The sequence below is a fragment of the Carcharhinus amblyrhynchos genome, chromosome 6 (genome assembly GCF_965287045.1).
Source record: "Carcharhinus amblyrhynchos chromosome 6, sCarAmb.v2.hapA, whole genome shotgun sequence".
Taxonomy (NCBI): domain Eukaryota; kingdom Metazoa; phylum Chordata; class Chondrichthyes; order Carcharhiniformes; family Carcharhinidae; genus Carcharhinus; species Carcharhinus amblyrhynchos.
The window spans coordinates 99,038,966-100,188,854 of NC_137329.1; the positions used below are offsets into that span (position 1 = coordinate 99,038,966).

At 41.8% G+C, this 1,149,889-nt stretch overlaps 9 protein-coding genes across 20 annotated transcripts; 3 read left to right on the plus strand and 6 right to left on the minus strand.

The window, feature by feature from the left end:
- Nucleotides 1–18,794: 18,794 nt before the first annotated feature.
- On the minus strand, nt 18,795–428,814 carry LOC145344156 (dedicator of cytokinesis protein 4-like). 5 transcript variants are annotated; one of them, XM_080191053.1, is made up of 53 exons: nt 428,730–428,814; nt 329,245–329,328; nt 327,185–327,225; nt 326,024–326,079; nt 323,709–323,805; nt 318,482–318,630; nt 299,322–299,406; nt 284,771–284,922; nt 263,093–263,174; nt 260,835–260,895; nt 260,568–260,715; nt 254,319–254,407; nt 232,064–232,189; nt 217,961–218,085; nt 214,883–215,045; nt 206,998–207,104; nt 205,570–205,723; nt 201,283–201,380; nt 201,090–201,173; nt 200,373–200,473; nt 199,214–199,295; nt 195,122–195,292; nt 192,003–192,195; nt 179,384–179,511; nt 175,512–175,646; nt 162,990–163,088; nt 161,795–161,889; nt 151,559–151,634; nt 144,175–144,275; nt 143,951–144,009; nt 143,703–143,851; nt 140,904–140,989; nt 131,241–131,267; nt 130,935–131,030; nt 130,487–130,547; nt 125,162–125,255; nt 121,699–121,847; nt 112,014–112,100; nt 111,765–111,869; nt 106,528–106,669; nt 93,838–94,004; nt 91,819–91,905; nt 91,423–91,599; nt 82,043–82,126; nt 71,306–71,425; nt 53,257–53,378; nt 50,514–50,634; nt 46,621–46,702; nt 46,355–46,464; nt 40,381–40,450; nt 36,070–36,186; nt 34,185–34,264; nt 18,795–24,427 (listed from the first exon to the last, which is right to left on the minus strand). In XM_080191053.1, exons 1-53 carry the CDS (start codon nt 428,764–428,766, stop codon nt 23,999–24,001), a joined length of 5,940 nt encoding a protein of 1,979 aa, XP_080047179.1. In that variant the 5' UTR covers nt 428,767–428,814; the 3' UTR covers nt 18,795–23,998. The 5 variants fall into 5 exon arrangements, with proteins under 5 accessions (XP_080047179.1, XP_080047178.1, XP_080047181.1 ...); XM_080191052.1 differs by having other exon boundaries at nt 40,381–40,453; XM_080191055.1 differs by lacking the exon at nt 131,241–131,267.
- A 320-nt stretch (nt 428,815–429,134) lies between these two features.
- On the plus strand, nt 429,135–473,176 carry znf277 (zinc finger protein 277). Its single transcript, XM_080191057.1, has 12 exons — nt 429,135–429,244; nt 432,348–432,549; nt 440,563–440,651; nt 440,912–440,994; nt 450,429–450,520; nt 451,637–451,747; nt 456,843–456,975; nt 458,732–458,799; nt 462,137–462,233; nt 467,626–467,668; nt 469,459–469,633; nt 472,027–473,176. Exons 1-12 carry the CDS (start codon nt 429,214–429,216, stop codon nt 472,208–472,210), a joined length of 1,308 nt encoding a protein of 435 aa, XP_080047183.1. The 5' UTR covers nt 429,135–429,213; the 3' UTR covers nt 472,211–473,176.
- Nucleotides 473,177–481,934: 8,758 nt separating this feature from the next.
- LOC145344367 (uncharacterized) lies at nt 481,935–518,860 on the minus strand. The gene is made up of 13 exons (XM_080191494.1): nt 518,561–518,860; nt 514,002–514,136; nt 512,354–512,416; nt 510,288–510,413; nt 510,040–510,153; nt 505,814–505,977; nt 498,713–499,409; nt 496,044–496,186; nt 495,803–495,863; nt 492,171–492,379; nt 488,597–488,783; nt 487,083–487,178; nt 481,935–482,060 (listed from the first exon to the last, which is right to left on the minus strand). Exons 1-13 carry the CDS (start codon nt 518,858–518,860, stop codon nt 481,935–481,937), a joined length of 2,421 nt encoding a protein of 806 aa, XP_080047620.1.
- Nucleotides 518,861–527,395: 8,535 nt separating this feature from the next.
- On the plus strand, nt 527,396–556,667 carry ifrd1 (interferon-related developmental regulator 1). Its single transcript, XM_080191058.1, has 12 exons — nt 527,396–527,668; nt 537,477–537,581; nt 541,089–541,173; nt 541,966–542,090; nt 542,396–542,553; nt 542,667–542,717; nt 542,815–542,993; nt 543,467–543,575; nt 546,387–546,521; nt 548,819–548,947; nt 555,785–555,880; nt 556,160–556,667. The coding sequence occupies exons 1-12, from the start codon at nt 527,629–527,631 to the stop codon at nt 556,247–556,249; spliced, it is 1,302 nt and encodes a 433-aa protein (XP_080047184.1). The 5' UTR covers nt 527,396–527,628; the 3' UTR covers nt 556,250–556,667.
- Nucleotides 556,668–567,662: 10,995 nt separating this feature from the next.
- On the plus strand, nt 567,663–586,422 carry LOC145344527 (uncharacterized). Its single transcript, XM_080191712.1, has 6 exons — nt 567,663–567,715; nt 567,804–567,831; nt 573,492–573,628; nt 575,584–575,673; nt 581,691–581,828; nt 585,629–586,422. The coding sequence occupies exons 3-6, from the start codon at nt 573,496–573,498 to the stop codon at nt 585,793–585,795; spliced, it is 528 nt and encodes a 175-aa protein (XP_080047838.1). The 5' UTR covers nt 567,663–567,715; nt 567,804–567,831; nt 573,492–573,495; the 3' UTR covers nt 585,796–586,422.
- A 61,672-nt stretch (nt 586,423–648,094) lies between these two features.
- On the minus strand, nt 648,095–693,721 carry LOC145344159 (transmembrane protein 168-like). 8 transcript variants are annotated; one of them, XM_080191064.1, is made up of 8 exons: nt 693,643–693,700; nt 692,772–692,967; nt 686,739–686,822; nt 680,494–680,588; nt 678,106–679,360; nt 674,308–674,450; nt 672,369–672,643; nt 648,095–652,953 (listed from the first exon to the last, which is right to left on the minus strand). In XM_080191064.1, exons 5-8 carry the CDS (start codon nt 679,240–679,242, stop codon nt 652,406–652,408), a joined length of 2,103 nt encoding a protein of 700 aa, XP_080047190.1. In that variant the 5' UTR covers nt 679,243–679,360; nt 680,494–680,588; nt 686,739–686,822; nt 692,772–692,967; nt 693,643–693,700; the 3' UTR covers nt 648,095–652,405. The 8 variants fall into 8 exon arrangements, with proteins under 8 accessions (XP_080047190.1, XP_080047191.1, XP_080047189.1 ...); XM_080191065.1 differs by lacking the exon at nt 686,739–686,822 and adding an exon at nt 687,979–688,035; XM_080191063.1 differs by lacking the exon at nt 692,772–692,967 and having other exon boundaries at nt 693,643–693,716.
- Nucleotides 693,722–707,127: 13,406 nt separating this feature from the next.
- samtor (S-adenosylmethionine sensor upstream of mTORC1) lies at nt 707,128–825,636 on the minus strand. Its single transcript, XM_080191068.1, has 5 exons — nt 825,444–825,636; nt 806,132–806,273; nt 764,311–764,490; nt 727,439–727,553; nt 707,128–709,855 (listed from the first exon to the last, which is right to left on the minus strand). The coding sequence occupies exons 1-5, from the start codon at nt 825,628–825,630 to the stop codon at nt 709,226–709,228; spliced, it is 1,254 nt and encodes a 417-aa protein (XP_080047194.1). The 5' UTR covers nt 825,631–825,636; the 3' UTR covers nt 707,128–709,225.
- Nucleotides 825,637–873,317: 47,681 nt separating this feature from the next.
- On the minus strand, nt 873,318–875,769 carry gpr85 (G protein-coupled receptor 85). Its single transcript, XM_080191713.1, has one exon. The coding sequence runs from the start codon at nt 875,767–875,769 to the stop codon at nt 874,642–874,644; it is 1,128 nt and encodes a 375-aa protein (XP_080047839.1). The 3' UTR covers nt 873,318–874,641.
- Nucleotides 875,770–891,890: 16,121 nt separating this feature from the next.
- On the minus strand, nt 891,891–893,967 carry LOC145344161 (small integral membrane protein 30). Its single transcript, XM_080191069.1, has one exon. It carries the CDS (start codon nt 893,912–893,914, stop codon nt 893,738–893,740), a length of 177 nt encoding a protein of 58 aa, XP_080047195.1. The 5' UTR covers nt 893,915–893,967; the 3' UTR covers nt 891,891–893,737.
- Between the last annotated feature and the right edge of the window lie 255,922 nt (nt 893,968–1,149,889).

Sequence of the window (1,149,889 nt, forward strand, 5' to 3'; positions counted from 1 at the left end):
TTCTGACCTTATGATGGGACCTTATTGATGAAACAGCTGAAGAAGGGTTGACTGTAGGACACTGTAGAACAGTGCTTTTCAACCTTTTTTTCTGGTGACCTATGCCACGTTCACTTAGTACATAATGTGACAGGTGAGCCTGCTTGGTCCTCACAATATCACTCCAATCAGGTTCACAGGATGAGTGGACAGCATACAGATCAGGTGCAGAATTCAGCCTGTTCCTTTGTGCTGTTTTCACCTTTGTGGAAAAATCCCACCTCGACAATGTAAGTTGTCGTGAAGGGCAATAGCAACAAGATGCTTGTTTTACTCAGCACTGGATACTCCTGTGTAACACACCACAAATCCAGAATGATGACCACCTCATGGATTTGTGGCATATTTTTAACGAACCATCACAAGTCACATGCAGTAGACAGTCTCCTCATTTGGAGTCAGCTGTAAGTTAATAACTGACCTTGGGGTCTCAAACTCAAACGGATTTTAAATACAAACAGAAAATGCTGGAAAATTTCAGGTCTGACAGCATCTGTGGAGAGAGATCAGAGCCAGCATTTCGAGTCTGGGTGACTCTTCATCACAGCTGAATTTTAAACCCATATTTGCTATTATCTCCCTGCATTGTGCATTGGCACAATTGGTAAAATCATACCTCAAGAAATCATCTTTATGCTGCTACGATCCTGATTTTAGTTTCTTTGTAGGCTGTTCACTGGAGGCCCTGTTCATAGCCAACATTAATACTGCTCGTGGACTCGACAGAGAAGCTAATGCTGTCTGGCAGATTCAGATGTGGGATTTTGGTCAGTAGGTTTATCAGCTATTGGTGTCGCTGGTCCTCCCTTTCACATAACAAAATTAACCTTGTCTACAATCTGCTTACTAGAAAGGTGAAGAAAATTGGTGCCAAATGTAAGTACACACAGGATGTTTGGCGCCAAATGCATAGACAGGGCGCACTGAGCTCTTTATTCTTGCCTCATGTGGTCATACACTATACTGCAGCAGGAATTTACCTAGAGAGAAAACGGAATTAAAGTTCAGATGATCTTTGGGGATCATTTTTGGAAAACCATTTGACCCCCACCCCCCCACTTTCTAAAACACCACAATTAGTAAATGAGATCAGGAAAAACCTAGGGATTGGGGGAAAAAAAGTCATCACCTGTTTTAAAAAACAAATTCAAAACACTTTTTGCTTACGGACAGGTTGTAAGAGGAAATTGGTGTGGTTTGTCTGTCCCTTTTCTGTCCATACCTCTCAGAGTCATAGAAATTTATAGCATGAAACAGGTGCTTCAGCCCAATTTGTCCATACCGCCCCCTTTTTTCAAATGACTAAGCGAGTCTCAATTAACAACATTTGGCCCATATCCCTCTATGGCCATCTTACCATTTAATTGCCTAGATGCTTTTTAAAAGACAAAAATTGTAGCCACCTCTACTACTACCACTTCTGGCAGTTTGTTACCTTTATTAAATCTCTAACTTTTTTCAATTCTTACAAAACACCATCAATGTGAAACTTTAGTTCTTGTTTATTTCTCCGCAAATGCTGTCAGGCTTGCTGAATACTCACAGCATTTTCTGTTTTTGTTAAGCATTTCCAGCAACTATAGTATTTTATTTTCATCATCTACCTATCCAGTGATTGGCCAGCAGGGCTGCCAATTATATCAATTACCTTCCTTTGTGGAATTCCTCTGTTGAGTGCAAATGAAGGGGACATTTTAATAAGAAAAGGGTACTGATGTTTTCAAGTACATCTAACGTGCTTTCCCTATCTTGTATTGAAGTAGGTTGTAGGAGACACGCTTTGAGTAACTCGTTTCTCTAGATTGAATCCACACTCCAAAGCATTTGGTTTGTCTGTGAAGTTAATTCCTCACACATCACCTCTAATATTAACATTTTAATAACATAACACTGAACTCCTATGGCTAAAATAGGCTTTAGAAAAACACTTAGGACACGGTGATGCATTTCTAACTGCATGGAAGGCAGATAACTGTATAACACGTGACGTGTGGGTTTTTCAAGACACTGGCACTATTAATAAGTTGCAAAATTTCTAATACTTCGTATTAATCTTAATAACAAATAGATTAGGTTCAGAGAGAGAATGAATGGATTCTTTCTCCATTAGTAAAGTGCCAAATATCATCTCTGGAAGAAAAACATATTTTTCCTATTCTTTTGCATTTTCAGTATTCTTTAGAGTCCCATAAATATTTGCAACAATGATGATGGAACACTAACTGACAGGCATTTCAATATCTCCATGCACATTTTCAATGCTCTGAATGGCTCAATTCTGTCATCAAACTGAAAATCAGTCTTGCTCGAATGATTTTGCAACCCATTAAAATTATATTGGCTTTAAAGATAAAATATCATTTGCAAGTAGCCAAACTGCTTGTTTCAATTTCTTGAATGACAATGTTCCAATATACTTTGAGACTGGTGTAATCCACGAAATGTCACGGAACGTTAGCTTCTTTGGTTTCCTTCTCAAAAATTCAGAGCTTGGTGGTAATTGCACATTTTGCAGCAACGCAATGATGCCTAGTTCAAATTATGAAGTGGATTGGCCTACTCAAATATCTTTAAAGCACACCAACGCCTCTACTTTCTCAGGAGGCTGTGGAACTTCGGCATGTCTGCTACAACTCTGATCAATTTTTAAATATGCACCATAGGAAGTAACCTTTCTGGGTGTATCACAACTTGCTATGTCTCCTGCTCTGACTAAGACCTCAAGAAACGACAAAAGGGTTGTGGATATAGCCCATTGCATCACGCAAACCAGTCTCCCATTCATTGACTTCATCTACACTTCCCGCTGCCTCAGAGAAGCAGCCAGCATAATCTAGGACCCTGTGCATTCCAGACATATTCTCTTCCACCTTATTGTGGGGAAAAAGATACAAAAGTCTGAGGTCATGTACCAAATGACTGAAGAACAGCTTCCTCCCTGCTGCCATCAGACTTTTGAGTGGCCCTATCCCGTATTAAGTTGATCTTTCTCTACACGCTAGCTAAACTGTGACACAACATTCTGCACCTCCTTTCCTACTCCCCAGTTTACTCTATGACCGGTATGTATAGTGCGCAAGAAACAATACTTTTCACTGTATACCAATACATGTGACAATAATAAATCAAAAGAAAATAATGTGCTCCTGTATTCGTTGATATTTATTATTCTGGAATAAATCCCCTCGTCTTGTTAACTTATTTCTCAAAACAATCTGTATGCAGTTAAAAATATATTCTGTCCAATTTCCATTATTGCTATTCTCAACAAAGTATTTCAAGGGAAATGAGCCTGGACAGGATAGAGTTCAAACTAATACCATGCCATTTAATAATTAATAACATATATTGAACTGTGGATGACAAAATTCAGTGTGGTCTACCGACTGCTTAAAAGATTGCAAAGTGCCAGTTTTTCAACAAACATTAATCAATAAAATTCAATGTTAGCTTCAAGCATGTGGTTGAGATTGCAGTCATCCACTGGACTTCTCAGCCATCTCAGAACTCAATTGAACTGGAGCAGTAGGAAGCCATCCTGAGGGACAACCTAAGAAAAAAAATAGGTTGTAGCATGTTCCCCAAAGGCCTCAAACCTTGACTGCATGTACCTGCTTTGATTCCAAATTTCCATAGAATCCCTACAGTGCAGAAGGAGGCCATTCAACACATCGAGTCTGCACCGACCACAATCCCACTCCAGGCCCTATTCCCATAACCCCACATATTTACTCTACTGTTCCCCTGACACTGGCATCAATTTAGAATGGCCAATCAACCTAACCTGCACATCTTTGGACTGTGGGAGGAAACAAGAGCACGCTGAGGAAACCCATGCAGATAAGGGGAGAATGTGCAAATTCCGTACAGACAGTGGCCCAAGGCCAGAATTGAACCCAGGTCCCTGGTGCTGTGAGGCAGCTGTGCTAACGAATATGCCACCATGCTATGATCTCCTATGCACTAAGCTAAGAAAAACTGACTATCCTCAGTTTTGACATTTTCAATGGCTCCAAATTTAATAGCTTTTTGTTTGGAAGAGCATGAGGCACAGTTCCAGATTTTCATTGAGCTCTGCCTGAAGTTGTCCTTCCTGACAGCACCTTTGAACAGTTTACCTCTAAGTTCAAAGTTACATCGTGGTACAGTGGTTAGCACTGCTGCCTCACAGCGCCAGTGACCTGGGTTTGATTCTGGCTCAAGTCACTGTCTGTGCAGAGTCTACACATTCCCCGAGTTTGCATGCGTTCCTTCCGGGTGCTCCAGTTTCCTCCCACAGTCCAGAAGACGTGCCAGTTAGGTGCATTGGCCATGCTAAAGTCTTCCTCAGTGTACCTAAACAGGCACTGGAGTGTGGCGATTTTCTCAGTAACTTCATTGCAGTGTTAATGTAAGCCTACTTATAACACTAATAAATAAACTTTAAACTTAAAAATCTATTGTTCTGACTCCCTTACCAGAGAAAACAGCTTTTGTCATATTATATCCCTTAATCATCATAAACAACTCAGTTTGATCACTCCTTAATCTTCCAGACTAATGAGAATACAAACCTGGTATATGCATTCTGCACTCAATTTAACCAGCATCATTTTGGTTAATCTGTACTGCATCCACTCAAGGCCAAAATATCTTTCTTGGAATTAAGTGTCTGGAACTGAATCAGTAGAACTGCATTCTGGTGCTCTGAGATAAACGTTAATATTGCAGTAGCCTTTTTTAATTATTTTGTATCTGTTCACTATTCATTTTTAAAATCTGTTTTGTGGCTTTCTGACAAGAAACCATGGGCAACTAGGAAGATTTTTAAAGTTTCGTTTACTACTACTGCTATGCTGTTGAAAATGATTGCAAAGATAAGAACATTGCCAGAAAGTATGTTGCTTTCAGACAATACCCTTGGTCATTCCAGAAATGTGAACATTTGTCGGATAACATCAGAATTGACTTTTCTTCTGCACATGTGCACAAGGCTAGTTCCTGGCCTGAAGACATGAATATGGATGAACTGTACTTGTTGGGCCCTTTCCTGATTTGCACATGCATGAGATCAATAAACCGTACATGGGCAACCATTTTCCAGCCTGTGCATGTGCAGGAAGCCCGAGGCTTACTGGGAGCTATAGCTCTCAAATTAAGCAACGTTTTTTTGTCTCTTCTAACACGTTCTCAGAAGAAAGAAAGCTTTAGTACAGCAAAGATTTCTTTACAATGGTTTATCGCTTTCTTCAAAAGAACTGATCAACAAACCTCTAACAAATAGTTTTTCACATACAATACAAATCACCTTTTTATTTGGTTTCACACCTACATGTTGTATTATACAGTTACAAAGGTTTAACCAGAACAAAAGTCCATAACACATAATAAGTACAATTAGCAGAATAAAACATTATAGCATTTTCAACGCTTGCATTTTTCCTACATCATTTCCTAAACTCTGGAAAGAAAACCAACAATTACATGGGTTTTGGCTTTAATCTTAAACGTCTACCAAAGATGGTGAAGATACATTAAAGTTGACTTTGGCAACATAGTAACCAGCTTGTATTTCTATTCTGTACCATAGTTTCAATCTTGCTGGTGTGACTGTAAACCAATTCTCTGTTGGCGTTTCCCTCTTTTAAAAAAGATGTGTGTCAGTCAGATGCAAATATATTTTGCCTAGGTTTCTTAACTTTAACATGGAGAACATGAGATTTTTCTTACTGTGTTCCTCTGCTAATGGAAACCTGTCTTGAATGGGTTCTTTACATCTGCAATAAACACCATGTACATCTGATTGGCACCAATTTCAAAATTATCTTCCTCTCTCATTTCTTCCCCAAAATAGACTTCCTCATCATAACTTTGATTAACACTAGATGAATAAATTTGCACTGAAGGACTTTTCCTCTCAAGTCATTTTCTAGTTTATCCATGAGATGTTCCACAGTCTTCTTCACACATTCATTTTCTTCCCCATAATATCTCAAAGATGGAACTTTTATTTCTGCTTCTTTCATAATTTTAGCTGAACATTTGTTTACTCTCTTTTCCAGTTCTTTCCCAAGCTTGTTAATCTTTACTTTTAGCTCAGCCACTACTCTGGTGTATCAGTTGTCTTCGTTTCAGTGTCATTTTCTGGAACCTTTAAACAAAGTTAACTGCTTCTCATCAACATTCAGTTCCTTATGGGATCTTTATTCCATGGTTATCAACTGTTCTATGAACTCCTTCAATTTACTCATTAGATCCTCAATCTGTTTCTTAACATTTTCCCCAGAGGCTTTTAAATTCTAGACTTGCTCTTCCATACCATATATCTCATCCTTTTGGTTCTCCAAATACTAGTGGGGTTCAAGAATGTTAGTACTTTTTACATGACATTGTTCTAATAGCTGGTTTTCAATTCTGCATTAAAATAACAGTTCTCATTCACTAGAAATTTCTTTTCCACTTCAATGTATTTTTCACATTATTTCATAGAGATTTCTGATGCTTTATGTTTTTTAAGTCTTAATTAAAGATTTGCCTTTGTTAAATGGGCTTTGGCAAGTTTATCATTTAGACATTGCAAGTCCTCATTTAAGTTTTCTGTTTCCTGTGACTGATGCTCAATTGTGCTCTACAATTCTCACTTTTCATTAGCAAACTCTGTGCAAGGAAGTTGATTCTCCACACTGATCGTGTTTTCTTTCAATTACTCATTATTGACAATAAGCTTCTGATATATTTTTTGGTGTTTGGTAAGATCACATCAAATGATCAAATGCCTGTGGCATTAGCATCATCACCATGTTGCGATCTCTGTTAACCAAATCATTATCCAGAATAAAATCTTCCACTTTAATAGGTGACCTAGGAATAATTTCCACCATAACAATTCCATTCACTCAGTCACTTCAGAAATGGACTTCACACAAAGTAGAAGATTTATAAACTTCATGATTATTTCCTTTAAATACCTTTTCCATCAGCCACCAGATCTGCCCCAGAATGTCTCAAGTTTTTAATTTATCTGCTTATTTTGTTGGAGGAGTAAGGGAACACTTATCCCATTGGGATAAAAGATGCAAAACCTTCAGTAGCCTGACTTCCTTTAGCAGTCATCAAAGAAGAATTCTCTGGACGAGACTGAGACATATTCCTTTTCTGTGGCAACACATTTCACCTGTGCCACTGCTACAATTTGAATATCCATTTCCTCTTTTTGTACAATGTTTTTTGAGGATTCCTTAAATATTTCTACAACTGTGATGGGTCTCCCAATTTATTTCCAACAATTAGTTTTAGCATGCCCAGTTTTATTACAGTAGCAGCAGACCATTTCCTCTATGTCACTTTTAGGTACTAGCCTATCTCCTTTACTATGTTGACATTTTTCTATCTGTTCCCCAGAACTAGTATATTTTTGAACACCAGATTTTCTATTCCTCCAATTTTCCTGTTAATTTCAATATGATCGTTTTACCACATGTAACTGTCTTCATGAGATATCGTAGCCTTCAGCTAAAACTGCTGCTTCTTGGATTTTTAAAACTGACACTCATCTAAATAGGTTGTAATTAATAGCTGCTGAAATAATACTTTGGATTTCTTCCATAATCATGATTTGTTCTTAAAACTTTTCTCTACATTAAGCAGTTGAAACCACTGATCCCGCAGCATTCCTTTTTCTCCAGCAAATGGCTGGTTAGGTTTCTTTTTTACAGTGTTAAACTTACTTGATAAGCAATAGGGAAAAACTCACAAGCATTGAGCATTGCTCTTTCAGCCACCTCCTAATCTGCAGATTGCTTTTCTGAAAGGCCAGAACAAATATTCATAGCTGTAGCTATCTGGAAAGTTAAGGTTCAAGCATCTTTTGGCCTCCTGAACTTCACAGCTATCTTTTCAAATGAAGGGAAATATCTTTCAAATCCACCCTCTGAAAATTTAGGCACTAAACAAACAACATTTCACTAAATCCTTGGAAGTGATTTTTCTCTGGCATTGGCTGTCAGTGAAAACGGTGATGCAGGTGCAACATTTCATGAGGGTGGCACAGTGATTAGCACTGCTGCCTCGTAGTGCCAGAGACCCAGGTTCAATTCCAAACTTGGGTGACTGTGTGGAGTTTGCACTTTCTCTCAGTGTCAAATTTCCTCCAGGTGCTCCTGTTTCCCCCACAGTTCAAAGATGTGCAAAGGGTGGGTGGACTGGCCATGTTAAATTGTTCCTTAATGTAGGGGGATTAAGTATGTGGAGTTACAGGGATAGGGCTTGGGTGAGATTGTTGCCAGTGCAGGCTCGATGGGCCCAATCTGCACTATGGGACTCTTGCCAGTGGAGAAAGAACTTAATTTAAATACATTTTAATGCATTGGAAAATGTTTAAAGAGTCTCCCAAAATACCATAAGACATAAGAGCAGAATTAGGCCACTCAGCCCATCGAGTCTGTTCTGCCATTCAATTACGGCTGATATTTTTCTCACCTTCATTCTCCTGCCTTTTCCCCATAACCCCTGATCCCCTTCGTCGTATCCAGTAAGTTTCAATAAGATCCCCACCTCGTCCTTCTAAACTCCAATGAGTACAGACCCAGAGTCCTCAACCATTCTTCATATGACAAGCACTTCATTCCATGGATCATTCTTGTGAACTTCCTCTGGACCCTTTCCAAGGCAGCACATCCTCCCTTATATATGGGGCCCAAAACTGCTCACAAAACTCCAAGTGGGGTCTGATCAGAACTTTGTACAGCCTCAGAATTACATCCCTTCTCTTGTATTCCAGCCCTCTTGACATGAATGCTAACATTGCATTTGCCTTCCTAACTGCCGACTAAACCTGCATGTTAACCTTAAGAGAATCTTGAGCAAGGACTCCCAAGTCCCTTTGTCCTTCTGATTTCCCAAGAATTTTTCCATTCAGGAAATAGTCTGTGCCTCCATTCCTCCTTCCAAAGTGCATAATCTCACACTTTTCCACATTCTTTGCCCACTCTCCTAACCTGTCCAAATCCTTCTGTAGCCCCCATGCTTCCACAATACTAACTGTCCCTCGACATATCTTTGTATTATCTGTAAACCTAACACCTGGTTTAGGTCACTATTGTGCAGAGTCTGCATGTTCTCCCCGTGTCTGTGTGGGTTTCCTCCAGGTGCTCCGGTTTCCACTCATAGTCTGAAAGACATGCTGGTTAGATGCATTGGCCATGCTAAATTTTCCCTCAGTGTACCCAAACAGGCTCCAGAGTGTGGCGACTAGCAGATTTTCACAGTAACTTCTATGCAGCATTAATGTAAGCCTACTAATGACTAATAAATTAAAAAAACTAAAACTAAAACAGTGCCTCCAGTTTCTTCCTCCAAATCATTAATGTACATTATGAAAAGTTGTGGTCCCAGCACTGACCCCTGAGGCACACCACTAGTCACCTTTGTCAGACTGTCTTCTGCCAGTCAGCCAATCCTCTATCCATGCCAGTTTCTTACCCTTAACACCATGGGCTCTTAACTAACAGTCTTCTGTGCAGCACCTTGTCAAAGGCCTTCTGGGAATCTAAATAAATCATGTTCACCAGCTCTCCTTTATCTAACTTCCTTGTTATCTCCTTAAAGAACTCTAACAGATTTATCAGACATGATGTCCCCTTGACAAATCTGTGTTTAACTCAGTCCTACTTTATTCTGCACTTCCAAATACTCTGTGTTCTCATCTTGAATAATCCTCTCCATATTAATCCTCCTCAAAGAATATTGAAACCTCTGACATGACACAAGTATAGCCCCTGGTGGGAAGAGGACATGCCTGTACAGGTTGGCCGTGTTAACCTTTGCCAGGGCTGGGCCCACTGAGCAGCCCCTTGAGAGGGATTCCCCTCATTTGTGTTGGGGAGAACTGATGTCTGTGAGGGTGGAGAGTGCAGAGAATGTATGACTGTGTGGAGTGGGCAAGGGCGAGTTCACCTTCACCCAAGAATGCATTGACTGGGGGGGTGGGGGGGGGAGGTGGGAGCGGTGGGCAGTTGTCCCTGCCCTGATGCCTGTGAGGTTGTGCTGTCTGATTTCTTTCTTTTTTTGAAACTCAAGCCCAATCCTTCACATTTTCATTTCATTTGCTCATTATTTTTCCCCTTTCTTTCTCATCAAAGTTTTTCATTTCTCTCCTCCTCTCTTTTTTGTCCAATTCAAGTGGCTTCATCTGCAAGTAATTTTTTACTAACTGAAGCTGTAAGTTGCCAATTTCAGGTCTCTCTCCTTTTAAAACTAAACGTTGAGTAATATGATCCCTATGAAATCCAGCTTTCATTTCTGCTTTTAATTGATCTGCCAACTCTCTCAATACAGCCTTAGTCAAAGATTTCAAGTAATCCACTGCTACATTTTCCACTCCCAGAAAAATCTTATCAACGGTCAAAGCTATTTTTGAGTTCCAACCCATGAAAAATACTTCACAGCAAATTCTGTTCCTATAATCAATATCTCCACATACTTGTTTCTTTAAGGACTCAGATCCCACCAAACTTCAAGAATTTTTGTATCCCACAAGAGCTCCCACTTTATTACAATCCCAGCTGACATTAATATTGGACATGTCAAATCCCAGAGTGAAACCTGGCTTAACAGATCCTAACTTTTATTTTATTAGAAACAGTGGAGGTATGTTACTGAACAAAATGAGAGGAGTTTGCTGATTAACGTTTAGTAAGAGGACCACAACATTTAATAAGCAAGTAAAATGAACTATATTACACGAGACCAGGAGGTTGGAAAGATCTCAATACAAACACTAGAAAATGATTCAAATATTCAGGATTTATTCACCACAGATATATCTTTACATACATGTTCCAATTCAGAAAGATAAACAATTTACCACATCTGTCTTATAATTTAATGTTCATGTGCGCAGTACATGTGAACCAACTGGCAAACTGTGGTCAGACACACCACAAGCCAAAGTAAATGACAGATGCAACCAAAGCAGATTCTGTGGATTTCTCAACAGCCTATCCAAACATTTGTCACACCATGAGCCAAGCTGTCTCATTGAAACTCTGCCTTTCTCAAGAGCATTTTCAATGTTCACATTTGAACAACTCTTACGCTCAAATTTTTTTTATTTGTTCATGGGATGTGGGCGTCATTGGCTGGACCGGCATTTATTGCCCCGAAGGCATTTAAGACTCAACCATATTGTTGTGGATATGGAATCACATGTAGGCCAGAGGTAGATAAGGACGACAGATTTCCTTCCCTACAGGGGTCTTGACAGATATCTTTACATCCTCTTTGACACGGGATTGGAGAATAGCCAATGTTGTTCCCTTGTTCAGAAAGGAAGCAGGGATGGTCCAGCAAATTATAGGCCGGTGAGCCTGACATCAGTGGTGGGTAAGCTTTTGGAGAGGACATGGAGGGACAGGATATATGCACATTTGGAGGAAAATGGTCTAGTTAGTTACAAGTAGCGTGGTTTTATACGGGGAAGATCATGTCTCACCAACTTGACTGAGTTTTTTTAAAGAGGTGACAAAGAGAATTGATGAGGGAAGGGCTGTGGATGTAGTTTACATGGACATTAGTAAGGCATTTGACAAGGTCCCACATGGCAGACTGGTACAAAAACTAAAATCACATGGCATTCAGGGTGGTCTGGCTATATGGATACAGAACTGGCTTGGTTATAGAAGAGAGAGAGTAGTGGTGGAGAGTTGTTTTTCAGAATGGAGATTTGTAGCTAGTGGTGTTCTGCAGGAATCAGTGCTGGGACCTCTGTTGTTTGTAGCATATATAAATGACCTGGAGAAAAGAGTAGATTGTCTGATTACTAAGTTTGCAGATGTCATGAAGATTGACAGAGTTGCCGATAGTGCTGAGGATTGTCAGAGGGTACAACAGGATGTAAATAGATTGGAGACTTGGGCACAGAAATGGCAGATGGAACTTAATCCAGACAAATGCAAGGTGATACATTTCAGAGGATCAAATTTACATGTGAATTATACTCAGAATGGCAAAACTCTTAGGAACATTATCACACATAGGGATCTGGGAGAGCAGGTCCACAGTTCCCTAAAAGTGGCAACACAGGTGGACAAGGTGATTAAGAAGGCATACAGCATGCTTGCCTTCATCAGCCAGGGCATTGAGTACAGGTTGGGAAATTATGTTGCAGCTGTATGAAACCTTGGTTAGGCCGCATTTGGAGTATTGCGTGCAGTTCTGGTCACTACACTATCAGAAGGATGTGGAAGCTTTGGAGAGAGTGCAAAAAAGGTTCATCAGAACGTTGCCTGGTCTCAAGGGTGTTGGCTATGAGGAGAGGTAGAAGAAAATAGGATTGTTTTCACTGGAAAGACAGAGGCTGAGGGGAGACCTGGTCTACAAAATTATGAAAGACATAGACAGGGTGAATAATCAGAGGCTTTTTCCAAGGATGGAACTGTCATTTACAAAGGGGAACAGGTTCAAGATGGGAGGGGGAAACGTTTAAGGGAGATGTATGGCGAAAGTTTTTCGCGCAGAGAGTGGTGGGTGCCTGCAATGTGCTGCCAGAGGATGTGATGGAAGTAGGCACATTAGCAGCATTTAAGAGACATCTCGATGGATACATGAATACGGAGGGAGGAGAGAGATACAAACCGAGTATGGGCAGAAGGTTTTTATTAGGGGCGTCATGATCGGCACAGGTTTGGCAGGCCGAAGCGCTTCCTGTGCTGTACTTTTCTTTGTTTTTTTTTTAAGTTCATTCATAGGATTTGGGCATTGCTGGCTAGCATTTATTGCCCATCCCTAGTTGCCCTTGGAGGGCAGTCAAGAGTCAACCACATTACTGTGGCTCTGGAGTCACATGTAGGCTAGATCTAGTAAGAAAGGCAGATTTCCTTTCCTAAAAGACATTAGTAAACCAGGTTGGTTTTTCTGACAATTGGCAATGGTTTCATGGTCATCAGCAGATTTTAGTTTTTATTGAATTCAAATTCCACCATCTGCAATGGCTGGATTTGAATGCAGATTCCCAGAATATTAGCCGAGTTTCTGAATTAATAGTCTAGCAATAATACCACTAGGCCATCACCTTCCCTTAACCTTTGTTTTGATATTAGTGAACCAGATGAATTTTTACAACAATCAACAGTGGTTTCTTGGTCATCATTAGACTTTTAACTACAGATTTTGATTTGATTTATTATTTGCACATGCATCAATATACAGTTGAAAAGTTTTGTTTTGTGCGCGCTGTACAGACAGAGCATACCAAGAAGGAAAGGAGCTATTGCAGAATGTAGTGTTACAATCATAGCTAGAGTGTAAAGAAAGATCAACTTAACATGAGGTAGGTCCATTCAGTTATTGAATTCAAATTTCACCACGTGTGTGGTGGGATTTGTCTCCAGTCCATTAACCTGGAGCTCTGGATTACTAGCCCAGCAACAATAACACTACGTCATTGGCTCCCCTAAATGATGCTCCTATGCAGACAGCTTCAACCATAATCCACCACCAGGATTTCTATATTGCCTTCTCAGATACTCTTCCCTTGGATCTCTACATACACACAAGCTTCATCTTCCAAGGTCAATTTTACATCTTCAGCCATGCCAAAGGATATCATTGTCCTTACAGCCCATAGCATGGAGTCACTAATCTTCGGCTATCCTCTTGGACCTTCTGACTTCTCCCGAGCCCATTTTCCTTCAAGTCTGTTCCTGGTAGCTCCCTCTAACTCTGAACCTACTGCACTGCTGCTTTTTGCAACTTTATTTAACAGGATCTGCTTTTGATCTCTGTCCATGTCCTATATCAGGGATCAGTTTCTGCCGCACTCCCTAGTTTGGGGTCTTCTTTGTCTCCCGTCTCTCAGTCTTCTTCCCAGAATTCCGTTACCTGGCACATCTTCTCTCAAATGGCACTCCTTTTCAGGTGATTTGACCTGCAGTTTCATGTAACTTCTTTCCTGCATATACGCACAGGCCCAGTTCCAGGCCAGAACACGTGAAAAAGGATGACTGTGTACCCTTCCAGTTTGTGTGTGAAATCAATGAACCACACATATGCAGCCATTCTCCTGCCAGGGCATATGTAGGAAGCCTGAGGCCAACTGGGAACTGCAGTTCCTGAATTCTGATCTCTGAATTTAGCTATATATTTTTGGGTTTCCTAGTTGGAGTTTCTTGCCAGATCCAGCGGGGGTGGACATTATGCAGATTTGCTGCTGCCTCATTCTTTTACCTGATAGTAACATGGGGCTGAACATCTCCCATGCATGCACAGCTGGGGTCTAAACAGCAAGTGTTGATGCCACATGGTGCAGCCAGTACATGAAGTCTTTCCCTTGTGATAAAACCTATACTTAACCTTGCTGAGATCAGCATGTGCCAACAGGGAACTGGCTGCAAAAGCACAGTCTGGCTATTTAACATCACACATGGGAGAAAAATGGGGACAGAAATAAGTCCTGTTAAAAGAAAAAGCTGAGCAATAGGCTGTAAATTAAAGAAAGAGCTACAGGGAGCAGATTTTAAGCAAAGTGGGAATGAGAGAAGCCCTGAAGATACAAGGAGGCAGTTGAAGGCTGGTGACTCCATGTTGTGGGCCATTGAGGCAAAGTTACCCCTTTGAAGCAGTGATGCTTTACTTGGTACAGCCAAATATCTGGAATTGTGCTCGAAAGGTGACATTCGAGTGTATTTGGAAATCTAGGGGGAAAAGGATCTTCAAAGGTGAGATTGAAACTGGACCATTGTTGAAGCTGTTTGAGTGGCAGTGACTTTTGGAGAAAATTCCAAGACATTGTCTTTGAACTTGGAGATTAAAAACCTGCATGAGATTGGTTGACTCACAATGTGGGCACCTGGGTTGGCTGTTGAGAAATCCATGGAATTGGGTTTAGTCACATTTGTCATTTATTGTGTAGTATGATGTGTTTAACTTTAGTTCATCTGATAATTCACATGAACCTAATACTTATCCTGCATGTTAGAGTATAAGATAGATACTGTGAATTGATTTATCTTAAGAACTAGTAAAGGAAGGTTTATATTTGTTTGTTCTAAACCCATGTAATCTTGGGGCTTTATTCACTAAGTAAATATTGAATTTCCAATTTTGTGTAATTTCAACAACCTGTTATTAGGCCCAAACCGAATCTGCACCCTACAATCCAAGGTATAGCCAAGGATCACAACACACTTCTAGTGAAGCTAATAGAGAGTAAAACAGACAAAGTGCAAAATCAGTGTCAAGCCTAAACTTGAGTTTATGGATTCATTTAAAATTGAGCTTTCCCTTTGTAGGAATGAACTTAATTCTACCAATGTCTTGTTGCAATGTCATAGTTTGTATCCGGTATACACATTCAGAAAAACACAACACCATTCAACTTTTAAAAAGTGGAAGTATCCTATAAAAAGCAAAAGATTTGTCAATTGTAAGAGTCAGCCGGATAAATCATAAGACAAATTGGAGATAAAATGCTTTCTTTATTTTCATTCATGAACATTCTAGAATAGTCAAATGTGTGCAATCAGCGATTGAAACCATTGCAAAACCTCCTCTATATAAAGAAGTCATATCTGGCAGTTTTGTATACAACATTCAGAATGTGTGGAATCAGTGGATGGTTACCAGTGAAACACTATATATGGTGCTTCAAGTAATCAGAAAACACTGATTTACAGCAGGTGAACTTCATATATACAAAAATATCATACAAGACAATACTGTAAGCAAGTTTGATACAGTTTGGATATTTTGACACCTCATCAAGATTTAAGAAGCAAAATTAATTGTACAAACTTTTTTTTAATAAAATACAGTCATTTAGGCTTTCATGTGCTTTGACCACAAATTACATTACTGATAAGTGATAAAACTCAGCTTGTTGCAAAAGGAATCAGAGTTAGATAAATCCAGTACTAGCATTTTAATAAATGCTCAATAAAACTAACATGTTCCTATGAGCTTACATATCATCACTAAACAGCATATAAATACTAAACATATATTAGGAATTTGTTCTTCCAACATTCAATGTTGTAAGTTAATATGGCTGAATTCTTATAAAAAACACTTATGTACAATCTTAATAGATAAACATTTGGCAACGCAACAACATTCGCACTGTAGTTTGCTCTCATTTGAATATTAAAAAGGTCAATTTATTTGTGAAAACGTCTACAGAAATCTTAATTTTATATTAAAAACGTATTCATTACTCTCAACTTCAATTTACCCCAAGTATTTAATGTTTTAAACGCTTTCAGACTATTTCTTTTGCTTTCTTGTAACGCAAAGTCATTGCACTGAAACTAGGCATCGAAATAAAGATGTGCTGCATTTGCAATTATGTTATATATTGGAGATGTTTTTAACTGATAATTAGGACAGCCCCTTGTTCTAACTAGTAGTTGGATACAGCATGCACAAAGGCAATCTAGAGCAACTGGAATTTCCCAAAATAAACACTTTCAAGAGTTTGATTTCAGTAAATGAACTAAATGCCAAGGCCGGACTATCCTGAAAACTGGCATGGTTGAAAGATTAACACAAAAGTTGAGCATGTTTCATTCTTAATCAAAAGGAACGATTAACTTAGTATCGCAAAGATAACTGGTGTGTTGAACTGTATACGAACAGCACAGGAAACAGATGTTAAAATATCCTGAGCCTCTGATGGTAATGTACCAGGTGTTTTTTTTGTTTACTATTGATCCTGTGTTGATTATTCAGTTTTTTTTAAACCAGTGCTGCTAGACAAAATTGCACTGAACATCTACATGCCAAAGCTTGTATCCATAATGCATTTTTTTTTACAGCAGCCATAAAAAGGGCAATTAGTAGAACAGTAACATTACAGTTATTGTATTTTACATTTACAAATAACAAATGTAGTTAATCTTAATTAACACACTAGAAATTCTGAATTTCTATACAATGGCATTATTGGTTTTCCTTTCAACTGATGTCGCTCTTACATTATCAGCATCATTAGCTTCTTCAGAAATTGAGATCACAAAATTAGTTACTTTTAAGCACTCAGTTCAGCAACAAAAGGGGCCTGGGATGGAATCTGAGCCTTTTGAACTTCATTAACGGTCACAGAGTTAAAGGTTTTTTAGCAGATGAAGCAGAAGGTTACTGAACACTTGCTTAGGTAATATCTATTTAAAATCAGTGGGAGTAAAATTCACCATGGCCAGCAGTGCACAGCAGGGGATAGAGTGTTGGCTGCTCGTTTTGTACTGTTGCTACCAAGGAAATGTAAAGCAGCTGTTGATATGTTATCACCCATTTTGTGTTACCACTCAAGATGAATTTCAGTCCCAATGAGTTCAATATAAATGGGATGGTAAGGCTAAAAGGGTTCAAAGCAAATAAGCATTCCAGAGATAGATATGTACAGATCACATGAGGCAGAAATGATGATTTATCAGGCTTTGACAATCACGGTAAATAGGTTGCTAAATACTGTTAGATACCAATATATTGAAAATAAGCTATTGTAGTATTCATATTCAAAATATGAAACAAAACAGACATGGGAAATGGTACACTCATCTGTCTTTAATTCCACGTAAAAAATGGAATAATCAATAAAAAATGTGAGGATTATGTGCATTTATAGAATACGTCTGACAAACCTCATCTCCTTTGAAGAAATAACAGCCCCATGGACAGTCGAAAGATCCATGAAATGGCAAAACTCAATTTCCAGAAGGCTTTGGAAGAAAGATCTACATGAAAGGCTTTAGTCGTACTCAAAGGCATGGTAACTCAAGTTAAACTTTGAGAAAACAGGTGAGAAATCACTGAAATAATGAGTATTACCTAGCAGATTTTCACAGTAACTTCATTGCACTGTGAATGCAAGTCTACTTGTGACTAATAAAAAAAAACTTTAAACTATTTATCAGGAAGGATAAGTGGGATACTCCAGGGCTTAGTGTTGACATCGCCACTGTTTCTAAGTTACAGGAATGACATTGAAATAAATGGGGATAACTCAAAAAACAGAATCAGTTAAACTTTAATAACTGCAAGAAAAATCCAGGTCAAATTCCTGCAATTCCCTATCCAGCAGCATTCTGGATGTACCTACTGAACATGGACTGCATCAATTCAAGGTGGCAGCTCACCACCACCTTCTCAAGGGCAATTAGCAATGTGCAAGGAGTGCTGGCCTAGCCAATGAAGCCCACATCCCATGAATGAACAAACAACTTTTTTAAAAGATGGAATAAATGCAGGCAAATGTAAGCTGTTGCACACAATGAGGAAAAATAAGCAACGCACATTCTCTTATGTACGACGATGAAATAGCTGCAGGTGAAGCAGAAAGAGATCTCTGAAATTAGTAGATGCAACACTGATGTCCAACCACTACAAATCAGTCATCCAAATACAATCCAGAATGTTGAGCTATGGCAACGAGGGAAGATTTCAAATCAGTGAAAAGTAGGGTTAGGCTGTACACTGTTGTAGTTAGACTGCATCTTAAGCAATGAATCCGTTCTGGTGTTAACAAAAACAAGAGACAAGATCTCAACATTTTCAAAACCCACCCACTGGACAGCGTTAAAGTCAGGACCAAGATGTCAGCCATTGTCAGTGGCAACAGTCTCGGCACCAAAACAAAGGATAGTGCCTTTGAGTCTCCCTCCAGGGGTGGGTGGACGTTTGGCACAGAAGTGCACACTCTGCTAAGTGCACCCCCAGCCCCCGACCCCCTAATTCCACCCCCCCCCCCCCATATTCTATGGAGATATAGAACCATAGAATCCCTATACTGAAGGAGGAGGCCCTCATCCCATTGAGTTTACACCAACTCTCCAAAAGAGGATCATACCCACAACCAACCCCAACCTATCCCCATAATCCTGTGTATTTACCATGGTTAATCCATCTAACCTACATAGCGTTGGACAATTGGAGGGAACCGAGTTCCCGGAGGAAACCCATGCAGACACGGGGAGAACGTGTAGACTTCACCCAAGGCCAGAATTGACCCTGAGTCCCTGGCAACAGTTAAGGTATGTACTGGACAAATCCTCTAGATCTGTTAAGAGAAGACCAATGGACAGCTCAACGATAGCCCTGGTTGTGCTGTGGCTCTCATTATATTAGTACTCAGGATTATCCCAGGACCCCAAAACGCCATGAGCCACCTCAACTGGCATTAGCCTTCCTTCCAATGCATCTAAATGCCTGCCTTCCAATGCATACTAAACACACTTGATAGTTCCAAAGAACAGTCATACTGAACTCAAAATTTGGTTTGTCTCTCCACAGATGCCAGACTTGCTGAGTTTTTTCAACACAATGATGCTGAACATCCCTGATAATGTTCAGGGGTTCAGGAATGTCCAAGAGTGGCAAATCAAAGCCTATTAGCAGTCTCTCCTGCTAAAGTCATGCACAGACCCAACTCTAGTCTTAATATCTGCTCTTACAATCAGCAATGGTAAAAGACAAGATTCCCACCAGGCATATTTCACATGCTGGGACTTTACTGTGGCATCAAGGACATATTATTGCAGTTGATTAGACCACTAATTAACTTAAATAGTCACTAACTGCTTGTTTCAAAATGGCAGGCAAGCTCCTGATTTCAGAGTCTGCCCCCCGCCTCCCCCGTACTATTGCTGACCTGCGTGATGATATTGGGATTGTGATCTGGTGACACCATGCATTACATTACATTATGTCACCATGGGATGAAAATAGTCCCATTTCACATGGTAAAATTCAGGCTCAGGACCTGATGATATTATTGAATCTAGCTGAGAGGTTGGTGCAGTACAGTGGGTCTACAAGGTTGATAACACCTTCATTTGAGTTACATCCCATCTCACTTCTTAAGGGGATTTCCAAGATGATATGGCACTTGTGCGAAAAGGAGCAGCACCTGAGTTCCTTCACTGCTTTGTCAATTTATCACTCAATCAACACGACTAAGACAGTTCTGATTTTTATCACCTTGCTGGTTCTGCGATCTTGCTTTGTGAAAATTGGCTGCCGTGCTTCTCGTTCATTGTGTAAAGTGCTAGCTTTGAGTTATGGGGAGTTATATCTGTTTCAGTCTGCTAAACAATGATGTTAGAGGTATATAATTCCAAGTATGAGCAAGGAAAACCTGGAACATAAATTATGAGAATTGGACAAGGGGACATAGGTTTAAATTCATAGAATCATTGAACTCTATAGTGCAGAAAGAGGCCCTTTGGCCTATCAAGTCTGCACCAACCACAATCCCACCCAGGCCCCGCCCCCATATCCCTACATATTTTACCCGCTAATCCCTCTAACCTAAGCATCCTAGTACACTAATTGGCAATTTTAGCATGGCCAATCAACCTAACCCACACATCTTTGGACTGTGGGAGGAAACCGGAGCACCCAGAGGAAACCCACGCAGACACGAGGAGAATGTGCAAACTCCACACAGACAGTGACTAGAGCCAGGAATCGAACCCAGGTCCCTGGAGCTGTGAAGCAGCAGTGCTAACCACTGTGCTACTGTACCGTGCCGAGGCAAACATAAATTGAGTAGAAAGTACAGTTAGACTGCTTTCAGGGAATTTACCACTTAAAAGGACGATCAATGCACGGAATAGATGGTAAATCATAGTAGAGGAGGATAGCCTGGAACCAATTGGATGTTGAAATAGGGGAGCTTCAGGATGGATGAAATAAGATATGGTATCGATGTCAAACCCAACATTTTATTGGCTGTCTCTAGCTCCACAGAGGTGGTGGTAGGCTTTCTTTTTAAATTACTTTAGCAGTGTAATACAAAGAATCAGATGTAGATTTGAGTGGGTAAGGAAGCTAGATTTCCTTCTCTAGAGAACATTCCTAACTTGTTGGGTTTTTACAACAATCAAGGTCAAAATACAAGGCTATTCGTAACCATTAGACACAAACATAAATTTGGCAATGGTAACTGAACTGATTTTACTTGCGACAGAATGGAGATATTTTTAAATAATGAAAACAGTCATTAGAAGACATCAAGTTACAAACATGAGAAGACATTGCTTTTGGTGCTGAAAAACCGAAACAAGCTCACATTTCTCAATTTATACTGCCTCCCTATTTTTTTTGAAGGGGACTATACGCCAATAATTGTTGAATTGTCTAATTAAGAGCCTGATTAAAAACCGTCAGTAATTGAAAATGCTCAGGATATGACAAGAGACACTAGATGGAATTTTTGGCTCCTGCAGGTATCAAAGGTAAAGGGTGGACGCCCCAGTATCTTTAATTTGTTAACCTAAACATTGTTGACAATGTATTTATTCAATCTTGAGAGCAACAAACAAGCCCAATGTTGTCGCAGCCCAACACCCACATGCATGCACTTTTCAGCAAGGATTGCTGGACAGAGATTAGGTGTAGGCCATGAATTTATTTATAGCAGGAATGTTGAAATCATTTGAGGTGCACATATTGCCTTTGCAATTGAGATCCAACTCAGCACAAACCAGGGAGCTAAAGTTACATTATAACTTAACTATGTCTGACTAAACCAACGAGCAACTGGAGGAATAAATCAGCCACTTTGCTTGTCAAAGCGAACCACTGACAGACATTGAATTGATTATTGCATTTGACACAAAAGTTGTTATAAAGGTATTGCACGCGTCATTTTATGTCAGATGCCAATTGTACAAAAGATCACAATATGAAAAATAAACTACAACTATTTATGGATCTCAGTCACTGAGGTTTGCTTTGAATGTCTGATAAGGAAATAAAAAGTACATTCTTTTTTAAAACTGTTACAGAACATTTCAGCTGAAAGTCTTTGAAATTTCACAAAAAGCCATTATTCTGTTGCCTTCATTTATAAAAAAAGGTGGATTTTGTATGGTTCACTCTCTCCTTCATGTAAGACTTCTTAACATAATTGTTTAAAGATTTTGTTATTGAAGCATATTGAAAAAATTCTCAGACCCCCAACTTTGCTATTGACATATTTCTCAAATTCCAAAAGCGTTACATAGAACTGTACTCTGCTTCCACATAACTGAACCTGTTGAGTTACTTAAAGATTAATGTTGCTTGAACATTAACTTCAGTCTGTAATTCTTCCAAGAAATATATCTTTAGGGTATAAACATTCACTTCCCTTTTACACATGATTAGGTGCCATGGTAGATAGTGACCTTAGTGTCACTCATATTCTTGGACACTTTGTGCTTTTCTAATATTGTTAAATTAGCCCTTTACAATCAATTAGATTTTTAATGCAGTTGTTAAAAGATTTGTCCTCTCCATTAATTAATGACATTTTGAAATCTGAACAGAAATTACAAATACTCATTTTGGCAATTCCTCTCTGAACTTTGCTTCCTAGACACTACTTTGAAATACACTTTTTAAGCATGAAAGTGAGCAAATGCATTGCTAACCGTACAGGTTGATAAAGATTTCTGGCACCAGAACTAGACACTCTGTAGATATAGCCAAATGCCAGACCATTACTTCAATATACTCTGTGCAACCTAAAAGTATTCAGGTAGGCACTTGACTAATAGAAAATAAATTTATGTAAACAGAATTAAAAAGATGATAAATTCTTGTTTTAATTACAAGGATGTAAACAGCTTGTGGCGTTTGATGTTAAAGGATAAAAAGATATTAAATGTATTTTTTAACAAATCTCATAAATAAACCTAAGACTACATATTGCCTGCCACATGGTGACATATCAGGCATCTTCCTCATGTTATGAACTGCTGTATTGCCACAACAAAGGTCACTGTCCCACAAATATGATCCTCCTAAACTAAATTCCACTCTGTAAAATTTAGAATTAAAAATGCAGACATAACTTTCACGCTATTAAGACCTGCAACATCTTGTGTAAAGTAACTTAACAGACATTACAGAACATGAGAGCTGGTGGAAAATGATTACCTATCCCCAACTTGTACCCAATTTAAGGCAGCTGTATTTACTTACATGCGACATGGACATTGTTTTATATCAATGTATGAGGGAGAAAGGAATATGAGGGTACAATGATAAAGCGAGATGAGGCAAGGTGGGAGGAAAATGGGAAACAAACATCATCATAGACCTGTTGAGCTGAATGGCCTGTACTGTCAATTTCACGTAAAGGAGATTGGGGCAAGTTGCAAATCGGAGTTTCTGGTAACAAAAGTTATCTTTCTGCTTTCCTGCAATATTACAAATTTACACAGTTTGGGGAAAATTGGTCATTTTAAACATATTTTGACTCTGTGCCTTTTTTTCAACGTGTGAACATATTTAATCCTTAAATATAACTTCTCGCTCCCCAACACTTACTAGTAAAAAAATGGACAAAGGATTTTGAAACAGTAGGTTTTTTTTTGCTCTTCTATGCTGATACTTCCATATTTTGCTGAAAAATACAAATATTACAAATGCAAATATTACAGCATAATGTGCTTAAAAACAGATAAAGAGAGAGAAATGGAGAGAGTGCAAGGAAGAGAGGTAAATCAGAAATATCTCCTTCCTAGTTAATTTCAGGGGCAGAGCTACTCTCATTCAAATAACATCAGTGAAAGGATGAACTGTTTGTATCCAATTCTATATGTGCAAACATCAAAATTGTAACCAAAGCTGAGTGGAGGCTTTGCTTTTGTACCAACCAATGTGCTTGTTCATAAATCCCTGGCTAACAGAGATTGCAAATAAAAGCACATCTGTGTCAATAGCACTAATGCAAATTAGGGAAAATGTAACTCCTCATTGCCACTACTGGATAGCCATTCTGGTCACGTGCAAGTTACACTTTTATTCACCATCCTGACCTATTGCATAATACAGTGTTCCATCATTTATCTATCGGATCACCGTAAACAATGGGTACATACATGTGGTCAAAATGTTTGAAGTTTAAGGTGCCCACCTGGATTCTTTTGGCCAAATTAGCATTTAGGTTGAACAAAACACACATTTCTGCAAGTGTTGCGAGCATTTTTTTTCAGTTTCTCTATAGTTGCGAGACTTTTCGAGGCTGAGATCTAGGTCTGACAAGGATTTCTTCCATTCTGTTTTCACCTTCAGACCTGTGTACGCGTAGTACGTGGGGTTTAGGAGGGAGAGCTGGTGGTTCACCACTGGGAGGAACGGACAGGCTATGAGGTAGAGGAGCTCGACGTCTCGAGGTTCCCGTGCCATGTTCAGACAAGTTGTAGCGTGGTGGCATACAAGCAAAGGTTCCGTTCTCCCTTTTGATTAACTCCTCAGAGCCAATTAAGGTACATGTAATTGTTCCGTCAGTCAGGGTGGTCTCAGTCACACTTCCTCTGCTCAGGGAGGAGATACCACTGCTACTACTTCCAGACAACACAGGTGAGTTATAAACTGGCCCCAAGGATTGATAGTCAGTGGGAGAAGGTGTCAATGATTGAACAGAACTCTGTTGGGCAAGAGGAGAAAAAAAGTTATAAGTTGCAGTATCAGAAGGCAGATTGATTTCATAAAATATATTACCATGTGGACAGCACAGTGGCTAGTACTGCTGCCTCACAGCTCCAGGGATCTGGCTTTGATTACTGCCTTGGGTGTCTGTCTGTGGGGAGTTGTCCCCGTGTCTGCATGAGTTTCTTCCAGATGCTCCAGTTTCCTCCCAGTCCAAGGGCATACAGGTTAGGTGAATTGGCTATAATAAATTGCCGCTCAGTTTGTTTGTGCTTGTGTGAGCGAACGAGTGTGTATCAATATGAATGTATGTTTGAGTATATGTGTGTGTGTGTATGTGTGTATGTGTGTGTGTGTGTGTGTGTGTGTGTATATACGTATGTGTATATACGAGTGTTTGTGTGTATATATGAGTGCTCCTTCTCTGCTTGATATGGTGGGAGGGGAGGGGTGGGGGTGGGGAGAAGTGGGGTCTGCAGCCACTCTGCCTGAGAGCAGTGAAGGGGAAGGGGGGGGTCCGCTGCCACTCTGGGGGGGGGGCTTGCGCTCGGTCTAGGTGGCGGAGGGGGTGGAGGGGTGAGGGGGCCGGTAATGTTGTGGGAATGGGGCAATGTTTGTGGGGGCCAGGGGAAGGCATTATCCGGTCTGGGAGGGATGTGACAGTGAAAGAGCAGTCTATCATTCTTTTTCCTGTGCATGCGTAGTTGGAGGCATCGTTCAGAGCTGCAGGACTTTGGGTGCATTCAGCCCCACCTACAGGCTTCTGCAGTGCAGTTTGGAATTGCTGATATTTTTGCAGGCAGAATGCATGTGGGGGCACCTCAGAATGGGTCTAAAAGTCAGATCTGAAACACTCTCAGTTTGAAGTCCGCCTGCACTTAGAATCAAAATGGTAAAATAGGATCTGTGAGTGAGAACGAGAGTGAGAGTGAGAGTGAGAGTGAGAGTGAGAGTGAGAGTCTCTGTTAATGAGTTTGAATGTGTGCCTTGTGATTGACTGGTGTTACATCCTGGGTATATTCTACCTTGCTACCAGTGTCAGTCAGGATAGGCTCCAATTCCCCACGACTTTGAATTGACAATAAAACAAAGAGAAGTGTATTTCTATATTCAAATAAACAAAAGGAATCATTGAAACCTAAAATATAGAAAATACTCAAAATACACAGGAGGGTCATTGGTAGTTGTTTTAAAAATTGAATTGTTGGGTTTATTCAAAATGTTAACCCATATTCTCTTCACAGATGCCAATGTACCTGCTTTGAATTTCCAGAATTTCCCTTCTTTAAAGCTATATTTGCTTTTGTAGATGTTGCTTTCATATTATTTTTAAGCTTAAAAAAATCTACTGCAAGAAATGTGGCTAACAATCTCAGCCTGACACATTTCAGTCATCATTTTTGCACTGTATTAACACGATGCAGATTGCGAGTTGAAACTGATGATTAAACATTACTCACCTCAATGGGGAATATAAGACTCTGGTATACATTTTGGATAAAAATAGAAACAATGAACGGCTGACATCAGAAACATCATATCCCCAAAACACCATGGCCTCAATTTCCATACATGCTGGGGCAAGCATAATTATAGCTGTACTGGAACCTATGCTGTGATTTAACTTCCTGAAATATATTTTTCCCAAAATAAATTTCTATTTAAATAAAACAAATAAACAAACACAAAAGTTTAACTCCAGTCCTGAAAAGCGTCTAATTCAATTTTTTAAAAAACCATGTTAATACTCTGGCTATGCCAACCCAGGTTATACAAACACTGCATGTGCATAGCACATGAACCAGTAACTAAACATATTCCGTTTGTTCCAATCCCTGACGACAGATAACTGTAGAAAGATTCAAACCTTTAGTTAAAAGCTGAAAGGTTTCTCAACACAAAATTTTATTTTTTTACTGTAACAAATAGCTAAAGCACTTTGACCAAACACTATCCTTTAAAAGCAACTTATACTTTAAACTACAGACAGGAAATAATAGTAGGAGAGATTATTTAAAAGGCGAAAAGCTGCAGCATGCTATGGTGCAGAGGGACCTGGGGGTCCTTGTGCATGAGTCGCAAAAACCCAGTGTGCAGGTGCAGCAGGTGATCAAGAAGGCGAATGGAATGTTGGCCTTTATAGCGAGGGGGTTAGAATATAAAAGTAGGGAAGTCTTGCTGCAACTGTACAGGGAACTGGTGAGGCCGCAGCTGGAGTACTGTGTGCAGTTTTGGTCACTGCACTTGCAGAAGGATATATTGGCCTTGGAGGGAGTGCAGAGGAGGTTCACTAGGCTGGTACCGGAGATGAGGGGGTTGGACTATGAAGAGAGACTAAATAGACTGGGTCTGTACTCGTTGGAGTTTAAAAGGATGAGGGGGGATCTTATAGAGACGTATAAGATAATGAAGGGAATGGACAGGGTAGAGGTATAGAGATTCTCCCCGCTTAGAAAGGATAGCAGTACTCGAGGGCACAGCCTCAAGATAAGGTGGCGGGGGGGGGCAGTTTAGATCGGAGTTGAGGAGGAACTTCTTCACTCAAAGGGTGGTGAATCTCTGGAATTCTCTGCCCGTTGAAGTGGTGGAGGCTACCTCGCTAAATATATTTAAGTCACTGGTAGATAGGTTTTTGATGGACAGGGGAATTAAGGGTTATGGGGAGAAAGTGGGAAAGTGAAACTGATCCACTTCAGATCAGCCATGATCTTATTGAATGGCAGGGCAGGCTCGAGGGGTTCGGTGGCCTACTCCTGCTCCTACTTCTTATGTTCTTATGTACCCCACTTCTTATGCTTAGCCCAACCAATGAAACACACTTCATAAATGCACCTTACACTGCCCCTACATAGATAATCAATCCAAAGTAATTCTTAGCTCCTAAAGATATATTCCTGTTCTTTTTTTTAAAAAATCAGCCTGGTGACTCACAATCTTAGAATTGTCTTTCACAGTCAAGTTTTGCGTTGCAGGATTTACTGTCTAGCCTGAGATAGGTGACTTCCATCCTCATTTTAACTCCCCACTAATTTGGTCTTTTCAATTCAGATTTCCACATTTTGCGTTGAGAAACTTTTCAGCTTTTAACTAGAAGTATGAACCTTTCTAAAGTTATTTGTCTCTTCGAGGATCTGAGTAAACGGAATATGTTTAGTTACTGGTTCATGTGCTATACACATGCAGTGTTTGTATAACCTGGGTTGGCATAGGCAGAGTATTAACATGTTTGTTTAAAAAAATGAATTAGGTGCTTTTCAGGACTGCAGTTAAACTTTTGTGTTTATTTATTTGTTTTACTTAAATAGAAATTTATTTTGGGAAAAATATATTTCAGGAAGTTAAATCAGTGTGCTTCACCGTGTGGTGAACCAGAGAGACATTTCTGGCTACCAGCTGTTCCCTCCTTCTCAGATCCAGACAGGCTCCAAACACCATCTATAATATCATCAATATTTTAAGAAAGACTGTAACCTGATCTTTATAATAACTTCCACTGCATCCTTCCCCATGGCAGCATGGCAAAGGACCTTTTTTTCCTGGTTAAAAATGCTAATTAGCTATCCTTCACAGCCCAACTCTTTTTCCTTTTAGAAAAAAACAGACAGTCTAAAGCACAGTTGTTGACAACCCAACATTTTCAACACTTTTCTGGGACTTCAGAGATTTAAGTTGCTGCCATTGTTTCCAAGCATAAATACTTTGCACTTTCTTCCCTGCGAAGCAAAGTAAGCCTTCACCAGATCTCGAATGATCAAACCACCCAAGTCTAAGTGTTAGGGAAACTTCAGAACAGGTCACATGGCCGCCTTCATTTAATCTTAAAGACACCAGGGAAAATTTTCCCATGCCGCCTGCCATGAGTTTCATTGCGAGGTGGGGGGGCTTTGGATGGAATTTTCCAGTTTTGGGACAAGTATGGCCTGAAAATCCCACCCTAGTTTCAAAACATGAGTTTTAACCTATAAACGTCATAATTGTAACACTTCCTATTCCAAAACAGACAGTATAACCATTTTACATGATACAGGAATAATAAAGCATAGCACTTTGTTATGCTACAACACACAATGATACAGAATTGAAAGGTACATTCATAAATTCACAGCTTCTCGTAGTGAAGTTAACTGATGGGAAGGGGTGTGGGAAGGATTGAAATTTCAGATTTCGGTGACCTTGACTTAAGCTACATTCTGATTTTTATACTGTTTTTGTGTCGTTCCTGACTCCATCTCTTCCCACCCTCCCCACCCCATCTCAGGGTTTCCATCTCTCCCACTTTTTTCTATTGATCCGAGGCCTATGTATTTAAGATATTCACAGAGAGCTTGTTTCTTCATTATCTTGATGCTTCTGTTCATTAGTTAACTGAGATGATCTTTCCATCATTCACTTGTTTGTTGTTTGTCTGTCTGCTCTGTAATTACCTCTCTTATGACTGTATCGATATGCTTTTCTGTCTCTCATTTTTCTGTTCTTAAAGAACACCAAAATACCAAGGGTTTGCTCCAGGTATTAAGTGATCTCTTCAGTACTTCCAGCTGTTCATGTTTTTTGTTTCAAAAATGGAACATTGCTGGAAACACACCAATCAGGCAGTTACTTAAGGAGAGAATCAAGGTATTAACATTTTTGGGGCAAACTCATCTGTTGAAACTAAACAGATTCAACAAAGTCTGCTCTCTCAAGGTTCATTCCTTTGGTTTCTCCATAGACGCAAACTGACTTGCTGAGTGTATCTGTAATTATCATTTTTTGGTGTAGATTTCAAACGTTGACAGTTTTTTTGCTTTCAAGGGTTTCCTTGATAATTTCACAAACAGCTTGCTATAATCACACATCAGTCGGTGAAACGTGCTGTATAACATGCAAAGGTCAGCCAACAGACGTGAAAGCCACAATAATGATGGAAAGATGAGATGTTTCAATGCCACAAAATACCAAAAGAGCACAATACCAGTTAGAAATCAATAGCTGCCTTAAACGGAAGAGCAACATTTGCAGTTTAGTACTTGCCCTCAATCATCTTGTCACATGTTATATGTCAGAACAAGCATGGTTTTCAAAAATGATTTGAAACCAATGCTTATATTGAAGGACGTAAGCTAAGGTAAATGTTGTCAGGTATTTGGTGTAAAGTCGAGAGGCAGGATAGTGATTCAGACGATGAATTCGAAAGGTAATTTGGATGGACAGTTAATTAAGGTGTGAGTTGGAAACAGACTACCCAGGGATGAAGCTCTAATCATTTAGATTCCGAAGAAGCTTTTAGACAACAGTTTGAGTTGATTGACCTCTCGTCTCTGCAGTCCTATTCTATTTTTACACTATTTTTTGGTCCGTGTGTCATTTTCTTGGTGACCATGGTGACAAGCTGTTGCACAGGCATGAATTCCTCAGCAGACTGCTTTCAAAACATAATGCTTTTTTTCAAATCAGTGCAACATGTTCTCGGTACTCGTTTAATATGAAAAGGCAATTTTGAATGGGCACTAGTGAGATAATTCTGGCTAGTCTTCCATGAGCAAAGTACATCAGCAATATTAAATGAGGCCTGCCAGAAAGACCAGTTGTGAAATTTCAGACAATTTGTCCTGTGTACAAAGGTTGTGATTTCATTAAAGCACATGGCTATCGAGTTCCATTTTCCCCAACTTCAAGTTACTTAACAGAATCATAAAATCATAGAAACCCTACAGTACAGAAAGAGGCCATTCAGCCCATCGAGTCTGTACTGATCACAATTCCACCCAGGCCCTACCCCATTATCCCTATATATTTTACCCACTCATCCCTTTAACCTTCACATCTCAGGATACTAAGGGGCAATTTAGCATGACCAATCAACCTAACCCACACATCTTTGAACTGTGGGAGGAAACCAGAGCACCCGGAGGAAACCCACGCAGACACGAGGAGAATGTACAAACTCCACACAGTGACCCAAGCCGGAAATCAAACCCAGGTCCCTGGAGCTGTGAAGCAGTAGTGCTAGCCACTGTGCTACTGTGCCGCCCCAAATATGGATAGCAATGTAAATGTGACTTCCCTTATATACTGCTGACAAAATTGAATGAGAACGCCACACTTGACGTATAAAAGGAGGACTACCTTTAACTAAAATACATGCGTATAAAGATATGAATGTCCATATGCATATATAAACGATCAATATTTGTACACTGACACATTTTCCTTGATTGGCCACAGGAATCCTTCCTTGTGTTAAAAGGTTGTGAAATATTGACATAATACTGGTGTACATGGAAAAATCAGTTACTATTTGATGTTGTCCAAACAATATCCCATTGACAAGATACAGCTGCTGAATCCTAGCAATCCAGCCCAAAAAGCAAGTCAATTCTACTTGTGTTTGTATTTCTTAATACTGGGTTTTTCCTGTTTAAATTGTCTAAACAGGGAAATTAGGAAAGGGTTGTTCTTAGCTACACTACTTCACCCAAGTGTGCTGAGACCAGTGTTCTGGCAACTCATGTAGCTCGGGCAGTAAAGAAGACTTCAAACTAAACAGTGGGTGTGAATAATCATATGAGGAGAGATGTAGTTATTTAAAGGTAAAAAACAAAGTAGAAATAAGAACATAAGAACTAGGAACAGGAATAGGTCACCTGGCCCCTCGAGCCTGCTCTGCCATTCAGTGAGATCATGGCTGATCTTTTTGTGGATTCAGCTCCAATTATCCGCCCACTCACCGTAACTCTTAATTCCTTTACTGTTTGAAAATCTATCTTTGCCTTAAAAACATTCAATGAGGTAGCCTCCATTGCTTCATTGGGCAGGGAATTTCACATATTCACAACCCTTTGGATGAAGAAATTCCTCCTCAACTCAGTTCTAAATCTGCTCCCCCTTATTTTGAGACTATGTCCCCCTAGTTCGAGTTTCACTTGCTAGTGGAAACAACCTCGCTGCTTCTATCTTATCTATTCCCTTCATAATTTTATATATTTCTATAAGATTCCCCCCTCATTCTTCTGAATTCCAACGAGTATGGCCCCAGTCTACTCAGAGGGTAATGATGATCACAGTGTGGTAGAAAGGACAGAATGTACGAAATAAGGAGCATGCCATCAGATAATGCCAGAATTTGCAAAAATAATAAAAAGACAGGATAAAAAAACTATAGAATTCGTGACAAAATGGATCAACTGTCAGCTCAATTAGAAATTTATATGCATGACCAGATAACCATTACAAAGATTTGATCTTGAGGTGACCAAGGCAAGGACCTGAATATTGAAAGGTATCTGACATTTCAAAAGGACAGGAAGTTAAAAACTTGCGGTGGAGTAGCTCTCTCAATTAAGGATAATGTTCGTACAATTGTGAGAGATGACCTTAGTTCTCAAGATGAAGTTGTAGAATCAGTTTAGGTAGAATAGGAAATAACAAGAATAAGGGGGGAATTTTCTCATCCCACCTGTCACGGGAATCGAAGCAGGCAGGGGGTGGACCATGCAAAGATCTGTGAACCTCAGGTGGGATTTTCTGGTTTTGGGGCGAGCACAGCTGGAAAATCCCACCCAGGGATTCAATTATGGGAGTAGTTCATAGGATCCCTAAAAGAAATCGTACTATAGGGTGGGAATAAATAATGGGGATTTGTAAGAAAGGTACTGCAATAATCATGGGAGATTGCAATCTAACAAGTAACATGGATAAAGGGGAAGTAGAGTTTGGATTTCCTAAAGGCATTCGACACTCTGCCACGTTAACAGCTCAGACAGTAGCACATTAGGATGGTCAGAGGACTGATTAGCCAAGAGGAAGCTGCGAACAGGGTAAAGCGAGTCATTTCTGAGTTGACAAGCTGTAACTAGTGGAGTACTGGAGAGGTCAGTGTCGGGTCTCAACTATTTACAATCTATATCAGTGACTTGGATAAAGAGATCGAATATATGGTTGCTAAATTTGTTGATGATGCACAGTAGGGAAGTAAGTTGTGAAGATGATACAAGGAGTCTGCAAAAGGATACAGACAGGTTAAATAAGTGTGCAAACATTTGGCACGTGGAGTATAATGTGGGAAAATATGAACATGTCCACATCAGTAGATAGAACAAAAAAGCAGATTATTATTTAAATGGAGAGAGTTTGCAGAATTCTATGGTACAGAGGGATCTGGGTGTCCCAGTACATGAATTAGACAAAGTTAGGTACAGGAAGCGATTAGGAACGCAAATTAAATATTCATAGAATCATAGAACCCTACAGTGCAGAAACAGGGCCTTTGGCCCATCGAGACTGCACCAACCACAATCCCACACAGGCCCTGTCCCCATATCCCTACACATTTTACCTGCTAATCCCTCTAACCTACACATCCCACTACACTAAGGGGCAATTTTAGCATGGCCAATCAACCTAACCCACACATCTTTGGACTGTGGGAGGAAACCAGAGTACCCGGAGGAATCCCACGTGGACACGAGGAGAACATGCAAACTTCACACAGACAGTGACCCGAGCCGGGATTCGAACCCAGGTCCCTGGAGCTGTGAAGCAGCAGTGCTAACCACTGTGCTACCGTGCCGCCCTTTTGGTATATATTACAGGAGGAATGGAATATAAAAGTAGGGAAGTTTTGTTACAATTTTATCATTGGTGAGAGAGCATCTTGAATACTGTATATAGTGTTCATCTACTTACTTAGAAAGGATGTAACAGCATTAGAAACAGTTCAGAGTAAACTCACCCGACCGATTCCTGGGATGAGTAGGATATCCAATGAGGAACGGTTGAGCAAGCAGAACCTATATCCACTTGAGTTTAGAAGGGCGAGAGGTAGTCTTATTAAAACACATAAGATCCTAAAGGGATCTGACAGGGTGGATGCTAAGAGTATGTTTCCCCTCATGGGAGAGACTGGAACAAGGGAACACAGTTTAAAAATAAAGGGTTGCCCATTTATGATGGCGATGAAGAGAACTATTTTCACTCAAGAGGGATGTTGGTCTGTGCAATTCTCTTCCTCAGAAAGTAGTGGAGGCAGGGTCATTGAATATTTTTAAGGGGGAATTAAATTGACTCCCTTCTACATTAACGCTGCAATGAAGTTACTGTGAAAATCCCCTAGTCGCCACATTCCGGTGCCTGTTTGGATACAGTGAGGGAGAATTTAGCAGACCAATGCACCTAACCTGCACACCTTTGGACTGTGGGAGGAAACCGGAGCACCTGGAGGAAACCCATGTAGACACAGAGAAAATGTGCAAACTCCACACAGATGGTGACTCAAGCCAGGAATTGAACCCAGGTCCCTGGCGCTGAGATGCAGCAGTGCTAACAACTGTGCCACCGTGCCGCCCCAGTACATTTGAAGTGGAGTTGAGGCCAGAATCAGATCAAGCATGATCTTACCAAATAGGTTTTACGCTTATTTATTAGTGTCACAAGTAGGCTCACGTTAACACTGCAATGAAGTTACTGTGAAAAACTCCTAGTGTGGAGTATTGGGTCAGATTTGAGGGGCTGATTGTCCTACTCCTGCTCCTATTTCAAATGTTCAAATATATGTGTATCAGCTTTGTTACCTTACAGGTGAATGAACTCTATAGCAAAACAATAAGATCCATTTTTATCAATATCCTGAGATATTCTGAAAATTATTCGAAACTTAAACAAGCTTTACTTACAGCCTACAAGACTTCATGGTACAGACTAATGCAACCCACAAAGCTACATGGCTTGGACATGGCTGTATTTGATTGTATTCCTTATTTAATCAATACCCATACCTTATGAGGAGATCTGGGGTGTGCAGGAGGAGTATCAAACGCCTGTGGAGAAAAGGACCTGTACGTCTTTGCAGGTGAACCTGTACCATCAGATTAGAAAAAAGTTAAAAGTTCTGATATTTCACAAGCGCTGGAATGGTCCCTAGAAAATAAACTACAGTTTATTACAACAAAATGAAATTAGAGTAGTTCACAGTTCAATACAAAACTAGAACCATTAACGTGGACAAATTTTATCTTTCACTGTCAGCCTGCTCCTAGGGAACCAGAAAATAAGTGAAACTACACAAAAGTGGTTATTCTTTGGTTGCAGGCAGGCGGTAAGTGTTTCAGTAAATATCCATATGAAGTAAATTTAGCTTTATTGTGTTCAAAGCATCTTCCAATAAATCTAGTGCATGTGGCTAAGATGATGTCACTGTAGCCACACCTGTAGGAAGTCAGCTATCTTTGTTGGTCGACACTGATCTAGAATTCCTGTGACAATTCTACCAAATGGCTATGCATTTGCTGCTAGTCTAAAAAGCCTAAAAAAGCACTAGTGCAATATTGAGCAAGTCCATACATGATCAGATGTCCAAGAATTCAATTGGGATCCCAACGGTTTTATTCCTTTTGTTTTACAGATTTGGATTTCTAATTTTGATGTTGCAAAGAAAGCCTCAAGATGCATGCGCTGAATATGTGAAGATCTATCTCAAACTAATTCAGTGATACCTTGCGCACACATGATTTCATTGATGGGCAAATTGCAAACATTTTAATCTTGGAGAAGAGCTGGATCCTAAAAAAAAATCTGAGAAAACACGAACACACAACGCAATTTGTTTTTGTTATAACACCAGCTCAGTAATACTGAAATAAACTTGAATTTATATTGTGCATTTAGTATAGAAAAACAGTTCAATGTTCTTCAGAGAGGCATCAGAGAAACAACAGACATCAAGCCAAAGAGGGGGTGAACAGAGTGACCAGATGTTTTATTAGACAAGGAGTGAGGAGGCAAAAGAGCTTCGGGAGAACATTTCTGACAGTAGGGATATCAAAGCTGGAAGAAGAAGGTGGACGCACAAGAAACTAGAGAGAGAAGAATGAAATCTTTAGAACAATCGGATTTGTGGAGCCTGAGAAGGTGTTATTGATAGAACAAAGCAAGACTTGAGGGAATTCAGTATGCGAATAAGAACTTTAAATTTAAGGTGTGAGGGGCAATAATTCAATGGAAGAGAACTAGGAAGTAAGAGGAATAGCTTCAGGCAACAACGTGGGCTGCAGAGTTTTGGTCCAGCTGATTTTTCAGCGGATGCAGGATAGAAGATTGGTCACAAAAGGATTGGATTAGTCAATTATTGAAATGACAAAAGCATGATTGAGGTCTTCAGGAGCCATTTGGGTTGGTTTTGGAATGAAGGTGGATGACGTGATGGAAATAATGTCAATTGGACGTTAAGTCAAATAGGAGGCTAAGATTGCAAATAGTCTGATTCGCTGTGTATAATATAAAAGAGAAAAATTGATTTAAATATGCAAGTGAAATAAATTAGCTCTGGTATGTCCCAAATTCAGTAATTCTTTTTCAAATTATGTACAGATGAGAATGTTTCTCTGACATCCCACCCTCATTCAAAGGCCATGACACCATAACCTCATCAAAAAGAAATGCTTCATAAACATCTTGAATGCCGATCCAACTTGCAAATATAGCTGAATGCAAATGAGAGTAAGAAGTTCAAGAAGAGGTGTTTTTGTGAAGCTAACTTGAAGAGCACCCATTCTGATCAGCTCTGCTGGTGATGGTGTTATGAAGTTCATTAACTGTGGTTTTATCAAAATGCCATGGTCCGGCACGTAATCTAATTTGGAGTTAGGCTGCATGTCATTTTACCTGTATGTGTTGGCCTGGGTGGGACAGGAGGAGACACCAACTTTGCAATGTCTGGTACACACGTTCGAGCTTCCTTACCACTGTCTAGACTCCAACTACTAGGAGTTAGGTTCATTACTGTGAAAGAATAATACATGCACTGTTTAGTGTTGTGAAGAGTGGCCCTAATAAATATATTTCATTCTTACTTATGATTGTTTGTGGTTCGGCTTGTGCTCATTGATCCACATTGGCTCTCAGGTTCCCAACACCTTCAAGTCAAAATTTTTCCTATCTCTCTAACTCTCTCTCAATGCTCCTTTGGAGAATTCACAAATGTGTATTCTCCAAAATTTGACCTCTATTCCTTTTGTCCTACCTTGGCAGATGTGCCTCCAGTTCTTCAGCCAAGCTTTAGAATTCCCTCCCTAATGACTTCCCTGGCTCACCATTTCCCACTCCTCCTCTAAGGCCCACCTCCTTGACTAAAGACTTGGTCAACCTTCCTAAAAATAAAATCTCTCTTTGGCTTGGAGTCCATTTTTGCCAGCTTACACTTCTGTGAAGAGACTAAGAACATTTTTCTCAGTTAAAGACATTATAAATTGTTGCTGCAAATAGGCATACATTTCAACATATGGAAAGCCAATACCTTGTCACAATAGTAAATCTACTAGTAATATCTTCTCAAAATATTCAAACAAACATTTTGTATAGTAAACCTTGTTAAATATAATGTAAGATGGCACTTTGTCACACTGGCTCAGATCTGAGATTGGGATTGAGAGACTGTTTTGCCATCAGGAAACTCAAGAACAGTTTCCGGATTTAGAACCACCTCACTGTCAATGCTTCCCAGCAACTGTCAGGTAGCTTGGGATGTTGGTTTGCTGTTGAGGATGGAATCTTTCAGCAACAGGCGTCAGTTGGAGAGTGGTCACAAGTGATGGGGAAGCGCAAGATGACAGGGTCATGGGAAGATTGAAGGCTGGAGGAGAGATCTGAAGTCGGTGTCTAGGGAAGGGGAAAAAGAGATTCAAATGGCCCTGAGCAGAATTTTCCCACCCCATCCACCATGGGAATCATAAAATTCAGCGGGCCACGTGAAGGTCCATTGATCTTGAGTAGGAATTTCCAGTCTTGGGGCGAGCGCAGCTGGGAAACCCTGTCCCCAGTTTGTGTTGAGGCAGAGGAATCAGAGCTCATAGAATCATTGAGTCACTGCAGTGCAAAATAAGGCTATTCAGCCCACCGGGCCTGTAGTGACATCCAGATCCTAGCCCCATAATCTCATATTTACCTTGTTCGTTCCCCTGATACTAAGGAGCATTTAGCATGGCCAGTTAATCTAAACTACACATCTTTAGACTATGGGAGGAACCAGTAGCACTTGGAGGAAACCCACCCTGACACGGGGAGAATGTGCTAACTCCACACACTCACCTGATGCCAGAATCAAACCCGGGTCCCCGGTACTTTGAGGTAGCAGTGCTAACCACTGTGCCACTTGAGGGTGGAGTTCAGGGAGGAATGGGGCAGAAGCAGTTAAGCAGAGGGGGAGGCGATGACCTAGTGGTGTGATCACTGGACTATAATCCAGAAACTCAGCTAATGTTCTGGGGATCTGAGTTTGAAGCTTTAGAATTCCCTCCACTGCAGATAGTGGAATTTAATTCTATAAAACTGATTTGGAATTAAAAATCTACTGGTGACCATGAAACCATTGGCAATTGTCAGAAAAACCCATCTGGTTCACTAATATCCTTCAGGAAAGGAAATCTCCCATCCTTACCTGGTCTGGCCTACATGTGACTCCAGGGCCACAGCAATGTGGTTGACTCTCAGCTGCCCTCCAAGGGCAACTAGGGACGGGCCATAAATGCTGGCCAGCCAGCAACACCCATGTCCCATGAATAAATACAAAAAAAATTGGATCTATGTTATTGAATGATAACTGTGCAATTCCCCACATTGACAATTATATCATATTCTTTTATGATTTTGGATAAGTTTTTCAAATTTAGGCGAATACTTATACTAAATATTGGACCTAGAAATATCGATAATCAGCCATTCCAAAAAGTAAAATTCAAAACAAAATTAGTGGAATGAAGTATAAATGTGGGCAGAACAGCAGCATGTCATAGACATTTTTAAGGTTTTGCACAAAGGAAAATGGGCAAATCTATGCTTTGTAATTGGTGTTGAAATGGCCAAGAATGAAGTTGTGACGCCCAAAGTTATGGGACCGATTCGGCCAGCCTGCTGCATGCTTTTGTAGTCCAGCAGGCCAGGGAACTTGAGCGGAGGCCACTTCATGGGCTCCCCGCTGGGTGCCACCTCTCCATGCATCTCCAGCTCGGAGCTGCATAAATTATGTTAACGCACAGTTGACTCTATTTTACATCCCATTAGCAGGCCTGGGACTGAAATCTCCAGGCCTGCTAGCATCTCCCTCCCCTCCTCGACACATGTATTCCATTCCAGCTGGGTTTACTATAGCTCCCCACTTGCAGGGAACTAGCGGCTGGACTCCGCTGGAGTGAAGGGAAGCAATCGAGGCTCCCTAGAAGGTTGGGCACCGGGGATGGCGCCCCTGGGCATTGCCAACTTGGCAGTGCCAGCCTGGCCCCTGGCACTGCCCAAGGGGCAACATGCCAATGCCCAGGAGGCATCTTGACACTGCCTACCAGGCATCAGGCAATGCTAAGTGGGAAGGGCCTCTGTGTGGGGGCAGTCGGTGTGGGTGTTGGGTGGGGGTCCCACTGTCACTCCACAAAAGGATCTCAAGTAGAGGGAGATCGGGACTGGCTTGGACATGTTTGTGGGGCCAGTGATCAGGCCGTGGGGGGGGTCGCTCAGTGATGGAGCTTTGCTGTGTTAGCTAGCAATCGGGCTGGCCGCTCTGACAGATCGCCACGTGCACAATGGCCTGCTCAGTGCTATGCTACCGGCCTCTCCAGCAGGAATAGACCCCGCTCACTGAATTTCAACGTGATTCATGCTGAGGCACTCTGCAATGCACAGAATGTGGGACATGCATTTTGAAACTCACGCTGAAAAACCAGCAGGATTTACTCCAGTTTTTAACGCAAATTTGACACTTAGAATTTCTTTTGGGAGAATCACCCTTTACATCATCAAACAATGCAACAGAACAATCAAAAAGAGCCTACAGAATGTTGAATTACAGAGGCAAAACTGGAATATGAAACGGGCGGCACGGTGGCACAGTGGTTAGCACTGCTGCCTCATAGTGCCAGGGATTCGGGTTCAATTACAGCCTCGGCTCACTGTCTGTGTGGAGTTTGCACATTCTCCCCATGTCTGTGTGGGTTTCCTCTGGGTGCGGGTCAGGTTGATTGGCCATGCTTAATTGATCCTAGTGTCAAGGGGATTAGCAGGGTAAATATGTGGGGTTATGGGAATATGGCCTGGGTGGGACTGTGGTCAGTGCAGGCTTGATGGGCCAAATGGCCTCTTCCTGCACTATGGGGATTCTATAATTCTATTAATCCATGGATAATAGATTTATAATAGAAGTATAAAGTTATGGTCAGACCACTGCAAGAACTGCACCAGATTCTGATCCTGGGAAATGAGAGACATTGGAGAGACTACACAGATGAGCCAGCATGTCCATCTTGGGCATTTTAGCCTGTGCAGGAGGCACCTGAGAAATGACTTTATTGGGGTACACAGATAGTTAACAGAATGGAAAAAGTAAATCCAGCACATTACTTGAAATTGAACAGGGAGTACTGCAAGTGGAACCAAGGACAAGTTAGCGAAAAGTGAATTTAAGAAAAGTATCAGAAAATTACTCTCTACACAAAAGCCAAACAATGCAGCAAATGTACTTGCTGGAATAGAGGCGGCAAAAATCCTGCGAACATTTAAGATACATTTGGATACTGAAATAGAAAGGTGGTAGGACTTTTCTGGACGAAAGGGTTAAGGTAGCCTGAATGGCCCTCTTCATCTGTATATTCTGATCTTGTGCTCTTGGTTTGTAGATCAACCAACCTATACTACGTTGTCCAACATATGAGGTGGAGGTGCCAGCATTGGACTGAAGTGGGCACAATAAGAAGTCTCACAACACCAGGTTAAAGTCCAAAAGGTTTACTTGGTACCACAAGCTTTCGGGATGCTGCTCCGTCATCAGGTGAGTGATGAAGGAGCAATGCTCCGAAAGCTCATGATATCAAATAAACCTGCTGGACCTTAACCTGGTGCTGTGAGGCTTTCTGTTGTCCAATACAATACAACAACAATATTAATCATTAAAGACAGAGTATGTGTAGAAAGAGAACTGTAGCAAAAACATACCTTTTTCAGGTGCAGATAAATTGGGGTCACTTCTGGGCATGCAGGAATCGCCAATCTGCTGGTTAAGTGTCTGCTGATAAAGACGGTTTATTGAAACCATATGCGAGAAATATCAACTTATCAAACAAGACAAATAGTACCATGCACTTAAATCACAATCTAAAGCATCTGCTGGAAATAAGACATCACTATAAAAGAATATATGGTGAAATGAAGAGCTGTTAAAAAAACCACAACAATTCAGGTTTGTTCCTAACTAACCAGGAAACTATCATAAAATCTTTGATGTCGTAATGAAAATCGAAGCTTTGCAAAAGTGTTTTCATTATTTTAAGAGCAATGCTATAAGCAAACGTTGTACAACATTGTCAATTGCAGCATTCATCCATCACCAAAAGGTATTGCTTCATTTCAGTTTGTGAATAATACAAAATCAGCATTGTAATCTCCCAACGTTATAATCTAGGAGAGACATGTGATGGACAGTTTCACAAAACTTCAGCAGATTACTGTCTTTGCTAGATTTTTTCCTTTGAGAACTATGCAAAACAAGCCATGTAATCTAAAACAGCTTTTTTCCACCTGATTTAAGTTGACAACCTTGTTGCCATTAACCTTGTTAATGTTGATGTATCCACAGTTTGCTTGCTCATTTAGGTCTGCTCAGGATTGGCAGATAATCCTCACCTTTGTGAGCAACTGAGTGTGTATTCTTCTATTTCTTGTTCAGAGCTTACCAAAAATAATAAGAACATAAGAACATAAGAAATAGGAGCAGGAGTAGGCCATCTAGCCCTTTGAGCCTGCCCCGCCATTCAATAAGATCATGGCTGATCTGTCGTGGCTCAGTTCCACTTTCCCGCCCTCTCCCCATAACCCTTAATCCCCTCTCTTATCAAGAACCCATCAACCCGCTTCTTAAAAATATTTAGCGAGGCAGCCTCCACCACTTCAACGGGCAGAGAATTCCAGAGATTCACCACCCTTTGAGTGAAGAAGTTCCTCCTCAACTCCGTTCTAAACCGCCTCCCCTTTATCTTGAGGCTGTGCCCCCTAGTCCTACTGTCTTTTTTGAGCGGGAAGAGTCTCTCCACCTCTATCCTATCCATCCCATTCATCATCTTATACGTCTCAATGAGATCTCCCCTCATTCTTCTAAACTCTAACGAGTACAAGCCTAGTTTATTCAGCCTCTCCTCATAGCTCAATCCCCTCAACTCCGGTATCAGCCTAGTAAACCTCCTCTGCACTCCCTCCAGGGCCAAAATATCCTTGCGCAGGTGCGGCGCCCAAAACTGCACACAGTACTCCAGCTGCGGCCTCACCAATGCCCTATACAGCTGCAGTAAGACCTCCCTACTTTTATATTCAATCCCCCTCGCTATGAAGGCCAGCATCCCATTCGCCTTCCTGACGACCTGCTGCACCTGCAAGCTGGGTTTTTGCGACTCATGCACAAGGACCCCGAGGTCCCTCTGCACCGTCGCCTGCTGCAGTTTTTCGCCACGTAAGTAATAGTCCTTCCGACCATTCTTCCTACCAAAGTGGACCACCTCACACTTGCCAACATTAAATTCCATTTGCCATTTCCTGGCCCATTCGCCCAGCCTATCTAGATCCTTCTGCAGACTCTCCACACCCTCCGCACAATTTGCCTTTCCCCCAATCTTGGTGTCATCAGCAAATTTCAACACCCTGCACTCGGTTCCCTCCTCCAGATCATCTATATAAATGGTAAATAGCTGAGGCCCCAGCACCGACCCCTGGGGCACCCCACTAGTCACCAACCGCCAATCCGAATAGCACCCATTGACCCCCACTCTCTGCCTCCTATTTGACAACCAATCCTCTATCCACGCTAACACCCTACCCCCAACTCCATGTCCCCTGACCTTCTGCAATAACCTCTTGTGAGGTACCTTGTCAAACGCCTTCTGAAAATCCAGAAAGACCACATCCACCGGCTCTCCTCTATCCACTGCCCTAGACACATCCTCATAGAACTCCAGTAAATTTGTCAGACACGACTTCCCTTTAATGAAACCGTGTTGCGTCTGCCCTATCAAGCAATTCCCTTCAAGATGCCTCGCAATTTCCTCCTTAATGACAGATTCTAACATTTTACCTACCACAGACGTTAAACTAACCGGCCTATAATTCCCCGCCTTTTGCCTGGCACCCTTCTTAAACAACGGCGTAACATTAGCCGTTTTCCAATCTTCCGGCACTTCCCCGGAATCCAGCGACGTCTGGAAAATAACCACCAAGGCATCCACTATAACCTCCGCCATTTCTTTCAGAACCCTCGGATGCATTCCATCCGGTCCTGGGGACTTGTCCACAATCAGCCCCTCCAGTCTGTCGAGCACCACCTCTCTAGTAACAGTAATGTCATTAAGACCCTCCAGTCCTACCACCTTTCCATCGCTAACACCCGGCAAATTATTCACGTCCTCCTCCGTGAAGACAGAAACAAAAAAGTTATTCAATACCTTAGCCATATCCCCATCCCCTACCACTAGCTCCCCTTTCTCATCCTCTAAAGGACCAACGTTCACCCTAGCCAGCCTCTTCCTTTTTATATATTTATAAAAACTCTTGCTATCCTTTTTTATATTAAGCGCTAGCCCAGCTTCATAGCTTCTCCTACCCTCCTTTATCAACTTCTTTGTCAATCTTTGTTGACATTTAAACCTTTCCCAATCCTCTTCTCGCCCACTGCTCTTAGCTACTCTAAATTCCTCCGCTTTTAATTTAACACTTTCCTTCACCTCCTTCGTTATCCACGGCTTATTACCTCTCCTCCTACTGTCCTTTTTGACCATCGGAATAAATTTCTGCTGAGCACCAAGAAAGATCTCCTTAAAGATCCTCCACTGCTCCTCAGCAGACCTACCTTCCAACGCGCTCCCCCAGTCCACATTCGCCAATTCTTCTCTCATCCTACCATACTCCCCTCTATTCAAACAAAGGACGCGTGTCCGGGAACCCACTTTCTCCTCCTCCATCTGCAACAGAAACTCCACCATGCAATGATCACTCTCTCCAAGAGGATCCTTCACCGCAAGGTCCCTAATTCTACCCGCCTCATTACATAGCACCAGATCCAAGATAGTTCGCTCCCTCGTCGGCTCCAACACACACTGTTCAAGGAAATTATCCCGGCAGCATTCCAAGAACTCCTCCTCGAGCCCACCTCGTCCAACATGGGTCGACCAATCAATATGCAGATTGAAATCTCCCATAACTACTGCCGTCCCATTCCTGCACGTCGCACTTATTTGCGCGTTAACAGCCCGCCCCACCTCCAGATCATTATTTGGGGGCCTATAGACGACACCCACCAGCGTCTTCCTCCCTTTGCTGTTCCTAATCTCCACCCACAACGATTCCACTTTCTGCTCTTTGGCTCCGATATCATCCCTTGCTACCACCTTGATACTATCCTTAATCAGCAGAGCTATGCCACCCCCTCTTTCCTCCTGCCTATCCTTCCTAAACACTTGATAGCCCTGTACATTCATCTCCCAGTCCCTGTCACCTTGCAGCCACGTCTCTGTAATGGCCACCAGATCGTATCCATTTGTGTCGATCTGCGCCACCAGCTCATCCACTTTATTCCGAATGCTTCGTGCATTCAGATAAAGCGCTTTCATCCCAGCCTTCACCTGGACCCTATTTGCCGTAACGCCACCAATTGGGACATCCTCGGCCTCTTCCCTTACCTGTACCCTATCCTTAACTTTAGACCTCGTAGCGTCACCTACCCTCGCACCCTCCCCCCCCCTAATTAGTTTAAAGCCCTGTCTACAGTCCTCTTTACTCGATTCGCCAACACTCTGGTCCCAGCACGGTTCAGACCCACCCCATCCCGCCCGAACAAGTCCCACCTACCCCAATACTGGTGCCAATGCCCCATAAATTCGAACCCATTCCTCCCACACCAATCCCTGAGCCACCCATTCACTTCCTTTATCCTGTCAACCCTACGCCCGTCTGCACTCAGTTCAGGCAGTAGCCCAGAGACGACCACCTTGTCGGTTCTACTTTTTAATTCCATTCCCAGCTTCTCATACTCCCTCCCCAGATCCTCAGTCCGCACTTTGCCTACGTCGCCGGCACCCACATGTACTACAACGACCGGGTTCTCACCCTCCCACTCCAGGTTCCTCTGCAGCCCAGCTGTGACATCCTGTACCCGAGCACCAGGCAGACAACACACCCTTCTGTGCACTTTGTCATTGTGACAAAGGACAGTGTCAATACCCTTCACCCCACTATCCCCAATCACTACTACGTTCCTTTTCCCCTTCTCTTTGCCTATGTCCTGCTGCATCACTGTACCGTGTGCAGTTTGCTCACCAACCTCACCTGCCTCGTCCTCTTCCAGACTGGAAGCAAGAACCTCAAACCTGTTATGCAGATTAAGAGGCTGAGGCCTCCGCTCCTCACCCCCCTTCCTCCTCCCAGCAGCCCCCTTTTGTCCCTGACCCTTAGATTTAGCCAGTCTAGCAGGGGTGGATGTCACTTGCACCCCATTGACAATGGCACCCTCTCTCCCCCTGATGAGCCTCAGTGTCTGTAGCTCAGAGGCCAGCTCATCCACCTTGAGCTGGAGCTCCTCCAGCAACCTGCACTTACTACAGACATGGTCACTGGGAAGGACCCTGGGGTCCACCAGTTCCCACATCATACAGAAACCACACATCACATGCCCCTCCATTATTCACTGTAATTTTTTATGGGGAAAAAAATTTTTTTCCTTGTTTCCTGCTGTAGTAGTTTTGAAAAAAATTTTTTTCCTTGTTTTTTCAAACAAACTCACCTGGCCTTTTTTCCTTCAAGCCCTTTTTGATATTAAGCCCTATTAACTCACTCTGCTTCCCACTCACTCCGCTGCCCGCTCAGACGCTGCCCGCTGTCTACACCAGGCCTCCTTTTAAACCTGGCGCTGATTTAAAGCAGGCTGGTCCACAAATGCCTTTTAACCACTCCTTCAGAATTCTTAAAGCAGTAAATACAATAAATAAATGCTTTAAACAGTTCTACAAAGAGTAAAGTGCTTTAAACTTATTTTAAACAGGTTTTTAACAGGTAAAATCTTAGCTCTCTCTCTCTGCTTCAGCAAATCCCATTCACGAAATTAGTTTCAGTCGCAGGGACAGTATATGACCTGCGCATCCTTTCAGGGATCACTGGGCCCAGTTGGTGGTCAGGCTCCAGTTTGAATCCAGCAACATGCAGAGTCAAGAGGCCTAGTGGCAATGTAACTGGAGCAAATCCACACCCCTTTTCCATCATAAAATGAAGACAAACCCCATAAGCTTGGTCTTCAGTTCATTCACCTGTAGAGTTTATAAATTTCCCCATCAAAATGCACAACCTCCACCTGCAAATGCTCACCACCCTCAGGCAATGTTCACATCCTTCTCACCTCCCGACAATGCTTCCTCCTCTCCTCCCTTATCCTTTCACCCCCAACAATGTTACAACCTCCTCTCAACCTTTGACAATGCTATGCTCCCCATCCACCCTCCACCCCTGTCCCGCCATCCACTGTCATGTAATTCGTGCAGGTTAAAACTGGCAATTGGAAGTTTAAACTTCCCGGGTAAGTATCGCCTATATACATACATCAGGACTTGCTTAGTGTCCCAAAGCTCATTGTGGCAACTTAAGTTGAGTCATTCACTACTTCCGATAATAGAAGATTTCCAAAGAGCATTTAATCACCCACATGCCTACTTCTCTGGGATTGTGTTTGGAACCAGACATCCAACGAACCTTTATTTTCCATTAAGTTAATCAACATGCCCAAAGTTGAATTTTCAGAGGGGAATTTTGTTGATTTTATTTTGAATGCTTCAATTAATTTCATATTGAACTTTTCATTAACAATCAGTTTAATATTGTGTGTATGTGAGCATGCTTATTATAGAGGTACTCATACTGACCTTTCTTAGTGGTTGCTTACCTGTGGAGGTTCCATGGATATTGGATAAATGGCACTACAGGGTCGTTCTCTGGGAGACAAGCATGTATTTTCTCTTGAATGTTTGTGCTTATCAGATAGCAGCGGGGAACCTTTCATATGCAGTAAACAAACAAACCATTTTTTCTTTTAAGCCATTTGACCAGAATAGTCACACTATCTCACAAACTATTCATACTTGCACACATTTTATGTCCTTGGACAAATACTTAGAACTTTCCCTTTAAAAGGCAGTTAAATAGACCTACCTCTGGCACTGGATGGAGCTGAACTGGTTACATTTGGAGAGGCTGAATGAGTGGAGCTTAAACTTGAGGTAGAAGGACTTGCCTACAAAAATAGATAATCTGATTATCAATAAAGAAAATTTACTCTTGAAGAAGAGGATGTCATTTTCAAATTATTAGCATAGCATGCATGAGACCTATAACTCTCCAAGATATCTGTGCCATCTAATTCTAGCCTCTTAGGCATCCCCTGATTTTAACTGATCGACCATTGGTGGTTTTGCCTTCATTTATCTAGGTTCTAAGTTCTGGAATTTCCGCCTTTGACTTCTCCAGCTCACTTCCCTCTTTAAGAAACTCCGTAAAATCTACATCATTGACAAAGTTTTTGATCCAGAGACTTTTTTTTAATATATATAATGCATCTCTGATGCACCTTGGAACATGTTATTACATAGTTCGGCCTCAGCTGGGGTACTGCTTGCAGTTCTGAGCGCTGCAATTTACGAAGTGTGTGAAGGCTTTGGAGAAAACATTCACAGGAATGATTTCAAGGATGAGGAACTTCATTTATGAAGGTATCTTGAAGTAACTGGGATTTCTTTTCTTGGAGAAGGGAAACCTAAGAGGAGGTTTGATAGAGATATTCAAAATCATGAGTGTTCTGGATGGAGTGGATAGTTGTTGCTGGGTCAAAATCCTGAAATTCCCTGCCTAATAGTACCATGGGAGCATGTTTACTAAATAGGCTGCAACGATTCAGAAAGGTGACTCACCATCACCTACCCAAGGGGAATAAATTTTGACCTTGCCAGCAACCCCATAACATTCAATGAAGATAAAAGATGAAGCACTTCACATAACAATATTCACAACATAGAGGACAGCATAAGGATGTGGAAAGCACTGGGTTGATAGTAAAAAGATTATAGACTGCAAAAAATACTGTTAATTACAAGGAATATTAAAAAGGGTTTGAGCAGGAAAATTTTAGTTTGGAGAGAAAGTAGAAAAATAGGACGGTATGAAGTCAGTCTCCATAGGAATCGGAATTTAGAGCAGCCAAACAAGCGGACCTCCTTCTGTCGTACTATTTCTGTGTTTCCATGTACATAAAAGGACTCCAGGCCAACAGCCGATTACAGAATCTCAAAACCAATGCACAAGGAGGCCATTCAGCCCATCAAGTCTGCATTGGCTCTCTGAATGGCACTAAATGAATTGCTCACTACACACATTCCTGCAGATCTAAAAACACCCATTGACCCGCTACACTTTTGTTTCCTGTCAATATTGCTACAGACCCTTTCATTTCATGTGCCATAACTTTGCTCAAAAGTCTGCTGTGCAGCACTTTATCAGATGCTTTTGGAAGACCATGTACACCACATCAACAGTATTACTCTCATCAACCGTCTCTGTTAATGCTTCAAAAAACTCTTGCAAGTTAATTACACATCATTTTCACTTAAAAAAAAATCCATGCTGGGCTTTCTTTAATTAACCTGCCTTTGTCCTTGTGACTATTAACGTTCTCCCAAATTATTGCTTCTGCAAGTTGAACTGACTGGTCTGTAATTGCTGGCTTTATCTTTTTTAAACCAGGATGTCATATTTGCAATTCTCCAGTCCTCTGGCACCACCCCCGAGTCTATGGTCAGTGCCTCTACAATTTCCATTCTCACTTCCTTCAGCGATCTTGGATGCATTTCATCCAGTCCTGGTACCTCAACTGCTTTCAAGTACAATCACTCTATCCAAGACCTCTTCCTTAAACTCTTCTTTTAAACTCAATTACCTCCTCTTCTACCATAAGAACTAGAAGCAGAAGTAGGCCATCTGGCCCCTCAAGCCTGCTCCACCATTCAATAAGAGGATGGCTGATGTTTCTGTGGATTGAGCTCCACTTACCCACCCGCTCACCATAACTCTTAATTCCTTTACTGTTCAAAAATTTATCTATCCTTGTCTTAAAAACATTCAATGAGGTAGCCTCAACTGTTTCAGTGAGCAGGGAATTCCACAGATTCACAACCCTTTGTGTGAAGGCGTTCCTCCTCAACTCAATCGTAAATCTGCACCCCTTATTTTGAGGCCGTGCCCCCTAGTTCTAGTTTCACCCGCCAGTGGAAACAACTTCCCTGCTTCTATCTTATTTATTCCCTTCATAATCTTGTGTTTCTATAAAACATCCCCTCATTCTTCTGAATTCCAATGAATATAGCCCCAGTCTACTCAGTCTCTCCTCATAAGCCAACCCTCTCAATTCTGGAATCAACCCACTGAATCTCCTCTGCACCCCCTCAAGTGCCAGTATATCCTTTCTCAAGTAAGGAGATCAAAACCGTACACAGTACACAGCCTGGATAGCAATTTCTTACTTGGCAAGAACAATTGCAGAGTATTCATTTAATAACTCAGCTGTGCCCTTGGCCACCATTTGCAAATCCCGTTCTTATTCACTACATGAAGCGGTCCCCTATTTATCAACAACATAATGTTGCTATTACAAAATATTGCTGATGCTGGAAATCTGAAACGAAAACAAAAATGCTGGAAATGCTCAAGTCTCAAGCATTTATGGAAAGAGAAACAGAGTTTATGTTTCAGTGTCTTTGCCATTTGTCAGAATCCTGTGTTTCTATTGTCTTGTTTTCCCGACTTACAAAGCTGTGGTGGCTGTCAGCCAGGTTCCCGGTGGCCAGTGATGGTGAAGAGTGCTGGATCCCTCGGGTTCCTTTGGAATGAAGGAATGGGTTCACTGACAAGTTAAAAGGCAGGCAGGGGTGGTGAGTACACGGGCTGAAGCATAGGCAGGAGATTAATGAGCCTCAGAGAGCAGACAGAGAAAGTTAAAGAGCTACTAGTGCATGGGCCCAAGCCGGAATTGAAGTGAAGGAGACTCAGGAAGAAGCCGAGAGGACACAAGGTGATGGCAATGTTGTTCCTTGACAGGATGGAAGTAAACTAGGTCAAGAAACCAGCAGTTGGAAGATAAAAGTGGTTTCCCCCTAGTTGCAGCGAGCTGGACTGTAGTTCCTGGCCGTTGGACCCACCAGCATCTGATATGCAGGACCACCAGTCAGGGATGCAGTTTCATAGTGCAGCCATCCTGCAGTAACTGATTGCAAGATGCATGCAAATGCATCCAAAGACTTGGAGGTAAAGTGCATTTTCCCGTCAGTATTTGAAACTTTAAGAGTTGAATCTTTAATCAAAGCTGTCAATGCTGGTGGCGGTATCATTCCTCACAAATCCCTGAGTGGCTAAAAGGGACAACAGAAAGGTCAAGAATAGAAGCTTCCTTTTTCAGGAAGTTGTCATCTCAGGACTCCCTAACGCTTTTGTTTAGAAATTAAAGTCTCAACAGTTTTCTTGGTTTTTGGAGTAGTTAAGCAACAGTTGGCCATTGTAAGGGACTTGTTTCTTTCAGATAAGCTTTTCAGATTGGAAACTCACACGTTTGGTGCTGGTGAAATAAAGAGTCATTGAGTTGTAATCTCTGCATTCAATGTGCTTTTTTCTCCAGTGTAACACAGAGGAAGAGTCCTTGTCATTCAAAAGCATTGCCCCAAGGTTTATGGATTGTCAGCGGGCAGATTCTTTGAATATTTTTCTGCTGGGATGGGACAGCGTTGAGGGAGCACAGTCAAACAATCTTTTGGGAGAGGGAGGGGATCCCAGGCAAATGCGATCCAAGTTGCTGCTGACTCTTTCCAAACAACAGAACACTGTTTCAAAATCAGTTCCATTCAATCCATAGTAATGGACTTATTTATGGAGTCTACTCACACCAATAGAAGCAGAACAACATAACTGATCATTTGGCTAGTTAATCTGTTGAAATGAACTGGCTATATGAAATAGAATAACACTGTTAAGAGTAATCGTCAACTGTAGAAGACATGAAATACCTGCATATGAAAGACCTCATCAGAGCTTTCAGACTGGCCAGTGATGTTGCTAACTTCAGCTGATGCTTGTGATGACAAGGATGAAGAAGAATATCTGTTGAATGCTGGGTAACTTAGTGGGCTACAAAAAAAAGAGCAACGTACATAACAGTTTTAAAGTACCAATTTTTCTTTATCTCTAGCTGTAATATCAGATGATTACTTTGAAAGAAATACAATCTACTGAGTGGCTAATTTAAAACAAAAAAGAACAGACAGCTATTTTATCATTCGTCTTTTTGATCTTTGGCCCAATGCTGGTTTAGAGCTTAGAGTTTGGAGTTTAAAGGTCAAAGTTCAGAGCTAATTCGTAGCACAACAGTACAGTGATAAGTTACTCTCTTCTCAATGATTCAAATGAAAGCTGCTTATTTATTGAGAGTTTAATTTACATTGGAAGATAACCGTTACTTCCAATTTTAATGTGGCGTCTCAAATCTTGACCTCAACTGATCAGGCAGTATGGTGGCACAGTGGTTAGCATTGCTCCCTCACAGCGCCAGAGACCTGGGTTCAATTCCAACCTTGGGTGACGGTGTGGAATTTGCACATTCTGTCCGTGACTGTGTGGGTTTCCTTTGGGTGCTCCCGTTTCCTCCCACAGTCCAAAGATGTGCAGGTTGGGTGCACTGGGCATGGTAAATGGCCAAGATAGGTAGGTTAGGTGGATTACACATGTGGGAAGAGGGTCTGGGTAAGAAGCTATATCGGAAAGTCAGTGCAGACTTGATGGGCTGAATGGCCTGTTTCTGCACTTGGGGAGTGTATAATCAATGTAAGCACTCAATAATTTTCCAGGTGTTAGATTTGTCATTGTCTGCAGGGTTGTCTATGAACAGAAAGTTTAATGTCTGGGCTGTTTTTGAGGGATTGGAGGGCAAGCTGATCACCTTCAAGCTGCTTAAGTGGCATGTCAAGCAAAAAGCACCTTTGAGAAACCCTAAAATGCAATGTCCAAAGTGAATTGTGAAGGTTGTGGGGTTGGGATGGAACGAGAAGAGGGTAGGATGGGTGAATATGGAGCTGCAATGTTGAGACATTAATGACCTGAGCCTGCATGGAACCTCTTCAGCATAGATTCAATGTTATAAATTAACATACTCCGTGCATCAACCAGAGCCTTTAGTTTGAAAATGTCAGCACAGCTCAATGGTATTTCAACGGAGAGGGTGGAATTTTCTATTTAATTGTAAACGAGTGTCAACTCAGGTGAAAAAAATGGTGTGCTGCCCGCCGCCTCTGCTACCAGCTTTTTCCACTATATCTGGAGGTGGGACCGGGCAGACTGAGCCAGCAACTTCAGCCTTCCAGATATCGGGGTGCCCTTTCTAACAAAGAGGTCAAGATTTAAAGCTGAAAACAGTTTTAATGAAATACCGGAGGAATCGCATCCAGCCAACCAGCACTTAGATTAAGATTTCTATGCGAAAGTAAGAAGTTTTAACCAATGTGGGGGTCCCTGTTCATTTTCAAAATGGATCCTAACTGACATGCTGCAGCGAGCACCATTCCCCGGTGCAACGTCAAGTAGTCCGGAGGCCAACCCAACCTGCAAGCAGATGGAAGGTCGGCGGATCAATGCCATGGAGGAAGAGTGATGGCTGCTAATTGTCAAGCTCCAGATAGACTATTTAGGCTTATCCTTTTGGGGCTTCTCGCTGTTGACCACTGACTTCTATTCACCCGCACATCCGTGACTTGCACTCCGTTCAGTGGGGCAACAAAATGGCTTTGAAATTCCTTGTGGCAGATTGGGACAGCACGCTGGCACTGTGGTTAGCACTTCTGCTTTTCAGCGCCAGGGATCTAGATTCAATTCTGGCTTCGGATCTCTGTCTGTGTAGAATTTGCACATTCTTCCCGTGCTTGGGTGGGTTTCCTCAGGGTGCTCCAGTTTCCTCCCACAGTCCAAAAGGTGTGCAGGTTAGGTTACTGGCCATGCTCAATTGCCCCTTAGTGTCCCAAAATGTATAGATTAGAGGGATCAGTAGGGTAAATATCTGGAGTTATGGGAATAGGGTCAGGGTGGGATTGTTGTAGGTGTAGGCTTGATGGGCTGACTGGCCTCCTTCTGCACTGCAGGAATTCTATGATTAATAAGGTTCCCTCACATCAGTACTGAGCTAAAATGACAGCATAATGGGATTATGGCATTAAATCAACCATAAAGATTTCAACTCCACTGCTGCTCTGAGCAGAGGGAAATAAAATTGCTTCTCGCCTTTTGTTTTCCCTGCAGGGAAGTGGACTGAAGTTTGATACTTGAGGGAATGCCATGACATAATGTTATGTTCTCTACTATCGTCTGAACCAAGTTGCAAGTGTGCAAATAGGCAAACCAGCTGTTGATATGGTATCATAACCTCCAGCAACAACCTGGGTGCAATCTGACCCCACATTGGCCATTATAATAGGACACATGTATTTCAATATACATAAACATAGGAAATTATTTAAAAAGTGAAGAACTGTAGGGTTAATAAAATAGCATTGGAATTAAATTGTTACTCTTCATCAGGAAGACTAATTGCATGAAATTATATAGTACTGCTCTGTCAACTGACTGTTCCCCTGGGTAATTAGAGAGCTGCGCAGAACATAACATTTCTTACTTCGGGGCTCTCTGCATAAAAATGAAAAATAATGATCTTACGCAGGACGCATTCATTTGAAAAGAGCAACATCATCTTGGAGGTAATTTTACCTGCGTCTGTTGACAAGTCTGGCTCCATCTGGGCTCACGGCACCCAGTGCGGGGTTCCTGCAAGTGCGTGGGCTACCATTGGTTAGGTGAATGGGACTCACACGGGCATATCCTGGAAAGTCCTGGAAATAGAGAGGAAGTATGTGATAAAAGGAGGCAATGAAATGTACAGCTGGAACAATAACATAATGGTGTCTACAATTTGAACTCCCATGCAAAAAAACAATGTAACGGAACTTGAATTTTCAAGGCAGCAGTCATAAAACTAAGCTGTAACATTTAGAGATTAAATCTGATTTTAGCACATAACAATCATATCTGTGGATCATCCTGCATGTTGGAACCAAGAAACATCTTCATGCACAATTACTTTCTCAGGTTTCTCAAAATATTCAAGAATATGGCCATAATTTATGATAACAGTATAATGTCGATATGACTTTGATCTAATACATACGTTTTGTTCCCGTTATTGTGCATTTGTTGGCACAATTGCACTATTAGTGCTGTGACCAACAACACTTTAGTAATAGTTCAAAATGAAACAGGTCTAGACCAAAACCGAAGAGGGAAGGAAGGTCTGAATTAAAAGGGAAAGCAGCCAGAAAGCAATATAATCCCGTGCGGGTGGGGGGGAATCTCATCAGGGCAGGGGTATTAGTCATGAGGTGAGGGTGGGGAGGCAAGTCCCGGGGGGGGGGGGGGGCGGGGGGGTGGGGGGGAGTCAGTCTGGGTCTTCACAATAATTAGCCAGAAGTTAGAAGAGGTTTTGATTCTCCTAACTTTTCCTGAGTAACTATTGCTGTAAATAAGTCAGAAACATCCAAAGTTGACAATTTGAATCACATTTTCGGATGGTTCACACTGCAGGGCAATTGCCCAGAGGAAGTTTGTACTTCCGGTCAATTGCCGTGCAAACCCTTACCTGTGAAACTCCAAGAGGGGTTCCCCAGCACATCTTTGGGGTCCCCCTCTGATCCGAAACTAGGAGCTTGGAGGTTACGGCCCAATGTCTTTACTTCAGAAAATGTATCGCCAAAAAAGGAGGCAGGCAGGAGGAAGGGACATATTCAGGATTGAATCACAAAACATAGAATTACCGAGATCTCTTAGGAACTGAGGAGGCCTGTGCTCACATCCTCCCTTTCCTGCTGACAAACATCAGTAATCATCCATCAGTGAAACAATTCTTATATCCCACATTACAGTAAACAGACCATCCAGGTTTCCCTCCCACAGCAACACCAAAGCAAATTTACACCAATAGTTACTCGGGAAGAGTTAGAAGAAATAAAACCCCTTCTAACTTCTGCCTAACTACTGTAAAGCCCAGACTGACTCCCCTGGCTGCACCACCCCAACTTCCTGCCCTTATCCCATGACTAACCGCCCCCACACCCACTGCTTTCTCTAGCTCCATGGCTTCCCATGAAATTCCTCTCAAAACCCTCCAATCCTCCTCAGTGCTGTCAAACCCTAGGATCCCAATTTTACCAATATATTCCTCAATGTTAGTGAAGTCCAGGATCACATGTCCATCTAAACCCCACCACCATCGTGTGTTGCCAGCTACCAATTACCTATCACAGAATGCTGCATCTTGTATCCCACTTTGTTGGATATCCTCAGCTTAAAAAAATCATAGGAAATCAACACAGGGAAAGGAATATATAAATGTAAAGGCCACCTACTTATGATTTTCATAGAATAATATACAAAGTTGTAGAATTATATTCCCCAAAATGTAGTACAAATTTTGGAATATTCACAGCAAAATAAAATGAAATTTGACCTATTTAGTCACTGCAATTTAGTTGTGCTAGTAGTAGATTTTATTTTGTGTGACATAATACTTCCATTTATATAAAACTAATATCTCCACAGACTCACTATAAGCAGTGTCATAGGGGGTCTGCTAATAATGTATTAAAAATCTTGTACATGGTGCACTTTTCCCTATGTGTTGCACCCCTATTGCAACAACTTTTTATAGTATCTTTAATGCAATGAAATATTTCAAGTGCTTCATAGGAGCATTACTCTGCACTGACTAGAATCCCACCCAGGTCCTAATCTTGTCACCCTACGTAGTTCCCTGCTACTTCCCTTGACATTAGGGTCAATTTAGCATGGCCAATCCAGCTAACCCGTGCATCTTTGGACTGAGAGGGGAAACTGGAGCACCCAGAGGAAATCCATGCAGATACGGGAGGAATGTGCAAACTCCACACAGACAATGACCCAAGGCCTGAATTGAACCAGAGTCCCTGATGCTGTGAAGCAGCAGTGTTAACTGCTGTGTCACCATTAAAAGTGTCTTAAAGGAGGAAAACGAGGCAGAGAATTTTGAAGCATGAGGTGCAATCCTAAAAGTGTGGCTGCCAAATGATGTGATTCAACTCAAGCAGCTAAAATTAGGTGAACAGAGATGAACATAAGGACAGCACGGTAGCACAGTGGTTAGCACTGCTGCTTCAGAGCTCCAGGGACGTGGGTTGAATTCCTAGCTTGGGTCACTGTCTGTGTGGAGTTTGCACATTCTCCTTGTGTCTGCGTGGGTTTCCTCCAGTGCTCCAGTTTCCTCCCACAGTCCAAAGGTGTGCAGGTTAGGTTGATTGGCCATGCCAAAATTGCCCCTTAGAGTCCTGGGATGCGTAGGTTAGAGGGATTAGCGGGTAAATATGTAGGGATATGGGGGGTAGGGCCTAAATGGGATTGTGGTCGGTGCAGACTTCATGGGCCGAATGGCCTCCTTCTGCACTGTAGGGTTTCTAACTTTCTAAGATATGTCAAAATACAGCGAAGCTGGAGGAAGTAACTATCGTGGAGGAGATTGGAAATAAGGATGCAAATTTTAAGATGGAAATGTTGGTTGGCTGCAAACTGATGTAGGTCAGCGAACGCAGGGATAATCAAGGAAAGGGACTTGCGGCGAATTAAGACATGGGCAGAGTTTGGGATAACCTCAGTGTTTACAGAGAGTAGCATGTGGGAGAACAGTCAGCAATGTGTTGGAATACTTGAGTTTTGAGGTAACAAAGGTATGAGTGAGGGTCAGATGGGGCTGAGGCAAGAACCAAGTTCAGTGATGCGACTGAGGTGGAAATAGGTAGCCTTAGTGATAGCGCAAGTATGCGGTCAGGACCCATCTTGGGGTCAAATGTGACATTAAAGTACTGGTCACAATCTGATATCATGCATAACCCATTAGGAGGTATTTAACTCCCAGGATGAAATAAATGGGATTAAACACAAGTTTAAACATGTTCATCAAGGCTGTCAAGATGCCTTGTATCCCTTTGACATTGCATAATGTAATTCAAGGTCCATTCATGCATATCTCATTTACCAGCCCACCACATTCAAATGAACATTCAAAGATGTACCAGAATCTTTCAGTTGCATTCCCTTCAACAGGAGATATACATAAGAATTCTGAGACAACTTACATTCTGGACTAATTCATTAAAAGATGCAGCAAATTAAATTTGCCAGGCCCCTCAAATAGACACAAGATCACAAAGCGTTATTAATCCATGTCTGTTCTTTCTGGGACAGGCAGCACGCAAGTTTTGTGCCGTCTGCTAATTTGTAAGATTGCAGTGTGCAGGCAGCATTAAGCTTGTAGTTACATGCCTCAGCCAGAGCCCAGGTTTGTATGAGGCTGGCACAACTTAAAACCAGCCTGTAGCTCTTAAATAGGCCATTCTGGTTGCAAACGATGCTGGGAGTGTTCGTAGAAGAGTCTAAGCAGGTAGAAGAGGGAATTCTGGCATTACAGCAAAAAGGGCGCTCCAAGGTTCTTGGATGCTGCACTGAATGTATTGGTGGAGGAGAGATGTCACCTATCCAGAGGTAGTCAGGAGGTCTTTCAGGAAAAGTACTGAAGATATTGGGACCAGATAGCTGTGATGTTTAATGACAGAGGTATAAGTCCCAAGCACCCACATGTAGTGCCACTAAGACAGAAACATAGAAAATATAAAATTTAACAACCGCACAAAGGTGGTCAAGCTCAGTGAATGTATCTTCATGTTTAACCAATAGCCTCATGCGTTGCTTCATGTCGTACATCGCCATCAGAAATCTCAGTTAAATCCCAATTTAAACCAAGTATACATAGTCCCATGTTATTCTCACACATGGAGCACTGTGACAAACCACACATCAACATCTTAACAGTTTGCACAATTTAAAAAAAAATTCATTCATGGGACATGGGCCAGCATTTATCGCCCATCCCTAGTTGCCCTTGAGATTGTGGTGGTGAGCTGCCTTCTTGAAACACTACCAATAGCTACTTCACCAAAACAGATGGCATTACCCTGACTGACACACTTCCCTGTGCGCTGCGTAAGTAAAGGCAGGAGCAAACTGACAGTGAACAGGCCTGGCTGCGTGTCCTTTACTGAATGGAGGAGACTATTGTCACTATCAGTGGAATGGCCACAGCAGAGACTGTGGAAGGGCTGAAACAATTGAAGGAGAGATTACTTCGTACTTAATCCTCGTTCACACATCCCTCCTCTTTCTTATCCCACAAACACTTCTGATTTACAAGCTGCAGATAGTGAAAGCAAATGCCTTTCTTCCAGTTCTGCTCTCAACGCAACATTATCGTGCGCATTGTTCCTTTCAGGCACCCAAAGAACAGCAACTTGGTCAGACAATGTTGGAAGAGCAAGAGGCGGAAGAGCAGGAAACAAACGAAAAAGAAGAAACGCTATCATTCACCGTCCCACTTGAAGCCAAAGCTCAGCTACTGACGCTGTTGATAGTTTAGAGATAGGATGTGCACACAGAGACACACCAGGCACAAATGACATGCATGGCACAAGAGTAGCAGGTGCCAGATTGCCAGAAGACAGCTTTGCACATGGGTTTTGCCCAAGAACTCAATGAATGCTTTGATTTGGTGGCCTATGGAAGACTGATGAGTATGCACAATATGCCATGCTAGAAAGCTTGCCCCAGTGTCAAAGAACGTAGGGGAAACCAGCATTGATTTGGCAAGGGACTTTGCACAGAGGAAAGAGCCCATCCTTTCCAGCCATGGAACAGAAGGCCAACTCCATTCAGGACTTGCAAACCCCACCATATTGCAGCACATAATGGGCTGAGAACTCAGCTTCCATTGTAGCACAAACAGAAGCTTTCCAACACGTGGGTACTGTCATGAAAGCTGAAAAGGTTGCCAAAGCAGTGTATATCAAAGGGACCTGGAGGATGACCCATTATAAAAAGTCCACCAGGAATGCTTAGGTGCCACAGTGGAGTGCCAATAACTCGATGGAAGACAAGTCTGCTGTCCATGCTGAGAATGACAGCATGCGCCCTCCCATTACTGTGACTAGTGACCTATCAGTCAACCAACCCAGACTGCTACTGCTGTGCTGAGATAGTGCAACCCAAAGTCAGGCTTGCTAGTCCCAGAGTTGCTTGAGGTCGTCCTTCACAGAAAGACAGTACCTTTTCACCAGCCATACTGTAGCCATTGAGATAGCACGATGTAGGAGCACTCAGACAAACAAGAACACACAGGAGCAAACACTCAAACAATGCACAAAGGTGATTATTTGAAGCGTGTATACAATATGGAATGGTTTGACTTATAAATCTGATTTGGAATGTTTATTTTGCATTGGCTGTTATTTTGGCATTGAGGCCAAGGAGATGTAGTAATGGTCATCAACAGTACCCATGTCAGGAAGCAAGTAGTGTGAATAGAACATTTGAGCCGGAATTTTACCGCCCTCTCTGCCATGGGAATTGGAGCTGGTGAGGGGCGGGCCACGGAAAGGTCCACTGACCTGAGGCGGGATTTTATGGTTTCGGGATAAGTGAGGCCGTAAAATCGCACCCTTGATGTAAGAACCGAGGCCTTCGTCGTGAGGTGAATGGGGAACTGAGACACCAAGAGACGCAACACTAATCAGGAGGAACCCATCACTGTAACCATCCAGAAAGGAGCTGTGTTGATTGTGGTGGCTACAAAACTGGTGGAAAGGGTTGTGCCCTCATGATGGCGAGCAAACCAGCAGTGTTGTGCTAAGGAATGCAAGGCTCTTCCACAGCAAGTCAGGCACTGGAACATTTCAGCAACCTCCACTGACCGGCTTGATTACACTTTGCAACTTTTGTTATATGCATGTTACCCCTCTGTATGACTTGTGCCCGAGAAGCCGTCACATAATAATCACCATCTGGTTTGTTGTGGCGGCTCAAACGTTGGTGGTTTGGCAGACTGAGCATCGACCTGCATGAACTGCTGCACAAACTTTCACACTTCGAGGAAGTGGAATTCTGTTTGGTTGTGATGCATCTTAAGAATTGACCACAAGTTGCTGAAGTCCACAGGACCTTCACCCTGTGTCACACTCCTTCCTGTAGATGTTAGCAATGTTAAACAGCCCACAGAGTATCTCTAAGCATCATAGAATAGAATCATAGAATCCTTACAGTACAGAAGGAGACCATTCAACCCATCAAGTCTGTACCAACGACATTCCCCCCAGGCCCTATTCCCTTAACCCCACACATTTACCCTGCTGATCCCCTGACACAAGGGTTAATTTAGCATGGCCAATTAACCTAATCTGTACATCTTTGGATTGTGGGAGGAAACCAGAGCACCTGGAGGAAACCCTCGCACACAGGGGGAGAAAGTGCAAATTCCACACAGTGACCCGAGGCCGGAATTGACCCTGGGTTCTTGGCACTTTGAGGCAGCAGTCCTAACCACTGTGCCATCCTGCCACTCCATGCATGCAATCATTGGCACCCAGGAGCATTGGGAAGTTTGCAACCCTCACTAAGTCATGGGCCCCACTCTACCAAAATAGAACGAAATATATTTGGATCTTTGGGAATACAGAATCTGAGTGACCCCCGCTCCACAACAATGCAGAGAAAATGGGAGACACTGCAAATATGGCCTGCCTGGAAGGAGGGCAACGTGCAAAGGTTCACAGCTGCTGGCAATACTATCCTCAGCCTACTGTGAGGATGCAGTTGTACCTACTGCAGGTGGTACATACCAGTGAGACGGACCATACTGAAGTGCAGATATCTGACACACTGTGCATTACCAGTAGGAGAATTCTTCCTTGAACAGCGCTCCTGCCGGCAGTGCTGCTTCTTCTTCCTCCTCCCCCTCTATGAGCGCCTTGCCTCTTTATGCTGCCTCTGCTCACACCCCCTTTGTGTTGCAGGCTATGGGGAATGATAACTACAGCGCCCACGTCTAGGAGCAAATGGTGGTGAGCAAAACTCTTAAAAGTCAGAACTTCGCCCTTCACCCCATGCGCACCACTTCCTGTAGACCTCAACAGCTTGAAATTATACAATCCACCAAACACTTCTACAACTGTAGCAAGAGCCAGCAGAAATGATCTGCAACTAATCTGTCAATAGTTGAAGATCCCTTTAATAAGGCTGCTTTGGGGTGCTTTCTGCTGCTACCTGCATACTGTGCATGTTTAAGAGATGGCATTAGCTGAAGGAACGGAGCTCTAAAGTGGCAAAGCTGGAAGTAAACCCGTGTCTGATGCAGCTCACAACAGAAACGTGCATGCACATTGAATGTCATTTTGGACAACTGCCCCCCCAAAAAAAGGGCACGAAGGGGCCGGGCTTAGTGGCCAAAAACTTCTGCTAGCACATTCACCTCCAGCTGAATGCTGCAAGTCAGCACTAGCCACTGCAGAGTTTATAATAAGATCCAAGAATTTAACAAAGCTTCAAAAACAAATCCTGTGAGAGGCGGTGACAGAGTGTGGGCGTCAGATCACTTCATTTCAAATTTTTTAATTAAAAATTCAGAGATGGGGAGAGAAAATTAAAGCACTTATTTTTCTCTTCACCTTTAGCAGCTTTTAATATTCTGGTTTGAAACCATGCTGTTGGGATGTTGCATTGAGCCTCTTATGAGTGAAGATTTTATTCCTCTAAGTTATAAGCATTATCCACCTTTGCTTCAAATTTGCTCTGTTGCCTAATTAAAGTCGGTGTGCTATTCTCTCTTGCGTGCTTCCTTAGACTTTGCTTGTCCACTCCACCAGCTTTCTGTGACACCACTTCCACCAACATCTCCGGGAATATGTCCAGTCAGAGCTGGAAACCCAAATCTTAAATATTTACTCCTTCCACCACCGGCACAGTGGCAACAGTGTATGCCATCTACAAGATGCACCGCACTAACTTGTCAAGCCTCCTTCAACACCACCCATTACCTCTACCATCTCAAAGTAAAAGGGCAGCAGAAGCATGAGGACATCACCGTCTTCTTGTCCTCCAAGCCACATACCATGCTGACTTGGAACCATATCATCATTTCTTCACTACCGCCGGGTCAAAATCATGAAGCTCATTTTCTAACAGCATACTGACACCACATGGACTGCAGCAGTTCAAGAAGACAGCTCACCACTACCTTCTCAAGGACAATCAGGGATGGGCAATAAAAATTGACCTAGCCAGTGATGTCCACAACCCATGAACAAATACAGAAAGAAAAATAACAAGATTCAAAATTATTAAATGAAATGACTACAGGCACAACTTAAGGAGCTACTAATTATGATTTAGTCCCTCATCCTTCACCCATCCCAACACAAATCATCTACTACTTTTTGCAAGCCCTTATTTCTGCTGAGCCAATAAAAATGCTAATTGATCAAAAAAATGTAAAGCACAGAAACAGGCCCAGTAGGTCAAATTCCCACTGCTTCCACCCACCCTGCTTAATCTAATTATATCAGCATACCTTTTGCCTTGTTTACCCAACTTTCCCTTGACTGTGTCTATGCTATTTGCCTCATCACCAACTTGTGGTAAGGAGTTCCACATTCGAACCATTCTTTGGGCAATGGCATTTCTCCTGTATTCCCTGTGGGATTTATTGGTGATTACCTTATATTCAAATCCAGAAATATAAAGAAAAAGTGCTGGAAGCACTCAGCAATGTCTGAAGAGAGAGAAACCGGGTTTGGGGGGGGGGGTGGAATTTCCAGCCCAACATCATTGCGGGCAGGATGGGGAAATCTAGAGCGCTGTTAAAAATCAATGGCATCTACATTTTCACGTCCTGCTCACGATGATGTCCACCGGTGTCGGTGCCAGAAAATCCTTGCCAAAGTGAAAGTTTTAGATCAATGGCCATTCATCGGAAACTCTGGCTGGAGTTCTCCCCACCACTGGAATTTTAGCGGGCGGGTTACGGACAATGTGAAACCCCACTGACAGTTGGCCAGGAATTTCTGGCTTTTAGACCAGCGCAGGAGAATTCTGCCCTGTTTTTCTTTCCACAAATGCTGTCTGAACTGCAGAATATTTCTATCATTTTATTTATTCTCGATATCCAGCATCCGCAGTATTCTGTTTTTTGATTTATAATTAAGGCCGCAAGTTTCGGTCTTCACAAAATGAGGACATCTTTTAATATCCATACTATCAAACCCTGCATAACCTTGGAGACCTGCACCAGGTCAGCCTTCTGCCTTGATGTTTTTTTTATATAGTGAAAGGAGCTCTGGCATGTTCAATCTTTCCTGGTGGGTATAACGTTGGAGTGCTGGTATCATCCTAATAAATGATTCTTGCACCTTCTCCACTAGGGAGACCAGAAAAGTGCACAAGTAATCCAAGTGTGATAATAACCAAAGTTCTGCACAAGTTTTACATAACTTTTCTAATTTCCAACTTTAACAATCAAGAAATGAATGCCAGTTTGTTTTTCTTTATTAAATGGCATTATTAAGCTGTGTCGTGCTATCTCTTGTAATTTGCATATCTGTACTGTTCTATTTCAAAATCCAGTTGGTGAAGGATTGAACTGAAGCCAATCTTTATACACATTTATATTTATTTGCAGACTTGAACATTACAACCATACAACAACTAATGCAGCAATCACAATTTAAGTCTCTGTCTAACTTTACAGGGGCACAAGTGAATCCCCAGTCCATTATTGCCCACCACTGCCCACAGTGAAACACAATAGGGGAGGCGATGGCCTAGTGGTACTGTCGCAAGACTATTAATCCAGAAATTTGGCTCATGTTCTGGGGACCCAAGTTCAAATGCTGCCATGGCAGGTGGAAGAATTTGAATTCAATAAAAAATTCTGGAATTTATAATCTACTGATGACCATGAAATCATTGCTGATTGTCAGAAAAACCCATCTGGTTTACTAATGCCCTTTAGGGAGGGAAATCTACCGTCCTTACCTGGTTTGCTCTACATGCGACTCCAGAGCCACAGCAATGTGCTGAATCTCCCACTATTAATATTGTGGTTGTTTCCATTGACCAGAAACTGAGCTGGACTAGCCTTATAAATATAGGAGCTCCAAGGGCTGGTCAAAGGCTGGGAATCCTTTGGTGAGTAAAGAGAACTTGACTCCCAAAGCCTGTCAAGTGCCTATAAGGCACATGCCAGGAAAGTGATGGAATACTCTCTGCTTGCCTGGATGAGTACAGCTCCAACAACACTCAAGAAGCTTTGCAGTATATCTGACAAAGCAGACCATTTAATTGGCACACCATCCACCATCATCCACATTCATTTCTTCCACTATAGTAGCAGTGTACACCATCTACAAGGTGCACTGTAGCAATACAACAAGGTTCCTTCAGCAGCACCTTCCACACCTGCAACCACTGCCATGTAAAAGACAAGGCAGGCAGGTGCATGGGAAACACCATGACCTGGAAATTCTACTCCAAGCCACACACATTCCTGACCTGGAAATATATTGCCATTCCTTTACTGTCACTGGGTCACAATCCTGGGACTCTCTTTCCAACAGTGCTCAGGACATACCTACTCTACATGGTTCATAAGGTGGCTCATTGCCACTTTCTCAAGGGCAATTAGGGATGGGCAATAAATTGTGGCATAGTCCATAAAATATATATTTTTAAAATGAACATGTTCTCCTAGATTCTTTGTTCCTTTAGCCCATCATTATTTTTATAGCACAATATTGCCTCAATTTTTCCAGCAATAACACACCATTTCCCACTTATCTGAATTGGAATTAATTTGTCAATTATATGCTCATTCTGCAAGTTTTTAATGATGTCTTGTATTTCCTCATAGTTCCGATATGCCCCAATTTGGGGTCATCCTCAGGTTCTGGAATTGTTTGCAAGATTCTGAAGTTCAAATCATTTGTGCCAATAGAGAACAACAGTTGTCCCAACAAATGTTCCTCGTGGAAAACTATTTTCCATCTTTTGCTGGTCCATGTAACTGCTATTACTCAGGATTGTCACAGCCACATCTTGGTAAGGCTGTCTTGGTATTGGCAGGAGATGCATTGGTTCTCCAGAATGAAATCAGTGCTCAAAGAATCAAAGAATGGCAGGCTGCATAAACTTGGCTTTTATTATTACCATGAGTTGAGGGATGATATAATGGAGATGTTTAAAATGGTGTAACGTTTCTATAGGTTAGATACAGGGAATCAATTTCTTTTCTGGAAGGAATCCAGAACCTGGAGGCACGACCTGAAAATCAGAACCCGGGAAATGAAATTAGGAATGCTTTTCACACAAAGGATAGTGGGAAACTGGAATTCTTTCCTCAGAATGTACCAGAGGATACAAGTCAAAGTGTGACTGGAATTGAGAAACAGATCAGCCATGATTTAACTGATTAGAAGAATAGATTCAAGGGAATGAATGGCTTACTCCTCACCCTACGTACCTAGGTAATCTGAGATTCCTTTGTGCAAACAGAACCTAGACCGTAACCTACAAATTGGACTGCATCCAAAATCTGAGCACTGTCTGGATGCAGCAGAAGTGGGGGTTGGCTGCCCAGGACATCGCTGAGGGCAGTAGGCTGGTTGCAACAGGAGATGAAGATGAACTCAGGTTAGTAGCAGTGGTCTATCACTTGAATGTGGAACACCACATGCAACACTCCTGCTTCTCCTGGTTCCACACTCAGGCAATTATAAAATTTTACTCTTAATGTGGTACCAGTAATTCAATTTGACAAAGGGACCTGAAATGATTAATTTCAGGCAATGGACCTAACAAACTTTCAGGCTAGCACCTTAACTATTATGGCATCCTGCACACTGTACAAAATATTGAACTCTCTGGGACCCATTTCTTGCCAAAGAAGCTCACCTCTGTGCTGTCCAATTTTAGGCCCATGAACACTGGAGAAATTGTCATGTTGATTTACACACCTGATCTCTCCAAATGATCCATACAACACATCAACAGGCATTGCTCTCAGGCCAAAATAACAGGTCAAAGAGAACTTCTCAAACCTCACGACTGAGCAGCAATAAGTCAGAAGTCACAAACAGCAGTGACCACCAGGGCTCGGAGTTACCAGAACTACTGGAAATCAGCTCATCCATCAGTGCTCAACGTGGAACAGAACTCCCAGCCCAATACACCAACAGTCCTGCAATTCTAATCACTGTCATTCTTACTACCATCATCTAATTGCATTCCTTCAATCCAGCCTTCATGGGTCTTGCCCTCACTTCATTATAAAATTAACACCAATAGAAAATCCATAAATTTTATCCCATCTGTTCAAGATTTAACTGATGCAACTAAGAATCAACTTTTGTTACCCATTAGTATTTATCTTGTGTAGTATGCATTCTGGTGCTTCTATGAGGTATTCTTTTTCTTTAGCTACAGCTTGGGAGGCGGAAGGCTGCAGAGCTTCCACTGAGGGTACTTCAGTAGACAATGTTAGATGACCTCAAGCAGATTTTGCCTTAAGAAACTGGCTGGACAGCATCTCATGGGCTGGAGCAGCAGGTCCAACTTGCAGTGTGGCAAGAACAAGATTGCTGATAGAGTGGGTGGTAGGGGAGCTAGCTTGGTGTCCTTCAGATAAAACAATAGGGAATGCCCCTCCCGGACCAAAGCCATTCTCCTATGGTAGGGCATCTCAGCATTTCTACAGGTTCTCCGCGAGAGCCAAACGCAAGAGTGATGCGACAGTCTGAAAACCTAGATCCATACTGAATCCTAGGGTCAAGATGACAGCCATGACAGCAATGTGAGCTGTCAGAGGCTTCATCAGGTTGACCATCACTAGCATGTCCACAGTGCAAATAACCCACTTGATGTTAGACAGATTGGCCTAGATGTTTTGTGTGAAGTCCCCACACAAATTGCACTCTCTGCACTCTGGCAGGTTTGTTCGCATACGGCCTAGTGCATGGTGTATCTCCTGGTTTACACCTACAGTGGAAAGGGGCCTCAAACTCAGCATCTGGTTTATGTTCTTGCCCTCCTGAGAGCCGGTAACCATGGCAACCCATTGCCCTGCCCTTGCTCCTACACACTGGAGATTGATGATGCATCGCATGGAGGGCTTAACTTCATTAACTACTCTTTAAAATATGCATGTTGCCAGTATCCATCTTTTGGAAGACTGGCCTCCTTATCCTACATAGCGCCTCGATATTTTAGCATGAAGGAGAGAATTTGTTGCTAAATGCAGCTGCAGTTTGACAAACAAGAGCAGGCTGTATGAGGTAGAAGGAAGAAGCCCTACATTATCCTTTCTCCTCCAGCATTGGCCATGACCTCCCCTCACCTCCCACCCCTAATGGTCAGCAAGTCTTCATCCATAGAGAAAAGACTGTACAGGCGACCTTCACTTCCTCCATTTGCCATGTTCTTCTTGATGTTGTGTACAAGCTTCTCCTACAAGAAAGAAGGGAGGGTTTTAATGACAGTCATCTAAAAGTACTTGGAGAATGTGCTGTCATGATAAAACTTTATAGATTGTGTAGAAGATGTGACATGTGGTAAAGTGAGGGTGGCAATGGCGATAAGAGGCAAAGTGCAAAATGAGTATGAAGAGAAGGAGCTGGAATGACGTTTGGTGCGGTGACTGGAGGAAAGCAAAGGGAAGTGGGAGAGGATTGAGTCATGTGGATGCAGGTAAGAAGAGGATAATGTAAGTAAAATTCTTACGTTGTCAACTCTGTTGAGGTCATGGAACATTTTCCAGCATCACAGACATGTTGTGGCAGCTAAGCTTCTGCGACTGACCCCCCACTGTGATGTCACAGTGTCAGCTGTGCCTCAGTTGGTACACTCTTGCCTCTGAATCAGAAGGTTGTGGATTCAATTCCCACATCAGAGACTTGAACACAAACATTTAGGCTGACAGACCACTGCAATACTGAGGGAGAACTGCACTGCTGGAGGTGCCATCTTTCAGATCTTCAAACCAAGGCCCCATCTGATCTGTCAGGTGATGCAATTTCACTATTTCAAAGAGGAGTAGTGAAGTTATATCCAAAATACTAGTCAACATATGTCCCTCAATCAACATTATAAAAACTGATTATCTAGTCATTATCATATTGCCCTTTGTGAGATCTTGTTGTGTACCATTTGGCCGCCACATTACTTACATTACAACAGACATGACATTTCAAAAGTACTTCAGTGGTTGTGAAGCACTTCAGGATGTCCTGAGGTCCTTGGGGAATCTTTCTTTCTATTTGTTCCCACTTGCTTCTGTCAGCCTTCTACTTGCATAGGGTTCAAGATCTCTCCTGTCCGCAGTCCAGACCAACATCTCCAACCTGAGGCCTGTTCTGCAGGCCTTGCAATCAGATCCATGTTCATTCCCTGCTGTCTGCAGTCAGAATGCACCTTCCCTTGAAGAGGTACACTGCCTGTCAATGTACTCCTGACTCCCTGCATGAATTTCACTTGGTCCTTGAGCACACGTGAATCGACAGGTGCAGCTTGTCTTCAGGATTGATTGAAATTCTAGGCTCATGAATTAAATTTATTTAAAAATTAGACTAACAGAAGCAAGAGAAAAAACAACAGATTGACTCATTTGCAGACTTAATTTGCAGCTTTCAGAAGTAACGTTAAGTTGGTTTGGGATTTGATGCCCAGTACTCTGAAGTTAATCTGTTTTTCTTTGTTTGCGAGGATGCCAAAAATCGTGAACTCCTAATCTGACGGCATTCTACGAGTACCTTCACCACATGGGCTGCAGTGGTCCAAGGAGGCAACTCACCACCACCTTCTCCAGGACAGCAAATGCTAGCTTAGCCATCAAAGTCTTGGGGCCAATCCCAAAACTGAAATAAAAATATTGACAAATTAATTTCCAAGAGACACCTCGAGCAGAGCTCTTCTGAGAAATCGCTGAAGGACTCGGATGGTCTGTACATTGCTCTCAAGAGGTTTGTCTTGGGTGGTGGGGCCCTGTGCTGCACATTGCTGTCATTTCCATCTTTTGCAGTTCCTGCTCTATCTGCGTTCTATAGGCGTATATGGGAAATCTCCAGTGAATCCCACAGGGGGTGGGGGGTGGGTGGGGGAGGGGGAAGGTTCCCATGACAGAAGCACAGCGGGGGGAAGAAAGATTTCCTGGCTGTAACTGCGCAAAGGTAGTGTGCAAAATCCTTCCTTGGAGACATATCTGAGAACAGAAACTTGGAATGATTTCAGTCACAACTGGTACTTCAGACAGAGTTTGTGGAAAATCAAAGCGTATGAACTCAGTCATTCCCTGGTTTGACCGCATCTAGGTAAGTTGCTTCTCTCTTGTACAAGATTAACTAAAATCAAGTACAGGACTTGCACGTATGTAATTCTAAAGTATCTGATTTATACCCGAAAGTCCATTCTTCTACATCAGAATTACACATTTTTGTTCCATTTAAAACACAAAATTTGAAGTTCCGTGGTCTAAAATAAAAGAAGTTAAATTTTAAAAATCAATTCCAACTATCAGTGGCACAGTATTATTAAAATATGGGTTATTCAAAGTGAATATAATTAAAGTTCAGTTTAAGTATGATTCATAAGTTAATCAATGCTTTCACTATCTTTTAACAAGCTTCTGGTATTAAATATATGGTTCCTGTTGTGGAAAAAAAATTGAAATATAATTGATTCCATATCAACCAAAAGATTGTATTTCTAATGTGTTTTGTTTTATTTGAAATTCAGAGCACCTCGGACTGGAAGATGTGAGATAATATTATTAGCAATGTGCAAAAGCCACTTTCAAAGGAAATATTCAGCATGGTAAATACATTAAATCTGACAGCCAGGACTTGAATATTAATTGCCTTTTATCAATTGCCAAGCTACACTGGAAATCTCTCAGTCGGCTATTTCTGCGGAACTATAGCCATTAACCATGATGCTGCTAGGTTAATTGTAAAATTGTAACCTTGAAAGTTTCAAAAATGTACAGTCTAGACTTAGGATCAAACTCGAGAGGGAGAAAGAGCCCTGATGCTTCAATAGTTCAGACTGAGCTTCCAGGGACAGTCACAGAACAAATTTTATCTAACAAAGAAATGGATTGTAATATGCAGAGAAGATAATTTTTTTTTCCACATAGATCACTCTGAATTCCCAGATAGGATCACCAGGTTTGTTAGAAAGGTTTATTCATTTTTTTTTAAAATTAAAACATCATTCCAGACCTTCCTCTCATGAGCAGCTGCTTATCCTGGATAAAGCATCTTAGATTTTTAGCAGCTTAACCCTTGGACTGCAGGTCATATAGATTTGACACATTTCAGACTACTTTAGTGCCCAGCTTCGGCTTTTTTCCCCACCTGCAAAAACGGGTAGGTTTGTGTGATTGAGACCATGATTATTTTATAACAGCAGATGCCTCATTTTCCATGATTGAAATAATTTATGATGAATGCTTATGACAGTAGGGAAAAAACAGGCGTCCGGGATTTGAAGAAGCTAACCTGAAGCTAAATTTCAAGAGGCTGGATTATTCAGTTACGTTAATCTTATAAAAATATTGCTATTTCTCCATATGCCACTGTGCCAATTTATAAGGGCCGGTAATTATCAATACTACCCCTTCCCAAGTGGCATTTAACCGGTTATCACTGAGGACTCCTCCCCTGTCTTTGGTTCTTGAAAGAATTGGAGGAGGAATGCAGGAGACCAGGTCCATCAGATCTATACTGCAGGCATCCAATATCCACTCATTGATACTCTTACACCAGAGATTATAGCAAACAAGGCTCCCTCCTGTATTTACTCAAGGAGCAGCGCCTCTCGATTTAAATTTCAAAATGTTAGCATTTATGTTTGCACAGCCCGATCTTTCTCCTTTATTTTAAATTTGACTTCAATTTGATTTTGACTTTGTATCTAACTAGCGTGCAATCATATACTATTACATAACCATTTATCCTTGAAAAATATCTGTAACTACTTGGTTGTGGGCCTCCTCCAGATTCTGCTATCCATTTAAAGGTGGCATCTACAATCTACGATTGAAAACTGCCTGCCTGAAGGCATATGTGACTGCAAGTAGATTCTACACAAGATGCCTGTTCCCAGGCAGCCTGGAATGGGACCATAAACCACCAGCTTTAGAGCATAACAAGAAAGTAAAGAGGACCAACAGATATCACGAAGCGCACTTCATAAGAATATTATGCAGCAATCCAGCAAAATATGTTTCAATTTGTATGCAAATTAAATTACGTAACTCTTCATTTACAGTGCCACAGAGGACCAGATGATCACAGAAGAAAAATGAGAAGGGTCAAGTGGAGCAGACAAATTAGGAATATCCAAAAGAAAAATCAACAAAAGAAACAAAGTAATGCAATTTTTCATCAACAATTTTTCTCGTGGTTTTAAAGTGCTTGTTTGGAATTATACAGGGGCGACACCACGAGAACACAAAGAGAAGGAATAAAGTTTTGAAGAAGTCTGCTGACACCTAAGAGCAGTGCATAACAAATCAAATACAGCTTCATTATTTACAGTACTACAGTTATTGTTGTTCACCTCTAGAACAGATCGATAAGCAAGCTGTTGAAATTTTCCAATAAAGTCTTGAGCCTTTTAAGTTGTCCAGATATCGATGTAGTGGGGTTAATCAAATTTTTTTACCATTTAGTAATAGCAAAACGCAGTCAAAGTTTAACTCACTACTGGTATCGACCATAACATTCAAAAGGCATTTGGATCAATAGATACGGAAGTATCGATGACGGAATTCACTTGATCAAATTCTTGCTGTGAGGGTTCATACCTGTATCCCCAACCTGGACTTCATCACATAGAACTGATCCACCAGCTTCTTGTGCAACGGTCTCATGTCTTGGGGTACAAACTTCTCATGCACAGCCAAGCCATACTCAAGAATATGTGCCTTGAACGAAAAAAAAAGTGTGTAAGTAACCTGATATTTAAGAGTTGCAATTATCTTCACTTTGATAGCTAAATATCATTTATTCTTTTTACAGTTACTTTCTTAAAGTCTATTCCTGTCATGTATGACTGGAAATGCAGCACCTAGAAACTGGACTACTCAAATGCAGCACATAGAATAGTATCATAGAAGCCTAAGATAATTCTTGTAATACATTATAGGAAACCGTACAATCCTTGCAGCGTGGGAGACCATTTGGCCCATCGAGTCTGCACTGACCACAATTGCACCCAGGCCCTGTCTCCATAACCCCATGCATTTACCCTAGCTAGTCCCCCTGACACTAAGGAGCAATTTAGCATAGCCAATCCACCTAACATGCACATCTTTGGACTGTGGGAGGGAACTGGAACACCTGGAGGAAATCCACACAGATATGGGGAGAATGTGCAAATGCCACACAGACAGTGATCCAAGTCAGGAATCAAACCCCAGGTCCTTGGCGCTGTGAGGCAGCAGTGCTAACCACTGTGCCATCATGCCATCCCCATGCCTAATGCAGGACTACAACGAATAAGTCATCAGTCCCTTTAGTTAACAACGGTGAGTAGGGGCATCAATGGCATCCCCAGAACACTCACTGGTTGTGAGTGGGGAAACAGGCAATTGGGATGGCCTGAATGATGTGCAGTCAGCAGCAGCAACTCGCGGTTTTAATATGGAGCTAGGAGAACTGCTCGATCTACATCCATTCAAGTAATAATTTGTTTTCCTATTATTGCTACCAAAGCAGATTACTTCACATTTACCACATTAAACTGCATCTGGCATGCAGATGCCCACCTACTCAGCCTGTCCAAATCAAGCTGAAGCATCTCTGTACCCTCCTCACAGAGATTCTTTTCATATTTTTGTTTTATTGCAAATTCTTTCATCAGAAGTATTTAACCTCTGCTGATATTTTCAGGCAATGAGGTGAAGAGAACACAAAGAACTGTGATGACTGGCAATGTATTTCATACATTTGTATTACCACTAGATGGCTTTAGTCCACTTTGTCAAGTGCATAACCACAATAACACATTAACATTGCAGAAACCTTCATCAGTTTAAATTAATTTGCTGACATTTGCTTTTATCTCAGTATATAAAAAATACAATTTGAGGCAGTTCTGCAGTGAAAATGACTGTGACAAATATCATGTTGTCACTGCACCGGGGTAGGCAAAGGGAGAACTAGCCTTGAAGCCATCTACATGAATGGATCATGTTTGGTACAAATGATCAATCAAGATGGCCACAAGTTTGGTCCCTGGGAGTGACATTTGTTCAATAATTCAAGACAGAAGTTCTTTAATAATTGATGTAAGAAATTAACGGACTTGTATGAATAGTGCATTTATTCAAATTGACAGTCAGTTGGTGAAAGCATTTAAACTCAATCTGCATTCTCTGAAGTCAATCCAGTGTATGCCATGAAAGCAAAAAGCACTGGGATATGCTGTGTCATATCATTGAAGAGAATGATTACATTCGCTATTGTACGGGCAGAGTGCAGTTTTGGAAGATCAAGCCATTTACCTCTGTTGTTAATGGTCCTTTGAGGCTCTTGAAACATTCTCATTCTGCTAAAAGCACTTTCCAATAGCAAACTGCTGTTGTGCATACACTCATGGCATTCTATATGCATCTTCCATTTTGGAAAATAAATTCAGTTAGCGTTTGAGGTATCTCCATGAGTAGAAAATGATGCAATTGCAGCTTCTAATCCATTTACAAAAATGCAAGAGTGAATGGCTCATTGAAAGAGTTGCCACTGACCCCAAGGCTTTCCTCGACTCCGTGGGAAGCATTCTCTCCTTTGCTCACGAATACTTGCCACCCACACCATTAATTACAGCAGGATGCAGTGGGATGGGAATGGGGATGGGAATGGGAATGGGGATGGGAATGGGAATAGGAATGCATGAATGGCCATCTTCAAAAATCCAGGGTACAATTCTGGCCTGAATCTGCAGCTAGGCTTATAGGGCCACCAGCTGGTAGGCAGACACATCCGGTCTGCCAAGTTTCACTATGTAAGGTCTCACAACACCAGGTTAAAGTCCAACAGGTTTATTTAGTAGCAAATGCCACTAGCTTTCAGAGTGTTGCTCCTTCTTAGTGTATTTTCCCCAGTTCAACGCTGGCATCTCCACATCAAGTTTCACTATGACCATAAGATACAGGGGCAAAATTAGGCCATTTGGCCTACTGAGTTGTGATATTCTTGATAGTAGACTCTAGCATGGTAGCACAGTGGTTAGTGCTGCTGCTTCACAGCTCCAGGGTCCTGGGTTCGACTCCCGGCTTGGGTCACTGTCTGTGTGGAATTTGCATGTTTTCCTCGTGTCTGCATGGGTTTCCTCCAGGTGCTCCGGTTTCCTCCCATAGTCCAAAGATGTGCGGGTTAGTTTGATTGGCCATGCTAAGAAATTGTCCCTTAGTGTCCAGGGATGCATAGGTTAGAGGGATTAGTGGGTATAATGTGTAGGGATATGGAGGTAGGGCCTGGGTGGGATTGTGTTCGGTGCAGGCTTGATGGGCCAAAGGGCCTCTTTCTGCACTGTAGGGTTCTATGAATTTCTATGAATAGCAACTTAATCAGGAATTGAGTAGTTTGTGGAATATACAGCAATTTAGTCCCCAAGCAGCTGCTGTGAGAGAAAGACAACTTTACAAGCAGTCATCAGTATCTGTACGTTAAACAGATAATCTGAGAAAAGGAGCAGAAATTTTAGGTTGGAAACCAAAGTTTTTGCAGCACATGGTGCGCCTTGCTCCAATGGCTGTGGCCAACACTCAACAAACAGAACAGCTTGCTTGCGTATAGTAAAAGATGCAACATAAGTGGGAGTTGGAACCACTTTGCTAAGTGCTGCAGATCCAAACCATAGTAGCCCTCCTGTGCTAACAGCAACAAGGCAGCTGTTTGATCTTTCAGGGAAGAGGCATCAGGAAGGTGAATAAATTCAACTTCAGCCAAAGCACTGAAGCTACAGAGCCTCCAACAACACACTATTGTGAGAGTGTCAACACTATCACAGAAAAGGGTGAGATCTTCACTATCTTCAACATAATTAGTAGTAATGCTAGACTTAAAGTCAAGGGTGATACTGAAGTGAGGGGGAGCTTACTGTCAAGCCAAAGGTTACAGCAAATAGACTAATATGCCACACCAGGTCCCAGCACCAGATGGACTTCATGACTTATAGTGGACAGGCATTCTACACCAAAGGTATGGCAACTCTTCACTGCACACAGGGAAGTTTCAAGTTCCATATAGTTGACCAGAACGTAAAACTACTACTAGGGTATTGGGACAGCAGTGCACTGAGGCTCATTCATCTTGGTCCAGAAGTGCATGCTCTACAACTCCAAGTCCTAGATATCATAACTGTGACACCATTGGTAAACTACCAGGTATATAGCATGAGACTAGATAATTGAGTACCACCAATAGTCTGTGCTTTGAGAAGAGCTCCAGTAACCATAGAATCCCTATAGTGCAGGAGGATGCCATTCGGCCCATCGAGTTACACCAACCCACCTTTTGTTCAATCTTATTCAGGCATTATCCCCGTAACCATATGTATTTCTCTACTAATCCCTTAACCAACACATCTAGGGACACTAAGGTGGAATTTACCCTGGCTAATCCACCTAACCTACACATATTTGTGACTGTGGGAGCACCTGGAGGAAACCCAGGCTCACATGGAGAGAACATGCAGACACTACACAGGCAGTGACCCAAGGCTGGAATTGAACCCTGGTCCATGTCACTGTGAGGCTAGTGCTAACCACTGGGCCAGTGTGTTGCCCCATGAAGCAGAAAGTTGTTAACAAGCTCCAACGGAATACAGCAAAAAACTCCGATAGATAAGGCCACAGAATGACTTCAGCAATGGTGACCACGGTTAAAAAAGATAGCATGGTCACAATATGTATTGACCCAATGCACTTGGACAAAGCACTGCTCATTCACATCACCTTCTGACGACAATGTAATAGGTGATCGTAGACATGGAAAATGCCATGTTCCACATTCTCGATGTAAAATGCAGGTTTTGGCAGATCCCACGAAATGAGGAATCCTCAAAACTAACCATATTCATAGAGTCTAGGAGCAGGAGTAAATTCAGCTCTTTGAGCCTGTTCCACTATCAATATGATTATGGCTGATCCTTTATCTCAATGCCGTATTCCCACTTTCTCTTCATATCCCTTGATACGGTTAAAAAGTAAAGAAAATCCATCTCTTTCTTGAATACATTCAGAGACTTGGCCTCCACAGCATTTTGTGGTAGTGAGTTCCGCAGATTCACTACCCCTTGAGTGAAGGGACTTTTGCTTATCTTAGTCCTAAATGGCCTACCCTGCATCCTGAGACTGTGTTGCCTGTTTCAAGATTCCCCAACCAGAGAAAATGTCCTCCTAAACTCTTGTGAATATTGCCCACTTGAACCAATCACTCCTGATAGGACAGTCCCGTCATCCCCGATATCAACCTAGTGAACTCCGCTGCACTTCCTCTATGGCAAGTATATCTTTTCTTAGGTAGAGAAATCAAAACTGCATGCAATATTCCAGGTGTGGTCTCACCAATGCCCTGTATAACTGCAGTAAGCCATCCCTCCTTCTGAACTGTCTAATTGCTTGCCACACCTGTCTCTCGACTTTCATTGACTGGTGTACAAGGACACCCAGATCCATTTATACACCCACACTTCCCATTATACTATCATTTAAATCATACTCTTTCTTTCCGCTTTTCACATCAAAGTTTATAATTTCACATTTAGCCATGTTGTGCTTCATCTGTTTGCCCACTCACTCAAGTCTAAATCACCTCCTTGTATCCCCCTCACAACTTCACCCAATTTTGTGTCATCAGCAAACTTGGAAGTGTTACATTTGGTTCCCTCATTCAGGTCATTGATAAGTATCATGAACAGCTGAGGCCAAAGCACTGAACCCTGTGGTATCCCACAAGTCACTGCCTGCCACTTGGAAAAAGATTAATTTATTCCCACTCTTTGTTTTCTGTTCATCAACCGGTTCTTGGTCCATGCCAATACATTACCCCTAACCTATGTGCTTTAATTTTGCCCACCAACTCTTTATCAAAAGTCTACATACATCACATCCACTGGTTCATCCTTATCTATTTTACTAGTTACATCCTGCAGTAGATCCTCCAAAGAAAACTGGAGTGGATTTGTCTTTCATAGTGCCATGCTGGCTTTGTCCAATCCCATTAATGCTTTCTAAATGTTCTGTTATCACATCTTTTACCATAGACTCTAGTGTCTTCCCCATGACTGGTGTCAAGATAACTGGTCTGTAATTCTCCTTTCTTTCTTCTCCCTCCCTTTTTAAACAGTGGGGTTATGTTTGTCACTCTCCAATCTGTACAAACTGCTCCAGAGTCTATACAGCTTTGGAACATCATCGCCAATGCATCCGACATTTCTGATGCCACTTTCTTTAATATAGGATGTAGGTTATGAGGCCCTGGTGCTCTGTCAGCTTTTAACCCAATTTATTTCCCCAGCACCATTTTCTTACTAATACTGATTTCCTTCCATTCCATCCTCTCACTAGACCCTTGGTTCCCTTACATTTGTTGGGGGTTATTTGTACCCTCTTTTGTGAAGACAGAATCAAAGTATGCGTTCAACTTGCATGCCATTTCTTTGCTCCCCATTATAATTTCCCTGGCTTCTGACTGTTAGGGGCCCACATTTGTCCTTACTAATCTTTTTCTCTTCATATATTTTTGAAGCTTTTATAGTCAGCTTCTATGCTCCCTGCAATTTTATTCTCGTCGTCTTATTTTCTCCTGCTGGATCAAATTGTCTTCTTTTGCTGAATTCTAAAATGCTCCCAATCCTCAGGCTTGCTACTTTCTCTGATAATTTTATATGTCTCCTCTTTGAATTTAATATTACCCCTAATTTCTATTGTAAGGCATGGTTGGGCTACCTTTCCTCTTTTATTTTTCATCAGAGAGGGATGAATAATTGTAATTCATGCACACATTCTTTGAACATGAACTATTGCCTATCCACCATCCTTTATTAAGGTTCCCCACTTCTATCCTTGTCAATTCACATCTCATATTCCCTTGGTTCCCTTTATTTAGAAATAGGATCCTAGTTTTGGATTTGACTACTTCACTCTCATTTTAATGGAGAATTCTATCAAAATATGGACAGTTGCCCCCAAACACCCGCACAACAGGATTGTTAATTCATCCTTTCACATTGCTTAATACGCAGTCTAGAATGGCCTGCTCTTTGGTTGGTTCCTCAATGTATTGGAATAAAAAAAATCACAAACATTCCAGGAATTCTTCCTCCATGAAACCATTGTTAGTTTGGTTTATCCAATCTACCTGTTAATTAAAATCACGCATGACTACAGTTGTACCTTTATTGAGTGCATCTCTGATTACTTACTGAATACCTTCCTTTAAATCTCTACTACTGTTCGGTGGCCTGTGGACACCATCCCACCTTGATGTTTTTCATCTCCACTGATGTAGATTCAACACATGACTTCTTTCCTCACTAGTGCATTGATTTCCTCCTTTACTAACATTCCTACCCCATCCCATTCCCTTTATGTCTGTCCTTTTAAAGATGTGACAGTTGGGTTGATTGACCATACTCAATTGCACCTTAGTATCAGAGAGATTAGCAGGGTAAAAACATGAGGTTACGGGGACAGGGCCTGGGTGGGATCATTGTCGCTGCAGACTCAATAGGCTGAATGCACTCTTTCTGCACTGTAGGGATTCTATGATTCTAATTGGAAACAACGATTATCCCTGGATGCTCATTCCCATCCTTAGTAACCATGCAGCCATGTCTCTGTAATTGCAAGTGTATCATAACCATTCATATATACTTATGCAGTTAATTCATGTATCTTATCATGAATGCTCCACAAATTAAAAGACAAATCCTTTAGACGTGTCTTTTTAACCTCGTCATCTTAGCTTTATTTTGCATTATGGCCCCATTTGTTTCTTGTCTGTTTTTTTCTGCCTTCCACCTTTGCCTCTTACTTTAATGTCTTTTCTTTCCATCCCTTTTACTTCCTCCTGTGTCCATGCTCAGGTATCTATACCCCTGCCATTCTAGTTTAAACCCTCCCTGTCAGCACTGGTAAACAACCACCTCCAACACCCCACTGCCACCCTGGAGCATCTCTTTGCAGGCCAGCCTTGTGAGAACATTGTTGATGAGTTCCTTGTTTGGGGTTGTACTTTGCGAGAACATAATGCATGTCTTTGTCATGTCCTTACAGAATCAGGACCAATCAATTAAAGCTTAACCCTGAGAAATGCAGATTCAGGGTGGAATTTTCCTGTTCCGCCTGAAACGCCATGGCAACCGTAGCTGGGGTGGGGGGGGGAAAACATGCAAAGATCTGTTGACCTCGCGTGGGGCAAGCGTGGCTGGAAAATCCCACCCTGTGTGTCAATAATGCTCCTTACACGGGCCATTTTAGTTACAGCCAACTTCTCCAACAGGACACTGAATGATACTGCCAAGAACACAACACAACTATCTTCACCAGATTCAAACAGGCACTCTCAGCCCCACTGGTGCTATATTAATTTGACATTTGAGCACCTGCATGTACATCAGCAGATGTTCCCAGCATGTACTTGGTGCAGTCTGCATCCAGGATGGCAGACCAATAGCCTTTCTTTCAAGGACCCCTCACTGATACAGACTCATTAGGCTCAAATTGAAAAGGAATCCTTTGCCTTTGATCTTTGCTTGTCAGAAATTTCATTACTTTACCCATGGTCGTCCTGCATCTGTTTTGAAACTGATCACCAGCCACTCATAACTATCTTAAAAAAGTCTCTTCAGACTCTGGATTGCATGATGCTCAAGTTGCAATGCAACAATCTCAATGTCGTTCACAAACGTGGCAAGAAGCTGTACTGGCTGATGCCCTCTCTCCCATCCAGCACAGACCAGGCAGATCATGAGGAAGATGTAGGCATTATGGCAATAGAGGTGCTGTTCTCTCATTAAATTTAGGAACTCAAGCAGGCTGACATCACATGCTGGCAACTGCACTTCTTCATCATGAGGGGCTAGCTGGAATCCACAAGGGAGCTCCCTCACAAACTCCACACAGCCTTCACCACCAAAGTTAAACTGAATTAATACTGTTCGGCCAATGATTCATCACTTCTACTGCCCTGCACAACATCACCAAGGGCACCCCTGGAAGCTATCAGATATAGGATCAAGGAATCACCTGGTCTTCCATGTATGCCGTCATGGAAAGGGAAATCTACAGATGTGCACCACGCAGTGCACTCAAACTGCACCATGTAAAGAAACCATTGTATTTATACAAAGTTCAGGGCCTCACACGGTCATTCACAGCAGAAAAAAAATCTTTGAATAGAATGGGAAACAACAGGCAGCCTTACTTGATTTGCATTCTGGTTGGTTTGAACTCAACGACCTGCCAAACCTGAGGAGTAACAGTCATTATCAAACTTAAGAGAAGCTCTGCCACACACAACATCCCACAGAGACTCATGACAGACAATGTAAATAGTCGCCACTGAATTCCACAATTTTGAACACATCATGAGCAGCCACTTCAATCCCCAGTCAAACTGTACGGGAGAATGAGCAGTTCACTCAACCTAACATCTTTTAGAGAAATATGCACAGGATTGCACAAATGACTATGCTGCAATCCTTGGCCTGTGAAATCTCCCGGCATAGGGTCTACCCTCGACAGCACAATGACTTCTTTCCAGGTGCACAAGGATCATGATTCCTACTGCTAAGGCTCTGCTGCAACCCAAACCAATGTCAATGGTGCTCTCCGACAACACCAATTGAGAAATACTATGACCGAGATAACCACTAACCTGGCCCTCTAACACCAGGTCAAATTAAGAAGTCTCACATCAGATTAAACTGATTTACTTGGAATCATGATCTTTTGGAGTGCTGCTCCTTCGTCAGCACTCCGAAAGCTTGTGACTCCAAATAAACCTGTTGAACTTTAAGCTGGTGTTGAGAGACTTCTTACTGTGCCCACTCCCGTCCAATGCCAGCATCTCCACATCATGGCTACCAGGTCAAATGGTTAGAATTCTGACCGCATGTGGCTGTAACAAGTTGATGGTGTACACAGTAATGACCCAAAACCAGTTATGTGCTCACTACGTATGCAATCACCCACTATATACACAAGCACCGTTACCTTCTGCAAATATCAGTTTCAGCACTAACAGACAATATAGCACTGCAGTCATCGAGCCTACGGCACCGATCCCTGCACCAGCTGATACGCAAACTTCTACAGTGGCCAATGCAGTGAGCGCTGCAGCTAGTGAGCGCTGCAGCTATTGAACATACAGATGAAACATCCCGTGTTGCTAACACAGTGAGGGTACTGGCCACAGAAAAACTACACCACCAACCAGTGTAACCATATGCTCTAGACACCTGAGCAGGCCGAACACAAGGCTCCAGGACTTCATTACCTCTTAGACTAGAACTGACTTTCGATTTTCAGTTTTCCTTCCAATGCAAAAGGGAGGTGGCAGGCATGAAGGAGACATGATGGGCTATACAACAGTCGCTACAGCTTAATTTGTGGACTACATATAGTTTCCTACTGTGCACACTGTTACATCTAATGCCACCGGGTGTCCCTACTAAACGGGGATGATGTAGACCAAGTGGTTACTTGAGGAGTCATGAGGTGGTTACAAAACAGGCCACGTGGCAGGAGCGGGAGGATAATCCTTGTGATCGCGAACAGAGCGCAAGTGTTGAAGTAGTTGCAGAGCTAATGAATAAAGGGCCATCATCAATGTCCTTGTTGTCATCGTTATATATAAATATTTGCATCTAAAATATTAAATGCCAGATGGTAAATCTGCAGTACTACTTTGTTCCAGTGTCTTAGCGTACAATAAAGGGCATAGGCTATAAACTGCAAGGACAATTCAGAACACGCACATAGTGATGAACATTTGGAAGAATCTTCAAGGCAGGAAGTGGAGGCAAGTCAAGAGAATAATGTAGAATCCCTACAGTAAAGGAGGAGGTCATTTGCCCCATTGAGTCTGTACTGACCTCAATCCCAACCAGGCCCTATTCCTGCAACTCCACCTGCTAATCCCCCTGACACTAGGGTCAATTTAGCATGGCCATTTAACCTAACCTGCATATCTTTGGAGTGTGAAACTGGAACACCCAGAAGAAACTCACATAGACATGAGGAGAATGTGTAAACTCCACACAGTGACATGAGGCTGGAATTGAACCTGGGACCCTGGTGCTGTGAAGCAGCAGCACTAACTACTGTGCCACTGTGTTGCCCATGTGACGAGGAAACAAATGTGGGCCTAATTCTGAAGCATGAGCCAATTTGGTTGAACTGCTTTTCTCATCTACCTTGTCATTTGTTTCTTGATAATATGTGGGTCATTTGTACTTTCCACTGGTTTTAATAATAAAGCTATTACCTGGTGCTAATGAATATTTTGTACTCTGGGTCGTGCATGTGAATTACCTGTTCGAACATGAGTTCCCTCAGACGAGAGATTTTCTCTCCATCCTCAGGGTGGTTGAGAATGTAGTCCTTCACAAAGAATGCCTGCAACAAAAAGCAAAATGAGGACATTTCTCCAAGCTGTTTTCTTGCACATTTTCCAGCTCTTCCCAATCTGTAAACCACCTTGAAATACATTTGCAGCCTTGTAAAATTAACCACAACTGTCAAGCTGCCAGCAAACAGATCAGAATTAAAAATGGAACAGTTTAAAATGCAAGGATCACAGTTAAGGCACCCACGAAGACACACAAGAAAACAAATTATGCAAATTAGGTACAATTAGGTACTTGAAGGATGTTTGGGATTATAACAACCTGTTATTATGGGCAGGCGGTGGGGTTAGAAGGTCAAATCTGTCTGTAACTGAAATTTTTTGAAAAAAATCTCTTGGCATTTTTAACCAAACAGAGAACTATTTTCCCTTCTCCCCGCCCTGCAATTTTGCTCCTTGTGAATTGCTAAGATATGATTTAACAGGTGCAGCATGCACTCTTACTTCCCCTAAACAGCCCCACCTCCTGTCTGTGCCTCGAGTCTGTTTATCATGGTATTTGGCTGCAGGGACCTTACATACAAGCATGACCCTGTTCTTGACCTTGTACTACTCAGCATGAGTCACTGGATAATGATTAGGATTGGAGGAGGCCGGCGACGAAACCTCAACTACTACTCTGACTGAATTTGGCTAATCCAATACCAAGGGTTTTCTGGTCCAGTGTAGCTCAGTGATCTAAGAAGTAACAAACTAAACGAGCTTTCTCCCTTCAAGTTTCCCCTCAGCATCATGTAGCACGTCTGGAGAGCAAGTAACATCCAGACCTTTTGACATGTTGCATGCTGTACATCTTCGTAATGCGGAGAATGACATGCTCTTCAAGTTGGCCCCCATTTTGCTAATGTGATCCTATCCCCCAGTTATTCCCTTCTGAATACAGAACACGTACAAAATTATAATCTGAACTTCTGCCCTAAGTACGATGTTTAGCACTGTGCCACTAGGTCTCATATAATGAGCTGCTCCAATTCATAGAGTCCCAACAGTACAGAAGGATGCCATTCGGCTCATCAAGTCTGTAACAACCACAATCCCACTCAGGCCCTATTTCCGCAACCTTCATTTACCCCGTTAATCACCCTGACACTAAGACCAATCAACCTACTCCGCACATCTTTGGAGTGTCAGAGGAGACCAGAGCATCCGAAGGAAACCCACACAGGCATGGGCAGAAAGTGCAAACTCCATGCTGACAGTGACCTAAGTCTGGAATTGAACCTGGGTCCCTGGTGCTGTGAGGCAGCAGAACTGACTACACTGCCACCGTGATACAACTCAAACTGCCTGTTTCTGTCTCAGCTCATCTCCTGCTGAAACTTCTATCATGTTTTTGTTACTTCTAAACTAAATGGTTCCAATGCTCTCCTGACGGGTTACCTACTAACACAGCACGGTGGCATAGTGGTTAGCAGTGCTGCCTCACAGCAGCAGGGACCCAGGTTCCCAGCTTGGGTCGCTGTCTATGTGTTCTCCCTGTGTTTGCGTGGGTTTCCTCCCCCAGTCCGAAAGATGTGCTGGTTAGGTGCATTGGCCATGCTAAATTCTCCCTCAGCGTGCCCCAAGTGTGGCGACTAGGGGATTTTCACTGTATCCTCATTGTACTGTTAATATAAGCTTACTTGGGGCACTAATAAATAAACTTTAAAAAAAATTCTTGGGTCCACTGTACACTTGAGTCACCAAAACATCTCATTCAAATGACTGCATGGCCAACAATGTGGCGCTGTCTCAATACTGCACTGGAGAGTCAGTCTTGATTTTTGTGCTCAAGCTCTAAAATGGGACCTGAACGTGAGACCCTGTAATTCGAGAGGCGAGGGACATTGATCCTTTGCATTATAAACTGCCACATTAATTTGTTTCTTTGAGCACTTCCCACAGAATTTCTGCCATTTTACTCATTGACAGATTTGCCCAAATAATAGGTCGGGATTTTCCGGTCATTCACGCCCTGTTGCCACTGCAAGCAAGGACAGATAGTTTGGCACTTGGCCAAATTTTTTTTTTTTTAAACCAAAAATATACTTTATTCATAAAAAAAACTCGATTAATCTATTTCAAATATACAGGGCTTTGAACAGCAAACACAACGTGGAATTAAAACACTTTTACAGATCCGTACAAACTACAATGACTACATTTCAAAACTTAAAAACTATATCCATGCCTCAATATTTACAGATTTGTTCTGATTACAATGATTACATTTCAATACCTAAACCTTTCTACATGCCTCAATTAATTACTGTGTGCCGTTATTGCTCAGATTAGCACACAGCTCCGCAGGTCGAGGGTATTCTGCAGTTCCCGGGCCCTCGGTCTGCCTCCGTTAAAAGGCCTTACAGTGTGGCCTTTCCCCACTGTGCCTTTGCGGCGGCTGCTCCAAGCTTCAGCGCGTCCCTCAGCACGTAGTCCTGGACCTTGGAATGTGCCAGTGTGCAACACTCGGTCGAGGACAGTTCTTTCTGGTGGAAGGTCAGCAAGATTCGGGTGGACCAAAGTGCGTCCTTCACCGAGCTGATGACCTTCCAGCAGCAGTTGATATTTGTCTCGGTATGCGTCCCCGGAAACAGCCCGTAGAGCACAGAGTCCTGCGTCACCGAGCTGTTGGGGACGAACCTCGACAAATACCACTGTATCTCACTCCAGACCTTCTTTGCAAAGGCACATTCCATAAGGAGGTATGCGACCGTCTCATCCGCCCCACAGCCGCTTCAAGGGCAGCGTGCGGTGATGTTGAGACCTCGAGCGTGCATAAAGGATCTGACAGGGAGTGCCCTTCTCACCACCAGCCAAGCCAGATCTTGGTGCTTGTTTGTCAGTTCTGGTGATGAGGCGTTCTGCCAGATGACACTGACAGTCCGCTCAGGGAACCTTAAGAACATAAAGAACATAAGAAATAGGAGCAGGAGTAGGCCATCTAGCCCTTCGAGCCTGCCCCGCCATTCAATAAGATCATGGCTGATCTGTTGTGGCTCAGTTCCACTTTCCCGCCCTCTCCCCATAACCCTTAATCCCCTCTCTTATCAAGAACCCATCAACCCGCTTCTTAAAAATATTTAGCGAGGCAGCCTCCACCACTTCAACGGGCAGAGAATTCCAGAGATTCACCACCCTTTGAGTGAAGAAGTTCCTCCTCAACTCCGTTCTAAACCGCCTCCCCTTTATCTTGAGGCTGTGCCCCCTAGTCCTACTGTCTTTTTTGAGCGGGAAGAGTCTCTCCACCTCTATCCTATCCATCCCATTCATCATCTTATACGTCTCAATGAGATCTCCCCTCATTCTTCTAAACTCTAACGAGTACAAGCCCAGTTTATTCAGCCTCTCCTCATAGCTCAATCCCCTCAACTCCGGTATCAGCCTAGTAAACCTCCTCTGCACTCCCTCCAGGGCCAAAATATCCTTGCGCAGGTGCGGCGCCCAAAACTGCACACAGTACTCCAGCTGCGGCCTCACCAATGCCCTATACAGCTGCAGCAAGACCTCCCTACTTTTATATTCAATCCCCCTCGCTATGAAGGCCAGCATCCCATTCGCCTTCCTGACCACCTGCTGCACCTGCAAGCTGGGTTTTTGCGACTCATGCACAAGGACCCCGAGGTCCCTCTGCACCGTCGCCTGCTGCAGTTTCCGACAGGATCCGCCGTCTCCTTTTCTCTCAGGGCCCCAAGGACGTCACGCGCTGACCACTGCTTAATCACCGTGTGGTCAAAGGAGTGTTTCTGGAAAAATTCCTCCACGAAGGACAGGTGCTGCGGTATGGTCCAACTACTCGGAGCGTTCCGCAGCAGTGTGGCCAGACCCATCCTTCGCAACACTGGGGACAGGTACACAGACTTTTTCTCCAGTCACTGCAGCAGGACCAGAAAATCCAACTGGCCTGAACAGTGGAAAATTCCACCCATGGTCTCTGCCACATCACATTGAAATCAGCCTCACCCCAAATCCAGAATTTTAGTGGCTATTCCACATTTCTTCCTTTCAAACACAATGTGAACATGATCATATCATGACTGTTGTTAGGTAATGTTCATGCATTATTAGGCTTTCAACCAAATCTGATTCAACATTCATTACTAAATTGCATGGCATGCTGCCTTGTTAGTTATTTGACCTATTGTTACATTCTGAGCACATTCCAGGAATTCCCCACCTTTCTTACACATGCTTGTCCATTAATCCCAATCTAAATGAAAGTTAAAATCCTCCATTAAAACCATACATCTAATCCCTCTATTTATACCACTCCACAGCTGCTACAAGAGGGCCTCAACACAACTGCTGTTGCTGCCTTAAATCCTCTTCTATTTCGTAATTCTACTAATTAAATTCCCACTGTTTTCCTGTTGTTACATTCTTTTCTGTGAAGTGACTTCATATTTAATTACAGAGGCTGTTCTTCCCCTTTACCTCATCATTGCTGTCATTTCATAGGATCATGGAATCCTATAGTGCAGAAGGAGGCCATTCAGCCCATCAAGTCTGCACCAACAACAATCCCACCCAGGCCCTTTCCCCATAACCCTGCATATTTACCCTGCTAATCCTTCTAACCTATGTATCTTGGGACACTAGGCGGCTATTTACCATGACCAATCAATCTAACCTGTACATCTTTGGACTGTGGGAGGAAACTGGAGCACCTGGAGGAAATGCATGCAGACATGGGGAGAATGTGCAAACTGCACACAGACAGTGACTGATCCAAGCCGGCAATTGAACCCAAGTGTTAACCGTTGTGCCACTGTGCTGCCCACTTCATGCATTTGGCTAAAATGCATTTACTTGGGCCACACACCCAAAACTATCCTTCTGCTCTAATGTTTTGCTCACAGGTTTTTATTTCTTTTTCCTCGTTGAATTACTTTACATTCTTTAGCTTCACTTTATCTGTAGTACTGTACTGCTTTTTGACCATTATTCTCTTTCCTTTTGAACTGTTATTTATAATATTTTATCGATCTAAGCAGCCTAATTTAAAGTCCTTGTGACTGCCCAATCATCCTGTTAGGACCCTAGCCCCTGGTTCAGGTGGTGCCATTCCCAGCAATAGAGATCTTCCTTGTCCTGATACTAGTAGTGCCGTACGGAATGGAATCCCTTCTTTTAAAAAAATTAATGTACACACTGCCTTAGTCTGCTTTCTTCACACCGATCTGCATCTGGATTAGTTAATAATTTAAAGATGGTAACCTTTGAGATCTTGTTCCTTAAATTAACTCTGCTCTCCAGTAGTCTCTAAACAGGACCTTTGCCTACTCTTCCGTACGTATTGATCCCAACAGCAGTCATAAGGAATGGATCCTCTCCCACCCGTGCCACTTTTTTTGGAAGCTAGTTTATGATGTTTCTCACTATGGCACCAGGTTAAAAAAAATACCATGTAGCAGGACTCTTGACTCTGCGTGCAAAGGATGTTATCCATCCCTCTAATTACTGAAAACTTTACAACAATGACGTTAAGCATCTCCTCGTCCCCCAAAACACCCCACTTTGGACAGCTTCTTGCTCCTGAGCGGCATGGTGCTTTGGCTATTCCTCCCACAGTCTTTATCCTTATCCTCACCAGTAGCAAGTATTTAGGACCAACTGGATGTGATCTGTTTCTTCAGATCTTCATTCCCATCTCACCTGGATGCCCTTACTCTGCACATTACCAATCACACTAACATGAGGTGTGTGACTGCAATCATAGAATCCTTACAGTGCAGAGGGAGGCCATTTACCATGGAGACTGCAATGACTTTCCAACAAAGCATCTTACCCAGGCTCTTTCCTTGTAACCCCACATACTTAATTCACTAATTAACCTAATCTATACATCTTGGGATACTAAGACAATTTTCCATGGCCAATCAATCTAACCTGCACATTTCTGGGCTGGAGTCTGGAGCAATCAGTCTAGGTACATCTCCCCCTCCCTTGTAATATGTCAATGTTCCTTAACCAACAAGATTCAAATGGAGAGAGATCTACTGCTCATGTGTTCGCTTGGGACTATCAGAGAGACCTAGCGTAAAGGCTCACAAAACACTAAAAGTAGCAGCGTGGGTTAATAAAGCTATTAAACAAAAACAAGAAAAACCACGTGGGTCCATTTCTATGGGGATAGAATTTAAAAGCAGAAAGACTACATTAAGCTTACAAAAATAATTTGGTTATAGTACACTTGAGAATACAGTTCAGCTCTGATAACAGCCCTTATAATAAATGGATCATAATAAAATTATATTCAAACACTGGTGAAGGTGCAAAAATGACTTTTTGGAATTATATCAGAACTGAAGGGTTTTACCTTGTGGGAATGATTGAAAAGGCTGGGGTTTTACACTAGGAAAAGGACAGAGGGGTGACCTGATAAGAGATTTTTAAAAATATGAGTGTTTAATAGGGAAGATGTAGAGATGATGTTTCCATTTCTGGGCAGGTCTAGAATGATGGACTACAAATACAAAAAACTTGTTAAAAAATTTCAATAGGAAATTCAAGAGAAAACTTCTTTACCCAGAGAGTAATAGAATGTGGGGCCTGCTAGCACAGGAAGGGGTTGAGGTACATAGCAAAGGTGAAGCGTTTAAACAGAAGCTTATAGAAGAAGAGGGAAAAAAAAGAGAAGGATATGTTGATGGGATTAGATGAAGGAGGCTGGGAGGAGACATAAATACTGAAATGGATCTGTTGGGCTGAACAGCCCATTGCTGTAAATACAACATGACATAATTCTCAAGTACAACTAAGGATGGGCAATAAAAGCTGACCTAACCCAGATCTGTAAATGAATTGTTAAAAAAAATCCCTGCTCTACATGGACTCTTGGTCTGGTAAAACCTCAATTTCAACATTAGCATCCTTGTTTACAAATTAATCTATGGCCTTGCCCTAGTCGCATATAGATTTCTGTACTTCTCCAAAAATGGCCTCCTGTGAATCCCAGATTTTCTTAACTCCATTAGTGGCAGCCACAACTTTGGTGACCCAAGTTTCAGTCACTCAGGTCCAAAGCTCAGGAATACCCTCTGTCAACCTCTTTTGTCCTTTAAGACCTTGTTCTTTGGCCACCTGTCTTATTATTTCCTATGCTTGGTGTCAAATTAAGTTGGACAATTGCTCACGCTTTACTCAATATAAAGGTGCTATTTAAAAATGACATTTTTTGTTGTAATATCAGGGAGGATGGCAGAATTAGTAAATGTACTATTAGGCAATGTGCTTCTGTTTTCAATTTCAAGGGATATTGTCCTCATTGAAATACCAGTGGAGTCAATTCACTGTGAATAACCCATAATTGCCACTTTGAAGATATTTGTGCAGTTCATAACAATAAGGAATGGTAGATCATTCAGACTATGAATTATTGCTACCATCTGCTCTATTGGGTTTAGTACATTTCATATTTAGTGATAAATGTAGTCAGTGGGATAGCTGTGAAAGGAAGGAGGAAATGATGAATTATCAACACAAAATTGATGAAGTTGTACACTGACCAGCATGCATGATATAGCATTTTAAATTGGAGAAATGTTCTTTATTTACCACAACTGAATGCATGGGAAACCTACAAAATCATTCGAACATGATAAACTGACTTTTCAGCCAACCTGAAGGCCGAAAAGCTAGTACTGGCAAATTATTTGACAATTATATTTTTACTGGTACATGTTGCTTTTTACCCCCAATTTTCTAAACCTTAAACCTGCATTCTCAGGATTGCTAATCAATCTGAATTTGTTGGGATTTTTGACCATTTTGCCACAGAAGGAATTTGGCATAACTTTATTGCATGCCAGCAGGCAAGTAGCACAATGGATAATCCTCTGGTTGCAAGATAGAAAGCCAAACATCAGAGTAAAGGGGAGTTACCGAGCCGACCAAAAGGTCAGAAGCTGGGTATCCCACAAGGCCCAGTTCTGGGGCCCTGTTGTCCACAATTTATATTAACAATTTAAAGCTTGGAATCAAAAATGCAATTGCTAAATTTGCAGATGTCAACTTTGACGGGCATGAGGGGAATAAATCAATGTTGAGGCAAACTTTGATAAATAAAGTGGCATTAGCAAACATAAACAATAGGCATACAACTGGCAAATTAATTTCAACCCAGACAAATGAGAGGCATTAGATTGTGGTAAGGAGGGCACATATTACTTAGAAAGTAAAGATCAAAAAGAAATCATGGAGCAAAAGGATCTGCAAGTACAGATCAGTATGCAGTGACACTCGTTAATAAGGTCATCAAGACAACTCAAGTAATTATGATTAATTTTTAAAAGGGCAAAATTCAAAATTAGATACCTGACTTGTACCAATCCTTGATCGAAATACATGGATCACCGTGCACAGATCTACTCATTATATCATAAAAAGGAAAAGAGGCACTGGGGACTGTACAAAAATGATTTACGAGGATGATACCAGAAATGAATGGTTGTACCATCAGGAAAAGGATGAAAATTTGGTCTCTTTTCCCTTAAGCAGAAGGCTGAGTGATGACCTTCAAGAGGTTTTTAAAATTGAGAATTTAAACAGAGACAGTGTGTAAAAATTGATGTTGTCAATAGGAAATGTTCACCAAGGAATCAAACAGAGGATTTGGAAGGAAACATCTTTATCCAGAGAGTGGTAGCTCACTACCATAGGGAGTGGTTGAGGTGAACAGTAAATATGTATTTAAGGGAAGTGAAATGGAGACGTGGTGAATAGATGGTGAAGCCGAGTGTGAGATGGGAAAGGATAAACAGAGGATGGGTTGAGCAGAATGGCCTACTTCTGAGCTGTATTTCATATGAAACTCTACATAAGTAATTTTTGTGTTTTTCTTGAAAGTTAAGTGTTGCTCTCAAGGCAGAGGTAGGGGAACGTGGGGTTAAATTCACTGGACATAGAAAGCGGGTACTGTTATGATAATAGGTGGATTGGCTTGTAAATAGTTTCTCCTGCAAGTAAATGAGAAAATCGCTGAAAGGTTTCTCTTTGACAACCTGAGTTCCCATTATGTCCGATATTTGACCTAAGGTAGCTTTTTGATTTAACTGTATGCTTCTAATCTCGGCTTGAGCTCAAAGCTTTACAAGTTTATTCAGAATGATGAAAGCGCCTCGCTGCTTTTAACGTACAAATTGCTTGGGTGGCTGGAACAAACCACTGATTAATATATTAATAAAACAGACTTGGAACAGTTTTTCAGAAAGACCTTGGGCAAGACAAGGAATTTGTTATCCTGTTAAATATTTCCATGGACGGTTTGGGTTCCTTGTTCCACCCATCCCCACGCTCCTCTAATTACCTCTTGGTATCTGGCAAGTCCTCCATTAACTGCCGCATCAATGACTCCATTGAGACACATGGTCAGGGGATTTATATTCTGCATCTGTCTTGATTGACACTGGGTGATTAAGGTTCGCAGTTGTTGATTCTTGTTCTCCAGCACCTCAATTGCATTTTCAAGTGGACTCATTTCAACCTAAAAATAGATAGCCGACAGAAGTCAACTTTCTTTTAAAAGATTAAAACAAGATATTAAAATACATGCTGGAAATTTCAAGTAACTTTTTGTTTCTGTTCATGCTGCTATTATTTTACTTTGAAAAAAGCTACAGTCTGTATTTGGTATAAAGATTATGCAAGTCAGAATACAGCATCTTTACCATCGAGAAATTTGCAATTGGCTGCTTGAACTCACCACTTCACGTCTATCTACTTCAAACCAGCGGGAGATACCTGGTAAACTTTGAACCAATGTCAAAGTAGTTCGCTCAATCCATAGGCTCTGACAAAAATGAGAGAGGGAGGTAATGAAATGTAATAAAATCCATGTTACAACCCATTATCTGCATGTGGCAATTTAAACTTAATATTGATTACATTTTTATGTTTCAGTCTTAACATTTTCATGTCCTGTGAACTGAAAACATAACGAAGCAATTAAAATCCTGAATTCAAACTCAGTTGTGAGACATTTGGTTGGTTAGATAGGTTCTCGATCAATAAGGGAATCAAGGATTACAGAGAGAAGGCAAGAGAATGGGGATGAGAATCATATCAGCCATGATTGAATGATGGAATGAACTTGATGGGCTGAATGGCCTAATTCTGCTCCTATATCTTATGACCTTATGGGACTGGGCATCAGGGTCAAATGGACGGTGGTGTGTGGGCTGATCCCGCACTGTGTGAAACAATCACCCAGCAATGCGTTTTGTTGAATTGGCCAGTTCATGTCCTGAGAGGGGTGTGGTCTCCCAGCGCAGAAGGAGTAGCATCCTTCGTTTTAGATGTGGTTATAGTGTACTATTGCAAGAGATAATTTTTTTTAATATGTAAAAGGAAAATGTTTCAAAATTCAGTTTTTTTTCCAACAGGCAATCAGTATGTTTGGAGGAAATGCAACTCAGATACTGGAAGATCAGGATAGTTACTCATTTTAGCTGTATAGTGTTCATTTAGGAGAGGGCGAATGGATTTTTGTTTACAGATGAAGATTTCTCTGGGGTTTTTGAATTGGTTGGTTGACAGGGTTATGAGAGAATCTGGTTAATGGGAGGAGTTAGGTATGTAGCAGCTTTTAGTTCTGGCTGGGGTTTGTTTAAAGACATAGGTTTGCAAGCTGCTCTGAAACTCAAAATCTCTCTCTCAAAGTTTCATAAATGACTACACTCTTATAGCAAGTATATTTATGGTTTCTAACTGCATTAAAGTAAGAAAATGGAGCAGAAACAGTGGGAAGTTAGAAATCAAAATGGTTTCCTTTCATTTTTTAATACATTGTTCAACTGCCGAGAGTTAAGCTGCGTTACTTTGTTAGAGTTATACTTAAAACTGTGAGATTAAATAAAGTTTCATAGAATGGAATCCTTACAGTGCGGAACATGCTATTTAGCCGATCGAGTCATTGCAGACACTCTGACAGAGCATCTTACCCAGGCCCTCCCCTCCCCACATCCCTGTAGCTCCACACATTTACCATGGTTAATCCACTTAACCTACAGACCTTGGGACATAAAGGGGCAATTTAGAAAGACCAATTCCCCTGATCTGCACATCTTTGGACTGTGTGAGGAAATTGGAGAACCTGGAAGAAATTCATGCAGACATGGAGAGAATATGCAAACTCCACACAGAGAGTCACCCAAGGCTAGAATTGAACCCAGGTCCCTGAAGCTGTGAGGCAGCAGTGCTAATCACTGTGCCACCCTCAAAAAGTTTGAAAAGGGTGAAAAGTTTGGTTTATTATAAAAGATCCCCAATTTTTCAGTGGAATTGTTCCTGGACTGAGCATTTATGCCAAATAATAAAAATTGCTAGGGTTTAGTCTGGCTTCCTAATGTCATTTGGGATTCTGGTCCAGGGCTCTAACAAAGGTAAGAGTGAAAACGTTTCCCAGAAACTTTTAAACCTTTTAAAAGAAATTGTCACAGGTGGCTACCTGCTGCTTGCGGGCAGGAAAGCTTTCTGACTCTGATCGTGCCTCTAGGAAAATGGCCCAAGGACAGGAGGGTGTCAGTAAACTGGCATACTGGTCCCACTTTTCGTGGCAATGTGATCCTTACTCATTCCAATAAGAGGGTGAAATCTCAATCCCAGACTACAGTTACAAGACAACAATATTCTAAATCACCAAGTTTCATCTATACAAGTTAGACTCAAATACAGATATTTGGATTTAATCAATGTGGTACTCACATTAAAGAAATATGCTTACCTTGAATTCATTTTCTTTGTCCTTGATTCCTTTGTGGAATGGTCTATCATATCTGAACCTCCAGATATTGTTGACCCTATAGAAACTTTTAATATGGTCGGGTATAGCTTCTTTCTGCAGTATCTCATGATTATCAGGGATGGGGATAACAGCATAAATCTGCAGATCTGCATAATAGCGGTTAAGAAAATGACCAGAAACCTGACAAGTAATTAAAAATGCAGGCAATGAAGCATTCAAAATAGATGGCTGATAAGCATCAAATCCTTCGGAATGCAAACACAAGAAACTAACCATTCTGGTAGAAGCTAAAACCTGAACTGCTGGTTACGTGCAGTTTGTCCCTCAATATCTGTAAGAATAGAAGGGTTGACCATTCAGCTGTTGTGCTTCTGTTAGAAACGTAGGTGAGAAAATATTACAGTTGAAATTATGTTCCAACGGTCGTTAAATATGCAACACTGCAAGTCCTGAAAGGAGAACGGAGTCTACAAACTGTGCTTTCAGAAAAAGCTGTAGCAACTTATTTACTGAAGAGATGCAGTTCAACAAGAGAAATGACCACAAACGCTATGGCGAGGCAGGGGTATATAGCAAAGGAACAAAGAGGAACGTCTAAATAAATTAAATGTAAAGAAGAGCAGCCGACCTGACCCATCACATGCTGGTGTTGGCATAGTCTGAACTACACAGTGCTCCACTCCAGAAGCGTGCATGGGTCTTGGTTGAAGAAGCGAATGCATGATGTGTAACTTATGTTAATCTCCGAGACAAACTTCACATCTGATGGATAGTGGGTAAGTTTTAGTTTGGACATCTTTAAACTATACAAGTAAACTTTTATCTTATGATCATGTTAATTGCTTGTCGTAAATTTTATATGCCACAGAGATGCTGCTTGCTTATTTATAACCATAACAAGATTAAAATATCTGTTCCGAGCTTCCAGCTCTTTGCTTCCAGCAACTTCTGCAGTTTTTTTTTACTTTTCTCTGAGTCTACACCCCAGGCTTGATTAATCAAGCACAGTGAACAATGGTAAACAGACTCACATAATCAAACAGAGAACAACTGAACACTACATTCCTCACTGATGCTTATAAATTTTATCTGGGCATTTAAGAGAAAGAAGATAAACATGCATTTTGGACAGTTAAATCCAAAAGTGTCAGTGTCTTTTACAGACTTTTTAATTTTCACTTGGCAAAGTAACAAAGAACAAAGAAAATTACAGCACAAGAACAGGCCTTTTGACCCTCCAAGCCTGCACCGAACAATGCTGCCTGACTTAACTAAGATCCCCTACGCTTCTGGGGTCCATATCCCTCTATTCCCATCTCATTCATATACTTGTCAAGACGCTCTTTAAAAGTCACTACCGTATCCGCTTCCACTACCTCCCCCTGTAACGAGTTCCAGGCTCCCACTCTCTGTGTAAAACATCTGCCTTGTACATCTCTTAAAATTTGCCCCTCGCACCTTAAACCTATGCCCCCTAGTAATTGACTCTTCCACCTTGGGAAAAAACTTCTGACTATTCACTCTGTCCATGCCTCTCATAATCTTGTAGACTGCTATCAGTTCTCACCTCAACCTCTGTCATTCCAGTGAGAACAAATCAAGTTTCTCCAATCTCTCCTCATAGCTAATGCCCTCCATACCAGGCAACATCCTGGTAATTCTTTTCTTTTCCCTCTCCAAAGCCTCCACATTCTTCTGGTAGTGTGGCGACCAGAATTGAACACTATATTCCAAGTGCGGCCGAACTAAAGTTCTATAAAACTGCAACATGACTTGCCAATTTTTAAACTCAATACCCTGACCGATGAAGGCAAGCACGCCGTATGCCTTCTTGACTACCTTCTCCACTGCATTGCCATTTTCAATGATCTGTGTACATGTACACCCAGGCCCCTTTGCCTATCAATACTCTTTAAGGATTCTGCCAATTACTGTATATTTCCTATCTGTATTAGATTTTCCAAAATGCATTATCTCACATTTGTCAGGATTAAACTCCATCTGCCATCTCTCCGCCCAAGTCTCCAACTGATCCATATCCCGCTGTATCCTCTGATGGGCCTCATCACTATCCGCAAATCCACCAACCTTTGTGTTGTCCGCAAATTTACTAATCAATCCAGTTACATTTTCCTCCAAATCATTTATACATATTACAAACAGCAAAGCTCCCAGCACTGATCCCTGAGGAACGCCACTTGTCATAGCCCTCCATTCAGAAACGCACCCTTCCACTGCTACCCTGTCTTCTTTGATTGAGCTAGTTTTGTATCCACCTTGCCAACTCACCTCTGATCCCAAGCGACTTCACCTTCTGCACCAATCCGCCATGACGGACCTTGTCAAAGGCCTTACTGAAGCCCATGTAGACAACATCCACTTCCTTGAAAAACTCGATCAAGTTCGCGAGACATGACCTCCCCGTCACAAAACCATGTTGCCTCTCACTAATACCTCCACTTATTTCCAAGTGGGAATAAATCTTACCTCGAAGAATCCTTCCAATAGTTTCCCTACCACTGATGTAAGGCTCAGCAGCCTGTAATTACCTGGATTATTCTTGCTACCCTTCTTAAACAAAGGAACAACATTGGCTATTCTCCAATCCTCTGATACCTCCCTTGTAGCCAGTGAAGATACAAAGATTTCTCTCAAGGCCCCAGCAATTTCCTCCCTTGCCTCTCTCAGTATTCTGGGCTATATCCCATCAGGCCCTGGAGACTTGTCTACCTTGGTGTTTCTCAAGAACCCTAATACCTCCTCCTTTTTGATCTCAACATGACTCAAAGTGTCTACACATCCTTTCCCAGAATCATCATCCACCAAGTCCTTCTCTTTGGTGAATACTGACTTTAAGTACTCATTTAATACCTCACCTATTTCCTCTGGCTCCACGCATAGATTTCCTCCCTTATCCTTGAGTGGGCCAACCCTCTCCCTGGCTACCCTCTTGCTCTTTATATATGTGTAAAAAGTCTTGGGATTTTTCTTAATCCTGCTGACTAATGCTTTATCATGACTCCTTTTAGCTCTTCTTACTCCTTGCTTAAGTTTCTTTCTACTTTCCTTGTATTTCACACTTGCTTCATGTGTTCCCAGCCTCCTAGCTTTGACAAATGCTTCCTTTTTCTCTTTGACGAGACTCATAATATCTCTCATTATCTAAGGTTCCCAAAACTTGCTATACTTATCCTTCATCCTCACAGGAATGTGCCAATCCTGAATCCCTACCAACTTACACTTGAAAGCCTCCCACATGTCTGATATTGATTTGCCCTCAAACATCTGCCCCCAATTCAAATTCTTCAGTCTCTGTCTAATATTGTTGTAATTAGCCTTCCCCCAATTTAGCACCTTAAAGCTTACTGAATTGTGGTCACTGTTCTTGAACTGCTCCCCTACTGAAACATCGACCACCTGGCTGGGCTCCCCAGTACCAGGTCCAGTATGGCCCCTTCTCTAGTTGACTATCTACATACTGTTTCAGGATGCCCTCCTAGATGCTCCTTACAAACTCTGTCCCATCCACGCCCCTAGCACTAAGTGAGTCCCAGTGCAACGGAAATGAAAATCTCCCACCACAATAACCCTATTACTTTTACACCTTGCCAAAATCTGCCTACATATCTGTTCCTCAATCTCCTGCTGGTAGTTGGGTGGCCTATAGTAAACCCCCAACATTGTGACTCCAACTTTCCTATTCATATTGCCTCGCTGTATGAGCCCTCCTATGGTACAGCTGTGATATTCTCCTCAATCAGTAGTGTACCTCCCCCACCCCTTTTAGATCCCATCACTCCTGAAATATCTATATCCTAGAATGTTAAGCTGCCAATCCCGTCCTTCCCTTAATGAAGTCTCCGCAATGGCAACTACATCAAAGTTCCTAGTATTAATCGAAGCTCTAAGTTCATCTGCCTTACCTGTTACACTTCTTGTGTTGAATCAAATGCACTTCAGTCCACCATACTGTCTCTGATTTGCAATCCCACCTTGCCTGCTGTTTCTCTGAGTCTTACTGGCCCTACTCTCTCGTTCCCCTTCAGCTAATTCACCTTTGCTTTGGATCCCTCCCCCCCTCCCCCGCCAAGCTAGTTTAAATCCTCCCGTGTGACACTAGCAAACCTCCCGGCCAGAATTTTTGTGCCCTTCCAATTTAGATGCAACCCGTCCTTGTTGTACTGGTCCCACCTGCCCCGGAAGAGACCCCAGTGGTCCAGATATCTGAAACCCTCCCTCTTACACCAGCTGTTTATCCATTTGTTGAACTGCAATATCTGCCTATTCCTAGCCTCACTAGCACGTGGCACAGGGAGTAATCCTGAGATTACAACTCTAGAAGTCCTGCTATTTAATTTTCTACCTAACTCCCTAAACTGCTGCTGCAGAACCTCATCACTCTTCCTGCCTACTTTGTTAGTACCAATATGTACCACGACCTCTGGCTGTTCACCCTCTCCCTTCAGAATGCTTTCTGTCTGTTCAGAGATATCCTGGACCCTGGCACCATGGAGGCAACATACTATCCTGGAGTCTCTGTCACGTCCACAGAAATGCCGATCCGTACCTCTAACTATAGACTCCCCTATAACTATTACTCTAGTCCTCTTTGTCCCTCCCTGCTAAAAACATAGCCAGCTGTGGTACCACCGCTTTGGCTGCTGCTGCTGGTATCCCCTGATAGCCAATCTCCCCCAACAGTATCCAAATGGTATACTTGTTAGAGAGAAGGATGACCACAGGGGATTCCTGCACTGACTGCCTGCCCCTTCTGGTAGGCACGTTTTGGTTTGAGTTTAAAAATGTCAACTAGTTTGATTCATGTCATTACCTAAAACAATCATAATTTGTAATCATATTTCTTAAAATGGGCTTGCAGTTTGTTTCATTTTGGGACTGTAAAACTTTACTCCTAACATTTTGCTGAGGCTCAGTTGTTGCACTCTTCGCCTGAGTCAAAAGCTTGTGGATTGAAGTCCCACTCCAGAAATTTGACTTCATAATCTAGGCTGACACAACTCAGTAGTGTTGTGAGAGTGCCACACTTCAGAAGTGCTGTCTTTCAGGTGAGATGTTGGAGTGACATGCAACAATGGTGGAGTGAAGGAAAGGGATGCACACAAATGGAGAAGACTGTGCAGTTAAGATAGGTCAAAGTCATGATATAAGACAAGGATGTTAGGTGTGGTGTTTCAGGGGACCAGGGGATATTGTTCTGAAAAGGTACGGAGTACACATGGCAGAAACAAGTCAAGTTGAAGTATACAAAGGGTATCTAGATTGAGAATTTCTCATTCTCTTGCCACGCTGGATTGAATTTTGTAGAAACCTCCTCAGTTTGAAACATACTCAATTCAACAAAACATGGCAGAGGTAAGTTACCAATACTCTGCTGTTTTGTTGTGAATTCACAACACACATTTTTGGCTACCTTAGAGGTAAAATTGGGCTTGATTTTGTCTATGGAATTCAGGAAACATTGGTAAATTAGACTGGGCTTGTCGGACCAGGTGCTGACAGCTATCACCAACATACTAAAAAGTGTCAGCAATTTATGATTTGCGACCATGATTAGTCTGCAGCACCAACTCAAAATATAATAAAAGATTGATTATAGAATCCTACAGTGCCAAAGGAGGCCATGTGGCCCATCAAGTCTGCTCCGACCACAGTCCCACCCATATCCCCATTATCCCAAGCATTTACCCTAGCTAGCGCCCCCCAAAAAAAAACGAAGGGGCAATTTTGCATGGCCAGTCCAACTAACTCGCACATCTTTGGACTGTGGGAGGAAACTAGAGCACCAGATGAAACCCATGCGGACATGGAGAGAATATGCAAACTCCACATAGACAGTGACCCAAGCTGGTTGATGAACTAGGTGAACTTCAGACTCAAACTACTCTCCTGCATTTCCCAAATAAGGAATATTTAGATATGGAAAAATCAGATCCAAAATTTTAAATATTTAGCTGTATTAATGTGTCCTATTTGATCCTGGTTAAGCCAGATTTTGCAATAATGACTGTACACTTAAAAAATGGCAAGCCTTTCACTCCAATGGATGCGTCGAGTATCCTTATTCAAACTTTGTATTCTGGCAAGATTTAAAACACTTAAGCAAATTATCCTAAAATCCATTTAGCCATTAATCCTTGAAGACAGTATCAAAACTAATTTTAAAAACATGCTGTTTTGTGTCTCCACTAAAAGTATTAGTAAATGCAGCATGAAATATACTTCCTTAGGATTCAGCTGGAAGTGCCTGTCAGCCTGTTTTTCTGACAGACGAAACCCAAAATCAAACTGGGTTTATGATTGGCAAAGTTGGTAATTAGAAGGAAAATGCTGCAGCGCTTTCAAGGGCACTGCATATACCTTCACTAATATATTCCTTCATATTAATAGTAGTAAGCCCACTTGCCTGACAAAACAAGCTATTAAATGGAAAATCATTGCAGTGTGAACTATGATGACATGATTAGTGACAAAAATACGTCATCATGAATAGCGTGGGTTCCACTTTGAATAGAGTGCATCAGTGCATTGAAAATTGCATTTATGGGTTACGTCCAATAAAATTCTGAAATCTGTTCGAAAACAGAAAATACCGATGTTCTAAAAAAAAATTGGTATTGTTGCCTTCCCAGTACTATCATTCATGGAAAGATAAAGACTGTGGCAGCAGTTTACATTCCTATAACATATAACAAAGCCATTTTGTATATTAACTTCTGTTTATATTATTTGACCACGCATCACAGACTGGGGTTGTGAGGGGTGGAATCACAAATTAAGAAAATCCACTAATAATCTTATCTGCTCGAGATTTCATTTCAAGAAATATCGTTCTAACAGGAAGTAATGCCATCTGTTTTGTGCTATTTTTACTGCTGGGATAGTGTTCTATCTTTAATCATCGCACTATTTAATGATACCCAGTTTAAGAACAGATCTAATCTACGTTTTGCCACATCATTACTTGCTGCTTTTCAGAAAATAGCACAGGACTCAGCATGTGATTAAATTCGAAAAACACCTTTTCAACCATGGACAGTCAACTGATGAACTGCACTGTGCATAACAAATGTTTCCTTCAAAAGAATCCACACGAGTTTGCAAATAGTTTTCTTTGTTCATTGGTGGGACATGGGCGTTGCTGGCTGGAGTAAGCTTCACCAATAGAGCAAGCACTGATGCTTACCCCAGTCCAATGCCAGCATCTCTACATTGTCACTGGCTGGCCATCATTTATTGCCAATCCCTAGTTGCACTTGAGAGGGCAGTTGAGAGTCAACCACACTGCTGTGGCTCTGGAGTTCTTTTTGGGATGGGGTGGTGTGCAGGGGAATTGGGATACTGAATTCAACAATCAGCCATGATCAAAGTGAATGGCACACCAGGCTCGAAGGGCCAAATCACCTTCTCCCGCTTTTAGTTTCTAGACCAGACCAGGTAAGATTGGCAGATTTCCTTCCCTAAAGGACATTAGTGAATCATAAGGGTTTTTCAATAATCGTAACGGCTTTACGGTCATCGGTAGTTTCTTAATTCCAGATACTTTTATTGAACTCAAATTCCGTTATCTGCCGTGGTGGGGAACCAGGTTCGAACCTGGTTCCCCAGAAGATAAGCTAAGTTTCTGGATTAATAGCCTAGTGATAATGCCATGAGACCATTGTCTCCCCAAACAATGTGAAAAAGTGCAGAATTATTGCTGTTTTATCAGCACTCAAAACATGTGGTACATAAATTTCTCTACATTGATTGGCAAAAACTGTCCAATTCAAGCATTTCTGATAGTTACGCGTTATGCTCAGTGCAGGCCTCAAGCTATTACACAGCTTAAAGCAAGATTTGAGAAAGTGGCCACCAAAAGCTTTTTAATGTGGTTGTAATTTAACATGCAACTTGGCAGCATTCAGAGCCAGCCCCAGATAGTCCTGAAACTCAAGCAAATATCTAATTAAAATGTGGGCAATTACAGCTACTTGTCAAATTCACACATCCCTTTGTTAAGGATGGACCATCAACAGATAGACTATAACATACCAGCTGACTCATCTTTCTGCTTCATCTTGGACAATACATATATTAAACTTCAATGAATGTTAGATGAATGTGAGATGGATCTCATGTTTTCTCCCCCTTCATATGTATCTAATGTTGATCTGTGATATAGTGTGTGTGATATCACACTGTTAAACCCCTAGGGAAAGTGAGTAAATAATCTTAACTATTTTTACATTCACAAAGGCTGATAGAAACATAGGGAATAGAAGCAGAAGTTGGCCATTCAGCTCGCCAAGCCTGCACCGCCATTCATTTTGATCATGGCTAGTCAAATTTAATATCCCTTTAGTCCCAAGACCTATATGGGGTGTTTTCCATTGACTGCACCACAAAGTGGTTGGGAAATCTGTGGCTTGAGTGAGCTGTCAGTAGGGCCAGAAGATTCTGCCGGTGTAGACAGCTGGCACATTTCAGCCACTGTCTCACTCTTAAAATTGTTGGCAAGTTTCAGAATTTGTACTTTGTTTCAAAATAAAGAAAAATTATTGGCCAACATGACTTCAAATAAGTTTATTTATTAGTGTCACACGTAGGCCTACATTAACACTGCAATGAAGTCATTGTGAAAATTGCTGCGTTTGTATGGCCAATGCACCTCTAACTAGCATGTCTTTTGGACTGTGGGAGGAAACCAGAGCATCCAGAGGAAACCCATGCAGACACAGGGAGAACGTACAAACTCCACACAGACAGCTGGGAATCGAACCCTGGTCCCTGGCTCTGTGGGGTAGCAGTGCAAACCACTGTGCCACCGTGCTGCCAGTGTAGTGCAGTTCGATCTTTGTTAATCAGCGTGGACATGGACAGGATAACACTATTAGAAATAGGAACAGGAATAGGCCATTCAGCCCCTTGAGCCAGCTCCACCATTTAATAGGATCATGGCTGACCTGGCGACATTTCTCACATCCACTTTCCTGCTCTTTCCCCTTTTATTCCTTTGCTGATCAAAAATCTATTCAATTCAGCCTTAAATCTACACAATTACTCTGCCCACATAGCTCTCTGTAACAAGAAGTTCTAAAGACTCACAACCCTCAGAAAAGAAATTCCTTCTCATCTCAGTCTTGGCTCAAATTGGCACCCCTTTATTCTGAGATTATGCCCTCTGGTCCTAGACTCATAAGAACATAAGAAATAGGAGCAGGAGTAGGCCATCCAGCCCTTTGAGCCTGCCCCGCCATTCAATAAGATCGTGGCTGATCTGAAGTGGATCAGTTCCACTTTCCCGCTTTCTCCCCATAACCCTTAATTCCCTCGTCTATCAGAAATCTATCTACCTATGACTTAAAGATATTCAGCGAGGTAGCCTCCACCACTTCAATGGGCAGAGAATTCCAGAGATTCACCACCCTTTGAGTGAAGAAATTCCTCCTCAACTCTGTTCTAAACTGTCCCCCCACCCCTTATTTTGAGGCTGTGCCCTCTAGATCTGCTATCCTTTCTAAGCAGGAAGAATCTCTCTACCTCTACCTTATCTAGCCCCTTCATTATCTTGTAAGTCTCTATAAGATCCCCCCTCAGCCTTCTAAACTCTAACAAGTACAGACCCAGTCTATTCAATCTCTCTTCATAAGCTAACCCCTTCATCTCCAGTATCAGCCTGGTGAACCTTCTCTATACTCCTGCCAAGGCCAATATATCCTTTTGCAAATAAGGGGACCAAAACTGCCACAGTACTCCAGTTGCGGCCTCACCAGTGCCCTGTACAGTTGCAGCAAGACCTCCCTGCTTTTATATTCTATCCCCCTCGTGATAAGGCCAACATTCCATTCGCCTTCTTGATCACCTGCTGCACCTGCAGACTGGATTTTTGTGATTCGTGCACAAGGACCCTCAGGTCTCTCTGCACTGTAGCATGCTGCAGCTTTTCGCCCTTTAAATAATAATCCCTCCTACTCTTATTTCTACCAAAGTGGATAACCTCACATTCCCGAATGTTATGCTCCATCTGCCAAGTCCTTGCCCACTCACTCAGCCTATCCAGATCTCTCTGCAGACTTTCCGCACCTTCCACGCAATTCGCTTTTCCACTCATCTTCGTGTCATCAGCAAATTTTGTTACCCTACACTCAGCCTCCTCCTCCAGATCGTCTATGTAAATGGTAAACAGTTGAGGCCCCAGCACCAATCCCTGCGGCACTCCACTAGTCACCAACTGCCAATCAGAAAAGCACCCACTGATTCCAACTCTCTGCTTCCTGTTAGACAACCAATCTTCAATCCACGCTAACACCTTACCCCCAACTCCGTGCACCCTAACCTTTTGCAGCAACCTTTTGTGAGGCACCTTATCAAACGCCTTCTGGAAATCTAAAAACACCACATCCACTGGTTCCCCTCTGTCTACTGCACTAGTCACATCATCATAGAAATCCAATAAATTTGTTAAACATGACTTCCCCTTCACGAATCCATGCTGCGTCTGCTTGATCAAACCATTCTTTTCTAGGCGTCTAGCTATTTCTTCTTTGATGATGGATTCTAGCATTTTTCCAACTACGGACGTTCAGCTAACTAGCCTATAATTCCCTGCCTTTTGTCTGCTACCTTTTTTAAACAGCAGCGTAACATTAGCCATTTTCCAATCTTCTGGCACTTCCCCAGAGTGAAGCAAATTTTGATAAATAATTACTAAGGCATCTGCTATCACATCTGCCATTTCTTTCAGAACCCTGGGATGCATTCCATCTGGTCCTGGGGACTTGTCTATCTTCAGTCCCATTAGTCTATCAAGCACTACCTTGCTAGTGACAATAATTGCATTAAGGACCTCGTCTCCTACCATCCTTCTATCTCTTTAATATTCGGCAAGCTATTTGTGTCCTCCTCCGTGAAGACCGACACAAAAAGCTTATTTAAAGCCTCAGCCATTTCCTCATTACCCACCGCTAATTCCCCCCTCTCGTCCTCCAAGGGTCCAACATTCACTCTAGCCAGTCTCCTCCTCCTCATATATTTGTAAAAACTTTTACCATCATTGTTTATATTTAGAGCCAGTTTAGCTTCATACCCTATCTTTCCTTTCTTTATTGCTTTCTTAGTCATTCTTTGTTGTTTTTTAAAATCTTTGCCAATCTTCTAATTGCCCACTATTTTTAGCTGCTCTGAACGCATCAGCTTTTAATTTAATACTCTCATTTATTTCCTTCGATAGCCACGGCTGGTTATCTCTTCTCTTACAGTCCTTCTTTACCATTGGAATATATTTCTGCTGAGTACCAAATAAGATCTCCTTAAAAATCTTCCACTGTTCCTTAGCCATCCTACCATCTAATCTGCACCCCCAATCTACATTCGCCAATTCCGCTCTCATCCTTTCATACTTCCTTTTGTTCAAACAGAGGACACAGGTTTGGGACCCTACTTTCTTATCCTCCATCTGCATCAGACTCTCCCATGGAGGGAAACATCCTCTCAGTATTTACCCTATTAAGCCCATTAAGAATCCTATATGTTTCAATGAGATCACCTCTCATTCTTCTAAATTCCAATGAGCCCCAACCTGTTTAACTTTTCCTCATAACACAACCTTCCATACTGGGGATTGTCCTCGTGAACGCTCTCTGAACTGTCTCCAATGAAATAATTTTGTTCCTTAAATAAGGGGACCAAAACTGCTCACAGTACTTCAGATGTGGTCTCACCATTACATTGTACAGTTGCAGCAAAACTTCCCTACTCTTATGCTCCAACATTCCCCCTCCCTTGAAATAAGGGCCAACATTCCATTAGCCTTCCTGCTTACCTGCTGCACCTGTATGCCATCTTTGTGGTTCATGCACAAGTACCCCCCAAGTTCCTTTGTGTTGCAGTTTTCTTTCATTTAAGTAATACCCTTCTTTTGTGCTCCTTTCCAAAATGAACAACTTCGCATTTTCCCACATTATACATCAGTTGCCAACTTTATGCCCACTTGCTTAACCTATCAATATCTCTTTGTAAACTGTCTGCATCCCTCTCGTAACTTGCCTTTCCACCTATTTTTGTGTCATCAAGTTTGGCTGCAGTGCATTTGCTTCCTTTCTCCAAGGCAATTACATTGTAAAGAGTTGCAATCCCAGAATCAATCTCTGTGGAACCCCACCGGTTACAGGTCACAACATGAAAAAAAAATCCTTAACCCCAAGCATTGTTTTCTGCCAATTCTCTATCCATGCCAATATACTACCTTCAACACCATGGACTCTTATGATTAACCTTTTGTGCTATATGGACTATGTTCTGTTGCTAGGAGTTGCTGAGATGACAGGCTTCCGCAATCAAAGCGCACAATTCTACTTGACATGCAGCTACATCAGGCAATTTGAATTGTAATTGAGTGATATTACTCAAAAATGAGCAAAATCCTTCATATTTTAACCACTAACAAAGCATTTCTAAAAATAAAATTCTATAAGTAAGATAATTCTTGTAATTGATTATGTGTCTTGGATATATTTTCTGATTCCTGTTCATCTACATGGAGTTCACAATAATGCTCAAGATGAAATCTATGTGCCTTCCATACAACAGTTAATGAAGTTTAAGACAACTCATGGGCATAAAACCCCTTCAAGTTCACTTATGGCCAATTGTAATCAGTTTTTAGGATACATTGTGCATCAGCCTGAAAAATAGTCTCCTCAGGCTGGTTAGCATGCTGCATAGCTATTGCATGTGGGAACTCATTCAACATTCGCTGTTGGAAGGCCTCTAATCGCTCGTAGTCATGTCCTCGACACACAAACTCCTTGTTCTGTTGGGGGTGAAAGATGAGGAAGCATCTTATTATATGACACACACAAAGCAGTTATGACACAATCTAAGGAAAACACAGTGATCTGAAGGCACAGAAGAGCGCCTTTGTGAGATAGATAGTAACTGCACATACAATTACAAAAGCTATTTAACAAGCGTTCACAACAAAACACATTCACAATAGCCTGCAGGAAAAAGAGGATCATCCATGAAATATCCGCAGGTCTACTGTTATATCCCCAATTGGTTATACCTGCATCTTAACTAGTAACAAGGAGTTCAGTGCAGCTTTGTTTCATAGGGTTTTATTCTGAGTTACTTTTGAGCAGAGAGCTGGACTGAAGCAGAGAAAGCTTTTGCTATTTTTTCCAGACTGGTATATGTGGTTGAGTGCTGCAAGAAGCATGCATTGTGAAGATTCCCTGCACACTTCAATGTAGCATGTCATTTATGCTAGCTCAGAAAACTAGATAGCCTTCAGAAGAACCCACGGAAGATTAAGTTGAACAAAAGCTAACCCAATTAACCTACAGCAACACAGAGCAGATGGTGGTGGCGGAAGGCGCGATAAAGCAGATGAGTTGGCAGCCTGACAGAAGGCAGCACATATCACCAAGGTGACCAGCCTCTATGACATACAGAAACAGAGACCTTGGGCATGATCAGCCATTCATGCCACCTTCCTGCTGCAACAAGGTTGGAGAATTTGGCACCCAGTCAAATCGCCACTCACTGCAGTGGGGTAGAAACTACCGCTGGCGTGAATGTTGGTGACATTCTGGCCTTTGATTGTGGACCAAAAGGTGGGGGGGTGGATCACTTGAGGGGAGATGGGTTTGCTGGTGGTTATACAAGCTGGAGGAGGCAGACTATGTCTGTAACTACTCCATAGTGCTAGGTATTGGCCATGTACCTAGCCTTCTGCCTCATCCTAACCCAGCCAGCCAGTTGTTTAGGAGTGATGGAGCACGTGACAATGCGTCCTCAGAATGAATCTACTCCTGAGCTGTCTTCAAGCACTGCGGCTGTTGAGCATGGCGCAGAGGAAAAGAAACACGAGTTAGGATGACACAGACAAGTTGGATTGTAGCAGATGAAAGATGTTACAGTTCAACTTCAACTTGCATTTCTCAAAGGAAGTTTAATGATGGCTGGTGTCCTTATTCTCCAGCCTTGAAATGTTCTAACTGCAGGACCATGGATCTTGAGTACTTGCAATTTGAGCTCCAATAACAGCGTGAGGTGGGGTTGTCCACTCAGTGAGGCTGAGCTGTTGCAGTGTAGGAAGCTGGACAGCTGAAGTACTGTACTCCCCTTGCTGCTCCTGAACTGAGAATTTCCTGCTGTTTGTTCATGTCATGCCTGTGATCCTCCAGGAATGGACCACTTCCAAAGTCTCTCACTATACTTGACAAACCTGGGGCTTTGGGACAGTCCAGGTACAGGATAGAAACTGAACTTCGCTTCATACGCTTTCAACTTCCATGCGGACAATTGAGGAGTTATTGGAAATTGTGGGGCCTTATCTGCAATTCAGCAGTTTCTTCCTCCACCACTTCAACAGTGAAGTCTTGCAGAAGAGATCCATCTGTCACCTTGTTTGAAGAGGTGTGCACACGTTTTAAATAAATCACTATATGAAGTGCGCTCCCAGAGTGGGTCAGTTTCTCAGTGCGAAACCCACCAATGAGGTTTGAATGAGGCTGGGGAGTTTGAAAAACATATACCCAGATCTATTTGTGGCTGTAGTAGGTACCATTTTGAATGGACTGCAAAGCCCACCTGCATAAAATTGGGCAGGGAGCTATGAATCTAATGTCCTAATTGAGTCAGTCGCTATCATAAATTTCAGGTTTCACAGCTTTCCATGTATGTGAAAGAGTACTCTGCTTGATAGAAAATAATTCACGAAGAAGGAAGTGATGTTTATGCATAAGATTGTAGTATGGTGACAACTGCATTAGGATCACAACCAGAATTACAAATGGGTTCGCAAAGCTAATCTGGAGAATGGTTCAAATAAAAGGAGCATTAGCTAAAAAGTAAGATGCCAAGGATAAAGGGTTAAGAACCCAAGAAATAACTTACTGATGAAATTAATGGAAGCAAATAGTATAAATGGATTGAAGAGGTATTTTTGGAGAACAAAATGAGGAATATGGTCAGAAGGGTTAATTAAAAAGAGAACGTACAATGTTCGGTCTAATAAATTATGTTTGCCTTTGTACAATCTGTGTTTTTGATCTACAGGCAGATTATAGTTAGAGCCAGATGTTTCTCCATATGGAGAAAAGGAAGTTGGGACACAGTAACGCCAAGTCTCTCATCTTCTACCACCAGTTTTAGAGCATCACTGGCAAAGGCCTTGGAGTATGTCAACCAGCTATCTTCTCTCATTATCAAAAACACCAGAGGAAGGGAAAACAGAGGTGGTACCCTTTAAGAAAAACATATTGTTTTCCATTTTGAGTAATCATAGCTGAAAATTAATAATTCTGTGCTGCTCTGATTGTGGAGACGCACAATAGAAGTGAGAATTCAGAATTCAAAATTTATTCGAAAGAGCTGAAATTATTCCGTAAAACATGGATTTCCAATTAGAACAACACCTAGCACTGACATAAGGGGTCAACACCAACGTGCTCTAAATCAATCATATTTGGTGTGGGCTTTAATAATCCACCCACAACCTCATACACAAGTAGGCTTTTAGATTTAAGGACAATGGGGATGCAGCAAAAAATCTGCAAAGTGTAATGATGTAAAGGACAGTAGACATGGGCGCACAGAGAATTATAGAATCCCTACAGTGCAGAAGGAGGCCATTCACCTATCAAGTCTGCACCAACTCTCTGACAGAATATCTTACCCAGGCCCTCTCCCTATAATCCCACATATTCATCATGGCTAATCCATCTATTCTACACTTTTTTGGACACTAAGGGGCAATCTACCATGACCAATCCAGACACAAACAAAATACTTAAAAAGTGATTTTCATTATATTCAATCATTTTGTTTATGAATGGTTTGGGATATTTTTGGAAAAAAAACAATTCCAGTGGTTCAGATTTCTGCTTTGCAAACTAACACAACCCTAAGGGGATCATCACCAATAATATGAGGTACTGTCATTTCATTGCATCCATCCTCCATAATTAAAAACAAAATCTTAATTTGTCTAAACAAAGGCCAATTGTCATTTTGCCTTTCAGTTTCTAATCCTCCTGTGCCATGCATCATTTCCTCAGTCTGGCCTGCTGCCAGATTGATGTTCAACACTGATCTCCTTGCAGCTGCCAACTTGACTTGGTTTCTGAGAAGGGCACAGTCATCGACTTATTTTAGATTATTTTATTGCTGGGGCGAAATGCTTTGTTTTTCTCTCTGCTTTTGGGTATTCCATTATCACATGCCACCTGCAGATGGGAAACTGAAGGGTTGACTTGCTCCCAGGTCTTTGCCAGTACCCACAAACGCTGCAGGCAGATTGCTCCATTTTGCATTCCCCCCCCTCCCACCCCCAACCACACACACATACAATGGAACAATGGGATACAGAGCTCATTGAAAAATGGAAGATGCAATATCATATGAGTTGGAGCTTCAATCTCCCACACTTCTCAACATTCTTAGTTAAGGCTTTAAAGAAGAAAGGTGCATCACTTGTTGTGTTAAGTATTTCTATGATGTGGAGATGCCAGTGTTGGACTGGGGAAAGCACAGTAAAAGGTCTCACAGCATCAGGTTAAAGTCCAACAGGTTTATTTGGAATCATCAGCTTTCGGAGCGCTGCTGATGAAGGAGCCATGCTCCAAAAGCTTGTGAATCTAAATAAACCTGTTGGACTTCACCCTGGTGTTGTAAGCATTTCTACAGCTATTCTTCTTTTACACAGGGTAGGTTTTGACCTTTAACCAATTGACTGGTGAGAGGATGAGAAAACAATTCATATGTTCAGACAAATGCCCTTCCAGTGGTGTCATTTTGCGGCTTTGGCCTTGTTAAAACTGCCACCGGCGGGGGAAATTGTATTAGCAGCGGGAATGGGGTGGGAGAGGGGTGGGGTAGGCTGGCTAGAGATTGGTTGTGTTTAGCTTCTCAATGAAGCTGATGTAACACACAGCCATGCAGCAACCTAGAAGGTACTGTGCAGATCTTGTTTTATGTTAATTGATACATATGTGCAGCCATGCAAACAAAAAGGTTAAAACATTGTGCATTGAAAAGAAGTGGACACACACAGCAAGTACATTTTAAAGAGAACATTCAATGAGAATGGCAGCTGCCCAGATTTTTTTTTGGAACCCAGAGTAATAACTCCTCCTCCTCTTGGAGTCACTAAAGCAATTGCAGGGCCTCCCTCCCCTCTTCTCTTCACTGCACATGTTCTATTGGTTTTGTATAAAATGGCAACCAGAGTCCTGGTTATGTCACAGGACCCAGTCTCCACATTAAAGGAGACCAATCACCTGAAATAGGCAGTACTTTGAACACTCAGTGATCTGTCCCTTTTACTATAGGAATGACCACATTGCCAGTGCTAATGGGGTGCTAAGACGATTTTGAAGCCATTATTGTTCCATTTATAGCAGTCTAGTGCATTCAAATCCACCCCAATACGTAAAAGAGGATAAAATATTTTGCATAGGGGCAAAGAATAACAGCCTTGCTAATCTGTATAAACTGAGATTACTTACAGCACAAAACTGCAATTCGAGATCATGTGGGGAAAATTATGTCTCACGTCAAATTGGTCCAAAGATTTCCACCTTACACTCCATAATTAAAAAGCTGGTTCTTGGTGTTTGAGAATCTACCTCTGAATCTCTTTTTCCCCTCCTGATTCTGCAGCATACCATACTCAGCACTGATCAGCCCACACATCACATTAATGCAATACTTCTTAGTCAGACAAATGCTCTTCTTTCTGGGCAATTATTATATTGTCAAAACTCATCATTTGCTAACAAATACTTTAACAAGTGAACCATTCGCTAAACTTTAATTACTACCTTTATGCATTTACATTGTATATTTGGCAAATGAATGTTCTATTTTTAAATTCCATGCATTTTATATCATGTACTCACCCTTAGGAAGAATGGAAATTTTTTCCCATAAAATCCAACTCTGAAGAACTCAGGCTCCAAGCGCTGTTGATCCATTATTTTATCATAGAAAGCAGCCTCCATCATCTGATGAATCAATGCACAAATAAAACTGCGTAATAAGTAGATCAGATGTTGTACTACCAATCTATTCTGATATCAAATTTGTTGAATGGTATACTTGCTATATGTTATGCATTTTTGAAGGGCAGTTGCTAAATGATATATTACCCTCATCTTGCTCAAATTGCGATAATCGTAGAAGCTCTCATACTGGTCCGCTAATTCCCGGCAAAGGATAATTCCGTTTTCCCAGCACTATAAAAAAAACAAAAGATTCCATTTTTGTATTCTATCAGTGCTGAGAATTCTTTAGGATGACAAGCTGAAAGCCAACAAAGTTCACAATATAGCGCCATAACTGAATTGAGTGGAAAGGAAGATTGGACAGAGTGTATAATGGCTGTCAGGTACATGCTGTCCGTCAAGCCAGGATTTGTCTCCACACACTCCACAGGATTCAGTTGTTTAATGACCATGTAGTGCCTAGCTTTCTCACACTGGAGTGTGGGCGAAGGTAAGCAATGTGTTTTTGTCAAGTCAAAGTACATCCTGAAGAACATGCAAGGTGATGGAATTTCAGAACTTAGTCAACCCTGTTGCTGGAATTTTACCACCTTGCCCACCCGAGGCTCGCACGATCCCACCCAAGACCAATGAAGAATGCCATTCTGCGAGCCTCGCCCACCCCAATTTCAGGACGGGCTTTCTGGTAAAATTCTGGCCTGTGTGTCAGACTCGGTCACCTGATATCTGAGCAAAACAAGCTCACAACACTCTTGTCCAGACCACTATTGAAAGATGTATAAAATTGTATCAGGGTTAGATGTGGGGATGATGATTCCCCTGGTGGGGAATGGGTGTGGAAGTGGAGGTGCATTCGAGAACAAGGAGTCACAGTTGCAGGATACAGGGCAAACCATTTTAGAACTAAGATGAGGAGATATTTCTTCACTCAGGAAGATGGTGAGAGCCTGTGGCATTCTCTACCACAGGAGGCTGTGGAGGCCAAAATCACTGAATATGTTTAAGAAGGAAATAGATAGGTTTCTAGACACGAAAGGTGCCAAGGGGTATGGAAGAGAGCATGACATTGAGATAGAGGATCAGCCATGATCACATTGAATGACAGAGTAGATTCAAAGGGCCAAATGACTGACTCTTACTCTATTTTCTATCTTTCTGTTAATAGAATTATACTTATCAATGGGAATCGATATTGTTCCCATTCTAGAGTAGATGCCCTGTTAGCTAAGGATGGTTCTGGCTGGACAACAGACTATGGTTTTAGTCAGTTAAACTCCAGTCATGTCCCTGTATAAGCTGAGGTTGCTGTGTCTTGTAGAAGTCTGTTAGTCTGGTTACATTGTCAGAATCGGATATCAATTCTTGGGTCAAGGAATCATCAAGGATGTTTTATGCTTGTCTATCTCGCAGAAGATTCTGCGTTGTTCAGTTTATTTTTCACAAACTTTGTGACAAGAGGGCCTTGTTACTAGCCTCCTTAATCCCACTAATGATACCACACAAGTGATGTGTGGCACAGTAGCTAGAACTGCTATCTCACAGAGCTAAAAACTGAGTTCAATTCCGGCCTTGGGTGAGTGTGTGGAGTTTTCACATTCTCCCCATGTCTGCGTGGGTTTCCTCCAGGTGCTCCGGTTTCCTCCCACACTCCAAAGATGTGTGGGTTAGGTGGATTAGCCATGCTAAATTGCCCCTTAGTGTCAGGGGACTAGCAGGGTAAAGACATGGGGTTAAGGGATAAGGCCTGGGTGGGACTGTTGATGGTGCAGGTTCAATAGGCTGAGTGGCCTCCTTCTGCGCTGTAGGGATTCTATGACCCCCTCCCCAATGCGTGCATCGAAGTCTCCCATGATGACTAGTTATTTGTTAACACAATGTCAGCAACGGTCCAGTTACAGTTTTGATAAACTGCTCCTTGGTGAAAGGATTTTCTTGCAATGACCTGAAGGGTAAAATCTAATGAAGTTACTACCAATAGGATCAATTGTGTTTGAAAGGTGAAAAGGTAAATAGCTTTCATGCTTGAGTAGTTGGGTACCAATTAAGTACGTTCTGTCTGGCCTGCAAGAAGGGACTGTAATTCAGATCTAAGGGCCTGGACTTAGGGGTGCAGATAACCTAGCTGCAAAGTAATTCAATGCTAAAGTGAAGAGTGTCCTGAGATTCTGTACTGACAGACATGGAATGCATTTTGAAGTCCGGCCAACTACCTTGCCTTGGGATGCTGTTGGGGCTGAGGGATGAGAAAGAACTCACGTTTAACTTATAATTGTAATCATTCCAATCCCATATGGCTATCATAGCCTAGTAACATGCTCTTAGTCATTTCCTTCTCCCTTTGCTTCCATTCATGAAGAATGGCCCGTGTTACATCAGAGTAAAATTAGGTACGTAAGACTGATTCCCTGTCTATCTCATGTAGGGGTGATGTTTATCTTTGTCATGTACCATATGCCCCAATTTATGTGGTCCCTTGAAGCAGGAAAAGTTGAAGATCACACGTGGAAATTTATCTGGGGTGATTGCACAATACAGACAATTTTACCACCTGTTATACACCACATGGCATATCGCGTTCCATTGAAGTTGGTGCACCCAATTTATCAATGCTTGATTGTGCATTACACACGGTGCATTTTACACTGATAATTAAGTAATGTTCAAGGTGATTTGGCATTCAGGAATATACAGCAGTGACATCAAAGGGCAAGGTGAGAAGATTCAACCAACAAGTTTTAGGCAATTTTTGATCTTTAAAATGTTCTTGAGCCCCTTGTTTTCAGGGACATTCTGTGGAAATTAATCTGTGACTCTTTTCCCTCACATCTCCATTGTTACCATCAATGTGTTCTCCAATAACAATCCCACGTATCCAATCTTTCCAGTTCACGCGCCAATATCCTCAGAACTGCTTTGATATCGAAAGGTGGACATATCTAGTGGACAGGCACAAATTCCTAAAAGCAGGCTCTGGCAGCAGACTCATGATATATGAATGATTTGTGAAGATCTGACTAACCGCAGTGCTCAACCATTCTTCAAAGACACTCCAATTAAAGTAGGCCATGCTTCATATGGCATTGCATGCCAAGGTGATCAACAAGCTGCACCCACCAAGCTGTAACCAACCATATCAACCTGCCCTGACACACTGACCTGGTAATGATTGGTCTATCTTAGGCTCTTGGTCAACAGAGAATTGGAGACAGATGTGTCATTTGCTTCATGGATGCCCACAGTTAACCTGTGCTATTAGGCCAGCATAGCCAGCGAGTTAAGGTCAGCTTTCTCTGCAGGGGTACTGCAATGTTGACCCAGGGATGGTAACTAGCAAACAAGCTTCCTAGAAAGTACTTCAGATAGCTTCCTGTTCACCAGCAGCCATTGGGAAGCTGGGCTGCCTTATTTACATACTGGCAGAATCATGCCCACATCTGGGGTTTGTTTTGCTTTCATTTTTGGCCTATTACCTTTTACATTTTTTGCTGCACTCTTGATTGCACCAATTTGTTGAAATGTCTGAACATTTCCATAGGCTGCAAGGAATTTTGTCTCCTGATTCCCTTTAATTGTTTGCATCTCAATCAGCTGATCTTCCAGTCCCCACTGCTAGGTGACCTCCCTGCACACCACAAAATCTACTGCTGCAGCTGTAAATACATTTGCAATTGAGCTGACCATACTTGCTACCAGCCACATGGGCAAATGGCTCTAGCCATTATGACAGAATTATGACAGCAGACAAAAAGTGGTTAACTATACATAATTTTCATATAACTTGAGCTACAAATGCCAAGAGGTTGTAGTGGGTTGGGTTATCCTAATCGGTTAGGAGAAATCTGCTAATGCAACAACAGATATAGGAAGTCATCGAGTCATTGAGGTTTATCTGGTAATGATCAGTTTACCTTAGGCTCTTGGTCATCAGAGAATTGAAGGCAGAGATGCGCCATTTGGAGAATCGGCCCGACTTGTCCATGCCGCCCTTTTTTTTTAAACCCCTAAGCTAGACCTAATTGCCCACATTTGGCCAATATCCCTCTATACCCATTTTACCCATGTAATTGTCTAAATGCTTAATAAAAGACAAAATTGTACCCATCTCCCTACTACCTCTGGAAGCTTGTTCCAGACACTCACCACCCTGTGTATGAAAAACACCCCTCTGTTCACTTTTGTATCTCTCCCTGCTCACCTTAAACCAATGCCCTCTAGTTTTAGACTCCCCTACCTTTGGGAAAAGATATTGACTATCTAGCTGATCTGTGCCCCTCATTATTTTATAGGCCTCTATAAGATCACCCCTCAGCCTTCCACGTTCCAGAGAAAAAAGTCCCAGTCTATCCATATAACTCAAACCATCAAGTCTGGGTAGCGTCCTAGTAAATCTTTTCTGCACTCTTTCTAGTTTAATAATATCCCTTCTATAATAGGGTGACCAAAACTGTACACAGTATTCCAAGTGTGGCCTTACCAATGTCTTGTACAACTTCAACAAGCCATCTCAATTCCTGTATTCAATGTTCTGACCAATGAAACCAAACATGCTGACCGCATTCTTCACCACTCTATCCACCTGTGACTCCACTTTCAAGGAGCTATGAACCTGTACCCCTAGATCTCTTCGCATTGTAACTCTCTCCAATGCCCTACCATTAACTGAGAAAGCCCTGCCCTGGTTCAGTCTACTAAAATGCATCACCTCGCATTTATCTAAATTACATTCCATCTGCCATTCATCAGCCCACTGGCTCAATTGATCAAGATCCCATTGCAATAGAAGATAACCTTCTTCACTGAGCACTATGCCACCAATCTTGGCATCATCTGCAAATTTACTAACCATGCCTCCTATATTCTCATCCAAATCATTAATATAAATGACAAATAACAGTGGACCCAGCACCAATCCTCGAGGCACACATTTGGTCACAGGACTCTAGTTTGAAAAACAACTCTCTACAACCACCCTCTGGCTTCTGTCATCAACGTGCATTCCAACCATTATCTTGTAAATTGAGTTTGTGTCTGTATATGCTCTGTTTCTGAACACAACCCCTCACTCACCTGAAGAAGGAGCCTGAGACTCTGAAAGCCTGTGTTACCACATAAACCTGTTGGACTTTAACCTGGTGTTGTGAGACTTCTTTCTGTCATCAAGCCAGTTTTATATCCATTTAGCTACCTCACCTTGGATCTTGAGAGATTTGGCTTTATTGCAAGTCCACCATGCTGTACCTTATCAAAGGCCTTGCGAAAGTTCACATAGACAACATCAACTGCACTGTCCTCATCGAGTGTTACCGCTTCAAAAAACTCAATCAAATTTGCAAAACATGACTTTCCACTCACAAAGCCATGCTGACCGTCCCTAAATGCCTATAAATCCTGAGTCTCAAAACACCTTCCAACAATTTACCCACCACAGTTGTGAGGCTCACCAGCCTGTAGTTCTCAGGCTTTTCTCTGCAGCCCTTTTTGAAACAAACGCACAAGATTTGACACTCTCCAATCTTCAGGCACCTCACCTGTGACAAATATCTCGGTTAGGGAACCTGCAATTTCCCCCCTGCCCTCCCACGATGTCCTGCGATACACTTCATCAGGTCCCGGAGATTTAACTACCTCATGCGCTTTAAGACTTCCAGCACCACATTCTCTGTAATGTGTACACTCCTCAAGACATCACTATTTATGTCCCCAAGTTCCCTAACATCCATGCTTTTCTCAACAGTAAATACCAATGAGAAATATTCATTTAGGATTTCATGCATCTCTTGTGGATCTGCATATAGATGACCTTGTTGATCCTTAAGGGGCCCTACTCTCTCCCTTGTTACTCTTTTGTCCATTATGTATTTGTAGAAGCTCTTTGGATTCTCCTTTGCCTTATCTGCCAAAGCAATCTCGCATCCCCTTTTTGCCCTCCTGATTTCTCTCTTAACTCTAATCCTACACCCCCTATACTCTTCAAGAGGGTCACTTGATCCCAGTTGCCTATACATATGTGCCTCCTTTTCCTTCCTGACCAGGGCCTCCACATCCCGTGTCATTCAGCATTCCCTATTTCTACCAGCTTCGTCCTTCACTCTAAGAGGAATGTGCTTACACTGAACCTTGGTTAACACACTTTTGAAAGCCTCCCACTTACCAGATGTCCCTTTGCCTTCCCACAGATTCCTAAAGTTCAAGCCCACAAAAGTTAAACATATAAAGCTAACTACAGGCACAAATAAAATTGAGTTGTTTTAGTTTCATTGACCAGATGGCTAACGCACATACGTTATGCTGGAGACATCTTAGGGGTCAATACAATCGAGTGTTAGCCATATGATATCAAAAATGCAACAACAGAATAGCTATCCAACATTGGGAATCTAAAATTTCCAACACATTACATTGATCTTCTGTTTTACTCACATGAACATCGGAAAGGTTTGCGCTTAAAGTAAACAAGTAACTACTATGCTTCATTGGATGATAGAACCCAAAGGAAAAGCATCGATTTAAAAACCGCAAATCTCTCCCAATACAGCGTTTTTTGAATGAACTGGTAACATGAACTAACTGCAGTTGCAAATATATCAGTTCAATTGAATAGCACATTCTTTAAGAGAAAATTCACTCGTTACAACAAATGGCATTTATATTACACCTTCAACACAGTAAACATCCCAAGGTGCTTCTCAGGATAATTAAAGAACAAAAATTTGACTTGGAGCCACATTTGGAGTTTTCATGGGCAGACGATCAAAAGCTTGGGCAAAAGAACAGTTTTAAAGTAGCAACTTAAAGAGAAAAGGGAGATAAAGGGAGGGAATTTCAGAGCCTTAAGAAAATGCAGCTGAAGGCAGGGCCACCAATGGTGGAACAGTTAAAATCAGAGCTGCACAAAAGGTTTGCATTGGAGAAGATTGTCAAGAGTTTTAGGGCTGGAGGACATACAAAGCCATGGGACGAGGGATTTTAAAACAAGGTTGAAAATTTTAAAGATGCAATGTTGGTTAACTCTGAGCCAAGGCAGGTCAGTGAGTACACGGACTATGAGCAAACATGAATTGATGGAAGCTAGGACAGCAGAGTTTAGGATGACCTTGAGATCATGGAGTATACAATGTGGGAGGCTAGCCAGCAGTGTGTTAAAATAATCAAATCCTGAGGCAACAAAGGCATAGATCTGTGTTTTAGCAGAAGAGAAGCTAAGGAAGGAACATTGGGAGGTGAGGAATTGGGCAGGAAATCATTACAGATGAGGGAGGTGGGAGTAAGTGTTCTTCATGATGGTGTGGATATCTGATCAGAAACTTATCTTCTGGTTAAGTATAGCACCAAGGGTGGAAAATGTCTGGTTTAGCCTCAAACAGTTGCCAGGGAGAGAGATGACATCAGAGGCTTTGGAAAGAGTTTACGGTGGGGCCATCTGATTACTTAGACAATGAAGCTGTCAAACACTCAGTGAAGTAGGTTTAGGGGTCACCAGACTACATACGGAAACTGATGCTATGGGGGTGATTCTCCCATCCAGCTGTGCTAATTTTTTTTTGGGCAGTGGGCCTGGAGAATCGCGCAGGGAGGCGATTCGCAGGGCTTCCTCGAGTGTTCACGTCCTGCTAGTGTCTCCCAATGCCGGAAAAAAAAATCGACAGGCGGCAGGGCTAGCATTTAAACAAAATTTTAAGTATCATTTAAAAGCTATTAATGGGCCCAGGACTTAATTCTCTAGGCCCGCTCGCCTCTCTCACCCCACCTGAATGCTTCACTCCAGCAGGACTTAGAGTAGCTCCCAACTTTCGGGGAGCGAGCAGCTTGATCCCACTGGAGTCGGGGGGGGGGGCGGGGGGCGAGGGTGGTGGTGGAGCAATCAGGGGCTCTCAGGGTGACAGGGGAGTTGCCCCCAGGCATGGGCATCCTGGTACTGCCAGCCTGTGTCCAGGTTGCAGAGGGGTGGGGTGAGGATTGGCACTGCAGGGGGGAAGGGGTGGCTAGAGATTGGGGCGGTCTGGGATGGGATGGGACAGGGGCAGGGAAAGGTCGGGGGGGGGGGGAGGGTCGTGATCAGGCCATGGGAGGGATTTCGGGGGGGTGGGGCAGCAATGTGGGGGTCCCATGCTAGGTAGAGATTGAGCTGGTCAGCTAACAGGAGGCTGTCAGTCTGGGGTCACTGCACATGTACAGAGGTCCGCTAGTTTCAGACTTCCGGCCCCGTCCCCTGAAATCTAATGAAATTCACACTGGTGGCTTCCGCAGTGCACAGTGTGGGAGATTCCAGGGTGAACTCCCACTGCAAAAAAAGCTCTCCAGTTTTTCCGTGAATTCAACATTTTGGGAGAATTCCGCCCAATGTGTTTGAATGATCTCACTGAGGGGCAGCATGGAGGTGAGAATTAGAAGGGAGCCAGAGATAGATACTGGAGGGGCACCTGAGACAATGCTGGGAAAGTTACAACTGGATCGGGAAGAATGGGACCAGGTGAACTCCAAGCTAGCTGAATGATGGTGAAGAAATGTAGGAGGAGGAATGCGAGATCAAATGTGTCAAAGGCTGCAGATAGGTGGAGGATGTGGAGGGCTGGCTTACCTTTGTCACTGTCACATACGTGTCATTTGTGCCATTGGTAAGAGCAGTTTTGGAACTGCAGCAGAGGTAGAAACATGATTCAAGAGGTTTAAACACGGAGTTCTTGGAAACGTGAGCAGATTTGGGATGCAACAATATATTCAAGAACTTTGAAGAGGACGAGGGCACTGGAGAAGGGGCTGTAGCTTAAGGACAGAAGCTGATTTTTTGAAGAGGCATGTGAGGACTGCAGCTTCGAAGAACAGGGGGCAAAACATGAGGGGAGAAAACAATATCAGCTAACGTGGGAGCCAAAAAGAAAAGTTGGTGGGCCAGCTGTTAAGTGCTGCAAATATTATCTGAGATCAAGGCATATTGGTGAAATGTATCTTAATAACTAAAAATATCAATTTAAGGACCTTCAACAAATTCCCACAGAAGAGTCACTTTCATTTTACAGGAACTGCAATGTACAATTCACAGCGCCGACAAAGGGTCATCCACACTGTTCTACCTCCACAGCTGCTGTCAGACCTGCTGAGATTTTCCAGCATTTTCTGTTTTTGTTTAAGATTTCAGCATTCACAGTAATTTGTTTTTTACAGTTAGGCAATATATAATCACAGCTCCAAAGAATGCAACTGGCGATTAAAAATGAGCAAGTTGTAAAATTCAGCCACTGTAAATGTGCCATAACTTTTGACTCCATTACAGCCGAGAGGCAGACAATGAACACTGAAGAGGGAAAAGCCAACAATGATGAAAATGGCAGGAGAATAGCGGGGGAGATGATGCATCCTGGATATGAATAAATGTTCCAGTGCCTGAACTCCCACACAAGTACAAACAAAGATATACATTTGACGGAGATGCCATGCAGAAGGCATAAATTTATGATCAGCTTGCACATCTGCTTCTTTGGGCATATAAAGTCTATCAAATTTCACATCCATAGTATATTCTAGAACCGGGCAAAATTGTAACAAAACTAAAAACACACAAACAGCAGTAATTAATAAACACATTGGCAACATTTGATTAGAACTTTGCAAATGGTAAACCCTAGCCCAAGCTAAGACAGGCTAAACAAAAAAAAAGTGTGAATGATGGGGTTGAGAATTGGATAGAGTGCCAGGGCAACAAAAATAGGAGAAGAGGAAGAGGGTAGGTAAATGTTTGTGATCTGCTTTGCATTGCAGAATGTGGAGTTCAAATGCAATGGCAGGTAGCTAAGCTTAGCATGCAGACACTAACTGCAGTTGATGAACTTACTTTGCCCTTGTCAAAGTTCTGGATGATGGTGAGATGAAGAATCTCCTTGCGCTGCCACTCAGTCTGCATTGGGTAATGAAGGAATTCTCGCAGTGGCCTCTCTGACCACTCCAGGAGCTCATCATACAACAGCAGAGTGTATGCAGCTTCTGCGTCACAGATAGAGTTGAACAGGTATCAATGATGAGAAATCATGAGTGAAGTTCCAAAAAAAAACACATTAGATTATAAAGATATCAATGTTTCAGAATATTAAAATGGAGTTGATGAATGATGCAATATTCATTTATTTTGTCTCTAAGTGGAATCATTTGTTGCTATGTTGTCATACGATCCTGGATTAAAATATAGCAAGAAACAAGCCTTCTGGAAGAGGGAATCTATGTCTTTCAGCCAATTAAATTTTATAAAATCCTGAAGAGAAAATGTTGGAAAATCTCAGCAGATCTGGCAGCATCTGTAAGGAGAGAAAAGAACTGACGTTTTGAATCCAGATCACCAAAGCTTTGACAATAGGTTATCTGGACTGGAAACATCAGCTCTTTTCTCTCCTTACGAATGCTGCCAAGCCTGCTGAGATTTTCCAGTATTTTCTCTTTTGGTTTCAGATTCCAGCATCCGCAGTAATTTGCTTTTATAATATCCTGATCTGTATTTAAAAATAATAAACAAATATTTTTCACTTTTAATAAAGCAAAACTGGACATCCTTTTGAAATGTGTTATCGATTCCCAAGTTTGGTGATCTTTTAAAAAGTTAAGGACTTGTTAAGGGCTCTTTCACATTAATAAGCATGTGCAGGAGGTCCAAAAATGTTTATGGTTTATAGTTAAATAAATAATAGTCTGATTTAGCTTGTTGCTTGTAGAAATCCTCTCAGGACGAGAGAGGCAATCATACTTCATTGCACTACTATGAAAAATGTTGAAAATTACAACTTTTATTTTTGCTGAGATACGTAGAGACTTTTCTCAACAGTCAAATACATAACGAACAAAAAATGTCACAAATCTTCTGCTAAGTTCAAAATCTATTTCTCCATGTAACAGTAGAAAGTGTTGCAGAAATAAAGTTTCTCTCTTTCATGCATATAAACATTAGGATAAAATGCAATTATTCAGTAACTTGAATAGGGCGTAATCCATGGGATGGTCAACATTTGCTTTGGAGTATATGATGAACATTGCATTGTATGTATTCTCAGCAGATAAAGGGCTTTCGTATTAACAACATATCAGTATAATATGTAACTAAATTATCATGCCATGAAAGTATTAATGCTCTGCTGGCTTGCAGCCAGAAATATGTGTCATCACATCGACTGCTGCCGTCCTCCTGTTTTAAAAAAAAACCCAGTTCTGTACTCTCCAAATAATAATCCAAAACGACCCCTGTTTCTTTCTTCAAGGTCCTCAAAAGCATTATCATTATGCAAAAATCTCATCCACGTGTCACCATTCTGTTCAAAGTCGCAATCCTATCCTGCCCACAACAAGACCATCTGGATCAAAATCATCCAAAACATCTTTCCAACTGGGAATGGCAGCATATTAACCTTGATCACCCTTTGGGAATCTGCAATCATCATTACAGTGAGCCATTTTATCCTCCTTTGTCACCTCTGAGACCTAACCCTTCTCAAATCTCACTGCGTGGTCAGCACATTTCCTTTGTTGCTTTCCCTTCTTTACTTTTGCTCTTCTAGTCAAATATTTCTCAAATTTCAGTCTTTGCCTCTTTTTCTGATCACCATGTTGTCTTTCAGTGTCATTAGTTATAAGTGTAAATCAGCTTTCACATACAGTTCTGTTGAGTACGTGTAATTTTACCTCTTTCCACTAACCTTGGCTCAATGACTGACGATGAATTGTATAGCATCTAGTCATGAATGAACCACCTGTTTCTGACCACATCTTTAGATTAAGTCTGATGGTCTAGAATCTCAGGTGCAGAATCAAGGTGACAGGCAGAGGTCAGGGAAATAAGCGAGTGCGCAGTAGAGCTAGCAAGGCTGGGGGCACGTAGCCTGCTAAATTTAACGGCAGGACATCATTACCATTTTAATTTTTTTGCTCCCAGCCAGGCAGTTGGTTGGCCGGTTGCCAGGTTGGAAAGCAGAAGCGGAGGTCCCAAGCAGTTGGGAGGTGGTTGATCAAGATCAGAGTTTGGTTGGATGGGAAAGCAGAGAGACACACACAGCAATGGGGACTGATTGGAACTTCAGTTTAGAGGTAGGCTAAGGAGGGAAGAAAAAGGCTATTGTGAGAGACAGAATTGTGACTTTGCAATGCAGAGGGAGAGAGAGCCATGGGATGGGGACATGAGGCTGGTTGAAGGTCTCCTTAAAGTGCCAGGAAGCACTTCTGTTCCTTCTAGTCCACAAGAAATGCTGTAAAAAGTACTCATTTTCTTGAACTGGCTGTTTCACCTCCATCTTGTTGCTGATGGTCCATGCCGTCGGCAACCATTTAATTTATGACCCCAGCGGCATTGTGGAAATTTTAACTTAAACATATTTAATATTAATGGAGTCTCCCAACTGTGAAACACTCACATGCCACAACACCTGGCACCAAAACACCACTTCCCCAACGAGTCGTGAACACATTTTCCTTCTTTATCCCCTCCTGGACCCTCTCCCACCAGAGTTAAAATATTACTGCCTAACCACTGAGGTCTACACCTAGTTCATCACCGTGACAGCTATTTCCACCTGTATACAATCACCCACTTCTACTACCACTTCATCCTGTTGGAAAACTGTCATTTGTGTCTTTCTCACCTTTCAAACCCCTACCTAAAAAACTTCAACTTTTCCAGAATATTAGCTTCCTTTTTTCCCATCCCGCATTCCTGACAGCCCAACCGGGGTTCAGTGTCTGATTTGCTGTTTGCTGATCTCAACCCCTCATCACTTAAGCACCTTAGTGAGTTTATGCTCAAGGTCAGGTGTCAAGTCATTTGCAAGTTGACATATGTTGCCAATTTAGGGGAGAATGCACCATGTTTACTCTCAGAAAGGGTCGAGAGGCTCTTCGAATATCACAGAGTCCCTACTGTGCAGAAGGTGGCTATTTGGCCCATCAAGTCTGCACTGACCACAATCCCATCCAAGCCCAATTCCCGTAACTCCACATCTTATCCATTCATCCTTTTAAAACTCAAAAAGGATGAATCATCTTGGAAGTAATATAAGGTCATCAAATTTAACTTTTATCTGAAAATTCAAGCTACAGATACATAAGGAAAACAATAACTTGCTTTTATATAAAATGCCCAAGTTAGGAGGGCAACATAACTCTTTCAGGCCTGGCATTCAGTGGGTTCAATTTTCCCCACATAAAAGGCATTGTCAAACAAAATAGTCACCCTTAGTGATACAAGTGAAAAATTACTGCTTATTTTAGCCATTACTCTAGAGGTCTGAATTAATAATTCTGTTCCATGTTAAAGCGGAACCTACCTGTGAAGTTTTGTGCCTTCAAATGCAAATCATACAGCTTATGTATGTAACGGATGTACATCTCTTCTTTATTTATTTCTGTTTTATAAAAATTCTGAAAATCAATTGGAAATCAGTTACTAGAAAATATTTGTACATCTAAAATTTATTGTTTAAGCTTACAAAGCTCCATGGACTACCTTACATAAACTTAGCTATCAGTGTAGCTGTCTGTTTCTGTGACACCCAACCTTTTGAACACTGAATAAAATTCGGTCAAAATATTACTTGTCAAGAAACATCATCACAAGTACTAGCTTTTGTATATTTCTAATCCTATAAATTGTAAAGGAATATAAAACATAATAGAGTAACTAGATATTCTTAATAAGACAGTTTTTAAATAGTCAAATAACCTCGCCAAAGGATCGATATTGATGTTGCATTCTCATCTGGAACAAATTCAACACTGCCATTACAACATTGGGTGAATGACAAAACTCCATCAGGTATAATGCTAAGATCTCTAAGCATCATAGAACAGAATCATAGAATCCCTACAGCGTGGGAAGCTGCCATTTGACCCATCCAGTCTGCACCAACCACAATCCCACCCTATTCCCTGAACCATACTTATTCACCCAGCTTAATCCCCCGACATTAAGGAGCAATTTACCATGGCCAATTAACCTAACCCATACATCTTTGGAGTACGGGAGGAAAAAGGAGCACCTTAGGAAGCCCATGCAGACATGGGGAGAATGTGCAAACTTCACACACCTGAGGCCGGAATTGAACCCTGGTCCCTGGCGTTGTGAGGCAGTAGTGCTAACAAATGTGCTGCCCCATCTTAGTTGTATGAACTCCTAATATTCTGAAACTGTTCTAAAGTATTAATGGAATGCATAAGTAATTTCTGAATGCATTTCCCACTGATTAAAATATCTACCCTGTAGCTAATTTTTACTGATAGAGCCTTTCCTAGTGTATATTCTTCCTTGCCTCAATATCAATCTCATGTAAAAAGACTCCTTGAGCAAATGGAGGTGTAGAATATTATTATTTCTAATTTCTACCATCATTGAAAAGATCCAGGTTAATATATAGCTTCCAAATCCCCATTGGTAATGGGAATGAGCACAAAAAATAAGCTTGCTATCAGAGGCTATTGTAATGTTGCTGACAACACCAATTCAGGGAAAAATCATGAAGAAAGTATTATCCAAGCACAAATGTAAAGTGTAACCTTGAGCTGTAAAAATTGTGTCAGAAGTAACCTATCCACAAGGCTAATTATGTTTGTGGAATTCAGCGAAGGCAAAGTCAGTTTTAGTGAGGCTTGTTTGTGGATATAGTTTCCATTTTAGACAAAATCAAAGACTTTCCAGAGTAACACCAACCAGAAGCAGAATAAAGTTAAGTTTTCTCTGCTCTTCTTCAACACTGTGCTCATGCTAACCTTTCAACATCACTGGCAGAATTCGCCCAAAAAATTCTAAGTGTTGAATTCACGGGAAAACTGGAATAATTCACAGGGCTTTTTTTTCAGCAGGAGATCAGACGGGAATCTCCCACGTTCCATGCACTTCAGAGGCCACTAGCATGAATATTATTAGATTTCTGGGGGTGGGACCTACTTCCACCCGAGAGGCTGAAACCAGTGCCCCATTTTCTGGTCAGCTCAATTGCTGGCCAGCCCGGGACCCCCCCCCCCCCCTCCCCCCCCCCCACCCCCACAATGCTGTTCCCAACACCCACACGTCCTGATCGTGCCCCCACCCCTACTCCCCCCACCCCCCCTCCCAATCATTCCCAGGCCCCCCCATATCCCAGACCGCCCCAATCTCCAACCCACCGCACCTCTGCAGTGTCAATCCCCACTACCATCCCACCAATCTGCCCTGATTGTTGCCCTCCCTCCTGCCCCCATCGATCCCAATGCAAAGTGGCAGTGGCAGTGGCAGTGGGACTCCCACCTCTACCGACTGCCCATAGGCCCCACCATGTCCCACCCCTCAAATATCCCGCCTGTCGGGTATGCCAGGGTGCTTCCAGGACATGAGCACCTTGTCCCTTGGGCACTGCCAGGGTGCCCTTGCCCAGGGGGCACCCCTCCCAGCGCCTGACCCAGCCCTGATTGCTGACCCCCTTTACTTCAGCAGGGTCAAGCCATTAGCTCCCTCAAAGTGGAAAGCTACTGTAACGCCACTGCAGTGAAATACTCTGGCAGGGTGAGAGCAGCTAGCGGGTCCTGAGAATTCAGTTCCGGGCCTGCTAATTACATTGGAATTATATTTAATTCAGTTTTCAGTGCGGATCTGACAGCACCGGAAATCTGGCGCTGGGAGCTGTGGATGTGGTGGGAACACATGTGGATCCTGCACATGCCCAGCCACAAGATTCTCCCACTCCACTGCGCTAGAAAATTAGTGCAGCAGGGTGGGAGAATTGTCCCCCTTGTTTCTATAGCTCTTGGGCTAAAGGGGAAGAGGTATATTGAATCTGATGATCAGCCATGATGAAAATGAAAGGTGCAGCAGACCTGAAAGGCCAAATGTCCTATTCCTGCTTCTATTTTCTATGTCTCTATCAATGGCTAGAATTTTGTGGGAATGGTAGAAGTCCTTCAACTGGAGCCAAAAACAGTGAGGGGTGGGGGGGCAACCCTTGTTCAGTAGGTGGTAGTGCCTGGAGCCGAATTTTGTCAGTGGCCAAATAAGCATGACAGTATCTCTGGTGGCAATGCAAGGCTACCTGCCTACAAGTGCTGCAGCTCAGGAGCATCATTGCTAACAGTGGTTATTATGGAGACTGCACCCAAAGGACAAGGGCTGGTCTTGTGCCTGCAACAACAGAAAAATGGGGCCTGGGGACATTGAGGTCAGGGGGCAGGCCTCAGTATGGGATGGCTGAGGACAGTCGATGCCAGGGTACTGGCATTTTCCAATGGAGGATTTGATCCATGAGTCAAAGAGTGCCCTAACCTTGAAGCCTGCTTAGATGGTCCAAGGGTTTACCTGGCTGCTAAAAGCCAAACCTGTAACATTGGACCTCACGAAGTCTCATGTCACCTGGTCAAACATGGGCAAGGAAACCTCTCCCAAACACTCAGTGATGAATCAGTACTTCTCCATATTGACTACCATTTGGAGAAAGCACCGAAGGTGACACCAGCACAGAATGTACCCTGGGTGGAGATCTTCAATGTCCATCACCAAGAGTGGCTTGATAGCATCGCTATAGACATAGCCGTTAAGAATTCTGTCTTGTCATGTTTACGTATTTTAATTGATAAGAGTTATGCTAATTCGGTGTTATACTTTCACCATGTTGTTAAATAAAATTAGTTTTAATAAAAACTTCCAAGTGTGTTAATAGAATCATACCTGTAGCAAAATGCCTTACACTCGTACTAATGCCAAAATCAAATAACATTAGGTTTTAGGCTAACTTCATAACATACCTTGGAGTTTCTGATTTGGTCCCTAACACAGGATGCATTACAGCAACTTACCAAGACTCTTAACAGCACCTTCCATGACCTCTTACACCGAGAAGGACAGTGGCAGCTGGTGCACAGGAACACAATCACCATCCTGTCTTGGAACTATATCGCCGTTCCTTCATTGTCACTAGGTCAAAATCCTAGAACACCCTCCCTACCGCACTGTGGGTACACCTATACGACATGGACTGCAGAGGCTGAAGAAGGCCATCGGCTTCTCAAGGGCAATTAGAAATGGCAACAAAATTGCTGGCGTGGCCAGTGATGGCAATGTCCGATGGAGGGGGAAAAAATACATTTCCCATATTGAGCCCCTGCCTTATTGCCTTACAGGACTTCCAAATCAGTAGCCAAATGTGGATATGTTTGGACTGTGGACAATGCAGAGACTGAAATATTCATTTCACACAGTCAGAGAGAGACTCAACTTTCATCCGAGTCGAGAGCATTCAAGCCCAAATCCTTAAAATAAAAACATGGTGTTCTAATAAACCAAAGCACCAATACTATTTTGCCACTTCCTTCTTTTTTGTTTCAGGGAGGATGTGATCTGTTACGTAAACAATGCAGATTTTAATAATCACCAAGTTCCCATGCCATGTTTTCTCACTAGAGCGAAACAACACATGGGGATAAGAGCACAAACAGAACGAGGTTTATACATGTCAAGTTGAAAGCTCTACACTGGATCAGGCAAACATTAAAACTATGTTAAATCATCGACAAAAATGGTTAGGTACATTGGTAGAAATAAACAAGACACATAAACGAATCACGTGATCACAGAGCAGCAAATTGATGGCTTCTTTTAAAGCCTGACTCGTGTATCTACTGCTGATTGGGCCACAGTTTCGTCCTCTAAACAGAGGAGGTCCAAGGAAAGATGCAAACAGCTCGAGGATCAGAACAAACAAGGGAGAATGGGTTATCACCCTCAAGAGCGCTGACAAGCTTCTCGGTTGGATATTGAGTTCAAATTTGCAGCTTGTGCACTGTGATGTTGAAATAAACTAGAATATTATAATACTTAAACGTCAGGATTATCTTTCTTAATATTAACCCTACGTTACAAAAATTTAAAAAAAGTTTGTAATTTAAAATATTTGAATAAACTGCTTTTGCATGATACCTCTCTTCTTCCTTCTTATTTATTTAACATTAATTTCTCAGTAAATATCTGCTATTTCCACAACTTGTTCCCTTAAGGAAACACATTAAATAGTCTTAATTATCTCTTCTATTCTGTGCCACACAATCCATTCTAAATGGAACCTCCTGTTAGCTGAAAACCAACTTTAAAAGCTGGATTTTCAGTCAACTGTACCGAGAGGTCTAAGTCTTTCCGAAGGTCAACATTTGACAGCAACAATCCGAGCCACGACAGAATAGATTATGCCTTCTATTGCAGCAACAGCAACACAGCCGACAAGGTAACTCATCAGTGGCATTCAGGAGTTAAGGAAAATGCTTCCTTCCATTCCTCTGATCTCCACAGAATGAACAAATGCTGTGGCAGGCAGTTCTCTCCCTGAACCACTTGCTAGTGGAGCACCATTTCCTTTCCTGTGGCCAGCCACCAGACTTCAGTTGGGTATTTATCCATTGGAGACGTCGTCAAAGTCAAGAATTTTAGTAGTACTGGCAATTGTCAGCTTAAACCAACATTACGTATCGCCATGCTGGCCCGTGTTGATCCCTAAGCAATGGCTCTATCAAATTAAATTTAGAACTGCAAGTGGCACAAATGTCTTTTTAACATTCCAGGATTTTGAGACTTGGTTGATAATATTCAAGAACTGTCCCTTTTTTGGATTGAACAGAGGAATTAAATAGATACTGACCAACAGGCTAACTGTACAGCCAATCTTTTTGCCATCAACCTCTGCCACTTTCATGCAGTCTCTGCAAATGGAAAGCAATTACAGTTTATTCACATTACCAGTGTCCCCTGCAGATCTTAGCATATCAATAGGACGTTCGCACTCACAGGGGAAATTGTTTTACACGATGGAAAAATATGCAACTACGACACTTAACGCAAAAAAAAAAGAAAACAGCATCAAGCATGTTTTGGTTAACTCTGTAAGTGTTATCTTTAAAAAGACAGCAAGAATCATACATCCACTTGGTAGCAATCAGTAAAACGATACAGCGCTAACATGTATGAATTTCAGTTCCTGCGTATTTTTAATATAAATACAGGTATTAAGACTATAATATTCTGTCCAAGTTCAAAACACAATTTGATCATGCCTTGCAGAGAAGAAAAACAAAGCTGTCAAGTCTCACCTGTAATCCAGCAACCTCTCCATGAGGCGAGTTACAGTAGCTACTAGAGAAATACCACTTTCTCGCCAGGTTTCTCTCTCAATTTTCTTCAGCAGGCTGCAGAGAGAGATGAATTTATCAGTGTTCTGACCTGGTTTTTTTGGAACAAGTGCATTGCAACCACAAGCCCCTGATTCACATTTCGTTATGTCTCACATTGCACAGTAGTAATTATTTCACTAATGGGCTACACGAGTCATCTGCATTTCACGACTTATATTGTATCACAAGTAAGCACCGTAAAATATAATTGTAGCAACATCTTACCTAGGGTAAGGCCCAAAAAGTGGAATTCTAGATCCGGGAAGCATTGGCAAAACAAATGAATTTTTACATTATCCATGAAAGAAGCAATAGCGACAGATTCTCCTCAGCAGCAGTCTGCGTCAAAAGTACGTTGTCATGGCTACAACCTTCTTTGCTTATTTTGTCATTATAACTGGCTCTCTTTTTTTAAAAAAAGTAAAATTAGCATAATTGCTATGGGAAAAGTAAATATTTAACAGGAATATACCACATTTATGTGGTTGACATGAGAATTTACCTTTACAGTTCATTTAATTATATCAAATCACAACAGAGCATAAAAGACTGCGAGTTGAGGAACTGTTATGGTCTTAATGTTAACCCTTCAAAGTCATTTAATGAAAGGCAAATTTACTTTTGGGGTGATTGTGATATGAATTGGGCAATGTGGGCATTGAAAATAAACCACGAATTGCTTAAATATCAATCCAGATTCAATTTTAATTTTCAAGTGCTCCACATATTTCTCCTAAAGTGAGAAAATCCCTTGGTGTTGGGCATTACATAAGAGATGACATATTCTCTCTGACTGTGAAGTCTGTTAACATATCGTGATCTTCCCTTTAATCAAAACATTCTATTTATTCCTGTTTTTCCACTGCATTTGCAAAAATTGCTCGTACCAAGTTAAAATTCTAGGCTAATAATTAAAACTTCTCTGATAGTATTATGAGTTTTCCTTTTTACAGAGTTTAAATAACAAAGAATTCTCTTGCATTGGTTCTGTGACTGCGACAAGCAAAACTAAAAAAACGATCCAGTTCCGACTTTGTTCACCCAACAGCAATGAGGTGGGGAAGGTTTGTTAATAAAAAGCAGTAATTACTGCTGCGTCTCGACAAGCTGATTGTCATTTTAAACATGCAACTTATGGAGTTGGTTGAGGTCTCCACTGTGTGAGAGCTGTGCATGTTACCCACCTTCAGGACATCTGCTTCCTTGCCACCCCTTCAGTAAATATTGGCCATGGTGCCAGCAGTTCAATTGGACCAGACTGTCCCACACAGCAGCAGTCGTCACGCCATAGCCTGCAGCCAGGCCTGAGCCACTGAGGCACTAGGCACTCACCTGCAGGTAATTGGATCAGAGAATGTGTGCGCCATCATGTCATTTGGATTGCTGAGGGAGTTCCCTGCATCCAGATCGCTTCTTTCTCCACACCCTCTATCTGCTTATCACAATTGTTTTTACTGCTAGCTTCATTTGGATGGAGGGATAAACAGCAGCAGCCTCAGAAGCCAACATTCTAACAACAGCAGCTGTCAACCGGACCTATTGCAAGACAAGAGTTCAGTGGGCTGCTTGTAGGAGGCCTTAGCAGCACAGTGTGTGTCAGGCCAACAGGCATTTTATTCGAATCAATCTGAAGTGCAGGAAGCTGCACTTCACCAGGAAGCCTGTCGCTGATTTCTGCGACCCCCTGTGACAGGATCTGTTGCCTGCTGGGCCAGAGCATCATGCTATGCCAGTGACTCTTAAAGTTACCACTGCCTTACACTTCTATGCTGCTGACTCTTTCCTGTCTTCTTTAAAGTTTCTTTACTAGTCTCACAAGTAGGCTTACATTAACACTGCAATGAAGTGACTGTGAAAAATCCCCTGAGGGGGGAACATCAGTTGCATCTTTTAGTCTGTAGTACACAGCTGCAATGAGAAAATTCAGCAGAGTTTGCCGGTACATCATCTAAATTGACCTTAACAGTCAACATGAGAATGATCAAGGGTTTACAGTGTTTGCGTCAAGGGTGCCATGGAGCACATAGGTATTAACCATTGGGGCACCTGTGAATAAGAAAATCCAACTCTCCATTGATGTTTGATCACAGAAACAGACCTGTGTAAAATGTGTGCCTGGATTGCATTTATTCCATGGCAGACTCCCATTATGAAAAGGAACACCCCAAAATGATGTCCGTGCTAACCCTATGCAACCCAACCACTACTCTATCATTTTAGAATATTGAAAGCCATGGAACTTATAACAGAGCTACCGAAGCAGAAGTATAGGTGCCCCAACAGATCTTGGGGCTCCCTTATGTATGTTATGTCAAGAGGCATACCATAACACTTCATAACAGCACCTCCATCCTGCACATACTCTCTGTGGAGAAACGTGCATTTCAAGGAAAGTAAGAAGTCTCCCAACACCAGGTTAAAGTCCAACAGGTTTATTTGGTAGCAAAAGCCACTATCTTTCGGAGTGCTGCTCCTTCGTCAGGTAAGTTGGAGTTCTGTTCACAAACAGGGTATATAAAGACAAACTCAATTTACAAAATGATGGTTGGAATGCGAGTCTTTACAGGTATTCAAGTCTCAAAGGTACAGACAACGTGAGTGGAGAGAGGGTTAAACACAGGTTAAAGAGATGTGAATTGTCCCCCGTCAGGACAGTTAGTGAGATTTCTTGTGAAGAGCGTGTACTTTATTGGAGAAAGCACACAATTAATTACTGTTTCAACATTAGCAGCGTTTGGGGCTCTGCACTGCAGTGTAGAAAAAGAAAGGAGTAAACAGGCATTGCACCTGCGATACAGTGGTGTGATTGTGTTGCAGGTGGCAAAAAAAGGCACATATGGGGGAAAGAATGGTCTTCTTTCCATTGTGTGGAAAGGAGGGGAAGAGAGCAGAAGCATGTAAAATAGGTCAAGGAGGACTTTAACCTGGTGTTAAGAAACTTCTTACTGTGTTCACCCCAGTCCAACGCCGACAGCTCCACATCATTTCAAGGAAACACAGGCAGAAACAGCCCTCATCTGACGAGGACAATGAGGGAGAAGGCAAGAATACAGCAGGAGGGCCACCCGCGACCCTCCAAAACTTCTAACTACAGGGGTGATTTAGTGGCTCAACCATTCCACTGACCTGTGCATTATCCTGACCTCAGAAATTACGCAAAGTCCCTCCGCATTTACAGTTCTAGTTGCTGCTTTCACTATTCCCTTACCCACAGATGAAAGAACAGTCAAAGTACTAAGTCAACTTTTACATCAATGATATATTGGGAAGCTGCTACGAAGCTACACTGCAGATCAAAATGTCAAATGTGATAAGGGGGATAAATATAATAACAAGCCTAATAAATGCCTCCTGTTCATTTTTCATCCAGAAGTCATTCTCGGGTGATTTTTTTTTCCATGCCTTAAGCTCCACAGTTCTGATAGCCTGCCTTTGCGGAGCCCTCGGCAAAGCTGATGCCCATATTGGAATCCTTGACATGTCCAGTGACTTCTGGGTGATGGGATTCTGGCTTGGAACAGCTGCATCTCATAAGAACATAAGAACATAAGAAATAGGAGCAGAAGTAGGCCATCTGGCCCTTCGAGCCTGCCCCGCCATTCAATAAGATCATGGCTGATCTGTCGTGGCTCAGTTCCACTTTCCCGCCCTCTCCCCATAACCCTTAATCCCTTCTCTTATCAAAAACCCATCAACCCGCTTCTTAAAAATATTTAGCGAGGCAGCCTCCACCACTTCAACGGGCAGAGAATTCCAGAGATTCACCACCCTTTGAGTGAAGAAGTTCCTCCTCAACTCCGTTCTGAACCGCCCCCCCTTTATCTTGAGGCTGTGCCCCCTAGTCCTACTGTCTTTTTTGAGCAGGAAGAGTCTTTCCACCTCTATCCTATCCATCCCATTCATCATCTTATACGTCTCAATGAGATCTCCCCTCATTCTTCTAAACTCTAACGAGTACAAGCCTAGTTTATTCAGCCTCTCCTCATAGCTCAACCCCCTCAACTCCGGTATCAGCCTAGTAAACCTCCTCTGCACTCCCTCCAAGGCCAAAATATCCTTGCGCAGGTGCGGCGCCCAAAACTGCACACAGTACTCCAGCTGCGGCCTCACCAATGCCCTATACAGCTGCAGCAAGACCTCCCTACTTTTATATTCAATCCCCCTCGCTATGAAGGCCAGCATCCCATTCGCCTTCCTGACCACCTGCTGCACCTGCAGGCTGGGTTTTTGCGACTCATGCACAAGGACCCCGAGGTCCCTCTGCACCGTCGCCTGCTGCAGTTTTTCGCCACGTAAGTAATAGTCCTTCCTACCATTCTTCCTACCAAAGTGGACCACCTCACACTTGCCAACATTAAATTCCATTTGCCATTTCCTGGCCCATTCGCCCAGCCTATCTAGATCCTTCTGCAGACTCTCCACACCCTCCGCACAATTTGCCTTTCCCCCAATCTTGGTGTCATCAGCAAATTTCGACACCCTACACTCGGTTCCCTCCTCCAGATCATCTATATAAATGGTAAATAGCTGAGGCCCCAGCACCGACCCCTGGGGCACCCCACTAGTCACCAACCGCCAATCCGAATAGCACCCATTGACCCCCACTCTCTGCCTCCTATTTGACAACCAATCCTCTATCCACGCTAACACCCTACCCCCAACTCCATGTCCTCTGACCTTCTGCAGTAACCTCTTGTGAGGTACCTTATCAAACGCCTTCTGAAAATCCAGAAAGACCACATCCACCGGCTCTCCTCTATCCACCGCCCTAGACACATCCTCATAGAACTCCAGTAAATTTGTCAGACACGACTTCCCTTTAATGAAACCGTGTTGCGTCTGCCCTATCAAGCAATTCCCTTCAAGATGCCTCGCAATTTCCTCCTTAATGACGGATTCTAACATTTTACCTACCACAGACGTTAAACTAACCGGCCTGTAATTCCCCGCCTTTTGCCTGGCACCCTTCTTAAACAACGGCGTAACATTAGCCGTTTTCCAATCCTCCGGCACTTCCCCGGAATCCAGCGACGTCTGGAAAATAACCACCAAGGCATCCACTATCACCTCCGCCATTTCTTTCAGAACCCTCGGATGCATTCCATCCGGTCCTGGGGACTTGTCCACAATCAGCCCCTCCAGTCTGTTGCGCACCACCTCTCTAGTAACAGTAATGTCATTAAGACCCTCCAGTCCTACCACCTTTCCATCGCTAACACCCGGCAAATTATTCACGTCCTCCTCCGTGAAGACAGAAACAAAAAAGTTATTCAAGACCTTAGCCATATCCCCATCCCCTACCACTAGGTCCCCTTTCTCATCCGCTAAGGGACCAACGTTCACCCTAGCCAGCCTATCTCGGCTCAGTCGCCGTAACAATATGGCTCAGCGGATTTTCTGGTGCCGTGGCAAGTCTTGGCTGGAAGGGTGGCGTGGCAGCAGATACTCTGGCATCTTATAGGAAGGTGCCATGTCTGATTCTTATTGCGGCACAGCCATTCCCGTGAGGCTGGGATTGTAAACGGTTGCAAATGGAACGAAAAAGCAAGTCCAAAAAATGTTTCCACCATCATTTATTTTTAAGGTCAATGGGTCACATCTTTATGGTTAGCAAAGGGCCAATTTAAAACAGATATCAATCAGTTTTCTTTTGGAAAAAATGATCAACGTGTGTGACACAGACACCCAAACATACAGTGGCGTAGACTAAAATCCTGTGATTATTTAAGAACCAACTGAGTGTTGCAATGGGGAGACTTAAATATTCTGTGCAGATGAGCTAAGATGGACCAAATGGCTTTCCTCATTTATAATTATCTTGCAATCTCGTGAAGAGTGTACTTTATTGGAGAAAACACGCATTAATTACTGTTTCACACATTAGCAGCGTTTGGGGCTCTGCACTGCAGTGTAGAAAAAGAAACGAGTAAACAGGCGTTGCATCTGCGATACAGTGGTGTGATTGTGTTGCAGGTAGCAAAAACAGGCACGTATGGGGGAAAGAATGGTCTTCTTTCCATTGTGTGGAAAGGAGGGGAAGAGAGCAGAGGCACGTAAAATGGATCAAGGAGGATTGTATTAAACACGAGCAGTACAGGATATAAAATAAAGAGAAGTCCTTGTTTAGAAACAGGAACCTTCAAACCACGGACAGCACATTGGTTAGCACAGCTGCCTCACAGCATCAGGAATCAGGATCTGATTACAGGCCTGGTGACTGTCTGTGTGCAGTTTGCACATTCTCTGTATCTGCGTGGATTTCCTCCCAGAGTCCAAAGATGTGCAGGTTAGGTGGACTGGCCATACTAAATTGCCCCAACATGTGTAGATTAGGGGAATTAGCCACACTAAATGTGTGGGGTTGCGGGGATAGGGCAGGGGGTGGGCCTGGATAAGACGCTCTGCAGGAGAGTCGGTGCAGATTCGATGGGCCGAATGGCCTCCTTCTGCACTGTAGGGGTTCTATGGCTCTATGATTCTAAGTGCAGCTGAGATGTAAGAACTGGGGTGGAAGGAGACAGCGGTGACAAGAAATCTTACAGTATTGTGGAGAAGCACATTCCAGATAGTTGTGGAAATCTCAGTTCACATTGACAACATAAGAACATAAGAAATAGGAGCAGGAGTAGGCCATCCAGCCCTTCGAGCCTGCCCCGCCATTCAATAAGATCATGGCTGATCTGTCGTGGCTCAGTTCCACTTTCCCGCCCTCTCCCCATAACCCTTAATCCCCTCTCCTATCAAAAACCCATCAACCCGCGTCTTAAAAATATTTAGCGAGGCAGCCTCCACCACTTCAACGGGCAGAGAATTCCAGAGATTCACCACCCTTTGAGTGAAGAAGTTCCTCCTCAACTCCGTTCTAAACCGCCCCCCTTTTATCTTGAGGCTGTGCCCCCTAGTCCTATTGTCTTTTTTGAGCGGGAAGAGTCTTTCCACCTCTATCCTATCCATCCCATTCATCATCTTATACGTCTCAATGAGATCTCCTCTCATTCTTCTAAACTCTAACGAGTACAAGCCTAGTTTATTCAGCCTCTCCTCATAGCTCAACCCCCTCAACTCCGGTATCAGCCTAGTAAACCTCCTCTGCACTCCCTCCAAGGCCAAAATATCTTTGCGCAGGTGCGGCGCCCAAAAATGCACACAGTACTCCAGTTGCAGCCTCACCAATGCCCTATACAGCTGCAGCAAGACCTCCCTACTTTTATATTCAATCCCCTTCGCTATGAAGGCCAGCATCCCATTCGCCTTCCTGACCACCTGCTGCACCTGCAAGCTGGGTTTTTGCGACTCATGCACAAGGACCCCGAGGTCCCTCTGCACCGTCGCCTGCTGCAGTTTTTCGCCCCGTAAGTAATAGTCCTTCCTACCATTCTTCCTACCAAAGTGGACCACTTCACACTTGCCAACATTAAATTCCATTTGCCATTTCCTGGCCCATTCGCCCAGCCTATCTAGATCCTTCTGCAGACTCTCCACACCCTCCGCACAATTTGCCGTTCCCCCAATCTTGGTGTCATCAGCAAATTTCGACACTCTACACTCGGTTCCCTCCTCCAGGTCTGTGTAAAGTTAGTTGCTAAAAGGAAAGATTTCAGGCAAGCAAGGGAAATGTCAGAGAGGAACCATGCAAATGTATGGGACTGGTTAGAATTGGAAGTACAGTTAATGAAGTTACAAATGTCAGAACAGCAGCATCAGGTTGCACCAACATATAATTAAAGGAAGAATTCAGGTGCTGTCTAACGTTAGACTGTAACCAATGACAACATTGGAGCTGTTATAGTGTGACCAATGGTAACATGCTGTCAAGGTTGGCTGACCCAGTGAACTATGTAACCAATGACAAAATGACGTGGTGGTCACTTGACTCAGTATAAATAAGAAGCTGCTGGGATTTGTGGGAGCTTGGAATGGCCAAGGGTGAGGCCTCAAGTGTTGGAGTAATGAATTTTCTTTATTACACTTTTTCCTTTGATTTATAAGCTGGAGTTAGTCTTGTTTTATTTTATGGCCTACAACCGAAGACTTCCTTCTGATGGATCAACAACTAATGCCACCCTTGCCTGCTGCATGGGAAAAAATTGTAACAATGAATGTAAAACTATAGGCAAAATAGGGAAAATATTTTTGAGAATATTCTTGCAGATAACATCATGAAACTGAAACTACATCCCTCATGCCCCATTCAATCATCACTGTAAAACACCCTGACTGCAGTTACTTTCATACTTAATTGTTATTGGTCCCCTTTGGTAGTTTCATTCACAAGTGGTAATCCTGTGCAGAGAAGCAGGTTTGAGATTGTCTCACGACTACTGCGAGAGACACACATTTCCGAGCTGCTTTTCGTTGGGGGTGAACTCAGAGCTGCACTGACAGAGGCTTGCTCTACAAGTTGTCCACTTACAGCCATTGGAAGCAGAATGAAAGTAAAGATACATTTTACTAGATTTTTTTAAAAACCCAAATGCAATTGAAATCTCTCAGTTTTTAAAAAGAATCCACAATAATGAACTCTAGCTCAGATCAGATTTCAGCGTCAATTCAAAATGGTAATTGATGAACCTGGGTGTTAACAACTGATAATTTTATAGCTATGTTTCTTCTGCACTTATACAGGCATCATAGCAATTTGTGCAGCTGCGCTTCTAGAATTGATGCTGACAATATCATCTGGAACGTATATGATTTGTAGGAGATTGGGACAAAATTGGACCTTGTTGTACTCATGCTATCTCATGGAAATTTACAGGACATTGAAAAGCCGGGATAGAGTGAACGTGGAAAAGATGTCTCCATTATTAGGAGAGACTAGGATCTGAGGGCACAGCCTCAGAATAAAGCGAGGACTCTTTCGAACTGAGATGAGGAGGAATTTCTTCAGCCAGATGGTGGTGAATCTATGGAATTCATTGTGACAGAAGGCGGTGTAGAGCAGGTTACTGATTATACTTAAGACAGAGATAGATGGGTTCTTGATTGGTAGGGGGATCAAAGATTACTGGAAAAGACAAGAGAGTGGGGTTGAGCAATCTATCAGCCATGACTGAATGGCGGAGCAGACCCGATGGGCCGAATGACCTCATTCCGCTCCCTCTTATGGTCTTAAACTTTAGCAGCTCATAAAAACTGAGCTGTTAGTTTGATATTGTGCACACCAAGGTTACTGAAAACATGCAATTAAGATAATCACCTGTCCTAATCATATGACTTCTGTAACAGAAATCAACTGCCTTCTAATCATATGAGACATTGTCCAATTATTGTTTTGAAACCACTAGAAAAGGAACTGGCACTTTAAAAATATGACTTTTACTTAAAGGGCTGGGAATAAAAATTAAACTCAATTGGAGGAGTGAGGCGGGGGGGTATCGTGCTTAGAGGGGGATGTAGACTAGGCAAACCATTCCTGTTTTGATACCTGCTAACCCACAATAAATCCAAGTTCCTTCCTTTCTTCAACTGACCAGGAATAGAATTTGTCATGGCAGGAGTGTAATATCAGACACTTGCAACTGCAGCCCATGGCTGTCACTTATTCTGCATTCCTGCCCTTCAATCCTACTGCATCTTTCTTTTAAGAATACACAAACGTTTTTCTGTGCCTCAAAAAAAAAACTACTTTTTTTTCCAAAAGAAAAAGAATTTGGCTGTTATTTTATTAACATTGAAAACCTGCTAGGTTAGAAGTAGCTAATGTTGGAGCTTTAATGTAATCTTAATTTAAATAAATTGACTGCAACAAGGGAACTAAAGGTAGGCAGCTTTGCATGCGTTTCTGGTTATTTTTGGATTTGATTGAATAGATTTGAGTAAAGACCATCACACCATTGCATCTCAATGCAAAGAAAAGCTATAAGAATAAGGTTATGAATGACTCACATGCTGTTGAAAAGCTCTCGGTAAGTTTCATCACCTTTGCCTTCTGACATCAAGCTATCCAATTTATCGATCAGTTTTGCTTCCACCTGAGAATGTACATGTTAAGATGGTTCATTGATGAATTAGTCTCTTGATAGATATCTAGAGAGTGGTTACATATTTTATAGGTTTCATGCTTTGAGCTGCACTTTTGTGTGAACTGGCAATAGGTAACCTAAAAACTTAACCATACCTGAGAACAGGCACACAGGAGGCAGTGTGGGGTACACACATCTGTTCACTGTGTAGATAGGACCACATTAAATAGTGTTTCCTGCTCATTTTAATGATTCATGCTGGTAGCCAGTATTTAGCTCCTTGGCTATACGCTGATTGAAGGCACCAGTACCTCAAAGCGGAAATGTATTCTGGCTGCACACAACAGGGAATACATGTAAAATAAGCAATGACTTTTAGTAAGGCTGATTGGGACTCCAGTTTCAATATTGCTGCTTTGGAGATCTTGCTCCAGGCTGTGGACAGAATGAGGGAGATCCTGGCACTCTTGGAGGTAGAACATCCTCCAGGTAACATTTCTGCTAAGCGGCAAGAGTTCACAGAGGAGGTGATTACCAGTTTAGCTCCCAGGGCACAGATGCAGTGCTGGCAAATGCTCAGTATCCTCAACAGGGTTGTCAAGATGAGAAAACTATTTGCTTTCTCTGTGTTGTTTGATTCTATAATAAAGGAAGGAAATCTATAACTTATGTTGTGAACAACTGAAGACATGGTTGTCAATGGTGGGGTGAATCTGGGGGGTACAAGAAAATCTGCCACGTGGGCAAAGCACAATTGCTCTTATTTTACTTTGTGCTGTTCATACTAAGGTAAAGGGCAGGGTGACCTTGTCTTCTATAGGTTTTGCCATTCATGCTCCAGTGTGAGGCTCAAGTTGTGGCTGAAACAGCTGACATAATCTTGAAGCAATATATGAATTCTGTGATGTTCATAGGGAGCTGCTTCCTGAAGACCAATTTGGCTATTGTCACCTGCACAGACACTCCTCCTCTCTCCTGCCTTCCTTGCTGTTGCCCTTCTCCTCCAACCTCAAAGGCAGCCTTAGGAGATCAATCATGACTACAGTAAAACTGTATATAAAGCAGTCAAAGATAGTGAGGCACCAGTAAAAACTGAACTAGGATTTTGTGCTCAGAAAACCAACAGCCTTAAATGACAGCAAACATGAAACCTGGAATCCTGAATCAATTATTTAATCAGCATTCCCCTTTGTCCAGTTGGGAGGGCTTGTTGCTGGCTAATCAGTTTTTAAAAAAATATTTGTTCATGCGATATTGGCATCATTGGCAAGGTCCAAATTTATTACCCATCCCTCAAGAAGCTGGAGGTGAGACACCTTCTTGAACACTGCAGTCCACACAGTTACATCCACAGTGCTGTTGGAGAGGAAGTGAAATGAATCTCCCTGTTCTTTCTAAGCTTCAATATATTTGTGGTCTCAAAATAATCTGCGCATTGCCTAGACGCCTCAGGGTGTTACACTCCCAGCCAAGCAGCTACGTGCTTCGATCATCCGGAACAGCTTTCACAAATCAATCCTCAAACATTCGTCATGGCAAACCATTACATTTTCCTCTTCTAGTCCCAAATTCCAAACATTCTTTAAGCTCCATGACTAACCCTCAAAGCTTTCTGCAATTGCTTTCAGTTTTGCCTGATCACTTCAGGAGATGAGTCCCAGGCACCATGGATAGCACATTTTCCAATGTTATGGTCTGCACCATCCCTAGGATCCACATGAGAAAATACTGCGACTGTTTCGTGCTACGTGATGGCATCAATCTTGAACATTTAGAAATGAAAGAATCCACATGTACAAACAACAAAAATGTTTCATTATTGTCACAAGGGTGTGCAAGATCGAGAGAGTGGGACTCCATGTTTAAAACACCAAACAGCTTCCAACATGATCAGTGCGCATCTCAGATGAATGGCTGCTCAAATAGCCCCGCACACATTGTACGAATTTGAACATCTGAATAATGAACTGCAATAAGTAGGTTTCTAAAGTAAAATATATAAACACAGGCAGCCTTGGTGCCAGAGAATGAAAAACACCTCCTCCACCATCCTCCCCCTCTCACAGTATGAAAGCAGAAAGTACACCCAGAGACATTTCAAATTTTAACCACTTAACAGCCAGCATGCTGGGAAACCTGAATTGTCATTATTTATTCCTACCACTGCAGATTGAAAAGTTTGTTGCAACACTTTTTAATATAAATTTGAAGGTTGTATTGTTGTTACATTACACAATTGAAATTTAAAATTTGGCACTGTGCTACATACTTAAGCTTTTTCAGTACAGTGAATTCAGTAAACAACTTATAGAATCCTATAGTGCAGTGCAGTGCCATTTGGCCCATCAAGTCTGCACCAACCACAATTCCACCCAGGCCCTATCCCCGTGCATTTACCTTGCTAGTTCCCCCTGACACTAAGGGGTAAATTAGCACAACCAATCAACCTAACCTGCACATCTTTCAGACTGTGGGGAAAAAACCAGAGCATCTGGAGGAAACCAACACAGACACGGGGAGTATGTGCAAATTCCGTACAATCGCCCAAGGCCAGAATCAAACCTAGATCCCTGGCGCTGAGAGGCAACAGCACTATCCACTGTGCCACCCCTTGAAATGTAACTACTCTGAACCAACACTTTAGACAAGATGGAACTTGGCTTATATTTCACAAATTTTACAATTATTTAATTTTGAAAGTGCTGAACTTATAGCGCGCTACCTGTTTGAAATTTCCTGTACGTCTCTGCTCCCAGTCCATCATGTCATGAAAAATTGGGATCATCACATTCCGCAGGTCGGCCTGGGGTACAAGAGTAACTTCCAAAAATGGTCCAATAAGTCCAGGAATGAAGTGAAGCTTGTGCTCTCCTGCAGCATGATCAATAATGGCAAATCATTGATTTTAAACAATTGGCATTGTGCTAGAAACTTAAGTAATTCATGAAATACAATGCTGCTGGCCTTTACCTAGATTTTGCCACATACTGAAGATTTCACATCCCATCATCACCCTCATGTCTCCATATCTGTAATTTAATTTGCAAATTTAAGATGATGAACATAAAATCAACAACTGGAATCTGAAACAGTGGAACTAACTCATTTCCAATAACCCAACCATAATTATGGGGTTAAAATAAACATGTATATATAGCTTTTGTACATAAACAGTAACAGATAATTCAGCTTACTTTTCTAGAACTTTTTTCCTTTTAGAAGGTGAAAACATCTCGAGTTGAAGGCAAGGCTGATTGATAAATATTACTGCCAAATAGAAGTACGAGTCCCACACCTACAGAAGAGGAATTTTTAAATTACATTCAGATTTGAAACACTACAGAAAAAAAAGATGTAGCTACGGGGAGATAGCTTTATGTCCATTTCAACTGGCCACCAATGTGACAGCGGTGCAACATATATACACATACATTGATATTGACATATTTATATCCTGATCTCTTAAATCCTTTCTATACATCATAATTTACAAGATTTCGGTCTCATAGATTCTCAAGAGTGCAGAGGAGGCTTTTCGGCCCATCAAGTCTGCACCAACTCTCTTACCCAGGCCCTCTCCCCTGCCCTATTCCTGTAACCCCACACATTTCCTATCACTAATCCATCTAACCTACATCTTGGGCCACTAAGGGGCAATTTAGCATGCCTAATCCACCTAACATGCACATCCTTGGACTAATAGATTAACAAAGTTACATACTTACAAAACTTACAAATGTACAGAAAGAATTACACATTTACTGATGAATCTTCACTGGAGAAGGACATTCTGGCCACTGTGCCCAGCCATTCAATTATTCTCAGTCCCCTGCGGGAATCTGTAGGCTGCTTTAGAATGATAGGATCAATATACCATGAGGCAGTGGTGGGCAACATACAGCCCATAGAGGTCTACAGCATGGAAACAAACCCTTTGGCCCAACTTGTCCATGCCACGCTTTTTTTCAAAACTCCTAAACAAATCCCAATTGCCCGCATTTGGTCCATATCCCTCTATACCCATCGTACCCATATAACTATCATGTAACCAAGGACATTTTAAAATGCTTTTTAAAAGATAAGCTTGTACCTGTCTCTATTGCTATCTCTGGCAGCTTGTTCCAGACACTCACCACCCTCTGTGTGAAAAAATTGCCCCTCTGGACACTTTTGTATCTCTCCCCTCTCACCTTAAACCTATGCCCTCTAGTTTTCTTTTGGGAAAAGATATTGACTATCTACCTTGTCTATGCCTCTCATTATTTTATAGACCTCTATAAAATTACCCCTCCTTATAACGCAATCCATCAAGTCCCGGTAGCATCCTAGTAAATCTTTTCTGCACTCTTTCTAGTTTAATAATATCTTTTCTATAATAGGGTGACCAGAATTACACACAGTATTCCAAGTGTGGCCTTACCAATGTCTTGTACAACTTCAATCAGACATTCCAATTCCCGTATTCAATGTCTGACTGATGAAACCAAGCATGCTGAATGACTTCTTCACTACTCTGTCCACCTGTGACTCCACTTTCAAGGAGCTATGAACATGTACCCCTAGATCTCTTTGTTCTGTAGCTCTCCCCAACGCCCTACCATTAACCGAGTAAGTGCTGCCCTGGTTCAATCTATCAGAATTCATTGCCTCGCATTTGTCTAAAATAAACTTCATCTGCCATTCGTCAGCCCACTGGCCCAATTGATCAAGATCACATTGCAATTGGAGATGATTTTCTTCACTGCCCACTATGCCCAAAATCATAATGTCATCTGCAAACTTACAAACCATGCCCCCTATATTCTCATCCAAATCATTAATATAAATGACAAATAACAGTGGACCCAGCATTGATTCCTGAGGCACACCACTGGTAATAGGCCTCCAGTTTGAAAAACAACGCTCTACAATGACCCTCTGACTTCCATCAAGAAGCCAATTTTGTATCCATTTAGATACCTCACCCTGGATCCCACGAGATTTAACTTTATGCAACAACCTACCATGTGGTACCTCGTCAAAGGCCTTGCTAAAGTCCATGTAGACAACATCAACTGCACTACCTTCTTGGTTACCCCTTCAAAAAACTCAATTAAATTTGTGAGACATGATTTTCCACTCATAAAGCCATGCTGACTGTCCCTAATCAGTCCTTGCATCCCTAAATGCCTGTAGATCCTGATGGGACATGCAGCTCATCGGCAATGTGAGTGTCGTCCACGATACATTTTGTTGACTGTTGTCCACGTGCAGGATGGTCACATGCTGCTGATTTCTGTCCACATAGTGTTTTCCCCTCCCGGTATGACTGAAGTGATATGCAAATAAAGCAAGGGCAAGTGAAGTGAGGTGCATGCTGATTGCGCACAACATTGGCTGTAAGAGCCATGCACTCTCTCTGTATCCAAAGTGTAAATATTTCTTTTGTTTTTGCCATTGAAGTTGATGATAGTCCTATCAATATATAAAAAATTAAGCATTTTCTGTAACTTGGTGTGAAAAATTTGCTGTGGATTAACTATATTTAGTCTTCTTCATGGGGTCACGGTTAGTTAACCAGCCTGATTTCAATGTTGTGGCCCATGGAGATGAAGGGAGAGTCAGTCACGTGGCCGACACACTAGTCTAGATTGCTGATCACTGCTACGAGGCGTGCTGTGTATTATTGTGCTGCTGAGGCAAGCTGCTATTTAAGGGTGGCACAGTGGCTAGCACTGCTGCCTCACAATGCCAGGGACCTGGGTTCAATTCCGGCTTCAAGTGACTGTCTGTGTGGAGTTTGCGTGTTCTCCCTGCACCTGCGTGGATTTTCTCCAGATGCTCGTTTCCTTCCACAGTCCAAAGATGTGTGAGTCAGATGGATTGCCTTTGGTAAATTGCTTCTTAGTGTCAGAGGGACTAGCAAGGTAAATAAAATGGGTCACAGGGATAGGGCTTTGCTGGGATTGTTGTTGGTGCAGACTTGATGGGCCAAATGTCTTCCTTCTGCACAGTAGGAATGCTATGATTCTAATCACTCTCCTTACAGTTTCAAAATTTAATTGTGAAAGGTAAAACAGCTTGGAATCGGTCATATTTATCCACTATTTAGTAAAGGACATTGATGATTCGAAGGGGTTTGTAAACTTACAGTTACTAGTTGGATTTAAAGCTGCATTGCCCAAGTTACATTGGAATGTTTCAGGAATACATTGCTTGATGAATTATTGTGACCAAAACACGTAACTAACTTTTTAAATATTTTCACGTACTTATTTCTGACACTTTGAATTGTAACACCTGAAATATGACATACGCTCCCAAGCTCTTAACACAGAGTTACATACCATCTGCGTGCATTTGCGTACTATTGCATAGGCAGAGTTGTGAAGCTTTGGCATCTTTGTGAGTGAATGTAATTGGGGGCAATGCGACAAGCAGCTCAAGTCCTCTTCAAAATATTGAGCAAATATGAATTAAACACTTTATTTTTGTAATTAGCGTCTTTCAACCCCTCACGCCTTGAAAACAAAATTGCTTGCATCCTGTTGCATGGAAGTATTTCTTCTCAATACTTGCAAAAATGACGCAAAACAAAACAAACGTTGGAATTAAAAATTAAACATCTGAAAATTCAAATCTTTGCCGTGTAATGAACTGGTACACCAAGCCATTGATCTGAATTCCACCTCACAATTTTCCACATGGTGAGCTCTGATTCAAACAGTGAACAGATTGAAAGCATCGAGTAACTCTTGTCACTGCAGCCACTCCGCAGTGAAGCTATCCCTGAATGCACTCCATGCCAATGACATTAATCATATCATCAGCGGCTAACTGATAATTTCAGCAACTACCTGTGAACCTGTATTTTTGTCATTAGTGATTTTCTATACAAAGTTCAGTTGACAATTATTTGGTGCTATTTTTGGCGCAATGAACTCTGCCCAAAAGACCTTGGTTCATCAATATTACAATGTGTTACTGTCTAACGCAAGTTATAAGTGCATTTACTCTCCAACTGTGTGAAGTGGTTTCACTTTACATTGGCAATGTAACTGCCGCATTGGTGTGTTCTGAATCCAGAATCAAGGCCTGGGTCTGAATGTTGAAATGAAGTTGAGTAGGACTCCCTGAGTTGAACGCTGGAAGTCTGTCAGAAGCAGGAACAGTGGCAGACAGGCTGGGAATTTCCCAGTGTGCCAGTATGCTGCTGTTTTCCCTCCTCTGGGCAATTTTTAAAGGAGTAAGGCGAGGGTCACCCAGCCACAAGCAGCAGGTAGCTTGTCAACATAATTAGAAACCAATTAAAGCCACCAGGCATCCGGAGCCCAGGAGATGTCTGGAGGCAGATCACTGAAGGTGGGGTGGGGGTGGGGTGTGGTAGCACCCCAGTATCGAATTCAGGCATTCTCTGCCCCCATATATACACGGCCATAGCTGCAGGAAACCCAGTGGAGGTGTTGCCCCTATGGCTATTTCTTTTACAAAGCATTTTAAAATGTGCTGTGACAATAGATTAGAGGGATATGGGCCAAACACAGGCAACTGGGACTAGCTGGGAGGTCACCTTGGTCAGCATAGGCTGGTTGAACATAAGAGTCTGCTCCTGTGCTGTATTGCTCTATGACTCAATGAGATGGCACCTCTATCTTGAGGCGCCTTCTCTTTCTCGTACCTGCACTTGCAGGCTTCAGTGCCTTTAGTGCTGGAAGGCACTCTATTGACTCTCCAGCATTTGGCAGCCTGCCTATTGTCTCAAATTGGTTAGTTAATGTGCTACTAACACTAAGTGGCCTTTTGTTCAAAAATGCCTGCATGTTATGTTGATACCATGCAGAGTTGGAACTTGGAAATTATCCCAACATCTTAGTCCCAACCCAAAAACAAATATCTGACCTCATGTCAGGGGTCTACTTTACTTCTGAAACTTAACAGCTAATCTTTGTTTGATGCAAGCCAAACTAGTTAGCACGGATGTTCTGTTTGTTTTGGAAATCTGCTTCTGAAGATGGTTCCAAGCTTTTAGAACATTATAGTCATGTTTCACTGTTTGTACAAGCAACTCCAGTGGTGTTTGGTAATAGGGTTTCCAGCCTTGTGATTAACTGCTTACAGTAAAATCACTGTGGCAAATTAAATCATTTCAAAATTATTTTCACACATTGTTGAAGAAACAATATTGATATTCCATCAGCATAATTTTTACAATGCAACATATATTTTCTAAATTTCTGTAACAAGGATGAGTACAATACATTAAAATGTAATGCATAAGTGCTATTGTGCACCATTCTTCACAATGCACTGTGGATAAAATGTGATCATAAACACTTGAATAATTCATGGCGTACTCAAAGGTGTGGGATTCAACAGTGATCCAGCAGGATTAGCCTTAAGTGTACTATTCAGAATTGAAAGGGGAAGTTAGTGTGCAATCGGATATTTATCAGAGGGTCTTTTCTGCCAGTCCCCTTCGTGGGTCCCCTGCAGCATGCACCATTTTTAGCTCTTAAGGCAGTCAGATGCTGTGTTTCCAGGCCTGTGTCACTTCACTGCTAAGAGTGTTAGGGCAGACTGGAATGAATCATCGCCAATCACTACCTGCGGGGAAGTGACTCACATAATGGCACAGTTAAGATCGGTAACGTGTTGAATTTATACCCATGTCCTACCACTCCACTGATGCGGCAATGTTTGTGTCAGCATGCCACGCTTAATTTATTTTAATTTTTCATGTTCCTTCACGTGTGTAACAAGGTGTCCAGTGATCCTTTGTTAATATCCTGATGTTTGGGCACTCCAGCAGCCTGCAAATGGTCATGGTAACCCTGTGATGGTGACACTGATCCTGTTTATGCCTTCGAAAAATCCGAGTGCTTAAATGAATCTCCGTGGTTTAGGATTTACATCCCACATTGATAGCTGTATTTGTGCAAATTTAGCAAAGCAAATCTAAATACAGCACCTGAACTGCACTGCAATTCAGTTGCTTTCGCTTCAGTGAGTGGGTGATTCAATGCTGGAGTAGATCTGCGTCGGTTTCAGTTACAAGCTGGAGCCAGCACAATATCCCAGATAAGGGTATGATGCATCATGAAGCGCACTGAAACTAGTTACATAACCCCAACCCACAAACCAAGCCTGAGTTTATATATCCCAGTCACTGCATAAATTGAAGTGTTTGCAACCAAATCCATGCCATGGTCCATTAATTTCTGCATAAATGAAGCAGTGCTCGGAGACAAAAGAGGGCTAACCTAGCCGACATGGATATGTTGGCATTGTTTAAACACTGCAGGGAGGGCTCAGAAATATGGTCCCCAGTACGTACTGGGAAATGGGAAGGGAACAGAAGTGTCAATGGGTGGGAAATGCAGAAATGCTTTTGATTTGATTTATTATTGTCATATGTACTGGTATACAGTGAAAAGTATTGTTTCTTACACGCTATACAGACAAAGCATACTGGTCATAGAGTACATAGGGGAGAAGGAAAGGAGAGGGTACGGAATATAGTGTTACAGTCAAAGCTAAGGTGTAGAGAAAGATCAACTTAATATATGGTAGGTCCATTCAAAAGTCTGATTATAGCAGGGGAGAAGCTGATCTTGAGTTGGTATTATATGACCTTAGGGTGTTGTATTCTTTTCCTGATGGAAGGAGGTGGAAGGGTGTACGTCCATGATTGTGCTGGCTGCTTTTCCGAGGTAGGAAGTGCGGACAGAGTCAATGGATAGAAGGCTGGTTTATGTGATGGACTGGGCTAGGTTCAACGCCTCCCCCCACAACCTCAGTTTGTATATGCAACAGCAGATTGAGGGTCAGTAGGTGAGGGGTGGGGCCAAGGGTCTCAGAGGGCAACGAGCATGAGAAAGAATAGAAGGGAGAAGGGTACGTGATTGCAAGGGGTGATCTGAAACTCGCAGAGAGGAGACATATCAGTAGAAGGTGCTGGGGATGGCAAGGAAGGACTCCTGCTCTCTTTGGTCCATTAGGAATCCTGGCAAAACACTTCACTGCTGGATCTGGGAGCTCCCTCTTCTCTTCTGCTATTGAGTTTCCTGAGCTCGGGGAAACCCAGCCCCGAGCTATTTAATCTAAATCACAGATAAAATCGGAAGCACGGAGCTTCATTTAAAAGTTATAATTAATGATTTGCTCAAGGGTGGGTTAATCATCAGGCTCTAAACTTGCCCCTATTAAACTGCAAGTAGACATGCTTATCGCAGGTTGGAGTTCGCTTTCCCATTTTAACACCTCTATTCCCCACACACCTCTCCCCACTGCCCATAAGAGTCTCCTGGGGAGGAGCTAAAATTATCATGTGATTTTTGTCAGCTGCCTCTGCAGCATTTCTTTAATTTACAGAATTTAAACACCTCCACTGGCAAAAACCATCAGGTCACAGGAATGATATCAATGAAAGAATCCCCCAAACAATACGAGCATTATTAATTACTCCAAAAGTTGCTCATTATTTCCATAAAACAAATCTAAGCAGAAGAGACCACAATAATGTTCATGTGTAAACGCAAACAGTAAGTCTAAAAGCAGATACCCACAATGTATTAGAACTCAATATTAAAATTACCATACCTTGAAGTCAAAGCTTTCATTCAGAAAATTCTTTCTAAGTGCATCAGAGAGATAGAGAATTGTTGTGATGATCACACTGAAATATTAGAAAAGCAAAAATCAGCTCCTGACATTGGGATCACTTAGTTCCAGCTTTATATCTTTGGGTGGAAACACTGGGATTGAATTAAAAATATCCTATGAATATCCTGTGTCACATTTTATACTGACACCCATGCTTGCCTCTCAAGATATTCAGATACATCCCTTCAATACCAACCACTGCAAAATCATTCTTGGCTATCAGCCACTTGCAGTTTCCATCAGAAACACATGCTGGCAAAGTGGTCAAGTTGGCAGAAATCCATTAAACTTCTCAAAATTGTAGAAATTTTGGCAACTGCCTTAAGTATCATTATTACTCCTGCTCCACCTCAGTGCTACTCCATGCCACCCACCCATCATTGGGTTTGCAGGTGTGGGGCAACATAGGAAGGGTGCCTGTCAAATTCCCTGGGTGGCCTTTCCATCACCCAACCTTCACAATTATTAGCCACTTACGGATGGCTTTAGGCCCTACCTTAATTTTGAGGCTGGGTGGAGTTCAGGGACAGGACAGAAACCTGCCAACTCACCCTAATCAGGACTCAGGACTGATTAGGAAATTGGACTGTTTGGGGAAGGAGTGAGGAAGGGATGCACATACCTCCCTCAAGGGTCGCCTACATTTACCTGCTCCTGGACTTCAGGACTAAGAATCTGGGGACCGCTTGTAGTCCCAGTCAAGGTCATTGCAATAATGTTATTTTGCTTATGTTAAATTTGTTTAGTCTCTGATTCAATATCAGCTGCCTTGGGATTTTTGGCATACTGATCGCTTCCCCCACTACAGGTACTGATGCAAAATAATTATTCGGTATGTCCGTCATTTCCATATTGTCACTGACTATGTCATTGTTATCATTTTCAATGCTCTACGCAACTCCTCACTGCCTTCTTTACCCTGATAAGACTGTAAAGATTTTTAAAATTTGCATTTATACAAACTACAATTTCACCAAGACGCCAATTCACAACTTCCACCACAGCCTTAAGTCTTTTTATATTTCCAAATTCAACCCATAAAATGTTCATTGTCTGCTTATCTCTTGTTAGATCATTCTCTTAACATTGAAGCAACTTGATGCTTTAATCAAGAAGGCTATTTCTCCTCTTTTACCATCTTCCCTGTAGACTTTATAACCTAGCATAATTATTGCCCAACCCTGAGTGTCTTGTGACCACAGGTTGAAAGTTATTTGTCTCTGAACAACAGGAATGGAGGCAGGGAGTTGGTGAAAGAGCATGGAGCCAGGTCTATGTATCCCCATCACTGTCCTGCCATTGACGGAGTTTCTCAGTGATGGACTCCTTGGCAGACTAGCTGCCCATACCACAGCTATGGCAGTCAATTTGCATAATTAAGTCTCCGATTACAGGCTATTTAAGGACTGCTAGCATTTTTCTGTCAGCCGGGCAGCCCCCAGTCTCATGGAGTTGACTTCCCTGTGGTGATCCAGGAGGCCATCGGATTCAGAGGCTCCACTGACCAAAGCAGAGACCATTCCCCTGCTCCAACAGTCCCCCGGCACATTTAACCTCCTTCATGTGTGGCCTACTGCCCTCAACCTTCAGAATTTTAATTTCAACATATCTGTTATTAGATGCCTTTGGGATCCCAAGGCCCACAGAAAAATAGCTCCATGTCTCAAAAAGGGCTATCGTGTTATACTCTCCTAGTTTAATTTCCAGCAGCAATTTATTTAATTTGTTTTTTATATTTGGTGCATTTTTATGAAGAACACTTATTGGGGCAGGGCATTGTGAGGAACAATTTATGATTTAAAATTTGAGTTAGATTTATATCTATGTGTTAAAAAGGTTTCAATTTCATTTAGTTTTCTTTTGTGGGCATGATACTGGGAAGTCCGAGCAAAAAGTTCAGGTTTTCTGGATTTATTTACATACATACATTTTTGTGGTTTTATAACCCTTGAAATGAAGAAATGGGTTACAAATAGGTGAGTAGTTTGGTGACACAAAAAGAGAAAATACTGGAAAATCTCAGCAGGACTAACAGCATCTGTGGAGAGAATAGAACAAGGAACAATGCAGCACAGGAGCAAGCTCTTCAGCCCACTAAGCCTACACCAAAACACAGTTTCTATCACTCTGTTTGCCTCCCATTCATGTGTCTACCAAGGCCTTTGACAGGCTACCGCATGGTAGGTTGTTGCATAAGGTTAAATCGTACAGGATTCAGGGTGAAGTGGCCAATTGGGCACAAAATTGGCTTGATGACAAAGACTGTTGATAGATTTGATGATGTGGAGATGCCAGCGTTGGGGTAAGCACAGTAAGAAGTTTCACAACACCAGGTTAAAGTCCACCAGGTTTATTCGGTAACACAAGCTTTGAGTGTCGCTTTGAAAAGGATTGTTTTTCAAATTTGAAGGCTGTGACCAGCGGTGTGCCTCAGGGATTGGTGTTGGGTCCACTGTTATTTGTCATTTCTATAAATGACTTGGATGAGAATTTAGGAGGCATGTTAGTAACTTTGCAGGTGGCACCAAGATTGGTGGCAAAGTGGACAGTGAAGAAGGTTGTGTACGATTGCAACGGGATTCTTTCTTGATTTTCAGAAGGCGTTTGACAAGGTACCTCACAAGAGGTTATTGCAGAAGGTACGGGGGAATGGACTTGGGGGTAGGGTGTTAGCGTGGATAGAGGATTGGTTGTCAAATAGGAGGCAGAGAGTGGGGGTTAATGGGTGCTATTCGGATTGGCGGTTGGTGACTAGTGGAGTGCCCCAGGGGTCGGTTCTGGGGCCTCAGCTATTTACCATTTATATAGATGATCTGGAGGAGGGAACCGAGTGTATGGTGTCGAAATTTGCTGATGACACCAAGATTGGTGGAACGGCAAATTGCGCGGAGGGTGTGGAGAGTCTGCAGAAGGATCTAGATAGGCTGGGCGAATGGACCAGGAACTGGCAAATGGAATTTAATGTTGGCAAGTGTGAGGTAGTCCACTTTGGTAGGAATAATGGTAGGAAGGACTATTTCTTACGGGGCGAAAAACTGCAGCAGGCGACGGTGCAGAGGGACCTCGGGGTCCTTGTGCATGAGTCGCAAAAACCCAGCCTGCAGGTGCAGCAGGTGGTCAGGAAGGCGAATGGGATGCTGGCCTTCATAGCGAGGGGGATTGAATATAAAAGTAGGGAGGTCTTGCTGCAGCTGTATAGGGCACTGGTGAGGCCGCAGCTGGAGTACTGAGTGCAGTTTTGGACGCCGCACTTACGCAAGGATATTTTGGCCTTGGAGGGAGTGCAGAGGAGGTTTACTAGGCTGATACCGGAGTTGAGGGGGTTGAACTATGAGGAGAGGCTGAATAAACTAGGCTTGTACTCATTAGAGTTTAGAAGAATGAGGGGAGATCTCATTGAGACGTATAAGATGATGAATGGGATGGATAGGATAGAGGTGGAGAGACTCTTCCCGCTCAGAAAGGACAGTAGGACTAGGGGGCACAGCCTCAAGATAAAGGGGGGGCGGTTTAGAACGGAGTTGAGGAGGAACTTCTTCACTCAAAGGGTGGTGAATCTCTGGAATTCTCTGCCCGTTGAAGTGGTGGAGGCTGCCTCGCTAAATATTTTTAAGACGCGGGTTGATGGGTTTTTGATAAGCAAGGGGATTAAGGGTTATGGGGAGAGGGCGGGAATGTGGAACTGAGACACGACAGATCAGCCATGATCTTATTGAATGGCGGGGCAGGCTCAAAGGGCTAGATGGCCTACTCCTGCTCCTATTTCTTATGTTCTTATGTTCTTATCCTGAACAATTGGGCCAGTAGGCTAGCAAATGGCAGATGGAGTTTAATTTAGATAAATGCAAGGTGATGCATTTTGGTCGATCGAACCATGGCAGGACAGACTCAATTAATGGAATGCTCTGGGGAGAGTTATAAAACAAGGGATTTAGGGATACAGGTTCATAGCTCATTGAAAGTGATGATACAGGTAGACAGAATGGTGAAGAAAGTGTTCAGCATGCTTGGTTCACCGGTCAGAACATTGATTGTAGGAGTTGGGACATCTTGTTGAAGTTGTAAAAGACATTGGTAAGGCCACACTTGGAATACTGTGTACAATTCTGGTAAACCTATGATAGAAATGATATTATTAAACTAGAAAGAAACAGAAAAGATTCACAAGGATGCTACTGGGTTTGAGTTATAAGGAGAGGCTGGATAGACTGGGATGTTTTTCCCTGGAGCATAGGAGGCTTAGGAGTGACCTCATAGAGGTCTACAAAATAATGACGGGCACAGATAGGGTAGATAGTCAACATCTTTTCCCAAAGACAGGGGAGTCTAAAACTAGAGGGCATACGTATAAGGTGAGAGGGGAGAGATACAAAGGGTCCAGAGCAACAATCTTTTCCACACAGAGGATGGTGTGTCTGGAATGAGCTGCCGGAGGTAATAATAGAGGCAGGTACAATTTTGTCTTTTAAAAAGCGTTTAGACAGTTACATGGGTAAGATCAGAATAGAGGGATGTAGGCCAAATGCGGGCAATTGGGACTAGCTTAGTGGCTAAAAACTGGGCAGCATGGACAAGTTGGGCCCAAGGGCCTGCTTCCATGCTGTAAACCTCTAAGATACACTTTGAACATTGCGAATCTGCCTGGATCTACCACTTTCCACTGGCAGTGCATTCCAGGAATCCACCACCCTGACTGTGAAAATCTTTACCCTACATCTCCCCGAAACTACCACTGCTCACCTTAAACCTCTTGTAGTCCATCCTTCCACCCTGGGAAAAAGCCATTGACGATCCACCTTACCTATGTCTCGCATAATTTGGTAGACCTCCATGATGTCGCCTCTCAGCCTCCATCTTTCTAGTGAAAAGCCAACACTGAGTCAGGATGAACCTTCGTCAGAGCCCTCATCCTGACTCAGATGCTGTCAGACCTGCCGAGATTTTCCGATATTTTCTGTTTTTATTTCATTTTCCAGCATCCACAGTATTTTGCTTTTATATTAGTAGTTTAGCAATTTTGGGGGAAAAAAACCACAGGTAGAAAAAAAAATTGTGTTGTTGCCAAGCAACAGGAGTCCAGTGACACACAGACATAGAAAGCGACAGAAAAGGAGATCAGAGTCTACATGTCAGTGTGAAGACAGGATTCTAAACTCTCTGATAATAAATACTGCTGGGGGGCTGAGTTTAGGAAACTTGTGCTGCGTAGTTGAAGTAATAGAGAGTTTAGAGTGCAGTTTTGAGTGTCTCAGCAAGAGATACCAGCTGGGGAAAAAGCATCTTGTGAACACTCAGAAATCCACCAGAAGCAAGAATCCTTGGTGTGGGAAATCTTCACTAGGTTTTTATGTCGGTAATAGTATTGCTGAGATAAAAGGAATGGCATGAGTTTGAATCCATTTCCTGCGTTTCTATTGAAATCTTTTCAAACATTTAGCCTGGTGTAATACAGTTCATTTCTCCTCGTTTAATAAATGTTTTATTTTTTATTTTTAATGTTTATCAGTAAATTCCTGAGAGTTTGTTCAGTAACTTTCCGCCATGGTTCCCAAATATAAAGGAAACACAAGTGCCGTTTCATCCTAGGATCTGACTTTTCCAGCATTACCAGCTGGGATCATGACAGCATCCTAGACTGTCTTTCTGCTCTAATGTATCATCTAGTTCCTCCTCCTCATTGAAGATCTTTATATCTTTTAGTTTTCCCTTTACCTGTGGTGCCGAAAGCACAAAACTTGACTATTACAAGATACTCTCATTCCTTTTCCTTGTTTCTGACTTACTTCTATATGACATTTTCTACCCGAGCCTTCCCCAACTTTCCCAATTCAAATTCCTTGTTTGACTGCCCTATTTATCCTCTGAAGTACAAATATTATCTTTATTTCTGCCTCGTCAAACCTTTTCATGCTCTTAAAGCAATGCATCAGGTCACCTTTCTGTCTTTGCTTTTCCAAAGCATAGAGCCCCACACTGTTCAGCCTTTTCTGATGGGTATAATCTCAGTTCCAGCATCATCCTTCCAAGCCTTTTCCACCCCCATTTCCTCCCCTGCCTTTATGTCCTCAACAGAACGGAAAAGAGTGGCGTACCAGAAATGTAGTCTACCAAACATTTTATACAAGTTTAACACAAGCTTCTCCATTCTATTACATTGTGACAGAAAAATAACAGTTTTCAATATTTTCCCCAATATCACAGTGGTATGCTGTGAAACAGGCTCACGTGAATACATGAAAATAACTAATTTAGTTAGACTGGAAGTAGTTAGACAGCAAGATTAAAAACATCAAAAAGAGGTTAGAGATGACGCAAGTATTTTGCAGTGCAGATGAGTGCGGCAATGATGGAATACCAGGGGAGGGGTATGAATGAAAATTTGCATTAGGAAGTTAACTATTATATTTCACAAGGAAAACATGCAATTGGTAAAGATCATAAACGCATAAAGCAAAGCAATGAGTTTATTTTTACCCAAAAGTAGTAGCCATAAAAAAAAATGAAAGATCTCTATGTTCTGGGAAAGGGCATTTCCTAGACAAAACAATAGATTTAACGATGAAAGGAGAAAAACATATTTAAAGAGAGATTGAAGGGTATATAGTAGGTGTGAGCATGAGATCTTGAACAGCGTGTGTGCTGAAAAGAGACCCGTGGAGAACACAGCTTGTAGCCACCCTCACAGACCTTGTAACAACAGTGGATGCTTGTGACAATTTTTACTGAGAAAATCTACTGTTGCCAGAAAGAAGTTTTCAACTTTTAGTCTAACGAAACAAATCTTTTGAAAATGTTGTAGACTGACTCTTAACTGTGTAAATGCAATATTGTGTGTTTAAGTCTTCCTTCTTTAAAATAAATGTTTAAATTTAATATTTACAATCTCTAAGACTGGTTTAAAATTTCTGCTCCTCACTTTGAATACCTTCTCATTACAAAACACAAATTGCAACCACTTGACATACCATAACATTGTTAGAATTTAACCCCAGTACTTTGTTTGCTTTTTTAATGCCCTTGTTAACATATGCTGCTACACAATGATTTTTACTAGTACCCCTAAATGTTTGATCCTCTACCTGCTCAGACTCTTATCTGCCAAGGAATATGTGGCCCCCTTATTCTCCTCGTACTTATTTATACTGAAATTCATTTGGGAGCCCAATATGCAAGCTTAATGTCATCTTGTATTTTATTGCCATTTTCCTCTCTATGAGTTATTTTCCCCAATTTGGTTTTCAAGTTTTGAAATGTCTCTTTCATCTTACAAGTTAAATATTTCAAAGTTTATAGAATGCAAAACAAAATCTACACATCATTTATCTCCCCTTTCTACAAAACACTTCTAAAAAAAATTATATTACTTCAAACTTTTTAATATTTGTCCATTTGTTTTTCAAAGTTATTTATAGAAAATTTGAGAAGTTATAGAAGCCAAAGGAACATATTCTATCAGTACGGTACAGAAGAGTGCTGACAAATTGCGAGAAACCCAATGTTGTGCATATACTTAAGAGTTGACAAATGAATTTCAATTCATAGCTTTAGCAAAAAACATCACGTTCAAGCACAAACTTTCACATAAAAACTGTGATGAAGGCATTAAAAGGCACAAAGGATTATTTGATGGTTAAATTTAATCATGTCGTTTTAACATATGTGACTGGCTGAGTTTCCAAGGATTTGATCAAAACTTCGGTGAACTTTTCCTGAAAAATGGCACTGCCAGGTTCTGACTGAAAGCGGGTGAGGTGATTCTCCCCAGAAAATCCAAAGTGTTGAATTTGCGTAAAAACTGGAGTAAACCATACTGGATTTTTCAGCGGAGTTTCAAAATGTATCTTCCATACTCTGCACTGCAAAGTGCACTAACGTAAATCATTTCAAAAATCCAGGAGCGAGGCCTATTCCCTCTGGAGAGACTGGCAGCATAGCGCTTGACTGGACCACTGCACATGCGCCGATCTGTCAGTGTTGAGACTGGCGCGTGGGCAATAGTCCCGACTGCTGGCCTCCTGATTGTTTGCCAGCTCAATTGCGGGCCAGCCCTGGAAACTGCCATTGCAGGCCATGTGATCCTCCACAGCCCCTTCGCTGGTCCCCTGGACATATATGTCTGGGCCAGCCTCGGGCCCACCCCAACTGCCCCAACAACCCAAAACCCCTTTGCAATGTTTGCAATGCCAACGCCCCCGCTACAGTGTGACCAACCCCTCCCACCCTGATGGCAGCTCAATCACCGACCACCCTTCCTCTGTCACTCAGCCTAAACGCAGAGAGGCAGTGGGAACCCCCAACCCCAATGATCACCTCCAGAGGCCCTGCCTCCATCAGGGATCACCCCCTTGGCACTGCCCAATGCCCAACACTCTGGGGGGCCTCGATGGCTCATCTTCACTGCAGTGGCGCCGGGCTGCCAGCTCTCCACAACTGGGGAGCTATACTAAACTCTGCCGGAGTGAAGCACTCCTGGGGGGGCGGGGGGTGGGAGGGGGGGAGAGAGAGAGAGAGAGAGAGAGAGAGAGAGGAGAGGAGAGGAGCCTACTGGGATCAAAGATTTCAGTTCCAACACACTAATGGGATTTAAAAATGTATGGAGATGTGCATTTACATAACTTATTTGGTTCCATGCCAGAAATCGGCACGGAGCTGACGGCACTGGAAATCTGGCTTTTGGAGATGCATGGAGGCCATAGCGCCCAGCAGGGAGCCCACAAAACAGTCTCCGCCCGCTGTGCTACAAAAGCAGCGTAGCAAGATGGGACAATCGCTGCCCTGGTGTGTTTTGCTCCAGAGAAACACTCCCCGGGTCTTCTGACACTTTGTCAAATTAAAAGCATTTGGGAGGGGATTTGGGGGAGGGGGGAGGTGGTGGTGGTGGTGGTGTTATGCGGCATCATTCTTAAGGCAGAAGTGAACCTAAACACACCAGTATAATGGGTGCCCCAATCTCAAAGCGAAAGACAGAACCCCCTCCTGCACCCCCCACCCCCACCTCCTCACTCCCATTCATCACCGACAATCTATACCCAACCCGCCCTCCCCACAGTGCCAACCTGAGACTATCATCCCCCTGACTACCCAGGGCTGCACTGACCTCCGCAACCCCAGTCTGGTCATCTTGAATGTTGAAATGATTCCCGTCAGACTGACGTCACACTGTGGTGGGGGAAGGGGGGCAGGGCAGTGGTGGAGAAACATGGGCGATCCCAGAAGCAATGGGACATTTATGAATATTTAATATGTTTAAATTGATGGTAAACAGATTATCTTCCTCACTCAAGGGTGTGAACCTAGTTACGTTGCCAATAGGGGGATGGGGAAAATCTCACTGAGATTTCTCTTCAGCACAAATCACATTATGGTCCTCCTGTGAGAGAAGTCTCAGTCAGTCACTGGTGAAAAATGAGGATTAAAAATATTTTCTGAAAGAGGTTTGATCAATATCTGAGCTCCTGTAGGTCAGACCGGGTGTTAAACTCTCGCAACAATACAGGAGCTGTTGTGCGCCATACAGAGAAAAAAAAATCTATCTTCACTGTCCAAATATGTAAAGCAAATTATCTACCCTTTTAAAACCCATTTGATTTTCTAGTCTATTGCCTGGGTTTTGAAATGAAAATTGGTGCAGATCCATGTCTTCAACAATGGAAAAAGCCCATCACCATCCCACTCACAGTAGTAACAGATACTGCAGGTACCTACGATGAGTGTTCACTGAAATAGCCGACAGAGTGAATTTTTACATAATATTACATATGCATTTTCTCATTGGGAATTCTCACTTCATTTCCAGCTTGTGAGGGTTGTTCAAGAAAGTATTCAGCTGAACAAATAGAATTGTGCATAATTGAATAGGAGGTGTTTTATGAAGAAGCTTGCACTGCAAAAATGATCTAATTTCAGCATGTGCCCCAACTCTGACAGCTCCTCTCCGCTTATTCCAAGGACGCGCACAATGTTGAAACTGCATTGTAACAATTATAAAACAAATCCAAAATTCAAATTAAGAAATCCAAATCCAAATTATTCCCGTGCACTCCAGCCTGGTTCACTGCTTCTTTCTTTCATTTATCTGTTGCAAAGTCAGTGCTGATGAGTTAATATCCTTCCCTTGTAAAAAGCACTGCCCCAATATTTGATATGCCTTAAACTAAGAAGATAACATCTTACTTGTTGGTAACCAAGCGCATTATCGTCCAATCTTTTGGGAACATCTCTGGTCTTATAAGAATCTTAAACACTGTAAAAATCTGCAGTAGAAAATCCTAAAAGGAAAGATAAAATTTGCATATTAATTTTACAGAAGCCCTCAAAATGCAGATGCTAATCGTTACAACAGTAGGGTTCTTCTATAGAAATAGGTAGTAGATGGTCACGGGTGGGAAAGGCCATACCTTTACAACAAACACCATAGAGAATCAAACATCAACTTATTTTTGAAGTTGAGCTGGTAATGTCAGTGAGCTATTTTATCCATTGCACAAAATGCAAAACCACTAGAATTTTTTTCCCTTTTGGTGAAAATCGAGGGAACATTGATTCTTCCCACTTCCCAAATTATTTACTTAAACTATCAGTTCCTCTGTGAATAACGTAATATATTTGCAGTAGATACGAAGAGTTACAGTGATCATTGTAAGGTGGACAGGCTCTCTCCTATTTTAACTAGATACAATCATTGGCCTCCAGTTACTCAAGCTATCCAGGCATACATTTCTCAGAGCACTGTGGAGCAATGTGGCTTAAAATCTCAAACTGTAGACCATAGATATGCATGATTTAACATAACATAAAACAATCTTTAAAAATAAGTTACTCTGTGCACGGTGCTAACAGATTAAGAATCAAGGGAACTGGAGGTGCGTAACAGGGAATCTGAGATGGTTTTGCTGTATTATTGGCATCTTTTCACTTGCCAATGCCTCTTGATCTCTCCTTCATTCCTATTGATTCCCTCACCTTTCACTCCCATGCTAACTCTTTTATTCTTTGCCCTCTTCCCTTTGTCCTTAGAACTGTTACTCCCTCTCATTGCGAGAGCTCTCTCTCTCATTCCCTGTGCTGTTGCTCCATCTGCTCTCCTCACTCTCTCCACTGTTGTTCCTTCCCCCATACATGATCTCTCTCTATTTATGCTGTTCCCCTTACTGACGTTTGATTGTTGATTTGCTGATTTTAATTCCAAGTATCTTAAATCAAGGGAAAATTCAGAAACGATGTAGCTTTTGATTCCAGACAGTTTCTAAAAATTACTGCAAACGAGCAAGGCGCAAGCTGGGCCTTTTAAACACCTATTCATATACCTTTTAGTGCTCTGCTAATTGGCTGATCAAGAGATTGGTGCACATAAGTGCAAATGACTCACCCTGAGATCATCTTTGCTGGTGAAGCTCTCCAGAAGTTGTTGATAGTGTTTATCTGTCATTTGCCTCAGCAGAGCAAGAAGACATGCCACAAACTCACCCTGTCAGAAATAAAACAAAAATAAGCCACCATTTTCATAGGTATTTACAGAGGCAATGAGAGCGTCAGCATGGTGGGCCATTTGGTAGTATACCCTATACTTAAAATAAACAAATCATGGATGAATTTTCATTATAACAGAATTCAGCAGTATAATGTACACAGCAATATGGCTACCCTATGTCCAAAGAGGTAATCAGAAAATATAGGACTCAAAAAAAAAGTATGTTCCTTTCACAATGGCGATTTTCACAGAAACATAGAATCCTACAGTGCAGAAGGAGGCCAACCAGCTCATCAAGTCTGCACACAATCCCACAGAGGCCCTTATCCCCTTAACCTCATGCATTTACCCTAGTTAGTCCCCTGACAGCAAGGGGCAATTTAGCACGGCCAATTCACCTAACCCGTTCATCTTTGCGCTGTGGGAGGAAACCGGAGCACCTGGAGGAAACCTACGCAGACAGAAGGTGAACGTGCAAACTCCACATAGACAGTGACCGAAGCTGGGAATCAAACCCAAGTTCCTGGAGCTGAGAGGCCGCAGTGCTAACCACTGTGCCACAGTGCTGCCTCAGATTTTAAAACATCGACCAAGAAAGTAGGTTTCGTAGTATCTTGTAGCACAGGAGGCAGCCATTTGTTCCATCATTCTTGTGCCAATTCTTTGAAAGAGCTATCCAATTAATCCCACTCCGCTGCTCTTTGTCCACAACCCAGCAAATGTTTCCTTTTCATGGAGTAACCTGTGGCCATTGCCCAGGTTCGTTTGTGAAGAATTATCATAGAACATAGAACAGTACAACACAGTACAGGCCCTTCGGTCCTTGATGTTGTGCCGAGCTTTGTCTGAAACCAAGATCAGGCTATCCCACTCCCTATCATTCTGGTGTGCTCCACGTGCCTATCCAATAAACGCCTGAAAGTTCCTAAAGTGTCCGACTGCACTATTACAGCAGGCAGTCCATTCCACACGCTGAGTAAAGAGCCTACCTCGGACATCCCTCCTATATCTGCTACCATGAACGTTATAGTTATGCCCCCTAGTAATAGCTACATCCACTCGAGGAAATAGTCTCTGAATATCCACTCTATCTATCCCCCTCATCATCTTATAAACATCGATCAAGTCACCTTTCATCCTCCTCCACTCTAAAGAGAAAAGCCCCAGCTCCCTCAACCTTTCCTCATAAGACCTACCCTCCAAACCAGGCAGCATCCTGGTAAATCTCCTCTGCACTCTCTCCAATGCTTCCACATTCCTCTTATACGGAGGTGACCAGAACTGCACATAATATTACAAATGTGGTCTCACCAAGGTCCTGTACAGTTGCAGCATACCCCATGGCTCTTAAACTCAAACCCCCGTTAATAAATGCTAACACACTATAGACCTTCTTCACAGCTCTATCCACTTGAGTGGCAACCTTCAGAAATCTGTGGATGTGAACACCAAGATCTCTCTGTTCCTCAGCATTCCTCAGAACCCTGCCATTGACCCTGTAATCTGCATTCAAATTTGTCCCACCAAAATTAATCACCTCGCACTTATCAGGGTTAAACTCCATCTGCCACTTTTTGGCCTAACTCTGCATCCTATCAATGTCTCTTTGCAGCCTACAACAGCCCTTCACCTCATCCACCAGTCCACCAATCTTGGTGTCATCAGCAAATTTACTGACCTACCCTTCAGCCCCCTCCACCAAGTCACTGATATTGACCATTTGGAAAGATGCAGCTTAATCCAGGATAGTCAGCACGGATTTGTGAAAGGTAAATCTTGCCTCACAAATTTGATTGAATTATTTGAGGAGGTAACAAGTGTGTAGATGAAGGTAGAGCAGTTGATGTCATATACATGGATTTTAGTAAGGCGTTTGATAAGGATACCCATGATAGGCTCATGAACAAAGTAAGGAGGTGTGGGATGGGGGAAATTTAGCTGATTGGATAAGTAACTGGCTATCTCATAGAAAAAGTCTGACAACACCAGGTTTTAGTCCAACCTATTTATTTGATAATATACTCACAAGCTTTCGAGGGACACCCTCTTCGTCAGGTGAATGGAGAGTTCTGGCCTCAGACAGAGCATATAAAGCACAGACAGTTTGTGAGTATCCAACGCCGGCATACCCACATCATATCTCATAGAAGTCATGATGTGGGTATGCCGGCGTTGGACTGGCGTAAACACAGTAAAAAGTCTGACAACACCAGGTTTTAGTCCAAACGATTTATTTGATAATACTCACAAGCTTTCGGGGTTAGCTCCTTCGTCAGGTGAATGGAGAGTTCTGGCCTCAGACAGAGCATATAAAGCACAGACAGTTTAGAGATTACTGATTAGAATGCGAATCCTTACACCTAACCTGCTGTTCAAGACCTGAAGTGGCTGATAATGTGAGTGGAAGGAGCACTGATCACAGTTTAAACAGATGTGTATTGTCTCCAGACAGTACAGTAAGTGAGGTTTTGCAAACCCAGGCAAGTCACAGGGGTTACAGATAGTGCGACATGAACCCAAGATCCCTGTTGAGACCGTCCTCATGTGTGCGGAACTTGGCTATCAGTCTCTGTTCAGCGACTCTGCGCTGTCGTGTGTCGTGAAGGCCGTCTTGGAGAATGCTTACCCGAAGGTCAGAGGCTGAATGCCCGTGACCATTGAAGTGTTCGCCAACAGGAAGGGAACAGTCTTGCCTGGTGACTGTCGAGCGATGTTCATTCATCTGTTGTCGTAGCGTCTGCATGGTCTCCCCAATGTACCATGCTTCGGGACATCCTTTCTTGCAACGTATCAGGTAGACAATGTTGGCCGAGTTGCAAGAGTATTTACCATGTACCTGGTGGATGGTATTCTCACGTGTGATGATGGTATCCATGTCGATGATCTGGCATGTCTTGCAGAGGTTGCTGTGGCAGGGTTGTGTGGTATTGTGGTCACTGTTCTCCTGAAGGCTGGGTAGTTTGCTGTGAACAATGGTCTGTTTGAGGTTGTGTGGTTGTCTGAAAGCAAGAAGTGGGGGTGTGGGGATAGCCCTGGCGAGATGTTCGTCTTCATCAATGATACGTTGAAGACTCCGGAGAAGATGTCGTAGCTTCTCCGCTCCGGGGAAGTACTGGACGACGAAGGGTACTCTGTCCACTGTGTCCTGTGTTTGCCTTCTGAGGAGATCGGTGCGGTTTTTCGCTGTGGCGCATTGGACTGTGATCAGTGCTCCTTCCACTCACATTATCAGCCACTTCAGGTCTTGAACAGCAGGTTAGGTGTAAGGATTCGCATTCTAATCAGTAATCTCTAAACTGTCTGTGCTTTATATGCTCTGTCTGAGGCCAGAACTCTCCATTCACCTGACGAAGGGGCTAACCCCGAAAGCTTGTGAGTATATTATCAAATAAATAGGTTGGACTAAAACCTGGTGTTGTCAGACTTTTTACTATCTCATAGAAGACAGAGGGTTGTGGTGGATGGAAAATTTTCAGACTGGAGACCAGTTACCAGTGGTGTACCACAAGGTTCAGTGCTGGGTCCACTGCTATTTGTGATTTTACTCCCATCTTATGCTCCCTAATTCTTGCCTAATTGCGTTGCAGTTACACCTCCCTCAATTATATACCTTGCCCTGACGTATGGCCCTATCTCCAAAGTGCTCTCCACATACAAATCTAACACTTGGCCTGGTTCATTACCCAGTACCAAGTCCAATGTGGCCCCACCTCTTGTCAGCCTATCCACATATTGTGTCAGGAAACCCTCCTGCACACACTGTACAAAAACTGCTCCATCCGAACTATTCGACTTATAAAGGTTCCAATCAATATTTGGAAACTTAAAGTCACCCATGATAACTACCCTGTGACCTCCACACATATCCATAATCTGCTTTGCAATTTCCTCCCCGACATCTCTATTACTATTTGGGGGCCTACAGAAAACTCGTAACAATGTGACTGCTCCTTTCCTATTTCTAATTTCAGTCCATATTACCTCAGTAAGCAGATCCCCCTCGAACTGCCTTTCAGCAGCCGTTAAACTATTCTTGATTAGCAATGCTACTTGCCACCTCTTCTACCACCTTCCCTACTCTTACTGAAATTAGCTGAAATTCCAGGGGCCTGTCTGCATGCGTTTGCCAGCCATGTCCAAGCATGAGCCATGATAGCTTGGAACAGACAGCTGCAATTAGAGTTGACAAAGTGAAAAAGGATAAAAGGATGGACATGAAGAACGATGATTAAAGGGAGCAGTGTGTTCCATCTTTTGCCGTTTATTTACAAAGAACTACCAATTATACTTTGAGTTGAAGTGGAAGGAGAAGATATCTCACTTGACACTGACAGAGACATCACAAAGTAAACTGAACAGACTTTCGTCTAAAGCGACAGATATCAATTTTCTTTTTTCACCCTCAGGCAGCACAATCTTCGAAGGATGATTTTACACAGGTTCAGGTCACTTTAAGTAAGTGGCTTGCATCAAAAATCTGAGTGTGAGCCTCCATGCTGAGTGATAGCAGGCTGTTACTGATACAGATATGAAAATTGACTAATGAAACGTTCACGTCAGTGGCTCATCCCATGCTGAACTGAAACTTGGCCCGCTCCCTGCGCATCACTAGACAACGAAGGATGTCAGTTAGGTGATCTATATTTACAAGAAATCTCACAACACCAGGTTCAAGTCCAACAGGTAGCATGAGTTTTAACTTGGTGTTGCGAGACTTCTTACTGTCTTCCCCAGTCCAAGCCAGCATGTCCACATAATAACTACAACAGCAGCTCCTGATGCCTGTGTCGACATAACAAAGGTACTGGATCTGACATGCTCAGTACTATAAATACTGATCAGACCTGCAGGGTGTTTAATCAGAGGAACATGAGTGCAGTATTTGTACTTAATAATTTCGGTGCCCATTAAATCGGTTTCACAGAGCAGGTGTTGCTACACTGGGCAATCAGCTGCTTTTACAATTTCCAAACACATGGAGGAACTGAAACTTTAACTTGAACAATTACATAACTCTTTGAATGCTGTAGTTAAGAAGAAATGTGGAGCTGCCAGCATTGGACCGGGATAGGCACAGTAAGAAGTCTCACAATACCAGGTTAAAGTTCACCAGTTTTTTTTGGTAGCACAAGCTTTTGGAGCACTGCCCCTTCATCAGGTGAGTGAAGAGTTCAGTTCACAAACAAGGCATATATAGACACAGACTCAATTACAAGATAATGGTTGGAATGCGAGTCTTAACAGGTGATCAGGTCTTTACAGGTGCAGACAATGTGAGTGGAGAGAGGGTTAAGCACAGGTTAAAGAGGTGTGAATTGTCTCAAGCCAGGACAGTTAGTGAGATTTTACAAGCCTAGGCAAGTCGTGGGGGTTACAGGTAGTGTGACATGAACCCAAGGTCCCGGTGGAGGCCGTCCTCATGTGCACGGAACTTGGCTATCAGTTTCTGCTCGGCGATTCTGCATTGTCGTGTCTCTTTAAGGCTGCCTTGGAGAACGCTTCCCCAAAGATTAGAGGCTGAATGCCCTTGACTGCTGAAGTGTTCTCTGACAGGAAGGGAACACTCCTGCCTGGTCATTGTTGAGCGGTGTCCATTCATCAACAAGAAGAAAGGGTGCCCATAATTCATACAGAGGAATATACTATTCCACATTGCATACAATACTTTGTGTAGATCCAAAGGCCACTAGAATTTAGCAAAGTTTATCAGGTGAGAAATTGATACCCAATTTCCCTCGCTTGTCACACCATGGATCCTTAGTAGGTTCCAAATAGAAATGCAACTCAAAACCATCTTGTACAAACAATATGTGCTCAGAATAAAAAAATCTTAACTCAGAATCTTGACAGTTCTTTGTCAGAAATGTCCCACGTACGATTTTTTTTTCATTCAAATCTCTTCCGTGAAACTGCAGATGTTTGGGCAGAGCAGAATCTCACTAATGGCAATGTGCTGGAAATTCTTGAGGGGCTGAAAATAGATAAGTCCCCTGGTCCGGATGGGATCTACCCTAGGATTCTCTGGGAGGCTAGAGAGGTGATTGCAGAGCCTCTGGCTCAGATCTTCAGGTCGTCATTGGTCTCTGGTGTAGTCCCGGAGGATTGGAGGACAGCGAATGTTGTCCCATTGTTTAAGAAGGGGAACAGAGACTTTGCCGGGAATTATAGACCGGTGAGTCTTACTTCTGTTGTGGGCAAGGTTTTAGAAAAAATTATTAGGGATAGGATTTATAGTTATTTGGAGTGTAATGAATTGATTAGAAATAGTCAGCATGGTTTTGTAGCGGGTAGGTCGTGCCTTACTAACCTTATTGAGTTTTTTGAGAAGGTGACCAAAGAGGTGGATAGGGGCAAGGCAGTTGACGTGGTATACATGGATTTTAGTAAGGCGTTCGATAAGGTTCACCATGGTAGGCTTCTGCAGAAAATGCAGATGTATGGGATTGTGGGTAATCTAGGAAGTTGGATCAGGAATTGGCTATCAGATAGGAGACAGAGGGTGGTGGTGGATGGTAAATATTCATCATGGAGTACAGTTACGAGTGGTGTGCCTCAGGGATCTGTTTTGGGGCCACTGTTGTTTGTAATTTTTATTAATGATCTGGATGAGGGTATAGTTGGGTGGATTAGTAAATTTGCTGATGACACCAAAATTGGAGGTGTGGTAGATTGTGAGGAAGGGTGTCATAGTCTGCAGGGAGACTTAGATAGGTTGCAGAGCTGGGCCGAGAGGTGGCGGATGGAATTTAATGCGGAGAAGTGTGAGGTAATTCACTTTGGTAGGAGCAACAGATGTGTCGAGTATAGGGCTAACGGGAGGACTTTGAATAGTGTGGATGAACAGAGGGATCTAGGTGTGTGTGTACATAGATCCCTGAAAGTTGGGAATCAAGTGGATAAGGTTGTTAAGAAGGCGTACGGTGTCTTGGCGTTTATTGGTAGGGGGATTGAATTTAGGAGTCGCAGTGTAATGTTGCAACTGTACACTACTCTAGTGCGGCCGCACTTGGAGTACTGTGTGCAGTTCTGGTCCCCGCATTACAAGAAGGATGTGGAGGCGTTGGAGAGGGTGCAGAGGAGGTTTACTAGGATGTTGCCTGGTATGGTGGGGAGGTCCTATGAGGAGAGACTGAGGGATTTAGGGTTGTTTTCGTTGGAAAGAAGGCGGCTAAGAGGGGATCTTATTGAAACATATAAGATGATTAGAGGTTTAGATAGGGTGGATAGTGATAGCCTTTTTCCTCGGATGGAGAAAGCTAGCACGAGGGGGCATGGCTTTAAATTAAGGGGGGGTAGCTACAGGACGGATGTCAGGGGTAGGTTCTTTACCCAGCGGGTGGTGAGGGATTGGAATGCCCTGCCTGCTGCAGTTGTAAATGCGTCTAGTTTGGGGGCGTTTAAGAGATCTCTGGATAGGTTTATGGACGAAAAGGGATTGGTATAGGCTAGTGGGTCATTGTTTTTGTAACTGGTCGGCGCAACATCGTGGGCCGAAGGGCCTGTTCTGCGCTGTAATGTTCTATGTTCTATGTTCTATGAGACAATATTTGTCCTGTTTTTAGTGGCAATGTTTGAAGAAAAAGTGCTTTCCGAAAGTACTTCTTGTTCTTATTTAAAGAACACAATAAGATTTTTAGCAGCCACCTGAACAAGCAGTTAGTCATCGATTTGACATCTCCCTCTTTTGAAGGATAGCACTATTAACAATAAAGCACACCTTCACCACTGCACTCAGAGGAAGCATGGAGTTCCAACAATGCAGAAGGTGGCTATTCAGCCCATTGAGTCTGCACCAACTTTCTGACAGAGCATCTGACTCAGGTCCTATCCCCGCAACCCCAAGTATTCACCTGACTAATTCTCCTAACGTACACACCTTGGGACAGTAAGGGGCAAATTAGCATGACCAGTCCACTTAACCCGCACATCTTTGGACTGTGGGAGGAATCTGGAGCACCCAGAGGAAACCCATGCAGATACAGAGAGAATGTACAAACTCCACACAGACAGTCACCCAACGTTGGAATCAAACCCGGGTCCCTGGCACTGTGAGGAAGCAGTGCTAACCACTGTGCTACCATGCCACACTGTCATGTCAGCTAGAGTGTGTGTTTAAGTGAGGCTAGAACTCTCACTCTCCTAGTTCAAAGCAAACTAGTTCACCAGGAGAATACAAAATACAGAAAGGCTGTTTTCATTGTGTGAAGTATTCTATCCAAAATTTATCACTGCAGAACTTTTGAAGAGAATATATTTTCAGAAATAACCTTCTGTAAACTTCAAGGTTCAGTGGATGTGCACAAGCATACCTATTTATTTCATTAAAGCAGACTCCAAATGTATCTCAATTATCTCAACGATGACAAATGAAACAAAATGAAAACACAATTGCCCAGTGTCAGAAATGAATTTGTAACGTTAGAGGATTTTAGTCATTTTATAAGATTACATGGTCTAAATCTGGATGCCAGCAATCCCAAATTCCACAGGCAGAATTTTGATGTGGATTTGCAGGCAGTGGAGGGGGTGACATTCTGAGTGATCTTCCCGCTGACCTCTCCGACCTGTCTGCAATTTTAGCAATGTCCATTTATGGGCTACTTTGCACCTGGTTTTGGGACAGGCTGGAGGAGTTTTAGGGCAGTGGGGAGCCTGAATAATTTGCCGGGTGTTAGAGATGGAAAGGTGGTAGGACTGGAGGGTCTGAATGACATTACTGTTACTAGAGAGGCGGTGCTCGACAGACTGGAGGGGCTGATTGTGGACAAGTCCCCAGGACCGGATGGAATGCATCCGAGGGTTCTGAAAGAAATGGCGGAGGTGATAGTGGATGCCTTGGTGGTTATTTTCCAGACGTCGCTGGATTCCAGGGAAGTGCCGGAAGATTGGAAAACGGCTAGTGTTACGCCGTTGTTTAAGAAGGGTGCCAGGCAAAAGGCAGGGAATTATAGGCCGGTTAGTTTAATGTCTGTTGTAGGTAAAATGTTAGAATCCGTCATCAAGGAGGAAATAGCGAGGCATCTTGAGGGGAATTGCTTGATAGAGCAGACGCAGCACGGTTTCATTAAAGGGAAGTCGTGTCTGACAAATTTACTGGAGTTCTATGAGGATGTGTCTAGGGCGGTGGATAAAGGAGAGCCGGTGGGTGTGGTCTTTCTTGATTTTCAGAAGGCGTTTGACAAGGTACCTCACAAGAGGTTATTGCAGAAGGTCAGGGGACATGGAGTTGGGGGTAGGGTGTTAGCGTGGATAGAGGATTGGTTGTCAAACAGGAGGCAGAGAGTGGGGGTCAATGGGTGCTATTCGGATTGGCGGTTGGTGACTAGTGGGGTGCCCCGGGGTCGGTGCTGGGGCCTCAGCTATTTACCATTTATATAGATGATCTGGAGGAGGGAACTGAGTGTATGGTGTTGAAATTTGCTGATGACACCAAGATTGGTGGAACGGCAAATTGTGCGGAGGGAGTGGAGAGTCTACAGAAGGATCTAGATAGGCTGGGTGAATGGGCCAGGAACTGGCAAATGGAATTTAATGTTGGCAAGTGCAAGGTGGTCCACTTTGGTAGGAATAATGGTAGGAAGGTTTATTACTTACGTGGCGAAAAACTGCAGCAGGCGACGGTGCAGAGGGACCTCGGGGTCCTTATGCATGAGTCGCAAAAACCCAGCCTGCAGGTGCAGCAGGTGGTCAGGAAGGCAAATGGGATGCTGGCCTTCATAGCGAGGGGGATTGAATATAAAAGTAGGGAGGTCTTGCTGCGGCTGTATAGGGCATTGGTGAGGCCGCAGCTGGAGTACTGAGTGCAGTTTTGGTCGCCGTACTTACACAAGGATAATTTGGCCTTGGAGGGAGTGCAAAGGAGGTTTACTCGGCTGATGCCAGAGTTGAGGGGGTTGAACTATGAGGAGAGGCTGAATAAACTAGGCTTGTACTTGTTAGAGTTTAGAAGAATGAGGGGAGATCTCATTGAGACATATAAGATGATGAATGGGATGGATAGGATAGAGGTGGGGAAACTCTTCCCGCTCAGAAAGGACAGTAGGACTAGGGGGCACAGCCTCAAGATAAAGGGGGGGCGGTTTAGAACGGAGTTGAGGAAGAACTTCTTCACACAAAGGGTGGTGAATCTCTGGAATTCTCTGCCCGTTGAAGTGGTGGAGGCTGCCTCGCTAAATATTTTTAAGACGCGGGTTGATGGGTTTTTGATAAGAGAGGGGATTAAGGGTTATGGGGAGAGGGCGGGAATGTGGAACTGAGCCACGACAGATCAGCCATGATCTTATTGAATGGCGGGGCAGGCTCGAAGGGCTAGATGGCCTACTCCTGCTCCTATTTCTTATTATGTTCTTATGTTCTCAGGTGGTTATTCTAATCAGGTCTTGGGTGAGAAGATGGGGAGCACTTCCCTCAAGGGCCCCCTTTACAATTTCAATGCCACCACTTTCCCCAGGGCATCCCCTCCCCCCAACCCCCTCTCCACCCCATCCCAATGTCTTCCCTCAGTGGATATTCCCTCCGATCACCCATCCCCACCCACAAAAAAAATTACTTTATATACAGTAGTGGTACAGCCATCTTGCTAAAGTATTAACTATGCAGAAGGTGACTAAAATGCAAATGTTTTCAATTTAATATTGAACATGAAAATGATACAAGCATGTCCTTGTATACATGTGATTTGTCAGACCATGAGCAAAATTATAGCGAGAAAAATATTTCATACAAACATGTGAAATAGGAATAGAAGTAGGCCACGTATGGTGCCTGCTCCACCATTGAATAATATCATGGCTGACTTGTTTATGTTGAGTTCCACATCCCTCATTCCTCCAATAACCTGGAATTCTCTGCTTTGAAAACATTTGGTGAGCCCATTTCCACCGTCTTCTTGGACAGTGTTTTAACTGTGCACAATTTTAGAACTTTGCCCGTAGTCCTAGACTCACCCACATGAGGAAACATCCTCTCAATGTACACCTTGTCAATACTGTTCAGGATCTTATTTACTTCAAAGATTCCCTACAGTATAGGAAGAGGCCATTTGGCCCATCAAGTCTGTACTGACCACAATCCCCTCTAGGCACTATTCCTGTAGCCCATACATTTACCCTGCTAATCTCCCTGACACTAGGGTCAATTTAGCATGGCCAATCAACCTAGCACACATTCCTTTGCACCGTGGGAGGAAACGATAGCATCCAGGGGAAATCCACGCAGACACGGGGAGAATGTGCAAAGTCCACACAGACAATGACCAAGGCCAGAATTGAACCTGGGTCCTGGGCGCTATGAGGCAGCAGTGCTAACCATTGTGCCACCATGCCGCCCCCTCCACCCCCCACAAAACATTATTTTATATACAGTAGTGGTACAAACATCTTACTATTAACTAAGTATTAATTTTGTGGAAAGAAAAATGTTACAGTAAATGCTTTCAATTTAATATTGAATATGACAATGATACAAGCACGTCCTTGTATACTTATGATATACATGTCATATTGTACACACATGACTTATCAGACCACAAGCAAAATTATAGTTGTACAATATTTCATACAAACGTGCAAAATCAAGACACCCCTCTGTCTTCTAAACTCTAGTGGAAACAAGCCCAGCCTTTCAAACCTATCCTCATAAGAAATGTCTGGGACAAGTGTGTAAACTAGGCAATTGTACAAATGGACAGGCTTTAGGTATTATCATTGTTATAATACCTAATAGGGGTGATCTTATAGAGGTCTATAAAATAATGAGGGGCACAGATCAGCTGGATAGTCAATATCTTTTTTCAAGGGTAGGGGAGTCTAAAACTAGAGGGCATAGGTTTAAGGTGAGGGGGGAGAGATACAAAAGTGTCCAGAGGGGCAATTCTTTCACACAGAGGATGGTGAGTGTCTGGAACAAGCAGCCAGAGGTAGTAGTAGAGGCGGGTACAATTTTGTCTTTTAAAAAGCATTTAGATATTTACAAGGCTAAGATGTGTATAGAGGGATATGGGCCAAATGCAGGCAATTGGGATTAGCTTATGGGTTTAAAAAAAAGGGTTGCATGGACAATTTGGGCCAAAGGGCCTGTTTCCATGCTGTAAAGCTCCGTGACTCTGTAAATACCTAGAGAAGTGTTTTTAAAACATCACAAGTTGTGTGCATGTAATAAGCCTTCAAAGGCTGAAATCCCTTCACCAAAATCCCTTTATTTACAAACTCTAACAGCAGTACACAGAGTGCTAGCAGTCTATCTCCAGAGGTGTCAGAGGAACTGACACTCCCCGGTTAAGTACAAGACAAAGACTCCCTGATTGGTCCATCAATTGGATCTTAATCAAGGAGTTCATACTCCAGTAGACCAACCCCAATAGCCTGATTGAAGTCATTACAATGCATCAGCAGAGAAATTTATGTACAGCAGCATACTTACAGTCACGTCTTGAAACTGCAGACGAATTGTGGGTCCAGAGGGCTGGGGCCTGTTGCTGATTTCCAAGATGGTTCTCAGCAGCACACCTAACAAACTGTCCACAAGCATGTCCACCTCTTCTGAAACAGTTGCTTCCTGAATGGCAATAAAATAAATTACAATATTTGTCAAATAAATTCAGAGTATTCACAGCACAGATATAGGCAGGCCATTTGGAAGGGGCGAGTCTTTAAAATAAATAAGGTTTTGCCAACTTTACATTTCAAAATGTTGGCTGATGCAAGCTGGCCTTGCCTCTGTAATAAGCTATTAAATTCAATGCTTGCTGAATGATGAAGAGCTCCAGTGGACCTGGCTGCAAAATCCCAACTGCATTGTGTTGTCTTAAAAACAGTTTTTACGATATTGTTGCACAAGATGTGCTTTATTTAATGTGTTTCCCTTCAATAAATGCTTCACTTGTTTTTGAAAGCAGGATTACACACAAATCATTTTTGCAAGGAGGAAATAATACGTTGAATTAAAGGCCCTATTCTATTTCATTAGTATCCAGTGATTGCCCACATTTGTCTGAAGCTAATAAGAGGAGTATGTATGGGCAGCAATAGCATGATTAGCAATCAGCAGTCATTGTTATCATCGTCTAATATTCTCTCCAGTATAATATTCATTGTTGATAGCAAAAACTCTCACACTAACAGTGACAAATGGTATTCCCACATCCTTGTATTTCTTCAATGCAGAGTCAGTTAGCTCAGTTGGCTGGACAGCTGGTTTGTGGTACAGAGCAATGCCAACGGTGTGGGTTCAATTCCCATACTGACTGAAGTTATTCATGATGGCCCCACCTTCTCAACCTTGCTCCTCGCCTGAGGTGTGGTGGTCCTCAGGTTAAATCGCCTCCAGTCAGCCTACGATCATTTGGGGCTTTATCTTTTATTTCTCAGATACTTGTACAGTAATAGACTAGAAATTGATGTAGAGGGATGCACACAATTGATTTAAAGTGGTCTGGTTTTGTTCTCCAATGATCAGTAATCGTAAATATGGTTTCAAGTGGCGGCTTATTTGTGAACTGGAACCTTCCATTTCAAAAATATCTTTTAATGTTCCAGACAAATTTCTATCCTTGTTAGACAAGAGGTTCAAATCTTACATGAGAAATCCCCACACTGTATTACCAATCATAAACATCACTGAATTGTTCCAGGGTGCTCGTGGTTTACTATATCCTCTCATTTAATAAATTTGACTTGACAGGCCAATTGTAACAGTCTTTTCTTTCTTTTTATTTAAACATCGAGGCCCCAAGGATCCACAGGAAGGGTATCTTGAGCATTTAGTATTTAGCTGTATCTGTTTAGGATTTTGATTGTTGGCCCTGGGGCATGGAGGTGGTTAGAAACATATCTATCTTTGCTACACCAAGGGGTCTATCTGGGCAAACTCCATGTGGTCCTGGGGCCACAACTAGGGAAAAAAGAATGTTGGTGATCACACAGTTTCCTCCTTTAGAAAAAAATCATGGCCAAATTTTTGGAGGTCAGGGTCTTGACTCCAACTTAGAATTGCAAGCGTGCTTGATATCTTCTAGTAGGCTGGATGGTTTCACAGAATCCTTAAGTACAGAAAGAGACCATTCAGCCCATCGAGTCTGTACCGACGACATCCCACCCAGGCCCTATCCCCATAACGCCACATACTTATCTTACTAATTCCCCTGACACTAAGGTCAATTTCACATGGACAATCAGCCTAACCCACACATCTTTGGACTATGGGGGGGAAATCAGAGCAACTGGAGAAAACTCTCACAAACATGGGGAGAAAGTGAAAACTCCAAAGACAGTGAACCGAAACTGAACCCAGGTCCCTGACATTGTGAGGCGGCAGTGCTACCTACTGTGCCACTGTGCCCCATTTGTCTAAAATGCTAAGTTGAAGGAAGCCTCAACTTCTGAATTTCAAGTCTGCCTATAACCTTAAACAAAAAGAGGAGTTGGCAGAGGCTACAATTTCAAAAGATTATCCCCGAAACTTGCCTAGATATTCTGACGTGTTAAAGTCCTGTCTTAATTTGGAGCCGTTCAATGAATTGTAATGGTTTCTCTCAAAGCAACTACGGATTTTTAGGCCACAGTATTTTCCCACAATCTTGCCCAAAAATTCCACACAAAAATAATTTTTTGATCAGGTTCAGGTATGGACAAGATAATTATGTAGGACAGTAAATTTATTGAATTATTCATCTGTTATATACCGTAAACAAGGCTCCCAGAGACCCAAACAGCAATAAGCTGAAGACAATAAATCTTATCTTCAACATCATTTCAACCACAAGATATTACAATGTCGCCACTAACATACTTAGGAGTGTTAGGAACTATTCTGAATCTTATTAATATGATTTTACTATTGTTTCAGTTATTGTAGTTATGCATTATTTTACCAGCAGATGGGGAGGGGGATACAGGGATAAATAGTGGATACACAATGAAAGATATGTGAAAGGAAACAGTCATGGTGGGAAAAGGTTTGCAGATGACAACGAATGAAGGAAAAGGAGAGTAGAGTCACCATTGAAAAGGGTTATTTGTAAAGTTAATTCATGGGTCAATTTGTTACAAACACAAGCTATTTAATCAGATCTCAATTTATTTTTGAAAGAATTTGTGTCAACCCAGATGACACAGATCAATCAAAGAGTTCGATTGCAAATCAGAAATAGCAACGGATTATTTACATAAATTGAGTGGGAGTTTTTTACATTTATAATTTGAAGGCAATAATGGCATTAAGGTTGGTCAGGGAGCTGGAGATAACAGATATGAAGATAAACATGAGGGGGAAATATTGATGAACTCACATGGGCAAGTGAATACGGTTAATTAATTACAATTGCACTTAATAGTCTTGGGAGAATTTGGTGCAGATTCATTGGTTGGTAACTGGTTAAGTCAATAGAGAGGATAAAGAAATCATTGATTACAATTTAACTAATTGTCGCAGAGGGATATTAATCTGTGTCCACTGAACTGGGTTTAGACAAAGCTAATATGATTGCTTCAAAAGCCAATTGATCCCAGAATTCTAGACAGATTCTTGGCTAAGGTATTTGTTAATTTATCTAAAATTATTGACAAAGTAAGATGAAAAAGGATTATCCAATGGGCAAGTAAAGCAATGACGGAGTATCATGTGTACATGGCAAATTAAAGTAGATACGCGTATGACCCAACATGCACTGATGTATGATAGTGAATTGGAGAGGAACCAAGCCAACTTCAGAGTCAATACAGCATGTGTTTTGGCAACAGGCTGAGATGAAGTGAACTAATTATCTCAAAGTCACATGTGCAAGAGATTTCTGGGACAGGGTAAAGCAAGTATCAGGCCAAAAAAATGTCTCATTCAAGGAAATTGGATAGGTGCTTAAGGGGATGAAATTGGCAGAACTAAAGAGATAGAGCAAGGGATGGGACTAACTGGATTACACTGCAGACAGCCTGCATGGACTCAAGGGGCCGAATGGCTTCCTATGATGCCATAAGATTGGTTCAGACAGAGACAGTGGCTGGGCAAAGCCACATAATCAATAGGTTGACAAAGGTTTGTGGCGGGAGTCAATGATGGTGACTTTAGTTTTCCCAATGTTTACCTGGACGAAACTGCAACAGGTTACATCTGCCTGCATGTGCCGAAGAGAAAAAGGCCTCAAATACCGAAAACAGTGGTGAAGACTGGCAACAATTGGAAAAATGAAAGCACTGTAACTTAGTTAAATAAAAACTGATAAATGCCTTTTCAAAGTGAGAGTTGTTTCTTTTAAAACGCAAATCCGTAAACTGACTCAGTCTCTCTCAAATACTCACAGTGCTGTCTTTCTTGATCAGACAAAACATTGTGCTCAGGATGAGTGCACACATGATTAGATCCTTCTGTTCTTGCAGATGCATGTGGAGATGGTGTAGAACCACAGGAAGGAGAATGCAGCGGGAATCTGGAATACAGATGGGCAGTGAAGAAGGGTAACAATCAAAATAGCGGTCGTGACACTGCACTGTGAAAGAAAATTTTAACTCTGTCCCCTATAACAACATTTTTTTCTCAGCCAAACATTTGCTGCTGTGCTGGTGCAAAATTTGGCTTCATCTCTTGAAAATCCAATTTATTTTTTCTCTTCTTTGACCTACGTTATTGATAAGATTTCTTCCCAAGTTGCTCAAAAGAAAATCCTCATAAGTGGAACTGCTAAATTTCTCACGCAGGACAGGTTCATTTTCTGACCATCACTTGATCCACTCACTTATATTACAGTCCCAAGAAATCAGTTAAGTTTTCCAGAGCCTAGATGTGCATATTTAAGGAGCGCAGGATTCAATGTCAACATTTACATGTTTGAGGGACAACAGCCCACTCACTATACACAAGGGGAAGAGTAATGCATACCTGGCATAAGACTTAAGGATTTTAACAATTTCCCTCCAATTCCTACCATTTGTCTGACAAAACTGATGCTCCAGTTCAGCCCAGAGGGAGCGCTGCCCTGTCAGAGATGCTACGTTTCACATTAGAAATTTAGCTAATGTTCCATCTGTCATCCTAGTGTATGTAAAAGATTCCATGGTATTATTTTGTAGAAGGGGTGGGGCAGGGAGTTTGCCCATGTCCAGGCCAAAATTTATCCTTCAAACAACATCACCAGAAACAGATTACTTGGCCACCTTGTCATGAATGTTTGCACAAACTCACTGCGTATGCAACTGATGTAATCTTACTAACAGCAGCATTAACATTTCAAAACACTTCATTGACTGTGAAGCTCTTTGGATGGCTTAAGATGGTGAAAGATTGTTCTTGTATAATTGGCACTGGACTGCCAAAGGAGCAAACAATTCTCTCACTAGACCTCCAGGAAACAAGCGTCTCCCCCTTCTGCTCCCTGACGAATAATAATTATTTAATATGTTATTCATTGAATGCAAATTATCATATTTTTCAATTTATCTCAAAGTCCAATCATAGAATCATAGAACCCTGCAGTACAGAAAGAGGCCATTTGGCCCATCGGGTCCGCACCAACCACAATCCCACCCAGGCCCTACTCCCAAATCAGTACATATTTTACCCACTAATCCCTCTAACCTACGCATATCAGGACACTAAGGGGCAATTTTAGCATGGCCAATCAACCTAACCAGCACATCCTAGGACTGTGGGAGGAAGCTGGAGTACCCGGAGGAAACCCACGCAGACACGAGGAGAATGTGCAAACTCCACACAGACAGTAACCCAAGCCGGGAATCGAACCCAGGTCCCTGGAGCTGTGAAGCAGCAGTGCTAACCACTGTCTACCGTGCCGCCCAAATATCTCCGTAGCACCACCAGAAAAATAGAATTCAGTCAAGAAATGTACACAGAGGAAGTTAATTTACCCTTCGTGAACTCTCTCGCAAAACAACGTGAATTGTTTAGTTGTCAGCATATCGGCCTAAATTTTGCTAGTTCAGGCACCACTGATTTTTCAAATTTAGTTTAGCTTAGCATTTATAGAAGTTATAATTTCAGCTGAGGCAAATACCCGAATCTTCTCCAGCAATTATTACGATAGCAGCCACATTAGCTACAACAACTCCACATTTATTGGACACTGGGAAGCAGAACATTTTTACTTTATATAACATACAAGCTTTATATAAATGGGATCCCATTTTGAATGGTCATAGAGGAAAGCCAATATCTTCTCCTCAAAAAAAAGTTTAATAGAATTGCAAGGAGGCAGTAACGTGAAGTTGAAGCTTTGCTTGTTTGATTGAGTTCATAGAACAGAATCCCTAGAAGGAGGCCATTCAGCCCATCAAGTCTGCACTGACAACAATCCCACCTAGGTCCTATCTTTATAACCCTATGTAATCCTCCTGACACTAAGGGGCAATGCCACCCAGATCTGTTTCCCGTAACCCCAAGTATTTACCCCTCTAATCACCCTAACCTACCCATCTTGCGACACTAAGGGGCAATTCAGCATGGCCAATCCACCTAACCGGCACACCTTTGGAGTGTTCATCACTCGAAAATTTCAAGTACACCCAATGACTGCCGCAGATCACATAACACACTGGTGGAATGATATGTTCACGTGGTGCCATTTGAAATGTCACTACGCAGACTTATGTCAATTTCCCAGGTTAGACTGGTCTGTGGACCACTGCCTGCACTGCCACACAGACTTTCTCATTGACATTACTGAAGAAATCCAAATAGGTTGTGCAGGTAGTGGTGGTTAGTGCTGTCTTCTCCCTGTAAACCAACATATTCTGTATTTAAGAAGCGCTACACAAACGATCTCCCCCGTAATCCCCCATTCCCTGTCTGTATTAAAGAAAAAAATGGCAGGCTGAGCTAGTTTTTAACTGAAACATATTTTCAAATCTATCAGATGACATATACTTCAACTAGCACCAACTCAAATGAGGCTACAGCGTTCTGTTGCTTATGGATCACTTTTGTCAACTACACACATCTCTAACCCTATTGAATTTCACTTTTCATCACAGTCACTCAATGTTTTTGAGTTGTTACGTGGTAATGAAATAATCCTATAGGAAGAAAGTTTTTTCATTCTAAATGTCACTAAAGTGTCAAAGTCCAAGTCCATTCATAAATATAAGTCAACATAATGTCAAAACTTCCATGCTAAGTCACATGCAGCTTCTCTGTAAAATACTTTTATATACCTGGCAATTCTGTAGTATTGCTTTGCTCACCAATAGTTTGGGATACAGGATGGGAAGCAGGGAATGTGTCATGGGACCAGGTAATGAAGAACTTCTACCCAGGGTAGAAATGTCAATTCCTAGAGGACATATACTTAAGGTAAAAAAAGGACAAGTTTAACGGAGATGTAAGGGGCAAGTTTTTTTTTTATACAGTAAGTGTCTGGAATGCACTGCCACAGGAATTTTTTTTTGCAGGTGATTTGATTTGATTAATTGTCACATGTATTGATGTACAGTGGAAAGTATTGTTCTTGCAGGTATACAGACAAAGCGCATTGTTCAGACAGGACATAGGGGAGAAGGAAAGAAGAGAGTGCAGAATGTAGTATTACAGTCATAGCTAGGGTATAGAGAAAGATCAACTTAATAGAAGGTAGGTCCATTCAAAATCTGAGGGCAGCAGGAAAGAAGTTGTTTTTGAGTCGGTTGGTACATGTTCTCAGACTCATGTATCTTTTTCCCAATGGAAGAAGGTGGAAGAGAGAATGTCTGGCGTGTGTAGGATTATTGATTATGCTGGCTGTTTTTACCAGTTAGTGGGAAATGTCGATGGAGTCAATGGAAGGGAGGCTGGTTTACGTGATGGATTGGGCTATGTTTACAATGTTTTGTAGTTTTATGCAATAGAAACAGATACATTAGCAATGTTTAAGAGTTATTTTGACAGATACATAAATATGATGTGGAGATGCTGGCACTGGACTGGGGTAAACACAGTAAGAAGTCTCACAACACCAGGTTAAAGTCCAACAAGTTTTATTTGGTAGCAAACGCCACTAGCTTTCGGGGCTTTGCCCCAAAAGCTAGTGGCTTTGCCCCAAAAGCTAGTGGCGTTTGTTACCAGATAAGCCTGTTGGATTTTCAGGGCAAAGCTCCAAAAGCTAGTGGTGTTTGCTACCAAATAAATCTGTTGGGCTTTAACCTGGTGTTGTGAGACTTCTTACTGAGATATATGAATAGACAGGGAATAGAGGGATATCAACTGCGTAAAGGCAAAAGATCTTTAATTTAGAAAGGCATCATATATTGGCATAGGCTTGGTGGGCAGAAGGGCCTGTTCCTGTGCTGTACTTTCCTTTCTTCTTTATAATGCGGAAGTTAAAATGCAGAGAAACCTGATTTAAAAGAGGGATGGATGAAATACTGACATAAAAACAGAAAATGCTGGATAAGTTCAGCAGGTCTGGTATCATCTGTGGAGAGAGAAACGGAGTTAATGGGTGGGACTTTCCAGCCGTGCGCACCTCAAGATTGGAAATTCCCACTCGAGGTGAACAGACCTTTAAATCATCTGCAGAATTTTCTGTCCCTCCGTTCTGATTCCTGTGGCAGGCAAGGTCAGAGAATTTCTCTCAATGTTTCACACCCATATGACTCGAGTCATACAGTCTGTAATGTTAACTCTGTTTTTCTCACCACAGATGTTGCCAGACCTGCTGAGATTTTCCAGCATTTTTCATTTTTCTTTCAGATTTCCAGCATATGCAGTGTACCACTTTTATCCAGATGGAATACTGTCAGTTTCCTGTGATTTGACATTTGGAAATGGTAAACTCTGGTGCATCCTTGCGGCTCTAGGTGAAAATGCACACTAGGTTGAGGCTGGAGTGGAAATTAGCAAGATGTTTTGAACAGAGCGTTTTTGCTGTTTAATTACTGTACCTTGCAAACTATGAGCTTACACTGTTTTTCCTGTGCAAGTTACAGCAGATGTAATTGGAAAGCTAATTCATGGTCCGTTGCTTTGTCAATCATGAAATCCTGATGTATTATGCCTCACTTCCTCCCACACAAAATCGGTTGGTCATCTTTAGATCCACAGGAAAATACAAGGCCAGGAAAGACAATTTCAATGTATCTCATTGGTCACAGAATTTTAAAAAAGGATACATGGTTCAATGCCCATTTCACTCAATTGATATTCTTGTGAAATAGCTGTCTAACGTAACATCAGTAAATTTGTCATCCTCCAAGGCAGTCGCTACCAAACACATTCACTTTGATCTACACTAGTTAATTTGTTCATTGAACCATTTACCTAAATTCTAAGTTTCATCAAAGGGCCATCTCTCAATCACAGCTCTTCCATAACCTCAGCCAACAATCTCTTGTTCCTTAATATTCTCTTCCTCCAACTCCAGCCCCATGCCTATCTCCTATCCAGGTCCCTCTTAGGCAATCATGCTCATAGATGTTTAGGTTCCAGAAACTGAAACTTAGAACTTTACATTTTCTTTCCTTTATCTCTCCCCCACCTACTTTGAGAACAATGATTGGATCAAACTTTTAGCCGTTTCTCATCTCCCTTACTGGCTGAACATGTTCCTTAACAATCTTGGATACCTCAAACAGAACCTTTATCTTCCATAATTCCACTTTGGCCCTTACTCTGTGTTATGATGTTTTCCCTGCAATATGGCAAACAATAAAACATACACTACTCCAGAAGGGAACAGAATGCTGCTCCGGCAGGATTTTTTAACTTGATTTGGTTTATTATTGTTGCATGTATTAGTGTATAGTGAAAAGTATTGTTTTTTGCATGCTATACAGACAAAGCATACTGTACATAGAGAAGGAAAGAAGAGAGTGCAGCATGTCATGTTACAGTCACAACAAAGGCACAGACAAAGATCAAGTTAATGCGAGATAAGTCCATTCAAAAGTCTGACGGCAACAGGGAAAAGGCTGTTCTTGAGTCAGTTGATATATGCCTTCAGACTTTAGTATCTTTTTCCCTTTGGAAGAAGGTGGAAGAGAGTGTGTCTGGGGTGCTTGGGGTCCTTAATTATGCTGGCTGCTTTTCTGAGGCAGTGGGAACTGTGGCTGTGTCAATGGATGAGAGGCTGGTTTGCGTGATAGACTGGGCTTTATTCACAACCCTTTGTAGTTTCTTGCGGTCTTGGGCAGAGCAGGAGCCATACCAAGCTGTGGTACAACTGGAAAGAATGCTTTCTATGGCGCATCTGTAAAGTCTAGATAATCTGGATAAGGACCATGTCTTGCGATTAATGTTCTTTCCTCATGCTTTACAACCCAAGATCCTGTCTGCACTTGCATGGATGACTTAAAAATCTATCCACAGATAGACTACGGACTGTGGATCTTTCTCCCGCAATATATCCCGAAAATTAACACCACTTACTGAGCCTATAGTTACTAGCTTTATTCTGCTTAAGTATCTTGTTGAAATTGAATATTATTTTCCATTTCTTAACTCAAAGTCTCAATTTAGCCAAATCTCTCTACAATTGTTCAACTGAAGTGTATCTTGCAAAATCCCTTACACCACCCCATCCCCCATCACTTTGTAAGACCATAAAATCATAAGACATATGAGCAGAAATAGGCCAATCATGGCTGATATTTTTCTCACCCCCTTTCTCCTACCTCTTCCCCATAACCCCTGATCCCCTCATTAATCAAGAACCTACCTATCTCTGTCTGAAAGACATTCAATGACCTCCACATGCCTTCTGTGGCCAAGTGTTCCACAGATACATCACTCTCTAGCTGAAGAAATTCCTCCTCATCTCTGTTTTAAAGGATTGTCCCTTTAGCCTGAGGTTGTGCCCTATGATTCTAGTTTTTCCCACTAGTAGAAACATCATCGCCACGTGCACTTTATCCAGGCCTCGCAGTATCCTGTAAGTTTCAATAAAATCTCCCATTATCTTTCTAAACTCCAGTGAATATAAACCCAGAGTCCTCATACGACAAGCTCTTCTTCCAGGAATCATTCTTGTGAACCTCTTCTGGGCCCTCTCCAAAGCCAGAACATCCTTCCTTAGATCTGAGGCCCAAAACAGCTCACAATACTCCAAATGGGGTCTGACCAGAGCATTGTACAGCCTCAGAAGTATACCCCTGCTCTTGTATTCTAACCCTCTCGACATGAATACTAACATTGCATTTGCCTTCTTAACTGCCGACTGAACCTGCATGTTAATCTCAAGAGAATCTTGAGCAATGACTCCCAAGTCCCTTTGTGTTTCTGATTCCCTACGCATTTCTCCATTTAGGAAATATTCTATACCTCCATTCCTCCTTCCTAAGTGCATAACCTTACACTTTTCCACATTGTATTCCATCTGCCACTTTTGTTCATTTTCCTAACCTGTCCAAGTCTTTCTGCAGCCCCCACCCCCCGCTTTCTCAATACTACCTGTATCATCTGCAAACTTAGCAACACTGCCTTCAGTTCCTTCCTCCAAATCGTTAATGTACATTGTGAAAAGTTGTTGTCCCAGCACTGACCCGAGGCACACCACTAGTCACCAGCTGCCATTCTGAAAAAGACCCCTTTATCCTCACTCTCTGCCTTCTGCCAGTCAGCCAATCCTTCACCCATGCTAAGATCTTACCCATAACACATGGGCACTTAACTTATTTAACACTGGCACCTTGTCAAAGACCTTTTGGAATCTAAATAAATCATGTCCACCGGTTCTCCTTTATCTAACTTCCTTGTTACCTCCTCAAAGAACTCAGATTTGTCACTTATGATTTCCCCTTGACAAAGCCATGCTGTCTCAGTCCTATTTTATCATGCACTTCCAAATACTCTGCGATCTCATCTTTAATGATGGCCTCTAAAATCTTGCCAATGACTAAGTCAGGCTAGCCCGGCCTATAATCTCCTTTCTGCTGCCTCCTTTCTTCTTAAACATTAGCTACTTTCCAGTCCTCTGGGACCCTCCCTGCCTCCAATGATTGCTGAAAGATCACCACCAATTTCCTCAGTTATCTCTTTTAGAACCCTGGGATGTATTCTATCCAGTCTATCCTATCCACGTTCAGACCTTTCAGTTTCCCCAGAACCTCCTCCTTAGTGATGAACACAACACTCACCTGTGCCCACCCCCCCGCCCCCGCGGATTCTCCTGGAGCTCTGGCATCCCATTGGTGTCTTCCACTGTGAAGACTGATGCAAAGTAACTATTCAAGTTCCTTTGCCATTTCTTTGGTTCCTATTATTACCTCTACAGCCTCATTTACCAATGGTCCAATGTCGATTTTTGTCTCTCTCTTATCTTTTAGATATTGAAAAAAACTTTTCCTATCTTCTTTTATATTACTAGCCAATTTACACTCATACTTCATCTTCTCCCCCCTTATTGTATTTTTAGTCGAACTCTGCTCAACTTTAAAGGCTTTCCAACTCATTGGCATCCTATTAATACTCGCCACTTTGTATGCTTTTTCTTTTGCTTTTGTATTATTAGGAAATTCAGAACATTCAGTTTCTAATGCAGAACCTGGTAGCTAGTATTTCAGCACGACGACCCTGCTTAATCACTTCCTGATACAGCTCCATACGTAAGCACTCCTTCTCCTTTGACACAGTTGGTTGCCAATTCACTTCATTAACTGGCCATCGAACCTATGTTTGTGCGTTCTTTCTTTCAAAATGATGGACCAATCTCCTGATGGCAGCCTCCTGTCAAAAAAACTAGCTGAAGCCCAAATAAACAATATCTTTAGAGCTCTCTTGATACATAAGCTCCAAGGCTCTTTGAAGAATTCTAACCAGTTTGCCAAGCATTATTCTCAGTTTATATAGCCATGGTGAGTTGCCATACTTTCCCAGCTGTTTCACACTGCCCTTGTTGGAGAGCATTATTTCAGGCACAACAGGTGTTAGGCTTAGCAGTTTACTTTTTTCCTGATTTTTGATGGTACATGGCATATTAGCTTCTCCTCTATCCCTGAGTAGAACTATCAGTTCCAATGCTTTTCCGAAGATCCTCACCAGAACTCGATTAACTCAGTCAATCGTCTCCTTCTGTATTCATGTAGGTTCCTCACTAAGCCCCAGGATCTGATCGTCTTTCGAATGCCTTCCATATTTCTATCAGAAGAATAGCCGGTGTATCTACATTTTGGGGATTGTAGTACTGATCGTTTATGGTGTCGTCTTCAGTACATCCTGAAGTGTTGTCATCTACTTGCTTGAATCGAAAGAGGGATTGATATGCAGAGGGAAAAATTGTTGGAGAGATCTTAAACACCAATGACCATAAGAGAAAGTTGAATAAATTATAATCAAGAACAAAATTAAGTGATTATGTTAGAAGTCTCATCTTGAGTGCTACATCCTCAGGTTATTCACAACATGGCAGCCAAAAGGATTTTTCTTAAATTAGTGTTTTAATTAGTTCCCTTTTGCCTCCTTGCTGGGTGTTTTATTAGCAGCTGTTTGGTAATTTCGGATTTTTTAACTGGTAGTCTTCATAGCCGATTACCACCTGCTTGTTGCTAGGCTTATCTTTTCAACTGTGGAGAGCTGTTTCAGTTGTGCTTTATGTAATGTGAATGGAAACAAGTTACTTTGAACCATTTTCCCCCTAGCTCAATGCCAAATGGGAAACAAAGGAGGGCATGGATTTGGTTCCTTGAATCAATCATTCATTCACTGATTTGTTCTTTGACTCTTCAGGTCTGGAATGGAATAACATTCTTTTATTTCTGATCCAAATGACATTTCCCATTCCAAATACAAAATGAATCAAGGTATCAACATAACATTCTGGCAGACATGCCCAGTCTACTGATCATCAAAAACAATGCATTAAATAAACAAATACAGATATACCATTCCAACCTCCACAGCATTCTGGTTATAGTAAACAATGAACAACTTGTAGCTCAAAAAAAAACTTTGATTTGTCCAGTTCCCTACATCCTAAAGACATCTCAGAGCACTTCACAACTATGGCAGCATTACATAACATCAACAACATGTAGGAACTTCAACACCACCTTCCAAATTCTCATTCCTTCTTACATAGAAGAACAAGCCATGGGAACACCACCATTACCTATTTCCCTCTGTGATCACCTCCATGACTTGCATGGAGAATCACTGATTGACCTCCCTGTTGAATACAAGCTCCCTGGGGATTGATAATTAACTAACTAAGTGAAGCTTGTATACCAAACCCTATAATAAAGCAGGCCTGAGGGGTCCATTATTCTAGTTGGGGCCTGTTGCGTTCACCACAGCTTTGTGGTTTTTGCTTTATTTTGTGCAATAAAGCACTGTTCCTTTACAGCTGTCTCCTGGAGTTTTTATACCCTCCAAGTCACTCACCAGTTTGACTGTGGAATATATCACTGTTTCTTTATCATGGCTAGATTAAGACCCTGAAACAATCTCTCTAACAGTATGTTGGGGGTACTTAAAAGACCACAGACTGCAGCAGTTCAAGAAAGCAGCTCACAATCACCTGCTCAAGGGGTATCAGCGTTGGGTAATAAATGCTAGCCTTGCTATTGATGAACTCATTTCATGAACAAATAAAAAAATACAATTACTTTTCAAGTGTATTATGTGGGCAACCACAGCAATCTCTACACAGTGACTTATTAAGTATGGGAGACAATCTGCAACGCGCAGGCTGTTTTTTTTTCGTTTGTGGCATAGGGCCTGTTACATCTGTTGAGCCAGGTTGACAGACCTACAGTTAAACATTTCAGTTGAAAAATGGCATCTTGGACATTGCAGCATTCCCCAAGTTCTGCACTGAAGTATTAACTTAGATAACATACTCCAAGTCCTGGAGTTCCTGACAAGTAAAAAAAAAATGAAACAACCAAGCAGACAGTCCTTGCATTGGGATGCTGTCTGAAACCCAGCTGCGTCGCCCCAAATCAAAATAAATTTTCCTCCATCTGTTACGCAGTTTATGAGAGAAGCCAACACAGGCTGAATAGCCTCCCTGTGTGCTGTATTACACTTCAGTAAAAAGTTTCACAACAACAGGTTAAAGTCCAATACTTTTATTTGGAATCACGAGCTTTTGGAGAACTGCTCCTTCATCAGGTGAGTGGCGAGGTAGGTTTACAGGCAAAGACATATTTGCAAGATAATTACAGATTGAAATGCGAGTCTTTACAGGAGTCTTTACCTATTGTTCATCTGTCTGCTTCTCCGCACATGTAACCTTTGTCTCTTCCAAAAGAAAGAAATTAAAAACTATGCCTGCTTCCATAATTTCAGCCAGTAAACCGAACTGACTTGCTTCTTAACCACCACTCAGTGCTGACTGCTCTGTCAATTGTAAAACATCTAATGCAAGTGTGAAATCAAGCAAAATCTAATAGCATTTCAGAGTGAACAAATGTTCTTCAGTGTCTGCTCTCGAGACCAGCACAGTTCACTGCCTTTCCTTTTAAAAATCTATTTGAAAAAAGAAATAAGCTAACTCCAATCCTGTCAAGTGCTTGACCGAGAAGACCAAAAACATGAGAGTTAGTCAACCGTGTGCATGCTGTGCATAGAAGACACTGTCAAAATATTCTTGGGCAGGAAGAAATGGCCAAAGTTTTTGGCAGTAGCTCAAAAACACCAATATAAGAGTTAAGGAGGGAGTTGAAGTGGCAGTCTATTAGCAAGAACTAGATTTACTTAGATCCTTTGGCTTCAGCTGCCTCTCTGATCCATGAGTTTGCCTTGCAACGAAGTATGGCATATGGCTGGCACCTGTGTGCCATGTGGATCAGCATTATTATTGTCACCACAAGGATAAAGCAGTTATGGAAAGTCTCAATATTTGCGCTCTTGTGCAGCATGAGGCACAGTGGTTAGCACTGCTGCCTCACAACACCAGGGACCAGAGTTCAATTTTGAGCTTGGGGGTAGCTGTCTGTGTAGAGTTTGCACATTCTTCCCTTGTCTGCATGGGTTTCCTCTGGGTGCTCTAATCTTCTCCCAAAGTTCAAAGATGTGCAGGTTAGGTTGATTGGCCATGCTAAATTATTCCTTAGTGTTAGGAGTATTAGCAGCATAACTACGTGGGGTTAAAGGGATAGGGCCAAGATGGGATTGTTGCCATGCAGGCTTGATGGACTGAATGGCCTCCTTTTGCACTGTAGGGATTCTATGATTCTGTGAATAGTAGCTGGAAAGTAGCAGATTTCATAATTATGTGTTTACTACATGGTGGCAAAGCATTATTATGTTTAATTGTTACATTTACAAATACTAAATGATATATAAAACAAGGTAGAAAATTACTTTTAATGTTGGAACGTCTGAAAAATAAATAAACTTTGCTGTTACAACTTAGGTCCTTCAAAAAGCTTTTACGTTCCTTCCTATTTTCCATACACAAGTTATCTTCCTGAAAAGAAAATACATAAATAGTTCCATCGGCTAGAATCCTATCTAGAATCATAGACTTCTGACAGTGCAGGAGGACGACATTCGGCCCATTGAGTCTGCACCGACTCTCTGACAGGGCATCTTATTCGGCCTAACTCCCATTCTAATCCCACGACCCGCTCAGTATGAGGGACAGCTCGGTGGCACACTGGTTAGCACAGCTGCCTCACAGACCAGGGACCTGGGTTTGATTCCTGACTTGGGTCTGTGGTGAGCTTGCACGTTCTCTGTGACTGCGTGGGTTTCCTCCGGGTGCTCTGATTTCCTCCCACCGTCCAAAGCTGTGTAGGTTAGGTGAAGAAAATCAGGCACCAGGAGGAAACCCACGCAGAAACTGAAGGATGTGCAAACTCCATGTTGTGATAGTGCCATAAAATCTTCCGAGGATCATAACCTTTAACATTAATCAGAGATCTTTTGATCCGATAAAAATCTGCAGCAACCAACTCTGGCATTGCATACATTTATCAACGGATACAGGCAGTGCAAGTAACATTGGAGAAAAGTAGGATTAACGCAATAGCATAACCAATCATCTCCTCTTACCAGGATTAGCAAACAGTTGGCTCTCCACTGTTTTAGCAATGCACTGGAGTTTGACAGCTTCCAATGAATATTCCACATGCAGGACATCTGGCATGCTGCGCAAGGTGTCTCTTACCAGGTTTGCCACTTCTCGCACATCTATCAGTTTCAGCAGCTCTGAGTACACAGCTGGAAAAGAGCTCAGGAACACAGCCTGGTGAGGACAAAGAAAACGTAATCAACAACTGGAACTGAAAGTTGATACTAATGGTCAATTGGAGTGACGGGAAGAGCAGGAGAAGCAACATTTGCTCGTACACTGTCTCCTCACTTCCCATTGTCCGTAGCTACCAAATACTCCTTCTAGGTAAAACAGTAATCAACTTGGGATTCATTAGGTAGCGCAGCACAATTGTTACTGTATCAGCAACCATTTTTCATTTTGCTCGATTTTCTTCTTTGTTCGTATACCGCATTCACATTTCGTGACATAGGGGGTGGTTACAAAATGGCATCCATGCGCTTTGAAGCACGTGTTTAGCACCCCTCCCAGGACTGGCGTGAACTTTCAACTCTCCAAAGCAGTGACGGACTGTAGGAAGATGGCTGTGCGGACCGCGCCTGAGAGACCAATGCAGATTACCTCATTATCCGCACCATCGTGAAAATTTTTGGGAGCGGGGGTTGGGGAAGGTGGGGGAAGAGAATTCCATCTATTCTGGAGAGACTGAGTGTAGATCAGGTGATTGCTTTGCTGACCCCTTGACCCCTTCCATGCAACCTGCAAGAATGACCTAGAGCTTCTGGATGCCACTTGAATTTCCATCTCACTTTGGTGTCCTCTACCTCCGACACTGCTTCAAGGATGCTCAACAGAGGTTGGCGAAACAGCACTTAGTCTTTTGTCTCTTTACAGCCTTCCAGACTCAACATCAAGTGCAGCTATTTCTGATCATCATTACTGCCCCCGTGTATTGAAGCACAGGGTCTTGAGAATGTTTATGCTGTTATCACTTACGGCTCCTCCAAACTCATCTCTTGTTTTTCACTTGCCCTTGCTGCTCCTTTAATCCAGCAGCATCATCCCTTTCATCATTTATTTCCTCTTGCCTGCCACCGTATCGTAAACCTTCCCCTTTTGCTCTTTGCCTCCATTCTCAGCCTGCCCTGATGAGCATTTCCAGAACGTTCTGTTTCTATTTCAGATCTCCAGCGCCAGCTGTATTTTGGTGAGACAACCTGCATCACAGAATGCTGATAATTTGTAATGGCAGTGTCAACTGATTCATTGCGATCAGCATTCCCTCAAAAATTGAGGATTCATGCACTAGAACAAAGCATAACAGGATGAATTTCCCCAGCCCAGTGATGGCAGGAAAATAGTGAGGAGCTGCGTTGGAAAGACTCCAGCACATGTTCCCACACTGTCAAAATTTCCTTCATGAGTAGGCAGGAACTCAAATTGACTGCCCGCACCACTTGTCCAATAAGGTGAGTGGTGGAGCCATAGGCTCTGTGCTCCAAAGAGGGGGCCACCAACAGAAAAGACCACACTTGTATCCCAAAGGGTGCAACTGCAGAAATTTCCCCTCCACCTCAAGGGGCTTAAAGGCATTGCCTTAAATAATTTTAACTTCAAACATAAGCATCCAATGGACGCCTCCATGTAGAGGCACCCACTGTCTTAGGTGGGGCTGCCAAGGCTTCAGGAATGTCAGCTTACCTACCTCCTCATTCACCATCCCTGAGAGGATGGTGAATGAGGAGGCTGCCAGCAGATGCACCAGTCTGCAGGGGCTCAGGGTCTCACATGTGGGATTGACAGGGGAAGCAATGGCCTCACTAAACCATGAATCCAGAAATTCAGCTAATGTTCTGGGGGCACTGGATTCTTATCCCACCATGGCAAATAATGGAATTTGAATTCAATAAAAAGTATCTGGAATTAAGACTCTATTGATGACCATGAGATCATTGCTGATTGTCGGGAAAACTCATCTGGTTCACTTTAGGGAAGAAAATCTTCCATCCTTACCTGATCTGACCTACGTGCAATGTGGTTGACTCTCAACTGCCCTCGGGCAACAAGGGATGGGCAATAAATGCTGGCCAGCCAGCAACACCCACGTCCCATGAATGCTTAAACAAAGAAATTCAGCACAACTATTCCTTAAACCCGTGGTATTTCTCAAATGTGAGCAACATTAGTTTCAAAATTTACCAACCTTTTCAAATGGTTGATAAATAATGGGAAAAAAGTGTCAATGCGCAAGATGCCACAGTCTAATTAATATACATTTTTATATTGGAATAATATCAAAGTATAAATATTAGAAGTTTCTTCTTTGACTTCTCGCAAATGAAGGCGGCATTCAAGCCTTCACCTGAAGGTGCCTCAAACATTTATATCAAGATTGAATATATCCTCTAGATTTAAAAGGATGCACATCTTGAATTTAGCACCAGAATAACAGATAGGAAGTGATACTGATCTTTTACGATAATGTAAAACAAGAGTTTGTGAATCGACAGCTGTTTTTCACTTTGTTCGATATTCCTCTCCCCTGACTTCAGTGCAAAAGAAATGAGCGACAAGTTTGCCCATTATATCTTCTTGGCATTTCTAGGGCGCTGCGCAATGCTAAGCACTGCTGCCTCACAGCACCAGGGAACCAGATTCAATTCTGGCCTCGGATCACTGTCTGTGTGGAGTTTGTACATTCTCCCCATGTCTGCGTGGGTTTCCTCTGAGTGCTCCAGTTTCCTCACACATTCCAAAAATGTGCGGGTTAGGTGGCTTGGCCATGCTAAATTGGCCCTTTGGTGTCAGGGAGATGTTAAGGGCATTAGTAGGGTAAATATGTGGGGTCACGGGGATGGACCCTGGGTGGAATTGTTATCAGTGCAGACTCGATGGGCCGAATGGCCTCCTTTTGCACCATATTCTATGACTCTAATGACAATTCCCAGCTTGGGTCACTGTGTTTAGTCTGCATGTTCTCCCCGAGTCTGAGAGTTTCTTCTGGCTGCTCCGGTTTCCTCCCATAGTCCGAAAGTCTGGTTAGACGTATTGGTCATGCTAAATTCTCCCGTAGTGTACCCAAACCAGCATTGTATTAATAAAAGTTGTAGATATTCACCTGAGTCTGTGTAATGATGGAAGATCCCTGGCTATCAATGGAGAGGAAGTATCGCACTGACTGGAATAGTTCATAAATGCTACTTCGAAATTCTTCTTCATTCTGCCCACCAGTTGCAAGAGTGTAGAGGCTCCGGGAATGAATTATATATTTAAATATATATTCCTGTGCCTGGAATTGGAATTGGACAATTATTAAATGCATGTTTGTGAAATGGCTGGAGTTACTTGATCTATTGAGTTTGAAAACTATGAAGTAAACAACAAAAAGCACATGGTTCACTCCACAGCAAAAATAGGCTTATGTTATTTTAGTATTACTTTAAAATTTTTCAGTTATTTTATAGAACTCCCTTATTGTGTAGACCGAACATCTTTTTCAAAGTATTCATCATAACGAGTCAATTAGCGCAGTTGGCTAGTCAATTGATTCGTGATGCAGAGTGACACCAACAGCACAAGTTCAATTCCTGTACAGGCTGAGGTTATTCGTAAACATAGAACATAGAACACTACAGCACAAACAGGCCCTTCGGCCCACGAGTTGCGCCGATCACATCAACACCTACCAACCTACAGACCTATCTATAACCCTCAATCTCATTAAACCCCATAAAGGCCCTGTCTTCTCAACCTAGCCTGAGGTGTGGGGATCCTCAGGTTAAAATCACCTCAAAAGGAGAGAGCAGCCTATGGTGACTTTACTTTCTAATCTTGACAGTACTCCATTATTCATATCTTGAATGGTTACATCCAATAAACCAGTGGATAGCCAGTTGTGGTATACCAGCCCTTCAAAAGTGAAAACAGGATTCCTAGAATTAGTGTGTTCTTCAAATTGTCCAGTGGATCTGTTTAAGCTGGACTTGTTATGGATTTAGTCATGATACACAGAAGCTAATCCCAACGCATTGGTAGTGAGCCATGGCTATAACCAACTCAAAATAAATTAGCCCTTAAAGCTTCCCATTCTAGCTTGATACCTGTATCATTAGGTTACTGAAACTCTCAACACAAGGAAATTAAGCTGAATAATTCAATATCAATTTTGGAACATTACTACCAAAGGTTTCTACCCTATTATTTAACCCTCTGCCAGAATTCACTGAAGGAATTGGGCTTGAAATTACTATTGGAAATGCAGGAATAAGAACATCTTTCCCAAATAAATAAAACATTAAAAATATACTTTGAAGACGGCTGCCAATATGACCCTTGCAACATAATTGTGGTCAATACAATCACTAAATTTTTGTTAGCCCAATATAAGTTAGTGATGGTAAGTTACAAATAATATATTAAATTTGTTCTGGATATCGGAAACTCCTTATTTAGTAGTATGCACCAAGTGGTTTCTGAATAGGGATTTCACATTACAAAGCTTCCTGTCACAGATACAGCTCAATATTTTCTCAACTATCAGCACTCCAGATCCCCAGACTGAATAGCTTCCCTCTGAAATCAGTTCACTTTGTCCAATGTCTCCACGATCATAATAACAGAATATTCTTTAATACTAAGTAATGTTCATTCATTGCAGGATGAAATGTCACATTTCAGATCAAATTCAATATTTTATTTACATTGCAATTGCAAGATGAACAAGTTGGGCAATTAGCATTATTCGAAGTTCATAGAGAAGCACTTATGATACTTCAATACTTAAACTGTTAAAAAGTATTATTTTCATCTTGGAGCCATTAAAAACCACAACAGCTCAGTATTCTCTGGTTGTATTAGGAGGATAACCTCGCTTTGATTTCTTGCCTTCCTTCCCATGTCACAAAACCAGTGCTGACAAATCATGAATTAATTGGACATCAAATCAAGTTTTCAACATGTTTGAAGAGTTTACATTTGAGGTTGAATAGAGATTGAAGGAGATTGTCATCGACTTCAGGAAGAGTAAAGGAGAACATACCCCTGTCTACATCAACAGGGACATAGTAGAAATAGTCGAGAGCTTCAGGTTTTTAGGTGTCCAAATCATCAATAAACTGTCCTGATCCCCCCATGCTGACACTATAGTTAAGAAAGCCCACCAATACCTCTACTTTCTCGGAAGACTAAGGAAATTTGGCATGTCAACTACGACTCTCACCAACCCTTACAGATGCACCATAGAAAGCATTCTTTCTAGTTGTATCACAGCTTGGCATGGCTCCTCTCTATCCAAGGCTGCAAGAAACTACAAAGGATTGTGAATGTAGCCCAATCCATCACACAAACCAACCTCTCATCCACTGACTCTGTCTACACTTCCCGTGTCCTCAGCAAAGCAGCCAGCATAATTAAGGACCGAACATATCCCAGACATTCTCTCTTCCACCTTCTTCCATCGAGAAAAACGTTTAAAAGTCTGAGGTCACATACTGTCGACTCAAGACCGGCTTCTTCTCTGTTGCCATCAGACTTTTGAATGGACCATTAAATTGCATTAAGTTGACCTTTCTCTACACCCTAGCTATGACTGTAACACTGCATTCTGCACTCTCTTGTTTCCTTCTCTATGAACAGTATGATTTGTCTGTATAGCGCAAGAAACAATACTTTTCACTGCATGCTAAAAATGTGACAATAATAAATCAAAAAGAATACACACAACTTAATTTTAATTCTATACTAATCATGATAGCCCAGATTTAGCAGTCAGCAGAGAATGAACAGAGCTTGCTGTTCATTATGCTCCCACTTAGACTGTGATTTGCAGTTGTCAGTCATAACTGCATGGCACCTCCACAGGGTATCTGGGACCTGTGTGAACAGGCCAAGCAACAGCAGGGATGAAATCCAAGTCTCCATCCGCAGGGTCAAATGGACTCAGTGAATCACAGTTGATTTTCCACAATGCCAATTTGTATTTTCCATCGACTTTGAAAATATTGCCCAGATTTTTAATTTCAGACCAAAGGAATCAAAAAGCGTTTGAACTATCATTCGGTGAATCTTAGTGGAATGAAAATTGGGCAGAGTGAAGGATCATTTCATAAGTTCATAAGATATAGGAGCAGAATTAGATCATTCAGCCCATTGAATCCGCTCTGCCATTCGATCACGGTTGCTATGTTCCTCATCCCCATTTTCCTACTTTCTCCCCATAACCTTTCAGCCCATTACCAATTAAAAATCTTTCTAACTTCTCCTTAAATTTACTCAGTGTCCCAGCATCCACTGCACTTTGGGGCAGTGAATTCCACAGATTCACCATGCTTTGGGAGAAGAAGTTTCTCCTCAACTCTGTTTTAAGTTTGCAACCCCTTATCCTAAGACGATGATAACCGCTCTCCTTAGAATGCCCCACCAGCGAAAGCATTCACTCCGTGTCTACTTTACCCATACCTTTTATCATCTTGAATACCTCAATTTGATCTCCCTTCATTCTTCTAAACTCCAGACAGTGTAGGCCTAAACTGTTCAATCTCCCTTTATATGACAAACTCCTCATCTCTGGAATCAATCTAGTGAACCTCCTCTGAACTGCCTCCAATGCCACTACATCTTTCCTCAAATACGGGGACCAAAACTGTGCAGGTTTGTTATAAGCATGTTTTGTGCTGCTGGCTTAGACCACGTTAACCTTCACTCTATCTCTTCAAATGAACTAAGAATCCTTACTGACATATGCAGTTGAAACCGGGAAATGTAAGTTTGAATATTTAATCTAAAACAGAACCTTGTACAGAAAGCAAGAGAGAGGGAAGGAAAGATGGGTTTAAAAGATGAAAGACACAGAGAAAACTATAAACAATTACATATATCTCCAACAGCAAATTTCTGATGTTTGCATTTTAAATTATGGAATGGAAGTTGCTTCCAATTTATGTTTAGTAATAGTGAGTATCAATAGCCTCACACTTCCTATAACTTAAAAATCTGGACCCTTGAGTTTTATGAGTTTTGCACAAGTCTCCTGAAGCACTATAGTGATTATCTCACTGTAGATGCAGCAACTATTCACTCATGCATTATTTATGAAATGAAGTATGTCCCCAAGTTTCAATATTGTAGTAAAATAGAAGGTTGAACTCTAGCTGTAAAGTCTTTAATATCCCCATTAAAAAAAAATTTATTGGTGAACACAACAAATGCTTACCCTCAGCACATCCTGAATATGCTCCTGTCGCTCTGCTTCTATTGACCGATCAATGTACCTTTTCAGCACTTTTATAAGGTCTCTGAGACAAGAAAAAGACAGTAAATGCTTTGAAAAAAAAAATTTTCTCCTCATTCTCCATGTTAATAAGACAGATAGGCCAGTCACTGTTCCCTTAAGATCTCTACAATGCAGGAAGAGGCTATATGGCCTATCGAGTCTGCACCAACTCTCCAAAACAGCACCTTACACAGGCCCAACACTGCACCCTATCCCTCTAACCATGCACATTTACTATGGCTAATCTACCTAACCTGCACATTTTTGGACAGTATGGGACAATTCAGCATCACCAATCCACAAATTTGCACACCTTTGGACGGTGGGGGGAAACCAGAGTACCCGGAAAAAACTCCACACAGTCACCCAAGGCCGAAATTGAACCCAGGTCCCTGGTGCCGTGAGACAGCAGTGCTAAACACTGTGCTATTTCTGATGTTTGCGCTTAAATTATGGAATGGAAGTTGCTTCCAATTTATACTTAGTAATAGTGGGCATCAATAGCCTCATTCTTATAATGACTTAAAAATCTGGACTCTTGGGTTTTGAACAAGTCTCCTGAACCACAGAGATTATCTCACGGGTACATACTGCAACTATTTAATCACGCATTATTTATGAAGTGAAGTATGTCCCCAAGGTTCAATATTATAATAAAATAAAAGGTTGAAATCTCCATTCATAATGTATTGAAACCAATTGCTATGATGCTTGCAAGAACAGCCTGCGGTAACATCTTCTCCAATTATCTTGATTTTTACTTAGAAAAGTTTGGTCTCAATTTGAGGCCTGTAATATGTAGGAATTATGGATCTAAATTAACATTCACTACTGTACAGAGCTGGGATGTCTTCTAACATTCTAGCTATATATATTGAAACATTTTCATTCACTCATAATACATCTGAACTCGGAAAGCTGTAATATTTCTTGAACCAACACTTTTTAAACACAGCCGTAATGAACTATGAGTTTGTCGTCAGTTTTGTCGATATCAGAATAATTTTGCTGAAACGTCTATGACTTTGATTGTGAACTGGCTAGAAGGGATTATTGAAGCAGCACTGTGATATAGTTAAGCCAACAATAATGTCAGTACCTGTAAGCCAACGCTCCTGCAAAATGACTCTCTATGTAGGTATCCATGACTGGCTTAAAATGCTGAAATTTGATGTCCTGCAGCAAATTGATTATGTGAACCTGCAATATATAATTGTATTTGAAACAAAAATGTTCTTACAAATACAGTGCACTGGGATATACCTCATGTCATTAGAAATTTGTTTGGAATATTTGGTATCTGCAAATTAAAATGAAAAGTTAAATTATTCAGAGGATGATGTAATCAGTGAGGAAGTACACTGACTTCAGTGAATGGATGTTGAACTAGCTGAAAGTGCAACAAAAAATGTCTTAACAGGTAAAAGGGAGGTACAATAAAATGTAATTCCATATACCACAGGCAATTTAGTTTCTGATTACATTAAATCCTCCAAAACAGACAAATGGCAATGATCTTACGTGCCGTTCATGCCACGCTCCCACTGCAGCAAGGTCAGAGAATTTGGCGGCCAGCCAAATCCCCCTTCACTGTGGCGGGATGGGAAATTCCCACCGGCATGAAAGGTGATAAGATTCCAGCCAAAGAGAATTGGAAGTTATCTTTAAAAATTGAAAGCAAATCGCTTTCAAATTAGATTCCAGTTTAAAACACAGGAGTGTCATTCATTATAAGAGCATGAATGTGGATTACTCAGATCACTGCTGTCTATCACCCTAGGTAGTTGTTCCAAAGTGACATAGCAAAGATACTCACCAATGAATCAAAAACCTTCAATCCATATTTCTGTGGATTTTCATCCAAAATTCCAAATAATGCATCCAATGTGTCTTGCAGAAACTACAAAAGGAATTCAAGTGAGAGTTTCGAATCACTGATCTTCCCAGCAAACCAAAGACCATTTTACACAACATGCTGTGGATGTATCAAGTTACGCAAAGCTTTCTACCTTAACTATTTCTGCACCATCTATATCTTTGAATTTTGAAAGGATGTCACTTATTCTTTCTGGGTGGGCTCTCCATTTCAGAAAATCTAGTAAATCTCCTAAAAAGTAGATTGTGGAAAAGGTAAATGAATGTTTTAAAAATTGAACAGTGAAACAACATTACTATACATGTCTGAAATAACTGTACAACTACAACAGTCGAAACCAGAAGCGTGTGCAAGAAAACTCAGCGTCGTGTTGCTTATATACAGACAAAACATAAAAACGTAGGAACAGAAGTAGATAAATTCAGCCCTTCCAGCCTGCTCCGTCATTCTACCAGATCATGGCTGATCTCTCCCTGGTCTGAAATCCACTTCCCCACCTGTTCCCCATTTCTCCTATTTTTTTTTTAATTAGAAAAGTATCTATCTCTTTCTTGAAACCATTCAATGATTCAGTCGCCACTGCCTAGTGGGACAGCAGGTTCCACAAATTCCCCACCCTCTAACAGAAATAATTCCACCACATTTCCGTTTTAAACCTACCACCTCTCAACCTGTACCTGTAACCTTCCTGTTCTGGATTGCCCCATAAGAGGAAACATTTGGTCCACATTTACTTTATCGATCCTTCTTAAAATGTTATACATCTCAATTAGATCCCCTCTCAACCTTCTAAACACCAGCGAGAATAAGCCCCAAACTGCTTAATCTCTTCTCATTTGTCAACCCTTTCACCGGATTGATTCCGGGGGTGAATCTCCTCTGAGCTGCCTCTACTGCCACCACATCCTTCCTCAAATAAGGAGACCAAAACTGGACACAATACTCCAACATCCTACACAAAGAGCTTTTCTACACACTAAGTAAAACAAAGTGCTGGATATACCCAGTTCAGGCAGTCGCTGTGAAAGGGGAAAGATGAAACTAACTTTATGCATCTTATGAACTATAGCAGAGTTAGGTTGCTGACATTGAATACTCACTATACAAACCCAACTTGTGCTGCAACAACAGGCTTTGCTTGTTTTCAAAAATTCAGCTTGCATTGTTCAAAGTAAATCAGATTAGAATAGGGAATAAAACTATGTACAGGATTTTACTGTTGGCCTCAGGACCCTGAATGTTAGGATCAAATCAAGATCCCAATTCCGCACTTGCCAGGAGCCAGAGTGGTGAAGCGATATTTCTTCATTGCTGCCTTCGAGCTCACTGCCCAAAGAAAGGCGGGTGAGATTTCGATGTTACTGTCTCAATCAGAGGACCCTGAAAGCCTCTGCACTCCACAGGGGCTTCTAACTGGAGGCTCCTTCAGAGAGGTCAGTATAAATTAAAAGTACACTATGGCCAAGGGTCGAAGAGCATGAGGAATGGAGTGGAAAGCCTCCAAGTGTTTAGATACACTGGGGTGAACTTGCCTTCATGCAACCCCTTTCAAATGTCATGGAGCCACCAGCTGCAAAAAACTGGCGGACTCCACGCAGACAGATTTTGGAGATAGTGACCTCAATAATTCAGTTAGATTTAGGATAGTTATGGAAAAGGATAAAGATGGGCCCAGTATAAAACAGAAGACATGGGTACATTCCTCAATGAATATTTTGTGTTGATCTTCACATAGGAATTGAACAACATGGGTGTAGACATCAGGGTGGAAATCTGTGAAATATTACAAGAAATTAACATAAAGAGAAAAGGTACTAACAGGTCTAGCAACCTTAAAAAAGGGATTAAATCAACTCAGGTGAGATATGCCCTAGGCTGTTGAGGGAGACAAGGGAGGAGATATCAGGGGCACTTAAAGTAATTTTCAATTTTCATTTTCCTTTCTGTCCATAGGTGAGGTGCAGAGGACTGCTAACATTGTCCTATTATTAAAAAAAGAGAGGACGGGATAGGCCAGGAAACTATAGGTCAATTTTGTAACTTCTGGGGTGGGGGGGGGGCGGCGGCGGTGGAGAAGAGAGTTGGTGGTGGGAAGATGAGATACATCTACACTTGGATAGATGCAGATTAATTGGGGATAGTCAGCATAGATTTGTTAGGCGAAGGTCATATTTAACAGATTGAATCAAATTTTTTGAGGTGGTAATCAGAATGTTGATGAGGGTAATGCATTTGATGTGGTCTATGTGGACTTCGGCAAGGCTTTTGATAAGGTCTCTCATGGCACGCTGGTCAAGAAAGTAAGGGCCCATGGGATCCAAGGCAAAGTGGTACATTGGGACCAAAATTGGCTGAGAAGTAGGAAGCAGAGGGTGATGGTAGAGGGATGCTTCTGTGGCTGGAAGTCTGTTTCCAGTGGGATTCCACGCAGCTCAGTGCTGGGGCCCCTGATATTGGTAGTATGCATTAATGTTTGGACTTAAATGTAGAAGGAATGATCAAAAAGTTTGTGAATGACATGAAAATTGGTAGGGTGGTAAATAGCGAGGAGGATAGTCTTAAGTTGCAGGAGGATATCAATGGACTGGTCAGATGGGTAGAGCAGTGGCAAATGGGGAGTCCAACCCAGAAAAATGTGAGGAAATGCAGTTGGGGAGGGCTAACAAGGCAAGGATTACATTATGAATGGTAGGATCCTGGAAGGTACTGAAGATCAAAGGGATCTTGGAGTGCATATCCACAGATCACTGAAGGTGGCAGGACAATAGATAAAATGGTTAAAAAGGCATGTGGGATACATAGATTTACAAATGCAGGGAGGTCATGCTGGAACTGTATAAAAAGCTGGTGGGGCCACAACTGGAATACTGTGCGCAGTTCCAGTCACTGTATTATAGTAAGGATGTAATTGCACTAGAGAGGACACAGAGGAGATTTACCAGGAAATTGCCTGGGCTGGTGATGGGTCTGAGCTGTGAGGAAAGATTAGATAGGCTGGGTCTGTTTTCCTTAGAGCAGCGAAGGTTGAAAATGGACTGATAGAAATGCATGAAAGGCAGAGATAGGGTGGATAGGAGAGTACTTTCCCCATTAGTAGAGGGGTGAATAACCAGGGGGCATAGATTTAAAGTAAGAGGCAAAAAGCTAACAAGGGAATTGAGGACAAACCTTTTGACCCAGAGGGTGGTGGGAGTCTGGAACTCACTGCCTGAAAGGGGGGTTGAGTTAGAAACGCTCATTTAGGAAGTATTTAGATATTCACTTGGGCTGTCAGAACCTCCAGGGATATGGGCCAAGTGCTGGAAAATGGGATTAGTGTAGTCAGATCTTTGTTGGCCAGCATGGATACTATGGGCTGAATGGCCTCTTTATGCGCTGTAAGTGTCTATGGCAGATGCTGATACACTGGTTGGTCCTCTAACAGGGGCCCTTATTATTTTGGCTGTTAGTTTCCATTCAGTGAACGGCCAATCAACAGCTAGTCCCTCTGCTGGGGAACATTCCCAGTGGCAAAAATGCATCTCCTGCCCCCCCTGCTGATGAAAGCATCAGCAAACACCCTCAACTTCTGATGTTATGATGTACTGTATGAAGCATTACATGCTATACTAACCAATAGAACTTAAGGCACCATTGTGGTTGGAGCTATTCAACACCAGTTAGGACAAGGCAGCCCACCTAGTCCACACCTCTTTCACTGGGCTCAATATTAACACACACTATCATTGTAGCTATGGTACATGCTATCTACAGCTTGCACTGTATAATCTTATCTGGAGTATTTTGACAGCACTACCCACCCCCGAGACCTCTACCAACAAGGACAACAGTAGCAGTGTCATAGAATAAAAACATTAGTTCCAAGTTCCTCTCCAAACCACGCCATCCTGCCACGGGCATATATCACTGTCCCTTCATCATCGCTGTAGTAATGTCCAACAGTTCCCTATTTATGACCATTGTAGGAACACCATCACCACTAGGATTTCATTGGTTCAACTAAGGTACCCTACCGCCATCTTCTCAGGGCAGCAAGGGAGTGGGCATTAAACGTAACCTTTTCAGATCCACTACAAACAAACAAAACAATAACACAATGTCTGGGAATACACCATACAGAGCATTACAGTCTTTCATAGTACTTAAAAACAGAAGGGCTTCTATTATTTTTCCACAGTGTATTTTACAATAAATGACTGAGTCATTTTAGTTTGCCAAGTACTAATGTTGAACAATCTAAAAAGGCAGGTAAACCTGATAACTTGGATCTGTTCGAATGTTTAAACATCCTGTTAACAATGAAAACATGTTCAATTCCACAATACCCAAGTTCTAGATTCCTCCTCATCAGCATTATCTCTCTTTCCAACGTGACACTGAGCTCTGAAGACTGCCAAGTACATTCACTCCATTTCTTTACCATTCTGAGTGAGCTTAGTAGAGCACAGAAAAGATGAGATCCAAAACGTCTCCTTGGAAGCTTTGATCGGTTGGCTGTTGCCATGGAGATTCCCTTTACAATACTGGAGTTTGAGGTAGGAAGAAGGGTCCTGAAAGTTGGTGTTTTCTTCACACTGAAAAATGGAAATTTGCAATTTTTATCAGCCTTTGCCAAGTCATAATGTTTTAATAACAAACATTATCACTGCACTGTTGTCAAACTGCCATAGCCACGCAGACTGTGTATCTGCAACATGTTTGTACGTAGCTAACAGTAATGTAGGTTTTTTTTGAGACTGATTAAATGGATGGGTTGGGAACCAGATAACCCGAGTGTGGGAAGTTTTCAGTAAGGTAGCATTGCCCATTTTGCAATCATATTCTTGGCCACAGGTCAATGCCACTGATACTGGAACACAGAAGCCAAAATGTCTAGGCCACAATCCTGACAGTTATGCTGGGATTGTGCCTGATGACACTCCCCAGCACTGAGCCTAATAACGATGAAAGTCAGTGGCACACCATTTGCGTGGAGCTGGTGGGTGCCCACGCTATTACATGTGCATTTCCAGAGCTTACCTGTCCCTGATGCTGATAAAATTGAGCTCTGCCTACCCATTTATTAGTGAAGGAAGTTGCCAGACAGTTGGTCACTCCTTTTAAAAGGTGACTTGGTTTGCCTCTCAATGACAAATACTTTGCCAAATATAAAACACTTGCTCAAATATTCTGTCCAGCAAGGACAAACTCACCTTCCTCAATCTTTTCTCAGTGAAGGAACCAGAGCAGCATCCTGCTCATTTTATGAGGCTCCATTACAGGCAATAAAAACGTCCCTATGGGTTCAATGCATGCAGTGTTCTACATTGCGACAAACCAGTGCCTTTTATAGTAATATCACCTTCTTTTCCTGTCCTTGTACTAGTGCAACCCAAAATCACATTGTCTGTTTACTGCCATGTGGAAATACATGATGTGGAGATGCTGGTGTTGGGCTGGGGCAAACACAGTAAGAAGTTTCACAACACCAGGTTAAAGTCCAACAGGTTTATTTGGTAGTAAACGCCACTAGCTTTGGGGATTTGCCCCATCGTCAGGTGAGAAATATACACAGAGCAACTATGTACACAATTAGCAAGATCTCAACTAACAGTGATTTTACTTCTCAATTCAGCGGCCAAGATATACTCCAAAATTCTTACATTGATCCATCTATTTTGATTTATCATCATTTCCATTGTGTGCTGAATGCAACAGAACCTTAGCACCAAGGTGCATGGAACCACTTAATGACGGTTCAGCAGTGACTGGTCCACAGCACTGTCCATTCAGAAGTACTCTGATTACAATTTCACTCTGGTTACAATTAGAGCCCTTACTGATTCAATTATACTCAAAGTGCAATTACCTTGTGGACTATCAGTTCATGAATACCATCTGGCAATGTTCTCCCATCTTCTTGCATCAGGGGAACGAAGGAGAACCCAAAAAGCTTTTTTTCACCTTTTTCCTTGGCTAGGAACAAAATATGAATTAATAGAATCATAGAATACCTACAGTGCAGAAAGATGCCACTTGGCCCATTGAGTCTGCACTGACTCTCCAAAACCAGGTCCTCCCCTCCACCCTATTCCTATAACCCTACGCATTTACCATGGCTACTCCAGCTAACTCAGACATCTTGGAACACCAAGTGCCAATTTAGCATAGCTAATCCATCTAACCTGCACATCTTTGGACTGAGTGGGGAAACCAGCGCACCCGGAGGAAACCCAGGCAGACGTGGGGAGAACATGCAAACTCCACACAGACAGTCACCTAAGGTTAAAATTGAGCTGAAGTTCCTGGCGCTGTGAGGCAGCAGTGCTAACTACTATTCTATCATGTCACCCTAACAGTTATTGTGAAGATCTGCCACCTAAAAGCTGCATACTTGGCATAAAAACAAAACTAGAATTAGAAAAGTCTCAAATTTTAGGTATGTTCAGAAAATGGTTACAAAAAAAGGAAAAAACTTCAACATCTTACTGTTCCAAGAGGCCTTAGGTTCAGAAATTGTGCTTTAGAAAATTCCAGTGTTCTTTCCCCTTGAGATTGGTACTAGTGTTTAAAGTGCTATCTAGCCCCTGATCTTATTCCCCAGGGTTTAGATATAGTTTTCCTCTCTGAATGAGATGGTGTCTTAGGGTTTTGTGTTGATGGCCTCAATTATATGAAAGGCACCCACAGGAGTGGGGGTGGTGGAAATTTTATCAAACTTTCTTGGTGTTGGATTAAGGGTAACAGCAGTTGCCACAAATGCAGAGTAAAAACTGGAACCATTCTTCATTCAGGAAGTTAATTCCTGCCAAAACACGATGGCAACTAAACTACTATTTGCTTCCTGAATTAACCGTGCAAGAATTATTCTCTTCAATGTAATGCTTTTTCATGTGAAAAAGAAAGTCCCTCATTTTACACACTTACATTGTGATGTCCAGTGCATCCACAGCAGAAACTATTTCCAATTTAGTAACTTAATGTGCAGTGTGGGGGTCAAGCCATGGGAAGAGTCAACATGGAATGGGTTTGATTTGACTTATTATTGTCATATGTATTATTATAGTGAAAAATATTGTTTCTTGCATGTTATACTGTCAAAGCATCCCGTTAGTAGAGAAGGAAAGGGAAGGGCACAAAATGTAGTGTCACAGTCAAAGCTCGGGTGTAGAGAAAAATCAACCTGATGCGAGGTAGGTCCATGCAGAAATCTGATGGCAACAAGGAAGGAGCTGTTCTTGAGTCGTTTGGTATAGTTTCACCCACAGTGTCATGTAAAGGGGCACATGACCCAGGTCTAGAGGGCAGTCTTGGACTGGACGGAGTTGTGAGCAGATGTTGCACAGAGGCAGCTCCTAGTTTAGACCTTAAGCTCTATATATTTCTATCATTATTAGTCGTTAATAAACGCTTACTGTTCAACTATACAAGACTCAGAACCTTCTTGTGAGATCTAGAGAACTACACACAACATTTTACAACATAGTGACAGTTTTTGGAACAACCCAGAGCTCTCAATGGACATTGATGAGGGGATTTAAAACTGGAAAATTAAAAGAGGCGCATTTTGACCTGCAGAAAAGCACCATAGGAGCTTGGTAGAGAGAAACTCCAAAGCTGAATCAGAAACAGCAGGTAGAAATAAAACTCCACACTGTAGCATAAGACTCTGCTGAATCCCAAAAAAGCCCAACTTCAGAGAGCGTAGAGTCAGAGAACCTCGCAGATCAAGTTGCAAAGCTTAAGTTCTCGACCAAAATAAGTTTTAAAAAAGTTTTAAAGTCAGCAGCAATCAGAATTGTCATTTTAAACGCATTGCATACTGCACAAGTGTCGAGTCACTACCTGATCTTCAGAGTGACAGCTGAGTTTGCTCCGAACAGGGAACAAAAAATTAAATAAAGTAACAAATAATTAGAAGTTAAAAGACTCAGAAAAAGCTGGGAATCAATGGTTTCATGACTCAAAAATGCTTAGATTAGGTAGCAAAGACTCAAGAGACACTGATGAAAGTTTTAAAACACAGAAATCACGTCCATCATAGCTGTAGAAGCTCATCGAAATTGACAAAACCTCACTGTGGAGCTCCTTATGGCAGTGCCACCTCAGATTTCCTAACAGCCTTTAAAGCTGTATTCACTTTTAATTTTAAATGACCATGGATCAGAAATCGACTTTAGGCAAGGAGTCTGGACTGACCCAAGGCTCAGGCCAGTCGAAAAAATGGAAACTTAACAGAACGAGATTCATTAGATACATGATCACCTTCCATCTTTGTGTCTAGATCAGAAGCAAAGAGGCTAACACGCTACTTCATTCAGTAGATCCAACGCCAATGATAGAACAGCTCAACAAGGAATCAATGAATCCTCAGCACAATTTGAAATCAAAATCATTTGATTCGTTTTATTCTGGGCAGTAACATGATCTTTAAAAAGAGCAAAGTTTAAGAAACACGTCCCTCAGCCAAGAGAACCTGTTGATTCCTTCAGTAATGAGCTGGACAGTATAGCTGAAGGCTGTGATTACAGTGGCCTGAAATCAGAGCTAATCAGAGACAGAATTGTTGTCAGTGCGGCAGATGATGCACCCTCAGACATGCTTAAAGCCAAAGAACATTTGACCTTTGAAAAGCCCACTTGGATTATCAAACAATCCTCAATCCATTGACAGCACAGATCATTCTCAAAGGAATGAGAGCAATCCATGATACAGAGTAATTCCCAAGTAAATTCTCCAAGCCCTCTACTCAGTTCCTAGGACACTGTCAGTAACAAAGGCATCATGGCAGACCCACAGAAAACAAAAGCTATCACTGAGTTTGGAAACCCATCCTCAATTCTGGAGCTCCAGGCATTCCTGGGTATGATAAACCAACATTTTTACCAAATCTGAAACAGAACCCATGAGGCACCTTTTCCTGAAAGATCGGGAATGGTGCTGGGGCATACGCCAGGAGCAAAGTATTTGGTTGCATAAAAGCCACGTGGTTCTCAACCAACATGAATCCCTGCCCAAAACCAATTAGTGGATCTTTTGTTTACAGGCCATGGAGCAATCTTAATTTCAGGAGCAAATGGATGGATATGGCCGGCTAGTACATTACACATCCAGAGGATTGACACACAGACAAAGTAAGCCGTGATCGAAAGAAAACTCTTACAGTCACATGGCTTTGCAAAAAGTTTTCAGGCTATGTTATTGGCCTGAATGTCACCGTTGAAACAAACCATAAGCCACTGGTCTCACTGCTGAATCAGAAGGAGCTGGCAAAAATGTTCTCCCAGAATCCAGGGATTCCATCTGCACCTCATGAGGTTCATGTACGACACGGTGTACTTTCAGGACCAAAAAAAACCAAACAACGATGGCACACCTCCCAGGGCCACAGTGAATTTTCAAACAAAACACGATATTAATCTGATTGAGGAGCTGGAATCATATTCCCAAACCAGTGAGACTCCCACAGAAAAATTCCAGCAAATCCGCCAGGGATAAAGGCAAGGTGAGGAATGTGCGCACATCTGCCAACAAGGATAGCCACAGCAGAGACCGAGTGGTAGCACCATGAAGCCTTGGCTCGAACAGCAAAAACTCTTCACCGAATACAAAGGGCTGCTGGCCATTCTGACTGGAGATCCATCAGAACAAATCACAGGAACACTTGGGCAATACCAAAGGCAGAGCACAAGCCCAATCTGTAGGGCAGTGGCCAAGCTTTTTAAGGGCAGTTGAGGACATGATAGCAAACAGCTAAGTGTGTGTGCTATACAAGCAAGGTCAACAGGAACCACACAGTCACACACAGTTCCCATCCAGGCTGTGGGTGTGGTGGGCACTGATTTATTCACTTACACTGGCAGATCCTTCCTCACTGTGGCAGATTACTACTTCTGATGAAGCAATTGTTCACAAACATCGCAGGGGCATGATCTTTAAAAAGAGCAAAGTTTAAGAAACATGTCCCTCAGCCAAGAGAACGTGTTGATTCCTTCAGTACTGGTGGCAGCATTGAAGGAGATGCTCACATGCCATTCCAGACCCAGATGATGTTGGATAGAGGTGCACAATTTGCAAATGAATACTTCACCCAATTTACCACTTTTGGCTTCCAGCATTGCGCCTGTTCTCCAGGATACCCACAATCCAAAGGTGAGGCTGAAAGAAGGATCCGCACCATATAAGCTCTGCTGAAGTAAAACCAACTTACACCTGTTAACCTACAGGTTCACCCAACTACAGTGCGGCTTAGCCCAATCTGAACTCCCGATGATCAGTAAACTCCCTACAAAGCTCCCAATCCTGCCAAAGAAACACTAATACAAAGGTTGGCTGCCAAAAATAACCAAAATATCTAGAACACACGACAGTAATCTGACAGGCAGGAGCAGGCTTCTGCTTACAACAGAAGGTAAACCAGGCAGCTGTCACATTTACACAAGGACGGTAAAGCCTGAATATAAGGACTACGATACAGGAGGTTTTTATTTGCCCAGAGAGGTGATGGAGAGCGATGGTTATACCTTGTCAGTAATCCAAGAAAAAAGTACAGTCAGGAGGGAGCCTCCTCATCTCTCGAGGTGACCCTTCCACACTGGAGAGAAATTGAAAATGGTGACCAAATGCCAGAATTGCCAGTCCACATTGAAAACAATCTCCTATTCATCAAGATTTACCCAGTACCAGAGTCTACCATTCTTCCAACTGTTGTGAAGTCAACATCTGGAAGAACTACAAAGCTACTTGACTGCCTATAGCTGTAAACACAGACTTCTTGGGGGGTGGGGGGGGTGGTGTGGTGGTAAGGGATAGTTGAAATACTACAAGTATGTTTGGGTTGACAGGATTCCATTGTAAATATGTTCGATAAAGATTTGAAGGAGGTTCTAAGGAATGTGGAGGAACAGAGAGATCTTGGGGTTCATATCGACAGAACTCTGAAGGTTGCCACTCAAGTGGATAGAGCTGGGAAGAAGGCTTATAGTGTGTTAGCGTTTATGAAGAGGGGGTTTAAGTTTAAGAGCCGTGGGGTTATGTTGCAACTATATCGGACGTTGGTGAGACCACGTTTGGAATATTGTGTTCAGTTCTGGTCATCTGACTGTAAGAAGGATGTGGAAGCGTTGGAGAGAGTGCAGAGGAGATTTACCAGGATGCTGCCTGGTTTAGAGGGTGGGAGGAAAGGTTGAGGGAGCTGGGGTTTTTATCTTTAGAGTGGAGGACGACTTAATAGAGGTTTATAAGATGATGAGAGTGATTGATACAGTGGACGTGCAGAGACTATTTCCTCGGGTGGATGTAGCTGTTACTAGGGGGCATAACTATAAGGTTCATGGTGGGAGATATAGGAGGGATGTCCAAGGTAGATTCTTCATTCAGAGAGTGGTTGGGGTGTGGAATAGACTGCCTGCTGTGATAGTGGAGTTGGACACTTTAGGACGGAGTTTAGAACGGAGTTGAGGAGGAACTTCTTCACTCAAAGGGTGGTGAATCTCTGGAATTCTCTGCCTGTTGAAGAGGTGGAGGCTACCTCGCTAAATATATTTAAGTCATGGGTAGATAGGTTTTTGACAGACAAGGGAATTAAGGGTTATGGGGAGAAAGCGGGGAAGTGGAACTGATCCACTTCAGATCAGCCATGATCTTATTGAATGGCGGGGCAGGCTCAAAGGGCTAGATGGCCTACTCCTGCTCCTATTTCTTATGTTCTTATGTGGAACTTTCAAGCGGTTATTGGATAGGCACATGGAGCACTCCAGAATTATAGGGAGGGATGGCTTGACCTTGGGAATGGACATCGCTCGGCACAACATTGAGGGCTGAAGGGCCTGTATTGTGCTGTAATGTTCTATGTTTCAATGAGGTGTCGTTAAAAGGTCTGGCATAGCAAGGGTTAACCTGGGACTGGGATTGCCCACATAATGATGTAAAGGAACACATGACCCGAGTCTAGAGGGCAGTCTTGGACTGGACAGAGATCTGCGTAAAGACAGCGTGGAAACAGCTCCTCACTTAGACCTTATACTCTGTGTGGTGTATGTATTTAAAAATAAAATATGTTATTAGTTATTAATTACTAGTTGTTAATAAACACTTACTGTTGAAATACATGAGACTCAGAACCCTTTGGTCAGACCTACCAAACCACATACAACACCTTACAACAAAACGCACTAATGATCTATTTTTTTTTATATATATATGAAGATATAAATAAACTGTCAACCATTTTGTTTCCACTTGGCAGGGAGAGGAACATCACCTATTTGTGATCGAAGCTGTTGCCAGCTGCACGATTCACTTAAAGCTCTAGTTTTCTTTATGAAATCAGCACACTCGAGATCATAGGATGCAGCTCTAATTTAAATTCGGAGAGTTCAAAAAAAAATGAGGTATTCTTGAAATAGATTTTGAATTTCTCTCCTCAGTGCCAAGCAGATTGCTCCTCCTCCCAAAAACACTATGTAAATGAGATGTGGAATCAGCACCACACACACACACACACACACATGGATTCAATGTAGTCATTACTTAATTCAAAAGAAAGGCCATGGCAATGCAGGCAGGGAAAGAGTTGCACATAGATTTAGCATCTAAAAAAAGCTTCATGTTTTTGCCTATAATTCGCGAGCAGTGGTCATTTAGCCTTCACCGGCCTTAATGTCGAGGAGATTTCTAGGAAGGCACATAAGCAAAGTGACCTTTTGTCTGCAGCTTTTCATTTTAAAGAAATGGGCCTATCTGAAAACAATTTAGATTGTTAAATCTTATTTGCTTTTGAGAATTAACCCAAAATAAGCCTATTGGCCCATCATGTTTGCATTTCAGAGCTTGCTATCCGTGCAAGCATTTTTCTACATTTATTCATTTAGGTGTTAAAGAACAAAGAAAATTACAGCACGGGAACGGGCCCTTCGGCCCTCTAAACCTGCACCGACTATGCTGCCTGACTGAATTAAAACTCCCTACCCTTCTGGGGACCATATCCTCCTATTCTCATCCTATTCATGTATTTGTCAAGATGCCCCTTAAAAGTCACTATCATATCTGCTTCCACTACCTCCCCCGCCTGCAAGTTCCAGGCACTCACCACCCTTTGTGTAAAAAAAAAACTTACCTCGTGCATCTCCTTTAAACCTTGCCCCTCACACTTTAAACCTATGCCCCCTAGTAATTGATTCTTCCACCCTGGAAAAAAGCTTCTGACTATCCACTCTGTTCAGGCCCCTCATAATCATGTAGACTTCTACCAGGTTGCCCCTAAACCTCCATTGTTCCATGAGAACAAAACAAGTTTATCCAACCTCTCCTCACAGCTAATGCCCTCCGTAACAGGCAACATCCTGTGTAATGTGACCATGTTCATGAACCTGGTCATACTCTGATTTCTGTTGGAACTTTATTTTTTATTATCAAGCTCAAACCATTAACAGAAATACAAAACAATCTTCCGTCAAATATTAATCACTTCCACGTTTTAATAGGTGCACTGCAATATTTTGACAATAACTGGAAAAGGGGTCTACGTGCCAGAAGCTGTGATTTTTGCTACGCATCTGAGACAGGGGATAAAAATGAACATGTGCTGAGATCTATAATAAAATCATAACACAGTTTGAAATAATTCCTCAGTAGGCTGGCGACATTACATCTGACAACCCCTTTTTAAAAAGATCTGCACTTGCAGTTCACACAGGATGGTAGTATTCAGTTATTCACATAGAGTTTTCAGTGTGTAAGTCGGTGATGCTTACTGGAACAGTGCCTGAATTCCAGGCGGACGTGTGCACCCCTAAATTTATCCACAGGAATAGGAAGCTTCAGTAGCTCGGCCCATCTGGGACTATTGTTGTGATAAAGCACAAAGGAGTGATGCTCACTCACTGGGGTTTCTCCAGATCCCAGTGAAATGCAGTCCTGTAAGAGGAAGGAAAACAGTGTTGAAGGTCAAGCAATTATGATGCCTCGATATCCTTTTGCACAAATCAGAACAGAATCTAATAAACCGTAACAGAATTCAGGGTATAAAACAGGCATAAATGATAGGAAACTGACTGGAGAAAGTATCTGATCTGACAGACATGAAATAAATATATTCTCCTGATACCTTAATGAAATAGAAAAATTCTTCAAATTTTATTAGTGGCTATTTGTTGTTAACCTTTTTACGTTAAGGAGAATTTTACAACAAAGAACACATCCATCACAAAAATGCACAATCTAAATGGAAGACTTGTTGAGAAATATATACATTATTAAAAAAAAAAATTGGAGATGGGGCAATAGCTTGAGAGAACGGAACCTCCATTACAGATTGAATAAGTAACAAACCTCAATTAGTCAGTACTCTAACAGTAAAAGGAACACCGAGCTAACAGCAAACATAACAGCTCGAAAGATAATTTAGAGAGGCAAAAGGGTGACTTGTGAACCAAAGTTTCATAATTAGACAAGGCTGATATTGTAGGAATGAGGCACGAATTGACAACAATAGACAAGGCAGAGCTATTGAACAGGCTTTCAATAATGTATTTGGCAGGATACAAGACATGTCCATTCTCCTGAAGGGCTAGAACTCTTCCTTTGAAGTTAAACAAAATTGGTCAACAAGTAAAGTGTGAAAAAGCCTAAAATTTAAGGATTATATGAAGGCAAACAAGAGTATTGATCCCCATGGGCTAAGACAGATATGAAGAACAACAAAAGCATACAAAGAAAGTACTAAGAATATGAGGAAATGCAAGAAAATGCTTGTGAGAAATAGCAAAGAAAACAATAAAGGCTTTTAAAAACATAGTATAATAAAAAGGATGGCCCCTTTAATCACAGATGCAGATGACAGCACAACTGGGAAACTTAATAAATAGCTACTTTCTCCTGGTCTTCCTAAAAGAGGGAAAGGATAAAATACCAGCAATACAAAGAAAATTAAATGTAAATCCGGGGCAAACCAGATTCAATACATGTAAAAACATGGTGATGGAGAAATGCTTTATTAAGGATAGACAAATCACCAGGATCTAATGATTTTCACTGCAATGTATTAAAAGTAGTGACAAAATTGTTGGTCTGTTGATCATTTCAGAACTTTTTTGGTTCAGAAATTGGCCCCCTAAGATTAGAACACTGCTTAATGGTACCCCATGGTTTAAAGATAGGCGAGAGAGATGATCCACAGGCTTATTCATCTGACATCAGTTGTGGGCAGCAGAAGCTGTCATTAGGGACATAGTGGCTCAACATTTGGGAAGATAGGGGTTGATCAGAAAGCATAAGTAATGTCTAACAATCCTTGCTGAGTTTTTGGAGGAGGTCAATTATGTGGTATGAAAGGAATTGTCTATGCATTTTATTTATATGGAGTTCCAAAAAACATTCAACAAAGTTTCACAAGAGTGACCATTCAGGAAAGTGAGAGCACATGGATCTGGAAGCAACTAACTGTCGTGGTAGGGAATTAGTTACGATGTAGGAGACAAAGTAAAGACAATGGGTGCTTCCTTAATGACAGGATGTGACTTGTGCTGTCCCCAAGGATTAGTCTTAGAGGCACAACTTTTCATTGGAGTTATAGAATACTTGGGAGAAGAAATAGACAGTTGTATATCTAGGGCTTTATTGACAACATAGGTGGCACAGCAAGAAGTGCAAATGGATAGAAGAAGTTGCAATGTTTAGATGTTCAATTTGCAAAATGAAATTTGGGCCCAAGGAAGTTAGATCAGAACACACCAGACGAATAAGCCTATAATTTCCTCGAGCATCACTCTCTTCTATCTTTAAATTGTGGGGTGCCCTTGGCAGTTTTCCAATTTAGGTAGACAATTCCTGAACCGAGAGTGTGTTGGAAGATCATGATAAACACATCAACAATTTCCTCACTTACTTGGGGTGGAAATCATTAGAGATGTTTAGTGAACTACTAGGAACTGTGGATAGGCAGGGAGATCTAGTGGTCCAATGTCAGAGATTACTGAGCATTAATGGACAGCCACAAAAAATAATGGGAATGGCTGGTGGAATGTTGCCTTTTATCTCAAGAGGGCTGATACAAAGGGGTAAAGTTATGTCACAGTTGTACAGAGCTCTGGTTAGACAACTGGATGACTGAAACTGCAATGAATCTAAGGCACCAGGCCTCAGTAAGGTCTTATGGAAATGTGGCATCGATTCACTATAATGATACTTGAACTAAAAGGGTTGAATTATGGGGATAGTTTACACAGACTAGGTTTGAATTTCCTCAAGAAAGGTTAAGGGTTGATCTAATTGAGATAATGATGATAAAAGGAACTGACACAACGGAGAGAAAGTATTTCCATGGGTGGGAAGAATCCAGAATAACGGGGCACAACCTTAAAGCTTGAGTCAGACCAATAAGGCTGATGTTAGATAGCACTGTCTGGAACATTCTCAAAAACACTGTTGAACTAGGCCAATAGAAAATTTCAAAAGTGAGAATGATAAACTGTGGCTTGACAAGGTTACTAAGGGTAAGGGAATCAAGGTGGGTCAATGGAATTATGGTACAGACATGACTAATTGAAAGGCTGAATAGGCTCGAGGGGCTCAATGACCTACTCCTGTTTAACGTTCTCATTTCTTCCTTGCTTTCTACATTCAGATTATTCGCTGGACACGGAGAACAGGAAGCCAACGTGTAGGAAATTATGGCACAATGCACAGTGGTGCCAATGTACTTGTCAACCTTGACACACATTTTTCCTCCCCACAATGCAGACATTTGAGGCAGGACTTTCCTGGTCAAATCTTGCACTGAAAGTGTTCAAAACTATCAATACTAAAGTATGTGCAAAAAAAAATTTATTTACCTTCAGAATCATCCCCTCGCTATCTAACACATACATGGTAACATCCACATTCCTGGCCACGCTCTTGCCTCCTTTCTCATACTCCCCTCTCTCCAGTGTTACATACAAGTCATTTCTGATGTCACCTGAGTAAACAAGACAAAATATTCAATTTTAAGAGATACACTTTATTAAGGCTTTCATTAAAAGTCAGGGCTTTCTGTAAATGTTTCTTTTCTGTTGGCTAAGCCCTTTATTTTCAAACTGGATATACCTGGACTGCTCTGAACCACGCATCAACAATGGCTGAGAGGCAGGCAGTTGGCCTGCTCCCAGGTGAGGTTAAGATGTGGTTGAGATATTACTGGGAGAATTTTCCTTCCAGTTTTCTCTCTCTCATCCTGGTGGTGAAGATCTAGGATTGCGCTTGGCAGTTCACGGTGGGACTGCGATCTGGGAAGGAGTGGTGGAGGGGTAAAATTAAATGCTTCCCCCAGGATGTCAACCTTAAAGCTGTTTGGTTTCTTCATGCAACTGGAAGCATTCCATTTATGAGACTGAAGAGTGATTGTGATAGACTGTATGTAAATAAAACAGAGGGCGAGCATTGCATCTTCCAGCCCAGTGTTGCCTAAATGCTGCAACATAGGGAAAGGAAAGATGTGTAGGACTATGGGCAAAGAACAGGGGAGCGGGACTGATAGATCACTGAGAGCTTGGCACAGTCTTGTGATCTGAATGGATTCTGTGCGTTGTATGATTCTACACAATAACCTAGGCAACAGCTCCAGATCCAGCAAGAGAGTCCTTGACATCCCTTTAAAAGAGGATATTCTTAGTGTGTGCATCAGTAAGATATTCCATTGTCGAGAAGCATACAGGTTTATAGCAAAGTTGGAGGGCAGTTGTTCCACGTTGCCTGGGAACAACCCAAATCACTGCACTGTGCTCTTACAGCCGTGTCTTCTCTGGTCTGATTCAAATATTATCTGATTTTCCCTGCAATAAAGCCAATCCCTTGGTCTGACCATTCCACATGATAAAGTATTTCATATTGAAATAGCTGGCTGCAGAAATTTCCCTTATCCCCTCTCCTCACTATGTTTTAAATAGATGTATCAATGTTTTCTGGAGGAAAACAGTATTTCATTACTCACTCCAATTAAAACTCTTGCGAACATTATCGACCACCATCACGTCTGCCTTTAGCCTTCTGTGATCCAGTGGAAATAGTCCTAGGATTTCAAGGCTCTCTTTGAGCCTGCAGATTCCCAATCAATCTACGCTGAATGCTCTCAAAGGCTTGAATGTACTTTCTATAACAGTGTGTCCAAAACTACACACAGTATTTTAATTGTGACAAAAACCCGAAGCCATGTATAAATTCATAATCACCACTTCGTCCTTGTACTCTATGCTCCTACTACTGAAACCCCAAATTTCCACTGGCCTTCGACTTGCATTTGAATCCCCGCGACTCTATTCATCTGCACCCTTCAGTGACTTTTCATTAACTGCATCGCATCAATTTCTTACTTCACTTCAATTCCTGGAACTAAATGATGGAATGCTGCTTTTCTGGTGGAATGGGAAACAGACCAATCCAGGGAGCAGTCCCGGATGTATTCTGAAAAACAATCCCCACTTCACCTATCACTCTCCTCACTTGACAATTTTCTATTAGGACTTGCTTGACTGCAATCAGGAGTCAGATCCCCGCTGATTCTTCACATTCCCAAACTTGGAGTGCTGAAGTGCACTGCAGCTGCATTGTTGCAGTCTCCAGTGAAATCACTGACTCTGTGAACAGCCCCTATACCTTCCTGCTAACCATCCATCACAAGATGCAGCTTATTTACCCATTAAGCTTTGAAAATAACATGCCTTCTCTGAATGTTTAATTCCCTTTGTTACAACGCAGCAATGTAAGGATAGCATTATCAAAGGGAGAAGTGGTTTCAATGCACTCCCACACACTAAGTATGCCCCAATTCTGTATTGATGTAAAACCACCTACGCAGCTGTTGTGATAACAAGAGCCTGCTGCCCTCTAGTGGTGGAATGTGTTACCTCAGGATGAAATGAATGAATAAACATCTTTGTTTGTGTGCATCAATTATCTTCAGGCCAGTTCAGCTTCACAATAAAGAGTTAAACACTGAAAAACCACGACTGTAGCAGGGCACAGCCATTTTTTAAAATGTTATCAGTCTGTGAAGGAGGCCTTCAGCCAGTTAGTAACTATTGAAATAATGAGGCCATTCAATGAGTATCTCCATTGATGTCTCAGGATCATTCTGCTCGTCAATCAAGAGGCATTGTAATCAACAAAAACTTAGTAAGGGCTGACTGACTACTGAACTTTTCAATGTATTTTGACAGCTTATGTTGGCCATGATTAATAGAATTATAGAATCCCTACAGTGCAGAGGCCATTCAGTCCATTGAGTCTGCATCATCTCCTTGATAGGTCTCCACATCATAGAGTATCTGAACTAGGTCTCAGTCCTATTGCCCACCTTTTCCCTGTAAATCCACACATTTCCCATGGCTAATCCATCTAACCTAGACATCTAGGGATACTGAGGGGAAATTTAACATGGCTAATCTATAGGGCAGCAAAGTGGCACAGTGATTAGCATTGCTGCCTCATAGCGCCAGAAACCCGGGTTCGATTCCTGACTTGGGTGACTGCCTGTGTGGAGTTTGCACATTCTCCCTGTGTCTGCATGGGTTTCCTCCGGGTGCTCCTGTTTCCGTCCACAGTCCAAAGATTTTTGGGTTAAATGGATTGGCCATACTAAATTGTCCATTAGTGTCAGGGGGATTAACAGAGTAAATATATGGGTTTACAGGGATAGGGCCTGGGTGGGATTGTTGTCAGTGCAGGCTCAATGGGCCAAATGACCTCTTTTTGCACTGTAGGGATTCTATGATTCTAACTTGCACATCTTTGGATATCATTTACATCCTGAACTCAGTTAATGAATCTCCTAGTCACTAGTGTGACTGGGTTAGCACCTGATGCTCAATTTCTGAAACAGGAGCCCTGTAGGAAAGAGAAAATGTGAAGACAGAAATCCATCTGACCACAAAACGGATTTTCTTTTCAGTTTAAATATACTATCTTGTTGAGGAACACTTTGTATTGGAAGTTTTGGGAACCCCAGCTAAGGAGTTGGCTCCTTAGGGGAGGAAACATGTAGCCTGAGAATATGACTGTGAGTTTGGATTATTTCCAGCTCCTTCGTGGCTACAACCTGCCTGCTTGGGAGATCTTTCTGGAGGCAGCTAATTAAGCAGATTCCTTAGGCATCTACCTTGGAAGGACAGCAACCCCACTAAGAGGTGACCACTGTAGGAGCAGGAAATGCACAGGTGTCTCCTTCTTGAGGTGCTTTCTAGAGCGTTGATCAATTTAACACAAGCGATGTCCACAGCTGCCAGGCCATGCCTGTGTTGGGGGAAAATCCCTGAACAGACTGTTGGTGACTGCAACTGAGGTCCGCAGATGGCTGAAGCTCCTCCTGAGGGAGGGCAGGTACATGACTTCCCCACAGTCTGCCCAGGTTAACAGTAAGGGAAGTCACCCCCACTACCTGCTAGGCTTAGCTCTTAGTGGCTGGCCTGTCTGCGCCTGGGGAGATTCCAGTGAAGATCCAATCAGCCGACAGATTGGCACTTAATAATGCAGGTTGGTGACTCATCACTGCCAGATAGATTGCCAGTAATCACCTACTATTGGGGAGATTGCCCAAAGATGAGAACATGTTGGGTGTTGACCCAATGTTTGCATGGCTCAAGCCCTCCTCCGCTGAAACAATTACACCCTACCTTAAATACCCATGGAACAAAATGAAACAGCTCACTTCTTTTTAACCCCAAAACAGATGTGAAAATGTCAGCACAGTCAAGAATAGATTCAGAACATTTCCTGCCTGCTACGTGAAAAAAAGTGGAAAGGAAACATTGGATGGGTGCATAATGGGCGGCTGAACTAAGAACTTCCTAGTTGGTGAGAAACAGAAATACATATGAAAATTATGTACAGTTTAGCACGGATTATAAACTTTTTTAGTATGCGAGAAGCTAGTAAAACATTACAACCAGAAAGAAAATATATGGATTTTTTATGTCACTTGGAATTTGTTCTACTACTGTTTAATACAACTGTTTGACAATTTAGCACTCCACCATTGACAGTTATATCTTTGAAATTCAATGGCATTACCATTACTGAATCCCCCATTACCTACATCCTGGAGGCTACCATTGACCAGAAACTGAAGTGAACTAGCCATATGAATACTGTGGCTAAAGAGTAAGTCAAAGGCTAGGAATCCTGCAGTGCCTAACTCACCTCCTGACTCCCTGAAACCCACCCACCATCTACAAGGCACAAGTCAGGAGTGTGATGGAATACTCTCCGCTTGCCTGGATGAGTGCAGCTCCAACAACACTCGAGAGACTCAACACCATGCAGGACAAAGCAGCCTGCTTGATTGCTACCCCTTCCACAAACATTTGATCCCTCAACACCGACAGACATTGGCAGCAATGTGTACCATTTACACTGCCATGAACTCACCAAGATTCTTCAGGCAGCACCTTCCAAATCCACAACAGTCACCAACTTGAAGGGCAAGAGCTGAAAAAACATGGGAACACACCACCAGGAGGTTTGCCTCCAGGTCACTCATCATCCTGACCTATAAATATATCACTGTTCCTTCACTGTTGTTGGGTCAAATATCTGGAATGCCCTCCCTAACAGCACTGTGGGTGTACTTACACCTCAGGGACATGCAGTGACTCAGGAAGGCAGCTCACCAACACCTTCTCAAGGGCAACTAGGGATGGGCAATAAATGCTGGCCAGCTAGCGATGCCCAAATCCCATAAATGAATTTTTAAAAACGTTGCCTTAACCTTGAGCTCTGGAATTCCCTGCCTAAATCTCTCCATCTCTTTCTACTGTTTTAAAAGACTCCTCAAACTCTCTCTTTAACCAAGCTTTTGGTCATTTGTCCCAATGTCTCCTCATGTGGTTCAGTGTCACATTGTGTTTGATCACGCTCTTGTTAAGAGTCTTGTGATGTCTTGTTACATTCTTAGAATCTCTACAGGACAGAAGGAAGCCATTCGGCCCATCAAGCCTGCACCGACAACAATCCCACCCTACTCCCGTAACCCCACATATTTTATCCTGCGAATGCCCCTGAAACTAATCAATTTAACATGGCCAATCAACCTAACCTGCACATTTTTGGATTGTGGGAGGAAATGGGAGCACCTGGAAGAAACCCATGCAGACACAGGGAAGACATGCAAATTCCATACAGACAGTCACCCCTGCTAGGGATCGAACTCTGGTCTCTGGCTCTCTGAGCCAACAGTGCCAGCCAATGTGCCACTGTACTGGTGTTATCTAAAAGCTTAAAGTAAGGTCTAATGTTGTGTTCCCTGCTTCCTTCCAATGATAAGGGAGATTCCATGAAGACAAGATAAGTAGCTACAGAAATCTATAATAGTTGGCAAGTTTTCTTGCATGGAGGGAAGCATTGCCTGCCCACTGGGGAGAAATCTGAAAAACTAAAGCCAAAAGTATCTGTTAGAGAAAGCCCACAAAATTTCAACAATTGTACCAGATTACTCAGGGGGTGACTGAACGATACATAAGCAACATTTCTATTCCAACTGTTAAATAAATAGATTGTTGCCCAGATTTCTAACTGATCCATGATTATCCCTTTCTCCCATGGCCAGATTAATAAAAAGTATAGATAAAACTAAGCTCCCTGAAGAATCATAACACACAGTTAAAAATAGGTTTCACTGGAGCTTCTGCAGTAAAATTCAATGTTTGGCTCTCTACGGGTTGGAAACATGACACAGATGGAGAAGCAATTACTTCCTTTGAGGAAAATGAGGTCGCCTGTAGATAAGTTTTACACAAGAATTTTCCAATTAACATGAGCCGAGTGAAATCATTTAGGTTAAACTTAGTTTTCTGACAAAATAACATTAAAGCAGTCATTTGGGGAAGGAGAGTTGGTGATAAAATTGTACTACCTACTTTGGCGCATGCCTGAATGACTCATGGAAATTAAGTCAGAAGACTGTACACAATGCCTAAAATGCAATTCTGTCACAGTTGTCATGCGCGAGGCAAAAGGCAATTTTTGAGCTAATGGAAAACTCCGAGCACGCGTGGCAGAGTGGTTAGCACTGCTGTCTCACTGCACCAGGAACCTGGGTTCAAATCCGGCCTTGGACGATTGTCAGTATGGAGTGTGCACGTTTGCCGTGTGTCTGCGTGGAGTTCTTTTGATTTATTATTGTCACATATATTGGGACACAGTGAAAAGTATTATTTCTTGCTCTATACAGGCAAAACGTACCGTTCAAAGAGTACACTGGGGAGAAGGAGAGGGTACAGAGTATAGCGTTACATTCATAGCAAGGGTGTAGAGAAAGATGGGCTTAATATATGGCTGGCCCATTCAAAAGCCTGATGGCAGTAGGAAAGAAACTGCTCTCGAGTTGGTTGGTGAGCGATGTCAGAATTTTGTATCTTTTTCCTGACGGAAGAAGCTGGAAGAGAGTATGCCTGGGGTGTGTGGGGTCCTTGATTATGCTGGCTGCTTTTCTGAGGCAGTGGGGAGGGTGGATGGAAGACTAGTTTGGGTAATGGACTCGGTTCCCTCAGACAGTCCAAAGATGGTCCAAAAGATGTGCAGGTTAGATTGATCAACTATGTAAAATTGCCCCTAAGCATCCAAAGATGGACAGAGTTATGGGGATAGGGCCTGGGTCAGATGATCTTATGGAGAGTCGGTGCAGACTTGATGGGCCAAATGGCCTGCTTCTGCACTGTAGGGATTCTATGATTCTCAGGATAACCAAAAGGGGATTACTAATGATAGGTTAATTTTAAAAATGCATTGTGTTCACTGTTATGTACACATCGCCAATCACACAGCAAGTAAGATTCACAATTGAAATGAACAGCAAATTGGTTTTTGTTGATGTGAGTGAGGGAAAAACGTGAGTGAGAAAACTGGTTTGGAGTCTCATGCCCTTCTTCAATAATTGCCATGGGATCTTTCATTCCCACCCAATAAAACCTCCGTTTAGTTTCTCATCCAGAGTACAATCATTTCAGCAATGTATATTCCTTCTGTAACTGGCTGATACGTTCAGCAAGTTGTTTTTGTGCAACATCTTCAACAACCAAAGTTTGCAAGATGCTTTAGAGTGGAAAAACAGACAATGTGTGGTAGGAGGAGGCATTAGGAGAAGTGACAAAAAGCTCATCAAGAAAATGGAATTTTAGGAAAAAGTGGAGATGGCGAAAATTCCAGAATACGTGGCCAGCAATGATGGGGTGGAATGGATACACAAAGTGTCCAGAATTGAAGTAGTGGAGAATTTGGTTAAAGTGCAGATGGTTGCAAAATGGGATACCTTTCCAAACGCTAGAGAGGACTTAAACATGAGAATGGGAGCAATAGCCTTCATTCACGTAGTGCTTTAAACATAGTAAAATGTAGCAAAGTGCTTCACACAACAGTTACCAAATAAAATATTTTACACTGAGCCACTTGGTGATATTAGTACAGTTAGTCAAAGTCTTGAGGAGTTTCATAAATGAAGAGTATGAGTTAGATAAGCAAGGAGGCTTAAGAATAAAGTGAATAAAGGCAACAGTAGGTCGTATGACATTTTGAACCTATTCTGCTATTCAATAAGAACTTGATTGACCTTTAACCTCAATTCAATTTTCCAACCAACCTCCAAATTCCTCAATTCCTCGAGAGTTCAAAAATCTATCTCAGCCTTGAAGTTAATCAACTCAGCAGTCTTAAATGTTTGATCACTTATTCTGAGACAAAGTCTCAGTAAGAGAAATAACTTCTCATATCCACCCATTAAGATGCAAAGGATCTTTCAAGTGTCAATGAAATAACTCCAGACAATTTAAGCCCAACACACTCAATGTCCCACCACAGAGCAACCTCCTCCTCCTCCAACACCCTGCACCCCACGCCCCCCACTCCAAAACATTCTAATGAACTTTTGCTGCACTTCGATCAGGCCATGTTTGCTCATCTTTTGGTGTGGGGACCAAAGCAGTGCACAGAAGTCCTGGTGGGGTCTCATCAAAACAACTGTAGTAAGAGTTTCTTTCCCTTGCACTCCAGGCCCCTGTTTAGGGAGGGAAATTCAGATCCTCAGGCTGAGAGAGTTAACAAGCGTGCAGCAATTAAAGTAAAAGATGCTCAACAGGCTGGGCCCAGAGGTGGGTTATGGAGCCAGTGGAGCTGAGGGGTGAGGGTGAGGATGTCATGGAAAGATTTGAAAACAGGGATGAGATCAAGGCATTATTAGACCAGGTCTCAAGTTAGCTCAAAAAGCATTGGAATAATGGCGAATGGGTTAGCAGAGTTTTTATATAGAGTTGGAAATAGGAGGCCAACTAGAAGATTCGAACAGTCACATTCAGAAGTACTAAAGGCATGTCTGAGAGTTTCAGCATCAGATGAGACGAGGCAGATTAGAAGATGGGTGAATTTGCAGAGTTGGAAGGAGGTGGTTCTTTTGATTCAGCGAATACATGGTTGAAAGCACATCTCAGGGTCACCAAGACTGAAAGTTCTGGTTCAGAGAGCGGAGTGGAGTTTGTGGTGCAGGGACAAGAAAATGGTATCAGTCCTTCCAATACCTGGTTGGAGGAAAGTTTCTAACTGATGAGGGCCAATGTAGGTCAGCAAGGATAGAGATGATGGGTTAGCAGGACTTGCAGCATGATTGGATACAGGCAGGAGATCTTTTAGATGAGCTGAAGTTTGCAGACAGTAGAAAATGAGAAATCAGACAGCACTGTAATGCCCGATTTTTAAAAATTATTTCACAGTATGTGGACAACACCGGTGAGGGCATCATTTATTGTCCATCCCTAACTGCCCTTGTGAAGGCAGTGCTAACCCACTTTCTTGGACCACTGCAGTCCACTGGGTGTAATTACACCCACAGTACTGTTAGAGAGAGAGAGAGAGAGTTCCAGGAATTTGACCCAGTAACAGAGAAGGAACAGTGGTACAGTTCCAAGTCAAGATGGTAAGTGGCTTGGAGGTGGTGTTTCCACGTATCTGCTGTCCATGTCCTTCTAGATAGTAGAGGTTGCAGGTTTGGAATGTGCTGGTGAAGCAGTCTTTGATGAGTTGCAAGAATATATCTTGCAGTTGGTACACACTGCTTCATTGTGTGTCAGTGGAGGAAGTGAATGTTTAAATGGTGGATGGGATGCCAATCAAGTGGGCTGCATTGTTCTGGATGGTGTTGATTTTCTAGCCTCACTGGAGCTGCACTCATCCAGCCAAGTGGAGATATTCCACCACACTTCTGACTTGTGTCTTAAGACAGTGACTAGGTACTGGGGTGTCCAGTGCTGAGCTGTTCACTGCAAGTTTCCCAGCTTGTGACCTGCTTTGTAGCCACAGTGTTTATATAGTTAGACGGTCCAATTTCTGGACAATGTAATGCCCAGGATATTGATAGTGGGAAATCCAGTGATGGCAATGCCATTGAATGTCAAAGGGAGATGGCTAGAATCTCTCTTGTTGGAGATGGTCATTGCCTGGCACTTGAGTGGCACTTACTAGCCCAAACCTGAATGTTGTCCACGTCTTTAGGTGGCACAGTAGCACCGTGGTTAGCTCTGCTGCTTCACAGCTCCAGGGACCTGGGTTCGATTCCCAGTTTGGGTCATTGTCTGTGTGAAGTTTGTACATTCTCCTCGTGTCTGTGTGGGTTTCGTCCGGATGCTCTGGTTTCCTCCCATAGTCCAAAGATGTGCAGGTTAGGTTGATTGGCCATGCTAAAAAATTGCCCCTTAGTGGCTTGAGATGCGTAGGTTAGAAGGATTAATGTCTAAATATGTAGGGATATGGGGGTAAGGCCTGGGTGGGATTGTGGTCAGTGCAGACACAAGGGCCAAATGGCCTCTTCCTGCGCTGTAGGGTTTCTACGATTCTATGATTCTTGCTGCAAGTGGGCACGGACTGCTTCAGCATCTGAGAAGAAGCTAAACATTGTGCAAACATCCATCAAACATTCATACTTCTAATCTTATAATGGAGAGGTCATAAATGTGGAGATGGGAAAAGATTCAGAATCAAGTCTGACTTCTTAACCTTCCAGCTCAGAGCCGAGAGTCACACCAACTGACCAACCTAACAGAAGATATTTTGGTTGGTGGCATTTTAAAGCTCATTTATCAACATTTGGATTTTGGATCAAATGTTAAATCAAGACACTATCTACTTTAGTGAACTGCCCAGAGAGAAAAAAAAACTAGGATTCCTCTCACATTAATTCTTCAGTTAACACCCTATCATCAATCTATTGGTTGAGGTGTTTTATCACATCCTGGGTTTCCTGCTGACGTGGGGCGATAGTAATAGGAATTTCCATTGACAGCAGCAGAGCCAGAGAATCCTGCTGCTAGCCAACGACATGTCACCTCCTGCCATCAGTGGGAAACATGTGGCTGGAAGGCCAGAGAATCTCACCCACAGTGTTTTCGGTGTTTGGTGGATTGGCCATGCTAAATTGCCATTTTGTATCAGGGGGACTAGCTGGGGTAAATGTAGGGGATTATGGGGTTAGGGCCTGGGTGGATTGTGGTCGGTGCAGACTTGATGGGCCGAATGGCCTCCTTCTGCACGGTAGGATCCTATGATTCTAATATATATAAAATATATCTATTTTTCTCTCTATATATAAAGCAATATATATAGCCTTCTTTCTCCTACTTGATGAAATTTAAAGATAAAAGACAATTTTGTTTTGTCAAATCAAATAATACATTTACTTGGGAGTAGTTACTCAAACCTGTGACCTAATAAAACAGTTAATTTCAGTTTACAACTATTGTGTTATTATTCAAAATAGAGTTATAATGAAAGCTCTTCTGTGAAAGCTTCCTTTGGGAAAGGAAATGTCACTCAATAGCTTCACCAGAACTAAATGCTAAGTTTGAATTAATTACAATTAGAATGCCAGTTAAACACGGTAACTTTACTCAGAGCCAATAGGGATGCATTTTTTTTTGTGAATTTGCAACTGCAAAATGTAAATTTTGAGCTTTCCTTTATAGCTGATTTTACTCATGTGAATTTGGTGTGTTTAGAATGAAAATTGACAGAAAAATGAAAGCAAAATAAGTCACACAAATTGTGAAACTTACAAGTGTTTCCTGAACAAACAAATTCAAGTCATTAAAATAGTGGAGCGAAAAGGAGGGTTTTAAAAGTAGCTGCATGTGAAATATAATCCCTTTGTGGCTCCCAAGTCTGAATTTGCAAAACACACTGCCTTTAACCCTCACCAACCCCTTATTATCCTCACCACATAAAAGGCATCAGGGCAGAGTTAAGCCTGACGCAACTGGATTTACAATGAATGGGAATGCCGCAAAAAGCACCCAACCACACATGCCCAGTGATCACTCCAGAGGATAGCATCTGCATTTGGACCAAAGTTGGCCATGATCATCTCTGCCTGGATGTGAGCAGCTCCAACAACACTCCAGTAGTTCAACACCATTTGGCCATAGCAGTCTACTTCATTGGCATCCATTCACTACCTTATACATTCACTCCCTCAACCACCAGTGTGGGGTGGCTACATTGTGTACAGGAGATACACTCCAGCAGCTTGCTAAGGATTCTTCAACAGCATATTCCAAACTCTCAACCTCAATCATCTAGGACAGGACAGCAGGTGCGTGGGAACACCAACGGCTGCAACTTCTCTGCCAAATCTCACATCTCCCAGACTTGGAAATATATCGCTATTCCATTACAGTCATTGGTTCCAAATCCTAGAACTCCACCACTATCAGCACTGTGGGTGCACCTACACCACAAGGGCTGTAGTTGCTCAAGGCGGCAGTTCACCATCGCCTTCTCAAGGGCAGTTTGGAATGGGAAGTAAAGACTTGCCTTGGCGAAAAACTGCAGCAGGCGACGGTGCAGAGGGACCTCGGGGTCCTTGTGCATGAGTCGCAAAAACCCAGCTTGCAGGTGCAGCAGGTGGTCAGGAAGGCAAATGGGATGCTGGCCTTCATAGCGAGGGGGATTGAATATAAAAGTAGGGAGGTCTTGCTGCAGCTGTATAGGGCATTGGTGAGGCCGCAGCTGGAGTACTGTGTGCAGTTTTGGGCGCCGCACCTGCACAAGGATATTTTGGCCCTGGAGGGAGTGCAGAGGAGGTTTACTAGGCTGATACCGGAGTTGAGGGGATTGAGCTATGAGGAGAGGCTGAATAAACTAGGCTTGTACTCGTTAGAGTTTAGAAGAATGAGGGGAGATCTCATTGAGACGTATAAGATGATGAATGGGATGGATAGGATAGAGGTGGAGAGACTCTTCCCGCTCAAAAAAGACAGTAGGACTAGGGGGCACAGCCTCAAGATAAAGGGGAGGCGGTTTAGAACGGAGTTGAGGAGGAACTTCTTCACTCAAAGGGTGGTGAATCTCTGGAATTCTCTGCCCGTTGAAGTGGTGGAGGCTGCCTCGCTAAATATTTTTAAGAAGCGGGTTGATGGGTTCTTGATAAGAGAGGGGATTAAGGGTTATGGGGAGAGGGCGGGAAAGTGGAACTGAGCCACGACAGATCAGCCATGATCTTATTGAATGGCGGGGTAGGCTCGAAGGGCTAGATGGCCTACTCCTGCTCCTATTTCTTATGTTCTTATGTTCTTATGTTTTCAGCAATGACCACATGCCATGTACAAGAAGCAATATATCCTTTTAAGGGAAAAATAATAAAGAAAAGGCACTTTTGGATTTGTATAGTGCTTTTGTCAAACTTTGGATTGTCCCAAAGTATATTATAGCCAATGAAATATTTTTGATGTATAATTACTCTCGTATGTGGGAAAACACGGCAGCCAAATTGCATACAGCATAGTCCCACAAACTCCAATCAAATGATAATCAGATAGACTTTATTTAAATTGGTCACTGGTAGAGGGCTAAATAATGGCCTGGTCAATGAGGAGAGCTCCCCTGCTCTTCTTCGAATAGTGCCACGGGATCTTAAACATTCACTTGAGGGGGCAAATCTGAAAGATATGACATCTAACAGTGTGTCATTATCTTAGGACTGCAATGAAGTTTTAATATTTTTAAAAATTTTAATTCATTTACGGGATGTGGGCATTGCTAGCCAGGTCAGGGTGAATTGCACATCCCTAATTGCCCTAGGGAAGGTGGTGTTGGTGAGACATCATCTTGAACCACTGCAGTCCCTGTGATTATAGATACACACACACACACAGAACTGCAAGGGAGGGAGTTCCAGGATTTTGAAACAGCGACAGTGAAGGAATGGCAATATATAATCGAGGTCAGGGTGGTGAGGGACTTGGGAGGGAACCTCCAGGTGGTGGTGTTCACATACGTCCTTTGTCCTTGTCCTTCTTGCTGGTAACGGTTGTGGGTTTGGAAGGTGCTGTTCAAGGAGCTTGGTGAACTCTTGCACTGCATCTTGTAGATAGGTGGCAACCATGTGTACTGTCATCAATGGTGGAGGGAGTGAATGTCTGTGGAATGGGTGCCAATCGACAGGACTGCTTTGTCCTGAATGGTGTTGAGCTTCTTGAGTGTTGTTGGAGCTGCACTCACCACAGGCTGAGTGTTCCATTACACTCCTGACATGTTGTTTACAAGTTGAAATCTCTGGAGTGGACCTTGAAGGCACAACCTTCCAACTATCACTGAATATCACTAAAATGTTAGCCTTTTTCATCCCTGCCTATATATAATACAAATAGCTCAAAGTCTTAAATATCAAAAAGGTAATAATTGAAGTGGGTAATTTTCAAATGCTGTTTTGGTTTTTGTCATGTTTTGTATAGCATGAAGTTCTCCAGAACAATACAAATATAAAATTATTGTATTTTATTATAAAATTATAGTACATTAAAATTATTTTAAAATGCATATTAATTACTTCCAAGACCTTGAGAGAGCCACAAGCAAAACTGTGAAGACACAGAATGAAATGCAACACTGTCTCCAACTGTTTCAGCATTATCCCAACAAGGCAAACCTACCTGGCATTATGATATCCGAGAAGCCCAATTTTCTGGTGATAGCCACACCTCTGGTGAACAATACCGGGTACTCTCTCCGGATCTGATCAATATCTCCATGCAGCAGCTGCAGTGCAACTGACAAACCTTTAACAAAGAACAGACACATCACATGTTGAAAGTTTATGGAAATTGGCTGCTCACTCCTTGAAAGAAAACCTTCTGCAATAAAACAGGAGCTCAGTTAAAAAAAGAACCCAGAACCTGATGATTGTGCTACAGTCTTTGTGGAAAAAGAATTCATTCTAACAGGTTCATTTAAGATTATTTTCTAATGGAAATCCGGAGCGCTACATCTAAAAGGTGCACTTTGATCAAGTGCTTATCGCACTCTGTTGTATCACATATTATGCAGAGCTTCCACTGCTGCTTCTTACAAAGTTCTGACAATTCTCGAGTTTAATTCATATTTATGAAAGGTAATTTCTGCATTTAATTTAGCTTTACTATTCATTCAGCATAGAAAGACTCTCACCTTTCGTCCCAGTTGCAAAGAGCACTGTGATGAAGTATCTCATCCAGGAGTAACTGCTTTCTTATTTAGAGCAATCAAAATATACAGTGCTTTTGAAGCACAACACTGGGAATGAAATCCATCAAAACAGGCTTGCTTACAGATACAGTGCAACATTGGCCACACCAGACTAAGATGAGATTTGTTGTCTCCAGCCATCCTGCACTGCAATCTCAAAGTAAGATTGACTAACATTGTGTCAGTGTAAGGCAATGCCCCATCTAGCAATGGATCAATTAACATTTTCTTATTTCTTCAAACTGCATAAACTAACTAGGCAATGGCGTATTGGATGATGCAGCAGATTAGAAAACTGCCCTTTGCTTTCCAAGGCTTAGTTCTGGAACCAATTCAAACTGGTTTATTGCAAGTGTTTACTAGTTCCACGAATCTCATGTGAAGTGGATTTGCATTCAATCAAGGTGCGAGTTCATAATACAGAATTGGCATTATAGATTTCCAATGAGAAATGTTGATATGCAAAATGAAAACTCAAGTCAATGCATTATTCAGTGTTCTTCTGAGTAAGTATCCAAGCTTTTGTTAATGTGGGACCTTGCTGATCAGTTGAGAGTTTAAAACAATGTTCCCATTAATTTTCATCTAACAAACCCTGCTTAGCAATAAACCTTTGAAGTACAAGCCACAAATGGACCATGGATTTTATTTTGAATAGCCGAGTGTTGAGGCTTATTGTTGAAACAGGAGCTAGCTTTATCCCACATCTGGTTATGCTATAAATCTCAAGATGCTGACACAGGGCACATGTAACAAAATGGGAATTAAATGAGGGATTCAGAATACTTGGATAGATCACTGCAACACAGATCCAAATATTGTATGACACTGACCTAATGGTGGTGGTCTCTGGTTACCATTAATGGCACACACACAAAGAGCAAGCAGTACAAATCTTATTTTAGCGCCAGCTAATCAGAATATTTGCATCAACACACAGTCTTCAACTCTAAATTGTGAAGCCTTGTGCTTTAAAACAGCTCCAAGTATCAGATTTTTATTATAAAAGCAAAATACTATGGATGATGGAATCTGAAACAAAAACAGAAAATGCTGGAAAATCTCAGCATCTGTGGAGAGCAAATAGAGACAGTGTTTCGAGTCATCGAAACATTGGCTTTATTATCTGTCCACAGATGCTGTCAGGCCTGCTGAGATTTTCCTGTATTTTCTGTTTTTGCCCCAGATTTTTATTGTCAGCCTTCAAAATAAGTCAAAAGTTTGGTAAATATATAGAAAGGATATTATCAAAGTAGAAAGAGCGCAGGGAAGATGTATGCTACGAGGACTTGATGGTTTGAGTTATAAGGAGAGGCTGGATAGACTGGGACACTTTTCCCTGAAGCGTAGAAGGTTGAGGGGTGATCTTATAGAGGTCTATAAAATAGTGAGGGGTATAGATTAGTTAGATAGTCAATATCTTTTCCCAAAGGTAGGGGAGTCTAAAACAAGAGACCATAGGTTTAAGGTGAGAGGGGAGAGATACAAAACAGTTCAGAGGGGCATTTTTTTTTCCCCACAGAGAGGGTAGTGAGTATCTGGAACAAACTGCCAGAGGTAGTAGTAGAGGCAGGTATAATTTTGTCTTTTAAAAAGCATTTAGGCAGTTACACGGGTAAGATGGGTATTGAGGAATATGAGCTAAACACGGGCAACTGGAACCAGCTTAAAGGGTTAAAAAAAAAGGGCGGCATGGGCAAGTTGGACCGAAGGGCCTGTTTCCATGTCGTAAACCTCTATGACTAATATCTTTCTGCGCATTCAGTCTTCACTTACATTGCATTTCACTTTGCAGAATCTCTGCGAGTCTACTTAAAAGTTGAATCAAATGCACAAACGGACCAGCAGCCATGTATCTGTTGCTGAGAAGCCCTTTACTGTTTACCTGATTCATCAGAACTGTGGATTATAATTAAATGGAACATTCTGTGACTGAAGGAAATCAGCAGCAGTACAACTCATCATGTGGAGCATTCTCCCAAGAAAGAAAAACTTGGAACTCTTATCCCTTGTACATTACTTTTAAACAGTGTATTTGCCAATATTCTGTCTTCCCGTCTTCTCCTGAAGGCTCTGACTCCTTGCGGGTGCATAAAGCTATATTATCTGATCATCAGTTACAAGTGGTGTGCCTCAGGGATCTGTTTTGGGGCCACTGCTGTTTGTAATTTTTATAAATGATCTGGATGAGGGTATAGTTGGGTGGATTAGTAAATTTGCTGATGACACCAAAGTCGGAGGTGTGGTAGATAGTGAGGAGGGGTGTCATAGTTTACAGAGAGACTTGGACAAGTTGCAGAGCTGCGCCGAGAGGTGGCGGATGGAGTTTAATGCGGAAAAGTGTGAGGTAATTCACTTTGGCAGGAATAACAGATGTGTAGTGTATAGGGCTAACGGTAGGACTCTGAATAGTGTTGATGAACAGAGGGATCTAGGTGTATGTGTACATAGATCCCTGAAAGTTGGGAATCAAGTAGATAAGGTTGTTAGGAAGGCATACGGTGTCTTGGCGTTTATTGGTAGGGGGATTGAATTTAGGAGCCGCAGCGTCATGTTGCAACTGTACAAAACTCCAGTGCGGCCGCACTTGGAGTATTGTGCGCAGTTCTGGTCCCCACATTATAGGAAGGACATGGAGGCATTGGAGAGGGTGCAGAGGAGGTTTACCAGGATGTTGCCCGGAATGGAGGGGAGGTCCTATGAGGAGAGACTGAGGGATTTGAGGTTGTTTTCGTTAGAAAGAAGGCGGCTAAGAGGGGACCTTATTGAAACATATAAGATGATCAGAGGTTTAGATAGGGTGGACAGTGATAGCTTTTTTCCTCAGATGGAGAAAGCTAGCATGAGAGGGCATAGCTTTAAATTAAGGGGTGGTAGTTATAGGACGGATGTCAGAGGTAGGTTCTTTACCCAGAGGGTGGTGAGGGATTGGAATGCCCTGCCTGCTGCAGTTGTAAATGCGCCTAGTTTGGGGGCGTTCGAGAGATCCGTGGATAGGTTTATGGATGAAAAGGGATTGGTTTAGGTTAGAGGGTCATTGCTTTTTAATTGGTCGGCGCAACATTGTGGGCCGAAGGGCCTGCTCTGCGCTGTAATGTTCTATGTTCTATGTAAGGGTGTGGAATGCCCTGCCTGCAGCAGTTGTGGACTCGCCAACTTTAAGGGCGTCCAAATGGTCAGTGGATAGGCATATGGATAATATTGGAATAGTTTAGATTAGAGGGTCATTAGATTGGTTCCACTGGTCGGCGCAACATCGAGGGCCGAAGAGCCTGTACTGCACTGTAATGTTCTATGTTCTAATGTTCTATCATTGTTGGTTTGGTCAAATATTTAGCAGTACTGGCGTAGTCAGGAATTCAAATGGAGATCCCAATGCTAGGTTCTTCATCCAAAGAGTGTACTTATGCCTTTCTGTAAAATGAAAGTGAGAGAAGCAATATGTACAAACCATCACAATTCTTGCTGGAAGGTGCTGTACATTAATCTCACCATCTTAAATTGAGTTTTGCAGGGTAGCCAGTTTATCAGTTTAAAGGAAATCTGTCACTTTTAGTGATTAGAAACGCAACTCCAATCGGATATTTGTCATGCAATTATTCCATCATTAATGTAGCTCTCAAATCAGGAACTTTGGCTGAGGTGTTATCAATCATTGCATTCCCAATCTAGAAACTGGGCATTTCCATTTGAATTCCATTATTGTGCTCGTTAGAGGAGCGGCTGGTGAGATGAGCCTTGGTCTACAGCCAGTTTTACCAAGCACCTATGTACTGGCAGAGGAAGACTGAACTTCAATGTGTCAGAGATGAGCAATATTCAGAGAGTTGTGCTGTTTTCCAGAAGCTACTCTCCAGGTAATTTCCACTATACTAACAACATGGCAGTGCTTGTCAAAAATCATCTTGGCTCTAAACTTTTATGTCAAAGGCGCAATCCAGGCTGCCATCAGTGTCAATTCCTGTGAAGTTTCAAAATATATCAATGTAGTAAACAATTTCATCACTTTTCCTGGGACAACTGAATGAGAGGCACTGTTTTTTTCCCCCTGGGTGATAGAATTCCCCCGAAGTTTGATTTGACTTATTATTGTCACATGTATTGGGATGAAGTGACAAGTATTGTTTCTTGCGTGCTAATACAGGCAAAACATACCGCTTATAGAGTAGGGGAGAAGGAAAGGAAGGGGTGCAGAATATAGTGTCACAGTTACAAATTGGCTGAAGAAAAAGATCAGCTTAATATATGCTAGGTCCATTCAAAAATCTGAAAGCAAGAGGGAAGAAGCTGTTCTTGAGTCGTATGGTATGTGGTTTCAGACTTTTGTATCTTTTTCCCAATGGAAGAAGGTGGAAGAGAGAATGTCCGGGGTACATGGAGTCCTTGATTATGCTGGCTGCTTTTCCAAGGCAGTGAGAAGTGTAGACAGAGTCTATGGATGGGTGGCTGGTTTGTGTGCTGGACTGGACTATGTTCACAATCCTTTGTAGTTTCTTGCAGTCTTGGTCATAGCAGGAGCTGTACCAAGCTGTGATGCACCATAGAAAGCATCCTTTCTGGATGTACCAGTAGAAGTTGGTGAGAGTCGTAACTAACATGCCAAATATTCTTAGCCTCCTGAGAAAGGAAAGGCATTGGTGGGCTTTCTTAACTACAGCATCGGTGTGGAGGGTCCAGGACTGGTAAAGATGCCACAGATTGCACGTGCCTTACCCTACACAATTCCACTTCACTACAATATAGTTCACAGTGCTGGGAGAGTTAGGGATTCAACTGATGATCCCAATACTAGATTCTCCATCCAAAGACATGTGCCTTTCTGCAAAACACAGGTGAGAGAAGCAATACATGCAAACTACCACCTCTGAATAACAGCGGAGCACAGATTAGAATTATGATCCTGCAACCACCTGCATCAGACTATCGGCAATTTGAAAAAGAACATAAGAAGCCAGGTCTGAGCTTTAGAAAACATCTACAATATATCTGTCTCCATTGGTCTCTTTCACCAAACGGGACGAGAGCAATGATGTTCTGGGAACACCAACATCCCCAAGTTCCAGGCCAAGTTGCACAGCATTCTGACAGAAAAGCAAAATACTGTAGTTGCTGGGAATCTGAAATAAAACAGAAAATGCTGGAAACTCAGCAGATCTGGCAAAAGGTGTGGAGAGAAAAGCAGTGCTTATTCTTCTGATCTCTGACCTTTGACCAGTTGTGATGAACAGGTTACAGATCTGAAACATAGGCCATGATTTTACCAGCCGTTCACGTTACACTCCCACTGCAGCGAAGTTGGAGAATTTGGCGCCCAGCCGAAATCTCTGTTCACTGCAGCGGGATGGGAAAATCCCAGCTGCGGGCGAGGTTGGAGAATCCAGCCCAGAATCTCTTCTTTTTCTCCCCCACCGAGTTTCCAGCATTTCCTAGTTTCATTCCACACCATCCTGACTGAGATCAATATTGCCATTTTCTCATTGTTAAACTTCATCAGTATCCTGGAATTTCCAATCTATCCCACCACTGTCAGAGTATCACGTTCATATAAACTGTTGTGGTTCCAACAGAAAACCCACCGCCACCTCCTTCAAAGAGCACATAAGGTTGGATAATAGATGAAGCATTGCCAGGATCGCCCACACTTTGAGAACAAATAAGCAAAAAACTAATATCGAATGCTCTCTACCTTGCGATCTGGAGAAGCATAATCACGGAGAGTTGGATGACTTGGGCAACCAAAGCGAAAAGGAACAGGCACCTACTAAAGTTTATTTATTAGTCCCAAGTAAGGCTTACATTAACACAATGAAATTACTGTGAAGTTCCCCGAGTCGCCACAGTCCGGTACCTGTTCGGGTCAATGCACCTAACCAGCACATCTTTCAGAATGTGGGAGGAAACCCGAACACGCAGAGGGGAGAACTTGCAAACTGCACACAGACATTCCCCAATAAACAAAGTGAAAATATAATGTAAACAAGAGGAGTTATGTGCATGTCAGTTCTGCAAACATCAGCTTGTGAAGCTTCAGATCACAGCATCCTATTTTGCATTTTAGTGCATTCAGCTTTTGTTGCATGTATAACAGGTATCTTGCACAGTTTTGCTGAAGTAATTAAAGGAATTAGTGCAATTCCAATTTGCATTGATGACAAACACTCAGTCTCCCACTAACACGGCAACCTGATGTTGGGGAAAGTACATCACTGGTGAAGCATGAGGTGCAAATGGTTTTCTGAAGTAATTAACAGCTGGTATCTCAGAGGACAGTCCCAAACGTGCAAAAAATAGCACAGCACCATGTAAAGCAGCATGCATTCATGGGAACAAAACTTAAAATGCTTCAGAACAATTACACAGATTATATATCAAGGTTCCTCTCACAATGGAAGATCAAGAGGGCACTAAAAATATATCCTGTCGTCGAAAGGAAGACGGTTGAATACAGACTTTCAGCACTGCCCAGACTGGATGAAGTGTTGCAATAAAGTAAGTAAATCATCACTTCATCCTGCAGATTGATCCTACAAAACAGAATAGTACGTAGACAGAACTCAGATAATCTAAGATACAATATGAAAACATGAGCAAGATAAATTACACAAATATTCCATTACACAGCATTTGGGGACCTTAAAGGGATAACAGAAAATGCCACATCATTATAAAGCACTCCAAAAGAACTGCTGAAAACAGTGTGAAGATAAGATTCAGAGTGTCCAGGGCAGGGTAACTAAGTGGGTAGCTGTTTCAGAGAAGCCAATCAAGGCACAAATGGTAAAATGTTCACTTGCCCTGGTGTAAAATAGTTTGACACCATTATTTTGTGCAGCAGAGAAATCCAAGGGAGAAAACCTCAAGTTGTGGCAATAGATTCATTCATTTAAAATGGTTACTAAAGAGCAAGCAGAGATTAGAAGGTGTTTATGTTTGCAGAGAGGAGTTGTTGCAAATGTGTTTAGCGCTGTGCAGTCATCAGCAAACAAGCTTATTTCTGGGTAATTTTCTGGGTAGATGCCAGCGTTGTAGCTGCACTGGAACAGCGTGGCTAGGGGCACCGCAAGTTCTGGAGCACAGTTCTCAAGTGTTGCCAGGGCCAAAAGACTTTGCAGTATCCAGGGCCTTCAGTTGTTTCTTGGTAGCAGTTTCGAGGAGTGAATCATTTCAGCTGAAAGTGCCAGGCACCTCCAGAGGAGGCCAAGATGATTCATCCACTTGGCATGTCTGAAGACAGTCGCAAGTGGTCTTTGCACTAAAGTGCTCTTTCATCTTTGAGATGGGGGCCATTTGTCAAGCCTCCTCCTCTTGTGAGTTGTTTAATAGTCCACCACTATTCACAGCCGGATGTGGCAGATTGCAGAGCTTAGATATGATTGATCCGTTGTGGGATCACATGGTTCTGTCAATTGTATGCTGCCCCTGCTTTTAGCATGAAAGTATGGAACAGTTCTCTCAGACTTGGTGCAAAGGAACTGTCAAAACTGCAAAGGAAGAGTGACAGATTTCCAAGTCAGGATGGTGAGTGGCTTGAAGGGAAACTCACATGTGGCGGTGCTTCCATGTATCTACTGCCTTTGTCTTTCAAGATGGAAGTGGTATGGGTTTGCAGTGAGTCTGGAGTCATGTGTAGGCCAGACTGGATAAGGATATTGGTGAACCAAATCGGTTTTTATGAAAATCCACAATGGTTTCATGGTTACTGACACTAGTTTTTTAATTCCAGATTTATTCATTAAATCGAAACCAGCTGCCATGGTGGAATTTGAACCCTTGTCCCCAAAGCATTAGCCTGGGCAACAGCCACATCAATTTTAACAACTATGAGAACTGAGAATTGGCCTTCACATATGACGTGTAACTTATAAAAATTCTTTAATTGGATGACAGGAATTGATTTGATTTATTGTCACATGGATTAGTATACAGTGGAAAGAACATAAGAACATAAGAAATAGGAGCAGGAGTAGGCCATCCAGCCCTTCGAGCCTGCCCCGCCATTCAATAAGATCATGGCTGATCTGTCGCTGCTCAGTTCCACTTTCCCGCTTTCTCCCCATAACCCTTAATCCCCTCTCTTATCAAAAACCCATCAACCCGCGTCTTAAAAATATTTAGCGAGGCAGCCTCCACCACTTCAACGGGCAGAGAATTCCAGAGATTCGCCACCCTTTGAGTGAAGAAGTTCCTCCTCAACTCCGTTCTAAACCGCCCCCCTTTTATCTTGAGGCTGTGCCCCCTAGTCCTACTGTCTTTTTTGAGCGGGAAGAGTCTCTCCACCTCTATCCTATCCATCCCATTCATCATCTTATACGTCTCAATGAGATCTCCCCTCATTCTTCTAAACTCTAACGAGTACAAGCCTAGTTTACTCAGCCTCTCCTCATAGCTCAACCCCCTCAACTCCGGTATCAGCCTAGTAAACCTCCTCTGCACTCCCTCCAAGGCCAAAATATCTTTGCGCAGGTGCGGCGCCCAAAACTGCACACAGTACTCCAGCTGCGGCCTCACCAATGCCCTATACAGCTGCAGCAAGACCTCCCTACTTTTATATTCAATCCCCCTCGCTATGAAGGCCAGCATCCCATTCGCCTTCCTGACCACCTGCTGCACCTGCAAGCTGGGTTTTTGCGACTCATGCGCAAGGACCCCGAGGTCCCTCTGCACCGTCGCCTGCTGCAGTTTTTCGCCACGTAAGTAATAGTCCTTCCTACCATTCTTCCTACCAAAGTGGACCACCTCACACTTGCCAACATTAAATTCCATTTGCCAGTTCCTGGCCCATTCGCCCAGCCTATCTAGATCCTTCTGCAGACTCTCCACACCCTCCGCACAATTTGCCGTTCCCCCAATCTTGGTGTCATCAGCAAATTTCGACACCCTACACTCGGTTCCCTCCTCTAGATCATCTATATAAATGGTAAAAAGCTGAGGCCCCAGCACCGACCCCTGGGGCACTCCACTAGTCACCATCCGCCAATCCGAATAGCACCCGTTGACCCCCACTCTCTGCCTCCTATTTGACAACCAATCCTCTATCCACGCTAACACCCTACCCCCAACTCCATGTCCCTCGACCTTCTGCAATAACCTCTTGTGAGGTACTTTGTCAAACGCCTTCTGAAAATCTAGAAAGACCACATCCACCGGCTCTCCTCTATCCACCGCCCTAGACACATCCTCGTAGAACTCCAGTAAATTTGTCAGACACGACTTCCCTTTAATGAAACCGTGCTGCGTCTGCTCTATCAAGCAATTCCCTTCAAGATGCCTCGCAATTTCCTCCTTAATGACAGATTCTAACATTTTACCTACCACAGACGTTAAACTAACCGGCCTATAATTCCCCGCCTTTTGCCTGGCACCCTTCTTAAACAACGGCGTAACATTAGCCGTTTTCCAATCATCCGGCACTTCCCCGGAATCCAGCGACGTCTGGAAAATAACCACCAAGGCATCCACTATCACCTCCGTCATTTCTTTCAGAACCCTCGGATGCATTCCATCCGGTCCTGGGGACTTGTCCACAATCAGCCCCCTCCAGTCTGTCGAGCACCGCCTCTCTAGTAACAGTAATGTCATTAAGACCCTCCAGTCCTACCACCTTTCCATCGCTAACACCCGGCAAATTATTCACGTCCTCCTCCGTGAAGACAGAAACAAAAAAGTTATTCAATACCTTAGCCATACCCTCATCCCCTACCACTAGGTCCCCTTTCTCATCCTCTAAAGGACCAACATTTACCCTAGCCAGCCTCTTCCTTTTTATATATTTATAAAAACTCTTGCTATCCTTTTTTATATTAAGCGCTAGCCCAGCTTCATAGTTTCTCCTACCCCGCATTGCTTCTTGCGCGCTATGCAGACAAAGCATAGGGAAGGAAAGGAGAGAGTGCAGAATGTTTTAGAATAAAGGTTTAGAAGCAGAGAACAAGAGTAAAAGATAGAATTCTAAGGTATGCTGGGCACAGCTTGCAAGAAGTGGCCTTGTTCCGGCACCATCTTAAGTCTGTGCTGACAAGATCAGCATTTTTTGTGCATTCTGAATTGTCCTTGAACGTAGTGACTTGCTGGGCCATCTCAGAAGGCTGTGGGTCTGATGTCACATGTAGGCCAGACCAGATAAGGATCCAAGGGGATTAGCCATTCAGAAGGATTATGGCAGTTTCATGGTCACCATTACTGTAACTAGATTTCGATTCCTGATTATTAATTGAATTACAATTCCACCAGCTGCCATGTGGGATTTGAACTCATGCTCCCAGGAGTATTAGCCTGGGCCTCTGGATTGCTGGTCCAGTGATGTTACCAGTACTGTCACTGTCTTCGCAATTGATCACCGCACTTAAAACAGAATTAGAACACACACTAAATTCTGGTCAAAATGTTCATTATTTCAGTATTGCTTGAAATTTCACTTCAGATTGGTGGTTAGTAGTAAGACAGATTGCATCTGCTGCAGGGCTCAAGATTGTCACACACTGACTGCTCATCCAAATGAGAAAATCACAGGGACGATTTCCCTAAGCTAATGACTCCAAAAACCTTGGAGCTGGAGACACAGAGGCTATTTAGCAGGCTCCCAGCTGGGTGCCACAGTCTGTGTGTGTCTCCGGCTCCAAGTTTTTTGAAGTCGTCAGCTCCGTGACAGCCAGAAGAGTCCAGGGCCTACAGGGGGGCAGATCGGTGGGAGTGGGGTGGGGGTTCCACTGCCACTCTGGTGGGAGAGGGAGGGAAGTGGGTGATCGGGGCTAGCCATTTGGAGGGGAGGAGATGGGATAGATATTGGAGCTTGTCCGGAGAGGTCCGGGTCCAGGAGGGCAGCAATCGGGTTGGGGGTGGGCACGATCAGAGGTGGAGCAATGCAGAGTTGCAGAGCTGGCCAGCGATCGGGAAGCCGGCAGGGCGCGGCCATTGCGCATGTGCTGATCTCCACTCTGACAGGTTGGCGCATGTGCAGTGGCCCACTCAGCACTATGATGCTGGCCTCTCCAGTGGGAATTGGTCTGGCCCACAGATTTTCTGCCTGAATCTCGCTAGGGCACTCTGCAGTGCTCAAGACCGTGGGCGATTCATTCTGAAAATCACGCTGCAAAAAAAATTGGTGGGAGTTACTCCAGTTGTGAGGTAAATTAGGCACTTAGAATTTTTTGGGAGATTTGCCTCACCCCTACACCCGCCACCCCCCCCCACCCAACAAATATATGCATGCCTATAACAAGAATTGTAAAGTCAGCTCCAAAATCACAGGGTTGCCTTAACGTATCCTGGTCATGCCTCGTGCCAAAAGATGATGACAATGATGCCAAATAAGCCAAATGTTCAAAGTGTTCTCTTCCAGGAATCAACGAAGTGGACTCAGCATGAAGATGGCTTCTATGCTGGTTGCCAGCAGAGCGAATAGCAGAGGACAGCACCAACTGTTCCCTCACCATATGGCAAAACATCAAACTAGAAAAGAATCAATGACTCTCCATACTTCATTTGTGAGAAATCAAAGAAAAATCATCGTATAGCGATGCAAAGGTTAATGGAGTCATTTTTTAAAATCTGATCAAACTGTTGATGGGAAAGGATTACCTGAAATTTTATTTTTCAGGAAGATACAGGAATACTATCGGATTTGACACACATCCAGAAAATGGAAAGAGCGGATTGAAAACGACCTGGCCCAGTTTCAAAATTTTAACGTGGCACTAATTTTGTGTAAGTTTTATTGCTAGGCTTTATAAACATAAAGGCGACATTATTTACGTGCAGGATGGGAGAAGGCATTTGATATAGGCTCTAATCTGTTGGGTTAATATCTTGTACAATGCATCTCATCATCCCGCATGTCAACAATGAAAACGACAACGTATTGTTATAAAAATCAAGTTTCTGTCATTTCTTAGGAGTACCAAGTGTCTCTTTCCTCTGGAGCTTAACTTGTTTCAATGCTCAACGCTGGCTTATCCATCTCTCTTCAGAAGAGCCAAATTAACTTTAGAAGTTTTTTGTGATAATTTTGTAACAACAAATTATAGAATCGTGCATTTTTCTACAGTATTCCTCACACCCATAAAGTGCTCTAAGATGGGGGCAAACCAGGAATAGACTTCATAACAGGAGCTCAAAGCACCGTTTAAACATCAAGGCTGTAAATAGGCTCCTCAGAGTAGAGAAGGCTGCAGCAAAATAGAGGGATACCGAGAATGAACATTAGAGGTAAAGATAAAATGACTGAAATAGCAATGTAAATTGTGATGCTGAAAATGTTGAGAACTGGGAGTAGCTCAAATAGGACCAGTGCCAATTCCCACTCAAACGTGGACCTGTCGACAATTGATTGGGGGCGGCACGGTGGCACAATGGTTAGCACGGTTGCCTCACAGCGTCAGGGACCTGGATTTGATTCACGGTTTGGGTCTCTGTCTGTGTGGAGTCTATGTGTTCTCCCCGTGTCTGCATGGGTTTCCCCTGGCTGCTCCGATTTCCTCCTACGGTCCAAAGACACACGGGTTAGGTGGATTGGCCATGCTAAATTGCCCCTTAGTGTCAGGGGGACGATCTAGGGTACCTGCATGGGGTTATGGGATTGGGCCTGGATAAGATTGTGGTCGATGCAGACTCAATGGCCTCCTTCTGGACTGTAGGATTCTATGATTTTGTCACAAGAGGAGGCAGCCTGGTCTGAGGACCATGAAGTGGCAGCATGGACATGTGGCTGGAAGGAATCGTTGAGAATGAGTGCGGCAAGATCATAAAGAATTTCACAAACAAAAGCATAAAAGACAATTTACTAAGGCACCATAGCCAGTGCAGCTAGGCAAAGATGGAAATCTGGGACATTGTAAGGTGAGACAATTATGGGGGGCATAGGTGGAGAAGGTAGCTTGGATAGCATTTTAGAATTTGGGCGTCCAGTGATAATAGTCTAAGTTAAGGTTTTGGAGCAGCTAGTGATTGGAGGCAAATTATGTTGCATTAAAACAAGTGTACACATTCACATTGTGGAACAGAAGCCAAACTTTACCATGTGGAAACTTAGTTTAATTCATGAGGGCCACAGAATACTCAGGAAGATTTAAGAGTAACTTAGAAGCAGGGGTAGGCCATTTGACCCTCAAGCCTGTGCTACCATTCAATAAGATCATGGCTGATTGGATTGTGGCCTCAACTTCACATTCTTGCTGCCCACCATAACCATCAACTCCCTTGTTAATCAAAAATCTATCTAACTCAACCTTGAATAAGCAAGCTCCATTGCTTTCTGGAGGAATAGATTTTTTTAAAAATTCACCTCGTTTAATCTAACAAGGACCTCTGATTTGCAAAACGATGTTCTGTCATTCAAGACTTCCTCACAAGAGAAACATCCTCCCAACATCCACCCTGTCACATCCTCTTAGGATCTTGCGTTTCAGTAAGGTCACCTCTCATGCTGTCAACTCCAGTGGGTATAGGCCCAACCTGCATAATCTTTCCTCAGAAAATAATCCCTTAATCCGAGGAATCAGTCAAGTGAACCTCCTTTGAACTGCTTCTGATGCATTTATATCCTTTCTCAAGTAAGAAGACCCAAACTGTGCAGTGCTCCAGATGCCGTCTCACTAAGGTTCTACACAGCTTCCCTACTTTTATATTCAATTCCCCTTGGAACAAACAGCAATATTCCATTTGCATTTCTAATCACTTGCTGTATCTGCATACTAACTTTGTGTGATTCATGTATCAGGACACTGAAGATTGCTCTGTACTGTAGTTCTGCAATCTCTCTCCAGTTAAATGAAGTACAGCTATTTTATTATTCCTGCCAAAGTGGACAAGTTGACATTTTCCCACATGATGGTCCATCAGCCAAATTTTTGCTCAATCACTTAACCTATCTACATCCCTTTTAGACTCGTGTCCTCTGGACAACTTAACTTCCTACCTAGTTTTTGTTACTAGCATATTTAGTTACCATACATTAGGTCCCTTCGTTCAAGTCATTGGTAGATTGTAAATAGTAGATGCCCCTGTAGCACTCCAATAGTTACAGCTTGCCAACTCAGAAATGATCTCTTCATCCCTACTCTCTACTTCCTGTTATCTAACCAATCCTCTATCTACGCTAATACCCTCAACAACATGAGCTCTTATTTTGTAACTCTGTTACTATGTACCTCTTAGCAACTTTTGATATGGCAGCTTAATCAATCACTTCAATATCCAAGTACACCACATCCATGGCTCCCCTTTATTTGCATTGCTTTTATTTACCCAAGTACAAAATCAGTAACACTGGACAAAACAGAACAACTTGTCTGAACTGGTCTTCTATTACCTGAAAATAAAACTCCAGTATTACTGATGCCAATATTACTGGTATTTGATTATTTTGAACTATTACGAACCGATTTCCCCAAAAACTGCAAACAAATCAATCAAGCACGATTTCCTTTCACAAAAGCATCTTGACTCTGCTTAGTCGCATTACGATTTTTTAAATGTCCTGCTATTAGTTTCTTAATAATAGATTCTAGCATTTCCCCCGATCGATATTAGGCTAATGGGCCTATAGCTTTCTGCTTTTTGTCTTCCTCCATTCTTGAACAAAGGCATGAAATTTGCAATTTTCCAATCCACTAGGAGCTTCCCAGAATCTGGAGAATTTTGGAAGATCACAACCAATGCAACCACCATCTCTGCAGCCACTTATTTTAAGATCTTAGAAGGCAAGCCATCAGGCCCTGCGGACTTGTCAGCCCACAGGTCTAATAGTTGGACTATTATCTTTATTCCAATGATTATAATTGTTTTAACTTCCTCCCTTTCACCTTTTGATTTTCAAGCCTCTTTTACATGTCATCAACAATGAAGACAGACACAAAATACCTGTTCAACACTTCTGCGATTTTCTTATTTCTCGTTATCAATTCCCCAATGTCACTGTCTAAGAAGCTAATACTCACTTTACATACAGATACTCCTACTATCTGTCTTTATATTTATAGCTGGCTTTCGCTCATCCTCTATGTTCTCCCTTCTTTTGTTCTTAATCATTCTTTGCTGATTTCTAAAATCAGTCCAATCGTCTTACCTACGTTTAACTTTGCAGTATTATAAGAACTTTCTTCCATTTGGATACTATCCTTAATTTGTTTATTAACCACTGACAGTTAATTCTTCTCAGAGTATTTCTTTCTCAATGAACAATATTCCAATCCACTTCCAACCTGTGGATTCTTTTTGAGGGAAAATGTTTTTCTTTTAAACCCATCTTAAGGCTTGCAAATACACAAAGTGATTTTACAACGGACTGACAATATTACTGAGATAAACCATCGCTCAGCTGTTTCTTGAACTTGCATAATATCTATTAAATTTAATAGATTATTCTAGTGACTATCATATTTCATAATGAGCACTTTCTATTGCACTCATTTTAAAATAAAAAATGACATTTCTTTGAACTAACCAAAAAACTTATTCAAAGAATCCCTCCAGTGCCACTCGGCCCATCGAGTCTGCTCCGACAACAATCCCACCAAGGCCTTATCCCCGTAACCCCACATATTTAAGAACATAAGAACATAAGAACATAAGAAATAGGAGCAGGAGTAGGCCATCTAGCCCTTCGAGCCTGCCCCGCCATTCAATAAGATCATGGCTGATCTGTCGTGGCTCAGTTCCACTTTCCCGCCCTCTCCCCATAACCCTCAATCCCTTCTCTTATCAAAAACCCATCAACCCGCTTCTTAAAAATATTTAGCGAGGCAGCCTCCACCACTTCAACGGGCAGAGAATTCCAGAGATTCACCACCCTTTGAGTGAAGAAGTTCCTCCTCAACTCCGTTCTAAACCGCCTCCCCTTTATCTTGAGGCTGTGCCCCCTAGTCCTACTGTCTTTTTTGAGCGGGAAGAGTCTCTCCACCTCTATCCTATCCATCCCATTCATCATCTTATACGTCTCAATGAGATCTCCCCTCATTCTTCTAAACTCTAACGAGTACAAGCCTAGTTTATTCAGCCTCTCCTCATAGCTCAATCCCCTCAACTCCGGTATCAGCCTAGTAAACCTCCTCTGCACTCCCTCCAGGGCCAAAATATCCTTGCGCAGGTGCGGCGCCCAAAACTGCACACAGTACTCCAGCTGCGGCCTCACCAATGCCCTATACAGCTGCAGCAAGACCTCCCTACTTTTATATTCAATCCCCCTCGCTATGAAGGCCAGCATCCCATTCGCCTTCCTGACCACCTGCTGCACCTGCAAGCTGGGTTTTTGCGACTCATGCACAAGGACCCCGAGGTCCCTCTGCACCGTCGCCTGCTGCAGTTTTTCGCCACGTAAGTAATAGTCCTTCCTACCATTCTTCCTACCAAAGTGGACCACCTCACACTTGCCAACATTAAATTCCATTTGCCATTTCCTGGCCCATTCGCCCAGCCTATCTAGATCCTTCTGCAGACTCTCCACACCCTCCGCACAATTTGCCGTTCCCCCAATCTTGGTGTCATCAGCAAATTTCGACACCCTGCACTCGGTTCCCTCCTCCAGATCATCTATATAAATGGTAAATAGCTGAGGCCCCAGCACTGACCCCTGGGGCACCCCCAGCCCTGTTAATCTCTCTAATTTTTGCGTGCTGGAAATTAAGGGGCAATTTAGCATGGCCAATGCAACTTATCCGCACATCTTTGGAGTGTGGGAGGAAATCAGAGCACCCAGGGGAAACCCATTCAGACGTGGGGAGAAGGTGCAAACTCCACACAGAGTCACCCAAGCAGGGAATTGAACACAGGTTCCTGATTCTTTGAGGTAGCAGTGTTAACAACTGTGCCTCTGAAATATCACTTCAGATTTTGTCTGGAAAGACTCAAATACACTGTTTAATATAAATACCAGCAACTGGTTAAGATAGTTAACACATCATATGATTGTCACCTTCTGTCATGCTAAATTAAGTTACAAAATTGGCTGCATGGAATATGAAGAATAGATTACTTTGTTCAACTTCAAAACAAGTCTGATCAACTGTAATCTAGTAAACAATGCCATGTATACTCATTGAAGTAAACAGCACAGAGCACTGACTTCTCAAACTTAATAATATTGAGTGAGCAGAGCACATGCAATTCAAGTTTCACTAAACCTGCTCATTGCAACTGGTGCTTAAATTGGGCAGCTCTGTTGTCCTTTCACATCATAATCAACAGAAATAGTAGTCCCTCATCTGCTCACTGAATTTCAGTGAACCACATGTAGGATTCTTTTGCATGGGTACAATCTAGCCATGGTTACATATTAAAACAGTTGTTTCCGACCACAACAAAGAGGATAGTAACGGGCAAAGCGGCGAAATGGGAAGACACATGGCAGTGGAAAAGTCAACTAAATGGTACAATTTGAAAAAAGAGATGCTGGACGAGAGACTGGGATTTTACACACAGAAGGGTCAGCAGGTGACAAGTTGAGAAGGTTGTCAAAAAGGTATTTAGAATAGTTGACTTGATAATTAGGGACATTGATTACAAAAGCAGGAAGCTACGCTAAACATTTACAAATTTTGATTTCAAGAAGAAATTAGGTATAGCTCTAGGGGCTGAAGGATCAAGGGATATGGGGAGGAGGGTGGGCGGGGGAATCAATGTATTGAATTCTTTGATCAGCCACGACCAAAATGAATGATCGAGCAGGCTTGAAGGGCCGGACGGCCGACTCCCACTTCTAGTTTCTATGTTAACATTGGTCAGGCTCCAGCAGAAGTAGAGAGTCCAGCTCCAGGCACCACACTTCAGGAGGGATGGTAAGATCTTAAAGAGGTGCAGAGGAGATTTCCTGGAATGGTGCCAGGGGTGAAAGATTTCTATTATTGTTTTTCATTTACAGGATGTAAGAGTCACTGGCTGGGTCAGCATTCATTGCCAATCCTTAACTCCCTTTCAGAAGGTGATGGTGAGCTGCCTTCTTGAACCACTGCAGTCCATGTGGTATCGCAATACCCAGTGCTGTTAACGGGGGTGGGGGGGGGGGTCAGGATTTTGACTCAGTGACAGTGAAGGAAGAGCAATATAATTCCAAGTACGAATGAGTGATTTGGAGGGATTGTCCAGGTGGTCATGTTCCTGTACGTCTGCTTGTCTTGTCCTCCTCAGTAGTAGGAGTTATAGATTTGGAAGTTGCTATCAAAGGAGCCTTGGTGAGTAGCTGCAGTGTATCTTGTGGTACACACTGCTGCCACTATGCACCAGTGGTGGACGGACTGAATGTTTATGGATGTGATGCCAATCAAGCTGGCTGCATTGGCCTGGATAGTGTTGAGTTTTTACTGGAGCTGCACCCATCCAGGCAAGTAGAGAGTATTCCATCACAATCCTGAATTGTGCCTTGTAGACAGCGGGAAGGCTTTGGGAAGTCAGGAGCCGAGTTACTCACTGCAGGACTCCTAGCTTCTGATCTGTTGTTGTGGCCACAGTATTTATATGGCTAGTGCAGTTTAGTTTCTGGTCAATGATAATCCCCAGGATGTTGATGTGGAGGATGTAGAGCAACTGGTGGCGTTCTCCGTAAAGCAAAGAAAGTGAAGAGAAGCTTTGACGGAGGTCATATTCTTGAAGGGTTTTGGTAGTGAAAATAAGAGAACCAGATTCCAGTGACAGAACTGGCAGAGACCAGAGGACAGATTTAAAGTGATTTAAAAAAACAAAGATGATTTGTGATTTTTAAAAAAATTATGCATTAAGTTATGAGCTGGAATATACTGCCGGGAAGAGTGGTGGAAGCAGATTCAGTAAAAACTTCCAAAAGGGCATAAAATATCTGAAACTGAAACTGCTGGGTTAGGGGAAAAGAGCAAGGGAGAGTGACTCATCAGAAACCTCAAAGAGCCATCATAGGCATAATGGGCTGAATGGTCTCCTTTTGTCCTGTATCATTCTATGATTTTATGACAAAAGATTGAGTTTAATTGTAAACATTGTAAAACCTGCAAAGTGTAGAATGAAAAATTAAGACATTCAGAAAAAGTTTGAGGTAACTTTATTTCTGTGTGCATAAAAGGATGAACAGATGCAACATTATTCAAGAATTCTACTTCTACTCAGGATGGCATGCTGGTTAGTACTGCAGCCTCAAAATGCTAGTTTGATTCCCAGCTTGGGTCGCTCGCTGTGCGGGATCTGCACGTTCTCCCTTTGTCTGCGTGGGTTTCCTCCAGCTGCTCTGGTTTCCTCCCACAGTCCGAAAGATGTGCTGGTTAGGTGCACTGGCCATGCTAAATTCTCCCTCAGTGCACTCTAACAGGCACCAGAGTATGGCGACTAGGGGATTTTCACAGTAACTTCATTGCAGTGTTAAAGTAAGCAGACTTGTTACACTAATTAAAAAGTTAGAACAAGTGACAATTTTCTAAATTATCATGGAACCTTTTGTGTATCCTATTTCTGCTGCTTTATATTGCCAAACATACCATGTTACTATTTCATGGATGTTAGACTCAAATACTAAGTAAATCACTTGTTTTTAATTACTGAAAGATAACAGATACCCAAATGTGCCAGTTGCTGAATATTGTACTTACAGCAAGAAAGCAGAGCAGAATTTAGTCTGGGATTTGTATGTTAAATACATGCTGGAGCAGCCATTTTCCAATACAGTACAAGGGAGTGTTCACACCTTTATCCCGCCCCTTCTCCCTGTGCTAATCATGTTTCTTCTTCAACACAAAATGCCACCTTTTTACAATTAATTATCTTTATTTTGGTCGCGTTAAAGAAATAATTCAGATCTTTGATCAAGTTTCCTGATCAGTTTTTGGGATCAAGAATATAACTTGCTCTTTCTGACTTTCTAAATGAAGGAAGCAGTGTCAACTTCAAGCGACACTAAGAACAGCAGCTGAAAAATAAAGTCACCCCAGTTCTGTGTAAAAGTGAACCTTTTCCGTAACACAAGGAGAGCATGTTGGTGGTGGGAGGGTTCTGCCTCCAATGCTGATTTTGCAGAGATTTGTGGGGTGAACCCAAAACCTACTAGAAACGGCACCGAGGCTGTCCCAAACCAGTTCAGACAAGTAACATCTGCAGCAGGAAGCTTCCACTCCATCAGTCTGATTCTGTAGTCAATAGCACACACCTTTTTAAAGCTTATTATTCATTCTTGGGATCTTCAGATCACTGAAAAGACAAGCATTTACTCCCCATCTCGAATCCTCCCGCAAGAAGATGGTGGTTGAGCCATCATCCTGAAACACCGCAATCCTTTTGTTGTAGGCATATCTTCAATGCCGTTAGGGAGGGAGTTCCAGAATTCCAGCGGTGGAGGGACAACGATATCATTCCAAATGAGCGGCTTGGAGGGGGAACTTGCAATTGGTGCTGCTCCTGTGCATTTGCTACCCTTGTCCTCCCAGATGGTGGAGGGTGCATGGTTGGAAGATGCTGCCTAGGTAAATCCACCTGAGAGGGTAAGTGTGTTTTACAAAAACTGAAAATGCTGGAGAAACTCAGAACTCAGACAGCATCCATACAGAGAGAATAGAGGCAACATTCAGAGTCCAGATGACCTTTCATCAGAGCTACGTGCATTTGACGTTGGAAAACTACTGAGTGGGAAGTTACTTGAATACAAGTTGTATGCTTGTACTAAGGACAGTTACTTTGAGTATTTTGATGAGGCAATACTGTGGTTATCATGCTTAATAACATTCTGTTCTGGAACTAAATCTGAAAGTTGGTGGTTACATCCCGTTGTGAGGGAGCTGCAGTAGGGTATACCAAGGGAATCTGGGCCACAGCAGAAGAGGAATGAATGGAAAGAGTTAAACAGACAGCATCATGGTATCCACATTCACTGCAGGCAGACAGCATAAAATGCGTGTAACTACATTTCAGATGGCATTAAAACTGTCCCACACCAGTATCAGTCCAAGATATCAGTCCAGCAATCATAAGAGAATTGATATCAATTATCAAGGCTCCACAAGATCTAGAGGGCTTTGACAAGGTTCCAAAAGGTAGTAGGGCTTTGGCAAAGGGTCATCTGGACTTGAAACATCAACTCTTTTCTCTCCTTACAGATGTTGTCAGATCTGCTGAAATTTTCCAGCATTCTCTCTTTTGGTTTCAGATTCCAGCATCCAGTCATTTGCTTTTGTCTAGAGGAACTATTGTGCCTCTGAAAACTTAATCAAATATCCAGGAGATGGGGCAATTAATGCCCCATCGAAATCAGTTTGACAAACATAACTCTTTGATACTGTAAACAGGTTGACAGAAGATGTCCGCAAAGCAATTAAAGCTGAATCATCCAAGGCAATGGAACCGCTTAATGTAATCAAAAGCAGAACTGCAACCAATTCAAGGTAACAATCTGATGACCTGATCAAAATGTAACACATTGTAAATGTAAAGAGAGAGGTACAAGAATGTCCAAGGCCCAATGATTAGCAGAGACTCGGAAGGAAACTGCAGTTACAGCCATGAGTTCTGCTCTCCCTCACGTTGAATGAAGCCGTTTTTGTTGAAGTTCCACAAGGTCTTGGAAGACTCATTTCGCTCATTCCCTCCTACAGGAGCAGCGTGGCTGTGATTGCAAAATCGTTATATAATTCTAGTGCAAATGCTCCCAATGGTTGGGCATTCAGCATTTCATGTTACTTATTTCTAAAGAACGGGACGGAAACACCTTACTGCGACGCCAAATACTGAATGTTTTTCACTCACCAGCATTTGAACTTGTCAGGTTGTACCGTGCATTTAATTTCTTGATGATATTTTCATGTATTTGGTACCATTCACTTTCAGTATTGCACCTGGAATGAAATGGAATGCATTGGTTCAGAAGAGAATCTGAAAAACGTGTCAATATCTAAAATAATTTAAAGAGATTGCACACATAGTTAACCAGCTGGCCATGACAATGACTGGGATTTCAATACATAGTGCCCTTGAGGGGCAGTGGGGAAGCACCTCATTAACATGACAGGGAAGGGCACAGTGTCACAGCCAGAGCTGGAGCCAGAGTGTGGCTCACCCCAGGCTGCTCTAGAGGGGTGCCAGCCAAGCTTCGCACCCCTCACACCAAAATCAACCTATTGGCTGCCTAACTGCAGGTGTCTATTGATATTTAATTGTTTAACACAACTGGGTCTCTGCCATTTCCACGAGAGTTCTGCCCATTTCTCACCAGAACCAGAGTGAGCTGTGTATATGTACGCAGCAGAGTATTCAGAAACTTTAACCAAAATTATCCAACCATTCCTGTCGGTGGGATTTTCTGGTCCCGCTGATGGTGACTGTCTATTGCGGGTGCAAACAGGGGGAAAACCCATTGGGACCACACAATCCCGCCGCCAGCCAATGATGGGCCACCTCTGCCGTAAAACATATCATAGGAGCAGGTGGGGGGAGCCCCACCCTTTGTGTTCAATGTATACGTTACTGACTAGTTTAAAAAGGGGGGAATTTTAATTGCAGTTTCAAACCTGATAAAGCATTAGCAAACCAAAATGAAGCTGTCCTAAAAGTGTGCTTCAAGGGTGCAGTCTGGACATTGATGAAAGCAGTTCTATCATGGGCGGCACAGCGGCACAATGGTTAGCACTGCTGCCTCACAGCGCCAGGGATCCAGGTTAGATTCCTGGCTTCGGTGTATGTAGAGTTTGTGTGTTCTCCCCATGTCTGCGTGGGTTTCCTCTGGGTGCTTTGGTTTCCTCCCACAGTCCAAAGATGTGCAGGTTAGGTGGATTGCCCTACAGCGTCAGAGAGATTAGCAGGGTAAATGCATGGGACTATGGCGATAAGGCCTGGGTGGGTTTGTGGTCAGTGCAGACTTGTTGGCCAAATGGCCTCCTCCTGCACCGTACGGATTCTATGAAGCCAGTACTGTTGGTACAATTAGCATATGTTGTAAATAAACAGCTGCCTCCTTCATAATCACTGAAAATAAAGTACTTTTTTTGGTTTTGATAAAATAGGCTGAAAATAAATTGTGTAGTCCCAATAGGGTTAAAGGAAAGTACATTATTAGTCACATGTAAGGCTTACATTAACGCTGTAAAGAAGTCACTGTGAAATTCCCCGAGTCGTCGCACTCAGACATCTATTCAGGTCAATGCACCTAACCATCACGTCTTTCAGAATGTGGGAGGAAACCCATGCAGACACAGGGAGAATGTGCATACTCCACATAGACAGTGACCCAAGTTGGGAATTGAACCCGGGTCCCTGGCACTGTGATGCAGCAGTGCTAACCACTGTGCTACTGTGCTGCCCTTCCTTTCTTTCATTGGTTTTTCACTCTGACTCTAGTTAACTAAAAATAAAGTTCACTGCACTGGAAGGCTCATTCAATAGTTCCACTGAAAGGGTAGCTAGATTCATATTCCCTCAATTCTTGGATGTAGTCCACAACTTTTACTGAGAACATAAATCCAGCCCCTCCCTTTCCTCCCCAGCACATTCCACATCATTTATCAGGAAAATTGATTTAATTTGCCAATTAAATTTTGTTTATGAAAAGATGCCAAGTGAGAATTAAAAAGCTTGAAAAACAGTGTTGTTTACTGCTCTCTCCTTCCTGTTCAATGGGGTTCATCCACCCAAATAATGGGGTCTATTAATGCACCCTGACATACTGAGCTTCAGTTATGTTCAATCTGGAAGGGAACACAGCAATGAGCGGTTCCAACAATTCTTAGTAACATGAGCTTAATAGAATTCACAAGGATGCAGAGCAACCAGGGGCCAACTTACCACAACGATCGGCCTCTTCACTCATATGCCAAAAAATATAAACTTTCTGCTGAGCTCTTTAAAGTACAGCACATTTTTAATGAGCCCTGGGGATTTAACAAATAGGGCAAACCCATAAATTGCTGCTTAACAACTGTTCAGAAAGTTTGAATTAATGCCCACTCTTGTTTCTCTGAATGTCTTAGGTGCAGATTCTGCATATTGGAAATAAAAACACTAGGTTCTGGAAGCACATAACAGTAAAGAGCAGTGAACGATTGGCTGTGACCAAGTCTTTAAACAAAGGGTTGAGCCAAACATGTTGGAAACCTGTGGCAGATTAATAACACTAACAGTGTGCGCTTTTATTTATACACAAGATTCCAGAAAATATGGAATAACTGAGTTACGCCATTTGTCATGTTTTATCATCTTTTACTGGGGTATTTGCATCACTCCTGGTCGTCTCATTTAAACTGAGATGTTGTTTCTCACCACTCAGCCCACCCTTGCTTCCAACGCTGATCACTCGGGTGGCACAGTGATTAGCATTGCTGCCTCAGTGTCAGGAACCCGGGTTTGATTCCTGGCTTGGGTCACTGTATGTGGAGATTGCACATTCTCTCTGCGTCTGCATGGTTTTCCTCCGGATGGTCTGGTTTCCTCCCACCGTCCAAAGATGTGCAGGTTAAGTGGATTGATGATGCTAAATTCTCCTTCAGCGTACCCGAACAGGCTCCAGAGTATAGCAGCTAGGGGATTTTCACAGTAACTTCATTGCTGTGTGAATGTAAGCCTATTTGAGACTAGTAAACAAACTTTAGAACTTCACTTTAATTCATGGGACTTCTACCATTATTCTGCTGTAGCCTCTTTAGACCAGAAAATAAAGGTGTGGGTGACGTGGTATTGGCATAATCTACTGCCCGCCCTTCATCATCTATCCAGTGATCAATCTGGTCTCATTGCAGCTATTTTGGAATGGCTCAGCATCCGCTGTCTTCCCCCGTTCCCCCTCCCAACTCCCCGCTAAATTCTGGCAGCCTTTTCTTGCTCATTTTATCATCCTGGATCCTACTGATATTTCAAAGCAATTACTATTAGGACCTCCACCTCTTTCTATGCACTAGGAACTTTTGACAAAGCCAATTCATTGCACATCTCCCTTCATTCTTATTATGGGTCACCTGGAGCAGAAGCAAAGGGAGAAGGTGGAGATCAGGCTGATCTTGCTATCCACCCTCTCCATCTCCCTCCCAGAGGGCAGTGTAAATGAATCTTATTCGAGCTACTGTTGGAAGATCTGTGCATGTGTACACTATAAGCTCAACAGCAAGTTAACTGGCCACCTCTGAAAAGGTCTGAAGCCGCAGTTCACCTTCCACAGAGCCCTGTCAGTGACGATGACGATGACAACAATTGTATGGCCTTGGTTCATATCTGTCAGGCACTGGAGACCTCTGACGGATCAGCCAAGGAACTGCATTTAGCAGGTGATACCTGCCTTTGTCTTCAGGACATCAAACTTCATTGATTACTATATTTCTCCTGAACAATAAAAGGATAGATCCATCCACTTCCACAAGCTTGCTGGCTTCTTCTTGGATTGTCCTTGATAGGATGGATATGTTCTGCTAAAGGCTCCATTTGAGGAACTTGTCATTTTCATCAACAAGAATGGTTAACAGTGGCTAAAGTGCTAATTGCTGGCAAAGCACAACTTTAGATCCTGCATATTAACCAAGAGCATCAGGAACTGTCTTTATCACAATATCCGTGTCCTCTCCCACTCTACCATCCATGACTGAAACAGCAAGCAGGTCAAGCAGGTAGATGAATCCTGGAAGTCAAGGCTATCCACTGACACTGTAGCTGAAGACACCATTTTGCATTACCAATAACATAATTAAGAAAAGGTATAGTCATGCCGTGTAACAACCTAGCAAGAGTGGAGAAGACGATGACTGAATGGCTAAGGGGTGGGGGAGTCCTTAAATATTCCCCAGGTGAGGTAGAAAGGGTCAAGGTGGATTGTTGCACACCACAAAAGTCACTCTACAAGAAAGGTTCACCCCTGTCTTCACAGACAAGGTGCCACTGGAACTGAAAAATTCCAGCATGTCCATAAGTCCAGAGGAAAGCATCCCCAAAGGCCAGAGCAGCAGAGGGGCATTGGATCAGGAAGTCTGCAGCCTTTTCTCTGTGGAACGAGTCCTGCGGCGATGTGAACATTCAGGTGGGCAGGCAAGATTCAAAATAATAATCGAAAATTTATTCTGTGCAATAACAGCCAGCCAACAAACAATCTCCGTGTAAAAGCAGGTGAGACGATAAATGCAATAAATTCTCATCAGGGCAGCTCAACCTGAGACAGCTACTGCAAAATGATAGGTTTCTTCACTTGAGTCTGCAGATATTGAAACATATGTCAGAGAGTCATAGAGATTTACAATATGGAAACAGGCCCTTCAGCCCAAATTGTCCATGCTACCCTTTTTTTAATAAAGCCTCTAAGCTAATCTCAATTACCCGCATTTGGCCCATATCCCTCTATACCCATTATACACATATAACTGTCTAAATGCTTTTTAAAAGACAAAATTGTACCCACCTCTACTACTACCTCTGGCAGCTTGTTCTAGACACTCAACACCCTCTGTGAAAAAATTGCCCCTCTGTTCACTTGTATCTCTCCCCTCTCACCTGTTACATGCAACAGCATTGCTGGGCAACAATACTGAAGATGCAGAAGGATGGTGGCCAGCAGACTGTAGTCAATCATGAAGTACTGCATTGTTCTATGAATTACACAACTGCTTTCTTTCAACAGCATTTGAGGTAGGAATGTTGTTAACAGTAATAAACAAATGTTCTACAATATACATGTCTACATCACTGCTTGAAAGCTAAGCAGCACTATGATGAGAAAGTCAATTTCAAAGTCGTACTAAACGTTGGTAGCAAAATCTTTGTAAAAAAAAATAATCAAACTGTGGGGGCATTCCTATCAAAAGAATTTTAAGTGCCAAATGAAGTGAAAACAGGAGAGAATTGCACCTATTTTTTGGAAGAGCTCTTTGACACTATCTTACGCCCCTTAGAGAAAAAAAAGTGAGGCAAAGTGTGATTCTTGCCAGTACGGGGAGTGGATGGAGACAATTCATGCCGGGAAGCCGGTTAATAACTACTACAGTGCGTCACTATGCATGGACAGGATCTCCCAACACAACATATACAATAACACATAGTGCATTGTAAGACTATCAGTCCCCAAGTCCCCCGGACATCATTTCCCCCAGCCCCCGATCGCCGCCTGCGTTCACGCCCTGCCCACCAACCACTACCCCGCCAACCGCCATCTTTCTTCACCCACCCCTCTCACCGACCCATTCATCGAATTCCTTGGCCAATTGCTGATCCTGTAACTGCCCCCCTCCACTCCCCTGCCCAGCCCATCCAATCTCCAACCCAGTGGTCCCTGATTGGTGATTGTACAGCTCGTCATGCACTGCCTCCCCTTCTGGCCCTGCCATTCCCCCTAGGTCCTGACTGTGTGTCCATTGGGCAGTGCCAGGGTGCCAAAGGGGCACTGGCCACTCTTGCCCCCAGCCCAACCACCCAGGAGGCCTCAATGGCATCCGGACCTGCCAGCAAGACCATCATGCATGGTCCCTGTTGCTGGGAACCATACATGGTCCTCGCCAGTGAGGATCCACACTGGTGAGGCTATCAAGGCAAGAACCCAGATGATTGCATCCCAGGCGCAAGGCTGATTTTGCCAGCAATTCAGGGCCCATGTCATCGCAAGAGCCGCAAAATCAGGCACAAACCTGGCTTTTCACCTTTCTCATGATCTTACCAGCTTGCCATGTTGATTGACCAGCGTGACAAGCTAGTAAGATCACCCCCTGTATCTTTCCTGTACACTTTAAACATCAGTTTCTTTAAAATTGGCGATCAATGTTTAAAAGGGCAAAGTATATATCACATCATCTTTTAGATAAATGCGTGCAGCAATTTTAAAAGGTCAGACCTTTTACGATGGATTGTTATTGACAGGGATGTCAAATAGGGAAGACACTTTTCCAGCTCACGTGGACATGAACCTAAAAGAACACCAATTATTTAAGCAACTTTTTAAGATGGGGATTTCAGATCATGAACTTCACCATGTTATGAAGATGAGGAATGCTGGAGAGAGAGAGAGCGAGAGCGCGCCAGAGAGAAATGTTACTGTACATGTAGACTTTAAGCATGTAGTCCTCTTTCGAGTCCCTAGTATCTCTTTCAGATTGAAGCAAGTCTGCAATGCTCAGGACCGCACATCCAAACGGTCGTCGATATTGAGTGTTGCAAGTGTTTTTCTTTTCTCCTGCTGCCATTCGACCTATAGTATCATATAGAACAAACATGCAGTCACTTCATGGCATGGTGTGAAAGCATATGGGGTAAGAAAAACAGTTTGATAAGATTTAAAATCCTTTGATCGCAAAAAAATTACTTTACCCAGTCTTATAATGTGAACGGTAATATATATATCCTTCCTGAGGTCACTGCTCCCCAGATCCTGTAAAAGATACTTGAAATCAGAGCAGATTCGAATAACATTTTACAGCAGGTTTAGGGTGCTGGGGAGTAGGTACAGAGGGGATGTTAGGAGTAAGTTTTTCACCCAGAGGATAGGGTCTTTTAAGAGACTTCTGGGTGAGTACATGGGATTCAGTAGGATTGAGGGTTATAGGTAAGCCTAGTAGATAGAGATATGCTCGGCACAACTTGTGGGCCGAAGGGCCTGTTTGTGCTGTAGTTTTTCTATGTTCTAATAATTAATTAATTTTGGGACTCTGCAGGTGTTATATTGATGACTTAAACAAATTTTTGCTGAATTCAACAGTGACATCCATTCTGGTCATTGTTTCTCAAATTCTGGAAAATATTTCTTGTGTGAACGAAACTGAATTTTTTTGACACAGTCACTTTCGGTTTCCTTGAACAGCACAATATTTGTGAAGGGCAGTTCCCCTTCTGGGCTTACAACAGCATTTTATGATCCTCAATTAGTGAGAGATGAGAGGAACATTAGAATTGAGGCTTAAAATATAAGACAGTGAAACTGATCACTTATTATTTCAGTGTAAAAAGTTGTATTATTTTAAAAGTTGAAAGCATTAATGCAACTCGAAGTAAGTGCAAACTTACGAAATGACCAGTGGATGATGTTCAATGTCTAACTTTGTCTCTTTTCTTTCGATGATGGGAACACAGGAAGTGAGAGGAAAAAGAAAGAGGGCAATGAGGAGGACAAATCTAGGGCAAGACGGGGAGCGGGGCCAACACAAAAGCAGGAAGAGCAAAGGGTAGGAAAGGGGATGGAGAGAAGTGCAGTAGTTTTTGTAGGAGAACGTGGCAGACATGGGCAAGGAAGAGAATGAGACATGGAGAAGAACCAATTTTGGGCTGGGTCTGCTGTGTGTATTGCGGCCATGTTATCCATATCGCACCCACACTTGCTGGCTGACATATTTCTACTCCAACTCTCTTTTCAGCAGGTAGTAAACATCTGGAATAATCTATCCAAACAGGCTGGGGTAGTAAAGGACATTGCAAAAGTTTAAGACAGTAATGGATAAGTATGTAGATTCAGAAATAAAGGAGGTTTGTAATCTTTCAGATCAACCCAATGGAGATGGTCTTTTATGATCTTAAATCAAGTACTACATTCTTATGACCATTGAGACAGATGGTAAGATATGGGTTGGGAAAGGTGTTTTAATTGCATCTAGCGACATGTAACGGGCAACATGGTTTCCTGAAGCGTGCCAAATTGTTTCGAAGTGTTGAGAAATAATTTGTTCTGCTTTTCTTTCCCCTGAAATTGGGTGCAAGATTTGTTTTGAACCCTGGTGTGAGCATTTCTTAGGACCTAGGGAAGATTACACAGGTGCATTATCCCAGAAACGTAGTGAACATTGACATGCTTGGTAATTTTATAAAATAAATTGCCAACCCAAATCTAATATTGTCACTGTCTAATAAAATAAATACCCACGTGCTGGTTCAAACACAAAATTCCAGGGTTTGTGTCAATAGTTAAAGAAGTTAGTTATACTGTAAACTATTACAATGTATCGCATAAGGTTAAAAATGTACTAAAATTTATCTCCTCCAATAAAATATCAATATAAAATATTTATTTTTATAGAGTTTTTCTCTAAAAAATAATATCTATGTGAGCCAATTCAAGGATAATATGAAATATGTTGATAAATCTTTCCAGGGTAGGCGACTAGTTACATTAGTGGGTAAATTAGTTCTTATCTTAAAGCAAGTAATTTTCAATCTCACGTAACATGCAATTTTCTTACCCTTTTTATCATGATTTTGTAAGGGCTCTGCATTATTAGCCTCTGCACTATGAGCAAACGCTACTTGACACCCATGTCCAGTGGCCTGGTTTTAGCCATTCTGAACTCATTTTTCCACTGAAGTTACATTTACAGACAAATCACAAATATAAAAATTAACTTTCCTCTTCAAATTCAGAGCATCATGGCTCACAGAACAAGCTGTCCACTCAAGCAGAAGATTCGGGTGTCAAAATAAATAGCATTTCAAGGGCTACGAGGTGAGGAATGCAAAGAGATATTTTCAATTTATAAATCACAGACATGCTAAATTGAAAAATGCTCAACCAGATGAATATTTTTTCAGTTAGTTGCTAATCAGTAACATAATAAAAGTTTAACAATAAACGTTACACTTACAACAAAGAGTGTGCACTGCCTTTCCATTTTCTCTGGAAATTTCGGCAATCCATTCTTATTCAGTTTTACAAAGAACCTTTCACTGCAAGGAAATAAAATTAGCCATGAGGATCCGTCATCTTTTGACACAGCATATGTGAGTTTAGACATTACAATCTGAAATCATCCCTTGAACAAGTCAACTGGAGATAACCTATAACACTACACAGTACTTGCAAATTTCTTATTCTGCCAAAATATACCTCAAAATATTCAAAAACAAACATTTTATTATAATTATTGTTTTAAAGGCCTAAAAGAGTTTAAAATAGTCTTCTAGATTATATAGACCCTCATGGTGCTGGCAAGGGAGCAATGACATATGTTCAACAGGTAGTATGTTATTAAGAAAACAAAATACTGAGGATGCTAGAATCTGAAAAAAAAAACAGAAAATGCTGGAAAATCTCAGCAGATCTGACAGCTTCTGTAGAGAGAGAATAGAGCCAACATTTTGAATCTGGATGACACTTTGTCAGAAGGGTCAACTTCAGAGCATGAACTCACCCCTCCACCTTCACCCCATTTCCATTTATTTTATTTCATTCCTCTTTTCATCTCATTCACTCACTCATTTTTAAAATCACCCTTCATTCTCAATTCCATTTTTCCACTTCTCCATTCTCGCTCTCTATCTTGCCCCTAAACCCACCTCTGACAAAGAGTCATCCAGATTTAAAACGTTGGCTCTATTTTCTCTCCACAGATGCTGTCAGGCCTGCTGAGATTTTCTAACATTTGCTGTGAGTGTCCTAATAATCACAGGGCCCTGCACTCTATCGTTGAATAAGGCAGCACATAAGGCATTCAGCCCATCATGCCTATGCCGACTCTTCAGTAGAGTTATTCAATTTTTCCCTGATCTTTCCCCAATAGCGCTATGGTTGATTTTTCCCCTTCAACTATTTATCCAATTCCTTTTTGAAGGTTATCATTGAATCGACTTCCAATATTCCTTCAGGCAACGCATTCCAGATCACAACAACCTGCTGCGTAAATAGAAGTGCTTTCTAATGTCACCTCTGGTTCTTAAGGTGCTAATCAACTTAAACTATGTTTTCCAATGATCAATCCTTCAGCCACTGGAGGCAGTTTCTCCTTACTCACCAACTCAAAACCACTCCTCATTTTGAGCCCTTTATCAAAACTCCTTTTAACCTTCTCCATTCAAAGGATTGCAAATCTTGGGTGCGTACTTATGATCTCGTCCTGCTCGACTTTTGGTGGGGTAAGTTTGGGTGGTAGGTGAAAACTCAAACACGCCTGGTTTTTTGGTTCCCCCAATTGTACCGGCCCTGTTTTGCTGGAAAAATTGGCTTTGTGCCCTTATTTAAATATTAAAATTATGGTTTACATGTCATTGATGGGCCCTGGATGCTACTGTCCAGACTCATTTATCTTAACCACCTTGTCAGTTCAGGTTCTCTCCAGTGAGAGTCACAGCTGGTCTCCACCACTGGAGACCAGGAGTGATGGCTTCACGAGGGAGATTGAGGCCTCCACGGGTGGGTGGGGGCCAAGTGCCCAAGGGGCAGTGCCAAACTGATAATGCCCATCTGCCACTCTGGCACTGCTCCAGGCACCATAACTGTCCCAGGGCAATGGGGGTGGGGGGTTGGGGGGAAGGTTAGACCTGAGTAGAGGCAGAGCCTGTGGAATGGAAGGGAGAGAACTCTGCCAGTTGGGAGGGAAGGGAGGAGCTATGCAGGAGTGGGAGAGAAGGGACAAACTCTATCAGGGGCAGGGGAAGATCATTAAGTGCCACGGGATTGCATTTTAAACTCATGCAAAAAATAGGTCTGAAACTCTCCGGTTTTCTTGCTCTTAAAATTTTTTTTGTTAAATCACGCCCCTTGTTCCTCAAATCTTTTACCCCTGGCACCGAGATTTGAGTAGATCTCAAAACAAGGATATTCTCTGCATGAAGGAATGCCATACACACAAGAATGTTATGATTTTAAAGATGAATTTTGCTGTGCTGAATAAAATGAAAAAAAAGTTTTCTCTCAAAGCAAGTACATAAGTTTTGCTATGCTCGGAAGTTTAATGCAAAGGTGAGTCCAGTGGTGTGCTCGTGGGACTCACTTCTAACTCTGTTGTGTTTTGAAAGCTAGAAGATTAAAAACCTTTGTCAAACATAGTGACGCTCAGTTAAACATGAAGTATGTTCCTTGACACTAACTAATACAAGAAAGCTCATCTATGTGCAACCCATTTAAAATATGAGTTGGTTTCGTTGGGAATTGAAAAGTATGTTGATTCATTTTGACTTTCTCCAATATAGGTTCCAGGACTTTTTGTAACAGTAGATTTGGGAGTCACATTAAAATTGCAAAAATCCTAGATACACCAATGAAACATTTTGAAGATTTAATTAAAATAATGGAACTGCTGGAAATGTGAAATGAAAGCAGAAAACACTAGAAACGTAAATCCATCAACATTTGAAGTATAAAAAGACAGATTGATGTACGAGGTCTCCTGATGAAGATAAACCTCTAACTTCTTGCTTCCAGAAGATGATGAACGTAAGCACAGTTCCTGCATTTGTTTTAGTTGAACTATGTTATAATTTAATAACAGGGTGGCATGGTGGCACAGTGGTTAGCACTGCTGCCTCACAGTGCCAGGGGCTCAGGTTCGATTCCCGGTTTGGATCACTGTCTTGTGGAGTTTGCATTTTCTCCCCATGTCTGCATGGGTTTCCTCCATATGTGGCAGTTTTCTCCCACAGTCTGAAAGACGTGCTGGTTAGGTGCATTGATTCAAACAGGCGCTGGAATGTGGCAACTAGGAGAAACTTGCAGTAGCTTCATTGCAGTGTTGATGTAAGCCTTACCTGTGACTAATAAATAAACTTTAATATAGTAATATGAAGTCATATTAAAATTGTAAATCGTAAGTGGCGTAAATATACTGTCACTGGATGAGCATGCCAGACATCCAAGGTTTCTGGGGGCCATGGCAAGTGGTGAAATTTGAATTAATAAAAATCTGGAATTAAAAGTCTAATGATAACCATGAAACCTCTATCATTAAAAACCTCTTTGGTTCACTAATGTCCTTTAGTTAGGGAAGAAGTCCTTTTCTGGTCTGTCCTACATGTGACTCCGGACTCACAGCAATGTGGTTGACTCTTACATTGCCCTCTGAAATGACCAAGCAAGCTACTCACTTCCTGGGCAATTAGGAACAGGAAGGAAATGCTGGCCCAGCCAACGACACCCTGATCCTGTGAATGAGCTTTTAAAAAAACATAAAATCAACAAGTCCCTTTGCCAATCCCATAAAATGATTCAGAAGTTAACATGAAAAAGTATCAAGGCAAGACTAGACATTCCACCCGCATCTGAAGAGCTGAGACAGAAGTCAGAAGGTGGATTATTTTCAACTGCTCTTGTGTTTTTCTTGGCAGACAGATAAAGATGGAGTTATAGGAGCAGACCATCTGCTCACCTTGGTTGAATAGTTTCAGAAGACCCAAAGGAGAGGAATAAATGAGAGAATAAAATGCATGGGAGGAGAGGAGAAAATATTAAAAGGGAGAGCTTTAATTTGATAACTGGAAAAATCTAAAAAGGCAGACATATTGCCAACAATCCCGCAGGACACATCAGCCGGGAATTTCTTGCTCAGATCTGGCATGGTGTACATGTGCAATCTGGTCACAAGTCACTGAAATTATCTAAACGATTGTGGAATTTTTGGCAGGTGAGTCATGCTGAAACCACTTTGATCTTTTCTGATTATTTATTGATTCCCTGACTCAAGCGCATTTCCACAAGGATCCGGATCAACCGGGAGAAGAACTTTCTGCAATTGCTGAAAGGCAGTCTTCCAATTACAGCTAGATTTTCAGGTGCAGAAGGAAGCAAAATAGTTCCCTTGGTGTTTTATTGCCAAATTTGGGTTTTATTTGTCAACAAACACATCCCCACCAAGGCCTGCTCTGTCTCTTACATTCCTTATTTTATGACATCCTTATCAGCCGCATGACAAATTTAAAATTGTGTCAATTGTCGGTTCTTAAGACATGCTTGGTCTAATGTGCATGAATAATGGTGAATGAACAGAAACTTTAATTGCTATATTTACAGAAGAGAGAGATGTGAGGATTTGCCATTTTCCTTCGGTCTTGGTGGTTTATCCTGACTTATATCACTTTTAAATGTCAGCAGATTGATACACATGGAGACCTCTAAACTAACATATTATTTAGAAAGCCAGAAAAGGATGCACATTGTGGCAGATACAATTGTCTTTATCCTGTGATTTTTAAGTGCATGGAACATCAAAATCTATCCTACATGTTAGGAAAAAAATGTCATAAATAAAAAGTAGCCATCAAATGTTTTATCTTTTATGTTGTGCCTTTGTGAATAAAAAATGGCATTTAAAAGTGGCATTAAAAGAAGCCATGGGCTTAATGAGGAAAGAAAATACTTAACTGTGTCTCAGGGGTTCAGGAATAAGCTGTTCATGCAATAAAATGAATAATATTTCGTTAGATAAATATTAACATGGTTTAGTTTGCAGGAAATACAGAATACAATCCTCAGGTGCCTCAATAGATCATAAATCATCGCCTTATTTCCTCCCATATTTCTCAGAGGACAAGATTTCTTAATATAATGAGCAGTTTGCAAATGCCATTCAACGCAGGTATCTGAGAAATAATATATTACGGAAGGAAAAACAAAGGATGACTTTGAAGGATAGGCTAAGAACAGTTTCAATAAATGGTTTAAAATTATGAAGAGTTTCACAGAATGAAAGAGACCATTTTCCCCAGGGATCATCAATTTCAATTTCTCATTGAAAGTGAGGAACATTATTAGAAAAAAATATTTAGAGTCTGCACTGACTCTCTGACAGAATATCTTACGCAGCCCCTCTCCCCTCCCCTATCCTAGTAATGATATCATAGTTACTATAGTTAATGGTGGAGTATTGAGTAGTTGAGGTAAAAATTTTTGTTTCTTTTATGGGGTATCTGGATCAATATTTGAAGGATATCGAATATTGCAAGGATATCGACTGAGAGATTAGTTTTGCATTGTACCCAATGTCGCACAGACATGTAAAATTCAGAGTTACAAATTTAATGAGAGGGCCTATCTTACCTTGAAGTTACTTGCAGCATATAGAAGGTTACTGTTGTATTTCAATGTGGAAAATGATCATAAGCATAAGGCACACCTGTAGGACACCACTGCTGGAATTTTACCACCTCGCCTACCCGGAATCAGATCAAGTGAGGGTTCCACAACAGAAATCTCCATTAGCCTCGGGCGGGATCTTACTGTCTTATCCAAGGTGAGGTGGTAAAATCCTGTCCCACAAGTCTCCTTTCAGGTCTATTATCTTTGTGGTGCTAATACTAGGTTTCCTAGGTTTTTTTCTAACATTTCCCAGGAAAATACCTTTCCTGGGAAATATATTAGAATCATTGCAGAGGCAGTTTGGCCCATTGAGTCTGCACTGACTCTCTGAGAGAACATCTAACCCTGGCCCTGCCCTGCCCCAGTAGTCCCACATATTTTCTATGATTAATGATACTTTGGGACACTAAGGGACAATTTAGGATGACCATTCCACCTAACCTGTAAATCTTTGGACTGTGGGAGGAAACCGGAGCACCTGGAGGAAACCCATGCAGACACCGGGAGAACATGCAAACTCCACATAGTCAGTCACTCAAGGCCGGAATTGAACCTGGGTCCCTGGAGCTGTGAGGCAGCACTGCTAACCATCCATGAAGGGCAGTATTTAGCTCCATACCAATCCATGTGTTTAGTACTCTTTGAATTAAAATGGCCAAAAAGGGTTTGAAATTAGTTAGGTTCCAATTGTAAAAGGTGGAATCATTGGCTTTATGCTATCTGAGAATCTGTTGATCGAAGATCCTGTGACACAAACCTTGAGGCATTTGCAAAGATGGGGGAGAAATGCAGAGGAACATTCAACTTTCCAGAGCTGGACTTTCTCAGCTGAGAGATAGGCAAGCATACGTACCAAGGAAAAGCAAGTTTGGAAGGGAACACGCAAATGCATTTTGTGAAAAGTTGTGATTCCAGCATTAGTGTAATGACGGCTAGGGATTTGAAACCTTTCTTTGTCCACACAGCGAAGATTCCCTGAGCAAGCATCCAATACTCCATCTCAGGAGTAGAAGAGCTGGCCAAGTGCTTATAAATTGCTGGGGGGAGAAGAGGTTTAGAGCATTCAGCAGAACATTCAGTCTTGGGATGTGTTATACCCAACAGGTTGGTAGAATTGAATGTTGCTGATCTTTGCAGAAAAAAGCATCATAGTGCTCAAATAGTTAACCAAAACCCCTTGGGAGAGGGGAAGAGAAGAAAATATTCTTTTGGTTTGGGTTTTATTTGATAGTCAGCCTGGCTGAAGCAATGAAAGAAATAAGATCAAAGCCCATAGTCCTTAGAGAGATGAATCAAATTGTTACTCACATCTCACCTTGTCAAGTACATTCATATCAGGTGGAGCTCTTTCTTGGCCTTTCTTTTTGAAAGGAAAAGAAAATACACTTCCCTACTGCTTCACTTTTGTTTGTTCGTACGTTACAAACTAGTGAATCTTGATGTAATGAGCAGTGTTTTAACTGAATTAAAATGGAAAGCTGCTTGCTAATCCTTCAATAATGAAAAAAAAAGTGTAATCCAAGACCATAAAAAATAATAATAGGAGCAGTCTATTCGGCCCCTTGAGCCTGCTGCACCATTCAACAGCTCAAGTGGCACTCTGTGAATCGGAACAGTGAAATAATGGAAGAACAATCATTAGTAATCCAATTTGAGAGTTAAGGAAGTGAAGAATGTAAATGGTCTCTCAATTCCCACATTTTAAAAAAATGTTCATAGTAATATTGACATGGTAATGGTGGCATTACACAGTGCCCTCCTTTCTCCAGTTAAAGAATATTCAAGTTTACCAATGTGCCACACTGGGTAATAGCCAGGAGAAAATGGTTACCTCTTTTGTGCCTTATTATCGATGTGCTTCTATGCTTTTGCAGGCCAATTTCCAGCTATTTTATATTGAGACGTGGTGTGTTGGCTTTTGCTGCCAAAGTTTTGGGTAAGGGAAAATCTCTATCCAGAATAAAATGAAAAATGATAAAACTACTCAGCAGGTCAGGCAGCATCAGTGGAGAGCAAATGTTTTGGTGCATGACCTTTCACCAGAACTGGCCCAAGTTAGTGATGTAATAGGTTTGAGAAAGGGGCAGGAGGGAGAAGAACAAACAAAGGTCTTTGATAGAACAGAAGACAGAAGAGATTGAATGACAGAAGAATTAGCCCTCCTTGGCTAAGGAGAGTGATGACAGGATAAGGAAAGAAACAAAAAGGTGTGTCTGAGACAGGCCTGCTGTTGACTGAAAGCAAAAATAACAGAAAAACCAAAGCATGCAATGGGGAGATAAAACGGGTGAATAAGAGTTTAACAGTCTGCGATTATTGAACTCAATGTTGAGTCTAGAAGGCTGTACAGTGCCTTATTGAAAGCCTCTTTGCTGTTCCCTAAGGTTAGTTGTTGAGGTTCATTGGAACTGTGCAGCTGGCCAAGGACAGAGATGTGCGCATTAGAGCAAAATGGAGAATTAAAATAACAGCACATTGATTCTCAAGGTCACATTTCTGAGCTGAATGGAGGCATTCTGCAAAACAGTCAGCCAATCTGTGTTTAGTCTCCCCAGTGTAGTGGAGGCCACATTGTAAACAGCGAATACGGTATAGTAAATTGAAAGTAGTAGACATCAATCACTACTTCACCTGGAGAGAGGGAGTTATTGGGGCCTTGTAGTATGAGGAGAGAGGAGGTAAAAGGGAGAGGTGTCAGTGTTTGGATGTAAAGGTGTCAAGCAGAGGGGAAATGGTGTAGGTGGCAAATGAGGTGTGGACAGGTCATCATGGTGGGAATGGTCATAGAGGCATACGGTACAGAAGAGGCCCGTCAGCCCATCCAGCCGGCACTGATAATATCTACCTCTAAGGCACACTAATCCCAGGTCACTCAGTGAATTTGTAATGCAGTGCTGAGCCTAGAAGAATTTGAAAGTAAAACATAATGCGCATTTTCAAGGCAGTGATGCTATTAACTTTATCTCTTCGTCTCTGCTCCTATATTTGATATGCAAATATGATACTCATGCAAGTCAGTGGAAAGTCTTCCTCTGTACGTACAGTTTCTGACCTCCCGGAGCATTACCTTTTCTGGATGCATAACTGACTTTAAGTCAGAGTTGGTGGTTGGTCTGACAAATTTATTTTAAAAAATGTTTATTAGTCACAAGCAGGCTTACTTTAACTCTGCAATGAAAATCTCCTCATTGTCACACTCCAGCACCTGTTCAGGTACACGGAGGGAGAATTTAGCATGGCCAGTGCACCAAACCAGCACATCATCTGGACTGTGGGAGGAAATCAAAGCACCTAGAGGAAGCCCATACAGAGATGGGGAGAACGTGCAGACTCTAAACAGACAGTGACCCAAGCCAGGAATCGAACCCAGATCCCTGGCAGTGAGAGGAAGCAGTGTGCCATGGTGCCACCCTTTTTATTTATTTTTCAGCCATTTTATGAAATGGCTTTCTTTAATAACAAAATGGATGTACATTGACATCAATGGCCTTGATTGCACCTGAATACTGGCACTTATACATCATGCAAAGATAGACTGATTTACTGTAATTTAAGTATGATGCTCCTAAAAGATGCTAGTGTGGCAAAAACTGCATTTTGAAACTTATAACTATGCCTTACTGAATTGGTAGATATGACCAAAAACTTGCATGAAATGAACTAACAGGTAATGTGGGCTGTTTTGAGGGATTGAGGGGGTATAAAATGTGGCGTGTTCACTTGAGAAACTGAATCATAGAATCTCGACAGTGCAGAAGGCCACTTGGCCCATTGAGTCTACACTGACCACAATCCCAACCAGGCCCTATCCCTGCAACACCACGTATTTACCCCACTAGTCCCCCTGACACCAAATGGCAATTTACCATGGCCAATCAGCCTAACCTGCACATCTTTGGAGTGAGGGGGGGAAACCGTAGCGTCCAGAGGAAACCTACGTAAACACGGGGAGAACATGCAGATTCCACACGGACAGTGACCCAAGGCTCGAATTGAACCCGGGACCCTGGCGCTGTGAGGCAGCAGTGCTAACCACTGTGCTACCGCGCCAAATTAAATTTTTTAAAAAAGTTTTTAAGATTCCAAAATCTAAGAGTAGAATGTAGAGGGGTACCATGAGTGACAGGGTGGCAATGTACATCCACATATTCCTCTACAAATGTGGATTTGGAATTTATAACCAGTCATCCACAAGAGGTAAGACATTCATTAGCCCAGCACAAAAGTTGCAACAGGCAATAGAAAAGAAACATGCAGGGTCATGGAGACAAAATAATTATCAAAAGCAAACATGATTAAATATTGTCATTATTAAAATAAACCTTTAAAAAATTGTCCTAAATGAGAATCAACTATACAATTTGAACATAGTCAAATAGAGTATACGTGAGACAAAAATTATGCGCTGGTCCTATGATTAACATGATGTAATAAACAATATAGGGAGATAATAATTGCTGGATAAATCTTGCTGCTACTGCTCATATTATTGTCCCTTACCCATATTCCAAAATTCAAGTTTATGAGATAATCGGAATTCTCTAATGCACACTAAACAGAAATTAAAAATTAACAGGAGGCTGGAGCTGTCAAAAACATTTATCACTTTTGGCCTCAACTTTCCATTCAGTCAACAATTCACACATCAGTTTGCTGAAATGCATTATAAGATTTGGATACTTTGGGAATTAATCCTGCCATGCTGGTGGAATTCATGAATCATTGATATAATCCTGTTTCTAATATCAAATCTTGCCATATAAGGCTTTCCAGTCAGTGTAAATTGACTTATTACCAGGTTTTGTCAGGCTGGATTAATGGAAGAGAAGCGTTGTATGATTTTATAAGCACTGAGAGGAAGGCGAGAAGAGGCAGTGAGGCCAGCACTGCTCAATCTTCATGAAGCAATCAAATATCATCCCGGGCAGATTGCATTGTTCAGTATGTTTTCAATTCAAACACTAGGATTAAGTTAACCTCCAGAAGTCGCTCCCACACCTTCACTTTAAAAAAAAGTCAATCTCCTGTAAAGTTACATTCAAGGAGTCAAGATTCAAGTGTTATCTTCAGGTGAATGAGACAGCACAAAAAGAACTGGGCATGCACCTCAGACTTGCATTCTCACCCAATTTGAACATGGTAAAACTCTGACTCGTTATTATTGCAGTGAAATAGTAAATGTTGGAGCAACGTGGGAAGCAGAAACAGAGTTGATTGGAGCACAATTTGTCATACAGGCAGCTATGCAAAATGGTGGCACTGCAGTCCCACCGATGGCAAGAGGGCAGAATTCTAGGGTGACCCATTCATTGGTAGTTTACAAATTTATCATGGAAGACCCAGTGAGGCTCTGCTGATAAAAAGAAACACAGACCTAAGATTTTGTAATATATTGTACAGACACTCTGCATAACTGATTTATTTTTGCTCCATGGTGCTAAGTATTGCAGTGCAATTGGACATTTCTGTGCCATGTTTCCAAGTGGGGTTGGAAGCTGAAAAATGTTCAGCAGTGGCGCCCAACGATTGTTGAAGGGGCCACTTTGTTTTATGGAAGGTGGACATCACTGGTTGGGCCAGCATTTCTTGCTGGTCCCAGAGGGTACTTAAGGGTCATCCACATTGCTGTGAATCTGCAGTCATATGTAGGCCAGGCCAGGTCAGGTAAGGATGACAGATTTCCTTCCCTAAAGGACATGAGTGAACTAAGAGGGTTTTTGCGACAATCGGCAACGGTTTCGTGATCATCGTTGGTCTTTCAATTCCAGATATTTTATTGAATTCATAGTTTACCATCTGCCGTGGTGGGGTTCAAACCCCACAACATTACCCTGGGTCTCTGGATTACTAGTCCAGTGACAATACCAGAATGCCACCACTACGGTTCTAGTTTATGCTCACATCCTGGGTTCAGAAACTCAATGCAAACGTGAGGACAAATTCAGTATTTTGCTGTGAGGAAGAGGCTCAGAAAATACAAAACAAGTTGAAGCAAACAGTGGAATAGTAGATGAAGAAAGTATTGAACATTTCCTCTTGCAATGAAATCAAAGGAATGAAGCTAAAAGGCATCAAAGGATAGCAGAGACCTTGGAGCAATAATTAACCAAGCAATAGAATGCTCAAGTACACAGCCAAAGCAGCAGGATACAAAGCTGGAGGGGAAATGATGCTGAAGCTTCTGATCATATTTCACCTCAGCTCTGGTCATTGGAGGTCGTTCTGACAAGACCTACTGGACTGATTTTGAGTGTCTGAAGACAGGTATGAGGAAAAACCTTGAGAAGCATGGATTTTTTTTTAACTCTCACGAGGAAGCAACAGGTGTAGATTTAAATAACAAAATGGGATGAGAAAGGTAGAAAAGTACATGACATAAAATTGAGGGAGATCAACAAAAGACAGATTCAATCGAATTAGAAGCAAATTTTGAGACAGATATGAACTTACCTTCAAACAAAGAGCAATCAACACAATGGGTCTCTATGGAGATAGAAATGCTGAGCTTTAACTCTTGGATACCACATTTGAGTTTCTAAAGTGCCTTAGTTGATCAAAGGACTAAGGTGGCCTAAATGGTCTTCCTTCTCAGTATTTATCTTGTGATCTTATGAGCTAAGTGAGTTTGATGGTTAAAGAAATCCTAATTCCTGTCCCCAGGAAGCTTGAAGTGCAAATATTTAGAAAATATAAATGAATTATGCTAAAATGACCTAATTTTCTATGCAAATTAGGTTAATTATACAGTGTAATTTTCCCCACATCTCAAACTTCAGCTCTTGCCTTCATAAATCTAAAGACTATATTTGCATTAAAGTACATTATCTTTAAAACATTTGTTTCGTGAGATTTATGAAATAGACTTTGCACTGCAGTCAAGTTACCAGAAGTGCATGGAACATGGTGCAGTATTGTTCAAGAACATATGGCAAATTAGGGCTTAAAATGAGATGACTAATTACATGCAATTAACATGTATTAAAATAATGCAAGGTTCTTTAAATTAGTGGGGCTTGTTAACATTTTCTAACCGATATTCTTAAGTAGAATGCATTGGTATGTCAGACAAGTCAAATAAACTCCTTTAGCCAGATATTTGTTTCGAGAAATATATGTTTAACTACCTTCTTCCTCATTCTCAATCTGTCTTGTGTATTAACAATGTCTCAAAAGACCAAATAGAAGCTCTAAACAGCTTAGAAGTTGATGGATTTGTTTCAGGTGAAGCATCAGCAATCAGCAGCTTAAACATCACAAAGACAGCATCAAAGCAGAAAGAGAATAGCAGAGCACGTCCAAGGGCAAACGTGACTCAGAACCCACGGACAAGAACGAACTGGCACAATTAACTCTGTGTGTTATTAAAAAGTAATCTTTTAGCTGTACTGAGATAGGAAGCTGTGCTGAAATGTGAACTGCAGGAGCACTCACATCTGGTGAGTGACCATTAACAGATACATTTAATCTAATGTCACTTGTCTGATCGATACCACCCTGAGCTGCACTCACCCAGGCAAATGGAGAGCACTGCATCACACTCCTGCCTTGCACATTTCAGATGGGGAAGGGGCTACAGAAAATCATGAGTGGAGGCCCCTGCTGAATTACTGCCAGTCTCTGACCAGTTCTTGTAGCCACAGTGTTTATATGGTTGGTCCCATTCAGTTTCGGGTCAATGGCAGTACCATCATATTGCCATTGAATTTCAGTAAGAGATGGCCATTGCCTGGCACTTGTGTGACATGACTGTTACCTACCACTTATCAGTCCAAGTCTGAATATCGTCTAGGTTTTGCTGCATGCAGGCACAGACTACTTCATGTGAACATCCCACTTCTGATCTTATGATGATGGGAAGGATCACTGATGAAGCAGCTGAAAGATGGTTGGGCCTAGGACACTACCCTGGGGAAGTCTTGCAGGGATGTCCTGGGACTGAGATCATTCTAGAATCCTACAGTGCAGAAGGAGGCCACCCGGCCCAGCGAGCCTGCACCGACCACAGTCCCACCCAGTCCCCATCCCCTCCATGTATTTATCCTACTAGCTAATCCGCCTGACACTAAGGGACAATTTAACATGGCCAATCAACTTAAAACACACATCTTTGGGCTCTGGGAGGAAACCACAGCACCTGGAGGAAACCCACTCAGACGACATGGGGAGAGTGTGCAAACTCCACACAGACAGTGACCGGAGGCAGGAATCGAACCCAGGTCCCTGGCGCAATGAGGCAGCAGTGTTAACCACTGTGCCATCGTGCCATCTCCAGACGACTTACCTAATTAGAATTACCATCATAAATGCAATACTAACGATTGAGTATTTATTTACATACGAGATGATTGGCCTCCAACAAGTATAGCCATCTTTCCTTGTCCAGGTAAGGCTCAAACCAGCAGACAGTTCCTTCCTTCTGCATGCCTTCCCACACACGCACACACCTAGGCAGAGTATTCCAGGCCCAAACCACGCACTGTGTGAATTACTCTGCTTAGTAAAATCATGAATTCGTCTGGAAATTCAATGACAATGCACCCATTTTACACACATGGAGAAAAGGCACCAAAACATCCAACTTGGCAAGCAGCATGTGTGCACTCACGGGTTCAGGAGTATGCTACTTAAGATATTGGGTGGGATTCTCCAGCCGCACTCACTCCAAAACTAGAGAATCACGCTCGAGGTCAGCAACCCTCTGCATGGTCTGCCGCCCCGCCCCTCATTACTACTATACCATGAAGGGTGGGACCGGCTACTACTTCTATCAAAAGACATACGCAAAGAATGGTATGATATTCCCTTTGCCAAATCAGGAAAACTGAACTCAGTAAAATTAGGCTTACATAGGGCTTAACTTGTGATTCTTAGAGGAATACCAAAGTTGTACATTTTGATAAAATAATTACTTGAGCACAGAGTGAGAGAAAGGATTGTTCTTCCTGCCTTCACAATGAAACCACAAGCCACTGGCTGACTGTCAGGGCCAGAGTCTCTTTACACCCCACCAATTGCCACCTTCTTCCCCCTGCTGATCACTCTTCCCCAATTGCCTCTCTCGCTGAGCTATCTCCATTCTCCCAGTCGCTGCCCCTTCACACCCTCTACTCTGCTGATCCTCCCAGACCCAGCGGTGGGCAGCTGACGACTGAAGTTCTCTTTCCCAGCGAGCTGCCGGGCAGCATCAAGCAGGCGTTCCACGGTTCAATGTGGGCAAGGCCCATTATTCGGGAGGGCCTTCTGAAATCCTGTTTCACGCAGAGATTCTTCTCACTTGCCCAGCCAATGTCTTGCCCGATATTGATCATCTTATTGATGTTTATCGGAAACCGTTAGTGAATAGGTGTCTGCAGTAAAGTAAAAAAAAGTAGGACTTCTGTTTCTTCTGATTTGACGGATCTGTTTAAAGAGCTATTGTAAAATGCTTTGAGATGTCTGAGAAGCATGAGAAATGCTATGTAAACACAGTTCTTTGTTCGAGTGAAAATTAAGTTGTACTGTGTTAAATCCAGGATGAAAGGGCCCAGCTGTTCCCATATTAAATCTGGCACTGGTTTCTGAACCAATGAAATTCTGTCTGATCAGATTAAAGTGCATGCAAAACACTCCAATCCATATTTTGCATAATTTAAATGAGGTCCTCTGTACAACAATTCCAATCAAATGTATTTCACAGACAAAGATCACTTTAATTTTTTCGATGTTTGCAAACATTTGGTTGCTGGCAACCAGGCAACAATTCCTGCTCGGGCCACTAGATGGAGTGCTATGCTAAGGTGGGTTATTCTATCCGGGGGTGATACGAGGGGCCAACTTTCCTGCACAAGTGCATCCCTGTTAGATAATCACAAAGTGACCCTGACCACATCACGTAAACCGAGCACATTTCCAAATCGGCCCATCTCGTGGATTTTCATTTTTTTTAAAAAAAGTGTTCCCAAAAAGGAAGATGAAAGAAGATAGCTGGCATGAAGACGAATTATCTGGATGGGAAACCTTCCAACCTTTCAATTCAAACAGCAATTCAAACGTTGCTGTGTAGCATTCAATGCTTAGTGCATCCCCTTTCTCTGTTGGTCAAGGAAGCCTGATGATAAATAACCACTAACTCTCGTGCAGTTAGGGAAACCTCTGCAAAAACTATTTAGAGTTGTGATTCCTTTTTAAAAAGAAAACAACACAGCAGATTATTTGGCATTTTGTGAAGTAACTGTTAGAATTTCACCATGTACAACATGCTATGATTTATTGGGTAACATAAGTGTGTCTCAATAGGCAATTTCCAGACCCTGCTGAGAGCCCTTGTCTGCAATTTACCAAGGGCAGAATTCTGACTATTAAGCCTTTCCAACAGGACACAATATTTAAGTTACCATTGAAAGGGGCTATATGGATAGTCTTATGTAAAGCTACGTACAGTTTTCTCTTTCTGGCTTTATAAATAGTAATTTGCCACCTTAGGCAATGAAATAAGGTTTAAACCATCCAGATAAATGAGCAAATGCTTCAAATTGCAGTGGTTATTTGATATTTTATTTTTGCCTGATGTCAACCAGTGTAACCTTTGCACCATAATTAATGTTGCCGAAACTAAGGCGACGATCATCTGGAGGAAGAAAAATGAACTGTATGCAAATTTCTCAATAGAAGCAGAAGATGGAACCACGGGGGGCCAACAGCTGATTACCAGAGCATCAGAACTGAACGAGCATACTAGAATGTGGGGACATTATGTCATGTAAACTCTTCTGATTGATGGAGAACAGAAGAATCTGATAAAAACAAACATTCTGCAATTTCTGCTAGCCGATACCATTTCAAATTTAAATTCATGGTAACGCACGATTCAAAATGTACTAGGGTAAAACTACCCCCCCCCCCCCCCCCACCAAACACTGGTGCGGCACTTGTGCTAGATGATCTCAACCCAGGGGAAGAAACAAAGTACTTTTTCCACTGGATGGCATGAATGGAATTCACCAAGACATGACAACATTAAATCCTCACAGGATTTCGTGCCCAACTCAGTCATGCTTTGCCGTTCATGTTCTATACTGCAGCTTTCAAAGTCAGTAAATAAATTCTAGTTTGGCACAGCAATCTGATTCAGAAAAATGCCATTGATGAGCAGGTGTCTCTCTCTGCCTGAAACATAAGGCAGAGCTGTCTGCCAAAATCTGAAGACCAGTATGGGACTATAAACCTGCATCATAGGATGTCATCCCCCTAGCAACAGCCACCATCAACCAGCCTTTGCAAGATGTGACATTCGTGAACATTTAAGAATTTTTTTAAAAAAAATCATGTACTCTGCAGTTGTAAGTTTTTTTTCATTCCTGCCAGGTTGTCCTTTTATTGCTACTTTAATGGCTTAAATGGGGTTTATTTCTTTCTCTGGGATCTTTTATGACCTTGCATTGTGAAGGGGAAGGTTGATTGACAAGTCAAAGTCAGGTGGATCCTCCCCAGGAAAAAAAAGTCTAAAACATACTTTCAATTTTAGTTTAGAAGAGAGTGGACATCAGATCGAAAGCAGTGTTTCTCTCTCTCTCTCCCTGGTATTATAGAGCCTGCTGTTAGCTAGAAGCAAGGTTCCTGACCTTCCTGGAGTAGGAAATCTGCTGATGCTAGTTGGCTTGACCAGAGTCTCACTGGGAAGCTGTTCTGACTCCAAGTTCGTCTATGTGCGCCTCAAGAGAACTGCTGCATTCAACTGAAGGATTAAATTCCAGTTTCACGTGAGGATTAGTCTTTGCTGTATTAAACCTATGGCAAAGATTTTGTATTATGAGATTTGTTTCATTGGAATGATGTTTAGCTGTTAAGATTTATACAATAAGTTTTTTTTCTTATTTGGAATTGGTAAGTTATTGCTAATTTTTTTCTTTACATGTTAACCGTATTCTGAAATAAACTTTGTTTAATAAAAACTCCCTAGTGGGCCATTTGAATCATACCAGAAGTGAAACAAATCAAGCTTACCCTAGCCATACTCAAAGTTCAAAAATTGTGATCCAGGCGGACTTCAGAGAACACTTTGCAGTTTCTGATTTGAATTATAACAAGGATTATTTACAGGCAGAATGAGACATGAAGTCCTCCTGTGTCTCCCTCACTGTTGTTGCCTATGAAACTCCTCTGCAATGAATCAGTGACCTTGCATCCAGAGTCTCTTCCACAGACGGGAGTCATTGATTTAGCAAGGTAGCTCCAAGCCTTTTCATCTCCTCCTTAAGTAGATTAGTGAATTATAGTCTAGTAATTGGATTAATTCTATACCACTATGCTGCACTATAAAATGTTTTCTCCAAAGAAAAGTTTGCCTCCTTCCTTTCTAATGAAGGATTAAGGAAAGCAGAACAGAAAAATAAATTACAAGTCTACTTTAACGAAATAAATCGGCTGAAGAATCTTACAAGAAAGGTTTTCAATTTCACAGATGGAAAAGCAGATTTGTTATCAAGCTGCATAAACACAGCAAATCAAGATACCACATGGGTATACTTCAGCAGATTCCCAGTCACTATTATAGAAATAAGCCATCATTCTGTGTCATGGTAGGAGCATGAAAAGCCATTTACTACAGATACTTAAGGTCTGCATAACTCAAACAACAGAGCCAAGTAACTCAGCGATTGAGGGAAAAGTAATAAAGCTTTTTAAACGAGGAAAAGATAAATTGTACCGAATATACCATACAAAAATCAGGCCATTTGGCCCCTCTAGACCACGTTGGTGCTTGTGCTCCACTTTTAACAAGTTTTTTCACAGAATGAGTGTAGCTGGCTAGGCCAGCATTATTGCCTGCCCCTATTTGCTCTTGGGTGGGTGGTGGTGAGCTACCTTCTTAAATCACTGTAGTCCATGCGGTGCAGGCACACCCATAAAGTAGTTAGAAAGGGAGTTCCAAGAATTCCGGGGTCGCACGGTAGCACAGTGGTTAGCACTGCTGCCTCACAGCGCCAGAGACCCAGGTTCAATTCCGACCTTAGGTTACTGTCTGCATGGAGTTTGCATGCATTCCCGTGTCTGTGTGAGTTTCCTCTGACAATTCAAAGATGTGCGGGTTAGGTTCACCGGCCATGGTAAATTGTCCCTTAGTGTCAGAGGGACTAGCAGGTAAATATGTGGGGTTACGGGAATCGGGACTGGATGGGATTGTTGTCAGTGCAGGCTCGATGGGCCAAATGGTCTCTTTCTGCACTGGAAGGATTGGATGATTCTATGATTCCATAATTTTGACTCAACGACAGTGAAGGAATGGTGATGTAGTTCCAAGTCCTGATGGTATGCGGCTTGGAGGGAAACTTGCAGGTGGTGGTGTTCCCATGTATCCATTGCCCTTGTTGTTCTAGACTTAGAAGTCATAGGTTTGAAACAGTCTCGGTGAATCGCTGAAGTGCATCTTCTACTCCAGTCGCTTCCCATTTTTTCTCATCTAACCATCAACGGACCCTTTTATTCCTTTCTCCCTTGCATACTTATCTGGACTCCTGTTAAATACATAGATTCTTATCAACGATGTTGTATTGTGCTCACAATGGTTAATACACAAAATGTTTATAATAGCTCAAAGTAGGGGAGATGCTTAATATGTCGTGATGTCATAATGACAAATGGTTCCACTGCATACTAATGGAAAATAGCTGTAACTATAATCTTACCCAGCTACTGAAACAAACCCACATTTTTGATTTGATTTATTATCACGTGTATTAGTATACAGTGAAAAGTATTGTTTTTTGCGCGCTATACAAAGCATACCCATTCAAAGGAAAGGGAACGGGTGCGCACAGAATGTAATGTTACAGTTATAGTTAGGGTGTAGAGAAAGATCAACTTAATACGAGGTAGGCCCAACTCTTCAAATTTTAGACTCATTTGTCCAACTCTCAGCCTGATTCGTTCCATCACCATCTACTGTGAAAATACAGCCACCATAGAGAAGTTGCAATTCCCCTCATAATTCTGCTCACCAACTCCCATTTCTAGCAGAGATTAGATAGCGCCCTGGAGTTTGGACATGTCTGTGCATCATGCTTTCACCAAAGCCACATAAACAGCATCAAGGTGGTGGGATTTGGAACACAAATTGGGCACAAATTGAGTTCCCTCAAGTCCTGATGCAATGTCACACGCCTGAAAAGTTAACTCTGCTTCTCACTCCTCAGATATAATCAAGATTTCTTTTAAGGCTTTTTTGAATGACATTCTAAAACACTACTGAATTGCATGGCAGATTTTACATTCAGTGACATGCAAACAGATTGAATGGAAACTTGAAAGATGGAAAAAAAAACAATTTTCAAATTGGCATACAAATGCATGATTAAGGAGCAGGAGTCAGCCATTCGGCCCCTCAAGCCTCATTCAATAACATCAAGGCGGACCTGATTTTAACCTCAACACCACATTCCCGCCGCAATGTCCACCATGTTAGGGGGTGTTTTAATTTTAAATAAGATGTGGTTTGTGCACATTGATTCAAACTAATAACAACAGGTTCATTCTAGGAGCTCTTTGCATGTAGAGTACCAATTGAAACTAAAACTGTGCAACATCCTAATGACCGCACCATAAAATCATGTGATCAACTCTTGAAGCAATCATGCAACTGGTTAAGTATATAACTCCCACCTACCCACTGCCCCACTCCAGCCCCCTCCTAACACCCCCAGGTAACCTTCCATCTCTTTGTTTATCAGGAATCCATCCACCTCTGCCTTAAAAATTTTCAAAAACTCTTCCTGCAAAGGTGGTGGAAGCAGAGTTCCAATGGCTCAGGACCCTGGAAGAAAGAATTTCGCCTTATCGTCATTTTAAATGCTTGACCCTTTACTTTTAAGCCCCTAGTTCTAGATTCTCCCACAAGGGAAAACATTCACTCTGCCCTCAGGATTTTATATGCTTCAATTAAGACACCTCTCATTCATCTAAACTCAGTGGATATAAGCCTCACTTGTCCAACTTTTCCTTATAAAACAAGCCATCTATTCCAGGTGATAGCCCAGTAAATCTTCTCTGCAGTGCTTCTAACACATTTATATCCTTCCTTAAATAAGGAGACCAATATTATACACAGTATTCCAAATGTGGTCTCACCAGTGCCATATATAATTGAAGCATAACCTCCCTATTCTTGTATTCAATTCCCCTCACAATAAACAATAAATTGTATTAGCTTTCTTAACTACTGGCTGCATCTGCAAACTAACCTTTTACAATTCATGCATCAGGACACCCAGATCCCTCTGCATCTCAAGCCTCTACATTCTCTTACCATTAAGGTAATATGCTTCTTCTTTATTCTCTCAAATGGACAATTTAATACCATTTGGGAGCATCTTTGCACCTATCACTGATGGCTTCAAAATGAAAGCTCCAGGTAATACTCAGAATTCACCAGCAATAGTAATGGGAGAAGGTGCTCTGCTCATTACGGTAAGCAAAGAAATGATATCTGAATGTAGATACACAAGAAAGAACATAGAAGGAAAGCCATTCTAGACAATGCTGTAAAGAGGAGAACTAGTATTTATGTAGCACACCTTTGGAATGGCTAACATTCTCTACAAGCAATGGTTTGCTTTTGAAGTGCAGTTAACTGCTGCAATGCGGGCAAATGTGACAATCATTTGCCACACAATAAAGTCTTCCAAACAGTAAATGAGATGAATAAGCACATCATCTGTTTTGGTGGGTGATGCCCAAGAGAAGAATGTTGACTAAGGATCTCTAAGCACTCCCCACTATTCCGTGAACATTACTGGGAGATTTGTATGTCCATCTGAACAGAAATTAGTCCTTACAGTTTAACCTCTCACCAGATACCCGGCACCTCCAGCGATACAGCATTCATTTGGTATTGCATTGATACGTCAGCATAGATGGTTTGCTGACTTCTTCACAATCTTCAGAACCAAGACTTCTTCTAAGCAAAGCTAACTCAGAACTTTATTTGAAGGGGAGGTGGTTATAAAAGGGAGTAACACAGCAGCAATGTATAACACAGTTCCAACAGAACCTTGAAGAATGTTGACCAAGAATTCCTTGAATACAAAGGTGTAAGTTCCAACTCTTGCCCCAATCACAGCTAATCACAACTTAACAAAAGCTTTAGGCTAGCATTTCACGGTTTATTTGGAACTAATCCATAGAGTCATCTTTTTTTAAAAGAAGGAGCTGTTTCAACAATGGTGCTTTAAATCCATTAACTAGTTTTGGGTTATATTCTCATTACACGTTACAGGACTGACATGAAGAGTCTACATGTTGGAAACAGAAAAATCTATTTCAGGCTTTCACTGACTAGTTCCATTTTTTAAAAAATGGAACCAATGCTTCTGTTACGTTATTTAGTAGCTAAAACCACAGGTTCTCAATGAACAAATCCCACAGCAGTCTCAATTCAAAGTACTGCAAATTATGCCAAAAGGGTTTATTTTTGTTTTAAAATATGGAAAACAATTTATTTCACCTGACAGGATGATTTTCCCTGCTATCATAAATTGAAAAGAAGACTTCGAGTTCTTCGCCTAGATTGGCGCACATCAGACTTTTCATTTGTAGAAAGAGGTGGTGAGAGCTTGTTGGTATTGGGGTATCTTTCTTCCGATGTCTGTGCTCCATCTGTTAACAATCAGAGAAATAAAACCAAAGATTAGAAAACGGCCAGTCATGTCTACAACCAAATGATCGTAGTGATAACTGTTGTTTTTTCCTCCCCACAATCAGTGCACAGAATCAATGTAACATGTTTTACAATAGATGGGAGGGTGCAAATTTTTGCCTGCCGTTTCCCCACAAATCCAGCCTCCTGATCACTGTGATCCTGAGGCAGAAGTGTACAGAGAAAGCCACACCTTCCCAGTGGAAGAAAATTTGTGACATACCGCTATAATTTTCTCGCTCAGGCCAACAGCATGACACTTTGCAGCAATCTGTTAGCTAGCCACTCGCTGCACCCTGCAGCTCAAACTAATTGACCAATTGTAATTCACTGGCAGGGAGGGTTGACCTGTGCTAGGGCTGTGGGCCATCTGGAGCCTTAGCAAATAGGACCAAGCTCATATCTTCCTTACTTTTTTTTAATTCATTCATGGGACATGGACATCACTGGCTGGCCAACATTTAGGGACAGTTAATTCTCAACTACATTGCTGGGGACCCGGAGTCACATGTAGGCCTGACTGGGTAAGAATGGCAGATTTCCTTCCCTAAAGGACATTTGTGAACCAGGTGGGTTTTTCCGACAATAGTTTCATGGTCATCAGTAGATTCTTAATTCCAAATTTTATTTTTAATTGAATTCAAATCCCACCATCAGCCTTGGAGGGATTCGAACCCAAGTCCCCAGAACATTAGCCGAGTTTCTGGATTAATAATCTAGTGATAATGCCACGAGGCCATTTTACTCCCCCTAAATTAGTGAAACTTAAAGTTCAAGACAAGAACAGAGGAACAGCGGAGATGGACACAAAGATAATGGCTGAACTAGGATAACAGGTTCAGAAAGAGAAACAGAGAAGGAAAAAATTGGATTGAGAAAACGGAGAGATGATGTGATCACTTAGTTTTAATTTTTTTTAAATCTCCATTTTTAATAAGAGCAATTGGATTGAACAGTTTAAATAGGATTCTTCCTGAGCCAGAGAGGCTGAAAGACACTGCATCAACAACTCTCGCATCATTAAAAAGGTACTTATGCTGTTAAATTCCAGTCCTCTCATTTCATGCTAAGTTATTTTAGCAACTTCATCTGAAAATTCAGTACAAATGCAAATACAATGGGGAAGCTGAGGGCAAAAGGTAATTTATGTGACACAAACTTCGGCATTGTATAAACTGACTCCCAGAGTACTTAAGGAAGTGGCCCGAGAAATAATGGATGCGTTGGTGGTCATCTTCCAAGATACTATAGAGCCTGGAACGGTTCCTACAAATTGGAGTGTAGTTAATGTAACCCCATTATTTAAAAAAAGGAGGTAGAGAGAAAACGGGGAATCATAGACCAGTAAAGCAGATGTCAGTACTGGAGAAAATTCTAGAATTCATTACCAAAGATTTTATAGTGAAATACTTGGAAAACAGTAGCAGGATTTGGCAAAGTCACTATAGGTTTATGAAAGGGAAATCATGCTCGACAAATCTACTGAAATTCTTCAATAATGTGACTAGTAGAGTTGATGAGAAGGAGCCAAAGGATGTGGTTTATTGGGACTTTCAGAAAGCTTTCGACGAAGTCCCACATAAAAGATTAGCGTATAAAATTAAAGCACATGGGGTTGGAGTTTTGTAATGAGATGGATAGAAAACTGGTTGACAGACAGGAAACAAAGAGCAGACATGAATGGATTTTTTTTCCAGATAACAGGCAGTGACTAGTGGGGTACCACAGGAATCACAGTTGGAATCCATGCTATTCACTATATATATTAATGATTTAATGAAGGAACAAAATATAATATTTCCAAATTTGCAGATGACACAAAGCTGGGTGCAAGTGTGAGCTGTGTGGAGGATGCAGAGATCCTTCAGTGTGACTTAGACAAATTGAATGAGCAGGCAAATGAATGGCAGATGCAGTATGATTTGGATAAAAGTGAGGTTATCCACTTAGCTAGCAAAAATGGAAAGGCAGGTTATATCTGAACGGCCATAAGAGGAGAGAGGAATGTACAAGACCTGGGTGTTGTTGTGCACCAGTCACTGAAGGGAAGCATGCAGCTGGAGCAGGCAGTAAAAAAGGCAAATGGTATGTTGGCTTTGATAGAAAAAGGATTCCAGTGCAGAAGCAGGGATGTCTTGCTGCAATTATACAGGGTCTTGGTGAGGCCATACCTTGAGTATTGAGTGCAGTTTTGGTCATTTTATCTGAGGAAGGAAGTTCTTGCTCTGGAGGGAGTGCAGAGAAAGTTGACCAGACTGATCCCTGGGATGGCAAGACTGACATATGAGGAGAGATTGAGTCGGTTAGGATTGTGTTTGCTGGAGTTTAGAAGAACAAGGGGGGGGGGGGGATCTCAGAGAAACCTATAAAAATTCCAACAGGAGGAGACAGGATAGATGCAAAAAGGATATTCCAAGTGGTGGGGGTGTCCAGAACCTGGGTCACAGTCTGAGGATACAGGGTAGACAGTTTAAGATAGAGATGAGGAGAAATTTCTTCACCCAGGGAGTAATCAGCCTGTGGAATTTGCAACCACAGGAAGTAGTTCAGTGCACTGATTGTTGTGTTTTCAAGAAGGAGTTTGATATAGCATAGAATGAAGGAATTCAAAGGATACGGGGGAAGGCAGGATCAAGCTACTGAATTGGATGACCAGCCATGATCACAGTGAATGGCGGAACAGGCTTGAAGGCCCCTTCTTGCTCTTATTTTCTATGTTGCTATGACTCCTAAGTGTAAAGAGATTCATAGCTTCAGACCGATCCTTAAATCCCCTGAACTTGCTGGCATAACAATAGTATACATAGTAGTGACGTTTCTGACCAGATTTGGCCCAATACAAAGACCTGGAATTTCCACTATCACGTACACCATTATTCTAGCACAGAAGTTCCAGTCAGTTACGGTTTGAACAACTTACACCATCACATAGCTACAGGCACTGCTTCAGCGTTGCCACATTATCCTTCATTAAAAAGACGAGTGTATTATAACACCTCTGGCCAATTAAAATCAGAGGCCTTCAATTTGTTGCAATCAAGCCAGCCTTCATGCTGCTGCCAGTTAAATGGAAAACAATAGTGCTAGAGACATGGCAGCAGCGTCACTTTCTTTCATTCTGGATGGTTACAGCAGGGGCTGGGAGGGGTCCTTTCTGATGCCTCCATTATCCATACTTTTGCACACAAGATCAATCCAAAGAGAATCCCAGCCCCACCATCAAAAAGGAAATCATGGTAACCAAATTCACTTGGCATCATAACCATTCCTACTTTATGCAACATGAAAATACTGGACTATTCCCCATTGCTTTATTAATTCAGCATTATCACCACAATGAAATAGCATCATTACATTATCTCTGATAAATACACTAAATGCTATTAATTGCCATACTGATATTCTGTCAGGCATCATAGAATGACGTCATGATGGCAGAATAGAAATATAATTCTGACCTTTGCAAGCCCATATGTACATGCAAGTAAATAGATATCATACTGTGTAGAATAGCAGGAAGACAATTGTGGACTCAATAAATTGTAACTATATATACACCCCTTACTTTCTCCCTTCCATTTATTAAGTGGGTAATGAAATCTGCCAAAACCCAATAATGATTTTTCACTGCACATTCAAGCCGGAATGAAGAATCGATTTGCTAAGAACCATATTAGGCCATCTCAACACATTCAGTTACAGGTGATCTTCAAAACTGGTTTCACCTTGCAGAACCAAACAAACCTCACATCCTTTTGCTAATTTAAGCAATTAAATTTAAGAGGGCTATATATTACAATGGGCATCTTTCCAAACATAGCCTGCTTGTTACATTAATCAGTGTTTGCAGAAAGTCGAGGACATTCAAAAATATTTAAGTATCAAGATGGTGGAACCAGTACAATTATCATTAGCTTCTTATTCTGTACTATGTGTAAAACTTGGTATGTTCTGAATCTGTTCTCAGCTCAATTTGGGACAACTTAGCCACTGGAGAACTGAGGATGACAATGGTCTATAGCAGCAGTTTCCAACCACTCTCTTTATCTGGACCACTAGATCATTATCAAAAGCTTTTGTGAACTACAACGTATGCAAGCCATTTTAAACTTTTTTTTTAAACATAGCCTATGACCAGCAGGAATCAAACTTGAATATCAACAGGTATTAAAACTCAGCTATATCTAATAGTTGATGATGGATACTGACAAATACATTGCACTTATCACAGCACATTCAGCGACAGTAAGTGTACCAGTAGAAATTACCTAGCGAGAAGCTGATAGTTTTTCTCCTTCACGAATCACTTGCAGCGTCCTCATGGTCTGCAAACCACAGGCTGGGGACTACCAGTCTATGGTTTTTGTCATCTAAGACGATGCAACTTTTTCTTGAATTTATATTCAAACTTGAATGAAATGTTCTAAGACTCTTGAAAAGGAAGATTGGATGTTGAATGAGAGCAGGTAGAGATGTGGTGCAAATGATTCATGGAATCATAAAGAAGCAAGAGGTGGTAAGGTGGAGTGCGGAAAGAATTAAAAGGTGGCATTACAACATGATGGGAACAATGTCTTGACAGCTTCTTTCCAAAGATAGCATTGCATTTCCATCGGCAGACCCCCCTCTCCTTCCAAATCTAGAGTCACGGTATGATCACTTTCTGCCCTTGCAAAGATGTTGTGCCCTTCAGGACTCACTGACGATTCTGTTGCACTTCGTTTCTTTCTACAACACTCTCAGGATGCCAACATATCAGAATATGGCTAGGCTCAGATTCTCAATTATTTACTGAAATTTAAACAAGTAGGACACAACAGGACAAATTCACGTACAAGACAGCAGTAAACAACCATTCCATAAAACTGCAGCAAGTGTCAGGAGTCTCTTTGCCAGTAGCCTGAAATGTGCTCCAGCTTTGGAGGTTGACACAGGACTGTAATTCGCACAATTTTTCTGATTCACTTTTCCACATCAAGCAGACTCAATGGGCCGAATGGCCTACTTCTGCTTCTATGTCTTAAATCTACTTTTGTCCTTAAAAATAAATGAAATCTACGGCAAATTCCAGCCAACAACATAACATAATGCATAAAATAAGTTTAAGTCACTTACAGGTCAAATGAGCAACAGAGACAGATCTTACAGGAACAATTTCAATTCTAATGCTCTGTTCAACTTCCCCATAGCCTTGCATCTCTCTAAATCAAATTTGAATTAGAGGCAGATTTATGCCATCTGCCTCTTAGTTTTTGTTTCATCATCTCCCAACATTGTATTGGAACACCCTCCTTTGAATTGCTGCCATTGAGTGACTGCCTCACTCAAGTCTGATATTAGGTGTGGTGTGCACGTGTATGCGCAGAATACTCATGTGGTGAGTTTCACTGCTGTTATGCCAATGGAAATAAAGATATGCACCTGCCGGTGTTCTGTTGAAACGTCTTTACTTAAATTTCCTGGATTAACTCATGAATCCATTGGAGCAATGATTGGAGTCAATCGTGTCCAAAACGGTGCCACCTCTTCTGCAGGTCAGGCAACACGTTTGAAGAAAGAAGCAGAGTTAACGTGAAATATTCCAGGTCACTGAACTTTCATCAGAACTGTCCTAATAACCTGAAATGCTAACTCCCTTTCTCTCTCTGCAAAAGCTGCCAGACCTGTTGAGTCCTTCCACCATTCTTTGTTTTAATTTCAGATTTCCATCAACTTTAGTATTTTGCTTTTGCAATCTGCTCAGTGTCTTCCAAATTAAGGAGCAGCCTTTAAGAAGTAAATCAGGCTGAAGACTGCAAGCAGTAACCGGCAAGAGCTGCAGGTGCATAAGGAACATTGCTTGGCTCATTCACCTGGCAGCTCACTTGACTGTATTTTTTGAGAATCTTTTTGCACCATCTTTCCTACGATGGGGCAGCTGGTACAGTCAAACAAGGAATGCAGCACATTGCTCATGAAGAGGAGATGATACTAAACAGCGTGGTATTTCTTCTCTAATAAGTTGCTGCATATGTTCCCTGAGCCTGAGAGTATGGCCCTGCGTAGTCACTGATTTCTCCCTTTCTATCTCATGCTATCTGACACTGTCTTTTGGGCAGACAAATGCTGAAAAGTACAACCCACAGATTTGTCATCCTCTCTCACGCCATGGAGTCTGTTCAAGTTTGGAGGTCCTCATCACAAGAAACAACTTCACCAATCTGCCCAAAACCAGAGTGAGTTCAGGTCAGGTGAACAGTTTACACCCATCCTGATTTTGAAGTAAATCAGTCAGATGAGATAGGTTGAAACATAACAGGCTGGTACATCAAGTAAAAGACCATAGAATTGGAAGTGGATTAGCATGTATTGAAACATAGAATATAGAGAGATAGAATAAATGGATCCTTTTTAAGAGTGTAAACATGTAACTAGTGGACTAGTTCTTGGCTTACAATTGTTCACTATTTACATTAATGACCTGGAGGAAGGAACACATTTGCAAATGATACAAAGATAGGTGGAAGGGCATGTTGTGATTCTGAAATGGGATATAGATAGATTGGGAGACCAAATGGAAACCTGGCAAATGGAGTTTAATATGGGGAATTGTGAGGTCATGCACTTGGGTAGGAGGAATTAAAAGGCAGATTGTTATCTAAATGGAGAGAGACGGCAGATGAGTGAAGCGCAGAGGGTTCTAGGTGTTTCAGCGCATGAATCACATAGAAGTTGAGGGCAAATGGCACCTGAGCCTTTATTGCAAAGGGGTTGGAGTTTAAAAACAGGAAAGTTTTGTTGCAATTGTACAAGGTGTTGGTCAGGTGCCACCTGGAATATTGTGTAGAGTTTTGTTCCCCTTACCTAAAAACGGATGTAGTAACAACGAGGCAGTCCAGAGGAGATTCATCAGGTTAATTCCTGGGATGAGGGGGTTATCCGATCAAAAAAAGACCAAATCGTCTGGGTCTAAATTCCTTAGAGTTTAGAAGAGTGAAAGGTGACCTTATTCAAACATTTATGATCCTGTGGGGGCTTAACATGGTAGATAGTGAGATAGTCTCAAATGAGGGGGAATAGCTACAAGATAAAGGGTTGGTCATTTAAAACCGAGGTGCACAGAAATTTCTTCTTGCAAAGGGTGGTGAATCTCTGGAATTCTCTGTCCCCAAGGACGGTGGAGGCTGGCTCATTATAAGTACTTAAAGTGGAGGTGGGTAAATATTTCATAGATCAATAGATCTACAATAGACGGTAATGGGGAACGACACAGAAAAGGAGTTGAGGCTGATATAGATCAGCCATGATCGTATTGAATGGCAAGGCAGGCTTGAAGGACCTGGTGGCCTATTCCTGTTTCTATTTCTTGCATTGCGTTTTTGTGACAAGTCTACAGGCACATTCTCAAACACTGTTTAGAAATCTTTGTACACCACATCAACCACAACGTACTTCATCACCTTTCTCTGTTACCACAAAGCTCAATCAAGTTAAACATTATTTGTGTTTAACATATCAGTACTGGGTTTCCTTAAGCAATTAACACTTATCCAAGTGACAGTTTATCTAGTTCCAGATTAACATTTCTACAAGCTTTCCCACCATAGAAGTTAGACTGACAGTTGTGTAGTTATTGGGCTTATCCTTGTACCCTTTTTGGAACAAGTATGTAACATTTGCAATTCTCCAGTCTTCTGGTACAACCCTTACATCCAAGGCAAATTGAAAAATTAAGGTCAGTGTCTCCATAATTTTGTCCCTTACTTCCCTCAGCATCATTGGCTGGAACTCATCCATTCCTGGTGACTGACCAACTAAGTGCAGTCTTCTTTTCTAATACCTTCCATTTATCATTTGTTAGCCTAAACAATACCTCAGCAACCTCCTCTCATCGTGATTTGGGTGATATATACTTTGGTAAAGACATTTGGAAAGTATCATTTAATACCTCAGCCAGTTCACTGCTTCCAAGTATAGAGGGCACCACCCATCCTCTTGCGATCCCTTTATTGTATAAGTGCCTACAAAGGATTGTGAATGTAGCCCAGTCCATCACAAAAGTCATCCTCCCATCCACTGACACCATCTACACGTGTTTTAAAAGCAGCCAGCATAATTAAGGACCCCACACACCCAGGATATACTCTCTTCCACTTCCTTCCATCAGGAAAAAGATACAAAAGTCTGACATCACATACCAACCTACTTAAGAACACCTTCTTCCCTGCTGCCAGCAGACTTTTGAATGGATTTACCTTATACTCAGTTGGGTGTTTTGCTACACTCTAGTATGACTAACATTATATTCTGCACCATCTCCTTTCCTTCTCCCCATGTACTCTATGAACTGTATGCTTTGTCTGTATTATACACAAGAAACAATACTTTTCATTGTATCCCAACACATGTGACAATAATAAATCAAATTAAATGCCTGTAGAACATTTACATTCCCTTTTATATGTTAGCAGCCAGTCTCTGCTCATACTCTCTCTACTCAGTCAATTTCCTTTTTCACTTTCCCTCTGAACTTTATACATTGAGCATAGTTCTCACTTGCATCATGATTAGAATCAGGATAGAGGGCCAGCACAATAGAATGAGTGCGAATGTAAAACTAGTAGGGAGCAAAGCCATTGAGGAATTTTTAGCTGAGAATGAGGATTTTGATGCAGCAGGCAATCATGAGGGCATGAAAGGTGGAAAAAGCTAGGTGATAGGAGGATGGGGCTAAAGACGTGGATAGAGGAGTTTTACGTTGACTGGCATTTTTTGTAGGGGAGAGTCAGAATCCTGACAGAACACAAGAAATGTGGAAACAAAATAATGAAAGAGCAAAGTTCCCTGGTAACTCTGGAAGTAGGGTATTGGCAGAAACAGAATGTTTTGGAGCTTGATATAGATACAGGATTTGAAAAGTAATTCATGATCCAAGAGAACATTGAGGTCATGTAGCCATTAAAATAGATAAATACTTTTTCATGGAATTGAATTTGAATTTAGCTTGAAGTACAACGTTGAAATCATACATAGGGAGTTGGCATTTTGACAGCTCCCTGTATCCTGCCTGTGCATTCACATAATTGTAATGGCAGTCTCCAATAGTAGCATCAATTCTGGGTGGCACAGTGGCAAGCACTGCTGCTTCACAGTGCCAGGGACCCAGGTTCAATTCCGGGCCTCAGGTGACTGTCTGTGTGGAGTTTGAACATTCTCCCCCCATCTGCGTGGATTTCCTCCGGGCGCTCCATCCAAAGATGTGCAGATTAGGTGTATTGGCCAGGCCAAATTGCCCCTTGGTGTCAGGGGATTAGAAGGGGAGTTACGGGGATAGGGCCTGGATGGGATTGCTGTCAGTGCAGGCTTGACAAGGCGAATGGCCACCTTCTGCATTGTCAGGATTCTATGAATTCAGATTTTCAAGGTGGCCATTGCGAAAAATAATCTAAGTTGAGAAAGGGTAACAACACTGAATCAATTCTGCTCATTTACAAATATGACTGAATACTCAGTGAGGTAAACTTTGTGCAATGTTGGCCAGGAGAAGAGAACATCAAATTATCTGAAGCATCATGAATGATGGGGTCCTTGTGCATGAGTCGCAAAAACCCAGCTTGCAGGTGCAGCAGGTGGTCAGGAAGGCGAATGGGATGCTGGCCTTCATAGCGAGGGGGATTGAATATAAAAGTAGGGAGGTCTTACTGCAGCTGTATAGGGCATTGGTGAGGCCGCAGCTGGAGTACTGTGTGCAGTTTTGGGCGCCGCACCTGCGCAAGGATATTTTGGCCCTGGAGGGAGTGCAGAGGAGGTTTACTAGGCTGATACCGGAGTTGAGGGGATTGAGCTATGAGGAGAGGCTGAATAAACTAGGCTTGTACTCGTTAGAGTTTAGAAGAATGAGGGGAGATCTCATTGAGACGTATAAGATGATGAATGGGATGGATAGGATAGAGGTGGAGAGACTCTTCCCGCTCAAAAAAGACAGTAGGACTAGGGGGCACAGCCTCAAGATAAAGGGGAGGCGGTTTAGAACGGAGTTGAGGAGGAACTTCTTCACTCAAAGGGTGGTGAATCTCTGGAATTCTCTGCCCGTTGAAGTGGTGGAGGCTGCCTCGCTAAATATTTTTAAGAAGCGGGTTGATGGGTTTTTGATAAGAGAAGGGATTGAGGGTTATGGGGAGAGGGCGGGAAAGTGGAACTGAGCCACGACAGATCAGCCATGATCTTATTGAATGGCGGGGCAGGCTCGAAGGGCTAGATGGCCTACTCCTGCTCCTATTTCTTATGTTCTTATGTTCTTATGATACTGCATTCAATTGATCAACTCTCATCGTTCAGTAGAGTGATACTGCAAATGAAGCTTAACAATAACTTTAAACAGTCAAACAAAAAAATCAAATGACATTAAATGCAAAAACAGACCTTTTTAAATTCACAACTTGAACAAGTCAGGACTATCGGCATCAATTAATTAATTAGTTGAGGATTTTGGTCTGTTTTTCTGCCTATTATTTATCTGCATCTTTTATCTACTTGAATATCCTTATCGGAATGGGTGTATCCCAGGGTTAGCACAGCAACAGGAATATTCAACATGACAGACTACCACATTTTAAAAATATCAAACCGTGAAATTTTAATTCAGGAGCCATACGTGTCAAAATTATACAAAGAAAAGCTAATGGGTTTTCATGCCCACTTATAGCGGATAGAATTGATGGAATCTGCTTTTCAAAGCTAATATACACTTTACGTCCTGCTTGGAAAAAACTCAACACAGTTACGTTAACTGCATCCTTCTATGCCACAACAGATGTGAGTCAGGTTTATTGTTAAAGATACTACTTTTTTTCACAGTATGAGGGTATCACTGGCCAGGCTGACATTTATTGCCCATCCCTAACTGCCCTTCAGAAGGTGGTGGAGAGTCACATTCTTGAACTGTTGCAGTCCAGATGGTGTATATACACCCACAGAGTTGTTAGGAAAGGAAGCTTAAAATTCATATGTGGATATGCATCTCTCTTGGAACTTCGTCCCTTCCAAAGAAGTTATTTGCATACATTTGTGGGAAGACCTGGTGGGTTAACAATTTTAAAGGTGTAGTCAAAGATGTGGATTGAACAGGATGACAAAGTGCCAATCAATCCCATTTAAGCGGAAGTAGTTGTTAAGAGCAGAAATTGAGCCAATGTGAAAAAGGAGTCATTACATTGGTGACTAAAGGTAGTGGCTTCATTCTTCCCAATTCTGAACTGGGGAAGTTACAATTTCTCCTGAGACTTAATGCTAGCAAAGTAATCTGAGAGATGCAGTCAAGGCTTGGCAGATTTGTTTAAGGGTGACCACTTAAAAATGAAAGCTGCCAGGATAAGGCATCGTTCAACAGCAATTAACAGCTCGAATGGAGCTCTTGAAATTGGCCACAGGAACAGAACTGCAATTCCCAGCATGCTCTGCTGTCTACTTAATGCGAGATTGGCCAGAGCCAGCCTCTAGTTTGGTACATTAAACATTAGCCTGATACAATGAATACTGTAATGCTGCCCTTGGGTCACTTGTCTTTCTGGCAGCCTGCACCCCAGCTCCTCCCGCCTGACACCCACCTCCCCAGCCTTGCTAAATTCTCTGTGTACCGAACAGGCGCCAGACTGTGGCGGTTAGGGAATTTTCACAGTATCTTTATTGCAACATTAATATAAGCCTACTTGTGACACGAATAAATAAACTTTAAAAGGTGTCCGCTGGGAAAGGATTAAAGTTTATTTATTTGTGTCACAAAGAGGTTTATATATTAGATTGCAATGAAGTCACCGTGAAAATCCTCTAGTTGCCACACTCTAGCACCCACTCAGATACAATGAGGGAGAATTTAGCATGGAAAATGCACCTAACCAGTACGTCTTTTGGACTGTGGGAGGAAACCCACACAGACACAGGGAGAACATGCACATTCCATACAAACAGTGACCCAAGCCAGGTCCCTGGCACTGTGAGGCAGCAGTGATAACCACTGTGGTACCATACTACCTCCCTTCCCTCCTGAAACCTTCCTCCCAACCCTACCTACCTGCTACCTCCCCCCCAAACCAGTTTCCCCCAGTTGCCTCCTCCCACTGGACACTTTCCTCCCTTCTTTACACCTCCCTCCCCATTCCTTCTCACCTGCTGCCTCCCTCCCCGGACCATCTTTCTAGCCACCTCCTTCCTACTGCTCACTTCAATCCCTCCCCGGCCTCCACCGCCACCACCCCCCGCCCCAACGTATTTTATGGGAAAGCAATTTGTGTTCAACACATCATTTGCACCTTCAAAACATTGTTTCTCATCTCCATCTTAGAGGGAATATCCTTATTTTTAAGCTGTATCCTCTCATCTCTGCAACAAGCAAAAATATCCTCCCATCATCTATACTATCAAGAACCCTCAGAATTTCGTATCTGAAAAAGGATCACCTCTCATTCTCCTGAACTCCAATGGATACAGGCCGAACCTTTCCAACCGTTCCTCATGAGATAACTGCTTCATCCCAGGATTCATTTGAGTGAACTTTTGCTGATCTGCTTCTAATGATTTACAACGTTGCTGAAATAAGACCACCAATCCAAGCAGGTTCCCCCTATCCACTTGCTTGTTACTTCCTCCTCTCTTGCAGTCTAATATCAAACTCCCCCGAGGAGCAACAGAATTAGGTCGAATCTAAAAGCACTGCTGAATTGCACTTGATTCATAAAAAAAATCAAAGATCTTAAAATTCCGAGTCTCCGTCACTAACAACTTCTACCCAACTCACCCTGTCAAACTTGGTGGAATCAGTCAATTAGCAAATGGCAGAAAAGGAAAAAGCACTTGTCAAACTAACAACTGAAGTTGAATCAGAAGGCTCAGAAAATTCACTGGGGCTAATGGGTTGCAGGAAAAGCACCTTGTAAAGCTGACTGTTCTGAAAGCAAAACTGGAAGATGTGACTCCAACTGAAACCCTGCAGTGCAGAAAGAGGCCATTCGGCCCGTCAAGTCTGCACTGACTCTCTGTCAGAGTACCTTACCCAGATCCTTCCCGTCACCCTAACCCCAAATATTTAGCATGGCCAATCAACTCAACCTGTATATCTTCAGAATGTGGGAGGAAACCAGAGCACCCAGAAACACACACAGACACTGGGGGAAATGTGAAAGTTCCACAGAAGTGACGTCTGTGTGGAATTTTGTCCAAGGCTGGAATTGAACCCATGTCCCTGGCACCGTGAGGCAGCAATGCTAACCACTGTGCCACCGAGAAGCCTGTCAAGGCCAACTTCAAGCTAACATCCTCAGGACAGGCTCAGCACATTTGTCTGAGTCAAAAGGTTGTATATTTAAATGTAGGCAGATTTGAGCATGTAATCTAAACTGACACTGGGGTTTAGAACAAAGGACAAAAAACAAAAGAAAATTACAGCACACGAACAGGCCCTCGAAGCCTGCACCAACAATGCTGCCCAACTGAACTAAAACCCCATATCTCTCTATTCCCAATTAGACTGCACTGCTGAAGGTGCTGTCTTTCAGTTCAGAGTTTAAAGGAAGACTGCCTGATCAGGTTGTGGCAAATGACTCCATCAATTGAATAAGATTAGAGAAGTTCTCTTGTTATCCTTGATTACATTTATTCCACGGCCATCAGCACTGATAATCGGACATCTAGTTCATCTGCAAATTGGCAGCTCAAAGTGATATACAGCTTCAATAAGCAAGAGGTACTAAGATCAAAAGGCCACACATTTTGGAAGCAGTGTGACAGCAGCTTTCAAACAAGATTTTTACAAGATTCATCCAGAATTAAATGGATGAAAATGGGGGCAATGACTGCACAAAGGATGCATTTCCAACTGGCAGCCTTGGTGTGCAGATAACTATGTTCACCAATGACTGAGCTGAATTTAATACCTAAAGGGAATCATGACAGTGAGCTAATTTGGAAATGTCCTCAGATTTTAATCAACTAAAGGTCTCCCTTAACGAGTTATGTCTGCAGCTGTCTGGCAGCTGGCAAAACTTGGCTATTACTTTGCAAAGGGCCTGCAGCTTTCTGAACTGCTAATGGGTGAATACAGGCCTGTTTAGCTTGGCTTTTCTACAGACTACCTCGACTCTCCCTCTGTTCCTTCACAAAGCAGAGGAATGGGGGCAGTGCACAGTAAACACCACTGATTTCTGAGACAGTCTACAACTGTGATATTCAAGATTAAGTAAAAATATTGAAGTACTTCAGTTTTACAAGTTAAAACATTTAAAACACTACGAATGCCTCTTGTACAATAGCTTTGTCACTAATTTCTCCTTCAAATGAAAATTGTTTTATAACAAGATAATAATCAAAATCATTAATAGATGCTCACCAATTTGTACAGTTCTGTGACACTGATTTCATCAGGATCCACCATACTGAACTCTTTCCTTGGAACCAGATCCAGGCCCATCTGTCTATTTAGGAAGATAAAGGAACATATGATAGATTGGTGTAACTTTTCAAGTGCTTTAAATATAACCATATAGTAACTGTGTGTATTTATTGAATTCAGTGCGCTGCACCGGACTGTGGCAACTCTTATTTTGAAATTTCAATTTACATTTATATACCTCTAACACAGATTCAAAATGTTTACAGTGCAGGGGACTGTTCAGTCAATCAAGCCTGCACTGGCTTGCTGAGAGAGCATTCTACCTAGTGTCTCAGTGCCTTATCCCCGTAACCCTGCACATTCTCTCTTCTGAGATGAAAATCCAATTCCCTTTTGAATACCTCAATCAAACGTGCCTCTACTACCTACTCAGGAAGTTAATTCCAGACTCTGATCACTCTCTGGGTGAAAACATTTTTTTTCATCACTTTTACTCCTTTTACCCAATTTTTTGAACCTCTGTACTCTAGTTCTTGATGATCGCATGAGTGGGAACAGTTTCTCACCATTTAGTCGGTCTATACCTCTCAAGATCTTCAATGCCTCTATCAAGCTTCAGGCATCTTTTCTCCAAAAAATTAACAATCTTCCCAATCTGTTGCTACAATTCTTTATTCCTGGAATCATTCTTGTGAATCTTCTCTCTAATGCCTTCATATCCTACCTCAAGCATGACACCCAGAACTGAACCCAGTACTCCAGGCGAGGCCTAACTTGTGTCTTATATGCAACCTCCTTCCTACTGTACTCAATGTCCCCATTGATAAAGCCCAAGATACTATATGCTTTATTAACTGCTCTCTCAACATGCCCTGCCGTCGCCAATGGCTTAGGTACATATGCACCAAGGTCCCTTTGTTTCTGCATCTCCTTCAGTTTCTCTCTTTTTATACTGTCTCTCCACATCCTTCCAGCCAAGGTGAATCACCTCACACTTCTCTGCATTGAGCTTCATCTGCCATTTGTCTGCCTAATCCACCAACACTTCTAAAGTTCCCCCACCATACCCAAAAACATTTCCAATCTTCATATCATCTGTAAGTTTTGAAACCGTGCCTTGAATTTCACAGTCTGGGTCATTAATATGCAAGGAGGAAGAGCAAGGGTCCCAGCACTGACCCTTGGAACTGTCCTCCAATCTGAAAAACAATTTATCACTAGAGTTTCCAATCATTCAGCCACTTTCTTACCCAAGTGCCTACTTCCCCTTTTATTCTATGAGCTATAACACAGTAAGACACACCAAGGCGCTAGGGAGAAAAGTAACAGACAAAGTTTGGCACTGAGTTAACAAAGGGTGTGTGTGTAATTTAGAGAATGCAGAGACAACTGAAGCCATGATGTGGCTTCAGATGCCAGTGTTGGACTGGGTTGGGCACAGTAAGAAGACCCACAGCACCAAGGTAAACTCCAACACGTTTATTTGGAATCACAAGCTTTTGGAGAGCTGCTCCTTTCTCAGGTGAATCAGCCACTCACCTGATAAAGGAGCAGTGCTCCGAAAGCTCGTGATTCCAAATAAACCTGTTGGACTTTATCCTGATGTTGTGAGACTTCATACTGTAGGTGACTGAACGCACAGCCACCAATGGCGGAGCAAAAGAATTGTAGAGGTGTGCATGAGGCCAGAGTTGAAGTAACACTGCAAGCCTGGAGAATTTTAGACTAAGAAAGGATCACAGGTAAAGAGGTGGACTCCTTAAGAGTAGGAGGAGGTGGGGGGGCAATTTTAACATGAAGATGATTTCTAAAGGGCATTTCTCGACTTGAAGGCAAAGTAAATCAGCGAACACAGGAGTGATTGGTGAGAGTTAGGATCCAGACAGACTTTTGAATGAGCTTAAGAACACAGAGGGTGGAAAATGAAAGTCTCATGAGAAGTGCAATGGCACTGGTGTGTCTGGAGGTAAGGATGAGGATTTCATCCACAGATGGGCCTGAGGCAGGGACACAAATAGAAACACTTGCATTTATAAAGCACTTTTCATGACTTCAGCATGTCCCAAAGCACTTTACAGCCAATGGAGCACTTTTGAAGGAGACTGACAATATTATGAAGATCTTGGTAACAGAGGGGCTATGAGTCAGAAACTGTTGAAGAGCAAAAAGGATGCTGAAGCTGCAAAAACAGTCTGGCTCATCCCAAGACAACGGTGAGGGAGGGGAATGGAAATAATGGCAAGGAAATGGAGTCTGTGGCATGGACCAAAATCAATGGCTTCAATCTCCCAAATGTATAATAGGAAGACATTATGGTTCAAAGCAAGATTTTGAATAAGTAAAATATATCCCTTTGCAGACTGTTCAATTTTGGAAAAAATGAGTCAGTAGTGTTGGCAATTCTGAAGTAGCAGACTTGGCCTGAAGCCTTTCTACATGTAGGTTATTAAACCACTATGTGAACTGCAGCAGTATCACTCCAGTGTCAGATCCTCACGTGTAACTCAATTAAACAAGCATCACGTCAAAAAGGGCATCTCACAACAGTGACATGACTCAAATTTGATGTGAAGCTGCATTCTAAATGTCCCCAGGTGGTCTGCTCATGCATTTCTGAAGCTCAGAACGAATACCTTTAATGGTAGGAGAGAATAGATACTCTGCCCAATACTCTAAACAATATAAATAGGAGCAGAAAGTGCTAGTGTCATTGCTCATTGTACACTACAAGGATCATCAAAAGGTGACAGGTACCAGTGTCAGGCTGTTACAACCAAGGCCTAAATAAAGCTTCTGGAAAAAAAAAATCCCTGATGCGTCAGTTTTAAACTCTGCCAACACAGCTTTAAAAACATGTAGTGTTTTCTGACAGCCCTCAATGCTGAGACAATGGTTGGTTTGTCATTTTAATGCTGATATAGTGGCTTTCATGACATACTTGCAGTTTGCCCAATCATGGAGGCTTGAATGCATCACTCATAATTTACCAAGTGCCCAACCCCTTACATGTGCCACTGAAGCACATGGAAACCACTCGATAGACTTTCACACAGCCTGCAATCTTCCCTCACTTCTTCTCTACAGTTGGTGTTCATTTTGCCCAACCCCTTGATATAGGAACATGCCTGTCATGATAGATTCAGGTCACAAACTTAAACGAATGAACCATTACAAGCAGCAGCAAATTTATCCAATTTAGATTTCTGAAATTCTGCCTGCAGTAACAGAATCAGGTTGGACATGATGTCAGGCTGAACAGGACAGTGCTAGGATTGGTAAACAAGAGTTCTGAAGAGAGACTGGAGGTACCAGCATGTCAACTGAGATGGTGAAGACATTGAAGGAGTTTAATTCACGTTTTTAAGATTTCAACAAAGAGGAGAGGTAACGGTGATTTCCTCTGGTTGGAGACACTGGGCAGGATTTTCCAGCTGTGTTCACTGCGGACATTTGCTGGCTAAGATTCCTGTGGTGGGCAGGATGGGAAAATTCCCCATTGTTTTAAAATTACAACAAAAAAGAGTGGGGAAAAACACAACACTGCAAGGAATAGTTTTATTTGGGGATTGAACATTGAGTGTTTTGTCGTAGGGATTAGAGACAGATGACACGACATATAGTTAAGGCGATGGAGAGTGGAGAGCAGTGGGATTAGCTTTACTCTAGCAAAGAGTTGGTACTGACATAGTGGGTCGAATGGCCTCTTTCTATGCATTATAGCTCTACGGTTCTACGTTTTCTAATGATTAGATTGATGCCCTCCAGAAGACAATCAAAAGCGAACAACAGCTGCAAAAAGATCTGACAAATGTCGCCCAAAAAGCTGTAACTTCAAAAAGTAATTGTTAATTAAAGGTGCAGTGTGACACAGGCTGATTCTTTTAAGCAATTTCTGAAAATAAAAATTTGTGTATAAATAAACAAGAATCCTTTGGGACTCATTTCTTTCAAGGGAAATTCTCAAAAATCTAACATGCATGGTGAAACTGCAATTTGTGCACCTCATGACAGAGTAACAGAATGGGAAACGTTAATCACTCAGACGTCAATGGAAAACAAACACTACCTACAGATGAAAGGGAAAAGGCCTTTTTGTACCCTGTGTCGAACTCAACTCTCACTCAAAAATTGAAACCTAAACATTTTCTCATTAGTTTATACCAATTTCCTGCATCAATGAACGCGACAGCTGAACAGATTCAAAAAGAATTTGAGACATCAATGTATTGTCGTTTATGAATAAGCCATTATCTTAATCAGCTTAGTGACAGACTTCATTATAGATTGCCCCAGCTTTATTTTCTATGCTAAACATCATAGTTGACAATCCGTGTTAATTTAACTTGGCAAACATGCCAACTGCTACTGTTTAAAGTTCAATGTTTGAGCATTAGCCTTCGTCAAAGTAAAATTCCCATTGATTAAAACATTGGACTTGCATCAAATTTTTGCAAACCCAACACTGATTTTACATAAGGCTCAAAAGACAAATCTGTTTGGCTTTTCTTTGTTTCTAAATAGCAATAATTTGCCAGTTCTGGAACATAACTATGAGTCAGCTGGTGGTTTAACAAGCTTATCTGAGCAATATCTGAGCCAAACAAACCAGGAAGGTCCTCGGCTCCACCCCACTTATGACAGTAGTAGTGGGATTGCAATTAGTCCCAGTACCATGAATTGGGTAAAATTAGGCAATCAGGTTTGCATTTCAGTATTTATGCAGTGGCTCCAACTGCAAGTGTGTTATCTTGGTTGAAGATGGAATAAGTTTGGCTGTCAACTTGCGGCTCACATACAAATACGAACCATTTTGAAACAGCACAAGACTACAATTACACCCTGGGACTGAAATTTCGATACCTTGGCAGGGCCCAGAAATGCCAGGCATCCGCCTGTATAATTTTCACTCAAAATTCTGGTTTTGGGGAGAAGTGCTGGTGAACCTTTCACACACCCTCGACTACATACTGGAGTGTGTCCATGATAAATCCTGAGTTACTGTAGAACACTCAGCATCCAAGAGCTGTTTAGGGCCATTGCTGGCATCAAAAGATGGCAAATTAAATGTATTCAATCCCAGGGAGGATAGGTTATGTTACGTCCTTGTACTTATTCCTATTGGCTCACTGGAGTGGTGCTGTATTAATGTATGCACCAGAAATAATTTAATAGACCTAACTCTGGAAACAGAGAGGAAACAACTATGGAAGAGACCACATACCATTAATAAAGCTCTGTTCGTTTATAACCAAAGTTCATCCTATATTTCACATCATTAATACACAACAAAAACTGGCGATGAGGACTACAGACATGTGCTTGATAGCCATCTGGAAAGAAGAAATTAACTGAGGAAAAGTCAGAATAAAAAGAAAATTTTCACAAGTGCCATGAGACTAAACAGGCTAGGTGGACCTGAGTAAACAATACTCTACAAGTAGATTATAGAGATGACCATGATTAACAAGAGGCTGAAGCTTGGTCAAGTATCTTGTACATGCAAGAAAATTGGGGAAGCTGCTGGAAATGTGGGTGCAAAGCATGCATACAGGAAACCTGCTTCAGTGAAAAAATGCCCAGGGTTTCAGCATTATGGGATCTTTTAAATAAAAATCAGGAGCAATGGAGCTCTTATACCAAGTGTTTTGATGATTTTGCGCAGGCAAACAAAATACTGAAGGTGTTATGGTGCCCAGTTTCCTGAGCATGATGGGAGAAAACCTTTTAACCTCCCCCATAGTTTAGTGCAAACTGACAAACCCAGCACTAAAATCTTCAAACAGATTATGGAGATTCTGCAAGCACATCTTTCACTGAAACTGCTTGTGATTGCAGAGCGCTTTAGAATTCGTAAAAGAAACCAGGAGGAGGGGGGAGTCAATTATGCAATTTATGACACTGCTTAAAAGACTTGCAGAATATTGTGAGTATGGAGATGTGCTGAATGAAACTAGTTGGAACAGATGTGTTCGTGGTCTATGTAGTGAAGCAATACAAAAACGTCTGTTAACTGAGAGTAATCTTACTCTGCAGAAAGTTATTGAAGTCACTGTTTATATGGAATTGGCTGCAAAGGAAGCCCAGAAATTGAGTTCATGTATTTGAATTGTCCAGCGAATTGACATCCAAAGCTGTTGAAATTCACACGTTACCGGTGTGCAAAGCCAGGGTGTTCTGCTGTTGAATGTCAAAACTGTGGAACAAAACGGCATAGAGCATGCCCGCAGGAAGGAAAAAAGTGAGCTAGGAATAAAAATAAGCAGAACAAACCATGGCAGCAATTAATTAAAATCAAAAGGAGAAATGCGGTGCAACAGGATTGAAAAGACTCACTTTTTGAAGAATTATCACTAACTGTGCCAGCCATCACTGGTGCTACACAAAGATACTGCGTCACTCCACTACTGAATGCGAAGCCAGTAAGGAAAGAAGCTGATACTGGGACAGCAGTCTCATTGGTGCCAGAAACTATCTACAGAGAAACTCTAATGCATTCCCTTATGGCCATCAAGGATAGTGCTGAAGACGTACACAAGTGAAGTGTTTCCTTTGAAGGACCGCATTGAAGTGGCTGTGCAACTCAATGAGCAAGCAGTAGAGCTGCCTCTAAATGTAGTGCAGGGAAACATCTCCAGTGGGTGGTGCATGACTGGAGATGTTTCAAGTCAACATGATGACCAATGGAGAATCAGGCCTCATGAAAATTTTTGAGAGACAATGTTGTTTTTGAGGAATAATTCGGGAGCACAGAGAATATCATGAGTCAAACTGAAAATAAAAGATGGAAGCCAAGCAAAATGCTTGAAAGCAAGGGCAGTACCATGAGGCCAAAGGTGGAGGATGACTTGGGATGACTGATGCTAATAGGTTCAAGAACTCCAGTCTTCACCAGTCAATGGGCCACACCTATTGTTCCAATTATCAGGAAAGATGGACATGTAAGGATTTCTGAGGACTTCAAGGTCACCATAAATCCAATGTTATGTGCTGAACAGTACCTCACACTGAAGACCTGTTTGCGGGATTGGCAGGAGACCAGAATTTCAGTGAAATACACCTGTGCCAGGCCTACTTGTAGATGAATGTGGACAAGAAGTTACAGGAACCTCTTGACATTCATGACACAAAGACATGTTCCGGTATCGAAGATTGCCATTTGATATGTCATCTGCTTGTGCGTTGTTTCAAAGGGCAATGGATCAAACCCAGAGTGAGCTAAGCAGAGTCCACTGATACCTGAATGACATCCTGGTCACTGGAAGCGATGAAGAGGAACATCTTTGAAATTTAAGATAGTCTTCCAATATCTGGAGAGTGCTATAGTCTGAGAGTCTGGAAGGACAAGTCTGAGTTCTTCCAGTCCTTCAGTGAATATATGGGACACGTGGTTGATGCCAGTGGCCTTCACAAATCTCATATAAAGGTTAAGGCCATTACAGAAGTACCTATACATCAGAATACTAACTCGTCATCTTCCTTCTTGGATTGTTGAATTATTATGGAAGATTTGTCCTAAACAAATTCAACAGTTCTGAAATCATTACATAATCTATTGTGCCAGAACAAGATATGGAAGTGTCATATCAATGTATTAATGCCTTTAGGCAAGCCAAAGATATATTACTCAGGTCTGAAGGTCTTAGGCAATTTGATCCTACCTTAGCCACACAGATGGCTTGTGCTGCATTGCCTTATGATGTAGGAGCAGTGGTCTCATGCCATTGGGTGAAGATCCTTCGCTTTTGCCTCTTGAACTTTGTGTAAAGATTCAAGAGGCACCAGATTAAATGGGCTGCACTGGAGATCATTATTGGAGTAAAGAAATTCAATTAGTTCCTGAACGGGACAGAGTTCATGTTGTTGACAGACCGTCATCTACTCACTGCTGTTTTGGACCACAATTCCGTCACTTGCAGCAAGTAGAATGCAAAGATGGGCATTGCTTAAGCAACATTGTGACATGGATAAACTATCAGGATTGCCACTATCAGACAGTTCTTCGGACTGCTCAAACGGGAATTTCTTGTATTTTAGACAAGTGGACAGTACACCAGTCACTTCTAGGCAAGTGACAAAACACACTTGGAGCAATCCTGTACTCTCAGAAGTGACAGATACGGTTTTATGAGCAAAGATTTTGGAACTAATACCTAACCTGAAACCCAATTACTCCAGGAGAATGGAGCTGTCAGTCCAGTCTGAATGTCTTCTATGAGGACTCAGAGATCATTCCACCATCATTCAGAAAACGGGCATTGCAGAAGCTACATGAAGGCCATTGTGTGTCATATGCAAGAAAGAAACAGCAAGAAGTTAGTTCTGATGACCTGGACTGGGTGCGAAAATTGTCAAAAAAGCTAGAAGATGTGCCAAGAGTAAGATGCCACCCTTAGCACCATTGCATTCATGGGAATGACCTGATGAGGCTTGGCAATGTGCGCACGTGGATTTTGCAGAACCTTTCAAAGGACTGTGGTCTCAGTAATGGGTTGATGCTCATAACAAATGGCCACAGATCGCTATGACGACAACAATCTCATCCAAGGAGACTATTGAGAAAGCTACAAGTACTTAATCACTTTGGATTTTCTGAACAGCTGGTAAGTGACAACGGACTTCAATTTGTCTCATGGGAATTTCAGAACTTCCTACAAGAGAATGGTATTCAACACATTAGTTCCACACCATATCACCCTGTTCTTAATAGGCTAGCAGAATGCTTCATCCAAACCCTGAAACATACATTGAAAGCAACCAAGGAACAAGACTCTCATATCATAAGAACGTAAGAAATAGGAGCAGGAGTGAGCCATCTAGCCCTTCGAGCCTGCCCCGCCATTCAATAAGATCACGGCTGATCTGAAGTGGATCAGTTCCACTTTCCCGCCTGCTCTCCATAACCCTTAATTCCCTTGTCTATCAGAAATCTTAAACATATTCAACGAACAAATGTCTCAATATCAATATCAAACATCTCAAATTCCTACTAGCTTACTGGAATACACATGTTCCATAACCAAGACCTCTCCCACCTTACAATAAAAAGACAACTACATCCCACATTCAATCTCTTGCAACCTCCAAAAACTAAGGAGGTTGTGTAGCAGCAAAAAGCACAAATGGAACACTAAGGACAAGGCGTTTTAGCTCAGAATCATTCCACAGGGGAGAAAAGGGTTCCTGCCACCATCCTTGCATAAACTGGACTCGTTTCTTACAACGTCCAGAACAGAGATGACATGATCTGGACGAGATATGTAGATCTGCTATTAGCTGGAGGAACAGACCTGTCAAAACTGGAGCCTGTTGAAAATTCAGGATCAGGATTACAAAGTCCAAACTTGAATCTTTCTACAACCCCTACACTAACAGATGGCATTGAGGAAAAAATCTGTTCGGATGCAGAGACCACCTTTAGTTCTGATGTCAATGCTGGTTAAACCCACCACTGAGCTCGTGGAAAGACAAAAATGCCAGAGGTTTACCATTCTGATAGTGGTGACCTTCAAACCTTCTGATTTATTAATAATAGATTATTGACTATTCTTCATGTTAAACTCGTTTGGGTATGTTTAATTTAAGAGGAGAGAAAACGTTATGTTTTTGTATTTAGTCCTATTGGCTCACTAGGGTTATGCTCTATTAACATAGGCACCAGAAATGACGGAATAGATCTACTGCATGAAACAAAGAGAAGCAGCAGCCATGGAAGAGATCATACAGCATTAATAAAGCCCTGCTTGTTTTTAACCAAAGTCTATGCCTTTGTGTCACATCTCCAATACACAACAGGTTACCTTTAATAATCCAAGCTTTGAGTTATTTTAGAGTACAAGGCTAACATTTGGGCAGCACGATGGCACAGTGATTAACATCACTGCCTCACAGCGCCAGGGACCCGGGTTCAATTCCGGCCTCGGTTCACTGTCCTCGTGGAGTTTGCACCTTCTCCCCATGTCTGCATGGGTTTCCTCCATGTGCTCCAGTTGCCTCCCATGGTCCAAAGATGTGCAGATTAGGTTGACAGGCCATGCTAAATTGACTCTAGTGTCAGGAGATTAGCAGAGTCAATATATGTGGGGTTATGGGAATAGAGCTGGGTGGGATTGTGGTTGGTGCAGACTTGATGGGCCGAATGGCCTCCTTCTGCACTGTAGGGATTCTATGATTAAATCTTTAACCCTTCCCAGATTTTGAGGTTTGTCTGAGAGAACAATCGTACGTCACGTTAACAAAGCACTGCTTCTAAAATGCTTTTACTGTCACGAGTCAATCACCCAAACAACGTTCGAGACCAAATTCAAGGGATTTGGGGTATTTTACAATGGGCATTCTGTTTCAATTCACTTCCAGTGCAGAACCTTGGAATTTCAGGGCTAAGTAGCTATGGAACAGCTTTGTGCTGCTGGCTTTCTGCTTTGTACTATTTTAACCTCACAGGCACTAATAATGACGTGAGGTTATCTCACACTCACTCAGTAGTTACTGAGAAGAAAAATATTTTCCACAATCTCTGTCCTCATTTTGAAACGTTTTATTGAAGTGTTTAAATCCAGTATTGTGCTTTAGTGTTGTGCTGTGTCATACTGTTTCTGTACAAAATTCAATTTGTAAATAAATATTAGATTATTAAGTACAGGCTAAAACTGACAGTATGGTGTAAATTGCATTTCAGAGCAGAGACAAAATATTTTATAACATAACCCAAATGTCAAAATGGTCATTCCATACAATGTGGTGTGGCATATTGGTTATCCCTATGCCACACTTTTTCACTCAATGCATGGATAAGGGTAAAGGCTTCAGCTCATGTAGTACCGTTCTGCGTATGCAAACTGCCTTCCTGATATGAATGTAAGTTAATATGTAAGAAAGCCAAACCAGTAGCACAGAGACAGGATGTTGTTTTGAACACAAATTGGGCTCATTTTATTCTCAACTGATTTCACCCACGTTTTTTGATTGTGGGAAGCTCGATGCAATTCAAAAATCAATATTTGCCAGGCGAAGGACAAGTTGGGAGGCAGGAATTGGTTATTGCCTTGGACAATTTCAGGTCCCTCAAACATTTTACTAATGAGAATTTTCACACTTGTTCTGAATTGCATCAAGGTGCCCCTGTATGACTCAAATATGGTAATGCAGCAGACAGGCTCATAGTAGCTTCTGAATTTCCAGCTACACTTTTCAACTGCTATTCCAGATAAAGTAACATTCACCTAAATGTCTAACTCTTTTGCTGCAACTTAGGTTTGGTAATAGGATTTGTTTTCTGTGGATTTATATGCATGAAATAGCTATGTAATGTTTTAAACACCATACACAGCTTTCACTGTCTAATTTCAATAGTGACACAAATGGTGAGGCTTGTTATTAAAAATTAAATCTAATTTCATACAACATCTTACAACGTCAAGCAGGGTGCATCATTCGAGGATTTCATTTGGAAAAATGAACATGAAAGCAGGAAATGGTCACATTAAAAGCAGCAGCAAGGTAATCCTGATAATGGATAAGCAAACTTTCATTCCTAAAGTCAATGGAAGTGGAAAGCAAATTTTAAAATATTCCAGAAAGTACAATGAATAATATTGGAGACTGTTGCACAAAGTCAAGTCTGTAGGGAAACGTGGGCACCATCTGCCACACGAGAGGCAGTCATGTAAAGGCATTACATAGGCAAGATAAAAGGAGCTGCCTTGCCAAAGATTATTAAATCATTGAAATTGTAATTAAAAGTTTAAATTATAAAATATTCTCAACAATATTTATTCCAGTATTTATGCACATTAATTGTAGGTTTCAAAATTAACCCTGAACCTGTTAATTTCTGAATAATAATATCTTCATGCTTTTGTTGGTGGCCTATTATAAATTATACAGGTCATATAACCAGTTATCTTGTTGGAACATCATTCATTTAAAGTAATACACTTTATTCTGGAATTTCAATGCAAACGTAGAAAGCTTCAAAAGTGTAAGTTTGTCTCAGAATATCCACGTTCGGTAACAGCAATTTTAAATAGAATCAGGAGGCTGCACAAACTGTGTAGTGTGGCAGGGTGGCAGAGAGACAATGCTTCCGCAGTTAGGAAATCAGCCACATTGTTCAGTCAACAGCAATCAGGAGAGGATGCAATGACACAAGTAGTGGGAAATCTATTTACATCGGATCATGACCCAGAGCCCACAGTTATTTAAAGCTCCAGTGATTGCCAAGTCACTTTTCTTCCTTTTTGGAGCAGCCTGAAGCCCAAGGTGAAAAGATAGTCATCAATAAACAATAAAGCACATTTTCCACTTGGTCTGTCCGTCAGGGAACGTGCACAGAGCTTTTTTTGTAACCAATCTAGGTAAGTGCTAAGGGCAACTCCCGAATCATTGAGGAAGGGAGGATGTGGGGGCAGGGAGGACAAACCACAAGACTTCTTAACGAGGGACTGATTTCTGTAAAGGAAAGTAGTTGAAGGAGAACTAACAACTGTCTTTTTCACCAGAGAGGCTGCAGGCTCTGCCGAAGGAGGTGATGAAGAGGAAAGTAGTTATTTTGGAGGCTTCAGGGATATCTCCGAATGGAGCCACTATGCAGCTGTCACAGAAGAAACTGGCAAGCCTTGCACATCATTGCAGCTGCCATGGTCTCTGGGCTGAGAAAGATTGCCAAGTTAGCTATATCTAAAAGTTGGCCATTCAAAAAACAAGGAATGCCTGTTCAATGCATGCAAATATAACCTCAGAGCATACATGTCACGTCAGCATTGCAGCTTCCAAACACATGCTGCACCATTCACACACTCATCTTATAAAACCATGTCAGTGCAACTCTATTTTAGCAGCAGATGGGCAACAGCCATCTTTACCCCAACTATTTGCGTACTAAGCTACTAATCAAGGTGCTCCTGATGTTACATGCTGCTACCACTAGTACTTGTATATATCATCTTTTTATCATTGCAAAACATCCAAAGGTGGCGCACAGTAACCATTATCAATCAAAATGATACAGAGGTAGTCATGTTGCAGCTTTACAAAACTTTGGTTAAGCCGCACTTAGAGTATTGAGTTCAATTCTGGTCACCTCTTCACAGGAAGAAGATGGAGGCTTTGGAGAGGGGACTGAAGAGGTTTACCAGAAAGCTGTCTGGATTAGAGGGTATGAGCTATAAGAAGAGGCTAGACAAATTCGGGTTGTTTTCTCTGGAGTGGCGAAGGCTGAGGGGAGACCTGATAGAAGTTCATAAAATTGTAAGAGATGTAGAGAGGGTTGACAGTCAGAATCTTTTTCCCAAGAGTTGAAATGTCTAAAACTAGGGGACATGCACTTAAGGGGGTAAGTTCAAAGGAGATGTGAGAGGCAAGTTTTTTTTTACACAGAGTGGTAGGTAGCTGGAATATGCTGCAGGGTTGGTGGTGGAGGCAGATATGATAGGGGCATTTCAGAGGCTTTCAGATAAGCACATGACTATGCAAAGAATAGAGGGAATCAGACCAAGGGCAGACAGAGGGGATTAGTTTAATTTGGCATCATGTTCAGCACAACTTTGTGGGCCAAAGGACCTGTTTCTGTGCCGTACTGTTCTATGTGCCACATAAGAAGACAGATGACCAAAAGCTTGGTCCAAGGTGTCTTAGTGAGGAAATAAAGGTAGGGACTCAAGAGTTTAGGTGGATAATTTTAGCACTTAGAACCTCGACAACTGAAGGCATAGTTGTCAATGGTGGAGTAACTGAAATCAGGAATGTTCAAGGGGAACAGAACTAGAGTAGCCTAGCTATCTTGGAAGTGGTGTGGGTCTGAAGGAGATTACGGACATGGAAGGATGAGGCATTGAAAGGATCTGAAAACAAGAATGAGGATTTTAAAATCAAGTTAACTGGGAGCCACAGAAGTGATGGGTGAATCAAACTCGATGGGAGTTAATGACAAGAGCATCCAATAAACTTCAGTTTCTGGAGAGTGCAAGTTGGGAGGCCAGTCAAGCGTATGTTACAATAGTCGAGTCTAGGTGACAAAGGAATGGATGACGGTTTCAGCATCAAATGGGCAGAGACTGGGACCCCACCCTCCTGTTCTTACAGCTGACTAAATTTCCTCTTACAAATGGCAAAACGACATGGCATTGGGCAACCATCAGAATTTGAAAGACTTTCTCCAGGGTGTGGGGCAAGATCTTACCTGATCTAAATCTCTGATTCAAGAGAAAAGAAAATCACATAACCAATCAGACTTCTGTTGAAGGCAGAAGCCTCACTGTCCTTTCTCCTGAGCTCAGTGTAGGTGCTACAGACAGAGTTTAAGGTATAACTATCATGCTCCAGCAGCCAAAATCTAGTGCGCCTCCTCTATTAAAATATTGCTTCCACTGTGGACCAGCATAAGACATTGGCTGCTGCTGGGGTACTATAGCAGCGTGGCCCTTTCAAGGGGAGCATTTGCCATGGGCCACATTATTGGTGAGAACCTGATGGAAGCTGAGCCAACTGCCGGGGGGAAGGGGGTGTTCACGGTACCCCCGATACACGGTACGTACTCTTGCAACTCGGCCAACGTCGTCTACCTAATACACTGCAGGAAAGGATGTCCCGAAGCATGGTACATTGGGGAGACTATGCAGATGCTACAACATCGGATGAATGAACATCACTTGACAATCACCAGGCAAGACTGTTCCCTTCCTGTTGGCGAACACTTCAATGGTCACGGGCATTCGGGTAAGCATTCTCCAAGGCGGCGTTCATGACACACGACAGTGCAGAGTCGCTGAGCAGAGACAGATAGCCAAGTTCTGCACACATGAGGACGGTCTCAACAGGGATCTTGGGTTCATGTCGCACTATCTGTAACCCCTATGACTTGCCTGGGTTTGCTAAACCTCACTTACTTTACTGTCTGGAGACAATACACATCTCTAACTTGGGCTTAATGCTCCTTCCACTCACACTGTTGACCACTTTAAGACTTGAATAGCAGGTTAGGCGTAAAGACTCGCATTCTAATCAGTAATCTGTAAACTGTCTGTGATGTTATATGCTGTCTGAGGCCAGAACTCTCCATTCACCTGACGAAGGGGCAAACCCCAAAAGCTTGCAAGTTTACTATCAAATAAATCAGTTGGACTTAAACCTGGTGTTGTCAGACTTCTTATTGCAGAAAGTAACTCAGAGACTAATTAAGACTGTGGATCAGTTACCTGAAATGCCAATGTAATGTTTTCCCCCTAGCATTGGAACTTCTCTTCCTCCTGCAAAACTAGGACAACCCAATTGAATGCCTTTGCTAAACAATGTGATTGCAACTGTTTTTGGCATTTGGGAGGAAGGATTGGGAGTCTGGACTGAAGGAATCTGGTATTGCAGAAATACAGCAAATGGTTCAGAATGTTTTTTGAACTAGCAACATAAAAGAGCAGCTTGGCTTTACAAGATAGGAAAAAAGACATCTAAAAAAGTCTAATAACTTCAAGAAGGCCTTGCCGTGTGCAAATCATTATATGTCTAAATGCAACACATTAAAAACAATAAGCTAAAGGCAAATGTTGCCTGTGCATGCAATGTACAACATCAAAGAACTACTATTGATTATAATTATCTTCTGATAACAAAACAACTGTGATAAGAAAGCTGATGTCAATTAAGATAAGTGACTACCAAGGAATTTGGGCACTTGGAATTCTGCCTCTTTGTGCCAGAAAGGAAATGGGTATTATATCTTGCGCCGGGAATCTCAATGGACATGAATTGTAGAATAGGAATTACAATTATTATTGCTGAGTGACTGATCAACACCACACAGTCAAAACACACAGCTGACACACAAACAGATTGTGCAATCTGATCCACACCTTGATTTCAAAAGGAAAAATTATGCTCCTTCTGTTTATCTGTAAATCACATACTGCTGTTGAAGCCAGCAATAAACCACAAGTGAATCTGCTGCTAGAAAGTCAACACAAAAGGTTTCACAGACCTCGCTGACAGCCCCTAAATATTTAGTCAGGATATCATAGCTAATTTTGAACACTTACTTACAATAATGCTCAAAAGGCAGTTATTAACTGTAACAATACAGTTGATTAAACACATAAACACTGGAATCAAAGTGGTGTTACAGTCCCCATAGAGACCACTAATCTTTAAAGAGAACTGCCAAGTCCCTGCAATTTACTCCAGTGAAGCCATAACATTCCATGGTTAAATTATTTCACTATACACATGTCAAACAAAGCTAATTGTACGGACTAAACACTTAAGTTACCAATTATATTTGCTATAAACAATGTTTATAATTAAAAAAAAGACTTACACAATTACTTTAAATCAGAAATCCTCAACTGAAACTTCATCTTTTCACTTCCCCGCCACCTCTCCAGAAAGTCTTCGGCTACCTATCAGACTCTTGAAAGTTAACATAAGAACATAAGAAATAGGAGCAGGAGTAGGCCATCTAGCCCTTCGAGCCTGCCCCGCCATTCAATAAGATCATGGCTGATCTGTCGTGGCTCTGTTCCACATTCCCGCCCTCTCCCCATAACCCTTAATCCCCTCGCTTATCAAAAACCCATCAACCCGCGTCTTAAAAATATTCAGCGAGGCAGCCTCCACCACCTCAACGGGCAGAGAATTCCAGAGATTCACCACCCTTTGAGTGAAGAAGTTCCTCCTCAACTCCGTTCTAAACCGCCCCCCCCTTTATCTTGAGGCTGTGCCCCCTAGTCCGACTTTCCTTTCTGAGCGGGAAGAGTCTCTCCACCTCTATCCTATCCATCCCATTCATCATCTTATACGTCTCAATGAGATCTTCCTTCACTTCCTGGGACCAAACCAAGTGCCACAGCTCTCAGGAATTCACTTTGGTTCACAGTTTTACGATTATCCCCTGAAGTACAAGCTTGTCTTGGGATCCTTCCATTTGCATTACCTGAGTGACCCTCTATTACTCCTTAACCACCTTATGATTTACACACTCCAGCTCAAACTAGGGCACTCTTGTTTAGTTACACAACTCTAGAAATATACCTGATTGCTGATAGCTCTTTTACTTCTAATTTCTAGCTTCTTTACAGCTCTTTGCAAACTCCCCAAGTTGAACTGTTTCTGCGAGCAAAAACATAAAAAAAACCCACACAAAAGGGTTGTGCCTTGCAACCAATCTCCATGGACATGTGACATACTTGGGATACTCCAAACATAATTATTGACCTTCAATGCAATTTGTTTGATTCTGTGAAGCACATAACTAATTTATATCTCCAGTGAAGTTAATAGACATCCTCTCCAGACTTCCTGCTCCCACCAAGACATATCCTTGTTTACCAAGGGGCTTTAAGTTTCAAAATCAAACCTTCTGACCATTTGGTTTGCAGGAATAATATGTCTCTAATAAAGTCAGGACAGTGAAGCTCCAGCAAACACTTTCCAATGGTCCAGCTCAACAACTACCTCCATTCCCCCCCATGCTAATTTAATGACTTTCACCCTCCTAATTCTGACCTCCTAAGAACACAGAGAGATCTTTGGTGTTGTTTGACAAATTCTGACCCTCAGAAGTTCAGTTACCTTGCACCTAAGATTGTAATCTCCCCAAAACCAAAGATTAACTCTAAAATATTAATAGAAACAAATGAAACTGGAATATTATTTGAAGTATACATAGCCTTGTCTCAATAATTTGCAATAATGTTCCACCCTTATCTAGTTGATCCATCAATCTCAGCCAGAAGTTTATTTTGATTTGTTGACAGGATGCGAATGTCACTGGCTAGTCCAGCATATATTGCTCATCCTGAATTGTCCTCAAGAAGGTGATGCTGAGCTGCTTCCTGTCTTCTTGAACAGCAATAGTCCAACTGGTGTTAGGGAGGGAGCCCCAGGACCTTGAGCAAGCAGCAGTGAGGGAGCAGCGATATATTTCCAAGTCAGGGTGGTGAGTGGCTTGCAGGGGAACTTCTAGGTGGTGGTGCTCCCATGTCTGCCCTTGTCCTTCTCGATGGCAGAAGTCGAGGCTTTGGAAGGTGTTGTTCAATGAGCCTTGTTGAGTTCCTGCAGCGCATCTTGGAGATAATACAAACTGCTGCTATCGTATATCAGTTCGGTGTGGAGGGGCTGAACATTTAAGGAGATTAATCAATTGGAATTTTCAGGACTGAGATTGATAGAATTTTGACAGCTGAGGTTATCGATAGTTGTGGACCAAACTGCAACTAAATAAATGGGAGGTACAGATTTGTCATAATCTAATATAATGGCTGAAAAGGCACAAGGAGCAGAATAGTTTAATTCTCTTCCTATATAGTTTTGACACCACTTCCAAATGTACAAATTTTCATAGATCATAGAACACAGAATCCCTACAGTGTAGGAGGTGGCCATTTGGCCCATCGAATCTGCAACAACCACAATCCCATCCAGGCCAAGCCCCGTAACCCCACATATTTACTCCTCGAATCCCCCTCACACTAGGGTCAATTTAGCATGGCCAATCTAGCATGGCCAATCAACCTAACCCGCACATCTTTGGACTGTGGGAGGAAACCAGAGCACTCGAAGGAAACTCATGCAGACATGGGGAGAATGTGCAAACTCCATACAGACAGTGACCCAAGGCCGGAATTGAACCCAGGTCCCTGGTGCTGTGATGCAGCAGTGCTAACCACTGTGCCACCCCAGGTCCAGCAACTTCTAAAACAATAATTTAAAAACTGCCCCTTCACTGAGGAAAACACACAAGTTAGAAATGTTAAAAACAGAAAATGCTGGAAATTTTTCAGCAGGTCTGAGAGCCAATGCTACCATTGAGTCTGGATAACTCTTTACCAGAGCTGAAAAAGTGCCTTTTTGAAAACTGACAACATGTGCAAAAACTATGACCACTTATATTACAAAAACTTTTCCCAAACAGGCCAGACTTCCCATCCCATTTTGTTCATTTAAATAATTTTGTTATTTTCTAGTCGTATTGCAACAATCAGATGGACATTTGATTATTCATACAACTGTTGTTCTGTTTTCCTTTAATGCTTTTTGCACAATATCGATGTTAGCATCTTAATTTTTTACGTGATTACATTTTGGTTATTTTTAACTACCGTGGAAAAGAAAATCGTTAAAAAAAACAAGCTACATGTACCAGGGTAACATCATTAGAAGGAAATGCTTACTCATTGCCCCAATCCAGGCGAGCTGTAATGTGTCTTTTTACATCTTTCATCCGGTCGTGTGTTAGATGCCCCACGAGTACTTGCCTACGTAGGTCAAGTAGCTCATTCATCACATGCCAGAGTCGATGGAAGAGATCCCCTTCATTCTTCTGTCAAAGGAAGGGAGAAATAAGACAAAACATTTTGCACACTGCACAAAAATAAAATGTCCCCTGAAGAAATTGGTCAGCACCAACCACAAGGAATTTAGTACAATCCGACACCATGGCTCACACCAAAAAATACAAGGATTTCCAATGGAGGTAATGATCTTAAAAGGGTGAATGCACAAAATTCCAGTGCCAGTTAACTTGTCAGTTCAGCAACACTCTTCCAAATGCCAGCCATTTGGTCAGAGGTTTAAGGCCTAGAAAGATCGTCCACCACTCAAGGTGGGCAGGCAATTAGGTTCATGAAGAAGCTGGTTAAGGGCCACTGAAAGACTGGCAACTGGGGTTTTCCCTAGTCAGTAGGGATCGTATCAAACGACTGGAGGTGGGCACTCAGTGGCAGGCCATGGTGTCAGCAATCCAAACAGGCATCGTTGCCCTCCCTGCCTGGTTAAGGTTATAGCCAAAGGCCACCCTCCAGAGGGACATCCCCCACCTCCAGCAGTGGTGGCCTGACTGCTTTTCAATTATAGGTAGCCGGGAGTACACCTTCTTGCAGCACCCTCACACAGTTAGCTACTTCGTACCGCTGCCAGGTGCTTCTGAGGCTGGAAGACCGCCCCCCGATTGGCCATCCAGCATTGAAAGGCTGCCCGTTATCCTTAACTGAACAGGGGACACAACACTATGCCAACTAAGGGCTCAGTAATGTGAAAATCATAACTTTAGTCAGTTCCCCCCGGAAGGGGAAATTCCTTGGCCTTCTGGCTAAGGTCAGGCATCAGATCAAGCCCAAGATGGGGTGAAAATAAAAGAAACCTGACCCCTGTTTTCTGCCTCAGTGTCAAAAATTCAGCCCCGATGCTTCATCAGAATTAAAATCTAGAAGTTAAGTAAGCTCGTTTGTGGGATTAATGAGGAGGGAATGAACAAACAAGGTAGAAAACAAGAATTAATAACTTCGCTTCAAGTTACAGCGGGAGTTAATGGATTAAGCAATCGGCAAAAGTTTTTGAATGTGGGGGAAATAACTGATGGGGATTTGGTTAAAAAAATCTTTCAAGTAGGCAATGAATAAACATTATAAAAGTAGAAAAAGGAAATCGACTTATTTACCATCTTCCACATCCTCAGCATGCTCAAAGCATTTCACAGGTAATGAATTAACTTTTTGAAATGTTGCTGCCTGTAGCACCAAACGTAGAGGCTGATCTGTCAGAACACAGCTCCACAGTAGGTCTGCTCTTTAGATCTGAACTTATCTTTTCTCTTTTGAGGATGACACACATAGCTCTGCGCTTTGGGATTACATTATAAACTTTCAATAATTCTTTATCCTTCCTGACTTTGTTCGAGAACATATATGGTTTCCTTTTCGACTATCCCAACTCATTCAGAATCCTCCCACTCAAATTTTGCTATTGGCATCATAGTTTTCTCTTCCAGATTTCCATCACTAGCATTATTCATTATCATGCACAATGGACAATGATTTTCAAATTATACCCAACATGATACATGACTGAAGATCGTACCGGAAAGCAGAAGGTGCACTGGGTGCAGGTTTCTCCTATTGCAGGAATTATGCAAACGACTGCAGAATAATTCATTTAATCTTATTTGATAATAATCAAGGTCACTGGAAGTTTACAGCACGTTTCCAATATGCAGTTGGAAAATATGACACCACCCTGCAAAAAAAAAAATCCTGTTCTGCTTCTGGATCCCGTCCTTGTCGTCACCCTGAGCTCCAATCTGCTCCTACTCCAAGGCATTAAATAAGATTGCACTGTGGGTGAGGATTTCTCATCTTACTATCCTATTACCCACAAAGGGCAGCACAGTTCATTGTCCCAGAACAGCAGCACTGTGAGGTGCCAGTTGGGAAGAGTGGGTAGCATGGTGGCACAGTGGTTAGCACTGCTGTCTCACAGCTCCAAGGACCCGGGTTCAATGCTGGCCTTGGGTCACTGTCTGTGTGGCGTTTGCACATTCTCCCCATATCTGCGTGGGTTTCCTCCAGCTGCTCTGGCTTCCTCCCACACTCCAAACGTGCGCAGATTAGGTGGATTGGCCAGGCTAAATTGGCCCTTGGTGTCCAAAGATGTGTAGGTTAGGGGGATAAGCAGGGTAAATACTTGGGGTTGCGGGGAACAGGTCTGGCTGGGGATTGCCCCTTGGTGTCAGGGGATTACATGGGATTACAAGGAAAGGGCCTGGGTGGAACTGCTGTCGGTGCAGACGCGATGAGCCGAATGGCCTCCTTCTGCACTGCAGGGATTCCATAATTCTATGATTCTAGTGACGAGGGGCAAACAGAGGAAAGCTGGCTTAACTGTGAACTGGGGTAGGTGAGGTCAGGAGGAAGAAGAGTGTACCATGAATTGGAGATTGGAAGAGGTGAATGTTCGAATCAACTGGAGGAAGGAAGGAGAGAATAATACATAATGAGATCAGCAGCTGAAAACATACCCACAACGACTCAAACGAAAGGAAATCCCCCTCAATTATTTTGCCACAATCTACTTCAGTTTTTAAACTGGACCCTGGTAAATATTTTGTTTACACTACACGTTTGGCTGTTACTGAACAAGAAAATGACTGGCAGCTCTGGATCAGCATCCTTTAATGAAAACCATGTCAATCCTTTTTGATCAACTGAAATATGCACTAACTGAACTGGTGGCAGATGGTAATGGAGCATTTCTCCTGAGTCCTCCTGACCTGAAATGCCATGTTTCCATGGGGATGTGGGACATGGATTTAAATAAGGATTTTTATTAGCAGGCGGATGTGGTTTCGGAAAATTTCATCTGCTTTTTGTTTTGAAATTCAAACAGAGAGCAGCAGAATACATTTTATTACTCAAAGAACTCCTCCAGTACGATTCTCTGTTAATACAATTGCCACATTCACAGGAAACCCCAAATCACAGCAGCTGTATAAATAATGGGTCTGAATCAATTCAACTATCGGCAATATGCATTTGGATTTTATTTGGCTCACTGTGTGCACCTAAGCTGGAAAGCATCTCCCTAGTAAATAGAGGGTGAAATATTGATCACAACTTCTATTTCAGGTACATTACAGCTTCACAGCGTTCACGCCCTGTACTTTTTCAGTTTACTATCTAGTGCATTAGAAACCCCTTCGTAATGGCATGACAACAGTTTTCTTCTGCATCTTTGAGAGGGCAAGGACCTGGAAAATAACCATCAGCACAGGATGTGATGGCATTGGAATTATCTTTGTTCAGTTTCCCATCCAAATTTTAAATACAATTCCCCTCCCATCCTGAACTCAGTTCCCACGATCCCCAAAACTACACAACATCTCCTGACCATCGGTTAGTGTCCTGAAATGTTTTTCAGTCACAGAATGAAGGAATCCCGACAGTGCAGAAGGCAGCCATTTGGCCCGTCAAGCCTGCACCGACAACAAGCCCACCCAGATCCTATCCTCGTAACTCCACATATTTACCCTGCTAATCCCTCTGACACTAAAGGGTAATTTAGCATGGCCAATCCACCTAACCTGCACACCTTTGGAGTGTGGGAGGAAATGGGAGCATCCAAAGGAAACCCAGGCAGACATGGGGAGAACATACAAACTGCATACGGACAGTCACCCAGGATTGGAATTGAACTCGGGTCCCTGGTGCTGAGAGGCAACAGTGTTAACTGTTGTGCCATCCACTTAACACAATTGGAAACAACAAGAATAAAAATGGAAGTCTTGCTCTGCCTATCTGGACCTAATGAGGAGAAAGATTACGGATGTAATGGTCTACTTTAGTAACTGAACAATATAAAATTGATACCGGTTAACAGTGCGAAAAGGCATGAGACACAATGGAGGATTAGGTTATTCATCAATCTTATCCTTGAAACTGATACTTTGTATTTCAGCTGCTTATTACAGACACACTGCTACTTTAATCTACTTCACTGTACTGACTTTAGTTGTCACACCTTGAAAAAGGTCAAGAAGAAGCACGACATGACGTATTTCACATTGCCTCAAATGAGAGTTAAGCCTATCCCTCGAAATCAGCCAGGGATTGGCCCTGCCACCGATGAAGTACATTGCTGCTATAACCACCTCAAAAAGATTGAGCCGATTTAAATTGGACACATATCGAGCTTTGATTATTTTCTGACAACTGCTGAAGTGTATTTTACAGTTGCGTTCAACACTCCGACAGTGAAATATACAGCACATTTTCCTCACAAACTTGACAACAAAACCTCAAACTATCAGAAAACTGAACAGGAAGTAAGAAGGTTTTATTTTAGAGACCAGAACTTCCTGTCAACTGTGGTGTACGTGGATTAGACTGTCTTTTATGTCTGAAATAATTCAGACGGCTCATATGGTACCAACTAGTATTGAGCTAATTATTAGAATTCAGAAAGGAAAAGCACCACACAAAATTCCTTCAGAAGAATTTCTGTACCCTGGAAAATATTTTTAATTAAATAGCCTTCTCCAAGATTCAAGTTATCCAAGTAAAAACAAAACCAAAGCAGCCAGTTAAATACAAGGCTGTGAAATACGTCGATCACAAAAAAATTGAAAGTTTATGCATGGATGCAATCAAAAGCATTTGTACTTCCAACCTACTCACCCACTAGCAGTTGAAGAAAAGATTTCATATTAAACTCACACCATTGCCACTTCAGCTGTCAGACTTAACACAGGGTGTCTTGCCTGGCTCTTCAAACAGTAGACAAGTGTCAAAAATGTTCACATGTGAGGGGAATAGGAATGTGCAAAGACTCATTAGGTCCAATCTATTTTTAAATGTGAACATGGCTCCTGGATGTACTGCTCACCCAAGCTGATTATTTCTGTGCGCAAATAATGACAGAATTGCAGTAAATTCCTCTGGTCCCATAGGTTATTGCTTTGAACTGAGCATCTACAATTATGACCAAGAGATGACAATATGTGGCTGCTCTGATTTCAAGAAGTCATAGAAAATTTACAGAATTGGAGGAGAACATTTAACCCACGCAAGCATATTTCACGATAGACAGATTTGTTTGTTTTCAAAGTAGAAGGAAGAAAACCATTACCACATAAAGCTGTTTCCACATAATTCCCCATTCTCGTAAAGTTCCTGTCATTTCGGTAATGACAGTGTCTTCTGTCGGAATGATTGTTTCAAATTGCCTGTGGTTACAAGAAGAATACATCATCCATGAGCTGACTGTCGTATGTTTGAAATATGTCATAAAAGCGGTGGGCCTTTTCACTTTGAATTTATGCATTTAAGTCCTTTAAAATTAGAGGATAATTTAAAATTCTACCTTGTTAACTTCACAAGGTGAAAAATTTCTTCGTTGACCAAAAACAAGTCAACAGAAAACGTTACAGTTCATCAAGTTTTACGAGTAGATCATAAGCATTCTGCATATATCTGCATGCTTAACAGATTCTTGAAAGATACAGTCAATAAAAGATGACAGTATTTATCTCAAATTGTTCAAACCACAGGTGCACCAAGTGAAATGGCCCTGCAGTAACTACAGCGACCCATTCAGGAATAAACAGTGTAAAGAAATGGTATATAATTCCTTCCTTCTATTCTTTGCTTATGATGAGGACTCAACTTTAAATAGGTTCAATTTATATTTTGAGTCCCAGAAAATATGCTTTTTTCCCAGTTTTATGAGTAGTTTATGTATCAGCAACGCAGCAAATTTGCTCAATATTTTTGGACTTTTTAAAATTTTCCAATTTATTGGATAAATATGTACAACATAGCCAATTATCTATCTGCCCTTCAACAGACAACCAAGTTGTTGGACGTCTACATTCAAAACCCATTTTCACGCAAAGTCATACGTACATCAACAAATACACTTACACGCAACTGAAACAATACCATGGGGCCAAAAGCAGGAGCTCTTCAGATGCACCTGCAGTTTAAGTATGCAATTTTGTGATGAAATAAAGATTAATGTGGAAATAATTAAGTCAAGGTAATGACCTTTCCTTTTAAGTGGAGTTTAGTCTGGAAGACCTTGCCTTTTAAGTGGAGTCTAGGCTGGGACATTGATGTCAGAAAAGGGGGAAGGGGTGGAAAATGGTGGGTGGGGACACTTTAAAGCTGGCATTTCTTTGTTGACAACCTGTTAAAACATGAGAAGCCATTTGCCAGTCTGCTAACTGGGAGCAGGGTCCAATTGCGTGTCCAGGTGTGAAACATGATCCAGAGCCTTAATTTTATTTTTTAAAGTTTTTTTTTCTCTCTCTTTTGGAAGGGCAATGAAAGGGTTATGGGACATTAGAATACAGAGGGGACGTTTCTGCATTTGGAGGAATGCCTCTCTCACTCCCAGACAAGTCAATCGTTAATCCATTTTACAAATCCAAAAATCTGGCAGATGGCGGAGATGGTCCAGTCACCCACTGGGAGCACACTGAAACAAGATGATTGCCCTCAACCTCATACTTCAGCAATAGCATTCATTGGCTTGTGCGTCTCAGCACTAATAACAAGATGTGGAGCCTTGAATTATCAATGGTCCTAAAATTAACTTTAGGAAGATCAATAAGAACACCACCAATGGAAAGCAGCCTCAAGATTCATAAACCTAATTAAAGCTAATCACTACCTATGATGGTAAGCTACTATAAATATTCGGGTTTTATCACAGAAACATTAGATCTAATGACAATTTCTCTGTTCACTAAAAGTAACTGGAAGTTAAAGGATTAAGGTCAAAAGTTGTTTCTTTATTTATACTTGGGCTTCAATGGAACACAATCCAGCACAAATTGGGGATTGCATAACCAGTTATCATTTAGGTTATGCTTCATCTATTAAGCTATTGTGTAACAAGTAGCTAAAATAAAAGTGACAACAGATCGGTCAAGAAAGATTTGGAGGCACAAAGAGTATATAAAGGTTCCTACATATACATGAGTATGGGTGGGGAGGGATTGGGTCAGTAGGATTAATTGTTGAGTCCCAGATACTCAAGATTGTAAAAGGAAATCATTGTTAGCAACACTTACTGTATTCAAATTTAGAAAGGAAAACACAAAGAAGAGTTATTTGTTCTCATTATATTCTTTTGTAAACCCTACACATGTAAATGATACACAAAAAAAAATTTCAGGATTTAAAGCCATCCAATCACTCAATGTTATTTATGAAAGCCTTCAGTAGGCAGCTCATTTGATCACCACTGGAGAACAATTATAGATTATGAAGGATATTTTGATCTGCCATGTCCAAGAATTATTTCTGTGTGGGGATCTGGGTACTACGATATGGTAATTACTGTAGCAATTCAGTACAATAACTGTGTAAATCATAACATAATTCCTAACCTCAAATGGAAAACTGTCTTCTCTATCACAGTTTAGTCACTCAACTTACCCTTTGTTTTTGACATTTGCATTTTTCAAGTGAACATAGGTAGCTGGAAAAATTCCCTGCAAGAATAAAAATAAACGTTTTTGAACTAGCTTTGTTACTTCCAAAACACACAATTCATTATTCAGAAACAGTTACAAAAAAATAGACTTGCGACAATTTGTTATTTTTGGATAGACCATTTGTTAATATTTGAGGTACAACGGTCAAATCAATTTTCTGCTCAACCCTAAAGCCTGTTGTGAATTTGACTTAGAAACATAGAAAATAGGAGCAGGAGTAGACCTTCAGGTCCCTCAATCCTGCTCCGCCATTCAACATGGTCCTGCCTAATTCTCTCCCCATACCCCTGGACAACTTCTATTTCCTTCTTAACTATATTCAGACATGGCCTCCACAGCCGTTTGTGGTAGAGAATTCCACAGGTTCATCACCCTCTGGGTCAAGAAATTTCTCCTCATCTCAGAACTAAATGATCTGCCCTGTATTCTGAAACTGCAACGTCTTGTTCTCGACCTCACTAACCAGGAGGAACACCATGCCCTGCATCCACACTATCCAGCTCTGCCAGAAATGTATGTGTGTCAATGACATCCCCTCTTCTAACTTACAACCCACTGACTGCACAAGTTTTTTTTTAAATAATCAAGATAGCATTCTGACTTGAGAGTAAAAATCATGGAAAAGATTCACTGTACTATGATACGGTAGTTTAGGCAGTTGTCAAAGCAGACTACCTGATATATACATCAGGGACAGTAGAAAACACAAAATTTTCATTTCTGATTGTATGGGCATTCTAGCTGTCAAAATGTTTGTCAACTTTCAGAAAGAAGCCTCATAACACCAGGTTAAAGGCCAACAGGCTTATTTGGGATCACAAGCTTTCAGAGCACTGCTCCTTCATCACCTGATGAAGAAGTAGCACTCTCAAAACTTGTGGTCCCAAATAAACCTGCTGGACTTTAACCTGGTGTTGTGAGACTTCTTACTGTGCCCACCCCAGTCCAACGCCAGCATTTCCACCTCATAACTTTCAAAAAATTCAAGTGTAAATTTTTATTGGGTATACATTCGGATTCAAAGGTTAAAAGGGTTGATTTTAGAAATAAACCATTAGGTGCCATCCGGGTATAATTACATGAGAGGTCCAAACATGCATACCTTAATGCTTGGATTTTTTAAAACAAATCCTCTGTACCAGCCTAAAGAAGAAAACAAAATAGAAAAGATAAACATCACTATGTGTCAAATTGCATGAGCTGGAAGATACTTCAAAACAGGAGATGACAGAAGTCCACAGGGAACAGACACCACGATGCACCTAAATCTGAACTAAACTCACCATTGAAAATTAGAGCTAGTCCAAATTGAAAGTCGGTCTGAAGTGAAGCAAGGAGTTTGTACTGAGGCTAGTTGAATGTCACATACATTCAATTCATGCTGGATTAACTGTCAAGACATGGCTTTAATAGTGTAGAACGTGTTAATTATGACCAATAAACTTCTCTGACATTGACAATTAACTATTACAAGCGTGGAGACTCATTTCCTCAGAATACAATTATTGGGTGGTTTAAACTGGAATATTATTCTAAATTTTCCTAAATGTTTCTTTCTTTCTCATTTGCTCCAGTCTTTCAGCCTCCTTGTTTATTTTTCTGTACCTGATTTGACATTGAATTCACCCAAATTTACACTTCCTTCCCATCAAAGGCAGAATGATTAATATTGGGAGTGCTCAAGGCACTGACTTCAGAGGAATAGGCATGTCTCAGAGAATTGTCGGGTTAAAGGAGATTTGGGAAACTTGAAAACAATGGGAATTTTAAAATTGAGAGGCCAATTTAGCAGGAATCAACATTGGTCAATGATTATAGAGAGGTGGGTTAATGGGACTTGGTGCGAGTTGGGACACCAGTAGCAAAGGTCGGCCTGGATTACATTGGAATAGTCAAATCTGGCGCCGTAACAAAGATAGGGGTAAGGGTTTCAGCAGCAGATGAGCTGAGACAGTGGCAATTTGGTAATATTATGAAGGTGGGAGTCTTTGTGCTGACATAGTTGTGGTTGGAAGATCAACGCAGGGTCAAATGTGAGAGCAAAGTTGTGAAGTGTTGCTCAGTCTCAGACAGTTACAAGGAAAAGGGACGAAGTCAGTGTCTGACAAACAGAGTTTGGCCAGGGCTGAGGTTTAATTGAAGGGAGTTTCTGCTCATGGAGTACTGCAAGTCAAACAAGCTATCTGATAATTAGGGATAAGTGGCAGATGTACAAACAAAAACTGATGCTTCTATTTATGGATGACGTGGCTGAACTGAAACTTCAGTGAACTTAAAAACTCAAATCGTATCGGGAAAAAAAACAATTCAATTAAAACTGATTGGAATTTAACCACACTTCCATGATTAATAAAACATTTGCAACACATTGGTTCTGAATTTGCACCCATCTCCACAATGCAATTTGCTGAAATGAGCAGAAACCAGCACAAAAACCAAGGAATTTCAACCACAATCAACACAAAATGAGATTGTGATCTTTTATACCGAACCCAGACCCAGATTGAATTATTCACAATGGCAAGTTTATGTTAATTGTGCCCAAACGCCAACCTTTGAAGAGGCTTTTTAGGCACAAGGTCACCAATAAACACCCTGATAAAATATTTGAAATCGTTAAAATATCTAGTTTACTCAGATAGAGAATGCATCAAATGGAACTAATAAATTGCTCATTGTAGTTCTTTTGCTAAGAGTCATTTAAGGTCAGGTTACTCATTGTTGGTAAACCCGACACTCTGTATGAGAATGCTTATTTCTTCTGACAAATCCACTTCCAGATGTATTATTAGAACAGAGCTGGCTTGCCAATAGTTCAATGACTTTGTTAACATTTTAAAATCATGGTTTTGCTTTATGTGCTAAAATGCAGCTGGACGGGCTGTGCCAATTCATTCAACGTTTTACATTTCATGAAATGCAAATGAATTTGAGCAGAAGTTTGAGTAAAACAAGATTTCTTTGCAAAATTCATGCACGTTGTATTGGATTACTGACTGCAGCCCAAGCAAAAATTCTCAGCCCATATCTTTTTCATTAGCTGCACAAGCAAACATGTTTCTGTTGACACGCTGATGAAAGCAAGTTTGAATTTATAAAAGAGGGTTTTCTAGTCGAGGATGTTATATTTTCCCCGTTCTTTGGTTGTTATGGCAAACTTACCATCACATTTTTCTAGAATTTGAACTGTATCTCCCACTTCCAATGGTAAGCCATGGGTAACTGTTCCCCGAAAACTAGATATCACTGAAAAAAGAGGAAATAAGAATGCTTTGGTTATTACACTTAAAATGTTATTCACTAAAACATTATCTATTAATAAAGCGCAAGTAAGTGTTATGATAAGAGCAATTGTTTTCCATATATCTGAGGAATGCTTACAGCATTAAAATAGCATGATTCAATAGGATGTATTTAGAATATGGTGACCAACTCTTGAGGAATAAGGGGAAACTCGGCATCTGAGCAGAATGAGAGCTCTGGCAGACCTATACGAGTGAAGAAGCATGAGTGCTGCCAACTCTGCATGAATGTGGGAGCAAACCAGTGAGAGGACAGTACATTGTTCATGTGAGAACTACTCATGGAAGAAATTCAATGTTGAGAATACGGGTCAAACAACATCTTGGATGCAGACAACCAGGATAATGCAGGATGAATGCCTCAGATGTGGGACTGCCCCAGTAAGTCAGAGACAGTCAGTCACCTTGATTTAGGAACACGCACACACATTGAACAGAATTACGTATGACAAACATTTTTCACATTTAGATCGTCTTAAATCTATGCAGCTGAACTGTTCAACGAATGGGGATTAAAATGGAAAAGTTGATAAATATGAAAATCGAAACAGAAAATGCTGGAAGTATTGGTCAGGCAGCATGATGTGTGGAGAGAGAAAAACAAAGGTGACACTTCATTTGTTGGTGGGGGTGGGATTTTCTATTCTCCCCGTAAAGTGTTTCTTGGGGCAGGAGGTGGCACACTATTCGCCGGTGGTGGGATCTTCTAGTCCTGCTGCTGTCGCTGAGATTTCCCATTGACTGCTCCCCTTGTTGCTGGGAAACCCCACTGCAAGGGTGTAACATAGAGCAGGACCAGAAAGTCCCGCTGGCATGAACAGTGAAAAATTCCAGCCACTAATTCTTCCTCTGCACAGAAGTTTACCGATTTGTTCAGCATTTGCAGCACTTCCTATTTTGATTGCTGATTTCCAGCATCTGCAGTATTCCGTTCATAAATGTACATTTTGGCAAGCATGACCTGAACATGATATTCACATCATCATTAAAAGCAGTGATCCATAAAGGGCGTCTCCACTTTGCAGATTCATATCGAAGCAGGAAAACTTCAGAGCGCAATAAAGCTCAAGTGTACTACTTAGTTAATTTAGTAGAAAAATAAAGAGTAAATGAGTGCCCAAGAGTTTGAAATCTAAACCGGGCTATTAAGCTGCAACGTTCTGGACGGGCAAAGATAATTACTCTGGCGAGAAATGTTTGACCTTCACTCCAAACGATTACATGTCGTATTTTCCTTGAGTGTCCAGTTTTGGATTCAACACCACATTTCATTTAACTTTTCATCTAAAATTCTGAAATATAAACAGATACAATTTTTCCCCTGTTTTTCTTCTGTATTTTGTTTCAGAGCCATGAGGGGTTATTGAAAGTCTTATCATTTTTCACCCTGCTCAGATTTCGAGTTGGGATTTGATCTGATAACTCAGATTAAAAAAAGAAGTTCTCAAAGACATAACATGTTTAAAGTAATAATAAAGGGCTCTCCCTGTTGACCGATTATCCAGTTATGAACACATTGAAGTCTGTGGGAACTTGCTGTGCACAAATTATTGCTGCAATTCCTACAGTAATTACACATTGAAAGAGGTTAATTAGTCACAAAGCTGGCTGTCAAACACTTTGGGATACACTAAAGCTCTGAAAGGTGCAATGTCATTCTCATCTTTTCTTCTTAGCAATAGCCAAGAAAGTAATTATCTGCGCAATATTGGCCACATGATTTCCCAGATTTTGCTACAGAAATTTTAAGTTTGAAACAACACAGATGCCAAATCAAGTTCAGTGAATTACGCGGTTCATGTCATCACAAGCGTTCAATTCTTTGCTCTCAATGACCGTCATAAAGCTATCACTCGAAAAGATTACTGAAGGAAGAAAATAAAGGGCACTTTGGTTGAGGTCATCTCCTTTGTCATGTTGTTCCACAGGAAAACGTACACCTTGGAGACCATCTCAATGACGAGTGGACCTCAAAAGTATTGCTGTTAAGCAATCTAAAAAGCACTAATTGGCAAAGGTGCAGTTAATTATGAAGGTTCTTTTGCAAAGCTCAATTTTCACAGGCCAAACCTAGCAATTCTTTACTGCTCTAAGGAATTCATATTTGCTGCATCAAAAAAATTTCTACTACTGTGCCAACTTATTTTAAAACTGGCATAATTAGGGTCATGTTCCCCTGCAAACAAGAGTTACGTTTTGTCACTTCCAAACATGTGACATAAATTGTAATTGTTACAACTGAGATTCATAAGTTTGTTATATTTTAAAACAGTGTCTTTAGTTTAAGGTAAATGGAGGTAGTTGGGTGACTAGTTCTGGAGTCTGCCTGGCAGCAAGCCCAGTGGTTTCATTGTTAGAGATTAAAGGGGGTCAAGATTGTTTTACTGGGGAAACAAGGGCAGGAGCCCATGTAATAACAGTGGATAGACTAAAAGTCTCCAAAGTCTCATGGAAGTGTTGAGAATATCAGGTTGTAAACATTGCCTTAAACTCGCTTTTTGCTCCCATCATCCGTCATCAAAGAAGAAATAGCGAGGCACCTAGAAAAGAATGGTTTGATCAAGCAGATGCAGCACGGATTCGTTAAGGGGAAGTCGTGTTTGACGAACTTATTGGATTTCTATGAGGATGTGACGAGTGCGGTAGACAGAGGGGAACCGGTGGATGTGATGTTTTAAGATTTCCAAACAGCATTTGATAAGGTGCCTCATAAAAGGTTGCTACAGAAGGTTAGGGTGCACAGAGTTGGGGGTAAGGTGTTAGCGTGGATAGGGGATTGGATGTCTAATAGAAAGCAGAGAGTTGGTATCAGTGGGTGCTATTCTGATTGGCAGTTGGTGACTAGTGGAGTGCCGCAGGGATCAGTGCTGGGGCCTCAACTATTTACCATTTATATAGATGATCTGGAGGGGGGGACTGAGTGCAGGGTGACGAAATTTGCTGATGACACAAAGATGAGTGGTAAAGCAAATTGCGTGGAGAGTGTGGAAAGTCTGCAGAGGGATCTGGATAGGCTGAGCGAGTGGGCGAGGACCTGGCAGATGGAGTATAATGTTAGCAAGTGTGAGGTTATCCACTTTGGCAGAAATAATAGTAGGAGGGATTATTTTTTAAAAGGCAAAAAGCTGCAGCATGCTACAGTGCAGAAGGACCTGGGGGTCCTTGTGCATGAGTCGCAAAAACCCAGTCTGCAGGTGCAGCAGGTGATCAAGAAGGCAAATAGAATGTTGGCCTTTTTAGCGAGGGGGATAGAATATAGAAGTAAGGTCGTCTTGCTGCAACTGTACAGAGTACTGGTGAGGCCGCAGCTGGAGTACTGTGTGCAGTTTTGGTCACCGCACTTGTGAAAGGATATATTGGCCTTGGAGGGGAGTGAAGAGGAGGTTCACTAGGCTGATACCGGAGATGAGGGGGTTGGACTATGAAGAGAGGCTGAATAGACTGGGTCTGTACTCATTGGCGTTTAGAAGGATGAGGAGGGATCTTATAGAGACGTATAAGATAATGAAGGGGATGGATAGGGTAGAGGCAGAGATTCTTCCCGCTTCAAAAGGATAGCAGGACTCGAGGGCACAGCGTCAAGATAAGGCAGAGGGTGCAGTTTAGATCAGAGTTGAGGAGGAGCTTCTTCACTCAGAGGGTGGTGAGTCTCTGGAACTCTCTGCCCGTTGAAGTGGTGGAGGCTACCTTGCTAAATATATTTAAGTCACGGGTAGATAGGTTTTTGATAGACAGGGGAATTAAGGGTTATGGGGACAAAGTGGGAAAGTGGAACTGATCCACTTCAGATCAGCCATGATCTTATTGAAATGCGGGGCAGGCTCGAAGGTCTAGATGGCCTACTCTTGCTCCTGTTTCTTATGTTCTTATGTTCTAAGTTAAAAGAGAGTTAGGAGAGGCCGAGTCTCAAAGATAGTTAATCAGTATTTCTGCCTGGATATATGGTCCATGTGATTAACAATGCCATACAGATTGGTATTGAAGGGTCAAAACTAAGATGTCACAGAAGACTCTCAGTTCATTGGCCAGGATCAGGAGAGTACCTATAGACAGCAAGACACAATGGTGCACAATGTGGGAACATAGGTGGGAACTCGTACATTTATTAAAAGATGGAATTTATGAATAGTTAAAACAAGGTTGTGGAATTCCCCCAACTTGCACTCGAGTCAGAATCACCAAGGGAAAAGAACACGCTATGAAAGACAGCTCTGAGATTTAAAGTTCCGAGGCTAAGAAAGGAAACTAACAGAAATAAACCCTCAGCAGCTAAGAGTCACCTTGGGCTGATAGAAGAATTGAATGCCTCCGTAACAGTTAGCATTAAGTATATCTGTGAAGTGTGTTCATGGTTGTGCTAAACAAAGTAGGTTCTGATTTGTGGTTTCAGGTATTTGTTGCTCACAAAGACAGTGCTTTTAATCTTTGATTACAGTGGAAGTCTTAAAACATTAAATCTTGTTGTATGAGCTTTTCTGCCATTAACCAGAAGTTCACCTTCCTCTTTTTTTTTAAAAAGTGATACTGATCTCCATTATTGGTCTCAGAGATCACAACAGTATGCATAATTCAATCCAATGTCATCAAAACTATGCATTTCTCAGAATAGTAAACTTGTCTGTACAATACACAATATTGGTACTTCTCAACACTGAGATCAATATTATTTTCGATGGCCCCTGATCTTGGGTTATACTTTGGCACCATCGCCAAACACCCAAGATGAAATATGAAAAATGCATTACAGACAGCAATGGAATTCAATCTCCTTGAAGTCACACAGCACTGCAATTTTCTGGAATTAATATTATTTCATATATAAAAAAGGCTAGTTGCCTTTTTAATAGAAAAAAACAGCAAGAAGAACAGGATAGTCAGGTAAAATAGTCAGGACAGGTGACCAGAGGCTTGCACATAAAGAGCAGTCTGAAAGTCTTTCAAGAATGAGTGGGTATATATACCCACTGAGCTATATATACCCACTGGGCTGAGTGAGTGGGCGAGGACCTGGCAGACGGAGCGTAACGTTAGCAAATGTGAGGTTATCCACTTTGGTAGAAATACTATTAGGAAGGAATATTATTTAAAGGATGAAAAGCTGCAGCATGCTACTGTGCAGAGGGGCCTGGGGGTCCTTCTGCACGAATTGCAAAAACTCAGTCTGCAGGTGCAGCAGATGATCAAGAATGCAAATGGAATGTTGGCCCTTTATCACGAGGGGGATAGAATATAAAATCAAGGAGGTCTTGCTGCAACTGTACATGGCACTGGTGAGGCTGCAACTGGAGTACTGTGTGCAGCTTTGGTCCCCTTATTTGCAAAAGGATATATTGGCCTTGGAGGGAGTACAGAGAAGGTTCACCAGGCTGATACCGGAGATGAGGGGGTTAGCTTACGAGGAGATATTAAATAGACTGGGCCTGTACTCGATGGAGTTTAGAAGGCTGAGGGGGGGATCTTATAGAGACTTACAAGATAATGAAGGGGCTAGATAGGGTAGAGGTAGAGCGATTCTTTCTGCTTAGAAAGGAAAACAAAACTAGAGGGCACAGCCTCAAAATAAAGGGGCGGGGGGGGGGATGCAATTTAGAACAGAGTTGAGGAAGAACTTCTTCACTCAAAGGGTGGTGAATCTCTGGAATTCTCTGCCCATGGAAGTGGTGGAGGCTACCTCGCTAAATATATTTAAGTTACGGGTAGATAGGTTTCTGATAGACAGGGGAATTAAGGGTTATGGGGAGAAAGCGGGAAAGTGGAACTGATCCACTTCAGATCAGCCATGATCTTATTGAATGGCGGGGCAGGCTCGAAGGGCTAGATGGCCTACTCCTGCTCCTATTTCTTATGTTCTTATAGGTGGAAGAGTTTCAGGAGGGAATTAGTGACCTGACTAGAGGTGGGTAAATGCACTAGAACTGACAGTCAAGACTGAAAGATATGGGATGGGTAATCTCCTGAAATTTTGAGGTAGTTTGGACACAGCACGCCTGGCGAGATTACACCATCCATTCTGACCATGTCCCAGTAAATTCCATGGAGTCATTCGTGAATAGAAACTCAAAATCAGTACAAACCCTTTTTGCATAAAACCAAAATATTGCGGACGCTGGAATCTGAAACAAAAGTAGAAAATGCTGGAGGATTGGGCAATTTACAGCCTTTCAGACTGAATAGAGTTCAACAATCTCAGAGCATGAACGCTCTCCTCCACCTTCAGCCCACTTCCATTTATTTTATTTCATTTTGTTTCTTCTTTTCATCCCATTCACCCATTTTTAATCACTCTTATTTCTCACTTCTCCATTTCGCGCCCCACTCCCCCTCGCATCACCCCCACACTCCTCCACTTCAGGGTGACTGCCTTAACCATCTATACCCCTGTTCTGCCATTCACACATTCTGATCACTTAATAGAAACTTTAGCATCTTTCTCCATCCTGATTTACATTCCCTTTGTCCAATTATAGCCCCCCACCCCACTCTAGTAAATTTCTTTTGATTTTCTTTGCTCTTTGTTCTGACAAAGGATCAATCAGACTCGAAACTTTGGCTCTATTCTCTCTGCACAGACACTGTCAAACCTGCTGAGATTTTCCAGCATTTTCTGTTTTTCCAGTTTCCTTCTTGCAGTGGTTTAAAACAATCTACAACCACATTTACAAACACAATTTCAAGTTTGTTAAATAACACACGTGACAGAAAAATAATATCAAAAGTATATAAATAATCAATATTTAATTGAAGAAATTAAGTGCAAAACACCATCACAGAATGTTTTCAGAGAACAGACCTCAAGATGAAAATGTTTATAGCTATCATAGTCACAAACATGCCCATGCCTCCTACATCATTAAGATGTTTTAATTCACTGAGCAAACTGTGCCGAAGGAGGAAAACGATTATAATGAAAATGAAAAGCTCTGGTCTTTGCAAGATTGATCCTCTGTCCCAAAGCCACACTAAACCAACTGATCTTTGCCATCAGCGAAAATCAGTCAATATTCACTCGATTAGAAACGTGATTGGACAAGTTCAAGTGAAAAACAAGGTTAAATATGCAAGAAGAAATGAACAGATACGGGGGGCCTGTTCCTTATAAATTACATTACTGACCATAAAAATCACAGAGGAATACCAATTCCAGTAACATGTCTCATCTACAAGTTGAAGGCAAAACTGGGATTATAGAATTCTGCTGTACACTTGCCAGAATTCAGAAGTACCCAGAATGGGATTACACCCTCTCTCTCGCCACCCTCCCACACCCCCACTTTTCAATAAGTAACTTAATTCCCGATGCCCCAGAGTCTCCCCCACTACGGGGCACAAGTAAGGAGCGAAATTGAATATTCTCCACTTGATTGCTAAGCACAGTTACAACACTTAAGAAACTCAATATCCCAGACATGATTTTTCTGACATCTGTGGTTAAGGTGATTGACTGCACATGACATTTCACACCCCTGCCACCCTTCACTGATCAACGCACCCAAACCCAATCGCTTACCCAGCATCACTCCGACACTCAGGAATCGCCCCGAAGAGGCTTAAACACCTCACCCATGCTTAACTGCCAATAACGCCAGCCATGAATACTCCCAAACTGCTATGACAATTACATCACTCAAATACATGCTCATTTTGCCCGCTCTCTAGTAGGTGGCCCACCATCGGAAAGGGACCCGCATGGCTGGCTGAGGACCAGTCTGCCAGCATTCCCTTAACACACTGGAAAAGATGGTGCATAGAATCATCAGAATAATGCCTCATCCCCAGCCTTACCCCAATTGCATTTGTGCTTTCAGTTAGTCTTGAATTGCTGCCAGGTCAGGCACTGCAGCTTCAAGAGCAAGGGCTAGAGTGAGCAGCAGATTGCTGAAGGAGAAGTACCATCACTTGGCTTGTCATACACAGTCCGTAAGACATAGGAACAGAACTAGACCACTTGGCCCATCGACTTTGCTCTGCAATTCAATCGTAGCTGATATTCTTCTTAGCCTCATTCTCCTGTCTTTTTCCCATAACCCCTGATCCCCTTACCAAGGACTTATCTATCTCTGTCTGAAAGACATTCAATGACCTGGCCTCCACAGTCTTCTGCAGCAAAGACTTCCAAAGATTCAACACTCTCTGGCTGAAGAAATTCCTCCTCATCTCTGTTTGAAAGGATCATGCCTTTAGCCTGCGGTTGTACCCTCTGGTTCTAGATTTTCCTAGTAGTGAAAACATCTCCTCTATCCAGGCCTCAAGTTTTAAGAAGATTCCCCCTCATCCTTCTGAACTCCAATGAGTACAAACACAGAGTCCTCAACTGTTCCTCATGCAACAAGCTCTACATTCCGGGGATCATTCTTGTGAGTCTTCTGGACCCTTTCCGAGGCCAGCACATCCTTCCTTACATATGGGGCCTAAAACTGCTCACAATACTCAAGATAGGTTCTGACCAGGGCCTTATACAGCCTCAGAAGTGCATCCCTGCTCTTGTATTCTAGCCCTCTCGACATGAATGCTAACATTTGCCTTCCTAACTGCCACTTGAACCTACATGTTAATCTTAAGAGAATGAACAATGACACCCAAGTCCCTTTGTGTTTCTGATTTCCTAAGGTTTTCCCATTTAGAAAAATAGTCAATGCCTCCATTCCTCCTTCAAAAGTGCATAACCTCATGCTTTTCCACATTGTATTCCATCTGCCGCTTCTTTGCCCACACCCCTAACTCGTCCAAGTCCTTCTTCAGCCTCAATACTGCCCGTCCCTCTACACATCTTTGTATCATCCGTAAACTAAGCAACAGTGCCTTCGTTCCTTCCTCCAAATCATTAATGTATATTGTGAAAAGTTGTAGCCCCAATCACCCAATCAGATACTAGCACTGTGTGCACTTCAGAGGTTAGTGTGTGCTAACCTGTCTGGATGGATGGGAAGAATGGGCTGCAGCCAGGACAAGGGGATAAAAGGCCAACCTATGTGCAAACTCCCAGAGGGGGAAGATAAACACCAGGTTCTGCTGGAGGTCACTGTGTTGAGGCAGATTCGAGGAAAACATGAATGATGCATACAGTGATTCTTGCTGTATTAGTAACCTTAGCAGACAGCCTCCAGTCATTGGTTCAGAACATGAAAATTAACTCTAACACGGTACAGGGCATCACGCAGGTTTTCCAGCATGGAAGTGGTGGCAACTTCATGACAGCACAGTCAGACCAACACACGTGGCTGCTGTCAGCTTCCACTGAAATGCAGGCAGAATTTTTTTTCTATAGTTCTTTTTGCAATCCAAGCTCAGATGGAGATCAAGAGATCCCCAGTACGCAAGTTCAGATTGGCGCTCTCCAGGCACTGAGCATCCATTCTACCGCAAAACTCACTGCTCAGCAGGCAATGGAGGTTCCCTCAGCAGCCCATCACGATGTGCTCCAGGAGACTGTGAAGGTGGTGAAGGTGCTACCACTGGGGAGTGGAAATGATGAGAGCATGATCCTGCTGTCCACTCAATGTCAGCATTCATGCTCTCACCACTTTCAGCTCACCAATGCCTTGGCTGCTGCCTTTCAGCCCTCTTAGCCAGATTGCTGTCACTTCCTTCCAAGGTAGTGCAATCCAACCAGGTTCTCAAGGCACCGAGCTGCTCAACAGCAAACTTAAATGTCATCCACAGTGCCAAAGTCAAAAGCCTTCCAGCAGCCCTGTGGCTTCAACTGGAGTAGCATTGCACAGAATAACTAAAGGCATCCCTGAGACCTGCACTAAGGAGATGTGTGAAGTTGATTTTTTTTTGTATTACAGGTGTTATGTTGAGATTTTTGTTGCTGGCCTCTCCCTCTATTGGATGATGTTAGCCAAGGGAATTTTGTGATGGGATGTCTGAAATTGATGTACGGCTAAGGAATGGAATGTCCATGTTGTGGGTGGGGAAGTTTACTTCAACTAATGCAGGTCGCTCTTGTTCCAAAGCGGCATCAGAGTGTCTCCCTCCCTTCCAAGTTGACTCTGGGTCTGAGGAGGTAATGGCTGGACCCTCATTATATAACGTTGCACTGGGTGCAGCACTCCATCACAAACATGAACATCCATGTTCAGGCTCAGGTGTGGAATGCACTGTCTGGAAGTGTGGTGGAGGCAGGTTCAATTGAGGCATTAGAGAACTATTTGAACAGATACAGTGAGCAGGGGTATGGGGGAAAAAAAACAGGGGAACAGCACTAAGTCATGATACTGGTTTGGAATGTTGGTGCAAACATTATAGATAAAATGACCTTCTGTGCCATAACAATACTGTGATCTGGTTGGAGTGATTTGAGATTCCAAGTCATTGAGAAGCAGGTGGCACGACTCTGTGAAGCACAGGTTTCTGAGTCATTGCTCTCAGCTCACTACAATGTAGGATTGTTGCTCCTCACGTCCTAATTGTGTTGCATAGAAAGTAGCACTGCAAAAACTGCCCCCATGCTAATGCAAGACACTGTTATTTTCTGCCTTCCTGTGGTTAGCAAAACCTCCAAGCTATTTGTGCAATTCACTGGTACTTCACCGCAAACTGCCTGTGCACAAGCAAGTCAAAAGCACATCAGCTGCAACTTGCTCAGTGCTCTTGAAATAATCCCAGAACATGGCCCACCTTGCTTCATGATGCTTGTTATTTCAGGAGTGCATGCACATGAGTTGACCAATTTGGGTTTCCTGGCTCTGCATCACAATCTCAGTTTTTCAGTACCTTCGGGCACACACAGGGGACACGCCTGGGTGCACCACTCCAGCTCACTAACCCCACACAGGCAGGTGTCCATTTCACATGCAAGAAAACCTCAGGTGTAGCTTCATACTGTCAGACTATGCAAATTAATTTAGTGCTTTAAACATTTTCATTGCCCCACACGTGCACAGATGATATCTTTTCTGTAAAGCAGAAATAACCCGTCTTCATAACTATCCACTTTTAGAAAATTCAGACTTCAATTAATGCATCAATTGTTCAATGGACTAAGCTAGAGAAAAAATTCAAAGTCAAGAAAGATGTGACCAACTAGTTCTTAAAACACAGAGCTGTATCTACCATTCTAATAGAAACATAGGAGACAGGAGGAGGCCATTCAGCCCTTCAAGCCTGCTCCGCCATTCGTCATGATTATGGCTGATTGTCCAACTCAATAGCCTAATCCTACTTTCTCCCCGTAACCTTTCATCCCATTTGCCCCAAGTGCTATATCTAGTCGCCTCTTGAATACATTCAATGTTTTGGCATCAATTAATTCCTGTGGTAATGAATTCCACAGGCTCACTGTTTGGGCGAAAAAAATGTCTCCTCACCTCCGTCCTTAATGGTCTAATCTGAATCCTTAGACTGTGATCCCTGGTTCTGCATTCCCCCAGCATCAGTAACATTCTTCCTGCATTTACTCTAATCTAGTCCTATTAGAATTTTAAGTCTCTATGAGACCACCCCCCACTACCCTCATTCATCTGAACTCCAGTGAAAACAATCCTAACCTAGTCAATCTCTCTTCATACATCAACCCCACCATCCCTGGCATTAGCCTGGCAAATCTTCGCTGCACTCCCTTGACAGCAAGAACATTCTTCCTCAGAAAAGGAGACCAAAACCGCACACAATATTCTAGGTGTGGCCTCACCAAGACCCTACATAATTGCAACAATACATCCCTGCTCCTGTACTCAAAACCTGTTTTAAATGTTTGTTTATAGGAATAGACAGAAGACAGAGAAGTGAATGAAAGACATACATGGTGTGAATAGCTTTTGAGAAGAGAAACAATGTTAGATACACTCGAGGAAATGTGAAAGGGTTGGCAAGGAACAAAGCAGGAGTGAGGGAGAGCGAGGCAAAAATTGAAATCAGTGATAACATTCTCACCTTAAAATAATTCTTAATATGTCGCCCCAAACTCTCAACATAAACACTTTGTACATCACCCAACTCATTTCCACGTAGTTACTTTTTGAAAAGCTGAGTTAAAAGGTGGAAGTAAAACAATTTCTTAAGAGTTAGAAATGTAATCCAAGAAATACGTTGGCAATAAAGACTTCAATAAATTATCCAAGAAACTGAGAAACCAAACAATTCCATCAACAATTGGCAAGTTTTACATTCTAATAAGCATCAAGTAACAACTTGCATAATTTTCACATCATGGTAACAAACCCAGAGAATTAATCATGGGACTAAAACATTTCTTTCTTCACAACATCAAACACAAATTGAACACACACTGCATCTTCACATAACTGTCTGGTAGCTTGCAAAAGGTCACCCATGCTGTCACCAACCAACTGACATCTTACGTCAATGGAACATACATATTATTGTGCATGAATTGCCCTATTAAAGAAAAATTTTGCTTCTTCCCATACAATTCATTTATTTCCGAATTCACTTTGTTGAACAATGACTGGATTGGTGCAAGATATCTCCACAATGCAAGGATGTAACTTTCAGGTAACATGAAATGCACACACATGCAACATTCTGAATACAAAATCCGTCTCAAACTGTAGATAAGGAGATATAGTCCACAGGTACACGTATAAAAATCTTACGTCCTAGATTTTGTCAAAAGAGCTCACGAGAATCATCCCTATTTAATTCCTTTTTCCACAATTTGTTTTCAGAATGGCAGTCAGATTGTTCTCTCACCTTGCCACACTGCTACAAATTTTTGAATGGTCTTTAATATTTCCCAATACTCTAAAATTACTGTATTTCTGAGGGAGTTGGGTTACTGGATAGTATATTTCATAGCTGGCCTAACATTATATCAAACCAAGAACCCCATTCATTGCCCATAAATTTTTTTTTTACTTTGTTCATTCGCATTTCCATGATGAGTCCACGATTATACTCTATTTCTCTGTGTTGTCTTGTACAATTCAGTATTTTTCTCAATCTTGGCAGTGATGGCTGTATTTATTTTGCTCATAATTGGAAAGCACAAAAAAAGCCATTTACATTGTGGAATACAGGTGGAGTTGACAGAGATGAAGTGACTTCACAACAACTAATGTGTCTAATGTGGCAGAGTTGATGTAGCATATTGGTGCTCAGTGTACAAAGGCAACCTGCTGACACTGAATTTGGCATACTCATCACTGCATTTCAGACTGCTCGGAAATGGGTTTGTACATCCAGCTCCTCAAATGGATACCTCTGATAGCCATTCATTGCGCGTGCCAATGCTTGCACCAATATAGCATCCGGTGTGATTCGTCCCATATTGTGTATGCATGCTGTGAACTTTATTCAGCAGTGACAAGGGCACACACAAAGCCCAAAGGACAAGAGCTAACCAGCCTAATTTCTTGCTCGACAAATTCTGACAAACTCAAGGCATGCAGTGTGCAATCTTGGAAATGATACGCTTACAAATGGTCAGCAATATACAATCCGTATATTAACAACTAGCTTGTTGTTCATGTTAGCAACAGCAAGACAAAATTATGCATGCAAAAATAACCTTCACTCAGTTTCATTCACAGTTTTCCAATTCAAGTGAAAAGGATGAAGACATTTGACTTTGAATCTCTCCATTAGTAATTTGTTTTCCCCAACAGCAGAATATTAAACTTTATCCATGGGCACTCCAGGGCCAATTCCTCCCAACAATAAAAAGGTTTTTAAACTTAAATCCTGCAGAATATTTCTACCCTAATTTAACATTTCAAAATCCAATCCACGAATAAGGTTGGTGAGATGTACAATCTCAACTTTGTTTATTTTCTGCAGTTAGTTAACATTCAAACAAAACAGCACATCTGATGAAAGTAGCAGTGGCTCTGTTGCAATGTAAAGGCAAATACACTTTTGTCAGACAGTTACAAATCTGAACACAATTAAAAGTTGAAAGTAAACGTAATCTATCCTTGGGGCACACAAAGCACCCAAAAGAACAGCCAGCGGCATGGTGGCACAGTGACGAGCACTGCTGCCTCAGGGCACCAAGGACCCAGGTTCGATCCCTAGCTTGGACCACTGTCTGTGCAGACTCTGCACTTTCTCCCCACCTCTACATGGGTTTCCTCTAGTTGCTCCGATTTCCCCTCACAGTCCAAAAGATTTGCTGGTTAGGTGCACTGGCCATGCTAAATTCTCCCTCAGTGTTGCCAGAGTGTGGTGACTTAGGGATTTACACAGCAACTTGATTGCAGTGTTAATGTAAACCTACTTGTGACACCAATAAATGGAACATAGAACATAGAACATTACAGCGCAGAACAGGCCCTTCGGCCCACGATGTTGCGCCGACCAGTTACAAAAACAATGACCCACTAGCCTATACCAATCCCTTTTCGTCCATAAACCTATCCAGAGATCTCTTAAACGCCCCCAAACTAGGCGCATTTACAACTGCAGCAGGCAGGGCATTCCAATCCCTCACCACCCGCTGGGTAAAGAACCTACCCCTGACATCCGTCCTGTAGCTACCCCCCCTTAATTTAAAGCCATGCCCCCTCGTGCTAGCTTTCTCCATCCGAGGAAAAAGGCTATCACTATCCACCCTATCTAAACCTCTAATCATCTTATATGTTTCAATAAGATCCCCTCTTAGCCGCCTTCTTTCCAACGAAAACAACCCTAAATCCCTCAGTCTCTCCTCATAGGACGTCCCCACCATACCAGGCAACATCCTAGTAAACCTCCTCTGCACCCTCTCCAACACCTCCACATCCTTCTTGTAATGCGGGGACCAGAACTGCACACAGTACTCCAAGTGCGGCCGCACTAGAGTAGTGTACAGTTGCAACATTACACTGCGACTCCTAAATTCAATCCCCCTACCAATAAACGCCAAGACACCGTACGCCTTCTTAACAACCTTATCTACTTGATTCCCAACTTTCAGGGATCTATGTACACACACACCTAGATCCCTCTGTTCATCCACACTATTCAAAGTCCTCCCGTTAGCCCTATACTCGACACATCTGTTGCTCCTACCAAAGTGAATTACCTCACACTTCTCCGCATTAAATTCCATCCGCCACTTCTCGGCCCAGCTCTGCAACCTATCTAAGTCTCCCTGCAGACTATGACACCCTTCCTCACAATCTACCACACCTCCAATTTTGGTGTCATCAGCAAATTTACTAATCCACCCAACTATACCCTCATCCAGATCATTAATAAAAATTACAAACAACAGTGGCCCCAAAACAGATCCCTGAGGCACACCACTCGTAACTGTACTCCATGATGAATATTTACCATCCACCACCACCCTCTGTCTTCTATCTGATAGCCAATTCCTGATCCAACTTCCTAGATTACCCACAATCCCATACATCTGCATTTTCTGCAGAAGCCTACCATGGTGAACCTTATCGAACGCCTTACTAAAATCCATGTATACCACGTCAACTGCCTTGCCCCCATCCACCTCTTTGGTCACCTTCTCAAAAAACTCAATAAGGTTAGTAAGGCACGACCTACCCGCTACAAAACCATGCTGACTATTTCTAATCAATTCATTACACTCCAAATAACTATAAATCCTATCCCTAATAATTTTTTCTAAAACCTTGCCCACAACAGAAGTAAGACTCACCGGTCTATAATTCCCGGCAAAGTCTCTGTTCCCCTTCTTAAACAATGGGACAACATTCGCTATCCTCCAATCCTCCGGGACTACACCAGAGACCAATGACGACCTGAAGATCTGAGCCAGAGGCTCTGCAATCACCTCTCTAGCCTCCCAGAGAATCCTAGGGTAGATCCCATCCGGACCAGGGGACTTATCTATTTTCAGCCCCTCAAGAATTTCCAGCACATCCCCTTTATCAACCGTAATACTGTCTATTTTACACCCCTGCAACCCAATGTCCTCCTCAGCTATATTCATGTCCCCCTGCGTGAACACCGAAGAGAAATATTGGTTCAATACTTCTCCAATCTCCTCCGGTTCCACACACAACTTCCCCCTGCTGTCTGTAACTGGCCCTAATCTTGCCCTGACCAACCTTCTGTTCTTGACATACCTATAGAACGCCTTAGGATTCTCCTTAATCCTATCAGCCAAAGTCTTCTCATGTCCTCTTTTAGCCCTTCTCAACTCACTCTTCAACTCCCTCCTAGCAAATCTAAAGCTTTCTAGTGCACTATCTGAGCCCTCCAATCTCATCCGAACATAAGCCTCCTTTTTCTTTTTAACCATCGACTCAACTCTTTTAGTGCACCACGGTTCCCTAGATCTACCAAATCCACCATGCCTGACAGGGACATACCTATCAAGGACTCGCAGTAGCTGCTCCTTGAAAAAACTCCACATTTCAGACGTTCCCAGTCCCTGTAATCCCCTAATCCAATCCATGCTTCCTAATTCACTCCTGATAGCCTCATAATCGCCCTTACCCCAGCTAAAATTGCTGACCCGAGGTTCATGCCTATCTCTTCCCATCACTAAGGTGAACGTAACCGAATTGTGGTCACTATCACCAAAATGCACACCAACTTCCAAGTCTAGTACCTGGTCTGGCTCATTTCCCAGCACCAAATCCAATATAGCCTCACCTCTAGTTGGCCTGTCTACATACTGAGACAAAAAACCTTCCTGCACGCTTTGTACAAACACTGACCCCTCTAGCGAGCTAGAACTATAGCAACTCCAATCAATATTCGTAAAGTTAAAGTCCCCCATAACAATTACCCTATTACTTTCACTCCTAACCAGGATTGTCTCCGCAATCCTTTCCTCAACCTCTCTAGAACTTTTAGGAGGTCTATAAAAGACTCCCAACAGGGTGACCTCTCCTCTCCTATTTCTAATCTCCGCCCATACTACCTCAACTGACAAGTCCTCATCAAACTTTCTCTCTGACACTGTGATACAGTCCTTGACTAGCAATGCTACCCCACCCCCCCTTCTACCTTCTTCTCTACTCCGACTAAAGCATTTGTACCCCGGAACCTGCAACATCCATTCCTGACCCTGCTCTATCCATGTCTCAGAAATGGCCACAACATCAAAGTCCCAGGTACTGATCCACGCTGCAAGTTCATCCACTTTATTGCGAATACTCCTCGCATTAAAGTATACGCATTTCAAACCCTGCTCCGCCCCACCCCCACTATGCCGTGCCTTGCATTCCCCAACTATGCCCCCCTCACTTTCACCCCCTTTCCTCACTATCCCTCCCCCCCTCCGAATCAGTTTAAACCTTCCTGCATCGCTTTTGCAAATTTACCCCCCAGGATATTGATTCCCCTCTGGTTCAGATAAACTTATAAAACTTACAATTTCTTGCCTGACATTTTTGACGAACTTAAGAGTCACGCATCATGCAATCTCTAATGCTACTGCCCATTTCTATCATTTCAGAGGTTTACATTCATCAATTCCTTTTGAGACTTACACAACCATGCAGCAATCCATTTTAGGGATTTTTATGGGAGGCAGGAGACAGAAAAATAGCAGGAGCTGCCTACCAGTTCCATGGCAGAAAAAGGCTCTTCCCTGATGAGAGATGTCAGGACAGCACTGATAGGATTTTAGAAAAATCTGAAAGGAAGTGTCACATCCCCAACCTCCCAGCTAAACTCATCAAGCAAGATTCACAAACTTCATTTTGAACTATTCACTTATAACTCCATGTATAACTATTAAGTGGCTGGTGCCCATAAAAGGTAATAACAGTCAAATGCAAAATTGTAAACTCTCCCTTTCATAATTAGTGCCTAAAACTAAGCTAAAACGGCATCGTGGGGGTGGGGCGGAGCAGGGTTTGAAATGCGTATACTTTAATGCGAGGAGTATTCGCAATAAAGTGGATGAACTTGCAGCGTGGATCAGTACCTGGGACTTTGATGTTGTGGCCATTTCAGAGACATGGATAGAGCAGGGTCAGGAATGGTTGTTGCAGGTCCCAGGGTTCAACTGCTTTAGTCGGAGTAGAGAAGGAGGTAGAAGGGGGGGAGGGGTAGCATTATTGGTCAAGGACTGTATCACAGTGTCAGAGAGGAAGTTTGATGAGGACTTGTCTGTTGAGGTAGTATGGGCGGAGATTAGAAATAGGAGAGGAGAGGTCACCCTGTTGGGAGTCTTTTATAGACCTCCTAAAAGTTCTAGAGAGGTTGAGGAAAGGATTGCGGAGACGATCCTGGTTAGGAGTGAAAGTAATAGGGTAATTGTTATGGGGGACTTTAACTTTACTAATATTGATTGGAATTGCTATAGCTCTAGCTCGTTAGAGGGGTCAGTTTTTGTACAAAGCGTGCAGGAGGGTTTTTTGAGTCAGTATGTAGATAGGCCAACTAGAGGTGAGGCTATATTGGATTTGGTGCTGGGAAATGAGCCAGACCAGGTGCTAGACTTGGAAGTTGGTGTGCATTTTGGTGATAGTGACCACAATTCGGTTACGTTCACCTTAGTGATGGAAAGGGATAGGCATGAACCTCGGGCCAGTAGTTTTAGCTGGGGGAAGGGTAATTATGAGGCCATTAGGAGAGAATTAGGAAGCATAGGTTGGACTAGGAGATTACAGGGACTGGGAACGTCCGAAATGTGGAGTTTTTTCAAGGAGCAGCTACTGCGAGTCCGTGATAGGTATGTCCCTGTCAGGCAAGGAGGAATTGGTAGGGCTAGGGAACCGTGGTGCACTAAAAAAGTTGATTCGTTGGTTAAAAAGAAAAAGGAGGCTTATGTTCGGATGAGACTTGAGGGCTCGGGTAGTGCACTAGAAAACTTTAGATTGGCTAGGAGGGAGTTGAAGAGTGAGTTAAGAAGGGCTAAAAGAGGACATGAGAAGACTTTGGCTGATAGGATTAAGGAGAATCCTAAGGCGTTCTATAGGTATGTCAAGAACAGAAGGTTGGTTAGGGCAAGATTAGGGCCAGTTATAGACAGCAGAGGGAAGTTATGTGTGGAACCAGAAGAGATTGGAGAGGCATTGAACCAATATTTCTCTTCGGTGTTCACGCAGGGGGACATGAATATAGCTGAGGAGGACACTGGGTTGCAGGGGAGTAGAATAGACAGTATTACAGTTGATAAGGAGGATGTGCTGGATATTCTTGAGGGTTTGAAAATAGATAAGTCCCCTGGTCCGGATGGGATTTACCCTAGGATTCTCTGGGAGGCAAGAGAAGAAGTGATTGCAGAGCCTCTGGCTCTGATCTTCAGGTCGTCGTTGGCTTCTGGTATAGTACCGGAAGATTGGAGGTTAGCGAATGTTGTCCCATTGTTTAAGAAGGGGAACAGAGACTTCCCTGGGAATTATAGACCGGTGAGTCTTACTTCTGTTGTGGGCAAGGTTTTAGAAAAAATTATTAGGGATAGGATTTATAGTTATTTGGAGAGTAATGAATTGATTGGAGATAGTCAGCATGGTTTTGTAGCGGGTAGGTCGTGCCTTACTAACCTTATTGAGTTTTTTGAGAAAGTGACCAAAGAGGTGGATGGGGGTAAGGCAGTTGACGTGGTATATATGGATTTTAGTAAGGCGTTTGGTAAGGTTCACCATGGTAGGCTTCTGCAGAAAACGCAGATGTATGGGATTGAGGGTAATCTAGGAAATTGGATCAGGAATTGGCTAGCAGATAGGAGACAGAGGGTGGTGGTTGATAGTAAATATTCGTCATGGAGTTCGGTTACGAGTGGTGTGCCTCAGGGATCTGTTTTGGGGCCACTGCTGTTTGTAATTTTTATTAATGATCTGGATGAGGGTATAGTTGGGTGGATTAGTAAATTTGCTGATGACACCAAAGTCGGAGGTGTGGTAGATTGTGAGGAAGGGTGTCATAGTTTGCAGGAAGACTTGGACAGGTTGCAGAGCTGGGCCGAGAGGTGGCGGATGGAGTTTAATGCGGAGAAGTGTGAGGTAATTCACTTTGGTAGGAATAACAGATGTGTTGAGTATAGGGCTAACGGGAGGACTTTGAATAGTGTGGATGAACAGAGGGATCTAGGTGTATGTGTACGTAGATCCCTGAAAGTTGGGAATCAAGTAGATAGGGTTGTTAAGAAGGCATACGGTGTCTTGGCGTTTATTGGTAGGGGGATTGAATTTAGGAGTCGCAGCGTCATGTTGCAACTGTACACAACTCTGGTGCGGCCGCACTTGGAGTACTGTGTGCAGTTCTGGTCCCCACATTACAGGAAGGATGTGGAGGCTTTGGAGAGGGTGCAGAGGAGGTTTACCAGGATGTTGCCTGGTATGGAGGGGAGGTCCTATGAGGAGAGACTGAGGGATTTGGGGTTGTTTTCGCTGGAAAGAAGGCGGCTAAGAGGGGATCTTATAGAAACATATAAGATGATTAGAGGTTTAGATAGGGTGGATAGTGATAGCCTTTTTCCTCGGATGGAGAAAGCTAGCACGAGGGGGCATGGCTTTAAATTAAGGGGGGGTAGTTATAGGACGGATGTCAGGGGTAGGTTCTTTACCCAGAGGGTGGTGAGGGATTGGAATGCCCTGCTTGCTGCGGTTGTAAATGCGCCTAGTTTGGGGGCGTTTAAGAGATCCGTGGATAGGTTTATGGACGAAAAGGGATTGGTTTAGGTTAGTGGGTCATTTTTTTTTAAACTGGTCGGCGCAACATCGTGGGCCGAAGGGCCTGTTCTGCGCTGTATTGTTCTATGTAGATTCCTTCAATGTCACAACAAGCTAATCCAGTGATTACCTGAGACAGAAAATAAAAACAGGAAATGCCAAGTTCGATCCTCACTTTTTACTGATTCTTGTTGTAACAGGTGATTCAAGTTTATTTATTGGCGTCACAAGTAGGCTTTACATTAACACTCCAATGAAGTTACAGTGAAAGTCCGCTACTTGCCACATTCCGGCGCCTGTTTGGGTACATTTCAGTGTTTTGGGTTACGGAGAAAGTGTGGGCGCTGGGTGAAATTTTGTAGTTATCAACAATGATGTCCCCAAAGCCAGCCTTTCAATATTCAGTCAAAGATCACTTGGATAACGTAATAAAGGCCAATCAGGGCTTATTAAACCTGGCATCAACAAGGAGTTAAAATACTTCTGTAAACTTGGATTCCTTTAAATTATCTACTATCACCTGTAATATTTGGAACCCCATACTTTTGTGAAAATTCTTTAATTGCTAACAGCAAACACAAAAAGAAGCAACACAATTGATGGTACAGCGAAACTGGGGGGAACAGAGGGTACAAGCTGTGTCGAATTACAGTTAATCACATAATCACTAGTACTTTGTTGAGAGTAAATCAGAGTTTAAACAAACTGATTAGAAACTGGATCTGAAGAATTGAACAGCAATTGCTGAGGGAGGTGAACACAAAGGTGAATGGCATTCCAGCTTTGAAGGATCTCAAAGAGAAAAGATCAGTTCAAGATTTGATGAGGTTGACAGTGAGACTGGAACCCAAAAAGGAGGATGGTTATTTTTTATTCTTTCCTTCCTGAGATTTATTATCCATTCCCAATTGCCCTTGAGCAAGTGATGATGAGCCACTTACAATTGAGGTGTTGGCCAGTTACAGCACACAATGGGCCAAATGGCCTCCTTCTGCATTGCATCAATTATGTGATTGCGTGTCAGGAAACAGAGGTTGTTTTAAATGATCTATATTTGTATTTGTGGATATCAGAAGTAAGGTATTGCTTTAAGTTTAATTTTGTGTTTCTGTATTTGAAAGAGTTAATGATAACAGTTTGATTTAGCTGCATGCATGGTAATGAGGGCTTACTACATGAAAGCAAGTAAGGTTTAAAGAAAAAATAGGCCGTTGCTTAGCAACCAGAGGCTACTTAGGGGCAGAAAGAACTTTTGAGTCAGTTATAAACTAGAAGCAGGAGAAGCTGGACAAGACAAGGAAGCTGCAGAGAACAAACTTCTCAAAAGAACAAAAAAAGTCCCAAAAATGAGGGAGTAAGTCAAAACAAATTAAGAACAAGAACTTGAACAAGGTCCTGTTTGATGAAGTTATGGTAAAAAGCAGATAGTGCTGAGTTAAAGAGACAGCTACAAGAGTTAGGTTTCAAATTGGCAAGGTAAGAAGCCAGACATCTGAGGTAAATGAAAAGTTTAGTGACATCTGAATGCAACCTGTGAAGCATTGGTGTTATGTTTCCATAGCTGGCTATCTGAGAGATTGTGTGGAAACTTGAACACAATGGCATTCCAAGGTAGAGGAACATTGAAAGGAGAAGTTAAAATCCTGGAGGTGGCTCCTTAGTCAGGGCATCTGAAACAATGTGCTGTTTGGGGGAAGATTCTAAGCATGTTCTTTGAGAGTACGGTTTGGAAACACAAACGTCAGAGTTCCTGTGAGACCAATTGACTTGCAGTGTGACAAACATCCAAGGGGATTTAATGAGAAATCTACAGAAGTTGTGTTGGATGGCATCTTTCACTTGGTTTTAGAGTGTGGGGTGTCTGACCACAGTAGGCTATTGGTTTATGTATACTTACTGAGAACTTTAAAAGGATAAGGTAAAGTTTTTACCTTGTGTTATCCTTATAAATCTGTGTACATCTGTAAAGATAGAGCTATGGTGAAGGAGTCATGCATTATAGTTAATATTTTCTTGTTTAATAAATATTTTATTTTGTCAAAAGTTAATTGCTAGTCCTGAGACTCCATTCATTCACATCTCTAAACAAAAAAATAGTTATGTCCTACTGAGTCGGGGACCACTCTGGGACCTGACTGCCCTGGATGAACATCAACTGGGATCATAACATAGGCCATTTGAAAGGTCAATCAAAAGATACCCATATTGTTATGGGTCTGGTGTCATATGTAGGCCAGGCCAGGTAAGGATACTGGATTTCCTTCCCAAAGGACATTTGTGAACCAGATGGATGTTTTATAATATTCTAGTATCTTCACGATTAACAAGGTTAACATTTTGTTCTAGATTTATTAATTAATTGATCTGACATTCCCCAAGCTGCCGTGGGGGCATTTTACACTTGTATTTCCAGAATATTAGTATAGGCCTCTAGATTACTAGTGCAGTCACAAACAATTATCATTTAGACATTCACCCAACATGCTCTGTTTGGATTCATAGTAAGTGGCAAATTCCAGAAGAAGCACAACTCCCCAAAGAAACAGGAGACACCCCAGTTATGTCTGGTCTCCGTCATTTTACACATTAATTCATCAGGGATAGAACCACTCTACGCTGCTTGCAAGCTAAATGATAACTTGGGAATACAGAGACCCTCAAGTCAGTTACTCTCCTGACTGGATGTCTATTACTGGTAGTTGTGACACATCCAGGTGTACTAGCATTCACAAAAGGATGCTTTGGCTCCATTGATGGGGTCCAAATCATGTCAAGTGGTGCAGACTTGTGAATTGAAAATTTATATCTTTTGATTTTTTTTAATAAATATCAATAACTGCCTAGACTGGTCACCGGAAAAGCTTTATTGAAATGAGACCCATATTGATTTGAGCCGTTCTCACAGCTGTAAAACCCCTGTGTCACAATATGAGGTTCAATATCACCAGCACAGCAATGAATAGCCTATCTTGAGAATTAATAGTGAAACACTAAGCTCCAGAGTGACTGCTTTTCAATGAAGCACAATACCATTTGGTTGGTCCAGGACTTATGGGAAAAACACAAGAGCTCGGTGAAGCTAAATTCAGACACAAATGAGAACTTGTTCACAGGGTCAAAAAAATGAAGAACATGTCGCTGATGTAACCCAGCTAGCAGTCTGAAGCCAACAGGAACTCATTCAACTTTTCTGACCAGTTAGCATTGAACTGAACTGAAACAGGTTACGAATGAGAAAGACAGTATTCTGACTGACCAGCAAAAAAGAGTTTATATACAAAATGGAGAATACAACGATCTACCTTATTTTGTAATGGGATATTCTGATGTAATAGAGACAGAGAAAAAAAAGACAAAAACTAGTCAAGATTAGAAAATAATTTCTTAAAAATTTACCAACTCCAGCCTCCGCAATCCCTGCTCAATTTTCTGCTTGCTTGCGAAAAAAAGTAACCCATCTACAACACTTAATGGTTTTCTGTTCACCGTTACATTTATCTTTACCCTGAATATCGCATGTAGACACTCTGCTTGCTATCTGTACTCAACTTGAGATCAATAAATAATACATTACCGTTTTGGCCTACTTTAAATAAATTGGGTCATCCTCTTGTAAGGAGGCAACTAAACAGAAAATTCCAATCAAGGCAAATGCTTGTTTTGTTTTATTAAACAATATTCATAAGCAGCAGCCTGAACTATCATTGCTGGACAGCCGTCTTGATAGGTGCTCACTCTTGCAACTTTTCTGTAAATGTCCCATAAAACATTAGAGGGTAAAGTGATGCTGCTTCCACATTGGATCATCTTCTATTAATACAGAACTTGAGCATTGCAGAAAAAAAGTTATACTTTCGAAGCCTTGCATCCTTGTCATGCACACAGACACAAAAATGCCAAATTTCCCTTTGAAATTTGGCATTTTTGCATCAGCCTTGATGAGGACAAGATGAAAAACTTCAACAGTACATCTCTTTTTCTCAGCAGTATTGAATTTTTCTATTAATTTGTTCTGATGGTTATTTAATTCTTGCCCAAATGTTATGCTGCCAACTTTTACCTTGGATAGGCCCTTGTAAAATACAGGATTTTACTCGCAAATCAGGTGTCTGTATTGAAATACACTCTAAGATTTTGCCTTAGAACTATTTATTCACAACCATCACCCATCAGTTTGAACGTCCAAATTTAATGTTCGTAGCTTTGGCCAGCTTCCAAACCTCAATTATCCTCAGATCCTTTTTTGTTTTCTCCCTTCATCTACCACATGTAACTAATGCAGTATTGTAGCACCCAACTCTCAATTCACCTCCTTCGCTATTGGTGTTGTTTTCACTTTTATGCTTTCCTTTCTCATCCACATAATTTTCTGCAACAAGAGGTTCTCAAATCAAGTAAACAGGGACACCACTCACGTAAACTATAATTTCTGCAATCAACATTCAAGTCAATGCACAAATTATGCAGATTAAGCAATTAATGTATTTCTGTTTTGAGGCAGTGAGATTAAACAAAAAGGAAAAGAAAGGGATGAGGTGGTCTAACAGAAATGAATGCACCATCAATTTGCCCTTGCACGTGAAGGCAACACTACAAGCAAGTTGCAAAAGCAAACATTTGCAACAGCTTTACACATGCTAAGATAACACAGGTGGCCATAAAGTCACACAGCGCAGAAGAGACTCTTTGGCCCATCAAGTCTGCACTGACAAAACTACAGTAATCTCACCTTCCAGCAATTATCCCATAGCCTTGAAATGTTATGACATTTCCACTGCTAATCCATGTACTTTTTAAAGGTTGAGAGATTTTCTGCCCCTGCTACTCTCCCAGACCCTTCCAGGCTCCCAACTCAGTTTTTCTCAGAGCCCCTCACTTTAAATTTATGCCCTCTTTTTACTGACACTTCAACTAAGGGGAGCAGCTGCTTCCAATCCACTCCCCTCATAATGTTATACACCTTAACCAGGACCCCCTCAGCCTTCTCTGTGCTAAAGAAAACTGGCCTCTATCTGGCCTCTATTCATAGCTCAAATGCTCCACCCAGGTAACATCCTGGTTAATCTCCTCTGCGCCCTCTCCAGTGCAGTCACATCCTGCCTATAATGAGGCAATCAGAACTGCACACAATACTCCAGCTGTGGCCTAACCAAAGTTTTGTATGGCTCCAACATATCCTCCCTGTTCTTATAATGTACGCAATGACAGAGAAGACCGAATGTCCCATAGGCCTTCTTACCTACCCTTTTTTTTGGGGAAAAGTCCACCCAATATTTCAAAAACTAATGGACAGATTTCACTGAAGCTTGGTACACAGATAAAGAATGACCCAAAGATAAACTGATTTGGTGAAGATGTGGACCCAGATTCTGGAATTTTTTTTTAAAGCATCCAATAATATAGGGAGATACAACAATTGATGTTTTTAAGAATGTTGAGAGTGGTTTTATTTTAAAATGCCGTGTATTATTTTACCATGTTGTGGATTATTTTAGAATGCTGTAGATTTTCTCGCAATTGTCAAAATGTAAGCAGGGTTTTCAGAGCAATCTGTAGTTGTGCACTGGCCAGAGGCCACCTCTGAAAAGGAAAATCTTATTTTTCCAGCTTTATAGTTACAGAACATCAAGCATGGCAGGGAAAAGGGAGAGCTGTGTAACTGTAATAATGTTGAGTTATCACAGCATGCTGGAGTTATGTGCTCGACTGAGTGCCCTTTTCACTTGCTTAATCCGCAATTTGTCTCAGCACTGAGTTAGGGAGGGGAAATGAGCCACGAATATCATTCTCAATGCTACTTAATATCACTGCTGCAAGTGAGCAAATGTCTCAAAAACATGATCAAAACTGGTCCTCTCTGGAATATCCCGAGGGACCGTGTTGTCTGCCAATGGCCACTGTTCAGGTCACATATCAGATAATCGTGCCTTGGATTAGGTGACAAAACACAACCAACTGGGTTGTCCAGATGTTTTCTTGAATGGATGATGGGTTTTCATTCCAAATTTCCCCAATGCAGCAACATCCCCATCCCACCCCATTCCTGCTCCAGAGTGAATATGCACAGGATATGGAATTACTACTAGTTGCAGTTGAACATTGGGATTTCACACGTATTACTACAGATAGATCCCCTAAATAAGGTACAGTGAGGTATTCTAATACGAGAGGAATGTGCTTGTTACCAGCACTGCTACTGGTTATCAGTGCAATTAAGTTACATTACCAACTGGAAAAATCCCACCCGATATTCATCCCAACAAATTCTTCCCTACCTTCAGTTTTCCTTTTGCCTGCCCTCGAGATTTGCTCTCGCCTGCTTGCTGGTTCTCACAACTTATCACATAACAGCAGCAGCAGTAAAACAGAAATATGCAACCACGCGATATCCAACCTGTATTAAAGTTATATGCCATAACATTTACAGATGTCATGTGATAAGATTTCACACAATCAGGTATTGTGGCCATGAAAGGTTCTAACCAGAGTTGGTCCCTCCGCAATTAACAACAATGAACGTGCCTCTCAATGAGCACACTCCCCCCAGATATTCTCTCTTCCACTTTCTTCCATCGGGAAAAAGATACAAATGTCTAAGGTCACGTGCCAACCAACTCAGGAACAGCTTCTTCCCTGCTCCCGTCAGACTTTTGAGTGGACCTACCTCGCACCAACTTGATCTTTCTCTCTATCCTAGCTACGACTGTAGCTATCGCACTACATTCTGCACTCTCTCCTTTCCTTCTCTATGAACGGTACGCTTTGTCTGTATAGCATGCAAGAAACAATACTTTTCATATATACTAATACATGTAACAATAATAAATCAAATCAAAAACAGTCCATGTCTTGTGGGGTGTATAGAGAAAGAGTACAGGAAAACAGGAAACAAAACTAAAAGCTTCAGTTATATTTTGACATGTAGTTCACCAATAAGAATTACTTGTGTATTGTATATCCATGCACTATAACAGCACTACCTAAAGTGCTAATTATCCATTTTTTAAACAAAGTATACAACTAGTGTATCACAGCACAGAAATTTCACCTCCAGGTTTCTCAACCACTCCAATAGAGTGCTATAAGCCAGGTAGATTTGTTTTTGAAATTCTAAAGTCCAGGCATTGACCAAAAGAACAAAGTCACAGGGTTCACTGTTAAAACAAAAGAACATGAGAAATAGGAGCAGGAGTAGGCCATCCAGCCCTTCGAGCCTGCCCCGCCATTCAATAAGATCATGGCTGATCTGTTGTGGCTCAGTTCCACATTCCCGCCCTCTCCCCATAACCCTTAATCCCCTCTCTTATCAAAAACCCATCAACCCGCGTCTTAAAAATATTTAGCGAGGCAGCCTCCACCACCTCAACGGGCAGAGAATTCCATAGATTCACCACCCTTTGAGTGAAGAAGTTCCTCCTCAACTCCGTTCTAAACCACGCCCCCTTTATCTTGAGGCTGTGCCCCCTAGTCCTACTGTCCTTTGAGCGGGAACAGTCTCTCCACCTTTATCCTATCCATCCCATTCATCATCTTATACGTCTCAATGAGATCTCCCCTCATTCTTCTAAACTCTAACAAGTACAAACCTAGTTTATTCAGCCTCTCCTCATAGCTCAACCCCCTCAACTCTGGTATCAGCCTAATAAACCTCCTCTGCACTCCCTCCAAGGCCAAAATATCCTTGCATAAGTGCGGCAACCAAAACTGCACACAGTACTCCAGCTGCAGCCTCACCAATGCCCTATACAGCCACAGCACGACCTCCCTACTTTTATATTCAATCCCCCTCGCTATGAAGGCCAGCATCCCATTAGCCTTCCTGACCACCTGCTGCACCTGCAGGCTGGGTTTTTGCGACTCATGCACAAGGACCCCGAGGTCCCTCTGCACTGTCGCCTGCTGCAGTTTTTCGCCACGTAAGAAATAGTCCTTCCTACCATTACTCCTACCAAAGTGGACCACCTCGCACTTGCCAACATTAAATTCCATTTGCCATTTCCTGGCCCATTCGCCCAGCCTATCTAGATCCTTCTGCAGACTCTCCACACCCTCCGCACAATTTGCCGTTCCCCCAATCTTGGTGTCATCAGCAAATTTCGACACCATACACTCGGTTCCCTCCTCCAGATCATCTATATAAAGCTGAGGCCCTAGCACCGACCCCTGGGGCACTCCAATAGTCACCAACCACCAATCAGAATAGCACCCATTAACGCCCATTCTCTGCCTCCTATTTGACAACCAATCCTCTATCCACACTAACACCCTACCCCCAACTCCATGCCCCCTTACTTTCTGCAATAACCTCTTGAGGTACCTTGTCAAACGCCTTCTGAAAATCAAGAAAGACCACATCCACCGGCTCTCCTCTATCCACCGCCCTAGACACATTCTCATAGAACTCCAATAAATTTGTCAGACACGACTTCCCCTTAATGAAACCGTGCTGCATCTGCTCTATCAAGCAATTCCCCTCAAGATGCCTCGCTATTTCCTCCTTGATGACGGATTCTAACATTTTGCCTACAACAGACGTTAAACTAACCGGCCTATAATTCCCTGCCTTTTGCCTGGCACCCTTCTTAAACAACGGCATAACATTAGCCACTTTCCAATCTTCCGGCACTGCCCCGGAATCTAGCGACGTCTGGAAAATAACCACCAAGGCATCCACTATCACCTCCGCCATTTCTTTCAGAACCCTTGGATGCATTCCATCCGGTCCTGGGGACTTGTCCACAATCAGTCCCTCCAGTCTGTCGAGCACCGCCTCTCTAGTAACAACAATGTCATTGAGACCCTCCAGTCCTACCACCTCTCCATCGCTAACACCCGGCAAATTATTCACGTCTTCCTCCGTGAAGACCGAAACAAAAAAGTTATTCAAGACCTCAGCCATTTCCCCATCCCCTATCACTAAGTCCCCCCTCTCATCCTCTAAGGGTCCAACGTTCACCCTAGCCAGCCTCTTTCTTTTTATATATTCACAAAAACTCTTGCTATCCTTTTTTATATTAAGCGCTAGCCCAGCTTCATGGTTTCTCCTACCCTTCTTTATCATCATCTTTGTCAATCTTTGTTGACATTTAAACCTCTCCCAATCCTCTTCTCGCCCACTACTCTTAGCTACTCTAAACGCCTCCGCTTTTAATTTAACACTTTCCTTCACCTCCTTCGTTATTCACGGCTTATTACCTCTCCTCCTACAGTCCTCTTTAACCGTCGGAATAAATTTCTGCTGAGCACCAAGAAAGATCTCCTTAAAGATCCTCCACTGCTCCTCAGCAGACCTACCTTCCAACGCGCTCCCCTAGTCCACATTCGCCAATTCTTCTCTCATCCTACCATACTCCCCTCTGTTCGAACAAAGGACGTGTGTCCGGGAAACCAAACTATTTACTACACAAAAAGCAGAGCATGAATGCTAACTACACTATCTTATACGTTAAAAATATTCAGAAGTACAGTTCCCAGGGTGACTTGTAGTCTAAACCGAACTTAACACAAATTTCCTCCCACACCCATTTGACTGATGTTCCCGAAAATTCCAGTCAGATATTTAATAGAAATTTTAAGACTAGCCACTTGGTCTAAAAGTTTCAAAGGTTTGTTTGAAGGCTGAGATTTCCTGGGCCTTTCTTACTTCTGGTAAAATTTTCATTAAGACCATAAGATGTCAGAGCAGGAGTAGGCTATTCAGCCCATCAAGTCTGCTCCACTGTTCACTGAGATCCTGGCTGATTTGATAATAATCGCGAACTCCAGTTTCCCACCTTATTTTCCTGATTCTGTTACTGATTAGGAATCTGTCAAAGGTCTTCCACCCATGCCACAACTGTAGATTCACAGTTCAACACTACCTTTGCTAGAGCCTTAAGCGTAGCCACCTTGGGTCATGGAACTAATAGTTCTAATATACTTCAATTCTATGCTTGCCGAGAGGAGCTAAATCTTTCACCTCTCCCCCTCTTCAGGTTGGCTATCCCGGAAGACCAACCCAATAGAGTCCTTCATTTTCAAAAATTTTAAACCCTCTTAGCCAGCACACAGAATTTCAGCTCAACTTTGCTTCATCAGATGTTGCCTGCAGTCAGCTTACTCTAAATTAAACTGCTTGAAATAGTTGTTCCCTGCAATAAACCTCTTGCTTACCTTTGGCTTTATCATTTTTCCGCCAGTCAGCTTGGTCATATGATCAATTCCTGGAACAATTTTTTTTATATAAGGACTCATCTTCAAGAGAAAGCTAGTTCAAGGGACCATCCTCCTACCATAAAATATAGGTTTCTGCCCCCTTCCCCCAATCAAAAGCACATGTGCCATCACAAGAGAGTGAGAAAGAACTCTCCTCAGAAGCCAAAGTTGTATTCCCACCATGACACCAGTATTATCTGGTATCAGCAGGTACAGCAGCAACAATCAATCTTCATAAGTCATGCAGAATGTAAAACAGTTTTAAAAATATGTTTCACTGTCTTCTTCAAATGTAATGCAATAACTAGTAGTGCTGAGAGAGAAAATTGCACGTGTCAAAAGTTGTAAGCATGTATGTATGTCAGTTGGGTTTAGGTTTAAATGTGCCATCAGCTAACACTAGCAACTTTTCCAAGTTTGCAGCATCCTGGCAACTGAATAAACAAGAGTATGAGCTGCACTCCAGGGTTTGAGCAGGCTGACGTTCAAAAAAATCCTGCCAGAGGTCTGTTAAATTAGTTTCCTGCACCGGTAGACCACAATGATATTCAAACAAAGAGTAGAGATTCATTCTGCTGCCCTGGCCAAAATTTCTATCTCCACCTACAGCAAGCAAAATACAGATTCATTCATCACATTGCTACTTGTCAGATCTTGCTGTGGGCTCTTTGCTGTATAAAGGTTAATGTTACAAAAGCAGTTAATTGTGTGCAAGGAACTTCAAGATCTTTCCCACAGATGCGAGAAGGCTTCTTTTATCCTGGCAGGGCCCTTCATTGTGCTCGATTTATATAAGGACAACCCATTTTAGTGTTTATACTTCTTTTTGGATTGAATAGCCAACCCCATAACGTACTAGGGCACAATAATTAGGAGGTGTTTTACAGATTTATAGCACTGCCAATTATGGAAAACTGGTTCAAATGCAGCTGAAAGTTTTGTGTCCAAAGTAATGCTTTGACATGTCTAATGTTCACATTTATTGAAGCATTTCTTGTTTGGGCTGCATTTGAGTGGGGATTGCCGCTTTATCACAAGCCATACTCTTTCTCTTGTGAAAATGTAATGTATGATCACATGGCACACTTTTTCACAATTGAGTAAATAGTCCAACAGAAGAAGTAACGCGTTACTGTTGGTTACGGTTGTGTTTAAAAGTCACTGTGAAAGCTGCATTAAAGGATGGTCGCAAACAAAAAAATTCTTTGCGGTATTATCTAGAACAGGAACTTAACGCTCTCTCCCCACTCCCATTTTTGATTAAGAAATGAAAAAAAAGTAGATGACATTTCAGGAATGGAATTAAAGAATTCCTGGAAGCAGAAATCCAATAGTCTTGTCTCGTGTTTTTCCATTTCCCTTCTTTCTGAATGTCATGTCCTGACTAAGTAAATATGTAATCCACTCTCAGTCACCGGTTAAAACTGCCTTCCCCTCAAAGTTTCCCACCACCTTTGTACAGACTTGCTTCTCGATGGCAAAAATACAAATGGTGCAATATTCAGACCTAAATTTGTACCTGCACGTTACAGTATTTCAGAATCTGTGAGAAAAAAAATGAAATATGTTTACATTAGGAAAAGTTGTAAAATTAGAGAAGTCTCGAAATTGTCAATTTCAATTATCAGAGTAGCAGGTGTCCCAGAATAAATGGACGTACAGATACAAGTTTGAATCTGTCCCTGCCCAAAATCTTGAGCAAAACTATTAAGGAGGCGACGAAAGGAGAAATGTTCTGAGCACTGACTTCACAATGGACAGAATGAAGTTTGTACGGTAACTTGAGGTTTAACACGTCAGAAGCAGATTACCTTCTTTACTCAGAGGGCAGTAAGGGCGTGGAATGTCCTGCCTGCAGCAGTTGTGGACTCGCCAACTTTAAGGGCGTTCAAATGGTCAGTGGATAAGCATATGGATAACATTGGAATAGTTTAGGTTAGAGGATCATTAGATTGGTTCCACTGGTCGGCACAACATCGAGGGCCGAAGGACCTTAACTGCACTGTAATGTTCTATGTTCTAGAACTGCTTTCAGTTATTGACCACAAACAGTAATGTCTGAGCATACTTCATGAAGTTATTAAAAAGCGCATGTGAAACGTGCACAAACCTGTAAGACCTGCCTTCTTTGTCCAGTTGTGTAATATATACACATCAAGCCTATTCTCCCTTTGTCTTGACCTAGTAGCCAAAACATGCACGTCTGTGATGCCATTTGTGCTCGGATAACAAACGCACCTGTGCATGAGTGTTCTCCCCTTGCACCCGCAGGGGAGAATTTCAATTACATACAAGAGACAGTGAGCTTGACATGTAGGTTGGAGCTGGAGTTGCAATGGAAGAAACACAGCTCTCAGCTCAGCATTGCTTTAAACAGGTATGCATTCAGAAGAGTCCAGAGCAGCAGAAAACCTACTGCAGAAGTGGGCCTGTTGCAAATCACAACCCTTTAGGTTTTTGACTGATTTCATGATTAATCAAGTCAAAAGTTCTGCAAATTAGTATTTCACATCCCCCCCAGTAAATTGTTATGAGCTGTCATAAATGAAACCCTAGGTCAAGATGAAATTTGAGCAAACATAGCTGCTGTGCTTTGAAGTCAGCAACAAGCTTGTACAGGAAAAACAAAGTGAACACCCAGTCCACTCAGAAGCAAGCAGTCAAAATCTACAGGACGAAATAATGGCATGGTGGCACAGCGATTAGCATTGCTGTCTCACAGTGCCAGGGATCTGGGTTCGATTGCCAGCTTGGGTCACTGTCAGTGTGGGGTTTGCAAGTTCTCCCCGTGTTGGCATGGGTTTCCTCCAGGTGCTCCGGTTTCCTCCCAGAGTCTGAAAGACGTGCTGGTTAGGTATATTGATCTGAAGTGTGGCGACCAGGGGAATTTCACAGTAACTTCATTGCAGTGTTAATGTAAACCTTACATATGACCAATAAATAAACTTTAATAAAAAGATAATCTATAGATCATTGAGCAAATGAATCACCAAGCTCATAAAATTATTTTCAAAGTGGTGTGTTTGTGAAGCTACATGCAAACCTTGCAAAATATGCTGTCTTCTGAAGCCTCTAAGAATTTCTTTCTACAAGCGCACTGTAGATCTGTCCATGCTTTAAAGGGAATCGACAAAGCATTGAAAGCATGACCCCATTCAGATGCTTTGGCACACAAACAGTAGCTCTGTACAGTGTCAAACACATCTTACCACGCATTCCAGAACAACCCAAAAAACAACACACAAGTCAAGATAATTGTTGTTTTTTTCCAATTTATAAACAGCACCACAAAAAAAACTCATCAACATGCAGCAAAAACATTTAAATGAACAGGAGAGCTGAAACCTATCTTCATTTTGATGGGTGGGTGACAGGAAGGTGATTTAAATAAAAATCAAGAGTTTCTGCCAAATGCATTTAAAATGGATAACGTGCAAAAAATTCCAATACAAGCACTTGAGAATCACTCAACTGTGCATATATTTACTGAGGCGCAACTGGATGATTCTGTTTGTACAAAAATCTTGCCCAATGTCAGATGGGACTGAACTCAACTGTAACACAGTGGAAAAGCAAGGTCTGAAATGTAATAAACTCGCAGGATTGTGCCTGTATTGTATTTAACATAGAAGGTCACAAGAAACTCAGAACACAACATACGCATTCACTTTTGTAACATTAACTCAAGCCATGTTCAAAGCTGTTGAAGCGATTGTTCATTTCACATTTTTAATCAGGTATCATATCATTCAAAACAAGACAAGCTATATTTAATGAGTGTTCTTCATGAAAGGATTCAGAGAACCACACAAAATAGTTACAGCACAGGGGGCAATTTGACCCATCATGTCATGTCAGATCTCTCTCTCTCTCTATGGGGTCCCACCTGGTGCCAACACCAAAAATCAGTTCAACAGATGAAGTCATGGATTTTCTCCTTATCCACCTCATTCTTCTCCCGTTGAATGTTTTCCACTGGAATCGATCCCACCTTTGGCCGACTGGAACCCAGGACTTTTGTTTTCTCTCAAGACTATTTAAAATGTTGTGTGCAGGGTCCTCACTAACTCATTAAATCATAGAAACCTTACAGTGCAGAAGGAGGCCGTCCAGCCCATCGAGTCTGCACCGACAACAATCCTATCCAGGCTCTATCCCCGAACCCCAAATATTTATCCCGCTACTTCCTCTAACCTACACATCCCAGGACACTAAGGGGCAATTTAGTATGACCAATGAATACAACCCGCACATCTTTAGACTGAGAGGAAACTGCAGCACTCAGAGGAAATCCACACAGACAGAGGGACAACATACAAACTCCACACAGATAGTGACCCAAGCTGGGAATCAAACCCAGGTTCCTGGAGCTGTGAGGCAGCAATGCTAACCACTGTGCCATCGTGCTGCCCCACGGTGAGTTCCACTGGAAGCTGGTGTGCACTTCGATAGAAAAATGGCTTACCAAACTAATTGATTTGGAATAAAAATAACTGGAGCCTGATGAGTCAGTTCATACATTAACATGCTTCTTGGTGGTGACAGAGGATGCAGGGAGAGAGAGGGTGGTGAGTTAGTGACCTTCCTAATTGTTACACGATCCAACTTGAAAAGGATCAAAATCAATTAGACAGTTATCGCCCAAGCATCAGTTTGCTCCAGTAAGTGCGTGGGATTTAACTTTACAAGAATAGCAAGTCTTAATTAAAAAATACATGCTCAGAGAATATGAATAGGCAATAGCTCGTCAGCACAACAGCAGCCTGGAGTTGGTGAATGAGCCGCACACCAGCTTGGACTGTGAGAGCTGTTGCATCTCCCTGCTGTCTACCACCAGCTGACTGACCTGGTTTGGGAGGGAAGGAGGGAGGTCTAGAGAGGAGGAAAGGGGAAGCTAATTATACACATGAGCGCATGCATGTGAGTTTACAAAAGTTTGCAAAAAACTTTTTGCAAAAGTCTGACTAGGTTGTGCATTGATATACACGTGTCTGGGGGTTCAGGAAGAAAAACTTTGGGGAAAAACTTCACTTGGGATAATGGAGAGATTGGCTCAAACTTACATGAGTATATAAAATAACATTCTTTAAAAGCACAGATTTTCCTATTGTTATTATCCATTATGTTGACCAATAATACACAAACATTAATAACTTACACCAAATGCTCCAATGCTGATTTGTTTCTGTTGGCGCCTGGAGTATGTTAATTTTCAGGTGTTAAAATGGAGTCGCACTGGAAATTAGTCAGCAAGCACTGTTCGAAAATTACTCAGCTTGTCCCATTCCACTGTCTATTTCCCACATCCCCTTAAACTTTTCTCTTTGGATAATTATCCAATTCCCCTTTGGATCTGCCTGGAATTGGATACAATACTCAAGTTCAGGCCGAGCCAAAGTTTTATAAAAGGTTCACCGTAACTTCCATGCTCCTGTACATTATCCCTTGATTTTTAAAGCACAGGTTCCTGCATGCCTGAGAAACCACTTTCTCACACAGCCCTGCCATCTTCAAGGGCACGTGAACATGTACTCCCAAGTCCTTCTGCTCTTCTACACACTTTAGGAATTGTACCCTCTATTTAATAATTTGTTTCCTCATTCTTCCAACTACCATTTCACACTTCTCTGCATTAAATTTCATCTGTCCCTCCTATTTCACTACCCCGCGTGCTCTTAAAATTCCAGCACCATCCTCCTCACAGTTCACAATGCATCCAAGTTTTATATCATCTGTAGATTGAATTGAGTACTTCAAACCCAAGTCTATACTATTAGGATAATTCAATTGTTATTATCCCTACCGCCCCCCCACCCCCACCTTTGAACCTCCCCATTTTTAATTTCAGATCACATTTGCCATGCATAATGCCTCACCAAATGAAACAGTAGGTGCGGCCAATGCCATTCTTCAGATGAATGTATGCTTAATTGCTTCCAGCCTCAAAGTTGAGAGTCCTCACCTCCAATGAGTGCAACAGTCCCAGTTAATGGACTCTCAAACAAACAGTAGGTGAGGAATTGCCCTAAATTTTGAGCCACCAATCTCACTTTCAGAATTCATAGGACTGAATTTAAATGTAATAATAATTCATTCAGGACTGCTTTGTGAGGGTGAAATTGAGGCCCTTTAGAGCAGCCTTAACTCAGCAACAGTAAATGCCTAACCTGGGAATGCTTGATACCAACATTGGGCATATTCGTCACTTGGATTAGCAAAGATGATACCTGTATGTTACTTATTTTGATTTGATTTATTATTGTCACGTGTTAGTATACAGTGAAAAGTATAGTTTCTCATGTGCTATACAAAGTATACCATACATAAAGAAGGAAAGAAGACTGCAGAATGTAATGTTGCAATCATAGCTAGGATGGAGAGAAAGATTAACTTAGTGAGGTAGGTTCATTCAAAAGTCTGATGGCAGCAATAAAGAAGCTGATCTTAAGTTGGTTGGTACATGTCTTCAGACTTTTGCATCTATTTCCCAACATAAAAAGGTGTAAGTGACTATGTCTGGGATGCATCGGGCCCTTAATTATGCTGGCTGCTTTTCTGAGACAGCTGGAAGTGTGGACCAAGTAATGGGTGGGAGGTTAGTTTGAGTGGCAGACTGGACTGCATTCTTGACCCTTTGTAGTTTCTTTCAGTCTTGGACACAGCATGAGCCACATCAAGCTGTGATACAACCAGAAAGACTGATTTCTATGGTGCATTTGTAAAAGTTGGTGAGAATCATAGCAAACATCTGAGAAAGTAGAGCGGTTCGTGGGCTTTCTTAACTGTAGCATGGCGTTGAAGGACCAGGACAGGTTGTTGGTGATCTGGACACCCAAAAGCCTGGAACCGCTCAACCATTTCTACTTCATACCCATTGATGTAGACAGGAGCATGTCCTCCACCACGCTTCCTGAAGTCGATAACTATCTCTTTCATTTTGTTGACATTGAGGGAGAGATTATTCTCATCACACCAGTTCATCAGATTTTCTATCATTCCTGTACTCTGTCTCATCATTGTTTGAGGTACAACCCACTATGGTGGTGTTATCAGCAAGCTCGAAAATCGAGCTGGAGGGGGACTTGGCCACACAGGTGCATACAAATTATAGGAAGGGGCTGAGGACACAGCCTTGTGGGGCACCAATGTTGAGGATGATCATGGAGGTGTTGTTCCCTATCCTTACTGATTACAGTCTGTGGGTTAGAAAGTTCAGGATCCAGTCACAAAGGGGGAAGCCAACCTTCAGACCATGGAGTTTGAAGATGAGTTTTGTAGAAATAATGGTGTTGAAAGCTGAGCTGTAGTCAATAAATAAGAGTCTGACATAGGTGCCTTTGTTATCTAGGATTTCCGGCATTGAGTGCAGGGCCAAGAAGCATTTTAGCATTTAGCAACACGAACACTGCAATTATTCATCTTGTGACTACGTACAATAGATTCCTCCAGTCTGCAATGGGTATTAGAATCAGTTTATGCCTTCTAAAGATCGTTTTACACAGGTTTCATGTCTGCTCAACTAACCCAAACCAATTCTTTCTAAAATTCAGGAACTGGGCACAGTTCTTATTTAGTACTTTAACACAACACAAAGTAACGGCAAAAGCCACAATAACATCCTTGATAAAACTCAGTGTAAATGATTCCCTTTGCTAATGTGAGGCAAAAAAACCACAAGTGAACAACCTCGGCAATCTTTGATCCTCGATGTAAACTGAATGTGCTCAAGGTCAGGACAAGAACATGGCATGTTCATATCTGTTAAATATATAAATGTATAATGATTCATGCTGTACAATGGGCAAATGGACCATTTAAAAATACTTGGAATGCAAACTTGCATTCTTTTGAACATTAGTCAATCTGACTTCTACTTTATATTTGCAATAAAATTGCACATGATGCAGTCATGTTACAAAATTAAGATCTCTTCAAAGCATTGCAATCCTCCCTCATTCTAACTGATTAGATGAAGTAACTTGTTAAGATTCAACATATTGTCACATTTGCTCTGAATGTGTTTTGACTATTTTGAAGTTCTTGCACCACACATTTTAATCTCCCTACAAAGGATCTGTAATTTGACGTGGCATAATGGGAGAACTGCAATGTTACAAACTAAGGCACTTCACAACTTCTCAGGATGTTGCCATGTTGCTGTGTCCACTAACTCATATGACATCCAAGACATTTCTTTTACCTGAAGAAACCTTAGGAAAATAATGCAAAGGCCAAAAAAGAGGGATATCCTGATCTTTGGTTAAGAAATGCACCATCAGCTGGGTTAATCTTCCAGCAGCAATCATCGGTCAGATTTTAAGTTTGTCCTTTCCTTCTCCTCTTTCCTCTCGCCACACCACCTGAAACAATTTTCCTCTGGCGGGGAGATTTATGCATGACCTAACTGTACATTGATTCTTCTGGTGACAAAGATGGAAACGCATCTCTACGATACTGACTGTATTCTCTACATTCAAAATTAGAAGATGATACTTTGTACAAAATAAAAGCAGAATGTCTCAGATCATAAAAGGAAAGATGACTCCTCAGAACCTCTGTGGATGCACCATCTCTTTATAATAGATCTAAGTCCCATTGATCCAACTTCTCATTATTTCCCTCAATCTCCACTTACTCCATGCCTAGCTGTTTTTTGTTAGCGTTGATTTTATATCATATGAGTGTGAAATGGTGGGCTAGCAAAGCAGTTATACTCAAAGTGGAGCCTGAGAATGCACTGTCTGATAGCTCATCTGGAACAAGGGGCATGGATTGCATCCTCCATCCTGAATTTCAAAGCCTGCTCCAGTAGCTCCTGTAAAAACAGGGAAACCATTACTTGGACAGACTAATTGTCTGTTCCAACTTGTTTCTTGTATTCTGCCTCTCATTATACATCCGTTGTCCTCATGAAGTTGGATAGCACAGTGAAGTCATGAGTCAGTGTACAGGGGTTTTTGCCTGGCTCTCTGAGCTGCCAGCTTCTGATTCTCCATGGAGGCTTGAAGATAGTGGGTACTGACTGGCACAGGATGAATGCATTGCAGCTCCTGCCAGAATAATGGGCATTCACCAAACATGATGGTCACACACCAACTGCACTTTTCTTTTTGTTCATGGGATGTGGGCATTGTTGGCTGGACCAGCATTTATTGCCATCCCTGAAGGAAGTTGGGAGTCAACCATGCTGCTGTAGATCTGGAGTCATACGTGGGCCAGACCAGGTAATGATGACAGATTATGTCCCAAAAGGACATAAGTGAACCAGGTGAGTTTTTGCAACAATTGACAATGGTTTCATGGTCATTAAACTTTTAAATTCCAGACTTTTATTGAATTCAAATCTTACCATCTGTCCTGGTGAGATTTGAACTTGAGTTCCCAGAGAATTGCCCTGGGTTTCTGGAATGCTAGTCGAATGACAACGCCACTACACCCCTGCCTCCCCAGATTAATAGTTGTATTCATTACTCCTGTGGTCTTGTGGGACCCACAGAGGCTTGACAAGTATTGAGAACCCCACCATTCTGGCAAAGCCAAACGTCCTTCCAAATTGCTTGCCAGTGCTGAAGAGAAAGGCTATACACTTGCCACATCCGCAATAAAGGCCTCTGTGGCCTCCCAAGCGCTCCCATGTATGACAGACTGGGATATGTCTCCTACTCCCACCCAGACAGATGGAAGTTCAGTGCCATAATGATTTTTACAACCACTGGCTGTGCCAACCTTGCCAGATCCACCTCAACCAACAAGGCCCACCTCCATGGCTTCTTATTCCTTACATCTCCTGAATCTCATCTGTTCCGTTCCACTTCTTTCAAACAGAAAACACATTCTTACAAGGATCCTGCTTCTACACAGCAGTTTCCCTTTGTGACTCACTGAAGTAAAGCAGCTGTCTCTTTTCTGAGTCACTGTACAGGTGTGAAAACTGTCATTTGATTGCAAGAGGTTTCTGTTCAAATTCCACTGCTATGGCAACCAGGCCACATCAGCATGTTTCCAAATCCCCAATTTTACTTCAACTAATAGGCATTTTAAGACAACCATCTTGCAAAATCCATGTTCCTAACAACTGGCATCCTTCCAGATTATTCCCACCTTCAGTTCTGGTGATGTGACCTTTTTAAGGGACAATCCTTTGCAGACCACATGATCATGACGGACCCTATGACAGAGCGACAAGCTGAGCCAATCAAGAGTGTGTCAAAGGACTAGGAGGACAGCAGTTAGAACCAGGGAGGAGAAAGCAGCAAACTTGTGCATATGTTGTCAGACCCTAATATAGATTAGTAAATCCTTTCTTGTTGTTGAAGCCACATCAAGTCACTTCCAGTTATTTCAGTTCCTTGCTGCCCTTCTTAAAGTTTCCAGCCCACACAGAAGTGGGCTCAATACAGAGTTTGACAATATCAGATCATGGCCAATGCTCCACTTGTTTTACCCCTCAGACATCAGGTGCTGATAACAATTCTGCATTGCTTGAGGAAAGCTAAAAGGACTTGTTTTATGTTGGGAGTACAAGTTATTGAATTCCATCCCATTTACCAATTCCATTGATGCAAAAATCCTGTCATTGAAGGGAGCATCCTAGTCTTGAACAGATTCAAGGTGAAAATTGCTATGACTGCCAACAGAAAAGCCCTAGTAAATGCTTAACTTGAAACAAGAAAACTCAATTTGAGTTGTAAATTCACAAATGCAGAAACTTCTGCACTCTGAAATCAACTACAGTTGTTTGATGCAGTATGTTGGTAGATTGCATCGAGTGTTTGAATACAAGGCATCTTTTAAAGGGTTCTTCCTTCAGTTGATGCTTTCATACCTAAAGCCGCAACTTCTCTGCCACAGCTGGTCTTCCAGTCTCCACACTATACAAATGACAAGCAGTTAGCATGTCACAGCTTGGACCAGAAACCCCACACAGCCTGAAATAACCTTCCCGAGCCCTGCAAACTCCTTGCCCCCTCATGCCCAACTTAACATGATTTCAAGAAATATTCTTCTTCCAATTAGCTCCTGGTCTTGCTCCTCCCTACTCCAGCTATCTCTTAACCCTTGCCCTACCTTCACATCCTCCATCTGTTTAACTACCTTTTGCTGCAGCTCCTTGACTGTTCTTCAGAAACACATCAACTTCCAACATCTACCTCCTTGTTTTTAAAAACTATACTGAATGAGCCTTCAGCACCACCACCGTACCTCCCCCCCTCTAAATTTCACTATTTCTCTTCCCGTTCTGCTACGTTTCTACAAGTTGTGCTTGATCCAACTTTTGTGCGTATGCCACATTTGACAGCAAAGCACATCACTGTGCAGGAACATTGTTACAAAGAAAAGACCCCCCAGACCACCAAGCATGGGCTTTCTAGCTCGTAAGATGTAAACGAGATTAGATTTTCGGCGGTTTGTCATCACATTCAGCCTCAGATTATCAAAGCACTAAAATAAATCTGATTGCTCTCAAAGTGACAGCTGAAAACTTGAATATTGAGCATGCTAGCACATCACAAAACAATCGGAGGGTGGGAATTCTCCCACCCTGCTGCACTAATTGTTTAACGCAGTGGACCAGGAGAATCGTGCATTGGCCAATGCACGGGATTCCTGTGAGCGTTCGCGCCACGCTTGTGTCACCCAGGGCTGCATTTCCGGTGGACTCTGCATGGCGCCATAAATCGGCTGGGAGACTGGGTCTCGTATTTAAATAGTATTTTACATACTATTTAAATGCTATTAGTGGGCCTGGCATCTCACACCCTGCCAGAGAGTGTTTCATCCAGCGGGGATCAGACTAGCTCCCCACTTTCAGGAAGCTCACGGGATGACCCCGATGGAGTGAAGGTGGGACAAATCATGGCCCCTCAGGTTAGCCGGGAGGTGGGAGGGGTGGGGTTGATGACCCCTGGGCATGGGCACCCTGAGTGCCAGCCTGTGCCCCTGGCACTGCCCAAGGAGCAAAGTACCCGTGCCTGGTGGCACCATGGCACTGCCTGATAGTCATGGGGCAGTGCCAAGGGAGCAAGGCCGAAGGGCGATAGTACTGCAGGTGTCCTGGGCTGGCCAGCAATTGAGCTGGCCAGCAAATGGGGAGGCTGACAGTTTGGGGCCTCTGTGCATGTACAGAGGCCTGCTGATTTCAGCCTCTCAAGTATGAATAAGCCTGCCCCCTGAAATGTAACAATAATCATTTGGTGGCCTATGCATTGCACAGAGTGTGGGAGATTCTAGTGTGAACTCCCACTAAAAAAAAACAAGATTTACTCCAGTTTTCCCACATATTCAACACACAACTTTTTTGGGAGAATTCCACCCCAAGAGTTCCAAATTCTTTCCCCACAAAAGAAAAAACACCGTTCTCCATATATCCAAACCCCAGTGAAAAAGCCACCTTTGAGGCAGTGATGAGCCTTTTAATTATGTCCGAAATATCATGGATCATTGCACAGGATCAAAAGGAAGCATTTTGCACGAGACATCAGTAAAAGCATAAAAGGCTGTGAAGCTCTTACATTAGTCACTACCTTTACCCTCATGTGTAATCGCAAGTACTAGACATATGTATGAGAAATATTGTTCCTCTTCTCCAGCCCTTTATACAATTATGATGTGCACAGTTGAAACTATTTGACACCAACTTGGAATTTGCACTACTTATTTTGCTCTTTTTTTTGAAAGAAACTCAATGTGCAGTCATCGGTGAATACCAGATTTATTCCCCCTGTATCCCCGATGCCTCCTCAGATCATCCATGTATCCTCCATAGTTGCTCGCAATGTACTACATACGGTCCTGTGATTCCACGCATTATCAGTGAAGAATATATTACATTCCTTGGGAAAAAATAAATCTCTTACCATCCATATCAGATTCTCAAGGGAAAAAATGCAAACTGCAATGCATGCAATTACCTTCTAATGCTTGTAATCTTATTAGCTTGTGTCAACAATTGAGAAACCACGAGGGAACAATCCATTATTTCAATTTCTTGAAAATATCATTCATTCTTGAATGAATGGAACACCTAACGCGCTGAAACCCATTTGTAGTTAAAACTCAGCCAAGCATTGATAATGACTATAACTGCCACAACAATAGACTGCTCTCTAGGAAGGTAAGAACAGAAGATGTTCATTTCAGTTTCAAAGCAGAGTACCTATCAATCAACGTAACGGAGCAGGTGGTTAGATTTTTAACCCCTCAGTGTCAAAACCAGCTCATTTTTACATCAGTGAGAGCCATTTAAATCACAAAAGAAAAAATGACAGCATAGGCCAACAGGAAATTTTTGTAACACGTTGCACTATATTGTGGTGCTTTTTCCATTGGACATGACCAAAACACATGCTGGTCAATGTAAGGGTCAACTTGTCTTCAAAGCACAGACCCCCATGGTTAAGCAGTGCATGAAAAACACATCTGCATTACAATACAGCTCCTAATAGTGACATCTGAAGACAGCTAACTTTGAGAATGTCATAGACTTCCCAGCAGGCTTTCCCTTTTCTTCACAAACTCTGAAAGCTAGAGTGCTTTTAATGGGCTTCCAAGATCCCCATGCCACCAGCTGAAAACAGTGCAGGAGGAAATCTGATTTTTATCCCCTGCTTAAAACAGGGAGTCTGGCCTCAGCAGGGATGGTGTGCATGAAAAGACCAGAGGAAAATGAAATGGGATTGCGAATGCAGAGGAAAATTGGATTTCCTTCAAAAGATCTAAGTGTGGCCATTCATGCACCAAAATACACCAGCAAACCCAGATGAAAATCTGGCCCTTGATGTTCAAATTAATCATTAAATACATATTTAAACTCTAAATAAAATACCTAAATGCTTTTAGAACTGTTACCATGGGAGAAATTGAACTGTGCAGTGCAGAACTTTTAGGGCTACTTCTGTGATAGGCCATCACAATTCTGATGGATACTTATTTGCAGAGGTTTGTGCACATATACCCAATGACTGCTGACAGCATGTGAAGCAGATACTTCACGGTGCCAATCATTTCACAATGCTGATCTGATGCCAGCGTTGCCCTTTTCAAGTTCCATGCTACAGTTTATACCTTCTCTTAACCTCATTCAATCGAAGAGGATATTAAACAGCGTGAAAGGCCTCCCTCTGTCCCCACACCTGCACTACTTGAGGGAACAAAGAGCCACTTAGATTAGTAGCTGGATTAGATCTTCTTGCGGTCAGTGCAATTCTACACTTTTAATGAGTTTTCGCATACTTGTGTCAAATTTGGTAAGGGAGTGGTCTAACTGGTGCTGAAGTACTTTACAACAGCTTAAAGGTTTGGTAAAACTCGTTGCTTGCAGATGTCGATGGCCAGGGTTTTTAATAAAACTATTTCTGGAGATTGAAAATAGCATTGCACCAAGCATAACAGATTAGGGCAAAAGAAGTCAATTACATGTCATTGAATCGCACATCCTGGATTTGACTAACATTTCAGTACAAATGAAAAATATATCGCCACCTCTTAATTAGATTAATAGGAGGAATAAACATAATTTCCTTATATTCTAACTCACTTAATCAAATTGTTTAAAGCATGCATCTAATTTACTAGGGCTGCTTTGGGTGCAGTAATCAGTTACCGGCACCAGTGGAGGCTTTGCTAGACTCAACTTCCACTTCTAGAAACAAACAGAGATTCAATCCTACTCAAGCCTTTCAGAATTTACCCCAATGATGCACCCACTCTGGCTTTCTGAGGCTGCAGCAGTGGCAAAGGTCCTTGGTCAGCTTATCAGACACCAATCCCACCGCCCCCAACTCTAGTTTAAGAGCTTTTAATCTAATTAAAATATGCTCAAATCCACCTTGGTGTTTAAAACCTTAAATAAATGAAAATATCACTGGTTTCCCCACTGATTAGATGAGATGGGGGGAAAAAAAAATACCTATTTCTTTTGCTGCTTTGACAAGATTTGAAATTGGCCTAAATCAAGCTAAGTAATTTCATGTGAATTTACACATTTCCTGGTTTAAATAGTATCTTTTAGCCTTGTTAATTTCATTTTGCCAGAGCCAATATTATTGGTTAGAAAATAAATTTGATGGCTCATTGAGGATAAAAACAGCGTACGTTTGTTTTTAGCTGCAGTTGTTACCATTCCTGCATCAATCGGAAATGTTTTTTGGTGTGCAAATAATCCTAGCGATGTAATGCACGAAAGTCCAGCAATGTAAGAGGCCTTCTCAAACAAGACTGAATTTATACTGGCAACCATTATTCCGTTAGTAGGATTCTCACCTTTTAATCAGAGTACAGGTTCAAGATCCCTGCAACCCTGAAATCTAGGGCTGCATTCTCACTGCAGTACTGAAGGAGTGATGTATTGCTGGAGGTGCCATCTTCTGGATGTGATGTTGAAGTGTGACTGCACCTCTCAGTAGGATATAGAAAGATCCCATGGCCCTGCTCAAAAGTGGTGGGGTCCTCAATACTTATTCCTCAATCTGGTCATTTTGATTTTCTATTTACATGGATCTTGCTGTGTGCAAATTGGCTGCCACATTTCCCACATGACATCAGTGACTACACTTCAAAAGTACTTCATTGGCTGTGAAGTGTTTTGATAAAGCCCAAAGTCACTCTATTAAGTTGCCTTTTTTTCCAGGAGACAATTGCAGTTTAGTGCAAAACCAACTTGTAAAACTAGGAATGGCATGAACTCCAACTCTTGCAATCTGTTGGCTGTTAAACCTAGAATGTACATTTTTTTTTAAAACTGTCAACATAACCTGTGATAATCAGGTAAGATAATCAGAGTCTATTGATTTCAAAGAACAACTCTGTTTTGAGAATTAAATTCAAATGCAATGAGGAAAGATTCTCTGTTGTTAAGTTCAATGCAATCTGAAATTTAGAGAAGCATGGTGACACAGTGGTTAGCATTGCTGCCTCAGAGCAGCAGGGACCCCAGTTCAATTCCGGCCTCAGGTCACCGCCTGTGTGGAGTTTGCACATTCTCCCCATGTCGGAATGGGTTTCCTCTGGATGGTCCGTTTTCCTACCACAGTCCAAAGATGTGCAGGTTAGGTTGATTGGCCATGCTAAATTGGCTTGAGCATCAGGGGGTTAGCAGGGTAAATATGTGGGGTTACAGGAATGGAGCCTAGGTGGGATCATGTTCGGTGCAAACTCCATGTTCCTTCTGCACTGGAGGGATTCTATGGTTCTATGAGAGCAACAGAAGTGGGTAACCAAACTGCCTTTCTTTTCACACACACTTGCTGTTTTTACAAGAAATTCAATATAAATTTTAACCTTAATAGCATTTGAACTTTGATTCTAACATTTGCACAAGTGAATTTGAATTCCTTTTGAAAGGAAAAAAACTATAATAGTCAATCAGCACAGTTGAACCCTGGAAAATTAAGTACACTGTACAATCTAAATTTAAACTCTTATTTCTGAGCAACAAAAAGACTTTTGGAAGAGACTGAATCCTTCATGAAAAAATTCAAACGAAGACATCAAAAGACAACACACTGAATAAATATTACCCATCTCATAATAATGTGTTAACTAACTTGATTTTAATTTTCTTTAGATAGCATAGATTATATTCGCTGAGAAAAAGTGTCTGAAAATGATTTTGGAAATCATTTTAAGCAATCCAATGAAAGCTGGGCACCAGATTGTGTAATCACACCAACATTAAATAGAAACTACTGCATGCAGCACAACATGGCATGCTTAACAATGAAAACTGGAATCATCTATGGCAGCCTTGTCCAACAGACATTGCTGACTAGTCACAGGAGGGTCTAGGTTTTATTTGTTGTTAATTTTATTTTTTTTAATTCAGTTCTTAAGGTTACATAGCCGATGCTCAAAACCAGTCCACTCTGCTTGCTCTAAACCCAAATGTAAATTCTAATTGAATCCAATTCATTATCCCCACAAGATAGGCAAACAAGATTCAAGCTGACACCCCAACTTGAGCTTGATCTTAGCCAAAAGGCTGAGAATGTGGGCATATATTGCTATCCTGGGTTGACCTTGAGAAGGTGATGGGGATACCCCTTCTTGATCCATTAGTCAGTGGTGTAGGTACATTAAGAATGCTTTTATTAAAGTTCCACAGTCTTGACTCAGGGTTAGTAAAGGAACAACAGCAATTTTCAAGTCTGGATGGTGTGTGCCTTGGAGAGAAGTTGCAGCTGGTGGATTTCCCTATTCTGCTATATGGTTGCATCATTTTATCAATAAATAAGAACCAATTGCAACATGCATCCAGGGTGCCATATTTACTGCTGCACCACATCTAAGAGCTGATCAGTAATGTATAAGTCCACCAATCACATGGAGATCTGGAAGAAATGCACTCAATTAAATTCCAGCAGTTTGAGTCTAAAAGCGTGACGATCTCGAACTTTGGAGAAAGAAAAAACATAACATGGGAGCAGCGGTGTTTGTGAGTAAGACCCAAACATTTCATACTGAATTATATTGAGAAAAGTCAACCCAACTTAATGCCAGAGTGAGAGAAAAACTGAGGAGTCATGCAAAATCAAAGAGGCTGTTCAATGAAGGTGCAGCTATAGTCCACAATGAATTGGGCAGCGGATATGTTAAGGCATTTGTGGAGCTTAAACAGAAGTGCAAAGTGACATTCAAAAGCTTTCCAGAAGAATAGAGAAGTGGAAAGGGTCAGCTACATCCTTTTGGTGGTAGGAGAGAATAGTTGGGAGATGACTGAGGGCAACAATAAAACCTGAAAAAATGCTTGAAAAATTCAGTTTATCTCTCCAACCAAAGTCAAATCATTAGGTCCACCGATATGAGTTTAAAAATCTGAGGCAGGAACCACGTGAGATTGTTGACAATTTCTTAAGATTGAAAAATGCAGCCAGAAAATGTAACTTCAAGGGAACAGCTAAAAGGCTGGCCTATCAACTCAGTTAAGATGCTGCACACCCTGAAGTGCAATAATATTTGATTGGAAAGGGCAGGTTCATAATTTCACAGGCTGTATTCACTGTCAGAGCATGTGAAACTATGAGAAGACCAAAGACTTTAACTACCCAAATGGCTAGCCTTCAGTCAAGTCAAGAGAAAGGCAGCAGGATTAATACATGAAACAGCAACAAAATAATGCATACCAAACAGAAAAACAGAGCAAACAAAGATGATAATGGAGCTTAGGCAGAGCAACAGGGAAAAGAAAAAAAAATCCATTTCCTGGAAAATGCTAATGAGTGTGAGAACACAACAGACATAGGAACTATGCAACTGCATGAAACAGCTGGATGCAGCTGGCCCCAAAGAAGAAAAAAAAAATCACAACCATAATCAGGATGGAGATAAACCCACAACCATAAATCTGAAGCTGAAAGTTGATACTGGGAATGCAGAGTAACATCACATTGCTCAATTTAGACCACAACAGAATATCACAACATACGCACCACACATCAGTCCATGCTGCATATTGTCCAGGAATTGCTGCATGAAGTCACCGACCACTAGTTTCTGAGGAGCCTGAAGCAGTCACTGTCCACTGTGCAGCAAGATCTGGACAACATTCAGGTTTGGGCTGATGAGTGACAGGTAATATTTGTGTCATACAAGTGGCTCGTAATGACCATCTGAGAAGTCATGATTGGTACTCAACACTGCAACCATCAGCAAAAGTCATCACTTTCGACCTCCTGAGGGAAGAACAGCCATTTTTGAAGCAACTAAAGACAGTTACACCAAGGGCATAATTCTGAAGATTTGCAGCAATGTCCTGGGGCTGAAATGATTGACTTTCAAAATCCACAACCATCTTCCTTTATGCTGGACATGATTCCAGTCAGTGAAGAAATTACGCCTGCTTTCCCATTGACTTCACTTTTACCAGGGTTCCTTAATGCCACACAGTCAAATTCTGATGTCAAGGGCAATTACTCTCAATCATTTTAGCGCCATGTACAATTTAGTAGAACATGCCACACACACACTTGCAAAATAAAGCTAAATATATTTTACATGAGAAGTACATATACTCAACAGCAACCATTTAGTAACCAAGTTAAGCACTCAATTATCAAAAGACACTCTTCTTTTTGTTTTATTTTAACTATAAACATGGAAATAGCTCCAAGAACATGTGCTGTATTGTGCATTTGTGATTGGAGATCACATTATGTCCACTACTCATTCATTTACTCAGCAGAGATGCAATTAACTACATCTGGATTCAACCAGTCATATGCCAGGCTAGTCTTTAACGTATTAGGCACTCGTCTACATAAAACATGGGTACGGATCTTGAAATTCCAATGAAAAGCACAGAAAAATGGTCATGTTTCATGCAGATACCACACGTGCATTGTTATGGCTGCTCGGCATTATATCATTACGTTTTAAATTGCCTCCTTTAATTCAAGGTAAAATTAGTTTGGAGAGGAGCACGTTACTTCATACAAAATCTGCTCAGAGTTAAGCCCACATAAGCTGATTGCCATGCAGACAGGGGTCCAGAGTGAAACATGTTGAAAGGACAGTGCCAGTTTTCACATCAAAACAGGCAAGAGAAGGTAGGTGTTCTTGCTGTTTGCAGACTTGGGCTGTCTCAAGGGCAGTCAGACCAAGACATTTGGATAAAGACCCACAACTGGTGCTGCAATGGCCAGGCAAAAGGAAGAGATTGTATTTGGATCATCACCAAGCAAAGGGCTGGTAACAACAGAATCCCTGTTCAAGGAAAGGGAGATTGCGAAGCATTAAAGACCAGAGGCAACAACATGAGCACTCAAGATTCTCTTTAAAAAGGATACTTGACGATTCACCCTGAAGCAGAACTGGGAGGATTTATGGTCATTAACCGCAAGACTGCAATTCTTTGGAAAGCGCAGTTTAACGCATAAATGCAACTTGTGGGTTTCAGCTGCGTTAGGAAGTTACGAAGCAAAAGCCTTACCAAATAAGGCTTACATTAACACTACAATGAAGTTACTGTGAAATTTCTCCAGTCGCCACAGTCTGGCACCTGTTCGGGTCAATGCACCGAACCAGCACGTCTTTCAGAACGTGGGAGGAAACCGGAGCACCTGGAAGAAAGCCACGCAGACACAGTGACAACGTGCAAACTCCGCACGGACAGTGACCCAAGCAGGGAATCGAACCCGGGTCCCTGGCACTGTGAGGCAGCAGTGCTAACCACTGTGCTATTGTGCAGCATTACAAGGGAGTAATGCATTTGTAGCTTGGTGCATTAGCTGACTAGTAAGGAAAGTTTAGTCTATGTTGTTGTTTTTGCAATAAAAATCTTACAACACGAAACCCTGTGGTGTGATCCTTTGAGCCAATCACTGGGAAATTCATTTCTCTTTAAAAGTGATGAGTCTCTATGGGGATCATAATAGCATACTTCTTGTTGTACTTCCAGTCACACAATTTCTTTTCACACCTCCTGCAACCTGGAAAACCATCATTATTATTGTACTGACCACAAAAGCTTAGAGAAGTCAGACTTTGATATATAATTGATTGCCAGCTTTAAATAGAATCATTTTTAGCTGCTGCTATGCAAACAATAAAAAAGCGTAACCATGTTGGAGTCAGTTTCCAGCCAAGGTTGAAATAGTTTTTTTCTTTCCTGCAGGGGCAGGTAGACCGAAAGGCTTGCTGCCTGAACTGTTAAGTAAGTTCCAAGAAAATATAACAATGGTTTCCCAATTAACCAATAGTTGTTTCTCCAGGTGCAGAGTTCTTCTTTTTTGAAACATTTGTTGGTGGTCCAGGATGGATTATTTTTCAACTTCAGCTGGCTCCTTCACCGGTCCAATCACGTACCCATCTCACCATTTCCCCATTTTTCCTTGTGACTACGTACGCATTGCCTGACCCCACTTTCTCCTCCCATCACTCCAGGACACAACTTCTCATCGCTGTGATTCACCAGTCTTACGCCTCACAGTAAAAAGACATGCATTTATCTGGTGTTTTTCACAAATCACACACCTCAAAATCAGTTACAGTACGTTGAAATCTAGTGACTGTTGTAATGTAGGAAACACAGCAGCCAAAATGCACATGAGCGTACTCCCACAAACAGCAACGTGAGAATGACCTGATGGTCTGTTTTACGATATGTTGATTGAGGGATAAATACTGGCCAGGACACTGGGGAAAAACTGCCCTGCTCTTCTTCAAAACAGTGACAGGGGATCTTTTACATTTGCCACTGCAGGCAGATGGGGGCATTGATTACAAATTCACCCAAAAGATGGCACCTACAACAGTGCTCCCCAGTGCTTCACCAGATTGGCTTTTCTGCTCAAATCAAGGAGCTGTAACTGTGGGGCGATTGCTACCAACTGAGCCACAGTCACTAAACTTCCCACTGCCACAGAAAAGCTGCCAACATAATAAAGAACCCTTGCATCCTGAACATTCTCTCTTCCACCTCCTTCTGTCGGGAAAAAGATACGAAAGTCTGAGAACATGTACCAACCGACTCAAGAACAGCTTTTTCCCTGCTGCCATCAGACCTTTCAATGGACCTACCTTGTATTAAGTTGATCTTTCTCTACACCCTAGCTATGACTGCAACACTACATTCTGTACCCTTTCCTTCCTTACGTATGTTATGTTTCATTTATATAGCACACAAGAAAAAATACTTTTCACTGTATACTAATGCATGTGACAATAATAAATTAAATCAAATCAAACCAAAGCAGTAACCAACACCAGGCCTCCCAACTAGCAACAATACTGAGCACTGAAAAAAACTTTAAACTGGTTGCACGCAAGACCCTATTCTTTACCCAGTACTCCCAAGAAAGAAATCCTTGCGTGATTCTGTCAGCAACATCCCACAACCATTTTACTGCTGGTATCACCTCTTGCCAAGACTCCTACCCCACAGTATCCTCCTCCCCATTGATCCCCATCGACCAAACTCCATCAGACCAAAGGGTCCACAGATCCACAGCTACAAAACCCAGCAACCTCTCTCTGTATATCATCTCCAGAAAAGTAGTCATTAACACTACACGCAGTCCAGAATGCCATGTTGACATCCTCAACATCCACTTCTATTCCCACCACAGCTTAAATAGAAAATAGATACTTATCTCATAGTCTCTGGGAAATTTGACAAACATCTTCCAAATTCTCTGTGGTAATGCATCTCTCTCTGAGCTTTCACACCCAATGCCCCCACATGGCAGAACCTATTATTCAATGATCAATGCTAAAGAATACCTGCTAAATGTATAAATGAAACAGAGACAAATACACTTTTGTGATGCGAATGCATTAGGTGTGCCAATATATTGGAAGTGAATGCTTGGATTTTTTACTTTTAAAAAATTAACTTTGAAATAGCCTACATTTAAAACAATAACACTTCTTCAGTTTGCTTGTCCCTCAGATCTACCATTTTTGCACAATTGCTAAGACTGGGCACAATTTCACAAAGTTTTCACCTCTCAGGCACAAAATTGAATGAGGCTGAGAGATGGACAGGGCTACCACATCCAGTTGTTTCAGATGCAGCAGCTCACAAACCACCTGCTGATTTGCAGGGTATGATGTGGAGATGCTGGCGTTGGAATGGAGTAAACACAGTAAGAAGTCTCACAACATCAGGTTAAATCCAACAGGTTTATTTGGTAGCAAAAGCCACTAGCTTTTGGAACGCTACTCCAAAAGCCAGTGGCTTTTGCTACCAAATAAACCTGTTGGACTTTAACCTGGTGTTCTGAGACTTCTTACTGGATTGACAGGATAGCCAACAGAGGGCCCAGGTTTGTGTGATATACTCATCACTTCAAACTGTCCTACTTTACCTGAAGCCAGCCTGCTCCACCAAATGGTGAAGTGTACTCCGATTGGAGGTGATGGAACAGGTTGCAGGAAAGAACGTGGGGCAAGAGAACATTAGTTATGGTATAACAAGACAGACAGCATGCTCCAAGGTCCTCTGACACTGCGCTGGAGCCTTTGTGGTGGTGATGGACAGCAAGAAAGATTTTGCGAGAACCAGGAGGCCCTTCCAGTAAGAGAAGGCACTGGAGTAGCAAACGCCAAGAGGCAAAAATTAAACAAGTTGACTGCACCTTTGTATCTCATCATCTTTCTCACACCCCAGCACTCCCTAACCCCACAATCTCTTCTGATTTATGAACTGCAGATGGTGAAAGTACATATCTATTGTTTGTCCTTCATTCCTCCTTAACACATCTCTACCCGGCTTCGCAGGTAGAGGATGTGGTTAAGAAGGCGTATGGTGTACTGGCCTTCGTCAATCAAGGAATTGAGTTTAGGAGTTGGGAGATAATGCTGCAGTGTATTGTCAGACCCCACTTGGAGTACTGTGCTCAGTTCTGGTCACCTCATTACAGGAAGGATGTTGAAGCCATTGAAAGGGTGCAAAGGAGATTTACAAGGACGTTTCCTGGATTGGGTGGCATGCCTTATGAGGATAGGTTGAGAGAGCTCGGTCTTTTCCCCTTGGAGAGACAATGGATGAGAGGGGACCTGATAAAGGTGTATAAGATGTTGAGAGGTATTGATCGGCTGGATTCTCAGAGGCTTTTCCCCAGGGCTGAAATGGCTGCCACAAGAGGACACAGGTTTATGGTGCTGGGGAGTAGGTACAGAGGAGATGTCAGGGCTAAGTTTTTCACTCAAAGGGTGGTGGATGAGTGAAATCGGCTGCCGTCAGTGGTGGTGGAGGCAAATTCGATAGGGTCTTTTAAGAGACTTCTGGATGAGTACATGGGACTTAATAGGATTGAGGGTTATAGGTTAGCCTAGTAGGTAGAGATATGATCTGCGCAACTTGTGGGCCGAAGGGCCTGTTTGTACTGTAGTTTTTTTATGATTCTACCCTGGCGCTATTCTCATTTCAGATATCCCAGAACAGCAGCCTGGACAGGCAGTGATGTAAATCATGTCTGGACAGGACCTACGAGAAAGGAAAGAATAGGGAACAGTGTGTTCTTTGCAATTGATACAATTAGTAGTCCGAGTGTTGTGAACCAGGAAGCAGTTTAGATACAGATGAGTTGTTGAAGGAGTAGCAGCCAGAAAGAGAGAGGCAGCCATCTTCAGGAAACGGCTCAGCTAGAGATGAAGTGCTAAATGCAAGCCAGTTTGTGCAAAAGGTTGTTTTCTTTGCTGAACCAAACTCCATTCCTGAGTCCTGATGACGTCAAGCTCTACAGTGTGGTAACACTGGCTAAATTTGACCAATAGGTTTATGGCTGTTGTTTGGGAAATGGGGGTCTCAATAGAATTTCAGCATAGGGGAAACATACTTTTCCGTTTTCAGACTTTGAGGGGCTGAGTGCTGACTGTAAAGTTGCTGAAGAACAAGATTCGTCTTTATAAACATTTTATTACCTTCTTCCACTTTAATAAATACTTCTTTTGTATTTGTTTAACAGAAGAGAGCTCTTCGTTCTCACTGTTTCTGCAAATGTTTCTCTCTAATATCAACAAAATATACACCCTTACAAAACCAATGTTTCAGGTTGGAACATTTTCACACGTCATTGGGGTTTTGTAACATTAGTTATATGAGTGCACGCCGCAGACACCACTTGTGGTGAAAACACACCCAAACTGTTGAAAAAGACCACATGCTAGGAAGTCATGTTTTGTTCTCGAATATCCGATGATGTTCAAATTGAGGACTACCTCTAAAACTCCTTACCTATGTTGATCAGTTGTATTTTTAAGCCATTGGAAGTGACTGTTAAAGTTTGGTGTCTGTAAGCACACCTTAAACAACTGAGATATGCTTCATTTGTGCTCTTTCTGGAACAGGCTTGAAAATGCTGTTAGAAAGTGGAGATCTCAACTCCTGTGATATCAAATGTCAGCAATTAGCTTCACATCATAAAACGTGTAGCTTAACAAGGTTTATTTTAACTTTCATATTAGTTTATGAAAAATTTATCAAGATTACTAAACCTTCCCCTAAAATATCCCAGCAATTATAGCCTGAAGCTATGTTAAGCCAAGTAAATAATTAAGAACCTTTTCAATTTAACTGTGAGATTGCATTCTGTAATTGTTTTCTAATTTACTTACTGCTGGAGAGAAAGCACTTACATTTATGTAGTGCCTTTCATGATCAGAGAATGCCCCAAAGCACTTCACAGCTAATGAAATACTTTTGACATGCAAGGAACATGGATAATTTCCTCTTGAGCCCACATAAAATCAAAATGAGCTCAGGGTCATTCACTACATGTTTGCTTCTTGCTTCTTCACGATTTAAGAAAGGAATGATGAAAGCTTATTTCCTGAATTCAAGCGAAGAGATCTGAAATTAAAGTATGACTCTAACTGCAGGAAAGTTGCAGCATTCGTAGTGGAGAGTGGAACACTCTTCTACACGAGTGTTAGCATCGAGCCTTCCTTCCCTCGACTCTGCCCAAACATCCAACTTCAGGAGAAGCATTCTCCCTCAATGTAAATCGAGTTCCCTTCAGACATTCTCATGACAACTTAATTAAAATTGCCAATTTGAGTGAAGTTTTTTTAAAATGCAGTCCACACACTCAAAGAACAAAGAAAATGACAGCACAGGAACAGGCCCTTTGGCCCTCCAAGCCTGCATTGACCATGCTGCCTGTCTGAACTAAAACCCCCTAGCCTTCCAGGGACCATATCGCACTATTCCCATCCTATTTATGCCCTTTAAAAGTCACAATTGTATCTGCTTCCACTACCTCCCCTAGCAGCAAGTTGTCATTTCACAAAGGACTTTTCACCACTGCATCACAGGCTCTCAGTCCATTGACCTGGGCTACATCTGAACCTGGGTTTTAGAAGTGAATGGTGACCTAGCAGCCAGCCTATTTTTTTGTGAGAAACTCTCTCTGCAGTAATTTAAAATGTTGCCGACTTTACTGGAGCAGGGTATCTCAGTCAAATGCTGTTCATTTCCTGCATCCTTCCACTCTACGAAAAAAAACTGTGCCCTAACTTGCCGTAAAAGGTCAGGCATTGCTGTATATTTCCCTACTTTACAGAATAACTTCTCTCAATCTACTATTTTACTCATTTTTGAAATGATTCTTTTTGAAACTAAACTTTTCCACATTTTCCTACCAAAAAAAATGATATTTTGATGTCAATTCAAGGCCAGCTTTGTATACAAACCATGCAAACGAAGGTTTATTTATCCCTAGCTACACATACTAAATAAACTTGGATTAAATTTGAGCAATTCTAGCTGTTAACATTTCATTAGCATTCCTCGAGTAATTGGCAAAAATATTTCTATATAAAGGCAGAGTTTATTTGATTAAAGTTTATATTATTTATGAGTCAGAAGTAAGGCTTACATTAACACGGCAGTAAAGTTATTGTAAAATTCCCCTGTTCGCCACCTGTTCAGGTCAATGCGCCTAAACTGCACATCTTTCAAACTGTGGGAGGAAACCATAGCATCCAGAAGAAACCCATGCAGATATAGAGAGAATGTGCAAACTCCACACAGACAGTGACCCAAGCCAGGAATCAAAGCCTTGTCCCTGGCACTGAGACAGCTGTGCTAACCACTGTGGCGCCCATAAGAGCTATAGTTGAAGAATACGAGGAAGCAGCCTGAAATCCTTATCTAAGATTCAGAGCATTGTTACAGCCTTGCGTCACCTGATCTTTGAGGTCTCCTCCAGCATAATATTTCCGCAACCCTGAACAAATCTTCTGAGTTCAATTGTATATTGCTTTTCACGGGTCTTTAATTTTAATTCCTGATTCCTCTGCTACATGTTCATGGACCAACATGAAAATGCTAGTGTCCATTTATTCATTAATCTACTGTTTAAACCTCTATTTTGTCGATGCAAATTTTGTTTCCATCAGCAACACTGTCTGACATTGCAGTACTTAAGTCAAATCACCATGCTCATCTGATTAGCGCGCTAGTTCTGAAGTTTTATTACCCTGATTCGAACGATTAAATCATTACAAAAGGGATGCTACTCCAAAAGATACATTTTCCTCCTTGTGGAACAGCCATAATGCAATGACACATTATTCAGCAGAATTATAGTAATATGCAGAATGCCACTAATTCAGTTGGACACCGATTCCACTTGTAGACAAAACGTGGACATTGTGAATGTACGTTTTACTGCTGAAACACTCCTGTAATGTAAGGACTTGCATGATTTTCTTGCTGAAATAGTGAGGAATTCACACTGGTTAGATTTAACACAAAATAAGCCTTTATATATATTGACAATTCAAAATTTTATGAGTGATAGATGTAGTCAGGCTGCAATTCTGATGGATTATCTCAAACATATTACACTGTAAGGCAAATGCTGCACTAAGTTTATATTGCAATGGGATAACTTCCCAAAATGGGATCATTGCCCAAATAATAAGAGGCGTAGAGTATCAAAGTAAGGACATTAGGTTGAAACTTTTACAAACACTGGTTAAGACTCAGCTGGAGGGTAGTGTCCAATTCTGGGCAAGGCACTTAAGGATGAAAATCAAAGCCTCAGTGGGAACAGATAAGATTTACCAAGTGGTATCAGAGATGAAGGACTTCAGTTATGTGGAGAAACTGGAGAAGCTAGAGTGGTTCTTCTTACAGAAGAGTAAGATAAATGTAGATTTGATGAAGGTGTCAAAAACATGAATGTTTTGATGAAGTAAACAAAGAGGAACTATTTCCAGTGGCAGATGGATCAGCATAACAACTTATATTCATGAAGGACCTTTAATGTAACAAAATGTTGGCAGTCACTTCACAGGAGCATTATAAGACAAAATACTAGGTAGGATACAAGGAGATATTAAGATCCTGGGTTAACTGGCCAAAAGCTTAGTCAAAAGAGGTACATTTGAGGGTAGTGGTAAAGAGGTGGAGAGGTGTATGGAGGGTATTCCTGCAATAAAGGCCTAGGCAACAGAAGTATGACCATTAATGGTGGAGTGATTAGAATCGGGAGTCCTCCAAAGGTCAGATTTGATGAACCCAGATATCTGGAAGGGGTGTGGGCTTGAAGGAGATAACAGTGGGGTGAGGCAAGTCCATAGATGGATTTAAGAACAAGGATGAAAATGAGGATTTGCTTGCTCAAGAATCAAGGTAGGACAGCAAACACAGGCTGAACAGAACTTGGTTCCAGTGAGGAAATGGACAGCATGATAACCTCAAGTTTATGAAGGTTGTTTGGGGTTCGGGAAGCTTACTGAAAGGGAGATAAATGGAAGGTTTTCTCTGACGCCAGTGAGTAAAATAAGATTAAATGTAATTGGTGAAAAAAAACAGAGAAAACAGGAGGAAAAATTGCTTTACAATTACTTACGGTGCAAGCTGTTTCGACACAAAGCACTAACTGAAACGACTAACTGGGAACAGGATCAATCAAGATTTTCAAAAGTGAGTTGAAAAAATATTTGAAGGAAAAACCTTACAAGAATATAGAGAATGAGAGGGGGCACTGAGACTAATTGGATAGGCACAGTTAGTACTCTCATAACACCAGGTTAAAGTCCAACAGGTTTATTTGATGCCTATCCGAGTCTAACACCAGCAACTCCACATCATAATTGGATAGGTCTTCTAAAGAGTTGGTACAAGTATAATGGACCAAATGGTCTCCTTCTGCATTGCATTATTCTACGATTATACAAATGCCAATATACATTTAACAATAGTTCAACTTTAAATATATATAAGCTAGGATTGTGGTTCTACTCAGGCATTGTACAACATTTGATTATTAAATGAAAATCCAATTGAAACAACATTGTAATTGGCACAGCTGTACACTTAAGTCAACTAATCAGTGTTAATGAGATCCCTAGTTCTCAAGGTTTGTATTTTTGGAGTACTCGTTAAGACTCCATTTAACTTTGTGAAAAACGTAAAAATAACACTACCATGTACTATTGCCAGAAACGGGAAGGAAAATGCTCCAATTTTGAATTAATTCTCGGGATGTAGGCAGTGTGAGGAATGCCAGAATTTATAGTTCACCCAAGCTGTCCTTGAGGTGGTGATGCTTTCCTGAACCATTGGAGTCAATGTGGTGAAAACGCTTCCACAACGCTACTGCGATAGGAGATCCAGTATTTTGACCCAGCAACAATGGAGGACGATATGTTGCAAAGACTTGGAGGTAATGGCATTTCCATACACTTGCTGGCCTTTTCCTTTTAGGTGGCAGAAGGTGTATGGAAGAGGCAGGTACAGGAAAAAGCCAAGGCACGTCACTGCAGTGCGTCTTGTAGTTGGAAAGCACAGTGGCCACAGTCCATTGATTACGGGGGGCGGGGGGGAAGAAGAGGAGCGGATGTTCATGCTTATAGAGAATTTGACAATTAAAAAGGCCTTTGTCCCAAATAGTATTTAGCTTCTGGAGTGTTCTTGCAGTTCTACCCATTCCTTACAAAATGAAGGAGATAGTCATTGACTTCAGGAAGCGTAGTAGAGGACATACCCATGTCAACATCAATGGGGATGTATAGAAATGGTCAAAAGCTTCAAGTTTCTAGGTGTCCAGATCACCAGCAACCTGTCCCGGTCACTCCATGCCGACACTATAGTTAAGAAAGCCCACCAACGCCTCTACTTTCTCAGAAGACTAAGAGAATTTGGCACGTCCACTATGACTCTCACCAACTTTTACAGCTGCAAAGTATTCTGGTTGTATCACAGCTTGGTATGGCTCCTGCTCTGTCCAAGGCTGCAAGAAACTACAAAGGGTTGTGAACGAAGCCCAGTCCATCCTCAAAGCAGCCTCCCACCCACTGACTCTGCCTACACTTCCTGCTGCCTCAGAAAAGCAGCCAGCATAATCAAGGACCCCATGTATCCTGGACAAATTCTCTTCCACGTTCTTCCATCAGGAAAAGGATCCCAAAGTCTGAGGACATACCAACCGGCTCAAGAACAGCTTCTTCCCTGCTGCCATCAGACTCTTGAATGGACTTACCATCATTAAGTTGATGCCTGTAACACTACATTCTGCACCATCTCCTTTCCTTCTCTATGTATGGTATGCTTTGTCTGTATAGCATGCAAGAAACAATGCTTTTTACTGTGTATTAATACATGTGAGAATAGTAAGTCAAATCAAAATCAAATCCAAACAAATGGAGAATGATTTATGCTGGTAGATGGTCCAGTTGAGTTTCTGATCAACTGCGAAGACCAGGATACTGAAGGAGGGAAAATTCCATGATGATTATGTATCGAATGTGGAAGATGTTATTCTCTCTTGTTGGGGGTGTTATTTCTTGACACTCAAGTAGCACAAAATTATTTGTCACTCATCAGCCGAAGCCTGGATATTGCACACAGCATGCTAATGCCGAGGTATAATGAATGGAGTAGAACTTCATTCAACAGACAGCCCCATTTCTGATTTTATGACACAGGGAAAATCACTGATGAAACAGCTGCAGATTGTTGGGATTAGGATGTTGGCAATCAGAGGCAAACGACATGAATGAATTGAACCTTGGATATCACCGTAAAACAGACAAGCAACCAATGTTATCTTTTTCCTACACTGAAGGCTTTCTTTTAGGCTATAAATTAAAAACAAACATGGATTTAGCGTTGGCATTTCCACTCAATGGCAATGCAGTTTTCTTTACCTGGACCACAAGGAGCTTATAGACCAAGAGAAGCATTCAAATATACTCCGAAGGTTTAGTGACAAATGCTACGAGATATAATTTTTCAAAATTTTCTTTTGCACATTCCCCCCAAAGAGAGTCAACATTTGGTAAACGAATTACAGTGGAGAAGCAGAGACAAGCAACAGATATTCGTTAAAACAAAAAAAGGATCAATGGTACCAAAATAGCCAAGTTTACTCAGTTGGATCTTTTTGAAACTTCAAAGATAATTGTACTAAAATACATCTCACTTTTCTTCTTGGCACACCAAATCCAACAACTGGTGGGAACAGGATTTAAGCCAGCTATATTTGAGTTGTAATACAGAACCTGAAAAAGCATTGTATAGCTTTCCCTGCATCAGAAGGTCAGAAATGGGCTGTTCACTGCTTATTGCAAAAGTAATGCTCCATTATAGTTCCTCAGATAATGAAGTATTAGCATGATCCATACAACATGCAGTCTTGCGTTGATAAGTGACAAGGGTCATGCGAGTGTACCTTTAGAAAAGTTTTTTTAAAATCATGCAGCTTACAGCTTCACAATGTCATTGGGAGATGTAGCTAAGCTGTGGCAGTCAGGTGATAGGACTTCCAGTTTCATTTACAGCTGTTAGCTGGTAAGTTTTTCTTTTCTTCAGGCTTTCAATTTTGTTTTGGGGAGTATGTTGGAAGCATTTTTAGCAACAACTAAGCAGCAGTCTCTCTCTCCCTGTTTGGTTCTGAAACTATCAGTTAACTGATGAGGCTTATTACCATCCTGCCTTAAAAGGACCTGTATTTTGGGAAACAGATTCGACTATAACCTCAGTTTCTACAAGGGATTTTCAACATTCAACATTCCTGTAACAAATGGGCATTAACCTCTGCTGTATTGTGCTTATTTGGAGGGTTTTGTGTGTTGGATGTTGGCTTTGGTTGGTTCAAGATATTCCTTAAGAGTTGCACATTGTTGTGTTTGCTGTGTTTCTTGTTTGTAATTTGTTAAAACTTCTTGCTAATTGTCTTACTATATCTGTCAACAATATTCTAAATTAAACTTTGTTTTTGATAAAAACCCCTCATGGGTCAGTTGAATCACACCTGAAGTGAAACCTCTAATCTTAGCCAAATTTAATGTAAAACTTGAACAGGTCAGGTGAGCTTCATAGAGCACCTTGAAGTATCCAACCTGACTTGGAACACAAGTAATATTTACATCACGCTCGTGTCAGGAATTGACTCTCTCCAACCAGCAAGACAGCACAACAACCTTCAGTCACATTCACACCACATCCCAAGATCTACTCTCAGTGAGAGGTATCGCTGCATGAATAATTCCACTCTCTTCGCAGAAGCATCAACTCACTCTCAAAACTATCACTCTCCGCAAATTTATCCTTCGACTTAAAGCAGCATCCTCGGCTAACCGTTCCAATGAACCTCAACAAAGTGACTTACCTGACGAAGGGGCAATGCTCTGAAAGCTAGTGGCTTTTGCTGCCAAATAAACCTGTTGACTTTAACCTGGTGTTGTGAGACTTCTTAGTGTGTTTACCCCAGTCCAACACTGGCATCACCATATCAAAGATAATAGCAGAACATGGACTGGCCTATGTGACGGACAGCAAAGGCAATGGAGAATAGAAATCAGTGGAGAGGTTACTCAGTGTGCCAACCCTTGGAACGAGAACATATGAAAGACAAGGCATTGCATTGTCTACTTTGTAAAAGAAATCCCATGGTTAGAGATTTTAACTTGTATAGACATGATAGAATGCCCAGAATTTTTAATCCATTGGCTTGTAACATAAAGATACTTTTGCTCATTATAATCACATCAATGATATAACGGACATCACAATATGTTGTATTAATTTCACCCACAGCACATCCACCTCACTGTTTACCCAGCTGCTTACCCACCATGGCTTATAAATGTCAATCCATTTTCTAGTTGTGTACATCATTTCAGCCAAAGTAGCAATATATGTGTTGTCACACCAAACAGAAACCAATTCAGAAGGTTTAGCAGACATTATTAAGATTGCATTTCAAAATGAATTCTCACACATGCACCTGAAAAGCTGAAACAAATTCATCGTGAGCTGGTGATATTGTACTTTAATGTTTAATCATTTTTTCAGCTGGTCCACCAAATATCAATGCAAATACATTGTAAGCATAACCACGAAGAAAGTCATTTGATATTCTTTGTTTGTGACATACTTTCCATATTCTGAAATGTTCAGAAGACAATCAGCCATCCACACAACCATGAAGTTTAGCAGTGTCAAATTAACAACAGAAAATGAAGAAATTCAAAAGCATTTTCCCATTTTAATGATGAGCCACACGTTTTTATATAATACATTGTAGTCTTCACTTTAGTGTGATATTCAACATTTTATTCCTCAGTTTCGTACAGCCTAAGTACAGATCGGTCCAACATCACTTCTCTGGTTTGCGTTATGTGCCACGTGCAAATTGGTGAAGACTCACAGCACACTTTAAAAAGGAAAACTACTCCCCAGATTATTCACACATGCAGGTGCAACGTCAGCCACTTCAACCCTCACTGGAGATTTGTAGCAGTAAAAATACCATGGACTTCTGTAACACGCATAAAAATCCTCCCAGAATTCTTTGTCACCAAACATGTGTCAACAAAAATGCTTTGTTAAAACACACATTGTAATGGATTTTCAAAAAAAAACTGTCATTCTGTTCGTTAAGTGATTTTCTTCCATTATATAACATATGCCTCAAAATTAACTACTCCAGAACCACCATTTACCTCAAGTCATTTAAACCAATTTGACTTTTGTTGCATTTTCTTGACATGTGAACACCCTTGTTATTTCAATGCCTTTGACCTTCACTTGGAAATAGGCTACACTACATTGGTTCACTACAAGGAGCTGCCAGTAGAACACAGCTTCTAAGAATCAAATATCGAAGTGTCTTTTTTTTTACGGCTTGCATTATTACAGTCCCATGGGTAACTAGCACGTACAAGAAAACTGTACGTTTCTTCTTGACAATGTTTCTATTTGACATGGGTGCTTTTGAGACATATTTTCAGATGAAAAAATGAATGTGTTAACAATAAGAACAGTAAGATTTTTTTATAATGCCTTTGACGTAATAGAACATAATGCATTTCACAGAGACATTGTAAAGTAAATGTCACCAAGGTACATGAGGATATTAGGGCAGATAGCCAGAGTCAGGAAGAGATAGCAAGATAGCAAGGTGTAGGAAGGAAATTCGAGTTTTCAGATCTAAGCAGCTGAAGACACAGCCACCTAAAATTCCAAATTAAAGAACTTAAAAAGGCAAGAACACATCTGCTTTGTTGCCTTTCAGCTGTGGGAAACAAAATTTAAAGGGGAGACAGTGACATAATAGTAACGTCACTGGACTAGTAATTCAGAGGCTCAGGCTAATGCTCTGGGGTCAAGGGTTCAAATCCCACCACAACAGCCGGTGGAATTTAAATTCAATTAATAAATCTGGAATCAAAAAGTTAACCTTAGTAACAGTGACCATGAAGCTATCATCATTTGTTGTAAACATCCATCTGGTTCACGAATGTCCTTTTACAGAACAAAATCTGCCATCCCTTAACTGGTCTGGCCTACGTGCAACTGCCCTCTGAAATGTTCGGTTCAGGATGGACAACAAATGCAACTTCTGCCACCAACACTCTCATCCCATGAAAGGATGCAGGAAAAAATTTGAATGTTCATTTCCCATAATCTGTTACTGCAAATTAGTGCACGATTTCAGACTGATCTTCCTCTATGGAGTGTAAACATTGTAAAAGTAAAGCTGCCAGTTGTTACAGAATAGCTCTTAAGGTATGGATTATATAAGGAGCCTCATCTGGGATACAGACTATCAGGAGATATAAAGAGTGACATTTGACAAGTCCAAATTCTATTTCCAAATTCAAAACGCCCTTGAAGTCTGAGCATGTCTGTGAAGACTGCAAGGGACATTTAAACACAGATGTTACTTGCTGAAAAATGCAATGTTGCACCATACCAGTCATTCATTTAGTGTGAGCCTTCTGTCAGGTGGCTTTAGACAACTATTTCTTAATCATTCTTAGAATAAAGATCACATCCCTAGAATGATTAAAAATCACTCCAGATCATTCTTTGTATCTGTTTTTCACCATGTCAGGATTATTACCGACAAAGCTTTGAGCACAGCCCAAAATGAAACATGGAAGCAAACATATATTAACTAAGGGAAGAACACAAGAAATAGAACTAGGAGAATGCCACCAGGCCCTTCAAGGCTGCCCTGCCATTCAATAAGACCTTGGCTGATCTAATGCTGGTCTAAACTCCTTTTCTGTGCCATATTCCTCGGTCTATCAAATATTTTGTCATCTCCACTTTAAATAAGTCGAATGATCCAGCCTCCTTCGGGGCAGAAAATAAAGAAAGTTGATCCTGTGGACAGGGACAATGACAGAATGACCTGTTCCAGATGGACAAGCTCCAAACGTGAGTGAAATCCACGTCGGCACTAAGGGTAGAATCAGAATTTTACAGCACAGGAAACCACCGTTTGCTCCAGGATGCCTGTGCCATGCTTTGAAAGAGCTATCGAATTTGATCTTAATTCAGCTTTCCCTCCCCCCCGCTTCAAAGTCTTGCAAGTTAGTTCCCTTCAAAGACATATGCGTTTACCTTCTGAAAGTCTCTACCTTTTCAAGTAGTATGTTCTGGATTTTAACCTTCTTGGAAATTTTTTTCTCTTATTTAACTCTACTTTTATCAATTATTTTAATCTATGACCTCTGGATGCCAACCCACTTGCCAGTTGAAAAAGTGTCTTTCAGTACTTGCTCCATCAAAACACTCAAAATTGAGTACAACTATTTGGCTCTCCATTAACCTTCTCTGGTTGAACAAGAACAAAGAAGAGTACAGCATGGGTACAGGCCTTTCAGTCCTCCAAACCTGTGCCACAATGCCCTAACTTAAAGAAAAAACCCTACTACCCTCACTTAGTCCCTGTCCCTCTATTTCCTTCCTATCCATGGACCCATCCAGATGCCTCTCCAATGTTGCTGTGCCTGCTTCCACCACACCCTCCGGCAGTGTGTCCCAGGCACCCACCACTTGCTTTATGAAAAGCTTCCCCTATACAACTCCCTTAAACTTTCTCCCTCTCACCTTGAACCTGTGCCCCCTTGTAGTTGACAATTCCACCCTTGGGAAAAAAAACCTCTGACTATCCACCCTGTCTGTGCCTCTCATAATTTTGTAGGCCTCTATCAGGTCTCTGTTCAGCCTCCATCTTTCCAGCGAATACAATCCTAGGTTTATTCAACCTCTCCTCAGCCAACACCCTCAAGACCAAGCAACATCCTGGTGAACCTTCTACATCCTTCTGATAACATGGTGATCAGAATTGCATGCAATACTCCAAATAAGGCCGAACCGGGATTTTATGTCGCTGCAACATGATTTCCCAACTCTTGTACTCAGTGCCCCAGTCAACAAAGGCAAGATGTTACATGATTTCTTAATCACCTTGAATTAGAACAATCAGTTTCTCCAATCTCTTCACATAACAGAAGACCTCGATTCCTGGTATTGTCCTGATAGACCTTGTCCACATCCTCTTGATTTCTTTCTAAAGTGAGGTGTCCAGAATGATACACAATTCTCCAACTGAGTCCCAACCAACAATTTGTAAAGATCTGGCATGATTTGCTCGTTTTCGTATTCAACACTTCATTCATATAGCCAGGTATTCCATGTGCTTTCCAACCTGACTTATCAAATTGCCCTGGCATCTTCAAAAGATTACTGAACATGCAAGCCCTATATTCCTCTGTTCATGCACTCACTTCAAAAAAAAAGTGCCACTTAGATTATGCTGTCTCTCCATTCACTACACAGTTAACTGCATTAAATTCCATCTGCCATATGTCTGCCCACGTCATCAATCTGCTGGTGTTCTCTTAAAGTCTGCTACTAACGTGCTCACTGTTTAATATGCCAAGTCCTGGTCAAGCTTAAAAACTGTATTCTCTAAGCCCCAATTTGGGTCATTTTTTATGTAATAAGGCAAGCAATGCTCCATTCCCAGTGGCTGTTAATGCTGGACAATCCAGATCCATAGAGAAACCTAGCTTCATAGTCGATGAAAGTTACTAAACAAATTCACAGGAGTTTGCTGACAAACTTTTAATACAAAGAATAAAATATTTTTAAAAGAAAAATGAACTATATTACATCAGATGACAAGGCTAGAAAGAGCTTAATACAAACACAAGATGATGATTCAAATTCGCACTGCTCTTTTACCCCAGCAATATCTTGACACATACAGAAACCGGTGAAGGATAACCACTAGCTTGACAAGCGTTCCTCGCTTGGGACTAGCACACTTGCAAACAGTTTTCTTCTGGCAAATTCCTAAACATTCACTTGATGCTTCTCATCCAACTCCTATCTCTCCCCAAGACCATGAAAAACTGCACTCTGAACTCATTTTCTTCAACTACAGAGCAAACAAATGAGTTCTTGCAACTCAAGTCTTCCAGTAGCACCTTTACTAATCTAATCACTTTACTGAATCACATAATTGATTATTCGTTAATTATTGTCCCACTAGCCTTGCAGTTTTCCTTCTCCGAGAGCTTGAAATCCCTCTGACACACACTGAGCAACACCTCTCTCATATCTTGTCATATCTGTGTTACTGAATCACTGTCACCAGGCAACAGTAAAGCTTTTCTACTTATTTTCATTTTTCAGAATTGCCAATCTTTCAACCCCCTTTAACCCATCAACTTCAGGGGTTGTAAGACCTCGTTAAAAACATATATATAAGCAAATCACAAGTCTATTCGGACCCCCAGGCACCAAGGTTCAAAAACAAGTCTGAAATGAAACCAATCCATTTTTACCTTTTAATTTCATCCTTCAATAACATACAAATATACATTCAAAAATTATACGTGGTTCATAACAAGAGCCCACTGCATACTTTACTCCATTCAAAAAAAAAATCACTCATTCCCCTGTACTTTTTGTAATCTAGTCTGTAGTCAATTGCAAACCCAAGTTATGACTGTGCCTTTAATACTATGTGCTTCTATTTTCTGAGAAAGAATTAATGTTGTATTCCAACAAATGCGTCTTTCAAAGATTATGAGGAAACATTAGATTAGACCAAAAAACAGGCACGCATATCTCAAAGCTTGATTAACCCATGTCCATTCAGAGCAATGCAAACTGCCTGGTAATTTAAATGAAAGCCCAGCACTGAACAGTATTGAATGGCTGTGCAAATCAGCAACAGGTTCAAGTGTGTAAGGCTGGTACCACTTAAAGCTGACCCGCATTAGGCACTGGAATTAGCTGCAGAAGACATTCTGAGCATAAGGAAGAATAGGAAATGACAACAGGTCAAAGAAGACTCCAGGGTTTCCAATGCAACACCACAGTTCCGTGTCTTCCTTATCCTTTTTCTCCTCCTCCTGGACTGCTAACTGTTGTAAGCACTATGACATCATGAAGGCCAGGGTGTGGAAAATACAGCAGATCATGAATCAGGAGTGTATATCCTGACTATGGTACACATTGGTACAAACAACATAGAGATTAGGTGCTAAAAGATTATAGGGAGTTAGGAAGAAAGTTGAAAAATAGGACCTCAAAAGGTAGCAATCTCAGGAATACTACCAATGTCACGTGCTAGCCAGAATAGAAACAGCAGGATATTTTGGATGTATATGTGGCTGAAGAGAGTGTGGGGCGAGGAGGGGGGGGAAGGTGTTCAGATTCCTGAGATAAGTTCTGGGAAGGTGTAGCAGGTACAATCTGGATCCTAAGCTGCAGTAGGTGCTAAAGACGGTTAGCCTTCATAGCAGGAGGAGTCAAGAGCAGGTGCAGGGATACCTTGCTGCAATTATACAGGGCCTTGGTGAGGCCACATCTGGAATAGTGTGTGCAGTTTTGGTCTCCTTACCAGAGGAAGAGTCATAGAATCCTTACTGGGGAGAAGGTGGCCATTCAGCCCATCAAGTCTGCACTGACTCTGATCAGAGTGTCTTATCTTGTCTTGAAAAAAATGTGGAGGTTGTGGGTTTGGGAGTTGCTGTTGGAGGAATCTTGGTGAGTTGCTGCATTGCAACTTGTATATGCTGCACAGCGCTGCCACAGTGTTCCCCTGATGAAGGGAGTGAATATTTGCGAAAGAGGAGTTGATCAAGTGGGCAGCTTTGTCACTCAACTGCACCCTGGGCCACATCAAAGCCCCATGAACATTGGAGAGGAGTGAAGCAATCAGGGAGAATACCATGAACTCCTGTCTCCTGCTGTAAAGAGAACCTGTTAACTTTGTTGTAGGAATGTGCTTCTACAACTTCGAAGAGGTGAATTTTTTAAAAAAAACTGAGAGCAAGGGGAAGAAATCCTTCCTGCTACTGAACGCATGTTCAACTCTACACATTTAACAGAGGGTGTTATAGCTGAAGCGGTGGGGTCAAAAATGGCTGTAGTGACATAATTTCAGCAATCCACACTGATTGCTATGATCTGTTTGCTCTGCATACTTCCAGCACACACTCTTAACAGAGGGCAGCACAGTGACACAGTGGTTAGCCTCACAGCACTAGGGACCTGGTTTCGATTCCAAGTCTGGGTGACTGTCCGTGCAGAGTCTGCACATTGTCACCGTGTCTGCATGGGTTTCCTCCAGGTGTTCCAGTTTCCTCTCTCCATCCAAAGGACATGCTGGTTAAGAGCATTGGCCATGCTAAATTCTCCCCCAATGTACCCAAACAGGCACCGGAATGTGACAGCTAAGGGATTTTCATAGTAATTTCATTGCAGTATTAATGTAAGCCTACTTGTGGCACAAATAAAGAAACTTTAAACCTGTGCTAATGCCCCATCAAGATGGCATTCAGCATGGGCCATGCCAGAAGTGCACAAATGCCATCCTGGAATCAAAATAGCACGTGTGACACCAAAACTATGGGAGGAACAGAGCCCAACTGAGCAATCAAAATCTTGAGCCAACTGGGGAACTCAATTTTTGAATGCCTTTTTTTCATCCCTTACGGGAGTGTGTCTAGTCGGCATCCAAACTACGTTCCCCTTTGAAGGCCTCCCACAACTCATTTATTGTTTTACCTGATTCCAACTCAGTTGGAAAATATTCTGTCCTGTTCGGCATTTTCATGTTTGATTGCTCTTTGTTCTTCTCCAAAACTATTCTAAATCTAATGGTATTGTGATCACTGTTTGCCAGATGCTCCTCCGTTGGAAAGGAAACAAACATTAGCCTTGCCAGTGACGCCTACCTCCACAAATGATTAAGTTAAAAAAAAATCCACTCACCCCACTTCATTCCCCAGAATCAGATCCAGTCCAGCTTTTTGTTGAGCTGAAAAGATGCCGATCAAGAAAGTTCCCTTGTGTGCATTTCAGGAATTCTCCCCCCTCGTTGTCCTCAAGAGATATTTTCTCTAGTCTATATTAGAATAATTGAAATCCTGATTGTCTCTTCTCTACAATTCGTACACCTTTCTGTACTGTGATTGCAAATTTTCTGCTCTCTTTCCCACTATTTGTTTGCCTTTGCTAAGTAGCAGAATAGCTCCCCTATTGTTCTGGAATTCTCACCATATGGATTGCTTTCAAACCCTCAAGGACATCCTTTTCCAGCAGTGTGACACTGCCAGTCCCTCCCTTTTTCCCCTTTCCCTATCAATTCCTAATCCTTCCTTTGTTTCAACCACTATTTATCATTATTAAATTATAATGCCATGTGACAATCTGTGCCTGCAGCTCAACAAGCTATCCATTTGCGCGTTTCCACTCCAAGCCCATTTGAGTATACCTCGCGTTTCACCCTCCCCATCTGATCCCTCCTACTTCTGGACATGAGCCAGAGAGGAATTGGCAGATTGTGCGCCAGCTTTCTTCCTGCCATTTGTTTTACTTCAGGATACTTACCCAAAACTGGGTATTCTCTAACAACTAGCATGTGCTATAAAATTCATACCACGACAAACATCACATGCAATTGGACATCTGCCAAAAGAACAGTCAACTCATAAATTATTCCTTTCCATGTTTCTGGCTCCTATATTTCCTGACACAATAACCCCGCCAACATCATTTCTCTCATACAGTGCCTGCACTCCCCTGTGCTGGCTGTCTTATCTTCCAGTATTTCTGATCGCATGACACTGCAGCAGCAGCTGTCAAGACTCCACTGCTACTGCACTTGCAGTTGAGCACCAAATGGGAGCAGAGTAGCTCATCCAAGATCAGAAAATGACCCAAGCTGAATGATCCCATAATTAAACATTTGAGAAAACAATAGCAGAAACTATGTAGGTCACCGTATGGCAATATACTAACAGGTAGAATTTTTCTAAAATGATTTGTTAGTCTGCAAAAAAAAATTAAGAATTTATCAATGGAAATCTATATAATTTTAGATGTCATGGAATGCTAACAGGGAACAAAACTGGATAGCATCCTCTATTGAGTTTGTACATTGTCGCCGTGTCTGCGTGGGTTTCCCCTGGTTTCCTCCCACAGCCAAAAGATGTCCAGCTTAGGTTGTTAGGCCATGCTAAATTGCCCCTTAGTGTCAGGGAGACTAGCAGGGTAAATATGTGGGTTGAAGGGGATAGGGCCTGGGTGGGATTGTTGTCAGTGCAGACTTGATGGGCTGAATGGGCACCTCCTTGCACTGCCGGGATTCTATGATAGTATTATACACAAAACTTGGACCTCAAGAATTTGAAGAAAAAAACAGAAGTAGTTTTCAGTAACAAGGACACTGATGTGGTTGCCAAACTTCTGGAACAGCTGTGTACATTCTGTAGTCTTCAGAATTCATTAAAGCGAGGAGAGTCGTAATAACCTCAACAACAATATACCTTGCTCAAGGAAGGGGATATAAATGAGAGTGATGACAGCGATCATCCCAGAAATTGATGATAAAATATATCTAGAGTTTATAGCATCTTTTAGTCCTTCATAATGGATTATTTCACAACACGTCAAATACAATCCTTTTTGTTATGTAAGCAAACATAGCAACAAATTTACAGCAATAAAATCTCCAAATTATCAATGAGTGACCATTTGAACTGTTTATAGTAATCATCACAAATTCTGCATCACCTGCCACTCCCATAAGCATACTGGTGTTTCCTACCACCAACAGAACATTTTAATTGCACAAGATTTAGTTAAACAATAACATCACCTGAAAGATTGTAACAATACAATCTCTTGTTGAGGGGAACAGATACTATAATCTCATCTGTCATCATGTCTTTCTAGAAAATAGGCCAAAAAGCATTCTCGTGTAATGTTGCCAATAAAATAGTTTATTCTGCATCCAACATGTGAATGAGCAGGATATAGTTTCCATAATTCTTTCACTCTTGGGTCATAAATCACCAAAGTACAGAACAGTGCACCAGACTTCAACCCGGCATCAGTTCAAAGGAATAGGCAGCTGGAAAGGCATTTCTAAAGGGCCAAAATATTGCTCTGCATAGGGATGCAAGAGGAATATCAGAGGCAAGAAGGTCTCAAACTAAAGGGCAAAGGAAGCAGACTGAAGCTAGCTTTTATTAGTTCCATTGGTTGTGTCATATTTGGACTTATTTTGCCAGTTTTTACTGTCTGGTATAGACAAATGTGCCGGACAGGACATTTTAGCGCATGTTGCCATCAGCACAGACTGCAATGAAAATTTTAAGGTAATTTCTGCAATCCAGGAAAGTTTTGTCCCAACCAAACAGGAGGCAACTGAAATGGTAATCTAAATTATGTGTTAATATTTTAGATTGGGATTTGAAACTAGAACTTCCTGATTCAAGAACATCAGATTCATTCAGTTTATAACATGGGCCAACCTCCCATTTTCCATGCTACAAAAAGTGTATTCATCCAAAACTTTCCTGCCCGTATCATAACTCACACCAACTCCTGTTCAGCCACCACTAGTGTGCTTGCTCACCTAGATACTTTCTGTACCTGCAGACGAACCTTTTGCCACTGATACACCAGGGCATAGACCCCTCTGTACAATCTCTCTGTTTATAGTAGTTTTTTTTTATTATCTTCTATTCCAAAATGGACAAATTCACTCATGTTAGAGTATAACTGCCAAACTTTTGCCACTCATAATCTGCCCATATCCTTTTGTAGGCTCTCTACTTCATCTTGACAACTTACTTTCCTACCTATCTTATTATCATCAGCAAATTTAGCTATTGTATTCTTTGGTCCCTTCATCTGAGTTATTGATAGAGTCTACAAATACTTGAGGACCCAGCAGTAACTCCTGTGGAATTCCTCATTACAGCTTGCCAACCTGAAAATGATCCATTTATCTTTACTCTCCTGTTTCCTGTTAGCTGACCAATCCTTTATCCAAGCTAATATGCTCCCCCACACCATGTGCTCTTGTCTTATGAAGAACTCTTAAGAAATCCAAGTACACCACATCTACAGGTTCCCTTTATCAATCTTCAATGTTACTTCATTGAAAACACATCTACTAAATGAATCAACATTTCCCATTTACAAAGCCACGCTGGCTCTGTCTGATCACATTGTGATTCTCTAAGTATCCTGACATAATGTCCTTAAATGACAGTTCTAACACTTTCCTAATGATAACATTAGGCTAACTGGCCTATAGTTCCAGGCTTTCTGACTCCCTCCTTTCTTGAACAAGGGAGTTACATTTGCTACGGGACCATTGTAGAATCAATGGAACTTGGGAAGATTATAACCAACGCATCTACGAATTGTGACATCACATCTTTGCTCCTTTTAAGACTCTAGGATGCAGGCTATCCGGTCCAGGAGACATATCAGTATTTAGGTCTAATACTTTTCCCGGGTGATGGTGATTAATTTCAAATCCATCTCTCCCTTTCACCTCTTGATTTATTACATTTGGCAGTTTTTAAAATCTTCAGCAGTGAACTCAGCCAAAATATTCAATGCCTCCATAATTTCTTTGTTTCCCATGATCAATTCCTGACTCTCTTTCTTTCTCTTGAGAAGACCAACACTTGCTTTAGTTACTCTTTTCCTATTCAAATAAATATAGAAACTCTGATTATCTGTTTTTAAAGTGCAAGCTAACTTCCTCTTGTATTCTGTTTTCTGCCTTGATCTTTTCAGTCATTCTTTGCTGGTTCTTAAAGCATGCAACACACAAGAAATAAAGTTTTAAAGTTCATTTATTAGTCACAACTAGGCTTACACAAAATAGAAGCAGGATCAGGCCACCTGGCCCTGCAATTAAATATGATCATGGCTGATCCATGCTGGTCTCAACTCCTTGACTCTGTCATTTCCCTCTATTCCTCGATCTATCAAATATTTATCCACATCCACTTTAAATACTTCTAATGATCCAGCCACTACCGCCATTTGAGGCAGAGAATTTCAGAGATTCACCTCCCTCTGATAGGAATTTTCTACGCACCTCAGTTTTAATTGACAGGCTCTTTATCTTGTAGCTATGTCCCCTTGTTTGACACTCTCCAACTGGTGAAAACGTCTCACCATCTCACCTGTTGAGCCCCCTCAGGATCTTGTATGTTTGAATAAGGTAACCTCTTGTTCTTCTAAACGCCAAGGAACACAGACTGGCCAGTCCTCTGACCTATCACTAACCTTTGCACATTGCTGCAGTTTTTCTTTCCATTTAATAATCCCCTTGACTTTATTATTTAGCTATGGGTGATGCATCTAACAGTTTCTCTCTCTGTCTGTGGGAGAGACTTTTGCTGTCTGCCACTACAATTCTACTGTCCTATCCTCAAACCTGGATTCTCAATTCACGCTGATTAATGCAAAAATACTGTGGATGCTGGAATCTGAAACAAAAACTGAAAATGCTAGAAAATCACAGCAGGTTTGACAGCTTCTGTGGAGAGAGAATAGAGGTGGTACGGTGGCTAGCACAGCTGCCTCACAACTCCAGGGACCCAGGTTCGATTCCCAGCTTGGGTCACTGCTCATGCAGAGTCTGCACATTCTCCTCATGTCTGCGTGGGTTTCCTCCAGGGTGCTCTGGTTTCCTCCTACAGTCTGAAAGATGTGCTGGTTAAGTGCATCGGTCATGCTAAATTCTCCCTCAGCGTACCCGAACAGGCACCGGAGTGTGGTGACTAGGCTATTTTCACAGTAACTTCATTGCGTGTTGATGTAAGCCTACTTGTGACACTAAATTAAAAACTTTACCTTTAGAGCTAACGTTCCGAGTCTGGATGCCCCTTCGGATGCCCTGCTGACAGTTTCCAGCATTTCCTGCTTTTGTTCACAATTCATCCTGACCAGCCCTTCCTTAATCACACCATCATAGTTACATTTATTTAGCTTTAAAACACTAAAGAAACCACACTTCTCACTTTCAAATTGAACATGAAATCCTATCATAGTGACCAATTAGGTACTCCATAAAAGAAATTGATTAATCTCATCTCATTGCACATTGAAACTCCCAGCCCTTCTCTCTCTATTTCAGTACGAAGTCCCAGCCCTCCTCTCTCCATTTCAATATGAAGTCCCAGCCCTCCTCTCGCCGTTTCAAACACACTATTTATATGAACAGTCCAGCTAACTCTGCAGTCAATAGCAATTCCAAGATGTTGATGATTGAAGATTCACTGATGGGAATACCATTGAATGCCAAGTGTGATGGCTCAATTCCTTCTTGAGATTCTCACTGACTGGCACCAACATTACTTGCCACTTATTAGCCCAAGCCCAAATGTCGCCAAGGTCTTACTGCACACTTGCATGGACTGCTTCGGTATCTGAGGAGTTGTGAACATTCTCACTCTGATTTTATGACAGAAGAAAGTAATTGTGAAGCATCTGAAAATGGTTGGGCCTAAGATACCACCCTGAGGGACTCCTCTATTGATGTACTGGAACTGAGAAGATTGACATCCAACAGTGACTATCATCTTCCTTTTTGCTAGCCAGGACTCCAACCATTACAAAGTTTTCTGCTAGATTTCCACTTCAGTTTTGATTGGATTCCTTGAAACACAGTCAATCAAGTGTTATTTTAACACCAAGGGCAATCACTCTTACCTCACTTCTGGAGTTCAGTTCTTTTGTCCATGTTTGGACAAAGACTGTGAGTGAACTTGGTAAAACTCAGACTGAGCATTGGTGAGCAGGCTGTTGCTCAGCATGTGTCATGTGATAGCACCAATGACCCCCTTCCATCACTTTACAGATGATTGAGAGTAGACTGATGGAGCTTAATTGGCTGGATTGAAATTGTCCTGCTTCTTCTGGATATGAAATACCTGGACAATATTCCACATCACCAGGTAAATGCCTTTGTGTTCACTGGACTGGAACAGCCTGATTACAGGCGTTAGCAGTTCTGCAGAATAAATCTTCAGTGCTACAGCCAGATGGAATGTTATCAAGTCTCGGAGCCATTGCTGTGGCCATTGATTTCACGTGATGTCAAGAAATAGGCAAGGAGAATTAGCTGAACTCTAGCATCAGTAATGGCAAGGACAGCAGGGAAGAGGTTGGATTTGTCCTTCTGGCTGAAGATGGTTGGAAATCCAATAGTCTTGTTTTTTGCATGAGCAAAAGACATTGGACTCTGTCATGTTATACTTCAAAGAAAAAGGTGTGAACACAAATTGACATCAAGAGAATAAAGGCATATTTTATTTTGTTTGCTCTGCCAGAGACACTTGCCAGCCACAGGAGTGTCAATAGTTTCAATCTTTAAGTCTACAATTAGGCAATAAGATTCATTTTGCTCCACAAAGAATAGAGTATTCATCATTATTCAAGAAATGCTTTTTGTAAAATGCTTGTAAAATGCGTTTATTTACAGTTCAGTGCACCAAGCAGATGAATGCTTAAGCAAAGAATAGTCTGCATTTAGAATAAGCAGCTGGTTAGTAGGAACTTTGGTGAGTGATGCACATGTTATTTGCCTGTACTAACATTGCTCAAACCAGGGCTCCTCATGTCACATCAATCAGTTATGTTAGATGTTTTCTGTGTGCTGTTCTGGGAGGAAGCAACCACACGTCAGGGCATCCCTGGATGAACTAGAAGTCAGCAACTGAAACATTTACCAAATATCTTTGTACAGAATACATTCTAAATATATAAACAGAGAAACTGTTCCTCCTTCTGCATTCTCTTTGCGCCTAGCTGATGACATCTTCGACCGGTCTATTTTTTTCTGTCCTTCCACAGGATCCAGACATCATTGGCAGGCCAGTATTCATTACCCATCCCTAACTGCCCCTGAAATGAATAGATTGCTTGGCCATTTCAGAGTCACCCACGTTGCTGTGAATCCGAAATCAGGTTTGGGCAAGAACAGGTCAAGATGGCAAATTTCCTTCCCTAAAGGATATGAGTGAACTGGATGGGTTTGGACGACAATTGATGTCAGTTGCCATGGTCACAGTTACTGAGACTAGCTATATATATTCCTGATTTATTAATGCAATTTAAGTTCCATCAGCTGGTGAACCCATGTTCCCAGAACACTAACCTGGGCTTTTGGATTACTCCACCCAGTGACATTGCCAGTATGTCACTGTCTTCCTCGCTACCCAACCCTCACACGGACTCTCTGCTTGGATTGGTTAGCAGTTCTCTCATCTGAGTCACAAAGTCCCTGGTTCAAAACCCACTCCAGAACTTGAGCAGAAAAGTTGATGTTAACACTTCAATGCAGTATTGAAGATATTTTTCATGGTTAAAGGTCAACAAGTCTTGGATGAGATAATAAATTGCCTGCTCTGGGGCATGTAAAACATTTCATGGCACTATTTTGAAGAGCCAGGAACATATTCTGGCCAATATTTACTGCTTAATCAGATATACATATGAAGTAGGAGTAGGCCATTCAGCCCTCTCCAGCCAGCTTCACTATTTGATAAGATCACGGCTAATCTGATTGTGGCCTCAAATCTACTTCCCAATCTATCTGCTAAATCCCTTTGCTCCCTTATCAATCAAGAATGTAACTCAGCCTTAAAAATATTCAATGGCCGTACCTCCACTGCTATCTAATTCTACAGATCAATGACCCTCCGAAGAAATTTCTTCACATTTTCATCTTAAAGGGAAAGCTCTATTTTTAAATTGTGTCACTTAGCTCTAATCTTTCCCACAAGTGGAAAGATCTTTTCAGAATCCACCCCATCAATTCTCCTTATAATCTTTCAGGTTTCACTCAGATCATCTCTCATTCTTCTCTATTGCAACGGATACAGGTCCAACCTATCCTCATGAGATAACCCCACATCCACAGGAATGAGTCAAGTGAACTTCTCTGAACCATTTCTAATGCTTATTATATCCTTTCTCAAGTATGGAGATCAAAACTGTATAGTGTTCCTGATGTGGTCTCACCAAAGCCCTCATCAACTGTAACAAAATTCCCCAACTTTTACATTCCATCCCCCTTGCAATAAACAATGACATTTCATCTGTATTCCTAATCACTTGTATCTGCATGCTAAAATTTGTGATTCATGTACCAGGACATCCAGATCCCTCTATACTCAGACTTCAGCAATCCCTCGATTCAAATAACATATTGCTTTTCTATTCTTCCTGCCAATGTAGACAAATTTTCCCACAAGTTATTCAAAACACAGAAGTTAATTTGGAACACCGATTCTTAATTGTTTATTTTGCGATTTGATGTAATGTGAGGAATGGTTACGTCTTGTTTCATCATTCAAACAAAAGAATGTGCATAAACTGTAAAACAGACAAGAAAGGCCGCAATACAAAACTCAATTAATTGCAGTAATATGCACACAGTATACTTGAATTTATCCAGTTCCACATCTACATTCCATAATGTCCTTTGTCCTAAAATACCACTCCATAGTGTTTACTTTTAGGAGCCAAACCCAGCAAATAATAACCACAAATGATTTATCTTTATCTAGGAAGTCTTCTTCTTGGATTCAGCTTAGGATCTGAGGTTTTCAAAACAACAGCTTTTTGCATAAGCATAACCATGGCACTTTGTAGACTCTTACACCCTACCCACAATTTACCCCTCTTTGTATCATTTACAAATATAGCTACCATACATTTGCACTCTTCATCCAAATTGTTATGTAGATTGTAGATAATTGATGCACCAGCACATCACTAATCACAACTTCATTACGGATGGCATGGTAGCACAGTGGTTAGTACTGCTGCTTCACAGCTCCAGGGTCCTGGGTTCGATTCCCAGCTCGGGTCACTATCTGTGTGGAGTTTGCACATTCTCCTCATGTCTGCATGGGTTTCCTCCAGGTGCTCCAGTTTCCTCCCACAGCCCAAAGATGTGCGGGTTAGGTTGATTGGCCACGCTAAGAAATTGCCTCTTAGTGTCCAGGGATGCCTAAGTTAGAGGGATTAGTGGGTATAATACATAGGGATATGGGGGTAGGGCCTGGGTGGGATTGTGTTCGGTGCAGACTCGATGGGGCTGAAGGACCTCTTTCTACACTGTAGGGTTCTATGATTCTATGAACTTGCCAACTCAAAAATGACCCATTTATTCTTTCTGTCTGTTTCCCATTAGCCAACCAATCCTTTGTCCATGCTAATATGTTTTCCCCTATGCTGTGACCTCCTATTTTGCTTTGCAAACATCAGAACAACAGGTTAGTCGGTCATTATCACATTGCTATTTGTGGGAGTTTGCTGTCTGCAAAGTTCACAGCCATATTACCTGCATTACAAAAGTAACTACACTTCAAAAATACTTCATCAAGATGTCTGGTGGCTGTGAAAAATGCTGTTTAAATGCAAGTCTTTTGTTCTTTTACACAGTGCTACCCCAGTGGTTGCAGCATGGTTGAAGCTGCTGACTTCTATTGCAAGATGGCTGCAGGTGGCCTTGTGCATCTCTGGCCAAAGTAGACAATTCTTCCAGCAGAATGACCGGATGAGAGAAATTTCAGGCTTTAAGCAATTCTGGCTTAATATAAATTGCACTTCTCCGACATCTCATTCCTATCTGGATTTCATTAAATCCTACAGTACATTGAGTCTGCTCTGACAAGAATCCATCTATGCCCTATTCCTGTAACCCCACATATTTACCCTGTTAATCCTTCTGACACCAAGGGGCAATTTAGCACAGCCAATTAACCTAACCCATTGTCATTTAATTGGGAAACAAAGATTTATATGAATGACTTATCACAAAATAAGTGGAAATATGGAACTAAAGGAGGCAATCCAGAAACGACAAAAGGACCACACAAAAAACATGTGCCGACCAAGTACTGCACGTTGGAAATCAGGAACAGCGCTTCATGTACGGTGATCAAATACTCAAGCTGAATTTGAAAAGAATCTGCATAGTTAACACTATGATGAGGAGTTGCTGGCGTTGGACTGGGGTAGGCACAGTAAGTAATCTCACAACACCAGGTTAAAGTCCAGGTTTATTTGGTAGCACTGCGCGATCGCTTGGAGATCCTTTCCACTTTGAGCCGGCAGATTGCAGTGTCCAAGTAAACCTGTTGGACTTTAACCTGGTGTTGTGAGACTACTTACCTAATCAACACTAAGCAGGGGTAATTTTAACTTTCAGCAGTTTCTCAGGGTTTGCTCCAATGGATAAAATAAGATGGGCAAAATGGCATTCCTCACTCAGAAGTTTCTTATGAGCAAAATGAAAATTCTTATTTACCAAAGCCAGTCAGTCTAATAGTGGAAAGAACATCATTCCTGATCAGTTCATAATGCTGCTATGTAGTCACTGATCTTGTATGGGTGCATTCAGGAGGGGATAACGATCATGTATTTATGATAGGATGATCCTGCTTTGATTTTTGGAAAATCTTACTGCTGCATCCTCCATAATAATTCTAGCTACCGATAGTTACTCAACATAGGGAGATAATTTTGCACTGTTTAGAGAGATAGTGGAGAACACCCAGCAGGAGCAAGATTGTCACATGAAATTCTAAAGATTGGGACACAGCAGCTGAAAGACCAACTGTGTCTGGTAAGTAGAGAAGGCTGGGGTTGATTAATGTCTTGGAAAGTGGAAATAACAAGTACAGAGTGGAGGAGAGCGTAGAGGTAGGGAAAGGCAAAGCCACGTTTGGATTTAAGTAAAAGCAAGAATCTTCAAAGCTGATTCTCTAGCACATGGGACATGATGAGGCAAGAAAAGATACACCCAAAGGGTTGAAATAGGGACAGAAATGGATGGCTTTTCAGCTAAAAAACAAAAATCAGGCCTGATAACGGATTGGATGCTGAAACACGCAGGAGATCAGTCAGCACTTGTGAGAAGAACAGATGAGTTAACATTGCAGATAAAGCCTTGGTGAGAACGGAGAATGAGCGACTGGCTGGTTATGTTAGACCAATCCTAGGAACTTCAGAATGGAAACCAATGAACATTGCAGGTGTTACTGTAAGATCTCTGAAATGAGCAAACATACAATCTCACTCATGCTTCAAAACTAACAAACTCAGCAAGTTTTAATGGTGAACCCTGGGAGGCCAGCAATCCGGGGGCGTGGTTTGAGGGATTCAGAGTGGCGGGTCTGTGGCGCTATGAGGTAGCAGTGCTAACCAGTATGCCACCATGCTGCCCATGAAATCTCAATTTGCATACCTGAAGTCTCCGGGCTCCCTAGCGTCTCCCCCCAGCCAAGAATGGTTCACTCCAATGGGTTTACTACCACTAACAAGGCATAGGTGGCACCAACCCTGCTGGAGGGAAGAGAGGCCACCGCTCCACCCCCCCCCAGGTTGAGGGTAGAGGGTGTGCCCTCAGGGCATTGCTCAAGAGGCAAACTGGCAGTGCCTAAGGGGCATCTCAGCACTCCCCACTCAGGTGTCAGCGAGTGCCGGGGTGGCGGGGGGGGGGGGGGCGGGGGGTGCAGGGGAGATTGTTGGAGGTAGGGGGTCCCGCTGCCACTCTGCCAGAGGATTGCTGGGAGATGGAATGAAGGGGGTGATCAGGACTGTCCTGGGAGGCCAGCAATTTGGGGGGGAAGAGTTGGGGGTTCAGAGTGGCAGCAATGGTGGGTAGGGCAGCATTTGGGCTGACCAGCGATCAGGAAGCTGGCAATGCAGGGCCAGTGTGCACGCGCTGATCTCTGTGCTGACAGATCGGCATATGCAGTGTCCCACTCAACACTATGCTGCCTCAGCCTTTCCAACGAGAATAAGCCCTGGCCTCTGATTTTCAGAGTGAATCTCCCTTGTGCACTCTGCAGTGCTCAGACTGCGGAGATTTATTCTGAAAAAGAATGCTAAAAGAATCAGCGGGAGTTACTCCAATTTTTATGTAAATTTAGCACATGGGAATGGCCCTCAACATACCTTAAACCAAATATCCTGTGTGGGCCAAAAGGTAGAAACAGATGCAATGAGTAAAAATCTTGATTGAAGAACTTGTAGCAAGGAGTTTTGCAGGGATGGACGGAAGGAAATGGAGACAGTCAATTGGAATTCAAACATGAAAAAAATCCATGCATGAGCAAAAAGCGCAGAATCTGATATGTCTTTGAACTGAATATATCCAGCTGAAAGCTTAGGGATCAGAGTTCTACCTAATTGCCTCAATATGTTGTTGAACCAGTATTGCACTGCAGCAGTGCTTGTGCGCTTGATCTGAGCCTTTAGATTCAGTTCCACAAAAGGTCTGACATTTAATAAACGTATTTAATTTGCAATACCATTGCACCAAAGCTAGGTTAAGTGGAATAGGCTATAATATAGATGTCAGAATAATATTTGTATGATCTATGGTCCACCCTGTTACAAAGATTATCTCAATAGACCACTGCCAACAACAGTTATTCTAAAGTGAACCTCCTATGGTAATTTTTGCACGTTCTAGAATGAACAATGTGCACTTTTGTAGGCCTTTTGGTTGCTTTGGGCTGAGCTAGTAAAGGGGAATCATTATTTTTGTCTTTTTGCACCACAGGGGGAGACAAAAAAATGCTTATGGTAATAGATTTTGCAATCTTAAGGGCTTAAAGCCTTTCAAACATGCAGCATTGGAATACTCCAATGTAGGTTTACCCACTTGGCGAATAGGTTGAACTTGTGCTACTGTAACCAGTGAAAGAATAATAATTGGAATGCTATGGACTTAGTACGAGTCAGGTACAGAATATGACTAGGGGGATTCGTGGTGTGCCATTTTAAAAAAATTGTAAGTGAATCGAGACAGAATGAATATGATCAAATCTCCCACTGCAAACTATTTTTTCCAGGCAGATTTTAAATTATTTGTTGCTGTGTTTTTTTTCCAGAAATATTTTAGTTAGCACTTCAATTTGGATGACAGCGTAGTATCCAACAATGTCTAATTATGATGTCTTGTTGAAACTGTTCCAGGAGTTAGCATAAGTTCACTGTGGTTCAAGCAGTTAGACAAAAGATGTGCCACAAAGAGCCTGATTACCACATTGCAGATTTGCTACTTCCAGGAATCTGGTAATGCCCATGTAAAATATTATCACCGCAATCTTCCTAACCTCAGGATAAGAATTACTGCGAAAAAATGAAGGCACAAGGAAAAATTGCTAAAGCAAGACATCAAGAGAAAACTTGTTACTGCAATGCAACTGAAATAAAATTGTTCTTTCATAAAGCTTCAGTGTAAACACCTGATCAGTGGACATTCCGGACGAGCCCTCACTTGTTGGGGCAGCACGGTGGCACAGTGGTTAGCACTACTGCCTCACAGCGCCAGGGACTTGGGTTGAATCCCGGCTTGGGTCACTGTTTGTGTGGAATTTGCACATTCTTCACGCCTACATGGGTTTTCCTTGGGTGCTCTGCTTTCCTCCAACAGTCCAAAAATATGCAAGTTAGGTGAACTGGCCGTGCCAAATTCTCCCTCAGGTGTACCTAAATAGGCGCCAGAGTGTGGCGACGAGACGATTTTCACAATAACTTCATTGCAGTGTAGTATGAAGACTAATTTTAATAAGTAAACTTTATTACTTGGAGTGAACTGCTGGTACAGTATAAGGGAATTCTTAATTGGAGCTACTGTGCATGTTTTATTTCATCGAATATAGACAGGGCCTCTGTCATTCTGTGGCCTTGGAATTCAATGTAAGTTGCAGAATCTCTGCACTGTCATTTCCCTTTCATATTCATTCTCAAATTTCCCCAGTGTAACAATTTCTGGAACAAACTTATCAATTTCAAATACTGTCAAGTGGTGACCATCTTCAAATGCTAATAATGTGCAGCTCCCCAATTCCCATATATTGAAATGTGCTAGGCATGACATACATGTGGATTATATAACCTATTGGCCCAAATTTCCAAATCAGTTTACTCAAAATGTGTTTGGTTTAGGAGATAACACACAGACTAAAAATCTGCAAATCAATGCACTTCAGAAAACTGGTCCAAAGATGTGCGGGTTAGGTGCATTGGCCATGCTAAATTGACCCTCGTGTGAGGGGGACTGGCAAGGTAAATACATGGGGTTACAGGGCCTGGGTGGGTTTTGTTATTGGTGCAGACTCAATGAGCCGAACAGCTTTCTTCTGCATTGTAGGGATTCTATGATATTTAACAGTGCCAGTTTAATCTAAAACATCAGATCTTCAATAGCTGCTAAGGAGCTTTAGCTGTGAAAAGAGCAAGGTGACTGCTATTACAGCAGAATTCTGATGACAAGGACAGTACGTTGCTTCTAAACAGTTTAAAACTCACCTGTTTAGCAATGCTTTACGCAGTGCTGAAAAGACCTGATTTTGAGGAGTTGCCGTTAATCTACATTTTCATCTTTGAGGAGGCAGAAGTTAACTGAAAATTCTAAGCAGCCTCAGCATAGTGAGAAGCAAAAAGGCAATTTGGGCTCTGCATGAAATTGTAGACGTGACTTAAAAAGAAGCAGGAAATCGACGATCAAATGATAGAGATGTTTGAGTGAAGTCCATTAAGCAAATGGAGTCAACTAAAAGGCAGCTTTAATTTCATTGAGTTTTCAGAGACAGAAAACAATATTGTCTTTTTACAGCTTAAAAAGGATTTAGTGGCTGATAAATTACTCCACATTATACCTTCCCTGCAAACATTTCATAAACATCATACCAATACATAAGCTGCAACATCTATATAGGCACTGGTATGGCTAAGATGTCAGTCACAGCTCAATTTGTAATACTCAATCCAGAGTCAGAAGATTGTGGATTTGAGTTCTATCTCGGATGAAGTTCACATTGACACTACAGTACAGTGGTGCTGTCATCTTTTAAATCATAACATTAAACCATAGTTCCATCTGCTCTTTTAGGTGGAATTAAAAAATCCATGGCATTGTTTCAAACAGGACCATGAGTTTTCCTTAGTGCCTTGGCCAATATTTAATTCTCAGCCGATATCACTAAAATAGATTGTCTGGTCATCATCACATTGGGGTTTGTGGGACACTGCACAAATTGTCTGCTCCATAGAATAGTGAGTGATGCTTCAATGTAAAATGCTTTGAATGTCCTGAGGATGTATAAGTATCTACACAAGTGTAAGCACTCTCTTTCCATATTTTGGCTTTAACTGCATTATATGTGATCAATCTTTCACAAGGTATCTGCAGCAACAACAAACTGCATTTCAATAGTCTTTCTTAAAGTGGTTAATGAGGTTTAGAATGTGTATCCTATGATTTGAAGATTTGAGTTGGAGAACAGAGAACAATGAATTATATAAAGGCAACAATGTTTAAAGGAGATATTTTGAAGGTAAAGGAGGAAATGGCAACATTTTTAAAAGAGATTTGCAGAAGTTAGGGGTAAAGCAACTAAAGAATGAACAGGAATGAGTGGTAATATGTTGTCGGGAAAGTAAAATATGTGTGAGGATGTACAGATGGAGGTGATGACTCAGATGTAGACAGAAGCAATAAAAGAGCTTGCATTTATACAGCATCTTTCACAACCTCAGCATGTCCCAAAGTACTTCAATTGATTAAGCACCTCAGCAGTTTGTCACTGTTGATGTTGGGGAAAAGGGCAGTTAATACGTACCCATCAAGAAACTGCAAAAAGTAATCATGTATATCACTAGATAATGTTTTAGTGATTTTGATGGAGGGATTAATGTCGACCAGAACACCAGGAGAGCTCCTCTTCTTCAAAATGCGCCATGGACCTTTTGCATTTGCCCATGAGCAGATGGAGCCACCATTTAACACCTTATCTAGAATGCAACATGTCTGACAGCACTGCATCAAAGTGTCAGCCTCAATTGTGTGTTTAAATCTCCAGTGGAGAGCTTAACTGAGGCAAGAATGCTATGATTAAACCAAGGCTGTCACCACCAAAGCCAAAGGAATGTGAAAAGAAGGTTTGAGATCTTGATTCAACATGCTGGAATACAAGAAATTAAACAAGCTTGTTTGGACGGAGATGATGAGTGGGCAGCACTTGATGCAAAAAGGCACATGTCATGGTGATCGGAATACCACAAGTGCACAAATGATGACGGCGTAATCAGGAAATTAAAACAATCACACCCAGAAGCAGCTGTTTCAGTCCAATATTATGAACTTATGCCTGACAGATCAGTAATTACACAGCATAATTTGCTGGTATTATAGAGAAATATGTTTGGAGATTTGAAAAGAAACCCTTAATTGAGATTTGCTCCTCAGTTTTTTTAACCTTTTGGAGCAGAGTGCAGAGATGTGCATCCTCAGTAACTCAGTTCCATTTGAAACATAGGTACCAAATTGTATGTAATTTGACATGTGGACAACATTTGTGCCAATTTCCTAAAACATAATCTAAGCAAACTCAGGGGGAATTGTATCTACAAAAGCACAATGATGAAAATCACCAACTGACCTTGGAGCAGCCATCTAAGACTATTGAAACACACATCATCTTGGTATTCCAGTGTGCAACTGCCAGTTCTAGCTACATGAAGGAGAATCTTGGTATTGAGACTAAAAATTCTACCATCCCAAATGATTCAGATAGGTCATGATTTTGTGCAATGACGTAAAATGGGCAATAGTGAGTCAGCAGCCCATTTCATAATGCGCCCAATTTTTACTTCCATTTCTGGAGATTGGGAAAGCTATAAAACAGGCTGTTGATTCCAGTTTTGCACACACAATATATTATCTCATGATCTTCCATCTCTCACTGCTCCATCAATTCCTCCTGACATATACCCACAATTCAGGTCTGATGCATGCCCCATGGAAGAAAATTGTCTTTTTAAAAATGAGGTACTATGATGACATGACATGTGAGGTCTGCCCAGAGGCTTTCCCGCAGACAGTTCATCCAGAGCATTTTCTAGTCAGTTTTTGTGCGTGGTTTGTCTTTGCCTTCTGCTTTCAGACGTTGGGCAAACTCTGAAAGCAGAAGGCAAAGACAAACCTGGGCAAGGTGGTAAGTCCCAGTGTACCTCAACTGGAACAGGAAGTAAAACAGCACTATAAATTTCATTCTGAAACACACACTAACCACCTAACCACTGAGCTAACAGGTACCGTATATTGTGATATCAGGGAGTTTTATAATCCTACCACAAATCCACTTCTTCTCCAGATGTAATATGATTTTTTGTTAAAAGAGAACTTCATCAGCTACCTATTTCACCTTCATCTAAGGAGTACAAAATGAAATTCTATGCAAGTTAGATGTTGCATTAATGTACTGCTGCAGCTGTTGCCCTACTATTTTTGCTTTTCCTGGTATGTCTTCAATATAGGAACTACTATCAGCAACACTATTTTAGATTCATCATGCTTTTTAAATGACTCCAAGTATTAACTTGGTGTTGAAGTGCATTGCCTACATTAATACAAGTATTGCAAAATATAACCCAAATAATTTGACCATTCTTCAATATAAAAGAAATGTTACCAACAAATCTGAGAGAATCTTTGTAATACTCAGTAATTTGCTTTTTTGCTCAAGGCTAAAAAATTGACCGCAATTGGCGAAATAAAAACTTTGCAAATCAAAGCTCAAGACTGGATTTCCCACAAGAAGTTGAGCTAACATACAGAAGTGAATGGAACCACACAACAGAGAAGTAGAACTGAACAACATACTTCCAGATACCATCACCATTTCATTAATGTTGGTAATTTAACAAAAGCAAATGTGAATGCATATATTTACATGCCTTTCCTTAACTACAGTATTTTAAGTGTTGTTGACTGAATGACAATATCTCACTCGAAAGGACACCATGATAACTTACTCCAGCCTTTCCAAAATGGATTGAATTGCATGCAACTTTCTCCAGTCTTCCCATATAATATTCATCTTCTTCAACTCAACTACAATTAGCATACTTCAAACTAAAATTACTAACTGAATTATGGTTCCAAAATTACATTTGGTGTAGCCTTTATTTTAGTTGGATTTCGCTTGAATGAAATGAACTACTTATGTAGTTTTTTTTGCATCCGCTTTTTATGTGTAGCTTACAGAATCTATCATTCCCAACTTGATACATTGCACCTCACCTCACAATAGACAACGTTACAACAAGCTGAATGCTCAAAACATACAATATCCAAATTACTAATATTGTAAACATGTAAAAAGGAAAAATCTTAACTTTAATTCAATTCTTTGTAATATCCTTAGTAATGGCCCTAATGGCTCCATTCTAAACAAACTAAAGCATTCCTCACTATTGACATTCAAACATTAAGAAATGCTTCCTAATACATTAGTGTGAAAATATACCTGTTCATCCTTCCTTCTCCTAGTGAACTACCAAATCAATATAATGATCAAATGGCTCATTCTTCACAAGATAATGGCCTTCTTAATATTAAACCTAGTTAACACCTAGTCTGGCAAATCAAATCCTTTAGAGCAAATTGTTAATTTATCAAACAACATCATCAATCTTGCAACATTAAATCTTGTTTCACAAAGAACAAATTAGTTTGCATTTATATAGTGCCTTGCATGTCCTTAAGATGCCCCGAAGGATAACAACGTTACTTCTGAAACTTAGTCACTGCATAAATATAAAGAAACTAATTTGCGCTCAGTGAGATTCCATAAACAAAAATAAGATAGACAGTTCAACATTGTTTAAGCAACAATTGGGGAAAACAAAAGCAATATATCAAATGAATAAAAACAGTTTATCAATTATGCAAAAAAACTTCTAGGAGCTCAGTGATGAACTATATTAACAAACACAGTTGAAAATATTAGTAACCTGAAATGCTTCAAGAAACTGTAAGTCCCCTTATGTTGTCCATCTCAATAACTGCTCCCAGCTATTTCCACAAAGAATGATTATTGAAACAAAATTCAAAATAAACAGGGATAACAAAGGAACATTAAAAGTCACTTAGTTAAGAGTTTATAAGACTACTGCAGTGAGACACAAGGACACTTTACTTTCTCATAATGCATATCACACTTGGGTCAATATAAGAAGCACATTTTCTGGCTCATTATGGCCAATGCTACATGTTTACCAGCGGAATAAGTTGTCAACATTAGTGATTCAGAGATTCTTGACTTGTAAATGCAAGACTTAACATATTGCTAGCTCCTTGCAGCACAATGAATTGGGAAACAGACCCATGTTAATAGCAGTGTGTCTAGTCTGACAGAAATACAATTACTAGTCAGTGTCAATGTGTGTGCAGTGCTCAATGAAGTCACATCCCTGTAACCCCATGTATATATCTCCCTAATCGACGCATCCTTGGACACTAAGGGACTAAAGGGATTTGATACAACACCAACAATGCCAACATCCAAAATTACAGCTCAATTATAGTTATTATGTTACATCAGCTGATCCATTTAGACCACCTCCAGTGGTCACATCACCGACGCCAGTCTTAATGAATTCAATTTGGCTGCACGGTGGCACAGTGGTTAGCACTGCTGCCTCACAGCACTAGGGACCAGTTCATCCAGAGCCATTTTCTAGATAGATTTTGTGCGTGGTTTGTCTTTGCCTTCTGCTTTCAGAGTTTGGGCAAGGTGGTAAGTCCCAGTCTACCTCAACTGGAACGGGAAGTAAACCAGCACTGTTAATGTCACCCCCAGCTTGGGTCACTGTCTGTGCAGAGTCTGCACATTCTCCGTGTCTGTGTGGATTTTCTCCGAGTGCTCCGGTTTCCTCCCACATCCAAAGATGTGGAAGTTAGGCAGATCAGTCATGATAAGCTGCCCCTTAGTGTCCGAGGATGTGTAGATTAGGGAGACATATACATGGAGCTACAGGGATTGGGTCTGGGTGGGATACTCCATCAGAGAGTCGGTGCAGACTCAATGGGCTGAATAGCCTGCTCTACACCATAGGGTTTCTGTGATTCCATGAATTCACTCCGTATAATATCATGCATATCTCAAGGCATCAGATACTACAATGGCTATGGGTCCTGATAACATTCCGGCAATAATACTGAAGACTTCTGCTCCAGAAGTGGCCACCTCCCCAGCGAAGCTCTTCCACTACAGCTACAACACATCAGCTTCAGCCATGTGGAAGATTACCCAGATTCGTACAGTACACATAAGCAGAACAAATCCCATCCGGCAAATTATCGCCCACTCAATCTACTCTCAATCAGCAAAGTAATTCAGAGACACCGTACAAGATCTAGTGACCAGGGTTTGAATCCTATCACAGCAGATGGTGAAATTTCAATACAAATCTGGAATTAAGATGTCTAATGATGACCATGAAACCACTGCCAATTGTCATAAAAACCCATTTGCTGCACTAATCTCTTTTAGGGAAGGAAATCTGCCATTCATACTTGGTCTGGCCTACACATGACACAAATCCACAGCAATGTAGTTGACTCTCAAATGTCCTCTGGAGGGCAATTCTTGATGGACAATAAATGCTGGCCCAGCCAGCAATGCCCACATCCCATGAATGAAGACAAAAAAGTGATGGAAGGTGTCATCAACTGTGCAAGCGACACTTAGACAGCTCCAACCTGCTTACTGACACCTAGCTGGATTCTGCTAGGGCTCATTGCATCCTTGATCCAAAATGGATGAAACAGTCAAACTCAAGTTGTGAGGTGAGAGTGACTGCCTTTGATATCAAGGCAGCATTTGACTGTGTGTGACATCAAGGAGCCCAAGCAAAACTAAAATCAATGGGAATCAATAGTTAGAGTCAGACCTAGCACAATGGAAAATTGTTATGATTGTTAGAGGAAATTATTTCAGTCCAAGGGCATCACTGCAGGAGTTCCTCAGGACGGTGTCCCAGGCCAACCAGCTTCACCTGCTTCATCAATGCTTTCCCTCCATCACAAGGTCAGAATTGAGAATATTTGTTGACAATTGCAAAACCATTTGCGACTCTTCAAATATGAAGCCACCTATGTCCATATGCAGCAAGACCTGAACAATTTTCAAGCTTGGGCTAATCAGTGGTTAAGTGGCAATGTTTATGCCAAAATGCCAAACAATGCCCATTTCCAACAAGAAAGAATCCAACCATCTCCACTTGGCAATATATGGCATTAGCTTCACTGAATCCCCACCATCAACATCCTGGGGGTTACTGTTGACCAGAAACTGAACTGGGCCAGTGTTTAAGAGCAGATCAGAGGCTGGGAATTCTGTGGTGAGTCATGTTCTGACTCCTTAAAGTTTGTCTTCTATCTGCAATGCTCTAAGCCAGGGATATTATAGAATACTCTCCATTTGTCTGGATGAGTGCACCTCCAACACCACTCAAGGAGCTCAATGCCATCCAGGTTTTGATTTGATTGTCATCACCACCTTAAACGTTCACTCTCTCTACCACCAATGCACGATGGAGCAATGTACTCCAAATCTAAGTGCACTTGTATTTATATAGCATCTTAATAGAGTAAAACTTCCCAAAGAGCCCTTAACAAAATATGACTACAAGCCACAGAAATAGATGTTAGAGCTGTTGGTCATAAGCTTGGTAAAATGGGTATGTTAAACAGCATCTTAAGATGAGAGAAGAAGAGAGATTTAAGGAGGGAATTCCAGAACTTAGGTACAAGTCAGCTAAAAACATGGCTGTCAATGGGTGTGTGATTAAAATCTCGAAATGCTTGAATTGAAGTAGTACAGTTATCTAGTGTTCTTGGGATGGAGGAGATTACAAAAAAAGGGGAAAGGCCATGGGTGGGATATGAAAACAAAACTGAGAAATTTAACATCAAGGCATTGCTGAACTGGAAGCTCATGCATCATAACAAGTGGTGAATAGAACTTGGTACAAGTAGGGACACAGGCAGCAATTTTGAATCACCACAAGTTTACAGAAGGTAGAGATTGGAGGGTAGCTAAGGAAGTGTTGGAATAATTAATTTTTTGTTTAAAAACTGCAAAATCAACAGAGACTGGCAGCTAACATGAAAGAAAATCCAAAAGTCTTCTGTAGGCATAGAGACAATGAAAGGATATTTAACCGAGGGCTCAAGCCAACTGGGGACCAAACAATGGATTACACATGGGGGCGAGGGCATGGCTGAGGAACTAATTTTGCATCTGTATTTACCAAGGGAAAAGATGCAACAGAAGACACAGTGAAAGAGGAGGTAGCTGAGAGATTGGTAGGCAAAATAAATTGATGAACAGAAGATTTTAGAGGGATTCGTTGATAAATCACTATGAACGAATGGGATGTAGAGGATATAGAGTACAGTAGTGTAAAGATGAAAATTTGCAAAGGCACTGGCATCTTCCCGTCCTCCTAAGATTCAAGGATGGTTCCAAATGACAGGAGATTTGCAAATGTTACAGCCTTGTTCAAAAAAGGCTTTTAGGATGATTCCAGCAACTACAGGCTAGTCAGTTTAACCTTTGTGGTGGGATGTTTTTTTTGAAAGGATAGTCTGAGACAAAATAGTCACTTGGACAAATGTGGATTAATAAGGAAAGTCAGCACAGATTTGTTAAATGCATTCAACTAACTTGAATGAGATTTGTAGTGAGGTAACAGAAAGTTAATGAGGCTAATGTAGTTGACATGATGATACGGATTTCCAAAGGCAGTTGATAAAAAAACCGGTCAGCAAAGTTGAAGCCTATGAATTAAAAGGGACACTGGTAGCGTGACAGGAAACAGTAGTGGTGAATGGCTGTTTTCCAGCCTGGAGGAAGGTATAACACTGGGGCTCCCCAGGGATCGGAACTCAGATCGCTGCTTTTATTGACCTGTATTAATGACTTATGTCAGGCATGGTTTCAAAATGTGCTGATGACACAAAATGTGGAAGCATTGTGAATGAGGTTGGTGAAGGCAGGCTGATGGAATTGGACAGAGGCCTGACAGAATTTATAAATAGAGGCATAAAGTACAAAAGGAAGCCAGTTATGGGGAACGCTTATAAAGCAGCAATTTGGCTTGAGTTGAAATATCCAGTCCAGTTCTGGGTGCTATGTTACAGAAAGGATGTGAAGGCTTTCTAGAGGGTGCAGAAAAGATTTACATCCATGTTTCTAGGAATGAGGAACTTCAGTTACATGGATAATCATGTAATATGCTTTTAAGGGATACTGGCATGACATCATGAGAAGGAAATTGTGTTATGTGATGCTGTCTTAGTTTCACTTTTCCTTTCAGCAGAGCACATACACAGCTCTGATGTCTTTAAGATTCATACTGATGTATAACCATTTTGCTGTACCTACTATTAATAAATGAACCCACAATGTGTTTACCTAATCTATTTTGAACAATTGTTGCCTTGTGTCTTGCACAGTAAATAAACCCTCAACTAATTCACAAGTAGCCCACAGGAAAACAAACACAGAGGCAAGGCATTCAAGAAAGGTCACCTCCATACAATATTACTTCATGTTATGACTCCTCCACAGTCTGGAGCTGAACAATTGCAAGCATCTTGTTGAAAGCAGGAAAGCATGCAAAGTTTAACTGGAGGAGCAGCAAGTATGTGGAAGACAGAATCCGAGAGGAACTATTCCTCCAGTCACAGATTCTGTCCCACCCACGCAACTGCTCCAGCTCCTCCAATCACAGGCTCCCTACTTCCCGCTCATGTTGCTCCTCCAGAGGCAGAATCTATGATGGGAGGAGCAGCAGGAGGGAGGGAATCTGTGATTGGAAGAGTTGGAACAGCAACTTGGGAGAGGAGAAGATTGAAAACAAAAATAAATGTGCCCCCATGTTGAAGAGAGAAATGGATCAAAATAATTCTCAAGATTAGTACCTCAGAATCTGGGGAGCTACATTCTTTCCTCCATTTGCAATTTTTTTTTAACCATTCTTTTCATAGAGCGTGTGTATTTTTTATTGGACAGAGAAGGGGGGGGCGGTGTGGCAGGGAGGAAGAAAAGGAAACCTCTCAGGATGAGAGTGTCAAGTGGAAATAGGGTTAATCCAAAAGGGAACTGAATAATTAGCTAAGATAAATAAAATGCCGGTTGCAGGGAAACGGCTGGGAAAGAGGGACTCACTGAGCTGATCTCAGTGAACCAGCATGGACACAAAGCATCAAGTGTTCCGCTTCTGTGCTGTAACTATATTCCATGGTGGGATATAATCAGCAGTATATTTACTATATGGTCCTTAAGATGTGCAAGATCAATAGAATTGAGATCAAACAATAAAAATATTGTTATTAGAATTGTGGCAATCTTCATGCAGTATTGCAGTGCCAGTAAAAGTAAACTATTTGACAAAGAATTACTTCCATGATCCCCCTAAAAAGAGTTATACAGACATCATGACCATTGGTTGTGGTCCTGGCATACACTTGCAGGACCATACTAATTTCAACATGATGGTGAGGTGTGAAGAATTCAATTTGCAAGCCTAAAACGTATTAAAATAGAATGATGGAACAAAAGAATATTTTAAAATGCAGGAATTCCAGTTGCTAAATAGTTACAGCATCGTGTAAAATCACCCCAATGAGGTCCATCTGATTTACTTTGTAGAGACGGAACAAGTGATTATTGATATCAATCATGGGTTTTAATTTAATCTGAGCATAAAGTTTACAATAGCCTTGAATATACATTTCAAATGTACAAACCCGTTTGTTTCAGTCCATCAAGAGTTACCATTGCTAAGTATGTTCAGTATGATTGACATTTGTCCAAGATATTGCATATCATGTGACAGGAAGAATAGATGTTTTTCACTTGCATAATCCGAGGCCAGTGCTAATAATCGTATCAAGTTCTGAAACAACAGTTTTACAAAGGAGTAAATCACATTGTAAATATTATCAACATAGGTGAACTTTCCAGAGATTTACAATCTACATCGTAAAATGCAAATGTGGCTTAAGGGGATCCTAACATTCCATAGATCTGATATACAGATATACATCTTCCATAAACGCATGTAAATACTGCATTTGGCAGATGTACTGCTCTTGACCAAGCTACTAGATTAGAGGCACTGCCATTCGAGTCCATTAATTTGCAAACCCTGGTACAAAATATTTCTGGCAATCAGCAGTTCGTTTTATTCAAACATGTTGAGAGATAATCTGTGCCCAAAAACTTTGCCCTTAGTTCAGTATATCCAATCAATAAAGTGACTAACACTGGTGCTCACTGTGTTTAATTTCTGGCTTCAAAAGATTCATGGGGACAGAGTTTCAAGTTGACATTCAGATATCAAACTGCTGTGGTGACTGGCCCAGTTCAGAAACTGCCTCATTGTCATCTCCACGCAATCACAAATGATATTGCCCGAACAATTTCAAAATTAATCCGGATTATTGGCAACTTTATCTCAAGGGGTTCCCCTCCACCCTACAACAGATCGATTTTAATTTTAGCACTAAACACCCGCAATGTTTGCTCTGCTGTGCCATGGGGCTTATAACTGCTTTTTTGTCACAGAAAATTAAATCCAGGAGAGGGGAGGTCAAAAAAATTTCCTGATTGAATTCATATCATTTCTGCTGGCCTTAAACTAGTTCCTCTTCGCCTTCTCCCTGCTTTCCCCATTTTACAGCAGGATTTTTTTTTTAAAAAGTACTTGGTTATAAGAACATTTGTTGCAAGATGCTATTCGTTGCCAACAACATCCAGATTTTGCCGCAGGTTGCAGGCCCCACTATGTGCTGAGGCACATAAAAAGAGCTGTGTGTCTGGCCAGTAAATTTTTAATCAGAAAATACTGGAAACACTCAACGTTGTCAGGCAGCAACCGCCAGGAGGTAAGAGCAGAGCGGAACAGTTGGAATGAACAGGCTGAACACTTGAAATAGACTCCACTGTTCTCCCCACAGATGCTGACTGACCTGCCAAGTGTTTTCACATTTCCAGCATGTGCATTCTTCCGAGAATTAAAAAAAAAACACCTTTTGGGCACGCAAGCTCTTCAAAGAATCATTGCTGAAATGTGTTAAGTATTGATTACCTAAACACCAAAAATCATGGCTAGGCACCATGCTGCTTCTACACAAAGAGAAGATGCTGGAAAATCTCAGCAGGTCTGACAGCATCTGGGGACACAGTGAGAAGTGTCACAACACCAGTTGGAAGTTGGACTTCAACCTGGTGTTGAGACTTCTTACTGTGCCCACTGCCGGCATCTCCCCGTCGTAGCATTCGTGGAGAGGGAGATCTGAGCCAATGTTTCAAACGTTAACTCTATTCTCTCTCCACAGATGCTGTCAGACCTGCTGAGATTTTCCAGCATTTTCTGTTTTTGTTCCAGATTTCAGCATTCACAGTAATTCCTTGCTTCTATATCCTGGAGCAATTCTAATTGGTCAGAACTTCCACAAGGACAGCCTCAGTGGTTGTACTCACATTATTTCTGAGGTTAATATCAAAGTTGGGCAGAAGGGATAGATTGCACAATTGAATCCTGAAAGGTGATTGTCTGAAAAACTCAAAACTTCTGCACTGGTTCCATTACCAGTCTATCACAGTTAACCAGTATCACAGTTAGGGGAATTTCAACTAACTTCATTGCAGTGTTAATGTAAGCCTACTTGTGACTAACAAATAAACAAACTTTAAAACGTCAGAATTGATAGTTGTGGAGCCGGAAAGAACCGAATGCATAAAGTTGGCAAGTTATCTTTCACTGGCTTGTCACAGGCGATCTTTTTAAAGTGACAAGCTTTGTTACAATGAATGTTGCAGATGGTTCGTCTATTTGTATTGTAGCCAGTCTCCAGTTTATTAAAAAGGGATGAGAGATAAATAGCATGCAAGAGAAATTAATTCATTCAAGTTGATCCCTCCAGTTGGGTTTGAAAGATCACAAACAGTCCATATTTGCTTCACGGTGAATGAAAACCTGCCCACGATTGTTCTCAGTCGCACAACGCGCACACAATTCATTCCCCAAATCAACTTACTCGACATGAAACAAACTTGTACCCACTAACAACCGAAAATGTTGGCTCTAAACTACCAAGTCTGCGACTAGCTCATCGGCAAGACACTTCGAAAAACAAGAGTTTTGCTGATGCCGACTGGACCCAATAGATCAGAGGAACTTTCACTCCCATGCTCTCTGGAATGATGGAAACATCGATTGACATCCTGACCTCGCTATTGCAGAGATTGCATGTTCCTGCAGAGTTTACACTGAACAAGATAAATCAGTTCCCCCGCTCCAAATCCACACGGAGGGCGAACCTGAGATGAAAATATTATTTTAAAAAACTGCGCTACATTCTTAAATCCCCGCGAGTGATTGGCAGCACAGCTTGCAGAGGGAAATTTCAATCATTATTGATCGACAGGCCAAACCAGATGCGCCCCGGTAATAATATTTCTTTTGAAGAGATCACAAGGTCGGCGTTTAAGTAGCTGGAATTAACAATCCGGCACATTTGGATAACGTGAAGGACATCTGCACGATCTTATTAACCAGCCCTGACTCATTGTGGAGCTCCATTCACAAAAACAAATCCCGATCAATGTCCTGACACATAAACCTTTCACCTTCCCAGTAAAGCTCTCCAGCAGCACTTGCACGCTCTGGCTTAGGGCTTGGGTTGAATATTACTTGTAACGGGAGTCAATAGAACTTGTATTGAGATGTGCATATTTGCTAAAATGACACTGCCGTTCATTTCACATGGTTTTGTTTCTTTTAATTCCCCCCCCCCCCCAAAAAAAGGGTGGGGGGCATGTTTCATATCAACCCTACATCGATTTGTTGTGTTACTGAGATGCGGCGTTAACATCCAGAGCAGATTGCACTGCTTTTGTTGCTACGCCAAATTAAAAATCAAATTAGCCCGCTTCCTTTGGGAAGGTTGTTTGTTCTATTTTTTAATAATTAATGGGGAGGAATGTTTCAGATCTTCTGTGTTTACCGATCAGCACAGTATCGTTTATCAGTCCCAAAACTTTACGCAACTCTGACCATGGACCCAGATTGCAGAGAGCAAGTGAAAGGCTTACGAGCCTTCGGGCCAAATATAAAATGGGTAGCAACATCAAAAAAAATGTCACTTCAGTAGCAGTATATTCTAGCTATGTAAGAAGAACGGACATTTGCCACCTCTTGTGTTCCCCCCCACCCCCCTTAGCTAGTTTAATAAAGGAAAGAGACAAAAACAGTGATTGACAGATTGGACACATAAGATAGCAAGGAAGATAAGACAAAACAAAAAGGCAGAGAAGAAAACTCGGGGTGATATTTTGGCGGGGGTCGGGTGGTGGTGGTGGGTGGTGAGGGAGAAAAGGGAAACAACATTAATTGAGAAATAAAGGCAGCGGGACCACAAAGCAAAAGGGAACATCCAACATTTCTCCCTGTCTCTCTGCAAGGGCATTTTCAAACAAGGAAAACGGGAGAGAGGGGAAAAGAAAGAGACGAGAGCTGCTATCAGGCAGACCGTTATTGAAGCGGCAACATTATTATGGTGGTCGGCTCAGATACCACCACCGCCCCCCCCCAACACAAGCTTTGTTTTTCCTCCACATCCCGCTCTGCTGCTCTCTGCACCGACACTGGCACTAGATCAACTCATTGCAATGCAACACATTTAGATAAAATAAAGAAGCAACGGGGAAACAAACACACAAAAAAAATACACAGCAATTGACTCACCCACGCCGTATTTCTCATTGTCTGTCGGTATCCACATTGTCGAGACAGGTACATAGGTTTTGCCCCCCACACCCCTTCTCCCCAACAATAAAACTTGTCCCCTAGCGCGCCCTAGTTATTAAGCAGTTTCTTCGCGGGACCATTGTTCAGCCGCTAAAACGGGCAGGAACCCGGGCGGCCCAGGGGGCTGCCGGGAGTTGTAGTCCGGGGCCGTGATTGCGGCCGCGGAGGGTTCTGGGGGTTGTAGTACAGCGAGAGGAGGTAGGGGGGCGCGCGGGGGCCAGTGGGATATGTAGTAGTCCTCCCCGGCCGGCCTGTCGCCGAGACGAAGCCGGGTACTCCAATCTTCCCAGAGGGCAGCGCGCGAAACCCCACGCGTCACCACCATTGCCCGCGAGGCGATTGGCTGCGAAGCCGTTGTTATGGTTTCCGGGCGACTTCCCATTTCACCTCTGTCTGGAATGATCTAGGGGGGCTATGTGTGATGGCGGCGGTGGGAATGACAGCTAAAGAAGGTGGGGATATCCTACATTTCCAGTTGTTCACGATGTTAGGGAGCGCGGGGGAAAACTGCCCACGGCGCGTTTAGCGCCGCCATTAGACTGTGGCCACAGTCGGTGTAGGGGAAAGGCCAGGCCGTGTACACAACGGGGAAACTCTGTTAAAACAGCAAAAGTTAGACATCTCAAATGAAAGGGAATTCACTCCAAGTATTGATTGACCTGTCAAAGGCCAAGGTGGCCGAATATCTTGTGCTATTGAGGGCTAGAAGGTGACATGTAGAGCACCATAACCCAGCAGAGAATAGTTGGAATCTCACAGAACCCTTACTGTGGAGGAGGAGGCCATTCGGTCTATTAAGTCTGAAAGTCTCTAACAAAGCACCCTACTCTTGCCCTCTCTCCTTATCCCTATGTATTTATCCCACTAATCCCCCTAACCTACACAAAGATGCAATTTTAGCAAGGCTAATCTACCTAACCTACACATTTTGGACTTTGGGAAGAGGAAACCCATGCAGACATGGGGAGACAGTCACCAAGGCCGGAATTGAAGCAGGGTCATTAGGCGTCGTGCAGCAGTAGCACTAACCACTGCTGCTCTTTAAGCTGGGTAAGGGATAAATGTCCTGCAGTTCATGACGATTACTTCCCAGGATCTGGCGTTCATTTGGTGTTTAAAGAATATGGGTGGTGTCCATGACAGCATATGGAATCAAAGAACGTGAATCATTTGGCCCAGTGAAATCATGATTGGTCTTTTCCACCTTGCTGCACGATTGCCATTTCTCCCAATTCTCTTAGTTTCTGAATATTTCTTAATCTCTGTCTTGAATATATGCAATGACTAAGCATCCCAGTTTTCTGGGGCAAAGAATTCTAAAGGTCGCATAAGCTCCTATGTGCATGACTTTTAAATGCTATCTAATCAGCTTGCATGGTGTTGAATATCCCCAGCATTTTGAAATGTACAATTTGTAACAGGTCTCATTACTCAGTTATCTTAGATTTTGTATTATTCTGGTGTTTTTGGAAGCTTTAGGTTGCTTTTGTGCCAGTGCAATTAAAAGTACAAATCTCAATCTCCATTGTCAAGTAAGTTTTCCTATTCTACCTTTCCAGTCAGTTCTGCACTGACCACTGATACCATCAATGACAAAGCTGCAGTGAGACTTGATAGAAAAGAATGTAAGATAAGTGAGAATTGCAACACTACATTCATTGCACACAAAAGATCAGTTTAGCAGCCAGAACATGGTAAAGTCTGTGAGGGATGGTGAGTGTTTGGCTACCAAAGATACATTTATGCACAGTACAGTTTCATTGCAAAGAGAGAAAGGAAGAGATATGTTTCAGAGTCCCAGATTATTCCTCAAATTGAATTGGAAATCACTGAGATCCAAATTGATAAACATCATGTCTTCAGCCCATGCAGAACCCCCTGCCCTGAATCCCTTTGGGAAGCCTTAGAAACATTTTGAATGCCTGTGAAAAGAATGGGTTCCCTGGTTTGCTTTTTCTTAAAATATATTTTGAATGCAAGCATGTTGCAATTGTATCTGGGATGAATTAACGTAGGTGTTAATGAGTGCACCTACTATAGTCTTTAATATCAGTCATTTTTTCCAAGCAAATGTGGAATTAGGACTAGCAGTGTAAGAAACTAAATGGCTATGGATACCAAAATGCAAACCTACTTTTGTTACATAATATACTTGAAGTGAACATTGTTTTGTTTTAAGTCACTGTTGTTGATGCGCATTTATTTTACAAATATTGGCTTATCTGATAATTCAATGGAAAGCTGTGTCACACACATCAGAAAGGATATGATTCAATCCCAAGTCTGGTCTGAGTTTGCTGATCCAATTGTACACAGCTCTAATTTTCCTCAGCATCTTGGTTTTATGAGACGAGGAAATAGTCAGATTGCTTTGACTGCTATCTCATGACATTTGCTGAAAATAAAAATGTGAAGTCAAAATCAGGCTCAACACTAATTGCCCATGATCAAATAGTCTGTTGATTCTTTCCCGTTGATGAATAAGACTTGTTGGTGCAAGATACTAAAAAACTTCCTATGGAACAATAGTCCAGCAAATATTTCGAGAGAGGAGCAAGTCAAGAAAATTGTTCAGAGTTTTTAAATGTTATTAAAATCAAAATTTATAGGAGGCTATCCTGTCTGTCATCTTCCAATGTTGACTCTTGAACTTAGAACATCTTTTCAAATTCCAATTTCCTACCTTTACCTATCATCTTTTATGGAAGGCAAAAAATCTCCTTACCCTCATCCTATTATTAGCATTTTTATGAATGATTAGTCTTCGTCTTGTTTTCTCTTTGGAGGTTTGTTGATTTATCTTGTAAATAAATTGTGGAAGAAAAAGGAGACAGAGATGGTATCTTTTGAAAATGATATATATTTTACGCACACACGTACATATTCTCCAGCGTCTATACAAAATCAAAATTAATCTTCCACTGCACATGCGCAAAATACAGGAATTTTACATCACACAACAATGGTGTAATACAAAAAACAATACAGCACAGGAACAGGCCCTTCGGCCCTCCAAGCCTGAACTGATCATGTGTTCCTAACTAGACCATCCGTTTGTATCCCTCTATTCCCAGTTGTGGAGGAGTTCTAACTTTTCAAAAACATAAATTGTTCACTGAACATTCCCATATTATGAAGCAGTTGCTTACTGTAACTTGGAAAAAATAATAAACCATATGCCTCATGTTAATGAAACAAATTTACTCTTAGTGTGCAAAATGTTCCTCCTTCATCAACATAAAGAAAAAATCTAACTTGTCATTTTCAGAACGCAGTCCATGACATGTCCTATGAACAGAGATGTTTTAAAACTTGTAAGGTGGTGTTGACTTCAGGCACCTCTTGTTATTTGGAGCAGGAGTCAACACCCACCCTAGCCCTTGCTGCACTCGTGCATTTCACAGTTGTGTTGGTGGTACTGATCCCATATGATCCAAAATGTTTCAATTTTTCTTTCTTCCAGTAGATAGAATTATAAATAAATGAAATGATTCAGTAGTGCAGATTGAAATTGGTATTCATGTAATTATTACAGTGAATTTGTGTTATTTTCAGGGAAAAAAGACTCGATATTGGAGCCCCTCTCCTTGCCAGAACCTTCATGTTGCATTACTGATGGATTTACATCACTGGTGTTGCCTTGCATATTTTGTGAAGATTGCTATCCTGCAGAAGAGCAGGAAAAGCTACTTGGGCATATGATTGTTGAACACAAACTGGTGATAGCTGATGTGAAGCTCATTGTAGATTTTAAAAGGTTTGATCATTTACATTTTATTAATGGGCTCACTCTGTTTTAAGACGATACTGATTAAATCTATATTATTATGTATTGAATAAGAGTGGAGATTATGAGTTTCACTTCAAATATATTGCAAATTACAAAGTTGTAGAGCTCACTTGTTTCTAAAATGTACATAAAAAGTGAGCTGACAATTTATAATGCTCCTCTCGTATTCAGGCATTAATCTTAATGTAAGTCACCCAAGGCCTGTTGTAAGGCTGCTGTAACTGTGTTAATTACGGTAAGCAATTGAGCCTGAAGAAGTAAAGGCAACCAAAGTTCATTTAAATGTCCCCATGTAATGCTTCTATCCCAGTACGAGTCTTTGCTCCTGACGTAAGAAGCTTGTATGGGAATAGCCTATATATATTTTTAATCTTCCCATGTGATATGCACAAAGACTTATGAATGTGTAAAATTTTTTGAAATCCCTTGACCACATTGGAGAAACACTGCAACAGTACATGTAGGCACATTAGTCATAAATTACAGTTGAATGGGAATGGGTGCAGCAGCAATGATGTAGACCATTGCTATTTTTTTCTTTTCTTACAACCTAGTTTTTAGCCCAGGGTAATTTTCAGTTGACAGGAAATGATATTTACATATTTGCAAAATAAACTACAAGCGAGGTTGGAAAGCAGAGAGATTCATAAACCTTAACAGCCTAAATGGCTAAAAGTACAATTGCCAAGAGTGAGGTAAACAGATAGGTGGATGCACAAGAGGCCAGAGCTGGCAGAAGAATGTATTCTTCTGGGTTGGGTGAGCATGATGATAAAGCTGGAGACTTTGATGGAGATGGGGAGGGATCGAAGTTATGAAAGGATTTGAACATGCAGTTGAGAATTTTACAGTGACTCGCACCACTAGTGCCTCAAATGTAGGCCAGCAATCAGAGAGGTATGACAGGACACAGCATGATTTTAGACAAGATCAAGATTATGGATGGTGGAGTTTAAGATAGTTATCTCTTGAGCTGACCAGCATGGAAGAGGGTGGCAGCAGAAGATGAGATAAGACAAGAATGGAGGCAAGTGATGTTATAGTAGCAGGTGTATGTGATCTTTCTGATATAGAGATTATGAATTCTGCAGTTTAACTTGGTGCCAGATAGGATACTGAAGCTACAAAACAGCCTGCCTCAACCTGGGGTTGTGCCCAAAGAGGGGGGTGGAATTGATGACAAGAATACAGAGTTTGTGATGGGGCCAACAACGATGGCTTCAGTCTTTCCAATGTTTAATTTGAGGAATTTGCAGCTCATTCAGTACTACAAACAGAAGGAGTATAGGTATTGAAAGAAGTAGTGAAGAGTTTGAGCTCGGTGTCATAAAAATGCATTTGGAACCATATCTTTATATATACAAATGTCAACATGTAGGTGGGGAAGGAGCCAAAGATAAGTCATTGAGGACTTCCGAAGTAATGGAGTTGAGAGCAGAAAGAGAAGCCACTACTGAACTTGTTCTGGCTGTGATTGCAAAGTGGATCTCATGGAACTAAATGAGGGCTGTCTCAGCTGGGCAATAAACGTAGGAAGTTGGTGGAGTGTGCCCAATCATGTTAAAGACTGCAGAGTGGTTAGGACAGGTAGTGCACCAAAGTCATAAAGAATGCCATTTCGTGACATGGTTTCATTTCAGTGCTGTGAAATGGGAAGAATACTGATTGGGGAGACTCCTGGAGTTGCAGGAACTCCAGAAAGGTTGAGAGAGTTTTTTTTTGAAGAGCAGAATGATCATGGCAGTTTTCAAAAGTTAGAAGAGTACCTGATGATAGGGAACCATTTACAATATCAGCTAGCATGAATGGTAGTGGTGCAGGCAGTAAAGGAAGTTGGATGGTCAACAGTTCAGCAGAAATTGAGTTGAAAGTGCTGGAGATGCATCATGTGGTCATCATGAGCTCAGAGAGGATATGAGGGAAGATAGGAAAGAAACTGGAGAAAGCTGTGAGAACAAAATTTAGGCAAGGGGAAGTTGTGGGAGGCTGGTGCAGTGAGAATGGGGAAGCAGAAGAGAAAACTGTCCTAATCGTATCAGTCCCAATGATGGAGATGTCCTTGAACTTCTAGCACTTTTTGTAGATAAAAAAGGAGGGGAAGGAAAGATTTAAAGACACTTTGGTAGCAGACAGCAAAATCCAGGGTTTATTTTTAATTTAAGAATGGTCTCGGAGTAACACATGGGCCAATCAGCACCTAACAGAGGAAAGCAGCCTTGGCTAATACTGTTATGAAAGTTGCATATTCGTGATTCGGAGACTATTCTGGGCTCCTAGTTTGAGTGAAACATCTGTGACTAAATATCCACCTAAATTCTGAAACAGCACTTAGGTATATATCTAAAATTGTTCTAGGACCCTGGCAATGGATGCACAATATCACATGAAACCTGCAAAAATAAATGTGAACCGCAAGAACCTAAGACTATTTCTTGGTACTTCAACGTGTTCACAATTTTTCTGAAATTCAAGCAACTAGCCATTCCAGATGCAAGCAATAATTTAATTATTTCTTTCAAACATTCTATATGTTTTCATACACGATCTTAGATTAGAAACTACATGTTTAAAATTGTGTAGATAGTGTTCTACTTTCACTTTTTATACAAAAAAGATAAGAAATAACCTATCGTTAATGGTACAGGCAGGAATAACGTTTTCTGAAAGGCAATTATTAAGCTGATTTTTTTTTTAATGTTTCACCACAAGGTGGCTGATAGCTCAATTTGGACTTCAACTTTCAATGCTGGGTGCAAAAAGTTGATGTATACCATTTAACTTCAAAATGTGGAAAATAGGAATTGAGGTTAAGAAGTAATATTTATTTATGCACTGAAGTTTAGAAACATTGAGACAATGCTAGTCCTACATTGGTGAGATCCCTTATTTAAAAACAAACAGCAGTTACATACTTAAGAGTTTAAGTCATGATATTGCACAATCCACTTGCAACAGCAATTTTAATGGACCAATACTGTGCATGTTTTTGGATATGTTGAAGCAATATCAACATGCATAAAATTGTACTTGTTTCAAGAAGTAAAGTTTACCCCATTGAGGCCTTCTGCTAGGCTGATGTCCTACTTTAATCCAAACAAGTTCTGTTCTATTTTGATAGGTTCTATTCAGCTGTGTGCTGCTGCTTGTTTATTAAACAACTTGTTGGTTGGTTAACATCATATTCCTGATGGCCATTGTAAAAGTTGGCCATGTTAGACAAGATAATTATAAGATAAATTACTTTCAAGACTCAACTGGAGCTAATGCTCTTAATTAGGTTTAACCCATGGCACACAGATAGTTAAATAACAAAAAATGGAGGATGCACAGCATGATACATGGGTCAAATGCTGGCTTTAAGTGAAATTTTATTGTTTTGAGGAGTTTCCCCAGGATCTTACCTTAATCTTGAGCTAGTTTGAATTCTAGGGAAAATGCACTTAAGCTTCACTCAATGCACAGAATCTGATCCTTCACACAGGAACATTCAGCCACATTTCCATTTTACGCTGCAGATTGTTTTAAATTATTCACCTATAGTATCAGTTGACTTCTGTGATTTGCAGTTAAGGTTTGTAGATAGCTTCAAGTGCCTGTTACAAATCTGTTTAACAACCCTAAAGAGCAACATTGTTCCTCCCGTGGGTCATATTTCTTTTCCCAAGATTCTATTTACTTCTGGCCAAGACATCATTATTTTTCATGTGACACTTTTATTTTGTGTGTCATTTTACAGTACTCAGATTCCTCGGAATTCGTTGAATTGACAATAATATGTACAAGCACCTCTATGGTGAAGCAATTCAGATGACAAATTGAACAGATTGGATATGGGTGACAACATAAATTTAGCAATCAAAAGAGCAGTAATTGAAATTATATTATGATCTGGGAGTACAAATAGTACACTTGCTTACAAATTCACTTATGTGTATCTTGGGTACAGGTCCCTTTTGCTGTACAGAAACAAAATGTTGCATCTTGACAGACAACTAACGTCATGCATTTTCCATACTCTGTAATTGTTTTTGCCTTTCCAGTCTGTCCCTGTGGCTCACTCGCCTAACCCTCAAATAAATATTTACAGTTAGATTGCACAGAGAATTGAAGTTAAAAAACACTTGCTCTCTTTTGAATCTTTAGTTCATCATTTAGTTCCAAAGTTCTTTTGCAAATACAACATACTGTGCCACAGAGCATGCGTTGGACAATGTTTGTCTGTTCATGTTTATCTTCCACAATCTGACTCACCCAAGGTCAGGCTACTAAACCATCGTGATTGTTGGCCAGATATCCAAACTAACATTATTCCAGGAACTAAGATTTAAGCTTTTAGTTAATTAATCTCCCAGTTCTGATGAAGAGTATATGTCAGAAACAATTTATTTGCATATGAAGGTCCAAATGTTGCAATCAGCAGTGTGTTTTATGATGTTGATGGCTGCTGTTATAGTCCCTTCCTACCTCTTGAACAAGTCAGATCCTAAGGTGGAACTAGGCCTGATAGATTTGAATATTTTTTGTTTAAAAACATGGAGAGCAGCTGCTGAACAGAATCGCAGAATTCGCTGATGAACTTTTAACGAAAGAGTAAGACATTTATTAAACAAGAAAAGATGAACAATATTACACTATTCCTTCATCCACTACAATACCTTTACAGACATATACAGATTTGTGAGGATTTCACAAGTTACAAAATCTACCATGTACTCTAATGTTCACAATGAAATCATAGAAACCCTGCAGTGCAGAAAGAGGCCATTTGGCCTATCGAGTCTGCACCAACCACAATCCCACCCAGGCCCAACCCTCATATCCCTACATATTTACCCGCTAATCCCTCTAACCTACACATCTCAGGACACTAAGAGGCAATTTCAGCATGGCCAATGAACCTAACCCGCACATCTTTGGACTGTGGGAGGAAACAGGAACACCTGGAGGAAATCCACACAGACACGAGGAGAATATGCAAACTCCACACAGACAGTGACCCAAGCCGGGAGTCGAATCCAGGTCACTGGAGCTGTGAAGCATCAGTGCTAACCACTGCTACCATGCTGCCCACAAAGTACACAGTCGAGTAAACCAACAGGCAATGTGGTTAGACACAGCACACTCAGAAGCCAAATGACAGCTGCCACCCCAAATCGATGCTATGGATCTCTCATCAACTCCCCATGCCCTCCAGATGCTTGTCACATTGTAACCCACTGGAATGCTGTTTTTCTCAAGACAGTTTCCAATCTCATTGCTCAAAGTACTTACTTTGGAATCTTCTGCCAAACATAGCTTTCTCCCAGACGCTTTCCACAAGAGTATACTTCAGGGTTTCAATCTCTCCTTCCAATATTCCTTTCCCATGAGAGATTCCTTTCTCATCACATGCATCCAAGCTTCACCTTCCATATACCTTCTCAAGTATTCAGCCATACCAACAGAGCAGTACTGCTTCATAGGCCCACAGTAATGAGTTACAGGCCTTTGGCTGTCCCCTTGGATCTCCAGCTTCTCACAGGTTTATTTTATTTTAAGTCTGTTTCTTGCGGTTTTTTCATTTTAAACTTGGAGTCTCCCTCTACTTTTCACTCTTTTCGTTTTCATTTAACAGGATGTTTTTCAGATTCCTGGCTTAACTTAAAGATCTTCTTCGGACCTTTCTCCTTTTCCTTTAGGACTTGTCTATTGCAGTTCACCTCTCCCAGTAGACAGCTAGCAACTTGGTATCTCCCTTGAGCTCCAGAACTCACTCAACATTCACTATGACTTTTACTTCAGAGCAATCTATCCACGATTCATAGATGTGTTTTCTTCTCCAATCTGTTAGTGTGCTCAGTTAGAAAGAGACTTGAACTGCTCTTTCCACCTTAGAATATAATTATCAACTGAATTAAAATCTCCTGTTCAGTGTCTGCAGTTTCCCCTCCAGGAACCCCTGTTGCTAGGCAACAGCACAGTTTTTTCCTCTACTTTTTTAATTTTCCTAAACTACTTAAATGCTTGTAAAACCTCAGTAACGAAGCAATATACAAACAAACTTACAAATACCTTTATGAAAGTGAAACAAAAACTCAAGTTCTCCCTCTTTCTGAACACACAAATACAGAAATATAAATTAAACTTAAAGCTATACCTTATTCCTAACTCCCACAAGTACACTTTACATAACTGTTTCTATTTCTGAAAGCTGTCCATACGGTTTTTGCAAGTTTTTAAGCCGAGTCTTTCTGTAATCAGGGTCGGAATTCTGCGGCCTCCCATCAATAGCACAAGATGATGGCCATTCACAAGCGGCGGTCTCTTGTCCCATTGCTGTCAGTGGGATTTCCCATTGAAGGCACCCAACGCCACTGGGAAAGGAGCGGCAAGGGTGCACTGCCAATAGGACCAGAGAATCCGCCACTCGTGAACAGCTGGAGAATTCCAGCCGAGGTGCCTGATCCAGCGTGGTGGCCTCTACTGGGTAACTAGCGTCTTTGAGCTGAGGCATGCAGAGTTTAAACCAGCAAGTATAAACTAGGAATTGTAAATTAAGTTTCAATTTTGTACAGAAATCACAAAAATGGGATAAAATGATTTTGTTAATGAGAGGGACAAAAGACTTAAGCAGAATAGGTTTTTAAAAAAGATATTTGAAAAGGTTTCCAGCATTAATTAAATTCTGAAACAATAAAACTCCACACTTATAAAATTAAATTCTAAGTGCCATGGAAGTTGTCAGTTATTATGATTGGTCAAAGCATTAAAAATTCGCACATTGCTAAATGCACCAGTTTTAACTTTGTCTGACGTGATGAGTAACTGCCAGCACATTTTAAGCTCTTACATTGATTTCAATCCCGAGGACATCAGCCAGATTCTATCAACACAGCCTGTGGAGGAGCAGGGTGACTTTTACCACAACATACCACCACATACATGTGAATGTTCCAGAAGTTGCTTTTTGATTTACTGCATGTTAAAAGTGAATCATGTTGGTTTTATCGTTGTTTTCGATGTAAAATCCTGTCCTTGATGTCTGGCCTGCTGAGTGCTTCCAGCAGATTTTGTTTCTCGCATGATTCCAGGCCCTAGGTTTCAAATTACATTAGATTTAGCGTGAATGATTTTTTTAAACTTGATCCCTTGAAACTGATTCCTCTATCTGCGCACCGTCTTTTGAACTGTGCCTGTAAGGCCTTCTTGCCTCTCTATCCCTTTTGCCAAAATACATCATGTCACACTTCTCTGTATTAAATCCACCTGCCACTTGTCTGTCCTTTCTGCTAACCTATCAATGTCCAGGTACAATCAAATGTTTGCCTTAACTCCAGTTATGGCATCATTGGCATATTTTGAAATTTTACTCTGTATTCCAATATCTGAATCATTTATGTATTGTATATTAAAAAAATGGTGGTCTGAGCACTGAACCTTGGGGAGCACCACTGACTCCAGTATGAAAAGCCATCATTTACTGCAACTCACTGTTTCTTGTCCATAAGTCAATAGACCCTTCTATTCCATGTGCCCGATTTTGTTAACCACCTTTTATGTGGCATTTGTCAGATTCTTACTCAAAATCCATCTAGACAACATCCCATTGCATTCCCGTCATCAACCCTTTATGTTATTTCATCGAAGAATTGAATTAAATTAGTCAAATACAATCTGCATTTTACAAATCTGTGCCTGCTCTCCTTAATTAACTCATGCCTCGCCAAATGTCTGTTGTCTTTTTGCCTGATTTATATTACCAAGAACCTTACCCAAAACTGATGTTAAGTTGACCTGCTTGTAGTTGATAGGAATGCTCTTGGACCCTTGAACAAAGTGTCACATTCACCACTCCCCAATCCTCTGGCACTTCGCCCCTCCCTATATACTTTGTAGCTTATTAGTCTCTTCGTATGTGTGTGTGCGTAGAGATGTTAATTGTAATGAACAGGCAAAAAGATAGTATACAATGAGGGAGTGACTTATTTTTATTTTTTCAAGGTACGTTTTGTATTGGAAGAAAAGGTTTATTGAGCAATCAATAACAGATTTTTGTAGTGTAATAAGAACCAACTCCCAAGCTCCTGAAGGTAAGTGTAGCAGATTCTTGTCCGTTAAAGTTTACTAATGAATGGATTTGTTGCAAATCTGTGATTTTGAATATATTTTCTCGTACCAAGCAAGAGATTGCAAAAGTAAAATAAAATTGGCAAAGTGTAATTTTACAAGATGTAAATTTTAAATTTAATCTTTTAAAGATAAAATAGAGCAATTAAAAATGCAAAGGAAGATGGAATTCAAAAACAAATTTACAAATACTGAACAACTGAAAGTATTTTTTGTTTGATAGAGGAACAAACAGCTTACTACCTTTTGTGTGATGTTTTACCTGAAGACCGAGTACTTAGAGAGCAGCTTCAGCAAAAAAGACTAGTAAGTAATTGCAGTAATTCATCAGTTAAAATGAAAAAAAATGAACATGGATCATCAAAAATAGGTTTAATTAACCTTACTTTGTGGACTTTACTTTAAGCCATCCATTAATTATGTTTTTTTTAAGATGCACGATTTGTCTATCTTCTGGGAACTGCAATCTAATCAAATCTAGTGCATCAAGTCTTGAGTCTGCGTTCGCCGTCTGTGAGGCTGCCAGTGGGGGCTCAAGATCCAGAAGTCGCAGTTCTTGTTGGTGCAAACATGACTTTGGATCTTCCCCGCCCCACTCCAGCGACATCATCAGGTTCATGCCTGTAAGGGTTGTGAACCTGCTTTGCATGTATTTGCATGCATTTCAATATTATTAACCCGCCTTCTCTCTCCCTCCACAACCTCACATCATACCTTCAAACCACACCAACGTGACATCATGTCGACGTGTTTCACAACTGTTCACACAGATGTGAATCTGTCGTGGGGGTCTCCCCAGGAGTGTAAAGCTACATATAGCCGCCGGGGAGGGGCGTAGCCAGGCAGTGCTCTGGCAATGCCCCCGGCATAGGTTGGCATCATGTGCTACCCTGGCATTGCCAAGGGACGAGCCACAGTTGGAGCCTCATTGTTGGGATTAATTCAGCTGTGGCTGTATGCTGGGCATAATCCCGATGTGCAGGGGATGCTGGAGGGCAGTGGATGTTGTGGGATGCTGTCTCCGACTGTGGAGGGGATTGGGCCAACGGTCATGGCAGAGAGAGAGGATGGTGGGAGAAAGGAAGGGGGCCGATTATCGTGGAGGGCAGAATGAACGCTCACTCCAATCGAGGGTGGGGAGGGGAGCCCTGAGACTTCAATGACGACAGGTTTATTGAACTTCTGACCAAAGCACCCTTTAAAGAGATCTGAGTCAACCAGGTTTTGTCAGCGTGTTTAAACCCTGCCACCTCTATGATGGCGTGAATCACGCCCCTTAATTTTTTTGTTTGGCAGAGCATGGTAGAATCTGGAGAGAAAACCAACCAGTTTCTCTGGTTGGAAACACGCCAATTTTCTTGCCAAAAACCACACACTGCCATTTCTTGGTAAGATTTCACCCAGTCATTTCATATCCCTTAATCAGACTTAAAATCTGTGTTCATCCAGAGTGTGAGAAGATTTTAAGCTCAAACCAGTTAAGATCCAATGGCCTATCCAGCACTCTTAAATATTATGCAATTTAATTTTTTTGCATTATCTGACTATTATGCTCTTTAAAAATGAAACATTTGCAAAACATTGCAAGCGAGCCAATGTTACAGTTTATATAATTGCAAATAAACTAATTCAGAAACAAAAGGAACTCAACCTCCTAATGAAAGCTTACCATTGGGATTAAGAGTGTCTACTGAGGCATACTTACGTTTGAGATAAAACAGAGTTGTGCAGTGAGCAAGCAGGTAGACGCTGGAAGAAGGTAATGTTTTTTCTTGTGTAGCTGAAAACTATTGATTCGAATCTAAAAGTTTTATTATTATTCAGCATGACATGTGAATCTGTAATGGAATTAATTCTACAGCGCAGATTGTACTGCTAAATGTATTTATAGCCTGTTTAGATTTTTGTTTCCCAGCAATGCAGTTGTTGGAACTAAGTTAATTAGATTAACGATACTGGTATTTTACAAAAATGCTGATGTTGCATTTGCCATAGCTCATTCAATGATTTTTCATCATTTTTCAACTGAATCTACTACTGTGATTTTTCAGCTTGCCTGAAATTGAGATTCATGTATGTGAACACAACTATAGCAGTCTATTTCCGTAAGAATGTGCTTGGTTCAAATAGGCCTTCTTTCTCTTCCCTGGATATATTGATCTCAATTGACTGCAGTAAGGGTGCTACAGCTAGCTTCCATACCTTGAAGATAGAGAGAGGACAATCTGCCGCGGCTTTTGCTCCTGATGATTGTCCAATCATCACTGCGGGAAAGTGAACTTCTGGATTGGACGGGGGCCAACTTTGAATGCTCATTGTAGTTGAATGGCCTGTCATCACTTTTTTTTATCTGGATTAATTTCTAAAATATAGCCATCTGCCTGAGTTGGCAGTAATGGTTAAATTCCTTAGAACTGTACCCCTGTATTAGCAACTTTGGCAGAGGAATGGAGAAAATAACAATGGAAGGGAATAATTATACTCCTGACCTTATAGTTCTTAAATAACCTAGTAGCATATTTCTTACTTGAATCTGAAAGTTGAGTGTCGACTCACTGAACCATCATTCATATACATCATGCACAACTTTTTATATACCTATAAATGAGGAATCTCTTCAATCTTTAATGTGACTTATTCTTCGTTAAAATAAATAAAAAATTGAGAAAAGGTCTCCATTTCGATCAGCCCTTAACTAATGCTCAAATATGCAGTTAAAAGACCAGGACAGTGACATTGCAACAACATTTTTAGGCATAGCAGGAGACGCTGTTGAAAGACCCACCCCGTTTCACCCAAAGAAATGCATTTGAAAGATGCTTGCAATTGAGAGTTGGGGTAAAACTAATATAAAAACAGAAAATGCTGGAAAAACTCAGCAGGATCTATTTATTTTATGCATATAATTAGTTTTATGGTCAGATTCTTTGCAACAGTAGGTTTCGTAAACAAATATAGAAGACCAAGGTCACTTGGACATATTTTACATATGTAACCCATGACAAAATGCTGTCATCTTTCAAGTCTCTGATTTGTTTGTGTCCATATTAAGGGTATATCTAAGCACAAATGCAAGGGGAACTCTACACCATAGTGTAAGAAGGTTTGTGTACATAGATCACATATGCAGTGGAGAAATTTCAGCAGGAAATATTCAATCACTGTCATGGTTCAGTTGATAGCACTCCTACTTCAAGTAATGCTATGGGTTCGATGCCAACTACAAAGACTTAAAAACAAAAATCTAGGCAGTACTATGGGAGTCCTGCTTGACTGAAATTGCATCTTTTGAATGAGGCTTTAACCAGGGCCTCTGGTCTGTTTTCTAAAGTAGATAGAAATGATTCCATACCGCTATTTAAAAAAAGTTATCCGTGGGTCCCTGGCTAACATTCATCCTCAGTCAGCATGAAAATAAATTCTGGTCATTATCTTGTCGACTTTTTCATGGATGGTGTGGAGCTTCTTGAATGTTGGAGCTGCGTGTCACTCAGGTGAGTGGAAAGTATTGCAACACACTATTGCCTTGTAGATGGTGGACAAGGTTTGGGTAATAAGATGAGATTGTTACTTGCCACAGAGTTGACAACTTTGACCTGGTTCTTGTAGCTACAGTGTTTATTTGGTTGGTCCAATTAAGTTTTCAGTCAGTGACAACCCAGGATGTTATTAGAGTGGGATTCAGCAATGATCATGCCATTGAATATCAATGGAAGATGGTTGGATTCTCTTTTATTGGAGATATTTATTGCCTGGCACTTGTGTGGTACGAATGTTACTTGCCATTTCTTACCAGCCCAGGCCTGAATATTGTTCAATTCTTGCTGCAGGGCAGATTTTGCCTCATCATTTGAGGAGCTGTGAATGGAATTGAAGACAGCAATCATTGAGAAATAAACTTTTAGAACAGAAAATAATCTTGAACTCACAATTATGTGACAACATTTTTGCCTTTTCAAATATGAACTTCCCATTGGTGCCATCTACTGTAATACCATTTACGAGCTCTTCCCTGAAATTATTAATATTCTTATTTTTCAGTTCGCTCTGGGAACATTTCTGCTTCAATCACCAAATGTCATAATACGTTTCATGTTCTAATATTTCTATCCTCCTGCTTTGATTTGACCACCAGTTTATGATCACTTACCCTGATGCACAAGCAGTGGAAATAGTTTTTTCATTGTTTACCATCTCAAAGCCTTTTCAACCTTTAAACATGTTTTGGATATCCTGTTAATATTCCCTGATGCATTGTGTATAGCCTGTGTTTTTCAAGTCTGTTATTGTAGCTAACCTCTGTCTGGTATCGGCCAAGTTAATCTGATAGCCCACTTTTCATGCCTTCAAAGTTCTTTACCCAAAATCACAGGCAATTCTCAAACCAATGTAGATTTAACATTGCTTCACTTTATTTGTCACTGCTGTATTATATATATACATATATATATTTACCTTTTCTTCACATGCAGTTTGTGTATTTGCATCTCTTGCTCTCACTGTTTCCGGCTCCTGTGACATTTTTACTGTTCACAGTGTAGATCGATTCTCTGTTCTTTATCCAGTAACGTGATTTTACCTTCATCTGTCCAGTCCCCCAAGCTGGCTGTGTGGTCCTGCACTGACAAATATCTTAATGGAGTCTCATTGCCAAAGAGATTTCAACATTGACATTTACCAAGTACAAAATGTTTTCCCCTCTAAGGATTAAAAATTGTGACCAGCATTAGTTTTTTTAAGCTTACGTAAAAAGATTATGCAGCCACATGTCTGACAGCAGACAGCACGTCTGAGATTGAGAATGAGCTGTGCAATGAATCATTGCAGCATCATCCCTAAACAGCTCATATTTATCAGTTAATCGGCACCTGTACCAAGCAATTAACATACACAAATGCAAAGAAGATTATTAAAAAGTAGTCAGTACTTTATTAATTCAAATATATATTGTAATTCTTCTGCAAGTAGCAGAAATTGAGTGAAATTTGCATTGGCTATGCTTCCTGTTTTATTTCAAAGTTTTTTAAGTTGCTTAAATAAAAGATGAAAAGATCAAGGCAAATCTGTTGTTTAAAAAAGTAACTGCTTGGATTGGGATGCAGTAGTGTTGGAACATCCTTGTGTTCTGAGGTGCTGTGACAAAAATTGGCACGATCTCGGATTGTGCCTATACTTTCTCCTGGAAGTGGGATTCCTATGAACAAACAGCTAAGGAAGTTGCTAGTGCAAAACACTCTTTTATATATTACAGTGGTTGGCTACGGAACAGAAACTGGTGAAAGCTCAAAAAAGTCACATGTGTCTGATTTGTACTCAATTGCTCTCTGGCACGGAGTAGAAAAAATAGCCTCTTATAAGATTAACCCTGGCCTCATTCTTTTTTTATTTCAGAGTACTGGTCAGTTTATAAAGAAGATCATGATTTACCATAAATACCACTGTTTCTAAAGCCAACATATAAAAATGAAATCGTGCTTCAACGGAATGTCTGAAAAATTCTATGCCAATTTAGTTGCATTTATTTTCACCTTTAAAAGTGTGTCCTTAACTGATATTTGACCCTTACAGCTCTTCTGCACGCAGCAGTCCTGTTACCAGACCTTAAGCTTGTTGTGCATCCTATCCCAGTTGACTGCTAAAAAGAAGGACTCCCCTGGCCCCCATCTACATATGACCTTATTGACTACAGCATCGAATGGGAGAAACTGCGTCAGGTTGATGCTGAACTGAACGAGATTTGGTTAAAAGCAGTGTGAACAGATATTGTTACAACATTCGAGTTTTACAATGATTTCTCTCTCGATATGATACAGCTGTACTAAAACAAACAGCCATCATTTTTTAAACAATTTTTCATTTATAATCCCTTCCTTGTGTTTTGCTATGTATTTTTTTTCATATTCTTGGAAGTAGAAATCATCTGGAAAGTTTTATAATAACCAGACATTTGTGAACTACTGGAAATGAAGGGCACATTGGAATAGGCTTTTGCTCAGAGTTTGAAAGTAAATTCCATTTCACTGTCCATTTTGTATTAATTTTGTGTAAACATACTATAGAATAAAAAGCGAGAAAAGTAGCTGATTCATTGAGTACAAACATATAAAAATGTAAGTACAAATGTTAGGGCAAATTTAGTTAATTAACATGGTTTATGAACCACTACCCACAGTTCATGATCAGAAGATGCTAATGTTGTATTACTTTTAGGTTGCCAACTCTGGTTAAAGACATTCCTGGCGGTTTGACCACTGGATGTTCTGAGCACACACGCATACACACACACAGTCCCCAACCAGTGGCATGTTTGGAGACAGGGTGACATTTACTTGGTGAGACGTTGCTGGGGAGTACCTCCACATCCCCATCCGATTAGATCCGGACAGTAATTATGGCCCTTAAGTAGGCCATTAATACCCACTTTAGGGCATCATTCCACTGCCACTGATTTGCTTGCAGCCTCACGAGAGGCATCTCTTGTTCTAAGGCATAGCACCTGATTGGGAAACCCAGCATTGAGAAGAGGTTCCTTGTTGAACACCACTACTGACCTTATTTACTCCCCAGCTCACCTGTAACCTTCTTCGCAGCACTCCCATCCCACTCTTTCTTATCTGTGGCCCAGGTCCTTCAGCGATTTTAGGCATCTCCCAGTGTTCTTCACCAGCAGCAACCAGACTTGTTGGCATTGGTGAGCTGACAGCCTCTATTTGACTTCACCACTTGGTGGGCAGTATTTATGCCCCTGGGGTCCTGAATCCCAGACATGGCCTGAAATTGGCCTGACAGTCACTTAATCCTATTAGGCATTTCCAAACAGAGGTGCTGCAGGACTCTTAATTTTCCAACCAGCAGGCAAGAACTCCATTGCCAAGATCAGATTCTACATCAGATCTTCATGGACTGCAGATTGGCTTCAGGTTCTGTGTAAAGGTGCCAACTTTGAACGAGGTGTCTGAGTTGGATGTTGATCTGCACTTGGACTTGTCACGTCAAAACACATTGCTTCAGATTAACGTGGACCAGACCAAGAGATTGTAAAGTGGTAGAACTCCTTGTTTGTAGCATATTTCACAGAGCGCATCATTGTAAACACAATACAGCACCATTATTTCTAAAGCCTGAACTCCACAAAAGAAAGGTTTCTAGAAAGGACATGGATAGTTCCTCCGGTATAATTTATTTCATTGCTTGTGGTGCCTTGCTATGCACAGATTGGTTGTTGCATTTTCCTGCAGAAAAATAATTAAACTTATAGTTAATTGACTGCAGAGCACTTTGGAATACTGAGAATTTGAAAGATGCTTTGCAAAGGCAGTTTTTCTTTTGATAAAATCAGCAAGTTAGGAATGCAGTTAACTGGGTTCTCTGTGCAATTCTTGACTTTCAACTACAATTCTTCGAGTAGAAATTACATAGATACCTTATTTGGATAAGTAAAAGCATTTTGTGGTAAAAACAGAGCAAATACTCGCCTAAAGGATTGGTTTCAATGTCTAAAACCATCACTCCAACCACCCACTGAGGAAAAAAAAAGCAAAATCTGCAAAAAACCATGTTTTAAAATGTAATTTAATAGAAAATAAATCTGATTATTGAAGTAGGCTTGCTGCATTATTACTCTGTAATGACTCAAATCAAGTTGTGTTTAGAAATGTGGACCAGATCCAGAAATGACATAGTGTATCCTGATTTCACAACAAAAATTCTATTCTGATAACTAGCACAGATGTAAATAATTACAAGTTTAAAGCTACTGACAGAAAATGAACATAATCTTTTAAATACAAATAGCATCTCACTTGATGACACCTTTTAAATGAAAACTGATCATTAATAACTTCCATTTCTTTAAAAAAAATGTATTATAGTGGTTCACAAAGTACAAACTGCTCATCAAAAATTGTTTTTGTCTAGCCTGGAATAACAGGAATTTCCTGTTATCCATTAGCTTTTGGACTAAAGCCCATGGTCTGATTTTTAAATTGCTTTACTCAGTGTTGAAAGATATGAAAGCATAACTCACAAAGCATGAGTTTTGCATTATATTCCTGGAACTTTTTAAAATATACAATGAAAAACAAGAATTTTTTTTCTCTCAAACGTAGCACCTTGTTTCAGCCTCAGTGCTGTACAAACCATAAATTACTTGTTGATGTGCTGTGACTATTATTTTGCAGGTAAGCATTGCTACCGGTATACAAACAACAAAGTTGCACAACCAGCAAATAACTGAGCACTCTTTTTTTTTGTTTTTGGTTGGAGAATTATTGGCCAGAATACGGAATTCCCCTAATTCTTCTTGAATAGTACCCTGAATTTTTTTTTGTCCATGCAAGGAAACAGACTAGACTTTGTTTTATGTCTCATCCAAAAACAGGTCAGACATGACAGCGTCCTGTCAGTTGTGCACTAGTTATCACTGTAAAATAGATGTTCAAGACAGTGAGGCTTGAAACCATCACCTTCTGCTCTTTGAATTACCTGTTGGGATTTGCTGTGCTTCTCAAACCTAAGCTAAGCTTGAAATGTAATTTTCTGTTCATCACCAAGACTTCTTTATTTCCATCTCTGCAGTATTGTTCACTCCCATTCGTGCCTCACTTGCTATCCTTGAAATCATTGTCATCATTTCTCCTAATTCTTCAGACACTAATCCACCGCTCTTATGGGAATGGCATGGTGGCACAGTGGTTATCACTGCTGTCTCACAGCATCAGGGACCTGGGTTTGATTCCTGGCTTGGGTCACTGTCTCTGTGGAGTCTGCACTTCCCCCCTGTGTCTGCGTGGGTTTCCTCCCACAGTCCAAAGATGTGTATGTTTGGTAGATTGGCCATGCTAAATTTTCCCTCAATGTACCCAAACAGGTGCCGGAGTGTGGTGAATAGGGGATTTTTACGGTAACTTCATTGCAACGTTAATGTCAGCCTACCTGTGATGAATAAATAAATATGCTTAAATTTAAACAACAAATTCAAAAGGCTTCATCTTCATTTTAAATTCTTCCCCAGGGCCTTCCCTATTATATCTCTTCAAACTCCACCAATCCAATTGAATATTTTTAAGGCAAAGATAGATACATTTTTGAACAGTAGAGGAATTAAGGGTTTTGGTGAATGGACGGGTAAGTGGAGCTGAAAAAAATCAGCTGTGATCTTATTGAATGGCAGAGCAGGCTCGAAGGGCCAGATGGCCTACTCCTGCTCCTAGTTCTTATGTTCTTAATTTCTCAGCATTGGTCTTTTGATTCTGAACCCTCTGTCCTCCACCACACAATGGTGCTGCAGCCTTAGCTATCTTAATCTTTGTCACCTAATCTTTGAAGATCTTGAAAACCCTTCTCACTGCTTTTTCCTTCACCTGCAGGGGCCTCTTTAAAACTAGCGTTTTGAGCATCACTCCATCATTTCTCCTAATTCTTCTTCTATTTGATATCTGCTTCTCATCTTTCAATGAATGCAGGACATTTTCTATGTTAAAGATATGTTTGAAATAGAATTTTATTTTTACTTGTATGAGTTAGCTCTTTTTCTCTCGCAGTAAGTATAGATCATTCGTTGTTTCTATGAGTATTCTTTACCTAGTCTGTGAGAACATGAACATAATTAAAATTGAATATCACCCAGTCAGCAATAATTTTACAGATTGCTTGTCTCGTCTATTTTTTTCCTTTGTTGTTCTCTATGAAGAATATAACATGGTCAGCATGAATTTTCTGATTTGTTTCCTCTTTTACAGGAAGAGGTTTTGGAACAGCAGCAGCAGGAAAGGAATGACAGCAGCTTTGCTCGTATATGTATGTTCTGTAATGAAGAATTTTCAGGAAACAGGTCTGTACTTTCTGAGGCAGCTGTGTTTTTTAAATCCTAAGAATATTCAAGTGACTATGAAATTTTCAAGTTCCTTTTTTTAATAGTTAACTTTCTTTTAACTTTCTTTTCCTCAAACACACACCTTTTCTGAGATTCAAATTGCTGAATGTTAAACTAATTGCCACTTGTGACCAAGAGAACAACGTTGCATTGTTGCACAGCATTGTACCATATTCCACTGATTACTGAGAGAATTCTAAAATATATTTTCATATATTTATAGGTTATTACGCTGGGGGGCTGATTTGCTTAGTTGGTTAGTTGCCCCCTCCTTCCCCCTTTCAGGGCAACTGCCATAATCCCCAGGCAGGCCCTTAATCATCTGTACCTCTGTTCTGTCATTCATGCATTCTGATCACTTAATGAACACGCTTCCTCACCCTGCACCTGGGAATGGAAGGCAATTGCAAGTCACCACTAATAAAAACTGCCAAGCAAACAGTTCAGGTTGAAGCACCAGAAGACAGAGGCAAAGACCTGCACACATGACTAAGTTGACATTTTAATAAATTATCATGTATATGAGATTTTTTTTCTCCTCTGGAAGACAAATTTGGGTCATTACATAAATAGCTCTCCAAGTTCTGTGGTCTTTGCTCACCTTGCTATCTCTCTCTTGCATGCATGCACGCATATATACACACACACACACACACACACACACACACACAGAGTTATGCTTAGGCTTTTTTGTGATGATGGGGTCTTCAGGTAGTACTTCCAATGAAGAGAATTTTAAAAATGCCAAGATGATTAAATTCAAATACAGCACACAATATGTGTTCTTTTTGTTTTTAATTTGATTAAAACTTTTTTTGGAAATTAGGACTTTCTGAAACAAAGTGTTGGTGGACAAAATTTATTTCATGAAGCTTTTCAAGTCATTAAATGTCCAAGCTTAAAAGGAGTTGAACTTGTTACACTTTTGTTCATTTTAGAAACTAACTCCATTCCAAAAGTGCAAACAAAATAACTTGCCAATGTTAATACAACTTTATATCATAGAAGTGATAATGAAGGTAAGGACTTGAATGAAAAATATTGATTTCAGTTTTATTTTAAATATATGTTCAGGGCTATTCTCTTCAATCACATGGCTAAAGATCATTCTTTCAATGTGGGCCTACCAGACAATATTGTGTACTGCAATGAATTCCTGGATTTGGTGCAGAAGAAAATGGATAAGTATGCATGTTTCAATGTTTTTGATACAGATGTTGAAGCAAGGATAGAGCTCCATTCGATATTGTGGCAGGGTACTGACATGCAGATTTAGTCCTGGATTGTTGAATTTCTGATCACAGTTTCATCTCAAGGGGATGGAAAATCATGTTGCTGTAGTTTACCTGATGTTCATGCTGTTTCTTCGACCCTAAAGCTGATAGCCGAACTGGAGTGTTGTGACTCAGGGATTTTTATAGTAACTTCATTGCAGTGTTTAATGTAAGCCTACTTGTGACACTAATAAATAAACTTTAAAATGGCTCCCAGTAGCAAGCCACTGCTCCCAACATAACAGCTACAAACAATTTCTAAAACTCTTTTGGTTGATAGACCGTTAATCAAGTGAACTAAGATTTGATTGTTGTCAGCCCTTCAGGTTGATGCACAAGTTTTTTTTATCATTCGTGGAACGTGGGTGTCGCTGGCTGGCCAGCATTTATTGCCCATCCCTAGTTGCCCTTGAGAAAGTGGTAGTGAGCTATCTTCTTGAATTGCTGTAGTCTGTGTTCTGCGGGTTGACCCACAATGCTGTTAGGGAGGGAATTCCAGATTTTGACCCAGCAACTGCGAAAGAATGGTGATATATTCCCAAGTCAGGATGGTGAGTGACTTGGAGGGGAACTTGCATGTGATGGTGTTCCAACTTATCTGCTGTCCTTGTCCTTCTAGATGGAAATGGTCGTGGGTTTGGAAGGTGCTGTCTTAGGATCTTTGGTGAATTGCTGCAGTGCAATCAATTGTAGATAGTACACACGCTGCTACTGAGCATCAGTGTTGGGGGAATTGAATGTTTATAGATGTGGTTCCGGTCAACAGGCTGTTTTGTCCCGCATGGTGTCAAGCTTCTTGAGTGTTGTTGGAGCTGCACCCATCCAGGCAAGTGGGGAGTATTCCATCGCATTCCTGACTTGTGCCTTGTAAATGGTGGATAGGCTTTGTGGAGTCAGGAGGTGAGTAACAGCATTAAACTAGGAAATACCATCAAACATTAACTTTTTGGGGTCTTTTTGTATATGTTCTGGTAGCAAAAGCAACATAAATGGTGAAATAAATGTGTAAAGATATTTTTTAATGGAATTTATATTTGTTAAAGCAACCATGTGCTTATGTATTGTCTGGGATAAGGTTGACCCACTTTCTGTCTTATTTCTCCTCTCTAAGGAACAGAATTTTTTTTGTTCCTTACCCACAGCAAAGTAGGGCCTATTTATCTGTTTATTTGAAGTTTAAAGTTTATTTATTAGTGTCACAAATAGGCCTATATTAACACTGCAATGAAGTTACTGTGAAATCCCCTAGTCACCATGCTTTGGCACTTGTTCATGGACACTGAGGGAGAACTTAACATATCCAGTGCACCTAACTAGCACATTTTTTTGGACTGTGGGAGGAAACCGGAGCACATGAAGGAAACCCACACAGACAGTGGAGAACATACAGACTCCGCACAGATAGTAACCCAAGCTGGAAATCGAACCAAGGTCCTTGGTACTGTGAGGCAGCAGTGCTAGACACTATGCCACCATGCCACCTGAAAGGTCTCCTTTTATTCTCTGTATACTTGTTCAGTGATTGGAATCCATTGCCAATGTGCTCCGACACACTTGACCAGGCAGACACAATGGGCCAAGTTTTAATTCTGTGCAAATGGATGGTCTTTGTGTGATTTAAAGCCAATGAAAGCATATGCACCTAAGCCACTATTCACCCAAACAGCCATTTTCTTCCAGTTTATTTGCATATACATATTATGTCAATAATAATTTGTCGGTGGAGCAAATTTATTTTTTTGTCTGTCTGCAATGGGTTGATGTTCCACTAACCAATCAAAAGTCACTTATTTCCCTTGTCTCAGAGCACATTTCCACAAACGTATCATCAAAGCTTTTCAGTGGAAATATGCTCCCTCCCCCTTTGCAACAGTACAGCCCGACCTCACCATGACGAGAAGAATAGGAAATCTGACAATATAAATAAATCCCAGTGATCCAAAAATGTATTTTGCCTCGAGTTATCAATATGTAGAATTATTGAATCTTTCTCTGTCATCCTTGAAAAATCGGAAAAGGTGGTGGCCAACAAATGTCCGGATCCTAATGGATTAGTAAACAGACTTGATGGCATCAGTGCAGCTTTGTTCTCTTAACTTTCAAGCCATTTCAACCTTTCCAAGATTGAAAATAAGTGTTAATCCAAGTGATGCCGACATTGTTGCTACTGCACCTGTCAGCTGGTAAAAAGTATGCGCATTGACTCCACGTTGATCCTATCTGTTTTATTGTATCTGGACACCAGCTACAGTGCTTTAAAAAGACAGCTTGCCAACACCTTATGGGCAACGAGGGATGGGTATTAAGTGCTGGCCTTGCCAACAATGCCTACATTCCACAAATTAATAATTTTTAAAAATTCTCTAGCTTACACTTTGTTACAAATTTTCCTTTTCAGAATGATTTTTACAATTAATGTTTTGTAGGTTGTTTCAATGATTAAGACCTTTGAAAATAATGCCATACTGGTACACACAAAATTGAGGGCCTGGAATTCCAATGGTTTTTGGGTTCAGATTTGTGACTTTGAGGTGAAGATTGGATATACCAAAGTTAATATCCATTCCAGAATACATAGTAAATTCCAACAGAGTTGTGTGCTGGCAGAGGATGCAGCCAGCCTGTAGTAGTGCTTAAATACAAATGAGGGCAAAACCAGCTTTTCCTAAAATTTCTGCATTTACAGCAGAATTGCAACAGATTAAATTTAGACCGAGAGCTAAACATCACGTGCCAATCAAGAAGTAGTTGAGTTCATAGGCTACAAATAAATGTCCACAAACATTTTGAAACATCAGCTTTGACTGAAACAATTAGAAAAATCTCATCTTGGCTATGACAGAAAAGATTTTACAAGCTGCCTTTCACCAGTATTATGAGGGAAATCTTTTCTTCCTAGCCCCCTGATATAAAATCCTTCCCATGGGACTCTCAGTGGGTATAAATAGAGAAAGAACAAGAGCAGTACGAAGAGGAAATGGTAGTGATTCACTGATAAGGCTGCACAACAGAAGAAAATTTAAACCAGTGTTACACTCCCAGCTGAGTCCACATGCAACACTGCTCCTTTGATGGTGTCCCTTTGAAGGGGCCAGCTTAAGGTGACATGGATTTAAATATGTCTGTATTGCAAACTGACCTCCAAGCTTCCTTTGAAAAGCAATGAAAAGAAAGAATACACTTACTTCAGAGTACCACATTTCATATGTTACCAAGTGGTTTTAATGTGTGTTCACACTAATGAATGGCACTTAATTTTGCCACTCCGTTCCCTTTTAAAACCTATTCTGGTGTTGTGCACCCAGACCTGCCTCAAGGTGAGGCATCAATGGGACTTGGCTCTGTTTTGGTATAAGTTTGATATTTTGAGACCCAGGTGGGACTCATCTCAGAGTGTGAGAGTCCTAGAGGACTAACCACCCCAGGGGCCAGATTGCCAGTAATCAAACATCCATATTGTTTGTACTGATTGGTTTCAAAGCCTCTTTGTTGGATGGACAGATGCAGATGCCTCTGGTTCAATGATCCCTACCATCTGTTTCTGGCCGTAGAATATGAGCCTCAGCATTTTTGTATCAGTCTGCTGTTTGTGCATCATCTTTTGTCTTTAAGGAGCATCCAGAGATCCATGCCTGTACCAATAAAGTCAGCTGCTGACTCTCTGGAGCCTCCACTATCCACTTTTGGAGCCTGCTTTCGCATCTGGCTGAGCCAAATGACTCCTGTGCCTAATGTATTTTATTTCTTATTCCACATTTTTGTCATATCCAGTGAAAAACCTTCTTCGGAACAACCTACATTTCTCAAATGGATTTCTTGGACTGATGAATGAAATTGTACGGGTGAAGTTCTGAATGAGTGAGGAGAGGCTCTTCCCGCTCAGAAAGGACAGTAGGACTAGAGGGCAAGGCCTCAAGATAAAGGGGGGGCAGTTTAGAAGAGAGTTGAGGAGGAACTTCTTCACTTAAAGGGTGGTGAATCTCTGGAATTCTCTGCCCGTTGAAGTGGTGGAGGCTGCCTCGCTAAATAATTTTAAGACGCGGGTTGATAGGTTTTTGATAGGCAAGGGGATTAAGGGTTATGGGGAGAGGGCGGGAATGTGGAACTGAGCCACGACAGATCAGCCATGATCTTATTGAATGGCGGGGCAGGCTCGAGGGGCTAGATGGCCTACTCCTGCTCCTATTTCTTATGTTCTTAGGATGTGATTGGTGACAAGTAGCTTATTGCTCTAGAGTATCTTGAGAAAAATAAACTGAAAATATATTGCATTATAGTGCTACCGTGTTAATTCCCTAGTAGCTTTTGAAATTGCCCAATACTTCTTACTACTTACTTGCATTACCAAATTAGTATTCAGACAAATTGTCCAAGGGTCCAGACAAACCTAACACTGCCACCAGCCCTCCCTTATTTCTTCCCAACGGATTCAGAAACATGTCTCCCCAGGAATTAAATGTAAATGAGATGACAGAATGCTACAGCACAGAAGGAGGTTATTCAGCCCATCATATCAATTCTTTGAAAGAGCAATATTTCCTCACAACCCTGCAATATTTTTTTCCCTTTGAGCATTTATCCAAGTCCCTTTACAATTCACTCTGTTTTCATTATTCATTCATGCAATACATCCTAGATCAAAACTTGTTGGAATTTATTCTCCTCATGTTGATGCTGATTCTTTGCTGATGAATTTATGTATTCTGTTGAATTACTTAGCTGTTGTTCCTATGAGACTTTCAGATAGCACTTGACTGTGATATTGAATCAATATAAATGAAGCATTAAAGAGTGATGTCTACTTTGTCTATAGTTATTTTTATCTTGGCCTCAATTCAATTACACCGCTACAGAGAAATAATTGCTAATTACCTGCAAGAAGAATTTAAGGTTTTTGATCTTTCACATGATTTCATGGTTGATTACAGCTATTTGCTCAATGAGTATTTAAGTAAGAGTTTTGAATTTGCAAAATGTGTTATCGGCAAATGCCTTTTTTCCTGCAGTTTGCAATGTTTATATTGCGAGAAAACATTCCGTGACAAGAATACCCTCAAAGATCACATGAGGAAAAAACAGCATCGCAGAATCAATGCCAGAAATCATGAATATGACAAATTTTATACCATCAACTATTTGGTAAGATTTTTGTGTAATTTTAGAGACCAATTTTTTAAAACAGTATAAGGGTAAAAATTTACTGTCGGTGAGATCGGTGCACACGTTTAAGAAATTCAATATATTTTAAATGGGTTAATATCTCAATTAACATAATAGAATAACTCAAACATCTCCACAGCTGTTATCAGCAAAAGTCATTTTGACACAACTAGATTTGGAATGTTGACTGAACTCAAGGAAATAATTTTATTCAGTATTACTCTGACTAGGTTGGTTGTAAAAGAGCAGTCATGGGACATTTAAAACTGATTTAAGTTAAATTGCTTAGTAAGCCCATGGTGTTATTGAGAACTGCTTCATCAGATGTTCATGATTAATGTTTTGCTGGCTGTCCCTCAGACTGATAGTATGTGTTTTCAAGGATGCTTTTTTATTAATGATTAGATGTTCTGTCCCTCAAAACCAATAAAGTTTTTGAAAAGTTTATGTCAGATAGTCATAGATTTATCAAGTAGATGGAATAATGCTTAAGCATACTCTTAAAATATAGGATTTACAACCATATCTGATGGTTGGCAACTAAAACACCTTACCATTCTGGCTGCAACATTAAGGCTGATGACCGCTTTGAATCCTGTTCCACAATGCAATATGATACTTGCATTCTCTTACAACTATTATCTGACAATTCCACATTACATTACATGAGTGGACGTAGTTGGATTCACTTCATTACCATTCAGCTTTTCCAAATACTTATTTTTCCATCGGTTAACAAGCTCTCTATAATGCCCTGTTTTGTTATCACAAACTTCTCTCATCACAATAATTGCTGTTTCACAAAGTGAAACTACTAATTATAAGTCTTGTATTTGATTCTGTATCATTGAGCACCAGAATGATTCTAAACTCTAATTAAAAAGGATAATGTTTTAGCCAAATGTTTTCCTTTTGCAAAATTAGCTGATAACCTTGCACCTATAATGTTGAACCTGCTGTGAAATCCAAAAATAAGCTTGCAACAGTGTGCCTCCAAACGTTTTATCAATAGGCATGTGGCTACTTAACATTAAAACCTGCCAGTGCTATGAGGGTTAGTTGCCATTCAAAAGTTCAATGGTCATCATTTTAACATATTGTAATTTTTGAATCATAATATCCTATGTATAATGGCTATAAAGCAACATTATTACAATATAAAGAGATATGAAGAAATAACAATTCAAGTCAGATTGATAATCCCTTCACTTACACTGGACTGCCCTGTTTTACTTCCAGAATAGCCTTAATAGGAACAAGACTAAGCTATTCAGCCCATCGAGCTTGCTGTGCTATTCAATACAATCATAAAGATCATTTTTCATGCTGAACGTTGTGCAATCATTAGTAAACATTCTCACTTCTGACTTCACGGTGGTAGGAAGGTCACTGAAGCAGCTGAAGGAGGTTGGGCCAAGGACAGTAACCTAAGGAGCTCATGTTGGTTACCTAAAACTGAGCTGACTGCTCATGTCAAAATAATTTGCTGTACTGTGAAGTATATTTCCATTTATTATGTAAAATAATCTGAAGAAAGTATATACAACAGAAAACTTACAAATGTGAAGCGAAAGAGTTGGGATACTTGTGTTTTAATGCAGTTTTATGGCTTAAAACTGTGCAATCACCTCAATATATCAGTAAGATTCTAAAGGGATGGTCTGGTTAATCAAATAAACAAGAACACTTCAGATTTCTCCTCACATCTGGAAAAACTAATGTTTAATTATTCTAGGAGCTTGGGAAGAACTGGGAGGAGGTTCAGTCTGAAGATGACAGAGAAATGATAGAAGAGCAAAATGAGTAAGTGGTTTTAAGGTTTCAAACTGCTGCCGTTATCACTTTGTGCATGTTCTTAGTGGGTAAATTAACTTTGTTTTGCAAATAAACCAAAGGAACTGGGAGGAAATTACAAAGCACTAATGTAGTCTTGTGATTCATATTAAGTCATACACCACAAGACTGAAGTTTATACTTTCCATCTGCAGCCTTACTCCACCTATTTATTTTTGATACCATTAAGAACTTTTTTAATTCAATCAGTCTGAAAATTTGTAACTGATGTTCAGATTTGTTCATGAGAAAAATAGAATGAAGAAGAGATTGCTTCCTGACTCTTGACTCATTCCTCTCTTTCATCAGCCAAGAGGGGGAAAAAAAAATGAATGATGTAAGCTTGTTTCTCCCTCTGCACAGTGGCATCTCACTAACAGCATGCCATGCCTTGGCACAGAATACACTTGGAGCTGGTGAAATGTTGACAAGCCCTGACAGTTACATTTGTTGTGTTTATGAGCTGCTTCACATGCTATATATTATTGACTCAGTGATAGCTTTGTAGCTTTCATTTCTTTTCCATCTTTCTCATCCTGGTGAGCCATTTTATATTTCTGTCAAAAGAAATTTGTATTGCATGAGCACATTGCCAATGAAAATCATCAATGGCGATTATATCAAACTCCACCCTTCATGATCTGTACCTCTAGTTTTCCTGGTGTTTATAAACTTTTTAAACTTCCCAATTCATGTCGCAGAAAATGATGTAACCATGATACTTCAGAGCAATTTCATAGTGATTTTTCAGCATCAAACAGTAATGGAGCAGTTTGCAATAAATTCATTTTCATTCAGTTGCACTTCATAAACTGTCAGGACAACACGCATGCCTGGTTCTCGAGTACATTTGTATAGTTATTATTGGCAGAAACAATTTTTGTAATTGTGGTGAAATTTTTAAAATTCCCTCATGGAAAAAAATTGCAGAATTGCAGAAATTCAGGAGAACCAAAGGCAATTGTAATATGGAAAAGATGTTGTTAGAATTTGACTGAGTTGGTTGGCAATACAAAAATAGAACCTTTGCAAAACAAGGAGGCCATCAGTGCATCAAGTCTATGCCAGCTCTTTATAGGACAATCAAATTAGTCTCATTCCTCTGCTGTATCTCTATAGCCCTCTTAAGTTTATCTCCCTGAAGTGCCCATTCAATTTTCTTTTAAAATCATTCATTGTCTCCCCTTCCATCATCCTCGTAGACAATGAATTCAAGGTTATTACCGCTCACTGCATTAGAGAAAGTACTTCACATCCAGCCTGCATCCCTTGCCCAAAATCTAACATGTGGAGGAACTGTAGTGGAACATGTCAGAAATTTCCATTGCTGAACATAATACTCAAAATACCTGGTTCAGCAAGCTATAACTAGCTTTGCATTTGAATAAGTTATGGGTTCCAGGTGATGGCTCTGTGGGAAAGGGTATCATTGACAAGATAAATAGTATGTCAAGTTTTACTGTATGATCATAGATTAATTAGACTTGAATAAAATGTTGAGATATCACTACAGCCCAGCAGTTCTAATGTTCCTGATAAAAGTATGAGGGTTGGATTTAAGTATAAGCATCTCTTGTGTTTGCGTTCTACTCATCAAGAGGATTGAAAGCCTAGCAACATTCTCCACCTGTAGTAAAAGGTAGTGAGAGGACACTGGTGTGGCATTGCCACCAATGCACTGTTTTTTGTGGCTTTACAATACATTAACTCTAACACAAAAAAGAGATTTTTCCCCAGTCTGGCACAAAAAGTTATAGTAATCATTGGACAAATAAAGGCTTTAAAGGTTCAGGTAGGGAACCACTCATCACAGAGTGCTAAGCCTCTGCTCTGCTCTGGTGCTCCAATATAGATCCCTGGGGAACATCACTTGTCACATTTCAGCTGAGTGGCTTGCTAGGACATTTGAGTGGGCATCAAGGATTACTGTAATCACTTGCAAGTCAGACTAGGTCAGAATGATAGACTTCTTTCCCTGGAAGATGGCAATGAATCAGCTAGGGTTTTTTATATCAGTCCAGATGTTTTAATGGTTACTAGTGTTGGTGCACAAATTCAGTTTCACAACTTGAATTCATGACCTCTGGTTTTAATTGTCCAGCATCGTGACCACTCTATTACTTGCTAGTCATTATGTTGGGAGGCATCAAGAGAACACAAGGATAAAGATTAGGAGAGTCAGCAGTCCCTCATTTTCTAGTGGCTGGCTCATGAGGAATGTTATTGGAGAACTGGGATCACCTTCCTGGAGAGAAAGGAACAGATGGGTGCACAAAAGGAAACCTTTTTGCAAGAAAGTCCTGTTTCTCATTCAGCAGCTCACTGGGTATGTCACAAGAAGCCTGCCAGTGAGACTAAAATTATACTCAAAGGCAGTAAAATGTCAAAGATTTTTTTTCAGGCTGCAAACTTGTCCATAAAATTAGTAAATTTTTGGATAATAAGCTTTAGTTTTATTTGTTGTGAAGCCAAGTTGGCAACCAGTTTGTTTGATTTGATTTATTATTGTCACATGTATTGGTATACAGTGGAAAGTATTGTTTCTTGCACGCTATACAGGCAAAGCATACCGTTCATAGAATACATAGGGGAGAAGAAAAGGAGAGGGTGCAGGATGTTGTGTTGCAGTCACAGCTAGGGTGTAGCGAAAGATCAACTTAATGTAAGGTAGGTTCATTCAAAAGTTTGATGGCAGTAGGGGAGAAACTATTATTGAATCGGTTGGTACATGATCTCAGACTTTTGCATCGTCTTCCCGACTGAAGAAGATGGAAGAGAGTATGAGAGGGTGAGTGGGATTCTTGATTATGCTGGCTACTTTTCCGAGGAAGTATTGTCCGAATCAATGGACGGGAGGCTGGTTTGGGTGATTCACAACCCTTTGTAGTTTCTTGCAGTTGTTATGGTTAACATGGTACAAAATACTTCTCAGGTTGGTCTCCATAAACTCTAATAAGATTACCAATTGCAGTTTCTTCTTTCTCCTCTTGCATTGTTTTTATCTGTAACCTTGATTTTTGTTACACCTAACAAAGAAGTGAAATAGATACATGTTCTAAAGTAAAGTGGATTCTTGGGATCTGTTTCACTATAAATTAAATTGTGCAAGTACCATAAATAATTGCAAGTAGCTAATACCTTAGATTGGGCTCCAGTTGTCATCCTGTTATGCCTTCGACAGTTCAGGTGGTATTTAATCAGAGCATTAGGAACAAGAGTAGATTGTTTTATTGAGCCATTATGGACTATTGCATTTAACAAATATGTTGTCATTTTCTGTAGCTTTATTCTTACATTATTTTTATAGTGATTGGTCTGATTGGCAAGGCCCTCCAGTGTGTGCTGTTTGCCTCTTCTGTGAGAAAGCACAAGATACAACTGAAAAACTGCAACTTCACATGAAGGTAAAACTCAGTAAAAGAACAGCATAGAATATGTAACTTCTCCAATTAACAAATGAAAACACCACGTAATCTATGGGATTTTATTACATTCCCCTAGTGACATTATCCTACAGTCTGAACATGTCTTTTTTAAATCAAATCACCAATTTTTGGGGGAGAAAAACAATTTAAATGTGTGATGGTGGTTTCTTCTAACCACATTTAAGTTACATTGTGAAAATGAGCTACTGTGTTTCCTAAGAAAAAAATAAAAATCTCAAATTTGATTTAGATGAAGCAATATGTATTTGATCTGGTTAACTACCAACTTTTATTATACACATTTTTAAAGGTATTATTTATTCATTGTCTTTTTCACTGCAATACACAATTTCTGACTGGAAAGAGCATCAAGCAATTTGCTTCCAGGTCACGTAATCCAATGCACATCACTAAAAGTAACATTGGAATGGCATGTAAGACAGAGTTCTCTCCCAGATTACCGCCCAAAGTTCCATAGGATCATAATGAAGAATTGTGGAAAATTCAGACACCTACTTCACAAGCGGAACAGGATTTCCTTTCCCCATTGAAGATCAATGTCCCCTTCCTACATGAACAAGAAAGCCAAGGCCCAGATTCCTGGCAGATTTCACTTCCATATGCCCCACTTACAAAATAATACAATACAGAAGATGAATGTTTAGCCTATCAAGTTTTACTTCCTGGGGTTGTTGTGTGAAAGTTAACAGTTATAGCAATGAAGTATTTAATTATCCATCACCATTCACGGCTGGATGTGGCAGGACTGCGGAGTTTAGAACTGATCCATTGGTTATGGAATTGTTTACCTCTATCTAATTTATTGTACATACAGTTTGGCATGCTAGTCATCCTGTGTTATAGCTTCACCAAATGCTTGGTGTTAACTGTCAATCATCATCAACTGATGCATTCTCCAAGGTGATGCCTCTACCAATCTAAGTTCACTTGCCATTCTATCATTACTCTCTTCTCATGAAGTATGAAGTCTTTGTTTCCCTTGACACTGGTATTTTTGTGATTGTCCTGATGAGTGCAAGACAAAATTGGTAACAAAATTATCTTTCTTCAACAATACTGAAGTTCTGTACCACCAAACTACTATTTGCATCTTTAATTGTTTAAAGAATGTTTGACAAGGACTTTTAAGATTTGTATCATTGGAAAGGGATCAATGGCCATTTACTTGATAACAAGAAATATTTGTGCATGGTATCTGATGATTCTTGACCTGAAAACAATTTGCACCAGGAAGGAAGTTGAGAAAGAAGCTGTATGGCTGGCAAATATAAAGGACGACTGTTAGCATTTGATCTGAAGGGTGAAGTTAATTAGTACATGGATGCAGACACAAAGAGAAAGCAGACAGAGATTGAAAGATGAATGCAACTCTTGTGAGAAGACGATATCCTTTTCAGATTTTCAATTTGACAGGAAAGGAGACTGGAGCTCTTGGAGTAATGTGCAAACTTACAAAAAAGATCTAAAATCTGGAAAGCTGTGAGTAGCTCAGAGATTTTGAGATTTTATGAGCTAAAGGGCTGGGTATTTCCCCAGCAGTGGTAAAACTGTGATTTAGTTGGCTGGTTGAAAAGGAACTCTGGAATATTGCATCATCCAGACTGTCATTCCCCAAGGGAGAGAAGATGCATAGAAATGTGCATTGCTGATGATAATTGTACACGTGAAATCAAGGATAGGACTCCTGATTTACCCTTCATGAATAAAGGGCAGCATATTGTGTAACTGTGCAGCTACACGGTGCTATGTATGTCTGGGGAGTGATGGGCATGGTTGTGGTTGTGTAAGTGACGCAATGAAGATGAAGAAACAATGAAATTATACACAGGAGTATTGGACTTTGATTTGTATATTTTAAAATGGACACAAATCCCAAAGATGCCAAAGACTGGCAGGAATTGCTGCGTGGTGATTCTCCAAGTGACAATGGAACCCCTCCCTGTGTTTCCAGATGAGATGCTTTAAAATCATTTAAAGACTGATTACCATCTCTGGTAAAGACAAAGGGATATAATGCCTATCTTGAAGACCCTGGTATAATTGCCTGGATGAACTAGTGTATTCTGGTTTCCTCTTGGAATATACAAAGAAAGGGGCTCCAGGCCTGTCTGCCCTGTATGTGTGTGCATGCTGTGAGGAAAAACATTGTACGTGTGAGATAGAATAACAGAAGAAATGCCTGTGCAAAATGGAAGTAGCATCTTTTGCACGAACATATAAAAACTCTCTTCAAACACTGTGGAAGTCAGTCAGCCAGCAGAAGGACGCAGCTTAAAAATTAACTGAAATTGCCCCACCAAACTACAGAACACCTGAATCGAAGAATCAGCTATTCGCCTACAGAAGCCAATGATGCTGGAATCAGTCTGTAACAACATAAGAACATAAGAAATAGGAGCAGGAGTAGGCCATCTAGCCCTTCGAGCCTGCCCCGTCATTCAGTAAGATCATGGCTGATCTGTCGCGGCTCAGTTCCACATTCCCGCCCTCTCCCCATAACCCTTAATCCCCTCGCTTATCAAAAACAATACATCACCACCTACTCGCAAATTAAGGATTGTTCCATTTAACTTTTTATTTATATTTACTTCTTATTGGACTCAATTCTTTCTTCTAATCCATATGAATGTAAATGTGTGTGTTTGACCATTTCTCTTTACCTTTTTAGCAGTTAATAAACTTACGCTCTTAACTCAAAAAAGCCTGGTTAAATTGGCTTCCTTGTAAACATAACTATTGTGTCTGGAAAAGGTATCTAAGGGAAAGGGAACCTTGTTAGATGAAGCATTGTTGCAACCTGCAGAGAGGGGGGTTGAATAAAGACACAGAATTAGTCATCCCATCTCATTCAGGTTGTAACAATTGTGGGGTATCTCAGCCAGGTGGTAACAAATCGAGGGCTCTAGCAGGGATCAACAACTTTCGGGGAACCTCACCTGGGGCTGCTTGTAACAGTAAGGTGTTTCTTTGTCATATTGACCAAAGTGAAATTTGTCTTTTAATTTGCCTGTCAATTCATGTTTAATTTGCATTGGATCTGATCCCTATTAACCTTTAAGTGGAATCTTGTTTGTAATTTGTTCAATTGGAGGTCCATGAAACCATAAGACATAGGAGCATAAATGTGCCATTTGGCCTGTTGAATCGGTCATTCATAAAATTTGCTTATTTCATCATTCAAGAAACTGGATGGCATATCTACAGGAAAAATAGACAGCACTTGAGAAAACTTGAGAGTACTAAAAAGGGAGCTAAATATGACCATTAAGGTGTGTATTAATTAACATCAATTCAACTTTGTTCCTGTCGAAAATTTTGAAATAATTCCATTGCATTGATATTTAATAAGATCATTTTGTGAAATTATTATACGTCTGTCAATTTGATTAATTGTAATCTTGACACAGAATATATTTAAGTGGGCTAGCTGATTGGAAGGAGGGGGTAGAGTGAAGAGAATTAGGAGTGTTATATTCTTTTTGCTGGATTTAAATCCACCTTAGATTTATGGGATGAAGATCTGTTAGCATGTGAGGTTGCAGGAAAAAAAGCTTGTACAGTTTCAACCGAATTATAACTGCACCTGCAAACACAGCATAATAGCTTAATTTTTGACAGATTTGGAATCTCATTCAGCATGGTCCTTAAGGATTGCTGTTACAAATTCATGGAGAACCTTGATCCCAGGCACCAATCTGTAAATGTTGTCAAGGTTATGGACAGAGAGAGCATCCACATTTCAGTACATCAAATAAACTCTAGATCATATCACGTATTAGAAAGATCAGTTGGATATTTCAAGAAAAAAATCCCCAAAATAGAAAAAAAACATTATTTAGAAGTTACATTTTAGCTTTTGAAATGCAAATGGAAAACATCATTCTTAAATTAACTTTAAAATGTCTTTAATTTGTGTTGATTCCCACCAGGGAGGCAGTCTGCACCGTGGGTCGTTAACAGCACGACCTGCACAGCGTTCTTCATTAATACCATTGAAGAAAGGCAGATTCTCACCATATGTATTTTGTGCGTCTAAATTTCAGACTGAGTTATTAACAGCATATCAATTAAGCTTCTGAAGACGAGAAAATATAGGAACAGAAGTAGGCTATTAGGCCCATCATGTCTGCTCCGCTACTTGATGAGATCATGACTGATCAGTCCACTTTCCTGACTTATCCACATAACCCTCAATTCCCTCACTGACGAAAAATTTGTCTGCCTCAGCCTTAAACATTCTTAACAAGCCAACCTTTACAGTCCTGTACAGTAAAGGGTGTCATAGATTCATTATCCTCTGAAAGACAAAATTCCTCCTCATCTGTGTCATAAATGGGCAACTTCTCATTCGGAGATAATGCCCTCTGGTCCTAGACTTTCCTTCAAAGGGAAATAACCTCTCAGCATCTATCCTGTCAACCTCTTTGAAAATTCTATCTGTCTCAATAAGGTCACTTCTCATTCTTCTAAACTCCAGTGAGGACAGGCCCAACCTACTCAATTTCTCTTCATAGGAAAATCCCTCCATACCGGATCAACCTTGTGAACTTTTGCTGTCTCCAATGCAAGTATATATTTCCTTAGGTGAGGGGACCAAAGCTCTTCATAGTATTCCAGGTGTGGTCTAATTAGTGCCTTGTATAGTTTCAGCAAGACTCCCCAATGTTTATACTCCATTTCCTTTAAAATAAAGGCCAATATTCCATTTGCCTTCTCTATTACCTGCTGAACTTGTAAGCTAGATTTTCATGATTTATGCACAAGGACACCCAAATCCCTCTGTACTGCAGCTTTTTGCAGTCTTTCTCCATTTAAGAAATCAGTTCCTCAATTTTTCCTACCAAAATGTGTAACTTCACATTTTCCTTCATTGTATTCCGTCTGCCAAGTTTACTATTTAAAATAATATCCCAAATATTTGAAGGAATAATTTGTTACATCGTTTTTATGAACTACCATCCTACCTCCTTTTTGTAGACTTTGTCACAAAGTAATTTTCTAATAACTTTAGCACTTAAACACCAAAAGTAATAGCTTTTAATCGTTGTTGTAAAACACATACATCTGACCTATAAATATATTTAACTGCCATGATAATTCATGGATTCATGAAGCACTAATCCAGAAATATCCTACTTATGTATGTAAAATAAGACATAATGTTGAATAGATGACTGTAAATATGATTGGAAAAAAGGATAAAGATTATTTGTTCTGACAACACATAGATTCACATTTAACTTGGTACATATAATTTACATTTTATTAGGGTTGGTGTGGTTGCAGTTTTATTCTTACTGCTGTGGTTTTTTTTAATGTTCAACATTAAGCTGCGCTTCCTGTTTTATAGGTAGCTCATAACTTTGATCTTCTGAAATTGAAATCAGACATGGGTATGTATACATATTAAATCCATTATATTTGCAAACACTATTCCGTACTTCATCAGTTTGATGCTTTCTGCTATTGATTGGGATGGCATGGTGATGCAATCTGTGAAATGTGGATCTTCAGTTTGCTTCCACAGTTTTCCTACGTAGTGTTCTTGTCCTCAAATGTGTTAAACACAGCAAGAAGTCTCACAACACCAGGTTAAAGTCCAACAGGTTTATTTGGTAGCAAACACCACTAGCTTTTGCTATCAAATAAACCAGTTGGACTTTAACCTGGTGTTGTGAAACTTCTTACTGTGTTTACCCCAGTCCAATGCAGGTGTCCAGTGGACAGTGAGTGATCCCCAACTGTAAAGGAAGGAACAATAAGTTGCCTACTGTGTTCTAATTTCTAGTTGTCCACCACTGAGCAGTAAACCTCAGCACATCGTCTTTGTGGCATCTAAAACCTTTCAGGTAGGAAAAAAAGGAATAAACAAAAAAAAAAGCGAAAGATAAATATTTTGTTTAAAATTGGACAATTCCTTCCCTGTTGTAGACAGGGTTGGCCTGTTGAGATAACTATAACCTCTTCCTTTATCAGGCCCATGATTAAAATGGCAGCCAAGCTTCAGTAGTGTAATTGCAGCTCAATCTGCATCTTTCCAGAAAGGTTCTTCCAGTTTCTGGCCTGGCAGGAGAGCAGATTAAAATCAGAAGACTGTGGGACCAGTCTGAGACAAAGTGAGTGAATTGTTCTGTAACGTTTAATTGACTGTCTATGTAGGCAGAATTTAAATCAACCTTTGAATATGAGAAATATAATTCTTTTTAAACTATTGCCTGGTAGCCTTTGTCCTAATCACATTCCTATGACCCAGAATTAACTTTGTGGCATCATTATAAGATAACTCAACCTGAAAATCCCCTTTAGGCCAAATGAGTAAAAATCTTTCAATCTGATACAGCCCAATAAAATTCAAAGTTCAATATTTGATTTTTTTTCTGAGTTATCTGGTTTCAGCAGGGATACTAGTCAAGGTGGCATAGAGGACCTCTGCACTAGTGGGCTCAGAATAGAAGAGGAAAAAAAACACTTCCTGTTCCTGACTTACCAAGGAACGCCTGCTGAAAGTGTGTGTTGACTAAGATGTTGATTGGCCTTGATTGTGAATTCTTCACAGCTGGTGTTACCTGAGAGTTTCGTGAATGTTGCGTTGGTAATGAAACACACTTTTTTGTTATTGGCAGTTTTTGCCAAGTATGAAATGAAAGGAAACATTGCATTCTGCTTACAGTGCAATCTCCAAAATTCTGAGGAAGTCCCTTGTTAGCTTATAATAAAGTACTCCAACTGCTAATTTGAGATGCATCATAACATTCCATAGAATCATCATCGAATCCCTACAGTGCAGAAAGAGGCCATCTGGCCCATTTAGTCTGCGCCAACTCTCTGAAAGAACATCCCATCCAGGCTCTCCCATAACTCCTTGCATTTACCATGGCTAATCCATACAAACTACACATCTTTAGACACTAAGAAGAAATTGACCATGGCCAATCCACCTAGCCTGCACACATTTGGACTGTGGGAGGAAACCGAAGCATCCGGAGGGAACCCATACAGACACAGGGAGAGAGTGCAAGCTTCACAGAGGCAGTCACCCAAGTCCAGCATCAAACCCAAGTCCCTGGTGTTATGAGGCATCAGTGCTGGTCACTGTGCCACCGTACCACCCGGTCATTCAGAGCCAAAATGTATTTCATCCTGAACATGCTGGACAAGCAGTAATTTTTTTCACTTTTCACAGGTTTAAACTTCTACCAGCAGGTCAAATTAGTGAATTTTATCAGAAGAGAAATTCACCAGTGTCGTTGCAATGAGTGTGGGAAAACATTTAGCTCAAAATCAGAAGTTGTAAGTCATATGACAGAAACAAGCCACATAATGTCACTGCTGGACAGATCTGCCTGGGATCAGCCACAGTAAGTGTTGAATTCAAATACAATAAGTCCCCATTTTATGTTGCCCCATTTTATTTACATTGTTTCACTTCAGCGTCAGTCATTTAATGGGACCTGTATTCTCATTCAGTGTTGCATTTTTCATGTTAAAATAGTTTCATGTTGTTTTGATAAGAGGGTCATATCTGATTGTTGCCATTTTGGAGCAGTCCCTCCTGCTCTGTGACCCTTTCTCTCACTGCCAACCTCTCTTGCTGCCTAACCCACCTTCTCACTGCCAACCTTCTAGTTTGTGGCCTCTCACCGCTCCTTAACTGACCCTCTGCAGCCTCTGCGACTCCTGAGTCTTTCCTCTTGAGATCCTCTTGCCAAACTTCCTGCTCACCAACTCATCTGCTTGCCACTCCCCTCTCCTGCACCCTTACTGAGTGAGGGCTCTATAGATGAGCAGCGAGAAGCAGGAGGACTGCTTTGACTTCCTGCAGGTAGGTTTTTCACCTCCACTTGTTCATTTGGAAATATGCTCGAAGTATTGATAACTTTTGATCTAAATAGCTTCCTGACAAGCTACTGGAGGTAGTAGTAGAGGCTGGGACAATTTTATCTTTTAAGAAGTATTTAGATGGTTACATGGATACGATGGGTATAGAGGGGTATGGGCCAAACGCAGGCAATTGTGATTAGCTTAGGGATTTAAAAAAATAAGGGCGGCATGGACAAGTTGGGCCAAAGGGCCTGTTTCCATGCTGTAAATTTCTATGACTGTATGACTGGCATCTGTCCTGAATTTGCTTTTCATTAGTTTGATCATATGATATTTTAACTTTTGTCGTGGTTTATATTTGAAGAAATGTTCTAGGTTTATGGATTGTAATGTTTTTATCCTATATCTTTGTACATCAACTCCATTTGTCTTCTCTCAAGAACACATTTCCTGAGTTGTTCCCTTTAACTTGGTTCTCTGATGCCAAGGGATCGATGCTGTATCTGCTTTCTGAACTCCATCCAAGATTTTATTCTTCATTTCTCTTAGTGACCAGAATTGGACATGACATTAAAGCTGCTATCTTGACCAGAGCTCTCCACAGTCTGAGCATGACTCCCACCACTTGTTTCCTACTCTCTCATCTAAGTAGTTCAGAAATATGTTTGTGTTATTGATTGTTGCTATGCTGAGATGGAGAACGTGCTGGATTTACTGGAACCCCGAAGTATTTTTTAACTTCACCCTTAACAATTTTGCCAACATTTGTGTAGCGTTTGCACCATTTCGTTTCTCTGCCTTTTTGCACTTATTCTGTTAAATTGCATCGGTTATTGTTCCACTGTTTTTTTGGACTCATTTTATGTAAATTCCTTCTGTAAACGTAATTGCCCTCTGACATGAAATTGTAGAGTTCCTGCAGCGCTAACCACTGTGCCACCATGCTGCCCTCTGTAGAAAGTTCAATTCCCATCTTGGTAGCTGGAAGAATTTCCAACGGGATGGTGATGAGGTGTTGGTGTGAATGCTGGGTCGGGGGTATGGAGAGGAGCCTCAGGGGTCTCAGTGGTGGGACGGGGGAGGGTTATTGCACTTTTGATCAGGGCACCCTTTAAAGACGACGTCTCAATCTCTGCAGCTGAGTTTTGCTGACACATTAGGTCCTGTCCCTCCCTCTAAGGCAGCATGAGTCATGTCCCCTTGTTTTTTTGGCAGTGTGGTGGAATCTGGAGACTAAACCGACCAGTTTCACTGGACAGAAAGCAACACGCTGCCATTTTTTCGGGCAGATTTCACTCAAGATAGTGGAGCAAGTTATGTCGGATCAATGTACCAACGTCCTTCCAGGAATTTGCATATCTGCCAGATACCCTATCAAATTGGCAGGAAGGCATTTGACACTGTATCACATAATCAACTGGCAAATTCTAACTCATTCTTTGCAAGGCGTTTAATTGTTAATTTTTGTTTTCCCACATAAATTTGGTCCAGCTGGCCTAAAAAAAAACAAGTTAGTTAAGGACATAGTTCTTTCAGAATATTGAAGTTGATGGAATGGAATATTTATTGAAAAAAACCAAGTGTTTTTTAACTAAACCTGCTGTTGCTGAGGATTTCTTTTATTCATCAATTTCTTTGAATGAATGAGCACAACAATGAAGGCAGGTTATCTATATAAGATTGAGCAAAGCATTTCATGCCTTGTTAGCATTTCCACATATGTATGTTAAATATTTAACCATCTTTGAACAACAGAACTTAATGGTTTAGTGGTGATACACTGTCACTAATATTATTTCACAGTGGGTTTTACTCTTAACACTTTCGTCAAACCACCACTTTGTGAACTATATGTAGTCTACAGTTGTTAATTTAAGATATCATGTTTAAATATTATTTAATGCATTGATTTTATTGTTTCTGTTTGTAGATATTACTTTCCTACCTATGAAAATGATGCTCTGCTATGCTCGCTATCTGACTGTGAGAGTGAATCTGTCGCTGACAACCAGATAACCAACATTCCCGTCATAGCAGAAGATATTTCAGACTTGCAAGCTTTAAAAAAAAGCAGTATTCTAAATTCCCTGCAGCATTCAGATACCAAGAACTAACATTCACTTTTTCTCAGTACAGAAAGAAATATCCACAATTTAATAGCAAAAACTCCTAGCAATCTACTGGTATAATGGCCTCATCAAAATACCATGCCAATTTTAACCTTACTGGGGTAACTAATTTATTTTTCTGGTGAAGAAAACAGAAATTCTGGTAGGTAGTACCATTGATGAGTGTTTGTACACTTGAAGTTGATCGAACAATACATGAGCAACAAAGCTGCATGATAATCACAAAGTACTGCTCTCGTTTATACGAGAACAAAATAACTTTTGAAGTAATTTATTTTATTGTAGTGTGTCAGATATTTTAATCTTTCTCATTGAGTTTGTGGATTGCTTCTCCCTTCACCCCAGATAAGGAGAGGAAGGTGAAAGAATGCCTCAGCTCCAGAGATTCAAATTATGCTCAAATTATGTTGGTGATTTGCCGGATGTTGAAATGAAGAATTAAATTTAAAGTTTTTTTTTAAACTTCCATTGTCTGCCCACCTTTTGGGACAGTTGCAGTCATTATTTAGCAGGGCAGTTTTCTGCAGTACTGCAGCAGTTTTGTGAATGAAGTGAAAAGTTATTTTTAACAACAGAATACCTTAAACATGGCAGCATTTTTTTTAAACTTGCTAATTTAACATGTTTGCATGAATTCCTAACTTTGCTGCACAAAGTTGTGAACTCACTCGAGATAACAAATTTTAAAATATCACAGGCAAGAGGAATGAAAAAGGTCCTGAAAACGTATGTGGTACGGCACATATGGAAAACAGTTTACCATTGTAATTAAATGTTACTGTCATTTTACACTGTAGATGGAAAGTGTTGCATTTCTGTGTCATTGCACATTGGCAGCTGTGCTGTGGCATTCTGAAAATGAGCACAGGAAGTGACTAATGGGCACATTATCCCAAAGTGCAAATTGGCCTTTGAAAGATTTAATAAACATAAGTAGTGTATGTATTGTAAGACTGACTTTTATTTATTCATGTCTTAATATTAGGCAGTTCAAGGAGGAAGTCTCCCAAATATAGCTGTTTGAAATTTTTGCTGGAATATTCTTATGACAATTACAAAAGTCTAATGTTAAAGTGGTTGTGAGTTTTCTATCTTGCTGGATCACTTAATCTCAGATTTTTAAAAATAAAGTTTGTACTCCAGCTTTTCACGTTAAGCAAACATGATGCGTGTCTATGCATATCTGAGAGATTACATCAATTATAAGTATCAAATACATGAAGCAGGCAGCAGTTTTGGTGACCATATGATGACCATAGAATCCCTACTGCGCACAACAAAGCCATTCAGCCCATTGTGCTTGCACTGACAATTCACCCAGGCCCTCTCCCCATAACTCCACATATTTACTCTGCAAATCCCCCTGACACTAAGAGGCAATTTAGCATGGCCAATCAACCTAACCCATATGTCTTTGGACTGTGGAAGGAAACTGGGGAGAATGTGCAAACTCCACGCAGTCACCCGAGGCTGGAATTGCATCCAGGTCCCTGGTGCTGTAAGGCAGCAGTACTAACCACTGTGCTGCTCAACAGAAACAGTTGTATGATCTTCAGTTTAACTTTGATTAAAAATAAATTCAGAAGCAATTGAACAATTCAAGCTGTTTCCATGAAGGCGTTTATGTCTTAATAAAAGTTCAAGCAGCAAGTATGTTTCAAGGCCATGCCAGCAAAGGTGGTATTAAATCTTTGTTCCAGTATTACAGTGTCAGAACCATGAACTATTTCCGTTATGTTTGGCATAATTATTTTTAAAACCATTACGAAAGTTCTTATTAGTATCATGGTTAGAAACATGGAAGTGAAAGATGATGTTCTGCAAATTATTTGTAGGATTAATAAAGTTTCCGCCTCAATTGTTCTCTTGTAGCTCAGTGTAATTTAAAGCAATTGTGCTTTCAGTAAACTGAATTTTCTCCATCCATTAGGCTATGTTTACCTGATAGCCAATAATGAACCTTTATGTTTGGCCAGAATGTATTTTAGAAAGATTTCTCTTCAAGCATTTTTTTAAATTTGTCCCTGGGACGTGAGCATCATTAGCTGAGCCAGCATTTATTTGCTGTCCCTAACTGGCCTTGAGAAGGTGATATTAAGCTGTTGCAGTCCATGTGATGTAGATACACCCAGAGTGCTGTTAAGGAGGGTGTTTCATGATTTTGTCCCACTGATAGTGGAAAAAAAAATGACAATACAGTTCCTAATAAGCATGTCGTGTGGTATGATGGGGAATGTGTAGGTGATGGTTCTCCCAGGCGTCTGTAGCCCTTGTCCTTTTCGATGGTAGGGGGTTGCCGGTTTGGAAGTCGCTGTCAAAGAAGCCAGTGCATTGCTGTAATGCATCTTGTAGATGATACACACTGCTGCCACTGTGCATTTGTGGTGGACTGAGTTAATGTTTAATGTGGTCAATGGGGTGTCACTCAAGAGGGCTACTTTGTCCTGGGTAGTGTTGAGTTTCTTATGTGTGGTTGGAGCTGCACTCATCCAGGCAAGTGGAGAGCATTCCATCACATTCCTGACTTGTGTCTTATGCGTGGCTTTGGAGAGTCAGGAAATGAACTACTCACTGCAGGAATCCTAGCCTGTGACCTGGTCTTGTAGCCATAGATCAGAATTTTCTGCCCATTCACGCTGGTAGTATCTCGGGGCATCCAGATCTGAAACGTTGACTCTTCTCTGTCCAAAAATGCTGTCAGACTTGCTGAGATTTTTCAACATTTTCTGCTTTTGATTCAGATTCCAGCATCTGCAGTATTTTGCCTTTATCCAAGATGGGGTACAATGCCTTAACTTGTCAGTTTGGATCTTGTGGGGACTCTCAAGAATGAGCATGTGAAGTACAATACAGTTTGATAGCTGTGTTTTTTCTCCCCAACACACTTTCTTGTGGGGACCATGAGTTGGATAGGTGGGATTTTGAATTTGGTTTTGGAGCAAGCAAGGAATGGATTTAGATTTGATTGGTCCTTTCTGAGCATTGACTTTTTAACTTTAAAGATGGAATAAAAAAACTTCCGATCCTCCTTAGATACAGGGTGACACCAGAGGACTGGTAAATTGCAATGTTACACTTAAGTCCAAACATAAACCCAGCAACTACAAGTCAGTCTTACTCTCTAACTTTGATCTCAAAATTTTAATTGATAACTCTGAATTTGAGTAAATTTCCAGTTACAAATGTCTGATAATCTGGCATTTGACATTATGCCTTTTTTTATTCATCCATGGGACATGGGTGTCGCTGGCTGGCCAGCATTTATTGCTCATCCCTAGTTGTCCTTGGAAGACAGTTAAGAGTCAACCACATTGCTGTGGCTCTGGAGCCACACATAGGCCAGACCGGGTAAGGACAGCAATTTCCTTCCCTAAAGGATATTAGTGAACCAGATGGGTTTTTACAAAAATTGGTAATGGTTTCATGGTCATCAATAGATTCTTAATTCCAGAGTTTTTTTTATTGAATCCAAATCTCACCATCTGCTGTGGTGGGATTCAAACCAGATTCCCAGAACATTAGCTGAGTTTCTGGATTAATAGTCTAGCAATAATACCACTATGCCATTACCTCCCCATGACATTTTACAAGCTAAAGGTTAGTCTAGACTTGGTTTTCTGTATTGCAGTAAGTCCTGCTTTTCTCACTCTATGCATTGTTCAGTGGATGTCTTGTGTGTATGCTGTGTGACTGAGGCCTCCCTTGTAACTGAGAGTTTATGGTCTTTGACTCTTATCTGGATCTGCTTTAATCAAGCCCCGTGGTTTATTCATAGTTTTCCTTGTGTGACTGAGTTTAGCAGATTGCAGCTTATATGATTTTTAAACTTGCGTGATTATTAAACCTTTAAGGAGATATATGACCCATGGGGAGGGCCTGGCTTATGTGAGCACTGCAAAATGCTCGGTATCAGAACAGTGTAGCTGAATAGCTGTATATTTCTCCCTAACACTGTGGATGCCTTTTGCTGAAGGGTTAAACCTCAGTTGACTTGTACCTGCTAAACTATCAATGATCTTGTACTACTAATTTATATTTTATTGTTCTTAGTGTTTAAACAAATTGTATTATTGTGTAATTTCTGTTGCTGCCAATAATGGCCAGATCATTATTGTAAAAGCGAATTGGCTGTCAAATGACTCAGCTGACTAAATGAAGGTTTAATTAATTAACCTCAGTGGTGGGAATCTTTTGGAACCGATAATCGTGGACGAAATTGATAATCACTTGGACAAGTATGATTTAGTAAAGGAAAAGCAGCATAGATTTGTTAAATACAAATAGTGTTGAACTCGATTTGAGGTTTTTTGATGAAGTAACAGGGTTAATGAATGTAATGCGTTGGGGAATTTTTACTTCCACGTACTCTCAGAAGAGGCACTTGGTGCTGATCCTGGGACCAAGTGCAGGGAGCTGGTGTAAAAGCAAATGGCAGATGGTGTGTGTGTGGGGTGGGGGCAGTGGCGTGCAGCAGAATATGCCTGAGGATGGTCACTTAGATTATTGACAAATGTACTGGGTGGAAGGGATGTACGGAGGTATCCAGTCTATGAAGGGCTGTCCAGTCAGAAGAGGAGTTTCTGATGAAGCCTCCCCCACCTTCCTGCCCAAAATAATTTTTCTATTTCCTACTCATATTTATCTAGTGCCTACCAGCTGAAATTGAGACTAGGCAGGAAAAGGCCATTAAGTGGCCATTTGTGGAAAATGGCCACTTCCTGTCTGAGGCCTTGTTGCCCCACTGAGACCTGTAAGCAATTTCATATTCTCTTCCCCCTCCTCTCCACCCTCCATGCAGACAGCAAATGTCAGGCCGATGCATTCTGTAAGCCTCGATGTGCAGTAATGTGCAGATGCCAAAACTTTGCACAATGCTTTTCATATCCAAAGAGAAAAGAAATATATTCATAGTTTTCAGCTGTTTTATTTGTAAAAGGCATAGAGTGAGTCCCCTCAAAAAAAAAATCTTCCCACCATTCCCATGCGTTTTTGTGTTGTGGCAACATGCTGGCATTGTTGTTAGCACTGCTGCCTCTCAGCACCAGGGACCTGGGTTCAGTTCCTGACTTGGGTCACTGTTCGTGTGGAGTTTGCCCATATCTGTGTGGGTTTCCACAGTCCAAAGATACGCAGGTTAGGTTGATTGGCCAAACTAAATTGGTCCTAGTTTCAGGGAGATTAACAGGGTAAATATGTGGGGTTATGGGGATAGGGTGGGATTGTTGTCACTGCAGGTCCAAAGGGCCAAATGGCCTCCTTTTGCACTGCAGGGCTTCTACGGCGAAACATGGTATTGAAATTAAGCACAAATACTGTGAAAATTAAAGAACATGGGTATTTGTCACTTTACTGCTCACTACAGTATTCTCAGTAATACTGTGCAGCCCAGTGATTAACATTAATGTCATCTTCACGGAATTATTTGCATCTAGGATCATTACATTGTCTCTTGGCTGTAACTGATTTATCATGTAACTCGACTGATATGCAGCACCAGTTTGGCATAAATTTCTTCCATAAATTCTTTAAGCATCCACATCACGCTCTCCCTGCCCACTGTCTGAGCTTGAACCAGACCACTTGCAGTTTTTGCATTCTATTTGACTGTGAGATGAGCTTCCAGACATATGGCAGCTCCACCACCAAAACCTCCATCTTGAAAGCATTGTTCGGCACTACCGCTTCCTCAGCTCTCTGCTGCTTTAACTTTCATTGATGATTTATCTTAAATTTGACAATTCCAATGTTCAGCCTTATTGGGCTCTCATTTTCAATCCTTTGTAAACTTGAATTTGATTAAATTTTGCTGCTCATATCCTAATTTGCACCCTGTCTTATTTGCCCATCGTCTCCGTGCTTGCTGACCTGTTTTAGTTGCCGGTTAAACAATTCCTCTATTTTAAAATGCTTTCAAATCCTTCCATTGTCTGGCCTCTTCCTGTCTCTGCCTCTGTAGCCTTCCCTGTCCTGTCTCTGTAACCTTCTCAAATCCTGCAACCTTTTGAGATCTCCAATTCTGATCTTTTGCACATCCTCAATTTTAATTTGCTTTTATTTAAAACTGGCAGCCATTGCATTAGCTGCCTAATCTGGAAACTCCTTCCTAAACCTCTCCATCTTTCTGGATCTCTCTCTCTCCTTTAAGATGCCTGCTGCATAGAATCTATCTCAACTGTTTCAATATCTCCTTATGTGGTTTGGTTGATATTGCAACTGAAAAGCGTCTTGGGAAATTTTACTGTATTAATGATGGTAGTTATATAAGGTGCAAATCATAATGTTCAAAAAAATCAACATTAAGCAACAGTTAATTAACTCATCAATTATTCAATTTCCTTTATTGCTCATTTATCATAATAGCTTTGACATTTTCCAAAACACAAAAAATAATTGTTTAGCACACGTAGTAGCAAAGAGGAAAAAGTGCATTACAAAAAAATGATGCTTCATTATTGCAATATATCAGAGCAAAACTACAGGAAAAGAACTAGAATTGTCCACGGCTATTACTTATAAAAATAAGGAATGGAGATACAACTTGAGTTTTAAATTTAAAAGAATCAGTCATGTATTCTGTGCAAAACTATGACAGCATGATTGTGATATGAACTAAACTTGAGGACCATAATCTATGTGATCAGTCATTAATTTGTGGAATAGACTGCCACCTAGTGTAATAAATTCTAACTCAGTTGAAGTGTTCAGTGGAAACTGACTAATTCTACAAGTAGTTGGGGATTTTGGTTTGGAGCAGGAGAAACGTAACAGATTTCAGTGAACTAACTGGGACAAATCTTTTCAAATCCACTTTCATCTATTTTCTGTGCACCTTTTAAATAGAACATCAAGAACTTTTCAAATGACAACCCTTTAGAAAGTACCACAGATTTATTTTAGTATCTCTGACAGGAACAAATGTCTCAGTCAGGGAACAATATGACTGTTAGTGCTATAGCAAAACTAACTTTCAGGAGATTGACAAAAAAAATTGAGGAACATGCTAATTAAATCTGTGACACTACTTGGTAAATCATTGCATTTCTCAAATGTTTGGCAGGTGGGCCTTGAAAAAGGGTGTCTCTCCTCTGCCTAACTGAAAGGTCCTCATCTCAGATTGGAAAACTAGAAAAGCATTTGAGATTGAATAATTAAAGAACTGGACTTTCTTATCTGGAGATAAATGAATAATGTGAATCAGGTAGATTAGGGTAAACCAAGGGACATTGGTGTAAATTACATAAGCATGGAACTTGGTTAGATATCAGGAGGTTTTTGTTTTCAGAGTGCCGTTGACCTCTGACAGTACGTTGCTGGCACAAGCAATAAGAATTGATTCACTGCAGATATTCTAAAGGGAACTGAGTGAGTTCTTAGCCGTGTCTGACATCACAGTGTATAAAAGGTAGATGGGATACCAATCACTGACTGACTGACATGGCGTGGTGATTGAAGCTAAAAGGGCGACACAGCAGAACAAAATCATCTAGCTTGAAAGACGAATTAGGACCAAGAGTGAGTCCCCCTCTCGGGCAGAAAGCATCTAGAAGACATGTAGGGACTGGGGCAGCTGGTAGTCTGTTAGCTTTTGTATAGTTTTCCCTTTTATTAATTAATTCCTTTTGTATTTAAGACAAAGTATATGAGCTTGCATCATTATGCATGGAAATCTCATAATACTTAATTTGATTGTAGTCAGCAATCAGAGAGGAATTTCCCATATTTTTGTCCTACTGAATTGGCTGAATATTTCTCCTCCCTTTTGACAGACCCAGAAGATCATGTGGCTACCAGTGGGTAGATGGCAAAGGTGGGCAGTGGGGGAGGTGGAGGGGCTGGTGGAGAAAACCAAAGGGGATCATGATACACAGATAGAATATATGAGGCAGCCTAAATAGATCCCTGTTCTTGTCCATTATTTTCATATGTTTGTATGAAAGTTGATTCAGAGCCATTTTTTCACTGTGGTTTAAGGTTCCAAAATAGAATTTGATATTGCAGAAGCTTATTCTTGACACTTATTATTTTGTACTGAAGTAAAATAGTTTGTAACAATATTCATTTTGTCAGAGAAGAAAAAATATTAGATTTAGACTGTAAAGTCCCCCAGATCTATTGGGATTTGAAACGTTAAAATGCTCCTGAGTGTTATAGGTGAATATGTAGTTATGCTAAAATATTCACCAAGTAATCTGCATTTACACATAACTGAATCTCAATGCAGGAATACATTAAGTGCATAATTTCCAATGGCTCAAAGTAGCAAAGTAATGAGCCAAATTTTGCAATCGACAATGAAACTGTCGGTGGTCACCGTCATTCCTCTGTGAAACTTGCAGCTGCTTCTGGCATCCACCTGTAGTTAAATCCAGCAGTTGCTGCCAGAGATTACCTATGCCTCCACAAGATGTGCTTTTGCAGTCCTACATAAGAACATAAGAACATAAGAAATAGGAGCAGGAGTAGGCCATCTGGCCCTTCGAGCCTGCCCCGCCATTCAATAAGATCATGGCTGATCTGTCGTGGCTCAGTTCCACTTTCCCGCCCTCTCCCCATAACCCTTAATCCCCTCTCTTATCAAAAACCCATCAACCCGCTTCTTAAAAATATTTAGCGAGGCAGCCTCCACCACTTCAACGGGCAGAGAATTCCAGAGATTCACCACCCTTTGAGTGAAGAAGTTCCTCCTCAACTCCGTTCTGAACCGCCCCCCCTCTATCTTGAGGCTGTGCCCCCTAGTCCTACTGTCTTTTTTGAGCGGGAAGAGTCTTTCCACCTCTATCCTATCCATCCCATTCATCATCTTATACGTCTCAATGAGATCTCCACAGAAATCAGTAATTTGGCAAAAACCTTAATATTTTACAAATTATTCCCACTGTAAAAACAAAAATGTTGTGCCTTGCTGAATAAGATGTAACTGAGTTTATGATGGTGCATTAAGTCACAATTACTGCTGAAGAATGTCACTGGCCTGAAAGATCTAATTTTAGAAGTCTAGTGTGTCATTCCTTCTATTTCATGATTAAGAGTCTGTAGATTTTTAAATTAGTGAAAAAAAACTTGAAGATATTTAAATATATCACCTTCATCCCACATGAATGTCGCAATCTTTATTTTGCTCTTTGTAAAATGGTTAAAATGTGAAAGATAATCAGTGCTCTTCATTTCCTGATTGACTATTCAAGTTGTGTAATGACTGCATTGTTTCCAGACACCAGCATTCTCTATAGTTGGTGCCAATGCGAAACTGGTTCCATAACAGGGGAAATCAACACCGCAGACTTTGCCAGATTTTTGTGGGCAGCTTTCTTCCAAATCACCAGCAAGAACTGGTTATTCACCACTGACAACAAAATGTGGACTAATATTTTCCAATGAAACTAGACAATTCCAACATGTGATGTATTTGTTATCCTCATTGAGTGAATATGCTGCCTGTTTACTGAATTCTACTTCCAATGTCAGTGCTTGTTTTGCAAATACACACTTGCTCTCGGTTATAACCAGCAGGGTTGACTTCACTTTGCTAGCCTTTGGCATTTGAAGTCATAATTTTTGCAATTAAATGGCAGTATTTTGCCACAAAACTTGCTTTATTCAGTTATAGAAAGTTGTGTATGAATAAAAATACGTTTTATAAATCATTTTGAAGCATTTAATTCATCTAGTGTTCCTCACAAAGCTCAGTAAATCATTTCAATTGCTGGTTTTAGCAGTTAAGTGCTGTATGTTTTTTTCCAAGACTCATTTGCCCAATTAAAACACCAAGCTGAAGTGTACTTAATGTTTCATCCAGTTTCCTGCTTTCTGGACTAATATTCATAAAAATACAAGCCTGAAATGTAAAAATAGAAAACTTCAGTCACATTGCATCTTTAAGCCTACAAATAGTCAAAGAAAATGTAACTTTACCCAAGGAGTGTTTTGCTTGATTCTGGCATGAGATTTCAAAACCTGTTCACCTGGATTAAAGTGCCAAGTTCCTACAAATCTAAATGTTGCTATAACATTTCTGTCCAAATGATTTGATGCTGTACCGATGTTAAATATCTTTTATAAACAGTTAATTCCAAGAAATGATTGATAACAAAAATGCTGTCACTGCTGCAAATCAGACACACCTCTAAATCCTTCTGATTGGCTGCTACTTGTTTGAGATTGTACGTGGCCTTGAGCTGCAAGGGAGAGGGAAATGTTAGTGAGTGTTATGCAATCTGTTTGGTGTAATCTGGTTCAATAGCTGACAGTGTGTGCAACCTGTGAAATGTGGGTACCTGCCACAGTGCTAAGTGTGAGAGAGTGAGGTACATTAATGCATTCATTAACTTGAATGTTAAGTAAGATTCCTCATGGAAACATTTGGTCAATGAGTGAGAGGGGTGTGATATATTGAGCAGTGTGTGAGTCTAGCAGTGCAGTTGATGGGCTATGACATTCTCTGACCTTGATCATTTGTGTAAGGTTATTGAAATTTTCCCACAATGCATTCAAGTCTTTGGGTGTTGATTTCTACCATGGATTGCCATGTTAATCTGATCTCACTGATCTCTGACAGTATGTCTATCTGGGCCTCCTACCGTTTTTAGAAACAGCACTTCTCCAGTGCAGGGTTCAAGTTCCTTAGAACATGCTCTCTCCTAGGTTGTGCTACCATCTTATCCTCTTCCAAGTCAAAGTGGTTTGAACAAGGACTTCTGCCTGCTCCAGTTACAATGTACTTTCCCTTTAAGAGGTGCCAGCTAGCTTCAATGTACTATCCTCATGCAACCACCACTAGTGCGATTAACACTAGCTGCAGGATACAAACATGAGAATGAGCAAGCAGGTTGAAGTTGGCATACTGCTCTCCTCACATTGAGTAGATACTGGGAAATTGTGCATTGTGGGCCACTGTCCATTTTCAGACCCCAATTATCATCTGCCTCATTCTCCAAAGTTCAGACTACCTGGAGCCATCTATGAATGGACGCTGTTGACATGTGCATGGATAGCACACTGAAGTCATGTTGTCAGTGAATAGCTGTTGTTATCCAATAACCACCCTTTGATTTGTCATGGTGGCTTAAAATGCAGCCGGCACAGCTCACAGCTGCAGAATGAAGGTGTCCTGAATGCTGCCAGGATATTTTGCTGCATAATTTGTTCCCATGATTGCACACAAACTAAGAAAGTGGAAACACTTTCAGTGTGGTAGAACTCAGAGTTGATATGCGGCACCCACAAGGCAATGTGCATGCAGTCAATTGTACTCAATTGTACAGGAAAAGCCTGCAACCTTTGTGAAGATATATTCTCTCCCAGCCTGCTGTTCTTCAGCAAGAGACAATAAAACGTAACCAGTTTCCATTGAGGTTTCCTGTATGCAACAGAAGATGGCAAACTCAGATGTGGCAAATACCCCCAGTTCTAGCTTGTAAGGAAATAGAAGCATAAATGGTCATAGCCACAGTCCCCTTCACAGCCACTGGTAATGCTGACCTTACTTTTCTGAGTCACAGTTATGGCAGCAGGCTCTGGCAGATTCCTTTAAAATTGAAAACATCACAAGGATATTCATGTAGGAGAAAATGCTCACTCAGCAATAGTAGAAGAGGTGATCAAAAGCATGTTGGAAAGATAATTTTTAAAAAGAATGGTTGGCATCAAACCTAACATGAAGAGAGATGGTTGTGATTGTTCATCTCAGCTCCAGGACATTTGCTGCTGGTGTTCCTGAGGATAGTATGCTAGGCCAAATCATCTTCAGTTGCTTCATCAATGACCTGCCTGCCAATATAAGGGCAGGAGAGGGAATACTCAGTAATGATTGTGATGTTCCATTCCACTCATAGCTCCTCAAATGTGAAGCTGTCCATGCCCTCTCACAGCAAGTGTTGGACAACATTTAGGCTTGGGCTTATAAGTGACAAGTAAAATTCATACCATACAAGTGCCAACAGCAGCACCATCACTGAAAGCCCTGCCATCAATATCCTGGAAATTAACATTGACCAGAAATTTAGCTGGATTAGCCACATGAATATTGCAGTTACAAGAGCATGTCAAAGGTTGAGAATTCAGGGGCAAGCAATTTGGCTTCTAATTCTCCACAAAATCAGGCCACCATCTCCAAGGCACAAATGATGGAATATTCTCTGGCATATGTCTGGGTGAGTGCAGTTCCAATAATACTCAAGAAACTCAACATCATCCAGCATAAACGATACATTTGATTAGAATCCACCACTTTACACATTAATTCCCTTCACTGTGTAATATTCACTGCACTGCAGCAACTGGTCAAAGCTGCTCTGGTAATCCCATCTAAACCCTTGATCTTGTCCATTCAGGACAACAAGAGTAATAGGCATGTGGAAAACCACCAACTCCAAGCTCCCTCCAAGTCTCTCACCATACTTACTTGGAATTATATATATGTTGCTTCATTGTAATTAGATTAAGGTCCTGGAACACCCTTCCTAACTGCACTGTGGAAATAATTTTACAACATTATCACAAGGTGGTGGTCACCACCACCTTTTCGAGGGTAATTTGGGAGAGGCAATGCTAATCATAACAACAATGCACACATCCAAACACAAATGAAAAGGAAAGTATTTTAAAATTGGGAAGAACTATAGAAAGGAGGAGAATTAAGGGAAGAAATTTTAGAGAGCAAGAGTGAGATTGCTGAAGGTTCTGCCACCACTGGCGGTGAAGATGATGATGTGGTGATGCTGGCGTTGGACTGGGTTAAACACAGTAAGGAGTCTCACAACACCAGGTTAAAGTCCAACAGGTTTATTTGGTAGTAAACCCCACTAGCTTTCGGGTTTGCCCCTTCATCAGGTGAGTGGGAGTTCTGACCACAAACAGTGCATATAAAGGCACACACATGGTTTACAGAATACTGATTTAGAATGCGAGTCTTTACAGTTAGTCAAGTCTTTCATGCTGTAGAAGAATTTGTAAAATGGGTGGAGAATTCTGAATTTGATGCTTTGAGAGACAAGAGTTAGTGAATGCAGGGGTGATAGATGAATAAGGTTGAATAGATTTTTCAATCCTGCCTGCTGGTGGGATATTCTGGTCCTGTGGAAGGCAGCCCCCCTGCTTCCTCCTGGCAGGTTCCCCAGCAGTGGGACAGGCAAGACATGCAAAGCTCCACAGACATCAGCAGGACCAGAAGAACCCACGTGGAAAGGCCAATGATGAGCTGTCCCTACCGTGGGAGGAGGGGGTGAGGTCTGGAAAATCCCACCCCTAGTGTCTTGAGGATGTCAGCAGTAGGGTTTTAGATAAGCTGGCATTTGTGCATTTTGGAAGACCAATGAAGAAAGCATTGAAGGAGTCAAGTCTAGAAGTAAAATTGACATTGAACAAGTCCAACGGTAGAGTGCAAACTGCAAAATTGCAGAGGTAGAATGAAGTATTGAGGAAAGCGAGGATATGGGGTTCGAAATTCAGTTCAGCTGTGGGTCTGTTTTTGATAGGAATTGAATAAGATCACTGCACTTCCTGACATTCAACAGCAGGAAAATTCAGCTTGGATGTCTAAACCTAAACGAACAGCTGGGGACAGGGGATGAAGCTTTTGGTGATGGTAAATGAAATGGTTTTGGTCTAACCAATGATATCATACAGACAATCTAGTAACACACACAAAAATTACCTTTATAAATCAACAGTCGGGGAAGAGGTAGATCTGGATTTTGCCAACAAATATATGGAAACTAACCACTTAACTATTGAGATCACTGAGGGGGTGGAGTAAAAGTGGGAGTGAGAGAAGGAGAGAGGGAGTAGGTGAGAATGAGAGAAAAAAAAGTTGAATTCATGTGCACTGGAAGTGGGAGAAAACTAGAAAAAATATTGTTGGCTACATTGGAATGCAAAATAAATTAGAATATTGTAAGCGATCATGCTCAAGGAGATACAGAACATTATGTCCACAATGCCTACTAACTATGTTTTGAACAAAGAACAAAGAAAATTACAGCACAGGAACAGGCCCTTCGGTGCTCTAAGCCTGCACTGAACATGCTGCCCATCTGAACTAAAATCCCTTACCCTTTTGGGGACCATATCGCCCTATTCCCATCCTATTCATGCATTTGTCAAGAAGCCTGTTAAAAGTCATTTTCATATCTGCTTCCACTACTTCCCCCAGCAGCAAATTCCAGGCACCCGCCATTGTGTACTAAAACTTGCCTTGTACTTGCCTTGGGCAGTAATATTGTTGTGACATAGTGGAACTCAGATTAAAGGGATTCAGATAGTCTAACTGGTATATATCAAGTACATGACATATCCACTGTTACCATGCAGGGAATTGGCCATTTATTGTCACCCCACAGACTTACTAAATATCACTTCAGCTTTTTACTCATGCCCAGTAATAAGAGACATTTTACAGCAGCTTTATTTTGTATCAATGATTTGCCATTTCCCATACAACCTGAGTTAAAAGTGATTGCATGCAATGAAGGTGCATTACTCCCAATTTGCCATTCCAGAAATTCCATTAATTGATGTTGAAACTGGTAATGTCAAGATTTCATCACCCATTATCTACAAAATGACAAAGGCCACTATTTAATTTGTGGTCAGACTAACCAGATTGCAGCTTCATCTCTTGCCCAACCTCCCACCTCGATCTTTCTGAGGTTTAAAATATAATCAGTCACAAGTGTAGCAAATTCATCATTTATTACTGAAGCTTGCCTGGAAATGAAATGGAGGGGCATGCGAGCAGTTGGATTAAATAATTTATTCCTTAATTATTTCATAATGTATTTTTAACATTATTCAAAGAAACAAATGTATATTAATTAGTCATTATTCAATAAACAAAAGATAAGTCTCAATTACACATTACCTTGGCATCTCTGCTAAGAGCTGGTTGAAGTAGATGTGTGAGCTTGGAGTTTCTATATGGCACATGAAGTGCATTACTCTTCAAGGCTATAAAAACCTACAAAATTTGGAGGAACAGAATCAAATTAGTTGCAAAACATGTTGACATGACATTTCTCTTTTTACGACAAAATGTAAAAATGGGTAGATTTTATTGTTGAATAGGTCTGATGCTACTTTCGAGAAAGATACAGGTAAAGGGAAGTTGCATATATAGATAGATAAAACTGGTGTAAAGGCCCTCAGTGTGCAAGTAATCAATCCTACAGTAAATCCAGTTTTGCCTAAAAGAGAATGGATATTTGATTTGATTTATTATTGTCGCATGCATTAGCAAACAGTGAAAAGTATTGTTTCTTGCGCGCTGTCATTTTGATTTATTTTGTTATCTTAACTACCTCACTTTACATGGAGGAAAGGAAATATAAGAACTAATATTGCATTACAATATTTGTTTGTTCATCTTCAAGCCATCAGGAACAAGAGATGAAGCAAATTTAATTGAGCAGCCATGATTAAACATAACCACATTGACAGGAGGTGGTGTATTACAGAAGGTTTTTTTCAGTGTGTTATGCCTTATTTTAGACTATAGAAAATGAGGTGAATTTGCCATCTTCATCAAAGAGGGAAAATAATTAAATTTGTAAAGATGGCAACACACATTAACTACATTCTATTAATTATCAGTAATTATGAGCTGAATTTTTAGGAAGATCGAGGTCTGGATCAGTGGTGGGCGGGCACGCAAGTTTGTGCCTCTGGTCTTTGTGCTGGTTCCCAACGTGAATCCAATGCCAAGCCATTTTGAGAGAAGACACTCAGTGCCGATTGGCTGTCCACCAGCAAACAGCGGGTATTCAATTGAAGCAAATTAGATTTAATGGTCTTTTAAGATTTTGTCCTCATGCAACACAGGCCGTTCCCAATTCAGGCCAATACGGTGGGCTCAGGCAGAAAGGAACTGGGGGCACAATGCTCCAAGAATGTCCTTCCAGGATCACTGCCAAGCAACAGTGGCATTTAGAAAAATTGAATTAACTTTACCTGGCTGTCTGCTGCTTCACATCTGTATCTCCCACCTCATCCAATGGAGCTGCCAATCTCTAAGTGCTGGGGATGGCAAGCTCACTCTATAGCCTTTCATTGGCTGGAGCTTTGAAAATAACGGTGGATGTAATGTACAATACATGGAGTTGGAATCCATAATGATCCCGCAATGTCTGGTTCCCAACCACTGGTTAAAGACTCAGCCCCATGCTTTTCTACTTCTGAAGAATCTTGTATCTTTTATTGCAACTACTCTGCCTGATATGAATGAATTTCCAATTTACATTCCAAAATTTCAACGAGTCAAATTTGTTTCTAAATATTTCATTAGATCAGCAACCCCAAATCATAAAAACAGGCAAGCAACATTTCAATAAGTTGTTGGTAGCTTACAACAGTATGCTTGCAAATACAAAATACATTTACTTGTCCAAGCGCAGTCAGGGACTTGTTAATGGCCGCTGCTTCTACAAGTCTCTGTCCAGTAGCTTCTGTTTTGGAGATACACTCTGATCCTGCCAAATCACATAGTGTGAGTGTGCCACGGTATGTGGCCCCAGAGACATCATCCACTCCTGTTACATGTAGTATTAGCAGCAGATGAGAACATGAACTGGAGGTCAAAGAGAAAGGACATGGATATTAGAGTTTTGTAACAACCTGGTTTGTAAAAATGCTTAATGGCTGAATGTCCTTTCCTGAAGTTATGCGTAACTATGTAACTATTTCTCACGTGACAACAATAAAGGAAATTTATGCAGGTAGATCAAAAGAATTTAAGAGCTTGAAGAGGATCAAACTTGAATTAGTCCTGCAGAATAAATGGCATAAAGTAATTCAGCTCATTCACAGATCATGCACATGCCATCTGCATGATATGGTTATGATTTAATAGTGAAGATGTTGACTGGAAGGATGGCGACACGGTGGCACAGTGGCTGCCTCACAGCGCCAGGGACCTGAATTTGATTCTGTCCTCAGATCACTGGCTGTGTGGAGTTTGCACATTCTCCCTGTGTCTGCATGGGGTTTTCTTCGGGTTCTCCAATTTCCTCCCACAGTCCAAAGATGTGCAGGTTAGGTTGTTTGGCCATGATAAATTGCCCCTGAGTGTCAGAGGGACCAGGAGAGTAAATATGTTACGGGGATAGGATCTGGGTGGATTGGTTGTCGGTGCAGGCTCCATGGGGCAAATGATCTCTTTCTGCACTGTAGATTTTATGATTCTATGATGGCAAAAAATGTTGGAGTTTCACATGATTACCTGTGGTTAAGGAAATCATTCAATAAATTTTATATGGTGGGTTGTAAAATGTTCTCTGTAAAGAGCACATTTTCCTCATTCTGTGTTTTCTTACGTTCATCCCCCCATCCCCCTTCCACCCCCGCTGAGATAATTTCCTTTTATTAAGAGAAATGTGTTCTCATTGAGATAGTTTTCAATCCATTTAAATTGTCTGCCCTCAGGTGAGCAAGGTTGAGTGCTGAGTACACAGGGTTAGCACTTTGGTCCTGTTTTTAATCCATTCCACTTAATAAAATTAAAATCTCCTTTGTCAATTGACTGCAAAACTCTTTCATGAAATGACCTTGGAAAGTTTCAACTTTGTTTTCAGTGAGCAAAAGCACAATGACAGCCCCCGAATGTATTTTTCGTTCATTTTTTAAAAAATCTTCCTTCACGGGGTGTGGGCAGTCTTGACTCGTCCAAGATTTATTGCCCAATTTTTAAAGATTACTCTTCAGAGGTTGTATTATAACAGAATAGCAGGAGATTATGTAACTGCACCATGTCCGACATTAAAGTTTTATACTGACGCTGGATGGTCATATTAAGTATATACTCCATTTCCAATAACTAAAACTCCTCATCTCATGGTGCACAAAGTGTACTAACAGGTAGCAGATACTTCTCAGTAATAGGTGGAATGTTACAGCAGGCTTTGAAACCCCCTTGTTGGGACAAAGTGAAGTTCCAAGTCCGCACTTGCTGGCAGCGAGACCAGCACAGCAATCCTTCCGGGATTGAGATACTGTTAGACCAATTAGAGGGTGGACACCTGTAGAATTCAGCGGTCCCATTGGACACTGCTGAGGCAGGTAAGAGTCAGGAGGGGGTGAAATGAAATATAATATGAGGAAAGCCAGCAGGTATGATTGGTGGGAAAACTCCTCCATATGACTTGATGGGGACACAGGCCAGTCTTTCCTTCGCCGGCCCCTTTCTTTCTGGGATGTCTGGCTCAGGTGACCTCCTCGGAGGTTGTCCCCATAAAGCTGGTGGCTTCGGCACATGGTGGGAGGTTGGATGCTCCACTGCTGGCAAGCTGGGATAATCATCTTAATTGAGGCTTTAATGATCACAACTGACTGCTAGCCTCTGGTGCAGGCAGCCGATTTGTTTTGCAGACTGCCCTAGGAAACTTCCTGGTAGGACAATACCAAAGAGCCATCCTTATGAGGCTCCCTATTATTTTTGTGCAATCCCAGGAAAATTCTGTCCTATGTGTTTAAAAGGCAGAATTATTATATTATGGTACTCTATAAAATGTACAATAACCGACATCACAAATTTCCAATTCCAAATTCAATTCAGCTTTCTTTGTTGTGAGTTTACAGAAGAGGAAAGCTGTCACCAAATGCAATAGAACATATTGTTTATAAGCCAGCAAAGTATATTGAGTGGCATAGCTAGCCTGACACAGTTGCTTCATCTTGCTACTGTTTGCCAAAAAAGACTGCATTGAAGAATTTAAAGTTGATTTTATTAGTGTCACAAGTAGGCTTACATTAATACTGCAATGAAGTTACTGTGAAAATCCCCGAGTTGCCACACTCCAGTGCCTGTTCTGGTACACTGAGGGAGAATATAGCATGGCTAATGCACTGAATCAGCACATCTTTCAGAAACCAGAGCACCTGGAGAAAAGCCACACTGACACGGGGACAACGTCGAAACTTCACACAAACCATGACCTAAGTCAGGGATTGAACCTGGGTCTCTGGCACAATGAGGCATAATGCTAACCACTGTGCTGAAAACAGGACAAATCACATCCAACTATCAATATCATAAATGAATGATTTAAGGCTGAAAGCTTGAGGTGACAGTTTTATCGCAAACCCAAAACTGCCATTTTCTGCACAGGAAATATTCAATAGGATATCAGGATGAAATCTAGTTCTGAGGAATGGATCCAAATTAGGATTTTTTTCCATTGGAACGGAGATGGTTAAAAGGGAACTCAAAGGAGTTTAAGATTATGTAAGGTTTTAAGAAGGTAAAGTCTTCTTCTGCAAATTGGCAAGCCGTTAACAAGATCGGGGCAGCAATCAAGGGTTCTTACTAATAAATAGGAGAAGGTACATTGATTGTACTTAGACAGGGGCAGCAACTTTTACAACAGTTGACCACTGAGAGAGAGATCATAGGGATGACACAGTGGTACAATGGTTAGCATTGCTGCCTCACAGCACCACTTGGGTCACTGTCTGTGTGGAATTTGCACGTTCTCCATGTGTCTGTGTGGATTTCCTCTGGATGCTCCGAGTTCCTCCCACAATCCAAAGATGTGTGGGTTAGATGGATTGGACATGCTAAATTGCTCCTTGGTGTCAGGAGGACAAGCTAGGGTAAATGCATGGGGTTGTGGGGATAGGGTCTGGGTGGGATTGTGGTTGGTGCAGACTTGATTGGCTGAATGGCCTCTTTCTGCACTGTATGATTCTATAGCATCCTTTAAATCCAATTTAGATTAGATTAGTATATGAGAAGAGAGAATGAAAAAAATGAAATTAGAGTAGGCAATTCCGTTGTCTAACCTCCTTGTATGAATAAATTGATTCTATCACTAAGAATATAATAAGAACAAGAAAAATCATTTGTGAACACTTACCCTCTCCCCTTATTAAGCGGTATTCGGTGGATACAGAATTGTATTTCAAATTACAGAGTTGACTACATTAACTAGTGGGATGGTTTATTTTTATTACATTGTACCTCTCAGAGTTCATCTTTGTCAATGCAACTGTCCTGTTTTCATTTGCAAGCTGCATCGCTCTCTTAATGTCATCTTCAGTTTTCACTTCAATTTCTGTTAATCCAGGGATGACAACAGTCTTTCCCTGGGTTCTTATCTCCAACTGAGTGTTTGACTGTTTTGACAGAAGATCTTGAATAGCTTCATTGTAAATGTCTACAATAGATATCTGGAAGTGAGAAAGACTGCCATGTAAAGAGTGAAGCTTAGATATGTTCCGGATATGTTTTGTCATATTTTAAGAATCTTTTATACCACGATGTTAACTACATGATAAATATTTTGGCTTCTGACTACAGGCACTGTGGTCGTTGTATAACTTGGACCTGGAGGAAAATAGAATGGGCAATATTCAGCCTACCTTCCAAATTTAAGTTAGGTCGGAATTGGTTATGATGTAGTCTTTCTGAAATGTCTACAGCTTGTTCATATTTGCTCAAATGTAAGTTGGAGTAAAGATCTGTTTGCAGTGCAAACATTTTCACCAAAGAGCTGATGCAAGGATCATATTTACAGGGCTAAATTTTATTCGCCCTTTGGGGACAGACTGAATGATGGGAAGGCTGGTAAAATGGCACAGAAAAGCATTGAGTGGCATGCCCCATGTCTTCCCACCGTTGTGCTCTTTTACTGGCAGCAGAAAGACTGGCAAAGGCTCACCCACCTGGAGGCCAATGGAACTACTCAAGGAACAAATCAAAAGCCTCATCCAGCCTCAGTTGGCATTTTACCAGTAACTGGGGATCTGCTATTGGTGTAATATCACTTTAAGAGTGATATTCGCTTAAGAACCTCTAACTGCAGATGAGCCAGGCACCTGGAGACCAGAAGCCACAGTCTGTCTGCATAGCCATACCCATGGAAACAGGACATGTCTAGGGATTGACTGATTTAGCTGTAAATAAACCCCACCAGAGACCCTTGCACAAGTAGAATAGACCAACCCCATTTGTGTTACATATAGATAGCACAAAAGCATCAGAACAGTTGCTGCATGAAGAGACTGCTAGAGGAACCCTGATGGCCTCCCAGGAGATTGTAGGAAGTGGCAGGTTGTGGGGGGGGGGGGGGGGGGGGGGGGGGGGGGGGTGGTGAGTAGGGGGGAGGGGTGGTGGTGGGGAGCACAGTGGGGGAAGAGAGGGGTGGTGGGGGCGGACAAGGCTCCTTTTTGAACACTGTTTGACCCTCAGAGTGGTTCACCTGCAGCAGCGGTCACCCCTGTAACAATGGTGCAACATTCGCAGAGCAACCTACTCCCAACTACCCATCATTCACTGGACCTGCTTACATGACTTTTGTGCTTCCATATACCATTATCTGACTTCAAAGGCACATCGCTGTATCAGTGACCCAAGCCAGGAATCGAACCTAGGTCCCTGTGCTGTGAGACAGCAGTGCTAACCACTGTGCCGCCCCAAATGCCACAGCTTTGACCATTTACCAAGTCTACTAATATTGCTTCGTAATTTTATAGAACCATAGAACATTACAGCACAGATACAGCCATTTGGCCCTTCTTGGCTGTTCCGAACCATTTTTCTGCCTAGTCCCACTGACCTGCACCTGGACCATATCCCTCCGTAATTCCCTAAAAATGGTGTCTCAGGTAGATAGGGTCGTAAAGAGTGCTTTTGATGCAATGGCTTTTATAAATCAAAGTATTGAGTATTAGAGTTGGAATGTTGTGGTGAGGTTGGACAAGACATTGGTGAGGCTGAATTTAGAGTGTTGTGTGCAGTTTTGGTCACCTAATTACAGGAAGGATATTAATAAGGTTGAAAGAGTGCAGAGAAGGTTTACAAGGATGTTGCCGGGATTTGAGAACCTGAGTTACAAAGAAAGGTTGAATAGTTAGGACTTTATTCTGGAGCGTAGAAGAATGAGGGGAGATTCGATAGTGGTGTATAAAATTATGATGGGTATAGATAGAGTGAATGCAAGCAGACTTTTTCCTCTGAGGCTAGGGGAGAAAAAAACTAGAGGACATGGGTTAAGGATGAAGGGGGGAAAGTTTAAAGAGAATATTAGCGGGGCCTTCTTCACCTCTCATCTATGTACCTGTCCAAGTTTTTCTTAAATGTTAAAAGTGAGCCTGCTTTCACCACTTCATCTGGCAGGTCATTCCACACTCCCACCACTCTCTGTGTGAAGAAGCCCCTGCTAATATTCCCTTTAAACTTTTCCCCTCCATCCCAGACCAATTCTGTCTGCAGAGTGGCAGCAGGATCCCCTTCCCCCATCGATTGCCCCTAGGCCCTGCCCACAATAGGCCCCACCCCATTTCCACTGCCCGATGCCCAATGGGCAGTGCCAAGGTGCCCCCTGAACATGGGCCTGATTGCCCCCCCTATTCATTCTGATGAGATCTCCCACTAACTCCCCAAATGTAGGGAGCTAGTCTGAACCCTGCCGGAATGAAGTACTCCTGGCGGGGTGGGAGATTTGATGGGGACATACATTTTAAAAATATTTAGATTACTTCACCCGTCTTCCCACCAGTTTCCAGCATGGTCTGGCCAGCGACTGTTCACCGGCTCTGGAAGATGTGCACGCATTCCCAGTACATGCGCAAATCCTGGTACAAAGCTGGTGACGCGTATCTTCCACCTCAACCCGCTAGAAAAGTTACAGGTCATGATGGGAGAATCATCTCCAAGGTCCCACCAACGAGAATCTCATTCCCCAATTCTGGAAGTATTTTCCATCCATGGTACCATTCTCACTAACAGCAATTGTGTAAAATCAGGCCCCCCCCCCGCCCCCTGTCTACAAAATTGAGGCAACCTTAATTTAAAATAAAAAAAAACAAAAATGCTTCAAATACTCAAGAGGCCAGGCAGCATCTATGAAGAGGAAGAAACTTAACCTTTCAGGTCTATGACCTTTCACCAGAGTATTCCGGAAGAAACTCATCAAGGAACTGATTTTTACAAGCTTACGGCTGAGATTGTGATCCATTGTGCTCCAACTGGGGGAAATATGGAAAAAGTGTGGGATGTCCGTCAGCAATCTGCTTGCTGACTTACTTAATATATTTTTCATCCACATGCTCAATCCCTCCATGGTCTTGTTGGCATCTCTATCGACTCCGCCAGCTGTACAATGCTCTGAGAAATCTGCGTTCCTCCACCTCTAGCCTTGCGTTTGTCTCCCACTTCCTTTGCCATACCAGTGGTGGCCATGTCTTCAGCCATCTCAACACTAAGTGCTGGAATTCCTTTCCCTAAACTCTCTACCCTGTCCCCTGAAGAACATCCCTTAAATCATTGATGTTGACCAAGCTTTCGGCCACTCATCCTTATTCCCCTTTTTAGCTTAGTGTCAATTTTAATCTGATCCTGTGAAGCCAGTTGAGAATTCTTAAAGATGTTGTATAATTGCTGTTATGACTACTGTTATGTGAAACAAATAAGTTACGTGAGATTATGTGAGGCAAATAAGTTTTCCTTCTCCCAAATTCTCTCAGTAAGACTTTTCAGACCGTTTGTACAAGGCAGGAACCGTTATCTCCAACAAGACTAAAATCATTGGAATTCTTATAAAAATGAAGTTACCTGTTTCCCAGTTTTAAAAACAATAGGATGATGATTACCTTTGTAGTATATTTGATGTTTTCTCTTTCCTGACATATTTGCAGAAGTTCCCCCATGGACCTAAGTAAATGAACAATCAGATGTAATGAGAACAAGTTAAAGAATACAGTTAAGGTATTTAGTTTGTAAACTAAAGTGTGAAAACCAGCTCATTTCATCTTTACAAGTGACAGGTTCTGTGTCAAAAAACATTAATTTCAATTGCTAGCTTTAAAATCAGCGTAACATTTTGGTGCCGACCTTATGCTCACTCCAGGATTATCTTCATGGCCCATTATTGTGTAAGTCTTTCCTGAGCCTGTCTGACCATAAGCTACAATGCAGACATTATAGCCATCTACACAAGATGTGATGACAGGACGTGTTTCTTCAAACAACTGCTCCTAAAATATTCCAACAACAAATTCAGGCATTAGATAAATGATTATTTAATTAATCCTTCTGAATAAATCTCATTTTAGATATTTTTCTATGTGCCAGAAGTGAACTGAGATGGAAGTGAGACACCTATTGTAGACGCCAGCAATTGGTTTTGTTGTGACTGCAAAGAGGGGCTGAATTTTGCCAGCTCTGTGGAAATGGTCTTCAAGGCAAGAGAGATGGTAGGACTTTGAGAGAGAAACCCAATGTTTCCTGCTGCCATGGTATGGTGTTAAAAATACAGATCTCTTTAAAAAATAAGCCAGATCCTGAATCAGTATGAATTGAAAGCAGGTAATGCTTCTTGAAACTTGTATTGAAGAGTTTTGCCCCAGAGATGCTTCTGGACAGGGAGGGGTTCCAAATGGGAAGAGTGGAAATGGGCGTTTGTACCGAACATTAGTATCACAATAAAACTGAAGTTCAATGTGGGGGAGAAATGTGAGGTAATATGTTTTGGTTAGAAGAACATAGAGCGACAGTATGAGATAAAGACTGCAACTTTGAAAGGGGTCCAGAAGCACAGGAACCTGGGTATATGCAGATGGGTCAATGGACTCATGTTTCTCTCTCCCCAGATGCTGTGAGACCTGCTGAGTTAATAGCGCACTTTCTGTTTTTATTTCAGATTTCCACCAATAGAATGTCTTCTCTTGTCTAATTCAATAAATGGATATTCACCTATGAAACGCTATATATCAGAGTGGAAACTTCAGCAACAAAACCACTCACTGAGTGGCCAATTAAGCAACTTGAGTGCCAAATTAAGGCCATTTTGTCCATGTTGGAATGGCTCATTGCCACGTGAGGAGATTACCAGGTAAGCATTCAGAGTCCCCAGCTGGTTCCTGGGGCATCCCTCCTTTACAGCCAGTTATTTGGCCCATGGAGCAGAGCACTACGTGCATTGCCTGCCCTTGAGGCTACTGCTGGAATACGTCCCCCCTACACCAGGATTACTGGGGCCTACCTACCAGACACTGAATACCTTGGCAAAGAGGCAGCCTCAGCAGTGGTCACTGCTAGCAGTGGTGCTGCTGAGTCTTTTGTTTGTGCTGGCAGATCTGGGAGGTGGGTCACCATCGAGTTCCAGCAGCAGTTTGTTAATTGGTGATCACCAGAAAAACACCATCCAATTCCCAAAGCACTTTGGCACATGGTCAGCTCCTGCTTTTAGTCCCAGTGGTGGAACTTCTTTGACACTGATAAAATTCAGGCCTAGATTTCTGCATATTCAGAATTCATCAGATATGATTCTAAATTTAACAGTCAACTCACCTGTCTAATCTATAAAAAATATAGCTCATGGAATTAAAGGGACTGCAGCAATATGGATATAAAATTAGCTGAGTGGCAGGAAACAAAGAGTGGTCGTTAATGGATGTTTTTCAGACTGATAAAAGTTTGCAATGCTGTTCCACAGGGGTCAATATTGGGACCCCTGTTTTACCTGATATTTATTAATGATCTAGAGCTTGATGTGCAGGGAACAATTTCACAACTTGCAGAAGATACAAAACACGGAAGTATTGTGAACTATGAGGAGGACAGTGTAGAGCTTCAAAAGGACGTAGGCAAGTTGGTGGAACAGATGTATTGGTGGCGGATAAAGTTCATTGTGGAGAAATGTGAGGTAATACATTTTGGTTAGAAGAACATGGAGTGACATTATAAGATAAAGAGTGCAACTCTAAAAGGAGTGCAGAAGCACAAGAACCTGGGTATATGCAGATGCGTCAATGGACTCATGTTTCTCTCTCCCCAGATGCTGCAAGACCTGCTGAGTTAATCATGCATTTTCTGTTTTTATTTCAGATTTCCAGCACCTGCAGTATTTTGCTTTTATCATATCCTGAGTAGGTATGTTCATAAGTCATTAAAGACTGCAGGACAGGCTGAGAGAGTGGTTAAGAAAGCATACCGTATCCTAGGTTTCATTAACATGGGCACAAGAGTACAAAAGCAAGGAAATTATATTGTGTTTGTATAAAACATTAGATCTACCTCAGTTAGGGTATTGCATACAGTTCTGGGCCACATATTTTAGGAAGGATGTGAAGGCACTGGGGACAGTGCAGAAAACATTTCCAAGAATGATTCCAGGGATGAGAAACTTCAGTTATGAAGATAGACTGGTGGAGTTGGGACGTTTTTCTTTGAAGTGGAAATTTGATGGATTGAAAATCATGAGGGAGCTGGGCAGGGTAGATCAGATGAAACTGTTCCCACTGGTGGAAGGACTGAGAACAAGAAGTCAGAAATTTAAGGTAATTGGCAAAAGAAGCAAAAGCGATATGAGAAAAATCTTTTTCAAGCAGTGGGTTGTTAGGATCTGGAATGTATTGCCTGAGAGAGTGGTGGACACAGGATCAATCAAGGCATTCAAGAGGGAATTAATGATTATTTGAGAAGAAATATACAGGATTAGAGGGAGAATTGGCAGGAGAGTGGCACCAGATGAAATGCAGTGAATATGCTCAAATGCTTACTTGAGTGGCTGTAGGAGGATAAACTTTATCAAAAGAGAACACCTTCCGATTTCCATTTTGATTCACTGATATCTCCTTATCTGAGGGAAACTCCAGCAGGGTCTGTGTCCCCAGATCCTTCCTACAGCAGCAAAATACTCTGATGTTTCCACACAGCTCTTGCAGTTTGTTATAAAGCAATTGTTTTCCCAAAGCTTCCTTCTTACATAAAGAACGTAGGTGTTCAATGTCTTGTGTTGATTGTACCATGATACTTCTTAGCTTCAGTATAGGGTTCACAAGTTGGTTTATTAGCTGACTGATCTCAGCCATTTTAAACTTTAATGCAGGTCTCAGCTGCCTGGTAGAAATATTTAACTGGTGAGTGATTTTATAAATTTCCTGTAGTTTCCTCCGCTCCAAGAAAGAAGCTGGTGATATTTGGATCGAACTGGATGTCCTGCTTCTTGATTTTTGCAAAGCCGTGACTCTATGGAGGGCTTTCTTACGATCAACTTCTAGCTCTGCTATTTTTTCGTTCAGGCTCTGAATGGTTTCAGATTGGTGACTTTTCTCCTCCAATAACTCTTTTATTTTCTCTTGGAGGTTCTCTACAGTTGTGTTACTGCATTTCAGTTTTTCTTGTAGATCATGAATGATTCTGTCTCTTTCTATTAAATGGCTTGGAATAAATACGTGAAAATTGTTACTGACCATGCTAAATTGACATTTATATCACATTTATATCACATATAATTATGGCCCTAAGTTTCCTATGGCTGGGCAATTAATGGACCCCACTTAATTCGACCTGCCCTTCTCCATTTCATATTTTGCAAGGGGCGGTAGTGGCACAGTGATATTGTCACTGGACAATGTCATCCAGCATTATGCTCTCAGGGTGCTGATTCGATTCCTAGCATGGAAGACTGTGCAATTTGAATCCAATGAAAATCTAGAGTTAAAGTCTAATGGTGACCATGAAACCATTGTTGTAAAAACCCATATTTTTTGTCCTTTAAGGGAGGAAATCTGCTATCCTTACACAGTCTGGCCTACATGTGATTACAGATCCATAACAATGTGGTTGACTCTTAAATGTCTCTGAAATGGCTTAGCAAGCAACTCCGTTCAAGGGTAATTTATGTTGGGCAATAAATGCTGGTCCTGCCTGCCACACTCACTTGCCAAAATTTTTTAATAATCCAATTCAATCAAATCAAGTCCAATTCAGAGTCTCAATAAGTTGAGACATTCCCGATCCAAGCTGACAAGACAGGGCTCTCACCTCCTGTCTTGGGCTTGATCTACATGATCCAAGCTGATTGGAGTAGGCATTGCACTTCCTCCAAGGCTTGATCTCATTTGCATCTTAGCCAAAAGGCCAAGATGCCGCTTTTAAAAATTGTTTCAAATGAAGCTAAAAGGTATCTTAATGACTTCAACCAAATACATCACATCGATGCTACACTTGATCGAAGTTATTGAAATCACAAGACAAAACTGACACAGTGCCCTCTACATGGCATCCTCTTCCTCTTATTACATTTTTAAAAGATGCTTAGCCTTGAAAGGACAACTTTCTGTGGCGAGTTTATTTCCAGTCATTACAAGTACAGAAACTGCACTCCAACCTATGTGTTTGAAGTGAGATGCTATTTTTGTGAAGCATTAAGAAATTGAAATCAATGAGAATAAGCGTAAAACTCACCACTGGTTGGAGTCATACCTAGCATAAAGGAAGGTAGTTGTGGCTGATGAAGGCCGATCATCTTAGTCCCAGGACAATACAACATAAGTTCCTCAGGGTAATGTGATAGGTTAAACCAGTTTGAGCTGCGTTATCCTTGACCTTCCTTCCATCACAAGGTGAGAAACTCAGATGTTCATGGCACGGTGTTCAGTACCATTTGCAACATCTCAGATCCTGAGGGACTACATGCTCAAATGCAACAAGACTTGGACAACATTCAGGCTTCAGCTGCTAAGTGATAGGTAATTATTGTGTCACAAAAGTGCCACGCAATGATCGTGGAGATAATCTGTCTCCCCTTGATGTTCAACAGAACTAACATCACCAAATTCCCCCAATATCCTAGGGGGTTATCACTGATCCAAACATAACTGCACCAGCTATATAAATACTGTGTCTATTGAAGCAGGTCAGAGGTTGGGAATCCAAGTTAGTAATTCACTTCCTGCCTTCCCAAAGCTTGCTACCCCCTCCTCCATCTAGATGACACAAGTCAGGATTGTGATGGAATACTCTCTCTTGTATAGATGAGTGCAGCTCTAACCACACTCAAGAAACTCAACACCATCCAAGGCAAAGCAGTCTGCTTGATTAGCACCCCATTCACCACCTTAAATATTCAACCACACATCACTCATACATAATGGCTGCAATGTTTACCAGCCTTCAACACTATTATTCCCACAAAACTCAACTCCAAACTCCATGGCCTGGGCCTCGGCACCTCTCTCTGTGACTGGATCTTGAACTTCCTAACTCACAGACCATAAACATTAAGGATAGATAGCAACACCTCCTCCACGATCATCCTCAACAACAGTGCCCACAGGGCAGTGTTCTCAGCCCCCTACTTATACACCTATGACTATGTGGCCAAATTCACCTCCAATTCATTTTTCAAGTTTGCTGATGACACGACCGTAACAGGTCAGATCCCAAACAATGACGAGACAGAATATAGGAATGAGATAGAGAATCTGGTGAACTAGCGAGGCAACAATAATCTTTCCCTCAACGTCAACAAAATGAAGGAGGTTGTCATCAACTTCAGGAAGCACAAAGGAGAATATGCCCCTATCTACATCAATGGGGATGAAGTAGAAAGGATCGAGAGCTTCAAGTTTTTAACTGTCCAGATCACCAACCACCTGTCCTGCTCCTCCCATTGCCAATGCTGTAATTAGGAAAGTCCACCAACGCCTCTATTTTCTCAGGAGACTAAGGAAATTTGTCATGTCAGCTACGACTCTCATCATCTTTTACAGATGTATCCTAGGAAACATTCTTTCTGGTTGTATCACAGCTTGGTATGGCTCCTGCTCTGCCCAAGACCGCAAGGAATTACAAAAGGTCGTAAATGTAGCCCAATCCATCACGCAAACCAGCCTCCCATCCACTGATTCTGTCTACACTTCCTGCTACATTGGCAAAGCAGTCAGCATAATTAAGGACCCCACACACCCTGGACATTCTCACTTCCCCTTCTCCCTTCGGGAAAAAGATACAAAAGTCTGAAGTCATGTACCAACTGATTCAAGAACAGCTTCTTCCCTGCTGCTGTCAGGCTTTTGAATGGACCTACCTTACATTAAATTGATCTTTCTCTACACCCTAGCTATGATTGTAACACTACATTTTGCACTCTCTCATTTCCTTCTCTATGATCAGTATGTTTTGTCTGTATAGTGTGCAAGAAACAATACTTTTCACTGTACGTTAATACATGTGACAATAATAAATCAAATCACCACTGCAACACACCAAGCCTCCTTCAGCAGAATTTTCCAAACCTGCAACATCTACCACCTTAAAGGACAATTTAGCATGGCTAATCCACCCAACCTCCTAGAGCGCCCAGAGGAAACACATGCAGACACGGAGAGAATGTGCAAACTCCACACCCAAGGCTGGAATCAAACCCAGGCCCCTGGCTCTGTGAGGGCCTGCAGTACTAACCACTGTGCCACCATGTCACTCTTTTATTCTAGTTTTATTTTTCAGCCATTTTATCAAATGGCTATCTTTAATAATAAAATGGATGTACTTTGACATCAATGGCCTTGATTGTACCTGAATACTGGCTGCCACATGGGTGGGCAGCTATGTGCACACAACAGCAATATGAAAAATGTAGACAATTCATTTCAATGAGTGAGTTGAACACCAGCCCAACTTGACCTGCTTATTGGTTCCACGCCTGTTTAGGGAGGCGAGAAATTAGGCCAAAACGCTTAAAATCAGCTAGCATCTCATAAAGGAGTGCTGCATTCTGATTGCCTGCAGCAGGGAAAATTTGTAACCTCAAGAAGTACAGAGATGGCATGCAGGCTCTCTGTTATAGCATTAAAGGCCTAAATCCAGGCGATAGGCAGCAATTTGGAGATTCTGTTCCTCCTTCAGTAGGAGGGGAGAGGATTGCAGAAAGTCAGGCAAAATCTCTGCCACCAATGGAAAGAGGTCACTGATGAGGTAAATGCCAAGAGCTTAGTTCCCAAGACATGGCCACAATGCTAGAAAATGTTCAGTGGCTTGAGCACAGTTGTCAGGTAAAAATCTTACCTACTCTCCTCAAACCTGCAGTCTCCCCTCCATTCCCATGACTTTCAGGCACTCATTGGGCCATACTTCACTCCATCTCCTTCTCCTACTCACACTTTCTGCACTTCTTTTTCATACTGCAACTGTAACCTTTGTTTACACACCCTTCGCATCTTATGTACAATGTATGAAGTATTGGACCCTGACAGGCACATTCTCAAAATGGATCACAGAGATGTCATGAGTGCATTCCCCCCCTGCCCTCCCCTCGAGCTTGTAGATGGAATTGTGCAGCAAGTAGCAGAAATCATCGGAGACTGGGTTTACTCTCACATCCTTCCCCTTCTGCAGGAGGACATACTGGTCATCATGGGGAAGATGATGAAAGGAGAAGATTCATGGCATGGCATGGAATGTGGCAAAGTTGAAGGAGATTTTGTGCAGAGTTTCTGCACACTTTATCCCCTTTCCTTTCTCATCTTTCGTTTTACACAGTACATGACATGCTTTCTGCAACCACTCATTGTTCCCTGCTCCGCCTTCATACTAAAAGCTCACAATTTTTCTTTCTCTCATTGGAGGTGCTGAAACATTGAATTCAGTAACACAGACACAATCCTCTTGAAGATGCAGCACTTTTGATCTGTCTCTAGCAAACAGCACTCAGAAAAGGGTCCTGCATAATGTTTAGAAGGCAGGTTAGATGAGGTGGTCAGTCACTGGCTTGCTAGTGTGCAGGAACTATGGTGGGGGCTAGAAAGGCATAGGAGCATCTGCCACAGGGAATGATCACATACTAGCTCACCAGAAGAGGCTTCTAATGCTACTTTGAGGTCCCAAATCCTAAAATAGGACTTAGGGGGCAGCATGCAGAAGATCCTGTCCAAAATGAATGACAGGTGACGTCTATCATGTTTAAACCTCTACTGATAGTTTCCAGGAGAGCTCACATTGGTGTCATGAAAATTCAGGTGACAGCCATCTTAGCTGTGATGACAAGCGTCAACAGAGGCTTCCAGATTGTTACATCATTCCTGTACTCCATTCGAGCACACGACTGTATGTGTGATAAGTGCAGTCCCAAAAGAGTAATTTTGACTCCATGGGAGAGGAAGTCACTGTCCTTTTTCAGGATGACAATATGCCCGCACCCCCACCACCATTCTGCAATACCCTTGACAGCGTGGTGGATCAAATTGTCCTGGCTCACACTGAATGGCTGGAGTCTGCAGTCAAGCCCGCAAGGCTTGAGGTCACCAGTCACAGCCATCTAAAATCCATTGCTATCTTTTCGCTCTGAGGCTCTAGCAACTAGGGATACTTCATAGGAGCACTTACTATAAGTAACCAAACACCAAGACAAGCTGATAATGGATTGCTCAACGTCATATTAATAATAAGTTTCAAATATTACACTCGAATAGATTAGAAATGTAGGAATAAACTGTTCTGTTTAGCTTTGAGGCTGTATTCCACACTTGAAATTGTAAGGGCAACAACAACTCTTAAAAAAATGACACCCATTTGATCAGAGCTAAAAAGCTACAGAGATCTCCTCTAGAGGGCAAGTGGGGGGCAGCGAGAAGAGAGCCAATCTAGGCATAGTTGGCTGATGGATGTCACAATGTGGCTGTAGATGAGCTACAGTGGATGTGTGAGGATGGTACAAGACAGACAAGCCTGACATACAATGACTGCTGATCTTCTGGTAGGAATAGCTACATAGGAATAACAGTGGTAGTGAGGTTGGTGTTAATAAAAATTGCTGAGCTAGATATTAGGAAATTGTTTTATTCATTCATGGGATGTGGTGTCACTGACAAGGCCAGCATTCATTGCCCTTCCTTAATTGGCCTTAAGAAGGTGGTGGTGAGGTGACTTCTTTAAGCGCTGCAGTCCATGTTATGTAGGTACACCCACACAAAGTGTTTGAATACTGCTCATGCTTTGCCTCCTCTTCATACTGCCCTACTTCTGTTTCCAACTCCTCCGCTTTCTGCTTTTCCTCCACTTCTTGCTGGCAAGTGCTGATTCCTGTTATGCAGCCACAAATCAGGATATATGCACAGATCAGTTGTACAGAACTCATCCTGAACATTCCAGGCAGCAGAAGTGAAAATAGAGCAAGTCACGGATTATGAAATCTGACTTTATAACACTGCATGCCCGAAATGGCAAGTGGCCCATCAGAATCAGGTATCTCTTTTCTAGTAACAACAACTTTCAGTCAACCTGTTTCGGTAGTACAAGCAAAGAGCTAACTATTTGTATTTTGGTTGATTATTAATGTGGTTGAAGGCAAATAATTCATTATATTAAATATATAGAGAAAAGCATAAGGGACACCATAATTATAGCCTCGCAAATAAAACATCACGCTTTCAATCTATACCTAAAGTGAGTAGTAAAGGGATGCTTATCCAATAACTATTTATTTAAAATCATTCTTAAACATGAGCAAATGATGATGATTATTTTCATTATTGTTCCTTTGTCATTCAACTGACTATGAAACTGAAGATTAACTCACAGGAATAAATGAATGCCATTGAATCCTTTTAGGAATGGAACTTCATAAAATTTGAGCAAACAATCACATTTTATATAGGTGGGTTAGTAAAATGTATTTACTTTTGATTTGGGAATTTAATTACCAAATTTCATGAACTTTCATTATATCAATTGGGTACACCAGGACTTTTACTGAAATTTTGAATGAGAAAGAGGCAATAATAATTGTGAATACAAACAAATAAAATACTTGGATGTTTCCCATCGGCTGACACATTGCTAAACGGATATTAGCTTAGGTACAACTGCAATGTTTTTACCTGTAACCGTTTGCTTCTTTGTAGTCCCTTTGGCTTCTGAATGGTATCAATAAGCTGTTGCCAAAGATTGCCAAGAAAATGGAAATGACTTCCTCTGCATCATAGTTACACTGTCGAAGGACTGCAGTCACTTCTCGATGATCAGTTAGGCTTGGAATTGCTTGCTAAAAGAAGTATTAAGATAGCAAATTTTAATTCTAAGACGCTCATAGTCCTTTTCCTGAACGCACATAGGGATTGGAAAAGAGAATCAAAAACTGGAGGGCATGGGTTTAAGGTGAAAGGGGAAAGATTTAAAATGGATTGAGAGGCAACTCCTTCACAAAAAGGTTGGTGCGTATATGGAATGAGCTGCCACAGAATGTGGTTGATGCAGGTGCAATAGCAACAATTAAAAAACATTTGGATAAGCACATGGTTGGGAAGGATGAGAGGGATATAGGCCAAACGGAAGCAATTGGGACTAGCTGGGAGGGCACCATGGTCAGCATGGACCAGTTAGGCCAAAGAGCCTGTTTCTATGCTGTATTGCTCTATGACTCTATGACTCACATTCTTCTCATGTTCTTTTAGAACCTACCTTTCAATAACTTAGACATGTATAATGCATATGGAGTCATGATACTGCATTGCAATAAGTTATTGGATGAGTATGGCAACTAAAATGATTGCTTTTCAAACACATTATTGGAACATTAGATATGGTAAATATCACAATGTTAAAAGCTGCTATCACTACAATGATAGAATGCATTCAACTATAATAAGTCAGGCTGAGTATGGTCTGATAAGGCAATTTAATAATTATACGAATTTTTAGCTCCAAAGGAATGGAGTGTTGCATCTTGGGAGTTTGGGCATGAAAATCAATAGTCCTGGCAGATTTTATCTCCACTAAAGTTAATGAATAGAAAATCCTGCATTCATATAGTAAGAGGGACACGTTCTAAGGAATTTCACAAGGAAATCCATTGTGGAGAAGTTGAAAGAAGCGATGAGTTTTGTTCATTTTAACTGATCATTTTCGTATCATGGATACTTAAGGGAACCTCCTGTCGCACTTTAAAGCATTATTGGTGGCTAATATATTAATATGTAGAGGACTGGAGTATAAGGATGCAGAAATTATGCTGCAACTGTACAAACCCTGGTTAGATCCCACTTGAAGTATTGTGAGCAAATCTGGGCACCACATCTTAGGAAGGAAACACTGGCCTTGGAAGGAGTGCAACTTAAGTTTACAAGAATGATACCTGGACTTCAGGGGTTTACTTGTGAGGTGAGATCATACAAATTAGACTTGGTTTTCTCTAGAATTTAGAAGGATACGGGGGAACAAAGTCTTCAAGATATTAACAGGAAAAGACTCGGTATATAAAGATAAATTAGTTCCACTGGTTGGAGTTTCTAGAACTAGGAGGCATATTCTAAAAATTAGGGCCAGATCATTCAGGAGAGATATTAGGAAGCATGGTAGCACAATGGTTAGCTCTGCTACCTCACAGTGCCAAAGACCGGGGTTTGATTCCTGGCTTGAATCACTGTCTGTGCAGAGTCTGCAAATTGTCTGTCTGGGTTTCTTCCAGGTGCTCTGATTTCCTCCCACAGTCTGAAAGATGTGCTGGTTAAGAACGTTAGCTATGTCAAATTCTCCCTCAGTGCACCCAAACAGGTGCCAGAGTGTGGTGACTGGGGAATTTTCACAGTAACTTCATTGCAGTGTTAATATAAGCCTACTTTGGACAGTAAGAAACACTTAAAATTTCTACACACAAAGGGTGATAGAGGCTTATAACTTCTTCCACAAATGACAGTTAATATGAGATCAGTTGCTATCTTTAAATCTGAGATAGATCATTTTTTGTTAAGCAAAGGTATTAAGGGATATGGGTCAAAGGTAGGTATATGGAGTTAGGCCACACATCGGCCATAATCTTATTAAATGGCGGAACAGGCTACTCCTGTTCCTATGTCCATAATGAGGCATTGCTGTAGTGCATTAATTATGACATTGGATTTCTAATTATCCCAAATCAAATGAAATTATAAATAAATTCTTGCAGTATTTCATGAAAGTATGCAATCCAATAGATACTTACCTTTAACAATAAAAAGTCTCACAACACCAGGTTAAAGTCCTACAGGTTTATTTGGAATCACAAGCTTTTGGAGCGTTGCCCTTTCATCAGATGAGTGGTGAGTTAGGTTCACAAACACAGCATATATAGACAGACGCAATTGCAAAATAATGCTTGGAATGCAAGTCTTCACAGGTACTCAAGTCTTTACAGGTACAGACAATGCGAGTGGAGAAAGGAATATTCACAGGTTAAAGAGGCATGAATTGTCTCAAGCCAGGACAGTTAGTAAGCAAAGTCATACTACATGTAATCCCCACCATTTGGCCTGGGCTTGCCAAAATCCTGCTAACTGTCCTGGCTTGAGACAATTCACACCTCTTTAATCTGTGATTATTCCTCTCTCCACTCGTACAGTCTGTACCTGTAAAGACTTGATTACCTGTCAAGACTCACATTCCAACCATTATCTTGCAATTATGTCTCTGTCTATATATGTGTGTTTGTGAACCCAAATCTCCACTCACTTGAGGAAGGAGCAGCACTCCAAAAGCTCATGATTCCAAATAGACCTAAGAACATAAGAACATAAGAAATAGGAGCAGGAGTAGGCCATCTAGCCCTTCGAGCCTGCCCCGCCATTCAATAAGATCATGGCTGATCTGTCGTGGCTCAGTTCCACTTTCCCGCCCTCTCCTCATAACCCTTAATCCCCTCTCTTATCAAGAACCCATCAACCCGCTTCTTAAAAATATTTAGCGAGGCAGCCTCCACCACTTCAACGGGCAGAGAATTCCAGAGATTCACCACCCTTTGAGTGAAGAAGTTCCTCCTCAACTCCGTTCTAAACCGCCTCCCCTTTATCTTGAGGCTGTGCCCCCTAGTCCTACTGTCTTTTTTGAGCGGGAAGAGTCTCTCCACCTCTATCCCATCCATCCCATTCATCATCTTATACGTCTCAATGAGATCTCCCCTCATTCTTCTAAACTCTAACGAGTACAAGCCTAGTTTATTCAGCCTCTCCTCATAGCTCAACCCCCTCAACTCCGGTATCAGCCTAGTAAACCTCCTCTGCACTCCCTCCAAGGCCAAAATATCCTTGCACAGGTGCGGCGCCCAAAACTGCACACAGTACTCCAGCTGCGGCCTCACCAATGCCCTATACAGCTGCAGCAAGACCTCCCTACTTTTATATTCAATCCCCCTCGCTATGAAGGCCAGCATCCCATTCGCCTTCCTGACCACCTGCTGCACCTGCAAGCTGGGTTTTTGCGACTCATGCACAAGGACCCCGAGGTCCCTCTGCACCGTTGCCTGCTGCAGTTTTTCGCCACGTAAGTAATAATCCTTCCTACCATTCTTCCTACCAAAGTGGACCACCTCGCACTTGCCAACATTAAATTCCATTTGCCATTTCCTGGCCCATTCGCCCAGCCTATCTAGATCCTTCTGCAGACTCTCCACACCCTCCGCACAATTTGCCTTTCCCCCAATCTTGGTGTCATCAGCAAATTTCGACACCCTACACTCGGTTCCCTCCTCCAGATCATCTATATAAATGGTAAATAGCTGAGGCCCCAGCACCGACCCCTGGGGCACCCCACTAGTCACCAATCGCCAATCCGAATAGCACCCATTGACCCCCACTCTCTGCCTCCTATTTGACAACCAATCCTCTATCCACGCTAACACCCTACCCCCAACTCCATGTCCCCTGACCTTCTGCAATAACCTCTTGTGAGGTACCTTGTCAAATGCCTTCTGAAAATCCAGAAAGACCACATCCACCGGCTCTCCTCTATCCACCGCCCTAGACACATCCTCATAGAACTCCAGTGTTGGACTTTAACCTGGTGTTGTGAGACTATTTACTGTGCCCACCCCAGTCTAATGCCGGCATCTCCACATCTTGGCTACCTTCAAAAAGGAATGAATTTTAAATTAATAAATAGATTAAAATATTAAAAAGTACTTTGCAATGCAACTCCAGAAACAGGTAGCAATTCCTTTAATGTTTTCCTTATAATGATGATGCATTTTAAAAATATCTTTGAGTTGAATAGGCTTATTACTAAAAGGAACATAGGACTGTGAGAATCACACTTGGTACTGCCATTGTGCTTTCAATAAATTAGATGTATTGCTCACCGTGACTTGTTCCACACGTTTTCTGATGAAATCCAAATTCATTTCCCACTGCAACGGCAAGATAAGCCAAGCTCCACAATCTGTATCGAAGTATTTACAAACATTTGTTTTCTCCTATGAGAAATATAGAAAATATGTACACCTGAAGCTTTCAATTGGATAAGGTAGTTTGGTTTCAAGGATTTATTCAGCTTCTGGCTGGTAAAATTTCAGCAATATTAGGACTTATGAAATAAACACAATTTTACTTCAAATATGTATGTCATGACTATTCCTTTCCCTGGAACCCAGAGATCTCCAGCTCGCTCATCATCCACAAAACAAAATGTATCCAGGTTTGATTTATTCCTGTTGTTGACTGAACTTGTCGCTATCTGCAATAAAATAATTTCATCATTATTAACACTCCAGGCACAGAGCTCGTATATGAGAGAAAGTCAACAATTTGGACATGTGCCCACAAAGAATTTCCAGACAATCATATTTAAGGTTTGTTTATTTGTGCTACAAGACACGGAGAGCGCTCCCTGCACATGCACAGATGCAGTGTTAGTGCCTGTGACGTTATTGATAGCACTGAAATGAATAAAATAGCTTGTATTAAAATGGAAAGTCAAAAAAGGAAACCCAACATTGCTCTGGTTTTCCCCCCACTCCCTTTGATGTCCCATCCCCTACTCCTGCCCATAGCCCATCACCGCTCCCAATGCTGCTGCTTCTGCAATCCTTGCGAGCTGGTAAAATAGGTGGAAGATTGGGTTTGTATTCAGTTTCTCGACTCTCATGATCTTGATGGCCTCTTTTTGACGGTGAAATCAGCCTTGCGCTCACAGCGGCAGGGACCCAGGTTCAGTTTCCCAGTTATCACCCCATCCTCCAATCGCCACCCCATGTCATTAATATTGAAATCAGCCTCGTGCCCTTCCTGAGCACAGGAAGGGCACAGGGCTGATTTCAATATTAATGACATGGGGTGGCAATTGGAAGATGGGGTGATAACTGGGGTAACCATCAGTAGGGGTGGGTGGCGATGTCCTGCAAGAGGGAGTGGGGGGAGTGATGGGAGTAATCCCATTAAACTGATCGGGGCATCTGTGCAATGGTGCCCCCAGAGCTCAGCAGCCATCTTCATTGGCAAGCTGAGGTTCCCCAACCTTCCCAATGGCGAGATTTGCATTACAGTTTGTCTATTACTTGGAGTGCCATAAATCCCCATTACTTATCCCCATTTGACACTAAAGAATTTTTGTTGAAAAAAATTCCACCCCATATATATACATCTTTGAAATTGCTACTTTGAGTGATGCAATTAAATGACTCTGTTATTGGTTGCCTTAATTGAAGTGGCCCGCTCACATTTGGAAATACTGCTGTGACCTGTGTCAACAAAGGACGTGGAGATGTCGGCGTTGGACTGGGGTAAACACATTAAGAAGTCTCACAACACCAGGTTAAGTTGGACTTTAACCTGGTGTTGTGAGACTTCTTACTGTGTCAACAAAGGACAACAGGAAACAATGCATTTCCTCTTACGAAGTCACAAATGCTTGGAAATACATTTCTCCATATGATCCCATCTTTTATCTCTCATAGTTTTAGACAAAGTTATTCTAATCCCAGTGATAGTTTGATCAGAAAGTTTTCAGTGTGTCATTGGATACAAGAAGCTTGCTCACCCAGGTTGTGTAGGTTTACTGGCATAATGCCACAGGAAAACCAGCCTTAATATTTTCAACAAGCAAATTTGAATTACTCGTCTTTACTGTGAGTTTATTTAATGTGCTTTAGAATATGATATGAGTCGTGTATTATGTTAGAAATCACCACGTTGACTTTTTCTTTCATTTCACTGAAAAGTCAGGTCACTTGCTGCGACATTAGTTGACCAAGTTTCATTAAAGTAAATTTGTTAGTTTAGTATCCAAGTTTATTATCACTGCAGGAAACATTGGACATGTTTTCTGATGGTAGAACCCGCTCACCATTGGCTGCCAGCGGGATCTTCCAGTTCTTCTGATGCCTACAGCATTTTGCACCTTCCCACTGCCAGGGAGCCGGCCGCAGGGAGTTGCCTTCGGTGGGGCTGGAAGATGCCACCGGCAGAACGGAGCAGAAGATCCTGTCAGCAAGAAGGGCTGGAAAATCCTGTGCAATGATATAGATTTAAGGGGCAATTACGAGGAAAAGGCAATTCCAGTCACAGGAATTTTAAATACTGCCATTATCATTCATTACTCTGCATGTTCATAATTAACACTTACTTCTGTGAACTAATATTGTTATAAATATCCTAGGTTTAATGACTGTTCCATACCTCTTGCAATGTGTTGATGAATTTTCCTTGTTTATACCACTTTTTTGGAAAAGGCACAAATTCCTATTAATAAAGACACAAGCACGTTTTCAGGTCCAGGAATATACACATTAATGATTTTATGAATATAAAAAGATATGTAGATTAGGACTATAAAAAAAAGTCAGCATGTTGGCACAGTGGTTAGCACCATTGCCTCAGGGTTCTATTCCAGCCTCTGCCTGTGTGAAGTTTGTACATTCTCCCCATGTCTGCATGGGTTTCCTCCAGATGTTCTGGTTTCCTCCCACACCCCAAAGATGTGCAAATTAGGTTGATTGGCCATGCTAAATTGTCCCTTAGCGTCAGGGAGATTAGCAGGGTAAATAAGTGGGTTATGGGGATAGGGCCTGGGTGCAGACTTATGAACTGAACAGCCTCCTTCTGCACTGTAGTGTTTCTATGATTCTGCTATAGTACCACATTTTTGTCCATGTGAATGGGGACATTACTAGTGTGTGCAACTTTTGTTCTGTGTGCAAAGACTATGACTGTATCTGTGGGAAAGTTTGTGACGGTTCCGTTCTCAGTTTTCACTGCCACTTGTATAATCTTGCCTCATCCAGAGCGTAGAGAAATTCTTTTACCAACAATTATGCCAACATGGGATTTAAACCTTCAAGAGGTCAGGAATTATTACCTTGTTTGTAAAATAGATTGTTAAAAAGTAAACAAGAAATAGGTATCTGCTAATTGCTTGTTCCTTGCAACCAGTCCTTCTGTGCACATGGTGGTGAGCTGGTTGAAGTATTCTATGTGCTTATTGCTAATGTGACTAATACAGTACCCATTTAGGACAATATATAGGATAGACTGGGCTGAATTATATGAGGCACAAGATTCCACAAACCACCCCCTGACCCCGCCCATCCTGCTAAAATGTCTAGTGGAGTGGATGGGTGGGGCATGGGAAGAGCGGTGCAGGGCCCACTGATGAACTGTTAATAGGCTGCAGGTGGGATTGTGGTCCTTCTGGGACAAGAGGTTCTGCCTTGGAGAGATGATGGCACACCAGAGGCTATCACTTCGGGGCAAATAGCATATGCCATTGGATCAGGATTTGGATACGTGTCTGGTCATCCACTGGGTGCCAAGTTACGAGGTTCCAGCAAAAAGGGTAAGTGAGGGTGCGGAGCAAGAATGAGGGGAGGACAACCTTGTGGGGATGGGGGGGGTAAAAGCTTGGAGGGGCTTTTCAATGGACCCAGAACTCTCCTTCTCTGCCCACCACCAGCCCACGCATGGAAACTTGTCGGGCTGGCTACCTGATGTGGACTTCTCCTGCTGCCAGTTAAACACTGGCAGAGATGGGATGGGACCCATGAGAGGATATTAATTTCTCACTGCTTAATGATACTGCCACCTCTAAACCACTGCTGGTATAGTTCTGGCATGAGTGGAGGGGGGTTTGGGGTGGAAGTTGGGGGAGGTTGAGGGGGAATGTGGAGGCAAGTAGGCTGGCAGCAAGCAATCCGTGAGCTGGATTTAATAAACACCTCCCCACCTTTAAATCCGCCACCAAAGGAGAGTGAAATGCAGCTGATTTTATGATTTATGTGCCTGCCAGACATGTGCCTAGGAATAGATTAGATTCCAAACTACTTCCCACCTTTGTTTCATCCAAGTAAAGCTTGACGTTATTTTGTGTGATGCAAGTGTAGAGAGTACCATCGTTGTGAAGGAAATTCTCAAATGTCAAAGTTGATCCATCTACTTCTGGTTTGTTGCTTTCGGAAGAATGGACCTTCAACAGAATCAGAAACAATCACTTGTACTTTGTAATTCAAAGTCATGTTAGAACTAAGGCTGGAATTCTCTGCTTCACCCACAGCTGGGATTCTTTGGTCCCTCTGCTGTAAATGGAGATTTGGCTGAGCGTTAAATTCTCCGTTCTCACTGGCAGGGGTAGTGCGGCATGCGAGACAGGACAGTTCTGGCCTAATTTTCAAATAATCTTTTAGAATCATAGCCATAACCTAACAAAACAAAATAATGTATTTCTATCTTGAAACAAACTACAGTGACAGGTGACAGGTTACAAAAAATCATAGGCTGTTTGAGGCAAGATTCTTGACGTCCATAACTAAGTTTTTCATCTTGGTGTTTTTTATTTTAATCAATAAAATAATTAAGGAAATGACAATAAAAAGTTTTCAATAGGGCATTTTTTGCAAATGCATTTTGATTAGTCCAGTCTCCTTAACATTTCCGCATAGGACGATCTTGTTACCTCAGAAACCAGTCCAGTGAACATTTGTTATATTCCTTCTATGGCAAGTATTTCCTTCCTTAAGTAATGGTATTAAAACTGTACACACTACTCCAATGTAGTCTCACCAAGCTTCTGTACAATTGCAGTAAGACACCTTTACACCTATACTCAGGTCTTGTGGCACAGTGGGTAGCATCCCTGTCTCTGAGCCTGAAGTTCTGAGTTCACATCCCAAGGAAAGCACATTCATAAGGTGGCCAAACAAACTGAATGTGTCAACCTGCATGTCCTCCCAAACACGCTGGCAATAAAACTGGGGGAGACTTCTGGTCAACCATGCTTGATGTGGATTGGCGCTCCTCAACCTATAAACCCCCGGCGAGAGACTAGCAACCTGTTCTGGGAAAAGCAAACTATGAAACAGATGAAAGTCTGCCTTAGAGCACCACGAGATGTGGGAAGAGAATTGGAATTGAACTTCTGTACTCAAGTTCTCACTGAATTAAGGTTAACGTATCATTTGCCTTTCTAATTGCTTGCTGCACTTGCAACTTGGTTTTCAATGACCATGAGTAACAACAGCCTATGGATATCAAGACTTTCCCATCATTCCCCAGTTAAGAAATACTCTGTATTTCTGTTTTTCCTACCAAAGAGGACTACTTCATATTTTTCCATGTTATATTCCAGCTATCATGTTCTTGTCCACTCACCGTCTAAATCTCAAAGATGTCTTTGCATCCTCCTCACAATTCACATTCCCACTTAGATTTATGTCTTAAGCAAACTTGGAATTATTACATTTAGTCCCCAAATCCAAATCATTGGATAAGGGAAAAGCCTGAGGTTTCTCCAGCGTTACGTTTGTGACTTGCATTCACCTCCTATCCCTGACCACTAAGTAGGCTTTCACTACTCCCAAACTAGGGTTCAAAGTGTCCAGATAACTCTTCCCTCACTGATGCCCTGCAATGCCTGCACGTCAGACTCCAACTAAGCAACTCTGAGTTGAACTTGCTCAAGATGAAGACACTTCCTGCAGGTGTCTGGGGTACATGATGCTTTGTATAAACTCCCATATGCAGTGCAGGCACCTCTTGAAGATTTCAGGGACTCTGTCAAAATACAGTAAGAAGTCTCACAACACCAGGTTAAAGTCCAACAGGTTTATTTGATAGCAAACGCCAGTGTCTACCAAATAAACCTGTTGGACTTTAACCTGTGTTGTGAGACTTCTTACTGTGGTTACCCCAGTCCAATGCCAGCATCTCCACATCATGTCTGTCAAAGTAACCAGAGAAAGTTTAGGATCATTATTTTTCTCTCTAATTAACCTTTATTTCATGCTTGAGCTTCATCCATTTGATTTTGCCAATGGCTAGTATAACTGAGCTTTGACATAAGAACATAAGAAGTAGGAGCAGGAGTAGGCCATCTAGTCCTTCGAGCCTGCCCCACCATTCAATAAGATCATGGCTGATCTGAAGTGGCTCAGTTCCACTTTCCCACTTTCTCCCCATAACCCTTAATTCCCTTGCCTACCAAAAAACTATCTACCCGTGACTTAAATATATTCAGCGAGGTAGCCTCCACCACTTCAACGGGCAGAGAATTCCAGAGATTCACCACCCTTTGAGTGAAGAAGTTCCTCCTCAACTCCATTTTAAACTGCCCCCCCTTATCTTGAGGCTGTGCCCTCTAGTCCTGTTGTCCTTTCTGAGCAGGAAGAATCTCTCTACCTCTACCCTATCCATCCCCTTCATTATCTTATATGTCTCTATAAGATCCCCCACTCATCCTTCTAAACTCCAACGAGTACAGACCCAGTCTATTTAGTCTCTCTTCATAGTCCAACCCCCTCATCTCCGGTATCAGCCTAGTGAACCTCCTCTGTACTCCCTCCAAGGCCAAAATATCCTTGCGCAAGTGCGGCGACCAAAACTGCACATGCAGTGCAAGAAGGCTCACTATTGCAATGTCACCACATCCCTCACCTGAGCCTTAATCTGGTACCCATGTCCCTCACCTGAGATTCAATGTGGTACCCCAGGCTCTGCCCCTCATCCTCAGCCTCAATCTTGTGCCCATAGATTTCATAGGTTTTTTCATACGATCACTGCAGTACAGAAGCAGGCTATTCAGCCCATCAAGCCTGTACCCACTCTGTCCGATACAGCATTTTACTCAGACGTTATCCTGTTACCCCAAGTATTTATGCCACTAATCCCCCTAACCTATACATTTTGGGACACTAAGGGGCAATTTTAGCATGGCCAATCAACTTACCCTGCACATCTTTGGACTGTGGGAGGAAACCGGGGCATCTGGAGGAAACCTACACAGACATTGGTGGGGGTTGGTGGTGGTGGTGGTTGGGGGTGGGGGGGGGGGGGGGCAGCAGTGGTGGGGGGGGGGGGGGGGGGGGAATGTGCAATCTCCACTCAGACAATCCCCGAAGGCCAAAACTGAACCCGGGTCCCTGGCGCTATGAGGCAGCAGATTTACCCACTGTGCCACATTGCTGCCTCTCCCTGAGCCTCAATCTGGTATCCCTGGCCCTGCCCCTCACCTGAGCTTCAACCTGGTAGTCCTGCCCCTCGTCCAAAATTCAGTCTGGTACCCATGCCTTTCACCTAAAGTTTGCTCTGGTGCCCATCACCAGCAAGGCCTTTCACATTAAGTAAAAAATCTTCACATACCAATGCCTCGCAAACGAGGCCTTAGACAAATGATGGCAGAAGACAAGCCCATAATTTTTCAGATGCCAGTCTATAGATCCTCCTAGATCAGAACAATGAGAGTGGATGTTAGACTGATGGTCACTAGTGTCATGCAGAAGGAGGTAGCAGTGCCATTGAGAATCATTGAGGTGTGGCCGTGTAGGTTTAATAATAGCCCGACCTCATTGTTTTTGTCATATCTGTTTATCTCTTCATCAGAAAAGCAAAAAGGGGAATTTTCACGATGAAACCTATTGTAGTTATCCTATTGTGTCCAGGGTTAACAATGTGCTGGTGGGGGGAGGAGCCCTCACTCTGGCAGCTTAGTGCAGTTCAACAACTGCCAAAAGCAACAAAGAAAGACAAGATACATACAGGCAATGTAGATGGCCTGCCATGACTTGTCTAAATGTTCAGAAATTTTGCACGATGATGACACAGACAAAATTGTTTAATTATCTGCATAAATTGTAGCCTTGTGAGGGGTTGTACACTGAAATTTCAGTGGGAAAAGGCTTTTTAATCTGATTAGGGTAATTCTAAATCTTGACAGAAGGCCCTAACTTCTGTGATAGCAATGGAAATCACACAGTCAGTCCTTTGTAACATTTATGCTAATTAGTACTAAATTCAGAGCTGCTTCATTTTATGGACTCGTATATTTGAACCTGGGTTAAGTCAGATTAAATCGTTACATAAACCTTAAGTATCAACAGAAACAGAAGATTTTCTTTCCTAAAGCACTGAACCCTGAGATGCAGATATTAAAGGAAAATTTGTTGAAGTTATATTGCCCGCTGACATCCAGGCTCATGTTCCCTGTTTATCAACATAGCAAAGTGCAATTACGTTGGTCTTTGTCATTAGTTGTAATGAACTAATTAATCCATGCATCAGAACCTCCTAATGTTTTCTCTCTCTTAGGATCGGAACTGATCTAGGGACTGGCACATGGACTGAATTTATTGAGGATACCCAAAGATGTGCAAGTCAAACTCTGACCAGGAACCAGTCGACAAACCAGTATTAAAATTTTGAAAATCAGTAACTGAAGAGGAATTAAGGATTCTTTTTTATTTTTTCTGTTGCAAACATATTTGTCATTGATATTAATACAACAATTAGCAACATTAAAAGATGTGAGGTTATTAGAGTGGCTACAGTTCCTGCAGATGGCCTGTGTCCATTCTGCAGAATCTGTGTAATTCTACGCAGTTTTTCTCTCAGTTTACTTACATTTACATGTGTCTCTGCTGTGCTGTGAACACATTGGTACAACTGTTCGATTTCCTCTTGCTCCTCATCTTCTTCCACATTGTAGTGCCCTTCACTTACTTTAGGGCTATGCTGATCTCCTCCGAGCTGCTCATATGTTTGCACCCTCCAGTTCCTATCAGAATTATCAGCGTTTTTCAAAGCTATTGCTTCACTGGGCCTATTCTCACTGGAGCAGTGCGATGATGCCAACTTATCCTCGATGGTAAGAAGAGCATCCTGTGGTGTAATTGCTCGAGGTTTTGTTATTGCGTTCCCCATGATCAGTGACTTTTCAAATGAGGTTTACTTGCAAACTGCTTCGGCCAATCTGTAGGAGACATTGACACGACATCACTTACAGTTTATTCTTAAAAAATTTCAAAAACTACCACCCTTTTGAGCAACTTTTCAAACCACACACCTTTTCAGACGTAGCTTTGGAAAACAATTCAAAAGGTATTTCCCAGATTGCTCTTGCAGAGAACAGGAATGAGGAGGATAGGCCGAATTGCCTCATTTTGAGCTGTAATTCTATGATTCTGTGTCTCAATATGATGTGTGTCCCCAAAATGTACGTCGTGGGAGTGTTCTCTGTTATACATAATAATTAATTAAAAGATTAATTATGTCAATTTCTATGGATGGTGAGGGATATTTCCCTTGGAGCACCAATACTGTGCTCTAAAATGTTAGTTTCAAAACCATTGTGTCATTCAAGTTCTTCACCTGCCTAAGAATTTATTTGATGTTTTTCTTCTTTGCCATTTTAGCTCTTTGAAAAATCTTGAAGTAGCTTCAAGAAATCTTATCCATTACCTGTCCACATATGAGTACTCATGCTGCTAGTAGCAAAGCGTGAACCATATGGATCCATCTCTACAATGTGAGAAGTATGAATTCACTTCCAGGAATCCCCATGTCAAATATCAAACAGAACGCCGTGTGACTTTAGCTTGTCGTTGAGATGTAACTGGTATAAAGTTGATCCTCGTTACTTGTACCAGTATGTTAAAAAGATGTGGGCCCAACACTTAACAGATGCCTAAAATACCCCCAAACACAAAAATCCATTATAGTCAACAGCAACAAATTGTGTTTTTGAACCATATCACTCAAAATTCAAACTGTGAATATCCATTGCCCTTCCTTAGAACATTAACCTTACCTTTCCAGAACATTGGTTTTCAGCGCTACTTGTAAGATTCCTCTTCTGTTTGTTCTTTGTTTACCATCTTTCAGATTGTCAGATTGGTAAAAGCACACTGAGAACATGATATTTAACAGCTTCAGTTGTTCAGAGAGACATTGACGTGATTTATTTTGCTGCTGACGATTGTTTTTCCCCTTTCTCAGCCTGTCATTCTGAGCATTGGGATTGGCAAGGCCGGTCACCTTGGTGCTTGAGGAAAATAAGCTCCCCTGAGACGCAGGGAGAGCAAAACTTGGCCAAGGAGACAGGGCCAACAGAGAGCAAGTGGGCAACAGGAGAGCAATCAGTGAGCTAAACAAACAAACAGCAACAGGTACAATGCAAATTTTAAAAAATACACGCCAGGGGTTCGCCATTAACCTTTTTGCTGTATATTAAATAGTAATCGTTATGATACAAGCACAGATGATGTATAGGAAATTGGTAACTGCTAGTCAGGATGCAATTTTGTGGGAGTGCAAAGCAGTTAGGATTGTGAGTGAATGCTCCCTCCAAAGATGCTGCAAAACCTGCTGAGTATTTCAAGCATTTTCTGCTTTTAGTTCTTCACTAATCTCTGCCTCCTCTCAATGCCGATTTCATAGACTAGTTACCAACATGTCTTTAGCCACTAAGTCTGTTGTGTGGTATTTTATCAAGTGCCTTTTTAAAGTCGCTATATGTAGCATCCACTGGATCTACCTGGTTCAATCTTTCTGTTATTTCATCAAATGATTCAATTGGACTGGTCAGACAGATTTTCCCTTAATAATAGATCTGTGATGATCGTCCCTTTGTAATCCATGCTTCACTCGGTGGTAATTAATACAAGAATCCCAACAGTGCAGCATCAACCCATTTAAGTTATAGAGAGGTTGGATAGGCTTGGGTTGTTTTCTCTGGAGCAGAGAATTCTGAAGGGTGACCTGATTGAGATGTTCAAGCTTATAAGGGGCATGGAAAGGCTGGATAGGGAGCAGCTGTTCCTCTTAGTTGAAGGGTCAATCGCAATGGGACACAAGTTAAGCGTGAGGGTTGGAGGTTTGGGGGGGGATTTGAAAAAATCCTCTTTACTCAAAGAATGGTGATGGTCTGGAATGCACTGCCTGAGAGGATGGTGGAGGTGGGATGCCTCACACCCTTTAAAAAGTACTTGGCACACCATAACATTCAAGGCAATGGACCAAGTGCTGGTAAGTGGGATAAGGTGGGCAGGCCAGGGCCTTTCATGTGTGTATACAGACTCAATGGGCCAAAGAGCCTCTTCTGCACTGTAGGATTCTGTGATTCCGCGCAGACTGCACCAACTTTCCTAAAGGACATGTCACCCTATCCCCATAACCCCACACATTTACCCCACTAATTTCCCTAACCCACACTTCTTAACACAAACAACAAAGAAAAGTACAGCACAGGAACAGGCCCTTCAGCCCGCCAAACCTGTGCCGATTATGATGCCTGAACTAAATTGAAAAAAACCCTTCTGCCCTTACTTGGTCTGTATTCCTCTATTTCCTCTCCATTCATGCACCCATCCAGATGCCTCTTAAATATTGCTAACATGCCTGCTTCTAACCACCTCCTCCGGCAGCGGGTTCTAGGCACCCACTACTCTCTGCATGAAAAACTTTCCCTGCACGTCGCCTGTAAACTTTCCCCCTCACACCTTCAACATGTGCCCCCTTATAATTGACACTTCCACCTGAGGAGAAAGCATCTGACCATCTGCCCTGTATATGCCTCTCATAATTTTGTAGACCTCCATCAGTTCTCCCCTCAGCCTTTGGTCTTTCCAGTTAAAATAATCCTAGCTTAATCAACCTCTCCTCATAGCCAACATCCTCAAGACTAAACAACATCCAGGTGAACCTTCTTTGCACTCTCTCCAAAGCTTCCACATCCTTCTGTTAGTGTAGTGGCCAGAACTGCATGCAATACTCCAAATGCAGCCTAATCAAGATTTTTACATAGCTGCAACATGATTTCCCAACTCTTGCAGCCAATGCCCTGGCTGATGAAGGCAAGCATGCCATATGCCTTCTTAATCACCTTGGCCACTTGTATTGCCACTTGTAGGGAGCTGTGGACTTGCACGCCCAGATCCCTCTGTTGGTTAGTATTCCTAAGAGTTCTGCCATTTACAGTATAATTCACACCTAAATTTGATTCTTCAAAATGCATCACTTCACATTTGTCTGGATTAAACTCATCTGCCATTTTTGTACCCAAGTCTTCAATCTATCTGAATCTGTATCCTCTGACAAAGACATACTAAGAGGCAGTTTAGCATGACCAATCCACCTAATCTTTGGACTATGGGAGGAAACCGGAGCACTCGTTGGAAACTCATGCACTCAGAGGGAGAATGTACAAACTTTATCCTTAACAATGGTTTTGAGTAGTTTTCTCACCACAGACATTTGACTGATTGGAATCTGCTTATCAGGTTTATCCCTCGCCCATTTTTTAAACAAGGGTTTGTAATATTTACACTCCTCCAAGCTGTTAGTGCCACTCAAGTTTCTAAGGGGGATTGAAAGAATGTGATCAGAACTCCACCCTAGATTCCCTCAGCAACCTCGGATGTATCCCGTCTGATTTGGGTGACTTGTAAACTTTGCTTGGTGCCAAATTATTTTGTGCCTCTTGAAGAGAGACAATTAGGATTAGTATTAAAATATATGCACAATAAATACATTAGTAACCTTGGAGTAGACTCAAGGGGCGTGTTGAGATACATGACACTCTTAAGGTGAACAATATTAACTACTCACACCTGTGGAAATATGAAGGAGATAAAGAAATTTAATTCCAGATAGGCTGGGGAGGTGATGTACTGAATAGCTCACTGATTGGCCAAAAAAACTAGGTGATTAATGTATTCAGTCATTTGTGGCTATTTAATGAAATCCGATCATGATTTGGGGCCCTTAACAAGGTCTGACATTTATGTTTGGAAGGAAGAATTATAAAGAGATATTGCAACTGGAAAATTTTGAGAAGTTTCCCTTGGTTGGCTTAGGAACTTCCCTCAAGCAATCTTGACTAAAAGTGCTTTACTTACTTGATCTTCTCAAACTCTAGAGTGTGTATTTTTCTTCACAACACTCTTTTCATTTCATTTATCCAATACCCCTAGTTCCCCTCCACTATTGTAATAGTAACATGGTCGTCTTCAGTGTCAGTCGGTGCTCATTTGGTAGTGCTTTCAATTCTAAGTTCGAAGCTTCTAGGCTCAATTCCCTCCCCGGGACTTAAGCACTAAGATTTCTCTTTGGCAATAGTGAGGAAGTGTTGTAATGATGGAGGTGCTGTCTTATGGATAAGATGTCAAATCAAGGTCCTGTCTACTCTTTCAGGTGAAGTTGTAAGATCCACTAACACAATTTGGGAGAAGAGCAGGTGACTTATCCCTGGCATCCTGGCTAATATTTCTCCTTCAACCAACACCACAAAAAACAGATTACCTGGTCCTTACCACATCACTGTTTGTAAGAATTTTGTGGTGCACAAATTGATTTCCACACTTGCTCTCTGACAGCAATGACTACGCTTCAAAAGTACTCATTGGGGGTGATTCTCCCATCCACTACATTGAGTTTTTAGCACAGCTGGTCGGGAGATTTGAGCGGCGACCGATTCATGTAATTCGCGCTAGACGTCCAGGCCTCTGCACGTCTCCCAGCCTATGTTTTGTGGCGTTGATGGCTCCACACTGAAAATCAGCGTAATGGACATGAGCATGTGTTTACATACTTTAACATCTAATTAACGGGTCTGCGACTAGAATCTCCACCCCCACTAGCGTCTCCCCATGACATGATGCTGGCAGGGATTACAACAGTTGTATAAAATTTGAGACCTGGTGTGGCAGAGTTAAATAGGGGTAAGTAGTAAAGCTAGCTTATACTCATATTTTATCTTCACCCCCTTATTTCTTTTTTAGTTATCCCCTACTCATTTTTAAACACTTCCCAATCCTCTGGCTTCCCACTAATACTTGCCACTTTGTGTACTTTTTCTTTTGCTTTTATGCGATCCTTGACTTCTCTTATCAGCCATGGATGCCTCATTCCCCCCCTTAGCATGTTTCCTCCTCCTTGGGATGAATTTCTGTTGTGCCTCCCAAATAACTCTCAAAAACTCCTGCCACTGCTGTTCCACTGTCTTCCCTGCTAGGCTCTCTTTCCAATCAACTCTGGGCAACTCCTCCCTCATGTCCTTGTAGTTACCTTTATTTAATTGTAATCCTGTTACCTCTGACTCCAGCTTCTCCCTCTCAAACTGCAGGGTAAATTCGATCATATTGTGGTCACTGCTCCCTCCGGGTTCCTTCACCTTAAGTTTCCCAATCAAGTCTGCCTCATTACACGTCACCAAATCCAGAATTGCCTGTTCCCTAGTAGGCTTTGTCACAAGCTGCTCCAAAAAAACATCTCTCAGACATTCCACAAATTCCTTTTCTTGGGATTCACTACCTACTTGATTTTCCCAGTCCATTTGCATATTAAAGTCCCCCATGATTATTGTAATATCACCTTTTTTATATGCCTTTTCTGTCTCCTGATTTATTTTCTGCCCCACATCCTGACTACTGCTATGGGGCTTGTACATAACTCCCATCAGGGTCTTTTTACCTTTGCAATTCCTCAACTCTACTCACAGAAACTCTATGCCTTCTGATCCTATATCACTTCCTGCCATCGATTTAACTTCATTCCTTATTAACAATGCAATCCCGCCCCTTTGCCCATCTGCCTGTCCTTCTTGTAGGACACATAAATCCCAGCCCTGATCCCCTTGCAGCTATATCTCTGTGATGCCCACAACATTGTACCGGCCAATTTCAATGTGCGCAACAAGCTCATTTACCTTGTTCCGTATACTGCGCGCATTTAGGTACAACACCCTCAGTCTCGCATTGATCACCTCCCTTCTCATACTTGTCACCTTTTTTGCTCTGCCTGAGGTTAGATTCCTGCCACCTTCTATGCTCTCTGTTCAATTACGTAGTCTGGAAACTTTACTAAGTTTCTCTCCTGAGCCCTCAGCTCCATTAACCTGCACTTCCACCTTCTCCTTTAACTTTGATTTTCTAATTCTCCATGACTCTGGTCCCAGCATGTTTCAGATGAAGACCATCCCATTGGAACAGGTCCCCTCTTCCTCAATACTGGTGCCAAAAATATTTTTAAGACGCGGTTGATGGGTTTTTGATAAGCGAGGGGATTAAGGGTTATGGGGAGAGGGCGGGAATGTGGAACTGAGCCACGACAGATCAGCCATGATCTTATTGAATGGCGGGGCAGGCTCGAAGGGCTAGATGGCCTACTCCTGCTCCTATTTCTTATGTTCTTATGAATTCAAACCCATTCCTCCCATACCACGCATTTGCCTCCTTAATCTTATTGACCCTGTGCCACTTAGCTCATGACTCAGGAAGTAATCCAGAGATTATTACCTTTTTGATTCTGCTTTTTTAATTTAACTCCTAGCTATTCATTATCTCTTAGCAGAACTTTTGTTGCTGTACTATCTATGTCATTGGTACCTACATGGACCACGACAATTGGATCCTTACTCTCCCACTCCAAGTTCCTCTGCAGCCCAGATGAAATATCTTGAACCTGCGCACCAGGCAGGCAACACGACCTTCGGGATTCTCGATCCTGGTCACAGAGAACAGTGTCAATGCCCCTAACAATTCTATCCCCAATTATGACTAGATTTCTTTTTTCTCCCCCCACTTGAATGGCTCCCTGTACCACAGTGCTGTGATCAGTTTGTTCATTCTCTCTGCAGTACACATTCCCATCCACACAGGGAGCAAGAATCCCAAACCTGTTGGACAAGTTCAGCTCCTGCAACCATACCTCCTGGATCTCTCTACCTGCCTCACTTGCAGCCCCACCCTCCTGTCCCTGACCACTGGCCAAATTCACAGTATTTAATCTATGGGGTGTGACTGCCTCCTGGAACACAGTGTCCAGGTTTCTCTCCTCCACCCTGATTTGTTGCAGCGTCTGAAGCTCAGAACTCAGGTTATCCACTCTGAACTGGAGTTCCTCAAGCAACCAACACTTACTACAGACATGCCCACTGGGGACCACAATGGGCTCCACCAGCTCTGATATCATGCATGACCCTATTTTAATCAATTTTTAATTTGGGTTTTAATACTTTCTTAACTTAATTTTTTTTAAAAAATCTCCTTATTACCTCAGTCTCAACACAATGTCTAACCAGTAATTTAAATGGGTTTTCAAATTTAGTACAGCATTCTGTTAGCCAATCAAATCATAGCCTCCTGTGATGTTACTTTTAAGTTTTTTTAAGTTCAAACTCACTGTCAGTTTCAGAGAATCAAGGGTAACACTTGCTTAGCAGTCAACAGTCTCCCTTGTTGCCTCTGCTTCCTGTTTCGCCCAACTCCAAAAGCACTCCTCACAGTCAGGCAGCACTCACTGTTCAGTCAGAGCAGCACTGTGAGGCCTTTGTTTTTATAGGCACTGTAGGGATTCTATGATTAGAAAGGACTGTTACTGATTCAATGTAATATTTTATTTGATTTATTATTGTCACATGTATTAGTACATCGTGATTCTTTCTTGCGTGCTATATAGACAAAACATACCATACATAAAGGGAGTGTGGAATGTGGTGTTACAATCATATCTAGGGTGTAGAGAAGGATCAATTAATTGCAACAAATTCTGTGAAAGATGTAGGCAATGTGGTGGCACGGTGGTTTGCATTGTTGTCTCACAGCGCCAGAGACCAAGGTTCGATTCCCGGCTTGGGTCAGTATCTGTGCAGAGTCTGCACGTTTGCCCCGTCTGCGTGAGTTTCCACTTGCCTCCCCCAGTCTGAAAGACTTGCTGGTTAGGTGCATTAGCCATGTTAACTTCTCCCTCAGTGTGCCCGAACAGGCGCCGGAGTGTGACAACTAGGGGATTTTTCACAATAACTTGATTGCAGTGTCACTACTTGTGACGTGAATAAAATAAACCTGAAAATAAATCTTTAGACTGTGGGAGGAAACCGGAACACCTGGAGGATTGCCGCGCAGACATGGAAAGAGTGTGCAAACTCCAAACAGACGGTCACTCAAGGCTGTAATCAACACCAGGTCCCTGGTGCTGTGAGGCAGCAGTGACCACTGTCCCACCAACAAATAAAAAAAACTTGGGCTTAATTTAATATATATAGTGACAAATTCTGCAGAAGATCTCCTCTCTTCTGGTTTTAGAAAGTGATGATGTGGAGATGCAGGCATTGAACCCGGGTAAACACAGTAAGAAGTCTCACAACACCACAAAGGAAGGAGCAACAAGCGCTCCAAAAGCTAGTGGCGTTTGCCACAAATAAACTTGTTGGACTTTAACCTGGTGTTGTAAGACTTCTTACTTTGGAAAGTGACCCATAGACACACCATGGGGAGGTCAGTACAATGACACGTCTCCCAGAATGGTTACTTTGCGCCAACGTGTCACTAGCAGCTGGTCCGCATTGAGGGACGGCTGGCCGCTGATTGGCTGGGCACGGGCACTGCCCCTGGCATTCCAATTGACGTAAGGCCGTCACGTCGCCGTGCGTCAGGACGCTGATATAAAGGGCGAGGCGGGCAGTCCTGACGCTGACTCTGGTTAATGCAGAAGTAAAATGAGTCGTCTGGGTTCGTCGCCATTCACCGGGATTCCTTACTACTTTTTCTTACTGCCGTGTGGTGATTCACATCTGGTTCCTGAAAGACGCTACAGTAAAAAGTGCTCTTCAATCGGCTGATTGTCGAACACGTTGACCGAACGACATTTGATTACAATCCGCGCCGTATCAGTGCCCCCGGAGGGACGGGAAGATGCCGAAGTCCAAGAAGCGGAACAACAAGGGAGGCGGAGGTACGGTGTGGGGGAGGGGAAAAGGGCGGCACGGAGCATGCGCGGCGCCGCGCTGCCTTGTGGGAGTTGTAGTTCGCGACTGGTGGGCTGTCCGCGGCAACGGCCGGCAGGCAGGGCGCGGCGGGACTACATCCCCCAGCCGCCCTGGAGCCCCACGCCGGCCGGCTCCAGCTGACTGCGGTGGCGGGGAGTTGGCGGTGTGGGGTGGTGGTTCAGGAGGAGGAGGAGGCCATGTACGGCGGTGCCGGCGGCCAGCAGCCATTTACGGGCATGGACTGCGCTTCGGAAGCGGGAGGGGCTCAGCCCGGGTCAGACAGTCTAGCCGGCGGCATTGGGCAAGGCGGGACGGCGTTTTTCAGGAACTCTGGCGCTGGTGGCCCGCTCCTCCGAGGAACGGCACTGGGTTTTCCTCTCCAAGCGCCTTTCCAACACACGTTATCCTGCAACAGGTCTTGAAATGGGATGGCACAGTGGTTAGCACCGCTGCTTCACGACACTGGGGACTTGCATTTGAGTCCTGGCTTGGATCACTGGGAGGAGTCTACACATTCTCCCTGTGTCTGCATGGGTATCCTCTGGGTGCTCTGGTTTCCTCCCACAGTCTGAAAGATGTGCTGATTAGGTGTATTGGCCATGCTAAATTCTCCCTCCCCTGTATCTGAACAGGTGCTGGAGTGTGGTGACTGGGGGATTTTCACACTAAACTTCATTGCAGTGTTAATGTAAGCCTACTTGTGACACTAATAAATAAACTTGAAACGTTAACGGAAACAGAGATTGCTGTCATTTGTGACAATTTTTTCTCTCCCTATGGGGAATGTTAACTCTGGCATCTCTCTCGCCCCCTTAAGGTGGTCAGGTTGACAAGTTTGAAATGTTGCTTCTCTGGCTGGATGATGGTGCCCTTCTGAGTCAAAGTGGTCATTTTTGGCTTCCTGTGATAATCTAGTTTGAGGTGCACTGCAGGATGAGTGCCATGACTAGAAGTCCATTTTCTGGCTGGATATGTTTGCTAGATGTCTGTCTTATATTCATGGATTTCCTACAGTGCAGAGGGCCATTTGGCCTATTGAGCCTGTATTGATGACAATCCCATCTCAGCCCTATCCCCACTTGCTCTAGTTTACCCTGCTGATTCCCATGACACTAAAGGTCAATTTAACATGACAAATCCACCTAACCTGTTAAGGGACAATGGACTGTGGGAAGAAACTAGAGCACCTGTTAGAAACCCATTGCAGGGAGAACATGCAGATGCTGCACATAATCTCCGAAGGCTGGAATCGAACTGAGGTTCCTGATGCTGTTTAACTTTTGATGAATGCCAAATAAATGTAAGCCTTTCTCTTTCATGGCTAGGGACATCCTTAACTGCCAATTAAAGTAGTTGACTTGTCTTTAGTGAGCACCTTACAAACTGCACCAAACATTGGAGATGATGGTGATCTTTTTGTGTTGGTTAAATATTGGCCCAGAGATGGTTAATTTGATCCTGAGTATTGCCAAAGCACATTTTAAAACCATTCAAAAAGTTGGCATGGTTTAGCACATCAGAAAAGACATCAGCACTAAACCGTTCTCTGCAAAAGATGTGTGCCTCTTATCTGCAAAATTTGGTCTAAGGTGATGGTATTCCCACTAAAGTACAACTAACAACTAGTGTGGAGGATCTAAGAAATTAGATTGAAAATAATATGGATGCATAGTGGTTAGGACTGCTACCTGAGATCATAAGGACTGAGGTTCGATTGCTGACTTGGGTCACGAGTTTGTTCTCCCTGTGTCTGAGTGTTTCCTCCCATTGCCCAAAAGACATGCTGTTTAGGTGCATTGCCATGCTAAATTCTCCCTCAGTGTACCTGAACAGGTGCCAGAGTAGCAACTAGGGGATTTGCACTAATTTGGGGTGAAGTTGGAGGAGAGCGTTATGCTGAAGTTGTTGAACTCAATGTTAAGCCTGGTAGGCTGTAAGTTTTGCAATCAAGATGAGGTGCTGTTCCTCAGTACAAGAGTATTGTATGCCGTTTTGGTCTCCTTTTCTGAAGAAGGTGGTTTTTGTGCGTGAGCAAGTGCAGCAATGGTTTGTCAGGCTGATTCCAGGGGTGGCAGAACTGATGTATGATTGACTAGGTTAAGATTGTTTTAGTTGGTGTTCAGATGAATGAGGGGGATCTGAATCTTAAAATTCTAACAGGTCTCTACACAGTAGATGCAAGGAGGATGCTCCTGATGGTGGGGGAGTCCAGAACCAGGAGTCACAATCTGAGGATACAGAGTATACCATTTAGAACAAACGAGACATTTCATCAAGTGGTGAGCCTGTGGAATTCATTATCACAAAAGGTAGTTGATGCCAAAACATTGAATGTATTCAAGAGATGGCTAGATATAGCACTTGGGGCAAGTGGGATCAAAGGTTATAGGGAAAAGCAGGATTAGGCTATTGAGTTGGGTGATCAGCCATGATCGTCACAAATGGGAGCAAGCTTGAAGGGCCAAAAATCTCCTCCTCCTATCTTCTATGTATCTGTTTACTCGAGTTAGCATTGGGTTCCCTTGAATATTGCAACAGGCCAAGGATGGATATATGGACATGGCAGCAGGATGGTATGTTTAAATGACAAGCAACAGGAACATCTGGATCCTCCTTGCAGATGGATCAAAGGTGTTCTGCAAAGCAGTCACTCCTTCTGCTTTTGGCCTCTGCAGACTGCATTAAGAGCAATAAATGCATTGGACCAGATTAATGGCGGTGCATGTGAAGCACTTTCACGTGAAGTGTTGGGCCCTGTGGTGGGGAAGAGGCAAAGGGACAGGTGTTGCACCTTCAGTGATTGCAGGGGAAGGTGTGGTCATGTGATGGAGTAGATCAAGGTATACCAGAGGGAATGGTCCCTGTGGATTTCTGACCACTGAACTTCCCCTGCATTTTGTTTTTTCCTGTTTGTCCCAAACAACCACCTCTTCCCTGTTTGGGGAATGTAGAACGAGGGAAGTCTCTGGCTACAGGGTGGACCATTTTAGGGCTGAGTTGAGGAAACATTTCACTTGAAAGCCTAGTGAACCTGTGGAGCTCTCTGCTGTAAGTATGTGGAGGCCAAATCACTTTTCAATTCAGGAAAGAAAAAGATGATCTAAGGTTTTAATGGCATCAAGGATATGGGTTAAAGCTGGAGTATGTAAGATCAATGATCATGTTATCTATGCAGCCTTGAAAGGCCACTTGGCCTACTCCTTTCCACGTTTACTTATGCCTTGTAAATGCAGGGCTACAAAATGGATAATCTCTTGTCATCTAAATGAGTAATGTGGTAAAAGCACTTGTGCTGCTGCATTAATATGGGTAAGTAATCAGCAAACTAAATTGAATATTTTAAATATATTTTCCTGCATTTTTCACCTTGCTTTTCTTCTGACAATGTTTTGATTTCTTTCTGGGATTGAGTTGTGCCTCACTGAAGTAGCTGTGTGCTAGGCTCAAAGATGAGTCTTCACATCTAATCTGACTGCACATATGAACTCTGGATGCAAAAACCCCAAGGTGATATGTATCTATAAACAGTATTGATGATCAAAGGATGAAGCCAAAAGATAACTGATCAGTAGTGTTGAAAAACATAGCCAAAATATAATGCAAGTAGGGAAAGCATACCAAAACAATAGTATTCTAGTCAAATCAGTTCTAGACTTTTGGATGGTCGTGCTTGGCCCTGAAAGGGCACGCAGGCTCGGTGGCACAGGCATGCAGTGGGATCCTGTTCGGACGGAATTTCACATTGGCCTGAAGCCTAGACCCCCCCTCCCCAGGTCAAGTTCCCCACAGCATGAGCCATCTCTCGGAAATGTCCTCTGTGCCTTTTTCCAGCGCATGGAGGTGTTTCCTGTACAGGCTGCTGCTGCACACCTTCCACTACCACGTCCTTGCCTGTTGCCCAGATACACCTTGGCAGGCCTTGTTGCCGCCAGGCACCAGAGGTCACTCTATGGAGGGATCTCCCCCACTTACATCGGGGACCTGGAGTGGAGGCTGCTGCACACAGTGGTGCCGTACAACCGTAGGTTTTTCTGGTTCACGGGCTCCCGAGACTGCCCTTTCTGTCTCCTGTGGAATCCGTGGACCATGTCTATGTTTCATGTTATAGATTGCACACCTTTTTGATTTTTCTCAAACACCTTTTACTGATGTTTTGTTTGCACTTCAGTCCCACATGCCTGATCTAAGGACATTGGTGTGGAGAGGGGAGGGTCAGGATGCCAACTGCCTTGTGAACCTGGGCCTAGCAAAACATGCCATTTACAGGTCCAGGCAGTGGGCATTCAAGGGCACCATCCATCCTGACTGCCTGCCCCTTTACCACAGCTACATTTGCAGCCAGGTGTCCCTGGAGAGGGAGCATGCAGTGTCTGTGAGCACAGTTGACAACCTCCGTGCCCTCTGGACACCACAGGGGCTGGGGTGTGTTATGGACCCTGACAATCACATTTTGATTTGATGTGTCTTAAGTTTCCTTGTACTTTTTTTCAGGCTGTTCCCCTTCCTTTTGGGGAGCTGCCCCTTTTACTTTGTCCTAATTTAAGTTCCTCTATTTGGTTTGACCTTAAGAGGAACCAATCAGACTCCTCACTTCCTTCTGAGGAAAGGTAAGAGGAACTTTGGATTGCAATTGCTGTATTACTCACTATCAATATCCTGGAGATTACTGTTAACCAGAAAGTGAACTGGAACAGACATGTAAAAACTGGCTATAAGAGCAAGGCAAAGGTGAGGAATTCTGTAGAAAGTAACTTTCTGCCTGACTCACCAAAACATGTCCACCTGCAAGGCACAAGTGTAGCATGGAATTAAACACTCTCCTCTTATCTGGGTGAGTGGAGCTTCAACAGCACAACCTTGCTGCCATTTGGTTGGCACATTATCCACCAACATTCTTTCCCATAGCTGCTAAAGTGGCAGTATGTGTACTATTGACAAGATGCATTGCAGCAACTCACCAAGGCTTCTTTGATAGCATCTTCCAAATCTGTGAATTCTTAGCACCTCAAGACACCAGCAGTAGATGCATGGGTTCACCACAACCTATAAGCTCCCTATCCAAGCCACCAGAAACAAAAATCCTGGAGCTCCTTGTATAACAGCACATCTTTGATAAATCCTGAAAATTAACATGTTTCAAAAAAGTGTAATTGAACAAAACACCTCCAGTTCTTGGCAAGTTTATGCCACTTACCACAAATTTCATATCAGCCCAGAATTTAAAGTTACAGTAAATCTGACATTTTGTACTAATCTCAATTTTTATTGTATTTTGCAGGATGTGGGGCTGGGTAAAGTTGGTGAATAGAAGGATGAGTGAGATCATAACATCAGTATTCTGTCTCCCACTCACTTTGGTTCTGCATCCACTAATAGCCTTGGCAAGCAAAATGTAATTTTGGCTTAAGGATAATGTGGAATTTGATCATAATTGTCCCCTTATTAACATTAGTCCAAGTCAGTCTTGCTCATAATCTGTATTGGTCTCTAAAAATTCACTTCCTTGACCACCACTGTTCTGGTACAGCTAATGTCATGACCTTGCATGACGTGTGTGGGAGGGCCTGTTTGTGATGCTGACCTTATTAGTACAGCTATTTTGTTTGAGGTACTTCTCAATCATATATGGGCATCTTTGACTGGGATGACTTAGATGAGAGGAAATCTATTTACAATCATAGTGTATTTATTGATTAGCATTTCAGCAGCAAAGAACATGTTGACTAAATTGCTGTAAAGAAATCATACAAGATCTAAAACTCACCAGCTTTAGAATTGTTTTGTGTAATGTGGTGATGTAGATTTAAGGAGTGCTCTTGATAAAAGGGAGATTAGTGACTGCATTTTCCTTGAGCTAATGTATCATGACTAGGATTGTGTGGACAGCTAATAGGCAGCATCACTACCCATTTGAAACTATATATACTTCATGATGGGCATGTACAGATTGGCATAGAAATCTGGAACTTGTGATCTGCTACTCGGTGCTCTATCACAAGCTGAGCTAGCAATTAATGAAATCAGTGAGAACTTCAACTTTCCTGCTCCCATGTCACTGTGCACTCCATTGTTTTTAAAAACCTGATTAATGATCTTGATGAACTGGCCCTGAAAAAGTACTACTGTAGTACTCAGATATATTTCTATGCTAAATGATAGTTTTAATTACCTTCAACCTGTTTTGGTTTCCTGGTTAGTCTATGGAAAATTCTTGTGATGGGCAATGAAATAAAGTTGTCCAAGCAGCCACAGTGGGCTTCTCTAAACAATGCTAATTCTCACTAGTTTGGGTGCAAGCTTGATTTACCACTGACTGCAACTCTGGCTCAGTAGTGAGCCATAATGAGTTTGCATGTGTAATCTTTGTTGGTTAGTGTTTGCTATTATGATATTATAAACCCAGATTCCACTTGGGTCCTAACTCCTCCTCCAGTAGAATATTGGCTGCAAACATGTTTTTGCTGCTTTTGACCATTTTTCCTCATCTAATTATTCATGAGATGCAGGTGTTGCTGGCTGGGCCAGCATTTATTGCCCATCCTTAATTGGCCTTGCACTTGGTGACACATTCAGCCATTTCTAAGGGTATTTAAGAATTGACCACATTGCTGTGGATCTGGAGTGGTATGGAGGCTGGACAAGGATTGTAAATCCTTTACAAGGGTTGTAAATTTTCACAAGAACAATAGTGAACCAGGTTTTTACTCACCTTTCACTATCTGCCTGAGCTGGATTTTAAGAATCTCCAAAGCTTTATCCTGGATCTCTGGACTGAGTCCAGTGATGATGCCATTACACCACTGCTTCCACAAATCATAACTTAAGCTTGGAGATTTGCCATTAAAACTGGGATCAGCAATAAATGCTGGACTTGTTCATGAAATGCTTGTCCAGTGAATAAATTTTAAAGTATCTGCCAATTAGCATATTTATTGGGCTGTAATGGTCTATCATAACCTTGCAGATTATGAAGCAAAATGTGTAGAAGAATGATAGTGTTGATCATGCATCTTAATTTGTTGTCTCAAAATGCAGACTATAGAAAGTGCCTGCTGCACTGAAGTAAATTACTTTGGTGTGAATTAGTAAGTGTCTGGCAGCTTGCTTTTGCCATTTTTAACAGTAAGATTGTGCTTTTAAATGTTTTTCATGAGGTATTTTTTAGTTTGATACAAACGTTAACCTGGTGTGTAGAATGTGCTTGTATGGAAAATAACTACCTGTAATTTGAAATGTAAATAACCAACTGTTGATTGGAATTGTTTAATGTGACCTATTAAACTTCACTTTATAGATGTGAACAGAACATACTGTACAATGTTTGCTAGCATTGCAAATTTTGTACAACTAGTTTTCTTAATGTTGTAACTCAGTCATTTTGCTGGAATTCTTTTCAGTAATGTTACTCTTCCTGGACCTTGATGTATGTATTTTACTCTTGCTACTTTTATATTTTAAAAGGGCTTGTCCTTGCATGAAAAGAATTGTAATGTATCAATAGTGAAAATGGTCAGAATTTTGCAATAGTACAGGTCATGCAGTATGTAGGAACATAGGCATGATGCCATTGAGTGGGTGTGCTGGAGATAAATACTTGTTTTCTGCAGCATTCTGGATTTTGATGCTATGATGGGGCATATGAGCAACAGCCTCAATCTCCTAATGTGTTGTGCTGTCAATTTTGAGATGGGGTATTTTATGTGGAACTTGTCTCTGTTACTGAAGTTCACTGACATCAAAAATAATGGATTTGGTAAATCTAAAATTTGGTTTGTGATAATCATGAGGTTTATTGGTGTCACCTTTGCGTAGCTTATGTGGTTTAATTGAAGTAAACAATTGCCGATCACTACATCATTTAAGCATTAAACTAAAGATGGCTAGGGTTTTTGGACCAACAACAATTTGGCTGCATAACACAACAAATGTCAAACTTCTAGCTCTCCTAATGAGGAAACATCTCATTCCTATTGCAGTATGCTGATCCTTTTTTCACATCTCCATTAGAGATTTGTTATGTGGACGAAAAGATGATGGCCTGGTGGTCTCTTTCTAATAAATCTCAATTTTTTTTCCTCAGTAGAAAACATCAAAACAATATTTTTTTTTCTCCAGCCAGCTTTTGCTCATCTGCACTTTATCCTTCCCTGCAGGGGCATGTGAGCAGAGGAGTTGCTGTTACTGGTAATATACCAGTGATGGTGAATCCCTTTACAAACCTACTCTGGTCTGCCTCCAGTGTCTTCTTGGAGTTGTATCTGATCTTTGCCTTTAACACCATGTTAATTTTTTTGAGGGTTATTAGTTGGCCATTAATGGAATTGTCTTCCTCAATCATGTCACCTGTTATTGAATTTAATCAAGGTGTAGTCTGATTCTTGATAAACAAGGAGTTGAGGATTATAAGAAAGGAGGCAGACAGGACCAGGTCAGCCTCTGATCTTATTGAATGTCATTAGGCTTAAAGGGCTAAGGAAGATTTTGCCATTCAACCCTTAAGTTCCTAGTCGTAATCTGGTATCCCATTTTTGCTTTAGGTGTGGTTTCAAATTCTGTCATGGCAACTGGTGGAATTTTTAAAACATCTGGATATAAAGATAGTCTGACCATGATGGCTATCAATTTAAGAAAAACACCATCTGGTTCACCTTTTGAAGGAAGGAAATCTATCCTTGCTATCCCTACTATGAAGGAGGAGACTATTAGGCCCATCAGGTCTGCACTGATCACAATCCCACCCAGGCCCTATCCCCACAACACCAAACACTTAAGATAGCTAATCCCCTTGATACTAAGGGACAATTTAGCATGGCTGATCCACCTAACTCATCTTTTGGAGATGTTGGTCAGCAGATTTAAAACCCTCCAAGCATTGCCACAATTGTTTGCTATCAATATGAACATTGAAGTGGGGTGTGCTTTGTTTATTGCAAGTTTTTACAACAATATGTCAGCTTAAATTGTGTGCTCATTCTAGATTGTTTTGGATTCAGCATTGTAATTGCAGTAAGAGTTCCATCAGAATTCAGATACTAATTCAAGTTAGATGTAGGAATAGTCTTGGAGCTCAATTTCCCAATCTTGCCATTCAGAGCAATTTTGAGAGCTCTTCAAAGAAGTAAATCTTGTCCAAAACTTTATCCTTGATCAGTTTTGATTACAATTCAGCTAACCTTAAAGTCTGGGTAGCCAGGTACCAACAAAATTAGATAAAGGTTTTTGTTCAGGAAATGCTGGTATGCAAGAACTAACATTCCTAATTACATGTTTATTGCTACAAAATTTCATAATTTGAGGGGTCAGATTGGCAAATATGTACAATGGTGGGGTGGGTGGAGTGCTGCTTTAACAGCCCCTTCCAAACCTATGACCTCTGCCACCTACAAGGGCAGACCATGGGAACACCATGTTCCTATCCAAGTGACACATCATCCTGACTTGGAAATGTATTATTTTTTCACTGTCACTGGCTGAAAATCCTAGAGTTCCCCCAAACCAAAGATTGCTGCAGTTTAAGATGGCCAACCATCACCTGGGGGGCAACATCTATTGGTCTTGCCAGCAATAGTTACAACCCAAAAGCAAATGGAAAATAGATCAAGTAAATTGATATGGAATTTCTTTTTAGTTTACATTGTCAATTTACAATACTTCTGACAGTTTAAGTGATTTCCTTTAAATATAAATGGTGTTCAATAGTTAGTGGATGTGCACTCTCGAATATCTGAAGTGGATTGTCACCCTTAAACATTAATTTTTTTCTTACATTTGCAGGTAGACAACAGCGAGCAGTGCAGCCTTTCAGTGATGAAGATGCATCTATTGAAACCATGAGCCACTGCAGCAGCTTTAGTGATTCAGCCAGCTTGGCTGATGAAGGTGGAGTGACTTTTCAAATAAACTATTGGTTGTCCTTCTGTTTTGATTTGTAATGATCCCAATATCCATCAGAAGTAGCTGTGACTGGAACTGCTAGTCTTGGTGCACAATTATTTCACATTTTCCAGGGCATGTGCTTGAAGTAGATTGCATTCACACTTAAGTTCAGAGTCTAGTGTCACATGTTTGTTGAACAACTGACCTGAAGCTGTCTTGGGAGACTTAGTATACATTGCTTTAAATGCAAATCAGATGGATTTATTTCAGAAAATAGCCTTTTGGGAATACATGTTTGAGTACTTGGCACCTGGGCAGCAGAGCATTATTGAGAAGCAAGTGACTTTGGACTTGCAAAGCTCTCCACTTGAGATTTTGTGCTTTTGTCCAAGTCTGTAGACTACTGTAATCAATATGAAGTTGTTAATTGTAGTAATCTATAGCCTTCAGAGTAGGTCAGTGTGTTTAAACACTTGTAATTCCAGCAGGCATCACTTTACACTGCTGGGAGGAAATTTTGGGGCCCCCATTTTTCTATTGTGTGACTGCTAAAACAGTGAACTGCAGATTGGAGGGACTGAGGGTAGCAATTTGGGTAATTTATAGCCTGCACTGTCGTCTTCCTCCCTGCCCCCCACCCCTCCCCCCCCAAAAAAAAAAGTAGTTGGTACTTAAAATCTGCCCTATATATGGGAAGTGTGTAAGCAAGGTACTGTGCCAGGATTGGCAAACATAGCCTGGAAAATGCATTGACCCAATTTTTGTGCTGAGTAGACTGGTCATGACAAGATTAATCAAGACCTTGTTTTAAAGGAGTCCAAGTGACAGTGGTCATAACCTGATTTTCATGTTCAATTTGAAAGAAGTGTGGGTTAAAGACCAGTATTTTAAATCTAAATTAATGTAATTAAAATGACACAAAGGCAGTATTAGTGAACTAGGAAACTAGAAGTGATGTGGCAGACTTTGGGGACTGGGTGGGAAGGAGGGAGATGTTTAACTCAGCAAAGTAGTATTCCTGAAAATAAAATGTGCAGCATCCTTGGTCAGAAGCAAGAGTAGTATAAAGTTGGAAAACAGTACACAATTAATCATGGGTCAAAAGGTTGGACAGGTTTTATGAATCAGTAAGCATGACTTAAAACAACAAAATGAAGGTGAGTGAAGTATGAGCTAGTAATATAAGTTTCCTGAAGTCTAAGAAAAGCGTAACTAAAACTGCTGGTCCTCTAGAATAAGTCTGGGAATTAATAATGGCAAACAGGAAAATGACAAGTGTTGAACAGATTTTCTCAATCTTTTAGTAAAGAGTTGGAAAACTTACCAAAGTGATTTGAAAATTGAGGTGGAAGCTGGTGAAGAACTCTGACCTAAAAGCTGACAAATTGCCAAGAATATTGTCATGCAATTTGGCCTAAAGTCCTAGCAGACATAGGAGAAGCATTGATTATTATCTTTAAAAATTCCTTAGCTTCTGGAAGGGTTCCAGCAATTTGGAAAATAGCAAATTTAACTTCAAGAAGGAAGACATAACAGGAAAATATGGGCTGGTTGTTCTAACATCTGTCATAAATTGCTAGGTGCTATTATGGAGATTATAGCAGGATATTTAGGAAAATTGTAATGTGATTAAGCAAAGTCAACATCATTTTGGAAGAACACTAGAATAGAATCCCTACAGTACAGGAGGCCATTTGGCCCATCAAGTCAGCACTGACAATCCCACCCAGGTCCTATCCCCAAAACACCATGTATTTTCCCTGCTAGTCCTCTGACACTAAGGGACAATTTATGCTGGCCAATCAACATAACATACACATCTTTGGACTGTGGGAGGAAACCCATGCGGACATGGAGAACATGCAAATTCCACAGTCCCTGATGCTGTGACTGCCTGTTTGATTAATTGTGCTGTTTGAGGAAGCCTGATATAAGGCTCTCAAAAAAAAATTGAACATAACCTCACTTTTAGGTATTTTCTAAAACTTTATTCACTACTGAAACGTGCCTGTCCTTTGAACTGCCACTTTCCAACACCAGGCACTTCCCTGTGCCCATACCTAGGCAAGATCTGAAGATTATGGCAAGCCCTTTTTGCACCTTCAGTACCTTTAGCAACCTCTGATGCAAGCCACTTAATGTAGCCAGTCTTTCCAGTACTTACCACCTATCAATTTTCACCCAACTATTATTTCTACATCTCCACTTTGACTAATCCTTTTGGTATTCCAGTCTTGCCTTGTACCTCTAAGCATGTCACCTCATTTGTCCCTAATAGTGCACACTCTGCAGCTGTCTGCCTGTTTACTATCTACATATTAGAAGGTTTTTGGGCTATTCTTTGTTAGCTGTTGTTCTGTTGTTTTTGCTGATCTTATTTTTCTTTACACTTAACCTGTAATGGTATTGCACTCATATTTGGCTCTTTTATCTGATCTGGATCATATATCTACCCTGACCCTCCACATCCAAGGAGTCCTGGTTTAGGTTCCCTCTTTTGGCATGTACTTGGCCTGTAGCTTATTCATTCATGGGGCTTGGGTGTCACTGGCCAGCCAGCATTTACTGCCCACCCCTAGTCCCCCTTAGAGGGCAGTTGAGAGTCAACCATATTGCTATGGCTCTGGAATCACATGTAGGCCAGACCAGATAAGGACAGCAGATTTTCTTCACTAAAGGACATTAGTGAACCTGATGGGTTTTTCAACAATGTTCTAAGCAGATTCTTCCAGATTTTTAAAATTTGACTTCAAATTCCACTATATGCTGCAGTGAGATTCGAGCCCTTGTCCCCAGGACATCTGGGTTAAGAGTCTAGTGATCTAAGAACACCTGTTCTTCTATGGTTTTTGATTATTATGAAACATTTTGTGGGATTTTTTGGGCACACTCACCACAAAACCAGAGAATCCTGCCCACAGTCAACCAATCTTTGCATGGTGCCCCCTACTACAATAACTGGCAGGCAGGATGGGAAAATTCCCATGTCGCCTTTTACAGGTAATTGCAAATACAGTTGAATTTCTTCTGAACATCCCAACAACACCAGACTTATTACTATTGATTTCCACTTCAGTCTCTGCATCTTTATTCCTTGTTTAATTACAAGTATAAATTCCACATGGAAATTGCAGCTATCCAATTTATTAGTAACTTGGAACTGCAATCAAGGGACGAGGAAGCCTGCACTATTTCTTTTTGCATCTTGAGAGTCTTAAGTTAGCAATAACATTTTTCAAGTTGAGCCATACTGGAGTACACAATGTGCTGACTATTTAATGGAAAGCCATGTCAGGAAACTATACTTTACTGTCAGATTTTTACCCTTTCAGAACCTGGTGGAGCAGGCCACCAATCATCTTTTGACTAAACTGCTCTGCAATATAATCTATTTTACACGTTCAGCCAGCAGTATCAATATTTTTGAACATAAGCTACTGTGCTTACTTTATTTTGATGACCAAAATGGCAACTTGCTGCCTAACAAAGGTAATCTAATCTGTCTTCCAGCAATTGAAGATATTGACGAAGAAGCAAGCCAAGAGGATTATGAATATAAACTCAGAGGATTTATTGACAGCACTCTTGATAAAAGGTGAATCAAAATCCTTGTATTGTTGGAAATTAAGTCTCCATGGTTGAGAAATGTTTTCCATTGGTTCAAGCTGAAGATGATTTCATAAGCAGTAATTGGTTTACATTTGGATTATAGCTTCAGTAGTTTAGCCCACTGATACAATGTGATAAGACTCAGACATGAGGCTTATTCTTTGCAATGAATTAAATCAGTTGGAACTTCCTGGGGAGCAACTAAAATGAAGTGCACTATTACTTCACATTTTCCCCCTCCCAAAGCTAAATAGGTGAGCCTTTAATTCATATTGATCATTCTGATCAGTTGTAGAGTGGACTCTTATTGATGAAATTAAGGCAAAAGATTAAAGGTGACAGAACATGTATTAGCTCCCTTTGAGTTTCACCATTTAAGTGGTCTTGTGTAAAATGAACATTGCAGATGTGCTAATTTCTATATCTGCATCAGACAAGTTTTTATTTCTTAAACACCTTTAAAAATTGAAGACCTGATTTGCTTAGGCAGTACTGCATTCCAGTTTGGCAGAGTTACTGCAATGGCTTGAAGTTTTGGATTCTTCATGGTTTGCATCAGCTGGTAACTTGTGAAATATGATGCTTTCAGGGTCAGACAAGCCACTTGTGACACCCAGGATTGACCATCTTGTGGGGAAGTACATGACTTGGAATACCATAATGCTATAATTATACCCACTAGTACTGCACATTAATGTTTCAATAAACATTGTTACAACACTTATTAGGATATTGTAGAACTTAAACATCTTTCACTTAACTGTGATTACTTCAACAGTGCAAAGGTCAGATTGTCAGCTCTAGAGGGACTGAAGTCTGCCTTCTCTTCTAAAATCCTTTATGACTTTATCCTGGAAAGAAGGGTGACATTAACAGACAGTATTGAGCGTTGTCTGAAAAAAGGTAATTGATGTAGGATTCCTAATTTCTTTGAGCTAGGTAATATTTTAAGAAATCAAAGTTGGCTTTCTCAAAGATCAGTGGTGATATGATCTTAACACTGACTATAACTTAGTAGTACAATACTGTTAACTGAGCTTTTGAGGATTTAGAAGTTGGCATTAAACCTTGGCTTTTTTCAGTTTAGTTGCTGATTACTGTGGAATTTCTCTTATTAAAAAGGCTAGTGGCATAATTAGAATATTAAAATGTTCAATCTACAGTTAAATTGGTAGTAAGGCAGTTGATTAACTATCATTTTATCACAGGAAAAAGTGAAGAACAATGTATTGCTGCCCACGTTGCTTCTCTTCTTTGCATTCAGCTGGGATCTAGCATTGAAAGCGAAGAGGTCTTCAAAAGTTTGAGGCCCATTTTCAAGACCATCCTTACTGACGGATCAGTCAGCGTGCAAACACGGAGAGCTGTAAGTAAACTTTGTTGTTAATTGTTTTTTTTAATTTTCTCCTCTTTGCATATATGCCGTTGCCTATGTAGAAGTTCCCCTTACTAAGTTGCACTTTTTTGCTTTCCTTCAAGTGTGCTACTAGTTTGGCTGTTTGCTGTTATGTTGCAGCTGATGATATTGAGGTGAGCATAAATGTATTTTACTAAATAGTTGACTATAAAGTAGATCCTTTTAAAGAATGATGCCAGAAATTTACAGTACCAAATTCATTGCCAACAGGATCTACATTTAACCATGACCTACCTTGAGAGTGTCTTCACTACATGCTATCAAAAGGAGGATCAGACGGATTGTTTCCATAGCAGCCAAACTATAACTCTGGGCATCAGCACTTTGATAGCGTGGACGCTGCTGCTAACCATTTGTCCACCTTCATTAATGAAGAAAATATTTCAAACGTATGTTCATTCAAATGCAGTAGTTTAATGATTCATTGCCTGGATAAAGTAAGCAAAAGTTTTTCTTTTCTATCCTAGATGAATGAACTCTGTCAGGGAATCTTGCCTTCCAATTGACAGTTTAAAATCAGTCAACCAAGAATATCAATTTTGTTTAGATCTTATTAACAATATTTTGCATGTTGGTAGTAACCTTTAGAATTGTTACAAAATTAATTCCTGATGGGAGATTGAATCATGTACAGTTAACATTCAATCAGCATTTGCTTTAATTTTTAAATAGCAATTGTCATATAAATTATTCTGGTGGCAACACTACATCTAACCTTTTGATTACTTTTGGGATAAATGTGAATTTCAGTTGCAAATATATTTTGTAAATAAACATTAGTGAATTGTCAAAGGATATGTACTGTTGAGAACAAACTAGTATTTTCACACATTGCAATGTTCCCAATTGATTTATGTTTCAGCCATTTGACCAAACTTCCCAGCCTTCTTTCTTGTGGTGATGTGAACATGAGAATTGCAGCTGGTGAGACAATGGCACTTCTATTTGAGTTGGCCAGAGATTTGTGTGATGTAAGTTATTTTGCCTTCTATTCATTGTCTTGTAGCTATATTGGCAAACCTATTTGTTCCAGTCAAGATGCAAGGTATTTTTAACTTTGGATATTGGACTAAAATTTTAAAAGGTTTGTCAATAACCATTTTAAATGTGGAGCTCTAAATCAAATTGAGAAAATTGACTGAATTTATCTGCCACTAAATTAACAACACCATGGAGTTTCATTTCAGATGTTGCTTGGCTGTGAGTTTTAGAAAGAGCTTTTAATGGGCAAGACAGTAGATGACCTCCTTTTCATCTGTTCACTTAAGCTGTAAAGTACTGAATCTGTAAAGCTGTGAGGCACTCTGGTTGTGTTTAGTGCAATAGGTTTCAACCCTTTCCTTTTTAAAGAATTGGCAAATATTCTAGCTGAGCAGTGCCAGTCCCAAAAAGTTTTTTAAAAAAAATTGCTTATTCTGCAACTTCAAGTTTCTCCTCATTCTTTCATTTACCCTGCTGGCATGTTTCTTCATCACTGTTAACTGATCTTCAGTTTATGCCAATATGTTACCCCCTATACTATCAGCTTTTTTTAAACGATAACCTTGTCAAATGCCTTCTTGCCATCTAAATGCAGTACATCCACCAGTGCTTGCTTTCTTCAATTCCCCAGACCCACTTTCTATAGGACCAGTGCTCACTTGGTTAACTTTGAGGCTCTTGAGCCTTTGGAATTGTCTTACTCAAAAGACAAGGGAAGGTTAGTTATTAAGTATGGGCAAAAATTTGAGGTTTAGATTGCCATCAGATCAGCCACCATCTTATTGAATGTTTGGCAGGCTTGAGGGGCAGATAGACCTCATCCAAATTTGTATATTTGGACTGCTGTTGGATGAATTTTTAGCAACTTAGTGGGAATCTGAATGTGGATTCTGAAGAAAAGGAAACAAAGCTGGAAATTGAAGTCAGAATTAGTGTGGAAAACAGACAAAGGCCAAAAATAGACAACAAGGGAGTTATTCAATGATATTTCAATGCAGGGAGCCATGTGAAGAAGACAGATGAGCTGAAGGCACACAGACCCCTTGAACAATGGTATCACAGCTAGATTTTTAAAAATTCAGTATACGCTTGGAGTGACATGACTCGTGGACTGCAGGCAAAGAGCAGGAGGATGGTGTTAGACTGGATAGCTCTTACTCTGCTGTTGTGGATGTAATGGGACAAATGATTTCCTGTGCCTAAATCTTTCAATGTTTTCATAATGTACTGCAAAGCTGGGATGAATGGCCAAGTGGAGCTTTGTTTATTGAAAAGTTAAAAGTTGTTAAATATAAGTGAATAGCTGAGTCAGTAGGAAGGCTGAGTTTATGCTGAGGTTTTATTCTTGACATGGGCAATATTTTACATGGTTGACTTTAGTATTCTGGTAGTGACGTTGGGGGGGAAAGGTGGAATGGATGGGCAGGAACAAAGTGACTTCTAGTGATCATGTTTGTCTTTGTGTACGCTCTGTGGTGACTGGATTGATCTTGGTTGTGATAGCCATACCATCTAATTGCTTGCTGATACTTGCTGTCAAATTTCATAAGGCATGATGGCAACTTGGGCAAGGTACTAAAAGATGAACCGTACACTAAGGAGCCTCTAATGGAGGGTGAAAATTGAGGGGCAATGCACATGCCTGAGAATTATAACTGACCACTTAACTATATTGGGAGTGTAGTAGGGAATGAGTTGATGAACTTTGCAATACTTGAGAGTGAAAAAATATCCAGTAGTCTAGATGAAGCCTGTTTATAGTCTAGATGCATATATTTCATATATTAAATGTAACTGTTTTCATGTGTCCTTGCTGTTGTACACAAGTTTCAGGTGACCCAGACAGGGAGATAGCAGCTGCTCTTGCTATTGTACACAAGTTTTATGATAAGCCTGCTTAGAAATGTAGTTGACCCAGCTTGTAGTTATGTTGTGCCTTTAATTTCATGGACTTTTGCCTAATATAGTGAAGCCTGCAGGTCCTAAATATATTTTATATTTATTATATACTGCTTATGTCATGTACTAACTTATGAGCATAGATTGCTATACCAGCCTGTTAAGTTTAACTTGTCTTGTCAGCCTGTACGTTAGCTAAGGGCTAATCACATGTCAATTGTGGTCTTGAGAACCATGAAGAAATGCTGAGGCAGCCATGCTCCCATGAGGACAACCCACAGCCTGGGAACCTGCTGAGAATGAGAAGATGCGTATGTGACCGGGGCAGTATAAATATATGCTCAACTTGTAGTCAGAGATGCCTGAGGAACTGCTGTTAGGTGACAGGTGTATCTCCCAAGGCTTTTGAATAAACTGCTGTACTTTGACTCACAATTAGTCTGAAGTATCTTTACCTACAACAGGAGGTTTAAATTGCATAGCTCTACAGAAGGATGTTGCTTGCAGAAGAGTATGTATATCAAGACAAGTGAACCATCTTGCCCAACCTGCTACAGAACCTTGCAAGGTTGAAGCATTCAATATTCATCAGAAACTGGCTCCCTCAAATCAAACTTTAAAGATGGAATGTAATTCATGGAATTTGTGCTTTGTATGCACTCCTAGAGCAATGTAGGTTGTGGCATAGTGCTAAAGAATCCAAATCTTTCAAAAGAAAATTGGCAAAGCTAAGGGGAAACAGTAGCTGGCATGGACACAACTGGCCACATGAGTTCCTGTGCTGTAACCATTGAGTGTGAATGAGACTTTGCCAACATATTCTTCATTTGACTTTCTTACACAATTTCAGCTTTAAATTGCCAGGCATTGAATGATGACCCTTTTAACATCATTCTCTACAGGATTTTGAATATGAAGATATGGAATTCCTATGTGGAAAGCTGAAAAGTTTGGCTACAGATAGTAACAAATATCGAGCTAAAACAGACCGGAAGAAACAGCGCTCTGTGTTTAGAGATGTCTTGAAGACTGTAGAGGTATTTCTATAAGTAACTTGGGGCCTTAATTTTATTTCAATTGTTGAAACTTCTTGGTTCCACTGAAGGTCCATTAGTTTGCACTTGGGCTGAATTTTCTGGTTTTTGCAGCCACAAGTCTTCCTTTGACTGTACAGTTTTTTTAAAAAGAAATAAACTGAGGTGGAAGACCCAGAGCTGTAACAACTTCTGAAATGTACATTGGCAGTGGAGGCTTCCAGAAAGAAATTCCATTTTATTACTTGGGATTCCAGGTTTTCTGGGAATGCATTCCATAATCCTGACTATCACAAAGCAACATCAGATATTGCCTTTTGTGCAGTGGTTTTTAATAACTTGCTCACAAAAGCTGGGAGCTCAGTTAACAGCAGTACTTCATGTGCTCTTAAGTGTTCAGCTTGAACATGGTCTCCAGGCATGGCAAGCTTTTCTGCAAATAAGGAGCAGGGTGTCTGGAACTTAATGTCACAGAGCCAAAACTTAATTCAGAATGTCAAAAGATGAACTTTCAAATGAGCTCTTCTGATGCCAGTTTCTCAAGTTTTGCCAAAATATATTTTGTCTTGGTTTGTACAACAGTCTTGATTCTCTGTAAATCTACTTGGGCTGCAGTCTGATTTTTGGTGATGGCCTTTTCTACCCTTGGCCATTTGCAAGGATTCCTGTACTTAATGGGCAGGAAAAGGAATATGGGAGCTTTTGAGCTCTTTGGGATTGCATAGAAAAATGGCTGCATCATGACTGTCACAGGCTGAAACATTTAATTGTTGGACAGTATTGGACCTGAATTCACTATTGAAATAAAAAGCCAATGGCATTCACCATGTTTCTGCAAAATGGCACAGCAGCTTTGGGAGAGGGCAGGTGAATAATAAACACAAATATCCAAAGGTTGTGTTGCTCTGCCATGTTTTCTGTGAAAACAGCACCTCATTGTGCATTGAACATGCACATTGTGAAGTTTCTCTAACTGTACAAAAATGATCAACTATGCTTTCCTCATGTCCATTTCAGATGTACATTTTTAATGACACGAACTTTAAATTATTATCAAACAACACCTCTTGGTGCTGAAAATAAATTAATACCAAATGTGGGGATCTCATTCCACCAGGTTTTCAATTTTGTAAATTTTCATCATGCTCCATTTTGTATCTATCCTTGTGCTGCTAACACATCAAATTCCATGTTAGTTAAGGCAGTACAACTGTCTGCCCTGTTCATTCTGTTGCACTTTTATAGTTGCCTTTTGTCATCAAATCCATTTGCCTGTCGAATCCTGTTTTGAAAAGCTAATTTAATTGCTAGATGTTTCTAGGAAGATTAGTTGTGGCTCTGGAAAGTTTTACTTTGATCCAAATATCCAGTGCATGTTTTTGTACAACTATTTTCTGCTTGTGTGCTAATTATTGTATTTGATCTCCACTTAGGGCTTATTTACAATGCTGAAGACCAAACTAAATTACTTTGCTCCTTTTGAGCAGTATTGGTTCAGTAAATGAACTTATTTTATTTTTGCGCTCCTATATTAATTTATTATCAGTTTGGATTAGGAGTACACTCTGGCAAGCTGTTGTGGAGGCAGGGAAGGTCATGTCAAATGTCATAGCTGTTGGGGAAAACAGTCTTTAACAATTTCCTTTGTACCCCTGCGCTACCCCCCTCTCTCTCTCTCTCTCCAGCACTGCACTGAGTTATCTGACTGGTTTTTGTTTCTGAACATGCTCAAATCCCATCTGAGCTGTTCTGAAGCAACCTGGTATCAGTGGTTAGCACTGCCTCACAGCACCAGGGACCTGAGTTTGATTCCTGCCTTGGGTTGCTGTCTGTGCAGGCTCTGCACATTCTCCCCATGTCCTCATAGGTTTCCTCTGGGTGCTCTGGTTTCCTCCCACAGTCCAAAAGATGTGCTGGTTAAGTGCATTAGCCATGTTAAATTCTCCTTTGTACCTGAACTGGCAATGGAGTATCACAAATAGGGAATTTTCACAAACATCATTGCAATGTTAATGTACTCTACTTGTGACAAACTTTAAAAATTTGATTGTTTAGCCAATAAATTTCTAACTTGCTTTCTGTCCCTCAGGCAAGTAACATGAAGTGAATATTCTAGTATAAGCATTGGCTGTTTAAATTTCCCTTAGCGGTAGAAGGAAAGCTTAGCATGCTGAGTTACTTTTCTGGACAAATTTTTGCTGGGGGGGGGGGGGGAGAACAGTGGTGTGGAAGCCTGAACTCAGCATGAAAGATTCAAAATGTTGTAATAAACATCTGACTAGGATTTTTACTTCCCACAGGAAGGAGACTTTGACCCTGAAACTATTACATTTGGCCCCGAATGCATGTATATTGACAGCTGGGTTAAAAAGCGGACCTATGAAACCTTCAAAGAATTGCTTGCCTCTGGTACAAGGTTCCATCTACAGGTTAGTCATTAATGTTATAAAATATGCCACTGATTAGGCACAATATACCACCAAGCCAAATGTGATATGGCACATTATCAGAGGCTGTAAGGAAGGAATTCCAGAGGGCCCAGAACATAAAGCATGATTCACCACACATGGAGCAATTTAAATTGTGGTATGCTTGACACAAATTAGATGAGCACATGTCTTGGAGTTGGAAAGTTGGAGAGATTTGAAAACTAGTGAGAATTTTACAATAGAAGTTAGTTGAATGGTGGTCAAGGTAGGTCAGTGAGCACAGAGGTGATGTGTGACTGATACTTTCTACAGGTGAAGATGTGAATAAGTTTCCCTGATACAGCATGGGCATGGGTAATGGCTGGGCAGCATGGTGGCCATGGTTAGCACTGCTGCCTCAGTGCTAGGGATCCAAGTTCTGCAGAATATCCCATAAATTTGATCCAATTTAATATTGCTATTTGCCCTCCATCAAATCGCATAGTATCAAATGTAAAATAACCTGAGGATTGCAGTAGTGATACAGGACTAGAGAAAGTGGAACATGCAGTGGTTAGCACTGCTGCCTCACAATGCCAGGAACCCAAGTTCAATTCCTGGCTTGGGTCACTGCAGAATCTGCATGTTCTCTCCATGTCTGAGGGTTTCCTAATGGGTGCTTGGTTTACATCCAGTTTGAAACATGCTAGTTTGGTGCACTGGCCATGGTAAATTCTCCCTCAGTGTGCCTGAACAGGTGTTAGTGTGGTGACTAGGGGGATTTTCAGTGATTTCATTGAAGCGTTAATGTAATTCTTTGAGACATTAAATAAACTTTAAAATGTCCACCTAGGTTAAACTTTAAACCATGGGAGTGAGACTTGAACTCGTTGCTAATTTTATTTAAATCACCATTTTCTTGACTGTTTTTGGTTTGACCAACACTCAAATGTGACTTCCATGAACTATATTTTTTTTACAGTAAAACAAATAAGCATGCAGCATAACATCATTAATGGCCTGGATTTTAACGCAAGAAATTGGAACAGGAGCAACTCTTTGAGCCTATTCCACCATTCAATTTGATCATGGCTAATCTGACACTTCACATTTTTCTTGTCCTTTCCATGTAATCCTTGATTCCCTTACTGAAAAATGTATCTTGGCCTCAAACACAAGGTGTTTGCCCCCAACAGCTCTGACAGAGTTCCAAAGGCACTCAACCCTCAGGTTTATTGTCATTAGCAACACTGTCAGTATTTGCTGTCATTATTCCATTGAAACTGACAGCAATTCTAAAGTCAACATGAAAATCTAGAAATTCTTGGCAGCGATTGTGCTACTCCAGCAGGTGTACTTAAGGACTCAGTGCCAACTGTGTAGTGAAAATTCCTTTTGTAGAAACCCATGAAAAAGTTGAACCTCATTGAACGAGATAAAGGGTTTTTAAAATGTGTACAAGCTTCATATTCTAATTCTGTACAAGTGCTCAAATTAATTTTGTATTTAATGTCAGATTTATCCATTATGATATCACATTTTATATCAGTTTTTGTTATTTTAAGCTTCTATACTTATCCAATCTGTATTTCCCAATATTTGAACTGTTAAGTGAAGGACACTGTTTTTTAACTTGTTTGCTGTGTGTGAATACTTCAATGATTGGCTGCTTGCTGATGCTGAACTGCTGGAGATCTTTTAACTTTGTGCCAGATTTTAAACTGCTGTCAGGAGTAGGGGAAATCTGTGTGCATCTTTAATGTTTCATCATTGATCACAAAACCAGGCAGTTCAATCAAAATGAAACAGCATATAATATGACTCAAATATGACTGAGTGCTGAGAGTTTGGGTTGAGGGAATCTTTTTCGATTTTTAAAAAAAAGGACTTTTTTGTAAGTATTTAACTACAAGTGCTACTCTGTGTTCTAACTCTCACCAGGGACCCAGGCAGGGAGATGGAAGCATCAACTGGCAAACAGCTGATAGCTAATTAAAGAAAATAGCCAGAACTGTGTTCTGTATCTCAGCTGGGGTCATTAATGTCAGGCAACTGACATTGTGCTGAGAGCTTTGAAGTTGAGGCACTTCTGAGGGGAGGGTGTTCACTTCCTTAATTTTTTAAATCCTGTTGGGATTTGTTCTTGTTGTACTGCAAGGAAGAGTACCTGAGTATCAGGTGAGTGGTTAAGGTCAATACTATTCCGAGGGTTAAACTAGTACAGGGATTTTGAGCAAGATTAAAATAGTTAATCAAAATTTAGTTAAACACACAGGTGGCAGAACAGGTAATTGCTTGGCTGCAGCATGTGGGAGCTTCTGGATACCATTGTGATCCTTGGCAAAAAAAAAACTGCAGTAACTGTCTGTAGCTTGAGTTTTGCTTCAGGCAAAACTTGCACTAATACCTGAGGGAAAAATTGCGTTGATGCTTTGTACCTGGAAGCAGTCAAATCGTATGGGGTTGGGCATTCTGATTTAGAAGGTTGTCAGGGAAGGAAGGAGCAATCACCAGAGAAATGGCATTGAGCAGCTTGTTTGGGCTGGTGGACTAAAAAATGTCTACTAAGATGGTTGTTTTTTCAAAGTTCCATAGATTTGGGGAAGAGTGCATTAGATTGGGAAATAACATTTTAACACCTTTTTATTTTAAAATGGGGAATTGGGAAACTGGAAACTACAAGGCTGTTGGCTTAATCTGTTATGAAGAAAATGTTACAAGCTATTGAAGATGTTGCAGGGCACTTGCAGAGACAACATGATTTTGCACAAAGGAAATAGTTTTTAACCCACTTATTTGGTGTCCTTTGAATGCATAACATGTGGTGATGGGGAGCTTGTGGTCATAATTTTCCAGAAAGCACTTGATAAGGTGCTGTGTCAAAGGGTGTTGCAGAAGATAAAAGCTCCTGGTTTCAGGGATAATACATTAGCTAATCTAACAATGCTGACAAATGGGATAAGTATTGTAACACAGATCAGTATGGGACCTCTGCTTTTTGCAATTTTCATAAAAATTGGATGAAGGGACTGAAGATAAGGTTGCCAAATTTGCTGAAAATTGTGAAGAGGACATGAGGGAGTGGGCAAGAGCATAATGTGGCAAATGTGAAACTGTCCATTTTGACAGGAATTAAAACTAATCTAATTGAGTGATTGCAGGACTGATCCATGAATCACAAGGCTAGTATGCAGTAATTGGGACAGTGTTTTTGAGGGGAAATTCAGTGCAAGTCAGGAGGTTGTGTTTCAGTTGTCCAGTTACTTGAGACCACTTCTGAAGTATTGTGTACTGTAAGAATGTTAATGTGTTAGCAGTTCAGAATGTTTGAGATTAATACCAGGAATGGACAGGTTGTCTTGAGGAAAGATTGGACAGTGTAGGCTTGTATTCACTGGAGTTTAGAATAAGTGATTGAAACATACAAGATCCTGAGGGGTCTCAGGGTGCATGTAGAAAGGATGCTTCAAGTTGATGTCAAGCCAGGGGATTTTCTGTTCACAATAGGGATTGCCCATTTAAAATGAGATTATATATTGAGTGCCTTACTGATTAAGCCAAGATGGGATAAATTGGGAATGAACAAAATCCCAATTTGCCATTCCAAAGAATAATAAGTATCCTGACTTTTTTGTATTTGAGTGAAAAGAATACCAAATTAATTTCCTGCCCCAAAAGGCAACAGTAGGTGGGCACTGTTTTGTAGGCTTGGGTGTTTTGCTATTGTGCTCACTTACTGAGGTCACTAACATTGAGGTTTTGTGACTCCAAGCCTGTTCCTTCAAAACTAAAGCTGTCAGAAATATGACTTGATTACTGTAGTTCAGTGCTGTCCACTTAGACCCCTTTCCTCTGCCCTTCCCAAGTTTTATTAGTATTTACTCAGTTATTGCATTCTACTACTAAGTTACTGACCTTGTTTATAAACATAGAACATTACAGCACAGTACAGGCCCTTCAGCCCTCAATGTTGTTCTGAGCTATGTCCAATCCCAAGATCAAGCTATCCCCCTCCCTATAATTCTGGAGTGCTCCATGTGCCTATCCAATAACTGCTTGAAAGTTTGTAAAGTGTCTGACTCCACTATCACAGCAGGCAGTCTATTCCACACCCCAACCACTCAATAAGGATCTACTTCAGACATCCCTCATATCTCCCACCATGAACCTTATAGTTATGCCCCCAGTAACAGCTACAAACATTCAAGGAAATAGTCTCTGCACATCCACTCTATCCCCCTCATCTTAAACCTCTAAGTCACCTCTCATCATCTTCTGCTCCAAAGAGAAGTCCCAGCTCCCTCAACTTTTCCTCATACGACCTACCCTCTAAACTAGGCAGTATCCTGGTTAATCTCCTCTGCACTCTCAGTGCTTCCACATCCTCCATGAGGTGACCAGAACTGAACACAATATTCCAAATGTGGTCTCTAATGTCCAGTATAGTTACAACATTACCCCACAGCTCTTAAACTCAAACCCCCCATTAATAAATGCTAACACTATATAAGCCTCCTTCTTCTATTAAGTGGCTCTATCCACTTGATTGGCAACCTTCAGATTTGTGGATATGAACCCCCAAGATCTCTGTTCCTCCACATTCCTCAGAACCCTGCTGTTGACCCTGTAATCTGCATTCAAGTTTGTCCTACCAAAAATGAATTGCCTCACACTTATCAGGGTTAAACACCATCTGCCACTTTTTTCAGCCCAGCTCTGCATCCCATCAATGTCTCTTTACAGCCTGCAAGAGCCCTCCACCAATCTTGGTGTCATCAGCAAATTTACTAATCCACCCTTCAGCCCCTTCCAAGTCATTGATTAAAAATCACAAAGCAGAGGACTGTGCACTGACCCCTGTGGTACTGTTAACTGGCCTCCAGGCCCCCAATTTTCCCTCCACCACCCTCTGTCTTCTATGATACAGCCAGTTAATTATCCAATTGACCAAATTTCCTTCTATCCCACACCATCTTCATGAGCCTACCATGTGGAACCTTATCAAACTTCTTACTAAATCCATGTATACGACATCAACTACTCTACCTTCGTCTAAACACCTAGTTACCACCTCAAAGAATGCAATCAAATTTGAGGCAGGACTTACCACCTCATGAAACTGTGCTGACTATCCTGGATTAAACAATCTTTCTAAATGGTCATAAATCTTATCTCTCAGGACCCTTTCCATAACTTACCAACCACTGAAGTAAGACCAACTGGCCTATAATTACCAGGGTCATTCCTGTTTCCTTAAAGAGGAACAACATTTGCCACTCTCCAGTCCTCTGGCATTATCCCTGTGGACAGTGAGGACCTAAAGATCAAAGCTAAAGGCTCTGCAATCTCATCCCTTGCCTCAAAGAATTCTCAGATGTATCCCATCTGGCCCAGGGGACTTATTGACCCTCAGGTTTTTCAAAATTGCCAATACACCTTCCCTCAACATCTACCTCCTCCATCCTATCAGCCTGTATCATGCACTCCTCAAAAACATGGCCCCTCTCCTTGGTGAACAGAGGTTTTCATTCAACACCTTGCCTATCTCTTCTGACTCCATGCACGCTGTCCAGAAAACTGTTCTAACTTGCTACCTCTGCAGTCACACACCCCTGCTAATAACATGTTTTGCTTTACAAATTGGTGCTTTGGTGACTTCTAAATTACACATTATATAGAGTACAAAGAACACTGATTTAAACCAATTGATCCATATCTGTTTGTCCTTGCTTATCTGGCTTCCTCTTAACACATAGTGGCAAGTTTCACTTTTCTAGCATACCCTCAGCTTTGCATTGTGTAGCTTCTGCATGTTTCCTGTTTTTATGCCAGTTTCTGCAGGGTTCTACTTGACACAGATAGTGTTTGTGCCAGTTACTACTTAGTAATTGATACCTGAGTGTCTTTGAAGTGTTTATTTTGGTGTCACAAGTAGTTTACATTAACAATGCAGTGATGTTACTGTGAAAATCCTGTAGTCACCACATTCCAGCATGTGGTTGGGTACATCTGAGGGAGAATTTAGCACAGCCAATGCACCTAACCAGCTTTGGACTGGGAGAAAACCAGGGCACCTGGAGAAAACCCATGCAAACACTGGAGAACATGAAAATTCTGCACAATGATGCAAGCTGGGAATTGAATCCAGGACCCTGGTGCTGAGGCAGCAGTGCTAACCACTAGCACAAAAGGGGTTGGCCAACTGAGTTGTTTGAAGGTGGGAGGACATGAGCTTAATTATACCCATGAAGACATTCCAGTTGGAGTTGATAGCTAACAATCTGAAGCTGAGGAAGAGGATGAAATTAATTTTGCAATATTTTAGAGCTATTGGCAGGAAGAAAATTGTGATCATTGACTTTACTTTTGGATGTAGAAGCTAATTTGTGGGTGTCTTGTCATGTCCAAATCACTTAGGACACAGATAAATAGTTTGAAGCTATAAATGGCTCCAAATGGAGTGGTGGCATTCTTCTCTAGCAAAATGTGATTCAGCTTGTCTTTGCTGTTGTACAATCAGCAGAGGCTTCAGAGTGGGTTGCCTAGTTACCCACTTGGCTAGTGATGGTGTAAAGAGATCTGACGATCTCGATTTATTTTGTTCTGTAAATATCCCTGAATATTCTCAATGTTTGATACTTTATTTGCTATGATTGAACATTGTTTTGTGCAGTAAAGCCTTCCACTGCATTCACCAGGCATATAAATGGCATTGTGAAACTATGAATGAGGTGATTGTAAATTTTGAATCTTTGTTGCTTAGTGATTTGTTGCCTAGTGATCTCTTTGGTCAACATGACTAGACTGTTTTTGTTTTTGTGGGAGCTAAAAGGCTTTTGATATGTCTTTGTTCAACAGGCTAATGAATTTGTGCGCAGTGTATTTGAGCTAGGACCACCACTGTTGCTTGATGCAGCTACACTCAAAGCAAGCAAAACTTCTCGTGTTGAACGGGTAAGGCAAAAAGTAATGCATTCACATTAAAAATAGATTATCAGCATCCCTTTTAAGAATGTGTGTAATTTGGAGAAAATGAGAGACTAAGTCAGTATTTTGGAAGAGCAGTTGCCTAGATGGTAACAAAAATGTTAGATTTTCTGATCAGATTACTAACATGTCTAGTTCCAACTATTTGTCATAGCTTATATTAAGTCTACCACTAAGTTTTTTTAATGTACTTTTTAACTAATGGAAATAACCTTCAGCCTTAATTTTTCCATTGCTGTTTTTCAGCACTTTTACAATGCTGCTGTTTGCAAAGCTAGAACAAAGGCCAGGAACAAATTTCGTGACAAACGATTAGACATTGGCGAATATGTTTAAATTCTTGCCAGAATTCAGTAGGAAGTTTCCTCTGGACTGTAACTATTGTATGTACTTTTTGTTAGACGTAGCAACAGAGGGTAAAAACGCTCTGTTTTCCTCTTCCACCTCTGCAAATCCAGCCCACCCTTGTAAGTGTTTTCCCTCATCATGCTTAAATTTTGTTTGTTTCCAAATATCAACTAACCACCTAGGTATAATGGATTCCTCTATTTTGTAACTGAATTTTGCACAAATGGGAATGATGCTACTTAATTTGTACATGATTTAATTGATATAAGTGTAACTCTAGTTTGATTGACAGTCAGTATCATGCTATATAACATGATCAGAATTTTACATTTTATACAGTAAACATTGCATTCATTTCATGCTGACATTGTAATTTCAATTTGATCAATAAATGTATTTTAAACTGGTAAAATTGTGTCCAATGTTTTTGAGTATGAATTCAAAGATTTCAGAAAACATTAAGTGCAGCACCAGAGATGCAATTAAAAACAATACTGGAAATACTCAGGCCTGGCAGCATTTGAGTGAAAAGCTAACATTATCCTTTGTTCTGAAAGAATAACTCTCACTGCATATACTGCCTGCATACTCTATTTCCAGCATTTGCTGTCTTTTTATTTTAGATTTCCTGCAGTATTTGGTGTTACTTAGAAATACAGTAGTCTGCTCTAACCTTACTGGGAGCTAGCTATCTAAACACATCTGACCATGTGGCTGGTTTGTAGTGGACAAGATATACATCTTTGACCAAGCTCAAATATTCCACATACTTTTTTAATGTCCACTTGGCCTATCTGTACATGCTTGACATAAAATAGAGCAACTGTTGTGTTCATCTGTTTGTGAAAAACAAGGTGGTCTCTTTGGGCAAATTTGTCCTTGCATCAAATGTAGCATGCCCTTTCCAGCAATGGAGAAGGGCAATAGCTGCAATGTCATGGGGATATTACTTCCAGGGCACACTTGAGCCTATTGCCATTCCTTTACTATTACTGGGCTAATGTCTTTGCCTTCCCTACTGAGCATTATTTACCTCTTACTGTATTTCAAGAAGGCCCCTCATAACATCAAAGCTCTGGACAATAAATGGATCTTTTCAGTATCTCCATACCAAAGCACAAGTGTTGATGGGACCCAGTTCAGTTATAACCTGAGGTCACTGAAGTTTGCATGTGCTCCCCATGGGTTAGCTGGATTGGCTATGCTAAATTGGCCCTTAGTGTCAGGGGGATTAGTGGGGTAAATGTGTAGGGTTACAGGAATAGGGCCTGTGGTTAGTGTAGACTCAGCCAAATGGCCACCTTCTGTACTGTAGGGATTCTGACTATAATGAGCAACAACTGATGAATGTCTGATTTGGATTTTAAAAGTCAAAGCTACCTTGACTGGATGTCCTTGCATTTTGAGGACCACCTCCCATTTGAAACTTTTGCTGTGATGTGGGGGGGAAAATGAGTTGAGGATCAAACATCAATGTAAGTTAAACTGATATAAGCATAGCATAATTGTAGATTTTCTAGTGATTATGAAGGTCTAGTATGTACTGACCTAAATTTCCATTTATTATGCCTAATTTTATTCTGCTTGCAATAGGGAAATGAATGAAAAGGCAACTTGATATATGATAGGCTTTTTGTCATCCAATCTCATTTTTGGTATGGAGAATCAGTGTTTCAGGAGCTTTTTAACATAAGTAGGCTTCACTGAAGTTGAACACCTTTAATCCTTTGGTCATTTAAGAACCCAGTTGCAATTGCTTGTGCACACCTGTACTTTTCTGGAATGTGCTTTTGAGGTATAGCTCAGTATTAGTGGATGAGACTTGGAGTGTCTATACTTGTATGTATAACATTTCACAAATGATTTATGAAATTAATGAAAAAGCTATTAATGTCATTTCAACTATGGAAAGTGCACTCAGGCACAGAATTCTTACAATGCAAAAGATGCCAATCTTGTCTGTATCCACTCCCAAGGAGCATTATAACTATACCATTCTCCTGCCTCTTCCCTGTATCTCTGCATATTTGTTTATATTTAGATAATAGTCCCCCTCAAATGCTTCAATTGAACCAGCTATACACTGAAGTCCCAGTTGTGAATCTCATTTAAAAACCGAGGGAAGGCAGGGCCTATTCAGTTTCATTCCTGGCAGTCTACATGCCCAGTGACCCCGAAAATGTCAACCTCCTGTTTGCTGGCCAGCCCAAGACAACCACCACCTGTCTCCCCCCCATGCCCCTCAGCAATTTCCCAAGCCAGCCCCAACCCCCTCTGCCCTGGAGTGCCTTGATGTCCAGGTCCAACCCACCCTTGTGTTCTCTATCCCAGAGCAATCCCAATGCAGAGTGACAGCAGGGCCCCAGCCCCTTGGCACTGCCCAGTGCAGTGCCAGGGCCCACAAGCCCCAATTGCCCCCTTCATTTTGACAGGCTGTCCTGCTAGTTCTCCGAAAGTGGGGAGCTAGTCTGAACCTTGCTGGAATGAAATGCTTGTGGTGGGCTAGTCCTGATAATGAACACATGCAGAAAAGATGTAAATTACTTACTTAGCTTCCTACCAGTTTCCAATGTGATCTAACCAGCAACTGTTCATCAGCTCTGGGAAATGTGCATGTGTTCCTGGGGCATATACAAATCCCTGTTCAAGGCCAAAGATGCATGTCTCCCACTGTGACCTGACAAAGTTGCAGGTTGCAATGCAATGGGAGAATTGTGGCCTGGGTTCCTAGGGATGCAGAAATCTTGAATTTTTTTTTTAAAAAATCAAATTTTGGATAACCATCATTAGAAAAACCCCATCTCATTCAATACATCCTTTACCTGGTCTCTAGTAATAAGAACATAAGAAATAGGAGCAGGAGTAGGCCTTCGAGCCTGCCCCGCCATTCAATAAGATCATGGCTGATCTGTTGTGGCTCAGTTCCACTTTCCCGCCCTCTCCCCATAACCCTTAATCCCCTCTCTTATCAAGAACCCATCAACCTGCTTCTTAAAAATATTTAGCGAGGCAGCTGCTCAGCTATATCAACCATGACAAAGCCAAAATGTAAATGAAAGTAGATGGACTATCTAGCATTGACCTAACCACCAGTAATAATAAACCCAGTCCTGTTGATCTTGCAAAATCCTCCTTTTGTGCCAAAAAAGACACAGACTAGTCAAACAATAGGCTGACAATTGTAATGATGGAATCATACTTTATGGCCAATATCATGCCACTGCTACCAGCAAGAGTGGTGGCAGTGCTGTTCTCCATAGGTGGGCAATATTAAATCTCATAGCATCAATTCAAACATGGGCAAGGAAACATGCTGATTGTCACATCCTGTACCCTTCCAGTTGCTGACTCAGTACTACTCTGCATACCACTTGGAGAGCACTGATGGTGGTAGCATTGATAATGTACTCTGGGTAGGGAACTTCAATATACATTACCATTGGCTGACTGAGTTTCAAAAGGCCATAGTTGTAGATTGGGTCTGCAGCAGGTAGTGAGGGAATGACCCATTTGATCTCACCCTCACCAATCTACTTATCACAGATACATCTAACTATGATAGTATCAGTAAGACAGAACACCACATGGTCCCATCTTCATGTTGATGATATGTTGTTGTGTGGCACCATCACTGTGCTAAATTGAATAGATTTTGAACAGATCTAGCAGAATTATACTCAACTGCAATCTATAACCTCATGGTTTGGCATATCACCCACTACCATTACTGTCAACCCTCCTGGTTCAATGAGCAGCATCAGGCATACATAAAAATGAGGTGTCAAACTGGTGAAGGTACAATACAGGATTATTTGCATACCTGACAGCATAAGCAGCAAGTGATAGAGTTAGGTGATCCCATTGGATCAGACCAACAACTCACTGGAGCAGGATGCTTGATAAATACCCACATCATCCATGCTGGAAGAGCCCAACACATCAGAGCAAAATGTAAGGCTGAGACATTCACTACAATCTTTAGCCAGAAGTGCTGAGTGGACAATCCATCTCAGCCTCCACCAGAGGTCCCCAGCTTTGCAGGTGCCTTTCTTCAGCCAATTTGGTTCACTCAATGTATTATCGAGGAATGCTGAAGGCACTAGATACTGCAAAGCATATGGGCCCTGACAATACTCCAGCAATAGGACTGAAAACTTGTGCTGCAGAACTTGCCCCTAGCTGAGCTGTTCCAGTGCAGTTACAACACCTACTCAGCAGTGTGGAAAATTACCCAAGTATGTCTTGTACGCAATACAAGTCCTACAAGTTGACGAGTCCTCACTCATCTGATGAAGGAACAGCTCTCTGAAAGCTTGTGCCGCCAAATAAACCTGTTGGACTTTAACTTGGTGTTGTGAGATTTCTTAATGTGCTTTCCCCGGTCCAAAGCTGGCATCTCCACATCTTGTACATGATATACAGGACAAGCCCAACCATTCAATTATCACCCACTAATCAACTCCTAATCATCAGTAAAGAGATGGAAGGGATAATCAAAAATGTTATCAAGCAGCACTTGGAGGAGGCAGTGGCATAGTGGTATTGTCACTGGACTAGTAATTCAGAGACCCAGGCTAATGGGGACCTGGGTTTGAATCCCACAATGGCAGATGGGGAAATTTGAATTCAGTAAAGGGAATCTGGGGGGTGATTTTCTAACCTCGCCATGCCCTGATCACGGTGATCCTGCAAAATAGAGCTCAGGCCTAAAAACCAGTTTCACGCCCAGCACCAACCAATCTGAAATGATACTGGTCCCTTTCCAATGGTGCAAATTGGATTGCAGCTAGAAAAGCAGTATTTAACTATGCAAACCCCATGCAAAGCTAGATTCACTCAGCTCCTGGGACGTTCTGACCTTTAAGCACAGCATGAGAAAGATGAGAATCACTATTGATCTCCACCCATGAAGCCCAAGCATGATGGCCTTGCCATTGGGCTTAGAGTCCATTAAAGCCCCTAAATAGCATTGCCCAACTGGCAGTGGCAACATGGCAGTGCCCATTTGGGCATTGCCAATGTGCCAGGACAGTGCCAAGGCGGTGTGATCTGAATAGATGTGGGGTCTGAGTGGGGGGGCCAAGATGGGGGTATCTGTAGAGTGGAGGTCATGATGAGGACGTGTCCGGGCTCACAATGGGGGTGGGGGCATGTCAGGTGTCAGGCAGGGTGATCTACCAGGAGAGCCTCAATGCTGATCACCTATGTCGGGGAGGGGGTGGGGAACATGCTGCCGGTGGGTGGAGTCCTGATGTCTTGGGGGGGTGTGTTCTGATGGTTGGGTGGGTGCTGGAGGGGGGGAGGGAGGGAGTTCTCCCATGTACTATGAGATTGGGACATCCTTGTAAAATGGTGCCTGACCACTCTGCAGACGGCCTCACAGGCTTGTTTAGATTTCCCCCCACCCTCCAAGAAGATTTGGACAATATTCAGACTTGGGCTGACAAGTGCAAATAACATACATGCCACACAAGTGCCAAGCAATTATCATCTTCAACAAGAGAGAATCTAGCCATTGCCCCTTGACATTCGATGGCATTACCATTGCTGAATCTCCCATTATCAACATCCTGGGGTATTACCATTGATTAAAAACTGGATTGGACTAGCCATGCAAATACTGTGTCTACAACGGCAAGTCAGAGACTAGGAATCCTGTGGCAAGTAATTCACCTCCTGACTCCCCAAAACCTACCTAAAATCCACAAAACACATGTCAGGAGTGTAATGGAATATTTTCTCCTTGCCTGGCAAAGTGCAGTTTCAACAACACTTAAGAGGCTTGACAGCATCCAGGGCACAGCAACCCACTTCGTTCACAGATTCATAGAAAAACTACAGCACAAATAGGTCCTTCAGCCCACAAGTTGTGCCAATCTTATCTCTACCTACTAGGCTTACCTATAACCCTCAATCCTATTAAGTCCCATGTACTCATCCAGAAGTCTCTTAAAAGACCCTATCGAATTTGCCTCCACCACCACCGACAGCAGCCGATTCCACTCACCCACCACCCTCTGAGTGAAAAACTTACCCCTGACATCTCCTCTGTACCTACTCCCCAGCACCTTAAACCTGTATTCTCTTGTGGCAGCCATTTCAGCCCTGGGGAAAAGCCTCTGAGGGTTCACCTGATCAATACCTCTCATTATCTTATACACCTTTATCAGGTCCCCTCTCATCCTTCATCTCTCCAAGGAAAAAAGATAGAGCTCTCTCAACCTATCCCCATAAGGCATGCCACCCAATCCAAGTTACATCCTTGTAAATCTCCGCTGCACCCTTTCAATGGCTTCCATGTCCTTCCTGTAATGAGGCGACCAGAACTGTGCACAGTACTCCAAGTGGGGTCTGACCAAGGTCTTATACAGTTGCAGCATTATCTCCCGACTCCTAAACTCAATTCCTCGACTGATGAAGGCCAGTACGCCATATGCCTTCTTAACTACATCCTCTACCTGCGAAGCCGATTTGAGCGTTCTATGAACTTGCAGCTGGAGTACTGTGTGCAGTTTTGGGCGCCGTACTTACGCAAGGATATTTTGGCCTTGGAGGGAGTGCAGAGGAGGTTTACTAGGCTGATGCCAGAGTTGAGGGGGTTGAGCTATGAGGAGAGGCTGAATAAATTAGGCTTGTACTCGTTAGAGTTTAGAAGAATGAGGGGAGATCTCATTGAGACTTATAAGATGATGAATGGGATGGATAGGATAGAGGTGGAGAGACTCTTCCCGCTCAGAAAGGATAGTAGGACTAGGGGGCACAGCCTCAAGATAAAGGAGGGGCGGTTTAGAACGGAGTTGAGGAGGAACTTCTTCACTCAAAGGGTGGTGAATCTCTGGAATTCTCTGCCCGTTGAAGTGGTGGAGGCTACCTCGCTAAATATTTTTAAGACGCGGGTTGATGGGTTTTTGATAAGAGAGGGGATTAAGGGTTATGGGGAGAGGGCGGGAATGTGGAACTGAGCCAAGACAGATCAGCCATGACCTTATTGAATGGCGGGGCAGGCTCGAAGGGCTAGTTGGCCTACTCCTGCTCCTATTTCTTATGTTCTTATGATCCCAAGATCTTTCTAATCTTCCACACTGCTAAGAGTCTTACCCTTAATATTATATTCCTTCATCCCATTTGACCTGCCAAAATGTACCACTACACATTTATCCAGGTTGAAGTCCATCTGCCACTTCTCCGCCCAGCCTTGCATCCTATCTATGTCATGCTGCAACTTCTGACATCCCTCCAAACTATCCACAACACATCCGACCTTCGTGTCATTGGCAAACTTACCAATCCATCCCTCCACTTCCTCATCCAGGTCATTTATAAAAGTCACAAACAGCAAGGGTCCCAGAACAGATCCCTGGGGCACTCCACTGGTGACCGGCCTCCATGCAGAAAAAGGCCCATCTACAACCACTCTCTGCCTTCTGTGAGCAAGCCAGTTGTGTATCCACAAAGCATCGTCCCCTTGGATCCCATGCCCCCTTTCACAAACATTCGCTCCTTCTGGCACCAACACAGAGTGGCAGTCATTTGTACCACCTACAAGCTGCACTACAGAAACTTATCAAGGCTCCTTAGACAGCACAATCAAAACCCATAACCATCTAGAAGGACAGGAACAACAGATGCCTGGGAACATAGCACCTGGAAGTTCCCCTCCAGGGGAATATATTGCTGTTCCTTTACTGCCACTAGGCAGAATCCTGGAGCTTCTTCCCTAACAGCACAGCAGCGGTTCAAGGAGGAGGTTCTCCATATTCTTCTCAAGTGCAATTAGAGATGGGCAAGGAACGCTGACCTAGCCAACAATGCCCACATCACATGAATGAATAAAAAACACACTAATTTCTCTCTAAACTTCAATGATGCCTCACCATCCACCACAATCCGTCCAAGATGTTTCAACTTTGATTCCAGCCATTCCTACTCAGTGAATTGTGAACTCAACAAATACAGAGGTTGCAATATTCTCACACAATGGTGCACATGAATTGGCACTTCAGTGTGCTACACTGTACCTCTGCGCTGCGTTATCCATTAAAGCTGTTAGAATTGGTGTAAACACCTAGCTCTGACCTAAGAAACATTGAATGTTAAAAATCAGAATTTATCTATTTTTTTACCGTTGATCATTTCTATTTTGCCTATTAGTTTATTTAATTATGTGAAGGCATATAAAAACTCAGGGCAGCATAGCAGCACAGCGGTTAGCACTGGTGCCTCAGTGCCATCGCCCCAGGTTTGATTCCCAGCTTGGGTCACTGGCTGTGTGCAGTTTGCATGTTCTCCCCATATCTGCATGGGTTTCCTCTGGGTGCTCCGGTTTCCTCCCACATTCTGAAAGATGCGCTGGTTAGGTTGACCTGAGCAGGTGCTGGATTGTGGCGATTAGGGGAATTTCACAGTAACTTCATTGCAGTGTTAATGTAAGCCTTACTTGTGACTAAATAAATAAACTTACTTATACTTATTTGACTTGGGATCAAGCACTGAGGAACAAGACCTCCTTGCTGCTGTTCACCTGTTAAAACAAATGCCTTTCAAAGCTGGAGGTCTGAGACTACTTGTCTCCCCAGGATTTGGATATATATATACTTTAAATTTATTTGTTAGTGTCACAAGTAGCCTTGCATTAACAGCACAATGAAGTTACTGTAAAAATCCCCTAGTTGCCACATTCCAGAGCCTGTTTGGGTACTGAGGGAGAATTTAGTGTGGCCAATGCACCTAAGCCGCACATCTTTCAGACTGTGGGAGGAAACCGGAGCACCCAGAGGAAACTCACGCAGACAATGGGAGAATGTGCAGACTCCATATAGTGTTCCAAGCTGGGAATCGAACCTGGTTCCCTAGCGCTGTGAGGCAGCAGTGCTAACCACAGTGACATCATGCCGCTCCCATTTCAGCAGCCTAGCCTGAGAAGGAATCCCCCTTCTTATTGGGCAAACTGCCCACATGGGAGTATGTTTAGTTCTGGTGGCTAGCTCTCCCCAGATTTTAATCGATGCTTGACAAAATCAAGTGGTTTGCGCCTCTTGGAACCGTTGGGTGGATGTAGTGAGTTCTCTGCCCACCATCTGTCCAGTGAATACAAAACATTGTCCCTGAATTCTACACCTTGGTTTTAACACAGGGCAGGTAGGGAAGGTGACAAGCTGCTGTCATAACACCAACACAAAGGCCAAGTGATATTAACATCCGGACTTTATCTTAATCTAACTGATGGCATCCCCGTCTGATCATACCAGAAAACATGCAGCCTACCTGCAGCCTACCTGCAGTGCAACTTCAAAGTGGATCATCCAGGAACGTTAAAAATCTGAATTAACTTCTGAAAACAAGGTTGAGTTCTGGTTGTTAATTTTGCGTTGAATTCTGTTGGCTGTAATGAGTTGGGGGGTTACTCCTGGATTTTCAGAAGGTCACGGTGGAGGATGTCAGAGAAAGGAGTGGTGCGTGCTTCACCAGTGCAACTACCCAGCAGGCTGGGTAGAGGTGAATGAGAGGAAGATTGCCAACTGTATCACCTCCAGGGAACTGGACTTAATTTAGGAAGCGCTTCAATGATTCTACAGCACTCATCTCTCCATGGCTTTCAATCAGACCTGCCAAAAGCCTTTTGTAACCCTTTCTATTTCAATAATTTCCTCCCCCCCCATCATATCCTTCAGCACCCAACCAAAAGGCCCCAGTGCAACACCCCTCTTCGTCATTCCACACACCTCATTCACACCAATACTCACCTCTTCACACAAATACTAAAAACTGTCCCAAATCACACCCTAACACTTGAACAACCATTGCCTTCTCCAAGTGCTTCTTGTACCATGCAGGTGCCTCTACCCTCCCACCTTGTGAAGGCAGTAAATGGTGATGTGTGGAGCAGGAAGGAGTCAGTGGTCTTGTACACTATCATTTGGTTCCTGGAATTCTCAGACTGTGAGAACTGGGGCTAAAATGTGCTTGGCTGCCTTGATGTAGACATAGGTTTCTGCTATTTGCACTTGCATTTCATACTCATTTTCAGGGTTTAATCATCGATCCAAAAAAGCAAAATACTGTACTGAGGAGTTTTCTAACCATCTACTACTGCTGGTTCAGTATGACTCCCAGTTGACCAGGGGGTATTTTTAAGCAGCTGGATATCTTGATAATGGGCATTTTTCTTTCCAACATGAGTAAACCAAATTATAAGCTGTTTTAGAATCATAGAATCACTACAGTGCAGAAAGAGGCCATTCAGCCCATCAAGTCTGTACCAGCAACAATCCCACCCAGGCCCTACCCCCACATATTTGCCCAGCTAATCTCCCTGACACTAACATTAATTTAGCGTGGCCAGTCAACCTAACCTGACACCTTTGGAGTACAGGAGGAAACCAGAGGAAACCCACACAGACACGAGGAGAACATGCAAACTCCACACAAGCAGTCACCCAAGGCCGGAACTGAACCAGGATCCCTGGTGCTCTGAAGCAGCAGTGTTAACCACTGTGCCACTGTACCATCCAATCGTTAAAGAGCTCTCTGATATTTTTTGCAAGCGCAGTTTCACTCCAGTTTAACTAGTTTTGGAATGAAAAAGATTACTAATTTCAATTTATTTACATATCTTTCAATGTGATGAAACAATATTTAGCTGTAGAACTAGTTTGTGATCTCTGTGACTGGGTTGATTTGGTCCTCTTAAACACATTATTAATCATTAGTTTGACTGTGCAACCACATCAGAATCAGGGGAGAACTTAGTTACTGCAGGTTAAAGATCCATTCATGAATTCTTTTGGAAACAGCAAACAAGATTAAAAGATCAATATTGCCTTCTGGTTAAAAAGATACAGCTCACAGTTTTCCTGGGCATGTGACTATACATATACACAAAGATGCCATTGGCTGCTATCACATCATGAATTTTCATTTCATGTAAAATTGAACTTTTGGGGCAGCACAGTGACACAGTGGTTAGCACTGCTGCCTCATCGCACTAGGAACCTGGACTTGATTCCCAGCTTGGGTCACTGTCTGTTTGCACATTCTCCCTGGGTCTGTGTGGGTTTCCTCCAGGTGCTCCGATTTCCTCTCACAGTCCAAAAATGTGCCGGTTAGGTGCATTGGCCATGCTAAGTTCTCCCTCGGTGTATCCAAACAGGGGCTGGAGTGTGGCGACTAGGGGATTTTCACAGTAACTTCATTGCAGTGTTAATGTAAGCCTACTTGTGACAATTAAATAAACTTTTTTTTAACTTAGAAACTTCTTAAGACAAATTGTACGGCGACATGGTGCTGCAAAAAATGATTCTCAGTGGATATTCCCATGTCGATTTGATATTTTAAAATTTGGAAACCTGAGTGCATAATGTGGTCAGGTCTATATTTAGACTGTTGAGAGTAGCTTGCCTGAATTGCACAGCAGGTCTGGTGCAAGTTCTCCTTCAGCAAAGGGAATCTCAAGTAGTATGTTGTTTAAATTCGAATATCTCCACAATTTCGTAATTTTTCTGAGTAACTCTAATAACTCATTGGTTTGATTTGTGCCTCACAGAATTTTACTGGATTCACCATAAAGCCTGGTAAGTCAATTTTATTTTTGGTGTCCGTGGTGTGAGTTGTAGTGACTGCTATAATTGAGACACTGAGTTTTTATATGCCTTCACATAACAAATGGAGACAAAACAGCAACCGTTCATTAATTTTCTATTTGATATCAGATTACTCTGAAAACTAATTAGTGAAGCAAGAGTTTAAAATGAGCAAAAGTCCTGACAGACATCCTGAAAATTGTTGTTTAAATTTGATTTTGCCTTAAGTGCAGTATAGTATGTATTTTTACAGATTTACCAAACCCATGATTCTCCAAAGCCTCCATGTGAGTTTATTTCAATATTTGATCAGCGAATACTTTCAGCTTTATGTCACTATAAAGTTCAACTTCTGTCGTTAGTTAATTAAATCTCTCACTGCTGTGGGGATTCTACACGGTTCACAAATCTAGATCCATGATAGAACAGCAATAATCCAATGGGAGAAGGTTGAGCTTAGCTGTCAACTAAACTCTCATTTCAGCAGAAAACAAATGGTGAAGCTTTTACGGCCCAGTTGGGGCTGCTGGAACAGCAGATATTACCTCAAGGCATGTTACGTGTTGATAATTTAGTAAACTATTTTGAATCAGTGGTTGATCTTTTGTGGGCATTGCAAGTGTGTAGCTGGATTTAATGGCACCCAGCAATGAGTTTGGAGATGGTGCAATAAAATGCCCTGGTGCAGTGCTCGTGTCTATCCACCTGTCCATGTCCCACCGTAATTGTACCAGTGGCGAATAGCAGTTGGACCCACCTGTAAACCAGCTGTGGCCATTAAGTGATCAATGGTTACCTTAATGGCTTCTGGGTGGCACTGTGGCATGGTGGATAGCACCGCTGCCTCACAGTGCCAGGGACCCAGGTTCAATTCCAGCCTCGGGTCGCTGCCTGTGTGGAGTTTGCACATTCTCCCCGTGTCAGTGTATGTTTCCTCCAGGTTCTCCTGTTTCCTCCTACAGTCCAAAGATGTACGTGTTAGGTTGACTGACCATGCTAAATTGCCCCTTAGTGTCAAGATGACAAGCAGCATAAATGCATGGGGTTATAGAGATAGATGGGATTGTTGTCGGTGCAGGCTCAATGGGTCAAATGGCCTCTTTCTGCACAGTTGGGATTCTATGATTCTAGGATCCTGCTGCCATAGGTAAGCTTTCACTGCACAAGTGGTGATGGACAAGGGGGGCATTGGTGCCCATTTAACAGGCCATGTCAGCCCATCACAGGACCCACACAAGGTGAGTCCTCCACCCCCACACACCTTCCTCGCCCTCACTTCTCCCTTCCCTCATTGGTTCCTACCAACCTGGCCCCAGCAAAACCTGCAGACTAACCTAAAGTCCTGGTTCCCATGCAGCAATGCCTTCCTTCTGGCCTTGCTGCAATACCAACAGAGGCCACTGCTCCCAGTGGCGCTGCCAGTACTGGAGAGCTGTTAGTCTTTGATTGGTGAGCAGCTCTCTGTGCCTGAACTTCTCATTACTTGGGACCAGAAGTCCCACCTCAAAACAATTAAAGGCCAGTCAGTCATTAAATGGCTGCAGGATGAGTGCGCTGACCAGAATTGGGGGCAGGTCCACTATCCCTAGCGTAAAATTCAGCTGTTCCAATGATGCCACCTTCTTGATCTTGACCCCCATTTTGTTTTACTGTTTCTTCGGTTTGTCCCAATACAACCACCACCCACCTGTCCCATCCCCACCAACCCCCACCCCCACGCCATCAACAGGGTCATCTGTCTTTGTTTTTTAGTTTTGCTTTCAGTGAGGCTTGACCTTTGTTCATCTATTTTCATATTCTGCTATTTTACCTTAATGCCACCATTAATGCCCTCTTTGCCTTGTCAATCTCCCTTTAGCTACGACCTATCCCCCAACCTTCTGTTCTGCCCCAGCTCCACCATCGTCTCCAACAATCTGGTTCATTACACTGCTATCCCTCTTCAAGTCTATAGAAAAGTCATGTGGACCTTCTGTCTCTCTCCACAGGTGCTGCCAGACCTGCTGAGTTTATCCAGCATTTCCCATTTTGATTCCAGCTCAAGGCGTTGTGTCCAAGCACAGAGTTAGAGCTGGGTTCTATGGTGGAAGGATAATTGGATTATTCTCGGGGAATAGGACTAAAGAGGCGGCACAGTGGCAGAATGATTAGCACTGCTGCCTCACAGTGCCAGATTCCTGGCTTCGGTCATTGTCTGTGGGGAGTTTGCAAATTTTCCCTGTCTTTGCGTGGGTTTCCTCCAGGTGCTCTGGTTTCTTCCCACAGTCCAAAGATGTGCGGGTTAGGTTGATTGGCCGTGCTAAATTGCCTCTTAGTATCAAGGGATTAGCAGGGTAAATATGTGGGGTTATAGAAATAGGGCCTGGGTGGGATTGTGGTCGGTGCAGATTCTATGGGCTGAATGGCCTCCTTCAGCACTGTAGGGATTCTACAAAATATATCACACTGTCAGCCATTACTGAATTAGATGGTTTTGAGTATCTAATTTAATAGCAGTGAAGCAGGTCTCTTTCAGCCTTGTGTTTTAAAAAAAACTGAGTTTGATTTACTTCTCAATTTATTATAAAATCATTAACCTCCAGGACAGAGATGTGCTGTCATGTTTTCATAAGATTATCATCCCTGAAAGAGAGGTTAAATTCAAGAACAACTTCAGAAAGTCAAGCTCCTTACAGCTCACTTCAATATTAAATTTGTATTTTTTTTTCTGTTTTGAGCTAGTGGGCTTTAACAAAATTATCAGGGGTCTTATAAGGGAATGGTAACACAGTATTCTAATCCCAAAACCTGGGCTAATGTCCAGAGACATGAGTTCAAATCCTACCCACAACACCTGGGAGCTTAAAATTCAATTCATTAATTCATCTGGAATATTAAACTGCGCTAGCCTCTAATAATTGTCAAAAAACACAATTTGGTAAACTACTGCCAGTTACACTACTACATTGAACTGTAACAGTTCAAGAAAGCAGCATACCACCATCTTCCTGAGGACAATTAGGGGTGGGCAATGAATGCCAGAGTTGTTCTCATCCCAAGAGTGAATTAAAAAAAACTAACATAGAAAATGTACTGATTTAAGCATTATGAGGAAGTTAGAATTAATCATTGTCAGCTCCTATCATGACCATAGAAAGGTCCATTATAGATACCATAAAATCATAGAATCTCTGCAATGCAGAAAGAGGCTATTTGGCCCATCGAGCCTACACTGACCATATTTCCCACCCAGGCCCAATCCCCATAACCTCACATATTTACTCTGCTGATCCCCCTGACACAAAGTGGCAATTTAGCATGGCCAATCAACCTAACCCGCCCATCTTTCAGACTGTGGGAGGAAGCTGCAGGAAGCACATACAGACACGAGGAGAACATGCAAACTCCACACAGACAGTGACCCGAGGTTGGAATTAAACCTGGCGCTGTGAGTTAGCAGTGCTAACCACTGTGCCACTGTGCTGCCCAATGTGAGAGGGAGTCTGTACATGGCAACGTGAGGATAAGAGAAATACAAAGGTTCAGGAAATGGCAAAGGCATTACATGAATCCTTTTAAAAATTCCAGATCAAGTAACTTTAGCTCAAATCTATTTTCAGATGCCAGTTAAGCATATGTTCTTAAGGAAATTTGTACTGACGCTAGAAACAGATCACCTCCCAGAACCATCTCTAAAGAAAATGGATTCATGGTTTAAAGAATTATAGGTTCGATTCCCTGACAGGGTGATCTCAGCGAGGAGTAAGGCTCACAAAGAGTGTAACTTAGGAAATTGCAAGTCTGCTGCATCCAATTTTCTATTAATTATACAAAGTCAAAGCTCTGAGCTTGTGGTTTTGATTCGTCAGATACAACCGGTTGGAGAATCCAACCGTCACAGCTTTCGATAAGATAGAAATAGGGAGATGGTGGCGGGATAGCTTGGATCAAGAAGAAAAAAATAAAATTTACTAAAGAAGCATCTTTCTGACTTTGCCTTTCTAAATCCTCCCGCACAGCTGTAACGAAGTTACACTAAAACTTTCACCTGTGTACAAACCCAGAGATTGTTAGCTACTTTTTATTGAGCTCCTTCTTTTTTTATCTATTGTTGATGGAAAATCTGGGGAGGTGATGGCCTAGTGGTATTGTCGCTAGACTATTAATCCAGGAACTCAGCTAATGTTCTGGGGACCTGGGCTCGAATCCCATCATGGCAAATGGTGGAATTTGAATTCAATAAAAAAAATCTGGAATTAAAAATCTACTGATGATCATGAAACCACTGTTGATTGTTGGGAAAACCCATCTGGTTCACTAACATCCTTTTCGGGAGGGAAATCTACTGTCCTTATCTGGTCTGGCTGACATGTGACTTGAGAGCCACAGCAATGTGGTTGACTCTCAGCTGCCCTCTGAAATGGTCTAGCAAGCCACTCAGTTCCAGGGTAACTAGGGATGGGCAATAAATGTTGGCAATGTCCATGTCACACAAATGAATATTGCATGTATCACTGCATGGAGAACAATTCCCATTGGTGCTTAAAACATTACGTTTACATTTCAGTTCAAGATTTGCTGATACATATATATTAGGTCGGATTTTCTCAAAAAAAGTCAGTGTATGTCTGGATGGGAGGAAACCACTAGCCCCAAAGGCTAGCTTGGCACATAGCCAAAAAAAATGAAGGCGCAGGACAAATGACATCTACCCCACCAGCAACTGTGGTTAAAAAGGGTGCCCTGATACAACTAAAAATAGAATCATCCCTCACTCCTGGGGCGAGTATTTGGGCAGGACCCTCTTCCCCCTGAGCTAAGTACTCGCCTGAACTATTCTTTATAGAATCATAGAATCCCCACAGTGCAGAAGGAGGCCATTTGGACCACTGAGCCTGCAAAGGCCACAATCCCACCCTGGCCCTATTCCCATAACTCCGCATATTTACCCTGCTAATCCCCCGGCAATAGAGCCAATTTAGCATGGCCAATCAACCTAACCCATGCATCTTTTGGACTGTGGGAGGAAACCAGAGCAACCAGAGGAAGCTTATGCAGACATGGGGAGAAAATGCGAACTCCACACAGACAGTGACCGGAAACCGGAATTGAACCTGGGTCCCTGGCGCTGTGAGGCAGCAGTCCTACCATTGTGCCGCCCGACTGTGCCACCGTACTCTGGTGAGTTCTGCTCATCAGATACACGGCGTGGGAGACCTGTCATGACACACGTCTGACTGCCCTTACGCTAATGTGAATGGACAATCTAATGGGCAGAGGACTATTGGGCATATAAATAGTATCTAAAGTTAAAGGTAAAGTATTCAAATGGAGCCCCTGAAGTTGAGCACGGGATTCCTGTCACATCATTGGCGGGGACAACTGGAATGGGAAATCCTGCCGGTGTGAACCATGTTTTTGGATTCCTGTTCCTGCCACCAATCCTGCCTCCTGCCCCCCCAAAATTGGAGTGCAAAATCCCCCCGAATATCCATGACTTTAATTTTCCAAGAGACTTGAAAGCCTCACTCAATCTTATTCTCTCTAATTGAAATAACGTTATAATGTATGTACATGAATAGTCTAAAAATAACCCCCCTGTGAATTCGAATCCTGTGTATCCAATTAGTACAGATTTACAATTTAAATTGCCACATAACTTTGTTTTTCAGTCAAATGAAAATGCAGAACGGTTTGAAGGATTTAACCCTTTTTGACTTGGATGGTGAAAGCAAACTCTATGTGGTTGATTCGATAAACAATCTGCACAGGACAGATACTTGTGAAAACCCCTGTGATCCATCTTCAAGTAGGTATTATGGCAAAATAACACCTTAACAATACTTTCCATCTACCTGATGTAAGCCCAGTGGTTAACACTCTCACCCTTCTGAGTCAGAAGAACGCACTTCAGAGGTTTGAGTATAAATCTGGCTGATACTATGAAGGAGTGCTGCAGTGTCAGAGAAGCTACCTTTCAGATAAGGCATTCAACAGAGGTCCCCCCATTTGCCCTTTCAGGCGAGTGTAAAAGATTCCGTAGCACTATTTCAAGGAGAGCAGGGAAATTAATATCCCTCAAGCAAAATCATTAAACAGATTGGGTGGGATTTTCAGCACCTGCATCCCCCCCATCCCCCCACCACTGTCTGTTGCCATGGATCTCTTGGCAAGGGGTTGCTGTTGACGGGACCAGAAGATCCTGCTGGCAGGAACAGCTAGAAAATTCCACCAATTATCCGTTTGCTTTTTGCGGAACCTTTCTGTGCATAAATAGAGTCCAGTGTGTCAGCAGCTGAGTTGGTGCTAGCAGAATCTAGTATTCTCGGAAGAATCTCGACAATCAAAGGAGGTGGTGGTAGAGAGCATCGGTCCTAGTTAAATATCAGAATCTCTTAATTCACCAATGCTATTGAAGATTCAGTTACCCCTAGCTCAGAGAACCCAGGTGCAGAGTTGCACTTCTCCCCAAGAATCTGGAAGACTCCAGAGTGACTGACTTTGTGAATTTTGCCAAATGGCCCCTCTTGCAAATTTTATTTTGACTGTATATCTCTGTACATAAGAGTTTTTGTACTTATTGTATAAAAGAACTTAATGGGGAAGATTGTGGTAACGTGAGCCCTTTAGGGGCAGGTGTTGGTGGCTAATGGGACCCTCCTGCCAGGGGGAAGTGCATGAACCAGCATCTATTGGGTGTTAGGGTGCAGGTCCTGGTGGGAGGGAACCTTTAGTGTAAGACTGGGAGTTGGTGGAACCAGCTCTGTACCTGCATTGAGCTTGTTTGTATATAGTTTTACCTTTCCTTCAATAAATCACTATTGTGATTCAAGGCTTCCTTGTCGTGATACCTTACAATATAACAGAGTTTAGGTAAAGGAAGGTCACACGGGCAAGGAATTGAAGTTTATTGAAGATTGTGCAATCGTGGAACAATAAGAATTGTTAACTTCAAGATGTGATCCCACTACATAAATCAGCATTTTTGTTTGAGTTAATAACATAGTTGTTCCCTCCCTCAAATGATAAGGGAACGGCAACTATTTTGTTTGGCATGTGGTATGTCCCTGTGCACTTAGTTAGAGCCAATTGTGTTATCAATCCTTCATGCTTCCCTCAAATCTTATGCTATCTTTCACAAAGCACAACCACTTCCTGCACCGACATAGCAATGATCAAACTACAAGTTCTGCTACCACTCACCCTGAAATACATCCTACTCAAGATCCGTAATGGACCTGACACCATTTCCTCAAAGAAGCTACGACTTGCTTACAAATGCTTCAACTTTCCTCTGAAGATACTTTCATTGGTACCATTATCCTCCCGGGGCTGTCACCACTTTCACACCGTAGAGACTCATTTCTACACATCTTGCTTTGGTCTCATCCATTATCATGTAATACTGTGTATCCCTTATACAATTGTCTCTCTATCATGTATACTTAAAACAATACTGAAAGGCAACTGGCAACATTTGACACGTTGATACATCCAGCAAGCATGATGCATAAAATATTAGAATTCTTACTAAACGTTTTAACTTGAAAATCCATAAATGAAATGACATTCCTATCTCAATTCAAACCCTGTTGGCCCAAAGATCCCATACTTTACATAAGGGAACAACAAAAATATATTATTTAATTAATTAACATATTCCTTTTGGTAATGGCTTGCTGGAAATGATTCAAGTGACCCAATGGCACAGTAATTTAAACACATTGATTTATGTGAACTTATTGCTCTGTAAATCTCTCCTAGATTCAGCAGAATGTGGCAGTGTGGCTGAAGAAAGTGAAGCACCCACAAAGGGATTGTTGAAAGATAATGGGAAGAAGGAGCCTGAAGCTGGTATGAGACGCAGAATTCAGAGTGGGCAGATAGAGATTAAATTTTTTAAAAAAGAGCTGCAACTTCTGTATACTGGTTTTGCACATGTCATTGAAATTATTTCCTATGCAGACAATCAAATATACAGGTCCAACATGAACGTACACATTGTCCTCCTCGAGCAAAATTATCTTAATAACGTCATGCCAGAAGCTAAAACCACTCCGAGATGGAATTAATGCGTTCATTTTATTGTGCAGATATTTCAAAACCTGTCTGTTTAAAAGTAACACTTGTGGGTTGCACTTTTAGATCACTGGTGATGTATGGAATCTGTTCTGTCCCTCATTTGTGGGAATCAAGAGTATTTTCTGACTGTTTTATAGGTAACACTTATCCAGTACGTTTATTTATACTGACAAGGTGAAAGATCATAGAGATGAAACAGTGCATTTTTATTACGTACCTAGCTGGAGTAATGTTTTTACAAACACTGGCAGCATGCCTAATTAGACTCAGAACATCATTCTCTGGTGGTAATAATGATTTTCACAGTAACTTCATTGCAGTGCTAATGTAAGCCCACTTGGAAACTAATAAATAGCTTCAGTTCATCACCCATCTGTATGACTTAAATATTTATTGTAGGGTGTATGATCCATTGAAACCTAGCAGAAAATAATAAGCAAAGACTAGCAAAGTTACAAACAGACATAAAATATGAATTTCAGGTAAAGTCAAGGATGTATTTATAGCCCTTAAGTAAAGTAGATAATCATCAATTGCTAAAGTACTATAGCTAAACTATTTTGTTGTCCACAATGCATTCACTAAGGGGTCAGCTCTTTGATGGTAAATGTAACCTTAGGAGTGATTTGACGGAAGTGGAGACTTTTGCCAGTTTAAGCACATTCTGTAATTCAGATACACATTGTCACAATTTTCTAACCATCGAATGGTTGCAAAGTCAAAAACATTGATGTTAATATTGGCTTCTCACAGGCAAGAATCCCTGCTAGCAGTGTAAAATTAATCCCAATATTTTAATCCCAATTGTACTGCCTGATTGTTTTACATGCCTGCAAGTCTACCCTCTTAACATACTTCAACCTCCTGCTTTCCCTCACCTTATAAAATATCCCCTCAAATGCAACCCTTCTCCTCCTGAAACACTCTAATGCCTCCCCTCTGTCCTCCTTTTCTGCATTAACTTCATAAGAGGCTGAAGGGATCACAATTCATGTTTTAAAAACGTTGAAACACATGCAGGATATAGACGTAAACAGGTTCTTTTATTTGAATGGTATTACTACATTACATCATATAAGTGCAATAATGACGGAACCTGAGCTAGGAAAAGCTTATCCTCACAGATTGCTATCTAAAATAGTTAATGCTGTGTGATTATCTATTTTAAAAAGAACTGGACAAATATCTGGTTAAGTAAAGGGCTGAAGGTTGAAAGGACACGTATGTTCACAGATGATTAAATATTTAATGCAACATGAAAGGTTCCAGTTTTATGGAATCAATGGGAACGTCAACTGTCTCAAGCAACCAGACAAGTGTAGGACGGTAAAGGTTATTGTAGCATTACCTTTGCAACCTGGAATTTTCATTCAATTACGTTCAGGATCCATAGAAAGCAGAGAAAATTGGCAGCACATAAAGACAACCTTCAGCCTTCATCCCTTCCTGTTGAAGTTACCCAGTCTAATCCCACCTTCCTGCACTTGCTCTGTAGGTCACAGCTCTTTTATGTAGACAACTAAATACTTTTTAAATGTAGTTAGATGCTCTACTACAGAGTTTCTGCCTCTAATAACCTTTCAGGCAATAAGTTTGAGATTCTTATCTATCTCTGACTGAAAGAGGTTTCTTCATCTCCCCTCTAATCCTCCTACAATTATTTCTAATACTCTGCTTTTTGACCCTTCTGCTAAGGTAAATAGGTTGCTCCTGTTTACTCTATCTAGGTTCCTCATAATCTTACGCATCTCAATTAAGTCAACCCTTAGCTTCTACTGTTCCAAGGGCAACAACACCACCGCCCCCGCCCCCCCCCCCCCCCCCCCACCCCCAACACACATACCACCCCACAGTCAATCTTTCCAATCCTGGCAACATCCTCATAAATGTCCACTGCACTTTCATCAATGCAATCACATTATGTCCTGTAATATGGTGACCAGAGCTGTATACAATACTCAAGCTATGGCCTCAGTAATTTTGTACATAGTTCTAGCATGACCTCCCTGTTTTTAAATTCTTCATCTCAACTAAAAAAGGAAAGCATGCCTTCTGCCTTCTTAACCACCTTATCTTGTGGTGCTACTTTCAAGGATTTGTGGACATCCATTCCAAAGTCCTTTTGTTCCGCCCCGCTATTCAGTATTCTTCCTTTTACCATGGATTCTGTTGCCTTGTTGCATCTCCCAAAATACATTATCTCACACTTCCCTGGATTGAATTCCAGTTTGTAATGTTCTGCCCAACTGACCTGCAGTCTGAAGTTATCCTCTTCATTGTCAATCACATGACCAATCTTTGTATCATCTGCACACATCTTTATCATGTCCCCTGCAATTGAGTCAAAATGATTAATATAAACTACAAAAACAAGGAACCAAGTACTGAACCCTGCAGAGCCTCACTGGTAACAGACTTCAATCAACTATTACTCTTCACGTCAAGCCAATGAGTCAATTTTGGATCCAATTTGCCACTATTCCTTGGACCCAAAGGGCTTTTACTTTCTTTTATTAGTTTTCCAAGTGGGACCCCATCAATACCCCATGCTAAAATCCATATTTGTTAACTGTACTTGTTACCTTCTCAAAAAATTCAATCAAGTTAGTCAGACATGACCTTTCCCTAACAAATTCATGTTGATTGTACCTTATTTATGAATGCATACATAGCTTAATCAAGGTTTAAACTGTCCCTCAGAATTTATGCTAGTAGATTGCGCAAAACCAAAGTTAAGCTAACTGTCCTATAAATACTTGGATTATCTCTTCTTTTTTAAGCAACAGGACAACATTGGCTTCCTTCCAATCCTCCAGCATCACTTCTGTAGCCGGGGAGGATTGATATATGCTGATAAGAGTCTCCATCATTTCCTTTCTTGCTTTCTTTTAACAATCTGTGTATATTTCATCCGGACATGACAATATATCTACTTTCAAAGATGCCAAACCATGCAATACTTCCTCTATTACAATGTTTAGCCTATCCAATATTTCACACACTTTGTAATAAACACAAGGTCAGAATCACCCGCTCCCCATCCCCCTTCTGTGAAGACAGCTGCAAAGTATTCATTGAGAAACTTCCCAACATCATCTCCCTTGACACATGGTTACTTTCTTGGTCCTTAATAGGCCCTACATTTCCCTTGGTCATCCTCTTGCTTTTTGTATTCTTATGACACATCTTTGGATTTCATTAATTTTACTTGCCAGTATTTTTCTCATGCCCACTCTTTGCTTTCCTAGTTTTTCTTTTAATTTCATCCCTACACACAGGGACAATCTTTTCACTCAGAGAGTGGTGAGTGTTTGGAATGAGCTGCCAGAGGCAGTAGTAGAGGTGGGTATAATTTTGTCTTTTAAAAAGCATTTTGACAGTTATGTGGGTAGGATAGGTATAGAAGGATATGAGCCAAATGTGGGACTAGTTTAGTGGTTAAAAACTGGGCAGCAAGGACAAACTGGGCCAAGGGGGCTGTTTCCATGCTGTGAACCTCTATGACTCTTTGAGACTTTCTATTATATTAAACTTCTGCAGAGGAATTTTCCTTTACTGCCTGCTTTGGGAATCATAGTGGGCAAGACAAGATCATGCAAATGTGCACTGACCTTGGGCAGGATTTTCCAGTCTTGGGGCGAGCACAGCAGAAAATTCTCTCAACCAGTGTCTGGACATAGGTCTCCCTTTTCTGCCTTGTCTTTTCTTATCCTTTGCAAATTGTCAGGGAGATCTTGATTTGGCCAATCCCACTATTTTCCTATGTGGAAATGTCTTTACCCTAACCATCCCCATTGCCTTCCTTTGCTCTGACATCAGGTTACTTTCAACTAACTGTTTCCAGTCCAAATTCTCTAAAAAAAATAATTTCTCAGTCTAGTAAAATTCCCAATTAAAAATGTTTCACTTTTGTCCTTTTGCATAACTTTGTCAAATATAACTGACACAATTGTATCCTCTTATACATTTTACTAATTACTCAACTCTTTAAGAAAAATCTATCGTGATCTGAATTTCGTTTCGTTTGCTGAAAGGATAATAGTGGGTTAATAGATCTGCTTTCTCTGTTGTCATATGTTCTTAAGGACTGCAATTGCTTAAATAATAGTTTTAAATGGAATTTTATGGCAGAAAATGGGCAGTGGCAGATCATTGATGACATTGGAGACAAAAACCAGACAGTATATAAAATAATAGCTGAAGAGGCAGCATGGTGGTGCAGTGGTTAGCACTGCTGCCTCACAACATCAGGGATCTAGGTTCAATTCCTGAGTGGAGTTTGCACATTCTCCCTGTGTTTGTGTGGGTTTCCTCCTACAGTCTAAAGATGTGCATGTTAGGTGGATTGGCCAGGGTGAATTGCCCCTTAGTATCAGGGTGACTAGCTATGGTAAACGCATGGAGTTAAGGGGATAGGCCTGTTGGGATTGTTGTTGGTGCAGACTCTGGCCTCCTTCTGCACTGTAGGATTCTACGATTCATTACTGCCATCTTACACGTCCATAACCTCCAACATAGAGAGGCAGATTCCTTAACATTAATTACTAAAATTAATTTGGGTGCTAATAAAATGTGACAAGGATGACATAACTAGTATTTGGGTGACTTTCCTGGCATACATTAAACACTGAAAGATTGAAAGCTTTCCTGATAAGTCTGGTTAGTACAATAGCAGCAATTTGCATACATACAGGCTGTCAAAACACAGGTTGATCTCAGTTAGTTTACATGTGTTCATTCCTGACATGGAGGTTGATTAGCTCAGTTGGCTGAACAGCTGATTTGTGATGCAGAGTGTGCCAACAGTGTGGGTTCAATTCCTGCAACTGGTTATTCACAGGGGTCCTGCTTTTGCAACTTTGCCCCTCACCTGAGGTGTGGTGACCCTCAGGTTAAATCACATAAGAACATAAGAACATAAGAAATAGGAGCAGGAGTAGGCCATCTAGCCCTTCGAGCCTGCCCCGCCATTCAATAAGATCATGGCTGATCTGTCGTGGCTCAGTTCCACTTTCCCGCCCTCTCCCCATAACCCTTAATCCCCTCTCTTATCAAGAACCCATCAACCCGCTTCTTAAAAATATTTAGCGAGGCAGCCTCCACCACTTCAACGGGCAGAGAATTCCAGAGATTCACCACCCTTTGAGTGAAGAAGTTCCTCCTCAACTCCATTCTAAACCGCCTCCCCTTTATCTTGAGGCTGTGCCCCCTAGTCCTACTGTCTTTTCTGAGCGGGAGGAGTCTCTCCACCTCTATCCTATCCATCCCATTCATCATTTTATACGTCTCAATGAGATCTCCCCTCATTCTTCTAAACTCTAACGAGTACAAGCCTAGTTTATTCAGCCTCTCCTCATCGCTCAACCCCCTCAACTCCGGTATCAGCCTAGTAAACCTCCTCTGCACTCCCTCCAAGGCCAAAATATCCTTGCGCAGGTGCGGCGCCCAAAACTGTTACATCTTTCCTTCGAAAGGGAAGGGAGAGCAATCATTGGTGACTTTCATTTCAATTCCTGATAGTGCACTGTTTATAAAGGCAGTTCAAACCAGGTCCTTTCTCATGTTAGAAGAGATAATTAAAGGTTAAAATAATTTCAGGCTATTGTCCTACAGGATGAACAGTTGTATAGGCTTTTGCCTTCCTCATAATCAAACAGTAAGGGATACTGGAGTCACAATGAACAAGAAAAATACATTTTAAAGGGAGGGCTGAAACCACAATTTTGCAATAGTATCAATTCTGAATTAATATTTTAGTTTCAATAAAATGTGATCTCATTTCATTCCAGACCCAGCTGCAATGAAACCCACCGAAACTGACCCTGCATTGTGCATCCGGCGTTTAAAGAAAATATTATTACTTACTGCAGTAGTAGTACTTCTGCTGGTCAGCTTTGTACTTGCTGCACTTGCTATCTTTTTTATCGGTGAGTATTACAAATTTTGGGTCTACCTTCTCAGAGGTGTCAGTTACTCTTTTAAGCTCCTTCTGGCCTCACACAAGAAATAAGATAAGGTACTTCTGCACCAGACCACCAGTTGATACGAAGATGAAGCATTCATATTCGCAAGTCCTGTCCAGTTGAGTTCTGAAGTGACGCTAAGGTCTCAGTGACTTCATGAGGCCTTGGTTTAGGTACCTAAGTGAGCTGAACTGCCTATTTCAGGACCCTGGGAAAATGCCGGATAGTTGGAAACGTGCTGTCAGTTCTTCCTCATTAATGTCAGAGTGCTCCATATCTGCTGGGCGACAAGCCTTAAAAGTTCCCTAAAAGCTCAATAGGTCTGACAGCATCTGTGGAGAGAGAATAGAGTCTGGATGTCCTTCTTCAGAGCGAATGCTGTCAGACCTGCTGAGATTTTCCAGCATCTTCTGTTTTAGTTTCAGATTTCAGCATCCACAATTTTTTGCTTTCATCCTAAAAGTTCCTTCCTGACCTCACTGGCCACGGGGCTTTAACTTGTGCTTGCTTGCCTCTGACTGTGTAGCTGGCTGAGTAGCTGGCTCGGTGAGCATCTTGCCATCTTCCTGTTTACAATTTTGGAATAGAGTTGATTTATTAAATGATGTGCCAATAGAAATGACTTTTGTAAATCTATCTTACTGATGTTGGAACAGATTTCTGATCTACTTGTACCCATTTGGCTGTCATCTTGACATTTATTTGAGTGAATTTTCTTCAAAACAAGTTGATCTTAAATTGAGTAGTCAATTTCTTAATTGAGTGCTATGATTAAATATTAATTATTAACTATTACTTTATGCCAGTGGTGTATATTCAAATCATGCCTTTTATATGAGGCAGATACTGATGCCCCTTACTCTCTATTGTTTCACAGTTGCTTCTTACACATTTATAGAATCATAGAATATACAATGCAGAAGGAGGCCATTTGGCTTATTGAGCCTGCACTGAAACAATCCCACCCAGGTCCTGTCCTATCACTGTAACTCCAAATATTTAGCCTTCTAATCCCCCTGACATTAAGGGGCAATTTTTAAAATTCAGTTTTAGGTCCAATTCATATTTTAATCCAGTTTGGTTTAAATTTGAGATTATTTTACCAACCATGTTCCTTTCAAAACCACCAGGTCATTGCAATTCCGAATGCTGCTCTCAAACTCTGGCCTCTCAATACCACAAAATTTCTGCTAAGTCCTGCTGTCACCTAAACCCCAATCCCCAGACCTCCCTCCGACCTTCAGATCCTGAGACCCATCCTGGGTTGCAATCACAGAATCAAAAGATAGTACAGCGCATGAGGGAGCTATTCTAGTGGGTGGCATGATGGCACAGTGGTTATCACTGCTACCTCAGAGTGCCAGGGACCCATGTTCAATTCCAGCCTTGGTGACTATTAGTATAGAACTTGTGCGTTCTCCCTGTGTCTGTGTGGATTTCCTCCAGGTGCTCTGATTTTTCTCACACTCCAAATATATGCAAGTAATGTGGATTGGCCATGCTAAAATTGCCCTTTAATGTGCCAAGATGTGTAGAGAGTAGCAGGGTATCACAAATTAACAAAGCAGTTAATAAAGTACAAGTCCTTTAACCTTCAAAGATTTCTGTACAACAGCATCCCTCCATCTCTGTCCTTGAACCCTCTTTAAAATTGTACCTTTCAGTTTATTTTGCCTCTGCTCATGCTTCCATGTTGAATATCATCTCCTATGGTCCACCCAATCCACCAGATTGTTGATGCCCTTTGAAGTCTACTTTATTTCTTTTTCCTTCCCCATCTTCTCAGGAATATTAAACATCCAAACTTCTCTTTTTCTTTGATTTTGGTCTGTTATTATCAAAATATCACCTGCCCACCTGAGTCTCAGGGCATGAAGCTCAGTCACCTCACTAACAGCTCATTAATCACCCCTGGTGCATTGGCATACATGCAAATCTAGCTTTTGTGTTTCTTATGATCCTGCCTAATTTTGTAATATTTCTTCTGTCTCTCCCAGTCCTTTGTTCCGCTTTTTCTACTTTTTAACATCTCACCTCAGTTCCCATTATGAGCCAATGAAGTTAAACCCTACCCCGCAGCTCCAGTTAAGCTGCCTGTGAGACCATTGATCTCAGCTCTCTTCAGATGCAACTCACCAGCCTTGAGCAAGTTCTCCCTCATGTTGAACTGGTCCCAGCGTTCCAGGAACCTGAAGCCCTCCCCTCCTGCAACATGAGGTACTTTCAAATTCTGAAAACTTCTTTCCCAATACTCCCAAATGCCTGTATTCTTCCTGATGCCAAATCCCAATGTTTATTTATCCTAGTGTTCCTAAGACATCCCCTTTGGCCTCTTTCTAGTTTTTCCAGAACTGTTGTTGGCTCCTCCCGATGTTTCCAGCTTATAGCACACAGCTTCAAAATTCTGCTAGATGTCGATACCCATCAGAATACTATCAGGCCACTGGCACTCTTCCTAGTTTTTGCATGTTTCTGGGATAGTCCCAATGCTGTTTAGTCAATGCAGCAATAAAATAACAAATAACGCTGCTGTGCTTATAAACCCTGTCTCTGCCTTATGGCAAAAACTAGGCCACAGGATGTCTGCTGATAACAACAAACGTTTTGTTAAAATGACTTGCATGCCATCTAGCCAATTCCTAATGTCATTATCTTGTTTATCATGCATCATGTCTAAGACATTATTATGAAAAGGAATTATCCAAAGTTGTAGTCTTGTGTTGGAGATTACTGATAGTGTGAGAGCAATCAGTCTGATATGGTAGTGGCATGTTTCAGTTCACTCAGGAGGACTGCATTGCTGTGGCAACGTGAACTTCTATATGCATGTTGTGGGAGCTATGGATAGTAATGGCAGAGGCTCCACCTTCCTTTCCATCACAAAGCTGGCCAGCATTCTCTCCTGCTCTTCTCACCTGCCATTGGCTGGTGGGATTGCAAGTTGGCTGTCAACCTGTTGGCTGTGTTATTAATGCAGCTTCCTTGGCCTTCAAGCTCTGGGGTGAGACTTAAAATCCAGAGTTTCAGGCTCAAAGGCTAAGATGCTACCCACTATGCCACAAGACCTTTTTGTTAGTAATATATAGATGGTGCAGAATCTGCAAAGGTATAATCAGTAGAAGATACTGCTAAGGTTGCCTGAATAATTTCACAATTTCTTAGTTGTTTGTGAAATGAATGATAATGAGGTCTATATTTAACCTTGTTCTGCCTGTTTTACAGTCATAGCAATGACTAATTCACGAGTGCAGAGGTTTATGCTTGGTCTCGACAGTAATAGGCTGCCACTGCTAAATTGGTCAGGATGCTTTTTTTTTAAGTTGGGTCTACTGACTGCTCTGAATTGAGTGTGGATCTCATTTCAACTTTGGACTCATCTGATGAAGGAGCAGCGCTCCGAAAACTCGTAATTCCAAATAAACCTGTTGGACTTTAACCTGGTGTCGTGAGACTTCTTACTGTACCTCCCCAACCCCCCAAGTCCAATGCTGGTATCTCCACATCACAACTTTGAATGAAATCCTTGCACTCATTTTAGAGTTAGAGACCATAAATTTATTCACCCTTGTCTAAGTTTGCGATGTGAAATGCCCAAAGTACAGACGGATTAGTAGATTACTCCAAAACATCTTCTCACATTAAATGAGAATTAAACACAGTAATACAGGTGCTTTGAGGAACTTGTTGGATTTCATGTAATGTAAGTCGAACTGATACATCCTTGAAAAAAATACTTAATAGCCAAAATATCCTTGTTCACCCAGTGCGAATGGAGAACCAGCTCGATTACATTTCGACCAGAGTCACTTCGGAAGAGAAAAATATCAAAGAAATCAAGATTCTCATGATGAACCATTTCAACGTCTCAAAAGGGTTGAATGGCAGTAGCATAGTCGGAATATCTCCTCTTCATAACACCCAAAGCCCATGATCAGAAGAAAGTGACGGAAGGGCATCGTTGATGTAAAAGTTTACAATTAATCTTTCACAGATGCCAATGAAATCAAAAACCATCACAAGCCAGGAAGAATGACCTGAACCCCAGCAACACCGTCATGCTGGCATTCTTATTTATTTGTTTCAGAATACGGAGCCCTACGAGAAACATTTGTGAATAACAACACAGTGATGCAACTACTTCGATGATTTATTGTATTCACTTATCTAATGAACCGGAAATCGGCTAAATTGACCATTTAAGAAGTTCCGATTTGAATTATAACACAAATCTGCAAAAAGCTTTGAGTCACAATGCTTGCATGGCAGTCAACTTTGCTTTATGGGAGTCCGTTAAATTCAAAACTATCGTCTTGTTCCAGTTGCTGAGAGAGCGATGACATGCACTTCATTAATATGAGCTTGCTCAGTCATTGAACATAACTCAAATTGAAGTTGTTTTGCCTTTCTTTTTCAAGTTAGTGGTGTTGCAGAAAATGTCTTCATTGCTGTATTATGTTGCACAGTTCTACAGTGGCTTATTTCTATTCATGACAAATCTGTCAAGATGTGAGCAATCACATTAATTTAGTTTGGCATTAAAATGTCCATTATAAAAATACTTCATCAATACACAATTGTTCAATTTGTTTCAAAAGCCGATATCTTTATGTTTCTGTTAAGAAGTGGGAATGAGTCCGCTAATTAAATTTTATGCCCTGTAACCACAGTATTTTTTAGAATTTTTATCCTTTACTCATCAGCATAAAATAAGATACTCCACAATGTCCGAGTTCAAGAATTTATCATGGCATATTCAATGGGTTAAGTTCATTTGAGAGCAACCTTTAACTGATATGTTGGTATAGTCCCCACCATCTCCATTTTCTCTGCTTAGTGTATGAACAGCCTCACCAGAGAGCTTCAGCATATTGTTGGCTCATTTTTCAATATGTAAATCGCTTCAGCATTAATCTAGGTCTGGCCAAAGTCCCAAATTACATTCCTTGTAACGGTGTCCATGAGGCATAACCCTCCTTATCCTTCACAAATACTCAGCAAAGTTCAAAATGACAGACCACGGTTCCATTAGCTCTCCTACATTGTCCAGTTTTTTGAGATTGGCCTCATATGGTTCAACTACCACCTGTCTGAATGTAGCTAGTGCATCACTTTCAATGGCCTCTCTTCTCTCAAGTCCTCCAGTGATCTATTCAGAGCCCATTCATTCCCCTTCTTTAAGTACATATTATCCTGCCCCTCAGTGTCATCCAATGCAAGGAGGCTGTTTCCATGTGTATTCTGATGATATCCAGCTCAACCTCACCATCACTTTTCCACTAACTCTCCAAGTCTCTCTATATCTTTAAAATTTTACTCAAAAATCTTTTTGGTCACTTTCCTCACCTGTCCAACTGCAGCCCAACATGCAATTCTTTCTGCCTTTTAGCTATTTCATTAATTTCAAAATGATTTCCTTCCCCTGTCTGTACAGCACAATGATGAGTGATATTAATCTGAGTTGTTATGGCTATATTTTGGCAAATTGTTCTTCCAGATAGCGAATTTCTCTATGAATTCAAGAGATGTCTATAGCTGAGTTATTTTTAAAAATTGATCAGAAGGGTTAGAAGGTTGCGGGTTCAAGTCCCTGGCTATAGAATTGAGCACGTAATTTAGGTAGCACTTCAGTACAGTACTGAGGCCTGCCACACTGTTGGAATAAACCGAGGCCCCAAAAACCCTCTCAAATGAACATAAAAGGTCTTCCAGCTCTATTCAGAGAGCAAGAGATTCTACCAAAGTCCTAACAAGATTTAACAACCTAAAATGGATGGTCTAGCAATTTATTTCATTATTGTTTGTTGATTTAGCTATGCACAAATTAGCTGCACAATTCCATCACAATATCACCTACATCTCAAAATGGTTTATGACATCCTGAGGTCTTAAAAGGCACTGTACAAATCTATTTTTACAGATGCATCATAGGTGCATCCTTTCCGGATGTATCACAGCTTGTTACAGCTCCTGCTCTAACCGAGACCGCAAGAAACTACAAGGGTTGTGGTCGTAGCCCAGTCCATCACGCAAACCAACCTCCCTTTCTTTGACTCTGTCTACACTTCCCACTGCCTTGGAAAAGCAGCCAGCATAATCAAGGACACCACACATCCTGGACATATTCTCTTCCACCTTCAAGAAAAAAATACAAAAGTCTGAGGTCACGTAGCAACCAACTCAACAGCAGCATTTTCCCAGCTGCCACCAGATTCTTGAATGACTCTTGAACCTACCTTACATTACGTTGATCTTTTGTTATACCCTAAGTATGACTGTAACATTATATTCTGCACCTTTTTCTTTCCTTCTCCCTTACGTAATCTATGAACGGTATGTTTTATCTGTATAGTGTGCAAAAAACAATATTTTTCACTGTATGCCAACACATGTGACAATGATAAATCAAACCAATTCAATTCAAATCAAAGAGGAGATCAGAGCACCCTACAGTGCAGAAAGAGGCCCTTCAGCCCATCGAGTCTGCACCAAACACAATCCCACCCAGGTCCTACCCCCATATCCCTACATATTATATCCACTAATTCCTCTAACCTAGGCATCCCTGGACGCTAAGGGGCAATTTCTTATCATGGCCAATCAACCTAATCCACACATCTTTGGACTGTGGGAGGAAATTGGAGTACCTGGAGGAAACCCATGCAGACACAAGGAGAATGTGCAAACTCCACACAGACAGTGACCCGAGCCAGGAATCGAACCCAGGACCCTGGCGCTGTAAAGCAGCAGTGCTAACCACTATGCTACTGTGCCACCCAGATCTAGTCATACAGTAGGTAGCGTCCCTGTCTCTGAGACAGATGCTCTGGTTTTGAGTCCCACTGCAGGACATGAAAGCATTCATAATGTGGCCAGCAGGTTAACATACAAAATCCTTCTAACACACACCAACGGCAAGTGATAAGAGTGGGAGAGACTTCTGGTCAGCCATACTTTGATGTGGAATGGCGCCCCTCAAGCTATAAGTCTCTCATGACAGGCTAGCAACCAGTTCCAGGAAAAGATTTGCTTTGGGAACAGGTGGAAATCATAGAATCCCTACAGTGCAGGTGGAGACCATTGAGTCTGCACTGACACAGCATTTCACCGGGGTTCACACACTTTCTGCCTACCCAATCCCTGTAACCTTAATCCACTTTACCTACACAACTTGGGACACTAACAGGCAATTTAGTATGACCAATTAACTTAACATGTACATCTTTGGACTGTAGGAGGAAACCAAAGCACCTGGAGGAAACCCATGCAGACAACATGCAAACTCCACACAGACAGTCATCTGAGGCTGGAATTGAACCTGGGTCCCTAGCGCTGTGAAGCAGTAGTGCTAATCACTGTGTCACCATGCCGGGCTTGAAACCTGTCAAGAAGGCTCACCTCAAGCTACTCCCAAAATCTGCCTAGTGCAGGAAGGAAAACAACACAAACGTAAGTCTTTGCTCCAAAGTAGACCCATATTATTGGCTCAATCCAGGGCAATGTGACAATATTTTGGTGTTTACTAATTAATCATTTATTGTTAATGCTTCAGTCTCGGAAGAGGCTGCCAGGGACTAATCACCCACAACTCATTGCATTCATTATTGATTGAGTTTATAACCCTATAGGAACTGCATTCAGCTTTTACGCTTACTTAATTTAAATTCGCTGACCAATTAGTTCTTGTACCTTTTAATAATGCAGTTTTCAGATTATTAATTTTTAATTACTTTGCCTTTGGTGCTCATCTCAGCTAATTAAAATCCTCCCATTATATCCATTACTTTAAAAATTAACTTGTCAATTTTAATCCATTTATGGAAATTTGTCACACTATTTTTCCAAGTGTGCTAATTGTTCTGCTGCATACCTTTTCAATAATTGTTTTGACTTTAATGAGCTAGGTAGCAGATTCCATAGCTAGGAAAACAAAGTCATGCAAAATTAACTCGTACCGCTTGTGATCCAGTCCATAACACGTGGTCAACCCTTCACGCTCCCTGGAGTGACCACGCAAGCTGTTCCACTATAAAATAATGAACAGAAAAACGAGGAGATGTGGGTGAGTCATTCTGCTATCCGGGCCTGCATCTCCATTCACAGCAAGGTCATGGCTACTCTTCAACCTTAACTTCACCTTCCCACATTAACCCTACATCCCTTTGCATCTAGAAGAATTATCAGCCTCTTTCCTGAATTACTGAGCATCCATCTGGAGGTGCAAGACCCTCTGAATGAAAATAAAGACATTTCTCCAATGGAAATGACTGAAACTACCATTTCCTTTTCCTAAGATTATGTCCTCAAGTTTTAGATTCTCCAGTCAGTCAAAAGGCAAGCAGGTCATCTGGTTATGGTTCCTTTATTGTGGAGTCCAATAGGTGTAGACAAAGGTCATAGGTAGAAGACGGCACTTACAATGTTAAAATGGCAGCGTGGGCTTGTTGGGCCGAAGGGCCTGTTTCCTGTGCTGTTTTGGTCTTTGTTCTTTTGTCTGTTGTTCCAGCAATGCCACCACGCTGAGGAACCAGGGAAGACTAGGATCAGGTCGGGGGTGGTTGGGGTTGGGGGATGGAGTTAGGTTCAAGAAGCTGGGGGGTGGGGGAGAGTAAAAGATGGACCCATGAGGGTCTTTCAGGGTTGCCACCAATGAGCCTAGGGGACTGTAAAAGGAGGGCCTCCCTTGACTGAGACCAGCTGCTGGGCTTCCTACATGGCCGGAGTCTCCCCTGCTGTAGGCAAAATACCTCTGATGGTAGGACGAGGTCATTAAGTGACCTACAGTTGGCTACTTAGGGGCCTCAATAGGCCTAAAGGTGGATGGCCACCCAACACCTTGCCCACCTCTGAAAGGATTTACACAGGTTGTGGCTAGCTGGGTAGGTAGGGGAAAGGCCTTCTGTTGGACTTCTTGTGCTCCCTATCTTCAAACGCATTGGTCACAGGGAATGTAAAATTGAGCCCCAGCTATGGCATGAACATTAGTAGAACAACTTCCCTATAAGTATACTTCAACCCCCTTGCAATAAAGGCTGAGATCCCATTTGTTTCACCAGCTGCTTGCAGTACATGGCATGTAAGCGTTCTGTGATTCCTTGACAAAGAAACACAAATTTCTCCAAACAACATTTCTTATTGTTTTAAGAAAGTTCTTTTTATTCTTCCCATTTGTTATATTTAGATATTTTCACCAGCATTAACAACAAAACAAAAGATGAAGAGGTGCCACTGAAGGGTGGCATGGTAGCACAGTGGTTAGCACTGCTGCTTCACAGCTCCAGGGACCTGGGTTCGATTCCCAGCTTGGGTAACTGTCTGTGTGGAGTTTGCACATTCTCCCCACGTCTGCGTGGATTCCCCTCTGGGTAGTCCGGTTTCCTCCCACATTCTGAAAGATGTGCTAGTTAGATGCATTGGCTATGCTAAACTGCCCCTTAGTATCCTGGGATGCATAGGTAAAAGGAATTAGCGGGGTAAATATGTAGGGTTACAGGGATAGAGCCGAGGTAGGATTATTGTCAGTGCAGATTCCATGGGCCAAATGGTCCTTCTGTCCTCTAGGCTTTCTAAAGTGAATAACCTAAAATTTCCCACATTGTAGTCCATCTGCTACTACCTTGCCCACTTGTTTGAACTATCTATATCTCTTTGCAGATACAGGGTAGATTCAGAAAGAAAGTTCTTGATGGAGGAGGCGTCCAGGGCTAGGGATCATTGTCGGGGGATAAGGGATAAACCTTTTTTAGGACTGAGGTGAGGAGAATATTTTCACCCAGAGAGTGGTATGTGGAATTGGCTACCACAGAACGTATTTGAGGCCAAAACATTGTGCGATTTCAAGAAGAAATTAGGTATAGCTCTTGGGGCCAAAGGGATCAAGGGAAGTAAGAGGGCGGAGTGGAGAGGAGGGAGGGTGGGAAAGTGGGGATAAGGATATTGATATTGATGATTAGCCATGATCAAAATTAATGGTGAAGCAGGCTCAAAGGGCCAAATGGCCTACTCCTATTCTAGTTTCTATGTTTCTACGGCTGTGACCATCTCACAGCTTTGTATTGTCAGTGTATTTGGATACATTACACTTGGTCCTTTCATCTAAAGCTAGTGTCTGTATGTCTAACAATGTATTTAAAGTCACTTCAGCTGTTAAGATATATTCTACCAAAACATGCACCATGTCTAACTATCACTGAAGCAGAATCAGTCAGCATTGCTATATTTCCTGACCAATGTAATATCTTTTAAATCGCTTTTTTAATGCTAACTCTAGGTCAGGAAGGTAGTTGGTTAAACCATTTATCTAATTACTGCGTGTAATGAAAACCTGATCTGAAAATTATGGCCAGTACTTCATCTCAGTGGAAATGTTGGTGGTCAGCAGAAAGGATATTTATAGAAACTAGTATTATGTTAGATGGTCATCATGAAATATTTTTATCTTGTATTCTAAAAATAATTGGCTGACAATATTGATTGCTGTACAGTTTAAATCAAAAGATTTCATGTACCCACATACTTAATTGAATCCACTCTGGAATTTCAAAAGGATTGTATTACTTCCAGTAGATGGCAGAATTTGCAATAATTCTTCTGCACATTGCAGCATGAATAACACACTTAGATATCACTAAGGAAGCATTCTCACATCCTTTCAGTACTTTTTTATTTCCCCTGTCAAAGTGTATTGTACATCAAATATAAATTCATTTGATTTGATTTGATTTATTATTATCACATGTATTAACATACAGTGAAAAGTATTGTTTCTTGCGTGTTATACAGCCAAAGAATACCGTTCATAGAGAAGGAAAGGAGAGAATGCAGACTGCAGTGTTGCAATCATAGCTAGGGTGTAGAGAAAGATCAACAATATAAGGTAGGTCCATTCAAATATCTGATAGCAGCAGGGAAAAAGCTGTGCTTGAGTCGGTTGGTACATGACCGCAGACTTTTGTATCTTTTTCATGAAGGAAGAAGGTGGAAGAGAGAATATCTGGGGTGCATGGGATCCTTGATTATGCTGGCTGCTTTTCCAAGGCAGCAGGAAATGTAGACAGAGTCAATGGACAGAGGCTGGTTTGCGTGGAGGACTGGGCTTTGTTCACGACCCTTTGTAGTTTCTTGCTGTCTTGGTCAGAGCAGGAGCCATATCAAGCTGTGATGCAACCAAAAAGAATGCTTTCTACAGTGCATCTGTAAAAATTGGTGAGAGTCATAGCAGACATGCCAAATTTCCTTAGTTTCCTGAGAAAGTAGAAGTGTTAAGCATGGAGATGTAAACCTTTCTCCTGGAGAAAATGGATGGCCACATTTCCTCAAAAATTAGAACTTGTTCTGAAAGATGAGACTGCTACTACGCCATTTTACCTGTTTGATGATCTTCAGGTTTTGATTAATGTCAGTATTCCTCTGTCATTGTGAATACTGAGTCATCTCTGACACATGGACGATCCCACATATATAGCTGCATTACGTGTCCAATGTTGGTACAAGAGCTTCTTCCTGTAATGCAAAGCTTCCCAATCTTTTCCCAGTGTGATCTTGTTTTAATGCCTCAGAACTTGTGTGACCCCAGGATGAAAATTTGGGATGGGTATGAGAGCTGTTGAGTGGGGTGAGGGAGGCTTCAGTTGTTGGCGGGGGATGTGGGTGAGGGTTGGTTTGGAGGGAGATGGGGAAATGGTTCATAGCCATTCATAGGGATCATAGGAATGGAAAGGAGATGTGGAAAGGCTGCCTCCCAGATCTCTTACTCTTCCCTGGAGAGCCTACTGTAACATCTGAGGGACTGAAGTGAAGAGCTATTTGCAATGGAAGGAAGAAGCAGGTCAGTCCCTCCAATAAAAAAAAGTGTGGATGCAAGTGGTCAAGAAAGTGAAGGGAGATGGTTTTCCAAGTGGCACAAGAGTCTAAAAAGGGCAAGAAAGGTGAGGGGTGGGGATGGGGGCACAGCATAGTAGCACCGTGGTTCGCACTGCTACCTCACAGCTCCAGGGACCTGGGTTTGATTCTTGGCTTGGGTCATTTTCTGTATGGAGTTTGCACATTCTCTCTGTGTCTGCATGGGCTTCCTGCAGGTGCTCCAGTTTCCTGCCACAGTCCAAAGATGTGCGGGTTAGGTTGATTGGCCATGCTAAATTGCTCCTTAATGTCCTAGGGTGTGTAAGTTAGGGGGATTAGTGGGGTAAATGTGTGGGGTTGTGGGGATAGGGCCTGGTGTGGGATTGTTGGTGGTGTAGACTTCATGGGCCGAATGGCCTCCTTCTGTACAGTAGGGATTCTATGACATTGCATTTCAGATGCCAACCCCATGCTCTGACTTCTCCTGTGATCTTCTGCATAACACTTTTCCGACCAACACACCTTACGGCCCCATTCGTTCCTCTCCTCATGTGTCCATTTGGATAGTCATCAGTCACATTGAACTCATTGGCATCTCACATCCATCCCTCACAACCTCCACAAAACCCATTTCTCACACTCATAACTGCTTTCTCCCCTCGCAGAAACAAATGCACAACTCTGGGAGAGGCAGAGGACCAGTGTATTGGGGAATGTTACCCCTCCAGCGATAGCTGCTCTCATGGTCACTGGCAAAACATCAGCACAGGTCCACAATGAATGAGGTCTTGCTCCAGGTTAGTGTATAAGTTAACAAAAACTTGCTACAAAGATCTGATCCTCGTAGGGCACTGGTGCTTCAGACAGGACAAGAAAGCGAAGCTTCTCCTATGTTTTGGTCTCACTTTCTTCCAGCTGGACCCAGCTGTCCATCAGCTCTGTCCTGTGAAGCCACATGTAGTTGAGGAGAAGCAGCTGGCACTGCTGCTGCGAATGATGTTGATGGTTCTCGTTGCTCCTCTTGTTCAGCATCAGATGTGCAAAAGTTGCTCCCATGCATTACATATATTTGGCACGCCCCTTTAAGAGAATGGGTCAGGTGACCCAGGACGCGAGCTCCACCCTTGTGCTGACTGTACTAGGATAAAGACATGATAATAACTTGTTCCAAGTTAGTTTACTACCACTGACCTCGTGGTGTTTTTTATTAGTCTCAATATCAGACCTCAAGCATAATAATTGGGCTAAGTCACGGCCCACAGACTGCATATCACCACTGGTTTCAGGAGAGGGAGGAAGATAGACATTGTTGTGCTGGACTCCAAAAACAGTGGGCGACACTGAGGTGCTGAGGTAGACTTGAGGGAAGAGACCTAGGCATCAGGAGGAGCAGCTGAGAGGGGACTCGGACTGTTTTCGCCAGGAAGACTGAACGCAGAGGTCACGAGGGGACTTCAGTTACAGTCGGAGACCAAGTAGTTAACCAGCAGTTGTCAGCCCTCCAGGACAGTAACCTCCCTTGCATTCGTGATTTCCCACCACCCCCTCCCCTGTAGTGCCAACTGTACCACCCCAGCAGGCTGACTGCCCCCTGGCTGACACAGGCTCCCCACCAGCCCACCCCAATCGCTGGCCTCCCAGCTCCCCCCACCAATCCCAGTGCAGAGTGGCAACAGGACTTCCCACACTCACCAGTCGCCCCCAAGACCCTGTCCCGATGTGTCCCACCCCTTGGCACTGCCCCATGCCCGATGGGCAGTGGTAAGCTGCCTGCTGGGCATTGAAACATTGTCCCTTGGGCAGAGGTAGGGGGGCCCAGACTGGCATTGCCAGGGTGCCAATACCCAGGAGGCACTCCCCACCACCCAATCTTCTGGGGGACTCCGATTGCCCTCCATTCATTCCAGCTGGGTTGGGCCATGAGTTATTGTAATCCCCACTGGAGTGAAATAGTCTGGCAGGATGGGAGATGCTAGCAGGCTGATAGACTTCAGTCCTGGGCCCCCTAATCATATTTAAATTCTATTACAATGATCATGTAAATGGTCTTTGCCCCTCCCCACAGATTTCCAGACCGGAGCAGTCACTGCCAGGAATCTGGTGCTGGGGAGACGCAAACGGGATGTGAACGTACGCGTGAACCCAGCGGATTGGCCGATACGAGAATCTCCCAGCCCAATTTAGTGCAGTTGGATGGGAGAATCGCAGCCATCATCGTCCTATAACTGCTGAAACCTTACTTTGATAATTCCGAGAACTCGGTGCTTGTTCTCACAGGTTTAGTGATAATATGGCAGTGTTCTGTAGAAGAGTCAATCAACTCAAAACTTTAACTCTCTCCACAGATACTGTCAGACCTGCTAAGTGAACCCAGCATTTTCTGTTCTGATTTTGGATTTCTAACATCTGCAATGTTTTGCTGTTAGTTAAGTATGGAGGAGTGGTTTGCTGGCCATTGTGGAACCCATCCAATTTTCATTCCCTGGGTATCGATGAAATTAAAAATAGATGGATTCTGCACTCTGGGATTCCACTCTGTCAGCTCACCACACAGACACTGAAGGCAAAAAACCAACCCCACTCTCCCTGAGTCAGACAGAGTAGGAAGGTTTCATGTTCAACTCCTACACGGAAATATTAGATTCTCCCAAGATATTCTAAACAGATATTCTTCTCTGTGATTCGTTATCAGTGTGTTAAATGTAGAAGTAACAGGATATCTCCAGCAGAGGGCAAGTAAATTCAGCCTGTAAGAGGCCTTATCAAAAGCACAAAACTCACAACATAAAGGAGGTAATTCTCCCCAAACAATTCTCAGTGTCAAATTCGTGGGAAAACTGGAGCAATTCATGCTTTTTTTTTCAGTGGGAGTTCAGACTGGAATCTCCCACGCTCTGTGCACTGCAGAGGCCACAAGTGTGAATATCATTACATTTCAGGAAGTTCGGGCCTATTCCCAACAAAGTGGCTGAAACCAGCAGGGTCTCAGCACATGTGCAGTGGCCTCAAACTTACAGCTTCTTGTTTGCTAGCCAGCTCGACTGCTGGCCAGGCCGGGACCCCGGTACTGCTCCCAAACCCCCCACAGGCTGATCGCGGCCCCCCCCCCCCCCAGACCATTCTCAGGCCCAGCACCGACTCCGCCCCCCCCACCTGCCCCCCCAGTACCGGCCTGCCCTGATCTCCAACCCGCAGACAGACCTCCACCCACGCCCGCACCCCTGGCTGATCCCCCCCACCAATTGCTGGCCTCCCACCTGCCCCCATCGATCCCAATGCAGAGAGGCAGCAGGAAACCCAACCCCACTGATTGCACCCTAAACTCTGCCCCCACCAGCCATGCCACCATGAGCCTGCTCCCTTGGAGCTGCCCCATGCCCAATGGGCAATGCTAAGGTGCCCCTGGCCATTGGCACTTTGCTCTTTGGGGTGTGCCGGGAGCACAAACTGGCACTGCCAGGGTGCCCATGCCCAGGGGGCACTATTACTTTGCCACCTGACCCCCTGGGGGGGGGGGGGGGATGGGGGGTGTCTTGATTGCCCCCCCTTCACTCCAGCGAGATTGTCCCGATAGTTCCCCAAAAGTGGAGAACTATTGTAAATCTCGCTGGAGTGAAATACTCTGGCGGTGTGAAAGAGGCTGGCCGGGTGGAGGATTCAGTCCCAGGCCCGCTAATCACGTTAAAATGACATTAAAAATAGATATGTTACTTACCTGGTCTTCCTGTCGGGTTCCAGAGCGGATCCGATAGTGCCGGAAATCCGAATCCCACCCAAAAGTGAGATTCTCCCACTGCACTGCACTTGAAATCTAGCATGGTGGGGTCAGAGAATCGCCTCCACATTAAGTCACACCTTTGGACCCAATTAACTCACTCAAAACCCAGTCACATACACAGGAAATTAGTGTTTCAATAAATGATTCCCTATGCAAAGATAGCCTTTATGCAGGTTCCTATATGAGAAAGAGTAAACTAGGCCCATAACATGGAATACATTAATCCTGCTTGATATTTAATTATATAAAGGGTGATTTAGACATTTTCCTGGGAAAAACTAATATTCTGCAGTGGTTTAGTTTGCTTTGACTGCTGTTTTGTAGTTTAATGTCAAAAACAAATTAGATCAGGTTTCAGTAAGGCCTAACTTTTTTTTTATTTGTGGAACATGGGTGTTGCTTGCTGGCCAGCACTTATTGCCCATCCCTTATTGCCCTTTTTCAGAGGGCAGCTGAGAGTCAACCACATTGCTGTGGCTCTGGAGTCACATGTAGGCCAGACCAGGTAAGGACGGCAGATTTCCATTCCTAAAGGACACTGGTGAACTAGACGAGTTTTTCAGACATTTGACAATGGTTTCATGGTCATCAGTAGGTTCTTAATTCAAGATATTTTTATTGAACTCAGATTCCACCATCTGCCATGGTGAGATTTGAACCCGGGTCCCCAGAAAATTAACTAAGTTTCTAGATTAATAGTCTAGCAATGATACCATTAGTCCATTGCCTTCCACTAAACAATGTGGTATAAATACATTATTGTTAATGTACATTTTTTTAAGCAGTGACATTTTTAAAGAAGCCAGCTAGCATATTGTAAATGTTGATGTACAAGTCGACATTTGACACCTAAAAATCTCTCCAAAAACAGGGATCAACTTACATGCTTCCAACACAAAGTGTGGGTGCATCTTAAACTCTCAGGAATGTTTGTAATATAGCCCAAATTATCTGCTTGATCCATTGAGCCCAGTTATAAGGTAACAGTAAGTCAAACTTGTATGTGTGGGGAGAAAAATAGAGGGTGATTACTAATGCGAGTAACAGCATGTCATGGTGAAAAGGAAGTTGACCGAGCATAGGCAAAAATATGGGGTGGGATTCTCTGGCCGCACTCGCCCCAAAACCAGAGAATCCTGCCCAAGGTCAATGGGCTTTTGTGTGATCTGTTCCCCACTCGCTATGATTCCTGTGGCGGACGGGACAGGAGAAATCCCCCATGATCTTTGGGCTGGAAAAATGGAGTCATCTTGTACATTGAGTTGACTTCCACTCTGTAATTTATGGTGGTGGGCTTAAATTGTGTCCTTAATAGTCTCAGACTATAGAGAGAGAAAAGGATACAAATACATTGTGATTGTGTCTCACATCCAGGCTGCACACTAGTTTTTAGCATCCTAATGGAATCTTCCCACGATTAACACAGACAAAAAAATACTGGGGAAAACTCACTACGCTATGGATCATACGCAGCACAAAGGAAGATGTTTGTGATGGTTGGAGTAATATCCAGCATTACTTCATTACCCAAAATTACTTCATTTTAAATAAATTAAATTCTGAAGAAGGGTATAACTGCTGGAGACACAGGATCTAATTTTTAGGTGGCTGGCGTGAATTTTCCAGTAATTTGTAATCTGCAGTGAATATTTCATTGATTTGATTTGGTTTGATTTATTGTTGTCACATGTATTGCAGTACAATGCGAAGTATTGTTTCTTGCGCACTATAAGACAAAGCATACAATTCATAGAATACATAGGGGAGAGGGAAAGAAGAGTTTGCAGAATATAGTCATAGCTAGGGTTACAGGCATAGCTAGGGTTTAGGGAAAGGTCAACTTAATATGAGTTAGGTCCATTCAAAAATCTGAAGGCAGCAGAAAAATGCTGTTCTTAGAATCATAGAATCCCTATGGTGCAGAAAGAGGCCATTCAGCCCAAGTGTCCGCACTGACCACAAGCCCACCCAGACCCTGAAATCCCATATATTTACCCTGCTAATCCTGCTGATACTAGGGTTAATTTTGCATGGCCAATCAAACTACCCTGCACATCTTTGGACTGTGGGAGGAAACTGGAGCACCTGGAGGAAATTCACACAGACACAGGGAGAACGTGCAAACTCCACACAGACAGTGACCCAAGGCCAGAAGTGAAGCCTGGTGCTGTGAGGTAGCAGTGCTAACCACTGTGCTACCGTGCCGCCCTATGCTAATCACTGTGTTACTGTGCTGCCCTAGCTAACCACTATCATGCCGCAATGAATCGGTTGAGTAGGTTCTTGAGACTGTTGGGTACGTGATCTCAGACTTTTGTACCTTTTTCCAAATGGAAGAAGGTGGAAAAGAGCATGTCCATCAGGTCCTTAATTATGCTGGCTAATTTTCTGGGGCAGTGAGAAGTGTAGATGGACTCAATGGATGCGAGGCTGGTTTGCGTGATGGACTGGATTGGCTACGTTCACAATCATTTGTAGTTTCTTGTGATCTTACATTTACATTTCATTGCATTTCTTTCATCTAAACGGTAAAGGAGCTTTGCTATTTTTAGAAATTAATTGCATGTTGCGTATTTCATAAGTTACTTCCAGTAGCATCAAATGACCTTTCAGTGGAGAAAAAAATGTCTAATAGAAAATTGAGGATTGAATCATTCCAGAGAAGTGCATGTGCAACATATTTAGAACAGCCCTAAAAAATAGTGTTCTCCCCAACTAGTGGAGCATTGATAAGAGTGTGTGCTTCAGTGAAATTTTCTGGCTTGATAACAATTGATTACATTTTTCTCAAATTGTTGTGGGTTTAGGTCACACATCAGAATAGTGGTGTTCACGCCACCAATCCAGTGAGCAACAAACAAGAGAACAGTTAAAAATCATCCAAGATAGTTCACCCATTCCAGAGAAGGCAGGTGCAGACAGCATAGCTTTTTAACCGTTCTCTGTCAGCAGATAGAATTGTAGAACCTTATAATACATAAGGGGATCATTTAGCTCATCATATTTATGTCTGTACCTTGAAAGAGCTGCCCAATTCAGTCATTCCAACTTTCTCCTCATAACCTCCAAATTCCGTGGCCCGGACCTCGGCTCCTCCCTCTGCGACTGGATCCTGAGCTTCCTAACTCACAGACCACAATCAGTAAGGATAAGCAACAAGACCTCCTCCATGATCATCTTCAACACCAGTGCCTCACAAGGCTGTGTTCTCAGTCCCCTACTATACTCCTTATACACCTATCACTGTGTGGCCAAATTCCCTTCCAACTTGATTTTCAAGTTTGCTGACGACACCACTGTGGTGGGTCAGATCTCAAAAAAATTAGGGGACAGAGTACAGGAATGATACAGAGAATCTGGTGAACTGGTACGGCAACAATAATCTCTCCCTCAATGTCAACAAAACGAAGAAGATTGTCATCGACTTCAGGAAGCATTGAGGAGAACATGCCCCTGTCTACATCAATGGGGACGAAGTAGAAAGGGTCGAGAGCTTCAAGTTTTTAGATGTCCAGGTCACCAACAACCTGTACTGGTCTCTCCTGCCGACACTATAGTTAAGAAAGTCCACCTACACCTCGACTTTCTCAGAAGACTAAGGAAATTCGGCATGTCAGCTATGACTCTCACCAACTTTTACAGATGCACCATAAGAAGCATTCTTTCTGGCTGTATTACAGCTTGGTCTGGTTCCTGCTTTGCCCAAATCTACAAGAAATTACAAGAGGTCATGAATGTAGCCCAATCCATCATGCAAACCAGCCTCCCATCCATTGACTCTGTCTACACTTTCTGCTGCATCGACAAAACAGCCAGTATAAAAAAGGACTCCATGCACCCAAACATTCTCTCTTCCACCTTCTTCCATCAGGAAGAAGATACAAAATTCTGAGGTCACGTACCAATCAACTCAAGACCAGCTTCTTCCCTGCTGCTGTCAGTCTTTTGAATGGATTTACCTTGCATTAAGCTGATCTTTCTTTACATCCTAGCTATAACATCCGAGCTGTAACATTACATTCTGCACTCTCTCGTTTCCTTTTCTATGAATGGTATGCTCTGTTTGTATCGTATGCAAGAAACAATACTTTTCATTGTATGCTAGTACATGTGACAATAATAAATCAAATCAAATCAAATTAAATGAGTGTGTCCAATTGTGTTTTGAAAGTTCCTGGCAGTATCCTTTCATGTCCCCTTTTTGCTCTTCTAACTTCATCTTTAAGTTCTCTCTTGCACATTCTATACTTCTTTAAGGCTTGTGCTATTTCGAGCCTTTGATGTTTGCCATAAGCCTCCCTTTTCCTCCTTATCCTAATGGACTTGCCGGTCCCATCCTATCCTAAAGGGAATTACCACCTCCTGGTGCAAAGTGCCCAGCTAAAATTGCCCCTTCCTCATGTGTTAAAGTGTCTGCAGCTCAGCTTTTAGCTCAATGACTCTGAAACTCCTCAAGCTGTAGACACTTACTGCAGACATATTTGCCCTGGATCACACTGATGTCCAGGAACTTGTCCATACTGCAGTCATGAGACATCACCTGTCATTATGTATTTTAATTAACTTCTTAATTATTTTATTCAATTATTTATTTATGTATTTAATTAGTCTTACCACAAGCACTGCGTTAAATCATTGGAACAGAATAGATCTTAAATACTCACCTGATATTCAAAAAGTTAGTTTCTACCCCACAGTAGAGCAAGAACCAATTCAGACAGGATGAAAAAGTTAAAAGGAGCATTTCCCTCCCCCCCCTCTCAAAACTCACTCAACACACAAAGCTCCTAGCACTCCATTGTGGTTGTATCCCAGTACTAGGTCACATTGAGTTGTCTGACTTTATGGCCGGAATTTTACCAGCCCATCCGGCCTTGGGAATCAGAGCAGGTGAGAGGCGGACCATGGAAAGGTCCATTGACCTCAGGTGGGATTTTATGGTTTCAGAAGAGTGAGGCCATAAAATCCTGCCCATTTGTTTCTGAAACTGAAGGCCCTAGCTGAGTCCAGCTACAGAAAAAACAGTTCCGGCTAATTTTTTATGTTAGCTACCTATATCTGCTCCCTAGTGACTAGCTTGTATCTTCCTGCTTGGACCCTCGTTGAGATTTAGTATTTAAATAGTACTTGTAGTTAAATGTTAAATACAAATAGTATTAGATTTTTACAGAGATTTAAGGCTCACCCAACATACTAAATTAGCAGCATTCTGTTGAGGTCACCATCCCTATAACATTGTAGTAAATCTCCTCTGCATCTATTCCAAGATATCCTTCCTAAAATGTATTGTCCAATCTGGTGCACGGTAAAGCAATAAACCAGGCAGCCCTTCTTTTTGGGGGCTGTTCCTCTTTGTCCCTGAGTTTATTTAATTTAGTTTATTTGGTTGGCAGAGGTGGTTCAATTCCTGACTTGGGTCACTGTCTGTGTGGGTTTCCTCCGGGTCTCCAGTTTCCTCCTGGAGTCCCAGAGAAAAGATGTGCTGGTAAGGTGCATTGGCCATGCTAAATTCTCCCTCAGTGTACTCAAACAGGCGCCAGAGTGTGGCAACTCAGGGATTTTCACAGTAACTTCATTGCAGTGTTAATGTAAGCCTACTTGTAAACTAGTTGAGGCATAATCCCTGAATTGTAAATGTTTAACATGACCTTATTTCCTTACTTACAAAGCCCCAATATCAAAAGTGCTTTTTTAACTTCCTGATGAACTTACCTTGCCACTTTTAGGGTTTGAGATTAGTAACTCCCATGTTCCTTTGCACTTGCTTTAATCACATTTTGATTTAATGTTTTAAGTTTCCTTTCTGCTTTGTTTTTTGTTTTGCGTGGTTCCCTTCTTTTTGGGTGCTGCTCTTCTTGCTTTGTCCCTGAGCTTATTTAATTTAGTTTATTTGGTTGGCACAGGGCAGTATGATGGCGCAGTGGTTGACATTGCTGCCTCACAGCGTGTGGGACCCAGGTTCGATTCTCAGCTAGGATCATCATCTGCTCAGAGCCTGCATGTTCTCCCCCTATCTGTGTGAGTTTCCTCCTGGTGCTCTGCTTTCCTCCCAAAGTCGAAAAGACGTGCTGGTTAGGTGCACTAGCAATGTTAAGTTCTCCTTCCATATACCTGAGAAAGAGCTGGAGTGTGGTGGCTAAGGGATTTTCACAGTCCCTTCATTGCAGTGTTAATGAAAGCCTACTTGTGACACTAATAAATAAACTCAAAAGGAATGCACCAACCTCAGTTTAGATTATAGTGCCTTTTCATATTGTTTGTCCCAAAATACACCTCTATTAAAGTGCATCATTCATCTGTAATTTACTTTGTGTGCCATGTGTCTCCCAGCTAATTCTACTTACCTGCTTTCAGTGGGTAACATCTAGGTAATGTATGTGCTGTTACTTCACATTCAGAACAACCAAACAATGACAGTGCACACAGATAAACAAAAAAATAGGCAAAACTGTTCAGTAAGAAAATACACAAAATGAATGAAACAAAAGAAATCAGAAAAATATATGTAAAAATCTGGAAATACAGAGGAATGAAAGAGAGAGCCAGCAGCAGGAAGATGGAACATAGGTTATGCATCCTTTGACTTATCATGAACATTTATTAAATGTCTTGCAATCTGTGCACACTTTCTCCAAATATCGCAGTTACTTCCTTGAACCCTTTGATTACTCCTCTGCTGGTAATACTCTTATTATTATTAAGAGGTTTATGTAACTCCCCTTCAGCAACACCAGAGAGATTTTCATGTTTTCTTAAAAGGTCCAGCAGATGAAGTAGCGAGCATATGGGTTTAGCAGCAGGTGTCTCTCATGCTTCTAAAAACCCAATCCACTGCTGTCGCAAAGATTCAGTGAGTGAATGAGCTTAAGACACATTTGGCTTTAACTTGGGGCAGCAGTTGGGCAGGCAGAGAGTAAGGAGGATGCCAAATCATCCTGAGGCCAATTTAGAGTCTCTGTTTAGCCCAATGTCCGACTTTGAAGTAGCAGCTAGCCAGCAGGCAGGAAGGCAAAATTGGGAGCATGAGGGATCCACTGGAATCCAAGGAACAAGTAAATCATAGAATCCCTACAATTTAGAAAGAGGCCATTCAGACCATTGGGATTGCACTTACAACAATCCCATCCAGGCCCAAGCTCCATAACCCCGCGTATTTACCCTGCTAATGTCCTTGACACTAAGAGGCAATTTAACATGGTCATTCAACCTAACCTGCACACCTTTGGATTGTGGGAGGAAACCAGAGGACCCAGAAGAAACCCATGCAGACATGGGGAGAACATGCAGACTCCACAGAAACAGTCACCCCAGGCCAGAATGGAACCCGGGTTCCTGGTGCTGTGAGGCAGCAGTGCCACTCTATAGTGAGGTGTTTAGAAAAATATTTCATTCCTCAACACAAACTTCTTGGTTTGATGAAAATCAAAAGAACATTTGTTAGCCAGTTAATATTTTGGATAATAGAAGGCTAGTATTACAACTATAGCAACACCTTAGCCTACTTTACTCATGCTGTCTCCTCTCGGTTCTGCAGAATGTCCTATGGCCTTTCATATGTATATATTTGAAGGTAAGTATCTTTAATTAATGTTATGATGAAAATCATTAGCTTTTTGCCACATCAGAATTGACCACAATTTACCATTCTTAGCTTATCTTAGTTTCTGCCTAGAGAATGCAAGATTTCAGAGAAATTAGACAACAGATATTTTGTTTAAGTATGAGCCTTTGTATCAAACTCTTGAACTTGAATTCTCTAATCAGTGAAATATTTTGTAATCATCATTGAACTTGGATGTTCATCAGACTAATATTGCATTTTAAATGAGCAAAGAAGCTTATTGAAGGATGTGCGGGAAAACAATAAAAAGGGAGAAAGAATGTGAGAGTAAATTAGCAAGGAATATAAAATACAAAATCAAAGAGCTTCTACAATTATCTGAAAAGGAAGAATTGGTTGAGGTCCTTCAAGCCAGAGACAGGTGAAATTATAATGCAGTATAAGGAAATATCAAAGATGTTAAACAAATATTTTTGGCAGGATTTGCCTAGCCAGTTGAAGCAGGGTTTGGTTTGTGTACCATGGCAAAGTCCCAGAAAACAATGCTCCATCGCCCTCCCCACTTCTGACTTCCCCCAAGGTGGATCCTGGGTCTTGCAGACCATCATATCTTTGTGGGGGAGGAGGGGGGGAGGAGGAGGCGGGAAGCTATAGGGCGATTAAAAAGACAATTAAGAATTCTTTGACCATGGATAAAAGCAAATTACTGCAGATGCTGGAATCTGAAACCAAAAGAGAAAATGCTGGAAAATCTCAGCAGGCATCTGTAAGGAGGGTAAAGAGCTGAAGTTTCGAGTCCAGATGACCCTTTGTCAAAGCTTTGACCATGAATGATTTTTAAAATAATTTTAAGCAGTTCTTCTTTCAGAGCGTGTTATCGCTGCTTGTCAACTTCTTGGAAGGCATCTCACCTGTCTAATATTTCACTCACCTTCAGCCACACTTTTCTGCTGCCAGCCTTCACCATGACATAGAAACAACTTAGGAGCTGCACTTTCCACTTCAGCCGATGGGTGAGAGCAGAAGACACACCACTACTAAAAGCACCAGTAGCATCACCCTCATGCCCTTCCACAACGCAGAAAAGATGGACACTGAAACCCCTATCCCTGCTCCGGTAGTCAAATCCTCTCACTGTGAATAGCAACATACCACATAACTGCAATGTCTAAACTCTGGAGATATTCTAGTAAATCTGTTCCGTACCTTCTCCAATTTTGTTTTTAAATTCGTACACTTTGGTTGGCAGATGCAAGGGCCACACTGAAGCAACTTAAATAGGACCTGTCCTTTCAGCGAATCTACCTGCCTGCAAGCTATTTTAAGTTGATACTTCCCATCTCCAGTCTCCTTGATGTATATACTTTGAGCCACAATAGAACACATTTATTCTGTGTTAGATTTGGGTCAATTTCCTTTACATGATGGTAGTTATCAGTTACTCTGTCTTCTTTACATTGAATCTCTTGGTATAATAATACAGCAAATTAATTAACTGTGCTTTAAATTCAGACTTTGCAGATAATGATGTCATTTGAAGGATAAATATTGAACATCAGGGAAAACTCTCTGCTCTTCCACTCACAAGAGCAAACTCCATTCCATTAATACTCTTTATACTCCATTTAGGCTCTTATGGGTTAACATCAACATTTGCAAGGTCTGTGTTTCATTTCACAGTTTACTGCCTTAGTTCATGAACAAGTATGAAAGGAATTTGAATCTGTATTTTGCCAGGAATCCCATTTTTCAATTATATCATAATGCGTGTGTCCTTTGCTTGATCTGTTTCTAAATTCCCCTTAGTTCCCCTCCAAGCCACTCACCACCCTGACTTGGAAATATCACCGTTCCTTTGCAGTAGCTGGATCCAAACCCTGGAATTCCCTCCCTGCTGACTTTGTGGGTTAACCCACAGAATGTGGATTGCAGGATTTCAAAAAGGCAGCTCATCACCACTGACTCAAGAGCAACAAGGGATGGGCAATAAATGCTGGCCTAGCCAGCAAAGCCCATGTCCCATGAATGAACAAAAATAAATAAATTCCTAACGGGGCGGCACAGTGGCACAGTGGTTAGCACTGCAGCCTCACAGTGCCAGGGACGAAGGTTCAATTCTGGCCTCAGATCACTGTCTGTGTGGAGTTTGCACATCCTCTCTGTGTCTGCTTGGGTTTCCTCTGGGTGCTCCAGTTTCCTCCCACAGTCCAAAGATGTGTGGGTTAGCTCGATTGGCCATGTTAAATTGACCCTAGTGTCAGGATGGATAACAGGATAAATGAGGGTTATGGGAATAGGACCTGGGTGGGATTGTGGTTGGTATGGATTCGATGGGCCAAATGGCCTCCTTCTGCACTGTAGGGATTCTATAATTTCTATGTTACAGCAAAGAGGAATTTCTAAACCTACTGAGGCCTAGCTTCTGACCCAACCACAGAACATATCCCCATCAGCAGAATTAGACTAGGTTAGGCATGGATTAAAAATGGACTGCTGACTTCTACTCTATTGTGGAGCAAGATTCAAGGTGAATGAAAAAAAATTCAGTAATTTGGATAATGGGAACCAGTATACAGTTATAATACCCCAGTATCAGAATCAGAATTGAGATTGGATGGCTGTTCGTGCATTTTATGTAGCAAAATATCTGAATGTTATATCTGAGAACTGAGCCTATTACGGTTGCATCCGTTTGTATGATAGTAAGCAGATCCCAAAAACTGTTATTAAAAGTAATGCAGCAAGTTGGGATTTCAGGGCTGTCTTTAGTGAGCAAAGATCTTGGGTGGAATTTTCCCATACCACCACTCACGGGAATTGTGGCAGGTGAAACATAGATGATTTGGAGTTGGGGACCAAGTGTAGTGTGTCAAAATTCACAGATGACAGATGGGTGGAAGTGCAAAGTGTGCCGAGGACACTGAAAGCCTACAAAGGGATATAGATAATCTAAGTGAGCGGGCGAGGGTCTGGCAGATGGAGTACAATGTTAGTAAATGTGAGGTCATCCATTTTGGTAGGGATAATAGCAAAATGGACTATCATTTAAATGGTAAAAAATTGCAGTATGCTGCTGTGCAGAGAGGCCTGAGTGTCCTTGTGCAGGAATCTCAAGGAGTTGGTTTGCAGATGCAGCAGGAAATTAAAAAGGTAAATGGAATGTTGTCCTTCATTGCTAGAGGGATAGAGTTTAAAAACAGCGAGATTATGTTGCAGCTGTATAAGGTGCTGGTGAGGCCACACCTGGAGTACTGTGTACAGTTTTGGTCTCCTTACTTGAGAAAGGATATGCTGACACTGGAGAGGATGCAGAGGAGATTCACTAGGTTGATTCCAGAGTTGAGAGAGTTGGCTTATGAGGAGAGACTGAGTAAACTGGGGCTATACTCATTGGAATTCAAAAGAATGAGGGAAGACCTTATAGAAACATATAAGATTATGAAGGGAATAGATAAGATAGAAGTTGTTTCCACTGGCGGGTGAAACTAGAACTGGGGGCATAGCCTCAAAATAAGGGGAAGCAGATTGAGGACTGAGTTGAGGAGGAACTTGTTGACACAAAGGGTTGTGAATCTGTGGAATTCTCTGCCCAGTGAAGCAGTTGAGGCTCCCTCATGAAATGTTTTTAAGACAAGGATAGATAAACTTTTGAACAGTAAAGGAATTAAGTGTTATGGTGAGCGAGTGGGTAAGTGGAGCTGAGTCCACAAAAAGATCAGCCATGATATTATTGAATGGCAGAGCAGGCTCAAGGGGTCAGGTGGCCTTCTCCTGCTCCTAGTTCTTACATTCTTATGGGACACGGACTATGCAAAGGCTCATTGACCTTGGGCGGGATTTTACAGTCCTGGGGCATGTGCAGCTGGAAAATCCTGCCCTGTGTGTTTATTCACAATGTATGCTTGATCCTGCATAATTTTGTTCCTGTTCTCTGTAAAAAAACTTGCTATGAAATTAGCAAATTCTTTTACACAGAGGGTAGTGGATACCTGGAACTCGCTGCCAGGGGAGGTAGTGGAAACAGATACGATAGTGACTTTTAAGGGGTGTCTGGACAAATACATGAATAGAATGGGAATAGAGGGATACGGTCCCTGGATGAGTAGGGGGTTTTAGTTCAGTTGGACAGCATGGTCGGTGCAGGGTTGGAGGGTCGAAGGGCCTGTTTCAGTGCTGTAATTTTCTTTGTTATTTATTCTTTGTGTGAACTCTTACATAATGTGTTGTGATTAATAATGAAGGTTCAATTTACCTGTAAAATGAGGGGGCGGCAGGATTGTTATATACAGTCATTCAGCTCATGAACTATTACTTTATTGATAATCATGGAAATTAAAGACCAAATACTGACAAATTGGAAAACTAAACACAAGGCAACATTATTTGCATTATTTTGACCTTAACTCTGGAAGATGCTAGTCAAGTAAAACAAGCCAAGTCTTTAATGGAATTGGAAAGTCAAGAAAGCACAGAAGAAGAAGCAATAGTTAGCAGGGACTCAGGGACCAAGGTTCAATTCCAGCCTTGGCTTACTGTCTGTGTGGACATCGCACTTACTCCCTGTGTTGACGTGGTACTCCGGTTTCCTCCAAAAATATGCAGGTTTGGTTGATTAGCCATGCTAAATTATTCCTTAGTTCCCAGGATGTGTAGGTTAGGGGGATTAAGAAGGGGAAATACATGAGGTTATGGGGATAGGGCCTGGGTAGGATGTTCTGTTGGAAAGTCAGTGCAGACTTGATGGGGCAAATGGCATCATTCTGACTTTCTGCACTGTAGGGGTTTTATGGATTCTATGAAGAATCATTGGCCCTTCCAACTTACACCAAAACAGCTTATCTGACCATGACCTGCTACCTACTCCACTCAATCTCTTGAGGAAAGCCAAACTCCAAAGACACAAATCTCTGTTAAGTTTCTGCATCGTATTACAGTGTAATAAATTATCCAATAAAAAGAATCCCTATATGATCCAGCCTGAGAGCTCACAGTTACAGATCTGACCAGTTACAATACACAAGGGCATTGGATGTAAGTAATAACAGGCGCGTTAACTATTAAACTCTAAAGAGTGTCTGCGGGTAACTTGGACTGTGGTATGGAATTAGCAGCCCATTTTACATCTCCATTGATTTATATTTCCATGATGGAAAGGAGATGTCAATTTACGATTTTTAATTGAATGAATTCATTGACGTCAGTGAAAATATAAATTGAGAGAGATATAAAATGGACTGGCAATTTGCTATCACCCATTATACGTTAACATGTAAGGTTAAAATGTGTACCCTCTGCCTTTATCCCAGCAGCTTTTAAGTTCTCCTGAAATAAGTACTTTACTATTTTGAAGGGATTAATTGGCTCACCGTTATTTGCTTCTACTGGGATTTCCTGCATTTCTGATGGTTTGAATTTTATCAGATATAAATCCATTTCTTCGACTAAGGCTTTGATCGCCCTTCCTAAATAGCTCCTTCTTTGGTTTGACATCCATTTCTGCCTGGTTACTCCTCCAAATGTGCCCTGGGACCTTTATCGACATTAAACACAGTATAAAAATGCAAGTTATTGTTAATTTGTATGCTGCACTCTCTTCATTCCCCGCTCCAAAGGCCATACCTTTTCCCTGGTCGTGTCATAAGTCTTGGCACAGCAGTAACACTTCTCCCTCCGAATCACAAGGATATGAGTTCCAAATTCCACTTCAGAAATGTGAAAGAAAACCTAGGCTGGCAAATTACTGAGTGAATGTTGGAGGTACCATTTGTTTTGGTTGAGATTTTAAATGGACTCCCACAACTACTTTCGTGAGTGGTGGCAAAATATCTCGAGGCACAACCTGCAAAAGACCAATGGGGTCCTCCCCACTGTCCTCGCCAATTTTTATCCCTCAACTAATATCACTAAAAGCAGATTATCTGGCCATGCAATTAATTTCTATGGGTAGGATCACAGATAGACTGCTATATTTCTCTACATTATAACATCAACTTTATTGGTTGGAATAGGTTGGGAAATCCTGAGGTCATGGAACGTGCTCTACCAGTGCAAGTATTTTTCTCCTTGTGATATGCAGTCGTTTTGCTTGTTCTAGCTCAAAAAGGATCTCATGAATATGAAATTCTTCATGAAGCATGGCATAAAAGTCATCAACCCTAATCAGAATATCACATGTGATATTTGGAGTTAGCTGACATTAACTGGAGATTTTTTTTATTCATTCATGCTGGCTGGCCAGCATTTATTGCCAATCCCTAGTTACCCTTGAATTGAGTAGCTTGCTAGGCCATTTCAGAGAGCATCTGAGAGTCAATTACATTGTTGTGGCTTTGGAGTCACATGTAGACCAGACCAGGTAAGGACGGCAGATTTCCTTAAAGGACATTAGTGAACCACATGGGTTTTTCTGACAATGGTTCCATGGTTAAAAAGATTCTTAATTCCAGATTTCTTTGTATTGAATTCAACTTCTACCATTTACTATGGCGGCATTCGAACCCGGGTCCCCAGAACATTAGCTGAGTTTCTGAAATTATAGTCTAGTGACAATACCACTAGGCCCCTTAATGGTAGCTGCTTGGGTCTTGAGAGAACAGAATGGAGGGAGCAAATGGACTAAAACTGATATTTTAGATTTTCCTTCATTTAAAAAAATTGACATTTTGCTGGTTTCGTCTTTTCCAGAGTTTTAATATTTTTATTGCTTTGGGTTAGTGCTATGAAGAGGTCATGTGGCTGAATCTGTGAAGACTATGCTTCAGTACTCACAGGCCATTCAGGTCATTTCTTTGTCAAAGGTGTAAAGAAGCAATTACTGCTCACTGAATGACTTTAGACAATTTTTTTTTAATAACACAGATCATTAGTTAGCCTGTTAAATGTTATTCAACTCTCCCAGTGATAAAGACATCATTGAAACTATAATTAATCCTATTACAATTTCAGCAGTTCAGTAGAATGTGCTTTCCCATCTCATGGAACCAGACCCTAAAAGACGGCCTGGTGACGTTTTTTACATAGAAACCTAGAAACTAGAAGTAGGAGTAGGCTAGGCAGCCTTTCAAGCCTGCTCTGTCATTCATTATGATCATGGCTGATCATAAAATTCAATATCCTGATCTCTCCTTCTCCCCATATCCCTTGATCCCTTTATCCACAAGAGCAATATCTAACTTCTCCTTGAAATCACACAACGTTTTGGCCTCCACTACATTCTGTGGTAATGAATTCCACGCATTCACCACTCTCTGGTGAAGAAATTTCTTCACATCTCAGTTCTAAAAGGTTTACCCCCTTATCCTCAAAACCATGACCCCTAGCCCTGGACTCTCCCACCATTGGGAACATTTTTTCTAAGTCTACCATCTAACCATGTTCAAATTCTATCAGTTTCTAAGAGATAAGATAAGATTTTCACCCTAACACCCCAATTTGAGTGTTTGGAGACCACAATATTTTGGAGAGAGCAAGTTGAATTTTCAGTGAACAGTATCTTTCAATCCAACATGAGTTAAATTTGATCCATATGGAAAAGCTGACAGGGGGACAGTAATGTAAAATAATTGACTTATATAATTTATACATTGTATTAGAAGAGAAAACCATACAATCAAATTATGGCTTAAACTTTAAATGTGTGGAGCTACAGTGTATGCAAGGTCACCAGCTTTATAATAAACAGCTAGATTGATTTGAATAAACTCTTTATATACAGACACCAGCAAGGCAAATCCATAAAGCCGATGAAGCGATTATTACTCATTTGCCTGCAATAGCCCAATGTGCAGAAGGTAAAAAAAAACTCCTTTGGGTATAACTGAAATGCATTTTACATTAAATTGTTTTCTTTCTGAACCACTAATATTTCATTTTGATAAACTGCATGTGTTCTTAATTTGACAGAAGTTTGCATGGTTTACTAAAATCAAGGTTTAACTCCATAAGCAAAAAAAACTCTGCATAATTGCACTTGACTAAGCACTGTGCTGTTAATGGAACCATTAATGTTGTATCATACAATTCGATTGAATTGTGAAAGCAGCAAAGCAAATGAAGCACATCCCTTCAGAGAACGGAATGCTGATTAGATTGATAAATAATATGGAAAACCATGAGGCAGACAAAATCCAAGGCAATTATTTCTTGAGTTTACATTCATGAAACACATTTTGCATATTTTTGACAATAAGATGCTTATAGCAGTGAGATCATAGCCGGGTGTTTTATGACCTCGCTCGGGCAAGGCTCATAAAATCCTGCTCGAGGCCAACAGAGATTCCGGGACGGGGGTGCTGGTAAAATTCCCGCCAATGATTCATTAGGGTTTTCTGTCATTGGTGTGTTTGCTCAAAAAAGAATATATGGGCACTTGGAATTAACATTGAATGACAAATTTAGATAAATTCAACATTTCATGTTTTGAATGACACTTTTGGTATGTATTAATATCTGTGGTGTGTTTCTAAAGCTATATTTCAGGTCCAATTACTGAAACAGAGAGGCATAATGGAATTAAAATGTAAAACATCTATGTTCCTCAGATGGTCAGTCTGCAGGATATAAGATTTGATTTGGAATTCCAGATTACTCAAAAAGGGGAATAGTCATTAGTGCTTTTAAAGCAGTTTATCTACAACCAACAGTTTAGATACATAAGCTAAAGAGGCAGAAAAGATATATGATCCAGAACAGGTGAAACATGTCCAGGGTCCAATGAACAGAAGGGGGAAGCAGGGGGATGCTAATCTTCATGGCTGACATTGGCAGCCTCTTCATAATGGTTTACTGACCCTGACAGACAGATGAACCTGACTGGTGCTAATGTCCATAGTTGATGGTGGCAGTCACACTTACACTGTTTTTATTTTTGATCTAACCAAGATGTTAGGCTGCATGGATCAACCCTGAAAAGCTCTCCTCTGTCCAAAGTACTCTTTCCCACCTGAGAGCCCATTCATAAACCTCTATTAGGGGCTGCTGGTGAGTGTCTCATGCAAAGCACTTATTCAATTGTTCATTTGGCAAGGGATGGATAGTCAAGGTAAATCCCTTGCATTTCTGTCCGAAGCCCATGAGGTCACCTCAGGGCTTATCGTTTTCTAGGACATCCTTGTCAAAGACTGTGGACAGGTTGAGAGGAATAAGGAGGAATAGTTTACCTTTGTCAAAGTCACATCGAATGACATTTGTGATTTTGATAAGAGCTGTTTCAGTACTGTGGTAGGGATTGAAACCTTATTGAAGAGATTTAAACATGGCTAGCACGATAGCACAGTGGGTAGCACTGCTGCTTACAGTGTGAGGGACTCAGGTTCGATTCCTGGCTTGGGTCACTGTGTGGAGTTTGTACGTTCTCCCTATCAGTTTCTGCTGGGTGCCCCTGTTTGAACTCATATTCTGAAAGATGTGCTGGTTAGTTGCATTGACAAGAACAGGTGCTGGACTGTAGTGACTAGGGGAATTTCACAGTAACTTTGTTGCATTGTTAGTGTAAGCCTAATGACTGTGACTAATAAATGTACTGGGAAAGATAGGCACAGGTTTTAGACAACACATTCAAGGATTTTGGATAGAAGGGAAACTTTTTTTTATTCGTTTGTGGGACATGGGTGTGGCGCGCTGGGCCAGCATTCCTACCTGCCTTTGAACTGAGTTGCTTGCTTGGCCATTTTAGAGGGCCAGTTGTGAGTCAACCAATTTGTTGTGGCTCTGGAGTCACATGCAGGCCAGTTTGGTTAAGGACAGCAGATTTCCTCCCCTAAAGGACATCAGTGAACCAGGTGGGTTTTTCTGACAATTGACAATGGTTTCACGGTCATCAGTAGATTTTTAATTCCAAATTTTTTAATTAAATTCATGTTTTACCATCTGCTGTAGTGGGATTTGAACCCGTGTACCCAGAACATTGGCTCAGTTTCTGGAACATAGGAGCAGTAGTTAGTCATTTGGCCCTTTCAATATGATCATGGCTGATCCAGTTGCAGTCTCACCTCCACTTTCCTGTCTGCCCCAGCAAGTGGCAAACGGGGCAGTGTCATAATGATGACTATTTGCGATGTCAAGAGATGCTTTTGAGAAAGAGGTGATGACTGCAGATTTGAAGGAAGAAGGACAAAACCTGGAGGAAAGAGAACCAATAACAATGTCAGACAATGTGGGAATTGGGAAGGGAAGTTAGTTTTTTTATTCATTCATGGAACATGGGTGTTGCTGACTGGCCAGCTTTATTGCCCATCCCTAGTTGCCCTTGAGAAGATGGTAGGGAGCTGTCTTGACCCACAATGCCATTCAGGAATTCCAGGATTTTGACCCAGTGACTGTGAAGGAACGGTGATATATTTCCAAGAGGGGATGGTGAGTGGCTTGGAGGGGAACATGCAGGTCGTGGTGTTCTAATGTATCTGTCGCCCTTGCCTTTCAAATGGAAGTTGCCGTGGGTTTGGAAGATGCTGTCTAAGGATCTTTGGTGACTTGCTGCTTGTAGATAGTACACACTGCTGCTACTGAGCATCAGTGGTGGAGGGAGTGGATATTTGTAGATATAGTGCCGATCAAGCAGGCTGCTTTGTCCTGGATGGTGGTCAAGCTTCTTGAGTGTTGTTAGAGCTGCACCCATCCAGGCAAGTGGGGAATATTCCATCACACTGCTGACTTGTGTCTTGTAGATGGTGGATAGACTTTGGGGAGTCAGGAAGTGAATTTCTCACCGAGGTATTCTTAGCCTCTGACCTGTTCTTGTAGCTATTGTGTCTATGTGGTGAGTCCAGTTGAGTTCCTGGTCAATGGTAACCCCAAAGATTTTGACAGTAGGGGATTCAGTGATAGTAACATCATTGAATGTCAAGGGACAATGGTTAGAGTGTCTCTTTTGGTGATGATCATTGCCTGGCATTTGTGTGGCGCGAATGTTACTTGCCACTTGTCAGCCCAAGCTTGAATATTGTCCAGATCTTGAACCTGGGCTGTAAGGAGTCGTGAATGGTGCTGAATATTGTGCAATGATTGGCGAACATCCCCACTTCTGAATTTATGACAGAGGGAAGGTCATTGATGAAGCAGCTGAAGACTGTTGAGCCTAGGACACTACCCTGAGGGACTCCTGCAGAAATGTCCTGAAGCTGAGATGACTGACCCCCCACAGCCACAACCATCTTCCTATGTACCAAGTATTCAGCAGTTTAGTGTGATTGCAGTTGAGGAGGCAGGTCTCACAGCCAAGATGAGATCAGAGAGGGATTGAGAGGAAAGGAGAGCAAAGTTAGAAACTCGAAAACAATGTGAGTTCAGGGATAGGGCAGCAATGGAGCTTTAGGGAAAGTTTGATCTGCTGAGTTAAGGAAAAGGAAGGAACCGGCAGACAGCTGATCCGATGGTTCAAATCTCAGTGATAAATGAATGCATGAATTCTTCACACTTGCTGTTGGAGGTGAGAATGAAAGAGACAGGAAGAAGAGTTTAAGAAAATGGTTCTCGGTAGAAAAATTAAGCCAGTGGTTATCCTTTCATGCCAGGATGATCCTGGAATACTACGGAAATGAGAACAAGGCCTGATTGTGCATTATGTGGGTCAGTCAGATCTGACTGTGAAAAACTAAATCAGTTGCTATCAGATCCATTCAGGTCTGCCACCGCTGGGCTTAGGAGAATGGATATGAGGGCATCAGAAATAGCAAGGGAGTAATAGCTGCAGAGATTTTATGTTGAATAGTGCACCAATGAATAGACATTGGGATTTTGTAAATGCTGTAGTAAGTGAATTTTGCAACATCTTTTTCCAGGGCAGATTCGGAAGGGAGGTAGGTTTAGGAGGAGGAAGGGCCTGTGGGTGCAGAGTGATCCAAGGGAGTGATCAGAGATGGCCTTATCTCTGGTTGATATGATCAGAATAGCAAGGCCACAAAAATGGCCAACTCAAAGGTTGGCTGCAAATATTAATTGGGGTGTTTACACATGGGGAGAGATGAAAGGAGAGTATGAGTGGAGGAAGCTCAAATGAGAGAGAAAGTAGGACGATTGGGATGGCGGTTGAAAACATCAAGAATGAGGAATTGCTCACAGCCGAGACCGAGAGAGGAAAGTAGTGAATATATCTCTTTGAGAAAATGTTCAGGTACTTGGGTGGGTAGAAGAGATTGAGGATTTTAAATGAGAAGTGAGGATGGAAGGTGAGATGCTTAAAGAAGTACAAAGTGTTAGTGGAATAAATGGGGGCAGGCTAAGCTATGAACTGGTGATAATATAGTGATAGTCTGGGCAGGTCAAATGGTGAAATCTTTAGCCAGAGGAGGATATCTTACTTAGGGACAATGGATTGAATTTTCCCATTCTGCCCACTGTGGGAATTGTAGTGGGCGAGGGGTGGACCATGGAAAGATCCATTGACCTTGGGCAGGGTTTTCTGGTTTTGGGGCAAGCACGGCTGGAAAATCCCACCCAAAGTGTCATCACACCGCAACCAGGTTTCCATCAAGGCCATGATATCAATGCAATCATCCATAATAAGTTAATGGATGACAGTTGAGATCTTGCTCACAAGTGAACAAGCTTTCTGGAGGTAGACGTGGAAACAGGAAGTGAGAGTTGAATGATGATAACTTTCTGTGAAAGACATTATGATTTGATTTTTAAAAAAGATAAAAATATCCCTTTTGAATTACAGAAAAGGGGAACATGACATGAACTTATCAATGCATCCTAAGCTGTTTCAAGGCACTTTGCTTTAAGCAAAGAAGTTGACTTATATATGTTAATCCATCCATAGACCACTGCCTAGTTTATTTGTGCACTTGTTGGTTAACAATTTTTATATTCAGCTCCCATTCTCACTTGGTGGAAACTGGGTGGGGGATGGGGGAAAGTAATATTATATCGATATATGGTTGATAATTCAAATGTTTTAGCATTTAACTGTTACTTTTAGGAATGAAAGTTTAACTATAGATAAATGCTTCAGAAACTGCTAAACGCAACTCTATGTAAATGCAACTCAAACAACTGGATGTGTCATAATTAAAAGATATTTATTCAATAAGGTAGGAGTTGACAGTGAGAACACTTGAACCTATCATTAGACTTCTGGTAGAGTTAGTATCTTCACCTCCTTCAATAAAAAAAAATCTATGAAGTTCACAGATGAAAAGAAGTTGGCTGCAATTGGTCAACAATTGGTTCCCTGAGAAAGGCAGAAATTCCAGTGAAAGGTCATTAGCTCCATTGACAAAATAACTTTTTGATATGGATTACACGGAACCAAAGAGTTAAGTTGGGTACAGAAAAGACAATTCTTGTGTTTGAGACCACCCCAAAGCATTCTCATCTTGTCATTGAAATGAGCGGTGAGATCAGAAGATTATTTTGTTTAAGTTATCTGGATACTTAATCAAAAGGCTGTCAGATGCAGTTTTGCTTTCGGGTTGACTGCATCTCACTGGATTGAGAGGGTCAACAGCTGATCATTGTTAGCCAGGTCTACACTTTAAGCAAAGAAAATATTTCTTCACTCATTGTCCCGAATGCAGGTGGGCCTCAAATTCACTTTGAATTTTGCGAAGGAAAGAAAAACAGCTGAAAGATATGTCTAGTTTTCAGTTAAAGGCAAAAATCTAGGATGGTCCTCAGAGAGCCTTGAGGCAAAAAACAGTCAGTAGAATTAAATTAGAAGCTGTGATAAGGCAGTTGACTATTTGCTTGCAACCAGAACAAACATCTGTGGCCTCTATGGTGGTGAGGTATTAAATAAAAGTTGGAGGGGCCTCTGAGCTAAAAAGCTAATGGAGGAATCCCCATAAAATCTTATCTCTGAGAATAGTTGGAACAGTGAGGAGAATGTAAGTGAATTTTAAAGGGCTATGACATATCTTGTGGGACTGTCCCTACAGAAGTGAATGAACCTTGAAGATTATTGCAATGTTTAAGAGAATTCTTGGGAGGGAAATAAGCAGTAGAACTGAGTCCATAGCATAAGTAATTTTATAACTATAGTGTTAAGTTAATAGTGCTTGCTTTGTTTAATTTTTACAAACAATAAAGTTTTCCTTTGTTTAAGTGTGGCGGTGTGGCTGTGTTGTTAATTATGGGGTGCTTGGATTTCTCTCAACCCTTAAGGGTCCCAATTAGGGTTAGCTCCTTTGATACCACTGTCTTTCCATTGTAATTTGATGTAAACGTAGACTATTGAGCAGGTCAATGGGACACCGGCAGAAAGGTGGCAGGGTCCTGTTTAAATAAGCAAATCTATGTTCTTGGGGCCTGATTTTTAATTTTAACTGAGACCTGAGTGAAGAACAACAAATGGCTGCCCTGTCAGGCCAGACCAGCTGAGAGGTGAACCCAGTTCCACAGGCTATCCAGCAAGGCGAGTTTTAAAATTTTATTTAAATTTTTTTAATTCATTCATGGGACATGGGTGTCGCTTGCTGGCCAAAATTTCTTGTGATGTGGGTATGCCGGCGTTGGACTGGCGTAAACACAGTAAAAAGTCTGACAACACCAGGTTTTAGTCCAACCTATTTATTTGATAATATTCTCACAAGCTTTCGAGGGGTTACCCTCTTCGTCAGGTGAATGGAGAGTTCTGGCCTCAGACAGAGCATATAAAGCACAGACAGTTTAGAGATTACTGATTAAAATGCGAATCCTTACACCTAACCTGCTGTTCAAGACCTGAAGTGGCTGACAATGTGAGTGGTAGGAGCACTGATCACAGTTTAAAGAGATGTGTATTGTCTCCAGACAGTACAGTAAGTGAGGTTTTGCAAACCCAGGCAAGTCACAGGGGTTACAGATAGTGCGACATGAACCCAAGATCCCTGTTGAGACCGTCCTCATGTGTGCGGAACTTGGCTATCAGTCTCTGCTCAGCGACTCTGCGCTGTCGTGTGTTGTGAAGGCCGCCTTGGAGAATGCTTACCCGAAGGTCAGAGGCTGAATGCCCGTGACCACTGAAGTGTTCGCCAACAGGAAGGGAACAGTCTTGCCTGGTGACTGTCGAGCGATGTTCATTCATCCGTTGTCGTAGCGTCTGCATGGTCTCCCCAATGTACCATGCTTCGGGACATCCTTTCTTGCAACGTATCAGGTAGACAATGTTGGCCGAGTTGCAAGAGTATTTACCATGTACCTGGTGGATGGTATTCTCACGTGTGATGATGGTATCCATGTCGATGATCCGGCATGTCTTGCAGAGGTTGCTGTGACAGGGTTGTGTGGTATTGTGGTCACTGTTCTCCTGAAGGCTGGGTAGTTTGCTGCGAACAATGGTCTGTTTGAGGTTGTGTGGTTGTCTGAAAGCAAGAAGTGGGGGTGTGGGGATAGCCCTGGCGAGATGTTCGTCTTCGTCAATGATATGTTGAAGACTCCGGAGAAGATGTCGTAGCTTCTCCGCTCCGGGGAAGTACTGGACGACGAAGGGAACTCTGTCCACTGTGTCCCGTGTTTGTCTTCTGAGGAGATCGGTGCGGTTTTTCGCTGTGGCGCATCGAAACTGCCGATCTATGAGTCGAGCACCGTATCCTGTTCTTACGAGGGCATCTTTCAGGGTCTGGAGGTGTCTGTCACGATCCTCCTCATCTGAGCAAATCCTGTGTATACGGAGGGCTTGTCCATAGGGAATGGCTTCTTTAACATGTTTAGGGTGGAAACTGGAGAAGTGGAGCATTGTGAGATTGTCTGTGGGCTTGCGGTACAGTGAGGTGCTGAGGTGACCGTCCTTAATGGAGATGCGTGTGTCCAAGAATGCAACTGATTCTGGGGAATAGTCCATGGTGAGTCTGATGGTGGGGTGGAATTTGTTGATATCATCATATAGTTGTTTCAGTGATTGTTCACCATGAGGCCAGAGGAAGAAAATGTCATCGATGTATCTAGTGTACAGCATTGGTTGAAGATTCTGTGCAGTGAAGAAGTCTTGTTCGAACCTGTGCATGAAGATGTTGGCATATTGAGGCGCAAATTTGGTCCCCATGGCTGTTCCATGTGTCTGGATGAAAAACTGGTCGTTGAAGGTGAAGACATTGTGGTCCAGGATAAAGCGGATGAGTTGTAAAATTGCATCTGGAAACTGGCAGTTGTCAGCATTGAGTACTGATGCAGTCGCAGCAATGCCATCGTCGTGGGGGATGTTGGTGTAGAGCGCTGAGACATCCATTGTGACGAGGAGTGTCCCTGGTTCAACTGCTCCATGTGTGCTGAGTTTCAGTAGGAAGTCCGTAGTGTCGCGACAAAAGCTGGGGGTTCTTTGTACAATGGGTTTCAGGATGCCTCACCATGGACTATTCCCCAGAATCAGTTGCATTCTTGGACACACGCATCTCCATTAAGGACGGTCACCTCAGCACCTCACTGTACCGCAAGCCCACAAACAATCTCACAATGCTCCACTTCTCCAGTTTCCACCCTAAACATGTTAAAGAAGCCATTCCCTATGGACAAGCCCTCCGTATACACAGGATTTGCTCAGATGAGGAGGATCGTGACAGACACCTCCAGACCCTGAAAGATGCCCTCGTAAGAACAGGATACGGTGCTCGACTCATAGATCGGCAGTTTCGATGCGCCACAGCGAAAAACCACACCGATCTCCTCAGAAGACAAACACGGGACACAGTGGACAGAGTTCCCTTCGTCGTCCAGTACTTCCCCGGAGCGGAGAAGCTACGACATCTTCTCCGGAGTCTTCAACATATCATTGATGAAGACGAACATCTCGCCAGGGCCATCCCCACACCCCCACTTCTTGCTTTCAGACAACCACACAACCTCAAACAGACCATTGTTCGCAGCAAACTACCCAGCCTTCAGGAGAACAGTGACCACAATACCACACAACCCTGTCACAGCAACCTCTGCAAGACATGCCGGATCATCGACATGGATACCATCATCACACGTGAGAATACCATCCACCAGGTACATGGTAAATACTCTTGCAACTCGGCCAACATTGTCTACCTGATACGTTGCAAGAAAGGATGTCCCGAAGCATGGTACACTGGGGAGACCATGCAGATGCTACGACAACGGATGAATGAACATCGCTCGACAGTCACCAGGCAAGACTGTTCCCTTCCTGTTGGCGAACACTTCAGTGGTCATAGGCATTCAGCCTCTGACCTTCGGGTAAGCATTCTCCAAGGCGGCCTTCACGACACACGACAGCGCAGAGTCGCTGAGCAGAGACTGATAGCCAAGTTCCGCACACATGAGGACGGTCTCAACAGGGATCTTGGGTTCATGTCGCACTATCTGTAACCCCCGTGACTTGCCTGGGTTTGCAAAACCTCACTTACTGTACTGTCTGGAGACAATACACATCTCTTTAACCTGTGATCAGTGCTCCTTCCACTCACATTGTCAGCCACTTCAGGTCTTGAACAGCAGGTTAGGTGTAAGGATTCGCATTTTAATCAGTAATCTCTAAACTGTCTGTGCTTTATATGCTCTGTCTGAGGCCAGAACTCTCCATTCACCTGACGAAGAGGGTAACCCCTCGAAAGCTTGTGAGTATTATCAAATAAATAGGTTGGACTAAAACCTGGTGTTGTCAGACTTTTTACAAAATTTCTTGCCCATCCCTACTTGTTCTTGGGAGGCAGTTGAGAGTCAATCACATTGCTGTGACTCTGGAGTCACATGTAGGCCAGACCAGGTAAGAACAGCAGATTTCCTTCTCTTAAGGACATTCGTGAGCCATATGGGTTTTTTTTTGACAATCGGCAATGGTTTTTGCGGTCAGCAGTGGATTTGTAATTCCAGATTTTTTTAAATGAGTTCAAATTCCACCCTCTGCCACGGCAGGATTCAAACCCAGGTCCCCAGAACGTTAGCTGTGTTTCTGGATTAATAGCCTCACGATAATACCACTAGACCATTGCCTACCCTTGTGCTCCTGGAGTAGAAGGAGTTCTCTTTTGGGTGTCACATGGAAAAGTTGCACTTCCTTGCTTTTGGTTCCTTCAGAATCAAACCCTTTTCATGCTTTTAAGCTCAAGACCATGCCCATGACCCCCTGGCTAAGAGGCACTGAACCCCTGACACCCACCGGCCGATCATGTGATGGATCTGACCTTGTTTGGGTGAGTCAGAAAGAAAATTGATGGAAATGAGAGCCCGGCTGCTAAGATAGACTGGTCCTCCACAGGGTTCAGGATTCACAAGAATTGTACCCATCCCCTTTAAGATGAAAACCAATGAACACGTACTGCAGATCAAAACTTTGCACCCCTAATAGCAAAACTATATTTTACTGATATGGCAATCCTGTTATAAGCTCTATATTTGCATTGCAAAACATGCAGTTAGGCCCAGTGTGTTTTTAATATAGCCTAATAATGCTCTGGTAAACCATCATGGGCGGCACAGTGGTTAGCACTGCTGCCCCACAACGCTAAGGACCCGTTCACCTAACCTGACCTTCAAAGATGCATGGGTTAGGTGGATTGGCCATATAAATTGCCCCTTAGTCTCAGGAGGATTAGCAGGGTAAATAGCGGGTTTACGGGCAAAGGGCCTGGGTAGGACTGTTGTCGATGCAGGCTCAATGAACTGAATGACCTCCTTCTGTACAGTAGCAATTCTATGATCAGTCATGAAGCTGCTAGTTAATGCATAGATATAAAAATATATAAGCACACTTGTTTCCTTTGTGTGTAACTTAGAAGCAATTCTTCCGTTTCTAGTAAGTTGGTTTCCCAGCTCAAGGAACAATGTCAGTTTGGGTTTCTGATTCACCTTCCGTTTACTTGCTTTTCTGGGTGTATTTGATTTACTCAGTGTTGTCTTTCAGCATTACAATTACTCAGAGAACCCACCTGATACCCTACTTCTCCCAGGCTTAGTGGGTAGTTTAAATGCAGAAAGTATCGAGCAACGAGATGACATCGAGAGAAGTTAATAAATTGTTTAATTTGGTAAAAATGGATTGCTAAGCAGCTGTGTTTAAGGCTGATTAGCAAACTCAGTGAATAACAGAAGTGTACTGCCTGTGCACATTTAAATTCCCCTAGTGTCTCAAAGATTCTCACACACCAGTTGGAATTGTGTTTACTGGCTGAATTCAGATCTAACCTGACTCCCAGTGACCTAAGCACAAAAAACAAGTCAGGCTGTGCACTGCCTGTTTCTCTTCATGGTACTGTTATATTGGTGCTTAGAATTCTACACCTCATCCCGTGATTCTACCACACAGTGAAACTGTGATACAATGTGACATCTGAACTACAGGAAAGACCAACAAAGCTAAAGGTCAAAGCATTACTGAGTATTATGTTTAATTTATGTTCACTATTCAACTGCAAAGAAACTTGATTTACACCCTTGGCCTTTCCACAAAGCAGCAGCTTTAGATAAGAAGGAAAACAGGAGGAAAGAAAAGAATGCTAAAAAAAAAGAACCTGGGTTTGTAGGGAATCTCTCACTCCCTAGGACAGTATGTCTTGGGATAAGCAATTTGATTTTACTTATTATTGTCACATATCGTGAAAAGTATTGTTTCTTGCGCACTATACAGTCAAAACTGTACAGTCATAGAGTACATAGGGGAGAAGGAAAGGGGAGGGTGCAGAATATAGTGTTGCAGTTACAGGTAGGGTGAAGAGAAAGAACAACTTAATATATAACAGGACCATTCAAATTCCTGCTGACAGCAGGGAAGAAGCTGTTCTTGAGTCTGTTGGTATGTGTTTTCAGACTCTTGTATCTTATGCACGAATTACTTCTGAAGTGCAGTCACAGTGATAATATAGTCAAGTATAGTAATCAACTTGCACAAGGCAATGTCCTATATTAGAATGTCCTATATTAGATTATGTGGTAGTGTGGCCCTTTAAGGGTCTGAGGGCTGGGTCAGGCTGGACCTATGAAGGGTCAAGGCAGGAAGTTGAGCCAATTGAGTGCGAGGGTATGTATTCTGGGTGGGAAGGAGCAGCAGTTGGAGCCCAGGAGAAGCAATGTACAGCTGTAGAGTGATTCTGTCAGATCCAGTTTGTATATATTGTTATGCATTAGTAATTAAATCTTTGCATTCTGAAGCTTTATTAAGTTGTCCTGGAGTTATTACAGATAAATTACCAGTAATCTGATTTAATAATGTTGTTTGAGGGATAAATGATGGTCAGCACACTGAGAAAACTTCTGAGTTCCTTAAATGATGCCAAGGGATCATTTGCATGCACTTGAAGAGGTGGGCCTTAGTTTAACATCTCATCCTAAGGAAGGTGCTTGTGACAGTGCAGCACTCCCTCAGTACCACACTGGTGTGTCTGCCTAGATTGTGTGCTCATCTACCTGCTGTTGGGTCTTACATAAGAACATAAGAAATGGGAGCAGGAGTAGGCCATCCAGCCCTTCGAGCCTGCCCCGCCATTCAATAAGATCATGGCTGATCTGAAGTGGATCAGTTCCATTTTCCTGCTCTCTCCCCATAACCCTTAATTCCCCTGTCTATCAGAAACCTATCTACCCGTGACTTAAATATATTTAGCGAGGTAGCCTCCACCACTTCAACGGGCAGAGAATGCCAGAGATTCACCACCCTTTGAGTGAAGAAGTTCCTCCTCAACTCCGTTCTAAACTGCACCCCCTTATCTTGAGGCTGTGCCCTCGAGTCCTGCTACCCTTTCTAAGCGGGAAGAATCTCTCTACTTCTACCCTATCCATCCCCTTCATTATCTTATACGTCTCTATAAGATCCCCCCTCATCCTTCTAAACTCCAACGAGTACAGACCCAGTCTATTTAGCCTCTCTTCATAGGCCAACCCCCTCATCTCTGGTATCAGCCTAGTGAACCTCCTCTGCACTCCCCTCCAAGGCCAATATATCCTTCCGCAAGTGCGGTAACCAAAACTGCACACAGTACTCCAGCTGCGGCCTCACCAGTACCCTGTACAGTTGCAGCAAGACTTCCCTACTTTTATATTCTAACCCCCTCCCTATAAAGGCCAAAATTCCATTCACCTTCTTGATCACCTGCTGCACCTGCAGACTGGGTTTTTGCGACTCATGCACAAGGACCCCCAGGTCCCTCTGCACCATAGCATGCTGCAGCTTTTCGCCTTTTAAATAATAATCCCTCCTACTATTATTTCTGCCAAAGTGGATAACCTCACACTTGCCAACATTATACTCCATCTGCCAGGTCCTCGCCCACTCGCTTAGTCTATCCAGATCCCTCTGCAGACTTTCCACACCCTCCACGCAATTTGCTTTTCCACTCATCTTTGTGTCATCGGCAAATTTCGTCACCCTACACTCAGCCCCCTCCTCCAGATTGTCTATATAAATGGTAAATAGCTGAGGCCCCAGCACAGATCCCTGCAGCACCCCACTAGTCACCAACCGCCAATCAGAATAGCACCCATTGATACCAACTCTCTGCTTCCTATTAGACAGCCAATCCTCTATCCACGCTAACACCTTACCCCCAACTCCGTGCACCCTAACCTTCTGTAGCAACCTTTTATGAGGCACCTTATCAAAAGCCTTTTGGAAATCTAAAAACACCACATCCACCGGTTCCCCTCTGTCTACCGCCCTAGTCACATCCTCATAGAAATCCAATAAATTCGTCAAACACGACTTCAACTTCCCCTTAACGAAACCATGCTGCGTCTGCTCGATCAAACCATCCTTCTCTAAGTGCCTCACTATTTCTTCTTTGATGACGGATTCAAGCATTTTTCCAACTACAGACGTTAAACTAACTGGCCTATAATTCCCTGCCTTTTGTCTGCTACCTTTTTTTGAAAAGCGGCGTAACATTAGCTGTTTTCCAATCTTCCGGTATTTCCCCGGAATCCAGTGAATTTTGGTAAATAATTACTAAGGCATCCACTATCACCTCTGCCATTTCTTTCAGAACCCTGGGATGCATTCCATCCGGTCCTGGGGACTTGTCCACCTTCAGTCCCATTAGTCTATCAAGCACTACCTCTCTAGTGACAGTAATTGAACCTACAATTGACAGTCTTGAACCTACAATTCTGATCAGAGGCAAGAATACTGTCATGGAACCAAGTTGACATGAGAGATGTGGGGGAGAGAAGGAGAGTATCACAATGGATTGGCAAATGGTGTGGAGAACACCATTGTGTATTAGTCTAGATGATCCCATAGTAAACCTGGTGAAACTGAGGCAAGAGAGGAACATACTAGCATGAACCAGAGAGTTAAGTCAGAAAAGAACCAGGGAGATGAGAAGAGAAATGCTATGGCAGCATGATGTGTTGAGAGGGAGGCTGAAGAAGAGTTCAGAGTGAAGTGTGGAGTTAAAGGAGGAGATAAACTGGGCCAGTGCCCCAGTGAGAAATTTGGGTTTTAATGGAATAAAGAAATCCAATAGGAAGGGAAGGAAGAAGATTTCCAGAATGAATTGGAGATGTGGAGTTGGAGAGAGTAAGGATTAGCAGAGTAAGAATAGGATTAGTGGAGGGTTAGGTTTGGCAGAGTACAATGTATTGATTTAGTTTAAACCTCTAATCCCTTGTAGCATCTGCAATTTTGTGAATGGCTCGATTTATATCCTCTTCCAGGTTGTTAATAGAAGTGGTAAACAGAAGCCTTCTTTCTATTTTTCATTGGGAACAGCTTAATAATTAAATTGCAGCATAAGAAAATGTCCCAAAGAGCCTGATCAGTTAGCACAAGGAAATTGACATGAAACCTAGAAAATAGAAATTAAGAAGGCAAGACTGAAAGTCTGGTGAAAGAAATCTGTCCTGAGCATTTTTAAAGGCAAAGGAAGAAGCACAACACACTGAGGGGTTTGAAGACAAGGCCAATTAGTACAGGAATCGAGATCAGCGACAACACCATGGCCAGTCAAGATAAGACGGGCAGCAAACCCTGAGCTGCCTGCTCACTTCAGTGATTACAGTGTACAGATCAATGAGAAAGGCACTCCTATCTGACTACATGTTCAGCAGGGAGCCCAGGAACATGCATGGCTAATGTAACTCACAGCTAGCCTTCACTTCTTGAAGACAACCTGCCCCTCTTAAAGTAAAGAAGCAGGTAAGATTGCATCACTGCTGTAACTGTTTTCTTGAATCAATGAAGGGGACTGCAAGTGGAACATTAGGCCAGAGACAGGGTTCCTACAAAAAGGGAAAAGACATGCTATTTCTCTAGGGGGTCATCAACACATGCCATCCAAAAGGAATACCATAAATAGTCATGAATGTCAATTCTCAGAATCTGGTCTTGAGGACTTGCTCAAGTGCTGCAAAATGTCCAATAACTTCTCACGAGTGGTCAAGATCAGTGGCCAATTCTTCAAATAATATTTTCTACCCATCACACGACCAGCCTCGCTGAACCTACCACACTCCCATTACTCACCCATTAGCAATGGGGGCCAGAGCCTAACATTCAGATGCTCCATTTCATGCTCACGAATGTCCCCATCTTCATACCCATTTCTCACAACTTCCACATACCACCAGCACTGGACAATCACATTGCAACAAACTCACAGGTACTCTTCCCTCCCTCTTGCAGAACAAGACCAAAGTACCCAGCAAAGTACTGCTGGGGGATAGGTGCCCCTGCATCTCCTGAGCCCAGCAGTCATCGAGGTTCTTGCACCCAATGTTGGATGGACTCCATGAGGGGGAGTGACAGTTGCTGTGTGGTGCTCAAACCTGCTGTCCTCTTTCAGGGTAACAACATTTGTCCTCCTGTCCCACTGTGGCTTCTCAGACAGCTATCACTGATGCTGAGGTGGTGCAGTATGAAGCCAGATCTTAAAAGCCTGGAGTCACTCAAGGTCACCTGACAAGGCCAGCTACAGTCTTCCCTCGTGTAAGTCAATGTCATTGGCTAACCATGCTGCAGCTACAGGGTTGGCATTGCAGAGGGGTGTTATTCCAGGCAAAATACCCAAAAGGCAGACACAAAAGGAATACACAAGGGTGAATAGTTGAACATTGTGTACATTGTTGGAAGAGTGTTGGATGAAGTTGTAATGGGAAGTTTTTTTTGTTCTGTCTTTCAGTTCAGGAAGTTAGCCTAGATGATGCTGTGAGACCCCATAAGAGAGCAGTGGAAATATGAGAAATTGTGGACCAGTCTTGAAATGGGAATGAGATTTGAGGGGAACCAGACTCTGTGCAGCTGGTCATGGTGGCAGTCTGAGCCTGCACTCCAACACAGGGACCTCAGAGTTTCAGTCTGAGGTTCCTCTACGGTCTGAGACCTTGAGTGGTTTCTCCCCATACTGCAGTGGAGCAAGCAAGAACGTGGTGTTGAGGTTAAAATGAGAGCAGACATAATCTTTTCGAATGGCGGAACAGATTCAAGAGACTGAGTGGCCCACTCATGCTCCTAATGTTGTTTGTTTATATGTTAATATATTTGCTGCACAGAAAAAACTGTTTCAGATGCGCGGATGCTGCACTGCATTAAAAGAGGAATTAACATCACAGAGCTGATCATTTAGCCAGTTGTTAGGAATAATGAACATTCACTGCAGTTCAGAACTTAGCAGTCATATTATATTAAATGCTAAATTTCCCAAAACATTGCACTGTTGCAAAAGCACATCGATGTTGTCAGGCCCATTCTCAGTTCAAAGATTCAGGGAATTATAACATGCCTTGCAACATGCCACAGTTTCATGAGACTTTGGCCTTTCCTCCATTTCCCTTGTGATAACAATTAAATAATTAAAATCAACATTTGTGGAATTAACGCTCATTCTGCCACTTGGTCCGTAGCAGAACTATCCTGCTAGTGGCTGGTGTGATCATGGGAATTTTAGTTTGTGAAAGGTGTGCAGCTATGGTCAAAGAGGATGTGAAGATACCTGTTAAGGCCCTAGCTATTTCTTCCCTTGGCTCCTGCAGTAACCTAGGATAGATCCCATCCAGCCCCAGCAACTTGTCTACCTTGATACAATTTGGGATATTCAACAATACTTCCTCCTTCAATATCTTGATATTCTCTAGAGCGTTCACACACCTATCCCTGACCTCAACCTCTGTTATATCCTTCTCCTTTAGGAATACTGATACTCATTACGGACTCATTGAAGATCTCACCCATTTCCTGTGGCTCCACGCATAATTTCTCTCCATTGTCCTTGAGTGGGCCTACTCTTTCTCTTGCCACCCTCTTGCTCTGAATATATGCATAAAAAGCATAAAATTTGGAACATGAAGAGGCAGAAATAGGCTAAATCAATAAAGCAATTACATTTTTTGTCTCCCATGATGCCAGACTCATTTATTAATAGTGCTGGAAGTCTTCCTGAGATCAGAATTACAGAACCTCAGAATTTTTACTGTGCAGAAGGAGGCCTTTTGGCCCATCGTGTCTGTGCTGGATCTGTGAATGAGCAACTCTCCTAGTACCATTCACCCACCTTCTCCCTGTAACCCTGCACATTCTTGTTTTCCAGATAACAGTTCAATTGCCTTTAGAATGCTTCGATTGAACCTTCCTCCGCCACTGTAACAAAGTTTCTCCCCAGATCACAGTTCCTTCTTTCACTAAGTACTTTAAATCAATCTTTTCAAGCGTGGGTGCAGTTTCTCCTTATCTATTTTGTCCATTCCCCTCAAGATTTTGAGTACCTCTGTCAAATCTCCTCACAACCTTCTTTTCTCTAAGGAAAACAGTACTAACCTCTCTATCTTCATAACTGAAATTCATCGCCCCTGGTATCATTCACATGAATCTGATCTGCACCCTCTCTAATTAAAGCCTTCACGTCTTTCCTAAGGTGCGGCACCCTGAATTGAGGCTGAGTTAGTAACTTGTTCAAATACAACGTGACCTCCTTCTTCTTGTACTCTATAAATTGTAAATAAGAATCAACTTTCACATGGGCAGCAACACTTGTCTCCATCCCTTTGCAGATACATGTCATTGGCCCTTCTTATTCATCACTTTGCTCACTATCCTAATCCATTTTCCTCCTGGGGTACATTTGCACTCTGCTCACTGCATTCCTGCTGCTTATGAATTGGCTCCAATAAATGTTGCATTAGTGTAGCATTAATGGTCCAGTGAGGATTGGTGCTCCCCAGAGTGAGGTTTAACTGCACTAACTGTGCCATGACAAGAACGCTTTCTCAAATAGTGTACTTAAAAAGCTAGATGAATAAGCAGAGATTGAACTGATCCCGACTGAATCAAAATGCATATAATTTGCTCCGAGTGTCACTAAAAATCAAGCGTCCAGTGAGTGTAGATCATGCAGGGAGTAATGACGACTATCAATTTTGAACGTTAGTGTGGACCGACTGTGTCACAGAAAAGTGACATACATTAAAATGGCAAGGTTTAGATAATTGCAGTTGCAATTACCTTGTCCGTGTTGTCAAGTGAATGGATGTCCAAAACTAAACCAATACATAAGGTTCACCATGTCTTATCTCCAACTGTGACATGCACACAATAGATGTAGTTCCAGGAAAAACAAGTTCTGTTAACGGTAGATATGCAATGATTAATTACGGATAAATAGAGAAAAAGGAAAGAAATACATGGTCAATTTTCTAATATAGATGACATGTTATGGAATAAAAATGGGTAAAACATGAGTTACATATGCTAATCATAAATTAAAAATATAAACTAAGAAAACATAGGGAGATAGTACCACGGGTGCAGGAGTAAACCATTCAGCTCCTTAAGCCTGTTCTGCCATTCAACTAGATCATGAGAGATTTTCAATGCCATTTTCCCGTTATATCCCTTGATATATTTAGGTGGAATTCTCCATGTTTGAAGGTAAGTGTAGTGGTGCGTCTCCAGCTGCACTTGTCCTGCTGGTCAGAATAGTGGGATTCCGCAGCAAATCCTATATTTGGAAACTCACTAATTATGTATTTCCCCTCCCCACCCAACAGCTGATTCAGCCTCCATTAGCTGATGTATTTGAAAGTCCTGACACCATATTTAACTACCAGTTCAGCACACTCACATCCCTCTGTCCAGCCCCTCCAACAGGTTAAAAAGCCAGAAGCACAAGGCGAGTAGCCTCAGAAAGAAGGCAGGAACAACATTCACCCCCAGGACATTCAAGACCCTCGTTTGTGGAGTCTGGGCCCACAGGCAAGTGCTGTGGCCCAGGGACAGCTCAAAGAAGCACACCAACCTTACCTCTCCAGCCTGGGAGACCATTGCCCAGGAAGACAGCATGGCTGGAACCCATTCATGAAGCACCATCCAGTGGCAGGTAGCAGGTGAATGATCTCATTCGCTCTGACAGGGCAAGTCCTCTCTCACACAAAAGATAGAAAATGCTGGAGAACTCAGTAGGTCAGAGAGCATCTGGAGAGAGAGAATAGAGCCAATGTTTCGAGTCAGGCTGACCCTTTGTCAGAGCTGAGCTGGATTAGCTATGGTAAATGTGCAGTGTTATGAGGGTGGGGTGGGCCTTGGTAACTTGTTCTTTTTGAGTGATTGTGCAGACTCGAAGAGCCGAATGGCCTCCTTTGGCACTGAAGGGATTTTATGAGATCTGCAATCTCCTCCTATTGTCCAGTGGATGGTCCTTTTATAATAAAGAATGACTGACTGTGTGACAAATGAACTTTACCAGCTGCTGCTGAATCTAAACCTGGTGGTCGTTTAACCAAAATTGGAAATTTCTCCTTGAATGGTACCTCCCTGTCTGTTACTGAGACCTCATCGATCTTTTGAATGAGATTAAATCTTAAACCTGCTGACTTGTTGAGCAGAGAAATTGGTTGATTCTGTAAAATATATGACATTTCATTAACTTAACTTTCTTCATGACAAAGGATGGTGTTGAATTGATTTTATACTTGGGGGGGTGGGGGGACATTGAGCTCCCTGACCCTTTCCTTTCAATCAGAAGGTTGAATTCTGACTCCTTTAAGCTAATTTGGAAGCCAGTCCAGTCTGTCCAGAAAGACAGACACTCTTGCACCAGTGTCTAATTTAAAATCTGTTCTGTAGCCTTGAACTTCCAATTCCACAGATGAGAACTCTTTATTGGTTTATTTGATCTCTCCTCAGAAATCATCTGTTTGGAAAGATATGTCTTACTTTTTTTTGAGGACTTCACACTACCTGGGAACATGTTGGATTTTTCTGTCCCCAAATGGTGTTTTTGATTTACAAATGGCCAGACCTGCCACAGAGAAAGCATTCAGCTCCCGCTGCTGAGCTTTCTCCGTGGCAGGGTTTCCTGGTCATGTCATATACAGTCAAGGAGCCGACTGTAGATGAAAATGTTCTCCCTGCAGTCCCGCTGGTTTTAGTGTGTTTTTGTGTGGGCTTTTCTGTAGGCGAGGATCTTAACCTTGCGCCCACGTACTGGACTGAGGCACGATGCTGCCTTGAATTACGTGCCAATTTTGGCATCTCAACTCTGCCTGCCTGGCAATCTGCTTGGCCTCCTCTAGGGTTGGATCCTCTTTTGTTTGCAACAAAGCAGTCAATGCAATGTTGACGATGCCAACTACAATGCGGTCTCCAATTAATTTGTGGTTCAAAGTTCCATAACCATTGATATCTACTAACCGATAAGGAGGGAGTTGACGGACTTCCCTAGTCTTTAGCTTCTCTGATCAAATTTTGCTTTTTCTATTGCCAGGTTCAATTTAGGACTGAAGCATTTCTCAAAGGCTTCAAAAATCCACCATGTGATGAATTTCCTCAATGCCTTGCCACAGAAGAACATCATCTGCTATGGTTGCCACAGATATATAAAAGTGTGTAGACCTGGTGTTTCTGAGCGTTCCCCTGCAACCCTGAAGCAATTTGGTACCTTTTGAACTGTCTTTTCCTGAGATCCCATCTTTGTCCTTGCTATGGATTTCCATGTGTTGGAAACACTATGGCAGGGATTGTGACTGCTCACCACTGTCCCATAAATACATCCGAACTTTGTAATTCACCAGTTTTCTTTAGATCAATGAATAAACTGAACAGTTGGCAATCAAACACTTTTGGTTACAATTTATTCTTTTTCTGTAATAGAATATTTTAAATGAAACAGATGGTAAAATAGAACAAACTGTTTTAACACAACCTCTTTTAACTGGTTTAAAAGAAAGCCTTGTACTCAAACTGAAGTAGATGTTTTTCTTTGTTCTACCTAGTAACCTAGCTAATTAAAGATTTGTATAGGTTTTAATTACATTCATAAATTTGTGTCAATTTTACATAGCTATCTGCTGTTTAGCAAAAGATTTTGTTTTGGATTTTAAAAAAAGTAATTTTTTTATTCTTTCATGGAATGTGGGCATCACAGAATAGGGCAGCATTTATTGGCCACCTCTAATTGTCCTTGGTGGTGAGCTGCCTTTTTGAATCGCTGCAGTCCAGCGAAAGTGCTGTTAGGCAGAACTTCCAGGGCTTTGACCCAGTAACAGGGAAGGAATGATGAAATAGTTCCAAGTCAGGATGGTGTGTGATTTGGAAGGCACCTTGTAGCTGGTGTTCCCATGCACCTGCTGCCCTTGTCCTTCTAGACGTTAGAGGGTTTGGGAGGGTTTGTAAGGTGCTGTTGAACTTGGGTGAGTTGCTGCAGTACATCTTGAAGGTTGATGGTGCAAGGAATGTCAAGCAGGCTGCTTTGTCTTGAATGGTGTCAAGCTTCTTGAGTGTTGTTGGACTCATATCATCAAGACAAGGGGGGAGCATTCCACCACACTTCTGACTTGTGCCTTGTAGATACTGGACAGGCTTTGGGCATCAGGTGTGTCATTGCCCGTAGTTACTTCCACTTGTGGGTTGACCTTTCCAAAATAGTTGAGGCACTAAAACAATGATACATCCTTGGAGTCAGCAGAGGGAGCCACTTTACTGTGCCACACTAGCACATTTCACTGCTAGGAGTTCTAACATCACAAGGTTGATCTGTGAAGCTGCTCTTTGAAACTCCTCAAAACACGATAACTTCATGTTTTCAACTTATCTATTAGGACGTAGTTCTTAAATCTTGAATCTGACACTCTTAAACTCAGGATTTATAAATTTGGATAAGGGGAAAGAGCGTGCATGTGTTGTGAAATTGTACAGTCCACATAAAATCTGGATTTTGCAACAACTTAACCTGAAGGTGTTAAACAAGGTCAGACTACTGATAGACCGATGGCACCTTCTTACCAGCTCACCGCAGCCATCGATCAGTGCGTTGAGCTGGGAAGATAGTAGGAGGCCAAAAATCTGATTCACATCCCATTTTGTAGGAGCGCGGAGCTCATTACCATCAGAGCACCTGGATCTCCATATTGTTAGGGAGTCTGGCATAGCTGCTTCACCCCTCCCAGCTGTTTCCCATCTCACTGGAAAAGATGTCAGCCCATCGAGAATCACGACAGGTCTCCACCAGCGGAGATCAGATGCCATGGCCACAATGGGGGGATTGGAGGCCAGTGAAACCCCTAAGTGCTTGACAGCATGGCAGAATAGTGCCCACTGGCACCCTGGATGCCAATGCGGCAGGGAGGGAAAGATTGTGCAGGAGCAGTTGTGAAGTGATGGGTCACGGAAGGGATCATGTTGGGGTGGTGGATGTCATGGGTCTGCTGGGGACTCATCGGAAGGGTCTTGATACTCCGATGGCAGCAATCTGTGTTGGCGTGGAGAGTAAAAATGCGGCCAATGGAGGGGGAGGTCCAATGTCCATGGTGCGGTGGGGAGGGTGAGGTGCAAGTGGGAGAAGTTCCATTCGCCTTATACATTCACTTCCTCCACCGTAATGCACAGTGGCAGCAGTGTGTAACATGTACAAGATGCATTGCAGCAACTCAGCAAGGCTTCTTCATCAGCATCTTCCAAACCCATAGCCTTTAACAGCTGGAAGGACAAGGGCAGCAGATACAATGGGAACACCACTTAAAAGTTCACCTCCAAATCACACAGCTGACCTCTGGCACTCATATTCATTCAATTACTTGTTCTGTTGGTGAAATCAAATCTGCTTCCTCAACTAGTTGTTGTGAAGGAGCAGCTTCTTCAACTCTCACTTCTGGCAATGATTTGGCAGCTGGATCAAAGTGAGATTTGACTATTATTTCACTTTGAACTTGTCAGTCACTCCTGGCTTCAGTAAATAATCTTCCAGCTGTTGAAAGAGTAGTTTATGTGTGGCATGATGTTAGTCACTGGACTGGACTACTTCTCATACCAGTAGCTGTGTTGCTCCATTCTAAGATCACTTTGTGCACAGATTTATAGCTCTAGTCAATTTTTTGATAATCCCTATGACAATTTTCACCACTACCTCAGCCTTTTCATTTGACTGGGATATTGTGGAGATAAGGTGTAATGCTATATTTCCCAATTATTCATGAGGTATCAGAATTCCTCATTCATGAACTGAGGGCCATTGTCACTCATCACAATGTCAAAGTTTAAAGTTTACTTATTAATCATAAGTTGACTTACATTAACACTGCAGTGAAGTTACTGTGAAAATCTCCTAGTTGCCACACTCCAGCACCAGTTTGTGTACAATGAGGGAGAATTTAGCATGGCCAATGCACCTAGCCAGCATGTTTTTCAGACTGTGGGAGAAAATGGGAGCACCCGGAGGAAACCCATGTAGACACAGGGAGAACGTGCAGACTCCATACAGACAGTGACGCAAGCCGGGAATCAAACCCCAAGTCTCTGACACTGTGAGGCAGCAATGCTAACCACTGGGTGACCATGTTGGGAATGCATTCTATGATCTCACTAGTACTTGTTGATGTCAGCTGACTAACTCCCAGTCATCTGAATATTAGTCGACTGTGATGAGATAATCAGTTGCTGTGAGTGAAAATGGCACCCGCAATATTTTTCCTCCAATACTCCGGCATTGATGTTTCTGCCAATGCGCCTATAAATTCGCCTTCCTTTCTTCATTGGCTTGTGCCTGGAAGACAGTTTTAAAAATAGTACAAAGTAACAATTTGTTACTCAATACCTCAGGTGGGATTATCTGGCTGTGCTCGCCCCAAAACTGGAAAATCCCATCCAAAGTCAATGGACCTTTGCATGGTATGCCCCCCCACCCGCCACTCCCACCCCCCCACCCCTCACCCCTCCAGCTGCGCCCCCCCCCCCTCCCACCTGCCCCCCCCAGCTGCTGCACACCCCCTCCTCCTTCAGCTTCCCCCCTACCAGCTGCTCACCCCCCACTACAATTCCTGAGATGGCAGGACAGGAAAACTTCCCCCAATATTAATGTATATTTATTGACTAAATAAATCGTGCTCTGAGCTATTGTTTCAATCAATTGCACAATGGCGACACTTCCTTTTCAAAAGGTGGTGGCATGTTTTTGGCTCACCTCCCTTTCAAAGCATTCACTACCGCTGGTGCTATGAGTTCATAACAAGGGAAGCGAGCTCCAGAAGCCCTGGACTATGGCCAAGCTTTGACTCATGACTCAACTGCAGCAAGCACGGATATCATGCAAGAATGTCCTGATAATATTTGCCGAGGTGTCAGAGGAGCTCGGGTTCAAAAGCATTTAAATTGACAGCTGGCAAGTAAGACTCTCTGCTAGGGCTTCAACTTTTAACCTATTATTTTGCAACAACATTGAAATGTGCAGTAGAGTGTGGATTATGTCATGTCAATGGGGGAGGAATGAATGCTTTCATTGTAACATCTAGAACATTGTAAACTGTCAACATAATAGATTAGTAACACCACATATTGCAACACAAACAGGAGTTAGTATGATCTTACAGTAACACTGTTTTGTGAACTGGTTTTGAAATGAAAGTTTCCTTTGAAGTCAGCACAATCTCGCTCTGATGCCAGTGTTTGCCCTCTTTGTTTAACAAAAAAATGCTTTCTGGGATCGAAAACGCTGATGGTATTAGCTTATTAAGCACATACATTGGTTGTTTTAGAAGACATAATCTGACAATCACTGCTTGTGTATGTGCATGTGACTGCATGTGGATCAAGACTTTACCTATACTTAACCATCCTTCACCTTGCTTTTTTATGCAGTGACACAATTGTTTCAGAGGATTGTGTGGAATTCTTAAACAGCCTATGAGTACTGCAATACCACTGGATGTTTGTCCTGCTTGCTGACCTCATTCCTGCTGGATACTAGAAGATTCTCTGGACTTGTCACCAGATTTCGGGAGAAGTGGAGGTTCACGCTATAGCGATCACGCGATCTTGGTGGGCAATTTTCCTTGAGATTGCTGATGGTCGACGTTGCTTTGTCATTGAGCACAAGATCCAGCTTCACCAGCTTTGGCTGAATTATGGGTTCAATTCACGGCTTGGGTCACTGTCTGTGTGGAGCCTGCATGTTCCCTCTGTGTCTGCGTGGGTTTCCTCCGGGTGGTCCAGTTTCCTCCCACAGTCCAGAGATGTGCATGTTAGGTTTATTAGCTAAGCTAAATAGCCCCTTAGTGTTCTGGGATGCATAGACTTGAGGGATTAGCGGGATAAATGTAAGGGTTGTGGGGTTAGGGCCTGGAGTGGAAGTGTTGTCAGTGCAGACTCGATGGGCCAAATAGCCTCTTTCTGCATTGTAGGGATTCTGTGATTACATCATATTTTACGAAGTCTCACAACAACGATAACTTTTTGAGTGACACAGTGGCACACTGGTTAACATTGCTGCCTCACAATGCCGGCCTGGTGTACTGTGTGGAGTATGCACGTTCTCCCCGTGTCTGCATGGATTTCCTCTGGGTGATCCGGTTTCCTCTCAGATCCCAAAGATGTGCAGGTTAGGTGGATGGGCCAAGTTAAATTGCCCTTTAGTATCCCAAGATATGTAAATTAGGAGGGCTAATGGGGTAAAATATGTAGGGTTACTAGGTAAGAATCGATGCAGACTCTATAGGCCGAAAGTTGATGCAGACCCAATGGGCTGAATGGCCTCCTTCTGCACTGTAGGGATTCTATGATAGACTTGCTACTAGCAAAAGAACCATGAAAAACCAAAATTATCAACATTGGAGGGCTTTTAATTAATATTTTAAAAATTCTCATTAATGTAAAAGGGTCTTCTCTCTATTAGAGCCCAGGCAGATTTCCTTCTTCCCATCTCCGAGAAATTAAGACTAATTGAAACTAATACTATCCAGCTGATACCGGCTAAGTCAACAGAAGCCATGAATTAAATGTGACATCTTCTGATCAGTTCATCCGCTCATTAAGTTTGACATTGAATGTAACAAGATCTGCTTATTTGTCTTTTAATTCTGAGCAAATCACAATCATAAGAACATAAGAACATAAGAACATAAGAAATAGGAGCAGGCGTAGGCCATCTAGCCCTTCGAGCCTGCCCCGCCATTCAATAAGATCATGGCTGATCTGTCGTGGCTCAGTTCCACTTTCCCGCCCTCTCCCCATAACCCTTAATCCCCTCTCTTATCAAGAACCCATCAACCCGCTTCTTAAAAATATTTAGCGAGGCAGCCTCCACCACTTCAACGGGCAGAGAATTCCAGAGATTCACCACCCTTTGAGTGAAGAAGTTCCTCCTCAACTCCGTTCTAAACCGCCTCCCCTTTATCTTGAGGCTGTGCCCCCTAGTCCTACTGTCTTTTTTGAGCGGGAAGAGTCTCTCCACCTCTATCCTATCCATCCCATTCATCATCTTATACGTCTCAATGAGATCTCCCCTCATTCTTCTAAACTCTAACGAGTACAAGCCTAGTTTATTCAGCCTCTCCTCATAGCTCAATCCCCTCAACTCCGGTATCAGCCTAGTAAACCTCCTCTGCACTCCCTCCAGGGCCAAAATATCCTTGCGCAGGTGCGGCGCCCAAAACTGCACACAGTACTCCAGCTGCGGCCTCACCAATGCCCTATACAGCTGCAGCAAGACCTCCCTACTTTTATATTCAATCCCCCTCGCTATGAAGGCCAGCATCCCATTCGCCTTCCTGACCACCTGCTGCACCTGCAAGCTGGGTTTTTGCGACTCATGCACAAGGACCCCGAGGTCCCTCTGCACCGTCGCCTGCTGCAGTTTTTCGCCCCGTAAGTAATAGTCCTTCCTACCATTCTTCCTACCAAAGTGGACGACCTCACACTTGCCAACATTAAATTCCATTTGCCATTTCCTGGCCCATTCGCCCAGCCTATCTAGATCCTTCTGCAGACTCTCCACACCCTCCGCACAATTTGCCTTTCCCCCAATCTTGGTCACACCTTGCAAATGAGATCCCTCTCTTTTTGCAGCAGTTAACTAGGTAAATTATTCCAGATTATTGACTGTCATTACCTAAATCAGCTGATTACCTGCAATGTATTAAAATGATGAATATCAAGGACGTTTGCTTTTTTTCTGGTAATCAGCAGAAACAATAGGGAGAGCACCTCCACTGTGGTGACTCCAATCTGTCAGCTAATCAGTTGACTTTGCGTAATGAAGCAATTTTGGAAAGTTTTGCTAATTCAGCGGCTGAGATGGAGAATTGACAGGTGTGTTGGTATTTATAAATGTTGATCCCAAAGTCATTTGAAACATGTTATTTTTGATGCAGTGTTAAACTGAAATGATGTTAAAAGGAACTCATAAAATGGAATCATAGTGCGATACAGCACAAAGGGTGGGGCGGAGGGTAATTGGAAATAAAGATTAAAAGGAACACAGAAATCAATCATAAACTTGATAGACTCAGCGGAAAGTAGTTTCATCTATTCGTTTGCCTTCTTGGATTGCACATATTCCAGCCAGACCAATTATTATATCATGACAATAGAACAATACTTGAGGATACCTTGAGGGTACTTCAATGCTTGAAGTCTCGTGGCATCAGGTCAAATATAGCCAAGGAAACCTCCTGCCTGATGTGGCATTTTCCACTAGTCCCAAAATCCGATGTGGAGCACAGGGTGTAGTCCATTTCATTACAACACAAAATTTTTATGCCATTTTTAAGCCCAAGTGTATTTTATCTATTCTTATACCTTTTCTATGTGCTTAACCATGTTGCTGATTGCAATTGTAAATGAAGAAAAGTAACCTTGTCGTGTGAAGTGGACAAGTGAGCCTTGTCACAATGTTTCTGAGCTTTGTGTGTCTTGTTTCCAAGCCATTGTAGAATTCACATTCAGTTCATTAAATGAAGCCAGCACCAGAAATGGTGACCATGTAACCAAGAGATTGTTGAAAAACCTTATCTAGCTCACTGGTGTCCTTTAGAGAAGGAAGTTTGCCATTCTTAGTCTGGCTTTTGTGCGAGTCCAGATTCACAGCAGTGTAACTGACTTTCGATTATCCTCTGAAATAGCCCAATAGGCTACCCAGCTGTATTACAAAAAAGTATAATGAAAATACAAGCAAATATATCACCTGGGCATCAAATAACACAGGTAAACCCAGACCAGATGATCCTGCAAAGTTCTCCTAACATCTGAGAAGTTGTGCCAAAATTGGGAGAGTTGTCTCACAGACGCGTCCAAGAGTCTAATATAATCACAAAGCCAATCCTTTCAGCCAACGCCTCCCACTCTTCCATTACCATTGCTGGTATGTCCTACCCACATAGTGGTATATGGTTGGGAAGGGGTATTTTTGGGAAACCTCAACATTAACTCTGGATCCCATAAAATCTCATAGCTTCGGGTCAAATATAAGCAAGGAAACCTCCTGCCTGATAATCACAAACCCCATCTGTCCCTGATCAGCTGATGATAACTCCACCATGTTGAATACCACTTGAGAAAGTAGTTGGGACAATGAGGAAACAAAGTGTATTCTGAATGGGGGGACTTCAGCAATGGCTTGTAAGAATCACTATTAACCTAATTGGTTGAGGCCTGAGGGACATTGCTGTAAAGAGCATAGGTATTCATGAGGGAAATACCTACATGATTCTCATCCTCACCCACCTACCTGCTGTTAATGCATCAGTTCATCACAGTGGTAAATAATCACTGCACAATCCTGTGGAAACAATTCTGCTTTGACACAAGGACACCCTCCATCATGCTGTTTGGCATTACCACTGCGTTAAATAGGATGGACTTGGAACAAGCGAACAGCTCAAAAGTAAGAATCCATGAGGCACTGTGAGCCATCAGCAGCTGCAGAATTGTATTCAACGACAATCTGTAACACCATGACCTGGCATATCCGCCACTCTACCATTACCAAAAAAAGACTAAACACTGGTTTGGTGAGAAGTGTAGAAGAGCATGCCAGGAGCAGTAGCACACCTCTTGAAAAATGATGTGCCAACCTGTTGACGCTACAATGGAGGACGACATACATCTTAAGCAGTGGAGGCAGAATACTACAGACAAAGTGATCCTGCAACCAACAGATCAGATCAAACCCCCACAGTCCTGCCACATCCAGTTGGGAATGGTGGTGGATAATTAAACAACTGACCAGAGCAGGAAGTTCCACAAGCTTCCCGACCCTCAATCATGGGGTGTCCCAGCACAAGAGTAAAGAAAGATTTAAGTGTTTGTAGCCGTCTTTAGGCAGAAGTGTCGAGTGAACGATTCATCGTAGCCCCCCTTCTGAGGTCTCCATCATCACAGATACCAGTTTTGGCTGACGACACTGGATATTGGAAAGACTATGGACTGCAATGATATCCTGCCTTCAGTGCTGAAGGTTGCACAGCAGTATTAGCTGTGCTCTAGTAAACTGCTGCATTATAACTATAACACTGGCACCTGCTGACAAAGTGGAGTCACACACCTAGTACAAAGTAAAATGGTATGTTTGTTGGAGATCAATTATCTTGTCTCCAGGCCATCATTGCAGGAGTTCCTTATGGCAGTGTCTTAGGCCAGACTATCTTTAGCTTCTTCATCAATAATCTCATCTTATTCACAAGGTCAGGAGTTGGGGACATTTGCTAATGATTGCACAGTGTTTAGTTCCATTTGGTTTCCATTCCTCAGATAATAAGCAGTCCATGCTTGTGTGTATTAAAACTTGGACACTGTTCAGGCTGAAGCTGCAAGATAATTGACAAGCAAAAGTTGTGCAGCATAAGTGCCAGGCGATTACTATTTCAAATTTAACAAATCTAAACACCTCGCTTTGACATTCTTTCCACAGTCATTGTTCTGGAACACTGTCATTTGGGTATATGTTACACTGATGTTTCAAATTTTTTCCCACAGACAAACCAGACAAACACTTCTCCTTTCATGTCGAAAGGCTGGTGATATTGAGGTTGTGATCAATTGAGTCACTCAGAATATTTGCAGTCAAAATAGTACTTTTATTGCAACTTCTCTCATAACGATTGATCAGAAACTTTGGACGAGCCACGTAATTAATATGACAAGAACAGGTCACAGGTCAGAGGCTTATGACAACTGACACATCTCCTGATTTCCCAAAGCCTATCCACCATCTACAATGCAAGTCAGGAGTGTGATGGAATACTCTCCACTTGTCTGGCTGACTGCAGCTCCACCAACACTCAAGATGTTTAACACAATCCAGGACAAAAGAACTTACTGGGTTGTCCTCCATCCTAAACATTCACTTCTTCCACCACTGACGCGCAATAACTGCATTGTGCACCATCTACAAGATGCAGTGCAGTATCTCACCTTTCAAACCTGCAACTTCCACCACTCAGAAGGACAAGGGAAGCGTGGGAATACCACCACCTTCAAGTTTTCCTCCGAGCCACATGCCGTCCTGATTTGGCAATATCACTGATCTTTTACCATTGCTGGATCAAACTCCAGGAGGTCTTTTCCTAACAGCACTTTTGGGAGTACCTATATCACAAAGACCAGAGCAGTTCAAGGTGGTGGTGCATTCCCTCCTTCTCAAGGGAAATCATTCATAGATATTAGATTCTGAACTTTCCAAAAACACTTGGATCATGTGAATGATTTTTAAAAAACTAAATAAATGCAAGTTGTTGTTACCTTGGGAACATAAAATCCAGCTTATTGAACAATATGAGCATCTTTTGTAAATTTGTTGGTATGCTCGCTATTCCTTATTTTTGGAAGCAAACAACTGTTGAGACAAGGATAATATTTCTGGCCAATATCTTCTCTCCAATTTCTGAAAATCAGGATTAACTTTTAATGGATCACTCATATAAAAAGGTAGCTGAAAATGGCAACTGAAGGATTATAACAACAGTAAGTGGAATGATAAGTTGGCACATAGGAGACGTTAAATAAGTTAAATGCCCATGGCGTTAAGGTTAAGATCCTGGCATGAAGAGAGGATCGGCTGACTGGCAGAAGGCAAAGAATGGGGATAAAGTGGTCTTTTTCAGGATGGCAGCCAGTGACTAGTGGAGTGCCTCAGGGGTCAGTGCTGGGACCAAACTTTTCACAATATACATTAACGATTTGGAAGCAAGAACTGAAAGCACTGTTGCTACATCTGCAGATGATACAAAGATATGTAGAGGGACAGGTAGTATTGAGGAAGCAGGGGGGCTGTAGAAGGACTTGGACAAGTTAGGAAAATGGGCAAAGAAGTGGCAAATGAAATACAATGTGGAAAAACATGAGGTTATGCACTTTGGAAGGAGGAATGGAGGCATAGACTATTTTCTAAATAGGACAATGCTTAGGAAATCAGAAAGACAAAGGGACTTGGGAGTCATTGTTCAAGATTCTCTTAAGGTGCAGGTTCAGTCAGCAGTTAGGAAGGCAATGCAAGATTATCATTCATGTCGAGAGGGCTAGAATACAAGAGGGGGGGTGTACTTCTGAAGCTGTATAAGGCTCTGGTCAGATCACATTTGGAATATTGAGAGCTGTTTTAGGCTCTCTAAGGAAGGATGTTCTGGCCTTGGAGAGGGTCCAGAGGAGGTTCACAAGAATGATCCCTGGAATGAAGAGCTGGTCATATGAGGAACAGTTGAGAACTCTGGGTCTGTACTCATTTCCACCTGTAGGAAAACCTAGAACCAGACGGCACAACCTCAGGCTAAAGGGACGATCCTTTAAAACAGAGATGAGGAGGAATTTCTTCTGCCAGAGAGTGATGAATCTGTGAAGCTCTTTGCTGCAGAAGGCTGTGGAGGCTGGGTCATTGAGTGTCTTTAAGACAGAGATGGATAGGTTCTTGATTAATAAGGGAATCAGGGGCTATCAGGAAATGGCAAGAGAACGGGGATGAGAAATAAAAATCAGCCATGATTGAATGGTGGAGCAGACTCAATGGGCTGAGTGGCCTAATTCTGCTCCTATGTCTTATGCTCTAATGGCTTTCTATTTAAGTAAATTTATTAGTATACCTGAAGTTCTCGGAATTCAGTCAATGGTTATTGAAGAACTTTGACTTTTGGTGTATGTGCCATTTGAAAATTAAGCTCCTTTGTATATTTTCAAAGTCTTTTCTTTCATTATTTTGTTCAAAGGTCTATATCAGCAATGCCAAGTGCAGTAAAATCAATGACACATGGGAGCAGAATCAATATCATATAGGCAAAGCACATTTCTCCATAAGCAATAGTGTCTAAAGCAAATATTGAACAGGACATCTTGTATCTGCCTGAAGAAACCAAGTAGGATCCACGCCAATTTTGTGGGACTAAATCTCTTGAGTTTCCACTTAGCACGATGTGCTGATTGAAAAATTGGAAAATCTGGCAGAGCAGCCATTGCTTGAAGCAGAGTCTTACAGTGATGGCCCTCAGGTTCTCCGATGCAGTGGTCTGAATTGTGGGGACTATTAACTAGGCTTGTGTATTGTCCGAATTGTGGGGACTATTAGCTAGCCCTGTGCAGGGATTAGTAGTTAGTCCTGTGTGTTGTCTGAACTGTAGGGATTATTAGTTAGTCTTGTGCATTGTCCGAGTTGTGGGGACTATTAGCTAGCCCTGTGCATTGTCTGAATTGTGGGGACTATTAGCTAGCCCTGCATGTTGTCTGAACTGTAGGGATTATTAGTTAGCCTTGTATGTTGTCTGAACTTTAGGGGTTATTAGCTAGCCCTTCTGCATTGTCTGAACTGGGAGGACTATTAGCTAGCCCTGCGTGTTGTCTGAACTGTAGAGATTATTAGCTAGCCCTCTGTGTTGTCTGAATGTGTGTATTATTAGCTAGCCCTGTGCACTGTCTGAATTGGGGGGACTATTAGCTAGACCTGTGTGTTGGCAGAACTGTAGGGATTATTAGCTAGCCCAGTGCATTGTTTGAATTGTGGGGACTATTAGCTAGCCCGTGTTGTTTGAACTGTAGAGATTATTAGCTAGCCCTCTGCGTTGTCTGAGCTGTGCGGATTATTAGCTAGCCCTCTGTGTTGTCTGAATTGTGAGGATTATTAGCTAGCCCTCTGCGTTGTCTGAATGTGGGTATTATTAGCTAGCCCTGTACATTGTCTGAACTGTAGGGACTATTAGCTAGTCCGATGTACTGTCTGAACTGTGAGGATTATTAGCTAATGCTACGTGCTATCTGAACCGTGGGGATTATTAGCTAGCTCTGTGCATTGTCTGACCTGAAGAGAGTGTTAGAATTTTGCATTCTCTGAACTGTGGGGATAATTAGCAAAGCACATTGTCTGAACAATTATGAGTGCATTCCAGAGCTGTAGACCATTCTAATGCTATACATTTTCTGAACTCGAGGTTATGCCTGCAGCGTCACGAAATGCAGATATAGTCAGAAAGCAGAACTCTCTCTTTTGCCTGAATCATACTCCATGTTTCTGGTGCAATGCTAGGTGACTGCAAACCCAGACTCTGTCCAGAGGTGCAAAGTGCTGTAATAATTAAACCATTCTTTAGAAATCTGTTTGCAAATCTTTTAATTTCCTTTCACACACTCTGGAATGGTGACAAACTCTGAGTCATTGACGAATTGGAAAGCTCCCAAAAACAGTAGTCAAAAACTGATTTGAACGCCACCAACCCCCTCCCCACTGTATTAATCAACAGCTAAAGTTCAATCTTTGATTTCACCAAATAAATCATAATCAGTTTGTTAGTATAATTGTAAGGGCAGATTAAAACAAGGGACTTAGTTCTGCAATTCAAATTGATGCAAGCTGATTGAATGATCAGCAGCATCAACAAGGGTTGTGCTCCCTTATCACATTGTAATACAAAAATCATTTCAAGCTTTTTGAGAGCAGGATCAGTTTAAAAACATAATTGGCGCTAAAAAAGCAGTGTATATTTCAGGTTTCACAACTTCTTGTGCCCAACTGTTTGTCCAACCTTAGCCTACAAGCTGGAACATCAAAAATGCCATCAATGAAAGTGGATTTGGAAAATCCTTAGCTTACAGGGAAATAAGAATTCTTCAAAAAATTCAAGATTTCCAGCTACTTCGTAAATTCATTGACATGGAAGAGTCTTTGTGTAGAAGTCCTGTTGCTCTGTCACTGCTGACCAAAGGAAAGCAACTGTTAACTACATTGCCTCCATCTAAGGAAACAGCCCTTACAATTTCAACTGTAGCAATTGGAACAGAATAGACCACCGACATTTGCACTTAATCAAAAAGTAAATGTTATCTAATCAAGTAACTTTTCAGAAATTAAACACTTTCAGTTCCTTCTAATACACAAAAATATATAATTGAAGAACATCACATCTGATTATTACTGTTACTGGAGTGAAGAGAAACTTGTAGAATCTTTACTTTGTAACAAATATCTTTTTTGAACATGTCACAAGAGATGTAACACACAATTGAATTTTGTTCACATTGAAAAAGATACCTGTCCATTTTATAATGTTATACTTCTGCATGCTATAAAAAGCATGCTTCACAGTTAAGTTAAACAATCCTTATTTTCCTACAGTTAATAGTTTCCTACATCCAAGCAACTGAAGAGAATTTCTGTAATTTAAAAAGATACGTTTTATACTAACAGAGACCCTCAAAATACTTGTGGTCAAATTAGTATCCTTACTGCAACAGTACTTCTTTAAATAAGTGATTACTCTTTCACCAAAGACTTCTAACAATCAAAACTTCACACTGGAAAATGTACATAGAGCTGTCCATGTGTAAAAACAGGCTGAGGAACAAAGTTTGACAAAGTCTTACCTTGCGACTTGTTTATTGTAGAATATGAAAGTTTAATTGGAAACTGTTTTCTCCTCAGCTGAGAAGGTAAAAATTATACTAAAGGTAGCTCTTCAAAAAAAAAATCAGAAGTTTTCTTTCAAGGCACTTTTAATGTGTTTTTATACAAAAGTATGTTCTCTACTACAACAGATTATCCACGGAAATGAATTTTCCAGACAGACAAAATCTGAGTACTATTATGGATGAACAGAAAACTGAAATGCTTACACTATATAATATATAAAATTAACCTCTACAATATTCAAAAATGAACATTTGAATCGTTTCACCAGTGACAATATTCTAACTGAATTGCAGTACTACTTAAGGCACGATTAATATTTTTAGTTCCTAAGTTTAAAAAAATGTACACAGATCAATCTAGTGGCTTTGCTAAATATTAATCTTGGTCAATCCTTACTTCAGATCTAAATTCATCGATTGAAAATTTTACCTCTATTGCTCTCCTCACAGATGCTGCCTGACCTGTAGGTTATTTCCAGCTTTTCCTATTTTTATTCCAGCAACTGCGGTACTTTGCTTTTGTCAGTCTGGATGATGGCTGCTTTGGGACCCTAACTATTTATGACCAAAAGATGCTAATCTGTAACTGAATAACAGATTTTGAGTGAATCGCTCAATCTTATAGCTGAGTGGTTTGGAGTACAGTCAATTAGGTGTCTCACTGTTTTGAACATTAGGCTGGGTATTTGTAACAAATGAATGTGTCACAACTGATAATCATTTTTTGAGTCACATATGTGTAATAGTCCTGATCTGTACTGATGTTTCTGCCAGAGGAATTAACATGTGAAGAACTCTCTCTGTACTTAATGTGATGCTTCCTGACAAAAAAAATAAAGCTACGTCCATCAGATTGGTAGGATGGGTGGAATTTTTCACCTGTGCTCCTCCAAAGCAGGAAAATCCTGCCAGAGTTCAACAGACCTTTGCATGGAACATGTCCTGCCCGCTACAATTCCCATGGTAGGTGGCATGGGAAAATTTCACCCAATGAGTCTAGCTATTCCCATGGTGTCAATTGAGAAAGAAAAGGTTTGGTACCATGTACGTGGAACCCTTGGGAGAGATTGCAGCAATACCAGACTGATAGACCAGGGTTCGTGCACCATATGGTACAATGAAATGCAGCTGATGAATGACATGGAAGATCATTTGAACATCATCATCAAGTTGAGCCTGACCTGAAAATATAAACTTGATGGCAAAGTTGTCCATGGAAAGAAAAGAGCCTTAGGCAGTGGGCTGCTTTAGCATCCACGCTACAAGAGCTAGCTGCCCTTGAAAAAGCAGCTCAATCCAACAATTTGGCTACATTTCCAACAAATGTTCAGATACTCTTGATTGTAACATGCGCCTCAATTAAGTGCAACCAAGAAGCTGACAAGTTACACGAAGTTCAAAAATGTTTATTACCATTGCTAAATGTCACTTTGTGATATGTCCAAATCCCTAACTATTCTGTATTTCTTAGAATCCTTGGACCATACCTTTTTTGTGTTCTTCTCTTTCCTCATTAATATGGATTTCTGCATCTTTGTGTCTGTTGTTTCTTCTCTGGTTTTCTTGCTCACCACCCCTTCTTAAATCTCTACCACGTTCATGACAAAACTTACTAACCATGCCTCCTATATTCTCATCCAAATCATTAATATAAATGACAAATAAAAGTGTTCCCAGCACTGATCCGTGAGGCACACCGCTGGTCACAGTCCTTAAAGATTAACTCTGGTTCTCCCTCCTCAGATGCAGCCTAATTAGCCAAGTATTTCCAGCATTTTGTTTTTATTTTTGAGCAGTTACTTGTTCAGTCACAATACTCTAGCTCTCTGGGAGTCTTTGTACTTCCAAAATCCCATTTGTCAACCATTACTCTGGCTCCCCATCAATTCTTCCTCCTACTTGACATTCAGGTTGCCCCTTCTTAATTTATACCCAAGAGTGGAAGATTATGGGTTTTTGCTCAAGTTCTTCCAAATTTTGAGCTGCCAACTTCAGCAATGTTCCAAGGATTAAACATTTTGTTTCATGAAGAAAAAGGTATTCAGAAAAATTACTGAAATCTTAATCCAAGTTACTAATACATGGCCAAAATACCTAAAGGTTTCTTCCTCTGACTGTATACATCTAGTGTGAGGACCATAGCAATAACTTTTACCAACACACAAAAAAAATTGCATGCAGGAGTGAGGAAGTGGTACAATTTCCCTCTGTGCCCTAGAGCTTTGGAGGAAATGGGGTGAGAAATATTTGGAGCACCCACTATAGACTGAGGGAGAATATGACTATTCTCTTATAAGCCCTGCAATTTAAATGTACACTTAACGAACGACTACAGCATAAACTCCAAGGTTAGGAGAGAAAGTAATCAACTTCCAAGGAGCTTTGCATGCAAATAATCAGACAAAAATCAACAAATTTAGTTACCCACACAGATGAGAATGTACATCAAGAGCTTGAATATAAACACATTTCAGTCATTTAAAATGAAATGTAATAAAATACAGTTTTACTGCCAAAATCTTATTTTTCACTCCCTTTGTCTAGATCTAACCCTTTGATACTGTAAAGTCAGCTCCGAAGCAGCACATTATAACGAGACTGTAATGTGCTGCAGCTCAGGGAGGATCAGGCAGAACCATAAATAAAATGTGGAACTAAAGTGATTTGATGTTTACAGCAATAACTGAAGCAAATATGGTGTTTATTGATTGATTTTAACAGGGAACTATAGAACATGAAATTAAAAGTGATATCACAGAACAGAACCATATCTAAATAACAAAAATAAATTCTCAGACAGTAAAAGAATGTACATGTGCGTATATAAAATAAATGTCAAAATATAGCATGAGATAAAATCAAAGTAACTAATCACAAAAGAATAATACATTTAATCAAAGGTGCATCCTTTTATGATTACATGCAAATAAGCTCAAATAGAAAGATTTTAAAAAATAATTAGAAATAAAATTTATTTCAACATGCAGTTGATACAAAGAAAACAGACGGCATGTGGCTTTAAAATAGTGCCTCTGTTTTCATATGCAATCCATTGTCACGTACAACATAATGTTTTGATACTGAGTTTGGGAACAACCATGTGTTATTGCACATGAATTAAGAAATCTTCACAAATGAATTAAGAAATCTCCACAGTTGTGGTCGTAGCAGATAATTAAATTCTGGCAACAAGTGGGATTTGCTTAAATTCCTTACTTAAAATCCTAAGCATAACACGGTCAGCCTTAAACTCAATGGTCACAATTTTACTTAGTTCTTAACTACTGAATGAATTGCTTCTTTGGATGATATTGTTCAGCAAAAAAGAAAAATCTCGAGTAAAATGCCAATGCTAATTTGGAACATTAATACTAATATGCAATAATATACAAAGTAGCAAAATTTATAAAATGTGAGCAATCAAACTTTCCAACAGATGAATTACCAGCTGAGTTAATTTTCACTGCAATTAAGATTAAAGTTTTAAAGTTTATTTACTTATGTCACAAGTAGGCTTACATTAACACTGCAATGAAGTTACGGTGAAAACCCCCTAGTCGCCACGCTCCGGTGCCTGTTCGGCTACACTGAGGGAGACATCAGCATAGTCAATGCACCTAATTGGCACGTCTTTCTGACTGTGGGAGGAAACAGGGGCTTCTGGAGGAAACCCACACAGACAGGGATAGAATGTGTAGACTCTGCACAGACAGTGACCTGAGCCAGGAATTGAACCTGGGGCCCTGGCGCTGAGAGGCAGCACTGCTAACCACTGTGCCATTTTCCAGTTTCTCTACTCCTGTATCACTATTGTAATCTGCAGGTTATTTTACATTTGATACTATGCAAAGGAGCAAGTTGATTGAGAGCAAGTAGCAATATTAAATTGGACCATCAAATTTAAGGGATATTCTGCAGACCAAACCTTTAAACATTGTATACTTTAAAAAGTAATTAATAAAGTATGCTTTCTGAAGAATTTGGCATGCTCAACATTTGGTTGTCACACTTCTTTATTCCTGCTCTGGTGGTTAATAATGACATTTTAAACCAATGTTCATTATTTTGCATTTTAATCGCTGTCAAAACATTAGTTGTGCTAGCTAATCTCAGTGCACTATAAATAGTTATAACCATTTGCCGTCTTAATGCAGTAATTCTTTGTACAGTATTAGAAACGTTGCAGTATGTAATAACTATTATATATACATATGTACACACACACACACAAAAATTGTATGAGCCCTGATAAACCCTGAAATCTGTTGAGTTTAAGAAATACAAGCTTGGGATAAATCAGTAACTTCTCAGCAACTGTAGCCCATTAACTTTTATATAAACCTTCACTCCAAAATCTTTGGAAGGATGCCTATTAAGTGCAATACAAAGTCCTAAGTATTTGACACATAATGACAATGTCATGATTTCACAAGTTTAAACCCTTGTCCTGTGTCCAGGATAGTGGGTGGGAACCATCTCATCTTCAACCTTTTGAAACACTTAAAGCAAACATTACACGCCCAAAAAAGGTTTAGCCTACCACACCAGTCTGCCAAGTAAATCAGAGGATAAGTGATACGAGGGAAGTAAATCATCCAATGCTTGGCAACATCATTTCCTGTTGGTAAATGAAGGGTATAATCACTCCAGCATTTAGATATACCATAAACAGCCATAACTGTTCTGCCTTTATCTGACCAGCTAATGTTGTTGTCAAGGTTGCAGTTATATTCTACCCAGTCTTTAGTAAAGTCACCTAACTGTGGAAGGTCCACTTCTTCAATATTAACTTCTTTGGCCAGTTTTGCACCTTGTACAGCAACAAAACTTTCACTGACTCTTCTTACATCTTTAACCCATGGAATGGCATTGTCACAGTCCAAAACAATGATCAGGCGAGAGCAAAAGTCAGCATTCTTCTCTTTCCACCATTCCATGATTGTCTCCAGCTTCAAGGTTTCTCCTCCTGATATAGAAAAAATCAGATGAATAAGCTTAATATTCAGAAGAGCAGGTTCATCTATTCATGCTATACTTATTTGGTATCTCAGGACTTTAAACTAAATAATCAGGGGTAAGGAATCATGTGAGAAGAGGCATGGTAAATCAAAAGGTCACAAGGAGGGAATAGAGCAGCGTAGGGATTTGGATAATGACAACCAGTGTGGCAGGAAGGGACAGAGCATACGCATTTAGAACTGCACCAGCTGAAGGTCAGAAATGCAAAAATGACAACTGAAGACTCTATATCTGAACGTGGTACAAAATTGGAGAGTTATTAGCTGCCACGATGATGTGACTTGTGCATGAGTGATATTGATTGGGTACACACTGAATGTACTCAAAATGTATGTAACACCATTGAATGATAACAGTGGATTACTTCTTTGGAGCCTGGTAACAATAACCAATTCTGCACTCTGACCAGTAACAAGAGGGGCTTCAATAAGCATAAAGGCAGTAACATAAGTGATTTCTTCCCTAAAGCAGATCCTTAGCTCATTGTCTGCTGATACTCCACCTTTAGCCATTTTCTTGGCAGCTTTCTGTCAGCGGTGGTCAGCCACTGTCTCCCACTCTCAGGGGCAGGGTGTCAACGCAGGTCCTAAGACTGCTTCACCCAGATCTGGAATCAAACCAGAGCTGTTGGTGTTATCCTCACTTGTCATCTAGCCAACTCTAATCTGTCCAGGGCTATTCAAGGATGTTACAGGTCCAGTGGATAAAACTGAGGAAGTGGATGTTACTTAGCAGGATTTCAGGAAGACATTTCTTATATTTCACACAATAGATTGACTGACAAGGCATCATGTCCATGGGATAAACAGAAAACACAAGTTTAAATCCAAAAGCAAAATATGATGGATGGAAATTTTAAAGTCTAAATTTATAGCCAGTGAAGTTTGTTAGTGTAAATAAAAGCAAAAATACTGTGGATGCTGGAAGTCTGAAATAACAGAAAATGCTGGAAAAAGCCAGCAACTCTGACAGCATCTGTGGAGAGAGAAACAGTTAGCGTTTCAAGTCTGCATGACTCTTCTTCAGAGTACCGAAGAATGCATGAGTGGTTGGTTTTGGGGCCATGTTGGTTTATAAAATTTTATAGCAGTTCGAATATTGTCAAAAGAATCTCAATTTGTATGTGACATGAAATCATGTAGTGCTCAATCAAAAACATGATAATCCAAAATAATCAGACAGAATAAGTCAATGGGCAGAAAGATTATTGGAGCTAAATCTGAATTGATGTAGGCACGGGATTAGGTAGAGGCAGCAAAAACATGGAGTACAACATATTTTAGTGACTAGTTTGTTAAATCTATGAGTTCAATGCTCATGGGAAATGAAAAAGAAAATACGTAGCTAAAAAGAGATAATGTTGGTTTGTATCTGGTCATATTAAGTTATAATGTCCATTTAATAGGAAATAAGTATCATTACAACAAATATATATTTGTTACCAAATATTAACCATATTAAAGTAGCTTTTTTCCAATTTACAGCAATCAATTTGGCAGCTCAAAAAATGCACATCTAATGTTCAGCCACCATGTTCCACAGTATTTCAGTTGCAATCAGTTTTTAAAGCAGTCATTTAAAAACAAGGTCCCATCAAGAATTCATGGCTCTTCTTTCGCATCATCATCACTTCCATCAATGCTGCTGTCCATTGATAAATTCCCTTCATTCCATCTTTCTTCAGCCTCTTTCATTTCAGACACAGAATCAGTGAGGAATGCTTTGAGGCTGATTAGTGGAAGTAGTGGGCTGCATCAGAAAGAATGATTTCAACCCTGGAACTGCTCTGGAAGACTTGGCAGAAGTCAAGATTAAACATGTATGGAGAATTTGGATCCAGTCCACTTCTTTTGTTGGGTACAGGTCAAATATGAGTTTTAACATCATGTCTTTAGAATCATCTCCTCAGCTTTGTATGCCTCTTACTTTATACATGATCAAACATCATCAATCATCTAAATGTAATGGTTGACACTTGTTACTAAATCCAAAGAAACATTGAATGTTAACGTTCAATAGCAGTGCATGCCATTTTGAGGCCATGAGTTAAAATCAGTTGTGTAAAATTGAATGTATGAAATTTAGGTAACAGTTGTTTTGAAAGAAAGTAATATAATTTTGGAATGGACTTTCAATGGGGATGGTGAAACAGAAAGGAATGGTTATTGGTTCAAGTAGTTTATTCTTCCAAACCACTTATTTTCTTTTCATGACTGTGGAACTAATAGTTCTGTACCCACTTTCCCATGTTCAAGGAAAGAACTTGATTTAAACTCGTCATACATTTTAAAGAGGTCCATTAAATCAGTTTTCTTCTCTTATCCAGAGAATGAAGTCATTAGGTAAACAATGTTTCTTCATGGTAAATTTTAAGGAAGGACTGAATGAATGAGCAATAGGCCACTTATTCCAGAACCACAGCAAGAAAACGGTAGGTGATTTGGAAACATAGATTAACTGGATCAATAGACTTCTCCCACTCAAAACATTATTTCTGTTACTCAGATTGTATGTTGCTGAGCCAGGAGCAATGGCCATTATTGTAGATAATGATGCCTCATGCTCCAATTCTCCAGCAGCTGTAATTTATACTGTGACGAATACAGAGTTCAGTGAAGATCAGCATACAAGATTAATGACTTCTACATGGACAGCCCAGTTCAATTTAGCTACAATTTTTTTTTAATAGTCCAAATAAAAAACAGAATGGTCAAATGTCATTAGAAAACCTCAGACACAGACGGATAAAACATTCTGCCACTGTTTTACTTTTCTTCCTTCTGAGTGATTGTGTTTTAAATGTGCGTTTGCTTTCAAATCGGAAAGCTGATCAGCAATTAATGTCTCAACAATTGTTGATCCTTGTCTATGAGCAACTCAAAGGAACACAGATTTCACACAGGTCAATTGCACACCCATTTTTGGTTTTAACACTTGAGACAGAAAGATCCACTGCTATTTGAGTGAGGCATTTTATGTACTCATGCTATTGACTTTCAATTTCACTTTTGGAAAAGCATGGGCAACTCTGGCACAAGCACAGAAGCTGTTTTTTTTTACAGGAATTGGTTATCATTGTCCAAGCTTCAATTTGTCAGCATGACAGATGATGCAAACATCCTAATAGAACAGCCAGGCCGAAGGGAAAGCATTTTGTGACACAGTAGGGTGTTATACAATTGTAAGATACTCTAGTTATATCTACATAGGAATAGGATTTGGGTTTAAGATTTTTGCTTTCTTTTTACTTGGGAATGTCTTGAGGATTTATACTGTGGCTGGAAATAATTAAATTGTGTTGTTCTTCCCTAGAATGCTTGTGTCTTTAATGTGTCCGGATATGATTTAACTGAGTGTGCTATTTAGCTTCTGCTGAAGGGCTGGGTATAGATTACAAGGTAAGAAGTCTCACAATACCTGGTTAAAGTCCAACAGGTTTATTTGGTAGCAAACGCCACTAGCTTTACACCACTAGGTTACAAGGGCCAGAATTCTCTGGCCGTTCACGGCCCGCTGCTGCTGCCAGCGAGGATGGAGAATTTGGCACTCAGCCAAACTTCTGTTCACTGCAGTGGGACCAAGAATCCCACTGATGTGAACAGCTGGAGAATGCCACCCAAGATGTTTGATTTGTGCCTGTTGACCTACTTTTGTCACCAAATTGTGAAATAAGATAGCCAATACAATCCTAAGATAGGAAGTGGTACAAGAAACAAGTTGGCATTTGGGGCTTTGTGAGAACTTTCATTTCTTACTGTCCTATTCATAACAACATTTGTAATGTTATAAGGAATCTTCTAACACTGTAAGACTTGTGACCCATAAAGATCTCGAACCTTTCTTATTAATTTGTAGAGACAGGATCAAAAATTACGTTTCTAACCAGAGATAAATGAAAAATTGCATTTATTCCTCTGTACAACCCATTGATTAAAGACAATGTTTGTGGTTGGACTTAGTTGATAGAAGGATTACACAGCAACTATTTTTGGTTAGCCAGATCTGAAGTGTCTTAAAACAGTCATTGAGGCAAGTTACTTGGAGCAAGCGTTAGCTCTGGATATTAACTGACAAGCTAAAGCTACAGAATGAACTAGCGCATCTGTCCGCTGTGCCCCTCCAACCACTCAGGAACAAAGGATATAAAATTTCAAATAAAAAAAATTTACCAGTGTAGTGATGATCTTTTCATTATAATGGCAGCCTGACAATATTCTTTTATTTTTATTTACTCCAGATTCACGTTTATGTTTTTTTTGCTACTGAATAATAGAGTAGACAAATGTAATCTTTCATTATATATCTATAAATTTTCTGAAACCATTTGAGGAATACATTTATATTAAAATTACGATGATGAACAGTAACTGCATACATATATTAATGAGGCTATTGCTGAGGCTATGATAAATGTAACTTTTAAACAAAGTCTCAAGGAAACATTTCTCCCCCTCCCCCCCAAATGCAATAAACAACAGAGTTCTGTTCTCTCAGTCTCCAATAATAAATGGAATAAATTACAGTAATATGTGACTACACTTCAATTCATATTTCAAGATGATTCAAGATGTGAACAAGCCCTTTAGACTTTAAAAAAATAGTTACAATTTACAGTCAACCATAATGTTGTTAAATTCTCATTATTAATGCATGAATTTGGTTATCTCATCTGTCATGTGCTCCAGGATTTTTATATTCTAAGTACATCAGGGAAGCTAATACTATGAATAGGGAGTAACTTTAATTAATTTTTCCCCAAGGATATTATTTTAAAAATGTCAAGAGTGCAACTGTTATGTTGCAGTAAGACGTCACTCCTTTTATACTTCTGTTTTCAGCTAACAGCTGCAGGCAAGCAACTCATGATCATCTTTAACAAAATTGAAAAGAGAGCCCAAAATGACATAACATGGAGCGGGATGCAGAAACTACTTGTGTGCCCACCTGCTTTGCAACATCTTGAAAAACTACAGATCTCTGTACTCCTAAAATGTTCCACTGCACATTAAATAGATTGACCTATTTCTTCCTGAGCATAATGAATTTTATTGTTTAAAGCTGCATCATTCATTTGGTGCACCAGCATCACACAACAACTCTACCATGGAGTAGTATGATTCAAGATCTGATCCAGCATTGTAGAGATGCTGAGCCTCTGATTTCAGCTGTGCCTTCAACATAAAGCGCTTAATCAGATGGTATTATTTCTTCAAGGGGAGCAAGAGTAAAATTCAATGCCAAGATAAACATATCTGGTTGTTACAGAGCGCAATATCAGTGAACTGTCGATGAAAACCTGGTTTCAATTTTTCTCAAGGGCACAGTGGACATTCAAATAGTTGTCAGGAAAAGTTTAAGGAAAAAAACCCAGGCAAAAACTAAACGTTTTACAATTGCTATTTTGCTTAGTTTGGGTATTCTCACTTGCATAACAAAAACATCAAATGCTTAGTTAAGTCATCAACTGAACAGAATGGGGAAAGGCATGTTATTTGTAGAATGTTAATTCATGCTGTTACCATCATGTCAGATGCACATTCAATGCTGCAGAATTGCTTTTTCTTACTATACATTATTTGCACTGTTTTATTTTAGTATGCAGATTTAGCATTCTCTGTTGCTATTATTTTGTGCAACCTATAGCTAAATTTCTCAGAGATATTTTGGGAAGTGTATTGTAGTTTAAAAATATGTAGCTTTTCCTCAGGTCAGATAAGCCTGGATTAGCTTTTCATTTATAAGCAATAATCACATTGATTTCTGTGCATGACCTCTTTGCGACATCTTGTTGTGCAAGTACAATTCCAGTTAACAGACTAGCTTGGAACAGATTTAAGGATTGTGCTTTGGAAAATTACACAATGTCTTTGTCCACTTTTTCTTATTCATTTGCAGGATAAGGACAAAGCCAGCATTTATTGCCCATCCCCAACTGTCCTCGAGAAGACAGCAACGAGCCAGGGTGGCTTGCTAGGCCATTTCAGAAGGGAGTTCAGAATCAACCACACTGCTGTGCTTCTAGTGTCTCATACAAAGCTGACTACCTAAAGATAGCAGGTTTCCTACCCTAATAGACATTAGTGAAGCATTTTTTTAAAAACAGTATTCCAATAGTCTTCATAGTCTCACTACAGGTACTTTTTTTTCTAGATTTTATTTAAATTGACTGAACTTACAATTCAGTTGGCAAGGTAGGGTTTGATTCATGTTGCCAGATAATTAGGCCAGGCCTCTGGATTACTAGTTCAGTTAAACAACTACTATGCCACTGTACTCTGGAATGATTAATTTCCCAACTATCATTTTTGCACTTATCAAATCGACCAAGCGTTAATTTAGTTTTAGGTTCCCTTATACCACGGGTATTTTATTCCATTTTTCTACTGTGAATATCATTTGAATTCAGATTACAGCCCAGTACTGAGTGAGCACTACACTGAGTGGTGTTCTCTTTTAGACAAGAGGCAAACTGAGGTCTGGTTCATTATGTCCGTACGGATAGTCAAGCTCTTGGAGTTATTTTAAATAGAATGGGAAAAGCAGATTAACAAGTTATTTAACTCATTGCTGTTTGTGGGATGTTGCTGTCCACAAATTAGCTGACCTGGTTCTCTACACAGGAGTAACACACTTTCTGTTACAGATGGGGCTGTGAAGCACATTGTGGTGTTCCGTGGATGACAAATCTCCTTAATAAATTGTTTTTTGTAAAAAAAATCTGATTACTCAAAATTTTAAGCTCTGAATTCCCGCTTTTGGCATTGCTATATTCAATTTACTGAATCATTTAACTTGGTGGTGCAAACAGAAAACTGTTGGCATTTGATGGTAATTGCTAAAATGGATCTATTGTAAAAAGTGAAACTCAGCATTTGCAGAGAGAAAAACAGAGTTAATGTTAAGTTGATTCTTCTTTGGAACGGAGTTCTGAAGGAGAATCATACTGAACTCAAAATGTTAACTCTGTTTTTCTCTCCACAGCAGCTGCCAGACCTGCTGAGCTTTTCCAGAATTTTCTCATTTTACTTCAGGCCTCCAGCATCCACAGTATTTTGCCTTTATTGCAAAAGGTGCTGCTTTCTGTACCAAACAACCCTAAAGACTATGATATTGCTGGAGATAGAGTTTTGCTGTAACAGACTGTTGCTGAGGCCTTTTGGCACACATTTTTCTTTTCAGTTACAAACACAAAGTTAAGATCAAAATTCCAGAGGTTCTGATTTTAATTCCAGAATATTCAGAAAAATGTAGACACCACGCTATCCAGATTGCTGTTGGAAGGCTCATCTTTCCTGTGACAGAATATCTGTGATGTGGGTATGCCGGCGTTGGACTGGCGTAAACACAGTAAAAAGTCTGACAACACCAGGTTTTAGTCCAACCGATTTATTTGATAATAGACTCACAAGCTTTCGAGGTTTCCCTCTTCGTCAGGTGAATGGAGAGTTCTGGCCTCAGACAGAGCATATAAAGCACAGACAGTTTAGAGATTACTGATTAGAATGCGAATCCTAAAGTCTGTGCTTTATATGCTCTGTCTGAGGCCAGAACTCTCCATTCACCTGATGAAGAGGGAAACCTCGAAAGCTTGTGAGTCTATTATCAAATAAATCGGTTGGACTAAAACCTGGTGTTGTCAGACTTTTTACAGAATATCTGCCCATCCTTGCAAGACAAATTATGTCAGAGGATAGAGCCAGGGCAATTTTTTTTATTTGTTTATGGATGTGGGCAGTGCTGGGCAAGGCCAGCGTTTGTTACCCATCCCCAATTGCCCCTGAACTGAATGATCCTAAAGGGACATGAGTGAACCAGATGGGTTTTTACGACAATTGACAATGGTTTCATGGTTATCATTAGATTTTAATTTCAAATTTTTATTAAATTCAAATTTCAACATCTGCTGTGGTGGGATTCAAACGTGAGTCCCCAGAATGTTACCTTGGGTCTCTGGATTCCTAGTCCAGTGACAGTACCACTGCACCATTCTCTCCCCTGCTTCCTAAACTGTGAGATCTCCCTCCTCGTGCTGGAAAGGGAACTCCCATACTTAGTGGAGATACACAAAGACATATGAGAGTCCCACTGGCAAATTGCCAAGCTAAGCAGTCTGGAATCCTGAAGAATTTACTGTTTCAATAAAATACTGCAAATCAGTTTTCTTGTTCAAAATAATCACTAGTATTCATGAGGATGATTAATAAAGCTTGGTCATGCATGATGCATTCACTCCATCAGAAACGATGAAAATAAGGAAAGGCCAGGGCACCCATCTCCATGTAGGCTGGTACCAGAGCTGCAAATGTCTGACCATTGAGAATAAACTGCCTTCTGATCAACCCTGTGATGCATGGCAGGGGCTGTGCTAGAAGACTATTGAGTCTGATTCTATTGCAAACTCAGATTATAACTCAATAAATTTCAAAGCCCTAATTCATTTTGCACTTTCTTTTTCAGCAGGATAATCTGAGGTTTTTAATGGCAAATTGAAATAGATGCAATTTTATTTATTTTATGCAAGATGTATTTGCTCATCACTGATGTTTGAAACTGTTGACCAAATGTCCAGCAGTTAGATATCAGATTTCAAAAGGAAAGAATGAATTGGTCTGACACTATCAATATAGATGAGAAACAGGTGTCTGAAACACTGGTTGTAAAGGATAATTCAAGTATGGCTATGTCAAGCTGTGGCTCAACTAGTCTGTATGGCAACTCGCCCAATTTTGACATAAGCCCCCATATGTCAGTAAGGAGGATTCTGTACGGTCAACAGGGTGCAGCTTGTGTTGCTGTTTCCAGTGTCTAGGTTAATGCCGAGCATTTTGCCCCGTTTTATGGCTTGTCCGTAGCAATTTGTTACAATTGAGTGGCTGGTCAGGCCATTTTTGAGGGCAGTTAAGAGTTGACCATGTAGGCCAGACCAGGTAAGGATGGCAGATTACATTACTGATTGAACCAGATGGGTTTTTACAACAATCCGGCCTAACTATATTCCTAAATTTTGTTTGTAATCATACCTTGAATTATTTAAATATAAATGACAATACTGCTACGCCAGCCTGACAAATACTCATTGGGATTTTCATTGAGGAAATGAAAACTTTTATAAAGGAATCCTGGGTTAGTCAGCCTGTGACACCATGGGTTACGATGCCATGGCCTTTGATCTCTAGATTCAAATTTCAGTAGATAGATTGCTATTAAGGTTCCCATGAAATTAGCTTGGGCACTAAGAAATTTATTCAAATTCAGAGTGGTTGTCACCCCAATTTGCTTGTGGTGCTTTTCTGCAGTGGGAACGGAGGTATATAATAGGAGTATGTGGTGCTGTTATTGGGTGATTGAAAATAGGAATTATAACCCCATAGAAGGCACAGACAGTCAAAGACTTCACAGAGAGGAAGGATGTCCTTGCTTTTGAGGGAGTGCAATGAATGTTTACTAAGTTATTCCTAGAATGGCAGGTCTGTCATATGAGGAGAGACTAAATCGGGTTAGGATTGTATTAACTGAAGTTTAGAAGATTAAGAGGGGATCTCACAGAAACTTATAAAATTCTAATAGGATTAGACAGGGTAGATTCAGGAAGATGGTGGAGAGTCCAGAGCTAGGGATCATAGTTTGAGGATAAGACTAAACCTCTTAGGACTGAAGTGAGGAGAAATTTCTTCACCCAGTGAATCTATGGAATTCACTACTGCAGAAAGTCGCTGAGGCCAAAACATTGTGCGATTTCAAGAAGAAATTAGTTATAATTCTTGAGGCTAAAGGGACCAAGGGGGTGTGTGTGTGTGGGGGTGGGGGGGGGGGGGGGTGTGGGGGAGGTGGTGGTGGTTGAAGGAAGGATCAGGATATTGATTTTGGTGAGCAGCCATGATCAAAATGAATAGTGGAGCAGGCTCGAAGGGGCGAATGGCCAATATAGCCTACTCCTACTTGTATTTTCTATGTTTCTATAATACTAAAATTACTAGCTACTTTCATGAAAAATTCATAAAGGAACTAAACAGTAAAGGTTATTAGTGATAGAAATTTACATGTCACTTTCTTTGTTGCTGACATATGAACAATCTTCTCTCTGCTGTACCACAAGAGATCAAGCTTCAGGCTTCCCCATGAGATTAGCAAGGTTTGTATTTGGACACTTTACCATAGTCAGAAATTGACACTGTAATGATAAAATGTTGGCAGGTGCAATGGTGGGAAATGTACGGTGAAACAAAATGGTATCATCTGTGCTCGAGACATTTTATTCTTTCTTGCAAGTGTAAAAGGCACAGACAACATCAAAGCCAAAATTACCTGAAAAATGTAGCCCTTTGCAACTATATGGATTTAGATTTAATTCATATGCCATGCCATCTGTGAGTCATTTAACTTACATTTTTATCAATTAAGTTCAGCACTCTGAACGATATACAGTACCAGTGCAAGCAGATGCTATTTAACAGGACAGCCCATTAGTTCCCGGCAGGACACAGCATGGACAGCTGCATCCAACTTGCAGCCCGTAGGTGAAATACAGCTCCTATGCCTTGGTAAGCCAACACACTAAAATCCTGGCTATTCAATCATATGTACTGATTTACCCTGTTTGAATGTTGTGGTTTGATGATCTGTTACTTCAGGTTCACAAAAGCAGGTTTAATGACTGCTGTTTCAGGTCATCATTTCTTTGCCCCTCATTACTAACAGATCTATCTTATTCTGGTCCAGAGACTCGACAGACAGTCTGATATTATAGAGGTACCTGGAAGTTACAGGATAACCAGGTAGCTTCTGGGTGCTCATCATTTGCTCACAGCGCCCCAGTCAAATGTTAATAGGAACATTGGAGCAGAGTAAGTTATTTGCCCCCCTCAATCCTGTTTGGCCATTCGACTACATCATAGCTGATCTTCTACCTCAATGCCATTTTCCAGCAAATCCCTGCATCCCTTCACGTTACTGATATAGAACAAAGAGCAAAGAACAACACAGCATGGGAAAAAAGCCCTTCGGCCCAACGAGCCCATGCCACCATTTTAACATTATGAGTCCCCTCTCCACCCATGACCCTTGTCTATGCTTATGGCATTCCACATTGAGGGGAGACTAATTTAGGGACAATTTGTTACACCAATCAGCCTAAGAGCACATCTTTGGGGTGTGGGAGGAAACCGGTGCACCCGAAGAAAACCCACGCAAGCACGGGGAGAATGCGCAAACTCCCACAGACACTGGCCCAAATCCATGCATCTGCACAGCAAACAGTGATAGTCACTGTGCTGTCATGTTGCCCAGCATCTGGTCCAGTTTAAGCGTACACTAACGACATGAAGTACTAGGCTACTCTTGAAACATCCAAGACCAGCCCTCGTACGACCCATCGCGTGTATGCCCCTTGTTGGACAACAAGGAGGACTGAAGCACCTGTAGATTAAAAGAGAAAAACATCAATAACATGCACATCCTTATACAAACATTCAAGGGAATCCCCAGAAGCTCAGAAGTAAAACAAGTGAGCCAGAAAATATGTTGGAAGGTCCATAGGAATCAATTGATTCCCAGGGACGTTCCAAGGCTCCTGAACCTTATTTAAAACAGTCTCCTATATCCCTCCATCTCCATCCCGTTCACGTGCCTATCTAAGTTACTCTTAAACAACTCCAGCGTGCCTGCCTCCACCACCTTGCTTGGCAGAGCATTCCATACCCCCACAACCCTCTGTGTGGAAAAACCTCCCTCTAACATCCGAATTATACCTCACCCCCCTCACCCTAAGCCCATGGCCCCTCGTAATGTGTGTTTCCAATCTAGGAAAAAGCTTACCACTGTTTACTCTGTCTATACCCTTCATAATCTTACATACCTCTATTAGATCTCCCCTCAGTCTCCGACTTTCTAGGGAAAACAGCCCCAATTTGCCCAATCTTTCCTCATAACCCAGTCCTTCTATACCAGGCAACATCCTGGTAAACCTCCTCTGCACTGTCTCCAGGGTCTCCACGTCATTCCGGTAGTAAGGCGACCAGAACTGGACGCAGTACTCCAAATGCAGCCTAACCAACGTTCTATACAACTGCAACATTAGACTCCAGCTCTTGTACTCTATACCCCTCCCTATAAAGGCTAACATACCATAAGCTTTCTTCACAACCTTCTCCACCTGTACTGCCACCTTCAAGGGCTTGTGCACTTGCACTTCCAGGTCCCTCTGCGTTTCTATACTCTTAATAGGTCTAACCTTTATCATATAACTCTCCCCTACATTATTTCTCCCAAAATGCATCACCTCACATTTATCAGGATTAAATTCCATCTGCCATTTATCTGCCCAATATACCAGCCTATCTATATCCTGTTGTATTGCCTGACACTGTTCCTCGCTGTCTGCCAGTCCAGCCATCATAGTGTCATCTGCAAACTTGCTGATCACACCACATACTCCCTCTTCCAAGTCATTTATGTATATTACAAATAGAAGAGGTCCCAGTACTGAGCCCTGAGGCACACTAGTGACAGACCTCCAGATAGAAAAAAACCCTTCCACTACTACTCTCTGTCTCCTACTACCAAGCCAGTTATCAATCCATCTGGATACCTGTCCTTGTATTCCATGAGCCTTAGCCTTTTCAACCAACCTACCACGAGGGACTTTGTCAAACGCCTTACTGAAATCCATACAGACGACATCAACGGCTCATCCTTCGTCAACCGTTTTTGTCACCTCCTCAAACAATTCTACCAGGTTCATAAGGCAAGACTTCCCCTTAACTTCCCATGCTGCGTATCCCTAATCAGATCGCAACGCTCTAAATGCGCATACATCCTATCCCTAAGAATCCTCTCTAACAACTTCCCTACCATTGACGTCAAACTCATCGGCCTATAATTACCAGAGTTATCACTACTACCCTTTTTTAAACAACGGTACCACATTTGCTATCCTCCAGTCCTCTCGGGACCTCACCTGTGTCCAAAGAAGAGACAAAGATTTGCGTCAGAGGCCCAGCAATTTCATCTCTCGCCTCCCTAAGCAGCCTAGGATAAATGCCATCAGGCCTTGGAGATTTATCAGTTATAATGCTACCTAAAAGCCCTAACACTTCCTCCCTCGTAATGGATAGTTCCTTCAACTGGTCTACAGCTCCCTCCAAGACAGTACCGGACACCAAGCCCCTCTCCTTTGTGAATACTGACGCAAAGTATTCATTCAGGATCTCCCCCATTCCCTCGGACTCCAAGCACAGTTCCCCTCCTCTGTCCTGGAGAGGACCGATTTTTCCTCTAACCACCCTTTTGTTCCTGACATAGGAGTAAAATGCCTTTGGATTTTCCTTAATCCTGTCTGCCAAAGCCATTTCAAGCCCCTTTTTTGCCCTCCTCTAACTCCCCGTTTGAGCTCCCTCCTACTCTCTCTGTATTCCTCCAATACTATCTCCATTCCCAGTTGTTTAGACCTAACATACACCTCTTGTTTCTTCCTGACCAAGTCCTCAATATCCCTAGTAATCCACGGCTCTTTAATTCTACCTTTCCTATCCTTCCTCTTAACCGGCTTTCCTGCAATCTTTTCAGGTTTCCCTTGAAAGACTCCCATATGCCGAATGTGGACTTGCCCTCAAACAGCCTCTCCCAGTCTGTATTCTTAAATTCCTGCCTAATCTGGCTGTAGCTAGCCTTCCCCCAATTTAGCACCCTCCCCTTAGGACAGCACTCATTTTTTTCCATTAATATCCTAAAGTAGACAGAGTTGTGGTCACTGTTGTGGTTAGCCACATGTTCACCTACTGCAAACTCAACCACTTCACCTGGCTCATTACCCAGAACTAAATCAAGTATAGCCCCCTCTCTAGTCAGGCTATCTACATACTGCTCCAAGGACCCTTCCAGTACACATTTTACAAATTCCTCCCTGTCTGAACCCCCAGCTCTAGGCACCTTCCAATCCACCCCAAGGAGATTAAAATCTCCCACTACAACAACCCTATTCTTCCTGAACCTATCCAAAATGTCTCTACGTATACCTTCTTCCACTGCCTGCAGCCTGTTGGGTGGTCTGTAGTACACCCCTAGCATAGTAATTGCTCCCTTCCTATTCCCCAACTCCACCCACAGCGACGCAGTTCCTAACCCCTCTATATTATCCTACCTCTGCACCGCTGTGATGTGCTCCCTAACAAACAATGCCACTCCCCCACCTCTCTTCAACCCTTGTCACGCGTACATGGAAATCTATCGACCTTTCCTTTGAGTACACTCACTCAGCTTCCACAGTCCTCTGGGGTAAAGAATTCCAAAGATTCATCACTCTCTGACTGAAGAAATTCCTTCTCATCTTGGTGCTAAATCGCCTACCTCTCTTCTGAGACTGTGCCCGCCCACCCCGACTCTAGACTCCTAAACCAGGAGAAGCATCCTTCCTGCATCCTCCTGGTTGAGTTTTCTTAAGGATTTTGTAGATTTCAATGAGACCAGCTCTCATTTTTCTAAACTCTGGAGAGTACATGCCTACTCTCCTTCATCTTTCCTGACTGGATGTTCCCACCATGATGTGGGAATGCTGGCGTTGGACTGGTGTAAACACAGTAAAAAGTCTGACCACACCAGGTTTTAGTCCAACCGATTTATTTGATAATAGACTCACAAGCTTTCGAGGGGACTGCCTCTTCGTCAGGTGAATGGAGAGTTCTGGCCTCAGACAGAGCATATAAAGCACAGACAGTTTAGAGATTACTGATTAAAATGCAAATCCTTACACCTAACCTGCTGTTCAAGACCTGAAGTGGCTGACAATGTGAGTGGAAGGAGCACTGATCACAGGTTACAGAGATGTGTATTGTCTCCAGACAGTGCAGTAAGTGAGGTTTTGCAAACCTCATGTGTGCGGAACTTGGTCCGCACACGAGGACGGTCTCAACAGGGATCTTGGGTTCATGTCGCACTATCTGTAACCCCCGTGACTTGCCTGGGTTTGCAAAACCTCACTTACTGTAATGTCTGGAGACAATACACATCTCTGTAACCTGTGATCAGTGCTCCTTCCACTCACATTGTCAGCCACTTCAGGTCTTGAACAGCAGGTTAGGTGTAAGGATTTGCATTTTAATCAGTAATCTCTAAACTGTCTGTGCTTTATATGCTCTGTCTGAGGCCAGAACTCTCCATTCACCTGACGAAGAGGCAGTCCCCTCGAAAGCTTGTGAGTATTATCAAATAAATCGGTTGGACTGAAACCTGGTGTTGTCAGACTTTTTACTGTGATCCCACCATCCCAGGGATTAGTCTGGTAAACCTTTGTTGCACTCCCTCTCTGGCCAGTATATCATTCTTTAATAAGGCCAAACTACATACAATACTCCAGATGAGGGCCCAACAAGGCCCTATACAACTGCAAGAAGATGTCCTTACTCATACACTCAAATCCACTTGCAATAAAGGTTTACATGTCATATATTTAATTGCTTGTTGCACCTGAAGTTAACTTTCAGTGACTTATGAACAAGCACACCAATGTTCCTTTGGACATCAACATTTCCTAATCTCTCCCCAGTTAAAAAATGCTCTGCATTTCTCTGTTTCCTACCAAAATGGATAACTTCACATTTGCCCTCTGCCATGTTCTCACCCACTCACAGTCTGTCCAAATAAGACTTCTTAACATTTATTTGGTCTTCTACTACTCCCAGCTGGTTTCTGGAAGGCCACTCAGAATGAAAATCTATTTTTAAACATGGTCCCATGTGCCTTTGTGGTCCACAACAATCAGGCAAAAAGCTTGAACACCTTTTCTGTAGGCTAAAGTTGTCAATAGTGGCATGGAATGCATCGCATTTGATCACCTATTACAAGAGATACAGGTGTTCATGCATTAAGTATTTACAAAAATGTCGCATCTTTAATAAAATTGGGTCCATTGGAGCAGGGTCCATTATGTTCAATTGTTGTAGTATATGACATTTCAAATAGGATGCTTAGAATTCAGACCATAGTAATGCTGTACAGAATTGAAAAAGATGACTGGAGATCATATGGCATTCCTAGTCATGATAAATATATTACTGAATTTTTTGCACTAAGATAGACCAGGGAACAGCCAATTTCATAGCAAAAAATGCCAAGAAAACATATCTAATGGCTACTTAAGGGGATACTGACTGGCTGTGATAGAGATTTGTAGTTAATTGAGACTGTATCTTCATTTTATTTGGGAGGGATCAGAGGTGGGGAGGAAAGTTTTAATAGGATGAGACAGGATTTGACCAAAGTGGGTTGGAAGCAGCCACCTGTAGGAAAATCCACATTAGTGTGGTAGGAGTCATTGAAAAAGGAAATAGAAAGGGTACAAAGCCGACATGTTCCTGTAAAGGCAAAGGGTGGGTCCAAAACATTCAGAAAACCCTGGATATCAAGGGAAACACAGGTTCGGATAAGGGAAACAACGGAAGATTATAGCAAACACAGGGTGCTAGAAACAGTGGACACCCTTGTGTATAGAAGGTGCGGAGGTTGCTTAGAAAAGAAATTAGGAGAGTGAAGAAGGGCATAATAAAGGAAAATCCCAAGGCGTTTTATGATATGTTAAGGGCAAGAGGGCAACTAGGGAGAGCAGGCCCCTTTAGGAACCAAAGTGGTTACCTGTGTGTGAAGCCAAAAGATGTAGATGAGGTATTAATAAGTATTTTGTATCTGTGTTCACTGTGGAGATGGACAATGTACATATAGAAAGGAGAGAGGGGGGCTGTGATTTGATTAAATAGTTTAGTGTCAAGAGGTGTTATCAGGGTTAGAAGTGGATAAATCTCCAGGTCCAGATGAGATGTATCCTAGGCTGCTGTGTGAGGCAAAAGAGGAGATTGCAGGGACTCTTAGGTTAACTTTCAAATCTTCTCTGGCCGCAAGTGAGGTACCAGAGGACTGGAGGCCAGCTAACATGGTACCATTATTCAAGAACGGAAGTGGGGTAAAAAAGGTAATTATAGGCCAATGAGTCTAACATCAGTGGTAGGGAAATTATTGGAAACATTTCTGAGAATGGAATTCATTTCCACTTGGAGAGGCAAGGATAGTCAATGTGATTTTGTCAAGGGGAGATCTGTATAACAAATTTGATTGAGTTTTTGAGGAAGTTACTGGTTATGTAGATAAGGTTAGTGCAGTTGACGTAGTCTACTTCGACTTTAGTCAGGCTTTTCAGAAGATCCTGCATGGGAGACTGATCAAGAAGAGTCTAGAGGATTCAGGCAATTTAACAAATTGGATCCAAAATTGGCTTAGTGGCAGGATTGTGGTGTACAAATTATGAAGGATAGAAAGCGGATAGATAGGAATAGAGGGGTCATTAACCAGGCCGCATAGATTTAAGGAAGTGGCAGGAGATTTCAAGAGGATTTGAGGAAAATCTCTGTTTCCCAGAGGGTGGCAGGAACCTGGAATTCTCTTCTTACAACATTTAAGAAACATTCTGATGAATACTTAAAACTTTATAGCATACAACGCCATGGTCCAAGTGCTGGAAAATGGATTTAGAACAGATAGGTGCTTGACTGCCAGCACAGACACAAAAGCCTGAGGGGTTTTTGCTGTGGTCTATGTCTCTATGACTTCCCTCGATTATAACCAACCAAGTTTAGAACTGGAAGCATCTTCACTGTATAGCATACCACACATAAAGCAAATATTTCTAGCAACTTTGAAGCTATATTGAGAGGTTAGTTGAAAGATGCCAACATTTGGAGTTCTCAAAATAGGAATTTGATAGTTTCCAGAAAGTGTGTAACCAAAATTCTAATCCAGTAAAGATTAAACATTTTAATTTGGTACAATGCCAATTATATTGCCAGACATTAAAATCACAAGTACATTTACAACACCACACAGGACAAAGCAATTGCAGTCAACAGCTTCTTTATATGCAAGTACATATTCAATCCTTTTTCTAAACTCACACTTGAGCTTTAAAAATTACTACCAGATCACGGCTTTATTTATTCATTGTGGATAGCTAGAGTATGCTTGAAAATATGAAATTGATGTAACTACAAGTTATGTATTTCATTATATTCCTTAAAAAAGCATGTCCTTTAAGTCTCTCTTCAGTTCACCAAGATACCTCCATATCCGAGTCTTTATAAACATAACAAGAAATAGGAGGAGACACACATCTGGTTCCCCAATTCACTCTGCTAGTCAATATTATCATTGCTTGACCTGATTTGGCCTCAACATTACTTTTCTGCCTGTCTTCCATAATGCTCATCTCCCTTGCCAATCAAGAATGTATCTAATTCAGCCTTGTATATATCCAAAGACAACCTCCACTGTGCTCTCTGGAAGAGAATTTCAAACGTGAACAAGCCTCAAAAGAAATTCCTTCTCATCTCCATCTTAAATGAGAGATTCCTTATTTTGAAATTGTGCTCCCTAGTTCTAGATTCCCCCATAAGGAAAAATATCCTCTCAGCATCTATTGTCAAGGTGGCTCTAAATCACGAGTGTGTCAATAAGATCCAATTCCAATGAGTTTAGATCCAACTTACTTAACCTTTCCCCATAAGACAACACCTTTACCTCAGGAATCAGCTTTGTGAATCTCCTCTGAACTGCCTCCAATACAAGCATGTTCTTCCTTAAGTGAGGTGATCAAAACTGCCCACAGTACTTTAGGTTTGGCTTCACTATTGCTCTTTACAGTTGTGGCAAGACTTCCTTGCTTTTAAACTTCATCTCACTTGCAATGAAAACTAACAGACCAACAAAAATTAGTCCCTATTTGTTTTATATAATGTACAAATGTACATACATATTGTGGTTTCACTATGTCTTAATTTCTTAAACTTTTTTTTAGACAGTGATAGAAAAACGTTAGAATTCATAACAAAGACAAAGCCTGTCAGATTAATTTATCACTATGTGCAAATCTGTCTCTCAGAGGTTTGACAATAGCCTCCTCTGGCTGTTAGCTTAACTGTTGGCTTATGAAAATAATCACTGGTGAATTAAAGTTCACCTCAGAATATCTACTCAAGTGATCCAATACTAAAAGAATCATGGTTACTGAAATAGCACCTTTCCAGCATAGCTGTCATTCATCTCAATCCTTTAAAAACTACATCAGATAAAGCTGAAATTATAGATTAAATCATTCATCATGTAAGAAGCTTTGCAAGGAGCCTTGCAGTTTTCAGATTGGGTATTACAATCTTTAGCAACACAGAAATGCCACATAAGGTGTACATATATAAAAGCAGAATATATTTCTAGAGTTCAGAAGCTAAGCAAACCATTTTGTACATAAATGGTATCTTCCTATTAATATTTCCAAATGCTTTTAAAGCCTGCAATAGTAAAGTCACCACATTAATCTACATATAGTACCTGCTAATGCCCACTCGCCAGAGCTGTGAGAATGCCCACTGTAATACAGGATGTAGGTATCATGCCTGGGTCCATCGGAAGTACGCAAGTCAAGAAATGCCTTTACTTTTGATTGAAGAGTGTCAAAAGAAAAGCCGCTGGTGGAGTAGTCACAGCCAAAAGTTTCTATCATGTGATATGCGAAAAAACGTTGGACAGAGCTTAACATGGCTGTAGCCCTTAGATTCAGTTCTTGTACATGTTCAGGAGGGAGCAGTGTTGGTTGACCATCAGGACTACAAGAAAACAGATAAAAGATATTTTAAAATTAAGTCAAAAGTATAGCAATAAATATTTAACTGGCTGTTCCAACGTGCTTGTTATTACTTCAGAAACTTGATTAAAAAGTCAGTTTTTTTCTTAATTCATTTATGACGTGCCACAGCTCACACATTACACATTATATAAAAGGACAATCTGCTATATGTGGTTATATATCATGCTCCCAGCATAGCTACTGAGCAACTTTGCTGGCCCAGACAAATTTGCAGTATGAAAGAAGTCACACAATCAAGGAATTTCTGACGGCAACGTGGCTGTAGCCAGAAGACTAGTAGGACGCCCAAAGCGCCACCTCAAGGATGTTTGCAAGCATGACATGGAGGGTCTAAACACTGACTTTCATACCTGGACGACACCAGTCAAAGATAGAGGAAAATAGCAATATCATCTGTGGATCGGCTTGCATCACCCTATGTCAATCAGTGGTTAAAGCTTAGCAACAGGCATCAACACTGCAAACAACTCACAATGACACCTGAAAACCACTTCATTGTGGCACCTGTGGCTGGACATGGATGAATTCTCTGGCTTCCCAGCATCATGTCTGTGGGTGGAATGCCTTTGCTCTTGTGGGATTCTCTGATCCTGCCACTGTCAATGGCATTTCCCACTGATTTCACTCCAAGCTGCCAGGAAATCTGCGGGAGGGGGTGCGCTGCCAGTGGAACTAGAGAATCCCATTGGCACGAATGTCTGGAGAATTCTGGCCCTGATCTCAGCTCCACTATCTTGCATGGATGGAAGGATGTTAACGACCACTCAATTCAATTGAACCGTCTTTAAGTTTTATTTGTTGTGCCTGTTCTCTTGTGTAGTTACTTTATTTTTTCTTTCTATTGTTACTTAAACATAGACATTTGGGTTGGAATGGCAAATTGCGGTAGGTAGCTACCATATTAGATTCATAGAGGATATCCCCTCTTCCAATGCAGGAGCTCTATGCTTATAGATCAGACCATATTTCTGAGTTCATGCACCAACTGTAATAATAAATTTTTAATTTATAGTGACTGGACCAGAAGATTAAAAAGGTTTTCCACTTGATAGAGCAAAACTTCTTAGGGTCAGGAGAAAGGGATTTCTGGAGGAAATAAGGAGCTGAAGGTGAGATTAGCTGTACCTGCAACAGATGCAAGTCTGACAGAGTTAGGTTAGTAGTCAGGAGGGGGTGTCTCTGAAATAAAAACATAAGATGTTGGAAATACTTAACAGGTCAGGACAGAAATAGCGTTAACATTTCAGGTTGATGGTTTTTCATCAGTGTATCAAAGATGGGAATAAACATCTGGGTTCAAATGATGTAAGCTGCTTAAATTTTAAGTCAGTTTATGGAATATAATACGAAGTCCGCGTGCAATCACATTGTGGCACCTTAATTAATACCTTATTTAGTGCAGTCACTATGTCTAACCACTAGTTACGCCCAACTTTGTATTCCGGTTTTGATCAATTTTAGTCAACATTTAAGAAAATAGTAGTGATGATTAAATGCTACATATTATAAACAGACTAACTATGGAATGGCAAACATTATGATTACGAGATTATAAAAACAAATGCATTAGTTAGGTTAGAATATATGCTTGTTGCTACTGTAGTTCTTAATATAGAACAGTACCTGCAGTAATTTGTAGGAATTACAATCGCATATCCAACACATGTTCCTCCTAAACAGTTACCTAATTCATGGAAAAGACCATGAGCTAAGGATTCCAATGGTAAAACAATAAGGAACACACTCATAAAGGATCCATTTGTTGGCTGTAGAAAATTAAAAAAAATGTCATTTTAGACATGAGAACATTTGTAATAATAAACTAGAAGTTAACCATCCATATCATAAATCACTAGATATTAAACACAAATAAATCACTTTTTACTATAATACAGTGCTTGTTCTTTAACTTTTACAACAGACATTTAGATGTTATTAGCAACGTTAAGATATGTACATCACCCCAGAATTAACTCTGCATCACCACAATCCCCAGCCCACCATCAGGGAACAGCCTCTGACTCTGGTAAACCAGGTGAGAACTTATCCATCCATCATGACAGAGTGGCACCAACTGTGGGGAGCAGGCTGCAAGGACAATGGAGTTGTGGTGGTGTAACTAATGCCAATTAATGATGTAAAATCAACAACACTAAGCCCATCTAATTTGTTTAAAGGGCTTTTCTATAAATGAAAACAGAAGGAGTACATTTAACTTTTAAGTTTATTTATTACTGTCACAAGTAGGCTCACATTAACATGGCAACAAAGTTACTGTGAAAATCCTCTAGTCACCACACTCCGGCGCCTGTTCAGGTAAACTGAGGGAGAATTTAGCATGGCCAATGCATCTAACTAGCATATCTTTCAGACTGTGGGAGGAAATCGGAGCAGCTGAAGAAACCCAAGCAGACTCCATGCAGGCAAAGATTCAAACTGGGTAGTGAACCCTTGTCCCTGGAGCTGTGAGGCAGCAGTGCTAACTACTGTGTCACCCATAACACATTTGTGTTTAACAGTGATGCTTGCTATAGATTTTACCATCGATATTGCAAGTTTTAAAATCCATTCATGGCATAAATTATTTTACAATCTATAAATAAATTAGAAAAGATGAAATAGAAAAATTATGAAGTGCACTGTTATCAAAGCATCATCATACTTCTAATGCAATTTGCATGAACTGTTGGTTTTATTTAAATGTGACATTTGAAACTCCACAACAGCAATTAATATGCTCAAAAATAGAACTTTCATACTTACATATGGTCATGCAATATTTAAAAAGGTAATAATTAAACCAAAATGCTCATCTTGAGTACCTGATGTTCTCAAATTTAGTATCTTGAATCAATTAGTAAACTCAGGTTGGGTTTTCCAAATTAACAGCACTTAATTAAAATATCAGGAAGCAATCTTTTTAATTTTAAAACAATTAATGAAAGCACCTTTGCTGCCACTTAATTCAGTTGTAAAATGTCGCACAATGTTTCAGCATCCATTTGAACAGAATAACGATCTTAAAATAATTGGTCAGGGCCAAAAGGGTATTTTTAAAGAATTTTGTCAACCAAGGTCAGTGAATAAAAATTACACATTAAAGCACATCAATCAAAGTAAATTAATGAAAATGTATTAAAACACATCACAAAAGGTGTACATGTGTATTTTTAAAAATAGAACTAAGGGCAGCAGCTTGGAGGTGACAAAACTTCACAGACAACATTCTTATTCAAATAGTTCCCAGTGGAACGCTGCGCACCTTACTGTTATTTATACCCACTTTTCTGGAATTCTTTTTATCACGATCGTGAGATAGAAACTGTATCTGAATTGCCAGCCGTATGGCTTGCAAGCTCTGAATGTAAGCTAATCCACTGGTCCCTCAGTGATCAATCATACAATGTTTGTAAATTGAAAAGATCTCTACACATATGAGGAGAGGACAGCGAAATTCAGAAGGTTGAGAGAGAAAAAAAACAGCTGGGTTGGCGAATGGTGGGCCAAGAAAGGGCACTAAGTAACATGCCGAGACCAGGGAAAACTGATGTAGGTATTGGACCACATATCACAGGTTGTGGGCATTAATTTGGCACTTGTAACTTGAATGACAACTAAGTTTTTATTCTGGTAGTTGTCATATTTATCACCATTCATCGATTGTCTTAATAGTATCTCCGTTTATTTTACTCTTCTGATTCCCTGTTGTTAGGGACCAATTTTTGATAGGGGTCAACAACCTAGGTCTCTCTCAATATCACTTTATCTGGCTTCTGCCCACTAGGGCGGCGTGGTGGCAAAATGATTAGCACTGCTGCCTCAGCGCCAGGGACCAAGGTTCAATTCCCGATTGGGGTCAGTGTGTGGAATTTGCACGTTCTCCCCATGTCTGCATGCGTTTCCTCCGGGTGCTCTGGTTTCCTCCCACATTCTGAAAGATGTGCTGGTTAAGTGCATTGACCCGAACAGGCACCAAAGTGTGGCGACTAGGGGAATTTCACAGTAACTTCATTGCAGTGTTAATGTAAGCCTTACTTGTGACCAATAAACTTTATACTTTTCTAAAATTTGAGCAAGAATGATGTGAGTCAACACACAGTTTGCTTCCTGTCCTCACTGGATATCTCACTTTAAAAAGTTTATGAAGTTCAATGAAAACTAATTCATAAACTTAAAAAGAAGTCAACATTGCCGAGTAAGAGGTTCATGCTGTTGAAGTGTTAGCAATCTGCACTCTATAAAGACCTTAAGAAATAGGAACAGGACTAGGACATTCAAATCTGCTCCACCATTCAATAGGATCATGGCTGATTCAACATTCCTCACGTCCACTTTCCTGCCCTTTTCCCGTAACTTTCAATTCCCTTACTGCCAGTGTGCTAGGTTTCCATGTTTTATGCATCAAAGTCTCTTTGTGTTGCAGTTTTACTCTGTTTACATACTCCATATGTTCCCACATTATTCTCCATTTGCCAACTTTGTGCCCACTCACTTATCATCATCTCTTTGTAAACTACTTGTGTCCCTCTCACAACTTGCCTTTCCATCTTTTTTTTTGTGTTGTCTGCAAATTTGGCTACACTACATTTGCTTCCTTCTTCCAAGGCATTAATATGTATTGTAAATAGTTGCAGCCCCAGCACTGATCCCTGTTGAACCCCTCTGATTATAGGTCACCAACCTAAAAAAGCTCCCCTTATCCTCACTCGCTGTTTCCTGCCCAACAGCCGCCCATCTAATCATGCCAATATCTCTATCCACGCCAATGTGCTACCTCTTATCTTATGACTTAACCTTTTGTAAGATCCTTGTCGAATGCTTTCTGGAAGTCCAAATACAACACATCTAATGGTTTCCCTCTATCTGCCCCTTATCTTGTGTATTGTTGTTCCCTTTGAAATTTGGTATTCTGTCTGTACTGATTAGCGCAAGACAAAATGTTTTGACAGCGTGTCTCTTTCTTTCAAGCAATATTCAAGTTCGGTACTACCAGGTGACTATGTCAATACAAAATGATGTAATTGGCTGCAAGAGCAACTATCAACATGTTTAAACTTCCAGTTTTTAAAAAGAAATTTTTGCATCAAAAAAGATCAATGGGGATAATAAAAATTCAAGCATAATTATTGCTAGAACAACAACTCTCAGACAAAATAAAACACAACATAATAATCAAAGCACACTATCCTGTGCCCTTTTTTTTAGTATAAATGTATCAGACCCCATAACTTTTCTTTTGAAGTAACTACAACTGGTCTGTTACTTGCCTCTATACATACGCGTACAAGTTCACATAAGGAGACGTGAATGGCTCACAGTATGGAACATGTGTGAAATGTACACATTAAACAGCTGTAAATCTAAGTGGTAAAATTATTTATGGACATTAATGACAATTTCAAATATCATTATACCACATACCTGCCAGGAGACTGCACCCAGAACTGCTGTGGATAGAAGGCTGAAAAAAACCAATCGCTCGGAAATCAAGCAAAAATGACGCATTCCTTTTGATGCCATAACACAGTCCAGACTCTTATTATCTAACCTATGAGTATAGTAGATTTTTTGACAGTCACTGAGCTTAGTATGAAAACCCCAGAAAGTTATGAGAAAAATTACATGGCAAATCAACCAGAAGATCCCAAAGATGGTAAATCCTGGTATCAGAAAATACCAATGCTTTAAGTCATTTAGTTTTAATGCAGCAAGAATGAAGAATATTAGCTCAATAGATGCTACAGGAAATATGGAAAGTCGTCTACATAATGTCCGGCCATACAGATAAGGCTTCCACCGTTCAGTAACAGATAGGCCACTGAAGTAAAGATCCAGTAGTGGGTCACAAATCAGACGGCTGAAATAACAAGCCAAGGCAAAGGGGTTAGTGCTAATTTTCAAAGAAGGAAAAAACAATATAGATGTAATCACTGTAAAGACTATCAAGTTTGGAACTGCCAGGAAAGACTTCATCCGCAGATCAACAATCAACATTGACAAAGCAAAAACAAGTAAGACAACGCTCAAGCAGTTGGGCATCAACATGGCAGTGCTGGCTATGGCAAATCCAACCAGCTCCAGAAATTCTGCAGATGTTAGTAGAGCAGGTTGGTGTCGGACACATCCACACATTCGCTCCACAACTGACCACAAAGTCCTAACCAGAATGCTGGTCAGTAGTAAATATTTGGTGGCTTCTTCTTTCGCATCAGTTTTCAACTTAGAATTATCTATAAAACAGAGAAGGCCAAGCAAAAATCCAAACCAGAGATGCGACAGGCTCAAACTTGCTGTTTCCATGGAGAAGTAATAGTACAATATGCTAGCAATACCTAGCACAAAAAGTCCCAGGATGAATATCACAAGCAACAATATATTTTCCGTTTTCTCCCATCGGACGTATAGGCCCATACAAATTGCCACCAGTAAGCTTATGTTTGCCAGGTAGCCAAGGTATCGAATTGAGGAATGCATATTTGCTTCTCTGTTGATTTCCTCCAATTTAGTCATTACTGCATAAAGACAGTGGCTCACACAATAACGCAGTGATTTACACATGTAATAGGATTGAAAAGGCTCTGTCAGAACTCCGGGTGATTCTGCACGGTGCAGATGCCGATGGTCGCCTAAGGTGCCATTTGTCACTGAAGAACCAGACTCGCACAAGTGGGAAGTCCTACAAAGAACAATAACATCAGTGAAAGATAATACATACACAATAATCCATAAGTGGAGCAGATTGCATTGCTGTAACAAAATTGCATCATAAACATAAAGCTCTTTAATGACAAGTGAGCTTCATGTTTTATTTACCCTGTGCGCTCATTCTCAAGTGTGCGTCATTAAGATACTGGTTAATGACTGATCCCCAGGAGCAAACACTCTCACTTTGGTGTGATGACATAGTTGTTGGGAATTCTGCAGCACATTTTATGGGTGCTCATATAATTCACAATGCATAATCTTGAGAGATACAGCTTTATCACATGATAGGATATATAGGAGAGCAGCACCCTTCTTCCTACTCGTTCCCAATGCACATCTTAGCTTGAATCACTTTGTAGATAAGAATGCCAATGTTACAAACTTACTAAATTAGAGTCAATGATACTGCAGTATGATGCTTTTAAAAACCCAGCAAGATAAATAAATGTTTGAAATTTCTTGACAAGGATAATTAACAAATGACAGTCACACCAGATTCGAGTGAACTACTGGGAAAGAGTTCATAGCTTATATGCTAATCTAAATACCAACTATCAAAATGTAGTTGGGAAAAAGATTTGCCAGTTTTATAAAACAACGATTGTGGAATATTGTTGACACAAACTGATATGAATATCTAATTAAAAGAACATTTACAATTACAATTAAGATCTGTCTACAAATTTGGCTTCAATTTCAATAACTATGTCAACTTCAGCAACTTTTAATAGTAGCATAAAAGACAATATGTAATATTAGTAGATTCTAATGGAATGTCCATTGCGTTGAACAAATTATTTTGTTTGCAGATTATTCAGTACCTAAATTTTAAAATGCACACGTCACGCATGAGATGTCACACTGTATTTCATATTTTAGTAAAGGTACAGTGTCTCAAAAGTGGCAACCTCAGCACCGAGGCTATGCTAGATTTCCGGTTGGGCCAAGCCAAGGGTGTATGGAATAGATGGCATGCAAGCATAGAAGCAAATAACTAGTTCAGGCCAAACCATGTCAACATTTTTATTGTACTCAATTAAAATTGATGCATGGCGTAGTCTAAGAATGTCCAGTTTTTGGACAACTGGATTTGAAGCACTGTACCTGTATTACACTTAGACATTCTTTTAAAGGGAATCAATCATTTCCAATCTACAGAGAATTTTTCCAATAACAGAATTTGGCTTCAGGAGCTCCACCTAAAAAGAGAGGAAAAAAAGCCAATGATTTTTGATTTGAAACTATCCTTCCAGCTAGTGAGGGAATAAGAGGAGTTCAAAATTTAAATTATTAGTAAAGGATTTAGAGATCGTTGAATTCCTACAGTACAGAAGGAGGTCATGCAGCCCATCGGGTCTGCACCAACTCAGCATCTTACTGAGGCCCTATCACCTTAACCCAACGGATTTACCCCACTAATCCCTATAACCTACGCATTTTGGGATACTAAGGGACAATATAGCATGACCAATCCACCTAACCTGCACATCTTTGGACTGGAGGAAACCCATGCAGACATGGGAAGAACTTGCAACTCTGCATAATCACCCAAGGCCAGGATCAAACCCTGGCACTGTGAAGCAGCAGCGTTAACCACTGTGCCACGATAAAGGGGAGATATTGGGAAAAAGGCATCAGACTGGATCCCAGTTTAATTTCTCATTCAAAAGATGGCATCTAATTAGTTAATATTTCAAAAATTCTCTTGTCTAACATGGCCAAAATGTTACACTAGTTATAGAATCCCTACAATGCATTCGGCCCATTGAGTCTGCACCGACTGCTTGACAAAGCATTTTACCCAGGTCCACTCCCCCCACTCTATCCCCATAACTCCACATATTTACCCTGCCAATCCTGCTAACCTACACATCTTGCAACACTAAGGGACAATTTAGCATGGCCAATCCACCTAACCTGCACATCTTTGGATCCAGCTATTTTCAAAATGATACAGAATCTATCTCAAGTGTATGAACTAGTTTAATCTGACTCAATTAGTTGGATAAATATTTCCATTTTCTCTCAGCAAGAGCAAACACCAGCTGTAATCACAAATCTTGCGACCCTTGTTCCCTTCCCATAAATAACTGAAAAGTCATTGTCTAATATTCAGATCAACTCCCTTAAGCAAAGGAAACTTCTGCACCATTCTCCGAGCATGCTGAGTCACATATGTGCCTCGTATTGAAAGCTATAACGTAAGTAGTTAAAGGAAGTATTTTAGAAAGGAAATCTTTATAATTCGCCGTCAATCTACAGCTCGAGTTATTTCTTATATAAAGAGAGTTCATAATTGGCTGTGAAGCAGTTTGGAAAGATCTGAGGACTTGAAAAGCACTATGTAAAATACAAGCCTTTTCCTTAACATGGTTTCATTCAAACAGCATACAGAAATACATTGCAATGTAGAATCATGAACATCATGTGTTAAAAATACAAGCTTTATAGACTGCCATAAACTCAACCAAAAATATTGACATAATATTTACTAAATGGTGTCATCAATATGAATGATAGAAATTGAAATACCATTTAGTATCAGATGAGAATGAAAAGAGCTCACCAAAAAATAGAAAAATTTAACAGATTGATTAAACACCATGGGCCCCGATTTTACCATCAAGTTGTGCCCATTTTTGGGTGCGAAAACTTCATAAAGTTGGGTATGAGGCAAGTAGTGCAATCCGCAACCGTCTCTGCGGCCGCTCCCCCTTTACCAATGGCTGAAAATGGCAGTGATCGGTACTTCGTCTGATACGGGCGCAACAGCAACTTAAAAAATGCATTTAAATTGAATCAATGAACTAGACGTCCAATTTTACTAACACTCCCCGCTTTTCTGTCCAGATTCGGCCCGAAACAGACATGCTCCACAAAGGTTTGATTCGGGTGCTTCAGCTTCTGAGGAGCTAAGTTCAGAGATTCCAGCAAGGGAAAGAGGGGGCCTACTACCATTCTGCGTGAAATTGGTGGGGGGCAGGGGGTTGCCCCTGTGGTCTGGGTAACGGATGGGTGGGGGGATAAAGGGGTTAGTTATGTTGTGGGGGTGAGGCAATATCTGTGGGAGCGGGACAATACTTGTGGAGGACGGGGGAGCATTTTTCTATTTTTATTATTGCGCATATGCAGTTCAAAGCGCCAATCGGATCTGCAGTGTTTCAGGCGTGGTAAGACCTGCCCACAGACTTTTGCAACACTATTTGGAATTATTGATTTTTTTTGCAGGAAGAGTGCGTAGAGGGCACCGGAGAACTGGTCTAAAAGCTGGATCTGAAACACTCCCAGATTCAAGTCTTCCCAGCACTTAGAATCAAAATGGTAAAATCGGGCCCCAAGTATCTGCTGGCCTGGATTTTGCAGTCAGACAGATTAAAGTAAATCCTGAAATACAAACAAACTTTCAAAAATTAACTTCCATTTTAAGATTCATTGAATGGAGGAATCCTAACTTATAAAATTACATTTTTAGGGCAGAGACGTTGTTTAGCTATAATTATATCCCAATATGCCATTGAAACTTCAGTTATAGTCATTCATGATGTAATCTTTCACTGTTTTTTGCAGTGAGAATACTGTGGAAAAAGTTGAAACTGACTACAATCTGCACTTGTAGATTTTATTTACTTCTAGGCTCTGGTTACTGATGCCAGTTATAGTGTTGCTATTGCTGTTGTGTTTGAAACTGACTCGCACCACAGATCAAGAATTGGGCCTGGGAATTTCTTCATTTGTAAGATTGTGTCATAGAGTGAAATGTATTTTTCCACTAATTTACTTGAGCATTGGAAATAACTTTTTTCCAAAGTTAATGCATTAATTATCTGTATGCTGAATCCACCGGAGTTTAACAACTTCCTAGAGTGCAGAAGGAAGTCCATTGAGCCTGTACTGACAACAATTTCAACCAGGCCCTTACCCCACTAATCCCCCAACCTACGCATCTTGGGACACTAAGTGGCAATTTGTCATGGCCAATCAACTCAACCTGCTCATCTTTGGACTGTGGGACGAAACTGGAGTACCTGAAGGAAACTCACGCAGACACAGGGAGAATGTGCAAACTCCACACAGACAGAGACGCAAACCGGGAATCGAAACCAGGTCCTTGGTGCTAAATTACTAATTTGTGTGCTGATTGATCTGTGAAGATGGGGACAGTAAACCCTGTGAAGTGGCAGGATATCTCTGACAGTAATTTCTGGATCTCCACACTTAGTTGTGCACATGCAGATGGCCAGACTTTGCTGCTGTCATTTTCAGAGTAATCTCGGTGAACGTTGACAATTTTGTTCATAAGACACTGGCAATCAATTCTGCAGTGCACCAAAATTTACTAAAAATACATTTAACATGTATTTTATTAGCACTCAGGGACAAGACAAAAAAAGCTGCATATTTTAGACTTAAGGCAGAGTACTTAGAAATCCATTGGGAATTCTATGCTTAAAATGCAGTGCAAGTTGAAAGCATAAATGAACCAGCTCAAAATCTTGTTGAATCTTCCACGTAGATGTTTATTCTCTCCCATCACCTGCATCTCCTTGTACTATTGCATATACTGAATCTCTTTATAAAAAACTTATAATCCAATCTAGTTTCAGCTTTACAAATGTATTGAAAAATGTGATGCACTCCAAACAGAAACTTTGCACTTAATTATCAGCTTTTATTAATTTTTCCTTTCACTTCAACTTATTTTTTCGAAGCTCAGGTCTTGAGTATTTTTCAGTTCAAAAACTGATGCTGTTCATATTAATAAAATCAATGATTCCTTTGGTCCGAAACTTTCAAGTTGTGCTTCCTGATTGTGAAGGATGCCTTTGAATATGACCACATCATTGCGAGCTACAAGTGATTTAAACGAGCAATGAACTAACCAGATTAGATCTCATCATGCTGATAGTGGCAGCTTTTCCAAAGTTGGTATCTCCAATGGGACTACACAAACCTTTTTTTTGGAAAACGAATGCAAAATTTTATCCACCACATATGTGGACAAATGTTATTCTTATTGCCAAAGCCATTTCAAGTTGGTAAATTCTGTATTAAACTCTGGTGGGTTCAGCATACAGATAATTAATGTATAAATTTTGGAAAAAAGATATTTCCAATATTCAGGTAAATTAGTGGAAAAATACATTTCACTCTATGACACTCACTCTAACAAATGAAGAAATTTCCAGGCCCAATCCCTAATCTGTGGTGTGAGCCATTTTCAACGACAACTATAATGGTAACATCGTAACTGGCATCAGTAACCAGGATCTAGAAGTAAATAAAATTTAAAAGTGCAGATTGTAATGAAACTTACATTGGTCTTACAGGTGTTTGTTTATCTCTCAACTCTAAAAATGTCCTTTTCAAATGAAATAGCCTTGGATGTGAATGATCAAACGTTTTCTATAACAATACTTTTTTCAATTTTCTTTACTGCTTTTGATTCAACTTGCTGGAGATCAACAATACACATTTTACATAGAAACAGAGAAAAAGGGAGCAGGAGTAAACCATTCGGCCCTTTGAGCCTGCTCTGCCATTCATTATGATCATGGATGATCGTCCAAGTCAATACCTTGACCCCACTTTCCCCCTGTATCCTTTGATCACCTTTGCCCCAATACTACATGTGACTCCTTCTTGAAAACGTACAATATTTTGACCTCAGCTACTTTCTGTGACAGTGAATTCCACAGGCTTACCAGTCTGGGTGAAGAAATTTCTCCTCATTTCAGCCCTAAACGGATTAGCCCATATTTTTACCCCTGGTTTTGGACATCCCCACTATCTTAAACATCCTTCCTGCATCTACTCCATCCAGTCCTGTTAGAATTTTACAGGTTTCTATGAGATACCACCTCATTCTTCTGAATATAATCCTATCCAACCCAATCATTCCTCGTATCAGTCTGGTAAATCTTCTCTGCACTCCCTCCATAGCAAGAGCATTCTTCCTCAGATAAGGAGACCAAAAATGCACACAATACTCCAGCTGGGGTATAATTGCAGCAAGACATCCAAGCATTGGTGTGATCCTTGTGCTCCATGTGGGAAGCTGGGAACATTTCCAGTGCCCAGGACCAACATGTACAGGAAGTCTCTCCAGCTGCAGCTCTTAGGAGCCTTGGTTTTGGAGCTAAGGGGCAGCTGGGGACTCTGTGGAGCATCCACTAGGCAGGGAATACTGTGGATAGTACTTATAGAGAGATGGACACACCGGAGACCAAGATTCCCCCGGTAGGAAGAGAATAGGTGACCATCGGGCAGAGCAAGAGAGTGAGGAAGGGAGCAAAGGAATCTCTTGTGGCCATTCCCCTGAAAAACAGATATATTGCTTTGGGTATTGTTGAGGGGAATGACCTCTCAGGGGGAAGTAGCAACAACCAAATTCTTTACACCATGTTTGGCTCTGCTACAGAGGGGAGGAGTAAGAAGTGTTGGAATGCAATAGTTATGCGGTATTCAATTGCAAATAGAATAGATAGGTATTTCTATGGCCACAAAAGAGACTTCAGGAGGGAATGTTGCCTCCTAGTGCTATGGTCAAGGACGTCTTGGAGCAGTTACAGGACATCCTGGAGGGGGAGGGTTCCTTCATCCAAATCATTAACATATCTGGGGTCCTAGCATCGATTTCTGCAGTAGCCCGTTATTTACCTCCTGCCATTTGAAAAGTGACCATTTATTCTTACTCTGTTTCCTGTCTGCCAACCAGTTTCCTATCCATTTCAATACACTACTCCTAATCCCGTGCACTTTAATTTTACATGCTAATCTCTTATGTGGGACTTTGTCAAAAGCCTTCTGAAAGTCCAAAATAAATCCACTGGCTTCCTCTTATCAACTCTACTAGTTTCATCCTTAAAGAATTCCAATATCTGTCAAGCATGATTTTCCTTTTTGTTAATCCATGCTGACTCTCTTCAATTCTACCACTTTACCATGTGCTCCGCTATAAAATGGACTCTAGAATTTTTCCCTCTACTTTTGGTTTCTATTTGACTTTTAATGCATATTAAATAGATCCACATAATTACAACAGTACTAGTTCTCGAAATTAAACAATAATTTCTGAGATAATATTAATTATATAATTTTAGCAGCACAATTACCTACATTGGTATGAGACTGCAACAGCAGCTTTCCATAAAGTAATACCAAACTATTAAACAGATTTTCCCTGAACAGTCACAATTTACTCTGGTTCACTACAAGAATACCAAAGCCTCAATGGCATTACTCTGCAGTCAGTCACATTGCTGTAGCAATTTAACCTCTGGCATTTAAATTTGATTTCTCATTTTATACACACAGTTTTAAAGAAATGTTTTCTGCTTATAAACACCTACATCTGACTTCTGCAGGATCTCCACGCCTTCCTTCCCAACCCGATATCAGGATATATCAATAAACCACCTTTATATTATCACTGGCTGTGAAGAATAAATAGTTAGTCTTACAAGCTGCTCTGAAAACTTAGCAATTTACAACATTTGCATTCATATGGTGTAATAAAACATGCCAAGATACTTCATAAAAATGTAATTAGAATAAAAGCAGACACCACACCAAAGGCAACATAGGACAGATGATCAAAAACTTAGTCAAAAGATGTAGGTTTTGAAAAAGCAAAGACATGTGAAATGACAAACAGGTTTAGAAAGGGAATTTCAGGGCTTTTGACCTAACTGGCTGAAGGCAAATGGTAGGGTGAAGAAGGCACACAAAAGGACAAAGTTGAAAAAAAATAATTTCCCCCAGGAATTGCAATGCTGAAGGCTACAGTTTTAGAAGCGGCGAGGTCACCAGAGGGATTTAAACATGAGGATAAACACTGGAAAACTGATGTATTAGTGTACTAGAAGCCAATGAAGGTCAGCAGGCAAGGGATGGCTGCTGAATAAGATTTGCTTCAAGATAGTATACGGACAGCAGGGGTTTGATTGAAGTTAAGTTATTGAGGGTTGAAAATAGGAGACCAGCATGAAGAGTACAAGAATAATTGAATCTGGCAGGAACAAAAGCAGGTTTTCAGCAGCAGTCAGGCTGAGGCAGGATGAAGGTGAGTGATATCTCAGGGGCAGAAATAAGCAGTATTTGTGTCACAGAGTTTTACAGCACAGAAGAGGCCCCACGGCCCCTCACGTGTACACTGGCTATCAAGCACCTATTTATTTTATTCACATTTTCCAGCATTTGGTTCGTAGCCTTGCATGTTATGACGTTTCAAGTGCACACCTAAATACTTCAAAAATGCTGTGAGGGCTCCTTTTCCTCAAATCCCCTCAAAATCTCCTGTCCATTATCTTAAACCTGCCCCAGCATTGGCCTCTCAACTAAGGGGGAAGGTTTCGCCCTAGGTCCCTCATAATTTTATACAACTCAAATAAGTTCCTTCAGATTTTTCTGCTCCAAGGAGAAAAACCTCAGCCTAACCACCTCTCTTCATGGCTGAAATATTCCTGTCCATGATTAATCTTTGTCTTTCTAAGTGGAGATTAATTCTGCTCCTCAGAATTTTTTCCAATAATTTCCCCACCCCCACTGATGCTGGACTCATTAGTCTCTAATCACCTGTTTTTTCCTTACCTCCCTTCTTGATTGATGGTACCATGTTAGCTGTTCTCCAGTCCTCTGGTATCTCACCTATGGCCAGACAGGATTTGAAAATTAACATCACAGCCCCTGCAATCTCCTATCTTGCCTCACACAGCAACCTAGGATACTTCTCACCTGGCTCTGCTGATTTATCTGCTTTCAACGCTGCTAAAACTGCCAACACCTTCTCCCTCTCAGTGGTAATCTGTTTAATTATATCACAGTCCTCCTTCCTGTTTTCTATATCTACATCCCCCTTCTCCATAGCAATGCAAAATACTCATATCTTTATCATAGAATCCTACAGTGAAGGGGGCCATCATTCGATCCATCAAGACTGGACGGACAACAATTCCACCCATTCCCTATCCCTGTAATCCCATGTATTTACCCTGCCAATTCCTCCTGACATTAAGGGGCAATTTAGCATGGCCAACCAACCTAACTCGCACATATTTGGATTGTGGAAGAATCAGGAACACCTGGAAGAAATGTGCACAAACACAGGGAGAATGTGCAGACTCCATACAGACAGTCACGCAAGGCTGGAATTGAACCCGGGTGGATTCCTGGTGTTGTGAGGCAGCAGTGCTAACCACTGTGCTATAGATGAAAGGGCTTCAGCTCCTCGTCAAATAGTATATCAAAACTGTAACTGGTCTGTTTCTGCCTGAAACTGTGGTTAGGGAGGGGAATGAAATGGTGACTAGGAAACTTGTGGTGTGGGCCAAAGACAGTAGTGAGGTTCTTGCCATTCATTGCACTTATACTTCTCCTTCGCCAAAGATTTTGAATGGGATTTTCACAACATCCTCTATAAGGAATTTGGGACATTCTGACTAGCGCAAGCAAATGCGCATCTTCTTAACCGAACAGTCATTCATGAACAGCACAGAACCAGAAGTTAGTTACTTCACAGTCAAACAAAATAAAAATGGGATTCAGAAAGTGGAACAGAAAAGAAAAAAAAGTTTAAATCTTTTAAAATACCAACAATAATTAAAATATAAACAAACGTGATGCCACGTTTGCTAACATTTAATTTTAGAACTGGGGAGTTGTTCACAGTAATTAAGACTTGCTACACCACAAAATGATTAACTTTGGAACAAAAAAAGCCTTTAGCAGCATCAAGGAGAAGCAGTGCAACTCAGAAACCAATTCCTGATTTCCATGTTTAACTGTGCACGTGCTGTCATGAGAATTTCCGATTTGACTTGCACTTTAATAATTTAACGGCAAGTGATCGTAACTGCCTAGTGAATAAAGTTTTTTTAAAAACTGCCTAGTGAATGGTGTAACCTTATTTTCTCATTCTTATTCTCAGATTGGGTGATATGGTTAAAAAAGAATTTCACATTCAGTTTCTGTTGAAATCAATGTCACAAATGATACATCTCCCATTCTCAGCTGATAATGAAGCACGTACACCTTTGGTTCTCAAAGCTGAATGTCATGGTAGATGTACTTCCAGATTGTGATGTACAGTTCAGGTTCCTAACCCTCTCCTTGTTTTAGTGGTGCCAGATACAAGTAAAAGGGTAGCCTCATTGTATTTGGCGCAATTAGTTTAAAGTTCAACACAAAAATGAAACTGTGACAACTCAACTCCGCTGTTCTTCAAGGCCAATAATCTATTCGTGCACTGAATCTGTATGGGGAGGTGATGGTGTAGTAATATTGTCACTGGGTCTCTAGATTTTTGGATTACTAGTCCAATGTTCTGGGGACCCAGTTTGAATCCCACCACTGCAGATATTGAAATATAAATTCAATAAAAACCTTTAATGTGATCATGAAACCATTGACGATTGTCAGAAAAAACCCATCTGGTTCACTAATGTCCTTCAGGGAAAGAAGCCTGCCATTCTTACCTTTGTGGCCTACATGCAACTCAACGCACAGCAAATATGCTCTGAATGTCATCATTTCTTACAGATAATGGTCTGGACACCACCAGCACTGCCAGTGGGACGCGACAGACTCAGAAGGGGTGGACAGCACAGTGGTATACATGCAGGAGGGAGAGACCCTGGGTGTCCTCTACTTCAACCGTAGATTCCATAAAGTCTCATGGCATCAAGTCAAACATGGGCAGGAAACCTCCTACTGATTACCACATATCCCCAACCTCTCAGCTGATAAATCCGTACACCCCCATGCTGAACACTATTTGGAGGAACATACTCTGGGTGGGGAATTCAACACCTATCAACAAGAATGGCTTGGCAGCACCACAGACTGAGCTGGCTGAGTCCTAAAGGACAAAACTGCTATACTGGCTCTGTAGCAGATGGTGAGGGAATCAACAAGAAAGAAAAATATACTTGACCTCATTCTCACCGAAGTGCCTGCTGCATGCATCTGCCCATGACGGTATCAGTATGAGTGAAGGTCCAGATCATTGAGCATACTGTTCATTGTGTTGCAGGGCACTACCACCATGCTAAATGGGATAGATTTCAGCAGAGATCTAGCAACTCAAGACTAAATGCCCTGCAGATAGCACACTGAAAACCGGGTGAGGAATTCAATTACAGATGCATTGGTTTTATTTACAATTTTTTTAATGAAGTCAACGTATTTGCTACATTAAGATAATCAGTTTATTTTAAGTGAAAACAAACTGGATTTTAATGCACACCTGCAAAAAACAGAAAGAAAGAACATATTCACATCCTGGACTTCACCACCCATGACTTACTTCTGAGGTGTAATGCAACTGTAATTGCATTGACAAAAGTGGCTGTCAATTTGTTTACAGCAAGGTCCAGTAAACAGCAATGAGATAACTGTTTTAGTGATGTCGATTTAGGGAAATCTTGCCTGGACACTGGTAGTATTCCGTGCTGGGCTCTGAACTGTACAATGGAATCTTTTTCATCCAATCGAGTAGGCAGGCAGATCCACAGTTTAACATCACCAATGCAGTAATGATCTCAAGTAACAGTTTAGATCACGCTCAAATTTTACAGGGGGCCTTGAACCTGAAACTTTCTGATGTCTAGTTAAAGAGTTACCACCAAACTCGTTAGTTCAGGGTCCACTTAAGAAAAGAAAGGCTGATTGTTTTGTTTAGTGAAAACAAATAGAAATTTTCATGAATTTAAATGGCCTTCTGAATCACAACAAAGTAGAAGGGGTCGAGAGCTTCAGGTTTTTAGGTGTCCAGATCACCAATAATCTGTCCTGATCCTCCCAACATTATAGTTAAGAAAGCCCACCAACACCTCTACTTTCTCAGAAAATAAAGGAAATTTGGCATGCCCGCTATGGCTCTCACCAACTTTTACAGCTGCACCATAGAAAGCATTCTCTCTGGTTGTATCACAGCTTGTAAGGCTCCTGCTCTGCCCAAGACTGCAAGGAACTACAAAAGATTTTGAATGCAGCCCAATCCATCATGCAAACCAGCCTCTCAGCCATTGATTGTGTCTGCACTTACCGCTGCCTTGGCAAAGCAGCCAGCATAATTAAGGACCCACACACCCCAGACATACTCTCTTCCGCCTTCTTCTGTCAGGAAAAAGATTTTAAAAAATCTAAGGTCATGTACCAACCAACTCAAAAACAGCTTCTTCCCTGCTGCCATCAGATTTTTGAATGGACTACCTTGCATGAAGTTGATCTTTCTCTACACCCCAGCTATGACTCTAACACTACATTCTGCACTCTCGCAACTCCTTCTCTATGAACGGTATGCTTTGTCTGTATAGCATGCAAGAAACAATATTTTTTACTGTATACTAATACATGTGACAATAATAAATCAAGAAGGTATGTGTACAAGTCACAACAGATGAACATCCAGAGACAGAATAAGTGTACAATTAACTGCCCGATGCCTCACTGCACCTATCCACATTATCTGGAAGGGCCAGATATAAGCAAAAAATACCTCTCGTGTCAGACAGTAAAAATATAAAATGTTGGAAATACTCAGCAGGCAGGCAGCATCCATGGATGGAGAAACAGAGTTAGTCAATGGTCAATCATCACCAGAACTTGAAAAAGTTAGAACAAGCAAGTGCAGAAACAAAAGGGGATTGGGGAGATGGGAAAGAAAAAAGCTAAGGTCCATAATAGGGAGAATGGCAGGAAATATCAAATAACAAAAAGGAGGTGATAAAAATACAAGTAAAACATAAAAATTGTGCCCAGAGGAAGTGTAAATGGAAAGGGCAGAGTTGGCATCAACAGCTGACATACAAAAAAATCAGATCATAATCTGAAATTGTTAAACTTAGTGTTGAATCCAGAAGGTTGTAAAGTGACTAACTGAAATGTTGTTCCTCAAACTTCATTGAGACACCATAATGGGCCGAGACCACGACCAGAAAGGTCAGAGTCAAAGTGAGATGGAGAATAAAGGTAACTAGATGCTTAGGGTGACTCCACAAAATCCCTATAGTGCAGAAGGAGGCCATTCAGCCCACTGAGTCTGAATAGACCCTGGTCCACCTCCCCATCCTATCCTCATTATCACATACATTTGCCATGGATATTCCACCTAACCCACACATCTATGGACTGTGGGAGCAAACCAGAACACCTGGAGGAAACCCACACAGATATGGGGAGAATGTACAAACTCCATAGTCAATAAAGGCCAAAATGGAACTCGGGTCCCTGTCACTGTGAAGCAACAGTGCTAAGCACTGTGCCACCACGCCACCTGCAGACTACAATGCACTGCGACTATCTTATCAAATGTTTTATTTAGTTGAAACATTGAAAGCCAAGTTTTAATTAGCCAATATATAGGTAATATTGCTTTCATTTACATAGTTGTGGCTGGGTGCAGTACTCTCAGCCCCACTGCTGAGACTGGAATGTGCAACAGTCGATGCAGTACTGCAGGAGACAAGTGCTGGTTGACAGGTAAGATGCTGATCCAAGTTTCTGTTTACATTCACCTTACAGCATCATTCTGAAGAATGATGGGCGAGGTTTTCCTGATGTCCTGGTCAATAAATATCCCTGAACCCACATCACAAAAAACACACATTATTGTGGTCACTTCGAGAGGATGTTGGTTGCCAAGAGTTCTACATTATAACAGTGACTGTACTCCAGAAGTACTTTGGGACAGGAGATTCATAGAATCCCCATTGTGCAGAAGGAAGCCGTTTGGCCCATCAATCATGCACTGACAACAATCCCACCCTGGCCCACTCCCTGCATGCTCACATATTTACTCTGCTAGTCACCACCGCCACCCCGCCCCCCCTCGACTGTAAAGGGCAATCTAGCATGGATAATCCACCTGACCCACACATCTTTGGAGTGAAAGACTAGTAAGCCTTCTCTTTGTAAAATGTCACATTGATTGAGATCAGTCCATCAGATCTCACTTCCTGTCTTTCAGACGGTGATTGCACTGACAGCAGGTGCAGAGGAAAGGAACCAGGTCTAAAGCTGAGGTGTCTGAATAACTGGGACACTCACAGGGGGTTATTAATGGAGAGGGTTATTGCTCTGGGCCTGGGCGGCTGGGCTCACTTTCTCTCTCACACACACACAGGCATCAGCTCCGGAGACTGAGCCCTTCCCCGGACGAGCCCGGCTTCCAACGTGGCTATCCCGGTCAAACACCCCCCCTTACACACACACACATACACTCCCCACCGAGGCCGGCCAACCGGCCGGCTTTACCTGTCCCAGCTCGGCCACCAGGGCCCAGCTTCTCTCCCGCTTCCTCCTGGAGCCTTCCTGACAGTAACCCAGAGAGACGGAGGGCGGGGCTTCACGTCGGGGGGCGGGGATTAGATCCGGGGGCGGGGCTGCACGTCGGGGGGCGGGGATTAGATCCGGGGGCGGGGCTTCACTCTGGGAGCGCGGATTCATTCCGGAGGGCGGGGATTAGCTCTCACTCCAGGGTCAGGCCTTTACTCCCCCCGCGTCTCGTACGGCTCGGGGCCAGCTGCAGTGGGCTCTCACTGCTCAAATACCATCTCTCAGACACCATTTAACACATATGTATATATGAAATAAATACCAGAGGAGGCTGGAGGTATAATTACAACATTTGGACAGGCACATGAATCATTAGAGTCCCTACAGTGCAGAAGGAGGCTACTCAGCCCATCAAATCTGTGCCAACCACAATCCCATCCAGGCGCTATCGCCATAACCTCATGCATTTGCCCTAGCTCACCAACCCCCTGATACGAAGGGTCAATTTAACATGGCACCTGAGTTGCACATCTTTGGACTGTGGGAGGAAACCCTGAGGAAACCCAGACAAACACGGGGAGAATGTGCAAACGCCACATGTTTATTCGTTAGTGTTGCAAGTAGGCTTACATTAACAGTGCAATGAAATTAGTGTGAAAATCCCCTAGTCGTCACATTCTGACACCTGTTTGGGTGGGAGAATTTAGCAAGGCCAATGCACCTAACCAGCATACCTTTCAGACTGTGGGAGGAAACGCCATGCAGACACGGGGAGAATGTGCTAACTCCATACAGACAGTGACTGGGAATCGAACGCAGTGCTAACCACTGTGCCACCGTGCCACAAATGGATAAGAAAGTTAACAAGATATGGGCTAAACGCAGGCAAATGGGGCTAGTTCAGTTGAAGAAATCTATTGGCATGGACGAGTTAGGCTGAAAGGTCTGTTTCCATGCCGTATTTCTCTATGACTCTATAAAAAAAACATCAAAGTGGTCCTGCCTGTTTATCCCACAGTTATTGGATCTCTCCACCCTTCTCTCTCTCTGCAATTGTAACCTTGTACAAACTGCTACCACACCACCATGGGGACTGGAGAAGACCCATAGAATACAAAGGGAAAAAGGAAAGATGTGCAGAATATACAAAAAACAAAGAACAGGCCCTTCGGCCCCCCAAGCCTACACTGACCATGCTACCCTACTTAATTAAAACCCCCTACTCTTCCAGGGACCATATCTCTCTATTCCCATCCTATTCATGTATTTGTCAAGACGTCCTTTAAAAGTCACTATCGTATCTGCTTCCACTACCTCCCTCGGCAATGAGTCCCAGGCACCCACCACCCTCTATGTAAAAAATTTTGCCTCACACATCTCCTTTAAACCTTGCCCCTTGCACCTTAAACCTGTGCCCCCTAGTAATTGACTCTTCCACCCTGTGAAAAAGCTTCTAACTATCCACTCTGTCCATGCCTTTCATAATCTTGTAGACATCTATCAGGTCACCCCTCAACCTCCGTTGTTCCAGTGAAAACAAACCGTTTCTCCAACCTCTCATAACTAATGCCCTCCATACCAGGCAACATCCTGGTAAATCTTTTCTACACCCTCTCCAAAGCTCCACATCCTTCTGGTAGTGTGGCAACCAGAATTGAACACTATATTCCAAGTGAGGCCTAAGGTTCTATAAAGCTGCAACATGGCTAACCAATTTTTAAACTCAATGCCCTGGCTGATGAAGGTAAGCATGCCATATACATTCTTGACTATCTTCTCCACCTGCATTGCCACTTTCAGTGATCTGTGTACCAGGACATCCACATCCCTTTGCCTATTAATATACTTAAGTGTTCTGCTATTTACTGTATATTTCCTATTTGTATTAGACCTTCCAAAATGCATTATCTCACATTTGTGTGGTGCTAAAGTTACAGATAGGATGAAGAGAAATCAGCTTTATGTATGATAGGACCATTCAAACATCTGATGGCAGCAGGGAAAAAACAGTTCTTGAGTCTGTTGGTACATGCTTTTAGACTTTTGTATCTTTTTTCTGATGGAAGAAGGTGGAAGAGAGTGGGGTTCTTGATTATGCTGGCTGCTTTGCCGAGGCAGCGGCAAGTGTATATGGAGTCAACAGATTGGAGGCTGGTTCCTGTGATGGACTGGGCCAGGTTCACAACCCTTTGTAATTTCTTGCGGTCTTGGTCAAAGCAGGAGCCATACCAAGCTGTGATACATCCAGATAGGATGCTTTCTGTGATGTATCTGTAAAAATTGGTGAGTCATATTGGACATGCAAAATTTACTCAGCCTTCTGAGAAAGCTTTCTGAACTATAACTCAGTGTGGAGGGACCAGGACAGTTTGTTGGTGATCTGAACACAGAATCTTGAAACTCTCGACCATCCCACTTCATCATCATTGATATATATGAGTTGACATCCTCCACTACATTTCCTGGATGGTGACTAGCTCCTTCATTTTACTGATGTTGAGTTTATTGAGTGTTTTACCAAAGTTATATATAAGCTGCTAAAATGCAACACTAAGTTTACTCAGAAAATAATTTGAGTATGACAAATTGTCTTATTTGAAGACTCATTTTTGCTGAAACCAATGGCAGCTGTTTATTTTAGTGATTCCTTGTATGAAGGTGTTAATGTATGAGCATTCTCGAAGAACAGTCAGGGTTTGGTAATAAAAGAAACAGCTTTTATTTCTTTAATGCTTTACACAACCTTCAGAGGCCTCAAACCTCTTCATAGCCAACATCTGCCAAGGCCAAGCCAAGACTGAGCTTCACATATTTAGAATTTCATACAGTGGTGCTTAATACCAATGGCTTGATTTTGGAGGAGTTAAGGTATCTAGTTAAGTTCTGAGATTTTAAGAACTATTTTCAGTCTGTTTACAAATGCACATGGGCTGTCCCTTTGTTACTCTTAACTAATTAAAACAAGTCAATGCATCTGTATTGACATGATCAAAATCCATGGAAAAAATGAGAATTGAAATGCAAGATTATAGTAGATTTCAAATCCCATATTGGAAAGTACAAAGTACGGTTCTGTGTCTTTGTTTAGTTCTTTTAAAATGATTTGAGAATAAGAAAACAACATTTTTGATAGTGGTAAAACACTGTTGGTTGGATATCACTGTTTATTTACTTTTATCCTATAGTTCAATGCTTGATTTATTTTAAATAAGTTTACGCTATTGTTAAATAACAGGCAGAGGAAACCACCATATAAATGCATTTAGTCTTGATCCACTGTTATGAATAACAGTTTATAGTCTTGTGTTGGCAGTTTTTAAAAATAGGTTTTGTTTTGAATATTTTGACTTGTCTTCAAAGCTATTTAGCAATGAAGTTTATTTAAAATATTGAAAAGGATAATCCTGAACACCAGCAGAATTTCCCCAACATCTGGGCTACCTTGGGAATTCTAGTGTTTTACACTTTTCAAACTCTCATCCTTTCATGTCTCAGGACTGGGTAGAGTAATAGTGCCTAGGTTGTCACAGTGTAGGATCAGTATTCATCTATTTCATAAGACACAGTCAAGCTCTGGGTATTGTTTAAGTAAGTTTAAAAAGCCTGTAGACATTTTAATGCTGTAATCTAAAAGGTATGTCTTTCCCCAATGAGTTTTTTCAACTGTCAAAAATGACACTGTTACCAGATGCTAAAACAAGTTATAATTCAGGTCAGAAACTCCAAAGTGTTTTATGAAGCCCATCTAGATCATAAATTTTGCACTTTGAATTTGGCTAGGATAAGTATGAGATATTTCACCTCAAGTATGATTCAAATGATCCACTAGGGAACTTTTATCAAAAAAAGTTTATTTAAAAATATAATTAACATGCACGGAAAGAAAATTAGCAACAACTTTCATCAGTTACAAACAAAAACAATCACAATCATGCATAACCCTTCAAAAATATATCTAAAATGTTCCAATCAAAACAAAAACTTCTCATAGGCAAAAACCCTTTCCATAGGTTTAACACAGCAAAGACTAATGCTCATGTGATATTGGAACTGAGTCCTCTCAGTCTTGTAACTTCTAGCAGCTCTCTGGATACATCCAGAACAGTTTGAAGTCAGAACAACTTCCCAGAACACTGGGGAGACACTCTGGTCAAGCCATTAACAGCAGATATTCGACTCCAGAAGGCAAGAAGCCTTGCTTTCAGTAAATCAGCAGAATTTTCAAAACCAGGGAGAGAGAGAAACATTCTAAAACTAAAAACTGCACCCAGCCAAAACAGAAAATGAAACCTTAAATTTATAGAAAAAAAACTGTCCTAAATACATGCCTTTCCTCCTAATAATGCAGGGTCATGAAAGGTCCCAGAATGAAAATAAACAATCCCATTTAAACCACTCAAGGAACAATAAAAACACTTCTAAGAGATGGCCTGGCAGCAATGAAACCAAAACAGCTTATAGCTGCAAAGAACATAATTTTTAAAACATTCCTGAAAGATACACTAACGTCACACCTCCTTCTTAAGAAAAAAAGAACCATCAGCATTCAAAGATGGTTTCATTTTCAAACTCTTTCAGTTTCACACTACTAGTATTCTACAATAAATATACATGCATTTTACAAAATGAAAACATGCAAGCAGAGTAGTAACATCAACCGTTTCAGTTCTTGTCTTCCATCATTGAATACTCCTTCTCTGTATCACATTCATGATAAACTGCTTCTTCTCCAAGTCCTTGATCCTGTGTTGATTCCAGATCTAAATTCAGTTTGTTGTTATGATGATAAATTAGTCCTGATAATGTCCTCTGAGAACTAAGCAGGATCAGCAGGATAACACACTGCCTGTGTGTAGTCAGGGCCATTAAGAAAGGTCATTTTATCTCTGTCCCCTTTCTTGTTCATTGGCCTTGGCTCCTCCTCCACCAAGCCATTCAACTCCTTTGTTCACTCTTGATCTGCATCATCACTTTCTGCACACTTGTTGGCAAAGACACACAGCAGATTGTCTTCCTTGGCGTCAGAACCCATTTTGAACATTATTTCAAGTAACACTGTGGCAGTTACGTTGCTGTGTCATTTTTCGAACACCAGCTGTGTACAGTGCTGTTTCACGAGGCATCCACATCTCTGCACACTATAGAATCATTACACCAGCAGTGCATTTTAGATGATAGTACGATTTTGGCAAACAGTCTGATTCCATGTTGTTGTCCTTTCCTTTGATCCACACACAATCATTAGGTACTGTCCGGTTTCGGTACCATCACTATGGGTGAGCTCTACTCGCTGCAACGCACTTATATTGTCATTTTTAAGCACATTCGCATGACACAGAGTTTTCCTTCTATTTGGCATTCTTATCAAATAATTTACCTCAATTTCCTTTCAATTCAATAAGAACCACTAAAACTTGCTTTCAAAGGTTCATCTACCACTCGTACCACTGTTAGCAATACTAAGACTTTATCCCCACAAGCAAAACTACCAACTTCTGATTACTTATCCGCTTTGTTTCATTACATGCTGCGCCACTTTTAAATGCTGTCTAGCTAATTCACCTGCTGTATTCAATCTTTCCATAAAATCTGACACATAGTCCAATAATGTAATCTCAGAGCGCTCACTCACCAATTTCTCCTTAGTCAATTTAAGTAGTCCCCTTACTTTAAACGGACTGAATTTGGTTGACTCATTAGGTGCATTGCTAATTGCAAAGAGTACAAATGGCATTCCTTTGTCCCAATCCTCTGGATTATCTTGACAATAAGGCCACAACATTGTCTTTAATGTTTGGTGTCACCACTCTAACACTCCCTGCGATTCTGGATGGTACGCAGTTGATTTAAATTATTTTATTCCTAAACTATCCATGATCTCCTTGAATAACCTTGATGTTCCTTGATCTGATTGTATTTTTGTGGGTAGTCCATATTCAATAAAAAAATTGAAGTAACTCCTCTACAATTGTTTTAGTTGTAATATTGCATAATGGAATGGCCTCTGGAAACCTAGTAGATATATCCATTATAGTGAGAAGATACTGGTTTCCACTTTTTGTTTTAGGGAGTGGTCCCACGCAATCAATTAAGACCTTTGTAAAAGGTTCCTCAAATGTTGGAACAGGTATCATGAGGTTTCCATGATATGGCCAGCAAAATTTATCCACATCTTTATGCAGTCCAGGCCAATAAAAATGTTGTATTTTAGCTTGAGTTTTCCTTACCCCCAAATGATCTTCTACTGGTACCTTGTGCTAATCGCAACACCTCCTTTCTATGCCCCACTGGCAATACCACTTGATTAACTTTTTCTCACTTTTCATCCACTTGAATATGTAAAGGTCTCCATTTTCTTATAAAGGCATCATTTTTAAGGTAACCTTCCAGCATACACACAGATTCCTTTACTGTTTTATATCTTTCTATTGTAACTCTGCCAACTTTCCCAAATTAAAAATATTCACCTCATCCTCCACATCTTATTCTTTTCCAATCACCTGATCCAAAATTTTTCCGATAATTGAACTTTAACTTTTATCTTCACTCTTTGATTTCTCCTCTTCTCTTAATGAATATTCCAGGATATAGAATCTTTAGGTGAGACAGGGAGAGGGTAAAAAAGGAGGCATTGCATTATTAGTTAAGGAATTAGTTACTGCAGTAAGAAGAGATGATACCTTGTAGAGAGCATTCAATGAAACTTTGTGGGTAGTGTGGGAAATTGAGGAGAAAATACGTGCACAATTTGCAGAGGTTTATAAAATCAATGAAAATTGAATAATTATATCAGGCAATTTCAACTTTCCCAACATTAATTGGAAAAGACAGTTTTCAAGGCTTGGATGGATTGATTTCTTGAAATGTGGACAGGAGAATCTTTTAGGTGAACATGTATAGTGTCCAATAAGGGACAGCACAGTGCTGGACCTAATTCTGGGGAATGAAGCTGGACAGGTGATTGAGGTGATGGTCATTTTAGTGAAAGTGACCACAACTTGGTACAATTTAAGCATGTTATGGGCAGAGAAATAGACAAGTTGCAACAAATAAGTTTTGGATTGGAAGAGAGCAGATTTTAGTAAAATAAAGCAGGACTTGGCCAAGGTAGATTGGGGACAGCTACTTGTACGGAAATGTACAGAAAAGTAATGGGGACATGTTCAAAAAGGAAATGGGGAGGGTATGATTCCAACATGTTCCTTTTAGGATGACAGAGAGGAGTAACAAGCCCAAAGAACCATGGATTACCAGAAATATTCAGAATATGATGAGAAGGGAGAGAGAGATACAAATCAGCAGAGGCATTAGTGGAGTACAAAACGTACAGCGTGGAGCTTGAGAAAGTAATTAGGAGAACAAAGAGGGAATGAAAGAAAATTCTGGCTGGTAAAAGTAGGAAAAATCCCAAGATATTCTATAAGTATATCAGTGGGAAGAGGATAACTAGAAAAAAAAGTAGGTTCCCATTAGGTTCAAGGAGGCAATCTATGGGTGGAGCCAGAGGACATACGTTAAGTATTTGTTCAATACTCTACCACCTTCTTCACCGAAGAGAATGATGCTGAAGGTACGGAACTCAGGGGGAAAGACTGTGATGTTCTTGAGCAAATTGACATAGGGAGTGACACAGTGTTGGAGGTGTTGGCAGGCTTAAAAGTGGACAAAAATCTAGGTTTGGATGAATTGTGTCCCAGGTTGCTGTGGAGGCAAGGGAAGAAATTGCAGGGGCTTTGACCCCAATTTTTAATTCTGCTCTGGCCACGGGGGAAGTCACAGTAAGAAGTCTCACAACACCAGGTTAAAGTCCAAACAGTTTATTTGATAGTAATCCCACAAGCTTTCAGAAATGGTGTTCCTTATCAGGTGTGTGGAAGGTTCTGATCAGAGAAGGGCATATAAAGTCACACACAGTTTACAGAATACTGATTAGATTACAAGTCCTTACAGCTAACCTGCTATTCAAGTCTTAAAGATGCAGACAATGTGAGTGGAGATAGCATTAGCATAGGTTAAAGAGATGTGTATTGTCTCCAGACAGGACAATAACTGAGATTTTACAAGCCCAGGCAAGTCATGGGGGTTACAGACAATGTGACATGAACCCAAGATCCCGGTTGAGGCCGTCCTCATGTGTGCGGAACAATACAGACAACACACATCTCTTTAACCTGTGCTAATGCTATCTCCACTCACATTGTCTGCATCTTTAAGACTTGAATAGCAGGTTAGCTTTAAAGACTTGCATTCTAATCAGTATTCTGTAAACTGTGTGCGACTTTATATGCCCTTCTCTGATCAGAACCTTCCGCACACCTGACGAAGGAACACTGTTTCCAAAAGCTTGTGGGATTACTATCAATTAAACTGGTTGGACTCTAACCTGGTGTTGTGAGACTTCTTACTGTGTTTACCCCAGTCCAACGCCGGCATCTCTACATCACGGGGGAAGTGCCAGAGGACTGGAGAACAGCCAATGTTGTTTTGTTATTTAAGAAGGATTATAGAGATAAGCCAGGAAACTACAGACCACTGCGTCTCATGTCAATGGTCAGGAAACTATTGGAGAAAATTCTGAAGGAGTGAATCTATCTCCAATTGGAGAGGCAAGGTTTGATCAGGGATAGTCAGCATGGCTTTGTCGGAGGTCGTGCCTAACAAATTTGACTGAATTTTATTGAGCAACTGACCAGGTGTGTAGATGAAGGTAGTGCAGTTGATGTAGTCAATATAGATTTCAGAAAAGCCTTTGACAAGGTCCCACATAGGAGACTTATAAAGAAGGTAAATTCACATGGAAATCAAGGTAACTTGAGGAGGTGGATACAAATTTGATTTAGTTGTGAGAAGTAGAGGGGGATGATAGCAGATTGCTTTCATGACAGTAAGCTAGCGTCCAATGGCATGCCACAGGGATCTGCACTGGATAATGCATAATTTAAATAAATAACACAGACGACAGTATGGATTTGTAAATATGCAGATGACACAAAGATTGGCCAGGTGCTTAACAATAAGGCTGAGTGACTTGGGATACAAGATATAAACAGGATGGTTTAAAGGGCAGATAAGAAACAGATGGAATTTAACCCTGTAAAGTGTGAGGTGATACACCATGGAAAGAGTAATTTGACAATTAAGTATTCAAATATGGCATGATACTAGAAAGTTCTGAGGAACAAAGTGAGCTTGGTGTGTTTGTGCTTCGATCTTTGAAAGTAGAAAGGCATGTTAGTGGAGTGGTGAAAAAAGCATGTGGAATATTTGCCTTTATCAATCGAGACACATTACAAAAGCAGGGAGGTCATCTTGGAGTTGTGTTGAACGTTGGGGAGGCCGCAGCTAGAGAACTGTGTGCAGTTCTGGTCACCTTGTTATAGGAAGGATGTGATCGCACTGGAGAGGAAGCAGAGGAGATGAACCAGGATGTAGCCTGGGATGGACTATTTAAATTACGAAGAGAGGTTGGATAGAATAAGGTTGTTTTCATTGGGGCAGAGAAGACTGAGGGATGACCTGATCAAGATATACAAGATTATGAGGGTAAGGAGCAGCTGTTCCCTTTCATTGAAGGGTCAGTCACAAGAGGACACAAGTTCAAGGTGAGGGGGAGGCAATTTAAGGGGATGTGAGATAAATCCTTTACACCCAGAGGGTGGTGATGGTCTGGAATGTGCTGCCCAGGAGGGTGGTGGAGGCAGGTTACCTCACATCCTTAAAAAAGTACTTGGATGAACACTTGGCATGTCATGACATTTGAAGGCTTTGGGCCAGGTGCGGGTAAATGGGATTGGATAGATAGGTTAGGTGGTTCTCATGTGTCCGCCCAGACTCGTTGGCCCGAAGGGCCTCTTCTGCACTGTAATGAATTCTATACAAAATGATATCATGGGAAAATTTGAGGTGAGAGGTAATAAAATGTTTTCAGGATTGCCGCTTCAATCATATTTTAAGGAAAAGCTTTCTAATTGAATAGCGATATCCATTTTCTTCAAATGTGAACCGATCCACCAAAACGTGATCGGCACATTAAAAATTATTTTTGACACAAATTCATCACATCCACTCAAGGCATGATGCATTTTCATGTTTCTTTTCTCCTTTGAGTTACAACAGCTGTCATGTTTTGACTCACATTTTCAAAGACAAAAACGTAAATTCATCAGACTATCTCAACTCCTCAAAATAGTGTGTGCACCTGGCTTGCAATATTAACTAGGAGTTTCCCATTTCAGTTAAAAGAGTGCAATCATCACAATCATGTACCTTGAAAATTTCAGTTTATTGCCTTAGCAACTACACAGCTGACACTGAAAAAATTGTGGACATGTCACAATGCAGTTTTATCATTTTAAGTGACCAATGCCAACAAGTATAATTTTAATTTTAAGCACATCCAGTATGAAAAATGAAGTTTACATACAGTAGAAAAAAGTCACATTCATTTTAGTAAGAGCCGATACTGATGCAATAACTAAAACAAAAGGTACCGTTAGGCATCAGTTAAAATTACCATTATGTTGACCAACCTGCACAGATTTTGCGAGCAGAAATATGTAAATGCTTAATGAAAAACCCAGTAAACAAGTTTGAATTTTTGTAACATTTTAGTATCAACTGCAGCATTCAGCAACTTAATACTTGAGCATTAATTAATGCTAAGACAGGGTTTCCATGGTTAGTGTTGAATTGCAAGTTATAGTCTGTAGTTATTTTTTAAAATGGTATACATTAGCCAATATCAGGTAGTCTTGAGTTGAGCTTACATTTGATCATTAAACATCAAATTCACAGTTTGATAATTTGTGCAATTTTAACTTGCTAACTTTTCGGAAATCACAGTTTCAATATTATAGTCATATTTTAACCACTATTATAAGGAGGATAAGTGAAAATGTTATAAGTGGTAAACAATTCAGTTGTAGATTATTACAACCTCTTAATAACTATTCAGGTTGCAGTCCTCAGTCAAAAGATAAAATGAAAATTCAACAGATTCCAATTACAATTAGTTAACTGTTGCGGCTATGCAACATCCAAGAACAATGAAAATTTACAAGGTTTATGGTTACTTGCAATTACTTTTTAACAATGTGAACTTATCTGAAACAAAACCTTTCATATTATTGTTTTCAAAATAAACAAAGCCAGATTTGGTCTGTCCAGGCCGTAAGGTGTTAATGGATGTCGATACTTTTCAAATTGGTGAGTTTCTAGCTAACCATACTATAATGGAAACCCAAGCAAAATGCCAATTTTAGTCTTTGGTGGCTACAATGGTGAATATTCACAGCATGAATAGTTTAACAATAAAACAGAACAATATAAATCAAAATTGCAAACAAAAAAGGGCTGTTGAACTCTTCACATGAATGAACAGTTTTAATTCTAGTGTATTAGAAAGTAACCAGAACGAGAAAACAAATTTAAACAAAGCCGAAGTCAGAGCAGATGGAGTATCGGCTGAAATTCACTTAAAAGTAGTTTTAACCAAGGTCACAAGGTTCAAGTGCAAAACCTCATTATGAGGTAAACTTTTCACAAAATGCAACATTGAAACACGATTCCACACAGTGGCATTTCCAAAATGCCATTTTACCTGCTAACCTTTGGCTGGTGAACAGGATAACTTGCCATAGTTTTTGAAATACCGAGCAAGTGACATCCTTTTATATTTCAAGAACATATTCATCTCTGTTGCACACCTATACTACAAAATCTGTTATGAAGAATTGTGCTGTGAAAAATCTGAATAAAAAAGGCTGTTTTAGTTTACCAGCTAAAAACATCAAATCTACATTTAGCCCATACACTTTCCTTTGTTAACTATTTGTTTAGTGTTTTTTTTAACTTAAAATGACATGTTTACAAGAAATGTGTACTTTTAAAAATAAGACCAATCATTGTATTTCAGTAGAATCAAAAATAAAGCTTTGATCTGCCACCACATTTTACCCATGTACCTGCAATTACCAAAACTCCATATGAATGCATGTGCCCATTTAAATCTGGGCTATGTTGGGTCATTGCAAATTTTTGTGTTCTGTAACTTAGCCACTGAAAGAACTATCTGAAAAAGTAAACACAATCCTGTTTAATTTGTTCTCAACTGCCAGCTTTGATGATTTATAAAAAAACACAAATGATTAATGAACTAAAATAGGAATTGAAACTGAACATGATCTATTAAAACACTGTCAATATCAATTAGTTAGTGAATTATCTGTACATTATTTATTAGCTGCAGCATGTTAATTTCTTTATGTGCCATTGCATTTCTGTAGGCTGTTAGGAGTGGGTTCAGGGACTTGGTTAGCTGGCTGCACAGGCAGTTATATCTTACACTTATGAAAAAGAACAGCAAATGAAAATGCAAACATATATTATTAGTGTTATTAAAATGGTTCATAATTACAGAGATCAGTAGCTTGACACTTTTGAGACTGTGCAAAGTGAAAAATATTCTTAACAACTCAAGTTAATTTGCAGAGAGAATATTTGAGCTAATGACTGTACACTGTCACAAAACACTCAGGACCAATATTTTCAGAAAATTACTGCTGATGCTAGATAAATAGGATAGATTTACACTATAAGTGAAGTGTTAAGGGAAAGTGGTTTTGGCTCCACAACAATGTTTAATTTATGTATTATAAATTGGGATTAAGCCCCAAACCTATTCCAAAGCAAAGAAGAGCGAGATTCCGCTCGAGGCTGTCCTTTGTTTTCACGTCAACTTAAACCATAACTTCTGGCCGAACCTGAATTTACATTATAACTGCAGCAGTGTTTAACCACTGCTACAGCTGAAGCTTAAAGATGCAAGTTCTAAATGCAAGGGCCAATCAAAATGTAACGGCCAAGTCAGCTAGGAATCCGAAAGTAGCTGTTTGATTAAGCCACACAGAAATATGGGAAACCGTTTTCCTTATTCCCGGTAAGAAGTCTCACAACACCAGGTCAAAGTCCAACAGGTTTATTTGGTAGCACAAGCCACAAGCTTTCAGGATGCTGCTCCTTCATAGGTGAGCTGCAGGACTCATCTGATGAAGGAGCAGCACTCCAAAAGCTCGTGATTCCAACTAAACCTGTTGGACTTTAACCTGATGCTGTGAGACTTCTTACCATGTTTACCCCCAGTCCAAAGCTGCCATCTCCACATCATTCCTTATTCCCACCAGCACTGTGCTGTTAAACGCTATTTGATTTTGTACCTCATAGATAGATTACCAAACTTAAAAACTCCAGGGATCCATATTCCTTTCATAAGCCTTTTGGACAACTATCACCACATTCTAATCTATTAAAAATGTACTAGCAGTTTACTGCATCCATTCAATTACGTTATGGAGATATTGGCATTGGACTGGGGTAGGCACAGTAATAAGTCTCACACGCCAGGTTAAAGTCTAACAGGTTTATTTGGAATCATGAGGTTTTGGAGTGCTGCTCCTTACCTGACTCATCTGATGAAGGAGCAGTGCTCTGAAAGCTTGTGATTTCAAATAAACTTGTTGGATTTTATCCCAGTGTTGTGAGGCTTTTGACTGGATTCAATTATGTGACCTCAGAATATCTACTTAATGACAAGTATGAACATTAGTACTGAGCACGCAAGTGTTCTGCTTGTTAGTAGGATTAAAATGAAATTGGAGAAGTATGAAAAGTATGAAGAGAAGTATGCTAAAAAGAAACTTGTCAAAAATTACTAAGGCAACATGACTTGGATTACCACCTGAAGACTGAAGAGGGAAATGTTCTTTTTCTGAATGCAGATAGTCATCAGACCCTGGAATGTCTTATCATAAATGGCAGCTTTTACAAACTACATCTCCTTTTAAAGCAAACTGGTAAAGTCTATGAGCAAGAAGAATATAGAAAGATACAGGGAAAAGGACTGGAATTTGAGATTAGAGCATATCACTCTGGTTGTAAAGGTAGCATCCCAATAGGCTCCATGTGTCATATGGCTTATTTTTACACTGCCACATATATAAAAAAGACCAATACTGTCCTGAAGCAGGTAATCACCATTTGAGAAAATGTGTCTGCTAGGCCAGGATAGGTGCTTCATATTTGCATACTGAGTGGGAAAGATGTTTACCCTTGTGTCTACAGCTTAAAAACATCAAAAAGAATTGAAGCTTTCATGTGTCATAATATTCTAAGACCAATTTTCCAGAAATGACATTGCTGGCCTTGTGAAACGAAGTATGTTTGGTGAATAAGATAAGCATCACATCAATTTGAATGTAGTCTATTTTAGCACATGTGTAATGACGATTGAAAACAAGCCATTACGTTCGATATGTTTACTGGCAACAGTTAACTGACATATTCAACAACCCAATCAGAAAAAAAACAAATCACACTTCTTGCTTAATTTCTTTGACTGCATAGATGCAGATTTTTTTCCCAACAAGTACCATCTGCTATTAACTGGATAATATACATGCGTTTACCAGTCTGCTCAACGTGCTAGAAAAGAATACTAACAAGAAAAATCTACTGACTACTCACAGATGCATACAATACAAGTCACAAGTTTTCAGCAACTGTCCTATTTTGTGGCACATAATTTTGAAAAGAGGTTCTTGTTTTGTTCCTCAACTTACTTCCCACAGCTTTACAACAAATGCTGACCACACGCCTCACTACAGTGATTTTCTTTTCTTGCAAGGTCATCAGCCAAAGATCGCAAGGACAAGATGGCATACACTTTTCAACAAGACCAATGCCAGTTTGTTCAAAAACTGAACAGAGCAAACTGCTTGTCAAGAAAATTTAACATTGAATTTTGTGAGACCAACTGCACAGTTACACACAGAAGTAGTGTGCATTATAGCCTAACTATAGGCAGCCAGCAGAAGTTTAACTTCTTAAAATAAGTTTTTCGTAGTTGTTCCTTTCAATTTTGCCAAAGCAACAAAATTAGGGGTAAACAACACTTGTTCCAGAATTGGCATCCCATGTAAGTGAATGTTCCTGGCAGCAATTAAGTTAGTAAAAAGATAGGAGTGTAACAATGTAATCTTTCAAGTATAATTTAGAATCATAAAATGATAAAGCACAAAGGGTGCCCATTATGATTGAAACTATAAGTACCATAAATATGTTTTTACTTCAACCATTTTTTTTCTGGTTTTAGATTCTATCACCTTCATTATTAAAGTCATAATTTTGTTGTTTTTCCTGCAGTACAATATAATGGCATTGCTAGTCATAAAACATCTGAATTCAAGGTTAATAGGGTGATAAAGCTGACACAAATATACTGCAGTATGTGACATTTCCTCTGCCATATCATTTAAGAAGTCAGCTTCTTCTGTCAACTTACACTGATGTTGTTGCTTCCATAAGAACATCATGTTTCTTTTGTTTATATACCCCTTAAACACTTTCATTTTCTAACACATATAGAAAAAGAGTACTCCACTTGTAAACTTTTCAAATTTTCTATGTGCAAACTGTACTGCATGTCCTGTATACAAGAGTTATATAATGCAGCAGAATTATTTTGGCAACATAGCAGCTCTGGTAGCAAATAACAACAAGTCCTAGGTTAGCTTAAAAGCAAAACTGGATCGTCCATCTCATGGAATGGAATGGAGCTTGCTTGGCTCTCTCCAGAGTCTGAGTCATATGGAGTGTCAGGTAGCTCCAAAAAACTATAAGCTATTTGGTCATCTTCCATTTCTGATCTATCTTGACAACTGGTGTTTGAATATTCCTCTTCATCCACGTTATTGAAATCCTGTGGAATAAATAGCATCTCTGGGTAATTTCTGCTGACCAGGTCACTTGTCGTCTGCAGAGAAATTTTGCGAAAAGCTAAGAGATGCATATGGGAGAACTTCACATATTTGTACCTCTTGAATCCCAAAGATTCAATGGCAATTTTCCAGCTCTTAATCATATAGGCATGACGGTTTTGGTGAGAAGAATCAGGTGTGATTATAAGGAGCAAACCATGGAGTGCAAGAAGTTCATGGGCTTTCTTACAGCAGATCCAGCGTTGGTAAGGGGCAGGAAAGTAAGACAGCAAAAGAGAAAAAACAACAACATGAAACAGCTCTCCTGGAAGGGAGTCAATGGGATTTTTTAGCTGCTTGAGAAAGGCATCTATTGCATCTTGAGCAAGCTGGAGGGGCTGCTGCAACTGAAGATTGAGGAAATCACATTTGTACACACTCTGCAAAACAAAAAATACATTTTCAAGATTATTTCATTGTGGTTTAAAAATTGTTTGACAAGTCATAGTAAGGTGGTGCAGAATGCTAAGTAACAGTCATGTAATGAAGCGCAGTGTGCTGTGAATTTTGCAATGTACACAGCAAAATAGCTATTCTCCAGCATGCGTGGGGAATGGTTAATGCCAGTTAATCAAAAATGCTGGTTACGACTTTCATTTTCAACCAATCCCAGATGACCTTCTGGAATGCAAGACCTCATAAAACCCATTCTTGTAGGCAGAGCAGGGAAATATTCTTCTGTTACTGAAATTGGAGGATACATACAAGATATGAACAGGGCTGATACATAAGCCTATTGACTAAACCTCTCACTGTATCCATAGTTATATTAAAATTGTGCATTTGAAACTTGGCTGGCTGACATCCCCAGACATGATGTGGGAATGCCGGCGTTGGACTGGCGTAAACACAGTAAAAAGTCTGACAACACCAGGTTTTAGTCCAACCGATTTATTTGATAATATACTCACTAGCTTTCGAGGGGACTGCCTCTTCGTCAGGTGAATGGAGAGTTCTGGCCTCAGACAGAGCATATAAAGCACAGACAGTTTAGAGATTACTGATTAAAATGCAAATCCTTACACCTAACCTGCTGTTCAAGACCTGAAGTGGCTGACAATGTGAGTGGAAGGAACACTGATCACAGGTTACAGAGATGTGTATTGTCTCCAGACAGTGCAGTAAGTGAGGTTTTGCAAACCCAGGCAAGTCACGGGGGTTACAGATAGTGCGACATGAACCCAAGATCCCTGTTGAGACCGTCCTCATGTGTGCGGAACTTGGCTATCAGTCTCTGTTCAGCGACTCTGCGCTGTCGTGTGTCGTGAAGGCCACCTTGGAGAATGCTTAGCCGAAGGTCAGAGGCTGAATGCCCGTGACCACTGAAGTGTTCGCCAACAGGAAGGGAACAGTCTTGCCTGGTGATTGTTGAGCGATGTTCATTCATCCGTTGTCGTAGCGTCTGCATGGTCTCCCCAGTGTACCATGCTTCGGGACATCCTTTCTTGCAACGTATCAGATAGACAATGTTGGCCGAGTTGCAAGAGTATTTACCATGTACCTGGTGGATGGTATTCTCACGTGTGATGATGGTATCCATGTCGATGATCCGGCATGTCTTGCAGAGGTTGCTGCGGCAGGGTTGTGTGGAATTGTGGTCACTGTTCTCCTGAAGACTGGGTAGTTTGCTGCGAACAATGGTCTGTTTGAGGTTGTGTGGTTGTCTGAAGGCAAGAAGTGGGGGTGTGGGGATAGCCCTGGCGAGATGTTCGTCTTCGTCAATGATATGTTGAAGACTCCGGAGAAGATGTCGTAGCTTCTCCGCTCCGGGGAAGTACTGGACGACAAAGGGTACTCTGTCCACTGTGTCCCGTGTTTGCCTTTTGAGGAGATCAGTGCGGTTTTTCGCTGTGGCGCATCGGAACTGTCGATCTATGAGTCGAGCACCATATCCTGTTCCATATCCACAATTCCACACAACCCTGCCACAGCAACCTCTGCAAGACATGCCGGATCATCGACATGGATATCATCATCACATGTGAGAATACCATCCACCAGGTACATGGTAAATACTCTTGCAACTCGGCCAACATTGTCTCCCTGATACGTTGCAAGAAAGGATGTCCCGAAGCATGGTACATTGGGGAGACCATGCAGACGCTACGACAATGGATGAATGAATATCGCTCGACAATCACCAGGCAAGACTGTTCCCTTCCTGTTGGCGAACACTTCAGTGGTCACGGGCATTCAGCCTCTGACCTTCGGGTAAGCATTCTCCAAGGTGGCCTTCACGACACACGACAGCGCAGAGTCGCCGAACAGAGACTGATAGCCAAGTTCCGCACACGAGGATGGTCTCAACAGGGATCTTGGGTTCATGTCGCACTATCTGTAACCCCCGTGACTTGCCTGGGTTTGCAAAACCTCACTTACTGTACTGTCTGGAGACAATACACATCTCTGTAACCTGTGATCAGTGCTCCTTCCACTCACATTGTCAGCCACTTCAGGTCTTGAACAGCAGGTTAGGTGTAAGGATTCGCATTTTAATCAGTAATCTCTAAACCGTCTGTGCTTTATATGCTCTGTCTGAGGCCAGAACTCTCCATTCACCTGACGAAGAGGCAGTCCCCTCGAAAGCTTGTGAGTATTATCAAATAAATCGGTTGGACTAAAACCTGGTGTTGTCAGACTTTTTACTGTATCCCCAGACATGCCAACTTTCACAACTTAATCACAGGATGATACAATCTCTCAGTCAAACCTAGACTCACCCACAATCTTGTGAGGAGGCTTCGAAGTCTTGTGATTTTTCAGATCAGATTGGTGGAATTAGAATGCCAGGACTGCCTTTCTCTCTCAGTGCGGGCATGACAGAAACCCTAGTGAATTAACTTAAATCTTTGGTCCAGTTTTCAAATTCCTGCACACTGGCTTTTAATTTCCTGGTTTATCCTAGTCTCTTTTGCCATGAGTTTACTCACGAGCTTAGAGGATGAATTGAAAAAAAAAAGAGGTGTCAGGAGTTCTGGTAACTAGAGCGTTCTGGTTGGTATAGTGCCAGATGACACAAATTTTACTCTTACTTTGCATTAACATTTTAGCACAGTATTACTGAATGGAGAAACGTGGTTTATAACAATGTACTAAAAAGTGCCAATAATAAATATTAATTCGAATAAATCCCATTTGTAAAAGAAAGCTTTTATTTCATGTGTTTTAATGAACAGTGAACATTGAATAATGTCACACGGAAATGTCTTTATTTGTTTTGGAATTCCATTCTAGACCATTTAATATTTGCACTATTCAAGAGTGGTTGAAGACAAAATGGGTTAAAATTCTTTTGTAACAAGGAATTACATAATTATTGCAATTTTTATGATCTGTAATGAAAAGCAAAGGCTTCTTTCATTTTGAATGAGTGGAAGTACTAGATTTCATATGTGACGAAACATTGGTTTTCTCTTTGTTCACCTATTATGGCCAAGACTGTGGAGCAATGCATGTATATAAAAGCACCAAAGTGATCTCAGCAATTCAGCATTCAACGCAATTAGTGCATATAATAGAGGATAAAATCCATACCAGCAACAGAACATGATCATGCTGTATTATATACATGCGGAACAAAGCAAGGGACATTGGCAGTGCTTCGCAAACTATTTTCCAATGGCACCCCATTTTAACTCACCACCTTCTTGAGGAATGGGCAACTAAGGCTGGTCATGCCATGATGCCCACATCCCATGAAAAGAAAGTAAGACATAAGTAATATATAAATAAGTAACAATTGAAAATTAATCTAACCCTAGCCACAACATTTGGTATATTATTAAAGTTCACATATATCAACATATCATTCATCATTAAGGTATGAAAATGTTGAATAGAATCCCTACAGTGCAGCTCATTCAGCTCATCGAGCTTGTATCAGCAGCAATCCCACCCAGGCCTATCCCTGTAACCCCACGTAGTTACCCTGCTAATCCCCCTAAAGGGCAATTTATCACGGCCAATCCACCTAACACACACATCTTTAGAGTGTGGGAAGAAATCTAGGCACCCAGAGGAAACCCACGCTGACACATGGAGAACGCACAAACTCCACACAGTCACCTGAGGCCGGAACTGAACCGGGACCTTGGCAGCAGTAATAACCACTGTGCCACCCGGTAATTTGTAAAAGTGTTATGATTTTATGTACTAATGGAGGTTTCAGCTAAACTATCCACATCCAACGATGACAGAAGACTCAGTGTGGAATTCTCCCATTTTGAGACTAAGTTGCATGGCATGGGTGGGAACATAGAGTGTTTTTCCGCTGCAGTGGCTGGTGAGAAAAACATGCCAAATCTTCCAGCCGCAACCTCATTAATTATGTACCCAGGTGTTTTATTCCACATTCAGTGGCAGAGCAAGTCTGGATGGTACGTACTTTGCCAGCAAAGCCAGACATCACTGACCCACAACTGAAAGAAAGAAGGTGGGCTATCTGAAAATGAAGATAGACCTCTGGTGAGATCAGAAGATGGAGCTGCTGGCAATCAAGATGGATCTCCAGGAACATTAAGGCTCAAAGATGGATCCCCTCCAGGACACCTGAACTGGAAGGTCCACCCTGCAGATGCACACTGACCCACAGCCGAGGTGCTCCTGGTGGCCTCCTTCTTGAATTCCAGAGGCAGCCCAAGGCATTGTTCAATGAGTCCTGACATCTGCATGCCATGTTGTATGAGCATGTTTCAGGCCAGCGATTTTTCGCATCAGCATTTTGGTAAATTTGGTGGGGGTGGGAGGGGGGGTTGGAAGTTGGTTGGGCCTTCACCTGCATCCCATTAACACAATGCAAATGAGGCTCATTCATGCTGTCCTCTGACAGCTTTTCTGACCTGCCATGGCAAGCACCACAGGAAGATCCTGCTGTAAATTCAGACTGGTGTGAAACCAAATTTTGACCCTCCTGCCACATTCTCCCAACATGCCCACCAGCAAACATGCCAGTGGGAGCATGGGAGAACTTCATTCTCAATGGAGGCACTCACTTCTCCTGCTGTACACACATTGTAACTAGCTTCTCCCCCCCCCACCCCTCAAGACACACAACACTCTTCCCATCTCCCATAGCACATTCACTCATGCCCTCCACTCACTAATGTCCCTCTTTTCACTTCCTCAATTTTTCACTCATTCCCTCTACCTGCCTCCCCTATTTGGATTCTCAGTGGATAAAAAGGAAATAGTTTGTACGCCTTATTAAGGGGAGGGAATACATCTTATTTCAGAACTTCAAACAGAATAGATGTCAATTGCATTTAAGAAACTGAAATGCATTACCATTCAGAAACATTACTGTACTCATTACAAACATCTCAGAGTTCTTCACAAGGTGTGGATTGTGAATGCATACTGACCAGGAGGGCACTTCGTTCTCTAAAATCCTCATTCAGGACTCTAAAACTATATATCTATTGAAATTTTTGAACATTAAGACTTCATAAGTAATTCCTCCACCACATTCTCTGAATTCAATAGGAGGACCATTGAACAAATGTTTTGTGAAGTCTGCTCCACAAGACTCAGGCAAAACTCCTGCAAATTCAGTTTTGATAGGTTGGGCACCGTGTCCAGATGGCCCAAAACCCTCTCGTTTGTCAGGTCAAGTTTTCTCAACTCTATGTAGCCAACAGTGCATAGGGAGACAAAGAAGACTTGAGGCTCCCCTTGAAGCATGACAGCATTGACATTAATGATGGAGAGGAGCTTGCTGCCAATCATTCAACATAGAGACAACTATCAAGCTGCATCATGCATTGAATCAAAATAGCTTAATGATGAGGCAGAGAAGGACAGAACAGGAAGTGAGTTCTGTATTCTGAATGGGATGTCCTAACTGGTGGGATGCCCTGCCCCATGTGGCCAAAGATTATTGCGTTGAGAATTGGCTAATTCAGTCACATGAAGACCCATGGCAGAAACTCATGACCCTGAGTAAACATCATCCTTCAATTGAGGTATAAAGACTTGATGGCAAATGATTTAGGATAAAGATCGATATTATCCGTATATTAATTTTAATCCATTATAATTATTATATTTTCCACACGTGTAAGTCATAGATGATGTATCAGCCAACCAGGTTGAGGGTGCTCTAAAATAGATGTAAAAGAAATGTGTTATTTTGGATTTTAAGGCCAATTAATTTATTATATATAAACATTGAACTTTTATTAAATTTATAATATGCCTAAAAGTTCCACCTAATCCTTTTTCTGATGATCCTTGTCACACTGGCCTAACTTTAAATATACATTGCAGTCTGTGATACTCTCACTGCTATAGTTGCTCTAGCTATTGCAGTTCCAAACTTTAGTTACTGGATGGTGCTACAGAGCAATTCCCACGCTTACCTTCCCAATTATGAAAATAGATTCCGTCTGCTATTTTTGTTCCCTACTCCTTGCTAAGTGCTTTTTTTTCAAAAAGTAAGTAAAAATGAACTACTCCTTTTTAAAGTTTTAGCTTTCCTTCGTTTTTCCCATTATAGATGATCAGCTATATAGCTCTGCATGTTTACTAACTACTCACCTGGACGGACAGGGTGAATCCAGGTTGGTTTGCCAATGAAGTTCATGTGTTCACATGCTTCCCGATGCCCTTACACAATGAGTGTGGTGAGTGAGGTAACCGATTAAGGAAGTAGCATGGTGAGAAGGAATCAAGAGTAGTAGTCAGTTGATGTGGGCTAGTCAGGTCAGCCAAGAGCAGGGTTTAGCGAAGGAGCTGGTCATCAATGACAAGAATCACAGTGAGGCCATGCCCTTGTCTACATTGACGGTGGTGAAGTGAAAATGGTCAAAACCTTCAAGTTTACAGGTGTCCACATCACCAACTTGTCCTGGTCCCTCCATGCTGACGCAATAGTTAAGAAAGCCCAAAGCCTCTATGTTCTCAGAAGGCTAAGGAAATTCTACATGTGAGCTACAACTCCCTCCAATTTTTATAGATCCACTATATACAGGAGTTTAGTATGGCTCCTGCTTTGATCAAGGCCACAAGAAACTACAAAGGGATGTGAGCATAGCCCAATCCATCATGCAAACCAGCTTCCCATCTATTGACTCCATCTACACTTTCTGCTGCTTTGGAAAAGCAGCTAGCCTAAGCAAGAGGAAAACCTCGCACCGTGGACATGCTCTTTTTCACCTTCCATCAGGAAAAAGATGCAAAAGTCTAAGATCATGTCCTAACAGACTCAAGAACAGCTCCTTCCCTGTTGCCATCAGACTTTTGAATGGACCTACCATACATTCTGATTTTTCTCTACACCCTAGCTATGACTCTAACACTATATTCTGCATCCACTCCTTTCCTTCTCCCCATGTACAAACAGTACATTTTGTCTGTATAATGCACAAGAAACAATACTTTCTATTGTATCCCAATACACATGACAATAGTAAATCAAAGCAAATTTAGCTGTATAGCTACCCAGGAGTTAGACATCGGTTTTCTGTCTACTGTATCCTGAGTAACTATTCAGGTATGCTAGTCAGAATTGTCCAAAGTCCCCGATATTAACTTATAGTCAGAGACTATTTTGGAAGCTCCTAGAGTGCAGGAGAATTTCCCATTAAAATTTCAAATTTCCTGTGCGATTCACATGGAGTCAGTGCACTGGTATTTCTGAGGAGTCCTGTGGTACTTCTTGTGTGGATATCCAGTCTCCAATGATCCGGCGGCCAGAAGATCTGTGTCAATGGTTTTTGAACAGAGAGCTATTTACTCAGATCTGCAAAGTGCTAACACGTCATAGCCAATTGCACTCGACTGTAACTTCATGGTATCTACTATGTATTTCCTGGCAGCAAGAAATAGCATAACTTCCTTTTTTTTTAACTATTTCAGCAAAATTGTAAGATCAAGTCTTAAGAGGATTGAATCCACAGTAATAAAGGAACCAACTTTCAAAAATTTTGGGACTCTAGCTCTTCTTGGATACACATCAAAATCAACATTTTTAAAAATGTACCTTTTTGATGGTGGTTTCCAGTAGTCGCTTTAAATACTGGAAGTTAGGTTATATCAGATAAATGTGAACAGACCATGCTCTATATTGTTCAGTGCAAACATAGTTGCAAAATGGATCCATGAACAAACATTAGGTCTCTTATTTGCACATTCTATAGTTGTGGTTCCAAAACATTTTTGGTTGTATACCCCTATTCAGATTTACCCACTAAAGTGTATCCCTCTAATGAAAAACATTTTGTACATCATTATATTTACATGTTACAGGTAAACATATGCCTTTCATCATTTGTGCTTACCATTAATATGATGGATGGACTTGCTTATTGGAGCAGAAGTACTTCCTACCACCATCCTTCCACTCCACTCAATTATTGAGCAACCACTCTACTCAACACCATTCCCCGAATTTACTCACTCAGCAGCCCCATTTCCCAAAATCCCCATTCTGACACACTTCTCTGTATCTTTGTGAGACACCTCCTCCAAGGAGATGGCCTTGGCCAGGCTGTCCACCTGGTATCCACTGTATTGTGGGCCAAGCAGCCACCTCTCCCATTTGGATAGTGTTTCGGTCAATAACTGCTGCTTTCATATCCACTGCCATGCCAGTGCTCAGGATCATGTGCTGTCGCTAACTTTTTCATTGCTCCTCCAATCGGAGGTTGTTTATCTCCCATGCTTGTGGCCTACAGACACAACTGCATCTTATTACTGTGTTTATTCGCAACAAATGCAGAAAAGAAATACCTGTGATTGTATGTGCAGTGGGAAGGTGACTCGTGGTGCATGAACCTGAGCACCAGAGACATTTGTGTTTGGAAACCCCTAGACTATCGAAAGGGAACTCAGCGGTCAGAAAAATATTCTCAAACCTGAAAACCCACATGACACAATCAAAGTATCCCGTGGAGACCCAGGAGTATACATGCGGAACTTTTGGAACTACTGTTTAATGCAATATTGTATGTGTTTGGATTGCAAGTGTATCTGGTGTTTTCTGGGTATGAGAGTTCAGAGCACTAATTTAGACTTCTGTGCCTCCTTTTCCTGCCCCTTTTGAAAATAATGGTTGCATAAAAAGACAAAATTACTGTTTGTTGAATCAGAGAATGATAACAGAGCAAGCTGCTGTTCCGACAGTCAGCCCTTATCCTGAAAACTTAATCATGCCAGATTCACTTCTGCTGTAACACTGCAAACATTCGGCCTTTTATAGCTCCTCAGTTTCAGATATTAATTCCCTACAAGATCAGAATTAAAATGGTTCACCTATTTAAAATTCTATCAAGCATCAAGTCTTACTGCATTTTCCAGCTGGCGCGGTGATTTTGCATTTGCCTGTTTACTAGGTGAGTTATTTGCAATCACATAAGTGCCACCATTTAATAACACCTCTAGTAGCTCTCTTGTATTACAAGGAAAACAAAATCATCACAGTAAACAAAAGCAAATCTCATTAAAATTTGCCACTGAATGATTTCCATTTTGGATCAATTAGGTATTTGTGGTTAAAATGTATTGTCTTCGATTGAAAACAAGTGTAAATGTAAAACAGCATTATACTTCGATTCACAAAACAACTTCTTTACCAAGTGATTGCTAAATAATTGTCCTAACTTTCAATGCAAATGGTCCAAAGCACATAAAATTGCTTATAATTAATGTATTTAATAAAAATTCATTTTACAACTCCTATGATTAAGCTTTCAAATTGAAAACACTAGGGCTAAAGCTCCAACGAAAGCAAATCATTTTTATCAAGCTGGGTTGTAAATGGGCCCAGAAGCATCCTTTCAATATTGAAATGTGATCTGTAATAAACTTCCTCACAATGCTTCAAAGATAAAATATGTCATTCTACCGTACCCCAAATCTGTGGAATGAGTTTTTTAAAAAATAATTCTTCGGGTTTACTGCACATATTTTAGCTGCCCTCGAGAAGGAGTGCTGTGTCTTGTCGAACTGCTGCAATCATGGAACGCCAGTGGAGGAGAGAGTGAATGTTTAAGCTGGAGGATGGGTGCTGATCAAGTTTAATTGCTTTGTCCTGGATGCTGTTTAACTTGAGTGACATGACAATTGCACCCAGCCAAGCAAGTTGAGAGTATTCATTACATTCCTGCCTACTCACCGCAGAATACCCAACTTCAGACCTGCCCTCGTAGCCATGGAATTTACATGGCTGATCCAGTTCAGTCTTTGGTGAATGCTGACCCACAGCATGGTTGATGGTATGGAATGTGGCAAAGCTACATTAACAAGATTTGTCATGGAAAAATACTGGCACTAACCAAACTAGGTTAGGAGGAACATTGTAAAAAATATTTTATGTTGTGCTGTTTGTTGAGTGCATTCGCAGGCTGAGTCCAATTCCAGATAAAAAGAAAGCATAAATGTGGTTCAGACATAGATTATTTATACAAGAGACAGATGTGTCTTCCAATATTTTAAAATTTTACGTATGCAGTGAAATTGCTATCTAATATTAAACACTGAAAATTGTTTCACCAGTGTTGTAATCGGATTCTGCTCATTGCTGTGAAAGAGTCGTGACTCAGAAGGATGAGTCAAAACAGTCTACCGTATGCCTCGAATTCAACAGGACAAGCAAAATCTTCAGCCTTCAAGGATGAAACTAGTCCTCAGATGACATCATTGGCTTAAGCTTTTAAGTGAAACTTCCAAACTTACCCCTCTCTGCATGGGCGCACACACACCCACACACAAAAATGACCAAATGAAGCTGGGTTCTGATAATGAAGCCATATTTCCATGTTTCTGCATAGTTTTTCATTCAGTCATGGGCCTCAGCAGTTCGCACATCCACACAGCTTCCCCTGTTTCCCCACACTACATCCAAAATCCAGTAAACAGCAGGTCACAAGTCAAGGATAAAAAACAAAGTATCATATGGTTTGGATTGTGTAAATAATAGCAAAACCATCAGGTAATGAGGTAAAAGAGAAAATCAATTCACCTGATATATAAAACACACTGGAATTTGGGGGGCTGGAGGGCGGCATGGGAGCAGAATTCCAGTCATAAATTTTCAAAAAAAATTCTACCCTAGGGTGTTTGTAAACATATGTTTATATAAGTTTTTTTATTCCATATGGGTGAAACAATATTAGCACTTTAAAAGTTACTTATAATTCCCAGAAAAATAAACGTCTTGCATCCTGGAATAACAGGAGCTTTTGTGTTTTGCTCATATTGCCATGAGTCTATGACCTAATAATAATCTATGATCTCTATAAGTCTTCATATTCAATAATAAGATTTGTGTTCTGACAGAAGTTGTTCTGTAACAAACGTATACAAGCAAGGCTGGTGAGAACAGCAGTGAAATATATTCAATATTGGAACAACAGAATTAATATTGAAATAATTTAAATGTGCAGGAACAGCACAATGCCAGATCTATGAATTTTCTGAATACATTAGGGGGCTAAGACCTCACTTTATATTGTGATAAAAGTATTTTTTAAACTGGAAGAAGGCTTTAAACTGACTGAAGCCACCACTGGCTGCGGCTTAAATAGAAGGAATTTTTGGCCTTCAGAGCAGCAATAACCTTGTTATCTCTAAAAAGGCTCTCAAGCTTCTATGACTGCAGAGATCAAAAGCGCAGGACTTGTAGAAAAGTCCTTTACACTTCTAAGGTCATGCCCCTGGCCAACGGAGATGCTCGTCTGCTAGGACAAAAGGATTCAGAAATCTCTGATGAATGAATTACTGTCACAAGACATCCCCCTCAAGCTGCTGGGACAGTGATGGGCAACCCAGGCTAGTGAGTGGGCCATTTAAGTGACACTCCTTCATTTCAGTAGCCACAAATTGAAATCAGGCTTGATCACTAACCATGACCCCAAGATTAAGATCAACAAGTATTTCATAAGTTATAAAAAATGCTTAAGTCTGTATTAATAGAATTATCAACCTTAAATGGTAAAAACAAAATAAACATTTACAATTTGGATGCAGAGGGAGTACACAGCTCTCATAATCAATGTTGTGTGCAATCAGCATGCACCTCACTTCACCGGCCTTTGCTTTGTGTGTGTATCACTTCAGTCGTACCAGGAGGGAAAAAAAATTACATGGTTGGAAATCAGCAGAATGTGGCAACCCTGCACATGGGCAACGGTCAACAAAATGTCTCATGGGCCACACTCAAAGCCTCATGTGCACCCCAGGCTGCCTGCCGCCCCACCCTCCCCACCCCCCAACACTGCGCCCGAGCCTGTAATATTGCTTTGTGGGGCTGAAGAAAGGCAAGCTGCCATTTTCCATTTAGTAGGCAGCAGCAGAAGAAGGGTTCTGTCCAGGTTTTTTATTGATATCTGGGTGCCCACCTACACCATTTTCTACTGGAATCACTGAACTCTTGTACCAGCACCTAAAGACTAACTGTCTCCATGTGCCTCTTCATGCAAGCAATCTCTATTGAAAAAGTGGATTACCCATATCAGCCTCCTCTGTGAAGGAGCTCACCTATGGATTACTGATTCTGGACAAGTAAAACAATAATTATTATTTTTGTCTGTGGGTTTTGCCCTGAACCTCTTCCCTTTCCTTATGCCTATTTTCTTGTATGAATGTATTGGGGAGCTAAGTAGCAACATCACCTCCTTTCCACGTTTTGAATGTGTAAAAACATCCAAGTCCTTTTATTTCACCATATCTCAAGTTTGCTGTGTGATCATTAACAGACAATTCACAGAATCATAGAATTGGATCACACCAAAGCTGAGGGGTTGGGGGAAATATGCCACCACTTTAGAAGGGGGAAATTGAAAACACTTCCTGCTCACCAATGGATGGTAAGAGGAGAAATCAGGGCATTTCCATTAAAACCCAGTTTGGTCCATAACACACAACACCACTGTGCATTCCAACCATTATTTTGTAAATTGAGTTTATGTCTTTATATGTCCTGTTTTTGAACAGAACTCCCACTTACCTGATGAAGGAGCAGCACTCCGACAGCTTTTGTTACCAAATAAACCTGCTGGACTTTAACCTGATGTGGTGAGACTTACTGCATTTTTCTCTCTCGCATTCACACTAAATCTATCCAGTAAATTATGACGTCCCAAACTTAGAACACTCAAACTGAGTGCATTTTGTTTATAAATTCATTGTTGCCTGGATGGTCTACTTGTGCTGTAAACGTTTGTGTGGCAATTCCATTCCAACCAACAGGAGTGTTTTAAATTCATTCTTTTGGCTTTGCATCAGCACAGGGATTCTGGGCTACAAGTTTCCACCCATCTGCAGCTGGCTCTTTTCCTAAGTACGCAATAATCAACACCACCTTACTGATGTGTGCACTGGTTCCTAATGACCTTAGTTCTACCAAATTAAAGGCATGCTGCTGCAAACTGTATGCTATTAACTTGCAACTTGAAAATCTACATTCATTTACCTCTGGAATTTCTACACCAATGTCTTTCTGGTTTTGAATGCAATATAGGTAATTCGCTATGTGAAAACACATTCCTCAATATGTTTGCATTGTTAACTCTTCACGCTACATCAGAATAGAAGATTGAGTGCTAGTCGTTCCAGAATTTTAAACATCTTTAAAATTGAGAAACTTAAGCAAAGATCAATAGTGCACGGATGAAAGGGTGGGGGGGGGGCGGGGACCAACTACATCAGGAATCATTAATATGCAAAAGATAAAAGCCATGTCATCTACATATGGCTGTCGTGAATAAAGACCTTTAAAAGGATATTGTTCCCATCAGTTGTCCTCCCTGGAAGATGATGAGTCAAATTCAAGGCATGAGGATGATCAATTTGTTAAAAGAAAGAATTTGCCAAGTCAAAGCAATAGAAATTCTTCATTTACCTATCATCTGCACTCTTACCAACCTACATTGATGCAAAAATTAAAGCGAGATAATTCACAATTTGTGGTTTGCCTAAAGTCACCATTTTTTGAATTATTTTCCCCAAATTTCTCTTGGTAAAGGTTTGGAAGTTCATCTCTGTGGCTCTTGTGCAGATCAGTTGTGCAATAACTCTTGTGACGTTGACTCCTAAAGCTGGCATAGACTGGATGGATAGGGGTCTGACTTTCTCAACCTCTCAGTCCAAATGGCAATATATGAGTGCCTTTCTACTATCAATTTGAAAATATGTTGCCTTGAGACGAGTTTTTCACTAAGGAGCTGTTAATGCAAGAAATTGAGCGTTTCCTAGAACTGGGGCAGGGAGAGGGTTGTACCGGCAAGGAGCAAGGCATGGTAATGAGATGCATATGTCAGAGTCTAGTTAGTGGGTAGATGGAGGAACTATTGCAGCTTGGAGGAGAAGTCAGAGTACGGCAATGGGGAGTGATAGATCCTGGATTGTGTGTTTTGGCTGAGTGCAGCCTCCCCTTATTGGTACAATCTGAGGAAGGGAAAACAAAGCCTTCCTCATTGGGCAGACAGGAACACTCCCGCTCCTTCTGACCCACAAGATGCTTAGTGCTAGAAGTAGCTGTTATTTCTACATTTAGCTGAGTATCCTGAGCCCAGCCAGCAGCTGTTAAATTTAAATCAAGCTCCCAGCTGCACTGTAATTTAAATGTCACAATGAAGACACTGCCATGTCACCTGTTGGTGTAAGAATGGTAGGAGGTGCAAATGCAATGGGTTAGGGACGCAGTTCCCAAAGTTTAACATTGACCTCCAAAGTGATCTGCAGAATTTCTGTAGGAATTATAAATACAGCAAGATAGTATAGATTCCAAGGTTTGAAACAACAAACTGAATTCATTCAATGGTTCAGTTCATAAAGCTAAATGTGTCAACAAAAGCTGCATATACAGAACGTCCCAGATTTAACTCTATAAGTCTCCTTCACATAAGTTAAATTCAGTCATGGTGGCAAGCAGGTACTACGTTGAGCATCAGTGCCTTTGGGGTGAGGAGGGGAACATCAATTACTTTGTAATTTCAAGTTGTTATCCAGTGGTCCCTTCTTGAATGCATCAGAGGTGGACATTTGGGAATGCAGGTTCATCTACTGATGTGTCTCAACACCTTGGGCTGTTTGTAGGATCAGCAGAATGAGTTGGAACAATTTTTGTTCTGCTGAATAGGGATAGGGAAGCAAGTCTATGGCAAGATCGAGAGGCTGAATGAATGGGAAGATCACATATTTATGTCTTGAGGGTGTAGGACACGTTGCTTGGTCACTGCTTATAACAATAAAATGATTGACGAGCTTAAGTGGACTATTTAACCATGGTAACAGAATCATTGAGAGAGAGAGATTCAGGATGGAAGTGGTGCGATCCTGGCTCATGTATATCTGCAGTCAGCATTGATCCATAATATATCAAAAACTGCACAATGTTATTATGTATGGAATGTAGAGGTTAAAAGACAGAATTGCTAAATGTTTTGAGAAAAGCCCTGCATGCTGCAATCAAGCTGAATTGTGTAGGATGGTATCAACTTGGCAGTTAAGTCTCAGTCATGATTAACTGGTGCATTCCCCATGGCAACACCTCTACCTGAGTCTGCCAATCAACAGCATTCTCTTCTCATACAGTGTAAAGTTGCAATTGTTCTGATGAATCCAAGGTGAAAAGCTTTGACAAAATGTATTTTTTTCAGTAGTACTGAGGTACCCGAGGTGTGAGGGTGAATTGTGAACTCAAAATAAAGAATCATATAATTGTACTGGAATCATGTCATGTGATTTGACTGAATACTCATGTTGGATAGTGTAACATGAGCTTGATAAAGACAAATATCTGGTTCTGCATCTTTTACAACTGATGTCCATGTTTAAATTAACAAAACACAACAGTGCACAAAAGCAGTCCAACAGACATGAGTTGAGAACCAGTCTAGCTTGGATGTGATGCCCCACATGTAAATAGTTTACTGATTCAAATGTAGATACCTAGATCCTACGTGGGTAATCTTTTAGAAAGAAACAGCAATCTAAGGCCAGATCAGCTCATCACGTCTGAAGTAGCTGAAAAGAGCTTTCTAGCCTAAAGTTCCAGCTCGTGATAAGATTATAGCACTTCAAGCACTTTTTAAAAAATTTTGATTCTGCCTTTACCATCCTTTCAGACAGTTTCAGAACTTCAACATGAAAATATTTCTCCTCAACTTGTCACTAATCTTCTGCCAATTATTTTACATAAATGGCTGTTGGCATCCATGCAGCTATACCTTAACAGTGGTGAATAAATACAGCACTGAGAGGAGAAAAGCTAAAGGAAAATGTGGAACTAATCTGTTCAACTACGCACTGAAAACTGTCAGAACGGAACACTGTGTATTTGGGTTTGGGTTTGATTCAGAGGGTTCCATCATAGTCCTTACACAAGTTACACGAAACAAAAGGTTGTAAGCCAGGGTGGCAAACTTGTACCTTTATCTGAGAAGAGGATTGGTCTGGAAGGAAACCCCTGAAAAATGGTCGATGCCCAGTCACTGGGATCTTTCAGAGGTGTACCATCCTCTGACCTCAACTACCAAAGTATCAGGATTCAAGAAACAAAGGTAATGCAAAAAAAGAGATTTCTGCTGTATCAAGTTCGCACTTGATATCATTCAAATCAGTGGAAAGCATCAAGGAATTCCAAGTGCAAATCCAACACAAATCAAATTTCTGCAATCTTTTGTGCTAGTTTAAAAAACAGTATGTTTGTAGCTGGCCCCGCTCATAAAAGCTGACCGCATCCCCTGATCAAATTAATCACCATGGTAATTTTCTGGGTCTCTAGGGAGGTTCTTATAAGTTGAACTTATTTCTCATGCAAGGATGCTAATAGGCATCTTTTAAGTTTTAAAACTTTTTTAAAAAGTTAATTGACTCAGAAACTGATTACCGTACACTGATGAAAAAATACTATATGACTCTGTATTAGAATCATAGAATCTTATTGTGCAGAAGGCGGCCATTCGGCCCACCGACTACAGTCTCACCCAGGCCCTATCTTCAAAACCCCATGCATTTACCCTAGCTAGTCCCCTGACACGAAGGGGCAATTTAGCATAGCCAATCCAATTAACCCATACATCTTTGGAATGAGAGAGGGAACCAAAGCACCTGGAGGAAACCCACACAGACGCGGGGAGAACACTGTTTTGCTTATTCAAGTTATTTTCAGTTATGGCTTACATGGTGATGATACTTATTACTGTAATAAACCTATTTTTAACTGCATCAATAAATTTGTACTATGTAACCACTCAAACATATACAAAAATGACATTGTAAAATGCTGCCCAATTCTGGTAGTTCCTGGAAGATCCTGTGTTTAGTGCTGTGCAAATGAGCATGAGTGGAAACTTGGGCAAAGAAAAAAAATTTCTTCAGAAAACGATCATAATTTTTTGTGCAATTTATGCCCAGATTATTGATTACAATTAAAGTAGAAACTCATCCACGGTAATTCTTTGGAGTACATACTTTTACATCTGTTGAATTCCATTTAAATCCACTCCTCATTGACCTAGCTGTCATTTGGATGATTGCACATTGATCAAATACATAATTTGTCACTGCACCCAATTTGGTCTCATCCACTAATTTAAACATCTTGCATAATACCCTAATCCTTCGAGTATTTTCTGAAAGTCTGTAAATAACAATAACCTCGATGCTAATCTCTGTGGAATTCTACTGTCAGCAGGTTTTCATTTTGAAAATTATCCACACACTATTACTCTTCGGTGTATACTTTCCAGCCATCAATCTAGCTTAATGCTTTACCATTATCCCCTGGACACACTCTTGTTGCAAATTAGCTGGTTATTTGGGGGCAAGGTCAAATATATTTCTGAAATCCAGCTAATTAACGTCCACTGTCTTATGCCCATCAGTCAGATCTATAGACTCTTCAGGAAAATCCAGCCAACTGGTTAAACACAATCCCTACCTTCTGAATGCATGCTAGTCAAGCTGTTCTTCCAAATGGCTGTTTCTAAAATACTATGTAAACATATGATAATACAACATACCTCCACTGCAGGCACAATGTCTATGCCAACTGCTAGAAATTCATCAAACTTCAAAAATGGGTTAAAGCAGCTTCCAACATCCAGCAGTCTGATTTTCCCTGAAAAAGATATTAACCTGGGAAAAAAAGTGGACAAAGTTAAATGATGAAAGACATTAACTCTCCATCATAATTTTGTAGCATAAATACAACTGATGGATGGGTTATCACCTAGAAAGTACAAGTTTTGACGTAAAATCCATCCATAAAATATTAAACAAATCCATTCCTCGTCCGGAAAAGTAAAAATGAACTGCAGCTCTACAAGCATCAGAAGGTCTTGGATTTCAAAAGAAGTGTCTGTGCTATTTGTCTGTGCAGCTCGACATGGCCAGTTGGCTAACTAAAATAAAACAAAAAATTCTGCAAACATTCAGCAGAAAAAAATAGAGTCAATGTTTCTATTCCATGACCTTCCATCAAAACTCAGGTCATCAATCTGAAATGTTAACTTTGCTTCTAACTCCGTGTATGCTGCCTGATCTGCTGATTATTTTCAGCAGTTTCTGTTTTCACTTCAGGTTTCTAACATCCATCATATTTTCACACAATTCGTTAATTTTCTGACTGCATCACATTCAAGCCCAACTTTGTACAAAAACAGATGCATTGTGAAGATAATCTCAAACAAGGGATACTAGCTGCCAATCTGATATGAAAACCTTAGTTTCCTTTTACCCTTACAAACTAATAGGAAATGTAACCAAATACAGCACTTCCATTATCACCTCAGCTAACACAGCATAAGGCTGGAATTAACTTGATGTGTGTAGCTCAATATATAAGTTTACAGTGATTGGGGCAGGCAAAGGTACACATAACAAAAGCTTTGCTGGAAAAAAAGTACAATTTAACAAACTATTTGTATTCACTGGGATAAACCTAGAGGCATAAAACTCAGGCTTGCAGAAAACATATCCTCCTGTTATTGAACTTGAGTATACTTGTATATTTAATCCCCTGTATGCAGCATACAGAGGAAAATCGAATGGGCATCCACCATATGAATTGTATGTGTTTCAATGGCATCACCCATCCATTCTTCTCAATCTCTCCTCATAAGACAATCCGCTTAGCCCAGGAATCAATCTAGCAAATCCTTGTTGCACTCACTCGAACAGTCATGTCCTTTGGTTAGGCAGACTGTACACACTACTCCAAGCTTATACAACTGCAATACTCCAAATAGATTTGTCAAACATGATTTTCCCTTCATATATCCATGTTGACACCGCTCAATTACATGATGATTCTTTCAGTGTTCTGTTACTACATCCTTAATAATAGGTACCAGAATTTTCCCTACTATTGATTTCATCTAGTTGGCTTATAAAACTGTTTCTTTCCCCTTGTTCCTTCAATAATGGGATTACATTTGCTACTTTCCAATGGAATCGAGGGAATTCTGAAAGATGAAAATCAATGCATCTTCTATTGCTGTAGCTACACCTGTTTAAAACACTAGGATGCAAACCATCTAATCCAGGGCATTTGATCTCCTATTCCATTTCTTCTTCAACAATAATATTTGAGTTCCTCATTTTCACGCGAGCCTTGGCTCGCCCTTAAGTCAAGAATGTTTTGGGTCTTCCACCACAAAGACATATACATTGTTTAACATCTTGCCATTTCTTCATTTCCTCATATTGTTCATCTCAACCTTTAAGGAATAGAAGTTTATTATGACTAATCGCTTCTTTTTTATGTAAGCGCAGAAGCTTCAAAACCTGTTTTTATAGCTATTAATGACAAATAAAAGAAATCTTTAAAATCAGAACTGCCATTGAGAGGAGGCTGAATTCATATCAACTGGAACCAATCTGTCCAAAATGTGCATTGAGAAAACAGACCAAGAAAATGATGAAACCAAAATTTTGTGGAAAATTTCAACCATCAAACTTTTGAAACATGTTAAAAACACATAAAACTATTGCATAGCATAAAGACAGGGATGTTTTTTCTATCTCCAAAGTCAAAATTGTTGTCAGTGTCACCAGTGGGAAGAATATTGGTTTTAGCGCTTTGTAATGAAAGGAAAACTTCTTTACAGAGCTCTATTTATGATTAATTATTGTAGTGAATGTAAAAATAATTCCAATCTGATCCCAAGATATGTAAATAAATACTAAACAATTAGAATTATCATCATAAACACAATACGAATTAGATGAGCTGTCTGGGAGCAGCACGGTGACACATTGGATAGCACTGTTGCCTCACAGCGCCAGGGACCTAGGTTTGATTCCCGGCTTGGGCCACTCTGTGTGTGGAGTTCTCACGTTCTCCCTGTGTCTGCATGGGTTTCCTCCAGGTGCTCTGGTTTCCTCTTTCAGCCTGAAAGATGTGTTGGTTAGGTGCACTGACCCGAACAGGTGCCGGAATGTAGCGACTAGGAAATTCCACAATAACTTCACTGCAAGCCTTATTTGTGGCTAATAAATAAAATTTACTTCAATTTGACAAAATGCAAATAAACATGATATAAATTAGTTAATGTCAATACTTAAGACTGTAAAAGGAGAAAAATAAAACCTTTTTTTGAGCAACGTGTAAAATAAAAAAGCAATATCAATCTATTATAAGATTGATAAGAACTGTTTTGACAGTTACACAGCCAAAATAATTGTTGAGAGAATTACACTGTTCAAAAATTTTGTATCACTGCTCAAACTGTTTTGCTAATCCAGTAAATCAAATATTAATGCACAATCTGTGCGTATTTTGGTCTTATGCTGCTTTATCCATGCAGCAGAAGCTTAGGTACATTTGTTTTCTACAAATGAAAATCTAAAATGCCTTCCTGCAATTCTTATTTTGTCCAAATGGTGACCAATGGCGGGCGGCACAATGGTTAGCACTGCTGCCTCACAGCACCAAGCTCCAGGTTCGATTCCCGGTTTGGGTCGTTGTCTGTGTGGAGTTTGCACGTTCTCCATGTCTGTGTGGGTTTCCTCCTACAGTCCGAAAGACATGCTGGCTAGGTGGATTGGTCATGCTAAATTCTCCCTTACTGTATCCAAATACTGGCCAGATGAGTGTAAAATGAAAACCTTTGGCAGCATGTCTCTTTTTTCAACAATACTAAAGTTCTAAACTAACTAACTACCTTAAAATTCACTATTACAATACAATGAAGCTTATTAAATCTTAATTTAATTAAATCTTAATTAAATGCCAACACTCTAATTAAGAAAGCCCACCAGTGCCTCCACTTTTTCTCAGAAGACTAAGGAAATTTGGCATTTCAGTTATGACTCTCACCAACTTTTACAGATTACATAGAAAGCTTGGTATTGTTCCTGCTCTGCCCAAGACTGCAAGAAATTACGAAAGGTCGTGAAGGTAGCTCAATCTATCACATAAACCAGTCTCCCATCCCTTGACTCTGTTACACTTCCTGCTGCCTCAGCAAAAGCAGCCAGCATAATTAAGGATCCCACGCACCACGGGCATTCTCTCTTCCACCTTCTTCTGTCAGGAAAAAGATACAAAAGTCTGAGCTCATAGACCAACCGACTCAAGAACAGCTTCTTCCCTGCTGCCGTCACTTTTGACTTGACCTACCTTGCTTTAACTTGATCTTTCTCTACACCCTAGCTAGGACTGTAACACTACATTCCATACTCTCGTTTCCTTCTCCATGAACACTATTCTTTGTCTGTACAGCGCGCAAGAAACAATAATTTTCACTGTATACTAATACGTATGATCATAATAAATCAAATTAAAATCAAAATCAAATCAAAATCTTAATGAAAGATACAAGATCTTAAGGGCATTTGACAGGGTGGATACGAGGAGGACGTTTCCTTTTCTGGGAGAGACTAGAACTAAGATAGAAATGAATTTTTTTTTTCTCTCAAAAGTCATCAGTTTGCGAAATTCTTTTTCCCATGAAACAATGGAGACTGGGTCATTGAATTCATTCAAGACTATGTTGGATGGATTTTTGACAGACAAAAGAGTCAGGGGTTATAAGGGGCAGGCAGGAAAGGAATTGAGACCACCACCAGATCAGATATAATCTTATTGAAAGGCATAGCAGGCATGACGGACTGAATGGCCTGCTCCTAAGTCTGATTATTTATTCACTTGTGGGACATGAGCATCACTGGCTGGCTGGCATTTACTGCCCATGCCTAGTTGTCCTTGTTTAGCGGGCAGTTGAGAGTCAACCACATTGCTGTAGCTCTGGAGTAACAGGTGGGCCAGAATGGGTAAGGACAGCAGATTTCCTTCCCTAAAGGACATTAGCGAACCAGATGGGTTTTTCCAACAATCAACAATGGTTTCATTGTTCTTAATTCCAGATCTTTTTAATATATTGAAGTAAAATTCCACAATCTGCATGGCGGGATTCGAACACAGGTTCTCAAAAAATTAGCTGAGTTTCTGGATTAATAGTCTAGCGATAATACTACTAGGCCATCACCTCCCCCATGATGTTCTAGAGCCTTCCCCTTATACAGGCATGAATTTTCTAATGGGGCACAATCTTTGCTTACAATAATATCATGAAACTATGGTCCTTCATATCAAAAGGAACTGTCATAATCCTCATTTTGTCACAGCTACATGCCATTCTGGAGGAAAGTACTGAACTGCTTCCACTACAATTTCATTCCTCCTATAAGTGAAGAATGCGTTTCTACTGTGCAATGTTTAAAGCCTTTTGGAAGATAGTTTATGCATCCAGTTATAAAGTTTTATGTTTTACTTTGTTAAAGTAATAATGATCTAAACCAAGTAATTACATTATGGAGAGCAATAAAAATTACACACTGAAATTAAACCCAGTTTTATAAAATCTGAACAAACCAGTACATTCCCAACTTTAAACAACAGGTTGACAGCAATAATGTGCTGTGCAGTAAACGGATGGAAAATCAGTGCAAATTTTAAGCTACTCGTAACATTGATGAGCCAGAAAAACAAGATAATTACCTTTCTGTGAAATATGTTCACAAGGGAACAAACCGATACAAAAAAATTGGATAATTATAGCCAGCTACACGCTACAGTATGTGACAAAGTTGTGGAAACAGCTGTCACTGAAGAGCAACACTACTTATTAGTCCTTTATTTGACATGCTAGATTAATTGAATAGTACATTTCATTCTTTCATATTTCAGCCGTAATTATAGCAAATAGGTGCATATAAATTTTAATATATCACACATGTACTATACAGTACAATAGCCTTGAAAATTGTGTTTGAGACTAATTAACAGAATAAAGGGTAAAAGGAAAAGCTTTAAGGAGCAAAATTAACTTATTGCTCCCACATATTAATTATGCTTTTCAATGACAATCTGTATTTAGCAAAATGTCCTTCCGTTGATCCAGCATCAAGCTAGCAAAACACTACATTCAGTGCTATCTGAAGATAACGATAAAAATGTCAACACTTCAAAAAATGCCTGAATTTTTGACAATGCTGTTATTAAGATAGATACTTCAGAAAGTTTTCAATAGAAATGAGAATATATATAATTTATACTTTTTTGTTCTACCTCCTTTAGCAATGACAGCATTTTCATTAATCTTGCAATGCAGGTTCTGAACAGAAATGCAACACCACAGCCTAGTTTATTTATTTTTCCATTTGCTTGGCAACTATGATCTCTTTAAGGGTGTATTAAGTAACTGTAATACTTATATTAACCTTTCATCAGTTCAGTCTTAGCTTGGTGCATTGACAGCACTCACTGCTCTGGCTCAGAGGAAATTGCACGTCGAGTCCCACACTAGGACGTTAACACACAATTTAGGCTGATATTGTAGTGCAGTGCAGAGGAGGGGATGAGATATTAAAGCAAGATACTAGAGAAGCAAAAGGTCACCTAGCACTTTCTCAAAGAGGAGCAACTCCTCATCTCCTCAAGCAATGTCACCAAAACAGATTTGTTGGTCCTTCCTTTCATTGCTGTCTGGGAGATTAACAGCACAAATTGTCTGCTGCATTGGCCTACAAAACAATACTGATTGTTCTTCAAAAGTAATTACTTGGTTCTGAAACATTTTTGGATATCCTGAGATTGTGAAAAGCATTAAATGCATTTCAGTTCCTTCTTTGAAATTTACCTGGCATCTGAAAACGAAGAAAGAGTTAATGTTTTGAGAATTAGTTACATATTTAAAACTGAACCTACAGCAATCTGACATTTGATGCTGAAATCAACACACATATTGCAAAAGCTGCAGCTGTTTAGTCTAAGCTGATTAAGAGAGAACAGCAATAACCACTTGACTGGGAACATCTAACAGTGAGTCGGGTGGCACGGTAGCACAATAGTTGGCAATGCTGTCTCACAGCTCCAAGAATCTGGGTTCGATTCCCAGCTTGGGTCACTGTCTGTGTGGCATTTGCACATTCTCCCATGTCTGCGTGAGTACCCTCTGGGTGCTTCGGTTTCCTCCCAAAGACATGCGGGTTAGGTTGATTGACCATGCAAAATTGCCCCTTAGTGTAGGTTAGCGAGATTAATGAGGTAAATGTGTGGAACAATGGGAGTAAGGCCTAGGTGGGATTGTTGTTGGCGCAAACTCGATGGACTGAATGGCCTCCTTCTGCACTGTAGGGCTTTTAATGATTCTTTCCTTGAGTCTTCCAAGCCTGCCTCCTCAGCACACAATTCTACAGTGACAAAACCTGGATAACAGTTTCCATCTATGTTGCTTCTGGCGTATCCTCAGCAACTCTTGGCAGAACAAGGTCACCACGTAGAAATTCTGCAGTATGCTAATTTCATCAGCATGCACTCGCTTGCTAAGCCAACAATGTCTATGCTGGCTTGGCCACAAGCATCAAATGGGTGTTGGCCGTACATCCAAAGACCTTCCGTATGGTGAACCTGGGTCACAATTTCATGGGCAAGCATTCCTCCAATAAGAAAGACACCTACAAGTGAGATATAAAGATGGTGCACATTGATGGCCATGACCTCAAGAAGCTGACTGTTTGGAAGGGCATTGCAAGGAGGACATAGAAACAAAAAGCTTAGTTGATTGAGAGGGACTAGGGAAAAACAGAGGCCAGTAAATCATGTACCGTTTTAGCTCACTGTCTTCCTCTGCAGAAATTACCATGCCAGAGGAGAGCTCCTGAGCCAAACCAAAGAGTTGATCACTCTGGCACAAACCATAGTCTTAAAAGACAGAAGTCTGCCATTGCAACCATAGGATTTGATGTATCACTATAATAAGAACAACAGAAATGTAACAGTTAGGATGAAAACAAAGAGTTTTAAATCCATAATAAATGCATGGGCCTGAATGTAGGCACAAAAATTATGTAGCTATCTTTTATTGGATCCACTGAGCAGATACTAACCATAGGATCACAGAAAACTAATGGCACAGAAAGAGGCCACTTGGTCCATCATATATATGTCAGCCAAAAAATGAGCCATCCAACCTAATCCCATTTCCCAGCACTGGGTCCATAGTCCTGCAGGTTACAGCACTTTGAGGTGCGCATCCAAGATACCTTTTAAAGTTTATTTGTTAGTGTCACAAGTAAACTTATATTAACTCTTCAATGAAGTTATTGCAAAAATCCTCTAGTCGCTACACTCCAGTGCCTATTCTAGTGCAGCGAGGGAGAATTTAGCATGGCCAATGCACCTAACTAGTACGTCTTTCAGACTGTGGGAGGAAACCCACGTAGACACAGGGAGAATGTGCAGACTCCTCACAGACAGTAAGCGAAGCCAGGAATCGAACCCATATCCCTGGTGTTGTGAGGCAGCAATGCTCATCACTGTGCCGTCTTTTAAATGAGTTGAAGGTTTCTGCTCTTACTACCTTTTCAGGCAATGAGCTCCAGACTTCCACAATCCCCAGGTTAAAAATGTTTTCCTCATCTCCCCGCTAATCTTTCTACCAATTATTTTAAATCTATGCCCACTGGTCACTGACCACTCTGCTAAAGTATGTAGGCTGTTCCCACCCACTCTATTCAGACTTCTCACAATTTTATACATCTCAATCAAAGCTCCTCTTGGCCTCCTCTGTTCCAAGGAGAATAAATCCATGCTGTCTGATCTTGCCTCATTGTTGCAATTTTCTGGTCTTGGCAACATCCTTGTAAATTTCCTCTGTATCCTCTCTCTGCAGTTCTGGTCACCTCATTACAGAAAGGATGTAATTGCATTATAGTATACAAGTTATAGCCTAACTGATATTGTATACAAATCAGCATAACCTTCCTGCACTTACATTCTTTGCCTCAGTTAATAAATTAAATGATTTCCACGCGCCTTCTTAACCACCTTATCAGCCTGTTCTGCCACCTTTCCATATTCTCCCTTCTGTTGTGTAATCCTTTGCCTTGTTTGACCTCCCCAAATGCATTATCTCACACTTTGTTTAATTCCATTTGCCACTTTTTTGCCCACCTGGCCAGTACATTTATATCTTCCTGCTGTCCACAACAATCCTCCACGCTATCAATTGTGCAGTAAATTTTTGTGTTGTCTGAAACCTCTTGATTATTTCCCCTACATTTATGTTTAAATCATTACATGTACCACAAAAACAAGTACTGAGCCCTGTAGAACCCCCTTGGACGCAGCCTTCCAGTCGCAAAAACACTGATCGACAATTAACCTTTGTTTCCTGCCGCTGAGCCAATTTTGCATCCTGGATCCCGCGGGTTTTTATACTTTCAACCAGTCTGCCATGTGGAATCTTGAGAAGCCTGGCTAAAATCCATGCAGGCCACATCTATGGCACCATCCTGATGAATCCTCGTTATTTAATTTAAAAATTCAATCAAATTAGTCAGACACAACCTTCCCTTAACTTATCCATGCTGACTGCCCTTGATTAATCTGTGCCTAAATGACAGTTTATCCCATCCCTCAGAACTGATCCAGTAATTTGCCCATCTCTGAGGACAGACTCGCTGGCTTGTAATTAGTCGGTCTATCCCTCACTCCCTTTTTAAATGAAGATACGACGATGGCAGATCTCCAATCCACCACATCTGTATCCAGTGAAGATTGGAAGATGACGGTCAGACCCTCGCAATTCCCTCCCCAACTCCTTTTAACAGTCAGGGATATGTTTCATCTGTTCCTGGAGATTTATCCACTTTCAAGAATGCTGATCCCCTGAATACATCCCCTATGTTTATCACATCTAATACTTCACACTTCTCCATAACTATGACAGCTGCATCGTTTCTCTCTTCTGTGAAGACAGATGCAAATTATTCATTAAAGAACAATGCCCACATACTTCACCTCTACACACAGATAACCTTTTTGGTCTTTAATGGGCCTTAATCTTTCCTTAGTTATCCTCTTACTCTTAATATATTGATAAAACTTCTTGATTTTGCGTGCCAATATTCTTTCTTGCCCTTTGTTTTCCTAATTTCCTTTTTGATTTCAGTTTCTATGCTCCTCTCGCCTTTCTGTAGACTTGAACTCTGTGTCTGACATAGTCTTCCTTTTCTGCCTTAGCTTCCCGAGATCCACTATTTTTCTTTGAGGGAATACTTTTATCCTGAATCCCTTGAATCTCTCTATTGAACGTCTCCCATTGCTCTGACATTGATTTAGCTCAAAGTAGCTGTTTCCAGTCCACTCTTGCTGAATCACTCCTGTTTTGTAAAATTGGCCTTGCCCCAATTTTGAACTGTAATTCCTGATCTAACTTTGTCCTTTTCCATTATTATATTAAAACTAACTGAATTATGATCGCTTCCACAAAAATGCTAATATCTAATTATAATTACAGCCAATTATAAATGAAGTATCTAATTATGAATACTGCACAAACTCAATCCTTTCTGCATCGCACTGATTCACTATTTCAAAGTTAATAGAGGAGTAAAATTTAACACTAATCTGAGAAAATGGAGAGTCAATATTAAAACCTCCTTCTAAAATTAACTGACTGCAAAGATTTGTGCTCAACCCAACCTATTTTCGTTCAGTCAATCTTAATCCTTCTAGTTCCTGTGAATATTTAAACAATCTCTGCTGGATACCTTAATGTGCATCAGCGTCCAGGTTTTGCTGTTCTTGGAAAGTTTACTGAGCCCTACACACATGACACATGCTGAATCACTGCACCCAGCTAAAATGTTCCCACAGTTCTCTCCTATTGCACTCAATGACTTGATTGAATCATGTCTCTGTCAATATTACCAGCATTCAGATTAAATAGAATGAGAAACTGCAAACAGAACAATAGAATATTGGTGTTTTTATATTATTTGTAACTTTTTAAAAGAAAAAAAGCAAAAAACAGTTGCTGGTTTACCCAAGGCAGATTAACACATTTCTGGGGACACAATGGTCTGATTTTCATGATTTTGATGGTGAGATGGTTTAACAGTCATAGTCTTTACTCTATGAAATGGACACAAACTTTTGATAGCCACACACTTGCAATTAAACTTTGAAATCTAGAGGTTGATGTTAGCGATTCCCCATTCCTCCATATGGTACATTGTTGAAGTCCTCACAAGCCATAAATGGAAACCTTAAGATATCACTTAATTTAATGTGAACTTCCATTTTTTACACCATCAGACTTGCTGCAAACTCTTGAGAAAGCTGTGTCTTGTTGAATGAGGTGTAAAAGATTTTTAATAGTTTACTAAGTTATAATTAGTGCTTAACTGCCCCTCTGATGCTTAAAACCTAATGTTATTTTACTTTCTCGCGTGATGTGAGCTTTGCTGACTAAGCGAGCATTTATTGCCTATACTTAATTGCCCTCAAAATGGTGATGATGAGCCACCACCTTGAATCGCTGCAGCCCATATAGTGTTGGTATACCCACGATGCTGTTAAGGAGGGAATTCCAGGACTTTGACCCAGCAACACTGAAAGAATGGTGGTGATATTGTTCCAAGACTGGAAGGAGTATGGCTTCAGGAAATTAAAGGTGGTGGTGTCCCCATGCACCTGCTGCCCTTGCCCTTCTAGGTGGTAAAAGTCGTGCATTGGAAGGTGCTGTTAAATAAGCATTGGTGGTTACTGCAGTGCATCTTGTAAATGGCACACACTGCTGCCACTGTGTCAGCGGTGGAGGGAGTGAGTATTGAAGACCGTGGGTGGGATGCCAATCAAGCAGGTTGCTTTGTCCTGAATGGTATCAACTTTCTTGAGTGTTGTTGGAACAGCATTCATCCAGGTCAGGAGAGAGTATTCCACTTGTATTTGTGAAGTGTCAAATTTTTCCATTATGACTTTTTTAAAAAATCCAGACTAATTATATATATACTTTTTGAGTTTGCTTACGATGTTTCGGCCTCTATCTCAATCCTATTTATATGTTCCTTGACTGTAATCTGTAAAATGATTACATGCAGGATAATCACCTGGTTTGCTACCTGTGGGATTTCTTTCATGATTTTTGACATATTTTCTGGATGTTCGCTATCCCCTCTAGCTGACACAGGAATGAAATTACCAGAAAAGATGACATCCATGCCTCTAGATCTTTGTGAGCACTTCTTTCGAGGTCAATGGTTAGCACTTTGCAGATAACTACAAAAGCTGGACCAATAAATAGCCTCACAATGATACTTAGGTTGATATGACTGATTGTCATAGTTTTATATAATGAACCATTTTGCATGCAAACAAATTTGTCATCCCAAAGCATTTCACAGCTGATAAAGTTACATTTTTGGAGCACAATCGTAGTTACTAATAGTGGTAATGTAGGTTTCCTGCTGGTGTGGGCACTTAGTCCCAATTCAAGAGAATCACCCCTCTTATAGCTATATCAGACTGGCTACTTTATAGAAGTATTTTGATTTTAAAATGGGTAAAATTTACTCTGACGTGCTTGACTAGACTTGACTCTTACTAGAGGAATTTCTAGCCTTCAGAAAACTAGCAGTATCTCATTTTCTTCAAAGAGGTGCTAGAACCCCACCCCACCCCCAACGATTGCAGAAAATCAAATTTTTAAAGAAATGCATCAACACTCTTCACACTTTTAAGGTAGAGCTTTGGCCAACGGAGAAAATCTGTCTGCAGGGTCAAAAGGGACCCTCATTCCTCTAAGATTTCAGGCCTGGAAAAATACATCCTTTGTCCAAAATCCAGAAAAGTGGTGGGAAGTATGTCAGATGACCTCTCCCAAGCTGCCAGAAACTGTGTGGAACTGAACCCAGGAATCTACCATTTAACCACATCATAGGTAGCTGCAAAAAGAGCTCTGTCCAGGTAAATTGCCTAGCCTACATGGTGTACTACTGGAGCACCAGAACTCCTGTATCACTACCCATCGGACTAATTAATCTCTATGTGATTTCTTTCATCATGGAAGTTCTTGCTTCTGGAAAGACAGATCAACCCACAAACATTTCAGTCTGCTATCCTCTGAAGGAATAAACCACTGGAATTTTGATTCACATGTGGATTCGCATAAATCATAACTGATTTTTATTATCGTCTTGCCCTGTATCCCTTTCTTTCCTTTATTCCTCTTTTATCATACGAATTCAAAAGGGGCGAACATCACGATATCCCTTTCTGCATTTCGTATACTGGTGTAAGATAAAGCAATCTTCTTATTTTACCTCATCTCAGGTTTGCTGTGGGGTTATCAATAAAGTCGGAATTAAACTTGGAAATAATAGTTTATTTTAACTCAGAAGGAATAACGGAATAATGAAGAATAATTGCATCCATCACAATTAAAGTTTCACATGCACTACATAGAACTGAAGCAATGCCAGATGCCTGTACCAAAAAAAAATTCAGTAACCTTCACATTGCTGGATAGCTGATGCATTACAGCAGTAATGATTGCCTGGCATCGTCAACAAATTTAAATAAAACATTTCCTAATACAAGTCAGAGAGGAAGATAGCAACATAATTTGAACGTACTGAATCGGCTGAGTTGTATTCGTTGAGAGCTCAAAACAACATACCCACTTGATAATTTATGCTTAATGTTTTCTCACCTAACCTTAGCTTTTCTTCCTCTCTCCTAACTTCACAGTACATTTAATTTAAAAATGCACATCAGTCATAATTTATTTTGGCAATTCAGATCAAAAGCAATGAACCTAGACTTGCACACAGCTGTCAGCACAGTACATGGGCTGACTTTATATCAATAGTACCAGCCTCGTCCTTCAGAGCTGCACTGAACTGACTAACTCTGGGACTCACCAATAAAATATGAGTTGGCTACTGCTGGCTGTCCTTGCACTAATAGTAATCTATTTTAGATTGGAGATTGAACTATGTTGACAGTTTTGTTATCGCCAGTGCACACATTCTTGATTAAACAACTCAGTAAAAGAACATTTATAAAACAATGGCCCTAAAAAAATGATTCCACAAAGCAGTGTAAGGTCACTAAGTGTACAGGATGCGTGTCATAATGATGTGAAATGCTGCTGCTTTGTTTTCACACACAAATGAAACCAGAAATTTCCAACATTTATTTTAGCCACTAAATTATATAAGCTACAACTTTATTACCTTGACCAAGAGATATCCAGAGACAAGTATCAATAATTTTTATTAGCAAATATGAAGGTTTCAATATTGAGCAAGACTTTGCACTCAACGATTGCATTATTGGCCCAATATCAAGTGCTAATGCCACTTTTAATGAAGCAGATCTTAGGCAAATATTTTTTTCTTAAGAAAAGCTACATCAAAGTAAATCATTTGCAATACCTAAGCAAGTAGTTCCACTGCAACTCTTTGGTATCAATATTGCAACAGGTAATAAAAGAAACAAAATCACAGAGAATCAAAAGATTTCCGAACTGTAACATTACCATTACTTCTAAATTTGCCTAGGCAATAAAACGTGAAATTATTAATGATAACATCCTTCATTTCTAGGTACATGGTTTGGTTTCAAGGCAACAAAGACAGTGACTGGTGACAAGGCGATGCTTTTAAGGAGATTATTAATGCCAGTTAGCTGATTCAAACACCACGTCATTACTAATAAGTAATACATTACATAAAAGACAAGGTTATTCCTCCTTAGCTAATAAAGTGAGTTTACTGACCATTCTATGAGTACTTAGGCATCTTGATGGTGTATTCCATTGTGTGCTTCAGCAAACAATACACCCAAGACTTTGCTAGCACTAGTTCAGACCTTAAAATTTGCAATTACAGAAATGTACCGTCAATACTAGAAGACATATTTTCTTCTCCAATCAATCAATTTGATGAAAATTTAGACATCTATTTCTATGTTGGTTGAATCAGACTACCTATCTTTGTTTAGCATTTATTTGGGGGGACGGAGTGGTGGAAAGAGAGAGAAACTACTGTCGAATTGTTGCAAAAACCCAACAGGTTCACTAATGCTCTCCAGGTCTAACTTACATATTGCTCCAGCCCTACATTACATAATTGATTGACTAACCGTCCACTGATGTTTTTAAAGCAACTAAAGATGTACAATGAATGCTGCCCGTCAGTGTCATCCACATCCTAAGAGTAAAATTTTCAGATATTCTGTGGTAATTCTTTCATCGAAGCAGGAATCAAATGCCAGTGGCTTTGAGTTCATTTTATTCAAGCATCATGCCTGCTGAAACTACTATACCATACATTACTTCACATCCACGATGCAGTGAATAGTTTTGAACTAAATGAACCGAACATACAGTTCATTAGGATTTCATTTGGGGGGGTGGGGGGGAGGTGTAAAATCTATTCACAGGGAGAAAAGCATCTTCAGCATTTATTTCACTCAAAGACTATTTAATTTAGCATTTCAATTCTTGCTGAGCAACACACGCAATTTGATACCTGGTCATGTACTATTTCAACTCTGCTAATCCTTTTCATTAACTGTTATCATCGTCTTGGGATAACGGTTATCCCCTGGCTAGGCAACTTAATTTTATCTCTCTTGGACAGGCAGATGCTGAACACCGAACAGAACAGAATGCACTTCATTGCTGTCCAACAACTGAGAAATTCTTAAGAATCTTGGATTTCTCATTTTTCCTCATTGATTCTATGATCTTTTTGGGGTGTGGGGGTGGGGAAGTTATTTGCTACTGAGTAGTTACTTTAACTTCAGGGAACTGAGTGGTCCAGATTTATCTCAAACTACTGTTAGTATTTCTGCTGGTTTGGCTGGTGGGGACATACGGGCATTCACACTTTTCATTAACAGTACTCATTTATATAACAAGCCCACCTGCAAACAACTAAACTCCCTTAATGGACAATAAATTGAAGCATTCATCATAATCCTGTCAAGCTACTGTGAACAGAAATTGGCCATCTTTATAATAAAACTGTCATTTCAAATGTAAAATTAATCCACACCTCTGAACCCTCCTTCTGCTTCTTGTCTGCCGCCATTTGCTCCACTGGTGGTCACTGGCTTAAAGGGTAGAAAACACTCTGCTCTGGTTACAGGTGTTGAATTGCAACGTGACACTTTCATTAAGCACTTACAAGGTGATATACAAATGCTGTTAATTGCCAGTTTAACAGTGGGCACAATGCTTCAAAAGGGTCAAGGATGAAGTGGTGCAGATAGTTAATGGTACTGGGTTCAATTTTTCATTCATAAAACGGGTACCTAAGTACCAACATAATAGGCAGAACATGACAAACATTATGTGCCGGACATGTGCGTTGCACCATAGATTCATAGAGAGAGACCCTACAATGCAGAAAGAGGCCATTTGGCCCAGTGTTTGCACCAACCACCAAGCCATCCAGGCCCTACCCCCATATCCCTACATATTTACCCACTAATCCCTCTAGCCTATGCATCTCAGGACACTAAGGGGCAATCTTAGCATGGCCAATCAACCTAACCCGCACATCTTTGGAATGTGGGAGGAAACTGGAGCACCCGGAGGAAACCCACACACACATAGGGAGAACGTGCAAACTCCACACAGACAGTGACCCAAGCCGCGAATCGAACCCAGGTCCCTGGAGCTGTGAAGCAGCAGTGCTAACCACTGTGCTACCGTGCCGCCACCATATTTAATAAAAACATTAAAAAGAAGCCTTCAAAACAAATTCTTCAAACAGGCATTCCACCCTTTGCACATGCAAATAAGAGTCTCAACACTTAATTGAGGCACCCTTTGCAAACTGTGACAGGTGTTACTCTTAACACTGCAATCAAATTGCTGGACTAGCACCATCTAAAGAAAGAGCTTTCTTATTTGCATTTGTGCTGTACTAAGAGTGTGAAGAAAATAGAAACAAAATTAAATTTTGTTTTTCTGATATTCTTAAGGGACTGGATTGTAGAAAAGTGGAGTTCGGTTCCTGTCATTCCTGAAGGTATAGTGTATGTAAGACAAAGCTCAGGAGAGGAAGCAGGAGAAAAGAATCAAGCAAAAGAAAGTTCTGTCCCAATTGCTGAATTGCAAGCTTATTAATCAGTTAATATTAAGCATATATTACATACATATGTTTAGAAAATCATGTTTAGAGCCAAGTTTGAAAGTTAAGCAAAGATTAACTGATGCTATCAATGTCTTTTTCATTATTGCACCTAAATAAAATTATTTTTGAGTCAGTGAGGAGATACGGAGAACTGGGTTAGCCAAAGGATTTTAAATCATCTTATAGGAGTCAGGGCTCTCTCTTTGTCATGTAAATACGGCAATCCTGGATTTCTCTCTCCAATGTTAAAATATTTTCACAGCAAATTTTACATGATTAGTACAGGATACAGAGTTTTAAAAAATCCACTTAGGCAAAGGTCAAATTTGTTAAATTTGCTTTATAAAATTGAGAATGAGTGTTTGATCCAGATAGTATCACTGAATATGGACAAAACTGAATTTTCAAAAAATTGTTTAATTTCTGTATAAAAGTTAAACCTGGTAGAGTTATTTCATTTCCGTTCACTTTGATGTTGACCTGGTAAATGATATGGCAAGAAGGGATATCAATCATATTAAGCAGTAGCTAAGAAAAGTTGAAACAGAAGCCTACACCCAAGGCAGAATATATAAACTCATAAAATTTGAATCTGGCAGCTCTACAAAAGAAAACACTATCAATCACTCAATGACAGAAGTTGGAGAGCAAATCACTGGCATCCCAACGAGAAGCCAGTTTGATATAGAAGACTTGACACACGACAGTATTAATTCTTGATCATAAGAAAAATTGATCATTAGAAACAATGATTGTCACTGAACAGATACAGCTGTCAATCACAAGGCCAAGAATCTCACTGGAACCAACTTTCAAATAGAACTAACAATGATGCTAACATGCTCATGGTTATTAATGTGCAAATTAGACAGCAACGTCCAGAAACTACACACACCCCTACATTGAGGGAGAGATTACTGTCGTCGCACCCGTTCACCAGATTCTCTCTCTCATTCCTATACTCCGTCTCAACATTGTTTGAGAGCTGACCCACTACAGTGGTGTCATCAGCAAACTTGAAAATCGAGTTGGAGGGGAATTTGGCCAGTCACAGGTGTATAAGGAGTATAGGAGGGGCTGAGAACACAGCCTTTTGGGGCACCAGTGTTGAGGATGATGGTGGAGGAGATGTTGCTGCCTACCTTACTGATTGTGGTCTGTGGGTTTGGATGTTCAGGATCTAGTTGCAGAGGGAGGCCCAGGCCACGAAGTTTGGAGATAAGTTTTGCAGGAATAATGGTGCTGAAGGCAGACTGTAGTCAATAAATAGAAGTCTGGCATAGGTGTCTTTTTATCCAGGTGTTCCAGGGTTGAGTACAGGGCCAGGGAGATGGCGTCTACTGTGGATCTATTGTGGCAATAGGCAAAATGTAATGGATCCAAGCAATCTGGGACGCTGGAGTTGATTAGTGTCATGACTAACCTTTTGAAGAACTTCATAATGATGGATGTCAGAGCCACCGGATGATAGTCATTAAGGCCACACTGCTTGGTTTTTCTTTGGTACTGAGATGATGATCATCTTCTTGCAGCAGATAGGGACCTCAGATTGTTGTAAAGAGAGGTTGAAGATGTCTGTGAATACCCCTGCCAGCTGATTCACACAGGATCTGAGTCTCGTCTGGGTGCCCCATCCAGGCCAGTTGCTTTCCCCTGGGTTGACCTTTGAGAAGGCTGCTCTGACATCTGCAATGGTGACCTCAGATACAGGTTCATCCAAGGCTTCCAGGGTGGAAGGCATGCTCTTGTTGACTTCTTGCTCAAAACAAGTGTAAAGTGCATTGAGCTCATCAGGGGGAGGTGCGTTGGAACCGACGATTTTACATGCCTTCATCTTGTAGCCAATTATGTCTTGCAGGCCTTGTGATAATCGGTGGGGATTCGTGTGGTTAGCCTGGGACTCCAGCTTGGGCCAGTATTGTCTTTTGGCATCTTTGACGTGACAATAATAAATGAAATAAAATTAAATCAAACACAGTGAAATACAGAAATTGCTGACTGTGATACCCTGTTCCTCCAAAAACTGTGATAATGGTTTCTCACCATGTGACTCACCAATCAAATTCACTGAATGATGCGAAGTTGCTGAACTCACCTAATATATTTGGATTAAACTCACCAAATAAAGTTAATCTTTTACTGGGTCAAATCTTGGAAGTCCCTTCCTTACAGCAATATAGGTGTAACTACACCTTAGGGACTGCATAAGAACATAAGAAATAGGAGCAGGAGTAGGCCATCCAGCCCTTCGAGCCTGCCCCGCCATTCAATAAGATCATGGCTGATCTGAAGTGGATCAGCTCCACTTTCCCGCTTTCTCCCCCATAACCCTTAATTTCTCTGTCTATCAGAAACCTGTCTACCCATGACTTAAATATATTCAGCGAGGTAGCCTCCACCACTTCAATGGGTAGAGAATTCCAGAGATTCACCACCCTTTGAGTGAAGAAGTTCCTCCTCAACTCCGATCTAAACTGCTTCCCCGCCCCTCCTATCTTGAGGCTGTGCCCTCTAATCCTGCTATCCTTTCTAAGCAGGAGGAATCTCTCTCCCTCTACCCTATCTATCCCCTTCATTATCTTATACGTCTCTATAAGATCCCCCCTCAGCCTTCTAAACTCTAATGAGTACAGACCCAGTCTATTCAGTCTCTCTTCATAGGCTAGCCCCCTCATTTCCGGTATCAGCCTAGTGAACCTTCTCTGCACTCCCTCCAAGGCCAATATATCCTTCTGCAAGTGCAGCAACCAAAACTGCACACAGTACTCCAGCTGCGGCCTCACCAGTACAATGTACAGTTGCAGCAAGACCTCCCTGCTTTTATATTCTATCCCCTTTGTTATAAAGGCCAACATTCTATTCGCCTTCTTGATCACCTGCTGCACTTGCAGACTGGGTTTTTGCAATTCGTGCACAAGGACCCCCAGGTCTCTCTGCACCACAGCATGCTGCAGCTTTTTGCCTTTTAAATAATAATCCCTCCTTCTATTATTTCAACCAAAGTGGATAACCTCGCACTTGCTAACATTATACTCCTTCTGCCAGGTCCTCACCCACTCGCTCAGCCTATCCAGATCTCTCTGCAGACTTTCCACACCCTCCATGCAATTCGCTTTTCCGCTCATCTTCGTGTCATCAGCAAATTTCGTCACCCTACACTCAGCCCCCTCCTCCTGATCATCTATCTGGACTGCAGCAGTTAAATAATACAGCTCACCACCACCTTCTCAAGGACAATTAGCATTGGGCAATAAAAATACTGCTTGAGCCTGCGAAACCCACATCGTGTAAAGTGATTTTTTTTTAAAATCCCAATTACGTCAGTTGCTATGGAAATAGGTTATATAGGTAAGTTGCATTTTGTTTTGGGTTTAGCTGTATGAATTCACAGAAATGGTCAGCTTAGGAGCAACTTTGAAAAATGTGTCAGGAAACAAAGGTAGTTTTAAGTAATCTATATTTGTATTTGTGGACATTATAAATAGGGTATAGCTGTAAGCAAGTTCAATTTCACATTTGTGTAAGAAACAGTTAAAACTTCAGTTAAAAAGCTTCATGTTAAAAAGGTGTCAGTGGATTTTAGTTTCATTTTAAACTGTGCCTGCATTGCAATGAAAGGATTTACGACTAAAAAAGACTGGATTTAAAAAAAGACGAGGCTAATGCCTAGCAACGAGAGGCCCCACACTGAAAAGCAAACACTTGTGGTTCATTTGGAACCTGTTATCTGTGAAGAAAGCAGTTCTCACAGAAACTGCCAGCAGAGAGACAGCATAATGGAGTAAGGGGCAGAAAGCAAGTCCCAGAGACTACAGAATAGATAAGTCTTCGAAACCAGGGAATAAAAAGTCTCAGGGAGACAGAATTCAAAGGGACTGAATCTGAACAAGGTATTATTCACTTAAATTAAAGAATGGGGCAGAGAGAGGCTCTCAGTTAAAAGCAGAGCTGATAGTGCAGAGCTGGAGAAGTTGGCTAGAGAGAAGCCAGATATCTGAAGTAATCCTAAAGCTGAAGAGAAAAAAGGAATCCATTACTTGACTGTTTATTTTAATAACAGGCAATGCAGGAAACACAGTCTCTTAAGAACTAGACAAATCAGATGCCAGGAAAGGGTTAGGAAGAACAATACAGGGATAACAACCCAAATTCACAAGTACCATATTTTCTTTGATGCTGACAGACCCCATTAGCAAAATGGAGGGTTGATCACCAGATTGCAGATCCAGCCCTTGTGACGGTAAATTCCATTATCAATAGGCCCACTATGGTAGTTAATATGAATACCGGTGAGAATATGCTATCGAGAATGTCAATTAATTGAAAAATTGTCAATAGCTTTCCTGCTGGATCACTTCGTTCATTCATCACATAAAATCATAACTGACCTCATGCTGACAATGTGGCCGAATGCAATTCAACAATAAATAATGGGTGCGCACAGTAAAAAAGATGCTCAGCAGACAGCTTTCATTTGGACAGAAATCATATTGCAGAATCCCTTTGTTTTATTTGCTTCATAGTAGTCGGAGGATGTACAGTGTAAGATAGACGGGCAATTATCTGATATTACCCAGAGATGGTAAAGAACAGTTTGAATTAATTGTCGAACAGGGCTTCTGGCAATGTGCCAAGAGAAAACTGGTTTGTCGGAACTCCCCATGTGAATTTCCATTCTGCTTTGTGACAAACTGAGGAGGACTTATTATCATTGCACATTGTATTGACAGAGGAGAGGTTGCTCTCATTTCCTTAACCCTTTATTACCGGTTAAAAAGACTTGTAGGCCAACACACTTGTAAGTAAACAATAATCTGGCATCAGATTAAGCTGTTGATGACAGTTTCAAAGTCATCTGGCAGGGCTAGAACCAAAATCAATGACAAAAGTAGATTATCTTTACAGGCAAGTATTAGCGCTTTGGGTGAATGGCTCTTTAGACATTTAAACAGAAGTCAAGTATATCAGCACACTGTATTTGGCTTCTAAATATTAACACGTCAAAACAGCTGATCTGAATGGCATTTCCCGTGAACAGAAAATTGTTCAAGTTCAAAATGCTAACATTTGGGCTGTGCAACGTTGACACTGGGCTGGAGCTTGTGGTCAGCAGCAAAGCAACAGTGTTCATCACTGACCTCAAAGGAAGCTGCCCAAGAGGATTTAGTGACGTCTGTGGCACAAACTTCCCTTTTTTCAATGCCAGATTGAAACTGGTGTCAAGTCAAGGGAATCTCCAAGCATCCAGCAACAGTGACATCATAAAGCAACATAAAGATTGTAAGCAGCCAATCACATTGAATCATTCCCACAGACATCAAGTCAGAGTAAAAACAATTGAATCCCTTCATTTATCAGTTTTTTTTTTACAGACAGCAAAGTAAATAATTGTAAGATACGTGTGGTATTAAGATAGAAGGTAAAGTGTCATTTTTTTAAATGTGGACTTTAGCTTATTATGGGGAAGTCTGGCATCCACCAAATTTGGAACTACTGTTTCAGGGCAATTGAGGCTGGTTATTAGTAATTATGGACTAGCTTCCTTGTTAAAAATGCAGTTGTACCTCAGTCAACAGGTGTGACATCTTCAAGGTCTTTTTAAAATGATATTAAGAGTATAGGAGTAGAGGATTTTGCCAGTTCATAAATTTTTAATTGATTACTACCGAGATAGGGGGACTTCAACATCACACCTTGTGAAAAAAGCATCACTGACAGTAACTTTTGGATTTCTGTGTTTAACTGTCCATGTCTGCATGCTTGTCAGTTTCCGAGTAGTAATGATGGTGAATACTGACGGTTTCACCATAATTACAACCGCAAAATCTAGCATGTTCCAATGCCTTCTGAATAATTTACTGGCTGGTCAGAATTAAAACTACTGTGTGGTTTACATGAATGACATTGGCATTTTTGTTAAGGAAATAGTATTTCTGGGTCATATTATTTGTCCCAAAAGGCATTAAATGGAATCTTAGGCAGGCAGTTGCTGCAAGTGTATTTTTTGTACCCAAGATAATGCCAAGTGCCAAATAATTTCGCAATCTGGCAGGATTGCACAGTAAGCATATTTCATTCAATGCCATTCATCCAAAAAAATGAAACACCAAAAGGGTCTTTCACATGTTGAACAACCCATCTGTGTTCAGCAGCTTATAATAAGCCGCCCTGATAACATGCCAAGTTACATGCATAAGTTTTTACGCAACATACGACTCATTTTCTCATACCCAGCCAGTATGTTTGCTGGCAGAGTCATAGCAATATTTTTGTAATACTCAAGTCTACTCAAGGGATAGTGATCAAAATCTCTCAGGTAAATAATTCATAACTTTACCAGCTTTACATCTGCACTGGGTTCATACTTGGCATATTCTGCTCAGCATGGTGATGCACAAGAATCTTGAGCATTAGGATGTAATATGCTGCTTAATTTATGGTAACATTCATTTGCCAGGAACAATGGAAATAGAAAATTAATACCTTTCTTGCAATCCTGGAACCACCCAGGCAACCTTTCACCACTGACCACAATCCAAAAACTACATTTTTTTTTGTACTTTTCAATTTTCAATCAGTGTTAAAATCAGGGTCAAATGTGAAATCAGTGTTCGCATAGTCAGTGCTGGTTTAGATCATCTCTTTTTCTTCCTTTGCAGAAAATATGGCATTATGTAACCCTTCCTTTACACTGTACCCTCAAAACTGTGAGACAACTTACATTTGTCATTCTTAATTCAATCCCAAAACTGCTCTGTCAACTCCCTAACAAAATTAAAACACCTTTCACATGCCATACTACATACATTTTAACAGTATACCATTCTTTATTCTGCGAACAAACAAACCAAAAAAAGTTTTCCAGGTATTGAATGTATTCAACTAATTACAAATGTTAAAGAAGATATATATTTTTCCAATTCTAATCGAATTGCTGGTTACACGCTACTCAAAAATGTAAACACCTTTGTATTTGTCGTGACAGCTCTTCAGGTCAAACTGTAATGACAACGTAACTGCAAAAGACAATAGACACACTGCTTTCCCTGCATAACGTCAGCCATTTACACAGCCACAGTTAATCAGATGTCATCAACAATACATTTCTGTATTTCTGTATCACCCAAAGGGGTGGAAAAATCAGTCTGTTTTCTGCATAAAGCTAAAACAGTCATACTTTGAGATTTATACTTCAAGTTTCAATTACGTTATGAAAAGCTGCTTTAAATAAAAGCAGAGAAATCAAACCCAATTTGTTGGCTCTCTCGCGATCTTACTGGCTCATCCTGCCCATTGGTGAGATCGCCCCTCCAAAAATTTTCCCCATCCCCACCAGGAAAGCACAAAGGTATGGCTGCTCATTCTTTCAATCAGCAGGATGGTGGGTTATTCAGGCAACCAATGCTCAATCATCAACTTGTTGGAGGAATACAGGTGATCAGTTCTTCCTATCTCGCTAAGTGGAATATTCCAGTTACATTGAAATTTTAGCCAGCACTGTAGCACAGCACTAGCAACATTCATTACAATTACAATTCCTGATAGTTTTAGGATTCCAAATGACAGCAATCTGTTTATGAAGCTAACCCTCTTTAAGGCAAGGCTACCAGACAACTACTACATCAGTGTTATCATAATTTCGTATGGCTCCAAGCACAGAGCACTTTTCCAGGGTCTAACCAAGGACGCAGGCGAACTAAATGAGTCATTTAGGATAAAATATTCATTTAATTAATCTTCTTGAAACCTGTCCATCATAAACTATGCGCATCTATATATTACCCTTATATGTCAATTAAATTGACCAAGTTTTTCCTCAATGTGATTATTAGTTCAGGGTAACTACTTAAATGATCATTTTCAATCTAGTTATTTTACTTTTAAGCCAATTTACTTTCTTCTTTTGAACATTTTATGATCAGATATATTTTTTAAAAACAATTAATGACTTTGGCAGTTTCAATATCACAGCCCAAATTCATCACATACCAAAAACTTACATTTGTATTGCTCATCTCACTTGCAGGAGATGCAGAGAAAGTGAAACTGGGCTCAGAGCCTAAGGAAAGGATTTTGAGGAGGATTTAGAAAAGGAGGAAAGTAGGCAAAAGAGCCCCATAGGGCAAGAAGCTACAGGTTAAAAGCTGCTGCCACGAAGATGTATGTGAGATGAAAAGCAGGTAGAGGGCACCAAGACAAGTGTGTGAGGCTATGATGGAACTTAAAAGCAAGAATGACTGAGGACTCTCAATTGGGGCTCAAGGAGTCAATGGAGCTTGGAGAGAACAGAAATGACCTGGGTGCAAAAATTCAAATGGGTACGTGTGCCAGCTGCAGCAATTTGAATGAGTTATGAGAAGCAGATTGAGACAAGTAGGCCAGCTGTGAGAACATTTAAGATGTTGAACATCAAAGTAAGCTGTGGACTCTACTTCATTGAAAGAGGCAGAGAGTAACTCTGCAGAGGTATAAGTGCTCTTGGTAAAAGTGTGTTTGTGGGGTATATGTGAATTCTGCATCAAGAAATATCTCAAAGTTTTGCACGTTTTACCTCAGGATGAGGCAACAACTGCAGAGGTTATCGGAATTAACTCATACATAGGTTCTGGTAAATGCCAAAAGATAAGGGCTTTCATTTTGCTGGATTAAACTCACTGACATTTTCCCTCATCTAGACCTTGATATGGTATACTATAAGCTTAGTCATAAAACTCAGTTGTTATTGCTCATTTCTATGGATTCATCAGCCTGCAACTTTGAGTCTCTTTGTTTATCCATACCTTCCAGTGTCTTTAAATTGAATATGTACTAACATTCCTTATTTATTTTGCCAAATTGCATCTTCTCTGAATTAAACTGCCTCCTGCATCTTCCTATTCTGCCAACTGACGTCATTCTGAATTCTTTTACACTGCATCTCAATGTTTGTCAAACCCCTTTCTGATTTTATGGTGGAGGGACACAAAATATTGGGGATATTCACTGATGATTGCACAACATTCTGTGCTATTTGAAACTGTTCAAATACTGCAACAGTTTATGTCCATATGCAGCAAGATCTGGACAATATTCAGGCTTAGGCTGATAAGTGGCAAGTAACATTCACATCACATGTGCTGCATCAGGGGACTTAGACCTCACAAAATATATGTTTTTAATAAATATATCTTCATCGCTAAGTTCTAAAATTTAGAAACTGGACAAAGACCCTTTTTAAAATGACTGATGCCATGCCTGTCTGTGACCTTGAACAAAAACAGCTATCATAGCAAAATTGCAGAAGTTTGTGCCACTTTATCTCTGAAGAGACATTAGTGACCCCCACTGTGGGTTGCAAAGGCCTAATTCAAAGAGAACTATACAAAGTCCATTGCATTTCACAAACCAGGCTTGTCCTGGAGGACAACTGACTCTATGAACTTCCTTTCAAGTCCTATTGGGTGGAATATTTAAGCATCTCAGGAACCCAGATGAAGATGTGGAAGTCATGTGATATGGAATCCTCTAGCTTGTGTAACCAGTAATATTGCCTTGTTATAACAGAAAAAAAACTCAGTCTGCCATCTTTCCCATCTATAAGCAGCAGCATGCAAAGAGGTTTTGCCCATGTCAAATACTTGGCCCCACCTGCACTATTTTTCTACCAAAAATTCTGTACCATCGCTACAAGATGGATTCATCTCTGCTTGCCTATTTCATCATGTGAAGTCAACTCCAACAGATAAGGGCTTTCATTTTGCTGGAATAAACTCATGGACATTTCCTTCATCTAGGCCTCGATGCTGTACACTATACACTTATTCATAAAACTCAATTGTTATTGCTCACTTTTATGGATTTATCAACCTGTAACTTTGAACCTCTCCAATAGAATGGTGAATTATACAGCATCAGTTCCCAGCCTGTCAACCTCTATGAAGGACAACCTCATTGTACTTTGATTTTGGACTCACGTGAAATAATAATTATTTTCTCTGTGGTCTTTATCATGCACATCTTTCTCTATATCCTTTTTTACTGAATGGGGGCTACGTAGCAGCCCACCCTGTGTTTTGAGTGTGTGTAAATAAACTAACAGCGAATTCAATCTATTTCAAGATTGCTGTAGGGATACTAATAGAAAATTGAATCACATTAAAACCGAGGGGGTGGAAAGCATGCCATTGCTCATTAAGAGGGAAGCAAATCAAAGCACCACTCTGTTTACGGATGGGTGGTGAGAGGAGAGATCAAGACTGTTTAAATTAATCTTCCCACCCCACCTCCCAGTTGAGAACATGTGCAATGACCATCTCAAACAAAAGAAAATCTAACCACCTCCCATATTGTTTCAATGACATTACCATCGGTAAATTCCCAAATATCAACATTTTGGAGGTTATCATTGACCGAAGATTCAGCTGGATCAGTCATATAAATGTGGCTACAAGAGAAGGACAGAGAATGGGAATTCTGATATTAGTAACTCCTGACTCTCCAAAGCTTGTCCGCCATTACATGGCACAAATCAGGAGTGCAGTGGAATACTTTCCACTTGCCTGAGTGAGCGCAGCTCAAGTACAATATCACCTGGGATAAAACAGTCCACTTGATTGGTACCCCATCCATTACCTTCAGCATTGACTCCCCCCACCACTGATGCAGTGGAACAGCAACTACAAGCAACCATCTACAAGATGCAACTCATCAAGCTTCCTTTGATAGCATCATCCAAACCTGCAACATGTACCACTTGGAAGGAGAACGGTAGCAGAGACATGATAACACCACCAGCTACAAGCTCCCCTCCAAACCACACATCACCCTGACCTGGAATTATATTGCCTATGTTGGAGCAAAAGTTCCAGGTTAAAATACTGGAACTTCCTTTCTAACGCACTGTGGGCATATCTACACCAAATAAGTTGCAATAGTTCAAGGCAGCAACTCACCACCACTTTCAACAATTGCTGGCCTAGCCAGTGATGCCCATATCTTGTGAAGGAATAAATAAATCAGCAAATTTTTATACTGCACTGCCCATGTCCAAATCAAAATCACATACGTACATGCACTTGTTCATTAAGAAAAAAAAAGTGGATATAGCTGATACATCAATTCCAATCCTACTCCAAACTGAGCAGCATCTATTAGTTATAGCCCTTGGTTTCCTTAACACCAACTAGTTTTTGATCCACCCTGCCACATTTTCTCTCACCATACTTTCGACTTTGATTGCTAGCCTCCTGTGAGAGAGTTTACTGAACATCTTCTGGAAACTGATCCATCATTACATTATTTCCTTTATTTAAATAGTCATTTCCTTTCAAGACAGACTTGATTACATTTGCCAAATACAATTTTCCATTAAATAGTCTCTGCTGAACATCTGACAACATGCCAAACAATAATTTGATCTTGAGTTAGGGGTTATAAAGGGTGGTTTGTTATCACTATCACACTGTCATATTTGATAGGATAGTGGTAGAAAAGGAAACAAAATTCAACTGAATGTCATTTACGACCTCCTCCTGACTTAGGACCTAGCTCTAAGCATTTTCCTATAATGGTAACTAAGCTATCTAGTCTATAGTTTACAAATGTATTCTTTTCTGTCTTCTTGGACAAAGCTTTACACAGCTGCAATTCAATCTTCAAGCACAGGTTGCATATCTGAAATGAACTTAAAATTTTCTATTAGCTCCACTTTGAATTATTTCAAAATCCTAGAGTTCATCTGATCAGGACCCAGCAACATAACCACCTTGAATTCTGTTAACATTTTCACAACCAATTTCTTCTCTTTTGTTACCTTGTCCAAGCAAGCAGAAAAGAATAAACTGATGAACTATAGTTAATGTGGGATCATTGAGAGAAAATAATGATAATTTGGGCAGATCTCTTCTTTCTCACTGAACAATCTTCTCCACTCCTGCTTGCTCATCTTTGAATCCTAATTGTTCATATCTATTTTCACACTGAATCTATGTTATAGTCACTTTTCCCAGTTACTCCACAGCAAACAATGACCCAAGGTGGCTGCACAATTTGCTCAAGGAAAATTAAACAGCTAGTTCTCAAATATATAAAAAGGAAGAGGCTGGCTAGGGTGAACATTGGTCCCTTAGAGGATGAGAAGGGGGACTTAGTGGTAGGGGATGGGGATATGGCTGAGGTCTTGAATAACTTTTTTGTTTCGGTCTTCACAGAGGAGGACGTGAATAATTTGCCGGATGTTAGAGATGGAAAGGTGGTAGGACTGGAGGGTCTCGATGACATTACTGTTACTAGAGAGGTGGTGCTCGACAGACTGGAGGGGCTGACTGTGGACAAGTCCCCAGGACCGGATGGAATGCATCCGAGGGTCCTGAAAGAAATGGCGGAGGTGATAGTGGATGCCTTGGTGGTTATTTTCCAGACGTTGCTGGATTCCGGGGAAGTGCCGGAAGATTGGAAAACGGCTAATGTTACGCCGTTGTTTAAGAAGGGTGCCAGGCAAAAGGCGGGGAATTATAGGCCTGTTAGTTTAACGTCTGTTGTAGGTAAAATGTTAGAATCCGTCATCAAGGAGGAAATAGCGAGGCATCTTGAGGGGAACTGCTTGATAGAGCAGACACAGCATGGTTTCGTTAAAGGGAAGTCGTGTCTGACAAATTTACTGGAGTTCTATGAGGATGTGTCTAGGGCGGTGGATAGAGGAGAGCCGGTGGATGTGGTCTTTCTTGATTTTCAGAAGGCGTTTGACAAGGTACCTCACAAGAGGTTATTGCAGAAGGTCAGGGGGCATGGAGTTGGGGGTAGGGTGTTAGCGTGGATAGAGGACTGGTTGTCAAATAGGAGGCAGAGAGTGGGGGTCAATGGGTGCTATTCGGATTGGCGGATGGTGACTAGTGGAGTGCCCCAGGGGTCGGTGCTGGGGCCTCAGCTATTTACCATTTATATAGATGATCTGGAGGAGGGAACCGAGTGTAGGGTGTCGAAATTTGCTGATGACACCAAAATTGGTGGAAAGGCAAATTGTGCGGAGGGTGGGGAGAGCCTACAGAAGGATCTAGATAGGCTGGGCGAATGGGCCAGGAAATGGCAAATGGAATTTAATATTGGCAAGTGTGAAGTGGTCCACTTTGGTAGGAAGAATGGTAGGAAGGACTATTACGGGGCGAAAAACTGCAGCAGACGACGGTGCAGAGGGACCTCGGGGTCCTTGTGCATGAGTCGCAAAAACCCAGCTTGCAGGTGCAGCAGGTGGTCAGGAAGGCGAATGGGATGCTGGCCTTCATAGCGAGGGGGATTGAATATAAAAGTAGGGAGGTCTTGCTGCGGCTATATAGGGCATTGGTGAGGCCGCAGCTGGAGTACTGTGTGCAGTTTTGGGCGCCGTACTTACGCAAGGATATTTTGGCCTTGGAGGGAGTGCAGAGGAGGTTTACTAGGCTGATGCCGGAGTTGAGGGGGTTGAGCTATGAGGAGAGGCTGAATAAATTAGGCTTGTACTCGTTAGAGTTTAGAAGAATGAGGGGAGATCTCATTGAGACGTATAAGATGATGAATGGGATGGATAGGATAGAGGTGGAGAGACTCTTCCCGCTCAGAAAGGATAATAGGACTAGGGGGCACAGCCTCAAGATAAAGGGGGGGCGGTTTAGAACGGAGTTGAGGAGGAACTTCTTCACTCAAAGGGTGGTGAATCTCTGGAATTCTCTGCCCGTTGAAGTGGTAGAGGCTACCTCGCTAAATATTTTTAAGACGTGGGTTGATGGGTTTTTGATAAGAGAGGGGATTAAGGGTTATGGGGAGAGGGCGGGAATGTGGAACTGAGCCATGACAGATCAGCCATGATCTGATTGAATGGCGGGGCAGGCTCGAAGGGCTAGTTGGCCTACTCCTGCTCCCATTTCTTATGTTCTTAAATGCAGACACCCTATGTTGTCTGTATCCATTTTTGCACTGCCTTCTGCTTTTCACTTCCACCGTCCTTTGTAACAATTAACAGATAACATTTAATTAGCATCTCAATCATACCTTTATCCTCCACAATTAGTTTTCCTCTATCTTTGAAAAGTTTACCTTCGAATTTGTCATTTAATTTGAATACATGTACAAAAACCCTCTCTCCATATTATTTGCTAGTTTTCTCCATATTTCCTCTGGCCTTTCTAAACTCTGTTTTCATTTCGCTTTCTATATTCCTTGTGATTTTCTTTCACATTGTTGGTCCTATTTATATGACTAACCTTCCTTTCAAGTTTAATCTATTTACCTGGGAAACTTTACTTTTTACTAAATTTATTAATTGCACATTCAACCTACCTAATATTGGAAGATTTGTCACTATTGAATAATCTTTCTTTTTCACTAAGCTTTCTGCCCAGTTAATTTGGGCAGATCTCTTCTTTCTCACTGAACAATCTTCTCCACTCCTGCTTGCTCATCTTTGAATCTAATTGCTCATATCTATTTTCACACTGAATCTATGTTATAGTCACTTTTCCCAGTTACTCCTCAGCAAACAATGACCCAAGGTGGCTGCACAATAGCTATCACTTTTAGGACGCTCAAGGAAAATTAAACAGCTAGTTCTCAAATGCAGACTTTTTTTTTATTAATTAGTGTCACATGTAGGCTTACATTAACACTTCAAATACATTACTGTGAAATTCTCCCATTCGCCACACTCCGGTGCCTGTTTGGGTACAGCAAGGAAGAATTTAGCATGGCCAATGCACTTAAGCACGAAGTCTTTTGGGCCATGGGAGGAAACTGGAGCACCCGGAGGAAACTCACGCAGACTCCGCAGACAGTGACCCAAGCTGGGAATGGAACCCAGGTCCCTGGTGCTGTGAGGTAGCAATGCTAACCGCTGTGTCATCGTGCCACCCATAGTTATGTGTATACACACAGACACCTGGACGAGGGAGTGCAAATAACAGCACAGTGTTCACAATTTCGTAGAATGATACATTACAGAATTCTGCCTATCGTGTCCTGGGGCTATCCAATTAATCCCATTCCCCGATTCTTTCCCCATAGCTCTGTACTTTTTCCTTCAAGTATTTATCCAATTTATCCAGTTCTCTTTTGAAGGGTGCTATTGTATCTTCTTCCACTGCCTTTTATGAACTGCATTCCAAATCATTATGACATGCTGTGTAAAAAAAATCCTCATGCTGTCTCAAGTTCTTTGCCAATCATATCTGGTTTGAACTGCAATAGTTCAATCTTGGAATTTTTCTTTGTGGCTCAGCATGTGCTTTGAATTTCTGCCTGAAACTTAATTATGACTATGTTTGCAAGTTAATCATCATTTTGAAGAAGGCCAACTTCTGGATTGTTATAGAATCCTGCTTTGCAGAAACAGACAATGTTATATTCTTACTGAACAAAACTAACAGTGAAACGGTGTGGCACACCATCGTATTTGTGAAATTAATGGACGTCCTGATAAATAGCATTCATATCCCGGCAGCTCCTTTCAGTGCATAGTATGCCTCATTAGAATGTCAGCTCTTTGCCTGTCAAGTTGAATCACTACTAAAGATTACGCATGGCAATGCTCAAGTGCCAACACAGCAAGCAGCATTGTAGCGAGACTTGTTTCTGTTAGACCACATACTGCATAGTGCAGAAAGATGGCACATAGTCAAAGCAGCAGTGCTTGGACTGACAATGCTAGCTGCGTACAGAGTTGGTCATTTAGTTAACTATGTTCTAATTATTACTGCTTTGGTATTTTTAAAAATCTGTTTTAATTTTCACAAGGGTAAAAGACAAAGCTATTTTCACCAGATTGATGGGAAATCTGTTGGGACAAGGGAAACTGTGTGTTCAGAGACGACTCCTAAGAAAACAATGTACATATACAACAGATATCACAATATTAATTCTGTTCAGCAAAATATTTAAAGCCTACTTAGCAAATTATAAATCTTGAACTTAAATTTGAATAATGATATGTTTATGAGCTTGAAACAATCTTGGGCTATGGGCCAAGTGCTGGCAGATGGAATTTGGTGGGAGTTCAGGAGTTTCTAATGTGTCAGTGCAGACTTGATGGGCTGAAGGGCCTCTTCTGCACTATATAATTCTCTATGGCTCCAAAATCCAAACTGCTCATAACATTTTAGTTAATTATACTGGCAGTGATAAGTCATGAAAAAAGTCTCCATTCTTTCATACTTGTCTCTTTCTGCTTCACTTTTCACTTCCTTTTTATTTTTGTTTAGCTCTTCTACATTTGTGCCCTCTTCTCAATTTCTGATTCTTTAACTCTGTCCTTCACTTCCATTTCTTGCTGTCTCCTTCATTCTCATTTGTCTGCTCCATTCTCTTTTCAGTTCTACCATATTGTCTTTCTGCGTTTTGCCTCTTCAGCAATTTTCTTTCCCTACATGGTGCAGCACTGCAGCTGCTGTATTGGGAGCAGCAAGAAGCAGATGAGGATGCAGGTCATCAAAAAACCACATTAGACCTCAAAATTGATCAAGTGCAATGGGGTGAAAGTTAATGCCAGTGAATTTATTTAGCATAACAGTTCATCATAATGGGGTTCATAAAAGATATAGGAGCAGAATTAGGCTATTCGGCCCATTGAGTCTGCTCTGCCATTCAATCATGTCTGATATGCTCCTTATGCCATTTTCCTGCCTTCTCCTAATGACTGTTCAGCTCATTACCAATTAAAAATCTAAGTCCTCAAATTTGCTCACTGTTCCAGAATCCATCCCACTTTATGTCACAAAGATTGGTGGAATTGCAGATAGCAACGAGGGAGGATACAGCAGGATTTAGGGACTTGGGTGGAGAGGTGATAAATGGAGTTTAATCCGGACAATTGTGAGGTACTGCATTTTGGAAGGTCTAATATAAAAGGGAAATATACAGTAAATGGCAGAACCCTTAAAAATATTGACAGGCAGAGGGATCTGGGTGCACAAGTACACAAGTCACTGAAAGTGGCAACGCAGGTGGAGAAGTTAGTCAAGAAGACATAATGCATACTTGCCTTCATTGGCCAGAGCACTGAATTTAAAAATTTGCAAGTTATGTTATAGCTTTAAAGAACCTTTGTTAGGTCACACTTGGAATATAGTGTTCAATTCTGGTCGCTACACTACGAAAAGAGTGTGGAGGCTTTGGAGAGGGCACTGAAAAGATTTACCAGGATGTTGCCTGGTATGGAGGGCATTAGCTATGAGAAGAGGTTGGAGAAACTTGGTTTGTTCTCACTGAAATGGTAGAGGTTGAGGGTGACCTAATAGAAGTCCACAAGATTATGAGGGGCATGGACAGAGTGGATAGTCACAAGCTTTTTCCCAGGATGGAAGAGTCAGTTAATGAGAGGCATAGGTTTAAGGCGCGAGGGGCAAGGTTTAAAGGAGATGTACAAGATACTTTTTTTATACAGAGGGTGATGTGTGCCTGGAACTCATTGCTGGAGCAAGTAGTGGAAACAGATATGACAATGGCTTTTAAAGGACACCTGGACAAATACATGAACAGGATGGGAATAGAGGGATATGGTCCCTGGAAGGGTAGGGGGTTTTAGTTCAGTTGGGCAGCATGGTCGGTGCAAGCTTGGAGGACCAAACAGCCTGTTCCTGTGCTGTAATTTTCTTTGTTCTTAGCAAATTCCATAGATTCATAACCTTTTGGGAGAAGTAGCTTCTCCTCAATTCTGTTTTAAATTTACTACCCCTTATCCTAAGACTATGACCTCTCGTCCTAGAATGCCCCACAAGAGGAAGTATCCACTCCATGTCTACTTTATCCATACCTTTTATCACCTTATGTCTCAATATGATCTCCCTTTATTCTTCTAAATTCCAGAGTATAGGCCTAAGCTAGGGTTACAGATTTGTGATTCTGTATATGGAGTCAATATGAAATAAAACTAAGACAATAAGTAAGCGTTAGTTGGTGCCAGTTAAACCAAGAACATTTGGACAGATTTTGTGTAGACATAAATTACTGCATCATGTTATATAATGTATCTTCTTGTTAATTGCAAGTGTCCCATACGCCTTTTTCACCACCCTACTCATATGCCCACAGATCTCTGAAAGCGGAAGAGCATGTTAGTAGGGTGGTGAAAATGGCATGTGGGACACTTGCCTTCGTCAATCGAGGCATAGATTATAAAAACAGGAAAGTCATGTATCCGACTTTGGTGAGACCACAGTTAGAGTAATGTGAGCAGTTCCAATCGCCACATTGTCAAAAGGATGTGATTGCACTGGAGGGTGTGCAAAGGAGATTTACCAGCATGTTGTATGGGATGGAACATTTTAAGTTATGAAGAGAGACAGGAGAGGATTGGGGTGTTTTCATTGGAGCAGAGAAGACTTAGGGGCAACCTGATCAAAGTGTACAAGATTATGAGAGACATGGACAGGGTGGATAAGGAGCAGCTGTCCCCTTAGTTGAAGGGTCAGTCACGATGGCACATAGGTTCAAGGTGAGGGGCAGGAGGATTAGGGAGGATGTGATGAAAAACTTTTTTACCTGGTGGGTGGTGAAAGTCTGGAATGCACTGCTGGGAGGGGAGTCAAGATGGACTTCCTCACATCCTTTAAAAAATATCTGTTTGGGCATTTGGCACATCATAACATTCAGGGCTCTGGGCCAAGTGCCGGCAGATGGGATTAGGTGGGAGTTGAGATGTTTTTAATGTGTCGGTGTGGACTCGATGGGCTGAAGAGTCTCTTCTGTACTGTATAATTCTATGATTCTATTTCCTCCAAAATCTCTATTCAAAGTCAGCTCTTTGGAAATGGTGAGCATTAAACATTTATTCTGTATTTGTAGTATATGGAGTAGGATCAGCTGTAAAACTGCAATCATGAGAAGGCACTCTCTCAGGATTTACAATATAAGCAAATGATAGAATGTTAGTATGATCTGCTTCCTTTTGAAAATTTACCACAGTTCATATGTTTTCCACTCCACGAGACATATATTTGAAGCATTTATAACAGTGGGAGTAAATAAATTGAGTGGCAAATAATTTGTATCAATATTGAATAAATCTATTATACAATAAATACAAGAATATTGGTTTAATCCCTTTAGTTATCAGTCTTCTTCACATGCATAGCTTAAACTCAATATGCAAAGCTCTCCACCTACATACTCATTGATTTCTTTTGGTACTGTTTTTGTGAACTCAATTCAAAAATAACCCTGACCACACTTATGGTCTGTTATTTAATGCATAAACTGACGCAATTTCAGGACTGAAAATTCCAACTTCCCCGAATATCCAAATAGATTTGATGTATTACACATATGATCTGGGGATTTTAAAACAGTAACTTGGAATGATCATAATTCATATTTATAACTGTTTCATATTAGGACACAAATGTTTGTTATGAATTGATTTAGCCAAACATGAGGGTTTATGATGATTGGCGTAATGAAAAATGCACACTTCTGCTGAAGCCTGCATGACTACATTTAATGGTTATTATTATAATAATGTATTCATTATTGGGGAGATGGTGGCATCGTGGTATTGTCACTGGACTAATAAACAGAGTTAATGCTTAGGGGACCCAGGTTCAAATCCCATTCTGGTAAATGGTGGGATTTGAATTCAATAAAATCTGAAAATAAAAGTCTGATAACCATGAAAGCATTGTTGATTGTTGTAAATACCCAGCTAGTTCACTAATATCCTTTAGGGAAGGAAATCTGCCACCCTTGCCTGGTCTGGCCTACATATGACTCCAGACCCACAGCAATGTGGTTGACTCTTAACTGACCTAGCATTCAATTCAAGGGCAATTAGGAATGGGCAATAAATGCAATAAATGTCCACATCCCCTGAAGGAACAAAAAATGTTTTTGGTATTTTGTTTCTACCACATACATCACTGCATCAAAGTCAGTGAACTATCTTAAACACTATCATACAGACCATCTGGCCATTATCTCTTTTTTTTCTTTTCAGAACAGATAGAAATTGTAACCAATTTGATTCAAATCAACCATCAATTTTGATTTACAGTATATTATTCATGCATATTTATCAGATTATGTAGGCTTTCACTTAAATACAATGGAGCCAAGGCTCCCAACAATGAGTTCTCATTGCACATCGTTTCACTTGACTTGTCAACCTCAGCAAAAGTGCTGATGATAGAATACAAGGAACATTTCTTTGTTCTCAGTCCTACTTTGCCAGAAATAAAGGAGGAAAATACACTGCTAATCAGACTGCCCAAGGTTAATAATTATTCTCACATTTTTCAACTATATTCTGAAGCAATTTTTAATTTCAACAAACCTTCAACTGTGAGATTACATAATTATGACCCCATCTGTTTCACACCATCTTTAACACAGATTACATAAGTGAATGCAGTTCCAATAGATGTTTAATCCATTTTATTTCAGCAATGCCTCAAATTACCAGAATCTTAGCAGAATACCATTGCATTTTGAATAAATGAAGTCTGCTGATGTCACCTACTTTGTAATGGAAGCATCCAGACTTGTTAATATACCATTCGATGCAGAATGATCATCTTTCCTGTCAGATGTTTGTGCATTGAAGGTTGGAGTAGCCATGGCAATAGCAAGCCTGGCCCTTTTCTCATCTTTTTCAAGTACTCTCTTCATTCCACCATTCAGAAAATATTCTTGACAAACACTATAAAAGGAAGAACATCTGGTCAGCTGCAAGAAACAATATGCAAAAGGTTTTTACATAAAGCTATGTTCTCTGCATCTGCAAAAACAATCGTAGCATGCGTTATGAACTTTGAGGCTTACTAATACGCTCCTGCATTTGGCAGTTGTCAAATACCTTCCAGGCAAAACATTATGACCTCATGTCAATTTTGACTGCTGTTAATTCCAGGTATCTCTATTGCTTTCTTTCACTGGCGGGAGACGGAAAAAAAAGAGAATGTCATCTAGGAATCCATAGTGGGAGTGAACGTTCCCAATTATTCACTGCTTATAATATATTACTTATTTGATTTCCATCTCCTTCAGTGACAGAAAACAAGCTTGCAGCTATATTGTGAAAATTAAAAGCCAAAAGGAAAGGAGAAAGAAAGGCAAATAAACAAAGACAAGAGAAAGATGGACAAATAAAGAGAGCCAAAAGCATTTATTTATGCCATTCCAAACCTCTCAACCGTTCTTTCAAATGTGTGGACTAATTTCCAATTTGTTCCAATGTCCCAAATTTTGAAATATCTCTTCCTTAAATAAGCAAAGTTGCATTCTATCAGACACTAGTGCAATTATGTCAAGTATCAGCATCTTTTACGTTCCTAGATGTGGTCTGTGGTTGTTCCATTGCTGTTATTATGAATGCACAAATGTTAGAACCAGAAGTGAGGGGCGTGTGCCTTCAGACTGGAACCAGAACTGAACACTGCAGAAAGAGAGGCAAAATCCTAAAATGATAGTTAAGTGATTTCGGAGCAAAATTAGCAAGCACCTCGTCCCCTGCATAAAGGGTAATGGGAATCTGTGACTCACATTCCCTAAAAATCTGACTGTGTTGCATCAAAACCCAAGATCTTCTATTTGAGAGTAATCTAAAACGTGTATACAGATAAGTGCAGCTGTTCACAAACTGGTCAGGTCTATCAGTAAGCTCCAAGTCAAAGCTCTTAATCTCTTTTTAAAATATGATGACTTTATATCTGTAACAGAATTACATGTGAAGCGTGACAATTAAACAGAAAACTTATATTGCTCATGATAAGCCATGAATATGGTGATTGTATAACAATTGAGTGATATGCGCTGCAAGGAACAATAATTAGGGCTCAGTGATTTACTCTACTACTCCAGTTGTAGTTATTCAATAACTAACAAAAGAATTAATTAGTTAGAATATTCACATTCTATTGGCTGAGGCAATATAATTGGTTTCTCAAACACAAAGCTTAAAATACAGGTGTTGTCATTAGCCAACTCTGCTTAAAAGTTTTCAAAATATAATTTGCCTTCTAAGTACTTCATAAGTCAGCTTCTTAGGAAAATTAGAAGAAAATCATTTCACAATTATAACATCTTGCATTTTGCTACCGGCAATGAACAAATAGTGCTTGCTGTTCACTATACTTACAGCAGCCCACAGTCCTTTAATGGATTTTTGTAAGGCAACTTACAGAAGTTAGAAAACACTTCACAAAGGCACCTCCACAAAAGGATCTGGACCTGTATGAACAGGTCAAATAGCAGTTCACCTGTTCAACTAGATTGAAGAATCTTAACAGGGGCATGGAGACAGAATTTAATGGGCCTGACAAGAGTCTTGCTTACCAGTCAGAGCACCAGTTGCTGTTTGGGGCAGATGGGGCGGGGAGGACATAGGGAGCTGTTCAATTCCATGAGGGAGGTACAATGGTACACCAGGCCTTTGCTGGGATTTAGGATCCTGCTGGTGGAAATCGCACCTGTCTCTCAGTTATAGACAGTGACAGCTGCTGGCAATGCAGACCCCACAGGCCCAAGATTAGCCCAGGCCGAAAATAAGTGAGGGCAAGACAGGGTTTCAGGTTTGCGGGATGGGACTTGGAGGCAAGGGCAAGGCAGCTTTCAGTATGCTCACCTGCCCCAAATCCAAATCAATATCCGTATCCAATCAGCCACAGGTATCAGGTGGTGTAGGAAAGCCATATTGCTCCCATTAAGTCTCCGAACTATCACTATATTGAGGTGAACTGAGGGATTAGAGTGTCAACTGACTCATTAATGAATCTAACTGACACCCTACAGCAGCCAGAAATATGGCATCTTCTCCTTCTGTTCTCCAACTTAATCGGTTTTGCCACCATTGGGAGACCAACATGAGACTTCTCCCACGATTAACTGGATCTGGACTCCAGCTGCGACAGACTGGATCGAATTCCACCTTTGAGTCTAGACCTGGAGACTACATATTATCAAAAATTCACTTGCACTTGATTGGATTAGTACTATATTGTCTTGCGTATTAAGTGGGTACATAGTGGATATGTACAATAACTTCAGGCTCTTAATATTTTCATGTCATATTACTTGTTAAGGTACCAGCGTAGCAAAACTTATGAAGGATCAGAGCCATTCCAACAGCAACTCCCCAACTTTTCCACTTAACTCTGAACGTGCAGATATTGGAAATTGTTGTCCAATTTACTCCATAATAAACGGTGAGCGCAAATAGCCTTTCCCTTGCAACTACTACAAAACTGGGATAATAATAAATTTATGCATTATTTCTCCAATATCATCATATTTTCCTACATTTCAACCATGACTGCACTTCAAAATTGCTTGCATAGCACTTTGGTGTACCCTGTGGTCATGAACGGTTCTATATAAATGCAAATCTTTCTTTTCTTTTCAACTGTTACCTCTCAGTCTTTTCATAGCTGTCCCCAAAATGTGCACGCACACACACTTTCTCCCTCACTCCCTCAAGTAAAATTGAGACTTAGCCATCGTTCACATGAGAATTAGCATTTTTTTTAAAAAAAATTTTCAAGCCATTCAGCAGCAAAAAGAAACAGAAATAAAGTGACAGAAGGAAGCGGAAAGTGGAACTGAGCCACTTCAGATCAGCCATGATCTTGTTGAATGGTGGGGCAGGCTCGAAGGGCTAGATGGCCTACTCCTGCTCCTATTTCTTATGTTCTTATGAAGTGATAAAGCTTACAGTATTTTGAACAAAGCCATGGGATTCATGTGGATTTCCACACATTATTCACATTGTCCTTATTAGCTTTTCATTGGTAAGCTACTGGCTGCTTTTCTCACTTTTAATTTCTGAGTTGCCCACCTCCAGTTCTGATTTGTTGCTGTTTTTGTTTCAACCAATCACTAACATCATCCAATGGTTACATGGTATTCTCTGGCTGCGCTCGACACAAAACTGGAGATTCCCGCCAGAGAAAACGTGAGATTCAAGTATTATACTTTATGGAAAAGTTTAATAGATGATTTTTAGGTTGTGATGGTTGAAGGATGGAGAGAAATGAACAAACAAGTGCAGGAGATGAAGAAGGGACAGTTATGAAGTAGGGACTGAAGGTAGTAGTGATGGGTCCAGTACTGAAGGAGGAAGGAAAATGGAGACAAGAGTGTGATGGAAAGAGGAAGGAGAGAAGCAACTGCAGTCTGGTGCAGGATTACCAATGTAATGCTGCTGTAACGAATACCACCTCTCCTCTACAGGGATAGTGCAGCTAAGATTGTAGGGATAGAGAAGGACCATGTTAGTAGAAAACTGATTGATTGTAACAGAAAATACAGCAGGCAAATGGAAGGATGGCATATTGATAGTGGACGTGCAAATATTGGTTAATAAGTGTGAATTTGAGCCTGCAGGGGAGGGATCACAATTCTGGCTCAGCCAGTGGAAGGAGGGGCTACATGTATAGGTATTGTGTGTGATGTTTTCTCTGTTGGTCAATCCATGTGTTTTCACACATGATGTGGAGATGCCGGCATTGGACTGGGGTAAACACAGTAAGATGTCTCACAACACCAGATTAAAATCCAACAGGTTTATTTGATAGCAAATGCCACTAGCTTTTGGAGCGCTGCTCCTTCGACAGGTAAGTGAGAGTTCTGTTCACAAACAGGGCATATAAAGACAAACTCAACTTACAAAACAATGGTTAGAATGCGAGTCTTAACAGATAATCAAGTCTTAAAGGTACGGACAATGTGAGTGCAGAGAGCGTTAAGCACAGGTTAAAGAGATGTGTATTGTCTCCAGACAGGACAGTTAGTGAGACTTTGCAAGCCCAGGCAAGTTGTGAAGCTTACAGATAGTGTGACATGAACCCAAAATCCCAGTTGAGGCCATCCTTATGTGTGAGGTCACAGGCATTCGGCCTCTGATCTTCCAGTAAACGTTCTCCAAGGTGGCCTTCACGAACATGACAGTGCAGAGTTGCTGAGCAGAGACTGATAGCCAAGTTCCGCACATGAGGACGGCCTCAACCGAGATCGTGGTTCTATGTCACACTATCTGTAACCCCCATGACTTGCCTGGGCTTGCAAAGTCTCACTACCAGTCCTGACTGGAGACAATACACATCTCTTTAACCTGTGCTTAACGCTCTCTGCACTCACATTGTCTGTACCTTTAAGACTTGACTACCTGTAAAGACTCGCATTCCAACCATTATTTTGTAAGTTGAGTTTATGTCTTTATATGCCTTGCTTGTGAACAGAACTTCCATTTACCTGACGAGGAGCAGCGCTCCGAAAGCTAATGGCATTTTCTACCAAATAAACCTGTTAGATTTTAATCTAGTGTTGAGAGACTTCTTACCGTGTTTTCACACAATCAGCTTCAAATATAATTGTTGGTTACTTGGATTTGCTGTTTTATAGCAACTTGTTCAGTGATAAGGTTAGGTAAGGGAAAGGCAAGTTTAATGAAATTATGCTCACAGGTGGTACAAGATAGGAGCATCTGTCTTTCCAAGTTAAAAGTAAAGCACAGTGTGCACAAGATACTGAAATATATTGGATTGACTAAGTATTTTAGTAGGCCTGAACTTAGACAATACATCCAAAAATAAATGACAAAATTTCTATTGCAGGATCTTAAAACTGAATTATTCTTTTCAAGAGAACCGGTCATGCCAAAAACAGAAATGCTGGAAAATCACAGCAGGCCTGGCAGCAATGATGTAATTTTGCCACTTGTCCACGAAATACACAACTAGGTCTCAAATTGTCCGATACCCAGCCCGAGGTGGAACAGGAAAGCACAATGAAGACTTCGGTTTCATATCAAACTGAGGTAAATACATTTACTGCCTTTTTTATATTGCAGCTCACTAAATACCAGCACCAAATCACAGCTGTGTATTTCCACAAGATACTCACCAATGCATTACCATTTATTATAAGAGTATATTTTGTGGATTTTTTTGCCATATGCTATTAAGAACGTTGTTTCACATTTACTACTTTATGATTAGCTATCACTCAAGTATAGCTAATTATTGATGCATATTATTGGACTGAAACTGAACATAAATAATACTAAGAGGTTATGTTCAAGTTGCTAGCCTGGGAAGTTAATGCCTCCCAAGTATAATTGCGCAAAATGAATTGCCTGAGAAGATGGTTATAAAATTTCATAAAATACAGATCAACATGACTAAAAACTAATCTGGGCATTAATACTCAACTGTTTGTGGGATCCTGCTGTCACAAATTCCTACATTACAGTGACAAACTCTTCAAAAGTACTTAATTGTCTGTAAAACACTTCGACACATATTGGGGTTCAGAAACGGGCTATGTAAAAATACAAGTCTTTCAAATTCCTGAACTAACAACACAGTCTCGAACCAACTAGGCAATAGACTGCTTCAGATCTGGTAGTATTTTTAAACAACTCATTCATGGGAAGTGGGCTTCACTTGCTCGGCTCATCCCTAATTGCTCCTGAGTGTGGGCAATGAAAGTGGTTTGCACTGCTGCCTCACTGTGGCAGAGACCCAGGTTCAACTCCAGCCTTTGGTGACTGTGTGGAATTTGCACATTCTCCCCATGTCTGTGCGGGTTTTCTCTGTGCTCCAGTTTCCTCCCACATTCCAAAGATGTTTGGTGGCCTTGCTAAAAAAAATTGTCCCTTAGTGTTGGGGGACTAGCTGGATAAATATGTGGGTTTCCAGGGATAGGACCTGGATGGGATTATTGCCAGTGAGGGCTCAATGGACCCCGAATGACCTCCTCCTGTACTGTAAAGATTCTTTGATTCTGAGATTGGATTAATTAATGATCTCAGTGATGGGGCCTCTAAGTAGCAATAATCATAGCATGAACAAATTTTGCATTCAGTTCAAGGGTGAGAAGAACAAGGCTAAGACTAGAATTTTAAACTTCAATAAAGGCTGTTACAAGGTTATGAGGACAGTGTTGGCTAAAGTGAGCTAGGAAATAATGTTAAAGGCTAGGAGTAAGGTGCAGCAGCAGACATTTAAGGAGATATTTCATAATGCTCACAAGGATACATTCTAGTGAAAGACTCTAGAAGGATGCACCACTCTTGGTTAACCAATGAAATGAAAGATAGTGTCAAATTGAAAGAAAAGGCATACAATACTGTAAAGATCAGTGGCAAGTCAAAATTTCAAAATCATCAAAAATAATTTAAAAATGAGGATGAAAAACTTTAGAATATGAGAAAGAAATATAAAAACAAATTGTAAGAGTTTCTAGAAGTAATTAAAAAGGAATATAACTAAAGGGAATGTTGTTTTTTTAAGGGAAGGAGTCTGGGGAATTAATGAAGGGAAATAAGGAAATGGTGGAAGTGGTGAACAGCTATTTTGTATGCCTTCACTGTAGAAGGCAGAAGTAACATTGCAGAAATACTTATAAATCAAGGGAGGAACTTAAAATATTTACAATCACCAGGGAAAGGGTACTGAAAAAGCTATTATACTTAAAGGCTGACAAGTCCCCAGAACCTGACGGTCTCCATCCTAGAGTGTTACAAGGAATTGATGCATTGGTCGGAGCTTTCCAAAAATGAAGCAGGAAAGATCCCACCACATTAGAAAAAAACAAATATAACTCAATTCAAAAAAGGTGGGAGGCAGAAACTGCAGTTTAGTTAGCCTAACATCAAGAAAATGCTAACATCCAATACTGAGGTGATAGTAGGGCACTGAAGAATCCACATGCAACCAGGAAGAGTCAATAAAATTTTATAAAAGGCAAGTCACATTTAACTGATGTAGAGTTCTTAGATGAAGTAAAAGTAGCATGGATAAAGAGATATCTTTAGACATGGTGTACTTAGATTTCCTAAAGGCATTTGATAAGGTGTCACATCAAAAGTGACCACCCCTCCCTCCCTAGGGAGTGGCAGGATAAACATGGCTAAAAGGAAGCAGAGAACAGGGATTTTTTTTGTGTTAGCAAACTCTGGTAGTGGAGTGCCACAGGGATCGGTGTCGGGGCTTCAATTATTTATAATGCATATCAATGATGAAGAGACCAAATGCATGGTTGCTACACTTGCTGATGACAAAGATAGGAGAGTAGGTTGTGGAGAGGACAGAAGATGACTGCAAAGGGGTTATAGATGGGTTAAATGATTGGGGGGAAAATGGCAGATAGAATATAATGTGGGAAAAGTTCCCTTGCCCACTTTGGCAGAAAGTACAGAAAAGCAGTGTATTATTTAAATTGAGAGAAATGGCAGAACTCTGATAAAGGGATCCGAGAATCCTGGTACACGAATCTCAAAATTGTTTATATGCAGGTACAGCAAGTGATTAGGAAAGCAAATGACATGTTGGTGTTTATTGCATGGAGATAGGGATGTTCTGCCACAATTGTACATGGGGTTGGTGAGATCTGTAGGATGGTGTACAGTTTTGATTTTCTTACTGAGGAAAGGATACAAATCAGAGAAGATTCGCCCAATTAATGCCTGGGATGAAAGAGTTACCTTCTGAGGAAAGATTGAACATGGCAGGCTTGTACCGAGTGGAGCTTATAAAAAAGAGAGGTAATCTAATTGAAATATACAAGATCCTGGGGGAATTTGGTAGAGTTGATGTTGAGAGGGTGTTTCCTCTTATGGGGGTAGAACTAGGGGGCACAGTTTTAAAATAAGGGGTCTCCCATTTAAGATGCAGAGGAGAAGAATGCTTTTCTCCAAGGATCACTGTGGAGACCATGTGGAGTTTGCACATTCTCCTCTGTCTGTGTGGGTTTCCTCCGGGTGCTCCAGTTTCCTCCCACAATCAAAGATGTGCGGGTTAGGTTGATTGGCCATGCTAAATTGCACCTTAGTGTCCTGGGATGCGTAGGTTAGAAGGATTAAAGGGGTATATGTGTGGGGTTATGGGGATAGGGACTGGGTGGGATTGTTGTCGGTGCAGACTTGATGAGCTGAATGGCCTTCTTCTGCACTGTAGGAATTTTGTGATTTTATAGTTCTATGATTTGGAATTCTCATCCCCAGAAAGCAGTGGAGGCAAGGTCATTGAATATTTTTAAAGCTAAATTACACAGATTGCTGATTAACAAGGCAATTGAAGATTATTGAAAAATTGAGAGGCCACAGTCAGATCAGCAATGATATTTTCAAATGCAGATTTGAGGGGCCAAATGGCCTACTCCTATTTTTAATTCGTATAATTGCATGCTCATTTAGTTAAGTGTTCGTGGACAAAGTGTCTGACTACAATAACAAAAATTCAAACAATTTTAGTGGTGTAGCAAATAAAAACCAATTCACAATTGTTAATAGTTTCAAAATCAAGTTTTAATGTAAGCTGGCATTTTCATGTGATTTTAAGTTATATTCATTGTAGCGAAAAGTTAAAATGCCATTTTGCGCTAACCCAGATAAGAAGCCATTTTGATATTGTTAACCTTTACATCAAACTTACTCAAAAACATCATTAAAAGGCAGTCACTGACTAGCAACAGATAATTTCACTAGAAGGAAGTACCTCATTTACTCTGATTATTAATAACCTAGTCTTCAATTATCAGTAATTAAACAGAAGTCACTGTGTTATTTCTATATCGTTCCATTAGTTTTTCTTAAGTGCTATAACAGCTTGGAAAGAGATGGGATAAGCCTTGGACTTCTTACCTATCAGAAACACAATTATTTACAATATATATTGATGACTTGGAAGGAAAGTGAATGAAGTATTGCCGAGTTTGTGGATGATGCAAAAATAGGTGGGAAGGCAAATAGCGAGGATAACACAAGAGGGATATAGATGAGTTAGGTGAATGAACAAAGCCTTGGTAGCTGGAATAAAGGAAAAAGTGAAATTATGCACTTTGGTAGGAAGAATAAAGGAGCTGAGCATTATTTATTTAGAGAATAATTTAGAAAAAACTGCAGCAGAGGGACCTTGGGATCCTTGTATGTAAATCACAAAAAGCTAGAATGCAATTCAGCATGTAATAATGAAGACAAATAGAACTTTGGCCTTTATTTTAAAGGGCACAAAGTTTAAAAGGGAAGTATTACTAAAACTATACAAAGCACAAGTTAGACCACACCTGGAACATTCCTGGTCCCCTTGCTTAAGAAAAGATACACTGGCATTGGAAGCAGTCCAGAAAAGCTTTACTAGGTTGATCTCGTGTATGGAGAGATTTTCTTACGAAGAGAGGTTGAGTTTGTTGGGCCGTTTTCACTGGAGTGTAGAAGAACAAGAGGCATTACTGAAACAATATAGGACTTTCAGGGGGCTCGACAGGGTTGATGCTGAGAGGTTGTTTCCCTTGTGGGAGAGTCCATAACCAGAAGGCATATCTTAGCATCTGACGTCATGTACCAACCGACTCAAGAACAGCTTCTTCCCTGCTGCTATCAGACTTTTGAATGAATTTACCTTGTATTAAGTTGATCTTTTTCTACACTGTAGCTATGAGTGTAACACTACATTCTGCAATCTCTCGTTTCCTTCACTACGAACGGTATGCTTTGTATAGCACACAAGAAATATGCTTCACATGTTAATACATGTGACAATAATAAAGCAAATGAAAGAGTGAGGGGTCACCCATTTAAGGCAGATGAGGAAGAATTTCTTCTGAGGGTAGTAAATCTGTGGAATTCTTTACCGCGGAAGGCTGTAGGGGATGGGTCGTTAAGCATATTTAGGGCTGATATAGACATTTTTAATCAGTTAGGGAATAAAGGGTTATGGAGATAAGGATTATCACACCAAATCAGTCATGACCTCATTCAATGGCACAGCAGACTTGATGGACTGAATAGCCTACTTTCTGCTCGTGTCTTATGGTCTGTCCTTATTTGTTGACTGTCTATTAACTTACAGCATTATCTGGACTTAGTGGGCAAAGTTTCAGGGTCCAGACCAGTTTGCATCATTAGCACCGTTTCCATGCTTGTTCAGTTAGAATCACCCACCTACTTGGTTTATATGAATTACCTGGAACTGAATAAAATGAATCCTAATCTCACGGCATCTCCACATCACGAATCCTAATCCCAGTGACCAGGCCATCAGCAAGCTAGACTAATCAATTTACATTACTATTGGTTTGCAGAATCTGTCACCGGAGACCAAACTGGCTTGGAACTGTAATTGTTAGCCAAATCATGTTAGATCAGTGTATCTTTGGCACACAAGTAGCCTCAGCATTATTTTTCTTCTTTTCAACATTGGTCATGGCTGATTTGAAATTCCCAAGATAAGTCATTTTGTGCTGCCCTTATAACACAGTGAATATGGCTGAAGGCATTAATATAGTATGCAAAATTTAGGAGTGTGATCTAGCAAAGCACTTTGACACCCTGCAGTACATACAATCTAATAGATAACAAGGATAACATTCTGAATTTTTCAACGCTAGAAAGAAGTTAGACTGCAAATACAAATAAAATGATAAAGATCCAGAGGTTAAGAACATATTCTTACACTAGCTGCAGCACATTCTATCATATGCTGCTCTGCTTAGTGGTCCACAGAGAACAAATAGCAAGGTTTGATTCCACATCAGCATCATCTTGGACCATGCAACATAATTCCATGTAGTAGGGCATGCTGTGTGCCGTGTAAAAAGGCCTGATCAACATCTAAGTCTTTACCTTTATGTCACAAAGAAGAGAATAATATTGTATTCAAGATTCATACTGACAGAATAGAGGCTGAAGTAAAAACATTTGATGTTTCAAGGATTGCAATAAAACTGGTCTCTTTTACAGGGAGCCATTAGAAACAATATAAAAACATTCAAAGACAATCCTGTGGCAGAAGGACAAGTGAGCAACAGCACTGTTCAGTGGCAGCATGTCGAGGGTAAGTATCGAGTAATAGTCACTGGCAAGTTTCAAAAATTCTACTTGCCATTATGGGATCTTGAAGTCTATTGGTTGAATGCAGAAGTAATATGAATGGTCAAATAAATTCAGTAGACTTTTCAGCCTGATTACAGAAGCAAAACAAGAAGCTTAGTCTTCATCATAGTAAAAATGTTTTTTTGTTGTGGGCCACACCACAAAGTTGATCGTTGCAACATAAAAACTGCAGTTCTACTTAAACATAGTTGGCATACGACAGACAAGGAGTTCATACAGGAAATACGAGTTTCACTCTATTTGAAGCAAAGTAGTTGAAGATGTCAGCTGATGGTGATTGTCTGCTATTTTTCTAGGTGTACTATCCTATAGGAGGGTGGCCACTGTTACTGTGCCCTAACAACATACATTATAAACTGCTTTCATAAACATGGGTTTACAGTTCAATAATTTCTCCTAGTAACAAAAACAATTTTAGAAAGGCATATCATGGTTAAAAACCTGCTGACCAAAGTCCAAGAATGACAGCTTTGCAATCTTTTAAAATAAACTGGAACGGTGAAAGGATTATCAAGGGTGGATGTAAATAATTATTTTACTTTGCTAAGCTTGCAGCATATTAACTAAATACAAAATAAAACAATTATGTTGTGTGTGCTCCTAAAAAGACCATGTACCACTTATGACACCATGAATATTGTCCAAACCGTGCGGAACTCCAATAATCTAATCAACCACAGGTAATGTCTTTCTCAAGATAAAGGGGGGGGCGGTTTAGAACGGAGTTGAGGAGGAACTTCTTCACTCAAAGGGTGGTGAATCTCTGGAATTCTCTGCCCGTTGAAGTGGTGGAGGCTGCCTCGCTAAATATTTTTAAGAAGCGGGTTGATGGGTTCTTGATAAGAGAGGGGATTAAGGGTTATGGGGAAAGGGTGGGAAAGTGGAACTGAGCCACGACAGATCAGCCATGATCTTATTGAATGGCGGGGCAGGCTCGAAGGGCTAGATGGCCTACTCCTGCTCCTATTTCTTATGTTCTTATGTACAAAAAAACAATCTTTCCTGATCTTTCAAGGTTATCAAACACAGTTCCAGGATTAAAATCCAACATTATAATTCATTCGTTGATTGAGCTACAAACAGCTGCAATCCACAGATGGCACATCTGCACTCTCAGTAACGTAGGAACCAATGAATTCCATAAAGTATCTTCGCATCCATGTCCATCATTATAATCTTAGCCACATTCCAAAATATTCATTCTCGTGGGGGAATTCTCAAAAGCATTATCTTTTGTGCACAATAGATTCCACTGTCTTTACCAAGAAAAATACATTTCAATTGCTGAGAAAAATTTCTTGCTTTCCATTAATATTGTGCTCAACTTATCCACCAATTAACCAAAGGCAGTAATAGTAATACTTTCTACCGTACAAAGAATTAAAATAGACATTCTCAACTGCTGATCGATCAATCAATCTGAAGTTACATTGCCATACTTGACCAGTCTTGTTTGGTTCAGCTTCAAAATAATCCTCACTGGATTTTCAGTAAATAACTTAGATTTACATAGCACTTTTAATGTTGCAAATCATCCCAAAGCACTTCACAGGAGCTTCAAACACTGAATCAAAAGAGATAGAGGTAGGTTTTAAGGAACATGTTAAGTGAGAAAGTGGAGCTGGGAAAGTGGAGATATTTAGGAGGGAATACCAGAGTTTAGAGCCTAGATAATTGAGAATAGGACGATGGTACACAGGATGCACAAGAAAACACAGTCCTCAGAAGAACTGTAGGCTTGAAGAAGATTAGACAGTGGCGTAGGGACTGGTAATCCAGAGGCCCAGGTTAATGCTCTGGGGACATGGATTCAAATCTCACCACAGCATCTGGTGAAATTTGAATTAAATTAATAAGTCAGGGCTCATAAACTATCAGATAGTTGTAAGCACCCATCTGGTTTATTGTCCTTAGGAAAAAAATTTGTCATCTTCACCAATCTAGCCTATATGCAACTCCAGACCCCACAGTAATGGTCTGAAATGGTCAGTTCAAGGGAAATAGGGGATGGGCAATATGGATCTTGCCAGCGACATCCACTTCCCATAAAACAATAAAGATGATAGTCAGGGGTCAAAGCTACATTGGGTGGACGGGATTTGGAGCCAACTGAAGTGCTGGACAAGCTCAAATTTATGGAAGTTTGTTGATAGGATGTGAATCTTGAACTCACATTCTTTTCCTGGAACCGTAATTAAAGTGTCCAGCATTGACCTTGCGCACTATTTCTAACATCAGTTGGAGACAAAGTTGCTGCAAAGTACAAAGGGCTGTTGGGAATAAACAGGGTTGGATTTCTCAGTCTCTGAGCTAGGCATCTTGCAAAACAAATGCAGCTGAAGTACTGTGGTGCGAGTGCTTAGTTGATCTTTCTCTACAACCCAGCTATGACCGTAACACTACATTCTTCACTCTGACAATCTGCTCAGTCACAGTGACTATTCTCTTCCAAACTCATGTCTATTTTCTCTTTACCTTTACCACATTTTAAACAAAATACCACAAGGCACAAATTGGACTATTGTATATTTATTAGCCCACAATTCTACACTACATGGATATAGCTCTAACAATGAGAAATCTTTCTTCTGACAGCACACTGTACTCTTCAGATTGAAAAGTTGTATTTCTTTCAATATTCCTCGATCATAAAGTGCTATTGGAAAGGGGAAGTAAAAAGTAATCTAGAATGAGTTGATAGTTCAAAATGCAGCACGGAGCTAAAATGCTATTGGCTCTCATGGGGAAATTAGAGACATTCTTGCAGAAGCATAACTTTCAAATCTATGTCAGTTTTCAACAGAATAGCAATAACTGCAATTGTTCAATAGAATACTCCAATTCATTGTAATCAAGAATTGAATATTATGCTTCTTGCATTTTGATTGCAGCATCAAAATGCAAGAAGTATCATTCAAAAGGTAAAAACATGACAGCTGAAACATCCCTATCGTGATGATTTAAAGATTTGCAAATTATTTTTTGTTCATCATTTTTAGCTTGAATATACCAAAATCTCCCTCTGGATGACTACAGGAGAGCAACAGCAGTGCTAAACATCTGTGCTTTTGGCAATTTCCCCAAAGTTTTAAACAGACTGAGTGAAGATGGCATTGAGCTTCAAGCAACAAAGACCTTCAAAGATAGGAGGGGAAAAAGAAAAGCGGGGCAAGACAGAATAAGAAAAACAATGTGAGAAGTCAAAGAAAGGGAATGGAGAAGCAGGAATTGTGGAGAGTCAAACAAGCATATACACAAACCATTTGAATTTGGAAGACATGCTAATAATGTCCGAAAATTTATTTACTTTAATCTGAAGATATAGGTGGATACCGCTGGTAATAGGAAAAATAAGCTAATGAGAAATATTACACCACCATTAATTATTTTTCTGGTAACAATACATGTTAATTTACTCCAATTTTACTGAGTGAAATAAACCTGATGCCAATCTTTTTACTTAGTACCACACTTATTTACAGAATGCAGACTCCTCCCTAATCAATCCCCAGTCTCCCAGCAGTCTTTTATACTTTGAGTATTCCAAGAAAAACAACTAGTTAACACATTAACAAGTTAGCAGCCCCTCAAAGGGGAATCTTTATTTGTGCTCATGATAATCAATCAATGCCCTTCACCTGTGTATCCTTAACTTTGATACAACATTAACAATACAGGTATGTTTCACTCAAGTAGTACGTATTACAATTAAATTAATTCCTGTATTTACCAACATTGAGTAATAATTGCATTTTAAAATCAATTTCATTGGCTGTGCAGCATTTTGAGACATCCTGAATATGGGAAAGGCAGAGTGTGTACAAGTTTTCCTTTCTCTTGATCTAATACTTCAGATTTGCCTAATGGAAATAATTCAGAATCAGTAACTATGTACAATGGAAGTAGTCATGATGTGGAGATGCCGGCATTGGACTGGGATAAACACAGTAAGAAGTTTCACAACACTAGGTTAAAAGCTAGTGGTGTTTGCTATCAAATAAACCTGTTGGATTTTAACCTGTTGTCGTGAGATTTCTTAGAATGGAAGTAGGCCAGGAAAGAAAAGATTTTGTGACATTAGTGATTTCGATAGTTGAAAAAGCAATAGTGGAATATAGTTACAGAATCCTACAGTGTAGAAAGAGGCCTCTCAGCTCATCGGGTCTGCAACAATCACAATCCCACCCAATCCCTGCTACCTCATGCATTTAGTCCCCCTGACACTAAGGGGTAATGTAGCATGGCCAATCAACCTAACCCACACATCTTTAGACTGTGGGAGGAAACCCACACATACATGGGGAGAACATGCAAACTCCACACAGACAGTGACCCAAGCTGGGAATCGAACCTGGGTGCCTGGCGCTGTGAGGCAGCAGTGTTAACCACTGTGCCATCGTGCCGCCCTAGATGACATAGCAGTACAATTTGCGGATGTCACTTTGGTGTTCAAGAAGATCTGTGATAAATGGCAAAAATCTAGGGCACCCAAAGCGACATTACAGCTATGGGGAGGATACAGCAAGATTCACTAGAATGATAACAGCTGTATGGCTGTGAAGAAAGATTTGAATAATGAGGACCTTTTCTTTTTGCAGCTGGGAATGATTTTCTAAAGTAGGAAAATTTTTGAAGAGATAAACGGTGAAGACTGTTGCTGTGAGTTAGCAAATTTGTAACAAGCATTTCTAGACTGGGGATCACCCCTAAAATTAGAGAGGAACGTATTTCCCCCCTCCCTCAGGAGGTCATTAGTAAATGTGATGATGTTAAGACATGCACTACATCTTAATATAATGGAGCTAGATAAGCATTTGAAATAGGAAATGATACAAGGCAACAACTTGCATTTATATGGTAATTTGAAACTCTTTGCAGGGACATTACAAAACAAAAAAAGACACCAAGCCACATATGGTGATATTAGGATAATCGGAAGTTTGGTCAAGAGGTAGGTTTCAGGGAACATTTTAAAAGGAAGAAAGCACGTTAGAAAGGAAGAGATGTTTAGGGAGAGAATTCCAGAGCTTCAGGCCCAGGAAGCTGAAGGCATGACCAAAGTGTAACAGAGGAGCTCCGATATATCACAAGATTGCAGGCTTGCTAGATTTCAGACAAAAGAATGGGTATGCCCAACGAGAGATTTGAAAACAAGAATGAGAATTTTTAAATTGAGACATTGCTTAACAATGAGCCAAATGTAGATCACCGAGCACAAGAGTGGTGCGTAAACGAGATTTGATGGATACTAAAGCAGCAGGGTTTTGGATGACTTCAAGTTTACAAAGGATAGAATGTGGGAGACTTAGCAGGAGTGTGTTAGAATAATCAAGTACATTAGTAACACAGGCAGGGGTTCAAACGATGACCTGAGACAGGGGCAGAGTCAGGTAATATTATGGAGGTGGAAACAGATGTTGGTGCATGTCATTGGAAGCTCACCTCGGGGTCAAATATGATATCAACATTGCAAACCATCTCATTCAGCTTCAGGCAAATATTACTGTTACAAGGCTTATAAAATTATTTCATTTTGAGACTTAAATTTAGGGTAAATAAACAGTTTTGAAATCTGCCTAACAGTAAGCCTCAATGGTTTGACAGTTAGCAATCAGAAGAAGGTTTAGATTGTTCTATTGAAAAGAAGGTGCAAGATAATTACACTTGGGGACAATGGTTGGCGATGAGTAGTCTCCATGTCTCCCAAAGTCTCAAAGTGCCGAAGGTACAAAGTTGTAAAATGATGCAGCGTAAACTTTCCATTTACTTCTAAGCTGAAAGGGAACAAGTATAGCTATTTAGCATTTCCATCTAGATACAAGGCTGATGTGTTTGACCTTACCATAAGGAAGAGGGCAGATGAAACCATCTTTGAGATCAAGCTTTCCTACAAATCACAGAATATTGCAGACAGACAGCAGTTAATTGGTCAGAACAGAAAGGCTGCTCAACTTTGTGAGCTACCACAGCTAGATGTGGAAAGGAGATGGTGTCTCAATGAACAATACATCTTGCAGCTTTCCACACATTCCAAGTGATTCATTTTGGCATGGTAGAGAGGAAGAAGAATCATCAAACAGACTTTACTGCTGGAGAATGCCTGAAGATAGTGACAGAAAGTTATTACTCAGTAAAGTGGGAATATGGGAACCCACTGAAGCTGGGAGCAACTGTGGAATATTTGCTATAAGGAATGTAACGCCAGGCAGAGTGCAATAAGTACAAAAGGTAAACTTTCCTTTCTGTAGTTTAAAGTATAAATTGCTTGCAAAAAAAAGATGTTTAGTCAATGGTGTTTTTAGACATTCATTGCAGTGAAAGTTTTAAACATGTAATCTTATTGTGTCAATTTCCAGCCATCAACTTGAAACTCAAATCTCTTTTTAGAATTTGTTGACCTTCAAGTGGATCATAACAATTACAAAGGAGAGGGGTGGAATTAGTTGCCAAGGAATAAAGTTTACAATGAAGATCACTGACAATGGCTTCGGTCTTCCCAATATTTAGTTGGAGTAAATTTCTGCTTGTTCAATCTTTAATGTTGGAATAATAGCCTGACAATTTAGAGACAGTGGAGGGATCAAGAGTGTGATGAAGTAGAAATGGGAATATGTGGACAAACTTGTAGAACTTGCATTTCTGGATGATATCATTGAGGATCAGCATATAGATGAGAAACAGAAGGGGACTAAGGATAGAACCTGGGGACATCAGTGATAAATGTACAAAAGTGGAAAAAGAAGCCATTGTAGGCAATTCTCTGGCTACCATTTGAGAGGTAAGAATGGAAGGAGGCGATCTTCCTGGATGGGCAATGGGAGAGGCATTGGAGGAAGACCATGTAATTAACCAGGCCAAGGGCTGCAGACAGGTCGAGAAGAATGAGGTAAGGGTAGTTTACCTTTGTCACAGTCTCAAAGTTACAAGTAATATCCCATGAGAAGATGGCTTGGAATATTTCAGCTATGAGGAGGAACTGGATCGGCTGTGTTCTCCGGAGCAGAGGAAGCTGAGGGGGGGATATGATAGAGGTCACAGAGAGGCATAGATAGGGTGGATCATAAGAATCATTTCCCTAGGCAGAGGTGACTAAGACCAGAGAATGTAGATTTAAGGTAAGTGGCTTACAGGGGATCAGAGGAAAACTTTTTTTTACCCACAGGGTATGCAAATATGGAACACGCTGCTTGAGGAGGGTTCTGGAGGGAGGAACTCTCGCAATATTTAAGCAGCATTTGGACAAGCATTTTAATCGCCAAGGCACAGGAGGCTATGGATCAAGTGCTGGTAAATGGGGTTAGTATAGATAGGTGTTTGATGATCAGCATAGATATGGTGGGCCAAGTGCCTGTTTCTGTGTTGTATGACTTTATGACAGTCATTTCACTACTGTAATCTGACAGAAACTTAATTGGAGGGATTCAAACATGGGGTTATGGAAAGATGGGTGGCCAGTAGTTTAGTGGGAATAGTGTCAAATGAAGCAGGAGGTCGGCCACAGGGAGAAAGCCAGCTCAAGAGAGGGCATGGGAGGAGAAAGAAAAGAAACCATAGGAAGAAGCAAGGAAATCAGCTGAAAACTCGCACTGGGCCAAATGTACTCTTTTAATGCTGGTTTTCTGTATTTTGAAGTGGACATATTTCAATTTTCCACAAGAGTTGAAATTAATAGCATTACAATAAAATGGCTAAATGGTAGCACCCATTGCTCAATCCTAGGTCATTAGCATATAATCAAAATTTCCACTTTAGCACATCATAAGAGAACATTGCCAGAGAAGCCCAGTCAGTGAATATTTGAAGACAGAAATATACTAAGGAATTTTAAGGATTATGGGGATAGTGTGGGAAGGTGGAGCAGAGGTAGAAAATCAGCCATGGTCTGACCGAATGGCAGAGCAGACTTGAAGGGCCAAATGGCCTCTTCCTGCTCCGATTTCTTATGTTTTTGTATCAGACCAAGGCTCACCTACCTATAAGATGTTATAAAACTACTCAAAGAGCAGGCCAGGTGTTTTGGTCAGCAATTACTTTCAAGTAATTCCACTAAAGCAAATATGCTGGTCTTTAACTCATGTCAGTTTGGAGAACCACACTGAACACAAATTGATTGGTTTGTTTTCTGACATAACAGCAGTGACTATTCAAGAAGATAATTCATTGGCTCTGAAGTACGTTGAGATGTCCCAAGGCTGTGAAAGGTGCTAGGTAAAAATATTTGGGTTCTTAATTATTTTTAATCACTTAACCCAGATCTGCCTACCAATATAAGGAGCATAGTGGCTAGTGCAAATAAGCAACTTTTAGGATCGATCGAAACGTCTGCTCAAAATTCAGTCGGATTCGTTCCAAAAGATATTATTCTTAGGTTTTTGTCTCTAGTGCATCAAGTCAAATATTTTCTGAAGCAAGAACACTAGACCAATTTTTAGGTTGTAAGAAATTTGCAACTTGGCTCTATTATGTATTAAAGTTGGTGCATCTGGAGGCAGTCTGTTAAGAAAGCTCAACAACGCCTCTACTTTCTCAGAAGACTAAGGAGATTTGGTATGTCAGTTACGACTCTCAGATGCATCATAGAAAGCATTCTTTCTGGTCGTATCACAGCTTGGTATGGCACCTGCTCTGCCCAAGAATGCAAGGAGAGGAACCACACTCAACTTCAGACCAAGTAAAAAAGGAAAAAGGGGTGGGGAAGGACAGCAGATTCCTTTGCTCTTGTACAGCAAAAGTAAACCCAAGCTGAGAAAAAGAGGAATTGAAATAGGTGAAGTCACCACGTGATATGTATGCTGGGGGAGAAGTCTAAGGCTCAGAGACAGAGAAAGGAGGGAAGTTCCATATTCAGAGCTACAAATTCAAGAAAAGCTGCTAGAATTTGGCGCAGGATGAACTCCAGAAGAAATGATAAAATTTAAAAGGGTTTTGAGTGTAAAAAAAGGATCTGTTTGGGCACCCAAACTAGAAGAATAAAATGAAGGTCAATTTGGCACCATTGGATCTTTGGAAGGCCTACACTGAAAGATTCAACTATATTACATTATGGCAAATAAAATTGCAGATGAATTGGTAGTACCCGTGTTCCTCAGCATTACATGTAGTAAAGCCCTTAATTTGTTTAGAAGCCATATCCAGCTGGACAAAATGGGGACAAAACATACCAGGAATTCAATGGTATTTTGCAGGACCATACTGTCCCCAAACCCTTACTAATTAAGTTCAGATTCACACAAGACTCAAAGGGGAATCTGTGATTCAATTCATCGCTACCCTGAAGTGCCTCGCAGAACACTACGAGTTTGGAAATGTTTTAGACGATGTCTTAAGAAACAGGCTTGTATGCGGTCTACAAAATTAGGCCATTCCACAAAGGCTACTGACCAAGAGAATCTGAATTTTAAAACGGCAATGGACATTGCTGTATCCAGGGGATTAGCAGTCAAAGAAGCTGTGCAGCTAGGGGCCAGCACCCAAATACATAAAATGGTGGCCACCCAAAAAAAGTCCTTACAGCAGTAAGAGTGCCACGGATGTGGCTGATCTGAACACACAAACTGACTGTTGGTGCAGGGAGGTCCAGTGCGAGAGCTGTAAGGAAATAGGCCACATTGCTAGGGCCTGCTGCAGGAAACAAGAGCAGTGCAGAAAAATCTCTGTCAAAAGAAAAATCAATTAAACCCGAGAAAGTTCATGCCGAGGGCCAAGAGGAAAATGAGGATGCAGCCAGTGAACCAAATACCCCCATGAGGAATTTAAATTGAACATCCTGGCAGTCCAGGATAAAATGCACAGATTTTGGGTTGTGCCTAAATTGGATGGGCAACCCATTAAAATAGAGGTAGACACTGGGGGCAGCAGTTTTCCTTATTCCAAAATAATTTACAACCAGAAGCTAAAGATATCTGCTATTCAAGCACTCCAACATCACCCGTAGGACATACACAAGAGGTAGAGGTGCCTTAAAAGGCATAACGGTGAAAGTGCATATATGGAACCAAGCCATAGTGCTAAGCCTCCAAGTTGACAAATTACTGGCCTTATTTGGACACTCATGGCTACGGAAACTTAAATTGAACTGGGGGCTGTGAACAAATTCATTGACTCAAAAACTATACTACAAGACACCCCAAATAAATACCATAGTGTTTTCGAAGACACCCTTGGAGAAAAGAAAGAAGTCCAGTTAAAGTCAAATTGAAACCAGATAGTCAACTCAAAGGTCTGAAGGCGCACACTGTTCCATATACCATCTGCCCGAAAATGGAAAATGAGCTGATGAGACTGGTGGACACCAACGTATTTAAACCAATGACAAGTGATTGGCAACTCTGCACCTATTTTAAACACATCAGATCAATCTGACTGTGAATTCAAACTTACTGTTAATCCAGCTCTACGTGCAGATAAATATCCACTGCTCTTGATTGATGATCTGTCAGTGGCATGGCAGATGGGCAAAAATTCAAAGATGATCTGTCACAGACCCACCTGCACTCAGGAGTGGCTGCTGAATCCCAACACCTCCAACCATAGCGACTCATTGGCATTTATTTCACTATGAAAGTCCCCCCTTTGGGATCACGTCAGCCCCAGCATTATTTCAGAAGTTTATGGATCAAAACCTAAGAGGACTCAGGAGGTACAATGCTACCTCAATGATACCTCATTCATCAGTTCCAAAGAGGAGGAGCACTTGAAGAGTCTTGCAGAGACTCTAAAATGTCTGCAAGCACACAGCTAATGACTATCACAGGAAAAACGTGACTTCCTTCAGAATTCAATAAATTCTGATTTATTGAATCAGTATTTTCAATACTGTAAGGGGCGTCACAAGGCACTGAACAAAATGGAAGCAATCATAAGGCTCCTTGGCTCACTAATGTGTCCCAATTAAGGTCTTTCCTGAGCCTTGGGAATTATTATGACAAATTTGGTGACCCTTTTGAAGCCATTGCACAATTTTTGTTATGTAAAGGTCAATCTTGGAATGGGAACCAGGACTGTGAGCAAGCATATCACGCTGTTAAACAGGCAGGTACTTCAGAGGTTGCATGTCTTGGTTCACTTCAACCCTAAGTGGCCTTGCAATATGCACGTGATGCTTCACCCTACAGACTGGTGCAGTGTTGTCACATGCCCTACCCAATGGACTAGACAGGCTGATTTCCACTTTGCGCTAACAACAGATATAACAATGATATAAACAACTAGAGGACAAAACCCTCAGTGTAATTTTCAATGTGAAGAAATTCTACCACTGCTTATATGGCCACCACTTTTGTGTTGCTAATGGATCGTCGTTCACTCATGTCCATCTTTGATCCATTCTCTAAAACTCCCTCAAAAAGTGGCCAGTCGGTTCCAAGGATGAGCCCTACTTCTCTCTGCAGACTCGTACGATACAATACAGGCAGAGCAACAGGGAGCATGCAATGTCCAGGCTGCCCATTCCTTTGAGCACTGTGAAGATTCTCAATTCCCAATCTGAAATTGTAATGGCATCCCAAGTGAAGAATTATAGCAGGAGTGACCCTGTTCCAAGCCAGGTAATGGATCTGATCTTGAAAGGGAGGACTGGTAGGAAACATTCAGAATTGAAGCCATATACGTCCCAACGGTGGGAATTGTCAGATCAGGACACTGCTCACTATGGGGGATACAGGTGATTCCTCTGAACCCAAGATACAAGGCACTGAAGCAATTGCACTAGGGCCATGCAGCAGTGATGAGGATGAAGGAGCTTGCCAGGAGTTATTTTTGGTGGCTGAGTTTGGATGCTCAGATTGAGGAAAAGGCCAGTTTGTGCCAAGCTTGTGCCAAAAATCAGGAACACACTGCCTTTATCACTGTTACACCTCAGGGAATGGCCCAAGATGTCAACATGTCTACATTGATTTTGCCAGTCCCTTTGAGGGTCAAATACTACTGATAGTGGTTGATGCCCAAAGTGGCCGGAGGTGGCAGTAATTAAATCCACTTCAGCTGACTTGGTCATCAAGAAACTAGATGAAATGTTTGAGGGGTTTGGTAACCCTGAGAAGATATTCAGCGATGTAATCCTCAGTTCCTTGTGCAGGATTTATGGACTACATGGAAAGGAACGAAAGTCAGCACCTCATCATCCTCTGGCCAAAGGTCTTGTAGGATGACTTGTGCAAGCATTGAAACACTCAATGAAAGCTTCAAAGGAATCACTAGTTTCATGCATCAGTAGTTTCCTGGCTATGTCCTGAAACACATCTCATGTCACTACCCAGGAATCACCAGCATACATGCTGCTAAAAAGGAAACTACAAACAATGTTTGACCCTTGCTACCTGAAGAAACTCATGAGATTGTCAAGAAGAACTAATTAGCCCAGATATCCAGAAGGAAACAAACTCTAAGGAGCACTCTGTTCATCAAGGAGAGCAAGTACTGGCCCAGAGTTACAACACAACTGACAAATGGGTACCTGCCATGGTACTAGCCCAGATAGGTCCCATATTCTACACAGTCAGACCAAGGACAAGACCGTGTGGTGAAGGCATGCTGACCAGCTGTTAGCTGCTAACCCAAAGTGTCAGAACCATCAATCACCACAGGTCCTTAGCCTCGGCATTACCACCTGAAGTCAACACTCCAACTCCGCAGCAAATCACCATAGTCATTGATACCGCTCTCTGTGGAAGGGACTATCTATATGTGCCCTAGGGATGAACTCTGTTCACCCAAAGTTCCCAGTGCTAAGTGGAGAACAATCCTGTAACAAATAAAGATAGCCCATGCAAAACAGACATCTACTGAATAGACTCTATTAAATGTGCATCATGTTTGTATCTAATGGAGACTATGTCTCTTGTTGATGTAAATAGTTTGTCACTCATACATACCCTATTGTTTTTGGAACTATGTAAATACTGGGGGTGCTTGCTTGGAGGAAATTTCAAAGTAAAGGCAGAGGGACTTTTATGTATTATAATTGGTATGTTAGCGTGGATAGAGGATTGGTTGTCAAATAGGAGGCAGAGAGTGGGGGTCAATGGGTGCTATTCGGATTGGCGGTTGGTGACTAGTGGGGTGCCCCAGGGGTCGGTGCTGGGGCCTCAGCTATTTACCATTTATATAAATGATCTGGAGGAGGGAACCGAGTGCAGGGTGTCGAAATTTGCTGATGACACCAAGATTGGGGGAAAGGCAAATTGTGCGGAGGGTGTGGAGAGTCTGCAGAAGGATCTAGATAGGCTGGGCGAATGGGCCAGGAAATGGCAAATGGAATTTAATGTTGGCAAGTGTGAGGTGGTCCACTTTGGTAGGAAGAATGGTAGGAAGGACTATTACTTACGTGGCGAAAAACTGCAGCAGGCGACGGTGCAGAGGGACCTCGGGGTCCTTGTGCATGAGTCGCAAAAACCCAGCTTGCAGGTGCAGCAGGTGGTCAGGAAGGCGAATGGGATGCTGGCCTTCATAGCGAGGGGGATTGAATATAAAAGTAGGGAGGTCTTGCTGCAGCTGTATAGGGCATTGGTGAGGCCGCAGCTGGAGTACTGTGTGCAGTTTTGGGCGCCGCACCTGCGCAAGGATATTTTGGCCCTGGAGGGAGTGCAGAGGAGGTTTACTAGGCTGATACCGGAGTTGAGGGGATTGAGCTATGAGGAGAGGCTGAATAAACTAGGCTTGTACTCGTTAGAGTTTAGAAGAATGAGGGGAGATCTCATTGAGATGTATAAGATGATGAATGGGATGGATAGGATAGAGGTGGAGAGACTCTTCCCGCTCAAAAAAGACAGTAGGACTAGGGGGCACAGCCTCAAGATAAAGGGGAAGCGGTTTAGAACGGAGTTGAGGAGGAACTTCTTCACTCAAAGGGTGGTGAATCTCTGGAATTCTCTGCCCGTTGAAGTGGTGGAGGCTGCCTCGCTAAATATTTTTAAGAAGCGGGTTGATGGGTTCTTGATAAGAGAGGGGATTAAGGGTTATGGGGAGAGGGCGGGAAAGTGGAACTGAGCCACAACAGATCAGCCATGATCTTATTGAATGGCGGGGCAGGCTCGAAGGGCTAGATGGCCTACTCCTGCTCCTATTTCTTATGTTCTTATATTATGTGTTACGTGCGGCAGTGTTCTTTTTAGGAGGTGAGTCATGTGAGCACTAGTGATGTCATCAGTTGTGTGTCAGTTAGGCCCAGTCTTGTGTTAAGCCTAGAGTGCCCAGCTACAAAATAAACCTTCCTGTTGTGTTGCAGCAATTCATGAGTATTTATATTATTTGGTTCTGACAGCAGCCCACAATTCAGTAGCCTCGTACAGAAGAGGCTACTGATCAAGCAACATCTTGATTTTAAAATTCTCATCCTTGTTTTCAAATCCCACCATAGTCTTAGAGCCTTCTAATCTACAACTCTTGTGATGTCTCTGCTCTTTAACTCTGACCTCTTGTGCATTCCTAATTATAACTGCTCCAGCAATGGTGGTGCCTTCAGTTGCTTAGGCCTCAAATTCTGGAATTTTCTTCCTACACTTCTGCCTCACTTGCTCCTTTATGGCAATTCTTAAAACTTATCTATTTGACCAAGCTTTTGCTCAATTGACTAGTTTCTTATGTAGCTTGATGTCATATTTTGTTTTATAATGCTTCTGTGAAACATTTTAGGATGTTTTGTTAAGTTAAAAATACTCTACAAGATTTTTGTTGTGTTATATGTCACAATATAATTGATCCTGAAGGCCAACCACGCTCTTGAACCCTTGTAAAAACCCAAATATTAATGCTGTAATTGGAGCTGAATCAGGTCTCTCTGAAAACAAAAGGGACAATCAGCAAGTGTTTACTTGATTCTGCCATCATGTTCAGGATGACATCATCCCTGAGGAACATGAGCAGTCAGTGTCACAAATCCAATCTGTCTAAAATTATTAGCTCATCAACTATTGTGCCTGTTAATAATTTGGACTGTCAGAACCTCCATGTAACTATAGCAAGTTTCAATTGTTAGCTTTGACAGTATTAGTTGCATTTCATTAATTGTTTTTAATGAAATAGTAATAGTGCATTCCTCAAATCAACTACATCTTTGAATATGCTGAAAAGAATGCTTCAATTCATTCCACTTAGGTTGGAATGTTGATTGGCTCAGGGTGCAACTGCTTTTTAAACTAAACATTGGACCGGATGATTAAGAGTTCTGAGGAAATTTAAAATTGCTGAGAGAGAGAGAGAGAGAGAGAGAGAGAGAGGCATGTTATAATCTTGCATTTATCTGCACAGGTGCAAGAATGCCAAATTTCAACCACAACAATTTACGCTCCAGGAAGAAAGGGCACAAATTAGTTGACAAGCCAATGCTGATTGGCCAAGACATTGCCATGCACAAAGAACCGGGGAACTACCGCTCCCCAAACATTTGGATTAATCAAAAATGCACGAGCATTGAATGTATCCCTTTTGTTTGCAGAGAACAGGTCCCTGTGGATGAATGCATACTATTTCTAGCAAGTACTACTCAAACATGTTTTACATTGCTACAAAGCAGTGGCTACAAGAACGGTATTTTCCACTAGCAGGATAGTGTTTGTCAGTCAAAAGAACACCTGCTTACCAAACAAATATGTATGAATTTCAGAGTCATTCCAATGCCCATTACGTAGGCCACACATTCCAAAGGTTAGATGATGAAATCAAATATGTTTCTCTGGCTATCTGTAATAAGCAGAGACTGTACTCAATTAGCCAATGCTTGCAAAGCTCAAAAAAAGGTATATTGTTAGCTGTGATTCCATGACTGAGCAGCACTTGCTGAACAATCCTGAGTATGCTAACAGCTACACTCAGAATAAATTTAAGATAATTAGTTGACTTAGTAACATGGGTCATTTAAGCGTGCTATAAACATAGAAAAAAGTTGATCATTCAGCCCTCTGTGCCTGCTCTACCATTCTTTAGGATTGTAGCTGATCCTCTATCCCAATGCCATACTCCTTCTCTCTCCCTATACCCCTTCATGCCCTTAGTATTTAGAAATTGGTTAAGTGCATTGACCCGAACAGGCACTGGACTGTGTCAACTAGGGGAATGTCACTGTAACCTCATTGCAATATCAAAGTAAGGCTTACTTGTGACTAATAAATAAACTTTAAATTGATTTCCTTCTTAAATATATTCAGTGACTTAGCCTTCTGTAGAGTATTCCACATGTTCGCCACTTCGAGTAAATCTCTTCATCTCAGTCCTTAATGGCATCCCCATATCCTGAGATCCCTTGTTCCAGAAACTCAAACTCCCAAGCCAGAGGAAACATCATCCCTGCATCCAACCAGTCCAGCCCTGTCAGAACTTGATATATTTCAATGAAATCCCCACTCATTCTTGTAAACTCCAGCCAGTACAGGCCAGGTCGATCCAATCTGTCCTCATATGACAATCCTTCCATCTGAGAATCAGTCTCATGAACCCTTGGTGCATCCCTCAGAACTGTAAATCTGACGAAGGGTCATCCCGACATGAATCATTGGTTCTTTTCTTTCTCCACAGATGCTGTCACACCTGAGATTTTCCAGCATTTTCTGCACTTGGTTGCAGGGATTAGTATACAAGGACACTCAGGTCCATCAACATTTCCCAATATATCTCCGCTTAAATAATACTTTTTTCTGCCAAAGTGGATAACTTCATACTTATAAACATCATGCTGCATCAGTCATGTATTGACCCACTCACTCAACCTGTCTAAATTGTCCTGAAGCCTCTTTACATCCTCCTCACCACTCAAATTCCCACCTAGATGTGTCATCAGCAACCTTGGAAATTACATCTCACTCTTTGTTTCCTGTCCAATAACCAAAGCAATGTATATTCAAAAAAAAGTGATCATTTGAAATTTGCTATTTCTGCTGAGTGAGTGCGAGGCAAAAAGCTTTGGCAAAATGTTTCTCATCGCAGCAGCACTCAAGTTCTGTAATACCAAAAGACAGATATAAAAGGACCTACTGACATCTTACAATATCATGGTATTAAATCACATTTAGTTCGTTCTCATTGTACAGAATATATATCCTTAAAGACTTGCCCCAGTTGTTTGGTCATGACAATGGTAACAAAGTAGAGATAACTGACAGTCATTTTCAGCAATTCTGATTTAAAAACAATTTCATGATAAAATAGTTGCATGTCAAGATTCAACTGCATCAGTACACTGGCTGATAATGAAGACAACCAGAGTCATCTCTATCGGACTGAAGATTAACATTATATATTTCCACAGTATTTTCCATCACTAGAGTAGGAGCACTTTACATTAAAGACAGACTGGTTTTATTTAGATTTTAATTAGAAGTGATATCACGAGAAACCAAAGCAACTGTTGCCATGATTAAGCATAACTGCATTTTGTCATTTTCACTTCTGATGTTTTCCAACCTTATTTTTGGTTTTCATTCTTTAAAACTTGTGTACCACTGGCAAAAGTCCAAATATGTTGCTTTGTTGGAATTTTCTGTTAACAAATCATTTTCTTGCTGCACTTGCTTATTAAAAAAAAAATGCTTTCAAGTTTGTCAGTTTTCGAGTTGTCTGGCAGTTTTAGCAACAGGAGCACTGGACTACTAACCACAGTGTTCGTCACAAGCTCTCAAATTCCAGTTTTGAAGGACATTCAAACTCACTTGTCCTCACCGAGAGCTTCACCAGTTTTTGTCCAGTTCACCACATGAAGTGTTGTGCAGCAGTAAGGTGCTCCATCGCAGGGCGAAAGGGAAAACTAGCAGCACCAGTCCCACCCAGTAGAAGTGCATCTCCTGCCGGCTAATCAAAAAGCAGCAATTGACAGCAGCAACAGAGACATCCAGGATCTAGACCGTCGCTCACTCCCAGCTAGAGGAGATCATGTGGTGGCAGGTGACAGTAATGGGGGAACCTAAACAGGAAAGGGGCAAAAGTTGTAATTCTATTTTTTAAAATGTGTTTGTGAACTCAAACAGACTTTTAAGTAGCTGCCAACATTGGAAGTCCCATTGTATCAGAAAGGGCAGAACAAACGTATACAAAACAACCAAAAGGCCTCTCAACTTTTGTAACAAAAATTCAATCAATCATTTTCTAGTAAGATCTAAAAGGATTCATTATGGCAATTCCCAGTACATGCAAACAAGACAGTCAGCAGCTGCAATAACCAAACTTGGGGGAAAATTTTGTAATGTATCCACCAACAGAGATATCATATTAAAATGCAACATGCTGGAATTCCAAAAGAAGGCAATAGAGAAGTGATAGCTATAATGAAATTTCTCACCCTCTTCAATGATATAGATTCACTTAAGTTGAAGTCCAATGGAGACTTGCTGATACAGACTACTGATTTAGCCTATAAATTTTTTTTTTGTTACTGTGTATCAGGACAAATGAGACAACAAAAATATAGGGAAATTAGGGAGAAAAAACACCAGCTTGTTCATGAAGAGGTGAGATTATAACTTTTTATAAGTATGAAGGGAGAAAGAATAAAGAATTGTCAGTTACAGCAACGTCACAGCAAGACTGACTATGGCATAAGACCCACCCAACTTGTCCTTCCATTAAAAAGTGTACTGTAGTACTAAACTGTTTATTTTCCTCTTTAGGATTGTACTGTGGGCCCCCAAAGTCAGCCAGAAATTGAGGAGCAAATATATAAGATTACAGATAGCTCCAAGAAAAATTGGGTGATAACAGTTGGAGATTTTAACTTTCCCAACATTGACTGGGACAGCCATAGTATTAGAGGGTTGGATGGAGAAAAATTTGCTGAGTGTATTCAGGAGCAATTTCTCATTCAGTATGTGGATGACATGACTAGAGAGGGGGCAAAACTTGACCTTCTCTTGGGAAATATGGAAGGGCAGGTGACAGAAGTGTAAATGAGGGATCACTTTGGACCAGTGACCATAATTCTATTTGTTTTAAGATAGCTATGGAGAATGACAGGTCTGGCCCAAAAGTTAAAATTCTAAATTGGGGCAAGGCCAGTTTTGATGGTATCAGGCAGGAACTTTCAAAAGTGGGAAGACAAAGGGACATCTGGTAAGTGGCAGCTTTCAAAAAAGTGTGTTAACCAGAGTTCAGGGTAAACGTATTCCTCTTAAGAATGAAGGGCAAGTCTGGCAGAAGTAGGGAACCTTGAATGACTCAGGATATTGAGGCCCTGGTCAAGAAGAAGCAAGAGGCACATGACATGCATAGGCAGCTGGGATCAAGTGAATCCCTTGAAGAGTACGGGGAGTATTGTTAAGAGAGAAATCAGGAGGGCAAAAAGGGGACACAAGACTGTTTTGGCAAAAAAGGCAAAGGAGAACCTAAAGAACTTCTACAAATACATAAAGAACAAAATAATAACAAGGAAGAGAGTAGGGCCTCTTAAGGATCAACAAGGTCATTTATGTGCAGATCCACAGGAGATGGGTGAGATCCTAAATGAATATTTCTCATCAGTATTTACTGTTGAGAAAAGCATGGATGTTAGGGAACTTGGGGAAATAAATAATGATGTTTTGAGGAATGTACATATTACAGAGGAAGAGGTGCTGGACGTCTTAAAGCGCATCGTTAGATAAATCCCAGGGACCTGATGAAGTGTATTTCTGGGCATTTTGGGAGGCTAGGGAGGCAATTGTGGGTCCTCTAGCCGAGATACTTGAATCATCAATTGTCACGGGTGAGGTGCCTGAAGATTGGAAAGTGGCAAATATTGTGCCTTTGTTTGAAAAGGGCTGCAGGGAAAAGCCTGGGAACTACAGGCCAGTGAGCCTCACATCTGTGGTAGGTAAATTGTTGAAAGGTATTTTGAGAGACAGGATCTACAGGCACTCAGAGAAACAAGTACTGATTAGGATCAGTCAGCATGGCTTTGAGAGTGAAAAATCATGTCTCACAAATTTAATTGAGTTTTGTGAAGGGGTAGCCAGGGTAGATGAGGGCAATGCAGTTGATGTTGTCTACGTGGACTTTAGCAAGGCCTTTGACAAGGTACCTCATCGTAGTTTGTTACATAAGGTTAAATCTCACAGGATCCAAGGTGAGGTATCTAAATAGATACAAAATTGGCTTCTTGACAGAAGCCAGAGGGAATCATTTTTCAAACTGGGGGCCAGTGACCAGTGGTGTGCCTCAGGGATCAGTGCTCAGTCAACTGCTATCTGTCATCTGTGTAAATGATTTGGATGAGAATATAGCAGGCATGGTTAGTAAGTTTGCAGATGACACTAAGATTGGTGGCACAGTGAACAGTGAAGAAAGTTATCTCCAACTGCAACGGGATTGGGATCAATTGGGCCAGTGGGTTGACAAATGGCAGATGGAGTTTAATTTAGACATACGCAAGATGATGCATTTTGGTAGACTGAACTAGGGCAGGACTTACTCAGTTAATGGTAAGGCATTGGGGAGAGTTACAGAACAAAGATCTAGGGGCACATGTTCATAGCTCCTTGAAAGTCGAGTCACAGGTGGACAGAGTGGTGAAGAAAGCATTCAGCATGCTTGGTTTCATCGGTCAGAATATTGAATACAGGAGATGGAATGTCCTGTTGAACTTGTACAAGACACTGGTACGGCCAATTTGGAATACTGTGTACAGTTCTGGTCACCCTATTATAGAAAAGATATTATTAAATTAGAAAGAATGCAGAAAAAAATTATTAGGATGCTACCAGGACTTGATGGTTTGAGTTATAAGGAGAAGCTGGATACACCGGGACTTTTTTCTCTGGAGCGTAGAAGGCTGAAGGGTGATCTTATAGATATCTATATAATAATGAAGGGCAAAAATCAGCTAGATGGTCAATATCTTTTCCCAAAGGTAGGGCAGTCTAAAACTGGAGAGCATAAGTTTAAGGTGAGAAGAGAGAGATACAAAAGTGTCCAGAGGGGCAATTTTTTCACACAGGGTGGTGAGTGTCTGGAACAAGTTGCCAGAGTAGTAGTGGAGGCAGGTACAATTTTGTCTTTTAAAAAGCATTTAGATAGTTGCATGGGTACGATGGGTATAGAGGGATATGGGCCAAATGTGGGCAACTTGGATTAGTTTAGGGGTTTTTCAAAAAAAAAGGGTGGCATGGACAAGTTGGACTAAAGGGCTTGTTTCCATGCTGTAAACCTCTATGACTCTACAGGTGACATTTTCAATCATTTGACATTCCATGTCAAGCTGAATTTATTATGAATCCAAAATGTCAGCACTCTAATTTCCAAGAGCTTAGAATTGTTTAAACATCTCATGAATTTTACAAACATGCAGAAGTTAATTCCAAAATATGAATAAATTCATCACTTTACAACACATTGTGAAAATATGATACTTTTTTCCTTTAGTTATTTGTGGTACTGAATAATAGGAGACCAAATGGCTAATTGGTATTTGCATTAAATATTCTTCAAATATTTTGAATCATTCCCCCCCGCAACCCACAAAACAAATCTCTCTACACCCATGAAAACTGAATTCGTGTTTGTGTTATATGCAATTATTATAGAGAAGTTTCTCTAAAAACACAGTTGTCAACCAAATGTATGACACAGAATTAAGTCAGCCATGGAGCTTTAACAGTTCATTCTTAGAAATTGCATTATAATTGGTCAAAGCATCCCATATCAGGAAGGAAATACAGGATTTTTTTAAACAATCCGGCTTGTAAGAGGAGACATCCAATACACTACCTGCCTATATTGCCCTCCTTCCTTAGAAGGTGGTTATCACTTTGATGCATTCAAAATATTCACATTGAGAGAATTAAAAAAAAATGATAACTTAAATCTGAACTATTCAAGGTAATCACAAAGGTTGTTTCAGGTCATCGATAACTTCATTTTTCAACCCCCAGAAGACATTCTAGAATAAAATCCTAAGGTCTCAATTTGATGGAACAAAACATTAAGACGAGGTCTTTGAGGCTGCCTCTTCCAATTTACAAGGTACGATCAGTACTGTTATATATATTAATTAGTTCATTTTAAGCAGCTAGTGAATAACATCAGCTAAAACCTCCAAGAAAAGGAAGGTCTAAAATTCTAAACTCTGAATGTGACAATATTCACCCAAAAGAAACCTCAAGGGCATCAATTTTACATTATCCAATCCTAAATTGATGCGTCATAGATCGTATTGTAAGAAAGGTAAAGCTGCAGTCACGATGTTCCAGTCAATCATTCATATTCACAAACATAAAAGGGAATAAAGGTTACAGAAATCAGTAGTTAAGTGCAAAGCTGCCTAATAAATTGCTTAAATGTCATGTTCATTTTTGTTGCAGGTCTATATTACATATTTACAATTATGTGAGAAAGTGTTATGTTTTGCATGAGGCTTATATTCATGTTAATCATGTAATTGGATGTAATGAAGTTCATTAACTTAAAATTTAAATTATCCATACATTTCAGCATTTAAAAAAACTGATGATTTCCAAAATTTGCATTTCTGTGGAAACAAGCTTAATTTATAAGAATCTCATATTTAAGTCCCAGAACCATTGTTGACTCTGTTTTATTATGCCTTATGATGTGTGTAAATGTTATTTATTACAGTAAGAACGCAAGAACATAAGAAATAGGAGCAGGAGTAGGCCATCTAGCCCTTCGAGCCTGCCCCGCCACTCAACAAGGCTGATCTGAAGTGGATCAGTTCCACTTTCCTGCTTTCTCCCCATAACCCTTAATTCCCTTGTCTGTCAAAAACCTATCTACCCGTGACTTAAATATATTTAGCAAGGTAGCCTCCACCACTTCAACAGGCAGAGAATTCCAGAGATTCACCACCCTTTGAGTGAAGAAGTTCCTCCTCAACTCTGTTCTAAACTGTCCCCCCCTTATCTTGAGGCTGTACCCTCTAGTCCTGCTGTCCTTTCTGAGTGGGAAGAATCTCTCTACCTCTGCCCTATCCATCCCTTTCATTATCTTATACGTCTCTACAAGATCCCCCCTCATCCTTCTAAACTCCAACAAGTACAGACCCAGTCTATTCAGTCTCTCGTCATAGTCTAACCCCCTCATCTCCAGTATCAGCCTAGTGAACCTCCTCTGCACTCCCTCCAAGGCCAAAATATCCTTGCGCAAGTGCGGCAACCAAAACTGCACACAGTACTCCAGTTGCGGCCTCACCAGTGCCCTGTACAGTTGCAGCAAGACCTCCCTGCTTTTATATTCTATCCCCCTCACTTTAAAGGCCGGCATCCCATTCGCCTTCTTGATCACCTGCGTTGTGGTGAACAAGGTGCACAATCACCTTGCTTGTTTGCTGCAGCGAGCGGAGTAGTACGGCTGACATATTGAACTATATCTCTTTGATCTAATTAATAGCAGATATACATTCTCTCCTGTACTAGTGCAACAGTCAATCTTTGAAACCCAAAATAATTAAGTTATTTTCAAAGACCAATAAAGAATTTAGAGAATGCTAAATAAAGGGTACATGGTGATGCAGTGATTAGCATTGTTGCCTCACAGCTCCAGGGCCTTTGGTTAAATTCCAACCATGGGAGACTGTGTGGAGTTTGCATGTTCTCCTCCAATTTCTTCCCACAATCCAAAGACGTGCAGGTAAAGTGGATTGGTTGTGTAAAATTGCCTCTTGGTGTCCTAAGATGCATAGGTTAGGGGGATTTGTGAGGTAAATATGAGGTTATGGGGCCTGGGGGGATGTTCTGCAGGAGAGTCAGTACAGACTCGATGAGCCAAATGGCCTCTCTCTCTGCACTGTAGAGATTCTATAATACATTCCCAAGCGTCACAATTTGTCTTTTCTTCTTATAAATGTTGCATAACCTGTTCCATTTTTCTACAATTTCTATTTTCAGACAACATTTTCCTTCCCACTTTGCGCAAACGGAGTGTCCCTCTTGGGAAATTGATTCCTTTCCCAGAATGTCAACAAACAGCACACTACATATTTTAAAGAGAGAAATATCATTTATAACTATGACCATGATGAAAAGGCAAAACAACAAAGTAGAACATATAAATATTTTTTGATTGTTGTGCGCTTTACTTCTTGTGTTAGTGCTTATTGGGTATTTGCTATAATAGTGTGCAATCAGAATAATTGCTCACAGTCAGAATACAGCAAACTGTAACCAATTATGGCAAAGTTTAAGCATTGTTCAAAGCTCTCAATGTCGAGGGAGGATGAGTGAGGGAAGATGAGTGTGGCACACCTGCTCTATGAGTCAACAATCTCAGCAATCACTTTGAGGAACTAACATTCATAACAGCTGGACAAAAACCTAGAAAATAATTCATGTTTTATTCCTTATTATTTGATCAACAGTTTCTGTCACCAGGAATTTGGGGCAAATGATTTTTAAAAAAATTTTCTTTGAACCTTTATGATTCAATGACTATCATCATTGCTTTTTCCACCTGGATGCTCATGCACTTGTTTGCCTATCTGTGATGATTTCTAAAGACACTATTACAGTGACCCTGGATTTCATGGAATCATAGGAATCCTCACAGTGCAGAAGGAGGCCATTTGGCCCATTGAGACTGTACCCACAACTATGCCACCTGGGCCCTCTCAATGTCATATTTGGACACTAAGGGCAATTTAGCATGGCCAATCAAAGTAACCTACACATCTTTGGACTGAGATGAAATCGGAGATAGAGATCTATCAGTCAGCAGTTTCTTCAATAAAAGCAAAATACTGTGAATGCTGGAAATCTGAAATTAAAGACAGAAAATGCTGGAAAAGCTATCAGGTCTGGCACCATCTTTGGAGAGAGAAACAGATTTAACATTTCAAGGCCATCTGACTCTCAGAAGAAGTCATTACATACACAAAACTGACCTGCTGAACATTGCCAGCATTTTCTGTTTTAAGAGTAGCTTCTTTAGTTGTTTCCACTTTAAAATTATTTAAATTAAGTAGTTGGCATCAGGGGGCAACCAGTAGATATATTGTATTTGGACTTCCGGAAGGCGTTTGACAAGGTACCTCACAAAAGGTTAAATTATAAGATAACAGCCCATGGTGTTGGAGTTGGTATATTGGCATGGTTAGGGAATTGGCTAATGGGAGGGAATAGTGAATGGGGATAAGGGGTTATTTTTCAGTGACCTACAACCAGTGGGGTTCCACAGCAATCAGTGCTGGGACTGCAACTGTTTACAATACATATTCATGACTTGGAGGAAAGAAGCAAATGTACTGTGGGCAAATTTGGTAGACAACACAAAAATAGGTGGAAAGGCAAGTTGTGCACGGGATACAAACAGTTTGGAGAGAGATACTGGTGGATTGATTAAGTGGGCAAAAAGTTGGCAAGTGGAATATAGTGTGGGAAAATGTGAAGTTGTTCATTTTGGAAGGGAGAACAAAACAACTATTATTTAAATGGAATAAAAACTGCAGAAACCTGCAACACAAAAGGAACGGGGGTATCTGTGCACAAAACACAAAAGTGGCACACAGGTGTGGTAGGTAATCAGGAAGATGAATGGAATGTTGGCCCTTATTTCAAGGGGGTTGGAGTATAAGAGTGGGGAAGTCTTGCTGCAACTGGACAGGGTATTGGTGAAACCACGTCTGGAGTACTGTCAGTACTTTTGGTCCCCTTATGCAAGGAAATATATTATTTGACTGGAGGCATTTAAAAAGGTTTACTAGGACGATCCCCACTGTGAAGCGATTGCCTTGAGGAAAGGTTTAACTCATTGGAATTTAGAAGAACGAGAGGCAATCTCATTGAACAATATATGATTCTTAGGGGGTTGACAGGGTAAGCGCCGAGGGGATGTTTCTCCTCATGTTAGTGTCCAGGACCAGAGAACATTGTCTCAGAATAAAAGGACACAAATTTAAGACTCAGATGAGAAAGAATTTCTTCTCTCGGAGAATTGAGAGTCTTTAGAGGTCCGGCCACAGAGTGCTGTGGGGGCAGAGTCCTTGTGTAGATTTAAGGCTGAAATAGAAAAATTTTTGATCAGAGAATCAAGAGTTAAGGGATAAGGCAGGAAAATGCACAAGGAATGTCAGATCAGCATGATCCTACTGAACGGCAGGACAGGCTCAAGGGACCAAATGGCCTACTCTGGTTCCTATTTCATCTGGTCTTATGGAAGATTTTTAGAACAATTCGAATAAATAATTTGAAATAATTGACTAGGAGCTAACTTAAGTAGACTGCATATTGAAGTAAGGCAATCAAGTCATAGGGAACATGCATTAATGTTGCCTGGGATAGCAGGACTGACATGGAGAGATTGAGTTGGTTAGAACTGTATTTACTAGGGTTTGGAAAAGTGAGGGGGATCTCTTTGAAACTTATAAAATTCTAACAGGACTAGATAGAGTGATGCAAGAAGGATGTTTCAATGGTGGGGGTGTCCAAAACCAGGAGTTACAAGCTGAGGATACAGGGTAGGCTGTTTAAGATAGAGATGAGCAGAAATTTCTTCACCCAGAGAGTGGTCAGCCTGTGGAATTCAGTATAACAAAGTAGTTGAGCCAAAACATTATATGTTTTCAAGTAGTTAGATGTAGCACTTGAGGTGAAGGGGATCGAAGGATATGGGGGGAGGGAGGTGAGGAGGAGGAGAGGCAGGAAGATTACTGAATTGGATGATCAGCCATGGTCATAATGAATGGCAGAGCAGGTTCAAAGGGCCAAATGGTTTCCTCCTGCTCCTATTTTCTATGTTTCTCTCCATTGGCTACAGTATTTATTACAGCAGTTCACCCAGAGATAAAACTGTGCCTTGGTAATTCAGCCCTTCAATTACAAGTTTAAAACTACACCCTGATGGTGAATGGTTGGAATTCAATTTGAACAAGTGCAACACATAACTCAAATAGAATAAAATCAAATTGTCTGGCAAACATGGCATACCTTTTCATGCCCCTGTCACCACCTTAAACACATATTGTTATGGATCAGGTCAGAAGCTCCAAAGTGTTTCCATGGAACTTGCCTGGATCATAACTTCTGCATCTTGAATTTGGCTAGGATAAGCATGAGATGCTTCACTTCAGGTATGATTCAAGTGACTTACTAGGAAGCTTTTATCAGAAAAAGTTTATTTAAGAATATAGTTAACATGTATGGTAAGAAAATTAGCAAGAACTTTTATCAATTACAAACAATCATGATAACATACAACCCTTAAAGATATCTGCAATGTTCCAACCAAACCAATCCTAAAGACAAAAGACTATTTTTACAGGTTTAACATTACTCAGGCTAAAGCTCACATGATACTGGAAATTGAGTCCTTTGGTTGAACTGTGGATTCACTCTGAACAGTTTGAAGACAAGACAGCTTCCCAAAACACCAGACTCTGGTCCAACCCCCAACAACAGCAGATTTTCACTCTTCTAAAACTCAACACCAACCAAATTTTCAATACACTTCTTTTTAGCTTGCTGTCCCTTCTAAAACTAAAACCTGCAGCTCCAAACTAAAAATGAAAAAAAAACTGTCCAAAAATACATGACAGTCCTCCTAACAATGCAGGACCATAAAACTAATCCCAAAGTAAACACAAAGAACCCCATTTAAGCCACTTATATAGCGAAAGGACATTTCCATTCAAGCTAGCAACAATGACACCACTGAAACTGTGAGCTAAGAAGCCACTGAAGCTACAAGAGCTGCAGAAATCAATAATAAAAAAACTTCCTTAAAGGTACACTCGGGCCACTGCCTGTATGGAGTTTGCACATTCTCCTCGTGTCTGCGTGGGTTTCCTCCGGGTGCTTCGGTTTCCTCCCACAGTCCAAAAGATGTGCGGGTTAGGTTGTTTGGCCATGCTAAAATTGCCCCTTAGTGTTCTGAGAGGTGTAGGTTAGGGATTAGCGGGTAAAATATGTAGTGTGTGGGGGTAGGGCCTGGGTGGGATTGTGGTCGGTACAGACTCAATGGGCCGAAGAGCCTTTTTCTGCACTGTAGGGTTCTAGGATTCTAGGATCTAACGTTACAACATGAATTTCCTAGGATAACTTGAGAGAATAACACCAGGAAATTTATTTCTTGCACAATGATGCTATGACAGTAACAGAAGTATACTAAGTTTATGATAATAAGCTTCAGCATGCTGCATCAGCTTCATTATTTTTGTAAAGCATTTCCACTCAACTTCAGAAGGGACAGTTCTACTGCAGCATGCTACCAGTATGACAGTCAACCAATTAAAATAACTGCTTGAAGTCAGAATATAGCAAACCACAATCAGTAATGGCAAAGTTCAGGAAATGTCCAAAGCCCTCGATAGGGGAGGGAGAATGGTCATCGGTGCACCAGGCCCAATCTCAGGATTCTTAGTTTTTCTTTTGTTCAAGCTGCATTGCAAGTCCGTCTTGTTACTCCACACGTTTATAAAATGGAAATACCTCCTTCACAGATGACCTGCACAATTACCCAGAATCTATTTGCAAAAGTGACTATTTCTCCTCAAACATAGTTCTTAACATTTACATCAACAATTTGTTTCCACTGCCAGACCAAGACACAGCAACATCACTTGGTGCTCTGGTGATGCTAGATTGTAGAATTGCTACTTTGGGAGAGGACCAAACAAAGGCTCGAGTGCCTGATCACAGTGAAAAAATAGGAAGTACAATAAAGAGATTGCAATCCCCAAGCTGCTGTTGCACATTTCCAAACAATGAATTAAAATTGGAAAAATCATCTAAACCACTGCTAGTGTTGAATTTGGGAACACAATGGAAGAAGTAGCCAACTGTCTCTTTCATACATCACAAGAAGATGTTTGTTTGCAATTAATAAACTCTAAAATAGATCAAGTTAGAGGTGACTTTCTTGAGTGCATTTTCTTGCTGTTAAGTATGGGAAAGTTTTTCTTAAGACCTCTACAGCTTTTAAAAACAAACACTTGTGCCTAAGGATTACCTATCGACTTCTGCAAAAGATATTTCTCTAGAGGGGAAGCTACATTACCTCACCCTCCCTTTAGTCAGAGTGCCTACAACCTACTTATACTGCTCTTTGTATCTTCCTCCCCAAATCATTCTGATACCTTTAAAAATTCTCAGGTTTCATCCCTTCATTACTCCTCCTAATCTCCTGACACAGCCTATTCTACACTTGATTTCATAGCTGAACACAGGAGAAAATAAGATGCCAAATGTGTGTACAGGTCCTTAGAAGTCAGAGGAACTCCACTTTTTTTTTTACATATTTATTCTTTCATGGGATGTGGACATCACTATCAGGGCCAGTATTTGTTGCCTGTTCCTAATTTCCCTCAAGAAGGTGCTGGTGAGCTGCAGTCTATGTGGTGTAGGTACACTCACGGTGCTGACAGAAAGGGAGTCCCGGGATTTTGATCCTGTGACAGTGAAGGAATAGCAATTTAGTTCCAAGTCAGAATGATGCACTGGAAGGGAACTCATATATTCTAATTTTGCAGATTGATTGGACTCATCTTATACAGTTTTGACAAAGTTAGCAAAGGGTCAGTCGTTCTAATACTTTTCCTCGCAGCGTAACACTTTCATATTTGCATGCCAAGCTAAATCTTAGAATTTCTGCAGCTATTTGGTTTGCCATGTCTGCATCAGCTTTTCGAAAAAGTAACAGAGTGCCAATCCCTCACCTTCTACCCACAATTCTGAAAGTTCTTCTTTTTCAGATAATGGTCGAACATGCTTTCAAATGCCTTGATTAAACCTGCCTTCATCACACTCAGGCAGTCCATTCCAGTCCACTCTCTGCATGGAAAAGTTTTTCTCACGTTGCCTTTGTTTCTTGTATTAATTATTTTAAATCTGCACCCTTTCGTTCTCAATCCTTTCATGAATGGGAATACTTTCTCCCCATCCACTCTGTCCAGATCCCTCACGATTTGGATTATCGCTATCCTATCTCCCAGACATACTTTCTCCAAAGAAAACAGTCCCAACTTCCCCAACCTATCTTCGTAACTGGAATTCCTCATCCCCAAGACCATTCTCATGAATCTTTCCTGCGCCCTCTCCAATGCCTTCAGATCTTTCCTAATGTGCAGCACCCAGAACTAGGTACAATACTCTAGCTGAGCTCAAACTAGTGTCCTATACAAGTCCAAAATAACCTCTTTATTCTTGTACTGTACCCCCCATTAATAAAGCCTAGGATACTATATGAAAGCATAGGATGTTGTACGTTTTTTTAACCATGCTCTCCACCTGTCTTGCCACTTTTAATGACTTGTGCACGTTCATCCAGGTCCTTCTGCTTCTTCACGCTCTTCAGTGTTGTATTCTTTCTTTAATACTGTCTCGTCACGTTTTTCCTACCAAAGTGAATCACTTCACATTTCTCAGCATTGAACTTTATCTGCCACTTATCCTCCCATTCCACCAATTTGTCCATGTCCTTTCAAAGCTCTTCACTGAACGAGGAACAATGTAAAATGCGTTTTGCTTTGCGAAAATATTGGCATGGAATCTATCCAATTTTATTAGCACAAAGAAAACAGGTAATGCAAGATTTTATTTTAAAGCCATACCTGCGACACCACTCAATGCGTCCTTCACCCTCACAACTTTTGGCCCAATGATTATCTGCCAAGTTCTTCATTGCAACTGCATATTCACTCAAAGTCTCTTCATCTTCACAATGTTCACGCCAGATCTTGTCAAAATCTCCCACTGCGGGGGACAAAAAAAAAGTTACGTACCTTCTGGAGGTAAAAAAGTTTTCTGGGGAGAGCAAGTAGCATTTAATAAATTGATTGCCAACAGGTATGTTCTTAAGTCTCAAGATTGCTTAATAGTAATTTATGCATTTATATTTCACATTTTTGAGCTCACAATCTGAATCCCAAATTTGAAAAATACATTTACTTTAGTAAACTGTGAGAAGGCTATCATGCTTAGATATACTTTAAAACGCCAATTATTAAACTCCAATTATTATTCATGAAATTATGAGGTGTGGTGATCCTCAGGTTACATTGCCATCAGTCTCCTCAAAGGGTAATCTGGGATTATGACGACTTTACCTTTTATTCTGCTCCAATAACATGCTTCAGTCCAACTCAGCTCAGCAACCCCACTGTACCATTTTCTATTTCCCACACAGATATCCTGCCACTCTTCTGGGGATATTGTCAATTTGGCCCTTCATTGGCTTCAGTAATGTGCTGTGGGCCAATGCCTGTTAGAAATTAGGTCAGGACTGCTCAGGATAATCAGAGCCCCTTGCAGCCAGCAGACTTGGGAGACTTTCATTCCAACAGAAGTCTGATTTAGACTCAAGGCGCAGAGATGGCAGTAATTAAAGCAGAGAAATAGAAGACTGACATCCAATGGCCTCTGGGTCAGCTTTTTGATGAAGTGATCACCTTAAACTGACATTTTTTTGCTTTCAAAAAGGGTCTGAAAACTAGAAGGAAATAAAGGACCACCATATCCAGAAAAGAAGAAATGTCAGCCAGTCCTAGCAGCTGGATGATAATTGCTACCAGTGCATAAATGCAACTATGCCAATACCTAATTTGACACCACCTAAATCACGAAGCCATAGTTACTCAATTCAATTTCATTACTGTAATTCATATATATGACTGGGGTTTAAATCCTACACCTTGATTTCTTAAAGAGATAGCTGTGCTTCAGTTTGGTATGGCAAAATACTATGAACCATCAATGAAATATTCAGTTCAAAACCACAGAAGTGGATAACTAACAATTTGAAGTTAAGTTTGGCCAAAAGTTTAAGAACCTCCAAAGTATAAAGAAATAAGTGACTAGGAACAAAACCTGAAATTTGAAACCAAAAATGTGTGTAGGAAACTGGGGTGAAATGAAATTGAAATATTTTACAAGACTATTGCCTATATATACCTTTCACGGTACATCCTTACTTGTTGATTCTTCACATCAGTCAGAAACCAATCAAATAAATAACTCATGACCAGCAACATTCCTCACATTACTCCTAAAGACTTTTTAAACATTAGTGGCCTACTGGTGACATGCTTCTTTGATTTGGTTCAATTTGTCATGTGTATTAGCATATAGTGAAAAGCATTGTTTCTTGCGCACTATACAGACAAAACATACTGTTCATAGAGAAGGAAAGGAGTGAATGCAGAATGTAGTGTAACAGTCATAGCTAAGATATAGAGAAAGATCAACTTAGGGAACGTCCATTTAAAAGTCTGATGGCAGCAGGAAAGAAACTGTTCTCGAGTTGGTTGGTACATATCTTCAGACTTTTGTAAGTTTTTCCCAATGGAAGAAGGTGGAAGAGAGAATGTCTGCGGTGCATGGGATCCTTAAATATGCTGGCTGCTTTTCCAAGGCAGTGGGTCACTTGCCCCCTTGGGCAATACCAGCCTGGCACCACCCAAGATACAAACTGGCACTGCCCACCAGGCAGGGGTTCTGGAGGGGCAGCGACTCAGTTGTGCAAAATCCCTTGGGGATCAGTGGGAGGCTGGCGATGGGGATCTAGTGCAGGTGCGCTAATCTCTGCACTGACTGATTGAACATGCACAGTGGCTCGCTCGGCTCAATGCTACCAGCCTCTCAGACAGGAACAGGCCATGCCTCCTACTTACCAGAGGAAATTGCACTGAGGGATTCTGCAATGCTCAAGGTGTCACAGAGCACACCCAAAACACGGGCGGTAAATACTCCCGTACTTAGTTTTGTTATGGGAGAATCCTGGTCTATATCCTGGAGTTATAATTACTAAAAACCTTGCTCTGCATAACTCACAATACCTTCCACACACCTGACGAAGGAACACTGTTTCTGAAAGCTTGTGGGATTACAATCAAATAAACTGGTTAGACTTTAACCTGGTGTTGTGAGACTTCTTACTAACTTGCAATACAACGAGCTCAAGGGAGCTATAAAGTCAAAAGTTTGTACTTCATCCAATGCTGAAACTTATTTTGCAGCTTTAGAAATGGATGTTTCTTACCACAATACACAGATCAATCTAAATTTTATCCTTTACTACCTTTTCATTTTTAACCTAGCTTATTTATTCTTTACAGTATCTCACATGGTTGTGGTGTGGGTGGGGAATAAATGCCAGCTTTGTCATTAACATCTATATCCCAAGCAGGAATAAAATAAAATCTACTTCCCAGAGAAACAAAGATCTTTTCATAATTTTTTTCCGAAAAACTGCGCTTGTAAAATTTAACCAATATTTTGCTAATAATGTTGTGGACTAGGAATCAGCAAACGAGCATATTTCTCAGTGACATGGCATAAATATTACTCACAATTCAGCAATACTTTGTTCTGTTGCATTAAGTGACGAATTAACCTTAAAAATTGAGTATTGTGTTAATAAGAGATTCAATATTCAAATCCCTTACAGAACATAACCAGTTCAAGAAAAGGGGAAAAATAGTCAGGCAAACTTATACTTCAGCAGACCACATGCTAACCCTCCCAAGTTTGGGGAATATTACAGCAGACTGAAAAATAAGGAGGAAAATGAAAAAGTAACATACTTGACTTAACCATTTAAGAATCTTGGCAGAGAAGTCAACAATCTCAATCATTGTGAAGGACAATTCCATAGCCCGAAAGGATTGAGGATTCCTAGGATCTCAGGAATTAGGAAAGACAAATGTACTGAAATGGACTAACAGTTTGAGAGGAGGCTCACAATAGTTCCAATTAAAAGTGATTCCAGGATTTTCACTTCAAAAAGAGCTATTGTTCAAATGTTTGCTACTGCTGAATAAATAATTTTTACACAAGGCAAGTTCAATGGCAGCAAAAAGGTGGTAATGAAGGCTAGGAGAGCACGACCAAGTGAGAGAATGAAGCGACACACTGCTCTGAATGTCCCACATTATGAAATACGTGATACTTTCTTTGTCAGTTTTAAAATTTAAAAAAACTCTGCAAGTTTTTAAAACTGTTCTCTGCTTAAAAGGCATCTTGCACAATTTCATGAAATTGCTTTAAAAAAAGAGTTGAAATGGTATGAGGATAACTGGTTTAGCCATCCATCACCACATCTGACTGGACAACAATATCGGGTGTGGCTCTCAACTGCTAAAACTGTTTTTTTATTCCAAGTTCATTCTGGAATGCAAACATAACTCATGGCTTCTTTGCTGCAAACCACCTTCTCATAGATTCTCAAGATTCTGCCTATCACAGTCCCTTATCAGAGACAAATGACGTTCTACACGACTGTGACAAAAGTAAAGTACTCTCCTCACCCTTCACAATTTGGCTGCAGCCTTTGACAAGGTTGACCAAACCATTCCAGCACAAAACAACAGCTAAAATAATAAATTAAAATTCCAGGTTAGCATCCAAGTGTCCAGGTAATGCACTGTCTTCCCCTACAAAAAAATAAGATTTCATTTTCCTAATGTTTACATGGACAAATATAATAGCCCACACTAAAAGGCAATTAATTGTCCATCAAGCAATTTGGGAGATCCTGAGAACAAAGGTGCAAAACTTTCTCTGTGTTTGTACGTTATGTATAGATCCTTGGTTAGTGTTGTGTTTAGTGTTGCTGATGTTTGGCAGTAATTTAATTTTGTTCTGTCCAAATATTTCTTGTTTGTATATGTTCTATGGTTTCAAAACTGTGTTTAAGAAATTGCTAATGAGTAACTTTTGAATTAACGCACATCGTGGAAATACCATTTTTAGGACCTTGATGAGAAATTTTCCATCTGTTGTGAATAACACTGCCCAAACATAGTTTAGGTACAATACTTGTGACCATGCTTTGCAGCAGATTTGAACCTAGGTCCTGGAAGAAACAGGTGAATACACACTCTGGTGAATATGCATTTTACAACTCATTTCTCTGGCACTAGTACTTTTAGATTAAAATGTGCCTTGCTAATGCTTTTTTCTATTATAAATTGTCTTCAATTATGCTCAAAGCATTCTAAAGGAATATTATAGCTGATATGCAAATGAAATATAAAACAACATTTTGGTACAATATTAAAATTCCTCTGAATTCCACTTCCTTTGCAAGATAACTTTTCTTTCATGTCCTTGAACATAAATATTCCTTTTGAAATCACGAAAATCAGATAGCTAATCATTTCCCCAGAAGCAAAACAGCTGTCATAAATCTCTCAAATCATTGTCTCTGGCTGAATAACTTTCATAACCTTAGAAACCTGTTCAATGCCAAGCCACACTATGACCTTATAAAGACTGCCTGTTCCACATGCACAATATCATCCATCTTCTCCCTGACCTCAGTCTATCTTCCACGCCTTTGTCACCTCCACTAACTGGTCTCACATCTTACACAACCATTCCTGTCCCACACCCTACTGTGAAGATAACCTGCTGTCTTCATCCCAACTTGCACCAATTTCATTTTCACCACCTCCCAAAAATCACTATCTAGCCTTACCCATACTTTAAAAAGGACAGTGACCTGGTAAATAATCTAATGTAGGTTTACCTGGATTACAAGGATTAAATTACAAGGAAAGATTACACAAACTAAAGCTGTATACCTGAAATTTTAAAGCTTAAGAGGGGAGATTTGATTGCATTGTTCAGGATATTAAAAGGGAACAGATAGCATTGTTACGAATACAGGTGTTATTACCAAGCAAGCCAGATTCCAGAGAGAAAACTGTCTTCCTGACCATAAACCTTCTCATGTATTCTGAAAACTGGCTCCAAAAGCACAACTCCACTAACACATTACAGATTTTAAAAATCAAAAGATTTATAAATAAAAATGTAAGCACATAAGATTAAAGTTGCACAGTTAAAATAAAGTCACAGAACAACCCCCATGGCCTCTTCCTGCTTCTGCCGCATCAAGTAAACTACCTTCTTGACAACAAGACAACTCCCTTATAGATTTTATTTTGAAAATCCAGTAATATTTCCAAAAGCAAGAATTTAGATATATAAATAATAAAGATATATCACATGACTCCTCAAACACTTCCACTCAGATGTTGAAATACAAGAAGGTTCAGGATCAAACTGCTTTCTGAAAAACAAAGATTTTTCTGGTTTAAAACTGGATGATTGTTTCAAATTCAAAATATTCACACCTTCCCAACAAAGATCTAATCTTCAGGACGTTACCCCTCACAGCTACCACACTCAGTTAAATGTATTGTCTTCAATACCTTCTTTCTCTTCACCTTAAGTTCCATTGTCCTCAAACAGTTCTTCAAACTCAACATTTTCAAATAAGAATCTTTTGTAATTTCTTATTGCCTCTACTTTTGGGTCAATAAAACTTAATATAGCTTCCCCTGTTTACCTATAAAATCTTCAAGTTGTAAAAGTCCCTTGTCACCTCTAGGCTACCATTTGAAATTCAACAGCCGAAAAGCCAAGTCTCCTCTTACCCTATAATTTGTATTTCAGATCCAACCTATTTTACTTATAGTTCAAACACACAATAATACCTCATTACAAATGCATGAACTTAATACCTTTACCCTTGCATCTCTCGGTTCTCAGTCAAACTGTTTCTATTAACCTCCCCCAGTTCAACACACACCTTTCTTTACAGAATACCACTACGATCCCAGATATATTTTAAAAATCCATCATCACAGAGTAAAAAGCGGGAAGCTATTTTCTCGATCTGGGAGTCAAGGACTAGGGACTAAGACACTCCCCAGTATTTTACTCCTGAAAGGTCAGTATTTTCAGGAATAAAACTGGAAAGAATTTCTACACACAAAGTTTGGAACTCTACTCATTTGCGGAACAATCAATAAGGAAGTGTTCATTTCAAATTTGAAATTGATAAGATTTGTTATCCTGGAGAACATGGACAAAGGTGGGTATATAAAGTTAGGTCACGTGATCTCACTAAATGGTGAAATAGGCTTGAGGGGTCCAATGCTGCTCTTATGATCATTCAGATAAAGGAGATGGGGTATGCGTGCAACACTGGAATAAAATCCAAAGCAATTTAATATTTATTGTTCAGGTGATTACCTTTAAAGCCACAGAACTCAATTCCAAACTATACATGATAGGCATAAGATGATAAATGGTTTAACAATGAATTGAGAAAGCGCATTAAAAAGAATGAGCATGAGAAATTACGACAAAAATCGAGCTCTTTTAAATGAAATCCCCCACGTTTGCTATATTTGAGGAAAACGGACATTTTATGATGCAATTTCTCTAATTTTGTCCCAAATACAAGGCTCAAGTTGTCTGTCTCTAATAAGAAGATATGTTTCTCTTACCCAGTACTGCAAATCAAATTGCTTTTGCTCATTTGTCTGTACTTCACCTGATAGAATTTTCAAGTTGTTTGTAAACATATTTGTAAATATAGAGGAAGAAAGCTTCCAGCATGTTGAATTTTCAAGTTGAAAATTCTACATGCTGGAAGCTTTCTTCCTCTATATTTACAAACAAATTTGCAAAACTGAATTTCTGAATTACAACTATTTCTGCATAAGTATTTGCATAAATAAACACCTAAATTTTAACTCCCGGTCCAATTAAAACATACTGTTTAAGTTTCTTTGATTTTTGAGAGCTAGCATGAATACAGATTTCCAACCTTCAAACCTTTACGATTGAAATCTTCCTTCCATAATTAGTCTATTTAGCATTACATCAAAATCTTAAATTCAGTCCTCAAAACTGCAATGGAAATAAACCAAGTCATTGATCTGAATTCAAAAATCCTTTCAAATTAAACCTCAATTATATTCTACTGCTTTTCAGCTAGGTAAGCTACGAAATATAACGTGAAAGATCAACAGAGTTAATAATTGTCTTGCAAAACTCAGCAGGGCTGGCTGCATCCGTGTAAGGAGAAACAGAGTTTCAAGTCTAATATGACTTCTTCAGAGATGAATTCAAAAATCTTTGATCAGCAATTAGTCAAGATAAAAAGTTTCTGTAACAGGAATGGCATGTTTTAAGTGCTAATTTAATGTATCTGCAGGAAGGGTTCTGTAAATAAATTAGATTTTAGTAACTAGACAAGTAGCATATCTTTTTAATCCCTTCATGGGACTAGGCATCGCTGGCTGATCAGCATTTATTACCCATTCCTAGTTGCCCATGTTCAGAGGGCAGTTGAGAAACAACAATATTGCTGTAGACCTGGAGTCACATGTAAGCCAGGCAAGAACAGCAGATTTCCTTCCCTAAAGGACATGAGCGGGTTTTTCCAACAATCACCAATTGTTTTATGGTCATCATTAGATTCTTAATTCCAGATTTCTTTTACTGAATTCAAATTCCATCAGCTGTCATGGCAGAATTTGAACCTAGATCCCCAGAACATTAGCCAAGTTTCTGGTTTGGCTCATGATAATACCACTCAGCCATCACCTCCTCTCTAATGTTATAATGTTGGGTACCTAACAAAATACATGCCTAAGAATTCATAATTGTGAACAAATACACATTTCCTTGATAAATAAAAGCTCTACGAGAAAAGTAGCTCAGCTAAAGTTAACTGGAGAAATTAAAGATTGCAGATTAAAAAAAGTTTTCAGTTGTCAAAAAGACACCAGAGGGTTAGGGATACTTGTAAAAATAATAACCATGTGATCAAGAAAGCGATAAAGAGAAAATAAAATGAGAGTAAATAAGCAAGAAATATGAAAACAAATGACACTGGCTTTTACAAGCATGCAATAAGAGGAGATTAGCAAAACTAGAGGCAGGGACAGGAGAAATTATATTGGCAAACAAGGAAATGGCAGTGATATTAAACAAGTGCTGCGTGCTTCAAAGAGCATATCAAAAATTGTAGGGAACCAAGGTTCTGACTAGAATGAGGAACTTAAAAGTAATTAACATCACTTAACAAAAGTTCTTTAAATTAATGGGACTAAAAGTCAGCAAACTTCAAGGTCCTGATGGACTTCAGCTACAGTTTTAGAAGAGTTGGATGCATTACTTTTGATGTTACAGACTTTCCTTTATTCTGGCACATTCCTTGTGGATTGGAATGTAGCAAATTACCTTTAAGGAAGGAGGAAGAGAGAACTATACATCAACCTGACATTAGTAGGACAGCTAGATGCTGTTAAGACCTGATAATCAAGCACTTGGAAAACTTTAAAGGCCAAGATTTTGCAGTGACAAAGAAGTGCGATTGTGCTGACCTCTAAGAAAGCAGTCAATTTCTTCCCCGGTGGCAGTTTAAATCTGACGCTAAATCATGGGGATATCTTAAGTGTGTGACAGCAGTGATGTCAGTAAGCACGTAAGAAACCAGTTAGAGTCTCAGAATTCCTACAGTGCAGAAGGAGGCCATTTGGCTGTCCGAAAGGACATCTTTATCTAGACTCACTTGTACCTGGCCTCCTCCCCATAACCCCATGCATATATCATGGCTAATCCAGCAAACTTACACATCTTTGGGCACTAAGGGGAACTTAGCATGGCCAATCCACATAACTTTGTACATTTTTGGGCTGTGGGAGGAAACCAGAACACCTGGAAGAAACCTGTGCTGAGACAGAGAGAATGCACAAACTCGACAGTCACCCAAGACCAGAACGGAACCTGGGTCCCTGGCACTGAGATGCAGCTGTGGTAACCACTGTGCCACTCACTGAAGTATCCACAGACAGTAAACCAGGAAGTTCAAAGTACTGATTAGACTTTGACAAAGGGTTATCCAGACTTGAAATATTAACTCTGTGCTTACTCCACAGATATTGTAAGACATGCTGAGATTTTCCAGCAATTTCAGTACTCGGAGGGATCTGGAGTGCTTGCACACAAATCACATCAAATTAATGTACAGGTACAACAAACAATTAAAAAGGCATGTTTAGTTTCACTGAAGGGTATTGGAGTACAAGAATAAAGGATGTTTTGCACAATTTTATAAGGCTTTGCTGAGACCACATCTAAAGTACTGTACACAATTTTGGCTCCTAACCCAAGGAATTGGGTTTACTTACCTTAAAAGGGGTAAAGCAAAGATTCAGTTGATTAAATTCAGGGATGAGGGGGCTGTTCTTTGGAGGCGAGACAAGCAGAATGTATCTTCTAAACCGCAGAATATGGAATGACAGCTTATCTCATTGAAACATACAAGATTCTTGGGGGGCTTGACACAGTAGATGCAGAGAGGTTGTTTCCACTGGTTCAAGAGTCTAGGATACATAGGCTGAAATTCTCAGATATCACACATTCTGCTACAGTTGCAAGTGAGAATGGAGAATTTGGCGCTCAGTCAAATCTCCGTTGACTGCAGCAGGACTGGAGAATCCAGCCTAGAGACTCAGGATGAGGACAGCCATTTGGGATTGAAATGAGAAGAGATTTCTTTACTCAAAGAGCTGTGAATCTTGGGAATTCTCCAACCCAAAGGGACGTGGAAGTTCAGTTGATAAATATGTTCAAGATCAATAAATTTAATGGTATTAAAGGATTTAAAGAAAGAGAACAGAGTAAGAAAGTGATGCTGATATACAATTTCAGTCACAATCATACTGATTGGCCATGCATGCTCCTTGGGCCTTAAGGCCCATTCTTGCTTCCATTTCTTCCGTTTCTAATGATGCAAGTACCAGAATTTGCAAATAGATCTTGGCTTAGTAAGACAATTTCCTAATGTAGAATAGAACAAACACATGATAATACAGGAGCAGAGGCAGACAGGTAAGGGTCAGTAGATTCATATAGTTGAACAATGATTAATTTGAGGAAGAAAGTGCTGTATGAAAGATAACAGAAATAAGAATTGCACTGCTCTGACTAGCACAATTGCAGAAAGAAATATGTCAGTTGTTAGTTAGGAACTCATCTCATTCAAATCAACTTCAAGCAGAAAACATGTCTGTTCATTAGTTGGGAACTATTCTTATAAACTGTGATATCAATATGGTTAGTTTGGCTTATTAGTTTTTCTCTATATGAATTATTTTAACTCCTTGATGTAATGAGCAGATGTGCCATTTTCCAATGATAATACAACCTTGAAGAAGGAATCAAGTCTCATCTTTCAAGGAAACTGCATGAGTTTCAAAGATGAAAACACAATTCTGACGCACTTCTTGTTCACAGCTCATTATATATGAAAAGTAGATAGAATTCTACTAAGTTGCAGCTTGCATATCTTCAGAGATTGGGTCTTTACAAGGGTTTAATAGAAAAGACTGGTCAAACTATTAAGTAACTTTTAAACTGCCCAGTAATAAAACATGTTATCAATTACACTCAAGTGTAGGAATCCAAAAACAATCGCTCACTGAGCATATGCCTAGGCAGTCTGGCCCTTTTAAGTTCACATATCTCAATTCTAGTGGTGCTTATATTTCTTACATGATATTTCTGCTGGTGAGATTTTGTATGGCAGATTTGAAAGGACTGTTTTTTCGGAAGATTTCTAAAACAGTGCATCAAGAGATAAATGCAAATGAAAAGAATATTGTATATATGTAGTTCCCAAGGCTCATGGTATGCAATTCTATAGCCCACAAAGAAACAGCTTAAGCACCTCTCCTGTGCAGCATCTTCTCAATGATTCTGCTTCTGAATCATGTGAAAATATATTGTCTATTGTCTCCCTGCATGAATATTTTCAGTCTTCTAAATTGACAAGACACACAGCGGGCATCCTACATGTTATCCAGCAAGCAATTCATCAGGGTAGATTACTTGGCCTGGGTTATGCTAACACACAGAAACAGGGTGAGAGATATACAAAGGGATACAAAGAACAACCCAGCACGGGAAACAGGCCCTTCGGCCCAACAAGCCCGCGCCGCCGCATCACCCTACACCTATTCTACCCTGCGTATCTACAAATAGAACCCCTGACTTAGCCAGATTCAGGGGAGAATAGTGTCAATTTGGTAAAACCAATCAGCCTAAGAGCACATCTTTGGGGTGTGGGAGGAAACCGGAGCGCCCGGAGGAAACCCACGCAACCACAAGGAGAATGCACAAACTCCCACAGACACAGGCCCAAATCCATGTATCTGCACAGCTAGCAGTGCTAGTCACCGAGCTGTTGCGGCGCCCGTCTACCGGTCCAGGATTAAGCACACACACCGACACGAAGTACTAGGCCACTCCTGGAACCTCCAGGAGCAGCCCACGCACGACCCATATATAGATCTTAGTTCATAAGAAACATCACCTGCCTACAAGAAAATATATTGGGAAAAATCCATATCATAGCTAATACCGTAAATAAATAAATGTCACTTTGGAAAATGAAGTTAGTCAGAAACTGTCTCCATACTAATATAACGTCACATGAAAAAAAGTTAGTTAATCCCAACCAAAATAAGCAATTCCACACTAAATGAGACCTTGGAAACATTTAACTGCTCTTTTGTTGTCAATACAGATTGACCCACTTCATAAGAACATAAGAAATAGGAGCAAGAGTAGGCCATCTAGCCCTTCAAGCCTGCCCCGCCATTCAATAAGATCATGGCTGATCTGTCGTGGCTCAGTTCCACATTCCCACCCTCTCCCCATAACCCTTAATCCCCTCGCTTATCAAAAACCCATCAACCTGCGTCTTAAAAATATTTAGCGAGGCAGCCTCCACCACCTCAACGGGCAGAGAATTCTAGAGATTCACCACCCTTTGAGTGAAGAAGTTCCTCCTCAACTCCGTTCTAAACTGCCCCCCCTTTATCTTGAGGCTGTGACCCCTAGTCCTACTGTCATTTCTGAGCGGGAAGAGCCTCTCCACCTCTATCCTATCCATCCCATTCATCATGTTATATGTCTCAATGAGATCTCCCCTCATTCTTCTAAACTCTAACAAGTACAAGCCTAGTTTATTCAGCCTCTCCTCATAGCTCAACCCCGGTATCAGCCTAGTAAACCTCCTCTGCACTCCCTCCAAGGCCAAAATATCCTTGTGTAAGTACGGCGACCAAAACTGCACACAGTACTCCAGCTGCGGCCTCACCAACTGTGCCTGATCAGACTTCTGGCATTTAGTTACTTAATTCCATGAGTATCCTGAGTAATGGCAATGAACTGAAAGATCTAATTGAGTGGTCCAAAACAAAATCACTTTTTTAGACTTGTATTAAGTTTTTTGCTTAGCAAATTGGTTACACTAGAATGCACTACCTGAAAGGGTGGTGGATGGCGATTCAGTAATAACTTTTCGAAAGAGAACTAGACAAAATGTTTGAAGGGAAAAGAACTGCAATAATAATTTGGGAAACGAGCAAGTGAGCTGGACTAATTCATAATTCTTCAAGAAATGGCAACAATCATGGTGGGCCAAATGATTCCATCTGTGTTGCATTATTCTATGATAGTAGTTTGATCCATTTGTTTAGAAGGAAGGAATACTTGCATTTATATATCTTTAATGCTTCCAGCATGTCTCAAAGCAGTTAACCACCAATTATGTACCTTTGTAGCATAATCACTGCTGCAATGCTAAAAGCATGGCAGGTAATTTCAGTGCAGCATTGTCACACACAGTGGCAATATGATAATGATTAGACAATCTATTTTCATGCTATTGGTTGAGAGATAAACATTTGTCAGGAAACTGGGGAAACTCCTCTGCTCATCTTCAAAATAATGTATAGGATCTTTTACATCCACTTCAAAAGGTAGCAAGGGCACTGGTTTAAATGTTTTATCTTGTTTTATCTCCAAACTCCTATCCGGATGTGGCCCTCAGGCCATAGTTTGGAGACCCGGGATCAAGGAGAAGACACTTCTAGATTGCAGCACTTCCTCAGCTAATAATAACCCAGGTTTTGTCTGGAGGAGGACCTGCGACCTTCGGATTAGAGGAGAGAATGCTACCAGCATGCCATAGCTGAAGTTTTCTTTTTCCAAAGACCTTCCACTTTGAAAGTAAACATTTACAACAACCACAATGGTTCATCCATAACGTTTATGTTTATTTCCACATATAAAAGGCAAGCTCCTTGACGATATGATAGACCAAATCATTCACCAAAACAGTAACTGACCAAAGATACTTCAGCTGTCTACTCTAAACCATTTGCAAAACAAGACTGTAGTAAAATTCATGCAGTTATTACAATTGTAATATTCAATTTGACTTGGCATTGAAGTATACACCAAATCTTTCAAAACAGTGGTCATTGTAATAACAACATGTTTTTGTTTCAATAAAATGCAAGTATATTAATTACTTGTTCTGTCCCATGTAAAATTCTTTCCATGGGTATCGGGGGAATGGTGGCATTGCAGTGATATCACTGGACTAGTAATAGGGCAATGCTATCAGGATGTGTTCAAAGCCCACAGTGGCAAGCCGTGGAATTTAAATTCAATTTTAAAAACCAAACTGAAAGGTAGTCAATAATGGAGACCTTAAAATTGTCATCATATAAAAACCCACCTGTTTCACTAAAGTCCTTTAGAGAAGGAAATCTTCTGTCCTTACCTGGCCTAGCCTTAATGTGACTCCAGACCCACAGCAATTTTGCTAACTCTTAACTGCTGTAGGGCAATTAGGAATGAACAAAATATTCTGGCCTTGCCAGCAACATCCACATCCTATAAATGAATATAAAATCATGCTGCTGGGTTACTGCTGCACAGCCCTCCTGATCAAACCCTCTCATCAGCTGAGACTACGTTGAGATTTCAAAGTGATCACTAATGGAATTACCAGTTGCGTAAAAAGTTTGAGAGCAAATAGAAGACTTCACATGCTACAACTTCTCAAGGATCACAATATATCTCAAACTGACTTATTCACTGTGATTAACAGTTACAAAGATCCATTGTTGGATATGCAGTGCCTGTTTGGTATGTTGGACTTACCGAAGAGTATGTGAACAACCTCAGAAGTCTTCAGAAATAAGCAGTGAAACTGATCCTAGGTAATGCATGCCAAAGCTATGCTCACACAATCAAACAACTTAATATGTGCCCCTTGCTAAATGGTGGAAAACACTGTTTGGACTTGAGAAATTTCTTGAAACCCACCTCCCATTGCCATCATCGCTTGATACAACAGTACAAATTAAATGCGTGATGAAATCAAGATAAAAAGACACCACTCCCAACGATACAGAAAAAACAGACTATGAGAAAACCCAATCCCTCCTTCAAAAAACTCAAATGGTGTGCAAATGATTGAGAATTTAACAAACTTTACCTGACAAATCTATGGATTTAAAAAAAAACAAACCTCAGTGGACCATTCAATTTTTATTCTGTAAATTAAGGAGACCTGCATTTTGCAATGTATTATAGCAACTAGCAGCAGGAGTTGGCCATTCGGCCCTTTGAGCCTGCTCCACTGTTCATTTTGATCATGGCTGATCATCAAATCCAATATCCTGATCCCCCTTCCCTCCATATCCCTTGGTCCCTTTAGCCCTTAGAGCTATATGTAATTTCTTCTTGAAATCTGATAACATTTGGGCATCAACTACATCCTGGGGGGGGGGAGATAATTCTTTGTCTACTGAAATAATAATTGTGCAATCCTATTACTTTACACTTTTATTTTAATGACTGTCTATAACCATGTTATGAATTACTTATTTTATATGTATTGTTATTACAATTCAGCATCTGCCATCATGCTGATTTGCAATAAACCAATTATCTATTGACCTAGGCTAATGTTGCTGAGATACTGAGTTGCACTGAGATTATCACAAGCAGGATAATTAAAGGAGAACCATTGGATGTAGTGTATTTGAATTTCCAAAAAGCATTTGATATGGTGCCATAAAGAAAGCCACTACACAAGAGCTGCTAGAGTTCGGGATAATATATTAGAGTCATAGAATCTTGACGGTGCAGAAGGCCATTTGGTCGATTGAGCCTGCACAGATAAGAATCCCACCCAGGACCCATCCCCTTAACTCCATGTATTACTCTGCTAATCTCCCTGACACTGAGCAACAATTTAGCATGGCCAATCAACCTGACCCCCATATCTTTGGAGTGTGGGAGGAAAGCTGAGCAACCAGAGGAAACTGACGCAAATACAGGAGAGTGTGTAAACTCCACACAGACAGTGACTCAAGGCTGGAATTGAACCTGGGTCACTGGTGCCATGAGCCAGCAGTGCTAACCACTGTGCTAAGGACGCAGCTAACCACCATGCTGTGAGCGTTCGTGTGACTAAATACCTTTTTGGATTCTTCAGCAAGCCCTAGATTCTTCCAGATGTTGGGTGGGGAAGTCCATCCAGCGCAGATAAGTTGTTTATAAGATAAATTAATTTCAAGATGGGGGGGGGGGGCAAGGGAAGTTGAGATTTGTTTTCCCCATGTACATGAAGAAACAAATTAGGAATGGAATTGTGTGCATACATCTGATTCAGGTTCCCTGATTAAATGCAGGCGGTCATATGTGCAAGCAATGTTAACACAGCTGTGCATTAAGATCAGAAATATGCCAGCATGGGTTAAAAGGTTTGTTTACAGGCAGAAAATAATGAATAGGAATAAACAGGTCATTCACATGCTGGCAGCTGTGACTAGTGGGGTAAACACAGTAAGAAGTCTCACAACACCAGGTTAAAGTCCAACAAGTTTATTTGACAGTAAACGCCACAGCTTTCGGAACGCTGTTCCTTCATCAGGTGAGTGGAAAGTTCTGATCAGAAACAGGGCATATAAAAGGCACACACAGTCTACAGAATACTGATTAGAATATGAGTCTTTACAGCTAATCTGCTACTCAAGTCTTAAAGGTGCAGACAATGTGAGTGGAAATAGCATTAAGCGTAAGTTACAGAGATGTGTATTGTGTCCAGATAGGATAGTAAGTGAGATGTTGTAAGTTCAGGCAAATCATGGGGGTTACAGATAGTGCAACATGAACCCAAGATCCCAGTTGAGGCCGTCCTCATGTGTGCGGAAGTTGGCTATCAGTCTCTGCTCAGCAACTCTGCGCTGTCGTGTGTCATGAAGGCCACCTTGGAGAAAGCTTACCCTAAGATCAGAGGCTGCATGCCTGTGACTGCTGAAGTGTTTGCCAACAGGAAGGGAACAATCTTGCCTGGCGATTGTCGAGCGGTGTTCATTCATCCGTTGTCATAGCGTCTGCATGGTCTCCCCAACATACCATGCTTCAGGACATCCTTTCCTGCAGCGTTTTAGGTAGACAACGTTGGCCGAGTTGCAAGAGTATGTGCTGTGTACCTGGTGGATGGTGTTCTCACGTGAGATGATGTTATCCATGTCAATGATTGGGCATGTCTTGCAGAGGTTGCTGTGGCAGGGTTGTGTGGTGTCGTGGTCACTGTTCTCCTGAAGGCTGGGTAGTTTGCTGCGGACAATGGTCTGTTTGAGGTTGTGCAGTTGTTTGAAGGCAAGAAGTCGGGGTGTGGGGATGGCCTTGGCGAGATGTTCATCTTCATCAATGACATGTTGAAGACTCCAGAGAAGATGTCATAGTTTCTCCACTCTGGGGAAGTACTGGATGACGAAGGGTACTTTGTCCACCATGTCCCATGTTTGTCTTCTGAGGAGGTTGGTGCGGTTTTTAGCTGTGGCTAAACTGTCAATCGATGAGTCGAGTGCCATATCCTGTTCTTATGAGGGCATCTTTCAGCGTCTGGAGGTGTCTGTTGCGATCCTCCTCATCTGAGCAGATCCTGTGTATACGGAGGGCTTGTCCATAGGAGATGGCTTCTTTAACGTGTTTAGGATGGAAGCTGGAGAGGCAGAGCATCGTGAGGCTATCTGTGGGCTGGCGTACAGTGAGGTGCTGAGGTGACCATCCTTGATGGAGATGTGTGTTCCACATTATGACTAGTGGGGTACCACAGGGATGAGTACTTGAATCCCAGCTGTTCACAATCTATATCAATGATTTGGATGTGGGGACCAAATGTCATATTTCCAAGTTTGTGGATGACCCAAAGATCGATGGGAATGTGTATTATAAGGAAGTTGTAAATCGGCTTCAATAGAATTTGGCCGTAGTGAGTGGCTAAGAGCATGGCAGATGGATTACAATGTAGAAAAAAAAACAAAGCTATCCATTTTGGTAGGAGGAACAGACAAACAGAGTATTTCTTTAATGGTAAGAGATTTGAAAGTCTAAATGCACAAAAGGACCTTGGTAATCTTGCCAATAAGTTAATGAAGGCTAACATGCTGGTACAATAGACATATTAGGAAGGTTGATGGTACTGTCACAAGAGGGTTTGAGTACAGGAGTAGTGAAGTCTTCCTTCAAATGTATAGAACCTTGGTTAGACCACACCCGGAGTACTGTTTGCAGTTTTCATGCCCTCACCTTAGGAAGGATATTTTTGCCATAGATGGAAAAACAAATCATCTCATCTTGGGCTTCCCCCTTAATTGAAATTGTGTCCGCTTGCTCCAGACACCTCCGTCTATTCCTTTAAGTATTTGGTAGGTTTCAATAAGATTACATCTCATTTTTTGAAACTGAATACAGGCCCAGTTTTCCGCGTAACTTGTCCTAGGACAGTCCCGCCATCCAGGGAACAAATCTGGGGAACCTCTGTTACACTCCGTCTATGGCAATAATTTAACTTTTTACAATTTACATCAATGACTTGGGTGAAGAGAAAAAGACACAGCAGCTAAATTTGCAGCATGGAGGTACAGCAAGCAATTAGGAAGACAAATGGAATGTTGACTTATATTACAAGGGGTTGAAGTGTAAAAGTAGGAAAGTCTTGTTGCAGGGCATTGGTGAAAGGGCACCTGGAGTACTGCATACGGTCTTGGTCGCCTTAAAGGAGGGATGAACTTCTACTGGAGGCTACTTAGAGAAGGTTCACTAGGCTTATCCCTGGGATGAATTAGGTTGGGCCCATAAATGCTTTGGAATTTAGGAGAATGCAAGTTGATATTATTGAAACATAACATTTTGAGGTGGGTTGACAGAGTCGATGTTTCTCATTGTATGGAAATCTAGAACTAGGGGACACCTTTGAAGTGAGCCCTGGAAGTTATAGAGGATTCCCAGTTGAAAGTTCCCAGAAACTTGCCAATATCCAATTGTGCTCTACTTCCCAATATCCAATTGTGCTCTACTTCCCAGGATTGAGAGACAAATGTTACTTGTAGATTAAGATGTGTTTTCCTCTTTGCACTGAGAATGTGCATTCTGGTTATTACACCACAATCAACCGAATTTCACAACTAAAGTACACGTGATATTTTCCCAATCTGACTGTGGATGAGTAAGCAGCAGGGGAGTTTTCTGGTCTCTCTACCACTTAACAATAGTACAGCCAACTCCTGTGACCTTCAGGTGTATTTCTCTCCTGAAGTAGATTTCAAATTTCAGGCATTTTTGAGAATCAACCTGTATCACAGCTTCCATTTTCTTGATTTTAAACGTGAGTTAGGAAACCACACAACATTTGATATTGCTCCAGCTAACGGGCAAAAGGTCCTAAATAGTTCAACCTCTTGGACCGTGCCACTCATTTCTCCACACACATGCCAAACTTGAGAGCAATCAGAAGGAAAATTACTTAAGTGGCAACTTGCAAATGCTCACAAATTGCCTCCCTGTAAGCAAAAGCCATATTTCAAATACGCGGAAAAGCATTCAACAGGAAAAGGGAACTAAGGGGGTTGACAAGAAAGAGTCTGAGAGATCACAAAATGAATCAAAAAGGCTTTTCAAAAAGTAAGAAGTCTGCCGGCCAGCAGTGTTGTTTACATCATTAAAAAAATTGGGACTTTTAATCTACCGAAAGATAACTGAATCACAGCGAGAGAGTAAACAAGATTAGAAAGCAGCGGGTCAGAGGCTGCTGTGACCTGCCTGAAAGGAGCTGAGTGAGCCTACTACCGCTCTCCAGTCAGTTCATCTCCCCCGACTGTCTACTCCTCCTCGGGCTCACTTTGGTCGGTGGGCCGGGGCCTCACTCCTCCCCCCGCTCCCCGCCCCCTTCCTTTTTATTTTTACCTTCTCGATATTTCTTGCGCAGCTTCCGATGGACATTCTTCACCACCCCGGAGAGTTTCTCCTGCTCTCTCTTCCTGTCGCCTTCCAAGGCCGCCGCCTGGCTGCCGGTAAGCGCGGACAGTGCAGCACCACCACCAGCAGCCCTGCCAGCCAGCCGGACATTGTGCCAACCCTCACCCTCCTCCATGCTGGTGGCGAGCACTCGGCAATCTTCGGCAGTGCTCGGCTCAGGCTCCGCCCACCGCCCGGGCGGCCAGCCCATTGGCTGATGCGTTCAGGCTGGCCACACCCCCCTGGCCAGCTGAGCAGGGTTGGACAGGGTAATACAGAGCAACACAATGCAATGCAATGGTGCTGCCTAGTTCTTGAAGGCATTTAGTCCCACACTCAACTCTATTTTCAATGCAATGCAACATAATGCAATGCAATGCAATGGTGCTGCCCAGTTCTTGGGGGCATTTAGCCCCACATTCAACTCCATTTTCAATGCAATGCAACACAATGCAATGCACTGGTGCTGCCCAGTTCTTGAAGGCATTTAGTCCCACACTCAGCTCTATTTTCAATGCAATGCAACACAATGCAATGCAATGGTGCTGCCCAGTTCTTGAAGGCATTTAGTCCCATACTCAACTCTATTTTCAATGCAATGCAACATAATGCAATGCAATGGTGCTGCCCAGTTCTTGGGGGCATTTAGCCCCACATTCAACTCCATTTTCAATGCAATGCAACACAATGCAATGCACTGGTGCTGCCCAGTTCTTGGGGACATTTAGCCCCACACTCAACTCCATTTTCAAGTTTGCTGATGACACCGCCATAACAGCTCAGATCTCAAATAATAATGAGATGGAGCACACAGGAAAGAGATAAAGAAGCTGGTGAAATGGCGCTCCCTTGGTGCCAGTAAAAAGTTAAAGTTTATTCATTAGCCACAAGTGGTGTCATCAGCAAACTTGAAAATAGAGTTGAGTGTGGGGTTAAATGTCCCCAAGAACCGGGCAGCACCAGTGCATTGCATTGTGTTGCATTGCATTGAAAATGGAGTTGAATGTGGGGCTAAATGCCCCTTTCACACTGCAATAAAGTACTGTGAAAATCCCCTTTTCACAACAGTCTGGCGCCTGTTCAGGAACACTGAAGGAGAATTTAGTGTCGCCAATTCATCTGACCTACACATCTTTGGACTGTGGGATGAAACCAGGTCGCCTGGAGGAAACCCACACAGATACAGGGAGAACGTGCAAACTCCACACAGACAGTGACCCAAGCCAAGAATCGAACCCGGGTCCCTGGTGCTGAGGGGTAGCAATGCTAACCACTCTGCCGCCTACAAAGGAGCTAGTCATTGATTTCATGAAATTTAGTGGAGGGCATGCCCCTATCTACTGGGATAGCACAATGGCACTGTAGTTAGCACTGTTATCTCACGTGCCAGCACCCAAGTTTGAATAAAGTAAACTACTGCAGATGCTGGAATCCGAAACAAAAACAGAAAAATGCTGGAAAATCTCAGCATGTCTGACAGCATCAGTGGAGAGGGAGAATAGAGCCAACATTTCTGATAACGGGTTATCTAGATTCAAAACATAGACTCTAGTCTCTCTCCGTAGATGCTGTCAGACCTGCTGAGATTTTCCAGCATTTTTCTGTTTTTGACCCAGGTTCGATACATAAGAACATAAGAACATAAGAAATAGGAGCAGGAGTAGGCCATCTAGCCCTTCGAGCCTGCCCCGCCATTCAATAAGATCATGGCTGATCTGTCGTGGCTCAGTTCCACATTCCCACCCTCTCCCCATAACCCTTAATCCCCTTGCCTATCAAAAACCTATCAACCCGCGTCTTAAAAATATTGAGCGAGGCAGCCTCCACCACTTCAACGGGCAGAGAATTCCAGAGATTCACCACCCTTTGAGTGAAGAAGTTCCTCCTCAACTCCGTTCTAAACCACCCCCCCTTTATCCTGAGGCTGTGCCCTCTAGTCCTACTGTCCTTTCTGAGCAGGAAGAGCCTCTCCACCTCTATCCTATCCATCCCATTCAACATCTTATGCGTCTCAGTGAGATCTCCCCTCATTCTTCTAAACTCTAATGAGTACAAGCCTAGTTTATTCAGCCTCTCCTCATAGCTCAACCCCCTCAACTCCGGCATCAGCCTAGTAAACCTCCTCTGCACTCCCTCCAAGGCCAAAATATCCTTGCGTAAGTGCGGCGACCAAAACTGCACACAGTACTCCAGCTGCGGCCTCACCAGTGCCCTATACAGCTGCAGCAAGACCTCCCTACTTTTATATTCAATCCCCCTCGCTATGAAGGCCAGCATCCCATTCGCCTTCTTGACCACCTGCTGCACCTGCAGACTGGGTTTTTGCGACTCATGCACAAGGACACCGAGGTCCCTCTGCACCGTCGCATGCTGCAGTTTGTCGCCACGTAAGTAATAGTCCTTCCTACCATTATTCCTACCAAAGTGGACAACCTCGCACTTGCCAACATTAAATTCCATTTGCCAGTTCCTGGCCCATTTGCCCAGCCTATCTAGATCCTTCTGCAGACTCTCCACACCCTCCGCACAATTTGCCTTTCCACCAGTCTTGGTGTCATCAGCAAATTTCGACACCATACACTCGGTTCCCTCCTCCAGATCATCTATATAAATGGTGAATAGCTGAGGCCCCAGCACCGACCCCCTGGGGCACTCCACTAGTCACCAATCGCCAATCCAAATAGCACCCATTGACCCCCACTCTCTGCCTCCTATTTGACAGCCAATCCTCTATCCACGCTAACACCCTACCCCCAACTCCATGCCTCCTGACCTTCTGCAATAACCTCTTGTGAAAGCACCTTATCAAACGCCTTCTGAAAATCAAGAAAGGCCACATCCACCAGTTCTCCTCTATCCACTGCCCTAGACACATCCTCATAGAACTCCAATAAATTCGTCAGACACGACTTCCCCTTAACGAAACCGTGCTGCGCCTGCTCTACCAAATAATTCTCCTCAAGATGCCTCGCTATTTTCTCCTTGATCACAGATTCTAACATTTTTCCTACAACAGACGTTAAACTAACCGGCCTATAATTCCCCGCCTTTTGCCTGCCACCCTTCTTAAACAACAGCGTAACATTAGCCGTTTTCCAATCTTCCGGCACTTCCCCGGAATCCAGCGACGTTTGGAAAATAATCACCAAGTCATCCACTATCACCTCCGCCATTTCCTTCAGAACCCTTGGATGCATTCCATCCGGTCCTGGGGACTTGTCCACAATCAGCCCCCTCCAGTCTGTCAAACACCGCCTCTCTAGTAACAATAATGTCATTCAGGCCCTCCACTCCTACCATCTTTCCCTCGCTAACACCCGGCAAATTATTCACATCCTCCTCCGTGAAGACCGAAACAAAAAAGTTATTCAGGGCCTCAGCCATTTCCCCATCCCCTACCACTAAGTCCCCCCTCTCATCCTCTAAGGGTCCAATGTTCACCCTAGCCAGCCTCTTCCTTTTTATGTATTTATAAAAACTCTTGCTATCCTTTTTTATATTAAGCGCTAGCCCAGATTCATAGTTTATCCTACCCTTCTTTATCAATTTCTTTGTCATTCTTTGTTGACATTTAAACCTCTCCCAATCCTCATCTTGCCCACTACTCTTAGCTACTCTAAACGCATCCGCTTTTAATTTAACACTTCCCTTCACCTCCTTCATTATCCACGGCTGATTACCTCTCCTCCTCCGATCCTTTTTAACCATCGGAATAAATTTCTGCTGAGCACCAAAAAAGATCTCCTTAAAGATCCTCCACTGTTCCTCAGCAGACCTACCTTTCAACACACTCCCCCAATCAACATTCGCCAATTCCTCTCTCATCCTACCATACTCCCCTCTGTTCAAACAAAGGACACATGTCCGGGAACCCACTTTCTCCTCCTCCACCTGCATCAGAAACTCCACCATACAATGATCGCTCTTCCCAAGAGGATCCTTCACCACAAGGTCCCTAATTCTACCCGCCTCATTACATAACACCAGATCCAAGATAGCTCGCTCCCTCGTCGGCTCCAACGCACACTGTTCGAGGAAACTATCCCGGCAGCATTCCAGGAACTCCTCCTCTAGCCCACCGCATCCAACATGGGTCGACCAATCAATATGTAGATTGAAATCCCCCATAACTACGGCCGTCCCATTCTTGCACGCTGCATTTATTTGGGCGTTAACAGACCGCCCCACCTCCAGATCATTATTTGGGGGCCTATAAACGACATCCACCAGCGTCTTCCTCCCTTTGCTGTTCCTAATCTCCACCCACAACGATTCCACTTTCTGCTCTTTGGTTCCAATATCAGCTCTTACTACCACCCTGATGCTATCCTTAATCAGCAGAGCTACGCCCCCCCCTTTTTCCTCCTTCCTATCCTTCCTAAACACTTGATACCCCTGGACATTCAGCTCCTAGTCCCTGTCACCTTGCAGCCACGTCTCTGTAATGGCCACCAGATCATATTCATTTGTGCTGATCTGCGCCACCAGCTCATCCACTTTATTCCGGATGCTTCGTGCATTCAGATAAAGTGCCTTCATCCCAGCCTTCACCTGTACCCTATTTGCAGGAACACCACCAACCATACTCACACCCCCTACTCCTTTTATTATTGGGACATCCCTGGCCTTCCCCCTTACCTGCACCCTCTCCTTTACTTTAGACCCCGTAATGTCACCTACCCTCGCACCCTCCCCCCCCTAATTAGTTTAAAGCCCTATCTACAGTCCTATTTACACGATTAGCCAGGACTCTGGTCCCAGCACGGTTCAGACCCACCCCATCCCACCTGAACAGGTCCCACCTACCCCAATACTGATGCCAATGCCCCATAAATTCAAACCCATTCCTCCCACACCAATCCCTGAGCCACCCATTCACTTCCTTAATCTTATCAACCCGACGCCCGTCTGCACTCGGTTCAGGCAGTAGTCCGGAGATAACCACCTCGTCAGTTCTACTTTTTAATACCGTTCCCAGCTTTTCAAACTCCCTTCCCAGATCCTCAGTTCGCATTTTGCCTACGTCGTTGGCACCCACATGTACTACAACGACCGGATTCTCACCCTCCCACTCCAGGTTCCTCCGCAGCCCAGATGCGACATCCTAGACTCGAGCACCAGGCAGACAACACACCCTTCTGTGCACTTTGTCATTGTGACAAAGGACAGTGTCAATACCCTTAACCACACTATCCCCAATTACTACTACGTTCCTTTTCACCCAGCTTGGGTCACTGTTTGTGTGGAGTTTGCATGTTTTCCTTGCGTCTGCGTGGGTTTCCTCTGGGTGCTCCGGTTTCCTCCCACAGGCTGAAAGATGTGCTGGTTAGGTGCATTGGCCATGCTAAATTCTCCCTCAGTGTACCTGAACAGGCACCGGAGTATGGCGACTAGGGGACTTCCACAGTAACTTCACTGCAGTGTTAATGTAAGTCTACTTGTGAGACAATAAATAACCTTTAAAAACTACATCAACAGTGATGAAGTAGAAATGGTCAAGAGCTTCAAGTTTCCAGATGTCCAGATCACCAAAACCTGGCCTGGTCTCCCCACACTGACACTATAGTTAAGAAAGCCCACAAACGCCTCAGCTTTCTCTGGAGACTAAGGAAATTCAGCATGTCAGCAACAACTCTCGCCAATGTTTACAATTACACCAAAGAAAGCATCCTTGCTGGATGTATCACAGCTTGATATGGCTCTCCCTCTGACCAAGACTGCAATAAACTACAAATGGTTGCAAGCATGGCCCAGTTCATCATGCAAACCAGCCTCCCATCCATTGACTCTGCCTACACTTCCTGCTGCCTCAGGAAAGCGGATATCATAATTAAAGACCCCATGCACCCTGGACGTACATGCTTCCACCTTTTTCCATCAGGAAAAAGATATAAAAGTCTGAGAACACATACCAACAGACTTAAGAACAGCTTCTCCCTGCTGCCATCAGACTTTTGAATGGTCCTATCATATATTAAGCTGATCTTTATCTACACCCTAGCTGTGACTGTAACACTTTATTCTGCATCCTCTCCTTTCCTTCTTCCAATGTACTCAATGAATGGTATATTTTTTCTGTATGGCACGCAAGAAACAATACTTTTCACTGTATACCAATGCATGTGACAATATTAAATGAAATCAAATCAAAACCTCTGCCTCCATTGCAATCCCATGTTCCTGAACTTTGCCACCGAGTGCAGAGTGGATGGTCAAGTTGAAGGACCACTTCATTGGTCTGCTCTTCAGAGTGGCCAAGTTGTTCATCCACACATGGCTGGCCATGGGCCATCACTGCACCTACCCCGAATAGGTGGCTCTAGAGCAGGAGTTTTTTTTATTTATTTGTGGCACATGGGCCTTGCTGGCAGGGTGGCATTTATTGCCCATCCCTAGTTGTTCTTGGAGGGCAGTTGAGAGTCAACTACATTGCTGTGACTCTGGAGTGACATGTAGGCCAGAGCAGATAAGAACAACAGAGTTCCTTCCCTAAAGGACATTAGTGAACCAGATGGGATTTTCCTGACAAACATCAATGGTTTCATGGTCATCAGTAGACTTTTAATTCCAGACTTTTTTATTGTATTCAAATTCCACTGTCTGCTATGGTGGGATTTAAAACTGGATCCCCAGAACATTAGCTGATTTTCTGGATTAATAGTCTATACCACTAGACCATCGTCTCTGACACTTTTAAAAGAAATCCCCATTCTTTTAGTGATGCAATTCAATGGGGAAAATTTGAAGGAACATTACACTGCACTACATAAGAAGATGGTTATTTTATTCTTATTTATTACCTTCAAATTATGCAACCAGCCATTGCCCTTTTGATACCTCAGATCAAGCTTTGTAATGGTAGATCCTTCTAACCTCGCTAAAAGTCATCTACTTACTTTGGGTTTCAGGCACCTACCTCAATAAAACCGCACACGAATGGAGGCAGCTGCCAATTATCAGAGCCCAGCTACCTCCTCCCATTCCTCCCCCACCCCCAACCTCAGCCATCCCCATGAAAATGGCAGAGGCCATGTTCAGGAATGCAACTTCCAGGTTTAGGCTTCTTCTGCCAGTTTTATATAGATGGAGGGCCTCTGTACAACTTTCCGCCAGAAGTGTCGAGTGGATGATCTGTCTCGGTCTCCTCTGTAAATCCCCAGCATCACAGATGCTAATCTTCAGTCAATTCAATTTACCCCACATTATATCAATAAATGGCTGAAGGCACTGGATACTGCAAAAGCTATGAAGGCTATGGGCCCTGACAACATTCCAACAATAGTACTGAATACCGGTGCTCCAAACCCCTAACCAAGCTGATTCAGTACAGCTACAACACTGACATCCATTCAACAATATGGAAAATGTTCCAGGAATGTCCTGTGCACAAAAAGCAGGACAAATCCAATCAGAGCAATTACCGCCTCATCAGTCTGCTATTGATCATCAGAATAGTGAAGCAAGGGGTCACCAACAGTGCTATCAAGTGGCACTTGTTTTGCAATAACCTACTCATTGATGCTCAGTTTGGGTTCTACCAGGGTCACAGCTCCAGAGCTCATTACAGCCTTTGTTCAAACAGGGACTAAAGAGCTGAATTCCAGAAATGAAGTGAGAGTGACTGCCCTTGACATTGAGGCTGCATTTGACTCAGTGTGTTATCAAGAAGCCCAAGCAAAACTGGAGTCTATGAGAATCAGGAGGGAAACTCTCCATTCTTTGGAATCATACTTAGCACAAAGGAAAATGACTGTGTTTGTTGGATGTCCACTATCTCAACTCCAGGACATTGCTGCAGGTGTTCCTCAGGGTAATGTCCTAGGCCCAACCATCTTTAGCTGTTTCATCAATAACCTTCCTTCCATCATAAAGTCAGAGATGTGGATGTTTGCTGATTATTACACAACTTTCAGCACCATTCACAGCTCCTCAGATACTGAAGCAGTCTGTGTCCAAATGCAACAAGATCTAGACAATATCCAGACCTGGGCTGACAAGTGCCAAGTAACATTTGCGCCACACAAATGCCAGGCAAAGACCATCTCCAACAAGAAGAATCTAACCATTACCCCTTGACATTCATTTGCATTTTTATTGCTGAATTTTGCACTTTCAACATCCGGGGCTACTATTGATCAGAACTGGACTAGCTATATAAATACTGCGGCTACTAGAGCAGGTCAGAAGCTAGGAATCTTGTTGTAAGTAACTCACTTCCTGACCCCCAATATCCTGTCCACCATCTACAAGGAACAAGGCAGGAGTATGATGGAATGCTCTCCCTTTACCTGGATGAATGTAGCACCAGTGATACTCATATCATCCAGTACAAAGCAGCCAGCTTGATTTGCACCTTAGACTGCACCTTCCAAACCCAGATCCATTATCATCTAGAAGGACAAGAGCAGCAGATGCATGGAAACACCACCACCTGCAACTTCTCCTCCATACCACTCACCATACTGACTTGGAAATATATTGCCATTCCCATACTGTCACTGGGTCAAAATCCTGGCATTCCCTCCCCAGCATCACTGTGGGTATACCTACAGCACAGGGGACTGCAACGCCTCAAGAAACTAGCTCACCATCCTCTTCTCACAGTCAATTAACAGTGGCCAATAAATGCTGGCCTAGCCAACGATGCCCACATCCTGTGAATGAATAAAGGAACACTTCCATGGTCTCAACCTTATCTATCTATATAAATTCTTCCAGCCTCTGAGATCCATGTGCTCCTCCAATTTTAGCTTCTTCAACATTTCAAGTCTCCATTCCACTATTGGCAGCCTTAACTTCAGCTTTGGCTGTCAAATTCTCTCCTGAAATCTCTACCTCTCTCTCCTCTTTTAAAATGCTCTTTAAAGGCCACCTCTTTGACTAAGTTTTTAGTCACCTTTTGTGGCTTGTTTTCAAATTTTGTCCCATAATCACTACTATAAAATGACCTGGAACATTTTACCATGTTATTGGCACTACATAAATGCAAGTTGTTTCTGTTGAGAGCAAATCATAAATTTTGTCTGGCTGTGCTCAGTTTCACCAGTTCTGGTAGCAAGGGGTGTGAACGTAAAAACATAAGAACATAAGAACTAGGAGCAGGAGTAGGCAGTTCAGCCCCTCAAGCCTGCTTTGCCATGCAGTATGATCATAGCTGATCTCATCTTGGTCTCGCCTTAACCTTCCTGCCTGCTTCCCATAACCCTTCATCCCTCCTCTAATAAAAACCTATCATCTCCTCCTTAAAATTGTTCATTGGTCCGGCGTCCATTGTAGTCTGGCGTAGAGAATTCCACAAATTCACAATCCTTTGAGTGAAGTAATTCCTCCCCATTTCTGTTTTAAATTGCCACGCCTAAGCCTAAAGCTATGGCTTCTTGTTCGAGAACATCCAACAAAAGGAAACCTCGCTCAAATTCTCCAGAGATGTGCGGGTCAGGTGAATTTGCCATGATGAATTACTCCTTATTGTCAGGGAGATTATCAGGGTGAATACATGGGATACAGGGATAAGGCTTGGGTGGGATTGGTGTCAGTGCAGGCTAGTGGACCAAATGGCCTCCTTCTGCATCGTAGAGATTCTACGATTCTATGATGTCTATCCCGTAAATCCTCTTTAGCATCTTATATGTCTCAACCCAATCTCCTCTAATTCTTCTAAAGTCCAGTGAGTATTGGCCTAAAACTGCTCAATTTCTCTTTATAAGATAGTGTGGAGGAACAACTGGTGTTTGTTCAGCTTCAATCAAGAAGCTTGGGTCAAGAATTTAAAATTAGCAACACTCAGCTTGAAGCTGCCCTTGCTGCCTGGTGCTGCACATTTACACGATGCCCTGCCACATAATAAGATGAGCGAATTAAAATATACTGATAAAATTCTCATCTAATGTCTTGATAGACTATCACACAGCACTAGGTGTCAGGAGATTAGGTGAATACATTGTTTAAGTCTGATATTTAACATGGAGCTGTATGTGATGACTTGAATTTTTATTCACATGAAAAACAAGTTTAATTTCAGGAAAAAAAATGGTGACTCAAACCAGTTTTGTGATTCAAATACTCCTGGGTATAATTGCTGATGTAACACAGCATATAAATAGTGAAACACAGGGTCCTTTTGTACTCATCTCATGCTAAGCAGAATAGAAGTTTTATTTTGAATACAGACAAAGCGAAGCTCAAGATTATGTTCATAAATCATATTAGTGATATGATTCTATAGTGCATCTGTAAGAATTGGTGAAAGTCATTGCAGACATGCCAAACTGTCCCAAGTTAAATGCCAACTCACGAATTGTTGAAACAAAATTAACCCATGGCAGTATTTCCTTGGGGCTACTCAATCGTAGTCCATCATGCAAACAAATCTTCCATCCATTCACTCTGTCTCCATTTCCCACAGCCTCAGAAAAGCAGCTAGCATAAGACCATAAGACATAGGAGCAAAATTAGGCCATTTGGCCCATTGAGTCTGCTCCACCATTCAATCATGACTGATATTTTTCCATTCCCCATTTACTGCCTTTTCCCCATTACTCCGATCCCCTTATTAATCAGGAACCTATCTATCTCTGTCTTAAAGATACTCAGTGACTTGGCCTCCACAGCCTTCTGCGGCAAAGAGTTCCACAAATTCATCACACTCTGGCTGAAGAAATTCCTCCTCATCTCTGTTTTAAAGGATCGTCCCTTTAGCGTGAGGTTTTGCCCTCTGGCTCTAGTTTTTCCTACCAGTGGAAACATCCTCTCCACGCCCGCTATATCCAGGCTTCGCAGCATCTGTAAGGTTCGATAAGATCCCCTCCTCATCCTTCTAAATTCCAACAAGTACAGACCCAGAGTCCTCAACTGTTCCTCATTTGACAAGCTCTTCATTCCAGAGATCATTCTTGTGAACATCTTCTGGACCCTTTCCAAGCCAACACATCCTTTTCCTTAGGTACAGGACCCAAAACTACTCAGAATACTCCAAATGGGGTTTGACCAGAGTTTTATACAGCCTCAGAAATACATCCCTGTTCTTGTATTCTAGTCCTCTCGACGTGAATGCTAACATTGCATTTGACTTCCTAACTGCCGACTGAACCTGCACATGAATCTTAAGAGAATCTTGGATAATGACTCCCTAGTTTCTGATTTCCTAAGCAGTTCCCCATTTAGAAAATTGTCTATGCCTCCTTCCAAAGTCCATAACTTCACACTTCTGCACATTGTATTCCATCTGCCACTTCTTTGCCCACTCTCCTAAACTGTCCAACTCTTTCTGCAGTCCCCCTGCATCCTCAATGCTATCTGTCCCTTTACATATCTTTGTATCATCTGCAAACTTAGCAACAGTGCCTTCAGTTCCTTCCTCCAAATTGTTAATGTATATTGTGAAAAGGTGTGGTTCCAACACTGCCACCTGAGGTACACCACCAATCACCAGTTGCCATCCTGAGAAAGACCTCTTTATCCCCATTCTCTGTCTTCTCCCAGTCAGCCAATCCTTCATCCATGCCAGGATCTGATCCTTAACACCATGGGCACTTAACAGCCTCCTATGCGGCACCTTGTCAAAGGCCTTCTGGAAATCTAAATAAATCACATCCATTGGTTTTTCCTTATTTAACTTTCTTGATACCTCCTCAAAGAACTCTAACAGATTTGTCAGGCATGATCACCCCTTGACAAAGCCGTGCTAACTCAGTCCTACATTATCATGCACATCCAAGTATTGTGCGATCTCCACTTTAATAATGGACTCCAAAATCTTGCCAATGACTGAAGTCAGGCTAATCAATGTATAATTTCCTGTCTGCTGCCTCCCTCCCTTCTTAAACAGTGGTGTTACATTTGCTACTTTCAAGTCCTCTGGTACTCTCCCTGTCTCCAGTGATTCCTAAAAGATCACCACCAATGCCTCCACAATTTCCGCAGCTACCTCTTTTAAAATCCTGGGGTGTAATCCATCCGGTCCAGGTGATTTATGCACCTTCAGACTTTTCAGTTTCCTCAGAACCTTCTCCTTAGTGATGGCCACTGCATTGACCTGTGCCCCCTGACTCTCCTGGAGCTCTGGCACCCCACTGGTGTCTACCACCAAGAAGACTGATGCAAAGCAACTATTCAGTTCCTCTGCCATTGCTTTGTTTCCTATTATTACTTCTCCAGGCTCATTTTCCAGTGGTCCAATGGCTAATTTTACCCTTTCTGTTACCTTCTATGTTTAAAAACACGCTTCCTATGTTCTTTTATATTACTAGCTAGTTCACACTGCTTTTTTATCTTCTCCCTCCTTATTGCTTTTTCAATTGTCCTCTGCTCACTTTTAAAGGCTTCCCAATCCTCTGGCTTCCCACCAATCCTTGCCACTTTGTATGCTTTATCTTTTGCTTTTATGCTATTCTTGACTTCCCTCGTCAGCCATGAATGCCTCGTCCTCCCCTTAGTGTGTTTCCTCTTCCTTGGGATGAATTTCTGTTATGCCTTCCAAATAACTCTCAAAAACTCCTGCCACTGCTGTTCCACTGTCTTTCCTGCTAGGCACCCTTTCCAATCAACTCTGGGCAACTCCTCCCTCATGTCCTTGTAGTTACCTTTATTTAATTGTAATACTGTTACCTCTGACTCCAGCTTCTCCCTCTCAAACTGCAGGGTAAATTCTATCATATTGTGGTCACTGCTCCCTAAGGGTTCCTTCATGTTATGTTCATGTTATGGTGACTAGTGGAGTGCCCCAGGGGTCGGTGCTGGGACCTCAGCTTTTTACCATTTATATAGATGATCTGGAGGAGGGAACCGAGTGTAGGGTGTCAAAATTTGCTGATGACACCAAGATTGGGGGAACGGCAAATTGTGTGGAGGGTGTGGAGAGTCTGCAGAAGGATCTAGATAGGCTGGGCGAATGGGCCAGGAAATGGCAAATGGAATTTAATGTTGGCAAGTGTGAGGTGGTCCACTTTGGTAGGAAGAATGGTAGGAAGGACTATTACTTACGGGGCGAAAAACTGCAGCAGGCGACGGTGCAGAGGGACCTTGGGGTCCTTGTGCATGAGTCGCAAAAACCCAGCTTGCAGGTGCAGCAGGTGGTCAGGAAGGCGAATGGGATGCTGGCCTTCATAGCGAGGGGGATTGAATATAAAAGTAGGGAGGTCTTGCTGCAGCTGTATAGGGCATTGGTGAGGCCGCAGCTGGAGTACTGTGTGCAGTTTTGGGCGCCGCACCTGCGCAAAGATATTTTGGCCTTGGAGGGAGTGCAGAGGAGGTTTACTAGGCTGATACCGGAGTTGAGGGGGTTGAGCTATGAGGAGAGGCTGAATAAACTGGGCTTGTACTCGTTAGAGTTTAGAAGAATGAGGGGAGATCTCATTGAGACGTATAAGATGATGAATGGGATGGATAGGATAGAGGTGGAGAGACTCTTCCCGCTCAAAAAAGACAGTAGGACTAGGGGGCACAGCCTCAAGATAAAAGGGGGGCGGTTTAGAACGGAGTTGAGGAGGAACTTCTTCACTCAAAGGGTGGTGAATCTCTGGAATTCTCTGCCCGTTGAAGTGGTGGAGGCTGCCTCGCTAAATATTTTTAAGACGTGGGTTGATGGGTTTTTGATAATAGAGGGGATTAAGGGTTATGGGGAGAGGGCGGGAAAGTGGAACTGAGCAGCAACAGATCAGCCATGATCTTATTGAATGGCGGGGCAGGCTTGAAGTGCTTGATGGCCTACTCCTGCTCCTATTTCTTATGTTCTTATGTTCTTATGTTCTCTAATCAAGTCTGCCTCATTACACATCACTAAATCCAGAATCGCCTGTTCCCTAGTAGGCTTTGTCACAAGCTGCTCCAAAAAAAACCATCTCTTAGACATTCCACAAATTCCTTTTCTTGGGCTCCACTAGCTACCTAATTTATCCAGTCCACTTGTATATTGAAGTCCTTTTTTATATGCCTTTTCTATCTTCTGATTTATTTTCTGCCCCACATCCTGACTACTGCTAGGGGGCCTGTACATAACTTCCATCAGGGTCTTTTTACCTTTGTGATAATCAAGGACCCCACACACCCCAGACATATTGTCTTCCATCTTCTTCCGTTGGGAAAAAGATTGAAAAATCTGAGGTCACATGCCAGCTGACTCAAGAACAGCTTCTTCCCTGCTGCCATCAGACTTTTGAATGGACCTGCCTTATATTGCATTGATCTTTTTCTACACCTTAGCTATGAATATAATACTACATTCTGCAATCTCTCCTTTCCTTCTCCCCAATGTATTCAATAAATGGTATGCTTTATCTATATAATGTGCAAGATACAATACTTCTTACTGTATACCAATATGTATGACAATAAATCAAATCAAAAAACAAATGGGAGTGTGCAGATAATTAAAGGTCCCAAGTGCATAAGCCATTTAGAATATTGTTGCCCACAGTATCAGAAATATTTATTCCCATGATACATAAAGATACCTACGATTCCACATTTTATGGTTCCAGGAAGAGTTCTAGACACTCAAACATTGGGAAATGTTCATATTGGACATTGATTAAGACAGAGAAGGTCATGAAATGTTAAATAAAGACAGAAAATGCTAGAGGAATGCAGTAGGTTTGGCAGCATCTGTGGAGAGAGAAACAGAGTTAACGTTTCGAATCCATTTGATCCTTCGACAAATTGTTACTTGTGTACTTGAACATACATTTGGCAGGAGAAAGGTGTATCAAAGAACAAAGAACAAAGAACAAAGAACAACCCAGCACGGGAAACAGGCCCTTCGGCCCAACGAGCCCGTGCCGCCGCATCTTCCTACACCTACCCTGCCCTGTGTGTATGTGAGTGGAACCCCTAATGTAGCCAGATTCAGGGGAGAATAGTGTCAATTTGGTACACCAATCAGCCTAAGAGCACATCTTTGGGGTGTGGGAGGAAACCGGAGCGCCCGGAGGAAACCCACGCAACCACAGGGAGAATGCACAAACTCCCACAGACACAGGCCCAAATCCATGTACCTGCACAGCTAGCAGTGATAGTCACTGAGCTGTTGTGGCGCCCAGAACCATATTGTACCCAGAATTTACATGAAAAGATTCCCTGTTTCAATGCAAGTTTTGCACTATGTAAAAACTAATGGCCCAGATCTTCCTGCCAGCAGTGAAGATGCGGCTCATGCTGCATTTTAAATTACATTCTTACCTTTTTTTGTAGGTTCATAGGGAACTTGCTCTCCCTGCTGCCATGTAGATCCACTGGTGGGGTAAAGAGCCTAATTACGAGACACAATCCTGGTAAAGCCATGGTCTCTTTGGAGTCATGAATTGGAAATTAGTTCCCTGAAGTTGCCTTCAGTCCAATGATATTAAGGTGATTTAAGTTTAAAGAGTATGTATTAGTGTCATAGTAGGCTTACATTAACACTGCAATGAAGTTACTGTGATTTGAAATTTCCTGCATTCAACTTTTAATTTTAGCCCCTTTCCCAGCATTCCTTGCTCTCGGTCTCCTGCCTGCTTCTGCCCAACATCAACCCCCCGCCCCTCCACCCCTCCCACCTCATGTTCTTACCCTCCACCCCCAGTTCTGTTCATTACCTCTACAGTCACCTTTCCACCCTGGCCCTTCTCTGACTTTTGACATTGCTGGACTGAGAAGCCCATAGATGCAGGACGGGGAGTTGGGGGTGGTGGTGGGAGGGGGCAGCAGATACTGAGGATACTTTCAAGGGAGAGCAGAATCAAGACTGTTGGGAGGGAGGGGTAAGCTGACCAAAGTTATGGGAGGATAAATAGGCAGAACCAGCGAGTGGGGAGTGGTGAAAGAGGGTGAGCAGAATCAGGGGAATGGGGCAGGAAGGCTGTTGATAGTTTTGTTGAAAGAGAAATCAGACATTGGGGTTGAAGTAAGCGACTGTGTGATTCTTTAACCTAACAGACTGAAAGATTGAAATTAACAGTGCAAGAACTGAGGGAAGTATGAAGTAGAGTAGGGTGAATTCAGTATTAAATCAGGCACAAAAAAATTTAAAGAGAGGGAAAGAAGGACTGAAATATGAGAAAGAAAAAAGGCTAGAAAGGAAAAGTTTAAAAAAGTACAACCTAAAATTTCAGGGTGGTTAGTGGGGGGCACATCCCTGCTGACTCTGATAGGCCAGCTGCCCTTTTAGGATCAATTGAATATTGCGTGGCAGCAGGTGGAATTTCCATCTGTGCTTGAATGGAAGTCCTGCCTTGGAGAGCTTTTCTCCAATGTGATTGGCCAACCGCTCCAGCCCCTCCAGGCATAGTGCTGTGCCTGAGACAAAGTCTCAGGACCAGAAAACCGTCAGGAGTCGGGGGGGGGGGGGGGGGGGGGGAGGGGGGCGTGGGGAGCGGGGAGGGATGGTGGTAAAGAGGGGGCAATATTCTGGGAGTTTGGAAGGGAGGGACGATCTCGGTGTTGGGGATAGGCTGGGGACTGGGGAGGGAGGGCCGGAGCTCCCAAGTCCCTGAGGTGAGGGCACCGCAAGTCTGAAGGGGCCTTCATGTTGAAGCCCAATCCAGATTTTCCCAGTCAAGATTGAGATTTGTTAACTTTTTCTATTCGGCAACCTGATCCAACTGGTGCCCACCAGCCTCAAAATTGAGGCTGAGTGGGAAAAGGCCCTTAAGTGACCATTCACAGGGGCATTGGTGGGCTTGTTGTCTGAAGCGGCCTCCACTCTACTGTGAAATTGCATCTGAGTTGTGATGGGTGGGATACCAGAGGGAATCCCATCCGTGCAATTTTATTCCATCCCACCCCTCCTTCACCTCAGAACTCACCTGGCCTACATTTTACATTTTAAAATCTCCAACAACAATTAAAACCTGAGGGAATGAGACTCCATATTATTAATATTTCATTTTTAGTGCCAGAGAGGTTGATTGGGTAATAATTAACCACTTTTCTAATTGTTAAAAGGGTAGTTAGACTGGAATGAAGAAGTCTTGACTTTCTGTATTGATATCTATCAGGAATCCCACAGCTCAATGAATTTCAATGATGAAGCAACAATAAGATGAAGTTAATGGTGGAATAGCACAGCTTGGCTAGGAAGATTGCATTTCTGTGTTCAACCATACACCTGCCCATCACCTGAAGCTATACCAACTGCATATAAATAAAGGTGCATACTGTTAAATTCACCATTATTTTAACAACATAAAATGGCTCAGCATTTTTGTAATGTGGCACACAGTGCACACCAACTTTAGGTAGAATACAGTTGCGCTGCACTATCTTTGGTGGCTACCTATGCACTTAATTCTGTGTCTGGCCCATTTCTGTCAGCCACTTTATCTTGATTTAAAGCAGTTTTACAGTCCGGTGACAATACGCTGAATCTGTGGAGTAATTTAGTTACTGTGCACATCAACATGGGAAATGTTGCTCTTATAAACTGGATGCATATTCATTGGATACTTATACTTTCTAATACATTAATTATAAAATGTAAGTGCAATGCATGCAGTGTCAATGTACTATGGTTTGAATTTGGCCAGGAGGTTGCCATAGTGATAGGCATAGTGCTACTATTGTTAAGCTTGCACAGTTTACCGATTTTCATGCATTTCGTAGATGCTTTCATGTTAAATTGGTATAATTCTTGCTGCGGTTTTACGTTTTAGCATCAAAAAGTGAACAGTAAGTACGATAACAAAGAGAAAATGCTGCCGGGAATCTGAAACAAAAACAGGAAATGCTGGAAAACCACAGTGGGTTGGGCAGCAGCAGTGGGAAATAGAGGAAACACCCGAAAATTGGAAAGATATTTGATATTTTAAGAAAAATCAGAGGCTTGGAAAAGAAGTTGCTGGGGATGGGGTGGGGGATGGGGGGGTGGCATTGAGAAGGATGGGCTGGAAGGAATGGAAAGAACAGAAGGGAAAGGTTGTTTAGGTTGATTGGCCATAATAAATTGCCCCATAGTGTCCGGGGAAGTAGCAGGATAAATATGTGTGGTTAAGGGCATATGGCCTGAATGGGATTGTGGTCAGTGCAGACTTGATGGGCCAAACGGCCTCCTTCTGCACGGTAGGGGTTCTATGCTTCTACCTGTGATTATGGTGGAGGTTGGAATAATTAAATAGCAAAAGGGTAACAATACAAGGCAGAAGTGGCTGAGATGAAAATCTCTTTAGGAAAAGCTGTGGAGTTGGCCCAGGTGACTGAATGTGCTGAACAGGATGTCAGCAAGTTGCAAGACATTCCAAAGAAATAAATCATTTGTGGCAGGAAATGACTGTAGTGAAGAATAGCCCAAACGCGGGTGCAGAGGAAGCCAATAAAAGAGGGATTGATGAGCTTGCCTTTTGCACTGGTCCAACCTGTTTCTTCATTCCCAGAAGAACCTAGCTCAGAGTTGAGATGTTTTACCAGGATTCAGAAATGGCTGGATTGATTAAACATCTGGCAGGTTGCCCTGGGATATTCCTGATGTTTTTCTGCAATTTTATACCTATGTTAATGATGTTTATTTCCTGTTTCCTCCATATGTGAACTCAGGGGTTGGGGGGAAGGAGTGAGGTAGCGTGGCCCCTTTACAGGACATTCTCTGAGGGCCACATGATCAGGCCGAACCCCATGGAGTGTTGAGGCTGGGACTGCTGCAAGTGGTGAGGTACCAAAAAGAGACAAAAACATACATGACCTCAGCCTCATCTGCTGGCACAGATGCATCTGTCCATGACAGTACTCATGATGTGGGAATGCCGGCGTTTGACTGGCGTAAACACAGTGAAAAGTCTGACAACACCAGGTTTTAGTCCAACCTATTTATTTGATAATATACTCACAAGCTTTCGGGGTTAGCCCCTTCGTCAGGTGAATGGAGAGTTCTGGCCTCAGACAGAGCATATAAAGCACAGACAGTTTAGAGATTATGCTCTGTCTGAGGCCAGAACTCTCCATTCACCTGACGAAGGGGCTAACCCCGAAAGCTTGTGAGTATATTATCAAATAAATAGGTTGGACTAAAACCTGGTGTTGTCAGACTTTTCACCATGACAGTACTGGCAGGAGTGGCCACTACACAGTCCTCACGGAGACAAAGTCCTGCCCTCACATTGAGAATGCACACCATTGTGAAATGTGACATTACCAGCATGCTAAACGGGATGGATTTCAAACAGACCTAGCAACTCAAGACTAGGCACCCATGAGGCACTGTGAGCCATCAGCAGCAACAGAATTGTCCTCAACCACAACCTGTAACCTCATATTTCCTGCCCTACCATTACCACTAAGTTAGAGGAACAACCCTGATTCAATGAAGAGTGCAGGAGAGCTTGCCAGGAGCAACATATTTTGCCTTCACTATTGCTGGGTCAAAATCCAGGAATTCCCTCCCTAACAGCACTGTGGATATACCTGCACATCCCTGCTCCATTGGCTCTATTTACACTAAACTGTTGAACATCAAATTTCCCCTTCTGACCCCCAGGATGGCTGATATTTTTAACAGCTCCCCTTCCATAGGTATTGTCTCTCTCTTGCCTTCAAAACTACTGTTATCACTCCTCTTAAACTCTCAATGAAAAACAACCCTTGACCACTGCTCATTACCTTACAGCTTTCAAGATTCCACCCCACCTCATTCTTTTCTCTCCAAAGTTCTTGAATGAGCTTTGCCTTACAAAGTTTTGTAATATTTTTGTGAACTACATGTTCAAGCTCCTCTAATTAGGTTTCCTTCCCTGCTACAGTACTTAAACAGATCTTATCAAAGTCACAACTTATATCCTATCTGTGACAAAGGTAAATTTTCCTATCTTGTCCTTCTCAACCTGGTTGAAGCTTTTGATAAGGTTGATCACAGGAACCTCCTCCAATGTTTTTGCACCATTGCCTAGCTGAATGGGACTCACAGGGTGGGATTTTACGGCCTTGTTCGTCCTAAAACCATAAAATCATGATTGAGGTCAATAGACCTCCCCATGCTTCGATCTTTGCCCATTCCGATTCCCTTGATGGGCGTGATGGTAAAATTCTGGCCGTAGAGTCATAGAGTCTTAGAACAGTGGAGCATGGAACTAGACTTTTGTCCCAACCAATCCATGCCGATCATGGTGCCCTCCCAGCTAGTCCCAATTGCCCACGTTTAACCCATATCCCTCTGATCCTTTCCCATCCATGTACTTATCCAAATGCTTTTTAAACGTTGCTATTGAACCTGCCTCAACCACTTTCTCTCGCAGCTCATTTCATATACGCACCACCCTCTGTGTGACGAAGTTGCCCCTCAGGTCTTCTTAAAATTTTTCCCCTCTCACTTTAAACATATGCCCTCTAGCTTTCTTAGACTCCTCTCATCTTGTTTCATTTTTAACCATCTAACCATTGTTATGATCCCAGCTGATGTTAATACTGGACAAGTCATCTCCCAGACTGAAAGTGACTTGGTAGAATCTAACTTTCTTTTAAACTGTGAAGGAAAGTTACTGAACAAATTCACAGTGCACCTGCTGATGAACTCTTAATACGAATAGTAAAATATTTACTGAAACAATACAATTGAATTATATTGTAACATATTGTAAGATAACTACATTATAAGTTGGAAAGATCTCAATACAAACACAAGAAGATGATTCAAATTCACACTATTCCTTTACCCCTAAAATACCTTTACAGACACATAAACCAGTGAAGTTACCAGGAGATTGACACTAAGGTTTCTTGCTTTGGACAGGCACCATTGTAAATAGTTTTTTTCTGGTGAATTCCTGAGCATTGCCTTGATGCTCACCCAACTCATAACTCTCCCCAAGAGACCCAAAAGCCACACCCTAGGCCCATTGTTTCTTCAACTGCAGAGCAAACAAAAGAGTTGCCCAAACTCAGTCTTCCAAAGCACGTCTGCTAAACTGATTACTTTGCTGAATCCTGTAACTGATTATCAATTAATTACTGTTCCAATAGCCTTTCTTATGGAAAATCCCTGTCTTCACTCTTTGAAACGCACTGAACAATGTCCCTCTCAACCTCTGTCTTTTTCTATCTTTATGTCACTGTCACTAGGCTTTTTTCTATTTTGTGTCTTCCCCCCAAGAATCATTGAACATTTAACTCATCTCTTTAACTTTGGGGATTGTAAAACTTGATTAAAAGTGTATAGATTCCAATAAAACCAGAAGACTGGAAACCATTTAGCCACAAGTCAACCAGACTCCCAGGGACCAAGGTTCATAAATGAAACTGAAATCATTTTGACCTTTCTTTACACACAAATATATATCTAATTTCAGAATCTACTCTTGTCTGTATATGACAATGTTTCTTGTTTTGTCTTAGGCCTTGGCAAATCCAAAAATATCTCTTATTTTTGTTTCTCTTACTATTTGGCCTTCTCCCACAATATGGCCCAAATAAATTACTTTTGCTCTGGCTGTTCATTTTTTGCCAGGTTTATGACCAAATTGGCTCTTTGTAACTGATCGAACGACTTGTTCAAGTGGTGTAAATGTTCCTCCCAGGTGTGTGGCTGAACACAACCAAATCATCAATATGTATCATGCAGTTGCATAATCCTTCAACAACCTTGTTGGTTAATCCTTGAAAAGTGGAACATTTTTCATTCCAAAAGATATGATTTTGCATTGATAAAGTCCATCCAGGGTTGCAAAAGCTGATATTTCTTTGGCTGTAATGGATACTGGAAGTTGGCAATATCCCTTCAATAAATTAATTATTGTAACAAACATTGCCTGGCTAATCTTCTCAATACAGTCTTCCAATCATAGAATTGAATATGAATTTGCCTTTGTTCCAACATTAATTTTGTGATAAGCTATATATAATCATTGTGACCTATTCGGATTTGATACCATGCAGTAGATGGTCTCCATCGTGACTCAGTTCAATAATGTAATTTTCCACCATAAGAACATACATAAGAACATAAGAACTAGGAGCAGGAGTAGGCCATCTGGCTCCTTGAGCCTGCTCCACCATTCAATAAGATCATGGCTGATCTTTTTTGTGGATTCAGCTTCACTTACCCGCCTGTTCACCATAACTCTTAATTCCTTTACTGTTCAAAAATTTATCTATCCTTGCCTTAAAAGCATTCAATGAGGTAGCCTCAATTGCTTCACAAGGCAGGGGATTCCATAGATTCGCAACCCTTTGTGTGAAGAAGCTCCTCCTCAACTCAGTCCTAAATCTGCTTCCCCCCAGTGCTAGTTTCACCCGCCAGTGGAAACAACTTCCCTGCTTCTATCTTGTCTATTCCCTTCATAATCTGAGATGTTTCTATAAAGCAACACTTACAATGTTGTTAAGAGGGGAGTTCCAAGATGTTGACCCACTAACAGTGAAAAAACAGTGATCTAGTTCCAAGATAGGGAGCTTTGAAGCTTGGAGAGGAACTTGCTGGTGATGGTATTCCCATGTGCCAGCCGCCCTCGTCCTTTTACGTAGTAGAGGTCACAGGTTTGAAAGATGCTGTCAAAGGAGTCTTGATGTGTTGCTGCAGTGCATGATGTAAATGTGCACTGCTGCCACTGTGTATTAGTGCAGGAGGGAATGAATGTTTAAAGTGATGGATAGGGTGCCAATCAATCAAGCTGCTTTGTTCTTGATTGTGTCAAGTTTCTTCAATGTTGTTGGAGCTGCACTCATCTAAGCAAGTGGGGACTATTCCATCACACTCCTGACTTATACGTTGTAGACAGGTAGAGAGGCTTTGAAGAGTCAAGAGGTTAGATAACTTGCATCAGGATTCCCAGTCTCTGACATGCACCTGAAGCCACAGTATTCAGCTAGCTGGTTCTAAGTTTTTCATCAATGGTAGCCCCCAGATCTTTGATGATAGGGGGCTCAGTGATGATAATGCCATTGAATGTCAAAGGGAGATGGTTAGATTCTTGCAGGAGATGGTCATTTCCTGGCACTAATGTGATGCAAATGTTACATTAGCAGCACAAGCCTGAATGTTGTCCATGTCATGCTGCATAAGGACACAGATTGTTTCAGTATCTGAGGAGTTGTTAATGGTACTGAACATGACACTCATCAGTGAACTGACCTGAAGAAGGAGGAAAGGTCATTGACGAATCTGCTAAAGAAGGTTTGGCCGAGGGCACAACCTTTAGAGATTCCTGCATAATGTCCTGAGGCTCAGATGATACCCCAGGTCCCTCAATAACCACAACCATTTTCCTTTATGCTCAGTATGATTCCAACCAGTGAAGAGTTTTCCTCTGTTATTTGTCTCATGAATTAATCCATGTTTTCATTTTCACCACCCAATCTGGAAGGCCCTTTTTCATTCTGCAGGATAATGTTCTGTAGTGTTGTATTTTGGTGGAAGTGATAGGGAGGGGTAATGCAAATTTAATGGCTCAGTTCATAACAGTGTGCAGGGACAGAGGAACCTCAGGGTCCATATGCATAGCTCTTTGAAAGTAGCAAGGTATATTGTGAGAACGATTAGAAAAGAAGACGGGATATTGGGCTTCATAAATAAATATACTGAGTACAAAAACAAAAAAGTTACACTGAACCTTAAAAAGCCCCATTAGTCCACAATTATAGTATTATATCCAGTTCTGTCCACCACATTTTAGAAAGGATGTGATTGTTCTTGAGAGGGTGGAGAGGAGATTTCCAGAATGGACCCAGAGATGTGAGATATTAACGACAAGATTGGACTGGAGACCCTGTGATTTTTCTCCATGGAGCAAAGGAGATTGAGGGGAAAGTCTGATGGATTATGACAGTTTTAGATAAAGGTGACAAAGTCCAGCTGTTTCCCTTAGCTGGTCTTACAAGGACAAGAGAACACACATGGGCAAGTGGTACATGGGATATATGAGAAATATTTTTTTTCGTGAGTAAGCGGTAACTTCCTGCCTATCTGGGTGGTGTGGCAGAGATGATGAATGATTTCAAAATGAAATTGGATGAACACTTGAGGGAGAAAACTTGTAGAGCTATGGCAATATTATGAGGGAATGAGACAGAGTGGACTATTTTATGAAGAGCTGGCATGGACTCAATGGGCCCAAAGACCACGTGACTTCTACTTTTTTGCATCAGTTTAAACATACATTTCTTGTTTTCATATTGTCACACCTTGACATTGTGTTTTGAATTAACTTTGTCTACACCTGCTGATGGTCCCAAATTTCCTGAGTTGCACTGAGGTAGACATTGTACCACATGTTTCTGCACCAATCATTCTGATGGAGAATGGCACTCAATATTTCTTTGACACTGGCTTATATGTTGGCATTATTTCTGTGGTACATGCAATGTAGACTATTCATGCAGATTGCATTAATTTTAATTAATTGATTGATGGTTTAAATAAACTTCAGTAACAGTTTTGTTGAATACCTTATTTAAGCAGACTTCATCCCAGATTTATTCAGTCAAAAGTGACCTCTATAATTTGCTCTAAGACAATTTATTCAGCCTTTCACTGATGTCAGCATACTGGTCACTGGAGACAGAGAGAAACCATAACATTGTCTGTTCAGCTGACATCACAAAGGACACTTGTAACAGAAAAAGTTCTGTTCCAGACTGCTGACAAGACATTGACAGGAAGTGCACTATTCACTCTGTTTTTGAACTCCTCATTTGCATTCTTGTTCTGTTCAATTTTGCAAAGCACATACCATAATTCATGGCATAGAAGTTGAACCTACCTATAATTTGACCCTCCTTTTCAAGCCATGACGTGACATACTCCATTTGCAATACTAATTAGCCTCAGTTTTACACCCCACAAAATGCATCTTTTACTTACCGGTACCCTATAATTGGATGCAAGGAATCAAAGAAGGTGATATGGAGTTTAAGACACATCCATTCTGTGCAAATGCTGATTTCAAAATAGCGACCATCCATGCTGGCACCCCACTTTTTTACTCCGCGTGTAAGCTGCCCCCTGAATTTGTAGGGATTTTTCGAGATTTCTAAGCTCAATTTGCATACCAACATCTATGGAGCCTTCACAGAATTAGAGTATGAGCATTAATGCTTCTTTTCAAATGTGTTTCTTATCTAATTGTTTAAAAGCATCATTTGACAAATGAGAAAATAGTGGTAGATTAAATTATTTTTAACATTGAAAAAATGATATTGAAATACTTTAATAACAGTATTCTATTGGCTCTGAATTTATCAGTACGAATGTTTACTGCTTTTCCTAAAAATATAAGAATTCTTCAAGTTGATTTTCTCAGAATGACTTTGACAATTAAACATTTCAAATTCCCTTACATTAAAATATATGCTTAATGGAAAAAACATACAAAAGGAGTCTGCTCCAATTTCAAATCATAAACTGATTTTGCTATTCTTTGCCAGATCCATTGTTAGTTTAAAGTTAAGTGTAAATTAAAAACCTTCTTGAATTGATGCCAAAGTGAAACAGAGTAAATAAAGTTTGCAGAGTTGGAGAGTTCCTTTAATCAGAATGCCAAATGGGAGATTCTCATGTTGCTAGTTAGGGCATTCACCTGTCAAAAAGACTGTAATTTGTGAACAGGATAGTGTCCATCTGGGAACGACTTGGACCTCCCTGGAAATAACTGTTATTTACCACGCCCCCCTCCCCCAACAGCAACTTTCGCAAAAGAGGGTTACATCACAATATTGAAATTTAACAATCTTACCTTTTTTGTAGCGACTGTCACTGTTTAGATCTCAGGTGAGGTCCATTTCTAACATCTGGTGTCTTGAGAACCTTTTGAGAACCACAAATGTGAGAATCCACTGTATTGTAAGCTATTTTTATATACTGGCTCTTGTTATGGGTGGAATTGCATCACCACTTACAAAGGCTGCAGGAATTGTGACATTTGGGGTGGCATGGTGGCACAGTGGTTGGCACTGCCGCCTCACAATACCAGGGAATGTGTTGAATTTTGGATTAGGGTGACTGTCCATATGGAGTTTGCATGTTCTCCCTGTGTCTGTGTGGGTTTTGTCCAGGTGCTCCAGTTTCTTTCCACTGTCAAAAGATGTGTGAGTTAGGTTGATTGGCCATGCTAAATTGCCCCTTAGTGTTGCGGGGGAGAGGTAGCGGTTGGGTGGGGTGGCGGTGGTTAGCAGAATAAATACATGAGTTTACAGGATAGGGCCTGGATGGGATTGTTGTCAGCTCAGACTTGATGGGTCGAATGGCCTTCTTCTGCACTGTAGGGATTCTATGATCAGGCTGGGACACAAGTATTCAGGTTGCTTATTCTATAATGCTCAATTTATAACAGTTGTGTGCCAAAAGGGATGTGAACTTTCAGTCATGAGATTTTTAGCTTTGAACACACAATTGTTTAATGCCAATTTTATTTTTTAAATGTGAAAGTAGACCATATCACTGTAAGGAAAATAATACTCTTTATACTGCAATCTTATTTTTGAAGGTGTCTTGGATAGATAGTGCTTAAAATCAGGAAAAATATAGGAGTTGATGACCATGGCTTGATGTCTACAGTTGCAGTCCCTCTTGGTCCATAGGATGACTGCAATGAGGAGAGTTCTGCAGAGAGAGGAGGAAGACAAAAGCTCCTTGAGGAAGGCTCTACACATCAAGGTTTTTGGGGAGTACTTCTCTTGCCTCTACCTAAACCAACAATAGTGCCTGAGATGACTCAGGTTCAACAAGGAGTTGGTCACTGAATTATGCCACTTCCTTCAACCGGAGCTGGACCCTCACACCTGGACAAGGACGATGCGGCAAGTAACCATCAAGAGCATAGTGGCAATAAGCTTCCCTTTAAGAGGGACAAACTGTCTTTAAGAGCACAAGAGGAGCTGGAAGACCTGTTTTACAAATTGTTAAGTGTCTTGTTGAGAGTACAGCTAGTCAGTAGATCATGCTGGTCTGTATGCTGAAATCATTCTAAAGAGAAGGCAACATGAAATTTGCAATAGCAATAGGTGTGACAGTTCACAAAATGAATCCTCTATCCCCGCAAGATTAATGCAGACCAATTTCTAGCCCACTGTCTTTAGAATTCAAAGTTTTGACCAACAAATTACTCTGAGGTCAAAATGGTAATGTCTGCAATGCCCTGACTAAAAATTCGATGGTTTTATCTCACTAGCTGATTCTACGTGTAAATATTTTATTGTCACTCATGGTTATTATTATGTGCTTCCTAAGTCTGTCTGGCATGGGCAGCACAGTGGTTAGCACTGCTAGGGACCTGGGTTTGATCCCTGGTTTGTGTCACCGTCTGTGTGGAATCCACACATTCTCCCCGTGTCGGCATGGGTTTCCCCTGGGTGCTCCAGTTTCCTCTCACAGTCCAAAGATGTGTGGGTTTGGCTGATTAGCCATGCTAAATTGACCATAATGTCAGGGGGATTGGCAGGGTAAACACCAGGGGGTTACAGGAGTGGGTCCTAGTGGGACTGAGGTCAATGCAGACCTGATGGGCTGAATGGCCTCCTTCTGTACTGTAGGGATTCTGTGAAAATTTATGAACATTATTGTTTTGAGGAATAACTCAAAAATACGAAGACCTATTCTCAAAGCCTACCAATTTAAAACAAAGTAATTTCTTCTCTAAGAGCTCCCACAGCCACGTTTTCAAATGATTTTCAAGAAATAGAAGTAAATCTCACTTATTGCAACATGACACTGTTTGCTACTCAAGTTGAAGGAGATTTATGTGCAATAAACAAACCTTGAAAATGTGTTCTTTCAATTTTTAACTTATATTTTTAAAAATTCACAGCACAGTCAGATTAGATCTATATGATGAGCTGTCTGTGTGTAGTTTGTTATTTTCCACACATTGCATTGTTTTTCAAACTGATTTAGAGATGTATCATGTTAGTTGACACATCTCTAAATCAGTTTGAAAGACAATGCAAAGTTGAATTGATCACATGAATGGTACAAGTGATCAATATTTGCATAATTTTTCCATTTTACCAATATACTCCCGATGAGAAAACCTAAAGTAAAGTTTATTTATTAGTCACAAGTAAGGCTTGCATTAACACTGCAATGAAGTTACTGTGAACAATCCGGCGGCTGTTCGGGTCAATGCACCTAATCAGCATGTCTTTCAGACTGTGGGAGGATATCGGAGCACCGGGAGGAAACCCACGCAGACATGGGGAGAACGTACAAACTCCACACAGGCAGTGACCCGAGTGGGGAATCAAACCTGGGTCCCTGGTGCTGTGAAGCAGCAGTGCTACTCCGCCACCCTGAAACCTGGGTTTCTATCTTAGAAATGGGGCTGCACGGTAGCACAGTGGTTAGCACTGCTGCTTCACAGCTCCAGGGACCTGTGTTTGATTCCCAGCTTGGGTCACTGTCTGTGTGGAATTTGCACATTCTCCTTGTGTCTGTGTGTATTTCCTCCAGGTGCTCCAGTTTCCTCCCACAGTCCAAAGACGTGTGGGTTAGGGTAATTGGCCATGCTAAAAATTGTCCTTTAGTGTCTTGAGATGCATAGGTTAGAAGATTAGTGGGTAAATATGTAAGGATATGGGGTAGGGCCTGGGTGGGATTGTGGTTGGTGTAGACTCGATGGGCCAAATGACCTTTTTCTGCAATGTAGGGTTCCTATGAATCTATGAAGAAGAAAGTTTACTGAAAAAAAAATGTTTGCTTTCAAAATGCTTCTGGCTCATAAGTTAATGTAATTAGCCATTTCATATTTGTGCCATTTAATTCCTTTGTTCACTTAAGTTTCAGATAATAAAGTTTCAAAAGCCTGTGGGTGCATTAGCTTTTGCAAAAAGAGACAAACATAATGGGTGTGATTCTTCGATTTCCGGCATGGAGTTGACGCTGCCAGGAGTCTGGGGCAGGGAGAGGTGCTCGGGGTTGGATGGCCAGCCCGGATCATGCTAATCCAGCCCTGCTGAAATTTCCCTGCCCATTGCGCTAATTTATTGGATGGGAGAATCACCCAACATCTTTTTCATCCACAGGATATCTCCAAAGCTCTTAACGGCCAATGAAATTCTTTTGTTGAAGTCTAGTCAATGGTAGTCAAGTTGTGCAGAGCAAGCGTCCTCAAACACCAATGAACAGTGTTTTCATGCTGCTGATTGAGGTATAAATGCTTGTCAGCACATTGTGCTTTCTCTTCTCATAAAGCAAAGATGTTAGGCAGGATCTTGAGTCCACTCTTACCATCCGCTGATTGCCGGCGAGGGCTCAAGCGGTGGCAAGAACCCGAAATTATAAAATTCCCTTGCAGAAAGAGGCCATTTGGCCCATCGAGTCTGCACTGCCCACACTCCCACCCAGGCTTTACCTGCAACCCCACGTATTTACCCTGCTAACCCCCTTCACACTGAGGAGCAACTTAGCATGGCCAATCAACCTCACCTGCACATCTCTGGGAGGAAACTGGAGCACCCGGAGGAAACCCACACAGACATGGAAAGAATGTGCAGAGTCTACACAGACAGTTACCTGAGGCCAGAATTGAACCCAGGGCCCTGGCGCTGTGAGGCAGCAGTGCTCGCTACTGTGCTGCTTCGCCGGAGAGACTGCAACTTCTGATTTTCGCTGCTCCTCACTGGTGACATTATCAGGTCCACACCCACACATGTCCATGGGTTTCAATAATGAGTAACCCGCTCCCTCACTGCACATTGACCCAGCCCTCACTATATATTCACGTCATGTCGACATTACATGATATTGGCGCGGTTTACAATGGGTTCAATTAGATGTGAACCTGTTGTGGGGATCCCTCTTGGGGCGGAAAGGTGAGTATAGACTCCAGGAGAGAGAGATATGGCCAGGCAGTGGCCTGGCAATGTCCTGGCACTGCCACATTGGCACCATGCCACCCTGGCAGTGCCAACCTGTGTCAAGATAGTGCCAAGGGTGGACTCCAGTGGGAACTTCACGGGGGTGAGGAGGGAATTCATTTGTATGTGATGGTGGCCAGGGAAGGAGCTGGGGATGCCAGCAATGGCCATTTGGGGGTAGCGGAGGGGTGGGGTGCTGGCACTGACTGTTGGGGGGATGGGAAAGGGGTCCAATGTCCAACCTACTTCTTCCCAGGAATCAGCTCAGTGAACCTTTTTTGAATTCCCTCCAGTACAAATTCATCTCTCCTTTAAGGAGACCAAAACCATACACTGTAATATTGCTGTTAAAAATTCCTGAAAATGTTAGGTCCAGTTAATAGGTTTCTAATGGTGTACTCAGGCATAAATACTGCAGAAGAATCTCTCTGGCTCTGGAAATCAAATTACATATGTCCAATGTCATTTTTTTCCTTCATCTCCCCAGTTACGTTTCTTACAATGTTTCATGGCTGTCCAACCTTTACAGTCCCTGATAGCAGCCAACATCCTGACTGTCTGGTGATACTTACTGTACATACCAGTTCCTACTGAGTGAAATACCTTAGATCATAAGATATAGGATCAGAATTAGGCCATTCAGCCCATTGAGTCTGCTCCACCATTCAATCATGGCTGATACGATTCTCATCCCCATTCTCACCTTCTACATTGTGGTTGGTATCTTTTTTTGATTTGTTGACTTTGCTATGATATTTCTAGGACAGTACAAAGTGAGGGCCCTAATACCCTTCTCGAGTGATCTGCTGAATCATTTTCTCTCTTCTGAAGGATACCTTCACCAGATTTGCTGAAAATCAGCCACTCACCCATGAGGTTGCTTTATCCAGCTTTCTTCCCATTGTTTTTTGCTGGGCTCATCCTCCAAGAACAGTTGTTAACTTTCTCATAACCCTGGGATCAGGGACTCAGTAGGTATTACATCTCACCCAAGTGTGTCCTGCAAGTTAAGGTGGCAGAGGAATCTCATCTCCACATGACTCAGTCACCTCCTCTCAATTTTTTTCCACCATGATAAAAACTTAATAGTTTACTAATATAATTAAAAATAAATATGATATTTCTGCTTCTATTGTATATCAATCCATTTTTATTTCAATATCTGTAAAATGTATAAAAAGTGAAGGATAATCAATGCAGTTTATTTCCTTATTTGCTGTCTGAGAATCTTGCCATGTGATTGGATGCTTATCCCACTTGGTGACATAATTGTTGCTGGATGCCTGGTGATGCCCTTGACTTGGTAACAGATCCAAATTCAAATTCGGAGAGGGGAAAATTATCCTGCAAAAATCACGAGAACTTTGTGGACAGCTTTCGTTGAGGTCAGCAGTGAGATCCACCAGTTCACCACTAATCACACAATTTGAAGGATTGGTGGTATTTTCATTTCAGCATCACTTTTTCAATCAAACATATCTGAGTGAAAAAGAATGTGATGTTTATTTTTGTTAAAACATTTTAAAGAACAAAACATTTTCAATGGTGAAACTTTGCAATCCCATTGTTTTTGAAATACTGCACTAAAGCACCAAAGAATGGACATAATATTAGAACTGGCTCCTTATGGGGTTACATGGTGGTACAGTGGTTAGCACTGCTGCCTCACAGTACTAGGTACCCAGGTTCAATTCCAGCTTTGGGTCACTGTCTGTGCAGAGTTTGCATGTTCTCCCCATGCCTGTGTGAGTTTCCTCCAGATGCTCTGGTTTCTTCCCACATGACGTGGAGATGCTGGCGTTGGACTGGGGTAAACACAGTAAGAAGTCTGACAACACCAGGTTTAAGTCCAACCGATTTATTTGATAGTAAACTCACAAGCTTTCGAGGTTTAGCTCTTCGTCAGGTGAAGAGGTTTACCTCTTCTGTGAGTTTACTATCAAATAAGTCGGTTGGACTTAAATCTGGTGTTGTCAGACTTCTTACTGTGTTCCTCCCACAGTCCAAAGATGTGCAGGTTAGGTGAATTGGTCATGCTAAATTCTCCCTCAGTGTACCTAAACAGGCACCAGAGTGTGGTGACTAGGGAATTTTCACAATAATTTCATTGCAGTGTGAATGTAAACCTACTTGTGGCTAATAAATTACTTGATTAAATGCATCATTTCTTTTTAAATGAGATTGAAACACTTACATTTTTGCTGTTGCCAATGGGTTCAATCTGATAATGAATTAAATCAATTATTTTGTTGCCATATGTTTTGGAAAGCTGGGATCTCCTGAAAACATGAATGGGGATAGATTCGTGCTACTTTATGTAGATCAGAATCACCAATATTTCTTGAAAATAAGGCACTATCCAATGGTTTCCCAAGAATAAGAGAGAAGAGGATAACAGACAAGCCAAGTGACTCAACAACTCACAAGCACGGGTGAATTCTAATTGGTACACTACATTAGACTCTGATTTTATTTTAAACTTGGTTTATTTTAATAGCCAAAGGGCAGAAGTAGCAGGTAGTTTGGAAAGTAGAACATAAGATACATGTCAGCAGAAATATGAAAAAGCAAGTTCCCACTGCCGTAAATTAACAAACCAATTAATGAGTTTGCATTCTGAGGGCTGAATAATATGGTTGCACACTGACAGCGGGTGCCACACTTGAAAGATGATGGCATTCTGACCTCTGGGCTGACGGTCTGTGCATATCCCATAACTCAGCACTTGTCATGAATTAGTGGCAAGTTACAGATCATCTTCCTGCCCAATAAGGACTGAAGGGTGGGATGTCCAGGCTCTATCCATATAATCCTGGCCAACCTGCAGAAAGTTGATGTAATTCCCAGCCCTTTGGAACATCACATGTGTGAACGGTGATGCAGTGGTGTGCAGTCGGCTGCAATAGCCCACTGAGGTTCCAAAAGCTACCTGGAATGACCCAATTGCACCAAGTATTGAACCACTGTCAGTTTCAGCGTGAGAGGTGGCCCCCAAGGCAGCTGGATAAGATCTCCCATAGTGATGTTACAGTGTCGCTTGTAAGCTTGCCTTCCTCTGCACTGAATCTCACTCAGTTACAGATAGGTTAATTGTTGCCCATTAACCCTCGGAACTGAACTACGTTGCCCGTGAGGGGGGCTCCTGGGCACTTCCTGACCATCAGGGTCTGGCACTGTTCTGTCTCCTTCCTGGGGAACAATAGCATGCTGAACCTCTCTGTGTTCCTTTTTTCCTCTCATCCTTCTCCTCCTCCTCCTTGTAATAACTCTCTACTCCTCATGGGAGGTTGCATCTCCAACTGAGACAACAATCCCCTCCTGTCTCAGCCACTTTTCACCCCTCATCCCTTGGTAATTGACAGGAAAATATTCCATCAACAAACTCCCTCTGAGTTCTCCGCATGAAAATGTCCAAACAATTCCTCCATCCACTCGGACAAGCAATCCCTGGAGTCAATAGAGTTTGAACTGCAAAGCTGAGGCTCTGGTCTCAGCTGCAGTTTTAAAAACCGCCCAAACAAGTTGCCCTTATAAAAACAAATGCCCCATCTGTGGTAAATCTTACCTGAAGGAATACCATTGCCTCCTGACCACATTATTGCAGTGAGATTGATGGTTCATTCGCTGAATTGCATTTGAAGTTGCTGTTTAAGTAATATGGATGGTTTCCTGATTTTTTGACATGATTGCATGCCACCTTATTGGAAGCTAATGTCGCGACATCGTAAATGGCAGCCAACATCAACGTGTCCCTTAATATGCTCCTCAAAACAGGAAATGTTTCTGATCTTGCAGCGTAAAATTTAGTCCTAAATGTGTTCTAATAATACACCGAAACATTTCTTCAATCGGCCTGGTGGTGGCCATCATAGAAACATAGAGGGCAGGATTTTCTGGCTGTGCTACCCCAAGAACGGAAAATCCCAGTTGATGTCAATGGACCTTTACATGGTCCACCCCCCCCGCCTGGTATGATTCCCATGGTGGGCGGAATTGGGAAATTCCACCTAGAAAATAGCAGTAGGAATAGGCCATTCAGCCCTTCAATCCTGCTCCACCATTCAACACGATCGTGGCTGATTGTCTATCTCGGCGCCACCTTCAAACTCTCTCCCAGTACCCTGTGACACCTCCGGCTGCGCTCAGCCCTGGATGGTGATTTCACACTGGCTTGCCAATTAACGGTTAGCAGGAGATGGCAGGGTGAGGGTGGACACTGAGAAAAGGGAGGATACAGGCTGGCGCTTCTACCATGTTCCCTCAGGTGGACAGCCACTGAGGAGTTATTTCAGGCAGACCTGTAAAAAAAAAATTAAATTGCGATGGAAAAAACTGTTCAAAGAATGTCTTGGTAGCACATTCAAATACAAACCTCAGTCTCTGGACAGCTTTTGAAATTTTATTTCAGTCCAGACAGTTTATTCTGCCCTGGACTGAGCTTATAGTTAAAACGTAGAGGCCGGTTGGGCAATTGGATAGCCCGCCAACAGTAAAAGCAGATGGGCCATTTAAAATTGCACCCAATTGGCCCCTTAATGGGCTAAATTATCTGACTGATTGTCAGCAGGCCTGCTTCCGACTTTAGCGCATGGCAGCCTATTAAAACATTGCATGATTGCACGACGATGTTGGGACGCGCGTCTGATATCTTTTTGTGCAATTTCACGTGCCTTAGTATCAGGCACACACCTGCCAGAGCAATGTAAAATTCTGCCCATTGACTTTCAGAAAATACAAGCAAAATCTCTTTAAGGCTAATTTACCAATGGCTGATATATTTGTATCATAAATATATATAATTTTTTAAATAAGCAAGGTGTCACGGGGTCTGACGGAAGCATTTGAGGATGACACTGTGACACATGATCAGCCATACTCATGTTGAACGGTGGAGCAGGTTTGAAGGGCTGAATGGCCTCCTTCTGCTCCTATTTTCTATCAGTAATTAAGTAAAATGATCGCTTGCCAAAAGATGTTATATTGAAGGGGGGTGATTGAATGAAATCCTTTTCCCAGGCTTTTGTGGAAGACATTTCTTGAAGCAATGTAGCTGAAACAAAAGCTTATGATGCTGAACTGTGAGTCATGCTTTCAGTGCAAAGCTACACTCACTATCTTTGCTGAATATCAGCAACATTTTCATTTCCTTTCTTCACTGCTTGATGCCTAGCTTCTAGAATATTAACAAAAGAAGGAACCAGATATGCACCATCATCAGCATTGAGCGAACCAGAGTCGCTATTGTCCCATCCCGCTGTGCTGGATGGGTTGGCACTGCAGGGGTAGGGTTACTGTCGGGCGGGTGGCTGGAGATTGCAGCGGGCCCTTTGTGGGGGGGACGGGGGGAAGCAGGGGATTGGGACTGGGCCCAGGAATGGTCAGGGGGCCAGCAATCGGGCCTTGGGGTGGGCAGTGCAGAGAGCTGGCATGGCAGGGGTTGAGCTGGGTTGAGCTGGCCAGCAGCTGGGAGGCCGGCAGTGTGGGCCCACTATGCATGCGCTGATCTCGGCACTGACGTACGCAGTGGCTCGCTCAGTGCGCTGATTTCAGCCTCTCCAGCAGGGATAGGCCCTGCCCCTAAAATTTAATGATGTTCATACTGGTGACCACTGCAGTGCACAGAGTGTGGGAGATTCTTTCTGAACTCCCATTGAAAAAAAATGTGAATTGCTCACAAATTTGACACTTAGAATATTTTTGGGAGAATTCTGCCCCAGACCTCTCCCCACTGAATTTTTCACAGAAGCCTATTGCAAAACTGCATTTACCGCATGCTTTGAAAATTAGATACATTGAAATGATTATAAGATCCGAAATGGGAGCTTTTCTGAATGAATGAGCAACACTTCAATAGTGTTTGTCGAATGTCACTTTCTCAATGATGGTAAATTCTACAGATTTTGAACATAATAACACAAGGTTTTTTAATGACCTTTCAGCTTCTACCTTAAACCCACACGTACAGCCCAATCTTTATAACTCTCTGTAAAATGATTTCATAGTGAATGATGACCAATGCGTTTCACTTCCTCACCACAAACTCAAAATAAAATAGATGGTGGAAAGTTGAAATAAAACGGAAAGCGCTTGAAATACTCAGCAGATTTGGCAGTGTCTGCAAAAAGAGGGACAAAGTTAATGTTTCATGTCGATGATCTTCACCAGACCTCAGCTGAAGAAAAAAATTGATTTTTTAATAGCTGGTTTACTGTCTGTGATGGCGGGGGGGGGAGGTGAGGGGAGATAATGAACAGAGATGGCGATGGGGGGAAATTATTGTACACCAACAATGCAAAACAGGTTTGTAGTGTACCAGGAGCTATTTTCACCATGCTTATTTTAATTTAGTAGAAGGCGGCCATTTGGCCCATCAAGCCTGCACCAAGAACAACAAGCCCACCCAATTCCCTATCCCCTAATCCCACGTATTTACCCTGTTAATCCCTCCAGGCACTAATGGGCAATGTATGATGGCCAATCAACATAACCCGCACATCTTTAGAGTGTGGGAGGAAGCCGGAGCACCCCAAGGAAAGCACGCAGACAGGGGGAGAACGTACAAGCTCCACACAGACAGCCACCCGAGGCCGGGAATTGAACCCGGTCACCAGCACTGTAAGGCAGCACTGCTAACCATTATGTCAGCTTGCCACCCATTTTCTTGGAAAATGCTGATAAGCTTTTAAATTTCAAACTAAGCAGAAGCAACAGTGAAAGCCAGAAACAAGACTTCAAAAAGCGTTGGAACCATCGTCCCATGACCATTAGTGGAAAGAAGATCAAGGACAGTAAATAATCACATGCCAATTCACGATGAACCCATCTTATGTTGCTGGTGTAGATCAATTCTTCTGATCCCTAATCCTATCCCTCAATCCCCTCCGTCCTTGTGGGCACCTTTCCCTGACCAAAAAAACTGGGCCAAGTTTTATTATTTTCCTCAGCATCACTCAGTTACTTCTCAGTGCCAGTGCATCGATATATAAATAGTCAGAATCATAAGTAAATGCTTATGGGGGAAGAGTATTCCTCCAATCCTTCTCCTTTGTTTTGTTATATTATAATCAGCCTTTTAAGATTCATCTTATTGCTGCTGTGATCTTGGATTTCTGCAATATGACATCAATATACTACATACAATGTGTAGGCAAGACTATGCTCAAACAGAAATAAGAAAGTGATCACATTTAATTCAGGGGCACTTGAATAACAGCAGGAACTCTGCAGATGTGGTGATTAGTCGGGGAGGGGGGCTGGAGAACCTTACTAAGGGGCTGATTGGGAGAGGTGGGAGAAACCCTGCAAAGGGAGTGATCAGGGGCTGGGGAAACTCTGCAAAGAGGGCATTGAGGGGGTGAGGGAAACTCCCCAAAGTGGGAGTTTGGAGGTGATGGGTCCTGATGTCTGTTGGGAGGAGGTTGGGGGAAGACTGGCACAGGGAACATGGGTGGTGTTGATATCCATGGGGGCAGGTGGGGTGTTGGTGTGTACACTAGGTGGTCAGGGCACCTGTGCAATGGCACCCCAACAGCTAATCAGCAGCTTCCCTGGTGAGATTAGGCTCCATCCTTTTCCCTACTTGTGAGAATCGCATCCTGGCTCTTTCATGTACTAAGTGCCATCAGATTACAACTCAGCTCGCCCAAAAAACCAGCGCGATTCTCTCCCATTTTCTTGCTCATTCTGCATTGAGACTTTTTTTTGTAAAATTCCACACAATCAGTTTCATCCAAGCTACTTCTGGTAAATTGGTGAAATGCACAGTAACATTCAACAACGTGATGATGAAAAGTGAGCTATTTGGTTCAGTTTCTCATAGAGAAAGGAAACTTGGCTTTGTGATAATGTAATAATCTGATTTATAATATGCAATTCAATTAGCCTTGCTCCTGAGCATAAATAAAACTATTCTCTAATCTTCTAGAGTGATTTCACTGATGCTAGGTAGCATGCTCGGAAACCTTGCCATTTTGTCATGGTGTGTTGTTAATTTAATATTTAAAATTTGGCTTTGATTATCAATGCTCTGAAGCAGATGGTAGCATTGGCATTGGTCCAAAGTCTCACCCTGAGCTATTTCAGTTCAAGATAACATTCTAAGTGTATTTGCCATTTGAAAAATAAGGATTAATATGAAGTTTTGACATTGTCATGAAAACACACTGGGCGGAATTTTATGACCTCATCACACCCGTTTTGGGAGGAAAATGTCGTAAAATTGGGCATGATGCAACTAGCGGGAATGGCGCCCGTTCTTGTGCCCATTCCCATTTTACTGAGAAAAAGAATCAGCATGATTAGGAGCCCGCCCAAAATGGGTGAAATGTCAATTTGCGTTTCTTTTGCATTCATCACAATGTAATTAGTGAGCTTCACTCCCAATCGTCCCAGCTCACCGGCTTTAACAAAATCATTCACTGCAGCTGGAGCAGTCAGGAAAACACCTCATGTATAAAAGTCGGATTCAGGCTCTTGAGCAGAGAGGATGAGTGAGGAGGTGAGTCCCTGTGTTCATACTGCTCCGTGCTGCTCCCAATCATCCGTCCATAAGTGTGTCAAGGAGTCATGAATGCCCTGTATGCGCGGGCTGGCCAGTATATTAAATTTGACCTGACAAGGACCAGCAGGAAGCCTGGGTTGGAGTCTCAACCATGTTAGGAATGCCAACTGTGCAGGCAGCTATAGGCTGCACCCATGTCACTTTCAAGACCCCGGTGAAGAATTTGGGATGATTCATGAGCAGAAAGGGCTTCCATTCAATATATGTGCAGTTGGTATGTGAGCATCAGCTGAATATCATACATGTCTGCACCAGACACCCCGGCAGCGTGCATAACAGCTTCATATTGAGGAGCTCTGATGTCCGGAGGTCTTTGAGGAGGAGCCCAGGGTGCAGCGATGGCTCGTGGGGAACATACTTTGGACTTGGCTGATGAAGCCTGTGCAGAGGCCTGAGACTGATGCAGAGACCTGATATAATGATGTTCATATTGCCACCTGTTCAATAGTGGAACGATGCATTGGGCTCCTCAAAATGTGGGCCAGATGCCTGGACTGCTTTGGCAGGGTCCTCCAATGTAGCCCCGATATCGTCCTGCACTGTGGTGGTGTACTGTGCCCTACAAAACCTGGAGGCCTACCAACCGGGCATCGCTGGGGAAGAGGCTGACCAGCCAGAGGAGGAAAAGAGGAAGAGGAGGAGGAAAAGGAGGGGGAGGACAACGATGAAGAGTAACACCAACCAGGTGAGGTCTGGCTGAAGCAATGATCAGGCATGCAAGGGCGGCAAGGGAGGCCATGTTCACAACATGCATTGGTCACTGTGGGGCCTGTGTTGGCATTGCCACATGTGGATTCCATTCCCTGTTGTCCTGTGCATAATTCTGAATGTAAAATTGTGTTTATTTGTATTTGTGGGTAACTAGCTGATTGTAATACTGGGGCTTAGAATATGTGGTTGTTTGTATTTGTAGAGTGTTGTTGTCTGTAGCTTCTGGAATCTGTTGTCAGAATGTATTATTACTGTGCATGTCAATACCTGGGCCTCACTTGACTGTTGAGTGACTGGGGAATTCCTGACAGATATTGGTCCTGAGTTTGTGATCCATCACGCTTTGCATTCCGGATCAAAGAGGGGCCTGTGGCCAAACGGGCCATCTAAAATGGCAATTTGTAAAGCAGTCTGGGACAATTGGGCTAGAAACTAAACCGACTGGCTGCATGGGCCAAAGGGCCTGTAATGTCCTATGTTCTATCCCCCTTGGAGTCCTACAAACTCCTGCAATATTGTAATATTATCTGGGTACACTGTGTTAACGAGTTTCTGTGGCAGGCAGAAGGGTGATAATGACTTGTTATGCGCCATTGTGATGATGCCCTGGTGCGAACTAGTCTGACTTCTGCCTGAGCTCCATATACATGCTGGTACCTGGGCCCATGTCTGTGCGGGAGCACTAAACCCTCAAGCAGGGCCCAGGGTGGGTGCGCCGGGGGTGGGGGGGGGGGGGGGGGGGGAGGAGAGTTCAAAGGTTCGGAGAATTCCATGATAGATGCCATTGCCTCCCAGGCAGCATTTCCATCCCTTCCTCTGGGATAGCGTCCTGCAGGGGGAAGGAGATGTCCTGCCCTGCCCCCACCAACTGCGGCGACCTGGCCAGATCAGCATCAGAAAATGTCTCCCTTGAGGTCATTTCTTCCTGCACAGCTTGCCTGTCTGTCCATCCTTGGGGCTTTTATGGAGCTCTCCCCTGTTCAGGCAGATCAGCTGCAGGAGGTTTGGGTGAGCCACCTGTTAGAGCATTCCAACGAGTTTAAAAGTAGTTTGCTTTGTTACTGTGGAGGGGAAGCCAAAGCAGCAGTTGCAGGTGGGCTGATGGGGGAGTTGGGGGGGGATTTGTGATGATCGGGGGCAGGGGAGAGAGAGGGTTATGTCTATCAGCCATCGGGGCTGGGTTGGTGATGAGGAGGCCATGTGAAAGAGGGTCGGGGGGATGGGTGTAAGGGGGTCAGTAAGGGGGGAGGAGGGTGGTAACCGATGTCCATGGGCAGGAGGGGGAGGCTGCATCTGGCTGGGGGGGGGGGGGGGGTCTGTCAGCAGAGCTTTTTTTTAAAGCCTTTTCTGTGTATGCCCAGTTTATGGCTCTGATCTGAGTTGCTAGCTGTCTGGTGAATCAGGCGCCACCCACTGCCTCTAACAGCTAGAAATGGTCTAAGCCATATTTACCAAGATTGAGCGCATAAGATTGGGTGTGAAAACTTGCCCGAAAAATTGATCAGTAACTCTCCCATTTACACAATAGCTGGAAACTTAGAAAAAATCTCGTAAAATTCTGCCCATTGCAACGACACAGTAAAGGATTTTAAAAAATTGTTGGCTCAGCAGTCGCAATCTTGCCAGAGCCAGATGCTTAAAAGGTTCAAGCTCCACTTTAGGTTCTCAGCATGTAATCTCAGGCTGACACTTTGATGTAATTCTTCAGTACCGAGGGAGTGCTTGTCTTTCAGATTAAACATTAAATAAAGATCGTGCCCTGACTGTGGTATAATTTGAAGAAGAGCAAAGAGTTCTCCTGGCCAATGTTACTTCATCAACCAACGTAAACAGAATAACAGGTCATTTATCTCATTTGCTGTTTTTGTGGGACCCTGCTGTATGGAAAACAACTTTTGCAGTTTGCAGTTCTTGATGTCCTGAGAAATTGAAAGGTGTTGTATAAGTAAGTGCAAGTTGCTTATAATCAGTGCTTATTTTATAAACATTATTACACTGATCATACTTCATCTGGGGGTTAAAAAAAAACAAGTGCCTAATTTCCCAACATTAACATTCTTTACCTTAATAAAGACAAAAGGGATCATCCTAAATATAAATCTGAGAGGGACAGCCCTCATTTTTTTTCTCTCAGTTATTTTCTCCCTCTATTATTTGGACCCCAAAATTATACATTGCATGTCTGAGAGAACCAGGAACCGATTTGCTTTGAAGCACTTTTCTTGTTGCCACCAAGATGTTTGCTTGTGGCTTTGGAACTCAATAGGGGCACAATGGACATTCAGTCCCATCCTTGATTACTCTGTAGTGTGGGATATTGAGGTTGCCTCACTGTGGTTGCAATTATCGAATGAAACATTAATATGTTCAGACTAATGCAAATTAAGTACAAAGCTTCAATTTTGAAAAGTCTTCTCAATATGCATTATTATAACATTTAATCATAAACATTTATAAAAATATACTTTTACAGAAGTTATACGAAAGTGAATATTTTAAAACTTGATCAATTAGCAAACTTAAGACTAAAATCAGCAATCACATGTCACTGAACATACATTTTTGGTTGGACTAGGATCAGCGTGATCAAACCTATACATCAAATGCATTTTGGCCATACCAGGTGGATCCATGATAAGATAATTATGCATATATGATTATTTAATTTTCTGTTGATCAAGGTTGAAATTAATATGTTACATTATCCATTTCATAATTGATAGATTTCTCTCTCCAAGCTCAAATCATTCATAATCAATGCACCACAATGGTCTGCTTAGTTATGTGATCACAAAATCCTACAGTGCAGGAGGAGACCATTTTGCCCATCAAGTCTGCACTGACCACAATTTCACCCAGGCCCTATTCCCCATAACCCCATGCATTTACCCTAGCTCATCCCCTGACACTAAGGGACAATTTAGGATGGCCAATCCACTTAACCTGCACATCTTTGGACTGTGGGAAGAAACCGGAGCATCCAGAGGAAACCCGTGCACATGGGGAGAATGTGCAAACTGCATACAGACAGTGACCCAAGCCAGGAATTGAACCTGGCTCCCTGGTGCTGTGAGGCAGCAATGCTAATCACTGTGCCACCGTGCCAACCCTGGGATAGCTATTTCATAAATTACTGGGTGGCTTAGGCTGAAAGTCACTTTAATTTCTTGGTTATTGTTACTTCTGCTAGAGTAATTTGGTAGCTTAGGGAGGTGGGTTGAGAGTGCAACTACTGACCTACATGAAGACAAGTTATCTACATTTAAATAAATATGGAATGAATATTTGATCCATCAAGTTGCAATTTATTTCAGTTTATTAATATTGGTTGCATTCAACAAAAACACAAGCTAGGGCATGTAATTATTAACAGAACAACCCTACCAAAACTACTAAGTGGCGATAGTTAAATTCTCCTGTTGACATAGTGATCACAGATCCAAAATCACCAAATCACCCAATTTCTGGAATAAATGGACACTTTCTCTATATTGTTGCAAGTCAAGTGCACTGCTGGATATAATAAAGAAGCTACAGCAGAAGGTACTAGGTTAGAAAAATATGATGAATTGTGAAGAAAGCAGAAAAAGTATGCAATTAGTTGACTGGCAGAGCAAAGACAGATGTAGTTTAACGTAATATATAAGATAGAACAATATGGATGTAAGAATGGCAGATGACAGTAAAATGCAAATTGAGAATCATTGTGATAGCTCAAGGTGTTTTCAAGGTGTAGAAGTCGTTAAAATCTTGTTTGCCTGTACCGAACGTACAAAATGGAAACAGGAATTGATCACACAGTGGAATAAGCAAATGCTTCCAATATTGTTAAATATTTTAGTCACATTTCATTTGGAATATCATATTCATTTTTGACTGTCCCACTTTAGGGTTTTGGAGAAAGCATTGCTATGAATCATTAAGACGATATCTGCAATTAAGGGACTGAACTGTGATGAAAGACTTGAGAAACTCAGGTTATTACTCTCATGATAAAGAAGCATAGAAACATAGGAACTAAAGTAGGTCAATCAGATCTTTTGAGCTTGTTCCACCATTCAATTAGATCATGGCTGACCTGTATCCTAACTACCCAACTTAGTTTCATAACACTTAATACCTTTGCCTAGAACTTACAGCTATTCGAAAAAAAAATTTTAAGTTCATCCTTGAAGTTACAAAGCCGATGCTCAGAATGGACCAGGCAAACCCAATTCCATTCCTTGCTTGCTCCAAATACTGAATTCAAATTCCAATTGAATCCAATTCAAGATCCCCACAAGCTAGACAAACAAGATCCAAGCTGACAAAATAAGGCATTGCCCCCAGTCCTGGGCTTGATTCGACATTTGATCTTAGCCAAAAGCAATTTAAGACAACAAAGTTTGCGTTTGTATAGTGTCTTTAATATACTAATAGACTCAAGGCATTTTACATATGAGAGTACAAACTGTTAGAGTGAAAGTTGGAGAATTATGATAGATACATGAATGTGGTTGAAAAGATTGGTTTGAGAAGGCATTCAAAAATGGAACATGAAATTGCAAGGCAAAGAGATTGGAAAAGAGAATTCTAGAGTGTTAGACTTCAATAATTAAACCCGGTGGCTTTGGGGGATTGTAGCACAGGGTAAGGTGTGCAAGGGGGATGAGGTGAATTGGGGGGAAGGAGGGAATCGTGCACAGTAGGCTGAAGTTGAAAGAGTGTAGGTTGCAACTGGTTGTAGGACTAGGATTGTAGAGCTGTGGCATGACATAAGAAGCACAGAATCATAAGTTATAACGGTGCAGAAGGAGGCCATTTGGCCTATCGACCCAGGCTGACTCTCTGGAGAGCAACTCAGGCAGTCCCTGTTCTTTGCTCTATTCCCATGACCCTCTCAATTTATTTCTCTCAAATGCCTATGCAATTTTGTTTTGAAATCATCGGTTGCCTCTGCTTTACTACTAAGTACAAAGCTCTTCCTCACATCCTCCCTGCATCTCCTGCCCAAATCCATAAATCTGCACCCCCTATGCTTTGCATCATCAGCCAATGGGAACAGCTTATCCAAGCCTTGCATGATCTTGTACACCTCCAATGAATCTCCCTTCAATTTCTTGTGCTCCAAGGAGAAGAAACAGCTTCTCAAACCTAACCTTATAATTAGAATCCCTCACCCTGTAATCATTCTGGTAAATCTCCTCTGCATCCTCTAAGGGCCCTCAAATCCTTCACGAAGTATGGTGATCAGAACTGAATGCTAATCATGACCACCTTAGGGCCATGGACGGATTTTGAATTTTGTGTCTTTGAAAGAAGTTAATGGAAACCAAGAAGAAAAAAGGACATGAATAAATTGCCATTATATAGCAATCTTCATTCACATCCTCAAAATATTCCACAGCACCTCACATAAATTAAACTGTTATCATAGAAGCCCTATGTGCAGAAGAGGCCATTCAGCTCACTGAGTCTCCACTGCCTCTTTGACAGAGTATCTTACCTAAATCCTCTCCCCTGCCCCATCCTTGTAACTCTACACATTACCCATGATTAATCCATTTAACTTACACATCTTGGGACACCAAGGGGCAATTTATCGTGGCCAATCCACCTAACCTGCACATCTTTGGACTGTGGGAGGAAACCAGAGCATCTGGAAGAAACTCGCGTAGACAAAGGGAGAATGTGCAAAATCCACACAAAATTCAATGCCAAGGTCAGCATTGAACCCTGGTCCCTGGAGCTGTGAGGCAGCAGTGCTAGCCACTGTTCCACTTAGAAGTACTCACTCAGTGATGAGCACATGGGACCTAGTGAAGGACAGGATGCAAGCAGTTGGAGTTTTAATAAGCTTAATTTAGTGCAGGGAATATTCTCGAGGTCAATAAGGAGAGTTTTCAAGAAATGAAGTCTTAAACTAACAAAAATAAGAGAAAGGTTTTCAGCAATGGTAGCGACAAAGCTGGACAATGTTGGGCAAGTGAATGTTTGTGGTATTAGGATAAATTAGTTATGATTTGCTGCTCAGTTCTTGGTTAGACAGCACACTTATGTTGCACATCCATCCACTTAATCTGGCAAGAAACTTGGTTGGGAATGAAGGTGGAGAAAAGGATTGGAGTTTTTTGTGGGAGCTGAATAAGATTGCCTGGGAAAACAAGATGGTTAACTTATTCTCCCAGGTGAAAGAGAATGAAAGGAAAGTATTGATGAGTAACCTAGTCATTTAAAACTATATATATATTGATTGTTTGGCAGTAGATTTGTAGACTGCCGTACTTCAGATATAAAATGTTGAAACCCCAAAGGATAGAGAGCTTGAACCCCACTGATATTCAAACTTGTTTTTCTTTTATTGAGTGGCCTAGCTGTCTCTTGTGATGGATTATCTTTGCTTTTTATTGGAGTTGCTTTTGCATATAATTCCCTAAATATTCTCATGTGACTCAAGTAGCTCACCAAGAAAGTTGCATAGGCTCAAAGTTTACAATATTAAAAATGCCTCCAATCCCATGAAGAGAACATTTCCTCGAGGAATGTATATATTACTGGAGTAAATTGAAAAGTTAAAACACCCTTTTACAGCTCTTGCGTAGCATATATTTCAGTGGTACCGTATTACGATGGACAAAAGATTTCAACAAATATTCACATGCTCTTTGTTGAGCAATCTTTACAGTACAACAAGGTTGCATTGTTTAATCAGTAATTTGCAAATATAGATAATTGCCTGATGGCACTGGTATACAACAGATGATCTAACAGCAGCAGTTTTCAGTGCAATGTCTTGTGGTGAAAGAAAAGTGCATTCTCCTGCTAAACAGCCAAAAATGAAACAATGCAATTTGTTAAATAATGATGATTGAAATGTATCAAACAGCAAATTACACTGATGAAATGTTTTCACAAAGGAATAGTGCAAACCATCTGTTGGTAGTTAATTCAAATCACAACATATCATAAAACCAGTAAAATATACGTCAATCACAATAGAAATAGTAAAAAGAATGTACGGTCAGCCCCCTCAGCCCTCCCCCCAAACAACTTCTCGTGATATTTCATAGACTTATCAGTGAAATCTTAAAAGTCTTTTGTGTGCTGCACTCCCAAACAAAAACAGCAGTTGTGGGGCAATCAAACATCAATATTGTTTTGTATCAAGCATGTTACATACTTAACTATAACAGAATGAGAAACTACCAAGGCTGTGGCTTTGGATATGATAGTGATTCAAATTGCAAATGGGTGAAACCAGAAACAAAACACAAATGAACACATTTTGTTGTGTTACAATTTTAGATTCTCAGGACTTGATTTTAACCTCAAGCCACTACCTGTGTTGAGTTTGCATGTTCTCCTCATGTCTGTGTGGGTTTTCTCCGGGTATTCCGGTTTCCTCCTACACTCCAAAGGTGTGTGGGTTAGATTGATTGGCCACGTGAAATTGCCCCTTAGTGTCAGGGGGACTAGCAGGTAGACGTGTGGCGTTATGGGGATAGGGCCTGGGTAGGACTGTTGTTGGTGCAAGTTCGATGGGCCAAATGGCCTCCCTCTGCACCATAGGAATTCTATGACTCTATGATTCTACAGAATCAAAATCAGGTTCTCAGTGTGGGTTAAATTAACAATGGATTTATTTTATGGTAGGCATTTATAGCAAGATTATGAAATCAATAAAATATGTATCAAAGGAAGATAAAAATACTTTCTTCAACTTTATTTTGTTACTCCATCATACTTTTGTAATGCTATCTATCTACCAACACTCATATAACTAACTTAACCAAATTACACAGAGATCACTGATTTGGTTGGATGCTTAAATTGTGAAAATGATACTAAAGGAAAAGCAAACCTAATTCAGAGCCTTTGACCCTCAAATGAATTTTACTCACGAAACAGAAAATTATCAAGAAGTCTTCGCTGCCTATCCTCTACACCAGTGCTGCTTCCTGAGTTAAATCTTTGTGAAAATGACTTATAATTAGTTTTGACCATTGACAGAAAGAATGGCAGTATATGGCATGTTGTCACTCCTGTTAGGCCAATGCTTTTACTTCTTTGTGGCTGTGACAACCTGTCTGAGGTAAGCAACTCACAACCCAGCAAGAAGCAAGTTGGATGCAGCCGAAACTGGGACTTGAAATTCCACTCTTCCATTAGCTCATCTTAATCATGCTAATGACATCCACTGTGTGACTTCACCTAGACCATTCTGTTATATTGAAAATAAAGAATTGCTGTGAAGGCAACAGTTTAAATTACAGCCAGGAAAGTGCTGTTAATTTTGAGTTACTTCCTTGCTATTGATCGGTGACTTTAGTCACTGTGAAAGATTGCTGCTTCCTGAAAACTAATCTCATAAATTATATTAAAACTTAAGGTACTTGGCTTTTTATTTTAATTTCATAGTGCAGTGAAGGCCAACAGTGATAATAGGAAATATGAAATTAAAATAATTGTGAAGGAAATCAAACAAGTTTGAACTGGAAAATGCAACAGAGGAGGAACATAATATGGGTGAGGAATGAATTAACATAATGAATAAGAGGGTCACAAACAGGAGAACTATAAAAAAGGAAAATAACATAAAGAAGCAAAAACATAATGATATGAAGAAATAAATATAAAAATGGGAATGGTGATTGACTAACTTGCATTTATATGAAAGGACTAACAAAAACAAAAATCTGAAAAGCACAAGAAAGACAAATGGAAACTGAATTAAGATTAAAAGAAAGAGACGGATGAACAAAGGAAGAAAAACAACGTAAAATGGGAACAGAAATATTTAAAATTCTCTTATAAAAGGTCAAAGGTCATGAATTATATGGCTCTGTAATTAATACATTTTAGGTTCAATTAGTTTCACTACTATGTCATTACACACACAATACCCACAAGCAACTTCACATTTTTTGTTTCTGATTTTGCAATGATAAAATTATTTTATATTGACACACAAGACACATACAAAGAATGTTACTTAATTTAAACATTAATGACAGTAAAGTACACAGGGGGTTCTTTGGTATTATGCCTTCAATTAATCTTATGGTTCCCAATCATTCATTTAATCCAGCAGATGTTAACTCTTTTAGACGAATGACAAAGAATCATAAATGTTGCAATTTTGTGCATACTGATAAAACTTCCAAAAATTATTATTTTCAATTTCAAGAAAGAGCAGTTGGGTTAATTTCAATTGGTAATTGTATAATATGATACACATTTTATTCTCAAAACGTTGATGAAATCCCACACAATTATTTTGCCAGATGTAGTTGTATTTCATTTTTGCACACACCTCAGCCTCCCTAATGAGAAGGAAATTGCTGAAATCAATTCACCTTTTTCAGAAACCAGAGAAAATGGTTACGTAATCAAGTAACTCACATGAAAGACAGAATTAAACCAAAAATCTTGAAAACAATATGCATCCGTAGAATAAATATTTCACAAACTGTGCAGGGTTTGACACTAACTTGTTCTGATCTGGACATGGCAGCTGTCTAATAACATGGAAGCAGACAACCGTTGTGTGTTGTTCTGCAGGAGTGTGACTATGGCAGCAGAAATAAATACTTACTCAGGGTGAAAACAAAATATTGTATACAGACCAAGTTTGAATAAACCAGGATCCAATGAGGGGTTCAAGGGAAAGTTGAAAGGACTGACTTGTACATGTCCAAACATGCATGCCCCACCACTTAACTGACATAATGCATTCTGCCACTTTCGATTAAGTCAAAATCAAAATGTAAACATGTTTTGTCTGGTGCTAATCAATGGATTCAAAACCTTTCTATTTGCTTTTTTAAGTACAAAAGGAGTTTAATGCTCTCAATATATATTCTAAGGTTGCAGTCTATGATTCCTGCATGGGTTACTTGGAAAACAAAACAGGCAGATGTGAAACAATATGGTAATACTATTATTTCCCTTAGGTAAATTGTATTGAAAATACCTTCGACGTTAAAACAAGAGGAGCAGAGATAAATTAAGGACCATTCTGCGGAGGGTCGATCCATTCTTTCTCCTGCAGACCATGGCAATTTACTGTTGTGTCTGTTGGCTGATTAATTTCCAGTCCATTGAATCTCCAAAAAAAACCACACACACACACACACACACACACACAGCAAGAGATGTTCATATAACACAGTAAGGTTCCCTGGGTAGCCTAGATTTCCGACAGTAAAGGATGTTGGTGCTGAAACAGCGTCTTAGCTCCCGGTTGGAGAAGATGCAGAGGAACGGGTTGACACCAGCCTGGGCAAAAGTCATCCAGACAGCGGCGGTCAGGTAGCCGCGGGGGACAGCGGGACCCTTGACAAAGACACGCCAGTAACAGGCCACCAGGTACGGGCACCACAGAGCCACGAAGAAGAAGGTGATCAGGTAGAACATCCTGCCGATCCTCTTCTCCGTCTTGAACTCGTCCATGACCAGCAGCCGCCGGCGGATGCCCTGCCCCGGCGGGTTCTGGCGGATGCCCAGCAGGGTGGGCGGCGTGGGGCCGCGGCCGAAGCCGGCGATCCAGTTGGCGGCCGCTTGGCCGGTGGCGCCGGGCCCGTGGAAGGTCCAGTTCTGGCTGACGGCCGGCACCAGCTGCACCGGCTTCATCTTGCGGCGGTCGTAGACGAAGAAGAGGAGCTTCAGGTAGACCAGGTGGGTGGCCAGCACGATCACGGCGAACATCAGCATGAAGCCCAGCGAGTCGTTGACTTTGAAGTAGCGGTGCTCGAAGATGCACTGCTCCTCCTCCCGGATGAAGGTGTAGGTGCCCACGTCGAAGACGGGCGGGAAGGCCATGGCCACCGAGAGCGTCCACACCATGCAGATGACCGCCAGGCACGTCCAGAAAGTCAGCCGCTTGGAGTAGAAGCGGTGGTGGGCGATGGCGATGTAGCGGGTCACGCTGACGCAGAAGAGCATGAAGACGGCGTGGAAGCAGGACAGCACCCCCACGAAGGCCACCACCTTGCAGCTCAGCGAGCCGTACGGCCACGAGGAGCCGTTCTTCACCGACAGGAAGACGAAGGGGAAGCAGGCGGCCGAGCGGACGATGTCCGAGGAGCACAGGTCCAGCAAGAAGTAGTAAGGGGCCCGGTGCAGCGTCTTGTCTTTGACCAGCAGGAAGGAGATGAGCAGGTTGCCCAGCACCCCCACCCCGATGATGAAGCCCAGCGAGGTCAGCTTGAAGAAGGTGGCCAGCGGGGAGACGCTTTGCAAGAGGTTGTCGCTGCTGCCGCTGGCTGCATGGCTGTAATTCGCCATAGATACAGTCAAATGGGGAAGGGGGAGTTTGGGGTCGTGGGGGGGGGGGGAGGTGGGAGGGAGGTGGAGATAATCCAGGAACAAGCCTCACTCAGCCACGGTGGCGAAGTAACATGATGGAGGGAGTTACAATCACATCAATTAATCCACACTCTCTTCCTTCCCCCCCCACTCCTCTCTCTCTCTCCCACCGCCCCCCCTCCCTCCCTCCAGAGATGTAGCTGGATGCTGGAGACAATAAAAGCATCCAGAGTGGGGAGGAGGAGGGAGGGGGTCTGATCCAGCCCTATCCGGGCACCATTCTCATTCCAGACATCCACCCCATCGTCTGAACCATTTACCAGCGAGGAGCCTGTGAAAAATAAAATACAATCATCACACATTCCAATAACATTGCTCTCTGATCTCCCCCCCCCCAAACACACAAACAGCAGATTAATCAAATATCCACTACTGCTACACACAAAAATAAAAGACACGTATTGACAGGGATGGGTTTACCTGTGTGTGCGTGTGTGTGGTTGGGGGGGAGGGAGGTTTAATTCTCTCTCTCTCTGTAGGGCTGTGGTGTGAGCAAGGAGTTGCTGCTGCTGTCTCTCCTGCCGGCTGCCTTGCTGGGAGTGAATGGATTGCAAAGGGGGCTGAAGGCGAGACTGCGCAGCGAGCCTATTTGTAATCCTTGCCGCGTCTCCCCCTGTCGCATCCCTCCCTCTCCCTCTCCCACAGACACGCGCACACACACACACACACACAGCAAAGGCAAGGACGCTTATATGCAACACGTCCACTCCAATCGGAGACACGATTAACGCTCATTTATCTTACTTCAACCCTGCCAAGCATTGCAAAGCTTCACAGCCGGCTAGCCTTTCCACCCCCCTCCCCACCGTCCCCCAAACACACAAACTATAACCTTTAAGTGGCATGGTTAAGTATTTTCCCTTCATCACTTCTCCCCTGCTGCATCTTCTACTGGAAAACTTCCACACAGCCATTTAACAAATTAGCCTTCTACCGTGTATGTTCCGTGACATGTATTAGTATGCACAATGTGTGTAGATGCATAATGATCAGATGCGTCCTCACACACCCAGTTATCATTGCACAAACCCAGATCCGAACACACATGAACAACTCTGCGGGTCAAAGTGCACCTTGTGACTCTGTAGCTTGGCTATTTCATGTCAAAAGTTATTTCCGCCCCCCCTCCGCCTCCCACAAACGCACATACACTTTCGAGGATATTAATATTTTTGAAGTTCTTCATATAGTTTTTAATTAGGCATATAGCCTCACGGCAAAACTGTCACATTTCCCACTGTTGCTCATTTGATCAAGATTCAAGAATTTTTAAATGGGTGTCAAATGCTTTGCGGGGACCAACATTTGTGAAGGACGCCCTATCGATACAATTGTTTTTAATGTTGTGGATGTCTTCTTCACTTTAAGTTGGCAGTCATCACCAACGTGGATTTTTTAAAATGGATTTGACCATATAACACTTGCACAAGAATACGGTGGCTCAGGGTATAACTACATTCCTTTCATTCAATCCCACTACCATCAACAGTCTGGTAGTTATCATTGACCAAAAACTTAACTGCACTATCTGAATAATTATTGTGGCTACCACAGCATACTAGAGGCTGGGAATTCTGCAGTACATAACTCACCTCCTGCTTCCCCAAATCCTGTCCACCATCTGCGAAACACAAGTCAGCAGTGTGATGGGATACTGTCCACTTGCCTGAATGAGTGCAGTTCCAACAACACTCAAGAAACTCCACACCATTTAGGACAAAGCAGCCCACTTGATAGACACCCCATTCACCACAATAAACATTCACTTCCTCCACCACTGATGCACCACGGCAACAAAGTGTACCATCTACAAGATGTATTGTAGCAACTCACCAAGCATCTTCCAAAACCGTGACCATTGCAACCTAGAAGGACAAGGGTAGCAGGTGCACGAGAGAAACAACATCTGCAAGTCCCAACCTCACCCCCCCCCACCCAAAGCCACATAACATCCTTATTAGGATATGGGTAGCAGTTCCCTCACTCTGGAATTCCATCCCCAGTGGCACCGCAGCTACATTTATACCACAAGGACTGCATTGGTTTAAGAAGAAAGCTCACCATCACCCTCTTAAAAAGCAATTAGAGATGGATAATAATTGCTGGTCTTGCCAGTAATGTCCACCTCCCATAGAGGAATAAAAAAAATTCACCAACCAAATCCCCACTATGTTTAATCAGCATTCACCTGTCCACCAATACAACAGTTTCTTCCAGCTGGGAAACAAAGCACTTATTTTCCACTCCCTTTTCCAAGTTTGCTTCATCATACACATATGCAGGTCAGGGAATATCGTCATTTTCAATTCCCAATACCTGTCCAACTCTGTGAACTGTCAACCTGCTCAGCATAGCATTGCTAATAACAGCTGTCATATCAACTACATCAACATTTGCACAGTTACAAATCTAAAAATGTGAACAGGATTCAATGTATAATGGGAGATTGGACAGCAAACCTCAGGCAATCATCAATGCATTATGATCTACAAGCTCATGACACAGCAGATTACTGATGCACTTTGAAGAATTCATCCCCAGACTTGGGCAATGCTGTCAAGAGTGGCACTCATTGCCCAACCTTAGTGACCCTTGAGAAGGTAATAGTAGACTTTCTCTTGAACCATTGCAGTCTATATCATGACAATGTTTCCAAATTGCTATTAGGTGGAAAGTTCCAGGAAGTTGGCTTGGTCACAATGGAGGGATCCCAATATATGCCAAGGTTGGGATGGTGTGTGGCTTGGAGGGGAATGGGAAGTGATAATATTTCCATGCATTGGCTGGCCTTGTCCTTCTGTGTGGTTGAGGTTGCAGATTTAGGGGTGGTGTGTTACATTTTGGTGGTCATATAAAAGAGAAGGAATATAAATTAAATGTGGCAATTTTAAGTGGTGGGCAGGAATAGAGAAGCTTGAGGGTAAATGCTGTTTTGTAGACAAATAACATGAACTAGTTAATAAATAAACTAGAATCCTACAATGCAGAAGAAGGCCATTTGGCCCATTGAGTTTGCACTGATCACAATCCCACCCAAGCCCTATCCCTATAACCCCATGCATTTACGCTAGCTAATCCTCCTGACACTAAGGGGAGATTTACCAAGGCCAGTCCACCTAACATGCACATCTTTGGACTGTGGGAGGAAACTGGAGCACCTGGAGGAAACCCATGCAGACACAGGGAGAATGTGCTATCTCCATATAGACAGTGACCTAAGCTGGGAATCAAACCTGGGTCCCTGGCACTGTGAGGTAACAGTGTTAACTACTGTGTCACTGTGCCGCCCCAACGAACAAACAAATTATCAGCCCCTTAATGGGGCACTATCCCCTATATATATGTTTTTTTGAAACTTATTATATCCATTCGTTCTGTTTTTGAGTGCTATGTAAGTTTGTAGTCTGTGAAGTAATAAGTGTGCATAATGTGGAGATGCCAGCGTTGGCCTGGGGTAATCGTCCAATACTTCCCCGGAGCAGAGAAGCTACGACGTTTTCTCCGGAGTCTTCAACATATCATTGATGAAGACGAACATCTCGCCAGGGCCATCCCCACACCCCCACTTCTTGCCTTCAAACAACCACACAACCTCAAACAGACCATTGTTCGTAGCAAACTTCCCAGCCTTCAGGAGAACAGTGACCACAATACCACACAACCCTGCCACAGCAACTTCTGCAAGACATACCGGATCATCGACATGGATGACATCATCACATGTGAGAACACCATCCACCAGGTACACGGCTAACGTTGTCTACCTACCTAATACGCTGCAGGAAAGGATGTCCTGAACCATAGTACATTGGGGAGACCATGCAGACGCTACGACAACAGATGAATGAACATTGCTCGACAATCACCAGGAAAGACTGTTCCCTTCCTGTTGGCGAACACCTCAGCGGTCACGGGCATTCGGCCTCTGACCTTCGGGTAAGCATTCTCCAAGGCGGCCTTCACGACGCACGACAACGCAGAGTCACTGAGCAGAGACTGATAGCCAAGTTCTGCACACATGAGGATGGTCTCAACCGGGATCTTGGGTTCATGTCACACTATCTGTAACCCCAATGACTTGCCTGGGTTTGCAAATCCTCACTTACTGTACTGTCTGGAGATAAACACATCGCTTTAACAATGCGTAATGCTCTTTCCACTCATATTGTTGGCATCCTTAAGACTTGAATAGCAGGCTAGTTGTAAAGACTCACATTCTAATCAGTAATCTGTAAACTGTCTGTGCTGTTATATGCTCTGTCTGAGGCCAGAACTCGGCATTCACCTGATGAAGGGGCAAACCCCAAAAGCTTGTGAGTTTACAATTAAATAAATTGGTTGGACCTAAACCTGGTGTTGTCAGACTTCTTACAGTAATAAGTGTGCCACAGGGATCAGTGAGTGGGCAAAGGTCTGGCAAATGGCGTATAATGTGGGCAAATGTGAAGTTGTCACAGAAGAAGAAACACATTATCCAAATGACAAGAGATTGTAGAGCTCTGGAATGCAGAAGGAGGTGGGTGTCCTAGTGCATGAATCACAAAAGGTTATTATGCAACTACAGCAAATAATTAGGAAAGCTAACAGAATGTTATCATTTATTGTGAGGGGAATTTAATATAAAGTATGAGATGATGTTTCAGCTGTACAGAGCATTGGTGAGATCATATCCATGATGTACTGTGCACAGTATTGGTCTTCTTATTTAAGGAAGGATATAAATGCCTTGGAAGCAGTTCAGAGAAGGTTTACTGGACTAATACCGAGAATGGGTGAGCTATCTAATGAGGAAAACTTGGACAGGCTAGGCTTGCATCTACTGGAATTTAGAAGAGTAAGAAATTACTTACTTGAAACATATAAAATCCTGAGGGGTCTTGCCAGAGTGGAATCTAGAACTGGGGTCATCATTTAAAAAAAAGCTGTCACCCATTTAAGACAGCTGAGGAGAATTTATTTTCTCTCAGAGGATTGAGTCTTTGGAACTATCTGCCTCTTCCCATTGACCAGAAACTGAACACGGACCAGCCTACAAGAACAGATCAAAGGCTACGAATCCTGCAGCAAGTAACTCGCTTTGTGAGTCCCCAAAGTCTGTTCACCATCTACAAGGCATAAATCAGAAATGCGATGGAATAGCCTCCAATTGCTTGGATGAGTGCAGCTCTGAATACATTCAAGAGGGTCAATAGCATCTAGACATAAAAACCCATTTGATTGGCACCCCATCCACAAACATTCATGCCCTCCACCAACGACAAGCAGTGTCAGCAGTGTGTAAATCTGCAGGATCTCAGCAAAGTTCCTTAGGCAGTACCTACCAAACCCACGACCATCCAGGAGAACAAGGGCAGCAGACACATGAGAACACCACCACCTGGAAGTTCCCCTCCAAGCCATTCACCATCCTGGAACTCCCCCCCCTAACAACACTATAAGAACATAAGAACATAAGAAATAGGAGCAGGAGTAGGCCATCTAGCCCTTCGAGCCTGCCCCGCCATTCAATAAGATCATGGCTGATCTGTTGTGGCTCAGTTCCACTTTCCCGCCCTCTCCCCATAACCCTTAATCCCCTCTCTTATCAAGAACCCATCAACCCGCTTCTTAAAAATATTTAGCGAGGCAGCCTCCACCACTTCAACGGGCAGAGAATTCCAGAGATTCACCACCCTTTGAGTGAAGAAGTTCCTCCTCAACTCCGTTCTAAACCGCCTCCCCTTTATCTTGAGGCTGTGCCCCCTAGTCCTACTGTCTTTTTTGAGCGGGAAGAGTCTCTCCACCTCTATCCTATCCATCCCATTCATCATCTTATACGTCTCAATGAGATCTCCCCTCATTCTTCTAAACTCTAACGAGTACAAGCCTAGTTTATTCAGCCTCTCCTCATAGCTCAATCCCCTCAACTCCGGTATCAGCCTAGTAAACCTCCTCTGCACTCCCTCCAGGGCCAAAATATCCTTGCACAGGTGCGGCGCCCAAAACTGCACACAGTACTCCAGCTGTGGCCTCACCAATGCCCTATACAGCTGCAGCAAGACCTCCCTACTTTTATATTCAATCCCCCTCGCTATGAAGGCCAGCATCCCATTCGCCTTCCTGACCACCTGCTGCACCTGCAAGCTGGGTTTTTGCGACTCATGCACAAGGACCCCGAGGTCCCTCTGCACCGTCGCCTGCTGCAGTTTTTCGCCACGTAAGTAATAGTCCTTCCTACCATTCTTCCTACCAAAGTGGACCACCTCACACTTGCCAACATTAAATTCCATTATGCCACAGGGAGAGCAGCAATTCAAGAAGGCAGCTCAACACCACCTTCTCGAGGGCAATTAAGGATGGGAAATAAATGCTGGTCAGCCAGAAGCTCCCACATTCCATAAATGATTGAAAAAAGTGATGGAAGCAAAGTCTTCCAAATTTTTTAAGGTTGAGATAGATAGTTTGTTGACAAGTGAGGGGATGAAAGGTTATCGGGGTGGTGGGGGGGGGGGGTGGTGGGAGTGTGGGCAGAACTGAGGTTACAATCAGATTATCCTTAATCTTATTGAATGGCAGAGTAGGTTTGAGGGACTGAGGGCACAGCTTTGTGGGTACCGCTATTGAGGATTATTGTGGAGAAGGTGTCGTTGCCTTTCTTTACTGATTGCGGTCTGTGGGTTTGGAAGTCTAGGATCCAGTCACAGAGGGAAGGGCCAAGCCCCGTATCATGGAGTTTAGAGATGGGTTTTGTAGGAATAATGGTGTTGACGGCTGAGCTGTAATCAATAAATAGGAGTCTAACATAGGTGTCGTTGTTATCTAGGTGTTGCAGGGTTAAGCATACCGCCAGGAAGATGGTGTCTGCTATGGACGTTGCAACAATAGGCAAATTGTAGTGGATCCAGGAATTCTGGGAGGTCGGAATTGGTTTGTGCCATGACTAATCTTTCAAAGCATCAAAGAAGTTTCTGAGGAGTGGGGGTCTCAAAATAAGGTTCCAGGTAAGGGGTAAAAACAAGCAACAGAAACAGTCTCCAGTTAAATTAAGTAAAAGAAAGGAGCAGAGAAACAGCCCCAATGTTAATGTGTTTTTTTTCCAGAGACAAGGTATTAAGCCTAACTTTAGCTAATACAAAGATTCGTGACTACTGTATCCTGGTGAAAGAAGTTCCTTTACTGACTAATGCACGCTGGAAGAGAAGGGCTGGGCAATCCAACTCTTCTCTGATCTTACATCACAGTGGCAATGCAATTATACAACTTCCAAAAGACACTTTACCAGCCTTCTGGCTCATCATGAGCCAATCATTAGTAAACGTCATATACTTTGACCAAATACAAATATTCTCTGACAGCATGGGAACAATAAGGTCTAATGATTTCTGCCTGACTTTCCCATGGTCACCTGTACAGAACCCTTATCTGGTTTAATATTCTGCCTATTTATTAAGTTGTCAGGAACCACTAGCATGTCCTTGCTCAATGACACCTCCTCATTGAGCTGTCTAATATCCATGCTGACAAGAGCTATGTTTCTATGGGTGTATTGTTGTAAAGAATATGGTTTACTTTACTAGTCTATTTCCTATGATGCTTTAGAACCCTGTGCCATTAGCCAAGATGTATGCCTGTTCAATAATACACTTTCAATACTACTCGCTTAAATTCTCTAACTGTGGTTATATGTGTTCCTGTGCAGACAGTACTTCTATAAAGTATATATAAGGTAGTCTATGAATCTTATCCTGAGCTAATCCACTCTGTTCTAATAGTCTCTATAAGTCTTTTAAATCCCAGTGTATTTTGAAATCCTCTAACATATTGTCCCCCTTAGCTAGCCCAAGATTAGGCCACTGAATAGATGCTTATAAGTAAATTTTCTCGGACCCCGAATGGTAGTTTGGCGCCCTACGTGGAGCTGACTACTTGCGCACAGCAGCATTTGAGCAGGTACACAATTATTACTAATGCTAGGACCCACAATAAAAAAAAACACAATCCCTTACATGATCGATGTTCTCAGGGAGCCTAGCCGTCTGAAGTCCCCAAGAGTAAAGGGGGTTGGGCCTGCTTGAGTTTTTCCACCTCTTTTTTAACGTGACCAGCTAGACCAGTTATGGATTCTGAATTATCAGGTAGTAATGGGCAACACTCTGATGTAATTATGGCACGTGTTCCACCCAAGATAAAGTCCAATGCCATTCGATGCTAAAGTGTCACAGTGTGCATGGCAACCATCTCATCACCGGCTTTAGTAAAGGCATTGGCTATATCATTGGCAGTTTGTTCCAAAATCAAGATCATATAAAGACTTGCTTGTGTCAATCTCCTGTTCCAAACCATGGGACAATCATGACATAATAGTGTTCTATTAATTTTGCCAAGGGACAAGTGGGTTGGGTGTACCTTTGCTGTGTTAATTCAATTGCAAGATCTACCTGACTTTATTTTACTTTTTCTTTCCAGCTGTTTTGATACAGGTGAGGGGCTCACATGGACAATTTAGAGTCAACCACAGAGGCTAGCACAGGGCTCCCAGAAAGGAGGGGCTAGAATAGGGCCCCCAGAAAAGTGAGGCTAGCAACAGGGTCCCAGGAAGGAGGGGGCTCAAATTATCACACTGATTTTCCTACAATTCATTTGGGCAATAAAGTAGTGGTGGAGAATTTAAACCAGTGATTGTCATCTCCCTGATAAGAGTCAGAGTGAACTGATAGAATTACTACAGTCATACAAATGTATTTGCCAGACTAAATTAAGTAGAATGGGGCTAGCGACACATGATACAAATGTGGGGGCATAAACAACATCCATATAGATTAAGTCCAGTGAAAGTATCACAGCTACGGAAGGAAATTGAGTTCTTGTGATTGGAGTTCTCCTGTTGTCATGGCGCTCAAACTAGATGGAGTCTAGAGACTGTGTGTGGACTACAGGTGGGCGAATACTGTATCCAAGAGGGACTTGTATCCAATTCCGAGTTTGGAAGACTGCACCAAAAGTGTCAGACCATCGAAAGTCATCACCAAACAGACTTGCTCCAGGAGTATTTGCAGCCCAGTGACAGCAATAGCCAGCATTCAAGTACCTTTGACTGAGAGATCAAAGATGATCTCTGCTTTTGTGATGGCTCAAGGACATTATCAATTCAAAGTCATGCTGTTCGAGATGAAGAACACCCCCGCAAATTTTCAAAGATTCACAAACAGTGATTCAAGCATTGAGTCATTGTGTCATAGACTTTGATTTGATTTATTATTGTCACATCTACTAACATACAGTGAAAAGCATTGTTTCTAGAATGCTATACTAAGTGTACCATTCATAGAGAAGGAAAGGAGAGAGTGCAGGATGTAGTGTTGAAATCATAGCTAAGGTGTAGAGAAAGATCAACTTAATGCAAGGTAAGTTCATTCAAAAGTCTGACGGCAGCAGGGAAGAAGCTGTTGTTGAGTCAGTTGGCAGGTGACCTCAGACTTCTGTATCTTTTTCCTGACGGAAGAAGTGGAAGAGAGAATGACCAGGGTGTGGGGTTCTTGATTATGCTGGCTGCTTTGCCAAGGCAGCGGGAAGTGTAGACAGAGTCAATAGATGGGAGGCTGATTTGCATGATGAATTGGGCTACATTCACACCCTATTGTAGTTTCTTGCAGTCTTGGCAAAGCATAAGCCATACCAAGCTATGATACAACCAGAAAGAATGCTTTCTATGGTGCATCTGTAAAAGTTGGCGAGAGTCGTAGCTGACATGCCAAATTTCCTTAGTCTTCAGAGAAAATAGAGGCGTTGGAGTGCTTTCTTAACTATTGTGTCGGCAAGGGGAGGGACCAGGACAGATTGTTGGTGACCTGCACACCTAAAAACTTGAAGTGTTGACCCTTTCTACTTCATCCCCATTGATGTAAACAGCGGCATGTTCTCCTTTACGCTTCCTGAAGTATTGATGACTTAGTGACGTTCAGCCAGAGTTGGGAAGAGGATCTGCACCACCTTAAGGAACTGTTTGACCACACAGAAGCCAATCTTGTGATGAATTTAGCAAAAAGCAAATTCGCTAAGGCCCAAATTTTGCATATAGGACACATAGTGGGACATGGTCTGTGGTCCCACAAGGTGTAAAAGTACAGGCCATTTGATACTTCCAGGAACCTACCATCAGAAAAAAGGGATTTCAAGATTTCTGGGCACGCATGGATTCTACCTTAAGTTTGTGCTAAACTTCAGCAGTGAGTTGCACCAGTCAAAGGGCTCTTAAAGAACAAGCATTTTAACTGGACGGAGGACTTTCAAACCACATTCAACTTTTTAAAAACCGCATTGACAACAAACTCCATGTTAGAAGCACCCAATTACGACAAGCAGTTTAAACCGGTGGTGGATGCTCCCAACATTGGGGTAGGAGCCATGGTATTTCAAGATGAACCAAGTCTTGAGAAGCCAATGGGATATTTCTGGATGAAATTAAACCATCCCTAGAAGTATTCAACCATTGAGAAAGAAACTGTAAACTTGGAACTGGCATTACAACACTTCAAGGTAGATGTTGCCAGCAATCCAGTTGAGACAATTATTTACAAGGACCCATCCCTTTGAAAGCTCTGGAGAAATTTTGAGATTGGAACGTCAGACTATTTTGATGCTATTGCAACCATTCATCTTAAAAAATCTTTCATATGGTCGGGAGAGAAAACATTCTTCTGGGGGTAAAATAAACTTTTGGGAACCTTGGATGTAAATTCTCTGGGGTAGCTTCTGTGTTAATACATGCTTTTGAATTTTTATGTTTAAAGTTTATTCATTATTGTCTCAAGTGGAATTACAATAACACTGCAATGAAGTTACCGTGAAAAATCCCTTAGTCGCCACACTCCGGCAACTATTCAGATACACTGAGGGAGAATTTAGCATGGCCAATCACGTCTTTCGGACTGTGGGAGGAAACCCATACAGACACAGGGAGAATGTCTCTGTAGAGTTTGCACAGTCACCCGAGGCTGGAATCGAACCTGGGTCTGTGGTGCTGTGAGGCAGCAGTGCTATACATTGTGCCACCCAATTTTGTAAAGTTTACTGCAATAGAATTAGCAGGCAAAGGTTTGAGAAATTAAACAACTTTCAATTTGACATTTCATTTTTAAAAAGGAAGGGATGCGTCATGGTTCTGCCTAGTGACAGCAGTAGCCAACATTCAAAGGGAATGGCGAGAATCAACCTTTCCCAGTGATGAGTATTAGAAAATTTCAAGGTATATTATGAAGCCAGACTAGGCCCCAACAATTTCTTATTTTTACATTAGTGTGAAGATGTTTCACTCCAGGCTCGATTCTACTGACAAACTATGAAACTTTCAACTAAACAAATTTCATTTAATAACACAATTTAATTATAACATGAATTAACTTGGCTTTTAACAAATGAACAATATTTAAACATGAAAAGATACAATTCTGGACTGCTAATCTATCACTATGAGTTCCAATCAAGCAATAGTCTCTCAGACAAATCTCTCCTTAAAAATTAGTGAGCAAAACACAGGCATACTTGCTTTAACTTAGGTTACCAGATTTGGAGCTTTCAGAAAGCCATTGGCTAGAGAAAGGGACAGCAAGATAGTGCTTTCTTCTGGCAGCCCAGACTGTAAAATACAACTTGTATTTTAAAATGAAAATTAAACTAGTCTGTACCTGAAAGCTTAGCTCCTCCCATTAAACAGATTACTGTCCCTGTCATCATCCTAATCAAACCTATACTGAAACCCTAGAGAGAATCTAAGTAAACAAAAATCCATTAAGCAGAACTAAACAAATAATCAAGTTCTAAAAAGAGTACTTACCTTGTTCTCCCAGCTACTAATTTAAATGTTTGTCCTAGACAAATTGGCATCCTGGAAAACAGCTGAATTTCAAACACACCCCTTAACAAGAAACATGATACAAATACATTTCTTAAAGGCACATAATCACCACATGACATTCGCAGACAAAATCAAGTGTAAAAAGCTGTCACCAGGAAACAGCTTACCTTGACAACTAAGAGGTCAATGGAGGAATACAGAAGCTAATTTTGAAAATCACAGAATGTGAGAGATGCAACAGTCCGAATTTACAGAGGGGAAAATCACAGAGGAACCAGGGTATAAGTGCCAGCACCTGCAGAAGCAGGCAGGTCAGTTTAACAACTCACAACCGAGAGGCTAGTTTAGCATTTCATAACCAAGGCGGCAATGTAACATTTAAGAGCTGGAAAGGCCAGTTTTATAGCTCAGAATCTGCGAGGCCACTTTAACATCTAAGAAGTCTTAGAGTTAAGGTAATGCAGAAACCTTCATAAAGTCAGGTTAAATACCTACACTGGACCAGCAAAAGGCATTTCCCACCTTGATCATCTGTTTGTATTGTGTGGTAACTAAAAATTGGATTTGACTGATACATTTAATTGGATATTGTTTGGGAACATGACAATCTTAAGGAGTTCAGGGATCACTTATATAAATATTTTGGAACAAGGGGTAATTTCTCTATAAACTGTGTGTTTAGTATTTATATATTTAATAATACTGTGTGATATTGGTGAGGCTGCAGCTGGAGTACTGTGTGCAATTTTGGTCGCCGCACTTACGCAAGGATGTTTTGGCCTTGGAGGGAGTGCAGAGGTGGTTTACTGGGCTGATTCCAGAGTTGAGGGGGTTGAACTATGAGGAGAGGCTGAATAAACTAGGCTTGTACTCGTTAGAGTTTAGAAGAATGAGGGGAGATCTCATTGAGACGTATAAGATGTTGAATGGGATAGATAGGATAGAGGTGGAGAGGCTCTTCCGGCTCAGAAAGGACAGTAGGACTAGAGGGCACAGCCTCAAGATAAAGGGGGGGCGGTTTAGAATGGAGTTGAGGAGGAACTTCTTCACTCAAAGGGTGGTGAATCTCTGGAATTCTCTGCCCGTTGAAGTGGTGGAGGCTGCCTCGCTCAATATTTTTAAGACGCGGGTTGATAGGTTTTTGATAGGCAAGGGGATTAAGGGTTATGGGGAGAGGGCGGGAATGTGGAATTGAGCCACGACAGATCAGCCATGATCTTATTGAATGGTGGGGCAGGCTCGAGGGGCTAGATGGCCTACTCCTGCTCCTATTTCTTATGTTCTTATGTTATGTTCTTATGTGATAGTCCTAGTGATGTATATTTGTTTTCTCCTTTGTTTATTAAACAATCTTTGGTAACATTTTCACAACTGGGCTGGTTATTCTCAAGGAGGGTTTCACGAGACTCCTCACACCATTCCAAAACAAAACTCTAACCAACATGAACCAGTCTTTCAATTTGAGATGCCCTCAGATATATCCACATACTTTGTGACAAAATCTGGGGTGCAGGAACACAGCAACCTGGGTGCATAAATCATTGAGTTGGTAGTTAGACCATTTGGTATCTTTGGCTTTACCAATACAGTACAAGGAAAACATATTGAATTTGGGTTGGCACAGTGGATAGCACTGCTGCCTTATAGCACCAGGGACGGATTCCATTCCTGACTTGGGTCACTGTCTGTGTGGAGTCTGCACACTGTCCATGTAGAGAATGGGCACGTCTTCCAGTTGCTGGCATTCCCTCCAACTGTCCGAAAGACATGCTGGTTAGGTGCTTTGGCTATGCTAAATTCTCCCTCAGCGTACTTGAACAGGCACCGGAGTATGGCGACAAGGGGATTTTTCACATTAACTTCATTATGGTGTTAACATAAACATACTTGTGACTAATAAATAAACTTTACTCCATTGAATTTATACAAGCCAGTAATTTAGCATCAGCTGGAGTATTATAGCCAGTTCTGACACCTATGATTTGGGAAAGATGCGAAGGCATTAGAGAGGATGCAGATAAGATTCATGGAGATAGGGCCAGCAATGAGGAACTTAAAATTATAAAAACAGATTGGAGAGGTTGGAACTCTTTCTCTTAGAGCAAAAAGGTTGGAAAGAGATTTGATAAGGGTCTCAATAAAGATGATAGAGAAAAACTTGTGAAAGGATTGAGAACAAGAGCGCATAGATTGAGAAGAGAAGCAAAAGTGATATGAAGAGCTATTTTTAAATGTAGCAAGTTAAGGTGTGTAGTGCACTACCTGAGAACGGTGGAGGCAGGTTCAATTGAAACATTCAAAAGGGAATTAGATGAAAAGGAAGAATGTCCAGGGTTACTGAGAGAAGATGAAGATAAAGATATTCTAAAAGATTATTCAATAAAAGAGTATAAAAAGTACATTATGAAAAGTGACCTCAAACAGATCTCAAACTTCTAAACAGCTGCTGGTGCTTGAGAGTTGTTCAGAGAGTTGACGCAGACACAATGAGCCAAATGGCCTCCTTTATACCATAGAATCAGAGGATTGTTATGGGCCATGATATTAATGCAGTGGAAAACAGATAAGATGTCAAAAGCAGGGCTAACAACCTCTAAAAGTCCACTTAAATTAAGCAACAAATTGAAAGAGGCTGAATGAATTGATGGAAAAGAAAACAATAAAAAGGCATATATACACACACACAAAGCAGAAGCTATTAGAGCTCATGTTCAAATATCAGCAAAAATTAAAAATCGTAACACCACAAATCAGGCTATGAAAATGAAATAACAAACTTCTTTCTGTATAATGCATCAATATGAAAGTTTGTAAAAAAGTTCAATCCTCCTGCACACAATAATTTATGTAAAAAAAATGCTAGTAGTTTGCTCATGATTAGCTGTATGACCATTATCGTGTAAGATTATTCAAGGTGACTAAGTTATAATCTAACAATCGATGCAAGAAAATGAATTTGCACATCAGTGGGAGATTCAGCATTTTATTTCACCTTTCTGACAAGGAAATAGATCCAAAATAAACTTCCTGCTTATACAGACACATTTGATCATTATTGCTTATCCATCACCTCACTTATGAAAACAAATTGCAAAACTTGGCTGCTAAAATTAGTAGAAAAAAATAAAACGGTTGGATGTTGGAACTTTTTCAAATGGAATGTGGAAAGCAGTGTGTTCATAAAATGCATTTCAATCTTATTCACACACCTGCACTCATTATTTATCTGTCACTAAAAATGCGAAGAAATCTGTCTGCTAAAATTCTAAGTACTTGTTACATTTCGTCTCAAGGGTTACAGTCACACATTTGGAAGTGCTGTAGGTATTTCTTAAGCTCCTTGGTCTTTCACAAGACTTGATTTTAATTGGTCTTGACTCTGCCCTTTATCTACCCAGGAACACTATCATCTTACTCCCTATTGACCTGAACTAGATATTTGTATCTTTCTCCTTGGTCTTCAGAGGGCAAACTAAGCAAACAATTGCTTGGATAAGCTGAATACAAGTCATTGAGCTACTTGATTTCACTGAGCAATCATGTGGGGCAGGGGTTATGGTTGGATTTGCTTATGTCAATTCATACAACTTGTTAGTGTTTAACAATACAAAATTAATGAAATGCTTTGCTTCCCCATATTAATGGGCCATTGCACTGGACTTAAATAAGTTTGAAATATTCTTTCCTGCGCTTAAATATCCTTTCACTGTTGGGATTTATTTGGAGCATTCAGTTTCAGAAACCTCTGCTCGTCAATATCACTTTCATCACCACTCGTAGCTAAAAAAAAGACAGGGCTGTCAGACTACCAGTCAAGCACTGGGCCCAAAGGATACTCAGCACAATGAGTGAGTGAGAGAGAGCTGATACTTAAACTGGGAAGTTGCATATTATTTACAACAATGAAAACAGGAGAATAGATATTGTAGGCCTTCAGCCCCTCTCAAGCATTTACAATCAACTAGGTCATGGCTGGTCTCTATTTCAACTTCATATACTCCTAGATCAACATTAAAAACTAGCTCATTAACATCTTAACTACTTCTAATCTCAGAACGTCTTCTGCACTTTTTATGAATATATTGTGTATTAAAGCACAACCACTTTCCCCTAACCTTTCCTGTGGGGAAAAAAAATCAAAAGATGGCAAGACATAATTACAATGCTTGGCCACATTCTTTTCTATTTAGACCCTGGAAGAAAAATAATGCATTTTATCTTGAATAATAAAAATAATTCAATGAGAGCTATAATAGAGAATTAGGTTGCATAAAGAGTACACCGTGGATTTGAGACACTGCAAAGGTCCAAGAATACCAAAAAGAATTACTGCAAAGTACATTTTTAAAATATGCTAGGCCTAACTTTACATTTTTATTTCATTTTTAGAAGCATCTATCATGGTGGAAGGATAGCCAAAACATCCCTTTCAATGTAATTCTCAATGAGGAATCAATTGATAATTCAAAAGTAAATCTTTATGTTCCACCTTTCCACATATGCATATCCATTGCACAAGAATAAGATGTACATGCATAGAACACACAATTGCTAGAACACACGGCTTATGATGTGTACATAAAATTCATAACATCTAGTTGTGCATAGTACATATACAAAGTCAAATGATTAGTTGGGTAAAAATAACCCACAGGATGTATGAATTTTATCATACACCATGTTCAAAAATGACATAACTGAAGCATGGGCCTGGAGGTTCAGTTGGAGAGTAGGAAATAGAACATCTGTAAGTCCAAAAAAAAAAGGAAATAGGGCCAGTAAGAAAATTTCATGCTGCTATCAAAGCCAAAGTTTTCAAACAACTGTTACAAATTTTAAAGTCCTTCAATATCACATTTTAATTAATCCTGAAAGCAAAGCTTGAATCAACACTATTCCCTATTTGCAATATATAGTGGTATGTAAAACGGCAGATGTTGCAGGTGTTTAGCATTTCAAGTTAACTTCAATGAGGGGAAGACAGTCACACAGGTCAGTTCATCACCATTTCACCTGGACAGTGGGATGGGTTTTATGAACAACATTGGGAATGAACTCAACATAATAGAATCAAACCAGATTTCCATTGTAAGTTTACAACGTACAGGATCAACCCAAATGCAAAAGGCGCTATATTTAAAGTGATAGTAACCTCAAACTTGCAAACTGGGATAATAATAGTGCTTTACGTGACTTAAGTAATTGACGACACATTTTAACTTGATTTTTTCATTTAGACAAAGACAAAAAGTTGGTTTATTCTGATGTCTTTACCAAAATCCAAATTGATACAAATCACACATTTAACTTAGATTTTCCAGTCATGAGTCTTTTGGGTCAAAACGAATGCCTAAAGCTTTTTCCACACTAGCCAGTGATATCAACAAGAAGCCCAGAAAGAGAGGTTTAGGGCACAAAATAATGAACTGCATTTTAAAAAACAAACGAGACACTAGGTGGCAATGATCAAACAGGGGCGAGGGGCGGGGGGTGGAAAAGAGAATTCAGTAACAAATGTGGAAAATTTTAAAACCAAAAACTAAAGTCTTGAAATCAATGAACAATCTTTGGCGGGAGGAGGGAAGATGTCATGAGTGGCTCGTCAGTATCACCACGTTTGCATCAAGTCTGTGGACCAGGAAACCGGAGCAAGAGTCGCCGACTTCCGCCTTTCATTTTCTCTCCCACCCCCCCAAAAAAAAGCAGAAATAAAGCCTTCAACAAACATTCCGTGGCCGGTAAAACGTCTGTTTCTTTTATAAAAATGCAGCCATCCCATGCACGCTGAGGCTGGAGATGCTCCCGAGAAGCCGGAATTTGAGGGTGCAAGTGGTGGTCGCAACCCAGGTGTAGCGAGGAGGCTTCAGCGATGCAGGAAGCAAAAGTAGCAACTTTTCAGAGGGTGCTGGCAGCAAAAGTCTGTCCCGATGCCGCTCCTGGAAATGGGATTGATTTTGGTTTGTGTGTGTCTTTTCTCTATAAAGGATAAGGCTCCGGTGAGCTGGGGGCAGGTTCCTCCTGTTTTAAGAGACTCGCTCTCTCTGCCCCGTCCATTCAAAGCTGCGCGTTTCTCCTCCGCGAGTACCAGCCCAGGCACGCACACACTCCCACCACACTCAGGGCCAGTCCCAGCAGCAATGCCACCGCGTCTCCCCCGTCCAGAGCCTCGACTCCCGGCAGCACGGCCAGCAAACACGCCCAGCTCACTTGCAAACCCCACCAGGAAGCCATGTTGCATGTGGCAGTCGAATCACTTGATCTCTCGTCTATCAGATGATTGCTCACAACTTCCGCCCGCAGCCTTTGACGTTTATTTCTCTCTCCGGCTACTTAAAGCTGCAGGACATAGATTGTCCCCATTCAACCCGACAGGACAGATTTTGTCTCCATTCAACCTGGCATGACATATATTGTCCCATTCAGCCTGGCAGGGCATTTATTGCCCCATTCAGCCTGGCAGGACATATATTGCCCCCATCCAGCCTGGCAGGACATATATTGCCCCGTCCAGCCTGTCAGGACATATATTGCCCCCATTCAGTCTGGCAGGAGATATATTGCCTCATTCAATCTGGCATGGCATATATTGCCCCATTCAGCCTGGCAGGGCATATATTGCCTTATCCAGCCTGGCAGGTCATATATTGCCACCATTCAATCTGGCAGGACGTATATTGCCCCATTCAGCCTGAAAGGACATATATTGTCCCCATTCAATCTGACAGGACATATATTGGCCCATCCAGCCTGGCAGGACATACATTGTTTCCATTCAATCTGACAGGACATATATTGGCCCATCCAACCTGGCAGGACATACATTGTTTCCATTCAATCTGGCAGGATATATATTGCCCCATTCAGCCTGGTAGGACATATATGTCCCCATCCAGCCTGGTAGGACATATATTGCCCCATCCAGCCTGGCAGGCCATTCAGCATGACAGGACATATATGTCCCCATCCACCCTTGCCAAAGACCCACCTGTCACAAGCACATTTTAAATGAATACCCAGGGTAAATGTGCAAAATATGTATAAAATTTATTTTAGACATCCAGGATTTACCCTAAAACTGGCATATGCTAGGTCACTGGATTAATCTCTGCTTTCTCCTAATCATATCACTGTCAAATTAAGCTAAGTTTCTTTAACACAATGATAAGTTAATTTAACATCAAAATAAAACTTGCTTTATTTTGGTATTTCTGTCAGCAACATGAGGAACAATAGTTCTTCCAAAGATTGGGAAGATAGACATCAGTGAATGGAATAATTAGTTCCTGCTGTGAATGTACATTTCTCCAGCTACTACTCCCTGCAGGTTTCACTTTGCATTGGGGGTGTTTACGTAGATTTAGTCATACATTTCATTGGAATTCAGAGTGAATATCTGCAGGAACCATTAGAACAGGCAGATTATACATCTTGGCTTTAAATGCTTCATCTAAGGATAATATCTCCCACAACACAGCATTCTTCCACTATTACATCACAGAATTCAGCTAATTTTTATTTATTAGTATCACAAGTAGGCTTACATTAACACTGCAATAAAGTTACTGTGAAAATCCCCTAGTTGTCACACACCTGTTTGAGGGAGAATTTAGCATGGCCAATGCAACAAACCAGCGCACCTTCAGATAGTGGGAGGACATCGGAGCGCTCGGAGGAAACCCATGCAGACATGAGGAGAATGTGCAAATCCCACACAGACAGTGACTCAAGCTGGAAATCGAATCCGGGTTCCTGACGCTGTGAGGCAGCAATGCTAACTTTTGTGCTTTTTGCCTTCAGTGGGATTTATCACATTGTTTAATTCTGATACAGCACACACATGGATTGCTCTAACTATTTCTTGACAGTTGCAATAATACACAATCAGACTGGTTAATTATTATCTCAAGGTTGCTGCAATAGATCAGTGATTGTTTAATGTGCAAATAGCCTTTAGCTACAGTGTCTTAGCCCTCTCAGGAGAAACACTGTTAAAGTTGTAGGTCCTGTGGTGGGGTAATCTTGACTTGTGATCGATTACAGATCATTCAGTGAGCCTAAGTTGCTGTGGCAGCTCACACCTAACGTGCAGGTTGTTGTCCAGAGGTATGGATAATGATGATAGTGGTTCTGACTTATTGTCATCACATGGTTGAGCAGGAATCTCTTCCGCTCTTAACACCTGTCATTGTCAGTGTGTTGGAAGGATTTGCGGGTTGACACTCAACTTACCTGACTGTGTCATGGATGTACCTTCCATGGCCATCAAGTCCTGAGCTGGTGCTCAAACCCAAGCTTCTGACTCAGAGACAAAAACACCATCCACAGAACCACAAGACATCTATAGTTGGCTTGTAGATGCCTAGAATCAGCTTGGAGTTTCCATGAACTAATGTTCCGACTTACCAGCTGCAAGTTTGACAAGACACATCAGTTGAGAGCAAAGAACGAATACTTCACCTAGCAGAAGAATCTTCCAACTGAGTCACAAAGAATGTTTTTAAGAATTAACTTCTTTTGGGTCATTATAAAAATATTTTGAATATTTTCCAACATTTGAAGATGCCATACCCACCTTCCTGAACAGCTAGGGGCAACTGAAACACTGCCTCAACAGACCAAAGATGAGACCATGAATGAAGGCTGTATCCTGCCATGACTGTCTGTTGGCCTAGTTTCCAATATTTGTGATAGATTCCCACTGAAGCTGTAGTTGCACCACAAAAGAGCAGCTATGTATTTTCAACCGTAATTGCGTTTGTGAAACACATTTTAAGAGAAGAAAAAGGCCTAATACTGATAGTGTCCAATGTATTCCATCCCATAAGACTGATTTTTAACTTTGTTCAAGTGGTTGATTTGAGAGTAAAATTATTGTCCTGAATCTCTAGTGTAGCAGAGGGCTGACAGTCCATGCACAAGCTGTGCTCAAGGCTCAGAATGTTTGAATAAATCTACAATATATTCTTTCTGAGGTTCATGCTTAGATTTGAATACTGTTCTCCAGAAGTGGCCTAACCAGAGCTCTGTACAGCTGTGACATAACTTCCACTTCTTTGTAATGGAGCCCTCTTGAATTAACCATTTGAATTAGTCATTGTAGCTGTCCACAGTAAGAAGTCTCACCACACCAGGTTAAAGTCCAACAGGTTTATTTGGAATCACGAGCTTTCAGAGCGCTGCTCCTTCTTCAAGTGAGTGATCACTCACCTGATGAAGGAGCAGTGCTTTGAAAGCTCGTGATTCCAAATAAACCTGTTGGACTTTAACCTGGTGTGGTGAGACTTCTTACTGTGCCCGTCCCAGTCCAACGCCAGCATCTCCACATCACAACTGTTCACCAGCTTTTAGTGATTTCTATACTTTGTCCCTTAAATTTCTCTGCTCATTCACTGTTCTTATCTTTTTGTCATTTTGCAAATATTTGGCACTGTGTTTCTTAGATTTAAAACAAATGACCTCAAACTTTTCCACATTGTACTCCATCTGCCACAGTGTTGCCCACACACTTAATCTATCAATGTCCATTTGAATCTTTCTACTCCAATCTACACCATTTACCATGCCAGCTAATTTAATGTTATCAGCAAACTTAAATTTACGGCTCTCCATTCATTCTTCCACATCATTTGTAAAGATAATGATAATGTCCCAGTACAAATCACTGGGGATGCTACTAGTCAAATGAAACCAACTTCAGTATATACTCATTATTCCTGTGCATTGTTCATGAACTCCTAACCAATATCTATTCAATAGTTGGCCTCCAATTTCATGTGTTCTTTGTTAACAGCCTCTGATGTTGAATCTTGTCTTCTGGAAGCCCGTACTGATAACATCCACAGATGTTTGCTTATCTACCATGTTTATTACCGCCTCAAAAAATCAACTAGATTTGTTAGACATAACTTGCCCCTCTGAGGTTTTGACACTAATATCAGTCCAACCAGCAATATTAGTTTGTTTTCCACAGCTCAATTTATCATCCAAATGTCATGAATTCTTTCCACCTGAAGTAAAGGTAAAGTGAAGTCGCCATAGTCTCAGATGACCATAGGCTGCTCTCCCCTTTGAGGTGGTGATTTAACCTGAGGATCATCATACCTCAGGCAAGAAGCGAGGTTGAGAAGGTGGTCCTTTGTGAATAATCTCAGCCTGTATGGGAATTGAACTTGTGCTATTGGCATTGCTTTGCATCACAAACCAGCCGTCTTGCCATCTGAACTGAACTAAACCCTGGAGTATAACGTGGGCAAATGTGTGATTGCCCATTTTGACAGGGAGAATAAAAAAGAAGCTTATTATTTAAATGTTGAGAGATTGCGGAGCTCTGAAGTGTAGAGGGATCTGTGTGTGTGTGAGTGCATGGATCATGAAAGGCAGGTACGCAGGTACAGCAGCAATTATGAAAGCTAACAGAATGTCTTGGTGGGAAGACTGGCTAAGGCTACAGGGGGGCCTTTAAACTAGAAAGGATGGGGGGAGGGAATTGTGATGGGGAGACTGGGACGGAGGAGGTTAGCTCCCAGGTAGGGGAGGACTGCAGGCAGTATGAGAGGGAGGTTAGACAGGGGGTGGAAAAGGGAAATGCCCAGAATGAGGGGCTGAAGTGTATATATTTTAACGCCAGGAGTGTAGTGAATAAGGTAGATGAGCTTAGGGCGTGGATTGCTGCTTGGGAATGTGATGTGGTGGCCATTACGGAGACTTGGATGTCTCAGGGACAGGACTAGGTACTTCAGGTGCCAGGATTCAGATGCTTCAGGAAGGACAGGGAGGGTGGCAGGAGAGGTGGTGGAGTGGCACTGTTGATCAGGGACAGTGTCATGGCTGCAGAGAAGGAGGATGCTGTGGAGGGACTATCTACAGAGTCTCTGTGGGTGGAAGTTAGGAACAGCAAAGGGTCGAAAACTTTGCTGGGTGTATTCTATAGGCTGCCCAATAGTGACAGGGAAGTTGAGGTGCAGATAGGGAAACAGATTCTGGAGGGATGTAGTAATAACAGAGTTGTCGTGTTGGGAGACTTCAATTTCCCAAACATCGACTGGAATATCCCTAGGGTAAGGGGTTTGGATGTTAGGTGTGTTCAGGAAGGTTTCCTGACACAGTATGTGGATAAGCCTACGAGGGGAGAGGCTGTACTTGACCTGGTACTGGCGAATGAACCAGGGCAGGTGATGGATCTCTCGGTAGGAGAGCATCTTGGGAATGGTGACCATAATTCTATCTCCTTCACAATTGCATTGGAACGAGATAGGATCAGGCAGGCTAGGAAGGTGTTTGCCTGGAGTAAGGGGAAATACGAAGAAGTCAGGAAGTTACTTGGACAAATAAACTGGAAGGAGGCATTCTTAGGGAAAAGTACCGAAGGAAGGTGGCGGATATTCAAGGAATGTTTGTCTGGAGCTCTGCATGACAACGTTCCGATGAGACAAGGGGGTTTTGGTAGGTCGCGGGAACTGTGGTGCACGAAGGCTGTGGTGAACCTAGTCAGGAGGAAAAGGAAGGTGTACAAAAGGTTCAGGGAACTAGGAGATGTTAAGGATCTTGAGGAGTATAAGGACTGTAGAAAGGAGATTAAAAGGGAAATTAGGAGAGCCAGAAGGGGTCATGAGAAGACCTTGGCGGGTAAGATTAAGGAGAATCCCAAGGCCTTCTATAAATATGTGAAAGGTAAAAGGATGAGAAGAGAAGGGATAGGACCTATAAAAGGTGAAGGGGGAAAGGTCTGTGTGGAACCAGAAGAAATGGCAGAGGTGCTTAATGAGTACTTTGCCTCAGTATTCACAGTGGAAACTGATCTGGGAGATTTTGCTACGGATTTGCAACAGATGGAAAAGATTGAATATGTGGATATTAAGGAGGAGGATGTGTTAGAACTTTTGAATTCTATCAAGATAGATAAGTCACCGGGACCAGATGGGATGTACCCCAGGATACTGTGGGAGGCGAGGGAAATGATTGCAGAGCCCCAGGCGATGATCTTTGCGTCGTCAATGGAGACGGGAGAGGTTCCGGAAGATTGGACGATTGCGGATGTAGTTCCTATTTTCAAGAAAGGGAACAGAGATAGCCCGGGAAATTACCGACCGGTGAGTCTGACCTCAGTGGTTGGTAAGCTGATGGAGAGGCTTCTGAGGGACAAGATTTACGAGCATTTGGAGAGGTTTGACATGATCAGAAATAGTCAGCATGGTTTTGTCAAGGGCAGGTCATGCCTTACGAGCCTAGTTGAGTTCTTCGAAAATGTGACTGAACACATTGACGAAGGAAGTGCAGTGGACGTGGTGTACATGGACTTCAGCAAGGCGTTTGATAAGGTCCCCCATGCAAGACTTCTTGAGAAGGTGAGAGGGCATGGGATCCAAGGGCCTTTGGCCTTGTGGATCAAGAACTGGCTTGCCTGCAGAAGGCAGAGAGTGGTTGTGGATGGGTCTTTTTCAGCATGGAGGTCAGTCACCAGTGGAGTGCCCCAGGGATCTGTTCTAGGACCCTTGCTGTTTGTCATTTTCATAAATGACCTAGATGAGGAAGTGGAGGGATGGGTTAGTAAGTTCGCTGATGACACGAAGGTCGGTGGTGTTGTGGAGGGTCTGGAAGGATGTCAAAAGTTGCAGCAGGACATAAATAGGATGCAAGACTGGGCGGAGAAGTGGCAGATGGACTTCAACGCGGATAAATGTGTAGTCGTCCATTTTGGCAGAACCAACGGGATGAACGAGTACACTATCAAGGGCAGGAGTCTTAGTAGTGTTGAAGAGCAGAAGGATCTTGGGGTCCGGGTCCACAGGACTCTTAAATCGGCCTCGCAGGTGGAGGATGTGGTCAAGAAGGCGTATGGTGTACTGGCCTTCATTAATCGAGGGATTGAGTTTAGGAATCGGGAGGTAATGCTGCAACTTTATAAGACCCTTGTCAGGCCTCATTTGGAGTACTGTGCGCAGTTCTGGTCGCCTCACTATAGGAAGGACGTAGAAGCTATTGAAAGGGTACAGAGGAGATTTACAAGGATGTTGCCTGGACTGGGAGGCATGCCTTATGAAGTTAGGTTGAGGGAGCTGGGACTCTTTTCCCTGGAGAGACGAAGGTTGAGAGGCGACCTGATAGAAGTTTATAAAATGTTGAGAGGAATAGATAGGGTGGATTCTCAGAGGCTATTTCCCCGGGTTGAAATGGTCGCTACGAGAGGACACAGATTTAAGGTGGGGGGAGGAAAGTACAGAAGTGATGTTAGGGGTAAGTTTTTCACTCAGAGGGTGGTGAGTGAATGGAATCGGCTGCCGTCAGTGGTGGTGGAGGCGAACTCGCTGGGGTCTTTTAAAAGACTTCTGGATGAGTATATGGGGTTTAATGGGATTGGGGGTTATAGATAGGTCTATAGATTGGTAGGTGTTGATGTGATCGGCGCAACTCGTGGGCTGAAGGGCCTGTTTGTGCTGTAGTGTTCTATGTTCTATGTTATTGTTTCTTGTGAGGGGAATTCAGGTGTACAGGGTACTGGTGAGACCACATCTGTAGTATTCTGTACAGTATTAGTCTTATTTAAGGAAAAGCGTAAATGCATTAAAAGCAGTTCAGAGAAAGCTCACTCGACTAACACCTGGAATGGGCAGGTCGTCTTATGAGGAAGGGTTGGAAAGGTCAGGCTTGTATCCACTGGAATTTGGAGGAGTAAGAGGCATCTTGATCAAAATCTTTAAGATCCTGAGGAGTATTGACAGGGTGGATAGGAAGAGGACACCTGTGGGAAAGGTGGCATTACATTACATCTATGACATTTTCTCTTGTTGGAGAATGTAGAATTAGGGATCATTATTAAAAAATAACGGTCACTTATTTAAAATCGAGATGAAGAGAAATGCTTTCGCCTAGATGCTCATGAATCTCTGGGACTCTCTTCCTCATAAAACAGTAGAAGCAGAATCTTTGAATAATCCTAAGGCAGAGATAGATAGATTCTTGATTAACAAGGGAGTGAAAGGTTATCGGGATAGGCAGGAATGTGGGATTGAGGTTACAATCAGGTCAGCTCTGATCAAATTGAATGACAGAACAGGTTCAAGGAGCTGAGTGGCCTACTCCTTCTCCTAATTCATATGATTGCATATTTACATTATTACCTTGTAACTTTCTAACCTATCCATTGGCCTGCTTGCATTTTACTGTGCTAAGGTTCTATTAAGAACTATTTTTTATATATTACAGCATGAGAACTGAAGAGTGAATTTAGTAGTGAAAAAATCAGCTCATTCCCAACATATCATAGAATTCCGACAGTGCAGAAGGAGGCCATTCAGCCCATCAGGTCTGCATCAACCACAATCCCACCCAGACCCTACTGCCATAACCTCACACTTTACCCCGCCAATCACCCTGACACTAGGGTCAATTTAGCATGGCCAATCAACCTAACCTGCACATCTTTGGACTGCAGGAAGAAACCGGAGCACCTGGAGGAAACCCACGCAGACACGGGGAGAATGTGCAAACTCCACACAGACAGTGACCCGAGACTGGAATCGAACCCAGGTCCCGGGGGCTGTGAGGCAGCAGTGCTAACCACTGTGCCACCCATGTGATTATGTGTTGGATTATTTCTTAGGTTCTTAACCTTAACTCCTGGTCCAAATCCTACAAAACAATAAATTTGCTTTTAAATAGCAGTTTTGATTTATAGTTTCTAAAAATTGGGAGTTACATCTACACTGTTGATTTCTTTTCTCCTAGAAAATTGCCTTCAGAAAGCCGATAACACGTGATTAACTCTGCCAAAGGGGCTTTCAAGGTCACCTATATTTTGCTTGTGGCACAGTGCAAGCTGCCACAGAGGCCAATCACTATTTCCCACTAGTCTCCTACCAGTGCTAGCCCCAAACTGAAGTGAGCGCTGCTGTACATAAATAATAAGACTGATCTTGGAAAATGCTCCAAGGTTGGGGCAATGTACTTCCAGCAAACATCTGCTCATTGCTCAGAAGTCCCATAGCTTCAGCATTGGCTCTGGAAAATTCCCTAACTGTATGCTAATTAACTAAATTGAAAAGTAAATGTCAGTCTTAACTTTTACCTGAATTGCAATCCTTTCAAATAAATTCTCCCAATTTCATACATGACTTATTTCAAATGTAAACAATATTTACTGGCCGGAAGTCAGGATTTTACTTTTTTATTCTGCTCAGTGGTTCTACAGCTGAATATTCATAAAGCAAGAATAGACCACACGGCCCTTTAAGCCTGCTCTGCCATTTAATATGATCATGGCTGATCTTGGGCTTCAGCTCCCCTTTCTGTTCACTCCCTGGCACGGTGGCACAGTGGTTAGCACTGCTGCCTCACAGCGCCAGAGACACAGGTTTGATCCAGGGATGGGTCACTGTGTGTGCGGAGTCATCATGTTCTTCCTGTGTCTGCCTGGGTTTCCTTTGGATGCTCTGGTTTTCTCCCACAGTCCGAAAGATCTGCTGGTTAGGTGCGTTGGCCATGCTAAATTCTCCCTCAGTGTACCCAAACAGGAGCCCGAGTGTGACAACTAGGAGATTTTCTCAATATCTTCATTGCAGTGTTAATGTAAGCTTACTTGTGACACTAATGAATAAAATTAAAACTAAATCATATCACTCAATTCCCTAGAAACCAAAAATCTGTACGTCTCGATGTTAAAATATATTCAACGACAAATCATCTACACCTCTCTAGAAATTCCAAAGATTCATAACCCTTTGAAGAAATTTCCACTCACCTCAGTCCTAAATACCCTTTTGACTGTCCCCATAGTTTGGATTCCCCAGCCAAGCCAACCAATCTCTCAGTATTTACCCTGTCAAGTCGCCATTTGGCTGAAATATTTTTAGTTGCTGCAATTATATGAGATGTCTTTTAAATTTCACTGTCCTCGTAAAAAATTATTTTGAGCCCTTCTTAACAGCGATATATTCTACTTTCTGTTTGAATTCTAGTGATTCTTCACTGCATCTTTCCATGATTCTAATACCCTTCCCATAAGATAGTGCCAAGAAGTGCACCTATTATCACAACTGTGGGTTAACCAATGTCTTTTCAAAATTCAACAGTCAATGCTACTACAAATAATATCAAAAAGTGAAGCTAGAAATACCAGTGCCAGTAAAAATAATCATGAAGATTGTCCAGAAAAAACAAACTGATTCACTTTGTTCTTTAGGGAAGGAAACCTGTCATCTTGTCTTGCCTGTGTGTGACTCCAGTTGATTAACAACATGAACATAACTGTCCTCTGGTGGCCTAGAAAGCCCATAGTCATATGAAGCCATGAAAAAGAATGAAATTGAATGCCCATTCAACCCTGCAAAGTCCTGCTCATTATCATTTTGGGGCTCATAAAAAGTTGGAAGAGCTGAATTGAAACAAAAGAGAAGTTACAAGACTTTAGCTCTCGGGTGTAAAATATATTGGATTTGAACTAATAGTCGGAGAGACTCTCAAAGGGGCAACAGCCTTATCCTTTCTTTCTTTTGCACTGAAAACTCTCTCATCGAAGCTGAGTTGTTTGTGAGTTGAAAACCCACCAGAAGACCTCATTGCTGCAAACCAAGTGTTCTTAAAGGTGGACTCTGAATCTGAACCCAATAAAAAGAAGAATCAACCAGCCATGACCGCAGAATGATTGCTCTAATGAGAAACCCAATTGCCAACAGCCATTGTAGAAAGTGACTTACCTTCTGCTAGAAACAAGCATTGGACAATCCATGATTTTCTGTTTTCTGAAGTTAGTTTTTACCTGACCAAATTTTAAGATATGAAACTCTGCAAAGTTTTATTTCTTTTTTGAATGCATGGGAAGGGGGTTGTGGTGATGGTTGGGGGTGGGGGGGGTGGTGGTGTTGTTATTGCATTATTGGGCAGTTGGACATACCTGTACATTTCAAATCTTTTATTAACTTTTTCTGCACCTTTACCGAAGTGATTTTTAGCAATGAAACTAACTCTTTATTTGTTAACTTCAAGAATTTGGCTGGATTATTTCTGATACTGTGCTATTGAATTCACAATCTTACCTACTTTTTTAACTTCAAACTCTCTTATAACCAACCCAGGTATGGGACAAATAGAGGAGTCAGTTCACCCTTCCTAACTTGGTTATAACAATGGGTTTTGATTGAGTTAAAATTAGCCTATAACGTCGGAAGTGAGAATTTTGCTGACGATTGTTGAGTGTTCAGTTCCATTCACAATTCATCAGATGATGAAAATCTTTCAGCAAGTTATGAACAGAGTCTAAGCTTGGGCTAACAAGTGCTAAGTAAAATTAATGTTATAAAATACCAGCTTATGGCTATTGCTAATAAGAACTATTCTTGCCACTCAATGACATTATCATTGTTCATTCCCCCACCATTAGTATCCTGGGATCACCGTTGAATCAAAACTTAACTGGATGAGCCACATAAGTACTGTGGCTATAATAACAGATAAGAGGTAGGGTATCCTGTGACATGTGGGCTCCTGACCAATTTATTGTCTGATTGTTTTTATAACGCACAATGATTCATGTTAGTGCACAGGTCCTTTAATTTTTATTTGTTTGATTGCGAATGGGTAGTAACTTGGAGGAGCTGATTTATGCACAGTCACATTTACAAAGCACACATCTAGAGTGTGATGGAATACTCTCAATTTGTCAGTGTGGGTGTAATTCCAACAACACTCAAGAGGCCTGACACCATCAAAGAGCAGCATGCTTATTTGGCACTGCATCCACCACTTTAAACATTTACTCCCTCCACCTTGGGTGTACCATGACTGCAATGTGAACCATCTAGAAGATGCACTGCAATAATTCATCAAGGCTTCTTTGCCACCACCTCCCAATCCTTTGACCTCTATCACCTAGAAGGATAAGGCCAGCGGAGCCATGGGAACACCACCACCTGCAAGTTGCTCTCCAATCCAACTGACTCGGAACTATATCGCTATTCTTTCATCATCACTGGGCCAAAATCATGGAATTCCCTTCCCGGTAGCATTGTGAGTATGCCTTCACCACCTGGACTGCAGCGATCTCAGAAAGTGGATTGCTACTGCCTTCCCAAAGGTAATTGTGGATGTGCACTTAACTTTGGCCTAGACAGCTACACTCACATCCAATGAATGCATAAATTAAAAAAAAATGTTGCCAAGAAGCATCATATAGATGAGGAATAGGAAAGGGTAAGGATAACTGTTTAAGGAATGCCTGAGTTGCTGACTGACAAGAGAATTTGTTGGTAACATTCCGATAAACAGGAGCAGTATCATTGAAGGAGCCATTGAAGGAAAGAAGTTGGAAGAGAATGAGGTCAACTACATCAAACAGCGATATAGAGATTGAGGAGGGATAATGCACTACAATCATTGAGAATGTCATTTGTGATTGTAAAAAGTCTGACAACACCAGGTTTTAGTCCAACCTATTTATTTGATAATATTCTCACAAGCTTTTCTCACAAGGTGTCAGACTTTTTACTGTGTTTATGCCAGTCCAACGCCGGCATACCCACATCATTTGTGATTGTGTCAGGGCTGTTTTGGTGCCCTGGGAGGGTATATCACAGTTTGGATTAGTAATTTTTCCATGAAAAGAATTTGAATAGGAACTAAGTGTGATTTTTTTTTAGCTCCCCAGACAGCCACAAAGAGAAACAGCAACAACATAAAGCAGACAAAAGGGAAAAAGAGGGTTGTCATGCTTTTCAACTGGCAAAAAACACATATCAGCAGTCAGTTGCTTAAATGAAATCACAATTTCACAGCCTCCATTTCACTAATCACGTCTTATATCAAATTTTGAACAAAAAGATGATATCAATAGTTGTATGCAGGCCTCTGAAACATTAGCTGGTCAATTCATCACAGCCAATGTCTCTAACTGAAGAAATGTGTGTAGTGTTTGCTCCCATTACTATTTCATGCTGCTAGTGTAATTTCCCATGATTATCAGCATTTATTATTTAAGGTCTGATGAATACAGATAAAAATCTGAGAAACTATGAAGTATTCTGGACCTTCATTTTGGTGAATGCCTGCTATGCTGGCAACAGTCATGAAGCATTTACCCTGTGAAACGCAGCCCTACCCACTTGCCTTTGGTCCTCCTAGAACAACCAGAGTTTGGCTGCTTGAGACAAGGGCTACCCCATCTGCACCTGGCTGAGGAGCCCCCTCCTTTGCTATCTAACCACACATATGGTCTTCAATAAGTCATGGGTAACATCCTGGAACTGCTCCTAAAGCAGTGGTTCAGCTGCCTTGACTCACCTGATGAAGGAGCATTGCTCCAAAAGCTTGTGGTGCCATATAAACTGATTGGACTTTAATCTGATGTTGTGAGACTTCTTCCTGTACCCAACCCAATCCAATGCTGGCATCTCCACATCATGGTTGGGAAATGGTTGAGGATATGGGTGTGGAGGGTGGTGTGAACACTCCAGTACAGTCCAGTCAAGTTTGTAATGGTCTCTGCACCCTTCATAAACTCATCATTATGATACCATACCCATACCTCCAGGAATCCACTAAGGGACAATTTAAGCATGACCGATCCACCAAACCTGCACATCTTTGGACTGTGGGAGGAAACTGGAGCACCCGGAGGAAACCCATGTAGACACAGGGAGAATGTGCAAACTCCACACAGGTAGTGACCCAACGCTGGGAATTGAACCCGGATCCCTGGTGTTGTAAGGCAGTAATGTTAACCACTGTGGCACCATGCTGCCTGGTTCATAAAAATCACAGTTTGTCAATGTACGTTCCTAAAATGTCATTAAGCAATCAATAACTGTGGAGCAAACTGTGGAGCAAAACGGCCTGTGTGAACATCAAAAAGTGTTCAGACTCTTGAGTGATAGCTCACACAATTGTGTGCACAAATACATCTCTTTGAAGTAGGTGGTACATAAATTTTGTGCTGCCTCCTCATCAGCAGAATTTCTAATCATGCAACAGAAAATAATATTCATAAAATTGAGTTCCCATTCACATCAAAGGTCACTTGTAGCTCTAACACTTACCAACAATTCAAGATTTCAAACATCATTGTACAACAATAAAATTGACTAAGAAATGTTGAGTGGAGTTAATTAAAATTATGAGGCGCTGTTTGGAGAAATAATGGCCTGCGTTTCATGGTTAACATTAATATTCTATACGTAATTTTAGTTTTAGGAATTGTAGTGTTAAATGTAAGATAAGTGCAAACAACTGTTGCAGAATCTGATTAAAAAATCCTAATGTAACTGCAAATCTAACATGATTAGGTTAATTACAGTTAAAAGGAAACTGTGTTTATCTTATAAGGTCAAAGTTAGAAGTCAGAAAACAAGGGATGATCCATCTCTGGACCTCTTGGTAAAGTCAGATGGTCTACACTTGTCTCAATGAAATATTTAAATTGTTTACAAAAAGAAGCTCGAGGCATGGGGGTTTCCCCGATGGACCCAGCAAGTCAGGAGAGAGAGCAATTATATTCATTAGAGATATAAACTATTCACAGAATCAAAGAGGTTTTTTTGGAATGCAAGCTAATTATTTTGCATTTCTGTTTGGAACATCCCAAAACATGGATCATTGCCATGGAAATGGGCTGTGGGGAAGAGAAGGTTATTTATTTAATCTACCCACTGCTTCACACACAAGGCAGTTGCAGGTTTGATTTGATTTGATTTATTACTGTCACATGTATTGGGATATAGTGAAAGGTATTGAAAAGTATTGCTTCTTGGGCATAATACAGGAAAAAGTACATCATTCATAGTGTACATAGGAGAGAAGAAAAGGAGAGGATTCGGAATATAGTGGTACAGTCACAGATAGGGTGTAGAGAAATATCAGCTTAATAAATGGTAGGCCCATTCAAAAGTCTGATGGCTGCAAGGAAGAAACTGTTCTTAAGTTGGTTGGTACATCTTTCTCAGACTTTTGTGTCATTTTCCTGATGGAAAAAGGTGGAAGAGAGTATGTCTTGAGCACATGGGATCTTTGATTACGCTGGCAACCTTTCCAAGTCTGCGTGAAGTGTAAGCGGAGTCTACACATAAAAGTTTGGTCTTACGTAGAATGCAACTCATTTGGAATTAGCGAGGAAATCTACCATAATCCCCATGGTGAAAACAGTTACCTTGGAGCAGGCTGTTGGGCCCAAGCTGGAGCCAAGAAGTCTTCAGTTGTGAGGTCTTACAGGAAAGGCCTCACAACTGGAGGTCACTTAGCCAAAAGCTGGTGGAAGGATCCCCATGACATCCTGTAATTCAAGGGAATAGCTGGAACACTGAAAAGCAATCAAAGTCAATTCTGAAAATCTGTGGAGTGTGTGACAAAGTGAATGAACCTTTAAGGATTTGTAAGATACTGGAACACTTGGCGGGGGGGGAAGGTAAAAGCAAAACTAGATTCATAACAGTGTTATAGTTTAGTCATACTTACTTTAAGTTTTTTAGTGCATATAATAAAAGCAGGTTTTGTTTAAAAACGTGAAATCTTGTGGCATAGTTTTTTCAGTTAATTACTGTGTGTTTGGAGTTCTCTTTGAATGTTAACGGTCCCTACCAGGATCATAACAGTGACAAGTGGAACTGTCAGCAATCACTCTCATTACTTTTCTGAAACTAACTGCAACTTCAGGTGCATATGCAAATAAAATCCAGATGTTGGCAATGATTCTACACTTCCACGGATTAAACAGAATAACCTTCTCTTCCTCACACAGAAAACAATTACAGATTTGATTTAATTTGATTTATTATTGTCACGTGTATTGGGATACAATCAAAAATATTGTTTCCTGCCAAAACATATCATACATAGGGTAGAGGGAAAGGGGAGCGTGCAGAATGTAAAACACTAAACTAATGAGAACTTGCCCTTTTATGTTATTGATGTTGTGACAGCCCTTGAAAACATTACACATACTTGAATGAATGTAACTGGCTTTTCATAATACAGATACTTTTAACTTATGATATTTAAGCATCTATCTTAGTCCCATGTGTATTTTCCAATCATTTACTTTGCTCCCTGTAAAATTTAATTAGAAGTGAAGTTATAATCGGTAACTTTTACTTCGTAGTTTGCTGTCTCTGAGAATGCTTCAATGTGATTGGCTGCTTACTTTGCTTGCTCACGTCATTATTGTTGGATGAAATCTCCAGGACTTGACTAGAAATTCAAACTAACATTGAAAAGGGGAAATCCACACCACAGAGATCACTAAATATTTTTGGGTAGCTTTCAGTGGCAAGCATTGTTGCTTCTCTGTTGGCTACAAAAGCTGGGCCATCATGTTTTCATCGAATTTACTGTCCACTATTGCAGTATCAATATGTCTGTTCATACTGTCTGAGCTTTCATTCATAAATTTCAAAGCTGTTTCAAATTTAGAAGTAAGCTTTTGTTTGAAGTTCCTGGCTAAACATTTTGTATTTTCCCTTGTCTCTGCAGCTGTTTGAAATATTTCCCAAGTGTTCAATAGTGTGGTTTGCTTCTTAATCTGTTTGAAATACAGTGATCAAGGACAATACATTTATGGTCTTTACTTCCTCCTCCTTCTGCATAATTAGCTGGCTTGGCAGATACACTACATTGATCAAATCACACACTGGATTTCTTTTTTTTAAATGTGGAACCTTAGAATAAAAGCATGCAAATTGGTTAGTTGAAAAGAGGCCAGAAATTTTGTCAGCTGTCTGTACTGGGTTACAGTTACAGGAAGATATTTTTTCATTTGTTCAATATTGCAAATGCATTTTTGCAATGGTATACACTTGATAATGGCAGTGAGGTGGCACAGTGGTTTGCACTGCTGCCTCACAGCGCCAGGGACCCGGGTTCGATTCCCAGCTTGGGTCACTAGCTGTGCAAAGTCTGCATGTCCTCCCCACGTCTGGGCGTGTTTCCTCTGGGTGCTCCGGTTACCCACCCCAGTCCAAAAGACATGCTGGTTAGTTGCATTGGCCATGCTAAATTCTATCTCAGTGTATCTGAACAGGCGCTGGCGTGTGGCCACTTGGGGATTTTCACATTAACTTCACTGCAGTGTTAATGTCAGCCTACTTGTGACACTAATAAATAAACTTAAAACTTAATGGTATCGTTGATGTTGTGAGACCAAAATGTAGCAAGGATGACTTCTAAATATAGGTAATACTTTATTCTTGAACGACAGGAGTGATTCTTAGACTTGCCTGGCGGCCGTTCTATTGGTGATCATAGAAGTGCATATTGCAGCATGCTTGAATCCAAGAAGCTGCAGGAGTTCCTAATTTGAATGTAGAAATGCAATTGTATAATAGCACAGTATAGTATAGTATCAATGCACCAGTTTTGGTTTCAACTCAAGGGATGGAATATTGCAGTGTGCAAAGAACTAACACTAAATATGGTTATAAATCAAAGCTTATGACACCAAAGTATTCTAGTCCTAGTTGTTATTTGTGCATAATTCTTGTGTCAATTGTTGGCAGCTGTGACTGAATGAAGAATTACAGCTGAATGACTTTATAGGTTAGAAATTCCAATTAATTATATCAGGAGGCAATTGTTCCTCTCTGCTATTTTGATATCAACATTAATTTAGTTTGAATGGGTTAATGTCCCCATTAAAATAGCTGACAGGAGAATGTCATACCAATGTGTGAAGCATTCATGTGCTGACGCAGTAATTTTTAGCTTTGTAGCTCAGCATTCATTGCCAGACTAAACTTGTCTGTTATTATCTTCTTGTACATGGGAGGCACGGTGGCTAGCACTGCTGCCTCACAGTGCCGAGATTCAATTCCAGCCTCAGATCACTGTCTGTGTGGAGTTTGCACGTTCTTCCTGTATCTGCATGGGTTTCCTCTGGGTGCTCCTGTTTCCTCCCACAGTCAGAAAGACGTGCTGGTTAGATGCATTAGCCATGCTAAATTCTCCCTCAGCATACCTGAACAGGCGTTAGAGTGTGGCTACTAGGGGATTTTCATAGTAACTTCATTCCAGTGTTAATGTAAGCCTACTTGTGACACTAATAAATAAACTTTAAAGAAAATGTAATAGTCAGAGGCTGTTTTTTACAGGTGATTGTTGACACTTTGGTGTGATGATGAGAGTTAGCAAAATATCATTTGTGGAGGGAAATCACAACAGGCCCAGCAATTAGTTTGATACAGCAGAGCCACCATTCAAATACAGCAGTCTGCTACTTCCTGGATTCATTGCATGCCTTCTTCGTGTTTCTGTAACAGTTCTCAAACTATTTCATTCAGTGTATCTTTCGGAGTATTTACCTCACAAGTGGCCCTTCTCATCTTTAAGTAAAATGAATCACCTCTTTATCGATACTATCAGCTGAAAGTTTCAATTGTGTGAAAGATGATCTGCCCGAAACCCCATGAACAGTGTGGAGCAAGGATTCCCACTCCATTTGATTGGAGTTCCTCTCCACATAAAGTCAAATTGGAAGACAGATGATATTCATTTTCCAATCAATAAATCATTTACCAACAAACGCAGGAAAAAAAAATTGAAATAATTTTCTTTAATACTGAGCATTCCTGTCAAGTTTCAAAAGCACTCCTGATACTTTTCCTTGTGTCCATGGAAAGATCTGCTGCCAAAGGCAAACTTCATCTTGTACAAACCAAAATGTAATTTAGCATGTGAAAGCATTTGCGCGTGTCTGGGCAAACAATAATTTGGTCTTACATCAATTTGTACACTGGCGGCTGTGGGTCATGAATATATTGGACAGGCATTGGGATTGGCAATGGATGGGGTGTCTGTTCAGCCTTCCCAATGCAGCTGGGGTAAGGTCCTCTCAAGTTACATTGTTAGGACTTGTATACAGTGGATAGGTGAGCTGCCAGTACAAATTGACAATCACTTATGCTTGCTTACAAGAAAGTTGTACTTTTCAAAGGTGGAGAATGAGTAATTGAAGCGCTATGACACTGTGTGTCATCCCATCCCCTTCCCCACAATTTTTTAATGCAATTGTGGAGGTGTTTGTAGAACCAGTGGCGTCATGAAGGAGGCACTTCCTTTTCTGATGGGCACCAAGTGCCCTGCCAAATTATCCAGCAACAAAGCAGAAAGGTGACAGAAGATTTTAATGCCTTTGGACTGGATTTATGGCGAGCAACTCGCCCCACCCCAGTTGCTCATAAAATAAACCACCCTGACTTGTCTTCCATATTACAGTGAGTGGGGAAGATGGTAAGCAGACTGCCAGGCCTGAGACCTACTGAGGATTTTAAATGATAAATTAATGGCTGTTGAAGAGCCACATTCTGCCTCCTTTGCTATTTTACATTCAGCAGGGGAAGGCAAGAGGTATGGCACAATGCCTGGCAACTTTCATTGAGTGGGCTGGTGATGTGCAGGACACCAAAGAACCTCCTCTACGGGATCTCCCATGCCTGTTGGAGGCGCCCACCTCAAGATCATAATCTGACTTTCAATCTTCCCCCTCAGCTTCTCAAAAGCAGAGCCCAAATCCTGCAGCGGGATCTTCTGTTCAGGCTCATCCTAAACCCTGACTTTACCTTCAAGCCCGGTGAAATAACTCCTCAGAGGCTAATGTCCCTTCAGCAGATTCCTTTTATTTACAAACTTACTCCATTCCAAAGAGTCCTTCAGCTACAAAGTCAGAATCTGGAGTGTAAGTAGACCTGACACTCCTCAATATTTACATAGATGATAGCCTCTGATTGGGCAAACAGTCATTACTGCTCTTTTTGGTCAACCAAATAAAATTAAATCAAATTAACGAAGGGACAAATTAAAACGGGCAGCTCCCAAAAGGAGGGGACTCACCTGAAACAAAGGACAAAGTGAAAAGGAAACTTAAAAAGGTCAAATCAAAATGTGATTAAGGGGATCAATAATGCACCCCAGTCCCTGCGGTGCCCAGCAAGCACAGAAGACATTAATAATGCCCTCAGACATCACATGCTCCCTCTCCAGGGACACCCGGCCGCGAATATAACTGCAGGTCAGGCGCAAACAGTCGGGTCATACAACCCCCTCGGTCGCCTGCTGTCTAAACCTGTTTATGGCAAGTTTTGCCAGGCCTGCAGACGATCATTACCTCAATCAGGGAGCTCATATTCCAAGAGGCCAACCTCATGGGCCTCACTGAGGTCGTTACGCCCGCAGTCCATCATTTCTTCTTCTCAGGGACTTCCTGTGGCTTTTGGTGGTGCTGAGATTACAGGGCTCCTGGCCAATCAGATTCACTGGCAGTTTTCTGAGGCAGTATTTCCTCCCAGGTGGGGGCAGAAGTCCCACTGTGAAACAATGAAAGCTGCTGCTTGCAGAACATCTGCAATCAGGGCTTGGATGGACCTTTTGCTGACCAATTTTTCAGCTGTGAAGATTGGAAGTATAGTTCCTCATAAAATCCAACCCATTGTCAATGCAGGAAGAAATTTGAAGATTTGATCAGGACTAACAAGGTGAGACATCTTTTCACTTCTCTCTTACTCTATTTATAATCCTGTGCAAATCAACTTTAGCCCCACCACTATCAATCCTACCGTCCCTCGTATCCATTTCTTCACACCAAGATTCTTCTCTCCACCTCATTCCACTAACACTCAACAGCTGCTACAATCCTCATATTATTTCCTTTGTTTAGCCCGACTTGCACTTTGTGCTGTTGAGCATACACTGCTATGATGCCTCATACACCAACAAAACCATCCACAATAGTACACGCTAACCCTCACTCGATCGCATACAATGCAACCTTCAATTACTTCTTTGTCTCCTTCATCACCATCAGACCCTAACTCCTTCCAAACCCATTTCTTTCGGTGACTGCCTTTGCAAATAATATTCCACATAAAGTAATTTTTGATTACTGTCCTTCGAGCTTGCTCCACCACGAGCCTGACAGAGCACGGTAAAATTCTGGTTCAAATCTTTAAAATGATATATATTCACACTCGCACTATGGTTTTCTAATATAGAAATATGGTTGAGCTAAGTGAATAAAACACAGTTGGTCCCACTTCCCTGCCCTTCAGCCATAGCCCCGCAATTTTTCTTTTTGAGAATTTACCCAATTCCCTTTTGAGAGCCAGGAACGTGTTGCAATGAGTTTGGGTGTTACGCCTGAAACAACAGTACACCTGGAACACATGGAAGCTGCAAGACATGGGTGTAATGTTTGCAGTAGTGGTAAGTATGAGGGAAAAATGGATCAAATTCATGTCCTATGTGTTTCTGACCAGTGATTGATGGTGGTGTGGTTTGTGGAGCAGTGTAGAAGCATAGAATCCCTGCAGTGCAGAAGGAGGCCATTCGGCCCATCGAGTCTGCACTGACTGCAATCCCACCCAGGCCCTGTTCCTGTAACCCTATGCATAAACCCTACCTAGTTCCCCTGATACTAAGGGACAATTTACCATGGCCAATCAATGTAACCGGCACATCTTTGGACTGTGGGAGGAAACCGGAGTTCTTGGAAGAAACCATGCAGATGCGGGGAGAACCTGCAAATCGCACACAGACAGTGACCCGAGGCCACAATTGAAACTGTGTCCGTGGTGCTGTGAGGCAGCAGTGCTAACCACTGTGCCACCGTGCTGCCAAGTGTGCGTGAGGTTGGTCATGTAGTTGGTATGGTATGGCATTTGAAGATGCATTGACCTTGCCAAGTTGTGTGAAGTAATTGAGCTTCTTGCATCACTGTCCCCAAGTCCACGAGGTCAGACCCTGGCATTGACCTCCTTGGCTATCTGTTCCCCCTGCCTTCACAACGAGTGTCTGCAGGACCTCCTGTTCTTAAGTTGGAAGATGACATCTCTTCTCCAGCGCTAGGGACTTTAACATGGGCTGGAGTTTTCCTGTTGTTCAAGCCGGCAGGATTCTCTGGTCCCACTGCAGTGAATGGAAATTTGGCTGAGTGCAAATGACTGGAAATTTCCAGCCATTGCCCATGTGAACCTAGGAACCTTCTTTCTAGTCTGCTGCTCCATTACTCATCCTTCTTTTAATGTCTTTTCCAGCCAGTTGAATGAGTTCCTGTGGCCAAAAGTCACCTCACTTTCTAGGTGCACACTGGCTTTAAGAAGTTCAGGTTTGCATTAACTCAAGGTCGCGTCACACTAACTTCGGCCCCCTTCTGAGCAGAGAGCCAGTGAAGAGCGTGTTTAGCTTTGGGCTGTAAGCTACAATTATGGAGATAAGCAAGCAGCATGAAGTTCCTTTTGATCAGGGTAATTATGCTTTGCAATCTCCGCCCTTATCAAATTTTAGCCCTCAGTGTAACCATAAAATTACCTTACTGAGCCATTTAAAACTTTATTACAGGTTTTTGTTTTAATTACTAATTTATTAAAGGCAACAACATAGCTGGCAGGGTCGCAAAGTGATTGGCGCTGCTGCCAGGGATCCGGGTTCAATTCCAGACTTGGGTCACTATCTGTGTGGAGTTTGCACATTTTCCCTGTGTCTGTGTGGGTTTCCTCTGGGTGCTCTGGTTTCCTCCCTCATTGCCAAGATGTGCAGCTGGGTTGATTGGCCATGCTAAATTGCCCCCTCAATGTCACGGGGATGAGCAGGGTAAATGTGTGGGGGTGTTATGTGCATAGGGTCTGGATGTGATTGTTGCTGGGGTTGGCTCAGTGGGCCAAATGGCCTCCTTCTGCACTGTAGAGATTCTATGAACATTTAAAAATAAATTCATCTAGTGGAAATTTTACAGTAAACAAAATATTTTTCGCTGTTCTAATATTTATTAAACTCTATTAAAAATATTCATCTCAATTTTATTAATGCTGCAAACCAGAATCCCTACTTACAATCAAATATTTATAAACAGTTACAATATGCAAATGAAGTATTACATATGAATATATTTCTAGCTCTACATCACAGCGGTATTTCCTGTTTCTCCCCCGTTCCTTGTCTCTGCCATCCCTCATCATGTGATGTTTGCAAACTTAATCTCAAAGCTCAAGCAGCAAGAGCTGTTTTTACGCCATTAATCATATCAGTACATTTTTAAGCCTCCGAGTGATTTGCTAAAATGCTAAGTGCAGCACAATCTCCAAAAACAACAAACAACACTTTTAAAACTGCACACAATTCCAAGCTGACAACAGCTTTGACCCAATTGGTTAGGAAACTAAATCATACTTTTGCCACCTTAAAGTATTATTCATTCTGATCGACTTCCAGCAGTTTTTCTCACCTTAATTCAATTTTTCTTAATTTGTTCATTATATTTTTTTGAGAAGCAGTTTATCATGGAGCTTCCTGCAACTGCGAGGTCACACAGTGTGTGTATTTTAATTAATTGCCAGTCTTTTTTCTAACTTTTCGCAGCTCCACTCTCTTTGTTCAGCTATGACGATCTAGACCTCTGACTGTTCCAGAGCTAATGCTCCATTAACCCTGTTCAAATACTTTCTGACACGGAGTATATTTCATGGACATTATAAAGGTCTGCGAGCTCTTCAAACGATTATATTCAAAAGATTGTTTACAGCATATCTCCATCTTTGCCCAAACTTGCAGTTTTCCTACTTCTGTCTAAATAAGGCCAGAAATTCCAGGAGAGGATTTTTAAGGTTGGATATTTGTTAGGGTTTCAGCCTGATTCACAAATCTTGCTCTAATCACATTCCAAATCAGGATCTGGGTGTAGGAAGGTGTCTGTGCCATTTACTACAGCTCAGCTAGGTTAAAGTAGAGTAAAGTTTATTTGATGGTCACAAGTAGGCTTACATTCACACTGCAATGAAGTTGCTGTGAAAATCCCCTAGTCGCCACATTCCGGCACCTGTTTGTGTGCACTGAGGGAGAATTTAGCATGGCCAATTCACCTAAGCTGCACATCTTTTGGACTATGAGAGGAAACTGGAGCATGCAGAGGAAACCCATGCAGACACAGGGAGGATATGCAAACTCCAAACAGACAGTGACCCAAGCCGGGAATCGAACCTGGGTCCCTGGTGCTGTGAGGCAGCAGTGCGGACCACTGTGCCACTGTGCTAATTTTCTGGCTGAGCTTTGCAACATCATAAACATAGTCCAGGCCCAAACTGTTAAAAAAAAGTTCTCCTAAATGGTGGCACAGTAGGTAGCACTGCTGCCTCACAGCTCCAGGGACCTAAGTTTAATTCCAGCCTTGGCTGACTATCTGTGTGGAGTTTATACAGTCTTCCCATGTCTTTGTGTGTTTCCTCCAGTTTCCTTCCACATTCCAAAGGTGTGTAGGTTAGGTGGATTGGCCATACTAAATTCTCCTTTAATGTCCCAAGACTTTAATCTTCCTGGAATGAATTGGAGGGGGCCTAGAGCTGGGGGTACGGAGGGAGAGGAGTTTGTGAAATGTGTTTCGGAAGGGTCTCTAGAGCAGTATGTAACTAGCCCGACTAGGGAAGGGGCTATACTAGATTTAGTGTTGAGTAATGAGCCGGGGCAGGTGGGAGAGGTAGAGGTAGGCGAACATGTGGCTAATAGTGACCACAAGTCCGTCTACTTTAGGATAAAAATGGAAAGGGATGAGTGCCAGCCGAACGGGAGTGTGTTGAACTGGGGAAAGGCCAGCTATAGCAGGATTAGGAGGGAGCTGCAGGACACTGATTGGGAGGGACTGTTAGCTGGCAAGTCCACGGTTGGCAAGTGGGAGGCTTTTAAGGGCAAAATGAAATGGTTGCAGGAGAGGTATGTTCCAGTTGAGCGGAAGGATGGGAAAGGTAGGATTAGAGAGCCGTGGATTACAGGGGGTATTGAAGATTTGGTCAGGAAGAAGAGGGAGGCGTATGTTAGGTCAAAACGACTGGGTACGGAGAGTGCGCTGGAGGAATATAGAGAGAGTAGGAGGGAGTTAAAAAGGGGAATTAGAAGGGCGAAGAGAGGGCATGAAATGGCTTTGGCTGGTAGGATTAAGGAAAATCCGAAGGTATTTTATTCCTATATTAGGAGCAAGAGAGTAGTTAGAGGGAAAATTGGTCCTCTTAGGGACAAAAGCGGGGAGTTATGTATTGAGTCGGAGGGAATGGGGGAGCTCCTGAATGAATACTTTGCGTCGGTATTCACGAAGGAGAGGGGTTCGGAATCGTGCAGTCTGTTAGAGGGAGCTGAGGATCAGCTGCAGGAAATATCTATTACGAGGGAGGAAGTGCTAGGGCTTTTAGGTAGCGTAAGGATGGATAAAGCTCCGGGGCCTGATGGTATTTATCCCAGGCTGCTTAGGGAGGTGAAAGATGAAATTGCTGGGCCTCTGGCGCAAATCTTTGTCTCTTCTTTGGACACAGGTGAGGTCCCAGAAGACTGGAGGGTAGCAAATGTGGTCCCGTTGTTCAAAAAAGGTAGTAGGGATAACCCTGGAAATTATAGGCTGGTGAGTTCGACATCGGTGGTAGGGAAATTAATGGAAAAAGTACTTAGGGGTAGGATGTATGAGCATTTGGACCGTTGCGGTCTGATTGGGGATACGCAACATGGCTTTGTTAGAGGGAGGTCTTGCCTTACGAATCTGGTGGAATTCTTTGAGGAGGTGACAAAAATGGTTGACGATGGGAGAGCCGTTGATGTCATCTATATGGATTTCAGTAAGGCGTTTGACAAAGTCCCTCATGGTAGGCTGGTAGAAAAGGTTAAGGCGCATGGGATACGAGGCCAGGTAGCTAGGTGGATTGAGAACTGGCTGGGCAATAGGAGACAGAGGGTAGTTGTGGAGGGGACTTTGTCCGGCTGGAGGCCAGTGACCAGTGGTGTGCCGCAGGGCTCAGTACTGGGACCTCTCCTCTTTGTAGTCTACAGAAATGACTTGGAAGAGAGCGTAGGTGGTGTGATCAGCAAGTTTGCTGATGACACCAAGATGGCAGGGTTGGCAGGTACCGAAGTGGATTGTGAGGTGATACAACAGGATATAGATAGGTTGGAGCATTGGGCAGATAGGTGGCAGATGGAATTTAATCCTGACAAATGCGAGGTGATGCATTTTGGAAGGAATAATGTAGAGAGGAGCTATGTGATTAAAGGTAGACAAATTAGGAGTATAGAAACACAGAGGGACCTGGGAATGCAGGTTCACAAATCCATGAAGGTTGCGACACAAGTGGAGAATGTTGTCAGGAAGGCTTATGGAATGCTAGCCTTTATAGGAAGGGGTATAGAGTTTAAAAGCTGCCGTCTAATGCTTCAGTTGTATAGAACGTTGGTTAGACCGCATTTGGAGTACTGCGTCCAGTTCTGGTCACCTTACTACCGGAAGGATGTGGAGGCTCTGGAAAGGGTGCAGAGGAGGTTTACCAGGATGTTGCCTGGCATGGAGGGGCTGGGTTACGAGGAAAGGTTGGAGAAACTGGGACTGTTCTCCTTGGAAAGACGGAGATTGAGGGGGGACATGATAGAGGTATATAAGATACTGAAGGGAATAGGCAGAGTCAATAGTGAGAGACTGCTCCCTAGATTGGTTACAAATACAAGAGGACATGATTTAAGGGTGAGGGGGTAGAGGTATAATTTGGATATGAGAGGAAGGTTCTTTACGCAGAGAGTAGTGGGGGTATGGAACGCGCTACCGAGTGGGGTGGTGGAGGCGGGAACGTTGGACTCGTTTAAGGTTCAGTTAGATAGGCACATGAGTGAAACGAGGATGGAGGGTTATGGTAGGGGTTATTGAATAAGGGTTAGAACCTCGGGAGACGCCGGAAAGGCAGGCTTGTGATTAACGTTTTTGTCTTTTTATTCCGCAGGTGGAGGTCCACCTTGTTGTCAAATGAGGGGCATGCACATGGTGGGTCGTGCGTGGGCTGCTCCTGGAGGTTCCGGGAGTGGCCTAGTACTTCGTGTCGGTGTGTGTGCTTGATCCTGGACCGGTAGACGGGCGCCGCAACAGCTCGGTGACTAGCACTGCTAGCTGTGCAGATACATGGATTTGGGCCTGTGTCTGTGGGAGTTTGCGCATTCTCCCTGTGGTTGCGTGGGTTTCCTCCGGGCGCTCCGGTTTCCTCCCACACCCCAAAGATGTGCTCTTAGGCTGATTGGTTTTACCAAATTGACACTATTCTCCCCTGAATCTGGCTAAGTCAGGGGTTCTATTTGTAGATACGCAGGGTAGAATAGGTGTAGGGTGATGCGGCGGCGCGGGCTTGTTGGGCCGAAGGGCCTGTTTCCCGTGCTGGGTTGTTCTTTGTTCTTTGTTCTTTGTGTATGTTAGATGGGATTGGCCATGATGAATGTGTGGGATTACAGGGATAGGGTAAGGGAAAAGGCCAGGGTATGTTACTCTGTCAGAGGGTCGGTGTAGACTCAATGCCTCTTCTGCACTGTAGGGATTCCATGGTTATGAGACCATTGTAAGTTTTCATTCCAGTATTGGTGGGATTTTATGAAGTATGCTTTTAGTAATTGCCTTAGAGATTGGCCTTGAAAGACATTTATGCCAGAGTGGATAGGCCCAAAGTGCATCCAAGATTGGGTCTTGGAACGTATCTGACTGCAATTACTTTCCAGTTGTCCCTGGAGCCCTCAGATAGGCTATTAAAGGGATGAGAGCAATGTGACCAGGAGAGAGAGGGAGATGGTCAGGAATGGGAGAAGGATGAAAGTAATCAGGACAGATAAAAGTCAATGTGATTGATTCACATTCAGGTAAGTAATTCTTAAAACTCGCCATTTTGGCAGCATCCTGCAACAATCAGTCCAAGGATTGCTGCCCACTCTATTGGAGAGTTAGGTGTTTTTTAAAGATCCAGAAAATCAAGTATGCTACCAATGAACTTCTTGGTTGTGTCTCAAAAGTTTGAAGAGTTTACTTTAAAAAGAAACAGAAGACTTGTATTTATAAAGCACTTTTCATGACCACTGGATGTCTCAAAGTGCTTTACAGCCAATAATATACTTTTTGACTTGCAGGTATTGTTGTAATGTGGGACAATGACAGTCAAGTTGCACAAGACAAGCTTCCACCAACACCAGCGTGATGATTAATGGATAATTTGTTTCTAGTGATGCTGATTGAGGGATGCCACAATACTTGTGACTTCATCACAATATCTTTTGCAAATATAAGTAGGTGGAACATTCCGCAGCTGGCTACAACAGTTTTAGCATTTGATAGCTATTACAGTACTTCCTCTTCCATTTGCATTAGATAAATGCTATAATTGCTGCTGCCCACCAGAAAGTATCAGGAACAGTTGCACGTGTGCTTTCGGCCTACATGCAACCATTCCCAATGCCTTTCCAGCTACAACACTAGCACATGTGCAATTGCTATCTCTGTCAGGGGATTTTCCACCCTACTGTGGTGAATTTGGCAGCAGTAGACGCAGTCCTCCATTGGCTGGCTGGGGATCTTCCAGTCCCACCACTGTCAATGAGTTTCACCTTTATTTGCACCCCCCTCCATCAGGGAACCTGTGTTAGGGTGGTCGCCTTCAGCAGGACTAGAAGATTCCAGTGGCGGTAGTGGATGGAAAATTTTGGCCAGAGTAATGCTGCCTGCATTAAAATAAACAAGTTAGTTTGACAGATTTGAACAGCAGCATTCAAGTTAACCATTACTTGGTTTCACAGTCCTTAACCAATTTCAGGTTCTTATATCTAGTCTAACAATCATTTATCAACTGTTCCGCATGATTCAGTGAACGATGAAGATATATCTTCAGGAAATTTCAGTAAATGAGGTTCTCAACACCCAATGATCGTAGAGGAGATTTGGTTGTAATTTTTAATTTATGGTTACTTTTTGGTAAAAGCAATAAAATGTATTTGAATATATTTAAGAAAAACTCAGTGTCTAATGTGGGATTCATGACCTTTCCAATTGACATTTCTATTGTTTACCAGCAGAGCTAAACAAACTTCATAGGAACACTGTGCATAAAGACACAGTGCAAAGGAACAAAAAGTATCCTGTAACTAAATGTTATGATAATCCTCTGCATTCATTGGAAGTTGGGAATCTCATTTACTGAAATTTCCTGACGATATGCCTTTATCATTTACTGAAACATCAGAAGCATGTTTTAGAGAGGGAGAAATTGATAGAAGATAGGTCGACAAAATATAAGAACTTGCAGCTGGTTAAGGACTGCACAGACCTAAATTGGTTAGCTTGAATTTCATTGTTAATCTCTGTCACGTCAACTTCTTCATTTTAATGCAGGCAGCAGGACGGATACTGACAGAAATAGCAACTGTGCACGTGATGGAAGTGTCCCCCTTGGTGCTGCAGCACAAATACACAAGACTTTGATAAATATTTTCTTTCTGTTGCTTTTTTAAAATATTTGGAATCAATATTCTCATCCATTCACTGTTTGGATAATAACTGTCATTATATTGCTGAGCTACTGGCCTGGTTCTTTGACTTTGTCATAATACCAAGTTCTTCCAGACAACTTACCTCAGCATAAACTGCATTAAAAAGTGCCACTTGTAGTTTTCTTCATTGAAATTCATTGCTTTAATTGCATGCTCTGTTTTCCTGTTATCTATCCTTTAAATGCATCAGGATATTTCCCTGTCACTTATGGGCATTTATCGTTAATGACTGCATCAATTCTTTTGATCAATTCTGACTGTTAGTCTGTTCAAAATCTAAGAACTGGCTGTGAGTCACTGCTCCAGAAGTTGGCATTTTAGTATCTTATATTCATCCATTTAACATGTCATGTTAGGTTTTCCTATCAGTTCGATATTATGGTCAGAGGCCATCACCCACTTCCTGTTAGATTTACTCAAATTTGGACCTAGTTTTGTGAAGATTGACTTTTGCGCAACATCATGCTGCGTTCTACTGACCTGTTTGAAACAGATAGTTGCATCATTTGAGATCGGCTGCAGTCATCACATTGGCTTTCTGGGATGAACCACAGTGCAGAACCTTCAAGTGCCAGATGTAGGCCCCATATGGAGGCCGTGTCCTAGACCTGCCGTCAGAACACTTATAGAAGGGTGTGGAGAATCATTGGTTTATCAACAGGTATTTGTTTATGCTGTTGGCTGACACAACAACAGCAGTTGACAAATGCTCTTTCCTCCCTATGTCCAGATGTGGTTATAACAGTCCGGCACCCACCTTCCATCTCCATGCAAGTTAGATAACCTTAAAATGTTAAAGTTGTTTATTAGTGTCACAAGTCTGCTTACATTGACACTGCAATGAAGTTACTGTGAAAATCCCCGAGTCGCCACACTCCAGCCCCTGTTTGGGTACATTGAGGGAGAACATTAGCACATCTTTTGGACTGTGGGAGAAAACTGGAGCACCAAGAGGAAACCCACGCAGACATGGGGAGAATGTGCTATCTCCACACAGACAGTCACCCAAGCCAGAAATCGAACCTGAGTCCTTGGTGTTGTGAGGCAGCAGTGCGAGCCACTGTATCACAGTGCCACCCATCTGACTCCGTCTGACTTGAGTCTTCCATTTGGGTCGGGAATGTAGATTGACTGTTCTGACTCGTAGAGCAGAGCAGAGGATTTTTGGCTCACACTGTTTATCTATCAATCCCTACTCTTACCACTAGATGGTTCCAAACAGTTTTAGCACATTGCTGAGATGACAATAGTTACTGAATCGTTTCTGTTTAAAATATTGAGTTGCCATTGTGAAAATGTGCATTGTTTTCCATTATACTAACTAAAAATAAATTACCAGCATTTAGTAATTTGTAAGTACTACATGACAGGTACATTATTATTATTTTGTGTTGCAATGAACATTATGGGCTGAAACTCTACCAAAACCTCTGGAGGTTCCCAGAACGGAAATCTCCAATGGTGTTGGGTGGGATTTTATGTTCTTGCCCAAGCAAGGCTGTAAAATTCCGCCCATTGTGACAGAAACCATTCTTCAAAGTGTATTAACTGCTGTAAAACGAGATGGGATACCCTGAGGTTATGAAGGGAATTGAGAAGCCTTTTCCTCTTGTTTCCTTTTCCCATGTTGGCACTTCTGTTCTAATCAAATAACATTACAGAAGTTTTCAATCATGCAATACTGAATGCTCGTAAAGCTTGTGAACCAACAAACGCTTTGTCGCTCTTATCTGGAAAAAAACCAGAACATATGAGCCAGCATAGTGTTTAGAATAATAATTACCAATTACCAAATGTAGGAATGATTTATTATTCCCCAAGGAGATATACCAGTTGACAATTTTGCTGGAGCAATCAAAATACAGGATGTATAAAATGCAGAATTTAATTTTTGGTGATTTACCGACCAATGTGCAGTCACTGAATAATCATCTCATGAACCGCAACCTATGCAGGAAAATCTTTTACGTGCTTTTTAATGATGAAAAGACACACAGGTAACAGCTTTGTAGGGGTATGAAAAGCCAACATCAGCTTTATGTATTGTAACACTTCTACCATGGGTCACCCTAATCATTATTTCATCTTTTCAAAATAACAGAATTGACTTCACTTTTTTTGCAGAGCTGGTGCAAGGTAGCATTGTGTAAAATGAATAAAACCTAAATGTAGAACCCTTTCAAAGATATTTTGACACAAAGACTTAAGTAATTGAATAGCAGAGAAGATCATGAACATATTACATCCTGCCTATTATCGTGCTGAATTTGGAGATTATCAGCTACTACGTGATGTCAACACATGATGCACAAATTTGAAAGAGATTTAATCAATTGGTTAATAAAAGGGATCTTATGCAGTCTATAAAACTTAAATCAACTTGACTAATAATTCGATACTTTTTAAACAAAATTGCACTATTCAGTTTAGCATTCAATTAGAATGTTAGGAGATTAGAACGTTCGGAGATCTTATAGAAAATATAAGATTATGAAGGGAATAGATAAGACAGAAGCAGGGAAGTTGTTTCCACTGGCAGGTGAAACTAGAGCTGGGAGGCATGGCCTCAAAATAAGGGGAAGCAGACTGAGAGCTGAGTTGAGGAGAAACTTCTTTACCCAAAGGGTTGTGAATCTGTGGAATTCCCTGCCTAGTGGAGCAGCTGAGGCTACCTCATTGAGCATTTTTAAAGCAAGGGTAGATACATCTTTGAACAATAAAGGAATGAAAGGTCATGGTGAGCAGGTGGGTCAGTGGAGTTGAGTCCACGACAAGATCAGCCATGATCGTATTGAACAGCGGAACAGGCTTAAGGGTCCAGATGGCCTACTCATTCTCCTCGTTCTTATGTTCTTATAAGCACAGAATGACATCAAATTATCAGGAGTAGATTGTATCATACTTTACACATAAGCAACAAAAGATTCTCACATATTTTAGAAGTAGGATTTAATCAAAGAAATCATTTGAGATAAATATTTGAATGGTTTATTTTTCCTGTCAAAGCTTTGCCAAAGGGTCGTCTGGGCTCGAAACACCAGTTTTTTTCTCTCCTTACAAATGCTGCCAGGCCTGCTGAGATTATCCAGCATTTTCTCTTTTGGTCCCACAGTGCAGAGCCTTGCTAATATTGAGGAATCAAGTCCACAATTACATGCACCTAAATAGCAAAGTGTCTGATTTTCCAACAAGTAATTGTGGTAGGGATGAGGCTTTGTTGTAGTCACGCTTGCCCCACACCATCCTATTTTAGTTATGTAGATTAGTTCTATCAGCAGTGCACTACTCAACCATATAAAATAGGTGCATGATGGAGTCTACTTTGAATAGTTCCTCTGAGAAATATTTTGCACTGTTCTGGGTGAAAGGTATTAAGGGAAATGAAAGACATAACATTGTCGGAATCAAATTCAGTGTCAGAATCAAATTTCACTTCTGAGAAAAGCTCCCTTGACTCTGTTCAAAAACATGCCTTAAACGTAACTACATCATGAACTACTGTACAAGTGTGACTTTTGTCTGATTTCAAGAATCAGTCATCTATTGACTTCTCTGAATAAGGTGACTAAATGATACCAGATTATAAGTAGTTTTTAGCTATAAGTCCATCCGCATTAGGATATAGGTTGAGACTACCCAGCCTCATTACTTCTTAAAGGATCATGATGCAGAGAGAAGACATTCCTCCCAGGTCTCTGGACTAGATTTGAACCAAGGCCCCAGAAATGCATCATCTAACTCACCAATATTTCCAGCTTCCTAAATTGTCGAGATTGTCAATTTGATGCAAGCTGTTATTTATGAGCAACTTCACCTTTAAAGTAAAGGATAAATAATTAGATTGTATAAATTCATTTCACTGAGGAATTTTACAGGAATTAATGGATTTGTACTCGACCTGGGTAAAGAGCCATGATCTGACAGGATGTACCACTCAATTAATCCTAAAATCTCCTGTGTTCTTTAGCATTAACATAAAAGATAATTCTAAGATAATAGAAAAATATCTTATAAGAAGCCTCCCATCCATTGACTCTGTCTATATTTCCTGCTGCCTTAGAAAAGCAGTCAGCATAATTAAGGACCACATACACTCTGTACACACTCTCTTCCACCTTCTTTCATCGGGAAGAAGATACAAAAGTCTGAACTGAGGACACGCACCAACGATTCAAGAGCAACTTCTGCCCTGCTGCCATCAGACTTTTGAATAGACCTACCTCGCATTAAGTTGACCTTTCTCTACACCCTGGCTATCACAGTAGCACTACATTCTGCACTCTCTCCTTTCCTTCTCTATGTACAGTATGTTTTGTCATACTCATGGAGTCATAGAGGTTTACAGCATGGAAATGGGCTCTTCGGTCCAACTTGTCCATGCCGCTCCTTTTTTAAGCCCTAAGCTAGTCCCAATTGCCCACGTTTGGCCCATATCCCTCTATACCCATCTTACCCAAATACCTGTCTAAATGCTTTTTAAAATACAAAATTGTGCCTCTACTATTACCTCTGGCAGCTTGTTCTAGACTCTCACCACCCCCTGTGTGAAAGTGTTGCCCCTCTGGACCCTTTTGTATCTCTCCCCTCTCACCTTAAACCTTTGCTTCTAGTTTTAGACTCCCCTACTTTTGGGAAAAGGTATTGACTTTCTAGCTGATTTATGCCCCTCATTATTTTATAGACCTCTAAAAGATCATCTCTCAGCCTTCTACGCTCCAGAGAAAAAAGCCCCAGTCTAGCCTCTCCTTATAATTCAAACCATCAAGTACCGGGAGCATTGTCTGTGTAACGCGCAAGAAACAAAACTTTTCACTGCATATTAATACATGTGGCAATAATAAATTAAATCAAATCAAATCTCAGATTGGGACATTGAGACAGGCTGAGAAGATTGTTTCTGCTGGCATAGTGGAGGTATGATGTGGAGATGCCGGCGTTGGACTGGGGTAAAACAGAAAGAAATCTCACAACACCAGCTTAAAGTCCTGAACTTTCAGAACAACGTGTTCTGAAAGCTTGGGGCGTTTGCTACAAATAAACTTGTTGGACTTTATGCTGGTGTTGTGAGATTTCTTTCTATCGTTGAGGTAAGCAGAAACTAATGCCATATCGTTCTGCCAGTGCTTGTTCAGTTTTAAGGCTCATATAGACAACTGATGCACATTTGGACCAATTTAATTAGAATCTATGGGTTGGTTAGTTTAGATGGCTAAAACGTGATGCAGATGTACACCAATGGTGCATGTCCAATTCCCCCCTACTGACTGTGATAGTTCATAGAGATCTGCCTCCTCACCTTGCCTCACACTTGCAGAGTGGTGCCTCTCAATAGATAAGGCTAAGAAGTGAGCAAAATAAGAAAATAGTCAAAGAAGAGCAAGCAAGAAAAGGGGCTGTGAGATGTATCCACTTATCTTTAAGAGGGTATATCTTTGAAAATGTCATAGAAACCCTGCAGTGCACAAGGAGACCATTTGGCCCATCAAGACACACTGACCACAATCCCACCCACATACTATCCCCATAACCTCATATATTTATCCTACTAATCCCCCTGACAAAGTGGGGCAATTTTGCATGGTCAATCAACTTAAACCACACACCTTTGGACTATGGGAGGAAATTGGAGCCCCTGGAGGAAACCCATGCAGACAAGGGGACAATGTACAGACTCCACTCAGACAATCACCCGAGGCTGGAATTGAACTTGGGTTTCTGGCACTGTGAGGCATCAGTGCTAACCACTGTGCCACTGTGCCATCCATATCTCATTTAGCTTTACCAATAACTATTTAAAGGTCCTTACGAGCAATTCCTCTTTGATGAACAATCACCACCAAATCCAATGTGGCTAAGAGCTCACCATGATAGGTATCCTGGAGAACTGGAGTTCAATTGTACCATGGGGACATGTGGAAAGATCACAGTGTGACACTCTCTTGTCATATATGAATGGAGTGGGAGTGGGGGTGGGGGTGGGGTTGGGCAACATGGTGACACAACAGTTAGCACTGCTGCTTCACAGCACCAGAGACCTTGTTCAGTTCCCGACTTGGGTCACTGTCTGTCTGGAGATATCACATTCTCCCCGTGTCTGCGTAGATTTCCTCCGGGTGCTCCAGTTTCCTCCCACACATTTGAAAGACGTGCTGGTTACGTGCATTGGCCCGAACAGACGCCAGAAAGTGGCGACCAGGGGAATTTCACAGTAACTTCATTGTGGTATTAATGTAAGCTTCACTTGTGATGGAAAAATAAACTTTACTTTGTGAAAAATCAATCCAATTAATTTATTGGAAGCAACGAAACATCTGCCACACTTAAAATGTAACATGTAATCCAGCCACTAATATATTTAAAATTTATACGTTTTCACATTTGATGGAATGTTGCTCAAAATAATACCCATTTTGCCCTCAGAAGGAACATTTGCATTAGTATAAGAAAAACTTGAAAAGTCTTACTTACTTCAAATAAATCTGGTTTTCGTACAGTGGCAATCCTTTTTCTCATGCCAAAAAATAAAGTTGGGTCACTGATTGTGTACTTATTCCAAGCAACCATGATTGCTTTCTTTCGCCGCCCCCCCTACTCAAATATGATATTACCAGACAATAAAGTATCGTTGCTGAATCAGATTTGGGCCTCAGATGGGCCCAAATTTAACACAGCCTCCAGGAAGAAATAATCGCTGCAGGTTATTCAAAGTGGGTGCCAAATGAGCATGAAAACGGGAGAAGTTTGCACGGTCTTTCCGGGCGGCTTAAAAATTGAAACTTACCCGACTCTGTCAAAAAGCTACGGCCAAATCAACTTTTCACTAATAGGGGGAGTGGAATAGAGGCTCGCCCAGAGGCTGGCAATTGTGCACATGAGCATGGAGATCTGTCAGTGCCATCACAGGCCATGGTAGCCAATCACTTCCTTCCCCCCCACCCCCTCCAGCGGTTCTGTGGTTGATCCCCCCCCACACTGGCTCTGTCTGATAGCGGCCAAAATCCCCCCCGCTTTGTCCAATAGTGGTCAAAACCACCCCCCACCCACACATGAATCAACTGATCACTAGTTGCACAGTGCACAGTGGTTCCCCCCTCCCCCCCACACCCACTGATCGCTGTTACGGAGTGGCAAGGTTCCCCATTCACCCCTGACTGATCACTGTTGCAGAGTGACAGTGGTGACCACCCCCCCCCCACCCCCACCCATTGGCCTGCCCCCTCAGGCTCTGCCCCCTCGGGGTCCTAGGCTGGCAGTACCAGGGTGCCAAGTGGACAGTTCCAGGGTGCCAGGCTGGCACTGCTCATAGGCAACCCCCCCCTCCACCACTGACCTCCCGGGGGGTGGGGGGAACTCAATGGATTCCAGTTCTACCAGCGAGGCCATCATAACAGGTCCTCATTGATGGGGAGCATACGTGACCCTCGCCGGTGAGAACCTTCACTGGTGAGGCCACAGAGGCAAGTGAGTCCCGGCGATTCCATCCTGGGCTCACTTGTAATATTTAAAGGCTATTTAACCGAGAATTTAAATATTGCAAACAGCATCACATCCTTTTCCGCAACAAGGCTGATCTCGCTGGATATCTGGTGCCAGTGAGATTGCGAGAGGCGAGAAATCTGGCATGAACGTGATTTCTCAGCTCTCTCGTGATCTTACTCACTTGCCCCCGCCCATCAGTTGGCAACATGGTGAGATCGCCCCCAAAGTGTTTTGGAGGCAGAACCTTCTCAGATCTGCTGGCAAAACTTCTTCATAATTTTGTGTAAATTATGCACTGAACTGTAGAATCTCCAAATGTCCCTGACACACTGTATCAGAAACAATATTTATGATTCACGCCAAAGAGCGTTATAGCCAAATCTGAAATCCAGGCTCATGCTGACTCAGAGGCAGTTCACTGAAACAGAAAACAAGTTTGAAAGAATCAGATAGTCCCTATTGCTTGCATTTCAGAACTGTCAGAGGTGAACAGCACAAGCACTCACAGTATCGCCGTTCTGGTGTGCTGTAATAAATTTCGTCAAATATGGTGGTGGTCATACTTCATAATTCAATCTTCCACTTAATGGATGTTTCAAATGTATTTCGTGACACATTTTAATACACCAAAAGCATGCTTTTTGAAGAAGCCAGGGCAATTCAAAAGCACTTTTTTTTCCAATTCTACAGTTTTTCAAGGTTCTAAATCACTGACTGTGCTAATACACCATTGCATCAATATGTCAAAGGCCAAGTAATTTCTTTGCAGCAGAATGGGATATCCTCTCAGTTTAACCTATTTGTGAATTTCTCAAATCTGTGATGGCACGCTGACAAATGACAGCACGATCCAATTACTTAGCCCTTTCCCATCTGAAGAGCTTTACATGTGATGAATGATAGGTTCCCGTTCTGAATTCCACTATCCTCACATTGGTAGCCCCATCAATTACAGCAGGTAGTCAATAGATTTTTGGCTAGAGTCAGGCTGACCTCTGGCTTCTCTTGTTATCTAGTGGAAGGAGAAGCTTTATTAATCAATGCTCTCAGAGAAGTCTGTGGAAGATGACTACAAATCAAAGGCACGTGCTTGGATCCTTGTTCAATTTCTTTATCTTACATGTTAGGATAGTGGAACTACTGACCTTCCTTCTTCACTTACGTATCACAGTTTTATGCCTCTATCAGGCATCCTGCAATAAACTAGAGATAACAACAAGAATAGAAATGGTTAATAAACACAATTTCTAATAACAAAAAGGGATAAATGAATATAGGGAACAGGGAGGTAGATTTGAGACCAGGGAGAGATCAGCCATGATCTGTTTGAATGGCGGAGCAGGTTTGACAGTTTGAATTTGCCTACTTCTGCTTCTAATTCCTTTGTTCTTATAATGGAACAGAAATGTTTTTGGCCTAGGCTTGCATTACAAATATTCTCAGAGTGGAACTTGATACATTGAAGTGATTGCAAGGCCAATCAAGTTTGATTACATTGGAACTTTGATAATGTTAAGCTTTGTTAAGATTGTATCTCAATGTGTTGCTTAGTATGTTATTTTTCAAATTTTGTATTCTAAGATCTTTACTTCTTGTATTGCCTCTTTCTCAAACTAATGAAACATTTATATTCTAAAACAAAGCTGTCTTTATTCTTTGCTTCACAAAGGCCAAATCTAATTTCATTACTCACATGTTAACACATCCAAAACAAAAGACACAAGGATTGGTAGAAATTGGACCTTATCTACATATTCAGGAAGAGGGTAAGTCATGCCTTTACAGATAGTTTATTCCCTGCAAGAAATGCACACTGGGCCTTGTCAGCTGAGACCTTCTAGTGAGGGAGGGTGTTTGGAAGAGCTATGGGAGGCAGGTAGGGTAACTTGCAAGTTTGTAGGGCCCGCTTTGCTTCTCTTGGCTTCATTGGAAAATTCAAAAAAAAATTAAGTTTCAAAAACTTACCTTTGGTTGATGGCCACTGAAGGATTCTGATCAGGCTTCTGTTCCCTTTGTGAAGCCTTTCTTTGTTCTTTTAGGATGGGAATAGAGGGATATGGTCTCTGAAAGGGTAGGGGGTTTTAATTCAGTCAGGCAGCTTGGTCAGTACAGGCCTGGAGGGTGGAAGGGTCTGTTCCTGTGCTGTAATTTTCTTTGTTCTTCATTCTTTTGCTCTTCCATGAAGCTCATGACCCAATGGCAGAAAGCATCTTCAAGAACGATGCTTCACCCCCACAGTGCCCTTCACAGTGAATCTCTGGCACACAGTCAATCCCCTGGTGCCCCCCCTTGTCAACCACCCCACCTCCTCTTGTTGTCTCCTGCGTTTTTCTCTTGGTTTCCCCTGATTAAGCCCATTCTACCTGATGTATTCCCCCTTAGACAAGGCACTAAAATTAATCCCCAGTACCTTTCCAGTGTTACGCTGGTTTTCCCTGAGACAAAGCCTGGTCATCCCCGAGTGAAAGTCTTGTCACTGGTACCCCAAGTCATTCCCCTTCATGTGTGGAGCCACTCTGTGAGCATGGGCTCACCTCCGAGCTCCTCTGGAAGGCATGTACACCAGTTGCTTGCCTTTTGAAGCCAGCCGTGATTGGCAACATTAAGACAGCACGCCACCATGGATGGATTTTTTGACGGGGACATTATGATTCCAAAGTATGGGCCCAATAATGAGATGCAAATGAATTCTAATATTGCTCATGATATTGAACGGTGGGAAATGTGGCCCACCACTAACAGGAGGCGGGGAAGGTCATGGCAAGCGCTCACGCCATCATAAAACACAGTTTGGACTTTTCACAATATTTTCTGCTCCTGTCATCGAATCTGCCTGACACGAATGGGAGCAAAAAATCCTGGCCTGTGATTCCAGAAATATTGGCCTTGCTAGTCTAGTGATAGCCAGGTTTTGTGATTGAATCCAAAACTGTTGCACTTTGTGCTTGTTTTACATCTGTACACATGGTTCAACGTGCACTCATTTCTGGCCCAGTATCTTCTTTGCATAATTGCTGATCATAATTTAGTGCCCCATGATTTACAACTGTGCAGCAGGATACACGGAAGATGAGATGAGTTAGAAGACAGTTGGTGGAGTCGGAGTCATAGGGCGGGATTTTATGGCGCTGCCCGTCCGGAAATTGTAAAATTCCACCTGAGGTCAATGGACTTTTCCATTGTCCGCCCCTGGCCTGCTCCGATTCCTGTGATGGGCAGGGCAGTAAAAGTAGAATCATGCAGCACAGAAACAGACCCTTTGGCCCACCACGTCTATGATGGCCAATCTATGAGATAGTGATCAATACTAATGTAATTTAACAGTACTTGGTCCATAGCCTACTATGTCTTGGCCACCCCCCATCCCCATAACCCCACGCATTAACCCCACTAATCCCCCTAATTGGCACATCTTTGCCAGTAAGGGACAATTTAACACAGCCAACCCACCTAACCTCCACATCTTTGGACTGTGGCAGGAAACTGGAGCACCCGGAGGAAACCCGCAAGACATGGGGAGAATGCGCAAACTCTACGCAGACAGTTACCCTAGGCCGGAATTGAACCCAGGTCCCGGGCGCTATGAGGCAGCAGTGCTAACCACTGTGCCACCATATTTGGTGGGTAATATTTATCAGGAATGCTTGGGAGACTGTACACATCTATCAGCTAATGGTACAAGTAGGATGTATGGCTAATATCCCTATAAAGAATGCGATTTTAATGAATGTGACAGTATTTTATGTTTATATTTTTTAAAACAGGAATTAAACAATCACATCTGCTTCCACTGTGACTTCAAATCTGCTAGAAATCCAGTGTCTTGTCACTATGGCATGCACAGTGGGAGGGAGTTGCCCTGAGGTGACTGAAAATCTACAAAGTATAGTTCCTTTAAACAAAGGATACTAAATTATAAAGTTTAACGCTATCCTTTGTATAGCCAATTTATCACAATCCCTTTTAATTAGAGAAAAACATTAATTACATGCTTCACTAGCTGTAAATAAATCAAAGTGTTTTGTTTTTCTCTTGAGCACATGCCAATGGCAGTCTATAATTTTTAATTTTAATCCCTGCTAATTTTCATGTTGATTACAATTTCTTCCCATAAATACAGGGGAGCCATTAAAGCGACCACTAAATTTACAACGGGCCATTAATTACTGTCAAAATGATGCTGGGCCTAATGATGCCGACTGCTATCTATACACAAACATAAGAACATAAGAAATAGGAGCAGGTGTAGGCCATCTAGCCCTTCGAGCCTGCCCCGCCATTCAATAAGATCATGGCTGATCTGAAGTGGCTCAGTTCCACTTTCCCGCTTTTTCCCCATAACCCTTAATTCCCTTGCCTACCAAAAACCTATCCATCCATGTCTTAAATATATTTAGCGAGGTAGCCTCTACCACATCAACGGGCAAAGAATTCCAGAGATACATCACCCTTTGAGTGAAGAAGTTCATCCTCAACTCCATTCTAAACTGCCTCCCCCCTTATCGTGAGGCTGTGCCCTCTAGTCCTGCTGTCCTTTCTGAGCGGGAAGAATCTCTCTACCTCTACCCTATCCATCCCCTTCATTATCTTATATGTCTCTATAAGATCCCCCCTCATCCTTCTAAATTCCAATGAATACGAGCCCAGTCTATTCAGCCTCTCTTCATAGTTCAACCCCCTCATCTCCGGTATCAGCCTAGTGAACCTCCTCTGCACTCCCTCCAAGGCCAAAATATCCTTGCGCAAGTGCGGCGACCAAAACTGCACACAGTACTCCAGCTGTGGCCTCACCAGTGCCCTGTACAGTTGCAGCAAGACCTCCCTGCTTTTATATTAAACCCCCTCGCTATGAAGGCCAGCATCCCATTTGCCTTCCTGATCACCTGCTGCACCTGCAGACTGGGTTTTTGCGACTCATGCACAAGGACCCCCAGGTCCCTCTGCACTGTAGCATGCTGCAGCTTTTCACCCTTTAAATAGTAGTCCCTCCTACAATTATTCCTACCAAAGTGGATAACCTCACACTTGCTAACATTGTACTCCTTCTGCCAGGTCCTCGCCCACTTGCTCAGCCTATCTAGCTCCTCTGCAGACTTTCCACACCCTCCGCACAATTTGCTTTTCCACTTATCTTTGTGTCATCAGCAAATTTCGACACCCTCCACTCAGCCCCCTCCTCCAAATCATCTATATAAATGGTAAGTAGCTGAGGCCCCAGCACCGATCCCTGGGGCACTCCACTAGTCACCAACTGCCAATCCGAATAGCACCCATTGATACCAATTCTCTGCCTCCTATTAGACAGCCAGTCCTCTATCCACGCTAACACCTTACCCCCAACTCCATGCCCCCTAACCTTCTGAAGCAACCTTTTGTGCGGCACCTTATCAAATGCCTTCTGAAAATCAAGAAACACCATATCCACCGGTTCCCCTCCATCTACCGCACTAGTCACATCCTCATAGAATTCCAATAAATTCGTCAGACATGACTTCCCCTTAACAAATCCGTGCTGCGTCTGCTCTATCAAACAATTTTTCTCAGGGTGCCTCGCTATTTCTTCTTTGATGACGGATTCAAGCATTTTTCCCACAACAGACGTTAAACTAACCGGCCTATAATTCCCTGCCTTTTGCCTGCTGCCCTTTTTAAACAGCGGCGTAACATTAGCCGTTTTCCAAAATGTTGCGGAAAATTCAGACAAAGGGAGATCAGAGGTTAAAATAGAAGAGTTTCTGTCTGGGAAATACCGTTCCGCATGTAAATGGCACCTTGATGGCTCACCATTAAGATGCGTTGAACATCATGAAATTGCTACATCTGTGTGATAGAATTTGGGTCAAACAAACTTGTCACAAAAAGTTAAGTCTTGCCCATGGGCCGAAGGGCCTCTTCTGTGCTGAGCAACTCTATGGCTGGAATTTTACCACCTCGTCTGCCCCAGAATCAGGGTGGGTGAGACTCGCAGAATGGCACTCTCCATTGGCCTCGGATGGGATTATATAAGGCTTGGGCAGGTGAGGTCGCAAAATATTGGCCAATGACTCTATTTCCATCAATATGCATTTGTAACAAAGGGTTTATTACTGTCAAATGACTTAACTAGTACAGAATATTAACTAATAAATGCAATCAATGCAATAAACTGAGCAGATGGTTTAGTCACTGAAATATCATATAGAGGTTGAGTGCCTTAGATTTTATCTGCTACAGCCATAGGATCCTGCAGCAACCCATCAGTGATCCCACAACCAACAGATCAAATTTAAGCTCTGCAGTCCTGCCACATCCAGCCATGAACAGTGGTGGACAATTAAACGACTAATGGGAGGAAGCCCCACAAATATCTTCTCCCTCAATGATAGTAAAAGCCCAGCACATTAATGCAAAAGACAAGGCTGAAGCAGAAATGCCACTTGAATGATCTATCTCCGCCTCCTCCTGAGGTTCACAGCTTCACAGATGGCAGTCTTCAGCCAATTTGATTCACTTCACTTGATAGCAATTGCTGAAGGCACTGGATACTGCAGAAGCTATGGGCACTGACAACAGTCTGACATTAATATTGAAAACTGGTGGTCCCAAACTAGCCAAGCTGTTGCAATGCAGCTACAATATTGGCATCTCCCCAGCAATGTGGAAAATTGCCCAGCTATGTTGTGTCCATAAAAAGCTGGAAAACGCAATCTGACCAGTCATCTTCCAATCAATCTATTCTCCATCATCAGAAAAGTCAACGTAAAAACTAAAAAAAAAACAAGAAGTGAAGTCCGCCATCTGCAAACTACAAGTCAGAAGTGTGATTGAATACTCCCCATTCGCCAGGATGTTGCAGTTCCAGGAGAAAGCTCAATGGCATCCAGGACAAAGCAGCCCGTTCGATGGGAACCTCATCCATCACCTTAAACATTCACTCCGTCCACCACCGACACACAGTGTACTATGATGCATCGTAACAACTCACCAAGGCTCTTTTGACAGCATTTTCCAAGCTTACAACCTCTATCACCTAGAAGGACAAAGGCATTGATGCTTGGGAACACCACCACCTGCAAGTTCCCCTCCAAGCCCCATCTCCTCCTGATTTGGATCTATGGGGGAAAAATACCAAAAAATGGCAAAGTGTTGTTTCTGGTGAGAAAACTGGTGTGTTTCTATCCAGAAAAACTGGTTGGTTTTCTCTCCAGATTCCATCACACTCTGCCAAAAAAGTGACGGGGGGGGGGCGGTGGGGTGGTGTGTGTGTGTGTGGGGGGCATGATTCACATCATCATTGAAGGGCAAGGTCTCAACCAGCTTGCAAAACCTGACTGCTCAGAGATCAGGGTGCCATCTTTAAAAGATGCTCCAATCAGAACTGTTATATACCTGCCCCAACACTACCACTGAAGCCTCATAATATTGGCCTTGTTGCACTGAAGTGATGACACCATCTCCTTAGACAGAAGGCGATTGGACTCCTCCAGTCGGCTTCGCAATTGGAGGAGAGATGCTATCATCCCTTCATGATGCTAGTGACTCTGCGCTTGCAGGTCTATCTGCTCAGGACAACCAGAGGGCAGATACAGGTGCACATCATTGGCCAGGGTCCCAGCAGAGTCCTGGTCTCTGGCAACCAGCTGAGTGCTGCATCCCTGGGACATCACCCCCTCGCCTGCTATGGATCATCAGCTGTGAAGTGTTCACCAGTGAGTGACCCAGAAGCCTGTCTGCTTATTGATCCCACCAAGGTGTAAGTGTCTGTGGTGGTGCTGGGGTGGGTGATAGCTGTGAGGCCCTGTGATGATTGGGTTGGAGAAGCCCCCCATAGAGCTGCTGGAGCCCTGTGGGCCCAGGGGGCATGAAGATGGTTCGGCCTGTTTAGTTGGTCGACCTGCAAGAGAATGAAAATGGCATCAGTGCATTACAGACCATGCCTGCGCTGCTGGTGAGGTGGGGGCAGCAGACAAACACAATAATCCTGAAGACACATTATCATTCTCCAAATGCCAAGCAAGTAATCAATCTACCCTCCATTTCCCCTGACGCCATTTCCCTTCTCTTGCAGGCCACTCCCTGCAGTCATCCAGCAACTCTTAACTGCTAGGGAAAGTGATTTTCTTTAGCAATGTTCGTGTACAGCATTAGTTTCCTGACTTTCCTGATGGATCATTGAAGTTTGGGGAAAATCAGAACTGGAACCAAACCTAATGTTGTCAGTTGGGGTATCTGCTCTGGCTGCCTATTTCTCTTCCATACTTTGTTCACTTTTTTTAATTCATTTGTGGGACATGGGCATCACTGGCTGGCATCCAGATGATCCTGGAGAAGAAACAGTAGCTACCAGTACCTTTGAGGCCTTGACGGGCATTGCTTGTATACTAAATGCAGGGAGTACTGTTCAACTTGTTTTTCTACGTTCGTAATGATTTGGGTTTTTATTGCTTGTGTCCCCTAAGTGTTGAAAAGTACATAGAACTTACAGCACAGGAAGAGGGCTTAGGCCTAACTGGTCCATGGTCCACAACCCTCCACCCGCCCTTCTTCATCTCAACCTATCAGCAAATCCTTCTCTTCATTTCTCCCTCATGTTTTTATCAAGCTTCCCCTTAAATCCATCCAAGTTATTTGCCACAACTGCCCCATGTGGTAAGAAAGGGGCAGTTTTGCTATTTTATTGGTTTGAGGACACTGGGGAAACTCAGGGCATGATCTTACTGGCTGTTCATGCCACACTCCCTTTACAGTGAGGTTAAAGAGGCCAGCCAAATCTCCATTCACTGTGGCAGGATGGGAAAATCTCACCGGTGTGAGCGGTGGTAAGATTCCCTTCCTGGTCAGTTGAAAGGATCAGAATGGAAGCAAGTTAAAATTGTGAATGCATGTGCACCTCCTTTATACACAAGTAGAAAACCAGAATATTCATTGTTTTAATGGCTGCACATGACATTATCAACATTGACACAACGTTTACATAACGGGAACATGCTGACTTTTGTCTTGTTGAGATTTAGGCAAGATATGTTAGTCTGAATATTCAGCCATCAATACCTTCTTTCACACAGCTATTTTAAGAAAGGAAAGTTCATTTTTTTTCTTGACATGTATAGCACAGTTTAATGGGAATTTAGATGTGTAGCACATTCAAAGCCATGTATCAACAATGCAGCTGAAGTCTCAATGGATTTGATGTTTATAGAGGCTGTTTTTTTTGTTCAATAATCCAGATTAACAACAGAGTCAGAAATGTAACCTCAGTTTTATGTTATTTTAATGGGACTTTCACATCTTTGTGCATAATAACGCAACTGACCAAAAAGCAATATGATTATGCAAATCTATATTGGATGTGAATTGATTTTATATTTTACAGTCAGGAAGGTTTGGAGACAAATCTTCTGTTGCATTCTCTTCAAAGGTTACTGTATATATACATAAATTGCCCTCAGACTTCTTGAGAATAAATATAATAAAAATAGACTTTGGACTAAGTGATGCAGCTTCAGAGTAGAGCGGGTCATATTTCTTTATAACATCGCGATAATTTAAAACTCAAATGAAGACAGATAAGATTAGTCAACCACCTTCTCTAGCCACATGCATCCACATTACTCACTACAAAATAAATTCAGATGCACTTCAAGAGTAATACATTATAGTCTGGCAGGGTTATCATTTAATCAGACAAGTAAAAAGTCACAATGCATATGTTTTTTTTTCGAGAGGTGTGGGTGGCACTGGCTAGGCTAGCATTTATTGTGCATCCCTAATTGCCCTTGAGAAGGTGGTGGCAAGTCGCTATCTTGGACTGCTGCCGTCCATGTTGTGTAGGTCAGGGTCAGGGAGAAGATTCATGGACCATGGTGCTTCTCCTGTTTCTGGGCACCTTATTCCCCCACCCCCCTCCCCACTTCAACCCTCCCCCTCAATCATAAAAAGGTTCTAGTAAAATAATAGCACCCAATGTTGGCATCTAATTACAAATATTGTCTGATATATATGCATCATAGGTGACAAATATGAAGAGCAGCAATTAAAAATTGCAGTGTTAGTTCGTGTGGACCATATAGGCAATCACACCTTGACTATTATACAAACAGGAGAGTTCAAAATCTACTTTTAAGCATTGTACTCTATTGTCAATTTAACAGAAAAATATCCCACTAGTTATCTATAATGCTATACAAGCAATAACACTGATTCTGGTGACTTCATGATGTGGATGTGCCGGTGTTGGACTGGGGTAAACACAATAAAAAGTCTGACAACACCAGGTTTTAGTCCAACCGATTTATCTGATAGTAAACTCACAAGCTTTCGAGGGGACTCCCTCTTTGTCAGGTGAATGGAGAGTTCTGGCCTTGGACAGAGCATATAAAGCACAGACAGTTTAGAGATTACTGATTAGAATGCGAATCTTTACACCTAACCTGCTGTTCAAGTCCTAAAGTGGCTGACAATGTGTGTGGAAGGAGCACTGATCACAGGTTGATCTTACTTATACACATCTCTTCTTTAACCTGTGATCAGTGCTCCTTCCACACACATTGTCAGCCACTTTAGGACTTGAACAGCAAGTTAGGTGTAAAGATTCGCATTCTAATCAGTAACCTCTAAACTGTCTGTGCCTTATATGCTCTGTCCGAGGCCAGAACTCTCCATTCACCTGACGAAGAGGGAGTCCCCTCGAAAGCTTGTGAGTTTACCATCAGATAAATCGGTTGGACTAAAACCTGGTGTTGTCAGACTTTTTACTCTGATGACTTCCTCAGCCTTTATTAACATGTTCTGTACATTGTACCATATGGACACAGTGACAGTAAATTCATATTTGGGGAAAGGTTCAAAACTTGCAACCCAGATAAACTGTACAAGATCCTGTCCATTCTGTAGAAATAGAAGAAGACTGTCAGTTGCCTGAGTGCATGGTAATATTCAGTATAATTATTTCATACAAGGGGTATAATTGGATTCTATTTTATCAGTAATCTCACAGGGTGGAATGATCAGATGACTTCTGAGTAACAAAGTGGAATGACAGAACAACATACATCTTTACTGTCAGTGAGATGTGTTGGAGACCTCAGGTATTTCGGTGCAGTACAGCTTTTAAGAGGCAAGAGGAGGCTGGCACAATGGCGTAGTGGTTAGCAAACAAACATATAGATTAGGAGAAGTAGTCAGCTATTTGGCACCTCAAGCCTGCTTTGATAACATTGCTTACATTATTTTAGTAACTACAAATCAAAACTGCTCAATTGGCTGTAAAGCAATTTGGAATATAGTGAAAAATGCTGCATAAATGTAGGTTTTGTCTTTCTTTCATTACCCTTGCATGCAGTAGCAGAGTAACTATAACACTGGTGAAATTGAATGCCCAATTCTGAGCCTATAAGTAAGATTAATCATAAAGCAATCAACTGACATTAGGAAAGTAGCTACAAAGAAATCATTGCATTTACCAAGTAATTTAACTCTGTACCTAATATTACTTCACCATTCTGACGTCTCTGGCATAAACCAATAGTGTTGTTAAATGTGAATTTGCAGGCTATCCTTTGGTTCCATATAATGACGCATTACATTTGTATTAAATTAATGTGCAAGTAGTATTTCAAAAAATATTAATTGTTGTTTCATGTTTGCGAGAAACAGACAAATTGATGTGAAAAATTGTAATCAATAAATAAGAAACTCCAGCAGCAAAAAAAAATTGTGATAGCAAAATCCTGGGCAAAATCATTTCTTGACACACTTGAGTCATAGGATTAGGTTTCTGTCTTTGTGGTAAGAGCCCTTTTTGCTGTTTCTCTGGGATTTAAAAAGGTTTTTTTTTGCCAAAGTGACAATGATGAGGAATTCTCACTCTCAGAGAAATGTTAATCCCACCTTCTGTGAAATTTTAAATAGGATAGTGCCGGGCGGGGTGAACCTAGGATAGAACAGAGACTTGTAAAACTTTGCTTTAGGCAATTCCTTGGAGACAAAGAAGGATTTAATTCCCAGGCTTTGCAAAAGCAATAAAACGGGTGACAGTGAGTCAATTCACTGTTTCGCATTATTTTTGTCTTTTAATTTGACGAGGTCCAAGATTCTCAAGCCTCTGATCCCTTAACAAAGCATATCATCTGAATTGTGTCTGCTTTAGGGCATAATAAAAATTTAGGCTGTTATTTAAATGCTGAGAATTTGGAGAAGCATAACATATTTTATTTTGTGGCACTAAATCTTGAAAGCGACACCTCTTCCTTCAACCTCCCAACACACCAACCCTCCCTCCTCCCCTTCAATCTCTCTCCCAAATTCCTCCACCCCCTCCACAAACCCACACTCTCTCCAATCTTGCCACAACTTCCCCCAAAATCCTCTCTAAGCTCCATCAGCCTCCCTGCAACTGTCCCCACCCCCCCCACCTCCCTCGCCCCAACTTCTCCACAGCTCCACAAACCCTACAATTTCTCCCAAAATGATCAGAAAGACCGACTTTAAAAAAAGTGAAACTCTCAGCTTGACTTTTCCAATTTGTTTTATGCCAGTCTTTCAGGTCTGAACCTCTGGATGCTCAATGTGGATGATTTGAGAACTCCATTTAAAACATTATTGGGCCTGGGCCTCCCCCTAGCCCTGAGTCCGGGTGTTTGGCACTGTCTGTGGCACTGTTAGGAATGAGTTCCAGGGTTTTGACCCAGCAACAACAAAGGATGTTGCTGCCTTCTGCTGCACATCTTTGGTGATATAGTTCCAAGTCAGGATGGTGTGGTGGAATGGTTGGGAAGTGAGGCTACAGACCTCCATGTGGTAATCTTCCTATGTGTCTGCTACCCTTGTCCTTCTAGGTGCTACACGTCAGGGGCTTGGAAAGCGTGGTCAAAGTACCCTTGGTGAATTGCTGCAGTGCATCTTGTAGATGGTACACATCGCCACCACTGTGCGTTTATGGTGGAGGGAATAAATGTATAAAGTGGCGGATGGGGTGCCGATCAAGTGGCTGCTTTGATAGTATTGACCAATATGAATGTTGTTGAGCTGCACTAATCCAGGTAAACAGAGAGTATTCCAACACACTCCTGACTTGTACCTTGTAGGTGGTGGGTAGACTTTAGTTGGGGAGTCAGGTGAGTTACTCACCACGGGGCGCAACTTTTACCCTCATGGTGCTGCTGGACCAGCGTAGCCGGCCAAGAAAGATGAGTGAGAGGCGAAAAATGGGGTTTGCACCCGATTTCTTGCCTATCTTGATATTGTTGGCCGTGTTCTGCCAGTGGAATAAGCCTCATGCCTTTCCACCTGCATGATAACTTCAGGCCTAAGTGTAAAGCTTGAGTGTAATTTTCCACTCTGGGACTAAGTGCTGTGATGTGCTCCCTACTACAGTATTTATGCATGTACATGGTTTTTGTGGAGTCTCGTGGTGGGGCAGGCAGGAAGTTGGCCGTTGTCATGTGCTGGCACCGTATGTAGAAGGCATTCGGACAACCCCTCATTGATGGCACCTGGAGCCTAGAACAAAGATGTGCAGCAACATCCGGCCCTATGGTTTAGTGTTGCCTCCGTGGAGCATCTCATCCAGGCCACTGAAGAAAGGTGGAGTGTCCTGGTAGCCAAGGGATAGCAATAGGAGGCCCACTAGAGCGACCACAGCAGCCTGGGAGGAGGCTGCCAGGAGGTTAGTGCCAATGAGGTCCAGAAGACAACTACCGTCTGATCACAAAACGGGTCAATGATCTCATCTGCTCTACCAGAATAAGTAAACCTTCACTCCAAACTCACATCACTGCTCATTTTGTGACTCTATCATAGAATATGGCATTATGGTCTGGGTCAGCATTTTAGCTGCTCATCCTTAATGGCTTTGAGAAGGTGGTGAGTTGCTGCCTTTGTGAACTGTTGCAGTCAATATGCTGTGCTGTTAGGGAGGCCACTGCAGGGCTTTAACCCAGCCACAGTGAAGAGTCAGCCATGGGGTGGGACGGCAAATTGAAAGTGCTGTTATTCCTATGTGCCTGCTGCCCTTGCCCATCTAGTGGGTGGAGTTCATGGTTTGGGAGGTGATATAGAGGAGCATTGGTGAGTTGCTGCAATGCATCTTGCACATAGTATACATTGCTGCCACACAGCGTTGATGGTGGCGGGACTGAATGGTGGTGCCAGTTAAGTGGGCTGCTTTGCCCTGCATGATGTCTAGCTTGTTAAGTCTTTCTGGAGCTGAACTCATGCAGGCAACACTCCAACACATTCTTGACTCCTGTTTTGAACATGGCGATCAGGCTTTGGGGAGTCAGGGGTTCAGTCAGTAGCCACAGAATTAGCAACATACAACCTACTCTTTCATCAAACCTGCTCACAATCCATCCATCTGTCCTTATGCAGGAGACAGCAGTCCGCAACAGGGAGGGGAAGAGAGAAGATGTGAGGTGAGGCTCCTCATTACATTTGAACAGCAGACTACAGAGGTGGAAGGGGAGGATATGGATCTTGCCTATGCCAGGGGCATGGTCGATCTCTGCCAAGACTCCAGTGAGGTAGCATGTATTATGCAGAGAACTTTGGAAGAAGTGATGTTGGGAAGGCTCTTTGGCCTACATACACAGCTAACCCCCTTGTTCCCCCTGCACGCCCCCCTCCCCCAACACATGCGCACACGTGCACACACACACACACACACACACACACACACACACACACACACACACACACACACACACACACACACACACACACACACACACACACCATCATGATTCCTGCTGCTGACAGAAGGGGAAGATTCCACCCCTGATGTTTTAATGGCGAAATTTCATTAACATGAGGCTAAGATCTACATGATGGCTATGTACATTTCAAAAATAATTGGGATAGAACTATTGCTATTCACATCCGTGTTTAATTTGTACGTGTCACTTCAAAACAGTGTTCCCCATGTTGTTATCACAACATGTTTTTACTGTTGGAAAGGAAACTTTTTACTTGAGAAAAATTTGTGTTTTCAAATTTGCAAATTAATGATACCCGCTTCAAATATATTTACCAAGGGAAGAGAGACGCTAACAATGGTTAGATGCTATGCAAGTGTGGTAAGTGTGGAAAAATAATGCAGAAAAGAATTTTTAGAGTGAGTGTTAAAATAGCATTAACATTAATTTGCACCTTTAATTTGTCATTCCCAAGTTGTTGTTAAAATTCCCAAGTTGTTGTTGAATTAATATGAAATTCTGCTTTCTAGAGCAAAAAGGATGCATGCCTACTTTACTCCGAAACTGACAAAAAAACTTGCTAATTTGGTACTTAGAAATTGCACCTTTCAAAACCACACATTTGCTGAATTTCATCAACGGGTTGGTAATTACAGAAAAAAAAAGTATCCTGTCTTTATTTTTGTTAAAAAGGGGAATTTCACTGTAATTTTCAATAAAGTAAAGTTTATTTATTAGTTACATGTAGGCTTACGTTCACACTGCAACGAAGTTATTGTGATAATCTCCTAGTTGCCACAGTCTGGCGCCTGTTCGGGTGCACTGAAGGAGAATTTAGCATGACCAGTGCACCTAGCCTGAACATTTTTGGACTGTGGGAGGAAACGGGAGCACCTGGAGGAAACCCAAGCAGACATGGGGAGAAGGTGCAGATTTCTCACAGACAGTGACCCAAGCCAGGAATCGAACCCAGGTGCCTGGCACTGTGAGACAGCAGTGCTAACCACAATGCCACCATGCCACCCAATAACCATTTAGGTCAAGTATATGTTTTATTCCAACTTTTGTTGTCAGCCAGCATTTTTTACTGAATGCTTTGCGATACCTCAGTTTTGTCTTTTTCAATTATGTGATTGTGACTGTTTCAAAAGCAAAGGCATTTTCCTGTGGGACTTCAAAAAGGTCCATCAGGGCTGTAACAAAGAGAGGAAGCTTCATGATTCAATTATTTTTTGGAACTTGATACCACAAAAGCATTGTCCAACAAAGTCTATAGAGAAATTAACCACATTCAATAGCTCCAATTAATTTGGAGAATATGCATGTTCTACTTGTAACCATGGATGAGGATCCATAGCAAAAGTCAGTTAGACACAAGCATTAATCCGCCACTGCTCATGGATTAATCACATTATTTTCACAAGGCTTTTCATGTTGCTTAGGTACAATTTATAGAAATAGAAAAGTACAGGAATACACTGTTTCCCCGCTGCAAAACCAGGCAAAGGCCTATTCTGTGCCTTTATAAAAATGCACCATAGCAACTAGTTACAATGTTATGAATGCTATGGATTAATTTACATTCTGATTTTCCCATTCTGTGACTGGAAAAGATGATAGGCTCTGCTTAAGATCTTCCTTGAAGCCAATTGATTTTATGAGCTCACTTTGTGAGGAACGGCGGAGGGAAATTTGCACCCTCCCATTTCACGGCAATGTATCAACTGAGAGTGTGAAACATCATTTGCTTAAAGGACTATGGTGACTAGAAATTCAAATAAGTAATTGAGTGTGAAGCACTTCCTGTGGAAGTGAAAGGTGCTAGACGAGTGTGAGATTTATTTTCTGAGGCGTGTTTAATTCCTGCTCTGCAATCTTTTTTTTTGAATGGATTTTGGAATGGAAGCTGTCATCATAGTTTTAATGTTAGGTTCCCAAACCAGGCTGGAGCCCCCCAGGAGAACAATTGCAACTCCACAATGTCACCCTCAGACATGAGCCCGGGGGCATGATGTTATCATGTGCTGTATGTGTCTGGCTAGAGTTTCCACTGTCGCAACTGGGTGAGGTTGTGAGGTGCCACTTGTACATCAGGTGGTCACATCGGCCAGTCTGTATCCTGTTTAGGGTTTCCACACGCTCCACTGGAGGTTGAAGAGTGAGTGAGTGTGTGACAGAATGACATTGAAGCCTGGTTGTTGAGATGTTGGGTTGAAGACGATGAGGGCAATTTTGCCAAAAAAAATTCTAAGTGCTGTACAAGTGTGAAAACGGGAGAGAATTGTGCCAATTTTTTGGGCGAGCTCCAAACGCAATCATAAGGCTCTTAGAAAAAAAAGAGGCACCGTGTGATTCTCACCAGCAGGGGGAGTGGGCAGAGCCTATTCGTACTGGGAAGGCAGCTGCTGAGCTGTAGGGGCACCATTGTGCAGGCACCCTGATCTCCCAGTGCACTGTGTACAGTGAATGCACAATGCACTGGGAGATCATCCCCAATGTATTTACTGGGAGAATGTTTTCTGCTCAAGGCTTCCTCTAGCTTTCATCAATGTTATGAAATTGGAGATATTTGATATGCTTCCAGAGGGGGCTCTTAGAGCCATGTGACAAGTTGGAGGGTCTTGCAGGTCTCAGTGAATGGGGAGGTCCAAATTGCTGCTGACCTGAGTTATTTCTCTGTGTGTTGCTGCATCTCATTGAATGGACGGAGGGGTAATATTTGAGGATGATTGGCATGCCAAATAGCAGAAGCAATATGCAAGCTAAGTGATCCCATAACTAACGATCAGATGTAACCTCTATAGACCAGCCACATTTAGCCCTGAATGGTGGTGGATAATTAAACAACCAGCAGGAGGAGGCTCCACAAATACTTCTGTCCTCAATAATGGAAGAGGCTGTCACACCAGTGGAAAAGATAAGGCTGCAGCACTTGCAACCATTTTCAGCCAGAAGTGCCGAGTGGATGATTCATCTCAGCCTCCCCCTTAGGTTCCCAGCATCACAGTTGCCAGTTTGTCAGCCAGTTTGATTAATTCCATCTGATATCAAGAACTGCTGAATGCTCTGGATACTGCAAAGATCATGAGCCCTGACAAAATAGTGACAATAGCACTGAGAGACCTGTGCCCCAGAACTCCCGTGCCAATAACCAAGATGCTCCAGGAAATGACAGTACTGGCATCTACCCATCACAGTGGAAAATAGCCCAGTTATGTCTTTTGCACAAATAGCAGGACAAATACAACCCGGCCAAACTTTACTCTATCAGTACTTTCTATCATCAGCAAAGTGAAGGAAAGGGTCATCAACAGGGCTATCAAACAGCATTTACACAGCCATAGCCTGCTCACTGATGCTCAGTTTGGGATTTGCCAGGGCCACCCAACTCCTGACCTCATTATAGCCTCGGTCCAAATGTGGACAAAGGAGGTGAATGTGTGAGGTGAGTGAGAGTAACTGCACTAGACATCAACACAGCATCTGGAAAGTGTGGCATCAAGGTGTCCTGTCAAAACTGAAGGTAATGGATTAGGAGGAAAATCCTCCGCATGTTGGAGTCATACCTGGCATTATGGAAGACCTTTGTGGTTGTTGGAGGTCAATCACCTCAGCTCCAGGACATCGCTGCATGTGTTCCTCAGAGGCATTGCCTCATCAATGACCTTCCCTGCATCATGAGGTCAGAGAGGAGACGTTTGCTGATGACTGCACAATGTTCAACTCCATTTGTGACTCCCCAGATATTGATGCAGTCCATGTCAAATCAAACAACCCCTGGACAATATCTAGGACATTGGGCTGATAACATTCACATGACACAAGTCATAGGCAATGACCACCTTCAAGAAGAGAGAACATAACCATCTCCCCTTGATATCCAATGACTTTATTTCATTCATTTGTAGGACATTGGTGTTGCTGGTTGGCCAGCATTTATTGCCTATCCCTAGTTGCCCCAGGGCAGTTGAAAGTCAATCACATTGCTCTGGAGTCACATGTAGAATAGACCAGGTAGGGATGGCAGATTTCCTTCCCTAAAGGTCATGAGTGAACCAGATGGGTTTTTCAGACAATAGTTTCATGTCATGAGTAGATTCTTAATTCCAGTTTTTTTTAATTGAATTCAAATTCCACCATCTTTTGTGGCGGGATTTGGACCTCGGTCCCCGGAACATTAGCTGAGTTTCTGGATTAATAGTCTAGCGATAATACCCCCATTGCCTCCATCACTTTCAACATCCATTGACCAGATTTCTAAATACTGTGGCTACAAGAGCATGTCAGAGACTTGGAATTCTGCAGTAAGTGACTCTCCTGCGATTCCACAAAGCCTGCCCATGCAGGAACAGTCAGGAGAGTGATAGAATACTCTCTACTTGCCTGGATGACTGCAACTCCAACAACACACGAGAAGCACAACAGCATCCAGGTCAAAGCATCCCACATGATTGTTACCCCATCCATCACCTTAAATATTCACTCTCTCCATCAATGCACCGTGGCAGCAGTGTGTACCACCTGCAAGATGCACTACATCAATTCACCAAGGCTCCTTCAACAGCAGCTTCCAAACCCTGTAATTTTTATCATCTTGAATGACAAGGGCAGCAGACGCATGGGAACAGCACCACCTCCAAGCTCCCCACAAGCTGCTCACCAACCAGACTTGGAACTTTATTACCATTTCTTCACTGTTGCAGGGTCAAAATCCTGGAACTCTCTTCCTAACAGCACTGTCGGTATGCCTAAATCACGTGGACTTCAACAGTTCAAGAGGGTGACCCACCACACTATTCTCAAGGGCAATTAGGGATGGGCAATAATGCTGGCCTAGCCAGTGGCACCCACATCCCTTGAAAAAAGGCCAAAAGTGAAAGGGAAGGATGAGTTGTTATTGGGCTAATTCTTAATAGAATGAACCACCCCAGGAGCTTAAAGGTTGCACAGAGCATGAAATGGGCTTGTAGCTCCCAATGTCCCTTGTGGCTTTCCTGGGTTGTCATGATGGTAGCGATGTCGGCGTTGGACTGGGGTAAACACAGTAAGAAGTCTCACAACACCAGGTTAAAGTCCAACAGATTTATTTGTAGCAAGGAACATCCAGTTCTGAAAACTAGTGGTGCTTGCCACAAATAAACCTGTTGGATTTTAACCTAGTTGTGACACTTCTTACTGTGTTTTCCTGGGTTAGGCAGGCCTATCTCCTTTGCCTCACGCCAAATTTGGAGAATAGAGTTGAGAAGTGTGCCAGTTGCCATTGTTTTGCCAGTGTGCTGGAAGTCTGGAGGGATACCATCTCTCTGGGCATCTTTGCTCTTTTTCATGGTTGCTGGCCTGGCGTCCAGTTGCACAAGGGTAATGTCATCAGGTAGTAGAGAGGACTCTGGACAACTCACTTGTGCTTCTCTGAATTTTTTTCTTGACCTCCTATTTGTGTGGTTTATCAAGGGATTACTGAGTTGATTAATAGTTTGGTAGTAAAAGCATTGCACTAACTTGTGGCTTTGCAGCCTCTGCTGGGTTTGTTGCACTGAGTTTCCTCAGGAGGTTCCAGGGCCGATGGCTTGGGTGTGTAAAGTCCATGGATTCCATGCAGCCTGGCCAGCTTTGTTTTCACTAATTGTCCAAAGGTTCAAATAGTGCTATGGCTGCTGCTGCTGACTTTCTTTTGCTGGTTATTATTGAAAGAGGGCTCACTCTGTAATCTCATACAAAATCATGCAGAATCTCAATGATTGCTGGCTTTCACTCCTTTCCTTTATGACCTTGGTCTTGATATAAACTGAAAATGTGCTATCGGGGACACAACCCATCAGTCACAATGAATTAGACATGCAGCATTTAGGCTTTGTCTGACAATGATGTGACTTTAGATGGCAGCTGTGAAGTAAAACACGGAATGGTTAACCAAGCCTTAATAAGTTGTAGCTACATTTTCATACCTGAATATAGCTCATGCTTTCCTAAGGCAAGGATTCAAATGTCAGCACCAAAATTAGGCTTGCCTCCATATTACCCTAGTAAACAAGCTTTAGGTGGTCTTCCTTTGCACGACAAAGTTGTTGGTGAGGGCTACTGCAGGCTACACAGTCAAACTGTTGGCACTTGGTCATACTACCTAACTACCAGTGGTCTGTGCCAGCAGATATGTACAGTTCTGATTAGGACTAGGGTGCGAGCCAAACCTCAAAAAGTGAAGTGAGTGACCTGAGCTGGCAAAAACATTTGGAGCTACCTGAATCACAATTAACCCTTCCGCAGAAAATGCTGGAGATACTTAGCCGGTCTGACAGCATCTGTGGAGAGAGACAAGAGCCAAAGTTTTGAGTCTGTATACCAATACATGTGACAATAATAAATCAAATCAAAGCAAACATTGCTGTGGATGTAGAGTCACATACAGTCCAGACCAGGTAAGGACAATAGGCTCTGACAAAGGGTCATCCAGGCTTGAAGTGTTGGCTCCATTCTCTCTCCACAGATGCTGTCAGACCTGCTGACCTTCTGTTTTCGTTTCAGATTCCAGCATCCACGGTATTTTGCCTTTAATTCTTTTTTTTGCTTTTTACTCATTTAGATGTGTGAACCCCAGGTCTAATTTAAAACGGTATCCTGGGTTTACTTTTCTCTAGCATGTTAGCGAGCTTATACCCCTTCATAGTTTGATGTGCTATTAACATTGCTGTTTTTGATGTGATGCTTTCCCTGTACCAATTTAGATTATGAATTTGTTTAATCTTCTTCCTAATTTATACTGGGCAGAGTTTGTGCTGGTTTATGATACTTAGCAATGACATGACGCTGTTTATGGTGTAAAATTTAAGTAACACGTAATGATGTTCTGAAGCATTAGACAGTCCATTAGAGTAATGTCTTTACATTAGAAGCGACAGGGAATTTAAATCAACTCTAATCGATAGGCTGGGATATTCTGAGTATCTGAGACAGCATGAATTCCAGATTCAGATACCTAGTAAATTCTAATGTCTGCTTCGTGGATAAAGTTGGCTGCAGCCATCAGAGCTCGGAAATGCTTTATGAACACCTTTAGCACCACTGAGTGTGAACAGCAAAGTCTAGATTGGGTTAGAAAGGAGTAAGAGCAACAAAAATAATTTATTCAAATTAAAGATACATTATTGCCATGAAAATATGTATTACAAATCATTGGCTCAAATTTTCTGATTAGGGTCAGAACAGTTGCGACTGACATTAATTACAGGAATAAATACGTGCCTGACAGTATTCATTGAGGCCAAACATCTGATGCTGGTCCCCGAAGCCTCAATGGTAAAAAACAAGGAAGGCCTCAGTGCAGGATTGGCCAAGTCATTCCCCCTTTTGACAGCACCCACTGCCATATTCTGGTAAGATTTTAAATATTCCAACACTTGGGTTAATTGTGTTTTCTTCCAGCATTATTTCAAAGTTGAAAACATGATTTTCAGTATCCACAATTATTAAATATATGGCTGACCTCTCTGAATCAAATTATTGAACAGGCTGATATTGAGGGAAAATGGCATGAGTTTGAGGGTCTGGAGCTATCAACCTCCAGATGCAGTTTAGATTCACCTCACTGATAATGCTAATACCCCTCCCTCACCCCCGATAATATTCTGCCTCCCTTGTCCCTAACAATGATTAGCTCCTTTCATCTCACAAAAATGCTCTATCCCCAATCCCTGACAATGCTGTCTGTTCTGAAATCAGCCAGATAGCAGCCAGGAATTTCGGAAGGTGAATTGGGAGAGGAGTTGGGAATGGAGGTAAGAACTGTTCTGGAGTGTGGGAGTGAGAATTGGTCTGGGTGGGATGTGCTGGGGGAGGGGTGGGATGGGAGGACAGGGGGATGCGATGGTATGGGTAAACGCTGTCTGGAGTGGAGGGGACGAATATCTTCTGGAGGAGAGAGGGTGGAGACTGTTCAATGGGGAGAAGGTAAGCACTGTCCTGCAGAGAGGAGAAGGTGAACACAGTCCAAAGTGGGGGTGAGCTGGTCAGCGCACTCTGGGGAGGGAGGGAGTGAGCTCTATTGGGGGGGTTGGGTGGGGTTAGGGAGGAGTCAGTATGTCCAGCTGTGAATATGTTGGGACATGTTTACATCGTGACTTCTGGACTCTGCAGATGTGGGCCATTATCATGGTTCTGCAGTTAGGAGCCCAATGATGTTTTCTGAACATTGTCTGTCACCAGTATCACTGGGGTTAAATATTCAAAAACCAAAAATTAAAACCACATTGCATCTCTCAGGTTCACTCTTTGCAGCAAAGATGACCGTGTGCAACATCTGGGGTGTTTGGTAGGGTTTTGTTGAGGAAGTAGGTGACTGCCGAGGCTGATCCGTGCTTGGTAGGTTCAGCTGCAAATAGGACAGGATACCACAGATGGCTGCATTTTGGATGAGTTGCTGGCTCAGAATTTCCTCTCTTCGCACTTTTTTCTCTGCCTCTGACATGCCCTTGCTTTTGAAGGAGGCCACATTGTTTTTTATTTGTTGCGCCAGGTTTAGCAATCCTGTGCAAATGTCTCAGAGGCCTCAAAGTCAATATTAAATTTCTAAGTAAAGCCTTCAAAGTGTCCTTGTAGCACTTCCTTTGGCCCCCATCGGAGTCGTGTCCCAGACTCAAGCTTTACACAGAAGATTCCCTTCAGCAAGCGAGTATCAGGCATTCTGGCTACATGAACAGTGAACTCAGTCATGACTGACTCAAAATTGTGTGGGTGCTTGGCATTCTAGCTCAGGTGAGCACCTCACTATCTGGGATTTTGTTCTGCGTTCTGATCTTCAGGATGTTCTGAAAGAAACTCAGGTGAAATGGCTGAGATTCTTGGCATGACGCTGGTACACAGTCCAAGACTTGCATGTGTAGAATAGAGTAGGTAGGACTATTGCTCTATAGGGTGGGATTTCTGACCACGCTTGCCTCAAGGCTGAAAGATCCCGCCCAAGGTCAGCAGATCTTTGCATGGTCTGTGTCCCATTATTTACCCACAGTAGAGCAGTTAGTAGACATTCACCTGCAAACAGGAAATTGTGAGGTATGTCCTTGGAGATTTTGGTCTTTGCCTGGAGTCATCTCAGGTTAAGAGCTTCACACTCATGCGATATCTGATTTTAATGCCAGGACCACCGCCAGGGAAGGCATTAGAGAGTATGGTGGAGAAAAAACATGAACAGTGTTGGCAGTATGCAAACCAGTTTAACTCCATTAGTGATTGACGATGTGTCAGAAGACTCAGCATCATCCAGGAAATGTGCAAGCACGCTGTCACTGGAACTGTCAACTATTTTGATCAATTTCTCACGGTAGCCATATTTCTCCATTACTTTCCAAACACCCTTATGGTGGACTATGTGAAAGGCTTTAGTTAGTTCAGCAAGATAGAAATCCTTGTTCTGTTCTTGGCATTTTTCTTGGAGCTATCTAATTGCAAAAACCATATCAGTGGTTCCTCAACCTGGTTTCTCTGGATTCTCTGGCAGCAGATCTTAGTTGAAATGTTGCCTTAAAGAAGAAATTTGATGAAGATTTTTCCAGTGATGTGGGGAGTGAAATTCCTCCATCAGTGTCACAAAACTGATAAATTTCTTTCAGCTTGCACAGGTGGATAATGGAGGCACTTTTTTTTTCTGTCCAGCATTAAGTCTCAATGGTGAAGATAGATCTGGATGCAGTGGGTGACCAAGATGCCTTCTGTGTCTTGTTGAGTTCTGTGCATTCCGCAAAATGGTGCTGATCTGCCTTCAAAGCTGTTGCACCTTGGATTGCTCTCAGCTGCCCAGTTCATTAGAATCAGTCTGTGCATACCTGGGTAGATAAATTCCTTAATCACTGATGCTGGGAGACCTAGTGGCTGCCCTTATCTGGTTTCGCCCATCTGTCTGAAAGGGTGCACTAGGATGTGGCCTCTGTTGTATGCTAACAGCTACCCAGAGCAATTGGTGAGAACTGGGCATAGGTAAGAACCAATACAGGATGAGCCATTCTGAAGAATGTAGTGAGCCTGCTTGTGAGAGATGCTATCCCTCCCATACACCTCATGTAGCATCTACTGTAGCACTAAGAGGCCAAATAGCTAAACTGCATTACAGTTACATATTTAAATGGATTACAAGTTGCTTTAAGATCTGGTCACATGATTTGATGGTGATGTCATTAGGGTGTTGCCATAGGCTGCTGTTTTACTTTCAGTTTGTACTCTGCGCAGTGCAGAGAACATTCTTTCAATAAACCTTGTTGCTGTTCATTTGAATCTATACATGCAAACTATGTTTTTTTTTGTTAAAACCCACAGTGCTAACATTGTTAGGGCAATACAATTACCCTCATTAATCCTCACTCTTACTTCATTACAATACTCAACCAAGTTAGTTATACTTGATTTGCCCTTGATGATTTCATGTTGGCTTTCCTTAATTAACGTGTTGATAATTTTGCCCCGAATTATTGTTTCTCAAAGCTTTCCCACCACTGAACTGTGATACTGGAAAATTCCTCAAGGCAGATATACATGCTTATTTCTCTCTGTACGTTAGAGTCTGGTTATTGAAAATTCAAGAATTGAGACCAGGGGGTGGAATTTTCCATCCCACCGCCATGGGAATCGTAGTGAGCAGGACATGGACCTTGCAAAGGTCCGTTGACCTTGGATGGGATTTTACAGTCTTGGGGTGGGTGTGGCTGGGCAATCCCTCCCCGGGTGTTGTTTTCAATGACACACGGAAAGCATAAATAATCTGCATTGCATATTTTAAGCCTCGGGTCATGGTTTTTAAAAATATTGTATTCTTTAATGGCTGGGGTCTGATAAATTGCCCAATGGGAATGTGCTAAAATTTGAGAACATATAAGTTTACAAGGTATAAATAGGAATTGCTTTGATCAGTGAATGACTTGTGTGCCATAACTCCCAGATCATATGATCGGACTTCTCTTGTAAACTCACAACTTCTCTCATTTCCTTCAGCGAACAAGGCCCAAGAAAATGTTGGAAATAATGAAATGAATAGTGTTCATTTTGTAAAATGGCGACGAGACCTTGTCAAGTCTCAATTTCCTCAATAGACCTGAAGCAATGCAAGCACTCTTTCTGAATCACCCCTATAAATAACTCTTATTTTTCTATTTTGTTGCCTGTATCTATTTACAGGTTCCTAAAAAAAATATTGGAAGGGCTGCAGAAACTGGCATAGTTTATCAAACTGTGCGCCACAGATCTCGGATAAATTAACTGTGATGTTAAACCCAAGAATGGGACACAGGTTGGGGCGGGTTGGGGGGTGTTTGGGGGGTGGTGGGGGGAGTGTTTGCAAGGACTCAAGACTTTCTGATTTCTGTGCCTTGTGATTTTTGCACCTTATATATTTTGTGATTTATGATCCCATTATTTTTGTTGTTCTACATACACTAATAGAACTGTTTGCTGCAGTGATTGATCTGACTTCCTTTCAGTAGCTGACATGAGCTTTTGGAAGTTAAGATGGAGTGGGATATGAAGGGCTGTCTTGAGGGATATGCCAATAAGTTTAAAGTTTATAATTTATTTATTAGCGTCACAAGTAGGTTTACATTAACACTGCAATGAAGTGACTGTGAAAAGCCCCTACCGCCAGTTTGGGTACACTGAGGGAGAATTTACCATGGCCACTGCACCTAACCAGCACATCTTTCAGGCTGTGGGAGGAAACCTGAGCACCCGGAGGAGACCCACACAGACCCAGGGAGAACACGCAAACTCTACACAGACAGTGACCCAAGCCGAGAATTGAACCCGGGTTCCTGGCGTTATGAGGCAGCAGTGCTAACCACTGTGTCAAACCAACTTATGATTTTATTGTCCATGTGTTTGGTTTCACTTATTGGTTTCCACGCATTCAGACGGCGAGAACATGCAAACTCCACACAGTCACCCAAACTGAGAATCGAACCCAGGTTCGTGGCACTGTGAGGCAGCAGTCCTAACCACTGTGCCACTATGCCACCCTTGACGGATGTGCATCCCCACTCCCCCTCCTGCTCCAACTCCCCCGCCCACCCAGAAAGGTTTGACCACTGGATTTAGTTTTTAAAATAAATCAGTTTCTATTTCCTTGCGCAGCACAGTTATCTGCTGGAAGCAAGATAGAAATGACAGAGTGCATTAAAATCACAGCAGCAGTCAATTTACAAGAAATCTGAATTTATTGCTGCAACATAAATAGATCTGGAGAATTTATCAAATATTTTTAGAAAGTAGGTCAGATTTGGAATTTGCTCAAATTCGACTAAATTGCTACCACTTACACTGTGCCTTTAGATCTAAATAGCTTTTAATTTAGTTGCGATCAAAATTAACGACCTTGTTTCAAAAGGGTCTTTAGACAGCTGCTCCACATAGAAGCTCCTAGCTCAATTTGATGTTATCATCACTTTATTCAACTTGAGCTTGTTACATGTCTTCGCTTCGGGCTGCAGACTGAGCTATTGGCTGTCGTGATAAAGAAATATACAATACTTCCTTCCCATACATAGTACTTGCATTCTTGTAAGGTAATTTTCATAGTGATTTTATTCATTTCATTTTCTGCCTAATTGAATCTAAGGAAATATAGTCACACTTTTTTTTCTATGGGCCATCAATGAATTTCTTCTCTGCTTTTAGAATCACAAATGATTTCTACCAGATAACATTAATGATTTTCTTTCTACATTGCAAAGACTTAATGTCACAGTAGAATTAGACAGATCAAATCATATATTAATTTTCAATATTTGTAAGCTAAAGCTGTAATTTCTTCAATTATTTTGCTACATTAATGCTAGAGTTACATTTCAGAGACAGGATTTGATGATGAGAGAACAGACATTTCACACTTACAATTTTAAGTTCTGATTTTTCAGCTTTCCGCATCAGTATTTCACAATGCCAGTGAATTAAAACATGGTTGAATAAAGTTCCTTGAATCGTTGGATTCCTACAGTGCAGAAAGAGGCCATTTGACCCATCGAGCCTTCACAATCCCACTAGGTCCTATTCCTGTAACCCCACATATTTACCCTGCTAACCTCCCTGACACTAAGGGGCAATTTAACATGGGCAATCCACCTAACCGCACATCTTTAGACTACAGGAGGAAACCGGAGCACCCAGAGGAAACCTACGCAGATATGGTAAGAACATGCTAACTCCACACAGGCAATTCTTTAAGGCTGGAATTGAACCCAGGCCTCTGGCATTGTGAGGCAGCAGTGCTAACTATGTGCCACCATGCATATTCTTCAATATTCTTGAACATTCTTCACTGCAGGATATACAGAATTATTTCTTCCACATTTAACAAAAAATCTGCTCTAACAAATTGTCAGTATTCTCAGTGCAAATTAAAATTCCGATGAAAAATAGTTACATTTTAGGCACATTTATTGTACGAATATTTCGTAGCTCTCATTGTTTTAATAATTTAGTTGAACGGCCAAGTTCTATCAGTCTAGACAAGAAAGCTGTGTTAGAGTAAGGGAACAGTTGGTGTTCAAAACAAGGCCACACCACAAAGGAGGTAAGCCAGTATCATTAACAGCTTCCATATATAAGATTTACGTAAAACATGATTCTGGTTAAAATTAACAACCAGTGTCTTAGCTCTGTGTCTATTTTTCATAATTATATAATAGGCACTGCAAAAGGGGATCAAATTTTGGAGCACCAGACAGTCTTTGCAAATGGGAAAATAACACAACCCTTTGTCAAATAACAGGAATGCATTTAACATTGTTTCTCTGCTTTCTGCTAAGGATTTGAATGGTACAGAAAACAAAGCATCTTTTGTCATGTGTTCACGGCAGTGCTGCAAACATTGGCACACATTGAAGGAGAAATGCCTCTGCTTGAACTGTAACAATTGTAAATTTATATTTAAAATCACAGAAAGATGACTTATTGTGTATGTTTTCTCCTACTTCAGTTGACATCCTAATCCCATCTTTAATCATGATCATTAAAATGTAGCTCAGAGATAAAAATCTTAGGGTGGGATTTTTTGGCTGCACGAGCCACATGATCAGAAAATCCTGTCCATAAATCAATAGATCTTTGCATGGTCTTGTCCTGCCTGCTACAATTCCCGTGGTGGGCAGGATGGGAGAATTCTGCCCTTGGATTTCTTTTAAGGCTACTATGTTACAAGCTTTGTGATGTTTTGCCTGTGAAAATAGAATAGGGTTTTTGGTGCGGGAAAGATGGCACTTTAAAGAGGGCTTTTAACACCTGGGCCAATCCTTAATGTGCAACAGCATGTTGTGGTGATATTGAAAGCTTCCAGGTGTCCAATGGGCACGGATGTCAAAGTAACCAGGGCACTTTTTAAAGGACAGAGACAATAATTAAAATCTTTCCATAGGGGAGCAGTTCGGGAACAATGACCACATTTCAGTAGGCTTTAAGGTACTGATGGATAAAGATAAGTGTAGTGCTCAAGTTAAGGTGCTAAATTGGGGGAAGGCTAATTTCAACAATATTAGGCAGGAACTGAAGAATGTAGATTGAGGGCTGATATTTGAAGGCAAATCAATATCGAGCATGTGGGAAGCTTTCAAGTGTAAGTTGATAGCAATTCAGGACCAGCACATTCCTGTAAGAATAAAGGATAAGTATGGCAAGTTTTGGGAACCTTGGATAACGAGAGGTATTGTGAACCTAGTCAAAGAGGAAAAGGAAGCATTTGTCAAGCTAGGAGGCTGGGAACACATGAAGCAAGTTTGGAATATCAGGAAAGTAGAAAGAAATTTAAGCAAGGAGTAAGGAGGACTAAAAGGGGTCATGATAAAGCATTGGCCAGCAGGATTAAGGAAAATCCCAAGACTTTTTATACATATGTAAAGAGCAAGAGGGTAGCCAGGGAGAGAGTTGGCCCACTCATGGACAAGATAGGAAATCTATGCGTGGAGCCAGAGGAAATGGGCGAGTTATTAATTGAGTACTTTGCTTCAGAATTCACCAGAGGGAAGGACTTGGTGGATGATGAGTCTGGGAAAGGATGTTGTGATAGTTTGAGTCATGTTGAGATCAAAAAGGAGGAGGTATTGGGGTTCTTGAGAAACATTCAGTCCCCAGGGCCTGATGGGATATACCCCAGGATACTGAGAGATGCAAGGGAGGAAATTGCTGGGGCCTTGAGAGAAATCTTTGTATCCTCACTGGCTACAAGGGAGTTGATTTCAAGACTTGATTACCTGTAAAGACTCGCATTCCAATCATTATTTTGTAAATTGAGTTTGTGTCTTTATATGCTCTATTTGTGAACAAAACTGAACTCCCAATCACCTGATGAAGGGGCAACACTCCAAAAGCTAGTGGCTTGTGCGACCAAATAAACCTGTTGTGAGATTTCTTACAGGGGAGGTTCCAAAGGATTGGAGAATAGCCAATGTTATTCCTTTGTTTAAGAAGGGTAGCAAGAATAATCCAGGTAATTACAGGCCAGTGAGCCTTACATCAGTGGTAGGGAAATTATTGGAGAAGATTCGGCAAGACAGGATTTATTCCCACTTGGAAATAAGTGGATGTATTAGTGAGAGGCAACATAGTTTTGTGAAGAAGAGGTTGTATCTCATGAACTTGATCGAGTTTTTTGAGGAAGTGATGAAGATGATTGATGAGTGTAGGGCAGTGGATGTTGTCTACATGGACTTCAGTAGGGCCTTTGACAAAGTCCCTCATGGCAGACTAGTGCAGAATGTGAAGTCACATGGGATCAGAGTGAGCTGGCAAGATGGATACAAAACTGGCTCGGTCAAAGAAGACAGAGGGTAGCAGTGGAAGGGAGTGTTTCTGAATGGAGGACTGTGACAAGTGGCGTTCCTCAGGGATCAGTGCTGGGACCTTGTAATATATATAAATGATTTGGAGGAAAATGTACCTGGTTTGATTAGTATGTTTGCAGACAATACAAAGATTGGTGGATTTGCGGATAGCGATGAGGGCCATCGGAGGATACAGCAGGATATAGATCAGTTGGAGACTTGGGCAGAGAGATGGCAGATGAAGTCTAATCCGGACAAATGTGAGGTAAGGCATTTTGGAAGGTCTAATTCAGATAGGAAATATACAGTAAATGACAGAACCCTTCAGAGTATTGATAGGCAAAGAGGTCTGGGTGTACAGGTACACAGGTCACTGAAAGTGACAATGCAGGTGGAGAAGGTAGTCAGGAATGGCATATGGCATGCTTGCCTTCATTGGCCAGGGCATTGAGTTTAAAAATTGGAAGTCGTGTTGCGTATAGAACCTTAGTTAGGCTGCACTTGGGAATACAAAGTTCAATTCTGGTCACCGTACCACCAGAAGGAGGTAGAGACTTTGGAGAAAAGATTTACCAGGATGTTGCCTGGTATGGAGGGCATTAGCTATGAGGAGACATTGGAGAAACTTGGTTTGTTCTCACTGGAATGACGGAGGTTGAGGGGTGACCTGATCAAAGTCTCCAAGATTATGAGAGGCATGGGCTGAGTGGATAGTCAGAAGCTTTTCCCAGGGTGGAAGAGTCAAATACTTGGAGGCATATGTTTAATGTATGAGGAGGAATGTTTGAAGGAGATGTACGAGGCAGATTTTTTACACAGAGAGTAGAAAGTGCCTGGAATTTTTTGCCGGGGGAGGTGGTGGAAATGGATACAGTAGTGACTTTTAAGGGGCATCTTGACAAATACATTAATAGGATGGGAATAGAGAGATATGGTTCCCAGGAGGATAGGGGTTTTAGTTAAGTTGGGCAGCATGGTCAGTGCAGGCTTGGAGGGCTGAAGCGTCTGTTCCTATGCTGTAATTTTCTTTGTTCTTTGTCTTTTGTTCCCAGAATGGTGCCTGAAATCCGAATGCTGAAAGTGAACACCACTTCTGCCAGGGCAACAAGGATAAGTGCAACCACTCGACCCCCATCCCAGGGGAGAGCCCTGAGCTCAACTCCTTCTCCAAACCTGAGTCCACCCAATCCTCAGGTCCCTCGTGGGACCTTCACTCTTCTTCCTGGCACTGGCAGAAGAGCATATGGGCATAGCATTTACCTCCCTGCCCACCTCCCCCCCCCCACCTCCCCTTGTTGTCCAGAGTCCCAAGGGGATTGACAAGGGGTGGGACTGAAGAAGGCCCTGATGGAGGGGGTGGGTCCTGAGGAGACCCCATCTTGGAGTGTCGATTTTGTGGGAGTGGGGGAATTGACAGCTGTGGTTGGGAGGTGGTGTCGTGTCAGCCTTGGGCCTGCTTGGTATGGGGGGCTGGGAAACTGGTTCTTTTAGTAATGGGGAGGAGAATGCACCTCTATGCTGAGGAGCTAGGAGTGCTTCCCCGAGAATGGGCAGGGACCTGGTTGGAGTGACAGGGCAGATCGGAAGCATTGCAAAGTGTTTGCTTCCTGGTGGGAATCTCATTTTATGTCTGATGCCTGATTCAATGGGCTGTTGGGTTCCCTGCCAGGGCAAGTGGGCCTGGTGAATTCTGGTCAATATGTCTCATGGCATTCCATATTTTCTACTTTTACTTCATAATCATTGGGAGAAAGGAGCAGCTAATACCATTGTTTGGGGTAATCGTTTCCAAACAAACGGGATTCAACAAGCCTGTTGTGGCAGAGGAGCCGGCCTGTCTCTTAACACAGAGATGGGGGTGCCTTTAAAAAGGCACCCCCATTTCTGTTCATGAAAGTTTGAATATTTAAACAACTAATTTTTAAAAAAGTTTATTTATTAGTGTCACAAGTGGGCTTACATTAACACTGCAATAAAGTTACCGTGAAAATCCCCTGGTTGCCACACTTTGGCATGTGTTTCAGTACAATGAGGGAGTATTTGCCATGGCCAATGCACCCAACCAATACATCTTTCAGACCGTGGGAGGAAACTGGAGCACTCGGAGGAAATCCACGCAGACATAGAGCAAACGTAGAGACTCCGCACAGACAGTGACCCAAGCTGGGAATCAAACCCAGGTCCCTGGTGCTTTGAGGCAGCAATGCTGACCACTACACCACCATGCCACCCAGGGAGAGTGTGCTGCGAATGCCTGTGGGAAACGCTTTGTCTTTCCTGCTGGTGAGAGGACTGAGAGCCAAAATGGAAGAATCATGCTCATTGTAATATGGAAGAAGTACTTTGTAAGTTTTGAATGGATTTTTATTTGGATGAATGTGTTTAAAAATGCTGATGTATATAATTGCACAAGTGAAGTGCAATAGTCCTGAAAGTATTAAAGAGTAACAACAGATGCACAGTTGTCCCTGCAGGTACTGTTAAATATTTCATCATATTCAGCAATCCTAACAAAGACGTGCTGAGCCTTTCTAAGCTGAATGTCAGCTTAATATCTATAAGAGTACATGTTTGTCATCAATATTTCAATGTCATTTTAGAGGTTGAATATGTTTCAGATCTGTATTTGTTTCATTTGCGAACTAATAAGATTCCCTTATAAGAAATTCAGTTACTGTGAAATGGAAGGTCTACCAGTATAATACCCCTATTATGGTGAAGATTAAAAATTTAAAATACTAGAATTTAACATGTATATGTTGGAAGTTGCATAATTCCACTTCAAAAATAGTTATAAACCAACAACTGGAAAATTGTCCAAGCCTGTGCAATTTGCTTGATTTATAAACAGGGCTGATTTCTAAATATGACCATTGGAACTTAAATCAAATAGCCTTTAAAAGGAATCTGTACAGGATAAAATTATTTCAACTAAATCTAAAAATAGGGTATGATGCATCTTTGATTCTGTTGCATATTATAATACAAACACGAGTAAATGTGTCAAAGACAAATAACAATGCATAGTTAACAATTGATCTTATGTTAGAAGTCACTCCTTTTCCACCAGTGCCACATCTGTACTGTCCACAAGATGTACTGCTGCAACACACCAAGCCTTCTTCCAAGCATGTTCCAAACCCATAACTACCTCTTTGAAAGATAATAGCCAGCAGGTGTATTGGACTACTACCATGGGCAAGTTTCACTTCAAATCACTCATTCTCAGGACTTGGAAATACATCACTATCTTTTGAAGAATATATGAGTATATAGAGAAGACCAAGCGTTCAATAGACATTCCCAGGACATTTGTTCACAGCCCAAGGTAAGCAAGAGGAAAGCTAACCTCAGAACCAGGACTTTGTCAATGGCTTGGATGTTGTGACTGTAATCACAGTGAATATGCAAAGATACAAATAGTAGAAGTAGGTCACTTGACCCCTTGAGTCTGCTCTGCAATGCAATATGATCAAGTCTAATCTGATTTTAACCTTAATCCCACAATCCTGCCTACCCCTGATATCCTTCCACCCCCTCGTTATTCAAGAATTTATCTAGCTTTTCTTAAAATTATTCAAATACTGCTTTCACTGTATTTTGAAGAAGAGTTCCAGGCACTCATGACCCTCTGAGAGATAAGATTGAGCAACTCCTTATTTTAGTTCTAATTCTAGATTCTTCCACAAGAAGAAACATCCTCACCACATCCACAGTGTCAAGACCCCTCAGGATCTTAAATGTTTCAATCAAGTCATCTCTTACTCTCCTAAACACTATTGGGTACAAGCGTAGCCTGTCCAACCATTCCTCATTAGGCAATCCTCCAATTCCTGATATTAGTCTAGTGAACCTTCTCTGAGCTGCTTCAAATATATTTCCATATTGCCTTAAATAAAGAGACCAATATTGTACGCAGTGCTCCAGATGTGGTCTCACCAATGCCCTTCAGAATTGAAGCATAACCTCCCTACTTTTGTAATCAATTCCCCTCACAATAAACAATAACATTCTATTAGCTTTGCTTGACTTGCTCTACTTGCTTGACCTGCATAATAATATTTTGTGATCATGCACGTGGGCACACAGATCCCTCTGCATTTCAGAGCTCAGCAATCACTCACCATTAAGATAATAACCTCTTGTCTTTTTCCTGGCAAGATGGACAACTTTATATTTTCCCACATTATGCTCCATTTACCAGATCTTTTTCCTCTCAACCTTTCTATGTACCTTTGTAGCCTCCTCATGTCCTCTTCACAAGTTACTTTCCTGCCTATCTTTGCGTTGTCAGCAAATTTCACAAGCATATCTTTGGTCCCTTCATTCAAGTCATTTACATAACCTGCAAAATGTTGAGGTTCCAGCACTGATCCCTGTGGCGCACCCATCATTACATCCTGCCAACCAGATAAAGACCTATTTATGCAAACTCCCTGTTTCCTGCTAGCTAGCCAATCTTCCATTCAGGCCAAGATAATACCTTCTACACCTTGAGGTTTCATATTCCTTAATAACCTTTCACATGGTACCATATCAAATGTCTTTTGGAAATCTAAGTATAGCACATCCACTAGTTCCACTTAACCCACATATGACTCCTTCAAAAAATTCTAAAGAATTGAATAAACTTGATTTCCTTTTCATAAAAACATATTGACTCTGTCTGATTGCTTTGATCTTTTCCAGGTTTCCTGCTATAACATATTTAATAATAGCTTCTAACAATTTCCCTATTAGAGATGTTAGGTTAACTGGCCTGTAGTTTCCTCCTTTCTCTCTCCCTCCCTTTTTGAATAATAATATATTTGGTATTCTCTAATCTAATGGAACCCTTCCCAAATCCACCTGTGTTCATCATCATTACAATCTGAAATTAACAGCAACTTATGATAGTCACACATGTCCAGTTAAACACAGAAAGTAATGTCAGTGATTCAAACTTTCTGTTGCACAATGTTTTAAAGGTCATAGCACATGACAATCCTTCTGGACACCCTGACAAGTGTACACTGATATGACCTCAATCGCATCTTCAACATGACAATCACTTGCTCAGTGATGTATCAGATTGTTCCCTGCCTTTCATACTACACACTTGAACTTTGTTGGTTTAGCTTTAAGGGTGCCAAGTTTGAGGTGGATGTCCTTGCTAGCAACAGGGTTGGACGGCACGGTAGCACAGTGGTTAGCACTGCTGCTTCACAGTTCCAGCGACCTGGGTTCGATACCCGGCTCGGGTCACTGTCTGTGTGGAGTTTGCACATTCTCCCTGTGTCTGCATGGATTTCCTCCCACAGTCCAAAGATGTGCGGGCTAGGTTGATCGGCCATTCTAAATTGCCCCTTAGTGTCCCAGGTTGCAGAGGTTAGAGGGAAAAGTGGGTAAATTTGTAGGGATATGGGGATAAAGCCTGGATGGGATTGCGGTTGGTGCAGACCCAGTGGCTGAATGGTCTCTTTCTGCACTGTAGGATTCTATGACAAGTAGCAGCCACCTGCTTCCAGCTGCAAAGGTGTCCTGGAGTAAGGCATCGGAAGAGTACTTGGGAATCTTGCACACACTTGCATAAAAAAGTGTTGTGGTCATGCATGATCTGCACAATGATGGAGTGGGAGCCTTTGTGATTGATGAAGATGATGAATGGGATGGGTAGGATAGAGGTGGAAAGACTCTTCCTGCTCAAAAAAGACAGTAGGACTAGGGGGCACAGCCTCAAGATAAAGGGGGGGCGGTTTAGAACGGAGTTGAGGAGGAACTTCTTCACTCAAAGGGTGGTGAATCTCTGGAATTCTCTGCCCGTTGAAGTGGTGGAGGCTGCCTCGCTAAATATTTTTAAGACGCGGGTTGATGGGTTTTTGATAAGAGAGGGGATTAAGAGTTATGGGGAGAGGGCGGGAAAGTGGAACTGAGCAGCGACAGATCAGCCATGATCTTATTGAATGGTGGGGCAGGCTCGAAGGGCTAGATGGCCTACTCCTGCTCCTATTTCTTATGTTCTTATGTTCTTATGAATATATCTGGATTTGTAGATTCTCACATGCGTACAGTTGATGATATCCTGCACATGTGGAAAGCCTGTTAAAGAAAGAAACCTGACCTATTCTGACACACATCATCAGAGGCAGAGATCACATGCTGGACCTGGCAAGAAACCCATCAGTCTATTGCTGTCCGGATCTGTGTGCTGCCAATTGGGAGGTGATGGATGCATTTCTGCAGAGCTGTGAAATGATAATCCATGTCAGGCATGTGCAGAAACACTGCTGCTCTGTCAAGTCAATGTAGTTCATATTGTTCTTGTCCAGTGTCCAACCTAAGGCAACCAATCTGATTCAGTAAACCTCAAAGTGTAACAGGCATTCAATACTGTGAACACTTACCCACTAGTAGATAAGAATGCAGCTCTGAATATTAAATCTTTATTAGAGTATTTACATGACTTTCAATTGTGTCAGACCATTGCTACAATGCTCTCACCTCGATTGGATTGTCAAATTTAAAGTACGTTGAAATATCACTCTAGTGGGGCAATTAGTGATATGTTGGTGGGCTACCTGCCTCTCTGAAGGGAGTTGCATGCAAGAAGCCTAACACATCCAAATTTAAAGCAAAGTTGGTGCTTCCCAACACTCTTGTACTTTTGCTGACTTTAGCACCCTCACCTGAATCTAAACCCATACACACCTCCTTGTTACAATGTCCTCGATACTTTTATACCATTGGCATTTATTGCAGAGGGACTGGAGCATAAAAGTATAGAATTATTGTTGCAATTGTACAGGGTGTTGGTGAGACCGCATTTGGTGTATTGTGTCCAGTTTTGATCTCCTTCTTTGAGGAAGGAGATTGGAGGCATTGGAGGCAGTTCAGAGGGGGTTCACCAGATTGATTCCAGAGCAAAGAGGTTGACATATGAGGAAAGATTAAACAGTTTGGGCTTGTACTTGCTGGAGTTTAGAAGGATGAGAGGGGATCTGATCGAGCTAAATAAAATTTTAAAAGTGATTGATCAAGTAAGTGTGGACCAAATGTTTCCTCTTACGGGACAATCTGGAACAAGAGTTCACATTTATAGGTTGAGAGGCAATAGATTTAAAACCGAGATGAGGAGGAATTACTTCTCACAGAGGGTGGTAATTTGTGGAACTCATTGCCTCATAGCACGGTGGAGTCTAAATCATTGAATGGGTTCAAAGAAATAGATATATTTCTAATAAAAGAAGAGAAAGAGGGAAATAGGAAACAAGTGGGGAGAAGGATCTGAGACCAGGGAGAGATCAGACATGATCTGACTGAATGGTGGAGCAAGCTTGAAGGGCTGAATTTGCCTACCTCTGCTCCTATATCCTATGTTCCTGTATAATCACGGGCCACATGTTGTGATGGAATATATATATTGGAAATACATAATGCAGCATTCTTCCTGCTACCTGCACCCTAGTAAATGAAGGTGCTTTGAAGGTTTGAATTATTTAATAATTGAAGTTTCCAGTCAATTGCAGGTTCATTAATTCTAATAGTTGAGGTATTAAAAATTAGTTTCTCAATGTCATAGTATTCCAGAAGCAACAGACCGCCCTGCACAGTGACAAGTGACTCAAGCCTGTTGCAGTTTTCTGCAGCCACTTAAAATGTACATAATATCTGACAAGAGTGACCATGGTCATATGTCATCAGGGCAGATGGGAATCTCAACATAAGGAGATGGCTTGGAATTCTGCCAAAGACTCTTGCATATCACAGAATCACAGAATCCATACAGGGCAGAAGGAGGCCTTTTGGCCCACTGAGCCTGCACCAACAATAATCCCACCCAGGCCTTATCCTCGTAACTCCACACATTTACTCTGCCAATCCCACTGACATTAAGGGTCAATTTAGCATGGCCAATCAATCTAACCCAGAGTGTTGGAGGAAATCGGAGCACCTGGAGGAAGCCCACATAGACATGGGGCTAATGCACATTCTCTACACTGTCACCTAAGGCTGGAATTGAACCTGGATTCCTACTGCTATGAGGCAGCAGTGTTAACCACATGCCATCATTCCACCCCATATAGATAACAAGGGCTGAAATTTTAGCACGTGAACATTGCCATCGCTGTGAGGGTGATTTAATCTTCAGCTAGCATTAGGCGTGTTGGGGCATAGCCCCTTTAAGGGAATGGGTCATGTGACCTTGGGTGGTGAGGCTGTTGGGATCCGCCCAAAGTGGGCAGTCAACATTTGGAGTGTGGAGTGCGTAGACTGAATAAAGATCTCTGTTCTCTGATGCCTGGCTGTAGAGTGGTTATTGAGGAGAAGCTCTGCACAACAGGATTTAACAATTTTCCTGATCCCTTTCTGCTTCTACTGGATTTCACAATGATGTCGTTTTCTCCGTTTATATAATATGTTCTGCGTTCAGCAAGCCATTAACCGATGTTACCAGATGAGGACAACTTTGAACAAGAAAGGAAAGCTCTTTGCTCTGACACATCCTCAGAGATAAGGACAGCATATATTGGAGTCACAATGGAAAATACTGAACAACAGATGGCACCAATTAACCTATAGAGATCATTGGTGCAAATTGCATTTGTATCCATGTGCCAAGACAAAAAAACATGCCTATTGTCTACCGTTGCTTGTACTATTACTGCAAGTCAGAGTGTAAATTGAAATAATTAATTGATTTCCATGAAAAGCAAGGGCAAATTTAAATTGCTACAAATAACTAACTCAGTTGGTTGGGGATGAATCAGTTTTAACAAAAGCTGATAGACTTTAATGTCAGTGATTCGTGATAAAGTACAGCCATACTGATTTCAGCACAATTAAAAATAGCCCTCTGCCAGGAAATTAAATAGGAATGGAGCCAAAGGAAAGTGCTGAGATTAGGTAAATGCAGGGCAAAAAGGACAGCCCCTGAAGGGAAATCAGAGCCGGGCAAATGACAGAAAAGTACATAGGGTCTATTAAAACGCAGGGAAAAGGATCCGTTCAAAATTCCAAACACAGTCAGCACTTTGAAGACTGCTTCCACTTGATATTGATAGTACTGCTGAAGAACGGAACCTGTTGTTGTCACGGAATGACTATTTTTGCCACTCAGCATCGTGAATAAAAGAATTCAAAAAGTGACTGCACGCATCGGGGTGGCACAGTGGTTAGCACTGCTGCCTCACAACGTCAGGGACCCGGGTTCAATTCCCGGCTTGCGTCTGTGTGGCGTTTGCACATTCTTGTTGTGTCTGCGTGGGATTCCTCTGGGTTTCATCCCACAGTCCAAAGATGTGCAGATTGGCTGTGCTAAATTGACCCTAATTGTCAAAGGGATAGGCAGGGTAAATATGTGGGGTTATGTGAGTAGGGCCTGCATGGAATTGTGTTCAGTGCACACTCAATGGGCCAAATGGCCTCCTTCTGCATTGTAGGGATTCTATGATCCCTCCCCCTACTGATCATGCACACCTCCACCACTTCAAAGGTATATATTACTTACTTATATTTACTTATGTCTTTGAAGGTGTCTCCATTCCACTTACATTGAAACCACACATTAAAGTGGACCAAAATAAAATTTGGTGGTTTAAACCGGCCAAATTCTCTTCCAGCAAAAATAATTTCTGATTTAAAGTAAGCGCTGTGGTAATTGTGGGCTCATTCAAATCCAGACCAGTTATGCTCTCATTGAATGGTGGAGCAGACTCGATGTGCCGCATGGCCTACTACTGCTCCTACATCTTGTGGCCTTATGGTCAACAGTATACAATAGTTTTCTGCTATCCATTGTGATTTAATGGCTTTGTTCACTAAAAGTTAAATATATTATGGCTCCCAAATGGAATTCAGCTGTTGCATATTTTAAAAATGTCTTGTACAGTCAGATTGTAAATATCCAGAGGGAGAATTCTAATGTAATTCCAGAGTTGAATTGCAGCACACAATTCTTTTTTTGACAGCAATATGGGTCAGAAGAAGCACTTTACATTAGATCTTCTCACTAGAACTATTCTCCCGAATGTACTTGCATTCCTCCAGCCCTTGTGACCTTATTTACATATATTATAATACAAGCCTTCCCTTATCAGACCACCAGCAGGTTCAAATATTTTAACATTGGTGTAAAGGTCATGCAACGTGCTATTTAGAAATTTGGGACAGCTTTATAATGAAATTAAATGAGCTTCATGTGGACATCAACACTGCTTTGTCCTAAACTACCTCTCTAATGGCATGATAAGCAATTATAGTGTAATGTGTTCTTGGTGGCTAATAATGTAATGACAGGCATACCTATATACTCTGGTCCAGATAGCCAAGACTTTCAATGCTTATAATGACTCAGCAAAGCCCAATGCAACTGACTTGTGCAAAAGAACTTTGCCAAGGTGTAGCTGCAAGAAAAGGTTCCAGTTGCCAGTCCAGAATGCCCCTGGCATCATCTCAAAGGAGTGGGTGCACATGATAAGCGAGCTTTGGAATTAAGAAGGCTTCCATAAATTCAACTTTTTTGTTTTCAATTTTATTGGAGAACTGGTATTCCCACAATTTGGATTCCATTCTACCAGGATCTTATCCTGGAATTCTACGCATGCATACATGATGGGTCCAAGCAGAGGGACACAGAGATAGAGGGATAGAGAGACTGACACAGAGACAGAGGGGCACAGAAGGACAAGACCTGCCTCTGTGCCCTGGCATTCTGTCTGAATAAAATAAAACAAAGATAAATCTTCCAGGCCTCATCATTTCAGCACCACCCGCCCCCCCGCCATTCCCTATGCCCCAGCTATGCCAGCTTATGTCAATCCATGACCCACACCCACCTCACCTGGCTCCCATGCCCCCCATCCTAATTTAGTGCCAGCTCATGCTAATGCATACCCTCAACCCACCATGCTTTGCTCTTACCACTTTCAAGCTAACTCAAGTAATATCCTTGGACAGTTTCTGGACAGCTTCAAAACTTCCTGGATATCCTTGGCAGGTTTGTCAGTTGGTCAACTCTTTAACTGCTGGACAGTCTTTGACAGCTGGGTAGTTCCTTGACAACTGAACAGTTCCAATGATTTTGCGCATTAAGAAGTGCATCATCATGTTCACTTTTAACAACTGCAAGGGATGCCTGACCTTCCTGAAAAGGATCTGGGACTCTATACAAAGAGGTACTCTATCTCTCCAAAGGGTTATCCAATCAGATCCAGCAAATTGAGATCTCTTCTTGGCTGCACATTCTGGATTCTATACTCCTGTTCTTCCAAAATCCCACAGCATTGAAGACAGTTGGTGATTTAAATATTTATCTTCCTCTGCAAATCACACATGTGCAAACCCCAAACCAACTCCAATCCCACCCCCATGAAGACAAGAAATTACAAATTCAGAGGTGGGACTCAGAAATTTTAGCCACTTTTGGGATTTTTACCTTGATGAAGGAACTCTCCGTTGTGATGAAAATGCGGGCTGCTGTCTCCATACCAATGGATTGGATGTTGAATGTACGGTGATGTAAATTCGTGTAGCCATCTTTAGTACTAAGCTCAAATCACTTGCAGTCTCTGCTTTTAAAAATAAGCCTAGTTTTAAAAGTTCAATTCGGATTTCCAGTTTATAGATTAAAAATCATTATTTGAAATAAAGCATATTTTCATGACGGTTACAACTTTTCAGAATTGAGACCCATATCAAAACATTGAATGCTATTAAATTAAAAGTAGAAAAATCTGGAAAATCTCTGCAAGTCAAAGAGCATCTTTACTAATTTACTTTGCTTTGGTCACATCACAGGATCCAGCAACACAGTTTTGCTTGGTTCAAATGTTCTCCAATACAAAGAAAATTTATGTTTCCTTTAATTGGCTGAAGAAGTAGTTTTGGGTAATCATTGTTTCAGGAATTGTTATGCCAAAATACCATTACTCTTCAAGCAATTGCGATTGTAGTGACAGTTATTTTTCTCAAGTCCTGCTAACAGCTTATCTCGCTTAGAGTGTATTTTTATTTATCCATATTTCTTTCCTGTGGAGTGGAAGGTAATGAACCAGGAAGGTATATTTACACCATGATTCAATCCAACAGGTTATTCTCATTTTCTTAGCTGCAAACAATCTAAGATAAACTATGACCTTGACAAAGTCCAATAATCTTTAGTATAGATCAACATGAATTGTATCTCACCTTTAGAATATTCTAGCAATGCACATTATTGCTCAATTATAAATAAAACGAAGCAATCAGCTGAAATTCGAAACTGCAGCGTATTGTACACCAATTTACAACCACATTCTGACTTTGCTAAAATACAATTTGGCAGTGTTTAATTTCAGTGTCCCCTATAGTTGGATCATTGGGTCACCTGCTAACTGCCAACTTCTTCAAATGATTCATTTAGTCAGACTTGACAAGTTAAGTAATAATTTCCGCTGACTCAATACAATAAAGAAACAATTTTCTACACTAGGGATATGTTTAATACAATCTGACAATTTGTAACATGACACGAGGAACTTTCAAAGGTTTGCAAAATTCTTGCTGAATTATTAAGGGCCACTTTCTCCAACAAGTAGCAGTCTTAATCTGAATTTCTCAGGTAGGGCCTGACATTGCCTCAAAATTGCAAAGATAATCTGGTGACATGGGACCTCAACATATCCAAACTCACACTGGGATTTTTGGAAGGTGAGAATACATCTAAGTCAATGTGAACTGCAACTCACAGCAGGCTAAAAAAAAACAGAGCTAAGGGAGGTTGTGCTGCCATCCAGCATCATCCTCCTTAAGAAAGAGGAGGTATGAGAATGAAGCCTCATGCTAAACTCGCATTTCTCTCAGTGTTCACCTCAAACATACAATAAGAGTACATAACTAATCCATGAGCCTTTTAACTGGTCTCTCTTCTGCCAATAGTGCCACAGTGCACTTGGCCAATTAATCAAGCAGGAAGGTTATCTCCAGAATAATTACTATTCCAGCTACAACTCTGAGATTGTCAGATGTCGTTTGAATTTCTGTTTGATTGGCAAATTTATTGGCGGACTTTATTGGGTTGCAAAGGTGCAAAATGGGCATGGGGACTTTAACACTCATCACCAAGAGTGGATTGGAAGCACTATCACAGATCGAGCTAGTCAAGTCTAAAGTATATAGTTGCTAGATTGGGTCTGCGGCAGGTGGTGAGGGAACCAACATGAGGGAAGAAAATACTTGCCCTCATCCTCACCAACCTGCCTGCCAGTCCATGACAGTATGGGTAGGAGTGACCACCACACAATACATGTGGAGACAAAGTCCTGTCTTTACATGGGGGTTACCCTGTATGTTAAATGGCACCACCACCATGCTCAATGGGATAGATTTGGAACAGATTTAACAACTCAAGACTGAGTACGCATGAGACACTGTGGGCCATCAGCAGCAACAGAATTGTACTCAACCACACATAGTAATTTCATAGCCTGACATAACAACTCTACCAACACCACAAAGCCAGGAGATCAACCCTGGTTCAATGAGGAGTACAGGATATTATGCCAGGAGAAAACCAGGCATACCTAAAAATGAGGTGTCAACCTTTTGAAGCTACAACTCAGGGCTACTTGCATGCCACATTGTATAAGCAGCATGTGATAGATAAAGAAAAGCGATCCCTTAACGAACGGACCAGATCAAAGCTCTGCAGTCTTGCCCCATCCAGCTGTGAATGGTGGTGGACAATCAAACAACTCATTGGAGTCGCATGAGGCTCCACAAATATCCTCAACCTCAATGATAGGGGTGCACAGTTCATCAGTGCAAAAGATAAGGCTGAAGCATTTGCAACAATCTTCAGCCAAAACTATAGAGTGGATGATCCATTTTAGCCTCCTCTGGTGGTCCTCAGCATCATAGATGTTCGTCTTCAACCAGCTGTATTCACTCCACATGACATCAAGAAATAGCTGAAGATACTGGATAATGCAAAGACTATGGGTTTTGACAATATCTCAAATGCTGAAGATTTGTGCTCCAGAACTCGCCAAGCCCCTAGCCAAGCTGTTCCAGTATAGCAGCAAAACTGGCATCCACCAAGCAAATTGGAAAATTGCCCAGGTATGTGCTGTCCATAAAATGTACGACAAATTTAACCTGGCCGCTAACTATCCTATCAGTCTATTCTCAATCATCAGTAAAGTGATTGAAGAGATCATCAACAGTGCTATCAAGTGGCACTAATGTAGCAATAACCTGCTCACAGAAAATCAACAAACAAAGAGCAGTACAGCACAGGCTCAGACCCTTCAGCCCACCAAGCCTATGCTGATCACATTGCCCCTATCTAGGTTAACCACCTGTATCCCGGTATTCCCCGCCTGTTCATGATTCTATCCAGATAAGTCTTAAATATCATGAACATGTCTGCCTCAACTTGGCAGTGCAGTCCTGGCCTCGACCACCCTCTGTGTAAAACCTTTCCCTGCATATTTCTACTGAATCTTTTCCCTTTTACCTTGAACTTGTGCCCCTCTGTAATTGTCATTTCTGCCATAGGAAAAAGCTTCCAATTGCTCATCTTATCTATAGCCCTCATAATTTTATAAACTTCTATCAGGTTTCCCCTCAGCCTCCATCTTTCCAGGGAGAACAATCCCAGTTTATTTAATCTCTTCTCATATCTAATACCCTTCATATCAGGCAACATCTTGGTAAATCTTTTCTGTACTCCCTCCAAAGCCTCCATGTCCTTCTGGTAGTGTGGCAACCAGAATTGGACACAATATTCCAAATGTAGCCTAACCAAAGTTTAAGATAACTGCAACATAATTTGCGAGCTCTTATACTCGATCCCCAGCTGATGAAGGTTGGCATGCCATATGCTTTCTTCACCACTTTTTCCAACTGTGCTGCCACTTTTAAGGATCTGTGGGCCTGTACTCCCAGGTCTCTCTGTGTGTCTATGCTGCTGATGGTTCTGCCATTCATTTTAAAGCTCCCACCTAAATTAGATCTACCAAAATGCATCAGCTCGCATTTGTCCAGATTTAATTCCATCTGCCATTTCTCCGCCCAACTTTCCAGCCTATCAATATCCTGCTGTATTCTCTGACAATCTTCACCACTATCCACAACTTCAACAATCTGGGGTTCACCAGAAGATTACTCAATTCCGATCTCATTGCAGGCTTGATTCAAACGTGGATAAAAGAGCTAAATTCCAGAGGTAAGGTGAGAATGTCTGCCCTTGACATTAAGGCAGCATTTGACCAAACATGGCATCAAGGAGCCCTGTAAAAACTGGAGTCAATAGGAATCAGGTGGAAAACATTCTGCTGGTCGGTCATTTTGATGTCATACCTGGCACAGAGAAGATGGCTGTGGTAGTTGGAGTTCAGGGAAATCACTGCAAGAGTTCTCAGAATAGTGTCCTAGGCCCAAGCATCTTTACCTGTTTCACCTATGACCTTTCTTCCAACATAAGGTCAGAAGTCGAATGGGGATGTTCGCTGATGACTGTACAATGTTCAGCACCATTTGCAACTCTTCAGATACCGAAGAAGTACGTGTTCAAATGCAGCAAGACCTGGACAATATCGAGGCTTGAGCTGACAAATTGATTCTGTGAAGTGGCAATAACATTCATACCAACAAATGCCAGACAATAATCAACTCTAACAAGAGAGAATCTAACCATTGCCCTTGACATTCAATGGCATTATTATCCCCAGATCTCCCACTATCAACATCATGGGCTTACCACTGACCAGGAGCTAAACAAGGCTAACTACACGAATATTGTGGCTACAGAAACAGATCAGAGGCTAGGAATCCTGTGGTGGGTAACTGACCTTCCCACTCCCCAAAGCCTGCCCATTATCTACAAGATACAAATCAAGAATGTGATGGAACAGTTTACACTTGCCTGAATGAGTGCTGTTCCAACAACATTCAAAAAGCTCTACACCATTCATGATAAAACAGCCCGCTTGATTGACACCGCATTCACAAATATTTACTCCCTCTAAAACCAATGCACTGGGGCAATAGTGTGTAGCACCTACAAGACGCACTCCAGAAACTCATAAAGCCTCCTATGACAGTTCCTTCCAAACCCTAAATCACTACCAACTAGAAGGATAAAGGCAGCAGATACATGGGAACATCACCAATTGGGAGTTCCTCTCCAAGCCACTTATCATCCTGACTTGGAAATATATTCCTGTTCCTTCACTCCTGCTGGGTCAAAATCCTGGAACTCCCCACCACTAGCAGCACTGTGGGCGAACTTACACTACATGGATTGCAGAGGTTCAAGAAGGCAACTCACTACCACCTTGTCAAGGGCAATTAGGGATTGGCAATAAATGCTGGCCGAGCCATCATTGTCCACATCCCATGAATGTCTAAAAAAACAAATGGCACTGTCTAGCTGAATGAATGATTCACGTGGTGAAATACATAATTCTCACCTGTACATGGGCCATGTCAGGTCTACACATTACCCTGTTAGATCTAAGAGCAACATCTTTAAATGCAACAATTCCATCACCGACAGAGCTCATGTTAGGCAGACCGATGCATGCCAATTTATCTACTATTATCCATTGTACCTCCTCAGAAACCAGACAGTAACTGTTCAAATTACAATAGATGATGCTCATCATGTCATGGTAAAAATGCAGGAACAGAATTGCCAAATTTATAGTTGGGACAATGTGGAAACCAGCTGGGGTGACTAGGATTTGCTCAGAACCATGGTTCTATGAATTCATGATCTGGAGATGCCAGCGTTGGACTGGGGTAAACACAGTAAGCAGTCTCACAACACCAGGTTAAAGTCCAACAGGTTTATTTGGTAACAAACGCCACTAGCTTTCAGAGGGTCACCTGACGAAGGAGCAGCCCTCCAAAAGCTAGTGGCGTTTGTTACCAAATAAACCTGTTGGACTTTAACCTGGTGTTGTGAGACTTCTTACTCTGTGAAGTCATTACACACAAAGTCAAGTCATAACTGATGGAATATTAAATCCATTCCGTCTCCTCAACCATTGTACAGTCCTATTGCATCTGGGACAAAATCCTAAATGCAACCAGGAACAACATCCACGAATGACAATCCCACAGACTTCTGTGAGCAATGAATGAAACCTCCCAGACAAGGTTACCATCACAAGATCGGGGTCTACCAGCAGGTTATCTTTCAAGATGCACAGATTCATCATTTCAAAGCACTTCTGTAATGTATTATGAATAGTTATACTCTTTGCAAGGAGGGAAAGTGTCTTTAGAAGGAAAAGGGGGTGTTGTAATATGCCTTTAAGGGATATCAGTATGATATCACTAGAATCATAGAAAATTTATAGAAAGGGTCCACTTGGTTCATTGTTTCTGTGCCATCCAAAAAATGAGCCACTCAGGCTAATCCCAGTTTTCAGCATTTGGTACGCAGATTGTGGCACTTGAGGTGCCTATCCAGACACCATGAGTTGAGGGTTTCTGCTTCTCTTAACTTTAAAATTTATTAATTAGAGTCACAAGTTGACTTACATTAACATGGCAATGAAGTTACAGTGAAAATCCCCTCATTACCACACTCTAGCGCCTGTTTGGGTAAACTGAGGGAGAATTTAGCATAGACAATGTATCTAACCAGCATGTCTTTCGGGCTGTGGGAGGAAACCAGAGCACCTGGAGGAAGCCCACATAGACATGGGGAGAATGTGAAGACTCTGCCCGGATAGTGACCAAAGCCAGAAAGTGGACCTTGGTTTCTGGCGCTGTGAGGTAACAGTGCTACCCTCTGAGACAGTAAGTTCCAGATCCTCACAACTCTCTGGGTGAAAAATGATCTTCTCACCTCCTCTTTAATCTTTTTACTGATCACTTTAAATTTGTGTACCCTAGTCATTGACCTCTCTGCTAAAGTAAATAGGCCCTTCCCATCAACTCTATCCAGGGCCCACACAATTTTGAATATCTCAATCATATTCCCCCTCAGCCTGTTCTGTTTCAAGGAGAACTGCCCCAATTTATCCAATCTTTCCTCAATGCTGCAAATTTCCAGTCTTGGCAATAGCTCGTAAGGGACCAGAAGTACACACAGAGATCAAGTTGTGGCCTAATTAATGTTTTATGTGGTTCCAACATAACCTCCCTGCTCCTATATTCTGTGCCTCAGCTAATAAACAAAAGAGTTTCATATATCTTTTAGACGGAATGTGTGTCTTGTGATTTAGTCTGAGCTTGACTTTTTGCTTTGAGCAGAGCACACACACACACAGCTCTGATGTATTCAAGCTTATAGCTATGTAGAACTGTTTTCATTACCTAGTCTTAATAAATGCACCAACAATGATTTACCCAATCCCTTATGATCGATTAGCTCCTCATGTCTTGGACAGTAAATAAGTCCAAGGCATTATACCATTATAATAACACAACATCTGTATCTGTATCTCCCTCTGTCTCAGTCTCTGTGTTTCCCTATGTCACTCTTTTCCTGTATCTGTCTCCCTCCCTCAATCTTTCTCACTCTTCTTCTCTCTCTGTCCTAGTATTTGAAGGCTCACAACTGTTTTAAAAGTGTCCTACCTGATTTTCAAATATTTAAAATCATAATAAAACCTCACCTCTCGGTGAGCTGAAAACTCATCTCAACAAGTAGGTCTTCAGATTGGTGGCATAGTGGCTAGCACAGCTGCCTCATATCACCAGGGACCCAAGTTCAATTCCTGCCTTGGGTCACTACCAGTGTGGAGTTTGCACATTCTCTCCATGCCTGCGTGTGTTTCCTCTGGGTGCTCTGGTTTCCTCCCACAGTCCAAAGATGTGTGGGTTAGGTTGGTTGGCTATGCTAAAATTGAATGTCGTGTCAGGGGAATTGACGCCAGTGTCAGGGTAAATATGTGGGGTTATGGGAATAGGGTCTGGGTGGGATTGTAGTCGGTGCAGACTCAATGGGCCGAATGGCCTCGTTCTACACTGTAGGGATTCTGTGACTTTACCAGGGATGTGACTTTGCCAGCAATACACCCGTCTGAAAGATGACGCTGTTTGCCTTGAGCTTAAACCATGCTGCATCAATGGACCAAGTGACTTCAGTTTCCTCTGTACAGTCAGTGGTGACAGCGAATTCAGTGCCAGTGAGAATATATTTGTTTATTGAGCACTGTGGTGCGAAAGCCTCACTGTCTATCCTTAACCTCTTACTCAGGTATTACTGTTATTAATTAATCAATTACTTGTATTTCCTGGTTTTTGAAGAATAGTTATTTTACTTCACCTTCAAGAGACCACAGAAGTATTTCCACTGTTAAGAAGCTACATGGAAGCCTCTGACCAGGAACCATGCAGTTTACTACTTAAGCAATTGATGACACAATTGACTAGTTTACAACTCGGGCCATAAGTGTTGCAAGTAAACAGTCCTGTTTCTTAAGTGCTATAGTGCTTGGTTCCTAGCCAGCAGTTTCCACTTGGTTTCCTGTCACTATAGCTCACTTAGTGGTACAATTTCACCAATTTTCAATTGGAGAACAAGCCAGAGAACAGCTCCAAGTAAGGCTCGCTGCCAGTGGAACAGGAAACCTAATCCACCTGCCTAAAACTATGTTTGACAGGTCAGTGCTCACAGTTATCATGGCTACTTCTGTTTCATTTCTGGCTGCATTAGAGACTGCCAAGAACAGCATATCTGATACTAAAGTAATTAATTTTAAGCTGTTGATCCATTCAGCATTGTTGTCAAATCTGTCAGCCCTGGGTTCCCCTGATAGCTCAGAAAATTTGTCCAGCAATTAACTCAGCCAAATATCTCAAATCAGTCCTCATTCTGCCTGCTTCACTGATCCCTTTTCAACCTTTAGGATTAGGGATGTAAAAACCAAGCAAGATTTCCAAATCTGATTGCTTTGCAGCAAGTTTTGTTTGAAGTGTGCGATGTGTGGCCTTCAACTAGAGCTCCTCTCCATTAATGCACCTTTTTTAACAGGATGTCCAACTTTTCAGCAACAAAGGTACCAGTTCTGTCCGCATGTATCTGACATTAACATTCAGCCAATTTTCCTACTACAATTGCAATGCTCTCTTTAATGACAAGATGTAACTTGCTTCGCCAGATTTTGAACAATACTTGCTCACTGACATCAGTTCATTAAAATTATAGGAGCATAAGAAACAGGAGCTGGAGAAGGGCATTTAGCCCTTTGAGCCTGTTTTACTTTCAATTTTTCTGCATTATCTCTGTATCCCTTGACATTTTTAACATGAAGGAATCTGAAGATTTCGGTCTTGGGCGAGCACCTGGCAGATGGAGTATAATGTTAGCAAATGTGAGGTTATCCACTTTGGTAGAAATAATAGTAGGAAGGATTATTATTTAAAGGGCGAAAAGCTGCAGCATGCTACAGTGCAGAGGGACCTGGGGGTCCTTGCGCACGAATTGCAAAAACCCAGTCTGCAGGTGCAGCAGGTGATCAAGGAGGCGAATGGAATGTTGGCCTTTATAGTGAGGGGGATAGAATATAAAAGCAGGGAGGTCTTGCTGCAATTGTACAGGGCATTGGTGAGGCCGCAACTGGAGTACTGTGTGCAGCTTTGGTCACCGCATTTGCGAAAGGATATATTGGCCTTGGAGGGAGTGCAGAGAAGGTTTACTAGGCTGATACCGGAGATGAGGGGGCTAGCCTATGAGGAGAGATTGAATAGACTGGGTCTGTACTCATTGGAGTTTAGAAGGCTGAGGGGGGGATCTTATAGAAACATATAAGATAATGAAGGGGCTAGATAGGGTAGAGGTAGAGAGATTCTTCCCGCTTAGAAAGGATAGCAGGACTAGAGGGCATAGCCTCAAAATAAGGAGGGGGGGGTGCAGTTTAGATCGGAGTTGAGGAGGAACTTCTTCACTCAAAGGGTGGTGAGTCTCCGGAATTCTCTGCCCATTGAAGTGGTGGAGGTTACCTCGCTGAATATATTTAAGTCACGGGTAGATAGGTTTCTGATAAACAAGGGAATTAAGGGATATGGGGAGAAAGCGGGAAAGTGGAACTGATCCACTTCAGATCAGCCATGATCTTGTTGAATGGCGGGGCAGGCTCGAAGGGCTAGATGGCCTACTCCTGCTCCTATTTCTTATGTTCTTATGTCTTGAACATATGCAATGACTGAACATCCACAGCCCTCTGGACAGAGTATTCCAAAGATTCACCATCCCCTGAATGACGAAATCCCTTTTCATCTTAGTCCTAAATGGCCTGCCCCTTATTCTGAGACTGTGTCCCCTGTTTCTAGAACCCCCCAGACAAGGGAAACATCTTCTTGCATTTCCCCTGCTAAGCCTGGTAAGAATTTTGTATCTTTGAATGAGATCACCCCTCATTCTTTGAAACTCCAGAGAATAACAGAACAATCCCTTCATCCTTCCATTCCAGGAATTATTTGGTAAACCTTCATTGCACTGTCTCTATGGTGAGTCTATATTTCCTTAGGTAAGAAGATCAAAAAACCTAGGCTCTATATTATTTCAGTAAGGAATCTTACCTTCTATGTACAACACCTCTTTTAATAAATGCAATTTACCATTTGCCTTCTTAATTAAAGTTTTTAAAATTTAAAGTTTATTTATTAGTCACAAGTCAGGCTTATACTAATACTGCAATGAAGTTACTGTGAAATTCCCCTAGTCGCCACAGTCTGGTGCCAGTTCAGGTCAATGCACAAGTAATTTCTTACTCTACCTGCACATTAGCTCATGAACAAGTCCCTTCAAACATTTCCCAGCTTTTCACCATTTAAGAAATATTCTATTTTCTCTTTCTTTATCATTTTTTGCCCTTCTTTTGTGGAATTCTAAAATGCTCAAAATCCTCAGAATTACCTTTTTGTAGGCAACATATAAAACCTCTTCCTTTGATCTGATTTAATCCTTGATTTCTTCCATTAGCTACAGTTTGAATACTTACTTTGCTAGGTTTTTATGCATTAAAGGAATGTGATTTTGCTGTAGACTATGCATTAGTTCTTTAAATGTTTACCATTGCCGATCTACCATCATAGCTTTCAATGTAGTTTCCCAATCCGGCATAGAAAATTTGCCATTCTTACCTTCATTGTTTCCTTTGTGTAGGTTGTAAACTCTCGTTTCTGACTGAGTGACATCACTTTCAAACTTAATGTAAAATTTCATCATGTTATGGTCACTCTTTCCAAAGGCTCTTTACAACAGGATTATTACTTAGCCCCTTTTCATTGCACAAATTTGGCACCAGCCTGCCTTCTGCTTTGCTGTTGGTGAGACTATAACCATGAGTCAAACCAGTTCTCATTTGCCATTATCAGGAAAATTTAGCTTAAGTGCAATGGAATTCAATTGATGCAGGAAAAGGTTTGCTTTTTGAAGGAAAAATCCAATAAACTCATGAAGTTATGACATTAATTGAGACGTGCACCTTTGAAGATTTTAAAATTCAAATAGAGCAAGAAACCTATGCTGTGTGATGTAATAGCTTGATGCTGCAGAATATAATGTAAAACTTGTGCGAGGATGGAATGTGATACAAAAAAATCCTTCACAATTCCAACAATTAACTAATCATTATTAATTGGGGCAGCACAGTAATGGTTAGCACTACTGTCTCACAATGCCAGGGACCTGGGTTCAATTCCTGGCTTGGGTCACTGTCTGTGCAGAGTCTGCATGTTCCCTCTGTGTCTGTGTGGGTTTCCTCTGGGGCTCCGGTTTCCTTGAATCTCTCCGGAATCGGTTACATTCTTGGACATACGTTTCTCCATTAAGGATGGTCACCCCAGCACCTCACTGTACCGCAAGCCCACAGATAACCTCATGATGCTTCACTTCTCCAGCTTCCACTCTAAACACGTTAAAGAAGCCATCCCCTATGGACAAACCCTTCGTGTACACAGGATCTGCTCAGATGAGGAGGATCGCAACAGAAATCTTTAGACGTTGAAAGATGTCCTCATAAGAGCAGGATATGACGCTCAACTCATTGATCAACAGTTCCGACGCGCCAAAGCCAAAAACCACACCGACTTCGTCAGAAGACAAACATGGGACATGGTGGACAGAGTACCCTTTGTCGTCCAGTACTTCCCCGGAGCGGAAAGGCTATGACATCTTCTCCGGAGCCTTCAACATGTCATTGATGAAGACAAACATCTCGCCAAGGCCACCTCCGCACCCCCTCTTCTTGCCTTCAAACAACTGCATAACCTCAAACAGACCATTGTCCTCAGCAAACTACCCAGCCTTCAGGACAACAGTGACCACAGCACCACACAACCCTGCCACTGCAACCTCTGCAAGATATGCCGGATCATTGATACGTTTGCTATCATCTTACGTGAGAACCCCATCCACCAGTAAATGGTACATACTCTTGCAACTCAACCAATGTTGTCTACCTGATATGCTGCAGGAAAGGATGTCCCGAGGCATCGTACATTGGGGAGACCATGCAAACGCTATGACAACGGATGAATGAACACCCCTCGATAATCACCAGGCAAGACTGTTCTCTTCTGTTGGGAAACACTTCAGTGGTCACAGGCATTCGGTCTCTGATCTTCAGGTAAGCGTTCTCCAAGGCGTCCTTCACGACACACGACAGCGCAGAGTCACTGAGCAGAAACTGATAGCCAAGTTCCGCACACATGTTGACGGCCTCAACCAGGATCTTGAGTTCATGTCACACTATCTGTAACCCCACAACTTGCCTGGGCTTGCAAAATCTCACTAATTTTCCTGTCTGGAAACAATACACATCTTTTTAATCTGTGCTAATACTCTCTCCACTCACATTGTCTGTACCTTTAAGACTTGATTAGCTGTAAAGACTCACATTCCAATCACTATTCATGTAAATTGAGTTTGTGTCTTTATATGCCCTGTTTGTGAACAGAACTCCCACCCATCTGACGAAGGAACAGACAGTTCCGAAAGCTAGTGGCGTTTTCTGCAAATAAACCTGTTGGACTTTAATCTGGTGCTGTGAGACTTCTTACCGTGTTTACTCCAGTCCAACGCCGGCAACTCCACATTTCTGGTTTCCTCCCAGAGACCGAAAGATGTGTTGGTCAGGTGAAATGACCGTGCTAAAATTCTCCCTCAGTGTACCTGAATAAGCACTGGATTGATTAGGGGATTTTCGCAGTAACTTCATTGTAGTGTTAAAAGAACATAAGAACATAAGAAATAGGAGCAGGAGTAGGCCATCTAGCCCTTCGAGCCTGCCCCGCCATTCAGTAAGATCATGGCTGATCTGAAGTGGATCAGTTCCACTTTCCCGCTTTCTCCCCATAACCCTTAATCCCCTTGCCTACCAAAAACCTATCAAACCGCGTCTTAAAAATATTTAGCGAGGTAGCCTCCACCACTTCAACGGGCAGAGAATTCCAGAGATTCACCACCCTTTGAGTGAAGAAGTTCCTCCTCAACTCTGTTCTGAACTGCCCCCCCCTTATCTTGAGGCTGTGCCCTCTAGTCCTGCTGTCCTTTCTGAGCAGGAAGGACCTCTCCACCTCTACCCTATCCATCCCTTTCATCATCTTATACATCTCAATAAGATCCCCCCTCATCCTTCTAAACTCTAACGAGTACAGACCCAGTCTATTCAGCCTCTCCTCATAGCTCAACCCCCTCAACTCCGGTATCAACCTAGTGAACCTCCTCTGCACTCCCTCCAAGGCCAAAATACCCTTGCGCAAGTGCGGCAACCAAAACTGCACACAGTACTCCAGCTGCGGCCTCACCAATGCCCTGTACAGTTGCAGCAAGACCTCCCTACTTTTATATTCAATCCCCCTCGCTATGAAGGCCAGCATCCCATTTGCCTTCCTGACCACCTGCTGCACCTGTAGGCTGGGTTTTTGCGACTCATGCACAAGGACCCCCAGGTCCCTCTGCACCATAGCATGCTGCAGCTTTTCGCCCTGTAAGTAGTAGTCCTTCCTACTATTATTCCTGCCTAAGTGGATAACCTCATACTTGCCAACATTATATTCCATCTGCCAGGTCCTCGCCCACTCGCTCAGCCTATCTAGATCCCTCTGTAGACTTTCTACACCCTCCGCACAATTTGCTGTTCCACTTATCTGCTGATTACTGCAGATGCTGGAACCTGAAACCAAAACAGAAAATGCTGGAAAATCTCAGCAGGTCTGGCAGCATTTGTAAGGAGAGAAAAGAGCTAACATTTTGAGTCCAGACGATCCTTCAACCCTTTGAAATGTCATCTGGACTCGAAACATCAGCTCTTTTCTCTCCATACAGATGCTGCCAGAAGTGCTGAGATTGTCCAGCACTTTCTCTTTTGGTTTCATTGTAGTGTTAATGTAAGCCTACTAGTGACTCTGATAAATAAGCCTAAATTTAATTAAACAGTTAGTTAAACAATTGGGTAGTTACATTAAGGAGCACAACATTTGGATAGTGCCACAATTATTAATATCTATCTACTGAGGTTCTTGAAAGACTAAATTCTCCTCCAGGAATTATTTGAAAGTATCCAATCTCCAAGAGAGTCAGCTTTAAAAAAGTATTAGATTAATTCTTATCCTTTTGTTTAAGTTCTTTTTATGACTTCTGTCAACTTAGATACTTTAAGCTAATGGAATGCCTGACAAGTGAAGTGCAGGACATGGCAGTTTTAATCTATTACATAAGATATGTACAACACTAACCTTTAACTTCAAAACACATTCATAGGAACGATTAAGATATAATGGATCCAGGAGACATGAGTATCAAAAAGGACTATTAACTTTATCTATTGAAACTTGCTTAAATAGACTTTACGTCATCACATGGCAATCCTTAGACTTATGCACAGTCACATAAATAAGATTTACTGTGTCATTTTTGCCCTAAGATTAATGTTAGCTGGCTTGATCATTCAGTAATGAGTGATCTCACAAGAAAAGGCTTTACCATTTTCAACTCATTGTCGCTGGTAATTAAAACAGAGGCACTGAACAGAACAAGTTGTATTTTCCTCATTTTTGCTGTAGTGATCATTTCAGCAGTAAAATTCAGAGGCTAAGAAGGTAATTAAATGAAGAATTACATTATTAGCTTTGCAACAGTACCAGTTATTGCCATCAGCTGATAGCACTTAGCTGTGAATACACAAGCAACAGACTAAGAAATGGCTTGATAAATCCAATTGCATGAAAACTTATCAGGAGATCCATGTTTGCAACATTCAATACAATTACTTCCATATATTCAGCACTGTCTCATCTATAATGTGACTGTTTGACTATTGAAGCAGTGATGGATTTCGTAATTCCCAGAGGTGAATGTACTGTACTGCAAATAAGACATCAGTATGTTTTGTTGCAATTAAGAGGTTTACAAGGAGCAGAATCTTGGGCAGAATTTTGTTCTGCTCCCGGGAACGGGAAGCAAGGATGGGCGGGGGGGACCTTAATTAAGCAAAAAGTCAAAAACTCAGCTTCATGATGGTGGAATGAGCTTTTGCAATTAAGTTCAGTGACGTTTGAAGACATGTTGAGTTTCTTGACAGCAAACATTGGGAAGCATATTTGCATGGCATCTGCATGTTATGCATGCTCACTAAAAGGCCAATTCACCAAAATTAAATGATACTTTCCAATTAAGTTATCAGTGAGCGAGCAATATGTGCCTTCAGATTTACGAAAACATGTAAATGGCATGCAGCAGGCAATGTAGTCAACTTGTTTGAATTCACATGAGTAACAATTGTTTTTTTCCCTCTTTGGAGAGGGTTGTTCAATGAGGCAATGATCGTGTGGTGGCAGTCTAGGGGGCATGGGGCAGGGAGGCTGGCGGGGGTGGGGAAAGTTAGCAGGAGTCCAGGGCAAAGACAGATTGAGGGAGGGAAGACAAGGGTGCAGGGATAGGGGAGGGAGGGAAGGACCTTGCATGTTAGGTTTGGGGTCCTGTGAATGGGATGGTTTCAGGGAAGGGTTGGTGGAAGTTAGATGGTCTGAAATGACAGAATTGATGCTGCCTATGTTGGGGTTCCTAGGGTTTGAACTGAGAGTACTGGGCAGCAAAGAGTCACAGTGAGAACTGATGGTGGAATGTGGTAGAATGGTAGTTCCAGTTTAAGTTTTAAGTTGAAGTTTATTTATTAGTGTCACAAGTAGGCTTTCATTAACACTGCAATGAAGTTACTGTGAAAATCCCCTAGTTGCCACACTCTGGCACCTGTTTGGGTACACTGAGCGAGAATTTAGTATGGTCAATGCATCTAACCAGCATGTGTTTCGGACTGTGGGAGGAAACCAGAGCACCCACGCAAACACGAGCAAAACGTGCAGACTCCACACAGATAGTGACCCAAGCCAGGAATTGAATCCCGGTCCCTGGTGCTGTGCGGCAGCAATGCTAACAACTGTGGCCCCATCACGCCAGGTTCATGGTTGTTTAATGGATGGTCTCATGAGGTGGGGGTCATGGAAATGAACTATGATGAAGCCCACATGGTAGCAGTTTTGCTCCCTGACTCATGTAACATTCAGATCCCAGCAAGATTGGGAGCTGCAGTAAAGTTTGTGCTGAAGGACAGCTCAAGTAATCAAGCTGACCAAAGTTGGAGGAGAAATGGTGGGACAGTAGAGGAAATGAGGCAGGGGTTAGCTTCTATGGCCTTGGGGGAAGTGGGGGCTGGACACAGCAGTGTGCTGATAATGGGCTGGGTGGTGCATCTATGATGACAAGGCAAGGGTTTCTTGAATATGTCTGCAGAGCAATTGAGGGGAGCCCAATAGTATTTGAGGGAGAATGTATGGATATTAACACAGTCAATTCTGCAGTCTCCATGCACATGAATGTGTAAATGAGTGGAGGACTCATAAGGTCCTCCAGGATGGGTTTCACTATGGTGATGCAGGGGAGGCCAGGAGCAGAACAACATGAACTACAGGACTTCCTGCTGGATGAAGTACGCAGGGCCAGATGGACGAAGAATATGCTGACTAGATAGATCACTACAATTCATTCACAGATTAGCTCCAGCATAAATGATATGGGCTCATCCATGTCCTGTCCTTTATCTGTGCCCCAGCAGAATCTGGCTACCAGCTGAAATTGACTGTCCACTTCACCAGCAAGCTGTCAGGGAATGTAGGTGCCCACAGTTCACCCTCATTGGATTTATTCAAATAAGGTTGGCACAGTGGCACAGTGGTTAGCTCTGCTACCTCGCAGCGCCAGGGATCTGGGTTCAATTCTGACCTTGTGTGGCTGTCTGTTTAAGGCTTACACATTCTGCCCATGTTTGCATGAGTTTCTTCTGGGTGCTCCAGTCTCCTCCCACACTCCAAAGATGTGTGGGCTAGGTTGATTGGCCATGCTAAATTGCCCCTTAGTGTCAGGGGTGTTAGCAGGGTAAATGCATGAGGTTAAGAGCATAGGCCCTGGATGCGATTATTGTCAGTGCTGACTCAATGTCGGAACGACCTCTGTCTGCACTATAGGGATTCTATGATTCTAAGGTTCAATTAAAGTATTGATCAGGTTGTAAGCCCACCTGCCTGCATGTATGGATTATTCCTTGTGCCCAGTTAATGCTGACTAATGAACCTCTACCCTACGAGCTTGGAGATCAAAATTACAGAACATAGGCTTAAGTTTTGTTTTCATTATTCCAGTCATTGAAAACACAACTGATATACATGTTCAGTTCCCAAATTTTTTTTGTCTGTGTGGAATATCATACTATATGAGTGCATTATTTGAAAAATTCATGCAAAGAACTAGTTATCAATTTTATAAATATATAATTATAGAAATTAAAAATATATTAATCAATATGATCAACTGTCATAATTTTGTATCATGACTATTTTCATACAGAGTAGAAGCAAAACAGCAACTTTCCATTCTGTGAAAAAGTGACAAACAGGGCCACCTTTTATAAGATTTAGGTTAGTGTCAAAAATAAAAGTTTATTTAATCAACGTGTGTGATATTTATTCTTCCTTTGTTTGGTTCATTGTTATATGTACCCTATAATTTTCATCATTATGACTGTCATTGTGCACACTAAGATAGAATCCACTTTTGTAATGAATTGTAGTTCACAGTGTGCAAAGCCGTAAGACAAAGGGAAAAGAAGAACCTTATATCTCACGCTAAGTTCAGAAGCTGGAAACTAAATTTCTTTGATTTGATTTATTACTGTCACATGTATTGATGTACAGTGAAAAGTATTGTTTCTCGCACTATACAAACCATATTGTTCATAGAGAAGGAAAGGAGAGAATATAGAATATAGTGCTACTGTCACAATTAGGTTGTAGAGAAATATCAGCTTAATATAAAGAAGGTCTATTCAAAATTCTGATGGCAGCAGGAAAGAAGCTGTCAGTTGGTATGTGATCTCAGGCTTTTTTATTTTTGCCCAATGGAAGAAGGTGGAAGAGAGGATGTCTGGCGTGTATGGGATCCTTGATTATGCTGGCTGCTATTCTAAAGCAGCAGGAAGCGTAGATAGAGTCAGGTCTTGGTGCTGTCTGCAAGCACTGGCCATAGGGTAGTTGTTGACCTGAAACATTTGGCAAGATTTTCTGGCCCTTCCCATCAGCGGGATCTTCTGATCCCACCGAAAACTATCCCTACCATGGGTCCCCTGACGGCAGGGTGGGCACGCCAATCAAAGCGCCACAGACTTCAAAGAGTATTGCAGTACTGTCAGCAGTTTTGGACCCCATATCTAAGGAAGAATATGCTGACCTTGGAAAGGGTCCAGAGGAGGTTCACAAAGATGATCCCTAGAACGAAGAGCTTGTTGTATGAGGAATGGTTGAGGATTCTGGAGATTAGAAGGATGAGGGGGGATCTTATTGAAACTTACAGGATACTGCAGGGCCTGGAAAGAACTAACGCGGAGAGGATGTTTCCACTAGTAGGAAAAAGTAGAACCAAAAGGGAAAAACCTCATGCTAAAGGGGTGATCCTTTAAAACAGAGATGAGGGGGACTTTCTCCAGCCAGAGAATGATGAATCTGTGGAACTTTTTGCCGCAGAAGGCTGTGGGGGCCAGATCATTGAGTGTCTTTAAGACAGAGATAGATAGGTTCTTGATTAATAAGGGGATCAGGGATTATGGGAAAAGGTGGGAGAATGGGGATGAGAAAATAATCAGCCATGATTGAATGGTGGAGAAGACTCGATGGGCCAAGTGGCCTAATTCTGCTCCTATGTTTTATTGTCTTATGGTCTAAGTAGATACCACTGGCAGCCAATGGCGAGCCTCCTCCGCCGCTGGAAAACATGCTGCAGGTCTGGAAAATCCCACCCGTTAATTCTATTTCAGCCTCCACAGATGCTGCCTGATCCACTGAGCTTTTTTTGCATGTTATATTTCTATTGCATCAGCATTGGCAGGATTTTGCTTTATGTGTTATTTCAGACAGATTTCAATATGGGTATGTACTATAAAGCAAATATTGGAACAGTTAAATCCATGGACACACAGTGCAGTAGGATATTTTAATGAAAGTAGCAAAGATAGAAAGGGTTTGAATGTGATTAATGACAACTCACTGGAAGTCTTCAGTCAATATGAAGCTTCTAACAAACCTAATCAAGTGCAGGATTGCATCTCAAGAGCATCTGGTTGTAAATCAAGACAACTTTGGTTGATCTTGAATAAATCACTGATTTGGTCATGTGTGAAGTATTATGTGGTTTTGGTGCACCCTTCTTTGTTATGAAGTTAACTTGTTAAGAAAAGCTTCCAAGAGGAATGATTAGGTTCATTGTAAGATTTAATGATGACTCCTCAAGGGAAAGCATCCGTAAGATTTTCTCTACAACAATCTGCTGAGCTTAGAATGAATAATTCTAAGAGAGAAAATATAATTCTAAGAGAAAATAAGATACCTTTTGCAGTCAAACCAGTTCATGGCATTTAGATATGAGCTGAAATAATGTAGTGTGAATCAATTTGCAGAAGTTATCATGTGTGCTGGTTTAAGGGGCCAATGTCACAGAATCACAAAGTTAAAGAATAGAAGTCATTCAACCCTTTGTGTCTACACAGGGTGCGTGAATTATCAATTCACCTGGTGCCATTCCCCTAACTCCTCCTCATAACCATGCACATTCTTCCTATTAAGATAATAATCTAATTTCATATTGTTCCACCCCCATATTGTGTTACTATTGGAAGGGAAATTTTCAGAACGGCTTAGAATTCTCAGAACCCTGGCTTTAAAGATCGTACCTTTTACTTCTTTATTAGAAAAGTGGATGAATATTGTCACAGGGCTGCTAATTAGCTTTTAACAACAAAAATCATTTATTAAACATGAAAAGTTTGACTACAATACAATACTCATTCACTCCCACTAGACTTCACAAACATACACAGATTTTAAGGTTAACACTGGTAACAAAATATGTCTCATGCTATGAAATTTTCAGTAAACTCACAGGGCCCAATTTTCCCATCCCACCCACCATGGGAATCAAAGTGGGCAGGGCAGGACCATGCAAAGGTCTGTTGATCTCTGGCAGAATTTTCCACTCATGGGGCGAGCGTGGCTGGAAAACCCGCTCACAATCTTTGTAACCCAACAAGTTAACTGTGGTCAGACAATACCCCACTAAGTGACAGATTACACTCAATTGCTTCTCTGTGGATTTCTCTTCAATTTCCTCCTCTCCTCATATACTATACTATACTATGAGCCTCATTGGACCTGATCTCATTGGACCCCAGTTTCCACCTTAATGTTTCCAAACTCTGTTGTCAAACAGACACACCTTAGAATTTTCCATCAAATGATGCTTTCCCTCAGTTGTTTTCAACAAGAATCTGCCTCCAGGTTTTGTAGCTCTCCTTTCAGCATTCCTTTGTTTGAATAGCCTGGCGCTTTCAAACTTTCACACCATCTCTCAGGGATCCAGCCACCAAGTACTTCAAACTCTTCACAGACTCTGGTAAGGTGTCATCAACCTTATGAGTGCTCCAGATATCACTAGCTTTTCACTAACTAATTCCACTGGGCCTGCAACTTTGAACTCTGACTTTAACTTCAATGAACAGCACCCTGTTCCAATGGCAGTTCATCTTTTTTCCTGTATACTTCAATTTTCCTGGAAACTTCTCTTCATCCTCAAGTTTCTATAGCTTACTGTTCCTCAAGCTTCTAGAGTTACTTTATTGCCCATTACATCAATGGCATGGCTTTTCTTCTAATAGATTTGAAAGAGCTGTTCTATCTGTAGTTTCCTGACTCTGACTGCTATAGGATCAGGGTAAAGCTAAATTCAGCAAACCCTCCTCATCTAAAAAGTAGTCTCTGGTTGCTTAGCAACAGCTCACTTTTTCTCCAAGCTGCTATTTATTTTTCACACTGTAAACTCTAAGGACAATACAGACATAGTTTGAATTGAAACCAAAGCTCCTCCATATATGCAAACACCTTTATTTAACATGAGCCTAACTAGAGCGTTATCATTTCATATACAAAAACAAACTCACTTAAAATTGTAACTGATTTCTAATATCCAACAATGCAATCATAGATTACTTACAACTACCTCTGCTTCCTAACAATAGGTAAAAACAAACTTCAGTAAATTTGCTGACGACACCAAAGTTGGAGGAGTTGTAGACAGTGAGGATGGATGTTACAGTTTGCAGAGCGACATAGATAAGCTGTAGAGCTGGGCCGAGAGGTGGCAGATGGAGTTTAATACGGAAAAGTGTGAGGTGATTCACTTTGGTAAGAGTAACAGGAGTACAGAATATAGGGCTAAAGGAAGGACTCAGTAGTGTGGACGAGCAGAGAGATCTCGCGGTATATGTGCATAGATCCCTGAAAGTTGGCACCCAGGTTGATAAGGTTGTTAAGAAGGTGTATGGTGTGTTAGCTTTTATTAGTAGAGGGATTGAATTTCGGAGCCATGAGGTCATGTTACAACTGTACAAAACTCTGGTGCAGCTGCACTTGGAGTATTGCGTACCGTTCTGGTCGCCGCATTATAAGAAAGATGTGGAGGCATTAGAAAGGGTGCAGAGGAGGTTTACCAGGATGTTGCCTGGTATGGTGGGAAGGTCTTATGAGGAAAGGCTGAGGGACTTGAGGTTATTTTCATTAGAGAGAAGAAGGTTACGAGGTGACCTAATTGAGGCATACAAGATGATCAAAGGATTGGATAGGGTGGACAGTGAGAGCCTTTTACCTCGGATGGTGATGGCTAACACGAGGGGACATAGCTTTAAATTAAGGGGTGGTAATTATAGGACGGATGTCAGAGGTAGGTTCTTTACTCAGAGGGTAGTAAGGTCGTGGAATGCCCTGCCTGCAGCAGTTGTGGACTCGCCAACTTTAAGGGCATTCAAATGGTCAGTGGATAGGCATATGGATAACACTGGAATAGTTTAGGCTAGAGGGTCATTAGATTGGTTCCACTGGCCGGCGCAACGTCGAGGGCCAAAGGGCCTGTACTGCGCTGTAATGTTCAATGTTCTAAAATATTGCAGTTGCTGGAAATCTGAACGAAAAACGGAAAAGAATCTAATTTCTTTTGGAAAGCTTCAATTGAACCTGCCTTCACTACACTCTCAGGCATCACCATAACTGCTCATTGCCTGAAAAATATTTTCCCCATGATGTCTTTGTTTCCTTTGCCAATTACTTTAACTCTGTGCTCTTTAATGCCTGATTCTTTCATGAATGATTACAGCTTTTTTCCCTGTCTACCCTGTCCAGACCCCTCATGATTTTGTATACCTCTATCAAATCTCCGCTCAATCTTTTCCTCAACAGAAACAGTTCCAGCCTCTTCAACCAATCTTTATAATCACAGTTCTTCATCCTTGGCACCTTTCTCGTGAACCTTTCCTGTCCTCTCCCCAGTGCCTTAACACCTTTCCAAAAGCGCAGTGCCTCAAAGTGGATGCAATACTCCAGCTGAGGCTGAACTAATGTCTTACACGTCCAACATGACCTCTTGCTCTGATACCCAATGCCCCTAATAATAAAGGCTAGGATACTGGTTGCTTTCTTTACCACTCTATCAATCTGTCCTATCACCTTCTGTGACTTGTGCACATACACATCCAGGTCCCTCTGTTCCGGCATCTCCTTTACCATTGTGCCCTTTATCTTATATTGCCTGCCCATGCTCTTCCTACCAAAATGAATCACTTCACACTTCTCTCAGTTCACAATGGTTCCAAAGATTCATGTGCTATCAGGGCCCTGTCCTACAGTGCATGGAAACCAAAGCCTGCAATGAGCTTGAGACACTCAACATGGCCAAGTGCTTCCAGTCACCATTCAAAATTGTAAAAGTTTGTGCACAAACTGAATGCAAGACTCATTAAGGTCTAAATTTCATTCAAATTACAGGGAACAGGCAAGAGAATGAGGTTGAGAAGCATATCAGCCATGATTGAATGGCAGAGCTGACTTAATGGGCCGAATGGCCTCATTCTGTTCCTATATTTTGTGGCCTCGTGGGCTAAATTTTAGATTTATTTAATCAATAGTCGCACAGTAGCCTATCATTCAATAAAATCCATTGTAGCCATTCTTCAAGATAGGCCATCCTAAAATACAATAAAATTTGTAAATACAATAACTGATTTATCATCGAAGATACCACTCTGTTACCTGTTCATGTCATGAGTTGAATTCCTACTTTTTTGGCGGTATATTTCGTAGATGATTCCAGTTGATGTGATAACTAGCAGGAAGAGTCCAGAATAGAACTCTGGTTCAAAAGATTATAACTTTTATTTTTTTTTAACAGAAATGTGGAGGAACAGGGTCACAAGACTGCTAATTAGTTTTAAGAAGAACAAAGTATTTATTAAATATGAAAAGATTGAATTATGATACAATATTTCTTTATTCCCCCATTAGCTTAGTAAATATGCATAGATTTTAAGATAAACATGGATTACAAAGTATACTCTAAGCTACAATGGTCTCAGTAACATATCATCCCTTTAAACACACAAAATGACTGTGATCAAATACACTCTTCACTCTGAACCTTAGGTGAATGTCTGAGGATTTCTCATCAAAAGCTCCCCAGATTATTGTCACATGCGAGTTTCCAAACTCCAGTCCCAAAAAACAAGTTTTAAAATCTTCTTTCACAATAATGCTTTCCACTAGTGGTTTGCATTCCAGGTAATCCAAATGACTGTTTTAAACAAAGCTTCCACTCTACTTTTAACAATGAATCTAGTATCTAGGTTTTACCACTTCCCCTTTAGGATTTCTTTGTCTTGACCATTGTACAAACTGTTTGCAATTGCTTTAACTATTAATCCTGGGCTTTTTTAAGATGGCATCAAAGTTTTGATTTACGTCTGAAGTCTGCTTCCCCACTTTAGATCTGGCTACTGCAACTGTATTTTTAACTCAAGACACTTTACTTTTCCCCTTGAATTCCCCTGAACAATATCTTGGTCTCTTGGATGAAAAATGTCATCTTTCGACATTCTTCACGTCCCAATTCCCTGGTTACTTAGACTGTAACTAGTTCTTCAGTAAGCTTGCCTCTTTGCAGCTTCCTTGTCCTATTCAGACTTTCTTCTGGCAGTGTTGAGAGATGTTCACTCCCCAGTATCCTGAAATAAAATCAAATTTAGCTAAATTACGAACAAAATCCTTTCTACCTTAAAAGATACAGAATCTGGTGAAATGGTGTGATGACAATAATCTCTCCCTCAATGTTAGTAAAATGTAAGAGATAGACATCAACTACAGGAAGTTTAGCAGAGGTCATGCCCTTGACTACATCAATGGTGGTGAAGTGAAACATCAAGTTTCTAGGTGTCCAGATCACCATCAACCTGTCCTGGTCCCTCCATGGTGATGCTATAGTTAAGAAAGTTCACCAACGCCTCTGCTTTTTCAGGAGGCTAAGGGAATTCAGCATCTCTGCTACAACTTTCACCAATTTTTACAGATGCACCATAGAGAGCTTCTTTTCGAATGCATCAAACCTTGGTATGGCTCCTGCTCAAACCAAGACCGCAAGAAACTACAATAAGTTGTGAATGTGGTCCAGCCCATTGTGCAAATCACCTCCCATCCATTGACTCCATCTATACTTCTTGCTGCCTCAGAAAAGCAGCCAGCATAATCGAGGACCCCTGGTACCCTGGACATACTATCTTCCACCTTTGTCCGTCAGAAAAAAGCCCTTAAATGGATAAGTGTGATTAAAGTTCAGCATTCATGAGGATTTAAAACAGGGGACGACAGATCAGCCAGTCATTAGGCACTCCATCAAATACTTTTTACTACTACGCCAATGGTTAGGAATATCAGGCGGGTATATGACAGTTGGTGTATTCTCTTCAGTTTGCTTTGCATGTCCACTGAAAATTGAATTGCACTCGCAACAGTGTTATACAGGAACTTTGAGATTTAACTGTTTGAGAGAGAAAAGTATGATTTTGGTTTATGCCGTAAACTGGCGACCAACATTGTTTGCATCTTTCACATTCTCTAGCTGTTTGCCATTAATGACCCAAGTCCTTTTGATCATATCGCCCAGGTAACAGAATGGAAATCTTTGCAGGGGTGATTTAAAAGGAATAGATAGCCTTCTAATCTTGAACAAAAACAAATCACTGCATCAAAGCAGCAAACATAGCCACGCTAGAATTTGTTTGACAAAAGCAAAATTGGAAGTTCCATTTTTCAAAAGCACAACTTGATATCTGCAAAAGCAATTAATTTAATGGCGTTTCAAGCATTGCAGCTATTGACTTTGTGAAAAGAGCTACTTCTTCAATTTAGCAATGAAAATGTGAGCTGAAATTCCACACTACACCTCCAGTTCACTGTTTCCTTATTGTCCTTTTTCTCCGCAATTTCTCTGAGAATAATGATGCCATGCACAGACCCACTTGTTGGCCACAAAATCTGGCTCTGTACTGCTGCTTTTACCAGATTTGTGGCCTACTGCTTTTAGCCAACTGCAGGATGGTCCACACAATATACAATGGTTGTAAAGGTATTAGCATGGGCATGCCATGTGTGCATTAGTACTATGCAGTGTGGTAAGATCATGATATCAAAGAGCATCTAATGTTGATTCAGTACCCAATTGGGGTGGTGGACTGTTTCATTTTGTATTCAGAACGGTTAGGAACACAAGCGTGTGGGGCGATATGTTAGGGGGTTTGACAAAGGTGGGGGGGGGGGGGAGCGGGGGTGGTGGGGGGTGGTGGGGTGAAGCTAGATGGTGATGTCGGGGTCAGTGGTGGATGGGGAGGCCAGTGATGCCTGGGTCAGTGGGAAATGGCGAGCCCAGGAGGCCAGTGATCTTCTTTTGGGGGAGAAGGGGGTGGAAGGCCAGCAATGTCCGTGGGAAGAGTGAGAGGCCAGCGATCTCAATGCTGGGGGGACTTGTTTAGCAATGTCCCAGAGATCGGCGGACGTGCGAGGGCCCGCTCAGCGTGCTGAGCCTCTTCAGTGGGAATAGGCCCCATCCAGAGATTTTATGTGTGTTTCACACTAGTGCCCTCTGCAGTGCACATAGTCTGGGAGATTCATTTTGAAAGCCCCACTGTGAAAAAACAGTGTGATTTACTCCAGTTTTTATGTGAATTTGACAGCTAGAATCTTTTTGGGAGAGTTGCCCCCTTGTCTTGTTTCCTGTTCCTAATCTCTGTCCAGATCTGAATCGTAAGTATTTATTGGCTTCCTTTCCAAGGATATCATGCTGTTTCGTTCCTTTTATATTTCCCATATCCATTTTCACTCGATAAGATCTTGGCTGTGGAATTCTTCCTAATACTATGCCTTTTTCCTGTTGTTGATATTTCCTGCCTGGGCTGTGGCAGTTTTAAATCTCATGTTCTGTGTCTGAAGCTGAGGTTACAAGCTTGTTTGCAATGTCATTGCTTCTCGCCCTTTTTAACTCTCTCATGATCATCTGGAGTGATATTAGGTTGGAATTTCTTTTGTAGATCTGAAAGTTGAGTTGGCAGCCATCTCCCCTCAATTCTGACGGTGAGAACCTGTTTTGCGATGATGAGGTTCCTGTAATTAAGAAGAGCTAAGTTAATACCTCCATTCTTCTTCAGCAATTCCTTGATTGTTTGAATGCCTCTCTCTGCTTCTCTCTTTGGCTGAAAATATGTAGCTGAGCTAGCAATGTGCATGAAGTAATATGCCTCTGCAAAATTGTGGAATAATTCCTTCGCAAACTGAGGACCATTTTTTGACACCGCAATGTCTGAGATGTCGTGTGTTGAAAGATTCTCTTCAGTGATTGAGTGACTACCTCGCCTGCGATGCAGTGCAATCTGTTCACTTCAATCCATCTGGAGTAGTAATCAATGGTGATGATAAATACTTTGTCTTTAAACTCAAATAAATTCATTCCCAGGCACTTCCATTGCCTTAATGGAAAGTGGAGGGTAACAGTGGTTCACCCTGCTGTTGGCTAGTCACGACACATATTAGGCAATTTGAGATTAGTTCTTCTCTTGAATGACTAATGCTTGGTCACCTGACTGATTGCTGCACTCTGGCGTGGCATTTTGTTAAGTTTTAAGTTTAAGCTTATTTATTGGTGTCACAAATAGGCTTACATGAACACTGCAATGAAGTTACTGTGAAAATCCCCCAGTTGCCATACTCCGGTGCCTGTTCGGGTACACTTAGAGAGAATTTAACATGGCTAATGCACCTCTTTACAGCACACCTTTCGGACTGTAGGAGGAAACGGGAGCACCCGGAGAAAACCCACTCAGATATGGGGAGAACGTGCAGACTCCACAAAGACAGTGACCCAAACCGGGAATTGAATCCAGGTCCCTGGTGCTGTGAGGCAGCAGTGCTAACCATTGTGCTACCACACCACCCCAAACTGAGGACCATTGTCTGACATCACAATTTCACTATTGCCAAATGATCTTGATGTTTTTTTTTGGACAATTTCAAGTTTAAGCATTTTAGAAATCATTAGTTTCTCATTAAGAAATCATCAATGATAATGAGTTATTTTATCTGTCAGAAGCACTGACATAGTTTTGGGTTGTTAGGAGTATAATCTGGCCATTCTTTCTGGTAATACTCTTATTATTTGGATGCATTCTTCATCCTGCTGTTGTACTTGCTTAATCTCTTATAGTCTTTTCTTAGTGGCTGGTAAGGTATATGCTTCCACTTCTTCAGTGAATCATAAAATCTTCCAGTCTGACTCCTTCCACTAGTTTTTTAATATTGCACCTGCTGTCATCTGGCATTTCCCTTGAACATACTCGGTCACTGCATCATTTCTCATTAATCTGAGTCCGAAGCATTGATTTAGACAGCATTTTTGCAATACTCTTTATCTTAAGAAGAGTAACCAGAAGAGCGGCCAATTTCACAGACACGGCAGAGGGTGGGGGGGTGGAGAGGATCTTACCATTAAGCCACATCGCCCAATGGGCAGGATGAACCGGTAAGGTTGCAGGAGAGCCAAGAAATCAAATTCGCACCCAAATACTTGCATCTCACAATCTTACTGGCACTGGATAGCCGGCACAATCAGCCTCACGCCCATTTCTTGTGCAAGGCTGAATAAATGGTTTAAATTTATTTTAAACATCATTTACAGGGAACTAGCGAGCCTGAACGATATTGTCCAGGCTCACTTCACTGTATGGCCTCACCAGTAGATCTGAAGGCCATTGAGTCTCCTGGGAGGTCAGGGGCAAGCGGCATGCCCCCTTGGGCAGTGCAGCCCGCTGGGCATCCTGGCACTGCTCAGTGCCAAGAGGTCTGGCCTACTGAGGATAGGGCCAGACTGGGGGCAGGATGATTGTGGGAGGGGCACTACCGCATACTCTGCCACAGCCATTGGTTGTGGGCGTAATTGTGGTGATCAGTCCGGTCAGGGGGGTGGGATCATTCTGGGTGGGAGGAGGTGATTTTTCTGGGGAGAAGGTCATGAGTGGCCATGTGGCTCTGCAGTAACAGGAGGGGTGGGAGATGTGGGGTTCAGGACACAAAGGCCAGCCTGCTAAAGCAGCAGAGGCAGTGACAGGTCTCTACTGCTCTTAGAGCAGAGACTTACACATGCGCAATTGTGCCCTCTGCTGCTATCAGCTGGTTTGCGACTGGTGGCCTAATCGAAAAATGGAGCTGAAACTCCTGTTTTCCTGCTTGTTCTGGAATTAGAATTCTTCATAAGATTTCCCCCAGAGGACTGACATCCAAACGTTAATATCCCAATAAACAGGCAATCTTTCTTTTGCAAAGGGAGACGATAGTCCTAACAATGCAGAGGCCTTTGCTGTTAAAGTGCTGCCTGACTTGTCAGCATGGAAGGTATAAGTGTATAGCTAAACGCAACCATGACTTTGAGGGCTGCCTCATTGATGGAAATTATTTTCAGCTTCCCAATAATGGGAATCGAATTTGTGCCCTGGGAAGTATAGTGGCAACTTCAGAAAAGACTTTAACAGTGCTGAATGACTGAACTCCTTAATTGCCATGTCTGAATTCCAAAAAGCTGTTCATAAGATAAAAAGTAAGACATTCAATCACTTTCACTTGTATTAAGATATATATGTCTGGTAAGTGCAACAATCCCCATTTGCTCTAAAAGCTGAATTTCTGAAAACAGTTCTGAAAACAAATACTTTCAGAAATGTCTCTCCTGTAACTTCTATAATTGCGGCAATATCACGAGTGTCTATCCAGAATTTCTATTAGCAATAACATCAGAAGCAGAGAAATCAGGTTGGGGACGATGCTAGCCCATTGCACTTCGGGTGTGCTGAAGCCTGCAATGGTGGTTTGTCCAGGCTAGGATGGCATAAAGGATTAGGGTAAACAGTGAGGTTAAACCCAAGTTTTACTTGATGCAATTTTTCAAAGCCTTCTCAGCCTTTTGGCTAAGATGAAGCATTTGATCAAGCCCAGGATGAGGTGCAATGCCTCATCCTGTGAGCATGGATCTTGTCTGATTGAGCCTAAGAGGGGATGCAATGTCTCATCTTGTCAGCTTGGATCTTGTTTGTCCTTTACGTGGGTATCGTGAATTCGATTCAAACTGAATTGGGTTTTACTGAAAGGTGCGAACAAAAAAAAATCAGAAGTTGTATCTATTAGTACCAAGTACTTTATTTTATTTTAACATGGTCTGAGTGTCACATGCAGGGAAGTCTTGTGGTGCAATGAGTAGCGTCCCTGCCTCTGAGCTGCAAGCTTCCGCTTTGAGTCCCAGCCCAGGACTTGGTGGCCAAGGAAGGAGTGTTCATCATGCAGCCAAGCAGGTGAGTATCAAGTTGCAAATCCCCCCAACACTCTGACAATGGCAGGCAGTAAGAGGGCGAGAGATTCCAGGTCAGCCATGTGATGGAAAAGAAGTTGGAGCCTTGGTTATCACTCTCCACGGCGCCAGACATGTAAAAATGCATGTTGCTCCAGCAATATGGATTCCCTGAATCACAACAACAGGTACCACCACAAATAGCATTTACATTTTAAAGAAGTTTTATGTTCCTGAGCAGGTGACAGGGAACCAAGGACAACTGATATAATGGTGCCACTTTCCTTCTTATGGTTAATGGATATCCAGACAATGTAGTTGAGTTTGTGATGCTCAACCTGATAAATAGACCATTAAGTAGAGGTGGGGTGAAGGAAAGGAGGAAAGAAGGAAATGTTCAGTACAATTTGAATTAAAAAAAAACACAATTTCAGCGTCCCACAGCTTTGTTTGTTTAAACCTCACCACATTGGGAACAACAAATATTGGCCACTTAAGGACCATGTAATAAACTGAATGTGACTCAATGTGGCCCGGAATATAAAAGGATTTATTGCCAGTGATAAATAGTTATTTACAAATAAGGGTCCAGCAGAATTAACAATGTGACTGTTCTCCACTCCTCCCTGGCTCCATCTGAGGGTCTTCCCCAACTTGGGATACGCCTCTTTGCACCCAATTGGCTCAGCTTCCTACCTTGGTATTCCATAGGGCCTGGCCCATTATGTGGCCCTCAGGGATCACCCCTCTTAAAGGGGCCACACTACCTCAGGTGCCTGGTCTCCATTTTTAGGCTGAAGAGAAGGATTTTGGGACAGGGAGGAAGTTCAGCTGGCCACCTCAGCTTGGACATCAGGTGGGAAGTGGACATGGTGCATCATGTGCTTCCACCCCCAAGGATCTAGCATTCTTTGGTTCTCCTCTTCTGTGATTTCTCCATCAAGACCCCCAGCCCTCTTTTCCCAACACTCAGGCTTCACCTCCTCTTTCCAAGTGAGATCCCTGCACTTACTTGGTACTGGACACTTAAGAGCTGTTTCCTGCAGAATCCCAGTTTTAGAGGATGGAGGAGAAAGTATGAAATATATAGTTATATTAAATATAAGTTAAACCTTAGGCAGGAAGGGAGCATGCCTCCATGAGAAGCATTCTTCTGAAGTTGGATGCCATGCTTTAAGATGCATTGACCTCCAGAACTCAACACCCATACCCCCCACCCCCCCACCAACCCAACCTCTGTCCTGAGACCCCAATCACCTCCTTCGCATGGGCCTTCCCTACCCTACTCACCATGATACCCATTAAACCTTATCTGGGATTCTGGTTTACAGGCTTTGTCTCCAACATCTTCTCGAACAGAAGAAGACTAGCCAGTGGTTTTCTAAGGCGGGACTTCCTCCCCATCATCCAAGGAAGCCTACCTAATATAGTGTTGGTAAGTGTTAGGACACTGGCAGAACACCAGCAGAATTCACTGCGCTTCATCGGGTAGCATGCTACTGGACATTTAATGTTCACTCGAATACATTGACAACGCACTATGCAAAGTATAGCACCTGCGACGATGCGGTGACAGTCACTGGGGCAGCAACTTCATTTTTTACCCAAAAAGCCTTTCTTTAAAAAAAGCCTATAATGAAAACCACTGCCACACAATAAAAATCTGCATTGCGAAACCAAATACTTGGCAAATTGTCAAGTGTCTGTGGTAGCATGCATAGTCTGCATATAATAAATAACTTACACATACCTATTACTTTTCCAGATTTAGTTTTTTTAAGCCTTTTCTCATGTTTATGCAAGCCAACTGAAAAAGGTTAAGGGCTGCAAATGAGACGTTAAAGAACTGCACACAGCTCTGGACCTTGGTTTAGCTCAGTTGGCTAGGCAGCTAGCTTATAATGTAGAACAATGCCAACAGTGTGGGTTCAATTCCTCTACCAGCTGAGGCTTTTCACAAAAGTGCTGCCTTCTCAATCTTGCTCCTTGCCTGAGGTGGGGTGATCTTCAGGTTAAATTATCACCAGCTCTCCTCCTCAAAGCCTATAGTTTTCTGGGTCGATGGTGACTTTTAACTTAGAGTGGCAGATTGCTAATCCCTGGCCTAGATCATCTCATTATGTTCTGGTATTGTGCACAAACCTACAGCAATAGGACTTAGAATTGCCATCAATTAAGCTGAGCTGATATCTGTCTTTTTGTTTGCCTCTCCTGCATGTTTTCTTTCAAGACAATAGGTCAGTAAAATATTTTTAACTGAGTTAAACTCTCCATTTATTTCTTCTTGAAGTGATAAACAGACAGACAGAGAAGGCGATGGTATAGTGGTATTGTCACTGGTTTATAATCCAGAAGTATTACATAACACCTAATACCCAGGGACCCTGGTTCTAATCCCATTCATGGCAGATGATGAAATGTGAAATCAGTTCTTATGGATGGTATGGTGGTACAATGATTAGCACTGTGGCGTCAGGGACCTGGGTTCGATTCCTGGCTTGGGTCACTGTCTGTGTGGAGTTTGCACATTCTCCCCGTGTCTGCATGGGTTTTCTCTCACAGCAGGTTAGGTGGATTGGCCGTGCTAGATTGCCCTTTAGTGTCAGGGGGACTAGCTAGGGTAAATGTATGGGGTTATGAGGATAGGGCTGGATGGGATTGTGGTTGGTGCAAACTCAATGAGCCAAATGGCCTCCTTCTGCACTATAGGGAAACTATGTTAGAAGAGAGATCATTGCTGCTGCCGTCCTAATGCCATTATTTTGTGTAATCTATAGATATCTGCCATTAATCAAAGGTCCTTGAATTGCTTTACAATGTATCTCACACAGGATAACAATGTTAAACATTGATCTTTTTTCATCACATACAGTACATAATAGAATCATATAAAGCATTCAAACAACTCCATTTAAATTTGAGTTAATACTTCAATTTTATTTCAATTTGAACACTTCTAATAAACATAATATTTTGGTTTTAAAAATGGATAAAATATACATGTTTCTTTAAAACTAAATACGTCATATCATATCTTTACTAAGAAGCAGACTCAAGAATCAATATAAATAAATATCACAAACATTGGAATACAAGTTTCACATAATATTGATGTGTTACAAACTTCTGTTTTAACACAGATTAACTTGGAGAAATTATAACATTATGAATGCAGTTTGCTGCAGTTTGCATCTAATATAGAATCCCTAAAATGCAGAAGGGGCCATTCAGCCCATTGAATCTGCACTGAGTCTCTGATAGAGCCCTTTGAGGGCCCAACTCATTCCCATTACCCAACGTATTTACCCCACTAATCCCCCAACCTACATATTTTGAGATGCTAAGGGAGAATTCAGCATGGCCAATGCACCGAACAGCCTGCCTTTCAGATTGTAGGAAGAAACCGGAGGGCCCAGAGGAAACCCACATAGACATGGGGAAAACACGCAAACTTCTCACAAGCGGTGACCCAAGCTGGGAATCACACCCATTCCCCTGGCACTGTGAAGAATGTAACAAAGGGTAGTATGTGCAAACTCCATGCCGACAGTCACCCAAGGCTAGAATTGAACCCGGCTCCCTGGCGCTATGAGGCAGCAGTGCACACCACTGTGCCACCGTGCTGCTCAGTTAATTCTGCACTTTTAGAAGCTTAAATGTCTCTGAACACAGTCAAGTTATAAACATTGTTCAAACATAATTTTTCTCAGTGCGGTGAACATAAATAACATAAATAACAAATATTGCTGCTGACCAGTTTTATATCAAAGAAGAATTGAACTGGACTGTGACAGATTACTGCTCCCCCAAAGATGCTACAACCCATGTATCAGCTGTACTGAAGTGGTGTGCTGGTGTAAATCCTGGTATCTTTTCACTTTTGAGTACATTTATAGCATCATTCATTCATTCTGTGTTGTTCTGAGTCAGTTGGTAGACTCCCTGAAGCAAAAGTTCTGGCTTCAAGTCCCACCGCAGGGCTTGAACATTGAAATCAAGGCTGATACTCTAGTGCAGGACAGGAGGAGTATTCCATTGTCAGAAGTGCTGTCTTTCCATTGAGATATTAAACTGAGGCCCTACCTGTCACTTAGAGTGGATGTAAAAGATCCTACGGTACTATTTTGAGAAGGCGCAGGACAGTTGTCTTTGTAGGTCATGTAGATGCTGGGACGCCATGGGTACAAAAGAGTCACATGTGTCGGGACCATGGGAATTCTCCCCTGGGTGTGGACAGACACACTGCATGCAAGAACTGCTCAGTTACTGTTAATGAACATCTACTGTTGTTAGTCCATGAATGCCAATTATTGGAACCCAATAGTTTTACATGGCACAGGAGTTGACAGGACGACACAGGGACTTTGCTGCATCACCCCGCTCGTGATTGACGGAAATGTTATATTCAACTGATCAAAATTCAAAAAAAGAGCAGTGTATTTACCGTGGTGCTGGCCTATCAGACAAATCAAAGAGGGAATACCCCCTTAGATTTAATAGACCCCAAGGCGGTTGAGAAATTTGAATCTTTTCTTTATCAAATGGAAGGAGATTCTGAGATATTGCTGAAAAAGTTTGAGCACATATACATGTCAGTAAGGAACATTATATTGGATGATATGCATTCAATACAACCAACCAAAAATTTGATGTATCTGTTCAGTCATACAGCACAACCCTCAACAACCTGGCAAAAAAATGTGCATTTGCCAGCCTCACCAATGAATTTGTGGGAGATCACATTGTGTGTGTGTGTGTGGGAGATCACATTGTGTGTGTGTGTGTGTGTGTGTGTGTGTGTGTGTGTGGGGGGGGTGTCCACAGTAACATTGCCCACAAACAGCTTCTTCAAGAGAAAGACCTAAGTCTGGAATCCACCATCAGCATCTATATACTGAATGAGCAGTCAGAAAGAAGCAACAAAGAGTTGAGGGTGGAAACATAATTTTTTGTGGTGTAGGGCACGCCCAGCTCTAACTGTGGTAGTCAGCACTCAGAACAGAACAGAACAGATTGAGCTGTATAAGATTCTGAGGGGTATGGACAGGGTGAATAGGAAGCAGCTGTTCCCCTTGGTTGAAGGAATCAATCATGAGGGGGCATAATTCTAGGATAAGGGCAGGAAATGCAGAGAGGATTCAAGATAACATTTTTCCACTCAGAGGGTATTGGGAATCTGGAATGAACTTCCTGGGAAGGTAGTGGAGGCCAAAAACCTTTAAAAACTATTTGGATGAACACTTGAAATATCATAACATTTTAGGATATGGGGCAAATGCTGGAAAAGATGATTAGCGTGACTTTAGTTGTAGTTATTGAAGGTGTAGATTTGATCGACCAAAGGGCCTTTTCTGCACAATGACCCTATATGCTAGGCATTTGGTAAATGCTCCAACAACATGGCAAATGGAACCATTTTGCAAAAAGCAGCAAATCCAAGCAATAGCAACCTGCACATTCCACCAGCCACATTGTAGTCGGTCACTGCTCCAGGGTTTGGAGCACAAATAGGGTGAATGAATTGGAGCTCAGTCAGATATTCAAGGCACTGAACCTCAAAAACACTTCTACTGTGAGAGTGATAACCTTTTAACCTAATTTCCCAGTTCACTTTAACTGGCTTTGTCTTCCTACTCTTGTAACTGCCTTTATTTAAGTTTAAAACTCGAGTCTTAGATCCACTCTTCGCTCTCTCAAACTGATTGCAAATATTGCAAAGATCACTGCTACTATAATAACAGACAGAGATTAGGATTGACTGGCCTTGAAGTAATCGAAAATTGACTTCTGGGAGGAAGCTGAGAGTGGGAGAAATGAGTATCATGAGGGTCTTGTGGTTAGTCAGAGGGAACCCAGAGCAGCAGAGGCCTAGGATCTTTTTGTGAAGCCCATTGGAGCTCTGTTACTCAGTCTGGCCTCACTAAGGAATAATGTTTAGTACCTTAGTATGCCTTGTTCACTTTGCAGCAGCCTATTCTAATGGGATAATTCCTGGATGGATACATGCTCAGGAGCAGGCTAAATTACCATTAGATGTGATTTGCTTTTGCATCCTGCCAGAGGTTAATGGGAGCCTCAAATCCCCTACTAAAACAAGCAGGGTTAAAATGGAGAATTGGCCAGAACATGGAGCCCTTCCATTTATGTACTTGTTTTGGACAGTTCAGATTATTTCCCCCTTTTTCCCGTCCCTTGACTGACTTCAACAAGATGTACTTATTAGATTTGACAATCAGATATTTGTTAGATTTAGGTATATTGCATTTCAAGTCGACACTAAGTCTGGGACAACCATTGTATTTGAGTTTCTATAAATATTCAGACAATAGTACCTGCAAATTCCACAAATGACCTTGCATCTTTATATTCCCCTAATGGAAGTTCTTCCACTAGGAAATATTAATAACTTGCCAGAGGCATAAGAACATAAGAAATAGGAGCAGGAGTAGGCCATCTAGCCCTTCGAGCCTGCCCCGCCATTCAATAAGATCATGGCTGATCTGCCATGGCTCAGTTCCACATTCCCGCCCTCTCCCCATAACCCTTAATCCCCTCTCTTATCAAAAACCCATCAACCCGCTTCTTAAAAATATTTAGCGAGGTAGCCTCCACCACTTCAACGGGCAGAGAATTCCAGAGATTCACCACCCTTTGAGTGAAGAAATTCTTCCTCAACTCCGTTCTAAACCGCCCCCCCTTTATCTTGAGGCTGTGCCCCCTAGTCCTACTGTCCTTTCTGAGCAGGAAGAGTCTCTCCACCTAGTTAATCCTTGCCTGTATCAAAACAGAAGTTGTCTCTGACACTCTTGAGTCCGTTTTGTCAAGGTAAACAGTCCATATTTCATACTGCCTTTTAACAGTAGTGTCCATCTTCCTAATAGGTTAGATGGGCAAGTGACAGGACTGTAACATACTCCCTGGCTCCTTTCCCATCAGTCACTGTGAGTTAACATTCTCCTATTAGTGTCCTACTAACACAAACATGTATCACTGGCTGAATTGCCAGGTGGATGAAAGGTAGCAACTGAATCATTGCAGTAACACAAAAAGAATGGCTAAATTTTTAAGCACACATGTCAATTATTCACCATAGAATGGAATTTCTACAGTGCAAAGAAAAGGCCATTCAGCCCATTGCGTCTGCACCGACTCTCTGACAGAAGCATCTCACCCAAGCCCCACACCCCAACCTATCCTCATAACCCACACATCTACCCAGCTAATCCCCGTAACCTGCTTATCTAGTGATAGTGCATATCACTAATGGACAATTCAGCATTGCTAATCCACCTAACCTGCACATCTTTGGAGTGTGGGAGGAAACCAGAGCACCTGGAGGAAACCCATACAGACATGGGGAGGATGCGTAATCCTCACACAGACAGTCATCTAAGGCAAGAATTGAACCCAGATCTCTGGCGCTGTGAGGCAGTGGTGCTAACCACTGTGCCACTGTCTGTCAGGATAATTTAACTGGCTTGCCCCCCACGTTGTCTACAAAGAGAACTAATTCTATTTAACTACAAATAACTTCCTTATAAATATATCCACCATTTTTAAGATTTGTGATGGGGTTGGCCTCTGGCAGGCAAGAGTACTGCTTGTCCACTTGTCCAGTGGTGGAGTAGGATCCTGAAATCTTGGCCATATGGTGCAAATCTCAGAACTCCATGTATATGTCGAAAACTCAATTGATTTTCAGTTGCCATGCTCCTTTACACTTGTTAAAGTTGAACCAAAAGTGATTTTATGGCTTTGCTGGCATTTTTCTGCAAGTGGACATTTTAAAATTTATTCATGGGATTTGGGCATTGCTGGCTGGCCAGCATTTATTGCCTATCTCTAGTTGCCCTTGCACTGAATGGCTTACTGGGTCATTTCAGAGGGCATTTGAGAGTTAACCACATTGCAGTGGCTCTGGAGTCAGCCCAGGTAAGGACAGCAGATTTCCTTCCCTGAAGGGCATTAATGAAACAGAAATATTTTTCCCAATTGTCAATGGTTTCATGGTCATAAGTAGATTCTTAATCCCAGATAGTTTTTATTGAATTCAAATTCCACCATCTGCCATGGCGGGTATTTCAACCTGGATCATTGAACATTAGCAGAGTTTCTGGATTAATAGTCTAACAATAAGACCACTAGGTCATCGCCCTCCCTTGCTTTGTACAGAAGCCACCAGCTCATTGAAGGTAGCATTCCTGTGGCAGTTGGAGCAGGCATCCATGCCCCAGTGTTGAGGCTAAAGGCAGGAATGTCTACAAACACAACCAAACGTGAGCCAGTGGGTTTCATCACTGCTCCAAAGAGTGTATTGGCTTTGTCCCTAGTCAAGTGGCATGGTGGCACAGTGGTTTGCACCACTGCCTCACAGCTCCAAGAACCTGGGTTCAATTTCCTGCTTGGGTCACTGTGTGGAGTTTGCACATTCACCCCTTGTCTGTGTGCATTTCCTTTGGTTTCCTCCCACAGTTTGAAAGGCTTGCTGGTTAGGTGCATTGGCCATGCTAAATTCTCCCTCAATGTACCCAAACAGGTGCTGGAGTGTGACAACTAGGAGATTTTTACAGTAACTTCATTGTAGTGTTAATGTAAGCCTTACTTGTGACAAATAAATAAGCTCCACTTTTACTTTACTCCATTGATGCCTCTATTGAGGTTCCAATCTGCCTCAGCAGGAGCCACCTCACCCAGTGGGGCTGTCAAGGCTCCACAGCAATTACAATTGTTTCATTAATTAGACAGGAATTGTCAATTGAAATGAAGTTTATACTAGCTCATTTGGCAAAAAGCACAAATGTTTAACACACAAATAGGATTGAATCAATAGATTGCAGGATCAGTAATTTTGAGCATTCTCAGTCCAGCAATATTTGCAGTCAACACTATAAGTACTGAAAGCTTATATATTGCCTCCAAGGCCATTAAAATAAGTTAGAGAACCCATTTCTTTGTGATGACCTCCTGATTGTTTTGTCTTTATCATTGAAACCAATTTCAATTTTCGTAAAGTTTTTGTAATGAAAGCAAAATAAAGTACCTTTCAGGTGAGATAACATAATAAATTGTAGATTTTATGCACCGGTGAGGCTATTATGTTCCTTTTTTTGTAGATAACAGTTTATTTTTTATCTTGAAAGAGTTTAACATTGAATGAATGTTAACTGTGTTGGTGTCTGTGGGATACTCATTCATTCATTTCCAATGGGGCTCCTGCAACATACACATAGACAACACAAAACTTGCATTGAATTTCAATTATAACTTACATGCCCTTTCTAAGTTCAGGACAAAGTTCCTCAGAGCGTGAAACTCTCAGGCAGGTTACGAATAAAGTATGTTCCTTCTGCATTATTTATTACAGTTTGGACGGTTACGTTGCAAAATATATATTTCACCTGGACCTTTTAATACAAATTCATAGAATCCTTTTGATTTGATTTATTATTGTCACATATGTTAGCATACAGTGAAAAGTATTGTTTCTTGCACGCTATAAAGACAACCACATCGCTCATAGAGAAGGAAACGAGAGAGTGCAAAATGTAGTGTTTCAATCATAGCTAGGGAGTAGAGAAAGATCAACTTAGTGCGAGGTAGGCGCATTCAAAAGTCTGACAGCAGCCGGGAAGAAGTTGTTCTTGAGTTGGTTGGTATGTGACCTCAGATTTTTGTATCTTTTTCCCGACAGAAGAAGGTGGAAGAGAAAATGTCCAGGACACGTTATGTCCTTAATTATATTGGCTATTTTGCCAAGGCAGCGGGAAGTGTAGACAGAGTCAAAGGAAGCCAGTCGGTCCATCGAGTCTGCATCGATTACAATCCTACCCAGGCCTATCCCCGTAATCCCATGTAACCCCCTGCTAGTCTGCCTGACACTAAGGGGCAATTTAACATGGGCAATCTATCTAATGTGTACATGTTTGGACTGTGGGAGGAAACTGGGGCATCCAGAGGAAACCCACAGAGATACGGGGAGAACATGCAAAGTCCACAGAGACAGTGACCTGACGTGGGAATTGAATGCAGGTCCCTGGCACTGTGAGGCAGCACTGTGTCACCGTGCCACCTAGATTATATTCAGATGCATTTTATGCAATTCACTTTTTAATATATATGCATTATATTCCTGATAACACCTATGACTTGGAATCAATCCATTTTCTTCATGAAAACTTTGCTAAAATATACCAATTGGCATTGGTATTTTTATTGGTGGGTATGTTTTATAATCTGCGTTTATTGTTGACCAAAATTATCGAGCATTTTTGCAAAACTTAGAAATTTGATAGCATAGAAAATAAATTAATGCTTCAGCCCAGAATATTTGAAAGCTTTTTGTCCAAACTGTTATGCAAAGGATCATTAAACTCAGGAAAATTGATTTCCTAATCTTGATCTCCATTTCTGTGAATTATTTTGTCAAGAAAGGTAGCTTTACTCATCCACTGAAACTAGTCTAAAATTGTGAGCCAGGATAATCCAGTCTTTGCTCTCTGTGTTGTGTATATTACTGTGAAATCTAGTATGAAGGTTTTAAATGCTGACCTTCGGTAAATCGGTAGACTGACAATCCATTGCAGGACCTCTGACTAATCATGGAAGGGCAATGACAGACCTGTTAACTTTCGCCTTCTAGTTTTGCCTAGTACCTGCTATCAGAGTAACGCCTGTATATGGGAGGCAAAAAAACCTGCTGTAATTTTAACATAGAAATACACACACACACACACACACACACACACACACACACACACACACACACACACACACACACACACACACACACACACACACACACACACACACGTGCAAACCAAGATACCTAAATCCTAAAAGGCTTTTCTGAAAATGGTCCACTATAATGTAAATTTATACAATATACTCATCTGTTTAAAAAAAATGTAATCAGAACTATATGTTGGTTTGGCAACAGAACAGTTTACTATGATATAACAGTTGAAAACGATTGGTGAAGTATAGGGAGTATACCAATGGGGACAGTGAATTTGAAGTACAACCATGGGAAATCTTTAGCAATTTAAGTTTATTTTCATTCTTAATATTGAATTGAACAGTTCTTCAACTGAAATGTGGTTTGAACATAAGAACATAGCTTACAAAAAAATTAATTCTCGGTATATGGGTGTCATTCACAAAGCTAGCCCATCAAAAGTTGTCCTGGTGAAAGTGCCTTCAATCCATGTGGCGAAGGGCTTCTCACAATGCTATGAGTTAGAGAATTCCAGGCCTCTAACCCAATGGAAGGAATGGTGATACACTGTAACTGCTTCAGCCCAGTAATCTATTGTTTGGAAACAACAATTGTTCAAAAGCCTTAGAGCAGATCCAAGGATTTCCTCGATGTCATCATTCTAGTACAGTACCTTAGGAGCAGAAACGTGGAAGATGAAATATTTGGAAAAGTAAAACAATTATTTACAATGGCTTCTGGTTTGTGTGGTTGTGGGGTTAGGCTTCCTAACATCATTCTATGATCCAGAAAGTTCCAGAAATCCAGAAATACCTTGCTCCTAAACATTTCACCCTAGAAAGTTTGCAGTGTACATGGGTTGGAATTTTCCAGCTATTCACGTCCCACTGCCGCTGCAAGCGAGGATGGAAAATTTAGCGCTTAATCGAATCTCCGTTCACTGAAGTGAAACCAGAGAATCCTGCCGGTGTGAATAGCTGGGAAATTCCAGCCTTTATGTCCAATATGGGACGACATAAGACTTGAAGAAGAACGTGGAGGTGATGGAGTTCCCATGCAACTGCTGCTCTTGTCTTTCTTCAAGGTGGAGGTCACGTATTTGGAAGGTGCTGTTGAAGAAACCTTGGCGAGTTGCTATAATCCACTGTGGATTGAGTACGTGTTGGAGTCAGTGGGTCAGTGGTGAAGAGAATAGATGCTTTAGGTGGTTGGTGAGATGTTAATCATGATTTGTAAAGACTCTTGTGAACGGCTGCAACTGCACCCATCACAAGTGGAGACCATTCCATCTCACTGGGGAGTCAGGAGGTTAGCCATACACAACAGAATGCTCAGCTTCTGACCTGCATCATTTAGCCATGGTACTTATGTTTCTTATCCAATTATGTTTCTCATCAATAATGACCCATGGGATGCTATTGGTAGGGAATTCAGCAATGGTATGCCATCATATGTTAAGGAGAGGTGATTGGATTTGTTGGTCTGTTGTTGGAAATGGTCATTTCCTGGCACTGTTCTGTTTCAAATGTTACTTCAAACCTGAATGTTGTCCAGGTTTTGTATGGAAGCACAGACTGCTTCATTATGTGATTAAGTGTGAATGGAACTGAACACTGTACAATCACCAGCAAACAGCCCTACCTCTGACCTTATCATGGAGGGTAAGTCATTGATGATATAATTAAAGATAATTGAGCCTAGAACACTGCCCTGTTGAACTCCTGCAGTAATGTCCTGAGGCTGATTAATTTTTTGTAGTAAATATTTATTTTATTAGATCAAACTTTTAATTTAACAATTTTTGAATTCAATTTGTTCCAATAACTGCTGTTAATACTTCATCAGCTTCTGTCTAGATGCAAAGAGGTCAATTTGTTAACCCAGTGATAATCACTTCAAAATAATGCGTGAGTTGTAATAAATTACTATAGCAACTGATAGCCTACCTCATTTTTCAAGTGGTGCCATGTTCTGTGGTTAGTTGCCATGGTAATCTAATCTTTGTTGTATGATATGGATATATTGTAGCTGCTGCTTCCTTCCACTCAGCTCACAATGAGGCTGCACCTTATATTTGCTGACATATTTTGCGATTATTGAAACTTTTGTTCATAAATAGCACATTTCTTGTTATATTACTGCTGATGAGTCTGTCTGAATCAAAGGTCACACTGAGGTATAATGGTGAATGGCGAGGTACGGGTGCATTTGGAAGTCCAGGGTGGGGGAGAATTTGGAATGTGGTGAGTAACATAGTGGAGGGTTAATTCAGAAGGATTGCTTTAGAATCATAGAATTCCTACAATGCAGAAGGAGGCCATTTGGCCTATCGAGCCTGCACTGACAACAATCCCACCCAGGCCCTATCTCTGTATCCAATCCAGGCCCTATCTCTGCTAATCCCCCTGACCCTAAGGAGCAACTTAGCATGGCCAATCCACCTAACCTACACACCTTTGAAGCATTTAAAATGAACCGACCTTAGGAATATGGGAGAGAAGATTGACATATGATCTTTAAATGATAATTATGAGTTGCTGTAAAATGTTGAGGTCATTTGGGCCTAGAACTCTGATTGTTCCCATAAAAGGCAACAGTATGATTTGATGCCTGACTGGTTCTTTCAAACAGATTTCCAATGCTTTCATAAGTTACCTATCATCAACCTTATCAACAGTAGTGGTTCCAGAAGAATTATATCAATTATTGTAAAAAAAATCAACACGTGTGCAGTAGAGGAGTAATGAAAGACAATTTCTTCATCTAATGGAATTACTTGGTTTTGCAAATTTCAAAAGCAGATTTCTGTTTCATTAAAATGATCATCTTACTCAGACCTTTTTAAATTTTAAAATCCCAACTATCATCTTCCTCTTGCAAAGAATCATCGAATCATAAAATCTCGATCGTGCAGAAGGAGGCCATTTGGCCCATCAAGACTGCACTGACAGAAGTCCCATCCAGGCCCTATGCCCATAACCCCTCACAGCCACACCCTGCTAGCTGCACTGACTCTAAGGGGTAATTTTGCATGGCCAATAAACCTAACTTGCACATCTTTGGATTGTGGGAGGAAACTGGAGCACCCAGAGGAAAGTCACACAGACATGGAGAGAATATGCAAACTCCACATAGACAGTCAACAGAGGCCGGAATTGAACCCGGGTCCCTGGTGCTGTGAGGCCGCAGTGCTAACCAGGTGCAGCTTGCTCCCTTTGGGGCAAATTATGTACCGGAAGGATTTCAATGTGTTTGCTTCAGTAAGATCTCCCTAAATGTACAGCAATTCCTTCAACTAGCAGTTTCACCATCCTAAGAAATGTTGGCCAAATGTTGTGTTGACAGGATTTTCCCATCCTGCTATAGTAAATGGAGGTTTGACTGGGCACCAAATATTCCGATCTTGCTGCAGCAGGGGTGTGGCGTTAATGGCTGGCAAGATCGTACCCACTGTGTTTCTTAATGGTTTGTAACCAGACAAACCAAATGACTGAAAAGTTACAAATAACAATTTGATGAACTCAGATATGGTTCTGGATGCTGCCTGGTTTGGAGGGTCGGTCTTATGAGGAAAGATTGAGGGAGCTGGGGCTTTTCTCTTTGGAGCAGAGGAGGATGAGAGGCAAGTTAATAGAGGTTTATAAGATGATAAGAGGGATTGATAGAGTGGGCGTGCAGAGATTATTTCCTCGGGTGGATGTTGTTGTTACCAGGGGGCATAACTATAAGGTTCACATTGGGAGATATAGGAGGGATGTCCGAGGGATGTCAGAGAGTGGTTGGGGTGTGGAAAAGTCTGCCTGCTGTGATAATGGAGTCGGACACTTTAGGAACTTTCACGCGGTTATTGGATAGGCACATGGAGCACACCAGGGTTATAGGGAGGGGGATAGCTCGATCTTGGGATTGGACATGGCTCAACACAACACTGAGGGCTGAAGGGCCTGTACTGTGCTATAATGTTCTATGTTCTATGTCCTAGAAGAGAATTTATTGCCCATTTCAATTTTTAATAATGCACCATAATAGGGAAAATTGTGTTATTGGAAAGCAGTGTTTTATTATATGACACTGGAAAACCTGTCTCTTTTGAGAGTGCCATTTATTCAAAAATTCGGATTTCAAGTCTTTAGAAATAAAGAAAACCACAACAGCGCAATTCCTCGGAAATACAAAACTGGAATGTGGTACAACATAGTTTGTGTCATCATTTGAATATCTCACTCACGTAGAGGCACCACTATAAAAGTCAGAAATTCACTTGGAAATTTCAGTGAATTATTCTGAAAGCATTCGAGGAAAATCTAGGAAATATAACACATCTTAAGATTTTTTTAAATAGATATATAAGCATTCAAGAGATCAAAATGGGAATTTCTGTAGCCAACATTGGCTATTGGCTGCCTGACTTCTGATTCATCAGCGGGAAAATATAGGAAAACCTGTCAATGGTGAGATTGGTGCACTAAATTGATGGTCTAAGTGACCAATCTTGCCAAGTTTCGAATGAAATAAAAGAGTCAAGCAGTGCCCCTCTCTATTTTGTCCTCCAGTCTGCTGCTAAAGAGCGTGGAGGCTGAGCTGTATTTTAAAGGCCGCAAAGAAATTTCCAAATAATTGGGTTCTCCTTTATTTTGATCCTGCACCAATGAGAATGTACATGAGCATATTGAGGAAATCAACTATAACTCTCTCCGCAAATCAACGATGGGAGCAAAATGTTCATATTCAAAAGGTGCAGGCATGGGGAACTCACCTGGGAAGCACTTTAGGCCAGTGTTTCTTCGCTGGTATGGGAAGAACAAAGTAAATGCCAGAAAGAAAAATCTAAATGTTAAAGGATAAACATTGGCGAACTTTTTTGGTGAAATGGATAAGAGAGGGGGTAGGTTTCCATGGACATTCTAAAAATTGTACACGAAAGTCATGTACTTTGGTTCATTTCAATCATTTTTCTACTTCAAAAGAATCAATTTTTATCATCAAAGTAAAAAACAAGTTGAAATTAAGTGTGGCTTTACACAGCCCAGCAGGAATAACTCTTGTCTGCAATAAAAAAAACTGCTTCAGATCTATTGTTGGGAGGTTCAGCCATTTGACAATACCAAAGGGTTTACCATGCTGGTATATTTGGCTTTGGGCAAAGTCTAAACAGCTATTTGCATGAAGTATATGTCTTTAACAGCCATTACATTCAGCTGTCTGTCATTGATCCAGGACTTAGCTTCCCTAAGATGGTCTTTATATGAAGGCTGCAGGAGAAGGCCATTGTTAGATTCCAGTAACATTACCCAGCACCACTGCTTGAGATGTTGGCCCGGAAATACTATTTTTATCAATAACACATAGCCCAGAATTAAGGTAATGGAAGCAACTTCTCCTGTATAATGCGCATTGCTATCAGTTCCTCCTGGTTTACTAGAAAACAGATTAGAAATGTAGAAGTTTCAACAAATCACTTTCCACCAGCACGTTGATGGAGCCCTGTATGACAGGTAATTTAAACTGATATTCAACATCCACATAATTTCCTGCCTACCTTGTATTGTATTTCCTTTGTCCGTTGCAGAGTAATCATAGCCAAGAAGTTCTAAAATGTTATTATCTGTCGTTTGACGGATTCATCTATCTACAGGTTTCTGTCTGGCTGCAATTTATTTCTGAAAGCTTTCCTTTCACTATGGGGCACTAGAATCTGTTACAGAATTACACACTATCATTTAGGCCAATCATACCACTGTACCGACAAATTAATCACGGTCGTCATTGAAAAGGCACTGACAGAATCGTAATGAATGGGTGATCATAGGAGCAGGAAGATGCCATTTAGCCCCTCAATGAGATCATGGCTGTTCTGTGGCTGAAGTTCATATATCCACCTCTGCTTTGTGTCCCTTTGGCTACAGAAATCTCTCAATCTCGGATTTAAAATTAATCATTGACCGAGCAACAATTGCCGCTGACTGAAGGAAGTTCCAAACTTCTGTCATCCTCTCGATGTGAAAGTGTTTCCTAACTTCACTCCTGAAAAGTCTGATTCTAGTTTACAGACTACGGCCCAGCGCTCAATTCCCCAGGCTGCAGGAATAGTTTCAGCTCTCCAACCTGCAACAAATCCTCCCCTTCATCTTCTAAATTCCAGGGAATGTAACCAAGTTTGTGTAATATCTCCTAAATTAATCCTTAGAGTCAGATATCCTTCCAGAAAAACTGCATTCCTTCCAAGACCGATATATGTTTTCTCGTGCACCAGAGTTTTGTATAGTGGCAACATGACTTCTGCCCCATTTTATTCTAGTTCCAAGGTTTCCAAGACAAGCATGCGACTAGCATTTTTGATTATTTTCTGTATTTGTTCATGTTAACTTAATGATCTGTGTACCTGGACTCCCTTGTCTTTCTGGGAGACTTTCTGGCCTCTATTATCTATCGCCTTCCATCATTTTGAAATCCATTTTAGATCCAAAGTGGGTGTTTTCAAATTTGCCTAAATTGAAAGTCATAGTTTTCGTATTTAATTAATCTATCAATGTCTGGTTGCAATTTTATGTTTCCATCTACACTGCTTACAATGCTGCCAACCTTTGCATCAGCAAATTCAGATATATGGTTTTCTATCCCATCATTTAACTAATTTTTAACACAGTGAATTGTTGAGGCCCCAACACAGATCCTTGCGAGACATACTAATCACATTCCATTAATTAGAATACCTGCCCATTATCGCCACTGTCTGCTGTTGTCATTCAGCCAATTTCCTAAGCAGGCCAGCAATTTGTCTTCAGTTTCATGAGGTTCAACTTTAACTAATAGTCTGTTATGAGGAACTTTATCAAATGTCTTCAGGATGGCTACATAAATAACATCCATGGGCATTCCCTGGCCCATTACTTTAGTTACACCTACAGAAGGATTCAGTCAGGTTTGTCAGGCATGATAAACTTTTTTTCAAATTCAATCTGGCTGTCTCTGATCAATTGAAGATTTTCCAGATGTTCAGTTCCCCCAACCTTCATCATAGTCTCTAGCAACATTCCAACAACAATGTAGTCTATCGTTCCTTTCTTAAATAGTGGAGTGACAAGTGCATTTTCCCATTTAAAGTAAGAATCCCTGAATTGATATAGAATCATAAAGTCCTACAGTGCAGAAGGAGGCCATTCGGTCTATCGAGCCTGCACTGACCACCATCGCACCCAGGCCTTATCCCCGTAACCCGATGTATTTACCCTAGCTAGTTCCCCTGACACAAAGGGGCAATTTAGCATGGCCAATCCACCTAACCTGCACATCTTTGGACTGTGGGAGGAAACCGGAGAACCTGGAGGAAACCCACGCTGACATGAGAAAAATGTGCAAACTCTACTCAGACAGTGACCCAAGCTGGGAATCGAACCCAGGTTGCTGGTGCTGCGGGGCAGCAGTGCTAATCACTGTGCCACCATGTCGCCCATAACTTAAAATTATTCATTCATGGGATGTGGATTCACTGGCTGAGCTAACATTTATTGGCCACTCCCAATTGCCCTTGACTGAATGGCTTGCAAAGGCCATTTCAGAGTCCGCCACATTACTGTGGACTTAGAGTCACACGTTGGCCAGACAGGGTAAGGATGGCAGATTTCCTGCCTTTAAGGACATCAATGAACCAGATGAGTTTTTTTTTGAAACAATCAACAGCAATTAATTAATTAATTCCAGATTTTTATTGAATTCTTATTTCATCAGTGAGATTCAAACCCGGACTCCCAGAGCATTACATTAAATTTCTGGATTACTAGACAATAGTAATCTGGACAATAGCACTACACTATCACCCTTCTCTATATATCAGGCATCTGCAGTGTCCTCACTGACATCCTTTTGATCCCTGGAATGGAAACCATTTATTCTGGGGGATTTCTCACACTTTCATGGTATTATTTTCTTCTTGAACGCTATTTTTCTGGCACTAATTTTGGTGATCCCTGCCTTTGATTCAATATTAGTTCTCTTGGCGATTCAGGATTGCTGATTTATTCATGGTTCAGGTGTGCTGATTTCTTCCTCTGCTGTAAATACTGATGAAAAGTAATTGGGTGTCAGCATGCCCTCCATTTCCTTACGTTCATTGACAATGTCACAGTTATCAGTTTTCATGAGACCATATATGCCTGACCACCTGTTTGTTCTTAATTTGATTTTAAAAAAATATGTTGATTTTGATAAAAGCAAAATACTGTGGATGTCGGAATCTGAAACAAAAGTAGAAAATGCAGCAAAATCTCAAAGTGTCTGTTAGTATCTGTGAATAATGCGGAGTTGCTGTCTTTGGACTGGGGTAGGCACAGTAAGTAGTCTCACAACACCACGCTAAAGTCCAACAGGCTTATTTGGTAGTATGAGCTTTTGGATCATTGCCTGATGAAAGGGCAATGCTCTGAAAGCTCGTGCTACCAAAGTTGGACTTTAGCCTGGTGTTGTGAGACTACTTACAGCACCTGTGGAGAGAGAACTGCGGATGTTGGAATCTGAAACACAAGCAGAAAATGCCGAAAAATCTCAGAAGATCTGACAGCACCTGTGGACAGAGAATAGAACCAACATTTCGAGTCTGGATGATTCTTTGTCGGAGGGATTTTGATATCCCTTGCAAGTTTATTTCACATTCCTTTTTACAGCTCTAAGTATCTGGTCATTCTTCACTGCTCTTCCTATTTCCCTCAGGATCTAGGATCTGTGACTTTTTTGCAATTCTGTACTTTTTTTCATTTTAGTTTTGCTTTGTCTGTCCTTTTTTTTGATTGTCCTAGGCAGTTTATTTTGGAAAAATCAAGCTCTTACCCGTCCAGAGTATAAACTGGTTCCATTTTGATGATATTCTTTGTCACCTTCCACTGACTGTCTGCCATGAACAGTTTTGCTCAGTTAACTGTGGACAGTCTCTGTCTTTCCAATGAAGTTAGCCTTGCTGAAATCTAGAAATCTTATTAGATCCTCACACTTTTCCTTTTCAATATGATCTTTAACTCAAAATATTTTAATCATTATTAGATAATTGTTCACAGTAGAGTGGTAGTACTGGGTGATCTCATGGTCAGAAGTATAGTCGGTCTACTTTGTAATTGTGATCAGATGTCCTGAATATTGCCTCTCAGATGACAAAGGTCCACATTGGAAACAGCGATCTGGTTGCATTGTTTTGAGATGGGTGGCACAGTAGCATAGTGGCTAGCACTGCTGCCTCACAGCAGCAGGGATATGGGTTCAATTCCAGCCTCGGGTGACTGTCTGTGTGGAGTTTGTGCATTCTCCCCATTTCTGGGTGGGTTTCCTGCAGATACTCCAGTTTCTTCCCACAATCCAAATATGTGCAGGTTAAGTGGATTGGCCATGCTAAATTGCCCCTTAGTATCAGGGAGCTTAGCTGGGTAAATACCTGGGGTCATGGGGATAGGGCCAGGGTGGGATTGTAGTCAGTGCAGGCCGGATGGGCCAAATGGCCTCCTCCTGCACTGTAGGGATTATATGTAGTTAAACATTAGAAAAAGAAATAAAGCCTCAATGGTGATACTTTCTTGATTTCTTGAAACATCATAGCATACAAAGCTATGGATCAAATGTTGGAAAATAGGATTGGAATAGATAGCTGCTTGATCGACCAAAGGATCTCTCTCCATGCTGTAAAGCTCTATGACTATGGATCAAATGAGTGATGTACAAGATAAGAAATAGTGAGTATAACATTGCTGCCCCCGTGTTAAAAGAGCAAAGATTAATGGAAATTCAAAGATGCAATGTAATAATGTAAAAGGCAATGAAAAGTCAAGAAGAGGTAGAATTGAAAATGCAACCTCTAGTGAAATAAAAAGAAGCTATCTTAATAAACTAGGCATAAAAATTAGTAAATAGGGTGATGGATCAGCTAAGTGAAATCTTCAAATATGTGATGGAGAGATTTAAAAATGTAGATTCTTATGAAGTGAAAAGTGGAATAGAATTCTGTAGATAAGTAGAAATTAATACTAAGCTTTGATATGTGGAAACTTAGCAGGTAGACATTTAATTTGTCAGTGTAACTTACTCACTGTGGATGAGCTAGGAACTGAAGGTAGGTGATTTTAACTGACTCTACTGTGCAGGTGATAAGGCCAATCTTCCTAAGTTGACTAGGACCATTTGTAAAGAGGCATTGCATCCCTATCTTAGCACAATGGCCACCACAAGGCATTGGTGCTTTGACCAATAGGATGGGCATTCTCCTGTTGATTGCTTCCTGCATTGTTGTGATCTACTGTGCTCTGCATACATGGCCATCCAGAGCGGGGTAAGCCTGGAGGAAGTCCGTGCGGAAGAGTCTTGTTGGGAGATGAGGTCTTCAATATGGACCAGCAAAAGGCTTAGTAAAACAAAACAAAGTTTGAACTCATGAGGTGACACGCTAACCAAGGAATGCGTTCCTGAGCACAACAGATCCTGAAATGGAAACATTTAAATACGACAGTCAGTTTATACCGAACAGCTGCTGTCCAGTGTTGAAGGACAGATCCATTTCTCATTGTATTTAGCACTCATGAAGTAGCAAGTTTTCTGTGAGATCAGATTGCCATTTGTCACTCTCAAACCTCACACACAAGCAGGACCTGGTGACGATGCTACTATTCCTCATGTCCAATGACATGACAAATGTAATTTTTCAAATACCACTCTTTTTACTCACCTTCTGGTCCATACCTTGATCAAAAGCTTTATACTTTCTCCCAGGTGCACTCCTCTGTAATGCTAATGTCACTTCTTTGTCACCGTAAGTGACGTGTAACTGGAGCAGATATGGAGGCACCTACTCAAGTAGATATTCCAGCAGCTGAGATTTCTGTGGTGCCCTTCCTTGCCATAAAGGTGCATTTGATGGCACCATGGCAGCCTGCACCATTTGCAGTTATGCCAGGACGGCCACAATGACAGAGGCATGAGGCTTATCGTATGTCTCAGTGAAAGGGGCAAAGGGGGCAGCTTGAGAAGATGGGTTCCCATTGCATGAATGTACCATCTATATCATCCCTTCCAGACTCAGTCCTTTCACGACTCCTCTGCACTGACCAGATGTGGGAGAACATCTGGTTTGGTGTACATGTATCTATTCCATTAATATAACAGGCGGTCAATGTTACAGATAGCACCACACAATCACATCATGTCAGTTTGCCGATCCTGCATCCATTCAGCTGGTCTGTTGAATGTGACCCTCTTTGAAGGGACTCCTCTTTCACTCAAGGAGCTCGTATTCATGTTGTGAATGGACATCCCCTCGTCCCACCACCCCTGTATGATTCATCAGATAGCTGATCTATATAACTGCAGTGTGAGGATGGAAGTCAACTACTTCCAATTGCTCATCTTGATCCATAATCAGTGGTGATAATCCTGGAACTGCCCCAGCCAAGGGTTTAGGTTACCATTTTACATTGTTGGGTCCCTTCCCTGGAAGGAGGGTTGGCAATGGGCAATAATCTCTTCATGTGTACATAGTCACAGCCTGTTTTGAGGCCCTCCTGCTTAGGTGTGCGCTGTCGCTGTAAAATATTCATGGCTGACAGCTTGTCTATGCTTCACACTGACCTTTTCAGAATGCAGAAGGTCATTGGTGTGCCTCTTGCGCTGCTCCCAATTCCTGCTAACCACGCTGCAGCAGCTGACTTCCAGCCATGCCCCCTGTGTTTGCCTGGCAGGTCTCCTCCTCCTACTGTTCTCCAGGAAAAGAATCTTCCTCCTGGTTCGCAAGGCCCCTATCACCGCCACGTAGGAGGTGTTGATGAACCTTGAGACTGCTGTACCACGGCAGACTGCCATCTTAATGATCTGATCGCTCAGGCCTGGCACTCTTTGGATGCATGGTGACCTTTGGGCATGGTGTCCAGTTTTGAGATGCCAGCGGGGAGAGTTATAAGGGCGTTATGATCTAGGGGGATGCAGGCTGGGTGCCATCAGTGGGCATAGGGTATGCAACCCTGCAGATAGTCACCTATCCCACCTTCAGACCTGTTGGCAAGGGACCGTAAAGTTCCACCCTAAGCCTTAACTCTCCTTCTTTTCTAACAAGGGCATGAATTAGGAGGCTTCAGGAACTCAGTAGTTAAATAATTGTCCAGATCAAGTGTCACAGTTCAGCGAAAATAAAACTGAGTAAAACTTTTCAAGAGGTACACAGTTATATAAACCAACTTGTGAAGAAATACAACTTGGCTTTTAACAAAGCAGACCCATGCAGCTAGGACTTTCACTTACTGAAGCCAGTTCATCACTTCTCATGCAAACACTCTTGTTGGCAATATTGTTGGCATGGTCTGAGCAGCTGGGAAATGGTTACAAGGATGAGGTTACTGAAATCAAGATGAACCATGTATGGAACACACTGCCATCTACAGGTATTAAACATTACCTTCACCAACCAATTATAACATTCTGTTATTATGCCTGGTGGTTCGCAGAGGTTCAAAATAAATCACACTTTTTGACACAGAATGCTGGCGCTTTCTTCAAATCTGTTTCATCGATCCCAACGTGCGCTGGAGTTTGATAAGCCTTTAGCTCTAGACACAAATTGCAGTGCACTGGTGAATGATGCAGCACTCTGAATTCACATGAACATAGCACTTATACCTTACATTATAATATTATAACATCGGCCGGAATTTTACTGCCCTGCCCTCCCCTCACAGAACTGGAGCGGGCGAGGGGCGGACAATGAAAAAGTCCATTGACGTCAGGTGGGATTTTATGGTTTCGGGATGAGCGAGGCCGTAAAATCCCATTCATCCTTTTCTTTAAAAATTATAATGCTTCTTTTTATCCATATAGTTGTTCAATCATTAACTATTTTGCTGTTGTGTAAACAAAATAAACAGCCAACTTTTATAATTAAATTGAACGTCTTAAGAATCTTTTATCGTATTTCTTTTCTCAAACGCATTCATGGTAGTGTTTAGATGGTAAAATGTTGTGCCCCATGTTCTGAGCTAAAGTAGCATGTTGCAGTTGGCCTTTGACCAGGTAGTAATCCTCCTCAAGTTCTTTGTTATGTTTCTGCAGTTTTATGTTTCTCTTCCAACCACTCTGTGTCCCGGTTTTCCATCAGCTTTTTGACACAATATGTCGTTAAGGAATAGCAGGAGGGGATTTTGTCATGTCATCCAGCCTCAGTTTCACTTTGGCCTGTGAGCAGAACACAGCACTCACAGTTTGACTGCTGATGTTTAATATTCATGTGTATATATTCCTGTGTGCCTAGTCTAAATAAATGAATCCGCAATGTGTTTACCCAATCCCTAAAGAGTGATTGATGCCTTTATATCATTATAAAAACATTTTTCAGCTTCTCGTTGCACCAGCCCTACTTAACTTTTTGCATTTCATATTCCCTCTCTTAAATTGTGCAACATTTTTTGCAGTTTGTTATTTGTCTCAAGTAAATCATTCTCCAACTGTGGTAAAGTCTCCCAAAGGAGGTTGATTAGCAAAATGAAAGCATCTGGAATAGGAGGCAATGTACTAGCTTGAATTAAGGATTGACTAACAGGCAAAAAACAGAGAGTAGGAAAAAAATGGGCCATTCTCACACTGGCAGTCTATGACTAGTGAGGTACGGCAAGGATCAGTGCTTGACCCCCAGCTGTTCACAATATATATCATTGATTTGGACGTGGGGACCAAATATAATATTCCCAAGTTTGTGGATGATACAAAGCCAGGTTGGAATGCTAGGTTTCGTGAGGAAGATATAAAGCGTCTACAGGAAGATTTGAAGAGACTTAGTGAATGGGCAAGAATATGGCAGATGAAATATAATTTCGAAAAGTGTGAGGGAATCCACTTTGGTAGAAGGAACAGATGTGCAGAGTATTTCCTAAATGGTAAGAAATTAGAACATCTATATGTACAAACGGACCTGGGTGTCCTTGCACATAAGTCACAGAAGGCTAATCTGCAGGTGTAACAAGCTATTAGACAAACTAATTAAGCAATAGAATGGAAGATCAGTCTTTATCACATGGGAATTTGAGTACAGGAGTAGTGAAGTTTTGCTTCAATTGTATGGAAGCTTGGCTAGACCACACCTGGAGTACTGTGTGCAGTGGTCCCCTGACCTTAGAAAGGATATGATTGCCACGGAGGGAGCACTGCAGAGGTTCACCAGACTTGTTCTGGGGATGCCAGGACCTCTTACAAGGAGAGATATTCTCCAGAATTTTGAAGAATGAGAGGTAATCTCAATGAAACCTACATAAAACTTAAAGGAATAGACAAGATAGAAGTAAGCTGCTTCCCTATGTTAGGAAGTCTAAAACCAGGGGCACAATTTAAAAATAAGGGGAAGCCACTTAGGACAGAGATGAGGAGAAATTTCTTTACACAGAGGGTTGTGAATCTTTGGAATTCTCTACCCCAAATGGCTGTAGAAACTGAGTCATTGAGTATGTTCCAGGTAGCGAGTGATCGACTTCTGGTTAACAATAACATAAATGATTGTGTGGATAGCGTGGGTAAAAGGCATTGATGTGTCCAATCAGCCATGACCATATTGAATGGTGGAGTAGGTGGGATGATCTGAATCTGTTCCTGTTGTTCCTATGTTCCTACGATATAGTGTTAAACTGCATCTGCAATTCACTAATTTGCTGTCTGAGTTCAGAACTGTAATTCTTTCCTGATTCAAGTTCTTCTACTTTTCTTCTTGGAGTGCTGTACGTTTCTGCAAATCTTCTGTTTCTGCCTGAACTTTCTGAATTAGCTTTCTTTCCTTTTCTGTCAAAGATTCATTGTATCTTTCAGTATTGGCCTTTAGAATTTCAATTTCTGAGTGCAACCCATCCATTGGGCATTACATGTTATCTCTCGCTGTGATGGAATTTGCCCTGATTTGTCTCTGATTTCTGACAATGATTGCCTTGCTTCTGATCAGAGGGTGATCTTCAATATCCTACCTTTAATCTTCAATGACTCTTCCTCCATCTCAAGGTTTGCTGAGATCACCTGCAGTTACTTGCAACTGCTTAACCCCAAGATAGTAAAATAATTTGTTTCAGTGACATGCAGGTAATGTATTTTCCCTTTGTGTGTACCTCTGATTTTGGTCATTCATCGCTGTCGAATCCCAGTCCTACTGTATGCCTTCAGCATGATGTTGCTCAGTTTTTGTGCATCTTTTCTTGGGTGATCATTTTCTCTCAAATTTTCAGAAAAGATCTTTTGATATAGTCTGAGAAGGATGATATTATTCTGTGCTCCAGTATCAAGCTTTGGGTTTATAGTTGTGGACTTATTTCTTCCCTCTCTTCTTGGTCTGGTTATGTGAATTTCTTTCCTCTCTTGCATCCAACTGTTTCATGCGGTTGTGTGTTTCCTATGTCTATTATGTTATCAAACTCATTCTCCAGGATACTTGGTATCAGTTACTCTCATTCTGTTGCTCTGCCTGTGTTAATTTCTTTACCACTTTCCTTTTGTTATTCTGCACATCCCTACCCAGTGATCAAGTTTTCCACAAGTTATGCAGTTTGATGCATTTGTGAGAAATGTCCTTCCGTCTGTGAACTCATGTCTTTCTTTTGTTTGTTTGTTTTACTGCACCAACCCTGGTGCTTTTTCCTTGACTAACTGAAGGCTAATTGTATGGATAGTCTGTATGGATAGTCAGCATCTGTATGGATAGACTTGTTGTTTATGTGTCCTGGTTGTGTCTACAGCCTGAGATATTGTAAGCTTGTCTTGTCCAATCAGAATTTTTTGTACTTCAGAGTGTGCAGAGTCCCATTTGCCCTGATCTATCAGCTTTTCATCTGTTTCTTTGCACTTACATTTGTTGGCACAATTTCTCAGTCTCATTAAGAAATTGTCGACAGGCTCACCTGTTTCCTGCCTCAGGTTCTGAAATTCATATTGGTGACTCCAGTGATTTGACTTTGGCTGGAGCTGGATGCTGCCTTTCTTAAAAAAATTGGTTGGGTTTTTAGTGTTGTCCTCACTCTACTCTCAACTATTAAACACAACTAAACCATTCTTGCCGGCCCATAAATGGATGTAGCTATCCCTTCACACTTCATTAATGTCTTTAAAAAAATCTCTGCATATGTTTAAACTTCTTAAATACCTGTAACACATCATCAGTCTGCAAATCTTCTGTCTCTGCCTGAACTTTCTGAATTAGCTTTCTTTCCTTTTCTGTCAAGGATTCATTGTATCTTTCAATATTGGCCTTTAGAATTTCAATTTCTGAGTGCAACCCATCCATTGGGCGTTACATGTTATCTCTCGCTGAATTAAACTATTGTGTTTGTTGGCCATTTTGTTTTCATGCATTTCACACAGTTTTTCTCTCTCTGGCACTAATTTGGCTCATTTTTCTAATCCAATTCAGTATTAAATTTATTTAAAAGGTGTGGGGGAAGAGGTTGCGGTGAGCAGTGCTGTATAGTGGGAGAAGGTTGATGGAGGACCTGTGTCTTCCAGATGTTTACTGTGAGGCCCTTACTCTTACATACCGTGGTGAGGGTGTTAACAATGGTTTGGAGGTTGGCCTCTGAGTGTGTGCAGGCACAAATATCGTCTGCATACTGTGTTTCAGTGACAGAGGATTTGATGACTTGGACTGGCCTGCAGGCGATGCAGGCTAAACAGATTGCCACCTGTTCTGTAATTTATCTCCACTCCAGCTGGGAACTTGCTGAGGGTGAAATGGAGCATTGTAGCAAAGAAGATTGAGCAGAGATTTGGTGCGATGACACATCCTTGCTGGACCCTGGTTTGAATATAAATTAGACCTATGATGGATGAATTGGTCAGGATCACAACTTACATGTCTTGGTGACAGGAGCGGGATTCTCTGGCCTCTCCATGGTGGGACCTTTAATGGGATTTCCCATTGATTCCACCCCACGCTGCCAGGAAACCTACGGTAGGGTGCACTGTTGGCACAACCAGAATATCCGGCCTGCATGAACAGCCATAAAGTTCTGGCCAAACTTTTGTGCAGGACGCTGCATAATACATCACATTTAACATTTGCCCTGTTTGAAAACACATATATTCTCTTCTGATTGTAGGTTTGAAATGAAGGTGTCCTGATTGACCCTTACTCTGCTGTGCTGCACTTAAAGGGGCAGAGGACAATCACCACAGAGGGAGAAAGCGCTTATGGCTCAAAACAATGCCTGAAATTAACAAACTGCAAAAAAAAAAGTAATATCCCATCTGACAAGTTCACTTGCCTTTGGTTTACTATTGAATATTCTAGAGTAAATTACAGTTTAATCTGGTGAGGTGATTCATGAAGCACTGAGCACAACAATAATAGGGGCAATTTTTCTTGCACAAAAAGACTGAAACATAATATAATTAGTTTCCTGTGTGTTTTTGTGCTGCATGTCTTGGGAAAGTAGTTCCAACAAAAGTATGCCTTTGACAGATGATAGAAACCATTTCACATTTTGAAATTTATAGTTTTAAGTATGAATGATATATTTCTTTATTCGATGACTCTTTCAGTTGTAACCGTGACATTAGTGTATCTTTAAAAGATTTTCTTTATATCATTTTGCCCTGCAGTTCAGTGCCTCAGCTAATGTCATTGTTGCTGGGCTATCTGTAGGAGTCCTTTTATTGCTTGGTATAAATGGGGGTTGTTTATTTTTATCTGGGTTGTTTTATGGCTCTGCATTGTCAGGAGGAAGAGTGTTTGCAGGTCAGATGACGGGAGCTTTCATTTCCAGTTCTGAACTGCAGGTTTTAGTTTTGAAGGGGTATCATGCTGGAGAGAAGTCTCTCTCTCTCTCTCTGGTTTTTGGAAGTTCTGCTGGCTAGCTGAAGGCAAGGCTCCCTGCCTTCCTGCAGTAGAAAACCTGCTGTTGGTGGCTTGACCAGAGTCTTTCCCTGGTGATCTGGAAAGCTGTTTTGACTTCAAACTGATTTGAATGTACCAGGGGAACTGCAGCATTCATCCAAAGGACACAGTTCCAGTATCACGAGAGCATTAGTCTTTACTGTGTTAAACCTGTGGAGGGGTTTTGTCCAAAAGAAGTTTTTGTTTGATTGGAACATCTTAGATATTTATGTTAAGGGTAATACATTATTGTGGTTGTTTTGTTTGTAATTGATAAGTTATTGCTAATATGCTTACTATACATGTTATGTTTTATACATGTTATATATTCTTAAATAAACTTTGTTTGATAAAAGCTCCTTAATGAGTCATTTGAATCATACCTGAGGTGAAACATTTCATGCTCATCCTACCAAATTCAAGGTTCAAAACCTATAATCTAGGCAGGCTCCATAAAAAACCTTAGAGTTTCTGACTTGAACCACAACGTAATTTTACTTCTGTATTATAGATTTAAGTATTATGAATTCACTGCCAAGATGTGAAACAAATAGCAAAGTAGCATTTCAAACGAAGATCTAGAGCGGGATTTTCCAACCATTCATACCAACGGGATTTTCCCATCCCACTGCAGTGAACGGAGATTTGGCCTGTCGCCAAAATTGTCTTCATTGCAGCAGGAGCGTGGCATGAATGGTAAGATCATGCCCTTAATATATAATACTGGCCCTAAGGGCTATTCAAACTCACTTATCCCAAATGAAGGGTAGGGGAAATAATATATAACAATAGCCCTAAGGGCTATTCAAACTCATTTATCCCAAATGAAGGGTAGGGGAAATAATCATATAATGCTTTCCATGACCTCAGAACATCCCAAAGCAAGTCACAACCAATGAAATACTTTTGTGAAACACTGTCACTGTTGTTGTGCAGGAAACATGGCAGCCAATTTATACACAGCAAGGCCTCACAAAGGGACCAGTGGCCAGAGAATCTCTTTTTAATGAAAATGGATGCAAGTTAAATGTTGGTTTGGGCACTAAGGAGAATGCCCAAGATCTTCTTTGAAATAATGCCATGGAAGCACCCTTTATATCCACATGCAAGGGCAGTCAGACCCTGGGTTTAACATCTTACCTGAAAGAAGGCACCTTCAACATTGTAGCATTCCTTCAGTGCTACATTGAGCTGTCAGTATAGATGATGCGCTTAGTTTTTGAAAATTCTGATGAGTTATGGCACATCACTGCCCAGATCAGCCTTTAGTGCCCATGCCTAAATGCCCTTTGAAAAGGGTGGTCAGCTGTCTTCTTGAGGCAAAGCAATACGAGGTGTAGGTACGCCACAGTGCGTTTAGAAAGGGAGTGCCAATGTTTTGAGCCAGTGACAATGAAGGAATAGCGATATATAACCAAGCCAGGATGGCCTTTGCAGTAGGACATAAGACAATAAGAAAATGAAGCAAGGTTAGACCATTTGGTCCCTCAAGAGTAGTGATTCTGTGGAATTTTTCACCACAGAGGGCTGCACTGGTTGTTAAGTATGTTCAAGGCTGAGATAGACAGATTTTTCATCAGTAAGAGAATCAAGAGTTGTGGTGATAAGCAAAGAAGCGAAGTTAAGGACTATCATATCGGATCAAGCAAGATCTTATTGAATGGCAGAGCAGACTTGATGGGCCAAATGGCCAACTTCTGCTCCTATATCTTATGGTCTAAGTAAGCCTGCTCCATCATTCAATACAGTCATGGCTACTTTATCTCAGCTTTACCTTTCCACACTATCTCATATCCCTCCAATCCCTCAGCATCCATAAATGTGCTGACCACTCACTTGAATATATTAACCAAATGATCATTTACAGCTCTTTAAGGTAGAAAATTCCAAGGTACAAAAAATATATTTTCCCAATATCACTATGATAGGTATACTTGGAAACAGGCTTGTGTGTGTGGTTGTGATGAATTAACTTAAAATGAAGACCGTTATACTGCAAGGTTAAAAACAGCAAAGCCGTTAGGTATGAAAGCAAGCATGGGTGAGCAAAGCTAAGGTTGTGATACAAGTCCTGGATTTCCATTATTGAGTGAGAGACAGAAACACTATAAAATACTTCTCCTCTATCAACAGTCTTACAATAATCTTACTGGGAGTTTTATGGATTAAAATTTGGAGGGGTTGTTTTCTGAAAAGAGGTATTTAGCTCTGAGTTTAACTAAGCAGAACTCTTTTAGGGAATGTGTATATTGATTGTGTAAGTGTAATTTTATGTGTTTAAATTTTCTTTTCATTTTGTTAATAAATGTTTTACTTTAATATTTAGAATCTCCAATTGTGGTTTCGCAATTTTTGCTTCTGACTTTGGAACACAAACTCCCTGTAATAAAATATAAATTGCACATTGTTGTGATAGCTTGTTCAAGTTTCCCCTTAGGAATTGGGCAAGGTAACACTTATCATCTGACATGACAAAGGGTTCACAAATCTTTGAATGAAGAAATTTCCCCTCATCTCAATTCTAAGTGTGTGCGCTGCTCACAGTGTGTGCGCTGCTCACAGTGTGTGCGCTGCTCACAGTGTGTTGTTACCTGCCGCGCAGTCTGTTTTAATCCTTATATGGTGGACAAATAACTACGAGTAGATGTTTTATTAGTACAACCAATATTTATTTAAACCCACACAATCAATAATCACCCACCCGACCAACAGTAATTTATCTTACAGAATAGAAGAGAATTCAAGTCCAATACAAGACCTTGACTTAACTTTGCATGACTGGCAAGTACCCAAGCAAATATTGGCCTTTATCTGTGTGCTGGTCTCGGTGGTTGTCTGCGTAGTCTGGTCCTTTGGTCTGGTCTGGCACTCTGGCTCTGGTCTTCCTTCCTTCCTTCTCGGGTGTGGTGGCTCTCCTCAAGCTGGTTATTGCTGGCGATGGTCACCACTGTTGTAGCTTATTCGTGAGGTCAGAGAGAAAGGGAGAGATTCTTGGTTGTGCAGCACCCTTTATACCCCATTTGGTTTCACTCCCCTTTTTACAATTGCCAATCAATTGATCAGGACTTGATCCCCCTGATCGATAAGAGTCCAATCAGGTCCTACCACACCGATCTCTGGGTATGTCCCCAACGGCCATGTCTGTAGGTGCTGGAGGCACATAGGTCACATACCTCCCTCCTAAATAAGGGATCATGGTGCCCTTATGTCTGGTACGCAAGCCAGCATGACCAGAAGGTCTCTTTCATCCTGGAAACGAAATAAGCCAGTGTGACTATAAAGTCCCTTTCATCCTGGAATAAAATGCCTTTGGATTATCCTTAATCTTGTCTGCCAAGACAATTTAGTGACCCCTTTTCTCCCTTCTAACTCCCTGTTTGAGTTCCCTTCTATTCCCCCTGTATTCCTCCAAAGCCCTCTCCGTTCTCAGTTGCCTGGACCTAACATACGCCTCTCTTTTCTTTCTGATCAAGTCCTCAATATCCCTAATTATCCATAGCTCTCTAATCCTACCTTTCCTATCCTTCGTCTTTACAGGCACATGTCTGTCCTGCAGTCATATCAGATGCCCCTTAAAAGACTCCCAAATACCAGACGTGGACTTACCCTCAAACATCCTCTCCAATCAATGGCTAACAATTCCTGCCTAATCTGGCGATAGCTAGCCTTCCCCCAATTTAGCACCCTACCCTTTGGACAACACTCATCCTTTTCCATTAGTATCCTGAAGTAGACAGAATACATAAGAACATAAGAACATAAGAGCAGGAGTGGGCCATCTAGCCCTTCGAGCCTGCCCTGCCATTCAATAAGATCATAGCTGATCTGAAGTGGATCAGTTCCACTTTCCCGCTTTCTCCCCATAACCCTTAATTCCCCTGTCTATCAGAAACCTATCTACCCGTGACTTAAATATTTTTAGCGAGGTAGCCTCCACCACTTCAACGGGCAGAGAATTCCAGAGATTCACCACCCTTTGAGTGAAGAAGTTCCTCCTCAACTCTGATCTAAACTGCACCCCCCCCCCCTTATCTTGAGGCTGTGTCTTCTAGTCCTGCTATCCTTTCTAAGCGGAATCTCTCTCCCTCTACCCTATCCATCCCTTTCATTATCTTATACATCTCTATAAGATCCCCCCTCATCCTTCTAAACTCCAACGAGTACAAACCCAGTCTATTTAGTCTCTCTTCATAGGCCAACCCCCTCATCTCTGGTATCAGCCTAGTGAACGTCCTCTGCACTCCCTCCAAGGCCAATATATCCTTCCGCAAGTGTGGCGACCAAAACTGCACACAGTACTCCAGCTGCGGCCTCACCAGTACCCTGTACAGTTGCAGCAAAACCTCCCTACTTTTATATTCTAACCCCCTCGCTATAAAGGCCAACATTCCATTCACCTTCGTGATAACCTGCTGCACCTGCAGACTGGGTTTTTGCGACTCGTGCACAAGGACCCCCAGGTCCCTCTGCACCGTAGCATGCTGTAGCTTTTCGCCTTTTAAATAATAATCCCTCCTACTATTATTTCTGCCAAAGCGAATAACCTCACACTTGCTAATATTATACTCCATCTGCCAGGTCCTCGTCCACTCGCTCAGCCTATCCAGATCTCTCTGCAGACTTTCCACCCTGTCCACGCTATTTGCTTTTCCTCTCATCTTTGTGTCATCAACAAATTTTGTCACCCTACACTCAGCCCCCTCCACCAGGTCATCTATATAAATGGTAAACAGTTGAGGCCCTAGCACCAATCCCTGTGGCACTCCACGAGTCACCAACCGCCAACCAGAATAGCATCCATTGATGCCAACTCTCTGCTTCCTATTAGACAGCCAATCCTCTATCCACGCTAACACCTTACCCCCAACTCCGTGTACCCTAACCTTCTGTAGCAACCTTTTATGAGGCACCTTATCAAATGCCTTTTGGAAATCCAAAAACACCACATCCACTGGTTCCCCTCTGTCTACCGCACTAGTTACATCCTCATAGAAATCCAATAAGTTCATCAAACACAACTTTCCCTTAGCAAATCTGCGCTGCGTCTGCTCGATCAAACCATTCTTTTCTAGGTGCCTCACTATTTCTTCTTTGATGACGGATTCTAGCATTTTTCCAACTACAGACGTTAAACTAACTGGCCTATAATTCCCTGCCTTTTGTCTGCTACCTTTTTTAAACAGTGGCGTAACATTAGCTGTTTTTCAATCCTCCAGCACTTCCCCGAAGTCCAGTGAATTTTGATAGATAATTACTAAGGCATCCACTATCACCTCTGCCATTTCTTTCAGAACCCTGGGATGCATTCCATCCGGTCCTGGGGACTTGTCCACCTTCAGTCCCATTAGTCTATCAAGCACTATCTCTCTAGTGATAGTAATCGCATTTAGGCCCTCATCTCCTACCATCCTTCTATCTTTAATATCCGGCAAACTATTCGTGTCCTCCTCCATGAAGACCAAGACAAAAAACTTATTTAAAGCCTCAGCCATTTCCTCATTGTCCACTGCTAAATCCCCCCCTCATCCTCCAAGGGTCCAACATTCACTCTAGCCAGCCTCTTCTTCTTTATATATTTGTAAAAACTTTTACTGTCATTTTTTATATTTAGTGCTAGTTTAGCTTCATACTCTATCTTTCCTTTCTTTATCACCTTCTTAGTCATTCTTTGTTGATTTTTAAATCTTTCCCAATCTTCTAATCGTCCACTATTTTTAGCCACTCTGAACGCATCAGCTTTTAATTTAATACTCTCCTTTATTTCCTTCAATAACCACGGCTGGTTATCCCTTCTCCTGCAGTCCTTCTTTACCACCGGCATATATTTCTGCTGAGTACCGCCAAAGATCTCCTTAAAAATCCTCCACTGTTCCTCAGCCGTCCTACCAATCAATCTGCGCCCCCAATCTACATTCGCCAATTCCGCTCTCATCCTATCGTACTCCCCTCTGTTCAAACAGAGAACACAGGTTCGGGACCCTAATTTCTCATCCTCCATCTGCATCAGAAATTCAGTCATACTATGTATGATCACTCGTCCCAAGAGGATCCCTCACAAGAAGATCCCTAATTCTGCCTGCCTCATTACACAACACCAGATTTAAGATAGCTCGCTCCCTCGTAGGTTCCATCACTTACTGTTCAAGGAAACTATCCCGACAGCATTCCAAGAACTCTTCCTCAAGCCCACCGTGTCTGATTTGCGTCATCCAATCAATATGCAGATTAAAATCCCCCATAATTACCACCATTCCATTTCTGCACGCATCAATTATTTGCTTGTTTATAGCCCGCCCCACCTCAAAGTTATTATTTGGGGGCCTATAGACCACACCCACCAGTGTCTTCCTCCCCTTACTATTCCTTATCTCCACCCACAACAATTCCACAATAAATTGTGGTCACTATTTGCTACATGTTCCCCTACTGAAACTTCGACCACCTGACCAGGCTCATTTCACAGAACTAGATCCAGTATAGCCCCCTCTCTAGTCGGTCTAACTACATACTGCTCCAAAGAACCTCCCAGTACACATTTTACAAATTCCTCCCTGTCCAGACCCCTAGCCCTAGGCACCTTCCAATCCACACCAGGGAAATTAAAGTCTCCCACTATAACAACCCTATTTTTTCTGCACCTATCCAGAATTTCCTTACATATACGTTCTTCCACTTCTCACAGGCTATTGGGTAGCCTATAGTATACCCCCAGCATAGTGATTGCACCCTTCCTGTTCCTGAGCTCCACCCACAGCGACTCATGGCACGACTCCTCTAAATTGTCCACCCTCTGCACCGTTGTAATATGCTCGTTAACTAACAATGCTACTCCCCCACCTCTTTTTGACCCTCCTCTGTCACACCTGAAACACTTATACCCTGGAATATTTAGCTGCCAGTCCTGCCCTTCTTTTAACCATGTCTCTGTCACTGCCACCACATCCAAATTCCGTGTAAGCATTAAGGCCTTAAGTTTGTCCGTCTTACCCGTTACGCCCCTTGCGTTGAAGCAGACGCACTCCAGACCTCCAGGCCCACTCAGGTCCTCCTCCAGGATGATCCTCTTCTCATCTAACCTTACCCCAGCAACAAACTTTCCCCCAATCTCAGTGCCTACTGAGCTACTGGTTTCATCCCCATCCCCCCTCCACATTATATCTTGGATCATGGTCACAATAGTAATTGTTACATAAAGAATCTAATTGAAAGTTGCATATTCTGGTTACTGGCTTGGAATTTACCACAATCTATAAACGCACTGATGTAGAGACAGCATCGTTTCACTTGCTTCACAGAATAGCAGTTCAACAAAAGCTCACATTGCTGTAGGGTGAGTTTATCAAGTGAAAAAGAATTCACTTTGATGCTTTAGACAACCTGAATACTATCAGCAGTGACACACAACACCCTTTAGCTTTCAACATAATGCCAAGATTAGTTTTGAGACATGCAGGCAGCAACTCGTTGGAAGATTTGCTCCTTGAATTTTTGCAAGCTCCACCATCCATATCACTCCCCCTGCCTCCACTCATAGCATGAGTAGTGAGTCCATTATCTTTGTGTCTCACTGTTGGCGTACCTGAGAAAGTAACTGAAAAAGAAAAGTCCCGAGCGTATGTATGTGTGATTCGTTTCACGACACAGTCTTCAGGAAGCAAAATCTTGCGAACCTTTCGTTTAATTGCATGGGCTCAAAACAGTTTTGGAAATTTTGCTGCAATGAATCATCATAATGTAACGTCACCATGCAGAAAATGTTCTGCCTCTTCTGGCTTATCTCCATGTTAGCAAACCTGTGTTTCATTTATTGATCCTTTTCCTCCCCAGTGGATAGCTAAATGCACGGTAGCAGGGGGCTACAGCCGGGGAGCCTTGGCACAGTCTCGAGCATTAAGGAAGGAAAAGGGTTTGGTGATCATTCAGGAGCAAGAGACAGGACACTAGGGCTCAGTGGGTGGATAGTAGAAGGAAAAGACCAATACCGTACTTGGCATTAAGACCCACTTGAGGTCCCGGAAGGAGCACTCCAACACCTGCTGGCTCACAACAGGTGCCGAAAGAGGCATCACCTTGTTGAACTGGCACCTCCCTTACATTGCTGGGCTTCCCAACATCGTGTGGGAAATTCAGTCAACAGCATTTAAAATCCCAATTCCACTGCAGAAGCCCGATATAAATGTATTATTGAAGTGCTTTGTCTCTCCATGGCAGGACATGTGGATGCCTCAATATATATCCATGCCATGTGCATACATGGTGTTTTGGGGATGCACAGTGATTAGCACTGCTGGCTGCCTCACAATGCCAGGGACCTACATTGTACTATTACTGAAAAAAAAGACAACTGATAGAAGTGACGGTGGAGTACATTCTAAAGATTAAAACTCTGGTCTGGAGTTTCTGTCACATTGTATTTTCTCCCCTCCACTGTAATTTGACAGAAATAGGCTAAATCAAGGCAAAAAAAAGAAGGAATTTCAAGCACAGTTACGCCCAGCCACATAGACTTTGTGCTGTGAAAGAACTTACTGCTTGAAGCTAGCCTCATCCCCAAGCTGCTCACGCTCCCAGATCAAATTCATCAGCCTGGCGAATTTCTACCAACGTTGCCCTTTTGCAGGCTTCAAGGAATTGCATAAATTTTTTTTAAGCATAAGGATGTTAATGTTTAAAAAACTTTTAAAAATGAACAATATCAGTTACTCAGAAACAGACTTCCGTGCACCAATGAAATTAATACATGCTCTGTGTAGTTTTTCTTCTTTAATGCCGTTATCAGTTATTTAGTGGACGGGCGTCTGAATAAAAAGACTGTCTTTCGAGAAAACTCAATTTTCAGCTGCATTAATAAAACTCCAATAAGTTAAAAATACTCCACTCTTAAATATATCAAGGATTATTTTCAAATTCAGCAATTTTTTTCAAAATTCAATTACACTCTGAAATGTGTAGATTGTGCTGGGCAATATTACATTTGCTAACATGCACATAATATTCAGCAGAAATCAGCGCAAAAAAATTTTCAGAAAACAATTAGTTTTGAGGGGAAGTTGTGCCCATAGAGGTTGCCAATTGTTTCCAAAGTGGAAACTCTACCATTATGTATCTGATTTTTAATGAGGGCGGCACAGTGCCACATTGGTTAGCACTGCTGCCTCACAGTGCCAGAGTTCAATTCCTGGCTTGGATCATGTGCGGAGTCTGCACATTCTCCCTGTGCCAGCATCCATTGGCTCCCTCTCATCAACTCTGCTAGTTACAGCCTCGAACAATTCCAGTAGGTCTGTCAAGCATAATTTCCCTTAAGTAAATCCATGCTAACTCTGTCTGATCCTGCCATTATTTTCCATATGCTCCACTACTAAAACTTTTACTTTGGACTCTATCATTTCCGACTGGTCTTTAATTGCCTGTTTCTTTCTACCTTCCTTTTTAAATAGTGGAGTTACATTAGCTACCCTCCAATCTGTAGGATCTGTTCCTAAGTTTATTGAATATTGGAAGATGATCACTGATGAATTCAGTATTTCTCGGGAATGTAGATTATCAGGCCCCAAGAATTCAATCTCATCAATTTCTCCACCATCAACTCTCCACTAATACTGATTTCCTTCAGTACCTCCCTCTTACTAAACCCTGTGTTCCCCAGCATTCCTGGAGCAATACACCTAGGATTTTGAATTGCAATGTTCCTGCTTATCTTCAGGATAGCTATCAGCCCAATTTTACTATTCTGTCAATGACATTCAAACTCAGGTACTGAAAACATCCTGGCCAGAATTTTCTCAAAAAAATCCAAAGTGGTGAATAGGTGAGAAAATGGTAGGTTTTCTCATCAATTCTTTCAGTGAGGTAAGTAAGGAGAATTTACAGCACTCTGTGCAAAAAAGGAGCCGTAATGTGGATCTCTCCGGTGTGGGGGTTAGGGGGTGAGGAGACACAGATGGCCTATGAAACTGGCTGCTGAGCTCTTGTGGCGTGTACACAGTATAGTGGGAGATCTGTCACTCTCCCCCAACTGCCCCATGGACATCACCCCTCCAAATCCCTGGTCCCTGCCACAATCGCCAACCCGGACATTGACAGCCGCCGATGGTCATCCTGGCTAATTAACATGTAAAACATGTCATTAATATGGGCGCGTGACTAATTTTCCTGGCAAAATGGGACCGGCAAGATCGTGAGAGGTGAGAAACTAGGTGTGAACATGATTTTTTGCCTCTCGCCATATCTTACCGGCTCGCCACGCTGCTGGACTGGTGAGGCAAGCTGGTAAGATCACATCCCGTGTGCTGGGGAGACAGAGGTCCAGATTTTTGCCATAATAGAGTCTCCGTCTATGTCCTGACACCCCAAACTTGACATTTGTCATCATGGCGGAGATGGGATTAGAGTTGGGTGAGGATTCGTGCATGAATGATGGTGGACAGGCATTGGGGGTCAGGAGGTGAGTTACTTGCCACAGGATTCCTTGCCTTTGACCAGCAGTAGTAGCCACGGAGCGTATATGGCTAGTCCAGTTCATTTTCTGGTCAATGGCATCCGCCACGATGTTGATAGTAGGCGATTCAGCAATGGTAATGCCATTGAATATCATGGGGTGATGGTTAAATTCTCTCCTGTTGCAGATAGTCATTGCCTGGCATAGTGTAGCGCAAATGTTATTTGCCACTTGTCAGCCCAAGCCTGGATATTATCTAGGTCTTTTTGCATTTGGACATGAGGTCCTCAGTATCTGAGGAGTTGTGAATGGTGCTGAACATTGTGCTGTCACAGTGAACATCCCACTTCAGCCCCAAGTCTTATGGTCTGTTTTCTGTGCATTTGCTTGGATAGCGAGGGTACCTCCTTGGAGAGTTGCGATACGCTATACAGTCATATTGAAAGTTTTATTTAGTGCCCTAGAAGTGCCAGGAATTTTTAATGACCTAAGGAAATGGGAGAGTGGGGCCTCTGGTCTGCCAGGACAATTTTTCATCACCCCCACTGAGTCTAGTGCCCAGGTGCAAGAAAGAAATCCGTCCAGCAGAAGTGTGCATGGTGCTTTGCCCAGAGAAGAATAAAAGATGAACATGGCATTTTCTCACATGGGGGCAGTAGATATCAGTCAAATTGAGCAGCCAGCACCCAGATTGAGGGCCAAAGATCATGAGGAAGAAGCAGTGACATGCCCAACAGGAAGGAGAAGGAGGAGAGAGTGGACAACCAGGTTTCTATCCTGTGGGATGAATGTTCAGAGTTTCGGCATTATACCTGAACATGAGAGAAAAACGGCGCCGAAGAAGACTCAGGTTGTGTTGTGATGTTGTGACTAGACCTTTGTCACATACTGCAGCAGCAACTGGAGTCACAATCAATTAACCCTCATGCCCTGCCAGTGGCTGAGATGCTAATCATTACACTGAGCTTCTGTGTCTCATGCACTTTCCAGCCCTCAGAACAAGACCTGACTGGTATATCCTAGTCTGCAGCACACAGTAAGGAAGTGACTAATGCTCTGTTTGTGCATATGGGGGAGTATATTAATTTCCTCATGTATGTTGAGTCCCAGACTCAGAGAACCATGGCCTTTTCCCAAATTGCATGCTTCCCTCTGGTTCATGGCATCATTGACTGCACTCATTCTGCATTAGAAACTTCAGCTCAGCATGTGACACCTTTGTGAGCTGAACGTCATTCCACTCCATCGATGTGTAGTTGATTTGTCACCTCAGTAATGTGCGTCTTCAAGTGTGTGCAAGGTTATCAGGCAGCTGCTGTGACTCTTTCACACTGAGGAATTTGAAACTCCCCAATCTATTTCATCTAACCATGCAGATCTGTGGGTGCCTTCTAGTGGACAGCAACTACCCCCAAAGAGCATGGGACTTCCCTTTAGGCACCCATAATTGGAGGCAGAGTAAAACTCCAACCGCAGCCATGTGTGTCATCATGAGGAGCACCAGCGAGCATTTTAAAAATAATGCCTCAATCACTCAGGAGGAGCTCTCCAATCTGTCCCAGCAAGGATTTAAAGAATATTTGTTGTATGCTGTGTTGTGTCAAGTTCTACAAACTAATCACAGGAGACTCAGATCAAGACTGTTTATTCAAGATCCAGCATGTAGGGAGAGCACTACCTCAAAGAGACCCCTGAAACAGCGCTCTCCTCTAATACTGCATTCTGCAGGGAGAGCTCTGTGCCAGAGACCCCTGAAACACCACTCAGCCAAGTCACAGATTTACACTATATTTATACACTGTGGGTCACATACACCGGTGTTAGAGGGATTAAAAATACTCTGGGACAGAAACACTAATTAAGACTATTAAAACAGGGTAGATTAATTTAGGGTAACAATCAGAGACTGCCTTATACATATATTTTACAGAAGTATTGATTGCATAGAAACACAGATAATCAAAATTAAAGAATTCAAGCATGTATTTCTGAAAATGTATTATTGCAAAAGCATATTCTTGGCTGATGGCACAGAGTTCTAAGGTATCATGGGAAATAGTCAAGCAAAGCGAACCACATTCTTTATAACAATACACTCACAGAAGCATAACTCTTACCAGCATAGGTTGTAGGCTGTCCTCATGAATAAGATATTCATCAGTCAAGGGTGAAGCTAGTAATCCCAGACACCTTAATGAATAGGCAAAGCATTAAACTGGATAAGAGGACCTGGAGCGAGCAGCAGGTGGGAAAAACCATTAGAAATCATTCATAGCCACTTTTCCCATGCTGTCAGAGAACATATGACATTTACTAACAATGATTGACCTGTACTAATGATGATTGGTTCATGTCAAGCTGGGTGGTTGTGGTTGAGAGTGTGGGGATGAATGGGCGGGGTGGTAAAATGACTTTTGGAAATTGTATGATTGTATTGCCAATATGATGTAACTTCAGTGAAGTGTTGGAATGCTCAACACTTTTTGCCCGGTGTACAGTGGTCATTTAGGAACATCTTTCACCAAGATACTGTCATCGCGAGTCTTTGCATTGGCTAGAGTTCAGCTCCATGCTTAGCCTCTGAAAAAAACCCTACAGCCGGACATTGTTTAAATTCCAATCTGAACTACATATAGTTTTACATTAAACATTTCAATGGGAGCAGGGCTCATTATCTACTCCTAACTAGAGATTGTCTTTCTTTGCCCATGTTCCCAGAGGCTGCACTTACTCTGCTCTGCTTACAGAGTCTGCTCTGCCTCAATCTCTGTCCTTCTAACAGTAAACAAACAAAGACTTGCTGGAGAGTTCTGCTGATTCAGGTCCTTAGGGTCTGTAAAGTTCACTGGTGTATGAGCGTTTGAACTGCATGTGCTCTTTCTCAAAGTCAGAAGTGACTTTTACTAAATCTATTCATTTTTCCAAACAGCTGCACATTTCACATCACCGCACAGCAGATGGGCGTCCAACGTGGTGGCAATGAGGCCATTGGCAGAGCCTCAACCTCTGAGGAGGAAGAAGATGTGGAACAGGAGGAGGAGGAAGCCCATGTACATTCAGATCATTCTGATACAGAGAGGATCAGGAGGCCGCCAGTGCACCTTGATGCCACAGTTTCTCAAGGGACTGGCTTTACTCAGAAGGGAGTGAAACAACATCTGTAAATTAGATTACTGTCACATTCAACTACAGCTACCATCTCTATTATAACCACAAGTCATCAACATCTTTCAAGCATACATGAAAATAAGTGCCTTCCATCCTGTTTCCCCCATGGGAATGTCATTGATCCTGAATGTTGCACCCATACTGCCAAATGGACCATCATCAAGCCATGTTCAGGTGATGACACTAATGAAGGCGAATTAAACACTATGCTTACTGACAGACGTGGACATTGCATCTTCATGTACATATGGTATCTCACACATGATGATTAGTCACAATACATTGTAACAGCACATTGAAATGACTTGTGATACATCCATTCCAGCTGGTGGTCCAGCTCACGAACTGAGTGCCACATGCGTCAGTCCTGGATTGAATATAGGAGCATAGAAATTAGGAGCGGGACTAGACAATTCAGCCCTTTGAGCCCATTCTTCTGCAAACCATATTTTGGTACACCGAAAATGACAATGCAGTGGCAGCAGAGCACAACCTATATTAGCTGGACAACACATGGCCTGCTGAGCTGTAGTGCCCATACCAAGGTCAAAGTGCGACACTGCAGTGTGGATGACTAGATGACTACCTTGCACCCAGCATTCATGCTTTAGGTGCACCAATCTGATCAGTTCCTGGTTGTGGAGTCAGATAATAAAACCTTCCATTCCATAAGGCTTAGATGGAAACTGAAAAAGGCACATCATAGTGCTTGGAAACTTTAATCTCTGGGCACTTATGTAACGCAGCAGAAGGAGGAAGAAGCTCTAATATGCTTCACCAGACAGGTCACATTATTGCTTTTTTAAAGCCATGTTGAGATGCGACTCAGTATGCTGCCCTTACTATTACTGGTAAGAAACAAGCTCACATTTTGTCAGTCTTTTTGACTTCTTTATTATACACACAGTCACAGAATCATGTGAAAGTGAATAGAAATATATTGCAAGTGTTCTAATGTGCTGTATACAATGTGAATATAGTAACTACACTGAAACTATTAGAGCTTGAGGCAAAACAGCGTCCTGCATTTGTGCACATTCCTACAAATTTCCCCTCCATGTTACCTCAGAGGACTTGGAGGCATACTGCCATCTATCTCTTCAAAGGATTGTGAGAAACGTGGTGGCCAGTCTTATGCAGACACCTGTTTGAGACCTCTCTCAGATTGCTGCCTCTGCACCTCTGCATGGGCAGACATGGTAAATGGACTATGTGGAGCAGATAAGGGCTCTAGTGGAGGGGCCGGAGACATAACAGAGAATGAGGATGTTGAGGAACTCTTGGCATCTTCATTCTCATCACCCTCCACAGTCCTGGATTAACCTTCAGATGGGAGTGATGAGGCTGGTTACTGATGCGCAGCAGTTATCCAATCCAACAATTGCCCAGCCAACAATGTGACAATCCTGTTGAGAGTACATAGCTCCAAATGAATTCCAAGTGTTAGGAAATGGAAAAGGTCAAGTAAATTGCATTTGTATTTGTGGGTGTTTGGAATAAGTTTTACCATTACATTTAATTTGAATGTATATGTATATGTCAATTAGGTGTGTTAACTGTGGTAAATACACTGGGCAACAGGGATAGGGCGGGGTGGTGTAAGATGCTCTTTCAGAGAATCAGTGCAGGCTTGATGGGCCAAATGGCCTCTTTCTGCACTGTATGGTTCTTTTGGTATGTTTCTGCATTAAGAAATGGGGAGCCTGAATTTAGTTTCACTTTAAAACGTTGCCTGCACATCAGTGGATTTATTTAAACAGCTGTATTTTAGTGAGGTTTTACAACCTTTGAAGAGGTTTTGGGAAGTGAAAATAAAATAGAGCAAAGTGCTGTTACCTAACAACAGGGAGCCACAGGGAAGCAAGGAAACAGTTTGAGGTCAGTCGGTGATTAAAGAAGGAAGCCATTTAATTTTCTCTCTAGTTGGACTTGCTCACAGGTTTGCAGATGATACTAAGTAAGGTTGGTGGCATAGTGGATAGTGAAGAAAGTTATCTCCAATTGCAACAGGATCTTGATCAATTGGGCCAGTGGGCTGGAGAATGGCAGATGGAGTTTAATTTTGACAAATGCGAGGTGATGCATTTTGGTAGATTTAACCAAGGCAGGGCGTACTCAGTTAATGGTAGGGCACTGGGAAGAGTTACAGAACAAAGAGATCTAGGGGTACATGTTCATAGCTCCTTTAAAGTAGAGTCACAGGTGGACAGAATGGTGAAGAAGGCATTCAGCATGCTTGGTTTCATTAGTCAGAACATTGAATACAGGAGTTGGAATGTCTTGCTGAAGTTGTACAAGACATTGGTAAGGCCACACTTGGAATACTGTGTACAATTCTGGTCACCCTATTATAGAAAGAATATTATTAAACTAGAAAGAGTGCAGAAAAGCTTTACTAGGATATTACCGGGACTTGATGGATTGAGTTAAAAGGAGAGGCTGGATAGACTGGGACTTTTTTTCTCTGGAATGTAGAAGGTTGAGGGGTGATCTTATAGAGGTGTACAAAATAATGAGGGGCACAGACCAGCTAGATAGTCAATATCTTTTCCCAAAGGTAGGGGAGTCTAAAACTAGAAGGCATAAGTTTAAGGTGAGAGGGGAGAGATACAAAAGTGTTCAGAGGGGCAATGTTTTCACAAAGAGGGTGATAGGTGCCTGGAACAAGCTGCCAGAGGTAGTAGTAGAGGCGGGTACAATTTTGACTTTTAAAAACCACTTAACTAGTTATGTGGGTATGATGGGTATAGAGGGATATGGGCCAAATGCGGGTAATTGGGACTAGCATAGGGATTTTAAAAAATGGGCGGGTTGGACAAGTTGGGCCGAAGAGCCAATTTCCATGCTGTAAACCTCTATGACTCTATAACTCTGAGGTTGCTGAGGAATATAAATCTAAGAATCCTAGATGAGTTGCCCTAAAGTTAAAGTAACATTGAATGTTGATCAAGTTCTGGATCTCAAAAGAGATACCAAGTTGTCAACAGCCGACTGTTGTTGGCTGACAAATTTATTATAATTCTTTGAGATGGTAATGAGCAGGGTAGATGAAGGGGAATTACTAGATATAATATACTTGGATTTCCAAAAGCATTCAATTTGGTACCCGACAAAAGGCTACTTAATAAAATAAGAGCCCATGGTATTGGGGCAGTATATTAGCATGGTTAGAAAATTGACTAACCAATAAAAGACAGAGGGTTGGGATAAAAGGGACATTTTCAGGATGGCAACCTGTAACTGTTGGGCTGCCACAGGGTTGGGGCAACCATTATTTACAATTAAATTAATGACTTAGATAAGGGAAGCAAGTGTACTATTGCCAATATGACATAAGTTTAAATTTAAAATTTACATCTTATAAAGTTACACTTAGCAGATCAGATGTACAAGTTTCAACTATCATTTCAAACATTATACAAGTTCAAAGGTATCCCAATGCAGTCTACTTTTTTATACAGTGTGTTTACCAGCTCTCATCACAGTGGATGACTTACTCCACTGTTTCCTTAGATTCTTTAATTTATATTTCTGAGTTTATCCAGCTAGAGAGAGATTTAAAGTACTTTCTTCTTCGAGCATAATCACCAAGTGACCTCAAACTGTTTTCTTGGTTCCCAGTGACTCCCTGTTGTTAGACAACAGCAGTTTTCTCTACTTCGTTTTCATTTCCCAAAACTTGTTCAAAGGTTGTAAAACCTCATTAAGATGCGGGTATATAAATGACACAAAATAGGTGGGAAGGCAAACGGTGAAGATGACACAAAAAGCCTACAAAGGACAGATTAAGTGAGTGGGCAAACGCTTGGCTGATTGAATATAGTGAAGGGAAATGTTAAGTTATGCACTTTGGTAGGAAGAATAAAGAGGCTGAATATTTCAATGGAGAAAGACTGCAGAAAACTGCAGCACAAAAGGATTTGGAGGATCTCGTGCATAAGTCACAAAAAGCTAGCATGCAAGTTCAGTGGGTAATAGGGAAGGCAAATGGAACGTTCACCTTTATTTCAATGGAATGGAATTTCAAAATGAAGTCTTGCTGAAACTATAGAAGGCACTGGTTAGATCACTCCTGGAATATTGTGAACAGTTTGGTCCCCTTATCTAAGGAAAGACGGGTATGAAGAGTTTTTTTAATGACGAGAAGTTGAGTTGGTTGGGCCTGTGCCCATTGGAGTTTAGAAAAATGAGAGTTGACTTTATTGAGACATATAGGATCCTCAAGGGGCTTGATAGGGGAGACGCTGTGAGGTTGTTAAGGCAGAGATGAGGAGGAATTTCTTCTGAGGGTAATGAATTTGTGGAATCCTTTACCACAGATGCTAGTTTGTTAATTAAGTTCAATCTGAGAATCAGGGCGTGTTTAATCAGTAAATAGCTATCGGAATAAGGCCGGAAAGTGGAGTTGAGTAGTGTTACATCAGGTCAGTTGTGATCTAATTGAATGGCAGAGCAGACTCGATGAATGGACACTTCTGCTCCTACATCTTTATGGTCTTACTGGGAGAGGGAACTGCAGGGAGCTGCTTCTAATAGTTGGGCAACATTTACAGTCTTGATACTCATCTGACCACTCCACAGCATCTCATCAAAAGATCTCGACATGCTCTATTCACCAGGACTGACAATTATCCATGCCTGAGTCTCCCGACCCATACCAGGCCTACCTCTGAACCCTCTCCACTTCCGGGATCATCTGCCCCAATTTGTATTTCAGCTTGCCACCCCCTCCCCAAATCGAAAATCTGATTTGCACCAGACATTTTTATAGACTGGGTTTGCTGAGCCAGCGAAGCTGTTGACTCTGCGGACCAGGTCCGAGGGCACAAATCTGACACTTTATTCAGTGCTCTTGAGTATACTTGAGTGGCCATAATTAAATTCAGCTCTGTTAGTTTCAAGTTAATATATTCATATAGACGGCCTCTACTTTTGGGTGCTGCACTCCTATTAAACATAGGGGCAGAACTGAAAGTCAATTGGCACAGGCCAGTAGTATTGTGCAAGCTAAATTCATAAAATAGACCTGTGCTCTGAAAAATGATGCACACCTCCATAAAACACAACGCGGAAACAAAGAGGTGTTACTTTGTTTTAAAGGAACAATATCCTAATTGATGCTTTTATTAATTTTTAATACATTGGATGCCTCACATCCGTTTTAGTTTCACATTTACTGAACAGCAGTGGGTCGGTTTAATTCAATTGGTTGGACAGTTGCTTTGTGAAGCAGAGCAACGCCAACTGCATGGGGTCAATTCCCACACTGGCTGAAGTTATTCATGAAGATCTCACCTTCTCCACCTTGCCCCTTGCCTATGGTGTGGTGATGTTCAGGTTAAATCACCACCAGTCTGCTCTCCCCCTCAAAAGACCATAGAATTCTGGTGTGTTCCAGCTCAGCCATCAATTTATGGTAAGGAATAGAAAACTGTGAATTGCAAGTCTCCACAGGTTTACTGCCGGATTAGGACAACTTTGCCATTAGCTTTGTAAAACCAATAGATCATATTTAATTTCCCGTGAATATTATGCAATTGCTGCATTTGCACAATGATTTTCCATTAAACATACCACAGAAAATGAGATCAGGCACTTATCAGTGTAAGTACTCGTTTAACAGATTCATAATGGTGTCTCATTCCTTCAGATTGTGAATAATTTAAGGATTTTTGAATATATAAAATACTGAATTCAATTTTTTTCTTATTTTTCTTTTCTATCTCTTTAGTATATTCTCTCTCAATCCAATCTTTGTTTCCTTCTCCTAATTTCTCCTCTGCAGTCAATTTGACATTGAATTCACCCGCTCCAGTTAACCCCCCATCTCAGTACTCTCTCCATTCATTTCTTAATCCCTGCATTTGATTAAGCTTTGTCCTAATGTTCATCGAGAATACGAAAGTAAGGATGTTATGATGAACGTTTCAAAAACACTGGTTCAGTCTCAACTTGTGTTACAAATGTAAGTTTTTGTAAGATGGTTAACTTTCCCTTTAGTTTAAGATGAATGGAGTATCGGAAAGTTATAGAATCCTACAGTGCAAAAGGAGGCCATTTGGCCCATCAAGTCTGCACTGACCATAATCCCACCCAGGCTCTATTCCCATATCACCATACATTTACCCTAGCTAGGACCCCTGACACTAAGAGGCAATTTAGCATGGCCAATCCACCTAATCCGCACATCTTTGGAGTATGGGAGGAATCGGAGCACCTGGAAGAAACCCAAGCAAACATGCGGAGTACGTGCAAACTCTGCATAGATAGTGTTCCAAGCAAGGAATCAAACCTGAGTTCCTGACACTGTGAGGCAGCATCATATTTTAACACGTAAACATAAATTTTGCCATTGCAGGCTTACTGACTGAAAGACTTTGGACAGAAAGAGAGAGAGAGAAAATCATAGATAGAGAGAGACAGGGGGGGTCAACAGAGGGGGAAAAAGCTATTTTTCACTGTTGGCTTTGACAGAACACTGGTCGAATGAGATGGGACCCATGGAAATTGAAGAATTCTGAAAGATCCATCCTGCATAAGCAGGAGATGGAATTATTGGAGAAAATCATGCTGCTGGATGTTGGTTTGGAATTCCCAGAAGACTGAGGGAAAGGATGTTTGATGGTCACTCAATATTCAAATGCAGTGAACCAGAGAGAATTGAAACCATGAGAAGCTTGGAGTGACTTTGGCCTGTTCGCTGTGACAGTGATAACAATGGCAACGTATGCAATGTGCAGTTATCATTTTTAAAAAAATTCTTTCAAGGGATATGGGTTTCGCTGACTAGGCTAGCATTTTTTTTTATTGCCCTTCCCTAGTTCTTGAAAAGGTAGTCATGAGCCACCTTCTTGAACTGCTGAAGTCCATGTGGTGAAGATACACTCATAATGCTGTTAGGGAGGGAGTTCCAGCAATTTGATCCAGCAACAGTGAAGGAACAGAAATTTGGTTCCAAATCAGGGTGGTGAGTGTTTGAAGGAGAATTTGGTGGTGTTCCCATGTATCTGCTGCCTTTATCCTTCTAGATGGCAGAGGTCACATGTTCCAAAGGTTCTGTTGAAGGAGATTTGGTGAGTTGCGACACTTCATCTTGTAGATGGCATACACTGCTGCCAATTCATGGAGGGGTCAGATATTGAAGGCGGTGGATAGGATGCTAATCAATTAGGCCTCTGTTCTGGATGGTGCAGAGCTTCTTAAGTTTTTTTGGAGCTGCATTAATCCAGGCAAATGGAAAATATTCCACCAAACACCTGACTTGTGTCTTTTAGATGGTGGACAGGATTTTGGGAACAAGGAGATGAGTTACACTCTGCACAATTCCTAGCTTCTGATCTGTGTTGTAGTAACAGCATATCTATAGCTAGCCCAATTCAATTTCTGATCCATGGTAACTTCTAGAATGATGATCAAAGGGGACACAGCAATGGTAATTCCATTGAATGTCAAGGAGAGATGATTGAATTCTCACTTATTGGAGATTGTTATTGCCTGGCACTTGCGCAATGTGAATGTTAATTGTTGCTAATGAGCCCAAATCTGAGTGTTATCCAGGTCTTGCTGCATATGAACATGAATGGCTTCAGTATCTGAGGATCATGAATGATGTGGAATATTGTGCAATCATCAACACAATGAAAGGAAGATCATCTATGAAGCAGCTGAAGGTGGCTGGCCCTAGGACACTACCCTGAGAAAGTCCTGCAGTGATATACTGGGACTGAGGCGGTTGACACCCAACAACCACAAGCACCTCTCTTATTCTAACTGATGGAGAGTATTTCCCCTGATTGCCATTGACTCCAGTTTTGCTGGGGCATCTTAATGCCATATTTGGTCAAATGCTGCCTTGAAGTCACTTTCACCTCACCTCTTGATTTTAATTCTTGCGTGCATGTTTGAAGTGGGGCTGTAATGAGGTTAGGCGTTGAATGGTCCATATGGAACCCAAAGTGAGCATCAGTGAGCAGGTTATTGCTGGGTATTTGCCACTTGATGGCACTGTCAACAATCCCTTCCATCACTTTGCAAATGATTGAGATAAGACAGATTTTGTGGTAATTAATTTGCCTAGATTTATCCAGGTAAAACACAAATAAGGAATGTTTGTTCTGTAGTTAAGCATATTAGTTGCCCATCAAGTAATGCTTACACCCAATGTTTTCTTCTTACCGTTCAACTCTTAAAAACTTGAAATCTTGTCATGCAATTCAATTAAGTTGTGATGTGGAGATGCTGGCATTGGACTGGGGTGGGCACAGTAAGAAGTCTCACAACACCTGGTTAAAGTTCAACAGGTTTATTTGGAATCACGAGCTTTAGGAGCACAGATCCTTCATCAGGCGAGTGATGAAAGAGCAGCACTGCAAAAGCTTGCGATTTCAAATAAAGCTATTAGACTTGAACCTGGTGTTACGAGACATCTTATTGTGTCCATTAAGTTGATCACTGGCAATTTAAATCTTTTTTTTAAAAGTTATCAGTCTCTACAGGGTATCATAACGCTGTAGTATTTTGTCCAATTCTGGCCACGACATAGAATCATAGAATCTTACAATGCGGAAGAGGCCTTTCGGCCCATCGAGTCTGAATGACACGTGAGGGACACCTGATCTCCCATCTAATCCCATTTACCAGCACTTGGCTCATACCTTGAATGTTTTGCTGTGCCAAGTGTTCATCCAAGTACTTTATAAAGGGTGTGAGGCAACCCATCTCTACCAACCTCCCGGGCAGTACATTCCAGACAATACTTTAGGATTGATGTAAAGGTATCAGAGAAGGTGCAGAAAAAATTTACAAGCGTGTTTCCAGTTATCAAGGACGTTAGTTATGAGGATAGATTGGAGAAGCTGGAGCTGTTCTGCTTAAAGAAGGGAAGGTCGTGAGACAATATAATAGAGATGCTCAAAATCATGAGGGGTCTTGTCAGGCTAGATAGAAAGAAAGTCTTCCCATAGATGAAAAGGTGAAAAACCAGAAGGAAAATCATTTAAGATGAATGGAAAAAAATACAAAGACAGAGTGAGGGAAAACTTTTTCATACTGCGAGTGTTTATGTAGGATCTGAAATGCACTGCCAAAGACCGTGGTGGGGGTGCATTCACTTTTGGCTTTCAAAATTGCATTGGATAATTTACCTGAAAAGAAAAGAAATCTTAGGGCTACTGAGATAAGGATGGGGAGTGGGGCTAGCTCAGTTGCCAGCACGGACACGTCAGGCCAAAGGTTTCCTTCTGTGTTATAACCATTTTATGATTCTATATTCCTCAACTCAGATACTTGCTGCCTTGGGTATACCAATATTAGCTCACAGTTCTTGCATGTTAAAAGGCAACATTTTTTCAGAGCCAAATATGCGTAAATAAGACATACTAATGGGGCAGGTGGTGAGACACACAGCTTCAGCAAAATTTGGCCACAGACACTGAAAAGCCTTGCACTAACTATCAGCTGGAAGAAGGAACATCATTAATGTCTATATTTTCTTTTTTTTACGCACACTTTTAAGCCTCCTTCAAATGAAAGAATGTAAGAGTTTGGCTTTGTTCAATGCTCCTCCGATTTGCCAAGAATTGTGATGAACCCCTTCCTGTAGTGTGCTCCAATCTTCCTCCCCTCCCAGGACAACTTGAAGGTAACTTCTACTGAGTCAGTTGAGTCAATGCTATTTACCAGCGCGAGGAGCCAATGCGAGTATGACCAATGTTGCCAATTTGCAGTGACTATACTGGTGGAGTCTGGGGATTATGTTCCATCACTCCTCGGGTCTTTTAGTTTGGGGTGTGGGCAGGTGCTGTTGTATAAGTAGGTTGAAGTAGAGGCAGAAGTGAGACCAACCTGCAGGGTGATCTCGCTGCTGGTAATTAGGTAGCAACATACATCTAGATTTTGACCTGAGTGCAATGACCTTGAAACATGCGAGCATAGCAAGGCTTTCAAATATATGATGGATCTGGAATATGTTGCCCTTCTGATGTCTGGTTCTGTATGGGACGTGATGCAAGATCAATAAATTTGCATGCGGGCTTTATATAGGTAAGCAGTAAATGTGACCAGATCACTTAAGCTTTCAGACAAAATGTGAATTTACCACTTTCTCCCCATTAGCTAGCAACCTTTACAAGGCCAAAGCTGCACAAGTAGCTATAAATATTGATGCAAGTAAGCTGACCTCACAGAACTGAAGGCAGACCACTCGCTGTAGTTGACATTCAACCCTATACTTAACCTGAAGCACTCAACTAACTCTACATAGAAGAAGAAACAAGCATAATAATGTCTTATGGAATCCACTGAGTTCTTGTAACTGACAAGTCAAGTGCATTATGTTGTGCAAAAACAAATTTCCATTTGTATAATCCCTTTCAAGTCTCAGGTGAGGTCCCAAAGCACTTCACTGCCAATGAAGTACTTTTGAAGTGTAGTCACTCTTGTAGGCAAACAACTGTCTCTTCAGGCAGGGTGAATGCAACCTCTTAGATTTTTGGCTTTCTTTCGGGAATATTAAACCTTTGTAAGCAGATTGACGTTTCTATATTTTCATGTAGGCATCACACACACACACACACACACACACACACACACACACACACACACACACACACACACACACACACACACACACACACACACACTTTTCCTATCTCACAAATGGAAATTATGTCAATGATACTTGCTAAGTGGAGATTTAACTGTCTCTGAAGTGCCAAATCAGTGCAGTATTTTTAGAGTGGTGAACTGTGCCTAGCTAATATTTGTTCTTCGTTCCTACTGATTCAATTCACATTGCATACATACATTCCAGCAATACTCAGAGAATCCCCCATCCATTATTATGGAGAAGTGGAGGCACAGTGGTGCCTCACAGTGCCAGGGACTGGGTTCGATTCCTAACTTGGGTCACCATCTGTGTGGAGTCTGCACGTTCTCCCTGTGTCTGTGTGGGTTTCCTCCGGGTGCTCCGGTTTCCTCCCACTGTCCGAAAGACGTGCTGGTTAGGTGCATTGGCCATGCTAAATTCTCCCTCAGTGTACCCAAACAGGTGCCAGAGTGTGGTGACTAGGGGATTTTCACAGTGACTTCATCGCAGTGTTAATGTAAGCCTACTTGTGACACTAATAAATAAACTTAAACTTACTTGAGCCTTTAATTATATGTGAAAAGCATAAAAAAAGGGAACATGTGATGCAGTGTTGTTTTATGAGAGGGAACATGTGATGCAGTGTTGTTTTATGAGAGGGAACATGCTCTGATACTTGACTGTTTTGTGGCACTTAATGGTTGTGTATTTATGTCAAAGGATGAAAAACTTTAGAACATAGAACCCTACAGTGCAGAATGCAGAAACCCTACAGCACACATCTTTGGACTGTGGGAGGAAACCGGAGTACCCGGAGGATACCCACGTAGACACGAGGAGAACGTGCAAACTCCACAGAAACAGTGACCCGAGATAGGGATCGAGCCCATGACCCTGGAGCTGTGAAGCAGCAGTGCTAACCACTGTGCTACCATGCTGCCCAAATAGTCCTGATTTCCTGATAAATTGTCCACAGCATACGAGGACGCTATGGCCTTGGGAAAGTTTTTGTTCAAGTCTCACCTGAATTAGTTACGTTTTTCCTGCTTCAATTTTAGAGCCAGCAATGTTGGAGCTGGGAGCTCATAAAAAAAAAGCTGTCTCACAGGTGCACAATTGTTAAAGCAAAGGTAAGGGACATGCTGAACCCAATTACAAGTCTTTGTTACAAGTCACAGCAGGCCATATTTTATCAAAACACACAGGTAGCTGTCCTCTACCAGAGAGATATGTGGCCGTTACCTCCGTCAGTCCCTGAAAACCAATCAGACTTTACGACTTAATTACCCTAATTCTGATGGTGTCAGCAAAGTGAACCGCATCAAACTCAATTAAGGATATTTCAGCCAAGGATATTTCAAAGCAAAGATAAAATAATTGAGTTAATTTTAGCCGAACCTGCAGTGCAGTATTTATTCAGCTTTTTATTGAAATGTAATTGTAACAAGCCCCAAGAGCAGCCAGATTCTCAACAGCTAAACCACCTTCATTGCTGTTGGATATTTTTGCATACATGCAGAGGTGACTATCAAGTACTTCGGATTTTCTGTTACGCAGCCTCAAATTATAGCTTGTGAGCCAGGAGAAAAAAAATCAAATGTCAACAACGTAAAGATTACTCACCAATTTCGAGTTCCAGACCTGGAATTTTTTTTTTGCACTTGTCAGCTGAAGAGTTCCAGTATTTGGGGATGGAACAGGTTATCACTCTGCAGTCCTACAAAACTACCAGCCTGGATACAACATGTAGCAGTTATAGAGCAAAGCTCCATCGGCATGGTTAGTAGGTTTGCAGATGACACTAAGATTGGTGGCATAGTGGATAGTGAAGAAGGTTATCCAGGATCGCAATGGGATCTTGATCCCATTGGGTTGATCCCAGTGGGCTGACGAACGGGAGATGGAGTTTAATTTAGATAAATGCAAGGTGATGCATTTTGGTAGATTGAGCCTAGCGCAGGACTTACTCAGTTAATGATAGGGTGTTGGGAAGAGTTATGAGAACAAAGAGATCGAGGGATACAGCTTCATAGCTCCTTGAAAGTGGAGTCATAGGCGGAGAGAGTAGTGAAGGAGTCATTCAGCATGCTTGGTTTCATTGATCAGAACACAGGATACAGGAGGTGGGACGTCTTGTTGAAGTTGTACAAGACATTGATAAGGCCACACTTGGAATACTGGTCACCCTATTATAGAAAGGATATTATTAATCTAGAAAGAGTGCAGAGAAGATTTACGAGGATGCTATCAGGAATTGATGGTTTGAGTTATAAAGAGAGACTAGATAGACTGAGACTCTTTTTTCTGGAGCACAGGAGACTGAGGGGTGACCTTATAGAGGTCTATAAAATAATGAGGGGTATTGATCAGTTAGATAGTCAACATCTTTTTCCAAAGGTCAGGAGTCTCAAATGGTGAGAGTGGAGAGATACAAAAGGGTTCAGAGGGACAATTTTTTTACACAGAGGGCTGTGAGTGTCTGAAACAAGCTTCCATAGGCTGTAGTAAAGGTGGGTACAATTTAGTCTTTTAAAAAAACATTTAGACAGTTACATGGTTAGGATGGGTATGGACGGATATGGGCCAAACGCGGGCAATTGGGACTAGCTTAGTTGTTAAAAAAACAGGTGGCATGGACAAGTTGGGCCAAAGAGCCTGTTTCCATGCTGTAAACCTCTATGACTCTATGACAGTTTGTTAACCATGCATCTGAACTCCATCCTCAGTTAAGTGTGGAGTCAGAACAATGTGGATCCGTGGGTGACTCCTGATACCAGAGGGGCAAAAGAAGCAAAAATTGAATTGGCAAAATTATTTTACAATTAGCTTGAGAAAGCACACTTGTGGAATGATGATGGTGACCAATATATGCATGACTGATCAGCCTCCGGGCATTTTAAATCCTACAATGTGTTAGATTTCACACTGAACCTGCTGTTTCCTGAGTGAAGCAGCTATCAGAACCTATTTGCATCAATCATTGAGAAATGTAATGTGACATTAGGCTGGTGTGAACAGGTATTAAAATAAGCAGGAGTAAAAAAGACCATCTATGGTATAGCCTTCTCATGGGTAAGTGCCCAGTTTGAGCAACCATCAGTTAGTTACTTGTTATTTTCTGTCCAACAATTTGTTGTTATCTGGTTTTGCTTCAGCAAAAGTATCTGACTGTTTCCAGCAAGCTTCTAATGAGAATTATCAAACACTATCTGAAAATTCTGGACTTCAGTTTCAGTACATTCCCTGACTTTGACTACTCTTGGGAATGGTAGAGGTCAAACTACCACAAGAGACCGATGGGTGGCACTATGGCACAGTGATTAACACTGCAGCTTCACAGCGCCAGTGACCTGGAGGAGGGAGGAGGGTGAGGTTGATCTGGGTAGGATGATCTTTCAGAAAGTCAGTACAGGCTTTCAATGGGCCGAATGGTCTCCTTCTGCACTGTAGGATTCTATAGTGAAAAGACCCATCACCATTGCCCCCAATGAGGTAAATAAACACTGGAAACTTCACCATCGCTCAAAAGGAAAAACAACAGTTCCAACAGGTGAATGAAGGCAGTGGCACAGCATAAAAGTGTGTTCCATGACATAAAGAACAGAAAGGTGGGTAGAAAGAATACAAGATATTCAGCAACTTGTGAATACCATGACAAACACAGATTCTTCACTGCTGAAAATCCACGCAGAGCTGAACTCTACACTCAACTGAGCGTGGAATTCAGATTCATGGTTAATGAACAGATAATGAAATTTTGCTTTCTATTTGCTATATGCTGTAAGCAGGCTGGTAGTATTCAAGACCCAAGCAGTCAAAGATCTATTTTCACTTAGAGCCAAGCATGCTGGGAATTCATTAAGGATAGTGAGACAGTTAGCGCTCACTCGGGAAAACATCTTAAAAAAACTCCTCAACCAAAGCTCTGTCTTTGACTTGAACACCCACAACCCCATTCCTCATTTTTGGTGCTACCTGATCCAGAGCAAAGTTGAAAAAATCATTTAACACCTGAAAATAACAAAGCCTCTGGAGCAGATGGGGTCCCTACCAAAATTCTGAAACTTGGTGAAGATACAGTCCTGGCACAATTACACAACCACATATCTCTCATCTGGGAATAATAGTGCATGCCTAGAGATTGCAACGATGCTGTGATTGTGACTGTGTTTCAAGAAGGGGGACAAGTCATTTTATGGTAACTGCAGTGGAGACTCCCTGCCCTGCCACAGGGAAGCTCATCGCAAACATCCTCCTCAATCGCCTCCTCCCAGTGGCTGAGGTGTTCCTTCCAGGGTCGCAGTGTAGTTTACACCCATGAAGAGGCACCACAGATATGATTTTCACTGTGTGGCAAATTTATGAAAAGTGCAAGGAACAGCATAGCTGCTACACACTGCCGCTCTCAACCCCACATAACCTTTGATTCTGTCAGCCATGAAGGAAGAGTGAAGAATGGAGACATCCTCCAGCAGCTGTCAGTGGGGAAACTGTTGCTGTGGAAAGATTGTTGCAGTTTGTATGGGTGTGCGTGAGAGTCAGAGTGAGGAATTCCTGGAGTAACAGTCCAGAACTCAATTTCAATCCTGAAAACTGAGGGCAGCTCAGGAGAAGCTGCATCTTCCAATCAGCTGTCCCTGGAGCCTGGGATGGTGCGTGGGAGAGTTCGGCTCAGTCACTCATTCACCGTCTAGACAGAGCAATCATCGGCCAGCTCTTTCAAAGAGCTGCCACACACATGATAATGTGGGATTTTCGCCTGTGACGATTCCCACTGTGGATGGCACTGAAAAATGGTTCGAATGGCTTCCTTCTATCCCAAATGTTCCTCTGATCCCGTATGGAATTTGATGGCTGTCTCAATCGACATTCTTGAGTGACCTTTTCCTCACTGGGAAACCAACGAAAATTGTAAAAGAGACAGTGCCAACGAGATAGGAAAGGATAGAACTCTTAGAGAAGAAAGAGGTTAAGAGAGGATTAGTGGGGAGAGGGAGCAGATACAGAGAGAGAGAAGAAAGAAGGTACTCAGTGAGGGAGAGAAGACATGCTTTACAACTTGGAGAGACTCTGGCAGAGGTAGTTATTGGAGTTAATTTGGGATCCATACCCTCCATTCCTTTCAGCGATAGGTTATTGTTGGCAGTCCTATCCCCAAGGGGATGGGGCAAGATAGTGGCTTCTCCAGAAAGGTAATGGAATTAATGCCCTGAACTTAATCTGAGAAAAACTCGAATTGATTTAAATCCGTAAAACTTCTAGATCATGAACTCATTCAGTGAGACTGAAGGAATCGACCAGAAACTTTTGTCCAAAAGAACAAATTCTAGGAGATTAATACATTAACAGTAGACTCTTGAAACAGTATGAAGGTAGTCCAACAACTGGACCTGGTATTGGGGAATGAGCTCAGCCAGATTGTCGATGTTTCAGAAGGGGAGCAGTTCGAGAATAGTGACCACAATTCAGGAAGCTTTAAGGGACTGAATGAAAAAGATAAGTGTAGTCCTCAGGCGAAGGTGCTAAATTAGGGGAAGGTTAATTACAACAATATTAGGCAGAAACTGAAGAATGCAGATTGGGGGCAGATGTTTGAGCGCAAATCCACATCTGGCATATGAGAGACTTTTAAGTGTAAGCTGTTATGAATTCAGGACTGATACATTCCTGTGAAAGATGAAGGATAAGTATGGCATGTTTCGGGAATCTCGGATAACAAGAAGCCCTGTGAAAGGAAAAGAAGGCATTTGTCAAGGCTAGAAGGCTGGGAAAATATGAAGCAAGTGTGGAATACAAGGAAAATAGAAAGAAACTTAAGCAAGAAGTAAGGAGGGCTAAAAGGGGTCATGAAAAGTCATTGGTCAGCAGGATGAAGGAAAATCCCAAGGCTTTTAATGCATATATAAAGAGCAAGAGGTTAGCCAGGGAGAGGGTTGGCCCATTCAAGGACAGGGGAGGGAATCTATTCATGGATCCAGAGGAAATGGGCGAGGTAATAAGTGAGTTCTTTGTGTAGTATTCACCAAAGAGAAAGACTTGGTTAATGATGAGTCTGCATGCAGAAGGGTGTATTGATAGTTTGGGTCATGTGGAGATCAACAAGGAGGAGGTATTGGTGTTCTTGAGAAACATTAAGGTAGACAAGTCTCCAGGGTCTGATGAGATATACTGAGAAAAGATAAAGGAGGAAATTGCTGGGGCCTTTGAGAGAAATTTTTGCCTCCTGACTGGTTACAGGGAGGTCCCAGAGGATTGGAGAATAGCCAATGCTGTTCCTTTGTTTCAGAAGTGTTCCAAGGATAATCCAGGAAATTACAGGCTGGTGAGCCTTACGTCGGTGGTAGAGAAATTATTGGAGAGGAGTTTTGAGACAGGATTTACTCCCACTTGGAAATAAGTGGATGTATTAGTGAGAGGCAATGTGGTTTTGTGAAGAGGACGCTGTGTCTCACTAATTCATCGAGCTTTTTGAGGAAGTGACAAAGATGATTGAGGGTAGGGCAGTGGATGTTGTTTTCATGGGCTTCAGTAAGGCCTTTGACAGAATTCCTCATGACAGATTGGTGCAGAAGATGAAGTTGCATGGGATCAGAGGTGAGCTGGCAAGGTGGATACAAAACTGGTTCAGTCAAGGAAGACAGAGAGTAGCAGTGGAAGGGTTTGTCTTTGAATGGAGGGCTATAAATTGTGGCATTCTTCAGGGATCAGTACTGGGACCTTTGCTGTTTGTAATATATAAAAATGATTTGGAGGTAAGTTTGCAGACGACACAAAGATTGGTGAATTTGCGGATAGCGATGAGGACTCCCAGAGGATCCAGCAGAACTGGTTGGAGACTTGGGCAGAGAGATGGCAGATGGAGCTTAATCTAGACAAATGTGAGGTAATGCATTTGGGAAGATCGAAAACAGATCAGAAATACACAGCAAATGGCAGAACTCTTAAGTGTTGATAGGCAGAAGAATCTGGGTTTACATGTACACAGGTCACTGAAAATGACAACGCAGGTGGAGAAGATAGTCAAGAAGGCATGCGACATGCTTGCTTTCATCGGCTAAGTCATTGATATTAAATATTGGCAAATCATATTGCAGCTTTATAGAACCTCAGTGAGGCCATGCTTGGAATATAGTGTTAACTCTGGTGGCCAGACTACCAGTAGGATGTGGAAGCTCTGGGGAGGGTACAGAAAAGATTTACGAGGATGTTGCCTGACATGGAAGATCTTAGCAATGGGGAGAAGTTAGAGAAACTTGGTTTGTTCTCACTGGAATGACTGAGTTTGAGGAGCGAGCTGATAGAAGCCTACAAGATTATGAGGGGCATGAATAGAGTGAATCATTGGAAGATTTTTCCCAGGGTGGAAGAGTCAATGACTAGGAGGCATAGATTTAAACTATGAGGAGCCAGGTTGAAAGGAGATGCACGAGACAAGTTTTTTACACAGAGGGTAGTGGATGTCTGGAACCCGCTGTCAAAGGAAGTAATGAAAGGAGACATAATGGTGGCATTGAAGAGGAGTCTGGACAAATACATGAATAGGATGGGAATAGAGGGATATGGTCCCTGGAAGGGAAGGGGGTTTTAGTTCAGGCAGGCAGCATGGTCGGTGCAGGCTTGGAGGGCCGAAAAGCCTGTTCCTGTGCTGTAATTTTCTTTTTCTTTATTCTTTGGATCAATAACTGTAAAATTAAGGTGATCAAAATACATGAGGAACATAATGTTTGGAAGGACAGGGAAGCCATTTATTACATGGAAGGTGCAGGACTGGGGAGGGTGGACAGGGTGGGAGGAACAAAGAAATCTCGGATGCGATTCTTCACACGTTCCTCACAGAGTAAAGCTGTGTGGATCTTCTCCCCAATTGGTGAGACCACATTTGGAATATTGTGTTCAGTTCTGGTCACGTTACTATAAGAAGGATGTGGAAGCATTGGAGAGAGTGCAGAGGAGATTTACCAGGATGCTGCCTGGTTTGGAGGGTAGGTCTTATGAGGAAAGGTTGAGGGAGCTGGGGCTTTTCTCTTTGGAGCGGAGGAGGATGAGAGGCGACTTAATAGAGGTTTATAAGATGATGAGAGGAATTGATGGAGTGGACATGCAGAGACTATTCTTCGGGTGGATGTAACTGTTACTAGGGGGCATAACTACAAGTTTCATGGTGGGAGATATAGGAGGGATGTCCAAGTTAGATTCTTCACTCAGAGAGTGGTTGGGGAGTGGAATAGACTGCCTGCTGTGATAGTGGAGTCGGACACTTTAGGAACTTTCAAGCAGTTATTGGATAAGCACATGGAGCACACCAGGGTTATAGGGAAGGGATAGCTTGATCTTGGGATTGGACATAGTTCAGCACAACATTGAGGGCTGAAGGGCTGCAATGCTCTATGTTCTATGATTACATTGACTCTGGGACAGATCAGCCAGTTTGTCAGACAGAGCAGCTCCCTTTCCTTCAGTCTGTGCAGCCTGCTGCCTCAAATTCACTCTCTTATTGTGATGTCTGATCTCACTGTGATGTACAGAGTAAGGGGGAGACTTATCCTGTGATGCCCCTGTGTGACATACTCAAAGAGCCATCCTTGATCAAACAGGAGGTTGCAAAAACCCTTGCACTTTGCTTGGGTTGCAATAAGTTGGTGTTTGTGAATGCACCAATCATTTGACCCCCTATGACTCCCAGGATATGATAAAGTGTCTTCCCTGGCACCAGCTCATTTGGAAGTGTCTGTGTTGACTGGTGGCAGTGTCAGGCTGCTTTCAAACCCCAATCATTCTATAAGATTTGAGTGACAGCTTGGCATGGCCAGGGAAAAAATGAACCAATCTGGCGTGCCCCATGGACCAGAGTTGGGATCGCAATTGTTAATGATTTACATAGATGATTTGGAGTCGTGGACCAAGTGTAGTGTGTCAATATTCACAGATGATACTAAGATGAGTGGCAGAGCAAAGTGTGCAGAGGATGCTGAAAGTCTGCAAAGGGATATAGGTAGTCTCAGTGAGTGGGCAAGGATCTGGCAGATGGAGTACAATGCTGGTAAATGTGAGGTCATCCAGTTAGTAGGAATAACAGAAAAATGGACTATTATTTAAACAGTAAAAATTGCAGCATGCTGCTGTGCAGAGGGACCTGGGTATCCTTGTGCAAGAATCTCAAGGAGTTGGTTTGCAGATGCAGCAGGAAATTAAGAAGGCAAGTGGAATTGTGTCCTTCATTGCTAGACGGATAGAGTTTAAAAACAGTGAGGTTATGTTGCAGCTGTATAAGGTGCTGGTGAGGCCACACCTGAAGTTCTATGTACAGTTTTGGTCTCCTTACTTGAGAAAGGATATAGTGGCACTGGAGGGGGTACAGAGGAGATTCCCTTGGTTGATTTTGGAGTTGAGGGGGTGGCTTATGAGGAAAAACTGAGTAAGCTGGGGCTATACTCATTGGAATTCAGAAGAATGAGGGAAGATATTATAGAAACATACAATATTATGAAGGGAATAGATAAGATAGAAGCAGGGAAGTTATTTCCACTGGCAGGTGGAAGTAAAACTAGAAGCAGTGACTCAAAAGAAAAGAAAGCAGATTTAGAACTGAGTTGAGGAGGAATTTCTTCACACAAATGGTTGTGAATCTGTGGAGTTCCCTATCCAGTGAAGCTACTTCATTGAATGTTTTTAAGGCAAAGATAGACAAATTTTTGAATAGTAAAGGAATTAAGGGTTATGGTGAGTAGGCAGGTAAGTGGAACTGAGTGCAAGAAAAGATCAGCCATGATCTTGTTGGATGGCGGAGCAGGCTCAAGGGACCAGATGACCTACTCCTTCTACTCTTATGTTCTTATGTTCAAACACTAGGCTTTATTTCAACAGGGAATTTAAAATAGGAGAGTTACACCAAACCAGCAATGATCTTTGGTTAGACGAATCTTAGAATCCTGCAGGCAGTTTTATTCAGGATGTTATAAAAACAATATCGAGGGACTGGAGAGGCTGCAGAGAAAATTTATTTACAAGGATGAGAGCAAAAAGGTATCCATGCTGTGGGCTCTGAGCAATCTCAGCCAGGGTTCCACTGTGTGACTGAATAGAAAAGTCTCGAGAAGGAAAGGTTGATTTATTTTCCAATGGTGAAGAGTGAAGAGTGGGACTGGCTGCTTAAAGCCACTCACCGACCCATCGTTTCCAATCCACTCCACACCATTGGGTGACACCTCCGCACCAGCTTGTACCATGCCTCCCAGGATATGATAAAGAGTTCTCCCTGGCACCAGCTGGCTGGGAGGTGTCTGTGTTGACTGGCCAGTGTCAGGCTGCTTTCAAAACCCAAGAGTCCTTCATCGAGTCATACGGCCCAGCCTCTGGTCACTCCAACTCAGCCCTCCATCATTTCAGCGTTTTCATGTTTAACATGAGGGTGAGCCAGAGGCTGAAACTTTGGATTCCAGAATTCCCCTCAATGGAAGTTTGAGCTCAGGCTTGAGGTTTTACAAAGGCTCTTTAGTGAATGCTTTGAGATATGGGTTGTGTTTACGGGGGAATGAACATGGGGGAATGAATTTCAGCAAATTAACATTTTGGAGAAAGGATTGCGGAGAGTTTTTGTTCAAGCTGGAATAATACAGGAGTGGGAACAGCCGGTTAGCTAGTTTCGAGTCTCCACTGAATGTTGGTCTTGTTGGTGCCAATAAAGAGTGAGACTGCGGATAGTTGGGAACCAGTCTCCGAGGCAGAGGGTTCAGATGGTGTTTGTAAAACAGAAATGGAATAGCAGTTGTCTTGGGAAGCATTGTCTGATCAGGGCCGGTGTGATCTCCTGGACTCATTTCGATCGCCACAGGGGGTCAGAGAGGAATTTCCCAGATTTTTTTTCCCCACATTGGCCCAGGGTTTTAACTTTGGGTTTTTGCCTCTCCCTGGAGATCACATGGTTTGGGTGGGGGGTGGGAATGAGTCAGTATGTTGTGATGAACAAGGCATCACAATTGTGAGGGACAGCTGGATGGAGCATTTCTCTTTCAAATGTCATTATTTCAATGACAGAAGCCTCAAATCTGGAAATAAATGTGGCTTCAAATTGGACAAACTTTTTGTGTTTTCTGATTTCTGCACGGATCATAGACAAAAACAGAAATGAGAAGAGAAGAGTTCTCTTCATTTTCACACACAGACTGGGGAGTATTCTTATGCAATCATGGGACGTGGGTGTAAGGGCAAGACCAGTATTTATTCCCTATCCCTAATTGCCTGTCAGAAGATTGTGGTGAGTCACCAACTTGGCTTTATTTGATTGGTGTGCTGTCGACCAGACCAAGTGAGGACAGCAGTTTTCCTTCCCAAAAGAACATTAGTGAACCAGATATTTTTAGAACAATAACCTCTGGTTTAATGGTCACCATTACTGACGTTAGTCTTTTCAGTTTAAATTTCATTAATTGAGTTCAATTTGCCCTTCTGGTGCAGTGTGTTTAACTCGTGTGTGTGTGTGTGTGTGTGTGTGTCATTATTTCAATCTCTGGATTATTAACCCAGTCACATTGACATAATGCTAACATATTGTCCATAGGCTCAGCTACTGACTGAGTGAGCTCTGTGAGACACATTGCAGGCAGCTCCCACTTTCAATCCCCAGCCTGTACAGATAAACACACAGAAAGACTAGCAGCACCATCAAGCTCAGCCTGTCCAGTAGACAGTGTGAGCCCACGTGCACGCATCCCATCTTCAAGTTACACTCCCTCTTGGAACAGAATGAAAGGTGTTTAATTGAGGAAAATGTTACAAATGATTGTTCTCCCCACTCCCTGAGGCTCCAGCTGCATCCCAATCCAAACTGACCACTCACTCCCTGTAACCAGCAATGTTTCCTCAGAGATTGATCAAGATGTCCTTTTTAAGCTCCGTACTGATCCTGCACTCACCATATTCCTGGGTTGGGGTCTACCTGAACAGTGAGAGTCGCTGAGTAGGGGGAATGATAGGGCATTATGGTGGTCCTGTGTGGTTTTGGTGGGTATTGAGGGTATTCTGTGGGAGTTTGGCAGGATGGTTACGGGTCTCTGTGTTGGATCAGAGGGCTAAATGGGGGGGGGGGTAGATGTGGGGATATTGTCCTGGGGGGGCAGGATTGGGTTTCATAGCCGCTTGGAAGGGCAAGTGGGAGGGTTGGAGTGTGTCAGTCTCACAGTTACTGAGGCGTTACACGTGGTTTTAATTCTAACTTTTCATGGATATCTATTCTTGGAATACAATTGAAATAATCCAAAGATTGGGACTCTAAGTGGAGTCTTGGACGGTTCACAGTGCCGGGAATTGCCCAATGTAGGTTTGTACTTCCCAAGAAATTCCCTTGCAATCCCACATGGATATTCCAGGTTGGGATGTGTTCCCTGCACATTTCTGGGTCCACACTGGGTTCAGCATCCCGGAGATCAGAGATGATGGATCATTATAAAACTAAGCAAGTCACTGAGATCATTAATTCAATATTTGGAGATGCAGCCAAAATGAGGTCGGTTTGAAGAATTGTCTTAAGGAGGGGAAAGAGTGAGATGGAGATATGTTGGGACAGGAGTGTCCAATGAATGAGCATCTCTTAAGCCGATACTCAGTATTGGAGAATGCTGGGAATGATGTCTCCTGGAATCTCCACCACGCAGAAGGAGGCCATTTGGCACATTGAGTGAGCACTGAAACTCCAACAGAGCATCCCACCCATGCCCTATCCTCATAACCCTACATACTTACTCCACAAGTCCCCCAAACCTATATATGTTGCAACACTAAGCAGCAATTTAGCATTGGGTGGGGGAATTGCACCACTGGTTAAGGAGAGTATCACAGCTGTACTGTGGGAGGACCCCTCAGAGAGCTCATCTAGCGAGGCAATATGGGTGGAATAGGAAAGGTGTAGTCACAATGTCAGATGTTTACTATAGGCTGCCCTACAGCCAGTGAGAGTTAGAGGAAAGATATGTCGGCAGATTTCCGCAAAGTGTAAAAGTGATAGGGTTGTTATGGTGGGAGATTTTAACTTCCCCTATATTGACTGAGACTCACTTAGTGCTAGGTGTTTGGATGGAGCAGAGTTTATAAGGAGCATCCAGGAGAGCTTCTTGAAACAGTATGTAGATAGTCCAACTTGGGAAGGGGCCATACTAGACCTGGTATTGGGGAATAAGCCCGGTCAGGTGGTTGGTGTTTCAGTAGGGGTGTAATTTGGGAATGTGACCCCAATTCGGTAGGCTTTAAGGTACTGGTGGATAAAAAAAAGCGAAGTCCTCAAGTTAAAGTGCTCAAGTGGGGAAAGGCTAATTACAACAACATTAGACAGGAACTGAAGAACGTAGATTGAGGGCTGGTGTTTGAGGGCAAATCAACATCTGGTATGTAGGAGGCTTTCGAGTATAAGTTGATCGGGATTCAGGACCGGCACATTCCTGTAAAGATGAAGGATAAGTATGGCAAGTTTTGGGAACCTTGGATAAAGAGAGATATTGTGAGTCTAGTCAACGAGAAAAAGGAAGCATTTGTCAAGGCGAGAAGGCTGGGAACACACAAAGCAAGTGTGGAATACAAGGAAAGTAGAAACAAAATTAAGGAGTGAGGAGGGCTAAAAGGGGTCACAAAAAAGTCATTGGCCAACAGATTAAGGAAAATCCCAAGTCTTATTATACATACATAAAGAGCAAGAGAGTAGCCAGGGAGAGGGTTGGCCCACTCAAGGATAGGGGAGGAAATCTATGCGTGGAGCCAGAGGAAATGAGCGCGTTATTAAATAAATTCTTTGCATCAGTATTCACCAAAGAGAAGGACTTGGTGGATGATGAATCTGGGAAAGGATGTGTAGATAGTTTGAGTCATGTTGAGATCAAAAAGGAGGAAGTATTAGGGTTTTTGAGAAACATTAAGTTATAGAAGTCCTCAGGGCCTGATGGGATATACCTCAGAATACTGAGAGAGGCAAGGAAGGAAATTGCTGGGGCCTTGAGAGATACTTTTGTATCCTCACTGGCTACAGGGGAAGCCATGATGTGGAGATGCCGGCATTGCACTGGGGTAAACACAGTAAGAAGTCTCACAACACCAGGTTAAAGTTCAACAGGTTTATTTAGTAGCAAACACCACTAGCTTCGTCACCTGACAAAGGGGCAGCACTCCGAAAGCTAGTGGTATTTGCTACCAAATAAACCTGTTGGACTTTAACCTGGTGTTGTGAGACTTCTTGCTGTACAGGGAAGTCCCAAAGGCTTGGAGAATAGCAAATCTTTTTCCTTTGTCTAAGAAACGTTGCAAGAATAACCCAGGTAATTACAGGCTGGTGAGCCTTACGTCAGTGGTAGAGAAATTATTGCAGAGGATCATTTGAGACAGGATTTACTCCCACTGGAAATAAGTGGATGTATTAGTGAGAGGCAACATGGTTTTGTGAAGGGGAGGTCATATCTCACTAACTTGATTGAGTTTTTCGAGTAAGTGACGAAGATGATCGATGAAGGTAGGGCAGTGGGTGTTGTCACATGGACTTCAGTAAGGGCTTTGACAAGCTTCCTAATGCAGACTGCTGAAGAAGGTGAAATTGCATGGGATCAGAGCTGGATATAGAATTGGCTCAGTCATAGATGGTAGCAGTGGAAGGGTGTGCTTCTGAATGGAGGGCTGTGACAAGTAGCGTTCCTCAGGAATCAGTGCTGGGGTCTTTGTTGTTTGTAATGTATATAAATGATTTAGAGGAAAATGCAACTGGTTTGATTAGTAAGTTGCAGACAACACAAAGAATGGTGGAATTGCGGACAGCGATGAGGGTTGTCAAAGGGTACAACAGGATATAGATCTGTTGGAGACTTGGGCGGAGAGATGGCGGATGGAGTTTAATTGGGACAAATGTGAGGTAATGCATTTTGGAATGTACCTTGTTACTGTAGTACTTGTTACAGTGGTACTTACCCTTAACAACACCAAGTTAAAGTCCAACAGGTTTATTTGGAATCACAAGCTTTCAGAGCGCAGCACCTTCATCAGGTAACTCATCACTCACCTGATGAAGGAGCAGCGCTCTGAAAGCTCGTGATTCCAAACAAACCTGTTGAACTTTAATTTGGCATGGTGTGACTTCTTACAGTGCCCACCTCAGTCCAACACCGGCAACTCCACATCATTATTCTAGGCAGGGTTAGACAGATTTTTGATAGATATGGGAGGTTTTAGGGGAAGACATAAAAGTCCAGTTGGCCCTACAATCAGAGCAGCTACCATCTTACTGAATGGCCCAGCAGGCTCAAAGAGCTGCTCCCATGTGCTGTTTTCCCATGTTTCAATAGTCCAGTGGGGACAGATTCTCCAGGCCAGCTAATCCTGATCATGAATCGCCATGGCGCAGAGAATCAAGAGTCAGTGAGAAAGTGAATTTGCGCTGGGCGCTCAAGCCATAGCGGCCTTCCCAGGCTGTAGTGCCAGTCCCAGTGGGTGCCCATTCAGATCAGGTGGGAAGCTTCTCACCACTCAAATACACACATTCAAATACATTTTGCTTGCCTACAGCCCTCATTATTCAACCACCTCCCCAGCGGCACTGGGCAGCCTGTGGACTTGTCTCTATGAGTGGTCAAAGAAGCACCGCCAACCCCTCAGCAATGAGAGGCATCCTACCCCCCCCACACCATGCAGACATGATTCATCCGACCCTCCCCCCTAACCCACTTAACCTCCCTCCTCTGTCAGACCCACCACGCAGGCCCCCTTCCTTCCCTGACCACACCCCCCCCACTCAGCCTCCCTTCGAGCCAAGCACATTGGCAGTGCCAACAGTACACTGCCTTTGGCACCCTGGCACTAACGCCCCAGTCTGGCATCCTGTGCCCCCAGGGGGCTTGAGGAGATAGGTCTGGTGGCCATTTGCTCCTCTGCTGTTGCCAAGCTGTAGAGTAAGGGTCCCTTAAGTGTGCTGGGGTTTGGATGGGGCTGGGTAGGGGCAAGGAGTTGGCTTTGCCACTTTCTGCTGGGCTGGGGTGTTGTGGCTGGACAGCCCCTACTTGCCTGGCAGAGCAGAAGATCACCCCTGGCATGCTGATTTCAGGCATCCTGCGTATCTGTATTCCTGACTGTCAACTGTGAAAATTCTGAAGTGACCAGGTCACTTTAACCTCCATTCCCTTTCCGGCCCCCTGGCAGGATTTTAAATTATTGCAGCATTTAATTCTGCAGCAGAGATATTTCCTTTCTCCCTGTCAGAAGCTCCAGGTGATATCACACCGCTTTGCAATCCCCTGACAGAGAGAAGATGCAATTTCACCAGGGGTGAGGTGCAGGGGTGTGATCCTGACCGCAAAGTGTACAGACTCGAATCCTGATGGACAGCCCAGATTTTCCAAGCTGATAGATGTTGATGACACCAGGGAGGGTACCCCTCCAGGTTTCCCACTGGCATGGGCACTTAGTCCATTCAGGAGGCTCACAGCTCTAATCTACATGGTAACGGAACAGAGTGAGTTAATGACCTTTAGTTCTGATTTTTTTCTTCAAACCGATTTCTTCCTGATTGGCAGTTTTATCAATTGTTTTGTGATTTTTCCTCTTTTACGACACCTCACATCCGCTATAACATGCAAAAGTCGATGCAAATTATTTATGCAATAAGTCTGACATTGCTTAATCTTTGATAATTAGACTCCCTGAGGATGATTTTCAGCCCGTATTCACTGTGCGCGGAATCGTTGATGTGGGCGCAATATTCAGCGAGAATCAGAAAATGTGAATCTCACCAATGAGGTTATGGTTCCCGGTTTTCAAACCCCCCCTCACTGACAGATGAAGGTGAAGTGCACCACAGAAGGCCGACAACCTCACTTTAATGCTTTAACCTGTCCTTAGCAAGCGCTCACTGCAAGACTTTTCCCCCTCACTGAATATTCAGCTTTTGTTGAGGTGCTGTCACGGTCGGTGTATCGCCATCTCAGGTGAGGGGGTGGTCTTGCAGATCTTAGCTTCTCTTCATGTTGGAGTGCATCTTGATATCCAGGGATCTGTTGGCTGGCATGCAGGCAGTGTTTCCTGTGTTCCTAGTTAGGCTTGCATACATGCCGTGCTGAGGGAGTGCCCTTCCTGGGTGGGAGCTGGAAAGTGGGTGGGAGCAGGCGAATACAGGGGCTCAGCACTGCAGGCAACGGTGCGGCTCTTGGGTGGAGTTCTATGAGACACCAGGCTACAAGGGCAGAGTGGGAGACTCAGAAAAGGGGTGCTTCCCTGCCTCATGAGACCTCACAGGGATAAGGATGACTGCTGTGAGAATTTGACCCCACAGTCAGGCAGCAGAGTGAGGCCAAAGGGAATAAGCTGCATGGAAGTTGAAGCCTAATATTGGTGATGGAAGTTTGGCTGTCAGGTTTTAGTGTCAAGGTAAAAGGCTGTTACAGATGGATGGCTCGTTTAATCTGCAGCCTTTGTTGGGGGAATGAAGGAGCTCTCTATGGATGAGGTTGACATGCTAATTGCAGGCCGATCAGCCTCTTGACTCTTTGCTGACATCAGAGATGTTATTGCCATGGACACTCCCCAGTAAACACTTACCAACATTATGCTCATCTTGTGATCACAGATGATCTAGACATTGAGGAAATGGTATCCCTTGCAGCTCAGGAATGGTGCCGCATGCTGCCATGAAGATCACAAAGCCATGTAGGTGTAGTCAATGGAGCCCTGTACCTGGGGCCTGTTAAGCAGGCGAAGCCCATGGTCTTGGAGCCTTGGCTGGCCCAGCCCCAGTGCCAATTGAGTCAGCACAGCAATATATGAGTGTCCAACCAATTGGAGCCCAGTTCTTAACTCTTTGGAAGCATTGGTGCCAAGCATTGAACTTGTGTCTACGTTAGAGAAATCACACATATGTGGACCCCAAATGCAAAGCATTATGTTGAAGCTTCTCAGAGGGCATCATTGAGGTCCCATATGAGGTAAAAACACTGGTCCACTGCAAACACTCAACTGCTCTAACATCTAACACTTAGGTTGGGGTGGGAGGTTGGTCGGGGGTTAGGTACCACTGAGACTCATTAGGGTCAATGTGCTTCATTCAGGTGGAGTTGTGAAGGGCAGATGTGGGGAAGTGGTTATTGTGTGATGGGAGAGGAAGTGAGGCTTATTGGAAAGGCATTCGGACAGTGGGAAGTGTATAGGTAAGGTTGCGTGCAAAGCAAAAAATTTGGTTTGAGTCCATGTTCACGCCACACCAAAAAGGGTGCAGAGTTGAGTTGCATATTAATGTCCTGATTTACGTGACATTAACACATTTGGCAGAGCCATTTATGGCCTCACCCATATTTACCTCCTTGCTGGTAAGGCCTCACACTGGCGAGAATCACTCATGGTCCCACCATGGGGACCAAACGTGATGACCATGTCGGAGGATCGGAAACCATTGAAGCCCCTGGAGAGGTGGGGGGGGCATGGCTGGACAGTGCCCATCCTCTTCTCCTCAGCGATATGTCTGCCTCCTACCTGACAGAGGGCTGAATGTGTCCTGTCACCAAGCGGGCTTCCCATGACATTCAGAGACACTGGATGACATATCTCAGCGACTACTGCTCCCTCCAAGATCAAGCGTCCTCAGGTGTTTTCCTCCAACTTCCATCTGAGGTGGGCTGCCTCTCAGCACCTTGTCAACCCTTGGCCTCCTTATCACTTATCGGGGCACTGTAAAAATTTCTCCAGTTACCCTCCTGTTACGGGCCTTTAATGTTTAAGGAAATTCGAACATCTAGCAATTAGCCAACAGAAATGCCACAAGATTTCAGTTTGTATAATTTTGGGATGAGACTTTACCCCTTAGTGCTGCTAGCATTGCATACACAGATGATGTCACTAAACCTTTATTAGGCAGTTTCCATTTAGGGTAGGCAGAGGATAATATTACCTTTATTTATAAACAGTAAGCTGTGGGGCACTGATAACAGTTGGGAAAGTGATCCTGAGCTTAATTTTGAGCCCTCAAGGTTATTCCGTATCATTCAGTTTCAAAGCTCGGTGCTGTGAATCATCAGGAGCTGTAAAATCTATGTTCATAGGAGTATCATTTACATCCCATGTATATCCCATGACTAACCAATATAAACGTATCTGGCAGGTGACAAGTTACAGAAATTGGAGTGCACCCTCTGCTGGCAAATTTCCTTATTATCTCTGAAAATAACTCCTCTCACTTTGAGCTAGACTTCAGAATCGTGACATTTAGAACATAGAACATAGAACATTACAGCGCAGAACAGGCCCTTCGGCCCACGATGTTGCGCCGACCAGTTTTTAAAAAAAAACACTGACCCACAAATCTAAACCAATCCCTTTTCGTCCATAAACCTATCCATAGATCTCTTAAACGCCCCCAAACTAGGCGCATTTACAACCGCAGCAGGCAGGGCATTCCAATCCCTCACCACCCTCTGGGTAAAGAACCTGCCCCTGACATCCATCCTATAACTACCACCCCTTAATTTAAAGCCATGCCCCCTCGTGCTAGCATTCTCCATCCGAGGAAAAAGGCTATCACTATCCACCCTATCTAAACCTCTAATCATCTTATATGTTTCAATAAGATCCTCTCTTAGCCTCCTTCTTTCCAGCGAAAACAACCCCAAATCCCTCAGTCTCTGCTCATATGACCTCCCCTCCATACCAGGCAACATCCTGGTAAACCTCCTCTGCACCCTCTCCAAAGCCTCAACGTCCTTCCTGTAATGTGGGGACCAGAACTGCACACAGTACTCCAAGTGCGGCCGCCCCAGAGTTGTGTACAGTTGCAACATGACGCTGCGACTCCTAAATTCAATCCCCCTACCAATAAACGCCAAGACACCGTATGCCTTCTTAACTACCTTATCTACTTGATTCCCAACCTTCAGGGATCTATGTACACATACACCTAGATCCCTCTGCTCCTCCACACTATTCAAAGTCCTCCCGTTAGCCCTATACTGAACACATCTGTTACTCCTACCGAAATGAATTACCTCACACTTCTCCACATTAAACTCCATCCGCCACCTCGCGGCCCAGCTCTGCAACCTATCTAAGTCACCCTGCAAACTATGACACCCTTCCTCACAATCTACCACACCACCGACTTTGGTGTCATCAGCAAACTTACTAATCCACCCAACTATACCCTCATCCAGATCATTAATAAAAATTACAAACAGCAGTGGCCCCAAAACAGATCCCTGAGGCACACTGCTCGTAACCGAACTCCATGACGAATATTCACCATCAACCACCACCCTCTGTCTCCTATCTGCCAGCCAATTCCTGATCCAAGTACCTAGGTTACCCCCAATCCCATACATCTGCATTTTCTGCAGAAGCCCACCATGGTGAACCTTATCAAATGCCTTACTAAAATCCATATATACCACGTCAACTGCCTTACCCCTATCCACCTCTTTGGTCACTTTCTCAAAGAACTCAATAAGGTTAGTAAGGCACGACCTACCTGCTACAAAACCATGCTGACTGTCTCTAATCAATTCATTACTCTCCAGATAACTATAAATCCTATCCCTAATAATTCTTTCTAAAACCTTGCCCACAACAGAAGTAAGACTCACCGGTCTATAATTCCCGGGGAAGTCTCTGTTCCCCTTCTTAAACAATGGGACAACATTCGCTGTCCTCCAATCTTCCGGTACTATACCAGAGACCAACGATGACCTGAAGATCAGAGCCAGAGGCTCTGCAATCACCTCTCTAGCCTCCCAGAGAATCCTAGGGTAAATCCCATCCGGACCAGGGGACTTATTTTCAAGCCCTCTAGAATATCCAGCACATCCCCGATTTCAACTGCAATACTTTCTATTTTACACCCCTGCACCCCAGTGTCCTCCACAACTACATTCATGTCCCCCTGCGTGAACACCGAAGAGAAATATTGGTTCAATGCCTCTCCAATCTCTTCCGGTTCCACACACAACTTCCCTCTACTGTCTATAACTGGCCCTAATCTTGCCCTAACCAACCTTCTGTTCTTGACATACCTATAGAACGCCTTAGGATTCTCCTTAATCCTATCAGCCAAAGTCATCTCATGTCCTCTCTTAGCCCTTCTTAACTCCCTCTTCAACTCCCTCCTAACCAATCTAAAGCTTTCTAATGCACTACCTGAGCCCTCAAGCCTCATCCGAACATAAGCCTCCTTTTTCTTCCTAACCAACGAATCAACTTTTTTAGTACACCACGGTTCCCTAGCCCTACCAAATCCTCCTTGCCTGACAGGGACATACCTATTACAGACCCGCAGTAGCTGTTCCTTGAAAAAATTCCACATTTCGGACGTTCCCAGTCCCTGTAATCTCATAGTCCAACCTATGCTTCCTAATTCTCTCCTAATAGCCTCATAATTACCCTTCCCCCAGCTAAAACTACTTACCCGAGGTTTATGCCTATCCCTATCCATCACTAAGGTGAACGTAACCGAATTGTGGTCACTATCACCAAAATGCACACCAACTTCCAAGTCTAGCACCTGGTCTGGCTCATTACCCAGCACCAAATCCAATATAGCCTCACCTCTAGTTGGCCTATCAACATACTGAGTCAAAAAACCTTCCTGCACACTTTGAACAAAAACTGACCCCTCTAACGAGCTAGAGCTATAGCAATTCCAATCAATATTAGTAAAGTTAAAATCCCCCATAACAATTACCCTATTACTTTCACTCCTAACCAGGATCGTCTCCGCAATCCTTTCCTCAACCTCTCTAGAACTTTTTGGAGGTCTATAAAAGACTCCCAGCAGGGTGACCTCTCCTCTCCTATTTCTAATCTCTGCCCATACTACCTCAACAGACAAGTCCTCATCAAACTTCCTCTCTGACACAGTGATACAGTCCTTGACCAATAATGCTACCCCTCCCCCCTCCTACCTCCTTCTCTACTCCGACTAAAGCATTTGAACCCCGGGACCTGCAACAACCATTCCTGACCCTGCTCTATCCATGTCTCTGAAATGGCCACATCAAAGTCCCAGGTACTGATCCACGCTGCAAGTTCATCCACTTTATTGCGAATACTCCTCGCATTAAAGTATACGCATTTCAAACCCTGCTCCGCCCCACCCCCACGATGCCGTGCATTGCAGTCCCCATCTATGCCCCCCTCACTTTCACCCCCTCTACTCAGGATCCCACCCCCCCTCTGAATCAGTTTAAACCACCCCGCATAGCCTTCACAAATTTACCCCCCAGGATATTGGTTCCCCTCTGATTTAGGTGTAGTCCATCCCTCTTATAGAGGTCCCACCTTCCCCAGAATGAGCCCCAATTGCTCAAGTACCTGAACCCCTCCCTCCTGCACCATCCCCTCAGCCACAAGTTCAAACTTTCCCTCTCTCTATTCCTCTCTAAACTATCCCTTGGCACAGGCAAGAGTCCAGAGATAACCACTCTGTCTGACTTGGCCTTTAGTTTCCACCCCAACTCCATGAATCTCTGCTTAATATCCCCTTCCCTTAGCTTCCCTATGTCATGTGTCCCCACATGAATTATAACTTGGGGTTGATCTCCCTCTCCCCTAAGAGTCTTGAATATCCCCTCAGATACATCCCGGACCCCAGCCCCTGGTAGGCAACACACCAGCCCTGAGTCCCTACCATTACTACCGACTCTCCTATCCGTCCCCTTGACTGTGGAGTCCCCAATCACGAGGCCCAATCTTTTGCATCCCCTAACCACCTGAGCTTTTTCAATAGGCTCACCCCCAGAGACCTGCTCCCTTTGGCTATCCCCAGTTGATTCCTCCTCAACTGAAGCCTCCAGGACCGAAAACCTATTTTGGAGGGGAACAGCCCCAGGGGATTTTCCCCCCACTTGCCTCTTTCCCCTCCTCTTGGCAGTGACCCAAGACTGATTTCTAGGAGTGACTATCTCCTTATAACTCCTATCTATGTCCTCCTCTGCCTCCCGAATTATGCGGAGTTCCTCTAATTCCCCCTCCAGCTCCTTTACACGCTCCTCCAGAAGCTTCAATCTAACACACTTCTTACAAGTAAAATCCCCTGAAACACTACTGGAGTCCCTCACCACATACATCCCACAGGAGATACAGCACACTGCCTGAACTGCCATCCCTGAAACAATTACCAGCAAAAAAAAACAAAAACAACAAAAAAAAACTTTCCCACACTTATAATTTAGGTTAGAGGAGGTGGGAGGGTGGGATTCTCTACCAGTGTAGAGGATCGGGTATCCTCTCTGCGCTAATTTATAGGATTAGGGGCTCAAAAAAAAACTACAACTACCGGTAAGCGTCCTAGTGACGACTTCCGGTTTCTAACTAATTAAAAAAAAACTGCCGAAAAACTCGCGACTTAAATTAGAAATAAACAGTTAAAAAAAACAGAAAAATTTACCTTTTATGCTGCCTCTTCACACGCCCAAAAATTGCTGCCTCTGGATACTGCTCCTCAGGAACAATGAGGCCGGTTCACGGAGGTAAGCGCTTATAAACCCGAAAAAAAAACTACAACTACCGGTAAGCGTCCTAGTGACCATTTGAGGGGCAAGAGAGCATAAAACAAGCAAGGAAAATCTGAATGCCATGTTATAACTTTAATTATATTGGCTATAATAAATAAAAACCTTTTGACTGCTATGGCAAATGTGTCACAATGGTTGGATCCTGCATAATCATAGAATTCTATAGTGCAGAAGGAGGCTATTTGGCCCTTTGAGTCTGCACTGAACACAATCCCACCCAGGCCCTATCCCCATAACCCCATACATTTACCTTAGCTAGTCCCCCTAGGGGGCCATTTAGCATGGCCAACCCACCTAACCCACATATCTTTGGACTGTGGGAGGAGATCAGAGCACCCAAAGGAAACTCATGCAGACATCTGGGGAATATGCAAACTCCACAATGACAGTAACTCAAACTGGGAATCGAACCCAGGTCCCTGGCACTGTGAGGCAGCAGTGCTAACCATTGTACCACCTTGGTGAGTATTCTGACCCATTCCCATTCACTAATGGAGTTAAACAGGTTGGGTACTCGCGCCAACACTCTGCAGTATGTTTCCCTCCACCATGTCCTCTGGTTCCTTCCCTGACGGTGATCCTGACATTGATATCAGATGTTGCATAGATGGGAAATTGCTCAATCTCAGACGATTCCAGGCAAAGACCAGAGGGACATAACTTATAATTTCCTGGTTGCTGCCAGTTCGGATGGATCATGTAATATAATGTACCAGCCAGTCTGCCAGCATCTGTGGAGAGAGAATAGAATTAACATTGAAGGGTCATCCAGACTCAAAACATTGGCTCTATTCTCTCTCCACAGAAGCTGTCAGACCCGCTGAGACTTTCTAGCATTTTCTGTTTTGTTTCAGATTCCAGCATCTGCAAAGTAGTATGTTTCTGCTTTGCCGTTACAATCCTATTAGGGTCCATTAATGCTAAAGCAGAATTTCGAACAGCAAGTAACCAACAGAACTACGCCACAAGATTTCATAATTTTTAAACAAAAACAAGTTGTATTGTATATCAAATGAAATTAAACAAAATAGGCACTATTAACACAATGGCTTATAAAGATTACGCTATAAACTCGGTTCTACTTCTTATTTACCCTCTTTTCTTACAAATCTTGAAGGCTCATTCACTTCTCCTGGGACAAGCCTAAAAGACATATCACATCTCCCTAGCATTCACTTTCCTTCTCCATATTCCAGTTGTACACACTTTATGCGGCTCCTGCCATTTACTTCTGCCTATTGCAGCTCTGCATCGTTTTCTTTACAGCTCTTTACATGACTGTAAATGCTTCCAGCTCTTTTTCCCAGGCATCCAACTGCCTTCCCACAACGTTCCAGAATAACTCTGCCGACTGCTTCCTAGGCATAAAGTTAAGCTGCTCCTTCCCTCATGAAATCCCAAATGTGCTTGAGCCCCAACCCACATTCCACATGTGTAAATGCTGAAGTTAGTATTTTCTCTGCTTATGGTCACACTGACTTAGGCTCTCTCAGTCCGGTGAGAGTCGGTCTACACCAAGTCAAAGCTAAAAACTGTCATTGTTTCCAAATGAAACTGAGTCCTTTTATCGGCAAATACACATAGATAAATCAAATAAAAAAACATTCTAGGCATGGTGGTATTCACTTGATTCTGCAGTTTCTGGCCTCCTCAGTGGCCGAAATCACAGACCACTAACCATGTTACGGTTCTATTGATTTTGTGTAAATGTGACAATTTTTGATACACATCAAAATCACAGCTGCCTTATAGCTTTGGAGTAAGCAGATGAGCTGTTTCTCATGTTCTGTAAAGTGGAACCTGTGAGATGATCTCCCATTGGTTTTAATGTCTGTACTCTGGATTGATAAGCCAGGAACTGTTTCACATAAATGATGAGTATCCAGCAAGAACCTTAGGGAGAAAAGGGGCAGATCACAGGATAAAATTATTGCCAACAGCAACCATTGGAAGCTTTTGTGATAATGGTTTTTAGAGCAAATTCTGTCCACCAAATCTTCCATCCTTGTAACAATGGGTGGATTTTCTGCTGGCCTTGCCATTATCAATGGTGAATGCACCCTCACCACCATGAAATCTGTGGCAGGGGCGCAGCATCAGTGAGACTGGAACAGTCCGCTGATGCAAACGGCTGGAAAATCATAGAATCCCTACAGGCTATTGGCCCACCAAATCTGCACTGATCACAATACCACCCAGGCCCTATCCCTGTAACCCCAATATTTACTCTGCTAATCTCTCCGACACTAAGGGGCAATTTTGCATGGCCAGTCAACCTAACCCGCACATCTTTGGAGTGTGGGAGGAAACCAGAGGAAATCCACGCAGACATGAGGTGAATATACAGTCTCTGCACAGACAGTGACCCAAGGCTGAAATTGAATCCAGGTCCCTGGCACTGTGAAGCAGCAGTGCTAACCACTGTGTCAATGTGTAGCCCAAAATATTATATAGCTGCATGATCAGATCTGTACACAAATGTTTTTGGTAAAATAACACATGTCAAAATGAAGATGACCAGAACACATTTGTACCAGAAAGTCACAAGGACAATTTTCACTCTTGCTGGAATTCAGCTGGGGAGTGGGCTGGGTGATCTGGTCACATCCCACTGAGACTAATCAGGTGCCCGAACCATTCAGATGGTCAGGGTTCATTTGAATTCCACTAGCAAGTTGACCATGCATTTGCAGTGCTTGTGGGCAACTTGCCAATTTTGGGGAAGAGATTTTTAAGGTGTGCTTGCACCTCTTAAAGCAAAGAGCCATTGTTATCCCTGGAAATTCTTGCCGCAACTCAGCAGCTGAGGGCCAGATGTGTTGCGTTCATGAGTTCCATGCAGTGTTTGAGGTATTAGTGAAGTCAGGGAGGAGACAGGGACCGGTCCTTTCCCTCTTTGATGGCAGGATGCTGCTAGGCAAATGCACTGCACCAATGCTATGTAAGATTTTGAGGTTCTACTAATTTTTATAATCCATAATATCTACGAATGTTATCCTGGAAGCACAACTTAAAATTACATAGTTCAGTTCTGACTTATGATTGGACAATTAACATGCAAGATAGTTGGGGAAACAGGAACAGCAGATATTTGCGAAGAAACAAACTTGGTTTATTGTTTTATGATGGAGCTCATTTGAGTTGAGCTGAAGTTGTCTTCAGAGCCAAAGCACAATTAAGTATTTGTTATTAGGTTACTTTGAAAGAATGGCTAAAACACCATGCATTGCTTCAATTGATCTTTACCAGCGAGGAAACCTTTATTCTCTGATACTATGATAAGAAGTGATCTTAACTGTTGACTTTAATTGTTTTACTGTGGGTTTGGGTTAAGGTATATTGACAAGAGAATGCAATTTTATTTATAGCTTCTCTGTATCTGGAAAGAGATGTGCATTTGTTTGTGATAGAATGTAAACTTCTGGAGTTTATGACCTATAAAGCAGGGATTGTTGCAAAAGTGGGGTGACATGAGATGAATTGCATCCTATTGCGAATTTAAACCGTATCTTAAAAAAAGGAGTGAGAGAGTGGGGGATAAAAGTTGAGAAATTGTAATTATCATTGGCACTGTGTTACCATGGTTTCTGGGGTATGACTCTTCTGGACACTGTTCAACCTCACTTCAAAGACAAAGAAGAGAGACATTGCCTGTGCTGACAACATCAAGAGTTCCTGGGATCTTGAGAGATGAGAAACTTCTATGCTGCCTTCATTGTTGTTAAGTATATATGAAACCTTGTTGATTCCTGGAATGGCAGGTCCATCATATGAGGAGAGACTAAGTTGGTTATGATAATATTTGCCGGAGTTAATAGAAAATTTCCAGAAACCTGCCGACCAACCTTGTCCTTTGCATGTAAAGCAAATATGATAACCACTATCCTACAAAAACAGCATCTGCTGTGATGGGATTTGACCCTGTGCCCTCAGAGCATTACCCTGGCTCTCTGGATTACTAGTCCAGAGACAAGACCATTTATGTCACTGGCTCCTTCTGACCAACTTCGAACCTGCTGAAACCACATTAGATGATGATGGCAAGCACACATTGTATCTTCAAGAAAGATGTATTCCTCAGAAGTCAGATCTGTAAATTTTAGTGAATGACAGTACTGGTTTGAGACAATTATGCAGAAATATTAGTTACTCATAAAAATAAAAAAATTGCATAATGTGACTATTAACATAGTTATTTTCATGACCAAGCACAGAGTACTTTGCAGTTGAACCTGTGAATGGATCAAGATAAGTGCTGAAAAAGCAAGAAGTTAAAACTGAAGAATACTTCTCATCAAAGATCTCCTGAGCTGTCTTGTGCACTAACCTTGCTCCTGTTATCTGGTATGGAGTGATTCGCCCTGCACAGTGCCTCTCACTCTGTATGTATTTCTCTCAGGGTGCTAATCTTCATGCTTGAGAAAGCCAGAGTGAGTGTCTGAGTTCCTTCCTCTAAAGGGCTCTTATCACTGCATGGATCTAGAAAAGCACTGAAGGGTGGGGTGTGTATGACATGAGGGAAGGTTTGTTGGTTGCGTTTGAGTGGCAGTACAACCTTCCAATGTGATTGCTTGACAAAAATGAAAAGATGCAAAAAATAGAATTGCGCCCAACTGGATGTACCTCCCCTTCTGAACAATCCTGCGCAAAGGACTTGAATAGAGATCGACCCTGCTCCTCGCTCAGCTGTTGTATGCCGACTTGTCCTGCCAAAAGAGTGAGGTCAAGTTACTAAATGGTTCCTGTAAAGCAGTAATTCCCAAGCTTTAGGTCATGATCTCGACTGGGATTGTAGAATAGTGTTGCAGGCCATTCCCTCCCAACCCCACCGGTGCCTCTAAGTCTGCTCAATGCCATTGCATTAAGGCCCAGGCAGCATTTGGGCTTTGCCTTGTTTGGCCCCCAGTCTCTCTTGCTGGGCCATGGCCTCCTGCTGCTTCACTGGGTTTTCTGTCATTAAAGAATATGGAGAGCTTCACTAAAACCTCAGTGGCCTGTAACTGTTGCATATTATGTTCAGGAGCAATTGTCTCTCCCCATAATACCAGGCCCAACCATGAGCATAGACACGATGTCTCTATGGCTGAACACTTTGAGCCCACCTACATTATATGTTTTGTAATAACCTGGGTTCCAACACCTGCCACTCGAAGATATTCAGCCTCTACTTCTGTTGCTTCACGGCCAAGTCCATGAACAGGAATCGCTCAGCTAAAGTAATGGATGGGTGAGCACATATGTTCATGTTTATTTGATGCATTATATGTCGATCTATAATGTGCAAACTTTAATAATTATAGAAACATATATAGAAATATGGAAAATAGAAGCAGGAGTGGGCCATTCAGCCTTTTAAACCTGCTCTGCCAATCATTTTGATCATAGCTGATCATCAAATTCAATATCCTGATGCCCCCCCACCCCCACCCCATAGCCCTTGATCCCTTTAGCCCCAAGAGCTGCATCTAATTCCTTCTCGAAATTGCACAATGTTTTGGCCTCAACTACATTCTGTGTCAGTGATTTCCACACATTCACCACACTTGGGGTGAAGAAATTTCTCTGCACCTCAGTTCTAAAAGGTTTACTCCTTATCCTCAAACTATGATCGCTAGTTCTGGACTCCCTGACCGTCAGGAACATTCTTTCTGAATCTACCCTGTCTAGTCCTATTAGAATTTTATAATTCTCTATGAGATCCCCTCTCACTCTACTAAACTCCACCGCATGTAATCCTAACCAACTTAATCTCTCTGCATGTAACAGACTGCCATGCCAAGAATCAGCCTGGTAAACCTTCGCTGTGCTCCCTCTAAAGCAAGGACATCATTCCTCAGATTATAAGTTTCTATGAGATCCCCTCTCACTCTTGAAAATGTGAGATTTGTAATTTGGAGCAAATTAAATGGTGGGCAGCCTCACATCTGTTCTACTGTTTCACACAGCTCTGGCTATCTTGCACATTTCATTGTTAGTTCAGAATATCGACCAGCATGTCAGAGTTTAAACTCATATTCATGTTGTTTTAAATTGGTCTCTCAGGTTAAAACCATTCAATGCAGAAGAAAACTGAATCTGTCAAAATAAATGTCATTTTCAATTTGATTTTGGTGTGCTGAATTTTATCTTCCACCAAATACCTGATGCCTAATCATTAAAGCCATGTTGCAGCAAAGTACGTTGATATTGCTTTCAGGTTTCTGTAATAATGGAGGACAATTAAGGCCACGCAAGGTGGCACGTTGGCACAGCGGTTCTTACTGCTGCCTCACAGTGCCAGGGACCAAGGTTCGATTCCCAGCTTGGGTGACTGTCTGTGTGGCGTCTGCACATTCTCCCTTTGTCTGCGTGGGTTTCCTCTGGGTGCTCCAGTTTCTTCCCACAATCCAAAACACACGCTGGTGACATCCATTGGCCATACTAAATTTTCCCACAGTGTACCCGAACAGGCACCAGAGTGTGACGACTAGGGGATTTTCACCGTAACTTCATTGCAGTGTTAATGTAAGCTTACTTGTGACACTAATCAATAAAACAAACCTGTTGTTGACTTACAGAGTAATTGAGTCATTTCTTGTAGTGGAACAATAGCTCTGTCTGACATGTGGAATCCAATCAATTCAGTGCTATCATTGGTTAAAGCATTTTGTTTGTCAAATTTTCCATGGAATGTTCATAGAACCCTACAGTGCAGAAAGAGGCCATTTGGCCCATTGAGTCTCCACCAACCACAATCTCACTCAGGCCCTATCCCCATATCCCTACATATTTACCCACTAATCCCTCTAACCTATGCAGCCCAGGACACTAAGGGGCAATTTAGAATGGCCAATCAACCTAGCCTGCACATTTTTGGACTGTGGGAGGAAACCAGAGCACTGGAGGAAACCCACACAGACACAGGGAGGATGTGCAAACTCCACACAGATAGTGACCCAATTCGGGATTGAACCCATGTCGCTGGAACTGTGTAGCAGCAGTGCTAACCACTGTGCTACTGTGCTGCCCATGTTCTTGCACATGATCAGTTTAAGAAAACATTTGGGAGAAGAATTGCAAAGTGTTTCATTTGTTTTTGGAGTCCTTACTGTGTATGATTAATTCAACACAGCAGCACACCAGAACACCACCTGAAGCCTGCACAAAGACATACTGGTCTGAGCCTTTGATAGATACCTATAGCAGTTGCTTGCAACAAGTGCAGGCAGCATTTAAATACGGTAACAAATGTCTTGTTCCTTAGCCAGGGCCCTTTTGTTAAATTGGTGTTAATGCCCAATTGAAACGTCACTTCCTTAACTTGCCCAACAAATTATTTGTGGGCATATCTGTCAGCATCTTTGGAGAGAAAACAGAGCCCAGTGTTTCTTGGCTCTATTCTCTCTCCACAGATGCTATCAGTCCTGCCAAGCTTTTCCCGTATTTTCTGTTTTTGTTTCAGAATCCAACACCTGCAGTATTTTGTCTTTAAATTATTTGTGGGAACGGCCTCTAAGTATATTTCATTTGGGGTGCTGCTCATCTCCTTCAAGATAAATAAATCTCTGGTTAATTGTTTTGGGGCCAGGTTTTTGGCTGTTTTGGCGAGTGATTCTTTCTTTAGTTGTTGTGCAGAGGGAGGTTGTGGAGGGCAAGCAATGCTTTGCAGAATGTTCCAGTACTGAATTGCTGAACGTAGGAATCCTTATCCCAAATCAGGAGGAGAAGCCACAGCAAGGAAGGCAGCCGAGGCGTGGGCAGGCTGCGACAGGAGGGCAAAGGAGATAACGGTGCAGGAGGCATTCTAATAGAAACAGAACCTCGTGCTTGAACCTCACAGGGCAGCTGCATGAAATGTAGTTGCGTTTTAACAAGGAGACAGTCACTTACCGATGCCACCTTTGGAATGAGTATTGGAGCCTTATTTGATTTGATTTGATTTATTATTGTCACATGTATTGGGATACAGTGAAAAGTATTGTTTCTTGCGCACTTTACAGACAAAGCAAACTGTTCTTGGAGTACATAGGGGAGAAGGAAAGGGGAGGATGCAGAATATGGTGCTGTAGTTACAGATACAGTGCAGAGAGACACTATTCAAAAGCCTGATGGCAGCAGGGAAGAAGTTGTTCTTGAGTCGGTTGGTACATTTTCTTAGACTCTTGTATCTTGTCCTTCAATTTAGCTCAATGTGTGAACATACACCATCATTTACTTTGGGCTTGACAGTCTTGCAATCCAAAGGGGTGTCGCCTTGGAGTTGTTTCAGGAAGAAAACCTAGAACAGGAAGGTGGGGAAGGGGATATGGAATCAAATGGTTCCAAAGCCAAACAGTGCAGCAGAAGAGTGAGCTGCCAAAGCTGTAAGGTGCCCATTTAATGAGAAAATATTGTCCTGACCATCCCAATGACCAGGGCACCAGTAGTCCTCACTTCCATTTCACAGATTAAAAACTGATTGCTCTTGCAGTATGTGTTTCAGCTGCCAGTGTGCTGAATCTTTACATCTAAGAGCAGGTTGCCTTTAAGTGGAGGCAACAGGGTACAAAAGTATTGCCCTTGAGAATGGAGAGCAGCTAGTGAAGAGCACAAGTAGCACTGGCAGTCCAAAAGGATTAGCTTAAGAAATGAGAAGCACAGATCTGGGGCCTCCTTTGTGACTGAGAGATCAGGCATGTAGCATCTTATCCTCAGCACAAAAAGACGCTACAACCACCTCTAATCCATTCCATCGCTTTTTGCATTTGAAGTAAGTAGAATACATGACTTTATCAGGAATTAGAGCCTATCCATCAACCAACTGGGCAATATTATTTTTAACTTTGAGATACAATAATCTCTTTGAAAGTTATTAATGCAGATGTCTGCTCAGTGAGTCTGCTTTGTTTCCCCACGGCTGGTGACAGCCCTCAGCTGGTGTGTAATAGCTGCAATCGAAAACCAGGCAGCTGTTACCTTTCAAGATGATACTGATAATAAGAGTATTTATAGAGCGAGCCTTATTTCATGATTTGCAATAGCTTCAGAAGGGAAAATTTTTTAGAACTCATAATGTTGTACCCTTTAAAGCTAATTTGCAAGCTTGGCTCTCAGGCCTGGATTTTAACTTTCAACAGATTTCTGTTGTGAAACTGAGATAGTGGGGCAAGTTTTCCTGTTCCGCCTGCCACGGGAATTGGAGCAGGCGAGGAGCGGACCATGGAAAGGTTCGCTGAGCTCGGGCAGGATCTTTCAGTTTTAGGGAGAGCGGTGGGAAAATCCTGCCCATTGAGTTGTACTTGCACTAGCCTGTGAATCTTAGAATCCCCACAGCTCATAAAGAGGCCATTTGGCCCATCAAGTCTGCACAATCCCACCCAGGCTCTACTCCACAACCCTTCATATTTATCCTGCTATTCTCCTTGACACGAGGGGTAATTTAGCATGGCCAATTAACTTGACCCACATATCTTTGGACTACGGGAGGACACCAGAGCACCCGGAGGAAATCCGTGAAGACACAAGGAGAATGTGCAAACTCCACACAGGCCATGACCCAAAGCCAGAATTGAACCCCGGTTCCTTGTGCTGTGAGGCAGCAGCACTAACCACTGTACCACCATGGTGGGAGGATGAATCAGAGGCAATTGGGCCATCGATTTTCCACAACAGGCTTGCTGGTATCTGTTTGATGGTGCGTTTCCCTTTCCCATCCATTTTGGAAGAGCCTAGATTGGGAGACCACTTGAAGGGCATATTAAAGCCACTCTACTGATGCTGACTTTATAGGATTGGAAGTGGCCTCCCAGAGGTAGTCAGGGTTGGAAGGGGCAGTAATCTATCCTCCAAAAAAATCCCACCCTGCACCAACATCATAGAGATGACTGACCAATGAAAGGGTTGCCTCGCAGCCTTTTTGCATTTATAAATTTATAACAAGTCTTCAGGGGGTATCCTCTCTTTCACCTACCCATACTTGAGAAAGAATACACTGGCACTAGAGGGGGTGCAGAGAAGATTCAATAGGTTGATTCTGGAGTTGAAAGGATTGGCTTGTGAGGAGAGACTGAGTAAACTGGGATTATACTCATTGGAATTTAGAAAAATGAGGGGGGACCTTATACAAACATATAAAATTATGAAGGGAATAGATACAATAGAAGAAGGGAGGTTGTTTCCAATGGTGGGTGAAACCAGAACTAGGGGGCATAGCCTCAAAATAAGGTGGAGCAGATTTGGGACTGAATTGAAGAGGAATTTCTTTACTCAAAGCGTTGTGAATCTGTGGAATTCCCTGCCTTGTGAAGCAGTTGAGGCTGCCTAGTTGAATGTTTTTAAGGCAAAGATAGAAAGATTTTTGAACAGTAAAGGAATTAAGGGTTACAGTGAGCGAGTAGATAAATGGAGCTGAGTCCACAAAAAGATCAGCCGTGAAGTTATTGAATACTGGAGTAGGCTCGAGGGGATAGATGGCTTACTCCTGCTCCTAGTTCTTACAGTCTTATGTGAGCAGCTTCCAAGCCTGATAGTGGGGCTGCCAATCGCTCAGTGCTAAGTTCCAATATCATATTAATATATAGCAATAAGGCAATGAATCACTGCATTTGGTGTAAATAAAAGGATGACTTACAAAATGACTCATCAAATGGCTTCTGTGGAGGTGTGAATGAAGGGTTGTGAAAGTGACGGTGCAAGGAAGGAAGGAGAATTCAGAATGGGTGGATTCAATCCCTAATCAGGGAGAAAAAATGCAACGAAGAGATAAAGATTGGATTAAAGGAGAGAGAAAAAGAAAGGCCAAAAATGTTAAATAATATGCATTTTATGCATTGTATTGTTGAGGCATCCAACAACAATTAAATCCTGAAGGAATGAAATTCCACATATGTTATAGTTGACATTTGGCATCAGAGAGGTTTTTTTTGGCAGTAATTAACAATTAGCATATTGTTAAAAGAATCTGTTAAACTGTTAAAGTTTAGTTTGTACCTAGCATGCAAATACAGCAACTTCACATTATTAAAGGCATTGCAATGGTGAGCTCATCAACAAGGTTACATTTTTGGGTAGCCTGTCGGGCACTGTTTTTTAGAGCTTTGCGTCCAACCTTGATTCTGTGCTCAACAAGGTTACCGAAGCATTTACACTTAAAAAATTATGAGCACCACTATCCTCACTGATAGGAAGTTATGTGCCATTGTTTTTAAAACAGATTGGGGAACACCATCATTAACAACCCATTGAATATAACATTGCTTGCCTTAGTCTTGCTTGCCCAATATTCAATATAAATTGACACTGAGGTTTAAAATGGATGGGTATTGCTGAGAATTGTACTTTCAAGTCCCACGTGACAAACCTCTGACCTCAGCCAAGCCACAGATGTGATATATCAAACATAGATCAAACACATCCTTAAAGAAAGAGGAACATACTAAATAATTAAAGAGACAGTACACAAGTAGCCTTAAGTACATTTCCTCTGCCTCATCGATTGCTCAACCTCCATATAAAAAGTTTATTTACCAAAGCATGGAAATCACACTAGCTATAACCTAAGCATTTGTTGCACAGTTCTTTATCTACAGTGCTGTGCTGTAGTGGTTTCCCTTGGTCTACCAGCAATATATTGGAAGTTTTTTTGTGGAAAGGCACGCTCACAGCAAGTCTAAAAGTGATAGCCACGGTGGGGGAGTCGGGACGTGGTGGGTTGGGGGGGGGGGGGGGGGGAGCCGTTGGTCATCAATAAATCTCTTATTGGGCCTCATTGAATACGGGTCCCCTATTAGGTAAGTGGAGGTTCGCCTAATAGGGAAGAAGCAATGAGGTGTTTAAAACCAGCTGGCTCCACTCAGGCCAGCAGCTGATAGACTCAGAAATATCTGCATTCTATAGCCATTGACCACCGTTCAGCTGTCATTCTAAATAAAGAGTGATTGGCAATGGAAGACTGACCTCGGCAAGATTATTAATTGGTGCATGCATTACATTTTTCATGCCAACAGCATTGAGGGGGACTCTGAAGCAGAAAGTAATCCTGCTAATGGCGTGCGGGGTCCCGACCTTCAGTGCATTGAAAAGTCTGACATACCCGGATAGCCCTGACTCCAAAACCTTTCATGAATTGGTAGATTTGGTTAAAAGCAATGATGACACAAAGCCTTCCATAATACTCCAGCGATGCTGCTTTAACAGGGAAGGGCGAACCCCTGGGGAATCTGTCACCAAAGTTCTGACCAGGCTGCAAAAATAGGCAGAGCACTGTGAATTCAGGCCATCCCTGAATGATATTTTGCAAGATAGGCTGGTCTGTGGAATTAACGAGGTGAGAGTCTAAAAATATTATTGGCAGATCTCAATTTGGATCTAAAAAATGGCCACTAAAATAGCTCTACCATTGGAGAATATAGAGAAAGGAGTTCAGGAATGACAGGGCCTGTCAGATAACAGTGTCCTCCAATTGCAGGGAGGAGTCTCAAGCTATGTCCATTCCCCAGCTGAAAACAATGGTGTCAGTAAAATATCCCAGCATCCATGGCATATTCCCAGATTGAAAAAGAGGGATTGGCAATTGTCTTTGGCGTTAAAAAGTTTCAGTCTACAGTAGATGCTTTATCCTCATGACTAATCATAAACCACTGCTGGGACTATTTAAAGAAGACAAGGCAATATCCCCCATTGCCTCCACCCAGATACAGCATTGGGCCTTGTAACTGGTGACATATGAATATTTCCTCGAGTACCGCCCCAGGACCCTAACTAACGCCAACTCAGTGAGTCATCTGCTGTTGACAGGAAGTCCTGCTTCACCACCAGCTGTGGAAGAGGCTATGATGATCCTCAAATTTTTGGACACAAAAGGACTTAGCTCAGTTTAAATTAAAGAACATAATACTTAATGGGGGATTCAGAGGGCAGCCCACAGATGAAACAAAACACTACTAGACAAAGAAAGATGAGCTCAGTGTTGAGAGTGGCATCATCCTCTGGGGTTCCCGTGTATTTGTCCCTCATCCTGGACGACGTCCAATACTTATGGAAATACACCAGAGTCACCCTGGGATTTCAAAGATGAAAATGCTAGCCAGGAGCTACGAATGGTAGCCTGGCCCTGACATAGACATTACCAACTTGGTCAGACAGTGTGATTCAATCCAAGAGAGTGCATGTAGATTTCACTGGGCACCTTTTAGGCTTCATGTTCCTTAATATAGTCAGTGATCATTCCAAATAGTTAGAGATACATCACATGAACTCCACCACTTCCCATGCAGTCATTCAGAAACTACAACAAAGTTTCTGCACACACGGAATACCTGAACTACTTGTCTCTGACAATGGTACTGCCTTTACTAGCGTTGGGTTTCAGACCTTCATGCTTTCCATGGGCATCAAACACATTAGGACTGAACCCTATCACCTGCCATTGATTGGGATGACTGAAAAACACTTAAGCTCGGCATGAAGAAGCAACCTGTACTGTCCCTAGAGACCAAACGAGCACAATTTTTATTTGATTACATGACTACCCCTTACACAACGTCAGGAATCACTCCAGTGGAATTATTAATGGGATGGAGGCTTCAGACAAGATTAAGCTTACTTCCCCCAAACCTGGTGGGGAGGGTGGAGTCCCAACAAGGGACCAAAAGAAAAACCAGATTCCGTAAGGACAGACAGAACACTAAAAACTGGTGACCCAGTCCACATGAGGAACTTCAGGAACAACCTCTGTTGGGACCCCCAGGATCATAACAGAGATAGCAGGACCCATGTCTTATAACATCCAGTCAATATGTGCTCCCCCATTAGATGAGTGGAAGCTGGCCCAATAGGGAAGGAGCAATGGGAGGGTTTAAAACCAGCTGGCTCCACTTTGGCCAGCAACAGATAGACCTGGGACCAATCTGCACTCTGTAACCATTGAAAGGCTTTCAGGTATCACTGTAAACAAAAGGGTGATTGGTGATCAAAGACTGACCTAGGTAAGACTATTACAGTCACTATAAATGATTTTTTGCCTTATATTCATAATATGGTCTAATCTGCTCCCAAGTCTAACTGAAAATCTGTTATAATTGTCAAAGCAGCAGAAAGGTCCACCTATGATTTATATGTTGCATGGCTAATGATTACAAAAGATTGTTTGATGCAGTGCATAAGTCTGGAGAAAGCCTCATGGAAATGTAATTATCAGATTTCAAAGTGGGTGGAATGAATTAACAAAATAACAAGTCTCTCTACTGTAGGCCCAACGAGTGCATCATCATGATCTTGACAAATTAATAATAAAAAAGTGAGAAAGAACACCAAGTTCTGTATAGTTTTTACAAGGATTTAATGTTGTTAGCTTGAAAGGTAATTATTTAAAACAAATCATTCCTTGGCAACAAGCTATTAACTCGGGTTGCTTGAAATTCAGTTCCTGGGCTATACAGTCTCCTAGTAACCCATTCTTTGGAGCACAGGTGAATGATTCTTATTTGGCATTAATGTTTCTCAGTTGCTAATTTGAACTTTAAAGTCCTGGGGGTTTGGAAAGGCTTGTTTTAGCACAGATGCCTTTTTGATGGATGGACTCTGATGCAAAGTATAGATTATCTAGATTTAAAACTTGCATCTTGGTGTTGGCAATACCACAAAATCTTTGGACACCTCTAGTGAGTTGCATTTCTGTGTCATGACAAGACCTCAGCCACTGTTCTCCAATGACACTTGGATCACCTTTCTTTTGTGTTGTGTACAACTTCAACTCATTAGTCTATAATGAGAACCTTCTTAGGGGAGTAATAGGTTAAGGCCTGAAGACCTGCACAGGCATCATTGTGCAACTAACTTTGTGAGGAAGGCAGCACTGCCTGTTCATTTGGATGACAGTACCATGAAGCCCAACATTAAAAACATCACTGCTCCTTCAAACCTCAAAGATGTGTGGGTTAGGTTGATTGGCTTTGATAAATTGACCGTAGTGTCGGGGGTTAGCAAGGTAAATATGTGGGATTCTGGGATAGGGCCTGGATGGGACTGTGGTTGGTGCAGACTCAATGTGCTGAATGGCCTCCTTCTGCACTGTAGGGGGTCTATGATTTGGCAGAAGGGCCAAGTTCAAATAAGGCTAGTGCCTCTTAAGGCCACCTTAAAACCAACCCATACCTCTTAAAGGGGAGGTACATTCTTGCTGCAGTAGGTGCTGGAAGTTGCCTGGGAAAGAGTGAAGTGGAAGGAGGGTGAGTTTGGATCAACAGAAAAGAGAATAGAGCCCACCTATCACAGGTGCAGCACTGGAGACCTTGGTGATGGACAAGAGGAGAGAGATCCTCCATCTATAGTGGGCCAAGATACCAACCGTCCAGTCAGTGGCTGAGAAGGCAGTGGGAGTAGACAGCCATCATGTCAATATCATCAGTCTAGACCTGTGGATCTGGATACAGTGACACAAGACATGAATTCATATGACATTCGGGCAATACACCTTCAAATTCCATTTCCTTACAAACAAGCCAGTGGCCATGTTCACCAAACCCCCACACACATCTACCAATATTCTCTAGCAACCAAAATTCATATTTCATATTTGTGTCTTCACCTCTGCAAGCCTCACACCCTCACCCACATTTCAACTATGACAGGCACATCATCCGAACACATTCACTAACGCACTTCCCACTCTCTTGTAGGACAAAGTGGTGCACAACCAGCAGGGGGCAGGCATGCACAGTGGAGAACACTGTGTTACCTATCATTGGAGCAGTCAGGCCTGAGGCCATGACCAGCAGTGAGATGAAACTATGGAAGATAATGGTGACTTCCTATGTAATTCACCTTCTTTTTTTTAATATTCTTTCGTGGTATGTGGGCTTTGCTGGCTCGACCAGTTTTTATTGCCCATCACTAATTGTCTTAAGAAGGTGCTGGCGAGCTGCACTGTACCTACACCACCAGGACCGCTGCAGTCCTGGTGGTGTAGGTACACCCACAGTGCTGTTCAGGAGGGCATTCCAGGATTTTGATCTCGCGACAGAAAAAGGATGGAAATGTATTTCCAGGTGAGGAGTGGCTTGGAGGGGAACTTCCAGGTGCTGATGACCCCATATGTTTGCTGCCTTTGTCCTTCTATATGGTAGTGGTCATGGGTTTGGAAGGTGCTGTTTAAAAGAGCCTTGCTGCATTCCTGCAGTACTTCTTATAGATGGCATACACTGCTGCCACTGTTCATCAGAGGTGGAGGGAGCAAATGTTTGTGGATGGAGTGCCAATCAATTGGGCTGCTTTGTCCAGGATGGTTTCAAGCTTCTTGAGTGTTGGAGCTGTACCCATCCAGGCAAGGTGTTCCATCACACTCCCGACTTGTGCCTTGTAAATAGTGGGCAGACTTTGGGGAAATCAGAAGATGAGTTATTCGTCACAAGATACCTAGCTTCTGACCTCCTCCTATAGCTACAGTATTTATGTGGCTAGTCCAGTTCCATTTCTGGTCAATGGTAATGTCCCAGGATGTTGACAGTGGGGGATTTAGCAATGGTAATGTTATTGAATGTCAAGGGATGATGGTTAGATTCTCTCCTGTTGGAGATGGTCCCTGCCTGGCATTTGTGTGGCACCAATGTTACGTCCCTTATTATAAACTTTTCTGATTCACAAGCTTGTACCTCTTACTTCCCTGCCACTTCCCTCATCACAACCTTCCAATGTTTTCTTTAAGATTTAAGTCAGGTTTCTTTAGTGTATGGTTCCTAAATAGTGTGCGCCCACATTGCATGTTAACTATCACAGAACAGGGCCTGCAAGATACCTGTCAGGCTGCTCGGTGACCATACCTCTGTGCAGTATAGCAGAGACATTGAACTTGTGCCAATTTGTTTAAGTGTATATAGCTCCTTGAATTTTAGGGACTGATTTGTGAGGTGCCTGATTTGGGCATCCGTGCAGCCATGCAGCTTAGGGGAAATATTGTTGGTGGTGCATTTCTCAATCTAGATGCAAAATTGTGTGTATGCAGACCCATGATAACCTACAGCATGGGCAAGCTCAGTAGCCCCGTGTCTGTGTGGGTTTCCTCCGGATGTCCTGGTTTTCTCCCACAGTCTAAAGATGTGCAGATTAGATTGATTGATTGGCCACGCTAAATTGTCCCAGGATGTGTAGGTTAGAGGGATTAGCAGGGTATCTGTGTAGGGATAGAGCCTGGGATGGGATTGTTGCTGGTGCAGACGCCATGGGCCAAATGACCTCCTTCTGCACTGTGAGATTGCTATGATTCTATGAACCCACCAAAGCCACATGCATTCTCCACCTTCTTCTGTTTGGCTGAACAGAATACAATGTATTTCCCTCTTCTGCAATTAAGAATGTCTGCGTTCTCCCTTGTGTGGAGAGCAATCTGGGAGTTATCTATTCTGTCCTGGAGCCATCCCAGTTCATGGAAATTTATGGTCATAGTCACCATCACAGTCATTGTTTATCCCGCTCTGTGACTGCAGATAAGAGGTGGCAGATTTCAGTGAGTGCATCGTTCTTAAAATGAAGACATTGTGCACATTGCTCCTGGCTTAGACTGATCAAAAATAAATTTCCCTGCAGAGCTTCTACCTCCTCTCCTCACTCAGTGAGTAGTTGCTTCTTCCCTATGTTCTTCAATTTCCCTCTCATGCTGCAGTTCAAAGGTGATGGTAACTACAGCTGGGAGCAACTAGTCTGACCAGAACCCTTGCAGTCAGAATCAAGGCTTTCATCATGTGTAGCATCACTTCCTGCAGAACTTCAGCAATTTAAATAAATATCATTCAAAAATTCAGAGCACTGCGACAAGAAAATTAGTAAGAATCAGTCACTAATTTGGCTGAGAATAGTTAATGATCCATTTAAATGGTCTTGGTAGAGGGTCCTTCCACTTACTGAGCACATGTTCACCCAGCTGTACTTGAAATACTGCGTTAGAATCAGAAAATAGAATCCCTGTAGTTCAGAAAGAGTCATGATGTGGAGATGCTGGCATTGGACTGGGATAAACACAATAAGAAGTCTCACAACACCAGGTTAAAGTCCAACAGGTTTATTTGGTAGCAAAAACCACTTGCTTTCGAAGCGCTAGCTCCCCTTTGTCAGGTGAGTGGGAGTTCTAATCACACACAGGGTGTATAAAGACACAAACTTGATTTGGAGAATAATGATTGGAGTATGATTCTTTACAGCTAATCAAGTCTTAAAGATACAGACAATGTGAGTGGAGAGAGCGTTAAGCACAGGTTAAAGAGATGTGTATTGTCTCCAGACAGGACAGTTAGTGACATTTTGCAAGTCCAGTCTCAACAACTGTTCTATCTGGAGACAATACACATTTCTTTAACCTGTGCTTAATGCTCTCGCCACTCACATTGTCTGTATCTTTAAGACTTGATTAGCTGTAAAGAATCACATTCCAATCATTATTCTATAAATTGAGTTTGTGTCTTTATACACCATGTGTGTGATTAGAACTCCCACTCACCTGATGAAGGGGCAGCCAATGATCCAAAAGCAAGTGGCTTTTGCTACCAAATAAACCTGTTGGACTTTAACTTGGTGTTGTGAGACTTCTTACTGTGCAGAAAGAGGCCAGTCGGCCCATCAAATTTGCACTGACAACAGTCCCACCCAGTCTGTAATCCCATGTATTTACCCTGATAATCACCTGACACTAAGGGACAATCTAGCCAACCAACCTAACCTGCACACCTTTGGAGTGTGGGAGGAAAGTGGGGCACCTGGAGGAAACCCACGCTGGCACAGGGAGAACGTGCAAACTCCGCACAGACAGTGATCCAGAGCTGGAACTGAACCCTGGCACTGTAAGGCAGCAGTGATAACTGCTGAAGAAGCCTTGGCACCTCACTGCCATTTGTGACAAATCAGCAATGAATATTGACTGATGTCACAGTCTTTCTATTCTGCACACTTAGAATATACTCTCCTAGCGACTGTGCTAATGCTCTCTCTAAATGTTTCCCAGCGTGGGCCGCACTGGGTGTATCCAGCATGATGCCATTTTAGTACTGAAATTACACGTGCTGCGGTATTATCTTTTGCAGCACTAACCTTTAGTCTCACCTGAGGCAGAGCAATTTTAATAATATCCTCTAGTTCTGCAGTTCTATAGGGTGAGGTTATACAGTCTTGCTCAGCCCGAAACGGCAAGATCCTACCTGAGGTCAACGGATCTTCCCATTGTCAGCCTGCTCCAATTCGCATAGCGGGTGGGGCAGTGAAATTCTGGCCACAGTGTTATTGATGTGTTCTGTACCCTGAAATTGCGCTAACAAGAAAATATGAAATGCTTCAAGCTGCTCCTGATAATTTACACTTTTAAGGCCAAACACCATCCTTATTTTGTTTTTTAAGCAGTCACAAATCTTTCAGTACACCCAGATTTTGCACAATATTCTCAATGATTCAGTATTAATGTTTCAAGTTATACAATTGGTAACAATCCACCATCTATAGTTAACTAAAGAAGTTAAAAAGGTATCAAATGTAGATTTAAGGAAAAAGTAAATAATAGCACATCAGCAGATTGGTCAGAATATAAAGAACGGCAGAGGGTATCTAAAAGGTTAATCAGGCAAAATAAATTATAGTATGAGAGGAAGCTATGTAGAAGTGTAAAAATGGGTGGCAAGAATTTCAATATGTAAAAAGGAAGAGAGTAACTAAAATCAGTGTTTGACATCTGGAATCATAGAATTCCTGGAGTGCAGAAGGAGGCCATTCAGCCCATCGAGTCTGCACCGTCAACAATCCCACCCAGACTCTAGCCCTGTAACTCCACATAGTTACCCTGCTAATCCCCCGACACTAAGGAAAAATTTAGCATGACCAATTAGCCTAACCCACACATCTTTGGACTGCAGAAGGAAACCGGAGCACCAGGAGGAAGCCCACGCCGACACAGGGAGAATGTGCAAACTCCACACAGACAGTCACCTGAGGCCGGTATTGAACCCAGGTTCCTGGACTCTGAGGCAGCAGTGCTAACCACTGTGCCACTGAGTGACAGTGGGGAGTTAGTAGTGGATAATAAGGAAATGGAAGATAAAATGAACAAATATTTTGCTTCTGACTTTATTCTAAGAGATACAAAAACATTCCAATAATAAATAATTGTAAATCAGGAGGTGGAAGTGAAGGGGAACATGGAAAATATACAATCAGTAGGGAAGTGGCACTGAACAAATTGATGGACTTGAGGTTGATAAGTCTCCAGGACCAGATGGGTTTTTAAAAAGAGGTGGATAATGAGGTAGTAAATGTGTTGGTATTAATTTTCCAAAATCCTAGACTCTGGAAAGGTCCCATCAGACTGGAAAGTTGCAAAAGTGACCCTTCTGTTCAAGAAGGGAGAGAGGCAAAAAACAGAAAACTATAGGCCAATTAGCTTGACGCTTGTCCTGGGAAAGGTGCTAGAATCATTCATTAGGGAGTTTATAGCTGGGCACTTAAGAAAACTCAAGATAATTGGGAAGAGTCAGCACAGTTTTGTGAAAGGGAAATCGTGTTTAACCAATTTACTGGAATTCTTTAATCAAGTATCTTTAATGGGACAGTCTTCAGAGATATTATACTTGGATTTCTGGCAGGCATTTGATAAGGTGCCACACCAAAGATTATTGTGGAAAATGAATGTTCATGGTGTCAGGGGTAACATAGCATGGATAGAAGATTGGCTGGCAGAAAACAGAGTATGCATAAGTAAATCTTTTCCGATTGGCAGGCCGTGACGAGTGGTGTCTGTGCTGGGGCCTCACCATTTTGCAATTTCTAACAATAACTTAAGTGAGGGGAGCAAAGGCATGATAGCTAAATTTGTAGAACACCAAAGGTACATTGGAAACAGGACATAAGGAGGTGCAGGTGGATATGGATAGGTTGAGCGAATGGGCACAAGATCCAGGCGGGATGAAGGAGCAGTGTGTTATAGTTAATTTTCCTTTATTTAGTAAATGTTTTATTCTTTCGTTAGAAGATAATTGGAAGTCCTGTCATTCTGTTCATCCATGTCTCTAAACAATAGATACTTGTTATTTATTGAGTGGGGTTTGCTCTGGGATCAAACTTTCCTGAACTGCTGTCAGCTGGGATTGTAACAGATTGCAAGAGACATCAGAATATGTAGTGTGGAGAGTTGTGACATTTATCCATTTTGATAAGGAAACCAGAAAATCAGATTTTTTAAATCAGTAGGAGACTGAAAAGTGTTGAGATTTGAGTGATCGAGGTGGCCTTGTACAGAAATCATATGTGGCAATGCAAGCAATTTGGAAAGCTATGCCAGCCTTTATTGCAAATGAATTGCAACACAACAGTTAGACATCGTTCTCCAATTGTATATTTCCATGATGAAAGTACACCTGGAGTATTGTACATAGCCTTCGTCTTCTTACCTCAGGAAGGATGTGTTTGCCTTTAGAAGGACTTCAACAAAGACTCACTGTGTTTCTTGGGATGAAAAGATTGTCCTTTGTATAGGGATTGAATAGAATAGGTCAATATTTCCCGGAGTTTAGAAGAATGAGAGGTGATCTCATAGAACCCTACAGTGCAGAAAGAAGCCCTTCGGCTCATCGAGTCTGCACCAAACACAATCCCACCCAGGCCCTACCCCCATATCCCTACATATTATACTCACTAATCCCTCTAACCTACGTACCCCTAGATATTAATGGGCAATTTTTTAGCATTGTCAATCAACCTAACCTGCACATCTTTGGACTGTGGGAGGAAACTGGAGTACCCAGAGGAAACCCATGCAGAGGCGAGGAGAATGTGCAAACTCCACACAGACAGTGACCCAAGCCAGGGATCGAACCCAGGACCCTAGAGCTGTGAAGCAGCAGCACTAACCACTGTGCTACCGTGCCGTGCTCATTGAGACATAGGGCAGAGTTCATACATAAAATTTCGAAGCATAAAATTTCAAAGTGCCATAACGGCAAGAACAATGGAGTGATTCATGACGGTCTCTTTGGTGCACTCTGCGCTGCAATTCACCGACACTTAGTGCACTGAAAGAGCCATCACGTGAATAATGCCGTTATGGAGTCTCCAGGCATGAGACTCACCCAAGATGCCCACAACTCTGCACCGTTAGCAAGGGGGACCTGCATTTAAATGCTCCTTCTGCACCCACAAGCAGTCATGCCAACAAGATGGCACCACACAGACCAGCCCCATAGTTCACAGAGAGAGAGCTCTGACGGCTGCTGAATGCTGTGGAGGGGAGACAGGCCATCTTGTATCCCTGGGAGGGAAGACGACCCATGAATAGGGAGTGGAATGTGGCCTGGGATGCAGTGGTGGCAGCAGTCAGGGCCTATAGCCTGACATGCAGGAGCAGAGTCCAATGCTGGAAGATGAATGACCTGATTCGAGCTGCAAGGGATAGTGTCCATCAGTCCCATCTGTCACGCCAGGAATGTCCACCTCAACCCACTCACTGATACCCTGCAGCCAACCAGCACCAAACCCCCAGCATTCTCCTCAAATCCCACTGGCATCCCAAGTCACAGCCCTTGCCTGTTGAGGCATGATACCGGGGCATGCTACCAATCCAACCCCGCCACACCCCCCATCCCACCACTGTGGGTCCACCAGGCATCAAGCTATGAATGATCCCTTTATGTCTCCACAGGAGACGATGGCTCATAACTGCAGAGAGCAGGAGAAGACAGGTAGTGGAACCCCCGACTCCCTTTCAAGAACAAGTGATGGATCTCATGGGGGGCGCCACCAGATGAGGCCAGGCCCTAAGGATTGGCCCAGCCCCTGTGCCCCACTCTCTCCATGTGTTCTCTGCCCACACCTCAGAGGAAAGCTCCAAGGAAGCGAACGTCCAGGCATCAGAGGCATCACCCACACCATTCACCAGCGCAGGAACACACACCTCGATGGGTGCAATTAGCAAACAGGCTTCAGACTCACTTTTTGCTAAGCACCACACAGCTGCTGATGTACATCAGGTGGAGGTGGGAATGAGGGATCGGGCAGGAGGAGGCCGAAACAGTCTAACCACACACCCTCCCACCAGGCCTGGAGTATTGCACCACACAGTAGTGGCCCTGACCCTCATTCAGTCACAGGCCCAGGCGTTTGCGTGTCAGCAGCACCCAGGACAGCATCACGTCCTGCCTCATAGTGAGTCATCATCACCTGCCTGACTGGACAAGTCAATCACTGACACGGCCACCCCAGGCCCAGCAATCTGGTGTGATACCAATGAGGCTCTCATGATGAGAGTGGTTTGCCCTGTTGGGGAGTTTGGATAAGGTTTCTGGAGGGAGGGGGGGGGGACGGGGTTGAAGGTCTGCTGGGGGTGGGGTGGGTGGGACGGTTACCGGTGGGGGTTGGAGCCATCAGACACCATACCTCCCCCACCCCCAGCAACAGTCATCAATGGCATCTTCCTCTCTCTTCCCCCTTCTCCTCTCACCCCACCAACAGTCATTGCCAGCCTTGCCTTCTCTCCCCCATTATACATACATGAGCCCCAAGAGGTTCCCACTGGCATCCACCCTAGCACAGGTTGGCACAACGAGGCTGACACTACCAACCTGTGCCAGGGGCATTGCCAGGGTACTTCCCAGGCATGTCTCTCTGCCCTGAAGCCTATGTTGACCTTTGCTCCCCAGAGGGGTCCCCATGACAGGTTCACATTTGGGTAAACCAATTGTAAACCTCGCCAACGTGATGTCACATAGGCGAATGTTGAAAACATGGTGAGGGGAGATACATTGGTGGGGATGGGGGAAGGTGGTATTAATTAGATTGAAATGTATGCATATGCATTAAAATGAAGTTCTCACCCTTTGTGGGCATGAACCTCACTCCATCACCGGCGAGAGGTGGGGAAAATCATGGAATGCCATCTTTCTGTTTCCCGATTCTCTCCAGGCTTCCAGCCTGCATCACCATTCTCTCTGACTGTGAATGCAGGCTGGAAAATCACCCCCTAAATGTTGTGTTTATTAATGTATGATTTAAATTCAAAACCTGTCATCTGATATAATTTTTGACCACCAGATGGCAGTTTATGTTTGGCAAAGGGACAACTTTATGGCCTTATCTACTTAAGTAACCTTGGTGATCAGCTCTCTGCCAGGAGAACCGCTAAAACACTGGACTTGTTTTCTACATGGAGTTAAATCTTTCACTTCCTGAGTGATTGTTCATCAAAAGGTCAAAAGGCAAGAAGATTGGAGACACAATAACCATATTAGAAAGCAACAGACGCACTGTTAATCTCAGTCATACGTCATTTGAGTCTAGCAAGCTCCATTTCGTAATTGGTTTGAAGACATGTAACCAAGTATTGCAATGATACGTTTCTGTAAAATATTCGAGACCATAATTTTATACTCAGTGCAGAAAACACTGTCATTTTATCTGATTCTGTTCTCTCCAATTTATATTCATTCAGCAATTGACATAAAATAGTCTATCATACAGCATATAAAAACATAGTACTTAAGGTGCAAATGAAATTAAGCAACTGAAGCATTAAAAGTAGAAACTCCTTTGATGTAATTTTTTTCGGCATTTGACACAACCCGAAACGTTTTCAATCTCGCAGTGAAACCCAGTACTCAGTATATAAAGGCGACTTAATTCCTGTTTGACATGAATACCTTGTGTGCTACATATTCAAAAAGAATCACTCAAAATATATGTTGAACCATTTGTACGCACAAACTGTGGCTTTGTTGCAGTGCATAAGCAGACAAGTAACTATTTTACTTTTCCTTCAGTCCTTAGCAACTACAACATACAGTTTCTGGATGCTGTTTATAGACCTAACAATTTGCCTGGGGATTATTTGATAGCTGCAGTCATTCATTGGAATGCAGCTATAGTGTTGCTTAGAGACATGGAGCAGTCAGGGATAGATTCCAAGTTGAACTTCAAATATGAATTAATTTCAATTGGTCTAATAAAAACAAATTTATTTATCGATGACTCTTCTGTGCCTTGTTGCATCGGGGAAAATAGTTTGCATGCAAAGGTAAATAACTTTGAATAGATTTATAGCAAATATCGGTGCTTTTTCATCTTTTGTGTGCTTTGGGCCACATTGGCTTCAATTAAATGGCTGTTGAAACGTGTATTATTCTGGGGCTGATCCATCTGATTTTTGAAATAATCTAATCTCAGTCATGTAATAATGGCATGTGTTTCCACCTTTTAGTTACATGGCTGAAGATGCCATTTTCTAGGACAGTAAGAGTCTATGGTTTCAGTAGTATGTACCAGTTGCCAATTCACCATCCCCTCTTCTTTGCGACCAGCCAAAGTAATTTTTTTCCCGAGGTAGGTCAGAGTCTAAACCATCTGTTTAACTGACAATCTAGAAGAGTAAAATGTTCAAGAACCCATCTCAGGGCTCTGTACCAGTTGAACACTCCAGAAAATATAGCATTATTATCTCTAACTTTAGATAGGCCTGATAATCCAATCAACGTATTCAAATGTATGGAGCTGGATTTTACTAAACCTTCTCTCCCTGTCCTGCACCAGGCATGGTTTTTGTAGGAGATGAGACATCATGTAAAATAGGATGGGTGGTAAGGCAACAACCCATTCACCTCAATAACACAGAGGTGGGCCTATCAATTGCTTTTAAATTGAGCTTGTTAACAAGACAATTGATCTCGATAATGTGCTGTTCTGGCTATAATACGGTTGGCATGGGCAGACAGGTGTGATTTTTGATTTGATTTGGAGCCGACGAGGGAGCGAGCTATCTTGGATCTGGTGCTATGTAATGAGGCGGGTAGAATTAGGGACCTTGTGGTGAAGGATCCTCTTGGGGAGAGTGATCATTGTATGGTGGAGTTTCTGGTGCAGATGGAGGAGGAGAAAGTGGGTTCCCGGACACGCGTCCTCTGTTTGAATAGAGGGGAGTACGGTAGGATGAGAGAAGATTTGGCGAATGTGGACTGGGGGAGCGCGTTGGAGGGAGGGTCTGTTGAGGAGCAGTGGAGGATCTTTAAGGAGATCTTTCTTGGTGCTCAGCGGAAATTTATTCCGATGGTCAAAAAGGATAGTAGGAAGAGAGGTAATAAGCTGTGGATAACGAAGGAGGTGAAGGAAACTGTTAAATTAAAAGCGGAGGAATTTAGAGTAGCTAAGAGTAGTGGGCGAGAAGAGGATTGGGAGAGGTTTAAATGTCAACAAACATTGACAAAGAAGTTGATAAAGAAGGGTAGGAGAAACTATGAAGCTGGGCTAGCGCTTAATATAAAAAAGGATAGCAAGAGTTTTTATAAATATATAAAAAGGAAGAGGCTGGCTAGGGTGAATGTTGGTCCTTTAGAGGATGAGAAAGGGGACCTAGTGGTAGGGGATGAGGATATGGCTAAGGTATTGAATAACTTTTTTGTTTCTGTCTTCACGGAGGAGGACGTGAATAATTTGCCGGGTGTTAGCGATGGAAAGGTGGTAGGACTGGAGGGTCTTAATGACATTACTGTTACTAGAGAGGCGGTGCTCGACAGACTGGAGGGGCTGATTGTGGACAAGTCCCCAGGACCGGATGGAATGCATCCGAGGGTTCTGAAAGAAATGGCGGAGGTGATAGTGGATGCCTTGGTGGTTATTTTCCAGACGTCGCTGGATTCCGGGGAAGTGCCGGATGATTGGAAAACGGCTAATGTTACGCCGTTGTTTAAGAAGGGTGCCAGGCAAAAGGCGGGGAATTATAGGCCGGTTAGTTTAACGTCTGTGGTAGGTAAAATGTTAGAATCTGTCATTAAGGAGGAAATTGCGAGGCATCTTGAAGGGAATTGCTTGATAGAGCAGACGCAGCACGGTTTCATTAAAGGGAAGTCGTGTCTGACAAATTTACTGGAGTTCTATGAGGATGTGTCTAGGGCGGTGGATAGAGGAGAGCCGGTGGATGTGGTCTTTCTAGATTTTCAGAAGGCGTTTGACAAAGTACCTCACAAGAGGTTACTGCAGAAGGTCGAGGGACATGGAGTTGGGGGTAGGGTGTTAGCGTGGATAGAGGATTGGTTGTCAAATAGGAGGCAGAGAGTGGGGGTCAATGGGTGCTATTCGGATTGGCAGATGGTGACTAGTGGAGTGCCCCAGGGGTCGGTGCTGGGGCCTCAGCTTTTTACCATTTATATAGATGATCTGGAGAAGGGAACCGAGTGTAGGGTGTCGAAATTTGCTGATGACACCAAGATTGGGGGAACGGCAAATTGTGCGGAGGGTGTGGAGAGTCTGCAGAAGGATCTAGATAGGCTGGGCGAATGGGCCAGGAAATGGCAAATGGAATTTAATGTTGGCAAGTGTGAGGTGGTCCACTTTGGTAGGAAGAATGGTAGGAAGGACTATTACTTACGGGGCGAAAAACTGCAGCAGGCGACGGTGCAGAGGGACCTCGGGGTCCTTGTGCATGAGTCGCAAAAACCCAGCTTGCAGGTGCAGCAGGTGGTCAGGAAGGCGAATGGGATGCTGGCCTTCATAGAGAGGGGGATTGAATATAAAAGTAGGGAGGTCTTGCTGCAGCTGTATAGGGCATTGGTGAGGCCGCAGCTGGAGTACTGTGTGCAGTTTTGGGCGCCGCACCTGTGCAAAGATATTTTGGCCTTGGAGGGAGTGCAGAGGAGGTTTACTAGGCTGATACCGGAGTTGAGGGGGTTGAGCTATGAGGAGAGGCTGAATAAACTAGGCTTGTACTCGTTAGAGTTTAGAAGAATGAGGGGAGATCTCATTGAGACGTATAAGATGATGAATGGGATGGATAGGATAGAGATGGAGAGACTCTTCCCGCTCAAAAAAGACAGTAGGACTAGGGGGCACAGCCTCAAGATAAAAGGGGGGCGGTTTAGAATGGAGTTGAGGAGGAACTTCTTCACTCAAAGGGTGGTGAATCTCTGGAATTCTCTGCCCGTTGAAGTGGTGGAGGCTGCCTCGCTAAATATTTTTAAGACGCGGGTTGATGGGTTTTTGATAAGAGAGGGGATTAAGGGTTATGGGGAGAAAGCGGGAAAGTGGAACTGAGCAGCGACAGATCAGCCATGATCTTATTGAATGGCGGGGCAGGCTTGAAGGGCTAGATGGCCTACTCCTGCTCCTATTTCTTATGTTCTTATGGGATGGTTTTGATTTGATTCATTATTGCCACATGTATTCGTATACAGTGAAAAGTATTGTTTCTTGCACGCAATACAGACAAAGCATACCATACATAGAGAAGGAAAGGAGAGATTGTGGAATATAGCATTACAGCCCTAGCTAGAGTATCGAGAAAGATCAACTTAATACAAGATAGGTTCATTCAGAAGTCTGATGGCAGCAGAGAAGAAGCTGTTCTTCAGTTGGTTGGTATGTGTCCTCAGACTTTTATATATTTTTCCTGATGGAAGGAGGTGGAAGAGAGAATGTCTGTGGTGCGTGGAGTCCTTCATTATTTTGGCTACTTTTCCAAGGCAGCGGGAAGTGTAGACAGAGCCAATGGGTGGGAGACTGGATTGTGTGAAGGACTGGGCTACGTTCATGACCCTTTGTAGTTTCTTGCGGTCTTGGACAGAGCAGGAGCCATACCAAATTGTGATACATCAGAAATAATGATTTTTATCAAAAATCTGTAAAAGTTGGTGAGAGTTGTAGTGGACATGCCAAATTTCCTTAGCCCCCTGAGAAAGTAGTGGACTTTCTTAACTACAGCATCAACATGGAGGGACCAGGACAGGTTATTGATGATCTGGATGCCTAGAAACTTGAAGCTCTCAATCATTTCCATGTCCATGGAACATTTCCATAGAGTGGGCAGGTTGATGTTTAAACGTATGCTTAAAAGATGGGAAGGAGGGGAAGGAGTTTCCTTGTGTGTATGGAGTGGAGGGGGGGGAATGGGGTGGAGGCACGCCCTCCCAAAACTTTACTCCCCTTTTTGTTCCTTCCCATCTGGCCTCCAAATCCAGCCCCGTGACTCTGCTTCCTAGCGTGCCTGATCCCTTTCCACCCAGGAAGGCTGACTTACCTGGCTCTGGGCCTACTTGCAGTCCTGGTCGGGGTTCATTTAGCTCAGTTGGTTGGATAGCTGGCTGGTGATGCAGAGAAATGTCAACAGCATGCGTTCAATTCCCATACCAGTTGAAATTATTCTCATCCTTGCCACTCGCCTGTGGTTTTGTGAATCTCAGGTTACATCACCACTGGTCAGTTCTCTCTCTCAAAGAGGAGGGCAGCCTTTGGTCATCGGGGACAATGACAACTTTACCTTTACCTGGCAGTGCCTATAACTGAGCTGTGGCACTGCTTGGCATCATTGGACCTTCCAGCCATTGAGGGGTGGAAGTCCCACAATGACCTATTTAAGCCTCCCAGCAACGTGTAATGGTTGCAGGGTAGACCTCTCTCAGGTGCATTGAGATATTGGCTGACTTTTTTTCTGGGGCGGTAGGAGAGGGGAATGGGGGTAGGGAAGGAGAGTGGGGTAGGGAAGGGGAGGGGGTTGGGAGACAGGCATAGCGAGCAGTCTGCCCCGACCCCCTGCTTCCCATAAAATCTAGCTCCACACCTGAACTCAGAATTGTCAGATTTTCCCTGACAGCTGAAGTGTATATCATGATAAAAGCATTTTATGGATAGTTTCAGAGAAACTATTACTTCTCGTGGTGGAATCCAAAACAAGAGGGAACAATTTTGTTGAGGTCACTTAAGAATGAAGCTTTTTTTTTCACTCAAAGAATAATGGGAATCAGAACTCACACCCCAGACTGCTGTGCATGATGGGTTATTTGAGTGTTGAAGGCTGAATTTTTTTGTTAGGTAGGAGATCAAGGTGGTCAAATAGAATTGAGGTTTAGATCAGTCATAATCTAATTAGATAGCAGACAGGGTTTACCAGTTGAACATGAGTAAGATATAACTCAAAAAGGGATAAAAGTATGGGTGATTTTTAAATCCATTTAATAAGAAGTAACAGTTTAGATATGATAGATATAGAGGAAGGGGTTAACACCAGAAGCATGTGATGTTGATGTAATAGTAATCTAGCATCACATAATTGAGTGAGAGAGATCTGGAGAGAGAAGTTCTAGTCTTGCACTGAGTTCCTATTATGTGCTCTACATAAAGAGCAATGGTTTTAAAAAGCCATAAATCTTTCAGAAGAAACCACAGAACTGGCAAGTCAAAAGACCCTTGAAAGAAGGGCTAAAGGAATAGATCCAAATTCTGCACAAAGTTGGGAGCACTGCGGGTACAACAAATGCATGCTGAGACTCAAACCCAGAGTCCGTACGGCAGTGACCCAAAGCAACAATCAGCGCTCCAAGTACAGGAGTCATTCCAGGTCACAGCAGAAGCATTGGAATCTGCTCCCAGAATCAATTTGGTGCACCGAACCCTCGCAACCAGCTCAGAATGGGACAATAGAAGAAGGAAGTTCATGAAATGCAGAACCCTTCTGGCTTGCAGAAAAGAAGATCAAAAAGACCAGGTCAAAAGGTCACTTTATGTAATTAGATCTATTACTGATGCTGTGATAGTGAGGCAGGAAGCTGACGAGATTTCAGCTTCTTATGAAGTTGTGCAAGCATTTGATTCACATTTCAGTGTCTGCAAAAACATAATCATAGAAAGGGAAAAATTTACCAAGAGAAAGGAAAGACCCAGTGAAAGCTTGGATGAATTCATCGAGTAGTTATACAGGATGGGAGAGATTCTTAAGAGAAGAATTGATTTATTGCAGAGTTCACAAGGGTCCTAGAAGAAGCATTGTCAGATCTCCTTACAGGAAAGGGAGGATTTAACAGTCACAAAGACAGCACAGATTATGATGCAAATTGATATAAGGAAACAAAATCAGGCATTTTCATGCAGGGAAGGAAACCTGTGGAGAAGATCGATTGAGGCCATTTAGTATGTAGGCCAGAAGAAAGCATGCCAAAGCCTAAGCCTGACAAAACAGGGGTAAGTGTGTCAACCACCAACTTGAAATGTTATCAGTGTTACAGGAACGAGCTGCACAAATGACAAGATTGTCCAGTGGAAGCAGAGTTCCACAACTGTGGGAAAATAGGCCACATCTAAATGGTCTGTCATTCTTTAAGAAGAAGGACAAAGTTTTAAACCAAAACCATAGACAGGAAGCGGAAAAACCACAAAAGGATAAAGTAACCATCCTAAGGGAGGTAAATGATACTGAAAACAAATACTGGAGTTTTAATCTTGAAGTGGATGGACACCATACAGAGTTTAAAATTAGATACAGGAGCAGGAGCTCTCTTTTATCATAAAATAGTTCAATCAGATAACATTGCAACCCTCAGCTATAAAATTACAAGTAGGACTACATTAAAATCAAAGGCCAACTTTTGGACAAGTTAAAGTTTATAGATAAATCTTCAAACCTGTCATTCAAAATCAAGAATCCTGTCTATTAACTCAAAGGCATGCCAAAAATTGAAGCTAATTTATGAATTGGATGATGTACTGATGAACAGTACAGAGCTACATTCAAGAATGAATTTCCATAATTGTTCACAAGTCTTGGGAAATTAAAGACTGAGTACCATATCTCTCCATGAGCTGATGCTAAATAAATCTGCCTCTTTACAATGAGGAAGGTCCTTCACCATGCTTGGACAAAGTCAAGGGTGAAATTGAGGAGATGCAACACCAAGTGGCTTTTTCATTAGTCACTATGCCAAGAAAACAATGTTTAAGATTGGTGTTTAAGATTTAAGGAGTAATATACCAAATGGACGGTATACTTGTAGATTGTTCCACAAGGGGTGAGCATGACTGTAGAATTAGAGCAGTCCTAAAAGTCTGGGATTCAGGCTGAACAATGAATGAAAATTAAGACTTAACTAAACCTATGAGCAAACTTCTAGGGATGGCAGGGAGGAAAGGGAATAGCGCAGGACACAGAAAATTGAGGGAGAGTCCCAAAACAGCATTTATGCCAGCGATATTTGCCCACTCAATTGTTCTGTACTCCTGCCATGCAATACTGGGAACTCCATTTCAATTCATTTTAATATAATTAGCAGGTATCCCCGCTGTAACGTCCCCACATGGGAAGTTTGTTCCACTGTCTCCGCCCCACTCCACCCAAGCGTCTGGTGGCATGATGTCATGTCAGTGGGGGTTACACCCAGTTTTTAAAAAGGAGGAACTGACAAACAGAACCTGCCAGGGGTGCAAAAGTAAGCACAGCCCTCAGGGGAAAAGGTTCATGCTGGGAAGTACCCTGACACTGTGCCAGATGGTTGTGCCAGGGCAGTGTCATGGGGCAGTGCCAGGATGGTCCATGGAGGAGGCGCTGGGGTGATGGATAGGGTCTGTGTCTGTATGGGGTGGAGAGTCTGTCATTAGTGTGTTTCTTATTTTCTACTTTTATCTTCTTTATATCTTCCCAATATGTTAAGGGGCAAGGTTGCTAGTGGGGCATGCATCACCATGATGTCATTGGAAGAAGCTCCTTGATTATTTCTGAATATGTGTCAAAAAATATAATGGGAATAGCTGGCAATGCAGCCATTGGGCAAGAACAAAGAACAGTCAAATAATTAACAGTGGTAGCAATGCGGGTGTATGAAAAATTCTCAGACAAAGTTATGGGACTGCTATTCAGAATTGAAACAAATCATAAGTCATTAATCATTCTTCTGACTATGAAAGAATTTGCCAAAATGCTGCCCAGAATCCAGTGGCTCAGATTAATGAGATATGACACAGTAACAGAGTATGTCCAAGGGAAGTATCAAATGACAGCAGACACAGTGTCACAGATGTCATCAGTTTGAACCAAGCAACAGGCTTTAGACTTCGTCAAGGAGAAAGCATGTACATCCCTAATCACCAGGTACCGTAAAAAAAGGGAAATAAAACAAACACAGAAGAAGGATGCCAAATGCCTCCAAATAAGATAATATTTTCTGGAAGGATGGCTAGACTATGTTCCTTGTAATCCACTTTTACACCAGTACTTTGAGCAACAGAAGCACCTCACAATCATTGACTACTTACTGGTCTTCAATGAGAGAGTAGCCTGTCTACGATGAGCACTTGGCTTTGGTATTCTTCAAAGATTTTACCTAGGTCACTTTGGAGCAACAAAATGTCACGCAAGAATCTAGCAACCAGTCCAGTGGCCAGGCATCACTTGCTCTAGGGAAGAAGTGAGGAAGACAAATGGAATGTTAGACTTTAATGGAGATAGAGTGCAGGAATAAAGAAGTCTTGCTGCAGTTATGCAAGGCTTTACTGTGATTACACATGGAATACTGTGTCCAATCTCCATATTTAAGGAAGGCAGTAAAGTGAAGATTCTCCACATTGATGCCTGGGATGAGAGGCTGAGTAAAATTGGATTTATATTCCATTGAGTTTGAGAGGTGATCATTGAAGAAGACAAGATTCTGAAGGGGCTTGACAGATTGACACTTGGAGGCCATGTCTGCTGGCTAAAAACCTAAAATGAGCAGACACAGTCTCAGGATCAGGGGATGATCGCGTAGGATCATGTAGAGAAGAGGTGAAATTTCTTCACTCAAAGGGAATCTTACAGAATTCTCTATCCCAGATGGTTATACATCACCAAATATATTTAAAGCTGGGGTAAGAAGGTTTGACACCTTGGAGGAATCACGGGCTTTGGTGAAGAGGCAGCAAAGTGGAGTTGAAACTAAAGATCTATCGTTATCGCGTTGAACAGCAGAGCGTGCTCGGTAGGCTATGGGTGGGAATTTACAGCCTCGCTCGAGCAAGACCGGAAATTCCTGCTGCGGTCAGCTGACATTTCCATCCCCTTGCCTGCAATGGCAGGTGAGGCAGTAGAATTCTGGCGTTCATTGTCTCCTCCTGTGTTGCATGTTTGTTAATCCAGTAGGCTGCTATGGAAAATTTCTTAATGGTAAATGAGAGGGAGAGCTAGTTCTAAAATATTTAATAAATTAATTAAAATTTTATAGGGTTATTCTACAACTCCTGGTCTCATAGTGCCACCTCCGCAACTGGTAAAAAGCATTTTGCTTTCAGTGACTAAGATTACAGACGGGCCTTGCAAAATGTCCTTGGACATCTCTGAGTTGGCTGGCTGGGAGCAACAGCAAGAACACGAGTGGAATTGGCAGTGGTGGGGACATGAGTGTCATCATCCTGTGAGAGGATGCCAGATTTGTTGTCCAGGATGGCACCCCAGCAATGCTAAAAATCTGTTGGAGGACTGATTTCTAGAATGCTTTGAGTGGTCACAAGCCTGTTTTAGTACCAAGATCCTCAGCCAAGGTGGCAGCAATCTCAGCCTGAATGGCACTAAACATGGACCTCGTGACCTCCATCTGAGCTTCCACTGAGCATAACAAAACGGGAACATGAGTAGGCTTTTTGATCCATCAAGCCTTCTCCAGTATTCACTAAGTTCATAGCTGATCTGATTGTGGCCTTAACTCCACTTTCCTCACTGTCTCCCATAATACTTGCCATCCTTATAGGTCAAATATTTGTCTAATTCAGCTTTGAATATATTTAATGACTCAGCCTGCACTGCTCTCTGGGTAGAGAATTCCAAACATTGACAACCTTCTGAGAGAAGAAATTCCTCCTCATCACCATCTTCAATGGGAGACCCCTTATTCTGAAACTGTGCCCCTAACCCCAGATTCCACCATGAAGGGAAAACTTCCCATCAGCATCTACCCTGTCAAGATTCCTCAGAATCATATATGTTTCAATAAGATCACCTTTCACTCTTCCAAACTCCAGTGAACCTGCTCAACTTTTCCAAACCTACCCTTTAATTCCCAGGAATTAAGGCCATTCAACATTCAATTTGTCTTCAGAGATGTACCTGTGTGCTATTGTTTTTATAATTCATATGCAGAAAACCGAGATCCATCTGTACAATGGCATTCTGCATTGTCCCTCCACTTAAATAACATTCTGCTTTTCTACACTTTCCACTATGTTGGAAAACCTCACATTTTCCCACATTATCTGCCATTTTTCTGTTCTCTCCCTTCTCCCATCTGCATCCCTTTGCAGATTCTCCTCATGACTTACTTTTCTATTTATCTTTCTATCATCAGCAATTTTGGCCACAATGCACTTTGTTCTTTCAATAATATAATCACACATGGTTGAGAGTCCCATGCACTGATCCCTGTGGCACTCCACTGATTACTGTTTGCCATTGCCCCAACATTGGAATGTTGCTTAGCTTCCATCTGTGTTGCAAGGAAAACTGAGACAGTGACCACCAGAAGTTGTATCGTGGGCAGGTCTGCCACTGCTGTCATGGAGTTGCCACTGATTGCACACTGGGAAGAATAGGTTCCAAGCTCTGCACAATGCCCAGTGCCATGTGGAGCTGGATTCCTCTGTGTTCCTTGACTGTGGCAGGCAACTGTTGGCGGGTTTAACAATACATCTACTGTGCATTTTGGTTCTCCTCTATGCTGCTACATCAAGTGTGAGATGATGCACTCTGGCAGAAGGAGTAAGAGAGACAATACAGGCTAAACGGCACAATTCTACAAGTGTAAAAGGACAGAGGAATCTTGGAGTGGTGCCCAGTGCCAATACAGATCTTGACTTCATACTAGCCTCTAAAATTTGTTCCAATATCTGAAGTAATGGTTGCAGGTGTCAGATCAAGTGCCAGAGGCCTGGTGCAACTCTCTTCTTCTTGACTTCACTGTGGTCAAATAGTTCTTAAGTTTCTGAAGTTATAACATCAGATGAGTAAGCTCCATGTGAAAGATGAGGAGTGGGATGTAAAGTCAGAGTTGCTATGGTCACACCACCTGCAGCTTGTGCTTTATGCCAGATAGCAAGATGAAGATGAGGAGGAAGTTCAGAAGGGGGATAAGACAGGAAGATGTTGTCATCCTGAATACTCTCAGTGTTGCTGGATGTTGTGGGCTGTGCTGCAACTGGCCCCATGGTGCAGAGCACCATCTCCTCAGTAAGACTCAGGGGATGGAGGTGTGCCTGCTGTCCACTGATTCTCTGCTGCTCACCTGTATTTCATGTTACCCTGTCCTGTGGGAGAGAGTACTAATGTTGTACTGTGTTTGGCCTGCCTGCCATAGCTGAATAGCTGGAAGTATGTGGGGGTAGTGAGAAGTGGGTGTGAGGCTGGCAATATTGGAAGGTGAGTGAGGGAGAGATGGAGTGTGTAAATGTTATGCATGAGTCCTGAATGTTAGGGACTGTTGCTGGATGCATGATGCAGGTATGGTGCAATAAGCAACATGGTGGAGGAAACATCCTTTGAAAATGAAATCACTGCTCTTGATCGCTCTTATGAGGTCGCTAAATTGCTGAGAAGTCCTTGGACCTAATTCTGGGCATTGACCCTGGCCACCTGCTCCCACTTTCTTTGCAGTGATGTCCTTGAAGCCTTTTGACCCCCCCTCTCCTCCTGTTCATCTCCATAATGAAAGCTTCCAGCACTGCATTAGTGTTTCTCAGAGCCTCCTGACCTTGAAACGGTGACAGTCAGCAGCATCACCTTTGTCAGTATGGCTTCCCTTTTAAGAAGTGGAGGCTAGTTGCTACACATGCTAACTTTCCATGCTATTGGACCCTCTTTGATGCATGCACCCAGCCAGTAACGTGACTTGTACTGGGCTGCATGTAGAAATCATGGAAATGAGATGAGTGCGACTTTAGTGATAGTTACTGTGGTGCAGCCTCGATGGGCCAAAGGGCCTTTTCTGCACTGTGTAACCCTCCGACTATGAGGAACATGCCGCCTCCCACAATGGGAACAGCTGCAAGAATCATGATCCCTGCATCCACAAATGATTTGTAGTACATTTTTAGCTTCCAGTCATTATAGATGTGCAGGTTAGGTGGATTAGCCATGCTAAATTTCCACCTAGTTTCAGGGAGATTAGCAGGGTAAATATGTGGAATTACGGGGATAGGGCCTGGATGGGATTGTTGTCAGTGCAGGCTTGATGGGCTGAATGATCTCTTACTGCGCTGTAAGAATTCTAAGATTCTATGAATATGTCATTTTGCAAATGACATATTCATAGAATCTTTGCAAATGACATATCAAAACGCATATTTATGGTAATTAAACCAAAATTAGAGTGGCCAGAAGAATGATGAGAAGCAAAAATTGGATGCTGAGATCGCCATAGACTGATCAATTCCTTTGCGAATATTCCTGGAAGGTTAATGCTCGATTGTTTTAGTTTGAAGCTGATGACTTTTGTGCCAATTAGATGTTTATTTTATAACTATATAGTTTAGATAACATCATAGCAGGAGCAGTAAAATGCATAAACATAGCAATTAACCTCACTTTCTTGCACCTTTACAACAGGGGAGAGGTAAATAGGAACAAACTGCAGAGAACTGTTGTGACATTTTTGCAAGAATGTTCCTATGCCTGTTGGACAATGACTTTTCCCTGTCTCGCTCAGAATGCAGCACTTATACATGCTACTCATTAACAGTAACTAGTTAGCAGATAGATTGTTGTGGTATAACAATGAGTGGAACTGAGTTTGATTACACAGCGAAATCAAGGCACATAAACATTTTATTCATGTTACTTTTTAAATACTCCTTCATTGCAACATAGAGGTGGAACTTACAGGGAACAAATTATCTGGACCTAACAGCTGGTTGTCAATATGCCAACCAGAAATCAAGCTGCCACACAGTAATAATACACTGGGAGAGGCCTACCTTTGTGCAGAATGGAACTTCTGCGCCCATTAGGAAGGTGGTCTCACCCTAGATGGACAATTTGATTAGTCAGTAGCTCTGTAGTCTCAGCAGTGCCAGAAGAAAGCAATGGCCACCACTGGGATTACAGCCAGTCCCCATGAAGAAGTGAAGATGGGTGCTGGACTGAGCATTTTTACAGCACCTTTTGCAACTACCAGACATTGTAAAGCATTTCATAACCAATGAAGAACTTCCTGCAGTTTGGTCAGCAATGTTATGTAGGAAACAGGCAGTGAATTTGCACACAGCAAATTCCCACAGATAACAAGATGATAATGGCAAGAACATCACTCTATGATTTGTATGATTGATTGATTGATTTATTTATTTATCACTCTATGATTTATATTTGCTGACGACACGAGGGTTGGTGGTGTTGTAGATAGTTTGGAGGGATGTCAGACGTTGCAGCATGACATAGATAGGATGCAAGGCTGGGCGGAGAAGTGGCAGATAAATGTGTAGTGGTCCATTTTGGCAGGTCAAATGGGATGAAGGAGTATAATATCAAAGGTAAGACTCTTAGCAGTGTAGAGGATCAGAAGGACCTTGGCGTCTGGGTCCATAGGACTCTTAAATTGGCCTCGCAGGTAGAGGATGTGGTTAAGAAGGCGTATGGTGTACTGGCCTTCATCGTTCGAGGGATTGAGTTTAGGAGTCGGGAGATAATGTTGCAGCTTTATAAGACCCTAGTCAGGTCTCTCTTGGAATACTGTGCTCAGTTCTGGTCGCTTCATTACAGGAAGGACGTGGAAGCTATTGAAAGGGTGCAGAGGAGATTTACAAGGATGTTGCCTGGACTGGGTGGCATGCTTTATGAGGATAGGTTGAGGGAGCTCGGTCTTTTCTCCTGAGATAGACGAAGGATGAGAGGTGACTTGAAAGAAGTGTATAAGATGTTGAGAGGTATAGATCGGGTAGATTCTCAGAGGCTTTTTCCAAGGGCTGGAATGGTTGCTACAAGAGGACACAGGTTTAAGGTGCTGGGGAGTAGGTACAGAGGAGATGTCAAGGGTAGGTTTTTCACTCAGAGGGTGGTGGATGAGTGGAATTGGCTGCCATCGGTGGTGGTGGAGGCAAATTTGATAGGGTCTTTCAAGAGACTTCTGGATGAGCACATGGAACTTAATAGAATTGAAGGTTATAGGTAAGCCTAGTAGGTATGGATATCATTGGCACAACTTGTGGGCCGAAGGGCCTATTTGTGTTGTAGTTTTTCTATGTTCTTAACATCAGTTCTTTGGCAATGGATGGATAAACATTGGTCAGGACATCATGAAGAATTCTTCTGCTCTGAACACATAAGTGTGACCAACTGAACAAGTTTAAAGCTTATTTATTAGTGCAACAAGTAGGCTTACATTGACACTGCAATATCAGTGACTTCATTGCGAAAATCCCCAAAAGAAGCTGAGTTTATTATTGACTGTGTCCACAAAGGCTTTGTCTTACCCACATATGGAAACAACTCTTCGATTCCTTCATAATCATAAAGACCTTATCAAGTCATTTCTCTGCAGTATCTTTTCTAGGGAAAAGAAGCCATACTTGCTGTTCAATCATTGAACCTCTCAGTTCTGCTATCACTCCTTTCTAACAGGTATAATCACATCATTGCAGAGGCTGCTTTATCCACTGTCCTTTTCTTTATTATTCGTACATCTTGGTGTGAGTGTTGCTGGAAAGACTGGTATTAATCTTTAGATGCCCTTGAGAAGGTGATGATTAGCCAACTTCTTGAATCGTTGGTGTTATACTCCTACAATGCTGTTAGGGATGGAGTGATGGAGTTTTTCTCCTCTTCTACTTTCCTTTCTTTTTTGCACTCACTTTGGTCTCTTTTCTCATTTTGATATTTTTTTCCTGTTCCCAACTCCCCCCACAAATCTAGATTCCCCTATGAATTTCCCTTTGCAGATTTCCCACATCCAAACGCAGATTTTGCAGATTTTCCACCTCCCCACTCCCCCACACTCACCTCCCAACTGTGAATCTCCTGCCTTTTCCCATAAGCCCTGTGTAGTTCTCCACACCTCTGGGAATCTCCAACATTGCCCCCATGGTCACCCCTACAAATTTAACCCCCTCTGTGATTTCCACATTCTGCAAGTTTTTCCCCTTCTACCCTTCCCCCAAGAAACTCCCCCTAATGAATATTCCCCTTCAAATCTCCCATTTGACTATGCCCCTGTGTGTATCTACCCCTCTATGGATCTTCCCCCAACTTCCCCCAACAACATCCCTCCCCTCGCCTCCCCCACCTGCACACTTGCAACCGAAGCAATATGCCCACGGCATCTCACAAAGTAGTGCTTTGTACAGGTAGGTTTTAAAATTTTTTGGCATGTTGCCTGTGCTTCAAAGTCTATTTTATTTCAAGAGACAGAAGGGTATCTGTTTACTGTTTGGTAATTGCAGGTTAACTGTATTCAGATGGAGATAAATTATTTGAGGCTGAACTGCGCTCACATAAATAAGAGCAGGCTGGAAGAGTGCTGTCGCGCTTGATATATAATCAGCAAATAAAAGCTGATAAATGAATAAAGACCTGACTTTAGTGTCCCTGACATAACCGAGAATTTGGAGAGCCTTGCTTGTTACAAAGTTGTCATGTTCTGGAAGGAACATAGGCCACAGGAGGTGAATATGGGCACATTTCAGTTCCTTAGATAAAAATTTGACCATACTGCCAGTTATAATGTGTCTCTACCGCAGCCCCAGGGAGGGATTGTTAAGAGTCTTCCTGAAATGGCCATATTCAATTTGAGACAGCATTAAAGTAAGGTAAAGTAACCACAGTCCCAGATGACCATGGCACAGTGGTGAGCCCTGCTGCTGCATAGTGTCAGGGATCCAGGTTCGATTCCTGGCTTGGGTCACTGCCCTTGAAGAGTCTGCGCATTCTCCCCATAATGCATGGGTTTGCTCCGGTTTCCTCCCATAGTCTGAAATACATGCTGGTTAAGTACGTTGGCCATACTAAATTCTCCCTCAGTGTACCTCAGCGGGTGCTGGAGTATGGCAACTAGGGGATTTTCACATATTTTCGTTGTAGTGTGAATGTAAGCCTACTTGTGACTAATAAATAAACTTTATTTTATTTTACTGTCTGTATTTCTGGTTACTGGAGGTTCCCTGACACTGTTAAACCCTTCTCACATTCAGTACATTTGTACTCCCTATCTCCTGTGTGGTTGGGCTGGTGACTCCAGGGATAACACTATTCAGCGCATGTATAAGGCATCTCTCCTGTGTGGGTCTGCCACTGCCAATGGAAGCGTCCTGGCACTGTAAAACTCCTCTCACATTCAGTACACGCCTCTCTCCTGTATTTGTGTCTCTGGAGGTTACCTGTCCATGTGATGTTCTGTACATGTTCAGTAGATTTAGTACATGTCTTTGTCCCATGTGGGTGGACTGAAGCAGGTAATCACTGGAGTTTGGAAATTTGTTCCCCAGCATAGGTTTTGTGAATGATCATTTTTTTGTGCTGCAAAAGATTCTGCTGAAGATTGCGCACCAGATTCAAGCTGCTTTCTTTAAGTTACGAGGCTCTTCGAAGAAAATCTGCAGTGGTAAATGCAACACTATAATGAGGACAAGGATGACACATATTTTGGTGCACTCACCCTGCTGGAGAAGGAAGAAGGAAAATTGTCAATATAATGAAACGTCTAGAAGTTTATTTTTAAAGTACAAGCTGTGGCTATTTTAGTATTAAAGCCGTGCCCTTGGGATATTAACTTTGAGAATTCGGCACCTCCTGTAGTGATTGAAGTGGGTTGTAGAGGGAGAAGTCATCAATAGGCATTGCATATTTAAAGAGAAGCATCAAATATTTCAAGGTTCATGCATTTCAGTCTTTGAAATCCTTCAAGGAGAAAGGTACACATCAATATTCTTTTAGGGATTGATTCAAACCAGTGCGAAAGCCCAGCTTTCTTAAAATATAGGGAAGAAAATTTAACACCAAATGTTGAGTAAAAGAGGTGAGGAACTGGCTGGGAGTTGGCAGTGACCCTAACAGTGCAATGAAGTTCATTGTTTCTTTAATTATTCAGCTTGAGCTATTCAAAGTAAGCATTCCAATAACATGAAAATTAAATATATATATTCATAAAACCCCATAAAAATGGACATAACTATATAAGTAGGCAATATTCCTTGATATTAGCCAGTCTCAAGCCATACAGCACTATGAGAAGGGTTTCACAGTGTCAGGGAACCTCCAGTAAGCAGTTAGCTCTGCCTCACAGCGCCAGGGACCCGGGTTCGATTCCTGGCTTGGGTCACTGTCTGTGTGGAGTTTGCTTGTTCTCATGTATGCGTGGGTTTCCTCCCACAGTCCGAAAGACGTGCTGGTTAGATACATTGCCCATGCTAAATTCTCCCTCAGTGTACTCGAACAGGTGCTGGAGTGTGGCGACTGAGGGATTTTCACATTAACTTCATTGCAGTGTAAATGTAAGCCTACTTCTGACTAATAAATAAACTTTAAACTTTTTACAAGGACAGGGTGTGGGAATTCACTGGACCAAGCTGCAGAACAGACAATGAGGCAGGAGGAAAATAGGAGAGTACAACACTGCCTTGATAGCAGGTGGAGAATAGTGCCTATGTGAGGAGGATAAACTGCCCCAGAGTTTGAGAGGAATAGCTTTTGTCAGAGGTGCGGGAAGAACCTCGACCTCAGCAACGGATTTAGGAACATTGTTTCAGTTGGGGTGTTGGGATAGGGGTGTGTTTTGGGAAGGAGAGGGGGCCGCTGCGGGGGGGACACTCTCTACCCTCTCTGCTCCCTGATTCTCCGTCTCGCTGCCAACCCTCCAGTCCCCAACCTGTTCCATTCCCTGAGCCTCCCTCTTGCTGCCAACCATGTGGCCTATAGCCTGTGTCGACTACTCGTCCATTCCTCTTACTGCCAGCCCTCCAGCCCACAGTCTCTGCTGCTCCCTGACTCTCCCATTCGGTACCATTCCACTGGCCCATGACCTCTGCCACTCCCTGACCCTCCCGCTCAGTGTCTGTGCAGTTCACAGGTTGCCTCCTGCTGCCTGTCTCTGCTCATCTCCAGAGCTATTTCTCACTGTGAGGATTTGTGGGGTGAAGTTGCGAGTGGATGAGGTGGAAACTGAGAGATTTATAGAGATGAGGGGACTGCAACAGCCAAGAGGTCAGGGAACAGTAAAATTTCACAGTAACTTCATTGCAGTGTTAATGTAAGCCTTACTTATGACTAATAAATAAACTTTAAACTTTAAAACTTGATAAAGTTGCTTTGGAGTGTTTATCTTGTGGTGCCATTGTATAGCTCCATAACAGAGGAAGGTAAGGTGTGGGAGTGTTGGTGAGTGGTCATTTATTATAGAATCCCTACAGTGCAGAAGGAGGCCATTTGGCCCATCGAGTCTGCACTGACAACAATTCCACCTAGGCCTTATCCCTGCAACTGCATACAACCACTCTGCTAATCTCTTTAAACTACGAATTGCGGGATACTAAGGAGCAATTTAGCATGGCCAATTCACCTAACTTACACATCTTTGGACTGAGGGAGGAAACCAGAGGAAACCCACGCAGTCATGGGGATGATGTGCGAACTCCACACAGGCAGTGACACAAGCCAGAAATCGAATGCAGGTCCCCGGTTATCAATGTTAACCACTGTGCCACCAATACTGCAATTGGATGTCATGCCCAGAAAAGGGATTTGTTGGCTGCTTTCTCCCTGCTATCTCTTCCTCCTCTTCATTGTATTCACTTCACCTTTCAGGTGACAAGAGCTGTACGTTGATGATGGTGAGACTGCAGGATGCAATGCAAGAGACCACAATAAATCTTGACACGCACTCTAACTAGTACTGCGGGACTCCTCCAGATTTCTCCAGGAAGTGGAAGCTTTTGTCGATCAGCCCCTGTGATCTGTCTGATGATATTTTGTATGGCAGTGTGGTTCTAATCACATGCATGAAGGCCATATGTACATGGGTTGCACACCAGAATCATGAAGCAGAAAGATCTTGTCACCCAGTAACTGCCCTCTGCTTTCTCATATTTGCTGAAATGCTGTTGTGACACTGGACTGGTGCAAAATTAAGGCAAACGTGGCTATTGCTAAGATACCTGGGAAGGGAGTTCTTTGGTATGTGATACATTTCTGAACTTAGGTGCAGCACCCAAGCTGCATGTGTCCAAATGATTACACACTGCACCATGGGGAATCCTGTCCAAATAGTGAAGCCACAAGCTCACTCTTTCTCTTTCCCCCTGGAAAGAGAGAATAAAAAGTATTCCCTTCTGTTCAGTGAAAGTATTTTCCCTAATGCAGCAGTGGATGGCAAATTAAGAGATATTGCAGATGCCCCCTCCTTGAGAATCAGAGAATTCATACGGTGCAGAGAAAGGTCATTCAGCCCATTGAACCTGCAACAACAACAATCCCACCCAGATCCTATCCCCCGAACTCCATGTATTCACCCTGGTAATTCCAGGGGCACTTTAACGTGGCCAATCAGTCTAACCTGCACATCTTTGAACTGTGGGAGGAAACCAGAGCACCCAGAGGAAGCTCCCATGCAGAGAACATGCTGACTCCACACAGATAGTGACTCGAGGCTGGAATTGAACCTGGGTCCCTAGTGCTGTAAGGCAGCAGTGCTCACCACTGTGCCACTGTGCCGCCCTAGTGTGGAAGGAGCCCAATGTGAAGAAATTCATCACTATGGTTATATTTACAGCCAATAGCAATGCTGTTCACCCTGATGCTGCAAGTCTGCCTGCAAAAGGTAGTAGATTTAGTGAGCACCTCCTTAACAAAGTAGAGACATTGCACATACAAAGTTTCGTGATTGGGTTGATGTAGGAGAATGATGTAAGAGTTCTTGAATGGATGCTGACCTCTTGCAGAGGAGCTTTCGCTCCAGCTCTCTTCAAGCAGCTGGTTTTCTTCTGTTAGTTCTGCTCTCAATTTCTTTTTCCCTCTGGTTCCATTCAGTGCGCTGTCAGAGATGTTTTTAGAGTCTGCAGTGTACATGCGGGCAATAGATGGATTGTTTGCCATGGCTACGAGCTAGGTCAACAGCCCCTGCAATATCCAGAAGAAGCAGGAACTTGCAGTCACTACTCAGGCTGAATTCCCAAAGACACAGGATGCTATCAATTGTACCCATGTGATAATCTGGACACAACCACAGCAACTGGTAGATCTTGCCAATAGCAAAGGATATAATTTCATCAGTGCACAGCTGGTATGCAAAGAAATAGTATGTGTAGGCGCGCACCAAATTCCCTAAGAACTGTTATGATACTTTCATAGTTCGGCAGACCTTTCTATTACAAAAAGCAGACTTAAGGCATCTGGGTGCTTCCCTTGTCCATCCAAAGAACACCTCCAGGTTCCCGCAAATTTCAATTGCACATTGTCCTTTCAAACGGAAAGGCTGTGTACACTGCACAACATAGAGATACACAAAATAGAAATCAAAATTTACTCTTCGTTTTCTTCAATTCAGTTTTGATCACAGATTCCGATGCGCTGTCCCCCCATTAGGGAGTCACCTAACCTCGCTGGAACCACTGCTAAGCGTATTCAGGAGTTGGGGGGGGGATACGTTTTTCACTGACAGTGGGAAGGGAGAAACCTGCCATTCCCAGTGAGAAGGTATGGTTGGTCGTAGCTGAGGAGATGAGCAGGAAGAACATTGGGACCCAGTCTTAGATGTGTGCAGAAAGCAGTTTAAGGAGCTAATCAAGACTTTCATCCGGACAATTCAACTTTCTCCCACTTTACTGGATTGGAGGGGGGAGAGGGGGAAAGTTTAAGGGAGATGGTGGGGAAATTTTTTACATGGAGAGTGGTGGGTGGGTGGAACGAGCTGCCAGAGGAGGTGGTGGAAGCAGTCACATTAGCAACATTTAAGAGGCATCTGGATGGGTACATGAAAAGGGAGGGAATAGATGGATATGGACTGAATAAGGGCAGAAGATTTTTTTTGTAGTTTAGTTAGGGCATCATGATCAGTACGGGGCTGGAGGGCTGAAGAGCTTATTCCTGTGCTGAACTTTTTTTGTTCTTTGAGATCAATAACCGTCTTCATTAATATCTGGGTCTAGATGTCAAGAACATAATCATTTATATTGTGATGAGGTCCAAATAGAACAATCCAAAATACAATACATCTCAGAAAACATGAATTTAGTGTCAACTTCTGTACAGAAATATCCAGTACCATCAGGGAATATTTTAAGTGTGTTTTAATATTCCTGCAGTAATGCAACCTCATACGTGGCTGATTTAATTTTGCAAGCTAGGTACAAATGCTATCCTGTTAAACATAACTGAGAACTTAATGCTTAAGTTACTAATTTGAATTAGTAAATAGAAACCTTTGATCTGTATCGTCTGCTCCCTTCTTACTCAGTTCTAAGCTGTGCAGAAAAACACTTTACTAACTTACCAACTCACCATCTGGCCTTCAGTCAGCCTCACAGTTTGCTGATCAAGCTTTGCATGTCTAACATGTCATCACCAAACTAAAATTAGCTTTGCTCATGTTTGCTCTCACTACATGACTTCAATTTGCATCAGCTGTCCACAGATCTGTGGATGCACCTCTTCAAACATATGATCTCGATGGCACAAGGAAGTTTATTATATGGTGACATATATTAGCTAGTAAAGAATAATGGTGTGAAAAATTAGCAGCTCTTTCACTAATGTTGGCAGGAGTTGATTTGAAGGATGTCAAAAAGAAGGGCAGGACCCAGATATGCCATACCATGACATTCTGTTTAATTTTCTGGACGAGTATTGGGGGGAGGGATAGAGGCTCTGCCTACCTCTGTCACTATTAAGCCATCATTGTAGGAAGGAGTGGGATTAGAAAGGGGAGATTTACTCAGTCAGGAATTTCCATGCCCTTAACCTTCAGGAAGACCAAATATATGGTTGGTTGAGGGACATCTAGCCAGATCAAATACATACCTCATTGACCCTAACTCAAACTGGAGATCTCAGTTTGCAGGCTAGGAACAAAAGCCTCCACCTGCAAAGTTTAAAAAATTAAGTATAGCTTCCTTCCCTGGCCTGGACACTATTCCAACATTATTATCACCCACCTCCTCCCACCCTCAGTTTGCACATTCTCTGCGTATCTTCATGGGTTCTTCCAGGTGCTCCAGTTTCCTCCAACTCTCTAAAGGTGTGCAAGTTAGGTTGATTGATCATGATAAATTGACCCTTGTGTCAGGGGGATTAGCAGGGTAAATATGTGGGTTAATGGAATAGGGTTGGATTGTGGTTGCTGCAGACTCGATGGGCCACTATAGGGATTCTGTGATCTATTCTTCATCCCCTCATGTAAAAGCTTCCACTTTTAAGATGGTTCCTTGATGATCCAGGGAAGTGCAAACCCCAACAAAGGGAATTCCCTGCATCCTTGGACATTATTACAGTATCTTGGCGTCAACCTTTATGGAACAATTCCAGATATAGGGCCACCCAAGTGCTATTTTCCAATATCTTATCTAACACTACCTTTCCCAATGCTGAAAATCCCAAGCTCCATTGGAGTATCCCTTGACTCTTTCCCAGACTGACAACCTGCAGGACCTGCCCCAATATTCTCGGACTCCAGATTTCTCTCAGACCTCACAGCCTGATTTGAGTTAGACTTACTGTAGGCAGAGATGTTACCTGGAGGAACATCTGGCCCATAGGGTGGGGATGGAAGTCTGGGACACAGAATTTCCTTCACATGTTGACAGCCTGGGCCAGAGACTCCAAAGTCGCACCAGCGTTTGTGGGGTTTCAATCTACAGGTCTTGCAGTCATTTCTTCCCCATAGTTTGTTATTTTGATGCAGTGGAGAGGCTTGTGCATTCTTACGATCTATTGATTGTTGAACTGAGTAAGTCCTTGTTCCTGGTTGAACCAGTTTGGGGAGTGGTGCCCCACTAAGTGAAGCCCAAACAATCCTTCATGCAGAATAGGCAAAAGAGAACTGCTATTTCATCAGCTCCAAACGTGGGAGGAGGCTGCAAGGTGGTCCTGGTTTTGGTGGTTTAGAATATCACCGAATACCACCAACCCATCAAGAACATGGGGACAATGGTGGCACCCCACAGTGCCCGTATTAAACAAAGCCACATTCAGACTTCTACCATGGACTACCTACCAAGTCATGTGATGACGGAGGGTTGGCGATGGGGAGTGAGCTGTGAACCTGGGAGTTCCGAGTCAAGAATCGACACATAGGTGGCAGATGTATAAACGTCATTGGACACCGGTGCTGGGGCAGAACTGTCCTTGGGCAACTGCAACAGTGACTGAGCAATCTCTTAAAAATAGCCTCTTCTCACCCGCTGCCTCTCATCGTCCCCATAGATAGGGAGGGAACCAAAAACCCGTGCTCCTGAATTGACACACCATCCTCAAATTGAAGGACAGTCACTGACCTCAGCCGTTTCTTTCTTCATGAGCGTTACCTGCTATGTGCAGGCACTCTACATCTTCCCGTGAGGAGATGTTGGCTGCCTTTATGGTGTCAGTGAAGCCGAACTTCTCAGTCCTCCCATTGGCGTGCAGCCAATGAATAGGACCTGCTGCACTCCTGCATCATAACACTCAGCTGAAAACGCTGGTTTCTGCAATGACTGCTTACAGGTACAATCATATTTCCAACCCTTGGTTGCCGCCATCTCAATAGTCCACCATTTTAAAAAATCTACAATAAACATTGTCAGAACTGAGTTCCATTCCAGGAAGGCCTTCTATCCAAAATTCCTACTCTTTGTTCTTTTTTTTACAATCTAGTCAATACCTTAACCTCTTTGTGAACCTTCACTTAATTAGTGACACTCCGTGGTGACACACTTCAAAAAATCTTTGCTGATGGAGCAGCTGATTTAAGGTATACTGGAATCTGAAGTCAAAAACTCCTGATTAAGTGGAACATAGAACGCCAGTTTAAAATAGCTCAGAGTGAAACAAAGGGCTGCAATGTATGCTATGAAATAACTCACTCCTGTGAGACACATCACACACAAAGAGATGAACCAGTCACTGAATCTATTTATTTAAGGCATTACACAAATTATAGATCTGAGGCTGGGTGTTTATGATCATTTGGAAGTAAAGAGGTGTATCATGACTTTAACATTTGTTTTTTGCATCTTTCTAGATTCAATTCTTTAGCTTCTACTTGTGAACACTTGTTCTTTAGCTTCTACTTATTAACACGTCCACGTGAAGTGACAAATTATTTGCGGGGGCACAATGTTTCATAAGTTGAAGCAATTCTTTAAAAGAGGTGACCTCGAGTACTAAGGGATATGGGAATAAGTCAGGAAGATGGAGGTGCGGGAAAGATAAGCTGCAATCTCGTTGACTGATGGAGCAAGTCCGAAGTGCCAAATGATTGATTTGAGCTCCTATTTCTTCAGTTCTCTAGTTCCTATTGGTATAACGATGATGAGATTTATTCCATATTATCATTGTTTTCAGAACATTGGTTAGTTTATAGTATGTAACGTTGCAGACAATCTATCTTGGGAATCTCTGCTCCGTATATGGGCATGCAAGTCCACAGTTCCCTAAAAGTGGCAAACAGGTGACCAAGGTGATTGCCTTCAATGGCTGCGGCATTGAGTACAAGAGTTGGGAAATCATGTTGCAGCTATATAAAACCTTGGTTAGGCTGCATTTGGAGTATTGTGTGCAGTTCTAGTTGCCATACCGCCTAAAAGATCTGGAAGCTTTGGAGAGAGTGCAAAGAATGTTCACCAGGATGCTGCCCAGTCTCGAGGGTGTTGACTAAGAGGAGAGGTTGAATAAACCACAATTGTTTTCACTGGAAAGACAGAGGCCGAGGAGAGACCTGATAGAGGTCTACAAAATTATGAGAGGCATAGATAGGGTGGACCTTTCCCAGGGTGGAAGTGTCAATTACACGGGGCACAGGTTGGCGACGTGGGCTCGTTGGGCCGAAGAGCCTATTTCCTGTGCTGTGTTGTTCTTTGTTGCTCTTTGTAGATTCAACGTGAGAGATGGAAAGTTTAAGGGAGATGTGTGGAAGAAGTTTTTCACACAGATGTTGGTGGGTACTTGGAATGCTCTCCCAGAGAAGATGGTGGAAGCAGACATATTAGCAACATTTAAGAGGCATGGGTACATGAATAAGGAGGAAATATGGACCAAGTATGGGCAGAATGTTTTTTTTTATACTTTACCTGAGGCATCGTGATTGGCACAGGTTTGGAAGTCCGAGAACAGCCTGTTCCTGTGCTGTACTTTTCTTTGTTCTTTGTCATCAAAAAGTACTCTAAAATACTTAGCTTTTCTGAAAATTGCCAAATGTCATGCCAACCATGTGCCATACTGTAAAAGTCTCCTAGTTGCTACACTGCAGCACTTGTTCGAGTACATTGAGGGAGAATTTATTATGGCCAATGTACCTAACCAGCACGTCTTTCAGTCTGTGGGAGGAAACCAGAGCACCTGGAGGAAACCCATGGAGGGGGAGAATGTGCAGACTTCACACAGACAGTGACCCAAGCCAGGAATCAAACCCGGGTCCCTGACGTTGTGAGGCAGCAGTGCTAACCACTCTGCCACTCTGCCGTCCTGCAACTTAAAAGAGTTGTTGACAAATATGTAGAAGCGCATGTCCCAATTTCTCCTCAGCAATGTGTGAAGGATTTTCACAGCTGCAGCAAGTGGCTGCATCATAAGCATCTGCAGGAGTCCCCAACAGCGCAAATGGATTAAGATCATACTGTTCACATGTCCCATGAAAGTTCAGCGACAGTGCCAAAGGCAGCAAGAAAATTACAGCCTTATATTTTTGTGCCACTTAATTGAGAATCAGAGTAACGTAACACAATGATTTAGTCTTAACTTAGTCTTGACAGTAGATATTTGAACTTTATCCTTTATTTGTATGAGTAAATCAGCATTCTAAAAAAGAGAGAATACCCCTTGCCGAAGAGTAGGATAAGGACACAATATGACACAGTGCCAAGTTTCACAGATCAGGAAACTGCTAGTTTCTATTATTGATCTGCACTGTCTGGCAGGGTGGATCAGTGGAATCTCTGGGATACAATCCTCAAAACACTGATGAAAACCCAGTAATCCTCTATAGTAAAATCAGAACCACAAACTTAATTTATCTAATTATAAACAGAGCTTATAAAAATTATCTTTTAAATTGGATTTGGGATGCTGGTAAAGCATGATAGCTGTAGTGGCAATCCTTGTGCACCTGATGGTCTGGTGACAATGCATAAAAGGGAATTTCAAGATTGGTTCGGTGGAAATAAAACACAGATAAACACATCCAAGTCCGGATGGTGAAGTCACTCAAAAACAATTACTCTACCGTGCGTCCTTGCTCTAGTTTCACCTTTGGCCTTGTCTCCTTAATCAGTCTTGCTCTTGTCTTGCATCTGAACTTGCTGTCCATTGTTTATCTCCTCCAATGATGTGCTTCCATAAACACATGATGACCACCACCTCTGTTCAAATGAGTCCCTTGAGGAAATCCTGGCACTCCAATTCTTTCTGTGGTGCAGCATACTACTGAACACTATGCTCCAAAATAATTAGTCTTAATATCCATCCTATCTATTGCTACTGCACTGTGATTGCTTTACGTACTATTTAAAGTTAAATTTGTTAGTCATAAGTAAGGCTGACATTAACACTGCAATGAAGTTACTATGAAATTCCCCTTGTTGCCACAGTTCAGGTCAATACAACTAACCAGCACGTCTTTCAGAATGTGGGAGGAAATCCGAGGAAACCTACACAGACATAGGGAGAAATACAAAATCCACACAGACAGTGACCAAGCCAGGAATCGAACCCAGGTTACCCGTGCTGTTAGATAACAGTGCTAAGCACCGTACAACCATGCCACCCCACTGTCATCTAACTCAGTGGCTGGAAGCTTATCACCATTCACATCAGTGGAATTTTCCCATCCCGCTGCAGTGAACGGAGATTTGGCTGGTCGCTAAATTCTCTGACCTCACTGCAGCGGGAGCATGACATGAACGGCAAGTAAGATCACACTCAGTGTGTTAATTTGACAATGTTTCCAAAGCTGGAGCTTTCACCATCAATAAGGTGAAGTGCAGCGATGTCATATGGCAATGTCATCACTTATATATCACATACAATCCCAACTTGGTTAAAAATATGCTCAATGCACCAAAGTTCTAACAGTCTTGGGGAAATACATCAATACATGGATTGGAGAGGTTGAAGGAGAGGGCAATTTATCAGGTCAACTAAGATTGGGCGATAAAGATCCCCAGAAAAGGTACACCATGTGGGAAACATATAGCAGTCCATTTGTCTTCCATCTGGCATTCTTTTTACTCACTTTCTTTTATTTATGTTCAATAGAAAGATTTGATGGCTTGACATTTTTGCTTTGGGAGAAACTTGGGTGTTAGTCCAATTTGCACAATGTTATCCGTTGTTTTACTGATGTCAAGTAATGTCCAAGTATCCTCCCAACTACATATTTATATGCATGTTCACACATCATATATGCTTCTCTGCATTCCTTTGTCCGTACCTGCCACTCATTCTAGCTGTACATTTTTAAGTCAATTGATCCTCGTTCTTAATTTCACCTCTAATTCCATGCTGTCCTGCACATAGGTTTTCCCCATTAATTACATCTGACACATACATACAGGTGCCCCAATTTCAATGTTGCTGTATGTGCTTTGCAGGCATGAAATGGATGTTGCAATTGTGATCTGTGAAGACTGATTACAATTGAAACTTCCACTTAAAAGATGAAGGATATAACTTGACAGATGTCACATGTTAAGACTTTTACTGTAACAAAAGACTAGGAGAATTTCTGACTAAACATTATCTTTGTAGGCAAGATATATTTGGAAGTATTGTAAACTGTGAGGAGGACATTGTAGAACTTCAAAAGGACATAGGCAAATTGGTGGAGTGGACAGATAGGTGGCAGATGAAGTTCAATGCAGAGAAATGAAAGGTGATGCATTTTGATAGGAAGAACATGGAGAGGCAAAATAAAATAATGGGTAGAATTCTTAAGGGGATGCAGGAACAGAGGGACCTGGGTGAGTGTGTGCATAGATCAATGAAGGTGGCAGGACAGATGGAGAGCGCAGTTAGTAAAGCATATAGTATTTGGGTCTTTACTAACAGTAGAATAGAATACATGAGCAAGGAGGTTATGTTGAACTTAGTTAGACCTCAGCTGGAATATTGTGTACAGTTCTGGGTGCCACATTATAAGAAGTATGCAAATGCATTGGAGAGAATGCAGAAGAGATTCCCAAGAATGGTTCCAGGGATGAGAAACTTCAATTATGAAAGTAAATTGGAGAGGTTGGGGCTGTTCTCCCTGGAGAGAAGAAGGCCGAGAGGCGATTTGATAGAGATTTTCAAAATCATGAGGGGGTTGGACAGAATAGATAGGGAGAAACCGTTCCTGGTCATCAATAGATCAGGAATGAGAGGACACAGATTTAAAGTGATCTTCAACACAAGCAAAGGTAATGTGAGATAAAATATTTTCATGCAAAGAGTCTGGGTCTGAAATGCACTGCCTGGAAGTGGAGACAGTCCAACTGAGCAATTCAGCAGGGCATTAGATGATTACTTGAATATAAACAATGTAGAGGGGTAAGGGGAAAAGGAAGGCGAATGGCACCAAACCACTAATACTGATTTGAAGAGCCAGTGCAGCTAGGATAGGCCAAATGGCCTTCTTCTGCACCATAAATTCTGTGATTTTGTGGTACACAGAACATAACTTTGTCCTTTTTATTCTGAGCACAACTTAGAACACACACTTCACAGGCATATATATGACACTGTCCTTTAAATAGACATTTGGTTCTCCCGGAAGCAGTCTAAAATGATTCTATGCTCTGAAGAATTTCCTTCTGTTCTTTCCTTTTCTCTGCCAGGGAACTTTTAATCTCGTACACTGTGTCACACTACTCCTTGCAGATTTTAGTTACTTTAAACAGTTCAATGAACATAAGAACATAAGAACATAAGAAATAGGAGCAGGAGTAGGCCATCTAGCCCTTCAAGCCTGCCCCGCCATTCAATAAGATCATGGCTGATCTGTTGTGGCTCAGTTCCACTTTCCCGCCCTCTCCCCATAACCCTTAATCCCCTCTCTTATCAAGAACCCATCAACCCGCTTCTTAAAAATATTTAGCGAGGCAGCCTCCAACACTTCAACGGGCAGAGAATTCCAGAGATTCACCACCCTTTGAGTGAAGAAGTTCCTCCTCAACTCCGTTTCAAACCGCCTCCCCTTTATCTTGAGGCTGTGCCCCCTAGTCCTACTGTCTTTTTTGAGCGGGAAGAGTCTCTCCACCTCTATCCTATCCATCCCATTCATCATCTTATACGTCTCAATGAGATCTCCCCTCATTCTTCTAAACTCTAACGAGTACAAGCCTAGTTTATTCAGCCTCTCCTCATAGCTCAATCCCCTCAACTCCGGTATCAGCCTAGTAAACCTCCTCTGCACTCCCTCCAGGGCCAAAATATCCTTGCGCAGGTGCGGCACCCAAAACTGCACACAGTACTCCAGCTGCGGCCTCACCAATGCCCTATACAGCTGAGCAGTATAGAGACTCCATAAGAGTTTAGATAAGGGTTTAATGTTTCTCCACCTACCCCATCTGTCTTCAACAGAAGCCGGGGGACAACTTAATGGGGATTGGTTGCTCTTCCTATATCTTACCCAATGAAGGATCAAACATTTCTATGATAGCAATATCTAATCTAAATAAATCACAATTCATCCACAAGTCGTTAATTTTCCCTTTAAATGGTTCTTTTTCTGGGTCCTTCTCAGTCCAGCTGTTTACGTGCCAAAAGTTGTGGGGAAAAAGCAGGATTAGACTATTGAGTTGAACAATCAGCCATGATAGTAGTTAATGGCGGAGCAAGCTTGAAAGGATAAATAGCCTCCTCCTGCTCTTATCTTGTATGTTTCTATGTAAACTCTAGAACCCTAGGGCAGCATAGTGGCACAGTGGTTAGCACTGCTGCCTCACGTGCCAGGGACCTGGGTTTCATTCCCAGCTTGGGACACTGTCTGTATAGAGTTTGCACATTCTCCCTGTGTCTGCATGGGTTTCCTCCGGGTGCTCCAGTTTCCTCCCACACTCTGAAAGACATACTGGTAAGGTGAATTGGACATGCTAAATTCTCCCTCAGTGTACCTGAACAGGTGCCAGAATGTGGCGACTAGGGGATTTTCACAGTAACTTCATTGCAGTGTTAATATAAGCCTACTGTGACACTAATAAATAAACATTAAAAAATGGCAGAGTTGACATTTATTGATGCCAAGGTCTGCCCACAATGCAAACTTGCAGTGTCCACTTCCTGCATGTGCACTAACGCCCTCACCAAATTGGCATCCAGTATGGTTCACACCAGGGGAGTGCAAGTGTGTTACAGCTGGCATTTTGGAGCCAAAACAGCACTCATAGTGCCAAAAGCAGATGCTAAGAAGCTGAATTTTTTTGGCCTCTGCCTTTTGAAGTTGACAGTAAAAGGAATGACTTTAGCAAATAGTAGCATTTTACCGGATGGTATAGATTGAAGCGTTTCTTCAGGATGAACAAATGTGAGATTATCCTGCACAGCTGTTGGCATCATGTGAGAATTTTACACCTCAAATGACCCCCTGTGGCAGCTCCATGATGCCACCTGTTGACACAACAGCAAGGCTTCCAGCTCAGTGACATCACCTGCACCCCTCATCCCCTGCACCTCCACCATGCCATCTCAGAAGTCATTCCCTGATTTCCCTTAAGAAGGGTGGTGAACTGCTTTCTTGAACTGCAGCAGTCCATTTGGTGTAGGTACGCCCATAGTTCTGTTCAGGGGGTAGTTCCAGGATTTTGATCCAGGAACAACAATATATTTCCAAATTAGAAAGAAGAACTTGCAGGTTATGGTGTTCCCATGCATCTGTTGCCCTCATCCTCCTGGACTGGTGAGATGAAGAGTTCAGAAGGTACTCTGAAGAAGAGTCATATGGACTCAAAATATTAACTCTGCTTCTCTCTCCACAGATGCTGTGAGACCTGTTGAGTCTTGCCAGCTTTCTCTGTTTTTATTTGAAAGGCTCTGTTTGGAAAGAAGCCTTGCTAAGTTGCTACTTTGCATTTTATTTATGGTACACAGTGATGCTCCTGTGCATCAGTGGTAGAGGGAGTGAATGTTTGCAGATGGGGTGCTAATCAGGCAAACTGCTTTGTCCTGGATGGTGTCAAACTTCTTGAGTATTGTTGGAGCTGTACTCATCCAGCTAAGTGGAGAATATTCCATCACACCCCTGACTTGAGCATTGTAGATGGTTGACTGGCTTTTGGGAGTCAGAAGGTGAGTTTCTTATCACAGATTTCCCAACCTCTGACCTGTTCTTGTCGCCAGAGTATTTGTATGGCTAGTCCAGTTCAGTTTCTGGTCAACTGTAAACCACAGGATGCTGATAGTGGGGAATTAATTGCTGGTAAAGCCATTGAATGTCAAGGAGGGGCAGTTAGGAACCTCATTTGGAGATGGATATTGCCTGGCACTTAAGTGATGTAAATGTTACTTGCAACTTATGAGCTAAAGCTTGAATGTTGTCCTAGATTTGTTGTATATGGACAGGAAAACTTCAGCAGTTCAGCCTCTGAGGAATGGTGGAGCGAATTGAATTGGCTGAAAACTAACCATGATGGACTTCAAGAGGAGAACAAGTTGGATCATCGCTTAGTACTTTTGGCTGAAGACAGTTGCAAATACTTCATCCTTGTCTTCTGTACTGAGGTGCTGGGCTCCCACATTACTGAGGATGGAGATATTTGTGGAGTCTTCTCCTGCAGTTGGTTGTTTAATTGCCCCCCACCATTCATGACTGGTTGTGACAAGACTGCAGAATTTAGATCTAATCCATTGGTTGCAGGATCGTTTAACTCTCCCTCTTCCATGCTGCTTCCACTGTTTGGCATGCAAGTACACCTGCACTGTAGCTTCACCAGGTTGACACTTCATTTTTAGGAATACCTGGTGCTGTTCTTGGCATGTCCTCCTACAGTCTTCATTGATCCCCCAGCTTGGTGGTAATGATGGAACAGGGGATATGCCGGGCCATGAAGTTACGGATTATGATTGAGTACAGTTCTGCTGCTGCTGATGCTCCAGGGCGTCTCATGGTTGCCAAGTTTTGAATTCCTAGATCTGTCTGAAATCTATCCCATTCAGCGTGGAGGCAGTGCCACAGAACACAATGAAGAGTATCGTCAATGTTAAGGTGGGACTTTGTTTCCACAAGGACTGTGTGATGGTCTGTCTTATAATTAATGTCACAGACAGATGCACCTGTGACAAGTAAATCAAGTAGACAAATGAGGATGAGATTATGTAGGTCTTTTCCTCTTGTTGGTTCCCACCTGCTGCAGATCCAGTTGAGCAACTATCTCCTGTAGGACTTGACCAACTCGGTCAGTAACAGTGCCACGGATCACACTCTTTGTGATGGACATGGAAACATCCCCACATAGAGTACATTTTGCCACCCTGAGTACTTCTTCCAAGTGGTGTTCAACATGGAGGATAATAAGAACATAAGAACATAAGAAATAGGAGCAGGAGTAGGCCATCTCGTCCTTCGAGCCTGCCCCACCATTCGATAAGATCATGGCTGATCTGAAGTGGCTCAGTTCCACTTTCCCGCTTTCTCCCCATAACCCTTAATTCCCTTGCCTACCAAAAACCTATCTACCCGTGTCTTAAACATATTTAGTGAGGTAGCCTCCACCACTTCAACGGGCAGAGAATTCCAAAGATTCACCACTCTTTGAGTGAAGAAGTTCCTCCTCAACTCCGTTGTAAACTGCCACCCCCTTATCTTGAGGCTGTGCCCTCTAGTCCTACTGTCCTTTCTGAGCGGGAAGAATCTCTCTACCTCTACCCTATCCATCCCCTTCATTATCTTATACGTCTCTATAAGATCCCCCCTCATCCTTCTAAACTCCAACGAGTACAGACCCAGTCTGTTCAGCCTCTCTTCATAGTTCAACCCCCTCATCTCCGGTATCAGCCTAGTGAACCTCCTCTGCACTCCTTCCAAGGCCAAAATATCCTTGCGCAAGTGCAGCGACCAAAACAGCACACAGTACTCCAGCTGTGGCCTCACCAGTGCCCTGTACAGTCGCAGCAAAACCTCCCTGCTTTTATATGCTATCCTAATTAATTAATTAATTAATCAACCAAGGGCCAGTGGACAGGGCAACTGGGGGGGGTGATGTTGGTGGTGATGGTTAAGGTCGTAATCAGGAGATGTATTTTTGTTAAAGTTTGACCTGATGCTGTAAGATTTCACGGGGTCTGGAGTCAATGTTGAAGGGTCCCTGGGCAACTCCCTGTGTCTCACAATGGCACTGACACTCTGGTAGGTCTGAGCTGCTGGTGAGAGAGAACATACTGGGAAATTGTGATGGTGGTGTCTGGGACATCGCTTGGAAGGTATGATTCCACGAATATGATTACATCAGTTTTTTGCTTGACTCATCCATGGGACAGTTCTCTAAATCTTGGCAGAAGCTTCCAAATGTTATTGAGAAGGCCATTGCATGGTCAATGTGGCTGGGGGGTGACGCTGTCACTTCCAGTGAAATGATTGATGCCAAGTAGTCCTTCTAGTTGCATTCCTTATTACTTTTCCATGGCAGCTTGATACAACAGAATGACGTGCTCGGCCATTTCAGAGGGTGTTCGGAGCCAAAAGCATTCCCAAGAATCTGGAGTCGTATGTAGGTCAGGCCGAGTAAAGTTGGCAGATTCCCTTCCCTAAAGAACATTGGTGAACCAGATGATTTTTTAATGACAATCAACAATGATTATCATTACTGAGGCTAGCTTACAATTCCAGATTTATAATTGGATTTAAATTTCAACAGCTGATCTGGTTGAATCACAGAGAATTAGCCTGGACCTCTGCATTACTAGTCCAGTGACATTACTGCTACGCCACTGCCTCCCCCGTGTATTTTGCTTATCACCGCTGTGTGAATCATGCTTGACCTAACGGGAACTTACTTGGCACTTGATAGACAATCACAGATGGAAGTTGCCTTATATCAAGCAACTGAGAAGGTCACCGCTACTCCTGCTGATATTATATGTCTTGTGACTGTATAATCACTTCATTGAATGCTCAGCCTCACAAAGCAGAAAACCATGCAAAATAGATTTCAGATCTTGTGCCTCCCTTACTCTTGTCTTAGCATTTAGCAACTCTTAAAGGAGAATCTGTACCGTTGGGACAATCTGCACCTGAACCACACTGGGACCGGTGTTCTAGCGAGCTGCATAACTCGGGAAGTAGAGAAAATTTTGAACTAAATAGTGGTATAACTTAGGAAGATGTGGTGTACAAGGAGTAGATAGACAAGAGTGAAAGGTGCTAATATGGGAAATATCAGTGCCTAGTATCAGACCATGACAGGAAAGGACAGAGTACAAATCTAAGAGTAAATCAGCAGATAAGGTTAGATGGTGCAAAAATAATAAAGGACGAAACTTAAGGCTCTGTATCTCTATGCAAGTAGCATTCAATACAAAACAGATACACTGAAGATTTTGCAAACAGAAATCAGTAAATACGATCTGATTGCCATTACAGAGACATAACTACAGGATGACATAGATTGGGACCTGAAAACTGAAGGGTATGTGACTTTTAGAAAAGATAGCAAGTTAAGAACAGATGGAGGAGTGTCTCTGGTAGTTAATGATAGTATTAACACGTTAGAAAGTATTGACCTAAGTTCAGGAAATCAAAATGTAGAAGCAGTTTGGGTTGAGATAGATGATAAAGGCAAGAAGTGGGAGTGGTGTACAGGCCCACTAATAGTAATTACACGGTAAAAGAGAGTATAAATGAGATGATAGGAGCTTGTCAGAAAGGTACTATAATAATCAATGGGGCTTTCAATCTACAAATAGATTGGAAAAATTGGTTTGGAAAAGGTAGTGTGCATGAGGAATTCATAGAATATTTTCAAGGCATTTTCCACGAGCAGAACATTCTGGAACCAGCCAGAGGACAAGCTGTACTAGATCTGGTATTATGCAATGAGATAAGATTGATTGATATCCTCATAGTGAACGTTTGTTGCCCTTCAGCCTCCCCCACCATCACACACACACACACACACACACACACACACACACACACACACACACACACACACACACACACACACACACACACACACACACACACACACACACACTTCACTGACCATATCTTTGAACCCACAAGCAGGGAGAATATAAAAAAAATCAGTTATCATTTGTTGCTTTTCCCTTATTTAAAACTACCCTGCCTCGATCCCCATATCTGGTATTTTGTTGTCACCTTCTGGGTTGGGAAGTGGCAGTACATGAATTATTCCTTAGGAGAGCTAGCATGGACATGATGGACTGAAAAGCTTCCTTCTGTGCTATATCAATTCTATGGGCGGCGTTCTCCCAAAAAAAAACAAGCATTTGTTTCGGGTGAGAAAGTTGACTGTTTCTCTCCAGAGAAACCTGTTGGATTTCTCCCCAGATCTTATGAAACTCTGCCAAAAAAAAAATCAAGAGGGCATGTTTCACAGCATCAAACAGGGGGCAGAGCCATCAAAATCCCACTGCTCAAGGATCAGGGCGCCATCTTTAAAGAGGGCCCCAATCAGAACCAAAATAAACCCACCCCCCCGCCCAACAAGGAGATCTCAAGGCCCTTCCCTCCCCGATCGGAGTCAGTACACCTGCACCCACCCCCTCGATCATCAGCCCTTTCTCCCCTCATCCACTCCAATTGTCAGCCCCTTCAACCACCTCCCCGCCACCCCACCATGCCACACAAGTGAACTGGCACCTACTTCCACCACCCCTCCCCCAATGGCCCCTCTCCCTGGGTGCCATGCTTATCCTTATGACCCTGGGGGGCCACCCACAACAGGCTCATATCTAGGCCGGCCTATTTTAAATGGCACTAGTGTGCCGCCACACCCATGCTCACCGAGTATCTGGTATGGGGGTGGTGGGGGCAAGTCTTGGAGAGAATGCTCGTTAATGTATTGCAATGAGTTTTTTACTGCCCTACAGCATGCTTTGCCCCACTCCACTGGTGACGGGCCGGTAAGATCAGAAATTGGAAACTCAACACATGAATCGCACTCTCTGGCTTTCAAGCACACCCTGCTATTCTCGCAGATGGGGAGGGATTCTATTTGCCCCCCATGATTCAGTAATTCTGTTCTATGACTCTGAAAAGGAACTTGGCTCAATGTAATCTCCAAAATGTTAGAACGTTACTGAAACACTTTGTATTAAAATTCAGAGATAAATCTTTCAATATTTTGTCACTTCTTGTGTTTTCATTAACTCAGCTTATAAAGCATTGGGGAGTCCTTTGTGAAATTCTCAAAGCCCACTGGACTGGCACTGGGAAGACCATCCTTAAGTTATTCCAGATCTCCATTTAACTGCGTCCCCTGGCTAATTATTCCTATTGAATTGATGTCAGTTTAAACTATGTGTATATTTCCTCATGGTGCATTGCTTTGGAACCTTGGCATTCTGCTTCATGAAGTGCTGGGATGTCTGTTTGAGCACGAAACCACGAGGACAAAGAATTACTGAACTCACTAAAGTCACCATAGAAAGGCAGTGAGGAAAAGTGTTGGATTTCTTCGTAGAACACAACAGAATTGGAAAAAGAAAACACTTCTTATGCATGAGCTTTTGGCCAACTTCAGAATAGTACTGACAAAAGTCTAAGAGATCTCATACCTACTCTCCCAGCCAGGAATAATACAAGTTGACCATGGTCTCAACTGAACAAGTAAATCAACTCACTGCTTTCCCACAAAGATACCGACTTGCATTTATGTCATCTTACAGAAAGCAAATCAACTTCAAGTCAACCAGTCTATCAACCTTCACTTTCAATATCTTTGTATATTAATCTTGTATATGATGATACCAATATAGATTCACACCAGTATGATAAAGTAATTGGGATGCATTTATGAAATAATCTCACAGCAAGAAAGTAAAGAAGCCAAGGAAATTAAGGTTGCAAATTTGCATTCTTGGGGTTACAGTGCTCGGCCGCAGAATAAATATACCAAGTCAAAGATCGAATCTTCAATGAACTTTTACTGGCCTGGCACCACTTTCTCTCCCTTCATGAAAACAAAATACATACCTTGATATTGTGAGGCTGAAAGGTGTTATATAAATGTATGTTCATTCTCCTTAACCAACAGTTAGAACTTGTCACGGCTTTAAACCGCAATGTCGGCAAGTTCTGTGTTTTTAATATAAGGCGTTTTTGCATTTTGCAAAAAAAACGTTGTAATGGTCCATAAAATCTGAATAAGCATTCAAACTGGGCAAGTTAGAAGAGCGGACTTAAATCTCCGCTTTGTTAAGTTTTGGCTCACATTTCTTTTTCTTGTCAGTGGTAAATTTCAATCCAGGATTTATACCAAGTGAGGATGTCCCTATTTAACCGGACAAGGTAGGAGCAGTGTTAATAGTTTGGATTTGGCCTGGGTTAGATGGAAAGCCATTTATTCATCGCTATGGCAACGGAGAGGCTGTAGAAAATGGTAGCAACAGAAAAAAAGGAACAACACTGTGTTATGTTACTGAGTGCTTCATTAAGGGAAAAGGTCTATTCCGTAGAGGATTCTGCTCCTGATCTGAGGGTGTTGTTATTTTAGAGTTCCACCATTTCGAGAGCTTGACATTACAGATAGGATTGAATAAATTTGTATTAAAACGGCAGAAACCCAAACAAGGGCTCGGCTGCTTTTTGCCGCCTTTCTCAATAGGATTAGTTATCCCTACTGCATGTGGCGAGTGTAAAACAATTATAACTAGATCCGACCCAGCTTGCAACAAAAATAGTCAATTTAAATTAGGAAAAAAAAAGGTCTCACGATAGCCAGAAGGTTGTGGCTTGCAAGAAAATAATTAATACGTAATTAATATGTTGCATCCACACTGAATCTAAAACTGATCTCACCCATCATGATTTCTTACAATCATGCAATACTGCTCCATTGCCTTGTTCTGAAAAAAAGAGAATGGTCAAATTACATGGAATGGTTGGTTTTATTTTAGTTTCAAGTAAAATTGTTGGTCCGTAAGCAAGTAATTGCTTGCATTTATATAGCACCATTCAAACCCTCAGGAAGTCCTAACATGCTTTGCAGTCAATAAATTATTTTTGAGATACAGTCACTGCTACCTTGCGAGAAAAAATGCAGCTTCTTTGCACACAGCAAGATTCGCACTGCTGCCTCCCAGTGCCAGGGACCCAGGTTCCGTTCCAGCCTCGGATGACAGTCTGTCAGGAGTTTGCACATTCTGCCCATATCGGGTGCTCCAGTTTCCTCCCACAGTCCAAAGATGTGCAGATTGGGTTGATTGACCATGTTAAATTGACCCTTAGTGTCAGTTGGACCAGCAGGGTAAATACATGGGATTAAGGGGTTAGGGCCTTGGGTGGGATTGATGTCGGTGTAGGCTTGATGGGCCGAATGGACTCCTTCTGCACTGAATTTTCTGAAGATGTCATAGTGAACAGCCATGACATTAGGCAAACTCCTTGCACTTCTCCAAAAAAGTCCTTAGAATATTACACTCAGCTGAACAGGTAAATGATGGAGAGACTGGTAGAGAAATATGTTTGCAGATATATAATTTATATCAACTCCCTGGGGGTAGACTGCCCTGCAAGTTTCTAGTTGCCTCGCCTGTACTGCCTGCAGAATTTCTCTTTGATATCGTTGAAGAAACCCACGCAGGTCATATAGGTAGTGGGTAATAGCAATGTCTACCTCCAAGAGAGCAATGTAATCTGAAGCAATGCTATGCAAATATTTTTTCCCAGCATAGTTTAGTATCTCATCTGAAAGACAGTGCACTCCTGACAATGCAGCATCCCCTCAACACTTCACTGAAATGTTATTTTAGATTAGGTGCTTAAGTCTTAGGATGGAATTTTCCTGCCCTGCCCACTACGATTCCCATGCAAAGGTCCCTTGACCTCAGAAGGGATTTTCCAGTCTTGGGGGTGAGAGCATCCGGAACATTCCGCCCCTTGGAATGTTCGCTTATGACTCAGAGGAAAGGGTCATGGTTGTTAAACAGTTGCCATTAGATTGAGAGGAATGAGGACAGGAAACTTTGAAGGCCCAAGCAAAACTGAAGAATATACTGAGGCACTGATAGTAATCACTTTATCCATGCTGAGAAACAAAGCTGGTTTCTACCCTACCACACCTCTTCTAACAAGATTGGTGACATTTTTTCAACACTGGGGATGAGTATTGAGAAGAATTGTGAGCTTAAGTTACCCATATCTGGCTATTTTGAGTTAAATCTTGAATTATTCTTGATTTTCGCCGCATCTTATTTGTTTCAAATCCAATAGGGATTTGTGGGTTTTAGGATTTTTAAAACATTACTTTTTTTTTCATGGAAGGAAATTACGGTCGCATAATGTTTAAGATGTACGTTTTAAAACACGGAACTTACAAAGGTTTTGTTTAAAATATGACCAATTGCAATCATTAAAGATCTGCCTTGATGTCAAATGAACCAGTAAGTGGAATGTTACTGTTTATTCCACATCAAACTGACAAAATTTAGGCCTTCCGTCTGATCTCTCGCCCATTAGCCATGATGAGTCAGGCCCTTGGCAATTTGACATGTCTGGCTGGATTTTCCGGTCTTGTGGAGACAGGGTTGGTGATGGGGCAGGGGGGGAGAGAGGCAGAGAGGGGTGAATTACCTAGACTGCCCAAAATGCTGCTTCCTTGTCATGGTCCTGACTCCTGGCAATTTTCCTGGAGATTAGGCGAGGAATTGTTACCTACTTGCAAGCAACAGGTAGCTTGTTTAGTCAATTAAGGTCATTGGGCAATTGATTAGAGGCCAACTAGATTTTCCCAGTCGGTTGAGGCCCCCTGTGGCATTGGGAGCAGATGCCTGGAGGGGTCACATGACAGCAGACCAAGGGGGTCAGCCCTCCAGGATCACTGTGAAGCCACACCTTCCATCTCACTTGCAGCCTACCTGGCAACAGCTGTGGGTGCAGGTTACGTTCAGAAGGTGTTTCCCTTCACAGTGATGGTCAGATGGTTGTGGCCAATTTTTAAATCCAAATATGACTTTCCCTTACCTCCAATGACAGGTTACAGCTCCTTCCAGATAGGAGGACGTGGAATAGGGGCTCCAGTTAGCCCTCCAGCTTTGAGAACACATCTGCCATCCTTAATTAGATGGATTGCACAATCCCACAAAACGTGTTGTCGGGTTACTGTTCCCAATGTGGTGGGTGACTCAAGACTTGCATTTGAATCGACAGGGTCTATAATGACTTCAGTGAGGCCCATGAGGTTGGCCACTTGAAGTATGAGCTCCCTGATTGAGGTAATGATTGCCTGCCCAATCAGGAAGCCTCATCTGTGTATAAACATGGGACTGTCAGGTCCATTGGCACTCCGGATTCTGACTATATACCTGGTGCGTTCTAGAAGTGGAATAGAATTGGTAATTAGAGGAAATCTGGTGAAGTGGCACAGGCCTCTGAAGAGTAATTCCAGAGTCCTGACCCCCCAAAAAAAGTTCTGCCCCATCTTTCACCTGAACCAAGCTGACGGGTCATTAAAAGATTTTGTGTGCACCTGGACTTATTGCAGACCCACACCCTCATCCAAATGTGAGGGAGGCTGTCAAATATGCGCATTTTGGCCCTACACTTGCTGTAGGATCTTGATTGCCACTTTCCATGAGGAATGAATAGAAAATGATTGGCGTATACCAACGCCACTTTCTGCTGACATTGGGAGGCCTAACCAGCCATCTGGAGGGTGATCTCTGTAGGCCATACCGAAAAGATGTTTCCATTTTTGAAAGATTTTGTGGCCACTCACTTTTGAAACATAGCCCACTCCCATTTAAAAGAAAACGATTATGGAATGGATTTTGAGCCCACAGTCTCCATGAGTGGGATTGCGGGTGTAGGCACAAAAAGTGGAGAGAATCAGGAAACGCCATTCTCTCCAGAGAGATCGCATTTGCCGATTTTCCCCACCGCTCGCCAGTAATGTTACAAGGTCGTGTCCACAAAGGGCGGGATATTCGCGTAAATAGATTTTAACGTATTTAAGTAGTATAACCAGATCCCCCCCATCACATTATCCCCCCATCACTAAGTATTAACACCTCACCAACTTGACATCACGTTGCTGAGGTTCACAACTAGTTAGGCCAAATGAGGGACAGTCGAGGGATCCCTCTGGGGCTACAGAAGTAAATATAGCCCATGAAGGGAGAGAGACATGGCTGGTCACTGCCTTGGCAGTGTTCCCTGGCAGAGGACCTGTGCCAGGGGTGGGTTCCTATGGGGGTCCCATGGGAGCAGAGGAGCGTTCATTTACATGTGGTGGGGGGGTAATGGGAATGCCAGCAATGATTGTGGCGGGGACAATGGGAATTTTGGTGATATTAGTGGGGTGGGGGATGGGAATGATGACAATGATTGTGGTGGGTTGGGGATGCTGCTGGTCATTGTGGGGAGGATTGGGCATGCCGGCAATGATTGTGGGAGGGAGGATGGTAACGTCGGTGATGATTGTGTGGGTGGAATGGTAATGATGGCGATGATTGTGGGTGGGGGAATGGGAATGCTGCTGATCATTGTGGGTGGGGAGGGTGGGAATTCTGCTGATCATTGTGGGTGGGGGGTGGGAATGCTGCTGATCATTGTGGGTGGGGGAATGGGAATGCTGCTGATCATTGTGGGTGGGGGGTGGGAATGCTGCTGATCATTGTGGGTGGGGGAATGGGAATGCTGCTGATCATTGTGGTGGGGGGATGGGAATTGTGTGATTGTTGTGGGCGGGGGTTGGGAATGCTGCTGGTTGTTGTGGGTGGGGGGATGGGGATGCTGATGGTCATTGTGGGCGGGGGGTGGGAATGCTGCTGATCATTGGGTGGGGGGTGGGAATGGTGCTAGTTGCTGTGGACGGAGCGGTGGGAATGCTGCTGGTTGTTGTGGGCAGGGAGGATGGGAATTCTGTGATTGTTGTGGGCAGGGGACTGGGAATGTTGGCGATGATTGCTGGGGTGGAGGTGGGGGGAAGGGGGTGGCAGAGAAACCCTGATACCTCTGTGGTGGAGTAAGTTAACTTATTGCTTTGGCCGGCCCCGATCTCAGTGGATTCGGTCTTGTTGGCTCTGTGAGGCCGTGCCCTGCCAGAGTGTAAACCACACTCACTCATCTGGAGAGAAAACTGGTCTGTACAGCTGGACTGCTTCATGCCAGTTTTCTATCTGAGCCTGACACTTAGAGAAAACTTGGTAAATTTCTCCCCTATATCACTTTTCTGTGGACGCGATTGCCAACCAACGCTGGTTTGTGACTGTGTGTTGAAAGGGGTACAGAGTAAATGTTCCCTTGCTTCCTGTGGAGGAGTACTTTATCTCCGATCAGGACTTCTGTTAGTACCACAGCTAATATCAGAAACCCACTATGTGGAAAACAGTGAACTACAAGCTACGCCCTTGCAGTCTGCATAATGCTGCAGTTCAGTTCTGTTTATATAATTAGCTTTTTGGCATTTTCTTTTTATTGGTTAGAATTCAGCCAAAACATTCCAGTGGGGCGACACGACCATTTATAGTTAGGAAAGTGGATTTTCTCAACTGGGAAATGTCCAAACATCCAACATGGGAGGGTTGCAATTTGCTGGAGAGTTATTTTAATTCTGTTGGAAATATTTGTAACAACAGTTTACTGCAGTACCTAAGTGCATAGCCTTTGCAGCTCTAGCAGCGTTACAGAAAAAAAGTGACATGGGTTATCCTGAACATTGTACACACAGAGAATTTCAAACTCTCTTTTATTCTTTCGTGGGACGTGAGAGTTGCTGGTTAGATCCACATTTGTTAGACACCCCGAGCTGCCCCTGAGAAGGTGCTGGTGAGATACCTTCTTGAACTGCTGCAATCCACATGATGTAGGAACACCCACAGTGCTGTTAGGGAGGCAGTGGAGGGGGTCACAGAGTTTTGCCCAATGATGGCAAATGAACGGTGACACAGTTCGGAGTCAAATCATTGCGTAGCTTGACGGGGAGCCTGCAGTTTTTCCCATGCTTCCACTACCCTTGTCCTTCCAAATGTCAGAGGTCACAGGGTTTGGAAGGTACTGTTAAAGGAGGCTTCGTGCAGAACATCTTGTATTGTGGTGTTATAGCTCTTGGAGCTAAAGGGATCAATGGATATAGGGAAGGGGGGATTAGGATGTTGAATTTGGTGATCAGCCCTGATTAAAGTGAATGGCGCAGCAGGCTTGAGGAGCTGACTGGCCTACTCCTGCTTCTAGTTTGTATGTTTCTATAGTACACACCGCTGCCACAGTGTGCCAGTGGCGAAAGAGTAAAGGCTTAAGTTCACGAGATTGATTTCAGAGATGAGGGGTCTGTACATTGAGTAGATTGATTCCAGAGATGAGGGGTTTGTCGTATGAAGAGAGATTGAACAGTTTAGGCCTATACTCTCTGGAATTTAGAAGAATGAGGGGAGATCAAATTGAGGTATATAAGATGATAAAAGGTATGGATAAAGCAGACATAGAGCAGATGTTCTCACTAGTGGGGCATTCTAGGTCATAGTTTTAGGATAAGGGGTAGCAAATTTAAAACAGAATTGAGGAGAAACTACCTCTTCCAAAGGATTGCGGTGGATGCTGGGACAGTGAGTAAATTTAAGGAGGAGTTAGACAGATTTTTAATTTGGTAATGGCTTGAAGGGTCATGGGGGAAGGTAGGTAAATGGGGATGAGGAAATATCAGTCATGATGGAATGGCAGAGTGGACTGGATGGGCCAAATGGCCTAATTCTGCTTCTATATCTTACGAACTTATGGTGGTAGATGGGGTAAAGAACAAACAAGCTGCTTTGACCTGGATGACGTTGAGCAGTTTTCCAACCTTTCTGCAAACTTACAGTCCATACGATAGCGATGATCATAATCTATAGTATAACCAAATTCTGGTAATGTATTTGAAATTTTAAGAAATGATTACCTATTATGGAAATATGTGATAGTTCCTACTAATGAGACAATAAATGGTTTTAAAATAATCAAGTGTAGCATGTGAAAGGGGTGAACACATGATCACATTATGAATTCAATGTGGCAGGCAAACATTTCCAATGTGCATATAGGAGAGCGAGAGAATCAGAAACATTCTGATTTTAAAACAGGACAGTGCATGGATGAATTGATTAACCTATATGCAAGGTAGAAATATGTTAATCTGCATGATATCAAGAGCATTGCCATTTCCTTCTCACATTAATATATATGTGGTGAAAAGCTGAGGTCCAAGTACAGATCCCCAGGGAGCACCACTTGTCACATCCCACCAATCAGAGAACAAACCTTTTATTCCTACTCTCGGTTTCTTATCTCCCAACCAATTACCAGCACCGTGGCACTCTATTATTGTTTCCTAAATTATTTTTCACTCTTCTTTTTTCTTTGTGCCTTCCTGCACCAAGCTCTATTTCCTTGTTAACCTACTTAGATGTCCTTGTCAATGCTGCCCTGCAAATGGCTGTTCAAGCAGATATGTAAGGGACTGAAATTTCCTCCGCAATTCCGTCTGAAATCGGGCAGGACCCCAATACAAAATTAAAGGAGTAAACAAGCCAGGGTGATTTCGTACTGCCTTTCACCCTAACTTTATTTTCGCTACCCACACCCTCACTAGGATTGATGTGCCCACCTCTTCTTCACTGCTGAGGAGCCTTAGTCTGCATTCTCAGCCCATTCCTTTCTTGCCCACCATTGCTGGCACCACTCCTCAGAGCCAGCATTCCTTAGGGTAGTGTTGGTAAGGCTCTGAATTTTCAAGATGGAGGAAAAGGGCCCCCTTCCCCTCCAAACAATTCCCTCAGCAGGCTTCAGTCAACACCAACAAAAACTTTACTTCAAATTTTCATTAGGACTCTTCTGCCTCCTGTTTCGCCACCTCCTGTGGTTCAGCAATAGTTTCACTAATGTATCACCACAATTCTAGCTCTGGGAGTGGCAAGCTCCCTCTTGGTGGTAATCTAATTGGCAACCCATTCTGCATTCTGGAAACCCAATTTCAAGAAAATCAGTTCACATCACAGTGGGTTTGATGGGCTAGTCTAAAGTCTTGTCCCCTTACAATGCAACTCAGGATAACCTGTCCTCCAGTCATCTTTTACCATATGAGAATGCCAGAGCAGCTCAAATTGTGATTAGAAACTCACTTGACAGACAGGTATTCTTTAAGCAGTGGTATGCATGTTCCAATCTCCCCTCGTACTAATTTTGTAAAGGGCATTTTTCGACTGGCACTTCCTGTTCCAACATTGAAATAGTTAATAACCACAGACAAGAATGTCGTCAGCAGAACAGCATTTCACATTACCACTGAATTATGTCTGTCTCCTAAGATGAAAGTAGATGGCTGGAATTTTCATGCTCCGCCACTAAGTACAGAGAGTTTGGTGCTGAGCTATATTGCCGTTCACTGCAACGGGACCAGGGAACCCTGCTTGCACGAGCGGCCGAAAAAGATCAGACCATTGCCAATAAGGGGGTAAAGCATTCAAAACGGAACAAAGAAGCAAGAGAAGGCCATTAGGCCCCTCAAATCTGGTCCAGCAAGCAATGAGATTATAGTTGATCTGTATCTTATGCCCATGTACCCCAGCTTGTCTCCTTAGCTAGCAAAAAGCTATTGATTGCAGGTTTAAAATTATTAATCCAGCCAGCTTTGTGTGAGACAGGGTTCATCACTCCTCCAACTCTTTGCATGAAGAATTGTTTCCTAAGTTGTCTGTCTGATGTCTCCCTGTCCAATACTCCCTCACCAGTATCTACACTATGAACTCCTCTCAAAATTCTAAAACCTAAATCAAATCAAACCCTTAATCAATATTCCAGGGAATGCAAAACCTAGTTTACGTAGATAATCTCTCCTCATAATCTAACCCTTAGAGCCTTGGTAACATTCTTTTGAATCTGCACTGTACTCATTAAAAATGAGCAAGATGATCTGCATATGGCTGTCTGAGGCCAAGATATGTCCACATTTTGTAACCAATCATTTATCAAACACACTTCTAATTGCTATTCAACAGTGCTAATCATCTCGGGAACCTAGCTCCAATTTAGGCAAAGTTGAGTTGTTTCCTGTTTCTGACATATGCTAAAAGTTGTGAAAGATATGGGACTCCAGCGGTGTTAGCTATGTTCTACTGACGAATCCAAGAAAGCTAAGCTCTATTTTAAGGATGTCCAAAAGTGCTTTACAGTCAATTAATTATTTTATTAAGGGAAATGACTTCAAACGCAAAACAAAATGACAAATAATATAAAAAGCTCATCTGTACTCCTTCAAATAGTGCCAAGGAGTCTTATGCATTTTGAGAGATGTCGCATCAAAAAGACGACATCGCCGGCAATGTAGCATTCCTTCAGCCTGTTTCAGGAGAACTAGGACTGTATTGTTCCCCTTCAAATAATTTCGTGATCAATTTATTTATTTTTGTATTTAATTTGTTTTGAAAGCTCAATTTATGTAAGCAAAAGAAGACCGTGTCAGTAAAAGTCACGTAGTCGACTGTTCTGAGAAGAGGTTCATCTTTTTTTTTAAATTGCTGCAT

Excerpts from the sequence above, each read along its gene's own strand:
- LOC145344527 (XM_080191712.1), top strand. The coding sequence starts at position 573,496 with ATGAAAATGCAGAACGGTTTGAAGGATTTAACCCTTTTTGACTTGGAT. Across the intron at positions 573,629-575,583 it reads CCCCTGTGATCCATCTTCAA|ATTCAGCAGAATGTGGCAGT; the intron begins GTAGGTATTATG and ends AATCTCTCCTAG. Across the intron at positions 575,674-581,690 it reads GAAGAAGGAGCCTGAAGCTG|ACCCAGCTGCAATGAAACCC; the intron begins GTATGAGACGCA and ends ATTTCATTCCAG.
- samtor (XM_080191068.1), bottom strand. The coding sequence starts at position 825,630 with ATGGAGGAGGGTGAGGGTTGGCACAATGTCCGGCTGGCTGGCAGGGCT. Across the intron at positions 806,274-825,443 it reads GCGCAAGAAATATCGAGAAG|TGGGAGATTTTGACAAGATC; the intron begins GTAAAAATAAAA and ends TGTCCCCCGCAG. Across the intron at positions 709,856-727,438 it reads ACATTGTGCCTGCAGTGGAG|AGTGTGTACAAATGTGATTT; the intron begins GTATGTTGTATT and ends TTTGTTTTGCAG.
- gpr85 (XM_080191713.1), bottom strand. The coding sequence starts at position 875,769 with ATGGCGAATTACAGCCATGCAGCCAGCGGCAGCAGCGACAACCTCTTG.
- ifrd1 (XM_080191058.1), top strand. The coding sequence starts at position 527,629 with ATGCCGAAGTCCAAGAAGCGGAACAACAAGGGAGGCGGAG. Across the intron at positions 542,718-542,814 it reads TTGCAGCTGATGATATTGAG|GATCTACATTTAACCATGAC; the intron begins GTGAGCATAAAT and ends CATTGCCAACAG. Across the intron at positions 543,576-546,386 it reads TGGCCAGAGATTTGTGTGAT|GATTTTGAATATGAAGATAT; the intron begins GTAAGTTATTTT and ends CATTCTCTACAG.
- LOC145344159 (XM_080191059.1), bottom strand. Across the intron at positions 672,644-674,307 it reads ATTCCTACAAATTACTGCAG|TCCTGATGGTCAACCAACAC; the intron begins GTACTGTTCTAT and ends GTTTTCTTGTAG. Across the intron at positions 652,954-672,368 it reads TGGCGAGTGGGCATTAGCAG|GAGGAGAAACCTTGAAGCTG; the intron begins GTACTATATGTA and ends TTTCTATATCAG.
- znf277 (XM_080191057.1), top strand. The coding sequence starts at position 429,214 with ATGGCGGCGGTGGGAATGACAGCTAAAGAAG. Across the intron at positions 440,652-440,911 it reads CAACTCCCAAGCTCCTGAAG|AGGAACAAACAGCTTACTAC; the intron begins GTAAGTGTAGCA and ends TTTGTTTGATAG. Across the intron at positions 458,800-462,136 it reads ATGATAGAAGAGCAAAATGA|TGATTGGTCTGATTGGCAAG; the intron begins GTAAGTGGTTTT and ends TTATTTTTATAG.
- LOC145344367 (XM_080191494.1), bottom strand. The coding sequence starts at position 518,860 with ATGGGGAACGCAATAACAAAACCTCGAGCAATTACACCACAGGATGCT. Across the intron at positions 510,154-510,287 it reads TCATGACATACATATTTGAA|GAGAAAACAAATGTTTGTAA; the intron begins GTAAAATTGTGT and ends TATTTCTCATAG. Across the intron at positions 488,784-492,170 it reads ACAAAGATGAACTCTGAGAG|TTCATGTTCTCATCTGCTGC; the intron begins GTACAATGTAAT and ends TTTGACCTCCAG.
- LOC145344156 (XM_080191052.1), bottom strand. The coding sequence starts at position 428,766 with ATGTGGATACCGACAGACAATGAGAAATACGGCGTGG. Across the intron at positions 121,848-125,161 it reads GAAGGCACAAAACTTCACAG|AAGCTGCATACACTCTGCTG; the intron begins GTAGGTTCCGCT and ends TCTGTGACGCAG. Across the intron at positions 46,703-50,513 it reads ATGAGGTCTTTCATATGCAG|GCAAGTCCTTCTACCTCAAG; the intron begins GTATTTCATGTC and ends CTATTTTTGTAG.
- LOC145344161 (XM_080191069.1), bottom strand. The coding sequence starts at position 893,914 with ATGGCTTCCTGGTGGGGTTTGCAAGTGAGCTGGGCGTGTTTGCTGGCC.